The 1,061,480-nt window shown below is 39.1% G+C and overlaps 4 protein-coding genes across 16 annotated transcripts; 2 read left to right on the top strand and 2 right to left on the bottom strand.

Annotated features, from left to right (window-relative positions):
* Positions 1-107,755: 107,755 nt before the first annotated feature.
* Positions 107,756-816,936, bottom strand: ERC2 (ELKS/RAB6-interacting/CAST family member 2). The gene is made up of 16 exons (XM_042979179.1): positions 816,280-816,936; positions 682,389-682,805; positions 562,281-562,355; positions 539,378-539,533; positions 524,506-524,673; positions 468,639-468,806; positions 419,185-419,322; positions 410,593-410,733; positions 407,324-407,464; positions 392,961-393,154; positions 387,096-387,107; positions 352,675-352,810; positions 291,459-291,619; positions 143,216-143,363; positions 109,293-109,427; positions 107,756-108,319 (listed from the first exon to the last, which is right to left on the bottom strand). Exons 1-16 carry the CDS (start codon positions 816,934-816,936, stop codon positions 108,290-108,292), a joined length of 2,877 nt encoding a protein of 958 aa, XP_042835113.1. The 3' UTR covers positions 107,756-108,289.
* Positions 642,497-642,797, top strand: LOC102959864 (small ubiquitin-related modifier 1-like). Its single transcript, XM_042979178.1, has one exon. It carries the CDS (start codon positions 642,516-642,518, stop codon positions 642,795-642,797), a length of 282 nt encoding a protein of 93 aa, XP_042835112.1. The 5' UTR covers positions 642,497-642,515.
* Positions 816,937-933,029: 116,093 nt separating the features above from the next.
* CCDC66 (coiled-coil domain containing 66) lies at positions 933,030-983,944 on the top strand. Of its 6 annotated transcripts, XM_007084431.3 has the most exons (19): positions 933,030-933,115; positions 934,761-934,825; positions 935,472-935,497; positions 944,649-945,093; positions 946,683-946,848; positions 947,028-947,131; positions 948,888-949,009; positions 949,640-949,741; positions 960,938-961,069; positions 961,686-961,936; positions 962,151-962,235; positions 963,308-963,469; positions 966,397-966,541; positions 967,296-967,382; positions 978,056-978,543; positions 979,115-979,155; positions 979,923-980,164; positions 980,353-980,477; positions 982,076-983,944. In XM_007084431.3, the coding sequence occupies exons 1-19, from the start codon at positions 933,105-933,107 to the stop codon at positions 982,160-982,162; spliced, it is 2,886 nt and encodes a 961-aa protein (XP_007084493.2). In that variant the 5' UTR covers positions 933,030-933,104; the 3' UTR covers positions 982,163-983,944. The 6 variants fall into 6 exon arrangements, with proteins under 6 accessions (XP_007084493.2, XP_042835124.1, XP_042835125.1 ...); XM_042979190.1 differs by lacking the exons at positions 946,683-946,848; positions 947,028-947,131 and having other exon boundaries at positions 944,649-944,793; XM_042979188.1 differs by lacking the exons at positions 933,030-933,115; positions 935,472-935,497.
* On the bottom strand, positions 983,567-1,033,174 carry TASOR (transcription activation suppressor). 8 transcript variants are annotated; one of them, XM_042979181.1, is made up of 24 exons: positions 1,032,601-1,033,174; positions 1,024,425-1,024,570; positions 1,023,164-1,023,256; positions 1,022,423-1,022,495; positions 1,021,884-1,021,975; positions 1,021,084-1,021,218; positions 1,018,521-1,018,645; positions 1,016,359-1,016,390; positions 1,015,518-1,015,623; positions 1,014,646-1,014,749; positions 1,014,463-1,014,566; positions 1,004,085-1,004,157; positions 1,003,909-1,003,980; positions 1,001,783-1,002,484; positions 998,101-998,507; positions 996,606-996,747; positions 995,281-995,340; positions 991,024-991,835; positions 988,805-988,927; positions 987,862-988,021; positions 986,989-987,097; positions 985,311-985,489; positions 984,980-985,144; positions 983,567-984,100 (listed from the first exon to the last, which is right to left on the bottom strand). In XM_042979181.1, exons 1-24 carry the CDS (start codon positions 1,032,926-1,032,928, stop codon positions 983,568-983,570), a joined length of 4,875 nt encoding a protein of 1,624 aa, XP_042835115.1. In that variant the 5' UTR covers positions 1,032,929-1,033,174; the 3' UTR covers position 983,567. The 8 variants fall into 8 exon arrangements, with proteins under 8 accessions (XP_042835115.1, XP_042835121.1, XP_007084495.2 ...); XM_042979187.1 differs by lacking the exon at positions 991,024-991,835 and adding an exon at positions 991,891-991,958; XM_007084433.3 differs by having other exon boundaries at positions 991,024-991,958.
* Positions 1,033,175-1,061,480: the final 28,306 nt, after the last annotated feature.

Below are 1,061,480 nucleotides of genomic sequence, written 5' to 3' on the forward strand. Positions count from 1 at the left end.
AGTAGGTGACATCTGAATAAGGACTGGAATGAGGTGGTTGAGTGAGCCATGTGGTCATCTGGGGGAAGAGAATTACAGGCAGAGAGAATAAGCAGTGCAAAGGCCCTGGGGCAGTAGATGCCTGGCTTGTTTGAGAAGTCTCTCTGAGGTCAATGGTGAAAGGGAGGATGGGGATGGGAAAGAGGACACATTGTAGAGAGACCTTGTGAGACACCAATTTAAGGATGTGCTCCTCTAACGAGGAGGCAGGGCTGAGTGATTCCTATCAACCCTCAAAGAAGTCAACTTCAGGATGAACAGTATACAGGGGAAACAAAGGTACTATCAATCTTTCTCTTTTCAAATACTTGAGCCATCGTTTTCCCACTGCTCCTTCCTTTAAAAAGAAAGGTAAGTGTGTGAGAGAAAACAGAGTCTATAAAAATAGACATGAAATAATATCATTTAGTCCTGCCATGGGGCAAAAAGGTGAGATGTTTAGGGGTCATTCATCAGGGTGAGTTTATAGACTGTGTAACTTTGGTAAGACAGTAATTACAATGAAGGGTTGTTAACCCAGGGAAGTCACCCAGAGGTGGGGCTTTTAGACGTGTAAGCATAAGTCCTGCATGGCAGGAAAGGTGGCAAGGCGTGAACAGAAGGCATTCAATGCTTGTGTCCAGCACTGTTTCCAAGTGAAAGTCAAGGTGACAGCAGACACAGCAGGGTTCCTGGCCAGTGCTCCCTGCATCCTCACTCCACGGGCTGCAGATAGTGCCTGTGGCCCTTCTGAGATGGTATACAACATTTCTTATGTGCTGCGTGCTTTTCCCTTGGAAAAGGGTCCAGAGCTTACCAGAAAATTTCATGACCTCCTCCAAAATGAAGAACCACTGACTTTGCATACAGCAATCTCTATTCTTACTTCTAGGTCAGCAGATGACTCCCTGTGATCAGGGAGAGCATAGCCAACATCTTCATATTACAGGGGTCTTTATTCAGGGTCATGAGATGCACCATTTTAGCCCAATACCCAAGAACTTGGATTGTCACATGCATGCTGTCCCCTCCTTTCTCCCAAATCCAACTGGCCCCAAGCATTGTCCAGTTATCCAACTGAACACAAACTCTTATTCACCTCCTGGCTGCACAATGCTGTTCCTGTTGCTTGGAACACTCTTCCATGCTTTTCATATAGCTGTCACACTTCACTCAAGTCTTAGCTAAAACAACATCTCCTGTAGGAGGCAATTAGACTAGGTTATGAACCCTGATAGCATCGTACATGTCCTTTGTCATATCCCATCAGAGTTTATCCTGAGCTCTGATTTCACAGAACCCTTCCCTGCTAGAATGTAAGCTCTGTGAGGGCAGGAAGTTGGACTCTCTCCCTCGGTACAGAACCTTGGATCTAGTAGGCACCCAATAGGTATTTCTAGATGAATGGATGGATAGGTATGCTGATCAATTACTCTTCTCAGAGAGGCCAGTTCTTCTGGACAGCAACCTGCTCCCCTCCCCAACCAGTGGCCAGGCTCCACAGAATGGTCTACTACAATCTTCAAAAGGTTGTTCTTACAGACCTGGGTAGTTACACCCAGAAGATGGCTATCAATCTTTTGTGGTAGAATATTGTTTTTAATTTTTTTAGTGTTTTTTTTTTCATTTTTGAAGAGATAGACAGAATGTGAGCAGGGGAGGTGCAGAGAGAGAGGGAGACATGGAAACAGAAGCAGGCTCCAGGCTCTGAGTTGTCAGCACAGAGCCCGACATGGGGCTCGAACTCACAGACTGCGAGATCATGACCTGAGCCAAAGTCGGACGCTTAACTGACTGAGCTACCCAGGTGCCCCGGTAGAATCTTTTTTAAAAAAATTATTGATATACCTCAAAAACTGAATTTTGCACAGTTGATTGATTCCCATTTCAGGTGAGTTTTTAAGCAAGCCCAAACTACGGGCTGCCTTTGGACCGTATCAGTCTTCACAACTCTATACGGCGGTCCTTCTGTAGGACTGCTAGCCCAGCCTTCCCATGCTGGAAGGAATAAATGCCGAGCATAATCTTGAGAGCATTTGTTAAAACAGACAGGATGACACAGGTGGCCTGAGTCCAAATGTAGACTCTATTACAAACCAGCTAAGGGCCTTGGAAGAACATCTAGCATCTCTGAGCCTGTTTCCCTAGACTTAATTGACTCAATGTACCTCATGGTGGATAAGATTAGGGGCCTTCAGAAGCAAAGTCCTGAGTTTGAATTCTAACTCAACACCTGCCAGCTGACTGGTCTTTCACAGGTTATGTGATCTTGTGAGCTTCAGTTTTATCATCTGGCAAGGTGGGACTAATAAAGGTTTATTGCAAAAATATCAACTGAGACTGAATAGAGTAAGTACTAACTAGTTATTGTACCAGCATCATTATTGGGGTATCCTCAGAGTTGTTGTTATGCTATGTAGACCAGTACATAATGGTACAGCTATTCTGCAAGCTAAGCCAGAGAGAGAGAACTTGAGTCCTTTCCTTTAGGTTACCCAGTCTTTAGAGTCAAAGCAAAATAACATTCTTACCCACCAAAAACCGTCCTTTAGTCTCTTTGCATTAGTGAGTATGAATCTAGAGAAATCACATGGGAAGCGTTAACTCCTGGCTAGTTTCCAATGTGGAAGGACTCATTCATTCATTCATTCACTCACTCAGGGAAGAAGATGAGAAGGCACTGGGTGATACCAGCTTCCCTAATAGTTTACCGAGTGCAATTCTAAGTCAGCTACTATCAGACACATGGGCTGGTGGAAACTGGGGGCCATGAGAAATCTGGGCTCTTCTGAGTATCCAAGGGCTCACTGAGCTGCTTCTCCCACTGTGGTCCTCAAATGGCAGCAGAGGGCCACGCAGGAGTCCTAGCCAGCAAGTCTGACCATACTCCAGTCTCTACCCCACTTCCCCAACACGGGCACAGGGCTCAGGAGTCCAACTTCCCAAGACTTCCTGGGATAGAATTTCAACTCCTCCACATATTAGTTATGCAACTCTAAGTAAGTCACCCAACTTCCCCAAGACTTAGTTTTCTTATGTGGAAACGTGTAATAAATGCTGCATCATCCTCAGAGCGACTGCAAGGATTCCAGGAGAGAATGTAGAGAAAGCATCTCTTTAACTGTGCCTCGCACAGGGAAAGCACTTAGTAGACAGCCATTATTGGTAGCAGTAATGGGAGCTTCAGAGGCCCCACCATGTAGCCTACCGATAAGAGCTCAAGCTCTGGAACCAGGTGACCTGGGTTTTAAGTTTAGGCCTGCTACCTTGTTGTGTGCCTAGTTGTGGGCCACCTGGGGCAAGGTACACTTAACCTCCCACAGACTCAGCTTCCACATCTGCAAAATGGAACCAATGACAGCACCCACCCCCTGGAGTTCTGATAAGGACTCAGTGAGTTAATAGTCAGGAAGCCCTCAGAGCCAAGCCTGCTTTATATCGATGCTCTCTAAAGACAGGATTACTACTAGCCATTCATGCCAGGTGAGGCCTTGGTTCTTGGCTCTACCCCTGCCTCACTGAGACTCAGAGGAAAGGCAATTCCCCTCAATTAGATGAGGGCTTTGAAACCACACATTTCTTTCCTTCCCACTCACTCCACTTAATATGGAGACTCGGAGGCACTGGACGGACTTTGCATAGGCCAAAGACTCCCCTCTCGCTTCCACATGTCATTTAAATGGGCTATATATGACCTTGCTCTTTACAGCTGTGCATCCTGCTCTGGTGAGGAGAAGCAGCCATGGCCTACATCCCTCTGCTAAGGCTGCCTTTTTCAGGAGACCCCCAAAGCAGAGTGTGGAGAGAAGGATGTACGCGGGAAGGATAACATAAAACAGAGAGGGGCAGTTCCTTACTGAACTAGGAAGATTGGCAGGGGATCTCCACCTGCAAACTGGAATCACCCAGGTAACATTCAGGCATCCCCACCCAGAGAGGTTGGTGTCCAAATGAATGGCTTGTCTCAAACTGAGCAGAGGCCCTGGTTTTATTGCCAAGTCAGTGGACAACGAGAACCAGACTTGCCTGCAAAATGCCCGGGGTGTTACAAATCCAAATACGGTCTTGTCTTTGCTGTTTAGGGAGCCTGATGTATGTCAGTCCACTTGGCGGGGAGGAGCTCGGGCAGAAACTGGGGCCTTCCGTGCTGACTCCTACTCCTGCTGGGGTGCCTGAGATTTGGTTATTTGAGTTCCCCCGTTTATTGTGAATTTTAAGTGCCGCTGTCTATTCAGCTCAGGTTCTCTGGTTTGTTCTGAAATAAACAGCCACCACTATGGTCTATTTGTGCTGTCAACCAGGCAGCACTTGGCAAGATGAGGTAACAGTTTTAGGACTACATTTCTAAAAGGGGGCTTCATGGGGTCTCCTGTTTCTCCTGTGTTAAGGCTCAGGGTTTTTGCAAAAGAAAACTGTCCTTGGGTATCAAGTGACCCCTTAAATGGCTAGGCTTTACTGCCGCTGACCTGGGGCTTCATTCAGTCAAATGCTCTTCCAGCAAAGCAGCTCGACAGTTGTAACCTCAGGGAGGTGATAGGCCCATAATCATCCAACCAAAGGTCCTAAATTTTGAAGACAATTCCCAGTATACCCCCCTTACTCCTATAACCGCTAGAACTCATTTAAAAAATGAGATCTTTGTCATAGGGTATTGCTTAAGATAATAAGTAAGATTTCCACTTGAATTCTCTTGTTAGAGCTCATTGGGGACTTCACCCTGGAAGATAACAAAACACCAAACCGTATCAGTATGTTTAATTGTTATTCCCAGTCATCCGGGCCAAGGGTAGGGCTACTGAGGGGTCTCTGTGGGTTTGCGGTTTTTCTGACCCCAGTCTTTCCTTTGTGGCCATGTGAACCACCTTCTTGATTATTAAGAACACAGAATGACCTAGAAAAATCCGCAGGTTTCATGGAAATGAAAGATCCACAAACAAACACAGCTGGTTTCAGCTTTGATGCTGATAAACAAAGCAAGGCAGAGCAGAACCGCAGAACGAAAATCAAAAAACCAGACTGAAAACAAGAAAAGAAAATCCTTCTTCTCAGCCTGTAGACGTGGGAGGGAGGCTCAAGGAAGCTTTGGAAAGGGCAGTGTTTGAGAGCAGGGCTTCCCGAAGGGGAGTCTGGGAGCCCCCAGGCTGTGCCCTGGTTCACACAGAGGAGCTGGCAGCAGGCCTGACATCCAGGGCACTGGTGCACCCAAGACGACCCTGGGCCAGAGAAAGAACAGTGATTATGGGGGTGGGGGGAGGAGTAGGTAGGGCAAGAACCAAGACAAAACCAAGTGGCGAAGGGGGCTGACACTTCCCAAAAGAGAGCAGATTCGGTGGATGGGACCCTATTCTAAAACAGGAGAATAACATATTTATAAGAGGAGAAAAGCAGACACCCACAAACTTTCCTCAGATGCAGGAGGATGATGTTGGCATTTAAATGCCCCAAAGAAGCTCTGGAAGGCCAGGGAAAGCAATATGTGGAGTGGCTTTTGGACTGGGGGTCTTCCCCTGCATTTTCAACGTTAATTCCAAACCATCGTAGACCAGCATGAAGGTGAATTCCAGCCATGATGCCTGGAGAAACACTATTCATAGGTCCCATGGTACTCTGGGAAAAGATTTATAACTAAAGTGTAAGCTTATGTTACTGCATTTGACCATCACAGCCAAAAAATGCAACTATTATGAAAAGCATCTTACCTGGTGGACATTTCCTCACTCTGCGTTCACAAACAAACTGAGTTGGTGACTGAGTCGGTGACCTCTTTAGCCATTATTAATTTTTTAAAAAGTGCATTTAAAACTAATATTAGTTCTAACTGTTCTCAAAAAAAGATTGTATATTTTTAATCAAAATTGAAAATTATATTTAAAACATTTATATGCCCACCATCTAGTAGAATAAATAAATCTTAACATTTTGCCATATTCCATTCAAATCATTTCCTTTAATTTAAGCCCCCATCCTTGATTTCCTAGTGTGACTGAAGTAAACACTGAACTGAAGTTGGAGAGTGTTATTTTGGTGCGTGTTTGTTAAATGTTTAATACTGTTGTGCTCTACATATTCATTCAAGAATAAATGTAGAATAAATCTCAAGTCTAAAAATTTTAAATGTTATCATACCACATTTATCACTATTAAACATGCTTCTTTCAGTCAACATTATGTTTTTGCAATTTATCCATGTCAATGTAATTGGTTCAAGTGCATTGTAATGCTATGATGTATGCTATTGCATAATATACCAGAACTCCTATTGATGAATATTTGGGTTGTATCCAGCTTTTTGCCATTACAAAGCTTCAAGGATGCTAACTGCACATGTCCTCTCATACACAGATTCAAGCAGTTCCCTGGGGTGTATACCTAGAGGTCGAATTGCTATGTCATGGTGAATATCTAACTTAAACTTGACTAGATATTGCCGAGTTGCACTCCAAAGTGGTTGTAAAATCCACACCAGCAGTCAGGGCAACGCACTTTCCCTGTGGTGTAGAGTGTTACTTATCTTGTCTGCTGAGCTGCTGATAATACTGTTCAGTGGTTTCTATTGCCAGGCGTTGGGCTAAGCTATTCACAGATACTATTCCATTAATTGTCCCATGTAATACTAGCACTGACCTTATAAAACAGGTTTTATCAATCCCATTTCACAGACAGGAATCCGGGCCTGGAGAGGGAAACCACTGAGGGTCAACCTGACAGCAAGTGATAGGTTGGTAATAGCAACCAGCTGTGCCTGGCTCCAGAGTTCTTAAAAAGTCAATACCATTGCCTTCAAAACTACAAAAACATCTTTTTTCACTGACCAGACACATGATTTGAAGTCACAGAGAAGGTACCCAAGTGACTAAAAAACTGGTACACATCCCTAGGCTGAACCCAGAGCTCCTGACTCCTTACTCACAACCTGAGGCTGGTGCAAATGTCAAGGCTGTTTCCTTGGCCATTTTCCCCAAGGAATCAGCAGAAGGTTCCAAGCTGGGTGGCGTGAAGGGCAGACATCCTTGCTTCCCGGCCCAGCTGTAATGGTATTCACAGACCCTAGCCCCTCCTTCCAGGAACAGTCCTCCAGCCAGGGCCTCCTCCCCATCAATCAGGGTGCTATGGAGTGCATCAGTCATGCAAGCCATTTGGAGCATTTTTCCAAGAGAGGGAACAACCTCATAAAGTCTCAGCAATTGAATCAGAACAAATGGATCCTAAAGATGGCTTTCGACTCAGGCCCCAGTAAGCCGACGGAATGTTAAAAAGACACATGAACCTCAGAAGTGAAAGCAGAGAGCACGAGCGAAATCCCCTTGGCCTGATGAATCAATTCCAGAAAAACCCTTTCACCTGGTCCCCATCCATCAGCACCAGACTCAGAAGATGGGAAATGGTGGCTCTCACTCTTAGCACCTCTGTGTTACAGTTACCCATACTGTACTTTGAGTGTGGTCAAAGAAAACCGACCCTGGGACAGAGACCAGGGAACCCTGACTTGGGAAAAGCGTACAGCAAAAAAGTGGGATTCTCCCTTCCCACATGAGATCCAGGGATGCTGACTTTCTGATCAGATTCCTATGGAGCAGGAGCTGTTCTCTGATGCTTTGGTTTTAGTTCACAGAAAGACACTACTGGATAATGAGGGTCCCTTGGGTAGTTTCAAGTTCCTCCTGGATGCAGGAGTACTGCCTACTGGCCACACAGCCCTCCCAGAATGTTTTAGGAAGACCATGGTGGACAGGCTAACTGAACCCAGAGGTTGTACCATAACCTGGGGTACTGTGGAGGACCCTTTGGGGGTAACTGGATCCCAACACAGAGGAAGAGCAGTGCAAAAGTTAAGTGCGGGCTTTGGGGTCAGCTGGACCTGAGTTTGAATTCACGTACTAGCTATGTGACTTGAGCAAGCAACTTAACCTCTCTGAGACTCAGTTTCCACAGCTTTAAAGGTGGGGGACAGTATCACCAATCTCATCAGGCTATTGGAATGATTAAAAAAAATAATGTGAGGTGACCGGGTGGTTCAGTGGGTTAAGCGTCTGACTTCAGCTCAGGTCATAATCTCATGGTTCGTGAGTTCGAGCCCCATGTCAGGCTCTGTGCTGACAGCTCAGAGCCTGGAGCCTACTTTGGATTCTCTGTCTCCCTCTCTCTCTGCCCCTCCTCAGCTGTCTCTCTCTCTCTCTCTCTCTCTCTCTCTCTCTCTCTCTCAAAAATTAATAATAAAACATTAAAGAAAAATAATGAGTTCAGAGCACATAGCACAATGCCTGGCACATGGTTAAGCCTCTGCTTGCAATTATGGTGATTCTATTTTATACCTAAGATTCTATTTTACAAATTACTTAAAAAAGTACCCTTCTTCACGATACTTGACTTCCTTCTGATAAAAATACTTCTGCAAATCTACAATGACTATGCAATGAATGGTGCCCCCAGAGTTGTGTAATGGGCAACTTGCACAACACCATAAGCACTGGCATTGCAAATGATAACTCCTCAATAAACAGTAACTAATACTTTATCAGTAAGAATAAAAATACCATTACCAAAGAACTCCATGAGGAATCTTTCAGATAGCACTGCAGCAGGTTATACATGAGTTCCCAGGCCCCCAGGAAGTGTGCAGAGCTCATGGGTGGAGGATTTGGGAGGGGTAGTGTGTGGAGGGCATTGGAAGGTTGTCAGGCAACAGTCTCAGCAGGAGACAGGCAAGCAGAATTCTCAGGTCAAGCCCAAGAGGCAAGCCTCATCAGTCAGGGGCAAGTTGAAGGTCTGACAGCCAGAAGGTCATCCAGAGCACAGACTACCTCCCGGAACTGCACTGGGAGCATATGGGGGCAATAATACATGTGAGAGAAAATGCCCGTGAACTGCACAGAACACCGAAGGAGTTATACTAGCTGCCACTCACCCATCTCCTCTCCTCTCTGGGAGAACGAAGCCCTTGTTCTCCCAACAGCCTTGGGAAGTCTTACATTTTCAGAGGACCTTATAAAAAATCACTTTATTGGCTTGTTCGATTGTTTACTAATTACAATTTTAAGACAATATTTTTTAAAGATGACAATTTCACTCAAAAAACGGGCCAAGGATACAAATGGGCAATTCTCAAGACAAAAATGACCAATGAACAAATGGAAATAAACTAAATCTAAGAGAAAAAATTTAAAACTGAGACAATTTCCCACTCATCAGACTGGGGAAAAGAGGCTGATAATATCCAAAGCTGGTAAGATTATGAGGAAATGGATGCTTTCCTCATGGGTTTATAGGGTCCTGTCAAACATTGTGGAAGCCAATCTGGAAGCCTTTATTAAAATTTAAAGAGGGTATACCCTCTGACTCAGAAGTCACACTTCGAGAAGTTGATTCTGCAGAAATAAAAGCACAGGAACAGAGAGCAGTTTATGCAGTATGTTTGCTGCAGTCTTCTTGGTAGTACCAACCCACCCCCCACTCAAAACAAAACATAACTAGAAACAACCTATTGCCCATCAGAATACAGTTTTTCTTTTTCCTTTCTTGTTTTTAAAGTTTATTTATTTTGAGAGAGAAAGCAGAAGGGGCAGAGAGAGAGAGAGACAGAGAGAGAGAGAGAGAGAGAGAGAATCCCAGGTAGGCTCCGCACTGTTAGCGCAGAGCCCAACACAACCCAGAAACCATGAGATCATGACCCGAGCCAAAACTGAGAGTCAGATGCTTAACCGTCCGAGCCACTCAGGTGCCCCTAACTTTGGCTTTTCTATGTTGTGAACAATAGAACAATGTAGTGAACAATGCAAATGGTGCATTAAACACAGAAGATAGATTTATTTATACTGACCTGCGAGGATGCGCTTGATATAGTATTAAACAAACTGCAATGACCCCAAAATGCAAATTGCAGGCCACAATTCTACAAAATTTACATACATATGCATGTATCCATGTAAATAGGAATATGTGTTATAAGCTCAGGGGAAAAAATAGGAAGGACATACACCAAACTGTCAACATCTGGGGGGTGTGATGAAACTGCCAAAAGTAAGTGGATGCAGAACACTGACTTCCTACTTTGCGTCGTTAAGCGGTAGCGTTGTGGTTGATTTTCACGTGCACATAATTAATTCTAGAGTAGTTGGGAAACATGAACAAGAATGTTTTTTTCATTATCTCACGTATGACCTCACAGTTCCATCTTTGTGGGACCCAGCACTGTGAGTGGGAGGGGGAGTCTCTGGTACAGAAAGCTTAGTAGAGAGTTCGCAGACACCAAGGCTGGAATGGCACCCCAAAGCTGGTTCAAATTAATCAGAATCGAGTTTGCACCCTTTGTTTTCCAGGTGCGGACATGAAGACCCAGAGCGCAAGCAGGGCCTGGAAGATGTTGTTACTCACACAGGCCAGGAGCTATTTACAAAGAGAATGAGCACTCAAAACATAAGCATGTGTGTGGTTCTGTTTGAAAAAGCAACCGACCAAGGCCCAAACCAAACATCCATGACAGGAAATAAGCACAAGTCTTGGGGCCTAGGGGTCTCTCCAGCCAAGTTCACTGCCCACCACTGACTTCTTTCTCTTTCCCAGACCCTCTTATCAAGCATCTTATCTCCATTACCTTCATCCTTACCACACCCTGTGAGGCAAGTCTGATTTATCCCACTTTACTAACCAGGAAACTGAGGCTCAGAAAACTCAGTTGCATGAGGTCACACAATGTGCAAGTGGCTGAGGCAGATTTTAAACCCAATCATGTCTGTCTAATGCTCTGACACATAGCTCTTAAAGAAAAACAACTTCCCTGTCTCAAAAGGCTTTTTGTAAGAAACATTTGTGGAAAAGAGCAGTGCCCCCAAAGATGCCAGCCAAAAGTGGGATTTGTGATGGACATCTTTTCAATCATGCCAGGCTGTATGCCAAAGGATAGCTGGTGAGAGTTTCCTGGGCTGTTCCAATGTGCGGGCAGGGCAGGAAGTTGGGATTCTATGTGACCTAGAGAAATGGGAAGGGCTACCAGACCAGATGCAGCCTTCCTGGAGCAAAGGAACAAAAGCCGCTCTTGCTGACTCAGTAGCTCAGGCCACTGCGGGCATGTCCCCAAGCCCAGGCACAAGCTTTGCTCATTCCATTTTTCTCATCTGTTGAAAAGTACATGATCAGTAAGCTTTTGTTTTGAAAATAAACACCCTCTTGGATTCCACACTCTCTAGGCCAATCCCTTCAGCCTTTATTGATGATTCCATCTCCTCCATCTGCCCTCTCCTTCTGAAGAGATATTTTTCTTTTATTCTTTTGGGATTTGGCTGACAATTGATTTCTTCATGGTGGTGGAGTCCTGGGGAAAGGTAGAGAAAGATCTTATTTGTGTGTGTGTGGTGGGGGGAGGGTAGAAAGAGTGGGTTGAGAAGGAGGCTCTGCTTCTTTATTTAGAACCATTTTCACCTCTCTTTGCCTTTGTGGAACCTTAGCTTCTTTTCTGTAATGACAAAGTGTGTGTGTGTGTGTGTGTGTGTGTGTGTATACATATATATATGTGTATATATATATGTATGTGTGTATATATATGTATACACACACACACACACACACACACATATATATATATATATATACACACATACATATATATATATATATATATATTTAACAGCAAGAATGAAAAATGACCTTGGACCAGATTACTGAAGAGATAAGAGCTAATTTTCTATAAGCCAAACCAATAGATATCAACATGAAAGTAGTTAAATCTGAGCAATTCTTGAAAGCCTCCACCCAGCTCTGCTGAAAGTATTTTGTTTCACCTGCCTACCAGTAGTAGCTGACATTCTATTATTAGAGAGTCATTCTTGCGGCATTTTGCTTGTTAAAATGCACATCAAAATAACAGCCCCTCATATTTGAACAGGGTGATGGGATGTTTGAAGATCTTTCATATCTTCAACCATTAACCTAGTCAAATAAATTCTACAAGCCCCTACTGTAGGCCAGGTGCTAGATAACATGCTGCTGTTGCAATGGCAGGCAAGAATGACATGACATCCTGTGCTATAGAAGGGCATAATAGCAGGTAAATCAACTAGACCTGGAACGACATGCCATGCCTTTGACTCCTGATTCTGCATTCCTTCCATTTGACTACCTGTCACACTAATTCCTGGGTGGAATGAGGCATTACACCTTTGCAATCTTCCTTACCTTGGTGCAAATCAGTCCCTTGGTTCATTTCTATGTGATAATCATCTGGGGGCAGGGCTGGGCATGGGAAGAGGCAAAGGGAGGACCCCACTGTGAGGAGTGGGAGCATCAAGGGCCACCCTGGGATTCCAGGATGCTTACAGTCCACAGAAGATCCCAGGGACAGAAACCAGGGTGAGAACAGGATGGTAAGATCCAGAATCACACAACTCCTCCCCTCCATGGGGCTCCTTGGCAAGTTTTTAATTACCACCGGTTGACTTCTTGTTCTACTTCAGACAGTGTTACTTTTTAAACTCTCTCCCCAGAAATTCATGCCTGTAAACATCTCTCACTCTCTTCGAGACCTTACCTTCTTTAAGAGAAAGTCAAGGTCATTCAACAGATATGTCACAGGTTATACTTTTTCTCACCTAGTGATATCCCCTGTCTGCTCATGGAGGATGTGGCAGATGGTTTTATGGACCAGTGAACTCCTGCTCCTACCTCTCCCATTTCCTGCAGGACAAAATACCTGAATCCTCCTGCTTTTACGTCTTCATGCTCAGCTTCCCCTGGCTCCCTCCTCTTGGGTCTACAAATAGGCCTGATTCTCTCCTACCTAAAAAAAAAGTCTTTCCACTGTGCAACCTCCTCTGTGTTTCTTCCATTTCTATGGTCTCCACCTCCTTATCTCTAAGATATTCCTTTACTTTTCTTCTTTCACCATCCCAGTAATTTTGTGTCCAATGCCAACTTCCAGTGTCAAAAGAAATGGTTTTGCCCAGCCTTCCTCATCCTCACCATTTCTCTGATATTAAAACATATGTTCCTTTTCCCTCAACCTGGAACTGTCCCTACTCTCTGCTCCTGTGACACTACACTCATATTCTGTCCCAATCTCACTATAGGCCCTTCATACTCCTGCGCCACCTTCTCTGAGTTCCACACTCATGTATCCAAATGACCACAGAAGGAGAAGTTGGCAAAGAGATGACAGAGAAATGTTCAAGGAGACTGAAAAAGAACTCCAAATAATCCAATGTCACAGAAGCCAAGGAACGAGCTTAGGAAGGAGATGGATACCAACAGGATCAAATCACTCAGAGTAACATTTCTTGTTTTTTTCTAAGACAAATCCAGGTCTGAAAACAGAACTGCATGAACGAACTAGGCTTTTGTGGTTTGCTGTCTATAATAGAATTTTATTAAGAAAGGACCTCCTGGGGGCGCCTGGGTGGCTTAGTCGGTTAAGCGTCCGACTTCAGCTCAGGTCACGATCTTGCGGTCCGTGAGTTCGAGCCCCGCGTCGGGCTCTGGGCTGATGGCTCGGAGCCTGGAGCCTGCTTCTGATTCTGTCTCCCTCTCTCTCTGCCCCTCCCCTGTTCATGCTCTGTCTCTCTCTATCTCAAAAATAAATAAAACGTTAAAAAAAATTTAAAAAAAAAAAGAAAGGACCTCCTGGTGACAGAAAGTTCCCATGTAGAAGCTGGGGGAATAAGGGTCAAGTAGTAATAGATAATTCTGCCTTTTCACAGATTCTTTCATTATGTGATATCTTCTTTCAGCCTTTCTCAGGGGACTCAGAACATCCAGTTATCACCACCACCACCACCATCATCATCATCATTATCACCACCATCGTTAACGTCCTTACCACTACCACCATCGTTATTACTATTCTCCCCACCACAATTCGTATCATCATTATCAAATGTCACTTAATGGTCCCTTACTATATACACCAAGTTCTGCGCTGAGGACTTCACATATATTCTCTTATTTAAGGATCATATGAATTGTGAAAAGTCAGTTATTGATATTTCAGTTTTACAGATGAGAAATCCAAAGCTCAGAAAGGTTCAGTAATTCATCCATGATTACACAGTTAGCATGTCCTAGGAGGAGAATTTAAATGTTAATCTGCCTGACTCATGCCAGGCTCCCTCTCTTGAAATGTGAGAGAAGATAAACCTGCCAATGTCACATTCAACAAGCTAATGCAGAAGAGGGAGTTCTTTTAAAAAATAAGCAAGAAACTTTGCCATAAGTTGCAAACATGTTGATTCCAGGAAAGTTAACATTCTCAAGCCCTGGTCATATTAAGACAAGACTGTCTTTCAGCACGCACATTTTCCAGCTTGTTAAATGGAGATGACTCTACATTTGTTCCTAGAGTTTGGCATCTTCTGCAAAAAAAAAATGTTGAAAATCTAATGCAATGATCAGAAGATAAAACCTCTCTCCTTTCTTATTTGCTTAGAAGGACCCGGCAGTTTAAAATGTTTTCTCTACTAATATACACAAGAGAGTTTATTAATCTAAAATCAAGATATCTGTTTAAATGTAGAGCAAAGGATTGAGGTCAAAAAGACATAGATATAATTTGCTTATCTTTAACAGGATACATTGAAACTAAATAGTGGTTTAATAGCATCTTTCCAACATTGTGTCTCCTAATGGACTTTGCAGGATTATTTTACATTGAAATTTTTCCTGTCCAATCCCAAAGTTCTTCAAAGACTCTATTCCCATCCCTTACCCTTTTCTGAAATGGCAGGAGAAGGAGAGGGGGAGGTGAAAAAGCCCTCTTGCAAATCCTTTTCCAAAAATCTTTGGCTGAACAAAGACTTTCCCATTTAAGAGCAGGTGACAGTAAGATCTCTCCCATAGGCAGCACATTAAGACTCTCTGCAGAAGTAAACAAATCCGTTATGATGAAAGCCGGACATTCCTCAGGACTGGGATCTAATGAAAATGTCAGTGTTTTATGCAGTTTAAAAACTGACAATTCAACAGTTTTACAGGAGCTATTTAACGTTTATCATCACTTACAAGAGCTCAAATGCAGACAAGGAGAAGGGCAACAGAAGAAACCAAGTGACTCCTTGCTTAGAAGCTGCTATGTTACCCATAACCCATGAGGGTTTTACAGTTTGTCAAGTACCAGAACCCTCAGGCAATACGGCACAGGTCTCGGCAAAGGCAAGCTGGAAATCCACACTCGAAGATATAATCATCACAGTGACCATTCTCTGCACTTTCATTTACACCCTTCCCCATTAAAGACCTGGCCACTGGGGAGTCAGGATACCAGAGAAAGCTGTTAAACCAATACAATGTAATGCATTAAGAATCTCTGAATGTTTGCCAAATTCTTCTTTAGATACTATCCAAACCACTAAGAGAAGAGAAATAGAATATGTAACTTCAAAACCAGTAGAGGATAAAGTAAAAAGAAATAAAGAAAGCACAGTCAATTCAAATTGGGCAGTAAAGGAGAAAAAAAGGAAGCAAAGAGGAAAAAAACCCCACCTATGATAACAGAACAAGAAACAAAATAAGAAGACAAATCTTTAGTCGCAATAAATATAAATAGCTTAAATTCACCCATTGAAAGACAGAGATGCTAGATTTAAAAATAAAAACCAGCTTTATGTTGCTTATAAAATGGACCAGTGACACACAAAAGCTGAAAATAAAAGGATAGGAAAGGCATACACTCACACAAATTAACCAAAATAATGCTGCTATAGCAATATTATCAGACAAAATAAAATTTAAAGATAAAAGCATTAATAGTGATAAATGGAGATACTAATGGTAACAAGAACAACCCATCAGGAAGCTATAATATTAGATAAAGAAATTGAATACAGTTAAGAGCATAGCCTAGAAATAGAGAAAACAAAAACTGACAGAATTACTAACAGAAATGACCAAATCCATAATCATCGTATTTGAATGCTTCTCTCCCAGAAACTGAACAGTTAAACAGCTAAAACATTAATAGGAATATACAAGATTTCAGTTTCATAATTTATAAGCTTCATCTAAAAAACATACAAAGAATATGTACTCAAAGAGAGAATATACATTCTCTGCAAGTACACATGGAATGTTTACACAAAACTGAGTATGTGCTTGCCATTGAAAAGTCTCCAAAAATCTTAAGAAGTGATATCACATGCTTGACATCTGAACTTCTCCATTGAAACAATATTGACATCTTAGAACATTACACATCAAGGCTATTTCACCCAATTCTTTGCCTAGAAAAATTTTCTCATTTTCCAAGGCTTTTCTTGCTGTCACCTCCTCAGAGAAGCCCTCTCTGATTACCTTAGGTGGAGTAGCACCTTCCACCCCCTGTCACTCTATTATATCGCTGCTCTGTTGTATTTTCTTTGTGTGATTAACTGGTGTTGGAGATCACTCTGTTGTTTGTTTACTGGTTTACTATCTCTTCTCACCCCACCCTAGCCCCCAACTAAAATGGAATACATTTGCAATCTCTTGCTTCTGGAATGGAGCCTGATACATAGTAGGCACTCAGTAAACACAGACTGCCCTGGTGGCCTGCAACACTCACAGCCTCTCCTAGAGTACAGATCTCTCCTCTAGAACAGATCACATTACATTAGGATTATTTGTATGTTTGTCTCAGTAAGAGACAGCGAGCTTGTCATCATATCTGTGTACATAATAGGCGCCAAATAAATGGTCGCTGAATAACCTATCACCTCCCTTGTGTGCCAGAAGAAGTCTGAACCCTTGAGAAGCCAAGTGACCTGCTTAGAGCCACATGTTGTTAATGGAAGTGCCTGATTCTTGACTGTGAGCATCACTCTGATCCCCTTCAAGTCACTTCCGTATCACACCCTATCGCGTGTGGAGGCTGCAAATGAGGACAGAGGAGATAACCTGGAAATACCTTTTTCAACAAACTTGGTGTTTCTGTTATTATTATACAGATACTATCCTTTGCCAATTCTATTAAAATGGACTCAAATCACTTCTTATAATAACTGCATGTCTCTACAAGGACTGAATTTTCCAGTTTAACAAGGGATAGCTTATTGACTGAAAATCAGCAGTGTGGCTGTATTATTAGCCCAACAGTTTGTGTGACCTTGGACAAGTCACTTAGTGGGCCTAAGCCTCAGTTTCCATATCTATGAAATGGTCATAATATCAGTACTTAAAATCAGAGGTTATTATGAAGACTAATTAAATTACTCCAACAGAGCACTGAATATATAGTATGTGTCCCAGCATACTTAATAAATGTTGCTAAGCTTTCAGACCCTTGCATAGTCAACTTGATTACTTTGCATTAATTGTTCAAGAGTTTTGCTCAAGAAACTGGCTTTTGATAATCTGCCTTCAGGAGCTCTTTCAGAAATGCGACATTGTTACAGAATGAGTCTTAAGGTTCCTTTGAATCTGACTAAATTCATTCCTTGTTGTCTTTGCTAGTTGTTAGAGCAGAGCTAGAAAACTCCTGGCTGATGCCACATGTATTGGTTGAACGGCCTTTTGACTGAAGATTTCAGGAATATGAGGCTGCTAGAGGGGTAGCCAAGGTGACAGCATTGATTAACAAAGGGGCATATTGTCTGGCACATTCTTCTCTGACCTAACGCTCCTCCTGGCTCAGAAGGAACTATTCTAGAATGGAAAATTTCCACCATAAACATCTGTTTGCCAGATCTGCTCCAACATTGTAGCCACTGGGAAAAGCCATCAGACATTAAGGATTTTCCTTCAGATTGGGAGCTACTTGACAAAGGGCACAACCGAACTTCAAATTTATCATGGAAGACAGGGGCTGCATAATTTAGATGAGCACTCCTTTTAAAGATAAAAAATGTTGCACAGCCTTCCTCTTCAATGATTTTATTTCTCTTATTTTTTGATTCAGAAAAACACCTGGCAACAAAAAGCTACTAGGAATTCAGTAAATTTGCAAGTGAATTATTATTTTAGAAGTCACAATAGTATCTATATATGTCAGAAACTGTCACATATATATTTATGAGGCATTCTATTCTGGTCCAGGGTTGACTCGTGTGTGTGTGTGTGTGTGTGTGTGTGTGTGTATGGTTGAGGACTCTCAAGGGGTTTTAGTCCATAGGTACACTGTATTTCACTGATACAAAATGTAGACTTTGTTCCCTTTAAACCAGGGTTTTTAAACATTAGCACTATTGATATTTTGGGCAGGACAAGTCTTTGTTGTCGAGGCTATTCGGTGCATAGTGGGCCTCTACCCATTAGATGCCAATAGCACTCTCCTCACATACAACCTGAGTTTGTGATCACTAAAAATGTCTCTGGACATTGCCAAATGTCCGCTGGGGGTTGGGATGGGAGCAAAAGTGCTACCGACTGAAAACCACTGGTTTCAACTTTCCCCACGTTCTAGCTTTCTCTACTGAAATTTGTTCATTGAGGCAAGCTATTCTGTAGAGGAAGAGAACTGAATATGGGGTAGGTAATTTTTGTGGGAATACTCACACTTAATAGTTATGACATTTGGTTAGGTTGATTACCTACCTAATTATTTATTTTGCACCTCCAAGTCAATCTTGCAAGTGGAATGTTGGAGACAAAAAGGACACTGAGCTGGTAGGAAACATGAGTTCGACTCTCACCTCCACCAGGAAACGGCCATATAACCTTTGGTAAATACATCCTTCTCTGGGCCTCAGTTTCCCTATGAGTCGAAAAGCTCATATGGGGCACTGAGGCAGAGGGCCATAGCTAAGATGGAAAATGGAAAGAGAATTCTACCACCTATCACCCCATAAAAATGCAGTAAGGGACTCACAGCTGACATTAGAAGCAATTAAGACATGAATCACCATTGCAGAAAATACCGTCAGTGAAACAAAGCCTCAACTTGCAAGGTTACCCCAGAATGGGGAGATGCAACAAGATGAGGGACATGGGCATTAGATGGTGAAGAACCTGAGGCTAACAGATGCTCCAGAAGAGAAGGCTAAAACTAAGAAAAGAAGCAATACATTTCTGCAGATGGAAAAGGTATACAGCAAGATAAAAGAGCTTAGTAAACACCAGGAATATAAAGAAAGCAAATACCAGATATAGGTTAGCAAAATTATTGGCTTGTCTACATAAGGAAAAAAACAATCCACAAGCATCTAGTAAGAAAATAGCAGGCTGCCTTTAAGAAGCACACATCGGGCCTGCCTCAGGAACCACCAGACATAGAGAGACCTCCCACAGTTATGCACAAGACAAGGCAGGCATCTGTGTCTACCATCTTCCCCACCCAAGTCCCAGCTTTGGTTGATATACCTGGGATTTCAAACTAAAACATTTCTGTTTTTGGCGTTATAGCCCTTTTGAGAGCCACTTTGGACATGTGTGCTCTGGCTTTGAATCCATGTTTATGACAGTGGTTTGTGATCCTTAAGTTTTTATTTATTTATTTATTTTTGAGAAAGAGAGAGAGAGAGAGAGAATGAGGGAGCGCGTGCACAAGTGGGGGAAGGGCAGAGAGAGGGGGAGACAGAGGATCTGAAGCGGGCTCTGTGCACACAGCACAGAGCCTGAGGTGGGGCTCAAACTTACGAACCGTGAGTTTCGTAATCATGACCTGAGCCAAAGGCAGACGCTTAACCGACTGAGCCACCCAGGTATCCCTGTAATGCTCCAAATTAATTCAGGAAGGGGACAGGGGCTTATAAAGGTGCTGATGAGAGTAAGCACCTGCCGAGAGAGCAGGTGGTCTGTGCACGGGTCATGAGCAGGCCTTCCAAAGCTGCCTGGGTAGACCTGATCCCAGAGCCCCACTTAGCCTGGAGCAAATGAGTCAGAATCCATGAGGTGGGGCCTGGGTGAGTGCCCACTGTGTTCTTATGAGAAGCTCAGCTTGGGTGGTGATCCACTGACATTGACCTGACAAGGTGGTGCCATGTGGCCTCTGGACAGCTTACTGGAGGGGCAGATCTGGGCGTCATCCATGCTGCTGCTCACAACTATGAGCCCACCACAAGGCCCTCCACTGCATGTCCTCATCGGGGCTGCACACTGTGCTGACAGGGACCAGGAAGGTAATGTGAATGATGGATATGAGCCCACTGGAAGCAAGACATCAGTGACCAGTAAACTTGAAAGGGGTCTGGGATGAGAGGGGACCGCTGTAGCAATCTGTGGGAATATGGCCCTGTGTCGCTGGATCATCTGATTCCCCCCCAGATCCAGAAATCTGGATTATATGTGGTATTTGCAGGTTTGGAGGGGGCGGGGGGGGGACCCTGTGTGGGTCATCCCAACAGCCACCTGAGCAGAATTGGCTTATAGGCTCTGTTTGGGACCCTGGCCCCTAATTTTTCAGGTCTGCAGAAATGGTCCCTTTGTTTCAATCAAAGGAAACCTCTGTCTCCTCAGAAAACAGGCGAGGCTTTTTTCAGCAAGCAGAAACTCAGATGCTCCAAAGAGCTGTCTTTATTAATTTGTTAATTTTTTTAAAAGCCACTCAGACCACCCTGAAGTTTAACTGCCCTCTGTCATTTTGTGCTCCCAGGCTTTGTGCAGACAGTCAGTGAGCTGTGCTTAGGCACTCTACAAGTCAGAGCTCATGCCACGAATTCCCTCCTATGGGAGAGTTCTGCCTCTCTGAAGAGGAGCAGACGTGCTCAGAGCCTGGTAGTCTGCACTGTCACTCCTAAATGACAGGCGAGGGATGAACAGCTACAGAACTCAGTGGGACCAGAACACAAAGAGGTTCAGGAGGCAGAGTTAGTTTTGTCTTTCCTCTGTAATCATCAGTATGGACTGTGGACTGACTGACCATGTGTTGGGCATTGTGTTTCGGCTGCACAGTGAAACAGTAAGACCTCAGTAACTGCTTTTGGGTGGATGAATGAATAAATGAATGAAATAGATATCACTTTGATTTCACACTCCTCAAATCGAGCTTCAGTATTGCAAGGACATTTCGATTTACAGAACATCTTCTCTCATTTGTCTGCTATTTCTGAGTGCCAGATCTGGGCAAAGTCAGCATGTTAGGCACACACACACACACACACACATCCCCAAAGAAAACAAAGAACCTGCCCTCAACCTTTGTCCCTGCTTGGACAAATGAGATACGTGTAGTGATGACTCCAGGTCAAGAAGGCAGCGGGTGAAGACAGCTCCTCATTCCTCAGAGCTGCTGGCCACACCTAAGAAGGTTCTCTGAACATGACTGAAATGTCTCCCTAAAAGTCACACAAGAATCTTCCAGGTTATGATGAATGTTCCCTACAGGCAGCTTTGCTCTCAAGGGGGAGACCAACAAAGGCTGCCCCGTAAAGAAGGGATCTCAGAGAAACACTGGAAGCACTGGAGGCCAGGTACTGGTGTCACACTTAGGCACAGGGGTGGGAGCCCTGTCAGTGCACACTTGGAAATCTGTCTCTGTGGGGGAAGAGCTCCTCGCCCGGGGCTCACTCTGCACCACGCTTTGGGTGTTTTTGCCCATGTGCTTGCTCAGAGATTCTCTGCTGTGGTGGCCTCTGGGGCAGAATCCCAGCTAGTATGGGAGGTGGTATGGTTCCAGCTCCCCAGGGACGCTTGCTCTTAACCCCCCACCATGCCACCAAGCTAGACACCTGCATGAATACCCACCTGGTTATCCTTTGGCTCTCAGCTTCAAGCTCATGTCCAAAGAGCAGGCCTCCCCAGCTAACCCAAGAGGAAATCTGCTTTGTTCTCTGCTCTCCTGGCTCTCTTAGCCTTCAGAGCACCTTTCGCAGTATGAAAATGCACTTTTATTTGACTAGTTATTCGCTAGTATCTCCTGGCCCCCAGGCTGTGGACTCCCAGAGGGCAGGGATAGGTTGTGTCTGTCTTGTTCACAGGTGCATTCTCAGTCACCCCTGGTAGCCTAGTTTTGTCTTCCAGTAGGATGGGCTTCCTGGTGAGTTGGGGCACTTACGTGGTAGGGAGACTTTCCTCCACTCCCCAGGGAGAACTCCACAAGGCCAGGGAAGGCTGTCAGGCTGCCAGGAGCACTTCCCACCTCCCACTCTTCTTGATGGCTCCTTCAAACCTACCTTTCCCTTCTCTACTGAAGAGCTCAAACGAGAGACCTCATAAAAAGCAACTAATTCTCCAAACCAGAGATGCTATGCCTATAATATAGTCTGTTACTGCAAAAGAGCTGTGGGTAGTCAAGACAAAAAAACAACACCCAAAAACCATCGGTTCCTCACTCTAGGAGTCCCAAATCTTTAACAACTCCTTTGCCTCGAAATCAAGTAAGTTTTTTTAAACAAGTCATATTTAAAATATGTGTTTCCTCTTCTCATTATAAAGAGAATCCTAAGAGACCACTTTTTTTTTTTAGATTCAATAAAAATCCAAACAGCTGCTTTGTTCCCAAATCACATGGTACATTTAATACAACACCCCGAAGACCACAATTGGCATTCACAGATAACTTTTTACGAAGATGAAACCTAATGAACATGGTCACCATCCTTCCTAAAACTAAAGTGAAGCCAGCAAGAACTATGCATGGGCTCCAGTCATGTTCTGGTGCCATACAGATAATTTCACACTCGTACCCCCAGCACCTTGTACCCCCAGCCACATTTTTTCAGTTCTCAGTAGCTGATGGAGCACTGTGCCTATGGGACCACGTCTTAGAGACAGACATCAATACAAATAGATGACCTTAAGACTAAACGGTATTTAATGTTTCCTTAACAATTCAACTCCTTTCAGACTTTGCTATGCTACAAGATAAGGCTGCTACTTTAGGTTATCACATGAACGTATTGTCACATAGATACATATAAATATCAATATATGAATATATTAGCCAACAGGGACACTGGTTTATAAATATTGAATTGTATATAAAAATACTTCAGTGACCAAGCCTATTACTTAACCTTTGCAATTTTCTCTCTTCCTTCCCCTTCCTCTATTGCTGCAGACATCACTCAGCAGGTGTGTTTCAGGATCAGAAAGAAGGCCAGTGTGCTGTGGCAGAACCCCAGGGACGCGAGGGAATGGCACCCAGATGAGGCTGGGTAGGTAGGCAGGGGATGTGCATGCCAGGCCTTGTAGGCCCTAGCCAAGCATTTATATTTATTCCAAGCACAAAGGGAACTGCGTGGGGGCATTTAGGAAGTGAGTGTATGATGTAATTTACATTTATTATAAAGATCATTCTGCCAAACTGTCTAATGAATTTATGCCTTGTGCCCCAAATTGATTACAAGTTCCTGGCTGACAGGGCTATAGGTATTCTCCTATAAATGCCCTCACCTCACATACTCACAGAAGTTTTAAACCAATACTTCTCAAACTTCTGTGTGCAGCAGAATCACCAGGAAGCCCATTCAAACCCAGCTTGCTGGACCCAACCTGCAGAGTTTCTGATTCAGCAGTTCTGGGCGGGGCCTGAGAATCTGCATTTCTAACAAGTTCCCAGGTGATAGATGCCAGAAAGCAGGTTGCTGGTCCAGGCAGGGTGCTTAGACAGACGGTGCTTAAACCTATTTGTTGAATAAATCAGTCGATGAACGGCCATGAAAACATTTTTCAAACAAAACAACAGAAATAATCAGTGGTTTGAGTCTGACCTCAAATGGCAACCATTTATTCTAATTTGTCTTTTTCTGTTCTTAAGTTATTCCCTGCACCATGTTATGCAATGATAACCAGAGAACTAAGCCCTGTGTGCAGAAGTATTTTGAAAGGACATAAATCATTGTGATTAGACAAGATGAGACACTTCAGAGACCACGTCACCAAGCTTAATTGCAAATCAAATGTCATTCCAAAAAAAAATTTTTTTTTTTTACAAAAGTATGTGATTTATTTGTGTAGGCAGTAATTATCTGCCTCAATCCAGAAAAGGATGTGAGGTAGTGAGGCATCTGAGGCAAAACTGAAAATGAAGCTGAACTTTTCCTTGGAATTCAGGCATAAAGCTCACCATGGCCCATCCCCATCTAATTCAAAGAACACAACATTGCTGAACACACCTACTATAAGAAGAGGTTCTTCCTACTCTCTCTCTTTTTTTAAAATTTTTATACGTTTATTTATTTTTTGATAGAGAGAGACAGAGCACAAGTGGGGGAGGGGCAGAGAGACGGAGACACAGAATCCAAAGCAGATTCCAGGCTCTGAGCTGTCAGCACAGAGCCCGATGCGGGGCTCAACCTCACAAACCATGAGATCATGACCTGAGCCGAAGTCGGATGCTTAACTGACTAAGCTGCCCACGTGCCCCTTCCCACTCTCTTTCTTGAAGGAACCCCCAAAGATTCCAATTGAGGTGCTTATTATGATAAAGCAGAAATGCAACTGAAGAACAAAAACGAGATAGAGACTCAGAACCAAAGGATAGAGAGTATGCTGTAGATCGAGGGAAGTCGGCACAGACCACTGTGCAAGAAGCACCCCTGCGGCTCTGAGGGTTTACTCTTTCCTGCCACATGTGAGCCATGGTTTTCCACATGCAAATGTACATCCACCCAGAAATTGTTATCATGGCCCAACCCACAACAGGCAGTCCAACCCTGGGGGCTTAGGGGTTTAGTAGGAAGCCCTTTTGCCCGAGGCCTATAAAGTCAGAGGTTCACGTTCTGCTTAGGGAAAAAGCTGGTTAGACACACCCCCGGGGCTGTGTAAGGCCATACTTAAACACTGGGGGTGGTCTCAAGGCCAGCTCATTTCTTTGGTAGTTATTCAGGATCTCATGGTCTAAGGTGGAGTTGGGGGAGGATTCAAAACATCAAAAGCCAGAGCATCAAAACAAGAAAGGCTGTTGAAAATCACAGGCCTTGAAAAGCAACTGATAAATATAATAGTCATGAAAATAAGGAACCAATGAATGAACCGTACTCTCTGTCCACATAGCAAGACACAAACAACATGAGACCGATAACAAGAATTTACATCATGTGGATGATGAACCTTGATCTTTGTTCTATGCTGGGGTAATCATGGAATGGTCTGGCTGTGAATTAAATACAAAATCAGCAACCTCTACACTCTAGCAAAAAATAAAGTATGCGTGAGCCCCCAATTCCAAGGTCACTGCACAGGTTTCTCTTTGAAACTCAGCTTCCCATGGTATTTGCAGTTACCCACCTCCAAAAGGGTAAAAGTAAACATTGGACCTGCTCTGGTGTTATACTGCCACCGGATCCTCCCCGCTGTCTCCCTCCTCCTCTTCTTCTTTACAGACAGGTAAAGTTGGATCTCTTGAAGGAACTGGGGGCTCCCACTCTAGGCAAAGGTTGGACAGGTGATCAATGTACAGCATGAGATTTGACTGTGCCTCCGTGCCTCCGACAGAGCTGGATCATCTGGGGCAATGAAAATTATAAGCAACAAGAAAGCGGTATTAACAGCAAGGGTAGGGAAGCCCAGGCAGCACATACCACAATTCCCTAGGACACTCAGCAACCATTCCTTTCTCATTCGGTCATTCTGAACACACTCGTGGAGCATTGTGCCAGGCTCTGGGGATGTAGCAGTGACAAATATAAACAAGCCCTGCCCTCATGGAGCTTTTGGGTTGTCAGGACAATGAGACAAGCAATTAAAGGACAGTGGATAAAGGAACCTAGAGGGTGTCATGGAGCATAAAGCAAAGGCAGCCAACCCAGACTTGGGGTGAGTGGTCATGGAAGGCTTCCTCGAAGACGTGACATTTAACACTGAGCCTAGAGGAGGCATGGAGTTAGCCAGATAAGACTAGGGTGTGGCAGCATGTGCAAGATTCTGCGATGAGAGAGCATGGCTGATCTGAGGGGCTGCTCTCATCACAAGGTGCTCCCCCAAACCCCACAATCCAGTCATGCTTTGGCCTCTTCTGGTGGGATCTCAGGAAAGAACTTAGAAAATAGTTTGTTCTATAAGAAGATAGAAAAAACAAACCAATAATACAGAGTTGAACTGCTCTAGAATAGACCCAGTTGCAGCAATCTGTTTTCTGCACACCAGCATCACAGGTAAGTGAGATACCATACTTACTCAGGATTGTCAAAACTCAACACTGGGCAGAAATCTGGCATCATCAAAGTGAGAGCCCCAAGGCTTCTTCCCTCAGGCTCTCTCACTTTGCCCTTTCCTTTCCTCCAAGTTCCTGGGAAATCACAAAGGGAACATTTTGCTCCTCTTACCCTTGATGTTTTGATGTCAAAAAGGCTGCCATAGAAATGATACCTCCTACTTGCCTAATGCAACTAAGGAAAACCAGATAGCTCCTGAAGTCAATCTTGCCACCAGGCTCCATGCAGGAAAACAAAACAAAACAAACAAACAAACAAACAAACAAAAACCCTGTGAAAATCCTAGTAGCTTGAGTGTTGCCCAGGGTTCTAGCCGCATTTGCATTATGAAAGAGACCATTGTAGGGGATGGTTTAAGAAATGGCAATAAGCACATGGCCATTTTACCAAAACGTACCAAGCCCAGTCCAAAGTAGCTTTCCTTTACATTTTCATATTAGCATACAATTCAAGTCCTGCAAACAACATCCCTGACTGAATACGAAAAGAACAAAACCCTCACTTCTAAAAAGGAGAGCAAGCAGCTATTTTAGAGACAAAGAAAGGATGTCTTTTTAATCTATGACAACACAAATTTGTTTAGATTTTCCCTCCACTAAGTAAGTAAGCAATTAGGTTTTTTCCAATAAAAATATCCCTGTGCATGTGCAAACACCAGAGGCAATCATATAATTACCCTGCCCAATCACATTCAATTGCTGACAGTTGAGTTCCCACTGCTCATTAACTTCAGATCGCAATGAGGTCTTTACGGAAGCCCTTTTCCCGTCTCTTTACAAAGGTTCCTATGATGCCGTGAGCAGCCCTAGCACTACCTCATGCGGGATAATCATCCCAAAATGGCCAGGGCCAAGGCCAGCCTACTCTGACTTCCCTCTGAAAAAATAAAAAGAGAAATTTGAAGAAACACTAGCTTGAACACCCTTGCTTCATTTGGGGATCTCACTTCTAAATATAATAGTAACCTTTCACCCCCACACTTTAAGTGCCATAATTATATAATTAAAACCAATTATGTCATTTAACAGAGAGACTTTTTCAAGATCCACAGCAAGCCAATTACCTCAATCATTGACCTCAGAAGATTTCCCACACTGACCTGCAACAATGAGGATTGGGATAAATTTAGACACTGGCTTCCGAAGGCTGGCATGGACTTGCTGGGTGGGTTGTAGCTGGTCTTCTTCTAGACTCTAGAAGGTGAACTGAATCCATTTGACTCTAACACCACCACCACTACTTGTTTGCACAACCTTTCCAATATTACAAGGTTGATTTTTCACCACCACCCTGATATTAGTATTATTTCCATGTTGTGGATGAGATAAAGGAAGCAAGGAGAGTTATGGAATTATCTCAAGTGATGCAGCTAGTTAATGGCAAAGACAGGTCATTAAAGGCAAGGACCTGAGGCTTCCACCTCTGAATCCAAAGCCTCTTCATAGCAAATAGTGTGTGTGTGTGTGTGTGTGTGTGTGTGTGTGTGTGTGTGTGTGTTTATTCTCCTGGACATCCATTCCTCCTATTTTGATTATCTTACCCAATTTCCCTTTGACACAACACATCTACCCACATCTGGCTCACATGCATCACACTAGACTCACTCCCAGCTCAGGAGTGTGCTATGACCTTGGCCTCAGACAACTGGCTCCTAGAATTTCCCTAGCCACTTCATTGCTCACGGATGAGAATGTGACCCAATAAAAGCCAATGAGACATACTGAGGCTTTGCTGAGGATCTTGGGAAAGAGATTCTTCCTATCTGGGCTTGCATATGGGAGGAGGAAGCATCCGGCAGTTGAGCAGCCATCTAGCTACTACCGAAGGAGTGAGGAAGAATGGAGCTAAGAGATGTAGAGAGAGAAACTGGGTCCAAGGAAATATCTCTGGAATCCCTTCAGGTTGAGAATAGTGGCATTTAGAACATGGGGTCGTTCAATGGCATATTAGAGAAAATATGGGGAGCGCCACCACCTACAGCTTGGGTAGGCTTGATTACAAGGATGGAATTAATTGACCGTGGCCCTGAGCAGCAGTTCTGCCTCCTGCTCACAACACAGTTAAATGCCTCCTAGTTTTGAGTTATTTAAAGAACATACCATTTTATGGGCAGGAGGAAGCACTTTAATCTGCAAAATGATTTTTATCACAATCTAAACATCCTTGTAACTTTTTGGTCCTCTGCTTTGGTCTGAGTTGTCTCTCCTTGGAGCTGAGACAGCTGTTGGAGCCGAGAAGACCTGCCTTGACCTTGCACTTTGCCCTGCTCAGTGGTACCCTTGTACTTTCCAACTTCTGGATCTGTGTGGGATGTAAGAACTTAGGACACTTGCACTCATGATAATGGAGAATTTTCTTTCTTTCTTTTTTTTCCTTCTCTTTTCCCAGGCCTTGAGGAAAAAGAAAAAAAGAGTGAGAATTCCTTTAATGCAGGATTTTCTACTTTGGCACTGTTGAAATTTGGGGGCAGATAACTCTTTGTTGTTAGGACTGCATTATATGTTATAGGATGTGAAGAATTGTCCTCTGGCCTCTACCCACTAGATGCCAGTAGCACCTCCCTCCCCAAGTTGGGACAACCAGAAATGTCTCTTGACATTGTCAGACATCTAAGGGTATGGGCCAAGATTACCTTCAGCTGAGAACCACTGCTTTAATATATCATTTGAGGTATTTATTGGATTTTCCTCACAGCCTCTTTGAAAACATAATTCCTTGTAGCATTATGATGTCTTCTACTTAAAGTGTGAGGACTCTTTAGAGTCCTAGAACACTCCTAGAACTTTCCAAGAGCCATGTAAACAATCTGCTAGGCAGCACTGACTAAACAAAAAGACCAAAGACAGCAATACCCACTGCTATCAGGGCCATGAAGCCACAGGAGACTCACTGACCCATTAAGGACCAGGGTGGGGAAAACTGTATCAGATAGAAATTATTTTACCTGAAGACAACAAAGAGGAAAAAAACATGGAGGAGAAAATTAGAAATGAAGAACAAGCATCTATACAATGAGTTCCAACATGAGAATTTGGCTTCTCATTTCCACAGGAAGGAAAATGAAATCTTAAGATTGTTACTGGGTTTCCTGGATTCAGGTTCAACCAAAAAGGTTGAGGAGGCTGGGCTGAAACAGAAATTATCTCTCCAACAAAGACCTAACACTCACTCTTCAGAGAAAAAGCCCAAGATGGTGAAGTCTTACTTATTTGGACAAATGTGGTCAAAGCCATTTAAAATAAGAAAAATTGATGGATTCATAGAATTATTTATTTATTTGCTTGTTTATGTATCTATATTTATAATTATTAATTTTTAAGTTTACTTATTTATTTTGAGAGAGAGAGAGAGAGCACAATCAGGGGAGGGTCAGAGAGGGGGACAGAGAGAATCCCAAGCAGGCTCTGCAAACTGTGAGATCATGACCTGAGCCAAAACCAAGAGTCAGGCACTCAACCAACCGAGCCATCCAGGCCTCCCCATAGAATATTTTTTAAAGGAAATGCACTTATTTATGTTCCTTGAAATGCCAGCAGTAACTAAGAATAGACTGGCAGAGGTCCTTCCTTCAGGATTAATTTGAATGAGAAGATAGAACTCATTTAATTAGCATATCAATTGTTAAGCCTCAAAGAAGGGCTTTGAATTGGTTTGTGAGCTAAAGGGTTGTGTCTTCACACAGGCAGCTCTAGCTGAGGCCAGCCCAGGATTCCACCATAATGGGGTTCCAATGAGGTTTTGCTTCAAGGCATAGACTTATGTGTACCTTAAAGTACTGACTTCTGTCAGAACCAGGTTGGTTTATGTGTGATGGCTGGCCTTTGTTGGGGCTTTGTTGGGTGAAAATGTTTGTATTCTAGCAATTTCTCCCACTGGAAGTTTTAATGTCTTGGGAGATACAGAAGTGTATCAAGGGAGTTCAAGTTTATTAGAGCTGCGACACCCCTGCTTCCTCAGTTCCCAGGCAACCTCCCGATCCAGCAATCACCATGTTCCAGCTGCCCCATTCTTCTGGCCCCCCTCATTCTCCAACTGCCCTCACTTCTTTCCTGTACTCAGTGAAATCTGATGGCAAAGGTATGACCACTTCTCAAATGGAGAAAGAGCAAGAATAAAGGAGTCTCCAGGAGCCTTGGCCCTCTTCTCATTGTGCTTTTAGGCTTATTGTTTTTTTGCTTTGATAAAAGAAGTAGAATAAACAATAATAGAAAAATACAAGTATTTGTCTGGAGGTTCTAGCAGAGGTGCACAGAGACTCTTACAAGCTGTATAAAAAACTGTCCTGGGGTGCCTAGGTGTTTTAGTCGGTTAAATGTCCAACTCTTGATTTTGGCTCAGGTCATGATCTCACAGTTTGTGAGTTCAAGCCCTGCAGTTGGTTCCACACTGCTGACAGTGCGGAGCCTGCTTGGGATTCTCTCTCTGCCCCTTCCCCACTTGCTGTCTCTAAATACATAAACAAACAAACAAACAAACAAACAAACTGAAAGAAAGAAAGAAAGAAAGAAAGAAAGAGAAAGAAAAAGAGAAAGAAAGAAAGAAAGAAAGAAAGAAAGAAAGAAAGAAAGAAAGAACTGTCCTTTATAAAATTTAATCATTAAATCTGCAGGAACTAGTCCTCAACTCTTGATATATAAAGAATGAATTTCTCAGGGCATACTCTTCCTGTGTATAAGTATACCCAAGTATACTCAAGTATACCCAACACTCTACATATAACCTAAGACAAGTTCTGCCCTCCCCATGTCCTTCTCAGCATGAAGTATGAAGGAGACAGTCTCACTGGGGTGGCAGGTGTCACCCTCAGAGCCAATGACTGAGCAAGACTTCCAAGAGCAGCAAATCCTTGCTTTAGCCAGGGCTGAAACTTACTCCAAAGGTCAAGAAAAGGATCTTAACATTGTTCAGAAAACAGGTTAAGGTAGGAATTGACCCTCAGTAGATCTAGATATTTTATGCAAAATTTGGTTTGGGCACTTCCATACTTTATTGAGAGGAGTAGATTTATGGTTTTTATCACATTCTTAAATTAGTCTGAAACTCAGAATGAAAAATTAAACAACAGTTGTTATAAAGCCATCCCTTATTTGTTTAAAAAGTTATCTATGGTATAATTTACATAGCATCCAAGTTCATCCATTTTCAGTGTCAAGTTCAATGATTTTGAGTAAATGTATAGAGTTGGGCAACCATCACCACAAACCAGTTTTAGAACATTTCCATCACCTCAGAGAGATCCTGTGCTTGTTTATGGTGAATTTCCCTTAACGTCTATAACAAAAGTTCTGGAGTTGAAAGAAGGCTCTTCGCTTATCTGCAGAGCTAATCCATTTCTCCCACCTCAGGAGCTCTTCTAAAGAGCTAACTAGTGTAACTAGGTAGGCTGTATTTTTAAGTGTGAATTCTGACAACTCTAATCCAGGACCCAAGCGGAATTAAGCAAGTGAATCAATGTTCATATCTGGAAATAAATGTACTTTTCTGGCACACTATAAATAAACATGCACTATTTTATCAACTTGGAACCATCTTGGTTCAAAGATGGCTAAAACCTAGTCCCAGTTAGAATCCAGGCTGAAAATTAAGGCTACAGAAATACCCTAAAGAATTCAGGACCCAAATGCTATTTCACAAGCAAGCCTGGGACCTTTGGCATTCATATGGTTTATTTGCTACATTTGCCAAGGAAGTTTAAGAAAGTGAATGTAATTGTTAATCTTGTAACTCACAATCACAAATGTGACTAATTATAAGGAAATTATAAGAAAAGCATTCTTAATCCTTTTGAGGGTCACAAACCCCTTTGAGAGAATCTGATAGAAGTTATGGGTCTTCTGCCTAGAAACATATATATATACACAGTCACAACATTTTACAATTGGAGGAGTGGGCAGATTCTGTGATGATGCTCATGGACGTTTCAAAAGTCCATGAATGCCAGAAGAGCATGGGCACGTTAAAGCCATCCTAAAGTGTTAGTTGTGCTTTGATTTTCTTTTCCTCCCACTTGTGCGAGAAGGGGGGAAGTGGGGTGATAACAAATGATCTGGTTAGGGCAACAAGACATGGCTAGGCTGCTCTCAGACAACAGTGGTGAGAACTGTATCAACTCTCTGAACTCCATCAACTCAAGGTTCATTGTCAGTAAGATGGACAGATTGGCCTGACAGTTTTCACGTTATGTTCCACAGATCTGACAGGTATCTGAGAAGGCGCTCTTAGATCCTGGAGTACTGTATAAGATCTCGTTATCTTAAGACATATTTTAAAACCACTGGGCTAGGGGCATCTGGGTGGCTCAGTCAGTTAAACGTCCGACTTCGATGCAGGTCATGATCTTGAGGTTTGTGAGTTAGAGCCACGCATTGGGCTCTGTGCTAACAGCTCAGAGCCTGGAGCCTGCTTCAGATTCTGTGTCTCCCTCTCTCTCTCTGTCCCTCCCCTGCTCTCTCTCTCTCAAAAATATATAAACATTAAAAAAAACAAAAACAAACAAACAAAAAAACACTGGGCTGCGTGGTCACCAAAGTGACCAAGGTTCTAAGTCATCTGATTATCTGATTCTAGAATCTATAGAGTAGAGGTCAGGAGACAGTTAAGGAAGATCTGGGAATTGTTTCTCTTTGAGTCCCAGGGGAAAAGGCAGTTGGCAGGTTTAAGAGAGAAAGCCATCCTGGCCCTACACTCCTCAGTTCTGCAACCTGTTTCTCCTCCTTTGTGCTTCTCTCCCTTCCTTCACATGGAAAATTCAGAAACTGCCCAGTTCTCCTTTGGTAAAATAAAAAAAAAAAAACAAAACTTTTTTTTCTCAATTACATGAACTTAATTTAATCCATTTTCCTTTGGGTAACGGAGATACCCAACAATCTACTGTATCATTTATAAGGCCACTAACTATAATGGTAGCTCAAATGGAAAAAGGACATGTGTGCCTAGTTCTATGATTTAGAGATAGTATCTTTTCTTGTGCCTTAGAGTACCTACAAAATATTATCACCCCCATTTTTCAGAAGAGAAGACGGAGGGAAAAAAGTTAATTGTGACTTACACAATTCACCAAGCTAGCCAACAATAAAAAAGGATTTCAAGTTCCAACGCCTACACTCGTGGCCACTTTACTATGTTAAAGAAAATTAGATAACCTATGACTTAAAAAAAAATACAGACTTTACTCATTTATTTTCTCTCAAAAGCACTCTGCCACTTTAAGGAAGCTTACTATCACGCCCAATGATATGAAGCATAAAACTGTTTTGAATGTTTATTTCATCTCTACTGACATCTACCAAGCAGATCTACCATGTGCATATTTATCATCTCAAAGGGAAATACATTATTTAGTTTTGGGGTTTTATCTTCTCCATCCTCTGTCCCTGAAACAGCACAAGAAATGTGTACACTCTGTTCTTATTTGTTGCCATAAGATACTAGCAGCATGCTGGGAAATAATGTTCCACACTTTGTGTTAAGACTTTTCTTTTTTAAACAGAGCTTGTGTAAATCACAGACAAAGTTGACAAATTTCACGGCTTAGTCATGGCTAGCATATCAGATTTCATGGTTTGACAGAGATTAACAAGAAAATCATATTAGAGTTACAACTATTAGTAGATTCTTAGATATTTGGTAAAGACACTCCAAGCTCTCCAAACTGCATTGCCCCCTGCCCGCCACTGCCATTGCCGTCCTGGGGACCCCGGGACGCAGAGCACCCACGACTCCGGGGATCCTTGAGCACTCCGCAGAGTCACCTCCTGGCTACAGCAGGGGTGAGCTGGTGCCTCATGGGCTCCAGGGAAAGGTCTAGCATCATATAATAAAGCAAGGTTTAGCAGTTATGACCCAATAGGGAGAAAAAAACACATGCACTCTACCCTAACATCGCACGCGCTAAGGAGAGGATTCAATGATCATAGTTGTTGAAACTAAGATATTTTAGGTAAAAAATTCAGTTTTCACATCTTTATGAGGCGGCAATTCAGCAGAGGCCTTGTTAAAAGTGGTGGCCTGCAAGCAGAGACTTCAAAAAGCCTGCTGCCTGCAGAGCCATTTGGCCCGAGGGCTCTGCATATCCTCTTTCGGGTAAGAGCTTACTAGCTTGTCAACTCTGCATAAAAGACAGCCAATTTGTCAGCCATTTGCTTTAATTCTCTTTCCTAGTCTTCCTAACGATAAACTCCATACACCTTCTGGTCTTCAATATCATGTATCCGACTGGAGGATGGAAATTCACTGGAGCCTCAGTCCGGTTTCCTTCCCAGGCGATCCTCCTGGGTCTTATAGGATGTCCTTAATCAGAACCACATCACTCGGCTAGAGGAAGTCCTTGCACAGACGCTGGCAAGACACTAGGGCAAATTAGTTTCAGAACACGGAAGGTCAGATTGGGAATAAAAGCTGCAGTCATCTATTGTGTTTTCTTTAGTTGAGAAAATTAAGGCAGGGTGCCTGACTCTTAAGAAACAAAGATCTGGATAAGCAGTAGCCACTTAGGAAAGGAGTTCCTTTGACTGCTGACAACAATAGTCAGTTGTGGGAATGGAAAGTCCTCAAATATTCCAGGTATTCTGAACATGAGCAAGAATTTTCTCACTTTCTCCACATAAGTTTTTATATGTCAACAGCACCCTAGACTGGTAAAATAACAATAGCTAAGTAAGGTATTACAAGTTTGGCCAAAAAATAATTGCCAACTAGGGGTGTGTATGTGTTTGTGTGTGTACACATCTGTACATCTATTACACATATTCTGTGCGTGTTAGAGAAATAAAGCTTACTTTAATAATAATGACAATAATAATAGCCACCATTTATTGTGCTCTTACGTGACAAGCATATGGTAATAGGCACTTTCCATGAATTATTTCATTTACTCTCTCAACAAATTAGCATGGTAGAGATTATCTTTGTCCCTAATTTACAGATTAAGAAAAACAAAAATAGAAACAAAACACTGAGATCAGAAGGGATTCCTGCCACAAGTTTAGTCATAGAGCCCTAAGTTGATCCCATGGGTGCTTGACTCCTGTGTTTTTAACCACCAAGGTGTGCTCAGCCCTGCAAATTCCCCTCACTTCCATGGAGATGAGTGCCCAAGCTGACTCTGAAAACAAAGTACAAATTTCCTGGGAAGCAGGGATGGGGGCAGTATTACTTCACCAGCACACAAGTGTGAGAGTTCTTCCAGAAAGGCTGGGCAGATGGAGGGAGGGGTGCGAGAAGAGGGAGAAGCTGTTGCAGAAATCTAAGACCTACTTCTCCACAATCTTGCCCAGGACCAGCCTGCCTGGGGAGGGGAGGCCCAGAGAACCAGAAGGACCAGGAGGCTTAATGGAAATCTGTCCCTCATCCAATTTCAAACTGGTAGCCTTCCCTCATCATGAATGGGTTTGCCCTGGAGATTTGGGGCAAGAAGCATTTCCAGTGTGCTTCTACCTTAACTAACACCACAGGGGCAGCTAACAATTACAAAAGGAATGAATTTTTTCATCAAACGTCCTTCCATAAAACCATTTCCCAGGAAATGTAACACAGCATGGAGCTAGCCGACTGCAATTTTCCACCAACAATGAGCATCGTGGGGCACAGGTACTATATTTAAACGATTTTCCTCCAGCTTTTTGGCAAGGCTCTCTCTCAAGGAGACTTAGTTGGGCCGAGGTCTCATTCCCCTCCGGCCAGCAGGATTGGAATGTTTAATACGACCCTGTCTCTTCAACACCCATGTGTAAAATGCCAATAAACAAGCCGGCAAAGACCTGCAGGTCTAATTGCCTTTTAACTCCGCCAAGATGATAAACTCCCAGAGCAAGGAAGGAAAGACTCCCAGGGATTTAACAAGTTTATCTGCCTGCCACTTGAACATTTTCTGTCTGCCTACACTTCAGTGAATTCACCAATAAAAGGATAAAAGGCCCCGAACCTCAGACTCCTCAATGGCCAAGAAGCTCCAGATTCAAAACGTATGCCCAGCAAAAATCAGCCAGTTAACTGAATTTTGTTTTATGTGTTTGTAAGATCTGGAGTAAGGAAAGTGGGACCTCTCGCCCATTTCTAGCACTGGTCATTTCCCTAATTTTATTGATCAAGGCCTCCAAATCTTCACCTGCAGCAAAGAAAACTGTCCTCACAGGGAAACTGGGAAAGAGGACTCTTTCAGAAACTTTGTACATTCAAGTTAAGGGACTGTACCCGCAGGGTAAAAGCCAGATGAGCATCATCGTGTCACTTCTACAAGCATGCTTTTCTTCTCTCCCTCCGTGCCCTGACTTTCAAGTTTAGCATTTTAGCTGTTTTTCTTGGTTTGCGCCCTACCACCCAGAGGAAAAGTTCTGAGAACTCTGTACCAATTAGAGTTAAATTGGAAAAGCAAAGTAAAACAAAACCAAAAGACTTGGGTGGGGGGTTGTACAGCAAGGTGGTCCCATTCAAGACGTAAAAGTAGGGTGAGGGGCACCTCAGTCAGTGGAGCATGTGACTTGATCTTGGGGTTGTGAGTTTGAGCCCCATGTTGGGTGTAGAGATTACTTAAAAAAAATCTTAAAAAATTAAAAGTAGGGTGAATGGACATTGCCTCTCTAAGAGGTTACTTCACAATATGTATCCATGCAGATGTGGACCTTCCCTTTTAGGAATTTATTAAAAAAAATTATTGGACACATGCATAAAGGTAAAACCCAAAGTGCTACATCATTCTAATAGGAAACATTTAAAAAGCGCTAAGTGTTCATCGTTAAGGACTAGTTAAATAACACAAAATTCTATCATTAAAATGATGCTGTAGGTATATATCCATTAATGTGGAAACGTGTCCGACACACAATGTTAAGTTCAAAAAGCAAGTTATAAAAAAAAATTTACAATATGATTTCTTTCTTCTTTTTTTAAGAGGCTAGATACAGAAAAAAAGACTGGGAAGACACATTATGTCACCAAAATGTTAGTATTTCTGGACGATGGAATTCTTTTGCAAAGACTTCTGAATTATTTGAAATCTTTAATAATAAAAAGGCATTGCCTTTAAAATCAGTTTTAAAGCACTGAAGCCAAACAATAAAACATCCCACTACCAGCACCACTGGATCAATAGGAAGACAATCACATCTGAAATAACTTACGGGAAGATCCAGCTTTCCCTCCTCAAGGAGATATGAGTAAAGAACATTAAAGGATTTGGTCTTGATTTATCGGCACATATAATTGTTGTTCAAGTGTATTCTCCAACGAGATGAAAATGAATGGCAAACCACAAGTGGGCTCCAACCCCCAGAGGGCCTATTTCCCAGGGGGCCCACGCTTGTCTCGTCAGCGTACAAACACTGAGAGCGCCTCTATTATGCTGACCCGTTCCACTCAATAAAACAAGAGGAGCTCTAGTGTAGGTGCTTGCCAAATGAAAAGTCTGAAGCACTATTTTTCTATTAAAATCTCATCCATGTTTTTCCTATTGGAACCTGGAAACTGGACAAATTCTGAAGGAATCCAAAGGAATTTCTTTAGAAAAGAATTCTGTTAACACCAAAAGCTCCCCAAGCACTACACCAAGCAAATGCTAGGTTGCATTATGCTGAAACGTAAAAGCAGGGATTCAAACCCAAAATGATGTGTCCTTCGCACCAGGCTTTGTGTATATCAGAGCTTATGCGTTTGTACACTTATCCTCGTACGTTTCTGCACCTCCCCTCCTTCATAATTTCATAATCAGTTCCAGATTTCCTATTTCTTCCACATTGTAAAGCATGGAATTTTGGATCTGGAAGATGCAAGGTTTAAAGGTATAGAAGTACAGTGGAAAGTATGATAAAAATAAAACTAAAATTGAAGTTTTGTTTCATACCCACTGAGAAGTAAGGAATTGAGTGTATGTCTCAGGGTCCATTTGACCCCTCAGAAACAGAACATGCACATGTGCAAGAATTTCATGTGCAAAATGGGCCCTTTGGTTGGGACCCTTTGGATGGAGGAAGCTCTGGGAAGCAAAAAGCGTTTGTCCATGCTATAATACATCAGTGACAGGTAAGACTGCCAAAGCACTGTAATGCCACTCTCGAAATTCAGAACTCTGTCCCTGGCAGCCAAAAGACCAGGTTAATCTAGGATAAACTTCATCTCTGGAGTTCAAAGACAACTGGCCTCTCTATGGGTTTCAATTGGAGGCTTCTTGAAGGATTGTTCTCAAATTCATTAAAGAATTTTCACTGACTTCACAGACTTTGGCATTAAATAGATAACTTGAGCTCTTCATTGCCCAGCAAAATGACTGTTCACCTTTGAAGCTCTGCAAATTGGGATTAAGTTGGCTGTTTACCTTTTACCTCAAAGATGACTCCTCCACTCCATTGATCACTGAGTCCAGGGCAATCACCTGGTTGATCAATGATATCAAATTTATCTCTATAATGTGTCTTTTTAAAAACACACATCCTCTCATGGGATGGTTTTGTTATGATTTTTGCTTCACATGTAATAGGACTGCTTGATATCAATGCTTTCTCTTCATAGAAAACTTCAGGAAATACATTATGTTTTAAAACGCAAGTTTAATTTTCAACTAACTTGAACGATCCGTGGAATTTTTAGATGCATGCATTCATTTTAGAATTCTGCCTTGAATTTCACCTACTCAAATGCCGTAGAGGCCGAGGCATCTCATCAGATCCTGGTGTGCTCTTTGGTGCGGCATTTACTTGCTTTTCACAATGACTCTGCACATTCCAAAGAGGGCTCAGCATAAACACATACACCAACCAGCCTTCAGCTTACACCCTCTAACTCCACCGTCTGCTTCCTGCACACCCCATAATCTAAAACATCTCTTCTTCGCAGGTATATGGTCTTGGATTTGTCACGGTGAACGCGAGACTTTACAAGGCCAATAAAATGACAGCTGCACAGAGGGGACGGGGTGGCTTTTTACCGACTCTGAAACACCACTGCCTTTAACTCCCAGGGATCAGGAACTTGAAAGCAGTCTGATTCACTTAGCTCTGTGTTTGTCATAAAGTTAAGGCTAATCAGATTTCCCCCAACTTGCAGCCCTATCTTAAATCCCCAAGCTTCTCCTATGCAAACTTAACTGATGGAAGATGTGATTATGCCTTCTCAGGTCATAAATTCTAGATATTTATAACATAACTGTTGTCATTTAGGTCAATTAAGATGCTTTTACTGGCTCAGAGCAACTACCTATGGGGCTTGTCCAATACCCTGACAGTGGTTTATGACCCTTAGGGTGATTTTATCTCATAGGGATATGAAAGATGGCTGCATGTGAAAATGGTCAGGAGGCTCTTGAAGAATTTTCCCCATACTGTGATCATGCCGATTTCCACCCTGTTCCTGGAAGCTCAGACCCCTTCCTTATCCATAAAGACCACTCTCTGACTCTAAAACTTCCCCTACAGTTGGCTTCTTTGATCACCTTTTCTCTCCCAAAGACCAGAGAGGGAGATAACACCTCCTGAGACACTCTATGATAAAACTCCCAAGTGGTGGGCTGGCCAAACACCCCTCTGGGAAATGCCAGACTTCCACATACATAAAATGTCCCTGAAGACTAGTGTGTTTGACTTTTCACATGGGGCCAACTGCTCCTTCATGAAAGGCAGGATAGAGTGGCAACAAAGAAAGAATGGAATATATTTGGGGATTTCATGTAGATAGGTTTCAGCTTCTCCCTCTCCACAGTGAAATATCACTCATCTTCCCTTGGGGCTTCTATTTTCAACAAGGCCTCTGGGTACCCACTATATTTCAGGCACTGTGCTAGGTGATGCGGAGATCAAGAAACTCTGAGGCTGGAGACACCAGTACATTAATAATTATAATACAAAGTGTTAACAGGTCATGCACAGCAAATTCTAGGAAGCAGTGAGAAGTGGCATTTCCACTTTTGTAGGGGAGGGAGATGGTCAGGGAAGGTTCCTTGGGGAAAAGAATTCCTTGTCTGAAGCTTAGAAATGTAGGGAGACAGCTAGACCAAATGGGGGAGAAGGAACAGCCTTACCAGCAAGGAGAGCAGCAGCCAAGACATGGATTTGAGGAGGGCAGAGGATGTGCGAGAACGCCAAGTGGGTCAGCGTTCCAGAGCATCACGTGCCCAATGGGCAGTAGTGAGAGCCGAGACTAGGAGGCATAACCAGGACAAGACACTGTGGGGTTTGTACTAGCATCACATAGGATCACCGTTCTTGTTCAAAGGAGACCTGATAAAATGGCTCCCTTTTCCCAAAACCAGCTAGAAGTAGTTGAGTGAGAATGACTTCTTTTTCTTACCCAAATCTATGTTCTCCTTCAGCATCAACAGCTGCCATTGGAAAATCCCCCAATCTAACTTGACAAAGTTAACTCTTTGAAACTCTAGTCACACCGCTCTTGGTGGAAACCACTTTGCTTTTGATTACCATTCCAACTTCTGTTTGTAGAATCCAGGGAAAACATCCAACATTCTACCTTGTAAACATATACTAAGTGCTGATTCCATTCAAGGCACTGTCTTGGGGATGAGTCAGAGATGTAGTGGGGGAGGTGTTACCCAGTATACAGTATGATTTTGAGGTACACAGTGACACGCCCTGAATCTTAGAATTTAAAGGTCTTTTATTAACGTGATTTTTTCTTGCATTTCTGATGATGATAATTTGGTTGGATTTAGAAAAAAAAAAAAAAATCCCCGAAAGCACAACACTTACTAGGCAAAAGGAGAGCACTAAAGTGGAAAACATGTTAGAGCAACAACATTTGCAAGTTTGCTGTATGGGAAAATGCAAGCTACCAGCAATTTCCCAAAATTAGCTACTTAAACGTACTACAGAGATCCAGGGTCAGAAATGACAGTGTCACAAATTTCTCACAACAAAACTGTACTTCATTTTCAAGAGTTTTATGGAAGTTTTTGTTGCTGTTAAAAAGTTAAAATACTCAACTTTGTTTGTTTGTTTACATTCTACCTTGTTCCCAAAAGGATTAAAGCATTTAATGCCAAATAGAAAAGGCTCTTATTACTGGAGAAGGGGAGTGAGGGCTTGAGTTACACCCACCATGCAAAGGTCAGGTTGGCTCCAAGTGGGATTGGAGAGTGCTGATAAAACTCAGAAAACTCTTCTAAAACCTAGCACACAATCTCCAGCTGGTGAGTGACAGGGGAGGGGAGAGGCTGAGAACCCAGTTCTAGAAGGAGTCTGAGAACCATGAGCTGCATAAAATCCCAAACAAAAAGTTCACACTCTGTCATTTGTTCTCTAGGTCTGGAAGTGTATTGACATGTATTTGGCCCATCAGACAGTGTAAGGGGCACAGTGCAGCATGGAGGCCCTGGATTCACTGCCTAGCTTGCATAATGGTTTTAACACCTGAGCGAGTCGCCTAATATCTCAGTCCCTCGGTTTCTTCACCTGAAAATGATGCTACCAGCAGTCTTTACCTCAGAGGACTGTTGTGAAGATTACAAGAATTAATACATGTAAACAGTGCCTGGTGCATATTAAGTGGTCAAAACTGTTAGCTACAATTACTATTGTGTAGTCCTCTGTTAAGCACAGCGAGAACAACAGAAATAAAGACCATTGCTTTGCCATAAGGAACTTCTAGTCTAGCTGGAGACAAGAAGGCCGTAGGGGAAATTACAGTGATAAAAAAAAGGGAATCCTGGGGAAAACTGAGTTAGGACATTCTAAGAGCCTCAGGAGGTCAGGAAAAAGAGAGATAATGACATTTTCAAAAATTTTCAGGAGGCTTAAAGGATTATATCTAGGCTGAATCCAATAGGTAGGATTCAGACAGAAAATAGGGCATTTCAGACAATGGCAAATAATACTCAAGAAGACATGGAAAGAAAAATGAACACTATATATTTTTAGAAGAGGAAAAAATATCTCATTATCTGGGAGTGGTGGAAAATTCATAAAAACTTCCCCAGGGGACCCATTTGGGAGGAATATGAGGACTGAGTAGAGGTAGTTGAACCTAATGTGGTTGGAAACAAGAGGAACTGGCAATCTTTCATCATGGGAGGGGCACAGAGAAAGTGTTTCAGGAAGGTGAACCTGGCTGAGGCACTCAGGTTGGACGGGCTAGGAAAGTTCTGAGTCAGGGAGGCCACCAAGAGGCCACGGGAAGGGTGAGGTCCTGTGGCAGAGGACAGATAAGAAGTGGAGCATGATAGAGGCACTCTGGTCAGTGACTAGGCATCTGGACATGAGGTCTAAATGCCCTGGATACAGAGTCCCATAGGATGGGTTTGAGGCCCAGCTCTGCCACTCAGCAGCCCTGAGCCCAGGGGACAGACTCTTTGTTAAGTTCAGCTTCCTCCCTTGCAAAATAGAAGTACAAATGCTTACTTCCTAAGGATGAAATGTACTTAGCATGACACCTTGCTTATCCTAAAGTGGTTAAAAAAAAAGTAACCATTTATTTGGTGTTGGTATGATAAAGAAGGAATTAAAAACAAGAGGCAAGAAAACAGAGGTTCTACACCCAGTCCCTAAGCCACTGAAGGAGACACAGCCTTGGTTACTTTCTGGCTTGTTCTTCAGGAGACCTCATTAACATTTAACATCATCCATTTAATGCCTCATAGACAAAGAGAAGTGTCAGTATGAATGGAGAGTCGTGTACTCTTTAATAATAAAGATACTACTAAAGTATCCCCTTTATTACATACCTAACTCATTTCCATTTCACCATGGAAACCAAGTCTTCCCAAAAACATGAGGCCAAAGGCAAATGGTGATAACTTTATTTCATTTAAAAGAAATGGTTTAAGATGAAAAAAAAAGGGGTAAGTACCTTGCACTTTATTTCATAAGAAAAGGGAGGAAAAAAGATGACACATTGTACCAGTGATTACCTGCCCATTTTAAGCCCTGTCAGCAGCACAAAGACTTAAAGCAAAGCTAAATCCAGGCACATTATTCCTTTAAGCCCTTGTGATAACTCAAGGGGACTGAAAGGCAGGTCTGTGTTTCTACAGGAGGCTTGTGGTGGGTTCAGAAACTTTTAAAGAAGTGCCCTATTATCTCAGGTAGGTGTGTTCTGAAGAATTTAAACTGAATGTACTTTTGTTTTAGTTCCCAAGAAATGTTCCTCATCCACCTAACTTTCCCAAAGTCCATCTTGCACAATGCAAATTGCAGAGGTAAGCTGTGCTTGACTTAGTAAGTCTGGAATGAATAGCTAAGGAAGTGGATAACACAAGGAAATTCTTCATCAGCATGCCTTTTTGACCCTTGCAGAACTGTCCTTGATGGCTCTGAGCATGCAAGCATTTACTTCCATATTGGGCTGTGCGATATTTGTAGACAAAGTTTTGAGAAAAGCCACAAAAATCAAAGGACATCAGGCAAAATGACTTGCTGCTGATCACTGCTGATGGTCAGCTCTGGTGGTCACCAGTGTAAGGACTTTAGACCCTTCAAGAAATCAGCAGGAGGCAGATGATGGAGTAATTTCCCCAAGTCTTCTAAAGATATTCACTGAGGAATGGCCCCTCCAATCCATACACCCTCCTAGAGTATAAAATGCCTGAGCAATTATCCTTTCTTCCATCTTTTACACATGTAACTGACTAATATTATGACACAAATGCACTTTTACTACTCAGCTGGCTTTCTTACTGAATACAGCCAAAGCCAGTGATGACTTTGATTACAGAAGAAAATAAATGGCTTCTCACGGTCCTTTGGATAAAGTGGCATTGGAAAAGTAACTTCTACCAGATGCATGGTACAGAAGAATTGCTCCTGCTGACCAAAGACATAAAACCAAAAGAAAAATACTTTTAGCTAGCACAGACGGTCCACAAGCACGCGTAACTTATCTGTGCATAAGAGCACAGTTTATACAGTCTCTTGGACCTGGAGTTCTGTTCAACACATGAGAACCATGTGACCTCTGGGCAAGTAACAACATCTCTGAGTTGCAGTTCCTAGCCTTTAAAAGGAAGTCAATATTGGGGTGTCTGGGTGGCTCAGTCAGTTAAGTGTCCAACTCTTGGTTGGGTCATGATCTCGCGGTTCGTGGGTTTGAGCCCCACTGCTGTGCTGACAGTATAGAGATTGCTTGGGATTTTCTTGCTCTCCCTCTCTCTCTGGCCCTCCCCTGCTCACTCACACACACACACACACACACACACACACACACACACACACACACTCTCTCTCTCTCTCTCTCTCTCTCTATCAAAACTAAATAAAATAAACATTAAAACAGGAAGTCCATATCTACCTACCTCATAGGACATTATGCATGTCAAATAGACTAATGCATATAAAGCAGTTAGATTATGCCTGACATGTGAGAATTATTCTATAAATATCAGCTATTGCTACTAATATAAAATCAAGAAAAGCACAACCTCTACCCCCACTGGACAGTGTTATTATTCAGGGCTACGAGTAGATTCTTTTCAGTGGAGAAACTGTCCCTAAATGAGATAGGAACAAATCATAATTTGGCTTCCTCTCCATAATACGGTTGAGTCAACTGCTTCTCCAGCAATTTCCCTTTTCTCTGGGTCTATTTAACAACCATCATTAGTAGAGCAAATCAGACTGGTCATATAAGTGATTTGATATTGTCACTTTATTTATTTATTTATTTATTTATTTATTTAAAATTCTTAAATGTTTATTTATTGTTGAGAGAGAGAGAGAGAGAGAGAGAATATGAGTGGGAGAGGGGCAGAGGGAGAGGGGAGGGAGACACAGAACCTGAAGCAGGGTCCAGCCTCCGAGCTGTCGGCACAGAGCGCAATGCAGGACTCAAACTCATGATCTGTGAGATCATGACCTGAGCTGAAGTCGGAGGCTTCACGGACTGAGCCACCCAGGAGCCCTGATATTATCACTTTAATACTTGGAAGCTATAAATGTGCAGACAAGATTAGCGGGAGGATGGGTGATTTAGAGTCTGGAGTAATGGGACCATGGAACTGCTTAGACCCTTAGAAACCTTTTAGTTTAACTGTTTCAGGGTATAGATAGCAAGAAAGTGTCTTGCCTTGAGCCATAGGACATGGAAGGGACAGAGGAAGGACTAACATTCTCATCCAGGACTTTCTGGCCATTTCCACTTTTAATTCAAGACATTAGCTGTTCCGTGGAGTTTTAGTAGAACATGACTATAAAATTATCTTGACTTGATTTGGTGAGGAGGAAGGAGGTAGGGTCATAGTTTAGCTATGGATTCAGTCCCTTCAATGGTTACTAATATATCCAGGCTTGCTTCTATTTTATTTTGAATCAGTTTGGAAATGTTTATTTTCTTCCAGGAAATTTATCTTATTGTACCTGGCTTTTCAAATACATCAGCACTAAATTACTCATAATACCTTTTATGATAATAAAAAAAGTCCCTACTCTGTAGTCATGTCCCTATTTTTCTTCCTAATGGAGCATTTTGTATCTTCTTTTCTTTCTCTCTCTTATTTACCCTGGATTAAGGTTAGACTATAGAAGAGATGTTCAACTCAATTTTCTGCCACAATGGAAATCTTCCATTATGTGCTTTGTACAATATGGAAAGATCTGCACTACCCAATACTGTGGCACTAGCCACTAGCTCAGTGTGGTTATTGAGCCCTTGAAACATGACTAGTGTGACTGAGGAAATGATGTAAAACTTTATTTAATTTTAATTAATTTAAATTTAAATAGTCACATGTGGCTAGTGATTACCATATTAGACTCTCTCTTTCTCTCTGTCTCTCTCTCTGTCTCTCTCTCTTTCTCTCTCTATATATGTATAATCTTTTCAAAGATTTAGCTTTTATTTTTGTGGATCATTTCTTCTTCTTATTGTTGTTGATATTTTCTATTTTATTTACGTATGCTTTTGACTTTTTAAAAAATTTCCTTCCTTTTTACTTATGTTTACTCTGACTTTTTTTTTTTTTAGTCTGACTGTCATCAGCCAAGAAACAGACCTATGCAGGGTTCTACTGAGGCCTGAATTCCTTCTTCTTTGGATTCAAGTCCCAGAGGCTTAGTAGGAAAGGTCTGCACAAAGGTGACTGAAGAGAGAAGATGAAAAGCTGAAGGCCTCCCAGATGAAAGCCAAGCCAGAAACCTGGCTGTTAAGAATATTTTCTCTCCTCCAAAAAATGAATTAGTTGAATCCAATGTGACACTCAAAGGAAAATCAAAATGCTTGAAGAGCAGGTTGTGGACTTGAACTCCCATGTAACTGGATTCCTCCTTGGGACTTATGGCTCTGACACATGATACTCTATAGAGAGGGTCCTGTTAGCCTTACTGAAATCTGGACACCATGGGCCTTTTTTATATGGGGAATTTTAAGATAAACGGAGTTGAGAACTAGGAGCTTAGTTATCCAGGGATTTCTGCCATTTGGGACTATGAACTAGGGGCTGAAGCAGCAGGGGAAAAAAAAAAAGCACATGAACTACTGTGAAGGGACAAAAGGGACTCCCTCCTTTTACCTGGAGGGAGTCAGTCTCCAAGCTTGAAGATGAGAACCATCCTCCAAAAACCAAGAAATAATTACACTTCTAGTACCCCAGGCCTTGCTGCCAAAATGCAATATATATCGTGAAGCTTGATGCCAGAAGGGATGCCAGGGCCATGAGGTGATGGGGAGGCCGAGTCTTCCAGAGATGGTCAGAAGCCACTGAGTGATGAACTCTGGAAAGCTAGGCTGCTTTTGCTTTGATGCCTGGGGATAGTAGGAAGGGGAGAAGCTTACCCCAAAGGGGCCATAAAATGCCAGAAATAGAGGGAATGAACCTGAAATGCTGAAACTTATGGTGAACTGGAGAGTACTTCGGGTAAAGTTAGCCCATGATTTTGAGTTTTCCTGTTGATTTTACTAGAGTTATTCAAGGTTTCTTATAATATTCATTGCTTCTTGCAACTTTGGGATTGTATTCTAAATTTCGAAAGAATCCCAAATGCTTACATTATGTAATTATATGTAGAGAGCTACAGATTAAGGTATTAGCTGTTCCCTGATAATTTATCTATTATACAATAGTGCCAGGAACTATGCCAGGGGCTGGGCTCACAAATGGTCAACCATACAGATAAAGGTTACTTCTCATGGATGAATGGATATTCTACTGAAGACAGGCAGACACTGTCACAAATAATATAATTCACATAGTGGCAGGTGCTCTTGAGAGCACAAAACAGGGGGATGTGACAAGGAGGGCCTGGAGGGGAAAAATACTTTTCCCTGGAGGGAAGAGACTTCCAATGATGTGGCCAGGGAGGGCCTCTTCTGGCTGTAACAGTTAAGTGGAGACCTGCATGATAAAGAGCTAGTCTTACAAAGATGGAGGGGAATGGGTTCCAGACACAGAAGACAACAGGTTCAGAGGTCCTGATGTGGAACTAATCTTGGCGTGTTGGGGAGCAGAAGGAAAATCAGAGTTCCAGGACTGTTGTAAACCAGGGCATGTTGATAAGAAAGGGAGTGAAAGAGGCATACAGGGGCCAGACCAGAGGGGCTCTTGAGAGTCAGAGTAAGGGCTCTGGACTAATTAAGTGTTCATGAAATATGTGAAGGCACTCTCCTAAAGTATATTGTCAGCTAGGGCAGTTTCTATACTTCCATATTGACCCTCAAAGCACAGTAGACCCTAACCTGGGTGATTTTTCCCCAAAGAAAGGGCAGATTAGATGGGTGCTTTTTGCTCAATGAGTTGGGCAAGAAACCAAGGTCTTCCAAGAGCTCTCCATGTGTCTCTGACCATTAAAGACACTACTGTAGGGGCTTCACAGAGTTTGGGGGCCTCCTGGTGGGCACACAATCAGCTTGGGTAGGCCCAAACCTGTTGGCAATCATTCCTGCTTCTGTCTCTGAGTTTTACACAAAGATTTTTTTCCCCTTCTGCCACTGGGAAAAGTACATAAAAATAGGTGTGCCACTTGAAAATTAAACAGAGGGTAAATACGCAGAGCAGCTGGGCTGTGATCTAGATAACACCGGAGAATCTAAGAGTGGGAAGTCACGTAACATAAGAATAAGAAAGAAAGAAAGAATCATGGCAGTAATGATCGGTTTGGAAAAAAAAAAATAGATGGAAAGAATTTGGAAGGTAACAACTTCCAGATGGTCCTGGTGGTGAAGATAGCTATATATAGAGAAAGAGGGGCTAATTAGTTCCTGGGCCGAGGCCCCAGTTTCTGTTAAGTGAGTGATTGTTTCGTGGTGGTTTAGCTCAATGCTAGGGGACACACACCACATTGCGAGTAAATTAAGTATTTGGGTTTTTTTCCAAGCAGTGGGAATTGCCTAACCTTAATACAATTAATTAAGACTCAATGAATGTTTAATTTAGTTCTGGTGCTTGTACCAGGGACACAATGGGCTCTTTGTTTTGGCCAAGACTCCTAAATATTGGAAAAAGGGAGGCAGGCTGAAAGAGAGCAAGGGTTAGTCAATAGCTTTTCCCCAAATGCTCAGATGCACAAGTTGGTTTCCAAATGTAACAGCCAATTCAACGAAACCCAAGAGATTGCCTTAGAAGGAGGCTGTGGACCTTCCAGGAGAAAAGAAAAAATATTGCCTCACGCCTCTGGGTTGGCATCAAAAGTTACAAGTTAGTCTTTCAAACACCCTCTCTAAAACTCTCACTCTGCCAACTAAATGGACCATCTTTATAGTGCATGCTCAACTAAATTCTCACTTGGTTTCTTCCTACTTTCAAGTCAGGAACCCTTGCGGTGAAAAGAAGGCTTGAGAAAATTTAGGAGTTAGGAAGAATAGTTGGAATGCTGAATACTTCCAGAAGACTGTAACCAAATGGACCACTTTTGGCTGGCTACCAACCATCACCTGACAGGCGGCTAGACAAACATGTGGGGATTTTTATCACTATCAAATCCACACTATTGGCTCCTAAGAGAATTCCACAAAGAACAACAATAATAAAGAGTGCTTCTGTTTACTGTGTATCTACTGTGCATCAGCCCCATGTGTGGTGTTCCATGTAGATTATCTCATTAAACTTTCACAATAACAAGTGGTCAGCATTCTTATCATCCCCTGTGGAACATGTGTAGGAGCTGAAGCTTTGAGATATTAAGTCCTTTGCTCAGGGTCTCATAGCTAGCAAACGAAGGAACTGGGATTGCAACCAAGGATGCTTGACCTTCAAGCCTGTACTAACTCTTGCTCACGCCTGATACTGTGCTGAGTTACTCTCTAGGTGAACTCCCATTGGGTGGATGAGCTAGAGGGATTGCCAAACAGCTGGCTCTCTCTATACACACCAGCAAAGGAAGCCTCAACATTTTAGCCAGAGAGCAAATGCCTGCTGTGTGCCCATTTACACACCAACTTGCAAAGTTGGCAAGTGGTGGGAACTACTGGTAGAACAATGACTTCACATCCCAATCAAATTGGATAGGAGAACTAACTGGTTAGAGCATATAAGAAAGGAGGCCCATGGCATGGATCCCTGTGAGGCTCCAGTCATTTTTTTTCTTGAATCTGGTCCTGTTCATTCTTAATCCATTGCTGGAAGGCTGTCAGTCTCTGGGAGACAGGGTGAGATGGAGGTAAGGAGGCAAAGATTATCTTCCCAAATTCCCATCTCTCCATTCTCTTAAGTTTGGTTTCAGTGGAAGCCCAAGGGGTGGCCCAAAGACACCTAGTTTGGCCAAGGATCAATTATCCCTCACCTTCACCTTATCCTATGGGACCTTTAGCAGCCTGAGATGATTACAAAGTCCTAACCTAGAACTTTAAGACTACTCAGAAAATGTAACTCATCTAAACTATCATTATAAAATTTAAAGTAGAACATTAAAGATAATTTAGATCAATATCATCTCACTCCCAATTATCATTGACCTACAACCACGATCCTTAATACAATTCTGTGGAAGAAAGGGAGAGAAGAAAAGAAGTTGGTTAGCTAGCTAAGTTTCTAAGAGGTTAAATGACTTATGAAGGGTTACCAGGTAAGTGGCAAAGCCAGGACAAGAACACAAGTATGCAAATAGTATGTGGCCTTCCCATTATATCATCCTGCCACTATTTTTCTTTCCTGAGTATCCATAAGTTGTCCATTTGTGCATCCATCCAGTTAAGAGAATCCTTATTACTTACTATCTGCTAGGTCTTGGTAAGTGCAAACATGAGTAACTCCCCTCTTTTTCGGTCTTTTGTGAGCTCTAAGACAGATAACTGATGTTTAGAACTGTGCCTGGCCTACCAGATTCAAATATTTGCTAAAGAGATGCATGAAAGCACCCAGATTCACACAATTCAGGACAGACTGTAAGGAGCCACAAATACCCCAACAGTGGGAAGAGTACCTGAGGCAGAAAAGGCATTCCATAATATTTATTGAATGAACAAATGAGTGAATAAGTAAATGAACCAAAATGAGTCCAGCATAATCGGCACTGCTAGGCTTTCAGAACACTAGGTAGTAGTGTCTGTGGAGAGAAATTACTCCCTCACATGACCTTTTCTAAGGGGTCTTGTGTCAGTTCAGGAGCTAAGGTCTCTGGAATCTTACAAGACTCTGAAAGGCTTACATTAGAACCCAGCTCTGCCACCTGATCTCCACATGTCCTTGGACAAGTGTTAGCACTTTATCCTCTCTGATTCTTGCTCTACAGGAGGGCAAAGTAGTAGAACCTGCCTTGTCAGGCTACTGGGAAAATTAGAAGGTAGTAAAGTAAAATTCTCAAGAAATACAAGTGATTCCTACCAGGAATTCTTGTCCATTTTCACTAAAAGCTTTTCTACTTTATCCACCCATCCATTTATCTATCTGCATTTCCTATTTACTAGGCATTATCTTAGCACTGGTAAATAGTTAATAGAAACATTAACACACTCAATTCTCCTAATAACCCTACGAGTCAGGCACTATTATCTCTCATTTTACATACAAGGAAAACAAGGAGCCAAGAGGTTACATGACTTGCTAGAGTCACACAGTGAGAAAGTGGCTGAGCTGAGATTCTCATGGAGACAGCCTGGCCCCAGAGTCTGTGCACTTGGCCACCATGCTATGTTGCTTGCCAACAATGGAAAGAGGCTCACCTGCTGTCTCCTGAAAACAGGATGGTCTTTTCACCACGATCCCTGCATGGTTCAAAACTCAGGGACAGTCACTTCCAGGAGACTAGCACCTCACACTTAAAAAAAAAAGTGATCATGAAATGGGTGTATCAGCTTGGCAAGGCATAGCTCTGAACTCAACTTGGCAGAGGAGTGGTGTAGCTCACTGAACAGCACCAAGACACCAGTCACTGGTACTCACCACCTGGATCTCCTGCGATGCCACCAGGTTTGACAATATGGTTTCCCCTACACAACACAACTGGGTTGGTGCCGAAAGCACCAGATGTCCAGACAACTCTGGTGGCATTTCGCACTTTGAAAGATTCAGTCACTGCCTCCTGCATTATCTTCCTCCTGCGTTATCTTGTTCTATACACTCGAGGTCTTCATCTTCCTAACTGTATTTATAGCAATAATAATAGTCTTTATTCTGTAGCAGTACAAGCCAGAATTTTCACATTATCTCATTTAACCTTGTAACAACCCCACTATTACGTGTTGCTGTCCACATCTTAAAAATGCTGTTCAGAGTTTCCTTTATTTGCCCATCTGTCCATCTGCCTAGCCCTGTTACATGCCAGGCCTGTGCCAGGCATGGGGGCTATGAAGACCAGCAAAACCAACCTGCTCCTGCTTTCATGGAGGTTATCAGCTAAATCCCACAAATAGCAGTAACATGACAAATAATATGAGGAGTAAGAAAAGGATGCCATGGGGGAGGGGGACACCTCGTGGCTCAGCTGGTTAAGCGTCTGACTCTTGGTTTCAGCTCGGGTCTTGATCTCATGATTTTGTGAGTTTGAGCCCTGCATCGGGCTCTGTGCTGACAGTGTGGAGCCTGTTTGGGATTCTCTGTCTCTCTCTCTCTGCCTCTCCCCTTCTCACTTGCTCTAAATGAATAAATAAATAAACTTAAAAAAAAAAAAAAGAAAAGAAAAGGATGCCATGGGCTACGAGACCCTAGAGTGAAGGACCTGCCCAGGCTGGGTCCAGGGAAAATTTTCCTGGGGAAGCAGGAGAAGGGCCAGAGTTAGAATTAATAGGGCCAAGGGGGTGGGAGTAGGGGTGGTATGGCATGGGATGATCCAGGCAATGGGAAGAGCATGTGCACAGGCTTGGAAATAAAAAGAAGCATGAGACCTTCAGGGGCTGGGTCCTTCCCTGCCTTGGCCATGGTTAACCAGCTGGTCTTCCTGGGAGTACGGTCAGTCTTTCCACAATGCCATTTTGCCTGCCCTTTGCATTGGACACAGCTCCATGACCCTCTCTCGTGACAATAATTTTACCATTTATGGGTAAGAAATCACATGATGACAAAAAAGGATCAGGAATCCATTAACCCTTTTAAATTATTTTATATTTTATCGACCACACCAAATCTACATATATTTGAAAAAATAGTCAACTATACTATATTATTTACTTATCAGCCCGGTGGACAGCCTGGCACATTTGGAGGTTTTATAAAATAACTCCATGTTACTTGCCTATAGGTTCTGAAAATGTGGAAACTATTGGCTGGCATATGTGTCTTCCTTTACTTGTCTGTGAGCTCCTTACTTCAATGCCTTGCATATAATAGGTGTTTAACTTAACATGTGTTGATGGAGCACATACGTGCATGAATACTCAGTGGTCTCTCATTCATTAATAAATATGTATTGAGTGCCTATTATGGGCCAGGCACAGGTCTCAAACCTGGGGCTCTAGCAGTGAAAAAACTGGGGGAAGTGTCTGCCCTTATGGAGCTTACATTCTACTGAGTCCAGGAAGAATGAACACATTTCTCCTTTGATGTTCCTGCAAAGGCAAAACTAAACCTTAAAGGATTTTGTCCTTGATTCTTTTTGAGCAATACAAAGATGATTCAGATGTATATCTCTTCAATCCCCTTTCCTGTCTGGCTACAGGCCTCATTACAAACCATGCCATGCCTGGGAGTCAAGGGTCAGAGATGGGAAAGGCCATGTGTTCTGCTCACCTCCCATGTAGCCTGATAGAGGCTCTATTTGTGCTCCAGGAGCCAGGGACCTGCCACTCCAAAGACGCCCCTTCAGATGTGGTGAGTTTGTCAGCACTTACCCAATGCAGCTGAGATCTCTGCATTACACCAGCTTGGCACAAAAGGTTTTCGTTCCCTTCTCTTCCCAAGTATGTGGTTTTTATAGGGGATCTGAAGGGGTGGTTAGAAATTCCAGTCATGGGATGCCCCGGACATGAAGATGGTTTATAAGAATCTGCTCGCTGTAAGGTAACTGTCAAAAGCTGAAGAAATTGATTTTTTTGGAATATTACATTTTACGTATCCATGCATTCTCTCAAGATGTCCAATCCACAAACTGCCTGCAAGCTACTTGGGATGTATGTACACCATACACCATGCTCCGACTATTTATTGGGACCAGCTTGCTCCATTTCTATGATCCTGCCTGTATTCTACCTATTAAATATTGTCAGTCCCGGCTGTAATATAATCCTGGCTGAGATTCACATGCAAGATGTAATCTTGACAAGCCATTTGGAATCTCTTCTAAAAAAAACGTAAAAGCCAGCATTCTTCCAGAGGAATGAATCAGTCTGATAAAAGTGTCTACAGGGGAAGCCTAATCAGTTCATATGAGAACTTGTCAGTAGACCCTCTACTTGGACTGTGAGATTAAACCGTCTTCATAAATTGTCATTAGAAGGAAGCAGGGTCCCTTCAGCTAAGATGCTCTTCTCTTATTTCCACCTTGAAACTCTGGTTTGCATTTCTGCAGGGGAGAGACACCAGCAAAAGCCACATCTGGAATGAAAACCAAAAAGATAACAAAAATCCCCCTTTTGCTCATGAATATGGTTGCTTTCTAACCTTCTAATGCAGGATGCCAGCTCTCTGCTCTCCCACAGCCGTATGGAGTTCTGAGAGGAAAAACCTGCCTCACTTTATTATTTCTTTATTTCTAAACATCCTTATTTTTGACCTCTTATCCAGTTAATCACCCGCTGATTATTTTAAAGGTATGCTAATATTTAGACAAATCCTCCAAGATGTCTCGGGTTGGAACAGGAAATGCTTTATGTCATTGTAATGTTTATTAACATTAGTGGTGAAATCATATCATTACAAGGGAAAACATTTTCAGATGATTTTTTGATATCATCTAAAGTGATCAGTGTGTGAGATCAGAACAAGGCACAATGAAGAGCCATCTCAAGAGAGGCTCTGCCAAGGAAGTAGCAACTTCATTCACCTATCTCATTAATTTGCAAGAGTTTCTGTCAGAGATTTTTTTTTAAATAAATTATTCTCAATGTTTATATCTTTCTTTGCTTCTCACAGTAATCCATACTAACATGGGAGAACAAGGACAAATGTGATTCCAGTCCTGGTTCTGCCCCTTGCTGGCTAAATGACCTTGGAAAAGTCAGCCAGCTTTCCCCAGACTCCATTTCACCATTTGCAAAATGGGATAGTAACATCGCCGACTCACAACAGCTGTTACAAGTATTGAGCACATTCTCCGGGACATTGTGAACCCAGAACAATGTTTAGAGCACTTTATGGTGGATAATTATTTGTTTGATGAATGAATGAATGGATCAGCCAATGAATCTATTCCTACCTAAACTGTAATATTCTAAGTCAGGGGTTGGCAGATTTTTTCCTGCAAAGGGCCAGAGAAGAAATATTTTAGGTTTTGGAGGCCCTGTAGTCTCTGTCATGACTACCCAGCTCTGTGTTGTGCAGAAACCAGTTATACACAGTAAAGAAATGAGTATGGCTGTTTGCCCATGAAACTTTATTTGCAAAGACAGGCAGGGGACTGGATTGGGCCCACAAGCCATAGATTACATTCTAAAAGCCTAGCCCGCTAATGACAAACCAGACTGAGTCTCAAAATAAGTGTTCAGTCATGACTTATAAGCTTAGTGTTAGATCAAATCCTTCAAAGGAAAACTAAGAGGCAGTAAGACAGTCCCTCTCAGCTTCACTGCAACCATTTCCTGCACCCTGTCACACTCTCCCTACCACTGTCAGGACTCATCGTGGTCTCACAGGTATGTTGGGGCCCTTCTACCCATCTGGGGACTCATTCATCTTGTAAACCAGCCTTGTTGCACCCAACTCCCCCTTGGAACCAGGCCTCTGGAGACACCTTGGTAAGCCAAAGGTCCTCCTGGAACCCACTTTTGTGGGTCAGACATGGAGGAGGAACCTCCTCATCCGTGTCCAAGAAAAGAAATGGAAGTGCTATTCCTTCTATTAGCGCTACTCCTTCTTCCTATTAATCTCAGGTGTATAGAATCATGTTGCAGAAGATGGAAAACCATGGGCTTGAGCTGCTAAAAGGCTAGCACTTCTCTCCTGAGTGCCTACTGTGTTCGAGGCACCACCTAGAATGTTCTCCCACCCCCAGTGTACAGAAGGAGAAGCGGAGCTCACAAAGCACAGAGACACGGCCTGGAGCAGAAACTGGCACCTAAGTTGCTCTGACCCAGGTCTGACTGACTCAAAAGACCAAGTTATGAAAAACTACTGTCTGCTCCTGGGCACAAATGGCAGCTGAGTACTCATGGGAGCCAGGCTTTCAAAGTTAGCACAGTTTGCAAGCATTTTACTTAACTGATGTGCTCACTTATTTTATTTTTCTTTTCCATCTCCCCCACTAGACTATAAAATCAAAAGAAACTGATCTGTATATACAGCACAGTCCCTGGCACAACGTAGGTGCTAATTACATATTTGTAGAATTAATTTAAAAAGAAGAATAATGAAGATACTAGATAGTAGTAGTTGTCTGTGGGCTGGGCGTCAGGCTAAGAATTTGACATACATTATCTCAAAGGCTCCTCCAATCCCACACGTTAGTGACTATTATTTTCCCCATTTTATTGATTATAAAACTAAGGTTCTGAAAGGTTAACCCTTCTAGGCTAAGGTCAGGAAGCTAACAAATGGCAGAAGCAATAATTGAACCCAATTCTGTTAGGCTTTTAACCCAGATTCTTCTTACTCCATTCAGTTCCTCCCACACAATGATCGCCCTTGTCCTAACCCAGACAGTGAGTCCGTTGGCTGAGGGCCCTGTTCCTTCCACAACAAAAGTCATCTTTTCTCTTTCTCCCTAACCATGTTTGTTCCTAGTGTCTGGAAATTGCTCTCACCTATAAAATCAGGATAATTTTCCATTGTCAACACACATCCCCACCTCCTCCATGGGGTTTTTGTGAGAAATAACTCCATTTGCAACCATTAATTAAGTTGTTAAAAGTACAAGTGGTTTTTTCTCCAGTTTTACATGGCTTCTCAAATGGTTAATGCTGATTTCTTTCTCGGTGCAAACACAAGGAGCTCATAATTTTTCAATGGATTATGAAAGTTATTCCCCCAGGGGCTCGGCAAGGCAGTCATCACTGGGCATAGCTTTGACATGACGTCAGTGAATTCAGTCCTTCCCGTGCTAATGGTGGTTCTTAATAATATTATTGGAATTATTATTACCTTCAATTAAAAGGTTGGCCATGAATGACTTACTACTTCAGAGAGATTCCCCAAAGAATCACATTAGAGTTCGCCGTCTTTTTGCCAAAGGGCACCATAAGAACAGGAACTGTAGTCCTTGCCCATCCCCCAAGTAAATACATTAATTAATAAATACGCAGCATTCAAATATTTTATGTTTTTGGCTGGTTACCAGGTTTTAAATTGACTTCCTTAAAGGTGGATAGGGCTGGCTAATCACTACCACTTTGTTTTAGAAACTAAAACAAAAAAAAAATCAAGAAAACTTGACATTTTTTCCTTCATTTTTACTCACCAAATTACATTAGAACAGTACAGCTACAACCTTCACAAAATGGCCCATCTCTTATCTTGCTGGAGACTGGGCAGCACAGGGGTTTCAAATACAATCTAAGGAATGGTCTCTAGTAAAAAGCACTTCTATTACATGTCCCTTGACAATACCTGTGGCTTGAGAACACCCTGGAGAAAGGCCTTCAAAGCCAGGCGAACTGCTCATTGGATTCAGGGTCAGTGAGCTGCCTGACTTGGCAAATAAGCTTAAAGCTGGAGGTAGTTCTCAAGGAAAAAGCTGGAACATGTAAGTTCACTCAAAAGGGGGCTTTGACTATGCCCAGAATCTGATGCTCAGACACCATGGAAATAGGTTAGCCACCTCTGGGGAGACTAGGTCCAGGTGCTAGGACAGAAACCCTACCTTCCTCCTCAGAAGTGGTGTGAGCATGTACCCAGACCAATTGGACAGAGATGAGATCTCAAGGGTATGAGGACAATTCTGGGTGGGTCCTAGGTGCAGAATTACATGGAGGGATCCTTGAAATCAGGAAATACAGTGAATTCATACCTAGGAGAAGAGGGAAGCTTAGGTGCCCACAGAAGGGAAAGAAAGCATAAACTGGGGCCAGAAAGGAAGAAGATGCTGGGACACAATGTCTGGTCCACAATGGACACACACATATATGCTAAATGAATGAACAAATGAATGAGTGATAGGGAGAGGCCTAACATTCTCTTTGGCCTAAAAGCTCTGTCAACTTAAACCCATGTCAGCGGAGAAAGAATATCTGTGTGTAGCACCTAGGTTAATTTCAATACTTATATTCAAGAATATGCTCCCTTGCTTTTAACCCAACCAAACCAAAGCCAACCAACTTGTGTGAATTTATGGTACTTTTGTTCCTGTGGGTGTATGTGTGTGTGTGTTTAATCTTTGTTTCTAATAAAATTACTTACTTAACCCCCTGGGATGCTTATGAGTTTATCAAGGGCAGGAAGCAGATGTTTTCACACTTGGACCCAGGGTGAGAGAGAAGAGGCAGTATATCATTCAGATGAGGAGGCAGACCACAGAGGGCTGGAGCCTTGAGGACAGTCACGTCAAACTGAGAGGAAGCAACTTTAGGAGGGCTGCCTGGGAAGTCCTACACTGCCTGATATTAAAAGATGCTACAATTCACAGGTCCTGTGTCTGCATTTTACCTCCCTTGGAGAAGAAATCCATGGCTGTGTTGGAGCAGCTAAGACTTGGCTTTGATTCTTTGTCTGCCTCCTTGGTGACAAACTTGGCCTCCCTGCTTCCTGGAGAGCCTGTTCCTTGTCCATCTGTCTTTGTCAATGAATGAGATTCCAGGTTTTTCAACAATGCTCCCATTCCAGGAATGGCTTTGCAGCCTGATTCTGCCCAAGTTTCTGACTGTTCTTGACACATGTTATTACTTTCTCTGCCATATCTTTCTAGAGATCCTACTTTATCCATACTCCTGGAAGGAGAAACCCCACAGACAGCTTGATCGGCCCTAACTTGCCAGAGTTGACTATACCAAGTGAGGACTCTTGCTTTAGGCAAATATATCTATAAGGATAGCCAGTTACCTGGAGCTTGCAGCCTAGTTCTGAGATTGACTAATGAGCTGCTTCCCCTAGGGATTGAGAAAGAGGGATTCCAAGGGACTGAGTAATTCCATGAAAAGGCTGTGGGGACACGTAGGCTATGGCAAGAGTATAATGAAGGTAGAGGGGACAGAACAGATGAGAAAATAGACAGGTATCCTGATTTTCCATTCTCCAGATCCAGTCTTGTGCTGCTCGGCTATACTTCCTGCCCTTCAACTCTGTGAGAGTCTCCTGCAGGTTTTCAACATGTCCCCTGCAGCAGATGCTCTCTTTACCTGCTCATCATTCAGGACAGATTCTTTCTGTAGCAGTATCTTGGTTTTTTTCTTTTTTCCTTCAAGGAATCACACCTCACCCATTGTAAGACCTTGGGCATGGAACATGACATAGGCCTAACTAAGCCAAAATATCCTATTTCTTACCCACACAGTGATATGTTCATGGATGGGAACGGGGCAAAAATTGGTGGGATGAGTTTCATCTGGGGACTTTTGCTGGAACTATTAAGGCAGTGAGGCTTCCATAGATACTTCTGGGATATCTATATTATTATATAAATATCTAAGGCTGTTAGCAGATGTTTTTTATCTTATGGTGAATATGTTAGTGGAAGTCTGCTAAAGAATGAAATATCTCTAGAGGAAAGCAAAACCAAGAGATGGTGACAGACAGAGTCCTAATGATTTTTTTTTAATCCCCTGAATCCAGCCATACCTGAAAACATTATATCTTGACTTTTCAGATACAAGGGTCAATATATTCCTATTCTCCTCTTTTAAAAAGTAGTTTGAATGGATACAAGATTACTGACTACTACATATTCCTTTTAGATTCACATAGCCTGGATAGGTCACTATTCTTTGCAGCACAGGAACCTTCCTTCTTAATCCTGTCCCCTTTTTTCTCCTACTACTTACCTTGTCAAGAAAAGCTGTTAAAAATGTATTTTTTCCCAAAGTAACTTTACTTTAAAAGATTTTATCCTTGTGAAGTTAAAATTTTAATTTCTCCTTAAATTTTTGTTAGGTCAACACAGAATTCAAAATTATATGTATATTTATACAATATTTTTCAATATGATCAAGGTGTTTTGATTAAAGGAGTGTTATTGGAGAGACATCAGAGAGAGTATTACCAAAGTAAAACTTGAGATTAGCAATTATCATAGACCTAGAATACAACTTTTCTTTTTATAAATAGAAAGCCAACCTAATATTACCTCAAATACTTCCTTGATATTGCTATTTCCTTCAGGACTGAGATTTTTCAAAATTGTATTCTGCCTCGAGGTAATCATTATGAGCATCAATTATCATCATGTGAATACAGAAGTCTGGTAAATACAATATTAGTGTTACAGTCTTGGGCAAGTGACTCAAACTCTCTGTGCTTCAGGTTTTTTTTTTTTTTTTTTACCTGTAAAATGAGGATAACAATAATTCCTACCTCACAGGGTTGTTGCAAAGATTAAACAAGTTGATACACATAAAACACTCAATAGGGTATCTGGCACAGGGTCAACTTTATTGCTATGATTATTTTCTCATTACCTTTCAACGTATTACTGGATGAATGTATCTTTGTAGAAATTGGTGGCTCCCATTTGTAGTAAAATTAGACTTTAGTCAGCATCTAATGTTGAAGAGAAAATATTTAGAGAAAAGTAAGTATTGAATTTTAAATAAAATTGAGACTCCCATCCAAGTCTGGGTGGCTCAGGTCACGATCTGATGGTTTGAAAGTTCGAGCCCTGCATCAGGCTCTGTGCTGACTATGTGGAGCCTGCTTGGGATTCTCTCTCTTTCTCTCTCCCTCTCTCTCTTCCCCTCCCCCACTCATACTTTCTCTCTCTCAAAATAAATAAACTTTAAATAAAATTGAGACTCTGAATTATAAATGCAAACCAGTTTTCACTATAAACATTAGGTCTCTGGGTTTCATGATACACAGAGAAAATAATGAGAGGTGAACTCACAAATGTCCTCTAGACTTTTGGATGCTGGAGTGGGCTAATAAGTGACCACAGAGATATAATGATAAGGAGCCTTTGGGGCCAGGATGAAGGGGGGTCAAAGAGATGCCCAAAGTAGGTCAGAGGGAGAGAGAGCAGCAGGAGCCCATATGCAGGCTCAGGTCTGGGCCAGGCAATTTCAGTTGCAGCATCAGTGAGCTGCCAATAGGCTGGTTGATCTTGGCAGGCCACTGAAGTCCCAAGTACCTCTATTTTACCATCTGTAAAAATGAGAGGAATAATAACACCTCCTGTTTCTTCAATTTAAAATGAACATAAAGAGAATGAGTAGCACTTCTAAAGTTAGGAGTTAGAACATTTAACTGTTCTACAACAAACATGCATTTCTTGTGTGGTAAAGAAAAACAGCTTTGTAAAAGTTACTTATTAAGGAAATAATTAGTGTAGTATGTGAACACACAGGGCTGACCTAATATTATAGGAAATGTGAGGGCTTGGACCTTAGAAAACGCTGATGTGTGAAATGCAAGACTAGTCACTTACTATGACCTGGAGCAAGTTACTGAACTTTTCTCAAGGCTCAGTTTGTGTGTGTGTTAAAGTTAGGACAATATTGTACTCAGTGGGAGGACTGTCAGCAACAAAAAAAGATAAAATATATAAAGTGTTCTGGCACTTAGTAGGGGTGTGTGTGTGTGTGTGTGTGTGTGTGAGAGAGAGAGAGAGAGAGAGAGAGAGAGAGAGAGAGAGAGAAATAATACATGACCGGGACATGGGGTGTAGACCAAGGCTATTAAATCTATGACCTAGTATCTATGATCCATGGTAGGCATCAAGAAGGTCGGTGAACCCCTTGAAATTTATTTTGTGCCTGTGGATTTTCTAGAAAGACAATCCTCAGTTATTATGTTTTCCATCCAAGGGTTCCATGAACTTGTAAAGGTTAAGCATGCCTACATAGATAAAGAGATAGACCGATGTATACTTTGCTCCCATGTTGCCCACTGCCCCTAATCTAATTCTGAGTGCATAAACAGTGGTTATCTAGAGCGAATCTCCCCCATGCAAATATACCAGGTTCTCCTTTATGGAGGAAAACTGGAACCTGGAAGAAACTATCCCTTTGACAGAGACCAAAATTTCATAGTAAATAGTAATAGTGGGGAAGAGATTTTGTACTTTATCTTTTTTTTTTCTTTTTTGAGAGAGAGAGAGAGAGAGAGAGAGAGAGAGAGAGAGAGAGAATGAGAACGAATCTCAGACAGGCTCCATGTTCAGTGCAGAGCCTGATGTGGGGCTCGGTCTCAGGATCTTGGGATCACGATCTTGGGATCACGATCTGAGCCAAAGCCAAGAGTTGGACACTCAACTGACTGAGCCACCCAGGTGCCCTGGCATTTTATATTTAAAATTGAGGCTAAAATTTTTAGAAATTACTACATATATCTTATTTTTTATAAAATTTAGCTTACAATGCCAACAACTCACTAGTTTGCATAAAGAACAAAAAGTAAAATATGTGGATTTTTATTTGGCCTATTTCTTTTCCTAACCAGGTTGTACGAGTACATGATGTGACATCCTTTATACTTCCATGAGCACAGTTATAAAGAGGGTGGCATTCACAAACATATTCCAGACTTTTACCATTTTCCCAAGGATCTATTATAAGCCTCTAACATCCAGTCACTCACTGGGAAGCCCCTGGGCTGTGATCATGCTTACTGACTTTTCCTTTTTTAAACTGATAAGAAATTATCTTCATTTGTTAATAAATTTGCTTGTGACACAAACTTGGTTTCCAACATCACTTTCATCAACGTGATAAAATCTTGTGTCTTTTGAGAAATTTGCTTTTCATTTTTCATATGATATATAATCTATTTTCACTGTACTCTTGGATACTGGATAATCCAGAAAAGACAGATGTACAAAGAGCTGACTCTCAACACAGTGGGAGGCCCAGCATTAAATGGGAGAAGATGTCTAAATGAGCCTAATTTGATAAGTGGTCAATTATTTCATGAATGTTTTAATGTCATAGCAACTTTGGCTTTCCTATAATCTTTGAACCACCAGCTTCAGAGAGTAAATTTTTAGATAAAGGGAATTTAAGGAAAACCCCTGGATAGTTAGTAGAAACTGGTACCAAGTTGGTGAAGGGACAAAAAGGCCCTTTCAATGCTTCCGCCCATAAAAGCCATGTTGTGCATAGTGACTGATGAGGGAGAAAGAATACATTTCAGGCAAGTGTATGTTATATAAACCCCTTTAGGATCGGTCCATGAACTCCTGTCTAGTGGAAAATGAGGCCCACATTCCAAACCAATTTCACAAACCCCCCGCCTCCCCGACTTTGTTAATAACAACTCATTTTTACATAGGGGGTTGCCTATTCTGCAATTGTGTTATAGTGAATTTTTGCTTATTGTGTTTCTGGATAATAAGGTGTGCCTGTGTTCTCTTCTCACATATCAGTTTGCAGAAAGTAATTGCCCTGCAATTCTTAACCCAACCCCTTCATGCATTCCTTTCTGCATTGTTCTAGTTCGTTGTGTCTGTGTTGTCACCTGAGAGCTGATCTTCCTTGACTGAAGTCCATTCGAGGAGCACCTTTATCCTTCAAGATGTCTGGTGCAAAGATGGGCTGTTTTGACTGAACTAACAAAACATGTAGAGAACATCTTTTCCCAAAGTACTCTTGTGTTGCTTCCCCAAGAAAAGTCAGTATGTAAAATAAAACTGGTGGTATTCAGACTCATGACTTGGGTTTTTTTTTTTTTTTTTTGGTGGAGGGGGTAGGAGTGTTACTTTATAAATATAACCCAAAGAATAATGATATTAATATTTGCTCATTTTTTAACCAACATCTTATGATGTGCGAGACACTGTTAGGCATTTTATAATACATATTCTATTTTAATCCTTATAATAACCCTCCCTGTATGGGTTTTATTTTTCTTCTGTAGAATGAAAGTTCCATATAGGCAAGTATTTTTCTCTTTTTGTTTATTGTTGCATCCCTGATGCCTAGAACAGTGCCTGGAATACAGCAGGCACCCAATCAATATTTGTTGAATAATGAATGAATCCCCGTTTTCAGATAAAGAAACTGAGCCACAAGGAGGCCAATTATAAGCAATTTGCTGAAGGGCATGGAGGTGATAAGGGATAAATGATATTTCAAACAAAATCTAATACCAAAACCCAGGGTCTTAAAAGATATGCTCTCTCCTCCATTCAATACATACACATCCACTCCCACAGTGACACCCACAAACACACACTGATACCCACCCGCACTTAGACACACACATGCAGAGGCTGCCCCAGCTTGTCCACTCCCTCAGCAAATCACTGGCCAATTGCTGAAGGGACAAAAACCCAACCTCCCTCATCCCAAGTCTGTCCTCCTCCAACAAAAGTCCTCCGTGGGCTCTTCTGTCCACAGTTCTCACTAGTTTGTGGTGACCTCCTTGCCCAGTTCTCATTCCCTGTGTCACCACCCCCGCCCCCTGAAGACTTTTAATTATAACCACCACACAGTCTATACTGTCAGGGAGAGAGCCTGTTTGGCAACAGCTGCGAAAGCTGAACTAAGTTATTTAGGGATTAATCCACTGCTGAATGTAGTCTTACAAGTATGGCTTTGGGGGAAAAAAAGATAAAAGGAGCTAATGCCGTTCGTATAAATGTGAACTTATATACAACACAGACGCAGGCACACCCACAAGTACGTGGACTAAAAGTTAAAATATGATTATCAAAGGATAAGAAGGACTTACAACTGTAATGTAAAACATTAAGAAATATGTCCCAGCTTTCTGTGTTCTGGAGGGATACAAGTGTGCTCTCAGCCAAGGAGAGGAGGGAAAAAAGAGAGATAGCAAATTGAAATATCTTTAGGTAGACTTAAACATAGCTTCAGAGATTATAATTCAGATCAAGGCTAGAGCTCCATTTCAACATTCCTTGACTGCTAGTAATATAACAAAGGCCTGCAAATTGGGAGGTACGTCCGCTTGGGTAGGGATGCTTATCTGATCTCAGCCCATCTTTCTTCATGTTTCAATCCCAGAACAGCTGCCCTCCTCTTGGTGAGAAATTCAGCAATGGCAGCCGAAAACCCAGCAGGCCAAAAAAAGCACAGCTGACTGAGACCCAGTTGAGGCAGCTCCCCCACCCCGGATGTGTGTGCCCTCTGCTGGGTGGAGTAGATGTGGGCTGCTGCTGGAACATCTCAGGAGACTGCTGGCAGGAAGCTGCCACGCCCCACAGTAAGGTAGTGCTCACTGGTCCCCCGGTGGGAGGGGGTGGCAGGACAGTGACAGACAACGTGACCTTAAGAAGATGGTGGCTCAAAAGGGGCTTGGCTGCTTTGCCACATGTCCAGGCAGATTTCCTGAAGCTGGGGGGGTGAGATGGTGGGGGGGGTATCTTTTCCTAACGTGCTCATTCATTTACTTACTCGTTTGTTTGCTCATTCACCTTCCATTCATTCAAATGTTAACAAAGCAATGCAGTGCATCAGTCATATGCACAGACTTGGAGGACAGATTTGGGTGGGACTTCCAGCCCTCACATGTACTGGCTGTGAGACTTTGGGGGGAGTTACCTGACCAAACTTCAGTATCCTCACCTGTACAGTAGAAATGATAACAGTGCCCACACCTCATAGGGCTGCTGCTAGGAGACTATGAGTTAGTTCCAGATAAAGATCTTTACATACTTCCTGGAGCATAGTAAGTGCTCAACAAATAGCAAACATTAGGATGAGGACGGCAGTCATGTCAGAGTCATCAAAGATCTCTTACACAGGCTGTTGCCTCCTACGGCACCTTGCATGGTGCTGACAAGCAGAAAAAGCTTACATAGTAGTAACAAGATAAAATGTAAAAAGTAAGTAAGTCCTTAGGGAAAGTTCCAGAGAGAGCCCCAGAGAGAAAGAGAGACCACTGGACCTAGAGTTTCTCTACCAAAAAAGGATATCACTATCCCACTGTCTAGGTGTAGAGACGTGGCTGCTGCAGTCTGGGCACCTTCTAAGGGGCTGGAGCATACAAAGGGCTCCCAGTAGGTCAAAAGGAGAGAAGCTGTTTCTGCTGTCATGCTCCTTCAAAAGATAGCCTTTGTGGGTCACTGGAGGGAGGCAGAAGAGAGGGGGTGAAAGTGGGGTGGGGAGGGGACACATACTACCAAGACACTGAACAACTTGTTGCTCTGTGTTGTTGAACAAGGCTGAGCAAGGCCATGAATGGAGGCTCCCTTTCATCTCTAATATCTCAGAACTTCAGGCTCATCTGAAAGGCCAGCTCCCTGAGAATGTCCTGAGGAACACAAGTTCTACAAGGTGTCCTCCTCAAAAGCATTCCAGGGCCACATACATAAGTACATTTGTGACACGCGTCAGACTATACCTCCCTCTTAGAGTCTGAGTGCTCATTAGCATAGTAAAGGCTCTAAGAAGTCCTACAACAATCTGCTTAGCTTAGTTTAGTTCAAAATTATTCAAAATAGTTATTTAATAATACCTATGTCCCAATCCTCTCATTTCATATATAAAGGAGGAGTGTAGGTCTACAATGAAGAAGAGGCTTTCTCAACATCAAACCACACAGTCAGAGAAGAGCTAAATCTGATTTCTAGTTCTGGTGAAGAAGTCTTTGCCTTCCTCCTCCTTTCTCCATGGAGCCAGGACACCCCTGGTATGTGCCACTGCTCCTCGAAGTAGGTGGTGACGATGCTGACATTGCTGTCAAGCAGAAGTCATTCAAAGTGACTGCCTTATAACACAGTGCTAACAACAAGTCTTAAAAGCCCACTCTGAAATGTCCAGCAGGGAACAGATTGTAAATCCCAGTTTTTGGAAGACATGCAGGTGGGTAAGGAAGCAGGGGAAAAGCACAGGATTCAGTATCCCAGGATGTCCACTGCCAGAGCTGGCCACATGCACTGAGTCACAGAGCCTCAGTTTCCTCATTGAGAAACAAAAGGATTATCTTTGAGTTCTATTTGTGATTCCAGAGAAGAAATTCTTGGTAGAATCCAGGTTGACTACATGGTGTTCTGGGGAGCCCCAAATCTACCATTGCAACGCTTACCCCCCTCCCCACCCTTGGTGATTGTTATGCTTCTCTGCCTCCTCACATAGCACAGCATCCCCTGCTCAAAATCCTCCCAAGACTCTCTAGTTGTCCAGGAAGAACACTCAGCCTACTTTCGCTGGTCTGCATACCTATGTACTTACCTGTGTACTTAGCTGCTGCCTGCCTCTCCAGTATCATCTCTTACCACCTTCCCTTTCCCACCTGATCACTTCTACCCTGGCTTCCTGCTGCTGGCTCCCTCAGCTCTGGTGTCACATTCCTCCATCAGCCTTTTGGACAATTTTATCTGAGGCAGCATCCTCACCCTTATGCTTTTAAATTACCTGCTTAATTTCTGACTCCTCCCAAGAGAATGTAAAACCCTTGAGGGCAGAGTATTGTTTGTTTACTGCTCTATACTACTGCTTGTTTAGGCACAAAGACTGGCAAAAAGAAGGTGGCTGGTAAATTTCAGCGAAGTGAAGTGAAGTGAAGTGGAGTGAAGTGAATGAATGGATGGATTCTTTGCCAAGAAAAAGATGGCTCACCCTTTTAAGATGCAGGTGAAATAAAACTGTCTGAATTCTCAGGCAGAACTGAAAAGCTACCTGCTTTGTTTTCCCAAAGCCCTTTTTGCTTGCCTCTCAGAGGACAATGAATGCAACTCTGTCCTCTCTGCTTTCAGGGCACACATCTGCTTTGAGGGCAGGGACCAGTGTGTTGTCCTGTAAGTCCTAGGCCTCCTGCAGGTCCTCCACAGTGCTTAGAGAATTAATGAATTGCTCTTCTAGAACCCAAACATCTCTGTATTCACACAATCAAGGGTTTGCTTCCTCTCCAGAAAAGATAAGCCAGAGGAGTTTTAAAGCCTACGTTTAAACTGTTTACAACTCCGTGTCCGTGTGTGTGTCCCCCAAGAGAAAGATCATCTGGAAGCCACGTGGTCTAGTGGAAGGAGCATTTAGTGGGAGCCTTGCATCTTGGGTTCTACTCTCAGGCCTTGCTTGAGCTGGCCCATTCACCTGCCTGAACCTTTGCTATCTTGTTATTAGAGGGGAAGGGGTTGAAAAGCCTGAAATCTGAACACCCTCCTAGTCCTTACTTGCTTTGCCTTTGTGGCTCAGTCCTCCATATTCTCCCTCTAAACAGCCCATACATGTGATGTGATAATGGCCATGTCTGATAAGGGTAGCCAAACAAGCATTTTGCTAAGAAAAATGTTATGTTAAAAAAAAAAAAACACCCCAAGTCATCCATTCTGCTCTAATTGGTGTTTTAATTCAGACTGCATCTGCCATGCACAAGCTTGTCCCAAATGAGGGGACTTACAAATTTGCTAAGGGTTCAGGACTTCCCACAGATTGCAAAAAAGTCAGAATCACAGCAGCTCCAAAGCTCCAAACCCTATTGCATTTCATTCTACCCAGCCCTGCAGATGAGCTTCAAAGCCTGCTTGGTCAGCAAACATTTCTCCTGGCCTGGAAAAGCTATGCAGTTCTTCCCAGCCATTCCCTACTAGGACTGGGACACCAGAGCAATGAAGAGTGGGGATAAGCCATTTTCCATTCCTGTGAACATTTCAGGGCCTGGAGCCTGCCTTCTTTCAGATTCCATGGACCTTTGCTAATTTGTATGACAGCTTCAATGTAAATAGGACACATCTGCATGGGTTAAAAAAATAGCCACTCATTGTAAAGGGCAGTGCACTGTGTTTATTTATTATCTACAACTGGAAATCAGGTTCTGTTTCTGGTCTAGGACAGCTGATGGTTTGCGACAACCTCCAAGGCATTTTGGAATAGTTTTAGTTGACTATTGACTTTAAAAAGCATTTTATGCTCATTTTATTTTCCATGATTCTTTCTCAACTACCCAGCTGGGAGAAGAAAATGAGCATCTATAAAGGCGGATATTTACAGTATGCATATCTCGTGTACCTCATGAGGCATACACACCTGACAGATGTCAGCTGTCTGGTGATGACCACACTCCTCTTCATAGTATTAATAACGCCTATTTGCTGGGCAGGTACTTAGTGCCAAGTAAGGGCTTCATGGACCTTCTCTCCTTTCGTCCTCTCAATCACCTTAGGAAGCACATGTCAGCATTTTGCTCAGAAATGAGGAAAGTGAGGCACAGAGAGAATTAAGCACACTAAGACTATAATACTGGAAAGCACTGGGATTGGATTTGAGTCCACAGCCTATGTTCTTAAGCATCTTAGCATCCTGTAGTAGCCTCACACTTAGCTACCAAGCTGGGCTACCAGTTAAGGAATACAAAGGAGTCTAAAGTTAAATCTGGGTGGGTGGGTAAAGGAAATTTATTTTATTTTATTTTAATATTTATTTACTTTTGAGACAGAGAGAGACAGAGCATGAAGCGGGGAGGGTCAGACAGAGAGGAAGACACAGAATCTGAGACAGGCTCCAGGCTCCGAGCTGTCAGCACAGAGCCTGACGCGGGGCTCGAACTCATGGACTGCGAGATCATGACCTGAGCCGAAGTCGGATGCTCAACCGACTGAGCCACCCAGGCACCCCAAGGAAATTTATTTTAAAAAGAGGTATAAACTCAGGTTTGAAAAACACTTCTTTAGTTTCAGTTCAGAAGGATGTCTTTAGTTTTACTCAATTATCTCTCCTGAAATTGATAACACTTTATACACACACATCCCATGTATATGTATACATCCAAAATCACTATTTCTATAGTTATTTTTTTATGAATTCCTCTATCATTCACCTAAATTCTATTGAATTCAACAGGTAAGATAATAAAAGATTATGCCTACCAGTAATAATGATGACAGACCAGCAAGTAACATTTTTGGTTATTTATCACAGCCTGAAAATGTAGGAAGAAATATGAGAAGTCATCTTGAAAATTGTAACAAGTTATTGTAATCTGTCAAAAGAGCACCATAAAACAATGACAAAGATAATACTGATGTGGAAAGATGTCCAAACTACATGAAGTGCAAATCAGGGAGTTATACAATAATTTACATAATACAAACTCATTTCTTATGAAAATGTGTGTGTGTGTGCATGTATGTGTGTGTGTGTGTGTGTGTGTGTGTGTGTGTGTGCATGCATATGTCTATAAGAATCTCTGGAAGGGCACAGAGTCAGTGGATTTAGGGATGTTGATGAGGGAACTTCCACTTTTCACTTCAAGCATTTCTGGTATGTCTAACTTTTTATGAGCATGTATTTTTAATTTAAATAGCAATAAAGATGACATTTAAAAGCACTCCCAGCCAGCTGACACAGGCAGCCCAGGTCACCACTGGTGTGCTCTCCATGGTGGTTCCTGCCATCGAGGCCACATCTGCTCTCCCAGGTCATCTACCTGCTAGCCCCTCTCTGTCTTGGAAAGCCCACACCATCTCAGAATACCAGGGCTGGCGAAATCAGCTAAAATGCCCCGAGCATCTTTCTGTGTGATTCTTCAGCTACTCAGGTCTCCCTCTTTTTCATCCTCTTCCTGGCTACATGTCCTCATGGCCTTACCCTCTGCATGCAGCAAGGGCAAAGTTGCCAGGAACTGCTAGCACCCCAGACAAGGGTGCTGAACTAGTCATCTTGATGAGGAAGGCTTACTCCAAGTCAGCTGGTCAAGAGGACATTAAAGGAATGCACAGATCTCAGCTCCTCCAGTCAAGCAACCCTCTAGGCTCGAGTACCCCCTTTGCTCTTGGCCTGTCCAACTGGCCCACCTATGCTAAGCTCTGGTGTGAAAAGCTCGCATGCTTGGTTTTTCAGAAGGTGCGCTGCCCAGCCGATCTGCAGGACACACATCAGGTGCCGGGTGGCAGCAGCTGCCAATCAGACGGCTTTTCTGCGTGAGCCTACTTCCCCCGAGCTTTGAGAACGCGGTTTCCAATCTGACTTTCATGTTTCAGGGCTGAAGTTTCAAGGACGCATCTGGACAAAATATGCTTTCCATGTAGGCCAATTTATTTATTTATTGCTTATGACATTGTACTTGGCAGCTAAGGAGATATAAAACAATTTGAACCACTCTGCAGAAAACGGTTGCAGAGTTGCCACTGGAGACCCCAGTGGAAGATAATGGAGGAGAATGGAATCTCGCAGATCTTTCTGTAATTGACAGGCAGAGCCTCAGAGGCAAGCGCGGCCAGCGGGCATTCCTGTTAGGAGCTCACTTACATCTCTTTCCAGCCTCAACTCCTGCTTTGGCACAAGCAGGAGACCAGAGGCATGTGTTGGAAGCCTCATCTGACAGGACAAATGAAGCCAGTCTGAGGGCTTTTGCCATTCACCCCTCATCACTGGGGCAGATGGAATGTTTTAAAGGGTCTCTTGAACACTTGCTAATGCAGTGGCTAATGCTGACTGCTTCCTTCGGCCCTTCTCCTGCTGACACTGTCTGTGTCCAACTGCTGATGCTAGTCTGCCTTTGCCTGAGGACATCTACAGCCCCCCAAGGCCCACCCTACACAGGCTTGTGGCAGGTGAGGAGTGTGAAGATATTGATGCCCTGGGGGAGCAGCCCTCAGCCAGTGACTGATGGGAGAGAGTATATACATACCCCAGCTCTCTCACCCTCCTTCTCTAGGTAGGTCTCTGAGTTCTGTGTCCTACACTGGCTCCCAGAGGTTCCCTGCAGGATTAAGCTCCTAAGAGTCACCAGTTCCTCATAGTGGTGGTTCCCTTTATTGGCTGCCTTCCCATCCCTGTCCCACTCCCCCACTGCCCTATTAATGTTTCCAGGGATCTGTCACTTCCTCTCTCTCTCCACCACTCACTCTGCTTTCTGGGTACCCCAAACATCAACATACCAGCTTGGCACTTCTTTTTTCAGTACTGAGACTCATTGGTCTGCTTGGGTCACGTGCCCATCCCTGAACCAATCACTATGGCCCAAGGGATGGCTCCCTTGGGGAGTGTTGGGAGTCTGGGGGCAGAGGATTCTGATTGGCTGACTTGAGTCATGTGCCCATACCCAACACAGTGTGGGCTGCTGGTATCAGAAGAGGGGGATGTGGGGGAGACAGATTATGGGCAAACCAAAGCAGTGCTTAGTAGCCATACACTGCAGGCAGTAGCAGGCACTGAATGAATTTCACACAGTTGCTCATGCAAAATCTCTCTCCCCTGTTGCAGTTACAGTGAAAAGAAGAGGATGGAAAGACCATCACCATGTAAGTGGATCTGAGTAACCTGACTTATCAGCCTGAGACAAGGCTTAGCCATGGGGCGGGGTGGGGGGGGGGAAGGGGCAGAGTCGGTCATAGTAGCCACACAGGTGTTTAACCAAGCAAGTGCTGCTAAGTCCCAAACCCACAGGCTTTTCTCAGGGTCCAGTCCCAGCTGACTGGCAGCCCTGACATGACACGTCAAAGCCAAGTGTCAGGATACCTGTCAAGACATCACAGCACCTCAGGGCATATGGGGTGGGAAGTTTATAGCTGCACTGACCCTTCTCCAAACACACAGAGCAACCTGCACCTTCCACCTTCAACAGAAAAGCCACTCTTCCCTGCAGAAAACAAGGGCACAGGGAAAAAAGTGAACATTTCAAACTGTGTATCATTTCCTGTTTAGTAAGGGATTGGGACAAAAGCAAACTTTTGTTCTTTGGTCAGCATACTCAAAACAGCCAACCGGAGTCACCTGTTCTGAAAGCCCCAAGTTGCCCATCCATAGGGGTGCGCTTGGCTGCCTCAACACAGCAGAAAGATGTGCTTCCAGGCTGATCCCCTACTCCCCAGGCCTTCCACAAATTACAAATTATAACCCCATCTCACCTCCACAGACACTCTGGCGTGTCAGCCCAGAACGATACTTGGATGACGATTTAGCCAAGTCAGGCCTGGCTGTCATCCTAGACTCCCTCCCGTCCACAACCAAATACTGTTGGCTCTCCCTCCCAGATATCTCTGGAATCCAGCTGCCTCTCTCCGTCTCTAATCCTACCCTTCCTTTATACATACCACACTTCTCTAGCTGCCGAACAGTATCCCTGTATCCACTCGCTCTCCTCCATCCATTCTTGACCATTCCATCAGAGGGATCCTTCTAAAGCATCCACATCTGATTATGTCTCTGCTCAGCTTTTTCTTTCAATGGTTTCCCTTATAATAAAGTTCACACTTGTTAAACAGTAGAAAGTCTTTCTGACTTCAGTCCTTGCTGATATCTTCAGCCTCATCATCCTTTGCCATTCTGACTCTTTGCTGTCTATACTCCAGATATATTTATGAATATATGTGTATGTTTCTAGACCAGATCTATATTATGATATTCCTTTTATTTGGAACATTCCCCTCTACCCCATATTTTCCTGGCTGCCTTCTACCTTTCCTTTAGGCTCCAATTTAGAGGCCACTCTTTCTGGTTTCTAAATCTGGATTTGGCACCTCTTCCATATGTTCTCATGGCATCCGGTACCTCCTCCATCTCAGCATCTTTTGTACCAGCCTGCAATTACTTGCTTATCCATTCTTTCTCTAGCCTGGAAGATTCATGAATATGGAGGTTGCCTTATTCATCACTGTACCCTCAGCTTCCAGTGCAAACTGGCACATGAGAGAAGCTCAGTTCATATATGTTAAGTGTTTAAATATGTGATGGAACGAACGCGAGGGGTCTTGCATGCTCAGACTTTCCATTAGCTGAATTTGAGGTCACACTTTCTGCACAGACAACTGAGATCAAATCAGCGTACTGCCCCCCCACCCTGAGATAAAATGTCAGTTATGCCCCATATTTGTTTCACTTGATACTCCTTTTGGCTCCTGATGTTTATGTTCAAGGTATAAAAATGTCTCCATCACAACTTTCACCTCTAGAATTGAGTGCCTGGTGCAGGGAAGAGAGCACAATCTTTAACACAATCTAGAGCAAGTGGACCTCCAAGGATTTGAAGAGAAATATAAGAGTGTGCACTGTGCTTTGGCTTCAAGAGTCTGGGTGTGGGGGATGGGCAGGAGTTTGTTTCCCTGACCATCCAACTTTGATTTTTTTTTCCTCCTTGCTCAGCATATGATGGTGTAGTATTCCAAGGGCATTAAAACAAAGTCAAGAGGTTTTATGTGACAAGAGGAATTCTTGGATGTGAATGTTTAGCAAGAGTTTAAATATTAGTGATTTTGCCTATGGAAGCATATTAATTGCAGGGGTGGTGGTGGTATACACCACTGTGAAATACAGTGTTCCTGTGTGTACATTTGGGTGTGATGTTCCATAGATAAGGGGTTGAGTCCAGCCCTGTCATTTAGAAGCCGTGTGATTCCTTCCCAGGCACATAACCTCTCTGAGGCCCAGTTATCTCATCTATAAAACTGTATAATAATAAACGCACCAACTCTTGCAGGGCCATTTGTAAAGAACAAGGTAGGGAATGCACCAGAACACCTCGCACCTATCACACGTAAGCATTTAGAAACTGCGAGCTAATCTTCATATTATAACACTGGACCCTGCCCTGCTTCAGATGTTAGGAAATAAGAAACACCAGCCTGCCCTATGAGTCTATTTCTGCTATGCCCAACACATAGACATTGGTTCAATCCCTGTATTCATTTTTTATTGTTGTCATGACACATTACTGTATATTTAGCAGATTAAAAAATCCACTTATTACCTGTCTGTTCTGGGTCTCCCAAGACCAAAATCAAGATGTTGGTAAAGCTGCTGTCTTCTCTAGAGGTCTGGCATTAATCTACTTCCAAGCTCATTCAAATCCTTGGCAGCATTCAGTTTCATGTAGTTGCAGGACTTTCCTTGGTGGCTGTCTGCTAGGAGTCATACTTAGCTTCTAGAGGCCTCCTGTATTCTATGGCTCGTGGCCCATTCCCTCCATCTTCAAAATCTCTCATACCTCTGACCTCTCCTTCTGCCTCACCTCTCCTTTCTCTTTCCTCTTCCACTATATTTCTCTGATTCTTCTGCTTTTCTCTTCTACTTACTTTAAGGTCCTGTGTCATTGCATTGGGTCCACTTGGATGACCTAGGATACATCCCTTATTCAAGATCAGCTGACTAGTTACCTTAGTTCCATCTGCAAAGTGCCTTCACCCAGTGTCTGCATTAGTGTTTGACTGAATACCCAAGAGTGGGAGTCTTGGGGAGATGTCTATGGATTTTGCTTACCATACCCTGTTAGTTTTACTTTAAAAATCTGCTTCAAAATCCATGTCAACACATCACACACACTAGGTGTTTAGTTCTGGCTGTTTTGTGAAGTTGGCTCAACTAGGAAGAAAAACATGAGGAAGTTCTTTTCAAAAAGAATAGCCGACCTCCTTGCCCAAGAGACTAACTATTCTGTTCAGTATGGAGTTTTAAATCCATTTATCAGGGAAACTCCCTTTATTATTCTCTTTTCCACTTTCTGCCCAATAAAATACATACTATTTTAAGGTATTTAAATATTGTAGCTCTAAGGTTTTTAATCTACGATGCTCAACTCCAGCTTTCAAATGTCAGCCAGCAGTGTCCAAACATAGGAGACTCTTGGGCAATCCGGAATTAATTCAAACAAGACAGCGTGGGCTGAGAAACTTGAGATTCAGGTTGGAATGTATTTGCCAATTGGCAACTGATCCCATTCTCATCAGCTTACTAAACCCATTTGATGTAGAAAATTAAAATTCTGGGTCTCTATTCTACAGAAATACTTGCAAATATGCAAAGACATATACACAAAATTGTTTACCACAGTCTTGTTTGTCATAACAAAAATGGCAAACAATCTAAATACCCACCAAATGTGACTAGTTAAATAAACTTTGGCAGGAGAATTCCATGGAATATTGCTATAGCTATTCGAAAAGAATGAGGTAAATTCATATGTACCTAAATGGAAAGCTTAGCAAGGCATACTTATGTGAAAAATGCAAATCACAGAAGAATCTGTATAATATGATCTAGTTTGTATTAGAAATGAACTTTGTAAATGTACATATATTTTGCAAATGCATACAAAGGGCACATCTGCCAATGGATTAGTGTATGCTGCTTCTGGGGATAAGTGCGGAGTTGGGGGGTAGAGGGAAAGGGGCATTCAGGTTTTAAGCTGCTTACTTCAGTATAGCTTAAATCTTTTACAATGAGAAATGAATCATGAATTAACTGTAGACTAGAAAAATTGGGTGAAATATACCAGGTTAGACTTACCACTGAGAAGTAGGGGCATGTAGGACTTCTACAAATGGGACTTGAGAAATGGTCTTATTTGAAAGTGTTTCAGAAATCAAAGCCTGCCAAAGTGCTAAAACAAATAGTCTCTGAGCATTTCAGCTGGAAATTCCATGCTTATTTTTTGTGTTTTTGTTTGAAAATTTTTTAATGTTTATTCATTTATTTTGAGAGAGAGAGAGTGTATGAGCAGGGCAAGGACAGAGAGAGAGACACAGAATCCGAAACAGGCTCCAGGCTCCGAGTTGTCAGCATAGAGCCCAATGTGGGACTTGAACCCATGAACTGTGAGATCATGAGATCATGACCTGAGCCAAAGTCAGACTCTTGACCCACTGAGCCACCCAGGTGCTCCTGGAAATCCCATGCTTATTAATTGCTACAGTAGAGTAAAGCATAAAACAGGCTGGACAAGAGAAGATAGTTTCTAGATAACGTGGCCTTCCACAGACCTGGCACATAGTAGGAGCTCAATAAATACTTGAAGAATACAACACATGGCACTATTCAATTTGGGGAAGTATGTTACCTGCCTTTTTTTTTTTTTTTTTCAACGTTTTTTTTTTTTTTTTATTTATTTTTGGGACAGAGAGAGACAGAGCATGAACGGGGGAGGGGCAGAGAGAGAGGGAGACACAGAATCGGAAACAGGCTCCAGGCTCCGAGCCATCAGCCCAGAGCCCGACGCGGGGCTCGAACTCACAGACCGCGAGATCGTGACCTGGCTGAAGTCGGACGCTTAACCGACTGCGCCACCCAGGCGCCCCTGTTACCTGCCTTTGATTAAGTCAATCTTACTAAAACTGTAGTGGACATATATATCAGATTTAACCTAATCTCAAGAATGGATGGACAGAAGGGAAATGATTCTATTATAGAATATAGGCAAGGAAGATCTGGACTACAGGCAATCCTGATGTACTTTAAAATAAAACAAACCAAAGAACCCCTTGCAAAACCAGATTCTCACTCTATGCAGCCCCCAAGGATAAAGCTCTTACAACATGCATGCCAGAGTAGTCCGAGAAGAAAGGGCTCAGAAGAGGAGGAAGTTCGCCATAATTCCTATCCCTCCATCTGTGGAGTTCAGGGGCTGGAATAAATGATTGTTAAACTCCCTCCCAGTACCCACCTTCCTGAAACCTGTAAGTGGCTGCTCTGGTGGCCAAGTAGCTTCAAAGGAGCTGGAATCTGTTCCCTTAGCTTCAAAGGAAGAGAGCCTTGGAGTTGCATGTCAAACATCAGAGTAAACCCAAGCCTAGCCCTCACTTTCTCTGCAGATCACCAGTCAGGAGCTGAGCTGCAGGAGTCAATGTGGCCCCTTCGTTCTGAAGGGCCAGTTGGGAAGGGAGGCAGAATGTGGTGAAATGTCATGCATGCCAAGGTCTCAAGCACAAAACTCTGCATTATTTGTAGCTCTTAAAAAGTCTTTTTTTTTTTTTTACTTTTACTCTTTTATTCTGTTATAGCCATAACTTCACTTGGACTTTACCAATATTTAAGAAGTGACTAAGTAAATAAATACATAAAGTGAACATGAGAAACACACTGGCCCCTGGACTCCAAGCCGGGGAATTCAGGGAACCCCATTTCTGGAGATGTAAGCATACTTTTTGCTGCTCTTGGCTTGTTTCTGCCAACAACTGAACAACATTTTGTAGTGTGACTATCCTGCGAGCCATCAACTTGTTTCTAAATTGTACCAGATGCTCATGCTCTAACTCAACTTCATGTTTCCATCAAATTTTTATGTTTTGATGATGTACACCCCTGCCATTCAAAGTGTGGTCCGCACACCAGCAGCATTTACATTGCCTGGGAGTAGAGTTGCCAGATAAAATATAGGAAATTCAAATTTAACTGGGCATCCATCTTTTTTTCCCTCTCTAAATCTGGCAACCCTACCTGAAAGTCTGTTAGAAATGCAGAATCTCAGGCTCCACCCAGAACTGAGGAATCAGAATCTGCCTTTAATAAGATTCTGGGTGGTTGTAAAATCCAAGAGGAGCTAGTCTACTTGGCTCCTGCAATTTTAACCTTTTACTTTTAGGTCCTGCTGCAAGTTCTGATCTCACATCTGCATCAAATGCAGATGAAAAGAGTAATCCTTCAACAAGGTTGGTTTGTGTGTCTCCCTCATTGGACAGTTTTAGAATGTATTCTATTTGCAAATATATGCATTTTTCAACCTGGGCACACAGGGCACCCCACTTTCAACCACTGATCAGCCAGAGCTGGTCCTTCGGGCTGAATCCCATCACTCCAGAGGAGACGCCAGGCTGTGTTAATTGCTTGCTGGGTGGTGGGGAGGAGGGGCGGGGTTACCATCTCCCCTTTGATCAGGAGGGAGAAGTAATGGTTTTACTTACATCCTGCTTTGTCTCTGCACAGGCTGAAAGCCTGAGGATCCATTTCAGGCTCTCTCTTTCTTCCTAGTATTCTGTTACTGCCTACATACCGTGGCCCAGGGCTTCAGGGGGGAAAACCAAACGCTCTTTGTGGTACACCCACATGACAGGCTTCAAAATGGAAACAATATTTAAGTTAAACCTGGAAGATCAAGTTTGCTCAAATCTTGCAACACAGGGAGCTTTTGAAAACTTCAGCAGCAGGTCCGTGTTTGATGGGGAGAGGCGAGCAGGGATGGAGAAGTAAGGCCCTGTTAACAGACGATGAATACACACAGAAATCAACATTTCCCTTTCTTCCTGATAAATAGTGAGGATGATAACAATGCACCTAGACAGAACCCCTAGAATTTCAAGGTGTCTTGACAGCTACTCTCTTCTTCAGTCTGTGGAATAAATTTTTTAGGGAAGGGGTGAAGGTAGTCATCATTAGCCCCACAGGACAGAGAAGATGCAACCAAGTAAACAAGTTTTAAAAGTAAAACAAAACAAAACAAAACAAAACAGACACTTTCTGACTCCTAAAATAGTTCTTTATCCTGTTCTTAGAGGTTCATTTTTGGTCTCCCCAAACTACTCAGACTTCAATAATCCCTCCTGGGAGTTCAGAGCTACAAGAAACCTTAAAAAGATTCACAGAATCCTTGTATGGGTTGAATCACATGCCTTCAAAATTTGTATGTTTAAGCCTTCCCCTCCCCCCGTAACTCAGAATGTGACTGTATTGGAAAATAGGGTCATTACAGATAGAAGTGGTTAAGATGAGGACTTATTGGAACCCAAATCCAACATGGTTGGCATCCTTATAAAAAGGAGAATATTGGACACAGACATGCCCACTCAGGGAGACAGCTCTGTAAAGATCAAGGTGGAGGCCAGGTGATGCATCTCTAAGCCAAGGAATGCTACAGATTTCCAGCAAACCAACATAAGCTGAGGGAGAGTCATGGAAGAGATTCTGTGTCATAGCCCTCAGAAGAGACCAACCCTGCTGACCCCTTGACTTCTAGCTTCCAGAACTGTGGAACAATCAATTTCTGTTGTTTAAGCCACCCAGTTTGGGGTACTTTTTTACAGTAGCCCTGACAAACTAATATAAATCCTAAGCTGGAAAGTGCCATCTTGGCACTCATGCTGATGCCATGCACTGGGCAGAGGCTTCACGTGGATCATCTCAAAGCCTCCTCACATCAAATCTGGGAGGTAGGGACAAGCACTGAGGAAGCTGAGTCTCACAGAGGCTGAGCTCCTCAATCGAGATGACACAGCTAGCACATGGCCATGTTGGATCAACACTTGGGCAGTCTGAGTCCAGATCCTTAACCACTAAACATCACAACCTCAAGTGCAGTGGCCAGGAAAACTGATTCGCATCTAATCAGCCCTTTCAGTATGCATGACAGGCACTTTTAGGAACTCCTAACACACCATGAGGTAGAAATGAACATTGCCTATGTTTTGTAGAAGAAGAAGTGGAAACCAGGAGGTTAAATGACTGGCCCAAGGTCACATAGCTCATCGGTGGTGGAGCTGAGGTTTGAACCACGTCTCTGAACTTATTAGCAAGAGCCAAAAGAGCTCAGATTTGTGTGTTCCTTTCGACACCAACATCTTCGCCCTCTCATGTCACCACGCAGATGTCATCATCCTGTCTTTCCATGCACCACGCACACCCTGTCATGCCCTTTTTCTATATCTTAATACACGCACACATGGGCATTTTCAGAGAGGTAATTTCCCTTCCCTCCCTCCACGTAAGCTCTGCTTCCTCCAAGTAGTGCAGAAGGTGGCTTCATGGCTGTCAAGTCTATGAAATTGCTTTAGCCTATGTTTAAACTCTGATAATGTTCTAAGTCAATTCCAAGAATTCTCCTGGGTCACCCATTTAGAGTGCATCTGGATGTAGAGCAGTGGTTCTCAGCCAAGGGCAATTTTGCCCCCACTGTGGCAAAAAGGACACTCTGGAGTCCTTTTTGGTTGTCACAGCAGGAGCACAGGGATGCTACTGGTACCTGGCAAGTAGAGACCAGGGATTCTGCTAAACATCCTACCTTGCACAGTTACACAACAAAGCAGTATCCAGCACCAAATGTTAATACTGCTGAGGGTGAGAATTCCTGCATAGAGTGTGTCCTCCAGAGACAAACTGCCCATGTACAAATTCCAGCTCCACTGCTTATTCGTTCTGCAACCTGGGGAAATTTTCTTAACTTTCTAGGGTCTGGTGTTCTTATCTTCAAAATGAGACTAATAATAATAATAATAATAATAATAATACCCACATTCTGGGTTTGTTTGGGGAGAGGTAGGGTGCAATGAGTTAGTACATGACAATGTGTTAAGTCAAGTACCTGGCACGCTGTAAGTACTCTGGATAGTCACCCTTATTATTTCCAAAGCTGGAATTTGGGTGTCTGACCACGGGGCTTCAGTAGCTGCTGCTCAAATGTACTATTCTATAATTTTAGCTGAGGTAGGCAGTGCTGGATTTATGAATGTGTGACTCGGGCACTTACCATATGCACAAATGAAATGGCAAGCTGCGGTATAGAAGGAAGCTCCCTTGTTGCAAAAGTAAAATCAGGCAGAATAAATTATTTAGGGCATCCTCTCTGAAACCTTCAAAAGTATTCAGAAATTCCCTTTGGAATCTTCTCAAAGGTCTCCATTTATCTATGCAACTAGCATTTACATTACTTTGACAAGACGCCAGACACTACATGGTTTAATGGATTTAATCCTCAAAACAACTTCATGAGATGGGCACTGCCTTCTCTTGTTCTTTTTAAACAAAACCACCTCTAAAGTATCAGAACCCAAGATCAATCACTGCCTCATTAAGTTTTCATTCAATATTATTGCTTTTCCTCTTACATCACGGCTATTATCTCCTGGTTGTCTCCCAACCTTCTCTGTAAGGATAGGAATTTTAGCAACATGACATAGGCTTTTGTGAGTTAGTTTGGGCACCTACCACCCTGTTTAACATACACAGTAAAGGTTCGCCCTACGTGAAAGTTTCCTACGAAACCTTTTCTAAACCAAAATGGTGTAAGGCAAAGAAGCAATTAACATTAATTTATACAGCAACAATTTTAGCCTTCCCAGACCCCCAAAATAACCTCTCTTAAGTTTTTCTGATACCTTAGGACACATGTTGCTAACAGATGCACAAAATAAATCAAGACAAAGCACAGGTGCTCACAGATCCAAGTCAAAGCGATGGCAGCCTGATGCTGGGGAGCTGAGTGTGGTTCCCAGAGAAGGGGCTGGGTGGGCAGCTCTCACTGCAAGGGATGTGTGCTGCCTCTATACAGGCTTGCTGCAGAACAAATGCTGAATGCTATTTTTGCTTTTCCTGCAAAAGCGAAAATACTTTTTACATTTCTTTTGCTTAGTGAAAACAGGTGGCAATGTAGGTCTTTTGCAAAAGCAAAGAGGTGAAATGCAAACTTTTGAAAAGTGGGGGATATTTGTATATATTATATATATAATTATTTGATTTCCCAACCATGAGTCAGATGTCCTGCAAACTTTTGGAACTTATCTCACCTGGGAAGAGACTTCAGTATGTGGTTTAAAGAGCTGGGTCTGAAGAGCCCCTTGCTATACAGTGGCTGGTGTGGTGGTGAATGACAGGGTAATGGGGTTCCAGCCTGGGCTCTCTACCTTCTAGCTGTGTGACCTCGGGGGTTTTTGTAAAGTGGGGCAACCTAAGATCTACATGTTGGGGTGGAAGCCTAAGTAGAGTTGCATGTGGACAAAAGAGACATTCAATAATGGCTGCTCTCCACCTCTGACCAAATTCTGCCATCATCATGACTTGGATTCCATGGCTTATTTACCCCTTGCTCTACAGGATCAGTTAAACGACTATGACCCCACATTTCAATGTTATTGTATCACTGTCCTATTTCCTTTAATTCCTTTATGTGTTACCCCTTTCCGCCTCCAGCCCTGGTGTTCAGGCCATATCACACAGCCTTCTATGTCCAGCAACTGAATTGTATACGGCTATCTATTTCTACATGGAATTGGTGGCAATAGAGACCATACAATGGGGAGCTGCCCGGTGCTAAACTGCAGAGTCCTTGAATTCTTCTCATAAGCTACCACTGACAGATAATTGAGAACATAGCTTACTTGGGTAAAATCAGGAAGAGCAGGAACCTCATTTGTGTAGTTTCTGTTATATGACACACAACAGGTACTTGATAAATATTTGTTGAACTCATTGCTGAACAGGTGAGCATTAGTTAAGTGCTACATAATGTGGTATGTGGCGTTTTTCCTCCCAGTATCTTCTCTCATTTCTTTTCAAATAATCTGAATAATTTGTAGGCAGGAGCACGAGAGCTTAGTTCTTAATCTCATCAACAAAGAACCTTCCAAAGAGGAGACATTCCTCTGGCCTGGGTTGTTGGCATTTCAGATGTAATTACATTTTTCACCCTAAAATTTCCCAACAAGATTAAGAGTCACACACAAAGTCTCCTTAACCCTCTGCTCAGAAGTGTGCACAAGGAGCTCTGCCCACTTTTCACGGGATTTCTGAAAGATGCCAGCTGCTGGCAACCATGAAACACGAAACACAAAGGACTCCTAATCTTCTGGAACATACCCTACTTGCACAATTCTTGCAAGCCTCTCTAAGAACACTCCAAAGTCTGCAAGTATGTACTTGCTTTTCTGCAGGCAAAGAAGATGCAACATTGCCTTTCTCAACAAGCTGTTTCCAGTATTTCCTTTATCTATTCTGGATCAGCCAAGATAAGACAGTGCAAATATCTAGGGAAAAAGGCAATTTTAGCATTTTCTTTTTAATTTCCCTTGCTTTATGGCCTCTTTTGGAAAGTCTCCTGACTTCCCATCGTGGTGATATTTCTTGCAAAGGCTGAAAAGTTTTAATGTATCCTCTTCATGTATCTAATTCCAATTGGCTGTTCATTCTGCTAGTTTACTGGGACTGTGTATCGAAGGCTTTTGAATTTGCGGGTGCATATTTTTGTTGTTGCTGCTGAGACCATTTGCTTGACCCTAGGAAAGTTATGTCCAACCGTTCCAGCAAAGAGCTTTTGGTCTGAAGCATGAAGATCCCCAGAGACACTGGTTCTGTTTGCTCCTCCGGTATTGCGTACAGATGCACAGCAGTCAGACTGGTGCCCAGCACCCAGTGTGATTCAGGATACAACCAATGAGTAAACATTTAAATCTTTATAACACAGCACATACTTGATAAATAATTACAGAAATACTGACGCTGCAACACTGTAAGGGGTGATCAGTGAAGAAGATATCAGAGGAGGTGGCAGTGGGGAAACATTACGGTTCTGGAAGAGGGGCTGGTATTTACTGAATGCTTATTATGTACCAGCACTGGGCTAGCGTTTTACATCATTGTCTCATTTGATCTTCATGAGAACTGCACAAGGGAGGAAAGTAAAACTGTAATTTCACCATTTTCCAGATGAGGACTCTGAGGCTCAGAGAGATTAAATAATGCGCCCCAGGCCACACAGCTGTTTAGGGATAGAGCTCTGCCCCTGTTCCATGAACTGCTGTATGTGCTGGATGAACCCGGAACTCACGAAAAGGGGAAGAAAAAGAGGAGAAAGATGAGGTGAAAGAAGGTGAGACCAGAAGAAAGGGAAGAAGTGGTCAGTGAAGAAAAATCCTGAGGTGGAGAGGGGGAAAATGATGGAGCCCTTGCTGGCTGTATCACGATTCTCAGAAAAGCAGGCCCACTTTCCCTTTCTCATGAGAGGGGCTGGGTGGGAGCTTGAGGACTGGAGCGGAGATTTGAAAGGGTCTGGAAAGGCCTGAAATGAAGAAACCTGTTTAATTCTCTTTACTCTACAGTTTTGCTCACACTTATTTGAACATAAAGTGTTATTATTATAATTTTTAAAAATAGTGTCTGTTAACATCCACTACCATCAATGCTCTAAGGAAATCCTTATGGAATTACTACTACCAGGGAAGGAGCAGGTGACCAGGAGTCAATTTTCTTCCTTTGTAAAAGGGGCATAGTGCTACCTACCTGCCACCCTCATAGAGCTGATGGGGAATCTGATGAAAATCAGGACAGATGTTGGGGATTTCCTCTAAACTAGTAAGGGAGCTGTGTGAGTGAGAGGTGGGAAAAGAACTTGGAAGATGTTTCCAAGGATGGGCAGACCAGGCACAAAGCTGCCCGGCTACAGGTCTCTCCTTAGCCACTCTTGCCCTCGGTGTTTACTGGGAAAGTGACTGGCCCTGGGGGGGGAGATGGAGAGAGCCCATTTTTCCCTGGCCCTGGCCCACAGGGAGAGCCTCCTGGTTACACAAAGCTCCTGGAAAGCCTCTGTGGGTGGGAGTCCTGAGCCTCAGACCAGGTGTTCACACTCTTCCAGGAAGCATGGAAACGACTTAACAGTCTGGCCTCTGCAAAATGTTAATGAATTCATAATTTTTTAAGAAGAATAACATGGAGAAAATTCATCAGGCGCTTCTCAGCCCTGCACCCTCACACACTGTCAACCTCCTTATCTGATATACTGGATTTCACTGAGTCCTGAGCCTGTTGTATAAGAACGGACAAAGATTGCTTTTTGGCTCTAGAACACTTGCTCATTCTCCCTCTCTCCTTTCCACATTCCATGAGTGGGAAGGACAACTCTTTTCTGTCGCCAATCATAGTGAAGGACCTGTGAGGCTGAATTCAGATCACCTGGTGGAGATGCGGTTACTAAAGCAAGCTGTAACCTCTCAGACCAAAACAGGCACGCTCCATTTCCTAGTGTGTCTTTATCTTTGGACAAAGGAGAGCAAAGGATTTCCTCTAACGTGACTTCATCGTGCTCCCAAGCTATTGCCCAGGCACCAGCAGATACAAGTCCAGAAAGTTAATTAAAGCATAAAGTAACCCACAACAGCAGCAAAAAGACCAACATGCAGAGCCTGGGCACAACCCAGTACCATGAGGCAGTGGGGAGACTCTCTTTTTCATCAGGGAGGGGTTTTGATTTTCTTTGTTGTTGAGGGATTTGTATAGAAACTACTCTCAAATAATGCAGTTACATCAGAGATCAAGGTGTGCTGAAAGAAGAATGGATGCTGGAGGATCAGCAAGGCCACATGCTGACTCAGGGTGGCCACAGGCATCCGGGCTCCTGGGCTGACACCTTAGTGCTGAACAATGAAGCCTCACACACTGCCAAGAACAAATGCACCGGACAGCATTCATTACTCTCACACCCTCCCCAGAGCTGCTGTGTGCCTTCCCCTCCCCGCAGGGGCTGTCCCAACTGCCTGGTGCAGAGAAGAAATCAAACTTGTAGACAGATGTCAATTTGTCAATATGGAAAGATGGTCATGTGACACTGAGTAAATAACAACAGTAGTCTTAGCTACCTTTAAAGGCCCAAGGCAGGGGCGCTTGGGTGGCTCAGTCGGTTGAGCGGCCGACTTCGGCTCAGGTCATGATCTCACGGTCCGTGAGTTCAAGCCCCGCGTCAGGCTCTGTGCTGACAGAGCCTGGAGCCTGTTTCAGAATCTGTGTCTCCCTCTCTCTGACCCTCCCCCATTCATGCTCTGTCTCTCTCTGTCTCAAAAATAAATAAACGTTAAGAAAATTAAAAAAATAAATAAATAAAGGCCCAAGGCAGCACCTAAAAGTGGTCTATGTGACTCTAAAACCAAGGTACTTACCAACCACTTAGGACCAAAGGCTATGCAAAATTGGGAGTTATCCCCATCAAGTATAGGCTTACATGATCATATCTGTAAAGGAAAAGGTACCTACAAATGGTACTTTCTCTGAATGAGGACTTTTAAGAACTTCTTTTTTCCTGATTCTTCATTAAACTTTCTAAGTTTTCTATTATAAACATAGAAACTAAAAATGAGGAAAATGGCTTTAAGAAGCTCAGGTTTTCTGGTAAAAGTGATCTTTGTGATTTTTTATTTCAGAGCCTCATTCTATGTTTCCATTTTGTTGGGGCTATGGATATGGTTGAAAAGGGATGGGGCTTGGGTCCCTCACCCTGAACTACCAAGAAAATTCTGGTCCAGCTTGTTAACATTGCCTACCAACTCGATGGCTCCCCAAAGTAGGCCTCTGAGAAGTGTCTACTCTGGGTCCCCAAGTCTAGGAATGAGATGTATCAGTCTTCTCAAGTCCACATTTAATATTCCAAGAGAAATCCCTTATGCTTTGTCTGAAAATGCCATTCTGGCCATGTGTTTGAATGCTGACTCTTACTGGGAATTCTGGATCTACATCCAACATTAAATGGGGCCTTGACCTCATTTAGTTATTGTATTCTTGAAAAACTTCTTCCATATTCTTGGTAACATAGATGCTTCTCTGGAAAAGAGTGTATACAACATTATGATGTCCCAAGTGTAAGACACAACTTATGGGCAGGGTTGTCACAAACAGTGATGTATGTTTCTCTGGCACCTGCTGATTTCTGGACAGTGCTAACTGCCATTGGCACTTCTCTCCCTGCTCTCACCCATGGCTAGATTTCCTAATGTCCACTCAGTTTATTATTTTTCTTTTATCCTTCAGTTTTCCATAGTCCTCCCACCCATCGATATCTGTGTTTCAGATTAATTTTCACCAGATGTGAGCGTCTGGACTCTCCAAGATTTGTTACTTTCCCTCCATGTTCCTAACCTTCTTTGGGCCATTTGTGTGATTTCTCTGACCTCGCTAGTGTTTCCAACACCTCCCAAATTAGTGTCATCTGCAACTTTCCCTCACATGCTCTTCTCTCCCTTTTACAGATCATTAATAAAGAGGTTAAACAAGAGCAGACCAGCACTGTACTCTAGAGCAAATGACAAAGGGGTGGGAGAGGCTGGAGCACTCCCTGTGCGCCAGCCCTGGCACAGGAAGGATGTAGTGTAATGCAACAACACTGCACCAGACACCTCTTGCTTCTGGCCCACAGTCATTTATCACCACTGTTTGTTTATGATTTCTCAGCCAGATTTCAGGTCCTGAGAGTGTGGTCATATCCAAGCCAACATGCATTGCTTTGCCAGGTAACCTCACAAGTTCCAGAAAAACCCACAAGAACTTATTTACTGCTCTCGATTCTACTTAAAAGCTTCTACCCCAGCCCCCAAGTCCATCATGCTTGAGAGCAGAAAGAGGTGGACTGAGACATAATTACCCTCTTTTTTCTCTTCCAAGTCATCAGCTCATAGTCGTTTGTCAAATATTTGTTGACTTTTCATGTTATACACTCGACTTTTCTTTGAGCTGAGGAAGAAACCTTCCTCTAGAAATATGAACTAATCTAGAGTCTCCAGCAATCAAAACTTCCTTTGCTTATACCTGGGTGTCATTAAAATCAAAAGTAATGTTGGGGCGCCTGGGTGGCGCAGTTGGTTAAGCGTCCGACTTCAGCCAGGTCACGATCTCGCGGTCCGTGAGTTCGAGCCCCACGTCAGGCTCTGGGCTGATGGCTCGGAGCCTGGAGCCTGTTTCCGATTCTGTCTCCCTCTCTCTCTGCCCCTCCCCTGTTCATGCTCTGTCTCTCTCTGTCCCAAAAATAAATTAAAAAAAAAAAAAGTTGAAAAAAAAAAATCAAAGGTAATGTAAGAGTATTTTTTAGGGTAAACATGCTTCAAGACCTGCTAGAAAATGTGCAGCTGGCTTGTATAGCTATGATCACAGGAATAGATTTCCCCTTTTGGTTTTCCTTTATTCTGTGTTTTCTCTTATCCCCCAAATCCACCCATCCCACAGTACCAACTACTTTCTTCAGTCAGCTTACAGAGTCTGCTCTTCCAAGCCTATTAGTAATAATAATAGTGATATTCTGATGAGGATTGTGCTCTCACCGTGCACCAGACATGGTCAGGTGTCTTACTTGCCTCATGTCAGGTAATACTAACCACAGCCTATGAGGTGTGCACAAACTTCCCCAAATGAGGAAATGGAGGGACAGAGAGAGAAGGACACTTATCCAAGACTGCTCAGCCAAAGAGTGCTGGAAGAAGGACCCAAACCCAGTACCATCTAAATTCAGAGACCCCATTATGAGCCACCCCAACACATTGTGACCCAATCTCTCATAGATGAGTGGTTCTCCTTTCCTGGGTTACTGACCCCATGAGTATCTGTGGAGGATCACAGATGCTCTCCTTGGAAGATGTGCACATACCCAAAACCAAGTCTGTTAGCCATGTCAAGGGACTTGCAGATCCTTGGGGATTCATAAATATCAGCTTAAGAATCTGTATACTGATCTAAATTCCTCCAGGGTAGGCACTGTATTTTGTTCACTGCCTCAACACCAGTACTGAGATGAAGAAGTATTTTTTTTATTGAATTATTGATTGCAAGAACTTTGGGCAAAACGTAGAAGCTGTAGCTCTGAACAGCAGCTTTACTAGATATCTTCCAGACTAGCAGAGGAGGAGGGGGAGGATGAAGAGGAGGAAGATGAGGAGAAGGGGAGGAGAGGGAGAAGGAGAAGGAGAAGCAGAAAAAGAAAGGGGGGGAAGAGATAAGGCAAAAACATCACACTTTGCCCAGGAATGAATTCTGCACTGAAAGTAAGCAGAGACTTTATCATGGTCGTTCTGAAACATCTCAAAACTACTTCTGGTTACATCTTATCTGAACTCCTGAAAACAAGTTATAGAAAGTTTCTTCTACTAGAAATAATACACTCAGAATGTTAAGATGGGAAACCTGTCCTCACGAGCAGGCAAAATCTCACAAATGTGCCTCAGCTAACAGAATTCTTGATGCCTGAGGATCTCAGGGGGGACTACAATCACCAGTGGCATTTCCTCCTATCTGTAGGTTCTTTTCATCCTTCTGCAACTTCAGGAACTTGATTTAATGTAGACCACTATGCCTCAAATGTCTCCCTATTATATGACTGCTGAGCTTTCTTTGCAATCTTTGATATTCAAGTTCTTCCTTTTCTTGGAGAGTCAGAGGAACTACAAACTCTTGAGGGTGGACTTCAGCTATTCTTTAAACTTGACAGTCTGCGTGTCACTGCAATGGGAGGCCAAAGATCCCCATGCTGATATGTAGGCAAATAGAAAAGAGGGAGGTCAAAAGTCTGCTTTTCCTCTGGCCTGACTGGATGCCTAGGGAAAACAGAACAGAACAGGACTCCTACTCAGCCCCCCAACCTTCAACAATGGCCTGCCCCAGCTTTGACGCCCAAGGTAGAAATTTGGAGGTGTTCTCAATTTAGTTTTTTGTCTTATCTGTCCATCAAAGTCCTGCTGGCTTCCCTTCCTAGTCTCATCTCCAATTTATCCACTTGTCCCTGCTGGGTATCATCTCTTCCACTGCTCCCCTGGGTCAGAACCATCAAGTTCTCTCACAAATGATGGAAGAACCCCTACTTCTGCTCTTCCTGCCATGATAGTTCATCCTCTACACCACAGTCAGGCTTGTTCTACAGCATAAATTGAATCATGCCATGTTCCTGCTTAAGATCCTCTAATTTTCTTCTCATGTTTTCATTTTTCTTAGGCTAAAACCCAAACTCTCTACATTGGCCTAAAAAGGGTTTACCTTATCTGGCCCCTTCCCACTTCTTCATATTCATCTCATTGTCTTAATTTTCTATCCTGGGTTATGGTCTTCAAGCTCCTTCAGCCCATAAAACCCTTTCTCACCCTCTGCCATTTGCATGCCTGCCTAGGACCACCTCCCAAACACACATCTTGGCACGGATGCCGCTGACTCTCCTCCTTTCAAGGCTTTGCATAAAACTCACTTCCTTGGAGAGATGCTTGCTGAAATCCTTTCTGAAGTAGATTAACCAAGTAGCTTCCTCTTGTTAATTTCAATATCTTCCTGGTTTCCATCAAAGCAACAATCAAATGTATAAAGTTTCCAGTCACATGTAATTCTTTGTGGTCTGTTTCCCTCAACTATATTGAAAGATCCACAGGGTAGCAGACATATTTACCTTACTTATCATTGTTTTCTTAGCATATAACTAAGAATTTAACCATTTGATGAAAGAATGGATGACTATATGAAAATGACTGAATGGATAAATAAATGAAATAAAATGGCACAAGGAGGAGATGCATCTGATATCCAGCTGTAGGAGACAGAGGTTGGTATCCGTGTACAAGAGGTATAAGGAAACCTCTACTTTGCAGAGAAAATGGAACATCAGTTATGAAAACTGAAAACCCAAGGCTCTTTCCACGACTTCTTTTCCAGCTACTGGATTTCTCTTGCCCCAGTACAAGCACAAACCTAGTGTTTAGACCTTTTGTACCAAGAGAAAACAAGAAGGATATAAACTTTCCAGCCATAATAAAATATCTCCTTCCTCATTCTTCCTGATAGGAGCCATGACAGGGAGTTCCACTGGCCTCTGAGCACTGTCTCTATGTGTAAAAAAACCCCGTCCTTGTGTCTAAGTGCTCTATGATTCACACTTTCACTCTGTATTCATACTTGCACCGTAACAGTGTCCATCTGCTGGTGGCACAGAACTACACTTCTTCATTTTGAACAGGATGCACCTACCAGCATCATGGCCCTTTGCCAAAACTTGTTAATGCCCACATCTGTATTTTTATGAATCAGGTCCTAAAAATTTACATATGTTTCCAATCTAAAAAGACTTCTTCCTTTCTCAGTGGTCTAAGAAATAAATGTGATCTTGTGTTCTATGTCTGCTCAATTATGAGAGTTCATAGTAAAAGCTCAAACATTCAAATGTCAAGGCAGGTGTGGCACTAGATCTCATAAGGTGCCTAGATTTGGTCCCTTGTTGCCCCACCTCATTGAATGTTCATGAAACAAAGGGCCTCTTGGAGGTCCAAGGAAAGTACTTCCATTCAGTAGAAATGAAGGGTTATTTGCTGACATAAATGATTGCCACATCAAGTGGATTTTCCTGAAGGAAAGTAATGAAGAATTAAGCAACTGCTTTTAAGACAGAAAATGCAGTAAGGGCTCCAGGAGCACATTTTCACAATCAAAAGTACGGGGCGAGAGGACAATGATTGAACACACATTACAGGGATGCCCATGAGGGCAACAACTTGCTGGAAATGTGACCTGTGGAGTCTCTGCAAGAAAACCACAAAATAAGGCAAGCCAAAGGTAAATTTTAGGCATAAGAAAAGTAGGAGTGGGGAGGAGCCAGCAGGGAGGGTAGAGAGAAGTTGGAGGCAGAATATAGGAATATATTTTGGATCCAAGCTGCACCAATTACATAATTTGTACAACCCAGTGCAAAATAAAAAATGATTAAGAACGACAGTGACAGCAGAGCGTTAAAGCAAGAGTGGAGTCCTAAGGTTGGGGTTCTGTGGACTATATAGGTCACATGCTGATAAGGCTGGGCTGGAGGATGAGGTTTATAGAGGGAAAGCCTGACTCTAGGGGCTGTCGAAACCCTTTAGAAAAGAAACTTTCTCCAGTTCACTTTGCTCTCAGAAAACACCACCCTTGAATGATCACAGTGAGACAAATAAATCATGCCTGGGCTAGTGTCTGGAAGTGGCAAAAAAAGGAGGAGCTGTCAGGGCTGTTATGTTAATTCCAATTTGTTGTAATATTTGGAGCGACTTTTCCCAAATTATGATTCATTTCAGCACCAAACACCAGATTCAAGTCAGAGACTTCTGATGCTATTCTGAGCATATTACTGATGGCTAGTAAAATAACTTCTTGTAATATTTCTTTTATAAGGGCCATAAATCAAAATATTCAAAACAGTTAATTTTTAATGTGCCACTATTATCCATCTTTAGTTATAAATTTAATGTCTCCTTAGGCCCCACAGATTGTAATATGACTCAAAACATGCAACGGCTGTTCGAAAATGGAAGGCTCCCCCAGTATCTCATTATTTAAATCCTTAAGATATGGTTTTAAAAGCCTGAGGATATCTGAGCAAACTTGTTTAAAGGAGTCATAAAGAAAGATAAGTAGTTTTCCTCAGAAGTCTATAAAATTTATTATAACATATTAAAGTAGGATTATATATTGACTAATTTTCAGAAGACATTTGTTTTCTGGGGTACATGGTGCTTGGGAAATTCATGAAAGAATAAAGGGGGTAGGGGCTTAACACTGTTGTCTCCATTTGCCTTGAGCAAAGCAAGGTTTTCTATGAGCCTTGGCCCCAGTTCCACCCTGAGGATGACAACTTGGGTCCTATCTTAGGGGATGGCAGGGTGGATGTCATGAATCTTGTGAAAGAGCAATAAAATCTTTACTATTCAGGAGGAGACATAAATAGAGCCCAGCACCCCAGCACTTATGATGGTAGAAGAAAGAGCTTCATGGAAGAGCCCCAAGTAGGACTTACTCTTTCTTCTCAAGGCCACCCCAAACTCATAGAACCTTCCTTTGCCTACCTGTTCCATGCACGCTGTGGGCAGGTTTCACACGTTTGCTTTTTAACCTTGTAAAACCTTTATTCCTTATTTAATGTTATTGTAGGTCAGTTGACACATGCATTAACTTTTCTGCACAAGTAAATGTGATGTTTCCCTTAAAGTTTTTCCTACATAGGGAGAGAGTCTTTCAGATAGGACCTTAGGAATTTTTCTGGTTTCCCCACCTCTTCACACTGACAAGCTTCCCTCTGGAAACACTCTGTATCTAGAAGAGTTAATTCCAGTGCTGTTTTCCCCTTTACCCAGGAAAGCAGGAAGAGGAGAGATAGATAGTCTGATGTGACCAAGAAACAGATTCTACTGGCAGCAAATGGATCCAGGAGGTGTTACATCTTTACTACGCAGAAAGATGTTGTATTTGAAAATCTGCCACCGTGTATTCCCACACAGCACCAGAGAAAGCCATATGAATCACCGGTGGGACCTGCAACAGGTTTAACTAAGCAGTGAAACACACCAACAAAACTGTCACTTATGGGCAAAACATACCAGTTATTGTTTTAAAATTCGCCCGAAGCACCGCTACCATGTAATATGAAGGTAAGACTTGGGAAAGGGCATATCTGCTAAGTTATCCCCCAGAATTGCCTCTCTAATCACAGACATTTGTGACGTTTCACATTTGTCCCAGAAAAAGAACCACGTATTGAGTTCTTTTTGACCATACAAAATCACCATGGCACACAATTGACCACATTCCTTGTTCTGAACAAAATGTCATATACAGTATCATCAGTTCAACAGCATATTCTATGGAACCATAGGTATTCAACTCTGGGGAGTTAATGACTTGTTAAACAACCTGCAGTATCCTGCAGAGGTGTGATTCATGGCAGCAAGGCTCTAGGATTCAATGTTCCATTTATAACCATGTGGCAATTACATGTGCCACTGTTCAATTATAATGCAGATAATACAGAAATAAAAGGTAGGTTGTTAATGGCTAAAAATCATCCTTTAAAAGAGCAGACCCTCTAAAAAAATGCAATATGCAAAATTTATAATTTACAAGTTCCATAGAAGCACAATTGTAAAAAAAAAAAAAAAAAAAGCAACAGGTATAAGGCCACTAACCTGCCAATACTGAGATTTCTATTCTAATTCATTTAAAGAGATACAGTTACCCATTCACCATCACTATGCCTTGATCCTTGTGTTTTCTTCAAAACTGCCATAGAAGAGATAGTACAATCCATCAAATGGGCTTCTTAGAGATGACAGTTTCAGCTCCATGAAGGTATACAGTTTTATTTTCCTTGCCAAACATGTGACAGAACCAGGACATGAGAGTCACAACACCACACTGGTATATCTGGTAAAAGCAAGCAGTTGGCTGAAAACCGCTACTGGAGAATAGTGACAATTTCTGAGTCCACAATCATGCCTTGAAAAGTGTGTATAAATCCTAGCAAGGGCATAGTTTATGTCTTAAATAACACAAACATTTGAATCGTGCTCAACCCGGCCCCAACACGGCAGAGCAATAATGTGGTTGTGGGGAGGGGTAGTAGGAAGGAGGGGTCTCTTGGGGGTGGTCACAGAACACAGAAGCAGGGCACAGTCACAAACATCAGCGAACACAATTGAACACACATACAATACAACACCAGAATGCAATTTTTAAAAGAAAAATGATATAAAAGATGGTTTCTCACCCCTCAAAACAAAACTGGAACTTTGGTTTACAGGCCCGGCTATGCCCATATGCCCTCCTCGTCATCCTGTGGCCGGCCCGGGTAGGGAGGTGCACGGAGAGGAGGGGAGCACCGGAATGAAAGAAGAGAAGGTTAGTTACACCGTGATGCACTGGAAAGGCACACTGATCTTCACTTTGTTTTTTAATCTTAAAGAGTGAGGAAAAAAAAATCTATAGTAACTTAAGTTCCACATCACTGACTTGTCAAATACATAACTCAGTTTTGTATCTATGGCAACCCCCACACAAAACATTCCACCCACCCAGCTCTGACTCTGTGTCAAGATTGGATTAGAAGATTAAAATTAGTCTACATTAGCAGATGATTATATTTTTGGAAAGCATGCAATCTGAATTGCATATGCCTAAGGAGTAGATTAAACCTTTTAAGTAAGCAGAGAAGTAATTATAGTAATCAAATACCCTTAATTTCTCTTAAGCTTAGAGTATCAATAAAGGCTGAAGAAGAATTAAAAAAAAAAAAACAAAAAAACTCCATCTCCTTGGGTGGAACAAACTTTTGTAGCATGCAATAATTCACGTTGGTTATTTCACAAAGGCTCAAACATGCTGTGATCTTCTTGATTTGTCAGGTTCTGTTTGCTCTCAGCATAAAAGAGGATGTACACGCCATGGAATGATTATACATTTGCATGGAATGATTATACATTTGCAATCAAATAAGTTTCAAAGAGAAGAGAGTAAACTTTCAATTCAGTAGAATGCTTGTAGAAAGAGAGTTTTGTTTAACTTAAGAATTGTGCTCAACTATGGATAAACTGAAACTTATTTGGTCTGAATTCTTGTTGTTGAAAATGTTTCCAGAATGGCTCTGGCCACTTTCCTCACTTAGTGAAGTGGCCAATAGGCAGAAAAATTGAATCTTTGGAGACAGAAGTAAATCTACCATTCCAAGGTCATGTTTTGAACAAGAATTCTCACTTTTTACTGCAGGACTGAAACAAAGTGTGGAAGACTGAGTGGTTCATATCTTGGTCTCACACATAATTTGGGAGCTGTGTCCTTTAATAAATCCCCAATGAAATCAGGTTTTGCCATGATTTGCTTCTTTGTTTTGAAAACTAGGAACAGGAAAAAAAATAACTTGGATCATTTTCTCACCATTTGGACTCTTATTGCATAAGTTGTTGTAATATTTGTTTGAATCATATAAAAATGCCAATATTTCACCATTTTTGACCTAGAAAAACAGCAATATAGTTCAGTCTAATCTTGCCAACAGGCTAAGGTGATTTTCATCAACTCAAACATTCAGATCTGTGGCCTTTGAAGTGAGTTTTCATATAATTTGTTTTCTTTGTATTTCCATGTATTTTATTTTATGCATTTAAAAATATTCTGAGAAGAGGGCCAGGGTTTACCAGATTCCCAAGGGGATCTATGTCCCATAAAGGGTTAACAATCCCTGACTGATTTGAGTCTATCAAGTGATTTGCACAGAGTCTGAATTGGACAACTCAGTGTGAACTTGCACTGACAGTTTAGATAGGGATATTCTGGCAAAAAAAATAAGGTACAACTGATCATTTTAGCTGGGTCTTCTCTTGTAAAATTTATCTGTGCTTATTAATCATTACACAATCTAGCAATTGCTCCTGGCAATAAACTTCTCTTTTCCCTACATAACTTGAGAAATACTATTTTTATATTCATTAAACTTCCTCCCGGGTTCCTGTAGAAAAGCAAAGTTGATGTCCCTTTTCATGCTAATGAAGAAGGAAAGTCAAGTCAAGGGACCCCCAGGCATCCACAAATGGGTTTCAAGGGGTCTAGCCACTCCTTGAAATTCAAAGAAGAATGTTGTGGGTATGTGTGTAAGTATATTTCTCTGGATGGAAGCCCTAGCATTCATTATAACATTTTTGAGCCTCAAAGTCACTGCCATAGGGAAACTCTAGGCACAGAGCGATGCTATGATTTTTCAGTCACAAAACAAAATAGGAGGTTTCCCTAAAATGCAGCCCACAGCCCCTGTTGACCGCTTAGTCTAAATGACTGTAAAATCACTTTCCTTGCAGGGAAGTTTATTTCATTTTGCATTTAAAACCCCAAACATGTATACATTTAGTTTGTTTCAAATCCATTCATGGAGGGTTTTACATTTTAAAGAAGAAAGAAAAAAGGAAAGCCACTGCCACCAAAATCTACCACTATTTTCTTAACAGTGAAATGTGGTCTAATGCAAATCACTTTTAGCAAATTAAATATATTAAAAAGTGGTAATTAATTATGATTGAAACAGACAGGAGTTGTAGGTTGAAAATATACACTGCCAATATCACTACTGTGCCTCGTCCACCATAGGAATAAAAAGGAGCTCCCAGATGTCCAGGGTTATTAAAAACCAGATGTTGAGATCGACGTCTTGTATGCTGGTGAATAAAGTAAAGAAATATGACAGTCCAATATAAACTTTGCTAACATTTAACATGGCAGAAATGTGGATAAATTCCTTTAGTGAACTCAGAATATTATGCATTTTTTTCAGGTTTTTTTGTTTTTAAAGTTGAAAGTTTTTAACTGAAAATAGAAGGGGAGGTGGTGGCCATTTCTGGTCTCTCTAATCTTCAAAGCTTAAACATGAATTGACCCTAATCACCAAGTGATCTGGGTCAGAGTGAGTGTCCGCTTGGGGAATAAAAAACAAAAATGCAGGAGCTAATCAGAGGGGGAGCTCCAAGTACTTCCAAACGTTCACAGCTGTCTGACTCCTGCACTGCCTACATCTTTGTATGCAAATATTAATTTGTTCAGCAACCTTTCTGCACAGAAATGTAAATTTGGGAGCCAAAAAATAAGAAACAGATAAATGTCACTTGAACCCTAACTTCATGCCAAGTTATTTAGAAATTCTTGGGACTTTCAAAATGCATCTATCAGGTCTGGGAGAGTCTGTTTCCTTGTTTCTCTGTTTCCAAATCTACTTTGCATTGGCTTTTCTGGATGTCGCCTGGTGTTTGCTCCCTCGCGTGTCCTTCTTGAGTGACTGCTATGCCAGGAGCTGCCAAAATATCTGGATGGGAAGAAAGCCTCTATTCCATCAGTCCTCTGTGTACTTTTTTCCACAGCATCTGGGGATGGGAATATCCAAGGTGGGCTACAGACCAGAGCACAGTGACCATAAAACACAGCAAATTTGGAAGAGCTGGGAGGCTTAGCTATCAAATAACCTCAGGATGAATCTATAGCTCCAGAGATTATATGGGGTCTCGATGGAAATCCTGCAGTACCAGATGCTGGGCCCTAATGGGATTCTCTAAATACTAAGATAAAACAAAATTCCTCACTGGATGGGCCGCTCACAGGGCTATGTTGATGACAAGATCTAAGGACAAAGGAACGAGCCATCATTGACAAGACAGGTGACTTCCTTTTGCTGGGGGGGAGGCATTTGTTAGCCCCAGCAAAGAAGCTCTGGGAAGGAACTCTATAATATGACATGATAAATGGCCCAGTGTAAACTTTTAGTTGGTCTCTATTTTCAAGTATTGGCTACAACCAGCAAGCAAGCCCTAGCTTATCACTGAATAGTTTTTCAAAAACACCTGCAATTAGAATTAACAGTTAGCTTTTTTTCTTGAAATTGGAGGACTAGGTCCCTAAAGGGGACCTTACTGTCACACCTGTCCTAACTGAAAATGAGAGCAAAATTATGGAAGCATCACTTTCAAATCAGCCCACTGCCTCTGTGAGAATTCAGCTAGCTGTCTCTGCCAGAAAGTTCACCTTGGCTCTCTTGAGGGAAGGGATGCAAAGAGATTGTCCTGATTCTAACAGGGTCTGGTGTATACAGTCACCAGACCTATCCCTACCCTACTTCAGTACATGCCTTCTCTGAACTTTCTGGAAACATCAAGCCCAAAGATTCTGCAAACTTTGGCTGCACAAGTCCTGGAAGCAGGACTAGAGTATGGGATTTATGATGTGCCCTGTGTCTGGGTTCAACCAAAGCAACTCTTCTTGGCATTTCCAACTACGGGCTTGGCCAGAGCCAGGGAAGACAAACACATGTGTAAAGGAAACCTATGGGTATGAATCTGGAAAACAGGGACACCTAGCCTTGTCAGAGCACTAGTAAGTTTATTCTCAGGGTCAAGTCCATATCTTCTCTCTGGAGACCTTCCATCCATGCCTCTCACCTTCCCTGCCTATGGATGGATGTCTCTATTCAGGTGATGGGGTCAGGAATGCCTGTAAACTCTTACATGATCTGTATTTGTTATAGCCTGTATCTGTTACATTTGCAGACCCCAAAGAAGAAGAGAGTCCTATCTAGGTTCAGATACCTTCTTTGTGCCCTGTTACAATATAAATGTTAGCTTATTTCCGACCTGGACTAGAAATGAGCCCGCAGGTATTAGCACCTGTTCAAGGTTTGAGCAAGGCCGCTTTCTGTGTTTCTTCACTGAGTCTCCCCACAGCCCCATGACACAGGCTTGGGGAGGCTTCGTGCAGATATGGAAAGGAAGTCTCAGGAAAAAAGATCAGGTAGCTCACCACAGGACACCTGGCTAGGAGCTGTGGAGCCAGGGTCAAATTCCAGTCTGCCTGACCACAAAGGTATACCCTTCTGACATGTGAACTCTGAAGCCACAGAAAGAAGAGCTCATGTTGACCCCAAAGCCATTTGTTGGTTCTGCTTTTCTCAGCTCTGAAGTACTTTGGACTTTGTACTGCCCTCTTTGCGAGCTATTGAAGGCCCTGGTTGGAGTGGGATGGCACAACTTAGATATGGTCTCTCTGGTTCTTCAAAGAAAGAGAACCTCACATGCACACAGTACCTGTCCCTTAAATGGGCTTATATCAGCAGCACCCCAACAAATTTCAAGGTCCCTAAGGGGAAAAGGAGAGCCTTCACTCACTTCATATGGCCTCACAATGTCTCAAATGTGGGAATTTGACAAATTATTTCCAAATGAGTAAGTATATAGGATCAGTTTCTTTCTTTTCTGAATGACTCAACTCCTCTGAGACAGAAGGCTGCCTAGATTCCAGAGTTTCTTAGAGTTGCCAAGATTGTGTTTACTTGTTTCTCCCAAGAATGGCTCTTTCCTCCTTTGCACTACACCAGCCACTTTCCTGGTTTATTCTTCCAAACCCAGTTGGTGAAAGCTGACTGTCACTGGCTGAGCAGGAACTTAAAAGGAGAGGTTAGTACTTTAAAAGACACACCAGGGTATTCCTCAAGGGAGAGGCAGAGACTAGAAGCCTGTGCTGTCTGGGGTGGTTCTTCTCAGCAACTTCAACTCACAGGGATACCCTGAGGAGGGCAACTATCTGAGTCCTTTGCTAAGCCATCAAAAAACATTACAGAATTTGGCGAGGGGCAGTGGTTGGCTTTCTCCTTCACTTCTAATGAAGTATCTTCAGGCATTTTCTTGATTTGGTGGGGGGGAGGGGGGGAGGCTTCATCATGGGGCAACCTGAAGAAACTAGTTTTCTATTTCCTTCAAGCAAAAGTAATTCTGACAAACCAGTCTTTTGTACATGGCACCAGATCTCTCAGCTGAAAGATGCAAGATACCCAGCTGTAGATGGAAATACTGGAAGGCTCTACGTTGGCCAACAATATTGTTTCAGAGCCCAAAGTCAACATCTGTTAAAAACTGAGCCACTGCCAGATAGTCATAAAAAAGGGGTGAGGGTGGAGACAGGCTTTATATTTGCTCCCTCATCCATCAGTCATTAACACTTGGCTTTGTTAAATACAGTGAAAACTGTGTTTTTAACACGATTCTGGTTCTGCTATTTTCTGGCTAGTGGGCAACCAAATCCCCTAGTTTCTTGACTCGTCATTTCTTCAGCTGCCTCAAAAAGAAAATGGGATCATATCCTGACCCTGACACTTCACAGGGTGCCGACTGAATTAAATTGGAGAATGTAAATTAAACCACTTTGTAGATGTTACAAATATATACGAGTATAACTAGGCACACCATCCCTGTTGTTAGCATCTGATAAGTTTACTGCTGTTGCAACAAATTATTTGACATTGCACTAAGGCCAAAGGCCAAAGGGTAGGTGTCAAAAGGACCTGATAGTGTATAAAACCATCCGCACATTTTAGCATCTCAGGGGGTATTCACAGCTGGAGGCTAATCAGATCATTCATTCATATAGGGATGCTGAAACAATTTTTAAAGTGCTATTGTTGTATAAGTAAGGTAGTTTTCAGAATGTGTGCGTGTGCCCTATAAGTTTAAAAGATGTTTCCAATTCTCCTTCCTCTGCTGTTCCCTTATCTTCAGGGTGCTGCAAGTGCCTGGTGTGTGTAAGTCAAACGTGATCCTTATGACATCAGTTCAAGAAAAAAAGAGAAGCGATGGTGTTTAGCAACAGAAAATGGATTTCCCGGCTTCCAGACATTTCAAGGTTGGCCACCTCCTTTCAATGGGGGAGCCTAAGGGCTGCCTCTTAGACAAATGTGACTGGATTAAAGCAGCAAGTTGAAAAGGAATCAACCCTCCAATGTTGCCAAGATGAGTTACATCTACAAGCTGGGGAGTGCAGGCTGTGTCTGAAAACCCCTGTTGACTCAAAGGATACTGCAACAAATCTTTTAATGAAACCCTAATACTGCAAACAAGATTTAAAACTAAGAGGAATCAGTAAAAGGGGGGATGAAAACTTTACCCCAAATAGAGTAAGACTGAAATCTTCCACAGGCTCAAATCTTCTGTAAGGAAAAATCCTTTTCTAACAGGAGGATCCTGCCGCATTAAGCAGCTCTGCCTTTTTCCCAGGCGTGAAGACACTGCCTGGCAAGGTTTACCAAATCGTGCCCTCATGTGCTTACATGTCAGGAATTAACATCACACCCAGATTAAAGAGCATTGGTGACAACCTGCTCATCTGCAAAGCTAGCTTCCCAGGGGCTGTCACCCTGCCTCCCTTGCTCTCCTGTGGCTTGTGATGGTTGGGTGAGCTCACAACTGCTGGAGGAGGAAGGAGCCGTTAAATGCTCTCCCAGCAATGGTGCAGAGGTTTGTCCTCATGTCCCTTTTTACCTGTGGCCTCACAGAGACCCTGGCAGGGTCATTCTAGAGCTTCTGCTCTTAAAAACAAGCAAACACATAAGCCGCCACCTTTATGTCCCAATGGTGAGAAACCACACAGTCCTCCTGACTTGTGTTTCAGTAGCTTTGGGGATTTTTCATCGTCTTTGAGGGATAAAGAAAAAAGTGACATCGGAGCCATCTTTCTATTTCGTCTACTTGAAAAAACCTGCTGGGTTTTAAACAGCATCTTCCAATCCACTGGTGATAAAAGGAGTACCAGCAAAGAGGCAAATAATCACAAGAAAAAAAAAAGAATTTGTGAAAAAAAATATGTGTGGTGGTGGATGTTGACTAAACTTACTGTGCTAATCACTTCACAATACATACCTATATCAAATTATTATGTTATACGCCCCAAACAAATATAATGTTAAATGTGTTATACCTCAGTTTTTAATTTCTAAAAAGAAAAGAGACAAGTGGCTCACAAAATTTATTTCAAAATGCATCCCAGGGTATCTTTGGCTCTGTGACAGGACCAGCCCAAGAGTGGGAATGGTCGAAATCTCTGAACCCTTCTCCCAACCAATAAACATCAGCCCAACAAGAGTCTTCTTCATGGGGTTTTGAATTTGAAGGTTTCATCCCTAGATGAAACCAAAACCCAACGCTTTGTCCAAGAAGTGGGCCATGAAATTAGGTCTGCAAAGTAAAAAACCTGATTGTTTCTTATTCAGACTGGATTCAGGTATACTAACTTGAATGGGAAACCAATAATAAAAACCTAACATATGTAACTTTTCTTATTAGGTTACTGTCACGAGGAACTCAAAATTTCTACTTTTCTCCATTGTTCTGTAACTATACTTTAGTAAGCTCTGATACATGGTAGTTAATTTTTCTTCTATGTAGGAAACATGAAAACCTATTTACACACACGTATATATGTATATATAATGTATATTCAAACATGTACTCAGGGGAAGTTAGGGAGAGAAATTTCTAGTTAAACATGATCTTGAGAAATTCTTCCATATGTGGAAAAGTCCTCAGTTCGTCTGACATATAGCGATACATACATATATACACACAGGACACTATGTATACATTTATCCCACATTCATTTAACCTCAAAACATAAAATAAATTCTTTTTTTCCTCCCTAAGCAAAAGCTAGGAATAACAACTCTATATACAGAATCCATCTTCGGAGGGCAACAGAGTAAGTTAAACCCCTTGTCTGTTTGTTAGAATTCAAAGGGCTGCACTTTGGCTAATCTGTTGGTGAAAGTACAAGGCAAAAGCAGGGGCATCAATCACAAACCCCATCCACCATTTCCCAGAGAGGGGCTGTGGGCAAGGGGGGGAATCCAAGGGCCTTGCGTTGGCTTTCTGAGAAGTAATAGGGCCTGGGGAGGGGCTGCCGTGACAGCTTCATTCTCCTGGTGGACAATGAGATTCCACCAACTCCTTATTGACCAAACATGAAATGCAGGCCTCTGGGATGAGGAGGCACTGGAGGAGGGGGAGAGCAGAGGGCTTTTACCACACATGTCTGGGGCTAAGAAATACCTGGGATTTAGAAATGTTGTCACTGGCCTCTGGCCACTACCCTCAATGAGGACCTAATTGTAGGGATGGTTAGCAATTCCTACATGAAGGCTCTGCAGGACACTGACTAATTCTATCTGAGAGCGGGTACCCAAGGCTCAGGTGTGTGCAGCATGGACAGAGGTGGGAGGACAGGAGGGCAAGAATGCTGTTTTTATTTTGAGCTAACTCTACCTTATGGCTTTTTTGTCTGTAAGAAGAGGGAAGAGGGGAGATGTTTGGAGACAAGAAATCTCAAAACCAAGGTAGCAAGGGTTATAGCCTCTGTGAAGCAGAGTACAGGTACAGTCAACATGGGTGGGACCACTAAGATCATTTCATTACATCCTAAAATATAATCTGTATATCTGTCCCATATATACAGCTTGAAAAGAAGGCCACATCTAGTTCTGGGTTCTTTAGTGACCAAGTTATTTGATAGCTTATGAGAAAATGACAAGTGTCTAAAGTAAAATTCTATGAGAATTTTCAGCAGAAAATTGAAGTGGACATTCAGTGTTCTGAATTGTGTTCAGTCGTATGAACTCAAGTCTTGGCTGAGAGCTAACATGTACCAGGACCACACAGTATCCAGGGGCAACAGAGAAAGAACCACAGTTCACTATTTACATTTGCAGATAAATTTTGGAAATTGCTAAGTGGAGTGAGCAATATTTAGGACTAAGGCAACCAATTTTCAGGTAACAGATTAACAGAGTGGACACCCTAAAGTTAAAGATGCAAAATGGAAAAACCAGCTTCTGCCACAGTAAGATCACTATCTTAAAATGTGCCCAGAGTCCTGGCAGATCTGGTAGCAGCCCCTGGCCCACTGAAGCATCCTATGCTTTGCTCTGGAAACCAGAGCCTTGCCCCTGCCTTGCCCCAGGTCCTTGCATGTGCAGAGATCCATAAGTGAGTAAGCAAGGGAATGTGGGTCCTGGCAGTGCCCTGCTAAGGGCCCTCTTTAACCCAGAACAATTCCCCTCCCTCTCTGTACCATGCTCTCCACTGCTTGAGGGTCTCACTGTGGTAATTCCGTGGCAGCGGGAGAGTTGTAGAAAGCTAGGGTAATTCCCTGGCACAGGGACAGCAAGAATAAAGAGTAAACGGGAACAGGTGAAAGGGGAGGAAATGAAAAGATAAAGGCACATAACAGAAGAATGGAAATAAAGACAATGGGGGCTGGGGGGAATGGAAACAGAGCTGATGAAATGACATTTTATTTCAAGTTTGGAAATTAAATTTAAAAAGGATAAAATTTACCGTAATTCAGTGGGAAAAAGGAACAAGAGCACATTTGTACTCTAGAAAAAGCTGATGTTATAGGCATGCAACTGTATTTAATATACGTGGTTGCATAAATACATCCATACTGACAGCCAAAGAGGTTTGCCACCAATGTACAGCAGTCAGAGACTCAGGACCTCATTGTAGGCCTGCTGATTGTCAGGTGTGTGACTCTAAATAATTAACAACATCCCTGAGCTCCAGCTTCTTTACATGTACAATGGGGATACTTTCATCTGCACTTCCCATTTTCCAAAGGTACCAAGGGAATAATTCCTTCAACAGACATTTATTGAGTGCCTACTATGGGTCAGGCAGGTGTGAATATGCTTTGCAATACATAACAAAGAGTATGAATGGAACGTGCAATTCAACCACATTTTTCCATCATAATTTAAGAAGTATTATGTTTCCATGCTCTTGAACTCTGTAGCTTTCCTTTTAGAAGTAGGATTTCCATAAGTAAAATGTGAAATTTAAATTTTAAATTGGTCTTCAAAGTAGTCAAAAGTCCTTGAGCTTCCCAACTCCTGTGTGTGAGGGAGAGAGAAGAAAGGCAAGTTCTGGGCTTGGAAAGTGGCCATATATTCTGAGGTTTCCAGACCAGAAATGTTTAAGATTTTACTATTTAGGCTCCTACAAATGAGAATCAGAGTGAGACTCTTTAACAAATGGAAGCATATTTTGCACACACAAAAAAATAGTGTGATCTAGGTCCTTAAAGATCCAATGCCCAACCTAAGAGCCAGGCACAGGAATGTGAGTTCTGGATGCCAAAGGGCAGCCTGAACAAGGCCTGGCATTTTGAGGTGGCTGGAGTGTGGAGTTCACTCTGATGATTTTCTGCATACCTGGAAGCCACTAGAAGGAGATTAATAAAATACGATTTTTTTGTAGGACAATAAAAATCATACGGTGTTTAGAAAAGTAGTAAAAAGACTTGACATAATTGACATGGCAAAGAAAGACAGTACTTATAGAAAATAACAGATACTGATGACAGGTACATAGGGCATTTAGGAGAAGTTGAGCTTCCACTTAGCTTTTCTAAAATCAGTCTTGGTAACCCCACTAAAAATAAAATCACAAATGTGGTTCCAGTCTGCCCCATTTATTCTTCGGTCCTTGTTGTTTCTCAAAGCTTATCAGTAGCTTATTGTACCCCCTTGTGCCCACTTCTTGGTTTGAAAACTTCCTAAGGCATTATTACTGAAAAGTGTCTGAATGATCTACTTGGACATTTTCAGTGGCTATGGCCATCATGGGGACAGGCCACCAGTTACCACCTACTCCTTTCTTGGGTAGGGGTCTAGGCTATTTATTGCACTGGTACACCCTACTGACTTATGTGATCTCTAAATTGTCCCTTCCCCTCATAACACTCATTTTCAATTCCTGAAGGGCTGTGTATTTATGATTATCCTTGTTTTCCTGGATCCTCACCCTTATAATGATTCCTTTAGTTCAGATCTACTGGGTTATTGGTGGGATAACTCATTCTCAGACATTATAGTCTTTATAAAGGTATCCCAAGAAATGAATGAAAGAGGCACTCTCATTTTCTGGTATGCAGAGCACAGCAGAAATTGCCTCAAAACTCCACCTTCTGATGAAAAACCCTGCTGGAAACTGGATCACTTATGTTTTAAACCGGGTAGTCTGTTTCTTCACCTGATACTCTGAGAACAGTATTTTTCAGAGCACAGATGTTACTAGAAAAGAAAAGAAAAAAAATTCTATGATCAAATAAGTCTGGGAAATGCTGGATTAAATAAAATTGGAGAGCTTTCTTTCTTATATGACTTTGTAGATCCTTTGATCTGCTAATTGCACCAAGACTCTCTAAAATTGAGTTATAATATGCAGCATTTTCCCAAAATTCTCTGCTCACTGAATCTTTGTTTCAAGACTTTCCTCCTGGGACTAATGTTCCAAAGGTTACTTTGGGAAATGCTCGTCTAGACTTAAAACCCTTGGATTCAGTTTCTCCTGAGGAGAAAGCAAAATCATTGTGAGGGAGAAAGGAATGGGGAAGAAATGGAAAAAGAATCTAATTCTGCAAGTACCGAGCAATACTTAAATTGAATTTCCTAAGGAAAAATGAATTTCTCTGGAAAAGTAGCAAAGTGACTGGTTTTCTTATATTTCTCTATTTTCATGTGTTTTGATCTTTTTATAAAGCTCAAGAGACAATGGCAACATTTTGTAGCCTCTCTTACAGAAGACACTGTTGGTCAATTCTCAGGCCACAGGAAACTCATGGCTGGAATATTCTCAGGAACAGAATCAGGAATTGCTTGGAAGAGACCTCTCCCTTTTAAGTCGCTTCAGTTAACATGGGTACATCATGGACATTTAGTTTAAATTTTATCTAAATCAATCATTGTTCAGACTCTTACACTGCCACTTTCTCCCGAGATATACCTCCACTCCACACATATTAGTACATATGTTTGCACAATTTTGAATAGAGTTTGTAATCATCTAGGAAAGACTTCCAAGCCTTCAGATGACTGTTACATTGTGGAACTTAGTTTACAACAACCCATATTTTGGTATATAAGCTGTTGGTGATTATAGCTGAGAGCATGGTTGTCCTAGACCTGGGATCCTAGTCAAAAAGATCACCAGCCCAGAGGATGTTGCCATCTCCATCATTGGAGTCAACCTACTCATGCCAGGTCTTCTTAGTCAACTCTCTTTTCTAATTGAAAGAGTATATCAAGGAAGCCTTATATTTTTGCTGACTCCAATTTAAAGCCACAAAGTTATCCTTCTGGTCAAGGGTATCACTTTCAAGGTGAACTTCACTGAAGAGTTAATTCCTAAGTCATGGGCCCTTCGTTAAATCATAACTACCTTTTAAATGGTAGGTTCTGATTGATATGATCCAGAAAAAAACCGAAAGAGACATCTGATAACCTAGATTTTTGTCTTCAGACTAGACAGCAAACTCCCTGAAGGCAGGGGTTCTGTCTTGTCCCTCATGTTCTTTCCCAAGGCCAGTGTAGAGGCTGGCATGGAATATGTGTTCCAAGTATTAGCTGAGCAAGCAAATAATCAGAAGCAGGGCCCAACCTAGTCAGTCCACTACCTCCACCCCCCAGTGAGGGCTTGGGTTTCTCATTTGTAGAAGAGGTTATCTGCCTCTATGTCCATGGGTCACTTAGAGTGGTCACTGAGATGAAGGATGTGAGAGTGGAAGACCATCGCCATCTTCCTAACAGTAGCGATGACAAAGCTCCTGATGACACATCTTAGCCAGACACACCTTGAGGGATGCTAACTCTTCTGGAAAGGGCATTGCCCCAGAGCAATGACTTCTGCCCTATGACAACCTCTACTGTTTGTTGGTGGACAAACATAACAGGGTCAACCAAGCTGGCGAGACCTCTATTTTGTGATTAAAGATCTCTGGAAAAACAGCAGGAGACTGGCTTTTGTGAGAAATATCGTTCACAAAGGAGATAAATTTGATCTGGTATCCGGTTTCTAGCAGGACATATTAGCATATGTGTCTCTGTGATGAAACAAGCCTGTTTGTTACCTCAGCAGGTCTTTGTGTGACTCACTCCCCTAATTTGGCTCCAAATCCTTCTTTCTGCCTTATGGTGCTCTCTTTTCCTCTCTCTGGGGGAAAGCCCAGGGTGGCCTTCTAGCACCAATGAAACCTCACACTTACCCCTTCTGGGAGCAGGTCAAGGAGCAAAGGGCAGTATGGAAAAAGGCAGGGACCAAGAATAAGAATGAAGATGTTTAATTAGTAGGATGTCAGGTATACTAGGTTGGGTGACTGGTGGTAGGGATGGCAAGGGATGAGAATTGAAAAAATAAAGCTAAATCAAAGCAAAACCACAGGCATACAAGATAATGACATGAAATTTATCTCTCTCTGTATACTTTGCTGATTGCCCAATTAAGAACCATTTTTGAGAGCTAATAACATGAACTGGTGCCTTTCTGCACTTGGCTTCAGAAATCTAGATGTCCTATAAGAACATCTGCAGTGTTGAGGACTCTGAGGGCAAATGCTTCCAGGTAAAAGGGTAGGGCCAAGCTGGGGTGGGGGCAGAGGGCCTCCTGGTTGGAGCTACTTCACTGCATAGCTCCAGGGAGCTCTTCTTATGTAGCATGCCATATAAATGGCTCCCCCGGAGTTGTACTCCTGGTAAAACATCTCGGAGACTTAGCAATCTTAACTTCTCCTTTGGGATGTTAGTGACATGAGATGAAAAGGAAACAGAGCTGTCCGGAAAAAAAAAAAAAAAGTTGTAGAGGCATAATAAGCACCTCCTCCTCCAACAAACAGTTAAACCGCTCTTCACACAGGTAATTCCAATAAGCCCTCCCCCTTCACATATCCAGAAACATATAACAAAGGCATTCATACTTATCCAGATGATTCTATTCCATTACCTATGGCCCCATCGCTCTTGAAATTTATTGTGTAAGTTACACTAGGATTACACACACAAGAAGCTCAGAGTACCATAAAGGAGAAAATACTATTAATATTTTTTTATTAATATATAACCTGCTAGTTTGCATTTAATTTCATAATGTCCATGAAATTCACCTTCAGGAGTTTTAATCCTAAACACTGTAAATAGTTTTTATATTTGCTGGGTGAATGCAAATATCATGGAAGACCACAGGAGATTTTTGTTTTTGTCAATCCTTCTTTTAACTTGCTTTGCTTAGTCAAGGGAGAAGATAGGGTCCAAATCAAATAAACCAGACCCTTTGACTTCACCAGCTAAAATGCAAGCAAAACTGATTTCTCTTCATGTTGTTTTACCCCACAGTTAATTTGTATCACTAAGGAATTTTCTAGGAAAGTACTCAGCAAACTCAAGGCTTCTCTGGTTGCCAAGCTCATGGAAACGAAGTGCTTTCTCTTAAAACTCTGAAAGAGACATTCCAAAGTAACCCACCATTAGATACTGAGCCAGCAATAGACTTCATATCTATGAAAATAGAAAGGAGGGGAGGAAAGAAAATGCATAACATAAACAAGAACAGACAAAACCTTAAAGAGGAAGGAGAAAGGAAAACATTTAGACTCCTTGAGTGATGGAAATAAATACCAAAGCTATTAGTTTCAGTTCAAAGGACATATCACTTTATGCTGTTTATTATTTCTTGAGGATTATTTATTTTATCTTAAAATATCCAAAGGGTAAAAGGGGTCCTGGAGGTAAGCGGCAGTGAAACTGACCTGGTCGGGAGAGGGCCTGTGATTGGAATGTTGTGGCCTCCCAGGAGATCGGTGGTGGTGGTGGTGGTGATGGTGGTGGTAATGGTGGTGGTCCTCATCATAGTTGTCTGCCATCAGCTTCATTCTGTTCTGGGTCTGCACAGAACAAAAACCAGAGAAGATTCCATCAGGAGCTGGAAGACCAGCCAAAAAGACACAGGGCAAAATTACAGCACCTATAGGGCTCCTTTTGTTCCTGATCTAGAAGTTTTCATTTTTAGTCAAATTGAAACTTAATAAAGAATGCACCATGCCATTTGGTAAAAGAGCTTGGACCTACATTAGATGTAAGTGCACTTCCCCCTATGTGATTTAAAACGGGGAAAAAAGCGGATATATACCTGAAGGTGCTTTGTTTTACATTATCAAGCGATCAGACAGGTCCAGAGTAAGCTTACAATCACAAACTGCCAACAATCACATCCTACATCCTAGAGCAAGCGAGAGAAGGAAGCCCTGGATGAAAAGATGGGAAAGGGCTGGGCAGAGACACAGAACTACAGACATGTGATGGTCTTACAAGACAAGCCAGAGGAATCCACTCAAAAGCTGCCAAATGCAAAAATAGTGATGGAGATGCTATGATGGCTTCTAGGGAAAGCTCTCTATGGACAATTTAATTGATAGTGCTTTTTGGGGAAATTGAGCAAAAGGAGCAAAGTTGATGTAGAAGAGCTGACCACTGCAATTTATGCCCCACTATGTTTGTCACACGAGGCACCTAGGTGTCATGGTTTCAATTCCCAGGACATACAATTGTACCATTTTATTATGTAGGGCAAGAAACAGACCAGCAATGAATTGACCTAACAGGGTCATAGAACCTAGAAAAATGCCTAAAGACCATGGAAAAAGGCAGATAAAAATATCCAGCCCAGAAAGCCAGGAAATGTAGAGACTACACGTGTGTATTTGGAGATAAGACTGTCTGTATTCAAGCCCCACTCTATGTCTTTGCTGGTTATGTGGTCTTTTGAGAGTTAACTATTTGCAAGCTTCAATTTCCTCAACTATAAATTGGAGTAATGGTGTCTCCCTCCATGAGGTCACTGTGAGGAGCAAGGGATACAATGGGCTTCAAGTGTCAGTTATGTGATCCATAATAGGCTTACAGTAAAAAATCAAATGCCATTATTACTAATATTTTTGCCATTGTTGACAGTAAGAAACCTCTCCTTCTTATACATGGTATGTCCTCAGCCTGTGGTACCTCCCCCAGCCACCTTCCCTCACCTCTTCCTTCTGTGTCTGGCTAATTCACAATTTTTTCTCTAGGAGCCTTTTCCTGACCCCATCCCTGATGCCAGGACATGTGCGTCTCCTGCTTATCATCACTCTGTAACCTCAGATCTACCTGTCCAGCTGTCGGTAGACTTGAGGCTGTTTCTTTCCCCTGTCTCTCCCCAGAATCTAGCACCGGGCCTAGTAGATGTAAATACACTGTGCATGTTGCTGCAACGAGGGACTGAAAGAAAGAAGAGCCAGGATTTTGAGGGATGCTGCCATCCTAGAGGTGACTGCACACTTGTTTTTAGCCAGGGAAGGTCACTGAGAGTTGAGGACATCTCAGGAGTTGTCATAACAATCCCACTGGTGGCTTGAGATGATAGCGAACCATCAGCACTTCAGGAGAGCTAGAAATCAAAGGCAGAGCCTCCAACTGGCTGGAATTTTATTAGGTAATATAAATAATACTTTGATAACAATTCTGGACCTAATATAGTGTATTCTTGTAGCATGTTTCATGTACAATCTAACTGATCCTCAAAACTTTCCTGGGAGGAATTATTACTATCCTCACTTGCAGCTAGAAAATCAAGACAGAGATTTCAGCCCCCAGAGTCTCATTTTTACATAGAACATAGAGATTTCCTGGGTCTTCCAATTCTCAATATCTAGCCTTTGCTCTTTGCCATGCTACTAGCAGAAAAGACAAATAGCTAATCAAGCAGAAACAGCTTTCCCATAGATGCTTTGGTTCTGTTAAGTTTTGGAAACACTTCATATCCCAGTTCTATCTGCCAGTGGATATCTCATGATTTACTCACCCCATTTTGAAAAATGTGTATGATATCTGAAAGTCCTCACAGTGGGTGTAACAAAATGCATGTGTATGGTTAAAAACAATAAAAATAGAGGGAAAAGTCCACCTAACAATTAAATAAAAAATCCCAGGCAATCTTTGGCAGCTGATAGCAATTTCACCCTTCTCCTGTCCACTTAAAGTGTCAGAAGACCCAATGGGCAAGTTACAGCTTGTGAGAAAGAGCAGGTCAGTGGAGCTGTTGCTGACCAAGTACTGAGAGTCCCCTCATTCGGCGTGCCCTCCTACAAGTGATTTTCGAATACAGTGTTCACGCCTGAAATTCACTCCAGTATTGTTAGGAACCTGTACTTTTGAACTCATGAACTAATAAATCTGAAATTGTTTCTTCTAACAGAATTCTGAGAGCCTGAAGGGAGCTGTAAGACCTGCCACGGTCAAGAAGGAAGGGGCTCACCCAAGAATGAGCGATGAAGCCTAAATGAACAAATAATAACTCTGCTATTGTAAACGTCATAATGTCCTTATCCTTTGGGGAAGCTCCTGTGATTTTATGAGATTATTTTCTTACTAGCAACAAGCCTAAAGTTTCCTACCTTTGAACTGTATCCCATAAAAGAATGTACAAGCTAAACAAGATGCTATATGCAGTCCTAAATGTGTCTGCTGAAATGAGGTGTTGGAGAATAGGCATGTCATGGGATAAAGACTGTAAATGAATGATGTCATCTTTCCAATTTGGTGCTGAAATATAAATAAACCATGTTGTTCATGTGAATACCAGATCTGGGGGAAATGTACACAGAGCAATTGTGAGCGGAAGAGGCTTCTTTTGATTAGTCTGGAATGGAAGAGAAGAGTGTGAACCAGAGATGAATAATGAGAATTTGGCTTGATACTCTAGACCATTTTTATTTATCTTGCTTGTAACATATCCCCTAAACTGTGACCGATTTCTTACAGGCTGGATGCTAGTTTTCCCGTCTATAAAAAAAGTTTGACCAATTCTACTCACTTAATTGTCAAAGTGAAAATGGATCTCTTTTATTATTTTTTTTATGTTCATTTATTTATTTTTGAGAGAGACAGAGACAGTGTGAGTGGGGGAGGGGCAGAGAGAGAGAGAGAGAGAGAATTCCAAGTAGGCTCCATGCTGCCAGCACAGAGCCCAATGTGGGGCTCAAACTCATGAAACTGTGAGATTGTGACCTGAGCCCAAACCAAGAGTCGGATGCTTAACTCCCTGAGCCACCCAGGCGCCCCTCTTTTGATTTTTAAAAAAAATCTATATTACCTATCCTCATCTCCGCCCAATTATATTGGCTTCCTAACATACCAAGAATGGTCTAGAAGGGTGAAAAGACATGAATAAATCTCCCTTGAAGATCGATGGAAGAAAAACTATAGAAAATTGTAACAAAGATAGCATGTGTTCAAAGAACTCTAGACACGCTTACCAGGTGACTCCATGTGCAATGGTTCATATCCCTGCAGTCGACAGATACACAAGGTGCCCACCACAAAGCCTTAAATAGCAGTTCTTCTGGGCAGTCATAACTGGAATCTCAGGAAAATCAATACAGAGTTAGAGAGAGGGAGAGCTTTCCACAGCACTGCACTTGGGAACTCGTGGACTCATTTAGCAATGCACCGAGGCCCATTTTTATTTCCTTTTCAGTGTCTACCAAACTGCTGACCTGACACGTTTGCCTTTGGCTAACTGTGTTATATTCATTTTACTATATTATGTCATGACTGCTGAGACAGATCTAATCAGATTTTATTTTCCACTTCCTCTTTCTTCCAGGCACCACCTTATTTCTCTAGGGCGAAAGACTCCTCTAACAGCTCTCCCGCTGCACTCTTGCCTCCCACTGAACACAATCCATAGCTGGAGTGACATCAGATCCCTGTTAGTCCCTGGATTCAAGCTCCTCAGAGACTCCCCACTGCCCTCAGGAAAAGAGCCCCAGCTCCTCCACAGCTTACAAAGCTCTTGGGCGGTAACTGCTTGCTGTTCATTTCCAACCTCACCTCTTGGGCTCCATATCCCCAGCCCTGGGATGTGCCATTCACAGTTCCAGTCATGCTCTTCATTCTCCCTCCCTTCACCTGAGTTATACCCGTTAATTCTTCTGGCCTTAGCTTTAACACCATCACCTCCAGGAACGCCTCCCCTGAGCCTGCCACAGAAGGGATTCGGTTCTCTTCCACTGCCTTCCCCGGGATCATGTAGCCACCTCCAAGCTCCTTTCCATTATAGCACTTATCCCAATGAATGGTAAATAATCATGTGCCATCTTGGCTTTCTCCATCACTAGGTTAAAATTCTCTTGAGGAAAGCACTACATCTGAATCCTTGTACTTACCACCTGGCACAGAGTTTGGTGCATATGTAGTAAATAAATGTGTGTCAGATAAATGTATGGATGTATGAAGGAATGAATAAAATGGGTGTAGACGATTCTGGAACAGATGAAAGGGAAAAGTGTACACTTAGCTTCTACGATGAGCCAGCTGAGTATATAAATCTTCATGTGATAGTTTAATTCTTCCTATTGTGTATTTGTTTTTGATTGCTGTTCTTGGGAATGGGAGCACAAGTTAGTATAGTTTTGGAGATGTTGGAAAAGCTGAATTGGTTTTCTTCAAGATATATTCCATTCTTTAGTAAAATGGACCCAGTGAAATACTCCGTGTCCCTGGTTAACTTACCTCATTAAGAATAAAAGGATTGGGGGTGTTATGGGATTCATTTCCTTACTATCCCCTAGCCTTTAGAAGAGCAGGAGTCTTTAGAATACTTTTGTTAGTACCAAAAGTCAACCATGGAAAACTGAAACTTTATCCATTAACTAAAATCCCTGATGAACACCATCTGTGAAAAGGTGCCATATACTCCATCTCTTTGACATTTCTGAAGAGTTTATCCAAGGAGCTCTTGAAACAAAATGAAAATCCTTGATTGACTAGTAATAGACTCAATAGCTTAATGGCAATATGTAGCTATAAAAGTGTAATATTAAAACTGCCTTTAAAAATATTTTAGCAAGGTGGCAATAATGAACTATGCTTTGATCAGTCATCTGGATCAAGTTAACAATAAAACCTTCATGAATATGGTTTAAATAAGAAAAAAATATAATAAGATTTGTTGCTATGGGATATGGAGATAATACCATACAATAGCAATTACACTTTCTTCTATCAGGTTTTGTTTTCTCCCTTTTTCCTGCCAGGGAAATATGAAATAGTCCAGAACTCTTCTACTGGTCTTGTTTCTGCCAAATCAGAGCAAGGTCAACAGTTCTTGTCTCAGAGCAAAAGATGGAGAAACCAGACAACAACTGGACAGTGAGGAGGCAAGGGATTTCCTGTACATCCACCAGGCCCACATGGCAATGAATCATAATTGAGTGGCGTCTGGGTTCCAATGGTTGGGTCACTCTTGGAGGACAAAATGAAGCAGCAGGATGAAGAAGCTATTAGGGGAGTGTGCCGCATCAGGGAACTTTATGGGATTAAGTAAGAATCAATGATGGAAAGGCTTCCACTGTGGACACTGCACAGAAATTCATTCAACACTTACCAAACTTCTGTAACCATAAAGAACAATGATGTGCCAGGCTAAGTGTTTGGTTAGTATACTTGCGTTGACTCCTTGCTTTTGAGATAGCTATTCTTATGAGACTTCTTTTACAGTTGAGAAACCCAAACCCATCATTGCTCAGCTCCACTCACTGGAGGAACAGGACTGAAACCCAGGTTTCTGACTCCCGAGTCCTATTGTAGTGAGGTGAAGGGTAACGTCCCAGGCCAGAGACTGGGGACAGACAAAGCAAAGATAAATAAGACATGAGGAATTAGAGGACTATGTCACAATATGGGAAGGAAAAAAAGAGGGAAGGGATTGGTTTACACAAATGCCCAAAGACTGGAAAAATCCCCTCCAGCTGAGGGCAGGGGCATCAAATAAGGCCCCATGGGTCAGATGCCCTTGAACTAAGACTTGAAAGTTGGCAGGGGCATGAGTATAAAGAAGAGCAGGCTGGGGAGATTCCATGGTAAACTCACCTTGAGAGGAAAAACAGATCAATAGGGGGACTGGGATCCAATATATGAGGGGTGTGTGTGTGTGTGTGTGTGTGTGTGTGTGTGTGTGTGTTGCTTTCTTCATTCCCATATTGGATGTGGGGAGAGTAGGCAACATTTGAGATGATAATTAACTATCTTATTTCTCAAAAGACCTTATGAACGTGGGGCATTTGGGAAGGTATTTAAGACAGAGCAATAGTCATATGCTCACACATGTCAAACCATGGCATCTCTGAGAAAATGAGCCAGGCTCTGGACATCTATGTATTTACAACTGTCTATACAATCTACTGCTACAACATCAGTCCTGCCTTGAAAACTGGTCTCATATCCTCCAATTCATTCAGCTGATCAGTCCTTTCTGACTTCCCACTGTGTTAGAAGCCCTCCCTCAGTCTTTATTTATAAATGGAAAATTAGTAGGTCACCATGGAGAGTTTAGAAGCTATTTTTGCTACCTATTCATTAAATGCCGTTATTTTATTTTATTTTTAATTATTATAGAGAATGTCATATCCTCTTGTCTACCCTGGAAGTCACTTGCAGCTTGAATGGACAGTCCTGGATGTGCTGCTATCTTCCCATCTGAAATCCATGTACCTCTCTGCCTGAAGTCTTCCTCTAGCCACAGGTGCAGGTTTGGCCAGGGAACAGGGCAGGCCAAAGTGTGGGGAGTTCACGTCCTTAGAACAATGCTCGATCTATGAGGAAGGGAGGGAGGGAGGTGATGGATAAATAACCAATGTCCCAGTCCTTTTGTGGGACCATCCTATGGTGTGTTTCAGAATCTCTCAAAAGATCCTAGCAGACTGTAGCCCTGGCTGATTTTAGCAGGTAAGCACACATTAATTCACCTTTATTGGCATTTTCACATTCTGTTTCACTTCTCAATTTTCTCATCATGCTTCTTGGGATCACCTCCCAAATAAACTACCTGCACCAAATCTTTGTCTCTGGGTATGTTTTTGTGAGAACCCCAGCAAATGATTAACAAGCCTATGTCTAACTTTTGCACAGGACTAACATTCTTGTGACTATCAGGCTTTTCCATGGACAGCTCTTGAGATTTCTCATCACCTGGGAACATAGATCTCTCATCTTTTCTAGGGGAGTAACATAGGCCTGGCACTAGTTCTGTTTCTGCCAAATATTTAATATGAGGCTTAGGCTGAATTACTTTTCTATGAGCCTCAGTTCCTGTATCTATAAAATGGGCAAGAGAAGAAAGAATGTCTCTAGTATGAACCAAACTCCACATAGATAAGATGCTGGTCTATTGCTCTTATTCCTTGTTGTACATTTTGCACGGTTTTTCCTTCTTTTTTCCTTCTAAAATCAAGGGAGAGAAATTATTCTGGTAGACTACTTCCTGCTGCCACCTTAGGAACCTGAAGAGTTCCCAGAAAGTTTGTAGACAACGACTGAAGGGAAAGCATGCTTGCCTCTGTTCTACTACCAGCCAGTGCATCCCATGGGGGGGGGGGGGCGGAGAATTATCTACAGAGAAAGAGTTCTATGTGCTCTGCCAGTAATGGGGAGGTTAGGATTCTTCACAGTGGCAGAAAAAAGGCCAGCATTATGAGATGGAGTCACCTATAAATATCAGTGATGACAACCAATGCTTCCCCAGGCCTGCTGTGTGCCAAGCACAGCAACTTTGCTGTTGTCATCTAATTTAGTCCATTACACCAACAGCGATGTAGGTTGAAGGTGAGGGGCATATTGAAGATCTTTTTTTGAGAGAGAGAGAGAGAGAGCGCGAGCATGAGCAGGGAAGAGGGGCAGAGGGAGAATCAAGCAGGCTCCACACGGGGCATGGAGCCCAATGCCAGGCTTGATCCCATGACCATGAGATCGTGACCAGAGTCAAAGTCAAGAGTCAGACACTTAACGGAATGTGAGCCACTCAGGCACCCCTCAAAAACTTTAATAGCTGCTATAACAGGGGCAGAAACCAAAAGAACCAAGAGTGACTCAAATGCAAATGACCTTGTTGTCAGTCCTGGTAGAGGCTGTTAGTATCCCCACTTTACAGATGAAGAAACTGAGGTTTAGGAAGACTAGGAAGTTTACCCAAGATCACACAACTGGTAGATTTGGAACTCTAATTCCAGAGCCTTCTATGTAACTACTGTACCCTACTGCTCAGATCCATAAGGACTGACACTTGCATTAAAAAAAAAAAAAAAGATTGATCTGGGAATGGGCTCCAACTCTCTGCACAATGACTCTAGAGCTGAGAAGAGAAGCAGTTCACTTTATTGATTTTAATGTTCTCTGAAAACAATGAGACTCAGACATACTCTAAAATCTTGATTGAGTCTCAAAGGAGTCCATGTTGCTGACCGACCATAATACAAATTCAAAAGTCATTACCCACAATCCATACTAACTTTTAATGCTTCAACCAAGATGGTTTTGCAGCTAGGCTAGGATATTAGCAACTGCAGACAACCAAGGAATTTCTAACATCCTGAGCACTATTGGAGGGGGTGGGGTCCGAGGGGTGGGCGGGAGGGAAAAACTCTGGAAGTTTCTACCACAAAGTTACTTAGTTAAGCACAGGTCTGTTTAATTAAGTAGTGGGCAGCACATGCTATACTTAGCTTTTAAACACTTGTAAAGTCCTCTTCATTCATTTATCTTACTTGTCACTGACAAGCTCTTCAAGGACTGTAACAGTATGCAGAGCATGAAGAGCCTGGGTAAACAACACATATTTTATGTGGAGTCTAAACTATTTCAACTCAGAGAGTCAATAGAGGGTCTCTGGGAAAAAAAAAAACCAAAAAAAACAAACAAAAAAAAAACAAAACAAAAAATAGGCTGTCCTTCTAACTAAGGATGCATTCTCTGCATGGTCTATTATGAGTTTCTTCAGAAAGTGAGTTTCAAAAATCAAATCCCAATTTTTTAGTTAAAAAGAAAAAAGGGGGGTGGAAAGAAAGGAAGGAAGGGAGGAAGGAAGGATGAAGGAAAAGAAAGAGAAGACAGATGAAAAAGGAAAAGAAAGAAGGAAGAAAGAAACAGAGGAGGCTATTTGCAGGCACTGGGATTCAGACTCTGTAATTGTGTTGACAGGGAGGTTAAGGTCTTCATTCAATTCACACAGTCAACAAATATTTATTATCACTGGCCTAGGCAGAACTGGCATTACCACATCATCTCATCAACTAATGAATTAAAAACACACACAAAAAAAACCACCCCAGTGTCTAGCCTAACATAATTAGCCAATAAATTGTAAAATGCCAGTGAGTGACAATTCCAAGGAGAACTTGAAGGACTTGAGTAGCCCAGCACACCTCAGGAAGGGACAGAGAGTCTTACAAGACGAGGGCTAAGAAGACCAGTGTCCACATACCTGGAGATATACAAGAATATTCACAGGGAGTAAATGGACTTTGTAATAGTTATGGATTTACTTAAAAATGCATTTGAATGCAACAAGCACATCAAACACAGAATTCATACAGATTATATCAGAAGACATGGAAAACGTAGTGAAGGTGGTTCTCAAAATGACTGAAGCTTGAGACACCCTCATCAAGAGGAAAGAGCAGAGCAGCTGGGAATGGATTCGGTTGCGGACAGCAGAGTCTGGAATCTGGAGTAGCCTGGGGAGAACGAATGCATCCCCAGGAACTGTGAGAGGACGGAAGGACATTCTCCAGGGGCTTTTGACCTCAACACAGAACTGGGAGCAAATGAAATCTGGGCCTGCTCCCAGTTCTGAAGCTGAGTGGAAGGGCATCAACCCAAGACCTCCTCTGCACCTCAGTCCCTTCAAAACAAGACATATGACAACAAAAGGGGGAAAGAGGGAGGGTGTGAGCAACGCAAAACATGTGGTGGGGCTGTTGGCCATTCTGCACACAGAGAGAAGCCCAGGGAGGGGTGGGGAGGCAAGAGCAGAGGTTTGGCAGGGCACAGGGGCCTGGCAGTGGAGAGCAGGAGGAAGACAGTGAAAGACAGCTTAGGCCCTGGACAGAGAACAAAACCCCTCTCCCCAGCTGCTCTCACACTTGGGTAAAACAATTGGAGAAAATGTAAACACACTCATTAGTAGTTTTCCAATCAGTTGGAAAACAAATGAGAAGAAAGAAATGGCAGCGGAGTGTCCCAAATACCAAAATTATGAAACATTCCCTCTGGCATTTATCTCCTCATTGGGCTGTTCGCTGTTTGGATTTCAGTGCCCTTACTAGCTTTATATGGGATACTCCTAACTTAGGCTAGCTAGCACCAATTTACTTCCACACGGTAAAAAGAGTGTGAGTCACATGTTCCACTCTGGGTAGGTCTCAGTGGACAACTACCCCCCCAGGGATGCACAGACACGACAGGCACATCATTCGTCGGTGCACTCACATGCTTCTTGAGCTGATATTCCCCCAGCACACAAAAATGAAAACTCATCCATAACCACCACCTCTTCTCCTGTGAAAATTTAACGCCAAAGAACAGACAAAGTGGAACTCCTGGGTTTCTGAGTCTGACAGAAATACAGTTTCCAGAAAGGATGAAATGACGTTCTGATTTCATCTGGAGATGCCCAGGGTGTTGAATCATGTTCCCCACTCCCCCCGTCACCACCCCCACTGCCCCCAACATTATATTAAATTCATCAAATGGATGTATTTTGAAAACATTTTTTTTCTTAGTCACTTGTTTAGGGTAGAATCCAAAATGCTGATTTTTCTATCAGCCTGAAGTGTTAATAGTGTAAGTAGCAAATAACCAGATGTACTTAAACTTGAATCTAAACAGAAGCAGGCATTAAAGTACAGAATGAACATTTCTTCACAGCACTAGGAAAAGGTGGGTAACTGGACAGTTGAGGTAATCTATCTCTTTTTTTTAAATGTTTATTTCTTTATTTTGATAGTGAGAGAGATAGAGATTGAGTAGGGGAGGGGCAGAGAGAGAGGGAGATAGAGAATCCCAAGCAGGTTCCACGCTGTCAGCACAGAGCCCAACACTGGGCTTGAACTCATGAACCCCGAGATCATGACCTGAGCTGAAATCAAGAGTCAGTCACTTAACTGACTGAACCACCCAGGCACTCTGAAGTGATCTCTTCTAAGACTCTTGAGAATTTCAGGAACCATCTCAAAATCTCTCTTCTACGAATGAGGGCTTACCAGAATAATCCAGATTCACAGCAATGTTAGTGCTTGGCCACACCTTAAATCAATGAATCCAAGTTTACTATTTTACTGAAAGAGAGACTAAGTCTCCAAAAGGTTGAAGTTAATCACAAACCCAGGAGAAAGCCCTAGAATACTTGACTGTTGGCCCCAGGCCCTTCCTATGCCCCTGGCTGCTTTCCCATTTGATTTGCATGTGTAGACAAGTCCACCATGCCCATGACCAGTAACACCACAGACCACCTTATGTCTTTGTTTTGCATTCCAAAGTACTATGGTATTAATTTCCATTCTTGCAGTCTGAACAGCATCAAACACCTAATCATTTTGGTCTCAATGCCTACAGATAGGTTAAGGAATTTTCCATTTTCTTTGAGATATGAGTCTTAGTTCTCTAGCAGAACTACTGATTTAGCTTTATAATTTCTTCTTTTTTATAGCATCTATTAGTTTTTTATTACATAAAACATACATGCTAGCTGTGAAAAATTAAATAATACAAAAGACTTTATGAAAAGAAAAGTAATATTCCCTCTCTGACTACCCGAATATCTATTCCCACTGTTAAGGTTTTTTTGTGTTTTACCAGACAATTTTTATGCATAATGCAAACACAGACACTTGTACATACTCCTCTAGAAATAAAATGCCCAATATGTCTTGACCAGCCTTACATATCAAGATCATATAGAGTGACATCATTTCTAATGGTTACACATTATTCCATTCCGTGCATGTACTTTTATTTACCGATCTTCTGTTGATGTACTAAAATAGTGGGCAGAACTCTTAATTTTGTTCAAAGCTCTATCCCAAGCACCTAAAACATTACCTGGCACACAGTGAATGTTTGTTGAATGAATAAATGAATGAATGAGTGAATGAATGAGGGACATTTGGGTCATTTCCAGTTTTTCATTATTCCAAAAATATTTAAAGAATACTTTTCCACAGGGATAGTTTTATCTGTCCTCATGTGCTTGTTCTCATCAAGGATGGGTGCTGAAACAGCTTATAAAAGCTGTTTCTATAATGTGCTAGGAAAAGAGATTTAGGAGAGATCCCTAGAATAGAGTATACACATTTTAAACCGTGAAAGATATCACTAAATTTCCCTTTAGAAATGTTGGCCAGGGGCGCCTGGGTGGCTCAGTCGGTTGAGCGGCCGACTTCGGCTCAGGTCATGATCTCGCGGTCCGTGAGTTCGAGCCCCGCGTCGGGCTCTGTGCTGACGGCTCAGAGCCTGGAGCCTGTTTCAGATTCTGTGTCTCCCTCTCTCTCTGACCCTCCCCCGTTCATGCTCTGTCTCTCTCTGTCTCAAAAATAAATAAATGTTAAAAAAAATTAAAAAAAAAAAAGAAATGTTGGCCAACTTCCAGTCTGTGCCCCTTTCCCCAGACTGTGCCAACACAGAGTCTCTTCAAATTCTAATCTTCAAAAATCCAATACGTGAAAAACTGTATCACATTCATATTTCCTTCAATATAATTTGAGGCTGAGCATCTTTTCATACATTTATTGGCTGTTTCTATTTCACTATCTGTGAGCCTCCTTTTGCCCACTTTGGGGGAGGGATTGGGGGACTTTTCTCTTACTGGTTGTAACAATAATTGCATATTTTAAAAAAATTAGCAAGAGCTCCTTTCAGAAAGACAAGAACCTAAGTAAAAGTGGGAAGAAAGCAAGTATGAGCAGACTATGTGTGGAAAGGGAAATGTCCACAGACAGGCTGGATTTGAGGATGCTGGGGAATCTGTGATTATTGGAGCACATCAGCATCTGGAATGTTCACTTGAGCAGGAGAGAAAGGGGGAAGTATTAGCCAGTGGTGTGCTGGGATGCAAACAGAGCTGGCCCCTTTCCCTCTATGCCACAGCCCGGCAAGGAGGCGGCGGTTATAGGTGGAACATTAGCAGGAGACTAGTGTGAGCAGTTCATATGGTACTTCACTTCTCTGCAAAAGGCTTGTGGGTTTCTTCAAAATCTGGGCCATCCATCCATGGGAGAGTACTAGGCATGTAAATGCCACTCATCATGCATGCATGTGTTAGTGGGAAGAATCTAATGCAACTTTCTTCCCCAAACAGGAATTCCCTGTATAGCAGTCCTGGTGGATACATTACCTAGCGATGGGAAACTTGATACCTTATGAGACAATATATTAAATGGCTTAAAGTGTCTTCCCTCCCCCATTCCTGAAATATTTTGAGCTTTTTGGCTGGAGTTTCAGTCCACTTGTCCTAATTCTGGTTTTTGGGAGGGGGCCCAGGTTTTTAGACATTTCTATGCAGTTATGCCCGCTATCTCTAGCTTACCTAGCCTAACCATTCTTTGTATTCTCTACTGATCATTTTCTCCTTGTCTCCTCTATGTATCCCGTCACACATGGGGTCATTGCAGTGTGTCAGGGCTCCTCTAAGAGAATAATTCCCTGAACAGAGTCTGAATAATCCAAGTCTTCACATGTGTCCTTAACCTGCATTAAATACTATTTAAAAATAATTAATACACTCCTATGTTGCCTTGATCTCTTAACATATGCTGGGCAATGATGACTCATATTAAAATTTGCAATTGATTAAACTCATATCCTTGATGGCCAGTTTCCCCTCCATTTATATACTCACACATACGGCTGCGCGCGTGTGCGCACACACACACACACACACACACACACACACGAGACACGCAGCATGTGCATGCCAGAATTTTAATTCTAAGCATAAACTTCATTATTTTCCTTACTGAATATTTGCTTTGACTTATCCTAACTAAATTTGGGTCTGTCATTCCATCCTGCTGAGATATTTCTCAATTCTAATTATGTCTTCCATTGTTTTAGGTAACCTTCCCAGCTTTGAGCCATCACATTTTCGAAAGTGTGTTTTCAAAGATCATATAATTGGGTCCATGTACATGCTGGAAGGACAGAGTCCAGCACTTCTGGCAATCTCTCTGTAGAGGTGACAGGATCCCCTAACCAACCTATCTAGGGTGGAGTTGTTCAAACAGTTAAGTTCATCCAAATGGACCACTATTTAGTCCTTATTTCTGTATCTGGTCAAAAAAAAAAAAAAAAAAAAGGAGAGAAAGGAAAAAGGAAAAAAAGAATACAAACTAATACAAATGCCTAACTGAAATCCTGGTACCTTGTGTCTATGGCATTCCCTCAACCTATCTTTATATTGATCTTATCAAAAAACAAAGTGAGCTTAGCATTTCTTAATCTTAGCAAACAAATAAAGAATCTTAGCAATTGCTGATTTTATTCCAGGTTTAACAAACCATAGATTGAATACTTGTTCTGGAATCTGGGTGTGGATCAATTTCAAACTTACAGTACTTCATAAACACATATGCCTCTTAGGCATTTAGAAGTTAAATTCTGGAGGTGGGTAAAATTTAGAAAATCCTAAGAAAAAGGGAAGTTAGTTTCCCTGTTCTTTAGGTGCTTTTATCCACTGCTGGCAGGATTGTAAACTAGAAAAAACTTTCTCAAGGGCTATTTGATACTATGTATTAAAATTCAAAATATGCATGCCCTGGGGTAAAAGAGTCTCCTCTTGAAAAGAAAGTTAGACAGGTACACAGGGATGAAAAGGATAAAAGGATATTCACTGGGATGTTGATCACAGTAGCAATTAATGAGAAGTAAATAAAATGTTCATCTATCAGGATTTTGCTTAACAGATTGTTGAATAACCATTGTCATATAATGGAATCCTCAGAAACCATTCAAGAGTAATAGATATATTCATCAGAAGGAAAAATATCACAACATATAGTTGAATGGAAGGAGAAGCAGATGGTAGAACAACATGTTCATATAAAATAAAATATAAATATCTATATTTAAACACTTTTGCAGGTTTATATATGTATTTGTGTATATGGATACATACATACATACATACATACATATGTGAAAAAGGCCCAGAAAGATGAACACTAAATATTGATGGTTATTGCCAAGTGCTTGGATTTCAGGGAGTTTACTTACTCCTTTATTCCTTTCTAAATTATTTGAATATTCAATAAATTATAGGAAATAAGAAATGAAACAATAAAAATGATTTCTCTCCTCCATATATAAAAATGCTGAGATATAAATTGTTTCTTCAATTAGAAGGAAATAGGGTCAAAATCATTTTAGCTCAGGGGAATGGACTCCTGAGACTGAGGCTGTCTCAGTCCCTTGCAGTCTTCTGTTTCTGTGCACTTCGATAGTCCAGGGTTGAATGGAGCCCTGCCTTCTTGGCCACAGATCTCTTCCTTTCAGCCTGATCCTTTCAGATTCTAGCAAACTAACATGGCAACTTGCTTCACAAGAGGCATTTAACAAACCTGTCCCCTTTTAAATACTGACGAATGCATGTACTTCACAACTGCATTGAGAGGCATGGCTGGGACTGTGTAGCACAGCTGGTTGGAAGAGGAAAATCTCCCAAGTCCCTGTCAGGCTCTGAACCAGTGCACCACTGCCAAACTCAAGTCCTCCCCCAAGAGCCCCGGAGCCCTCAGCTGGATCAAGTCACTGTCCATTTGAGTTCTGCCTCATGGGCCAAAGATTGGGTGTATCTCTTTGCTGGGTCTTTTCAAACTGGGAGAGTTAATAGTACAGCTCCAAGTTCAGGAAATTTCTTGTAATAATATGGCATTGCAGTAATGTATAGGCTAAAGTCATGCAAGAAATATTTGTCTCATTCCCACACTCTAAAACTTGGTAATTATATAGAAGCTTGGACATTAAGGACCCAGACATAAAGGAGTGGGTTAAAAAGCATAATTATGGCTCAGAAACAGCATGAGCCTGGGGACATTTCAGGCCAGGTCCTACTCAACAAAACAAAACAAAAAACCCAGCACCCAAAATCAAATGGTGGGCCCTCTCTCTCTTTCCCATTTTGGGAAATAACCCATTAACAAAATAATGTACCATAATGATTATTTAGAAACAGACATGAGATGGAAACTGGCAGCAAAATGAAGTCTTTAGTTCTGGGATTTGAAGGTTAATGGCCCAAGGATCTCTCAGGTCCTGAAGCTTTATAGGACATTATTTGAAATTTGTGCTACAGAGGGAAAGACTTCAAGTTTCCATGTCTCATAGGCTGTATAATTGAAAGAAGCTGTTATTTTATACTTGGTATGGTATTGGGGGGGACATTAATAAAAGACCCAAGTCATTACTGGCAAACTATTCTTAAGTATGCAGAAAACAAGAATATGCCGTGGGAGGTACCCAAGCTTCATCAAACCCAAGGTTAGCACTCATAGGCAGAAATGACCCAGCAACCTAATCTCAGAAGCCATTCTATCATTAATCAAAATGCTGGTTCCAAACTTGTTTCGTGTCGACAGTTTTCATATCATAATCTCCCTTAAGAATACACAATAGCTCCCTATTGTCTTATGTATCACATAGAAACAGTTCAGTCGCTGGACAAGGCCAACCATTCCCTTTATTCCTCAACAATCCACCTCTTCCCTGCTGTGTCCACAGAAACTCTCCCCAAAGATGGTCTCCAAAACCATGTACACACAGATTCATCTCTATCCTGGCCACTACTCTGAGATTCGGTTGCTGGGTCATTTCTGCCTGTGAGTGCTTACCTTGGGCCAGGAATGACCTCTTCTTACAAAGCCAGGTCCTACAGCCTCCATCATAGCTAGACCTCAAATGTAACCCATTAAAACAATTTCCATAACTGGAAGTGTCCTGGAGAGTAAAGAAAACTAGAAGTGAGGTCAGAAGGCATTGTCAAGAGGTCAAAGTTAAGTCACTTAAGAGCTGTTTAACTATCAGAAAATTATTCAACCTCTCTGATTTTGTGCAAAAGGCATCAGGAGGCTACTGGATACCAAAGGAGATTCTCTGAGCTCAGCCTGTGGCTTCTGATTCCTTTTTATAGCCCAGGAATATCTGAAACAAGGATCAGATCTTCTATGGGCTCAATAAACTCTGTTGAGCAACTATCTCTCTTACCCATTATCATTGTGTGCCTGTGCTGACCAGCTTATCTCCACTCCCACACTCATTCCTGCTACATGGTCCCATTCCAGCCCCCAGGTACACCTCTTCTGGTGACAACTACAGCCAAAAACCATCCCGAATCTTGCCATTTATTTTATATTTACAGTGCTTGAATCTGCAAGGCTGTCTATATAGAGACAGTAAGCATTTGGATACCAAAAGATTCCCTCCTTGGGGGGTTGCTGACCTCCTTCATTAGATCAAATGTTGATCTGTCAATCACATCCATAAGCTTTTAGCGGTCTTTCCCTGAGTTTCTAAGGTGGTGTAGTTTGTAAGGCTGGTGGTAGAGTTGGTATTTGGTGAAGGTGGGCAAGAAGCTCACCACATACAAACAGTTTAGGATCTGCTGCTACAGTTAATATAACTATCTGAAACATTAAGACACACATAAATTGTTTTTGAGCATTTTGCCATGAGATAGCCAAAAACATTGCAGAGAAGCAGAAGTTAAAATAATAATCTGTATTTTCTTTATAATTTTTTCATTTTCTTTCCCCTTCTAATTTGTGATCTTCCTTCTTTATCTCTGAGTCTAAGAGGCACAGCATTAAGCATTTTGGGAGTTCCAAGCTGGGAATCACTGCATACTTGGAAAGTCCAATATTTACTATTTCTTCTCAATATGCCACTGTTGAAGAATAATCAGGAAAGGATTCTTTCTCCCTCCTTTTTAAATTTTCTTGCTTCCTACGAGATGCCTCCCCGAAGTTCTGGGAAGGCTACATGCCCATAAAGATCTTGGTATCAGTGAGTATGAAAACCAGCATACACATATATCAACTCTGTCCCTGAATAAGTGTGTGGTTTTTATTTGGTTTGTTCCAGAAGCTCTTTCTTTGATTTGCATTTCAGCAGTGTGCAAGATCTGAGAAACATGCTAACCTCCTGGCAAACTATCAGGAGAAAATTGCTTTAACTGGAGAATGAGGCCTCTTCTTTCCCAGAACTTTCTTTGCATTCTCTGAGTTTGAGAACAAAACGTAATACTTAAAAAACAAACAAATAAAGGAATCAACAAACAAACAACAGAGGTTAGACCCAAGACTTTATCCCAGATGGTTGAAAGTAAGGAGAATAATTGCCTACAAATCAATCAACAGATTGAGCAGAGGGGGGAAAAGATGCTGTGCTGTTTCCTTGATCCCTATCTGGATTCCCAGAGTTCCACGGAACATTCCAAAAGTAATTTGGCTTTTGTGCACAGTACACAGGGAGTAATGTTTTTCGACAGAATTTCATAAGGAGATGGGGGGATAATTTTGGGTCTTGCTCTCAGCAGAAGCTGAAAACTGGGTGTGGCTAAAGGACAACATCAGGCTTCTTTATGTGACCCCTCTTTTGAAAAACCACCCCAGAGATGAAAAATCACCTGCCCTCACCCCACTGAGAATTCATGTGGATTTGCCCAAGAGAATTCCTGCTCATAAAAATCTGCAAAACAGATCTGTTAAAACAAACCTGTAATTATGAACAGAACAAGAATTTCACTTAAATAATTTTGCAGCTTTAATACCAACTGATTCAATAACCCCCAAACCTGATCGGACTAGTCAAACTCAACAAGATTCAAGTCTCCTAAAGGTGGTTACTGAGCATGCATGACTGACCACCAAACTATGTGAGATACTGAAAAAAAAGAATAAAGAACAAGACAATGACTTCCAACCCAAGCAATGTAAAATACTCAACAATGGTTTTCCACATAAAACTGTTTGGCAGCAAACAGGGAGAGTCTATTGGCAAGTCTGTTTTTTGGACCAGATTCCAGAAATGGAAATTAAGTGACAGGATGTGCCCAAGGTCATGCATACGTGGGTGACCTGATAAAGGAATGTGGAATGCCTGAACTCCAGCCAATGTTAGCCCCTTCCACTTTGGAGGAAGAAGGACCAACAGTGAGAGGATGGTCTGTAAATTCTGTGGCTGTACCTGCGTCCTCACAGACTCTTTCCATGCTCAGCGGAGTTATCATTAAACTAAAGCATCACACATCACTCTAAAATTTTCCTCAGAGAGAAATTATAGCTTTCTACTTCCTCAATTCTCTTGGTCTTGGTCAGAACATTAATATTTGTTGGACAGCATGTTTTTAAGTGGGAAGATATTTTAAAAATCAAATATTCTGGTTTGTTTCAAAGAATATGTTCTCAGCTAAAGTCTGATGCTTTCTTCCTGTGGGGGTGAGCCACAGTTGGCCACGATTCACCAAAGTTTCCACCAGCTAACAATAAAAAATTATGTCCCATTCTAAAGAAACAAAAGAAAAATTATAGTAAAGTTGTGCATTTCCTCTCCAGTCCCCGAAGACAATCTGAAGAACTGGCTCAACATGCCAAATTAAGCCATGAGAATTTATCCATATCTAATAAGGATTAGCAAATGCTACAACACTGAACATGGCCTTGACATAATTTATATTCCAACTTCTACGGCACTGGGTTCAGCGTGCTCTCATTCCAGCCCTGACATAGGAGGATATGTTGAGCAGTCCTGTGATGTCCTCTGAGAATCCCAATCATGTGCACGACAAGCAGGAGGGCTCTTCACGTGACAAAAGAAAGTTTCTTTATACAGAAACAGTACCCTCAGAACCAGCACATGGTAACTAAGCTTAAATAACTAACTACCTAGGAGAGATGCAGGCATTTCTCCCCTTAAATCCAAGATAATCATTCTGGAAGCAGAAAACCTGGTGATGGACCCCGTTTTGCCTCTTTCCAATGCTGGGTGTCCACCTGCAACTTGGAAAATTTTGGAAACAGTTCTAAGGTACATATTTGGAGTGTGGAAGATTAAGACTCCTGAACTTTGAGCTAGCCAGCTCCGATTGGGTCTGCTCCATTCCATTTCTCATCCATACTTGCCAAAAGCACAAAGAGGCAACTGGGACATTTGCTCATAGTATCTGCTATTAAGATAAATCAGCAACACTTAAGTGTCTTTTGTTCATAAAAAATAATCCCCTGGAGATCGTTCTTCCCATTCCAAAATATCAGCTTTTTGTTTCTCTGCCTCACCAAGGATTGCATCACTAGAAAGCTCAAGGACACAGAGGCTCTCCTTGAAGCCCAGTCTCATGTCAAGAAGCCTCAGAAGGCCTTGGACAAGCAAGTCTGGGGCTGAGAGGTCTGGGCACTCCCTTCCTTGGAAGGAACATGTCTGAACCCATACCAAACTGGGTTCTTTCAAGGCAATGTTTGCACCTTCTGCATTACTTAGTTTTCTTCAAGGGTGAATCAGGGTCTGCCTCCTAAAAATGCAGAAGGCAGGGACTATTTACAAACATTGTTACTCAAGTTCTTTTATCTTTGGTCAGGGGAACAAGTCATATGGGGTGTGGTTTGTGTCAATGGATTGTCACCAGAGACAATGCGGGACCATCATTCCTCAGCATTACCCTGTGGAGAAGAATAAGATAGCCCTGTCTTTGCTTCTCAGAATTGAGATCAACATTCTTCACATTTGTGCAGCCCCTCAGGGATTTTTAAGACCTTTCCCCAAAGAAGATCTTCATGGTAATGCTTCTTTGTGAGTTAGGTAGGAAATAAAATACCCATTTCTACAGGAAAATAAGTTGATCTGCTCACCATCATACAAGTAATAAATAGAGATGAGTCAGGATTACACAAGCCAAATGAGCAAACTGCAGAGCCTTCCTTCTTCCTTGTCTTTGAAATCTAGAATCCTCATATACCCTGGTGGGAAAGATGGCAACAAAGATGGAAAACAAAGGGGCTGAGAGTGCTACCCCTACCGACAGATTCACTGAGGACATTCTTGACTTGAGCACCCACCAGCCCTGTGGTGACTTGGCTTCTCCATATGCAAAATAGGGATAATGATGTTTTTGTGAGGGCTGTAATAAAACAAAAAGTGCAACACTGTGCCTAGAATATCATTTGTTCAAGAGATGATAGCTGTGTTCACATACTACTGAACAATGCATCTCTCCTACTCAACTGTAGGCTCCGAGAAAGCAAATAATTGCCATTGTCATTTGCCTCAAAGTCCTTGGTGTAGATCAAGTACTCAATATACTGTATGTGAGAATGTACTGAAATTGTCTCTGACTACCAAAAATGCAAGGAATGTAGAGTTCTGTTAGTTTATTCCCTTCATCTTGCAGATGGAGAAACTATGCCTGTAAGAGAGAAGCGAAATAAGTTGCCCCAAGTTTGTGAGTGTGTTAGGGTCAGAGCTAGGTGAGAACTCTGACACCCACATCCATTCTCAGATCTTGCACCTTCTATTACCTGCTGAGGTGTCTTTTGTGTCTTGTGTTTAAATACTTTCTAGATGGCTGCTTGTTGTCAGATATCTCAGAGAGCACTGGCGCCCCAAATCCAAGAAAACTGATAACAGAAACTTCCTGGCCTTGTGACCTACACACCTGCTTCCTACCTGAGCATCCAAAGAGGCATTGGCACATCCAAGGGAGCCCATAGTAGGAAGGTTTCTGGTTGGCTTCTGAGCTGTGTTCGTAATTCTAGGTGTGCTGGGCCATAAGAGAGAGGAAATAAACCAGCCTCAAGATGACCAGTTAATCAGAGGTTTCTGGGGCATAAGAACTACCCTGGATTACAACCTTCTGAGCTGTCATTCTTGTTCAGCCGATTTTCATTGTTCCCTAAAATGACAGCCTTTCGGTCCAATCTGAATTTATTAACCTCTTTGCACAATTCCATTTCCAGACTGTATCAAAGATCACCTGAACACAGATTTGCTGGCTATGTCTAACAGGCATTTCCCGATGACCATATCAGGGCAAAGATAAGAGAGTGGGGTTTTGGTTGTTGTGTATGTATTTTTAAAAAATAATCTCATCTAAACATTGGTGTTGTGGGGTTCTGGCTCCCCCACCTTGTCAACTCAGCAACTGCACTTCAGGCTCCAACCTGAGAAGAATAGATTCCAACTCTCCTGGCTGTAGTCTGTCCCCTCTGGGGACTCCCTCCCTCCACGTGACTCCACATGACTCACCCCCACGCCCCACCTCCTTGCACATACTTGTTCAACAGGACCCTTTCACATGTCCTGAGAACACCCTATTCAAAGTCACCCTCCACACACCTCAGAGAACACCATCTTTATTTTCCCCCCACACCATTGATTGTTATTTAACATGGCATATATGTGATGTCTTTATTTTGTTTCTTGTTTGTGTCCTCTGCTAGAATACAAGCTCTCTAGGGGCAGGGAGCTTTGTGCTTTGCTCATTATGGTGTCCCCAGTGTCCAGAACAGTGTCTGGCACATAGTATGTGCTCAATAAGATTTGCTGAATGAATTGCCTACTTCTTCCCATACCTACTCCCCTAAGAAGTTTTAAAAATCTCCCTCTGCCTCTCCCTCTCTGTATACTGGCCACTTGCACTACTCAGAGTAATATTCTGCTCCGAATCTATGATTGGCATGTCATCAGAGTGTGGATTTGACAAACTTAACACAAATAACTGACAGTTTTGTAAAAACTTAGAAATGTTTGGACTTTGTAGGAGACAGCTATTTCTTAATTCTTTAAAATCCTTAAAACAACTATAACTCTACTATTTCAACTTTTGGGCACTAATCTTAAGACAAATAACAGAAGAAAAAGATTTATATACTGAGATGTTCATCAAGTATGATTATAAAAGTGAAAAACTAGAAACAAATTGAAAACCCAATAAGAGAATAATAAAATTAAGTATGGCAATGATGGAAATCATACAACCAAGATATATGTTTTTGAAGGCTTTTAAGGACATGGGAAAATGTACAACATTAAATGTTTATAAGGCTAAAAAAACTTTATTATGTAGTATGTCATGTCTTCGTTCAAATATGTATGTAGACAATGGAATGTAGGAAACTATAAATCTTAATGACAGTTATTTCTGAATGGCTGGATTATGGGTGATTTTAGATTCTTATTTACATTTTTCTAAGTTTCTATAAAGAGCATATATTATTTTTATGATAAAACATTTATTTATATGCTTCCAACTATGGAAAAGTATCATTTAGATAATAAGGATGGTTACAAAATTAAATCCTTATTACTTTTTAATACTGTGCATTATTATGGGTTAAGATTTTTAAAAATAGTACACATGAGAGATCCTGGAAGTTTTAACTCTGTCTTTAGTAGCATGTTGCAGAGAATGAAAAAAAAAAAGTGGCATCTTCCCAAAAAGAATATGCAGTTAAGTAAGAGAAAAGATAAACTACTGGAAATGTTAAATGTTGCGTTTGATAATGGTCTTTCTGCAATCATGAGAGTGGAGGGTGAAAATTCCCTTTCCTGTTAAAGTGTTATTTGAAAAAGCCTAAAAGAGGAAATTCTGAAGCCAGAAAAGGGCAAACACAGTATGCACACCAATACTGTTTATGACAAAACCAGTGTGATTTAAACATAGTTATGTAAGGGGCAATGTGAACAAAAAGGGAGCAGGAAAAAGGACTTTTCTTTCATTTTGAAATTCAGCATCAGGAAGACACAAGGGCAGGAAGTCAGATCTTTTTTCAATTCATGTGAAATGATAAGGTGAAGACAGCCTGGAAGGACTTTTAATTATACGATGAGAGGAAGGAAAGGAGGGAGAGAAAAGAGACCAGGAGAAACCTGTTTTATACATGAAATGATGAAGAAGAAAATGGAAAACAGAAGGGAAAAAGGCTTCCAAGCAGATATCTTGAGAATGAAACACAAAGGCTGCAAGAAGCAAGTGCCAACATCTCACATAGGAAAGCAGAAAATGTGGCACACCTGATCAAGGCTGTAGCAACCCCTCCCCCTGGCAGTGGGTGAAGGGGGCCGCCTGGTGATGCAGGAAGAGATAAGTCACCCTCCCCAGCCTGCACATGTGACCTCAGGTCAGCACAGGAGCCGGCTGGGACCAGAGGGAGGAGCTAGGAGTGCTCAGGGTCACAGGATAAAGCCTTCTTTTTATGCAACTTGTTAGCCCCTTCGCTGGGGGGTGGGGGGGGGGGCCTATGGCCTAATGAGTTATGGCAGCAACTTGGGGACATGTGCTGAGAAGAGAATGGAAGAGCTGTGGAATGAGGCTCCTTCCTCAGTTGTGGCATCTTCGCCCAGTTGCTGGACCTTGATTTCCTTATCTCTAAAATGGGATTACTAACACCCAGTTTTCAGAGTTGTGAAGACTAATGGAGATAATATATTTAAAATCCCCAGCCCAGTGCCAGGTATGTAGCAAGAGTTCAAAAACCGTTAGTTTCTCCCACTCTAAAAGGTGAATAGAAAAACTGTCATGAAGAGCAAGAATGATGCACACATTATAGCCACACTTAAAGTTCTCTTGAAGCAATGCCAGTCTAAGATCCTCCCCACCAATCTACCCAGTGCAACAGCTGGATCCAGGCTTTCCCAAAATACAATGGTTTCCTGGTGGCCGACATCTTGGGAACTTCCCCTATATATACTCTGTGCTTTGGTGGTGGATCTGAAATGTTCTTGGAGGCAGTAATGAACAGGTTAAAATTGAGGGGATTTCAAACATGTCTAATCCAATAAGAGGCTTGGTAAAACATGCGTTATCACTTAAAGAATAAATGTTTAAAAATAGAGCACAGATGTGAAATTTGAATAAAAAAAAGGAGACAGCGCGTGAGAGATGATCTTGGCATTTGTACGCTATTCTCTGTTTCGGTCACCTTCAGCTAAGCCTGTTATTCTAATATGCTCTGCCAACTGCTAGATACTGCAGGGGGTGCTTGAAACTACTGAAGCAAAGTTGGAAAATCACTCAGAAACTTAAAAGTCAGACCCATCCCTCCCTTTATGTATTTCTAAAAGCAGGGAACACACTGATGAAGTTGGTCTTTTCAAGTTTTTCTACTTAAAAAGGTATGTTAAAAAAGTAAAGATCAAGCTTTTCTAACACTAGCAATTTTTACACTAAAATCCTTAAATACTTCAGAGAAAGTATCATGGATAGGTATCAGTCACAAAAAAAGAGAGGCTATGGACTGCCAATCATAAAATAGGAATTTCTACTTCTGTAGGAAGCATTCCCTACCTCTCCAGCAAGCAGATTTTTGAATGTCTGTAACACATCTGCACCAAAAAATAGGAATTTTCCCTGTTATCTGTTTCATGAGCTAACATCTGCCTAGTGGTAGAGAAGATAAAAAAACCAAGGCTCAAGGGCAAACAGAGTCTCTCCTGTAGGGGAACTAAAGTGGTTTTTATACTATGGCTTTATTCAAATGAAAGACTCAGAAAGTAGACCATCAGAGTCCACTTGAAGCTCTGGTAAAAAGCCCTCCTAAAGGAGATTTGAGAAACTCGTGGAATCGCTGAGAAAATCTTCTCTTCCACAATCTGAGTGGTAGTGTGTGTTGCAAGTGGCCAACTGAATGGATTCCCTGAGGACTGGAGTTGAAGCATCAGCTATTTAGATTAGGGAATGTCCAGGCTAAGAGAGCAGACTAGTGTCCTGACCAACTACTTGGTACTAAGAGGAAGCTTTTCAGTAACACTGAAAGGTTTTACCTCCTTGAGAATGCCCTGTCCTTAGCCTGTCAAAGAGGGATCTGGGTATTTCTTTTTTAAAAGGGGTTCTCTAGAACATACTGTAAAGATACTTTGCATTGAAATCAATTATAAATAGAGATGTGCCTAGACTCTACCAGTGGGACATGAACAGCTTAACCCAAAGTGAGTCTGCAGTGAAAACCAATGCATTTGCATTTCAGCAATTTGATCTGGGGCAAGTCTGTCATGCATTACAATGCTGGGATCAAATCAAGCTTTTCTGGAGCTCATCCAACCAAAACACAGGGCTATGGGAACCCTACTGCATACAGTTCCTCCACTGCTGTTTAATTGTGCTCACCTTCTGAACCATAAAGTATAATTAAAAGTCATCTACATACAATGCAATGGAAGTGTAAATATGAAGTACAACCATGTATGGCCTCAAGCAGAGAAGGAAAGAAATGCCTGACCAACCATCCCATCAGGTGCTTCCCACTTTTCCTGACAGGATGGTTCTGTCTCTGCCAACATCCAATTTTGACTAGGATTCCATCCTTACAACCAGCTTTCCTGAACACTTTCCAGGGCAACCTCTGCCTTCTCCCATTCTTGGCCACACCTATTTGGCTAATTCTTAGAGATGAGTCTTACCAACTTTTGAACAACACACAGGAGGGGGAAAAACTGCCTAAACAGATACACTGTGCAGACTTAGCACTGCCTTCAGAATGTTGACCTGGACTAGTCTCTCCTGGTCCTAAAGTCTCCCTGCTCCCAAATGCCCAGTATGTTTTGGTAGCCAAAAGCAGTGCCCAGAACTGGTAGGAAAGCGAACCGAAAACAAAGCACAATTTATCTCTGATCACAGAAGTATTCTAACCAGTTCTGAGAAATAAGCTGGTTCTAATTTTAGCTAAACAATAGTGTCTGGCCCTCATTTTAAGAAGGCATTTTCATCAAGGATGTGCATATCACTACTTTAGCACACAGGGGAGCATTTGGGAATAAGGCTTAGGGGGTAAGATTTAGTTTTAAGCTTTCTTCAAAAACCCCTTAGCAGCAAAAAAAAAATCCAATGATTTCAGAATTAATTATTTTGATGTCAGTCCTTTTTTCAAGGGTGGAGAAAAAGAATTAGGGAGAGAATTAATCCAAAACACAAAAGAAAGAAAAATGATTATTTTTAATAATATTTTTAGAACTAGTCTCCCCACGGGAAGAACAAAAAGACCAAAACCAAAAAAACCAAAAAACTTAACTCATTCCCAATCGAGACTTTCTCCCAAAACTGCAAAAATCTGGAAGCCAGATTTTTAAAAAAAGAGGTATAGTAAAAGCGTCAGAGGTGTGTGCTTATGAAGAAATGCAATTGGAAAGAATACAAAAGTTAGATAGACCTATATCTACTACCAAGCTATGATTAATCCTTTATCTTTTTTAATGCCAACAGAAAGTTAATTTGTACTGCTCTCTTAGCTTTATACCTTACTCAGCCTAGAACCAACCCAAATGTCAACACCTGAAGAGCGTCATAAAGATTCTTTTGTTGTTAAGCATAGGTGGAATTTCTGGACTCATTTCATATCACCTTTTCTGGCTCTCTTGACAGATGTTTAACAGGAGTTTAGATATTTCTAGGCAAACTGATTTATGACACTCAGAAATTCTCGGGGATGAAGTAGAGGGGCTCCCTTCATAACAACAAGTCACCTTTACTACATTTGGAAGCTCAGTGACAAGAAGAACCCCCAAATTTAGAAGAGATTTGAACTAAAATACAGTGAAAAGGAAGATTCAGAGGAAAGGTTCAAAATGGCCACCATTGCAAATAATTCAAGTATGGGAAAAGGCATCTCTACAAAGCACACTGCAACATGGCAGGAAAAAAAAAACATGACACCATTCTGTGGTCATTATGGCAAACAAGTCTCATCTCTTCTTCTTTTTTTTTTTTTAACGTTTATTTATTTTTGAGACAGAGAGAGACAGAGCATGAACGGGGGAGGGTCAGAGACAGAGGGAGACATAGAATCTGAAACAGGTTCCAGGCTCTGAGCTGTCAGCACAGAGCCCGACGCGGGGCTCGAACTCACGGACTGGGAGATCATGACCTGAGCTGAAGTCGGACGCTTAACCGACTGAGCCACCCAGGCGCCCCAAGTCTCATCTCCTCTACCAGCTCCTATACGTAGTGGCAGCCTGGAATACTGGGGTGAGAAGAATCATAGGCTAAGTTTTGTCTAAAGTCATGATTGACCAATAATGTCTCTTTTTTTAAATAAGCTGCCCTGGCAATTCACTCACTCATTTACTTATACCTTCAACAAATATTTGCTGAATGCCCACTATGTCCTAGCAATTGGGCTAGGCCTGGAGATAAATGGTCAGCAAAAAAGGTCACAGAATCACATTCTCAGTGCTCATAACTAGCAGGGTAGATAGTTACTATTCAAATAATCACAAAAATAAATACAAAGTTGCATCTGCTACAGTGCAATTAAGTGATGTCTACATTCTACAGGATTGTCAAACTGGAGATTTGATACAATTGAGAAAATCCCAGAAGGTTTCCCTGATCTTGGATTAAGAGTGAATGGGTGAATGTGCATTAACTAGGTGAGGAAAAGACGGAAATGTATTCCAGGCAGAGGGGATTGCATTGCACGTACAAGGCCCATTGGTTTGAATTTGTCTTTATACCACCAGTAAAGGAAGCCAGGGAAGACGTTTCAGCAGTAAGGGCTGGAGAGTGATGAGTGTATCATGAGATTTATCTTTAGAAAAGATCATATTTTTGCCCACTGAGGTTTGAGAATCTCTGCCCTGTCCTGGAGGCTGGCTGCACTTTTCCTAGGCACAGCCATCTAAGCCATTACTGAACACCTGCCTGCCTCCTTACAGAAAAGAGAGTGTGAGATTTGGACTCCAGCGATATTATCGTGGAGACTGCCCGAAAGTCAGGGAGAGAATTTTGTCAAAGGGTCCTGTTCCTACTCAAAAATCTCACCAGCCATGACAAACAAATTCTGGCATTAGTTCTTCACGGCTTTAATGGAAGTGGCAATGATTTTTTAAAATGCAGGCTAAGCCCTGGGACTCCTTAGAAGCTGAAGGCAGAGACCTGGAGAGTGGGCTCAGTAGGGCAGATTGAGACAGGTCATGCTGAGTGGTCTAAGAGCCCTCCCTGCTCTGGAGTTGCATGACTAATGTATTTTGTTTGGTAACTGCAGAGAACTTCTGCTTCAGAATGTACCACTCTTAGCAGATCCTGCAGAGTTCTACACATCCTATCCTCACTCAGTCACTGTGCTGACAGCTCACCTCTTCATCTCCTTGTCTGCTCCACTCCAGCCACACTGGCTTCCCTCTTCTTTCCCAAACACACCAGCATGTTCCTGTCTTAGAGCTGTGTGCAGGCTGTTCCCTCCACCAAAACACTCTTCCCCTAGATATGTAAAAGTGCACTCTCTCACCTCCTTCAAGTCTTTGCTCAAATGTCTTCTTCTCATTGAGGCCCATCTGTCTACCCTATTTTACATTGTCACCTTGTCCTCAATCCTTCCCTGACACTCCTGTTCTCCCTTATACTGGTCTACATTTTTCTTTTTTTACCATATGATTTACTTATTTATTACATTCATAGTTTATTGCTTTTCTCCCACCTGCTCCCCACTCCAACATTAAAACATATGCCCCACGAGGAAGGGGTCTTTATTTTGGTCACTGACATATTCCAAAAGTGCCTAGCATTCTAACACAGGGAAGGCACTCAATGAATACTGTTGAGTTGAATTCCAACATAGCATGTGGCCTCTCCATAAGCTGAGGCATTGGAACTCGATTCCTCGGACAGTATCTGTGAGGTGTGGGAGCTAATTCATGGCTTTAGAGATGCAGTATTGAGCCTAGCTAAGAGCAAAGTGTCAGCACTGCTATGTCTTAGGAGCCCAACCCTCACTACCAGGTATGTGTGATATGCATAGGTATGGTAGTTGAGTCATGTGGTCTCTCGGAGCCTTGATTTGATCAACTAAAAAATAAGAATGATGCTCTTCTCACTGGGGCAGATAAAATTTCTGTTGTGGATGAATACCCAGCACCCATCTGAGAGCCTGGCACATAGCAGATATGCAATATGTTGGTTGGTGGATTATGAGGAAAAAGTGAGATAATGTTTGTAAACTTATATTTACATAAAGCACTTGACATAGAGCCTGGCATGTGTCATCCATTCATTCACAAAACAAATATTTATTGAGTGGGTACTATGTGCTTGGCAAAGTGCAATAACTGTGGGGATTGTTAAATGAACTACTGATGTTCAGTCACTGGGAATGTCATGGGCAGTAGAGAAACCTTCTGCATGAGATGAGCTGAGCAGAAGGCAGCCTGAAGGGGTGGCATCTCTCATGAGCCAGTCTGCCTCAGTATCCTCACAGAACATCAGGCAGATGAACCAAAGGCCTTCCCCACCCGTTGGCCCAGGCATCTGAAAGAGCTCTGCCCTCCCAAGTCACTCATGCAGGTGATGACAGCTGAGGTCTGAGACTCGCTCTCCCAGGGGTACCCTGTCTGATTGACTCTATGTGGACTGCATACACAAACCAAGCAAATTTAATAAGCAGTATGAGCCTCTTTGGTGCACACTGGGAGTTGAGGTCTACTGTTCCTGACATGTCTCCCCGCTGCTCCCAAGTGCTTGGGCTTCGAGGGAGGGAGACCAAGAAGGCCTAAGTGCTAATGTCTGCAGCTCTTTCTCCCACAGTTCAAGAGTGTCTCAACCAGTTATGACTCCCAGGCTTGTGAAAAATATCAACAATGAAATCAAAATCAAGCTACCTTTGAGGATGGTAGTGATAAAATCAATTAATAGTAGCAGTAGTAATAGAAGCTCACACGTATACAGTACCTATTATGTGCCAAGCATATGCAGAGCTCTTTGTATACCTTATACTCACAGTACTTTGAATTAGGTTATTAGCCCAGTTTACAGACAAGGAAACTGAGGCTCATGAAGGTTTAGTATTTTTCCCATGATCACACAGCCAACAAGTGCTCAGACAAGAGTCATCCCAAGCAGTCCAACTCTAGATGGTACTAACAATTCAGTTACTGGTTGTATGGTAAAGGGTCTTTTCAAGCATCATGGAATGTACAGCTGTAAAGCCTGGGCAAGGCACCAAACCTCTCTGGACTTTTGGTTCCTTCTCCTATAAGAGTATCAGTGCTTCAGTTTCATTGGGAGTTGATGAGTCAGTGTATGCAAAGCCTTTACAGCCATGCCTGGCATGTGGGGAGAACTCAGAAGTATTAGGAAGTATTGATATGATCAAATAGCCTAAGCCTAAGAGCTCTAGGCAGAACCCACTCCTTATGAATAGCCAGAGAACATTCTTAAATGGATACTTTGGCATCTACTTCAAGCTTACAAAGATAAGGGGACCTCACAGGTTCTAGAATACCCTCCCGCTTGTCACTCTGAATTCCTTCCTGAGCCTCAATCTGGTGGGGCATGTGTAGACTCAGGTGGACTATCTCAGACCCAAGCCCTATTGCTTACAAGCTTTGTGCTTTAGGCTGGTTATTCCACACTCTGAGTCTCAGCTACACTCCCTGGAAAAGGGAGGCAATCCTGCCACCCACACCACAGGGCTGCTGTGAGGACAGTGGGACAAAGCCCCTGAGGGACACTGGATACACACCCTGGCACAGAGCAAACACTCAATACAAAGGGGGTGCTTTTCCAAGCCAATGAATCATTATCCTTAGAATCATATCATTTACAACAAGGGTACATCAATTCACGTGCTTTTTTTTCTCTGTTGTCTATAGGGTGTGGGGAAGGATTTCAAATCTAAATCATCAAGGATCCCATCCTTCTCCTTCTGCCTCTTTTTCCACAATAGCCCTTCAGACCCTGCCTTAGTTCAGGCGGGAGCCTAACTCTGCATGGCTGGGGTTTCCCAAATGTGCCCCATGATACCCAAAACCAAGCCCGTCGTGAATAATGAAGGCTTTGTGCAGTTTCCCAGGAGCAAATTGAAGGGCTACACTCAATCCTTCCTGGAATCCAGGAGTGCATTTTCATGATGCTGAGAAAAAAATAGCCTTAAAAAAATTCCTTATTGGAAAAATAGAGGGGGGTTTGAGGAGCAAGGTATCTAGGAGACAGAAAGGAAAATATAATCCACTGTGCCTGACAGCGAGGCCTCTGGCTGGCTCCACTGGGTAGCCAGAAGAGCTGGCCCCATCGGGTAGCCACCAAATCTGGAACCTTTGACAAATACATAATAAATGAAATCACTTTCATTTATTACAAATCAAGATATAATGCTATCATCTATGGTCTCAGACTTTTTGGCCACCAAGTACTAGCAATCATAAAAAGAGATAAAGGGCAAGGTAGGATGTAGCTGTTATGTACCCCCACCCCCCACCCATGGTGGGGTCGAGTGTCTCCTTAGCTGCTGACTGACCTGAGACCTTTGGATCATGTATGCATCGTAGCTGGACCCGTGGTACTTGGCCGTAATATCTGGGCTGTAGCCAGCATCACAAGTGCATGGTATATTCGAGCTCAGGGGCTGTTTCCTAGGTCTATATACCTGTGGGAGAAAGCTACAATGGTTAGGTGCAGGAGGGGAGGGAGCAGGGCTCACAGGGAAGGAGTTAGGAGAAAGCAAAGAAGGGGGCTTGTCTTGACTTTCTGTGGCCAGGTGGGTGGAAAACCCAGTGTAGAAGATGCACAGCTCCAAACAAAGAGGTCAGATGTAAGCGGTTCCCGACCCCCGGGGCCAGCACTAGCAAGGCATGCTGCTCTATGGAATGACCCCAATGTCTGGCAGTGACTGGGACCCTCCCTCTGCAGGAGAGGGCACCCAGGCATGGCGGTGGTCTCTCTCCCTCAGCAAGGCAGCCCTATGAGAAATGGACTCTGTTTCACGGCCAAAGGATGCCTTTTCCTTCCAAGAGTTGGCCCCGTTGCGAGAAGAAGGGTCTTATTTCTTTGGGCTTCCCTTCCAGTCACCTTGCACACTGGCCCAGATCACCCTAGCAGGCAGAGAGCCAGCCCTCGGGGCTGAAATTGATGTGGACACACTCCATGTGGTACCATGTGGCATTTACAGAGCTTCAGAGCCACATGTGGCCCAAGCTAAGATGTGACAGCCACCTTGTGAGACCACAGACCATTGAGCCATAATATCTGCTGAATTGGTTTTATAATGAAGTTAGAGTCCAAGGGAATATCTTTAACCACTGCTTCCAAAAGTTCCTAAATTATATATGGAGAAGAACTAATGTCTGAAGATTTCAGGAATTATTTCGCAATACACTTCAAGTGCAATTAAGTCTATTTAAGCCACTCACAGAAAACCCTCCAAAAAGAAAAGAACTTTGTGCACAAGACTTTGCCCCTCCTTCCTTTTTCCCTCCTTGCTTTTCCCTCAGAAGAAATACAGTGGCCTAGAGAGGAGGAATAAATGGATAATTGAGTAAATAGGTAATAAAAAAGGATGTTAACTAAATAATGGCTGAGGAGGTCTCCAAGCATAGTCTGGCAGTGCTAGGGGCTGGGGAATATTCCTTAGCTAAAAGGTCCTGAAAGAACTAGCTGAAGAACCAAAGTTGGAAGTATGGAGAGAAAGAAATCTAAAGAACTGGATGAGGAGAGTTATTGATGGGGCCCAGAAAGTAAGCAAGACAGAAGGCAACATTTCCAATGGGAAAGAAGGTGCCCAGAATTTAATTAGTAGTTTCTACGATTTAGTGAGAAGTCATACAAAGTCCACTGGAAGGAAGAGACCTGAGAGTTATATCTGGGAAGATGATGCTAATACAAAAGAAAGGAAAACAGCACTGGCTGCAAACCACACAAGCCCAGGCACATGCACATAAACACAGAAAAGCAGTAAAATGATGTTCTAGCAACAACTCGGGCCAATTCATTCCTACCTGGTTTTAGCTGCTTGAGCCCGCAGGATGGATGGACATGGGAGAATGAAGAGTAGCTAAACCTAGAGAAAGCACGCAAGGCCCCAAACCCAGCAAGACACACCTTTTGTGCAGGAGGCCCCACCTGCTGCTTTAACTGATGCACGAGTCGATCTTTTTCCCGCTTGAGAGCCATGACTTCTTCCTGTGTCTTTTTCTTTTTGGAAGCAGACAATTCCAGCAAGGCAATATTTGCATCTTTTTCACTGATTGCTGCAAGCAGTGCTTCTTGTCTGGTAAAATAAAGATTATTGTGATCATTTTTATGAAATGTAAAAAAAAAAAACTTGTCATTTATAGTTGAAATGAACCATAGAGCACTGTCTTAATAGGAAGGAATTAAAGACAAAGTAACTCTTTGATTCTTAGAATGGACAAAGTAATTTGGGTCAGAATCCCTGAGACCCATGCACTGCTTCCTCTGCAGGAGCCATCTTTCACTGGCTTCATAGACAAAGCTGCAAATTAGAAATGGAGGGAATCAATCTGAACACCCACTTCTAGGGTACTTTAATGGATGCAGCCATTCATCCATCCACCCACCCATCCATCCATCTACCCATCTGCCAAGTAAAGTTCTAGGTACTCCAAGACAATCCAACAAAACTGGGCAGCAATTTAAATATCAATATATTTTTTTTCATGCAAGATTTTCTTTTGAAGGCAGGCAGACATATTTAGTAGGGTATCCTTTCCATTTTCAATGTAATTAATGATGCTTTCATGCCATTCCACCAAAAACCATTCCCTCCTCAGTCTTCCTTACCTAGTAATTACACCACCATCTACTGAGTAACCCAAGCTCCAAACCTAGAAGTCATCCTTGATTTCTTCCCTCTCTTCTCCACTCAGAGATGATCCATCAACAACTTCAGTAGGTTTTACTCCACAAGACATTCCTTATCTAAACTGATCTACTGCTACCAAACCACTCCCAACCACCAGCATCTACTCCTGCAGCCCACTAGTCTCCGAGGAACAAAGACCACTGGTCTATGTGGAACAAAGATGGGTCATCTTTAAAAACATTATAAATAAGGATTCCACCATTATGTTGCTTGCAAAATCCATTGCATCACTCATTAGACTTGAAATCAGACCCTTTACCGATGCCTGTGACTCATTACACCAACTGGCCCTAACCACCTCTCTGAGGTCATCTTGTGCCCCTTCTCCTTCTGCATTCATTAGGCTCCAGCTCATTTTGTGCCTGAACTCTTTCTCGTCCTTGAAAATGTTATACTTGTCCTCACCTCATAAGCTTTGCCTTTGTCATACCCTCTGACTGGAATGCCCTCACCTCACACAGGTCCTTACCCTTCAGGTCTCAAATGAAATGTATTTTCCTCAGAAAAGCTCTCGCCAGCCACTTTCCCTAACAATGTCTCCCTACCTTTCACTTTGTGCCCAAGCCACTGGACTGTCACATTACACTTTTTCTTCCTATAACTCTCTGTTATTTAAAAGGATCTTAGAGGGATGCCTGGGTGGCTCAGTCAGTTAAGTGTCTGACTCTTGATTTCAGCTCAGGTCATGATCTCAGGGTTGAGGGACTGTGCCATCTTAGGCTCCATGCAATATCCATGATGGGATTCTCTCTCTCCCTCTCTCTCTGCCCCTCCCCATTCCCCTCTTAAATAAATAGACAGATAGATAGATAGATAGATAGATAGATAGATAGATAGATAGGTCTTAGATATCTATTATTTGTTATCCAGACTTGACACTCCATGATATTGGAACCTCATCTATCTTGTGCACTCTGGCTTCTAGAAGAGTACTGAGTACATAGTAAGTGCCTAAAATATTTGTTCAAGAAATAAGTAATTTTACTTTGTACTTTAAAAAAATGTTTGAAGATACCATTGTACAAATCATCCTTTCATTTTTTAAAAAAATTATAATGCTTTGACTCCTTAATCTTTGATCATTGTTTACTCAGAGGAGTATTACAGTTGCCTCCTTCCATCTTACAGTTCAATTTTCTGGCAACATCTGTCACAAATTTCAACATGGAGTTTTGGGGGACTATTTCTGACTAGAAAATGGCTCTTCTGGTGTCTTTCATTTAGTCATTCTTTCCACTGAGGAAGTCTTGTCCCAATCTCCATCACTCCTGCCACATTCTAGATACCCTATAAGACCCCACAACCCTGGGAAAGCCTCTGTATTGGGTATTTTCTTTGTACACAAGTCCCAGGACTAAAACCTGGTCATGATCCTATTTTGTCTTTTTTTAATTCCCGTCACCAGACCAGGCCCCCTCCAGATGTTTGAATAAGATGGTCATTATTTGGATCTCAGAGTTTCCTCCTTTTCACTGCAGGGATTTGTATGGACTTTTCTGGGCCCCACTAATGGCAGGGAGTAGGAGCTTCTGTTGGAGGCTCAGTCAGACATATGAGCAGCAGAAATGTCAGGGAATATGTCCACTTTCCAGAAGAAAGCCAGGGCAGCCTGGACTATCAACAGCAGCATTCAAATCCAGCTTCACACAGCCTGTCTCCTTCTGGATAACATCTTGAGACAGTAGACATGCTTGCCGTTCACAGCTAGTGCATATTTGTACATAAAGTCAAGCCAAAGAGGCTGCACAGCCTTCAAATCAGGGAAAGCCCATTTGCTACCAACTCCAACTTAACTACCACACACCCAAGGTAACTGCAATATTTTACCCCACTCTGCTCCAAATTGAAATGTCCATGTGAGGCTTTTTTAATCTAAACAACCTAAGAAATCATTAGTAAGAAAATTGAAGATTGATAGTAAATTATGCTGCATCTCTACATTTTTTATAGCTATATGCTGCATTTAAAATGCTGATTTAAAAAAATGTGAAAATGTCTGTTTGGAGGCAATTCTCCATGTGTCTCATAGTTCTGCACATTTTACAAGCAAAGACACTACCTTTTCTCACAATTTTTCCAGAATGTTTGTATAGTGAATACCCTCAGAAGACAGAGGTAGTTTCTCCCTTAGGATCAAAGGGAAGACATGCTTACTGCCCTTGTCTAACAGTGTGTCCTTCCAGAGCAAAGGGCAGGCATGTTAACTGCCATTATAAAAGATTCAGATTCCCTAAGCACAGGGTTGTTGTCTTGTAATGCAACCCACTGCATGTACAGCTTTTCATCTGGCCCATCTGCCTTGCCTCCCTGGGACTTGAGGATAGGAGAATTGACATAAATACCCTGATACTGCTCTCTGCACCTTGAGCAATGAAATCTTTTGTTTCTGACCTCAAAGTCTCTGGTCATCTACCACAATCCATGAAACTGAGAGCCAGGCTAACATGCCAGTAGGGAAAACTCTCAAAATCCCTACAGTTCTTGATGCTCATATGTATATGCAAGAAGATCCCCCAAACATAAAAATAGGAAGGACAGACACCAAAATGCTAATAGTCATTATCTCTCATGGTTGTGAAATGGATAAGCTGGTTTTTGCTTTTTTTTCTGCTTAAATCTTCCTGCATTCTGTCTCTCTCACAAAATATCATAAGAGTAAACATTAAGAAATTGCAAATAAAACTTTTCAGTCACTAACTAAACTGCAGGTACATGCTTCAAATACTTGGCATATGTGAAATTTGTTCATTCTCCCATCAAGGTATTTATGTTCCCTCTGTCCCTCTTACTCTTCATGCATAGGTAAGTGCACATACACATACTTTAACGTACACACGTCTGGTACAGTCTACATCATCTCCCACTTGGACAGTTGTAATCATTGTCAAAGTAGGCTCCCTGTGTTCACTTTTATGCTCCTCTGTCCTATAGTCCCTTTTAATCCATTTTCCTCTTTCAGGTCAATATTCAGAATTACACAGCTTTAAAAACTGTTAAAAAGTCATCATCAATCTAAAGAATGACCCTCCTAAACTCCTTTTGCCCCATAATTCTATAATTTAGGCTTTTCCAAACCTAACACTTATTTCTTTGCTTGTAATATCATTGAAAGTCCCAATGAATTATTTTCTAATTATCTGTCAATTCGAAAACCGTCGATCACAAAACATGTATCAATTCCTAATTCTCTACAGATGATACTACTAAATATAGCCCCAAATCCTATTATTATTATTATACTCAAAATACATTTAAAATCATCTTTATAAAAGTACATTTAAAACCACTACTCATCAGCATAATTAATATTCATAGAAAATAACCCATTTTGTTCTTTGTAACATTTTCCTTAATTTTTTTATTTTGTTTTGTTTGCTTTTGGCTAACAAATCTGTTTTATGAATACTGGTATTATACAATCATAGAACACTGTAATTAGTGTAACAAGGACACACACACTCATTTATTTTGTTTTTAAAGTTTATTTATTTATTTTGAGAGAGAGGGGGTGTGTGTGTATGTGTGTGTGTGTGCATGTGCATGTGTGTGAGTGGAGGATGGGCAGAGGGAGAATCCCAAGCAGGTTCTGCACTGCTCTGGGCTCAAACTCAGGAGCCGTGAGATCATGAACTGAGTTGAAATCAAGTCAGATGCTTAACCAACTGAGGCACCCTGGCACCCAGGCACCCTTAGAAACACTCATTTAGGGGCGCCTGGGTGGCTCAGTCGGTTAAGCGGCCGACTTCAGCTCAGGTCACGATCTCGCGGTCCGTGAGTTCGAGCCCCGCGTCGGGCTCTGGGCTGATGGCTCAGAGCCTGGAGCCTGCTTCCGATTCTATGTCTCCCTCTCTCTCTGCCCCTCCCCCGTTCATGCTCTGTCTCTCTCTGTCTCAAAAATAAATAAAACGTTAAAAAAAAATTTTTTTTTAAATAAAAAAAAAGAAACACTCATTTAAATATTATCCATAACTATGATAATTTCTCTTAAAATAACCTGATTGAAACCTACATTAAATAATTCCAGTCTATTTAAACCAAATAGTAATTGGTAGAAAAGAAAAGTATATAAAGCTATAAAAATATGAATACTTCACACTTCAGGATATTTGGAGAGATGTTCTAACTCTGTTAAGGTTGTATCTGGCCATTACCTATTTGTACAGGGATGCCAGGCAAACCAAAGTCTTGTAGACTGACACAACCATTCCATTTGTGTGTGTGTATTTTTTTAAATTTTTTTAATGTTTATTTATTATTGAGAGAAAGAGCACGAGCAGGGAAGGGGCAGAGAGAGGGGGAGACACAGAATCTGAAGCAGGTTCCAGGCTCTGAGCTGTCAGCATAGAGCCTGATGTGGGGCTCGAACTCACAGACCGTGAGATCATGACCTGAACCGAAGTTGGACACTCAACCGACTGAGCCACCCAGGCGCCCCCATTTGTATTTTTTTTAAGCAATAAGATTTATAAAATGAGTTTTAAATAATTCTTTATAAAGCTGATACATTTCAACTAATAATTTAAATTGCTGTTAGCTAATTCTGCACAGTTATGGATCTTTATTATTCCTGCATTAGAAGTCAGGGGCTTTTTGAGGGTAAGGGATACTGAACATACACCTTTTTGAAGATGAAGTTCATTTGCCAGCCCTGTATCAGAGTCTACATTTTTTGCAATTCCCATAAGGAAATTTGCTAATACATCTACTTAAAGCACCTTATGACAAATACTTTACTGAAAATAATGGCAAACATTGTAATAAGTCAGGAAGCTTAAATGTTGCCCCCCCTTTTTTTCCAATAGGGAATTTTGATTCAGCCTTTCAAAGTCTTGGAAAACTGAAATATTTGCAGTTTTAATGCCTCTTTTACATCTACATCTTTTAAAAAGTGTTTAAGCATAAAGGGTATATCCATGACAAGACATTTGGATATAAACTGGAAACACAAAGAAAACTTATTATTTCCTCCATCAAGTGAATCACATTCTAGATTCAAGGCCAGATTTACATTGCTTCAGAAATTGTTACAGTCCCATCAACCTGAGGAAAGTTTCTATAAGTCTAAAATCACCTTCAGCACTTAAACTGTCCTTTCTGTTCACAGAAACATGAAAAGAACATATTTCCTCATCTTTAGATAGTTAGTGGGGTTAAGTATATGCCAAAGGCTTGCAATGTTATCTTTAGAACACTGAAATGCTTCAGTATACAATTACTAAGGTGATCTGTCTATGCCCTAAGATGTAGCTTAAAATATGAAAAGGAAGCCCAAATAAGCTAGAAAGGAAGATAAGATAATGCAAAGAGAAATAAATCTATAAGAGTCTGCTGAATGCCAAACTAAGAAAGGGGACTATAGACAGCATTTTATCAAAGTGCAGCCTAAACAAACGTCAAAGGGAATAATTTCTTTAACAAATATGGGCAACAATGAAGTAAAAAAGGGGGGGGGAATTCTGTGCCCTCACACACATTTAGTCAGGGTTAACAATGGATAAAAATATGTGCAAGAACACATTTAATAACCCTATGCTGTCATTCAGTTTGTAGGAGGTAGTCAAGATACAGCTAATAAAACACCAAAAAAAATGGTTTTAGCCACCCTGAAAAAAAAGAAAAAAACCTCAATGGAATAAAACAAAAGAGGACCGAAGGGTGTCTCCCACCAAGATAAATGCCTTCTTTTGAGTGTTGCCTGTGGCTAACCTTCTCAAAGAGAGCTGCAGAATCCTCTGATGGTAATACATCACTACATCACTTATCACAGTCAATTTAAAAGGGAGCTTTATAAACATTTCTATTTCACTCCCTGTTGCTGTCGCTCTATTAATGATGACTTGAGCTCTGAGAGAGGGTCCAGAATTAATTTTAGGAATTGTAAATGAGGCAGTCCAATTAGGAACTGTTATAAATTGGATGGGGGAAAAGCATTAACACATTTTTTTTCTTGGGGGCTCTTGTTTTAGTTAGCCAGCCCATCTTTAGGAACACATTCAATTACAAAAGCAGATGCTTAAAAAACGCATTCCATTAAGAAATGTTTGGATAATGACATGTAGGGGAGAACCTACATTATGTATGGTGCTCAGCCCGCAGTCATGTTCTAATCATACTGTGGGAAAAAAAATTCCGCTCAATCAACTTTTCCCAGTTAATTACTGTTTTCTTTCCCTCATGACCCTGAATCTTCAACCCTAAGTTCAGTAGGAGGTGACTTAAGACAGACGGTGACGAAAGATCCTGTTCAAAACAGCCTCTCTCTAACCCCTAGGGTGAGGATGGGTGGAGGTTTGCTGTGATCAACCCTGGGGATAGATGCTCCTTTGCCTAAATTTTAAAAGCAGGATTTTTAAAAAAGCATCTTGAGAAAGAAAAGTCTTGTGATATCAATTAATATCAACACTACCCACCAGCAGAATGATGGATTGTGTACACAGAAGGGCCCACGCAGAAAGCAAAGCTGCTCACACAAGGTGGGGCCCACAGGGTGAGATATATTTGAACAACCACAAGTTCCGGCAAGGACAAAGAACAGACCAGATTTGTAAAGGCCAGGCTTTGGCAGCCCAGACTTCTTAATGCGGTTTACTTTCTGTTGCCCACCTAAAACTGACCTCAAGAAATAGTTTACTCCAATTATGGAGAATTTTGTCTTTGAAACCTAATAGCACATGACTGGAATTTCCTAACACAGGGGCCATGAAGTCTTATGGAAGCTCTTTGCTCCATGCAGCAGCTTCTATCCCCCTACTCACTCAGGACGTGACCTAGGTAGGGACCTGGCCCATCCTTGGATTCCTCCAAGATCAGCTAGGCCAGGAAGCTCTGAAGTGGCAACACAGAGTGCTTCAGGACACTAAGACGGCAAATGCTGGTACCACTTGGCATCCTGCTACAAATAGGTATCTGGGAGTCTGAGGCCAACTTTTCTGATATAGACAAGGTCCAAGGCCAGAGTAGGATCAGTGCCAGGAAGAGCTACTACCCTCATCTTAAACTGCTCTCTCCATTCCCATCCCTTGAGAGAAGTGATAAAAAGGCAATGAGGGATGGGAGAAGCCCCTCTTGGAGTCCTGGTAGAAGACATGTGTGTGATATATTACGGAGTACTGTGTCACACACACACACACACCCACACACACACCAGAGATATGAAAATACTTATTTTGATTACTGTAGCCTATTATGATTTCTTGGAACCTATCTACACAAATAAAATATCACTCACATCATTAAGATTTGATTATGGTACTTGATTAAGGTACTTGATTTAGTACCTGAGCTTTGGAATCAAATATATCTGGGTTTGAATCTCAGCAATATCTGTTGTTTCTGCGACCCTGGGAAAGTTACTTACTGACTCTGAAAGTTAGATGTCTTCACAATTGAACTAAGAAGGATGATAGTAACTCTCTCTTCAATCTTTGTGAGAGTTAAATGTGATAATGAATGTAAAGATTCTGTTCAGTGCTTGACGTGACCATACAAATGTTAGCCAATTATTTATTATTACACAACATAGATCCCATCAAATGTAAAGATTCACGTTTTGCATTATTTTCTATCAGGCTCCCCTTTATACTAAACATTCTACACATGCCAGTGGGTTTCTAATTTTCAAGACTGACTCTCTGAAATTGGTTTCTGTTAGGTTGCACATTTGACTTTTATGAAATGGGGTATGTTTTGCAAACAAATTAGTGATTTATTGATTGATTTAAATTTTGGTTATTTAACATACAGTGCAATATTCGTTTCAGGAGAATTCAATGATTCATCACTTACATTCAACACCCAGTGCTCATCACTCATCTAGAGTCCATCTCCCACCCACCTCCCTCCATCAACCCTCAGTTTGTTCTCTATCATTGAGTCTCTTGTGGTTTGTTTCCCTCTCTCCTCTTCCCTCTGCTTCCCATATGTTCCTTTGTTTCATTTCTTAAATTCCACATATGAGTGAAATCATATGGTATTTGTCTTTCTCTGATTGACTGATTTCACCTAATAGCCTAATACTTTCTAGCTCCATCCATACCATTTCAAATGGCAAGACTTCATTCTTTTTGATGGTTGAGTAATATTCCATATATATATAAAACGTGTGTACACATGCACACCAAACACATCTTTATCCATTCATCAGTCAATGGACATTTGGTTCCCTCTATAGTTTGGCTATTGTTGGTAATGCTGCTATAAACAGTGGGGTTCATGTACCCCTTTGAATCTATATTTTTGTGTCCTTTGGGCAAATACCCAATAGTGTAATTGCTTGATCGTATGGTAGTTCTATTTTTACATTCTTGAGGAATATCCAGAATGTTCTCCAGAATGGCTGCACCAGTTTGCATTCCCACCAACAGTGCAAGAGGATTCCCTTCTCTCTGCATCCTTGCCAACACCTGTTGTTTCTTATGTTGTTGATTTCAACCATTCTGAGAGGTGTGAGGTGGTATCTCATTGTGGTTTTGATTTGTATTTCCCTGATGATGAGTGATGTGGAGCATCTTTTCATGTGTCTGTTAGCCATCTGGATATCTTCTTTGGAAAAGTGTCTATTCATGTCTTCTGTTCATTTCTTGACTGGGTTGTTTGTTTTTTGTGTGTTGAGTTTGGCAAGTTCCTTATAGATTTTAGATACTAACCCTTTATCTGATATATCATTTGCAAATATCTTCTCCCATTCCATAGACTGTCTTTTAGTTTCAATGATTGTTTCCTTTACCGTGCAGAAGCTTTTTATCTTGATGAAGTCCCAATAGTTCATGTTTGCTTTTGTTTTCCTTGCCTTTGGTGATGTGTCTAATAAGAAGTTCACAAATAAATTTAAAGGAGAAAATAAAGCTTGAGTATTAACACAGTTCGTTCATCATAGAAGAGTTGCATCCTAGGCCAGCCAGGTCTGACTTGCAATAACTGTTCAATATCATTCCATCCAAACTGATAGGAAAGGCTGCACAAAAGTGGGCAAGATGTGATTTCATGCTGCATGAGAAATGGAAATGTGTTTTGAAAGGTGACCTTTTAAAAGTCAAGGTCAAGTGCAAAATCTAACCAAAGTCAAACAACTTCAAACAAAAATTCTTCCATTAAAAAAAAAAAAAACTTAAAGAAATGGTAAATTTTGAAGGCAGAGAGTGCAAGTGAAATGAAGAGCCTCTGACCCTTCAGCAGGCACACCAGGCACACACACACTAGCACACCCGGCGTTAATGTATAGTTCTCATTCATTCTCATTATTCTCATTCAGTGATGAGAAGGCTTCTCTCTTGACCACTTAACTCTGCCAACGTAGCTTTCAATGTGAAATACACCCAATCAGACTCCCTGGAGGTATTATTGATGACTGATAATAAGAAAACTAAATACATCTAGACTTCACTGTGGGCCAGAGCTTTGCCCAGCACCCACCTAAACTAAACCTATTGTCCATGGATGATTAGTTACTGTCAAGACACTTGCCTTATCACGTTAACTTTTTGGTTGGAAATGAATAATTTCCAGAAAATAAGTCACTGATCTTATATCTATATATCTATATAGATATCTATAGATCTATATAGATATATATAGATAATAGATATCTATAGATCTATATATAGATCTATAGATATCTATATAGATATATAGATCTATATATCTATATAGATAGATCTATATATCTATAGATAATATATAGATAATATATATAATATATAGATAATATATAATATACATATAACATATATAATATAGAATATATATAACATATATATAATATACATTATATATACCCCCAAAGATAATATATTTTAATTTTCCCTCTACTGTATATTTAAGGCTGCTAAGGTTTGTTAGTAAGTCTTTGCACAGAGCAGCAAATTGCCCTCCTACATCTTGAACTAAATATTTCCCTTCTTAATTTGAAATTTTTGTGTTAAATCAAACCTCCCTTTATTTATGCTTACATGGAATAGAATATTCCCATAGGCTAAATTATAATGAAAAACAAAACAGATCGTCATGTCATTGCTGTAAGAGGAATACGAACAGAAGGGGGCACATTCCAGAATTTTGTTAATGCAACATTTGAAGAAAATTGAATTAGGTTCTATAAAGCAGAACTTTGTAGAAAGAAATAAAAAAAAATTAAGTTGGGTGGAAGCAGCTCCATTGTGAAAGTTACTATTCACAGGAAGGAAAAAAGCAGTGCTGCTTCTATACTGGGGGAAGGGAACAGAGTGGTGTGTCTGTATGTGCCGTGGGTAACTGTAGCGGCCAGCAAAAAGCAGGTTTCCAGAAGGGGCAGGAAGCCATGATATCTGATATGGAGGAGAAGCAAACAGATTCCCATCAACTTGAGCTGTTCTCCCTTGCTGTGCCTGCCACAGAAACTGCACAGCAATTTGGGACAACCGATAGGAGTCCTCCTTTGGTAAGCTGATGGCTTTTAAAGAGATTTCAAAGATGTAATTCCTCAAGTAAATCTCTTTGAGAAGTCTGGATTTTAGGTCTGCCATCTCGTGGCCACTGCGATAAATACTGCCTTTTTCCATTTTTTCCCAAAGTAATTACATCTCTACCATCTACATTCTAAAAGGGCACCACAGAGGGTGGTTATTAACAAAATAAACATTAGCCACAGAAGCACTCCATGATGCATAAGGAGCCACAGGGCATTTCACATTCTGATCCTCCTTCTGCACACATTTTTCTTGAGGGAAGCCTAGATTGAAATTATCATTTATCAAATTATCAAATAAACATTCAGTATAGGATTGGCCCTGCTGAGAACTTTGTTAATAGGTGACAGGCATATTTTATGTGCTTTTTTCTTTTAAGAGAAAATTTCAGGGCACCTGGGTGGCTCAGTCATTTAAGCAACCAACTCTTGATTTCAGCTTGGGTTATGATCTCACATTTCGCCCACATTGGGCTCTGTGCTAACACTGCAGAGCCTGCTGGGGGTTCTCACTCTCTCCTCTCTCTCTGCCCGTCCCCTGCTCATGCTCTTTCTCTGTCTCAAAATAAATAAATACACTTTAAAAAAGAGAGAGAAAACTTCATGGACACATAGTTGCTTTCAAATGAATGAAAGTCTCAGCATTTCTGTACCTGCCATACATGAATTTGCTTTGAGAAGATACAGAATAAAATAGATTGTAAATCTAAAGGGGATTCATACCTGAAACCTAGGATGATATGTTTTTTCTGGAAAAAACTTAAAGTCTAAATGACAGAGATTAGAAATACACACTTCAACACTGTGAAGAAGAAAAGTGAGACCAGATTGATAGCAGTTATATGTTGGTAAGAAATTGCTAAAATGCTGCCATGAAAACACACTGAGTCTGTCTAAGGCACACTCACTAACCACTTGTTGCAGGTGTCAATGGGAGACAGAGCAAACAATGTGGCTACTCTCCGCAAGGTTTCACTGATGAATGATAAGCTCTAAACTAAAAAGAGATGCAAAAGCATATTCCACAGCCACAAATTAATTTCAGAGCCCAAACTACAGGAGTATAAAACTATGCATACACATACATACACCTAAAGTATTGCATTGCTAAGCAACTAATTTAAAAGACATACACAATGAGGTGCTACAAAGATCAGCCAGTGAACCCAGAAATAATGAGAAGTTACATCTGTTAGTTGCCCGAAATTTCTGAATTCATGAATATAATATATGAGACACTACCAGCATGCTGCTTCTCAAAGGTGGAGGGAACGTGAAACCAGACAGCGGATGCAGAATGAAAGAGTCTGGTAAACTACCTGAAAGCACTCCACATCTGGAAAGAATCGTGGGGGAACCAGCCCAAGACACAATGGTATAGAAAGCAGTCTCAGATTTACAGTATGGGTGGCCTTGTGGCTCATGGAAGTGAAATTTCCAGTTTGGGAGGAGCGATCGCTTAGAAGCAGGAGTATTTCTGATGTGAAATTAGGATGTCCACTCCCAAGAAACTTGAGTGGACATGTTCCTCTGGGGTAGCTGTTTACTGACCACACAAGTAAGAATAAACCAACCAGATGATCAGAGTCCAGTTCTTCAATTCCTTGAACACGTATCAACTGAGTGCCCACTGCCTACCAGGTATCAGGGAGGAAAGGACAAAGAAGACAGCCACAACTCTTGCTTCTATGGAATTAACCATACGGTAGACCCCAGAGACTCTCCATCTACATTGTCATGATGGGCTGACCCTGAATGGTGCCACAAACCACAGACAAATACTGTTCTATTTCTGTCAGTAACAAATACCAGATCATCAACAAATACCAGGCAAAGAAGAGATCCATGAATCCTGCTTACCAACTCAAAGTCTGGGCATAAGAATTCACATGGCAAGGGGTGCGTGGGTGGCTCAGTCGGTTAAGCGTCTGACTTTAGCTGAGGTCATGATCTCTCTCGTTCCTAAGTTCAAGCCCTCTGTTGGGCTCTGTGCTGACAGCTCAGGGTCTGGGGCCTGTTTCATCTGTGTCTCCCTCTCTCTCTGCCCCTCCCCCACTCACGCTCATTTTTCTTTCTCTCAAAAATAAATAAAAACATTAAAAAAAGAGAATTCACATGGCATGCTCACCCACATGCATCAAATACTGGGATAATTGACTTAGAAGCTCTCTCCCAACCTGTTCTCTTCCTTCTGAATGTCCAGTGTGATGCAGCTGCAATCCAGAAGCTCAAAATAAACAAATAAACAGAAACCCGACACCTCATATTCACAGCCATCAGGCTGAATGATATGAAGTGAATTTTTTTTGTGAGTCAGAAACAGTCAAATATCAATGATGTTGTGTAGTTCAACCTAACAATCTTCTTCTATAATAAGCAGCTTTATTGGTTCTTCATCTGCTTGTTTATAATACACCCCCATAGATAATTTTAATTCTTTATCACTTTCTAACTTCAAAGACTTAAAAGATTGAGGTTATTTCCTCTCCACAATATCAAACTATTAATCTTACATGCACCCAAAACTAACTACCAGAAACAACCCAGCCCAAAGGAGAGAGCCTGCTACACAAATCAGAGCAAGAGGAGGGGAACTAGAAGCCCAGAAAGGTGACAAATCCCAGTCCCTTACTGGGTGCCCCCAGACCTGGGAAACCACTTAGTGAGAATCTTCCCGTGACCAGATCCTAACCTGACACTGATTACCATTCACTGAGATACTGGCCTGGTGACTGATTGCTTTGAGATCAGATCATCTATCTCCCAGGACAGCCTTGAGGCTGCCCTGTGCCACTGAGCCGCAGTGGAATACCTTCCTTTAGATTTGAACTTCAAGTCATAGGACATAAGGCAGGAGTCAAAGAAGAATGTGGCTCAGAACGCTAAATTCCCATTAATAAGAGGACCAATAAAGGAGCATCTTTGAGGATGGTGACACAGTCATGTGTGGTGGCATGAAAGGACTGTCTAATGTCAATCCAATGTCAATCCATGTCTTAATCTTTACACATATGTGAAGAGAACTTACTGTGGACAAGTATTGTGCTAGACGCTATGCAGAAGCAATAAGGGGTATGGCTTGCAAACTGTTCTGGTAAGGAAAACAAATGTATATGAAAAATTAAATCACAAAAGACAAATAATAGTCAATTAATGCCTCCATTGTTAAGACGGAGGATTAACAATTATTAACAGTTATTACTTTGTTTGCTATGTGCATATGTGAGGTGTGAGTAAAGCATGTAGTTTCATTTAGTCCTCTCCAATTATCCTCTGAAAAGAAAGTTATTATTATTCTTATTATTAAGTTGAATAAACTGAGTCTGAAATTTAAGCACATTGCCCAAAGTCACATAGCTTTTAAATGGGGAAACTAGAATTTGAATCCAAGTCTGTGTGATGTGGTCATTTCATTAAAATGCTTGATTGTGGGATGGAACGAACATCCCTTTGGTCTGGGATGATAGTGGTAGGTTTCACAGAATGCAGAGGTGGTTGTGTGGTGTGAAGGAAGGCTGTATTGGAGGGCTATGGAAGGAAAAAAGAGGCTTTCAGATGGGAACAAGCATCTGAGGAAAAACTAAGAGGATTCTTTTAAAATTATATCTATCTTGTGTATTTAGGAGTACCTATTTCCAACTGTATAACTTCCAGGGATGTTAGAGTACCACCAAGGAAAAAAACATAACCCGATTAAGTGATTCCTAAGTAACAAACCAAAGCCTGGCACTTGTTTGTGCTGAAGTTCTCATACATTCACACACACTCATTTGCACATGCATGTATAAGCGCATATACGCTCACTCATGCACCCATGCACATAGGTGAGGACATGGGCAAATATTGTGGGGATAAGATTACCAACACCAATGCCAGGCAATGGCAGCCTTTTATTCTGAAATTAGGTAATGTCCTTCCTCATTTGTGGTGTTAAAATGCCCTTTTATCAAATGATGGTGATAGAGTTAATATTTAAATAGCCTTATTTAATTTAATAGCTTAAATAGGTAATCAAGCTTTATGTTGTTTTCAAAAATATTTTTTCACATTATTGGTCCATGACACTCAAAATCTAGAAAGCATTCATTTGATTGCTGAATATTATTATAATTAGGGTATGTTTGAGGAACATCTGGCCATTCCCTTTTACCCTGCATAGATGAGGGCTTGTCATTCCTTTTGAAAAGTACTTGACCTTTCACTAAATATTACTGAGGTTTCCAAGCAGGGTGCCTTAGAAAGTCATGTTGAACCCCAATTGTTCTCACTAAGTGACGCTTTCTTTGATATCTGTTACAGACATTGTATCCTTAGGATATACATAGAGAGTAATCTTTTATTTCACAAGTAGACCCTGCCATGCATGAGGTCCAGGTCCTTCTCAGGCCCTCAGTTAGCAGAAGAGGAAAGAAAAGCTAGGTTGATCAACATCAACCCTTAGGAATCTAAAGGGGGCCAGAGGGACTAGTATGACATATGAGATACCCCCTCTCCTTTCATTAGATTTTTAATGCAATATATGCATATGTATGGAGCCTGGGAAGGTTTAGGAACATGGTAGTTATTCCTCCAACTACTGGCTAAAGTGAATACAGATGAGGCTTACTCCCCAGGGACCCAAAGATTTGAATTAGGACCTAAGGATGGAAGTCACAGGTAGGTAAAGCTGATGTCAATTCAATGACAGAAAGACCTCTGGCTAAGTCACAGCTATCAAACAATAGCACAAGATGCCTCATTCCCATCTGTGAAAGTATCTGTGCAGACAACAGAGGACCATGTCAAGCAATTCCCAGAGAAAGAATTCTAACAAAAGATGAGTGGTATGACTAAATGTGTGTTTTGGTTAGGTTTCTTTGGATTCCAAGCTACAGAAACTGATTCCAGCTAACTTAGCAAAGAGAGGGAGTATTTAGAAGGACACTTGGATAGGTCAAGGAAAAAAAAAGAGCTAACAAGTGAGTCTTAGGAAGGTCAATGAGAAAGAGCTGCAGTATCCTCATAGCAGGAAATTCCAAATTCATCTTAGAAGACATACCATTTATAGAATAACTCTGCTACAACCTCAGACTTCATGGAAAAAGAATATTTGACCTTCCTAGAAAGAAAATAGATTAGCCCAATGCAGTCAATCAGCTACAGCTGGGGCGGGGTGGGGGGGGGGGTCCCTATCACTGGGAACCAACCCTAAACAAACGTATTCACATCAGAAGAAAAGGGGATAGCTAGGGTTTGAGGGCCATTCTCATTGGCAATTACTTCAATAATCTTACAGCCTGAAGGGTCTATTTCAGTGGTGTGTTGGAACTGGCTGCCACTGGCTAGTGAGAGTCAGTTATGTGCATCTCTGTCCAATTCTATGGTCAGTCAGTACCCTGGCCATGGCAGGAGCATTTACATTATGGAAATTGGCAAATACTAGCAATCAGGGCTCTTCCCCCTCCCCTGTTGACCTGGTTTACCAGCACACTATTGGCCTATTTCAAGATTATTGAACAGTCTTGCCAAGACTGGTATCCACCCCAGAGAACATGCTACAGATCCCACAATAGAGAATATCTAGCTAACACTGCCCAGCATTTTTTCTGCGCCAAACACTAGACTACAGCATTACTAGCTAGTATAATGCTATAATTCTACAGCACTATAACACCATACTATACGCTATACTATTCTAACTCCTCTCTATATATTAAGTCATTCAATCTGCACAGCCATCTAATGAAGCAGGTGCTATTATGTCCCCATTTACAGATAAGGAAATAGAGACAGAGGAGTGAAATCACTTGCTGGAGTTCACATGGCTAATTAATGGCAAAGTGGAGTTCTGAACCCAGTAAGGCTATAATTTAATAAGTCTCAAAATAAAAACAGACAACGTGGTCGAACTGTTGTTCTAAGTAATGATACCACTGACACAGAAAAAAACAGACAACCCAATCACTTTGAACCCAGTGAGAGCTTGGTTGAATTCCAATAAAAGGATCTCACTTTAGTCACAAAGCTGCTGTCAGTGAGAGCAACCCAGGACAGCTCACAACTAGTGCTTGGATGTTCATCCCTTTCAATTGTTGGAATGCCTGTGGACTAAAGCCAAATCTAGGGCTGCTACAACTCGAGAGATCCAGAGTGTATAGTGCCAGAATTCCCCAAGTGAGTGGTGGCAGCGTTTCAGGACTCAGCGGTCAGTGAACCACCATGATGCTGCAAGCACCATGAGAAAGGGGAGATAGGTCTGAACCTTCAACCCACCTCCCCCGCTGGTACTATTGGGTAAATAGAAAGGAGGGGACTCATAGAAAGACAGTCACCTGATTTTAGATGTGTGCCTTGGACAAGTCACTTGACATTATACATCTTAGCTGTGGGGCCTGTAAAATGAAAATAATGTTACCTACTTCCACAGTCACTGAGCGCTTCAAATGAGATGACCCACAGGAAAGCACTTCATAAACTGCAAAATCTCATGAAAATAGTGAGCATTACTATGGGCAGTATCCCTACTCACACAGCTGTGGTCCCTGAAGCCCAAACAGCGATGGGTACAGCTTGATTCATCCCAAACAATATCTGTGATGGACTCATTCTGAACTGGCACTGCTTCTATCAGTTGAACCAAACTTCTTTAGCTAGCATAACATCCTCAGTTCAAATGGCTGGTGGGAGTTTCACCTGGGACAAATAATGTAAGTCCAAGAAGGGAAAGTTACTATCTGGAGGAAATACAGTTTTTCTTTCCCAATGATTCCTTGAGAGAAGTGACCATAATCAATTGGCAGGAAAGACAAGGACTCTTTCTAAACAGAATTGAAAAATTATCACTTTTTTAAATCCACTGAAGATTCGATGAATATTTGTTGAATGGATGAATGGGATTCCAAGGATCTGGATTCAAATCCTAGTTCTACACCACTAGCATCTGTGTGATTTGGGGGACATTACCTCTGTAAATTTTGGTTTCTTTATTCGTAAGATGAGGATAATAATACTTTCGTGGGGTACTATAGGAGATAAAACATGTAAACCATTGAGCACATTAAATAAGAATAAGCAGCTATTACTATTATAAATGCAAACTGTAGTTATTATTGCCATTTTTATTCATTTAATTAATTTACTATTATTATTTAGCTACAAGATAAACATGTTCAAATCTCCAATTATCAAGGGAGGAATATGAGTATTCCCAGCTGCTAGGGACCAGAAAAGAAAACTGTATTTTTTTAAAAAGGAATGTTGAGTAACGATATTCTGTTTTCTGTGTTTGTATCCAGAGATTTAGTACATTCCTAGTGTTTACCATGGTATCATAATTCCACTTGCACACATGTAAGCAAATGTAAACTGGAGAGTAGAAATGAATTTTTCTAGTAAGTGCAAAAAGAAAAACTGAATTAATAAACTTGACAGTGTATCCAAGACAACATTTCCACTCTGGATTCTGGCTTCCTTTTTTAAATCAGTTAGCAGAACTCTTTTGAATATCCAAACCCAGTATTTCAATGGATCTTCAGAGCCAAAAAGCTTTCTACAAAGGATTAAAGAAGTAGCAAAGTGTCATTAAGAATATAAATTTAATTCACTTGGAGGAAAAAAAAAAAACACAACAACTGGGTGCCTGTGACAGTTGCTCGTTCTTACACAGAGAATTGTAAAACTCCACAAAATTATAAGGGGAAAAATATCAGTGAACTGCTATAATCAAATAAATGAAAGACTCATCAATTTATTTGTAGTTTCTCTTTGAACTGCAAATAGACACAGGTGCCAAATGTCTTTCTTTGTTCTGTTAAATGAGTCTGAAATTCTGAGGCTTTTCTACCCTGAACAACTCAACATGAGCCATGACAATTCTTTGCTCAAATTGAATTTAGTTTCTAGCTTAAAAAATATATAAGGTATCTTATACAAGTTGCATAATATAGCAAATTAACTGTATTGTATTCCTAACTGATACCTGTTCTTTAAGTCATGCCTTAGTTTAAAAAGGGGAGAGTAGGGGAGACACAGCAATTGTCCTGTTTGGAAGACAAAAAAAAATCTATCTCCATTTTAAGACTTTTAAAAATTAATTACAAATAAAACGCTTGCAGTTCTAATGACTGGCTATTAATCTTTATTTTTTTTTCTTCAACTTAACCGTTTCCTCAAAGATCCATCTGCACTTCATTTATTTATTTCCACATAAAGACAGCTTATAATTCGCTTATACCAAATTTGAAATACTGGTTTGTCTGTAAATATGGAAGCCTAGAAGCCCCGGTAATTGGTGCTTTTAGCTGCCCACTTAATCTTGCTTAAATTACCAGCATTCACAATGAGGAATGACCAAGAGGCACAGGTTGAATAACCCATCAGGATGGCAAATGCAGGGTATGAGGTTAATAAAGATTATTGTCAGGAATCTGAACATTATTCCAAATCACAGTAACCAATGACTCACAAATTAAGAGCACTTGCTAACTAGAAGCAAGGTGACGGCCAAGTGGGGTAGTTAAGGCATTATTGCTTCTGTAAACGCTAAACTCAAGTATAAAGCAGACATGTAATCTTCAACTCCCCGAACACCCCAATTTGGCCACTAAAGATGCTGTTTTACATTTCCAAACATTTTCCCCTGTCACTACTTTTTATACTTCAGTTCTCAGGTTGTAAGTATTTGTTACTTGCAAAGCAGCCCCCTTTGAACACTGAATCATGGGAGGCATTTGTAACTAACTGCCAATGCTGCCTGCCAAACAAAAACTCCCTGCTGGTGACATGACCACCTAGTGACCTCTAAAAATGTTGTAACAATGTGAAAAATAGCTCCCTCTTGTAGGAAACAGCAATTTTTTAAATTAAACGTACATTGAACGTTCGCTTATATACAGATAAATGGTGTTCAGAGTCACCTTCTCTGTTTCCAATTTCAATCTTTTGAAACCTAGCCCAAACCTAAATAAATAAACGTTGATACTAAGAAGAAACTAAGAGCTCAAGAGCCTTGTGATTTTGCAAACAGCTTTTTTCCATTTTCGAAAATCTAAACTCTGGGCCAGACACAGAACAGGTAATGAAAAGGAACAGGCTTGGCAGTCCCTCTGTGGTTCTAAGCTGAAAAATACGTCAGGCAGAAATAAGTGGCTATAATTTGGCAGGCTTAATGTCTTTAAAAGTTTGCAGCTTGCTAGAGAAAAAAAAATTTTTTAAAACAGTTATAACATTTACAAATTGAAACACAATCACTACACTAAAAAGCCACCTTGACATAATTTCATTATCCCTAGACTTTTAAGCGTACTTTTATCATCTTCAAGTACTTTTGCACCTACATAATAGGAGGTGCATACATAATAGTAGCTGTACATAATAGTAGGCTACATCATCGTAGGCACTGATAACTATTAAAACTGGGGGTACCAGGAGGCTTTTTGATGCTAACATGATCTTAGATGACTAATATTAGTGAACTTGGTTTATGCTGCTTGACATCTAAATATTCAAGGCTAGTCTCCCTTTAAAAGGTGCAATGAAGCTTCCCCTACATGCCCAATGGGACACAAGAAATGGGAAATTGGACTTGACAGTAAGTATTTTTGATGCTGTGGATCACTGTTTTTCCGGTTAGATTATCTTCCTAAAATTTCAAAATTAAAAGTCTCAAAGCACCAGAGGTATGACATGTCAAAGGCTGTTTCACTTTCACGTGTCTGTTGTTCATCCTGACATCTCCTTCTGACGAATTATTTCCAAACACTGGCCCAAGCCATGAAAAATCAAATCACTTGAAAACAGAGTGGCAATAGCAACTGTTTGTTTTCAACCCATTAAAATGCCTAGAAGATCACTCCTTTTAGAAAGGGTAGTCAGTCCTTGCCTCTTTGAATCTCTCACCTACCACAGCACTTCCCCCACCAAGGCAAAGAAAAGCACTTCAGTTTTCCTCCCACAAAGAGGGAGGAAAGCAAAAGTAGCTACTTTTAACTCTGATTTAAAAAATAATAAGATACAAAGAAGAAAGAAAAAAATGCATGCACAAATCAATGTTAAAATATGCATCCACCTTTTCAACCTTTTTAAAATAAAACCCACTTTCTTAATACACAAACACACCAAATTCAGTATGCTTTTGGTAAAAGTGCTCCACGTTGAACTAAAAACTACGCTGCTTGAAATTAAAGAGAATCCTGGCTATCAGAAAGGAACATCAAACGGTACCAGTGGATAGCCTGGTGAATTACTGCCATTTCCAGCTGAGCAGAGCTTCCCCTTACTCTGGGACACCTTTCCCAGCTTTAATGAGCAATCCTGTAACAGGTAAGTTCTGGAAGACTGACCTTCTACAAAAGAACACTATGATGTAACTGAGCATAAAGCAAATTTGGATTTTTAAAGAAATTCAAGGGGTATCAGAGGCCCTGCCTTCTAGACTGACCTCTATCTCATGCTTTGTGGTGAGGAAGTTCATAGTGGCACCATAATTTGACCAGTGTTATATACAAATTCATACGATAATTATAACTATGTATATAAAATCATTATAATAAAGTTATATTTGGTAGATCTACATGAAATTTGTAGTGTGTAGGTAGGTTCAATCCACAAAAATGACAATATAAGATTCAATCTAATAATACAGTGCCTTACTTTCTGCATATATGAAATGAGTCTAATAATAATATTCTCACAGGATTGATGTGAGAAATCAGGAAATGCCACCTACAAAGGGCTTAAGAGAATGCCTGACACATGGTAAGCATTCAATAAATGCGTGTAGTAGGAGGAAGAGGAATTACAAACCTGTAAATATTGTTCATTTTGAATACTCCAATAGTTTAGGCAATTGACACTTACATAAACATTGGCTATTTATCAAATAACTTACAATTTAAGAAATGTAATCACAATTTTTAGTTAATATTAACTAAGTGTTCTCAGTCTCATATTTTTAAAAAGTCAGTTTTATTTTAGGCTTAGTTAATATACCTCTTGTAAAAGGCCATTCTATCAAATCAAGATAAATGTTATATCAACATACACACATTTATGTCTTTGAGTTCTTATATTTTGTATTCAAATAACAACAGGGACATTCTTATCACCTGGAGAGAATTACATTTGATCACTAGTAGTAGAGTGGCTAAAACATTAACTCTTTTCCAATCCTGTGGCGATCCAATATTTCCTAGCAATTCCCTGAGCTGTGCCAGGTGACTCTAGTAGTTCACTGTTCTCCCCCCACCACCCCAAAAAAACACGGGTTGTTCTAAGTTCATGAAGAAGTGATAGCCCCATGTATATTAAGTTTTATCTAAAAATCCTCCATTTGAAAAAGCCATATCATACTCAAGTATCCACTTCTGAAAGATTAAGGAACTTTTCCCAATCTATGGCCAAGGTAGTCTAGGATTTCTAAAATGTGTTAAACCAAATCAAGTGAAATGGGTTCCGCAATTCCAGATTACCCACACCACAGCCACACTGCTCACCCCCAAGAAGGTCACAGAAACCTCTGCCTGCTCCCTTTGTGTGCTTTTCCTAGAACTCCATCACCCTTGGACCCACTTCTTTGACTTTGGTATTGTGAATGGTGAGGGGTGGACTAATGAGGGGTGGACTCCTGCCATCCTTCAAAGCCTCCTCACCCCACACCAGTGGCCCTAGATTCCCTTTAGGAATGTTTGGATTTTTAAGATCTCTATCCCTATTTTACAACTTTCTGAGGTAGGTTTCCTTGTCTGTTAGGACACTGCTAGCCTGCACACTGAGACCTGGCATTCAGACAAGGTGGGTCATGTCTGTAGCCAAAAGAAATCCAGCCATTTAATCTAAGAAATTGTGGATGTTGGATCTTTCCACTTGTCTTATTATACATTCAAAGCCAAACCAACTCAAACTATATAACATTTTCCAAGAACGTTCAGTGGGTTTATGTCAATGAAGGTGAATGGATCAAATATATTCTTCAGTGAGGTTCCTACCAACAAATAAGGCTTAAGCATATTAAAAGTGTCCATTTTGGAAATTCAAAGCACTTGGATTGCCAAGGTGAGGGCTAACCACCAAATCCCACCAGATAAAGTGGTGTTTCCTTTTTCTTTTTAGATTACAGACTCTAATTCTTAATATTTTTAGTTCTTTGCAGTAAAATTTCAATTTGGGATAAAATTTTACTCCCTAACAATTAAGGCAAACCTCAAAAGCAACTTCTCTTTTACAATGTTTCAGGCTCCCCCAGTTTACCTATCTATGGAATTCCCCCTTTTTTGCCAATCCAAAAGAGCATAAATTAAAAGAAATTAGGAGCAGAATTCTAAAGGAAACAGTCCCCGAATTGGTGCATTGTTGTGCCATTTCTTCTTGAAATTTTGAAAATTACAATCATATTACAATTTTTAGAGACAGCTCCCTAAATTTTTCATGAATAAAGACAATGACTACTTCACAGTTCACTTAAATCACTCAGGTCTTACTCTATCTTCTCAACATTTGCACAGGAAGAAGCGTTCTCTATTGTCTCCTCCCCCTCACTGGGAGACAGACCAGCTGGGACATTTTAAGTCTCTTTCATTAAAAAAAGAAGGTTAAGGTCAAAATAAGTATGATAAACATGGTAGTTTCTATTCTCAATACTCAAGGACGGAAGACTAAACAACAAAAAAATGTAACATTAAAATTCACTACATGTATGATGAAGATGGTTTTTTCTTTCCTTGCAACATAATCATGGAGGAGAAAAAAGGGTTTTGGAAAACAGCAGATTTTACCTTTAGTAAATCTAGTCTTTTAAGACTCTACTAGTTAATTTTACAGCTGCACATTCCTTTAATTTATATGTTTCCAATTATCTGCATGACTGACACTTTCAAGTTTTACAGTTGATTTTGAAGAGCAGTGCACTTAAACTTACATGAATAATATTTTTACACAAAAGAAAAAGAGTAACAAAATTATGCTTTACTTTAATGGCTTCATCTTTCTGCATTAGAAGTTTGAGCACTTTGGTTAAAAAAGAAGTTAATTCCGGCACTGTGACTTTTCATAATGCATACCTTGTTATTGGGTTTAACCTTTTTACCTACTGAGCGTCAGGCCCCCTCCCTGACATGAGCCCCCTACCAAACAGTAGTCCAGTGTCAAGGTTATCACATGAAAACAGACTGTAGGTTCCAGTCTCATTCTTCTCTAATGGCTGAAAAAAGCAAATTCACAGCCCCAATGGAATAGCATGTTGACATCTGAGAGCCTGCAGTATCATAGGTAAATTATGTGCCTCCCACTGTCCAAAGTCAAGGAGCAGATTGGATTCTTCAGAAACACATTCTGAAGCTGTTTTATCTTCCAATCACCTTCTTCCTTAAAGGTAATAGTCTACTGTCTGTAATGTAAGCAACTATCTCAATGTGGTTGTAAAAAATTGATTGGGGGCACTTTGAAGACCCCAACCTAGTGTTTTTAATAATAGTTACATGGATCAGCTCTTTGATATTTGCTGCACATAAGGACTGAAATATTCTTTTACTATGGCTCAGAAACACTTGAAATAGACTGAGTAGCAAAACTTAGTTATTAAATCTAGTTGCTGCTCAATACATTATTAAAGTATTTTCATATATGCAGTGGGGAGAAAAATAAATGAACTAGGATATACAATTAAGACATCCTTATTAAATACTCATTCATATAGAACCTGGCTTCCCACAGGGTGTCTCTACTGGTCTGCCCAGAGGTGGTTCAGTGCATGAGAATGTGCCATGTAAAAACAACTCTTAGATAAAATAGTCCAGAAATAACACTACAATTATTTGACACATACAGTAAGCATATGGAGTCATTTAACTGAGGAATGAAATACAGCAAACAGTAGTGGTTCAGGGGTGTCTTGACTTATTTCTGGAATAGGAAAGCCTGAAAGGTGTGATATAAACCTAGGAAATAAATAATGATGAGCCACAAACCTCCCTCAAAAAAGAGTAGATAGGCCCAGGGTAGATCAGGACATGCCAAAGAGGGACATGCCATGTGCTCATTGTATGATCCAGAACCTCTGCCCATGTTCATGTAGACGCTTTTAAGAATTAGATGAGATAATGCACCAAAATTGATAATGTAAATCAAAGAGGCTGTTGCCACATTTATTACTGTTGTTATTCTTATTCCAGATATTCCTATCATCATTATTATTACAACAGCTCAGATGTCAGCAAACTTTTTCTGTAAGGTGCCAGATAGTAAAGATTTTAGGCTTTATAGGCAGGCTTGCCTGATTTAGCAAATAAAAACACAAGAGTTCAGTTAAATTTGAATTTGAGATAAACAGTGGATACTTGTATTTTTTTAGTATAAGTATATCACAAGAGATATTTGGGACATGCATCTCAGGGAAGGGGGTCAGTGTAAGAATTAACTATCTCCCAGGGATGCTGATGAGATTTTAAAAAGTTTACATTAGTAGTAGGTGTCCATTTTACCTAGGTGGAGTATGGCTCAACTTAAGGAAGAGGCATCTAGCATTTATGGAATGCTGCCCATCTATCAAATTCTCCAACAGGGGCGAGAATGGCCATTTTGACAGAGACTGTGAAGAGAATTCCTGCTCTGGATAGGAGTTTGTACTCATGATGAAGATATGTGGGGTGTATCTGGCATTAAACACACCCAGATTCAGAGACAGAGTCTGCCTCCCATTAATTGGGTGACCCTGGGTTCCAGATCTGCCCTCTTTAAAGGAGGATGGCTTAGGGTGACCTGGGTGGTTCAGTCATTTAAGTGTCCAACTTTGGCTCAGGTCATGATTTCATGGTTCATGGGTTTGAGCCCTGCATCAGGCTCTGTGCTGACAGCTTTGGATTTTACTGCTTTGGATTCTGTCTCCCTCTCTCTCTGCCCCTCAGGCACATTCTCTCTCTCTCTCTCTCTCTCTCTCTCTCTCTCTCTCAAAAATAAATAAATAAACATTAAAAAAATATTTTTTAAATAAAGGAGGATGGTTTTACTGCCCTTGCATGGTTGTTGTGAAATTTAGAGAGGACAAATATCTAGTAGCAAGCATAACTGTCCTGGACATAGAAGATATTCAGCAAATACTATAAATAAAGATCTTCTGACTATAAATGTATTTATGAGAGAAAGAGAGAGAGAGCATGAATGGGGGAGAGGCAGAGAGAGAGAGAGAGAGAAAGAGCGAGTGAGCGAGCAGATCTTGGGATTCTCTATCAGTGCAGAGCCCCAGCATGGGGCTTAAACTCACACAACATGAGATCATGATCTGAGCGGAAATCAAGAGTCAGACACTTAACTGACTGAACCACCCAGGTGCCCCAGAGTTGGCTGAATATTTACATAAGTGAATGAGATACCTTAGGGCTCTGGTCATGCTGTTATTTTGCTCATCAAACTTTGCTTTCCTAGACAATCACTGAATGAATCCCCACTTTTACTACCCACATATCTCCCTAGGATTCATCTATAGACTAACACCCAATAAAATCTAGAAACCTAAGAATAGAGGCATAGGGCCTCCCTTTCCCTGTCTCTTAAATGAGAGGAGTACTTCTCTGTTTGTAGCTGTATATGACTATGAACAACAGAATACACGCCAGCCAGGCCCATTTTTGGTGGGGCTTTTCTTCTTTTTGGCAACACATTGGGTTAGAATTGGCTGCCAAATTCTAGAGCCCTTCAACTCTGTGCCAAACTGTCAATTTCAAGAATTACCCATTAGAACAATTTCGAGGAGATGGGTTTTAATCCAACTCAAGATAGCTTCTTAGAAGTTGTCAGCATACTACTGGTTCTTCCAATGGTCATAAAAGTAAGTCATAATCAAGTCTCACATGATCTATTTCTTTTTCTCCTTTTTTTTTTTTTTTTTTGACTGAATTAAGCTGAAATTCCTAAGATAGGGAATTCAGACCAGGGCACATATGTGACTATAGTATTCTCATAAATCAAATTATGCAAAAAACATGCAATTACTCACATTACCTGTTTAAAAAAAAAAGACTTTTTTTTTCTCTCTCAAGACACAAGAACAATGTAAAATCTAGTTTTCTTGGCAGATTAAGTTGCCCATCCATCTCCAGCCATTGGTACTTGTTCAAACTAGTGTAATGGTTCTGCAAAGTCTGATCCTAAAGGTCCCCAAATTCATATTTAATCTAGAGATAAATGCAGCAATCAATCTTTCCCAGGGTCTAAGAGAGCTATTGTATTCTACTCGATGACGTAGCATGTGCAACTATTGTTATGGCTTTCTGCCCTAATGACTCAAAATGAACATTTTTAGACAATCTAAACTGGCAGAGGCATCCTCAACAGAGGGAACGTGCATTAGAGAGTGGGTTGTTACTTAAGGTTTTTTCCCAGAGGTTTAGGGAGTAGCTGTCACTGGAGCTATTACCTCATGCAGATAGTGTATTAATACAAAACAGCGCAAAGACAGCTTTAAAGAGGAGGCAGCAGACTTGAGGAAAAGCCTGAGGAAATCTTGTCCATGTCTGCAGAGCGGCTATTCTTCACCTGTTCAGGTGAGTTTGGTTTTAGTGTATTTTGCTTAATAAAATGATTAATGCTTAAGGGCTTAATAAAATGATTAAATGACCCCACCATCTCTTAGTTTTCATTAATCTCAGAAAAAAACATTTTTTTGTGACAGAATGAGTTTGAAGGTGGTATAGTGTGGTCCTTGGATGAGCTGGCTCCAGGCTGGACTCCAGACCTGGGGAGGAATCTGCTAAGGGGCTCAGACCTGCCCCCTTGGAGGTGCCCAGGCTCTGTCTGCATCCCAGAGCAGAGGGAACTGAAGGAATCTACTTCTACTGCCCAGGTAGAAGAAAGTCCAGTCCACCCACAGCCATGCTAAATCCCAACAATTCACCAAGATCACTGCTGTCACCAGGGAATGGCAACAGGAAATCTGGGGATGAGGAGCCTTATCCATGGGCATCTCCTCCATTTAAGATTAGAACATGGGGCGCCTGGGTGGCTCAGTTGGTTAAGCGGCCGACTTCGGCTCAGGTCACGATCTCGCGGTATGTGAGTTCGAGTCCCGCGTCGGGCTCTGTGCTGACTGCTCGGAGCCTGGAGCCTGTTTCCGATTCTGTGTCTCCCTCTCTCTCTGACCCTCCCCTGTTCATGCTCTGTCTCTCTCTGTCTCAAAAATAAATAAATGTTAAAAAAAAAATTAAAAAAAAAAAGATTAGAACATGCCTCCTGGTTCTCTCCACAGGGAAGGAGAACAAAGACCAAACAGAATAAAAGAGGAATGGACTTGTGAGTGTTTAGGTGGATGATTTTAACTGAATCAAACAACAGTATGAGAGCTCTCCCTGTCTAGCCTTGGAAATGACCCAAGGAGGTCAGGCAAGGTTGGTATTTCAAGTGGATGTGGAGAAAACCAGACTACAGCTTGTCCCAGGAACAATAAGGGGGATAGGAGATGAGTGGAGCCTGGGAGAGATGCTGAGATTCCACAAAAGAAGGTACTTAGAAGGCAGTGTTCACCATCCAGCCCCACCCCTTATGTCTGGCACAGCTCGGGAGGAGTTGATGACCCTCTTGGAGATCCCAGGCATGCTAGGATTTGGTTATGTAAAGAACTCTAGGACTATAACCCAGAACTCACCTTCTCTGAAAGTCCAACATCTAGGGAGAGGAAGGGCTGTCCAAAAGCACTCTACATTTCTCCTTTGCCATCACACCTCCACTTCCTGGAACAGACCTGAGGGTGGGTCACCTGCCTAATCCTCCACATCATAGCCCAGGTCACCTCCCCCTCTTATCATGTTTGTCCTGTCACCTATCTTTCCCAGGACATTCAGGCAGCAAATATTTATTTGTTGTGTGCCAGGCCCTGGACTGGGCATCAAGGATAAAATGGTGAGCAAAACTAGGCAAGAGTCCTGCTGTATTCATGGAGTTATGACTTAATGCGTGGAGGGGGTCAATAATAAGTGGGGAAGTACTAATTAAACAGTCATACAGATAAAATGTAAACTTTGGAGCTCTACTGGCATAATCAATTAGCATGCAGTACTATAAAATGTAAATTGTTCAAGGGCTTCAGATTTTTTGCCAGGGGTGCCAACTTCCAAGTCACTAGCACCTTCTTCTATTGCTAACATATCTGCCAACTCCAAAGTGGCTGGTTCCAGGGGCTGTCAAAGACTCCAGAGACTTTAGTCAGGCAGCCTATTCAATTTTCACTGGCTGTCCTGACTGTGGGCTCTTTGCCTTCAGACACATGTGTGAGGGAAGTAAAACAGAAAACTCCCTGTGTGACAGATGCCCAGCACTACTCAAAGTCACTTCTTGCCTCTCAGGCCCAGATTCACTCATGATGCTTTAAATTGCAAGAGACAAGGTGGTCCTTCATGTGTTAGACCTCTAAGGGGACTGCCTAATCAGGTATGCCCAGATACATGAAGACTCAGCTTAAACCAGGAATGGCAAATAGGAATGGTAAATAGACCTGCTCTGATCTATGGGTGATTCCCCCCAGGAACACTAAATTGAAGAGGGTTTTGAGGCTGAGCAAGAAATGATTGTCTTGAGTGATTACTGATGTCTGTGACAGACATAAAAATGAAATGTCCTCCCTATGACAACCAGGCTATGAACACCTCTAATATTCATTTGACAAATATTTGAATGCCTGCTAAATACCCACTGTAGAACGATGGGAAGAAGGCTAATTCACAAATCAGAACACCAATTCTGGAACAAAGCATCATCTAGTACCCCTAAGACAGACTGTTGATGCTATTCATATATTCATTCATTCATTCATTCATTCATTCATTCATTCAATAATTCATTAATAATCACCAACTCTGTAATAGGACACAAGGGTGAACTTGAAGGACTAGGTTCTGCTGTCCTGAAATTCAAAGTCTACAGTAGAGAAGAACAATAAATAAGTAAACACATAAATATAATTTCAGATAAAGACAACCTAAAAAAGTAAAGTGATAGTTACAGGGAAGGGGGTGGTCTTTAGTCAGGCTCTCCTTTGTGAAGAAGACATGTGTATTGAAAAATTGAGGAACTGAAGAATGAGGAGATGGGATCACCCATGGGCAGATTGGAGGAAAGAGCTTATGCAGCAGAGGGTAGGTACAATAAGTGTAAAAGCTACAAGGCAGGAATGAGCTTAGAAAAATCAAATCAGTGAGGCTGGAACTTAGAAGTGAGAGGGAGATGGATACCAGATGGATTTGGGGAAGTAGGCAGTGGGCAGAGACAGGCTGCACATTCTAGTGAGGGGTTTGGACTTCATTTTTTTTTAACATTTATTTATGTTTGAGAGAGAGAGAAAGCACAAGTAGGGGAGGGGCAGAGACGGGAGGGTGGGTGGGGAGTGGTGGCAGTCAGAGGATCTGAAGCAGGCTCCAGAGCAGACAACAGAGAGTCATATTTGGGCCTAAATTCGAGAACCCTGACATAATGACCTGAGCCAAAGCTGGGTTCTCAACTGACTGAGCCACTCAGGTGGCCCAACTCACTGTATTTTTATGTGTTAACACTAATTACGTAAATGCAGTGATATGCATATGAAGATGCAGTGCAAGAAACAGACATGACCTAACTTGTGCCCTAAGACCACCCTTGTGGCTGCTGTGTAGATGGATTGTAGGGTTGGAGTCAAAGCTGGACCATGGTTTCCTCATCTTTAAAATGGAGGTGTGGGATGTCATGGTGTCCAAGGTCCCTTTGGCTGTGAAACACTAACATCTGTGATGCACTGGGCTGAGCTCCAGGGCCACAGTGAGCCTGTCTGCCTTGTTCACTGTTATCCTCCTTGGAACTCTGACCAGGGCCACACACACACACACACACACACACACACACACACACAGGAGATCAGTAAATATATCCTGAATGAATATCTGCTTTTCACACACATAAAACCTGTCCTTTTGCCATTTAAGACCTTGGAGGTCATCATCATTACTGACAAGATCAAGTCATTCAGCATTTATTCAGGGATACGTTGGGGGCTGAGTCAGCCCAGCCTGGGTAGGAGCTCTGGGACACATGAGGCTATTCTCTAGTAGTTTACAGGCAGGGCCCCTTTTCCTTCTCTGCTGATCCTATTCCCAAGCACATCTTAGGGGCAAAACCACTGGAACAAAGCCCTGGAAAGGCAAGTGAATGGAAGGACGAGGATCAGGCAGAAGGTTCTTGTGGTAGATTATTTTGCCATTCCCCATTCTTTGCTCCCTACTTCCCTGTAAGAGTAGCCAACATCCCTTCCCACTGCCTGGTGATCTACAGGGTCTTCCTGTAGAAAGAATGTACTCTCTTCCTCACCATTGTCAGGGGTCCATTTGGCCAAAAGATGCAAAAGGAAGTGAGACATGCCAGTTCTAAGCAAAAACACCAAGACCATTGTGTACTTCCCCTTTGCCATGAGAATGTTATGTCCTGAAAAGCAGCTGCTACTTCATCCTGGATCTTCAAGTGACAATGACATGAAGAGATCAGCCCCCACTGGCTCACGACTAGTTTATAACCACTGAGCTGTGGAGCTCATTTGTTATATAGCAAAACTGATATAGTTTGCAACTGATATACAGCTCAGAAACTGGAACCCTTCAAGCCACTTTTTTAAACGTTTATTTATTTATTTTTGAGAGAGACAGAGAGAGAGAGAGAGAGAGAGAGAGAGAGAGAGAGAGAGATAGCGCACACACGCTAAGTGGGGGAGGGGCAGAGAGAGAGAGGGAGACACAGAATGTGAAGCAGGCTCCAGGCTCTGAACTGTCAGCACAGAACCTGATGAGGGACTCAAATCCAAGAGCCAGGAGATCATGGCCTGAGCCAAAGTCGGGAGCTTAACTGACTGAGCCAACCATGCACCCTAAGCCACTTCTGACCCACAAAAACATTTTGTTTGACTTTCATGGAATTAAAAAAAAAAAAAGGTTTTTTATATTAGTTGCCTTTATATAAATATCCCAAAGTGGGGCCTTCTTTAAGAACAGGTGGAGTTAGTAATCCTGAGATTGTATTCCTACATGACAGAAATCATGTGGAAATGAGCAGGAACTGCCCCTTCCAAGGGGCAGGTGCTCTCTAGTCCTATTTCCTAGTGTCTCTCTGGTTCTGAATCTCCTAGTTCATTGCCAGTTATCACAACTGATAAACTGTTGTTTTTCTTATAACCAGCCCAATATGGATTACTAAGATTACAAACTGTCTTGATTACTTGCCTTAAAGATAAAATGAAGAATGACATCTGCAACACTCAACCTGCTACATACCTTCCATGCATTATCCTCATCAAGTTTTTGTGTCAACCCTACTATGACTGCACAGATGAGGAAACTGAGGTTTGGAAGGCTAACAGCTGCTCAGAGCTAGACAACTAGTAAAAAGTGAGGCTACGACTTAAACTCAGGTTTATCTGAAGAAGAAAAAAATTAGAAAACACACACACACACACACACACACACACACACACACACACACACCAAAACAGAATATTACATGGTTCTTTCTAGAGTCTGGTATTTTTTCTCCTCTTACCAACCTTTCTTACAATTTATATATGGCTTTGTGTCCTCAATAATTTCACTTGCCGTGATACCATTATCTTGAGCTTTCCCATTGCATGGAGTGGCTGAATAAATGGCTTCCCTCTGGGGTGGTTAGGAGCAAATTCTAAGCAATAGATTAACTGAGATGATTTACTTATCAGCTCCTGCCACAGAGTCACACTTTAGACGCCAGTCTGCTAGTGTTGCTGAACACCAGACCTTTCTCTCCAGGCCTCTGTCCTCACCCCCATCTGGATGTTGAGGCACAGACCCTCCTAGGTTAGCTGTTTATATAGGTGCAGAGAATATGCCACCTAATTAAATTCGGCTTCCAGTTAAACACTGTTCTCTCTCAGGACCTTATAGAGGCAGCGATGCCTCTCATTCCCATTGAGCTGAGCTGAGATTGTTAACCTGCACATGTGATGAGACTGTGCCCTCTGCAATTCCCGCTCTGTCCCACCACATGCCTTCAGAGGCAGGTTCTCCACTTGCTCTTGGAATCGCCCTTTGAGCAGACCACCCCATATATCAGTAGTTACTGGTTTTATCAGAAGTCCTAACCAAGCCTAGTCTTTTGCTCTTACCTACTGGTGAGCCTCACAAATAACCACTCCCTTTGCAGGAGGTGAAATCCATCAGCAACCCAAGAACAACTCAGAAAGGCTCTGGGCTCCAAGGCCTCACATCTGTGGGCTTCTCCACCTGTCACAGAGGTCGTTGTGTGAAGTAGATGGGAAAACGCATGCTCAAAGATTAGAATGGTGCTCACAGTAAGTGCTCAATACCTATTCTTACAATTATCATTTATTTTTATTACTGAAAAGGCTATTTAAAGCTATTTTCTTCCCTCTTCCTCCCCTACACATTTTCACTTATCAGAACTGAGCCCATCATACTGGAATTGTAAAACCTGCTGAGATGGAGAAAGTCCCTCGAGTTTTAATACAGCCATCCTCATTTCAGTTCAGCAACTCCATTCTTCCCACTGCTCAGACCCAAAACCTCAGTGTCAACTTTAACACCCCCGCACTCTCATGCCTTACATCTGATCCTTCAGCATTTCTGCTTGGCTCTCCCTTCAAAACAGATACAGAAGTGGACCACCACACTACCACCTACTGCCACCACCTGATCTGGCTCTCCATCATCTCTTGCCTGGATCACTGTGGTGGCCTCCTAGTTGGTCCTTCTGTTTTTGCTCTTGCCCCTGCAGTCTGCTCAACAGAGAATCCTGTTGAAGTGTCACATTGGAGCAAGTCATTCCTCAGCTCAAAAAACTTCCCAAAAGGCTCCCCATTTTACTGAGTCAAGCCAAAGGCATCCTAATGGCACCAGCCCTACATGACCTGGTTCCTAATTACTTTTTTAACAACATTTCTACTCATCCTTCCCCCACATACTTGATTCCTACCACACAGGCCTTTGAACTTGTATTCCTTCTGCCCAGAATGTTATCCCCAGATATGCATTTGGCTGGCTCCCTTACTCCCTTCAACTTTTGTTCAAATCTCACCTTCTCTGTGAGGGATTTCCTTAATGAAAAATCCCTAACCTCAACATTTCCTATTCCCTTTCTTACTTTAATTGTTTTCTCCTTGGCACTCATCACCATCAAAATACTGTATGCTAAACTGAACCTTATGGAATTGCCAATTTTTAAACTTTTGACCTAAAAAATGGCAATGTCATGTGGACCAATCTAATATTTATCATACTTATCATGTTGATTGTTTTTGTCCTTCTCTAGAACACCAGCTCCACAAGAACAGAGATGTTGGTTTTATTTACTGCATTCCTAGCATCTAGAACAGTGTTTGGCACAAAACAGTGTTAGGTCCCCAGTCAACAGTCATTCATTGAATAATGAATGTGGCTCAGTGCTTCAGTTTCAGTTAAAAGTGAAAAACAAACAAACAACAAACAAACCCAAAAACCAACCAACCAACCAAACAAACAAACAAAAAACAACTGCTGACAGGTGTTCCTGGGAAAGGCAATTTTGGTTAAAGTATTCTGGGCTTTTTGAAAATGCAGTGGGAAAGCTTTAAGTGTATTTTCCGGTTCACTAAACACCCGGGATATATTGAAAGGAACAGAGATTACAGAGGGAAAAGAGGCTGCCTCTGTATATATACTTATCCAATTTGAGATTCTTGTCATTTTATTCTCCTATCCCCAAAATTTGGGCTGCTACCCCTGCCTGATGCCCAAAGGATTCTAACCAGAAGCCCCATAATCATAATCTTTTTAAAAAAACATCCTTCTGGTTGCCCTGCTTAAGTTCAAAGCAGTAATTAACCCCACAGCCTTTTGAGACATGGGACATCCTCATGTAACACACTTTTAATATGATACATTTAATCTCGAACCAGGCTGGATGAAAGATGTCCTTACTTTAGGGAAAGAGGAGACAATGGGGCATAACCGCAACCCCAGTGTTCCAGTAGTCCAAGAACCACCTAAGCAGGGTTGGGAAGAAAGCCCATGGGATCTCATGCAGGGAGGCATTATGTCAACATTGGTTCTTCCAGCAAGTTAAGATGAATTCCACAGCCCAAGCTCAGGGCTGAATATGCATTTAGACACCGGGTAAGTGAATTCCCTGAGCTGCGGCCTGGAGCAGGATGACAAGACACTCAGGGACTCCCTGACTCCGTGGTCTGTTGCTAATTTTATGCGGCTGCGGTATCCCCTTTCCTGGGCTCTCCTGTTTCCAGGTTTTGTTCTCCATGTCTCACTCCCTAGATCCTCTGATGGTTTCCTCCAGATGGGCTTCAAAGGTGGTGACGTAGCTCCTCATTCTGCAGGTCTGGCTTTCCAAGACCAGGCCTTTGGAGGTGGACATCTCCCCCAGACCCTCTGCCTTGAGCCTAGGTGGCTGTCACCAGGTAGACAGCATAGTCTGACCCAGCCAGGGGGAACATAATACATTTTTCCAGTCAATTTGCTTTATTTTCCATTTAAGAAGAAAGACCTTCATCAAAATAGCCATTAATATTAACTAATTACTAATATTTGTTTTAACATGGTTAAGAGAATGGCATGTTTTACAAGTTTTAGAGACATAAAACCCAAGCCCAATTTGGTTCTTGCCTCATTAAATTTTAAATTGTCATAGGTCATTGCTTCCACCAACACTAATTCTAATTCCCTGGTCTAACTAGAGAACAAATTTGAATTCAGTGGACATTTTAGGAGAGTCAGCACCCTGTGGGGGTCTTTACAAAGTTGAGGCAGAAGCCTTACATGCCTTGAAAATCCCCAGATAGTTCCTCCTGGCTTGAGCCTCATTATTCAGCTTTCAATCTACAAAACTGCAAGGGAAAGACCTTTTCTGTCCTTAGTTTACTATTTTTTCCTTCCTCCCTCCTTCTCCTCCTCCCTCCTTTCCTTTCAATGATGATAAGATGGTAAGAGAGAATGAGAGAGAAGATAATATAAATAAGTGGGAAAGCATGAGACAGATAGAGAGAAGATGAGAATGCCCTCCCCAAGCTCGACCAGAAAAATCTGATCAGAAAAATACTTTCCCCTCCTGACCTTCCAATATTCAGAGTAGCACACAATTAGTTATGAGCCCAAACCAACTTTTCTCTGCCAATCTCTGCTAGTTTCCAGATAATTTGCTTTGTTCTGTGTAAGGTAGGAGCAACCCCAGTTGGATCCTAATTTGCATAAATCCACCTGCCTTTCAATTTTAAAAGAAAGAAAGACACTAGAAAGGAAACAAGGATTAGGATGGCAGGCTGGTCCCCAGAGTGGCCTTGCTGAGGTAGGACCAAGTCTTGTTCTACCCTGAGACTGTGCAAGAGGGTTCCCTGGCCTAGGCCCCTGCTCCGAGGGCCTGTATATCAAAACACCCATATATAATTTTTTTTTCTTTCCTGGCTCTTAAGAAAGTTGTTGCTGATAGTTTACTAACTGACCAAGTGAAGTGGAATTACCAAAAAAGGACACACAAGCCAAGCTGGGTTGCCATTTGTCCTCTTGTCCTAGGCCCTGGAAATGTCAGAAGCAGGCCTGTTTCACTCCATGGAGAGAGGATAAGAGTGGAAATTGAGGAGAGGTTATCATCCAGAAGGCTAAGGTATAATTCTTCAGGCACAAAATGTGACTGAAGGTGGAGACAGAAGGCAGATGGCTCCTCAGGGATGGAGCAAGGAATGGGCCGAGTGGATCTGCTAGGACTAAAGAGGCAATCTGATGGAACAAGGCTTCACTAGGAACATCAACTGAGGATTCTTGAAACCAGAGGCACCTAAGAGCAGAGGGAGAAGTCCTACACAAAGATATGGCATGAGTCTCTGATGTGCATTCTTGACGGACAAAAGGAGCCAGTTGCTGTGGGCCAGCTAGACATGGGTTTGAGTACTGGCTCCAGAGCATTCTAGAGATTATAACCTGGAGCTGGTGACCTCAGACATTTGACCCTGACCTCTCTATGCCTTGAATTCCTGGTTGTAAACCTATCCCACAGAGTTGGTGGGAGAAGAAAATGAGAACGCACATGCAGGGAAATAGCACGGCACTTGACATGTAGCAAATATACACAAATATTAGGCTTAGCACTACGGTTAGAATTAGCATTAGTACTAGGTTTAGTATTGGTATTGATAGTAGTTTTTCTGTTTAATGGGATTCCATTTGGCTAGTGGGTCCTAAAGAAACACTGTGGACATCTCTAACTCCTCAGTCCCATCTTTTCCAGAACTCTCTTGCAAAGACTTACTTCTTGCTTAAAGGATCCAGTGTCTCCCTCCTCTTTTACCCAAGGATGTTTAGAAACATATTAAAAATTAATTTTAATTTTCAAATTAATTAATTTGCCTGGCCCTTCCAGGCAGAAGCACTTGGCACCTTATGGTTCACACTCGGTAACATGTTCCAGTGCCAGGGACATGGGGCTTCAGTGTGGCATCTGAAGGCCCATACATCACTAGGTTCTGGGGCAAGGCCCTGTTGGCAAGCAAAACTGGACCCACCTACAGCAGGAAATAGCTGCAGCTGTGGTACAGTGAAAATAACATTTCCCATGGTGTTCTACAGACATGGCTGAAGATGGGTGTCCTTAACCCACACCCAAGGACACACTCTCCAGGCTATCTCTGGATGCAAGTCCAGCAACAAAAGCAAGCATACTGACACCCCCCAGAATGGCAGAAGGGGAAGTGAGGCTTGGTGTCTAATTTGAACTTATTTATGGTAGACCTCCAGCTCCACTGGAAATGTTGCTTATTACCCAGAAAGCCATATTTGTGCAAGTTAATTTACAACTTGAAGACATAATGTTATGGAGTAATCTAGACTTTGATTTATGGTAAATTTCCTACTGGCATGAATTTTTATACACCGGGCTTTAGCTGATCCCCCTAACCGACAAATAATGCTCAGCAATTATACACTATCAGGCAAACATGTTGTAACATACACTTTTACCCTTAATCCTGTATATAAATTTTACTTTTTACACTTGTGTGGTTCTCTTCCACATGTGAATTTCAGAATACTGTGCCTATTTAGTGTACTGTTTATCATGGTGAAATTTGACATAATTGACTATTTCCTATATGAGGCAATTTTAAAAAAATCAGCTTTGTGAGGTTTCTTTATTTATGTTTTTTTTAAAGAAACAAAAACTTTCAGTGCATAGGAAATTTCCTTGATGATGTTTCACATCTGATTAGGTAAGATTATTAATGTTTACTGATGGTCAATATGATCACTTTTCAATGTAATAAATCCAAATACCCATGGGAAAAAATACATATTTAAAACTTTTCAAGGAGGGATTTTGTTACACTAGAATGAATCTATGTGTGTATATGCATATGCTTATGCATAATGAAATAAATATGTGTGAACATGTATGTATGTACATATATGTAAGATTAGGCAAGTGCAGGTGTTCCTTAAATCCCAAGAGGGCTACTGATGGTAATAACTGTGAAGAAAATCAAGTCCTTGGGAAACAGTGTTTGGGTAAGTCCTTAGACTCCACTTGGGCATGTTTACTCCCCATTCAGAGTGGTGTAGTGAGGAAAAGGAAAAAAAGAGGATGAAGAGAAGGTTGAGGGGGGAATATTTGTGGAGTGCCTACTGTGTTTCATGTACCTTGTTGAGTATTATGCCCACTTATTTTCTCAACTTTATTTTCAAAATATTGGCATTCAAAACACTTTTCAAATGATATGAAATCTGGACACTATAAAGTAAAAGACTGAGATTCATATAATTATAAAAGTTTTGTGTAGCAGAAAACAGACAACTGTAACAACCCAAAACAAACAACAGCAAAAGATGTCACATTAGCAAAGGTGTATGATAAGTGACAATTATATATGTACATTTCAGATAAAGAATATGCAACCACAATATGACACATTAATTTTAAAAAGGTCCAATAGCCCAGGAGAAATATGGACAAAGGCTATGAATAGGCATATCACTGAAGAGGGACATGCAAATTACTAATTGATCAAAGGGTGTTCACATACACCAAACTTAGGAAAATAAAAATTAAGAAAACAGAAGACCTCCTTCTTAGAAAGTGTAGTCAAGGAAAAAATGCAGAGAAAGAATTCAAGCAACTAATTACAAAATGAATAAAGGCAAGAGAATATAACAGATACAGAAGAGATTGGAATAAGAACAATGGATATATAGGTGAATGAAGTGGATAATACTCTAGAACAATAAAAATAGTAAAATTCACTGGGAAAAGGGAAGATAATCTAAATGAACTAATGCCTCCCAAGTCATGAAATAAATGGAAAATATTGCCAAATAAGTATCTCCAAATATGGCACTAGGTTTGGGTCACTTAATACTATTATCATACTTTCAAGAATAGACCAGTATTTTATTTTTTTGGCTGCTTAAATAGTTCTGGAAGTACAGACTGCCTCACAATTTAATTTTCGAAGCTGCCATAGTTTGGATACATTAAAAAAAAAACAAAGTACAGGCCACTTCCACTTATGACTTTGACATAAAAACTGTACATTGTAATACTGACAAAGAAAACCCAGAGGCACATTAAAAGAATAATATAAACATGACCAACTAGTGTTTATTCAAGAAAAGTAGAGATGGTTTAATATTAGGAGTTTTAAAATATAGTTCATAACATTAGTTAAGTCAAGAGAGATATGTAATCATCCAAATTAATGCTTCTTAATCAGTGGTATAAGTCAGAATCATTGGTCTGATTTCTATCATGGCAAATGATCCTGCAATATATCTGGAACAAGTCCTGTTTTTTTTTTTTTTTTTTTTTTTTTTTTTTTTTTTTTTAAGTGTTCTTTGGGAATTCTTATATATCCTTTGAGAACCACTGATTTAGAAAAATATGTAAGAGGCATTTGATAACAATTGAACAATTTTTGATATAAAACCATAGGAAATTAAAATAAGTCCCTTTAATAAGGATAATCTCATCTGAATAGTAAACATGATAATGGTAAACTACTAGCCGCATTCCCGTAAAAATCAGGTATAAGACAAGGATATTTACCAAGGTCACTAGTATTTAATATTGCTCCAGATATTCTAAATAAGCAATAAGACAAGAAAAATATATTAAAACATAGCTATTGTAAAAAAGAAGCCCAATTGTGATTATTTACAGATTATGCAGTTATCTATTCAGAAAGTACAAGAGTCAACCAAAACCTACCTGAACTAATAAAATAAATCAGAAAAGTGGCAAGCTAAAAAAAATTCATGAAGCTCTCCTATAACTTGCACGGCCAGTTCAAAAAGACAACGGGAAAATGTTCCACTCATAATAGCCAATATGTATATCCAACACCAATAAATAAAAAAATCAATTATGAGTTCCAGTATGAAAAATATCAAAATAGAGAAAACTTACAGCTTAGCATTAAATTTACACAATAAGTGAACAGGAAAAACATAACAAAATATAAAAGAATATCTCAAACATAATAACTACTATATACTGAATGTATAAAATGGGCCAGTTACTGCATGGAGATAAGTGTTTTACATGCATTATTTCATTTCCTACTATAACAATTGGGAAGTGCCTAGTTGGGATATGCCTATTATTGTACCCAGTTTGTTCAACGGTGCAAATCTAGTAGGTGTCAAATCCTGGACTCAAATCCAGCTAAATCTGCCTTGCTCCTGACCACAAGTCTATGAGAATGTCTCCCCGCCCACCCCCTCCCCCTAGAATGGGAGCATCTTGTTCTACAGTCCTGTGTTGTGTGTCAGTAAATGATATGCCAAAAAGAGCTCATGAGAGTCAAAATGTTTCCATGTCACTATTTACTAAGACTTCCTAAGTGGAGAAAAGCAACAAGAGGTTTTGAAAGAAACCACTGGTAAAGTCCAGGGCCTCAGCTTGTGGTATGTCACCCAAATACATTTGGACACTCTGTCGTGGCTGTTGTTTTGGGCTCTCACCCAAGACTTTGTGTGAGACCTTGGACAAGCAAGTTTGCCTTTGCTGAGCTGAGTATTCTGTCAATATTCAAAACAATGCTGAGGCAGCCACAGTACAGGCCAGGAAGGGATGTCCAGGGCCATGACATTTTGCAGAGGACATCCCATATTCATCACTGTGTTTCAAGTCCAGACCTGCCCTTGAAACCTCTTCCAGAGTCTCCAATTTGAGACTGAAAGCAACACTTGAACAGTTGGCAGGAGGAGCACCAGGAAGGGAATGAGACCCCACATTCCTAAAACCACAGGCCTTCCCTGCCAGCCCTGCTCTCCAGGGTAGATACTTAGAAAACATTCCCAGACTTCTCTATATGATCCTAATGAAGGCCTGGAGGAGGAACTATTTGTTGTCTGTAAATTTTTAAGTTTATATAATGCATTCATTTAATTTTTAAATTTAATTAATTTTTTAAAAACTTTTTTCATGCCTTAGTTCCTTGCTCCTTTCTTTCTCTCAGAATGTCTGAGGAATGAAATGGCATAAAAGAGGTATACGAAGGATTAATGACCATATTGGAAAAGCAGCCTGTAGGTACCATTTTAAAATTCCCTGTAAAATGGGAATAGTGGAGTATAAGGAGAAGGTACCTGAGAGGACATCTCCCTCTCCTCTTCCCTCAGGTCCCATGCCAATGTCTCTGGACTATCAGAGAAAGCATCCCATATTAGTTCCCACTGTGTACTCTGAGACACCCTTTAGTAATTTTAAGCCTATCTCACATCTCAACTGGAATTTTCTTCCTTCTCACCTCTTCCGGAGAAACAGCCCACTGAGGAAGGTCTGCATGTGTCAAGCAGACATTCTTGCGGATATCAGAGATCAACAGGGGTCTTACTGAAGAGGTAATGACAGCATTTTCCTGGGTTCCTTGGGTTGTTTGGTCCCACTGGTTTTTCCACCTATCCTCATCTCCCCACACCCTTACCTCTCTCTCCTGTGTCCGTTTGTATTTCAGCAACAGACACCATCATTGGCCATGTAATCATAACAGATATTCTTGACTTCTTTTTTTTTTAATTTTATTTTTTATTTTTTAAAATTTACATCTGTTTCTTTCTTACCCAGTAGGTTCACTCCATTTACTCATCTTGCATCAGTACTCTTCTCTCCATTTCCATAGGAAGACTACTACCATGTCACATGTCACAACCCCAACAAACTCCTTACTTACTGTCCCATTTTTATCCATTTACTCAAAAAATATTAAGTTCCTACTATTCTAGGTGCTGGAACACAGTGGCAAAAAACAAACAAACAAACAAAAACAAGCAAATAAAAAAACATGTGGGAAAACGGGATGAGAAGCAAAGAGTACTGCATTCTTGTCACAAGTATCAAGAAGCCTCCTGATTAAATGGCAAAAAGGCTCTTCTGCTCCCACCCCCTCCAAGCACCTCCCGCACTCCATAGGGCAGCCAGACCATCTTTTCAAGATGCAAATCAGATCAAATTACCGTTCTACTCAGAAACATCTATTGACACTCTAAATAACTTTCATCACCCTCCAGCGTTTTTTTGTCACTGTAATCAACAGGCATCAAAAGAGTATTTGACAGATAAACAGTTTTACCATCGCAGTGAATACTCTATGCTCATTGCATGCTTCATACTTCATCTGGTATTAGGATTGGAAATACTGAAGTAAGCTACAAGGCACACTTTTTAACTCCAGGACTTATGATCCAACCATTGAAGCAACTATTTATTAAGCACCTACTATTTAGCAGGAGTTCAATGGCAAAATACAAGTGAGGCTCCATTTCACTGTTAAATTTTGTCCTCCCAGCTAGTCCAAAAACTCCCTTATAGGCTTGTAATCTTTGCACAGTTATTCTTATACTGTCTTGTACACAGTGGGTACTCAGTAAATGTAATGAATAGACTAATGTTGTGTATGTTGATTTGACAGGATATTTGCTGCTAAGACAGGCAAAAATGTCACATATTTATATCATTATGACAACAATATCAACCACAATAAGCACTACCATTTACTGAGCACTAGAATAACCGCTTTCTTCATTTAATGAAGCACTACACCCTACGAGGTGGAGGCTGCTATAATACCCATTTTATAAAGCAGTAAAGAGAGGTTCAGCAGATAGTAAATGGTAGAGTCAGAATTCATACCAAGACTTCAAAGCCAGAAACAGCTGGTGTGGCCAGCCACAGCAGAGGCTGCAAAATGGAGTACTTTCCTCTAGTTGTACCCCGACATGTCCCACACAGGGAAGGCCACACTCTTCACCTACATCATCAAATAATTCTTTCCCAATAGTACCTGGAGGGATGCAGTGACTATTCCCAAAGCACAAAATGAAGGAATTCTGTTTTACAAATACTTGCACTTAATACGGAGGAAATATATATATACATAGCCAGGAGTACAGGTTCTTCAGGATGACTGCACGAGCTGAGATGCCAGCTTGGCCACTGCCTGGCCATGTTATCAGTCTGAGCCTCAGTTTCCCCATTCACCAAAGGAGCAAATATTTTATAGTACTAATAAGTGCCTTAGCATGGCGCTGGGTTACTTGTTATTTTTAAAGCTATTTTGTAAACCAATTTCATTTTTCTTAATCCCACAGCCCACCTATAACTGTTAGATTTTCTGGTGCTGAAACTGATTTGATCTCAAGTAATGAGAAATGTGGAATTTACCTTTTGAAATATTTTGCTCTTGGCCCCAGAATGACTGCCTTACAGAAAAGCTTTTCTGCTGATGCCATTTAAAAATATCATTATTACCTGCAAGCTAAATTAGGAGGTAGATTGATGGTGTGCCCTTGATGCACATATCCCTTAGCATTACCAGGTTTAGAGATTGCCTGTCCTTGAGAATATGGGAAAAACAGCCATCCATCTTGGCTGACAAAGCATTATATCTTACCTTTATAGATGATAACATGTATATCACCAAACACACATTCCCAAGGCAGGGTCCCAACACTGAAAGCCACAGGTAGCCATTAAAAAGATAGGACAGTAACTAAGAAACCAGGGTTGGCTGTCAAAGATCCAAAATGACATGGACTTTCATGACATGTCTCTATCTTTTACCATCAACCACTATAAGTTACCACATTTCATGTTCTTAAATAAAAAGATTTTTAAAAATTAATTTCATGTGGTTAAGATATTATCTTAAACTGGGATGATTTTACTCTAGAGGACAAAAGTACTTGTTATAGTAGACACAGTTCATTTTGAACAGGCAAATATAGACTAGGGCTTTTTAGGAGTTCTCATAGGTTATGTAAAAGATGGAAAATCCCATGTCCTCTGAGATCATGTGGCTTTTCTGGTTTAGAGAAGTCTGGTTTGTCTTCCCTGTCTTTGTAATTTTCTCTCTATCTCCACAGAGGAATGGAATGAAAGTTGAGAGGGAACTGTGACTCATTTTACAGAAGATTTAAAATTTACAGATAGGCCATAGACATTCATCGTTTTCCATCTATTCTGAAAAAACAGTTTGGAAGAAAGTTTTTATAGGGCTTGTCAAGTTTCTTCATATTGGTTACCAATTTATGGAACTGTGTAAAAAAGGCTTCCTGGCAAGGTCCTAAGGCCCAAACCGGTCATATCAACAACAGGATTCTGTGAGACTTTGAAATACTTCATAGGAACTTATAAAATAAATTATGCCTGTAGGTGAAAAAGCCTCCCATGGTCTGTTCATTGTTTCAAGTCCCTCTCCTAACAAAGATGACTTGGAGGGCTTTCTTCACCCTTTTCATGTTTTAACATCTACAGTTCCTTTTTCCTCCCACGTTTTTCTAGGTTCTGTGGATTCAATTCAAATAATGTAGGTCTATACAAATCACAGTAACATAGGTGAACTCTTCCTTGACTTTCAAATTGTGCTTCAATCACCAACCACAGGAAGCCAACTGCGAAATATCCTGTTGTCTCTTGGTATTTGTAAGGAGTTAGTCCTTTACATGTGGCTGAAAATTTCTGCCAAAACTAGAGTTTGCACAAGTACCAACAAAAGAAAGTGTTGTTCATTTAGGCCTTCATTAAATATTACCTGCACTTTATATATGTGGATAATTCTGGATAAGAAGGATATTTAAAGGAATAACCAAAGATTCTATGAAAGAAAGCATCACAAGAGAGACAACCATAGTACAGAGCTGTCGAGGGGTTGAGAAAGAGTAAAGGTTACTCCCAGCTTCAGGAAAGACTTCTCGGAAAGGGTGTCATTTGAGCTACGCCCTGAAGGAATGGTAGGGTTGTTATACAGGGAATGAAAAAAGAGCATTTGACCCAAACAGAATGATTAAAACTACCTGGAGGTGAGATCACTTAGGGTACACATGGAGAACCGGAAATAAGTCTTGATCAAAAGACTTTCTTAACATTCCTGCTTAGCCTTTCAGTGTTTAGATGACAGAAAGGGGCTTCACAAATTAACCAGCACCATCCCCTGCCTTCTCACCAAAGCTCACTTCAAATTACTCTAAAAAAAGACGCTATTAAACTTATGAAGTTTCAAGGTTTCTGCCACAACTTTTTCAGTTTCTTCTTTTAGCTAGCCTCTGTCCCACTGCTGTAATTTTGAGCCTGTTTCTTCTTCCTGTCTCCCTGGGCTATAGCTGCTTCCTGTGGTCTTCACATCAACTGTCTTCTCTTCCCAACCCCTAATGCCCTGCATTCCTCAACCTCAACTCTTCCCTTCCCCGTGGATCTCACGTGGCATTGAAGTGTGCTCTGCCTTGTGACAATGAACAAGAGTGAGAAATGCCTCCCGAGCCCTGTGGAGTCCAAATCTTCTCCTTAATGCTGCCTAGAAGTGCCCCTGACTTTCAGCCATGCCTCCACTTGGGGTTGGTTCTCTTCACTGGGGATACACAAAGCCAGCTCTGCACCACCTTCTGCTCACAGACTGTTTTTCTCCGCCTCACTGACTTCAGTCTGATTGTTTCTGATCGCTTCTTTAACATATCAAGGACACAAGGAATTCTAATCCTTTCCTCCAAGGTGCCAGCTACTTCTGAGTGGGTTGCTTTCCAACTCAGTGGTTACAGGGACTTTGAAATCAGCCATGTGTTTATTGCACAAAGACTTAGATCTTGAAATGTGCATTTATCCTTTCACTTAGTTTCTTAATTCATGAACTGACTACCACTTATGGATCCTGCCTATACATCTGTTTTAGATATGGGAATTTTTTAAAATTCCTTCATCACTGAGTTAACTCTCCATCGTAGTATGTCACACTTAGCCTGCAATATGCCAACATTCAGTGGAACAATTATCTTTTCTTTTGCAAATCTGATCGAAAATGAGCCAAGTCCTGCCCTTCTGTGCAATGTGAGTGAATGGTGGTAAGGTGGAGGGTAGGGAGTTCTTTTGAGAAAGCTAAAGCCTGGTTTAACCATATTTTTTTGAGGAGATTACAGCCCTCTACACATTGAATCTAATCCCCTGAAAATTATTCAAATGCTTTCTTGGTGCCAAGGTCCATGCCCATTAGTTCATTCTAGAAGGATAAGAGTCTGATCTCTGACTCTCCGTGCTAGAGTCATGCCTCACAATTAATTCCACGTGTGTGACTGTGACTGTGGATGTATGCATGAGACTTTCTTGTTGCCACTGCTGATTATATATAATCATCTATAACTGTGTGACATTTACTATGAGCCAGGCACTGTGCCAACTATTTTACATGTCTCATTAGCCTTCCCAATAAGCCTGTTATATGGTAAGTACTATTATTATCCCCATTTTATGAATGAACAAACTGAGTTTTGGAAAGGTTTCATAAGTCGCATGAACCAAAATGTGTCTACTCCAAAGTTTGGTTTCTTGATCAATACCTGCATTGCTGTTCCGGAGTCCTAGGGAATGTTGGCTTCAGGTTTTGGCTATGGCTGGAACAGAGGGTGAGTTGAATAAGTCCTACCAAGGACAATGGTAGCATTTCCCTCAAGACGGTAAATAATGAAAAATGCCCTTGGGCTGTATCCAAAAGGAAAGACCTATTCAGTTAATGCTCCAGTCCTTGGAAAGATCACTCCCAGGAGAGAATATGATGCTTTGAGTCCCTGTCCTAGAATACATATATATGCAACATAAACTGTAGTATGGGACAGAACCTGGTTTTAACACTAGTTCCCCTAATTACTATCACATCTTGAGCAAGACACTTAGTGTCCTTGAGCATCAGTTTTCTCACCTGTAAAATGGGGATAAGAATATTATATGTCTATTGATACCTAGTTGGGTTGCCATGAGAAATACGTTAGATAATTTAGCCCACTGCCTGATTGCTAAAAAAATGACTTCTATTTTTATTGTTGTTAGGCATGCTCAGTCATCTCCATTCAGATATAGGGCTTGACTTGGCATCTTGATTAATTTTATATGGCAGTGTATTTCACTATTTTTATGTATTATACCTTATATAGATCTTTTAGTTACTAATATTTCATTTTATGTTAAGTGAGAAATAGGAACAAGGAAGGTAAGCAACATTTATTTCTCCAGCAAATCTACCAAGACCTAAAACAGACAGATCTCCATTAATCAATCATAAGAGCTCACTATAGAAAATTTACCATACCACATCTGACAATACTACCCCTACAGGCTCAAAAAAGTATTGAGCTCAAATATTCAAGAAGTAACCACAGCTCAAGCCCAAAGAAGTCTCCTGAAACACAGAGGCTTTCTAATTCTTAGGACCTTTTAGTATCTAAAAGCAGAAAGCCGTGCTTAGGAGACATGAGAGATTTTTCATGTAGACCCAGCCCCTAGTCACCAGTATTATTAACTAAGAAGCCAAGAATACATCTATTCTTTCAATCATTTAATTACAAAGTACATTACAAAATTTCAATTGTTTCATTACAAAATCATTACAAAATAATGCAGTGCTTCCAGAAACTTATATATTAGACTTACCAGAAAAAAGGAGAGGAGAGGGCTCTTAACTAATCCCTCATACACTGAATTAAACCCATTCACCTCAAATATTGTTTAGGCCATGTCTTCCTATCTCTCTTTTCTCATCTGAAAGCCAAGAAGAATGTGGTGGGGGTTGGGCCAGTTTCACTTGGGGTGAAGGGCTATGGGTCTGCCTGTTAAGAGATGGTCTAGAATCTACCCTGACAATCTCTGAGTTCCTTAAACACTGGGCAGCAGGAGCCACTCTCAAAGAGTATCTTAAGTCCTGGCTATGTGCTTGGAAAGAGTCCATGAAATCTCCTTTGTTTCTGCCAAGCATGATCATAGCTACAAAGGAAGGAAAAAGGAGGAAATGTAAAACACACAAACAAAAGTGACACAAAAAGTATCTTGATCCTTTAATCCTGTGGATTCTAGTATCAGAGGTTACTTTCCTTAATAACCTAATCAATTTTCAATTCCTTCCTTATGAATTCTCATCTGGATAGACTGAGTCCATCATGTAATTAGGATGATATAGAGACAGGAGCAATGGCCTAGGAGAAGGGTCCGTCTGGGCCTTCTGCAGCTGGGTAGTTGGTCAGAGGCCTTGAACATATTCTACCTCTTCCTAGATGTAAAGACATATAGGCTGGAGCATATGGCCATTAGGATTAGTTTTGTTCGGTTCTGAGGCTTAAAGTTTCCATTTTCATTTTTGTTTCATTTTTAAATCAGTGTATTTATTGGAGAATTACATGCATACAGCAAATTTCTCATACATTGCAAGTATATCGCTCCATGCATTTCACAAAGTTATCATAGACTAGGCAACCAGCAGCCATCTCCAGAAATAGAACATAACCAGCCTTGTGTACTCTTTCAGTCACCTCTCCCCACCAAGAGTCGTAATTGTAAGTTCTAACACCATAAATGAGTTTTAGTCATTTGGACTTTATGGGATCATACATTCTTTTCTCCTTTGTGCCTGGGTTCTTTCACTCAACATATTGGTGAGATTCATTTTTGGTGTGAAGGTTACAATAGCTCATTGTTACTGCTCTAGAGTATTCCACTGCACTAATATACTATTAATCTAAGGTTTAATATTTGTGGTTACTACTAGATGTCCCAAATTTTGACCTATAGGTCCTGACCCACTGTGATTGCCCTGCAAAAGAAGCAAAAAAGTGGAAGAACATGCCTGAACTGTCTGAGACAGTCTTGGTTGACTACATCTTGGGGCCATGGATGCCGTGTTCTTTCTAAGTCCTCAGAGGCCTTATGCCCAGAGAAGTTGAAAGCAAAGTGCTAACAGTATCAAACTTCTTTAAGCAACACCTTTTTGTTCTTGTTACTGTTCTATGAGATTGATATAGATAAGACCGGAGACTCCTTAGGAGTTTCCAGGCAAAAAAGACAACATTGATACATTGAGAGAATACACACACAGACAGGAAACCAAATACACAACCTAATTTAAAGAAAACACATTCAGCATAAATGAAAGAAAATAATTCAAGTTCATGAAGAAGGATAAAGGCATTTTGTGGGGTTATGCCAGGTAAGATTGCTATTGTTTGTCTAAACAATTAGTCTGGGAAAAGCTCACAAGGAATACTCAAAGAGAAAGGCACAGGGTTGCTGTAATCTGGGGCTAATAAACTGAATAGAGTTTAAAAACAATTTAGCCATGTTTCTGTAAAATGAAATAAAAACCTTCCTACTGCAGCAAATGATCGAACACAGAGGTAATGAGCCTACTGGTGCTGCAGAAAGGCAAGAGAAGTTCCAGAGCCATCATCTACATTGCTTGACAAGGCCAGGAGACCTTTTGACATCAACATGATTTGATTTGGCAGCTAACGTTGACACTCTTGGGACATGTCAGTCTGAAGACTGGCTGTTCTGTTGGCCAGATTTAAGGTAGTGACTTAGCCTCACAAACCTGGATTACTGCAACACACTCTTAATTGGGCTTCTAGTCTCCAGCTGTGACTTCTTCCCCACATTTTCTGAACTGAAGCCTGCAGGATCTTACCCAAATGCAAACCTGATCATGATAGGCCTCCATTTTAGATCATTCCATGATTCCCTATTGCCCACAGGATAAAGTCCAAATTCTCCATTGTGGTCTTCAGTGCTCTTGGAGTGGACCTCTGCTTTACCTTGCTTGCTCTCTGTCATTATACTCCAGCCATATGAAATGTCTCGTTGTTCCCTCAGCCTAGAAGGCTTCCCCCTAGCCTTCACCCGGCTAATCCTGCCTGTCTCATAGGGCTCAGGGAACTGCTTGTTTCTCTGCAAAGGCTTCTTGGTGGCCTCTTAATGGCCCTGTAGCATCTCACAACACACTGATTACACACTGCTGCCCTGTTCCCTGTTACTGCAGTAGCCCTGGCCAGTTCCTCACCCTCATCCCTTTGGCACTCATGAGTACAGAATTTGCTGGCAGATTCCTACTGTGTACACCCCTAACTCCACCTGAGGGCTTCTTGGTTTGCAACGCACATACAGGCCAGGAGCACTGGCAGTTACTGCTCTAGGGAGCATCCCGCAACTTAGGGTGGAATGAAGATGGAGACTGAAGAGTCCAGCTTTCTCCCCCTTCAAATAAGCTACTTGCATTCAAATCCTTGTCTGTAGGTCTGCTTCTGGGGAAACTCAGAGACACTAGCCCATCTCCCAGTCAGACTGTGAGCTCAGGGAAGCTAGCAACTGAGGTCTCTCATTCATCAGCGGGCATCATCAGTGCCTATCACATGCCTGGCACAGAGTAGATATTTACTGAATAAAGGGGGTGTGACATGCAGTGAACACTTATTTCATTGTTGATTTTCTATTTAAAGCAATATGGAGCCTAGCAAAAGCAAAGGCTCTCGAGTCAAAAGTCCTGGGTTCATTAAAAAAAAAAAACCAGAATCCTCCACTTCTGACTGGTGTAAACTTGGGCAGGTTGGGAGCTGGGGATAAGACTCCTGAGCCTCAGTATCCCAGTCTGCCCAGTAGGGGTCTTTATGAGTCTTAAGGAGGAGAGCTGTTTAAAACCGGGGAGTTACACAAATGTAAATTGTCCTCATTTTAAGTGATCATGTAATTCTCTGTGCCTAAATAGAGGGAAGGAGATTTCATCCCAGATACCACAAGCACTTGTGGCAGGAAGAGGAAGTTGATGAAAACAGGGGCTGGGTAAACAGTTAAATCCATTTTGAGAGTCTTGAGATTGAGAGGCTGACATCTCTGTTCTGATGGAAATAAGGGAGTAAAATAGGCTTTTAAAAGTCTAGAAATAATTGCTGAAGGTAAGTAGACATAAAAGATATGTCTGCATCTATGTTTCTGATATATATATATATGATATATATGTATATGTATATGTACATATACATGCATATATGATACATATATATATATATATGACAGTAGACTCCTAGTAAACCATATTAAATATGAAAAATCTCAGTATGTTTTTTACTTTGTTTTTCTCCTTTAACAGCTTCAAAACTCCCAAATACACACACAAACATGCTGAGCAATATATTTTTTCAGATCAAGCTAAAATCAAATTTAATCTCAGGGCGCCTGGGTGGCTCAGTGGGTTAAGTGTCTAAATCTTGATTTCAGCTCAGGTCATGATCTCACAGTTTATGGGACTGAGCCCCAGCATGGAGCCTGCTTGGGAGTCTCTCTCCCTCTCTCTTTGCCCCTCCCCTGCTCATTCTCTCTCTCTCTCTCTCTCTCTCTCTCTCTCTCAAAATAAATAAATAAACTTTAAAATAAAATAAAACCAAGTTCCATCCTACTATCTTTATAACACTGCTTTTATTTTTTGAGACATGGCAAATCCTGTATTAAACCACCAGAACACAATTTTGAATATAAAACTTAATAAAAGAATAAGAATGAAAAAATTAGAATATGGTCTAAAACAGTGAAATTTTTAGTTGTAGTTAATACTGAACATCAATATGGAACTAACTGAACATCTCTTTTGACATCTTTTTCAATTTAAGGACCAGCTTTAAAAAGAGCCACAATTGATAAATAAGAGAAACCTAAATTCATTTTCTTTCCACCATTTAACTTTTTTGGGTTCTAAGCAGATGGAAAAACTCTGATCCATTGTCATATTGATTAGCACTATATAAAAGTGAAAAGCAGTCACAAATTTTTACCCCAGAGTTCTCAAGGTTTGTGCTTCCAGAGCTGGGCTTTCTCTCCAGACCCTCACCCACGACTGTGTATCTTATGTATCCGTGCACATGGAGGACATAAAATACATGTCAAACAAAATAAAGCAAGTTATTAAGTACAACAAAACCCTAAATCTTGGTGGAAGTCAACAGATAAACAGACTATAACAGTAGAATAGTCTAAATACACAATGTATAATTCATGGCTAACCCAAGACTGCACTTGTGCAATATTTCACCGGGCTCCTCTTGCAGCCTTTGAGGTTAAGACTGGGTAAATTGTACTGCCTTTGCTAACTCAGCAAAACTCAGGACAATCAAAAAGGAAAACCCCATCTTTTCCAATAAGGGGAGCAGGCAAGAAGGCTGAGAATAAAGAGAGTATTGCATAGCTCTTAAAGGCAGACATTAAAAAGTCACTGCGTACTAAGTTACCCACTATCTTGCTAATAGATAATTTTGTTGTTGACAAATGTTTGTGTCTTTTTTAGACCAACATGATGCTAAAACGAAGACAGTTGACCAACCTCCTTTCCCGCACTCCATCACCCACCCTTGTGCTCAATTCACAGTAGGCAGCTGATAAACATTTGTTAAAGGAACTGCTTTTTGATTTCCATTTATTGTCCAATGGTGAAGCAATGAAATGCACACATGAATATAAAATACCCAGTAACAGCGGTAATAGAAACCTGAATACAATTAAACATCTTTATGCAAATTGGAATCCTAGACAATTTCTCACATTTATCTTTTACAAAAATATAGGATGGGCTAACAAATGAGGCTCTGTGCTGCTAAGGACCACCACATCTTCCAGAGACTAGAAAGCTGAATGGGTTGTGGGATACATCATAGAGTGAAGTGCCATTTTTGGCAATTAAGAAGTGAGATAAGACAAATGTCATGTTATCACCAGTACAAGTTCATGTGCTTACTAATACATGGGAGGACCATGCCTAGTGGTGCTAAAAGTCTGAGCTTTGGGCAGTAAATGAATCTGTCCATATAATAATAGAATTTGAAAGAATGTCATGAAAACAGAAAGGTGAGAACTACTGGTTTAGCCTTTCTAAGCTAATGAATTCAACTAATCAGTTACATCTTCTTTTGAGTGTGTTATAGTTGATTGTTTGCCAATCAAAAACCCAGGTGAACTTTTCAATGACAGAATGTCTGTGACTTATGATGTTTACATGACATTTTTATCTATAAGTTAGCAGAGAAGATACTGGGTTTATTAATTTTTTACCTAGTCCCATGGAGAAGGTTTTTTCTACAGTTTTAAATGTTTAAAGGAGTGGTAGGAGACCCAAAAAATGTGTTTTTTGCTTGTTTTTTTCTTTTAAAAATGTATTTATTTTTCGGAGAGCTCAAGCGAGGGAATGACTGAGAGAGGGGGACAGAGGATACAAAGCAGGCTCTGTGCTAACAGGCTGACAGCAGTGAGCCTGATGTGGGGCTTGAATTCACAAACTGAGAGATCATGACCTGAGCTGAAGTCTGACACTCAACCAACTGAGCCAGCCAGGTGCCGCCCCCCCCAAAATGTGTTTTGATTATCACACAAGCCATGTTAGTGTGACATACTGAGTGTATAAATATAATAATAAAATAATATATATTTTTAAGTTTATTTATTTTGAGAGAGAGAATGCACGCACATGAGCGGGGGAGGGGTAGAGAGAGAAAGGGAGAGGGAGAGTCCCAAGCAGGCTCCACACTGTCAGCGAGGAATCTGACATGGGGTTGAACTTATGAACCGTGAGATCATGACCAGAGCCAAAATCTAGAGTCAGACACTTAACCGACTAAGCCACCCAGATGCCCCCAAAATAATATTGTTAATAAAAAAATAAAATTAAAAACAAATATAAAAGCCTTGATGAAGCAGAAATAATTTACACTGAATATGCTAAAAGGGCTATCACTATCTTTCCTATGAATTACTATAGAATTTAGGGCCTCTGTCTACACTTGACCAAATTATTGAAAATCTTATTACATCATTAATGAATAAAGAGAGAGGTAGACCAACAGAAAAACTTGGGTGCTGACTTGGAACTTTCAATATATTTGGAGGATGGTGGTAAATGGAAATTTTTTTAATGTGTGATATACCCAAGTAAAAATACCCAGGCACATGCTTAGATATAGAAATGGGGCCAGATCTCTGCAACAGAGGCAAACAAATTAGAATTTCTTTCTGGACCTTTAAAATATGCATTGAAAGCAAAACCATGCACCTTTCAAAATATGGAAATAAAAACCAGTACTGTCACAAAATGGGCCTTCTCTAAGCTGCACTTAATGTTATGGCACCACCTTTTTTTTTTTTTTTTTTTTAATTGGGGGTCGTTGCAGGAGACAGCTCTATGAAAACCACATCTGCATTTATTTGCTGGAAAGGGCTGTTGAGGACATTATCCATTATGTGGTTCAATATTCCTATAGAAAATCACACACAAGAAACTCTTTTTAATATCTGGTGCCAGGAAAATCTCTATCTCCAGGAACTCGTCTGTTTCCTCCTTTCTAATAACAAAAATGGTACAATTTATCCTGTTTCCCTTTTTGCCCTGGCTGCCAGGGAGTTCAGGGCCAAACTTGATGATCAATCATAGTAATTATAATGGACTTTGTGGTTAGCAGAGTTACTTCCTCCAGGTTTTCAAGGCTTTTATTTTCATTTTTTATTTTTATTAATCATGTGTGTGTGTGTGTGTGTGTGTGTGTGTGTATGCACATGTTCATGCACACACACTTGCGACCTGGACTTTATTATAACTTCAATTCTTTTTTGGAAAATGATGGATTATGTTTATTGCATAAAAGCAAGATCCAGAAAGATGTCAAAATATGCTTTTTTTCTAGGTACAAATACTTTTCATACACATGTGTGTGAGCATAAATATCTTGTCTTTCTCTTTGGGAACAACTACTTCTATACAAGTTAAGTGCTTGTCAGTATTATACCCAGACAAGTTTTACTCTGTTTATGGATTATTTCTTTGACAAAATAATATATCTTTATTTATAGTTGATGCCTTTCAGAAAAATTAACACCATAATTCTACAAAACTTTGTTAAGCTCACAGTTATCATGAAGTCCTTAAAGTTGGCTCTGATGGCTTGGCTGAACTCACACAATCACTGCAGAGAATTCATTTACATTACATTTACCAAATGTTTGAAATGGACCATCATGTCATTTTCACTTCTCTTCAATGTTTTCTTTTTTCTTAAGTAATACATATGAAATTAATGGTTGATTTGTTTCAAATGGTCTATTTTCCTGCCCTGAGCCTAGTCTATTAGCTAGCTTACATTTAAACATATTTTAGTGTTACGGATTTTCCACTGACTAATAAGCAAAACACAGCTTTTCAAAATCCTAAGAGAAGTACATTAACTTTCTTTAAAATTGTTGTTTAAAAACAATGTCCCGCATTGAATTCTCAAGCTTGGGACAAACCGGAAAGATCCCATGAGTTTTTAAACCATATTCATTTCCCTGAGCATGGGGGCTCTGCCTCCTGGATGGTACAATGCATTCAGTCCTCCTGTCAGTTAGAATTTAGGAAGTCATTTCTCTTTAATAGTTGCCAGACCTCCTGGATAAGCTGGGGCACTTCGCTTTGCCCTGAATCTCCATTGAGACTGGAACCTTCCTACTTACTTTCTCCTTTACCACCATAAGAACACTGGGATCCCGCTGGCATAAAACTGTTTTGACCCCTGAATCATAAAGCTATACCTTAACAGTGGGATTGTTTGCAATTAAGTAACTGATCCTTTTCCTATTTAACTTGAAAACGTTCATTTGATACTAACACCATGCTTCTGTAACCCCACTTCTCCACCCCTACCTCTCAATCCCTTGACAGGTCTCCAAGAATAGCTGGGTGGCTTTGTTCTTTAACTCTGCACATAACCAAAAAACCAAGAGGCCACAGAGAGACTGGATATCAGCACAGGGCCTGGAATCAGACAGACCGACCTCATATTAAATCTGGGGTCTGCCACTTACTAGTTACATGACTTTAAGTTATTTAATTCTGTGGGACCTAAGCCCCTTCATCTGTAAAAGGTGACTACTAATAACAGTACCACACTTATAAAGCTACTTCATTCATTCAGGAAATCATTACCTAGAGTACCTACTGTTTGCCAGGAACTGTGCCAACCACTAGGTACACAGAATACGCATGGATCCTACCTTCAGGGAAATTTCTTTCAATCTACTTGGGCAGTTAGATACTAAACCAACAAATGAAAATACAGTATATAGTTATAAATTTTGATAAATGCTCTAAAGGAAACGACAGAACTCTTTGGAGAGTACCAGTGAGAAGTGGGGGAAAATGTCTTTGTACAGGGAAATCTTAAGCAGGAAGCATTTAGGTTATGATCTGAAGGCTACAGTGAAGGAAGCAGAAAGGGCCTTCCAGGAAGAGGAACAGCATATGCAAAACTTGGCTTTTTTGAGAAAGAAAGTGGACCACTGTGTCTTCAGGAGACTGTGTGAGGAGGGAAAACCCACACAACAAGATTGGTGCATATCAATGGAGATTTAATATGCAAAAATAAGAAACAAAAACGTAATCCAGAGTTTAGAACAGATCAGATATCAGCAAACTACAGCTCATTGGCCTACTGCCTGTTTCTGTAATAAAAGTTTTATTGGCACATGGCCACATTCATTTGTTTATGTATTGTCTATGGCTGCTTTCACACTACAACAACAGAGCTAAGTGGCTGCAACAGACCTGAAAGTCTAAAATATTTACTATCTGGCCCTTTAAGAAAATGGGTGCCAATTCTGAAATAGAGTAACTTCCAATAAATGTTTAAGTAAACAACAACAAAGTAAGCCAATACTGTATGATTCCAACTATGACATTCTGGAAAAGGCAGACTATGGAGAGAGTTAAAATATCAGTGGTTGCCTGGGGTTGTGGAGAGGTAGGAATAAATAGGCAAAGCACAGAGAATATTCAGGGCAGTGTAACTACTCTCTGGAATACTACAATGATGGATACATGTCATTATAAATTCGTCCAAACCCAAACTGTGTACAACACCAAGAATGAATCCTAATGTAAAATATGGACTCTGGGTGACAATGATGTGTTAATGCAAGTTTATCAATTGTAACAAATGTACCACTCTGGTGGGGGATGTTGATAGGAGGGGAGGCTATGCATGTGTGAGGGCAGGGGATATATGGAAATTCTCTGTACTGTTCACTCAATTTTGTTGTGAAGCTAGGACTGCTTTAAAAAAATAAAGTCTTTTTTTTAAAGTAATATGATCTTTAGCAGCAGATCATATTTCAGGCCCCAAATCTGTTTTTTCTTGGATTCCACATAAAATATAGCAACTTAAACTGGAGTTTTCCTTGAATTTCAAGATTTCTGTGCTCTTAAGATGTGAATAAATGTAATTTTTTAACTTAAAACAACATTAAATCAGGAAGTAATGGGATTTAACTTGAAAAATCTTTGAGAGATAGGTTAAATTAGAAATTCTGGGAAATTTAGAATGTAGAATATTATAAGATGGAAAAACAAAATATTTAAAGATTATTTCTATTAATAGTGTGTGCACATTGAGCATATTAAATAAGAAACTTCTGCTTCCAGCATCATGGCTGACTAGATGCTATGAAGCCCTCTTTCAAAACATAATTTTTATTGGATTGTTGGTCTCATGGGAACTAAGGAAAACCTCTAAAGGACTAAAATAAACAAACAAAACTCCAGAACTGAGCTGAAACCAGAATACTGTGCTGAAAGCCCACATAAATAGCAGGGGTTGCTCTGAGAGCAAATACCAAGGTCATTTACAGAACTGAGAGACTAAGAAGTCAGTGGCAAGTTAGAAGAGCTTAACCTGGAAGCTCTGACTAAACCAGGATTTTTGAAAGAACTAAGTGGTCGTAGATCGGCAGCAGCCCTTCTTGCTCCAGAAGAAACAAAAATAAATCCCTTCTGGTGAAAAGAATCCCTCTTTTATTTTATTTTTTTTTTAATGTTTGTTTATTTGTTTATTTGAAGAGACAGAGAGTGTGAACAGGGGAGGAGCAGAGACAGAGGGAGAGAGAGAAACCCAAGCAGGGCCCGTGCTGTTGGTGCAGAACTGGGATGCAGGGTTCAAACTCACAAACAGTGAGATCATGACCTGAGTTAAATCAAGAGTCAGAAGCTTAACCGACAGCCACCCAGGTGCCCTAAGAATCCCTATTTTAGTCACTCAGGGCTCCCACTAAGATTTGCCAAATATAAATCCTCAAAGATTATCAACCACATAAGGAAACCAATTACCAATGAGAGAAAGACACTATACTAAACAAGAATATGTATACATTAGTGTGTGTGTGTGTGTGTGTGTGTGTGTGTGTATATATATATATATATATATATACACACACACATATATATGTGTATGTATATGTACACACACACACACACACACACATATATATATATATATATACCCAATGGCTTCAGATATTTGAAATATTAACTATAGAATGTAAAATAGCTAGTTATGATATCTTAAAGAAATAAGTAAGAGAATTAAATAAAATAAACATCCAACAAGAAACTATCAAAAGTAACTAGAAAGATCTAAAAAAATCCAAATTAAATTTGGGAGAACAATATATATATATATATATGTATATGTATATGTATATAAATATATAAATATATATATACATACAATATATATATATACATACATACATAAATATATAAATATATATATACATACATATATATACATACATATATATATATATAATGGTTAATCTAAAACACTCAATGAATGTGTTAGGCACAGGTTAGAGACAGTTGAGGAGAGAGCATGTGAATTGGAAGATATCAATAGAGAGGTTACCCAGTATGCAGCTGAGAGATTAGGAGAAGGAAAATGAGAATGGGATGTTAAATGATATGGAGGACAAAAAGGGGATATCTAACACACATGAACTGGAATCCCATGAAGAGAAACTAGAGATGCGGAGGGAAGGAGATATTTAAAGAAATAATGGCTGAGAATTACAGAGTTGGTGAAAGATAGGAATTTATATATATAGGAAGCAGAATACATAAAATAAAATTCATAGCTATACGTCATAACAAGACTAATAACAATCAGAGGAAAAGCTAGTCACTTACAATTAGCTGGGAAAGCAGACTTTTCCACAGTAATAATGGAAGCCTTTAGTTACAATAACAGGTTGCTAAGAGAAAACAACTATCAATTAAAATTGGTTAATTCAGTGATGAGGGTGAAATAAAGATATTTTCAGAGAAACAAAAATTGAAAAGAGCTTATCACCAATAGATCTATACTAAAAGAACTTGTAAAAGCATAAAAGATTATAAGCTGAGATGGAAAGTTTATAATGTAAAAAGAAATGGTGAACCAAGAATACTATTTTTTAAAAATAATTTTACATACAGATTTGTTTAGATTTGCTAATATGTTTATTTTTTAAACAGAATCTAATTCATTGATCCCAAAAAAAGGCATAATTAAAGTACTGGACAAAAACATGTAAATAACAGGGGGATGAACAGAGCACATTTTATTATCTTTATATTGTCTGGGAGAGGGAAGTCATTGGCCAGGCTGGCAGAAATACGGGCCATGCACAGGTTAGTCGCATAGTCTTCTTCTCATTAAGAGAAGATCTAAGTAACTACCTGATCTAATTACCACCACAACTAAGTACAAAATCTGCCCACAGCAAAGGCCAATACTGAGCCTTGGGTGAACTGTGAACTAACTGGCTACCTACAGACGGAATGATGACATTAGACTTCTCTGACTCTGAAGAAGTCACTGCCTTGACTTCAAAAGGATAGGAACTTTCTGCTTATGGATTTCCCTTCTTTTCAGCACTTTTGTCAGGACCGTGATTTTTAGACACACAAAGTGCCTTATCCATCTCATGATAGGCTGTGCAACATCACCCCCAACCATGGGACACATTTTATAGCAAAGGAAGTACATTGGTGGGCCCATCACCTAAAAATGCTGGTTTAGCATCCAAAGAGAGACAATACCCAAAGAGGTTGGGATATTGTCCTTTGGGAATGCAGTATATGTCTTAAATCATAGGCCAATATATGATATCATCGCCCACATAGTAAGAATATGTGGATCAGAAAACAGAGGAGGTGGCGGACTGGCCCTTCCCATTAAAACACCTAATACCTTACTGAGAGAACATTTGTTTTCACCAAAAAACATTATTATGGTGCGATGAATTAGAAACTGAGATTGTTTCCTGGGGTGTCTGGGTGGTTCAGCTGGTTAAATGTCCCGACTTCAGCTCAGGTCATGATTTCACAGTTTTTGAGTTTGAGCCCTACATCAGGCTCTGTGCTGGAGGCACAGAGCCTGCCTGGGATTCATTCATTCATTCATTCATTCTCTCTCTGTCTCTCTCTCTCTCTGCCACTCCCCCACTCGTGCACTCTCTCTCTCCCTCTCAAAATAAATAAATAAACAAACAAACAAACAAACTTAAAAAATAATTATGAAGTTCCATCCTATGTTGAAATATCTAGTCTATAAACACACAAACAAAACCTTCAGAAATTTTCAAATGTACCACTTGGAATAATCAAGGTAGTAGTTGAGAAAATCAGTGAGTGTAGGGTGAGTTTTTTTTTTTTGAAGGACCACAAAAAGAAACTATGAAGAAGATTAAACTACCCCATTGTCACTTTCAAAGTCTCACAAAGCCACTGCCAATTTATTTTCACAAATGTTCTCTGCATCACGGCCTACAAGAGTCTATACCAGCTTCAGTGTTCTGGTTTCTACTCCTGGTTATACAATGTGGCTGGCTGTTGACTAATCATCATGATAATTTCAAAGGATGAAAAGTTTGTTCATATGGAATGTAGGTATTCTTGACCTCTGAACTCCATTGTTCTGACGCCAGGAAAAAATATGAGAGCTCCGGCAGTATTAAACAAATCTGATAAGGTCATGTCTGCCTTCAAAGAAAGATCAGCAGCCAACTGCACAATTGTCTACAATTTCCAGAATATTCTTCCCTCTAGGCCTCAACTGTTGATAATTAACTGCCTATATTCTAGGCTAAATTTATTGCATTTTCTACTGTAATTTTAGTAAAATTAAATGATTGTAATTGTAAAATTTTTAAATGACATTGAGAAAATAAAATTATTTTTCCCCTTAAAGCCTTTCTATTCCACCACTAAAACATAAATAAGATGAAAATGTATGTACCACATTACAAGAGCTTATGGGAAGAATGTTAATGAAGGATGCTAAGAAAACCTTATGCCAGACTTCTAAAACATAATAATAAATATGGGAAACTCAAGTTTCCAATGCAAATGTTCAAATCAAAAGTATTTTCAACAGATGAATGTTCAGTATGAGATTCTGACAATGTTTTCTGTAAGATCCTCATTTCTATTTCAAGTAGAGATAAAAGAGTATTTTGTACCTGGTCTACTGTTAACTTATGTTAATTTAACCGCCAATATTTTAAAATTCACAATGAAATTGCATAAGAATCAATTTATAAATATTTATCTATAAAGTTAACAACTGTGAACTGCAGCGCTGTGTCAAAGTGTAAACATAGTCTTGGAACACTGGTTCATTCTGAGAACAGATGCTGGGCCATCTCTATAATGGGGTTGATTACAGATGGTACAGTAATAATTTAGTTTCTTTCTTTCTAGTGACTTTTTAAACACACAGGTAAACCCAAGGAAAGCAAAACATGCACCTGAGCCCCTACTTTTTATTTCTGCCACAGTGGCAGACATTATTAAATGATCCTGGAACTTCTTCAGCATTCAGATCAGCATTGGTATACTTCTCATCACAGCACTCTGGTAGTCACTGTTAAGTGACTGGAACTAGTACAAGATCAAACTATTTTTTCTGTGTTTAACTCTTATGTGCTGCAGTGGTTCTAAACACTTTATGTAGCATATTTTCAAATATTAGAAAGTCTGGTAGCACTCTCAAGGATTAAGAGATTGAAAATAATTATAAATAAGTTTCAACAACAATAATACTCTAGTCTGTCACTGCCTCACGGTGTCTAGTAAAGTAGCCCCAATTATCAGTTATTCATTTTATATCCAGGTGACCCTTTGAGGGTAACCATTTACAGTTGTGGTTCTACTCCTATAGTAAAGCTCTCTTATGTCCATTCGACATGCCATGTTCCTTTAGGCCCTCCTGGTACTCTGCTTAAGAGAACAGATTCTGCTATCAAGACAATGGGGTGTGACACTGTTGGTTTGCCTTTATTTATTTATTTTTTAATGTTTATTTATTTTTGAGACAGAGAGACACAGAGCATGAACAGGGGAGGGGCAGAGAGAGAGGGAGACACAGAATCTGAAACGGGCTCCAGGCTCTGAGCTGTCAGCACAGAGCCCGACGCGGGGCTTGAACTCGCGGACCGTGAGATCATGACCTGAGCTGAAGTCGGACGCTTAGCCAACTGAGCCACCCAGGCGCCCCTGGTTTGCCTTTAGAAAGAACACTTTGGCCAATGAGTCCTTGCTCACCCAATCCCAGAGACAGAGATAACAGTTAAGAATCTACTGGATTTGCTAGGTGAAGACAATTAGGTCTACCTATTTTATTTGCCTTATCTCCTTCAATTCTCTCAGCATCCTGTGAGAGATAGGAGGCTCGGAGATGTTAGCTCCTTACCCCATGACCTGTTGTGAAGAAGTAACAGAGACACAACTCCAGGGAGGAGATATGGCTGACTTCAAAGCCACTGCTCTTAGCCTCTCTGCCCTTCTGCCCTGTGGTGACTAACCAAATCCAGTCACCTTCAGCAGCAGGATTGGATCTAAAAAATCAACAGCAACAACCAGCAAAATGAAATAGCCACCATCGTTCTTTCTACTGCTTTAGTCAGAGTCTATTTTAATGAGGACAGGCAATCTACTTCCTGTTTGGACCAGAGGTCTAAAAGCACCAGTTCCTTCTGCTTCCTTCAGGAGGTCTTTCCATTTGAAATGTGATCGTTTCTTAGACATAAAGTGGATGATAGAGCTTTACAAATGTCAAGAGCCATAGACAACACAATGTGAATTAGTATCAGGAATGAGTACATTTTAGCCCCCCACTTTCACATAGAAACAATATTTTCACTGTCACTTTACAGGTGAAACAATTAAGGAAAGAAGAGAGGGACATTACTAACGTTAATTTAGCACCTAGATATCAATGCTCATGTGACATACATGAGCTCTTTAATCTTCACAATAGGCACCAAGCATATATTGTTAGTTCCCTCTGGTTAATTTTTATTACCATGTCACCTACTATATGTTTTATGTATTTAATTTATTTTCTGTGTCCTGCCTACCCCATTAGACCCTCCATTCCAAAAGGGATTCACATCTTGGTCTGTTTCATTTATTGCCATATCCCTACTAGTGCGTGGCACATGGTAGATGTGCAATAACCATTGACTGAATAACGGAATAGAGGCTCAACAAGGTTCAAAAACTTGCCTGAGGCATGCATTTTGGAACTAAGCCTTCTATCATCTGTACCCAATTGCTACTTAATATCCCAACTCTGGGCCCAGGGTTACTTGAATAATTGAAGACTCCTACCAGGTGGGGCAACACCTTAAGGGTATCACTTGGCAGTGCTTTGTGAGTAATGGCACCCTTTGACCAGGAGTGTCTTGCTATTATTGCTTCTTCACAATTAACAAAAAAATGAAAGAAGTTGAGTCCTGAAACAATAGCCATATCCCCAGATTTAGGAAACAAACACTAAAACAAATGGTGTTGATGGAATTATACCAGCAATAGAAGTTGCCCACAATTCCTCTGTGGTACTTCACCTCCTAGTCTTCAGCTCCTGTCTGGTTCAGATGGCTGCAATTCAACTCAATGAACACTGACTGAGGGCTACCCAGTGTCATCTGTAGTTGGTAACTGGGGAAGATGACTCCCTGTCTTTAAGTAACTCACAGTCTACTATGAGGAGAAAGACAGTGAAACACCTAGGTTTTATATGAAGCATCATGATGTGATAAAAATAGCATACAGTAGGAGTGCAGAGAAAGGAAAGGCTGGTTATCTGAAGGCTGCATCAAGGAAGACTTAAAGGAGGATGAGGCATGTGACCTGGGCTAAAATGAGGGTCACTACTCAAGGAAGGAAGAATCCCAAAGTCACTACCAAGCTGAAGCAGGGGAATTACAGATTCCTGGAGTTCTGGGTGGAGGGGGGGTGTTAATGACATCTAGTGGGTAGAGACCAGGAATGCTACTAAGCATCCTACAATGCCCTCCATGTCCCAAAGGGATTATCCACTCCAAAATGCCAATAGTGGTAAGTTTGAGAAAGCCTGACTTAGAGTATGAGCTTTGAAGGCAAACAAACCTGCATTGGTGTCCCACCTCTAACCCTAAGTAGCCAAGTGACAAATGACAGACGGTTACTTAGTAGTCAAGAGGCAAATAACATATCCCCACTGTGCTTAACTGTATTCATCTGTTAAATGGAAAATGCTGGCAGCACCTACCTCACAATGGTCACTCCTTCACTCAGCAGATATGTCTAAAGGGTCTCCTATGTGCCAGGCACTATATTAGGTCCCAGGATACTGCAGTGGGTAAAATGAATGTAATCTCCATCTTCATGGAGTTAATCATGGGAATCAGGCATATAAGGGAGCAATAATAATAAAGATGTAGGGATGCTACTGCAGTGATGTGTTAGAGGGTAAAGAAGCTCCAACAAGGAAGATCTACCCTAGACGAGAGGGAACAAAGAAGCCTTCTGGGAAGAAATAGCATGGATGCTTAACTGACTGAGCCACCCCAGTGCCCCAGCCTAAATTTTTAAATCAATTTTTATGACCAAATCACACACTCTTACAAAACTTGAAGTTAATAAAACTGCCAAATTTTGACTGATTTCTTAACTTCACTCAGTTTTCTAGAGAAAAATGGTATGAATAAAGAAGATATTTACATGTATTCCTGTCAAATAATGACAGCTATGTCCCTCAATGCAGCTTTTTTTTTTCCTATTGAATTCTGTGGCTTTTGGAAATAAGATGAGGGAAGAGGGGGGCTTCTAGTTGTCTGAATTAAGATTCTAAAGGGTCATCATGAGCAAAATTCAGTTTTCTGTTCTCAATTTCCCTATATCTTTACATAGATGCTCCTCTGTTTTCCAAAGTATCTTAATAGCACATGCTAAATGTACAGAAAGATAAACATTCCAACACAGCTCTACATGGCAGGGCCCCCCACCCAGGCTGCTATTCATCATGCAGTTGTAAGTCTTGGGAGCACTTATTCTCGTCTTCCTCAGAGTGGCACAGATACTCAAGAAGTCAGGGAGACACTGGCCCCCAAATTCAATAAACCATCACTTCTTTGACAAGTTAGGACATGAAAATGTTTAGAACATGGCTGCTGGGCTGCTGACTTTCACTTAAGCCATGTATTTTACAGTACCTAGTGCAAATATGTATAAAAATTAAATTCACCACCCTGGTATTCAAAAGGATATCGTTGGCTATGAAGTTCTAGGATCACAATCCAGTATTAGGAGCTCATACCAGGACCATTTGCCTATCCACACAACCAAAGTATAAAGTCCCCAGTGAGCTCTCTTACAAGTCAGTTGGCATCCATGCTTCAAATCACAGAGGTTTTGTGGTAAGGAATTAGCTGGAACCACTGCTGGCCCCATTTTTGATCCCTCAAACTGCAGGGGAAATGCATGTACAAACCTTTTCAACACATTTTCAGATACACCAAATATGTTACAATCAAGGTTATCTCAGGTAGAAGAAAACAGTTCTGCTAATTCTTAAGCCTAGTGTCAAAGGGACTGGGAAGGTTTCCACAGAAAGAGCAAAGATTTCACACTGAATAATCCATGATGACAAGATTTTAAGGAGATAAATCCTTCTACTCACAAAGTATATGTAACTCACTTGCATGTCTGCAAATCATCAGGCAACTACTGTACATTTTTAAAATCTGTCTTGATAGTCTTCTGTTCACGCATGCATTTTCATATTCTGACATGTGCAAACATTTTCACTCCTTTTTTTTTTTTTTTGGCTATACACACAACTCATACCCTACAGAAAAACTGAGAAGATATAGGTAAGAAAAATAAAAGTAGAAAATTGATCTCATCAATTAAAAATAATTAACTTTTAGACACTGGTAAATATTCCTCCAAATATCTATTTTTCTCTTACGCACTCATTTTTCCCTCCCCTCTCCTCTATACCACAACACACAGACATAAACATCTTAAAATCATGCACACTATACATATTAACCTGACTTTTTTCAGTTAGTGATATATGTAGAATCTTTTAATGAAAGTAAATGCATATCTGTATTATCCCTATTAACAGCTATTACTGATTTCCACTATGAGTAAGTGTAAACATACGTTTGTGTGCAAATACACCATTGTAGGCATACCTTAGAGATACTGTGGGTTCAGTTCCAGACCACCTCCATAAAGCAAATATCACAATAAAGCGAGTCAAATGTGCATATAAAATTTATGTTTACATTATAAATAGTTTATTAAGTGTGTGCAATAGTAGCATGTCTAAAAAATGTACGTACCTTAATTTAAAAATATTTTATTGCTAAAAAATGCTAACCATCATCTGAGCTTTCAGCAAGTTGTTCACTGATCAGGCCTGTGGCTGCTGAAGGCTAAGGGAGGCTGTGACAATTTCTTTAAATAGTGAAGACAACAGTGAAGTTTGCTGCATTGAGTGACTCTTGCTTTCATAAACGATTTCTCTGTAGCATGTGATGCTGTTTGATAGTATTTTACCCACAGTAGAACTTCTTTCAAAATTGGAGTCAATCTTTTAAAATCCTGCTGCTGCTTTATCAACTAAGTTTATGTAATATTACAAATCCATTGTTGTTATTTCAACAATCATCACAGCATCTTCACCTGGAATAGATTCCAGCTCAAGAAATCACTTTCTTCGTTTATCCCTAAGTAGCAACTCCTCATCCATTCAAGTTTTATAAGACTGCAGCAATTCAGTCCTATCTTCAGCCTCCACTTCTGATTCTAGTTTTCTTGTTGTTGCTACCACATCTGCAGTGACTCCTCCACTGAAGTTGAACCCCTTAAAGTCCTCCATGAGAGTTGGAATCAACTCCTTCCAAAGTTCTCATGATATTTTGACCTTTCCCCATGAATCATGAATGCTCTTAATGGCCTCTATAATGGTGAATCCTTTCCAGAGGTTTTCAACTTACTTTATCTGAATCCATCAGAAGAATCACTGTCTATGGCAGCTCTAACCTTATAAAATGTATTTCTTAAATAATAAGACTTGAAAGTCAAATTTTCTCCCTGATTCATGGGTTGAAGAATGGATTTTGTGTTAGCCAGTATGAAAGAAACATTAGTCTCATTGTACATCTCCATCAGAGCTCTTGGATGCCCAGGTGCATTGTCAGTGAACAGTTATATTTTGAAAGGAACATTTTTTTCTAAACAGTATGTCTCAACAGTAGGCTTAAACTACTCAATAAACCATGCTGAAATAGCTTTGCTGTCATCCAGGCTTTGTCGTTCCATTTATACAGCATTGGCAGAGTACATTTATTGTAATTCTTAAGGTAAATGAGCACTGGCTTCATCTTAAAATCATCAGCTGCACTAGCATCTAACAAGTGAGTCAACCTCTTTGATGCTTTGAAGCTAGGTATTGACTTCTCTCTAGCTATGAAAGTTCTAGATGGCGTCTTCTTCCCATATAAGGCTATTTTGTCTACATTGAAGATCTATTGTTTAGTGTAGGCACCTTCATGAATTATCTTAGCTAGGCCTTCTGGAGAACTTGCTGTAGCTTCTACATCAGCAGTTGCTGCTTCACCTTGCACTTATGTTATATATATGGCTCCTTTCCTTAAATTTCACGAACCAACCTCTGCTAGCTTTAAACTTCCGCAGCTTCCCTGCCTCTCTCAGGCTTTATAGAACTGAAAAGAGTTACAGCCTTCCTCTGGGTTAGGCTTTGGCTAGAGGGGATGTTGTGGCTGATTTGATCTTCTACCCAGACCACTCAAACTTTCTCCCTATCAGCAACAGAGCTATTCCACTCTCTTATCATTAGTGTGTTCACTGGAGTAGCACTTTTAATTTCCTTTAAGAACTTTTCCTCTGCATCCACGGCATGGCTAACTGGCCCAAAAGGCCTAGCATTTGGCCTATCTCAGTTTTTAACATGCCCTTCTTGCTAAGCCTACTCATTTCTAGCTTTTTATTTAAAGTGAGCAGCGTGCAAGTCTTCCTTTCATTTAAACACTTAGAGGCTGTTGTAGGCTTATTAACTGGCCTAACTTCAATATTGTTGTGTCTCAGGGAATAGGGAAGTCCCAGGAAAGGGATACAGGGGAATGAATGGCCAGTCAGTAGAGCTGTCAGAACACACAATATTATCAATTAAGTTCACCATCTTATATGGGTGTCCTTCCTGGCACCCCAAAACAATTCCAATAGTAATATCTGATTACAGATCACCATAACAAGTACAATGATGATAACAAGTTTGGGGCGCCTGGGTGGCTCAGTCGGTTGAGCGTCTGACTTCGGCTCAGGTCATGATCTCATGGTCCATGAGTTCGAGCCCCGCGTCGGGCTCTGTGCTGACAGCTCGGAGCCTGGAGCCTGCTTCCGATTCTGTGTCTCCCTCTCTCTCTGACCCTCCCCCGTTCATGCTCTGTCTCTCTCTGTCTCAAAAAATAAATAAACATTAAAAAAAAATAATGATAACAAGTTTGAAATATTGCAAGAATGACCATGAAAACGTGACACAGAGACATAAATGAGCAAATGCTGTTGGAAAAATGGCACCATAGACTTGCTGGACACGGGGCTGCCACAAACCTTCAATGTGTAAAAACTGCAGTATCTGTGAAGTGCAATACAATAAAATGCAATAAAACAAAATGTGCCTGTATTGAATGTGCCCCACTGTTGGACAAATCGGATGACTCTCTTCCTTTTCTCACTTTCATAAACAATTCTTTAATAAATATGGGCATCCATGTACCTAGATCTCGACATATTGTTTCCACAGGCTAAATTCCATAGGCTGAATTCCTAAAAGAATGGTCACAGTTGTTTCCATAGGCTAAATTCCTAAAAGAATAGTCACACCAAAGAAAAGAAATATTTTAAGGCTTAAGAAGCTTATAATTCCTGCACTAGGATGAGTATTGTTGAGATTTAACAGAACTCTGTGACCTGGAAATGTCCCACAGCATTACTATCTGCACTGTAGCCACTAACCACTTGCAGGATGTTAAGTAGCATTTCTCTGCCCACTACATATAAGTGGCATCACTCCATCCCTCTCATGTAACAATCTAAAATGTCTCCAGACATTGCTAAAGGGCCCTTGTTGGGCAAAATCATTCCCAGTTAAGAACCGCTCATATAGGTACAAAGTCATTTGACTCAACGTTGTCATAGATTGTTCTCCAAAAGGGCTACACCCATTAAAACTCACACCAGCAGCACAAGAGATGTCATACTAGAGATGTATATATCTTCATACGCCAACTCTCACCTTTCCAATTTTGACCAGTCTAATGAATATAAAGTAATATCTCACTGTTGTTTTAGTTTGTTTTTCCCTAAATAGTTGCAAGTTTGAGCATCTCTAACTAGACCTGATCACTTGTATTTCTTCTTCTGAGAAGTGCCTATTCACAACTTTTATTTTTTTCTATTGAGTTATCTGTCTATTGTTTGGTGACCTACTAATATTCTCTATACATTCTAGATATTAATTCCTAATCAGTTTTTGACATTATAAATATCTTCTTTCAACCCATCATCTAGTTTTAAACTGTGTTTATCATATACTTCCTGGGATAAAAATCCTAGATTGTGATGGAATAAAGTGATTTTATTTTTTCACGCCATGTTTTGTGCTTTTGGGATTTTTATTAAGAAGACTTTCCTTAGGGGTGCCTGGGTGGCTCAGTTGAGCATCTGAATCTTGATTTGGGCTCAGGTCATGATCTCATAGTTCGTGAGATTGAGCTCCACATCGAACTCTGTGCTGACAGTGCAGAGCCTGCTTGGAATTCTCTCTCTCTCTCTCTCTCTCTCTCTCTCTCTCTCTCGTCTTTGCCTCCACATGGGCTTTTTCAAAATAATAAATAAACATTAAAAAAAAAGAAGACTCTCCTTATTCTTAGGTCTCAAAAAGATTGTTACAAATTATCGTCTGTTAAGCTTTAATGTTTTGCCTTTCTCGTTTGGCATTTTAATCCAGGTGATACACTTTTGCATGTGGGGCCAAGTAAGGACCCAGTTTTGCTTTTTCCATATAGTGATCCTATTTAGTTTACAACTATTACAAAGTGGCTGACTATCCTCTCTTCACCACTTTGGGTATCACCTTCATTATATATCAAGTTCCCAAATATCCACAAATTCCTTTACCTTTCTGAACTGTTTTCTTTATCCATAAAATGGGAATGAAATTCATCCCTCCTGGAATTGTTGTATTAAAAGGGATGCAAAAAATGTAAAACATGGGGTCCAGAGCACAGCACAAAGGATGCGCTCTAGACAAGGCAGTGCTTGTGATCATTTCTGGTTGGAACCCTTGCCTTAGGAGCTCACCATTTATTTTACCTCATGAAATCAACATAAGAAACAAAGACAAGGGTGGGATGGTGTTCTGTGCCCTCTATGTGCAGAGAGACTCCAGGAGAGACTCATGAGGCTGGAGTGATCAGAGGGGGCAACTGTGGGCCACTGGATAAGACCGAGAGACGGCTCACTTATTGTCATGACATCTGGCTAAACAGAGGAAGAGATGTTCAACCTCAAAACAGGAAAATGGAATTCGAGACCCCAAGAAGATACCATTTCACATTATTCCACCTGAAAAATTAAGAAGTTGTACATATCAAACGTTGGCAACTATTTGGATCTCCATGGGATCTCTAACATGCCTGGGGGGAGTATAAACTGGTGTAGTGACTTCTGAAAGCACCTGAGAATTTGTCACATACCCTATGATCCAGTGATCACATTCCTAAGCATATAACCAAGAGAAATTATTGTATGTGAGTAGGTTTACTTAAGCCCTGCTTGTAGGGAGAAGAAAAACTGGAAGTAGTACTAAGTGCCATTGACAGGAAAATGGAAAAATAAATTGTAGACTGCTCACACAGTGGAATATAACGCAGCAGCAAAATTAATAACTATGGATACTATGGATATACAATACTATGGATAGTTTTGAGTAATATCGTATTGGCTGGGAAAAATCAAGTCCCAGAAGATCACACACAGTATGCTATCTTTTTTATAATGTTAAGAAAATAAAACCAAATTACAGTTTAAATATTCATACATATGTGATTGACTAAAGTATGGTGATAGTGAACACAAAATCTAGGGTTATGGGCATATATTAGAGAAAGGCTATGGGCTAGGAATGGGGAAACCCATACAGACATACAGTTATAATTCATGATCTGATGATTCCTGGTGTAAGTATTAAGTCCATATACGTATACATGTGTGTGCATGTATGTGTATGCATATGTCTTGCATGTTGCATGTACCAATGATGGTAGTATGTCATGAATCAAGAATCCTGGTTAAACCAATTTTATAATCTGAAATCCATTAAAATACATATGAATGAATGTCAGGCACTATATTAAACACCTTACACTTTCTCATTTAAATTCTCACAACAGTCAAACAAGGTAAGTACATTTGTATCCCCATTTTACAGATTAGGCAATTGAGGCTCAGACAAAACATGTACCTTGCCAACATTCTATGGGAAGTGAGTGTCAGGATTTACACCAAGGCAATTGGACTCCAGAGCCATGATTTTCTAAACTGCTATGCCACAGCCTTCTCAGACTCTTTATTGGTTACCTGCACTATCCAATATTGTTCTTACTAGCCACATATGGCTATCTGAATTGAAATTAAAGGAAATTTTCAATTCCATTTCATGTTGCACTTGTCATATTTCAAGTGCTCAACAGCCACATAGAGCTAGTGGCCAGCCTCCTGGAGAGTGAGATGGGGAACCCATCATCACAGAAAGTTCCATTGGACAGCCCTGGCTTAGATGGTTGCAGACCCAGGAACATAGCTCAAGTTGACTTATCTCTGGTTCAGTCCTTTTCCCACTACTCCACACTTCTTCCCAAACGCAGCTTTCTGATGTTGACACCCCTTACAGAATCTCAACAGCTCAGGAAGGTTCTTAGATATCCACCCTGCGCTGAGCTAAAAGGGCACCAGGGATCTGGGGCTGCCTGATGAGGTGGCCAGCTTTTAAAACTAGCCTTGTGCTCTACACTGACAATTTTTCTTAAAAAATGAGAAACTAAAACTTATGAAACACAGAAATGTTCAGCATGTGTAAATAGTTACATAAGAGAAAATAAAAACTTGCTACAACACCTTCAAAGAGCTGGCCTTATTATAAACACCAAATTTTTATCATTCCTTCAAAATTATTTCTCCTATTAAATGCAAGTTCTTCCATCAAAGCCACATTTGCTCGTTTAGTCAACCGCTCTCCTAGCCCTGGGCAACATACGCTTTTCCATTTCTTCTCATGTAACCCTCTTGGCTACTGTGAATGCTACAAAACCCACTTCAAAGCATGAGAGGCGGGAACAGGATCTACAAGGCCAAGAAGAAAAGCTTCCAGAGATGGGATAAGATATGAATTTTGTAGAGCTAGATGAAAGCATTTATGAATATCTTTGCAAATGCATCAGTACAGGCAAACTGCAGAAGAAACAGAATGAAAAACAAAAATAAAAGTATATCTTTGGCATTCCAAATGCCCTTCCCAGATACCTGATTATTTGAGTGCCTTAAAATTCATGAAGATACAAGTTACAAAAATGCCCTTTGGTTATCAGACATGAATCATCAAATCTTCAAGATCACTTCTCCTTCTGATTCTCCTGACAATCCAGCAAGGTGCACAAGGTTGCATGTTCATCTCGCAGGTAAGAAAAACACAATTAGGTTTGCAAATTGGCAGAGATATAGGATCAAACAAAGATTTCTTGCTGCCAATTCTGATGAGTTTTTGCTGTACTCAAGCTGCATTTTACTTTATTTATTTTTATTTTTTATTTTTATTTTTTCTTTTTGCATTTTGAAATGTCAATCAGATTCTCTTCTCTTTCAGTTTAAGCCCACCGTGGCCAGGCTTAAGTAAACAAAGCCTTTGAAATCCATAGCTAGGGCATGAAATAACTACAAAAATATAAGAACTGGCTGATGTGGTCAACCTTTCTATGAAAGGAGTTACATAGCAGATGACAAATTGTAAGATATATGTGGGCTGGTACATGTGGGCTACTTATTTATAGGCTTACATCAAAGTTGGGTGGATACATGGCCCTACTCCCCTTTCCCTGTGTCCCACGTGAGAACATTTTTCCTGGCCCTCTCCTCTCTATCAAACACACAAGCGTTGATGTTAACGTTGATGTCTTGATGCTAAGACTGTATGGGATCAGTGGACCCCATGCAATGACAGCAAGTCATCTAATACAGGCGTGGTGTCTGTCAAGAGGTCTGCTCTGCCCTGTGCACCTCTATCTGCTTCAATCCTTCTAATCCTCGAGGTCTACGTTCTGCAGGTGTCACTTTATCCAGAAGCCTCCCTTAGCTCCTCAGCACTACTGACCCTTTCCATAGCAGCTGCCCACTCTCACCGGGAAGGTTCATTCTGTTCTAAACCCCTGTTTAGTCTGTCTTTGCCACTAAGACTATGAGCTCCCGGTTGGCAGGTTCTTCAAGTGCTGGATCTGGGTTTAACACAGAGTAGCCACCAGTAATGTTTGCTGAACAACTACTCACTGAAGTAATGTTTGTTTGTCCGTGTCATGGATACACAAACAAATGATCTAACAAGTAGTTCCAGCTTTAATCAGGGTTCCAATATGGCAGGGATGTCCTCGTAGGTATTTGCTTAAGACACTTGCTCTCTTAGTGGGTGTGACAGGCAGACTTTTGGTTCCCTGGTATCAGATCATGAACATGTTCATGATCCGGCATAAAAACTTTACAGGTGTAATTAAGTTAACTTGACTCTAAAAGAGGCAGATTATCCTGGATTATCACAATGGGCCCAATGTAGTAATTTGAGCCCTTAAAAGCAGAAAAAGAATTCAGAAGAGGAAATCAGAAAGATTCAAAACATAAGAGTTTGACCTGCCATTGTTGGCTTGAAGATGGGGGGAGCTATATGAAAAGCATGAGAAGGAAGTTAATTCTGCCAAAACCCCAGGAGCTTGGCAGAGGAGTCTGAACCCCAGATAAGAACTGCAGCCGCAACTGATATCTTTTTTTTTTTAATGTTTATTTTTGAAAGAGATAGAGAGAGAGGGACAGAGTGTGAGCAGGGCAGGAGCAAAGAGAGAGGGAGACACAGAATCAGAAGCAGGCTCCAGGCTCCGAACTCTCAGCACAGACCCCAATGTGGGGCTCGAAGTCACAAACTGCAAGATAATGACCTGAGCCAAAGGTGGATGCTTAATTTACTAAGCCACCCAGGCACCCCAACAGATATTCTGATGTTAGCCTGGTGAGACCCTGGGCAGAGAATCCTACTGTGCTGTGCCAGAATTCTAACATGTAAAAACTGTGAGATAATAAAGGTGTGATGTTTTAAGCTGCTACATTTGTGGTCATTTGTTATGGCAACAATAGAAAACTAATACAGGGGCTTTCTCTAGAAGCAGAAGACCCTCAGACAGAATTTGACTTCAAGGTTGTTTTTTTTTTTCTTTTTAAGTTTCCTTATTTTGCAAGAGAGAGCATGAGAAGGGGAAGGGCAGAGAGAGAGGTAGAGAGAGTGAGAATCCCATGCAGGCTCTGCACCATCAGCACAGAGCCCCAGATAGGGCTCAAACTCATGAACTGTGAGATCATGACCTGAGTCAAAACTAACATTCAGACACTCAACCAACTGAGCCACCCAGGTGCCCCTGACTCCAAGTTTTTAGCTAGGGAGATAATCACTAAAGAGTGGTGTATTGGAAAGCCAATACAATCCAGTTACCACTGGGGGAACAGGGGCTCAGTCCTTCTGGGGACCTCTAGGAAACCTACAGAATCAGCTTTAGTTATCCTCTCTGAGGGTAGGTAACCAGAGCCCTGATCCACCTGCTGTCACCTGCCATTGGTGAGACCTGTTCCCAGGGGCATTAATTCTCTAGCACCTCTGGACTTTCTATAGTTCCTTCTGCCTTGCAGTCTCTACTCTAAAAGAGGAAAGCGGGGCACCTGGGTGGCTCAGTCAGTTGGGCATCTGACTTCGGCTCAGGTCATGATCTCGCAGTCCGTGAGTTTGAGCCCGTTTCAGGCTCTGTGCTGACAGCTCAGAGCCTGGAGCCTGCTTTGGATTCTGTGTCTCCCTCTCTCTCTGCCCCTCCCCTGGTCATGCTCTGTCTCTCTCTGCCTCAAAAATAAATAAGAACATTAAAAAAAATAATTTTAAAGGAGGAAAGCAATTCTGATAAATGAACTTCTCGAAAAGCAGTACAAGCTGGGGTTGCTATGCACTTAAAGGAGGACTTACAGAAAATGGGAGATATTTAACCTTCTCAACAGTAAATCTCAAAAGAAGAAATTTTAGTATTATACCTATAGGAGAGGCTTTCTCAGCCTCCTTACTACAACTCCCTACTATGTCCACTGGCAAGGCTTATCTGTCCTGAATCCTTCTGCCAAGTGAGCATTTACCAATGACACAGCTTTATGAACACAGATGTGAGCCCTATCAGTACTGTGCTCTGTGTGGCCTCTCTCCATACCATTGTGCACATCTTTAACCACTTTGGACTTCCCAAATGAAAGCCACATTATAAATACAGGCATTGTTCTCATTCCCTAGTAATAATGGTAAGAAGTCCAAAAACAAAGACTGAAATCTAGTGCTTGGGGACAGTCTGAGGACGCAAGAGACCCAGGGAGGAACAGGTTTTTCAGCAGAGGCATAATTACCTCTCTGTCAGATACAATCTCACTCCCCACATGATTTCCATTATTTCAAGACAATTTAAATCCCACCTTTCCTCAGACAAAAGGCTGGGATTGCAAAACAAGGAGCTTCTTACAGCAAGAATGAGTGGTATTGTTCTACAGAACACATTGTATCAGAAAATAGTACCTTAAGCAAGCAGAGCTGGCCAGGTGGGAATTCCTTATACAAACTTTGAAAGGGACTTGAAAACATTTGCTGGTGTGCAGTGTATGTGGTACGGCGGAGACACTTGCTTCTTGCATGTGGCAGGACTCTGGAATATCACGGTGGAGCTAAAGTTCAGGCATCACTTAACACTGGATGCTTCAAGTCCCACTTCTCAAAGACAAGGTTTGTATGACACGAGGGGTCCAGTACACTGGTGCCCAGTACACTGCTACTGTTTTTGTTTTCTAGGCCCTGAGCTAGTCATCATTTATGTAATATTCACAACCATATTCTGCTATTATTACTACCCCCATTTTATAGATGAGGAAAGTGAGGCTCTGAAAGGTTAGCTCATTTACCTGAACAGGTCTGACCTGCTACTTTGGTCCCTGCTTCAAACATCTCCCAACTTTCTGTGTTTCACACAGTGCCAGGCACCAAATATCTGAGTGTTTCAGCAGCCTCCTGGATAAGCTGCCTCTTGCCAACCCTGGCTGGTGCCACAGCGTCCACAACTGTACCCTTTTGGAAGCTCACCCAATGAATGGGCAGCCTGCAGCTTATCAAATTCAGTCTCACTTCTTTTACTCAAGAAAGCACTTCAGTTTGCAAATAAGTAACATTTATGTTGTTATGAGAATAACTTTGAATCCATTCTCATATATTAAGAAAAAGTCAACTACTCCCAAACCTTGGTTGAGGCAATGTTGGGTAGTGGTTAAGTCCTTGGGCACTGAAGCTGAGAGAACTTTGAGTTCACCTACTTGATTCCACCAATTACAGCTAAGCGATATGTGGAGCAAAGCAATTAAGTTCTCTGAATCTCAGTTTTCCCATCTGTCTAGTAGGCTATTGTATACTATCTGCTCATGGGAATACTGTGAGGATCAAATAAAATCCTACACATAAAGAGCTTTGCATTATGCCTGGGACATAACAAGCTGTCAATAAATGTTCATCTCACTGTCATTGTTATCACACTATTTTCCAGTTCTTTGTTATTACTGGCAAACCTCTGATTTGGACACAGCAACTCCAGCTAAGTCACAAGAACTGCCTTCCAGTTCTCTCACTGGATAAAGGCCCAGACTTGGCCTCTCCTTGTTGACCTTATTGATCTTTAAGTCAGCCATCTGACTGCTTGTCACTGCCTCTTTCACAGGGCACCACACTTCTGAGGGATCATAAGTAGGATTGAAGGTCTGCATGATGGACTGTCAAGTGGAATTCCTCTTCTCTGTTGGCAAACCTGCCAAGGCCCTTCCCGAGGTGCCTGGGAAGAGACCATACCCCGAATGTTCCAATTCATTACAGTGACATTCATGAAACATATTCTGTACCCCAAGTTCCACACTCAGAGTTCGAACCTCACAGTCCAATCAACTTGGTCCCTGCCCTAGAGGAAAGCATGGTGACATGCCTTTCATTTTGGCAGCGTAGAGCAGGGCCCTTAAAGAGCAAACAGACTCTAAAAAATCATATTTAAAAAGCAGAACTATCAACTGTTATGCCTAGATGAATGCTTTCAACATAAGTTTGTTCCTGGATCAAATAGTGACAATCATCCAATGTCATTACACTGGTGAGATTTCTATGAAACACACAGTACAACAGCACAATAATCTTTCTTCTTCCAAAGAAAAAGAGGAGCACAGAAGCTGATCTTTGGCTCCGATGGACCCAGGCTTAAACTCTGGCTGGCTTATTGCTAGCCAGGCCACTCAGCAGGTGAGCTAACCACATAGGCCACATTCTCATCATCTGTAAGATAAGATGATGATAATCAAGACTACCAAACTCAGAGGGTTGCTGTGTGTATAAAGCGCAACAAGGCCGCTAAAGCACTTAGCAATGCACCTGGTGTTCAAAAAGTATTAGAAATGTTTCTTCTTATTAAAGTTCTTCAAAACTCACCGTGTAGATTCACTGGCAAAAAGTCAGCAAAGAAATTACCAATGGCTTTAGAAAAGGAACAATAGGCTTATACTTCCTAATGAAAAGAATTTCACAGTAAATGCACATATGCAAGTCCCTAAGTGTCCCTGTGTCCACTTGGGCTCATGGGAAGAGATGGGTTTTTGCAGAGACCAGGGTATATACTTCAAGGTCGGTGCTGGTGCCAGCCCATGTGGGTCACCCCATGGAAATTCAGTTTTCTGCATTAGCCTTTAATGGTCCTCCTCTGCTGGGCATTTTGGGCTATGGTTTGAAGTAAATGCACTCAAATAAACATCTTTTGGTGCCAGAACTGCCATGGGCACATACCTTTCTTTCGATGGTCCTGGGAAGTGGTTTGTTAAACTATTGTTCTCGATTAAAAACTCATGTGTTTGTTCAGTCCAATATGGGTCGCCGCTTTGAGGGAAAGATCCCCTTGACATGGCAAAACCTCTACTTGTGACAAGCTGGTGCCAAGTATGTCTTAACCAGACGCAGGCCCGGGTTTGATTAGCAGCCACCGAATTCCATGTAAAATCAGATAATGATGGTTTTTCCCCTCTCTGCTGAGCAAATATCCTCAGCTTTTAATCAAGTCTATATATGAAAAACCTCTATATTAATAGCTCCATGAAGTACAATGGTTTTAAACCTATGGTTCATCTCAACTTTCCTGACCTCTGACTGTTTAATCTGAAAAGGACCTGAGCAATACAACTAAAAATAAAGGGACTACAATATTTATTTTGGCAGATACCATAGAGATACAAAGGAAGGACATGTGGTGAGTGGAAATTCTCTACCACACACGGCGGGAAGAGAAAGAAAAGGCTCTGGAGCCTATTTTGTTTTCCCACTTGTGGGATAGCATCTATTGGATAATGATGATATTAAGACTGCAAAGACACGTGCCGCTTTGGAACGCTGCACCAGACTCCATGGCTGTGCATGGAAACCTCCTTCTCTGCCCCTTTGGATGTTCAAAGGGTCCAACTGCAAACCTGGGAAACATGAGCCTTTTCAGAGAGACTGGAGTCTCAGCTTGGGCTTCTTTTCCCTTCTTATGGGCACAATTTGGGTGTCTGCAGTTAATTATTTGCAGGTACATTTCTGCTGCATGCAATGGAGTCCCCAGTTAGGCTCTTGCAGGTATAATTAGCAATTTCCACCTCACTTTGAGGGGGCAAGTGGATAATTGTGCCCACGAGGTGGTCACAGTTCCTGTCCAGGTTGAGTAGAATGCTCCACTGCAGACCACTGTCTGGGTAACCAGCTCTATGAGACACAATGCTGGGCATTTAGGAATAAGTGTCAGGTGTGCATCTGGAGTTTAGAAGTGAGGCCCCACATAGAGAGCTGGCTTCGGGGTTCTCTGAGACAAAAAGGATAAAAGCTCCAGGCTGAGGACATTGAGCAATTCTATAAAATTCCACAGAAGTGGACCAGAGTTACAGAATTAACCTTTCATAGATCAAGAAGATCAACTCTGTGAGAAAAACAAGTCTCTATTAACTTTGCAACAAGCTTTATACTTAAAGAATTTTCATATAAATCATCTTGTGTGAGCTCACCTACTTAAAACTTAGTTATAATATTCAAAATTTTAATAATAATAGTACTTACTGAGTGCTTACTGGGCCAGCTGTTATCCTAAGTGTGTGTGTGTGTGTGTGTGTGTGTGTGTGTGTGTGTGAATGTTTGTATATGTGTTCAATCAATGCTCTTGAAACAGCACTTTAAAGAATTATTATATCCATTTTAAAGAACATAAACTGAGGCACAGGGAGATAAAGTAACATGCCCAGGGTGACAAGACTAGTAAGGAGTGGAACCAGATCTCAAAGCCAGGCAGGCTGGTTACAGGGCACTACCTAGCTTGCTACTCAAGATGAGAACACTTTCAAATGAGAAGATGGAAACAGGTAGTTAAGAATTTGCTCTGCAAGACACTACTAGATCATTCATTTGTGCATCCATTTATTCATCCATTTAACAATTCAAGGAATATTCATTGAGTGCTGTGGTCCAGCACAAATGTCAGGTAACTGTTTTATAACCTACAATTTTCCCTGGCTGCTTGATTAATGTGGGGGAAATTAAAAGAGAGAATGAACAAGAGAGAAGGAAGGAAAGAGAGAGTGAGCAAAGGAGAGAGGTAGGGAGTGAGACATGGAAGGAGAGCAAGAGTTAGTATGAAGAAAAAGGAGAAAGACAAGCCTTGAAAATTAGTTTGCCTTCTGAAAACAAATCCCTTTATGAGAAATGGGGAGAAGCCATATCAACCAACCACTGGGATTATACTAAAGAATGTTGTGTCCCCATTTGCGTATTTCTTACTTTAACAATAAGAGTAGGCATTCTATGGGACTGTCAAAAACTAGTCCCCACGTTGAAATCTGAAAACCAAACAGACCCTGGCTCCCTGACCTCTGTGGCCTATGAAAGGGGTAATTCTGAGTGGTTGCATTCTGGGAAACTCATCCAATACATGTCAAGGAGCTTGAAGAATCTCTGGATTCAGTGATGAAGCCAAGACTGCTGAGCCACATTCCACTGACCCATTCTGTATTGTTGGGTCTGACCCAACTGTATTCTGACCAACTGTAGTCTGTCATCTTATTGAAGCACATTAAAAAAATTTTTTTAATGTTTATTTATTTTTGAGAGAGAAAGAGAGAGACAGAGACAGAGCATGAGCAGGGGAGGGGCAGAGACAGACAGAGACACAGAATCCAAAGCAGGCTCCAGGCTCCGAGCAGTCAGCACAAAGCCTGACACAGGGCTCGAACTTAAGAGCCATGAGATCATAACCTGAGCCGAAGTCAGATGCTTAACTGACTGAGCCACCCAGGCACCCCTTGAAGCACATTTTAATAAAAGCATAATTACATATTAACCTATTGTTGGGATGAGTGTCTCAGACTGAAACAGAAGATTAGCAGTAATGTTTCCAAAAGGATGAACAAAACTTGGGAGAGCACCAGAACTAAAAGAAACCAAACCATTGTTTCTTGATGAGGCTGATGGTCATTATAGTAAGAGGTGACTCAGTGTGCATGCTAACTTTTTCTCAGGGACCATCATTCAATCCTCATGACAAGCCCATGAATTGCTATAAATTTATGAACATAGTAATAAGCTAATACATATTGAGAGCTTCCATGTGTCCCACACCATGCAAAGTTCCATTAAGAGATTATCTGATGATGGAGAATATCTCACAATAATTCTTTGAAGTAAATTCCACAGGCTGAGGCTTAGGAAAGTCCAGCACTTGCCCAAGACCACACAGCTAGCAAATGGCAGAACAGAGGGAATATGTACACTTGGATGCTTTCACACTCTGCTGCCAGCATGCACATGGAGGTGGTTTGAAATGGATCTTTCCTTTGATGTTTCTTAGGACTTCACTTAAAACTTCAAATATATTTTCTTTTCTGAGACAGTGTTAAGGACACTTCCACTATAGAAAAGTCTTCCTTGCTTTACTGATTTCATTAAATAGCTGGGCATTTATTCTATTGGCTTAATGTAAAGCCATGCAAGAATACGTGTTGGCTGTCCTTTCTAAAATGCCCCGAGATTTGAACTTGGCATAGGGCAGTCACTCAGGAAAATTTGAATATGGTATGATGATAGTCATCCAAAATAATGTCTTTTTAAGGTCCTTATTTATTCCACAAAGAATTTAAAATAAAGTAACATGTGGGCCCCATTCCTGAAATTCAGACTGTTACAAGATAATCTCCAAGTCACTCCATTAGAGTTAAAACTTGTTACATCTCTTTAGTTAAATTGCTCTGCTTTACCATGGATTGCATGGCAATGAAAGTAAGATCTGAGTGCCCCTATCTGTGAGTTTAATTGTTTTCTCATCCTCATCACTGGCTCTTACCACCAGTCAGACAGTTCTTGACTCGCAGGAATTATTAACAGCCATTACAGTACCCCAGATTTTCCATGGCAAGCCCCTTCCTCCCTCCCGTCTTGCACCAATCAAATGTGGCTTTGCCAGTATCATCTTTACTAAACTGATGAGGTCAAGCACTGTGCACTTCCTCTCATTTCCATTTTAAAAGATGTAAAGAAGTCACTTGGCCTCTTTGTGCTGAGTTAGTAGACCAAAACTGGGTCCATTTTAATGAGACATCTCATTATAATTGAGATGGCCTTCATGAGAAAGCTGGCCATCAGCAGTCACCCATCTGAGTGATTTGAAGTGAGAGAGTTCGCAAACTGCTCCAGGACCTTAAATTTCCATCATTAAAGCTGGACTACATGTGATACTTTTTGGAAATGCCAATATCCTCACAGAGGAAGCACTGGCTGACTTTGTAATGGACAGCTCTTGTCTTTGCTGGCCCAGTACCCTTCACACTGGCAAATGGCCTTATCATGCCCTGTTGTCTTCATAACATCTCAAACATGGATCCTACTTCTCCCTGCCTCATGCTGGGCATTTTACCCAGCCTGTGTCATTCATAGTGCATGCCCCACCCCCTCACTGGCACAACAAATGGTTGGTTCAGAGGTATGTCTAAAACCCAAGAAGTGCTCAGTAAGAGGTAATGCAAATTTGGGACTACTGCTACCCACTGCATGGAGAAAACCCATCCCTAACAGGAGACAAGAAAGCTACTATACAGGGGGAAGATAGCTAACAGACTATAGGAGGAAAAGGGCCTTGATGACTGTGCTGGAGTACTGTGTCTCTCCAGCTTCTCTCAGGTATGAGGACCAATTAATTCCCTTTCTGACTTAAACCACTTTGCATTGAGCTTCTGTCAGCTGTACTAACTAGTAGAATGTTTCATAAGTAATTTGGAACTGATTTTATTTAAAGTTAAAAAGGACCTAAGAGAATGAGAATAACAGGCAAACATTGACAGAGAAGGCACATGGTCTAAATGATGCCTTCTACAGGAAGTTGGATAGACTCAGGCCTTAGGGATCAGCAACAGGTTCATAGGCATGCAGCAGGAAGAATTTTTGGAGAGTAGTACAGAAAAGAAGAGCAGTATATGGAACAAAAAGTAAAATATTTTGGTACAATCACTTTGGAAAATTGTTTTGCACTATGTACTAAAGCTGTAAGTATATATATCTATGACTTTTACTTCCAAGAGAAATATACATATATACTCACAAAGGAAACATACTACAAATACCAGCATTGTTTGTAATTGTCTCAAATTGGAAACTGTCTAAATGCCTATCAAGAATAGAATGGACACATGAAATATGATCTAGTCATGCAATGAAATACTACACAACAAGAATGCATTAATTAATAGACTGGATACGCACAAATGGATGAATCCCATAACATAATGTTGAGTTAAAGAGATGGACACAAAGAAGTACATATTGTATGATCTCATTTATATAAAGTTTAGCAGGCAAAACTAATCTATGAGGCTCAAAGTCTGGATAGAACTTGGAGTGTAATGATTGGAAAGGTATAAGAGGCTGCTGCTGATGCAGTGCTGGTCTTGTATTTCATTATCTGGTTGCTGGTTTCACAGGTAAGTTGAGTTTGCTTAAAATTCCTCAAGCTATACCCCTAGAATTCATGTTCTTTTTCTTAAATTAAAAATTGGAAAAACTCTCCTCACTTAATAATGTTGAAGCTAACAGACTTGCTATTGAAACAAACAATCCTTCCATTTTGGGCTCTGGACCATGTAAATGGTTGCTACTCTTAGTGTTCCTGGTTCCGTCTGTCTTGCTTTCTTCTTTCCAGTCTTTCCTCCTTCCAACAATCATGTATGGTAGGTTCAGGCCCATGAGACAGAAGCTGTCCCTGATTCTGCAGATATTTCCTACCTTTGCCTTTGCTGGTACCCATCTACTCACCTCCCACCAAAGGAAGAGCTTTGATAGGGTTGGACAAGGATGCTGATGATTTGGTCTAGCAGAATTGAGAAGCTTTCTCTAGATTCATAGATGAGTGGTCCAAATGCAAAAGAAGAGGCAAAATGTGTCACAGACAGTACTTACTAAACTCACTTGATCTTCCTGGCATGTAGCTGGGTTGTATTCTCCAGACTCCACTGCACTTAGGGAGCCATATGACTGACTTCTAGTTAATGAAATGTGAGTGAAAATAATGTCATGCCAACCTTTAAACTCCTACTTGTATTAGTTTGCTAGGTCTGCCATAACAAAATGCCACAGACTGGGTGGCTTAAACAACAGAAATTTATTTTCTCAGTTAAGGAAACTGTAAATCTAAGATCAAGATGTTGGCAGCTTTGGTTTCTCCTAAGGCCTCTCTTCTTGGCACATTCTTGCTGTGCCTTCACATGGTCTTTTCTCTTTGCACACACATCCTTAATTTCTTTCTGTATATCCAAATTTTCTCTTTTTATAAAGGCACCAGTCAAATTGGGTTATGGCCAACCCAAGGTCCTTGTTTAACTTAATAACCTTTTTAAAGGTTCTATTTCCAAATATGGCCATATCCTGAGGTCCTGGGGGTTAGAACTTCAACATATGAATTGGGAGCAGGGAACCCAATTCAGCCCATAACACTTGTCATGATTCTCCAGGCTCCCTCCCCTTCCACCATTTGGCTTAGCATCCAAGTGATGTTAGAAGTCATAAGTTGAAGATGGCCAACCTCCATCATCCTGGGTCCCAGAATGATTATATGGGAGCAGAGACCCTTGTTAACTCGGACACTCCTTGGGCTGTTTACAGGAGCAAAAATAAAATTCTGTATGAGCAAGAAACAAACTCCTATATGTTTGAGCATTTATCTATTTTGGGATCTATATGTTATTAAAGCATTAGCTGGCTCCAAACAACATAAAGGGCAATGCATTTTTTGACATTTTGCCAAAAATCAGTCTGGGTGGAATGATTATTTATGTTGAGGATTCTGAGAGCTCCCACAATACTTTTATCATTTCTATTATTATTACATGGTTTGCGTCAGTGCTTCCTAAAGTGTTGTAAAGGTATGGAATCCTGAGCCACAACCCACACCTGCTAATCAAAATTTCAGTGCATTTGGGAGACTCACATTTTTTAATAAGCCTATATGTCACTCAAATGCATGCTAAAATGTAAGAAGTATTGGTTTACCTGGTGGGCCCCTTTCTAATTTTAAATGAACATTGAATGGGTATACCAAAGCTGTTCTTGACTAAATGTGGTTAGCTATTGAGGTAAGTTTTGAGATTTTTCTCCAAGGAATTATCAAACATGCTAATTCAATTTTATTTTCTGTTTTAGGTAAAACAAATAATTCTCTCTTTCCTTTAATCATCACTATTTTATGGTGATTTATCACTGGCTTGAGGTCTCTGCCAAAACCACCATTTGTTTATTATTATGACTTATCTTAGTAACTTTCAATTGAAATTACATTTATAGTTGACAACTTCACCCAGAGAGTTCTTCCTTGTGTCCTCATTTCAAGCTGTGAGGAGGGCTGCTTAGCTCTTAATGTCACAAATTCAAGTCCATGCCAAGTCATAGGAATAATCCTGAAAACTACTCCTACTTATCTATGTGGGTCTTGGGTTGGCATTTCTTAAAGTCTGACAATGATTCCTCACAGAATTTTAATAGTTATTAACAAATAAAATGGTTCCAAGGTCAAAATTATTGGGAAATACAATGTAAAATTTGTCACATTTCTTTATGTAATGATTATATTCTGAAAGTCTAAACCTCCAAGAGTAGGATATAATCTACAAATTTTCCCATACTTAATTTGCCACAAAGTGTTTATGTATATGTGTGTATGTATTTGTATAACAACTTAAAAATATCATTATTCTTCAGAAAACAACATTTAACTAAAAAATACTTAATAATTATTATTTGAGATCATATAATACTGGGGTTTTTCTGACTAACATAGTTACTTCTGAATTTTTTTTTATATTAGGACTGGTATATATGTATAATGTTTCTGTTAGTCCTGTGGTAATTTAGTCCTGTGATAACTTATCAAAAGATATTTTAAAGAGAAGAGCTCTTCTCTGGAAAACTAGTATTTTATCTATGGTGATATTACAAAGTCCCAAAGTTAATTTAAAATTACAGAAACTGAAAAACTGCCATATTTGTTGGTATCATTAACTATTTGGTTCAGTGTTTTTGTTGGAAGGGCCCTCAGTAACTACCTGGTGTGGATGGCAAACACTGGGCATATGTGTCTTCCTTTTGCCCTCCTGTGCCATGGCAGACATCAATAATCCATCAGGGACTATTCTAGTGTACTTAGCTAGTATGGACCTCAAAATGACAGTAAACACAGTGCTCCATGAAGCCACCACAAAATAATCAGAATTAGGGCTCCAGCTGACCTCCACATGAGTTGTTACAGTTGTCAAGAGTCTATCAGAGTCTAGGCAGAATAATTTGAAGCCAAACTATCTGACTTTGGCAAATCAGATAACTTCTCTAAGCCTCAATTCCCTCACCTGAAGAAAGGGAATATTAACAGTATGTATATTATAGTTATTATAAGGTTAAATAAAAGAATCCATATAATGCATATAGCACAAAGCGTGACACTGATCATTGTTCAATAATCATTTTCAATTCGTTATTTGCTCTATTAGATATACCCTTCCTCCCTATTATACAAAGGGCTGAAACTGAGGCCCAGAAAGTTTCATAAACTATGTTGCATTAACAAGTCCATGATTCCTGATTTATGTTTCAGTTTTCTCTGTCCTTTGTTCATTCTGTAGAAAGTCTTTATTAAACTTATATATCTATAAACAATGTATGTATTTTCTTACTTTATCACTGACCACTTGGATAGTTCCAAAAAGATTTAAAATAGCTTTCAAATAGAAGGGCTGGTAAGGCATATTCTGGACTGGGAAGGGTTCCAACTCTTCTGCCCGATTTTCCTTGGCGCCAATGGCTATCATGGAAGAGCTGGTTGTAGTGAGAGGTCACAGAGCAAAGCACAGCCTGTTTCATTTTAACAACAGCCTCACTTTACTTGTTACTGACAATGCCCTCCTTTACATTAGCTATGACCCCAGATGACTACCTTAACAAAAAGAAGTAACACGGTCTAATTGTTCTGGACTCCTCTGCAACAATTCCCTCTTGAGTAAGGAGCATTCCTGGCCCTATTCCAGTATTTTATTCATTCCCTCCATGTGGAAAAAAAAAAAAGATAAATAGTCACATGGTCATAATTAACCCCCACCTTGCTTCTTGAAATGCTATATTTAATTATTCATAAATGCCATTGCAAATGTGGGTAAAGATAGTGACTGAATAATCACTATACAAATTTAATCAGTCAATCTGTCATGGAAAAATCTTGGGGATAATGTAAATCAAGTTGTTGTTTTAATATAGCCATTCCCATACAATGAGAAGAGATCTCTGAAGTAAAATACTACCTCTCCCATGGTACATGGGTCCCTATGAATTGTACATCTTTTCCATCCCTCACACCGACAAAGCTTGGGCTTAAGCTTGTGAGAAATGCTAGGAATCAATGGGAGCTGTATGGCTCATGGATCAAGAATAAGAACTTGTGCCAGTAGAAAGTTCGAGAATTCATGATAAATGCAGAGCTCCTCATGAGAGACTGTCATTCGTGATGTTTACAAACCTGTTCCACTCAGAAGCAATGGTGGAAGCCATACGACATTGCCTGTGTTCAGTACATCCATTGCTGTGGCCAAACCGATTAAAACCAGCTGGAAAGTTGTCCCCCATTTTAAACATTCAGCTTAGATCACAGTTGTGCTACCAACTGTGACTGTTTAGAAAAATCACTTAAGCAATAAGAGGCAGGAAAGAATAAATTCTCAACTTAACTTTTAAAGAGCAAGGGGAAAACTTCATAATGGTGGGCAACACTTAACCCATTAAATAATTCCCAGCGACTTCATTGCTGGCCAAGATGAAATAGCCCACTACAGCCTATCTCTCTCACTAATTACAACTGAACACTCTAACAAAATATAAAAGCAACTACCTGAGGACCCTGAAAGTGATATGTCAGTAGCAACCCATACTACTAGAACTCTGAAAGAAATCTTGTCTTTCTGGCCATAGAAATGGGGAAAGAGGACTCTAAGATCCAAGGAGTATAGGGAAATCTCCATTTACCTTCCCTTCTTTCTCTTCCAGTTTTGTCTCAAGGTGGATCATATTGCAGAGATGTGCTGTAACAGCTGGAGCAGTGGGTGTCCAAAGAGAAATCCCATCTTTCTAATCTCCTAATCAGAAGAATGAGAAGAAGGGCCCTGCAAGCTGGAGGGAAAATGTGGAGGGAAACTTGGAGAGGAAAAAGTTGGAAGAAGAAAATTCCATAATTCTGTGTATTTACCTGTAAAACGACCAGGCTTATCCTTAAGCTGTGCACATGAAGGACAGACCTAAAGGCTTTGAAAACTGAACTGACATTGGAAGCATCACTCACAGAAGGTGAAACAGAACTTGCAGTGTGAACCTAACTAGAATGACTGCCTGCTAAGCAAAAAACAAGACAAACAAACAAAAAAACCAAAAACCAAAAAACATCAAAAAACCCCAAAAAAACAACCAACCAACCAAGCAAATAAAACCCCCCAATATTCTCCAGAGGATTTTAGCAGGACCCAGAGTCTAAACTTCATAATATTCAAAATGTTCAGGATACTTGACACACAGAAAACAGGAAAATGTGACCAATTTGCAAAGAAAAAGCTAACCAATAGATGTCAACTTCAATATGACCCAGATTATCAAGACAAAAACCTTAAAGCAACTATTACAACTATGCTCCATAAAATAAATGTTAATACACTTATAATAGGTGGAAAAATAAAAATTATCAGCAGAGATAGAAATATAAAAATAAGATATCTGAAATTAAAAATCATGGATGTTTCAATGGCATAATGGAAATAACAAAGGAAAGAGTCAGGAAACTTAAAGATAAATCAATAGACATCATCTAATCCAAAGAAAAGGAAAGAAAAAGTTTAACAAAATATAAACAAAGCCTCATGGACCTGTGGAACAATACAGAAATGTTTAATATTTGTGCCACTGGAGTCCCCAAAAAAGAAAAAAAGTTTAATGGTGAAAAAAAGATTTGCTCCCCCCCAAAATTGCTGAAACTTCTTAAACATTGTAAAATATACAAATTTACAATTTATCAACACGATAAACTTCAGGAAAACCAATGGCAGCTACATCAAAATCAAACTGCTAAAAACCAAAGACTGAAAAAAAGAAAAACAGTCTCAAAAAGCACTAGAGAAAGCTGGCATGTTACTTAGAGGTGGACAATTAATGGAATGATTGTGCATGTCTCCTCAGGAATCAGGGAGACCAGAAGAGAGTCAAACATGTCCTTTAAAGTCCTGACAGGAAAAACTTGTCAGTCTAGAATACTACAGCTATATCTATAGCTATAGAATATATTCTATACATTCTATATATTCTTCAGGAATGAAGAGGAAGGCATTTTATGATAAAGACAAATGCAGAGAATTAACATCAGACCTTCTCTAAAATATTCATTAAATAATAATAAAAAAAATAGGTGCTCAGGAAGAGGTTTAATAAAACCAGAAAGAAACCCAGAAATGCAGACTAAAAGGAAGTTCAACAGCAATGAGAAGTAACTGAAAAATACAATAAACGTTTTCTCTTCTTTGGGCCTTTAAAATATGTATCACCGTCAAATGCAAAAATAATGCTGTCTGGAGTTTTCAATGTATGTATGTAACACATCTCACAAATATAACCTGTAAATGGAAAGTTGTAAAAGGAAATAGTTGTAAGGTTTCTCCACTATACTTGATATGGTAAAATAATAACTCAAAGTAGATTGTGAAAGGTTAGGTATATATATTGTACTCTCTAGAGCAATAATTCAAAAATTAAAGAGATATAGTAAAAAAGCCAATAGGTAAATTAAACTTAAATATTAAAATATATCAGGGGTGCCTGGGTGGCTCAGTTGGTCAAGTATCCAACTTCAGCTCAGGTCATGATCTCACACTCTGTGAGTTCAAGCCCTGCATCGGGCTCTGTGCTGACAGCTCAGAGCCTGGAGCCCGCTTCAGATTCTGTGTCTCCCCCTCTCTCTGCCCCTCCCCCACTCATGCTCTGTCTCTCTCTGTCTCAAAAATAAATAAAAACATTTAAAAATATCAAATAATCTAAAAGAAGGCCTAATGGAGAAGCAGAAAAACAAAAATAAGGCAAATAGGAAATACATAATGGTAAACTTAAATCAAATCGCATCAATAATTATAAATAAGTAAATAATTCAAACATTAATTAAAATACAGAAACTTTTATTATGGATTAAAAAGCAAGATCCTACTATATACTATCTATAAGAAACTCACCTTAAATACATAGATATACATATATTAAAAGTAATAAGAATGAGAAAGACATATCATGCAACAACTGAAACAAACTGCAATGGCTGCATTAATATCAAATAAATTCAATTTCTAGACAAAGAATATTACCAAGAATAACAAAAATTCCTGGCAATAAAAGGTCATTATATAATAATAAGAGGTTAAAACAAAATTAAACATTTGAGTACTTAATAACAGAACTTCAAGATATATCAAGCAAAAACTGACGGAGCTGAAGGTGAACGAATTATTCTACCTGGACTTCAACATTCTTCCCAGAGTAATCAATGGAATAGACAGAAAATCAATAATGGTATATGAGATCTGTATAATATTATTAACCAAAAAAATTTGGCTTATGTGACATTTAAAGAACACCTCACTCAATAACAGTAGACTACACATTCTTATCAAGTCCAAATCAAACATTCACCCAAATAGATCATATTCTATAGTACAATAAATCTTAAGAAATTTAAAAGAATAAAGATAATGAAAAGCACTTTTTAAAGCATAATAGAGTGACACTGGATATCTATAACAGAAAGCTATCTGGGAAAGTCACCAATATTTGAAAATTAAATAACATACTTCTATATAACCTATGGGTTAAAGAGAGAGTCACAAAGGATATTAGAAAATATTTTGAATTGAAAGAAAATGAAAATAAAACAAAAATATATAGAATGCAGATGATGCAATGATTAGAGAGAACTTTATGATAATATATGCTTTATTAGACAAAAAGGTGAAAAAATTTCAAACCAATGAAATTAAAGCCAGAAAAAATGCAAAAAGAAATCAATGAAACAAAAAAATTATTCTTTAAAAGATCACTAAAGTAGATAAGCCTCCAGGCATACTGACTAAGAAAAAAAAAAAAAGAAACTAGACAGAAGTTACCTATATCAGGGAAAAAAACAGACCATCACTATGAATCCTAAAACATTAATAGGGAGTATTAAACTACAATTTTATGTCCAAAAATCTGAAAATATTGAAAAAATGAACCAATATATTGAAAGGAACAGACTACCAAAGCTCACTCAAAAAAGACCTTAATAATCTAAGTGATCTCTTAAATATATCCTGCCAGTCATGAAGGTAGCTTAAAATAGCAACAAAACTATAAACCCACAGATCAAAAAAGTGTGCCAAACACACACACAAAGTACAAAGAACGTGAAGAAAAAAAACTAAAGCAAGGCATATCATGATCAAACTACCTGAACCTAATGATAATGAGGTATCTTAAAAATAGCCAGAAGAAAACAAAGACACATTACACACAGAAAACAAAAATAAAGATGACAGCAGATTTTTGTCTCAGAAACAATACAAGTTAGAACATAGTGGAGCAACATCATTACAGGACTAATGAAAAAAAATCAGTCAACCTACAATTCTACATCTAGAAAAGGTACCTTTAAAAACAAAGGTGAAATAGACTTCTTCATATAAACAAAAGATTAAAGAATTCATCAGACTTGATCTACCCAAAAAGTTACAGTCTATAAGAACAAGGAATATTATATCAGATGAATATTTCAACTTACAAAAAGGAATTAAGAGCATCAAAAATGTTACATGAGCAAATAGAAAGATCTTTTTTCTTATTATTATATCTCTCTAAAAGATAATCTACCATTTGATGGGGTGCCTGGGTGGCTCAGTTGGTTAAGTGTCTGACTTCTGTTCAGGTCATGATCTCACGGTCCGTGAGTTCAAACCCCACATAGGGCTCTGCTTTGGATTCTGTGTCTCCCTCTCTCTGCCTCTCCCCAACTCGATTCTATCTCTCTCTCAAAAATAAACAAACATTAAAAAAAATTTTAAAAAGATAATCTACTATTTGAAACAAACATAATAAAAAATGTATTATAGGGTTTTTTTTATTTATTCTTTAATGTTTGAGAGAGAGAGAATGTGCACACAACTGGGGGAGGGGCAGAGAGGGAGGAGACAGAGGATCCAAAATGGGCTCTGCACTGGCAGCAGAGAGCCTGATAGGGGCTGAAATTCACAAACCACAAGTTCGTGACCTGAGCCAAAGCTGGACGCTTAAATGACTGAGCCACCCAGGTGTCCTGTATTGTGTTTATTGCAAAAATAGAAATAAAATGTATATAGCAAAAACACAAAAACTAGGAGGAAAAAAATGGAAATATAATATTTTAATGCTGTAAAATTCTTATACTGTACATGAAATGGTATAATATCATTTGAAGGTAGATTGTGATAAGTTAAAGATATGTATTATAAATTCTAAAAGACCACCACCAAAAATAACAAAATAAAGAGTTATAGTGAATAAGCTAACAAAGAAGATAAAAGTGAATCAATTAAAAATCCTAAATCCAAAAGAAGGCAGAAAAGAGGGATTAAAGAAATGATGGGGCAAACAGAAAACAAATAGCAAGATACATTTAAACTAAACATAACAAATAATCACATTAAATGTATTTGGTCTAAATACCACCAACTAAAAGGCAGTGATTTTCATATTGGATGAAAATCCTAGTCCCAAATATATGTTGCCTACAAGTAACCCACTGTAAGTATAAAGACACAAATAGAAAGGAAGTAAAAAGTTGGAAAAACATATATGGTGTTAATACTAATCAAAAGAAAATCAGAGTGGTTATGTTAATTCCAAAGTTGATTCCAGAACAAAAAATATTAGCAGGAATGGTGAGAGTCATTCCATAATAATAAAGTGGTCATTTAACAAAGAGGATATAAAAATCCTAAATGCTTATGCTCCTATTAGCAGAATTTAAAAGTAAATGAAGGAAAAAATGAACAGATCTGCAAGAAGAAACTGGCAAATTCACAATTAGAATTGGGGATTTCAATACCTTTCTCAATAATTGATAGAACCAAGTAGACAGAAAATCTCTAAGGACACAGAGACTTGAACAACACTAACCACCAACTTAACCTAAATGACATTTTTAGAGTACTCCCACCAATAATAACAGAAAATATGCTCTTTTCAAAAGCATGTGAAACATTTACCAAGATAGCACATAATCTGGGACATAAAATAAGTCTTGATAAATCTAAAGGATTGAATTACTATAAATTATGTTCTCTGATTATAACTGGAAATCAATAGAAATCAATAACATAAAGATATCTTTAAAAATCCCCAAGTGTATGGAAACTAAATAAGGCACTTAAATAATCCAGGGGTGAAAGATGAAATTAAAAGGAAAATTAGAAAGCATTTGAATGAAAACTAAAATACAACAAATCAAATTCAGATTCAGCTAAAGTTGTAGTTAGAGGGAAATTTATATAAATTCTACACCTAAAACTAATATTACACTGTATGTTAACTAACTGAAATTTAAGTAAAAACTTGGAATGAAAAAAAGACAGTTTATAGCACTAAATGCCTACATTAAAAATTAAAAAGGTCTCAAACGAATGATTTAAGTTTGTACCTTACAAAACTACAAAAAGAAAAAATTAAACCCAAAGTAATTTAAGAAAGGGAAATAACAAATATCAGAGTGAGTATCAATGGAATACTAAACACAAACACACTACAGAAAAATTAATTCTTTAAGAGGGTCTATAAAATTGATAAATCTCTCACCAGATTAATTAGAAAAAAATATATAGACAGAAAAACAAATTATCATCTATCATTATCATGGTAGAAATGATATCACTATACGTTGCACTGATGTCAAAGGGAAGGAAAATATTATAAACAACATAATGACAAAAATTTTGACAACACAGATGAAAATGAACAAATTCACTTATTCATGAAGCAACAGACAACCCTATGCAACCTATAAGAACTGAATATGTAGTTAAACATCTTCCTACAATAAATGCTCTAGGCCCAAATGATTTCACTGGAGAATTCTACCAAATACCTAAGAAAAAATATGACCACTGCACACAAACTCTTCAAGAAAATTGAATTTAAGTCACTAATTCCCAACTCATTCAATGAGGTTAGAAATATTCTACAATCAAAACCAAACAAAACAATTCCAAAAAAATCTATAGACCAATATCCTTCAAGGACATAAATACAAAACTTATTTTAAAAATTTCAGGGGCGCCTGGGTGGCGCAGTCGGTTAAGCGTCCGACTTCAGCCAGGTCACGATCTCGCGGTCCGTGAGTTCGAGCCCCGCGTCAGGCTCTGGGCCAGGCTCTGGGCTGATGGCTCGGAGCCTGGAGCCTGTTTCCGATTCTGTGTCTCCCTCTCTCTCTGACCCTCCCCCGTTCATGCTCTGTCTCTCTCTGTCCCAAAAATAAATAAAAAACGTTGAAAAAAAAAATTTCAGAAATTAAATTCAACAATACATAAAAAGGTAAATACATCATAGTCAAGTGAGGTTTATCCAAGGAATAAAGAGGTTTTATTTTCTTAGAATTTTAAATTAACCCAAACAGAATTTTATCAATATTTTTAACCATATTAACAGACTTAAAAAAGAAAAATGATATGATCAGTGTCCAGGATCAAAAAGAAGACAAAAATGTCTGTTTTTACTTTAGGCTTTAGTTAGTGCAATAAGGGAAGAAAAAGAAAATTTAAAACATCTAGATTTAAGGAAAGAAATAGAATTACCTTTTTTCATAGATGACATGATCATTTCCATAGAAAATCCTAGAGAATGTTAAAAGAAAAAAACAACTAGGGGCACGTGGGTGACTCAGTTAGTTAAGTGGCTGACTTCAGTTCAGGTCATGATCTCATGGTTTGTGAGTTTGAGCCCCACATCACGCTCTGTGATGACAGCTCAAAGCCTGGAGCCTGTTTCTGATTCTGTGTCTCCCTCTCTCTCTGTCCCTTCCTGCTTGCACTTTGTCTCTCTCTCTCTCAAAAATAAACATTAAAAAATTTAAAAAAACCTAATATAACTAATAGTAATAGTGAGTTTAGCAAGTTTACAGACAAGAACAATGTATAAAATATATAATAAATTATATTTCTATACCCTAGCAATGTACAATCATAAATTAAAATTAAACTTTTACAACAAAATAACAAATTTGAAATACTTAGGAATAATTCTAACAAAGAAATGTGCAAGATTTTCCACTGAAAACTACAAAATATTGCTAAGAAACACTGAAAACCTTAATAGATGGAGAGATATACTCTGTTTATGGATCAGAAGGCTCCATATTGTGACGATGTCAATTTTCCCCATATTAATCTAGAGATTCAGCCCAATCTCAACCAAATTCAAGCAGATACATTTGTAAAAAATGACAAGTTGGTTCTTTTTAAATTTTTTAAAAAATGTTTATTTATTTATTTTGAAAGAGAGAGAAAGAGAGAGAGCAAGCAGTAGAGGGGAAGAGAGAAAGGGAGAGACAGAATCCCAAGCAGGTTCCACACTCAGCATGGAACCCAACAGGATGCTTGATCTTGCAACCATGAGATCATGACCCAAGCTGATACCAAGAGTCGGAAGCTTAACTGACTGAGCCACCAAGACACCCGAAAATTGACAAGTTGGTTCTAAACTTCACATGGACCTAGAATAGCCAAACAATTTTGAAAAAGAAAAACAAAGATGGAAGACTTACCCTATTGGATTTCAATACTTTATTATAAAGTTATAGTAAGTGAGACAGTGTAATACTGGCATTGACATAGATAAATAGATCAATAGGACAGAATAGAGTATAGAATCCAAAAACAGGTCTACACATTTATAGTTAGTTGATATTGAACAAGTGAAAAGACAACTCAGTGGAAAAAGATAGTACTTTCAACAAATGATTCTGGAACAATTTGGTATACCTATACAAAAAGCATAAACAAAACCAAAAACAAAACCCAACTTTGATCCAAACCTCACACCATATTCAAAATTAATTCCAAATGGCTAATAGACCTAAATGTGAAACCTTAAACTATAAAATGTCTAGGAGAAAAATATGTGTGCCCTTAAGTTAGGTTAAGATTTCTTAGCCATACCACAATTAATAAAAGAAAAAACATTTGCTATATTAAATTTCTTAAAAAGTAAGAACATGTGCTCTTCAAAAGATATTAAGAGAATAAGAAGACAATCGTCACACTGGAAGAAAATATTTACAAATCACATATATAATAAACCATCCAAATGTAGAATATATAAAGAACTCTCAAAACTCAAAAATAAGAAAACAAACAACCCAGGGGTGCCTGGGTGGTTCAGTCAGTTAAGCGTCCAACTTTGGCTCAGGTCATGATCTCGTGGTTCATGAGTTTGAGCCCTGCATGGGGCTCTGTGCTGACAGCCCAGAACCTGGAGCCTGCTTCAGATTCTGTGTCTCCCTCTCTCTCTGCCCCTCCCCTGCCCATGCTCTGTCTCTCTCTGTCTCAAAAAACAAAACAAAACAAAACAACATTAAAAGAAAAGAAAAGAAAAGAAAACAACCCAACACAAGATGGAAAAAAAAAATCTAAACAAAGACTTTACCAAAGAATCTACACAGGTGGCAAATACGCACATGGAAAAATGCTCAACTTCACTAGTCATTAAGTAAAGGCAAATTAAAGTCATAATGAGATACCACTACATGCTAATTAGAATGGCTAAATTAAAAAGACTGACCATATCAAGTGTTGGTGAAGATTTGAAGGAACTGAAATTCTCATATGCTGATGGTGGGAAAGCAAAATGGTACAAACACTTTGGAAAACAGCTGGCAATTTCTCAAAACATCAGATATACACTGCCGTATGTATGACCTAGCCATTTATCTTACGTATTAACACAAGAGAAAAAGAAATATTTCTGAATGCAAAGACTTAAACAGGAATGAACACTGTCTCTTTATAATAGCCCCAAACTGGAAACAACCCAAATATCCAACAATAGGTGAATGGATAAATAATATACCAAGACAACTGGCATACTAGTCAGCAGTAACAAGCAATGACCTATTGTTTCATATAACATGGATGAGTGAGAAGAAGCAAGTCAAGAAAGATTCCATTCATATGAAATTCTAGAAATTGCAGACAAATCTATAGCAAGACAAAGTAGATCAGTGCTTGACTAGAGTGTGGGGTAGAGGGATTATAGAGAAAGGAGGAATGGATTACAAAGAGGCATAAAGAAATTTGGGGAAGTAATGGATATGCATAATACCTTGACTTAGTGGAATATGCATCCATATTCCAAAAGTTATCAAGTTTTACACATTAAGTGCAGCTTATTGTATGTCAGTCATACCTAAATAAAGCTGTTTAAACTTTAATAAATTCCTAAATTAAAAAAAATTTGTGGGGCACTTGGGTGGCTCAGTCAGTTGAGTGTCTGACTCTTTATCTCAGCTCAGGTCATGATCATACAGTTTGTGGGATTGAGCCCTGCATTTGGCTCTGCACTGACAGCATGGAGCCTGCTTGGGATTTTGTCTCTCTCTCTTTCTTCCCCTCCTCCACTTCTGCACATGCGCTCTCTCTCAAAATAAATAAACTTAAAAAAAAATCTGGCAATGACCAAAACAACATAGCAGCTACCTCTTACTAATCATTTACTATGTTCCAAGTGCCACATTAAAATGCTTTTCATGTATTATATTACTTCTTTTGAAAACTCTAAGGCAGTTACTATTTCTTTAATTTAAATTCAAATGAGTTAGCATATAGTGTAGTATTAGTTTCAGGAATAGAATTTGTGATTCATCACTTACATCTAACATCCAGTGCTCATCCCAACAAGTACTCCAAGGCTGGTACTATTAAAGGGAGTCTGAGACACAGAGAGGTTACATCATTTTCCTAAAGTCACAAAATTAGAAAGAGGTAGAGCTGGGATTTGTTCTACAGTCAATGATCTTAGTGACAGTACCATCAGGAAACAGACTCAGAGAAGGTCACATAGACCTGGGCTCCATTCTAGATCTGTTTGCCTTCAGAGCTTGAGCTCTTCACAGCTTCATCATAGTGCATCCCTTGTTGGAAATATCCTGCCAGAGACATAATAATCACTCTAGACTGACCAAACCTATGCTAGCTAAATGTGTACTTTCTGGCCTCCCTAGTCAGCACAGATGGAATCTGTGTTCAACCTCCCTCTGTTCACATAACGAAAAACTGTTGCATAAATTAATGAAGTGAGTTAACTCAAGACTACTAGCAAAATTTCCTCATGTTAAAAAATGGAGGCAATAGAAGCTCAGAAGGAGATGAATAAATTTGCATAAAGCCACCCAACAGATGAGTAGTGGTGAAATTGGAAGTCAAACTCAGGTTAGCTAACTCTAGAGCTGGAAGACTTCTGACTCTCCGAATGAGATGCTCAAAATCTGTCTGCTAGAAAATTACACCCTCTAAGGTGACCACAAGTGGCTCAGAGGCGTTGAAGGGCTGCAGATGAGCTGAGACAAGCTTACAAAAGAATGTGGGTGTCCTGTTCCAGGGATACAAAATAAATGCTCAGCAATCCTGATCTCTGAAGACAATGCATTCCAAGCTGCCAGCCCTCTTGAAGAGTGGAGGGGCTCTGCTATTCAGCTGTCCAGCACCCCTGCTATCTCAAGGTTAACTAATTATTTTTCCTTTATAATTCAGTGGAGACTGATAACTATTATTTCCTTGTCTAACACATACTTACATGTGTTCTGGTTATATATAGGTTGCTAGGAATTGGGATGGGCTTTTTTTTTTTTAAGCTCAACTTTACCAGGGTATTTACATTCAGGATTCTAGAACCATCCCAATTGCTTCAGAAAAATTAACATGTATAGTGGGTAAAACAAAACAGCAACAACAAAAAAGTCTGTTTTCCCAAATTAAGATTTGAGAAATAACATGTAGGATCACAGGTTTTCTGACCTTATTAATAAGGAACTACCATGGGTCAAAAGTGAGTTGAAAAGATTTAAGAGATGAGTTCTATGCAAGAAGGAAAACAAGCAAGAAAGACAAGAGGTAAGAGAGATGAAGAAGTCAGAGTCCATGAATAAAAATATCTGATATATTTATAAAATCTCCAAACCCACAAAGGGCTGCAGTTGTTCTTCAGTATCTATTCTCCCCTCCTATAGTTATGGAATTTTAGCTGGCCTGTAGCCTTCAGCTCAGAGAGTACATTTTCCAGCCTCCCTACAAACTGGATGCGGCCACATGACTAAGTTTTGGCCAAGGAGATGAGTGCCATACTGATAAATGCAGCATCCACACTGTACCCTTAAAGGAAAGGGATATGTTCTTCCCCTGTCTCCTGTACCCTCTTCTGGTGGGTAGGGCACACACTGGATAGAGGGAGCTGGAGCAGCCAGCCATGTGAACCACAAAATGAAAAGTGTTATGTGCTGAGGATGGCAGTAAGATAAAAGCAATAAGAGCGAAGAAGCCTGGCTCTCTTTCACTGTCAAACCACCAAGGCAGTCCTAGGTGACCTACACAGACTTTGATTCAAGGAAGAAGTAAACTTCTATCTTATTTGAGCCACTGGATTTTAGGATCTCTTTGTTATAGCAGCCTAATCTGAAACCTAACTAACACATTAGGTCATACAAGGTTGACAATTAGGACAAAGATATCAGATTATATTGATGGAAAGGAGGATTTTATTTCATTGCAATGAACTTTTCTAGAAACACCTCCTCCAACTGCCACATGGTATAAATTCATGAAGAGATCAAAAGTGTAATTTATTGCCACAGACTTGAAATCTAGAAAATGTAGTCAAGTTTGGCTGGCTCAAATATGGCTTGCCACTTCTTTCTGATGCCTTAGAATATTATGCTTTAAATGTGGAATGTTTGGGAGAAGGACTTCTAATTTTGAAAAGCACAAATTTCTTTATTCCCTTAATCCCACTTCTAAATATGCGGACCCAATACTTCACGTCAGACCTGTAGGTTCCTTCCTTAGCTAAGGACTCTAGTTGTTACCTTAAAATCACACTGGATCATATTAGTTCTTTACTCCCAATTTCCTTTTCTTAAAGCCTGAAGCCTCATCATATCACAATGAAGTATTGTAAAAATATAGGATAACAAATGTTTTCCCCTGGGCTTGGTAAATTGGAATGGGGCAAGGACTGTACATTTACACTCAATTTACTTCAGACCATATTACCTATAGAATAACTTGTGACTTCTCAGATAAAAGCTAATAAAGGAAACCATGCCAAAGTAAATGAACATTTTTCAATTCCTTTCATAAACCAAACACTGATATATTCCCCCAGAAATATAAAAATGCACAGCATCATAGTCCACCTTCATGCAAAACATGGTACATACTCTCTTCCATCACTTTGGAATATACCTCCTACCAGAATTTCTACTCCTGGGAATATAAGCAAAATAAATGTGTGCAGACGTTCACCAAAACACAAGTCACACTGTTCCCAATAGTCCCCAAGTGGAAACAGCATAGGACATTTGGGACATTTCCATTTGGGGACTATTGTGAAAAGTGTGAATGAAAAGCAGAATGGATAAAAACATTTTATACTCAAGCAAGGGAATATTCAAAGGGAATGAGAATTGGTTACAAGTATACAAAACTATATGGGTGAATCTCATAAATAAAATGTTGCACACAAAAAAGGAAAAGAATGCATACTTCATGACTTCATTAACATATAGTTCAAAACCAGGCAAAATTAATCTAGTGTTAGAAATCAGAATAGTCACCTTTGAGAGAAATAATGACTGGGAGGGAATGGAAGATTTCTGGAGTACCCAAGATATTCTAGTTTTTTATCTGGGTGCTAATTACATGGGTGTGTTTACTTTGTGAAAACTTACCAAGCAGAAATCATACGATTTGTGCACTTTCAGGCATGTATATTATATATCAATTTTAGGAAGATTTAAAAAAAAAATACATGAATCCAAAATATCAGTTATAACACCAAAAGCAAAGTGAAAAGATTATTGCAACCTTCCATCTAAAACATTTTTGAGGCTGGGGCGCCTGGGTGGCTCAGTTGGTTAAACATCTGACTTTGGCTCAGGTCATGATCTTGCGGTTCATGAATTCAAGTTCCACATCAGGCTCTGTGCTGACGCTCAGAGCCTGGGGCCTGCTTCAGATTCTGTGTCTCCCTCTCTCTACACTCCTTCCCCCACTCACACTCTGTCTCTCTAAAAAATAAATAAACATTAAAAGAAACTTTTTAAAAACAGTTTTAAGACTAAAGAATACAATGGAGATATATATATAGAGAGAGAGACAATTCACATCAGAGGACAGTGAGAAACATTACAGAGAATAGGCAAAAATGGAAAAGTAGGAAGGATGGCCTTTTAGCAAAATCTGATAACAACATTTGGGTCTAATGTTGACAATATAAAACTTAATACCAATTGTTTTACCTACAAGCAACAATTTTCACTCTTATACCATTTGAATTATTTAAATTCCATTTTTTTGCAATGGATATTAAAAGAAGGTGATATCATTATGTTTTTATTCCGATTATCCATGGATATCCAAAGTCTATTGAGCCTATCAATGCCCAGCACACTCGATTCAAGAGGTTCCTTGTGTGTCTAGGGATGAAGGTAACTCAGTTCACAGGAGCCCATTTAATTTCTCAATACAGTAGCCACCTGTACTAAAGGTTGTGCAAATAGAGCAAGCAGCTGGTGAAGTTCAGGCTGCCTCTTTGGTGTTAAATAGAAATGAGCCTGGCATAGAAATGACCCATCTTTTCTGTGTGTCTCTCCCCTCCCCTCTTCTTCACCTCGTCGAGGCCCCATCTCCATCACGAGGCTCTCACCTGGATCATCCCTCCAGCCTCCTAACTTGCACCTGTGTTTCTGTAACTGTGACTCTGATTCATCTTTATACCACAGAGGCACCCTCCTATTGTGCTGTTAAAAGTATCCCACATTTCCCTCTGGCCCCAAATTTGCACTTCCAGCCTCACTTCTCCTATGCTCAACCCTTTTCATCCTGAGCCTTCAATAATTCTCTACACTCACCACCATTCTCTACACTCACCACCTAGGTTTATATTTCTATGACATGGGTCATACTGTCCACTAAGAAGCAAATGCTCCTACCCTTTCTCTGATTATGGAAATTCTATTTCAAAATTCAGATCAAATTCAATCTCCTTTATGATACTCTTGCTCATCCCCCAGTTTGGGAAGCCAAACCAACCAAAAGAGATTGCCTTTTTTCATTAATATTCACTCTTCTAAGTGTGCCCAGGTCTTTTTTACTACAATGTGGAGCTTTTGTGAGTGGATTCATTTTTTTTTTTTTTTGCTTATCTTTTTATTCCCTGAAGCACCTAGCACAGAGTTTTCCACATCTTAGGCACTTAGAAAAGAAGTTAAAAAAAAAAAAAAAGCTATGAGCACCTGCTGTGTGCCAGGATCATTGCTGGGTGAGTATGAGTGGTAGGAGCAATCACTCCCATTTTCTGTGTGGCCAAAACTGAGGCCAAGAGGTTAAGTAACTTTCCAGAGACCATGCAGTAATGACAGATCTGAGGTGGGAGCTCTGGACTGCCATCTGACTCAAGGTTCAGTTCCTATATAAATGTATATGGACCTGGACCAGTCTGAACATGCAGGAAGCACTGGCTCCTAAAATCCAGTTTTCCAAATAAGAATGTAGTCAATGTATTCTCAGGTTATAAAACTTTCAATTTGCTTTAGGCTAGCTTAAGCATCCACCCCATGGGTCTGTGGTCTCTCAGTTGCTGTCCCCCTGGGAATACATTGTCTTTACACATTTTTTATTTTTGTCCCAGAGCTCACTTTGCCTAGATTCAACTTCCTGCCTTCTCTCAAATTCCGATGAAATAAGAGTTGGTATATATACCAGAAAGGTGCTTTGTCCTTTCTACTGTCAATCATTCTATTGCTATCTCAGTGATGATCTGGGTCTCTCCTCTTTATGTTGTGCATTCTGATTATTTCAAATTTAAGCATTCTGAGAGCCAATAGCTGAGAAAGAAAAGGAGCCCAGTGACCAGTCACTCACCACCATCAGAGATAATAGTGCCTCTCGGCAGCCTGAGATTCTGGCTGCCTTTATCGAAGTGTCAACGAACACCAGGACTGTCCAGATAACCAACGACTTACTCTTCATCTTGAAGACAATGGCAGTAATAATACCAACAACCAACTGTATTTGTTTCCTAGGGCTGCCATAACAAATTACTTTTGTGATGGCTTACAACAATAGAAATTTATTTCTAGAACTCCCAGTTCAGGAGGCCAGAAGTCTGAAATCAAGACATCAGCAGGATGGGTTCTTGTGGAGACCCTGAGAGAGAATCCATTTCGTTCCTTATCTCCCATTTTTTGGTGATGGCTAGAAGTCTTTTGACATTTCTTGTAGATGCATCACTCCAATTTCTGCCTCCATCTTCACATGATCTTCTACCCAGTGCCTCTTCTCCTTTTCTAAGAGCACCAGTCATTGGATTAAGGGTCCACCCTGACTCAGAATGGTCTCATCTTAGGATATTTACCTTAACTACACCTGCAAAAACTCTTATCCCAAATAAAGTCATATTCTGAGGTTTCAAGGAGATATACCATTCAGGGCCCACTATTCAACCCATATGCCAACACTGGTTGAAAGTTTACTGCCTGCCAGGCACTGTTGTTCTAAATAATGTGTATTAAGTCATTTTGTCTTCACAATAACTAGAGGAGGTAACCACTCCCCTATTTTATACATGAGAAAGGTAAAGACATAGAGAAGTCTAGTAATTGTCCCAAGATCCCACAGGTGGTAAAAGGTAGAATTAGTATTTCAATTCAGGCAATTTGGCTCAGAAATTCATTCTTCACACCAGAGTCAACTGCCTCAGATGCATTTACCACATTCAAAGTGCCCTAATAAACAGATGGGACCACTTCTAGAGTTGCATTGTTAATTTAAGCGCTCCACACATAACAGTGTTGGGAAATTCATAATGTATATGCTATTGCAGCTTACTTCCAACCATGACATCACTAAGTGATCACAGAATACTTTCCTATGGAGCCTGAAGATAGTCTCAAGTGTTCCAAACATTTCTTGGCAGTCAGTTTAAGGGGGCATACAAGATGAAACCTCTTTGTCATCCTGGTTCCAGGATCTTTCATTTTACAAAGAAAAAAAAAATGGAGAGCACAGAATGATGAGGGATTTGGTCTCCTCTGTCTCTTCCTGGAAGGCAAGCCCCTATCCTGTCTTCTAACCTGCCTTCCCTTAGGAATTGTATCTGCCTTCCAACACTGACAGTGCAAAACTGGATCAGATCAAACAGCATAGAGAGCCAGACGGAAGCCCAGGCTCAAAATCCAGATCCCACCAGACTTTGTTTGAAATTCAAAGACTGCAGGGGCTGCCAGCACATTCTTGGAAAAGCTCTGGCCTTAGGAAGAAACCTTGCTTCAACCTCTAAGAAAAAATACTAGATAATGATTTTTTTAAGCCAACAATGAGGGCTGGGGTGGGGATGAAAATGTATGTGGTAACAGGACAGCAGGTGTACTATACTGGAAAAGCCTCCATACGGCTTCCCCAGAGCCCAGCCTTCATCCTCAGAATTCTCAGTCTTTACATGGACTTTGCTACAGATAATGGCATTTGCTACAACTCTTCACAATCAATTCCCTTTCGGTTGTCTTTATTTAAACACACACACACACACACACACACACACACACACACACACACACACACCAGAGGAAGTGCACTGGGAAAAGACACATGTTCCAAGGAAATAAAATTTTCCTAAATTGTGTGCACAACTTACAAACTTGAGGATCACCAGGGTTCTATAGTTTGCTTCACACCATCATTATGCATGGCATACTAATAATTGGACTCCAGAGCTTTGATTTTAGATACTTATTCCCCACCTCTCTTGTCTAGAAATTTATAAATAGCTTGATTATATTATCTTTTTGCTTTTACTGCCCACCTAATATTAAAATTTTCTAGATAAATCATCTGCTCTCATTGAAGTGGACCACAATAAAACTTCATTAAAAATTAATCCATTGGATTACACAGGTATCATACTGATATTGGTGGTAAGAATATGACCTTATAATAAGAGGACATGATGGCAGAAAAAGGCTATGGCCTCAGACTCTTTGCAGAGAATGTAGTACCTCCATTGGCAGTTAGCTTCAGGCTCAACCTACTCATGTATTACTCATTTATTAAAAACTACTACTTTATTAAGCAATGTTTAGTCTTCCCTTAAATATAGCTGTGTAGCAAAATGTGCTTTGTAAGTACGAATTATAATGTACTTTATCAGTAATTTACAAATAAAGAAAAGTCACTTGCTAAAAATTATCCATTTTACTCATGTCAAAGATATGAGTGTTTCATTATAATACCATGGTGTCATTTTACAGGTAAGAAAAATAAGGCACAAACTGATCATCAGAACTGTTAAATGTCACACAGCCATTTAGCAACAGAACAGGGACAAGAATAGGTCTCCTAGCTCCAGTTCTGTGCCTTACTACCTCTGTATAGCCATCCAACCTCACTGTAAGATAATCTGCACAGAAATGCAAAAGTTCCTAAAAGAACTCATAGTGGCATTAATGAAGTTACAAGTATATAGAAGCTTTTGAATTCTCTTTTTATGACTGAAATCTTTCATGAAGTCAGAAATTCAGTCTGCATTTGTTTATATTGAACCCTCAATATTTAATGTTTTACTGAATTAGTAAGAGATGACAGCATAGATATTAATTTCAAAACTACCCAATAAAAATCTGTCCTGCATTTTCCTCCAGGTTTTTCTTTCCTGTAAGTTACTGACAAATTTATGAACCCCTGACAGGATCTCTTAAACTGGGCACTGTTGATATTTGGGCCTCATAATTCTTTGTTGTGGGAGCTGTCTTGGCCATTCCAGGATGTTTATTAGCACCCTGGCCTCTTCCCTGTAGATGCCAGTACCATGCCCCTTGTCCCCAAAGTTGTGACGACCAAAAATAGTATCTCTAGTTACTGTCAAATGTTCCTGGAGGGCCCAATAGTCCCTGGATGAGAACAACTGATCTTTGGTGACAGCATACTCCCATGTCATTCATGAAACACAAAGTGTAATGAATCAACTGAAGGTATATTAAAAGATACACATTGAAAGTACTCAGAAAATATAAACTGATTTGATATCATGTAATCTGCTTATATCAAACATTATCACCATCAAATATATTATACTAAGTGAAATAAGCCCATTACAAAAGGACAAAATATTGCCTGATTCTACTCATAGGAGGAATCTAGAGTAGTCACATTCATAGAGACAGAAAATAGAATGGTGGTTTCCAGGGGCTGGGGTGGAGCAAAGGAAATTGGAGTTATTATTTAATGGTTACAGAGATTCAGCTTGGAAAGACAAAGGGCTTCTGAAAGTGGATGGTGGAGATGGCTGTACAACAATGTAACTTTACTTAATGCCATAGAACTGTACACTTAAAAATGGTTAAAATGGCAAATTTTATGTTATGTATATCCTACTGCAATATTTTAAAAAATGGTTAAAATTCTTTTTAAAAAGTCATCACAAGGCCTAAATTCCACAAAACAAAAGCAGCTAGATATGCTTTGAAATCCCATATAAAAAAACCTGTTTTTTGTTATTGTTGTTTTGTTTCTTCTTATTCTGGGGGTGGGAGGGACAGGTGGAGGGTTGTTTGTTTGGGAAACAAACTCCACACCTAAGGACTCTGAAGACTAAGAAGATCTCCCTTTTAATTCCTGGCCAGAAGCAACAGCAGCAAGCAGGGCTTCAGTGCCTGCTGCAGAGCAGTGCACATGCATGCACCAGGGCACAGGCCCTCGGGGAGGCCCCCTGATTTAAGAGCCTCCTCTGTGTGAAACACAGCAAGTCCAGATCCCCTAAGGACTCACCCTGTGGGCCACGTCAGCCCAGAGCCCTTCCAATTGCCAGGATGCTCTTGACAAAAGACGGTCTGGTACCGAGCGGCAAGGCCATTATTTTCATTTAAACCATACATGTCATGTCCTGTTTGTGAGAAACACGTTAAACAACTCAGAAACACATTCACAATAGGCTCTGAAGTAGGATTCACATTCCTATGGGCTGGCGTACTGTAAACTGCAGGGGGAAGCTAGTGGGGTGGTGGGATGGTTCATCCACCCTTGTTTTAACAGAGGGCCCCTCCCCAAAGCTCAGCTGACAGTGGGGACCTTCTCTTGTTTGATGTGGGTCTCACAGTTTTCTTCAAGTGCCCAAAGTATAAACAGCCAGGTTATCCATGGGAGTCCAGAACCTTGAATTCCTTTAAGAGTCTCTCTTGCCAATTTTTATTTTCTTAAAAAAAAAAAAAAAAAAAAAGAATAAGAACTCAGTCTAAAAAATGTTCCAGAGGAAGATGATTGCCCTATTTCCACCTAGATTGTGACAGCAGATGATCCATATATCATGACTGAAGACATTTTGGAGATGTGAACCATCCCCAATAAACTCAAAATCTGTTCTCCTGACCTACTCCATCACAAGAGCATCTCGGACAGAAAAATGCTCACCTGTAACACATAAGATGAGAAATTCCTCATTCACTGATAAAAGAAAGAACTAATAAACATGGAGAAAATAATCCAGTCAAGCGCAATTTCAGCTTACCTTGTTATTCACCCAGTCGCCAAACATACAATCTTCATATGCAAACCTCCAAGAAAAGTACATTCTAATATATTAAAATTAGAACCCAAATCTAGGCCTTTAGCCAAGTCAAATAATAAACAGTGTGATAACTATGTCTGCTTTCATGTCATGACATTTCTTTAGGGGGAAAGATTTATCATTTAAAATACACATCCCATCCTGTGGAAGTTTTTTAAAAATTGAACTATTTCCTCTAAATGCTTAAAGGTAGATGAACTATAAAGAAAAACTGAATCAGACAGAATCAAAGTCCTATAGAATCCATGAAGAATATTTTAAAAGGAATCATATAGTTAATTAGAACAAAGGTACAGCTAGCAGAACTCCTAAAAGCCAAAATAATAACTTCCAAGATTCATCAGAGATGTGAAGGCAAATGCTAGAATGCCTTATTTCCCTTGTCCAGGACTGACAGTTTTCTTGTTAAAGTATACAAAAGTTTTGCAGCAATTTCAATTTTACTTTGGTTTTGTGTAAAAAGATGTCCCTGGCCTCTTAAATGCAACTAGTAAATAATAATGGACTTGGCCATCACCCACCCCGCACTCCCCCACCACCACAAGGGCTGCAACATCCTGTTCTTTCCTCTTTGGCATGTCTGTCAAAAGAGAGATGGACATCACGCCTCTGAGAAAGATGAAGATCATGCTCTTCTTGGCACTACTAAAAAAGAACTTTATCTTTGCCTTTATTACAAATGCAAAAGGATGTCTCTCATAGGCAGAACTGATTCTTCTGATATTAGCAATCAGCATCAAAACTGAACTTGGGTTTGTGGTTGGTTAAGACATCCCAGGATTGTGTGTGTGTGTGTGTCTTTGGATGTCAGCCTGGAAGAAGGCTTGGTTGAGTCTACCAACACAGCCGTGGTATTCAGTAACAGCTCCTTTGTTTGAGTGGTCCTCTCGGCCATATCCCACCCAAAGAATGGCTTGAAAGAGAGAAAGACCAAAGAACTAACTCTGTGGCTCAGGAAGAATTTTGTGGCTCATCTAACACAGAACACCATTCATTCTTTATCAGCTAATTCATTTAATTGGCACTATGCTATGTACTGAAGATACAGCAAAGAATAAGTAAGATAAAGTCCAGGTTCTCCCAGAGCTTACATTCTAAAGTAGGGACATTCCAAAGTGGACAATGAATAAATAAACAAAATACATGTAGACAGACATATATATGTATATTTATACATTATACACCCCTACCACTATACACATGTGTATGTGGGTGGGTGTGTATAGAAGTGGTGAGTGTTACAAAGAAAAATATCTATACCTTAGAGAAATGAAAACATATATCCACATAAAAACTGTACACAAATATTCATAGCAGCATTATTCACAACGGCCAGGAGTGGAAATAACCCAAATGTCCATCAACTGATGAATGGGTAAACAAAATGTGGTGCATTATGCAACAGAATATTATTTGGCAATAAAAAGAAATGAAGTACTGATATATGTTACAATATAGATGAACCTTGAAAACACCACGCTACATGAAAGAAGTCAAACACAAAAGGCCACAGAGTGTATGATTTCATTTATATGGCATACCAAGAATAGGCAAATCTATACAGACAGAAAGTAGATTAGTGGTTGCCAGAGGCTGGGGAAAAAAGGTAATAGAGAGTGACTGTTTAATGGGCATGGGGTTTTGGGGGTGGTAAAAATGTTCTGGAATTAGATAGTGGTGATATTTAAACAACATTGTGAATATACTGAAAATCACTGCATTGGATGCTTTACTTGGTTAAAATGTTAAATTTTGTGTTATGTGAATTTTATTTAAAGTTTTAAAATATTATTAAAAAGTAGGAATAATAGAGCAAGCTAAGAGTACAGAGAGTGACAGAAAGGTGCTATTTGTGCTATCAGAAAAGTCTTCTCAGTTAACACTGAAGCAGAACTTTAAACGTAATGAGGTTACGTGCCAAAAAGATATCCAGGGCTTTGTTCTCTGCTGTTCCTCTTTCTCTCTCTCCCTTCTTTTACAACAAAATTTTTCATTTTAACCACTTTTCATTATAATATTGTGTAACCGTCACCACCATCTATTTCTAAAACTTTTTCATTATCTCAAGCTATTCTTCTTTTAAGGCTACAGTTAGGTCATTAATACAGAAAAACAAAACAAAACAAAACAAAACAAAACAAAACAAGAAAAACTGCTTTACAAGGGAAAAGGTAAGCCAGGAGTATACTTACATCACTGTTTTGTTTCTCTCCTGTTCAATAAAGGATTAATGATGACAACAGCAATAATTGTGTTGAGAGAAAATGATGGGGAGGTCAGGGAAAAAGGGATGTCTGGCGAGATCAGCCTTTTGGTGGGAAAGTCCTTCCCTCATCATGAAACATTTGATTTTCAAATATTTGTTGACTCATGCAGAGAGCGTGGACTCTCATGTCTGAAATAAACAGACACCGCCCCATATCCATGTGCTTTACAGAATGAATGGCCATCCAACAAAATCCAGGTCTAAGAAATCCCAACTTCTCTCTGAAGAGTATGTAACTTCAAAAAATATAACAGAACTATTTTTCCATATCTTGGCATCAAAATGTAGTAACTCACAGAAAGAGCAGTGCTTTTTTCACTCAAGCTAATTTGTAATATATGTATGTACACACACATGCATGCACACACACATAACAACTAAACCTCTACTTTAAAAAGGAAATATGTCACTTTAAAAGACAAAGAAATATAAAGATGACTAAAATTTTATTAGTTGAACTAATAAGAGTTGGTTCCTATTAAACACAGCATTCTCAGCTTTATTTTCTCATAATGTCATTCTTATTCTGGTCTATAATCCAGTTTATATATTATGTGTCTTTGGTACATGTAAGAAGGAATTTAAATTTACAATGCTGGCAAGAGAAATGGATTTATACACTCTAAAATATAAGCTCTTATTCAACATACTTAAACATACTTACAACACTACTGGTAGTAAGCTGCCACGAGGCAAATGTGTGACCTGAACAACTCTCTGAGAAAAAATATTGAAAGGAGGCTCCAGTGCTTATCATAAAAGCACACTGATGCTCACAATGAACTTGAAGGTCAGCATCTCAGCCCTGCTGAAAAGCACCCCAGCTCCAGTAAGTAGGTGTGTCCTATTTGAAAGTACTCAGATTCACAAAGTGAGAAGGAACTTTTTCATTCAAAACACAAATCTCCGCATTGTGCAACAAGACAAAAGTAGTCTGCAATACAGCCAGGTAGAAAATGCCAAAAATATACTTCCTGGGTGTTCTCCTTTAAACCAGTAACATCATAGAGCTGCCAGGACAGGCAGAGTTTAGGCCAGCCTCTCTACCACTCTGTGCTTCAGAGCTTAGGGGCTGGATCCTGATTTCCTGGCATGGTCCTATCGTAGCAATCCATCCACTCGCCGAGGTCCCAAACCATCAGCTTTCCCACTGCCCTTCTATTCCCTCTGCCCAGCCCCAGCTCCCCTCTTGGCTTCAGCACCGCATTTCTGGCTTTGCAAAGAACTAGCCTGCCCTTCTTGCAGTGCCAAGGCCCCCTCAATGCCTTACCATGTCGCACCAGCAGCAACTCTATTAGTTTGACATGGCCACGCACTTCTTCCAGCAAGCCCTTAAACACTGACCACTCTCCAACAGCCTTGGGCTCCTCACACACCCTCTCTTCCCACTGTCCCTATTTCAGATGGAGAGGGGTACACTTCCTGGGCTGCTGGAGGGAGGCTGCAGGACTTCTCAGCTGTGGGCTCACTGTGCTTAGCTCCATGGAGTCACTTTACCCACGAAATAATTTTTTCTTTTTTCCCTCTTCTTCTTCTTCCCTTCCACCCTCACCCCCCCCTCCCACCCTTGGAGTAACTCGAAACTGTTTTAGAACACCTTCATTCCTGCAGAGCTTCAAACAGCAGTGCGGCAAGGTCTAGAAGTGTAGGGGCTGCTAAAGCCGTCTTCACTGTTGTCCGTGCCACTGGGGCAAGGGTGTAGAATGACCTTAAGTCTCAGGCTCCCTACCACGCCAGGCTGCTCCTAATGAATAACAAATGGGCCTTCCCCAATGCGTTTGCCCAGGACAAGCTGCCATTACAAGCCCTTTTGTTTTTTTAGTGTTGTGGTAATGTATCATCTTGCGTGGCTGGATGTCATCTTTGAGAAGGTCACTGCAGGTATGTGCGCCCTTCCCCTGGACTCCCCTCCCACCCACTCACACCCCCATCACCACCCCTGCTATAAAGGAAAGTCTGACAAAAGTGGACAAAGCACTCAACACCTTTGTTTGGACCTGGGGAACCAGAAAATCCAGGACTCCACTCACGGTCGGGCTTATCAGCTATAAACGCTCCCCATTTTGTAAGAGAAGGTCTGTAAAAGAGGGTGGACCTTCAGCACAGTTAGAAGACAAGTCACAGGGACTATGGAGGTAGCACTGTGCTTTGGAAATTGACTTGGAGACAGAGGAGGGGGGATGCCCTTTACCCTGAAACTGAAAAATCAGATCTCGATCCACAGAGCAGGAAAGGTTCTTTTCCAAGCCTCCTACTATTCATCTTCATTTCACAGATATTTAGAGCATGTATTATGTTGCTATGGACAATTAGCCTTTTATCCAATTTTACTTGAGAGTTTAACTCTCCCACCCGAAGGTTTTAATTATACCCTCAGCCCCATACTTAGGCCTCGGTTCCTGCAGCTGGAAATCTGCCCCAGTGATGTTATAACCTTGTTAATGTAACAAAAGAGGAGTTTACTTAAAACTGGACTGACTATGGACTTAAGCCAAATTTACTTGAAAGAGGAAAGAGTCTGTCAAAAATCCTATAGTAAACACGGCAAAGCAGCTCTTTCATAGCCTTCCCTTAATTCATAGCGACAAGCAATTTACATGTAAGTGGATTCATATGCTCTACCAAGAGGCCTCCTCTCCAAGCAGGGGTGGTGTGCGCTCTCCCCCCCCCACCTCCCCTTTTTCTTTTCTTTCCTCCCTTTTAGTTTTTTTTTTTCTTTCTTTCTTGGTATGTGGAGTAGGCCGTTCTCCTTAGTGGAACAGCATAAATCCACAATGTTTTAATCGCCCCAAAGCACAATTAGAGCCCTCTAAACATTTACCAGACCAGTCGCTCTGAATAAAGGCAGTCGAAATTTCCAAAAGCCACTCTTAGACCTGACTGTTGTCCTGTCAAATACACACTTTATATTCTGTTGAAGCCTGCTTATAAAGAACGAAAAACTCTCTTGCTAACGAGGTAAGAGTTGTAAGCTTTAAAGTGGGAGTTGTTGGTCACATACCAGAGCCCACGTTTTTCTCTTGTTGCCAAAATCCTTCAGGGCTTCTTACCTTCTACTGTTAATTAGATTACCTTTTTTAGTCCACACACTAACAGAAAACATACATTAGACTAAACAAGATATGACAACAAGGAAGGGCTGAAGGGAGAGCCCTCTGAGAAAACATTAAAGAAAAACATCACTCTTAATATCACTGTATAAAGAAAAAAAGAGACTGCAGGTAATTTCAGCCTGCAAGGGGTGGGGGAGGGATCCTTAACATTTTAGAAGCAAAGACCAAAAAATTAATTCCCCCCAAGTAGAACCCCAGGAAGGGGTTTACTTCAGTTACATTATTTTCAACTATGCTCTTTGACAAAATCCATCCATGGCAAACAACTGGCTAGCACTCAAGTTTCTTTCATGCACATTGAAAGTTTAATTAGTTCTAACTAGATCAAAAGTTGTTTTTCCCCCCTTTGGCATGTATCTGTATCATTTCTGTGCTATTTGGAAGCTGCTAGACATCAAAGGCAGATCCATCATTCTTGGGGAACCTCCATCCCTTGGAGGTGATTCTGATGCACCCCTCCTTCCATGCTACCGGATCTCATGGCAGCCAGGGACCATGCTCTGGCAGGGGCTGGTTGCACCCCAAGACATGCACACAGCTCCTTCTCACTCCTCCTGAACAGCACCCAGCACCAAATGGTCTAACTGTTCCTAAGAATGCCTCTAGACAACCCCAAACAAACCATTACTATGTGGAATCACAGCAAATCCCCCCAAAGAGAGAACTCATGAAAAATTCTATGATTTAGAGTCCAGAACTTAGCATCACTTAGGCTATTAACAGCCCATGTTATAGGGACCTATTTCAAGTACTCCAAAGTTATCCTAATTTTTTTTTCCTTTCTTTTATTTTTGCTATTCATTCTAAGGTCTTTAAACTGGGTTAGCAAATTAACAGGCAAACCAATTACCCACTGAGAGCTTTCTACAAGAGCTTAGAGGTTATAAAGACATAGAAAGAAGCAAGGGTTAGCATCCCAGCCCTCCTCCACATTAGCTTCATACTTTAGGCAAGTTTCCTTATCCTCTTTGAGCCTCCTTGGTTTCCTTCTCTGTAACCTGGGAAGAATATCTTCTTTCTCAGGTTGTTACAAGGAACAAGTAAGATATAAAGCCCTGAGCCCTGAACCTGTGGTCTATAAGCTTAAAGGTCTATGCTTAAAGGACACGCTTGGTAAGTGTTAGACACTGCTTTCATCAAAGTAATCATTATTTGTCAAAGATACAGTTGTAGTGTTGCTTGGTACGGTCTTTTAACTACAAAGGTGAGGTTATCTCAAGATCTATTTTTTTTGAATGTTTACTTATTTATTTTGAGAGAGAGAGAGAGCGAGAGCATAAGCAGGGAAAGGGTGGAGAGAGGAAGAGAGAGAAAATCCCAAGCAGGCTTTGTTCTGTCAGCGCAGAGCCTGACTAGGGGCTCGATCTTACAAACCATGAGATCATGACCTGAGCCGAAACCGAGAGTCAGATGCTTAACTGACTGAGCCACCCAGATGCCCCAAGATCCATTTTTTAAATTTATACTATGTGCCAAGACCTGCACTAGGAGCTATTTACACAGACTATATATCTTCTTTTGTCAGAATGGCAAGGTCTATGGGTTCCATAGACCCCATAGACTCTTGCCTACTCAGAGACCCTGGCATATGGGAGAAACCATGTGGCTACTTCAAGCCAATGACACAGGCAAAGCTCCTTGGAAGGTGATGTCCCTTCTTACAAGGGTGAAGTTGTTTAGCATGTACCCTTCCTTCTGATTGAATACAGATATGATGGCTGGAGCTGCAGCAGCAATTTTGTAACATGAAGGCAAAAGCTGGCCATGCCAGAGGATAAGATAGGATGGCAATAGTAAAATACCCTATACTTTCTGGGCTACATACCTCCACACTTACCTTATGTGAAAAAACAAATTAGTCAATTTGGGTGTTTTCTGTTGGGGAAGGCAAGTACATCCCTAGCTGATATCTACCCTGATTTCTCTATGGCTTAGATGATGCAGCTACAGAGAAAAGAGGATTTCTGGACACCAACACATTTGCCTGGGCCTAGTTAATTAGATGGGAACCTGAATTAGATGAATTAGATGGGAACCTGAGATGCAGAATGTCTGCTGCCCAAACTTGTCACACTTCCCTCTCTAGCAGCCCCACCACATGCTGTAAGATCACACAGCACAATTACTAAATCATAGTTTTATCACTGTCTGTGATATTTTGGCTTCCCTTGGGTTCCAAAATATTATGTTTAAAAATCTCCATGCTTGCCCTTGGTTGTGTTCCAAAAAGAAAAGACATTACTGGCGAGCATGTGCCTTCCTAAGAAGCACTGACGAGAGTACATCTTGAAGTGAGCACATTAATGGGTGTCCTTTAAACCCTCCACTTCCCATTTTCCCATTAGAGCCTCCTTAATTTAGCACCCCAGGATTCTACTTAAATTACCTTCTTAGTCAGGATTAGGGGAGCAAAAGGAGACCACAGGGCCCTGACCCTGACAGTTCAAATTGTCAGCGCCAGGAGACTGACACACTTTTCTCCCCACTAATCCCACACTGCATGGCATGGTCTCAATTTTGGAGAAATCTGAATGCTTATACACTTAGCCAATCCCCAAGTGATTCAGATAAACTTAGTACCAAATAAGTGAGGCATTTATGTATCTCGAATATCTCTACTTGCTCAATGCCAGGGCCTCAATATTTTGATAAAGTGATGACAGGAAGAACACAGAGAACAAAAAGTGAAAGAAAAGAAAATACTCTAAGTACATGGAAAAACGATGAGCCTCTAGAATTTATTCTGTATATTTGAGAGGAAATGTATGTCCATAAGGCAATTTTCAAAATGTAGATTTTAGAGGCCAGATTGGTTTTCCTTTCTTTTTTTGAGGAAACTGAAGCAGATTTGGGTTCAGAATATTCAAGGGCAATTTCTAAAAGCCACTTGGAATTACCTTCCTCATGAATCTGCCAAAAAAAAGTGCACTGACAAGAACTTTCTGTCTGTAGCACCACTGTCAAACAGAAATATAATACAAGCCAAATTTTCTAATAGCCACATTACAAATGTAAGAAAAAATTAGTGGAATTGATATTAATATTTTTATTTAACCCAATATATCCAAAATATTATTACTGGAACATATAATCAATATAAAATTCATTACTGAGATAATTTATATTCTTTTTTTCATACTAAGTTTTTGAAATCAGGCATGTATTTTATACTCGTAGCACACTTCAATTTGGACCAGCCACATTTTAAATGCTCAATAGTCACGTAAGGTTCATGGCTCATGTACTGGACAACCCTGATCTATAGTACCTATCATGTACGTACACACACACACACACACACACACACGCACACACACACACACACACATACACACACACACTATAAATGGCACAAAGGCTTTCATAAGAGCAGAATAACATGTATATTTTTTACCCCTTATGCCCATCTCATATATTAAGTGAAGGAAGGGAGGGGATATAAATCAGCATAGGTATAGTATAGCTTAATCCAGATGAAATTTATTATTTTATACATATAATATTATGTTAACATAATATTATAACATAATAATATAATAATATATAATAATATAAGCACCATACAGCACCCTGTGCTTATCCCAACAGGTGCCCTCCTCAATGCCCATCACCCACTTTCCCCTCTCCCTCACCCCCCATCAACCCGCAGTTTGTTCTCAGTAGTTAAGAGTCTCTTATGGTTTGCCTCCTTCCCTATCTGTAACTTTTTCCCCCTCCCCCCTCCTGGTCTTCTGTTAAGTTTCTCAGGATCTACATATGAGTGAAAACATACGGTATCTGTCTTTCTCTGCCTGACTTATTTCACTTAGCATAACACTCTCCAGTTCCATCCACATTGCTGCAAATGGCCAGATTTCATTCTTTCTCATTGCCAAGTAGTATTCCATTGTATACATAAACCACATCTTCTTTATCCATTCGTCAGTTGATGGACATTTAGGCTCTTTCCATAATTTGGCTATTGTTGAAAGTGCTGCTATAAACATTGGGGTACAAGTACCCCTATGCATCAGCACTCCTGTATCCCTTGGGTAAATTCCTAGCAGTGCTATTGCTGGGTCATAGGGTAGATCTATTTTTAATTTTTTGAGGAACCTCCACACTGTTTTCCAGAGCGGCTGCACCAGTTTGCATTCCCACCAACAGTGCAAGAGGGTTCCCGTTTCTCCACATCCTCTCCAGTATCTATAGTCTCCTGATTTGTTCATTTTAGCCACTCTGACAGGCATGAGGTGTTATCTGAGTGTGGTTTTGATTTGTATTTCCCTGATGAGGAGTGACGTTAAGCAAAGGAAACAATCAACAAAACTAAAAGGCAACTGACGGAATGGGAAAAGATATTTGCAAATGACATATCGGACAAAGGGCTAGTATCCAAAATCTATAAAGAAGTCACCAAATTCCACACCCAAAAAACAAATAATCCAGTGAAGAAATGGGCAGAAGACATGAATAGACACTTTTCTAAAGAGGATATCCAGATGGCCAACAGGCATATGAAAAGATGCTCAACGTCAATCCAGATGAAATTTCTGATATTTTTGAACTACAAAAATGGTAATTTCATATGGTTCAGCTTAATATTTTAACCCAAAGTTCTCATGAAATGGTTTATGGTGAGATTCGAAACTTAGGCTGACAGTAGGCCTCCAATAAAATCACTGTCTTAAGTGGTTGCTGACTGCGAAAGTATGGACCAATTATATTTCAGGTCCAAGTGCAGCAATTCATTAATTGCTAAAGTGTTTGCTTCCTCTTTTCTAAGCCATAACACAGTTTCTACAAACCTGACTGAAAGATAATACTTGATCAAAAAGTAAGGCACTGGATGTTCCTGGTCACCATGTGCAGCTCAAGGCCTATGACTGCAGACTCCTGGAAGCACATCACTTAGATGCCTCAAAGCTCCTCACATTCAATCTTTGCAAAACCATAATCTCTGAAACTTCCATCACCACCAACATCAACATCATTATTACCATGATCATCACCATCATTGTCTTTACCATGCTGTCTCCACCACCATGACCATCAGCATCATTGTTGTAATCAACACCACTGTCATCATCACCCATCATCATTACCAACAGCATTATGACCCTCATCACATAACTTCTGTATAGTAAGTCCTTCCTTAGTTCATTTACCCATTTCCCTAAGACATTTTCACTTCTTCATCCATTGAACTCCTATTGAATCTTTAAGACCTAGTTTAAAATCATCCCTCAAAGTTCTCCCCACCTCACAGGCCAAATGAATTGCTCTCTCACCTCAGCAAAACCACTGAAAACGTCCTTTGTACATGTCTAGGTTATAACATAATGACCCAATTATGCAATCTTCCCTCCCTACTTTTAGCTCCTAGCACTGGGTCAGGTACCAATTCTAGGATTCAGAATAACTATAAATTGGTTGAATGCAAATGAATAGATTTCAAGTGTGTACACTGGGTAGTACATTTAAAAAATGATTTTGAGGCTGTGATCTAATATTTCCAATCATTTTATATATATTTTGCCTTCAAACAGATTGTAAATAAATATGGACGTGGGCCATAACTTGTGTATCTTTGTTTCACAGCACTATGTAGAGTACCCCCCCACTTTTAATAGCTTTACTGAAATATAATTCACATATACAATTCACCCATTTAAAGTATAAAATTACATGGGTTTCTGTATATTCATCTGTGAAACTATCATCCACATAAAATTTTAGAAAATTTTCATTACCTCCAACAGAACCCTATACCATTACTAGTCACCCTTCATCCCCTCCCCTGAACCCTGGGCAACCATAAATCTAATTTCTGCCTCTGTATATTCACCTATTTGTACATACACTGTATCTTACAATATGTGGTCTTTTGTGATTGGCTTCTTTTACTAGCATGATGTTTCCAAGGTTCTTCCATGTTATAGCATCTATCAGTAGTTTATTTTCTGTTTATTGTCAAATATCATCCCATGTATGGATATACCTCATTTTGTGTATCCATTAATCATCAATTCACCCATTTGTTTCCACTTTTTGGATATTATTCATTAAGGCAGCTGTGTATATTCATATATAATTTTTTGCATAAGAGGTATGTTTTTATTTCTTTTGGGTATGTACCTAGGAGTGGAATTGCTATGTCATTTGGAAACTGTGTGTTTTAACATTTTGAGGAATTACCAAATTGTTTTCCAAAGTGGCTACACCACTTTACAATGCCACTGGCAATGTGTGAGGGTTCCAGTTTCTCCACATCAATACTTGTTATTGTCTTTTTCATTATAGCTATCCTAGTGAGTGTGAAGGGAAACCTCATTGTGGTTCTGATTTACATTTCCCTAGGATTACTGATGTTGAGTATCTTTTCATGTACTTACTGGCCACTTGTATATCTTCTTTGGAGATATATCTATTCAAATTCCTTGCCCTTTTTTAAGCTGGTTATTTGAATTTTAATTAAGTTGTAACAGTTCTTTACGTATTCTGGATACAAGTCCCTAATCAGATATGACAGAAAATATTTTCTCCCTTTTTATGGATTGTATTTTCTTGATGATGTCCTTTGAAGCACAGAAGTTTTTCATGTTGATGAAGTCCAATTTATTCTTGTTTTAGTTGCTTGTGCTTTTGATATCATATCTAAAAAGGCTTTGTCTAACACAAGGTCACAAAGATTTATACCTATGTTTTATGATAGGAGTGTTACCATTTTAACTCTTACATTTGGATCTGTAATCCATTTTGAGTTAATTTTTGTATATGGTATGAAAGAGCCTTTGACATAGCTTATAAGTTTTGGAAATAAATTGTCCACACATTCTTTATGGACCTCATACACATATTACTGATAGCTCTTCTTCAGTGGCAATGATACTCAAGTATTTTTCCTCATAAGCATTTTACAGAGACCTGGCATTCAAGATGTTCTGTGAATTTTATACAGGGAGAATCTAAGAAAGCTAAAAATATTGTTCATCATTGAGACACTAATGATGTTGGTAAAATTCCTCAAATTTTGATTTGCTATTGTCCTGTGATATTTTCCTTTCATGATCTTGAATAATTTCCATATTCTGAATACTGAATATTCAATGGAGGTCTATTGTTTCTTGGTTTTTAGTGTTGTTTCTTCTCCTTCCTTATCTCCTCCCTCAAACCCTCAGTTCCTCCCTTCTTCCCCTCTTTCTTTTCTCCTTCCTCCTTTCCTTTCCTTTCTCCTTCCCTTCCCTTCCCTTTCCTTCCTCCCTTCTTCTCTCCCCCTTCTTCCTTTTCTTCTTTCCTCCCTGCCCCCTATTCAAGTTTCTTCCTCCTTTCTTTCCTAAGTTCCTTCCTTCCTAACTACCTTCTCCCTTATTACCTCTTAATTTCCTCTCTTAATTCTCCTCCTAACTGAAGTGTAAGCTCACTGAAAACATCCTTTGTAGGTCTTGGTTGTCTAAACAACCCTTTAGCAGTCACACTGCCCCCCACCAACCTCAGAACAGGGACTGGCAATAAGTGTTTTAGGGCTTAATTTGAATAGTCAAATCCTATCCATGAGTTCCAAACCAAACTATAAGGATTCCCTTCTTTACAGTGTACAAGCACCGTTCCATCCATATTCAATTTTGAAAAAAAAAAAAAAGCAACCACATTTATTTTATCATAACTGAACGAAAAGCATTACTCCATGTAAATGAAAAAAACATCAAGAGAAAAAATAATAACTGTGTAATCAAGACTATGTAAAATGCATGCATGGGAAAACAGACTAGGAAAAAAAAGAATTCAAAATGACAAGTCCTTTTCTTGGGTAAATGCTTTCTTCTTTCTGCTAGTCAGCATTTGCTATAATATACACATTTAATTTCCATTTTTTTAAAAAAGAGGTAAGTCTCTTTTGAAATAAATATTTATTCTTGATTTTTCAGACACGAAAGGGATGTAACATAACTGCTATGAGTCATTTGAAAATGTTATACAAGAGAAAGCATTTTTATAATTACAAAGTCCTATACAAATATGACTTACTACTCTTTTTTATAAATCTACTTTATTGTCAAATTGGCTACTATTATGTTGAATAATAACAATTAATCAACACCATCCAACTCATTAAACTATTAAAATATCTAGCACTCATAGAATTTCTGATCATTTAGCACAGATACTTTTCTATATTCATTTGGCCCTGCCTCCTTCCTGCCTTACTGATCATGTGTGCAATTCCACATATCAAAGATTAATTTAATGGCTCCTTAACCTTTAAGTAAAGTAACCTTTACACCTGTAGGACTTATCAGGGAGCGTGTGAGTTGTGTGTGGGGGTTATGCACACATACATGTGCACTGTCAAGCCCTGCATCTCCAACTGGAAGGCTTTGCTCCTGCAGGTGGGGCAAGTTGGCTATAATATAACCTGTGCCTAAGATGCAGGAACATCTGCTGGCTTCCTGTAATCAGTTTGTTGGCTGGATTTAAGAACCCTGGAGCCTGTAGTTGATCTGTTCTGCCCTGGGTGCCACCGAGGCCCAAGGGAATGATGCTAAGAGAGTTTCAGGAGACAAGGGCATAATTCAGTCAGCTTACAAAAAAAAAGAAAAAAAACAGTCCTTGGCAACAGAAGCCTTCCCTCCTTCCCTCCCAGATGATTTTCGAAAGCCCTTGTTCTGTGTACTTTGACGTCAGAGGCCGAGGCTTTCCTGGTCTTCCACTGGCTTCTGCTCAATAAAAACACCATCCCATTCCATCATTTTGATCATCATTATTTCCTCAGTTAATAAAACTTAAAGAAAGCATGTTTTCAGAGATAGCTGCTAAGGGGTAGAGGCCCATTTTGGCTGAGGTCAGCCTTGGCAGAAGTCAACTCTTTTTTTTCCCTAAGATTTTATGTTCTCTTGGTAAAATCATATTGTTTGAAAAATTAAAATAATAAAACATTAGCTGTGCAATGGAAAGTGGTTCAAATTTGCTGCCACAGATTTTTACGTATACACTTTTAGTTGCATTAAAAGCTAAACTCCAAGCTGGAGTTTTAAATATTGTCCAAGCTCACTATCTCCTTGAAAAATTCCAGACCAGTTCTGGGAGCTTCTTTCACTGTGTATCTTATTTTTAAAAATCCTTTCTTATTTTAAATATGTAAGTTGCTGCTAATACCATCATGAAGGAAAGGTAATGCTGAAGATTTCATATCTAGTCACAGCTGACCCATGTGAATGTAAACCACATAACAACACATTGTGGACACAGCATCTCTAATGGTAGCTTGGAAAAAATGACTTGGGTTAGTAACCAACGTGTAATAGCCACATGTCAAGAAGAAGGAGAAAATGGAGGGAAAGGGGCACTATAGACCTGCATGGAAGGAAACTGCTTGTTTTGAGGCAAGGATAAGGTTAGGAGTCCAAGGATGTTGTGGTAGAAGATCAGCTATTATCGCATCCCTGTGGGGGTGGTATTTTTGAACCCCTTCCCCCATAAACATGCGCACTTTCAGCAGAATCTCCCAGAGATGTTTTGGGCTTTTAGCAGGACCCAATCTGTTCAACTATTGTTATTTTTATTGGCCGTTTGAATATGGTATTTGATTTTGAGTCCCATATGAGACACTCTTCCTCTCCCCCTTATGTATCTCTTAGGTCTCACTTGAACTGTTCCTCCCTCCTAGAAGCCAAATTCCCATGCTTCCTTCCATCTGGATTAGATGTCCCAATATCCCAGGGCCTTCCTTATCAGAGCACTTACTCCTTCTTTTCATCTTCCTCATTAGTATATGAGCTCTCCTAGACAGGGACCTTGTCACCAGGGCTAGACTCAGTGCTCAACCCATAGATAATGTCCAGTGACTAACTGTGGAGGGCACAGGTAAGGAACACACAGAATATCCAAAGGAGATGGGTTAGAATAGCGAGGGTCCTCTAAACCTGTCACAAAAAGTAGAAAAGAAAGAACTGGGTACTCTCAGATGGAGATGAAAAGATTCTGCAGGGTGAAGGGGACTAGAGAGAAGACAGGGCAGTAGAATAGCTTTAAATACTCAAAGATTATACAGATGGATTAAATGCCTACATGGCCTCAAAAAGCAAAATGTAAAAGAACCAAAGAGCAAGAGGATAAAATGATACAGAAAGTTATTATAGTAGAACAAAAGGCAAACATTTTACTACAGAGTTCTCTGAAAAGAGAATGAGTTTCCCAGAACACTCATGTAGATTAAGACTTACTAAGTAGCATAACTGTTTTATACGTATTAACTCATTTAATCATCAGAGAAACATCACAAGGAAGGCAATGTCAACTATACATTTGGTCAAGGTCATAGTGCAAGCAGTGTACATATAGGGCCAAGATTCAAACCCAGTCATCTGACCCTTCAAAGTCCAGATGCTCAGCCCTTGTGCTAATGCATTCATCATCACCATTGATCCCAGGAAGAGCCTAAAGGACCCCTTCCCAGAGAGGCTACAGAGGAGTTAGGGAGCACCACCATATGAGATAACGGGCTAGATGATATGAAACAGTTTGTTTCCATAACAACACTTAATTGTCACCACTTGGTCTTGCTTGGCTCCAAGCCAACCAAAATGTAATGGCCATAAAGTCTTCTCCTGTGGGACCCTAGCTTTCACATTTCCCCACCCTTTTGGGACACCTTTTCTCCCTACCTTCTACTGTGGCCAGTACTAGAATGCTGCCAAGACCTTGGCTCAGATGTTATGACTTCTTGAGTCATTCCCCTCTGGAGCCACCAGATTTGAATGCCAAGCCCAAGACAAAACTCTGGCTCAACCCAGTGTCATCACATGGTTACCTAGTTGAGGGAGAGAAGGACACAGAGGACACTTGGATATGGAAGCCATCCCACTGCTCCCTCAAATCACCAATATTGGATATGTAATAGATATTCAAGTAATCAAAACATCAAGACTAAGCTGGGGGGACTAGGTCTGAGTCATGACTAGATGAGCATCTAGCACAGTGGGAAGTCCCTAGTTATTGGTCAAGAAATGATGGTTGTATAATCGCTGGTGCTTGAACAACACAGAGGCTAAGGCACTAACTACCTGCACAGTTGAAAATCCATGTATAACTTCTGACTCCCCAAAAAGTTAGCTACTATTAGCCCACTGTTGACTGGAAGCCTTTCTGACAACATAAACAGTCAATTAACACATATTTCCTGTTTTATGTATTATATGCTATATTCTCACAATAAAATAAGCTAGAGAAAAGGTTATTTAAAAATCATAAGAAAATACATTTATAGTGCTTTACTGTATTTATATAAAAAAAGGTGCATGCAATTCAAACCCACATTATTCAAGGGTCAACTATAATTAACAAATACTCTAGAATGACCCTGCAGAGATTAAATTTTTGTCCCAATGATATAGGGGTTTCTGGGAGCAAGCAGATATGATCATTAGCAAAAACAGTGCAAGAAGCTGAGTGGTTATCTTCAGGTCTTGCCAGAGATTCAGGAGTTTAATCTCATTACAAAGAAAATTTTAATTTTCTTAATTTTAATTTTATTCTCTGTAGAAGCTTAATTTTAATTTTATTCTCTGTAGAAAAGCTGCTATTAATCAAGACCCAAGAACCCTTAGGTGTAATAGATGTGACTAATCACCAGTTCATGTTCACACTTTAAAATTTATTGTTTATTTCTTCAAAATCCTGGAGAGTTACCTTTCAGTAAAGAAGCTGAAAAGAGACACAACCAAGAAAAGGCTTTCCCTTCCAGTTATGGTAGAAATGTCAATATGTGCTAAGAGATAACAAACACTCTATCCACTATGTCATTATGTCAGTCCTGGGAACACTAAGACTTAAGCAAAAGTCAGGGAGAACAGAGCTGAAAATCGATTAAGGAATGTGTCAAGTGACGTAAATCCTTCTATTTCCCTGTATAATACCACTAAGTGGTCCATTTTGCTGTTTTATAGCAACATTAAAACAAATTAAAATCTAAGCTTCTCACATTTGGATCCAGGGAGTTTCAACTTTATGGGGAAAGGCCTCCATTAGAATTCTCCTCCACCTTAAAGTGTTTGTAATTTGGTGTCAAAATGTTTATCTGAAAAAAAAAAAGAATGTTTCTACTGAAATATTTATATCATATAAATGATATAATGTCTGGGATTTGCTTCAAAATAACCCATGGATAGGTGTGTGGAACTGCTAGATAGAAAGGAAAAAGGACTGTCAACGAGGTGAATAATTGCTGAAGTTGGGTAAAGGGTATATGGGGGTTCATTTTACTTTTGTATATAATTGATCTTAAAAAAATTTTAATAGTATTTTATCCAAGTGAATTGGGCCACCAATTTGGAAAAAGATGATTCTCATAGGAGTATTCCTCTCTGTTCCATGGAGGTGACACCTGCTTTTGAAAGAAGGGAGACTATCACTTATCATACCAAACTTACAGTCATATCTCATTTGAGTCCTTGTTCAAATATCTGCATGGATCCCACATTAAAGGCAGGGTTCTCAAGATAACTTATCTAAAAAATATGACTTAGTCGGGTATTTTCAACTGACCAAAATTGTTTTTAAAACTTTTTTAAGGTTATTTATTTATTTTTGAGAGAGAGAGAGAGAGAGAGAGAGAGCGTGAGCGAGCACAAGTGGGAGAGGGGCAGAGAGAGAGAGGGAGACACAGAATCCAAAGTAGGCTCCAGGCTCTGTGCTGACACCAGAGAGCCAGATGCGGGGCTTGAACTCACAAACTGTGAGATCATGACCTGAGCCAAAGTTGAACACTTAAACGACTGAGCCACCCAGGTGCCCCTGACCAAAATTCTTTAAAATTCTCTTCTCTAAATATAGGCACTTGATAAATTCACCTTTCCAAATGAGAAGCTTATCTGACTTCACTATATTCTTCCCTGAAAGACTTTTAAGTAAATGAAAGTCTGCATAGGAAATCTTTGGAGGAGGTTAGAAAGTAGTTGCTCTAGAACATAAGATGCAGGCAGTAATACCCACACATGAGAGGAGATTATAGAGAGATCATGTTAAAATCAGTTCCACAGAACTTAAGAGCCTATGTCCCTGAAGAAAAGAAAATGGCTCTGAATGGTGACCCAAGTTTCTAGTCTACCCACTAAAGACTGTTAGATGAATAACATTATTGAATGTGGAAAGGACTCCTTTCTAAGCTTTCTGAATCTACCTGGTCTGTGGCCACCTGCTTCCAGGTGAGAGAAGGCCTACATGCTGGACATGGACCAGTGTTACAATGCTACTGGTGCTACTACCACATTAGCTCAAGGTCCGTGGTATTCCAGGAAGGAGCAGAGCTCCTGGTCCAAGGTGAGAAATTATCAATGTAATGCAGGCTAGGTCTAGACCAGCTCTTCTCAATCAGGGCTGGTTTTACCTCCTAAGGAACTTTTGGCAATATCTGGAGACATTTTTATTTTTTTTATTTTTTTTTTTTATTTATTTTTGGGACAGAGAGAGACAGAGCATGAACGGGGGAGGGGCAGAGAGAGAGGGAGACACAGAATCGGAAACAGGCTCCAGGCTCCGAGCCATCAGCCCAGAGCCTGACGCGGGGCTCGAACTCACGGACCGTGAGATCGTGACCTGGCTGAAGTCGGACGCTTAACCGACTGCGCCACCCAGGCGCCCCGAGACATTTTTAATTGACAACTGGAGGCGGGGATTGCCTCTAGTAGTTAAAGTAGTTAAAGGCCAGGGATTTTACTAAACAGAACAGTCCTCACAAGAAAGAATCATCCATTCCAATGTCAGTTGAGGACCCTCGGGCTAAAGCAGTAGTTACTACGATAACCCCCTCACAGGCCCCGTGCATGGAGGGATGAAAGTGCCAGGGGAGCAGAACACAGAGCTGGCAGGAAGAAGGGAAAGGCAGGGGCACCCATCTCCGCTACTCCCAGAGCCAATCTAACCCTAAATATGTAAATTCAGCATTCTGTGGGTCTGTTGAAATCTTTTACTTCTCTTCTGTGGCTCCACTGCCAAAATCCTAAGACAAGCTCTCTTCCCCTGAAAGACTGCACCAGCTTCCTAACTAGTATGCCCACACCCAAATCTATCTGTGCAAAAGCCAGAGGCAGTAGGGTGGAACACAGAGACCAGTATGGTGTGGTGGTCAAGCACGTGGCCAGACTACCTGATAATCCTGAGAGGTTCAAATCTCACCTTTGTTATGTGACCTTGGTCTAGTTACTTAACCCCTCCCTACCTCTGTTTCTTCATATGTAAAATGGGGAAGGTAAATGTAAAATCTTAGAGGGTCATTGTGAAGATGAAATAAGTTGACGTTTACAAAGCTTTTTTTAAAGTTTCTGGCACATGGTAAGTACACTGTAATTGCTTTTTCATTATTTTCAAATCCTAATCCCATCATGCTGCTCCCCTTCAATGGATTCCTGTTCTTCCACAGGATAAATATTGACAATCAGACCAAGGCCCTCAAGGTCCTGGGTGGTCTGGCCTCTGACACCCTTCCAGCCTTAACCAATCCTGCTACCCCACTTTGTCTCTGTGTTCCAGCTACACAGGCCTCCTATGAGCTAATGGAAGGCATGTTGTCCCTTCTGTCACAGGGCCTTTGCAGGGGCAGTCCCTTCCTCTTGGAATGTGTTCCCTCACCTGACCCTCCTTAGCAGCCCCACCTCTTCACCTAATGAACTCCCACTCACCCAGCACATCATGGCTCACAAACACATCATCAGGGGACTCTTCTACTTTTAGGATACTCTCATTACTCCACAAACCTTGCCTTTGGTGCACATTTATCCTGGCAATCATTCTGCACTCGGATTTCGAATCCTGGGATTGGATATCAAATTATTCATTCATTCTCTCAATAAATAACTCTGACTTCCCTGAATGATCTGTTTTACAAATGAGTAAATAAGTCAATGACTGAACAAATTCCAGAGTCAATAAGGAGTGTTTAGCTTATACTTGAGGCTAGAGTGTTACCTGTGCAGCAGTTGCTGCTCAAAGCTGGATGCCTTTAGCTTTATGGAAACCCCAAAGGCTATGAGCTTGGTAGGCTGAAAGGTGGCTACCTGTGGCCTGGAGTACAGACTTGTACTCTGGCCAGGAAGCCCTAGAATGCTCTCTTTCCTCCTATCTCCAGAAGCTCTTTTTCCTCAGTCAAGCCAACATCCCCAAGCCTGAAGAACAGGAGAAGAATTGTTTTCCCTTGTGTGTGACAGGAGCAGGAGACTGTTTTCACTACTCCTAAGGCTGAGGCTGACTCTGGGAACATCAGCCCCACATCTTTCTGGGGTCAGGGCAGCAGCAGTCATTCATGTTGAAGGGTCATTTGGAAGCCAAGTGTTTTTAGAAAAACCACAGAATGGCAGTTTTGTTTCAGTGTTTTGACTTAAGCATCAAGCAATCTGCTTCTTTTTCCAAAATTACTTAATATGGGAAATGTAAACATTTTCTAACAGCGCTTTCTCAAATCATCCTAACAAACCTTGCACATGTGAACATGGCACCGTGGGCTTCCCTACTGTACCAGTCTGGGTCTGGCTGGAGATAGAATTCACCACAGATGGGTCCAATGAGAAGACTTCAATGAAAGGATGACAGAGGAGACGTGGACAGGGTGAATAAAACAAACGAGATATGGAGAGGCACCCAGAAAAGCAATAGTGAGCAGCCATTTCAGTACCTTGGGCTGAGGAGCAAAAGGAAACAAGAGTTAATCCCAGTGCCAGCAGGAGGTATGGATAGGGCACTGCTGAGAGGGAGCCGTAGTCATGGAGAGAAGTTGCTACCTCCAGAGGCATGGCTACAAAGCAGCATGGGAACAGGAGGCAACTCTCTAGCTTTTTTCTCCTCCCACCCTTCCATTTCCTACAGTGCTTCCTGTTGGCCTTGAACCCAACCAGGAGTCAGCCAGCAAAGGAGCCCTAGATATACACCCCACAGAGGGCAGCTTCCCAGGGCACAGCCTCCCCTCCCAAAGAATGGCACTGGTGAGGGCAGGGGAAGGGAGAGGGTAGCACCGGGGTGGCTCAGTCAGTTAAGCACCTGACTTCGGCTCAGGTCATGATCTCACAGTTTGTGGGTTCGAGTCGCACGTGGGGCTCTGTGTGCTGACAGCTCAGAACCTGGAGCCTGCTTTGGATTCTGTCTCCTTCTCTCTCTGCCTCTCCCCCACTTTGCACTCTCTCTCTCTCTGTGTCTCAAGAAGAAATAAATGTTTAAAAAAAAACTTAAAAAAGAAAAACAAAGAATGGCAGGGGGTAGGAAAGAGCAGAGAGTAACCACTGGGCCTACCCAATCCCATGTTGCCTTAGAATAAAGCCTTAGCTGGTGAAGTCTTAGAAATGTATCGAAGGAAAGTTTTCCAAGAAAACTTCCAGAGAAAGAGCCAGGAGGAGAAAGAAGCTCCAAGCTCAGGACTGATGAAGTGAACACACAAACACCAATTTCAAAACAGAACAGAAAGACAGCAATTTAACTTTTATCATAACTGCATGCTGGCACTAGCTGCATGCACTCTGCAAATCTCTTCAAGTAAGCAAAGTGTAGGGTATGAGTAATAACAGATTCTCAAACTTGGCCACAGACTCCTGCAGGTTCGAATTAAGATCCCAGGGATATTGGCTTAACCCAAAGATCAAGTCAAACACTGCATTTCAATTTTCACAATCCGTTGGTTCCCAAATTCCGTGACTGGAAAACAAAAGACCTTGGCCATACCTGATTGGCGGCTTGGCTTCAGGCTATAGTTCTCAATTGTTTTGCTGCTGGTGAACTGAGTGGTCTCCTCTCAACATCTCATTATCCAGGCAAGATTGCCAGAGCCAGGCCCTTCTCTCCCTCAAACATGTGTACATGCATGTATACACACACACACACACACACACACACACACACACACACACACTCCTTCCCAGGTGCTTGGTCTGCCTCCTGCCCAACAGTCAAAATTAGAGTCTAGCAAGACAAACATTATGCTGAGAAAGTCCAGAAAATATTTTGAACCCCAGTTTTTTGTAGGGCACCAGAACAGGGGTAGGAAAGAGAGGGGAAAGGAAGAAGAAGAGAGAGGATGGTGGTAAGAAGTAAAGGAAAAAAGGAAGAGAGAAAGGAAAAGAGAGAGGAGGCTGAGTGGAAGAAAAGGCAGGAGTAGCCAAGGAAAAGGGAAAGGAGGAAGAGGCAGTGAGCAGGAGGCAAAGTATAACTTTCATCAGCATGCATTAATTCCTTCAACAAACTTTTATTAAATGTTTTCCAGGGCTCTAGAACATTCAAAACCTTGCCCTATAGCCCTATACATATTCACTGAGAATATGCCTTGCCCTATAGCCCTATACATATTCACTGAGTTGGAGCATCTGTGATATCCTCTTCCAGTGAGGATAAGTATCTTGATATTTACCTGTTCACCCTCTATATCTTCAGGGTTGAGGCTTCTCCCGATCACATCTGGAGTATATTTTACCTATGCAAAGAAGATAGTCCAGGAAGGCAGAAAACCTTCTAAGTTGGGATTTGTCCCAAGTCCTGCCCTTTGAAATTCTGGCAGGAGGCTGGCATCTGGGCAACAGTCTGTTTTCCATTGATGCCTCCAGCCTCTGCTCTGGTATATGTTCTTATACCTTAGCAGTGTCCTCATTTTTCTTCTATCCTTTTTGCTTTAAACAAACATTGAAAGAAGTGGTTCCTAGGAAAGACCTAGGTACCCAGAGGGATGTAGTGAAGGAAGGAAAAAATGGAAGGGAGAAACAAAGGTGGAGAGAGAGGCATCAATTTATAGAGCTGGCTAGAGGACTATTCCATTGAGAACTATCCAAATTCATACCCTTAATTTATTTTTTATTTTTTTATTATTAATATTTTAATAAATTGGGCTGTATCAAAATTAAAATTTGAATGTATCAAAATCTTTTTTTAATATGAAATGTATTGTCAAATTGGTTTCCATACACAATGGAATACTACATGGCAATGAGAAAGAATGAAATATGGCCTTTTGTAGCAACGTGGATGGAACTGGAGGGTCTTATGCTAAGTGAAATAAGTCATACCCTTAATTACAGTTGGGCAAACTGAGGACCAGAAAGACCCACAGATTAAAGGATGATGAAATAACAGAGCTAGAGAGGATCACATGGTCTGTTGACCAGTAGACATGGACAGATCAGGTCTTTTGTATCTTAGTGAGGATTTATATATATATTTTTTAAATTTTTTTTATTTTTTATTTATTTATTTTTAATATATGAAATTTATTGTCAAATTGGTTTCCATACAACACCCAGTCCTCATCCCAAAAGGTGCCCTCCTCAATACCCATCACCCACCCTCCCCTCCCTCCCACCCCCCATCAACCCTCAGTTTGTTCTCAGTTTTTAACAGTGTCTTATGCTTTGGCTCTCTCCCACTCTAACCTCTTTTTTTTTTTTTTTTCTTCCCCTCCCCAATGGGTTTCTGTTAAGTTTCTCAGGATCCACATAAGAGTGAAACCATATGGTATCTGTCTTTCTCTGTATGGCTTATTTCACTTAGCATCACACTCTCCAGTTCCATCCACGTTGCTACAAAAGGCCATATTTCATTCTTTCTCATTGCCACGTAGTATTCCATTGTGTATATAAACCACAATTTCTTTATCCATTCATCAGTTGATGGACATTTAGGCTCTTTCCATAATTTGGCTATTGTTGAGAGTGCTGCTATAAACATTGGGGTACAAGTGCCCCTATGCATCAGTACTCCTGTATCCCTTGGATAAATTCCTAGCAGTGCTATTGCTGGGTCATAGGGTAGGTCTATTTTTAATTTTCTGAGGAAACTCCACACTGCTTTCCAGAGCGGCTGCACCAATTTGCATTCCCACCAACAGTGCAAGAGGGTTCCCGTTTCTCCACATCCTCTCCAGCATCTATAGTCTCCTGATTTCTTCATTTTGGCCACTCTGACTGGCGTGAGGTGATATCTGAGTGTGGTTTTGATTTGTATTTCCCTGATAAGGAGCGACGTTGAACATCTTTTCATGTGCCTGTTGGCCATCTGGATGTCTTCTTTAGAGAAGTGTCTATTCATGTTTTCTGCCCATTTCTTCACTGGGTTATTTGTTTTTCGGGTGTGGAGTTTGGTGAGCTCTTTATAGATTTTGGATACTAGCCCTTTGTCCGATATGTCATTTGCAAATATCTTTTCCCATTCCGTTGGTTGCCTTTTAGTTTTGTTGGTTGTTTCCTTTGCTGTGCAGAAGCTTTTTATCTTCATAAGGTCCCAGTAATTCACTTTTGCTTTTAATTCCCTTGCCTTTGGGGATGTGTCGAGTAAGAGATTGCTACGGCTGAGGTCAGAGAGGTCTTTTCCTGCTTTCTCCTTTAGGGTTTTGATGGTTTCCTGTCTCACATTCAGGTCCTTTATCCATTTTGAGTTTATTTTTGTGAATGGTGTGAGAAAGTGGTCTAGTTTCAACCTTCTGCATGTTGCTGTCCAGTTCTCCCAGCACCATTTGTTAAAGAGACTGTCTTTTTTCCATTGGATGTTCTTTCCTGCTTTGTCAAAGATGAGTTGGCCATACGTTTGTGGGTCTAGTTCTGGGGTTTCTATTCTATTCCATTGGTCTATGTGTCTGTTTTTATGCCAATACCATGCTGTCTTGATGATGACAGCTTTGTAGTAGAGGCTAAAGTCTGGGATTGTGATGCCTCCTGCTTTGGTCTTCTTCTTCAAAATTACTTTGGCTATTCGGGGCCTTTTGTGGTTCCATATGAATTTTAGGATTGCTTGTTCTAGTTTCGAGAAGAATGCTGGTGCAATTTTGATTGGGATTGCATTGAATGTGTAGATAGCTTTGGGTAGTATTGACATTTTGACAATATTTATTCTTCCAATCCATGAGCACGGAATGTCTTTCCATTTCTTTATATCTTCTTCAATTTCCTTCATAAGCTTTCTGTAGTTTTCAGCATACAGATCTTTTACATCTTTGGTTAGATTTATTCCTAGGTATTTTATGCTTCTTGGTGCAATTGTGAATGGGATCAGTTTCTTTATTTGTCTTTCTGTTGCTTCATTGTTAGTGTATAAGAATGCAACTGATTTCTGTACATTGATTTTGTATCCTGCAACTTTGCTGAATTCATGTATCAGTTCTAGCAGACTTTTGGTGGAGTCTATCGGATTTTCCATGTATAATATCATGTCATCTGCAAAAAGCGAAAGCTTGACTTCATCTTTGCCAATTTTGATGCCTTTGATTTCCTTTTGTTGTCTGATTGCTGATGCTAGAACTTCCAGCACTATGTTAAACAACAGCGGTGAGAGTGGACATCCCTGTCGTGTTCCTGATCTCAGGGAAAAAGCTCTCAGTTTTTCCCCATTGAGGATGATGTTAGCTGTGAGCTTTTCATAAATGGCTTTTATGATCTTTAAGTATGTTCCTTCTATCCCGACTTTCTCAAGGGTTTTTATTAAGAAAGGGTGCTGGATTTTGTCAAAGGCCTTTTCTGCATCGATTGACAGGATCATATGGTTCTTCTCTTTTTTTTTATTAATGTGATGTATCACGTTGATTGATTTGCAAATGTTGAACCAGCCCTGCATCCCAGGAATGAATCCCACTTGATCATGGTGAATAATTCTTTTTATATGCCATTGAATTCGATTTGCTAGTATCTTATTGAGAATTTTTGCATCCATATTCATCAGGGATATTGGCCTGTAGTTCTCTTTTTTTACTGGGTCTCTGTCTGGTTTAGGAATCAAAGTAATACTGGCTTCATAGAATGAGTCTGGAAGTTTTCCTTCCCTTTCTATTTCTTGGAATAGCTTGAGAAGGATAGGTATTATCTCTGCTTTAAACGTCTGGTAGAACTCCCCTGGGAAGCCATCTGGTCCTGGACTCTTATTTGTTGGGAGATTTTTGATAACCGATTCAATTTCTTGGCTGGTTATGGGTCTGTTCAAGCTTTCTATTTCCTCCTGATTGAGTTTTGGAAGAGTGTGGGTGTTTAGGAATTTGTCCATTTCTTCCAGGTTGTCCAATTTGTTGGCATATAATTTTTCATAGTATTCCCTGATAATTGTTTGTATCTCTGAGGGATTGGTTGTAATAATTCCATTTTCATTCATGATCTTATCTATTTGGGTCATCTCCCTTTTCTTTTTGAGAAGCCTGGCTAGAAGTTTGTCAATTTTGTTTATTTTTTCAAAAAACCAACTCTTGGTTTCGTTGATCTGCTCTACAGTTTTTTTAGATTCTATATTGTTTATTTCTGCTCTGATCTTTATTATTTCTCTTCTTCTGCTGGGTTTAGGCTGCCTTTGCTGTTCTGCTTCTATTTCCTTTAGGTGTGCTGTTAGATTTTGTATTTGGGATTTTTCTTGTTTCTTGAGATAGGCCTGGATTGCAATGTATTTTCCTCTCAGGACTGCCTTCGCTGCGTCCCAAAGCATTTGGATTGTTGTATTTTCATTTTCGTTTGTTTCCATATATTTTTAAATTTCTTCTCTAATTGCCTGGTTGACCCACTCATTCGTTAGTAGGCTGTTCTTTAACCTCCATGCTTTTGGAGGTTTTCCAGACTTTTTCCTGTGGTTGATTTCAAGCTTCATAGCATTGTGGTCTGAAAGTATGCATGGTATAATTTCAATTCTTGTAAACTTATGAAGGGCTGTTTTGTGACCCAGTATATGATCTATCTTGGAGAATGTTCCATGTGCACTCGAGAAGAAAGTATATTCTGTTGCTTTGGGATGCAGAGTTCTAAATATATCTGTCAAGTCCATCTGATCCAATGTATCATTCAGGGCCCTTGTTTCTTTATTGACCGTGTGTCTAGATGATCTATCCATTTCTGTAAGTGGGGTGTTAAAGTCCCCTGCAATGACCACATTCTTATCAATAAGTTGCTTATGTTTGTGAGTAATTGTTTTATATATTTGGGGGCTCCGGTATTCGGCGCATAGACATTTATAATTGTTAGCTCTTCCTGATGGAGAGACCCTGTGATTATTATATAATGCCCTTCTTCATCTCTTGTTACAGCCTTTAATTTAAAGTCTAGTTTGTCTGATATAAGTATGGCTACTCCAGCTTTCTTTTGGCTTCCAGTAGCATGATAAATAGTTCTCCATCCCCTCACTCTCAATCTAAAGGTGTCCTCAGATCTAAAATGAGTCTCTTGTAGACAGCAAATAGATGGGTCTTGTTTTTTTATCCATTCTGATACCCTATGTCTTTTGGTTGGCGCATTTAATCCATTTACATTCAGTGTTATTATAGAAAGATATGGGTTTAGAGTCATTGTGATGTCTGTATGTTTTATGCTTGTAGTGATGTCTCTGGTACTTTGTCTCACAGGATCCCCCTTAGGATCTCTTGTAGGGCTGGTTTCGTGGTGACAGTTTTTGTTTGTTTGGGAAGACCTTTATCTCTCCTTCTATTCTAAATGACAGACTTGCTGGATAAAGGATTCTCGGCTGCATATTTTTTCTGTTTAGCACACTGAAGATATCGTGCCAAGCCTTTCTGGCCTGCCAAGTTTCAAAAGAGAGATCAGTCACGAGTCTTATAGGTCTCCTTTTATATGTGAGGGCACGTTTATCCCTTGCTGCTTTCAGAATTTTCTCTTCATCCTTGTATTTTGCCAGTTTCACTATGATATGTCGTGCAGAAGATCGATTCAAGTTACGTCTGAAGGGAGTTCTCTGTGCCTCTTGGATTTCAATGCCTTTTTCCTTCCCCAGTTCAGGGAAGTTCTCAGCTATAATTTCTTCAAGTACCCCTTCAGCACCTTTCCCTCTCTCTTCCTCCTCTGGGATACCAATTATGCGTATATTATTTCTTTTTAGTGTATCACTTAGTTCTCTAATTTTCCCCTCATACTCCTGGATTTTTTTATCTCTCTTTCTCTCAGCTTCCTCTTTTTTCCATAACTTTATCTTCTAGTTCAGCTATTCTCTCCTCTGCCTCTTCAATCCGAGCTGTCGTCGTTTCCATTTTGTTTTGCATTTTGTTTAAAACGCTTTTCAGCTCCTCGTGACTGTTCCTTAGTCCCTTGATCTCTGTGGCAAGAGATTCTCTGCTGTCCTCTATACTGTTTTCAAGCCCAGCGATTAATTTTATGACTATTATTCTAAATTCACTTTCTGTTATATTATTTAAATCCTTTTTGATCAGTTCATTAGCTGTTGTTATTTCCTGGAGATTCTTCTGAGGGGAATTCTTCCGTTTGGTCATTTTGGATAGTCCCTGGAGTGGTGAGGACCTGCAGGGCACTTCCCCTGTGCTGTGTTGTATAACTGGAGTTGGTGGGCAGGGCCCCAGTCCGACCTGATGTCTGCCCCCAGCCCACCGCTGGGGCCACAGTCAGACTGGTGTGTGCCTTCTCTTCCCTTCTCCTAGGGGCGGGATTCACTGTGGGGTGGCGTGGCCCGTCTGGGCTACTTGCACACTGCCAGGCTTGTGGTGCTGGGGATCTGGCGTATTAGCTGGGGTGGGTAGGCAAGGTGCACGGGGGCAGGGGGGGCAGGAGGGGCAGGCTTAGCTTGCTTCTCCTTAGGTGATCCACTTCAGGAGGGGCCCTGTGGCAGCAGGAGGGAGTCAGATCTGCTGCCAGAGGTTTGGCTCTGCAGAAGCACAGAGTTGGGTGTTTGCGCGGAGCGAGCAAGTTCCCTGGCAGGAACTGGTTCCCTTTGGGATTTTGGCTGGGGGATGGGCGGGGGAGATGGAGCTGGTGAGCGCCTTTGTTCCCCACCAAACTGAGCTCTGTCCTCCGGGGGCTCAGCAACTCTCCCTCCCTTTGTCCTCCAGCCTTCCCGCTTTCTGACCAGAGCTGTTAACTTATGACCTCCCAGACGCTAAGTCGTGCTTGCTGTCGGAACACACTCCGTCCGGCCCCTCGGCTTTTGCCAGCCAGACTTGGGGGCTCTGCTTGGCCGGCGGGCCGCCCCTCCGCCCTGGCTCCCTCCCGCCAGTCCGTGGAGCGCGCACCGCCTCACCGCCCTTCCTAACCTCTTCCGTGGGCCTCTCGTCTGCACTTGGCTCCGGAGACTCCGTTCTGCTAATCCTCTGGCGGTTTTCTGGGTTATTTAGGCAGGTGTAGGTGGAATCTAAGTGATCAGCAGGACGCGGTGAGCCCAGCGTCCTCCTACGCCGCCATCTTCCCTCTTCTCCGAGGATTTATATTTTATAGAGACCAGTCTCCTGGGAATTCAGATCTGAGACCTATGCCAATTCCACTCCATTCCTCCATGGTGAGCTTGTCTCTAGTCCCAAGAAAGCAAGTCAAAATCATTTACACAAAATGGGAAATCCCCAGTCCACCAAACCTTTTGGGCCAAGATCAAGATCCTGAATGGGGAAAACATATCCTACATGAGTCCCCTTTGAAAATAAGTCAAATTAAATCAGAGAGAGACCCTACAAAGCTTTTCTCTCTTCCCAAACTTAAACACCAGTTTTTAAAGAGGGAGGCTAGTTATGGGTTTCTTAATGTCCACTACTGGAGTTTGGAGTTGGATCATTCTTTAACGTTGGAGAGGCTGTCCTGTGCACTCTAGGATGTTTAGAGCATCCCTGGTCTCTACTCACTAGATGCCAGGAACAACTCCCTCTAGTTGTGACAACCAAAAATGTCTCCAGACTTTGCCAAACAAAGAGAGCAACATCAACCCCATAGTGAAACCCACTGTTTAAAGAATCACAAACTATTAATGTGTTCATCTGAGTCCAAAACCCTGTTCACAGTTGGAGAGATTGGGTCAGGCTGCCTCAGCTCACTCAGCTGTAAGTGGCAGATTCAGGCTGTGAACTCAAGTCCCAAGAGCCCTGCTCACTGGACCAGAGAATTCTTGTTTCAGGACTTGAGTATGACCTTGGGTGTACTGTCTGGCCCCTGGTTTCTCTTTGTGTGATGCAGCTGCCCCACCCACTGCCTCCTGAGGCTAACCTTGGCAGCATCCCCCATCCCCCCAACTGACAGCATTAGATGAAGCATTAGATCACTTAAAAAAATTCCTCCAACAGGATGTTGCTCTTGGATTGGGAGAAGGACCACAACTGTCCCCTTTGACTTGCCGTGCTTTATGAGGTTGGAAGGCCTGTACATTTCTCTTTCCCCATCTTAATGGTTGACCTTCTCAAGCCCCCATGGAGCTCCTGTGAGGTTGGAGACAACATGAAGTATAGTGGCTGGAATTATTTAAGCTCCACAATTCACAAGCATTTAGATTATTTAACTGCTCATTATGATTATTTAAGCTGAAAGATTATACTGCTTTAGCTCAGAAAATGTTTGTATTTCCATTAAAAACCACCAGGCCAAGGGCCCTTTTGACTGACATTTTGCACTATTAAAACTATACGTACAGTGTATATTTTTGGAGAGAAGACAGTATGTCCCTTATTTTGTTTTAAGATAAGGAAGCTGACTTCAAAGTCTTCTTCTAAGTAGCTCTCTCCTTGCCCCCTCCCTCCCAGCATCACCCTAACCTGCTGTCCTACTCCCTAGAGAGGCAAGTTGGAAGAAGCACCTATCTGCCCATTGCCTTCTACTATTTAATCAAAACTAGTCCTGCCATTCCCACACTTAAAATTCTCACAATGACATCTGAGTTCTTCATTCAGAGACAGTGTGCTCAATGGTTACGATCACGGACTATACTATTAAACAGACTTACCTTTGAGTTGCAGGCATCTGGGCCTCAGTTTCTGCATCTACATACGGATAATAATGCTCCCCAGCTCACAGGAGGTCGCAGAAATGTGGCCCTGCCTGACATGTAATAAACACTTAAGAAAAGTTCACTGGTAATACTAATTTCATCACCCAAAGTCTTGACTGCACTGAATAATATATATGCCTGGGACAGTTTAATTCTCTGAAGGCATGTGAATCAGAGATAGTACATTCCTGAAGGCAGGGAGAGTGAAGGGCTCTTGATTCTACCTGACATGCAATGTAACCAGGGATTCTTTCCCTATAATGCTTTGTGAAACATGCTTCTGTGTGGCTAGTACATTTTACATCTAAAGAGTATTATGAAAGGGACACCTGGGTGGCTCAGTCGGTTGAGCACCCAACTTCGGCTCAGGTCATGATCTCACAGCTCATGAGTTCTAGCCCCGCGTTGGGCTCTGTGCTGACAGCTCAGAGCCTGGAGCCTGCTTCAGATTCTGTGTCTTCCTCTCTCTCTGCCTCTCCCCTGCTCACACTCTATCTCTCTCTCTCTCAAAACAAATAAACATTAAATAAAAAATTATTAAAGCGTATTACGAAAAATAACACAGTATACAAAAATCTAGAAAAATTCTATTGTGGCCCTATTAGAGAAGGCTGTGTCCTAAACCAAGCAGTCATTTTTTTGGCTTTTGGCAAGTTTCTACATTTAAACAAAGCTCCTCAAGGGAAGAACAAAGAAGATTTTGGCATCTCCTAAATATTACCCATGTTTCAGGTCATTTATTTAATGAAGTTATGGATAGAATTCCCATTGGAAGGGCTGTGATCACCCTGCTTCCCCCTCCCTGGAGATGGAAATTCCTTTCATAACACCCAGAACAGGTATTTTTTGCTCCCACAGGAATTTCAGACATACCTTGGGAGCTACCTCAAAAGGCTGCAGAGTTCCTACCACTGCAAAGTTCTACAAAGCACTGAAGGAAGAGGCTTCCGCCTCTTAAATTCTACACCCAGCTCCAGCACAATCTTCTGAGGCAACATAAATCAAGCCTACTTCTTTTATTATATGTCACCTCTTTAATAGCTGAAGGAAGCATCTGCTTCTTGGCCTTCTCTAGACCTAACACCCTTCACTCATCAACTGTCCCAGCTATGACAAGATTTGTCAGGTATTCCTGAACTGGTTAACTCATATGTCTCCCCCATAGTTTACCACCATTGGTACCCAGAAATAAACTCATATAATACTAGACATGCATCCATATGACTAAATGTCTGCTAGACAATTTCTTTTAATGTTTTTTGGGGTTGTTTTTGTTTTTTTATTTTTAAGACAGAGAGAGACAGAGCATGAGCAGGGGAGGGGGCAGAGAGAGAGGGAGACACAGAATCTGAAGCAGGCTCCAGGCTCCAAGCTGTCAGCACAGACCCGATGCAGGGCTCGAAACCACAGACTGTGAGATCATGACCTGAGCCGAAGTCAGACACTTGACCGACTGAGGCACCCAGGCGCCCCTCTGCTAGACAATTTCTAAAGGTGTAATTGCAACACTGTTTGTATATGCTTAGTGAGATAACATACAAATTGACATATTTTTTTCATACTTTATTTTGGCAAAGACTGCTAATTGCTGCCAATTTATTTCCTTCCTCCATTGGTACTAGCTTCCCTGAATGTTAACTGGACATAGAACCACCCAGCTGAAGGCTTCATTTTCTGGCTTGCCTTGTAGCTAAGTGTGACCATGTGATTTCAGTGCTGGCCACCTGACTGCTGCCTCTGCACTAGTTCTTGCACCTACTTAGAATGTACACAATGGAGGGATTTGTGTCCTCTGTTCACTTAGAACAGTGCTTAGATCGCTGCCTAAGGCACAGGAGAGTCCTTGTACATAGTGGATGCTTACCGAATAAACTGGTAATGACTGAGGTGTCAATGGATAGTATGTGCGCCTTAAAGGGTAGGGGGATTCGTTTCTCCTTTCTGCTAACTAGAATGTGGATGGGGTGGTTGGAGCTGGGATAAAAATCTTGCATCCGGGGTGGAAGCCATACGCTGAGAATGGCAAAGCATCAAGATGGAAGGAGTGGAGGTCCCCAGAGACTACACAGCTACTTGTATGAGCTTCTGGAATGTGAGATTTTCTGTTCCTTGCATTTAAAGTTAATTAGACCATTCTACTATTCTAAACTTATTGTCTTTGTAGTTAAGTTTTACTACCCTCTATAAGCTTTGTGTACAGCAGGTCTTTTCTCTTCCACTAAAGACTCTAAGCCACCAACTTCAGGGTTACAAGAGAAACAGAAATCATGAGTGATAAGCCATTATTCATTTATGTGACTGCCTGCAGCTCAAACCACAATCAATGTTGGATGACATTTCCATGGATGACAATCATGACATTTATTTCCCCTCTGTCTACCACCTGTCCTCAATCATTGCAGGTAACCTAGAAAGCTATGACAAGCTTCATTGGTGTTCTGCCTGGCTCAATTTACTTTTCAAACTGAGCAGGTGGTAAATACAAACAACCAGACAAACTGGGACATTCTACAACATGTTACCATAGTATTTAATATTTTTTAAAGGGGACATGTCAAAGTTTTTCTAAACAAACTACTGGATAGAGAAAAGATGGCATTGTAGCCAAAACAAAACAAAAAAAAAAACATTGTTGACAGCATAAGGCTAACTGGAATCTGAAGATAGGATCAATGTATGCAAACTATGTGTTTACCTAACATATTAATATGCAACAAAACATTATACACACACATACATATATACATACACACATACACATATGACCTTTACTGCTTAAAAATCACTTTCTCATAAATGTATAATTTCATTCAATCCCCCTAACATCTCCGTAAGATATTGTAACTGAGTTTATCAATTTTAAGTAACGGATGCCTTCAAAACTCCTCTCCCAGGCTTCATTTATCCTGTCCAAATTGCCAGGCACTTAGGATTCCTCCCTAAAGAAATGTGATTTGTCTTTTCTCATGCTGACATGAAGTAAAGAATAAATTGATTTTTATCATTTTCTGCACCCTGCCTCTCCTTTGAAGGGTACTTACCTAATGAGTGGCTCTCTCAAAAGGGATCCCAGATCAAAGAGGCCAACAGGATAATGCCTTGGAATAAGCTGCTGCCTTACCTCACAGTAAATTTCCTAAAATGGCTCAATGTATACAAAGGCTTTCGGGGCTATCTAGAGAAGATATCTAAAATGCAACAATACCCAGTAAATTAAGATGGATCTTACAATATCATCAGATGAGTTTAAAATGTAGAAGTTTCCCTAAAATCTTTTCATGACATAAGCACCAGAAATCACCACAGGAAGTCTAAAATACACACTTCAAATCATGCAACTATTAACCAGCTCTCAAAACCCTTATTCATTCAGTATTTAACACTAAATGCAACATATCAGTCAGCCTGCCTGTCTACCTATTAAATTACAATGCTAGTTGGAACAGTCTGAGCAAGCACACACAGATTTTATGTACGTATCTCATGGCCTTCAATTCCTTTTAGCTACAGATATCAAACTCACCTGTCACAAATTAAATAATTGAGCTTTGGTTACTGAAATGTAAGCTTATTAACCAGCATTAATAAAACCAAACATATAGAATGATGTTCTTAATATTATTTTAATAAAATTCCTTTTAAATAGGAGTAAATTGAACAAAGATGAAACATTAGGAAATGTTTTAGCAAGAGGTTTTAGATATTTTTTAAGTAAAAGAATAATCTTACACACAAGGGAAAGGGAATATTGTGTTCTTCTATTAAGATACAGTGTTGGGAACTGTTAGTTCCTTCCAGTATGGGAATAATGACTGGCAGTTAGAACAGTAACCAATAAAAAGCAAACTAAATGGGGAAGTGTTGGAGGTGGGGGGAAAGAATCGTACATGAAATACAGTCAAAGGCTCTCCTCTGACCTTGGTTCCTAAAAGGGTTCTCAGGCTACAGGAAGGTACACTGCATTTTCTATGTCCATCTTTACCCCAAAGAGCTATGAGGGTCCTTACCTTTGGAAATAGCTTTCTAAGGATATCCCAAATTTCTTACAGAAGAAACTACTTTATTCATTTATTTGCTTATTTATGAGTTTGTTCATCTCCTTCATTCATTTCACTAAAATGTAAGCTTCATCAGGTAAAACATTTTCTGTCCTTACCTTTGGAAATAGCTTTCTAAGGATATCCCAAATTTCTTACAGAAGAAACTACTTCATTCATTTATTTGCTTATTTATGAGTTTGTTCATCTCCTTCATTCATTTCACTAAAATGTAAGCTTCATCAGGTAAAACATTTTTCTGTTTGTTCACCTAGAATAGTACCTGCCACATAGTAGGTGCTCAATGAATATTTATGAATTTTTGAGCTAATTCATCCTTTCATCCTCAAAAGTTGATGAAATGCCTACCACATGACAGGTTCTAGATATCCAATATGAAAAAGAAATTCCACTATAAATAAAATAAAACCAACTGATGAGAATCTTCAAATTAGAGGAATCAAGCAATGTTTTCTCATTCTAAATTTTGGTCTGAATTTAAACTAGGAAGATAATCCCCTGCCCTGCCCAAGAAGAATGGGAGGGAAAAAATGTAGACCAGTATGGCACATGTCCCAAAATGATATAACACAAAACAAAACCCTGTTTAAAAATGAAACAGCTGGGTGTAGCTATCAAAAGGTAGGGATCTTTGCAATGATAGAACAGTTCTATATCTTGACTGTGACAGTGACTACACAAATTTATATCCATGTTGAAATTGCATATAACTAGATACACACACACACGAGTGCATGTAAAACCAGAGAAATCTTAATAAAGTTGGTAAATTGTACCAATATCAATTTCCTGGTGTGATATTGTGCTATAATTATGCAAGATGTTACCACTGAGGAAAATGATTTCTTATAACAGCATACCAATCTACAATTACTTAAAAATAGGTTAACAAAACAAAAGAGCAGAATACTTATCAAAACATTCTTTATGGGGTTCCTGGGTGGCTCAGTTGGTTGAGCGTCAGACTTTGGTTCAGGTCATGATCTCGCAGCTCATGAGTTCAAGCCCCACATCGGGCTCTGTGCTGACAGCTCAGAGCCTGGAGCCTGCTTTGGACTCTGTGTCCCCCTGTCTTTCTGACCCTCTCCCACTTGCACTCTGTCTCTCAAAAATGAATAAACATTAAAAAAATTAAAACAAAACAAAACAAAACGTTCTTTATATTGACAAAACATTGGAACCAAGGTAAATGTCCAATAAAGAAGTGAACCTATGTGACAATATATTAAGTAATTAAAAACAATACAATTCTATGTGACACAGAGGCTGTTCACCACTCAGTAAGCAAAAGAAGAAGGATTTACAAAATATGAAATTATAATTGAATTCTGTTAAAAAGTAAAGATACACCAAATGCCACAGCATCTGTCTCCGCATGGTAGGATCATGGGTGATTTTGTTTTTTATTTTGTCTTCATATTTCTTTATTTTTCTTTTCTAAAATGAATCCTACTACCAGAAGAAATATCTAAAATGCTTTCTGTGCTATGTATGGGGCTTAGGTGAATTCTGTGTAGCTCTGAACAAAAACCAAACCAAGTGGGAAGATTCCATGGAAAGCCATTTCAATTCCATATAAGAACCAGTGAGGTACCTACATGTGCTCATGGCTTCCAATGAAAATGGTGTTCACCAGGGGCTGGTGAATGCCCTATTAGTGATTATGTGGACAGGAGTCTGGTTTATGCACACTGGGAGGTTGGACCCAGCTGCTTTCCAATTTTAAAACTCTGTGCCATTTGATTTTACAACAAATTTAACAGACACCACCTTTCATTTCAAAAGCCCCTTTTATGTTTCAAAGCACTTTCACATATGCTGGTTTATATTCCTTTCAGTACTTTTTTTAAAAAAATCCTGCCTGCACAACAATTCTATAGAGTAGGCAAAGCAGTTATTATCACCTCTATGTTACTGAAGACAAAACTGAGGTAACCAGAGAGTGATCTCGCAATGTTATGGATGAGCTAATAGAGCTCATCTCCTTTCTCTTGACTCACAGCCCTACCTCTCTGTCCTCTAACACCACATAGCCTCTCTCTTCCCAACCAGGGTTTGGAAATGGTTATACTTCACCTAAAGTTGTTTACATGATGCCTGCCAGTTGAAAGAAAACCAGCAATGCTTGACACAGAGTGACAGTAAGTACTGATAGGGATATACCCAACTTTTTGTTTCCACTAACTTACATTGACTCAGTTAATGTCAAGTAACCAACATGTCACCTCAGCTTAAAAAGTCAAGATTGGTCAAACCAGTTGGTTGCCTTGAATAGCCCAGGAGGCTCATGAATCTAGTTGGGGTTGTTGGTCAATATAACTACCCTGTACCTGTGTCCCCACAGTCCCGGGACAGAGCCCATAAGTGGGGCTTCTGGGCCAGTTAAATAGTGAATAGGGTCCACATTGGACTTAATGAAGCAGGGCTTTGTTACTTTTACCAAAGGAATTAACAGAGGAATTCTGTATTTATTTTGCAGTGGCAGAAGATTAAGCACTTGAGCAATAATGTGGCAATTCACCAAAAGAGGTCTTAGTTAGGTGCTATCTGAAATCATGAAATTAAGTGGGAAAACATACACATGGAAAAGGTTTATATGTTTAAGAAAAATAAATCCAAATTTTAGATAAATGATACTCTTCACAAAGTATACTAAACAAATGACATATTTTCATTGGCTGATAGCGTCATTTATACACATATATCATTTTCCATGTGCCAAGCCCTCCTGAGTGCCTCTCCTCTCAACCACTCCATGAAAGTCATTATGGGAGGAAACAGAAGGGTCAGCAATGTTAAGGTCATTTCCCCTAAACCATACAGCCGCCAAGTGGAAGCTACAGGATTCCAACCTAGGTCTGATGACTGCCAAACCAAGATGCTTCACCATTATTTGTTCTCTAGAAATGTTGAAAGTATAAGTCCTTTTTATAAACAGGAAGTAATGGAAGTCTCCTTCAAAAGGCATAATAAATCACTCCAGGAGATACAGAGTTAATCTGAGAATAGCTGGAGAACAATGAGAGAATCTAGGCTGAACTTTATACATCACAACATACAAGGAGGCAGAAAGTGGGACTGGTGAATGGAAAAGAATAAAGGCTGATGGTATCAATGTACTGTTATTGTTAATAAATTATTGATCAAGCCAGTAATGTCACAGATGTTTAAAATACTTTTCTTCTTAGCTATGTAAAATCTACTTTTCACCTTCAATCTATTCACTCATTCAATAAACAATTACTGAGCATTTACCATATGCTAAGAACTGTTCTAGGCAGTATGATAACCATAGTGACTCAAACTGATGAAAGTTCCAGGCTTGGTGGAATTCACATAAGCTCCATGAGAAAATAAGATAGTAGAAAGGGAACCTGAGGTAGAAGATTTTGGTTTTAATCCTGGCCAGATGGCCTTAAGCAAATTACTTGAAATCTCTCTAAACATCAGTTCCCTTACTTCTAAACTGAGGATAATAACATCTATTTTTATTACATATTACTTTATTAGGAAAAAGGCGAGTTTATACAGGAAAAAAACTACTCTTTGGTCTTGGAGAAACTGAGGTAGTTGACAAGGAATAAAAGTTTTGTCCTCATTATTAAATCCTTCAAAATATTTCATTCCATATTTTCCATGATCTAAGCTTTCTGTGTTTAATGTTAACCATGTGTAAGACTTGTGGGGTCAGGATAAGGTCATGCTTCTATACCTAGCCACCAATTTCAAAGTCTATGTTACAGGCTTAAGATGCCATAATTATGTATGTTTCCCTTACTGTGGAAGGAAGTTAAATTTAAATTATATCTTAGTGATCATTTCATCTTAACCTATAGAGAGATCCTGCTTCTTGCCTACTTCTTTAGGAACAGATCCAGAGCAAGTCATTATTTCTAAAACCTTTGAGTAATTTTCTTTCCTCTGTTCTTCCATGGTGATATTATTTCATTGTAAGAATGAAATAAGAGCTAGGTAGAGATGGGTGTGTCATAGGCCCACAGGAAGGATCACTGCCCAGCAGGAGGCCACACTTTATTGATTAAATCAAAGAAAGATTGGTTCCAGTCTCCCCCTACCCCTTACCTACCCTACCCTCGGGTGAGGAGGAGGAAGTAGCAGGGGGATTTCCAAGTGTGTTTTTATCAGCCCAGCAAATCAGAGTCCTTGCTTTCTAAACAAAGAGGTGCCAACCTTGAGACTCTGAAAGCCAACACAAGCTATGCATTGTACACATGTGAAAAGAATATAATTAGCAAAGTTATAGTCACAATTAGGAAATACCTCCTCAGAAAGGTTTCCAATTAACTTTGAGCAGCACTCAAATTACTATTGTGCTTAACGAGGCCTCTGTCTCTCAGCCAGCTCAAACCTTTGAGACAAATCTAAGAATAACAGCGCAGTCCACAAAACACAGACACACAAAATTTAATGCTGGACTTTTTTTGAATAACAAATATGAAGAATGTGCAAATTGGGACATGGAAGCTATATTGAAAGAATAAGAAGCATGGTTACAGAAATGAATAGTCAAGTGTTGGCTAAATTATTCTTTCTTCAAGCTCTGTCTTCGTCTTCTCTAGCCTTCCCTTCCCCATCCCGAAAGAAAAGTTAGGAAAGAGAATGTAGGAAAACAAAAATGAATACTCACTTCATCTCCAGGATCTCCTCCAGTTGTTTTCTCCTTTCTATTCGGAGGTTAGCCAAATGGGCTTCTTTTTCAGCCAGGGACTGCTGTGTGGAGGCCAGGCGTGCCTTGGTGGCATCTAGTTCCTGTCTGGTCTTCTCCAATGCATTCATCAGTTCCTCTATCTGAAAGGTACAGGGAACATGGCGCATTATTTCTCCTTCATTCAAGCACAAGGCCTTCTTTGCAAGTCTGTATTCTGACAACAGACACAAAGGAATCATAGCCATTCTTGAACAGGTACTGTATCTTAGAGCCCATTCTTTCTTTGTCACTGGTTGAAAATAAATGTTTCAAACACAAGAAATATGCAAATTTCTCCAAGGTCCTCTTTCAATTGGATTGTCCAATAACCTTTATAGAAACTATTTAATATATTTATTAGAAGTGGAAGGTAACTGGCTTGACCCATTTTCAACCTGTGTTTGGCAAAAGTCTCAGATACTGCCTCACAGTTGGCGGAAGGCAACACTCAAAATGCATTTGCCCAGCACAATATACTTTTGTGTGTAGGCCCCAGAGTATTCTGACAGGAAGTTAATCTACGTGTTTCAGATTCATTCATGTTTTAACCTATCAAAACCTTGTTTGGCAAAAGCGATTTGATGTCCAAGGGGCCTCAGGAGCCCCCTCTCACCTCACATCCCTGCCTCACTTTCAGGAAGCAAGGTTTGGCCAAAGGTAAACAGAATTCCAGCCACAAAAGGTTCAAGTTTGATTTGCCCCTGAAGTTTGAGAGGGTTCTAAACTTGAAATAAATGACATGTAACTTTTATAGGGTGCTAATACACCATAGAAATAAGCCAGACTATCAAATATCCAGGATTTTTAGCCAGGTCCCAAAAAATTGGACCAGGGAGCCCCAAGGCAAGGCTTTATCCTCCCCAAACCATTGGGGGCTTTTAAAAGCCAACACACAACAAAAAGGGCTGGTGTTTATGGTTCTGCACCAGAGACTTCCGTGGAGCAAGCCAGTGAAATGCCATCCCTTGCACAGATGCATGCCGCATCCACCCTGCTGATTTAAAACCATGGTTCCAGGAAGTTTCTAGATTCCAAAGTTGATGTTTGGGTTTCTAAGCCACCCTCCTTCCAGCTGAACTTGGCAGAATGGGATCATCCATCACTAAAGTCAACAGAAAGCCCTTCAAAATGTGTCAATGACATGTTAAGTTCCAATTCATAAAGACTTTCTACACAATTTCTTCAGTTTTACATGGAATTTACTCAGAATAAGCATTATAGTTCACATCCAAGGTAAATCACATGCTTTTAAGATTCAGAAAACCCTCCATTTTCCCTGACAAAAAGAGGAATTTGATAACCATAGAATGTAAATCAAAGCCAAAACCAAAAAGAGTTTAAAAAGCAAGGAATATGAGGATTAACCATGAAAGTCCCAGAACTACACCTGCTTAATTGTAGAATAAATAGTATTATTATTTAACTTTAGAAACATACAAAATTTAAAAAGCAATCATAATTTGTTTCTCATATAAATTTATAGAATATTATAAATATGACTAGCAGCCCTTCTATCAAGAAGTGCTTGGTGAGACTGAAGAAGGTTTTTTCCTCCTTTCCCTCTGCCCCCATTTTTGATAGCAGTGTAAAAAAATATCAGAATTATGGTCATTCCAAGTACCAACAAAGATTCAGTCTGTCTAACCCTCTATGGGATGGCCTGTGTCTTCATGTCCCTGTTTCCTTTCATAAATCGCTCTCTATTCAAATGCACTATTGATCCCAGAGAACAGGTAGAGTATCCAGGATTCTCACTTGCTAAATCTCTCTCTCATGAAGTTGAAGCTGACCTGTCTGCAATCCATAGACACAGAGCTACTCAACTGGGTTTCCCAGTTCTTAGTTCACCTGCCACCGTACTATTTGGGGCCAGCCCCAGCTAGTTTTATATTAACCCAATTGTAACAATTACACCTTAAAGTAATGACTTGCAGACTTCCCTGGCCATTTCAGCAATAACCACATAGAGAAACATGGGCACCTAAGAGATGCAGTCCAGCGTTTTTACTGATGGAGATGCCATTGGCTTCCAGCATCAATAACTCCTAGTGTGAGGTGAGACTCCTATTCTCAACAGCTTGCACCAGAGTCTCCAACAGTTTGCCAGGCCAAGGTTTCCCACTCCTCCAAATTCACATACCCCAGGCCAGTGAGCATGGCACACTGAGGACCATTGGGGCTACTGGCGTCAGGTACATAGTTCTAGTCGTCACACAGACACTGTTTCTCCTTGTGATTCTGTACAAATGACCACTTGATTCTTTGAGCTGCAGCTTCCTAGGTGATGCCCATGATACCTCCTCTGCTAAATGCCTGGAGTTCCACAAACTATTTCCCTTGCTACCACAGCGGGAGCTTTAAAAAGAAAGAAATATTTTCCCTGTTGTGGCTCACATATTCCAGTTCTCCTTCTTTGGGGCACATGGTAGGGCCACACTCCCCTCTCCCTTTTTTTTAATTTAATTTCATTTAATTTTTTTTAATATATGAAATTTATTGTCAAATTGGTTTCCATACAACACCCAGTGCTCATCCCAAAAGATGCCCTCCTCAATACCCATCACCTACCCTCCCCTCCCTCCCACCCCCCATCAACTCTCAGTTTGTTCTCAGTTTTTTAAGAGTCTCTTATGCTTTGGCTCTCTCCCACTCTAACCTTTTTTTTTTTCCTTCTCCTCCCCCATGGGTTTCTGTTAAGTTTCTCAGGATCCACATAAGAGTGAAAACATATGGTATCTGTCTTTCTCTGTATGGCTTATTTCACTTAGCATCACACTCTCCAGTTCCATCCACGTTGCTACAAAGGGCCATATTTCATTCTTTCTCATTGCCATGTAGTACTCCATTGTGTATATAAACCACAATTTTTTTTATCCATTCATCAGTTGATGGACATTTAGGCTTTTTCCACAATTTGGCTATTGTTGAAAGCACTGCTATAAACATTGGGGTACAAGTGCCCCTATGCATCAGCACTCCTGTATCCCTTGGGTAAATTCCTAGCAGTGCTACTGCTGGGTCATAGGGTAGGTCTATTTTTAATTTTTTGAGGAACCTCCACACTGTTTTCCAGAGTGGCTGCACCAGTTTGCGTTCCCACCAACAGTGCAAGAGGGTTCCCGTTTCTCCACATCCTCTCCAGCATCTATAGTCTCCTGATTTGTTCATTTTGGCCACTCTGACTGGCGTGAGGTGATATCTGAGTGTGGTTTTGATTTGTATTTCCCTGATGAGGAGCGATGTTCAGCATCTTTTCATGTGCCTGTTGGCCATCCGGATGTCTTCTTCAGAGAAGTGTCTACTCATGTTTTCTGCCCATTTCTTCACTGGATTATTTGTTTTTCGGGTGTGGAGTTTGGTGAGCTCTTTATAGATTTTGGATACTAGCCCTTTGCCCGACATGTCATTTGCAAATATCTTTTCCCATTCCGTTGGTTGCCTTTTAGTTTTGTTGATTGTTTCCTTTGCTGTGCAGAAGCTTTTTATCTTCATGAGGTCCCAACAGTTCATTTTTGCTTTTAATTCCCTTGCCTTTGGGGATGTTCCCCTCTCCCTTTTAACTGGGGTGGGTCTTTGGCCAATAAAATAATGTCATTTCCAGGTGGAAAAATTTAAGTGCTAGTACTCAACCCCAACTTTCCCTTTTCTCTGTGACTAAAGAAGCATGTTTCAGATGATGCCTCCTTCAGCCTGAGTCCCTGAGTAACCACAATGAAGCCCAAAGCCAACCCACATCATACAAGCAAGATAGAAACTTTTGGTGCTATTTCGGAGGTACACATGCACCCCGATGTTTATAGCAGCACTATCAACAATAGCCAAAGTATGGAAAGAGCCCAAACATCCATCGATGGATAAATGGATAAAGAAAATGTGGTATATATATATATACACAATGGAGTATTACTCAGCAATCAAAAAAGAATGAAATCTTGCCATTTGCAACTATGTGGATGGAACTGGAGGGTATTGTGCTAAGTGAAATTAATCAGTCAGAGAAAGACAAAAATCATATTACCTCACTCATATGAGGACTTTAAGAGACAAAACAGATGAACATAAGGGAAGGGTAACAAAAATAACATAAAAACAGGGAGGGGGACAAAACAGAAGAGACTCATAAATATGGAGAACAAACTGAGGGTTACTGGAGGGGTTGTGGGAGGGGGGATGGGCTAAATGGGTAAGGGGCACTAAGGAATCTACTCCTGAAATCATTGTTTCACTATATGCTAACTAATTTGGATATAAATTTTAAAAAAATAAAAAATAAAATTAAAAAAAAATTTTTAAATAGTCTCTTGTAAACACAGGGGTCATATCCACCCTCATTTTCTTAAAACCAACTCTTCCCTTGGGTTCTCTGAAGCTCTCTTTTAGATTGGGAACCTACTTCCCATGTTTCTTTTGTAAATTCTTCATCTTCCTGTAGTCTATAATTGGATCCTTCCTCTTATTATTCATTAGTAGAGACATTTTCTTCATCCATGTGGATTCTTAGGAGGAGAATTGAGGTCTGTCTCCACGGCTCTCACCTATATGCAGATACCTTCCCAAACTTTATCTTTTACTCATTTGACCTCTTTTACATATACCTAACCACCTGTTGATCACTTTGATTTGAATGTCCTAACATCACTTTAGATTCATTATGATCAAAAGCCAACTCATGACCCATGCACACCTGCCTAAACCAAATCCTTATTACCCACTCCTGCCCTCCCAACCTGCCACTCCCTAACACACCCACAGGTCCAACACCCTAACCTTTTCTCAGTCTCTCATGTTTAAGACCTCAGAACTACATTTGTTTCTTTCTTCTCTTTCTTCATTTATTTTCCATTTATTATCAAGCCTTAATAGCTCTATTTTGGAAACACTTCTGGGATCTATCATTTCCTTTTATCATTACTTTTGATGCCACAAGCTCAGGCCTCTTCCCCTCCCACATTTCTGGAGGGGTTGAAAATAATTGCGTGTGTGTGTGTGTGTGTGTGCGCATGTGTGTCTGTTCCTAGCCTTTGTCTCTACCCCTATCCTAAATAAAGACATAGCTTTGCTTGATCAGCTTCTCCCCCATCATAGTATATCTCTCAGTGAGGTCCATTGCTGGATTTTAGGATGTGGAATTAGCTAAGGGGTAGCAAAGTAAACTTGAGAAACTGAGCACAAAGGTACAGGACTTTGAAGCACAAGTTACGGTGCTCTATGTAATAAAAAGTGGGAGAAAGAAGTCAGAGGGGAAAGAAGAAGAATGATCCTTGAGACTTGGGACAGAGAGAAGTTTATTTTAAGGGCAAAATAAGGAAATTGCAAAGAAGAGAAAAAGGGAAGGAGGAAAAAGTCACTATGGGTTATTCCTGGGGCCCCTTCAATGTTTTCCAAAGACACACATTGAAGAATTAGACTACCCTTTTGATTTTTTTCAGCTGTTTTGACTGTGTGTGTTTGAATGTGTCTTTGAACTGGATCCCTTAGGTCTGGGATTCAAAGATGTCCCACAGGACTCACTGTCACAACTTATGCCTACTGCCAAAACAATATGCCTAAACCACCAATATTTTGTCAAAAATATCACTGGTCTGGCTCCAACAACTCAAGGAGCTCCCAATTACCCACAGTAGTGGCCTTCAAATTGTGTTCCCTAGAGCCCCAGGGTTTCCCAAGGGCACCTGTGGCCTGATAACAGATCAATGGCATGGGAAGAGGAGTGTGAATTAGCAGGGATCTTTGTCCACCATCCCACATTCACAGGGAGTCGTTCTACTTGTATTTGTTTTATATATAGAATTCCACTCAGGATTTAATTTCAAATTTTTTTAAAAAGTTTAACATATTTTAAAATACTGAGAATGATTAAAAGCATGATTATGAAGCCAGACTGTACTAAACATAATGTTTTACCATATATGAGTCATAAAACTTTGGGAAAGGGTCTGAGTTTTCTCATCTGTAACCAAATTATTTCTCATAAGAGTTACTACAAGTATTAAGTGAAGCAATGAATGTAAAGTTCTTAGTGCAGACACTGGCAATGGCAAATATGAAACCAGTACATTCTTAAAAGAAGAGGTAGTAATGTTAATGAAACAGAATTCAGGAAATAGCTTACCACTCACTATCTGTGTCACTCTGAATTATAAAAGTTCAGTGGGCCTCAGGCCCCTCAATTGTGATATAAGGGTAATAACAGACCTTAGCTCACAGGACTTTTATAAAGATTCAATGGGTTAACATCTGTGATACCCTAAGAACAATGCTTAGTACTTGATGTCATAGAAATGTCAGCTCTTACTAATACAGTGCCTGGTAAGGATTCAACCCATTTTATGTTTAATTATTACTGAGTTCAAATTTTTTGCTTCCTGTCACCTACCCTCAACCGCGTACACACACACACACACACACATGCACACGCACACACGCACACCCCTGGACTGCCCTATGTTGACCCGCTCCAGTTACTGAAATCTTCCATCTTTTAAGTTCTGTCATTTCACAGGATACAGCAATTAAAAACCGGAGCTCTGAAAAGCACATACCTGGTTAAAGCTTTGGTTTCACAATAGGATCTCTACAACCTGAGGCCAATCTTAACTCAGTGCTTCCTAAACTTTGTTGCACATTAGAATCCTTTGGAAAGATGTGAAAAATCCTGATGTCATGGTTGCATCTCCACCAATTAAATCCCAGTGTTTGAGGATGGGAGTCAGGCTTTATATTTTATTAAAGTTGCAGATGATTTCAAAGTAATTCCAAAGTGCAGCCTAGTCTAGATACCCTGGATATTACTGACGTCTCTCTAAATCTGCAGGTCCTCCCCTATAAAATGGGAAGGAGATGGAAACTACTGCACGGGATTGGCAAGAGCATAAAGCATCCAGCCCTCTGTGTTGGACACCCTGGAAAAGTCCAGTACATGACAGTTACCATTGTCTCTAGTCCAACCCAAGTACCAAATACCAGTTCTTACTGTCGACACTGGACTTTATGCCACTTAATCAAATACCACTTCACATTTCTGCACAACTTTTCATGTGTATGCTTAATTGCTACCACTGGATCATAATCCCCTGGAGGGCAAAGACCACATCTCTGTCTTCTTTGGAAGTGCCTTCAGCCCCTGACACAACACTAGCATCCATACTCAATAAATACCTACAGAATGGAAGGAAGGGGAATGCAAAGGCATGATTCTGAAACGCCCTCCTTTGACTCACTTAGTGCAATGATGGATGAAGTGTAAGTCCGAACCTGATACTTTCCTACCCCATAAATCAGTGGTCCCCTTGCCATCATCCTCACCAAACACCCTTCAAGGTCTTGCTCTCTGCTGCCTCAAGCACCTTCTCTTTGCTATGGAGATGAGAGGGCTCAGTTACCCAGATCTTGAATGCAAGGGAGTCCCACATTCACTGTAACCCTGGCAGCCACTAAGAGCACCAAGAAACCTGAGTTTCAGGATGGCACAATAAAAGTGTCCCAAGCTTTGACCTGGGGTACAAGCAAGCCAGGGTTTTGTCCTGCTCTGTAGTCCACATGCTCTGCCCTGGGACCTGGAAGATGTATACTCCCTCCTTCCTTCCACCACCTCACTGGATGTCTCCTATGTGCCAGGCACTCTGCTGGACACTTGTGACAGGCTCCCCCTCAGAAGCGGTCTGGTTTGGCAGGCAGGCTTAAATGAAAAAACTATTTAATCACAATTGTGATTTAAAAAAAAAAAGCTATTAAAGAAAAGTACTGAGTGATAAGCAAGAGTAAAACAAGAGCCAATCCTGCCCTAGGCCTCATGGTCTGCCTCCCTAAATCAGTCGAGTGGGAGTGGCTTGTTGAAGAGGAAGGAAAAAATGAATGCTGGTTGCCCAGGCTGTGGGGCCTTGTGGTCCTCTTCATTAGGGAATTACTACTTGGAGAATTACAGTGATTATGAATCAATAACCGCTTTTGAGAAGTCCAGCAGGAAAACAACACATTTGTCTCGACTTAACACAGCGTTTGCTTCTTTTAGAAGTACATTTATTGGTAATTCACCAGACCATAATATTTGCTGGGGGAAACATTTTTTTTAGAAAGCTGTTTAATTCCTAAAATGCCACCTCCGATGAAAACAGAATTCACAGCAACCTCAGAAGTCTTTTGCAAGTCTCAAGATGTTCCAATTTAAAACAATTTCCTAAAAAGTCCCAAAATACGTCAAGACCAAAATTCTGATCCTATACCTAGAAAGCTAGGATTACATTTTAAAATATATCAGCTTGGTGTTACAAATCTAGAAAATAATAATTAAAGGTTTCTTCAAGCTAGATGTCTACTAGGCCACAGGGGCACACCAATTTAAAAAAACTTATATAGTTGTGTGTCATTTCTGATTTTATTAGTCATTCCATGTGGCAGATTATAAAATTGTTGAATTACCAGGACTATTCAATTGTATTCAAATAATTCATAACTCTGTACACTTTAAGAATAGTGAAGCCATGGGGCACCTGGCTGGCTCAGTCGGTTAAGCGTCCAACTTCAGCTCAAGTCATGATTTCATGGTTCACAAGTTCGAGCTCCGCGTCAGACTCTGTGCAGACAGCTTGGAGCCTGGAACCCTCATTGGATTCTGTGTCTCCCTCTCTCTCTGCTCCTCCTCTGCTCGCACCCTATCTCTCTCTCCCTCTCTCTTTCTCTTTCTCTCTCTTTCTCAAAAATAAATAAACAGTTTAAAAAAATAATGAAGCCGTTAAATGAATTTCTAGAGTCCAGTGCTTATACCCAGCTCTGGAGAAACTGTCGGAACTTTTAAAGTGAACAGTGGAGTCTTAAAACAATAAAATAAAAAACCTGTTTAAGACCTTAAATCATTAACATGTGTCGACTTAGACTTACACATACATTTGTGTTGTTTAACTAAATATTTGAAAACCAGCTTTTCTCTCAGTTATCTGCCAAGAGCCCCACTCTGGGTTCTGTGTGTCTCTTTCTGACACGTGGCAACATCTCGTGCTTTTCATGAGGCCTGCTTGGCAAGAACTGATCTTTAAATATTTTGATAAAACAATTTTTTTTCTTAAATCGTAAGTCAGTATTGAGTTAGTGTCTATTTTGTGTTAATGATTTGTAATTTTTAAGTTTTTTAAACCATGTTTTAAAAATACACAGGCTCTTTGGCCTTAGACTTCACCATCCATCCTGGCTTTCTGTCTTCACTCATCCTGAGTGCAAGAAGATCATAGTTCTCAGTTTGCACCAGAACACAGAGCCAATGAAATCCCCATATCCCAGGTTATAGCCAAATTGGAATGTGAATTGGTCCTGTGGGAACAGCCAGGACCTAGCCCAGCTCTCCTCTGGGCACAGAGGTCACCCTGATAAACCTGAAACCTCTCTCCTCAACAGCAAGAACATCTCAGACAGTGATGTTGTGAGCAAAGGAGCTGTTAAAACGAGGCTCCTAATCTTATTTTTCCAATTACTCTTATCTGACATTTCTATCTCCACCTCCTTCCCACCTCCCCACTGCTGCCTTAGAGTGACACCTTTTGGAAATGGTTGAAACTGAAAATGCTCAGACTGCTGTCTGCCTGGACCTGGCCACCCTCAAGATTGTGTTTGGGATTGGTTTCCTCCTTGCTGAAGTTAAAGCATCTAGGAGCTTTGCTTAAATGTGTCACCTCTGATCCTTCAGCAGCAAACAAACACCCACATCAAATGAGTGTGTTTGGGTTCAAGCTCTTTGGTTTTGACTGCATTTTAAATTCTCCCTTTTCCCTTTTCTCTTCCCGGGCTTATTAACAAAACTTCACACCATAACAAGAAGATGGATAGAGAAGAAATGTGTACAATGCATACATCTGACTTAGATTCTGTTAAATCAAACAGTGTTAGAATACAAATGAAGAAAAGTTTCTCTACAATGTCCTGAGAATTCTTCATTCCAGATCGGACTAGGCTCATTGGAACCTCCTTGATAAAAAGACTGTGTAGATGAGTTTCTGTTTATTTTTTGGTGTAGTACTTCTTGAACAATTGGAAAGCATTCTTTACTTTACGTGTGCACAGTTCTGCAGCATGGCAAAGAGCTGGTCTTTTCCTTAACAGTCCCAGACATTCTTGGAAGCAGTATAGCTAGTGGTTAAGACTATGAACCCTGAAGCAAGAAGGCTTAGGTCCCAATCAGGATCCAGCCATGTGCTAGCTGTATGACTTTGTAAGAGATACTTGACCTCTGTTTACATCAGTTTCCTTCTCTGTAAAATGTGGATAATAATTGTACCTCCTGGGCTCCTTGCGAAGAATACCTGAGTTGTAATAGTTACATAGTGGGCACATAGCAAGCATGCAGTAACCTGTAATCAGTATCAATAGTGATGTTAGTTTATTCAGCCTAGTAGAGGAGAAGTAAGCAAGGAAAAAAGTGAATTTCCATCTTCTTACATTTTCAGAAAGACACAGTATTTTTCATCTTCAATGGAATGGTGAAAATTTTTACTACAAAATCTATAACAAACAAATTAATCACCCTCAAAATATGTGTTGTTCATATTTTAGTCTAACTTAGCTGAATTCCAAACACAACCATGAAGGAACTCATGAAGATATTAGAGAAGTGTTATCCAACTGAACTTCCTATAATGATGGTGAGGTTCTAATCTGCACTGTCCAATACACATGTCACTACATGTGGCAATAGAGCACGGGAAATATTACTGGTGCAACTTAAGAAATGAATTTTTAATGCAGTTTAATCTTAATTAAAACTTAGTAGCCAATTCTAATGGCTACTGTAATGAAAAGAGCCAGTATTTAGAAATTATTTCAATCTTTGTGGAAAGTTTACTTTTTTTAAATATCTGATAAAAACTTTTAAATTCCTTTAAATTCACTATAATTCATGAATTACCATTTGATCCAGTGTTTCCACCTTAGGAATTTATTCTAAGGATATCCTAAGGGATGTTCCCAGAGGAAATCATTGTGAGGATACAATAAACATGTTCATCATAGTGTTGTTTATAAAAATCAGAAAAATTGTGTATGTATATGTATAGACACATATATAAATACAAATGCATACATATAAATATGCCTTGCAAATAAATGAGTTAAATAAATTCGAGTGTGTGTGTGTGTGTGTGTGTGTGTGTGTGTGTGTGTGTGTGTGTGTTACAAAGAAACTGGAGAGTAAATTAGAGGCATCCAATTGTTGAGATGTTGGACAGATATTAAACACCGTAAATGTAAAGGAAAGAGGTTCACGAATTCCTAAGTGAGAAAAGCAAGTTAGTAAATAGAAAATACAATACAATCCAAACCATATGTGGGGTTTTAAATGCATATTCACAGAAAACAAAAAGACTAGAAGGGAGCACATCAAAATATTAATGATGGGTTTGTTTCTAGGCACAGACATTTCAGGTAATCTGTTATATTCTTCTTTGTATTTTTGTTGCAAATATGAATTATTAATGTAAAAAGAATACTGTTTTGAAAATTGCAACCAAGGAAGTTTTGCAGAAAGTACTACTGTTCCCACTGAACAACTGGTTGCTGGTAAACCAGTCTCCAAAGGAGATTTATAAAGCAGAAGTCTAGAGCAGGGCGGGGCCCTCTGGTGGCAGTTACAGTGGCAGCTACCTCAGCCAAAATACTCTTAACTCAGGCCACACTTCCGGGCATGGCTGCTTTGCCCCTTGACAGTCACTTAGATTTATGCTGATTATAATCCCGGTTCACCAGGGAGTGTTTGAGTGTTGGTGACTCCAGAGCTGTCAACAGTCATTCCCGCCACCTCACCCTACCCCACAATGTGCTTGAATGTTGTTCATTTCATTACTGGTCCTTAAGAAAGTTCCTATGGGTTTTGGAAGTCCAGTATGGTTGTTTTTTCATTTGTTTTGTTTTGTGTTGTGTTTGTGCAGCATTTTCTAATTCTGTTATTATTATTTTGTTTCTGCATCACTCAAAATTAGTTGTCAGGCTAAAAAGCCAGAACCATTTGTTCATGCCACTAAGCCACCTCTATTAGCAAGGTCTATTCATTGCTATTCAACAAATCAGGGCAATGTTCTCAAACAGACCTACTTTCTTGTGATGCAAGGAACAATTCTGAGGCATTTCCAAGGAGGAAGAATGAAAGAAGGGGGCCTCTTTCACTCTGAATTCTCCTACTGGCTTGGCTTTGCAGGAGATCCTTGTCGATGATGACATATTTCAATCACCCAAATCAAGCCTGACTCCAAGCCCTTTCCTGGTACCCACAGGCCCCTTGCATCACAGTTCCATCAACCTTGAGCAATAGGTAGTGGCCTCTCTGTATGTCACCTTGGTCCTCGATCATATGGAGTCCAATGCATCCTTGATCCTCCCACTGGACCCAGCATCTGCTCAAACACACAGTATAGGGTCAATAAATAATTGTGGGAGGAATGCCAAGAGAGAGAAAAGAAGAGAAGAAACTATACTGTGGAAAAGTAATCATTACGTCTGATTTAAATAATATGGTTTCCTAAAACCCATTTGATCCTGACATACTTCCAAAGGAGCAGATCATTCAACTGATGAGTAACTCAAGTTCAGAAAAGATACGGGATTTACCTAAGAATTGTAGATGTCTTACTCCTTCCCAGAATGTGAGTCTGACTGTTGAGTACAAATATAATAAGACAATTGTTAGATGGGGCTATATTGAGATGATGTGGGCCATGAGACCCTCAACAGTTAAACACAAACAAACAAACAAACAAATAAATAAACAAAGACCTTGGCTCATTCTCCTCTGTGTCCTCAGGCCTGAACACAGCATCTAGCATACAACCAGAAGCCAAAGATATATGGATGAACATAATTTAGTGAATAGACCTGGGTCTCATTTGAGTCACTGGAGTAGAATATTCACTATACTGCTTTGATTCCAGTGCTGTTCCAAAATATCTTACTTGACTTTTGTTATTAATTTTCCATTACTATGTAACAAATTGCCACCAACTTGACAGCTGACAGTTCCATAGGTCAGAAGTCCAGACAGGAAGCATGGTGTGGCTGGTTTCTCCACTCAGGGCCTCACAAGGTTGAAATTGAGATACAGCAGGCTACCTTCTCATCCAGAGCTCAGGGGGACCCTCTTCCAAGTTTATGCAGTTGAAGCAGAATTCAGTTTCCTGCAGTTGTAGGTGTGAAGTTCCCTTCTCCTTAGCACTCCTAGTTCCTAGAGACCATTTTCATTCCTTATCACATAGCCCACTCAAATTTTTAAATCCAGCAATAGAAAAATCACGCTTGCATCAAATTTTTCTCATGCCTTGACTCTTTTTCTTCAGAAATTGCCCACTCCCTTTTAAGGGCTCACTAATTAGATCAGGCCCACCAAAAATAATCTCCCTTTCTTAAAGGCAACTATGTCATATAACATACCTAATCACTGTAAAAATATAAAATTGCATTTCAAAATATATGTGCCAAATACAGGGGAACTTCTTTAACATGATAAAGAACATTTACCAAAAATAATCTACAGCTACCATCATACTTAATGGTAAAAGACTGAATGCTTTCCTCTAAGATCAAAAGCAAGGAAAGGATATCTGCTCTTACCCTTCTTTTTTTTTTCATTTCTTTAATGCTTATTTTATTTTTGAGAGAGAGAGAGAGAGAGAGACAGAGCATGAGCAGGGAAGGGGTAGAGGGAGAGGGAGACACAGAATCTGAAGCAAGCTCCAGGCTCTGAGCTGTCAGCACAGAGCCCAACGTGGGGCTCAAACTCATGAACCACGAGATCATGACCTGAGCCAAAGTCTGACGCTGAACTGACTAAGCTACACAGGTGGCCCTGCTCTTACCTATCTTATTCAACAGAATACCTGGAGCTCTAGCCACTGCACTAAAGCAAGAAAAATAAATGAAAAGCATAATAATTAGAAAGAAAATAACAAAACTATCACTACTTGCTAATGAAATGTCTATGCAGAAAATCCTGAGAAAATTCCTAGAACTAACAAATGTGTTCAGCAAGGTTGCAGAATACAAGATCAACACACAAATATCATTATATATATATATATATGTATATATATGTATATGTGTGTGTATATATATATATATATATATATAGTAAATATGTGGAAACCAAAATTAAAAAGCAAATACCATTTATAATCATTTCAAAAAATGAAATATTTAAGTATTAACTTAAAACATGTATAGGATGTATATGCTGGAAATTACAAAATTCTGATTAAAGAAATCAAAGAGAATTTAAATAAAGAGAGCAATATGGAGCGTTCACAGATTAGAAGACTAAACATAGTAAGTATGTCAACCTTTCCAAGATTGATGTGCATGTTTAATGTAGTTCCTATCAAAATCTCAGCAAGTTTAGGGGTTCCAGGTTGGCCCAGTTGGCTAGGCATCTGACTTCAGCTCAGGTCATGATCTCATGGTTCGTGAGTTCAAGCCCCGCATCAGGCTCTCTTCTGTCAGCACAGAGCCTGCTTCAGATAATCTGTCTCCCTCTCTCCCTGCCCCTCCCCCCCTCAAAAATAAATAAACATTAAAAACATTTGTTTTTTAATATCAGCAAGTTTTTTTTTTTTTTTTAGACATAGATAAGCTTACTCTAAAATTGATATGGAAAGGCACAGGATCCAGAAAGCTAAAACAATACTGGCAAAGAAGAATAAAGTGGAAAAAATCACTCTACCTGATATTAAGGCTACTGTACAGTTACAGTTACCGAGACCAGTAATATTGGCAGAAGGACAGACACATAGGTCAGTATACGGAATAGAACACAGAAAGAGACATACATGAAAATGTTCCAGTGATGTTTGACAGAGGAGCAAAAGCAATTCAGTGGAGTAAAAGATAGATAGCCTTTTCAATAAGTCGTGCTAGAATATTTGGACATCCACAAATGAACAACAAAAAGATACTGCACTAAACTATAGTCAAGAAGTCTCAAAACTTAACAGTAAAATCTCTAATACAATTCCAAAATAGACAAAGACACGAACAGACTATGTTGCTAAAAAGAACATGCAGATGGCAAGTAGGCACACACGAAACGTTCTATATCACTAGCCATTCGAGAATTGTAAATTAAGACCACAATGAAATATTGCCACACACCTATCTGAATGGCTAAAATTAAAAGTAGTGACAATATCAAATGCTGGTGAGGATACCGAGAAACTGGATCCCTCATACAATGCTGGCAGGAATGTAAAGTGGCCCAACGACTTTGGAAAACAATTTGGCAGTTTCTTATAAAATTTAGCATGCAACTACCATATGGTCCAGCAATGGTAATCTAATTATTTACGTCAGAGAAATAAAAACTTGCGTTCACACAAAAACCTGTGTTGAACGTTGATAGGAGCTGTATTACTGATAGCCAAAAACTGAAAACAACCAGCGTTTCCTTTAACTGGTGAATAGTAAAACAGATTGTGGCATATCTATACTGTGGAATACTACTCAGTAATGGCAAGAAGCAAAGTATTGATACAACCAACAATTTGGAGGATTCACCAGTAAATTATGAAGTTGAAAAAAAACAATCCCTGAAGGCCACATCCTATGTAATTCCACTTACACGATGTTCTTTAAATGACAAAACTATACAAATGGAGAACAGATTAATGCTTGCCAGGGATAAGGGCTGAGAAAGGAGAAGAAGTTGAATGCAGTTATAAAAAGGCAGTGTGAGGGATCCTTATGGCAGTGGAAGTGTTCTGTAATCGGACTGCATCAGTGCCAATACCCTGGTTGTGATACTGTACTGTAGTTGTACAACATGTTACCACTGGGGGAAACTGGGTAAAGGTTACACAGGATTCCTCTCTACTATTTCTGAAAACTGTATATGAATCTACCATTATGTAAAAATTAAAGGTTAAAACAATTTTAAGTGTATGTCATATATATTAGGCGCCCACTTCAGCTGGGAAAAGGACAGTGAGAGCAAATACTGGGGGAGACGGGAAAGGCTCACATAAGGTGAGGCCATTCCCATTATCCTGAGGAAGAATCCTCTCCAAAATGTCATGACTATGAGGATGTCAGCAGAGAATGCTCATGTTGTAAATGCTTTCCAGTCCCAATGTCAACCACATACGCAGGCAAAACCATCAGCGTTCAAATCAATGGGTTGATACCTACTGAATTAGGATGTGAAAGTGATTTCCTTAAGAGTCAAGTGATTACAATATCATAATTGTGGTCCCCTTTTTATAAAACAAACCAACACACACACACACACAATTTTAAAATGCTATGTTCAATAATAGCTATCAGTGCATCATAGGCTAACCCATAAAGGCCACTGGAAGGTATGGTTTCCTTATAATTATAATCCAGGTAAGTAAAAAAAAAATCACAGTAAAGCTTCATTATCCTCAAACTAAATACATCCTCCAGACTTCTGGCTTGGTTAGCTCCTCAGTGGGAGGAAAGCAAAAACCAGACATAAAGTGCCAGAATGAAATCTTCCGCTTCAATTTCTTCTTTATTTAAAACATTTTATAGGGGTTTATGTTGACCCTGTGGCTTCAGGAGAAGGAAATCCTCCAAAATGTGTCCCTGGGGCACAGCATCCCCCACAGCGACTTGGCTCCCTCCTTTCAGAGCGATTACTGCTGCATGGAAAAAAACAATTCTTAATTGGTTAACTTTGGGAAAACCGCTTCATAAAGAGAAGACTTGGAACAAAGACGCCCACCCAAACAGTCAGCTCTCTCCACATACAGAGTGACTGGGGATGAGTTTGAGAGATGCCACATAAGTGAGGCTGACAGACAGAACAGAACTGCACTTTCAAGCTTGATGGAGGGTTTATCCGCTTTCCTTCCATCTCTAAGTGGAATTAGGTATCCACGGGATCACAACAGCAGATCCGCTAAACTCTGCCTCTCTTCCAATCCCAGCAGTCATCAGTGTGCTGCTCAACATCCTCCCTGCTCTCCAGGGACTGAGACTTTCCTTTCTGGCCGTCCATCTGAACTAATGAGAGTGGGGTTATGACACTGGGCTCCCAGGACCAGTTACTCTGCTTCTCACCTGGCTCTGCACCGGAGATTGTCCCCCAGTCCCTGTTAGGGGCTGTGTATTGGTCCCAAGGGAGCCCAGTGGACAGTGGGTGGATGGCAAGGGTCAAATCCAGCCTATTCCTATAAAAACAACTGAAGTACACATCCTGCCGAGCATAATTTTCATGCTTAAAAGCAGCAACTTTTGTTTTTCTCAATTACCCTAACACACTGGGAGCATTCACTGTTAATCCGAGCAGAGAGAAAAACTACTCACATCTTAACGTGTGACACTTTGTTCTTCAAAACTTCACAGTTGTGATGGAAAGTGCTCTGTTGACAGGACAATTTATACTCACATATTAAATCCCAGGCTTTACCAAGTACTTGTAGATATCTATGTTTTCCCCACAAAATGTTTTCTACAATTTATGCCTTGGAACTCTAGTTTCAAAATAAGTGATCCTTTCTCCAAGTAGCTCTTTTCAGATAAAAAAAAAAATCACGATTTTCATTACTAATATGAGATCACAGTCTAGTCCCATATAAAGTGATTAAACATAACCCTGGTATTAAATAGTCTCAAGAAAATGTAAGTGAAAACATTGGATTCCTTGCTTGACCACCAAATGTTCACTCAAGGGTCTGAATGCTTCTGCTGGGATGTTTTCTTTCTTTTATGATTTCTCAAATATGTAAATTACCTTGTTTAAAAATAATTCTCCTCTCCTTTCTTTAAGAATTAATACTGTTATAACTATCTATAAGGAGATCATGACATCTGGACTTCAGGAGAGAAACATTCTTGGTATTTAAAATATCTAACAACTATACATATATGGAAATGAATACCCCATTTTGATGGGTCACACTCAGTAACCTTAGAGGCGCCTCTATCTGGGCAATAGTTCCTTTTGGACGAAACACAATTAGGCTGTGTAATGTGCTGAATCCCTTCAGATAAACCGTGTGCACACAGCCGAGCCACTCTCATGCTGGCTTTAAGGCTGGGGCTGTCAGGCCCACTTCTCTGGTTAATGTCAGTAGCACTATGTATAAAAGGTGACTCCAGTGTGTACAAATGTTGATCTTTAGAGAAGTCATGCCTAGACTCACACACACATCCACTCTTTCGTCCACTAGGTCAACGGCAGGAACAGAGGGCGACCCCAAAAGGAGCTTGCCAAGAGCAGAGTCTTACTTGTCAGGTTACATTGCCCCCAGGGACTTCCCTGCCTGAGATTAATCCATAATCCTGTTTCGTGTTTAAAAAAATTTCAGGTTCTAAAAGCCTTGCCTATGAGACAGTTTCAGAGGCGACAGGGAAATGTTCTAATACACAGTAACAAATTAAGTGCCAATGCAAGTAAGCACAGAAAAGAAAGGGACTGTGTGGAGTAGGTGCCGCAAAATGTTTGCCCTTGTCCAAAATCATTTCTTTACAGTTCCAGAATAGACACTAAAAACATATTTGAATGGCTGGAGTACCTGTAGGTCTAAAGAAAAAAAAAAAAGACACAAAGCTAAAACCATCTATGGTTTTTCAGCTTGCTGCACAAGTTAAGTGAAATAAAGATGCCCCCTGATGGAAAACACAGCCGAGGTTCTGAAGAAACATAATATTCGCTGATGTGACTTCCAAACTAAATTTCATCTGAATACCAAACAGTAAGAAAGCTCTCATCTCAGCTCTGAACAATCCTATTTTTATTACATCAAAACTGTTTCTTCCCTTGCCAACCTCATTCTACCCCTTTTTGCTACAAAGTTAATGTCCAGAAAGCGTCCTTTTACAACTCTAGCAGACCTGACCAAAAAAAGCAGGAATTCCCAATGCTGTAGAAACCATCATGAACATGTTCTCATCTGGATGATTCAAAAAAGTGTAACTCACTCCACTCTATGGCAAAGAAAGAGAACATCTTGGAGAAAACAGTTCTGAACGAGATGACCATGGGAACTCCTTGACACTCGGGAGCACTGAGGTATGGACAGAGACACCTGGCCTGGTGGCATCTTCTGCTTTGATTCAGAGAGAAGGAAAAGCAGGACAGCTAATAATACAAGTTCCCATTCTGATTCGTGGCTCAGTCTTTGCTTATAGCCATTCCTGCTAAGATTTAACTTACAACGTTTGGCAACCAGGCTGACCTCTTCAAAGGCAAAGGTGAGCATGGAAAGAGCATTTTCCACGCAGATGCATCCTCTCTAGTGTAAGAAAAGCAGCTCCAGTTTCCAAAGGTGAGAACAAAGGACACAAATCACCAACCATGTTGCTCATGGTTTGGAGCTGCATGTGTTGTAAGGTGTGCATGTGCATGTGTGTGTGCACATGTGCACAGAGAGCATCCCTCCTGTTCTCTCCCATCAATGCTCCCAATGCATATTCCCACCCTCAGTGATAGCTGAGGATGAATTACCATTTCTATTTTTTGTACTACAGGTGGAGAGAGCCCAAACCCTACAATTGAGCAGACTAAGGAATTTTTACACCTACAAGCACTGACTTCCAAAATCAAAATATAGTTTTCAAAGAGGCAATATGGTTTCTATTACCTTGCAGATAAAACCCCCAACTCCTTCTCCTGACTGACAAGGGTCCTGTTTTATCCAGCCATTCCCTGAACCCTCAACAATATCCCGTGCCACTGTGACCTTCCCTGGCCCTTGTAGAATCTGGTCTTTCTCCTCTACCATGCCTTGTTTCTCTCCTACCCTTTCCAAACCCTTCAAACAACAAGCATCTTCTCACCTATCAGGTCTCAACATAAATGTCACCACCTCCAAAAGGCCCCTCTGAATCCCCTTAAAGTAGCTGTCTGCCTCCCACCTGTCCCTGGTATTCCTCTCGGCTCCAAGTTTGTTTCCTTCATAGCATGTATTACAATAAATTACTCCACTTAACAATTCCTTTGCATGTACCTTCCCATTTCCCTCACTAGGCTCTTTGCTTCACGTCTCACTTAGCCAATTATCTGTAATTCCCAACTGGGGTTTGGCATGTGGCTGGCACTTAATAAATACTTAACTCATAACCAGAATTAGTAAAAACAGTAACACCTGATATTCACACCAGTGGTTCTCAAGGGGGTCCCCTAACCAGCAGCAGCAGCTTCATCTGGGAATTTGTGAGAATGCACATTCACAGAATCCTTTCCCGTGCCCCTGTCTCCACCTATTTAATCAGAAATTCTAACGGTATGGCCCAGCAATCTGTGTACTCTTCAGACAGATTCTGAGACATGTTCAAGTTTAAGAACTACTGGTTCTTAAACAATATTGCCCACTTTCCAAAGAGTCTTTAAGCATAGATGTCATTGATCTGCCTCTATTTGAGAAAAGAAAGAATTAGCACATTGTCACAGGGGATATATCTTTGTAAGCACACAATGACTGTGATCATTCAGCTCAGAAAAGACCCTAAATTGATAAATGTTTGGGGGAAAGTCAGTGAAAGAAAACCAATGCACATGCAGGATATCCTCACTCATTTCTGTTCATGCAGGCAGAGTGATCAGGCTTTCTGTCAAGATGCTGCAGGCAAACTACTGGTTGGCATTCCTGCCTTATCCATGGGGATGGTCCAGAAAGGAGCCCAGATGGCTTGCCTACCCAACCCCACTTTGATGGTAAGGTTCTTAACACAGACCTTGGTTTGTCAGTCATCTTTGCACCCAGGCCTTGACCTAATACTTAACACAGAGTAATCACTCAGAAAGAGTCTACAGAAGAATCAGTGGCTGAAATAGGTGCCATGGCATCTGTACAGCTGGAGAGAAGCAAACAAGGGGGCTTTGCTTATGGAATTTATTAATGGGCTAATTGCCTTTATAGGAAACAAGTGATTCAAAAACATGAGAGAGCTTGTAATAGGTGAAGAAAAAGTACAGAACTGAGAGTCAACAAGGATCCATGTTCAAATCCTGTCCACTTGAGGCTATATGTCTTTGGTCAAGACACCTGACCTCACTGAGCCTCCCATTCCTCAAGTGGACATGGGGATCATACATCCTGCCATACAGGGCAGTTGTGGGGATTAAATGAGGTTGCAGGGTAAATGTTCAGCACAGCATCAGGCATGTAGTGAGTACTCAAAACACTGTCATGATCTGTAATATCATTATCACATACTTGTTTAACTGGGGAAAATGAATCAGAGTTAGTCCCCCTGATATAGTATGCAGTCTGAAAGCCTTTAATGTAGGGTGGTTAGGGAATTATATTCCTGTCTATCCCATAGCTTTCAGCGTGTTGAGAGAGATCCATCAGTATAAAATAGGAGGAAACACAGGCACTGAGATTGGGTAGTTGATGGCTTTAATCCTTTCTCTGCCACTTACCAGCTGTGTGACCTTGCGTAAGCCACTTACACTCTCTGGGCTTCTGCCTTTGTAGATTGGAGATAATAATACACTTCACACAGGTCGTACTGAGGCCTGGAGATTAAAATGTCCATGAAACACTCAGCCCTGTGCCCTGCCCCTTAGTAAGCACTTGATAGATGATAAGTATTATTCACTAAAACTAACAATAAGCAGGACAGAATTCCATCTATGCTATAGAAGAGGCATGAGCAGAGTGTTAGAGGCATAAACAAGGAGAAGATACATTTGGAAAAGTGAGACAAGGGCAGGGGAAGCTTCTCGGAAGCGATAGTATTTAAACAATGTCTTAAAACAGGAGTCACAAACCCAAACACTGGCAGGGCAAAGCACTTATTAATAAGAAGTGATGCTGGCCAGGCAGGGAAAATGCTCCTTAACTGCCACTAATTTCCACAGGCAAAAACACAGGTTCTCTCACTGAAAGAGAAAAAAGTATCTGAGCTTTTCTTGGGAAATCTGATATTTTTAAAATACTATCTCAATTAAAAAGAAAAAAAACCCCACAAACTTACCTAAATTCACAAAACACATCTACTGGTGACATCTGGCCACTGGCTACCAGTTTTGACCTTCTATTTTAAAGGATGGGTAGAGTTTTGTCAAGCAGGGATAGTGGTGAGATCATCCTAGCAAGAAAACAGTCTGGGATGAAGCAGGGGAAAGGTAGAGGTGGAAAGGCCAGGAAGCTTTCAGAAATCATAATACTGCACCAGGAGACTGAAAGGGAGAGGATGGGGAACAGAAATGCCAGGAAGCAAGAAGCATGTGGAGAAGGCTTTCAGGGAGAGGTATGGGCTGGATTGACAGGGTAGGTCTGAGAATATGGACGTGGAAAAGGAAGGACTTTGAAATGAAGAACAGCAACTCTACCAGGCCACTCTCTTCCCTTCTTTGGGCCTTAGTTTTCCCTTTTGTAAGGTGAGCTCCTGAATTAGGGGAGTTCTAAGTAGCCTTCCAGCCCTTTCTGCACCACTCAGGTGCCACTGCAAATTCCCCACCTGGGGAACACTATATGCAGCTTCTGTGATGTAGGTTATGGGGGATGTGACTCTAGCTCCCCATTAGGAGAAAAAGGATTAAAGGTCTGCCCAAGCACCACCTTTAATAGCCATAGAAGACAAGCTGTCCTGAGCAATGCAAGGGAACCAAAGTCCTTAAGAATAGACACAATCTCTGCATAAAGCAGTAGCTCAAATAATGAGACAGGCACCTTCACTGAATGCCTGCTTTGGGCCAGATGCCAGTCTATTTACTGAACAAAATTATCTCATTGAATGAGACAGGTCCACTACTATTCCCATGGTATAGGCCTAGAATTGTTAAATAGGCCTAAGGTCACATAGCTGGAAATCACAGGACCAGCAGTCAGGCCAGGGAGTCAGTCTGATCCAGTACCTTAATCCCAGCCCCTCTGACAAACTGCCTCCCTTTTAGCATCTTTAAAATTTTCACTTTGTTCCTGTGTTCCTTCGCAGTGGTGCCAAAATTATGTGGCAGGATAACCCAAACGGGAATGTTCCTTAGCTATGGGTACATCGAGAAAGGCTTAGGACTAGGATTCCCTCTCCTGCTCCAGGGAGGGTGGTCCAGGGTTGGAGTCCTGGCCAGTTCTATACTCCTGGGTAGAGTATAGGAGTATACTCTATATGCTCCTATACTACATACTTCTATACTCTGTGAGGTGTATGTAATCACACAGAGGTGATTTAAGAGGCTGTTTCCAAAAAAGTGGATTTTTGGTCTGAGGAGTCAAATTGTCAGAATGAGTTTGAATGCATGGGTACTTAAGAGATGTGGATTCTTCCTTGGGTGACCACAGAGGTGCTGGATTTCACAGATGGCAAGGGCCTGCATCACACCCCAAGCAGCTCCCCAGAGTGGGGGGACAAGAAGCACAGGACCAAATGCTAAGGGCAAGGGTTCAGGCGGCCATGGGAAGGAGTGTATTAGTGACTACATTTGGCATGGACCCCGACCATCCCAGAGGTAGCCACCTGAACTAAAGACCAGAGCCTTGCCTCAAGCACTCTGGGTGAATAAGCTTCAGGGCTATTGTTAGAATCCTGAGGAAGAGAGAGAGTCCCCTATAATGGCTGAGATTTTGTTTTCTGCTAAGCATGGGTAATGGGAAGAGGGCTGTGATCTAACAATTAATTTGAGTTAGAAAAATAAAATATTATGTTTTGCACCCAAAGATTGTAAGGTTAATTTGGCCAATTATAATTATTTACAGGGAAAAATATTTACATTGAGAAGTCTTCATGTTTGATGATTTTGCCCATCTGATTATGGAAAGCCTTTTCTCTCTCTTATGTACATATACACTACGTATTTTTATAGTTTTCTCTTCAAATACTCTATTTTTAGGTTGACTCAACAGCTACTCCAAAAGATAAATATAAAACTCTATTTCAAAAAAAATTAATGTATGTGTCTATGTGTAGACACATAAATTATTTGTGTCTATCTCCACTTAAAATGAGAGATAAACCAAATATTCTAAGATTTTTCCTAAGCTCTAATATCAATACTCAATAACAAATTAACTAAAAAGTATTAATACCAATCAATAATTACATGACATTTACCCTGTGTCATGCATTGATCTAAGGTGTATGTGAATAGCTGTTTACAATCCCATTTATTTCTCATGACATTATTTTGAGCTATCATTCCCATTTTACAGATGGAGAAACTGAGGCACAAAGGGGTTAAGTAATTTTCCTTCAGTCATACAGCTAGCAAGTGGCAGGGCTGAGATTTGAACTCAGGCTGTCAGGCTCCAGAGTCTATGATGACCATTACAGCACTTTGCTTCCTAGTATCTGTTATAAGAATTGAAGGCAGAACATTTAGCATGTTTCAAGCTCTCTATAAATCCATTCATTAATTCAACAAAATGTATTATGGTACTATGCCAGGTATGAGGGATTCAGTCCCTGCACTCATGGTATTCACGGTCTAGCAAGGAACTTGCTCTTAATTTTCTCCTTCCCTCCATCTCGCCCTCCCTCCTTCTCTCAATTCCCAAGGAAATTACCCACATCAACAGACTTCATTTCACAACTTCATCCAAAAACTCATATGCACATACCCCAGTGATGTAGCTGAGTCTAACACACAACTTAAGGGGTCTAAAAGAAAGCTAAATTTGTAAAATTTACAAAGCAAATCACAAATAATGATCTCATAACCCAAAGATAGCAGGACATGGTCCAATTAGAAATAAACCCAAATTGCTGAGACATGGAAGCATGGAAATATAGAAGGCTTGAAAGATAACATTTGCTACTATTAAGAGATTTCTTTTGCATTCATAGTTCCTGAGCTGAGTTTGGTTTACAAACATCCTGGGGTTGGAGGCCTGTCTAAATGTAATATTCTCATAAGAGCATTGACTTCATCACAAGGCAGGCCCTGCTGATGGCAGCCTAAGACTGGAATGTGCAGATAATTATCTTTAAGGCTACTCAACGGCTGTATGTCTCCTATAATATCACCTTTAAGATCAAGCCAAGACATTCCAGTCTGAATCAAGGTTTATTTATAAAAGGATTTAACACTTTTAGATCCCATATTGCTTGGAGGACCACCAATTTCCATCCCCAAATATCCAATTTCTTTAATTTCACAGAGCATGAATGAGATTTCAGGTTACCATATGTGGAGGGAAAAATTTAAGACACTAAAATTCCTTTGCTTCAATGAGGTGAGTTTCTTTGCTAACGCCTCCACAAAATAAAATCACCACTAGGGACTGAAAGTAGAAAATACCATAAGTCATAATGCCACATTCATGTAGATACAACCAAATTTTCAGGTAATTCTAGCTGAATGGTCTCCCTTGTTCCCCTCAAACTTGAAAGGTCAAAGGAGCAATCTGAATGTGGGTACTCTATATCAGCCACAGAGGAGAGAAAGAATGGTCCTTCTACCAACAAGTACACAAGATTTAAAGAGATGGAAAGATACCTAAAGAAAGCAAATGGACCCCCATTAGTTGGAGGGATCTGCTGGAGGGAACCAGTTAATCTAGAAGATTGTATAACGTCCTTTATTGGTGGTGTTAGGGACTGACCAGGTATCCTTTTTGGAGAACTAGCATAAACTGGCTTAAACTGGACCAGGGTTGGCATAGTGTGTGGTGTATAGTCAAAAGTGATAGACACTTTTGTGGGGACAAGAGAGACAGGCAACCTCAGAGGAGGTTATATGCCAGAGCCCAATATTTCAGCCCTGAAAAGTTATTTGATAATTGCACATGCTACAAAGAAAGACGATGACCATGAAGGCTACCAACACACATAAAAATCAATGTATTTTTTATAGGAAACATAGTATTAGTCATTTGTTGATATTAAATAATTTAAGCCATTTCATGACAAAAAATAACTCAGGGATTAACCAAGAAAGAAGTGAAAACCACTTAAGTTCAAGAACGATCAAATATCTTATCTTTATTATCACTTATAGGTATTAATAATTCTCTATTAATTAATAATATTAAAATCACCTGTTAATAAATACCTACTAATGGGTATTAATATGTATGCATGTGTGAGTATACATTTATTTTCATATGAGAATGGAACCCTCCTGATGGTCATATCTATCTTTCTCAATTAATTAAAGAAACATTCTGGTTTTCTAAAACAAAATTATATACACATGTATACATATTCATACACACAATAAGAGAAGACCATTTAGAAAAATACATTAGGGAATTAAAAGTAGTTTCCCTTGGTTATGAATCATGGCATTTTTTTTTCTATTTATTATCCAAACCCAAAATAGCTTTATCAATACTTTGATCTCAATTATCAAATAATACATGATTATTATGTATTTTTAATTATGAAATATGGGAAAGTATGAGAGAGAAAGAAAAGCAAAATAAACACACACACACACACACACACACACACACACACACACACACACAACTCTAGGACCCAGAGAACCACTGACCATTTTTATGGCCTTCTAAACTTCTTTCCATCTATGCCCATGGCTTTCACTAAAATCACTCATACTACACATACTGTTTTGTGGCCTTCCTTTTAAGTTAACAAAATACCATTGACGTTTTCCTACCAGTAAATATTGATCTAGTTCATTCTCTAGTGGCCACAGTGTAATCTGTCATAATCCCCTCCCAATGGGCCTTGAGGTTGTTTCCAAGTTTTCAAATTATATAAATAACTGTACAGAAATGATCTCTGAACATTTTCTCTGCTCATGATCCAACTATTACTTAAGATAAGTTCCTGGAAGGCCACTTGCTAGGTCAAAGAGCTTGCATATCTTTAAGGTTTAGAATACACACCAACAAATTGGCCTCCTGAAAGACTATACAAATCAGCATGAGGATCATATTTTATTTTCCTTTTTGTTTCTCTGTATTTTCTGCTGATATTTTCTGTAACTTATACTTTGCTTTAAAATAGTTACAAACAGAGAGGAAAGGAGGCAAACCATAAGAGGATCTTAAACAGAACAAACTGAGGGTTTATGGGGTGGGGGAAGAGGGGAAAATGGGTGATGGGCATTGAGGAGGGCACCTGGGTGTTGTATGTAAGCGATGAATCATGGGAACCTACCTCCAAAACCATGAGCACACTGTATACACTGTATGTTAGTCAACTTGACAATAAATTATATTTAAAAAATAAAGTTAAGTATCAAAAAAGAAAAAAAATGCTTGTACAAAAGGAAAATAAGTAATTTATAAAAAATAAATAAAAGGAAAAGAAAGGGATCAACTGGAAGATGACTTTTTCCGATACAGAACTCTGATCCATGGGATAGGTGTTGCCTAGAAAGAAGGTGGGGGCACAGGACTCTAACTTGATACTACTGTCCACTAAACTCACCCAACTCACTCCCCTTGCTCACGTCCATAATGCTATCTTCCCACACAATTTCCCCCACAACACATCTATTGGGGGGGTGGGGGAAGGAAGCGATAATCAAGCCCAAGTATCCAGTCCTTTTAAATGGTCCTAGTCATCACTTCACGAATAAAAGGTCATCCTAAGTTTTCAAAACCAAGACAAAGATTCAAAAGAATCCTCCTTAGGTGAGTCAAGACTTTCCAATTCCTTTCCTTCATCCTGAGACCAATAAAACACTCTTGCCTTTTCCTGTTACCACAATTGTTTGTTTGTTTGTTTTTAAGAAGACACAGGCCATTGAACCTGGTGGCTGGGGAGCAAGGAAACTGGACACTCATCCTAGCAAAGTCTCCAAAAGTCATACATTTAAAAAACACATTCTGTTAATATTTTGTCATGAAGTTTGTTAACTGTATGATAGGGAGAAGATGCAGCATGAGAAAAAATCTTGAGATACCTGCAGAAATTAGTCCACAACTGAGAGTCCCTTTTATGGACTAGCTTCTTACTAACCAGAGCTTGGGCTTCCAAACTCTCTCTGTTCCAAGTCTCATCTAGGGAGAAAGGGAGGCAGAGATTGGATCTCTTCTCTTTGAATACTAAATTATTCTTAACACTCTTTATTGGCTAAGAATAGAATGGAAGATCAGAGAACTCAGAGGCCAGGAATATCTGTTTGCTTCAGAGGTCATCTTTAACACCTGAGACCACCACCAGCTTTTCTCTTTAGAGTAGAAACTACTTTTACCAATACCTTTTTTCTAATGGTACATGCACCAATCTCTTGCCACTTCTAGAAAGCCATCATCCTATAGCTCTTCCCCTCAAACACAATGTCTGAGAAGATCATTAATTCCCCTCATGCAAGTGAGTTGTTGACTAAGCTTTACCTCAGGCCAGAGGAAATTATTTGTTCATTGATTGAAGCATTTGCCAACCAGGAGATGTACAAACATGCCAATGTAGACTCACAAAAGAAGCAGCTACAAGCTAAGTTGGTTTTGAGGACTCTATTTAAGTTTACCTCACAAAACTAGATATCCACCATGGGAACGAGAAAGGAAAGGAACCAGATTCCATGCTTCCTTCCTGGATGTGCTTCTTTCTAAGTCCTAGTGGAACCTGCAGTCTTCTATTTGGGTACATGATTCATTTTTAGAAATACAGGTAAGATAGAACCAAAGACTGAAAATAGCTAATGACACCTTGTTTTTCAGATCGAGTCTTTTATGAAGCATACACAGTTATGCCATATTTCACACATGCTTTCACCTTCAGAGTGTCCCTGATTAAGTCTCAGGATGGACATTTTTAAGATATTAGTAATTTCCATATTTGTCTTAACTATATTAAGTATATAAACCCCACGTTCTTTACCATTTTTAGTATTTAGTACTTTTAGTACTACTTGTATAAATTTATAACATCTTGGTTTTATGAAATAAATTGCTAAATTCAAACATTTTACGCCTTTTATTAAATTATGCCACTTGACATCTGTAATTTTGATTGCAAGTTGAATTAGTTTGGATTAATGAGAGACACACAATATTTGAGCTAAGAGGAATGTGAATAAGATTCCACTTATTCTTACTTATGTCAATATACCTAGTTACAGATAATGTCTTACCTATTTTCTAACTGGTTAAGGGGGTAGAAACAAGATAACCACCCTCATTAGAAATATGTGTATGCAGAAAGACAATAGGCTCTAATGAAGTTATTGGGAAAACTGATTTTTAATTTGTTGGGCCTGTCCAGAGGTTGGTGTTTGCTTCCTTATTCATTGCCGCATTGGAGAAAGTTAAGAATGCTAGATAAATAAGTTCCTAAAAAATTAGGAGTTACAGATTATTTCAAAAGTTATCTATTTAAAAAACTCATGACATTTTTAGATTATAAGACAAAAACAAAATATCACTAAAATTCTTCATGTCTTCTAAATAGGACACACATATCCATAGTATTTGCATAAGAATATCCCAACCCACTCACAGCCACTGACCCAGAGCATGAATTCCACCTTAAGGTCAAGCCAGGCAATTCTGAAAGAAGTGCTAAATCCTCTAACCACTGCAAACCCATTCAACTCGCTGTGGCAACAGCGCGGTGAGTATTTCGGTCCCAGTGGCCTAGAAGAATGAGTGTACTTCATAAGGCACCCAATTTATTCCCATAAAATGCTTGGCATGCCAGTTGACTTTGGGCTCATTTTACACAAAAATCTAGGTTTTTGGAAAGATTTACTCTAGGGTTTCCAAATGTTTATTGCCTCGCTGACAGATTTTTAGACTGGTACTTGTAACAGGTGATTTTTCACACCACTAGGAATCCAGAATGTGATTCCAGAACACTGGGCAAAAACCATCTCTAAGATGCTAGTTGATACCAAATCACATGAATTCTAGAATATATGAAAGCAGAAAAATACTTATTAAGTTAATAATCATGTGAGATAGCACGGCATCATCAAAAGTTACACCCTTTATAAAGTCCATGCCTCTAGTATTTTCTCTGTTCCTCAGATATATACCAATCATGTTCCCACCTCGATGACCTTGCACTTGCTGCTCCTGATGCCTGGAATCAACTCATTCCAGTGCTTTACAAGATTTCCTTCTGCTCATACTTCAGCTTCAGAAGTAGCCCTCTCCCTCTCCACACCACACTGTATATAATATTGCCTGGTAATTTCCTTCACAGCAAATATTATAATCTCCAATTGTCTTGTTCATTTTTTTAATGTATTTCTGATTAGTGAGGGCAGGGCCTTTTCTTCCTTATTCACAGTCACTTCCCTAGTACCTGGAACAATATCTAGGACAGTAGGGACTCAATAAATGTATGCTAAATAAATAAGTAAAAAGTTTAACACAAAGTACTAAGATTTTTCACTGAACTATAGTGCAAAGCCATAGGTTTGACTTGTATTACATTCTAAGTTCTCCATCATTGTAAAAACAAGATATAGTCCAGAGGAGAGGTATCTTAATCAGGTTCATGGTCTGCAGAATGGAGGTAATCATATTAATTTATTTATTCCCCAAGTTCTATCATGAAGATAGATTTCAATGCTTTAAAAATAGTTTACTTTTCGAATACATTTTCTTCTATTATTAAATTGGTAGTATGCCCTTATGCACACTCTGTGAAGATTTTTGAAAGGTAAAAAATGACGTGTGGAAAAAAGCGTGCCATGAATGTTCACAGCAACATTACTCATAACAGCCAAAACATTACTAAAAATGTGAAAACAACCCAACTGTCATCAACTAATGAATGTCATCAACTAATGAATAATTAAAAGATGGTATATCCAAATATCCATACAATGAAATATTATTCATTTATTTTTATGAAGGTACATACTGACATATGCTATAACATGGATGAACCTTGAAAACACTGTCCTAAGTAGAAGAGGCCAGACACAAAAGGCCACATAGTATATAAATCCATTTATATCAAATGTCCAAAATAGGCAAACCCATTGATACAGAAAGCAGATTAGTGGCTACCAAAGATTGGGGATTGAGGGGTAAAATGTGGAGTAACTATTTAAAGGGTCCAGGATTTCCTTCTGGGGTGATAAAAATGTTCAAAAGTGATTGCAATAATGGTTGCACAACTCTGGGAAATATTAAAAATCACTGAATGGTACACTTAGAATGGGTGAGTTGGACAGAATGTGAATCATATCTCAATAAAGCTGTCATTCACATTCATATCAATATCCATATCCGTATCCATACCCATATCCATAGATCTGGCATGTAGATACCAATCATATCTTTGGAGATGAAGCTGGATGATTAATTCTCATCTAGACCTAAAGTCTACAAATAAAGATACTACCTGCTTATCTTGGGATGTACTGTTTAAGGAAATGTCAACTTCTCTAACAGATAAACTCTTATATCTCAATGGCTTATTATAAGTGTATTTTTAGCTCAAATAGATTCCAGTGAACAGTGGGAAGGGCAGGGGATAATGTTTACTGTATAATAACTTCACCATCCTTTAGTCTGGGCCTCACAGTTCCAGTGGATCTTCTGTATCTAGCCAGTAGACAGGGACAAGAAGGTAAATTACACTTTGGTAAAGTAACGTATATGCCAAGTCTGAAAATAAAAACAATCACTTCCATTGCCCCAAACTCAGCAATATGGCCATCCCTGACTACAGTGGAATGTGGGAAATGGAACTTATCTTGGTGTCCAGGAGGAAAAGGATTCAGGTTTTCTTGAAAATTACATACTACTTAAAGAGAGGACAGAATTAGGAAAAGCCTATGAGCATCTATTTTGTTGCACACACTATTTCTCTAAAGATATTCCCTATTAACAAGTAGTTAGTACCAATTAGAGAATAAATTGGTAAAACTACTTTAGAAAGAGACCTGGCAATATATAGTAAAGCCAAAGATGTGTGGAACCTATAATCCAATGTTGTAGATTAGAGAGACCTGGCTACAATATTTTGCAACTTCTCTTATCCTGTGAATCTGGGATGGCTTTGCGACTTGCTTTGACCAACAGAATAAGGTGGAAATGATACTGAGTGCATTCAAAAGCCTATGACTTAAAAAGCCTTGCAGCTCCTGCTTGGAACGATGTTTCAAGAATGCCATGCTGTGAGGAAGCTCACCTACTCTACTGGATGATAAGAAGCCAAATGAAGGAGATCTGAGGTACCCTAGCCCATAGACAGTCCCAATGGCCAGACATATAAGTGAGGCCATGCTGGACTATTCAGCCATTTCAGCCATCATCTGATTGCAATGAGTTAAGGAAAACTAACAGAACCACCATGTCTACCCTTAGAATTGTGTAAATCATTATTTTAAGCCAGTAAATTTGGGTGTTTTGTGATACAATATATAACTGATATAGCCAGGAATTTCACTGCTGAATATATACCATAGATAAACTCTCAGACTTCTACCCAAAGAGAAATGCTGAAAAATGTCCACATGGCACTGTTTTTAAAAGGAAAAAATATGGGAAAAAATAATATGTCGACCATAAAAAATATGGGTATTTAATATATGATTTAGATAGCCAATGGAATGCTATACAGCAGTGAAAATAAAATAGAGCTACCACTATTAACTTGAAATAAACTTCAAAAACATACTACTAAGAAAAGAAAGTAAATTACCCAATGATACACATTTATTCAATCATCCAATGTTTATAGAACACTATGTAGGCTACTAGGATAAAGCAGTTATGAAAACAGACCAAAAAAAGAGAACAACAAAAGGAAACAAATGAATAAAAGTCCCTGTCGTCAGTGAACCTGCATTCCACTGGAGGGATACAGACAATAAAAAAGAAAATAAGTCAAATGTTTAGTAACCTAGATGGCAAAAAGTACTAAAGAGAATAATGAAGAAGGGAAAAGAGATGAAAGATTGAGGGAGCATGCAGTTTTAGATGGGGTGGCCCACGAAGACAATAAGGCAGTCTTTTAAATAAAAACGTAAGGGAAATAGGAAACTAGCCATGTGTGGATGTTAGGGGAAGGGCAATCTAGGCAAAAGGGAACTGCAAGTGCAAAGGCTGTGACATGGAAGTACAACTGGTGTGTGCAAGGAATAGGGAGGCCAATGCATAATCGGCTTAATAGTAAAGAGGAAAGTATGAAGCCATTTATGTTGCATTTTAAGAATGCACAAAATTATAGTACTTATTATTCATGAATTTATAAATATCTAGTAAAATTATAAAAAAAAACAGTCTATTTTGGTTATGAATACATACATATGTCAAATAAGTATAAAAATAAGCCTGGACGGATACACATTGATTTCAGGATAGAATTCCCGTTGAGGAAAATGAGGTAAATGTGATCAAGATGGGGTATAATATTTTATCTCTTTAAAAACTGTCCAGCAGAGGTGCCTGGGTGGCTCAGTAGGTTAATGATCCAACTCTTGATTTTGGCTCAGGTCATAGTCTCATGGTTCACGAGTTTGAGCCCCTCACTGGGGTCTACGCTAACAGTGTAGAGCCTGCTTGGAAATCTCTCTCTGCTTCTCCCCTGCTCTCTCCCTCTAACTAACTAACTAACTAAACAAACAAACAAACCTAAAAAAATGTCAAGCAAATACGGCAAATTTTATTTATTAAGTAAAATTTATTTAGTGTGAGTGTTGGGTAAATGGGTTTTAATTACAATACTCTTTGAATTTTCTAGTATGTTTTAAATATTTCATAACTTGTTTTAAAAAGGAAATAAATAAGCATTTAATCAATAATTAGCAATTGCTTAAAGGGGAAACATAGTTGGATACACGCACACGCGCGCGCACACACACACACACACACACACACACACACGTGAGAAGTATATTTGCAAATAGTCCAAAACGTCAACAGGCATCTGGGTATGGGCTGCACTAAAAAGGACACCATCTCTACCTGGAGGTAATAGCCACTACATTTCTCACATAATATTATGTAGGATTTAATCCATACATAGTGATTGTGGTTCTATTTTCATAATGGCAAATACCAACATGGGTTCTGCTTTAATCCTTTAGTACCTCTCTCTCTCTGTTTCTAATATAATTTCAAAGAGCAGGTGCTTGTAGAAAACTGGACAGGAAGGTGAGGGTTAATAATGATGATGATAATGACAATAATAGCATTGACATTTATTGAGTGCTCAGTACCTGCCAGTCCCTCTCACAGTCCCATCCTGTGTATCAGGATATGTAATCTTCCTAACAGTTATCTGAGGTAGGCATTGTTAGTACTTTCATTTGGCCACTGAACAACAGTGGTGCAGAGAGGTGACTGACTTGCCCAAGGTCACAGAGCTGGGAAGTGATGAAGCCAGTCTTCAAACATTGCAGTCTGTCTGATGGCAGAGGCTGAACTTTAACCACGAAGTTCTGCTGGTAATGCAGAAACCTCTGAGCACACCCTAAAACTGCTCCCACAATTAGCCACTTGTATACTACAGTTAAAACCAACTGTGAATAGGTTTGTGTGCCATGGGTAATAAATTATTAACTGTATGGTTCATATTTGCTTCCATTGATGGGATTATAGGCTTCAGTTGAATCAATGTGAACCTTGATTACCCAACAACATGAATTTGAAATCTTGCTGACTCTTGTAAATAAAATTGAATCCAAAGTAGTTGTGACCCTTTAAACTCTTATAAACACTGTCATCCTTAAGATGGTGTTTAGAGAAGTTGGAGGCAGAGTCCAACTCAGCTCTGATAAATGCCACCTGATTTTCACTGAAAACCATATTCATTTCCCTAGAGGCTATGTTAATACATGTATCAGTCCTATCAAGTCATATAAGCAAAGTTTAGAGATTGCCTCTCAACTGGCAATTCTCAACATGGCAGGCCAAAATTCTCTTATTGCAAACTGAATGATCAAAAAACACTATTCACTGGGGTACCTGGCTGGCTCAGTCAGGTTAAGTGTCCCACTCTTGATTTTGGCTCAGGTGAGATCAAGCCCCACATCAGGCTCTGCACTGGGCATGGAAACTGCTTAAGAGTCTCTCTCTACCTCTCCCTCTCTTTAAAATAAATAAATAAATAAATAAATAAATAAATAAATAAATAAATAAGAAAGAAAGAAAGAAAGAAAGAAAGAAAGAAAGAAAGAAAGAAAGAAAGAGAGGGAGACATGCTAAGTCCAAATGAATATAATACAAAGGCATCTAAGATCACAAAAATCAAGACTGAAAAATGTAAATAATTACATTTTACCTTGAGTCACAAAAATGGAAAAGAATTAGCATACCACTTTTCTAGTGGCTTTGTTTAATAATAGGGGATTAAGTATTTATGCAGCTCATATATTGAGGAGACTATTCCCGATAAATGGAAACAACTGGAAAATCATGTGTACTAGGAATTATGTGTCATGGGGAATATCAATAGTATTTGGTGGGACATCAAAGACAAAAATTCACTGTTGGCTAATCACTTTTTCAGAAAATCTTTATTATTAAAATACTATTTTTCCTCATTTAAGCAGAGCTTTGTTAAATAAAATCAGAAACACATCTCTCTTCACCTCCTTGCTAAATTCTAGTAATTGTATAGTACCAATCCAAAGGCATTGTCTCATCCTATACATTAGCTCACATAAGCCTTTCCAAACATACCTCCTGAAGTAATGTAGTTTTCAAATTAAATAAATGGGTTAAGATTTTCTGTGAACTGTCCCAGAATGTTTCTGATCCATATAGTTCCAATCAGTAACTTCAAGTACATTAAAGCTTTATTTAAATCATTTCTATTACTGGAGGCAAAGTATATTCAATGCTCCCAGAGTGATGTTTCTAACAAAACCACCTCAAACTCTGCTTCCCTAAAATATAGTCAACAGGGAGAAAAACACCATAAACATAGTAATTATGGTAAGATAAATGAAAGGCTCCACACTGAAAAAAAATTGTCCTAAAAATGTCACTTGTGGGTTTTGAGGCTTTGGAGCCTTGAAAGAGACTTATTTTAAATAGAAGTTGAGAGGAAGCAACACACTTTGGATCTCTCTCTGTCCCCTCTCCCCTTTCTCTCACTCTTAGCAAGGAGAGAAGATACAAGATTTAAAAAAAAAAATCAACCAGCTCTTCTCCACCACTACCACCCACACTGCCCCATTCTTTCTCTGTTTTCTTTTCTACAGTGGCATCAAAGCATCACCATTTTACTTAGAGTTTCTTTCCCCTCAGGTTTCCCTGGCTTGTAATTACAATCACAAGGAGCTCCTCCAGGGCTGTCTTTGAGACCTGTCAGTCCTCATACAGGGAATTCCTGGATGAAATTGACTCTGTCCCCTGCTTTTTAAAGAAACCAGCAGTGTGAACTAAGTAAAAAGATTCAATTTGAATAAACATTTCTCCAAATAAGATATGCAATAGAAACATGAAAAGATGATCAACATCACTAGCCTTAGGGAAATGCAAATCAATACCACAGTGTGATGGCACTGCCCACAGACTGAAACTGTTCATGAAAATGTGGGGAAACCAGAGCCCTTGTGCATTATTGGTGGCAATGTCCAGTGGTATGGCCACTGTGGAAAAGCGTGCCAGTTCCTTAAAAAATGGATTCTTGAATTAGCATACAACCCAGAAATTCCACTTCTCGGTATATGCCCAAAAGAATCAAAAGCGGAGACTTAAACAGTGTTCATGACAGCATTATTCACAACCAAAAAGGTAGAAACAAACCTATGTCCATCAACCACCAGATATACAAAATGTGCTTAGATATGCAATGGAATATTATTAATCCTTAAAAAGGAAGGAAATTCTGACACATAATACAACATGGATGAACCCCAAAGACATTATGCTAAATGAAATAAGCCAGACACAAAAAAGACAAACATTTTATGATTCTGCTCATATACATTCTGCTACATACTTAAAGTAGTCAAAAGCATAGAGTGAGACAGTAGAATGGTGGTTGCCAGTGGCTGGGGGAAGAGGAAAATGAGGAGTTACTGTTTAATGGGTGCAGAATTTCAGTTCAGGAGATAAAAAAGTTCTGGAGCTGGATGGTTGCACATCAAAGTGAATGTACTTAAAGTCATAAAACTGTACATTTAAAAATGGTTAAAATGGGAAATTTTATGTTATATTTTACCACAATAAAAGAAAGTTGACTCAGAGGATATAATTATAAACACAGAATGGTTTTCAGTCAACTATTACTTTTACAAATCAACGAGAGCTGCCATTTTTGCAATTCCATACTAGGCTATAAATTTGACGGTTCTGGATTACAGAGGCTCTCCTTTTAGTGCCCATCAGATCAGAGGCTATGCTGTGGTGTATTAAACCACAGTCAGTCATGCCTTCACATTCTCTACTGCTTTAGGAAGAAAGTACTAGCTTAAGACAAATGAATCACCTTCTCCCTATGCATACATCCTGACAGACATCACTAAGCAATCACAGCACTGCTTTGTGCTAAGGACCCTGAAATTTCACAACCCTTACTAACAAAGGGTTTGGACAGCTACCAATTAATCAGAACTTCCTGTCAAAATGAAATCTAATTGCCATAGTGGTCTACGTGGCGATTCAGTTATTTTTACCCAAACTAAAATTCAACACATTCAAAACCAGTTACTACTATTAAGCTAAGGACATCGAATAACAATGTAGGAGGACAGGTTTGCCCCAGTCTCTGTCCATGTCTTTTCACTGTCCTGGATTCTGAAACCTGTAGGGCTAGGGTATAAGAAAAGCAACCCAATACAAGCAAACTTCTTTTATAAAGGGACAGATAGCAAATAGTTCAGAGTTTGTTGGCCATGCAGTCTCTATTGGAACTACTCAACTCTGCCCTATAAAAGCAATTATGGGCAGTACGTAAGTAAATGGGCATGACTGTGTTCCAATAAAACTATTTACAAAAACAGGTAGCAGGTGGGATTTTGTCTGTGGGCCATAGTTTGCCAACCAGTGTTCTAGATATTTCATCTTCGGCCCAGATCTCATTAAGGGCCTCTTTCCCTTTCCTTTTATCTACCTTCAGGAATACCATTTCTATCCAGATTTGAGCACTCCCTACAAATAGCTGAATGGACAACTGGCACAGAAAGTACAGCAGGAAGTAGAAAGGGGCAGAGAGAGAATACAAGAGGGGTGCTCTTGGGTGGGTAGGTGGGGTGTATGTAGAATTCAGAACTAAAAGTCAAGAACTAAGGCTCTTCTCCCAGAGGGAGGCTGAGGGGTAGATCAGTAGAAGACAGAAGCCATTCCCCAATTTCCACCCATTTACAAAAGCTGGGTGTATTGGAATATGGAATTCAAGCCCATTCAAAGTGAACCCTGTCTGGATGTGCTCTTGGATTCCGTGTGTGAGCTTGACATGATTAGGGCCCAGTATGGTTATGGGCTCTACTATCTTGCTAAGGGTCATACAAAAAGTGATATCCTTAGATTGCTCTGGAAACTGGTGCAAAGCAGGCTCAAAGCTCCCACAAGGTTATTTCATCCATTGCCACTTCCAACAAAATCTGCTCAAAAATAATCATATACAGCAGGATGAGTATGGACCAGGTTAGAGCCAGGGTAGCTCAGTCCTGGGCCAGTCACTGTAGTTCACTGATCTTGGACAAGTCAGTGTCCAAGTCAGTGATCTTGGGGAAGGTCTGTTTCTTATATTTAGAGCTGGAATCTAAATTCTGGTTTCATATATGGATAAGCAAAGATATACATTCTAGATGATCTGCTTTCAGATTAAAAGATAACATCTAATAAAGGGAAGAAAATCCTTATCCCAGCAAGTATTTGATGGTCTGTCTTTAATACAAGGTGGGACTGAAAGAGATAAAGATACTTGGTGGGGACACACAGGAATGCAGAGGAAGAGACAGACAGAGAGAAAAACTATGACTTGAGAATGGAATTATGGAAGCACAAAGATCAAACACCTGAGCCAGTCTGTAGGAACAACATGTGGCTTCTTGGAGATGTGAGAATAAGCAGGAGGTAGTTGTGGAAGATAAGTGGGAGTAGGGGCATTCTAAACATGATGAGCCACAGGGATCAAGGGGAAGAGAAAAAGCAGATTAAGTGTGTATGGGGAGCGGATCTCTTCATTGCTACCAGACTCTAAAACTCTATTCAGGTTCTGATGCAAAATGAGGCTGAGAGTTAGGCTGGGGCAAGACAAAGGATGTCCCAACAAAAATCATAGAGGGTATCCTGCAATATGACAAAGATGCTGAAGGTATTAGGTAGGGCAGTGATGAGGAAAAGTAGAGAATTAATCAGAACAGAGTAAGGCTGGAGGCAAAGGGGCCAGTCAAGAAGCCATTGCATAAGCCTTGCAGATCAGAACAAAGGTGGGGAATAGGAGGGATGGAGGGGAGAGTAGATTCAAGAAATATTTACAGGATAACACAACAGGACCTGGTGAGCAATTAGATGTAAGGGTAGGGGGACACAAGGAACAGGGAAGAAACCTGAGAGACAGGATGACTCTCAGATTTCTGGCCAGGACAGTTAGGCAGATGGCCACAATGTAACCCATGAGGACAGACCACACCACACCCCTATATGATCTTTCCAACTACAGACAGATTTACTCTCCCAGAAAACAGTCTGTAAAAAGTTCCAAAGGGGGAAAAAAAAAGATGTAAGGATAAAACCAAGTTTGGAAATATCCTGGTAATAAGTACTGGAAATTATAATTATACATGTATAAATAAAAGGCCACTAGAGGTGAAGGGCTAAAAGATGCTACCATTAAATCAGGTTTCACTGTACACAGTAGTATTTGTACAATGTTTCTTCAATGTTATGCCTGAAAAATACACAAAGCTATAAAATGTATATCACATGTGTGTGTTTTACAGTCATACCATGCCTCAGATGAACACTTTCTGTCCTGCAGTATTTCATTACACAGAGTATGTGTAAACAGTGGAGAAAACTTTAGTAAGTATATATTTCAAATTACTCATCCAGAAAAAAAGATTTGAGTAGGTGGGAATCCATTTACTATTTAGGTTTATAAATTATTATTATTCTTGTGACTTTAAAAATATTTTCAGGTTATCTTAAATAGTGTACACATCATTAAACAGGTGTCCAATTATTACAGAAAAATGACATGGAATTGCTGGACACTTAAGGCACCACAAGTCTCAGGTAACTAAATCCAAAAAGGCATGTAGCGTGAGAAAAAACAAAAATGAGCAGTGAAAGGTCCAGAGGCTTAGCAAAATCTGCTCCCTGAGGGAATTTCAAGAACTACAAGCTGTATCTAAATTCAAACAGAGAACCAGGATTCTGGCTTCTACACTCCCACTGTTCCCCTAATGAAACATTAAAAAAAATTTTTTTTAATGTTTATTTATTTTTTGAGAGACAGAGTGATAGCGGGGGAGGGGCAGAGAGAGAGGGAGACACAGAATCTCAAGCAGGCTCCAGGCTCTGAGCTGTCAGCAAAGAGCCTGACGTGGGGCTCAAACTCATGAACCACAAGATTGTACTGAGCTGAAGGAGGTCACTTAACTGGGATTGAGCCACCCTGGTGCCCTGGAACATTTTATAAAAAATGAGAACAAAGGTCCTGCAAACTGGAGGACACACAAGGAGTTTACATCATTTATCAGGGACTGAGATAAATTACTCTCACCACAGACTTCTGATCTTCCAGTTCCATACTGTGGACACAAGCAAGAATAGGGTTTGAATTCTGACTCTATCACCAGCTAACCACACTGCCTTGAATAAGAGATCCCCCTTTACTCGCTTACCTTCCATCTCTATATGTGAAACATGAAGAGGGTAGACAAGATCACCACGGACTTTTCTAGCCAAATCCTCCAGCTGGGCAGCCCATGGTAAGTCCTCCCTCATGCCTCTCCTCCACAGCACTCAACAAGTTTATCATTAATTTCCTGTTCAGTGTCAGTCTTCATGCCTAGAAGACAACTCTATGAGGATGGGAGTCTTATAATCTTGCTGATTCCAATGTTCAATGCAGTGGCTGGGACTCAGGAGAAGCTCAATAAATAGTTTCAAGTAACTGACTCCAGGGAGCTCCTCCACCCTCTTTTTAAAAAAATGTGTATGTAGTTAGTCAACAGAAATGGCAGAGTTAAAATCAAGATCCTACAACACACCCCCAGGGAATGGAGGGCAACTCAGTTCCCAGTTGGATCCCTGTCCATCCTCTCTTTGCTGTGAGATGATCTGGGGACTTGCCTTATCATAAGCTTTCCCAGCTGGTTCCTCTCTCACCAGGCCCTCAAGGGCCATGCGCTTAAACTATTCCCCAGATCTTCCTGGTTCTTCTAAAAGGAAACAAAAACCCCATTTATGTTTGGGGTCTCAGAGTCTACATTAATAACTATAAAGAGGTTGAGCATGACTTTTAAAAATGGCATATAATAGTGAAGTTAGAAAGGTAAGTACTCACTGGAAGTAACTTCTCAGAACTAGGCCTTGTCTCCCCCAACTCCTCTCCCTTCTTAAAGATCCTTAGGTAACGACTGAACTCAGGGAGTTCTGCCATCCCTTTGTTCCTGTAGTAGAGAGTCAACCTCTGATTCTCTTTCCATCTCCTTGTCCAGGGTCACTCTTCCTTGGCCAGCAGAGGGAGGCTCCCACTCTCATCTTCCTTTCATTATTCCTATCCACTGATTGTTGATCTCCCTCCGGTGAGCCTCAGGCTCTGGGCAAATGACTGTGGTTCTTTCAAAGGAGGAACTCCAGACTAGTATAAACAAACAACTCATCCTAAAACTCCCAGCTCAGAGCTACCATTCTGCTGTGCACAATCTCCAAGGCAAGACCTCTTCACCTGACAGAAGGCTTTCTTCTGGGAAGGGGCTCTTCCACTCTCTCGCATGCACCTCCACTCTCTCCCCAATTTCTCCTAGAATTTTCCTCTGTCACCAACCCTGGCTGAGTTCCAAGTTATGCCTACTATATTTTGTTGACTTTGGGTCTTCCTAACATGGCCACTTTTATTTCATTCCAGTTCCTCCAAAGCGGAACTTTCAAATCTTGTTTTCAAACAGACAAAACAGTGGAAAAATCTAATATACAGTATGTAGGCATATACAACTGGGTAAGAAAAAAATATAAAGGAAAGTAAGACAATGATTACCACAGAAATCAAGACAGTGGTTATTTTGGGGGAAAGAAATGAGTTCATTTGAGCAGTATCACTTGGAGGGCTTCTGGGATAACTAGAAAGTTCTAGGTCCTTTCATGAGTGGTAGATTCAAAGGTGTTATAAATTCATTAGCTGTACATACATGTGTTTTTAGCTGTATTCTGTATTTGTATTACACTTAATGAAAATTTTTCTTTCTTTTTTAAGTTCTCATCCTCTCTGACCCTACAAACTAAGAATCAATTGGATTTCTATAAATAGAGAAACATGTAAGTCTCTTCCCATGTTTCTGCAAGTTCTCATCACTGCAATAAATGTTTCCAGTCCAACTTCCATTTGCTTGTCTCCATTCACTAATCAAAGCATATCTGTTTGAAGACAGAGAGTACGTCTAAAGAAAGCTAGGGCCTGAGAAAACCTTGAATGATGAACAACCTGGGGGATAAGAGGCCTGAGTAGTTCCTAGAAATATAATGCTCCTTTCCTTTTATGTCTGTTAAAGTATTTTTAAGAGTTACTATGTGCAGAGAAGAGCTTTAAAGCAGATGGAGGCAATAATGATGTTGTTATTGTGACATCTATTGTTACTAGATTGTTGCTATTGTGCCTAGCATTAAGTATTTAATGAACTTCATCAGATTTAATCTTTACAACAACCCTAGGAGATATATACTTTTTTTTTTTTTTGATAATTCTAAATGTTGTGTCATGCTTTTCCTCTGAAGAGGTAACCCATGCTCACCTTTGGACCTGTACACATGTTATTCCACATATTATTTCCTCTACCTACAATGTTCTTTCCCTCAACATTTTGCCTGACTGGCTACTATTCCTGCTTCAGGTCTTAGCTTAAATGCCATACACTCCTCATTCCACAATTAGCTTTCTTTCACTTTCTGGTACCTCTTAAAATATATTCCCAACACATTGAGCACTCAGAAAAGCAACTGTCCAGTTTCTGCTCATAACTGTGGCAAAATCTTCCAAAAGTGATAGATCACCCTGATGACTGAGCCGTCCTGGAATTATTTTCAATAAATACCCAGCTGGAATAAAGCAATCTATCTTGAGATGCACATACATTTTGACAAGGAACCATGAAAAAGCAAGTAATTAATACATGGGCTTGGCCAGGAAAAAATGCTCTTATTAATTACTAGGACGAATAAAGAAATAACGATGCCAAATCACAAGTGCCAACCTTCAGGCCAGGAAGGGAAACAACTTGCCCTCTATGCAAAGACAAAGCCAAAGAAAAGAATCTTAATTTCTAAGCAAAACAGCTATACATGGATATTGGTCAGGTCAGGTTTTAATTGCAAACTTTAAGCAACAATAAAGATGGCAAACGAAATGCTTAGGTATGAGAAGAAAGAGTAATAATAGCTACATGCACTTAGTCTGGTGAGGAAGGATATAGAACATTTCTAAAATTTATTTCATAGTTAAAATTTATGTTTAGCTTGGTTTTGTGGCTGCCTCTGCAGCCTGTATGTGCAAGGCATTATAAATACTATTCAGGGGTCCTGCCTCCCTCCCACACCCCATAACATCAATCAAATTAACCAAGTAGCCATCAAAGTACTTTTGGAGTATGCTCTGTGGTCCAAACCAACTGCAGGTAAACCACTTGGCCACAGGAGCCATGCCATTTCCTCCTTAGTCTCCTCGCTCCCATGGCCTCCAGTCTGGAGACAGCGTCCAGCCTCTCGATTTACGGGAACCCCTTGTCCACCGCATGGGTATGCAAGGCCATATTTAGCTCAACCTACCCATAGTTCACTTCACCCAACCAGGTGAAGCCAGACACCAAGTGAGCACAAAGAAGAAAAGGCTTTCTGTCTCAAGTATCTGTCTGTGTGAAGTTAGTGGCTTTTTAAAGGCTACCACTTTGGTGCCTGCGTGTCAGATTCTTTGGGTGTTTAATTTAGAGGTGGAAAATATAGTCATCTAACTCCAGCAAGCAGAATTAAGGAGGCTATGATATTTCAAGTAAAAAATAAAACAATTTGGGAATGGATATACATACGTGTGTATATACATCTATAGACATGCATATATACCACATGTGCATGTGTGCTCAAACAATGAGGATATGACTTACTGCCAAACATTAAGAAAAGTTTTAAAAATTTACAATGCTTGGAAAAAGTATATTAAGACATAAATCTTAGATTTTTCTCCCAATCAGTGCCAAACTACCAGAACAGGCATGCAAATCTTTAATACAGTATAACCCAAGGAATTGAGAGTTTAACAGAAAACCTAAAATTAACAATGGCCTCAACAATCGTATCAGAAAATGACTTTGTCAATGCTAACCACAGTATTGGTGATGATGGCAAATGTAATTGTGTCTGTCATTTGCTGAGCACATGCCATGCACAAAGAACTGTGGTAATGACCTTACATTGAGATGTCACTGGTTCATGCAAATATGTGAGATAGTCAGTCTTCTTATCCCCTTTTTAAGAGAAGAAAACTGAGGCACAGCAAGATTAAGAAATCCCAATACCACACAGCCACAAAGTGGAAGGAGGGGCAATAGATTACAGACCTGTGTAACTATAGATAAAAGAATGAAAAGTGATGGCCATTGATATGTAGCCTCCACTGTGAAAGGGGAAGTGGGAAAGGAACAAAAACCAAATCTAGAATAAGAAAGAAAATCAGGAAGAAAGAACTCAGGGAATTTTCTAGATAATTTAGGCCTCCAAGGAGTCAGTGGCATCCACAATGTCAACATAATGATGGCAACATAAATTTTTTGTGTAGTGGTAAATGATTTGAATCTTTCATTGAATAGAAGCAGAATTGTATAGAAGCAGCCATATGAAAAGTTGGAAACTCACTCAGTATATTATTCATATGATGCCTAGAAAGTAGATTGCTTCATTTCAAAACTTAAATATGGGGTGTGAGGAAAAAAAGATAAGTTGACAAAATATGCTATCTCCATGTACATCATCCTTATTCTAAGGAGTCACCTTGGAGGTTATTATTTATTCCAAAGAGCCAGGCTTTTCTCCAAGACAATTTGGGAAACTAGCCTTTGGAACCATTTCCAAAGTCTGGCACATTTTTTCGTGACAAAGTATCTTGCCAGCAGCATAACTTAATAGTCACATGTCTTTGAGAACCAAGTGTGGGGAATAAGGCTGCTGATCACAATAGGAAACTCTGGTTTTAGGAAAGAAACTTGTGTTGTGATTACAAAAGAGTAAGGTCTCTTGTGCAGCTTGTAAAATGGCCAGGAGTGTTGCAGAACGCTTTTGAGTAACAGCCGTTGGGCAGGGAAGCGTATGCGAGCTCCACTGGGTGGTGGCTGAGAAGGGAAACATGCATTTGGAAATGACAGTGTCAAAACGAGACTACTGAAGATGGCGGCAATGATGTAGCCATCACACTCACAGGACTCAGTGCCCCCTACATGGTGCCTGGCACACTGCAGGTACCCACGGCACAGTTATAAATGACTCTAGGACTCCACCCATATGCCAGTTAAACAATAAACAAACTCATTCTTAATGAAAAATTCTCCACTCTTACAACAGTTAATCAGATCAAAGACCTGAACATTCATAACAGAATGGCTTTGCTGCAGAACTAAGATAGGAGGAAAAACCTGCTCAAAGGGGCCTGTTGCTTATTTTGCCACCTTTCTCCAGATGTTTGCAGTCTGCAGACTGTGTTTCCTAAACGTGTGCATAGAGAGTGCCTGCCACACAAGGCCGTTGCTCAGAGGCCAGGGTGGAATGAGGTTCCCTCACTATGCTGCTGGCCCTGCTCGCAAGGAAGGTCACTCCAAGCAGCTTCCAATGGGGACGGTGCCCCCTGTAGCTGAAGTGAGGAAGGAAAAATAACCAGGGCAGCTCTCTAAAGATGCACATCTTTAAGTGTGAACGAGAATGCCTCTTAAAGGAAAACCCTGTTCAAACAAACCTCATGACAAGGTCTAGCGGGTACATCTTCTATTGTCTGATTATTCAGCGATTTACTTATCCCACAGTTATCAATAATAAGTTATCATTATCTTATTACTTACTAGCAATGAAACAGCAGCAGTAAGACATAAGTCCTCACTTCCAAGGAGGCCTCCATAGAATCTCAGTTGAAACACACTTCCCCTGTTCTCTCCAAGCTCCCCACCATGCACTGCTGGCCAGGGGGAGGCAATCCTCTTTCCTCCAGGACAGAGCTCCCCGGTCCTTCTCTCTCTGTGAAGTCAGCAGCTCCCAATCCACAGAAATGCTATGGGAGCTCATTTTCCTTTCTGCTCACTTATCATAATTCACTCATTCAGTTAGTCAGAAATATTTATTAGATGCCTACCAAGGGCCAATCCTGTTCTAGATACATTAGAGAATCTGACATTCTGGGAAGGGAGATGGACAAAGTCCCATGTGCTCATGGAAAGACAGCTAGGAGACAAGTACACAAATAACTATATTATATTTAGGCTAAGCTATGCATGAAGAAGAAAGATAAAGTCAGGTTGGGACATAAAGAATTACAAGAACAATTAATTAGAAAGAACATTCAGAGAAGGCTCTCTGAGGAGATTACATGCGAGCAGAGACCTGCATGAAGTAAAGGAATAAGTTACACATGCATCTGAAGAAAGAGCATTCTAGTCAAGGGCAAAGCAAGTTCCAAGATCCAAGGGCAGGCAGGCTTGGAGACTGGTGTGCTGGTGCACTCAGTGAAGGGGACAATGGGAGGAAAGGAGTCTCAAAGAAAACCTGGGCCAATTGCACAGGGTGCTGCAGGCTATGGTGAGGTCTCTGGGGCTCTCTAACAAGTGTAAACATGGAACAACAACATGACATCAACAGCCTCATCAGCATCCTCGTGGCACTGGCCAACGTGTAGTCTTTGCTGAGTGCTGTTTCCTAAGTGACCACAGCACTAGGAGGTGGGTACTACCATCACCTAAGATCCAGAAACTTTTCTCACATCACACAGGTAGCAAGTGGCAACATCAGGAATCAACCAATCAACCCAGGAATCCATTCTCTCAACCAGTGTGGTAAAAGCACACGATAGAAAAAGCAATTATAGCTCTACATGATAAAGAGAAAAAAATATTTACATGTATCCAAAAATTATCAAACAAACCCTGCTAATGTTATGTGAATGGGTGTCTGTGGCTTTCTGTAAGACTCCACTGAGTTGTTCATATATGTGTTTCCAAAGTACTAGGGTCAAAGTGCTCAGAGGCGAAGGCAATTAGACTGGGAAGTCTGCACCAGGTGATGGAAAAGCCCCTCCAGAGGGTCACTGGCTCTCGGGTAAAGAATGTTTGTGGATAGTTCGGGTGAGATTCTGCCATTAAATGTAACAGTGACAAAAAGTAATCAGTGATTTAAGACGTAACCAAATAAACAAAATAAGCATCATAAGTAGACATCTTGACTATTTTATCTATACCCCCTATAAATTTATATAGTCAAACGTGAACATTTTTTATGAAATTTAGAAATAGTAGATGGCTATATAATCAGGGTGGCTTATATTTGGGTGTATACAATGATATTTCCTGACTCATAAATAACAGAAGGTAGTGCTCATCAGAACCAGGGAAAGGGTCCATTCCTCAGCCTGAAAACATTTGCAGGGAAGCCCAACAAAGCTACAGGAGGTGGCTTGGGTGCAAAAACTCAGGTTGCTTTTGCATACAGTGTTCATCTTCTGAACTTGTACTGCTATCTACTCCAACCTATTTTTAAAAATCTCTTTGGGCTATTATTTCCCCATCTCGTGGTATGTCTTATGTTATGTTTATGTCTTTATGGTTTTGTCTGTCCATTAGACAGAATGAGAGAGAAGAACCTGGTCTCAGAAACCAAGGAGGTTAGTACAGAGCCTGACACAAGTGATTGTGGAGTGAAAGAATATATAAATGCAACTTCGATTTCATAAACTTTAAAATATAGAGATATGTATGACCTTATTTTTATGTGGGGAAAAAACAAGTCTGAAGAATTTAAAATGTTACAAAACCTATTACAGCTGAAAAGAGGGTCCTCCTTTGGCTGTAATGTACCTCCCAGACTACCTAATCCCCAAAGATGCACTGCTAACTACCACCCTGTCTCAAACATTGGACTCCAGTGCACACGTGGCAATTCCTGTGAAGTGAAACTTTATCCAGTTGACCAAGACATAGTCTAGGATGGCCTTAAACCCCCATTTAGAGTAAAGGACAAAGTAACCTGAAAGATGACTAAAAGGGTAAGGCCTTTATTAAGCCAGGTTAAGAGAGGTGTAGTTCATTCAGAAATTATAAGCTCATTTATGATCAGACTCAGGCATCCAGGAGACATACATACATTCAAGGTTATATTGTTTAACTGTTAACGTGTTCAAATTTGCAGTTTTCTAATTTCTCATAAAGTTCCTTTCACAGCCAAATAAGTACAACCAAAATAAAAACAAGCCTGCTAGTAACAACACAGGGACGTTCTGTGCTTCATTTTCAACCCATACAATTGATTTTGGCAGCATAGCAGGAACCTAAAGCGCTACAGTCCACATACCAAAGAACGGCTTTAGTGGGAAGAGGGCAAAACTATGTCCAAAGGAGAATTGACAACAAATACCTAAAATAATTCAATTGTATATTTTAAGGTTGGAATAATTTCCACTTATTCCTCCAAAACATTCTTCATCTAATTTGGATTTGGGGCATAGCATTATGTGAGTTTATGATCAGAAGTCAGTGGAGATCCCAAAGTCAAGAAATGATAGGGAATATCACTGTGCTTGTCGTAAACATCAGCTTTTTAAATGAGGTGCAATTTTTAAAAAGTATATCAGAGGTAGAATTCTCTTGGCCAATCATTCTAACAAAACTGCTTTTTAATCAAGTGGCAGGCACAAAGACACTGCAAGATGCCCAGGTGAATTCTTACTCATCAAAGATAATTTTATGCTTAATATAGTGTCACTGCAGAGTTTTTTCAATCTCAAACTATAATCAAAGAGCTAATTGTATATCTCAGTTATCAGCACTGTGAATTGTCTAGAACAGCATTTACCCAAGTTCCATAAAATACTAACTCTTTGCAATGTAAACAGATGTTCCAGGAAAAGAAAAATTCTTTTCATTAAATGATTTGGAGAAATTTTGGATTAAAGAACATTAAACAGGTCTCTTGATTACAGAACATCCAGAGTCTTGACTATGGTAATATGCATAGTGGTTCTCCAAGCACAGGATAGAGTATGTATTGTTTTCCAAAAACATTTGACAAATGGAATCCTTTCTTCTAATGATATCTCATAGAATTTCACTTTGATAAACATGCTTTGGGAAATGTGAACCTAGATCAGATCAACCCGGTTTTTGTCAAATTAGTCTCTTTCCATTTTCCCACAGTTCATTATGACCCACATACTTGAGGGAGAAAATAGCTGCTGTGACATAGTGGCTTATTAAAATAATAGTCTACTTCACCAACAATTACATTTAAAAGCCACATAGATCCTGCTCTTGAGAAAGAAGTCTGAAACCCAGGTGGCTCAATTCTGAGGAGTTCCTGCATTGTGTATCTTGTGTCCAGACTGTCACAGTTCTAATCTTTATCTTATACTAAAAAAGTAGCAATCGGTGGATGTGTTATTGTAACCAACTACTCTGAAGAAAGAAAACATTATGTTTTAGTGCACACAACAAAGTTTTCTCAAAATGGCAGATGTGGCACTTCAGATAAAGAAGAGAAAGAGTTTAGAATAAATGATATTTAAAGCCAAATAATATATTTGCACCACAGCTGGTACTGAAGGAGACCAATGGATTCCCAACTGGAAGACATCCTTGCTACTGACATGGATGCCCTACGTGGGCAGCAGCATCCCCAGTTGTCCATGAGCTGCCCTCTTGGATGGCACCTTTAATTATCACATGAATGCACCCTTAAGTTAGTCTCAGGATGCCAGGATTTCGGAGTTGAAAGGGGACTTACCCCGATACAAGCCTCTCATTTTGTAGATGAGAAAACAGGCTCAGAGAGGAAAAAAAAATCACTTGCCCAAGATTACATGGTTAATTAGTGACTGAGCCTAGACTAGAACCCACATCCCCAACTGCCTTGGTACTCTCTTTCCTTACCCACTCAACTCCTTGTAGCCCAGAGCAGACCTGTGGTTCAGATAGCCTTCTAGAAGCTTCTGTTCTGACTTGTCCAGCTGCAGACATACCCTCATGGCTACCTCCTTCCAACAGTTTTTCATTCCAGAGCAAGAAGCAGCCAAGGAACACATGATCTGGTTCACTTACAGAAGCTGCTGCAAATCAGATGCCCAGGGAAGGACATCTTTAGTCAGGAAAAAGATCTTGAGATATTCAAAGGTAAAGAATCTTGTCCTACCAACTATTAAACTGCAACAAGTAGCACAGTACCTGGCACACAAAAGTCCTCAAAAAGCATCAGTGGGGCTGCTTGCAGAACTCAGGGCAGAGCGTTGCATGCCCTGAAGAAGCATCCCAGTCTCTCTCATTATTTAAAATAAAGAAAAGAAAAGAAAAAACTTATCCACTATTCCACAAAATTCACATGATGCCTCCTTACCCAAGTTTATGCTCTCTAATTCTTCCATTTTTGGAGTAGCTTGACCATCATCTTCACTGGTGCCACAGTTACTGGGACCAGTAAGCATATAAAGAAACAGTCTGCACAGGAGAGAGGGGTGCACCCACTCATGACTGAGACCTGGGAAAGAATGCCAGTTCCTTCTCTTTTTAACGTCACCAAGTCCCAATCTTCTCAACTGTACAATGGTTCCAAAGATGGTAGCTACCTGGGAAGCTTCTTGAGAAGGTCAAACAAGTCAACAGGTATACAGAGCAACTTGGCCAACTAGGATTAGTTTTTAACTAGGTTTGGTCTTTTGTATTGAAAAGAAGGGTGAAGCTGGGTAGGCAAGAGTCCTGAGACCAACTGTGTGTGTCTTCCATGGGCGTCAAAGAGGAGAATACCACATACACATCACATACTCACTGTCGATGAAGTGGTGTCCTGCCCGGATTCCTCTTCAGGACTAAGGCATTCCTTCCTTAGTTGCGAGGGATGTGCCTTCCAAGGTTATGCTCTTCCCAGAGGTTGCTGGGACCCACTTACTTATTGATGAGGGGTAACAAAGGCCCAGCCCTCTCATCTGAATTGGGGTCAACTCCCTCAAAATGGCCACCCCACCTCCATGGGGTGCTGATGGGAAATACTGAGCATCCCTTGCAACTACATTCCAGTTCAACTTCTCCAGTGCCCAGTCCTGCTTCTCTCTCTTCCTGAGATCCCCCTGTCCCAATAAACCTCCTGAATGTTAATCTCACTCTCAGTTTTGCAGGGAACTAAACCAAAGACATTATCATTAGGATAATTCATTGCTCAATAAAAAGTAGTGGCTAATATTCTTATTGTTGAAATGTTTAAGCAATCCACGCTTCTTTTCTATGACAAGAGACTTCCTGAGTCCCTTTACAGGTGACATCCCTTTATGGTTGAGGAAAGTGGCAAAGGTATAAATAACTTAAACAGATCTTTATTTACCATCTAAAAAGTCCTAAGTTATATAGTCTGTTCTCACAATTTTCTTCACCAAGGACTTGGCACTTCTTTAGGTATTCCAATTTTAAAGACATAAAAAAGAGTCACAGAAGATGATAGAATACTCTGTTTATAAACTTTGCATAAAGCAGGGGTGCCTGGGTGGCTTAGTCGGTTAAGCATTTGACTTCAGCTCAGGTCATGATCTCATGGTTCGTGGGTTTGAGCCTCATGTTGGGCTCTGTATGCTGATAGCTCAGAGCCTGGAGCCTGCTTCAGATTCTGTGTCTCCCTCTCTCTCTTCCCCTCCCTCAGTCACACTCTGTCTGTCCCTCTGTCTCTAAAAAATTAACAAACATTAAAAAAAACAAACTTTGCACAAAGCTTAGTGCACTGTGAGGAATCATTTTATGTCATCTTAAATGGCCAATCTAATATCCAGTGCTGAGAGAGCACAAGCCCAAGTTTGGGGCTTACAGTAATGATTCAAATCCTACTGAAGGCAGACATATAGCTTCAGTGGGCTACACAAATGCCACCAGACATGGATGCACAAGACCTGAGATTTGGTCTCCCCTCTGCCAATAACTCCTTCTGGAATCTTGGGCAGGTCATGTGCCTTTGCTGGGCCTGACATGCCTCAGCAGCAAAGCAAGGGGCTTGTATTAAATAAAGTGTAAGGTCCTTGCTAGTAAGAAAAACTTATAATTTCTAAACATTGCAGGGGCTTTCCAGGCAACATAAATAAGTAAGATGTAGAGGGAAAGTGTAATACCAGAGAATAAATTAAAAGTGTCATAAATTCAAATTACCAACTTCCCAAATGTGTATTACAGGAGAGACTATTAAGTGACTAGGAACAGATTTTATAGTTGTATTTTCCTTTTGCAAGATTTCCATCTAAATCATTGCCCATGTCATTGATTATCATTTCCTTAATCTGGAGTGTTGGAATATACAGTTTAGCAATGTTCTGGACAAAGCCATAAGTCAAAGTTAACATTTTAAAAAATTAACCATGCCCAGGTCTCTGCCTTGCATAGCAACATGCTGAAATACCAGCATCTATTAAAAAGAGGTTATTGATGTTGGGGTGACATGCACTGTGATTTGCAGGTGCTCCCCTGACTAACCTCTGGTAGTCATATCTCAGGGTAAAGCTGCCATAATTACCCTGACCAGGAAGAGTTGGTTTAATTGTACTGGTTTTTTTTTTTTTTTTTTTGATGCATGTTGAACATGACTGTCCTTTAGGGATTTCTGGGTCCCTAGTGTGTGTGAGTTATCATGTGAATTCTACCTCTGAGAAAATAAGGTGTGCTGTCAGCATTATTTTCTTCTTTCAATCCCCTTGCCTTCAAAGTGTGGGTTCTTCAGTAATTCCTTCATTTTCTCTACTTTGAAAATTATACTGCACCTGCTACAGATGCTCCCAAGTACACACCCTAAAGGTTTCTTTTCTCAGTGACTTTTAATGCACTTTTGGTTCAGAAACTTTTGCCTGGGGAATCAATTTCTTCAGTTTCCAAGAGCTGAGGTTTAGTCTGACCTTCACAGGAAAAACTTTTTTTTAAATTTTGTTCATGTTTATTTTTGAGAGAGAGAGAGCATGAGCAGGGGAGGGGCTGAGAGAGAGGGAGACACAGAATCTGAAGCAGGCTCCAGGCTCTGAGCTGTTTGCACAGAACCCAATGTGGGGGCTAAAACTCACAAACCGTGAGATCATGACCTGAACCAAAGTCAGACACTCAACCAACTGAGCCATTCAGGCGCCCCTCACAGGAAAAAGTCTTAAGCATCAGTATTTCCTCAAAGCTTTGACTTTAAGGATACCTACAATTGCAGATGAGTCAGTGAACAACTGCCTGAGGCTCAGTTTCCCCATCTATAAAACGAAAACATACAAACTTGCCCCCAGCCAATCCCAAGGTCAATGGGAAGATCCAGCATGAAGATTACCCCCATAGAAGCACTTTGAGAAGCACCCAGAGCTCTGGATGGGATTTGTTGTTATTGCTGTTGACTAAACTGATTATCTGCAGTGATTTTAATAAACATATAAAAATGGTGTCTCCAGTTTATGGTCCAAGCCTCACCTCAAAGTAAGCCCAGAGGTCAGAGTTAAAGGTAAATAGAAGAAAGGCAGATTCTACAAAGCAAGCCCCCCTCTCTCCTTAGACCTGAAGTACATCTATGAAAGCTTCTAATTCTCACTGGGGAGCACAGGGGAGGATGCATGCTCTTTCCCTTAACAATTTATATTTCAGGGACCAAAAAGAGAAAATGGAATAATATCTAAAAAATAGTCTGATCCTTCTTAGGAGCCTCCTTCAAAATGAGTAAGAGATTACTATATTATTCCATTAAGTTTCCTTTCTCCATCTCCCATTTCCTCAAGCTTTGTCATCCCAGGGCATTCAGGACTCTATTTCCATAATAATAATGATTTAATTTGACAAATATGTTGCATTTCATTCTGTAGGATCTTCAGCCTTTGACAAACATTCACTTTGCTGAAGACTGTCTAAGAGCCACTAATGGAGTGAAACCTGAAAACCCTTCAGAAAAGAATAATGAACCCCACTCTGTCTCCAGGGGGTAACTCAGTAGGTAGATTAGGCTACCTCTAGGTTGATTAAGGGTACACCTCTCTTTTCCATAGAAATATATTGTGTTTGTACAGAGGGGCTGTATGAAGTGGAAGATTAGGTCACAAATCCTCAGAAAAAAGCAAAATATGTTTCTCAGAAGAAACATGCAAGTTACTGCACATTTGGAAAAACAAACAATACTTTATTGGGAGGAAAGAAGAAAAACTCCATATACAAGTTTTATTTACATGATTTCACCGGGCTTCTTGGAACATTTCTAACAAATGGTTAGTTCTCAAATACATTGCACAGGATGCCTCATCACCTCTGACAGTCTATGAGTTACTACAAAGAGTAACGACTCAACTCAAGGCTACCAGAAACTAATTTTCAAATAAGATTTTCTGAGACTGCTTATAGGGATCTGTTGTAACAAAAGTCATTTTTAGCTCATGGGGGATTATAGTGTGAAAGAAAAACAAATGTCAAAATAAATCCCCAAGGAAAGAAAGCACTTCTGTAATAAACCTCAGTCCTACCCTCCAACATTCTGTGCCCTCCGCAGACTAAAAAATATACTTGAGTATTTCTTGTTGTCTGAAACCATGAAGAGTCTGGAAATGTTGGACGTGGCTCGGTCCACATTTCAACAATGTGATGGAATTTATTCACAACTTAATGGAACATCCCAATCTCTACACATCAAGATTGAAAATCCCAAGGCAAACAAAACACCTTGCATTGAGTGTTAAAATAAATCATATTAAATTCTAATGCAATTTTGAACAAATGTGGATTTTTCTTTTAAACCTGTGTTTGGAGAACTTTTCGCATCTTTCCATATGTTGAACAAGATGGCTGAAATGGAGCCTCCCTAAATCACTCTACACTGTGCCTACTGAACAGCCATGAAAAACCAGGAACTGAATAAACGTGTTTTGACAATGATGGATCTCTTAACTCCACTGGTCAGGTTTCTTCTAATGGTAGTACTTAGAAGTGTACCATAACACAGGAACATAGATCACAGTTAGAGTAACAATTTCAAGCTTAGGGAATTGAAAGAGAAATGAACTTAACTCAGTGACTTGGAGAGATGAACATACAGATATGAGGCTTAAAAAATTGCTGCTTAAAACATATGTGTCCCTCTGCAAAGAAACAACTTACTAATGCTTGGGAACTTCATAATGAACTATATGTTTTGCTGAAAGCTATGCATTTTTTGAGGTTTATGTTGTTTGTTACACTTCCTCTGTTAGCTGTTACACTTCCTCTAACTCTAATTGGAGAAGCAAAGTAAAGGAAGTCCCCTTGGAAAAAAGACATGGATGTAGAGGCTCACACAAATTGAAAAATAAAATTGTCTTTCTAGCTTTTTTTTATTTCTTAGAACTCTACTAAAAGGACAAGAATAAATGGGAACATTCATTTGCTTTTTAAACTCATCACACTTGGGTTTAACCACTGGCAGAGAAGAAACTTTACAGTTCCCTGGGAACCTATAATTTGGAAACGGAAGCACACAAGAACAGACTTTAGTTTTCAGGCAATAAATTGAAGAGAATTCTGCAGACATACAACAGAAAAAGAACATAAAATATTGGCTTGTGCATTTCTTAGAATGTTAGTTCATTAACTCGATAACTGCACAGGGAAAATTGCAGCCAAAATCTACAAAGATGTCCAATGGGATTTCAAATTGGCATATTTACTCAGCAAGAAATAGCTAGAGGCTGGGGGTATGGGGTGGGAATGCATCCCATTCTGGTAATGACGATTTAGTGTGAATCTCCGGAAAGACACCTTGTTGAAAAATCTCCATGCAATCTCTAAGGGGACACACAGAAGCCCAAAGCCCCAAGGCCAGACATAAATATCATCCTCTACAATCTGTGTCCTGGAGAACAGTTCTACAGAATTGTACAAAAAAATCATGATCTTATATTCACCTTTAACATACAATTCAACATAAACTTGAAAAATGTTTTAATTTTCCTCCTTATTGCCCAATATGTTGTTTAATGTTTTATTGGAAACTCGTTTATTGTTGTATGCTCTATATCTGTATTACTCATCAGTATAAAATAGTTGCAAAGGATCTGTTGGACGATACTCCCAATGGTCACTGATTTCTATGGTTAAAAGCTCATTATCAGTCTCTCTGGGAGAAAGCTCTAGTAACTGAACCCTACATAGATCAGGTACTGTGCAAGGCCCTTTCATACAGTGTATCTTATTTAACCCACCCAGGGAGGTAGAGACTGTAATTCCCACTTATGGATGAAAAAATGTGAGAGTCAGAGAGGTTCCCAGCCTTACTCCTAAGCTAATAGTAATAAGGGTCGGTATTTGAAAACTGGACAGTTCAGCTTCATGGCTCTTTATCTCTCCCTTCCTGCTCTCCTTGCCAAATTCTCCAAAACATGATTTAAGAAGTTAAATCAAGAACACTCTCTATTCCTATAGATTGTGGGTATTTTCTCCAAGGGGCAATAATTCAAGGTATTCAAGGTATTTTCAGACAAAAAAGGAAAAGGACTCAGGACAAATGCACTAAACTGTCTTCTGTCCTTAATGGATCAAGCTGGGCTAGCTAGGGTGCTGGTCTCTTCACTTGTATCATGAGAAGCCAGTGGGATCAGAATGCAGGGCTGTGCAACAGAGACAACCAGTGGTCAATTCCATTGCACATGTGCTTCAGAGAACCCACAGTGCTTTTTATAAGTGAACTAAACCCATAGATTCCACATAAAAATTTCTATTTTATGGCAATCATAGGGTCTCTCAACCCTAGACCTACATTTGTGGCAGCATTCAGCCAAAGTTTGGTGGTCTCAATTCCTTTTGATGAGCCATGGGCTCTTGAGTTCTTCACAGTCCCTACCACTCTCTATCACATCCATATACTAGGATGTAATTTTCATTATGTCTATGTCATTGTTTTTTCTTATGTAGGGAAATATTTCTACAAATCCTATCTCTTTTGACAGATTGAACAATTGGCCTCAAGCCCTTACCCTTCCTTGTATCTGCCCCTGTAAAATGTTCTCTTCATGGGGAGAGTACTTCCCCAATCCTTGCTTATTTGCTCAGCCATGTGCCTTGTTTTGGCCAGTGGGGTGGGGTGAAAAAATGTCAGTTTAAGTCTAGGCTTTATGAAACCTTGTATGTTTTTGCTTACTCTCTGTGCCTCTGCTACTATCATCAGAAGAGTTTCTCCTAAGTCACTGACACCCCTTCAGCCTGAGTCTCAGAATAAAAACATGCGGAATGGAACTGCTCCAGCAGCAGAGAAAAATGCGTGCCCACCCAAGTCTACTCTGGAGAAGCTGAGCCACTTAGCCTGAAAAATCTGTGAGAATAACTATTGATGCTTTAAAGTCATGGAGTTTTGGGATAATTTGCTACACAGCATTATTATGGCAGTTGCTAACTGATACATCTCCACCAAAAAGGAAAATTAAAAGGCTGAAAGAATGAGACATAATAATTTTTTCTTACATGTGAACCTGTTTCTTATTTATGCTAATAACCTAGACCCTAAAGGCATCTGAGTTTGCAACTCCTGCCATAAAACTATAAACCTAAGAACTAAAGAAGGTTGGGTTTGTGAAATGTTTCTTAGCATGACTGCATATCTAGATTGGACTAAAACGGCCCAGTTTTTGCCTGTTGCTATTATGTCCTAGTTTGAATATATTCAACTTTGTCTCCAATTTTAATAACAGGCTGAATCTCTTCAATCTCTCCTTTGGAATCTGATCCAACAGCTATTATTGTTGCAGAAAACACTCTACCTGATATTTCTCTGGATATGATACCTATTTGGTTGGCTGATTCAAGAAGTCAGCATGTCCAACCATTAAAAAAAAACTAGTGTAGAAAAAATCAAATTTAGTAGGTGTCAATCCCATAACTACCAACCAATCCACCACCCATGTAACCAACCAAACAAGATCCTAGTTGACAGACACTTATTAAAAGGATTAAGAAGCTAACTCATAAACAGGAAATACTTAAAACAACAGTAACATTAAAAAATCAAATGTCCCAAGAAAGGAAAGTTCTGTCCTCAAAAGGCAGTAATTATTGCATCTGAGTATATCTGCTTAAAAATCCAAGAAAGTGGGAGTTTCACTCTCTATTAACCTTAACCAGAGACATTTTCATCAAAATTAATTGTGATTACTTTTTATTGCATTTCAAATGCTATCCTTTATTTGGGGTGGTCAGGAATGCAACTAAGTAATTCCAGACCATGCTATCTTTTATGAATAGGTCTATGAGGTAGTCATCAAGGCCCCTTATAAAAATATTGCTATGCAAAAGTTCATGAGTCAAAACAAGACATTAATTTCCATAACTAGATGTGTCCTTAGAAAAGAAATGACTATAAATAGAAATGACAGCAACTTTGATGCTCAACACGTAACAGAGTAGAACTGTATAAATACCCACATACATCATAGACAATTTCACAAAATGTTCCTTTTACCTTTTCTTCGTTCTCATAATAACAGTTAATCATTAACACTTACTATGAGCATAGATTGTGCCAAGTACAATTCTAAATTCTCTATATGCATTGACTCTAATCTTCAGAGCAACTCTGGAGTAGATGTAATTGTGATTAGTCCCATTTTACAGATGAGGAGACTGAAGCCAAGGGAGAGTAAGTCATCTGCCCAAGCACATTCAGCTAGTAAATTCTGAAGCTTGGAATAAATCCTGGGTATTCAAGCTCCAAAATTAGTTAAAGAAAGATAGTAATATTTACATCACTGAAAACGACACTGAATTCGTCTGCTATGTTCTGTGCCCTGACTGTACCTTGCTCTACTCAGACTCTATACCTTTGCTGATGGTTCTCTTGCCTGGAGTGCTGTCCCTACTGCTGCATCCCTCCCATGTCAGACTCATCCAGCTCTAATCCCAACCGCTCCATGAAGACTCTCCACCACTCAACAGTTTTCTTGTTGTCCTCTTACAACTCTTCTCCAGAACTCTCACCATCTAAAGATGGTCAGATTAAGTTTGAGTCCTGGTTCTGCCACTTACTAGCCAAGTAATCTTGGGCAAGTTACGTAACCTCTCAGCATCCTTCTTCCCAAACATCAAATGGGATAACAGTTAAACCACCATGTAGATGGTTGTAGTGCACTCTATAGTTTTACTGTCCAGCATAACTTCTACCAACACACTCCTTTCTTTTTTGTGGGAAGTCACCTATTCCCACTCTCAGCCCATATGACTTGGGTGTGGCTAACCCCTATCCTCTAAGCTCCAGGTGGTCACATCCTGGCCTTGTCAATATATGCATTCTTTCATTCTTTGAACTTTTGCTAGAACCACTAAGAAATAACTTTTCTCCTCCCCCAAGGTGACTGCGCTCACAATGGAGGCTGGCTGCTGATGGCCATGGTTGGCATCACTGTGGACAGCTTTCCTAAGAATCAAAGCAACAAAGAGCAACTATGAGTAGGGTAGAGATGGATTCCTAATGCCACTGTTGGAATATCTGAATGAAGTCAGGCCTGAAGTCTACCCTTCAGTTAACTGTCCTATTCAGTTAACTGATGCCCTTTTTTGCTTAGTTAAGACTGAGTTGTGTTCCTGTCACTTGCAACTAAGAATCCCAACTAACCCAGCTCATATAAGAATTAAATAGGTGCTATAAAGTACACAGCACAGTACCTAGTATACTGAAAAATTCTATAAATGATAGCTACTACTGTTATGGTTCCTCTACATTAGTTTCTTGAAAGCAGGGAGACCCGGAGTCAGGTATACCTCCACTCTTTTACTAGCATGTCGCTTGATAACTTTTCTGAGATTCCAATTTTACCATATGTAAAATCACTAACACTGTGGTGAAGAAAAACTGAGACTGTATGCCTGGCAATAAAATGTTCTACAAATTTTAGTTCTCATTATCTCAGTCTATAGGCTCCAATTTAATATCTCATATGACTGGGGGGGAAACCAAGGTCCAAAATCCTGGGACAAGAACATGGAGGAAGTTGTGGATTCAAATAAGCTAATGGTCCATGTGAAGGTGGTCCCACGCCTGAACAAAGGACCCGATGTTACTACTGTGCAAACCAAATCAGGTATCCAAACAAAGGGGCTTGACTGAAACCATAAATGCAGCTCTAGGATACAGAGGAAAAAGAAACTAATATTGACTAAGTAATCTCCACATGCCATGCTCTGTGCAAGACATTTCCTTGTATTTCCTACCCTAGAATAATTACTTATTTCTCTTTTGGTCAATTAAAAAGATGAACTGTGAGTACATATTGAAACTATCTAACTTCTTCTATCTCCAAGGAGGAAACCTGATATATAACTACAGAAAGACACTAATTAATAAGCAAAATGTAACATGAACTCTGGCCAAGTTGAACTTAAACTACTCTGTTTAAAGCACATTGGAATAAATAAAGGAACTTCAAAGCAAATGCCCTGTTTTAGCCTGAATGTTTTATTGAGCACATGGGGAGAGCTCCTTTGCCAAAAATAGGGATGGTTAATGAGGAAAAATTGGTGTTTTCAGTCAGCCAGTTGGTTTCTCAGATAGGGCTGTCCATTCAGAGATAACTATATTCCACAGAGAAGACAGAATAATGATCTGCCTCAGAGCCTCAGAGTTTTGAACAAAACAAAACCAGTTTTGTAAACTATCTGAAAGCATCCTTTTTCAAATACCTTCTGTGATAACACGCATACATTACCCTTCTACAAACGCCAAAGCCACTTAAATATAATTCTAAAAGGAGGATGCTTCTATGTTTTAAGCTTAAAAATATAAATGCGGCCCTTACTTTTTAAGGTGAGGTATAGGAACCAAGAGACTCTGTGCAGTATTAGATTTTATAGCATAATCAGCTCTTCTTGGGCACCATTCTGAAAATGATACTCCATAATTGTAAAGACATATTGGGTTCTCTGGGAGTACACGGTTAGTGCTGGACTCAGAGCTAAGGCAAGGCCCCCATTTCTGTGCATATTTTTCCACAGCAAAGGATGCATGTCAGAGGAAGTCAATCTCCAATTACTTAGGTATAAAGAGGAGGAGCCTGAGCTCACCTGCAAGTGCTGTGAGTTATCAGCCATGCTATCTTCTCGCCTGCGGACTTCTTCCAGTAACTGGGCATTCTTCTTCTTTTCCAACTGTTGGTTGTGCTTGAGGTTGGCCACCTTTTTATTCTGATCCTTCATGTGCCTGAGAAAAGTCAGCAGAGTGTGGTTAAATTCAACCACTGGAAGATCATATGTTATCACAACATGAGTACTAAGGATAGAATATATTGACATGGATTCGGGAAAAGGTGGAACTTCAGATTATTCCGAAATTCATTTAACCACAAGTACTTATTGATCACCCACTTAATGCCAAGTGCCAGGATGGCACTGGGGCTGCTGTAGTGAATGAGGTATGTATAGTCTTCACCCAACTCATGGAGCTTTAAGTCTAGTGGGAGAGGCAGAACAGTACCAAGGAGACACAACTTAGGTTTCCTAAGCAGGGGGGTGGAGAGGGGTGATAAATCACATGCTGTGACAGATGATGACGTGCATTGCATGTGTGGACAGGCATTGAGTGGGGGGATGACTTTAGGTACTGTGGCCAGGAAACCTCCCTAAGGTGGTAAAATATTGGGTAAGACTCCAAGGAGCCAGCCAAGAAGTCACCAGTAGAGATGCTCCCCAAATGCAGGGAACAGCAAGTGCAATTCCCAAGGCAAGAAAGGACCAACTACTTCTAAGGACTGGAAGGCTGCAGTGAGGCTAGCCCAGGGCAAGGGTCTGGAAGAGGGGTAGAACCTAGGACTGCAGAGGTAGGCAGGACTCAGGGAATAAAGGGCCCCTGGTCTATGACGGAGAATTTATTTTCTTCTAAGTGGTTGCTCTTCTAATTATTATTATTCTTCTGGATCATGTTCCTATTCTGAGATCATAATCCATTACTTTGATTTTAAAATAACAATTACAAGGTTCCAATCAAATACATTGTCATCACTTAGCTCAAACAGAATAACAATTTGGGTAATCATCATGTTAAGTAAAGCCCTGGTGTTCGGATTAAGAGTTCTTAATGAATCTACAGGATGTCAAAGTGCAAAACCATAAAGTAAGCAAGTGAGTAAAAGACTACAGATAAAGGATGGGTTAAAAAAAAGTGGGGGGAGGAGTTATAGGCTTAATGTGGACTATTTCACCAGCAGCGTTTAGCAAAACATTCCACAGATTTAGGCAACCATGTCCATGGCAGCTGGTATAAATCTAATCTCACACGTGAGGAGGCAGGAGGGCAGTACAGAGGGCTCAGGAGCACTGATTCCAAAAGAGGAGGGTTGCAGAGCAGAATCTTTTGGGATCCTTCCTGACCCCAATTTCTCCTCCCCAGTATTGCTAAGTCAGCTGCTGTCAATGAGCCTGGTTCCCAGAGCAAGCAAGAGAGAATCACTGCTCTGATGGAAATGTGCACAAGATGAGAATAGATGATACACAGCAAACATGTCAAATTGAAACAATTACTAATCAAATGGAAGACACTCTCAATAAGAAACTTTTATTTCTAGTCCTCATAAAATTATATACTCGGCTACTCCCTTCCACTCCAAGAAAATGAAATTCAAGAGAAGTGTTTATTAAGCTGAATGATCTTCTATCAGGAATTCCTACTAATGAAAATATTCTGAACACTGGTCTTTAAGAATATTTACAGTACCAGCTGAAGCAGTGATTTTAGTATTCCTAGTGACACTTATTAAAAGGATTATGGTGAGAGAGAACAGCCATCTACTTGGTCAACATTGGGATTAGATAATTTTTCTCTGATATTTCCTTATTTGTATCCTATACAAATAGGTAAGGTACACATCTGAAACTACCAACTCCCAACTCAAGTCTATATGCTAATCTTCTTTTAGGAAATTATCTTTTGGTTACTATAAAGATGTTGAGAACAACCTCTTGCTTCCTAATTGAACAAGGATATAGTATTTCAAAACTCATCCCAATCTGGGGCAAGCACACTTTCCAGTTCAGGAAATAAGGTCAGTGCCCAGTAATAGGATGTGATAGGTCAGTGTTATTAGAGAGATTGTTTAAGTAGAGGACATTTTTATAAAGAAATACTTTTTATATCTTTAAAGCACACATTTAACTAGAACCAACTGCTAAATGTTTTTTACCCCAAGTACCACTGATAAAGAAAATAGACTATTATCATGAACATCATTTGCATAATGAACTCCCACAAAGTTCTCAGGGCAGTGTGAACATATACAGACCTTACTTTCAGGAATATTTCAGTTTTTTTTTTTCAATCCAAAAATAAAAAACAAACAAACCCCCAAATCCATGCATCCCTTAAAGCTTTCCTTTTTTTTCTAAATTTTTAAGTTTTTATTTATTTTTGAGAGAGAGAGCAGGAGTAAGGGAGGGCAGAGAGAAAGAGACACACAGAATTCAAAGTAGGCTTCAGGCTCTGAGCTATCCGCATAGACCCTGATGTGGGGTTTGAACTCATGAACCATGAGATCATGACCTGAGTCAAAGTTGGACACCTAACCAACTGAGCCACTCAGGCACCCCTAAAGCTTTCCTGAAATACAAATAAGTGGCTAAGAAAAATGGAAGACTGAAGTCTGGAAATTCAAATGCTGTCTGACTTGGGACATGAATGACTGGAAAAGAAAAACTTGGTTGTGAATGGCACTACTCTGAATTTGGCTATTTGGATGCATGCACAGCAAGGTGATGAAAATTATCATCTTATCTTCGTAGACATGAGCATCAATAGATATGTATAAAGTACACACACTCCCTTGAAGAAGTGCTATGGTTTTCAAATATATTTCTAGCAGCAGAACTCTTTCTTCTAATAAAAGCTTACTTAAAAGCCAAAAAGGAAAAGAAGGATTGCTCTGGTCGAGGTGGGAAAGAGATTAAGAGTGAGCAGAACCTCACCTACTAGACAGTCACTCTCTCAAGTATCCCTCAGAGAAGCCAAGGTTACCTGAAAGAACAGGTTGAAACAGCAATTTATGGAGTAGGAGGAGAGGGAGAGAATTCATGAAATTTAAATATATGAGATCCCCCAATAAAGACAAAATACCCCCACAGAAGCTCACTAGACACTTGCTGAAGGAACAACCAGTGTGATTTTTGCTAGTAATAACTTCAGCATCTCCAAGAATAAAATCTGTAGGTGACTTATCAGTCCTGCATCTCCTACCATCTGCAGAAGTAAACCCACATGCATAGATAAACAGGGCTAACCTCCATACAGCTCTCAATTGTACTAAACTAAGGAAGTTAGAATTCCTGGGGTGCAGAATGCAAAGTCCTCTAGCAATACTGTTTGAGAAGAAAGTGTCATTGATACCCACTTCCCAAATTCTCACCCACGAGGCAAATCAGATTCTAAGCCTCTGCCAGAGACTGACCTGCTCCATGTTCGGAAATAAAGTTTCCTAGGGATAAGCTTTTTTTCTTCAGGGAAACACCATTAAAAATATATCCAAGATGCAAATTTTTAAAAAAGCAGTTATGGGGGCACCTGGGTGGCTCAGTCAGTTAAGCGTCCAACTTCAGGTCAGGTCGTGATCTCACGGTTTGTGGGTTTGAGCTCCACGTCGGGCTCTGTGCTGACAGATTTTGTGCCTGCTTCGGATTCGGTGTCTCCTTCTCTCTCTGCCCCTCCCCTGCTCATGGTGTGTCTGTCTCTCTCTCTCAAAAAAAATAATAAACATTAAATAAAAATTTTTTAAAGCAGTTATGGGGGAGGGGTTAGGTTGGTTGGAGAGTACAGTGGTAGGGTCCGTTTAAATTGACTAGTGTCATTAAGCAAGTCATGTCACATCATTAAGGAATTTGGATTAAATAAAAAAAATTCCAATAGGTATCAAGATCAACAATGGCTACTATATTAAGAATGAATATCATAGAGGACAGAATCCTGCTATTTTTCACTAGAACAGTGGATCAAATTAAAATTAAAATTAAAATTAGAAAGTATTCCCTAACTTATTGGTGAGAAAGTGTCAGGCTTTATGGCCTCTAGAATCACATAGCTGGGAGGCAGTGTGGAGCAAGAGGTGCATATGCTACTCTAAGTTCATATGTATATTGTGTATAAAGGAGAAAAATCAAAACTTCTTTTTTTTTAATCTCAGCAGAAACAAGATGCTGGTTTTTTGTTGTTGTTTTGTTTTTACCTACCTTCTCTCAAACATCTTAAAAGATTGATAATATCCATTGTTGGAGAGGATACCAGAATCTAGCTCTCTCATATGATGTCAGGAGGAGTGTAACTTACAAAAATTGGTTATAAAATTATAAACTAATTTGGCAGTATCCACCAAAGTGTCCATACCTTTTTCCCAAGAAAACCCAATTTAGGAAAGTAGCCTACAAAAATGTCTGCACATACGCATGAATATTTATGCACAAAATTTTCATTACAAAATTTGACATTACACTGTCAAAGTAAAAATTTGAAAACTGCCAAATCACCCATCAGAAGGAAATTGGCTGAAGAAATCAAGCACATTCATATTCTGGAACTCCAAGCTAGCTAAGAACTGAAGTATGGACACAGAAAAACCTTTAAGACATATTGTTAATCAAAAAAGAAAGCAGGCAGCAGAATAACACATATAGTCTGATCTTATTTATGTTAAAATATAAAAGCCTATTTTAATGTTTATTTACACATATCCATGGAAATGGAAACTGCTGCAAACCCCACACCAGTCTGTAAACATTGTACCACTGAGGAACAGAATGGATCAGGGAAGAAGGGGGAGTTCCCATGTGTTACTGTATGCGTGTGTGTGTGTGTGTAAGTGAGGTATAAATACATATAAGAAAATGCACAGATATTAAGTATAAAAATCGATGATTTTTGACCAATCAAAATATAGAGCATTGCCATCACCCAGCCTCATGTCCCTGACCCCTGAGAGGAAGTGGTCACTATCCCAGATTTCATCTGCATGGATTTGTTTTGTGTGTTCTTGAACTCATATACATGGAATCATACAGTACATGCCCTTTTGTGTCTGACTTCTCTGACTCAGCATAAGGTTTTTGAGGCTTATTCATATTGTGCCTAAGTTCCATCTTATAGCTGAAATCAAGTGGTATTCCATTATATGAACATACTACAGTTTGATTAGCTATTCCCTTGTTAAATGGATATTTGGGCTATTTCCAATTTTTTGCTGTTGAGAATAAGGTTGCAATGAACATTCTTGTACCAATTTTTTGTGGACATATGGTTTCATTTCTCTTGGTTAAATAATAACTAGATGTAGGTATAACTGGGAGTGTAAAATGGTGTAACCTCTATGGAAGACAATTCTGGGATATAAGAATTTTCCAGGAGCCACTGAAGGGCAGGAGCTAGTAGCATAAACTCTGGAGCTGGTTGCCTGGGTTCTCATCAGAAGTCCACCACTCTCTAGCTGTGTGACTATGAATAAGTTTCTTAACCTCTCTGTACTTCAGCTTCTTCATATATAAAATGGAAATAATTGTAGCTAACTCATAGTGTTACTGTGAAGAGCTAATAGGTTAGTACAGGTAAAATGCTTACAACAGATTCCAGCATGTTTCCTCTGCTTCATTCTTAGCTCATAATATAAATGTGATCATGTCTTGTGTAATGTCATGAATACATATCTAGTGTCTTACTTCCCACATCGGAATAGCAGCTATTTGAAATGCCTCAAACAATGGACTTTGGAATGCATTATCAAACCCTCTGTGTCATTCATTTAGCTTTCAGTGTGCTTTACTTAATAATAAGATGAGATGCATTCCTGTAAGGCTAACCTAATGGAAGCATTGCAGGAAGGTCACGACAAGCATGGGTAAGTGAGCTGGGATCCTGAAGTGACTGCACAAGTAGATGGCCACACACACAATGGAAGCTAACAATGAGTATTGCATGCAGAATTTCTGATAATAACGGCTTTTACTGTAACCACTGAGATGATTCCACTTTTTTAAAGCTTGCAAATACCATTCAGTATTTCGGCATAGCTATACATTTTAGAAAGCTACATAACTATTCCAAAGATATTTTTATAGCACATACAAATGTGCTAAGTGTCATGAGCATGATAGTCCTTCCTGAAAGACAAAGTATCTGGACAGCTGTGGCTACTTGAATCCAGCTCTCCTCCCAGCAAAGAGCAGCAAGTAGGGCCAAGGTCTTAGGACTTAGTTCCAATATGACTTAACTCCCCCTCTTCTAGAGCCCATATGCACTCTCCCCTCCCTCCACTGTTGACTTCCCCACCCACACTGGGAAAACCTACAAAGCAGGTCACACAGCAGGAGCTGGTCACCATCAGCAAGAGAAGGATTTGTTTTTCTTGTAGATATTTCACTCTGGAGAAGTTCCGAAGGGCTGACTTCCTTCAACTGTTCTCCCTTATTCTGGCCCCGAAGAACCTCCTCCCTTCAGATATCAGTAGAGCACCACCCTAAGAATGGATGCACCTCAATGGCTGAGTACCTACACTAAAGAGAGCAGATAGTAGGGGACTCCTATGGAAGACCCCAATGAGAAAGCCAGGTGCTCTCTGATACCCCTTGTCCTCCTCCAGATGCATTTGGTAGGACTGGCATGTACCCACAGGACACTCAAAGGGAAAAGGCTGGCCTGTTTTTCATACTACTCAGGACTCAATGTTTAATCCTGGGGCATCTAAGAACAAGACACTGTTGCTGGTGAGCAAATCATACACAGTTACGAGGGTCACATGACCAAAAAGCCTGGCTCCCATTTACTATTCATCAAACAAATGTCTTGCTGCTTAGCTTCCCATGTAGGTGTCATGACCCAAAGAGCACAGACTGGTCATGTAGGTCTGAGAATGGTAGCCCTGGAGTGATTGTTTTTCTCACTGTCAAGTGATAAATGTGTTGTGATGTTCTACATTACTCTCACTGGAGACTGGACTATATGCTCAGGCTTCTCAGCCCATATGGTCCAAATTGGCATCACCAGGAGAACCCAAAGCAAGGTTGACAGACCCACAAGCATCCCCTACTGCAGGACACCATGGCTCCACCTATCCCATGGTGCTTTGGTGCCCTGCAGGAATGCAGACAGGGAAACCCAGAGTATGCAGACCCTTTGCCTCCATCACTCCTGTTACCACAACACCTCAAGTCACCATTATTTCCTGCCTAGACCATGATGCTCTTCTCTCCTCACTGGTCTCCCTGTTTCTGCTCTTGTGCCCCCTTTAAGTCATTCTCCAGCCAGCAGCAAGAGGGAGTGTTTCAGAACAAGTCAGATGATGTCCTTGCTGATGTACAATCCTCCAACAGTTTCCCATTTCCCAGAGAATAGAAACACACATCTGTGGAACCGACCAGCCTCATCCCACATGATTTTCACCTTTACCCACGGAATCCAAAAGCCAGTCTTCTTTCAGTCCCTCTCACCACGGAGCACAGACATGTGCTGGTCTCTCTGTCTGGGGCTCCCCCACCTTTTCCTCTTATAGCCATCACTCCTCCTCTGTGGCTGACTTTGATCCTTCAGATCTCAACTTCAATGTCTTCAGAGTCTTCACAGGGGCCTTTTCTGGGCATCAAATCCAACAATATCCCCTCCCTTCACCAAAACTGCTATAATCACACTCCATGCCCTTCCTCTAGCGCACCCCCCACAACTTGTAATGATACGTTTATTTGCATTTTTCACTGATTACTGACTGTTGCACCACCAGGCAGGCATTACTGTCAGAACAGGGCCAAATCTTGGGGTATTCACAACACTGAAGGAATAACTTCTAACCTCATCCTCTCTGGCCCAGGCTACCCTCACCTCCAAGTTGGGCAATGATGCCAGCTCCAATTGGTCCATTTAATTCATTCTCTATAGGAGAGGGGAAAGAGTATCTGATACACAAACAGAATCACATTTCTCTGCTGCTTAAAACTTCTCATTGGATTTCCACTACCTGTGGAAAAAGTCATGCTTCTTCTCATGACTCCTACTAGGTCTATCTTCTGCCTCTCCAAGTATTATCTCAACCTACTCCCTCTACTCAGCCACACTGGCCTTACATTTGCACCCTCAATACACAGAGTTGTAAGATCCTCAGGACCCCTGCACAGCACTTTCCTCTTCTATAAAGTTCTTCACCTCATTCCCATCTCAGCCCTTATATCACAGGTAATTCATATGTATCCCTATTAGGAGGTCTTCTGGGAAGCCTTGGTCAGTCTAGAAAGTTGGATCCTCATATTACAAATTCCCAAAATATGCTGTGCTTGCCTTGCTAAGAACTCAACACATTTCTGATCCTTTAATGTCTTCCCTGTTCTGCTATAAGCACCCTCTTTACAGTGATCTCAACCATCTTATTCTCTTCTTAAAGAATCCAGCACAATGCCCACTCTGCTGTCACTAACAGAGTTATTCTGGATTGAATTTAATTCTAAAACCTGCTCCTGTTCATTCAAAGGATGAAACAGGTCCTTTGTGTTGGCTAGGTGTTTTATGTGAACCCATAAAATTATTTAGGAATGGTGTATCTAGGGATTTATATGAATTAAGGTTGCCCTCATATTTGTTTCCAGAAAGGCATTTTCTATAAAGAAGAATTCAATTTCATGTAATGAATATCAGCTTATTGTCAATGAGATGGTATCTAGTCAAAGTGAAAAGAAATCAGACTGGACAGCTGATGAATACAACTGGGCATGACTACCTGCCACCAGCACAACAACAACACAGGTTCTCATTCCTATAAATGTATTTTTTTGAAATTAAATCCAAGATCTAAAAATACGTGCCCAAAAGAAATGACCCAGTACAGTATCTCTTTCCTAATTTAATTCATAAGCAACAGATGGCTTTTAAAAGTCTACATGGTTCACAGCAATCTGATGGCCTTTTTTTCATTTATGCTGCTGAGAAAAGCTTTCTGAAGTCTAAAAATAGGGATTAGCAAACTTTTTTCTATCAAGGGCTAGGCTAGTAAATATCTTAGGCTTGGGGAACCATACAGCATCTGTAGAAAGTAACCAACTTTGCTTCAACTTTGTCCTTGTACTATGAAAGCAGCCACAGATAACATACACAAAAATGGGCATGGCTGTGTTCCAATAAAACTTTATTTACATGAATAGGTGGCAGGGCTAGACTTGGCCCATGGGCTACAGTTTGCTGAACCCTGGTCTAGACATGTTCTAATACTCCTATGTAGTAATGATAAGCACAGGCAGCACATGCGCACATCATTGGAGGTGCTCTAAGCACCTTACACTTATTAGCTCACTTAATACTCACAACAACCCTATTAGGCAGGTCCTTTGATTATTTCTACTACTGATGAGGAAACTCCCCAAAGTTGTAGTGCGAATGAGTGCAGAGGCAGGATTCTCGGTCAGTCTAGCTCCAGAGGCCACCTCCATCCCCTCAATCTCTGTACTATGCCACACAACTGTGGAGAATGTTGCCGAGTTCCTTCACACCACTCTCACTTTCTCTTCTCCCAGGCCGCCCCCAAAAGGTCTAAAGAATAACAACGGAAATTCTCAGAATACAATCTCTGTTCTGTAGTCCAGCCACTTTAAGGCACACCACTCCCAACTTTATAGGATGCCCTGATCTGCAACTCGGTTGGCTATTAGAGAACTAGATACACATGAGGTAATTACCCAAGAATATTGGCTCTCTACCAGGGGAGCCTTGGAATGGAAGGTGGGAGCTTAACAGCTTCAAACTTCATGGTGGCAGCAACAGTTACTGAAATGAAGACCCAGCTCCGAAGCAGAGCACAAAACCAACAAGGACGCCATGCAATTTCCCTATTAATTTCCGTTCTCTGAACCCGTTAACCTCAATGTGACCACTTTTTGAACAAATTATTTGGTTTTATGGATGAATCTACAATAAGAAATGTTTAGTGTATTTCATATCCTGGTACTTCACTGCATCATAATGAGTTTGGCTCTTCCTGTACAGACAGATTTAATCAGAGACAAAGAGTTTAGAGATGATAAAATAAGTGAAGATAAAAGTAGATGCTCAACAAAAAGGGGAACTAAGAAGAAACCAAAAGGGCAAGAACAATAACAGATAACAGGTAACAGATCTTAGGACAGAACTTCTGGAAACATGGGGGCAAACTCAAGTTAGGGCTAAGACATAAGGTTAAAACTCCTCTCCAGTTCCCAACTCATATCTTCTTGCACATCATTTACTTCTCAAATAAAAAAAAAAAATCTAAACACTTTAAAAATAAAACATTCCTATAATTGCCACAATTCCAGGGAGTATTGTATTCTTCTAAAAGCCTACAACTCCACTGTTAGACACAGGCACATTAGGGCCAATTTGGTAGGGTGTCAGTTGTATTTACAGTTTGGGGTAATATAAAAACATATGGAAACTGTGAAAATTGACCCCCGGGGGGCTAATGTTGGAGGAAACCAACATTCCACAGTCTGGCCAGAGGTTGGGGGCGATTTGCCCAGACAATATACAGCCAAAGCAACCTATGAGCACAGGGGCACTTCATGTATGCAAGACCTATTTTTATTGCATCCAATCTGGAATTGGTCTGCAGCAGCCCAGACATAAAACAAAGCAGAGGTATAAGAAGATAAAAATCTTATATGCTGATTTTCCAAATTAAAGTACAGAAATAACGTGTCAGAGTTTATATTATTTCCTACCAGAAATCAATGTTAAAATATTGCCATATAATAAAAAAAACCCTCTGTTTTTGGATGTCATATTAAGTGCTTAAGAACTATAAAAATATAACCTCAGTTAAACAAAACAACATCCTTACATGGAGAGTATTTTTATCCCCATTTCACAGATGAAGAACCTGAGGTTTAGGCTAACATCATATATCATACAGTTAATAAGTAGAAACCCAGAATTGGAAGGATCATTTCTATGATGCCAAAGCTCATGGTCTTATCTATTATGCTACATGAGAATAATAAAATATTATTGTACATTATTATGAGATCTTTGCCACTAAAGTAAATGGAGCATTCTAGCCAGACCCAGACATTCCTTTTTGAGAGTTACAATCTTTTTTTCTCTAAGAGGGAGGCAAAGCACTAATCTCAATAAGTAAGTTATACTCTCTTTAGGATCTGGTCCAAGGTATGGCTTATCAGACCATCCCAAAGATAATCCAGACTAACACTAAGTCAGTTTTCCATTGCTGTGCAGCAACTTAACACAAACTTAGCAGCCTAAAACAACACTTATTTATTATCTCACAGCTTCAGTGAGTCAGAAGTCCAGGCACAGCTTGGTTGCTCCCTCTGATTCCAGCCTTACCAGGCTGAAATCAAGATGTTAGCCAGACTGCATTTCTTATCTGTTGGCTTAACTGGAGAAAAATGTGCTTCTAGGCTCATTTGGGTTGTTGGAAGAATCCCTTTTTCTTGCAGCTGAATGAATGAAGTTCCTAGTTATTACTGGCTGTTGGCTGGAATTGGAGACAGCCCTCAGGTTCTAGAAGCTGCTCGTAGTTCCTTGACATGTGGCCCTCTCCATGGGCAGTTCACAGTATGGCTGTTTGATTCTTCAAGGCCAGCAGACAAATCTCTCTCCAGTCTCCTAAGATGGAGTCCTATACAAGGTGAAGTAATCACGGGAGTGCCATCCACCACCTTTGCCTTATAACATACCTTGTCCAAGGGACTGGCACTCACCACCTTTGCCACATTCTATTGGTTAGATTCAAGTAACAAGTCCTGCCCATGAGGGGGATTATACAAGTGGGTGAAAACCACGGAACAGAATAAAAACAAACAACTTTAATTACTTAAAACTTTCTAAACCTTTATTTTATTTTGTTTGTGCTAATCTTTCAAAGTACTTCACAATCTTTTTATTGTCCATTTCAAACTATTTAGCTCAGTATCTATCTAACAGACTTCATTTTTCCATTTCTCAAACTTCTTCCAAACCATATTCACCAGTGCAACCTAAGGCATTTGGAAGGCATAACTTATGGCCAATGAGGGGTTATGGAAATTTATGCATCCTTTTACTTTCCCAAGTATTTATCCCCATGACAACACACTGCAAAAATAAATGCCTGTTCTTTCCACTCTTTTTCTCATAACTCAAATCTCTTCTAACTTAGTCTAATGACAATGAGTAAAACAGAATCACTGGTGGGTGGCGGATGAAATGAAAATCAGTGAAGGATAACAAAGTGGCAGAATTATCGGCAAAGGGGGCATAAGCCAATTCCCCCCAATTACATGAGAAGGCAGAACAAACCACTTCCCCACACAATTGCCTCAGCACAATTAACCACTTCCAAAATCCATCACTATGATGCCACCTGTTTCAATTCCACTCAATGATGTTGTTCTAACTCAGTGGTTTACAACAGTGTTCTGGCAGCACTAGCTCTGGGGGATGTCACTAATTTTTAGAAAAACAAAAACAAACAAAAAAGGGTTAGGACCAAACAAGTCTTGAGGACTTAAATGTAAAAAAAAAAAAAAATGTGAACAGGTTTCTTATATCGCAGAACTTTCCAGAGCCTTTACTATTGTGAAGTGCACTGTGAATCTCTAAAAAGGAACATGGCAGGATATGTTTATTAATTTGACCCAAACCCTTTTCCTGTCCAAGGATCATCCCACTGAATTATTGCTCTGATGTATAAAGTCCAAGGAATAATAGTGTTAATGAGAGTTTCTCAAGTTTTAGTTATTAGTGTATCATCTCAGTGATTTTTGCTATAACATGCACTACTTGTGCTACTTAATATTTTTCTTTAAATATTTTTACTTTACATACCTTTTAGCCTTAGATTCTTTCTAAGCAAGAATTAATGAAGTCATATGTTTATATTTGATCTGCAAGTTATGGATGTTCTATACAAAGAGGCATAATTAATAACATACGTAAGTGCTCATCTGTACCACATAAAAGCATCCTAATTTTTAAACACATAACTGACAATAACAAAGATTCTCAGGTACCACCAAAGTCATGACTAGAAATGATAGAGACAGCATTTAAGAATGAGGAGAAACAAGAGCTAAATCCCCCTCTTCCTTATATGGCCGATGAGATTACTGCTCAGAGCAGTTCAGTGACTTACGTGTGCACATGCGCACGCGCGCACACACACACACACACACACACACACACACACTCAGGTAGTATGTCTAAAGCCCTCAGCATACTGAGGGAAGTGAGAGGTGAGTCAGTCCCCAAGTTTCATCATTAGAGCTTCCATTAAGATGTCTCCTTTTGTGCAGTACTAGTGAAAGTCACCCTTTCTGCTGCGGTTCAGCAATTTCATTATTCCTAGGGAGGTACAGAGCACTGATCTTCAGTCTCTCCTTAAGAAATTTCAGCCCTGACAGAACTGATGATTTTGCTTGGAAGCAGAATAGTGCCCTTCCTTTGCTTTTCACCAGTGGGTCATCCAAGCTGAATCAGGATGGCCTGGATCAGTCCTTGATTTCAAGCTAGAAACAGGTCTAGAGTAACAGTGGGACAAAGTGAGCTTAAGAGCCATGACTTGAAGCCTGATTGCATGAGTTTAAATCTCTGATCAACCATTTCTTCACTGAAGGACCTAGGATGGGTGAATTAATTTTTTATATCAGTTTCCTTATCTGTAAAACAGGATATGAACAATAAAATAATACTTACTCAAAGGAGAAATATATGAGATAATATGAGTACCAGTATATACTAGGGGATCTATAAATGCCACCATAGAGCAGTTTTAATGATAAGGACAAGAGTAATGATACTAGTGGCTTCTGTTCTCCATGCTTCCAGGCTGGCTCACCTTTACTCAGTGACACCTGGAAAAAGCTGTTGGAAAGAAGGTTACCAATGCCCTCAACCCCAGGACCCAAGACTCACAAAGTGCCATAAAGGTGGCACCTATCTGAGGTGCTGGGTTATCTCAGTTCCACAATTAAAAGCTCAAACTTTAGGAGGCAGCATGACAGGCAGATTGAAGGGTTCTGGAGGTCATATGTGGGTCACGTGTCTGCCTCTGCCTCTACTGGTTGTGTGGCCTCCAATCTGGGTTCTGATCTAAGTGGCGCTGAAAACAATAAAGACATAAAGATGTAGCATCCCTTGTCTCCCTGGGTTTGTAGAGCAGGACTTAGCTCTGCTATGTAAGTTATGACAACTCCCAGCCACCTCTCAATCATAAAATATATTTGGCAGCTCTTACTCCACCTATCCTTCTTGTGAATCAGTGCATTCCTGTTCTCTCAATTGCCTATGGAAAGGTCTTCTACTTGATGACATTTACTCAAACCAAAACAGTCAGAGAGTACCAAGAGCCAGCCTAGACCTCTGCGCATTTCAGGAAGATTCTGAAAAATACAGTGAAGCTCTCAGGCTTCCTCCAGAGACTATCTGTAGACGCCTGAACCCTCTCATGCTTTCCTCTTCCTGACACAGCCTACTTCCTCAAAGGACCCAGTCTTCCACACTGGACTCATGGTAGGATCTTTACCTGGAGGGATTCAGGAAAACCCTAAGCATCCACAGGAGTTTTCTCATGCCCTTTCTACTTTCCACCTGGATGGCAAGACTTCTGGAATTCCCAAGGGCAGGGTGCCCCAACTTTGAGGAATTGTGGTCACATCTAAAATCCACACAGCAGCCACCAGGACTCAGGTTCATCAGCATGCATGCTAAAGAAAGGTAGCATTTTATCGGCATTTCTCTGGACAGGACAATGTATATGTTTATTACTCAGGACCACTCTATGATGTAGGTATTACCATCCCCATTATAAACTAGAAACATGAGGATGAGCGAGCAAGCAAGCAACTTGCTTGGAGGGCTCCTGCAATTAGAAGAAGGCAGAGCTGGGTTCCATCCCAACCTGTTAGACTCTACAACTCAGGTCAGTTTCCTAACCTGTCATTGTTCTTGGATTTAACTCACTTGCTAACACTTGCTAACCAGGATAATCCTCCCACGAAGATAAGAACAAAAACAAAAACAAAAAACTGCACCATTATCTGGCTATAAGATTTTTTTTTTCCCAAAGCTATGCTACCACCATTCTTCATCAGCAGTTCCAAGCATCTTTTCTTCTTCTTACCACAGAAAACTCAGCAAAAGCTCTGTTTCTTACACCAGGAGATACACACACACAAACATACACACATATACACATACATACACACACACATATTTAGTTCACACACACATACTACTTAAACTTACTACACATAAAAACTTACATATACCTATGTATACTTATATTTCTTTCACACACCACACCTAAGTGATGACTGTGAGAGCATCTCTCCTTTAGGCAAAGGCTCTATCCATTGTATAAAATAAGACACCACAGGAGACTAAAAACCATCTGAGACTCTGTGAAGACAGACAGACAGACAGAAGGAAGCCTGCTCTCACACTCCTCATGCAGCATTCAAGGAAATCATTTACCCAGTGAATAGCTGAGGCTTGGGGAATTATTGAAGTTGTATAAAATTCCTACAGGATAATGACGAACGACTGTATTAAATGTAGCTGTCATGTAATTTAGAAATAAGAAATAATATAAACTCACATTGTATAGACTAATTTTCCTACACCACTAAGTGATAACTCATATTAAAATTTTTCGTTTCTATGAGAAAAACATCATCAATATTAATTATATAAATAAGAAAAATATTTAAAATTTAAGATGAAGCAGAAGAAAAGGAATTCATTTAAAACTGTAAGTGTTCTGTTCTATTAATGTCTCAACCTCATATTTTCACTTTATGCAATGTTTCCTATTACTAGTGAGTTCATTTGCTAGTTTAAATACTAAATTATTTCTGGTTTTATTTTATAAAATGAGAATTATTTTTCATCCAAAGAAGAAATTGGAAACAAGAGAGATTTTCCCCTTTCCCAACTGAAGAAACTGAAAACCCCTATAAATTTAACATATCCAAGTTCAGCCCATGAGGAAAGCAACATTCTATTAGAAAATAACGTGTCAAATTCTTACTGCATGTTTGTACCACTTAACTCAAGTCCTATGTTGCTTGTATTTTTAATTAATTGATTTTCTTTCCATTTGTTCTTTCTTTTCTCTTTTTAAAAATACCACATTTTAATTTGGATCTTCTAAAAAACCAGGCTCTCCATTTATGTCTTGGAATATAGAAGGGAAATAAAGAACTCTAGCTTTTCTAGATGTTGGGATTTAATTTTTACATTGTTGTTTTGTGGAAATCGATTAAAGGCAAAGTCCTGGCAACACGTGAACACATGATGGTTAAAAAAAAAAATCACAAGTTTCTCACTGACTGAACTGTTGGGAATGGAATATTTTATGATACAGATTTACAAATCTCTATGAACTGGAAGCATTTCCTGGGCAATTAATCAAGGGGAACTTTTATGTAAAAACACATCTCGATTGAGTTATTCACAAACGATCCCACAAGCTGCAATGACTAATTGTAAGTCTCAGACCTGGGCAGTTTGCTGAAATGCTTTTCTTCAGGCCATTAAAAATACCATGACAACATACAAATTCGACAAGAAGAATAAACTAACTATGGAAAGTTACAATTACAGAAAGGAATTATTCAAAGTATGTGACCCCATGCACAAAAATGATGCACGTTTATTTGATACTGCAGACTCTACTCTATTTTTTCCCTTTGATAGGTCTGTTGTAATTCTCCCTAACATTAATGAGAGATATGTGCTAAAAATGAATAGCTGCTAACTCTAGCCATCTGTGCATTCCTGGTACAAATAAAATTGAATGTCATCACTACCCTATTGGATTTCTCGGTAATGCTCTTTGCTGATAAGAACTTTGAAAAAATACCAATGGCTTTTTTTTTTCTTTTTCTTACTCATACAAAGCATGCCCATTCCCCTTGCTACATAAAGGAGTCTATTCTACTCTGAATCCAGGCAGCCACTAAGAGGTGGGGTGAGATAAATCCCTGCTTATCAAGATAACTGTTTCCCCACTCGGTATAAATGGAGACAAAGTATAGCCAGACTCGAATGATTAAAATGGCCAAATTCTTAGCAGGTTAACTCATTACTTTTCATCCTTCTCTTGCCAGCCCTGAAAGCTAAGTAGCTGTCTTAACAGCCTGCAGCAATCACTTCCAAACAACTCTCTTGCCCTACAGCTACGCTAAAACGGAGTTAATTCATTTTCCCTTTATGAATTACTGGCTGTCAAGAATTTGAGAAAGGTCCCAGGCTTTAATGGAGACCTCTGAAAAGAGAGACCATGTGCTAGAGAACCCAAGAAGGTATGCTGGGGAGCCAGAAAAGCTGGAATATTGGAAAGGCACTGGTTAGGAATTGGGATACATATATATGCATGTATATATAATACACACACACACACACACACACACACACACAATTTATCAGAAGAGAGGTTCATGGGACTATCTCCAAACATAGCCAAGCATCTCTTCACTGAGAACTGGGAAAATACAGCAAGTACCACAGGCCAAGTAGTTACAGCTTCACTTCCCTGAGCAGCCAGCCAGTCAATCCTCAGCAAGCCAAACTTTGTTAAGGGCCCCTTCATCCACCCTTCTGAGAGGTGTGTGTTAAGTCCTGCTTCAGAAAACCCAAGGGTCTAATGATCAGGTGGATCACTTCTTCCTCTCAAGCTTCACAGAAGGCCTTGGTGATTGGGATCCTCTCATAGATTTGATCATTAGATCTAGTTTTATATGACATATGATGACAGAACTGCTAAGAATATTTATTAGCTTGGCTAACAACTAAAGAAAAAAACGGTAATCACAGCTCTCTGGAGAGGCTTTTTAAATTTCATTTTATGGCACTATAAAATGAGGCCATACCCTGAACATTTAAAGGGGCAAATTATTTGGTTGGAAGTGGCTCAAATTTTGAAGTTCAGTCGTATCGATAGACAAAAGCTAAGAGAATATTCAAGGTAAAGTCCATTTCTAAGGTAGATAAGATATCACGAAAAGAGGGTAAGTATCCATTTGATACAAGTGACCACCTGTGTGTTTACAGTGTGTATGTTTGGCATCAAGATTATACTTTGAAAAAGTTCTTCATATTTAGCAAACTGTTCCTAATTCTAAAAACAAGTTATGCCAATGTAAAATTGTTAACCAGTAATTTATTCCTTAACAACATATTATAATAGTACAAATTCATGTGCTTTTCCTGAAAGCATAATTTTGTTAAATCTATCATCCTTCCAACTTACTAAAAAATGTTGACCATTATGTACTGGCAGAATTTTTTGAATAGAACATAGAAAATGCAAGTGTAAGATTACTAGTACATAAGAGAATATAAGAAATCATGCATCTAATAAGGTCTAGCATCCAAAAAATATAAATAACTCTTACAACTCAACAATAAAAGGACTAATAACATAATTAAAATGGGCAAAGACTCTGAAAAGACCTTTCTCCATGAAAGATACACAAATGGCCAATAAGCACATGAAAATATGTTCACATCACTAGTCATTAGGTTAATGCAAAGCAAAACCACAGTGAGATACCACTTCATACTTCTAGGATGACTATGATCCAAAGATAGGCAGTAACACATGTTGGTGAGAAGGTGGAGAAACTGGGACTATCACACGGTACTGATGGAAATGTAAAATAGCACAGCCACTGTGAAAAACAATTGGGCAGTTCCTCAAGAACTTGAACAGAATCATCACATGACACAGAAATTCCACTCCAAGGTACATACCCAAGAGAATGAAGACAGATTTTTAAACAACAACTTGCTAATGAATGTTCATATCAGCATTGTTCAAACTAGCTAAAAAGTACAAATAACCCAAAAGTTAATCAACGAATAAATATATAAACAAAATGTTACATTCATATAACGGAATATTATTAAGCAATAAAAAGGAAGGAAATACCCATGTTACAACATGAATGAATCCAAACATATTAAGCTAAGTGAAAGAATACAATCACAAAAGACCACATATTACATGATCTCATTTATATGAAATGTCCCAAATATGCAAATCCATAGAGACAGAGAGTAGACTAGGGGCTGGAGAGGGGGGATGATTGGAGAAATGAGTGTGACTGCTAATGGTTTCTCTCTGGTGATTAAAATTTAATTCTGGAATTAGTGGTGATGATTGCACAACCTTGTGAATACACCAACAACCATTAAATTATACGCTATAAAAAGGAATTTTACTATATATGAATTATACCTTAATTAAAAAATTATACATGCTAGTGATTAAAAAAAATAGTACAAGAGTTTATAAAAAGAAAGCCTATATTCCCCCCCTACCTCTGCAATAACCACTCCCACTGTTAAGCATATTTTGTCAATCTTTCCGGAGATTTTTTTTGGCAGATTGGACAAATAGATACACATACCCCTTTAAAAATAAAATAGATAATGCTTTACATTTTACAGTATTTCTTGGACATCTTCCTATATGAGGAACATATAGACTGGTGTGTGGGTAAAGGAGATGGAGAGAGCTGGCACAGCTGAAAGAAGGGATTTCAGGCAGTAGCTTGAAATCCCACCCTCTGGAGGAGCAATGACCTTTTTCTTAAATTTTCAAATGTTTACTGAACAACTCTTTCTGGATATCCTACATATATCTCATATATATGTAGTCTCAAAACTAAGTCTCAAAACTAAACTTAGTCTCAAAACTAAGACTCTTTTTCATGTTTATTTACTCATTTTGAGAGAGAGAGAAAGAGGGTGGGGAAGGGCAGAGAGAGAGAATCCCAAGCAGGTTCCTCATTGTCAGCGCAGAGCCCCACGTGGGTCTCAGACTCAACAACCGCAAGATCAACCTGAGCGTCTGACTTTGGCTCAGGTCACGATCTCATGGTTCCTGGTTTCAAGCCCTGCGTCAAGCTCTGTGCTGACAATGCAGAGCCTGGAGCCTGCTTTGGATTCTGTCTCCCTCTCTCTCTGCCCCTCCCCCACTCACTCTCTGTCTCTCCCTCTCTGTGTCAAAAATAAACATAAAAAAAATAAACAACAAAACAAAAGTAATACTCTTAACTATGGAGAACTGATGATTACCAGAGTGGGGGTGGATGGGAGAATGGGTTACATAGGTGATGGGGATTAAGAAGTGTACTTGTGAGGAGCACTACATGATGCATGGAATCACTATATTGCACACTTGAAACTAATATAAAACTGTATGTTAACTAACCAGAATTAAAATAAAAGCTTTAAAAAACCTAATTATCCCCTGTCCCTCTCCAAAGTGAAAAATCACCCTACTTCTTTTGCAGTTTCTTCTCCATCAAGGTCATCCAAGATAGGGAGTCAAGAAGGAGTACATGCTCCTTCCTCACACAATCTGCCGTTTTAATTTAATTTAAAATGTCTACCATAATAGTTACCTTCTCACTATTACTGCTGCCATCTTACCTCATGACTTGTTGTCTTTGTCCAGATACTGAAATAGTTCCTATCTGGCTTCTCTGCTGCCAAATTATCTATCTGTCCTTTCATCCATCTTTCCATCCATTCATCCATCTAATCATCCAACAAATATTTATGGAGCAATAACCATGTGTTAGCAACTGAAGACACAAAGATGAAGAGGAAATTGTCTCCACCATTAGTTCAAAGTTTAGTGGAAGGGAGAAACATGCGGTTAGAAAATAACATGCTTTTTACAACATGAAGTACTGTCAGACAGAAGATGGAACTACTGACTTTGAGAGGATCAGAGGAAAACATGTGAATTGAGACTTCAAGGACAAGTAAGAGTTTTGTGGGAAAAGAGGAGGAAAGGCATGTTTAAGCAATGGGAAGAGCATGCTAGAATGTAGAGACATAGGATAGGAAAGACCTAGCAAGTGTAGGATATGAGAAAAAATTCAGTGACACAAAGAGTAGAAAATAAGGAGGTGGAGGCGCTTTTTATTTATTTAGGGGTTTGAGATAAGACTTGAAGGCAACCTGGGGTCCAGAGTGTGAAGGATTCCATAAGCCAGGCACAGAGTTTCCTATGCTGCCCAGTGTGTGAGGAGGAGGCAACAAGGGCTTCTGGGCACAGGCACTGCCTCACCTGCCTCACGTCCAGATTTCATCTGGAGTAGACGATGGTGGCAGGCTAGGACTCTCTGGAGGCTACTGCAATAGACCAAATGACGAATGGGGATAACAGCCATTAGAATGGGAAAAGGCACTGAGAGAGATGAAATTTGGGGGGATTAGACCCAGTGAGGGATGAACCAAGGTTTCTATCTTAGAAACACAGGTGGATGTTGTACCAGTTCCAAGACTCAATGCCAAGTATATGAAGTAGTGGGAACATGAGTGAAGGAAAGGGTGAAGACTCCAATTTTGGTTGTACTGGAATATGAGACAGAAACCCTTCTAAAACACCATTTCGTTCCTCACTGCCTTCAGGACAAAAACAAATTTTTTAAATTGTTTTTATTATAGCATGCAAGAGCACCCAGGTGCATTTGTATCCACGTCTCTTGCTTTTGAGAAAACCTGGGTTCAGATACATAGTGATGTTGAGAAGGGTACCAATAACCTCACTAAGCTTCAGTTTACTCATCTGCCCATTGCAAATTAATACTCCCCGTATTACAGGGTTGTTGGGGACTAGAAAGAATATTTCACACTAGTGTCTTCTTCACAGAGCCTGGCCCATGGGAAGTGCTTAATGAACATCAGCAAAGTTTTCTAAGGAAGGCATTTAGAATTATCTTTCCTCCAAATTATGTTAAAAATGTAGGGTCTTTTGGAGTGCCTGGGTGGCTCAATCAGTTAAGCATCTGGCTTCAGCTCAGGTCATGATCTCGCAGTTCATGGCTTCGAACCCTGCGTCAGGCTCCATGCTGACAGCTCAGAGCCTGGAGCTTGCTTCAGATTCTGTGTCTCCCTCTCTCTCTGTCCCTCCCCCACTCACACTCTGTCTCTCTCTCAAAAATAAACACACACACACACACACACACACACACACACACACACACACATATATATATATATAGAGAGAGAGAGAGTCTTCAGAAAGGTCTTGTGTGCTTTTAAACTTTACAAAATTGCTTATTGATAAAAACAATTTACAAATAACACTTAAAATGTTGAGCAGTTGAGGAAAGTTATGTTAGTCATTCTACCCAAAGCATCTTCATTTTAAAGGACTGAACAAAAGTAAAGTGTCTATGAGAGGTGAGAAGGCAAACTCAACAAAGTGACAAACAATGAACAGAAAAGAAATCCCACTCTCCCCAACAGCTATGAGAACTGAGAAGCTAACACAGATCCTCTATATCAGGCACACAGATGAAGTTATTAAAGCTTGAAAGTTTAAAAATAAAACAAAAAACCCACCCATATCTGCAGGAGGAAAACACTACATTTTGGTGGCCTGATACCTACCTCTGGACCTAACCATAATGATTAGGGAGAAATGGTTCCAGTATGATGACTGCCTGGACAAGGGCACGAGTGCATAGGTCTGAACTCTCAGCCTTTTTTTATGTGCTGCCAACCCTCCTCCATGCCTCAGATAAGATCAAGGCAGATACAGACATTGTGCTACAGAAAAGACCATCTCTCTATCAGGGAGTTGTATTGTTTGTGCTGTTTTTTTTTTTTTTCTTTTTTTCCAAAAGTAAAGTCATCATTTATCATAAAAAAAAAAAAAAAGGCTTTCATTTCTTTTCAGCTTTTATGCTGCTGGGATTCTTTGACCACACTGTGTGGGGCCATGAAGAACTGTCCCAAGAATGATTCCTGGAAGAAGCAGAAAACCCCTCCTGGAAATACATCTTTTCTCTTGGCCGCCTCCCCAGTATTCCCGTACCGGGAACTGTCTTAAGCAGGCAGGAGGATGGATGGCCTGAGGTCTTCCCCCAGCTCTGCTGTCCATGTTTCTTGAAGCCCATTTGAAGCTGATGACTGTCTCTAGCCTACAAAGGGGCTGGGGCCTCCACAGAGGCCCGCTCACCAAGCCTACTCAAACTCACTTCAGAAAGAGAACTTCACATCCCTGTTCAAGAGAGGGTGAAGACGCAGACCAGCAGCTCAAAAAAAGGCTACTACATCTGCCAACACAAACAGCTTCTCAACTTCCATTACAAGAGGTTTTCATCAATGGTTGGAATCCTTTATGTTATAGAAATAGTTTTCCGCCCCAAAAGAAGCACATTAAAGAGTAGTCCCTACAGTATCGGGAGTTCTTGAGCCAAACCAATTTATCCTAGCTCAAAACTTCTCACTGTGGAATAGAATGCAGTGGTTGATTCTGGGTTCTGTAGTCAGAACAGCTGAGTTTGAATCCTGACTCCACTAATTAATAGCTGTGTGACAATGGGCAAGTTACTTAACTTCTCTGAGCCTGGCTGTCCTCATCTCAAATGGGACCAATAATAGTACTGTCTTGGAGTTACTATAAAGAAAATGTGTGATCAACTCTAAAGAATATAACATCATGCACAGGACCAAGTAAGTACTCAATTGAGTCTTTTGTTTTCTCTGCTACAATAACAACTACAGACTGCTTGAGCAAAGTATTTGCCACCACACCTTTATGTTCTTCCTGCTATTAGAGTATGTAGGTTTTATTTGTTTTCTTGTCTTGTTGGCTCTTGTTAATTTGTTAGTTTCTTCTAAAAACTAAAGGATCGATATACAGGCTGCTAATTTTTGTGTTTTGTCTGTTTGCTTATTTTATTAATTATCCTTGCATCTCTTAAGCCTGTTCCTCCCTTTTCACCTCTAGGGCTACCACCTTATTTCAGTACCTCTGTTCCTTCTAGCTTGGGCTACTGCCTAGCCCTCCAGCACTAAGATTCTATATTCCTTCTGGAGGATACTCCTGCCTGCTATTCCCAGACTCAAAAAGTTCAAAATCTTGAGCTAAGCACTCAATGCTTTCCCTGTCCTGGCAAATCTTTACTGCTTACTCTTCCCCCCATTCCAGAGCTTAAGCTACAGAGTCCCCTGCCCTCTCTCCTGAACATTGTACTGTCTCAGCCCTGTTGCCTTTACTCATGCTCCTCACCTAATTCTACATCTGATAAAATTCTTTCCATTTTTCTGGTCGAGTGCAAATACCATCACATTCATAGAAGCTTCCCTGACCCCTCTATCCTCTGAATGCCCATGACATTCTTGTTGAATTTGGCATACTCTGCCACGGGGAATGCCTCTTTGTCCAATTCTAGATTTTCATTCCTATCTGCCTACTAGACAGAGCTGCCTAGCTATCCAAAAGTATCTAAAACACAGGCTGGACAAAACCTCTCTGTTCTTAGCTCCTGCCATATTTCCACACCTGTTCCTACATCCTGCAATGTTAGGCAGGAATCTCAATCATGTAGGCAGGTCTCACTAAACCCAGGGAAAGCTGAGAAATTAGGCTTCCCAAGAAGAAAAAAGATTCCTGCTGGGTCTTACAGAGAAGGGTATGGGAAAGCCATCTTGGGTCCAAGGAGACTCTAAACACAGGGCTGTTTTATTGCCCCAAATAGCGATAGCTATCTAATCTTCCACCACCCCATTGCCTTGGTTCCCCTCTATGTAAGCTTCAAAGGCTCACATTCCACCTGTATGTCTTTCTGTAACATCTAATTATGCATAATTTCTATCCCCTCATAACTTCAGCTCTTTATAATTCACACTATTAATTCATTATACAAATATTTATTAAGTGTCTATTTTACAGGCACTGGGGTGGATAAGACAGGTTCTTTCCAGATGAAAGTTCCACTCTGGACTAGAGGATAGACGTTGAACAAGAATTAAGTCTGTGCTTCATGTTCTAGTGGGAAGTTACATGAATTTATAAGAGACCTGGGCTTGGCTAGCTCCAGTGAAAGGCAAACAGAGGAAGTGACATTTAAACTTCACCTGACCTAGAAAAAAGTAGTTATATCCATACTTCATACCTTACAGTAAGATGAATTCCAGATGGTTCAAAGACTAAATGCAGAAAATCAAACCATAAAAATAACCCCCCTAAAAAACAGGACAATTGTTCTTATGACACAAAATTCAGAAGATATAACAGAAAACACTGAATATTTGACTACATAAAAATAATTTGTAATAATTTCTGTATAACAGAAACCACCATTAACACAAAAGAAAAAGCAAATTGGCAAGAGGAGCATTTTAAAGTCAAATCAGGGGCGCCTGGGTAGCTCAGTCGGTTGAGTGTCCCACCTTGGCTCAGGTCATGATCTTGCAGTTTGTGAGTTCGAGCCCCGTGTCAGGCTCTGTCCTGACAGCTCAGAGCCTGGAGCCTGCTTCAGATTCTGAGGCTCCCTCTCTCTGCCCCTTCCCCGCTCATGCTCTGTCTCTCTCTGTCTCTCAAAAATGAATAAACGTTAAACAAAAATTTGAAGTCAAATCAGACAAATGGGTAATTTTTCTAATATATAAAGAGCTTCTAAAAATAAATTTAAAAAAGAATATGACAAATTATAAACCTATTTAAAGATACCCCATCTTCACATGTAATAAGATAAAAGCAAATGAAAACTACATTTAAATGCCATTGTTCTCCTTCCATAGTGACAAAAATAAAAAGCATGAAAACCACATTGCATTGACAGAGTTAATGAGAAATAGGCTCTCTTTTATATTGCTGATTGGACTATAAATGGTTTAGTCTCTATAGAAGGCAACTAGAAAAATTAGAAATATATTGTCCTAGCAATTCCAAACCTAGGAATTTATCCTACAGACATATTCATATACATATGAAATTAAGCCTATTCAAAGTTATTAATTATAGGAGTCTATATGAGGGGAGGGGGAAATTGAAACAATCTAAAAATCCTTAGGAGGAGATTGGTACAAAAAAACAGTACGCAAAGGTTAAAAGGAATGGAAGCTTTCATGTATGGATATGGAAGAATCTCAGACATTTCATTTTTAAAAAAAGAAAGTCAAGGAACAAAACAGTCTGTATTCCATTATACCACTCGCATAAGTATCATTCTATAACTCCTATCAATTTGCTTCCATCTTTCTAGATGCTGCTTCTAGGAATAGTTCAAGTTACACCAAAGTGCCTGGTACAAAGCATACTTACAATTACTATTTGATGAAAGTAAGTCAATGAATATAGGAAACTAATGGATGAAGGAACATGCTTGGATACTTGGCCTCTAAATTCAATGTTAGGTCCTTTTATGCACAGATACAGAAAACCAATGGCTGAATCTTAGCTATTTTGTTCCAGAAAAGTCTAAAATACATCCTTATGTAAGACAAAGATTACTTTTAAATGGACATAAGATGAATTTTCTAGGTTTACTTACTCACATCCCTCAGGAAAAAAAAAAAAAACATTCAGTAGGGCAAGGTTGTTTTCCACCTTAAGCCTTTTATTCTAGCAACTGAATTTTCTATAACTAGGAAAGCCAAGGAGGCTGCCTGGTCAGATTGCCTCCCACCTCTCTCTTGCGTGAACTCCCTCCTCCCACCTGCTATTCTTGTCATGAAAATCTTCATCACAACCATCACCACTTAATGAACATCTGCTGTGTGCCAGGCTGTGCTCCATGCCCAGCGTGCATTCTGACCACAAGCTCCTGAGGGATACGTGTAATACACTGTCTCCATTTTACACACACAAGGATAGGCTTAAAGACCTGTGGATGTGTGTCCGACATGCCACAGCAATGAGGATGCTATTTCTTAAGATGGAGTTTGATTTTTTACATGTAACATTCTGACAATAGGTAGCAGTTTGAATAACCTGGATTACAAGTGAAATACTAATATAAAGTAGTAGGTCTGGGATAGATGATACACATGAAATCCAAGATCAGTGCTTCTTTATCTGTTCAGGAATCCCTAAAAAGCCCCTGCTTTGCATGTTTAGGTGGCAGAGAGCACCCACACTCACCAGAGTGATAGGACACCTATGTGCCAATTGCCCAGTGAGTGTTTCTCACCAAGGCCCACTCATCACAGGTTATCAGAAGATTCTCCAGCTATTCATTATTATAACCAACTCATTTTCTCCACGGTAATTATCTGTGAGCAACATATCATGCTGTCCTTGGAACCATCAAACTGACATATGATTAAATAGCAGAGGGCTCTGAAGTTAAATTTAAAACCACTCTCTTACACTTCAACTCACACATCACATCGAGATCTGTCCAGCCATGGGAATATTCCAGTTGACCAACACCAAAGGCCATCAAGAGACTATTCCATTACTTCACGTTCCCATCCAGGAAAGGTAATGGTTATGTTCTCAAAACCTTCTAGAGAGATTTTCCAAGACCTGAAGTAAAATTTTGCAAAGCAATTCTCTGTTTGAAGCTCTGCTCCTGCCACACATTAAAATGTCTCAAGAGTTGCTTATGTTCACACCACGTGTCTTCACAATTACATGTGGGGTCTCACAAGAAATAGTATAATTTGTCCACACACGGTGAGGATCACACACTTTTCAACTTTCACTGAAAAAATTATTGCAAAGCATAAATCATTGTACACTCAGTTCTGTTTATACCAATAAGAATAATGCTTATATTAACAATGTTACCAACTAGGAAAAAAAACTGGAAGAGAAGGTCACTGGGCAAGCTAAGAGTTAAAACATAAGTCTCACTGCTCTTGGACTGAAAAAAAAGCAACAGGAGAGTCTTCAAGAGGAAATTTCTTTCCATTCCCTGACTCTCTCTGTAATTTCTAGAATTAAAGTTTTTCTATAAAAATAATTCTACACAGTTCACTTTATTTTTGCAGGAGCTGTGAATTAGAAAAAAACAACAACTTTTTCCCATCCTCAATAAAATAGTTGCACCCAAAGCAAAATCAGCCAATTTCTGTCTTCCTATTCTGTTTTTCATATTTATTTACCTTGATATTATAATTAATCTTCAACTGTATAGTATTCATTAAATTTAGGGTAAAATTAAAAAGAGCAGCAAATATTAAAATTATAAGAATTCCTTACAAAGAAACTTCCAAAACCCTTGTTAGGTATATTAACAACAAGGTATTTTGTTCAGAGAAACATACACAGTACCCACTCATTTTTAAATAGGTTCCTCCAAAACATAGGCTTCACAAAAATGTGAAATTATGCAGTGTGAAAATTCCAAGTACCTTTACCCAATACAGAAGAGAGTCCCAGTCACTAGTTGGATAGGTTTCCCTACAACGTGAGCTGGTATTGTGGGTAATGAAGTGATAGAATTCACATTTCATAAGAAAAGCCATATAAAGGAAATAGATATTATTTTTCTAGAAAGTGATTTATATTAATACTGAGAAACTATTTTTTTAAAAAATTCCTTCCCCTTCTCAACATTTACAGAAAAGGCTAACATATCTTGAGAGATTTACTATTTGCTGATATTCATCCATATGGTAGTACCAACCAAAAGCCAGGAGTATGGACAGAATGGGTGGGGAAGGGGAGGAAGATTTTGAAAAACCACAAAGGAATGGTTAACCCGACCAACTTAGCATCTCTTCTCCTGGGGCCAAGATTTACCAGGCCTACCCAGGACTATCCCTTGATTTTGCTGTTGTTGTCATTGTTTTAACAGATCTGCAAGTGCAAAATGGTTTTACTCATCTCCAAGGAACCTCAGAAACACACCGTACCACAAAGCATTTCAACTACAATGCAAATTGTGTTCCTTCAATCTTCTTCACATTCTAGAGAATACAGATAGAGGGCCAGAGCAGCCACTCAAGCAAAAGTTGAAAAGTAAAAATAATATAGAGCATAAAAGCCCTAGCTCTACAAATTGGAGCTGGCTCAGCAAAACATTAGCCATGGCAAGTCCTATCAAGGCCAGGTTGGAAAGGTGCAAGAACCAACCCCTGGCTACACCTCAAAAGTTCAAAAACATTTCCAAATATAGAACCCACTTTATGTTTGCAGGAGCTGTAAATCAGGGAAAACAACTTTTTCCATCCCCAATAAAATATTTGCACCCAAAGCAAAATCAACTGATTTCTGGCTTTCTACCAGTTCTGCTTGGGCATAAAATTTTCTGACACTTCACCAGAAATGTCAGCATTAGTATAAGGCAGCTAAAAGAGGGAAATAATTTTCTGACCTGTGGATAACCCCTTAAACCCCAACAGGAAAAGGAATTTAAAAAAAAACACCTGAAACCCAGTTTTTCCAGTTATTAGTATAAATGGGACAAACTATTTTCCTTAGTAGCCAAATCCTTCCTTATAGGAAGTGCTGGTCTTTGAATTCAGTGAGGGAAGGGGTCATGTCTGTTTTACTGCTATATTCCCATACCTCACTGACTCAATGCAGAAGGATTTCAATGAACAGTCAAGAAAAGAGGGGAAGGAGAGGGAGGGAAAGAGAAAGAAGAGGAAAGGAAAAGAAAGGAAGACAGAAGGAGGGAACAAAAGACAGAAAGAAAGGGGTAAGAAGGGGAGCAGGGAGACAAGAAAGGAAGAAGGGAGAGATGAAGGAGTAGAGGAGGGAAAGAGAGAGGGAGAGAGGGAGGGAGAAAAAGATAAATTTAGAAGGAGATGTTTCCTCTTCTTTTATTTGTGTCTTTACTTTTCTTGAACTTTCAAGCAACCAGCTTGATAGAAAACTAATCATATCTTTTCTGAGGGCTTCCTGTCTGAAGCAGTCAACACAGTCGACTCCACCTCCAGGAAGAGCCCACCAGCAACTCTCCATAGGGACCCAGTAGAGGGCATGAGGGGTGAGAGGGAGCGAAGGAAGTTACTGTCTTCAAAAGTCATTTATTCAACACACAGGAGTGTGATTGCCACTTCCAGTGTGTGCTACAACACCACGTGGAGCTGGAGATCCAGCCAGTGCTCAAGGAGGCTGCCATCTACTAGGAGACACAGTGCCTAATCCAAGGTAGGATATAACACAGGCCAGGAGAAAGGGTCAGATAAAGCTCAGGAGGTCAAGGCAGGGAGAAACTGCTTCTGCTTCAGGGGCTCAGGGAAGGTTGGACAGGTGATACCTGATAGGGCCATGAAGAGGCAGGATTTTTACAGAAGAAACCAGCCCAAGGAGGGGGAAGAGGTGGAGGGGGAGGGAGGCAAGAATCACAGAGTGAAGAGAGGCTGTCTGCACAGCCAACAGGATAGTATTTCCCCAAGGTGTTTCATGTGGTCTATTCTATGAACCCCATATTTGGGAAACTGTGGATCCTACACAATTGCACGGGAGTCCCTACTGCAGGCCTTCTCAATGATTTTAATGCAATTGAAGAAGTGGCAAAAGATTCCATTTGTAAATCAGAAAGGACCGGCTTTTGGGTGAAAAACCCCAATTTCTTCACTTACTAGCTTGTATTAACTTGAGCAAAATATTTAACTTTTATGAACTCCAGTTTCCTCTTCTCTAACATGAAAGAACAGACAGTCCCAACCTCATACAGTTGCTATAAGTAAATACTACATAAAAAGTTATTAATTCAGTGCTGGCACTTAATGTCCAATATTGTTACTGCTGCTGTTACTTCTACTTCTGTTATTTCTATTATTATTAATATCAATGTGCATCACGAATATAAAAATGAATGTAATATACATCATCATTTCTAACTTTTTTTTTTAATGTTTATAGAGACACTGAGCATGAGAGGTGGAGGGGCAGAGAGACAAGGAGTCACAGAATCCGCAGGAGGCTCCAGGCTCTGAGCTGTCAGCACAGAGCCCGACGTGGGGCTCGAACTCACGGACTGTGAGATCATGACCTGGTCTGAAGTCGGATGCTTAACTGACTGAGCCACCCAGGCGCCCCAACACATCATCATTTCTTAAGCGATTTGGTCAGTTTTTCATCAGCTCTCTTTTTTTACATTTATTTTGAAAGAGAGAGAGAGAAAGAGAGAGCATGAGCAGGGGAGGGGCAGAAAGGGAGAGAGACAATCCCAAGCAGGCTCCACATCCAGCATGGAGCCTGACGCAGGGCCCAATTTCATGACCACAAGATGATGACCCGAGCCCATATCAAGAGTCAGACATTCAGCCAATCGAGTTACCCAGGTGTCCCTTCATCAGCTGCTTTTTAGAAATGCCAGGCCAGCATATAGTGCCAGGCCTAGCACACAGTAGGTGCTCACTAGGTATCTGTGGAGAGAATGAGGTAAGAACTAGTGAAGAACAAACTACAGGACAGCAGGGGATGCTCTAGGCAAGTTGTTTTTCATTATTTCTTTGGGCAACAGACCTCTGAGGTCCGGGAGCAATGACTTCATCCTTTGCTAGAAGAATGAGAGATTGAGAGTGCAGTACTGAGCTCTGGGGAAACATCACAAAGAGTTTATTTTGGTAGAAGTGTTTGAAGTGACTCTGTAACAATGAGCTCACGCCTGCTGCCAGGCGCCAGCCATCAGCTGGAGCCTGCTTGCCAGGGAGATGCACACAGCCTGTCACCAACAGTACCCCCACAGGATATGTGCAGGGAGGATCCCAGGAGACCCACTCAAAACACAGCTCCTTCCTCTCCAAGAAGGGATACTGAGGCACAAGCAAGGAAGCAGCTGACCCAAGATTCAAAGCAAACTGGAGGCTGGGAGAGCCCAGGAAAGCTCTGAGTCTTCTGGTTTTACTTGGTTGACTCTCTGGCAGGATTTAGAAGTGAATCCCAAAGGATATTGTTTCTTTTTTTTTGGTCAGTTGCTGTACACATTTATCTAGATAATGTCATCTGTCATAAGTCACACACTAATCTCACAAATAGTTCCTAGAAATGAGCAAACTTCAACATAAACTCTCCCCCAGAGTGCAATGCAGAGATCCTGTTAAATCTCTCCAGCTTCCCACTGGTTTGTGTGTAAAGAGATTCTTGACAGAAGTGGGAGTTTTCTGGAGTGAGAATCTGACCAGTTTGGAATATGACATTTGCATTTTACCAAACCAGATACTTATTATCTGTCCACCTGAATTCAAGCAGGACAGTCTGTATAGAGTTTGAAAAGGAAGTGAGGCCATTTTAAATAGTAGTTGGAGGGGAAGATTTCCCATGGTGTCCAGAGCACAGAAAAAGAGACCCAACAGTGAGTCAAGTTTTCAAACTTCAGATTGGGAGGTAGGGAGGTGCAGGGCAGACTACAAACTTCTATGGTAAGAAAGACCACACATTAAAAAAAATGTGATATGTATATACACACATATGTGTATGCATACATACACAAATATATGTATCTCAATTATAAGTCATATAAAGAAAGTACGCTAGCCAGAGGTCCTGTATTCAATTCAATTGTTACATTTCATTTCAATTGTTACATTTCCCTTAACTATTTTTTTCCTTTTTCAAGCTTTTATTAAATTCCACTTAGTTAAAATAGTGTAATATTAGTTTCAGGTGTAAAATTTAGTGATTCACACTTATATACACTACCCAGTGCTCATTACAGCAAGTGCCTTCCTTAATACCCATCACCCATTTAACCCATCCCTCACCCATTTCCCCTCCAGAATTGTTACATTTCATTTTATTTTAACTGGTAAACTTGGAGTGGTTGGGGAAGGGGGGAGCACAGTTAACTCTGGAAACTTGTCAAAGCTCAAGAAAGCTTCCAAGACCTATAGACATTTTTGTTTCCAGGAAAGCAGGGCTGCCCAATTTCTCTTACACTAAAAATATAACAAGAGACTGTTTACAATGATTGCACATTTTCTCCATTGTGTGCTTATGGGGCAAGAGGTTAAATGATATTGAAATGATCTGAATCTTGATTTGCCCATATAGTTCACACAACGGACCTGGCCTGAACATTTTACCAAAATCAATCAACACACCGAGCCCCCTGTAGATAGACCCCTTGTCACCCACAACCTCTCCCAGCCCTAATCCTGCATCTTGTCTTCTGAGAGTCAGAGTTCATGTTCATTCACCATGAATGAGGAAAAACCTAAGTACTACACCATACATTTCCCGATATATAAGACATAGTAGAATGCCTGTGGACAACATCTGAAGACCCTGGCAGGGAACATGAGGTGTGAGAGAAAAAGGGGTTCCTGGTCTCAAGGGCTTCAACATCAACAGGTGCAGATTAGGAGCAGCAGAGCGAAGGCAAAAGGAAAAAGAAAACAAAAAACATACACAAGGACAAAGGCTAAAAGCTTCATTAAAAGAGCGGATCCAAAACTTGGAGGAAAGGTTTGGATGCCATGTGGCCAAGCTCCTCCTCTCTTTCATTATTAGGTCTCTCTCTGCATATAGGGGCACCAGAAAGTTAATGAACTGTCATTAGCTTTTGGATGAGAGCAGTTCTGTAGGACCATGCTTTTAACCTCTGTTTAGATCTCTCGTGAACTCTTGAGAATGGGCTTTGTTCAGTGTCTTGAAGTTCAAGGCAGTTCCTGTGGGACACCCAGTGTGGTATGTGGGAATAGCAGAGATGTGGTTTCATTTTCAAGGTCTATGAGCCACATTGGATTGGGAGCAGACAGTGGGACAAAACTGGTGTGTAGGCCTCATTTTGAAATCACTTGCTGTTAGCATAAATGTATTGGTCTGGTGGCTTAGGTGATAAGCAGTGGACAGAATAAATAGGTGCAGACACTAAATAAAGAGAAGAAAATAGTATCGCTTGCCTCTCAAAAGAACAACCACATTGGCTATCAATTTGAGTCTTTTTCTTCCAAGTTTTGGTAGTTCAAAACATACAGCAAGTACCTTTTGGTAAATTCATTGACTGAAGAAATCAATAGATATTACTGCATATTATTGTAAAGAGAAGCCTTGCTTGACTTAAAGGAGAACAAATTACTGACTTGGACCCCTATCTTAGAGGAATCAAATCTGGGATGTGTTTCTAAAGCAAAACGTTCATTTTGCTTCTTAATATTGGGGTTTACATAGTCAACATGGAATTGAGTTTTATATTTGGTTCCATATGCTATGCCCTAGGTAATTAAAGTATGTCTTATGGCTAATAAAAATGAAGTAAAAAAGTCAAAAACCAAAACAATGACAGGAAATAACATGTGTGTACAATATGTTACCAACACACTGATAATTTTCAAAAGTGACTTTTAAAAAAGTATCATAAATCTTTCAAAACATAGTGATTTATTAAGCAAAAAGTCTGAGTGGTTTGCACTATTAAATTCAGCTTTTGAGTTGCTGTGTCACAGGCAAATCTTTTGTTCTCCTAGGTTAAATTTAGCATCCTGCATTTTGTTTTTTCCACTGCAACATGTTTTATCATCATGCAATCAATTTTCTGAGCTGCTCAGGAGAAACGCACTAGGGAGTTTTCACTCTGATTTCTCTTACTGATTGTATAATCCAGAAATCAAATGTATCAAATAATCCTACAGTGATTTATTTCCATCTTCTTCTTTGCCCTTTCCCACCTATACAGCTTTCTCATAAAAATAAACCATCCCTAGGCATGGGATGAAATGGGGAAAAAAAATGTGGTGGCCAGAGGAAAACCATTTCAGAAATGTGTTTGTTAAACAAGTGCAAGCAATAAATTGAGCTGGGGGGGGGGGGCGGGGGAAGGCAGTTAGAAGAAAAACTCAAAGTACTGACCTGAGAGTCAAGCTGATTGGAGCAAGGGTGAAAGCAGCAATTTGGAGGATTAGCAGAAAGGAAAAGGGATAGCAAAAGAGAATAAAAGGAAGGAAATGCATTAGTTTTAAACATACAGCCAACAGATGTTATATTAGCAGGTTTTATAACCAAATGAAGGACAGTAAAGCAACTTTTATCTGATATTACCTCAAAAAGCCCTGGGCACACACTGTAAGCTGTTCTATTAAATATTATACGTAAGAAACCAGTACCTGCTCTCATATGCATAATCACTGTAAGCACTGGTGTGAACCAGAGGTGTACTCCAGCAACCCAAGAGCTGGAATTTGCCCTTTTCTGGTGGTTTATTCATTGGGAAAGTTCCTATCTATGTGCATATAAAATTTTATTATTTTATAAACTTAAATGGAGGTTACTAAGGCATTAGAGCTGGTGGTAAGGACTGATGTCAGAAAAGATTTTATTTGAACCAGTAACCATCTTATAAGATATTCTTCCTTCCTCCTTGAAAGACAAAAGGGGCTGGGCAATTTGGCTTTCTGTTCAAAGATTTCCATTTTCGATGCTCACAAAGCACGGCACCTAGCAATGATCAAAGACACTGTGAGAAGGGCTTCAGGTGAGGTGTTGCCTCCTATCAGCCTCCCAAAAAAGGACAGAGCAACTTCCAAAGCTGAGAGTAATTTTTTTCAGTTGTGAAAATGACGATCATACTTCATCACTGAAAATATCCAGATGCGTGATAACTTATTTGTACAAAAATATTTAACATGCCCTTCTAATAAGTCAAAACAATAAAGTCCCAGATCAAGCAAAAATTAAAAGAAAAAAAAAGTCATGATCTTCTTCAGGCTACTACAGGAGCATATAGTGGACATTCATTTTGTTAACCTATATAATGCTCTTTGTAAAAAACAAAGTGGATATACAAACAGGTTACCAGCTATCTATCAACGGGACTCCCACCATTCCATACTATTAAGAAGTAATTTTAAGCATTTCACAGAGAAAGGAAAAATAAATCATCCGGAGAAAGCTTAAATAAGAACATTTCAAATGAAAACAATGTTGACCATGATGATAAAACTCAAAAAGAAAATTCAAGATTCAACACATGGTGAAAGCATTGATTCAATAATCCCTCATATTTGAAATCCCTTTGCAGAGTGTTTCATGATCATGAACACACAACTGATCAAAAATAAGTTAGATCAGGCCATGATCAGAGTGGGGACACTGGCCCCAGCTGTTCCTTCAAATCCTTCTTGATCAGAGAGGTATATCAAACTATGATCCATGGCCAAGCTTTAGAGAATCCTAAATTGAAACAGTAAGCAAACATTTAAGATTAGTTGCCTTTTCCAAGGGTTCCTAGTTTTCATCAAATTCCCAAAGGCATCCATAATATCCATTACCTTTCCCCAAGGGTTGCTAGGGATGGTGCAAAACCATCAGCCACTTGTTTCATTGAAAGGTCTTTAAACACTTTAACAAACATACATAGAAATCTCTCAGAAAGAAGAGTTTATATCAAAACAAACAGAACTAGTATCAGGTTTCTCTGACATATCATGAGACTTCTAGAACACAGTATCATCATTTTTTTTTAAGTAAAGCTTCAGTCTACATTTTGTAAAACCTGTTAGGAAAGGCATCAGAGAAATTATGTCAACACATTATTGAACAAATTCAGAAGGAAAAATCATAGTCCGTTTCTCAACCTTAGATAAGGTGCTTTTAGGCATTTGAAATGATTTCTCAAATGTCTGAATGTCTGATGACATTATGTCTTGATCCAGTTAATTAAGTGCTACCTGTTTTCTATTCCAATGTTATTATGTCTTAGGAGTAGAACACTGAAGGACCCACTCTCCTCTCCACAGTGGGGAGGGATGCGATTGAGGGCTTGATTTGGGAATTCCCTGTCTTCTAGACATATACCAACAACCCTCCTTAACATATTTAAGATAATTACATGAAAGGTTACCTGACCAATTCCTTCCCATGGGTGAGATGTCAGAAATCCAGTAGCAGCTGGACTTGTTTGACAAGAGCTCTATTAACCTCTCTCTTTTCCCTAAGGCAGAATTAATTCTGAAACTCTAAATTAAACTCAGAGCCCTTGATGGGCACTGACACTGAAAGACCACATATTTCACTCCCTCTAATGTTTAATTGCCTATCTGATTATATAGCATACATGGTATCTAGCACTGGTGATCAGATAAAGACTTCGACCTGATTTGGACCAACCCTCAGAGATATGCTCAAAGTCCTTCACCCACGGGTGTCAAACTTCCCCAGAGTCCCCTGCTGTCCAAGGCAGAAGCTCCCTGCTGAGCCATCAGCATCAAGTGCAAGACTTTATAAGAAAGACTGCACATGGGGATCACACTGTACAATATGCATTTTGAAAAGCAAAATTTTCAATGGCTGATGAAAACCATCATTCATGTGGAATTTAAGAGGTAAATGCATCCATGTAAGGGCCAGGCAGATGCTATTTTGAATATATACATTGTGGAGAAAATAAAAAATGGGAAGATTATCAGAGTAGAAAACAAACAAGAATTGCCCTCTAAGAGAGAAGTAGGCCAGTGTCCGTGTCATTTGAGTTATATTATTACTAACCCTGAACCTTTTGTTGCACATGACTGAAGTTCTGGAATATTTTAACACTTGCTGCCTTTAAAAAGAAGTCTTTTCACTCTGGTAGGTCACATTACAGACCAGAGACCACAAATTTATTTCAAGTTCAATTTTTTGGTTTTCAAAATCACAAACTTAATTGCAAACACTCCTCCATGACTCCAAAATGGAGATATATGTCACATTGCTAAGAAATCTTTAGTTCCCAACATTATGAGGTAGGAATTTTGTAGTTTAAGCCAGAAAATGGAGACACTGCCCAATTTCAAAAGGGCTGCCTGACAAACGAGGAAGATGTTTTGGTCAGAATACACATGTAGCTCAGCAGATAACACTTCAGAAAGGCAGGCCGAGGCTGAGCTCTCCTTTTCCCAAGAAACTTTCCCTCTTGCTCTCTACCCCCACCTCCTTTGGGGCCTGGGTTGGGGCTGGAGCTCAGACATTTCCCAGACTATGTTCTGCTGCTGGACCCAAGATACAGGCAGGCAGAGAACTGGGACAGACTCAAGTCCCACCACACGTTTAATGAATTACAGTGCTTGGGAGGCATCAGCTTTAAGGAAAGGCAAAGACAGAGATAAAGAAAATGTGCAGAAAGTACATAAAGATAAATGCCTATAAAATCACTGTTGTTTTAATGCATTCCATATTGAGGATATTAAAATGTGAATATTTTTGATGATTTAATGGCACTAGTGTCCAGCTAAGACCTGTTTGTCCAACTAAGACTATGCTATTTTTATGCAAATATTTATAGTAGCTGATCCTGATTTTTCAGTTCCAGTTCTAGGGACCTGGGTTAGTACAGAAAAATGCCTTCAAAATGTGGAGCCCATCACTTGCTTCCATGAAAGCTAATAAAGATGAGACAGACCTCCTGTGGCCCAGCAGCGATGCCTCTCTGCCAGTTATGTGACTATTTAGTGCTACTGGACTAACTTCTTCCTTCTAGCTCCCTGGTAGATTGGATTGTTCTCAGTCACTCACCTGTCAGACCTGGGTTCAAATTTCAACTTTCATTCTTATAAACTCTGAAATTTTAGAAAGTTACTTAATCTGTATAAGTCATAGTTTTCTCATCTATAAAATGAAGATAATGATACTTTCTGTGTTGTAAGATTAAATGGTATAAAGTATTGCAGGTCAAGTGCCTAGGAATGTGCCTGATATACATTGTGAGCATAAAATATACATATTATTATTATTATTATCATTATTATTATTATTACCTAGGGGATAGATAATATTATTAATATTATCTAGGGAATAGATAATATTACACCTTTCAAAGACTCACAGATTCTCAGAATAATAAGACTAGGAGTCAGGAAACATACATTACAGTTTTGCCTTTTTCTGACCACAGGACTAATCTCCAGAAGGTAATTCAACCTTACAGGGTCTCAGTTTCCTCACCAATAAAAGAGATGTGATCATAACTTCCCTGTGACTTTACATTAGCTTTTTAAGGAAAGTTTTGGTCCTAATGTACAATTCCAAGGTAGCCATGTAGATACATCTAAAATTAACAGTGATGGGGTGCCTGGGTGGCTCAGTCAGTTAAGCATCTGACTTTGGCTCAGGCCATGATCTTGCAGCTCATGAGTTCAACCCACATAGGGCTCTGTGCTGACAGCTCAGAGCCTGGAACCTGCTTTGGATTCTGTGTCTCCCTCTCTCTCTGCCCCTCCCCTGCTTGCTCGCTCTCTCTCTCTCTCTGTCAAAAATAAATAAACATTAAAAAAAATTAATAAATAACAAATTAAATTAAATTAAATTAAATTAAATTAAATTAAATTAAATTAAAAAGTGTTTTTAGGAACCAATAGACTGAGAGAACATTCCCATATCTTAAAATTAAAATTAAGCCCTTAAGGATTTTAATTTGTATGCTTACGTCAGGAAAAGAAATTCTTGATTTAATCGCTAAATTGGTCACACTATATAAAATTCTGATTATCATCAAACTAATACTAAGATTTTAAGTGAAATACTAATTGACTTGGAATCTGAATACATTAATTTCTATGTTTGAAAATGTTGAAAATTTGAGAATTAACCTATCCATTTAATACATGGCCACTTAACCTTGAGTATTTACTTGTTTTAGCATTCAACTATTCTAATAATAGAACTGTTGCACCAGGACTTGGCACCTGAAAAGTATGATATATTTTAAGAGATTGTTAGACATTCATTTCTAACAAGATTTAAGGTGCACAGCTGGCACGAAGCAGAGGCAAAATTTGAACCCAGGTCTTTTTGTCAGTACAGCCCGTGAGCTTTCCACAAGGCCATAGGGAGCCATTCTGCACATGTCTTGACGTCCTTTCAGGCCTCACAAGTGTCTTGATCAGAGCTGGCAAACATTCACTGATTTATTTAAAATTTGTTGATCTCTTCCATATGGACTGAATCTAGGAAAGACAAATTCTGCCTTATTGCTGAACCAGTAAGAAATCCTCAGAGGTAATGGAGTTACAGAAGATTATTCAGAAATTCTTTCCTTATATAAAATATAGGAAAAAGCATTGATAGAAAGCTTATTTTTAGAGTCTATCCTATACCTAAATACAATATGGATATGATTTATCTGAAAATCTAAATGTTCTGGAATCCTGATACAACCGTCTTTGTTTTTAGACAGAATCTGCTGTCAGGTAGACCTGCCTTAGATCCTATTCAAACATATTTATTTAACAAATGCTATAAGGTCCTCTTACAAGATACATCCCAAGATGAATGTGTTGTGGTGTGCCAAAAGACATCCAAAGGATGCAAGCTCCTTTCCCTTTCTCCTATCTTGAATGAATTTCCAAATATATTCTTCCATATTCTTTGCCTGAAACAAACCTAAACCACAAATGCTTGTCTTTTATGGGAAAACAGCAACAACAACCACTACTAAGGTTTCAAGTAGTCATAGCCTCAATTTTTCACACACTTTGCTGTCCCAAATGTGAAATCAGGGACATCACTCAAGAAACTTGGCCATTTCTTTCTTAAACACTTAAGAAGTACATAAGCGCTCAAAAGATAAGCCAGTTGGTTTCTTGAATGTCCTAGAGAAACACATCATCCCTAATAGGCCCCATTGTTCGTTTCCAACTTGAAATAGGAATGCGCATTCCAAATCCCCCACCACCTGCGATGGGCGACTTAAGCCCATGTTCACTCATTGCTGACAATTCATAACATGACTGCAGAACTTACCTCTCAAGTTCTGCAATCTTCTTGTCCTTGTCATTCTTTTCATTCTCCACCTCCTTGAGGATCTCCAGCAACCGGTCGACTTCCGCTTGGGCCTTGCCACACTCATCACGGTAGTAAGATGCCTCTTTATCAAGTTGTTTTATCCGGTCTGCAAACTCAGGGTTCATCCTGGAGTCATCTTCAATATTATGAGCCTTCAACATTATATTTTTAAAGAATGTAGTTAAGACAACAATTTAGAACAATAGGTAGTGCAGTCACCAATGGCCCAGAAATTATCTTTGGAGAAAAAATAATAACCATCAAGAATTATGGGTATACTGTCAGTTAAAAGGCAAAATGGAAAATCCTACATTTCAGCTCCCTTGGAACAATGCTGATTTTAAATTATATTACAGTTTCACAGGGAAGTTTCTTTTATTGTTAATATTTTGTTGCATTAAATGTTACTACTTTTGGGGTATTTTTCCCCCACCAAAAAATGGGGGATGGTTGGGAGTAGAGACTGTGACAACTTTATTCCTGATGCTTTGGCAAGCAGAACGAAGACAATTTGACTCCTCACAGTTAAGGAGGTGATTCATACCAACAGCTTCCTTTTCCAGTAGAGAAACTGAGATAAAACAATATTAAATTATTTTTCCAAGAACCAGCAAGGGTATATGTAAAGCCCGGTAACATATAAGAGACTGGTTGACTGTTCATTGAACACTTCATCCCACTGAGAGATTTCAGCAGAAGATGTAGGTTGAAAGACAGACTTGCAAGTGAAGAAGGGCTTTCCAGCTAACAGTCATACCCATAAATTCTTGTTCTCTTGATGAAATATAACCTTAACCAGGAGGAGGATGAGCTAATTCATGAACAAGCACACAGACAAGAATCTGCAAACACATGCATGGGTGGGTGGCAGCTTCACACACAAGAACATACACAGGCAACAACACAGCAACAACACTGCAGAATAATTTGCAGCCAAAGTATTTGTGGTTTTGTGTGTCTGAAAGTGTGTTATGGCTTTTTTTTTTCCCAAAATAAACTTTTGGCTGAAATATTCTCAGACAGATGGAAAGAACACTGCACTGCAATGTTTTGCCTACCCCTTGTTTCCCATTATTCCTAATTGACTTCTTCAAAGAGTAGGCAGGGAAAAAACAAGTAGTTTAACAACAGTGCACATTCAACAGAGAAAGTTCTGAGAAGTCATATATGTATGTATCTCCAAAATCCATGTGTGAAATAATACAATGTTAACAATTTATTAGGACTTAAGTTGTTCTGCTGTCTTGCTATGTAGAACAGATGTTCATTGTGTTTTTATAACTTTTTTTTTTAATTTCAGGGAAAAAACAAGGCAAGCAAGCTATAGCTACTGTGGGGTTAAATGAATCATGCATGGTTAGAAAAATTAACACTAATACTGCTATTACAAGGCTGACAGTTTTTTGCAATGATTTAGTTGAAATAAATTAAAAAAATTAGTATAAAAAGAAATTTCTTATTTATGACAAAATCATTTTTAGAATAATATTCTTGCATGTAACATATTATTTAAGCATGAGGATAGGAAAAAATAATTTGCTTTCATGTTCTTTAATCTAAGATTTCCTTACTCAACACATAAACTCAACTATGCAAAAGAACTTGGAAAAATTTATCAGTTCAACATACTACGATCAGGTACTGGTTTATTCCCTTTTACCAACACTTCTCAGAAAACATTTATTTTTGTTTACTTAGTATATGCATTAGGTTTTATTCTAATAGATTACTGAGCTTTTTCAGTATAATTTAAATAATCTGAAAGAGAATCCTGAGCTAATATGCCTTTAGAAGTTTATTCACCTAACAATTTTATTTTAAATTGAAGTAATGAATATTTAAATTTGTTAATCTCCACTTTTAAAATACAGAGTAGACACTCTATTTTAAAAGAAAATAACTATTCCATATACCTACTTCTATTTGTGATAACAATCAACTCATTTCTCTTGTATCAGAAAAGCACTTAAAATATAAAATTTTAAAAACTGCTAAGAAAAAGAAAACAAAATATTCATGTTAATTCTCTTCCACTTTTATGCTATGTTACCATTATTTTATGGCAGCTAGAAAGCTTCTCATGACATTTTTCTCAAACTACCCAACCAATAATATTAAGATCTTTAAAAAAAGGACTCATGAACTGAGTAATAAGAAGCTAGAACATAAGAAATTTAAATAGGTTTTGATTGTGTTTCTGATTTAAGATTCCCTCTTGACTCTAATTTAAAGATTCGCAAAGAGCTAGCAGTTCAGTTAGCCACTGTGCTTTATTTTGGTTGTTTTTATTCTTATGATTATTATTATCATTACTTTTAATAAATGGGTACAGGATTACTAGTTGCAAGACCTAGATTCTAAATTTAGCCCTGTGTCTTATGACTACTATGGACAAAGGGGTTAGCCTCTCCAAGGACAGCAAAAACTACCAAATAACAAACATAGGGAAGGTATTATTCATTTGTATTCTTATTATGAGTATTACTTTATGATATGCATCCCATTGGTACGGCTTGTTATACAGCTAAGTTCATGGGTTTATTTAGTTTTTCTTCCAGATACTACATACACCTTAGAGAAGCCTCCTGCTAGGCTTACAGAAAAAGCAGTCTGCTGGTGGATGGGTATCTGAACACATTCCTTCTTTTAGCTCTGTGAAGAGAAGATAATCTAAGGCCAGCTTTCGACACCAGGTGAAATTAGGTGAGTTGGTATTCTTTTCAACCCAACAAATGAATACTGTTAAAGGATTCATGGGACGTTTCAAAGTACAGAAAGCATAGCAAAAGACATACCTCAATCTAGGCCACTGTTGGCCTCAAGTGATACTAAAATTAGATCATGTTATTAAAAGAGATCATAGTCAAGTTTACAGTTAGCCTGGTATCTGTTAGATAATACTTGTGGGTGCCAGTAACTCTTCTTTTTAAAAGGAATGGGCAACTGCAAGAATACCTTTGAGTTAAATACATCTCCGTATCAATGATACGTGCCAGGATTTTTGGAAGGGTAATTAAATAAAGGTGTAAATAGATACCCTATAAAAAATTTTTGTAAGTCAATAGAAAGCATTAAGAAAGAGTTGTATAGAGATGGGCAAGTAACAATTGCTTCTGGGTCATCATTAGCGTCCATGAAAAGATTCAAGGGATGAGTTTCACATGACTGACAGCTGGTAAGCCCCCTATCCAACCTGAGTAGTGGAGGCAAAAGTCTCCACAGAATTCATAAAAGATATTGTAGGTAGCCACCTCCATTCGGCTTGAATCATAACTTTTCAGAGGATGGGCTAAAATTGTTAACCTGAAATTGTTACATGAGTGTGTTATATTGTGATCTATGGACTTGAGGGTTATACTACATATACTAAAGAAATACAGGAGGAGATTGAGCTTATAAAGCTATGCTTCCATCCAAGTTATAAGGCCAGAGCCTCCTCTAAAAATGAAGTGAAGGAAGCACTTTATTTGCATTTAGCAATACTCTTGCCTTTTCAAATTATAACATGGGTTCTTTAACCTAGAATGGCTGATTACTTCAGACACTGAAGACAAAAATAATAAATTTATTTGAGTAATGATTGTCTGAACAAATTCCTAGCATGGTATTCTGGCCCATTCAAGGTTTAAAGTAAAAATACACAGTAATTCTTTCTCCTTATGGATGCGTTGATTTCAAATTAGCCCCCCCTAAAGGTCAAGAAGTGATTGCCCATTGCATTCTACTAAGGCACATCAACTTTGTCCCCTATCTGTATTAGTGGGGAATCTAGCTCTTGAAAATACAGATTGGTGGGGATTTAATGGTTTTAGAAGTTACTTATTATCATAGATATAGGGAAGAACATCATCACTTTCAAAGATATTCACCAGTCATTAAAACCAAAAAAATATCAATAAGCATTCTTTTTTTAATGTAGAGATTTAATTTTGCTGATTAAAACCAGTTGGTTTAAAGGCAAATCTAGATATCTGGTTCTGCCTCAAAATATTTCTGGTAACTTTGACAGCAACTCTCAAGCATCTCAGAAACACAGAAATTGGGGAAAGAATATTTCAGAAATGTCTGTATTACATATTAGATCAGTAAGTTTTGAGGATCCCCCAATTATGTTTCCTATATTTCCACATGTAAGGAAATTTCCCCACAAGTGGGAAAAATCAAAACAAACTTGGGAGCTTCAATGATGTGGGCAAGCCTTGGAATTTTGATGTAAACTGACTTTGAAAGCCTGATTCAAGCACAAAAGAGAAATCTGGTCATGACTTAGGACAAGTAGTACATAACAATACCTAGTGGCTATTTTAATTATAGAATTTAGAACTATTTTAGGAAATAAGGCAAAGTTTCAAGTTAATGTTATATTTAAATTAAAGAGCAAAAAGTGGCTTAAGGCAAACCGGAGAGTGGTATCATCAATATGAAAAATCGCAAGTTTATTACTACTTCTCTTATAAAGGTTAGACATTGATTATATTCAGTAAAACTCCAGTTCATCATTCTAAGTGCTTAAAAGGAAAACATTAACTTTGGCCCAGAAACCTGCTGTCAAAATTGGGCAGGGAATATTCAATTATAATATTATATAGCATTCTGTCTTTGAAATAGGGCCTAACAATTTTAAAAAAATTATTTCTTTCAAAATAAACAAATGATTAGTCGTGATCATAAAGTATAAGCAGAACACTAACTAATGAGTCTGATAGTTTTTCTTCCCTGATGCTTATGAGTTTTAGCAATAATTTGCTAAATTTATGCACAGTGAAAATATGATTCCTGATTGCAGCACTTTGGGGGTTTGGTGTCTGTTAACAGCACTTTAAAATTCCTTTCCTATCTGAACAGCAGAACAGTGTATATAAACTACTTTAAACATTACATTTGATTTCAATATTCTAAAAAAAGTTCCATTCTTCACATCTTTATGAACAAAATATTACGTTTTTAAAAACAATTTTTTAAGTTTATTTTTGAAAGAGAGAGACAGAGTGTGAGGGGGAGAGGGGCAGAGAAGAAGGGAGACAGAATCTGAAGCAGGCTCTAGACTCTGAGCTGTCAGTGCAGAGCCCGACATGGAGCTTGAACTCACGGACCCTGAGATCATGACCTAAGCCGAAGTTGGTCGCTTAACCAACTGAGCCTCCCAGGTGCCCATTTTTTAAAAATATCACTTTTTAAAATAAAGTTTGTATCATTAAAGAACTAGAACATATTATAAAATTTACATTTTATTTAAATCCAATTAATACAAAATATAAAAGCTGAGCCTCAATACTTTATTAAAAATCTAACAATGATATGTCTTTGAATCTTATACTACTTATTTCTAAAGGAAATTCTTCTTTTATAATTCTAGCTAAATACATCTGAAATACTCACAATTTTCATTTTATAACAACCATTCTAAAATCTAACATTTTTCACAGACGGAACACATAGGCTATTTATAAATAAATAAATAAATGTTCAAAATAATTTTTCTTATGTCACACATATACAAATAAAAAGAATCGTCTGTATGCTTAACACTTTTTAAGACCATTCAAACAAAAATACAATTATAATGTAATCCCTTCTAACTATGAAATGTCCTAAAATTAGCAAAATAGAGAACTGAAGTTCTCTGGATGTTCTTAAATAAAACATGTGACCTCAAATCTTCAGTGTTATTGCACATATTACTTGAGTTCTTTAGACACTGAAAGCCTAGAGCAAGTATGAGGTGTGTGCGTTTGTGTGGGTGCATGTGTTAGTACATGCTGTGTGCATGCCATGAATTGTCTCTTAAATAGGTGTAGTTTTCCATTGTGTTGGGGGACTAGTCTATGAGTGAATCAAATAATTTTCATAAATAGGCAAAAAAATTGCAAAAATAAACCACTGTACCTAAAAATGACTGTGAAAGCATTTATAATTCAGTCCACCATGTTCTTGGGATTGCACAGTCCTATAAATCAAGAAGACCTAACTGAACATTAACAAGATTTTTTTCTCTCTCTAGACTGGAAAAATGCTTGGTCTTTTTCTTGTAAACCAGTGCATAAAATGTGAGCCCTGCAAACGATGCGTTTGCAGAAGAGATAGGATTTCAGTGGATAGTGACCAGGCAAGGGGAAAAATTCACAGGTGTGGAGGTACATCAGAGGGGTCTCAAGTGGGCCCTGGCCAGTCACAAAGTTGCCCCCAGGGCCTCCAAATCAGTCATTTGCCTTGCAGCAACAAGGATATTATACAATGCACTAAGTTGAGGACCCAGAAGCTCTAAAGTTTTATTAAAAATTTATGAGACCTCTGGATACCATCTCTGGGCATAATAACTACTAGAGTTACAGCAAAGAAGGTATTTGAGACTGATGAAAAAAAAATATATTATTTGCTGGAGTTAAGAACTAAGGGAAGAAAAAGAATTCAACTGAAGATAGCCTGCACAGTGTTTATAATGACAAGACAAAACTCCTCCGGGAGTAAAGACTGATAGTTAAGTTGCAGAAAGGTTATTATTATAATAATAAGGATACAAAGATAAAATTTTAGATTCCTACGAAATGGCATTAAAGCATCACTTAGTATTACATGGGTGACTAAAGTAAAAGTTAAAAAGAGTTTCAAAAGTAGGTTTACTTCTACTCTAGGAGAAAATGTTCCCAGGAAGACTTTAAAGCTAAATCTTTATTTATTCTGATTTAGTTTAGATTAATGGGCATAGAACTGACTATAAGATGATCTTATTTAACAAAAATAATTAAGTTATAATTCACCAAAATGTATAGGGAGGCCTGATTCAAAATAAACATACAATAATAAAAGAAATTTCCTAGGTATCAATAACTGGTTAGAAAATAAAAGGAATAATACAGCATTCTCCCAAAATTCACCTAACATAAATTTTTAGTAACTTAACAATTATATATATAGTACTGCTTAGGATCTTTAAAAGGAACTATCACAAGCCTATAATAGAAAAATGTCAAACCTTTACTGTAAAAGATCTCTGAAATAAACAAAAGTTGTATCAACCTCATGAACTGGAAGAAATAATATTGGAAAGATATCATTCTAAAATTATTTTATAGGTTGAGTATAATTCAAATTAAAATTAACAAATTAGTTGACAAGGGTAATCCTGAAATTTACTTGGAATAATAGAAAATTAAAGGTTAATAATACTAAAACAAACCAAAATGAAAAGTAGAAACAAACTAGGGTGGAATTTATTTCACTAGATACTTTGAAAATATTATAAAGCAACAATAATTAAAATTCTGACTCAACAAGCAACAGACATTGATAAAACCAAATGGAAGCTCAGAAACTAAGACATTCATCCAAATGAGACATACAATGAACAGTATCAAGATCAGTGGATAAAGAATTATTTGATAAATGGTACTGGGATAATTAGATAATCATTCAAATCATTTAAAAAATATATACATGAAAACTTCACCTTTCAAAATGAATCAAAATAAACTAAAGGGGTTAAATTGATGTGAAAGGTAACATTAAAAAAATTTTAAATGTAGGTGTCTATTCTTGAAATCCAATAATGACTTCTAAGCATAAAGGAAATGAGAAAATCATACAGGGAAACACAAGCCAAGAAACCTAAAAATAGTTTTACTTATTTAAAAAATACTTCAATGAAATTTTATCACAAATCTGGCAAAGATTCTATATAAAGCAAAGAATGACTCATACAAACCAATGAATGAAATGATAAGCTCAAAAACAAGTGCTTATGTGACTTAAACAATTAAGAGAAGAAAAATACCAACAGCTAATAAAGTTATTAAAAACCTCAACCACTCTAGTAATAAAAGAAAATAAAGTTAAAATAAGAAAAAAATTCCATCTACACATTTGTCCAAGTTATGTAAAATAGCAGTTTTCCATGTTGGTTGGGTGTGGCAGAAAGGCTGCCTTCATTGTGTTGGAAGTGTCAATGCTAGAATTTCTCTAAAATGCATCCTAGCAAGAACTATCGGGACCTTTCAAAAGTCATTTACCAGGAACTTATTCCACGAAAAACAGAAATGTCTGGAAATTAATATGGAAAGATGTTTTTCAGAGCATTATATAATGGCAAAAAAAAAAAAAAAAGGAGGAAAGGGATGAGCAACATTTGGGGAATGAGTAAATACAGTGAAATATCACATAATCCCTAAGACAGTGTTTTGGAATAACAGTTACTAGAGAAAATGCTGATGAAATGTTATAAAAACAGGATCTACAACTCAATAAACACTGACACAATTTGGTGAAAAGAAATAAGAGTATTAAATAAGAATAAAAGAGAAGAAAGGAGACAGAGGAAAGTAAAAAAGGAAGTAGGGGGAAGAAGGGAGAAAGGAAAGAAAGAAGAAAAGACAAAGGGAGAAAGGAAAGGACAAGAATAACAAAAAGATGTCTGGGTAGGGAACCACACAGATGTTCCTAGTGATTATCTTTGTGTTGTAAGACATCCTGTTATTTTTATTTTCTCCAATAATTCTATACTTTTGTAAATTCTCCACTGTGACCATATGTTATTTTTATAACCAGGAAAACATGATTATTTTTTAAAAGACTCTTAAGGATAGAAAATCTATCATGCTGTATCCCTATCAGTTCCAAAAAGAACTGGACCCTGAGAATATCTGCAGACAGGGAGAGTTAAAATAATGAGAGGTTGGCTATACGTCCAGGATGCCAAACCAATGGGTTAGCTTCATTAATTTGAGGAGTAAAGTTTGTTTTTGCTTCCTGGAGACCCGCCACTGTGGTTGAAATGAAGGCAAAGTCCAATAAATGCCATATTGTCAAAATTTCTGGAAATGATCTAAAGGTTAACAGAGGTATTTCTTTGGTCCTACCTATCCTGACAGGGATGCTGAAATCCTATTGTGGTCCTGATAAATCTTTGCTGCTACAGGAAAAAATGTCCTGCACACGCCCAAAATGTGACATACTTTGGTTTTCTTCCTGTCTTTAGTAAATGTGAAACAATTTCAGTGGGATTACTTTACATCTTTTAAAAATGATCTAATGAAAATACTTATTTTTCCCAGGGTCAATTTTCAAGCTTAAAGATATTCCAAACTTTGTCCTTCTTCACCTACCCATTGTTTTGAGCCTGCTTACTAACATTCCCATTCAAATGTTAAGGGAAAGGAAATCTGGAGTATTTTTCCTGGTCTACTAAAAATAGTATTTGGGGAAAGAGGTTAATAAAGATACACCAACTGAAATTGAGAAATTGTTTGCGAAAACAAAATTTGTTTTAAAGTTTGGAGAGTGGAGGTTGAATCTAATTAAATACACCCAAGCATCTTGTATATCATGCTGGATGTAACCTGGAATAGCAGCTTAACAAAAAGTTGTTGGCTGAATTGTTTCTTTTATCTATGCTATTCTTCCCATGATGTGAATTCATAAATAGGAGGTAATTAGAATGCATTATAGCACAGATCACATCTACCAACTGACAAATTCTGGTCACCTTTAGGTAATATTTCACCCAGTAAGCCAGTTGGGTTGACAACACAAAAAGGTCTTTCTTCTTTAATAAGTTAAAGAAAACAAATAAACTGCTTCATATAAATGCACACCTGTCATTAGGATAAAAAAAATCAGTGGTGGCATCTGGGCTAGCCATTTTACATATATTTTTACTAGTTACCTGTTTTGTGTACCATTAAGCTATAATCAGAATTGTTACTATCTGTTATTAGGAGGCTATATTTTAGTTTGTCCTCGGCCAAATGACATGTTTTTAACTGTTACAAAACCCACAATAATGTTCAGCATTTACCAATTTCAAAGAGCATAGCCCTATTTTTAAATCTAAACCTATTTTAACTTCTATCATTTGAATATAATTTACATCGAGCTGCTTGCTACTTTATGAAATGCTATCCCATTTCACATAGGTAACTCTGAGTTAGAAGAATCTAAGAAAGAATTCCCTGAGCCCAGATCTGCAGCTGACCTCAGCTTTTCTATAAAGTTTAGAAGGATGTGATAGCAGAGCTGGCAATATTTTCTTGAGTTCTTAATTTTTAAATTTCACATTCAAAAGAAATGGCAGTGGCCTTTGCACAGATCATTTCTTTTGACAAAACGGAAATGGGAAGAGACTCATAACTATTTTTAAAACCTCCCCAGTATGGTACACCGTGACATGTGATCAATGGATCCTCATGCTTTGATATGTTACAGCGGGAACTTTCAGAAATGACTTACTGGGTTGTACATCTGATTGAACAACTGCTCAGCTTGCTACATTGCAAAGTTGGGGAGGCATTGAAGCACAGACAGGGAAAGAAGGAAAGATCCAGAAAAACAGCATTAGCTCAACAAATCCAGTGCATTTGCACAGACAAACTGGTCGTTAAAAAAGAAGAAATTTCAGTTTCTAAACATTCCACGGTGAAAGTGAGAGGCTCTAGGGAAATAAAAATGTTGACTTTGGCTCCTAAAAAAGAATAGCTGGAATAAGAAATTTAAGGTTTGTGTTACTTTCCCTTTCTCAAGTTAAATAACCCATGAAATAAAGAAAGCTGTCCACTTTTGATGATACATGAAGTGCTGGCCTCTAGCAATGAATCAGAAGAAGTACTTTTGGCCAAGCCTGCAATTTATTACCTGAACTTCAAAGATGGTAATAATAAAAGATTAATTAAATCTTATCATTGAATTTATAGCTCTTTTTTTTTATATTAACACAAGCCTGAAGTTTCTATTCAGTCTAACTTTAGGAAAATATAGATCAGCAAACAGCAGGTTAGCAATAGCAAATATCAGTAAGCAAGACATTACAGGATTAACAGTAAATGGGAGAAGAAAAAATTAAGTCATCAGGAAGAATAAAGGGAACCAAAATACAGTATTATCCATTTCCCATTACCAACTTGTACTGTTAGTTCATAATTAACAAAAAATATAATTTTTAGTGACTATCCTATTATGTTCCAAGTGCTTCAGAATTTGTAATGCTCTCCAGTCTTTTTTGTGTAGAAGATTTAAATTTTGGTGGATTTAAATGTACTGAATATTATTTTAAATATCACTCCCTGGTTCTATTTCTTAAATACCTGCATCATTAACCTGGGGCTCAATGTCAAGGTGCAGAAGATGAAATATTGTAAGAAATTTCACTTTGCTTTACGCTGAGACATGTATGTACCTTTAAAGAGCCTGAATTTTTTATTTGTTCAACTTTGATGAAGCAAATGATAATCTTGCCCTGGTTAAAAAAACACCCACTCTCCTCAAAGATGATATTAATTGGAAAATTACCAAATACCACAAATTATAATGTTTTGAATCATTCTTAATTGATTTCTAGACATACAAGGTAAACTTACTTCTACATGTTGAACACCATATATTCTTGAAAGACAAAACTACCCACTTGTCACTAATCAGGTTCTTCTCAACCCCTGGGTGTCTATTTAAGATTAATGAACACACTAATTTGTAAAGCATGCTCATAACTAGTTTGTATGTTATGTGGTTAATACCATCTTATCAGCCTCACAAATATCAGTAAAACTTTCCTCACACATGAATATCTGATGTGTGAATATCTGTTTTTAAGAGGTGAGATGCAATGTGTAAGGACTAATTTCTTTTCTGCCTATAACCATTTTTCATCATGAAGGATTTGGAGACTTAAATTAACAGTACAGTAAAGGATTAAAAGTAACTATGCATGTGAATGTTCTCCATAAACTTTTATGTAAAAACTCACCTTACCAATGTCAAGAATTGTTCATAAGACCAAAATAAATTTAAATCACAATTTGGATGCCACTGTAATTGGCAGACAAGGTTTCTGTTCAGCTAAACACATCTACAACGTTGTGTACATTTTATGGCAAAAATACCTGGACGCTCACAAATCTTGAGCAAAATTCCATTGGGAATTCATGGTTTATTTATGACATAATAAAACTATTATGTTTTCAGCTTTCATTTAGTAACCCTTTATATTTTATTCACAAGTCACATACCCTTTTATTTAAAAGGAGGCCCAGACACTCCTTAAGCTTTTATAGCTGCTTATTTTTCCATGAGTAAATGATGTGTTTATATGTATATTCACATACTGTTGGCTTATATTTTCAAATATTTCATGTAGATCTCAATTCTTTTTAAGGTGATGGGCACTTGAGGTTTTTATGGAACTATTTATTAGCAGAAATTAAAGACTACTAGGAAAAGTATTTTAAACTTTTGAATTTAGTTAATGCTAGAGAGCCAAGAATAACAAAATAGCATCTGCAGGTTAGGTATGAAAATATTTAAATTATAATTACTTTATTTAATCTCACTGTACTATGCATTTAGGAGATAGTATAAGCAAACATTATTTATACCCTTAGAAATAAGTTATCTTTTCATAAATTAAATAGGTCCTTTACAGCAAGACAACCATATTTGTTACTTTAATCCTGGTGATGTGACAGAAGGTTAAAATATTGTCAGGAATAATGCTAAAATGTTTATAGGATTTGCTATATGAACTTCAGCACACCATGTCTACCTGAGAGTTTAAGAAAACCACATGCTGTGAGTGATACTTTGGGAAAATCAGAGCTACCTTGAAGGAAACTAAATTGAAATGCTTAAATAGATGTTCTATTAACTATTAACTATTAACTATTGACTATTAAACTAGTCAAGTCACATACAAGGAAACTGTATCATTATGTGAACCTCTTCCTTCTTAATTACTAGAGGGTTTTAAATTCCACAGGTGATTTACACTAAAAGGGAGCATGTCGAGTATGTATCTGCAGAATTAATATGTGCAGTGGCCTCATCTCCATAAAGGCTACAAAGAGTTCATGAGGTGTCTTTCATGGCCAGGTCTAATTGAGGTCCTCCTTCTTCAAGACTCAGCACAATGCAACTGAGGTAAGCTAATGCAAAGCAACTTAATGAAGTTCTCTCTCAGTATCTTAAAGCCTGCCTTGTGATCACAAAACTGTTCATTAAATTAAAAGTACCTTTCATGGGCTCATTTCTTGATACGTACATGCATGTATAACATATTACAGCACACATTCATTATATGTGTCAAGAATGTATTATCATACACCCAATGCATAAATAGACAACTCAATTGCTACTTAAGCACCCTCAAATGGGCAAATTAAATTCTTATATTTATTGTTCAAGATGGCTGCTTAACTAGATACTACTTGAAAAAAAGTGAGATGCTGAGTGGATTGGAAAGCAGATTATGCAATACAGAGATTTTCTTGCTGTTTTGCTATAGAGGGATTTGATCTCCGTATTTATCTTTAGAAAGGAGACCTTACTAGTGTGAAATTTCTCAGGACAATTTCCTAAAATTCCATGGTACACTGAACATTTCAGTTATGTATTGTAGCGCACAAAATAGTATATTAAATTTTTATATATTCAGAATAATTTCTCCACAGATATATGATGCTTTAGCATCCTTATCATCCACATCATATATTTTCATAACTTTATCAAATGAATCCCCATTCCAGTGTGCTATACATTATATATAATCAAACGTTATTATATGCTTTGATTATTTAGATTCTTATCACCTCTTCTGAATAAGTGTATAAGCTGTCAAAGGGAAACAAAATGCTTAAACTCATAAAGTTATGAGTTTTATGTGGACAATGAGTGCAGACGTACCAAACAACACAGGGAAAAAGTCAAAGGAACAATGCATGACTGGAAATGTACTCCACAAAAATGTCCAGTTCAGAGAAAACATGTTAATGCTGCAATGTAAAGATGCTGTTTTCTTTTCCAAAGTCTTCTACATTCAACAAGCTTTCTAAGACATTAAGGTCATTTTTGGTTAAGTATAAAGAGTCATCCCACAGACAGTCTAGAGATTTTGACTATTTGGGCAGACTTTTAGAAATTTATATTGTCAGGTAAACTTTTACAAAGTTCTAATACAATAATTGGCCTACTTCTGAAAGTAGTAAAAGTTTATCAATATAAATGGAGCCCCTGGATTCTTTGATTTGTTACAAACATTTCCATTTATCTTTTTTAAAGTTGAGATTTCCCCAGTGAGTAACAGCTTGTTTTTATAATATTTTTTTTACTTCCATTACTATTTTCATCTATTTTTCAAGTTTTTTTCAGACAGGAAACCTAAGATATTTTTTTTTAAGGTTCACTAACCAATTTGATGCAGACTTCTTAAGCTAAGAGTGCCTAATTCTCTTATCAGCAGACAGCAAAAGATAAGGGGTTTGTTTCTTTGCAAAATATCTCTTCCTTTTCCATTTTATATATTCATTGTAAAATGAGCATTTATTTTCTTGGACTTCACTTACCTTTTTTAACTGTGCTTCCAATTTGCTACATTCTTCTTTCTTTTGTTCAATGGCTATTTCCAGAGATTTTAATTTGGAGTCTCTTTTCAGTCCTGCTGAGGCTAATGAAGATGCATGTTCCTTGAGGTCAATTAAACTAGACTGAAAGGAAAGAACACTAGTGAGTAAAACACTACAATTTCTACTAGTCTTCAATTTGAATACATTGATTCTATGCATAGCAATAAAGTGTGCATTAGACAGAAAGGGTAAATATAGTCTTACTAAGGTAACAATAGCTGGCTCTGGCCAGGAAATTAAAATTGGCCAGCTTACAGAACTGAGCAGGATCTAACTGCAATAGAATCAAATGTGACCAAATGGTGTGGCCAGTAAATGCATGTTTCACATCTCAAAGTCATGCTAATGATGTAAGTCCCAAGGTGGTCTTTACATGTCATGGCAAAACAGACACCCTGAACCTTCCATTTACATTTATTGCTGTCAAATCGTGCAGACGCTAAGACAAATATGAACGAAAATACTGATTTTAATGCCTTTCCCTCCCAAAGGACAAATCAAATATAAAAGAAGCATCCTGTTTTTATCAAATTCCATTTCTTTAACAGAAAAATAACCAATGGTTTTTAAAAGATCTTCTGTAGAATCACAGATAGAATTATTTTAAAATTTAGAGCAGACTTTATGTCCCAAGCCTTTAAAAATCCAAATTCAACAGATATAATGAAACCCCAACTCAGACATGGCTTTACCTAAGTTGTTCCACTCATCAGTCATGCCCAAAAACCAAGAGCTCTCCTAGACAGTCTGAATTCTAAAAAGTAAGGAAGTAAATACTTGCATATATCATGGAACATAATTCTGCTGAGCTACAAAGGCATATCTATCACCAAACATGAAACACAGTTAGCAAAATCTAACTATGTGACTAAAATATTTAGGTTTTACCCAAAATCAGGCCTTGTGTGTTTCCATTTTGGCCATTTGCAGCACCTAGAAAGACACTAAGCACACAGGGGCCATTTAGTAAATGATGTTACCTAAAATTTGTGTCAGAGCTGCTTCCAGGACCTTGGAATAACCTTGTTAATAAAGACACCACCTCCATCACTCAGCAAACAACCTAACTCCTAACAACCCTCTGAAGGACAGGTTAGTCACTCTCATTTTTCAGTCAAGAAACTCAGGCTCACATGAACTGAGCACCTTCTCTGAGGTTTGTGCTCTATTAAAGGAAGATACGGGTCCCAAACCCAGAATTCTGACTCCAATTTCAATGCTCTTTATCATACCACTCCCACAGAAATAATAAAGGACTTTGCAAGCCAGGCATTTTGCCATGGTGAAGGTGATTATCACCTTAACTAAATTATAAGCTGACAACAATTATATGTTGTTTTTCTTTATACACTTTAAATTTCCAGGTCTGATACCTTTATGTATCAACTTGGCTAGGCTATAGTCCCCAGTTATTCAATCAAACACTAATCTAGGTGTTGCTATGGAGGTACTTTATAGATGGGAGTACCACCTACCATCAGTTGACTTTAAGTAAAGGATATTATTTTCCAAATCTGGGTGAGCCTGATCCTACCAGTTGAAAGGCCTTAAGAGCAGGACTGAGATTTCCCTGAGAAGGAAGAAATCCACCTGTGGACTGTTGTACCAATTCCTGTCTGGAGTGTTTCCAGCCTGCCCTTTCTGATGGCCTGCCCTATGAATTTCAGACTTGCCCCCATAACTATATAAGCCAATTTCTTGCAATAAATTTCTTAATGTGGTTAAATTTCTTAATGCAGTTCTGTTTTTCTGGTGGAACCTTGACTGACACACCCATCCCAGTGGCAGGCACATTACTATACAGGAACAATAAATGTTTGCTGAAATGCCTGTCTGAAATCATATAATGTAGGCATTGTTTACAAAATTATTTTCATTTAAAGCTATGCTCCACCATGTCATCAAGAGCTCTTTATACAAACACACACACACACACACACACACACACACACACACACACACACACTGACTTCAAGGTGCAAACCCATTAATAACACTTATAATCAGTTATTCAAATTGCAAATGAGGTCAAAGCTTCTGTGCCTTCTGACACATACCAACTACATTCATTACAGATCCCCCAAGTTAGATTTAGCACTGAAATAGTAGGAATAGTAGGATTTATACTCTTTATTTTTGTATCAAAGAAATAATCTCCTCTGTAAAATAAAACAAAAACAAAACAACCTAGTGTGCTTATTTTAGGGAAAATGAATTTTGTTTCTATTACTTATCAATTCTTCCCCTCTTGGATTACTCATTGAGACAGTACTTTAATTTGTATAGAATTATCAAAACCCAAGGGATGAGGTAACAATGTGGGGCTGAAAAATGGACAAGTAGGCAGTGATACAGTACAATAAGGTGAAAGGATCTGTAACAGCCAAAAGGAGATGGACATTTCCTGTGGACAAAAATAAGTATGGAGGGGCCAATTGTGGACAATGGCACATATCTCAGAGTTTTGGAGATTGGACAAAATACCATGCATTACTGCTCCTCAAACTTTTCCATCAAAGTATCCCTAAGTAAACTAAAGGAGTTACAAGTATCCCTCCAAGCGTGGGGAAGATAGCTCAAAGCATCCTCTCCATAACCCCCAAGCAAGAAATTTCTTTAAAGTATATTGTTTTACTTTAAAAATGTGGCTACAATTTTTATTCTGTATCCATGTTTTCTCTAGCATGAAAATATTGTTTTAAGTCATTTACCGTAATGTAAAATTGATATTCCAGAAGAGTAGCCACATTTAACCTACACTTTGTGTCCAGCATGGTACCGTATCTCCTAACCTGGACGTATTGAGTGATCCTTTTGGGAAGCACAGATGAATGTAGAGTACCCAACACAAAGATTAGTATATAACAGGCCCTCAATAAAGTGGATATGTTGTTATTATTATTGATATTGTTGTTACCCCAAGCAAAAGATCCTGGGACATTGAAAAAATATAGAATAAGCCACACAAATGTGGTTAAGACAACAAGAAAACTTTCAAGGAGCTACATTGTACACAGAGCAGAGAAGAGAAGCATAGGGCATCCTGCTGAAGGGAGTTACAGTAAATATTTTCCTTTGAATTCAGGCAGTTTTGCAAAGGAAACTATGTCCCCAAAGTCTTCACACAGCCCCTCAAATGAACTCTTTAGTCTCTTAAGGCTACCATGAATAGGACTATCAGCATAGTTCATTTGTTTTTCCAGACTCACCTCTTTTTCAGTCAGTTCAGCTTGTAAAGCATTGACCTTCTCTTTCAGGTCTTTGTTCTCTTTTCGGAAAGATTCTATTTCTTCCAATCTTTCTCGATCATCTCTCTCCCGCTGTTCTTTCAAACGCTCAATTATTCTCTCCTTTGAGACAAGTGTTAAAAAAGAGGAAGTGAGAAACCATCAGTGTGTGTGTGCTAAGGCATGCTACAAAAGGAAATGGGAGGCAATAAATGTAAGAAATGCTCTATATGAATCAACACATGCAAGATAATCTAAATTGGGTTTGTTATGCACACATAACAGCATTTGGGAAAGACAATCAATATGGCTTTTGGCTTACTAGTAAAATTTAGCATCACAGAGTTGCAAGGGACTTTAATGTTCAAGCTCTGAGGCTGTTTTGGTTCATGGCAGTACTTGGAAAATTCTGAAAGCAGTTCCAGAAGATGGAAGTTTAGGCACCATGACTCTAGACTTACTAAAGCCTTCAATGGACAAGTGGAAGAAGCAAAACTAACTTCTTCGTTCAACCCTCTTTGCTTGGCTTTTCCATTTGATATCAAAAAAACTTCCTTGGTTTCTGAAGACTCTTCTCTGGCTAGAAAGGGGATCCGAGTGGAGCAAGATCTAGGCCCTCTAGGGGTCTGAACTCATGCTGAGAACCAGAGACAAAATAAAGAATGAGCTCACTGTTGTATAAGTGATTTTATAATGTGCCTGGAAATGTTCATTTTCCTCCACATTTTTTCAATGTCTTCTTGGCAATCAGTAGAGACTCCCAAAATATTGCTTGAATTTGACAAAGTTCAAACAGCAGCTTTCCCTTACTGAAAGCTTACTACATGCTAGGCACTGTGAAGTGCCCTTCTCCATCTAGGCATCAACACAACTGTGGGGTCTGAACCCCCCGTGCTACTAGTAACAGTGTAGTAGTGAGAAACCCAGACCAAGGACCAGCTAATTCATCTAAGGTGACCCAGCACATAAACAGAAGGCACACCCTGGCATTCAGGGCTCTCTGAGTCTTAGCCATGTCCATAAGACCACAATGCCACAAACATATGCATAGTGCCATTTAAGAAGATCTGAGCACCTTGCTGCTCTTGACTTATATACTGAAAACACTACTCTGGTAGACATGGTTTCCAAAAATTTGGAAACTTACCAATATCAGAACAAGAACCTTATTCTTTTTAAGTAAAATTCCATTTGGGCAAGAATGAGTTAGATTTCTGAAATTTGTTTCAAATTATCTAACACATATCTGAACTCTCTTTTGGATGGCAATTCTTTTTTTTTTTTTTTAATTTAAATTCAAGTTAGATAATATACAGTATGGTCTTGGCTTCAGGGGTAGAACCCAGTGATTCATCTCTTAATATGACACCCAATGTTCATCCCTAAAAGTGCCCTCCTTAATGCCTCCATCACCCATTTAACCCATCCCCCACCCCACCCCCTCCAGCAACCCTCAGTTTGTTCTCTGTATTTAGGAGTCTCTTATGGTTTGCCTCCCTCTCTGTTTTTATCTTATTTTTCCTTCCCTTCCCTATGTTCATCTGTTGAGTTTCTCAAATTCCACATACAAGTGAAATCATATGATATTTGTCGTTCTCTGACTGACTTATTTCTCTTAGCATGATACACTCTAGTTCCAACCACGTTGTTGCAAATGACAAAACTGCATTCTTTTCATTGCCAAGTAGTATTCCATTGTGTGTGTGTGTGTGCACACCACACACACACACACACATACACACACCACAACTTCTTTATCCATTCATCAGTCAATGGACATTAGAGGTCTTTCCACACTTTGGCTATTGTTGATAGAGCTGTTACCATTGGGGTGCATGTGCCCCTTCGAATCAGCATTTTTGTATCGTTTAGATAAACTCTTAATAGTGCAATTGCTGGGTCATAGGGTAGTTCTATTTTTTTATTTTTTGAGGAACCTCCATACTGTTTTCCAGAGTGGTTGCACCAGTTTGCATTCCCACCAACAGTGCAAAAGTGTTCCCCTATTTCCACATCCTTGCCAACATCTGTTGTTTCTTGAGTTGTTGATTTTAGCCATTTTGACAGGTGTAAGGTGGTATCTCATTGTGGTTTTGATTTCTATTTCCCATTTGAAAATGAATGGTGTTGAGCATCTTTTCATGTGTCTGTCAGCCATCTGCATGTCTTCTTTGGAAAAGCACCTATTGATGTCTTCTGCCCACTTATTCACTGGATTATTTGTTTTTGGGGTGTTGAGTTGGTAATTATTTATAGATTTTTGGATACTAACCCTTTATCTGATATGTCATTTGCAAATATCTTCTCCCATTCCATCGGGTGCCTTTTAGTTTTGTTGATTGTTTCCATTGCTGTGCAGAAGCTTTTTTTCTTGAGGAGGTCCCAATAGTTCATTTTTGCTTTTATTTACCTTGCTTCCAGAGACATGTTAAGTAAGAAGTTGCTACAGCCAAGGTCAAAGAGGTTACTGCCTATTTTCTCCTGCAGGATTTTGATGACTTCCTGTCTCACATTTAGGTATTTCATCCATTTTGAGTTTATTGTTGTGTATGGAATAAGAAAATGTCTAGGCTCATTCCTCTGCATGTCGCTGTTCAGTTTTCCCAGTGCCATTTGCTTAAGAGACTATCTTGTTTCCATTGGATACCCTTTCCTGCCCTGTCAAAGATTAGTTGGCCATATGTTTGTGGGTCCATTTCTGGGTTCTCTATTCTATTCCATTGATCTGTGTGTCTGCTTTTGTGCCGGCACCATACCATCTTGATAATTACAGTTTTGTAATACAGCTTAAAGTCTGGAATTGTGATGCCTTCAGCTGTGGTTTTCTTTTTCAACATTACTTTGGCTATTTGGGGTCTTTTGAGGTTCAATACAAATTTTAGGCTTGTTTGTTCTAGCTATGTGAAGAATGCTGGTGTTACTTTGATAGAGATTGCATTGAATGTATAGATTGCTTTGGGTAGTATGGACATTTTAACATTATTTGTTCTTTCAATACATGAGCATGGAATGCTTTTCCATTTGTTTGTATCTTCTTCAATTTCTTTCATAAGCTTTCTATAGTTTTCAGTGTACAGATCATTTACCTCTTTGGTTAGGTTTATTCCTAGGTATTTTATGGTTTTTGGTGCAATTTTAAATGGAATCAATTCCTTGGTATCACTTTCTGCTGATTCATTATTGTGTATAGAAATGCAACGGATTTCTGTACATTGACTTTATTTCCTGCGACTTTGCTGAATTCATGGATCAACTCTAGCAGTTTTTTGGTGAAGTCTTTCGGGTTTTCCATGTAGAGTATCATGTCATCTGTGAAGAGTTAAAGTTTGACTTCTTTCTTGCCAATTTGAATGCCTTTTATTTCATTTTGTTGTCTGACTGCTAAGGCTAGGACGTCCAGTACTATGTTGAACAATGGTAGTGAGACTGGACATCCCTGTCATGTTCCTGATCTTAGGGAGAAAGCTCTAAATTTTTCCCCATCAAGGATGTTATTAGCTGTGGGCCTTTCGTATATGGCCTTTATGAAGTTGAGGAATATTTCTTCTATGCCTACTTTCTTGAAGATTTTTATCAAGAAAGGAAATTGAATCAGTTATCAAAAATCTCCCAACAAATAAGAGTCCTGGGCCAGATGGCTTCCCAGGGGAATTCTACCAGCCATTTAAAGCAGAGTTAATATCTATTCTTCTCAAACTGTTCCAAAAAAATAGAAATGGAACAGAAACTTCCAAACTCATTCCATGAAGCCAGCATTACCTTGATTCGAAAACCAGACAAAGACCCCACTAAAAAGGAAAATTACGGGCCATTATCCCCAATGAACCTGGATGCAAAAATTCTCAACAAGATACTACTAAATCGAATTCAACAGTACATTAGAAGAATTATTCACCATGATCACCAGGACTCATTCCTGGGCAGCAGGGCTGGTTCAATATTCACAAATCAATCAATGTGATATGCCACATTAATAAAAGAAAGAATAAGAACCATATGATCCTTTCAATAGATGCAGAAAAAGCATTTGACAAAATACAGCATCCTTTCTGGATAGTGATCCTTAAAAAATACTGGTGCAACAGCTACTTTTAAGGATCCTGATATTATCTTTTATATGCTTATAAGTACATAGTACAAGACAAGGCCTGATACATAAGACAATGTAAAACAGTATGTGGTGCAGAGGGAAGTTAGTTTGAACACTTAGCCTGTGATTTAAGGTCCCCCAGGGAAGTAACTGTTCTACCCCAATGGCAATAATTTATGTACTTAATGCTTTCAAGGAAAAAAAGAAGTATCATTATTGTTTTGCAATTAGTTAAAAACACTTTAAAATGAAGTATATTATTACAACAGTGGGGGTGGAAACAGAACAAATCAGTCTACTAATTGCCTACATTTGTTTCTTCTTGATTCCAGTTATAGTCCTATTTCACTCTGTCTGTGACACTGGTGAGTGGATAATTATGGAATCTACAAAAGAAGACAATGGCCTCAGTGCACAGGAAGTCTCTTAAGAGCTTTTAAAAATTTCGGCAACTGAGCCCTTACTGCCTTTTGCCTACACTTACTGCAAAAGCATCACAAATGGTCACCCAGCTACCAGGCCCTCTCCATCCCATCATTTCCACCATATGGGATGTTGGAGTGACATTTTTTTAAAGTCCCAAACTGACTATGTCACTTCACTATTTGGAAGCCTTCCCAGGAATCACTCCTGCCGGATCATATGGCGTTTATTCCCACTCGGCACCCTTCATGTGGTTTTACTGCATGTCCATTCCTCCCAGCCCAGCTTTCCAAAGAAGGCACTCAACTCCTGTGAGTCTTTTAACCCATGGCTGGGCAAACTGTCTGGCATGCTGGAGGCACGAATAAGAAGTCAAATTAGGGATCATCTTAGCTTCAAAGGAAGGGAAATAAAATTAAGTATACGTGTTAACATCCAGAAGGTGTCAGAGTCATTTGGTAAGTAGGTTGATTCACTCTAGCCACTTTTACTATTGACTGGGCATTGATGACAAAAAAAATCAGCAAGCACTATAATGTTTTTAAGTGTTATTGATGATTCAATACTACGAAATATTTCTCCGTCAATCACAAAACTAATTTAACTGTCAGCCACGCAGGGCCAGATGTCAAAAACATGTGTTAAAAGGCCCTAATATGCCATGATCTACTTGATTAACAACTAACTTGCAGAAATTCCAACAATGTGTTCTTGTTTTAGTCTTATTTGCATTGGCAAGTGTTCCTTGTGCACTCATCTGGCTCTGCACGAATCTAATCTATTTGTGCTTTATCACTGAGCGGGAACTGAATTGCAGTGGCCTCCGGCTCTGTTATCTGCCTTTCTCAACTGCTTATCTGCTATATGGCTACAGCAAACTTGGCGAGACCAGCTTTATAAATACTGTGGGTTCCGTCTCTTGAGCTTCTGTGTGTCAATCCTAGAACTATGTCATACTCAATCTTAACTTGCTAAATGGCATTATTTTTTTGCACTGTGAATATGTATATAAGTTCCTGGAAACTAAAAGGAATAACATACTTCCCAGAATGTCACAACCCAAGTGGAATGGTGAATAGTGCCTAATAGGTTCTATTTATCAGCCAAATGACAGCAAATAATTAGATGCTCTATGAATCCAAAAGTTTTAATTAATCATTTTATTTTTTGTACCATCTTGTTCCAGGGGGTCTGTTCAATTAAATGCGGATAAAACTGAATGAACCTTGTGAGGGAAGGGCCAATAAAGGTGATTGTGATGTTGTCAAAAGCACAATTATCAGGTTTGAATTTCAGTCCCATTCCATCACCCATGAGCTGAGTGGCCCTGGGATAGTCCAGGGGAGACATCAAAGTCCCAACCAAGGGCCAACTTAGATTAGAAGTGGTTTCCTGGAGTATTGGGTTCAGAAGTTAGCATAGGCCATGCCACGGTCTGTCCATGACATAGCCCCAGGACCCAGAAATGGGGAATGGTGCTGTACCTGTCCAAAATTTTCATCTCTGGGCAAGTCATTTCATCTCATTGAGCCAATTTCCCATCTTTAAAATGGAAGAGGATGGGTTTGGTATTTCTTAAGGTGTGGTCACCTGACCACTTTCATCAGAATCACTGGGCATGCTTGTAAAAATCATAGGTTCCTTGGCCCCAGAGCAAAGCAACTGAATCAGAATCACTAGGAAATGGGACCCAGGAAACTGTTATTTGAAGAAGCTCCCAATTGGATGTCATAGGTAAGTGATGAATCACTGGGTTCTACTCCTGAAGCCAAGACTGCATGGTATGTTAACTAACTTGAGAATTAAAAAAGAAGAAGAAGAAGAAGAAGAAGAACCCTAGATGATAAGAATATTTGGATACAAAACAAAAGTTTGATACCCACTGGGATAAATACTTAAAAGGAATCTACTATTCTTCGACCCATGATAGAGAACCTTGACAGTTCCTATCCAATGTTTTTATCTGTGCTTATCAAATACACTAATATCCTGATTTTAACAACTTTTAAAAATTCCCTCCATATAAATTGATCTGTGTTTGCTTGTATTCTTCAATACTGTGAAAATCTACAAGTCAGATGCAAATAAGGTTTGAAAACTAAGAGCTCACAGGCCAAAGCTGGCCCACATCATATTTGACTTGAGCATCATAATACTTTAATGTGTTATGTGAACTTGAATGATCTGAGGCAGGTCAAAGACTCCGCAGCTTGCCACAGTTGCCAGCAATTCTTACTGTCTCACACCAAACCCTCTTCCCTCATTTTTGTTCCCTATCTCGCCCTTCAAGGTATCTAACTACTCAACTCCTCATGTATTGCCCAAATCAGATTTCATGTACTTGAGATTCTGGATCAGCAGGCTGATTAATTATTATCAAGGTAGTTCCACAGACAATGGAACTTAGAGGTCAGCAAATTTTGAAAATAAGGCACTAAGAGGCTTGCCCCATGGGAGGCAATAACTCTCAAGTGGTGGCATGAGTTTGAGGGGGGTCAGACTCCCACAGACCTCAGCCTTCCTTGCAGTCATCCCCTTCTTCTCAAAGGAGGTGCTTAGATAAAAAGAGTAGTTTCAGATTTGGAAATTGTTTGGGGATTTAAACTAGAATAAATCTAATCTTAATAGGGCCGGTGGAAAAAATGATAAAATCCTGCCAAGAATCCACGATATAAAAAAATTATATAGTATATGTTTATGTAAAGTTACAGAAAGAAATTGAGAGGTAGTAATGGACTGACATCATATTACTCAAAACTGCAAACAGAATACATAATCATTAATAGTTTTTACCAATTCACTCATTCAAATGTTTTACAAACAAAATTACTACAGAGTTTTGGTAATAAATTCTTGAAAATATTAAAAAGAATATTTTCCCTGAAAAATCATCTTATTTATTCTTATAAGTTTTCAAATTAAATCTTTATAATTTAATATTATAAATGTGACAATGTTATAATTTCTTTCTAGCCATAAAAAGAATTAGATCATCTTTTTAGCTTCTCTATTTTTTTATATACTACAGAGGCTCTCAGACTAGAGTGTACATCACAATGATTCAAGGAACTTCCTAAAACACAGAATCCCAAGCCCTTTCAAGGTTCTGATTTAGTAGGTATAGATGGAACCTAATAATTTAGATTTTCAACAGGCAACTCCTGGTGATTCTGAAGCAGAAGTCAAAGAAGGCTTCTTTAAAATACATGGCTTAAAAAACCTGTGGCCATTTAAACTAATGCCTTCCATTACACAAATTTGAGGTACTGAGAAAGGCAGTTACCTGCCAAGGTCAACCAGTAAGTTAGTGGCAGGGCTGAGACTGGCTCATAGGTCTCCTTCCACTTGACCTTATTATATCAGTTTATAGACTATGAAAATGCGGAATATAGAAGACAGGCAGTCTAGCTCTCAAAGTCCATATCCCTGACTACTGTGCAATACAGCTTCTCAGGAAGCTGAACTCCCATAAGGAGATGAATTAAAATCTCCAGGAAGTAAAGAACATTCTAGGCTAGGTAATTGGGTATGAAAAGGGTCTGAGGCAGGAGGGAACATAGTGGACTTGAACATTTAGAAGGCCAGCATAGCTAGAATACAAAGAATGAGGAAAGACAGATGGGGATGAGGCTGGAAAAGAAGGAAGGAAAGAAGGGAAGAAGGAAGGGAGGGAGGATACAAGGGAGAAAAGGAAAGAGGAAAGAAGGATGGGAAGGAGAGAAGAGTAAGGCAGGCAGAGAGGTAGATGACCAGGTATGAGCCAGATCAGATGAAGGGATGGACTATATAGGCCAGGTTAAGGATTTCAGTTTTTACCATCCTAAGAAAAGTAACAAGCTAGTGAAGGTTTTCAAGCAGGGCCAAATGTGATGTAATCAGGTTTGCATTTCAAGGATCTCCTGGCTTATTTAATGTGCCAAGTCTACTGAGGAGGGCTAACACGGCAGTGGGAGGTCCAGCTGGGACTGGGGGTAGTGAGAGCACATAGAGAAAGGCAGGCACATTTAAATACATTTAGATCACTTCCTCCCAACCGCCCCCATTATTCAGCCCAAGCTCACCTTTTCTGACAAAGCCTCTTCTAGTGTTGCTAGCGCAGTATCCGTGTTACTAGAATCTGTCTGCAAGGACTTTACTCTGTCTTTCAGATTGGTTAGTTGCTTGTCTTTATCCCTAAGCTGTTCTTGCAAGTTTTCAATCTGAAAATAAAAATTAACCATATTTAATGCATATTTTATTACATATCCAAGGACAACATTCCTGAAGTGGACCTGTTTTAAAAAATAGACCAAGGTTATGGACACTGTCATCATTACAAGGTTATACTGACTTAGAATCAAGGCCATCTTGATGAGTCCTTCATCCTTCCATAATTCAACTTTGTATTCAAATGGCAATACAGATAAGCAGACTACCTCTTTGTATACAGATGCAAGCCCTTCAGATATGTAAGCACTATTATTCCTATCCCTCCCACCAGACCTTTAAGTCTGAAGTCCATAACCTAATCTTCGTACAGTGTATCAGGGAATACATGTGCAGGATTTTTTTCATTCAATGAAAAGACTAGTATTGGGTGTCCATTCTGCATTAAGCACCAGAATAATATAAGGCAGGACCTATGTTGTCGTCATTCACTCACTCCTGTATTCAGTATTAAACTTTGTGATATGCTAAATGTTGTCAAGTGGCTGTTTCAAAGTAACCACATGAAAAGCCAACTAGGTTATCATCAGTAGACCGTTAATGGGAAGAACTTATGATATAAATCAAATGTAACAAGTACTACACACTCTATTTGGCAACTAAATCATGTGCTGGCAACCAACCAGCCACTTTTATCCACTATCTGCAGCCTGAAATAAACACGCTAAATGGCTGATTATAACGCCTGCCCATGAGCAGCAGCAAGGACCTTTCCTGGGCATTGCGTACATTATCATTCATGTTTTTATTCTCTGCTTTCAAACCATGTATTTCTTATCTAAGGATTAAAAAAACACTGTACAAACAATTTATTCATATTAAGGGTTTTAAAGTGACAAGTAAAAAAAGCAGTACAACTCTAAGATAAGTCCATTCAAAATATTTGTACTCTGCACCCAGGCTTTCGCACGAAATCATTCCAAATGCATGTTTAACAGTGTGTGACTTAAACAAATTTTTGGATTATTTGATTCATTCAGCATAAATCTGGAATAAGATACAAATAATGACAGAAGTTGCAGCAACGAGGAGGAGGAGAAGAGGGTGACAGTGGGAGTGGCCGTGGTAGCAGCATCAAAATATCTCTGAATGCAAAAACATTGACCTTGCTGACGCTCAACTGGCAGGACACAGGACTTGGCTAATTTTTCCAATGGCTACAATCTATTTGAATGAACAGAAATGGACTTTTACCCCTCCCTCCCTCTCTCCCTTCCTTCCTTCCTTCATCTTCCCTCTCTCTCTACTTCTTTCCTTTTTTTTCCCCACCAATATATCTTTTCAATAAGACATGTTTTCTGCCTTGAGACAGACATCCTGGAAACTCAAGTTATAGGTCAAATAATTAGTCTCTCTTTCATCAAAATGCAATGTATTCCTGCCCACTGTGAGAATTCACTGTCCTTCCATGGAAAACACAGGAACTCAAAGGCATAATCATCTGCAGTCAAAACAAAGGTTTCCTCCATTCCAGACAAGTGTTCATGTGGTTACACAATTCCATAAATAAATATATGGGTGAACAAGAATATGGATAGTTACATGTCAGGATGATACTCGTTATGTAAAAGAAGCTAACAGCTGAGAAGACTGGCTCTATGAGGAGACCGTGTCTTATTATTTTGAGTATGCCCATACCCACAGATACATCTGTGTACATGAAAATGTGTAAATCCATGGTGGTCCCAAACAAACTAATTAGGCACCCCCTGTCACTCTGGGAGACAGTGCCCTGGACAGGACAGAGGACACCTTTCCTCAGGGCATCAGCCCTGGGGCAGTGGTAGGCACTGATTTCAAGGGACTTTGGGCACTGGAAATTGAGGCTGTAAGCCTGTGAGAGACTCCCTGGGGTCTCCCCAAATCACTGAGAGGACTGAAGAGGATTAGGGCTGGGGTCCTACCAGTATGCAGGTAATATAATAGCACTTGGTATTTTATGGTTTTTTGATAATAGCCATCCTAATGGGTAAAAGATGGTGTCTCGTTGTAGTTTTGATTTTCATTTCCCTAATGACTAATAATGTTGAGTGATCTTTCCATGTGCTTACTGGTCATCTGTATATCTTCTTGGGAGAAATGCCTATTCAAACGCTTTTGTCCATTTTTGAATCACGTTTGATTTTTGTTGTCGAGTTTTAGGTATTCTCTGTATATTGTGCATATAAATCCCTTAACACATATAATTTATAAATGTTCTCTCCAATTCTGTGGGTTGCCTTTTCACTCTGGTGATAATTCTTTTGATGCATAAATCTCCCCCTTAGTACTGCTTTCTCTACATTCCATATGTTTTGGTACACTGCACTTTTGATTTCATTCGTCTTTAAGAATTTTTTCACTTCTTTTTGATTTGTTTTGATTCATTCATTGTTTTTTTTTAATATGAAATTTATTGTCAAATTGGTTTCCATACAACACCCAGTGCTCATCCCAACAGGTGCCCTCCTCAATGCCCATCACCCACCCCCTCTCCCTCCCACCCCCCATCAACCCTCAGTTTATTCTCAGTTTTTAAGAGTCTCTTATGGTTTGGCTGTCTCCCTCTCTAACTTTTTTTTTCCCCTTCAATTCATTCATTGTTAACGAGTGTATTATTTGGGGCACCTGGGTGGCTTAGTTGGTTGAGCATCCAACTCTTGATTTTGGCTCAAGTCATGATCCCAGGGTTGTGGAATCAAGCCCTGTGTTGGCCTCCACACTGAGCGTGAAGGCTGCTTAAGCTTTTCTCTCTCTCTCTCTCTCCCCCTCTGCCCCTCTCCCTTGCTCACATTGTCTAAATAAATAAATAAATAAATAAATAAATAAATAAATGTTGTTTAATTTCTATAACTTTGCAAATTTTCCAGTTTTTCTGTTACTGATTTCTAACTTCATCCTCTTGTGGTTGGAGAAAATAGTCTGTATGACATGTATCTTTTGAAAATATATTGAGACTTAATCTGGGGATGAATATGGGGAATGCCCCAAGTGCACTTGAGAAAATTACACATGCTGTCATTGTTGGGTAGAGTATTCTGAATATGTCTGTTAGACCTTGTTGATTTATTGTGTTAAGTCCTCTATTTCCCTACGTATCTTCTCTCTGGTTGTTTTATTATTAAGAGTGGGGTAATGGTGTCCCCAACGATTATTGCAAAACTGTCTTTTTCCTCCTTCAGGTCTGTCACTTTTTGCTTCACATATTTTGATGGCCTGTCATTAGGTTCATACATGCCTATATATGTCATATCTTCTGATAGTATTGAAACTTTAATTAATTTATAATGCCTTTGTCTCTTGTAAACTTTTCTCTTTCCATTACTACTTGCAAAGGACATATTTCTCCTTGCTTTCACTTTCAATCTATTTGTGTCTTTGGATCTAAAGTGAGTCTTTCATAGATAGCATATAGTTGTATCATGTTGAGGGTGGGCTGTTTTTATGATTGATCTTAATCCATTCTGCCAATCTCTGTCTCTCAATTAGAGACTTTAATCCATTTAAAGTAATTATTGAAAAGGAGGAATTTATATCTGTCATTTTGTTATTTGTTTCTTGCATACCTGATAATGTTTTTTGTTCATTTCCTGCATTGCTGTCTTCTTTTGTACTTAGTTGATTTTTTTGTACTGAAATTATTGAATTGTATTATCGTTTTGTGTGTGTGCGTGTGTGTGTGTGTGTGTGTTCTACACCTATTTTCTTTGTGACTACCATGGGTATTACATGTAACATCCAAAATTTATAACACTTAACACTTTGAATTTATACTAGTTTAGTTTCAATAACATACAAAAACTCGACTCTTTTACAGCTCCATCTCCACCCCTTTTGGTTGCTGATGTCACAAAATTATATCTTTATACATGGTGTACTCACAAATATAAACTAATGATTCTTTTTAATGCATTAGTCTCTTACATTACATAGAAAATTAAACATAAAGTTACAAACCAAAGTTACAATGATACTAGCTTTTAGACTAATAGTTTCTTAAAATATATTAGTCTCAAGGGCGCCTGGGTGGCTCAGTAGGTTGAGCATCGGACTTTGGCTCAGGTCATGATCTCACAGTTCATGAGTGCAAGCCCCACATCAGGCTCGCAGCTATCAGCCCAGAGTTGGCTTCAGATCCTCGGTCCTCCTCTCTCTTCCCCTCTCCTATTTGCCCTCTCTCAGAAACAAATAAAACATTTAAAATAATAATAATAAAATAAATCATTCTCTTAGATCATGTAGAAAACAGAAAGTGGAGTTACAAACCGTTGTTACAATAATAGTAGCTTTTATATTTGCCCATGTATTTGCCTTTATTGAAATATTTATTTCTTACATGGCTTTGAGTTACCATCTAGTGTCCTTTCATTTCACCCTGCATGACTCCCTTGAGCACTTCTTGTAAGTCAGTTCCAGTGGTAACAAACTTCTAAGCTTTTGTTTATTTGGGAGTATCTTAATTTTTCCCTCACTCTTGAAGAACAGTTTTGCTGAATATATGATTCTTGGTTAACAGTTTTTTTTTCTTTTATCATTTAATTATATCAACCCACTGTCTTCTGGCCTCCAAAGTTTCTGATCAGAAAACTGCTTATAAACTTATTTAGGATCCCTTGCAAGTGACAAGTCACTTCTCTCTTGATGCTTTCAAGAAAGTATATCTTTGTCTCGGGATTTCAAAAGTTTGGTTATAATGTATCCTGGTGTGGGTCCCTCTGCATTCATTTTTCTGAGAGTTTATTGAGCTTCCTGGATGTTCATATTCATGTCTTAAATCAAATTTGCAAAGTATCAGCCATTATTTCTTCAAAAATTTCCTTTGCCCCTTTATCTCTCTCCTTTCTGGGACTCCCCTAATGTGTGTGTTGGTTGGTCCACTTGATGATGTCTCAGAAGCCCCTCAGATTCTGCTTAATTTTCTTCAATATTTTTTTTGTTTCAAGTTCATTGGTTCTTCTGCCTACTCAAAGCTGCCTTTGAATCCTTCTAGTGAATTTTTCATTTCAGTTATTATACTTTTTCATCTCCAGAATTTCCTTATGGTTTCCTCTGAGGTTTTCTATCTTTTCATCGATATTTCCATTTTGTTCATACATTGTTTTCTCTATTTCCCCCACATCTCCCATTAGTTCTTTTAGAGTGTTGTTTTAAAATCTTTGTCTAGAGGTGCCTGGGTGGCTCAGTTGGTTAAGTGTCCGACTTTGGCTCAGGTCATGATCTCACGGCTTGTGAGTTCAAGCCCCATGTTGGGCTCTGTGCTGATAGCTCAGAGCCTGGAGCCTGCTTCATGTTCTGTGTCTCCCTCTCTCTCTCTGCCCCTCCCCTGCTCATGCTGTCTCTCTCTGTCTCTCAAAAATAAATAAACATTAAAAAAATTTTTTTAATCTTTGTCTAGTAGATCTGCCATCAAGTCTTCTCAGGATCAGTTTCTGTTCATTTTTTCCCCTTTGAATAGATCGTACTTTCCTGCTTTCTGCATGCCTTGTGATTTTTGCTGTTGTTGAAAACTAGATGTTTGAAACTCACAGTGTGGTACTCTGGAAATCAGCTTCTCTCCATATCCCAGGGTTTGCTGTTTTTGTTATTGTTGTCGTTTACTGTTTCTTATTTTGTGTTTGTTGCTGTCATCGTTGCTGTTGTTGTTGGCTATTTCTGTGCCAAAGATCAGTCTGAGGTATAAATATAAGGTCTTCTTAGGTCTTTTCTGAGCCTGTGTCTTTTCCTGGGTATGTGTCCTCACTTTCTAATTTTCCTTATATATGAACTTGTTCATGAATGTCCTAGTCCTCAATGTATGGCTCTCAAAAGAGAAAATGGGGAGGGAAAAAGACTGCCAGCCTTTTAAGTCTCCTGAAAGTCACTTCAGCAGAAGGGGAGGGGCTTGCACCAATGTGGGGAGGTGTAACAACAATGGCTGCTGACTCTGACTGCACCTCTGATCAGAAGCAACAATCAATGATCAGAACACAGTTCCTTGATATTTGGAAGGCAGGTTTCTTTTTATTCACCCTGGCTCCTGCAAGCTGTGTGCAGGTTGCTCCAGGCACACATGTTTAGCTGCCTGCCACTTGGCTGAAGGGTGGGAAATGGTTAGCTTCTACTGTGTTAAGAGCTAACATTGACCCAAATTAACTGCATTTTACCATCTAAGCCTTCCCTGGAAGTTGTAAGCCTTTAATGGACTACAGACTTCCAAAATAGTTACATTAGACAGGTTCTGCCGGTTCAATTGTTGTCTAGATGGAGAGACAAATTCCTGGTGCCTTCTACTCCTCCATCTTCCCAAAATCCTTCTCCAGAAATACCCTTTACATAACACCAAAGAAAAGGCAACACTGGTTGCTAAAACAGGATCCACTACACAATGGATTTAAATACAAAGATTTAAATCAACCCACTGTATGGGTTTCCATTGCTACATAAAATATTACCACAAACTTTGCAGGTTAAAACAATATGAATGTATTGTCCCACAATCTATACACCAGAAGTCCAAATGTGGTGTAATTGGTTTCTCTGCCTAAGGTCTCAGAAAGTAGATATCAAAAGGTCAATCAGCATGAGTTCTCATCTGGAACTTGGGGTCCTCTTTCAAGATCATTCAGATTGTTGGCATTATTCACTTCACTGCTAGGTATTAGTTAGAAGTTGTTCTTAGCAACGAGAACCTGCCTCAGGTCTTCGCTATATGCCCCTCTCCATCTTCAAAACTAGCAACAGAGCACTTTTGCACGTCAAATCCCCTCCTCCATGCTTTGAATTTTTCTGACTTTTCTGTCTCTGACCTCTAGACTCAAATTTATAATGCTCAAGTGATTAGTTCAAGCCCACCCAGATAATCTCCCTTTTGGTTAACTCAAGGTCAATTGAATAGCAATCTTAATTACATCTGCAAATTCCCTTTTGCATAAAATGTAATCTAAACATTGACATAACACCTGGGGAGCCCATGTCATGAGGGCCATCCTAGAATTCTGCCTACTATCCCTATATATTTCATTTGGAATAAAAACAGAGAAGCGTTTTAAAAGATTCCTTAAACAAAGAACTCTAAAAGAGAAATTTATCCAAATCTGAAGAATTAATTATAATGGGATGTGTGACATTTTAACATGGCATTTCTGATGCAGTCATTTTTATATGGCCTAAAATTAAAATAAAAATAAACTTTCAGCTTATAAAAAGGTTAGGTAGTGTATGCCCCAGACCTCTTCACTACAAACCAGGAACTGTCCTAAATACTTGCTTTTATTTTTTTTAACATTTTATAATGAGATAATTGAGATTTCCATGCAGTTGTAAGAAATTATATTAAGAGATACCTTTTACACTTTTTACCCAGTTTCCTCTAATAGTAAAATCTAGCATAACTATAGTACAATATCACAAGCTGGAAATTGATGTTCATACAATCCACTGATCTTATTCAGGTATCACCATTTTTACATGCACTCATTGGTGTGTATGTGTGTCTGTATTTAGTCCTATGCAACTGTATCACATACGTAGATTCATGTGACCACCTCTAAGGTCAGGATACAGAACAATTCTATCCCCCAAAAGATCCCTTGTATTGTCCTTTTATAATTGCTCCCACTCCTCTTCTGTCTCTGCCCCCCATCTCTAACCCCTGGCAACCATGAATTTGTCCTCCATTTCTATAACTTTGTCATTTCACAAATGTTACACAAACACAGGAATACAGTACATAACCTTTGGCAGTGTTTTTTTTTTTTCATTCAGTATGATTCTCTGGAAAGTCATCCACGTTGTTATGTCTATCAATAATTTGTTCTCTTTTATTATTAAGTAGTAGCCCATGGTATGGATATACCAGCCTGTTTAACCATTTACCTGTTAAAGGACACTTGGCTTGTTTCTGGTTTGGGGCTATTATAAATAGGAGACTATGAATATTCACATATAAGTTTTTTCTATGAACATAAGTTTTCATTTCTCTGATATAAATGCCACCAGAGTGAAATTTCTGGGTCATGGGACTTGTGATTTTACCTGTATAAGAAACCGCCAAACTGTTTTCCAAAGTGGCTGTACCATTTTACATTCCCACCAGCAATGTAGGAAACATCTAATTTTTCTACATTCCCACCAACACTTTTGCTGTTGTCATGACTTATTATTTTAGTAATTCCAACAGATGTATAGTGACATCTCATTGTAGTTTTTTTTAACATTTATTTATTTTTGAGACAGAGAGAAACAGATCATGAACAAGGGAAGGTCAGAGAGAGAGGGAGACACAGAATCTGAAACAGGTTCCAGGCTCTGAGCTGTCAGCACAGAGACCGAGGCGGGGCTCAAACTCACGGACCGCGAGATCATGACCTGAGCCGAAGTCGGACGCCTAACAGACTGAGCCACCCAGGCGCCTCTCTCATTGTAGTTTTATTTTGCAGTTCCCCTTGTGGTTAATGACATTGAACACCTTTTCATGTGCATATTTGCCATCTGTACATCCTCTTCAGTAAATATCTGGTCATGTCTTTTGGCTGTTTTCTAATTGGCTTGATTTTGGTTTTGATTTACTGGTGACTTTTCAAAGTTCTTTGGAGAGTATTCCAGATACCAATCCCTTGTAAGATATATGGCTTACAATTATTTTCTCCCAGTCTGTCGCTTACCTTTTCATCCTCTTAACAGGTGTTTCACAGAGCAGAAGGTCCAATTTATAGATCATACTTTTAATGTCAATTCTATGAACTCATTACTTAGCCCTACATTCTGATGATTTTATCCTATAGTTTTTCTAACAAATTTATAGTTTCATGTTTCACATTTTATTTTGAGTTAATTTTTGTATAAGGTGTGAGTTTTAAGTCAATGTTCATTTTTGTTGCCTACAGATGTCCAGTTAATCCAACACCATTTGTTCAAAAGCTATTTTTCCTCCATTGAAATGTCTTTGCACCATTGTAAAATATTAATTAGGCATATTTGTGTGGATATATAGCTGGATGCTCTATTCTGTTCCATTGATCTGTCACTCCAATAATAGGAAATTGTCTTGATTACAGTAGCTGTAGAGGGTTAATATCACCTTTTTTAAAAGAATGTTTTAGCTAATCTAGGGCTTGTGCCTTTCCATAAAAAAAAATTATAATAAGCCTGTATATGTCAATAAAAACCCTTAGGATTTTGAAAGGAATTTCATTAAACCTATAGCTCAATTTGGGGAAAATTGACATTTTTAATATGCTGAGTTTTTCAAACTATGAATATAATACATATCTCAATTTGCGTAGGTCCTCTTTGATTTTTTCATCAACATTTTGTATATTTCAGCATACAGATCCTGTACATGTTTTGGTAAATTTATTTATAAGTATTTCATTTTCTTTGGAGTTATTACAACTTAAATTCTATTTTTAATTTTACTTTCCACATATTCATTTTAGTATATAGAAATGTAATTAATTTTTGTCTGTTGATCTTGTATCCTGAGATTTTACTGAACTCACTTATTAGCTCTAGGAGCTTTTTTTTTTTTTTTCTTTTTAAAGATACTTTGGGATTTTCTATGTAGACAATCATGTCATTTGGAAAAAAGGGATGGTTTTATTTTTTAATTTTTTCTCTTATCACAGTGGTGAGCACTTCAGAGTACTGTGTTATATAGCAGTAGTAAGAGTAAACATCCTTGCTTTTTACCTGAATTTAGGGGAAATATATTTAATCTTAGTAGTGAAAGATAGATGTTAGCTGTAGGTTTTTTTGTATATGTTCTTTACCTAGCTGAAATGGTTGCCCTCTATTCCTAACTTGCTTAAGAGTTTTTAATCATAAATGAGTGCTGTATTTTAAAAAATGCTTTTTCTATGTTAAATAATATGATCACGTTTTTTTTTTTTCTTCTTTACTCTGTTCATATGGTAGGTAACAATGATTGATTTTTTTTCAATGATTGATTTTTAAATGTTGAACCAGCCTTGCATACCTGAAATAAATCTCACTTAGTCATGATACATTATTCTTTTTATACATTTTTGCATTTGATTTTCTAATATTTTGTTGAGGGTCTTTTATTTAAGTTCATGAGAGACAGTAGTCTGTGACTTTGGTTTAGGGAGTTGGGTTTTTTTTTTTTTATTGTATTTTTCTGTTTTGGGTACCAAGATAAGTCTCATAAAATTTGTTGAAAACTATTCTCTCTTCCCTTTTCAGAAATAAATTGAGTATAATTGGTGTTAATTCTTTATTTGGTAAAAATCTCCAAGTGAAGCTCTCTGGGCCTGGAAATTTCTCTTATAGGAACTTTTAAATTAAAAATTCAATTTATCTCATGGTTATAAGATTATTCAGGTTATGTATTTCATTTTTTTTTTAAGTTTTGATAGTTTGTGGTTTTTGAGGAATGGGACCTTTTCCACGAAGATGTCAAATTTAGGAGTAGAAAGTTGTCTATAATATTCCTCTATCCACTTTTTAATGGCGACAGAATCTGTAATGATATCTCTTGCTTCATTTCTGATATTGGTAATTTTCATCTTCTTTTATCTTTGTCAGTGTTGCTGGAGGTTTACCAATTTTACTGATTTTTTTTCAAATAAGCAGCTTTTATTGATTTTCTCTGTTATTTCCAGGTTTTACATTTTATTGATTTTTGCTCTACTATTATTCCTTCCTTATACTTGGCTTTGGTTTATTTTGTTCTTATTTTTCTGGTTTGTTGAGGTAGAAATTTTGATTATTCACTTGTAACATTTCCTCTTTTCTAATGTAACCATTTAATACTATAAATTTCCCTTTTAGCACTGCGTTAGCTACATCCCGCAAATTTTGGTATGTTGTATTTTCATTTTCATTCAGCTATATGTATATTTGTACCTTATGACTTCATCTTTGAGGCGTGAATTATTATTTACTTAGCATCTTTGTTTTTTTAAGATTTTTATTTTTTTAAGATTTTGTTTTTTTAAGATTTTTATTTTTTAGAGTAATCTCTAAACCCAATGTAGGGCTCGAACTCACAACCCTTAGATCAGGAGTCTCCTGCTCTATGGGCTGAGTAAGCCAGGCACCCCTACTTAGCATCTTTGAACCACCGGTTACTTGTAGATTCTCATATCCCTCTATTATTGATTTCTAGTTTGACTCTATTATGGTCATACAACACACTATATGAATCCAATTCTTTTAAATATGTTCAGGTTTGTTTTACAATTCTGAATATGATCTATCTTAATGAATGCTACATGCACACTTGAAAAGAATGTATAGTTTGCAGTTGTTGGGTAGAGTGTTTTATAAATGTCATCTAGCTCTTGTTAGTTGATAGAGCTATTCAGTTCATTTAATTTGCTAATTTTCTGTACTTAATTCTATCTACTGCTGATAGTGAAGTGTGGGAGTCCCCAACTATAAGTGTGAATTTGTCTATTTCCCTTTTTAGTTCTATCAGTTTTTATTTCATATATTTGTTTGGTGCATACACATTGAGGATCACTATGTCTTCTTGGTGGGTTACTTCTTTTATTATATAATGTCTCCCATTGTTCCCAGTAATTTTCTTTGCTCTTACATCTACTTAATCTGATATTAACATAGTCATTTCTCTTTTTTAAAAATTAATGTTAATATGATATACCTTTATCTCTTCTTTTCAACCTACAATGTCATTGTGTTTGAAGTGAATTTCTTATAGACAGCATATAATTGTGTCATGGGGTTTTTTTTAGTTTGTTTGGAGGGGTGTTTTTTTGTTTGTTTGTTTGTTTGTTTGTTTTTGGCTCTACTTGGATAATCTCTTTTAACTGGTATATTCTGACCATTGACATAAAGTAACTATTGCTATGTTAGGGCTTAAGTCTGCTATTTTATTATTTGTTTTCTGTTCATTTCCCCCATTTTCATTCCTCCATTTCTTTCTTGCCTTCCTGAGGGTTACTGGAAATATTTTTAGGATTCCATCTTCACTTATTTATACTATTTTTGAGTATACAGTTTTATATATTTTCTTAACAACTGCTGTATGTGGTACAATTTACATATGAAACATGTCATAAACTACTGATATAAATGTTTTGTCACTTCAAGTGAAGTACTAAAATTGCACTTATTTAAGGTTCTTTTATTTTCCTCACTTTTTAAATATAATTGTCTCATTATATCCTCTACATACAATGAGCACAAGATATCGCTATAATTTTTGCTTCGTCAAATTTTTTTAAATTATAAGGATGAAGATAGTTTACTATGTTTATCCACATTTTTTCCATTTCACTCTTCTTTCTTCTTTTCTGAAGTTCAAATCCTGCTGTTATCATTTCCTTTCTGTTTAGAGAGAGCTTCTTTTAGCTACTGTTCAAGGGTAGATAAGCTAGGGACAAATACTCTTGGTTTTCCTTTTTTCAAAATGCCTTTATTTCCCTCTTTATTCCTGAAGGATAGTTTCACCAGTTAGAGAATTTATGGCTGGCAGGGTTATTTTTGTTTTGTTTTGTTTTTTCTGTATTTGAAAAACATGCTGATTTTGTCTGGACTCCATGGTTTCAGATAAGAAATCCACTATTATTCGAGTTGGTATCCATCCCTCTATAAATGCTGAGTACTTTCTCTCTGGGTGCTCTAAGATCTTTTTTCCTTTTCTTACTTTTTAGAGGCTTAATTGTGATGTGTCAGCATGGATTTCTTTGGGCTTATCCCATTTGGGATTCACTCATCTTTTTAAATATGTAGATTTATATCTTTTGCCAAATTTGGGAAGTTTACAGCTATTACTTCTTCAAATATTTATTCAGTCCCATATTCCTTCTCATCTCTTTCTGGGTCTCTGATGAAATCTTAGATCTTTTATTATTAAATCACAGGTCTCTAGGGTCTGTTCATTTATTTTCCAGTCTAGTTTTCCTCTGTTGTTCAGATTAAGTTGTACTGATCTGTCCTCAAGTTCACAGACTCTATCTTTGGTCATTTCCACTCTACTAAGGAATCCTTCCAGTAAGGCTTTCTATTTTTGTAATTGCTTGTTCAATCTATTTTATAATTGCTTTATATTTTTTGTCATAAAATTCTAATACTTGATTCACCTTAGTGTTGTTATTAGTTGTCTTCTCTCATTCAAATTGTGACTTTTTTGGTTCTTGGTATGAGATGAGTAATAATCTATTTTATCCTGAACATTTGGATATGTGTTAGAAGATTTGTTTTGTTTTGTTTTGCTTTCCTATTTATATTATATCTTAGCAAGCAGTCACCTTGTTTCAGTCTTCATCCTTCCTTATTTTAATCTACTTTCTGTTGGCAGTTCAGGGTTGCAGGGCTCTCCACATCCCAGGCAAGGAGATATGAAGAGCAAGAAGAAACCCCAGGAAACTCATCCTGGTGTTCTTCCATTCGTGAGGTCCCTGGCCAGTCCTTCTTCTTTCCTACATTTCAGAGTCCTTTCATGATTGTCTGTTGCATTATTTCCAGACAATATAAATAAGATGTATTTAGAGAGAAGGAGAAGGGAAATGTGAGTTTATATTATCTTGTCCCAGAGCTGGAAGCCACCAAACACTGTTTAGAAATGGATTGCTGAATTTGCTCTTCAAAACCCCATCATGGATCAAAAATGAAAAAAAGCAAATAAACTTGTTAAGATGACCCAGACAACTAATGATGAAGGGGCAGTTAACACTCAAACTGTCCAACTCAGGCCCCAGCTCTGTGTCAGCCTCCCCATGGCTACCCCAGGAGTCTTTAGATTAGTAACTCTCAGCCCCTTCCTGCACTAGGACCCCTTGGGATCTATTCCCACCACAGGATGGAGGGAAGGGAGCCAGAATCTAGCTGGGCAGTTGAGTAGTTTCCAAACCTGACTCCTCTATTTGAGATTCACTCCCAAGTGGCCTGAAACTACATAGCAAGTAAATTTAAAAAAAACTCGAGCCAAAATGCCAAACACAAAGTGAAGAAAGGGATTTGCATGATACCACTAACAGCTACATTTCTTATCATGGAGCTCACACACAGTAGGCCCTCAGTAAATAATTCCGAACTATAACCAAAATATACCAATCCTTGAAATACTGGATGAAGCTTGGCTCAAATTACCTCCCACTGGAGTGTTCCTGAGAACAACCATATCATGACACCCTGTGGAATATTTGAGATACTGCACTCTGCAAGTTCTACCAAAGTCCAAATTCAAAGGGACAGAGGGAAAGCAGGAAAGAAAACAGCTCCCCAAAGTGCATAATCAATATTTAAAGGTCTAGAATGCTTTTTTTTTTTTTTACCATCATCAGTCTGACCCCAAAGGATAAGCACTCTAAAAGACAAGTGCCTGCTTCCCATGCTTGGTGCTTATCTGAATTCCAGAGCATTTATATGATTTCCTTTCCTTTAAAACTAATTTTAAAATGTGATCCAAACCCTAACCAAGACAGCATGTTCCCAAATAGTATGGAATTTTGTGTAATTTTTCCTTTAGACATAAAATGAATAGGCAGCAAATTTAAAACATCCCAAATTGTTCTAAAATGGAACATCCTGAAAATGTCCAAAGATAAAATGAAAGGCAAGATCCAAGGATTGTCTAGAAATTCTCATGATGTAAAAATATTAATAAGTGATTATTACAGACAAGATCTTCATGGTTTGCTAATCATGGCTAAATCTATTGAGAGGATGGCAGGGTGGCTAAGAGGTCTAGAGCCACCTAAACAGAAAAAACTCCTAATACTCTGCAAATTCATTTCTGCTGAATGTCATAATAGAAAGAAGATTTTACTTTTGTTTAAAAAAAAAACCTGAAAACCTGTCAAATTTAGAATGCAAAACATTCCAATTTTTAAAATTGTGTACTCCCCAAAATAAAATAAAAAGCAAACTATAAACAATGGAATCATTATATGCAGAAATACATTTGCACACACATTGAACAGGAAATAATTAAGACCTTTTTTTATGATACTAATTTATCTGAAAGTCATAGTCATATATATTTTTTTGATTCAAGTTCAAACTATGTGTATAATTTTCATATTCATGGACTTTTTAATTTCTTCAAATAGTAACTGACATCAGAAAAATTGGTCCGCCCCTTGGAATACACAAAACACTCACAGAAACTGGAATTAAAAATGAAATAATGGGACAGAGACAAAAAAAATTTTATAAAATCTTTAAGGTCTCATGAAAACCATACATAGGTGATTCTGATTTTTTGAACGATATAACAAATCTTCTGTAGATTTTCATTTATGAATTTTCTTTTAATACTTACAGATTCATTTTCCACTCTCTGTTCTGAAACTAAATTTTAGTTAGCAAGATACTACCTGCCTTTCATGCTTGTGTTGTTGCTACTTAATTCCTAGGCTGCTATTCAACTGCAACTGACTTTATATTTTAAGTGTATCATCTAATCTTTGGCTATTTAAATAATGAATATTTTAGTAATTAAAAATTGTCATTAAGATCACTAAAAAAAAAAAAAATCATTAAACTCTTTGGGATGAAAGTCTTTTCCTGTCCACACAATGTCAATAAACAAAGTACTAATCTTGTCACTTTTTTGGCCACTGTCTCAGGAATGCTTCTTAAGTACTCAAAGGATTAAATTAAATCTCACCTGCAGACAGGCTTTTGAAATCAGCGGAAAACCTAGTTCTCAAAGGAAAATTACTTTCATCATCTTGAGTTAAAACTAATGATTGTGTCCTTTGGAATTTGCAAGAAAATATCAGCATCAAAGAAAACAATTTACTTCATGAGAGTATGTTCTTCAAGACTCTGTCTAAAATAATTATTGAAGAGAGAATTCATTTTAGGAAATATTTTTTCAAGGTCATTCTAAGAGAGTCATAAAATTGTGTCACTTAAATTATCTCAAGTTGATGTCTTTTCACAATTATGACTGTCTTGCTGGGGTTTTAGGAAGTTTTTTTTTTTTTTTTTAAGAATTATTTTATTTATAGTCCTTGTTTTGAGTTCCAAATTTGGCTTATGGTCTTTTGTTTTTTTAAGGGATTATATAATTTTTGAGCTAAGTATTTGAAACCTGCATGCAGGGAATAAAAAGAAAAGATTTATTTAAGTTTAAAAATTAAATAATAGAAGAAACTGAATCTGAGATTAAAAATATGCATGCACTTGGGAAAAAATGACAGCACTCTACCTAGTAACTTGAGAAACTATTTTCCAACTTAAAGTATTCTAAGCTCTTTCATTTAATTTAAGAAATACTTAATAGGATAAAATACTCACATTGCAGAAAATTTCTTCCTAAGAAGAGGTAGCGTTTCAAAATGTTCCCCACCATGTTGTTATAAGAGTCACTGGGGGGGGGGGGGCAGGATTAGGACACAGTTCATTTTTGGACTGTTGCATCTACTTCCTAAATAAACAAATGCTGGCTCTTTCTCTCCAAATCAAATGCAAACCCAGAGGAAGGACAAGGAGATGAACCACTAGACTGAAAAATAGAAATATTATGTCAAAGCACCCTACATCATTATTTGCAGACAATTTATTTTGTTATTGGTTAGTATCCTTCATGCTAAATGTTCTGTCCCCTATAGCAAATGTTCCATTTCAAAAACATAGTAACATGTGCTGGAAAGAGAAACCACCAAAGCAATAGTTCTGGTGGCTAGAGAATATATTTATGGTAGATTAGAAAAATGAACATTAATCTGAAGCTCAGTATGTATGAATCATATTATCGATATAATTTGTAAAATACCCTAACAGTATATCACAATTATTTTTTAGTGGAATAAAAGCTTTGTGAAACAGAGATTAAAGTGCTGTCTCTAAAATGGGTCTATGTTACATACAAGCACTAAAGGCAAGATTTGTAAATTCGCTTTTTATTCTCTTCTTAGAAACAGCACGAAGTATAAACAAATAACATTTCTTCAATTAGGTACATGAGCATGACCTGTTGGACGATCATTCTGTAACTGAGTGTTTTTTCCTTTGATTTTTACAATTGATTCTTTAAAAAATGTCCTTTATCTGTACAAGGCAAGAGCTGCCCCACCCTAAACCTTCCAGAGATCAGTCTTAAATGGCCCCAGCAGAACCTCTGAGATAGGTCTTGCCTTCCCCCCTCCTATCCCCTCCACTTCAGGTGTATCTCTTTAGGGACATAATCTCACATGTCATTCTAACTATAGTCACAGTATCCTGTCTGAGCTTCACAAACATTATACAGTAATTCTGAGCATCTTTAACATTTATCTCAAATATGTGGGGAGCTAATCCTGAAAGGATCTCTGGAAATGAAGAGTTTTCATGAAGTTAAGACAAAATCCCTTCTCAAGAATTTTTTTGTGACATAATGGGTTATGTTCTTCCCTGGACCAAAGGGATGGGTGGACAAAAAGCCCACCAGAATGTAATTCAGCAACCTGTGAGAGATACCAGCATCCTAATGATTTACACAATAAATACAGTCAAGGGTCCAAAAGGGATCAACCATTCCTATCACTCATTATGTTGTAATGAATCTTTCTCATATCTGCAAAAATGCACTCAATTGTTAAAATATAAAAATTATCCAAAATAGTGTGGCTTCCGACTTGGCCACATAAAAGAATCAGCTGAGTAGCTGAGAATGCAGATTCCTGGGCTCCAGGACCAGAGGTGCTGACTCATTAGGTGCAGAGGGAGGTTGGGTCCACATATTTAACAAGGACTGCAGGTCACTTTGATCAAATAGTCCATGGACCAGAGTTTTAAGAAATACTGGCAATGAAACATTTTTACATCAAGCTGAGTAGAGAAATTAATTTCTCCCTCAATCATCATCTTCTTCGTCATTAAAAAAAATCTGGAAATATTTTCCCTTAGTTTCTCATAACTGAAGTTATTTTTCGTAAGTCTGAGAATTTAAAAAGCACCCCCAGAACGTGGATCAAGGTAGAGGCTGGGACGGGAGGGAGGGACCACTTTCCTTGTACCTTCCTTCTCACAAATAGCTTATATATATGTCAGTGGTGTTTGCATTTGGCAGCATCATCTTCTATGAGAAAGCAAGGGCCTAGAAAGATCCAATCTCCCTATAAGTCTCTCTAAATGGGAAGTCACCAGTTACTTATGACAAAACTTATCCATTGCCTATCTTCACTTGGAACACATTAGAAGTTGAAGATAAGACAAAGAGGCTGAAGATATAAGAAGCACCCATAAAAATAACAGGACGTGGTAAATGCTAATGGACGGAGTACAGCATAAAAGAAACAGATTCTGTATATTCTCTTCCTCTCAAGTTGCTGGTAAAATAACTTCATAAGATCTTAAATGTGTCAGGAGAAAAGAAGCACAAAAAGATTATGCCTGTCATTTAAACCCTGGGGCTGGAGAGATGAGCTGAAATGGTTAAGCAAGGCTTTCATTTTTTTCTTTTCTAAGTTTAACTTTGTTCATTCCTTCCAGCAGTAACCATCTGCATTTGAGAGGTCTGATTCCAGCACATGGAGAATTTACAAAATAAAATAATGACGCAGGCCCCAGATTCACTCAGCTAATGGAAAGAAGTCCATCTTCTGCAAAGTGTCAAAAATTCAATGTCATCTGCTAGCCTGACACTAAAGAAAATGCAAACCCACTTCTTTTCCCAATTAGATTCAGGGTTCCTTAAACCTTCCTGGGAGGCTAGTCTTGTTCTGAAATCATATATTTTGAAGAAGCAGTCTGTTTTTGTTTATGCACTTTTGTTTCCTATTAAGATCTAGAATGTGTTTTGTGCTTTTATTGTCCAAGGCAGCTTCCCCTTGTGTAATTTCTGAATCTCACAGATCGATATTTCAAGATGGCCATCGACAACTTCTATCCTTTGTTAATGAACTCTTCTGGTCCCTTAATACCATTGGAAGCTTTCCTTAATCATAGAACACGTCTGGGGTAAGTGATTCACATTCAGATGTATCCAAAGCTATCACACAGCAGATCACTGCAAAATCCCCAGGAAAAGTATATTAAGATGCAAGGAGCTGCTGCAAGGAAGCAAGGGATCTTTCCAGAGGAAAATGGATCAGAGTTCACGAGTCAGATACTTTACCAGTAATTAGTTAATGTGTAGCATGAACCAACTGTGAAACCAAATGCAGCACGTAAAACACATAGCATCTTTAAATAAGCCCTTAGAATAAAATCAAGAGGAAAACTGGGAAATATTTGAAGTGTTACACCCCGGGAAAGGTACATGGAATTGCTGGTAGGTCCATTCCAAGGTGGCTTACATACTTACAAGTGCTTTTTTAAGAAGAAGATAGCTGTAACTTCTAAAAACTAAAAGCAATTTGCCCTCATGCTTAAATTTCCACAGGCTCTCCCCTAAGGCTTACTCTTTTCCATGATTCAGTAATTGCTGGCAAGAGGGGCCACTTGCACCTCAAAATAAGGGGCAAGTGGCTAATTATTTCTGTACAGGCCCATCTGCAGACTCAATCAGTTGCAGATGTAGAATTGTACCCAAAAAAAGCAGCAGCTTCTATACCATAGGGCCCTAGATGGAGCAGAACTCCGAGACAGGCAACACAGTAACCCAGTGATTCATAGGGTGCTTCTCTACTTAGTCCCCCAAATGGGCTGCCTTGGTGATCTTCTTTAGGACAAATGAACAAGAACAGTCAAAACAATAGGATTAAGTATATGTCGGTGACATTCTGATGAGCAAGTCAAATCAACTCTGGATACTTATCTTGATGTAAGTATGAAGGCTTAGATTGCTTCAGTGTTTTGCTAGCTCTGCCTCAGTCTTCTTTTCACTCCAGAAGGAAAGAACAAGGAGGAAACACTATCCAGAGGGAGGCCTCCCATGCCAGGTGCTGTGTTTGTTGATTGAACCTTCATGATGACCCTATGATTTGGTAACAATGATCCCTATTTCACAGACAAGAAAAACTATCACATTTCTACTAGATGGAAAAGTAGGACTTGAACCTAGATGTGTCAGATTCTAAACACTGCCTTTTTTTTTTTAACCATAGTCATATAGCCACTACTTTAATATTTATTGTTTTAATATTTAATGTAGATTGGACACAGCAGCTCAAGAATAGCTCTTCTGTAATCATTTATTCCTGACTGGTCTGACTACATACTATTAACACTTCCCTTTGCCCACCTCCCACAGGTACAGTCCCAGGAAAGATCTAACAGTTACAAGACAATGCACAGTAAATTGTTCACTAATAAGAAGATCAAGGCATCTTTTTTCCTGATATGTCTATGTATATACATATATATACATACACACATATATCATATACATATATATACTTTTTAAATTTATATTTTTATATGTTTTAGCTTATTCAGTATTAAGCTAATATTTGTATGCCAGATACCCTTGCAGACCTGGCAAAGAAGCCAAACAAGCTCCTAGCCCCCACAAGGGTTTATGTACATAAAGGGAGGAAGTCAATACACCAGTCAACAAATGCTCATAAAACACAGTAACTTCAGACAGAAGTACAAAGTATATGAAAAAACTAAATCAGATCAGGAAACAGAAAATGGTGGAAGTTAGAACAGCGTTATGTCAGATGCGGTGCTTAAGAAGACTTCTTGGAGGCAGTGACATCTGAGCAGAGACATGAATGCTATGAAGAACCAAATGGGGAGAACTACGGTACAAAGGCCCTGAGGTCAGAAAAAGACAGGGGAGTTCAGGAACAGCAAGAAGGCTTCACAAATCAACAGACAGCATCATACTGCCTGGTAATAAAGCTTTTTACCTCCAAAGAGATTGAAATATGATTAAAATCTCTATAAAAGCTGAGGCAGTCACCCATTCTTTTGTTATTTACTTATTCACCCACTGATTTGACAGAGAATTAACAGAGAATTATTGGGTGTCTACTACAGGAGGGATGCCTAGTTAGATGGTTTACAGAGGTATGTTCCCTAGCATGAGACTCCCAACCTAGGGGTCAATTCACCAATAGCACATCAGAACAGACTCCACAGAGAGAGAAGAGAAGAAAAACCTCATGCCTGAAGACCCAAACAGAACCTTCCCCCAAATTCAGAGAGTACCAAGATGAACTCAGTATCAGATTGGGCAATCCTCCAGGGTCAAGCTGATTAAGTGATATTCAGTCTTATATACTCTGGTTGGGATACAGGAACATACCCTTGAACCTCCGAGAAGCTGGGGTTCTATTTCTAGGGGCACTACAAGGTTTCTACCAATGTTGAATGAGTGGAGGGAGTATATGCAGTCATAAGACCTTGTGTAATACAGAAAACTGGAGAGTTTCCCTATACTCTGGAATCATATCACATATGGCAGGATAGAAAGGCCCAGAGAAGCTGGAATTCCCCCAGTTAGCTGAGCATTCCAAGCCTCAGTGTTCTACTTTCTATAGCTAGAATGATAATCATGTTTCCCCAAACATCTTCATTTACTCAACAGATACTAGCTGAGTGCTAGGTACCCACTAGATATTGGGACAAAGCAATGAACAACACAGCTCCTGTCTTCAAGGATCTTATAAGGGAGAAGACCCAGAAATAAACAGGGAATTACAAAGCAGTGTGATGTTATGAGTAAGTACAGAGCCAGCATGGCACTTAGGAAGAGTCCCGCTCATTCTATGGGTCAAGGAAAATGTCCCATAGAAAGTGATTACTAAGCTGAAACCCAAGGGACAAATAAGAGTTAAGAGTTAACAAGGTGAGAAGTTAGGTAGAAAGAGAGGAGAATATTCCAGTCTGAGGAGGAGAAAGTGTGCAGAAAGAGGCAAGAGAAAGCAACGTTTTGTTCTAGGATCTGGAAGTAGCTCCAAATGGCTACAGGAGAGAGTAAAGGGGGCAAAAGTGGGACAGAGGAGGCCCAAATTACAAGGGATTGTGAGAATACTAAGGACCATTATCCTGAGGGTAACGGGAGCCTTTAAAGTTTGGAGCATGGGAACAGCATGACCCAACTTCTGTTTGATGAAGATGATGCTGGCTGCTATGGGTGAATGTAGAGGAGAGCAGGGTGAAAATAGCAAGGGCAGGCAGCTCCCACAGCCATGCAAGCAAGATGACTGTGATGGGGCACCCATATGACAGCAACTGGACAACTTCAACAGGTGAATGACAGACAACTGCAGTTCATCCACACAATGGAATACTACTTGGCTATAAAAAGTGATGAACTACTGGTGCCCACAACTGCACAAATGAACCTCAAACGTCAAGTGAAAGAAGCCATGCCCAAAGGATAGAGAAGTATAATTCTACTTACATGAGACTGTGAAAAACGCAAAATTACAAGGACAAAACAACAGATCAATGGGTTGCAGGGGCTAAGGCTCACTTGCAAACGGGCACCAGGGACTTTCACAGGATGATGAAACTGTTGTGTATCTTAATTACAGTGGTGGTCACATGACTATATGCATTTTTTAAAATTATTTTTAAGACTTTATTTTTTTAAGAGTAGATTTAGGTTCAGAGAAAAATTGAAGGGAAGGTACAGAGATTTCCCATATATACCCTGCACTCAAGCATGCACAGCTTCCCCATCATCAATATCACTCACCATACATGTGTTACAACTGATGAATCTGCACTAACACATCATTATCACCCAAAAATCCATAGTCAACTCTTAGTGCTGTACATTCTATGGGTTTGGACAAATATATAATGATGTATATCTACCAGTATAGTATCACAGTGTATTTTCACTGCCCTAAAAATCCTCTGTGTTCTGCCTATTCATCCCTCTCTCCACCCCAACCCTGGCAACCACTGGTCCTTTTTCTGTCTCCATATTTTTGCTCTAGGCATTTTTTAAAAGCATGGTTGTACACCACCTATGTACGCCCAAGAGGGCAATTTTACCATATATAAATCACATAATATATTTTTAAGTGACTGGACTGGTAAAAAGTGATTACATATCTAAAGGTTTGAACCACTAAAACTCAAATAAGAGGCAGAGCCCATGGCCTCCATGAGATGTTTCTGCATAACGCCCTCAGTCTGAAACACTCTCCAGTTGGGTTTGGGATCTCCAGGGGATGAGGATAGAAGAAGCCTGCTGGTTGATTGTTGAGGCTCCTTTGTCGCAGATTCACATGCAAAAAGAGGTGGGAAAGTGTTAGGGTCAAGTGTGAAAACATGTATGCCTATAAGACCCTACCATGACTACCACCAACTGGCCCTGCCTAACTCCCCAGCCTCCTTTCAACCCTGCCTCCACTGAAGCTCTTGAACTGATAATCTCCCTCACCTCCACACTCTCTATCTTGGCAAACAGTTTGTCTTTTTTCCCATTCCCCTGAAATGGCACAGGTTTCCCTGAGACCTTCCCATCCCTGCAAGGGAGTGAGCCCCTTCCCCCACCCAGCTTCTACTCTTCTGCTCTCTGCACCTGTACTTTTTCATGACACTCCCTGCAACTACAGTCAGGTCATTAAGTCCCTAATTACAGCCTGACTCTTATTTACTGTCATTTTCCACCGAGGATCCCTGGGGTCAGGCACCCCATCTTTCTCATCTCCTCCTATGTCCCTAGTCTCTAGTACAGAATAGACCTCAATACATGTGTTAAATAAGTTTCAATAAATTGCTCATTAAAAATATAAGATATTTTGGAACATCTTCTTGATTCTTCTAAATGAGTAGTTAATAGGGAAAGCAGGTGAGAAACTTATATAAGGCCTCTTTCCCCTCATTTCCCCTCATTTACAGAGAGAAGAAAGCCTCTTTCCTCTCATTTCCCCAATGCATGCAGCTGAAGTACTCAAGATAAGATACATGCAGGCAGGACCTATTTACTGTTCAGAATGAGGCACTTCCCTAGGCTGTAGGCTTCATGGGAACTTTGCTCTGCTTGCTCTGAAATGAATGCAATTCATGATTCGTAGATTCAATAAGAGGCCCAGGAATAATTTTCCAATGCCCTGTTGGAACTCAGATAAGTGCTAGAATGAAAACATTTACCAGCAGATTAAGATGGTTTCAACAATTCCATTATAAACCCCTATTTTCAGGGACTTGCATGATAAGCCAGAAACTTAATTCTAAGCTGAAACTTACCATATAATGATGGACTGTCTTCATAGATATTTTTTTAAATAAACGGAGAAAGAGAGAGAGTCCAACCTTTAGCCACTTGTAAGTTACTGGATTGCCATAAAAGAAAAACTGAAAAGCAGTTTCCGTGTTTCTTTAAAACATTCTTACAGAGAGGAAAAGTCTTTGTTTTCAACATTAATCTTGAGGACCAGTCATCAGAGATGAGACCACTGCACAAACATGGGAAATGTTTTTTATGGGAAAGTTGACTCAGGCAAAAAAGGGTGTCGACTTCCATCACTACAGTGCACTGGGCAGCCATTTGAAAAAAACAGGACAAATTTAACCTGGTCACATTTATTTGTCAGACTTAGTGTCCCAAGATGTAGGAAATAGCAACTACTGCTGTTCTCTAGACACAATAAATTGAGCATAAACTATGCTCTCTAAGGTCTCTAAAGGCCCCAGAGAGAAAATCAGACTTTGAGAAATGTGGGCAGTACATGCACTGTCCATTTTGCTTAAAAGAAAGTATAAATAAAAGCCACACAATTCTAGCAATGTACCCTTAGCCCAGACTGTAAAATCCCAGCATGTCTCCAATGAAGTTCAGAGGCACCACTATTATGGGTGCCCTATGGATAGTTTAACAATCACTACAAACTTGTTCACTCTGTACAAAGCTACAGATTGCTTTCAGCCAGAAAAAGAAAAGGAGCTTGAAACGATGTGGCCATGTGGATTCTGTTCTCAATCCACTACAGACATTAAATTAGAGACATTAAATAAAGAGCCAGTATTATGGAAAAAGGCAGTACAGTAAAGTGCAGGGTCAGCAAACTCTGGCCCGCAGGCCAGTTTCCAGCCCACCACCTGTTTTTGTAAACAAAATTTACTGAAACCCAGCCATGTCCATTTGTGTACATAATGTCTATACCTGCTTTACTGCTTTGTTACAAATAGCAGAATTGAGGAGTTGCAATAGAGACCATCTGGCCCTTTAAAAATACTTGATGACTCCTGATGAAGTGGATAAGAGATTAGAACTCTGCATGACCTTAGGCAGTTAACTAATCTCTTTGAGCCTTGGGTTCATCAACTCTACAATGGGATAAAAATTATAATACCTATCCCATAGGGTAATTATGGTAGCTATAGAAGTTAATGCATTTATAGAAAGCTAGGAGGGAAATGGGATTTTAAGAGCTGGCACCTGAATTTCACTTGGGGATAAAACTGACCTTGCTTAGGGAATTAGGAAATATTACACAGTCCTTTTCATACAGGAAAGACAAGGGGTTGGAGGTGTGGTCTGTAGGGAGGCAGAGGAGCACACAATGACCTGAACTCAGCTATACTCAAGTGAGTTGGGGTGAAAGTGTAAAGAAGATAATAAGGTGGGCCAGGGAGAGAAATAGGCAGGAGACAGGGCAAGCTGCTGAAATAAGGAGACAAAGGTAACCAGTCAAAAACTCCACAGGATGAGGCAACACAAACTTCGAATCAGGAAGCCTGGTGCTCCATTTTCTCAAGTATGGCCTATTGTGACCTGCTCTCCCACCTTAAAGTTTCAGGAAGGGCTGCTCACCCACCACACACCTTGTGTGAGTGGTAAAAGTAGAAATTAAGCCAGGGGCAGAGTGTGGAATGGAAGAGGTGCTGTGTTCAATGATGGGGTACACAGAACAACAAGACCTACTAGCGGAAGGAGGTATAGGCCAGTTCAGCAGTGTAACAAGGGTGGAAACTCACAACTGAAGGGTATCCTGAGAACAGGAGGCTGTGAGGGACAGTGAGGGACAGCCCCCTTTAGGGGGATGGGCTTCTTACTGGATGTGGAATTGGACAAATAAGCTATATTTACTCATCTCAAAGGACAGGGTGACCTTGGACGGTTCCTGAGTTACACACATTAGGAACTTAGCACGGAAGCTGCCACATAAAACACTTCCTGATCTTTCGTATGTCCTTGCCAATATGATTACTGCTGTTGGTACTATTTACTGGGAGTCAGAAAACGTGATTCCCATTGCTTTTCTATCTCATGATCTCAAACTATTTAACTACTTCTAGGCCTCAGCTTCCTTGTCTAGAAAATTAGGCATAATAGCCACCCTGATGACCCCACAGGGTTACTGAAGAGCTCAAACGGCACATGTGCCCCATGAACACTATAAAGCCCCATCCCAGTGTAATGTGGCATCATTAAGAAATAGTTGACTTTTTGGCAAAACATTAACCAATATAACCCCTTAAAACCAAAACTTCAAAGATCTTGAAGCAGTTTACATTTTCTCCCCTCTTAATTCTAGGCAATAAAACTGGTGACTACCTCAGAGCTGCATTAGGAGATAGGAAGAGGTAGACAGGCCAACTGCAGCTCATGGTCCTTCTTTTCCAATAGGCTGAGACCATTTATTTGAAAGTGTGCCTTTAAGCCATCTTGAACTTTCTTTCAGGTTCCTACTTGAACTTGTATCAATTGTATGGCAATCATTATATCCACTTGGTTTTTAGCATTAAGGTCACACTCCTTTGGGGAAACAGATGAGAATAAGATAAAGTCATCTTTACATAAAGATGTGTACAATATCTGCATCCTGACCCAGGGCTATAGGGCTATTTCTTTAGGGAATGTCAAGTAGTGCTTCAAGAAAAATAGCAGGACTATGCCCACACATGGCCCAAAGTGATGACCCTGCTTTGAATTGAAATACATTGCTGAACAGGGGAAAGTGACTTCAAGGGTTTCAAAAGAAAAATTCAAGAAAAACGCATTTCAAACCACTGCAGCCAACTCTATTTTGAGATAACAAATGAGTGAAGCCCTGACATGGATCACAGTGGGTGAACAATAATATTGAATAAATGACTGAATAAATGCCATTCATATATCCATTATCTCATTTCACACTCATCACAATCCAATGGGGGAAGAAAGTGTTTTATCAAGGACAAAACTGAGGCTTAAAGCAGTAAAATAACTGGACCAAGTCCACACAGCTAGTAAGTAGGTCACTGGTTCAAGATACCACTTATCGATAAAAACACAGCCCAGTTGGGGTGCCTGGGTGGCTCAGTTGGTTAAGTGGCCAACTTTAGCTCAGGTCATGATCTTGCAGTTCACGAGTTCAAACCCTGCATCAGGCTCTGTGCTGAGAGTCCAGAGTCTGGAGCCTGCTTGAGATTCTGTGTCTCCCTCTCTCTCTGCCCCTCCCCTGTTCTCTCTAGCTCTCTCAAAAATAAACATTAAAACATTAAAACAAACAAAACACAGTCTGGCTCCTTTGGAACAATGGTTAAAATCAAGTGATTCTGCCAATATAATACCCAGCAAGCAAGCAGGAAAACATGGGTGCAATAACATAATAAAAGGCCTGTTTTCAAGATGCTCCCATTTTTATTAAGTCATTCAAAATTGCCCTCATGCTTAGCATATATACTTCTACAGTGAAAAGCAATTAAGATCTGACATGAGCCAAATGCTGGTCTTCAGAGGTTCACAGCCCTCGTGGCAGTGTGATGCAATCCGATACTCCAACGCAGTGGCTCCGAAAGACAATGCTGGTGTTGAGTTACAAAATTCGTTACCTCGAGCGGTGAGACACAAGCCCTCTGTGTATAAGCTATCAAAGCCCCACTGAACAAACTGAAATGCCGAACACAGCAACCTGGGCCCCTTGAACTCAACATCTGCTCAACAGTTTGCCTCTCTACCAGCCAGCAAAGGTAATGTGATATGGCCTGCCTGCTATAAAGCCTGGGTAGGCTGACAGAACAACCTGAGCTGGTGCACTGTAGATGGGATGGCAGTGTTCTTTGATGAGAAGGGCAGACATGGGGAGAAAAGACAGGCATGGGTTGCCTTCAAGTTTCAGAGATTTTTCTCTCCCAGCAGAATAGCATATGAAGACAGTCATTGCCCTTCCTTCCAAGGAGCGATATCACTTTTTTTCAGACAATAAAATTCATGTAAAGTGAAATGGTTTGATTATCTTTAGCACCAGTAAATTTTACCGTAATCCATGGCCAAATATATTTATGTCTGGCTCTGATATACAACCTTAGCTTCTATTGTTCACAAGAAATTTGACTTAAAAGACATTAGTCATCAAGTCTGCCCAAAAGAGCTCAAGCAGTACTCTTCCTACTAGAATGTCCTGCACAAGAAGCAAGATGGACAGACTGCAGAGGTAATGGAGGCTGACTTCCAAATCTCCCACTCTCCAGGGCCCATCAGCCCCATCATTAGAACACGACTCAGCTGTAGAGTCTTCTTACTTTTACAGTGAATTCATTCCATCTCCACCTCCTGGCCCAACCTGCTCTGAGTCTCTTCTCTCTACTTGCACTTATCCCTGTGTTGAGAGTTGCCATGTTGTGGTTGGTACTATCTGTCCATATTTCGACAACAATGACAACAGGGATGGATCCAGATTTTGTGGGGGCTGAATTGACTGGGAGTAGGGGAGGCTCTTTTTAAAAACATACAGAAATATCTTAATTTTCTAAAATTAACAAAACATATAAAAATGAGAACATACTTCCAGGGCTTTGGAAGAGACTTGCAGAAGGAAGAGGGCATGAACTTGAATCATTAGTAATAATGCATGCCTACTGAGCAATGTCCAGAAAACCCTCAGATCATCCTGCCTTGTCAGGCCAAGACAATGTCATGTCTGTGACAATCTATTTGTCATGTGACAATCTTTCCTTCACCTGGAGTCAAACTCTTTTGAAAAACCTGTCTGTAAAGGACACAAGGTTTGGTCTGATCCATTCCTAAGAGATAATTTATATCTGTTCCCATAAGGCGAGGAAAGGATGACATGAAACACCATTAGGTCTCTACAGCTTTCTCAGTGTCATAAAGGAATGCTTGCTATGACTTTGTGATGTTTCTCTTGGGAAATAGGAGAAACCTACTTCTCCATGCCTCAAACAAGAAAAGAAGAATTACAACTCAGTGGCCCCAGTGTCAACTATCTCAGATAGAAGAGAAAGATGCAAATCAACAGCACTGACCAGGTCATGTCCTTGAAGCTGACCTGGAATAAATCTGTGCACTTGGGCTACATCAGCACATAAAACATAAAACATAAAAATCCCTGCCACTGTGGAGCTTAGATTCCAGCGAAGGGATAAAGGACAATAAACACAATAATAATTAAATGATAAGAGTATATCAATAGGTAAATTATTATGGGTAAAAAAGAATAAGTGGAACAAAGTAAGAGGGATAAAGACTTCTGGGATAGGGGCAAGCCGGCTGCACTGCTGTATAAGGGAGTTGGGCAGCCTCATCAAGAAGGTGACAATACAGGAAACACTTGGAGCTGGTGAGGAAGCCTCCCTTCTAATCCATAAAGTACCTAACACTCAGTAAAGGAGCTGCTTAATAAGTATTAGCTGCTATTATAAAATAATATTTACAAGATGATAACAATGACAAAACCTTCTTGGTCTTACTCCCAGGGGGTCTGATAAAGCCACAGAAGTAAACAAAATTAAAAATGTATTGCTTTTCTTTGCATTACGCTCACACTAAACTCCTCTCTAAATAATTGATTTCTAGTTATCAGATACCCTCAAAGTGAGGATAAAATCAACATCATTTTCAGAGAAATTCTTATAAAACAGATCATCAATTCAGGTTACAATTTCTGTATTAAGATACCCTGGACTTGATAATTAGCTGTCCTTCAGTTATAATTCCCAATACCAAGACATACTCTATAAAGTGGTGACTATCCAGAGACCCATCCTGAACCCACACCTCTCCTTCATACCCTAGGAGACACATACCCTTGAAAGGCAGATGTACAGACATATGACAGGTGTCCATAATTATTGTTACCTATGGACTTTCAAGGACTGGCTCTTGGGAAAGTTGTGAAGTTGGAAAAACTTTACCTCCTGATTCACAACTTTGCTATTGCTCACCATACCACCCCCCAGGTATCTGGTATCCAGCATGTCCCTAACAACTCTGCCAACCCAATCACCTCTCTGTAGAAGCAAAGCCACTCAGTCCTCTGACTTAATGTGATGGTCAACTTTATATGTCAATTTGGCAAGGTCACAATGTCCAGATATTGGGTCAAACAGTATTCTAGATGTTTCTGTGAGAGTGTTTTGGATGAAATTTATATGTCAGTCTGGTCTTTGGCAAAAGCAGATTGCTCTCATAATGTGAGTGTACCTCACCCAATCAGCTGAAGGAAGGCCTGAATTGAACAAAATGCTAATCTCCCCCAAGCAAGAGAAGATTCTCCAGCGGACTGCTTTCAGATTTTATCTGCGACATCAGCTCTTCCTGGTTCAACAGCAGATTGCCCCGCACTCAAACTGAAATTCCTCCCTGAGGTTCTAGACTGCCACCTCTTCCATGAGATTTTGGACTTGCCAAGCCTCCAGTCACATGAGGTGATTCCTTAAAATCTCTCTCTCTCTCTTTCTCTCTGTCTCTGTCTCTCTCTCTCGTGTGTGTGTGTGTGTGTGTGTGTGTGTGTGCATGTGTGTGTATAAACACACACATCCTATTGGTTCTGTTTCTCTGAAGAATCCCAACTAATATTCTTGGTCTTTCCTTCCCCACACAGACATTTGGGTCCGGGGTTTCTTACCCTGATCTGGAGAAAATAGTTTCCTAAATACTAGAAAACTATTGTTTAGATCATACCCTTTAACATTATCTGATACTAGTCTTTCACTGTCTTTGAGCGATTTTGCAACATGGTAAATTATAGATAACTCACAGCAATAAAAATAATTCTTGTTTATCATCATACAATTCTGACCTGAGCAGTTGAAGTTTTTTGACTCAGCAGTTGAAGTTTTTTGACTCACCTCCATATTTGGGGAAAACCAGTTTTATCACCATTTGCAAATCCATTTCAGTATTTCTGATCTACAAATATTTCTGCTATCCAGGTTCTCTCTCCAGTTCTAATATCTGACTGGTTCCTTCATCAATTAATGAGTTAAATAAAATCTTTAACACATGTTCATGTTATACCTGTATTAGAGTCATAATATTACCATTTTTTTAAATTACCTTTAAATAGGTTTTGTCTCTTCTGCTACACCAGGAATGCCTTAATTACATTTAGAATGTTTGCTGAATGAATAAACAACTGGATAAATGAACTAATAATTGAACATATGTTTTCTCCATGAGCACATAGTGATACTATATACATACATAGTAATTAAGAGAAAATCAGATGACCTCGGTTCATAACCTATTGCTGCCACTTACTAGCTGCATCACCCATTGTAATTCTCTATACCTTACTTTTCCCATTTACATAATGGAGACCAAAAAAATGATTTCAATAGGATTAAAATAAATAATCCATAAACAAGGCTTAGCACTATGCATGGCAGCTCTATAAGTATTCAATAAATTGTACCTATTATCAACATTTTTAAACAGGTTGACCATTTGGACAATTATACACAGTCTGTCTTTCTCCTAGCACTCCCCAGAGTGCCCAGATCCAACAGGTGCTTCATAAAGGCTAATGACATTGGTGGTGACCACAACAGCACCAAAGCCTTCTGGCCTGCCAACCTTAATAAAGTGTGTTATCCATTCTTCCAGACCACTGCTGGAGATGTTACAGCCTGACCTTCTATTGATCCCAACATCGTCCCAATGGACCTTGTTCCATTGTAATTTATTACAACAGCCAAATTGAATCCACATGACAGTACTCAGAGCCAATTCTCATTGAGGTTCTCCCCATCCCCTGCCCCCACCCCCACAGCCCCCAAAGATTTGTGGAGACACTGAATTAGATGATTTACTCAATTCCAGATATTATAGCTATTGAATTCCTTTCTTTAATCTTGCACGTCCACCTAGAAAACGATAAAGATGGCCTGGCATGATTTTTTCCATACTCTCGTAAATTTATTATTAATGTGGAGTCAGTAACCTTTACTTGCCTGCTCAATTCTTCCCAGCCATGGTCTTTATCTTGAGGAATTCAAGTTGCTTGTTGCTACTGACATCTCCTATATTCCTCAAGCCTTTAGTCTCAGTTAGAAAGAGGCAAGTCCAGGAAGATAGCTCTCTGGCTGCAGGTACTACTATACATAAATAACAACAGGACTAAGGAGATTCTACATGCAAGTTTGCCAAAAGATGTCTGAGCAAATTAGCACCTCCCATGCACTGTAAGGCAATTTTAATGCCTAAAATTGGCGTTCTTGATTTTTCCTTCAATGCAACAGAGGGATGGTGTCTAAGGCCCTTTCCCTGTCACAGCTCTTCACTTTCGTAAGCATTTTGGACATTATTTTCTACCTTCTTCTTCTCTCCCTGAGTTAGACTAATCCATTTTGACACTCCAATTGGGAGACTTATCTAACCAAAATAGTTTGTCAACTACCATAACACTTAGCACATTCTCTGCTTAGTTTCCATTTCCTCAAATGTAGACACTCTATAGGAGGGAAGGTACTTTAAAAGATGAATTATTCAAAGAAAAAAAAAACATTCAGCTTGATGTTCTAAGTGAAGGTCTGGTAGTACCGATATGAAAACATAACTAAACCACACAGAAATGCACAACAAATGTTTGGACTATAAACGGAAATGAAATATCAAACCAAAGGAACCAATTATAGTTCCTCAAGAGTTTAGAGTATAAAATGGCAAATAACATATATTTCGTTATGACAATTGCCATGTTTACCATAGATTTAAGTTAAAGTTATTGTAAATGGAGCAAATATATACATTACTTCGGATGCTTAACTACGTTCTGTTCTGTCAACTGTTATGAAAACTTTTTTAAAGAAAGGTTTAAAATAATACAAAGGAAAATGTGCTGATATGTACATGGGTATAAACATGCAATACTGTGACCAAGTTAAATTAGTGAATAAATGTTTCATGTTATTTATAGAAGGTTTTTCTTTCATATTATAAACCATAAATCTAAATTTTCCTTATGGTTAAATATTTATTTTTTTCATTGCATTATGTAATAAAAATGGATAAATATTTTATTATAGACTTAAGAGATTCCATTTTTTTCATTTAAGTTTTTTACTTAAATTCCTGTTAGTTACTGTACAGTGTCACATTAGCTTCAGGTGTACAATATAGTGATTCAACCCTTCCATACATAACCTGGTGCTCATTACAAGTGCCCTCCTTAATCCCTATCACCTATTTAAAAGAGATTCCATTTTTAAAAATCTAATTGCACTTTTTTAAGAAATAAAAAGCTATTTTGCTATTTCTATTTGTTTATTTATTTATCTTACTTGAGAGAGAGAGCATGAACTGGTGAGAGGAGCAGAAAGAGAGGGGAGAGGGAGATAGGGGGAGAGAGGAAGAGGCAGGGGGAGAGAGGAAGAGGCAGGGGGAGAGAGGGAGAGAGGGAGAGAGGGAGAGAGGGAGAGAGGGAGAGAGGGAGAGAGAGAGAGAGAGAGAGAGAATATGAATGAATCCCAAGCAGGCTCCACGCTCAGCATGGAGCCTGATGTGGGGCTGGATTCCATGACCCAGGGATCATGCATGACCTGAGCTGAAATTAAGAGTCAAACACTCAACTTACTGAGCCACCCAGGCGCCCCTATTTCATTATTTCTTTTAAAGAAAGATATATAGGGGCGCCTGGGTGGCGCAGTCGGTTAAGCGTCCGACTTCAGCCAGGTCACGATCTCGCGGTCCGTGAGTTCGAGCCCCGCGTCAGGCTCTGGGCTGATGGCTCGGAGCCTGGAGCCTGTTTCCGATTCTGTGTCTCCCTCTCTCTCTGCCCCTCCCCGTTCATGCTCTGTCTCTCTCTGTCCCAAAAATAAATAAAAAACGTTGAAAAAAAAATTTTTTTTTAAAATTAAAAAAAATAAAGATATATAATATGGTACTTACATGTAAACTATTTAAAATAAAGTAGTACTGTGCTTTTATTTTTTTTAATGTTTATTTTTGGGAGAGAGAGAGAGCACGTGTAAGCGAGCAGGGGAGGGGCAGAGAGGGAGAATTCAAAGCAGGCTCCAGGCTCTGAGCTGTCAGCACAGAGCCTGACATGGGGCTTGAACCCATGAACCATGAGCTGAAGTCAGACGCTTAACCGACTGAGCCACCCAGGTGCCCCAGTACTGTGCCTTTATAAATAAAAGATAAACAGGATAAATAACAAACGATAAATGCATTATTTTAATGTTTTTTTAATTGAGAAAGAGAGCTTGAGTGGGGGGAGGAGGAGAGGGAGAGGGAGAGCGAGAACCCCAAGCAGGCTCTGTGCTGACAGCACAGAGCCTGGTGCAGGACTCAATCTCACATACTGTGAGATCATGACCTCACCGAAATCAAGAGTCGAACACTCAACGAACTGAGTCACCCAGGCGCCCCAAAAAGCACTCTTTCTAACTCAGGCTTGAGAGCAAACCATACACCTCTGCACATTTCAGAACCCAGTGTGAGCTTTCTGTGGGGATCTGGTGCTCACTAACCTCATAAGGAATTGGCCAATTACCATGTTATCTGCTCCGGGGATGAAAGTGACATCTATGACACCTGCTGGCCACTCTCTAAACCAGTGCTTATGATAAATGCTAGAAAATGGTGGTAGATTTACACAAACTCACCCCTATTACAAAATAAAAATAATGATAGAAGATCCTTTCTTCTAATTCTAAACACAAAACAGTATTGGTTTTCCTTCTAAAAATAATTTAATGTCATCCTTTCAACACAACATATCACACCACACAAACATGGACACACAAACTCCACACACCTCTCCCTGCCCTTCAGGGGCTTTTCCTCAAGTCCTTCACCAGAAGATTTACCCTATCTGATTTCCAATATAACTTTGCTAGTTTAACATCAAGGCTCTGGGTTCTGTGCTTAACTCTGACTTAAGCTCACCTGGGATAATGCATGTGATTTCTGGCTCTCAGAACCCTCACCTTCTCAACTAAAGCCAAGTTGGACTAGGCTGTCTCTCAAGTCTTCCTTGGCACTAACATCTTACACTGTTGCAACTCTGGCTTCAGGACAACCTCAGGGATAAGTGACCCAGGTGGCTATAATACAGAATGTTTCATAAATAATAGGAGTTATCTTTAAAAGTATTATCTTTAGAATGAACAATTGATAAAAGCTATAACATGGATGAATTTCAAATGCATTATGCTAAGTGAAAGAAGCCAGATGTGACATACTATATACGTATATAATTATATACTGTATAATTCCATTTCTATGACATTCTGGAAAAGGTCAAAACTATGGGAAGAAGGGTTGACTGCAGAGGGGGCAGCACAACGGAGGTCTCTGAGATGAATGACCTGTCCTTTATCATGATTGTGAAGGTAGTTATACAACTCTGCACTTTTGTCAAAACCCATAGAAATGTACAACACAAAGAATGAGTTTTACTGCATGCAAATTTAAAAATCAATTTTAAATGATCTTTATGAAGTAATTCCACTTTCTTTCCAAGTTCTTTGAAAGAGTTGATGGATCTAGCATTTATATTCAAATTTTTAGATGAAATAATTTTGTTGTGCACCAACAGTGTTGGGCACTTTGTTCACTGAACAAAGACCACTCAAACACCTAGTATGTTGAAAAGAATTGAGACAGAAAGTGAGATGTGAGCTTATCCTCATTCTAAAGATAGGGAAAATGAGGCAGAGAAAATGTAAGTAACTTTGCTTAAGTTTAAAAAGCCCATAAGCTAAGATTCAAAGCCAGGCCGTCACAGTCCATGTTCTTAACAAATTAATTCTATTGATGCATGCATGTATATGTACATGTATATGTGTATGTATAAACTTTTAAAAATGAAAATAGAGTCATACTGTGGTGGCAAGGGTATGAGAAAACAGGCATCTTCTGATCATTTTCTGTATATACATATCAGAAGCTGTTTGTCTCAATCAACAAAATAATTTGAATATCTTTCTATTATCATTGAATATTCTTCTATAAAAATTTTCTATTGGCAAAATTTCCACATAGAAATATATCATCATTTATTTAGCCACTCCTCTACTTTATAATATTTTCACTGATCAGAAAAAAAACAAAACAAAACTAAAGAACCATGTGATGAATGAGGCTGTGGTTACATCTATGCCTACATCCTTAATTTTTCCTTAGGATGAATTCCCAGGTGAAGAATCAGTAAATGGCAGCTTTGGTCAACTGCCCCACATTTGTCTGTCCCCAGCTACCTCACATTTTATACCTGCTTGTATCTCTTTCAAAGAATATTCCACTGTAAGCTCCAATTAAAAGTTGGTAACATGGAATGGCAAAGGATCCTTGCCTCTATTTTCGCCTTTCCACCTGGCCACCCTTGTCTATGCCTCCAGCTATTCACAAATTCACAAACATTCATAATGTGGAGAAAGCCTTGGTTTATATGTATGCTACCCTTCATATATTTTTGTAAGTCAGAGCATCATATGGAACCTAAAAAAATGTAACTTCATATTTTAATACTACAGAAAGAAATATCTCCACCCCAAGTCAATAAGTACTATTCATTTGAGTATAGCCTGTTTGCTTAACTTTGCCCCATTCAAACTTTACTCACAAGAATGGTTAGCAGAATGCAGTAGAACTTGGGAAGACCTCACCCTTGGGAACAAATGACTTACTTCCCATTGCACCAAGAGGAATGTCTGAGGCAAATAAATAAAGCCCTGAAAAGAAGTATACCTTGTTCAACCTTATCAAATAATTTGGAATATATTTTTTTTTTAAATTTCAGTTGCCATGAAGGTGGTTGTATGATAGAATTGCTTCCAAGCTATATTCATTTGTGATCTACACCAGAGCTCATCAAACTATATAGCTCATGGGACAAATCTGGTGTACAGCCTGTTTTTGTAAATAAAGTTTTATTGGAACACAACCTTCCTATTTGTTTATTTGCTCTGAATCTCACCAGAACTTTGGACAGATTTGTTATTTAATCTATTTTCAATTTTATTCTACATTTCAATTTTCCAGCTAACCCTTATTAATAAGCACCTACCACAGGCCAAGCACTGTGCTTGCTACTAGGACTAAAAACATAAGTAATACCCAGTTACTTCCTTTTGCTGAACCCAGGGTTTAATAAGGAAAAAGACACAAACATATTAATTATACAATCTGAAATAGTATAATATGAAAACTAATAATGGCTCACTCATATATTTTGAAATAATGCAAATCCCATTACAATTATAACATTTCATCAAAACTCCCATAGTTTCTAAGCTAAGTAGCCAAAGTCATTGGAAACTGCTTTTATTACAGTTACCACCATACCACTTTAGTGGGCCAATACTCCTTGTCAGTATCCTGTGAACTCTACTACTATTTACTTACTTCTGGATTTCTGTAGCAGGTTTGTTACTACTGACAGTTATTTTAATATGTACTTGTATTGGGTTTTCTCTTGCTGTGTAACAAAAGACTGCCAATTTAGTGGCTTGAAACAACTTCCACTTATCAGCTCACAGTTCTATGGGCCAAAAGTCCAGAAGTCCAGCACTGTCTGGCTGGGGTTTCTGTTCAGGAAATCACAAGAAAGAAATCAGGGTATAAGCCAGAATGAGTATTTCCCCGGAGGCTCTACAGAAATATCCACTTCCAAGCTTACTCTTGTTATTGGCAAAATTTAGCTCTTGTGGTCTCAGGATTGAGGTCCTTGCTTCCTTGGTGGATGTTAGCAGGAACCACTCACAGCCCAGGGGCTGCCCCAATTCCTGGCCTCATAGCCCCCTCCATCTTCAAGTCAACAGTACAGAACTACTCACATAGTAAGTGCTCCTCATATTTTGAATCTCAGACATTCCTGTTTCTGACTTTAGGACTCAGATTTTATTTATTTTTATTTTTATTTTATTTTATTTTATTTTTTATGATCATGGAGTACTTTATTGTTTTCCATAGTATAAGGCACTTGTTTTGTAATGTGTTTTTTTCTTTTAAAGAAAAAGCAATCATAAGTGAATGCATTGGTAATTATCTATTATCAGAGTGAGACACACTCATCTACAAAATTATTTTCTAATTTCTTCTGAACAAACCGCCATTTTAAAGGGCTCATGTGACTAGGACAAACCCACTCAAAAATCTTTCTTAAAGTCAACTATGCCATATGACATCATATAATAATGGGTTAAATCTATCATATTCACAGTTCTCGGCATTATTCAGAAAATGGACACTAGGAAGGTAGGAAATCTTAGGGGCCATCTTAGAATTCTACCTACCATAGCACTTTTGTTAGAATTGTAAATTACTTTTATAAACTATAATTACATCATCCAAGAGCTGATTACGTGTTGGTGTTATTGCTAGTCTCAAAATCAGCAATCTAAAAAGGAGGTATGACACTTTCTTACACCATACACAAAAATAAACTCAAAATGGATGAAAGACCTCAATGTAAGACAGGAAGCCATCAAAATCCTTGAGGAGAAAGCAGGCAAAAACCTCTTTGATCTTGCCCACAGCAACTTCTTACTCAACATGTCTCCAGAGGCAAGGGAAACAAAGGCAAAAATGAACTACTGGGACCTCATCAAAATAAAAAACTTCTGCACAGCGAAGGAAACAATCAGCAAAACTTAAAAGGCAACCAACAAAATGGGAGAAGATATTTTCAAATGACATATCAGATAAAGGGTTAGTATCTAAAATCTACAAAGAACTTATCAAACTCAACACCCAAATAACAAATAATCCAGTGAAGAAACGGGCAAAAGACATGAATAGACACGTCTCCAAAGAAGACATCCAGATAGCCAACCGACACATGAAAAAATGCTCAACGTCACTCATCATCAGGGAAATACAAATCAAAACCACAATGAGATACCACCTTACACCTGTCAGAATTGCTAACATTAACAACTCAGGCAACAACAGATGTTGGCGAGGATGCGGAGAAAGAGGATCTCTTTTGCATTGTTGGTGGGAATGCAAGCTGGTACAGCCACTCTGGAAAACAGTAATGAGGTTCCTCAAAAAACTAAAAATAGAACTACCCTATAACCCAGCAATTGCACTACTAGGCATTTATCCAAGGGATATAGGTGTGCTGTTTTGAAGGGACACATGCACCCCCATGTTTATAGCAGCACTATCAACAATAGCCAAAGTATGGAAAGAGCCCAAATGTCCATCGATGGATGAATGGATAAAGAAGGTGTGGTATATATATATACAATGGAGTATTACTCGGCAATCAAAAAGAATGAAATCTTGCCATTTGCAACTACGTGGATGGAACTGGAGGGTATTATGCTAAGTGAAACTAGTCAGTCAGAGAAAGGCAAAAATCATATGACTTCACTCATATGAGTACTTTAAGAGACAAAACAGATGAACATAAGGGAAGGGAAACAAAAATAATATAAAAACAGGGAAGGGGACAAAACAGAAGAGACTCCTAAATATGGAGAACAAACTGAGGATTGCTGGAGGGGTTGTGGGAGGGGGGATATGCTAAATGGGTAAGGGGCATTAAGGAATCTACTCCTGAAATCATTGCTTCACTATATGCTAACTAATTTGGATGTAAATTTTAAAAAATAAAAAATAAAGTTACAAAAAAAAAGAAAAAAAAAGAAAAAGGAGGTATGACAAAAGGACAAAATGTTCTGATGAAGGCCCCAAAGTGCTATACACTATGCCAATAATTTAGAATTCAGCTCTTCTTCTGTGAAAATAGTCTTTTTAAAGCAGTTACTTCTTTTAGTTTGCAAAAGGTGTAGTATAACCAGGTAAGGATAAAGGAACAACATGGCAATGAGACTATAGTATCAGAAAAGTATTAAGGTGCCCATTACCCGCAATGACTGTGGCATTATATGCCCCAAGAACACATCATCCCTAATTTGCAGTTATTCTTACGGGAAACTTAGATACATACTACAAAAGTTGTGAATTATGAACTTCTCTGCACAATACACCACGATAAATGCTAATACAGATATGTGCAAACTCTTCATAACAAAGCAGAATTCATTGCCAAACACAGGATAAGTAAAAAAGACAGACAGAAGACTTTCCTTCCCACATAAATAAGGTTGATTTAAATCAAATGGCCTGGGGAGTATGTGGGAAGAAGGACGGAATCATCTCCAGACTGAAATATGTAAAAGCTCAACCACCTCTAATCCCATATCACAAAACAACAACAGCTGGCAGCTGAGATTGACAGATGTGTCAAGATGCCTGTATCCATTAGGGTAGCAGCCACTGTCAGGATACTCTAAGCATTTTTATCTTAAATCTTCAAGGGATTTTACAGGTAATTATAAACAAACCTTTAAAAATCCATCATGCTGAAATTGAGTACAGAAAATAAGATCTTAACCCAGAAGCAAATATTTATTTAAAAGAGAATTTGCCTCCTCTGGCTCAGGCTCAGCTTTCTTGTTGAATAAGAATCAGTTCTCAGCATGATCTGGCCCTGAACTGCATTTTGAAATAACACAGATAATCACTCCTGCCACTTGCAAGTCACAAGGGATTGGAAGAGAACATTTATAATATAGAAGTCAAAATGACTCTCAAACCTTAATTATAAAATATATTTAATTGCTAGAAGACACACAGAATAGAAAAACTTCTAACTGTGAAATCTGTTTCCTAATGGGGCTGGGGAGTGTGGTCCATCTATATTAAATTACTTTTACTTCTTATTCCACCAAATGCACTGTGCTGCCTCTTCCAGCCAAATCTTTGCAAATGGTATTCTCACTGCTTTGACTGGACAACACCTCCTAATCCCTCAGCTCTTGATTTAGTCATCAACTTTTCCAGTGGCCATCTCTACTCTCAATAGGTGAGGAGCCCCTTCTCTGTGCACCATGCACCTGGCTGGCATTGCACACAGCACTTACTGCCCCGTAATTGAATCTTTAGTGTTGTTTTGTTTTTTCTATGAGTGTGAGCTCATAGAAGGCAGAAATTTTCTTCAATAGCCTATGTATCCCCCAGTGCCTGCAGAGCATCCAGATCATTACAATGCTGAACATGTTTTGTTGGATGACTGGATGGTACAACGAAAAGGAAGGCAAACTGGGCAGAATAGAGTGATGGCGCCCAAGGCCTCAGATGTCACAGAGGAATGGAAAGAAGAAAAAGGAAAAGTGTCACCAGAGCGCAGGCCCTGTCACTAATTAGCTCTGTGACTCTAAACAAGTCACTTTTTTTCTCAGGACTTCTCAGTCCTGAGTGGAAAGAATGAAAAGACCCGACCAGAAGGGCCCATCAAGTATCTTCCAGGTTTTCTGTTCTCTCATATCTGTCTTTAGGATTGTCCACACTTCATCAGCATACCTACTTTTACATATCTTTTAAAGTCCTATCACATAGGGTTGTGTCCAATAGAGCCAGGGAATAGAAAGATGCAGCTAAGACAGTAACTATAGCTCCTGAATGAATGCATGAATGAATGAGCAGGCTTCTTGAAATCTCTTTAGAAGGTGAACTTTTTAGTTCTTTTGACAACAAAATATCATTTTATGAATATCATCTCTAAGAGAATGGCAACTTCAAATTTCTTAGTAATACACATGAAAATGGAGGCTGGTGAATTTACTGCTTCATAAAGAAGCTTAGGTTTACCAAAGAAGCCACATCTCTACTCAAGGGATGCAAAGTGACCTTCAAAATATCACTTCATTCTTGCAATGGGATCAATTGGTTAAAATCACCAAGATGATTTTTGCCTAGGTCATCACTAACATTGGGCAAATAATTCCAGCCAAGAATAGGAGCTACACATGCTTGGTGATTATTTGTCCTGTATGATTTCATTAGTACCAGAAACTTTGGCATCAATTTCAAGCCACAATAAAGATACAAAATATTAACTGATGCCAGAACAAAGATGTTCTGCTTAGGCCGAACAACGTGCAAACACCAATAACCATACAAACAGAATACACAGAGAGAATTTGCTATATGATGTAGTGGGTTGGGATTTTCTTATATTTTTTAGACTGAAGAAGGCACTCTTTGAAAAAAACCTGGCAAGTCACAAACACTACTCTAGACAATACATTTTAGTTACAAATATTTAAGCAACATATTATTTAAAACTATATTCAGTCCACAATCAATATTTTCACGTCCCAAATAACTAGATAAAATATATGAAAAATATATTAAATGTGAATACAGAAATTAGATTTTCAGCCCCAAAGGGTACTAAAATCAAGTACATTTTTTTTTCAGAAAAAAAAAAAAAGCCTTAAAGGTCACTTTTCTAAATGACTAGAATGCTGGCATTTAGCCAAAGAAATTTAAACTGGGTGATACCTGCTGGAATATCCATCCCTGTTGGTGTGAATGGTGGATTTGGATGATCCATCCATCAGTCTAACTAAGATGCTTTATTTCTATTATATATTCCCTATATTACAGCTAACTAGCGCCTCCCTCTAAATTAGTTGATATGATCAATGTAGTCAAAAGTTTCAATAATTCTAAATAATTTTAATATTTCAAGAGTGATACACACACACACACACACACACATATATATATATATATATATATATATATATACTCTTTAAAAAAAGTTTTTTAACGTTTACTTATTATTGAGAGACAGAGAGACACAGAGCATGAGCAGGGGAGGGGTAGAGAGAGGGGGAGACACAGAATCCGAAGCAGGCTCCAGGCTCTGAGTTGTCAGCACAGAGAGCGACACGGGGCTTGAACTCACGAACTGCAAGATCATGACCTGAGCTGAAGTGGGTGGCCCAACCAACTGAGCCACCCAGGCGCCCCAAGAGTGATGTATACACACACACACACACACACACACACACACACACACTCTTTATAAAGTATGGATTCTTACACATCAAAAATATAAAAGAGAAAATAATAGTAATAGTTCAAATATCATATGCACATACACAAGATGTTCATCTCTGTAAACTTCTTATAATGATGCTAGAGAAAAAGTGTAGCTAAAAATGTTAATCACATCAGCTGAGACAATATTCAGAGATAATGGAGAGAACAACGTTATACAAAGTAAAAATCATTTTAAGGAATACTATCTCAAGAGAAAGCCAAGACAAGTCGGATAGGCCATGCATGGGAAGAAGAGGAATCCTATAGACCAGGGCTTGGTCTGGATCATCATTTGCTTTGGAGGGTGGGAAGCATCTCCTGTGCATTGCAGGATGTTTAGCAGCACCCCTGGACACTACCCACCAGATGCTTGTAGCAATCCCCCTGCTGTGACAACCAAAACTATCCCCAGACATTGCCAAATGTTCCTGGGGTGGGAGGGTTGTAAAGTGTCTCCTGGTCGAGAACCCTGCCTCAGATTCACAGCCACCCTGGTTGCCGCTCCAACCCTTGGACGCCAGCCCAGTTCCTGGCTTCAGATGCAGAGTGAGCCTGCCTACACCGAGGTCAGACCTTAAAGTGAGCATCTCACAGCAAAGTGGAGCAGCTTCCCAGACCATGTCCTCTCGGACCAGGTGAGAAGTCTCCCAAATCACAAATACATTGGAACTCATCCAGGCAAGTTGCTTAGATGCCTCAGGTCTTATTTTGAGATCTTGGTTCTGTAAGCCAACTACCAAAACAAAGTGAAATTACTATGATAGCAAGCGTGGTGCAATCCTTTGAAAATGAAGCAGCAAAACAATCCAGTGGCTTAGAATGGTACATGAAGAATCTCATGGGGGAAAAGTAAAACAAAAGTAAACTGAAGATTATCACAATCTTTTTTCTAAATATAGCTTAACATACATATTAACATACATATTTAACCAGAACTGATGTTGTATTTTATTAACTTAATTGGTTTCCTATTTTTTATCACATTAGTTACCTCATCTCTGTTGGTTGATAATGTATAAATACAGGCATCCTTTTGTGTCAACCTCAGGTAATTTGCTCATAGTAGAGTTTAGCTCTTAAAGTTAATGATCCCACTTGCCCCATGAGTGAGGCAGGATCACAAAACAGAAAAATATAAGAATAGTGGGGTGTTTAAGAATAGCTCCATCAGTTTCCTACTGGGTAGAGTCTGGACAAGTTACTCAAGTCACACAAGTTTAAACCAGTCTCCTCTTTTAAAAATAGGGATTGTGGTAGCACATATCTACCATTAGGTTTGTCATAAGGACCCATAACCTAAGGATGCAAAGCCCTTAGCACAGTGTCTGGTGTATAGTAAGGGCTCAATGAATAGTAAATAATCCTTTTGTTATAAAAAAATTATCATTTGCATGGTCATAATTAAAAATAACCATGAATGATAAATAATTCCATCTTATCACTCTATAGAATACCATGCCTCTAACAATCCAGTAAGTTAGAAGTGAGAACTAGAGGAGGAAGCATTAGTCTCTTTGCAGAGCAAGACAGTATACTTGATAAATGTCACATATTCTTTTTATTAAAAAGGAAAATGAAGCAAGAGTAGTTAAGTGCCCTTACTCAAGCCTTAATCCATTTTTACCTTGTCAGGGTAATGGAACCAAGGCTTGAGGTGTTAGATGTGGGTAGAGCAGAAGTAATTTCCTCATCCGTTTTATTATCCATGGGGTGGTTCCATCTTGCAGCCTACAGAGAACATTCTGTCCTGGGAACAATAAGTGAGTCTAACATTTCACTGGGGCAAAAGACTCCTAATAGCTAACAATATTCTTGGGCCAGGAGTGGATCTCAAAATGATTTCTCTTCTCCCAAGTTCTCATTCATTCAGAATTTGCTGATATAATTTATTCACCCAATGCATATTGATTGAGGACCATCACCTGCCAAGAATTCTGCAAAAAGCTGGAAGTATCTTGATGATCACGGTTGGGGCACTCAAGGAGATTAGCCATGGGAGGGAAGCCAACACTCACTAAAGGGATGCAGAATTTCAAACTGAGCCAAGAAATGGTTCTTTAAAAGTATAAAACCTCTCCCAGCCTGCAATGTCAGCAAAGACTTCCCAGTGTAAGTGACACAAGAACTGAGTGGAAATCTCAGGTGTAAAGCTTGGAACCACATTTCCCAGATTCCTTTTAGGGCAGGTTTGGTTAGATCCTACCAATGAGAGGCACCTGTATGAAATTTGGAGCTCTGCCCCAGGACTTTAAATCTCAACCAACAGTGTGATGTAAGGGAAGAGGGAGGAAGGTGAGAGGGCAGGCATCAACAGAGAAGACACCTGAACAGACACTCCTGGTTATGAGATCGTGGCACTCGCTCTTTTCTCTTAGTCTTCTACAGCTGTCCTGACTCTTGATCATTTCTAATCTTGTTCTACCAGCCAGACATTGGGGCTCTGGATATCCTTGCCATAAACTAACTCCTTTTTGCTCAAGGTAGCAGAATTAGCTTCTGCTGTTTGCATTCATCAAGCAGTTTGTTTCTGGTAATATGCCATGTTGCTCTCCACTGTACTTACATTTAGGATTATGCATGTCTATCTCCCCAACCAGACTATCAGCTTCCTGAGGACTAGAGACTATGTTATATCCCTTTGAGCCTCCAGGACCTAGAGTAGTGACTTACTGACGCATAGGAAACACTCAGTAAATGCAAAAATAATATGATTTTGCACGTGTTCAAAAAACAGGAGGCTTGCCAATAATAATATAAAAGTGCAACTGGATGTTTAAACACCAGGAAAAAGATCAATTGAGTCAAAAAGTGCTCCCTACTTTACACCAACATGGAAATCTCCATGTTCTATAATCATCTTCTCAGGTAATTGTTTTTTATTTTTTATTTTTAATAAACTTCATGAAGAAACCCAGTATGCTAATAACCATAGTCCTGTAGGGTCTTTACCTCTGAACTTATCATCATTCATAATTTTCACCACCACACTTCCAAATTGGTAGAATAAAGCTGCTGAAGTGGGCAGGTCCATAGATGCCACCCCTAGAAGCCAATTCCACTCACACCTCCCTGCCCTTTCCAACCCACAGGGCAATCCATGAAGCCCAGTAGGTAGCTACTGAACTTGGCTTCCAGAGAAATCACCATCTGTTTTTCTACCCCTAATAAATAAAGTACGTCTGCTCTATAAAGTGGGACTGAGCCCTAGAATTAAAATGGAGATAGAACTTTTGTCCAATTTAATGACTTTTTAAAAATTTCTTGGGTAGTAGGTTTATGTTGCATGAGCTACATAACAGTCTGAATTTGATCTGGGTCAAATAATGCTACCATGTCCTAAAATCCTGGACATTATACACTTTCCAAATGTACAATGTCATCAAGGTTTTATGACATTTCCTACAAAAACTCAATAGTCAGGTAGCACTTCATCAGTTGAAGTCTGAATTCAGGTATGAGAACAGAATGTTAAGTCTGCAGCTTGAAAACTATACTGCTCCTCTGACTTCAGCATCACAGCCATAAGGGGATGCTCCACTGAACAATTTTCATACATGCACATTTTTCCCCCTACTAAAAGAACTCTGTATCTGGGAATTATGGAGTGGAGGCAAATTGCAGTAGAACCAAAATCTATACTTGATGACTGCTGTGTTCCTACAAAAGCTTGCTCAGAGATATTCTGTCACCTGGGGTTCTCTGTTTCATCAACTTCACTTCCTTCCTCAAGTAAAAAAATGATTAGGGCATCGTGTCCATGCCTGCTGTCCAGACATGTGACCTGTTCACATGGCTTATGGAGGACACGAGATTTCTGAGACTCAGAGCTCTGAAGGCAAGGCTGACAGATACGAGGTGCAAGCCTAGCTTCGCCAGGTTAAACATGGCTATGAAAGGAGCATACCCATTTCTATTGGCATCAAAACACAGTGCTGGTTGCCAAAGAGTCTATAAGAAAGAAATATTAAGTAATACTATGTGTCTGACATTGACATAAGTTTATTATTTCTTCCATGCCAACACACCCTAATCCAAAGCTTACACTGTTCCAATCCAGACCTGCCCTAAAACAGCCAATTAGGCTGAATGTGGTCAAAACTCTGAGTCTTCAGTCCCAAAGACAATGTTTCATTGGCCCATTAGCTTCTGTATTATTTCCACATTTTGACTAGATTTCTGAATTGTGTGTATTACTTCTTTGGGGATTATCTGTCCTTTACATTGCAGGTATATAGAATTCCTGCCCCTTCACTATGTTGCCAGTGGTGTTATTTCCTCCCCAGATGTGTTGGTAAACACTCAGTGAAAAAAAATGTAAAACTGAAGAACCTCTCCCAATACACATGAAATACTTCCTAATCCATTATCTACATGGTTTAAATAAGTGGGATTATGATCACGTTGCCCAAAGAAGTCATAATATACAATTGGCTTTGCTCAAGAACTTCCAAACCAGTTCCAAACCTTTGAGTCTGGCTTATGGAGCAAAGTATAAAATTTCGCAAACTGTGCCCATCAGCACATGTCTTTTGTCACTTATGCATTGAAAGTACCTTCCCAAAATCTTCATTCATAACATTAATGCCATTTATTCCTCAAGAATAAGAGTACTTAGTCTCAACTCCTGGTAAAACAAGGAACTGTGATGCTCTTCCTTGATTGACAGCTGGTATCATCATCATAAAACTTGAGGTCCATACACTTATTCTTTTAATTTGCACTAACCATTGTATTCTACTTTTCCAAAGACAAAAAAACAAAAAACAAAACACACAAACAAACAAAAACAACCTTGCACCTATCTGGGTTGCCTACCTACCATAAGCTTCAGTGTCCTTCAGTTTCCTGGGTTAATAACTAACTATACCTGCCTCAAAGGATTATGATTAAGAGTAAGTAAAGAGTGCACATAACGAGCATAGCAAAATATCCAGCATACAGTGTTCAACATAAATTCTATAAATGTTAGCTTTCATCATCATTCACTCCTGGGAATTTTAAGTGAAAAGTTTTCTTTTGAATCCTTAGTACCTACTCTAAGAACTGCCACTCTGTCTCTCTGTTAGTCCCATCTGCCCTCAACGGCCCCATTGATTCAAGGGTCCTTGGTCATGTCTTCCAAGATCTCTTCTAAACATCTGTGTCAATTAGTTGGCACTGCAAAGAGGAGATCAAAACACCTGGGCCTTGTCTGTAAAGATTCTGACAGAAATAATTAATAATATAATCCATCAGATCACCAATACCTTGAGAGTGAGGATGGAAGCCACAGGGGATAGGGGTGGCTTCATGGGCATGTGACTTGTGTAACTGCACAGGTCCCCACACTCTGAAGGGCCCCAGACTTGGTTTTATGCTCATTCAGAAATTCTCTTTGAACAATTTTCATTCTGCACAAATTATGTAGGTGGCTGCAACTGGAGATTTTTTATCAGAATGGTATAAATTGTTTTATGTTTTAAAAGAACTACTCCAGCTTTTGTGTTAAGAAGAGCCTATAGGAAAGGTAAGGGTGAAAGCAGGAAAAACAGCTAGGATGCTGTTGATATAAACAAGGTGAGAGATGATAGTGGCAAATGACACCAGGAGGAGGGGCCAGTTAGAGTCCATTTATCTGCAGCTGCAGCTGCAGTAGGGGTGTCCAGCAATATGCCTGTCTGCAGCAGTGTCCCGGCCAGCTGGCTTGTGGTGCCCACTGTCATTTCCTGCCCAGTTTCCACGCTGGCTGCCTATTAATCTGACAGCCCTATGCCTTTCCAATATATCTTATTTTCTTAAAAGATCAGGTAGTCGTTTTCTCTTCTTGCCTGTTCTTTTCCGGGGGACGGTAGGGGACCCTATGTTCCCCAAACTGTACATAGTAGCAAATGGGAATTTTTTTAAAAAAATCAGGGTACATTCCCCAAATCTGGATCCCTACATGGAGAAAATGAGCTGCTGATGGTAAAACAGGAAAGAAGGGCCCTAGCTAGATCAAGCATCTTCTGTGTTAGCCCACTGTAGTCAGAACTTATTATATGTTCTCTGACAGACTGCAATTAAGTAATAGGTGTAAACATTACTCCCCCCAACAAATCCGTATGGGTTCAGTACGGTAAGGGCTACTAAAATTTACATAAATAAAAAATGCATCTAAAATACCTTCAAGACCCACAGAATACATTGTTCAACTCTTGGTAAGGAAAAAGAAAAAATTAACTTTTCAGACATTTTATTATTTTAGACATATATCTAAATTTGTACAATTATCCATATTTAAGCTGGAAACTATAAAAAGAATCATCTCTATTTATTTTTCAGACAAACAGAAAATTCATCAGTCCATGCTAAGAATGGCATGACACAACCACCAGTAAGTTAAGTGCCAGCATGTTAAGTTTATACTTCCTAACCTAAAACTCTAAAAAAAATAATTTCTTCTTTTCCATGTACTCAAAAATTTCTCTGAAATGACAAAACATGGATGATACCAATTCCCAGCCTGAATGGCTTATGTCAGCTCCTTACCTTCTTCTGAAGAACATTGATTTTTCTTTCCTTCACTTCTAACATATCTTTCATGTCTCGAATCTCTCCAGCCAGTGTCCCTTTCTCTTCTGTGAGGTCCTGCAGCTGTTTTGTTTTTTTATTGAGAAAAGACTCTTTCTCTTCCAGGCGTAATCTCAGTGCATCTACCTGAAGTCAGGAAAAAGAAAGAAGATTGTGGTTTTACACAGTGGTCATCAGTAACCAGGAGGCCCGGGGAGGGAACAGGGCAGCAGTGCATCTTCTCAGCACAGCATGGTCAAACCATTGCTCATGGGCACCTCAATGCCATGCATTTTAACAGCCTGTATCCACCTCAAAGTCCTGTCGTATGTGTATCTGAACTGTGACACTTTTTTTTAATATAAGGTGTATATAAAATAAGGCATTATGAAATAGTAGTATGTCTCCCTGCTGTGAAACCATTAGCTAGAAAACAAAGCACATCACCATTCCATTGCACAGGGAAGGCACAACACTGCTTGTGCTCTGCAACATCCTCCAGGAATATGGAGAACATGATGAGCCATGCCACAGATGTCTGGAAGAAGACAAACATGTAGAGAACCACTCCTGAAGGAGAAAAATACAAGCTGCCAAGAGGAAGGAAATGCTACTGGAGGAAGGAAATGCTGTGGAGATGACCACTCTCCAGTGTTATGAAAGACTGCTTTCCAAACATGTAAGAAAAAAAAAAGGCACACAAAAAATACCTATTTCTACCTTAGCTCAAAAATTAGATTATTACAATTCCTGCTTTTCAAATGTCAGTAATAGACATAAGGAAACATAAACATTATTTTTAAACTTAACATTCCAATGACCATATGCAAAAAAGGTTCACATGGATAATGTGAGGTTTTGGGGTGATAGAAAAATTTAATCCTCACCCTCCATACCAGGCATTTGATAGACAGTAGTTACATCAAAAATCAAGTAGTGATGGAAGCATGTTATTTAGAGATATCAAAATAACCAGGCAAAAGGAGTTGAAAACAGGTTGTCTTGGGGAAGGAAAAATGGGGTAGGGGTCTGCTGTATCTGTTCACAAATCTTGTTGAGTAGTTTTTTATACTATACTACCAGCAAGTAAAATTTGGATGAAAAAAAAACACAAAAATTAAGGGAAAATGAGGTGAGAATACCATAATAAGCCAAAATAAATAGTTTTGTAAATACTGTCAAGACAGAGAATCAAAAGGCAACTTGGAACACTGGAAAGAGGACACTTTGGTTTTAGGTTGGATTCTGCTTCTATCCAGCTATGAGAATCAGGACAAATAACTCTCACTCCCCCCTCCCCACCCAGCCCTCCAGCCTCAGTTTCCCCATCCATAAAACAAAGAGGTTGGAACACCCTAAGTATCTGACGTTTTATGATTTTAAAGGCAAGATCAGTCTTAGGTAGATCAGGGAAGAAATGATGATATTAGAGATTTTAAAAAGTTATCAGAGTAGAATCTCCTTTTCTTACCCCCTTCCAAAAAAGAAGCACCAAAGCTGTGTTTCTAAAGGTCAAAGGTGATGAGAGGTTGGTGAGTAGAGAGTTTCTCCAGTTTCTATCCCAGGGAGGTGGATGAAGCAGGGAGGTCTCCACAAGGGAAGGGGTGAAACAGTGCTTATAAAGCCCTGTTGGCAGAATGACCCTGACCACATTATGAGACAAGATGGACATTCTGTGACTGCACAGGGCAAAAACAGCAGATTCCTTAAATATCTGATAGTTGTGCTTCTTCTTACCTAGGGGCCATGGAAATCTAGCAGCTGGGATGTGAGAGGGATACTCATGTCCTAGGGATCTTCCCTTGACTAAAAGAAAATTCATGCCAGTTGCACTAAAGCTTCAGCATCCCAGATTCTCAAGATTGTTTAAACATCCCAGATTGTTTAAAGTCATCTCTTAATTCCCTTGCCTTTGGAGATGTGTCAAGTAAGAAATTGCTGAGGCTGAGGTCAGAGAGGTTTTTTCCTGCTTTCTCCTCTAGGGTTTTGAAGGTTTCCTGTTTCACATTCAGGTCCTTTATCCATTTTGAGTTTATTTTTGTGTATGGTGTAAGAAAGGGGAGGGTTGGTGATGGGTACTTAGGAGGGCACCTGTTGGGATGAGCACTGGGTGTTGTATGGAAACCAATTTGACAATACATTTCAAATTAAGACAATAAAATATAAAGTCATCTCCATCTACCAACCCAAAATAACATCAATAGTTCTCTTTGGGTTTTCACCCTATATGGAAAAAAAATGAGATTTTTAGTTTATACATAAAGGATGGCATTTGGTAGGTTCTTTGGAAATTGGCAGGACATGTTGAGCACTCCAGATTATAGTAGTGGCTATAAGGGGTCACATTCCATTGAAAAGATTTCCCACAGGCTGACTAGGATTCAGTGTGAATTTGAGAAGAAACTGTGGTCCTATGAGCCCTACATTCTAGCTATCAAACATGGATGGTCTGTATCTGGACTAGAGGAAATGTCTAACATTCAAAACTTTGACGTAAATAAATTACAATTTGGGAGGTAGTAACGGATGCTGGAAAGAGTTTAGAAAAAGAGACTCTGCACTGATGAATAATATGCTTAAAATTTACTGTGCCTTCTCACATGTGTGATCTATCAGTGCCCTGCCTCATCTTCCTGAACCTAGAAGAGACAAAACTCTGGCTGTAAGAATATCTCTCCTCCAAGAATAAAATAGAGACCAAGGATGGCCATGGTCAGCACACTGCTCGCAAACATCCAAATTCTACATGGCAGGAGGGAGCCTGTGCCAGCTAAGGTCTTCTGTTGGGAAGTTTATTTTCCATACACCCAAATGCATTTATTTAGCTTCAAAGGAATTTGAATCACGACCTTCAATCACTCCAGTCTATCCTCATAGCTTTGCAGTCTCCTGGAATCAAGAAACAAGGTTAAAGAGTCTTTTTTTAAAACAAAACTTTGACCTGAACTGTATCCAATTCTCAACCAACATTAGACCAGTTTGCAGTAAGCAAGTATGACATCATTTCTAAAATCAAATTTTAACTTCCAGATGGTACAAAACCACAAGCAGGCACAAAGGCCTCCTGATGCACAGAAGTTTAAATACAGGGACGATCGGGCAAGAAAGAATACAGTCTATCAAAAATTAGAATATGTACTTCCAAACTGGGTCCCCTTCACAAATATTCTAATTTCACTCAACAGTGTACATCATTTATAAAGGAATCAGAAAAGCCTTGAAGGTTAGATTATATTCCAACATCAGGTAGAGACATAAAAGTTAAAATGTTTGGGAATATGAAATACCTTTCTCTGCCTCTTCACTCAACACCAAATAATTTTAAGGGCCTTAACTCTCTCTCTTAAACTTTGGCAGTTGACTCAATAATAAAACTTGGCAAAGCAAAGAGCACCATCATTTCCCAGAAAAACAAAAGAAAATTAGAACTGTATGATATAGTCAATGCACAAAGACCCATAGGTTGAATTTCCAATTTTTACATATGACTTAACCGCATGGGAACTAGTCACCTAATGTTAAAACTAGGACAATCTTTTCATTTTAGGAGAATTACTCATTTCCTTCTGATCCAGTTGTATGAATTATTTGTGTGTGTGTGTGTGTGTGTGTGTGTGTTAAGAGCATGTAACATATGAAAATTTAACCTTTTATCTGGCAATATAAAGCATGAAACATTTGTTATCACTTCAGTTCCAGTTAATAACTTGAAAGAAAAGGACCATGGCAATAAAATTGGCAAAAATTGCCAAAATCGGAGTTAAATATTATTAATCTTGATGTCAGCACCCAGGAATTATAACCAGTTCCAATGGTGAGGTATGTTTCTATACATAAGCCTCCCGACCTTTATGCTGTATTTTACATAGGTTTCAGAAACAGTTTCAATGTTGTGACAAAACACTAAGTGCTACTCGATGTGCCATAAATAATTTTTTAAAATCAAACGGTTCATTTCAATCTTAAAATGACTACAGCAACACTTGAGAAAATAAAAAAAAAAAAGAAAGAAAACCCTTGAGAGAGAAAAAGGGTCCACTTGAAAATTTTCACAGATTAAATACTACTTACTTGACAACACTTCAGGAATTGAATAAACATGCTATCACAAAGAAAAACTTTAAAAGAAAATGAAACTGGAACACTCACAAAACTCCCAATACGGTTTTATTTCACATTCAAAACTTCGTTTGTTTGTTTTTCCTGATAGTAGACTTGGATGAAGGGTATATTTGAATTTGATTCAACTTGCAATCATTCAAATGGGGGACAGTTTCAAAGTTGAAAGTATGCATAATGTATACAGCCTCCGAAGACACAAACACTAAAAATAACCTAAAGCTTGCTGTGGTAGTAAGTACTAGTTCTCACTCACAATCCAATTCTCCTGTCCTTCCTGAATACAGGGAAGGTCTCCCTTCCCAGCCCCTTGCAGGAATATGGGTCTGTGTGTTTTATTCATGAAATGTAAACAGGAGTGACATATGTCAGTTCTCATCCATGCCAGCCCCACACTCTTTCCCTTCCTCAGAGATCTTGAAGGCTACATTTTCCAGATAGTGGAGTTACAAGATGGCAACCCCCCCATAAATCAGTATTCTCAGTGGACCACGAGAAGCAGGGTCACTCCCCATGTTCTGCTGCTCCAATTCTCAACCCTCAACATGGGTTGGACTTACAATATGATGTGTTGAACCACTCTGAAACGATTATAACTTCAACTGGTTTTGCTAGGGAATGGGCACCTTAAAACTAGAAAGGTTTGCTGGTCTTAGAGATTGCTATAAACCTAAAAGAAAAAGGACCAATATTCCTCCCTCTACTCCTTCTATGTGTCGGACCTCAAAATCTACTTTCCCCTATTCTTTCACCCCAAATCCAGAGAAGGGGAAAAAATGATGGAGAGCCAAGGACAGAGCTAAATGGAGCAAGTAGCAGAACCCTGGGGAGTGGACACTGAGGTCAAAGTTCAAGATCTTGGGAGCAGAAAGAAAGATTGAAGAGGAAGAGCCCCCTTAAGCCCAGTGGCTTGAACTTCCATCTGTACAGACAAGTGGCCCAAGTGGACAACTGTTTTGCAAAAGTCTCTGCACTGCAAATATATATGTTCAAGTAACTTACGGTAATGGCCATGGACTTACCCACAGGCCTTCCAAACGTCAGGAATACAACAAAGGTGTTAGAAGCAAAATGAGGATAATAACAATACCTCCTTCATCAAGTTATTTGAGGATTAAATTAAATAACATGTAATGCACTTAGCACAATGCCTGGCACCTAGAAACACTCAATAAATCTTTGCTATTGTTATTATATTTTACTATTCTGCTTTCTACAATTTTTAACCCAGTGATTTATATACTGTAGGAATGCAATAAAGGTTGCTAATCAGCAGCCCTAGGAAAAGTAGAGACTCAGCAAATAAGATTCTGTGCTCCAGCATGTACCAGGGTGTTACACTGTCTGTCATTTACTTTAAAATATTCCAGCATACACTGTACGATATGTGTATGTGTGGAGGGGTCTATGGCTGGGTGGCTGGAGGGGTGTATTTCTCAAATGGGAATGAATTCTCCAGGGGTAGTTAATTAGCCTATGACAAACTTTAATTAAAAGCTGACATGCCAGAGTCAGCTACCAAAAGTGCCAAGATATTCTTTATATTTGATGAACACCTGAAATTTGGTCAATTAACATAATTGATGTGAGGAGTGATTTTCCCTTGGAGATGTGAGTAGTGTTTGAGATGTGTGGATTGGTTAGAAATGCTGCCCAAGTACTCCTACTCTTCCAGGAACAAAATTTAAGATGGTGTGTCCAATGGAGAAATGATGTAAGTCACATCTGTAACTTTAAACTTTCTAGTAGCCATGTAAAAACAAGGAAAAATAAACAGATAAAATTACTTTTAATAATTGTTTAATTTGACCCACTATATCCAAAACATTATTTAAACTGTAATCAATACGAAAGATATTAATGAGGTATTATTATACATTCTTTTTTTTTTCTTTAAAATCCAACATCTATTTTACCCTTTCAGCAAATCTCAATTAGGACTAGCCACATTTCAGGTGCTCAATAGCCACATACAGTTCATAGCCACCATATTGGACAGTGCAGGACTATGAATCTAGTAAGCCCAAAAGTTTCAACCCTTAGATTTCAATCTCTGTTGCATATAAATGCTTCAGGGAGGATTCTGGCCCAACAGCAAGCAAGGCTGGCTGAGCTCTGCCCAGAAAATATCATCACATTGACCTAGCTAGTATAAACCCCTTTTGGCCTCAAAAGGACAGAGAGCTAGAACTTGAAGGAGCACTCTGAGAAGCTGTGATGTACTACCAGAAGGCAAAGTCATGGGGTAGGAATCCTATAGCCTTCCTTTCTCTCACCATCAGAGGTTATTGATCTTTACCAAAGAGAACCACATAATGGTCAATGACCTAACTGGCTTGGTGATTCTATTGACATAGTTTTTCTGCAGTTTTGTTAAAAAGAATTCAGAATAATCATTTCTTTTAAAAAATCTTTCACACTAATCCCTAATTATAGCAAAAGCCGCCTTTAAGAAAAAAAAAAAATGTCCTTCAGCAGCCGCACTATCAAACACCAGCAATATAGATGAGGGTGTGTCCATCTCTTCTCCTATGCTTGGTCAGGTTATGCCCTTCTACTCTTGGATTTCCACAGCTATTTTTATTTCAGATTTCTTCTTTCTATAGGAGCTTTTAAAAAATCTACACTAACTATAATTACTTATTCATTCATTTAACAAATATAGAGAAGTGATTTTGTGTCAGGCACTGTTCTATGTTAGAGATACAACCTTTTAACAAGACCATCAGGTCTATGGCTTATTGAACCACATATTTGTGAAGTTGGGGGTAAGGTAGAGCAAACAAGTTATTACATCAATATAATTAGTAAACACAATTTTTAGGGTAAGTGGAAAGTAGTACAAATATAAAATCTAAAAGCTATGTAAAATCTTTATAAAAAACTGGAATAACAAAAGGCTATTTTGTGGGTATTTGTGTTTATTGGTGAAAATGTATATGTGTGTATTTGTATGTATACAAAATAATAAAATTAATGATTTAATAAATATAAGCTATTGTAAATCAAACCTGGGCAGGCAGTTTGGTATTCAGTAAAATGGTTTATTTAACCAATAGCTACGCTTTACTGTGCAATCTTGGAACACCAAATGGTCTTCACTGATCTTTAAATAAGTTGTGCTTTATACCTGTTCCACTACTTTCAAGATAATTTTGGATTTTAATAAATCTGGGTCTTTAAAAAAAGCCTTGTGATACTAATAAGTTATGAACAGATGAGGTATTTTCTCTTTTAAAAACTTATTTTCCAGCTTTGTCCATTAAAAAGGCTTAGAAAAAGTGACTGCCTCCATAGCAATAAGCACTCACCCAAAATGCCTAGACTGTGGTCTCTAAAAACCATACCTCACTAAAAGAAATCAGTTTCATTGTAGAAATGATTAATTTTATATCTGTGGCAAGGAACATACAAAGTGAATATAGAATAGTTTGTTGAATCAGAAAGCAAGGAAATTACTACAGATTAAATAGTCTTTTTATTGGCCAAGGATGGGACAATTGGATGATTGGTCGTATAAACAAACATCAGGGGGCAGGAGCAGAGTCTGGGGCTAGGTAGGGAACTACACTAGTCAACCAATCAACCAGAGAGATAATAGCTGCCACAACAAGGATGGAGATGTGATGGAGAGGAAGACTGTGGCTGTGCTTGAGACATATTTTGAGATACAATCAAGAGGCAGCTGGCAGAACTGAGGGTTTGCATGTAGAGGGATGAAAGGAAGGGAAGAATCCAAAATAACTCCTGGGCTACTGGCTGGAGCAACTCTTTAAATAATGCAATTACTGCATCTGCAGGAAAAGACTGGGAAGTCTCAGATTTGGGGGGCAGGAAATCAAGAGGCTGGGATTAGGTTCTACATAGTTTGAGATGCAAGGAAACATCTAAAGGTAAATGACTATATAACTTGGAAGACCCTAAGACAATAGAACATGACGTGTAGTCTAACATACATGTAGATGAGCAGTCCTGTACTTATGTCAACATTCCTCCAGAAAACATGTACTGTACATTTACAGATTAACTCCTACTTAGATGCAGCTGAGACCAAGTTAATAAACACTTATAAAGAGATGACATCTATATAGTTGAAAACCAAGAGAAAACCCTTTCCTAAAAAGATCTCTGGGTGGCTTTTTTTTCTGAGTTTTATTTATAAGGTCTCTCTTCTCCACACAGTCATGAGTAACAAGAGACTTGATCATTTCTGTCATGCCCTTAAGTTCTTCAAGGCGACTAGCTAATGTCAATGATGTATTATTCTCCTATTGGTCACTGCAGTCAGTAGGTTAATACTCCCTGGGAGGAAAAAATGGGGTGGGGGGACGCCTATATGATCCACTTCTGTGGGCTGGCTTTCCTTTAGCAACCAAAAGCTTATACATTTGACCAAGGAAAAAACCTAGATTGTATTTTAAGATATTTAGATAGCACAAAATGAAACAATAATGGTTGTATTATAAAGTGCTTCATATTTTAAACTATACCTTTCTCTTAAATTATAAGTATGTTCCCTTATACAATTTCAACTCAAAAAATAAAATTCAGGGATATTTAGTATTGCATAACCACATGCTGTGCTTATAAAAGTTAAGTTACAATCACCAGCTTGTTAATAACACAGTTGAGATTTTCAGGTTGTAAAGATGCATTTTGTCTTACCTACCTGTCACAAAATTATACCCAAGACCTACATACCACCTACTTGAAGAAAACAATGCTCAGTTAAGAGTGCTTCATATCACCTACATGGAAGAATTCATATCTTATGCGGGTTAATAATCCAGCCAACTTTATAAAGCCTGTTTTCATACTTAAGTTTTTGGCTACTTCTTACACTAAAATTAGGTGGTTTTAAGTGACTAGTCCAAAGTTCAAAATTTAATGTTCAGTTCAGTTCCAGCAAATTTCTGAAAACACATGGGAATTGTAACTCATGTGTTAATACTTAAAGTTTTTGTTAATAAAACTTCCAACACTAACCTTACCTCACTGAACTTACCTCACTGGTTTTTATGCTCACTATAAAACTATAGCTGTCATAATATTTTTGAATTACTACAAAAGGAAGTAAGCCATTCCAAAGTCAATGTTATTTTGCAACATGATGATAGTTATAAATTCAAAATACTTAAAACCAATTTGCAAACCTATCAATCTTAGTAACTCCTAACATTTAAAAACCCCATCTTCAAAACATTTATTATTATCAAAAAAACAAGTTTAAGAAAATACCATGTATCATTCATATTGCATTTTCCCTTCAAGTGAGCACATTATGTTTAAACATGAAGATACATTTTAACATAAAATTTTAAAATATTGGTTCTATTTAGATATGCCATGAACTTTCTAAATTATCACTGAAGCCCAAAGAACTTAAATCACTAATAATTTAGTACCAAGATTTAAGCAATAATTTTGTGATCTCAATTCAGTGCTTTTCAGTAAATCCAACTAAGTAATTTCCATCTGGATATGCTTAACATGTTTGTCAATAATTGACAAATTAAGAACTGTAGTCATTTTATTTAAAAGAGAATTAAATCCACATTTCAAAGTTTAAAGACTCAGACTCCAGGAGGATGGGCACTTGTGTTCAAGGATCCATGAATTTGCTACAAGAATTGTTTTATGTTGTCTTTTCTTTTCAATGATTATCTCAAAAGCTAAAATGAACTTATTCTGAATCATGTAAATAACTCCTTATACCCAAGAATTGTTAAGAGATTTCACTATCTGCCTTTGTGTTTACATTTAAGATTCCTCTGGGGTGAAGTGGAGAAAGCACAGAAGGGCTTCTTACTGCTCTTATATATTCCCTTCAAATCTTCACCATCAGACATCAAAGTGACCATGCAAACAAGAAGTTCATCAGAATTACAGAAACAACAATTGGCGAGGAAAGCAGGATATCACACAGTACACCACTATGCAGACCTCCTGAACTAGCATCTGAGTTATAGCAGTTGGCACCATATTTATATCAAGTATCAATTAATGTCCAGCAAAAAATCCTTCTCTAGATAAAGTTAATAAATATCATTAGTTTAAATTTTATAGGCTTTGGCATCATATTTCCATTTAGTGTATAATTTTGATTTGGCATCATAGTTCTGTAAGAGTTATAAGCATGCCTAGTCTTACCTTTGTGCCTAATTAAGTAGCATAAGTAACAATTATTACATTAAGAAATACTCAAAGTCTACAACATTCTTTTCATTTTTTCCTTTTAAAAGGAATTTCTTCCCAAATGTGAGACACACTGCTCTAAGTAAACAGTACTTGTTCTTTGAGATCCTCCTGGGTGTTGTGAAAATATTAAATGGAGGGAGTAGTGGAAGTGTGTTCCAAGATCAAACCTAATGGGGAAATGTAGCTAGTTCTCCTGATTTTAGGCAGACATTAGCATACTAAAGTTCTGACATCCCATAACAAAGATCTTATACCTAACTCACCTTTTCCTACATCAATTTAGCCACAGAACCCATGTTTTTCTAAAACACATAATAATATCCTTCAGAAATGTTTTGGAAAAGGCACCTGGATGACTCAGTTGGTTGATTGTCTGACTTCAGCTCAGGTCATGATCTCATGGTTTGTGGGTTTGAGCCCCACATCCAGCTCTGTGCTGACAGCTTGGAGCCTGGAGCCTGCTTTGAATTCTGTGTCTCCCTCTCTCTCTCTCTGCCCTGCCCCCCTCACACACACACACACACACACACACACACACACACTCTCTCTCTCTCTCTCTCTCTCAAAAATAATAAACAAGCATTAAAAAAAAAAACAAATGTTTGTTCTTGAGTATGTTTCAGGCATCAAATTTTAAGGCATGGCATGGATATGAGGTGAAATGCAGACACACCACCGGATTAGATTCAGAAGGCACTGGTTCAGGGTCAACTAAATATTTTCAAGATGTGCTCTGTGACTCATACTGTTAGGTGATGCACCATAGTGTCTTATGCACTCCTCAGGGCTACCTGTGAGAGAGGTATTGTTTATAAGTAAAAACACTGAAGCTTTGAGGGCTTATAAGACTAACTCAGTAGACTGCATTAAAGTCCCATCTTCTGGTTCAAGATCCACTCCACTAGTCTGCCTCCAGGTTCATTTGTGGATCTGTGGGCACCTGGAGATGGGGCCTTTGGGGAGGTCACTTGCTTCTCAGGGACTCAGCTACCTCCTCTAGCACAATTTTGCTCAATGGCCTCTAACGTCATCACCTACCTCAACTTTCATGATGTCTGAAAGCGAGTGATCCAGATATTAAAACATATTTATTAAAAATTTTTTTAATGTTTATTTTTTTTAACGTTTTTATTTATTTTTGAGACAGAGAGAGACAGAGCATGAACAGGGGAGGGGCAGAGAGAGAGGGAGACACAGAATCGGAAGCAGGCTCCAGGCTCTGAGCCATCAGCAAAGAGCCCGACACGGGGCTCGAACTCACGGACTGCGAGATCGTGACCTAAGCCGAAGTCAGACGCTTAACCGACTGAGCCACCCAGGCGCCCCTAATGTTTATTTATTTTTGATAGAAGGAGAGCACAAGTGGGGGAGGGAAGACAGAGAGGGAGACATAGAATCCAACGTAGGCTCCAGGCTCTGAGCTGTCTGCACAGAGCCCAATGCAGGGCTTGAACTCATAAACCATGAGGATCATGACCTAAGCTGAAGTCAGATGCTTAACCAACTGAGCCACCCAGGCGCCCCTAAAACATATTTTAAAACTTTGGTAACTAAAAGAGTTTGGTATTGATGCAGAAAGAAAAGGAGGAAATCACGTACTTAAGGACTTACAAAATAGAGTCACATACTTATGGAAATTTAGTATATGATAAATGCAAGATTTAGATTCAATAGAGAAAATATGGATTATTTAATTAATGACTGAAAACTATCCATTTACAAAAATAATAAAGGTAAAGCCTTACCTATCTCCTTATGACAAAAATAAACTCCTAATAAAGAATTAGATGTAAAAAAAATTAAACTATGAAAATTCTACCAAAAAATATGGGGCTCTTCTTATTTCTGAAATACAGTAGTCCCCTCTGGTCTGCAGGGATATGTTCCAAGAAACCCAATGGATGCCTGAAACCATGGATAGTACCAAATTTTATATATACTGTTTTTTCCCATCTCTCTCTCTCTCTCTCTCTCTCTATATATATATATATATATATGGGAAAAAACATAGTATATATAAATATATATATATATGGGAAAAGCATAGTATATATAAATATATGGGTATATATATACATACATCATACCTACATGCACATACATACCTATGATAAAGTTTAATTTATAAATTAGGCACAGTAAGAGATCAACAACTAATATTAAAATATAACAATTATAATATATAATAACACTTATGTCAGTGTGGTCTTTCTCCTCTCTCAAAATATCTTTTTCTATTATAATCACCCCCTCAGCTTATGATGACATGAGTTGATAAAATGCCTACATGGTAAGATGAAGTGAGGTGAATGATGCAGGCATTGTGACACAGCACTAAGCTATTATTGACTTTCTGATGTTATGTCAGAGGAGGATCATCTGCTTCCAAACAGCGGTTGACCCTAAGTAACTGAAACCACGAAAGCAAAACTGCAAATAAGCAGAGGGGTGGAGATGAGTATCTATAGAAGTACTTTCTAAGCAAGAGAAAAAGTTTGAATACCATAAAAGATACACAAATAAGATTAAATACAAATTAAAATGTCTTCATGAAAAAAGGCAAAAGGCAAACTGTAGAAGATATCTGCAAAAGCCAAATGTAAAATGCAACATGGGTTCCAGTAGGTATAATACGTTTCCTTGGGAATAACAGAAGCAATATGTGCTTGTGTGTGCACAGAATATTTTTGGAAGAACACATGAGCAAATAAGTAAGAGTTTATTAAATGTCTACTACATGCTAAGTTATAGAAGTGATAAAAACAAGGATTAAATTAAGATTAGTCAATTCTACTTGTAAACCAACTATAGTATCCCACTGACTGCTATGGGGACCTCAGAATAAGGTAAATCCAATCAGGTCCAGAGCTCCCAAAAAATCAACTGATCATTTGCCTTTCAAACTGACCTCTTATCATGGCAGAAATGCTGCAGTTAGAGGAACAGGCAAGGACAGTCTTTCCTGGAAGAATTATATATGGTGGTACATATTATAATTGCTATGACTATCTGTGTGTGTGTGTATACATATACATATACATATACATATACATATACATATACATATATGTATATGTATACATACATACATATATGTATATATATACACACATATGTGTGTATATATATACATATATGTATGTATGTATACATATACATATGTATATATGTGTGTGTATATATATACACACACACACACACACACACATATATACATATACACACACATATATATATACACATTGTTGGAAGGCAAGTTAAATAGTTACACACCGAGGCTCTTAAACTAGACTCCTCAAATTCAAATCTTAACCTTCCACTTATTCACCATAACTTAGAGAAAGACACAATCCCCCAAAACTTAAGTTTCCCAGTCCATAAAGTGAGGATAATAATTGTACTATTCTTTTTAAATTTTTTCTTAATGTTGATTTATTTTTGAGAGAGAGAGTGCAAGGGGAGAAGGGCAGAGAGAGAGGAGACACAGAATCTGAAGCAGGATCCAGGCTCCGAGCTGTTGGCACAGAGCCTGATGCGGGGCTCAAACCCATCAGCTATGAGATCATGACCTGAGCCAATGTCACATGCTTAACTGACTGAGCCCCCCAGATGCCTGGATAATAGTGCTGTTCTATAAGGTTTCACTGAATCATGACCTACAGGGTCATGCACTAAGAAATAAATAGAAACAATCAATGAAGAGTAGCTGCTGTTTAACAGTGAATGGTAATAATTTTAATTATTTAAATAATTATTTATTTTAATTAATAATAATTATTTAATTATTAATAATGTTTAACAGTGAATGGGTGATTACTAATCACCCATATATGATTAATAAATTTAGTCACTGGAGTGCTGTATGCTAATATTCTAGCAGCTATCATTAAAAGTTAATCATACTGACAAGAATTATGGGAACGTTAGTTAACACCCTTATGTAGTTTCATGTGACCATCTAGCACTTTGGGACAGATAGAGATGCTACCCTCCATTTTATAAGGCTTAAAGCCACACAGCTTGCAATGGCAAACCTGAGACTTGAGCCCACCCATGTCTATCAGACTCCAAAGGGCCTGCTCTGAAACTCATGCTCAGAAGGAGGAAAGCTGTAAATATGTGAACAGTATGAATGACAACCACAGGAATGAAGAGGAATATAGCATGAAGCCAAAAAAAAAAAAAAACAAAAGAAAAAAAGGTCATTGGTAAAATTATAGTATGTATTTTATCCTTTCTGATATATTGGTATTGGTAGGTATTGTTTATAGGTGAAAACACTGAGGCCTGAGGGGTCTCCAGGCTAACATGGTAGAACTACAATTTATAGATATATTTATTATATACTTATACTTTATATAATATATGCTTATATAAAGTATGTTTATGTATCATATATTATATTATATATAGTATATAATTATACATTAATTATATATAATATACCTTTACATGTAAATAATGATATAATATAAAATTAAAAGATATTATTTTGGGTGCCTGGGTGGCTTCAACAGCGAAGCAACTGACTCTTGATTTTGGCTCAGGTCATGATCTCACAGATGGTGGGATCAAGCCCCACATTGGGCTCTGCGCCACTGATAGCATGGAGCCTGCTTCGTATTCTCTCTTTCCTCTCTCTCTGCACCTCTCCCCATGTACTTGGCTCTCTCTGTGTCAAAAATTAGTAAATAATTATTTAAAATAAAATAAAATAAATAACAAAATAAAATAACATAACATAAAATAAAATAAAATAAAATAAAATAAAATAAAATAAAATAAAATATAATATATTATTTGCTGCCATATATTATATGCCATATAAGATATAATATATGGCAGCAAATAATAGTTCTATTCTCCATCCAGGTCTAAAATGCCCTGAACATTGCAGCATGTCCCAGAGAGATGGCATTCACTGACAGACAACTGTGGTAACAAAGGAACTGGCTGATGACATTTCCCCCCTACACCCCTCAGCATAAGCACAGGTCCATCTGCAGAAACCAGCGTAGTATAGATGCACATCACCTAATTTGCTTACACTAAGCCCCACACCCCATGCTCCAGTGGAACTGCACCTCCTAGTCATGCTTGCTTCAGTCCCAACACAGCAGGTTCCCTCCCCTAGAAGACCAGCCCAAATGCCTGCTCACACAGCATCTCCTTATAGGGAAGTTTTGTGGAGCCTCAGTTCTGGTGGTGTCAACAGGTCTCAATTCACAAGAAGACCAGAGTACACCTACTTAAAACATGCCATATCCAGGCCAGGGACCTAACTAACACTGCTCACAAAAAGCAAAGAGAGACTCTGCAGATGACTGACCTGAAGGATAAAGCGGCCAGGGCAAAACAGCAGAGCACATGCAGCACACACTGGAGACACTTCCAGAAGTGCCAGACCCTGGAGAACCACACAACAGGGCCATTACCCTCAGGAACAGGAGATGTAGCTGACTTTCCTAACACATAGAAATAGACATAAAGACTTAAAGAGAGAAGACAGAGGAATTTATCCTGAATGAAAGAACAGGACAAGACCATGCCCAGAGATCTAAGCAAAACATATATAAATAACCTGATGATAGAAAATTTAAAGTAATGATCATAAGGATACTCACTGGACTTGAGAAAAGAGTATTAGATATGAGAGACCCTTAACAACGAGATAATGAATAACATAGCAGAGATAATGGGCTAAATAAAAGAAATGAGAAACATACCTAAAGGAATGAATAGCAAGACAGAAGAAGCAGAGGAACGAATTAGTGACCTAGAATACAGAGTAATGTGAAGTACTCAAGCTGAACAAAAGAGAAAAATATAATGGTGCAAAATGTGAATAGACGTAGGGAACTCAGTGATTCCATGAAAGATAATATATTCATATTATAGGAGTCCCAGAAGAAGAAAAGAGAGAGAAGGGAACACAAAATTTATTTGAAGAAATAACAGCTGAAAATTCCCCCAATCCGGGGAAGGAAACAGATATCCAGATCCAAGAGACACAGAGAACTCCCATCAAAATTAACAAAAGCAGACCCACACCAAGACATATTGTAATTAAATTGGCAAAATATAGTGATAAAGAAAAACTTTTAAAGCAGCAAGACAAAAGAAGACAGTAACTTACTAAGGAAAACCCAAAAAGCTAGAGGATTTTCAGCAGAAACTTTCTAAGCCAGAAAGGAGTAGCATGATACATCCAAAGTGCTGAATGGGAAAAATCTGCTTCTTGAAGTAGGTCTGTATTGCCAAGAATACTCTATCCAGCAAGGCTACCATTCAAAGCAGAAGGAGAGATAAAGGTTTCTCTGACAAAGAAAAACTAAAGGAGTTCATGACCACTAAACCAGCCCTGCAAGAAATATTAAAGGGGACTTTTTGAGTGGAAAGAAGAGACCAAAAGTAACAGTATAAAGGTAGGAAACACAAAAGCAGTAAAAATGAATATTTGTTTAAAAAATAAGTCAAGGAACCCATAAAATGAAAGGATGTAAAATATAAAAACATTTCCCTAAAACATGGGAAGAAGAGGAGCAAACAATGGATTCAAACCTAAACAACATCAACTAAATGTAGACTATTATATGCAGAAGAGGTTATATACAAACCTAATTGTAACCATATATCAAAACCCACTAAGAAATATGCAAAAAATAAAGAGAAAGAAATTCAAATACATCACTAAAGAAAATCAGCAAACCATGAAAGAGAGAGATGAGAGAAAGAATCAGAGAAAATCTCCAGAAACAGCCACAAAACAAGTAACAAAATGGCAATAAATACATATCCATCAATAATTACTTTGAAAGTAAATAGACTAAATGCTCCAGTCAAAAGACATAAGGTGAAAGAATGGATACAAAACAAGACCCATCTATATGCTGCCTAAAAGAGATTCATATTAGACCTAAATATGCCTTAGATTGAAAGTAAGGGATGCAGGAACATCTACCATGCAAATGAATGTCAAAAGAAAGCTGGAGTAGCAACACTTCTATCAGACAAAATAAACTTTAAAACAAAGACTGTAACAAAAGAAAAAGAAAGCTACATATAATAAAAAAGGGAACAATCTAACAAGAAGGTATAACAATTGTAAATATTTATACACCTAATAAATAAGCACCCAGATACATAAGCAGATAATAACAAATACAAAGTAACAAATAGATAATAATACATTAATAGTAGGGGGTTTTAATACCCCATTTACATCAATGGACAGATCATCTAAAAAATATTAACAAGGAAACAATGGCTTTGAATGATACACTGGAACAGATGGATTTACCATATATATTCAGAATATTCCATCCTAAAACAGCAGAATACACATTCTTTTCAAGTGCACATAGAACATTCTCCAAAACAGATCACATATTAGCCCACAAAACAAGCCTCAACAAATTACAGAAGATCAAAGTCATACCATGTAGGTTTTCAGACCACAGTGCTATCAAACTAGAAGTCAACCACAAGAAAAAACCTGGAAAGACCACAAATACATGGAGGTTAAAAACATGCTACTAAACAATGAATGGGCCAACCGGGAATTCAAAGAAGAAATTAAAAAGTGTATGAAAACAAATGAAAATGAAAACACAATGGTCCAAAACCTTTGGGATAGAGCAAAAGTGGTTCTAAGAGGGAAGTTTATAGCAATACAGACCTACTTCAAGAAGCATGAAAATTTTCAAAAACAAAAACAAAAACTTAACCTCACATCTAAAGGAGTTAGAAAAAGAACAACAGACAAACCTAAAACCAGAGAAGGAAGGAAATAATAAATACTATAACAGAAACAAAAGATATAGAAACTAAAAAAGCAATAGAGCTGGTTGTTTGAAAAAAAAATCAATAAAACTGATAAACCTCTATCCAGACTTATCAAGAAAAAAAAATAGAAAGGACTCAAATAAATAAAGTCACAAATGAAAGAGGAGAAATAATAAATAAAATAAAATAATAATAAATATTATAAATAAATAAAATAAAATCACAAATGAAAGAGGAGAAATAATAACCAACAGCACAGAAATATAATTATAAGAGAATATTATGAAAAACTATATGGTAACAAATTGGACAACCTAGAAGACATGAATAAATTCCTAGAAACATACAAACTACCAAAACTGAGACAGGATGATATAGAAAATTTGAAACAAAACAAAATGAAACGAAACAAAACAAAACTGATAACCAGCAAAGAAATTTAATCAGTAATCAAATAATTCCCAAAAAACAGAAGTCCAGGATCAGATGGCTTCACTGGCAAATTCTAATAAACATTTCAAGAAGAGTTAATACCGACGTTTCTCAAATTATTCCTATATATATATAGAAGGATATTATTCCTTTATAATACTAATAATAGTATATAATATATAGTATATAATTATAGTATATATTATATACTATATATTATATATATTATATTATATAATATATATAATAATTATAATATAATTCCTCTATAATACTGTCCTGTACTACAGGACAGTATCTCTGATGAACATAGATTAAAAAAATCCTCAACATATACTTGCAAACAGAATTCAATAATATATTTAAGAAATAATTCACAATCAAGTGGAATTTAATCGTGGGTTGCAAGGGTGGTTCAAACATGATACATCACATCAATAAAAGAAAGAATAAGAACCACATAATCATTTCAATAGCCACAGAACGAGCATTTGACAAAATACAATATTCACTCATGATAAAAACCCTCATCAAAGTAGGTTTAGAGGGAACAGACCTCAATAATAAAGGCCATACATGAAAAACCCACAGCTAACATTATTCTTTTTTTTTAATGATTATTTATTTTGAGAGAGAGAGACAGAGAGAGAGAAGGAGTGGGGAGAGGGGCAGAGAGAGATGGAGAGAGAGAGAATCCCAAGCAGGCTCCATGCTGTCAGCACAGAGCCCAATGAGGGGCTTTATCTCACAACTGTGAGATCATGACCTGAGCTGAAGTCAAGAGTTGGACGCTTAACCAACTGAGCTACCCATAGCATCATCCTTAATGGAGAAAAACTGAGAGCTTTTCCCTTAAGATGAGTAATAAAATAAGGATGTCTACTCATACCACTTTTATTCAACATAGTACTAGAAGTCCTAGCCACAGCAGTTAGACAACAAAAAGAAACAAAAAGAATCCACATCAGTAAGGAAGAAGTAAAACTTATCACTATTTGCAGGTAACATTACTATGTATAGACAACCTGGAAGATTCCACCAAAAAACTGCTAGAGCTGATAAACGAATTCAGTACAATCGCAGGAAACAATATCAATATATATAAATATGTTGCATTTCTATACACCACTAATGAAGCAGCAGAAAGAGAAATTAAGAAAACAATCCCATTTACAATTACACCAAAAATAATAAGATACCTAGGAATAAACCTAACCAAAGAGGTGAAGGACCTGGACTCTGAACACTATAAAACACCGATGGAAGAAATTGAAGATGAGACAAAAAAAATGGAAAGACATTCCACGCTCATGGATCAGAAGAACAACTATTGTTAAACTGTCAATACTATCCAAAGCAGTCTATACATTTAATGCAAACCCTATACCAACAGCATGTTTCACAGAATTAGAATAAATAATCCTAAAATTTGTATGAAACCACAAAAGATCCTGAATAGCCAAAGCAATCTTGAAAAAGAAAAGCAAAGCTGGAGGATTCATAATTCTCAACTTCAAGTTATGTTACAAAGCTGTAGCAATCAAAATTGTAGTACTGGCACAAAAATAGACACATAGATCAATAGAACAGAATGGAAAATCCAGAAATAAACCCACAACTATATGGTCAATTAATCTTCAACAAAGCAGGAATGACTATTCAATGGGAAAAGAAAAGTCTCTTCAACAAATGGTACTGGAAAACTGGACAGCAATATGCAAAGAACCTGGACCACTTCATACACCATACACAAAAATAAATTCAAACTAAAGACCTAAATGTGAGAATTGAAACCATAAAAATCCTAAAGACAGCACAGGCAGTAACCTCTTTGACACTGGCCATAGCAAACTTCTTTCTAGATATGTCTCCTGAGGCAGGGGAAACAAAAGCAGAACTAAACTATTGGGACTATATATCAAAATAAAAAGTTTCTGCATAGCAAAGGAAACAATCAACAAAACTAAAGAAGTCTACAGAATGGGAGAAGATATTTGCAAATGACATATCCAATATGGTGTTAGCATCCAAAATACATGAAAAACTTACACCACTCAATACCAAAAAAACAAACAATCCAATTAAAAATGGGCAAAAGGCATGAACAGACATTTCTCCAAAGACATCCAGATGGCCAACAGATGCATAAAAAGATGCTCAACACTGCTCATCATCAGGGAAATGCAAACCAAAACTACAATGAGATATCACCTCTCACCTGTCAGAATGCCTAACCAACAAGAAATTAATCAAGAAGAAAAGAACAGGGGCATCTGGGTGGCTCAGTCGGTTAAGCAACTGACTTCGGCCCAGGTCATGATCTCACGGTTCATGGTTTCGAGCCCCATGTCAGGCTCTGTGCTGACAGCTCTGAGCCTGGAGCCTGTCTCGGATTCTGTGTGTGTGTCTCTCTTTCTGTTCCTCCCCTGCTTGCTCTCTGTCTCTCTGTCTCTCAAAAATAAATAAACGTTTAAAAAAATTTTTGAAAGAAGAAGAAGCAGAAGCAGAAGCAGAAGCAGAAGCAGAAGCAGAAGAAGAAGAAGAAGAAGAAAGAACAGATGCTTACAAAGATGTGGAGAAAAAAGAACACTTGTGCACTGTTGGTGGGAATGCGAACTGGTGCAGCCACTGTGGAAAACTGTATGGAGGTTCCTCAAAAAGTTAAAAATAGATCTACCATATGATCTAGAAATTGTACTACTGGGTATTTACCCAAAGGACACAAAACCACAGAGCTGAAGAAGTACATGCACCCCAATTTTTATAGCAGCATTATCAACAATAGCCAACTATGGAGAGAGTTCAAATGCCCATCGACTGATAAACGGATAAAGATGTGGTGTGTGTGTGTGTGTATATATATATATCTATACACAGTGGAATATTATTCAGCCATAAAAAGAATGAAATCTTGCCATTTGCAATGACATGGATGGAGCTAGAGAGTATTATGCTAAGTGAAATACATCAGTCAGAGAAAGACAAATACCACATGATTTCACTCATGTGGATTTTAAGGGAAAAAAAGAACAAATGGAAAAAGAGAGAGAGAGAGAGACAAATTAAGAAACATACTCTTAATTATAGAGAACAAACTGATGGTTAGCAGAGAGGAAGCAGGTGGGGGAATGAGTTAAATAGGTGATGGGGATTAAGGTGATAAGCACCGGGTGATGTATGATATTGTTGAATCACTATATTGTACACCTGAAACTAATATAACACTGTATTACTATTAATTAACCGGAATTAAAAATAAATATAAAATAAAATAAAAAATAAATAAATAAAATAAAATGCCCTGAACAAAATGTCATCAATAAGAAAATCCTGCAAAATGCCTACAGATATACACTAGTCTCATGTTGTACTGTTTCAACTTCAGCCAAATATTTACTCCTGATATAGTTTTCACAGGTTTGCTTTTCAAAATAATGAAAACAGTTCTATACTAAGATATTTAGAAACATCTTTACACAAATAACTGAAGGAAAGGAAGATTCATTACTATAGTTCCATTGTAACACACCCCACTAAGGTGTGTACTGAATTTAGGAACACATTTACACTTTTAAGCCAAGTTGAAGCCTCACATCATTGACTTTCAAAAAGAGCATAAATGATTCTGAAATGGGTGGTAACACCAAATCCTGTGCAAATTTACTTTGGCCAGAGCAAGCAATTGTTTCTCTGTTGGGACTTGTTATAGACTCTTCCAATTTGTAAGCATTTTGTTACTAAGGAACATGGAGTTGGAAATAAACACAGCTCCAGGAGTAAAGAAGATAATCCATCATTATATAAACCATTTAAGCCAGAAACAAGGAAATACCATGACGTTTAAAATAGTCAAGTCATGCTAAATATGTTCTTTGCTCATTTTTTTCCTTAAAGACAAAGAACCATCTCTTCTGGGTCCACCACCATTGCTCCTAAAAATATTTACCATGATCACAGCATTACTATGGCGGGGAACAAATTTTGGTGTGGAAAATCCGTTGCATCCTACAAATTTTCTGTGTGTGAGTGTGCATGCACACGTGAGTATGTGTTGTACGCATGTAAATCAATTTACCATGTGAGTCCACAATATTCTAGTGTACTATTGTTACAGCAGTGGTTTCTTTGCTTAGAGTCCTACAGTTTTAACACACAATCACAAATGACCTGCTCGAAGAGTAAAAATTGGTGATTGGAAGTTCCCACCATTTTCATATCTGTAAAATAAGGAGGCTGAACTCACTGATCCAGTTCTAACAATGACATTCTGTAATTTTATGATTCTATTTTGTTAGTTCATATTCTACAATACCGGAATTCCTTAAACCACCCACAAACTAAGAGACTGTTGTTTCTGAGCAGACTGATATCCTACAAGCAAACAGGGTCACTAGGCATTTACCTATTCAAACAGTAAGCATTTTAAGTGCAGCCTAAGGGGGGAATACAGACAGCACTTTGCATCACATTTAATCTTGCAAACAAAGTGCCTTGGATAGAAAATAGCTAAAAATCATAGCCCTACCTTTCACAATTACCAATTTTACAGCGAGGGGGGGAAATATGCTGACAGCATCCTATCTAGCTGAAACATAAGTAATTCCCAGAAATGAGAACAGTAATCTAAAAGGAAGTACTGTCTGAGCCAGAGGGGAAAAAATATGTCTAGAAACTACAACCTTCTGATGATGAAGAAACCAAATGCACCAAGCAAGCTTGCCATTCTACTGCATCTCAAACACAAGCAAGTTCACACAAAAGACAAGATAAGTAAGGATGTTGCCCAGACAAATATATTGCCAGACTCCTTTACATCCATATCCAGGAAGAATTTGAGTCTTTTAGAAGCTGTCATCATTAACCAGAGCGGTCCCAATTTCTTCTGTAGATTAGGAAGTAGAATACAGAGGAGGGCACTTCTTCCCTCTAAGTTTCTTGACACCAGGCATTTTGGATCCTGTGGGGATCCTGAGGGGAAGCACCAGAAGCGTGCACAAATACCCCCACCCTATCCCCGAAGCATTCCCTAGAAGAAATAACATGTTTCATTGGATAAAATAATATGCTTGTATCCTATTTCCATTAAGCTTGAACTCCTTGGTCTCTTATGGAACTCTTTCAACAAGACAGTCCGTGGCTCCTAGAAAGTCTGCTGTGTTCGGGGTGCCCGGATGGCTCAGTTGGTTAAGCATCCAACTCTTGATTTTGGCTTAGGTCATGATCTCACAATTCATGAGATTGAGCCCCATGTCAGGCTCCATGCTGTCAGTTTGGGATTCTCTCTCTCCCTCTCTTTATGCCCTGACCCCCACTCTCCCGCACAAACATGCTCTCTCTTTCTCTTACTCTCTCAAAATAAATAAACATTTTAAAAAAAGAAAGTCTGTTCTGTTCATCATCTCAGGGTTCTGTTTGTTTGCCTCATGTGCCCATTCCAGTAGACTGGAAGTAGCTTTATAGAGGCTGGTTTTAAGGAGGATCCTAAGGCCACACCCAGACTTGGTAAGAAGATTGCCAGAATGAAGACGTGAAGTGTTGTTAAGCACACAAGTTTGGGGAACAATGGTATGCCTATATGAGCTCTTTGAATCCAGAACACTCAACCCTGATAATCTTCACCCTTATATGCATGGCTGGTCCCCTGTTCTTGGAGTAGGCTTTTCTCACACAACCTCTGATCTTGAAAAATCTACTTCATATTTGTAGTGAGTTGAATGGTGGCCCCCCTCAAAATATGTTCATGTTACAGAAATTGTAAATGTGACTTTATCTGGATCAAAGAAAAGTCTTTCTAGATGTAATTAAAGATCTAGAGATGAGATCATCCTGGATTATCTGGATGGTCCTTAAGTCCAATGATAAAGATCCTTATAAGAGACACATGGAGCAGAGACATAGAAGACACGAAGGCCACACAAAGATGGAGGCGGGGGTTGCAGTTAGGCAGCCCAAGTCAAGGAACGCCTGGAGCCACCAGAAGCTAGAATAGACAAAGGAAGATTTTCCCCTAGAGCCTCTGGAGTGACTGCACCCTTGCCAACCCCTTGATTTTGGATAACTGGTTTCTAGACCTGTCAGACAATTTTGTTGTTGTTTTAAGCCACCAAGGTTGTGGTAATTTATTATGGCATCCCCAGAAAACTAATACAGCATCCTCTTTCATTCACCCACTCACTACCAACAATCAATGTTCATTATTTGTTATGGGAATCCAAAGATAAATAGCACCCTTGCTCTCCAGAGCCCTATGTTCTAGAGGGAGTGGCATGTAAACCAACCACTATGAGAGACAAGTACAGAACTCTCCCAAACAAGTACCAAACATGTTCTCAGAGGATGTAACATCTGAGCTGAGCCTGGGAGAATAAGTTCACAGGGAGAAGGGAGTGCACAGGATGTCCATGGGGTGGGCCAGCAGGACACAGAGGAAGCCACCAGAGCCATGAAGTGAGATGCCAGATCCTAAAGCTGTGTACACCATGTTAACGAGCTTGACATTGTTTTCCTGTAGGAAAGACAGGAAATCTATAGAAAATGCCTTTCCTGATCATGTAAAAGATATATGAAGGCTTCTCTTCCTACCTTGGTCATACTCAAGAATGAAAAGTTCACACTCATTCCCAATACAAACATAGCCTTTGTGTCCCTGATCCTGGAGTGCCATTCCACCTTGCTAGTGATGTTTGCAGGAAGTCTTCTTCCCCTCAAAACTCTTTGCTCTGTGTAATCTTACCATTCCCAAAAGAATTTCCAGAGCAAACCAATTCTACACGTACTCTTGTTGGAGAAAAAAGGACTGGCAGGCGGGTAGGAGAGAATGTTCCACCATAAAATAAATTTGGGAAATGCTTTTCCAAGAATTTACAAAATACTCCAAGAAGTCTACTTAAACTTTGACTAATCAGCATCATCCAAGCTTATTTAACTCTAACACTCTCTTTCTTATTACATTCTGTTAATATCCAAGGGAACATACTATGGAAAAAGCTGCACTAGAATAATGTTATTTTTCAAATAGAAGTTTAATATTACATTCTATATTCAGCAGGTTCTCAGTATACAGTGTTAGTTCAGTTGATAGTCTAAATGTTTTCCCCTTTCCTACCCAGAACTCAACACCTTTATCAGAAAACATGGGCCTGAACATAATGCCCTCTGGGCCACTCAGCAAGCATGCACTAAGCACCCACATCCAGAACATAGTGGTCAGCCCTGGAAACATAGCATGGAGAAGATGGTGTCTGTGCCCTCAGAAGTTTTACATGGCCACACATCATGCAATATGATTTAATTCTACACCTGACAAAATGATCACACAATAAAAGTGGGTTAGAAGTAACCCCATTGGAAAGAGATTTTTCATCCTGATTGCTAATAATTCTAAGTATTGTTTGCACAAAGGGGGAAAATAGCCTATAAAATTTATCATTTTCGAATGTCGAATCTTGTCATACTCCTAAGAATCCCCACAAGCTTGGGGAAAAAGAGGGCATTTTCTGAAATATCTCCTTTCAGAAGACCAGGGCTGGGGTTTACTTCTATGCCATTTCTCTATAACCCCTGTCATCATTGGTTACTTTCATTAACGTTATTAAGTTGCAATATATTTATGCTTGCACCATGGTACAACAAAAGCTGTTAAAATAATCTCTTGGTTATTTCATGACTACACGTGCCATAAAAATTATAAGGAAGATGGAATTACAAGGAAAGGAGCCTAAAAACTCATTCTCTTACCTCTGACAATAGTCTTCAACACAGAAATTTTGGAGTACATCAAATTAAAGGGGAAAAAAAATTCTTCTGTTTTTCTCTTCTCGGTACAGTTCTGAACGCAAAGTTATTTTCCAGACAAAGATGAATGGAATTCTGCTCTTTCTAATCTCTATAAAAGTTGTGAAAATAAACATCTATTTCATTGGATAGGATGATGCCTGCTCTGAAAAGTAGCCATTTTCTGACACGTTCAGAGATGAATAGGCAGGCCCTGCACTCTTCAAGCTGTGGGCATTTGGGCCGCATGCCCTCACCTCCATAATCCTTTTCACACCTTGCACACCTTAAACAGATCCTGCAAGAGTACTTTCTGTCACCAATGAAGATAAGAGCTGTTACAAGTTGGACAATAACAACAATATTGCAAACAGAAAAAGAGAGAAACTGTTATCCTTCAAAGAAATCATGTTACTCATATACACACCTTCACTATTCCTATAAGTTTCTGAGGGGCTACATTCTAATCCCTTTTTTAAAAAACAACGTTGTGATAATAACAAAACCTACTAATATTTATTCAATGCCTTAAGTACAACATGCCAGCCTAAAGGTGTGATGATGAGGTAGAGTATCATTCTTCCTGTTTTCAAAGAAAGGAAGTGAGCTTCAGTAAAGGGAAGGACTCGGCCCATGACCCCACATCCACTCAAAGTCAGAACTGAGGCTCATCTGTCCCTCAGAATAGCCTTAAACACTAGGAGACCTGGAGTACATAATGACAAACAAACAGGCTCCAAGAACTCAGCTTTTCTGCCTCCCAAATCAGGGCCCGGAGAAGTCATTATAGTTTTAGTGTCCCAGTAATGTAGGACAGGAAGTCATTCATTAGAGAAGAAAATACACTAGGTTGGAAATACTCTACCCAGCAGGAGGAAATTGGGTTGCTCTAAGCCACAGAGGAGAGAAGCAAGATGTTTGTGTTCAGACCTGCTGAGCTAAGGGAAGTAGGCTGTACATGCCTCGGCCAAATAGCATCACATCTTCCCCTCATCCTCTGCAAACTGTATTGGTATTGGAAGCATAAAAATGGTTTTTGATTGGGCTTCTTTTCAGAGTAAAGTTTAAATCTAGTAAAATAAGGCACGTTCAATAACAACTGTTAACCAGATCCTTGTCACCTGGATGTTCTTACACTCATATTTTATTCAAACATTCACTGGCTAACCTTTCCCTCCCTTAACTTCACTTATACAGCACACTAAACACTGGAACTGCAAATTAAATGCCAAAGAGGACAGGCCAGTGACACTCAAGATTAACTGGTTGGGTGGGGACTGGGGAGCACAGTCACTGCTGTGGGGCAGCCAGCCACTGCCAGCCCCCAAGGTTGTCAAGAGGACATGATGGCACTGCTGAGAGTTTCACCCTACTCAAGAGAAACTAGAAATCTACATTATTATGTGACATGTTATGATTTTTTCATTTCTAGCCACTTTTTTTTAATTTCCCAAAGGAAAAACAAAACAAAAAAAAGACACTGGGTGAGCCCAGTAAACTAAATCTGGGTTGGATTCACCTTGTGGGTTTCCAGCTTGTAAAACTTCTGCTAAACACAACAGTTAAAGAATAAGGAGTAAGTTAAGATCATTTCATTAAAAAGAACAGAAGAGACAGCTTAACAGAGTTATATTTTCCAAAGAAAAGGTTTACTTTGAATTTACAATAAGACAAAGAAGAAATATATAATTTTAAATTCTTTATATTGATATTTTAATATTCCAAATTTCTAAAAGTTTCAGGGAAGGAGTTGTTGAATTTCTTCCAATGAATCTGTTGATACTGTTAAGTAGTTGGGTTTGTTTTGTTGTTTTTCTTATTGTCACTTTTACTTTAACTGAACGCTTGTCAAAAAAATCTATGCATTATTCACCAAATCAGTACACTAACATTATTTTCAAACATTAATTTTACAACTTTTTTTGTCAATATTGACCAGGTCCATGCTTTATGTTGAGCTTTAAAGAAACAAACAATGGTGAATGAGATACTCCTACCTTTTTCACTGGGCTGATAACCTAGCAAGAAATACAATTAAATAGCAATCCAAATAGTTTGGCCACCTCCTATGATAAGGAGAACTAGACAGTACTATGGGACCACCTACGTTACTCTAGGATGAATTAGGGAGAGCTGCATGGAGGAGGATATTAAAGCTCAGAGTGAAGGCACAAAGGTCAGTGAAAGGAAGGGAATCACCTGAGATGGAAAAGACTTCAAATCTAAAGGCAGGAAACAGTGTTACTGGTTGGGAAACCCCCAAAAGAGCTGATGTGCCTGCAGAGTTAAAATAACAGGGATGAGTGGAGAGCAGTAGAGAGAGGAGAAAGGTGAACTGAGCCATGCTGTGGATTTGGGGTCTTACCTTGATGGCAATGAAAACTGGCATAAGGAGATAATGCCCTTGAGAAGGAGCACTCAGCAAAGATATAGTGGTGCCAAAGTATCAACATGTGCACAGATGCACCCTTCCTTCTTCTAAGTGGATGACTTTTCACTTGCTGGGTCAGTTCTCAGGCTCCCTCTTATACAAAATTCAAACAATGGACTAAGCTAATGGCTCTCAACCAGGACAATTTTGCCTCCCAGGGAACATTTGATAATGTCTGGAGACATTTTGGGGTGCAAGGGCATGTGACTGATATCTAGTAGGTGGAATTGTCCAGCCCCAAATGTCAATAGTCCAAGGCTGAGAAACTCTGAAATCAGCTACAAAAAATTTTTTAAGTCAATCCATATATTTTTTAAAAGGGGCACAAGGGGACAGGATGAGAGAGTCCAAAAAGCTGCAGGACTCTGATATCAAAAGAAGTGTGCAGGGATTTGAGAAGCTACAGAATAGGTGAGTGTGAAATAAGGAACCTGAGATAAATAAAGAATGGCTGATAGGAAACTCTGCTGCACTACTAGCCTGATGTTGACTCACTGTAGGAAACCAGTAAGTATTTTTCAGATGTATGAATTAATGACTGAACACTAGATGAATGAATGAACTGGATATCTGAAAGAGTCACAAGAATAGAGGATTGAGACCATATTTGTAACTATGACTCCGATATGACAGTAGAACCCATGTCAACATCTTAGTTGTTTGTTCCAGGAAATCTCTGCCCTGAAAGGCTATTCACCAATAAATAAATTGACTATTAGCTTCAGGAAATTCCCACTGGTCAATTTATTGGGACAATAATCTATTCATCTGGTCAAACCATTTACTTATCAACCACAGTTATTTATCATGATTCTCTTCAAGACACATTGCTGCATTGACTAACCCTAAATTATTATATGACTCTTCTGAGAAATAAACAAAAAAAAATAGTTCTAAAATAAACTGGGGGAGAAAATCAGGTAATCATATCAAGTATCATTCTGAAAAAGCCTGGATTAAGGAGAACAGTCTCCCTTCCTAGAACACAAAAATAGTGTAGCCTGAGGCAAGATATAGCAGTAATCATCAGGCTGACAGGAGAGAGAGCTTCAGAACAGAGCCAATTATATATAGGAAATGTGGTGAGACTGAATCAAAAACAATGAAGAAAGACCATTAAGTAAATTGCATTAGGATAAATTAGTCAAATAAAAATATTTAATTTAGACTTATACTTTGCAAGATATGCTAAAATAGACTCTAGATAGATTCTACCAAGCAAGTTTCTTCAACTAAAGGCAAACTGGCTAAATAATTACTCTCTATGCACCTAATGGAGTACAATGCAGTAGTGAAAAGCATGAGGTCAACTATCTCTTTGGGGTAGAATGAGTCCTTGGGCATACTGCTCACTGAAGTTCCTGTAGGTATACAACTACTGACATAGGACACTTCAAACTTTGATGTTTTCAAAAAAAATTTTTTAATGTTTACTTATTTTTGAAAGAGAGAAGGGGGGGAGGGGCAGAGAGAGAGTGCGACACAGCATCTGAAGCAGACTCCAAGCTCTGAGCTATCAGCACAGAGCCTGATGCAGGACTGGAACCCACGAACCGTGAGATCATGACCTGAGCCGAAGTCAGACACTTAACCGACTGAGCCACCCAGGCACCCCTAAACTTCAATGTTTAAATTATTTTGACCTTATACATGTATCCTGCTTTCAATCAATTTAGACGTGCACATAAAATGCCATAAAAGTGGTTACATTCTTTGATCCAGCGATCCAAATATTCAAAGACATTCACACTGAAATATTGTCTTTATCAGTGAAAATTTTTAACAACAACAGCAATGACTAAAAGTGGGAGTATGGCTGGGGATATCACAGCAATGTGATTAAGAATAAAAACTAGAAGACATCATCACACACACTTTTAATGACATTATATTAAAAAAAAACAAAGGCCTAAATTTTAGGTATATTATAAAAGCAGCTACGTCAAATATAATGTGAACACTGCATAACAAAGATGAGAAGGGAATATGGGAACAATTTTTAAAATTCTGTCATAATATTAAAACTGTGATTGATTTAAACATTAATAATAGCATTACAGCATATTAATAAGACATTAAAAGTGGGAGGAAGAAGGATTTCTGGAAAGTAGCCTGTAGGCAGTATTGAAACACATAAGTATTTTTCAAACGTTTACCCAGAATGATGTGACACATCAAATACAGGCTTATTTGATTCTACAAAGCTAAATGAATAATCAGAGATTTATCCAGAATGAAAAGCAGTGGGAAAAGCCTTTGAACTCACATCTGCCAAAGTTACCTGTGGAGTCCAGGCCATACACCTGCTCTTGTTAGGATCCCCACCTGTTCCTATGGAATAGCCCTGCCTCTTTGGATTGTTGAAGGGATCACTACCCACCCGATGCTTTCACAGTGGGGTTGGCAGGGGTGGGAAGCCCACAGCCTGACAATCACTCAAGGACTCCAGTGCTCTCTCCAATTGAAGGCCCATGGTCTCTACATCCCTATTACAGACCCAGGAGCATAACACATCACATCCTCAAATTACAAGAAAAATCAGCCAAGTAAAGGTAGGCATGTGACATTCTCCCCCACAGAACTTATAAAATGTCCAACAAAGAAATGTAGGTGCTGCATTTGAAAAATATTTTTACAATAAAATTTGTTTCTCCATCATGGAGTACAACCCAGAGCCCACCCTAAAGGAAGATGCCCCTGAGAGTCCTCTCTCTGACCTTTGAACATGTCCTTGAGGCTCTGCCCTTAAGAACTGGAGTCCTGTGTTTCAGTCCTAGTGTCTGAAAGAGATTCTCTATCAACCAAGACCAGTTTTGACAAAAGTGAGAAAACAAGCAACCAGCCCATTCTCTCCCTCCTCTCTCTCTCTCTCTCTTTCTCTCTCTCTCTCTCTCTCTCTCTCTCTCTCTTTCTCTCTCAATAACTGCAAGAGTGTACTTTCTTCTGGTTTTGGTATTGATAATGTCCAAAAGCACCAAAGGGGAAAATCTGCCAAATAAGGGGGAATCAGAAAAACAGCAGCGGGTCAGGAAGAGAACCAGAGCGTCTCTCAGAGCAGACCCCTCCCAGCAGCACCCACACAAGAAGACTTAGTAAGTCAGCCATACCCATCATTAAGCCATCTAAGCCAAGAAGAAAACAAAGATGATGGTCTAAAATCCATTCATAGGATTTCAAGACAAAGATGGTTTTACCTAACTTTACAACAGCCAGTTTCCACTGAACCATATCACAGCTCCACAAGAAAGGCCAAATGGCTCATTACAAGAAAAGTTCCAATGACTGTTACTTAATGTTTAGCAGCGGTTGCTTGGCTTGGCCACTGCAACAAATATTGCTGAACTGTTTAACTTACGAGAGACATTTAAAAGCTAAAAAGCCCAAATTCTAAATATGTAATTCATAAAACAGCATATTTTCTTTAATTCATTTTCTCAAAGTTTACAATATCTGTACTAATTCTCTGTAACTAGATACGTTCTGGATACATTCTCAGAGAATCTGTGCAGAATAAAAATTTGAAACATCTTAAAACTAACTAAAAACATCTTTCCAGTATGCTGCAAGGCAAATGCTTTTTAGATGTTTTGCATTTTTATGCTAAACAGTGCAGCTGCAATTGATAAAAAGCAATCAAGCTAATTTAAGTCAATCAACTCCAGGAGGTTCTCATCACTTGGATAAAAATGCTCTCTCACTCCTTAGAAAATAAATAAAGATTTAACAGAATGAATGCATTTTCTCGACCCTGTTTTCTTGCCATTCCAAACGCAGCATATAACCAAGAAATCATGTTAAGCAATATCTGTCACTAGTTTAAAGCATAATGCAAACTTTAAAGTCATGTTTAATTAAGCAATCCTAAGCAATAGCATATTAGCAGAGAGTAACAAGCCTTGAGGGATAGAATCTGTCTCTCTCTCTCTCTCTCTCTCTCTCTCTCTCTCTCTCTCTCTCACACACACACACACACACACACACACACACACACACACACACACACACACACTGAAAGGCACAAAATTGCTGTTAGAGAAGCTATCAATTCCTCTGTAGTCTCTAAGGAGAATATCACATTAAACCATTTAGTTCTGGCTGCTTGTCATTATTAAAAGATGATCCTGGAGTTTTAAAATCACAATTTAAAATATGTAAGTTCAGGGATAAACTGGAAAGCAGAGTTCATGCATTTAACTAACTTCATATATTATGAGAAAACCAGTAGGGGTGGTTGCAAAGTATTTTACCATGATAAAGATAATACATGTTTAGGATTCAGGATGCGAAGGGGAGGAGAGAGTCTAAATTTCTCATTTCCACTAGCGGTTCAACACCACACTCCTCTGACTACAAAATTCTAAGATGCATGCAAGCATGGCCCAACACATAAACCCTATAAAGACCTATCATCAGAGATATTAGCTACCTGGGCAGGAAAAATAGACCAATGCCATATAATCTTTCAGGCAAGTGGTACCCAAAAGACAACATGAAAAATCTGGATAAGCTTCTCTGCCTCTCATGGTATGAAACCCTGGAAAGTTACTGAGCAACTCCAAATATGTGTTTCTCCATCTTACAGATGGGGGTGTTAATATCTGTTTTGAGAATTAAATGGCTTGACAGGGCCCAACATACAAGCTCTAGTTCACAAGACAGACATCAGCTGCTGTACCAAAGCCTCATGTGAACACGAGTTTTCTTTCTTAGTTTTTTGAATATAAGAATAGAGATGCATTAAGGAAAAGGCAATGATAAAGAACTGAAATTGAAAACATTATTCTGAAAAGCTTCTATGAAATTAATCATGTAAGTAATACTGAAAAGATGAATCAGGTGATTTTTATGGTGCTTTAGAGCATATCTTCTGACCATGAACATGCCTGTGCCTGGTGTTGAGGACAGAAGATGCTTTCCTGGAGCAGCTCTCTGCAATGGAATGCCCACATCCTGAAACCACACACTTTTTAGTGGTGTGTGTGTGTGTGTGTGTGTGTGTGTGTGTGTGCGCGCCCTCTGTAGGAATATCAGAATTTCTTTAAACTCCTGAAGGACACAATTTTCTTGCATTGTCAAGGACATAAGTATATTAATTATACCTTTTCACTTTCTGTATTCTGATGTTTTGACACTTGTGGCCTTGCTGACCCCAAAACTGCCTCTCCCAGGGCCAGCCAATTCCTAAAGATAGTAAAACACTCAAACTTTCATGTGCCTTTCATGTGCAAACTAACGAATCCATAGCCCACACCCCCACCCACCTCCTCCATCAGGCTTTTACACTCTGTGCCACTGTTCCCCGGCTCCAATCACCCCAAGCAAGATACCCCTAGGCCCCAGACACCTCTGAAATTATTCAAACTAGCAATCCTAAATGAGCTTACTCTACCACATTCATTCTCTCCATGAAAACCACAATTAAGCCTCTTTCTCATGTTTTCCCCTCATTCCTTCTATCTCCTGACAGACTCTGGTGCTTCCCTGTGAGGCACCCATGGCCTGGCATGGCCCCTTCTCTTTCTTAGGAACTGTAACAAACTATCCAGTTGCAATTGTCTCCTGATTTGTTGGCCTCACCAAACCTAAATAAAAATTAAATCTACATTGTGAAACAATAAAAAAGCCATGCTTCACTCTTTAACCCTCACCTAAGCATGTATGGCTCAGAAGCCTGGCTTCAGGAACATTTATGGTTGCAGTGGGTGGGGTGCGGGGGAGTGATACTGTTTTCTGCCATGGAAATGCAAGTAGTAAGGGCAATTGTATCTCTGGTATTGAATTTGGAAAAAGCAAATTTATCCTGCTGCATATGATGTCAAGGCATTAATGTCTTGAGAGCAGAATAGCAAACTTTTGTATCTTCTTTCAGGAAAAAGGAGATCACTTTGCAGTCTCTAGGAATGGCAGGCATCCACAGAAGGAACAGTTGCATATTCACTGGGACGACACCACATACTCGGAGTCATCTGTTCCAGAAATATTTCATTTAATATTCATAAAGTCAGACTCTCCACATCTTTCCATTTGCCCTCCCCTTTCCAGCCCACAACACCATGAAGATTTCCCTGAACACACCTTTTTTCTTGTCCCTTTATCTTTGCTCACACTGTTCCCTTGGCCTGGAATGCCGTTCCCTCTCCTAGCCATTTTTGCCCACCAGGATTCTTTTATCCTTCAAGTTTTAGTTTGCCTCCATGATGGAGACTTCCCAAATGCCCCTTAGTCTGGAGGAATTGATTCTTCCCCTCCTCTCTGACTTCTCTTTCCTGTTGCCTTCACACCCACTTCAGCCCTCCCTAGAGAGTGACCTTGGGCCAGTCTCAGTTTCTGCATCCGTAAATCAGGATAAGAAGAGAACCCCTTTGCAGAGGGGTATAAGGGTATGAAAATGGCATGAAGCCTGACACAATATAAAAGTGCTAGTAAGCTGTTCAAAAAGAAGGAAGATGAAGAGAAATGATAGCTGCAGTTCACTAAGTACATGGGAAAAACCACACTAAATGAGTGCTTGCTCTGTGCAAGGGGTTCATCCAAGTGTATGCTGCATTATCATTTCAACGTCCAGTGAGCAATCCAAATGCTCAGTACAGGCTGGAGGAAGGAGAGGTCACCATGGCAATGAGAACAAGCTTCTTGGACACAAGGGCTTCGAGGTGAGCAGATTTCAGACAGTAGGAAGCAAAAAGCAAGACTACCTTGAGCAGAGGAAATACAACAACAAAAAAAGCTGTCCCAGGGACAGGGAATGGGTCAGCCCACAGGAGTGACTGAAGCAGTCCTTTTACCCACTCTATTTTGATTACTCATGGGATGACAGGTGACACAGTGATGGAGAGTATGTTCAAGGCCTTTGGTGTTACATGGCTGGAATTAGAATCCCAGTTCTGCCACTTCAGAATGTGGGGCCCAGAGTAAGTAACTCACCTTTCTAGAGCTCAGCTTCCTGTTCTGTAAAACGTGATGGTTTTGTAGGGCGACTTATGTGAGCACCATGTTTGAGCATGGAGTAAATGCTCAGTCAACTGTAGTGTTTGTTACTAATATAAGCAGGGTTTATACAATTAGGATACTTCTATTTAAGAGAACTATTGTAAGAGTTAAAGGAGATGATAAACAAAGCTCCCAGACAGTGCCTAAAACATCATAGGTGAGCAATAAATGCAAAGTATTATTGTCAGTGGTGTCAGTAATAATACTGATATAACATGCACCAGGCTCAGCATTAACAGCAGGGGTTTCTGAGAACAAAAAGAAAGAAGACAGTATTAAGAACAACAATAAATAGCAGCATATTACATGCCAGGCACCAGGCTAGGTCTTTTCCATGCGCTAATTTGTTCCTTTACACAGCCGCATGTATAGGTAGTATAATTTCCAGTTTTCCATTGAGGAAGCTCCTACCAATACTCTTAAGCAGGATTTGGCAAATTCTTGGGTAAACGGCCAGGTAGTAAATATTTTTGGCTCTGGAGGCTATGTAGTCTCTTTTCCAGCTAATCAATTCTACCACTGTAATGTAAAAGCAGCCCAAGACAATATATGAATGAGCCAGTATGGGTGTGTTCCAATAAAAATTTATTTACAAAATCTGAAACTAATGTAACATATGTGTGTGTGTAACTGTACTTCAGTAAAAATTAGGAAAAAAACAACAACGCTGGCAGTAGTAAGATCTGGCCAGTGGGTTATGGTCTGTTGACCTCTGCTTTAAGCCATTGAGATTTTTGAGGTTGTTATGACAGCATAACCTAGACCATACTATCTGATAAAACCACTACTACACTTGACAAAGGGAATCCTGCTGGAAAGTGGTAAAGAAGTAATGGCACTTCTGTGTTCCTCTAAAAGAACATTTGTTAAAACAGAAACATGTAAAACTGACTGTTCAGATTGTTATTTAATCTGGTTGAATCATATCAGTGTGATTTCAGTGCCTTATAGAGAGGGCACATTCCGGACCTTTGGCCAGAAATGCTATTCCATCCCCTTCTCACCTGATTTATTCCAACTCATCTTTCAGATCTAAGATCAAGCCTCTCTTTCTCCAGGAAGGCCAAACTAGAACCAGATTAGATTTTGGCAGAGCACTTAAGTTCTTTTTCTCATTACAAGCATATTACTGAAATTATTTGATTAATACCTTTCTCTTCTACCGGATAGTGAGCTACAGGAAGGCCAGAGCTATATCTGGTTTTGTCCACTGTGGCATCCCTAACCCAGTGTCTGGGATGTAGTTGATACTCAATAAATATTTGTTGTGTCATAAAGCAATTAAGACAGATCATTAGTAGACACTTTTTACTGGTGACTCACAGAGCTTCAATGACCAATCCAAGGTAACAAAATTATTATGTGATTGAGCTATAATTCAACCCAGATTCAGCTGATACTCAAGCCTTGATCTTAAGCAGAACACCCTACTGCCTCCCAGGAATCTTGAGATAACATATGTGGGAAATAAAAGTACCAAAGAAAAGATCACCTTGGCCAAAAGGTAGGAAAGTATGGGGAGTTCAGTGACTACTACCAAAATAAGAAAGTTCAAAATGTTTCTTTGTTTTACTAAGAGATTCCAAGTGATAGCTAACAGATGTCTTATGTTTGCCCACACACTAATGCAAAATAATTTTTTAATTAGTTGCCAGCATTAAAAAAGGAGAGATTACACCCAAAAGTATGGATTTCCTGCGTCTCTTAAAGTCAGAGATCTGGCATCTCTGGACCCCTAATTCCTGAGGCCAAGAATCAACTTTAGACTGAGCCTCTGCTCTCCAGTTATAGCAGGCTCCACTCAGATGGCTTCTCCGAAATACAAAACCTACCTGGGCCCTGCTACATTGATATGGGAACACCTGGGTTATATGGAGACTTGGTAGTGAGGATTTAGAGGAGGAGGGCTACAAGCTGAGTAGAAAGATAGGAGAAAGTGATTATTTAGTTTCCTTTGGAAAGGATATCAAAAGGCAAGAAGGAAGGAATGGAGAGAAGGAGAAGGGCAAGCAGAAAGGGAAAGAGATATTGTAGTGGTGAAATTAGAAGCCAAAATAGAAATACTAAGGAGATGGGACGTTTTCACCTTAGTGATAGTATTATAAATGTCTAAACACAGGACAGGGGCAGGAAGAGAAATCAGCTCCTGGAGCATACGGCAGTGAAGGAGGGTGCATCCACAGTGCTTCCGATTAGAATGATCAGATTTAGTACCATATGATACAAGGGGTTCTGAATACCTAAGAGAGTTATCCAGATACAAAATACTAGAAACTATCTCACTCAAACCTTCCACATCTTGGAGCTATGTTTAAGAGCAGTGGTCAATAAACTGCTCTATAAGGAGATGTGCACCATTTTGCTTACCAGTCCCTGTGACAACCTTGGGAGTTAACTTAAGACTTCAGGACATGAAGGCCTATTTCACAGCCAAGGTTGGCCAGTGAATTTAACAATCATGATACTTTATGTACCATAAGGAAGGAGAATTGTTTCAGTTCTGGATAGTAAAACGGCTGATAAATCCAAAAAAGGGAAAAAAAATATGACCCTAGAATCACAGTTTGAAAGAGCAGTGAAAACCGGTCAGCAGTGAAAACAGCAGGTCAGCCCTAGGTTAAAATCCTACACTACCACTTTATAGTGGTATGTCTTTGGGATATTTACTTTATTTCTCTCAGACTCAGTATTCTCATCTGTAAAATGGGGACAGCACCATCTGTTGTGTAAAACTGCTATAACAATATACTAACACTAGGTTTATAAAGTCTGTAGCACATACAGGTTGCTCCTTCCCAGCCCTCCCAACTCCCAGAAACAGGCATAGTAAGGTCAACCACTTGCATTGTCTTACTGTCTTTACTTTTGAGAGTACTAGCAAAATATATAAGAACAACTAGACCACTACTGTCTTTCAGCAAGTACAATGTCTTTCTCTAAAATAAAAGTGTATTACTTCAAAGAAATCATGGCTTCCATGAACCTATCTACAGAAAGCATACAAATTATGACTACCCTAAAGACTTAAGTTGCTTTATGTTTTTAGATTAATTTTCAAAAACATGAATGCTCCAGCTTTTAAAGATCAAACATCCAGGCAGGCAGTGTAGTTAAATATTTTTCCTTCTTAAGAAATAGTTATTACTTCTGAAGGCTGAACTTTGAAGATCCTGTTTATCCTTTGCATGTTTAATTAAAGCTCTTAAATTTAATTCAGGTATTCTCATTAAACCTGTTTCTTTAGAAGATTATTTTAGCAAAGTTAATATTTTCTTTTACTAGGTGTTAATATAAACAGGGTAGTTTACTTCAAGTTTTCCTTGAGGAGACTGCAACATTCAAGGCTCACCCTGCCACCACCTGCCCCACCCCCCGTTCTAATTCCTCCCTGCAGCAACAGAAAACGAGGAAAATTGCTGCCACATGTGCCTGACTTGCAATCCACACAAGCCCCACGGACTCTGCCTGCAAATGAGCCTAACCCCAGGGCTGAGATGCATTGCACAGCTACTAAATGGCAAAGGACTTCACTGAGATTACTTTGGTTTTGCCCAAATGTGAAAGGTCACATAGTATCACAGCCCAGCTCTCAAAAATAAGTCTGTAATAGCAGAAACGTTGGAAACAATTTTACTGATCATTTACAAAAGAATGATTGACTAAAACATGGTAAATGGAATACTGGGCAGCCGTGGACAGTGAGACAGGTCTGTGCACTGATATAGAAGAAACTTAAGAAACAGTAAATAAAAAAAGACAGTGATTGCTTTTCATGTCTAATATGATCTCATTTATGTTTGGAAAATCCCCACAATTATATATATATGGTAACTATGTATTTGGAAGTATACACACTTAAAATGATAAGGGTGGTTACTCTTGGGGAGGGGACACCTTTCGAGTGTTCAGAAAGATAGAAGAGGAATTTATTTTATGTTTTTATTGTTTATTTTACATTTTTAATTGACAATAAAAATTTATTTTTGTATTACTTTAAAACTTAGAAATAAATGAAAATCCACTTGTAATAGAAAAATGTGTCCTCCCACGTAAAGAGGTCTAAGTTGTCCTGTTTTGACTCATGAGGTTGGATGAGTAGACAACTCAGTTTTTCCAGATAGAAAGGGCTCATGGGTGGCAAAAGGAGGGCCAGAAAACTTTGGGCAACAGTACCGCTAGCTCTTGGGGGGAAGTGAAATTCCTTTCCTGATATCCAAGGAGATGGGGTGGCTCAGGTGCCATGCCAAAACACCCACTGCTCTTGTAATTCAATCTCTTTGCCACTGCTTCTTCTACTGTTACCAACACCCTCCTTTTCTCTCCACCTGATGTCTTCTGTTTGCTGCCTCATAGCTTCTGCTAAGTACTTTCTCTTTAGCCCTCTCTCAATTTTTCTAACACTGTACATAGGGGTTTGTGTCTTTATACCTTGAGTTCAAACACCCCAAGATAGCACAAAGCATATTTAATGAACTCATCTATCATTCCATATACCTCTCCAATCCCATTTAATCTTTGGAACAGATCTCTGGAATTCAAGGAGACAAGTGACTTACTCATCTAGTTAGTCCAATCTAAAATCTTAGAATCTGTCCTTAATTCCTCTCTTGCTTTACTTCTGCCTCTATATCCAATTCCTCCACATCCTGACAACTATCTTTCCAAAATGATCAGCAAAATCATCCTCTTTTCTCCACCTCCACACCATCACTGGATCCAGGCCACCATCATTCCTTACCAGGATGCCTGCCTATGGCCTCTTAGGCCATTCTCACACAGCAGCCAGAATGGTCTTTTATGAATGAAAATCAGACCACCTACCACCTTGCTTAAATCCTGCCAGTGGCTTCCCGTTGCACTGTGAACCCAATCTTATTTCCTTGCTGTGGCCAACAAGACTCTCCTTGGCCTGGCCTCTGCCATCTCTCCAAGTTTACTTTCTCCTACTCTACCCTCAAGCACCCTACTTGGGCCTCACTGGTTTCTCTTTGTTCTGTGTACACAAAGCTCACTCCTTCCTGAGGGCCTGGGCACTTGTGCCTCCCTCTACCTGGGGCCACTTTCTCATCTAGCATACTTACTGTTAAATGGTCCTTTTCATATATGTTTCTTTTCTCCGCCACCATCCCCCAAATTTACACTTGACTATAAGCTCCATGCAAGCAGGGATTTTTGCCTGTTAGGCTCACTGCTCTATCCCTAGTACTTAGGGTAATGTCAACTTTATAGAAGACATCAACGAATACGTGTTGAATGAATAAAGGAATGAATAATTGAGCAAATTGTCAGGTGGTACAGAGCTAGGAAGACACAGACATAGGACCCTAAAGCAGTCTTCTTTCTGACCCCAGAACTGATTAAATCAACCCTTATGCTATACCTATAGCTCATTTACCCATCCCATCCCTATTTTTCACCTCTACACACACACACACACACACACGGGAAGCAGGGCACACCAGGCACAAAGAATTACTCACTGTTCCTTGTATAGGCCACACTTTTACCCTCTATACTATTTCTTCTGCTTCAAATAGCACCCCTCCCCCCTTTCCATCACAGTTAACACTGTTCCTCCATCAGGGTCCACCTGAAAGTCCACTCCCAACCTGTCTTAACTCCCTCCCCCCACAGGCACGTTAATCCCTGGTGTTTCATAGTTCTCTGTTTCTGCCTTTATTATTGAACATATTCTCATAATGTTATCTTTGGTTCTGAGTCTCCAAATAGGGAGACAGTAAGGACAAGGGAATGTCATCTAACCTACCCTGAGGTTTCTCAGTCAATATGTATTACAGATAATTCTTAAAATCCATTCTAAGTATGACCACTTTGTATACATAAAAGTTTTATAAAATAAAAAAGGCTATCAAAAGTACCAGGTAGTAACAACCTCATAAGACTGATATGAGGATGATCTGACATCACAAATGGGCTTGCCACCTGGTAAATGTTTAATAAATATGATATACTTCTAGTGTTTCAGTTAGTAATATATAAGACTTCTTGTTAGCAAAATGTGTCAAATTGCATTAATGCCATTAGTAACCTCATTCTACTGATTTTTTCCATTGCAAGCACCTAAGGGAAAAGCACTTTAATTATGTTTATCATCAGTATAAAGCATTAGGTGGCCAATAAAAATAAGAACTATATGCTTTAGAAATGTTGCTAACTCGAATTAAAATTTTCAGCTTATAGATAATGCAATGCCCAGCATAAGACTTTGTGTAAAAATTTCTAAAAGACTGGCATTATAACCAAGTACTACAAAAATGAAAATACATGCAAAGCTACATTCACCTTCCCACAAGAGTCACTCAATACAATATCTTCCTGTGCTCAGAAACACTCCCAAACCTTGCCAAGATTCTTTGATAAAACCCATACTGCCAGTAGCTAAGAGAGGGAATTGAACAAAACTGGATTTTGCAGAAGCAGGAAAAAATATGTCAGGATGACTCCATCCTCAAGAAACTCACTGTCAAGTGAGAGAGCAATTCTGGAGACTCAATGGCAAGCACTGTGCTGAGAGGGAGCAGAGAAAACAATCAAGGAAACGTCATCTGGGGATTACGAGCATAAATAGATATCTGCCAGGACCTAAAGATATGTGGAGAAATGAAGATGTGAAATTTGTCCAAATACAAAGAAAAAAAAAAAAAAAGGAAATGAGCCTGCCAGAACTTAATCTATACAAGTTCTATAACTGAACAAAAGAAATACTTTCAAAGTGCCTATGTCTTAATTCTCTCTCAAATATTACATAAATTAATGAGCATTCTTTTCCTTTTTATGTTCTCAAATCTACTCTACAATATATTAAGATATCTTGATAACGATCTTAGCTCTATTGTATTGCACCCAACATATGGTATCACTTTGAAACTCACTTTCTAGAGAAAGACTAGAGAAAGCTGGTTTAGTTCTTCTAGAGTGGGATTTAGATAAAGTCAATTTACAAAACACACACCCCTGCCCTCTAACAATTCACTCCATAGTAAATGTGCTTCTCCTTTTGTAGTACTTGAAGCTTCAAAATTGGCACAAAGACAGGATACAATTAATAAGGTTTTACGACCTGTATTTCATTTTTTATATACTTTCCTTCTCTAAAATATATAAGATAAATATTGAGAATTCCTTGAGCTAGACTTATGTTTTACTAATAAGAAAACACCCAGATTATCAAATGAATAGAAGAATCCAAGCAGGCAGAATAAAGTCTTCTAAACTTCTAGGCTGAGTGTGAAATAGAAATTAGATCCTCTGATCACTGATAGCCACCAATGTGGGTGAAAGAAATGATGTCAAGCAAAAACCATGTGGCCCTGGACTGTGCCTGGCAAGCCAAACCATTTCTAGGGAAGTTCTCGAGGACAGACCCCGCCTAAATGGAGTGAGTCATTAGCAGGTCCCTGACATCAGCCAGCTGCAAAGTCTTACAGCAACTGGCTAGATTGAAAAAAGATTTCCAAAGCTTCAACATAAAAAGCTCAACTGATTCAGTTTCCCTATCAGATTTCCCAATGCTTTCTTCTAGGTCTCTCTCTTACATCTAAATTTCCTCCTCATAAAAACAAAGACTTAGAAAAGGTAGAAAAAGTTAAAATAAGACTTTTTCCTTCTAAAAAGTGTACTTTAGTTGATTCAGTAAAAGGTCTGAAATCATCTTCAGGGTCACCATCAAGTTTAGAATACTTGTAGCAGAAAAAGGATCTGTATAAATAAGGACATAATTTCCCAGGATAAGTAGGTGGGAGACATCTTGTGGCATATCCATGTCACTGAGAATGAAATTCAAAGAGCCTACGCAGGTCACTGCTCATTTATTTTTACTTTGTTTTCAATGTTTTCTTACATAAATTTCAAACATATACAAAAATACAGAAAACAACACAATGAACCTCAATGTACCCAATCCTCACTTTAACAAGTACCCACTCATGGCTACTCCTGTTTCTCCTATGAACCCAAATACAGCCCCTTCTCATCCCCTAATTATTTAAAATTGAATTCCAGATATTATATCATTTCATCTGTAAATGTTTTAGTATGGATTTTTTTTAAAGACAAGAACCCTATATTAAATTTTAATAATTCCATCATCACACCTTAGAAGAATTTACCAGTGATTCTTTACTATCATCAGTTCAAACTTCAAATTTCCCCAGTGGCTCACAGTTTTACCATTTTGCTTATTTGAATCAAGATTCGAACAAGGTTCATACATTATGACTGGCTGATATGTCTCTTAAGTTTTTTTGATCTACAGTTTCCCTCTCTACCTCTTTCTCTTTTTCGTTGAAAACTTTTGTTGTTGTTTTAAAATAAGAACAAAAACAGAGTCATCTATCCTACAAGGGTTTTGCATGATGGGGAACTTGCTCCTGCATCCCTTGGAGCTGTTTGCCAAGTTTCTTTCTGTCCTATTGCCAGTAAAATTCAGGCTTGATTTTTCTGACAAGACCGCTAATTGCAGTAGAGTGTACTTGGATCAGGAGGCATGTACTATTTGATGTGACATGCATTAAAACTCAATCCTCAGATCCATTAATTAAATCATCAGAGGTTGCAAAATAAATATATATTTGCATCCCCTTAATCTCTTAGGTCAACAATAACATACCTTATACACTTTTGTACCACCTTCTTTTTTTCCATTTAACAATATATTCTAGAGGTCACTCGATTATCAGTATATAGGGATATTCCTCATCATTTACACAGCTACAAGTAATCCATTTTGTGGATCACAATGATTTATTCAATCAATCCCTTCCTGGTAGAGATCTTGGTGGCTTCCAGACTTTTGCTATTACAGATAGTGTTGCAATGAACAGTTTCTGATATTTTATATTTCTGCTAGTGTATTTTTGGGATCTAGGGATTGTAGGAAGAATTGGGATTGCAGTCAAAGGTAAGCATGTGTAATTTGTTAGATGTTGCCAAATTCCCCTCTGAAAGGGGATATGCCATTTTGCATTCCATCAGCAATGTTACTAGAGAGCTAGTTACTCCCACAGCCTTACCAACAAATAGAGTACATTTCAAGTCTTTGGAATTTTTGCCAATTATTTTTCAATGTAGAGTTAATATGCATCTCTCTTATCCTGTGTCAGGTTGAGGATCATACATTAGGCACTTTACATTCATTTTCCCATGTACTATGTATATATCAGGCCCATTATTCTCTAGGGCAAAAATTCTTTCCTTCATGTCATCAAATGTATCAATCTTATACATTATGGTTACCAGATCTTGATTCATAGTTAGGAAGGTTTTACCCATACCTAAGTTATAGAGAGCAATCAATCTGTATTTTCTCCTACTACTAATATCAAAGCATTGCCGGTGACTGGATACTTTCATCGCTACCATGATGCTACATCTCATCTAATTCTCTCACTACAACTCCAGTGATACAGGAGAATAACAATAGATCCAAAAAACACTTTTGGAGTAAGGCACTGCTCTCAGAGCTCATACACCCCAGTGGGGAAAAAAAAAGCAAAAGGTCCTTTCCTTCAAGAAGTTTATACTGCGATGAACTTGTCCTTCTATATAAATATTAGGTTAATAAAGGGATAAATACTTAAGTGCAGCACAGTAATGAAAACCCCAGCTAAGCCACAATGCTCCTGAGGAATAACTTTTGTGTCCTACACAACCCATATGAAGAGATTTTATCTGAGAATATGACCCTTGAAAACTTAAGGATTTGTAAATGAAAATGAAAAAAGCTCTAAGCATTAAAACAATTTCTCCTTTTGGTTAGGTACTTTCATAGACTTACTCAGAGGCCCTGTTGTATGCCCAAGGTTTTTATGGGATTGCTCTGTCAAGCAACCAACAATTCTCTAGATTGAATTTTTCATGAACCAACCCTAGTGAATGCTCAAAGACAAAAAGAACTACAAATAATCTTAATTTGTTTTCAATAATCATATTATAGGTAATAATGTTGGCAACACTATTTACTTCTGTATTCCTGGCACATCGCATCATGCCTAACACACAAGAGTAACTTTATAAATAACCTACTAAAGATCCAACAAAGAAGGTTACCAAAATGATGCTGTACACCTAATTCTCATATCTTAGTGCTCTGTCCCTTTCTCTTTCACACACACACACACACACACACACACACACACACACACACACACAAAACACATGCATTCATAGCAAGGTGCAAATGATTACATTTCCCCAAATTAACTCTTTAAAATTCATGTATATTTTTCCACAAACGTACACTTTGATTTTGGATGGAAGGGAGGTTGAAGAGTTGACAAACCCTAAGCTCTAGATTTCTGGCAGTTCCAAGCAGTTTTCCAAGCCATGCCTTTCCCTTCTCCCTGTACTGCCCTCAGAAGAGCTGTCAAAGATGGTCATCACTAGGGAGAGAGCTGACACCCAGCTTTACTGGCACTAGGCAAAGGAGTCACATTCAGTAAATGAGGAGTTACATCTTCTCTTTTCCTTCATCTTTGGCTAGATCTTAATGGCAGAACTTATGATCCGTCCAGTTTCAAATTAACAATTGCCAAGTAGTATTTTAGATACCAAACATCATTCTGTTATAATCATAAGGATTTAAGAAATCACTACTACATTTGAAAATAAAATAAAAAATAATTGCAAGAAAATAAATTTCATACATTTAAGGACAGAAATGCTTGCAATAAAAACAAACTTCTAGGGTTAAAGTGATTCTCATCTATACAACTTTTTACCACATGTATTTTCTCCCTCTCTCCTTTTTAATAAAACAGAAGGGGGAAAGTATATGTCTGTGTGGAATAAATATCTGTATTTAATTTTAAAAAGGAATAAAGTTCATATGAAAATGAGTAAAATATTCTTGCAGAAGCCCTGCAATTTAACTTCACTCTTTACATTTTGGTTTGATATGTAAATATACACATAAAGAAACCCAACCACCACAAATGTTAGCCTTTTTCCAGAGGAATGGATAAGTGCTACAAACGCGGGTCCGGTGTCAGGAGAACATAATCATAATGTAAACTGGTTATTTCTAAATGGTGCCCCCAAAAGGAAAAAAATGAATGGAAGTACTTAATAAATTCTGTTTTCCATAAAATTCATACCAAAAAAGAGTGAGAGAGAGAGACAGAGAGGGAGAGAAAGAATGTGAGCTTGGAGGTCAGTGAGAGTTTTGTTGAATTTCCCTCCTCCTAAATTCTGTCATCTCCTTTTTAAAGCAGCAAGTCAGCTTCCCACAGACATGACAGAAATACATTCTTTTTTGCTGCAAAACCATTTACCATTAACACTTACCAGAGGACATGTATTTTCCCACAGAAGATTGGTTAATTGGATATTGTCACTTCCAGTTGCAGCTTAATATAGTATAGACAATGACTTTTCAAACAAAAGTGTAACCAAACAAAAGTATTAACAATCTATTCCTTTTGTTTCAAAGAATATAAAGGGCTCTGACTCCATCTCTCAACATTCTGAAACAACGGACACAGATTAGGAAGGAATCTAATGTAGAAATTAAAATGATTCTGTTATCTTAATTACATGTTTAGCCACACAGAAATAACATCCCGATGAACTCAAAAACAAGAGCCAAATTCTTTTGTTTCACCAGAAAAATAAGTTGCTCACAATAAGTTGACAAAGTAAGGAATGGAAAGTTTTTGATTAAAAAGGAATTTTTGTTGGAACACTTATAATGAGATTTGAGCTGCAGTAACAATATAAAATTGAAAGCAGAATTACACACAAAATGAGTACTGTAAAATATCATTATTTTAGTACAATGGAAAATAAGGTGTTTGTGGTTTTACTCTATAAATTCTGTGTTGTCTGCTCATATGTATTCCTTCTTGGCCGTCCTCTGAACAGCCATTCTGATTTCAGAGCCTCCTGCACCGACATTCATTCGTGGTAGGGGGAACCCACACAATCAACATCTTCTAGGCTCTACATTTTCCCTCCATTTTATTGGCTTTTCAGGACTGATTCAAGCCCACGCATCTCATTGGTGTTCAGTTACAGGGCAGACAGTGAATTTTCCTAATCCATTTAGTGTGCTGACAGAGCCATGTTCACAATTTATAGAATTTCCTTTTAGACATCTACCTATTTCACAGTTCATTAAGACTCAAACTGAACACCTGTATTTATGAAGTCAAAAGCAATTTTATACTAACAAGGTGTTAAATAAGGCATTCTCTGAAAGCCTGAACAACAGTAACAACAACAGAAGCAATAGACTCTTGACCTATGGAATGAAATCATGTCTATAGCTACCTGCATCACCCTTTAATAGGGCAGAAATTGGCGTGGAACTGCAGCCAACAATCTTAACATATTTTAATTCCTCCACCACAAGTCTCTCATGTCTCACCCTAAGAAAGCAAGAGTATGGGACTACCTTGCACATTTCACCTGGATATCTAAAATCTGCCAAATAGCAAAAAATCTTAGGAAGCACAATGTGGCCCCATTAAACAATGTCTTCACTAGATACAGGGACATTTTCAGCATTCTGGGGCCCACAAAGACTGACCCTGGCTCATTTTTATATAACCCCAAAGTTTTCACATCATTAATAAAGAGAGAATCAAAACAAAGCCTACAGACATTAGGGGAGAAAGTGTGTAGTTTGGCACTACCATCATAAATACCCTCAAAACGAAAAGGAAGAAAATAAAATGCACGTAGCAGAGGTGGTGACCCCTATAATGACTGTGGTTCCCAACAGCTTTTTTTCTACCGGTAATAAACCATTTTGCAGACCTCCCAATTGTGGCCACCATGATAGTTACCGCTTTGCAAGTTTATGTCTTTTTCTTGCAGTTAGGAGTGTTATCAATAAAAATTTCAAATGATGCCTTTCCCAGTCAAATTAAAACATTTTAAAATGTGGAGCCAACAACAGGATTAGAATGGAAAAATACAAGTGATACCAGGATTTTATTTTGTATATTTTTTTCACCAAATCCCTTAATTTATTAATTTTAAAGACATTCCTTGCAAGTCTTGAAAGTGAGACAATGCACCCTCACACAGCACTGGGGTAATTTGACTGTCTTAAAAGTTGGTTTTGTCATATGCTACTAACTTCTTAAAAAAACACTTCACTTTTAAATGCCATGATGATGATGTTCATTAAACAAAAGTCTACCTCAAAAAAGTCATTTCAAATATCCTTTGAAGCTTGGACTGAAGTGATTGAAAAGGACTTCACTGCTTGCCAGTCAACCATGGCAGGAGGGCAGAAGGAAAGTTGAAATTACTGGTTAAAAGTAAAGGAGCACTGCTTATAAATTCCACCTTATATATTGTGGCAAATATTATTTCCACCCACTTAAAAAAAACTCTTTTGCTTAAAATGTGTGAATTCAGAAGGATCAGTTCCTCAAGTAACTGGAATCATTTGCAAAGCCCTGTTTGAATGCATTTATCTCACAGTCCCTGGAGACCACAAAGCATTCCCAACTCCTAATCACAGTTAACCTGTATACACAAGAGTCTGAGACTCATCATGAAGTGGGGCAGAGGGCCCACCTCAATGCAGAAAACCAAGAAACAAGGAGTCATGCTTGTTATGTTCTTTTCTCCATGTATGAGCAACATATTCATTGTTAAAAGCTTGATTTTTATGATCCACCTTGAAAACTGACAGCCCAAGTCTGCTTTCTGGCTGTGTTATCAAACTGAAACATCTTTGGCTGAAAAAATGCCACCACAGGTTCAGAAAACACTTCCTGCTCCGCCAGTAGCACCTTGCTGAGGAAATGATCTCCCTGAAGAAATGATCAGCTCCACTTCTGTTAAAATGCATTTAATTTTTTACCTTGCAAATGTACAACATGTGTATCATAGACAATTTAAAGATCACCTGAGTCTCCAACACAAGGAGAAAACACAGGAAGATACCATTGTCCATTCTTTTATTTTTTTTAACAAAGTATGCATGCATAAGTATATGTATATACACATAATCATAAACATCTTTAAAGATATAAAACGTAAATACTATACAATAAATTCTTAGTATACTAGGATTCAAGACTTCATGAAAATGGTCCCCTCTCCACATACTGGGAAATATCCTTCATTATTATGGCCATAATGTAACTGTTATTATAGCCATAGTGATACTATGAGGATTTAAGTCACAGAGTTATTCATTCTTAACGCTTCATAGCCAATACAGGGTTCTACCTAGTAAGCACTGAACAGGAGTGAACTCACCTGTTAAGACATGATTCGAAAACTTACATGAACTTTGCCATGAAGATTAAATGAGACACTGTAGGTCAGCTCTTTGACATAAAAAAAAGCACTCAATCCACAGGGGCCCTTCTAGAAAGCACTAAATTTCTGTATAAGAGCTCAGGGTTTGCAGTCCAAGACCCTGTCTCTCACTATTGTGTGACGTTAAGCAAGTTACACATCCTCTCTGAAGCTCTATTTCCTCATCTTAAAAATGAGGTCAATAATACCAACCTCACAAGTTGTAAGTCAAGTTTAAAATAAGTACCACATGGGAGGAACATCTGGGTGGCTCAGTTGGTTGAGCATCTGACTCTTAATTTCAGCTCGGGTCATGATCTAGGGATTCTTAAATTCAAGACCTGCATCGGGCTCCACACTGACTGTGCTGAGCCTACTTAGGATTCTTTTTCCCTCTCTCTGCCCCTTTCCCATGTTCCCTCTCTCCCTCTCCCTCTCTCAAAGTAAATAAACAAACTTTAAAAAAATAAAAATAAATAAAGTATCACATGGGGAACATTTAGCTATAGTTCCTAAAACTCAATCTAGTAGCCACAAGACACTCAACAGCCATTTGGGCAATGAAATTAAAGAAGTCCAACACCAAAGGTCATGAGATTATGGGTCCCACTTTGTCCAACACCTTGCACATGATGGATGCTCTATAAAATATTATCAAATGATGCTTCACTTAGTCAAGTCGAGGGAAGCATCTGTCTGAAGTACAGCAGACTGAAGCACTTCTAAGTAGATGCAGTAACTCATGAAATAATCAACCCAGCAGTGTTTGTAACCCCATAAATACCATTCCCTTTCTCAAGGAAAGTCAATTTGCTTGAGTGTGGACTCATAGAGGACCAGCTTTAATCAAAGCATAAAACCTTAACATTATCCAATAATCACCTTAGCAACATTAGCCTTCAATTATATGAGATATAAATGGACCTTTCATACAGCTTACATACTTTAATCTTCAAAGATACTGAACATTTATTTGTTTGTCTTCTTTCCTTCCTTTATTTATCTGCTTTTAAACAGTAGAAGGAAGATGAAGTCCAATTAAGATTTTGTGTGGAATTATCATCAACCAGTGACAATGAAATCACTGAGTGTTTATGGTAGTATAAATCAGTTCTCTATCATATATCCATATACCAAACAAAGTGTTGGCTGGATAAAAGCAAGAACCATATCCAGTCATTCAAAACTTATGTGTTGAATGAAAAAATGCACAGAATCTATAGGACAGGGAGAGATCTTTAATGTGAAATTCTTGGAAATGCTTCAGGGCATCTGTAAACTGCCTAAAATTATATACATGATTGCATGTGAATATAAACGTATATGTGCCAAGGTAAATTTTTCTGATGAGAGAGCCTATAGATTGCATGAAGTACTGATTACATTTAAAAAAACAAACACAAAAATGTTATGGACTCTTCTATGGAGCTGCCACTAACCTAATCTGGATATATTGCCCCTTCCCTTGCCTTTGTGAACACAAAATCCCTACATACCTGTTAATAGGTTCTGAAGTGTCTACTTTTAAACAAGTAGAACTCTTCCCTGACCTATTTGGAACAGAAATGAGTACAAAAGCAAGCATTATATGCCACTGTCATATAACACATCTTCCAGAAAACATGCAAAAGAGTTGCCAGGCCTGGCAGTTTGGAAATCATGCCGGGCTGGGGAAAAGTGTTACCTGCCAGAAAACAGAAGGAAGTCTCTTAATTTGGGGATAGAACAAAATAGATGGCACTTTCATAGTACCTTCATTTCTCTGTATCACTCTAAGACATAAAAAAGTGACCCAATTAAAATATAAAAGTTGTGGCTTGGTAAATGCAACCACAAATTCAAAAGAGACCCACTGAGGCAGAACACAGAGAACGCATGATTAACGAAGTGAGATGGGAGGCACCTGGGTGGCTCAGTTGGTTAAGCGTCCAACTTCAGTTCAGGTCATGATCTCCTGGTTCATGGGTTCGAGCCCCGCGTTGGGCTCTGTGCTGATGGCTCAGAGCCTAGAGCCTGCTTCGGATTCTGTGTCCCCTTCTCTCTAGGCCCCTTCCCCACTCATACTCTGTCTCTGTCCTTCTCTCAAAAATAAATAAACATTAAAAAAAAAAAAAAAAGAAGTGAGGTAGGGTATTCCCCAAACATCCCTGACTTACAATAGTAATAACAGCAATGATGGTAATCAACACAATTTATAGCTAGAACCCTTTACTAGAGTCAAAGCACTTTTCACATAAATGCATCATGCTGGCACAGTGACTGCCATTTCATAAATCAAGGCATAGAGGCTCAGACAAGTTATTAAATGGGGGGGGCGGGGTGCGAAGGCATGTCCACACATCTCCTGCTTCTAAATGCTCTGTTCTTCACACACTTTACTTCAGATCATAGAATAATAGCTAGGACTTTCTTCTCCTTAACTTATGAATATGTTGGTAAGTATCATTGAAATACAGAAAAATAAGGTGTTAAAAAAGCCAATTCACTATTATCTCTACTGCCATGGAATTAATATGTTGGCAGATGGAGGTAAGTTGGTACATAGAAAACATCAAGGGAAGTAGCAAAACAAGAAACTTGGCTTTGGGGTCCTTTGAAGCTGGTTTAAAAAGGTAAAATGTTATATTACAAGCTATGTGGTATATATCTGTGTGCGTGTAATTATTATTCCATTGATTTATTGCACACATGTCAAAGAGTGTCTGGGCATTTATACAAGTTAAAACAAACCATCCCAGGAGCCAAGCCACATAGCCACAAACCCAGACAACTTGCCTCCCACCCTTCATTCTACTACCTCCTAAACGCAAATCCCCTGGTAGCAAAAGCCCCTCCTTGCAGAGATGAACCTTTAAGCCAGTGGCATCTGTCCTTTATATCATATTCTAAGAGTAGCCAACTGGCTAGTTGATGGCACAGATTTTCCAGATAAACCAGCAAGGCTCTTCCCATTCTAGAGACAGCCCTCTTCTGTTTTGGCAAGAGCTTTTAGGAATGGCCCAGGAATCTAATTGGAAGGAACAATCACATATAACCTCCTCCAAGAATAAGCACCGTATCTTTCATATGAGTATAAACTCAGGTCTTTCATTGTAGGGTGTAATGAAACAGAACATATCTCATTCACTGAGTACTTGCCCACTAACTCACCACCAGTTAGGTAGGGAGACTTATTTCTGTCTGTTTCTCCAAGAAGCAGGAAAATCACTTTAATGTACTTTACCCTGTTGGCAAAAATCCTTTGCTTATGATCCAACAATTAGAGGTAATTTCAACCTAAATTGCTTCCCCTTAGAGATGGACATCATTAGGTAACTTTCTCCATTTCCATTTACAAAGATTTTAAAGGAAGAAAAAAGGCAAAAGAAATTTCCTTGGATGTTTCAGCTGATAAAATCATTAATCTCACACACCCAACTTCAAAGCAGGAAACCAGAAAATCTTCTTTGCACATTGAGAATAATTTTTTCTACTTCAAAGCACCATCTCTTTATTGGGTCATTTTAATTATTGAGCATGGGACAGAAGCTATCCTAATGTCACCACTGTCTTTTTCATGAAAAATGTATAAGTCTAATTTGGACTACATTAATTTGAGAGCAGTAAAATACTGAGGAGAGTATAAGAAAAGGGAAAGAGGCCAGAGGATATGGCACTCATCTGTGCAAGGTAGTGAGAGGGAGGTAGTGAGCCTTTCTGAGCTGACTTTTCTTTCTTTCCTGCTGAAAAGGAACCATCAAGAAGCCTGACTCCCTGTTTGAGTAATACCACAGCAGACTGCCTTGCTTCTCAAATTTCCTTCTACCTAATACACAGCAACAGAATTTTACACTAACTTTATTAGTAATGCTGGTATTTCCCCAACCCAACACAACTGTGTGTTGTGAATAACCACTGTGAAAACAAAACTGGACCCCCGTTCTACAACAGGGGTCAGCAAACAATCTGGCCCTGTTCAGAGTACAACTGCTAGAGAGAGGACCAGCCAGGCATTCCAACTCCCACTCAACCCTCTTCCTACAAAATCACAATGCCAGGGCTTGGGAAACTTTTCCTGTACAGGGCCAGAGAGTAAATATTTTCAGTTTTAAGGGCCAGATGGTCTCTGTCGCTATTAAATCATTCTGTTAATGCACAAAAGCAGCTAAAGACAACACGTAGATGACAGGGTGCAGCTATGTTCTAATAAAACTTTATTTACAAAGACAGGTATAAGGCAAGATTTGTTGCACAAGCCATAGTTTTTAACCCCTATTTAGACAAGTGCTAGATAGCAGAAATGTTCTATAGCTGTGCTTTCTCATTCACTAGTCAGTAGTCACATGTGACTATTAAATACTTGAAGTATGGCTAGTGTGCTATGGCTAGCTAATGTGCTAAGAAACTACATTTTAAATCTTACTGAATCTCAAATTTGAATGGCCACATGTGACTAGTGGCTACAGTATTAGCACAGTTCTAGATACTATTCACTGCAGCCTCCTCAAATGAGATACAAGCTGTCTTCCAATTTATGGCATAGTTCAAATGTTTGCCTTGCAAAATTAAGTATCCGTGCTTTCAAATTCACAATAAAACTATATAAAACTGAAAATGATTTTCTTAAATGTGAGATATCTACATCACTGAGGCCAAAATGATCATTTTGGTTTGCAGCAATCAAATAACTGCCTATTAGCCAATGTCAAGTGCATAGGGGCTGAGTCAGGTCCATGCCAAGGCCTATCCAATCTGGAAGTTGTTTCCTTTCACCTCTGGACATTCTGCTGCACCCTGACTGAGGGCACAGGCCTACTCCATGGCCATATTATTTCTAAGGAAAATCTAAACCTCCCCACAGACCCAAAAGCATATACGTACAAAAACACAGCTTAAAGAGTTCAAGAGAGAACATGTAACTCAATTAGATTGCCTTCTCCTACAGTAATCCACTTACCATACTGCCTCAACAGAAAACATCAGGGAGATTCATCGCATTCTTTGCTATTGCCCACATGCAATAATTTATTTTCTGGCAACTGTTTTATTTACATAGTAACTAGCTTGTGTTTTGCCTATCTTAGCAGGCCCAAAGATATAATCCAATGAGGAGAAGCAAGGAAATAGGACAGTAACTTATATTAGGCTTTCTTCTAAGTTTGAATAAGAAATAACAAACCAGCACTTCTTTCCAATTAGCAATAAGTGCACCTCGGAAAAACCTCATTGGCTTAGATACTGTCACTGCACAAAGCTTAAACCAACATTTCTTTCAAGAAACTCATACAAAAATCGACTTTCTTCAATGAGTAAAAGAATCTTGAAAAGTAAAGATACCCTTTAGGAAGTAAGAAACCCCTGGAATCATGGGTGCCAGGATGGGGAACCTATACAGACACACAGTAAGTAAAGCAGATGACATTCTGACTTTTTTATGATTTTCGATAAAACCATTCTAGATCCAATGATTTATTTGTGGTTCCCAAATCCAAAAAACTCTGAAAAAAATGAAAAAAAAAAAATTCCAGAGTGAAGCAAACTCTTTTGGTGGCACAATCAGACATGAACTGATAGTATGCTACTTACACAGTCTTAATTTACCTTACTTTAGTATGCGGAATTTTTTCTCTGCAGATATAGTCATGTGTTTGTTTACAAGGTGTTACTATATCCCCACTGGGAGTTTTATGCAATCTAGGATACATGCAATGGGTCTTACCTTTCTAAAATCCCCGGAATATCTGACATCCAAAACAAATCTGGCCTCAAAGGTTTGGATCTTCTAAAGAAAGCTGTCCAGGTAGGACGTTTTCTATCAACTCAACGTCTGGTGCCTGGCATCGTGAAACAGTGCCTTACCTCAGTCTGAAGGATGGCAGCCCTCTGTTCTTTGGCAGTAAGCGACTCTTTAAGCACTTCAATGTGTTGCTTGCAATCTGAATTTTGATTGCTAAGAGTTTCAAGCTTTGTTTGTAAGGCAAGAAGTTCTGACTCCTTCTTTGAAAGCTCCTGCTTCAGCTGATCAATCTGTGAAACAGCAACAAAATTGCAAGAAATTAGAAGCCACAGTTCCTATTCTTTACATTTGAGAACTACCGATGTCTCTTAATTTTCAATAGTCAGCGATCATTACTCCAACAAGGCAAGCCATGAGTTTGCTTAAAAATGGCCTTGGGGGGCATCTTGGTGGTTCAGTCGGTTTAGCATCCACCTTTAGCTCAGGTCATGATCTCACGGTTCATGAGTTTGAGCCCCACATCAGGCTCACTGCTGTCAGAGCAGAGCCCACTTGGGATCCTCTGTCCCCTTCTGTCTGCCCCTCCCCGGCATGAGCTTTCTCAAAAATAAATAAACATTAAAAAAAAAACCAAAAAGATGGCTTTGGAAGTTCTTACAAGTCTGGAGAGGCTCTGTAAAGATGGCGGAGAGTACAGAAAATAGAAAGGTAAGGTCAGCAGACTGTCTTCTACCATCAACCCCACTCAGAACAAAGCTTCACAGTGGAATGGCGGCTTCCTGAACAGACTTACCCATGAAATCACATATACTATTCACCATTATCCTCAGAAGGGTCAACAGATTGCTAATGAAGGTAATTAACCCAAGACATACCCTGGTCCTTCTCTGCCATTCCACAGTGGAAATGATCATTCAAGGGCATCATTTGACAAAAAAGAATTCTTACCCCCCTCCAAAAAAGTAAGCATTAAAGATTTTTTTGTTTATATTAAATACTGACAAGATACAAAATAACACAAAATGATGTAAAGTATAAGGAAAAATAATACAAGAAACATCCATCATTCAATTCAGCAAAAAGATCATTAGAATTACCTGTGTCCCAACCCATTTCTATCTCCTTCAGAAATAATTATCACCCTCAATTTTGTGTTTGTCATTTTCTTGCTTATCTTTTTACCATATATTTTTTTGCATTTCAACTTTATTTGTTCTGTGTATTTCTTTTTAGTACTTTGCTTTTTTCTACTCAATCTTACATCCTGAAGATTAAATCATGTTATTGTACATGAAATTTGTTCATTTTCACTGAATTCCACTGTAAGACTTCACCACAATTCATTTGCCCATTCTGCTATTAATAGACATTTTGGTTTGTTTCCAGGTTTTTTTGTTAAAACAAAAAGTGCTATTCTGAACATTCTTATATATATTACCTGGTATATGTAGCAAAAATAATCTAGGAGTTAAATTGCTGGACTACATAGTGTGCACATCCTTAACTTCACTGGGGAACACCAAAATGTTTACCAAAGCTGTTATATTCACTTTCAGGGTCCCAAGCAGTGTGTAAGTGTGCCAGTCATGCCACATCTTCGCCGATGTCTTATGTCACCAGACATTTACATTTGTGCCAGCCTGACAGAGTTGTGGTAAATGATCTCCAAAGATGACTTGTCACTTGTCCACACACGCTGCTCCTCACAACTAGAGGTAGAGTCTGTTTACCCTACTCTTGAACCTGGGCTAAACTGTGGCTTACTTCAACAGCTAGATGCAGCCAAAGTGTCAGCATGCCTGTTCTGGCCCTTGTCTATAGGAGGACGGGCAGCTGGAAGCTGGCCACCATGTTAGAAGTCTAACTGCCCCCTGACCACCAAGCTGTGAAGAAGCCCATACCAGACACATGGACAGGCCAGGCAGAAAGACAGAGAGGCCTGGTAGAAATTGTGGCTCCTTCATCTTGTTCTTGGTCTTAAAGGGAAGAATTTCAATGTTTCATCATTAAGTTTGATGTTTGTTTTAGCTTTTTATAGGCGCTCTTAAGTTTCAGAAAGTTCCCTTTTATTACAACTTTGCCAAGAGTTGTTTTTTTTTAATCATTAAGGAATGTTTAATATTAATAAACATTTTATTCTGTATCTCATGATTTATCACACTTTTCACCTTTAATACGTTATTGTAATGAATTACACTAATGGATTTTTAAAATACTCAGCTCTCTTTGCACAACTATGAATAACTCCACTTAGTCATAATGTACTGTATTTTTTATATGTTACTGGATTCAGCTTGCTATTTTGTTAGGATCTTTCATCTATGTTTATGGATAAGACTGGTTTGTAATTTTCCCATTTTGTGCTGTCCTTGTCAGGTTTTAGTACCAATTTAGAGTGCTCCTTTTTTTAATGTGTTCTGAAATGGTTTGTGTAAAATTAAAATCTTCCCATTAGTGTTATTAGAAATCAACAGTAAAATCAGCTAAAGCTGGCATTTTCTTTCTCCAAAGACCATTACTTACTTCATCCATCATTAGTGGTTAAAGGAATATTCATGTTTCTAATTATTTGAATCAATTCTGATAACTTTTTTCTCCTAAGAATTTTTCATTTTATCTAAATACTCACCTTTACCTAGCAGGAAATTTTCATAAAATATCTTTTGATATCATAAGATATCTTTTGATATCTATGGCATCTATGACTGTCTTCGTCATCCTAATACTCTTTAGTTTTACTCTCTTTTTCTTGATGAGTCTCAGCAGAGGCATGTCATGTTAAATAATCTCTTCAAAGAGTCAATTTTGGCTGTGTTGGTCGTCTAACATTCTTATTTTCTTTTTTATAAATTTTTTTTAACATTTTATTTTATTTTTGAGACAGAGAGAGACAGAGCATGAACAGCGGAGGGTGAGGGAGGGAGACACAGAATCTGAAACAGGCTCCAGGCTCTGAGCTGTCAGCACAGAGTCCAATGCGGGGCGTGAACTCACGGACTGCAAGATCATGACCTGAGCTGAAGTCGGACGCTTAACCGACTGAGCCACCCAGGCGCCCCTAACATTCTTATTTTCTATTTCATTAATTTCTTCTTTTATTTTTTAATTATTTCTTTCCTACTACTTTTTTGGATTTATTCTATTTTCTTTTCATAATTTTCTAAGTTAGATACTTATCTAACTTTCACCTTTTTTTCTTTCCAAATACGTCTTAAGACTGTAAATTTCCCTGTCAGTATCATTTTAGCTTGATCCCACTAGTTTGATACATAATATTTTTTAAATTTTTTTTTAATGTTTATTTATTTTTGAGACAGAGAGAGACACAGCATGAATGGGGGAGGGTCAGAGAGAGAGGGAGACACAGAATCTGAAACAGGCCCCGGGCTCTGAGCTGTCAGCACAGAGCCCGATGCAGGGCTCGAACTCACAGACTGTGAGATCATGACCCAAGCCGAAGTCGGACGCTCAACCGACTGAGCCACTCAGGCACCCCAAGTTTGATACATAATATTGATATTGTTGCTCAGTCCTAAATATTTTCTGATCTCCATATATATTATTCTTCAACTCACAAATAATTATGCTTCTTACTCAACAAATACATGGATGTTTCCTAGTTATCTTTGTGTTTTTTCTTGCTTGCTTTGCTTTGTGAATAGAGAACAAGGTCTCTAATACACTAATCATTTGAAATTAGTGTATCTTGCTTTATGACAGAGTATGCGGTCATTTATCATAAATGTATTTTGTGCACTGTGTGCTAGAAAACAATATGTATCCAAAAATTGTTGAGTGCAAGTCTATAATCATTGGCTCAAAAATAGTTTCTTTGCCTTAAAGTCTGTAACACCTTTGTCACAGTTAATATTTGGCTAATGTGTCTTTTTTCATTTTCAATGTATCATTAACTTTATGTTGTAGATGTCTCTTGCAAATAGCATATATCCATATTCTTTTATCCTCTCTGATAAAATTAAATGGAGCATTTATTACCATTACAGACACATGTGATTTATTTCAACCATCTACCTTGTGCTTTCTAAACATATTGTCATTTCTATTTCTCTTCTTTTCGTTCTTGCCTTTTGAAAGATTTTTTTATCCTATTTTTGTTGCCTCTACTCATTTAAGACTTATACCTTTATTTATATTTATTTTATTTCATTTATTTCTAACCTTTAGGTTATTACCCTAGAAATTATAGCTTGCTTACATTTTTAACTTACCTAAGTCTAAAGTCAATCTATGCTTACTTTCTTTCAGAAAAATATAAGGATCTTGAGACACTTTCAGTTCAGCCACCATCCCCTTGACATACACGTTATTGCTGTCATGTATTTTAGTTCTTTCCTGTTTTGTTTTTAACTCATCATTACTTTTTTTTAAAAAATTTTTTATGTTTATTTATTTTTGAGAGAGAGAAGCAGCATGCAAGCAGGGGAGGGGCAGAGAGAGAGGGAGACACCGAATCTAAAGCAGGCTTCAGGCTCTGAGCTATCAGCACAGAGCCTGACACGGGCTAGAGCCCACAAACCACAAGATCATGACCTGAGCCAAAGTCGGATGCATAACCGACTGAGCCACCCAGACGCCCGTCATCATTACTTTCTTTATAGTCCATGTTTATTTAGATTTACCACATTTGTCACTATGTTTGTTCAATATTATTCCTTCATATCAGATGTTCTGTTAGAAATCTTATACCTGAAACAAATCATTTAAATTTATTTTAGTGGGATTTTTTTGGTGGCAAACTCCATTTTTTTGTCTAAAAATACCACATCATTCTTTTTTTAATATTGTTGCTGAGCATTAAAAGTAATTTTCTAGGTTAAGTGATATTTTTTTCTCTCAGCCATCTTCTGGCTAACAGAAGCTTTTAAGAAGTCAAGCTATCACTCCAAATTCAATCCTTTACAGGTAATGGGACTTTTCTCCATTAGCTGCTTTTTAAAATAGCTTTATTGAAATATAATTTATATGCCATACAATTCAACCACTTAAGTCACAGAGTTGATGGTATTTAGTATATTCACAGAATTGTGCAATCATCATCATAATCAAACTTTAGTGCATTTTCTTCATTCCAAAAAAGAAACCTCGTAACAATTAGAAGTCACTCTCCATATTCCCCACTCTCTACCCCCAGCCCTAAGCAACTAGTAATATACTTTCTGTTTCTATGAATTAGCCTATCCTGGGAATTTTACATAAATGGAATCTTGTAATATATGTACTTTGTGACTGTCTTCTCTCACATAGCATGACATTTCAAGGTTCATTCATATTGTAGTATGTACCTGTACTTCATTCTTTTTTATTGTTGAATAATACTACACTGAATGAATATGCCACATTTTGTCTATCCATTCACCAGTTGAGGGACACTCACATTGTTTCCATGTTCTGGCTACTATGGATAATGCTTCTAAGAACATTCATATGCAAGTCTGTGTGGACATATGTTTTTATTTCTCTTGTGTACATATATATAGGTGTGGAACTGCTAGGCCATATGATAACTGTATGTTTAGCATTCTGAGGAACTTCTAAACTGTTTTCCAAAATGACTGCACCATTTCACATCCCCACTACCAATATATGAAGGTTCTAATTTCTTCAAACTCTCACCAAAACTTGTTAGTCTATCTTTTTACTTATAGCCATTCCAGTGGGTATGAAGTAATATGTCATCGTGGTTTTGATTTCTCTAATGACTAATGATATTAAGCATCTTTTCATATACTTATTAGCCATTCATATATCTACTTTGGACAAATGTTCTAACTGCTTTTTAATTTTTTTAATGTTTATTTAATTTTGAGAGAGAGAGACAGACAATGTGAGTGGGGAAGGGGAGAGAGAGAAACAAGGAGACACAGAATCCAAAGCAGGCTCCAGGCTCCAAGCTGTCAGCACAGAGCTCAACGTGGGGCTCAAGCTCATGAACTGCAAGATTATGACCTGAGCTGATGTCGGACGCTCAACCGACTGAGCCACCCAGGCATCCCTCTAACGGCTTTTTAAAACATTTTCTTTGCCTCTGAGATTTTATGTAAATGGGCAGATTTCTTTTCCTCTTTGGGGTACTCAAAGAGTCCTGAATTTATGGACTTGTATCTATCACTAGTTTTGGAAAATTCTCAGCTTTCCACTCTTCAAATATGGCTTCTGTGTAGTGATTTTGTCCCTACTCCATCTCTCTTTTCCTCTAGAACTCTGATTAGACAGATGCCAAACCTGTTTATTCTGTCTTCTATGTATCTTAATTTATCTTTAATGTATTTCATCTTTTTATCTTTTATTTACTTTATACTACTCTGTTTTCTAGCTCATTAAATGTCTTTTCTGCTATGATCATTCCACAGTTGAACCTATTTATTAAACTTTCAAATTTCCATTTTTATATTTTCCTATTTCTAGACATTCTTTGGTTCTCTTTATTTTTTTATTTTTTTTAATTTACATCCAAGTTAATTAGCATACAGTGCAACAATGATTTCAGTAGATTCCAGTGATTCATCCCCTATGTATAACACCCAACGTTCCTCCCAGCAAGTGTCTTCCTTAATGCCCCTTACCCATTTAGCCCACCCCCCCACCCACAACCCCTCCAACAATCCTCAGTTTGTTCTCCGTATTTAAGAGTCTCTTAGGTTTTGTCCCCCTCCTTGTTTTTATATTATTTTTACTTCCCTTCCCTTATGTTCATCTTTTTGTATCTTAAAGTCCTCATATGAGTGAAGTCATATGGTATTTGTCTTTCTCCAATTTCACTTAGCATAATACCCTCTAGTTCCACCTACGTAGTTGCAAATGGCAAGATTTAACTGTTTCTGATTGCCGAGTAATACTCCATTGTGTGTGTGTACACACACACACACACACACACACACACACCATATCTCCTTTATCCACTCATCTGTCGATGGACATTTGGGCTCTTTCCACAGTTTGGCTATTGTCAATAGTGCTCCTATAAACACTGGGGTGCATGTGCCCCTTCAAAAGAGCACACCTGTATCCCTTGTATAAATACCTAGTAGTGCAATTGCTGGGTCATAGGGTAGTTCTATTTTTAATTTTTTGAGGAACCTCCATACTGTTTTCCAGAGTGGCTGCACCAGTTTGCATTCCCACCAGCAGTGCAAAAGAGACCTCCTTTCTTCACATCCTTGCCAACATCTGTTGTTGCCTGAGTTGTTAATTTTAGCCATTCTGACTGGAGTGAGGTGGTATCTCATTGTGGTTTTAATTTGTATTTCCCTGATGATGACTGATGTTGAGCATTTTTTCATGTGTCTGTTAGCCATCTGGATGTCTTCTTTGGAAAAGTGTCTAGTCATGTCTTTTGCCCATTTCTTCACTGAATTATTTGTTTTTGGGGGTGTTGAGTTTGTTAAGTCCTTTATAAATTTGTGCTTGATATCTTTATAGGTTCTTTCCCCTTATTCATATTTTTAATCACCTCTGTTATTTGTTTAAACATATTAAACATGCTTATTTCATAGTGTTTGTCTTAAAACTCCCACTTCTGAAATCCTTGCCTTCTGATTCTACTGTTTGTTCTCTCTACCAGCTATCAATTATGGTAGCTTTTTTTGTTTGTTTTCAAACTTGGTGATTTTTAAAAGATTTTTACTGTGTGCTCGTTTCTTGGACTCTTATCTGGAGAAAAACTTTGAGGTCTAAGTTGAACATGTGGGCCTTCAGAGCATTTGTCTCTGCCGATACCTGGGGCACTATCAACCAAGGACCCCTTTAAACTCTGTTCTCTACTTGAAGTTTTTGGATCACCTCACATTGTACGTTGGTGCAAGGGCTATCTGTGGTTATGGATTCTTAAAACTAGTTTTTTTTTACCTTTCACTTTGCTCAAAGTTTTAAAATAGATTATTTTCCCTGGATTCTCCTAGTCTAGGTGGAAGAAACATACGGTGGGGAGGTTTTTAGTTTACCCTTGTACTAAGAGTGTGGCTGTCTGGGATCCCAGTTTAATGTGGTAGCAGAATTCCTACCGCTCTTCCTCTTGAACAGACCCAGGCTTCTGTCTTTTTACTTCAGTGCCCCATGACTGTGGAAATTAATGCTCAAGTTCACATATCTAGCAAATGCCAACAAGAAGATAGAACCAGTGCTCTATTATCACTCCAGCCCTCTGCTCTGGCTTAGTTTTGACCCTTGAGATTCTTCCTAACTTCACAGTTCATAAGTACATTTTTAAATTTATCTTTTGAAAATATATTTCATCCAGCACTTTTTTTTCTTTTCAGCAATTAAAACTTGCATAAACAAGAACCAAGCTACTGACAATAACTGTTAAGAATGAATGGAGTGGGGTATACAAAGAAATAAGACCCCTACCTTTGTAATTGTTCAGGCTGTGCAATTCACTAGAAAGGTTGAGATGGAGTTTCATTTGCAGGATGAAATCAGACTAGATTAGCAGACAAATAGGTTTCATCTTGCTTGCCAAATTTAAAGATTTAGTAGTGACTGGCAGTCATGAGAAGGATTCTGACCATGCTTAAAGATTCACTGAGAGGGACTTGTGATCATCAATTTGCTCTGAGTATGTGTGAACAGATGGTGGCACTGACCAGATATATACATTACATGAAACACAGTTTTTTCTTTATAATTTAATGAATACTGAGTCTGTTATCATTTTTACCTGCAATAAAAGTAAGTTCCATTTCTCTCTCATGCGCTGTCTCCCATATAATAAGAGCTGAGTATAAATAAAAAGAGGGAAAATCTAAACTAGGATTAACTAAAATTACAAAAGAAATTAAATATGTTGTGATCAGCAAGATCAGCATTCTTTTCTCTTTTTTTAATGTTTATTTATTTATTTTTAAGAGAAAGCACAAGCAGGGGAGGGGGAAGGGGGGAGAGAGAGAGACAGAATTTGAAGTAGGCTCCAGACTCTGAGCTGTCAGCAGAGAGCCTGACACAGGGCTTGAACCCACAAACTGTGAGATCATGACCCGAGCCAAAATTGGACGCTTAACTGACTGGGCCACCCAGGTGCCCCCATATCAGCATACTTCCCATGAGGTATGTTCTAAATCACAGGCAGTTGCAGCTGATAGCACAGTATCTAGTTGATTCCACATATTAAACTGATTCATCTTGAAATAAAGCTAAAAAACACTTTGAACTTTAAATACCTAAGCAAAGATGATGTTTATAGTATTAAAAAATGATTTGGGCTAACTTCTACAAGTATCAGAGTAGAAATCTAGTGTAAGAATGGGGTACTGAGAGAGAAATTTAAATGAAATTAACTTGATCAACAGAATGGCATTTAATAGGAAGGAAGAACATGACAGGTTCTACATACACCTACTTTATTCAATAAAAATAGATTGATAATGACAAAACTATTTCAGTCTATAAATATTAAATAGACATTTGCTTTAAATAGCTTTCAGACTATCACTGCCATGAGGTAAATTTTAAATAAATATTTAATGCAGACAATAACAGAAGAGGGCTTTTCTAAGGGGAATATAGTTACAGGGTAGAAAATCATATTCTTCCATAAAAAATATGCCTTGTGCTTCTTTTATAGCCATAAACTCAATAAAAATGGAAAGTGATGCAATCAAACATACATGGGAACTGAGGCTGGGGAAGATCTGTCTCTGTGATGGCAAGAAGAAAAGCCAATCGGAATTACATCACATGCTTTATATGAAGTCCATGTGGACATCAGGAACACTTCATCTCGTCTGAAAGTTCTTCCACCACTTACGTCTGTGACACAACCAACACCCTGAAAACATTCCCTTGCCAAGGAAAACAGCTTCTTTTTCACTGCAGATACAGCTCTCATGTCTAGAAAGTGATATGCTTATTATCATGCCGTTTGGGTTATGAGGTTTGTAATCCTTCGGAGGTTAATAAGAAAATGTGTTACAAATTCAGAATAAAAGAAGAGATCTAAGACAGCAGAGTGGTGTCTGGCAAACTCTGAAAACAGAGGGAGTGACTAATACAGAAGTACTGAGATCAGTAGATGAAAAATGTAAAAATGTGTTACACTGGAAACAAAGCCTCAAATAGAACAGGGGATACCATCATCCTTGCCTTGCCAGAAAAACAATTATTTACATGGTAAATTCCATTCTTAAAGGTTTAACAGTGCTCCTGAAGGTAACTCATGCTTTCCATTGCCTCTAGATTCTGTTCTCACAGTCTGAGTCCTCTAAGTTTTGGAGCTAAGAGTAGAAATTGGAGTTCCTAGAAACTGGAGGCCCAGGAGGCCTCCCAGAGTCTCAGTTCTCAGGGAAAACAGGCATATGCCAAAGGCCTTGCAAGATGCAGGGATTTCCATCCTGGCCAACTATGTCTGATATTCATGCCTTTGCACAAGTTGAGATTCTAAACTCTATTTTACATTTTTGCAATTCACCTTCTACCTTTGCAAACATGTTGTGTCATGTTTTTTTTTATGATATCATATTTATAAAAGCAATTAGGGTCTTCAATGCTACTTAACTTAATCACAAAGTTTTCAAGAGGCTCTACCAGTCCCAGTCATCTGTTCAGGATCAAATGGAGGTAAAATGCAGTAAAGCTTTACTTATTTTAATAATTAATGCAAGCAGCACTCCTTTATATACCACAACATTGTCTCCATATCAGATTTTCACTGAAACATTTAAAACTATCTATTCTAACATACTTTTATATTTAAAAATAAGTTTATATACAAGAATTATTATTAGCTGCCTTTATTACCTACTTAGAACAAATAATTACATATTGAGATGGAGACTGATTTGAGGTCATGCCCTGTTAATGAAAAGCAATCAAATGCTGAGTCAATTTTATCACCAATGGGTCATAAAAACAATTTTCAGCTAAAATGTCCCCCCTAAAAACCAAATGAGAACATAAATATGTGTTTATCCAATTTTAGGATTTTTTTTCATAATCAGGTTGAATTTTTGTATCTTATTTTTTTTAATTTTTTAAAAGGTTTATTTATATTTGAGAGAGAGAGAGAGAGAGAAAGAGACAGTACGCAAGCAGGGGAGGGGCAGAGAGAGACAGAGACAGAGTCTGAAACAGGCTCCAGGCTCTCAGCTGTCAGCACAGAGCCTGATGCCAGGCTGGAACCCATGAACCATGAGATCATAACCTAAGCTGAGGTCGGACGCTTAACTGACAGAGCCACTCAGGTGCCCATTATTTTTTTTATTTAAAAGTATCAAACTTCCAAATAATCATAATAGAACTCATTTTAGATTTCTATTAAAGAAATACTCAGATTGAAGAGCACTTCCAAGCCCGCTGCCTTTGCAAACAGTAATCACTCCTAAGGAGCCTCTCCAAAACACCAGGTAAGAAGTTCCCTGGGGTACTTTTAAAAAGCTTTCTAGGTGTGCCTGAGTGGCTCAGTCATTTGAGCATCCAACTTCAGCTCAGGTCATGATCTCACTGGCTCATGAGTTCGAGCCCTGCATTGGGCACTGTGTTGACATCTCAGAGCTTGGAGCCTGCTTTGGATTCTGTGTCTCCCTCTCTCTCTGCCCCTTCCCGCTTGTGCTCTCTCTGTCTCTCAAAAATAAATAAACATTACAAAAAAATTTTTTTTTAAATCCAAAGTAAAAAGCTTTCTATATATTCACTGCAAACAGCAAGAAGACATAACAATATTTAGCTGCAATTTCAGATTTGGTTCCCAGAGTTCCACTCCCCTCCTTATGCAGCATTTCATAAGAATTTCTGAAATGTTCTACCAAGACTCTGAGTCTTTGTAAACCATTAAAACAACGGTTTCTAAAGTTAACTATCCCTGCCTCAAATCCAGCATTTTTTGCTAGTTGGGATCCAAAGTCACTTTCTGATTTCCATTTCTATCACTGCCTCACTAAACCCAATGAGTTTCAAAACTACATTTCCGTTTCCGAAGTTTCAGAGCCTCTAGGTGTTTGCAATTTAAATCTAACATTTTTTCCCCTTTTGGAAAATCTGCCATTTCACATAGACATGAGCTCTTCCCACTTCCTCCCCTGTGTGGAGTTGGGGTAAGATGGTATTTTTACTTATCCTTCTAAGTTTGCTCAGTCACTGATTTCAGTTTGCATTCTTCACCAGACCTGTCATTGCTGTTTTGACAATCTGGTTATTTAGACAAACAAACAAAACAAACAAACAAACAAACAACACTAACTAAGCCTAAATAACTTTCATTACTCCAGCCAGAAGTGAACGCTCCTCCCACCCAATCTTTGGGGTAGTTTTTCCAGTACATTTCTTACTTTCCCAACTAAGTGGTCAGTATTGGCTTTGAAGTGAGTAATATTTTGAATATGCACTACTTTTAGAGCCCCTCAGTAGCTAGCTCAGTGCCATGTGCTAAAACCAAGGCTTAGTAAGTCTTTGAGGAACACAGAGATCCAAAATCCATCACTGAAAGTTTTATCCATGCAACTCTGCATAAATGAAAGAGTTCAAGAGACTAATGTTGACATTAAACAATTGTTCTATCAATGTGCATACATAATCATTGCAAGAATTAGCTCTTCAGATATCTGTAATGATGTTGACAAGCAACATATTCATATAAATTCTGTAGAAAAGTTATCCCAATAGGCCACAATGGACCATAAACTATGCTAGTCATCCAATTTTAAAGGGTATCAATCCATGCCTCTAAGATTTAACAAGTTCCATGACAAATGATTTACCCAACTGGAATCAGTTCACACAGACTCTGGGATCCCACAAAACACAAAGCACTCAGGACTAAATTCTTAGCAATTTAGTAATTATAAATACTTCCTCAATAATAATGGGCATAATTATTAATTACGTTTTTGAGCCAGGCATTTTAATTACATTATTTCATTTAAACCTCTACGTCTCCCTCTTAAGGATTATGGTATTGCCCCATTTTATACAAGAAGAAAGTGGTTGCATGACATAACTCACTCCTCAAGGCCATTCAACTAGAAAAGGCAGGCTAGAGATCTGCCAGAGTCCACTGTAGGTGTCAGCCTGCACTCTTTCCCCCTTACTCCATTTCTCTACTCAAACATCCTTCTGACCTAACCACTTTTGGAAGAACTCTAAAAAGTAATCAGACATTAAAAGTTAAAACCAACTCAAGGACTGATAGTCTCTCAGACACCTGTGGGCTAATAAGGTAAAGAGTTGCTTGCTGAAGACCATATGCATATATGGTTATTCACCTGGACAAATTTCATGGCATTTTTAGTTGTAGAAGTGGCTTGAACTATCTTCCACTGTTGAATGACAGGATGAGACGAAAGGTTTAAGTCAAAACAGTAATTTTCCCAGACATTATGAGTTCACTCGTATCTTCATAGTTTCATTGCAAGAGTGAATGGTCATCATTTGGTCAACAGGCTACCCTACCACTATGCTTGCTGCACCCCAGCTCAACTCTCTGAGAGGGAAGGACTACAAAAAGAAACTAGAAGGGAGAGTTGAACAGGGAAGCCCATTCTCCATTTTGTGGAACTCCTTGAAAGGAAAAGGTTACATTCAAACCCACTAGACACTCTCCTCAGATCTCCCTCAATTCCTTGATCCAAAGTTTTAATCATAATCTCAACGTCAACTTATAAGTGGAAAGTTGGCAGAAGTAAAGAAAATTTTTGTTTTTTCCCTGGAGAAACGCACATACATACACACAGAGACATATGTGGTGAAGTAGATGCTGGATATTACTATTTCCTCTCTATAATTTGCAAATTCTCTGCAATAAATATGCATGTATTTCACAATGATAAAAATCATACTATCATTTAAACATTTTTTTTTCTCTCCACTTCCACTGCTTCCTCACAGAAGTCTGCATGACTCTTAACTCTGCTGCATTTTATAAGGCAACAAACAAAAATAAAACTTAGAACAATCAATAACAGGGGTGCTTAAGAACACATGGTAAAAAAAAAGAATTTTTAAAAATTGGTGTGGTTATTATTTCCAGAAGCAAAATGGTTTAAATTCAGGGATAAATAAAAGCATCTGAAACTCTCAAAAGATCTATTTGGGGCAATTCATAAATTAATAATTATGCATAGGTAAAAGTAATAGCTGTTCAGTTCATGTGCAGCCCAAAGTTTAATTTTGAAAAATAACAAGCCAAATTCCTTAAAACTGGGAATACCAATATAAATCAATGGAATGGGTTACTATAATTATACTTTATAAATATTCTGTAGCAACAGATATCAACAATATAAAACTGGGAATACCAATATAAATTAATGGAATGGGTTACTATAATTATACTTTATAAATATTCTATAGCAACAGATATCAACAATATAGTAACACTATCAACAACAATGACCATCATTTACTGAATGCTTTCTAGAGATCAATCAAGGGACTAAGTGCTTTAAATGCATAATCTCTTGGAATTGTGAAAGCAATCAATGATGCAGGTCTCTGCTTTTTTCCATTCCTATTTCATGGATGAAGAAACTGAGGCTTAAAGAAGCTGAATAATTTAAGCGAATTTAAACATTAGGATGCAAAATCAGTTCTGCCTTAAACACTATGCTAAAACCAAAATGTCTTTATACCATTGAAGTGAGTTAAATTGGCTTCCAAGATCAACACCTTCTGAGACAGTCACCTTCTTAGGGATGGGTCAAAATTTGGCAATGACAGAAACTTTGCAAAAATAGCAAACTTATGAAAACTCAGGAAATTTGGAAGACAGGGGACTATTCAAAATAAATGTTAATTCCCAAGACATCAAAGTTACTCATTAGAAAATCTTGAACACCTTAATTAGTAGAAATCTGAACGAAAATGTTCCCCGATTTCCTTTTGGAATCTACACTTCTGAACTAACAATCTTCTGCCTTCTTCATTATTGTCCACGTATTTCATGATATCACATAAAACCAGTTATGTGGGTATTTGGGGAAGTATGTATGTAAATCATAACTTTCCAGTCACATTAAGAGTATAAAAGTTTGTAACATTGGGCCATACCTTGGTTTTCATGAACTTGGAGTGACTTTTGTAAACCTCTATTTGTTTGATCTCTTCTTCACGGTCCTCAGTGTTCAGCACACCATTGGCTTTTAGCATCTGGATCTCATCCTCCAGATCCCTTATGTTTCGCTCTAATGAAGCAATTTTTGTGTCCTATTGTTAAAAGAGAGAGACAGAGTGAGAAAGAGAGAGAAAATTGTTTTTTCAGTATTATCAAAACAGAATTTCAGAAAGTAATTTTGGGAGTAATACATTAACTATGGTATAGACATAGCCCTGAATTCAGAACAATTTATGTTTTTCACTTCTGAGGATTGTTTGTGAGATTATTCTTTTAGCACCCAATAAAGATCATATGTCAATACAATATGGAGAGTTGCCTAGATAGGTTTGTCTAATATCTGGGAATCAGATTACCAAAGCAACAAGGATAAAAGCAATCTAACGTGTTAATACACACACACACACACACACACACACACACACACACAACACGCACACACACACACACAGACACACACACACACTATTTAAGTGGACTAATTTGTAATTTCAGATGTAGTTTACCAGCATATAATTTCTAGTCTACTTGTAAACATAAAAATGGTTTGTTCATGCATTCATTCTATAGCTGGATTTATAAGGCATGATTGGAATTGACTCTGACAGAGAAGAAAATTAAAATCTACTAATGAGAAGGATTCTCATCTAGAATACAGACATCAGTGCAATTAAATAACTAAATCCTGATATACTAAATATTGAAAATTTATAGCAACCAAAATATCACAATGTCATGATTTATTTGGCAAGCAGCTCCCTGAGTGACAAAAACATTGCTACCTTGAAGGTCATCTCTAACCTACTGACTTTTGGAGTTAAAAAACTAGAAACATTACACTCAAATGTGGGATTGAGAAAAAAAACCCAACCATATGGAATTTTTTTAAGGAAATGACAGACCCTATACACAAGATAGAGCATAGTAAGAAATGAGGCATCAGAAAGAGAAGAGAGGGCTCTTAAGGGGGAAAAACCCTTCCCCAACCTCAGGTATTAATCTCCAATCAGTTTTGGGAAGGAATCATGTTGAAAGTTTGACTGTAGGTTTCCTATCTACTTTTATTGTACAGACCCAAGGAGCTGCTATTACATTTGTATTTGAATGTTAATGAAAAACAAACTACGATCTAATTTTTTTTTATCAATTCATTTTCAAGAATCTAAAAGACTAAAGAGTTCCAAAAATAAAGACAATGAGTGGCCTATTCTATTTATAACTAACTCATATGAAAAACTTTGCAACAAATACATCTGTCCTGATTTTGTGGCTATTTTCTACCTTAATTTCCTCTATTGTATGGCCTATGGCATGTCTCAGGGAGCAATATAATAATCATTACATTGTCATCATCATTAAATAGAGGAAAATGAGGAGAAACAAATACTTATTGAGTCCCACTGTGTGCAAACATCCAAGTGCTCTAAATGCCGAAGACATTTTTATCAATTCTCAGAAAAACCTCAAGAAGATGAAATAAAAAGACTCTGAAATTTGCAAGATTATTATGGAATGTTATATCCTATAGCATTTCGTTCTCCTTTTGAAAATAATATTGTTATTTTTTCCAGTTATAAAAGTAATACACCTTAAATTCCTAGAAAATGAAGAAAATCCCCTCTAATCTTACCATCAAGAGATAACCATCACTAATGTTTTATGTACTGCTGCCAGGATTTTTCTATTTTTAGATGCAATTTCCAGAAATCTTGTATGCTGCCAGTTTGAGTGAAGTGAGTGTCAAGGACTAAATGTCTACGTGCCTCCAAAATTCCTATGTTGAAGCTCTAACCCCTAATGTGCTGGAGATGTGATGGTATTTGGAGATGAGGCCTTTGGGAGGTGATCAGTGTTACACGAGGTCATGAGGATGAGGCCCTTGTCAGAAGAGACACTAAAGAGCTTGTTCTCTCTCTCTCTCTGCCCTGTGAGGGCACAGCAAGAAGGTGGCCATCTGTGAGCCAGGAAGAGACCCCTCACCAGAACCGAACCTTGTTGGCATCCTGATCTGGGACATCCAGCCTCCAGAACTGGGAGAAAATACATTTCTGTTTTTTAAGTCCCCCAGAAGTGGTATTTTCTCATAGCAGCCCAAGGTGATGAATGTAGGGAGGCATCTTTAGTGACTCTTTTGAGTTCTGAGCTATGAGAACTCTGCAGATAAAAAGAGAAGCAATAATAAAAAGGCTACCAGGGGCACCTGGATGGCTCAGTCAGTTGAGCATTCAACTTCAGCTCAGGTCATGATCTCACAGTTTGTGAATTCAAGCCCCACATCAGGCGCACTGCTGTTAGCACAGAGTCCACTTCGGATCCTCTGTCCCTGCCTCCTCTCTGCCCCTTCCCCGCTCACACTCCTTCTCTCTCACTCTCAATCTCTCTCTCTGTCTCTCAAAAATAAATAAACGTAAAAAAAAAGGCTGCGGATACTTTCAATAATAGCCAAATTATGGAAAGAGCCTAAATGTCTATCAACTGATGAATGGATAAAGAAGATGTGGTTTATATATACAATGGAATATTACTTGGCAATGAGAAAGAATGAAATCCTGCCATTTGTAGCAACGTGGATGGAAATGGAGGGTATTATGCTAAGTGAAATAAATCAGTCAGAGTAACACAGATATCATATGTTGTCACTCATATGTGGAACTTGAGAGACTTAACAAAAGACCATGGTCGGAGGGGAAATAGTTACAAACAGAGAGGGAAGGTGGCAAACTATAAGAGACTCTTAAATACAGAGAACAAACTGAGGGTTGATGGGGGTTGCAGGGGAGAGGGGAAAATGGGTGATGGGCATTAAGGAGGGCACTTATTGGGATGAGCCCAGTAAGTGTATGTAAGTGATGTATGTAAGTGATGTAAGTGATGAATCACAGGAATCTACCCAAAAAGCAAGAGCACACTGTAAACACTGTATGCTAGCCACTTAATAATAAATTATATTTTTAAATGATAATAAATAAATAATAAATAAAGGGTCTACTGGAAAAAAATAATTAAAAAATTAAAAAAGGAAACACTTATTGAACACATTGTATAGGCAAAGTACTATTCTGGGATATATTTATATATAAAAATATATAAAAGTACATAAAATATTATATATGCATACATATCAGATATATGAAAATAATTTGGATTTTATGCATATGTAAATACATATTTATATAAAAATAAATAATTTGGATAATAAAAAATAAAAATTAAAAATTAAAAAAGGCTGCAGAGAAAGAACTTCTAAGTGTTCATAAGAGCCTTCTAAACAAATGGGAGCCATTTTAAATCAAAATTTTTTCTGACTATAAAATTAAAATATGCTCATTATAGAAAACTTGAAAAGCTATATAGATAATTATGACTGTACACAATCCCATCACCCAGATATACCCACTATTAACACTTTTATTTATACCCATGAAAGCCTTAGGATTATATTATTACTTTAAGATATATAAAAAGATAGATATCAATTAAAACCCTAATCAATATGACAGAGATTTTCTCTTTTTTAAATACAATCTTTTAGCATCTATAAATATCTAAGTACAATCTTTACAAGAGTTTAACTGTAAGTTAAGTGTGAAAGAAAAATCAATGCTTTTCTAACCCAAAATCTTCCGGGATTTCAGACCCAAGTCTGAAGTGAGCATATTTATATGTATGTATGTACATATGTATACACAAATATACATGTATAAAGACATATGTGCAATACACTTTGTGGTCCTCATGTCTTACACCTTAATGTTTTCATACACTTAGATTTTCAGGTGTCAATCACATAGGTATGGGGAGAAGAAATCTTCACCTTTCCCACTGGTCAAATCCTGAGGCTTTAGTTAGCAATGACCACAACTACCAACTTCTAACTGGGTTGGAAGGAGCTTTTCACTGCACTCTAAAAAATTGCATACTGCTAAAGAAAGATCAGAACAGGGTTAAGATAGAAAGTTTTGTGACATGAAAAAAATTATCTTGACCTATACACATCTGAAGTAAATTTTCACTAAACAGTAAAACACATAAGAGGAGGTGGGTAGGGCAATGGGGTAAATTGGGGATAGGCATTAAGGAAGGCACTTGTTGGCATGAGCACTGGGTATTATATGTAAGTGATGAACCACTGGATTCAAGTCCTGAAACCAATACTACACTGTATATTAACTAACTTGGATCTAAGTAAATAAATTTTATAAATCTATTATAAATAGAATATTTTTAACTTTTACAAATTTTCTTTTTTTAATGTTTATTTATTTTTGAGACAGAAAGAGACAGAGCATGAATGAGGGAGGGTCAGAGAAAGAGGGAGACACAGAATCTGAAACAGGCTCCAGGCTCTGAGCTGTCAGCACAGAGCCCAACGCAGGGCTTGAACTCACGGATTGTGAGATCATGACCTGAACCGAAGTCAGACGCCTAACTGACTGAGCCACCCAGGCACCCCTACAAATTTTATTAAATTAACCAACTTTCTTTTTCCTCACAAATTTTTTTCCTTAAGCCGCAGGTGTCCCAAAATACTAAAAAAACAAAAAAAAAAAACAAAAATGTGGGGGGTGTTGTGGAAGTCATTTAGTCATTTTAATAGCAATCTATTTTTTTCTTGTTCTTATTTAGGTTTCTATTCTTTAAGAAGCCAAGTTTAAGGTCAACAGAATTCATACCTGAAATCTTGAGCACAGGGTAAAGGAGATAGGAGAATATCATTAAGATCTAGAGAAGGGAAAAGATACAAAATACATAGATATATAAGATGGTGTATATTGACTGTGCCCAAGAAAATATTGAAAATACTAGGCAGATAAAGACATGAGGAAATAGAAGTATGAAAAACAAACAATGTCTGTCATGGTCACAGCTTCTCAGCTGCCTCTGAGGAATTCGGGAAGAAGAAATTTTATCTTTTTCTTTTTTTTCAAATCTCTAAAACTAAGACAACTTACTATAAACATATATATTTAGGAACTACAGAAGGCAATTACCTCACAGGTCCTACTATGGCTCAATGTGATACATGGGTGTTGTCCTGCAAAACTGATACTAACTGTACATCCCAAGAACTCTAAGCACTAATCTACAGTAGAGAGGGGGAAAACCTAACATGAAGACAGTGCTGAAAAGTGCAGTTTCAGAAGGAAGAGCAAAATTTACTCCCTACCACCAGTTTCCTTCATCTGAACATCTTTACAGGTTATTTATCACCAAATTTTAAACAATTTATGTAGTGACTTTCAAGTATTCATTTTGATTATGTTTCACAAATAAGCAAACTATCAAACTCGATTAATTGTGGACCTTCCTTGGAGATGGGGAAAGTGAAATACTACATAGAAAATCTTTTTTCTATCAGGCCTATCAGAAAAGATTTTCCTGAAACCACAGAACACAAAAAAGCTCTGTGATAAGGGGATTTCAGGGCCAAATAAGTTTGAGAAATGCTTATTGGGTATCCCCTATGCTGATCAGCATTAATGGCTCTGGAAGTCCTACAGCAAAGTATTCTATTTAATTTGATTTTTCTCAGTACTAATCCTCTAGAAGTCAATTATTGAAAAAAATATATGATTTTAATGACCACATTAAGCTCAGAGTTATATACTAAAGTGAAGAGTCAAAACAATGATTTGGATTCTTCATGGGAAAATTTGCTATGATTACTCCCCATTTAAAATAATTATGTGCTTAAATATCCAGATCACCTTTTGGCTTCTGTCACTCAAAAGTGGTTTACTGAGTGCCTGCTCTGAGCCCAGAGCACTGAAAGAACACAGACTCCCATAGTCTTAGAACCTACCACTTCATGCCATAGGTGACATTTTTCAATAGTCTTGAGATAAGACAACCATGAAACTGTTTTGCTTTTACATCATATTTTCATTAAGAACTGTAGGAATATGGGGGGGGGGGAAGTTTCAGGAGGGAAAAAAACAGCTTAAGTGTGTTTGTTTCATTCCCTATTAGTTAGAAAAAATTATCTGAATTGAATATCTCTTTCAAATTATTTCTTTCCACACATTCATAAAATAATACTTGTAAAAATTTTATACGTATATTTGCAGATCATAACTCCTACTTAAAGATTCATACTCAAGACTATTTTACATCTATCATTCAAAAGATATAAAATAGGTATCTGATGGGCAACTAACACATAAACCACTGGAATTGAACCCCTAGCATCCATCAACCCAACAGGCCTATCTGCTGATTCTTATACCAGCCATAAATATTAGCACGAGCCCATGGGTGATGGAGTACAGCAATGAGAATGGATGGGAAGATTGAAATAAGTTTATCTCTGCTTTATCTGTTTTCTTTTTTTACTAATCTCTGAATATTTCTAGGACATGTCTGCTACAGTTGATAGTAAACTGAGACACGCACAGTTTTCTCATTCATTCTAGAAATACGTACTGAGCATCTACTGGGTACCAGTCACATTGCCAGGTATATGAGATACTAATTAAATCTTAACAAGATTCATGGGGACCCTTCTCTAACATGGAGTATAATCTAGATCACTATTACTCAAAGTGTGGCCCACAGACCATCAGCACTGACATCACCTGAGAGAGTTTTAGAAATACAGAACCTCAAGTCCCAACCCAGACCTACTGAATCTGAATCTGCATTTTCACAAGGTTCTCAGGTGACTTGGGTGTTTTAAATGACTACAAATGTCCAGCATACACAAGGGACAAGACTTGTGCCCAATGTGGAAGAGACCAAGACAACTTTATAAGCTAACATTTAGAAAAATATTAACCTACTCTCAAGAGCTATCCAACTTGGCCTAAGTATACACCAACCTTGGGAGTAAACTTTCTGGAGCATCTTTGCCAGTCCAGAAGCCTTTATTATCCTTTTGTATTTGTCAAACAGTATGTTCCCCTTAAACAGCAAGAAAAAGATTTCAAGTCCTCTCCAGGAACAGTGAACACTGAAATGATGAGTGGGCAGAACATAAAAAAAGCAATATCATTTAGTCACAAAAAGTAATAATTATGTTATTGCTAAGTGTCACAATGTGCCTTCCTCACAAATACAGTAAGAATTACTGGTTTTATTTTAATATGAGGCCAAGAAAGAAAATACAGACAGTTTTTATAGAGCACAGAACTCACCGTGATCACATATCGGTCTGCAGACATTGATCAACAAACTTAGGGCCAATTTGGTTTAAGGAAGAAGATGTGATCTAATGTTCAGGAAGTGTCCCAACCTAATTATATTATACTTTATTTAGAATAAAATTCTAGACTATTATTACTGGATGCCACAGAGGCTCCTGAAGGCTTAACTTATAAAACTCATCTAGTTGTAGTTGCAAACATAACTGAACGGCCCTTGGTCTTAGGCTATCTGAGGAACGCCCTGACTTTGGAAGCATTTACTGTGTGGGATTAGCCATAGTTTTGTGAGCCCAAGTCAAGCACTCCAGAAAGAAGTCAACTTCGGCGTACAGCATGTTAAAGGAAAAACTAAAAACAAAAAAAAAAAACAGTAACTCACCTTCTTGAGCCTTATCAAACTGTAAAAAGATGGTGACCTAGATGAGAAGATGACAGGGGACATGCTGTTTTTTGTGATAGTATTGTTTTTTGTGTTTGTCTGCTTGTTCAGATGGTACCTAATTCTTTATAGCAAAATGTACAAGCACAGAATCAAGTCAAGTTCCAAGTAATTAGGGTGCTACAATGTTTCTTTCCATGGCCTCATTTGCCTACTTCTGACTCATTCTTCATGAAGCCCATGTCCCTGGAATGCATCCTTTCTGTTGTTCTGTCTCTGTGCACATTGCTAATGACCCATGGGCAGAAGATGTATATCCGGTGTTTCTTTCTGGACACAATGCAACCACTGAGGTTTTGGTCTGCATGTATGAATTTGTTGATGTTGTTGTTGTTATGAGACTCAAGTCTGAAAAAAAAAAAGAGCTGAAAATAAAACAATCCTCCTGGGGGCACCTGGGTGGCACAGTTGGTTAAGCGTTGAGATCCAGCCCCAGCACTGGGCTCTGCATTGACAGCATGGAGCCTGCTTGGGATGCCCTCTCTCTCCCTCTCTTTCTGCCCCTCTCCCCCTCATGTGTGTGCTCTCTCTCTCTCTCTCTCTCTCTCTCTCAAAATAAATAAACATTAAAAAAATCCTCCTGACCCTTAGAAAGTCACAAACCTGGATGTAAATCCTGATTTTTATGCCTTCGGTCAAGATACTGAGCCTCTTTGAAATAAGACCATGCTCAAGAGCATGTCATGAAAATTCCAAGTGATCTATAATGCATGCAAAGTACCTATCATGGAACCTTCCCCATGAGAGTAAAAGTTGGTCATCATTATCATAAGCCAATAACAGTATAGTAAGTCCCCACCCATTCCCCAGTTTTGTGAGGTACACATGTAGAAGACAGTAGCTTCTGCTTTTAGTCCACCCCATTTAACTTTGTGAGCATATTTCTAACCTTACTAATCCCGTAACACAAGGCTGTTATAAGAATTACATGAGTGACAACATGTATATCTCCCAGAATTATAGCTAACACACAGTAGGTGCTCTACAAAGATTACCTTCTTCCTATTTCTAGCTGTAGCATTTATCAATTACTTTTTAATTGTCTACTCAGCTTCTTTTCCTTTTAGGAACTACATCTCCCCAACTCCCTGTGGTTTTAGTGGGGTTTTCATGTGTGACCCTGCTCAGTGGCAAGTACCATGGATTCTCTGGATGCTGATTGACCTGGGGTAAACTCATTATGCCATCAAGGCCAATCAGAGTTCTTTTAGGGAACTGACATAACTTCAGGGGCCTCTCCTTTTCTGAGTTTATGTTTCTCCTTTTCTGAGATTATGAATGATAAGGAAAATATCGGCCTGTGGCTGGTTATGGCCTTCTTTGATACCATGATTAAGAATCTGCCTAAATGACTGGGCCCTTATAACATCATTTGAACAGCTAGATAGAGCTATATCTTAACCATCCAATCCCCAGAATTCCAAAATACAACAGCAGGGTTTCAGCCACTTGCAACTAGAAGAGTATAACACAAAAGTTATAGCATGAAAGAGAATACCAAAATACAGTTAGATATAATATTCTACAAATCTACAGACAGAGGTCAGAAATGGGTAAGACCACCATAGCAGAGTCAACAAATCTCCAGAAAATCCCCTAATATAGGGTCTGGAGATGGATAAGAGTAAGATTATCATAGAGAAGATGAAATTCTTTCTGGCCAAAAATAATAACACATGCAAAGTAAAGAGTACTCAGCATGGTGTCCAGCACATAATATTTAATTAATATAAATTGAAAGAACAAAATAACAAGTATGAATTATGTATGAAGGAGGAATAAGAAGACAGGACTAATTAAGAAGTACAGATCACAAAAAAAAAGAAGAAGTACAGATAATTTGTTTCTGCAGAGGAGTTAGAAAAGAAAAGAAGGAGGGGCTTAATGATAAGCACTCGAGAATCAAGCAAGGAGTTTGTACTTGGGTCTGATTGGGAGTCATTTATAAGCTGGTAAAAAGACAGCAACAAGACAGCCTTTGGGAAGTTAATAATAAAAATAGAAGCCAAATGGGAGTTGAGACAGTAGACATGACAGATCATCGGCCTAGTGGTGAAAGAATTCTTAGACAGGGTTAAGAATTGAGGAAAGAGAAAACAGTATAGGAATCACCAAAAAGAAGTGCAAAATTGATGGAAGTCATAGAAAACTCACAGAAAATAAGAGAATTAGGTGTCAAGAAGGAAAGAGTCAAAAAAGTTTTGAGGAGACTTTAAATCCCATAGAATCGTGGTGATTACTATGTCACTGAACAACCAGTATAGCATAGGAGGAGAACCAACCAGAACAGACACCACCTAGAACAATGGAAGCAGGTCTGGGGAAGTTTCTGAAAGGCCAGGGGTTAACTTTTTAGTTGCTGGAGTGGGGGAGGGTACTCTGGGGATTTGAGATAACCACAGAAGTATTTCAATTTTAACCACTATAGTTGCACCTGTGGCTCTTGGCTATCGGCCCTTCAAAGAAAGTTGCTTCAATTAATACTGATAGCTTTCTACATTCCCAATGCATGGAAGGGAGCATTGGTTAATCCAAAATCATTTCCATGTGCCTATGACATATACTAATGTAGAGGCTCCCCAGTGCCAATCTGTGGACTAGGTGCATCAGATTCATCTAGGGAGTGAATAAAAACTATCAATGACTTGGTGTCACCCAAGGACATTCCCTTTCAGGACGGAGGTGACACAAAACTCTGTATTTATTTGTAAGCTCCTCAGGTGGGGAACAAAGCCATATCAAAAGATTTCTTTTTTAGACCTATGTTTTCTACCCCATTTATGTTGAAGATATATGTATATTTGCATTATCTGAATTTATAGAAAAGAATAATATAGAACAGAAGCGAAGTTTCTCTATTCCAGCATTAAAAATGCAGTTAATAACAACAACAGCTAATGTGTATGGATTACTAAGGCAAACACTGTGCTAGAAAATCTCATTTAATCTTCCCTATAACCTCATGAATTAAGTACTTATTTTATCCACTTTATAGGTCGGAAGACCTACAGAAGGTAAATAACTTGCCTAAAATTTTCCCTTTGTTGAAATAACTTTCTAGGCCCAAGATGGCTCTACTTCTGCTTGGGATTGCTTGTCGGCAAACCAATACTTAGATAACTTGCATGTCCCTATAAATGCTCCCCTTGACCAGAAATGTAGTATGTCTAGTCAGCCAATCCCCAAATGACAAGCCAATTCTGAGTTCTAATTTCCTTGTTCCTTCTCAACTCAAACAAGTTTGACTACGTGACCCCAGGCAATCATCTCTTTTTTTAATTTTTTTTCTTTCTTGTTCTTAATTCTTTATCCTATAAAACTTTCCTGACTTCCACACCATTTTCCAGTACTCCAAATGGAGACTGCTTCAAAAAGTCCTAGATAAAATTTGTTTGTATCACCTAAATTGTCTTCTTCAATCATTTTTAAAACACCTTTAATAAACTGGAATGGTTCCCTCCACATATAGAAGAGAAGAAGCCACAGAGTGAGACCTCACTGTCCCCAGGAAAATCTCAGGAAAACTAACCTCAGAGAAGGTTTGCCACCTAGAAGCTGGGCTATTTTGATCCTTTCCTCCACACAGTAAGATTAGCCTTCAAAGATCACAGGGCAAGGTCAAAAGAAAACAGTGAAAAGATTTGGGAGAGAAGACAGGGAGGAAGAAATTTCAGAAAGTGCTTCCAGATGACAGGGTAGCCCCTCGGTGTGTGCAGCCCAACCCTCCCTAAGCCTGGATCAAAGTCATCTTCCACATACATATAAATACAAAGAGTTTGAATTCCCAGAGATCCAGTGAAATACTACTTTGTAAAACAGTGATTGCATTTCAAGGAGTATTGAAAAGATGGACATCTGAAACCTCGATTCTCTTCCAATGCTCTTTAGGAAAAGATTGGGTGAGAAAGCTCTCTTCACTTGCCTCTAGCAACATGGATTTGCTCTTCCCATTCCTTTTAAACCATCCCTGCAATGCCTTCAATAGCCCTGGTTGAAGTCTTAGGATCTCAAAACATACCACAAATCCTTCTATGTTCAACCAGTTTATCTCATGGAAAAAGCAACAGGCGGCAGAGGAATTCAGGCCACCCCAAGTTACCAGCACGGCCTGATGGATGTGGAAACTAGACCATGCCTTAGGGATGAGGCATGTGACGGCCGGTACACTGTCATTACTGAAACTTGAAAGGGGAAGTTCACATGAGGCCTGTGGTTGACTTCTCAACCCTGCTGGCTGAGGCGCACGCCAATAAGGAAATCACAATCCCTAAATAAACAATAGGCTGGGAACCTGAGCACCAACAAGGGAGAGAGTACAGGGGTTACTGGCCTGGGCAGGGCTGGCCAAGATGGAACAAACAAAGCAAAGATTTAAATTTTGCAAGAATGTCATGTCAATTCAGACTCTCCAGGCAGGCCCTTTGAGACTCCAAATTGCCAGTCACCAAGCCTCAAAACTTGGTAGAATTTTTAAAGTCAGGACTCTTGGTCCAATCTCTACATTGCCAAATGAGAATAATAAGAGCCAGAAAAGACAAGTGACTTGCCAAAGGCCCAATAGCCAGAAAGCCAGGTCCCTAGGTCATTTATTACACCACAGGCCTACTGGGAGTTGCTATTTTTTTCCTCCACTGGTTTCTCCTCTCAAAGATGCTTTTAAAGTCTTTCCACACACCAGTTGTGTGTGTATTCTGAGCTAAGATTCTGCCTGAAGTAATCTTGTTAAATTTCTTGTCTGTCCTTATTTAAATGTACCACCTCTTTTTTATAGGTAAAACACAATTTTCAGTCTAAAAGGGAAGGGATAGAGAAGCAAAGAATTCTTTGAGCATTTATTATATACCAGGATTTTCCCACACCTTCATTCATTTTTAACATTCTCCACAACCCTATGCAGGCTGGTATCAAGGTTCCATTTCACAGATGGGAAAGCTGGAGCCCAGAGAAACAGTAAGCAGGAGAGCCAGATTATCAATTTCCATAAATAATCTAAGCTTTTCCTCTTTGGAATCTTCTCAGTTCAACAAAAGAAAACCAGGATAGAATAAATTGTGCAGCTTTAAGCTTTTTAAAAATGAACTTACCATTGTTTTTCCTAAATAATAATTCCTAATCATTCCTATGTAATGAATACAAATTATTGCAAACATAAAAATTTAGAGGGGGGGGGAAGAGGAAAACATCCTTTACAATCACCTCATCCAGAATTAGTGTCAACATTTTGACATTTTTTTCCTCAAGCTTTTACTCTACATTACATTGAGAATATATCTTCTTTATATAGTAAGAATATTAAGTCTCCAACTACTATAAACCTTAGAAATACATCTGATAGGTTACTGTATAGTTCTGTTTATATTTTTAATTTTTAAGTAATCAAAGTTATTGATCCTTTCCTTTGAAATATCTTTATTTTTGAATAATAGTTTTATTGATATACACATGTGCCATAAAATTTACCCCTTTAAAGTATGCAATCCAGTGCACACTTTATTCCACAGTATTTTTACCACCAAAAGCCCTGTACTCACTGGCAGTCACTCCTTTTTCTCCTCTCCCCATCTCCTAACAGCAACTAGTCTACTTACTATATCTATAGATATACCTATATTAGACATTTCATATAAATGGAATCACATAAGTGGCTTTTTGCACCAGCTTCTTTCATTTAGCATTATGTTTTCAAGGTTCACCCAGGTTACAGCATGTATCAGTATTTCATTTCTTTTCATGGACAAATAATATTCCACTCTATGTGTTTACCAAAATTTGTTTACTCGCATAGGATAATGGATACTTGGATTTCTTTTTAGCATTTTGGTTATTATTAATAATGGCATATGAGCACTGGTGTACAGTCCAGGTTTTTACATATGTTTTCAGTTTGGTTGGGTGTACCCCAAGGAGGACTACTGAGTCACACAGCAACTACATTTAACACTTTAAGGAACTGCCAAATTGTTTTCCAAAATGGACTGAACCATTTTACACTCCCACCATCAATATATGAGAGTATGATTTTTCCACATCCTCCCCAACACTTGTTACTATCTGTCTTTTTTTTTTATTTTAGCCATACTAATGGGGAATCAGTTGTATCTAATGGAGGGTTTGATTTGCATTTCCTGTTGGAACATCTTTTTGTGTCCTTATTGCCCACTTGTATGTGTTCACTGGAAAAACGTCTATTCAAATCCTTTGCTCAATTTTTAAAAGATTATTTGCCTTTTTATCGGTGACTTTTTCTTCCTTTTATTTTTTTTAAGTTTATTTATTTGTTTTGAGAGAGAGAGAGAGAGAGAGAGACAGTGCACACGTGCATGTGAACAGGAGAGGAGCAGAGAGAGGGGGAAAGAGAGAATCCTAAGCAGGCTCTGAGCTTATAGAGCAGAACTTGACTCCGGAGCCAGATCCCACTACAATGAGAAAATGACCTGAGCTGAAACCAAGAGTCAGAGGCTTAACCAACTGAGCCACCCAGGTGCCCCTTCTTCCTTTATTTTTAAATGAACTTTGAATTAAAGTGTATTACACATAAGAAAGTAGCCAAATCATAATTTTTGCATGATGAATTATGCCAAAGTAAACACACCTGGGCACATGCAAACCAGATCATGGAATAGAATACTCCTTGTACTCCAGAAACTTCTTTCATGCCCCCTCCCAGTCTCCAAACCCCATCACTCCACTATCCACTATCCAGGTATCTAACACTATTCATTATTTCTATTTTTGGAATGCATGCATATAAACAGAATTACATTGTATGTGTTCTTTTGTGTCTGGCTTCTTTCAACACTGTTTTGGGGGTATTGAATTATGCTGTTATATGAAGCAATAGCTTGGTACTTCTCATCGCCATATAACATTTCATTGCATGAATATTTCACTATTTATCCACTCCATTGTTGATAGCTATTTCACTTGTTCAAGTTTTTTGTTATTCCACATCTAATTATGTTTTGAATCTTCTGTTTACGTTGAGTCTTATACTACCATTGTTAGATCTGCTCCTAGATAATAGGGTTTTTTAATACCATCATAAATAATATTGTTTTCAAATTTTCATTGCGTAAATGTTTGTCATTGGCATGTAGAAATATGATTCATTTTTAAATACTGACTAGCTACCTGGCTAAGTTCATTTACTAATCTAATTGTTTATATATGAATTCATTGAGATTTCTTACACACACAATTATGGTGCCTGTGAATAAAAGTAGTTTTATTTCTTCCTTTATAATTCTTATACGTAGGATTTCCATAACATTATGGAATAGAAGTGACAGTAATAGGCATTTTGTCTTATTTTTTATATCATAAGGAAAGCTTTCAACATTTTATCATTAGACATGATGTTGATCATAGTTTTCTAACAGCTATTTCTTATTAAATTAAGAAAATCCTCTCCTAACCTGAGTTTGATAAAAAACAACTTCTTTTTATATGGATGGATGTTGCATTTATCAAATGATTTCTCTGCATTTATTGAAATTACATTTATTTTTCTCCTTTATCCTATTAATGTAGTAAATAACATTAAATGGGGCACCTGTGTGGCTCAGTTGGTTACGTGTCTAACTCTTGATTCCAGCTCAGGTCATGATTTCACAGAGAGATCTCCCTTGCGAGATCAAGCCCCATGACAGGCTCTGCACTGACAGTGTGGAGACTGCTTGGGATTCTCTTTCTCTTTTTTTTTTCTCTCTCCCTCTAAAAATAAATAAACATTCAAGAAAATTAAATAACATTGACTGATATCCAAATATTTGTCCAACCTTGCATTCTTGGAATAAGCACAACTTGGTCAGGTCCTTTAACTGTCACTGTGTTCAGTTCAGTAGGATATTTTAAATCCACGTTTATGAAAGAAACTGCTTGCAATTTTATGTAGTGACTTTGTTGGGTACTGATATCAAGGTTACAGTGGCCTCATAAAATAAGATAGGAAATGTTCCCTCTTCTTCTAGTCTCTGGAATAGTTTCTGTATGACTAATATAATTTTTTCTTCAAATCTCAAATGTTTAGTAACATTCACTGAAGAAGCCATCTGGGCTTGAAGGTTTTTATGTTTGGTTTGGTTTTCGGATTTGGGCATTGCTTTGCGTGTGTGTGTGTGTGTGTGTGTGTGTGTGTGTGTGTGTGTGTTTGTGTGTGTGTACACATGTGTGTGGTAAGATTTTAGATACAGAATCATTTTTCCTTAATGTACAGGACTACTCAGATATTCTATTTCTTCTCAGGCAGTTTTGACAAGTTGTGTTTTTACAAAAACTTACCTAAAATTTCTATTTGATTATCATAATGTTGTTAATAAAATCCTCTCATATTTTTAACGTCAATAAGATTGATGGTGATGCCCCCTTTCAATCATGATATTGGCTATTTTCCTCAATGAGTCTAACAAGGATTTGTTATTTTTGTTCCTCTCTTCAAAGAATCAGTGTTTGGCTTTGGTGTTCCCTTCCAGTATATGTTTGGTTTCTATTTCATTCATTTCAGCTTTTTTTATTATTTCTTTTCTCCCACTTTCTTATGGTTTTATTTGACCTTCTATTGTTTTTTTAAACTGAAAGTCTTTCAACCAAACTGAATGACTTGCTCTCCCCCACATACTTCTTATATTTTCCAGTCTCATTGCCTTTACTCATACAGTCCCCATTGTTTATAAACTATACCCTTCCCCTTTTTAAAATCATGCCAACTTTTCAAGGCTCTCCTCAAATTCTACCTCCTCCAGGAATCATTCCCTGCCCCTCTCTCATTTGATATCCTTTGAGCCCCTGCAGCACATTTTGCCATTCTTAGGTCACTATTTAGATCCTATCTCATATACTTCCTTCCATTAGCCTCTTAAAAACTGAGTATTCCCGGCACCTGCCTGCCTTAGTCAGTGGAATGGGCAAGTCTTGATCTTAGAGTTGTGAATTCAAGCCCCACGTTGCAAGCAGAGATTACTTTAAAAAAATAAATTTAAGGAGCACCTGGGTGGCTCAGTCGGTTGTGTCTGACTTCAGTTCAGGTCATGATCTCTAGGTTTGTGAGTTCAAGCCCTGCATCCAGCTCTGCACTGATAGCCTAGAGCCTGCTTCGGATTCTCTATCTCTCTCTCTCTGCCCCTCCCCTGTTCACTTGCTCTCTCTCTCTCTCTCTCTCTCTCTCTCTCACAAATAAATAAATAAATAAATAGGCATTTAAAAATAAATAAATAAATTGGGGGTGCCTGGGTGGCTCAGTCAGTTGAGCACCCAACTTCAGCTGGGGTCATGATCTCACAGTTTGTGGGTTCGAGCCACACATTGGGCACTGTGCTTACAGCTCAGAGCCTGGAGTCTGTTTCAGATTCTGTGTGCCCCTCCCCTGCTTATGCACTCGCTCTTTCTCTGTCTCTCTCTCTCTCAAAAATAAACATTTAAAAATAAAAATAAATTTAAAAAAATTTTTAATGAATGTTCAATTTTTCTGAAAGGTCCACCATGGTGCTGTGCACAAAACAGCTACTCAGTAAACACAGGTGTCTGTGATTCAACTTCAGGAGTTAAATTCACACAAATGAAACCTGTTCATAGCAGGAATTATTGACTGGCAACTCAAATATTCAAACACATCATAAGAAGAGTTTGGGCAAAAAAAAGAAAGAAGTCTCATCATTTTTTTAAGTCTTCCTTGCTTCCAAATAACAACTATATATCATCCAGAGCTAACATTTAACTTGACATTTTGCTTTTTCTGGCTATCACTTAAAACCCACATTTTTTTTCCCTTATTTAAGTAAAATAGTTAAATGGGACAAAGTTTTTTTTTAAGTTGAAAGATGAGAAGATGAAGAAATTTCTCAAGAAAAAGAAATAAGCTAAAGGATAATTTCTGGTATCGTAAATGGATAGCACAAATCAAAAACACAGGGCTTTGCAAGTTTGAATGAGTTATGCTCCAACTGTTATAAAGACTTCAGGGCAAGACTTAAAACTCAAGGGGGAAAACAGGACATATGTTGGCTGTAGGGTACATATTTGGAGCCCTATTTGGAGGGCTGAAAAAAGTGATGACTCTTGCTTGATAGCACAAAGCACAACATCACACCTCCCCAAAAATATCAGAGACCTCTTCAGCTCCCATGAGCTGCCTCAACCTGTTCTATGATACAAACTCCAGTGCATAATTTCCAAAGTAAGTTTTGAAAGAAAAACCAGTTGAACCTATGGGCTCTCTTCAGCAAAAGCAGAATGAAGGAGTAGAAAGTATCGAAACTCTGGAGGAAAAATCTATATTCAGATTTCAGTTACCAGCTGCCTAGATGTAGGACCTTAGCAGGTTGCTTATCCTTCCTAAAGCACAACTTTCTCATCTGTGAAATGGGGCTAATTATGCCTACTCACAGGTTATTATATGTCAGGTGCCCTACACCATGTGTGTTCAGTGGTATTCAGGCTGTGGGTTGCCACAAGTGGTGCAAAGTGGTATTTTTGTTGTTATTGCTCTTATTCTTTTAAACAGCCACAGAGTGGGGCAAAGTTTTAAAGTTTAAAAGCCACCATAATGGCTGGCTAGAAAAACTGGGCTTGAAACAAATTTCCTATGAACAACTCATCTTGGGAGAAGAACTCATTCCAAGTAGAGTGCAGTGTTTAGACTCAAACAGGTAAGAGTTCAAAAGACAGAAGAAATAAACCTAAGGAGCTTAGAGCCAAAGAAAACGTTTCAGCTCCGCAGTGATGTTCCTGACTAGATCCCAGGACTCAAATGAAGTTCATACTAGGAACTGGGATGCATTCAATGGCCTAGGTTTGAATTTGAAATCTCTCTTTTCCTAGCTGTGTGACCTTTGGAAAAGTTGCCACTGTAGCTCTTACATTCTCCATGTTCCAGTGCATCCCTTCCATGCCTCGCAGAACTGAATTGGCAGAATTTGACCAAATACCAGTGTATCTTTTAAAAGAAATTTAATGCAACTGCAGATCAGCTTCACCCCATGCGGAAGAACAGCAGTCATCTGCCTAAGCACAAAGACAAGTCTTGGTCTTTAGTTTAAATACCAAAAGATCAACCTCACCACTGGAGTTTAGCACCTGAATGCAAAGTCATAATCTTTGATCAATAACACAACTACAAATCAGCAATTTGGTCAAGTTCAAGGTTGAATTGCTCACTATTCATTTCCCATTGAGAAGCCTGATGGGGACAAATATTACTGAAGAAGAACCATTTATGACATACAAGTACCTGGCTGGTCATGTGACTGGAAAGCTATATACCCACAATCCTCACTTCAGTTACCACAGAAATACTGTCATCCAGTGATATTATGCCCCTAGCTTCTTAATCCACTTTAGATAACAAGTTCACGAGATCAAATACATTTTCTGCAACTTTTACTAAATCCCTTAATGTCACTCATTTAGATCCCATCTGATAAATTCTGCCAAAGTTAGTGCTAGTATAACGTTTGTTTTTCTTGATGAATGAATGCCATTTAATTTATTAAGCAAATGAGAACTAAAAGGTTTTATGTATTATCCTTTTAGCCTCGGTGGTTAAGTTTAGAGTGAAGTTTATGTTCCATCTCAGTAATTATCATTATTCTGGGATTGGTTTCTTTTTTTTTTTTTTTTTTTTTTTTTTTCATTTTCTTAAAATACAACTCTCTCCCTACCCTTTCCTTTTGTGATTGTTAGAGCTGCTATAGCCATCTTGCTCAGACAGGCAGACTGGGACTGTCTGAAAATGAATTTACATGAAGGAAGCCAAACTACAAAATGGAATGAGAAAAACTAGAATCCATTAACATCTTTTGAGTCCCTGGATCAAGCTATGCCTGAAGAAATACCCTGTTTTTCTCCAGTTGAGTGAGCCACTAAACTTCCTTTTGGTTTTAGCCATTTTGAATTAGATTTTCATTCACTTGGAAGTTCTAGCTAACAAAGAAAACAATTTTAAGATTATCTGACAAGTACTCTCATTACTGTAATTCATTTTCTTAAAAATAAACTGGGTACAGTTTTATGAATGAATGTAAGAAAGTGAAATTTTTGGACACCATCTTTATGTCATGTCAAATTTATAATAAAAGTAGGTTAAAACATTCTTTCAAAGGAATCAACAGCACAGGGAAAAAAGGAGGGAAAAAGTTTTTCGCTACCATTTTTATTGACAGTTCTCCTTAAGAGCAGAGAAGAGGGGCTTAGTAAAGAATCTTTAGATACAAAAGTAAGAAAAGGAGGAGAATAGCACCATCTATAAGAAAACTAATTTCTCTGAGAAACACACACAGTGTTCTAGTGCAAACCTGAAACATACCTGCCAGAGCAAATCGGGATCAAAGTTAAAACTTGGAGCTCCCTGCAAGAAGATAAATCACAAATAACTTCATTCATTTTGTTTCCTTTCATTTCCATTCAGGTGACTTTTTCCCCCTGGCTCAATTGGCTACAGGAGATGTGATGGCTGCAAGAGAATTACTCCCTCTTAGATGCTGGCAGATTGCCCTCCTCAATGCTTCTCCACAGAGACACATTTTCACAATTGTACAAGTCCAGAGGGGCACGTACAGATCTCCTAGAACTACCAGACCCTACTTCTAAAACTGCTTGAATTAGGGCAAGGTTTCACAAATTTTCACTACAAACAACTTTAAGTTGATGTGAAGTGTATGTGTGGAAAAAATGAGGGGTCAGAAGTTCACCCTCAGTTTCTCTAAGAAGCAGGGGACTAGTAGAGGTAATTTATTAGCCCTTAATTCATGTCATCTCCCTGAAACTACAGATCAAATTTTCTCTAGGAAAGTTCCTTTTAACCTTAGATTTTGAGAAGGCACTAGATGACACCAGTATTTACCCAAAGGTGTTTAAGTTCAAACACAATGACGTCTCAAGTTCCACCCACCAGGTTTAAGGGTCAGTTATATTTGACAGTCAACCCTAAGGCTTGTAAAATATGGGTTTCTAATATTCCCTCCAATTTCACAGGGATGTAATATAGAAAATCAGATGAGATCACAGCCTCTGTCACAAGATACACACATGGCTAAAAAGATGACCCTCTACCATCTGCCACCATAACTCAATTTATGTATGGTAAGTATAGATGCTAATGGGACCCAGACTTCTCCACTGACAAAACAGAAGGCAGTGCTTGGTAAATTAATACACATCCAAAACAACAACAACAACAACAACAACAACAACAACAACAACAACAGAAAAACGCCTTGCTCGATTCCCTGACAAGTGTATTGATCATCATTTGTCCTAAAAATGTGTTTTATAAGCCAGCATCATGGGCATCCATAAAAGAAAAACTCCACACTCAATTTACTGATAATATATAAATGTGGATTTGCCCTAAAAATCATGTTTCTATGGCTTCCCATATAGATAGCATAAACGAGTGTATTTATTTACTATTTTATTGTTTTCAAATAAAACATATGATACGAGAAACAGTAGAAATTAAATAGATTTTCTACTTCTAAAAGTCACCAAAAAGTATTAATTGTCTGAATAGAGACCTTTACAAAGATAATGCCCAATGCACTGGGAGAGATGTCATTCCTGATTTTTCTAAAGATTCCTGGAATTCACTCTTTTTAAAAAGAAAAGATACTTTGGAAATACATTCTATATACATCCTCTTTTCCATTAGTAACTGTGCCAGAGACCAGAATGGCAGGCATGCAGGTGGGTGGAAGAAACATTGAGTGACTCTTTACAAAAAAATAAAATAAAATATTTTCTCTTTTTTCTTTTCTTTAAAGAGAGAGATTGAGAGAGAGAGAAACAAAGAAAAAGCCCTAACCAAATTTCAGGTTTGGTTCCAATGTAAAGTGAGGAAGAAATCTCAGTTATGAAACACTCCCCCACAAGTGTAGAATGATAAGTTTCTTTTCAAAACAAGTTCAAATTACATAAATTCAAAATGAATTGATAAGCCAAGATTAGCAAGTATTGTTCATTCTTATTGGCATTTGGTTCCTTTGATGATATTTTTCAAACCAATTTGCTGCAAATGCATTATGAGTGCCTTGACTCATGTAACCCCACTCGGGGGACGTACAGTTTTAAAGCAAATGTTCTACATTATTTCCACAAAAATTCACTTGAAGACATTGTCATTGACCAGAAAGAAAGAAGAAAGAAAGAAAGAAAGAAAGAAAGAAAGAAAGAAAGAAAGAAAGAAAAGAAAGAAAAGATAAGAAAAAGAAAACACCTTAAAAAATCCTAAGTCAGAACTGTACATGCCAAAAATTCAATAGCTGGTGTTAATTTCTTTTTCTCCAGGACTTAGGGATTTTTTGGCAGACAATTCAAAATCATACACTATAAAAGACAGAAAAATCATTATCCTATCAGCAAGTTTCGGAATTCTCTTGTAGGCTAATGGTGACCAGCAAACTCTCAAGTGTTAAATTCAAGTATGGAATTATCAGATTGTAAACATCACTGTTATGTTTTTCTTCATGAAACAATTTAAATCAAGAATTATTTACTCTTAAGATAAACACTATTTGCTTCCCTCTGACAAACAATGAAAGTAAAAAACCTTTATTTACATTTCTAGATACTGACAAAGCAATGGGTTTCACTTAGATCTGTTTCTTAATCATACATCATGGCTTAGCCATCATCATTTATTTCATTATTCTTTAAATGCCCTAAATCCATCCAAAAGGATCTATAATTCTTTTAAATAGCATATCTCTATGCTTCCACAGCTATGTTATGAGTACTTAATAAGTTATTATTACTTCCAGACTTGGTTAGGAGAAAATACTGGAGTCCTGGGAAAGTACTATTCTTTGAAAAGTACATTTTCCTGATAGCACAGTTTTAATTATTTAAGGACTTCATTGAATGTAAGTCAACTTCTTTGCCAAACCTTAGTTTCTTAAGATATCTTTTCATTGTAATGTGAATGAAAAGGGGGAAAAAATTATTCTAGCTTTAGAAATTTCCTTTTAAAGCACACACAAAACCTCCCCTAGGGTTGAAAGCATTGGCCATGCTCTGGAAATGAACCCACCCCTCCTTTCAGCCAAGGGATACTTGAGTCCTTTATTCTTTTGCCCAGAAAAGGCATCCTAATTAAAGGGACAATAAATTAAATGTACCCAAGAAAGCAAAAAGATCCAGAAGAAAAGCACCCACCAGGGTGCCTAGAGAAAAACACAAGGTTCATTTCAAGTGTTTACGTTAGGCACCATCAAGTTAGAACAAACTCCGGAGGCACAGCTGTTTTTGACAAATGTGAACAGCTCCTACCTTCATTTCAATGACAGTCTGGAGAGCCTTCGTCTTGGCTGGCTCCGGCTGAAGTTGGCTTCTTCGGTGCAATTCCTGTGGAGGAACACGATAGAAATAAGCCTGACGGTTCATCCTTCCGTTACACCATGACCTTTACACAGGTACCACACAGCCCACCGGGTGCAGGTTTGCTGTGCACAGACATAAACAAGCCACAGGTGCCTCTTCCCCCACCCTCTTTAGCATCACTCCTGCCTGGAGCCTGCGTTCCAGTGAAAACCTCCTGGCACATGCGCTATTTCTGAAACTTCCATCAATAATTAATGTCAACTGTGACAAAGCCAGCAAGTAATCATAGTCCAAATACTGTTCAACACTGGGGCTGTTGCCCAGCCATCAAATCATAATTTACTAAATTACATTTCTCTGTGCTCCCAATACAAACACAGCATGGAAACGGAGGAAAGAAAATGACTAACGTGGTTGCAAATCCACTGCACGCATGGCATTTTGCTACTGAGGTAGGTTTGAAATGAGCAATTTAAAACCTTTTCAGTACAACTGTGTTACTTTTTGGAGTGAACTGATGTGATGAAACCCTGTGAATATCTTGCTTCCTAATTTACAGTTTCGGTCCTTGTTCAAAATCACATCTGTGTGTGATATGTTTATACACTCATGATGCCAAGAAATTAAAATTGGCATTAATATCAACAGTGTTAGAGAGGATACAAAAATGGTTAAAGCCAGATGCAGACCCAAGAACTTCTGGAATATGACAAATATAACTTCAGGTAAAAAGCAAGCAACATAATTTTAACCTTGAAGGCTCACTTTTTTTATGCCTCTTCTCCAAAGAACAGTTCTGTAAAGACTTTGAAAGTTGCCTTGGCAGAAGAAGACATAAAGATAAGATTTGTTCAGTTTATACTTTGATTTTCTTAGTAATAATTATAAACAGTTTTATGAAAGCAGCCAATGAGAGGAAAAAACAACAGTGCTCACACATGTCCATGCCACTGATACTAGTCACCTATGGAGTAATTTCATAAGATTTATTTGCTTCCAGAAAAATCATTTAAATTCAACATGAAGTAGTTCTAGGCCTTCACATTCCACTGGGCCACAGACATTAAAAATGAAAAGCAAACAAACAAAAAACTACCTTGGCTTTAGGGAAGAGAACTAACATGATTTCTAGCTTTTCCAAGGAAAGGTATTAAAATTAAATCTCATTCCACCACTACCGTCTACTATCATCACCATCTCATAAAGACAGAACATATTAATGTAAGTATTGCCAGAAAAACAGAATTCCACAATAAAAGATAATCCTTCCCAGGATAATAAAACAAGCAATCTTTGCCCATATCCCATTACATTGTTCTTATTTGCCAGTGGCCCAAGAAGACTTGGTCATGGAACACGGTGCACATGTCTAGGAACCAGCCCTGGAAAATCACCACTACAGCTCTGGAATACAGCATATTTTCTTCCCAAAGTCATCACTGGCACACACCAGCAAACTTGCAAACTACTTTTCAACCTCCAATTTGAGAAGAATTTGAATTAGTGCTTCCTAATTATTCAAAATGGTCTCACAAAGACATTTTTTCCCTAACATATCCTTGGAAGATACAGAATCAAGTATTACCAAACCCATCTTATGAATAGAGACAGAAAGAAATCTTGTGTCCTTTTGGAGGCCCTGGTCTAAAATAACCCAGAAATACTGGTCATTTTTAGGCTGCATGGTAATGGCAGAAATTTTCTGAAGGAATGACCTTAAAAGCAACTTCCCTTCTGGGTCTCCCTCTCTCTCTGCCCCTTCCTACTCTCTCTCTTTTCTTTCTTTCTTTCTTTCTTTCTTTCTTTCTTTCTTTCTTTCTTTCCTTCCTTCCTTCCTTCTTTCTCTTTCTTTCTCTCTCTCTCAAAAACAATTTAAAAAACATTTTTAAAAAATTAAATAAATAAAAATAAAAGGGGCGCCTAGGTGACTCAGTCAGTTGAGCATCCAACTTCAGCTCACGTCATAATCTCACAGTTCGTGAGTTCCAGCCCTGCATCAGGCTCTGTGCTGACAGGTCAGAGCCTGGAGCCTGCTTCAGATTCTGTGTCTCCCTCTCTCTCTGCTTCTCCCTCCCTCTCTCCCTCTCTCTCTCTCTCTCAAAAACAAACCTAAAAAAAACAAAAAATTATACTATACTTATATTATATTATATTATATTATATTATATTATATTATATCATATTTTAAAAAGCAGCTTTCCTTTATTATCTACAATGTCCCTGGCACTACTTCTCTTTTTTTTTTTCTTAATTTTTTATTGTTTAAAATTTATATCCAAATTAGTTAGCATATACTGCAACAATGATTTCAGGAGTAGATTCCTTAGTGTCCCTTACCCATTTAGCCCATCCCCCTCCCACACCCCTCCAGTAACTCTCATTTTGTTCTCCATATTTATGAGTCTCTTCTGTTTTGTTCCCCTGTTTTTTTATATTATTTTTGTTTCCCTTCCCTTATGTTCATCTGTTTTGTCTCTTAAAGTCCTCATATGAGTGAAGTCATATGACTTTTGTCTTTCTCTGACTAATTTCACTTAGCATAATACCCTCCAGTTCCATCCACATAGTTGCAAATGGCAAGAGTTCATTCTTTTTGATTGCCGAGTAATACTCCATTGTATATACATACCACACCTTCTTTATCCATTCATCCATCGATGGACATTTGGGCTCTTTCTATACGTTGGCTATTGTTGATAGTGCTGCTATAAACATTGGGGTGCATGTGTCCCTTCGAAACAGCACACCTGTATCCCTTGGATAAATGCCTAACTACCTCTCTTTTTCAAGCCTCATTATCATGCTATGGAGAATCAAACCTCTGTGTGGTGAGTCCAGTTGGCTACTGGTAAATATTTATTTAACAACCAGCACCCACCATAGCCAACTTCAAATTACCTAAGTGGTGTCACTGAATGCAAAGTTGGGAAGAGAGGCACAATAGTACCCTATTGTACAGTATTTATACCATATGGACCAACTACATGTAATAACATCAAGAACACAGATAACAGTAAAATGTAACAAAAAAATAGGAAATTATGAGTTTTAATACAATGTTTCTTTTTTAACTTTTTTTAATGTTTGAGGTTTGGTTTTTTTGTTTGTTTGTTTTTTTAGAGAGAGAGAGAGCATGAGCAGGGAAGGGGCAGAGACAGAGGGAGACATAGAATCTGAAGCAGGTTCCAGGCTCTGAGCTATCAGCACAGAGGCCAATGCAGGGCTCAAACCTGTGAACCATGAGATCATGGCCTGAGTTGAAGTCAGACACAAGTGACTGAGCCACCCAGGCGTCAGTTTATATATTTAATTTGTAACGTCAGCTGTTAGAACAAGTTTCCAATTTTGACTTTCATGGACCAGTCCAATCCAGTTCCAGCATACCACTGGGTGAATCACATAAGGAATTCAACCTCCAAAGAAAGCTTCTTAGCCCTCAATGTTACTTCCAAGATTTTTGGGAGTACACGCTGGACTAATAAAATTTCACAGATGAAAAAATGGACAGTAAGTCACTTGTCAGAGTTCCTCCATAGTAAGGGGTAGAAGAAAGACACTTCACATGTCACTAATCCTGATCCATATGTATCAAAAGCATCTTAATGAGGGGCGCCTGGGTGGCTCAGTCAGTTGAGCGTCCGACTTCAGCTCAGGTCATGATCTCACGGCTCATGAGTTCGGGCCCCACATCGGGCTCTGTGCTGACAGCTCAGAGCCTGGAATCTGCTTCTGGTTCTGTGTCCCTCTCTTGCTCTGCCCTTCCCTCATTCATGCTCTGTCTCTCTTTCTCTCAAGAATAAATAAAACATTTAAAAAAAATTTTTTTAAAGCATCTTAATGAAAAAGTCTGAGAAACGAATTCATGGTAATTTCATACCATAGCCAAACCAAATTCCAGAATAAAAATCATAAGATAATTTGAGGAGAGAAGTTTGCATAAAATAAGCAAAAATAATTAAGACGCAACTAAGTAACACAAATAGAAAATAAAAACCATAGAGTAAAGGTATGTGTTGTTGTAATTTCTGCCAAGCACAAAAACATTTTTAAGAGCAAACATGCAATAACAAAGCTAAACTTGTAGCAATAGTTTTGCAAAAATGGAAAGAGTTTTCTTTGCTATAATTATACAATTTCCATTATAATGTAAACCAGCTCAAAGTCAAGACTGGGTCCTTACGCTCTGTGTCATCACTCCTTAAAATGTAAAACGAAACAAAATCTCCAGTTACCTGAAAATTGCAATTTTCCTATCTTAACTACACTGTACTTCAATCAATCCTGACTTCAAGTTTCTGAGGATCACCTTAATTCCTAAGGTGTCAGGGAAGTGAAGATTGTAATCCACATGCAGACATCATGGATGGTTTGAAAGTTCCATCTCAGACACTTCATCCATCTCTGAGACTGAGCATCCTTAAAACACTCACTCTGTGGCAGAGAGTAGCAACTGCCCAACCAAGAAGATTTGTGCTCCTCTTCATTAAAGTAGAGTGTTTCTAGGAAGCACCACCACCACTGCCCATGTATCAATGATGATGGTGCCAAATTACTTATTTCTGGCCAGTGGGACATGGGCAGAAATTAGGAACTCAACTTCCATAAATACCTTTTACCCTGTCCTCAATTTTCCCTCTTTTCCTGTCTTCTGGCTAGAAGTAAAGTACACCAAGACCCAAGACGCTGGTAGAACCCCAAGATAAAAGGAGAATGGGTTCCTGAAATGCCATATAAAAAGGTCACTGAACACCAACATGGGATGGTGGTGTGTGTGAAAAATAAACCTCTGTTAAGTTAGCCTCTGTGCTTTCAGGCTCTCTCTGTAAAGATCCCAGCCCTCTCTGCCTTAACTACGGCAATGGCTACAAGGAAAAATAATACCTAATTAGCCCTGTGTTGTTTGTTGCTTTTGAATCACAAAAGTGATTTTAATGTGTGAGAGCTTACCAAGTTTTTCTAAACTGACAGTAAGATGTGTCGGTTGGTGGGTGCTTCAACTATGCCTAACTATCTGAAAGATGCACCCATTATGGATTAATCTTAACTAAAGAATTTCCCTAGAAGCATCTGATGTAGATATGAGGTAGTACAAGATTTAACTTACTCTGGTAGTTTTTAAACGACAGTATTAATCAAGTACAGTGGACTTACACTTTTCTGGGTCACTGATCTCTGTAAGAATTAGATGGAAGGTATAGATTCTCTTTACAAATGAGTACAAAAGCACATACAAACAAAACGGTGTGCACCATTTCAGCTGCTTCACAGGACCTGGTCCAGTACCTGGGGGTTCATCTTTGAACCAGACTACAGGCTAAAAAACACTTACTGAGAGGAAAGGGCACTGCACAGGGAGTGGAGAGTCAGGAGCCCACAGTCCCAGCCTGAGACCTTGGGCACACCTCTTCCCTACTCTGAGCTACAGAATAAGAAGCTCTATCACTAGGTTTCTGAGAACATCCAGATTTTTAATAGGTAGCTGACTCTGAAATGCTGATCTCTGGCTGGAATTTCTAGTCACACCAATTCTCAGTTCTAAAAACATAATAAAAATAAAAGAAAACTGGCAGCATCAAAAACTTTAATATCTTACTGTGACACAGAAACCCAGGTTATATATTTCCCCATAATTTCATTACTCACTTGGCCATAGCTAGTCTAAAACTGCCAGCTCCTCCAGGTGACTAATATGGAAACATACCAAGAACTCAAAATTTTAAACATGAAATCTCAAGTAGTTCATTGGGATGACATTTCTTGGCAGTTAATGAGAATGTAGAGTCTAGTGAGTTAATGTGGATGGACACTAGCTTCCAAGATGAAACTGGAAGAATAATGTTTGTACACACCATCTACTTTCTTCAGTAGGAAAAAAAAAACACCTCAAATCTTGACTTTCTATCCACTATTTTTATCTGACCTCTCTCCCTTACTGTCCTAGTAATCTACTGCTATGGAACAAACCACTCCAAATTTAGTGGTGCCAGACTAACACCATTTGATTATGTTCATGAATTCTAGATCGTGAACTTCTAAAGGATAGACTAGGGAAAGCTTATTTCTAAAGCATGATGTCAGGGGCTAGAACAGCTGGGACTGGCGGATCCAATTCCAAGATGTATATGGTATATTGGCTGGAAGAAGACTTGAAAGCTGGGTTTAGCTAGAATTGCCACCTATATATGGTGACACCTGTATATGGCATCTCCACGTGGCTTAAACTTCCTCATAGCATGGCAGCATCAGGGTATCAACCTCTTACTTTCAGGTGTAAAGATGCCAAGAGCAAGCGTTCCAGCAAATAAGCCAAGGACTGCATGGCCCTTTATTACCTAACCTTGGAAGTCCCATAGCATCACCTCTGCCATGCTCTGTTGGTTGAAGCAGTTGCAAGCCTGCTCAATTCTAGGAAAAAGTGCCAAAGAATCTCAGGCCATATTTCTAAGTTATCACTCTTGAGGGACAAAACCAACTGAAGAAGCTGACAGGAAAGTAACACTATAATCTCAAACACCTACTCACATCAGTCTTAAGATATGCCAGATTTATATATTCAAATAGTAACTTGATGCAGGGCATATAGGAAATACAGCAGTGAGCCAAGCAGATAGATACCCCAGCCCTTATGGGTTTTTAATTTCAAATTCCAACAAGAGAGAGGCATAATAATTTTAAAAGGAGACCAAACCAGTTTGTAAGTGCTTTAAAGGAAAATAAGTCAGAAAGATGGAACAGGACACACTATGTGAGGGGATCAATTGCAATTTTAAATAGGGTGATCAGAAAAGCTTCATGCAAAGGTGACATTTGAGCAAAAATCTATAAGATGTGGGAGAACCAGTCGTACAGATGCTCCAAGCAGAGAGAATAGCAAATATTTAAGTACCTGGCTAGCGCTGGATAAGGGATGGGAAAGTAGTAGGTCAGAGATATGCAGGGGTGCAGGATGATGAGAAGGTGAGTTCTATATCTGGAGTCATTGTCTGGACACTGGTTTTACTCTGAGAAAAATGGGAAGCCACTGGAAGGTTCTGAGCAAAGACAAACCACAATATAAAGTACATCCTTAAATTACTCTGCCTGCTGGACTGCAGTATAATTTGGGGTTGAGGAGGGAGGTAAGGGAAGAACCATAAGGACTAGTAATAAGCAATGGGAAAACCCTAGCAAAGGATGATAGAGCCTGGGACCAGGGTGACAGAATGCAGGCAAAGAGAAAGAACTGAGTTTAGACATGTTTTGAAGGTGAAGTTGACTTGACTTCCTGATAGATTGCCTGGAGACTCCAGAAAGAGAAAAGTAAAGGATGGCTTCATGACTTGTATTCTGGACAACAGGAAGAATGCAGCTGGAATACCAAGATAGGGAAGATTGGAGAGGAGAAGTGGGAGTTATGGGAACCAAGAGTTTAGTTTTGCATGTGTTACATTTGTGACGCTATAAGACATTCAAGTGGAGAACTCAGTGGGCAGATGGACATATGAGCTGGATTTGAGGGGAGAAGAGCTACAAATAAAAAATTAGGATCATCCAGTAGATAGTACCTAAAGCTGGGAGCCTAGATGAGATCAACTGGGGACTGTGCATAGAAAGAAGAGGAGAGGAAAGAAGACTGAGCCCAGGGGTGACCCAAATTAAGGGGTCTGAGAAGTGAGGAGGAAGCAGCATATGAAATTGAGAAGGAATCCCAGTGAGGTATGAAGAGAACCAGTAGTATACCATCCCAGAAATCAAGTGAAGAAAGGAGTCCAGGATGCAAAATTGATATTCTTGTAACTGTTGCTGAGAAGTTAATGGGAGGAGGCCAGAATATGGACCACAGGACTTAGCAGCACTCAGGTCATTAGTAACAGTGACTGGAGCAGTTTTGGTGGACAGTGTGAGTCAAGTTCGACTGGAATGTGCTGTGGGAGAATAGAAGGAGGAAAGAGTCTCAGGCTACTATATTTGCAAAGGGTACTATTTAACTCATCATTTCTTTCATCAAAACTTTGATTTAGGTGTATATGCCCATGTTCATAGAAGCATTATTACAACAGCCAAAATGTGGAAGCATCCATCAACAGATGGATGGATAAACACAATGTGGTACATAATTACAATGGGATATTACTCAGCCTTAAAAAGGGACAAGATTCTAACACATACTACAATACGGATGAACCTTAAGGGTATTATTACATTTAGTGAAACACAGCAGTCACAAAAAGACAAATACTGAATGATCTCACTTACATGAGGTATCTAGAGTAGCCAAACTTACAGAAACAGAAAGTAGAATGCTGACTGCCAGGGACTGAAGGTAGGGAAATAATGGAGCTGTTGTTTAATGGGTACAGAGCAAGAGATTGCTTGCACAATGATGTGAACATACTTAATACTACTGAACTATATGCTTAAAAGTGGTTAAGATGGTAACGTTTATGTTCTGTGTATTTAACCACAATTTAAAATTTTTTCAAACCATAAACATAACAGAACTTGTTGGAGTCCCACAGCCCTCCCTATCTCCATTCTTCTGGAGAGAAACCATTATCTAAAAGTTGGTATATTTCTCATGCATGTTTTTGTGCTTTTAGAAAATATGTATGTCCTTGTAAATAGTATAAATTTAACAACAGAGTGCATTCTTTTTTAATTTACATAAATGCCAGCTGTCCACCTTGCACAAAGCTTTTGCATTTTGGTTTTTACCTCAACAATACTTATGTTTTCAAAATTTATCTGTGTAAATAAGTGTTTCCCACTCTTTTTATTCACTACAAACAATGTTGCAATAAACACAGTACATGAAAAAAAACAAATCTGTTTTAGGTATCTTTACATTTTTAACTGCATAACAGTTCTTTTCTTTCTGAAACATTCAGTTTCTTCTGCTTGGAATAATCCTCTACCCTTTTTGTTCTCTTTTTATGTACAGGGATCAGCAAACCACAGCCCACAGGCCAAATCCAGCCCACCATCTGTTTTGGTAAATAAAGTTTTATTGAAACACTGTTATTTCCATTAATTTACATATTGTCTATGATTTTCATGCTACAGTGACAGAGTTCAGTAGTTATAGCAGAGACCATATGACCTTGCAAAGCTGGAAATATTTACTAGCTGGCCTTTTATAGAAAAAAAAAAAAATACCTGTCAATCCTGGTCCAGGACATTTTCAACACTCATCCTAGCCATCTCAGAAAAAAAAGACAATTCCTCATGTGGTAGTTTCAAATGTCTACAAATTCTTTGACATTCCCTTTATAGGGTGGAGCCTAAGTATCTTCCCCTTGACTCTGGACTGAGCTAAGTAACTCAGTCTAACAAACAGAATATAGTAGAAGTGACATTTGTGACTTTTGAGGCTTGGTCATAAAAGACACGGCTTCCTTCTTGCTCACAATCTTGGATCACCTGCTCTGGGAGAATCCAGCTGCCACATCATGAAAATACCTCAAGCTACCCTATGGAGAGGCCCATGCACTATGAAACTGAGGCCTCCTGCCGACAGCCATGTGAATCAGCCTTAGCAGAAGTGGATCATCCAGCCCCAGTGAAGCCTTCAGATGCCTGAGCCCTGCCCAACAGCTTGACTGCAACCTCATGAGAAGCTCTGGGCCAGAACCATCCAGCTAAGCAACTCCCACATTCCTGACCCACAGTATCTGTGAGATAATAAGTGTTCATTGTTTCACACACTGAGTATTTGTCACAAAGCCATCGATTACAAATACATCACAGAAAGGCCATTAGTTGACCCTTCAGACTAGTCTACATCCTGCATCCTCAGATACATGCTCATAGCATTGTGTACCTTTCCTTTATATCACTGAAAATGGCTGCGATTTGACACTAACTTATAAAATTAGTGGATTCATGTCTGTGTTCACCATTGGGTGGTAAACTCCATAAGCACAGGGACTTTGTATGTCCCTTATATTCCGAGTAACTAACATAGTGCCTGCAAAGAGTAAGTGCTCAATAAATACTGACTGACTGACTGACTGACTGACTGAAAGAGTACAAATGACATTGCACTTATATGCCTAGAAGTTCTATAATACCTTTGGACCAAAAGGAATCTGATGTGAAGGATGGTAATAGCTAATAGTTACTTATATATTACTATGTGCTAAGCACCCTTCTGAACACTTTACAAATATTAACTTGTTTAATCATCATAATAACCTCCATAGGCAGATACAGTTATTATCATCATGTTTCACTCAAAGACATGGAATCATAAAGGAGTCAGTAACCTGCACAATCTACTGAATTGCACTCCTGGAACTTGTCCTGAGAAGTCTGGGTCCAAGGCCTCTGCTCCTAACCACTGTGCTATACTGCCCATGTTTCACCACATGGTTTGATTTGATATTTGAAGCTGACACCTATATCTCCATTGGCTTCTTTCATTATAGTCATCTCCCTATTTCTCCTTCAATTCCATCTTCCATTTTTCACTCCTTTCTTGAGGACTTGAAAATTTAAAGAGATTCATCTCAATAGCAGTTGTATGGTACTGATATCCCATATTAGATATTAAAACTTAAATGATAAGCATGGTTAGGCATGCAGAAATAGAGGAAAAAAATAATTACTTTCAAATATTAACATCCTTCTCAATTTTTGATAAATCAAGCATTTAAAAAATAACCTAAAATATTTAAATGATATAATGATATAATTAGTAAGATTAAACGGAGAGACAATTACAGTGAACTTTGGATCCTACAGACCTCTACTTCAAGATTCCATGGAATATTTAAACAGATTGAGCATGTATCAGACCACCAAAAAAAACTTTAATCAGATTCCAAAGGCAGAAGTGATACAGGCCACATTCTTTGTCCATACACAATAAAACAAATTAATAACAAAAGTTAAAAATGAAACCTCACTGTTCAAATGCTTATTTTATTTATTATTTTGAGAGAGAGAGGATGCACATGCAGGGGAGGAGCAGAGAGACAGGGAGAGAAAGAATCCCAAGCAGGCTCCACACTGTCAGTGAGAAGTCCAACACAGGGCTCAATCCCACCAACAGTGAGATCATGACCTGAACCGAAACAGAGCTGGACGCTTAACTAGCTGAGCCACCCGGGTGCCTCAAAACCTTACTATCTGGAAGGTAAAGCTCAGAAAAAGTCTTAAAATTCACCCTATACAGTAAAACAGACCCAGTCGTCTCTACCTAGCAGGTGTGTGATGATGGGTAAGTTCCTGAATTTTCTATATCCCTCAGGATGGTGAAGTTGAAATGAGAGAAGCATGTGAAGTATTCACCTGGGCTGGCACACAGGACGTTAGCAGTAACTGAAACTTATCCTTATTGTTGTTGCTCCTGAATGATTATTAGTATTCCTGAAAGTACATCAGACAATGCAGCCTGGCAGAATGCATTCCCTACCCACTTGTTCTGCAGTCTGACACTGGCTACTATTAAAGCATTGCCACTAGGTCTGCCTGAATAATTCAATTCAAGAAATACTTGCTGAAGGCCCACTACATGCCCAGGAAACACACAGAGAATCCCTGCCTTCGTGAAGCTTGCATTCTAGTGCAGGCAATCTCAATGGAAGTGAAACCATGCTGACAGGGCTCAAGGTACAGTAAGTGGCCCAGTGTTAGAGTGGAGGAAGTGATGAATACAGTGGTAGGAGATGAGACCCAAGGGGTAAGGGCTGGGGAGGAGACAGACTGTGTAAGGCCATGTAGGCCCTCATTAAAATCCTGGTCTTAAACAGAAGCCTTCAGATCCTAGAGAGAGGGGAAAACAGTTTCCATGGAAATACACAAATGTAATATAAACTTATTGTTAAATTATTTTTTCAGTCTTCACAAAAAATAAACATTTGGGAATCTAAGATCATACACCATGAATCCGTACACACATACATTTCCCTTAGTCTGTTTTAATACATAACCTATTCCTTTTCCTAAACTTGCATTAAAGACTCTTTGGCAGATTTATCATGGTCCTTTGGAGGTTATGATCCTGGGAACCATAGAAATTAATAGAATAAGATGCCAGGATCCAAATATTTGGCCAATGGCATTAGCAATGTCCTAGGAATAACAATAAAGTTTAGTTATTTAATTCAATAACTACTGAGAATCTAATACATGCTAGACAATGCATAGATAACAAAGATAAATGAAATATCATGCCAGGTCTCAAGGAACTTGATTTTCTGGTGGTAGAGGGAGTGCATAGCTAGAATACAAGACTGCAATAACAGCAGCCACCAATTACAGAATGTTTACCATATGCCAAGCCCCATACTTCCCATCTAGCCCCTGACTGGATCTGCATAGCATCCTTATAGGTAGGAGTTACCACCCCCTTGGGAACGCTGCAAACACTCAGACTCAGAGAGGTAAGTAGTATTCCTAAGATTACAGTGCTAGTAAGACTTGAGAGTGTAACCACCCTGTCTGACACCTAAACTCACACCCTTAATTACCAATATAACACTTGGTTTATACTGCTATTTGTGGTTGCTTCATGCTCTACAGACATCTAAGATTTTAACAGGTATGCAAATCTGACTTCTGGTCTGTTTCTCAGTTCCCTGGGAGGACTCCACCAGTTCTGAACAATATGTTATGGGGGAGAATGAGAGGCAAGCATCCAGGCCTGTTGAGGGAAGGACTGCAGAAAGCTTCGCTGAGGAGTACATGTGGGTGGTCCAAAGTCTTTCTTTCTAAGCACTCATTATTTTGTCCACTATGTCTTATACAGTACAACGTTACGTGCTGTCAGCAGCATCCTGCTCATTCACCCCAGCCTACACATCTGATCTCATCTGCTCTGGGAAGCTAAGCAAGCTTGGGCCTGGTCAGTACTTGGATAGAAGAGCACCTGAGAAAATTGGATGCTATAGGCTTTTAGTGTGGAGCCAAGAACCACAAGGATTATTCACAGGTCTTGAAACCTAATGGAGTTTTCCCCACTGGATTTTGAAACTGCATTGGTCTAGTGACTCCATTTTACTTTCCATTTCTCCCATCTGAACTGGAATGTCTTTAACTGTTACCTCTGCCTGTCCCATCGTTGTCTGTTGGGAGCAGATAAACTGTTTTTTTTAGTGTCACAGGTCCACTGATGGCAAGGAATTGTGCCTCAGGAGTTGGATTTAACAGATTACACCCAGAGCCTCATCCATACACAATGTAGATAATTCAGATGATTGACTTTTGAACTGATGAGATTCAGATGAGATATGGGGCTTTGGGATAAGAGCTTTGTAGACCTTGAGTTGGGAGAATGCATTTTTTATTTGGGAGGGATGTGCATCTCTGGGGGACAGGTAGTAGACTGGAGCCAGCAGAATAATGCCCCCTACCAAAGATATCTACTCCTATTTTCTGTGAATATGTTACACTGCATGGAAAAAGGGACTTTGCAGATACAATTAGGGTTATAGATGTTAAAATAGGAAAGTTATCCTGGATAATTTGGGTGGGTACAATTTAATCACTTGAGCCCTTTCAAAGCTCAGAAGTTCCTATGACTGGAGGCAGAAGAGAGATGCAGCAGATGGGGAAGTCAGAGGGATCCTAAGTACGAGAAGAATTCAATATGCCACTGTTGGTTCTGAGACATAGGGGACATGCGCAAGGACCAGAGGAGGTCTCTAGGGAATAAAGATGGTCCTCCATTGATAGTCAACAAGGAAATAGGGACTTCAATCTTACAAATACAAGGCACTAAATTTGGCCAACAACCTGAATGAGCTTGGAAACAGATTGATCTCAAAAGCCTCTAGAAAGGAGCTAAGTCCTAACAACAGCTTGGTTTTGGCCTCATAAGACTCAAAGCAAAGGATCCAACTGAGCCATGCTGTACCAGGACTGCTGATCTGTGAGTTAATAAATTTGCATTGTTTTAAGCTGTTAAATGTGGAGTCGTTTGCTATGGCAGCAATAGAAATCTAACATAAGGTAGTTAATCTTTCACTAACCTTTTGACTCCCCTGTTAGACAGCTCTCCCTACACTGAGGTATCATATATGCCCCTGAAGCTTATATATACAGACATCCATTCTATTCATCCAAGACCTAAAGAACAAATCACAGTCCTCTCTACATGATGACAGCTTCCTGGTCCAAAATCCTTCTTACTAAAGAGTCCTATTCTATCTGCTCTTTCTTACAAAGCATGGCATCAGGTGCTCTGAGCAGTACCCAGGCCACTTACCTTAGTCTACTTGTATGTCTTAGGTCATATTCCTGAGAGGCAGAATCTGAGAAAGGGACTTTTATGCAAGTAATTTATTAAGGGAGAGCTCACAGGGGAACCCATATGAGAAGAAAATAAATCATACAGAGAAGAAAAGGAAGTTAAGCAAGGGTGTTGTTGTATAGAAAATTTAGCCTGAGCCTGAGCCTGCTGGGAGCTCTAGGGACTAAATTGTGCTGTGGGATCTGTCCCACTGGAGGCAAGGAGGCTGGCCCTCATAACCCTGCTCTAGGAAGTCACTGCCTGTGGGCTGCCTGGGCACTTCTGAGCAGGAGGAAGTTTGGCGACTCTAGTCACCCAAAGGCACACCTCCCAACAAAGATCACAAATGTGAGTTGTTGGCCACAGCACCCGTAACTATCCATAGGAAGATGGATACACCTGCCCAGTTGCCCACAGGGGCCACCCAACCATCGTTCCATGTTCCTGGATCTTTACACATTTTTCCTCATGTCCCTTTCTCTGTCGAGTACTTGGAAAAGGCATGGGAGAGAGAGAGGCTGGCTGCTTCACACCTCCAGCTAGAGGGCCCATTTTAGAGATGCCAGCAGGGGGTGGCATATGAATCAACAGTGTGTTCCCTGCACACCCCCACGGTCCAGATGGCTACACATCACAGGAGCAGAGGGCGGCTCCTACGCAGACAACTTCCCTGGCTGAAGACACATGCCACACTTTAGCCCATGAAGGAACACGCTGTGGTAGTCATGGTGACATTTTCACCAAAAAAAAAAAAAAAAAAAAAAAAAAGGGCTCGGTCTTCCTTTTGCTGCAAATTTTCATTTCAAAGACCCATCTGTAGTAAAACCTTATAGTGTAAAATACCGAGGGTTCATAGAATTGGAAAGCCCCAAAGGAACTAGCTGGCATAGCTTCTCACTCACAACGTGAATTCCTTCCTTTCCCTGATGTGGGTCACTGAGCTGAAGCTTGGACAATTTCAGATCTAGGCAGTCAGATCCAAAAAGCAATTCTGACAGTTGAGAAGTTCTCTCCTTCCGTATGCTAAGTCAAAATCTGCTCATTCTAACTCTCCTCCATTTGGTCCGGTTCTTCACTACACAGAATTTAATAATAACACTCACGCTGGCCATCCACAGAGGCTCTGCCATGTCCCAAACATTGTGCTAAGTATTTAACATGAAATATCTCATCTAACCCCCCACACTTGGGAGGCAAGCACTAATCTTATCCCCACTTATCAGGAGAAGGCCTAAGCCTCAGAGTAGATAATGAAGCAGCCCAAGACCACACCACTAAGAAGCAAAGCTGAGATTTGGATCCTTAGCTGTCATTCTCCAAAAGCTCAGCCAAACTTTTGACTTGCAGCCTCCAGAGAACAAATCCACCTCTTTTTCATAAGACGGCACTCCAAGTATTAGAAGCCTCTTTCTCCTACAGACTTTTCTTTCTACCTGAAATATGTCCAGGTCCTTGAATCATTCTCAGTAGAACATAAGAGCCAAAATAAGAACCATCTTGGTGACCTTTCTCTGAAAAAGTTCCAGGTTCCAATCTCTTTTCTAAAATGTGGTGCCAAGAATTGGCCATTCTACATGCAGTCTGACAATTACGTCCATCCTTACACATCTTAGTAAACAGCTAAAAAGTGGGGCAGCCATTTTGGCAGCTATAAGCTAACACTCTCCTGCATCAAATGAAGATGCTCCTGAACCAGAAATGGTGTGACCATAAATGTGTGGGACAAAGAAGAGGTCTCACATGAATGATCTGGGACCAGTCCCCCAGAGAACTGCCTTATACATAGGTGGTCCTTGCAAACATCTGGCTTTTAGGCAACATAGATGGAGCCTTTTACACCATCACCCATTCACTGAATTGGAGGTTTAAGGTTTCAAATGGTAAACAAAACCTGTTGGTGCTGTTTGCAAGCCAACCCTAAACCTGCTTAAAATCCTTACCATCTAATCTTTGCAGCAGATTGTGTGCAACTCTGGAATGTTCTTATGAATTTTACCTTATTATTTTACTAAAATTAATGGAAAACTGAAGCAAAAGGACTGACATAAGTGACAACAAGCACAAGTCAAAGGACTAAGACAGGTAGCACCACACATTTCACAGCTCAAAATGGCTCATCTTTACCATGAATTGACACTTTAGCCAGGCAACTCCCTTTTGAGTATGAGGCTGAATAATAAAACTATTAATGCTGTCAGAAAGAGATCCCTAAAGATTGTGCCTAAAAAAATGAAAAATCAGATTTTAAAATTCTTTTTAAATCTCTGGGATCAGTGGTCCCTTCCTCCTGTAAAACATGTAGTGCAATCTCATTTGCAAGTAGCTTCTGGCTTTACTACATACCAGCTGTAAAACCTTGGACAAAGTGCTAGATCTCTCTGTGACTCATGGTCCCATCTGTAAATGGGGACAATAGCTGCACCCACCCCATTTGTTATCAGGATATGAAATGAGTTAAAAGGTATAAAGCCAGTATGCAATGGTGCCTAGAGAGTACCTGGAACATAGTTCAATTACTGTTGGCTATTTAATATTTATTTAATAGTGTGAGTCAAGTTAAAAGCTACTATCTTCCTGACTATCTGGAGTTCAGAGGGCATTAAGACAAGCCAATGCAGGAAGGGCAGTGAGATGGGAAAGGGTCATGCACCCTAGGAGGAGGCAGGAATGGTCACAAAAAGAAGATGCCCCTAGGATAGCAAATGGTCCCATTGTAAAAGTGTAATACAAGAGAGGTAGTCTAGGCAGAAGGGCAATGATGAGTCACATGTGGAGTTCAGACATAGACAGAGCTGGTCAATGGGAGGCCTTGGCAGAGACCTGATAGGGCAAGCTGGCAGCAGGGGGAAGCCCTGACAAGCTCTAGTCCTCAGGAGGTCCAGGGGAAAAAAAAAACAGGTCTCAGTCTAGAAGCAGGAGGAATGGGATCCCAAGCCAGGTACTAAATATGCAGGAGCTACATTACAAACTATCTACGAGAAGGCTCTGAATCCCCGTCTAGCCCCCCAGTGCCCAGGGCACCCTCCAGCACATGACTAAAACAAGAGCATCTACCATCCATTGCCAAGTGTTTTCTCTGTGCCTGAGCCAGTTTAGGTCCTCTTCACGGCCTCTCTCATACAACCCTCCCAATAGCTCCCCGAGAGAGCCCAGCATGGTGAAATGAATAGCCTAAGTGGTCAGATGAAGAAGGGATGATGGACAGACAGCTGGCAACATGGTCTCAAAACGAACGCAAAAGGCATTTCTTAGAAAAAAAGCATCATATCGCCCACCAATCTTATCCTCCACCATATCTCACATTCCTCCATCCACAGCCCCCAACACAGTCCCCAGATTGCCCCTACTATTCTATTCCCTTCATTCACTGAAATATCTCAAAAGCCCAGTTCAAATCCCATCTACTGGAAAAGGCTACACACACACCCCCTTATTAATTCTTCCCTCTCACCCTCCACTTTGCTTTTATTTCCTGTAGAATGCTGACAATAGTAGCCAACATTTTGGAGTAGTCTCAGATACTGTGCTAAATCTGTCCATGTTCTATGTCCTCCAATCTTCACAAGTATTTCCATTTTGCAGGTCAGAAAACTGAGGAGCCAAGTAGCGTAAGAGAACACAGTTGTGATTCAATCCCTAGCCTGTGCTCTTAGTCATTAGTACCCAGTTCTTTTCAATATTCTTCATGCATGTACATGTGTATGTCTTCCATGGAGCGGCATGGAGGGTAGAATAGAATGTGGCATCCCAATCCCTAACATAACTTCACAGTGTGCACCCACTGCTGCCACTCACTACCGTCTGCTAAATTTAGTTGACTTACGTAAATTCTATCTACATTTAAAATGAGGCTAATATTTGTAACAGGGCCTGGCACATGGTAAGATGAAATAATATGCATAAACAAAAAAACAAAATGACTCCATGAGAGATACTATACATAATCACACTTATATTCTCAATGTTGTTCCAGGATAGATTTAAGGCAACATTTAATCCTTATACTAATGCTCTGAGGGGTGCATTTTTATCCCCATTTAACAACTAAAAAACTCAGGATCAGAGAATTTGTGAAACTTTACTCAAGTCACACGGCTGGTAAGCAGCTGAGACCATTTGAATCCAGGCCTCCCTGAATACAGACATCATGCTTTTCTGTTAGATGGGGATCAGGCTTGGGACAGGAGTGGGAATCACTTCAAGGTGAACTTGATACTGCATTACCTCAATCAGATGAATTTCCTTCAATGAAAGGTACAATGGGGTCTTAACTTGGGATGGAGCTGAGCCCGAAGAAGGTGACCTACAGGCCTCAGAAATGGTTCACTGGGGAGTTGGGAGAGCTTTGGAAACTGAGATACAGGCAGACCCTAAACCTAGACTCCAAGAAATACACTCATTTGATACTGGGTGTCAGATAGTTTCCCATAGTTCTCCTCACTAATCTGTACAGCCAACGCCAGCAGCTAACTCCCAACAGAAGGGGCCCAAGCAGCAGGGACATCCATTGAACAGCCTCTGCCCATAAAACTATCTCATTTTGATTCATATTTGTGTATATTATTTAATTACTTTAAAAACTGGTATATAATTTACAAAACTAATACATGATAGTTGGCAGCCTATATTAATAATGTTAGGGAAGAAAATTTACTAATATAGGAAAATGTTCACAATAAATTAAATGAATGAGTTGTTTACAAAACAGTACATACATTCTATTCTATTGGTCTGAGTGTCTGTTCTTGTGCCAGTACCATACTGTCTTGATGATTACAGCTTTGTAGTATAGCTTGAAGTCCAGGATTATGATGCCTCCTGCTTTGGTTTGCATTTTCAAGATTGCTTTGGCTATTTGGGGTCTTTATTTGTTCCATACAAATGTTCGGATTATTTGTTCTAGCTCTGTGAAGAATGCTCATGTTACTTTGATAGGGATTGCACTGAATATGTAGATTGCTTTGGGTGGTATTGACATTTTAACAATATTTGTTCTTCCTATCCAGGAGCATGGAATCTTTTTCCTTATCTTTGTGTCTTCTTCAATTTCTTTCATAAGCTTTCTATAGTTTTCAGTGTATAGATTTTTCACCTCTTTGGTAAGATTTATTCCTAGGTATTTTATGGGTTTTGGTGCAACTGTAAATGGGATCGATTCCTTGATTTCTCTGTCACTTCATTGTTGGTGTATAGGAATGCAACCGATTTCTGTGCATTGATTTTATATCCTGCAACTTTGCTGAATTCATGAATCAGTTCTAGCAGTTTTTTGGAGGAATCTTTTGGGTTTTCCATATAGAGTATCATGTCATCTGCGAAGAGCGAAAGTTTGACCTCCTCCTGGCCGATTTGGATGCCTTTTATTTCTTTGTGTTGTCTGATTGCAGAGGCTAAGACTTCCAATACTATGTTGAATAACAGTGCCGAGAGTGGACATCCCTGTCTTGTTCCTGACCTTAGGGGGAAAGCTCTCAGTTTTTCCCCATTGAGGATGATATTAGCATTGGGTCATTCATATATGGCTTTTATGATCTCGAGGTATGATCCTTCTATCCCTACTTTCTTAGGGTTTTTATCAAGAAAGCCTTGCTGTATTTTGTCGAATGCTTTCTCTGCATCTATTCAGAGGATCATATGGTTCTTGTCCTTTCTTTTATTGATGTGATGAATCACGTTAATTGTTTTGTGGATATTGAACCAGCCCTGCATCCCAGGTATAAATCCCACTTGGTCGTGGTGAATAATTTTTTTGATGTATGGTTGGATCTGGTTGGCTAATATCTTGTTGAGGATTTTTGCATCCATGTTCATCAAGGAAATTAGTCTATAGTTCTCCTTTTTAGTGGGGTCTCTGGTTTTGGAATCAAGGTAATGCTGGCTTCATAGAAAGAGTTTGGAAGTTTTCCTTCCATTTCTATTTTTTGGAACAGTTTCAAGAGAATAGGTGTTAACTCTTCCTTAAATGTTTGGTAGAATTCCCCTGGAAAGCCATCTGGTCCTGGACTCTTGTTTTTTGGCAGATTTTTGATTACTAATTTGATTTCCTTACTGGTTATGGGTCTGTTCAAATTTTCTATTTCTTCCTGTTTCAGTTTTGATAGTGTATATGTTTCTAGGAATTTGTCCATTTCTTCCAGACTGCCCATTTTATTAGCATATAATTGCTCATAATATTCTCTTATTATTGTTTTTATTTCTGTTGTGTTGGTTGTGATCTCTCCTCTTTCATTCTTGATTTTACTTATTTGGGTCCTTTCCTTTTTCTTCTTGATCAAACTGGCTAGTGGTTTAGTTAATTCTTTCAAAGAACCGGCTTCTGGTTTAATCTGTTCTACTGTTTTTCTGGTTTCGATAGCATTAATTTCTGCTCTAATCTTTATGATTTCCTGTCTTCTGCTGGTTTGGGGTTTTATTTGCTGTTCTTTTTCCAGCTCCTTAAGGCTTAAGGTTAGGTTGCGTATCTGAGATCTTTCTTCCTTCTTTAGGAAGGCCTGGATTGCTATATACTTTCCTCTTATGACCACCTTTGCTGCGTCCCAGTGGTTTGGGGTTGTGGTGCTATCATTTTCATTGACTTCCATATACTTTTTAATTTCCTCTTTAACTGCTTGGTTAGCCCATTCATTCTTTAGTAGGATGTTCTTCAGTCTCCAAGTATTTGTTACCTTTCCAAATTTTTTCTTGTGGTTGATTTTGAGTTTCATAGCGTTGTGGCCTGAAAATATGCATGGTATGATCTCGATCTTTTTGTACTTACTTAGGGCTGATTTGTGTCCCAGTATATGGTCTATTCTGGAGAACATTCCATGTGCACTGGAGAAGAATGTATATTCTGCTGCTTTAGGATGAAATGTTCTGAATATGTCTGTTAAATCCATCTGGTCCAATGTGTCATTCAAAGCAATCTACATATTCAATGAAATCCCTATCAAAGTAACACCAGCATTCTTCACAGAGCTAGAACAAATAATCCTAAAATTTGTATGGAACCTGAAAAGACCGTGAATAGCCAAAGCAATCTTGAAAAAGAAAAACAAAGCAGGAGGCATCACAATCCCAGACTTCAAGCTATACTACAAAGCTATAATCATCAAGACAGTATGGTACTGGCACAAGAACAGACACTCAGATCAATGGAACAGAATAGAGAACCCATAAATGGACCCACAAACGTATGGCCAACTAATCTTTGAGAAAGCAGGAAAGAATATCCAATGGAATAAAGACAGTCTCTTCAGCAAGTGGTGCTGGCAAAACTGGACAGCGACATGCAGAAGAATGAACCTGGACCACTTTCTTACACCATACACAAAAATAAACTCAAAATGGATGAAAGACCTCAATGTAAGACTGGAAGCCATCAAAATCCTCGAGGAGAAAGCAGGCAAAAACCTCTTTGATCTTGCCTGCAGCAACTTCTTACTCAACACGTCTCCAGAGGCAAGGGAAATAAAAGCAAAAATGAACTACTGGGACCTCATCAAAATAAAAAGCTTCTGCACAGGAAAGGAAACAATCAGCAAAACTAAAAGGCAACCGACAGAATGGGAAAAGATATTTGCAAATGACATATCAGATAAAGGGTTAGTATCCAAACTCTACAAAGAACTTATCAAACTCAACACCCAAAAAACAAATAATCCAGTGAAGAAATGGGCAAAAGACATGAATAGACACGTCTCCAAAGAAGACATCCAGATGGCCAACCGACACATGAAAAAATGCTCAACGTCACTCATCATCAGGGAAATACAAATCAAAACCACAATGAGATACCACCTTACACCTGTCAGAATGGCTAACATTAACAACTCAGGCAACAACAGATGTTGGCGACGATGCGGAGAAAGGATCTCTTTTGCATTGTTGGTGGAAATGCAAGCGGGTGTAGCTACTCTGGAAAACAGTATGGAGGTTCCCCAAAAAACTAAAAATAGAACTACCATATGACCCAGCAATTGCACTACTAGGCATTTATCCAAGGGATACAGGTGTGCTGTTTCAAAGGGACACATGCACCCCCATGTTTATAGCAGTACTATCAACAACAGCCAAAGTATGGAAAGAGCCCAAATGTCCATCAATAGATGAATGGATAAAGAAGATGTGGTATATATATACACACACATATACACTGGTACACACACACACACACACACACACACACACACACACACACACAATTGAGTATTACCCGGCAATCAAAAAGAATGAAATCTTGCCATTTGCAACTACGTGGATGGAACTGGAGGGTATTGTGCTAAGTGAAATTAGTCAGATAAAGAAAAAATCATATGACTTCACTCATATGAGGACTTTAAGAAACAAAACAGATGAACATAAGGGAAGGGAAACAAAAATAATATAAAAACAGGGAGGGGGACAAAACAGAAGAGACTCATAAATATGAACAACAAACAGAGGGTTACTGGAGGGGTTGTGGGAGAGGGGATGGGCTAAATGGGTAAGGGCATTAAGGAATCTACTCCTGAAATCATTGTTTCACTATATGCTAACTAATTTGGATGTAAATTTTAAAAAATAAAAAATAAAGTTAAAAAAAAACAGTACATACATTTGTGAATCTACACTTTCAAAGTTGCCTAAGATTTTATACATACTTATCTTCATTTTTTAATTTTTATTTAAATTTTAGTTAGTTAACATACAGTACAATATTGGTTTCAGGAAGAGAATTCAGTGATTCATCACTTACATACAACACCCAGTGCTCATCACAACAACTGCCTTCTTTAATACCCATCACCCATCTAGCCCCTCCCCTGCCCATCTCCCTCCATCAAACTTCAGTTTGTTCTCTATCATTAAAAGTCTCTTGTGGTTTGTTTCCCTCTCTTCTTCTCTCCCCCACTTCCCATATGTTCATCTTTTTTGTTTCTTAAATTCCACATATGAGTGAAATCACATGTATGTGTCTTTCTCTGATTGACTTATTTTGTTTAGCATAATTCACTCTAGCTCCATCCCCATCATTATATATGGCAAGATTTCATTCTTTTTGATGACTTAGTAATATTCCATAGTATACAGATAACATCTTCTTTATCCATTCCTCAGTTGATGGACATCTGGGCTCTCTCCATAGTCTGGCTATTGTTGATAGTGCTGCTATAAACTGTGGGGTGCATGTACCCCTTCAAATCTGTATTCTTGTATCCTTTGAGTAAATACCTAGTAGAGCCAATTCGGGGATCCTAGGGTAGTTCTATTTTTAGTTTTTTGAGGAACCTCCATACTGTTCTCCAGAGTGGCTGCATCAGTTGCATTCCCACCAACAGTGCAAGAGGGCTCCCCTTTCTTCACATCCTCGCCAACACCTATTGTTTGCTGTGTTGTTAATTTTTGCCATTCTGAAAGGTATGAGATGGTATCTCATCGTGGTTTTCATTTGTATTTCCCTGATGATGAGTGATGTTGAGCACTTTTTCATGTGTCTGTAAGCCATCTGGATGTTTTCTTTGGAAAAGTATCTATTCATGTCTTCCACCCATTTCTTAATTGGGTTGTTTGTTTTTTGGGTGTAGAGTTTGATAAGTTCTTTATATATTTTGGATGCTAACCATTTATCAGTTATGTCATTTGCAAATATATTCTCCCATTCCATAGGTTGCCTTTTAGTTTTGTTGGTTGTTTCCTTCACCATGCAAAAGCTTTTTATCCTGATGAGGTCCCAATAATTCATGTTTGCTTTTGTTTCCCTTGCCTCCAGCAACGTGTCTAGTAAGAAGCTGCTATAACCAAGATCAAAGAGGTTGTTGCTTGTGTTCTCCTCTAGCATTTTGACGGTTTTCTATTTCACATTTAGGTCTTTCAACCACTTGGAATTTATTTTTGTGTATGGTATTAAAAAAAATGGTCCAGTTTCATTCTTCTTCATGTTGCTGTCCGGTTTTCCAACATCATTTGTTAAAGATTCTTTTCTGATTAATTGACCATATAGTTGTGGGTTCATTTCTGGGTTTTCTATTCTGTTCCATTGATCTATGTGTCTGTTTTTGTGCCAGTACCATACTGTCTTGGTGAGTGAAGCTTTGTAATATAGCTTGAAATCTGGAATTATGATACCTCCAGTTTTGTTTTGTTTTGTTTTGTTTCAGAAATGCTTTGGCTATTCAAGGTCTTTCGTGGTTCCATACAAGTTTCAGGATACTTTGCTCTAGCTCTGTAAAAAATGCTGGTGGTATTTTGATAGGGATTTCTTAAATGTGTAGATTATTGTGGGTAGTATAGATATTTTAACAATGTTTGTTCTTCTAATCCATGAGCATGGAATGCTTTTCCATTTCTTTGTGTCCTTTTAATCTCTTTCATAAGTATTCTTATGTTATGAACAAAGCAAATTTTTTACTGCTTTAGTTAGGTTTACTCTTTAGTATCTTGTTTTTGGTATAGTTGCAAATGGAATCAACCCTTCGATTGCTTTTTCTGCTGCTTTGTCACTGGTGTAAAGAGATGCAACAGATTTCTGCACATTGATTTTATATCCTGCAAGTTTGCTAAATTCACATATTAGTTCTAGCAATTTTGGGGTGGAGTCTTTCAGGTTTTCTACATAGAGTATCATGTCATCTGCAAATAGTGAAAGTTTCACTTCCTCCTTGCCAATTTGGATGCCTTTTATTTCTTTTTGTTGTCAGATTGTTGAGGCTAGACCTCCAGTACTATGTAAACTGGTATTGGTGAGAATGGACATCCTTATCTTCTTCCTGACCATAGGGGAACAGCTCTCAGTTTTTCCCCATTGAGGATGACATTAGCTGTGGGTCTTTCATATATGGCCTTTATGATGTCAAGGTATGTTCCATCTATCCCTACTTTGCTGAGGGTTTTTATCAAGAATGGACGCTGTATTGTGTCAAATCCTTTTTCTGCACCTATTGACAAGGTCATATGGTTCTTATCCTTTTATTATTTTTATGTTTATGTATTGTGAGGGGGGAAATTAGGGAAGGGGAAGAGAGAGACAGAGAGAGACAGAGAGACTGAGAGACAGAGAATGCCAAGCAGACTCCGTGCTATCAGCACTGAGCCCAACACGGGGCTCCATCTCACGAAGCATGAGATCATTACCTGAGCCAAAATCAAGAGTCAGATGCTTAACTAACTGACTGAGCAACCCAGGTGCCCCTTATTTTTTCTTTTACTAATGTGGTGTATCACTTAATTGATTTGCAAATATGGAACCAATTCTATAGCCCAGGAATAAATACAACTTGATCATGGCGAATAATTCTTTTAATGTACTGTTGAATTCACTTTTCTAGTATTTTGAGAATTGTTACATTCATATTCATCAAGCATATTGGCCTGTAATTCTTTTTAGTAGGGCCTTTTCTGGTTTTAGAATCAAGGTAATGCTGGCCTTCATAGGAGTTTGGAAGTTTTCCTTCCATTCCTATTTTTTGGAACTCCTAATTTCTGAAGAATAGGTATTAACTCTTCTTTAAGTAACTGGTAGAATTCCCCTGGGAAGCCATGTGGCCCAGAACTTTTGTTTGTTGTGAGAATTTTGATTACTGATTCAATTTCTTTGCTGATTATGGGTTTGTCCAAATTTCCTATTTCTTCCTGTTTCAATTTTGGTAGTCTGTAAGTTCTAGGAATTTGTCCATTTTTTCCAGATTGCCCAGTTTGTTGGCATATAATTTTTCATCAGTATTCTGTTATAATTGTTTGTATTTCTGTGGTGTTGGCTGTGATCTCTCCTCCTTCATTCATGATTTTCTATATGGGTCCTTTCTCTTTTATTTTTGATAAGTCTGGCTAAGGGTTATCAATTTGATAAATTCTTTCAAAGAATCAGCTCTTAGTTTCATTGATCTGTCCTACTGGGTTTTTTTGTTTCTATATTATTTATTTCTGCTCTAATCTTTATTATTTCCCTTCTTCTGGTGGCTTTAGGCTGATTTGCTGTTCCTTTTCTAGCTCCTTTAGGTGTAAGGTTAGGTTGTGTATTTGAGACTTTTCTTGCTTCTTGAGGTAGACCCTTATTGCAATATACTTCCCTCTTAGGACTGCTTTTGCTGCATCCCAAAGGTTTTGGACAATGGTGTTTTCATTTTCATTTGCCTCCATGTATTTTTTCCTTCTTCTTTAATTTCCTGGTTAACCTATTCATTCTTTAGTAGGATATCCTTTAGCCTACATGTATTTGAGGGTTTTCCAAATTTTTTCTTGTGGTTGAATTCAAGTTTCATAGCATTGTGGTCTGAAAATATGCCATATATACTTACCTTTAAACTGCCAATGTATGAGCTCATTTTAATTGCAACAAAAACTCAGTGAAGCACTATTATTATCCCCATTTTGTAGCTTAGGAAACTGAGGCTCAGAGAGGTTAAGTCACTTGCCCAGAGTCCCAAAACCTTGTGAAACACAGTCAGAATTTGAATCTAGGAGCCAAAATCCAGAGGCCAAACTTAGGGCTCAGAGGGACAGCATTAGCAAAGTCATGGCAGTAAAATAGCTAGGTTAAGATAATTCCACACCTATGGTCTTATTTGATCTTCATATTTGCTTGTGAATCAGGCAGGGCTACCACTTTTGTCCCCATTATATAGATGAATAAACTGAGTCCAGGAGCTTAATTACCTTGGGAAGATCACCAAAAAAGGTAGTCATCAGGTCTGCTCAAATTACTAATTGCCTAGTATCTACATCTTCTACCTGGCTGATAAGATTCCTAATGTAAGTGAAGTATCTGTCATGGTCACTACAATATTCTAGCACACAGCAAGTACCCAGCAAACAATAGGCATCCAATAAAGATTTGTTGGAAGAGTGAAAGAATGAAGTTCATAAAATAGCGTATAGTAGGTTAGATGGTGCCTATCCTTCCCCAACTCCAAGAAAAGTTATATCTGCTTAAAACCTACAAATATTACCTCATATGGGGAAATCTTCCTTGCAGATGTAATTAAGTTAAAGATCTTGAGGTAAGATCATCCTGGATTACCTGGATGGGTCCTAAATCCAATGAAAAGTGTCCTCGTAAGAGAAAGACAGAGGGAAATTTGAGACAGAAGGGGCAAGACACAGACACACAGCAGAGAACGTAATATAAAGATGCAGGCCGAGACTGGGGGGTGGGGGGAGTGTGATCACAAGCCAAGGAACACCTGAAGCCACCAGAACCTGGAAGAAGCAAGAAACAAATTCTCCCCTAAGGCCTCTGGAGGGAGCATGGTCCTGCTGACACCCTGATTTCAGACTTCTGCTCTCCAGAACTGTCAGCGGATCCATCTCTGTCATTTTAAGCCACCCAGTTTGTGGTAATTTGTTATAGCAGCCCTAGAAAACTAATATACAGCACTACCAACAGCAATGCAAGTGTAATACACTTAACAATTTATAGCACCTTCATAGACATTACTTCACCTGGTCTTCACAATAGCTGCAGGGAAATGCAAGGTTGTTTGACCCAGGTCTCAGATCAGCACAATGAACAGCAAGTAGTTGGAATTACCCTGGCATAGGGAAAAATGTAGGAGGTCAGTGAAGGTAAAAGGGTGACCAATTATCACAAGCCTTAAATGCCAGACTGAGTAGCTCAAGCTTAGTTTACGGGTTTCAGGAATTGCAAGATCAGAAATATGCTCAGTGACAATCAGTCAGCAATCTGGAGCCTGAGGAGTTCAAGTAAGGCAGACCATCAGGAACTATTTCAATAACGGAGGAAATGGGGGCCTGTGGGGATGGAGACTGAGTGTGGAGAGGAGAGGGATGAGCAGGCCACACTGACATATCCAGAAAAGTAACAACAGATGCTGTTTACTGAACCCCTACTCTAAGCCAGGCCCCATGCCAACTGCTGACAGACATTACTATATTTCTAATGCTTGCAAGGTAATGGGCATCACTCTCATTTTAAAATGAGAATCTGGAGATTCAGGAGCTTGCCTGAGGTTACCTAGCTTGAAGCAGAGAATGGAGGCCTTGAATTACATCTGACTTGGGCACCCACATGTCCCACTACAAGTTGTGGCTATACAGACAATGGTTGGTAAGCAGCTCCCAGTGGAGGGGGAATAGGTTACAAAAATGCTGATCATAAGAGCCACCAACAAAACTAGTGGGTGGTTTCTCTTTTTTTTTTTTCAAATAATGCTTAGAAAAAAATGACTTTACCTATAATCCCACTATGAAAGATAACTGCTATCAACAGTCTGGCATAAACATGTTTTCTAGAGTTTTTCTACTTGAATGTGTGTACATGTGTATACATAGGGGTGTGTGTGTGTGTGTGTGTGTGTGTGTGTGTATAGGCATGTATGTGTTCTCTTTATTAAAACAGGACAATACTATATATGCTGTGGAAAAGTCTACTGTATGCACTTGACATAAAATCTGAATAACCCAGTCTTTTATATAAACTTGACCAGCAGGGCAATGATGAGTAAAGGCAGCCAGGAGAGGCAGTAAGAGTGGTCCATCATGGGTAGGAGAATTTATTTGGTATTGTTTAGAAACATAAGAGCACCATGAATAAAAGCACACTGATTTTTAGTCTGCTTATTATTGTTTCTAAATCCTCCACAGACAATCCACTCTGCTATCACCTGTGCCTGGAGGGGGCAGCATCTACTGCCCCGCGCTCTTTGGCAAGATGCTGCACTAGGGAAGATGGTGTCTTGGCGGGGGGTGGAGGTTCTCAGAAACAGGGATGGCTCATTGGTTTTGCCACAAATTGAAAGGCACACACACTGTGCTCTTGTTAGACAAGTAAGAAAACTGTCCCCACTCCCTCCTCATAGAGATCTTCAGAAAACATGTAAGGCAATACCCACCATGTCCTTTATGATCTTGGGAGGAAAAGTGTCAGGAAAAGTCAATTAAAGATATTAAAAATACAGCCCATCTTCAATGGAGTCCTGGCAACTCATCCAGTCAGGCAGTTCTCCTCTACATTCACTGCTGAATAACAGGACAGATGACTTTCTTTCTTTTCCTTCTTTTGTCTTTCCTTTTCTTTTTTTTAATGTATCAAAGACCAAAACTTCTTGAGATGAGTTATTGAGAAGATATAAGGGAAACAGAATAAACTGCTCTAAAAACAATCAAGCTGTCTGCACAGACACAATTGGAGTTTAGTTTCTAAAAACTATAATGGTATAATTTTCCTGTTGGCCATTCCCTTAAAATAATAACTGAACTGGCAAATCCATTCCTCATAAACACTTTCATCATCTTTGGCTTGACGAGGCCTAGCTACTGAGCCACAGATAAAAGTTTCTTCAAGATAGTAAATCATGAGCCATATGTTAGAAATTACCCCATGCCCCTATAAATGAGACGGTACCCCCCTTTGTCTTTCCCAAAACAGTGGAAGGGATTTTTGGCAGCCAGACGCACATTAGAATCCCTAGGAATAACACTGCTAATCCCCAACACAACATTTTTAAGCCTTCAGAGTCGTATGTCACAATAGTATTTTTACAGTGTCTGGAGAGATCATGTTTATAAAAACAGATTCAAAACAACAACAAAAAAAAGATAACTGGAAACTGAGCTCCAGCCATCTCAGGTGTGAGGAAAACTCTTGATGTGGGCAGTGTCTTTGCCTGGAAACACAGACATCATCATGAGAAATAGCAAAATGTTATTATGATGGACAACCCAGGCTCTGCAGCCCAGTGGCCTGGATTCAAATCCTGACTCCATTAGTTGCTAGCTGTTATGACCCAGAGCAAGTAACTTAACCTCTCTGTATCTCAGCTTTGGTATCTGTGCAATGGGAATGGTAACAGTACTTGCTTCACACAGTTATGAGAATTAAATGTAATAATACAAAGGCTTCCAAAATTTTTCTGAAATATAGTTTGGAATAGGCCTCCTACTATAGCAAAAAATTTTGAGTGATAACAGAGTCAAGGTTTTTACAGTCCATGCCTAAAAGTGGACTATTCACTTTTGCTCATATTGGCCAGAACTTAGTCATATGGCCATACATGTAAGGCATCTGCAAGATGTAGTCCAGTTGTGTGCCCATGAAGAATAAGGGAATGGGGTACTGGTGACAATGGTAGTCCATAAAACATGGATTTCACAGAAATGAAAGTTTCAGGAAACAATTCCTCTGCTTACTAAACATGAGAAACTAATATTTCTATTCCACTCCACTCAATTCTAATATTTTTCATTTAAAACATGTTGGTCATGACCAAATCAGGTGTTTGTCACAATCCACTAATATTTTGCTCAGTAAGTGTTAGTTGTTGTTATTAGCAATGGTGGTGGCAGCGGGCAAAAGGACAAACTAGATGCTTTTGAATTTTTCAGAAAATTCTTGGTATTTGGTTCCACAAGACTTTACAATGATGACATGCATTCTGACTTAAGGTATTAAGAGTCTGAAACATGCATCTAGAAACACTGATCAATTCCTAGAGCCCAGGCTGCTTTTGGAACACATAACTAATTATAATCATACACTATAGAAACTAATATTAATAAGCACGCACACACACCCACACACACATGTGCACAGAGAAATGAAAAATGACCACTAAAAAAGAGACGAGAGAATACATAAAGAAGGAACCCTGACAAGAAAGAAAAAGAGAGATTAATCCTCTCTGAATGCACAAAAGCAAGCACAGAGCCCAGGTACTGCTCTAGCAATGAGTGCACAAGTGATAGGCCAGGTCTTGTTATTCATATCATGGCCCTATAAAGTCTTCACAAATTGTACAATATTTGCACAAGAACATGTGTACAATATTCTTCCCTGGCCTTTGTGATGTGCTAAGGGATCTGAACTTCCCCTCTATACTCATGAAAGGCTATTTAAGAATTCAAGGTATGACATAATACATAATCAGATATGTATTTCAGATGAATACCTAGGGATATACTAGGGCTGGCCTGATGTGAAGCAGGGAGATGGTGAGGAGGTTGCCACAGTCAGAGAAGACAGTGGTCTGAAATAAGGCAGAGATGGTAGGTAGAGAAAGAAGAGCCCTGAGTCAGAGGATACACAGAGGCTTAAACTGGTAGACTCTGTGACTGATTTATAGATAAGAAAAATCTCCAGGGAGGAAGTGCAGTCTTCTGACTTGGACAACTGAGTAGATAAACTGCTATTTGGTGAGATGAGGAACACAGAAAGAGAAACAGGGACTTTGATGAATTCAATTTTATACAAGTTATGTTTGAAGTACCTGAGGCTCAGTCAAAGATGCCCAGTCAGCATCAGAAATGTGGGCTAGAAGTGAAATAAGAGTGCTATGGAGACCCAGATTTGGGAATTAGAAGCAAATGAATGATGGTTAAACTCAGGGGGTCACTGTGGAATTGGATCTAACTACAAAGACACCACAGGCCAACCCCCCACCCCCAGCCCTCAGTGCCACCAACCCAATGCACAACAGAAGGTGGCAGCTGGGATGAGGAATGGGAAGGAGCTTGAATGCTTACTAAACAGAACAGGCAATAGCATAACACCCAACTGACCTTGGACTATGGCTTGGTTTCTTTATTCATTCACCAGGTGTTTACTGAGCCTCTAATATATAAGAGGCACTGTGTCAGAGACTGAAGAAACCATGGTAAACAAGAGAGACTTGGCACCTACCCATGGTCTAGTGGCAAGGAAGCCAAAAACAAGGAAGCAAATAAAAAAATCAATACAGAATACCATGAAGAAAACATGGTACTGAAACAGAGAATATCAGGGAAGGGGAAGGACCTACTCAGATTATAAGATCAGAGAAGCCTTCTTTTAATAGGTAGCATTTAAATAGAGACCTCAAGAGATGCCTGGGTGGCTCAGTCAGTTAAGCATCTAACTTTGGCTCAGGTCATGATCTCGCGGTTTGTGAGTTCAAGCCCCACATCAGGCTCTGTGCTGATAGCTCAAAGCCTGGATTCTGCTTCAGATTCTGTGTCTCCTTCTCTCTCTGCCCCTTCCCCTCCCACACTCTGTTTCTCTCTCTCTCTCCCTCTCTCTCTCTCTCTCTCTCTCTCTCAAATAAATAAACATTTAAAAATTTTAAAAAAATAGAGACCTCAAGAATGAGAAAGAACCCAATGGGGAGAAGGGAAGAGGGAATTGGGCTTTAGACAAGGACAAAGGAAAGATGCTGGATGTTTGAAAAACTGACCAGTGTGGTGAAGCTTAGAAAACAAAGGGGCATGCTGAGTAAGGGTTAGATCATAGGAAGGAGTTTGGATTTCACTTTAAAGGTAATAGAGAGCTATCAAAGGTGTCTTAGCAGGAGAATAACATGATAAGACACATACTTTTTGGCTTCCATGTAGAAAATGGATAAAGGAGGAATTGTGGACTCAGGGGCACCAGACAAGAAGTGAACACCAATGGTGGTCTAGACCAGGGGGTTAGTCAGGGATATGAGGAGGAGTCAAATGCCTTTGAAATATAATTGGAGGGATAATCATCAGGACTTAGTTATAAATAGGATAGAGTGGGTGGGTGGAACAATCAAAGATGATTCCAAAGTTTCCAGCTTGAGCAGCAGAGTGGATTTTAGTATTTATCTCTCAAGGTTATTGTGAGGGATGAAGAAATAACATGTGTGCATCACTCAGCACCAAGGCCAGCACATTAGGTGAGCGGCTGTAAACAGGTGTCTTCCTCATCAATATTACTCTTCCCGCATGATAGATCTACACCTAAAATCAGGTTTCAGGATTGGTTTGTCTTCATTTTCTACTCTCCTCCACCACACAGAACTCTGGACTGTTCCGTTAACTTCTTTCCCATGCATTCTGCTTACTCAAACCCTCATCAGGAGGGAAAAAAAATTGAAAAATACTTAGCATATTTTTGCTAACAAAAATATCTTTCCTCCCAGCTTAACTTTCCTCCCAGCTCTAACAAGTGAGTCACATTAGTCAGTTCCTCCCACCAGGGCCACCCTCATCTAGCCGAGAATAAAAAACCATTCCTATTCTCATGTCTAAAACTCCAAGTGGCTCTTGGCCAAAGATGTGAATCTAGAAATCCCCCAAGCAAAATTCATATCCCAGAGCCTAGCAATTATTTCCAATAATACAGCTCACATTAATACCATTTGTCTTTTAGTAACTGAGTTAACTTTCTGCTGCTTAGGCCAGGATTCATAAGATAATATCCTTCAGATAGAAAAGAGGGGCTGCATTGGGGCACCTGGGTGGCTCAGTTGGTTAAGCATCCGATTTCTGCTCAGGTCATGATCTCACGGTTCGTGAGTTCGGGCCCCGCGTCGGGCTCTGTGCAGACAGCTCAGGGCCTGGAGTCTGCTTCTGACTCTGTGTCTCCCTCCCCTCAGCTCCTCCCCTGCTCACACTCTGTCTCTCTCTCTCAAAGATAAATAAAGATTAAAAAAAGAAAAGAGGGCTGCAAAGATCTCAAGCATTACACACAAGAAGGAAGCAGTCAGTGGTGTGCTGGAACCAGCTTCTTACCAGCTTAGGAGAGCTGATTGTGCATTTCTTCCCAACTCTGAGTTCAAAGACATCATATTGGTAGCTTGAAATCAGCCACAGTGAGAGTAATTACCCCCACAGACCTCTGCAAATGATACAAATCAGGAGTTTCCTTCCCTTTTAAGAGCCAGCTGTTAAATATTTACCAGCACACCACTGGAAGCAGCTTTTATTTTTAAGGTGCCATTTAATAGGCACTTGCTGTGTACCTGGCACTGTGGTAGGCACCTTACTCTTGTTACCTCACTTAGCTCAGCAACCCCCAGACAGGACACTGAACTTGTCAGAGCTCCCGTCACTCATCTTGCTGCCTCCTTCCTCCTGGCCTAAACTGTCCTCAGTCCTTCTGCCTACTTTTCCCTTCTCACCTCACCCCACCTTCACTACCATCTCCCTAACATCTGTCTCAGCAATCCTTATGAAACATTGGATCCCTCGGGAATTAAATTCAGCAAGCCATCTACCATGTACAAAGCAAATGGAACTGTTACTCCTTCTGTGTCCCTTCTGTGTCATGCACAAACCTGTCATGGAAGTTTATATTTTGGAAGTTCATCATTACTTATTATTTGAACTATATGAAAATGCTCATATTCATTTTTTTTTACTTATAAAACATGAAATGGAGTCATTTTGGAGTCAGTCTGCTGCTCTTGGAAGAACTACATACAAATCAAAACTTTATTCTAGAAGTATGAGAAATCAGCATGCTCCAAGCCCTTTTTCCTTAATTTTCTTTTCCTTTTTAAGGAACTGGGAGTAGAATCAATAAAACAGGACAATTCATTAAAAAAAAGCCTAGCAAAGTATCCATTCCCAACTCCATAATCCTCTGTCTATACATACACAGCCCAGCCACCAGGGGAGGATTGATGAAAGCCATTTGCTTCAGTGGGTACAACAGGCTATACCCTCAGCAGAAGCCCAGAGTGTTAAGTGACTTCTCTAAAACAAAACAAAACAAAAAAACAAAACAAAAATACTAAGACAATATCTAACCATCAGATACATACATTTTGCTATCAGCAAAGAATAAAAGGTTAAGAATACGCTCTGATTCACAATAAATTAGTTCTTGTGGAATGATTTCTTCTTCACAACACTAAGAACATAATGCCTTAATATGTTTCTAGAGAATTCCTCCTTGCTTCTGGAAGTCTGTTCTCTGAACCGCTTTCAGAAAGGATGCTTTATTAACATGCTTGGCTACACAAGATGCAAATGTTGCCATTAACTGAGAGTCAAATTACAAAAACATAACTTCTTCCAATGTCTGGATCAAAATAGTCATCAGAACATTGGTTTGGCCATCTTTGTATTCCACCATTAGGCAGGATACCACAGGCCATATGAGAGGAGCATAAGATTTTAGCCTGCTGGCAATATCCAAAGTCTGCAGTCACTTTCCCTGACAACTACTTGTAGCCAAAAATTTTCTCAGGTGAAAATTCCACTTAGGTTTTGAAACCTCAAGTTACCTTACCCATGAATTGCAGTGCCTTTTAGGGAGATATAAAATGACTGATCCTGGGGGTGAAAACGGGTTTCCCTTAATTATCCAAAAAACACTATACACTCTTATAAATAACTGTAAAGGTAAATTATAACTACAAAATCTGAGTATAATGATTTTGTATCTGTATAAAGCCTCTGGAAATATCCTAATTGAGGAACCCATATGTAACTGCAATGCAATCTAGAATGAAAAACAGTTGGCAACTGTAATAGAGAATTTTGAGTGTCTCCAAACTCAAGCTCCTAAAAGGCTACCAAGCCTATGCTACTAATTGGTTAAGAAATATAAAATGCATTATTCAACCACTGACATTGAAATCACACATGTTTTAGGTCTAAAATATCTTAGGCCTTCAAGCTAAGAAAGCATTTGGGCAAAAGACAAGCTGGCATTGCATCTGGGCTCCTATTTCCCAAACGACATTGTAGAAGTTTCTCTGTACAACTGAAACCTAACCCTCTTTGGGAAAACATTTCTGCCCATTACCAGCTTATCAGAGACCATCAAGAATGGGATCACCCAGTATCTCCTTCTTGACTTGATTAAACTATTATTAAATGCCTGAGAGAAGGAGAGTGGCCTAACAGCCTCTGACCTTAAGTAACTCTAAGAGCTATTTGTGGTAGCTGAAGAAGCCCAGATTTTTCTGGCCACTTTTGTGTTTCTTGACCTTTAGCTTAAAAGTGACGAAGTTTTGGGGTGATGGGGGATTCATGGGGTCTGGAGCTGACAGCCAAGAAAGAATTCTTGAAGACATCTTTGGTGCAAACAGGTGATTTCATTAAAGCATGGGACAGGACCCATGGGCAGGAAGAGCTGCACTGGGGTTGTAGGGGGTAACCATTTTATGGAGTTGGAAGAGATAAAGTTTCCAAAGAGACTTTCACATACTAAAGACTCACTGGAGGCCTAGCTATGGTCAACCTAAGGTTGCTTTTCCCTCTAGCAAAGCAGTAACATTAAGACAATATGGAGCTTCTGGACTTCGCCTATTGTTGGGATTGCCTTTTTCTGGTAAACTGGTGGAGACTCTTATCAGTTTGACCATTTGTTTTTTGTCCTTTCCTATTTTGGAGTAGCTGGGAGTGTCCAAGGAATATCATACATGTCCCTCCTGGTTGGAAGCGGGGTGCTGGTTAGTGCTTTGCCCCTCAGCCTGCCCCACACTCTCATCAAAAGGGGTACAATTAAGTCCTACTCATCCTAATGAGGACAAAAGAGAGAATTATTTCTTATTTGAAGAAAACCCAATTATTAAGTCATGGTATACTCTTTAATTATGTATAATTTTACAGCAATTTCTTTAAAATCTGAATCAAACCTTTTTTTCAATGACTTAATAAGTACCAACTGAAAATGTTTCAGATATGATGAAAAGGCACATTCCCCTATCTGTATTGTTTCTACAACAGATCAGGAATGAGCACCCCCTGAATCATCTCAATTACTTTGTGACTATTCTCCAAGAAAAGAAGCATATTAAAAACAGAAGATACAAAAGACAAACTGAAACCTTGGGAATAGAAATTATAGTATTTATTTAGAGTGAGCTTGGTAAGAACTAAGTAAATGCCTTCTCATGATAAGCTCATAGACTAACCTAAAGAACAACCCTGTTAGGTTACATTTTTATTGTCTTGGAGAAACATTCACAATACAACAATTAATCAGATTGTTCTAAGTTCCATGAAAGCAGTGGTGGTCTATCACAATGGCTTACACCAGTGTGCCCCATCTCCCAAAAAGGGGCCTGGCACACAGTCAGCATTCAGAAGATATTTGTATACTGGATGCATGATTTCATTTTACTTTTGCTTTGCTAAGTATACTTAAAGTCCCATTTTTATTAACAGACATGCAAATATTTGTAATTAGATCCTCTGAAGTTTTTAAAGTGGCATATACACTTAATCAAATGTATATTTAGAAAGTATTGAAAAATCTCCCAATCACATGAAAAAAAGGCAAAATATGACCCCCAACAGAGCCACTTATACTCAGCAAGACAGGTTTTTTTTTGAAGAATGGGGTATGTGTGCATGTGCTTATGCATGCATGTGTGCACATGTGTGTGTATATGTGTGTCTGTGTGTCTCGTTATAAAGCCAGTAAACTGGACTGAGACTGTCTTTGATTTCTGTTTCTTCAAAAGTATTTTCACATAAAGTCTTTTAACACTCCATAAAACTCTGCCCTCTCTTAACAAAACTGCTTGTCTCATATAGAATCCCCATTTCTTTGAATAGCAACCAAAAAAGACCCAATCCTTACTATCTGCCACCCAGGCATCAACATCTCCTCCATCGAAGAAATTATCAGGGAATATGGTAACCAGGTTCCGTCTGCCCTCAGCTTTTATTTTTCAGCCTGCAGACAACTAAATACTTGATTAAAGTAAGCAGGAGCTTTTGTTCCATAGCTGTGTATGACAATACTTATGATTGCTATGGAAATATTCCTCATTAAACTCATCTCCAAATTGTTGTCCCCATGTTCAGGGTGCTGTCTTAGAAAAGGGGAGTATCTTTTCACATTTTGAGTCACTGGAGTACATTGTATTCTGAGCAGGACCCCAATTACCCAGCATCTGATTAATGTCTGTCCAAACTCTTGCCCAGTAACAAGACCCTCTGTAACTCTGCTAACCACCTAACAACCCACATCATTAGGGCCCATTATCTTTTATAATGTTGATTCTTGGTATCCAAGGGCTGTGGTTCAGACGGACTATTTTAAGGCATTAAAATAACAACAGCCTTGCCAGCTGTGGGCATGGCCACCGAAACTACCATCAGGTCACAAGGCCAGATGTAACAGATGCCAGGAACAAGACTAAGGCAGACGGAGCACACACTTAAGAAAACAGATCCACTTGTATTCCCAAAGGAGACCAAATCCCATGGGTATGGAGAATCAATAGCTAGCAATATAGATGATGGTACCCCCAACTTCTCTAACTAGCTCTAGTTGACCTCTTAAATTTTATCTCCTTTCTTGTCAAATTTCATCTTGAACAAGGCTTAACATTTGCAAATCTTGGAAAATTTTATCTCTTTTTTTCCAGCCATAAGAGTCAACTTTACAAAAATCACATATGGAGTTCCTTATGCAACTGCCACTGGCTACTGTTCTTTCTATAAGCTCATTATGGAATAGGTATCATTGTTGAGCCCTCTCTACTTAATAGGCATTTTGAAGGATTTTGCCTGTATTATTTAATCTTATAACAATAATTTCTGTTTCACAAATGGGGAATGAGGTCAAAGAATGCTAATAACTTTCTCAAAGTCACCTGGCCAAAAAAAGAGCCAGGGTTTGAACACAGGTCTCTCTCACACTAAGATTCAGGTTCTTAACCATGACACTACACTTAGAATTCATACTAGGCAATCTCAACCGATAGTTCCCAATTTTCCAAGGATGAAGACACATTTCCAATGACATAATGTTTCATAAGTTAACATGTAATGAAAAGGTTAGCATAGAGTCCAACATATACTAAATAGCCAAGAAATGCTAGGTGTTTTATTACCATTAACATTGTTATGAAGGACCTCAGGATAATAACTACTTGTTGGATTCACTGATGATGATGCTAATGAACAAATTAATTTCATATCCATTATAACAGCATCTACACTAATTTGAAAAAATAATGTACTGATATATATAAAAGATATGATTTGCTAAGTATAAAAGATCCTTGTAGCATACGTATATGCAGACCTTGTAACACACACACACACACACACACACACACGCACACACGTATGCAAACATGCCAGATTCAGAACACTTCTTGAGATCCCAACTTTTCTGAGCAGTATTCCGGAATCCTCTAGCAATCCTCTTCCTTCCATTAATTAACAGTCTATTAATAGTATCCTATACCTCCAAAGACACACCAAATGAATGTTTACATCATGCATTAATTATCTTTACTTAATTTCACCACTTTTAACAGATGTGAGTTCTTGCCTAGGCTAGGTTTAAATAGATGCAACTCAGCTAGATAAGTCAGCCTATGCCTGAAATATACTAATTTCTACCTTATACCAATAATAATGCAGTTAAATAATCAGAAGAACTGGATGGAGATAAGCAAAATGAAGGGCAGCTTCAAGGAGGGAAGGAAAGCATTTAGAATACGAGAAATAGGACACAAGAGAACTCTCATCAGTTGCTGTTCACACTGTTACAAAAACCCCAAGATGTTTGCTGCAGGCATCTGTATGACAATAAAATGCCTATTTCATAGGGATTCAAGACTAGAGATTATTTTTAATAACTTTTCCCCTGATTATAAAAGTAAGACATGGTATTTTTGAAAACAGGAAAAATACAGAATAGTTTAGGAAAAAAAGTAATCACTATGACCATACCCACACATAACTATTGACATTTTTCTGTACTTCTAACCATCCTCTTATCTATTTATTTTTCAAACTACAGATCTATTTACATTTGTGGTTTTTCACAAAATAAAACTGAAATCATAGGATCTAATAAGCTTATATCCTGCCTTTTTCATTTAGCAGTATGTCCTAAGATATTTTCCATTAACTATTCTTCAAAAATATTATATGCAATAGCATTAGAATACTCCATCTCATAGGCCTAAAGGATCTTAAAGATAATTACCTTTTATTTATGTTTAGAGATTTGATTATAGGGTTAGAAGAAGGTAAATCTTCTCAAGGGAAAAAATGTTTTAAAAATGATTTTTATGTTGTTCAGTTACTTGGTAAACACCAAACAAAAGGACACATCCCAACTGGGGTACCACGAGATTAGGGACATTGCTGTCTTAGCCACATCATGATTTCTTCAGGGCCTACAGAAGTACCTGGCACAATAAATATTTATTTAAAGAGAGGAAAAAGGAGCACCTGGGTGGCTCAGTCACTTGAGTGTCCAACTCCTGGTTTTGGCTCAGGTAATGATCTCAGGGTTCATGAGATTGAGCCCTGTGTCCGGCTCAATGCGGATGGTGCAGAGCCTGTTTGGGATTCATTCTCTCTCTCTCTCTCTCTCTCTCTCTCTCTCTCTCTCTCTCCCTCTCTCTTTCTGTCCCTCCTCCACTCTTGCTTTCTTTCTTTCTCAAAATAAATAAACAGAAATAAAGAAAGAAAGAAAGAAAGAAAGAAAGAAAGAAAGAAAGAAAAAGAAAGAAAGAAAGAAAAAGAAAGAAACAAAGAAAGAAACAAAGAAACAAAGAAAGAGAAAGGGAGGGAAAAAAGCTGGTGGCTAGGCATTAGCCTCTAGAGATTACACTCAGACAGTCACACACTTGGGGTTTCTAGAAAACTCAGTTCTTCCTGTGAGCCTCTGCTAGATTAAGTAAAGCTCAAGAAGAGCTTGCACACATAATTATGTTTTACTGTTTCATAGATGGCATTTTTACTAAGTGTAAACTGCTTCCATTTTGCAGGATGCAAACTAGCTGGCAACATAGCAAAGTCAACTGTGGTAATTTGACCCCCAGAATGCATCAGGGTTTATCAGATCCAGACAATGTGGGAATAAACTGACGCATCTTCAGGCAGATTTTCCAATCAATCTCTTCTAGGATGTTAACTTGGGCAGGATAAAATTTCCATGATTCAGCCTATCAAATCATAAAGCTGTCAGAGGGACTGCCACAAATGGATCATTAATTGTTGCCAGGAATACTAAGTTCATTCTTTCTGCCTGAAAAGATGGCGATTCCAAAAATCATAGATTCTGAACAAATATTTAAAAGTAAGATTTCTGCCCACAACTTAAAGTTAATTCTAGCAAGTTCTTCTTCACTCAACAGGTCAGGAATTCAGGACACCTGTTCATTTTACCTATACTTGCTTCAAACTGTAGTTTTAAAGTACTGATTTCCTATATTTTATCATTTCACAGATGTAATGGCAAACACAGTGCTAAAATGTTATAAATCTCAATGTTGAGAACAGCTAACAAGAAGAAGCAAAACGTGAGGAATGGGGAAATTTGTGCTATTATTCACCCTTAAAATCTTTCTTGTCCTTAGACTTAGAACTGACAACCATTCAGAAGTTGACTCAGTGGCAAAGGGCATTTCAGTGCCTCATTAGAAATAGGCAAATGGTAGATTCTAAGCTCTCTAGCAGGAAAGAAAGTATGGGGTTGAAGAACATATAACCCTGCAAGTGGTATGGAGTGGGGACTGCCCTACAGTTAAGGGGCACATCCATTAGTCCATTAGATAAAGCAAAGAAATGGAATGTTGAAAAGAATATTGGGGCCTCTCCACAAAAAACTGAAGTTACAACAACTTCCCCCTGAAGTTGCCAGGGGAAGCAGGGGCTAGAAAGCAGCAGGCTTGGAAATTATAGGATGACCACGGCCACAGTTGCCTTAGGAGCTCAGGCTCAGGAAACAAGGTGCCTGGTGATGGAGTTGGGCCCAAGGGCACTCTCATCCTCCAGCCAGTTTCCACAGAACAGCCATGGGGGCAATTTAATCACTCGCCCCCCTCCACTTAAACATTTCAAAGTCTTCCCACTGCCCAATGGATCAAGTGCAAGCAACTTAAGGCAACATTTGAGGCCTTTTGCTGTCCTGCTCAGACCCTTCTCAAACCACCCGCCTTCCTTCTATCTCTCTCTATAGGAGAGAACTTGACTGATTTCAGCTTCTGGAAAACATCACTCATGCTCCTCCCTATCTCAAATCTTCACCCCTGTGCTGCCTCCTTCCCATGCACTTCACCCCTTCTCTACCTTGTCTACTTCCAGTCTCTGTTCAGTCACCAAGATGCCTGGTTTAGCCTCCCAGACTAGGCTGTGGTGTGCTATACGGTGCACGTCTCCTTGGTTTCACTCTTCATTCTCAAGTTTCCTTTGAGGTGCTTTTTAGACTGTCCCATGAAGACATAGACAACTTCTGTCCATTCATTACTCTATTTCCAATTCCTAGCAGCATGTACAGTACATAATCAGTGTTCAGAAAATATTCATTTAAAAAGTAGACAAATAAGCTATGTTGTTCCTCTTTCAAAGGAACTCAAAAGGCAGACCGCTGAGTCTTGCTTGGTAAGGGCAGCCCCCAAACCCTTCACAGGTAGAAATAAAATGAGGGTCTACCTGGGGACCCAGGTCCACCTTGGCTATTGACTCTTACCATAATTAATGGTATCATCCTCTTCATTTTCAACCTATATATAAGCAGCCATTCCAGGCATCAGAGAATTCTCAAGTGAGCTGACCATGAAAAATACAATTGAAATTTCTATGAAGTCATGCACTAAGTCTCTTCAGACAGAGGAGCACTGTTACGTGGAGTTGAGGGGGAGCATATTTCCCTTCCTGCTTCATTCCTGACAACATACTACAGCATAAAAACATATGCTTTAGACACAAATCCCAAGCAGAAACTTTAAGAGTAGTTTTAGGATCACAGACATTTCCCCAATATCATCAGTAGGACATATGTAAACATGTATTGTAGCAAATTAAGTTGAAAGTAAAGTTCCTGATCTTATTTCTTTCTAATTAACTGACAAGAGTTTTCTTTTGTGCAAGAATGAACTACCTGGGGGCTGATAAATCAGACATATTAGAAGAGAACTTGGCAAGGGATTCTAGTCAGTTGCCATGGAGATATGCATTTGTGGTGTTTCCCTTACTAAAAGTTATTATCTATGGGAAAAATAATTTGTTGAACCTATCTAATTGAAAAGAAGGGAACATGCCCAAAATGGCACATTTTAATATTTATGACTCAAAATCTGTTTTGAAGCCCAGAGAATGCATATATAATAGTGTTAAACTGTTTTTACATAATTTAATTATTGTCTGATGACATATTCTTAAAGGAATTCATATAGGTGTACTTTGTACTAAACATTACATTTCATCCTCTAAAATGAATCATGCATCCACTTTGTAGGTGTGGGCTTTTACTCTGTGCTTAAGTTACACTATCAGGCATTCCTTAGGAAATTCCACAACTGAAGACTCAAAATTGAATTAAGCTAAGGCCAGAAATCTCCATTAAATGAAGAAATCTTGGATAAACCTCTGTGCCTTTTTAGTAAATGCTATTTTTTTATTTAAATTTTAGGTAACATAGAGTGTAATATTGGTTTCAGGAGTAGAATTCAGTGATTCATCACCTACATACAACATCCAGTACTCATCACAACAAGTGCCCTCCTTAGTACCCATCACCCATCTAGCCTATCCTCCACTCACCTCCCTCCATCAAGATACAGTTTTTTCTCTATCATTAAGAGTCTCTAGTGGGGGTACCTGGGTGGCTCAGTCCATTAAGCGTCCAACTCTTGATTTCAGCTCAGGTTATGATCTCATGGTTCATGAGATCGAGCCCCACACTGGGCTCTGCACTGACAGTGCAGAGCCTGCTTGGGATTCTGTCTGTCCTTCTCTCTATGCCCTTCCCTTGGTTGTGCTTGCTCTCTCAAAAATAAAAAATAAACATTAAAAAAAGAGCCTCTTGTGGTTTGTTTCCCTCTCTTTTTCTCCCTTCCCATGTGTTCATCTGTTTTGTTTCTTAAATACCACATGAGTGAAATCATATGGTATTTGTCTTTCTATGATTGACTTATTTTGCTTAGCATAATAATTCTATCTCCATCCATGTCGTTGCAAATGGCAAGATTTCATTCTTTTTGATGGCTAAGTAATATTCCAGCGTGCATGTGTGTGTGTGTGTGTGTGTGTGTGTACACACATACATACCACACCTTCTTTATCCATTCATCAGTTGATGGGTGATGGGCATTTGGGCTCTCTCCATAGTTTGGCTATTGTTGATAATGCTGCTATAAACATTGTGGTACATGTACTTCTTCAAACCTATATTTTTGTATCCTTTCAGTAAATACCTAAGAGTGCCATTGCTAGATCATAGGGTAGTTCTATTTTTAGTTTCTTGAGGAATCTCCACACTGCTTTCCAGAGTGGCTGCACAGTAAATGCTATTTTTTTATGTCTCATCTTTCATATTTGCATATTTGTATAAACTATAACATTAACATTAACACTATTTGACCAACTGAAGTCACTCCTGATATTCAATTAACATTTAGTAGAAGATACCCTGAATCCATATTTAAGCATCTCTAATACAATAAGAACTTTATATACTGATGCTTTAATCTTCACAGAAACCCTACAAATTAGAGGGTCCTAGCTCCATTTTATAGAAGTTGAAACCAAGAACCAAAAGCTTAACCCATCCATTCCCAACAGGGGTGATATCTCCACCAAGGAGCAAAATTCTGTTCTTAGGTAGTTATAAAAGCTTAGATATAACAATGGGTTGGTGGCCTTCGAAAGCCCAACCCTACCCCATAAAATCTTATTCTTTAGTATTTACGTTCTCTCACTAGGGAGAATTTAAATTTAATTTTTCTCCTTAGGTGGGGCTATAAGGAAAAGAAAAAGATGGGAAAACACTGGCATAGCCTCTAGTAAAGAATGGAGCCATTCATTAAGTGATATTTAGGAAATGTCTATGGGCTAGGCACTGTGCAAGGGCTAGGATAACAGTGGTAAATAAAGCAGACACAGACCCAAGTTTACCGAAGCTTATAGCCCCAAGGCGGATATGAATGTAAACCAACTAACCATACAAGTAAAGATACCATTCAAAACCATGAAGAGTATTCTGATAGAAAAAGGGTTCTGGGAACATGACTGAAAGACCAGAAACTGCCTCTTTTCAGAAGTGACTTTAGGCTGAGACCTAAAAGGCAAGAAAACCCAAGTGAGGCAAAAAACAGTAAGAAAGAGTGCTAGGCTTGCAGAACCAGCCAGAACAACCACAATGCCTTGAAAATAAGGGGGGTAAGAGAGTCTGTGCTCCCTGATTTGAGCTTAGGGGTCAAAGAGTCTGGGCTCCAGGTTCAAACCACAGCTTTACTGCTGGTAATATTAGGTAATTTATTTCATCTTTTTTGTGCCTCCCTTTTGGTGACTGAAAAATAAGGATAACATTGCCTACACATTATGAGATTTAAAAAGGAAATTGTGGAAAGTGCCTAGCACATGGTAAGAGCATAAAAAATTGGTTGTCTCTTACAATTATTTATTATTACTATTATAAATAGAATAATATAACAAACAAAAGCATACTCCTCTGGATGGCACAAAGAACAAAACTTGGTCTTGCTTCAAGTTGCAGGTATTAGTAAATGGCTATGTATGTACCCCCTACAATACCTTAAATTGTGATTACAAAACTTTCTGCAGGTAAGATTAGCTGCAGACACACACAGGGACTTTCTAATCTCAGTCCTTTTCATAATCTGGCACTACCCTCAGGTTTTACTACATCATGCTACTCTGCATTTCTCAATATGTTTTCCAACACAGTAATCCAATGAAATGCTCAATGAAAAACAGGTTGTATGGACAAATGGTATTGGAAACACTGTCTACAATGGAGGTCACCTGTGGTTTCGGTTGTAAGCCAGAAATCAGCTGATTGAAGTGGAAATGTAGTGAAAGATTATGGGGCAGCTCATAGGAGTCCTGTGAGGGATGGAAAGCCAGGTCGAGATGCCTCACAGCTACCCAGCACCCAAAGCACCACCATACATCTAGCATGGCTGTCCCAACCACCATCACATACTACTACACATTGCCACTGGTTCCCTGGCAATTGTCCCTAGAGTCTGTACGCTTCAGGCTTTACCACTGCCATAGAAAGTATCTGTCCCCAGTTTCTGTTCAAATTCCAGCATTAATTCATCTGATTGGCCAACTCACTTGCTGGTACATGTATTTATAAATTAAGTATTCATAATATTTTAATATTATGTTGGCTGAGCGACCTGTTGGAAGTCACACACATAAATATCTCTTAGAGATAAACCATGAGGTAAGGAACTTCAAAGTCCATAATTTAATTTGGCAATTTGGCAGCTGTTACTAAGATTCTCTTTTTTTGTCTGCTTCTTGTCAGGCTAACATTAGGTACTGACTAAGCATTAGCAAGTGTCAATAACAAAGAAGCCACCCACTCCTGCAAAACTGAAAAGTGAATTCAAACAATGTTATTCTCCTGGCTTTGGTTATAGAAGTCAAAGGATATTATTTCAGAGCCTACAAAAGTTACCAACTCATCACAAAAACAATGGTGACTCTTGTTTATTGAGACATACTATATAGCATGCTCTGTACAATATTAAGTGCCTTACATGGAGTTCTACTCAGCTGCTTTGCAACCTGCTACAGAAGAAAAAACAAGGGCCATTCATCAGGTTATGAACTTTCCCAAAGCCACACTACATTCCAAGGCACACTATCTACCCCCATGGAAATATCCTGTCATTTTTGCACAAAATTTAAGAAGCATTTCAAAATTCCTGAAACAATCTACACAACAGTTCAATGAACAGCTCTGGAATGTTCTAATTAAAAAAAAATGAGGACACAAAGTTAGGATGAATCAGAGAGTAAGCTTAGATAATCCACTCACTGGTACAAGGAGAGGCACCATTTTACTTTTACTTTGTCATTTACTGTCAACAGCATATTAAAATGTTTTAGTAACCAAAGACAATGTTACTAACAACCAATGGTGGGACTGGAGAGGCTAAAAATTATTGAGGGTGCCAAACCCAAATAAAAATTCTCTACGCTGAGAATTGCAGATAATACAAAAGGCATCCTGGTTTATTGGAAGGGTATATCAGGTAATGGTCACAGATTATATCCTGTTTTGTATTTGTGAGAAGTGTGCACAATGCATAGTTTAAACCCAAAGACCTGAGTTCTCTTAACCATAGCCATACTACATTCTTCTTAGTTTTCTATACAAATAATTTCTCTCCTTTTCCCCGACTTTTTGCAGATTATGCCACTCTGCAGGAAACACCATGGACATAAACTACACCACCATCTTTCTCCATCATCCTTTGGCCAACTGCATTTCCTCTCTTAGCTTTTACTTGCAACATCACTTGCTTTGGAAGGCATTGCCTGACCATTTAAAATAAATTTAGGTGTCCTTACATAACTCTCCTCATATACTCTGTCCTTCGCATTTCTGAATCAATACCACATTTTTAACTATTTATTCAGTTTTGGGCTCCCCCTAGAATCAAAGGTCAGAGGACAGGCACCATGTTGATCTTCTTCAGCAATGAACTCTCTATGCCTCACCTATAATTAATGATCAACATATACTGAGTAGATGGATGGATGGATGGGTGGATGGATAGCTGCTATAGCTAGATGCAAAATACATCAGAGTCATATTGTTTCTGTGGTTCAAATAACCAAGCAAAAACCAAAAAAAAAAAAAAGCCCTCTGATGTGTCAAATGGAAAAAAGGAGACCTAAAACCAGACTGCTCCCTAACTGAGTTCCAGGCAATGCCTAAATCTTTCTTCCATCTTGGGAATGACTAGTTCCCAGAACAAGTTGGCATCTGATTGAGGCCATCATACCTCTCCTCTCCCTCGTATTTTCCCAATGAGCAGCCATCTCCCAGTTGGGTGCCTTTTGCCATGCCAGGAATGAAGACACACAGTGCACCACCACAGACCGAACTGAGAGAGAAAGGAATTTAACTGGTTCCCTCCCAAACACAAGGCAGCCGTCCATATCTGTTGACAAATGGGGCTCTGTGGAATCTGGACTGTCCTCACCTCTTCACATTTCATCTTTCAAAGGAATCTCTGTCCCTAAAATGAACATTTTGGAAACCAGAAATAGAGCATCCAAGTAGGTCAGGATGAATGATCCCATTTGAGGAGATTCCTTTGCTGGGAGGGCAAAGCTTGTCAGCGTTGTGGTGGGACCCCTGTTAACCACTGTCCCCATTTCACACCACACTGACATAATTATGCCTCTTAGATGGAAAAACATTTTCCCCAAAACCAAGATGGCACACAAATATGCTAGGAAATGGCATCCATATTTGTCAAATACAGAAGGGACAAATTAATAGAGGGACAACAAACCCAAAGGCTATCAAAGAAAAATAGCTGAAAAAATGACAACCAGTAGTTGATTTGGCAGCATAACCACACTATTTCTGCTGACACTTTAGCCCTGCAAATTATGTAAAACTCCCTTTTTTTGTTCAATCCACTGCTTCTTGGCACCTGCACCTTAGCTACTAAAGCTCTCTTTGGCATCTCCCTGTAGTAATAATCATGTCCCAGCCCCAGGGGTCAACTTGATCCAAGTCCTTATTCCTTGAGTGACTGTTCCTATGTTAAAGTTTATTTACAGGGTTTCTTCTCCACCAAATAACTTTTTTAAAAAATTCTATAAAATGTCATCTCTGAAGACTAAAAGCTGCCGAATATACATGTTAATTCACCCACATATTTCTGTATTCTATTTTTAGATAACTTTCTGTCAGTAATATTTTAAAAAGATATCCACAGCAACTTAGAATAAGAAGAATGGAAAGTGATACACAGATTTAAAGTTTTTGTGTGTCCACTACATGTCACTTAGATTTACCAAGTCATACATACATATATATCCAAAGGGTTAAATATAATCATATTTTTAGATTCAGATCAGCAAACATGCTCAGGTTTAGCATAGCCAACACTGGCCAGAGTGTGGTAAAACAGGCCCTCTCAAATCCTGCTGGTGAATGTCTAAATAGGCGTAACTCTTTTATAAGGTAATGTGGCAAAATTTTAATTGACTTGCCCACCAATCCCACTGCTGGGAATTTACCCAATGGATTTATTTACACGAGGACCTTAGTGTTTATGCAAAAGGACATCTAAGGTAGCACTATTTATGACCAAAAAAAAATTCTTAAACACCTAAATATCCAATCCAGAATAAAAAGGAAACAAGAAAGATTTTAAAAAATCATAAATTCTTAGAGCTACAGCTTGAGTAGGAGTGAGGGGTTTTTCATGGCAATGGGGATAGGGATGGTGGGGCAAGAGAAACACAGATCAGGTGAGGAGTACATTTGTTTATTATTATTATAAGGCAGTATTCCTGCAGTCTATTTATGCTTCTTCATGGTATTTGAGAATTTTAACTACAGAACTTTGAACTACTTTGAAATTCTTATTGTGTTTCCTAGACAGAGATACTATGCAAAGACTGGCCCACATGGGTCCAGGCTCTTTAAAAAAAATAGATACACACATACACACACAAACAAGGTTTTAATATGCACATATACCCAAGATTATAAACTCTTAATCCACAGACACACATGTATTCTACATACAATGTGGGAAACCCTCAAACATTCTCTATGGGAGGCCCAGAGATCCTAATAAAAATAAGAAGAATTTGTGCATTTGGTATGAACCAGGCACATGCTAAGGGCTTTACATGGCCACCAACACAATGGCCAGCAGGCCACCCAGAGAATTAACTCAACACATATTTCTTATCATCAACTCTTTTCATGGCCTCTGGTGGGAAGGCATATGCTCCCTCTCCTTTCACTCTTCCCTAGTCTATCTCTTGTTCATCCCATTAATCTCTCCTCTGGCAACCTCTCTCTCATGAACACCAGATCTTTTCACATTCTTCCATCCTCACTTCTGCCTTCCACCCTCCATCCAGATTCTTTAGTATAATGTCTCTCATAAGGGGCGCCCAGGTGGTGCAATCAGTTAAGCATCCAACTCTTGATTTCGGCTCAGGTCATGACCTTATGGTTCAGGGGTTCAAGCCGTGTGTTGGGCTCCATGCTGACAGCATAGGGCCTCCTTGGGATTTTCTCTCTTCCTCTATCTTCTTACCTCTCTCTCTCTCTCTCAAAAATAAAAAATACACATTTTTTTAAAAAAGACTCTCATAAGATTCAACCCCTCTTTTTGCACACCCCCTCTTTTTTCCCATTTGTTAGCCGCTCCAGGAGGAAGCCTAAAAATGTGAGCATTATACTAAGGGGGAAAAAGTATTGTCTGACATCCAGATCTGGTCTGGCACTCACAGCTGGGCCATGTTAACCTCCTGTTAGACATAAATGACCTCACAGAACACCAACATCACACAAGCTTACTCTGAGACCATGATAAAGTGAGACAAAACAAGACCACATCATAATTTCACCTAAGCACAGATAATAATAAGGTTACTATGCCACCAACAAAACACCAATACCTTCTCTTGGCTAAAATGAGTGACTGCTGCTTATTTACCAATGACAATATTATCTTTGCTCTAGCCTGCCTCCCTATAAATAATATTTATTGAGCTACTCAATCACAGAATTGTACTCACTTTCTCATGGCATCTAATGTAGACCAAAACTCCCTTTCCTAAATCACCTAACCCAAACCCAAATCCTATAATAAGTTTTTCTCTAACATTCTCTTATTGACACACAAAGTTTACCCGTGGTGCCTGTTCACCCTTGCTGCAATGAGTAATAAATCCAGTTATGTTCAACAAGTGTGTTCCTGGTGGTCACTGGTTGGATGGCACTGACATCAAAGGAAACCAAGTTCTATGTTCTGAAAGGAAATAAGATACCACCCTATTGATGCTTCCAGCCCATCAACCACTGGGCAGACAGGCCCTGGCCCTGTCTCACAGAACCATAACTCACAGGGCCAGAACTTCACCTCCTCAGATCCAGCCATCTGCCTCCCCAAGCACCAGCATTTATGGAAAGTTGAAAGCTATGCCTTGTGACGGGTATTGAAGAGGGCATCTTTTGGGATGAACACTGGGTGTTGTATGGAAACCAATTTGACAATAAATTTCATATATTAAAAAAAAAAAGAAAAAGTTATGCCTCATACAATTACATCAAATTTCTGTTTATTGAACTACTATTGCAACTGAGATGCTCTCTACTATATTTCAGTGAAAATATATCAATATTTCAGCTACATTAATAATTAGCAGTTAAAGGGCTTAAGATCCTAATCAAGAGACAGAATTTATAATTTGCTCCTACAAAAGATTTCATAATCTGTATTTCACTTATGATTGTCCCCATGAGCAATTAAGTCCCACAAGGTAAGTTAGAGAAAATACTTCCATTCAAGAAGACTGTTTCTGTTTTGTTTTGTTTTGTTTTCAATTAATCCTCTGTAAGATCCCTGTGAGCTTGTTTTGTTTACCTCATTTCCCCAGCACCTAGCACCATGCTTAAACCATAATAGAAGTTCAAAATATTTACTAACATTTTGTAGTTATATAAAATTAAAAATACATGGGAAATGTTATTAAAGAAAAAAAAAGAAAAGACAGGCAAGAGATGTGGAAAGGTGGAAGTCTGCAGTGATGAGAAGATAGCCTGAGGCACCATAAGAATGTGAAAAGGGTCTCCATCCCACTTCCAGGCTACTCTCCCAGATGGTGGTCAGGGAGGAAGAGCCTACAAGCACTCCCACCTCGAGGTCCTGGGCTCACAGCTCTCTTCTCCATCCCAATTCCTCACATCATTTCTGACAACTTCCACCTTCTTGTGGACTCATCCAAATACCCTGGTCTCTTGTTCTTGACCTCTTCATCTCCAAAAATCTTTCCATTTGTTCGATGGCAACATACCCATGATTACAAGATCTTGTCAGCACCAAAAACTGCCCTCTTTAAAAATATTTATGCTAGGGGTGCCTGGGTGGCTCAGTCAGTTGAGCATCCAACTTCGGCTCAAGTCATGATCTCACAGCTCATGGGTTCAAGCCCCGCGTCAGGCTATGTGCTGACAGCTCAGGGCCTGGAGCCTGCTTCTACTTCTGTGTCTCCCTCTCTCTCTGCCCCTAACCCACTTGTATTCTGTCTCTGTCTCTCTCAAAAATAAATAAACATTAAAAAAATTTTTTAAAATCTTTATGCTAATATCCTGCCCTTTAACCTCACCTTCCGCCCTCCATCTTCCTTGCTCAACTGCTTCCACCCCGTCCTGATCTCTAATCCTTGGGTCTCACCACTCTGTCATCAGCCCTCCCTGGTCATTTCTCCCACTTCCCCGACTTAGATTCCAAATCAATCAAACCGCTCCTTTGCAAACCCCTCACATCCTTTGTTCTTCCCATCCCACTAAATCCAGCCCCATTCTTAATTTTACACACACACACACATACGCGTGTGTTCTGCTACCAGATAAGTTTCATAAGCCAATGAGCTCAGATTATTGGGGAAGAAGGGAATGAATCCAGTATCATATGTAAGTTGTACTGGTTCATAAGCAAATTTTCTGAGACAATGGGAAGAATACAGGAGTCAATTTACAACTTCCAGCAGGAAAGAAACAGCTCTCTACTTGACTGAAGCCTTCTCAGATCTATTTTTTAAAAATTAAAAAAAAAAAAACCCTCCTGCATCTGGGCTGCCTCCCCAGAGTCACACCCAAGCCCTACCTGGCTCTCTGGGTATAGCAAGTGGTACTTTTTCCTATGCATTCTAAGGCCCACCAACTCAGCTCTATTTCCACTGCGTAACTCAGCACCACAAAACCAGCCTTTCCACCCTAGTGTGTTATATATTTTTATTATTTCCTGAGACACTAACAATACCAAAAGTTGGTGAGGAGGTGGCTCAGTTGGAACACTCATACAATACTGGTGCGAGTATAAACTGATACGACCACTTTGGAAAACTGTTTGGCAGTACTACCAAACTACCTGATGGCCGAACAATTCTACCCAAGAGAAATGAGAAAGATGTCCACCCAAAGATATATACAAGGATTCATAGCAGTTTACTTATAATTAACAAAAGTTGAAAACAACCAAAATGTCATCAACAACAGACTGGGTAAACAAGTATATTCATCCAATGGAACATTACACAACAATAAAACATAACAAACTACTGGTAAGTACAACAATATGGAAGAACTTTACAGACATGATGAGAAAAGAAGCCAAATGCAAGAGTACATACAATTTAAGTCCACTTATGTGAGCTTTAAGGACTGACAGAATAGGGGTTACCTCAAGGGCACATAACTGACAGGGAGCAGCACAAAGGGTCTTCTGGAAGCAGAAAATATACCTTGATTTGAGTGGTGATTATATGAGCGTAAACAATTTTCTTTATTGTGGTAAAATACACATAATATCAATTTATCCTCTTAACCATTTTAAGTGTACAGTTCAGTGGCATTAAGTACATACACATTATTGTGCCACCATCACCACACCACCACCACCCATCTCCAGAACTTTTTTATCATCCCAAATTGAAATTCCAACTCATTAAACAAAAGTTCCCATACCTCCACACCATCAGCCCATGGCACTCACCCTTCTACTTTCTGTCTCTGTGAATTAGACTATTCTAATTAGATTCTAAGTCGAATCACATGGTATTTGTCTTTTTGTAACTGGGTTATATCATTAAGCATAGTGTCTTCAAGGTCCATCCATGTTGTAGTGTGTATTAGTTGTTCCCTATATTTTAAGGCTGAATAATATCCACTGTATACATATTCAACATTTGTTTACCCATTCATCTGTCAGCAGACACTTGTGATATTTCCACCTTTGTCTGTGAATGATGTGAATAATGTTGCTATGAACATGATATACAAATATCTGTTTGAGTTCCTGCTTTCAATTCTTTTAGGGTACAAACATTTTTAAAAATCCATCAAACTACACGTTTAAGATGTGTATACTTTACTGATTTGTGCACCATACATTAATAAAAGTGTAAAAGGACCTAAACAGCAACAAAAAGACACCCCCTAAAACAGCCTCCAGTGAGACTTTGATGTCTGCTTAAGCTGTCTATGTTTTCTTGGGGCAGGGAAAAGAGGATACCAATTACTGGTTTTGTTAGTGCTTGGGTTACAAATGTGCATAGGTATTGAACAGTCCGTATCAATCCAATTTTTCCCACAAGCCGCAATACGTTTAACACTTATTTTTACAAGGTGCAATTTTCAAAACTATACGTATTTGTTATATCACTTAATAATATGTGTCACATATTTATTTAGCATGTATTTACCAAGTGCCTACCATGTGCCAGGCATTGTTTCTGTTTATTGAGGATATAGCAGTGAACAAAACAAATCCAAAAAAAGTCCCTGCATTTCAAGAGTTCACGTAATAATATACAGATAGGTTTTTTTTAATGGGACAGCTGGTGGAGATACTTTTTATTGATATAACACCAGTTCCCCCACTGTACTATAAATTCCATGAGGTCAAGGTCCATCCTCTGTCCAGCCCCAATCACAGTGTAAAATACAAAGAAGGCACTTTCACCATTCTTAAAAACTTAGAAGTCACAAGCTTCAGATTTTATGAATAAAGAAAGGTAGTTTCAGAGAAATGACAATAGCCCCCCAAGTGATATTGTTAGTATCAAACTAAATAGAATTTGGGTCTCCTGGTTCCCCTCTAGAAACATGTCCAATACAAACAATAAAAACTAAAGCTACTTGAGTATGAAACTTAGGTACTAAGTCTGAAGTGGTTTATCTTTGTCAGAGAATCATCTAAGAAGAAAAACCAAAAACTATAGTAACAAGCTAGAACATTCAAGGAAGATGAAGCAGTCCTTGCCAATTTCCCCAGAATGTTCCTAGTCTTATTATAATGCTTATTAATAACTTAAGCAGAACACATGATATTGAGACATCTCTAATGATAAATAGAAAATGAGAATAAGCATCATTTTAAATACTTATCATCATACTGTTGAGTCTTACATTTGTTAAATAAAATAATTTATCATATCCACCATTTGAAAGGGTGATACAGACAATTTCAAAGCCAGTAGTGTTGAATACGGCAAGACAGCATCCATAAGTCACCACAGTAAAGTGGTTTAAAATCATCCAAATTATTACAGAGTAATAGGGTATGTTCCCTTAGGATCCTTGAATTCAAAGGCATTAAGGCAGGAAAAAGAAAAGACTTCATAAATTATGTATGCCAAAATGAAAAAAGTCAGAAAATATTAACTTCTTTATACAACTAAAATAATGAATATTAGTGATTTTTAAGCATTTTATTGTTAAAGTAGGAAAAGAAAAGTTAACTAAAGATTATGTCATAAAATTTAAATAGTACCAAAGGCATTCAAATGTCTTTTGCCTCTTCTCCTAGAACCTACAGGGCATGTACTATCTCTTACATAAATTATTACAATAGTTTTTAGGCATATTTTACCCAAGTGATGAGAACAAGATTCAAATTAAGATAACAATAGGGGCATCTGGGTGGCTCAGTCAGTTAAGTATCCAACTCTTTTTTTTTTTAACATGAAATTTATTGTCAAATTGGTTTCCATACAACACCCAGTGCTCACCCCAACAGGTGCCCTCCTCAATGTCCATCACCCACTTTCCCCTTCCTCCCACCCCCCATCAACCCTCAGTTTATTCTCAGTTTTTAAGAGTCTCTTATGGTTTGGCTCCCTCCCTCTCTGTAACTTAATTTTTTTTCCCTTTCCCCTCCCCCATGGTCTTCTGTTAAGTTTCTCAGGATCCACATAAGAGTGAAAACATATGGTATCTGTCTTTCTCTGTATGACTTATTTCACTTAGCATAACACTCTCCAGTTCCATCCACATTGCTACAAAAGGCCATATTTCATTCTTTCTCATTGCCATGTAGTATTCCATTGTGTATATAAACCACAATTTCTTTATCCATTCATCAGTTGATGGACATTTAGGCTCTTTCCATAATTTGGCTATTGTTGAAAGCGCTGCTATAAACATTGGGGTACAAGTGCCCCTATGCATCAGCACTCCTGTATCCCGTGGGTAAATTCCTAGCAGTGCTACTGCTGGGTCATAGGGTAGGTCTATTTTTAATTTTTTGAGGAACCTCCACACTGTTTTCCAGAGTGGCTGCACCAGTTTGCATTCCCACCAACAGTGCAAGAGGGTTCCCGTTTCTCCACATCCTCTCCAGCATCTATAGTCTTCTTGATTTATTCATTTTAGCCACTCTGACCGGCATGAGGTGGTATCTGAGTGTGGTTTTGATTTGTATTTCCCTGATGAGGAGTGACATTGAGCATCTTTTCATGTGCCTGTTGGCCATCTGGATGTCTTCTTTAGAGAAGTGTCTATTCATGTCTTCTGCCCATTTCTTCACTGGGTTATTTGTTCTTTGGGTGTGGAGTTTGGTGAGCTCTTTATAGATTTTGGATACTAGCCCTCTGTCCGGTATGTCATTTGCAAATATCTTTTCCCATTCCATCCGTTGCCTTTTAGTTTTGTTGATTGTTTTCTTTGCAGTGCAGAAGTTTTTAATCTTCATGAGGTCCCAATAGTTCATTTTTGCTTTCAATTCCCTTGCCTTTGGAGATGTGTCAAGTAAGAGACTGCTACGGCTGAGGTCACAGAGGTTTTTTCCTCCTTTCTGCTCTAGGGTTTTGATGGTTCCCTGTCTCACATTCAGGTCCTTTATCCATTTTGAGTTTATTTTTGTGAATGGTGTGAGAAAGTGGTCTAGTTTCAATGTTCTGCATGTTGCTGTCCAGTTCTCCCAGCACCATTTGTTAAAGAGACTGTCTTTTTCTACTGGATATTCTTTCCTGCTTTGTCAAAGATCAGTTGGCCATACTTTTGTGGGTCCAATTCTGGAGTCTCTATTCTATTCCATTGGTCTATGTGTCTGTTTTTGTGCCAATACCATGTTGTCTTGATGATTACAGCTTTGCAGTAGAGGCTAAAGTCTGAGATTGTAAAAGCATCCAACTCTTGATTTCAGCTTAGGTCACAATCTCACAGTTCATGAGATCCAGCCCAGCATCAGGCTCTGCACTAACAGTGAGGAGCCTGCTTGGGATTCTCTTTCTCCCTCTCTTTATGCCCCCCTCCTCTCTCTTATTCTCAAAAATAAATAAATAAACTTTAAAAAAAACTAAGATAACAACATATGTCGGGTTTGCCCTTTCAAACCACTGAGACATGTGTTTTGTTTATCTTCTTTAATCCTCACAACAACCTTAAGAGGTAGGAATTATTACTACGCCCATTTTACAGATGTAGAAATTGAGACTTAGGCATCCTTAAGTTACCTGGAATTCAAATCAGGACAGTCTGATTTCAGGGCACACACCATTAAGCATCTTCTATATACATATATTCTGAATTCAAATTAAGCTCTCTAAAGCATGGTACACCACTAACTTGAATGACTCTCTCTATATTAAGAAAAAATTATCTTGGGGCGCCTGGGTGGCTCAGTCGGTTAAGCGTCCGACTTCGGCTCAGGTCATGATCTCGCGGTCCGTGGGTTCGAGCCCCGCGTCGGGCTCTGTGCTGACAGCTCAGAGCCTAGAGCCTGTTTCAGATTCTGTGTCTCCCTCTCTCTCTGACCCTCCTCCTGTTCATGCTCTGTCTCTCTCTGTCTCAAAAATAAATAAACGTTAAAAAAAATTTTTTTGAAGAAAAAATTATCTGAGTCTTCAAAGCCCTTCCTGCCCTGTCCCCATACCTGTCTTTTAAGACCCTTCTCTCACACTTCAATCATTGAACTGAACAATCTTTCTTCAACATATAACAGACTTTTCAAGACCTTCACCTGTGTGCACACTGTTGTCTTAGGAATGCCCCACCAATTCATCTGACCTAGTCAAAAACCACCATGATAGTCTATGACAAAAGTGTACACAATGCATTATCAATTAAAGAAGGTTGAGCTTGAGGCAATTATGCAGGGGTTACAGTTATGACACATTTATCTGCATTAGACATATTTCTCTTTTTTGAGCCACAGAGAACAAGGTCAGGCCTGACAGGCTGAATTTTAGCAGTCAATCACTACCATTAGCTGTTCTCTTCAAGAACAGTATTATTCAAATTGTCAACAGTGACCTCAGCAACAGATATATGGCCTCATTACTGTACATCAGACCATTTCCCTCAGAGAACGCTTAAATAAGAAAGGAAAATCATCCTAAATTATCTCTTCACTCTAAAAATACCCTTTGGCTGTACGAAATAAGCATTATACAATTTACCCTAGAAAAAAACTTCTTTATAGAATATAAGAGTTAGATACATTCCATAATTATAAACCAAGACAACCAAAATAAGAAACAAAAATTCTCTCTGACCTAGATACATGAGATTAAAAAGACTAGTCTTGGGATCATTTTCCAAACCAAGCAGGATCTTCTCAGAGGGCTTTCTCCTAACAATCAAGAATTTCTCTCCTTTTATCTTTCAGGAAACATCCTCCCATGCTCCATTGACCTCCATTCCAGAGAAGCCATGTGCAATTGCCAGCTCTATTGATCCCTGGGATTTCACCCTTGTGTAAAAAGTCACAATCCCTTGTGCTTGGGGCACAAGCAGAGATAAACTGTTCAATCATTGTATATTCTTTTCTCCTTTGTCACAGATTAATTGACCATATACATGTAGGTTAATTTCTGGACTCTCTTTTCTATTTCATTGATATATATATGTCTATTTTTGTGCCAGTACCATACTGTTTTGATTACTACAGCTTTGTAGTATGTCTTGAAACCTGAGATTGTGATACTTCCAGCTCTGTTTTTCTTTCTCAGGACTGCTTGGTCTCTTTGAAGTCTTTTGTGGCTCCATACAAATTTTACTATTAGTTGGTCTAATTCTGTGAAAAAAACGCTGTTAGTATTTTGATAGGGATTGCACTGAATGTGTAGATTGTTTTGGTAGTATAGACATTTTAACAATATTAATTCTTCCAATCCATAAGCATGGAATATCTTTCCATTTGTTTGTGTCATCTTTGACTTTTTTCATCAGTGTTTTATAGTTTTTACAGTACAGGTCTTTCACCTCCTTGGCTAAATTTATTCCTCAGTGTTTTATTCTTTTTGGTGGAATAGTAAACAGAATTGTTTTCTTAATTTCTCTTTCTTCTACTTTGTTATTGGTGTATAGAAACACTACAGATTTCTAGGTACCAATTTTGTATTCTATAACTTTACTGAATTCATTTATTACTTCTAGTATTTTTTTGATGGAGTCTTTAAGTATAGCCAATGATAGTGTCATAGCATTTTATAATAACAGATGGTAACTACATTTGTGGGGAGCACTGCATAATGTTTAGAGATGTTGAATCACTATGTTGTACACCTGAAACTAACGTAATATTGTATGTCATCTACACTCAAATAAAACATTTTTTAAAGTACTCAGTCAGCAACCCAAAGAGAAACTGAAAGTAAAATGGCCAGGACCCTGACTCAGCCTTTCTATCCTTTATGACACATTGCAAGGAGGGCTCCTACCCATCAGTAGTGAGCAGTGCCTGCAACCAACATTTACAATGGACATGGGGGGCAGATACTTGTGAAATCAGAATGGTGAGGAGACATTCAGGAGTAAAATTTACCTGGCAGAATAAAACTGAGATTCGTTGATGAGATTGCAAAGAAAAGAAAGGAAGAAACATGCTGCCTGACAATGAGAGAAGGTACTCCAAAGACACACCAAAATGGGGTAATTCCTCATGGTTGTGAACATTGCTTCTCTGAATTGCAGTGTTTACAGGCCTTACTTTGGTAATAGTCTTCAGTCTGAAACCCTGTTTACCAGCTCTGTGGCCTTGGGAAACTTACTTACTGTCCTTGACCTTCAATTCTCTCATCTAGAACATAAAAATAGCACCTCTTCCAAGGATCTGGGGATTGAAAGAACACTTAGAAATGCAGACAGCACGGTGCCTGCCACAGAGCAAATGCCAACAAATTATAGCTGCTGCTGCTGCTGCTGCTGCTATTATCGTTTGATTTTGATTATCTGAAGGCATTAAAACAAAGATTTGTCTGTTAAAGAACAGTTAACATTTAAAAAACTGTGCTGCCAACACAACATTTTGTGATGAAAGAAATGTTCTATAGTTGGGCTGTCCAATGTGGTAGTTACTAGCCACATGTGGCTATTGACCACTTGAAATACGGCCAGTCCAATGGAGGAACTGGATTTTTAATTTTACCTAACTCTAATTAATTTAAATGTAAACAGCTACATGTGGCCAGTGGCTACTATATTGGATAGCATGAGTTTAGAATAACTAAAATACCACTCTGAAGAGACAATGACCTAGCCCTCTGGCTCTAAAATCCCAGCTATTAGACCAGTACCAATCTGCTATCAAATTTTCACTCGTCTACAGCAAAACAAACCAGAAAAGTTCAAGTCTATGAATTTTTCATAAAGCTAAATCCATTCCATCTAAAGAACCATTGCTCCTTTTGAAACTGATTATTCAATCTAAAATTTTTATGAAATTTAGTCATTCATTCAAAAAATGTCTACTATAAGTCCTCTCTATATGTCAGACATTATTCTGGAGATAGTTAAAAAAAAATTATCCTGCTTCATGAAGCTTATATTCTAGAGAAGGGAGAAAGATCATAAGCACACACATATGTACATACATACATACACATAAGCACACACACACACACACACACACACACACACACATCTACAAAGAAAAAGATAATAGAAAGTAGTGCAGGGGGAGAAAAAGGGTCAGGGAAGCCCTTTCACATACTGTGCCATTTGAGCAAATATCTGAATGAGGTGATGAAGCTAGCCATGGACTGAAGAAAGAGCACTCTATGTATAAGACAAAGCAAGGACAAAGACCAGGAAGCAAAAACAAATCTGACATATCCAAGAGAGAATTCAGTGTGGCTGAAGTAGGTAGGTAAGTTATAGAAGATATGGTTAGAGGGGTGCCTGAGTGTCCAACTCTTGATTTTAGCTCAGGCCATGATCTCACAGTTTGTGATATCTAGCCTCTCACTGGACTCTGCACTGACAGCATGGCGCTTACTTGGGATTCTCTTTCTCCCTCTCTCTCTCTCTCTCTGTCCTTCTCAAAATAAATAAACTTAAAAAAAAAGATATAGTTAGAGCATTTATCAGAACCAGTTCACAGGGCACCTGGGTGGCTTAGTTGGTTGAGCATCTGACTTTGGCTCAGTTCATGATCTCGTGGTTCGTGGGTTCGAGCCCTGCGTCGGGTTCTGTGCTGATAGCTCAGAGCATGGAGCCTGCTACAGATTCTGTGTCCCCCTCTTTCTCTGCCCCTCCCCTGCCTCAATAAATAAACATTAAAAAAAATTTTTTTAAACAGTTCACATAGGGTCTAGTAGGCCACTGTGAGGACTTCAGCTTTTTATCTTTTAGATAAAATTTTAATTTTGGAATAATTTTAGATTTGCAGAATAGTTATAAAAATAGTTCAGAAACTAATCTCTCAGCAGTTTCCCCAAATGTTAAACAGCTTACACAACTGTGGTATACTTGTCAAAACTTGTAGCATCCATACAGTAGTATTCATTAAATTCTAGACTTTCCTCATAATCACCAGTTTTCCTACTGATATCTTTTTTCCATTCCAAGATCCCACATTGCATGTAGACATGAGTTTTTAGTCTCTTCCACTCTGTGACAGTTTCTCAGTCCTTCCTTGCTCCTCATGCCCTTGCACTTTTAAAGAATACTGATCAGGTATTTCGTAGATTGTCCCTCATTATGGATTTCTCTGATATTTTCCTCATGTTTAGCTTAGGGTTATGAGTTTGGGGAAGAATACCACAGAGGTGGGGTGTCCTTGTCATCGCATCCTATCAGATGACAATATGATATCCACATGATTTATTACCAGTGAAGGACTCTGGCTTTTATTCTGAATGATATGGGAGCCATGGGAGAGTTCTGAGCAGAAGAGGGGCATGTCCTCACTTTTAAAAGGATCATTCTGCAGCTGTGTGGAGAACAGGCTGTAGGAGGCAAGAAGCACGGACACCCATCAGGAGGCTATTAAATTAGATTCAGCCGAAAGACAATCACAGTGGTTTAGGTGAGGAGGGTGGCAAATGAGGTGGTAAGAAGGGGATGCATCCCAGATATATGCTGAAAGTAGAACCAACAAGATTTGCTCATGAATTGGATGTGAGAGAAAGTGAGGCCAAAAGATAAAGGCAAAATTTCTGTCCTGCACCTTAGATGGTAAATACTGAAAGAAGATCGAGGGAATGGAGGGAATTAAGAATCTAGGTTGGATTCACTGCATTTATAATGCCTATTAGGCATATAAGCAGAAAGGTAGAGAAGTGATTGAACAGATGATTCTAGAATTCAAAGGTGAGGTTGAGGTCAAAGATATAAATTTTAAAATCATCAATAAACAGATGGTATCTAAAGCCACAAACTGGATGAGATCACCCAGGGATGGAGTTCTGAGAAAAGAGAAAAAATCTGAGGTTGAAAATGATAAAGGTAGCTGATGATAGCTGTGATTTTTTTTTTTTTTTTTTTTTTTTTTTTTTTTTTTTTTTTTTTTTTTTTTTGCTCAATTTCCTAAACTGGAAAAGTTAAAAGCTGGCAACCCTACAGCCATCATCAAAGGTTTGGTGGTATACATATAAGTAAATATATATGTGTTCACTTGTTTTAACGTATCTAGTTTTTTACTCTAAAGTTCTGAGAATCTAAGTCTAAATAATATCTCCAGCTCCCTTTGCTATCCTTAGAAGTTTTTCAAAGGTTTTTCTGGAAAGCAGCCTTTTCTTGGACTGGAAGTTTATACTCTGGAGAGGAGGGAGAGGGATGATTTTAAGGAGTTCAAAAGCATGGATTCTCTGACAGCAAAGAGGTCCACAGAGCAGTATTTATGTTTTGCTGTCTCATGGCCCAGTGACACTGGTGAGGCAGTACATGTGGTGGTTCAGAGCAGAGACTTCAGAAGGAGTGTGGGTGTGCCTCAGCTCAGCCACTTGTTAGCTACAAAACCCTGAATGAGTGGCTCCCCTCCCTAAGCCTCTGCTTGCTTCTCAACACAACATATTCTTCTTCTAATTCACTGAAGCCCTATGCATGGTGCCATGTCCAAGATTCTTGGCCAGCTGCAATTTTAGTACAATGCTGTCCAACATAGAACAAAACTAAATCATCCTACAAGCAAATCTCTTTCAATTAGGGGAGGAGGTGTGAGAGAACTAATTAATGTCACAAGCAACCGCTTATAATAATTTGTTCAAATGCCTACATCTCTACCAGCTGCCTTCCTAATAAAGAATAAAATCTTCCTTTCAGATATAGCGTTGAGATTTGCAATTGCCAGATTCAATAAAAATAAATAAAAGAACAAATTCCTATGATGATGACCCTCTTAGAGGAAGCTCAGAAAAGGAGCTAAAGAGAAAACCAAGTTTATTCCAGGTCTTATGTATCAAGTACATACAGGAGGCAGGGCAATTTCAAAGATTTCCCCCCCCCATATCTTCTTAAGCAGTGGCTATCAAGCTTTAGTGTAAATCAGAATCACCTGGAGAACTTGTTAAACCATACACTGCTGAGCCCTACCTCAGAGTTTCTGATTCAGTAGGTCTGGAGTGGGTCCTGAAACTTTGGGTTTCTAACAAATTCCCAAGTGATGCTGACGCTGCTTGTCTGAGGACCACACTTTGACAACCACTGCCCTAAAGACTGCCTGTTATGTCAAAGCCATAGCTGAGAAGATTTGTGTGTGCATTAATCTCTTTTATTTACTTCCAGCAGGGTAATGATTGATAGCCAATGGTGCCTGTAAGATTTTAGCATATGATTTGCAAATCCAGCCCTAGATATTTACTGTGTGAATCATTTTCCAACCATCCAGAACTTCCAGGAATTTATGGACACCAAACCACACACTTCTGAAAGCCTTCCCTAAAAGGAAAGCTTAAGAGAAGCCCAGAGGATGTGAAGTAAAGACATTCAAAAATAAATTCAACAATTACTTCACAGAAGCACTATCAAATTTTGACATAACCAAAGGCCATATGACATATACTAGAAATTGACCACACAGCAAAATCTAAGCAACTCAGAAAAAAGTAAGATGGCCCAGCCAAACTGTGGACATTTTTAAAAAAATAAATCTTGGTACTTCTTTTAAAAACTATACCACAATTAAGGACTAACAGGAAAAAGGAGGAAACTTCAGTTTAATTTGCTCCACATTATAAAATACAAATACAAATTCATAATTATGTCACCTACTCAAAAAAACTTACATTCATAATTCAATGAATTAAATATTTATTGAAAGTATACTCTGGGAAAGGCACAACTGGAATGAAATATATCCCTCCTTGACTCAGGGGTGTCCATGGCATGAGCTGATACAAGTTATAGCAGAAAAACAAACACTGTACTGAACACAGAGGGAAAACAGACCATTACAATGGGGAAATTCGTTCTGAGATGGACCTGTAAAAATGGAAGGGCATCCCAGGTTAGAGAATAGTAAACACCAAGTTCTAGAAGCAGAAATAGCTCAAGGAATGCTGGGAAAAGTCTGTAAAATGTGTCAAAATTGGAAAATGCCCGTGGGATTATAGTGAACGGTGAGCCTATTAAAGTAGGTGAGGGGCATGACCGTGTGAGACCCCCAAAGGTAGCCTGTAAGAATTTGGCCTTTGCATCATATTTAACCAAGCAGTAAATGAATAAAACTTTATCCTATAAAGGAACCAGAACATCATTGTCAGAATGCAAAATGTAAATATAAATATAGTAATATCAGATATCAAGTATGAAAACTTTCTTCCTGAGGTTCACACAAAATGGTAGAACAGGTAGCAACAGAAATTACATGTTTGTTGGCAAATATTCTTACTCCTTCCCCATAATCAGGTACTAGGCAGGAGTCGGGGGAGGATCTCTAGGTGAGGCTGTATGCACTGCCTATGGGAAATCACTGCCAGAAACCAGCAAACTGCTTAACATTCTCCAATATCAGTAGGAAAGGCAATGAAAGCTTAAAACATAGGCTTAAGAAATCACAGCTTCAACCCAGACAAACCAGGATGTCGAGTTCCATGGCATATACCTTTGTTGCCACTTGTGTGGCCTGATTGCATGTGGCATGTCTTCAGAGGTGAGACCCATGGATTCTGTGGCAATAGGATGAAGGAAATAGGTGAGGTGGAAACAAGCTTGTTTACAGAGGCCAATGGATGAAACAACTGAACCTGTTTGAAATTATTTATATATAAGGTTTAGTCTAGTATCAAATAAACATAAAGGGCCAAGGAAAAAATAAAGTATATTCTAATGAGGTTCTCAAGGAGTCATCTTCATGGCTGCCACACGGTCCAGGCTACCATGCTCTTGCTCACCTTAAGCCTACAATAACCTCCTAGTGCCCAGTTTGCTTGGGTCAGCCCTAGTTAATGTTGTCCCAGCAAGTATTGACAGCACTTCCTCTCAAGTAATAGTAATACTTGCCATGGAGCAATCACAGAAGTCACAAAATGGCCACACACAAATAAAATCTGACCAAGAATTTTAGATAGTTGCCAACATTTTTTTAAATAAGGAAATTTCACAATAAAATTTTCTCTTATGAATAGGATTTTCTCTTATGCTTCTTAAAAATTAGTTAGAACTGAGCAACAATGGTCCTTTTTTGATAAGGTACATGGTTTCTGGTTTTCCACAGTCCTCAGTATTCCTTTCTGTATCTTTGACACTGAGTCCAAATTCAACTCACTGATCATATTTATGCTGCTCATTTTTCTATAGACCTGCCTGTGCTAGTCTATTATAGTAGCCACTAGCCACATGTAATTATTTAAATTTTCATTTTAATTAACTAAAAACTAAATAAAAACTAAAAGTCCAGGTCTTCAGTTGCACTAGCCACTGTACTCAAAAGCCACATGTGGCTAGTAGCTACCATAATAAACCAGGCAGATACAGATGCTCCCATCATCACAGAAGATTCTACTATCAACAGTCCATTTCATCCTTGGCTCCTATAGGCATACCAATTTGCAGGCCCTGCTACAGGATGAGATGAAATTATTTAAAGACGAGAACCACAGAGGATCTAAGAATTCAAAGTAGGCTCCCCAGTGGAAGTGACCACAAAGCTGGGATCTGACAAATGTGCCAACATTAGTTGACTGAAGGTAGTTGAAGGAAAAGTGATCTAGGCATAGAGAACAATATATAAGGAAACGTAAGGTGGGAATTTATCCTTACAGAAATCTTTCCTGAGACATTTCATGTCTCCTTACTAAAAAATACCCTTGATTAGCACACATCTAAGCAATAGAGGGCCACATATAAATTTGGAGCTTCAGATAATATTGCCGTATTTTTTTCTCCCAAGTAACACTTGAGAAACCATCTCCACTTGAAGAGAACATGCCCAGGAAATCAAATTTTCTTCCTTTCCATTTCAGGATGATAGTTTCCAATCCTGAAACTATCAAGGCCATAAATGTGAAGGCCATCTGCTGAGCAGCCGTTTCCAGGGGAACAGCAAATGCTCTTTGCACTCTAATGCTTTTCTGCTCTAAAGGACAGTGACTTCTCTGTAGAGGAAGGCATCCTCAATTTTTCTTAGAATTTGCATCTTGCATTTTGTAAGAATATGCATTATGAAAATGATATGCTTTGGGAGTTTTTTCAGACCTCACACTGCTGAAAGCCAAGCTTTTGCCAACAGCTTCTCAAGTGCTGGAGTCTATTTATTATTTGAGGCATTACCCTTGGTGGTAAGAAGCATATTGCTCTTTCCACTGAGGGAGACTTTGCCTTTCTGATTCCATGCAACCAACCTCTTCTAAATAATAACTACTTTCAAAGTTTCATTAGTTCTTTTGGGAATAGGGAAAAAAACAGATGACTAAGCACTGTCCTAAAAAGCTCACAGCCCAACAGTAAAGCCAGATATGTAAACAAGCATAATTCCTCCAATGAATGCAAAAATAGACATATGTTACAGGTGTTAAATGAACAACCAACACACATGTTGGTAAAAACATGAACGCAAGTCACCATATGAAACCTACAGAGGAACCATCTCACTGCCCTCTCACTCCAGGTGCAGTTATCTGAGGCAAAAACAAACCCAACCTATCACTCCCCAGCCTAACCCCTTCTGCCCACTCACCTCTCCCAGATCCTTGAGACCAACAGGACTTAAGATTTTACTCCCCTCAACAGACTCCCAAACTCACAAAATACCTGCCTGTGCCTAATGCTACATTTCATACTTCATTAACCTGGTATTTTTCCAGCGTCAGTGGGGATCTCCATCACCCCACCAGATGACGGCATCACCCTTCCTGGACTCCACATGTGTTTATTGCAAGAAGAAATATAAAATCCTCCACACTCAAGCCCTTCCAGTTGGCCTGTCTAATACTTGCTTGTACTTTCATCTTTACTGTGAAGCAACCTTGTTAAAAAATTTATTTTTCAGGTGCCACCATGGATAAATCAGCCTTTTGATCAAGGAGAAAGCATACGCGAAATTGAGAAAGGACACGTTTTCCTTTTTCTGGGAAGGTTTTGGGGATGTCAGTCACTGTAAAAATCTTTTCTTGGGAATGCCGTCCACATCTGCAAACTGTTCCTGTAAAGTCTATGCAGAAATCCATTTCAGTATATAGCTCTGCTCCATGATAAGCAATCTTCCCTGGAAAATGCCAACCCCGGCCTCCTCAGCTGAAATATAAAGTCATATTGCTTTTTTTTTCTTCTATGACAGGACAGAAGGAAGTGATTCACACACCTGAATTCTCTGAAACGGAAAATTTCTCACAGGAGAGTGTTTTGATAGCCTTTCTTTCTTTCAAAGTCACGATGTATATGTGAGTTTTTAAGGGTTCCTTATCCAACAGAGAAAGAAAAATTGAGATAGGATAATGATAATGTGAATAATACATTATTGAAATTATTTCTGTCTTTCCATTTTTTTCCCTTTTTGTACTTTATCAGAACCAAGCATGTTTGTAAGTCATAAAGTAGATAGAACAAATCTGTAGTTTCTGAAGAAGATCATAATGCCTGCACCACTAGTTAGCTGTGTAATGTCCAGGCCCTTTGACCTTTCTTAGACTTTTCCTAGACCTAGGCCAGAGGGGCCCCTTTCTTGGGCCACAAACTGTAGAGGGCTCCACACAGAACAAACTCCAAAATGCAGTTTCTTTTCTTTTCAATCTTATAAGGAAGTTTTGTTTGTTTTTTATTTGGTAACTGCCCAAGCCTATAGGAGAGACTCCTTAGCTGAACTTGGCCCCCAGGCCAGAGGATACTGAGTTGATGGACCATGAGAGGATGAACCACAGCCTCTGCCCTTGGAAACCAAAGACAAGATGTCTCCCAGATAACTCTGTTCCCTTCCTTCCCCTTGCTCAAGAGAGGCATCCCTAGAAGGCCTGATTCAGACAAGTAAGGCCTGGAGGCAGAAACACACCTCCCTGGACAGTTTGAATAGGTTATCCTCACTTGGGGCTCAGTGGGTTCAGGGGTCTTGGACCTAAGTCCACTCTCACCCTGTCCTGCTCTTGCAGATCCATGGGAAGGCCCTGGAGAGACTGAGGCCCCTGTTACCTGTAGGCACTAGGCCACAGTCCTCAGGACAGGAGGCAGGCATAGCTTGAGTAGACCTTTTGCATATTTAGATATTTGGTCTGTGGCTCTCCATTAGTACTTGCCCTGGCCCCTCAAATGGTAGGGGCAGCCTAACTCTGGTTTCTGTCTAAAAATAAGAGGACTCAACTAAATTGCTCTACAGTTTGGGCCTGCTCTAAAAAGTCATTATACTTTTCACTTAAGTACCTTAAAGGTAAAGCGGGATAAAAAATGCAATTCAAGATGTCAGAAAAAAAATAATAAAATTTATTTTTCCAGAGTTATTTCAAGAAGAAATCTTTGAATGAATTGTAGCTTCTGGCTTACCCTTTCCTACCTCTCAGGTTGCACACCCTATAATAAGAATGTCATTAAGTAAAACTACAGTTTGAAATGCCTTGGAATACACACACACACATACAATACCACAAATACCACACTGTAAAATTCTCCATGTGGTATAAGAATCACAGTTTATCTCTCTCTAATGACCAATTGGCAATTAATATTTAACCACCTTTTTGCACTGAAGACCTTTTCTAAAATACACAAGAAGAAAAAACTATGTAGAGATTACTTCAAGACTTAGCAATCAAACAAAAACTTTAAAGACGACAAATAAACAAAAGCCATGCCTAAAGGAGCCAAAGACTACAAACACTGAAGAGTATTTACTATTATTACTGAGGAGGATTAACTTAGAAATACTTAGAGATGTCAGTAGTGAAATACTAATCTGAATTTTAATTTTTACTGATTTTTTTTACACTAATTACAAAGACAGATGTGCTTACTATGAACACTGCCTAAACTATAAGCACAGTATAAGAAACAGTTTTCCTGTTCTGATAGGGGGCATAAATAATGTTTCTATGTTATGTCATGTTCCTGTATATCACGAAACTGGTTGAAATGTATCTCTGGCTACCGTAAATCATAAATACAGTTAAGTGGAACCTCCTCTTCGAATGTAGAAAACAAGCACATAGCAGTAAAATCCAGAGTTACACATGATTTGAGTGTGAGTTTCTTCATAGTCCATTTTAATTGATTTACACAGACAGGAAAGAGAGGGAACATTAAACCTTTTACAAACCTTCCCAAGCTCTCCTAATTAGGCCAGTCCTGCATAAAGAACTTCATAGTTTTAAAGAATCCAAAAGCAATGAAGTAAAAATGAGATAAATTGGGGAAAACACATATATATTGCAACACCTGTTCTCAAATTCTGTGCTTCTAATAAAGGGAATGTTACAGGTAATAGACACAGTGGGCTATGACCAGGTTACTCACTAGACCACAGAATGGTATTTCTGAAATTGTTGTTCATATTTTACCTTTATGAAGGAAAAATTATCAAAGTCAAAATTATCAAAGAGCACAGGAAAAGCTGTGCTTTGACATAAGAAGTTTATTTAACAGAACATTAAATGAGACATGTAAAGTAACCAGTCTCTTTTAGGAATTAAACTATTAGTTAAAAAAAAAAGCATTTCCAATCTTTACTTAAAATGTTCTTAGAATCTTTGTGTCTAACAGGTTGCTAAGTAGATGTAAAAGTAAAAACCAAAGTATCTAAAACAAGTGGCCCTGTTTTAGAAAACACTGAAGGCAGTGCTACAACAGCTACCATATTTCTTCTGAATCTAACCCCCAACAGTTGTAAGGTATATCTTAATTTATATCCTCAGAGAAAGGAAAATCATATAATAACACCATCAACTGGGAGATACATCCCAATTTCAGAGATGCTAAAATGTGTAAAACAAGTCATTGAAATATGGAAAACACATCCAACTCTTAAACTTAAAAAAGTCAGAATGAACATTTCTATATAATGACCACTTAGCAGATATTTATAAAACACATGAAAAAAATGAGTAACTTCACAAACAACTTTCTTGATAGGAAAGTGAAATGAAGAACAGTTCTAAACATGTGATCACAGAGACAGACAATCCTTCATCAAGCCTCCCCTGTCCACTACTCTGGCCCAGCCTTCTCGCTCACCTCAGTTTCTACAATGTTAACAGTAAAAAGCACACACTTTAACAATTAGTTTTATATGCATACACATACCCACATACATACACATTTACCCAAACTCTAGAGCAGGAGTCAGCAAACTGTGACACACAGGCTAAACCAGGCTAAACCAGTTTTGCTAATAAAGTTTTATTTGAACACAGTCATGTTCACTTATTTATGTACTGTCTACGGGTGCTACAACAACACTACAATGGCAGAATTGAATAACTGCAAAAGACTGAATGGCCTGCAAAGCCTATAATCTTTATCAAATGGCCCTTTAAGAAAAAGTTTGCTTAGCCATGCACTACTACGGCATAAGGCACCAGAGGACAGGGGCTATATTATAAACTGGTCTTACTCTCCCAGTGCCTCTGGCACCAAGTGAAAAGCAATTAATGTATGCTTAGTGGCAGAGATTTTAGAAATCTAAGAGCAGCATATCTCTAAATTGAGCTGAAAGGTCTTCTAAAGGCTAATTTCCATTTCTAGAGGAAGCTCTTTGCCCTCCACTTTACCCTTTTTTTTTACAAGTTAAGATCTAGTCTATAAATCAGTCCCATAGTAGCTATATGACTGATAGAGTAAATCCATTTATCTCCCTGATTAAGTTCATTAAACAGACACTTTGAGGACCATCAATTGCCTTTCACATAAAAATACTTGACAAAGTGGCACTAACCACCTAACAGTAATTCAAGGCATCAATCATTTCCCAGAAATCTATTGAGCATGCTCTCCATGCTACTCTAGATAAAGAGTCACCAAATAGAATTACACACAGGCCCTGCCCTCAGGGAGCTAAAAGTCTATGGCGACTTCATCTCCTTAGACTTATTTCAAAGTAAACATGTTGTAAATAGCATGATAGCAAAGAGAACCTCAGGGTGATGACCATGGGAAGACCCACTGAGCTATTCAATCAGGACTTGGGTACTTTGTACAAAAACCCTGTAGCAGATAGAAGAATGTACAGTCATGGCTTCTTACCTGGAGCTGTATACAATACAGGGGACAAGGGCTTTGCTTTGACCAGATCCAACACAAGGCAAATGGAGAAGAACACAGTCCTTTGGGTCTCTCAAGAGGGAGAGGTTAATTCTGATAGAACTGGGGTTGAAAAAGAAATAAGAGAAGATCTTGTGAAGAAGATTTTTTAGTAAATTTTAACGGAGAAGATAATATTTCCATAAGAAAATCTTTTGGGATAAGGGAGGAATAAAGGCACAAAGATCAGGAGGCACAATACCTAATATGTCTGTGTTTGGTCTACAAAGAGAGCCATTATTATGTATTAATCAAATTTATTGAGTGCCTATTCTGTGCTAAGTGATATATCTGAGAGCAAAACAAGTTCTCTTTAGAAGCAAAAACAATTCTAAAGGTGATTTCATATTATCATCACTGGGTTTAAGGAGAGCAGAGTGTAGGGTGAAAAATATGGTGGGAGACAAAGCCCAACAGATAGTTTGGAGACCACTGTGAAGAACCTGGGGATGCCAGGTCAAAGAGGTAGGATTCTATTTTTATAAATATAATATTTTTAAATCTTTATATAATAAGTTAAATAAATGTATATTTATTTAAGTTCATTATAATTTCTATATATGTTCTAGGGCACTAGAGATCATTCTAACACTAAAACTAGTCTTCAAAACCAATTGTATTCATAGCAAAGTACATAGTAGAATGTGAGTTCAACTCACAAGAAGAATGCCACTACTCATTCTTGTTTGAATTTGATCATTTTGAGATATACAGAAGAGACCCAGTATATGTGAGCACACAACCAATGTACTGCTGGCTATGAATTAGAGGTTATTTCCAAATTATCTTAATTTAATACTCTACATAATCTGCCAGCCATATATTCATGTGTGTGTGCTCATGTGTGTTAATGAACACGTTACCTTTAGTTTTATTTTAAAAGTAAAACAGTTCCTCCATTACCTGCATGCTTCTTTACAAGACGGCTCCAGAAGTGGCAGAAAGAACAAGCCTTTTAGCAGCTTAATCCCTAAATAGCATCCTCATGGCATTCTCAAGCTTATTTCATCACTGTCTTATGTCCTATTTCCTGAAAGCAAACTTCCCTTACCTTTCCTGAGTGACCTTTCTTCCCTGGTCATCACAGTAAATCTATTCCCTAGATTCTTAAATGAGATTATTTATCTTCATGAATTGCCTTCCTTTAATATACCAGGGTAATTTAATATTTCAACTTTTTTTGGCTAATATAAATCACGTACTTGTGCTTATTAGGCTCTATATTAGGGTTTCCCAACCTTGACACTATTGACGCTGGAGGTCAAATAATTCTGTGTTGTGGGGGGACTGCCCTGTGTATTGCAGAATGTTTAGCAGCATCCCTGGCCTCTACCCGCTAGATGCCAGTAAAGCACACACATGCACACGCGCACACACACACACACACTGTGATAACCAAAACTGTCTCCAGTCATTGCCAAATGTCTCCTGGGAGGCAGAATCATCCCCTGTTAATAACCACTGCTCTAAATAATTTATTATTTTCATTTTATATTAACACTAAGAGGTAATATGTATGCAGGTTTACAATTTACCATCCACTACACCAATCATGTTTATAAGTTAACTCACTCAATCTTCACAATACCCCATTTTAAAGATAAGGAAATACTTAGAGAAGATAAGTGGCTTGTCTGGGGCCACACTATTATTGAGTGGTAGAACTTTTTATTGAACCTGAGTCCACTGACATCAGACCCTTAGCTCTAAACTACTGCACTGTTTTGCCTTTCTAGAAATGCATAAAATTGACAGGAGTAGACTGGGTACAGTCTCTCTCCATCTTCTGTATTTTGTGACCCAGAGCCATCCAGGAACCATCACACATTTAAGGATATATCATTCGCACAGCAGGAGCTCTTGCATCTTCCCAGGAATAAAATTCAGTGACACCTGGTATGGCTCGGACATAGACCAATCTCATGCACGTGGATCATAAACAACCCATATGAGTATGACCAGCTATCTGATCTACAGGATGAATGTGAGCTCTACATTTTCCTCAACTGAAGTTTTATTTTCCCCAAGCAGGCACTACTTTGCTCAAAAGTATGCACTCATAGAGCACGTACAAAGTGCAGAGCACGAAAACATAGGCATAAGTACTTTTAAAAAAATTAGAGATGAGATACTTGCTTTAAAAATTTGAAACCTCATGGTTGAGGCAAAACACCCAGCTACAAAGTGACATTATAGCACATCACACAGCAAAAACTAATTTCAACTAAAGGTGAGAAAATCTCAAGTTGACTATGTCAAAAGTTAGAATGACAGAATATTTTCTTAAAAACATTTTTTAAAGCAAGTAATCAATCAGGTTAATAAAATGTAGTAGATGAAGAGTACTTAGGAAATTTACTTAACAGATATTAAAATGACTTGAAATTCACCTATCAATTTGTTTATAATGAATACAGTTTTTGATTACACATGAAAGCGGTTTGTGCTCTTTAATAGGATAAACATTTCCTTTATGCTCCACTATCATCTATTAATTCACTTAGCAAATCCTTTGCAAAGACAAACTTTTGCTCAGCCCATACAAACGGGTACAAATTTTAAATAAATGGGTTATGGGTCAATTAAACTTTTACATGAGGAATAATTGACCTCACAACTATTAAAGCTGATCACAAATAAAGGGGGGGGTGGTTCTCTGCAAAATCATCTGGGCCTCATTTCCAGTGATTTTGATTTAATTGATCTGAGTGGACTTGCATGTCTGCATTTTTAAGTTCGTTGGCTTGTTCTAATAAGCCCCAGGGCTGAGAACAACTAACTGGATTAAAGGAATGTCAGTGCAAAGAGGGAATCAGAAAACACTAGGCACAATGCGTGCAGACTGTAGGCTCTTGCACCCCATGTCTATCAGCCCTTATACCAGCTCCTACTGGTATACTTTGTCTCTGATCTTTGGCTTCTTCATCTGTAAAATAAAGATGTTCAGTTGAATAAATGAGAAAACTCGTGTAAAGAGCTTAGCATGCTGCCTGAAAGTGCTCGGTACATTTTAGAAACTATTGCAGGCTTTCCAGAAGAGTTGACTTTTGAGTTGAGTCTTAGTCTTAATGATAAAAATAAACTTACATGCCTCTAAGAATGCACTCGTTCCTGCCAATTAATTTCTTTAAAAAGAGATTCACAGAATTCAATGCTATACTGGGTAGCCTCTCATTTATAATTAGCATGCAAGTTAAAGATCAAACTTCGTATTTGCCCTTCAGGCATCCAGAATCCAACTGACGTGTTGCTCTTTGCCACTTGAATCTTTGAGGTCCCTGATCTACTTACGAAATCCCTCCCATCCATTACAACAATTACAAAAATATTTGTACCACCTCCAACTGCTAAGACAAAGATATATTCTCATCTACATGCTCCCTTGCAATAACTAACCTGCAAACACAATAAAATAAGTTCCAGGCATGGCTGAATTTTTTACAGTATTAGTTATAAACCCTAAAATAATTTATAATGGAAATTATGAGATGTCCTTCACTATGGAGGATATTGGTCCTAGGCTCAACGACAGAACATGTGTTCACGGGAGCACACAACTGTATGTACGCAATACACATACACAGAAAAGGGTTCTGTTCACTTAACTCAAATTTATTCAGAACAGTTTTATGTTATTTATTTTCATGAGTTTTAGACAAGATCTTTTTTAGCACATTACAGAGGCCTGGAGGGGCTTTCTGCATAAAAGACAAAGCCAAGCACTGTTAATGCAAAGTATAGTAACTCAGTGTTTTGAGAAACATGGCCAAACATATTTGAATATGAAGCCATCAGGCCAAGAAATCTTGGTGTCTAGAGCTGAGAACAAACTTGGGAGTTGAATTCTCATTATCAGGAGATTTCTTCCTACCTTGTAGCCACTTGGCCCAGCCTGTCTCAACCTTACAAAGATCCCTATGCACATTCCACAAAATATTTGGACAAGAATATTTCATATCTTTCATGTGGTGGTAAAACATAAGATGTGAAAAAATGCCATAGAAAGAGCATCTATCCCCCATTTTCATCTGAAAATGCCATAGAAAGAACATCTATCCCCTTCAGGTTGCTATGAAGATTAAATGAGCTAATACATGTAACATGCTTGGCACAGTGCCTGGAGCAATAAGCACTCAATACATACTGACTAGGTTATCATTATGTGTTTTAACTGACATTTCCATTATAAACCACACTCACAAAATCTGCATCAAATTTCTCAAACAAATGCTCTAACAAAATAAGAGTGCAACACACAAACTATGCTAAAAATCCAAGGCCCAAAGATAACTTCAAAACTAGGGCCTGTGCCATGCTGAATGTTGTAGAGGAAAAAGCTAAGAGAAAACACAAAACATGAAGCGAGAGATGGTAGCAAATCTGATAGTAATGCTAAGAAAATCACAATTCAGACAACTTACCTTTAGGAAGTATAAGAATTTTAATGTCCTCAGGGTGCTATTTGGGGTTCAGAAAGAATCTTTCACTGGAATAAGACCTAAGAGGACTTACAAAGAGTCCACCTTCAAAAGGTTGCGTTGAAAGAGAGAGATGAGACTCCAGTCACAGAATTTGGCTTGTCACCTCCACCCCAAATATACACACATATTTCAGGTAATTCAGGAAGCTGTTCAGGAAGCCTCCTCATTATACTTTTAAAAGCTCCCTTTCCATCATTAAAAAGGCACACATTTCTAATAGGTAAACATCCTTCAGTTGAACAAACTTGAAGCATGACTATTCCTAAGTAAAGTTGCCTTCATTTTCCAAAACTCCTGGGCACACTTAAACCAACGTGTGAAATTCCATGAACTCCAGGGAAGGGGTGGGGGGGGGGGGATGCTAATGTGCTTAAGCTTACAACAGTGAGACCCAGTGAAAGACAGACTGACTAACCCACAGACCAGCAAAATCTTAATGCCTAATAGCAAATTATTCTTAATAAAGAACCAATCAAAAATTTATTAGAACATGAAGGAGACTTTAAGAGACCACTTACCACAGCCTGCCTAGAGAGTCAGACCTTCTGACGATGAACTGCCACCTAAACACAATAATATTTCAGTGATCTCTAACAAAATATACACATGTGTTACAGCTGAAGACACTTTTTTTTTTTACCCATCATAGAAACTAAAGAAAGTTCCCAACTGCCACTAGATTCCCTGGCAGCCTCACAGATCAACATTTCAAGTTGATCAGTAAAACAATGCAAATGTTCAACTAAACTTTGTCTGGCTAAAGTCTGATTTAAAATGTGAAAAATAAGACATATCAGTATTGTTCAAATCATATTTTTTTACAAAGTTATTTGCTCCAGTGAGAAAAAAATCGTATTTCAGTCTCAGTTGTTATTTATCCCTACAGTTGACACACTGTTTTATTTTAAATAACTTGTAAAATGTTACCATAATGGCTTTAACATCAATTTCATATCTGATCTGCACTCTCCTGGTACATAGGGAAAACGATGTCCAAAAAGGTCTAAAGAGAAACAAGTCAAAAATAAAAAGTAAATCTCATTCAAGGGTGCCATCTAGTGGGAAAATCAGGTGGCTGTCATGTTGCTAAGCAACCTTTGGATGGCATGTTTAAAATCCCAGAATCTTGGAGCTTGGAAAAAAACTTAGTTCAGTGTTTCCCAAAATATGTTCCTTGTTAACAGGATTCTGTCATCAAATACATTTAAGTAATGCTGGGTGAAACACTGGACAGTATGTCTTTACTACAGAATATCTCACAGCCTAGAATATGCTCACTCACATACACTGGGAATCTCCAAAGAGGGATATGGCATTTCTCACATATATTTGATCAGGGAAACTCTTTACTTGTGGATGCCTCTGAACTCCTCACAGAACACTGGAATTTCTCAAAACAATGTTTAGGAAATGCTGATCTAATCCAACTCCTGCCTCCACAGTTTACGCATGAGGTTTCCAGCTATTTAAGTGACTTGTCCTGGTTCCCAGTATTGCCTATAGTCTGGCAAGCCTACAGGTCTGTCTTTGTAACCTGAGGGGTGAGCAGAAGTAACCTAAAGGAGGTGGGCTACAGGATACTTTCCTCTGCCCTTCTACTCTAGCATTAAAACTCTATTGTGGAAGGTCTGAAAGTTTCATTTTAAGCACCTACCAGTCTGGAATGATACCCTATTGCACTTAGACAATATTATACATTGACTTAAAAACCTAAAAGAATGTTCTCCTTTCATGTTCTGATGGTTATTATTTTTTAAATCAGGCTTTGGATTGATCTTAATGTTATATATCAACATGGGTGGTAGTTCATTTCTATAAATTTTATAATTTTTAAAGATATATTTTTTCAGAAACAATTTAAGAGTGTGTAAAAGTTATGTCTGATGTCTCCCATATATGTCTCATTTGAATGTAAGCCTGAAGGACAGTCATAATACCTAGTAGTGATAGTGGGGATCGAAAGAATTATAGGCTAAAAAAAATAAGCTCAAAGAAAGGCAGGCCTTACAAACCTCCCATCCCCCAAATATAGCAAATATTATATAGGATAATAGCAACAGAATTACAAAAGCATCTTCCAAGGCTTTTTGCTACAAATTATCCTGAAATAACTAAAATATATTTTCATTTGTAAATAAATTTAAAATTTCAACAACAGGGGCGCCTGGGTGGCTCAGTCGGTTAAGCATCCAACTTCTGCTCAGGTCATGATCTTGCAGTTCATGGGTTCAAGCCCTGTGTCAGGCTCTGTGCTGACAGCTCAGAGCCTGGAGCCTGCTTTGGATTCTGTGTCTCCCTCTCTCTCTGCCCCTCCCCTGCTCATTCTCTCTCTCTCTCTCTCTCTCTCTCTCTCTCTCTCTCTCTCTCTCTCTCTCAAAAATAAATAAAGATTTCTAAAAAAAATTTTTTTATTTCAACAACAAAAAATAATTATGGGTGCTGTGTTTATGGGCATCCCAAGGAACCTATGAAGTGTCAGCCTCATGGCTTCTTTCTGAGTACTCTGTTCACCAGTTTCAGTGTTTGTCACAGCTGTACCTTACAAGCTGGTTACTCTAAGAAGGAATTATGTGTTCACAAGCTCTAACTCCACAGCCTATTCCCTTCCCTCAAGACTGAAATAATGGGATAATAATAACTTGAATGAAGATTAATCGTAAGTAATAAAGTACCTTGTTTGGTACTTTTTAAATCATTTTGGTGGTTATATAACATCATTGCTAGTTTTATATTTGGAAACTATTAAGTTTTATCTTATTTAAAAGTTTTCTCTTATTTAAAAAAAAACTTTTATTTTAAAAAAGGGGAAATTGCTCTCAGTTTATGCCAACCTTTGGGCATAAAACTTCTTTTTCTGCACTAAAAATTATCTCTAAAGGATAGATTCCAGAGGTATCCAGGTATTTGATTACAGAATCAAAGGGTAAGACTCATTTACGTTGACAAACTTTTCCCCCAATGTGGTTGTCCTAATAATTTACACCAAATATGAGACTCAGATCCCTCAGTTATAAGTGGGAGGCGTGAGAGATTAAGCATAGGTGTGCAGACCACTCTCAGTATAGTCCAGGTCAAACATGCACAGCATTTGGAAGGTTCAGGAAATGCTCACTTGTTTGCACACACACTCAGACTTTAATGTAAAGAACCTCCTCCCGTACATGAAAACCAAATTCTAAAGAGTCCCAAAACTCCAAAACCATAAGTTTTCAAAAGGACTTGTACTTCCAGAAGGTGAAAAAAAAGCTCTCAATTAGGACCCCAACCTCAAAGTGCTAACCAGAAACATAACACCTATACACAGAACTGGTATTTTAATCAGATTAACAGAAAGCCACATACAAAGTGGAAATAAACAAAAGTACTGTCAGGCTGGACAGGTTGGGAGAGGCCTGGTACCCAAACTTGAAATTGGCACTACTTTGCACTAGAGAACTAGCTATAATTTCTTTACATCTGCCCTGGAAGGCTGTCCACTTTTATTCTGCTCATGGATTACAGCAACATGATGAGATGTTGTAAAGCAACTCTAAGAGGCATGAACTGATATGAAATACTTTCTTGGCCCTTGACATACTCCCCCCATACTATACTCAGCCCAAGAGTTAACTTTCCTCAGGAGTCTCTAAACCACAAAACATTTTTTTTTCACTTCTAAAACTCTTTTGCTTTCCATGTATTTTCTGACAGGACCCACGAGTATTTCCAAAGGCTTAGCTGTAAATTAGAATGCATAGCACATCAGGGACAGCTAATTCACCTAGAGGAGGATCCAGCTCTGATTAATTTTTCTTTCCTTACCTTGCTCACAACAGGATTCCCAACCTACCAACTAGCCTACTGACACTGCCACACAATTGAGCCATCATTCATTCATTCAAATATTTATTGTGCTCTTATTACGTGTCAGGTCCCATGCCAGGTTCTGATAATTCAAAATGGATGTTGAATCAATAATTTCAGCATCATTCATTGACCAGTTGTGTGACCTTGGCCAAGTAAGCTAATTACTCTGAGCCTCGGTTTCCTTAACTGTAAAATGTGGGATAATAATGGTACCTTGCAGAGCCGCGGTATGGTGCGGTGGGGAAGAGGGATGGATTTGTAAACCCTGGAGCGAGGTTCTGCCTACCTGAGGGCGCTACTGTATGGAGACCCTGGATGAAGCCACCATCACCATGTCTGACCAGGAGGCAAAACCTTCAACTGAGGACTTGTGGGATAAGAAGGTAGGAGAACACATTAAACTGAAAGTCATTGGACAGGATAGCAGTGAGATTCAGTTCAAAGTGAAAATGACAACACACCTCAATAAACTCAAAACATCATACTGCCAAAGACAGAGTGTTCCAATGAATTCACTCAGGTTTCTCTTTGAAGATCAGAGAAGTGCTGATAATTACACTCCAAAAGAAATTGGAATGGAGGAAGATGTGATTGAAGTTTATCAGGAACAATGATCAATGATTCGATGATTTATATATTCTTCTTTTTTTTTCTTTACCCTCAATCCTTTTCTATTTTTAAAATTAGTTCTTTTGTAACGTGGTGATCAAAATGAAATTGAAAACTGGCACCCCATCTCTTTAAAACATCTGCTAATTTGAATTCTAGTGCCCATTATTCATTACCACCTGTTTTCATTGTGCTGATTTTTGGTGATCAAACCTCAGCCCCCTTCATATAGCCCTCTCCTTTTTAAAAATTACGTGCATGCATAGAGGGCCCACTTTTCCCAGGCTGTGCTTTTTCAGTCTTATGATAAATAAGATTGACCAATGCGAGTGTTCACAACGACTTTCCAGTTGGCCCTGAAGTTCTAACTTGTGATTGCTTCACTCCTGGACTATGATTTTCAGTGGGAGATGAAAGTTTTTCAGAGAACTGAACTGTGGAAAAATGACCTTTCCTTAACTTGAAGCTACTTTTAAAATTTGAGGGTCTGGACCAAAAGAAGAGAAATACCATGCTGGCATCAAGATGACAGAGATGGTGAGGGTAATGACTAACTCAAAGATGGTTTCACTGAAAAGAAAGTGTTTTAAGATACAAGAAAAGTCTTATTAGAAGATCTCAGAGGGGTGCCTGGGTGGCTCAGTTGGTTAAGTGTCTGACTTCGACTCGGGTCATGATCTCACAGTTCATGAGTTTGAGCTCCGCACTGGGCTCTGTGCTGACAGCTCGGAGCCTGGAGCCTGCTTCGGATTCTGTGTCTCCCTCTTTCTCTGCCCCTCCTCTACTCCGCTCAAAAATAAATAAAACATTTTTAAAAAAAATTTTTTTAAGAAGATCTCAGAAATGTTCTAATTTTCATTAACAATTAATAAAGTTATTCATGCAGAAGTGTATTCAACAGAACACTACTCTTTTTTATTTTATTTGTACTTTTTGACCTGGGATATGTGTTTTAAATGGACATTGTCTGTACCAGCCTCATTAAAATAAATAAAACATTTGTAAAAAATAATAATGGTACCCTGCCTCATAATATTAAACAATTGTACATGCCTCCCAAATTAAGTGAAATAATATACATGAACATGGTTTCAAACCATTCATATTCAAACTATTAGTCACTAATGTGAAAAAATTAGCATAATTAATTTAGCTGATTCTGGTTAAAAATTATCAGCAATTAAGAGAAATGTGCAAAATATAACTTTATATTTGATGTACCAAAAAATGTTATATCTCTATATCTTAATTTCATTGTAGCCTCCAAATTCCTAATTCTAACCCCCTGGTAAAGAACAAAGGTACAACAACATAACCTTGGCAATTAGAAATAACTCAGTCACCACTACTTAAACATCAGTCTTTTGAGATTCTCTTCTTTCCCCACCTTCTCATCTACCCCTAAATTCCTAAATGGTAAAGCATCCCCTGGGGCATATTTGCCATCTACAGGTAGTGTCTGAGTAACTGGTGCCACCTGGATTTGGGTGTTGACCTCTGAGGTCAACTACTGCTGACTGCAGCACCCACCATGGACTTCAACAAGATCCACGCACTCTGAGTCCTTCTTGGCCCTGCCCCATGACTCCCCAGTCTTCCAACCCTCTCAGCATCTACCACAGCTTCCTGTGACAGCTAAGGGCCTCACTGCTTCTTTTTCCATACCACATTGGAGCTTGGGTCTTATATGGCTGTCTTCAGCCATTGCCACTTTTCCACTCACAAGGCCAGTTGAATATACATCACCTAGTCTCCCCAGCCTGCTCTGGGAAACAAGCTAAGTTCCCCCACTGCTTTAGATTCCTCCTGAATTATATTCAGAGATTTCTGGATCTAAGGAGACCATATCTGCTTCTCCTTTCCCTCACATGAAATGGGGCTGGGTGCAGGGGAGCTCTTCTCAGACACTCACTCACTTTCCAACTCCAATCACATCCCCCTGGAAAAACATTGGGCAAATATGCTTAAGTACTTACTAGCTGTATGACCTTGAGAAGTACTTAATTAATGGTTACCCTATCTGTAAAATATGGATAATAATAGCTATCTCAAAGGGACACTGTGAGGATTAAATGAGATAATATATGTAAAGCCTCTGGGATGAAGCAAGTGCTACCCAATCCCCATCACCCTTTCTAGATTTTCCCTTCTAGATGACCTCTGGTCACTGCATCCATATGTATAAATTGTGTTTGTTCCAACAATAAATTCCACCCTTCTGATCTAACACCCTGCAAATTCATCTGCAAACATATGCCCCAAGTCTCTGCCCATATAAATTGGCAAGACTTTGCAATTCTTTTGGCATATCATATACCGTAATACATCATAGTTTAAAATCTTCATCAGGCATGGCAAGCTTGATAACCATCTGCAGTTTATATGGCTTAACCTAAACTAAACCAAATGGCCTTATCCTTATTGCCCAATCCCAAGGCTCCATTTCTCACCCTGAGTAACTCTTGCAATTCACATTTAGATTTTCCCCTAAGTTACAAAAATAGAAACACTTGAGGAAATTAGCTATGTTAAAGGCCATTTTCCATGGCATCAGATTAATGTGTTGATGCTTTAAGAATTAGAACCAAAGTCCAGGATTTGGCACATTTTACTTTCAGCCATTGCCTTGTGAGTATGAACTTCACCCCTTCATCAACTCTAGTCACAGAGCAGTCTTTTAAAATCTGACTGCAGCCCAGAAAGAAGTTCAGCATCTCTGCCTGTAAAAAGGGAAATCAGCCTGCCAGAGACTGAAAAGCAATTTCCAACAAGTCAGTAATTACAGAGGTCCACTTCAGCATCCAAATTCCTGTCAAGGATTTTTTTTTCTACATTGGAGACATTATGTCAAGCCAAGGCAATCACTTTGTTCACAATAAGATAATTAGACAATCTGAGAGAGACCCTCTCTCTGTTCTGAACGCCTTCCTGTGCTTTGAGATCAGTAGCTTTGATAGCATTTTTGAAGCAAGACAATCCTTTCTTTATTCATATCACTTCTTACACAGAAGCCCAACAGAGTCAAACTACTCTGGATGAAATAGGACTAGGGGCCCAGATGGCTTGCCCTGCTAGGTATCACCCTTGGCTGATTCGGCCTGTCTCACAGGGTTTTAGGACCCCTCAGTGCCACTTTAAAAGTCACTGCCTCAGATGACCTAAACCAGGGGTCAGCAAACTTTTTCTGTAAAGAGCCAGATAACACACATTTTCTGCTTTGCAGGCCATAAATGGTCTCTTGTTGCAATTATTCAACTCTGCTATTGTAGCGTAAAAGTGGCCAGAGACAATATGTAAACAAATCAGCATGCCAGTCCTCTGATAAAACTTTATCTAAAAACCCAAGTGACAAGCTAGATTTGGCCCATGGGCTGTAGTTTACCAACCATAAACTAAACTAGAGACCTATATTTTTATTGCCTCCTGATTCAACGTGATATTCAAGATATAAAAGTGGAATATATCACAGAAATCACCAGAAACTCTACCTTGTACAACTTGAACTTTGATTTATTTTCATTTTACGTACAATATTTACCAAAGTTGTTACAACACAAAAATTCTGTCTCTTTCATTCACCAAGTAGCTGTTTAGGACCTTAAACCTATATTTTACTCTATAAATCATGATCATCTCAAATGTGATCTTTCATACACAGTGAATTTTAATTCTTGGAAGACATTCGCTCTAATTCCTCCTCCCCAAAAAGATGTATATCATTGAAGTATCATATAAAATTAGGTTTTACCCTTCCATTCATATGTATAAATAGCTGATATTATAAAAAAACAAGGCAAAATCAAGTTTTCTTTTCTTTTAAGTTTATTTATTTATTCTGAGAAGAAACAGAGTGAGGAGGCACAGAGAGAAAGGGAGAGAGAGAATCCCAAGCAGGCTACGCACTGTCAGTGCAAAGCCCAACACAAGGCTCCATCTCCCAAAGCCATGAGATCATGACCTGAATCAAAATCAAGAGTCAGATGCTCAACCAACTGACTGAGCCACTCAGGCACCCCAAGAGTTTTCTTGTAAATAAGCATTATACCAGAGTGGCTGAGGATGTAAAAGTATAAGGAGAAAAAGTGGGTTTTAGACTAATTTTTGATATAATATCTCAGATAGGGCTTAGGAAATTAATATTTATGTATGTATTTATATTGTATATTTATTATATATGATACCATAGTGAACACCATTCTGACAACAACTAAGCAGAACTCCTGCCCTACGCATCATGGCAAGGGAGGCCCTGGAGCTATATTTGTTTCACAAGGTCATTCCTAGCAAATCAGGCCTGCCTAGAGCAAGGGTGAAAACTGACCCAAGCTGGGCTCTCTCCCAGGTTCCAGCTGGATCTATGAAAGGTAAATTCAAGAGCTTAGGGCTGGCTGAGGTGACCACATGAAGCAAGATGCAGCACAGGTAATGCCCGTAGTCAGAAGAACTGAAACATCCTGGCAATCCTAGGGTTCCGCTCTCCAGCTCTTCCTCAGGACTACTGTATCCAGCACTTGGATTCCACAAGCTGTCCTTTCAGTAATGCCTCCTTTTCTAATCGTGCTAGCTAGGGTTTTTTGCAACTACAGTGTTAATTTCCACATATGCTGCCTGCTCCAATTCTCATTCCACCTTCCTAGCCACACCTCTCAGAATGCTCCAAAGAGAAAGCAAATTTGCTCCATCAGTGTGCTTGGTCTGCAACTGGGGAAAGCAAGTTCTAGGAGAATGTTGTGGGGGACCTTCAGGAAACCACTCCTCTCCAGTAAGTCTTGGGACTCGCTGCCACTGCCAAACACTTTCTTATGGGAAGCAGATGAGAATAACAGACTTTCCATAAAAGTTTAGTGAAAAGCTTACCAAATAAGGTCAAAGAAGATTGAATGAGATGTCATCAAGGGACCTTAATTTCTGTACCAAGTGAAACAAAAAACATGAGAACATAGTCCCTGTGCCCCACTCCCAGAATGGCAACTCACAATGGCCCCCAGAGACTGTGATTGCAAGCTCAAATAACCCCCCTTCCACTTGTCCTGTAGCTGCGTAAGTCAGGCCAGTTCCAGGACCAAGCACTGCTCACAAAGTTGAAACATCCTTCCTCCAAGCAAATTGAAGATGGCCAACCCAGAATTTGGCTCTGGCAATCAGACTCCAGAGCCTGCATTATAAACCACTATGCTCTACCTCTACCCCCTCTGACCTCTCCACCTCCCTCCATCCCCTGTCCAGTCTATTCCATACCCTACTCCAGATCAATCCTCCTTAGGTACAACTTTATGACTACCCCCTCCTTGCTCAAATCCAGCAGTAGCATCCTATTCACAGGCCAACTGCAGAATGCCAATCTGATTATGGCTCACCCCTTCATAAGATCTTTTAGTGGTTCTCTACCATTCTAGAATAAAGTCTTGACTGCTCACCATAGTTTACCATATTTCACAAACTCACTCTCCAATGGTCCTCTTCAGTCCCATGAAAACTTGTCTCCCTCTGTTATAGGTATTCTAGACCAGCATGGGGAGGTTAACTCAGTCCCTTGATTGCAATAGCCACATTTCAAATGCTCAAAGTAACATCTAACTATGGCTACCACATTGGACAGCACAGCTCTAGACTTTCCTTGGTTCCTATGCTATGGACTCAGCTCCCTGTTGCCTCCAGACTTGACTAAACTATGCTATTTGCCTCCAATTCATTCCCACCCTTCCTTCCCCACCCCCTCCTTGAATTTCTTTTGATCCTTCAAGTCTCAGCTTATACGCCACTGATCCAGAGAGGCCTTCTTTGCCTCCTCTAAGTTAAGAAACTCTGTTAAATACTCCCTGCCTTTTTTAGTAAATGAAATGATTTAACTATGTGCAATCTGTTGTTTTCCATAAGAATCAACAATGTCGGGGCACCTGGGTGGCTCGGTCGGTTAAGCGTCCGACTTCGGCTCAGGTCATGATCTCACGGTCCGTGAGTTCGAGCCCTGCGTCGGGCTCTGTGCTGACAGCTCGGAGCCTGGAGCCTGTTTCAGATTCTGTGTCTCCCTCTCTCTCTGCCCCTCCCCTGTTCGTGCTCTGCCTCTCTGTCTCAAAAAAATAAATAAACGTTAAAAAAAAAAAAGAGAGAATCAACAATGTCTATATTATGAACGGTTGTATCTACAGTGCCTGGTGGGCAGTCAGTAAAGACTAGGGAAGCCTCACCTACCTCTCATCCCAAACTGTCTCTGATCCTCCGTGCCTTTGCTATGTCCTGGCCAAATTACACAACTCACTGCCCTCTGAACTTTCCCTGTGTGTTCCTACCCTTGAGCTTTTGCTTGACTTGCTACCCCATCCCATTTCATCTCCTGACATCTGTCCCCTTTCAAATGCCACTTCCTATAGGGGTTCCTAACACTTAATGGAAATTGATCATTCTTTGCAGGTTTTGTAGACCATGTTTGGTATTACTACTCTTCAAGTCCCTACTGTAAGACTAAAAAGGCTGTGGCCACATCATCCCACCACCCAGCACAGTATCTGGCACACATCTTGCACTCAGTGAAAGCAAGGTGCTGGGCAACCAATGAATCTCAGACAGAACTACCAACAGTGACAATCTGTTGATGTGGGATGATTAAGGAGGATGATGGCAGGATAGGAAATTCAAAAGAACAAAAGAAAATTGTTCAGATTTTCAGATTACAACAGATTAAAGAGGCTGAATAACAACAGATTAAAGAGGCTGCTGGGAAATGTGAAGCAGCTCTCTAATTTACTTTTGGGAAAATGACTTTTTTTTTTTTAATGGTAGCATGAAGGTCAAACACTGACTGACGGACATTGCATCATGCTAGCTGTCAATCTGATCAGAAAAATTTCATACTAAATCAAAATTGATATTTGGATTTCATTCTTTGATCTAAATATTTCTTAATACATGGCGCATACATTTTGTCAAATGTGAGATACAAAATTTCATTTAACTAATTCCATTTGTAAGATCAAAGTCCAAACTAAACTTACTAACTTTACTCATTATTTATACAAATTTTGGTCCTAATTGGATCCCAATATGAACATCTTCGTGTAAGAGGGACCTCCTGCATAAAAGTACAGTTTTAACTAATTCCCTGTAAGAAGTTAACATTCCACAGACTGTCACGTCTTCTTTGGTCTTACATTTGTGCTACAGAAGTTTTAACCCTGCATGTCTTCACAGCCATGAGCTAATCCCCCTAAAACAGAATTAATCTTATTACTACCCACACAGAGACTAACTAGAAAAGGCATTTGCAGAACAAAACAAACAAACAAAAATCACAGTAGCAAAAAGAAAAATACAACACTAGCCCATTTCCATTCATCTTATGGTCTTTCAGGTAGAAGAGCCTTTAACTTTTCACTCTTAGGCTTTGTGTAAATTACAAGACAGTACCAAATTCAAAGTGATTTTTATTTTTAGACTGTCAATCCAATCAGCTTTTGATTTTCTCACTGACTCAGAAATACAAGAGATTTCTAACATATATATTTATTCTAGCCCCCTACATAATCACAGAAAGTAAAAACTTGAGAAATTTTCAGTAGGCCAGAATAATATAGAATTGTTAGTTTGTAATGTGAAAACTAAAACAGCTTTAAATTTATTATATTAACCCTAACTGGTACAAATGACTTAACTTTCCTACTTATCCAAAGCAATTCTAATTTCAAGCAAATAAGACCAAAACAGACAGGCTGGCAATTTGATAAAATGTACACTCACAGTCTAATAAAACAGACTAAGAAAAACATATTGGTTTAAAAGTTCTAATTTTCACCATCTTCTCCCAGACCCTCACACACTATCCACAGCTGACTTTTTCAAGGTATTAAGAAATATGAATTTTAATCTGCTATGAGGCTTCTCACAGGAGATGAGAATGGAATGATACCATTCCTATTTTTTATTTTTTTAATGTTTATTTATTTTTGAGAGAGAGACACAGAGACAGAGAGAGCTGGGGAGGAAGGAGCAGAGAGAGAAGGAGACAACAGAATCCAAAGCAGGATCCAGGCTCTGAGCTGTCAGCACAGAGCCTGACACGGGGCTTGAACTCATGCTGTGAGATCACGACCTGAGCCAAAGTCAGACGCCCAATGAACTGAGCCACCCAGGTGACCCCTATTCCTATTTTTTAGTTACACCCAGCTTGGCTGAGGATAAAGATGTAAATAGGAGGTGAAGTTACTAAAGATAAAAAAAATTCAGGATCTGTCATTAGCAAGAAAACAAGGGGGATTTCATAAGTACTAGTACTTTGGCTCACATTATAAACATGCAAGATCCAAACAGCATGAATAAAACTCTGTTCCATGTCCAGATGAAAGAAAGGATATCAGAAAAGAATTCAGAGTTCCCAGCACTATCTTGACTAAAAAAGAAGTGAAGTCAAGTTAACATTCTGAGGCAGAAGATCCTTCCTGGTTCTCAACTCAAATTCTCCACAAGCTTTATTTCACCAGTGTCAAACACACTTACAACACACTTACATCACAATTATCTAGAAGTCCTATCTTAGATCATTCAAGTTCAACACATTAAGACACACTCAATCATAGATCAGTCTGTTTAAACCCTACCTACTCTGCACACTTCTAACAAGCTTGGCATTCTAATTCCCAGTCTCCAGCAAACTAACAATAAAAAGATGAAATGTGAAACACATGCTAGAGACACCAACATTGTTAACAGAGATAGATGTCCTCTAGCAGCATAGGAAGAACCAGAAAAAAAACACCAAAAATATACATGCAAAGGAGATAATCTGAGACCACATAGGAGAGAGGCAAATAACCCTATATTCCCAAGACCACCCCAAGGCACCTACCCCCTCACAAGAAAGAATAATAATAGACACTGCTAATCTTGACCCTGAGCTATGAATAAAAGGTTCCAATCTGCTGGGGACACTCTGTGTAAGAAAGTCAGGAAGTATTCCAATAGCTGTAATCTATAAAGACTTCCCTCAGAGTGGTTAATCATTTTTGAAAGTGTTGACACATAAAGGGCGAGGCTATGGTCACTTGGGGAGCTGTCTTATAAGGAAAGCTCCCTTCTCCCACACCATCAGTTAATGAAGCACTGCATACATATACTCCACATCGGAAAGCAGTTCCAAGGACAGCATTCCAAAGTCAGCTATAACAACAAACAACAGATGTCCTAAAGAGGCACAGATATTTCCTCCCCACACCCAAACTGTTTAAAAAGGGGGAAAAAAATAAACCAAAAAAAAAAAAAGTGTGACCAGATAGGTAAACTATCAATGAGCTGAAAAAATTTCAAGTTTCCAATGAAGGCAAAAGAGCACCAAAAAAAAAAAAAAAAAGACAAATCATTCTCATTTTTTACAAAAAAAGGCACCAGATAAATTTCCCTCTGTACAACTGCCAGGCCCACAGGCAGCTCTTCAACACAAAGATGATGAAACCAGAAAGATTTCCTCAAGGGAGCAGATACTTCCAAGTAGCAAATTTCTAATTTTTTCTTTTTTTTTTTAAGTTTATATATGTATTTTGAGAGACACAGAGACAGAGTGAGTTGGGGGTGGGGCAGAGAGAGAGAGGGAGAGAGAGAATTCCAAGCAGGTTCTGTGCTGCCAGTGCAGGGACGAATGTGGGGCCCAAACTCACAAAACCACAAGATCATGACCTGAGCCAAAACCAAGAGTCAGACACTTAACCCACTGAGCCACCCAAGTGCTCACCAAATTTCCATTTTTAAATAAGCATATTTATTGTTATTTTCTCCAGTTACAATAATGTGAATAGTTGTTAAATACTAAATTCTAGTTTCTAAACTCCTATAATTGAGGTGACACAGCCTCCAATCAGGGTAAGATAGGGTAAGGGTATGTACCCTCCACCCCCAGCCCCCAGCACCAAATTACTAAAATCCATCAACTTAGGGCAAAACAGGACTGAGACATCTGGCTGAAATGAGACCACTGTGGCCAGATCTGAAGGGGAATAAGTGTGTTTCCCACCATCATGGCAGGCTATATACTTATGTATTTATTTATAACTTCTACTTCACCTGTTTTTAGAAAGACTCTGAGGATCCTGGCCAATGAGCTGCCTAAAAAACCAGTCCTGCAATTTCTTTACACATTTTCTTTACATCCTGAAAAAGTGTAATGGAAAAACCACACTCTCATCCAAACCATCCGGAATACACATAACGATAGCAAAGATGATGAAGTAATCCAATGGTTCCCACCTGATCCTTACCTTGTCCCTACCATGGCATACAGGAGTAGGGTGACAAACTCCGCCTGATTTGTCCAGCACTTTTCTGATTTATAAACTGGAATCCCACATCCTGGAACCTTCTCACTCCTAGGCGCCTGGAATAGTCAGTCATCCTACACAGAAACAGTGACATTCACACATCCCCATGGTGGTGTCCAGAGATGTGGTTACATACAACCCCTTGTCTTTTTAGCTCAGGGAAATATAAACATGAGTGGGAATCTTGTCAGTCAGACTTGGATTCAAATTCCATTCCCTCCACTTCCCAGCACTGTGAACTTAACCTCTCTAAGCCCTAGTTGCTACACTTATAAAGATAACAACACAACCTCCTTCAGAGAACTAGGGGTCCAAACTTTCTATTATATAAGCTATCTAATATTGCATCTCATATTTATATCATTTTATTTTATAATATAACCACATAATTTAGTTTTAACACATTATTTGCAAATTTCATTACCCTAACTACTAAGAACAAATCATTTCCCCCACAGCTCACAACTTAGGCTCACAGTTGAGAGCTCTAGCATTAATAACCATAAGAATGACATCAACACCAAAATATCCAGTGCAATCCTTCTTTGCAATCCAGTCAAAATGACCAATTTTGGCACATCTGGACCCAAAAAGAAAAATAACCCAGGAGTTTACCACTTGTACAAAAAAGTAGGTTTTCTTCTACCTGGTTCCCTGTCAGTAACTGCATTCTCTCTTTTCTGCCCTGCCCATCTAGAAGAGCTCTCTGTTATCTGCATCAACAATACTACTGCATCTAAAAAGATCAAGTTGAAAATAGCCAAGTTATGGAAGCACTTAAGTGTTCATCCATAGATGAATGGATAAAGAAGAGGTGAAATACAGTTACACCTATAGATAGATAGATAGATAGATAATGTTAATGATATACAATTACACACACACATACATATATATACACATTTATATATAATGGAATAGATATTTTATGGCTGGGTAATATTCCACCATATATGTTATATATGTTATATATATGAATACGTATATGTGTGTATACATATATATATATAATGTAACATATATATAGAACATATAATGGAATATTACTCAGCCATAAAAAAGAATAAGATCTTGCCATTTGGGACAACCTAGAGGGTACAATGCTAAAACAAGTCAGAAAAAGACAAATACCATATTATTTGTGGAATTTACTTACTTGTGGAATTTACGAAACAAAACAAACAAATTTAAAGAAGGAGAGATTAAAAAAAACAGACTCTTAAATACAGAGAACAAACAGGCAGTCTCCAGAGGGAAGGCAGGTAGGGGGAATGGGTGAAATAGGTGAAAGGGATTAAGAGCACACTTACCTTTTTTTTTTTAATTTTTTTTTAACGTTTATTTATTTTTGAGACAGAGAGAGACAGAGCATGAACGGGGGAGGGGCAGAGAGAGAGGGAGACACAGAATCGGAAGCAGGCTCCAGGCTCTAAGCTGTCAGCACAGAGCCCAACGTGGGGCTCGAACTCACGGACCGTGAGATCATGACCTGAGCCGAAGTCGGACGCTTAACCGACTGAGCCACCCAGACGCCCCAAGAGCACACTTATCTTGATGAGCACTGAGTAATGTATAGAATTGTTGAATCATTATATTGTACACCTAAAACTAATATAATACTTGAATAACTAAATAATAAAGAGGCTAAGTTAAACAGACACGTTTCCTCTCAGTGACTATTCAAATGTAATTCCATGTAAAACAGCAGACTATCTCTAGAAAGAAATGGAGATGAAAGTGGAATAACAACAAGAACATGTGTAAAATGTGTCAACCCAAGGCATGACAGCAGATAAGCCAATAATGCCCACATGGCCAATGCTAAGTTATGTGTATAGTCCTCAAGTCCAAAACACAAAGTCCTGAAGGAAAACATATATTATAGTGTAGTATAGCCTCATGTACAAAAGGGGTATCCCTGTCCCCATTTCTCTAGCACAACTACCATGTCACTCACCTGCCTTCATTTCTTAAATTATTTATCCTTCACATGGAAAGGATAGCAACATACACATGCAGGCATTAGTGATAGCTTCAAGATGAAAGGTATATTCAAGGACCTCTTTTATGGAGGATTCTATTTTCATATGCATGAAATGTGCAAATTAAACAAACTATACTTTTCTTATGGCTCTCGACCACATTATGACTTCTGAGATAATGATTTGTATTACTTTGCCCACCAGAGTAGAAGCTTCCAAAGAAATGTGTGATGGCAGGGCTGCCACTAGCTTATATGGCACCTTTGTGCAAATTATAAAAGGAACTCTCTTCCTCAAAACACTTTACTTCTGACTTTTCTGACTGCCAGAAAATTGTTACAATATGATTTTGTTGGAACAAGGGGCTGTGTTGCCATATTCTGACACACTGCAGTAATATATAAGTATATGATGTCCATGATATACATGGCACCCCCAGAGTTGTGCAGTGCTCTATCTACACAACTATACGTTGGTTCCGGGCAATGTCCCTTCATCTTCATTGAATCACAGCACTTCAGATAAACTACTTGTGATTTGCCTAAAAACTGTCCTGACAAGTCGGATTTACATACTGCTTGTGTGGGTGTGATTGCATGCATGCATGTATGTATCCATAGTATATATTATTTTTTAATAAACTTTGCAAAAAAAAAGAAAGAGAAAGAAAGAAAGAAAGAAAGAAAGAAAGAAAGAAAGAAAGAAAGAAAGAAAGAAAGAAAGAGAAAAGAGAGAGAACGGTCTGCCAGGTTAGATTACTGGCCCAAAGCCATGAGAACAGCTATTCTTGATATATCAGGATAAGAAATTTTTAAATACATGCTTTTATACCAAGGCAATGTCATAGTGAGAGAAAGAGGAAAAGAGGAAAAGAGGAAAATTTGGAGTTCCAGAGCAATCAATTTATTCCCAAGGCAAAAGTATTTATTCTTACCCTACATGATCAAAAATTTTACTAATGGTCATAAAAATAATTGCCCCATTTCAAAAAACACTTGCTATAGTACAGGAATAAAGTTTACTATGTGAGCTTCTTCTTCCTTAAATAGTTTTATGTTTAACTGCCATCAACTTCACCTTTCCCACCTTCAGATTCTGGCCTCTAAATGAGACCATTAAGAGTTCGCAAGGCTCAGGATAATGGGTTTTCCAGAAACGAGATCCCAGTTTCCCAAGCAATGGGAAGGCCAGACCACAAGAGCCACAGCTTAAAGAAAGTAAATAATTCAAAAATAAAAGTCTGTAAACAGGCAGGTTTTTTATGACCTGCTCTATTTGCAGAGCACTGACTCAGACATATCGCTTTTCCTCATCCTCTTATATCATCACTACAAGTAACAGTGAGTGCAGCAAGGCCAAGAAAAACAGCTTTATAAAGAGAGGGAAGGAAGCCAGCCCAGTGAGATTCTAATAATGGCCAGGTGCCCTTTTCCTGGGTTCTCTCACTTTACTCTCACAACATAGATTTTCTTAGTCCCATTTTACAAAGGAGCAAGCTGAGTCTGAGAGAGGCTGAACAACTTGCCTAATGTCACACAGTTAGTAACAGTAAGCCATGTCTGGCTCCACAGCTCTTGCCTTTCTGCTATACCACACTGCTCTGAGCAGAGCTTCAGGTCAGCACTTACCAAACCTTCATATGCTCACAGGTCTCCTGCAGATCTTGTTATTAAGCAGATTCTTATTCCAGATGCCTGGGATGGAGGCTGAGATGCTGCATTTCTAATTGTGGTTAGACAATTATAACTAAAAGTATTGGACCACACTTTGAGTATCAATTATTCTGAACAGTGGTTCTCAACTGGAGACAACTTTGTACCCTCCCCCCCCCTCCCCACCAGGGGACATTTGGCAATGTCTGAGGACATTTTTGATAGTTACAACAGAGGAAATATGATTCTACTGAATTTTGTAGGTGGAGGTCAGTGATGTTGCTAAACATTCTACGATATACAGGATGCACCCTACACCACCACCAAAGAATTATCCATCCCAGAATGTCAACAGTGTGACACACAGTTAAGGAACTCTGCTTCAGAGGTCCCAAGTTCATTTAATCTTCTTCCAAAGCTGTTGTAGTTTTGCAAACCTGCACTGGGGTCAAAGGTAGCTCTAGTATTTCTAAACTTCTCCTTAAAGTCTGATAGAAAAGTTGATGCCACGCAAGTGATGACTACAATACTATGAAGTTTAATTTCCTCACAAATATTCCACCATCGTACTGAAGAAAATCAAATCAGCTGATTACAAAGAAGCATTTCACAAACTGCCTAGATTTTCTGTAAGGTCCTTGTTTCTTAGCACTGGAGTTCACAATTGAAAAAGCAAAAGATAAGATTATTTTTAGATGCAAATTTTATAATTTCCTGTTCTGGCAGTTCAAACATTTACCCTGATGGATCACACAAAACCATCTCTTACTATCCAGCATTAGTTATTGCTCCCCACCACCAATAGTGCTGGGATATTGTAGTGCTTTGCTCCCAGCATCCACTCAATTCCCAAAATTCAGTAAAGAAACCAGTCATTCATCTACATCTTTAATATTTATGGCATAGAAACACTAGTTCAATTTAGTATTTTTCCTGAAGTAACGATACTTTATTGTCTTCAAATGTCATTTTGTTTGAATATAGCATATACGTTAGAAAGACGAGCACTGGGTGTTGTATGGAAACCAATTTGACGATAAATTTCATATTTTTAATTAATTAATTAATTAATTAATTAATTTATGGTCAACACTACCAAAAAAAAGAAAAGAAAAGAAAAGAAAAGAAAAGAAAAGAAAGAAAGAAAGAAAGAAAGAAAGAAAGAAAGAAAGAAAGAAAGAAAGAAAGAAAGAAAGACTGTACATTTGCATACAACTAGGGGTGGTGTAATTTGGTTAAAATCATATAGCTTTTTCAGGGAGGTGGGATCTATGTGTGTCACATCTTATGGGTTGTCATCATACCAAGGACAGTGCTAGATCCTATGAATGGTCTTTGCCTGGATATTCGCAGTCAAGTAAATGGATATTTAATAATTCCTATAAGAAATAAGCATAGGCAGTCTAGGGTGAGAGAGAGTGAAAGTGACGGCTTCTGAGAAGGTAATGCCTGGGCTAAATAATGCAGGACAAATAGAGGCTGGTCAGGTAAAGATGGAGAAGGAAGGGTACCCCCAGACAATAGGGGAGCTGCATAAACATAAGCACAGAGCCCGGAAGCCAGTTACTGAGCAAAGCCAGAATTTGAGGTGACTGGAGCAGACCAGAGAGAAAGAGCAAGAAACAAGACTGGACAAGCAGGAAAGAGCCTTGCGAGCCAGGCTCCGGAGTGTGTACTTGGTCTGCCTGGCAATGGAAGGTATGGAAAGGATAGACATGAATTTTTCAAAGATGATTATGATAGCAGCATAAAGAAGGAACCACAAGAGGCATAAAGCTGGGAGAGCAGTTAAGACGACCGAGCCAAAGGTAAGAGCAATGGAAATGAAAAGCCACAAGATCTGAAAATTTGCAGAGATAACAAGATTTAGTGATACAGTGGATGTAGGGGATGTGGTAGGCTGAAAAACGGCCCCCCAAAGATGGCCACATCCTAATCCCCAAAACCTGTGTATATGTTACCTTACATGGCAAGGACTCTGCAAATACATTACGTTAAAGATCTTGAGATGAGAAGATTATCCCAGATTATCTGGATGGGCTCAATGGAAGCACAGGGGTCCACCTAAGAGGGAAGTGAAAGGGTCAGCCAGAGGGAAGGAAATGTAACAACAGAAGCAGAGGTCATAGGAAGAGAGATTTAAGGATATAGGAAGGGGCCACAAGCCAAGGATTGCAGCTGGCCTCTAAAGGTTTTGAAAGGCAAAGAAATGAATTCTCCCCTAGAGCCTCCAGAAGGGACACAGGCCTGCCAACACACTGATTTTAGCACAGTGAAACTGATTTCAGACTTCTGACCCCCAGAATTATATGAGGATATGCTGTAAACCAATAGTTCATGGTAATATGTTACAGCAGCAATAGGAAACTAATACAGGAGTGATGGGGAAAGAGAAACTGATGATGACTCCCAGTATCTGGCTTGGGTTGGGAGCTAAACAGTGGTCACAGTCAGCGAGACAGAGACACAGGAGGAAGAACAAGAAGTTCCATTCTGGACAGGCTAAGATATCTCCGCAACCCACAAGTTGCTCACTAGAAACTTACATATATGGCCCTAATGCTCAGGAGACATGTCCACACTGGGGACAGAATTTTCTACAAACTGGGTACTCAGTATGTGTTTAATTAGGTCCACTGAATTTTCATCTTCTTTTAATAAAAAGGTTAGCTGCAGGAATATTACCACTACTATTATAATGAGATAAAATATGCGATGAGGAGTAATTATTTCTATAGGCAAGAATGGGATAGTGGAAGCACTCTATTCACATTCTAACTCTAACATGGTAGCTATGTTACCCTGCAAAAGTCACACCTGCTCTGTGTCTCAGTGGCCTCATCTATAAACAGAGGATAAATCTTAACTGAGATTAAATGTATAATGAGTGACTGGCACTTAGGTGAGTGCCAAGCACAAAGCAAGTACTCAGTAAAGGGTAGCCATTATAAGCTCTATTTGTTCACAATTCATTAAAAATATTTTGATGAATGATAAGAATTTTTATGTCATCTTGACATGATATTATACATGGAAAATCCAATAGACTCCACCAAGTCTGCTAGAACTAATACACGAATTCAGCAAAGTTGCAGGATACAAAATCAATGTACAGAAATTAGTTGCATTCTTATACACTAATAATGAAGCAACAGAAAGACAAATAAAGAAACTGATCCCATTCACAATTGCACCAAGAAGCATAAAATACCTAGGAATAAATCTAACCAAAGATGTACAAGATCTGTATGCTGAAAACTATAGAAAGCTTATGAAGGAAATTGAAGAAGATATAAAGAAATGGAAAAACATTCCATGCTTATGGGCTGGAAGAATAAATATTGTTAAAATGTCAATACTACCCAAAGCTATCTACACATTCAATGCAATCCCAATCGAAACTGCAACAGCATTCTTCTCGAAACTAGAACAAGCAATCCTAAAATTCATATGGAACCACAAAAGGCCCCGAATAGCCAAAGTAATTTTGAAGAAGAAGACCAAAGCAGGAGGCATCACAATCCCAGACTTTAGCCTCTACTACAAAGCTGTCATCATCAAGACAGCATGGTATTGGCATAAAAACAGACACATAGACCAATGGAATAGAATAGAAACCCCAGAACTAGACCCACAAACGTATGGCCAACTCATCTTTGACAAAGCAGGAAAGAATATCCAATGGAAAAAAGACAGTCTCTTTAGCAAATGGTGCTGGGAGAACTGGACAGCAACATGCAGAAGAATGAAATTAGAACACTCTTACACCATTCACAAAAATTAACTCAAAATGGATAAAGGACTTGAATGTGAGACAGGAAACCATCAAAACACTAGAGGAGAAAGCAGGAAAAGACCTCTCTGACCTCAGCCGCAGCCATTTCTTACTTGACACATCCCCAAAGGCAAGGGAATTAAAAGCAAAAATGAACGATTGGGACCTCATGAAGATAAAAAGCTTCTGCACTGCAAAGGAAACGATCAACAAAACTAAAAGGCAAGCAACAGAATGGGAAAAGATATTTGCAAATGACATATCGGACAGAGGGCTAGTATCCAAAATCTATAAAAAGCTCACCAAACTCCACACCCGAAAAACAAATAACCCAGTGAAGAAATGGGCAGAAAACATGAATAGACACTTCTCTAAAGAAGACATCCAGATGGCCAACAGGCACATGAAAAGATGTTCAACGTCGCTCCTTATCAGGGAAATACAAATCAAAACCACACTCAGATACCACCTCACGCCAGTCAGAGTGGCCAAAATGAACAAATCAGGAGACTATAGATGCTGGAGAGGATGTGGAGAAACGGGAACCCTCTTGCACTGTTGGTGGGAATGCAAATTGGTGCAGCCGCTCTGGAAAGCAGTGTGGAGGTTCCTCAAAAAATTAAAAATAGACCTACCCTATGACCCAGCAATAGCCACTGCTAGGAATTTACCCAAAGGATACAGGAGTACTGATGCATAGGGGCACTTGTAACCCAATGTTTATAGCAGCACTTTCAACAATAGCCAAATTGTGTAAAAAGCCTAAATGTCCATCAACTGATGAATGGATAAAGAAATTGTGGTTTATATACACAATGGAGTACTACGTGGCAATGAGAAAGAATGAAATATGGCCCTTTGTAGCAACGTGGATGGAACTGGAGAGTGTGATGCTAAGTGAAATAACCCATAAAGAGAAAGACAGATACCATATGTTTTCACTCTTATGTGGATCCTGAGAAACTTAACAGAAACCCATGGGGGAGGGGAAGGAAAAAAAGAAAAAAAAGAGGTTAGAGTGGGAGAGAGAGCCAAAGCATAAGAGACTCTTAAAAACTGAGAACAGAGGTCTGGAGGGAAGATGGCGGCGTAGGAGAATGCTGGGCTCACCGCGCGTCCTGATGATCACTTAGATTCCACCTACACCTGCCTAAATAACACAGAAAACCGCCAGAGGATTAGCAGAACGGAGTCTCCGGAGCCAAGTGCAGACGAGAGGCCCACAGAAGAGGGTAGGAAGGGCGGCGAGGTGGTGCGCGCTCCACGGACTGGCGGGAGGGAGCTGGGGCGGAGGGGCAGCTCACCGGCAAAGCAGAGCCCCTGAGTCTGGCTGGCAAAAGCGGAGGGGCCTGACGGACTGTGTTCCGACAGCAAGCGCGACTTAGCGTCTGGGAGGTCATAAGTTAACAGCTCTGCTCAGAAAGTGGGAAGGCTGGAGGACAAAGGGAGGGAGAGCTGCTGAGCCCCCGGAAGACAGAGCTCAGCTTGGCGGGGAACAAAGGCGCTCGCCAGCGCCATCTCCCCCGCCCATCCCCCAGCCAAAATCCCAAAGGGAACCAGTTCCTGCCAGGGAACTTGCTCGCTCAGCGCAAACACCCAACTCTACTTCTGCGGAGCCAAACCTCCGGCAGCGGATCTGACTCCCTCCCGCTGCCACAGGGCCCCTCCTGAAGTGGATCACCTAAGGAGAAGCGAGCTAAACCTGCCCCTCCTGCTCCCGTGCACCTTGCCTACCCACCCCAGCTAATACGCCAGATCCCCAGCAACACAAGCCTGGCAGTGTGCAAGTAGCCCAGACGGGACACGCCACCCCACAGTGAATCCCGCCCCTAGGAGAGGGGAAGAGAAGGCACACACCAGTCTGACTGTGGCCCCAGCGGTGAGCTGGGGGCAGACATCAGGTCGGGCTGCGGCCCTGCCCACCAACTCCAGTTATACACCACAGCACAGGAGAAGTGCCCTGCAGGTCCTCACCACTCCAGGGACTATCCAAAATGACCTAACGGAAGAATTCCCCTCAGAAGAATCTCCAGGAAATAACAACAGCTAATGAACTGATCAAAAAGGATTTAAATAACATAACAGAAAGTGAATTTAGAATAATAGTCATAAAATTAATCGCTGGGCTTGAAAACAGTATAGAGGACAGCAGAGAATCTCTTGCTACAGAGATCAAGGGACTAAGGAACAGTCACGAGGAGCTGAAAAGCGCTTTAAACGAAATGCAAAACAAAATGGAAACGACGACGGCTCGGATTGAAGAGGCAGAGGAGAGAATAGCTGAACTAGAAGATAAAGTTATGGGAAAAGAGGAAGCTGAGAGAAAGAGAGATAAAAAAATCCAGGAGTATGAGGGGAAAATTAGAGAACTAAGTGATACACTAAAAAGAAATAATATATGCATAATTGGTATCCCAGAGGAGGAAGAGAGAGGGAAAGGTGCTGAAGGGGTACTTGAAGAAATTATAGCTGAGAACTTCCCTGAACTGGGGAAGGAAAAAGGCATTGAAATCCAAGAGGCACAGAGAACTCCCTTCAGACGTAACTTGAATCAATCTTCTGCACGACATATCATAGTGAAACTGGCAAAATACAAGGATAAAGAGAAAATTCTGAAAGCAGCAAGGGATAAACGTGCCCTCACATATAAAGGGAGACCTATAAGACTCGTGACTGATCTCTCTTTTGAAACTTGGCAGGCCAGAAAGGCTTGGCACGATATCTTCAGTGTGCTAAACAGAAAAAATATGCAGCCGAGAATCCTTTATCCAGCAAGTCTGTCATTTAGAATAGAAGGAGAGATAAAGGTCTTCCCAAACAAACAAAAACTGAAGGAATTTGTCACCACTAAACCAGCCCTACAAGAGCTCCTAAGGGGGATCCTGTGAGACAAAGTACCAGAGACATCACTACAAGCATAAAACATACAGACATCACAATGACTCTAAACCCGTATCTTTCTATAATAACACTGAATGTAAATGGATTAAATGCGCCAACCAAAAGACATAGGGTATCAGAATGGATAAAAAAACAAGACCCATCTATTTGCTGTCTACAAGAGACTCATTTTAGATCTGAGGACACCTTTAGATTGAGAGTGAGGGGATGGAGAACTATTTATCATGCTACTGGAAGCCAAAAGAAAGCTGGAGTAGCCATACTTATATCAGACAAACTAGACTTTAAATTAAAGGCTGTAACAAGAGATGAAGAAGGGCATTATATAATAATCACAGGGTCTCTCCATCAGGAAGAGCTAACAATTATAAATGTCTATGCGCCGAATACCATTGCCCCCAAATATATAAAACAATTACTCATAAACATAAGCAACCTTATTGATAAGAATGTGGTCATTGCAGGGGACTTTAACACCCCACTTACAGAAATGGATAGATCATCTAGACACACGGTCAATAAAGAAACAAGGGCCCTGAATGATACATTGGATCAGATGGACTTGACAGATATATTTAGAACTCTGCATCCCAAAGCAACAGAACATACTTTCTTCTCGAGTGCACATGGAACATTCTCCAAGATAGATCATATACTGGGTCACAAAACAGCCCTTCATAAGTTTACAAGAATTGAAATTATACCATGCATACTTTCAGACCACAATGCTATGAAGCTTGAAATCAACCACAGGAAAAAGTCTGGAAAACCTCCAAAAGCATGGAGGTTAAAGAACACCCTACTAACGAATGAGTGGGTCAACCAGGCAATTAGAGAAGAAATTAAAAAATATATGGAAACAAACGAAAATGAAAATACAACAATCCAAACGCTTTGGGACGCAGCGAAGGCAGTCCTGAGAGGAAAATACATTGCAATCCAGGCCTATCTCAAGAAACAAGAAAAATCCCAAATACAAAATCTAACAGCACACCTAAAGGAAATAGAAGCAGAACAGCAAAGGCAGCCTAAACCCAGCAGAAGAAGAGAAATAATAAAGATCAGAGCAGAAATAAACAATATAGAATCTAAAAAAACTGTAGAGCAGATCAATGAAACCAAGAGTTGGTTTTTTGAAAAAATAAACAAAATTGACAAACCTCTAGCCAGGCTTCTCAAAAAGAAAAGGGAGATGACCCAAATAGATAAGATCATGAATGAAAATGGAATTATTACAACCAATCCCTCAGAGATACAAACAATTATCAGGGAATACTATGAAAAATTATATGCCAACAAATTGGACAACCTGGAAGAAATGGACAAATTCCTAAACACCCACACTCTTCCAAAACTCAATCAGGAGGAAATAGAAAGCTTGAACAGACTCATAACCAGCGAAGAAATTGAATCGGTTATCAAAAATCTCCCAACAAATAAGAGTCCAGGACCAGATGGCTTCCCAGGGGAGTTCTACCAGACGTTTAAAGCAGAGATAATACCTATCCTTCTCAACCTATTCCAAGAAATAGAAAGGGAAGGAAAACTTCCAGACTCATTCTATGAAGCCAGTATTACTTTGATTCCTAAACCAGACAGAGACCCAGTAAAAAAAGAGAACTACAGGCCAATATCCCTGATGAATATGGATGCAAAAATTCTCAATAAGATACTAGCAAAATCGAATTCAATGGCATATAAAAAGAATTATTCACCATGATCAAGTGGGATTCATTCCTGGGATGCAGGGCTGGTTCAACATTCGCAAATCAATCAATGTGATACATCACATTAATAAAAAAAAAGAGAAGAACCATATGATCCTGTCAATCGATGCAGAAAAGACCTTTGACAAAATCCAGCACCCTTTCTTAATAAAAACCCTTGAGAAAGTCGGGATAGAAGGAACATACTTAAAGATCATAAAAGCCATTTATGAAAAGCTCACAGCTAACATCATCCTCAATGGGGAAAAACTGAGAGCCTTTTCCCTGAGATCAGGAACACGACAGGGATGTCCACTCTCACCGCTGTTGTTTAACATAGTGCTGGAAGTTCTAGCATCAGCAATCAGACAACAAAAGGAAATCAAAGGCATCAAAATTGGCAAAGATGAAGTCAAGCTTTCGCTTTTTGCAGATGACATGATATTATACATGGAAAATCCGATAGACTCCACCAAAAGTCTGCTAGAACTGATACATGAATTCAGCAAAGTTGCAGGATACAAAATCAATGTACAGAAATCAGTTGCATTCTTATACACTAACAATGAAGCAACAGAAAGACAAATAAAGAAACTGATCCCATTCACAATTGCACCAAGAAGCATAAAATACCTAGGAATAAATCTAACCAAAGATGTAAAAGATCTGTACGCTGAAAACTACAGAAAGCTTATGAAGGAAATTGAAGAAGATATAAAGAAATGGAAAGACATTCCCTGCTCATGGATTGGAAGAATAAATATTGTCAAAATGTCAATACTACCCAAAGCTATCTACACATTCAATGCAATCCCAATCAAAATTGCACCAGCATTCTTCTCGAAACTAGAACAAGCAATCCTAAAATTCATATGGAACCACAAAAGGCCCCGAATAGCCAAAGTAATTTTGAAGAAGAAGACCAAAGCAGGAGGCATCACAATCCCAGACTTTAGCCTTTACTACAAAGCTGTCATCATCAAGACAGCATGGTATTGGCACAAAAACAGACACATAGACCAATGGAATAGAATAGAAACCCCAGAACTAGACCCACAAACGTATGGCCAACTCATCTTTGACAAAGCAGGAAAGAACATCCAATGGAAAAAAGACAGTCTCTTTAACAAATGGTGCTGGGAGAACTGGACAGCAACATGCAGAAGGTTGAAACTAGACCACTTTCTCACACCATTCACAAAAATAAACTCAAAATGGATAAAGGACCTGAATGTGAGACAGGAAACCATCAAAACCCTAAAGGAGAAAGCAGGAAAAGACCTCTCTGACCTCAGCCGTAGCAATCTCTTACTCGACACATCCCCAAAGGCAAGGGAATTAAAAGCAAAAGTGAATTACTGGGACCTTATGAAGATAAAAAGCTTCTGCACAGCAAAGGAAACAACCAACAAAACTAAAAGGCAACCAACGGAATGGGAAAAGATATTTGCAAATGACATATCGGACAAAGGGCTAGTATCCAAAATCTGTAAAGAGCTCACCAAACTCCACACCCGAAAAACAAATAACCCAGTGAAGAAATGGGCAGAAAACATGAATAGACACTTCTCTAAAGAAGACATCCAGATGGCCAACAGGCACATGAAAAGATGTTCAACGTCGCTCCTTATCAGGGAAATACAAATCAAAACCACACTCAGATATCACCTCACGCCAGTCAGAGTGGCCAAAATGAACAAATCAGGAGACTATAGATGCTGGAGAGGATGTGGAGAAACGGGAACCCTCTTGCACTGTTGGTGGGAATGCAAATTGGTGCAGCCGCTCTGGAAAGCAGTGTGGAGGTTCCTCAGAAAATTAAAAATAGACCTACCTTATGACCCAGCAATAGCACTGCTAGGAATTTATCCAAGGGATACAGGAGTACTGATGCATAGGGGCACTTGTACCCCAATATTTATAGCAGCACTCTCAACAATAGCCAAATTATGGAAAGAGCCTAAATGTCCATCAACTGATGAATGGATAAAGAAATTGTGGTTTATATACACAATGGAATACTACGTGGCAATGAGAAAGAATGAAATATGGCCTTTTGTAGCAACGTGGATGGAACTGGAGAGTGTGATGCTAAGTGAAATAAGCCATACAAAGAAAGACAGATACCATGTGGTTTCACTCTTATGTGGATCCTGAGAAACTTAACAGAAACCCATGGGGGAGGGGAAGGAAAAAAAAAAGAGGTTAGAGTGGGAGAGAGCCAAAGCATAAGAGACTGTTAAAAACTGAGAACAAACTGAGGGTTGATGGGGGGTTGGAGGGAGGGGAGGATGGGTGATGGGTATTGAGGAGGGCACCTTTTGGGATGAGCACTGGGTGTTGTATGGAAACCAATTTGACAATAAATTTCATATATTAAAAAAAATGATTTCAGATATATGATACAAAAAAAAACTGAGAACAAACTGAGGGTTGATGGGGGGTGGGAGGGAGGGGAGGGTAGGTGATGGGCATTGAAGAGGGCATCTTTTGGGATGAGCACTGGGTGTTGTATGGAAACTAATTTAACAATAAATTTCATATAATAAAAAAAAAAAAGAACTTTTATGTCATCTCAAAGGTTGTAACAACTTCTAATTATCTCATGTTTTCTTTCCCCAGTCATCTTCTATATACATCAAACACTTTGGTCATCTATTAAAGATGTGTAAGATGATCTCTCCTCACAAGAGGCAGGTATGTATCAATAATGATAAACCAGCAGTCAGCACCTACTGTGTGACAGGTGCTGGTGATATTAAAGATTAATAAGATATGATTTCTGCACTCAAGAAATGCACAGTCCTGAGATATAGATAGGTGGATAAACATATAAAGATAGTAAAGTAACATTTAACGAGCACCTACAATGTGCCAGCCCTTACATGTATTCATGTATTACATATAATTCATCTATTACATGCATTACATTTAAGTTTATTCAAACCCTGTGAACTAGGTATTTACAACACAATATAATCCAGTCTATAACATTCTGAAGCAATTAAAAAGTGAGCCCAGGATGGTGCAGAGAAGGTCACTTTCAAGTTTGCACAGCTCAGTACAAACACCTGTGCCCCAACAAGTGACCTATAAAATGCCACCAAGTGAGGTTTGATTCTGAAAAGAGATGTCAATGGTTTGTAAAGGGAGCATGGACTTGCTTTACAAGGAGACCAACTGATGTGACCATAACTCTTGTTCATCCCCTCCTCACCTTTCTTCAAAGAAACATAAATGACATTTGTTGAGCCAAGTCTCATGCAAAGTGCTTTGTATAGGTCATTTCATTTAAGACCAAAGAAGAATAAACTTGCACAGGTGGATGGAAGGGTTTTACAGGAAGCACGGAAAATTGCTGGCTAAAATTATATTGGGCCAGCAGTCTCCTATAAATTTCACTAGCATTCTTAGGTCTCTTGCAAAAGCCCAGAACTTCTACTTGGAACACAGCAAGAGAGACAATTAACCCCATAAAACAATGCATATGAAAATACAAAGGGAAGGAAATGATTGAGGTTAAAATAAAAGAGAAGGAAACCAACTTAATAAGAGAAAGAATAAGATTTTAAATGAAATCATAATGTGAGCCACATCAGAAACCTAAATAGAAAAGGAAAGTGTCAAAGAAAACAAATCACAGAGACAGAGAGGAGCCGGGTAGGAAGAAATGACTAGAAATTATTTTGACTTTTCTACAGAACAGTAGGTACAATGGTTCTCATTTCTGAGGTCACATCCCTCCTGAGGCCTTAGGCAAGCTACTTAGCTTCCCTGATGAAGTAATGGGACAATGTTAGCACCTACACCTCACAGGGTTGCTCTGAGGAGTAACTGAGTACAGGACTGAGCTTCGTGCCTGCACCAGACAGCCTTCTATTTTTTACCAGTGGCAGCAACAACACTGATGATTTATGCTATTAGCAGCACCCTGCCAGGGCCTCCCAAGATGACACTCCATCAACCTTTCTCTCTGTGTGTGACAGCCCTCAGACAGACCGTGCCACACAGATTTCTCAAGAGGGTACTGTGATTTCAGGAAGTGTGGTCATTTTAGACCATTCTCCTGAAGTCCCCTCACATTTGTGTCTGTGAGGCAACCAAGCAAGAAGCCAGCATGCAAAGATAACCACAGCCTACAAAGAGGGGAAAACATAATGAGTTCTTCCAAGAGATTTCAAGCCTTCTGGAGAATCATGTGTCATCACGTGTCAGAAGTCCCTGCTCAGCATAAGCATCCTCAAATCTCCACTAAACTCCGGTTATCCCTCTCCCTGTAACAATTGCTCAAGAGGCAGCCTAAGAATATCCATTGAGGTTAGCACCTGGCAGGTTTTTAAGGAGTCTCAAGCTTCCAGTGTGGAATTGGCAAAGATCCAGTCATGTGCAACATTTTGTCTTTTAAAGCAACTAAAGCTTGAGTCCTTAAAACCATCTAAATCTTGACATGCATCATAAAAGTACTGCAACAGAGACTCTTGGCAGGAACACCACTGGGTATCATGAAGCTATGGTGGAGTACCTACATTGTTATTTCTGCTGTCTAAGGCACAGTCAGGTTTTGCCTCTTCTTTGCTGTATGAACTCTGACAGAAGGACGAAGATCTCCATTGCCCTTTCAAAGAAAATCACCTTGCAATGCATTCCTATTTGGATGTGGATGGAAAAAAAGCAATGCTTTAAAGATCATTTGTCTAAACCAGAATTAATTTCCAGCATGCTAAAAAGTGCTCACAGGTGGTGAGGGAGCTCTTCATTCCAGGTTCAAGTGATTAAATCTAAAGAGGTTTTCTTTTTAGCAACTATTTAGAAAAATATGTTTAAGTCTGGCCAAGAAATATAAAAAGAAAGTGGCACTAATAAACCCAAAAGAAGCTAAGGTTAGAGAAGCAGCTGATCTCCACAAATAGGTTTCTGAGTGGGGGAGATATTGAGTGTTGATAAAGCATTTTCTTTGTGTATGATCACTGGCCCCAATATGCAGCACTTGAAGAACAGAGAAACTCTGCCACTCATCCGTGGAATTCTCTGCAAGAAGAGACCTTTCCTCCATTAATAACTTTTAAAAACATGCACTAATTCATGCTGGCAGTCCAAATCCTCCCATGAAACCTCATTAAGTGAAGTTTAAACATATATGAGTTCAAACATATATGCAGGATATGTTGAGTTCAAACATACATGTGGGATAAAGAGAAAAAACTCAAGTCTAGAGAAAATTGGGGAAGGGAGAAGGAGAGCAAACAAAATCCTATAGTCTAGACTTAAAGTTTTAGAATCAGGAAAAAAGGGCTAAACTAGAGGACTTGGTCAAGTGGGTCAAAAAATAAAGGTTTCAACTGCATAAAAAGCTAAATATGAGTTCAGACTTTTTAGTGCAATATACATAAATACTTGCTGCTATTTTAATATTTGCCTTTACTTGAGCTTTAGTAGGACTCTGCCTGAGGCAAGATTTTTTTAATAGTAATAATAAAAATACTTAATAGTACTTAGAGCAAAGCATGTGTGGTCATGATGTTTTAAAGGGGAGAAAGAAAGGTAATTCTGAACATCTGTGCTACATTTCCACACGATAAAACTACCACACTCCAAAATTATTCTGAAGTTTGATGGAGCTGGGGAAGGGGTGGATAACAGCTCATGTAGAGAAATGTTTATTGAAAAAACAGAAAGGGAGACTCAGAGGCCATCTGGGGGAAAGCAGGGACAACAACCTTTACCGTAAAATAGAACTGCTGATTAACAGTGAGAGTCCAGTAGTCAAAAAGCGAAGTTATGTGTCTTCTCAGATCCATAATTATTACCTCCATAAATACTCCAGAGAATCAAACATCTTTTATTTTCTCAAAGTCCCAACCTTCCCACATGGTATCTTAGATCAAAACACCACCCCAAACCCTCCCTTAAATTTATTTTCTAGGACTTGCCTAATTCCCAACCCCACCTTTCCTGAGAGGGAAGGAGTAAGGGAGGGGGAGTCAGAAGTAGTTTCTTTCTCAATCTCTCTCTCTTCCTCTCTCTTTCTCTCTCTCTTCCTCTGTCTCGCGCGCGCGCGCGCGCGCGCACGCACACACACACACACACACACACACACACACACACTTCTATTTCTTTTCAGACTCCAGCCCACGTCTCCCCTCAGCACATCTGTTTCCTAGTTCAATCCCCTGCAGGCAGTCTTTGGGTCAAGAATTATCATGACCGAGCTGCCCTTCCTCAGTAAAACAGAGTTTCAAGCAGGTGGGGCTGACAATTACTGTATTTGCCACAGCCACAGGCCAACCACCAGAAGGATGTGTCAATCATGCTACACCAACAGTTCACAGTCTGTGTGATTTTGCCCCCTGGGAGATATTTTTTCAATGTCTGGAGACATTTTTGGTTGTCACAACTGGGGAAAGGGGAAAGGTACTTTTTGCACCTAGTGAATAGAGGCCCAGGATACTGCTACTAAACATCCTACAATGCACAGGACAGCCCCACAACAAAGATTTATCCTGCCCCAAATGTCAATAGTGCTAAGATTGAGAAACCCTGGGCCACACCAAGGAAGCAAAATTTCAAAAATAGGTGGGGTCTTTTCCCAACATTAACTATGTTCATACAGCTGACAACTCAGCCCACACGTTACCAAAACAGATCTGACTGCCTTAGAGGCTGAAGGAAGGACAGGTGGTAAGGGGATTTCTTGGTTGTTATCCTGACCAGGCCCTGGCTTTACCTGATTAAGAATACTTTCCACAGGAAAACCTAGCAAATCTATGGCATACCAACAATTACTACATGTAAGTATCTTTTAACATGACTTATTTATACACAGTTTCTTTTTCAGGCCAGTTCCTTCAAAGAAGCCACAGATTTACTAAAGTATTGTGTAGGCCTAAAAACTGTCAGTAAGCACAGGCATGGCTGGGGGGAGAGGAGGAGTTGGAAGCTCTGTTTTAATTAGGTAGGAATTCCTGGTTCTTTTGGAGTTTGAATGGAAATCTCCATTTCTCTGGCACTTTATAGGTTAGTGAATTCTTCCCACACAGTCCCTTTTTAACCCACAGGTTACCTCCCCAACACCCACTACTCCGGGAAGAGCTGCAGACTTTTGTGATAACTGGCAATACCCAAGGTGAGATGAAAAACACCAGCCTAATAATTGGAAAGGTATAAATACAGGCAGAACTGACAGGAAAAAATATGGTCTCTCATTAAAAAAAAAAACTCAAAAAAGCTATACAAAAATAGTGAGATTTGATATTCGAAATATAACAAATTGTACATATGCTTTTTACCAAACACCTTGATTCAAAAACTATTTACTTATCATCTAATTCAGGAGGCACCACACTTTTCTTAAAAATTTTTTTAATGTTTATTTATTTTTGAGAGGGAGAGAGAGAGAGACAGCAGAGTGTGAGCAGGGGCAGGGGAGGGGCAGAGAGAGAGGGAGAAACACAGAACTCAAAGTGGGCTCAGGCTCCGTGCTGTCAGCATAGAGCCCAACATGGGGCTTGAACTCACGAATTGTGAGATCATGACCTAAGCTGAAGTAGGATGCTTAACTGACTGAGCCACCCAGGTGCCCCACGCACCACACTTTTTCTTAAAGGGACAAGTATTAAACATTTTAGGCTTTGAGGGCCAGGAGGTAAAATCAAAAGTTTTCTTTTTAGCAACTATTTAGATATTATACACACACACACACACACACACACACACACACACGTATTTAGGATATTATATATTTATATAAATATTTGAAATATAACCATTTAAAAATGTAAAAACTATTCTTAGTTCCCAGACAATAAAAAAAGAGATGGTGAGCCATGTTTCCCCACAAGCTATAGTATGCCCACTCTTGATCTGATTGAGTAGTAAGTCTTTATATTTATTCTAAAGGCTCACTCATCTTTATTTCCTTTTTCTAAAAACCACTCTTATATTATTATATATTTCCTTTATTAAGGAGGATTTGATTCATTCTTTATATAAGTTACAATTGCTGTAACTATAAGCCAATCGTAGGGATTACCCAGCAAGTACTCACATTGCCTTATTTAACACTTTACCCAAAACATTTAAGAACATTAAGACATTCAACCTATGTGCCAAATTGGAAATACAAATAGTTTCCTCTTTCACATCTAAGCCAGAGTGGGTGGGAAAGTAGATTTTGCTCTATCAAATTTTAGCCACTTAGAAGAGCACTTATTAGGAAGTTATAAATACAGTTTTAATGTCTCACAACTGACATAGAGAGAAACCCAAAATACCCTACAAAAACTAGATATAAAGTAAGTCAATTTGGGGAGGCCAAGCATTTCTTTTAGGCAATGAAATAATGACAGAGTTAAAACACTGAAAAGGAAGGCTAACTTTGAACAGATAAAATGAAGAAGGACAGCTCTAAGTACCTACTGTTCTCCTTATTCTCTATTCACAAAAATTCATCTATTCCCTAGGAATTCATGGAGGGCCTAGATGTGCAGTACTGTTCTTCATATTTTAAGATAGTACTTTAACTTTTATGAGCCACAGTGGACTAAGGAGATCCAGTTCGGACGCTGCACTCTGCATGGCACTATTTAACCTTTCCACTGCCCAGTGACCTCACAGATTTACAGTCCTGGATTCAACAAGTCCTGATAAGATGTAGCAGGAAAAAAAATCAGAGCCTTTTGCATTATTTTTCTCCTTTTTGGCATTTATGGAGAATATATCCCTGAGCAAGAAGTCAGAAGACTAGAATTCTAGTCTCTGGTCTACCCAGGAATTATCCCTGGCATCATCAAAGAGTGGGTAGGAACAGGTGCCTGGAAATAGCAGGCCTAAATTCGAATCCCAAATCCATCACTACTTGCTCTAAGAAGCTAAACCAGACACCACCCATTTGGGCCTCAGCCTCCTCATCTGAGAGGCAGGAAACCACTACCCACCCCAGAGTATTGCTGGGAGCATTAAGTGGCACTCCTTGGAAATTGATGAGCACAGGCTGATGCTCATGAGTGTCCAGAAAATATTACTTGTCATCACTTCTTAATTTCTCTGAGCCTCAGTTTCCTCACAGGATTACCAGGAGTTTCATAGGAAAGCATTAAAATGGAGTGTGTTCTTTGAGCCCTGATTGGGGTGAGCTCAAGCCCTGCTTCACATGAGCCCTGCTTCTCTCATTCTCTCTCTCTCTCTGCCCCTCGTGGTATTCTCTCTCTCTCCTGCTCTCTCTGCCCCTCACTCACTTGTGCCCCCTCTCTCTCAAAAAAATGAAATGAGATGAAATGAAATAAGACAAAACAAAACAAAACTAAACTAAAACAAAACAAAACAAAAAACAAAACAAAACAGGAGTGTGCTCTATAAACTACGAAGCCTCCTTCCTATGCAAGGTACTAGCTGATGTTCCATCCAAGACAGGTAAGACCTTGGTAGAGTTGAGTTGTCTCATTTTCCCATTGCCACAGCTTGTGACATACTGAAGTATGAGTACTTTCTCACCACTGAGTTTTCATTTGTGGTGCCTGGTTTCACCAAATGATGACAATAATAAATTAGGTCAGCTGCCAAAATAATATTTTTCAAAAAGCCATCACACCCAAGGTAGAGCAAGAGGACAGGGCAATGAGAACAGTAATGAGAGTCTCTCCTAGCATAACTACCTGACATTCTCCCCCATCCCTGTCACCTCCCCTCACCTCCCTCTACCCTACCACTTTCTTTTCTCAGCAGTTCCAAAATGCCTTGTGCCTAATGGCTCCCTAGGGCTCCACCAGTCTCTGTTACTGTAAAAAGCAATCAATGGTACTCATTAAAATCAATATGGGGTAAAATCTGAACCATTTCAAATTAGCATGCAGTGTTCAAACTAAAGGATGTATTAGAATTTAAAGATAAGACAAATGATGCTAAACAGAAACAGGAACAGGTACATTCTCTTTGTCATTAGAAATGTGTGGGTAAAATTATGAAATACTGCTTTTGGAAATGTTGTTAATAAGAGTCCAGACCGAGTGCTTTCCTGTAAACTTGTTTCATTGGCATTCATCATGTACAGAGAGCTTGGAGAAAATGAAATTCAGTGAGAACAAAGAGAATCTGTATCAAGTTGGTATCAATGAAATTTCCATGTAATCTCAAAAGATATATTCAAAATTAAATGCTTAGAAAAGAAGCATGAAAGAAAAGTATGCAGTTCCTAAGGTCACCTCTTAAACAACAGTAGGACTAAATGACATGGCAGGCTTTGAAACGATCACAGAGACTGGGGGCTTGGTAGCCACAAATGATCAAGTTTGTGTGAAAATAACAGCAACAACAAACATGTGACCAATAGTCAGAAATGCCTTGTGCACTTAGGCAGAACTTCACAATCATTTCCTCATTCTCAATGTTGGTTGGATAGCTCCAGCAGGATCTCATCAAACTCAACACATTCAAGTCTTTCTTCAACCCTAGTGCCTCTTGCTGACCACTCCCATTTACTCACTATCCCCCCATCTGCCTGCACCCAGGCCCACAGAGGCTGCCTGCTCCTCACAGCTCTCAGCACTGGGTTCCCAAGTTGTCAAGGTCCTGCCTGCAAGGAGAGATGACCTTTCCCTTCAACTTCTGGGGCTACCGCCCAGATTCAGACTCTTGGTGACCTGAAGAACCATGGTATTCTTCTAACTAGTCTCCATGCCTCCTCCTCCCCAATCCAGTATCAATTAGCACTAACAATCTTTTCTGATCATGCCATTCTCCTGGAAAAACTCCTTCAAAGGCTGCCCAGAGCCTACCGAGTAAAAGCCAATCCCCTGTGTCACACATTCAAGGCCCTCAGCAACCTGACCTCAAACCACCTATTCAGCCTTATTTCTTTTCCTTCCTGATAGGTGGAGTTTCAACTGCTCCAGACTCATGGCACCCCCAAACCCACCACAGTTCCTGCCTCTGAGGCCTGGCTCAGCCATCTCTTTTCCAATCATATTTCTCCACCACCCCTGTGTGTTGAAATTCTTCCTGCCTTTGAAGACCAGCTCTGTATTGGATGAAGCCAGTCGTCAGCCTCCTGCTTCTAAGCTGCACTGCGTGTAAGTGCCATCCAATGTCCTCTTAGTACACCACCCTGAGAAATAGTAGCATGTGATGGTGACAGGTATAGACTCTGGAGCCAGACATCCAAGGTTCTGATCTTGGCTCTAGCATTTGCTTTGTGTGACTGGAAATAATTACTTACTTCTTTGTGCCCAGTCTCTTTATCTGTGTGATGGGAATGATGAAAACAGTATTTATGTAGTACAGAACCTATCAGTAAGTGTGAGCTGGTTCTCTTACTGCCCACCTGAATCCTTGAACAAGACCACAAACTTGGCTAAGGTGCTCCCACAGCATATGGATGCTCGGCATGCATTCTATGACATCCAACACAGTTTCAAAAAAAACTAAAAGAAAACTTCCAGTTAGGGTTACACTCAAGTTCCTGCTCCATGCTAAACACAGAGCAATGATAGAGAAAACATAAAAGAGCATGGCACTACAATCATTATGAACCACCCCTCTAATACTGGCAAAATAAATCACAGAGAAATTCTCTAGTTGTTTTTTAATTATTTTTTCATTCTTTCAAACATTTACTGAGCACCTGCAGGCAATATTTGAGGCCTGGGAATATGGATGAGATGTAGTAATCAGGTAAGAAATTCACTTTATTAAAAAAGAGAGCAATCGTTAGATTCTATTACATATATATATATGTATATATGAAATAACTCTTGCAAGAGAAAGTATGTAAAATGTTTACATGGCCAATGGTGTTTAGGAATATTTTCTGTGATAAGCTTTGTTGGTAGAAATAGAAAATGTTAAATCTGTAGAATCAGAATTAGAAATGCCTACATCGGCAAAATCATGGTTCAGCCAGCAGAACTGGAGACAAGTTTATGTTACAAAAAGACCATGTGGTTTTTAGATAAGGGTGACTACGATGGAGTTTAAGTTTGAGCAAAGATCATATAGTGGAGGTTTGAGCCATCAGTAAAAGGACTTCTTAGGTCCTGAGCTCAAGAACCTCTAGGTCACAGACTTTGCCTTGGTGGATCTCCCACTGGCTCGGAGACAACCTGGATAAATAAATAAGGAAAGCAAGAATTCATGTTGCCCTGCCCTCCTCCTCCCTGCCCCAATGACAGCATGGTGGGAAGCCCAGGCCCAGTCTCCTGAGGGCTTTATTGGTCCTGGGTTGGTAGTAATTGTGGCACCCGATGACTTGAGTGCTCTTCAGCTCTTGCTACCAAAGATGGGCAAGTAGCCCAAAGTGATTAAGCATAGGAAATCAACAGACATGTCAGCACAACATATGTCCTTTCCCTTCAAAAACCTACAGTGCAATGAATGCAGAGACTCCTGACCCTTTGAAGGAACAATGAGAAAATATTAAGGGGAGTGAATATAGGGGGATTTCGTATATAAAACCACTTTTTCTTTAAATCAATAGGATTTTGGGTACTTGATTACCAAAATCTTTACAAGGAACAATATGGTCTCTGCAGAAAAAGCTAAAGAACAAGGTAAACTATTACCACATCAAATAATGTCTTATCAAATCAACCTGTATCCAAAGTATCACACGACACTAGTGAGTAATGCTGTGTTTCAGCCAACACTTCAGCTCACATTAGCACATCAATTGTAGTTCTTGGGCAATAGTTTTGGTATTCCAAATAAGTTGAGATCATAATCTTTTTGTTGTTGTTTCCTGCCAGGCAAAGAAGTGGTTTCGCCCTCAGCCTTTTCCAGACCACCGAAAGATAACAAGACACTAAAGCAACCTGACCCTCCCCATGTGCAACTCCTGCCAACTCAAAATCTCCTCAAACAATAGCCTAAACAAAACCAATATTCCAGGAGATGAGGTTTATATGAGATCCAACACCTCTGCCTGAGAATGAGTCATAAAACCACTAGCACTCTATTCCCCAGCATTACGCCATGTAGCCCCAACTGGGTTAAACCACGCAAAATGAAAAAGAAATCAGGAACACACTGAACTTAAAACCTCAAGTACACTTTAAATCCTGTTTTAAATTCATTTAAATTAACAGAGATCAGGCTACTTCTTTATTCAAGCTGGGCTATTCTCACCACTTTAATTCCAAAAGTAGTCAGCCACATTTTTCCACTAAAAAGTAAAAAAATACCCTGACAGAAGAACATTCTAAAACTCAGTAGAGAATATGGAAACAGCTTACAATAAACTTTGCCTTCTAGAATAACTAATGGAGGAAATTACCCAGTTATTTGGCCATGGGAAACAACTAATTGTATATTTTTACGTATTTTGCAGGTCACAAATTAAAAGCACACTTTTTATTTTCTAGCATAGCATTTTTCCAAAGTGTTTAAAAAGAACACCAGTGCAGCAAGACAAAAGCAAATTAAATGGGCTTGAGGAACTTCCCCTTCCTGGGAATGACTGACACACACTTGCATATTAAGGAGTCAGAGGAGTCCTACAGTAAACTCTGTGGAATCCAGCATTTTCCCAAATTCATTTGGCCCTGCAGCCCTTTTTCTCTCATAGGACTTTATCAACATCCTACAAAATGGCTGTTCTGCAGAGCACATTTTGGGAAAGATTCCTCTAGAGAAGGGACCAATGAAATGGTTTTAGAGCTGAAAGTCTGGAGTTGGCCAGGTTCAAATAACAGCTTCACCACTTATCAGCTGTGGAACACTGGGCAAGCTTCTAAGTGCCACCCGTCCCTCAGCTCCTCCAGGTAAAATGGGCAAAATAATAGAACCTACCTCCCAGGCATGGGTCTTTTCACATGACTGGAAGAATCTTCTGAGAGTTTCACATGGCCTGTTCCTTTTTGTCATGCAAGTCTCAGTTCACAACATCACCCCCTGAAAGAGGCCTTCCCTGATCACCCAATAATCAAGTTGGCCCCACCCAGGTCACTAGTTCTTCATCCTCTTGTTTTCTTCATGATGCTTCTCTGTTTAACTGTTAAATTACATTTCACCCCGACAGAATACAAGCACAATGAAGTCAAACTTTATTAGTTACTACTGCTTTATCCCCAAACAGATCCTCATTAAATGCTCATTGAATGGATGGATGGATAAATGAATGAATGAGGTGGTTGTGAGAGTTAAATAGGAATCAATGTAAAGCATTCTTCAAAGCGACTGACACATAAGCATCTATCTATATGCTGATATGAAAGCTTTCAACGTATGATGACTGGTTGAGGAACTCATAATTCTTGCACTATTTAACTTGCCTCTTCATGATGTATTGTGGGAAAACATTTCCTGGCATTTATTCAGAGATGTGGTGAATGGGCTTTACGGATGGGGTGACCGAGGTGTAGGCCCTGGGGGTAGTAGCATTTGCTGATTTCTGTGGTGTAAATACTCCCACCAAGACTAATTTCAAGTTATCAATGGTTTAAAAGCAGGCTCACAAAATTCCTGAAAATGTAACAAATGGCTTTCAGAAGCCAGAATAATCCTTCTCTTGGGGAAGGTCCTTTCAGAGCTCCAAGTCTTGTTTGTTAAGTTTAAAATGAGATTTTTTTTTATATAGAGACACCTTTTCTACATGCTCCCTTCTTGGTAAGCAAAGAAAAAGGCAATCCACTGACTTTCATCTGATACTCAAGGAAACTAGCTGGATGTGTTGGGCTACATTTTCTGTACCACTCTCTGTGGGCTCTTTGACTGATGTTTAAGACTTTGAACATGACCTATTTCCATGCCAGACCACTGGGAGGACAAGCTAATCTCATAAAACACAAATTGAACTGTGTTTAGATTCATTTAAATGGAGGCATCCACACAGTAGCAAGGCACCATCTACTTAGTGCTACCAATGAGCAGAATTCAATAACACAAAGGGAATGACTCTACCCTGACCACAAGACCCCAACATGGAGGCAAGGTCAATGCTGCAGATAGAGGTTTCTCTGGCAGCACTGCCCTGCTGTACATGCAACATGACCCCTTGGTACTCAAAATAAAGCAGCAGCTTTTTTTTTCAACTATGGTGATCTCCTAGCTATAGTTCTAAGATAACAAAACCAAAATTTCAAAATCCAGTCATTCTATGTGCAAGGGATTACATGCCAGCAGCTATTGCTCCTCTTCTGTGGAGTAAGGCAGGAAGAGATTAGTTTCTGCTCCACTGTATTAGCTATTTATTGCTGTGTAACAAATTATCCCCAAATTCAGCAGCTTAAAACAACACACATTTATTATATCACAGTTTCTGGGGATCAGGGATCCAGGCATAGCTTAGCTGGGTCCTTTGCTTCATAGTCTTTCACAAAGCTGCAGTCAAGGTGTCAGCCCAGGGCCTGTCATCTTATCTGAAAGTTGCACTGGGAAAAGATCCACTTCCAACCTCACAAAATAGTTGTTGTCAATTTTCAGTTCTTTGTGGCTGTTTGAGTGAGGGTCTCAGTTCCTCACTGCATGTTGACTAGAGGCTACTCTCAGTCCCTCACCAGATGGGCGTCTCTCCATAGCAGCTTGCTTCATCAAAGCAGCAAGGTGAGAGCACAAAAAAGTTGGCTAACAAGATGGAAATAAGTCTTATGTAATCTAATCATAGAAGTCACACTGGCATCCTATTTCTTTCACCATATTCTATTGTTTAGTCACTAGGTTCAGCCTATACTCAAGGATGTGGATTTTCACAAATGCATGAATTCCAAGAGGTACAAATCATTGGGGCCATCTTAGAAGCCTGCCCATGACATTCATTCTTCCCATTCCATTATGGATGGGAAGACCCAGGCCCAACAAAACATCTCTTTAAGCATCTCAATACAAAACCAAGTCATGTGGTTTCCCAAGCATGTTGCTAATGTCTCATGAAAATAAAACAAGGGAGAATAGGTAAGGGGGACATTAAGTCTGAAGACACAAAAGTCTGCTCAAATGTTTTAAACAAATATACTCTACATCAGAGAAAACTCCCAGGAGTATCTGCATTAGCAAGCCCCATCATGGATGCCATGTATTCTGAACAACCAAACAAGTAACTCACAAAAACTGCCCATCCAGGGTGCCTGGGTGGCTCAGTTGGTTGAGCATCCAACTTCAGCTCAGGTCATGATTTCACAGCTCATGAGCTCAAGCCCTGCATTGGGCTCTGTGCTAACAGCTCAGAGCCTGGAGCCTGCTTCAGATTCTCTCTCTCTCTCTCTCTCTCTCTCTCTCTCTCTCTCTCTCTCTGCCCCTTCCCTGCTCACTTGCATGCATGCACTCTCTCTCTCTCTCTCTCTCTCTCTCCCAAAAATAAACATTAAAAAATAAAATAAAATAAAATAAAATAAAATAAAATAAAATAAAATAAAATAAAATAAAATAAAATAAAAAACAAGAACTGCCCATCCAAAAAGGTATATGACGCCAAAAATCTAGTTTGGCCTGAATGTAAATATCTTTTGGAATTTTTATTTATTGTTATAGCATATTTTTAAATATACTTAATGCCATTTTATTGCTTCCTATTTTCTGTAAGATCTGTGTCTCCCATAGCATTTTGCCTACACGGTACTTTTGAGATCCATATCCACCATAGTGGCAAGAAACCGTTATAAAAATTTCAAGCCTTGGCTATCACCCACATTTTGTATAAGCTCTATCCAACTACATATCCTCAGGTATCTGTGCATCCCAACATTCAAGAGTGGTGGCAGGCCAGAGAGGCTGCCTCTGAAGGACTTCAAATGATTTTAATCCACTAAGTATAAAATGCATACTCAGAAAACCTGGAACAGTTTGTCTTAGACAAAAGAAAATGCAGACAAAGATGGTCTTAAACTAAATGTTCAAAACTGGTCTGCACATTTTACCATTCTTCCTGGAAAGATCCATATGCTTTACTTTCTACAAATGTTACCCCAATTCAGCTATGAAAATATGTAAGTTCATTGTTTTGCTAATCACCTATTTCTTTTCCTCCTTTAGAGAGATGATATTTGATAACCATCTAAACCCTGAAACTATGGCCATCTGTGGGAAAGTAGTTGTAAGCCACCTTAGAATTGGCATGTGCTGCACATAGTTGGATCCCGAATACGTGTCGAGTAACAATGGAACATATGTATGGTGAGCAGAGAGAAGAACTAATGCAAAATTCTAGTTTAAAGGTGATAAGCAGATAGGAAGACTATAAAACAGATGCCAGGAAATTTTCTTAAGGCTGCAGATATCTTCCAACCTGTGAAAATAACTTGGTAACATGTTTTCACTTGTAAAATATGGCTTTGAGGAAATAGAGTGAATATCCTTACCTCTCTAAGATGTATGTTTTCCTTTTCTTTCTGATCTAAAATCACTTCCAAGTGGCTGACTTGAGACTCAGCCTCTGCCATCCGCCGTGTCCGCTCATTGTCATCCTCAAGACTTTTAGAAGGCAAACCTTTACTTTGCAACATCTCAAGAAGCTTTTTAATAGACTCGTCTCGGGCGTTGAGGGTCTGTTTCTGTGTTTCAATTCTCAACTCCATTTCCTCCAAGGTCTTCCTTAAAAGGAACAGCTCCTTAGCTTGTCTGTCATGCTCAGCTTGGAGCCGCCGGAAGTTCTCTTCAGTCAGCTCAATGGTGAAGTGCTCGGCTCCACGGTTGCCACTCTCTTGCTGCAGGAGGTGATTGAGGTCTCTCTGGGTTCGAAGCTCATCCTGAAGGGCTTGGATTGTCAACTGCAGGTGCTGTGATAGAAAGATGGAGCAGGAGAGGAGAAAGAAGGGGACAAAGTCAATGGAAATGCCAAGTGCTTTTTGCTGCTACCACACTATGAAGATGGAATGTTAATCACGAGGTCCAAAGGGCCAGCCGTGAAGTCCTCCAGGGTGACTTCAGAAGCATGGGACAGCACATGGAGAGGGGGGAAATTAATTCAATGATGCTTTCTGAATGTCTTAGGAGAAGAGAAATGTACACATACACAGAAACAGTATATTAGTGTCAGTCACAGGGAAATTATACATCTAAAGAGATTGAACTGAGTAAGTGGAAAAGGTTAGAAGGGAAAGTCTCACAAACACACCTTGTTTATGCCCGCAATGCTCCAGACTCAGTATTCCCTGTTTCCTAAGGTGTTCTTTATTCTACTATCCATTATTTTCCATCAGAAATGCATTTCCATTTAAAAAATAAAAATAATAGCATCCACTACAAGTAGACACAAACGAGGACTTTATTTTTTACAAATAAAGCTGTGAACAGGTTTAGTAAACAGGATTACTGCATCTGCAAGCAAAAGGGAACAAATGCAGACAGGGACAGACACAAACACACAAGGAGGTGAGGCTGTGCAGAGCAAAACAAACAAGCTGCAAACAGTGGACCAACCTTGGTTCTTCGGGCATCCAGTAACTGAACAGCATGGGAAATGGAAAACAAAAATGAAGCAAAAAATCAACACAAAGAAAAGTTCAGTGCAAGCAAAGGATATTTAACAGAAAGAATCAACATAAAGTACCTTCACGGAGAAAAAAAAAGAAAAAAAGAAAAACAACTGCTAATCACAGCAAAGACCCATAATCTACACAAAATCTATAGCACTGTTGTTTGATAAATGTGATCAATAGAAACAAAAAAAAGAAGAAAAAGTTAGGTCAATTCCACCTTTTGTTTTCCTAAGTCTCTCTGACCTAGGAACCCAAAGTCTTTGGTATATTACCAGGGAAGAAAGCAAAACATTCCACAAGTACCCACATATTATTCCAGGTCACTATTTTAACCAAAATCAGAGTGAAAACACCAGACAGAGAAACAAAATAGTTACTGGTTATGAGAAAATAAACAGTTGCTTGACAACAGTTGGTAAATTCTGCAACACCTTCCCAATAGAGCCAACCCCCAGGCTGGTCAGAATAGGCAGCCATAAGCCTGAAGGCATTTTCATCCTAGGAACAAACCAGGATGCTTCCAAAACAGCAGTTCCTCATTCAATCACCAAATACACACTCCTACCTGTAGACCAGATACAAAGTTAGGGGAGGAAAACAAAATGAGCACAAAATGAAAAAGTGGGCAGAGGACCTGAATAAACATTTTTCTAAAGAAGACATACAGATGGTCAACAGGCACATGAAAAGATGCTCAACATCACTAATCATCAGGAAAATGCAAATTAAGACCACAATGAGATATCACTTCACATCAGTCAGAGTGGTTATTATCAAAAAGTAAAGAAATAACAAGTGTTGGCAAGGTCGTGAAAAAAAAGGGAACCCTAAGCCTATTGGTGGGAATGTAAATTGGTGCAACCACTGTGGAAAACAGTACGGAGATTTATCAAAAAGTTAAAAACAAAAATAGAACTGCCATCTGATCCAGTGATTCCACTACTGAATATTTACCCAAAGAAAACGAAAATACTAATTCAAAAGATATATGCAACCTTATGTTTACTGCAGCATTACTTATAATAGCCAAATATTGAAGTAACCTAAGTGTCCATCGATAGATAAACAGATAAAGAAAATATGTGTGTGTGTATACATACACACTCAACCATACAGAAGAATGAGACCTTGTCATTTGTGACAACATGGATGGACATAAAGGGTATTATGCTAAGTAAAATGAGTCAGAGAAAAACAAAACCATATGATTTCACTTATACACGGAATCTAAAAAATAAAACAATGAACAAACAGAAACAGTCTCATAAATACAAAGAACAAACTGGTGGTTGACAAGGGAAGGAGTATAGGGGTGATAGGTGAAATAGGTGAGGGCAGTAAGAAGTACAAACTTCTAATTATAAAATAAGTCACAGAGATGAAAGTACAGCGCAGAGAAAATAGTCAGTATTGTAATAACATTGCATGGTGACAGATGAGAAAATAAAAAAAAAAGAAAACCCTATACTTTTAAGCCAGTCATTTCCCTTCCTCCTTCCTATCCCCAGGCCCTGGAAACCTCTAGTTTACTTTCTGTCTCTATGTATTTACCTAGTCTGGATATTCATATCCATGGAAGTATGCAATACGTCGCTTTTTCACGTAGCATGCTTTCAAGGCTCATCCATGTTGTAGCACGTATCAATACTTAATTCATTTTACAGGTGAATGTTATTCCATTATAGAACCATACCACATTGCATTATCCATTCATCAGTTGATTCATATACAAATATCCATAGTAGCCAAAAAGTAGAAACAATTTATATGTCAATCACCTGATGAATGAATAAATAAAATGCAGTATATCCACACAATGTTATTTAGCCATACAAATCAATGAAGTACTGATACACATTGTATCACTATAGCATAGATAAACCTTAAAAACATTATGCCATGTGAAAGAAGCCAGTCACAAGAAACCACATGTAGTAGGATTCCATTGATATGAAATATCCAGAATAAGCAAATCTGCAGACAGAAAATAAATTGGTGACTGACAAGGTGGCTGGAGTAGGGGGAATGGAGGGTGACTACTACAGGGTATGGGATTTCTTTTGGGGGTGATGAAAATTTTCTGGAAGTAGATAGTAGTGTTGATTGCACAACTTTGTGAATATACTAAAAACCAATGAATTTTACATGTCAGAGGTGGGAATTGTATGCTACGTAAATTGTATCTCAATAAATCTGCCACAAAGAAACATGAGGTGAGATTATAAGGTAATATAACCTCCCTCCACCAGCTCCCCATCCCAAAATCACATCAAAACAAAGTCCACGGGAGTATTGACAGCCTTCAGCCCAGTAATGTGACTGCTGCCAAACCTCTTGGGAACAGACAGTGCAACTGTCAAGTCATTTAAATATTCTTGATGATGGCAAATATTTTCTTTGATGAAGTATAATTAACATATAGTATCCCATCAGTTGCAGGTGTATGTAATAGTTATTTCATATTTTTGTACATTACAAAAATGATCCCATAAGTCTAGTTACCATCTGTCACCATACAAAGTTATTACAATATTATTGACTATATTTCCTATGCTGTACATTGTACCCCTGTGACTCATTTATTTTATAACTAGAAGTTTGTACTTCTTAATCCTCTGCACCTACTTCACCTGCTTCCACCAACACTGATCTACTCTGGTAACCAAGAATCTGTTTCCTGTATCTAAGAGTCTGTTTCTGTTTTATTTGTTCATTTCTCTCATTTTTCAGATTCCACATATAAGTGAAATCATAAAATATTTGGCTTTCTCTGACTTATTTCATTCAGCATAATACCCTCTAGATCCACCCATGTTGTCACAAATGGCAAGATCTCATTCTTTTTTATGGCTGAGTAATATTTCATTGTGAGATATAAACACACACACACACACACACACACACACACACACACACACACATACACACACACCTTATCCATTCATCTATTATGGACACTTAGGTTGCTTCCAATATCTTGGCTATTGTAAATAATTCTGCCATAAACATAGGAGTGCATATATCTCTTCTAATCGTCATTTTTGTTTTCTTCAGATAAATACCCATAAGCAGAATTACTGGATCATATGGTAGTTCATAGTTCTCTTCAATTTTTTGAGGAGCCTCCATACTATTTTCCATAGTGGTTGCACCAATTTACATCCCACCAACAGAGTAGAAGGGTTCCCTTTTCTCGATATCCTCAACACTTGTTATTTTGTGTCTTTTTGATAATAGCCAGTCTGATTGGTGTGAGGTGATATTTCAATGTGGTTTTGATTTGCATTTCTCTGATGATTAGTGATGTTAAGCATCTTTTCCTGTGCCTGTTTACTATCTGTATGTCTTCTTTAGAAAAATGTTTATTCTTGTCCTCTGCCTATTTTTTAATCAGATTGTTTTTCTACTAAGTTATAGAAGTTATTTATATATACTGATATTAACCCCCTATCGGATATATGATTTGCAAGTATCTTCTCCCATTCCGTAGGTCACCTTTTCATTTTGTTGATGGTCTCCTTTGCTGTGCAAAAGCTTTTTACTGTGATGTAGTCCCATTTATCTTAGCTTTTACTGCCCTTGCCTGAGGAGACACATCCAGAAAAATACTGCTAAGACTGATGTCAAAGAACTTATCGCCTATGTTTTCTTCTAAGAGTTTTATGATTTCAGGCCTTACATTCAAGTCTTTAATCCATTTTGAATTTATTTTTTACATGGTCTAAGATAGTGGTCCAGTTTCATTCTTTTGCATGTAGCTGTCCAGTTTTCCCAATACCATTTATTGAACAGTCTGTTTTTTTCCCATTTTATATTCTTGCCTCCTTTGTCATAGATTAGTTGACTATATATGTATGGGTTTATTTCTTGATTCTATTCTATTTCATTAATCTGTGTGTCTGTTTCCATGTCAGTACCATATTGTTTTGATTACTATAGCTTTGCAGTATAGCTTGAAATAAGTGAGTGTCATACCTCCAGCTTTGTTCTTTATCAGGATTGTTTTGACTATTTGGGATCTTTTGTGGTTTCACACAAATTTTAGGATTCTTTGTTCTATCTCTGTGAAAAATGACATTAATATTGTGATGGGGATTGCACAGAATCTGTAGATTGCTTTGAGTATGGACATTTTAACAATATTAACTTAACAATATTAATTCTTCCAACCCATGAGCATGGTATATCTTTCCATTTGCTGGTGCCACCTGAAATATCTTTCATCGATGTCTTAAATTTTCAGAGTACAGAACTTTCACCCCCTTGCTTAAACTTATTTGTAAGTATTTTATTCTTTTTGATACAATTATAAATGGAATTGTTCTCTGAATTTCTCTTTCTGATAGTTTATTATTAGTGTATAGAAAAGCAACTGATTTCTGTATGCTAGTTTTGTATCCTGCAACTTTACTGAATTCATTTATTAGTTCTAGTAGTTTTGTTTTGTTTTGTTTTTTGGTGGAGTCTTTAGAGTTTTCTATATATAATGCCATGTCATCTGCAAATAGTGAAACAGTTTTATTTCCTCCTTACCAATTTGGATGTCTTTTAATTTTTTTTCTTACCTAATTACTGGGGCTAGGAGTTCTAATAACATGTTGAATAAAAGCGGCAAGAATGGACATACTTATATAAGTCCCAACAATTGTTTTATTTCTCTTTTGCAATGAAAGTACCTGACTTAAGCTTTGATTACCAAGGCATCCACTTCAAAGAGGCATCCAATTCAATGTTGGCTATCTCAAATAAAGGCATTGCCAACCACACAACTAGATAAAAAGCCATGCTGCCTCCTCCAACTGAGGCTCCTTTGTTTTAGAGACCTTGGTTGATTTCAGTAACTGACCATTTGAGCTACTTGTTTTTTCTCTTCCAACACTTTAAATCTCCCCTCTTAGGTTTTAAATTCACCAATAAAGAATGAGCCCACAAAACCCTAGGTACCCTTCTCCCTTGACCCCAATAAAAGGAGAACCTCAGGCCCATGTACTCTCTACCCATGAGCTCACTGTATGCCCCCAGTGGTGCTGTTCAATTTCCAGGTCTTTTAAGTAATATGCCTTCAAAGTTTCTTGATTATTGCTCAAGGGCATCTTGCAATCACAGTAAGAACCACAAGGCCAATACAACCACAGTACTAGTTATTGATAGACTGAGACCAGCACAAAACAGATTTATGAGATGATCTAAGTTTTTGGAAACAAACATGATGAATTGGGATGATGAGACTGGAAATCATCTTTTCTGAGAGTGACCAAAGCTAAGACTGGTTTTCTTATGTGGTTCATAGACTAGCCAGAAAGGAATTCCAAGGAAAAATTGCCAAAATGCTTTGAGTGGAGACAGCCACATTGGAAGACAACTCTGTAAGGGGTCTACCCCTTTGGATGGGCAAGTTGCCCATCATCCTGATCCTTTGTTTCCACACCTGCAAAATGGGGATAAACATAATGCTTAATTTACAGAGTTCCTGTGAGGAATAACTAAGGTAATGCATCAAGTGCCAAGTTTGAGAGCGAAGGAAGGGATGAAGTTTGATAGAAAGGAAGAAAAGAAGGTAAGAAAGTACAAGAGAAGAATGGGAGGGAGGGAGGGAGGAAAAAAGGAGACAGAAATGGAGAGAAAATTGATTTATTTATCCATTCAACAAACATTTACCTGGTATCTCCCTTATACTCAAGAAAGGAAGAAGGAAGGAAGGAAGGAAGGAAAAATGGAAGGGAGGGGAGGGGGGAAAACAAATGGTCCATGCTCATAGTCCATGCAGACAAGTAAACCCACAGTAGCTCTACTATGTTATGAGGTTATGACAGAAGTCATAGCCAGGTGGCTGGAAATTCAGAGAGGATGTAACCCAGGCTAGAGACATGTGAGAAAATACTCCAAACAAAGAGCCACCACTGAGCTGGATCTTGAAGAACAATTGAGAGTCAGCCCCGTGAAGCAATATGGAAAGAGAAGAGAAAGTATAAAAGCCCAGAGGCAAAGACACACCAGACTTATTAAGGAATAGTAATAGCAAAAATCTGGATAGCAATTACCACATGCCACACATAGTTCTAAGCTTTTTTTAACCCTCACAACCACCCTGTGAAGTAGCCATTGTTTTAGATCTCCATTAAAGGGATGAGAAAATGGAGATGCAAAGTGGTTAAGTAACTTGCTCCAGGTCATCCTCCTAGGTGATGTTCATCAAGGCTATCTGACACCAACTCCCTTACTCAAACCACTATACCATGTAGCCTCTGAATTGGCACTAATGCTTCAGGATGCTGGATGGATGGATAGATAAATAAATAAATAAATAAATAAATAAATAAATAAATAAATAAAAAAAATGATGTAGGGTGGAGGCAAGAGTTGTGAGAGCAGACAGGCAGGCAATTAATGACAGTTTACAGCAAATCTTCAAATTTAAAGTTAGCCATCGTAACCAGGCTGTTCCTCATTCAGAGGTTATCATGAGAGATGCTTTCAGGTGCATATTTATTAATAGGAAAATTTTTTTTCCAGGTAGCCTCTTTCTTAATTAAATGACTTCAGCATGATCACACAATCTGATAATCAACCAAAATTTAGTGTTCAAAACTTTCTCAAATCCATGTAATTTAATTTTCTTTCTCTTTAAAAAAATTTTTTTAATGTTTATTTTATTTTTCAGAGAGAGAGAGAGAGAAGGTGTGAGCAGGGGAGGGGCAGAGAGAGAAGGAGACAGAGAATCTGAAGCAGGCTCCAGGCTCCCAACTGTCAGCACAGAGCCTGACATGGGGCTCAAACCCACCAACGGTGATATCATGACCTCAGCCAAAGTGGGACACTTAACTGACTGAGCCACCCAGGCACCCCGTCATTCTCTTTTAAAATATTTAAAATTAAGCAGAATTCTCCTTGTTCCTGAAAAGGAATTCTTGAACAAAAGGCATGTACCTTACAGAGTCTTGATCATCTTTCTGCATCATATACTGGAGAATGGGAAGGGGAGATGAAGCAACTTCTCTCTCTGTCTCTCTCTATCCTCCCTCACTGTTCTACTTTTAAGAAATTCAAATCAATCAAGTTTCAAAATTCATTTGCCAGATAGTCATTTCTAGCTAGATATTTAACATAGGCAATTTGTATTTTAAAATACAAAGACAGCACTTTTAATAATCCACTGAAAAAAATATCCTGTGTCTCAGTTTCCTCATTTGTAAAAGGGGGAGAGTAATGGGTGCCTGGGTGGTTCAGTCGGTTAAGCATCCAACTTTTGATCTCAGCTCAGGTCATGATCTCATGGTTTGTGGGATCAAACCCCATGTCAGGCTCTGTGCTGATAGCACAGAGCCTGCTTGAAATTCTCTCTCTCCCTCTCTCTCTCTCTACCTCTCTCTTTCTCTCTCTCTCTCTCTCTCTCTCTCTCTAATATAAATAAATAAACATTTTTAAAGGGGGGAAGAGTAATAATTCCTAATACATAGGGTTATTGTGAAAATTAAGAGTTAATACATATAAAGCTGTAGAAAGTACCAAGTACAGAGTAATCACATCAGTCAGGATAGGCTAGGATATGCTGCCCTCACACCAGCAACAAAAACCCATATTCTGAAAGACACAATCTACTTGACACACTGATAACAAGGAATCAGAACTCTTATAGCTCAAAGAGACCTTAAAGATTAGCCTGTTAACCTCATTTTATAAACGGAAAAATCATATCACGTAGGTTAAACGGCAGGCCCAAAAGAACAATCACATTGCCAAAGCCAGAATCTGTTTCTGGGAGCATGGAAGCTTGGTTTCTGGAATCCTGGACTCCATCATGGTATGTATTCTAGTAATGCTAAGAGCAGAACAAAAGGGGGTGGCTCTCTACTTTAACAGCTTAGGAAACAGTAGTCATGTCTTGAACAGGGCGGATGAGAGATAACCTAAATCATTTCACTTACTCCCTGGGCCCCATCCAATAGTTAAATAGCATGGGACATCCAAGGACAATTTACTGAGACCTCCTTTCTAAGTCTTCAGAATTGGACTGTGAGCTAATTAAAATTAGCTATTAGAGGACAAGCTCTAGAAAAATTAGCTCTAGAAGATCAGACACAGTACAAGCGAAATCTCTGGCAAAGCCAAAGGCACCTTCTCTAAGGGCCAAAAGTTAAGAAAAACAAAGCACAGTTTTTAATTCTGCCCTTCCAGATTATTCAATTCCTTCAGATTGAATCACCTCCCCCTTCTCAACCATGAAAGCACATTTCTTTTAAGGCAATTGCCCAAACCCTACTGGATCAATAATCAAGAGCATTCATTTCAGCTTGATACCTTTATCAGGTACCTACCTACAAACCAGCAACCTGTAAGGTTGTATTCTAGGGCCTTCTCTTTGAAATCTGCCAGTTATCTTTGTGCTTTCAACTTCCCACAGCCTCAACCACTCTTCTGGGGCTTCCATTCCACTGCATATCTGGAGAGGGAAGCCCTTCCAATGTCCACCTTCATTAGGACGAAACATCACCAGGTGATCTGACCTCATGCCTGGGTCCTAGTCAAACTGCTGTCAACTGAGAACTTATGGCACAAGTGGAACAGGTGACAAAACCACTAATTCCCTTTAAGAACAAAAATGAGTCTGTGATTAGATGGGCATTCAGAAAGCTGTTTACTCCCTACCCTAATTCTGGGATCATTCTCCAGTTGTTTTCAAAGTATCAAAGCTCAAAAGGCAAACTCCCTTCTCCATAGCCTGCCAGTGAGGACACCACTAAGAGAAGCAAAGCAGGTATCACAATGGCATCCAGGCTACTCTTTACAGTCACTCGGCTAAGAGTGCAAATAGAATGCATTATGTTTATCCTGATATCCTGATACCTTCAACCCAGTTTTTTTTAAACTTTCCCCCCCAAACTTAATTGCATACTTTGAAATCTGCCCTGGAGGTGCCTGGGTGGCTCAGTCGGTTGAGCGTCCCATTTCAGCTCAGGTCATGGTCTCACAGTTCATGAGTTACAGCCCCCACATCAGGTTCTCTGCTGTCAGCACAGAGCCCACTTCGGATCCTCTGTCTCCCTCGCTCTCTCTGCCCCTCCCTGGCTCATGTTCTCCCTTCCTCTCTCTCTCTTTCTCTCTCTCTCTCTCCCCCCACCTCTCAAAAATAAAAAATAGACATTAAAAAAAAAAAAAAGAAAAAAGAAATCTTCCCTGGATAGTAAAGACTAGCCCCATTTCCAGTCCACAAAAGGGAAAAAAAAAGTTTAAAATCATTAGTCTGTCCTTTAAACATAGGTAAACAGACTGCGAGTATAATAAGATTAGCCTGTTCAATTGATTCCAAGTCTCAGACAATAAAAGAGGTCATAACAACTTCTGTTTCTGGCATTACACCAGGCTATGTTTTCTGATAAGCCCTCCCACTACACAACAGCTAAATAAAACCAAATATATCTTTTAAAGCATTGCTGTGCTTACAAGAAAGTAAGGAAAATCTCTAAGAAAGAGAAAGATTAAGAGAAAGAAAGTGAGCTTTTCAGGGGCAGGTTCTGGGCCAAATTTGTATTATACTCCCAAATCTAGCACATAATAGGTATTCAATAAATAATGAAATATGGGCAGAAAGATGAGAGGAGCAGAAGGGAAATTGTCTCACCAGATGGTCGGCACAGTGGAACACTGTGAGAGAGAATAGGTTTCCATTCCTCTTTGCTTTACTGTACTTAGACTAGGGGTGGGAGAGTGTGGGGCCAGTAGGGAGGGAGAGGGTATCCTCGACCTCAGATTACTCTGTCCTGTTCTCTCCTCCAAAACTCAAAATGCCTCACGTCCACCAACTCACTCATCTGACAAGACTGCTCTGATGCTGCCAGCACTATGTCCACTTCACAAGAGGATAAATTGGACTGGCTTAAGGGATTTGACTGCAATCACATTGTTAGCAGATATGGGCCAGTGTCTAAAACTGAGGTTTCCTCCAGCCAATTCTAAAGTTGCCCTGCTATAAAAAATATAGAGAACTTCACTTTGCACAACTCTTATAAGCTCTTATAAGTCACCTAATCTTCGGGGGAAAAAGTGAACAATAAAAATATAAGAAACTAAGCCGTACTTGAGTTTATATGGAAAAGGGGGGAAAAGATACTTTGCCTTAGCCAACATTCAGGAGAATAACTTCCAATAGCTACTGGAGTCAGAATTTAATCCATATTTCAGCATGTCTAAAATACAAAAAGGTAAATAGAATGAAAATATAATTATATATGTATGATGTGCATGGAACACACAATTATTTAAATAAGGACTAGCCAGATGTTTAGAATCTACTCTGTCTTATCCCCAAACATGGAAAATATGAGTTCCTGGCAAATTTGAAAAAATTCGTGACCTTAAGCTCTTTTCCACACTATGGGGAAAAAACAAAACAAAACAAAATGATAAAGTTTTGTGCTATAAAGCAGTTTAGGGTTTCATTGCTATGAAAACCATCTCTGAGCTATATAAAAATATGAATTGGCCTATACCCAAAAGTCTTGAACTTTTTTTTAATAAATCCATACTCCTTCTCAAGCAAGGGCTTAACATAACTTTCAAAGAAAACAGAATCTCTTTGCAGACAACTTGGCCTGCTCTGCTTCTCCTGTGACTTTATTTTCCTATTTATCATTTTTGAGTTTGTCTCTAATCAAATTTTAAGGGCAGGTTGTCTGATCCCTTTTTCCATAATCCCATGTGCAGGATGTACAGCCCTCCTCGTGGCTCTGACCCTTCCACAGACCACGTCATGTATGTGAAAAGACAAACAGCAGACGCTGGCTAAAAACATGTGGCCCCAGTGTGCTATGGAAGAGCTGCTCTGCTGAGAAAGGATTAAAAAAATTAATATTTAGACATATGGTCCTAGGCTTTCTCTTTTAGGGAAGAACAAGCACACATAACTAATAAAGAATATTGATAGGTGATTTTTAAAAGCACCAAAGCACCATGATCCTGGGATCCTCACACAGATACACTGTCACTGATAACTGCAGAACCCACTTTGGTTGATAACATGTGACATTTTGCCAAGATTCATAACACTAAGAACAATATACATGGAAAAGCCCTCTTGGCAGCTGCTTTTGTAAGCAAGGAGTTCTGGTTCTCATTACAGACCAATACTGTAAGATGGCATAGTACTGGAATATTGTGCTGAGCTGAGAGTTAAGGACTTAAGTTCTAATTCTGGCTTTGCTGCTAACAAATTATATCATGTGGGGAAAATCACTAAACTTGTCTAGGATTCCAAGAACAGTGATGATGAACTGGGTTTTGAATCCTGGATCTACCTATTATAACCTATGCTGCCTTGGACAAATCACTTAAGTACTTTGAGCATTGAATTATTCATCCATAAAAAAGAAACAATAATTGTAACTAAGGTACAAGGTTCACACAAAGACCACATGAGATGTTCATCGCATAAGTGAACAGGTTCCCATAAAGCATAAAGCACCAGGCCTGGCACATAATGGACCCAGTAAATGTTCACTGTTACTGGTTGACACAGTGGTGGTGGCTAGAGGCCTGGAATTAAAATTTCTCTCCTTCCTCCTCCCATTTGAGCAGGGAAAAGACATAAGCATAATGAACATACATTTTTGATAATCGAATAAATGCAACAGTGGGAAACAAAATGCTAAGTAAGCACTTTGGCATTTTTTAAATAAGGGAAACAGGAAACAGTTGTTTTAAGACCAACTTAAAGATGGCTAAAATTGATTTCCCATTAACTGGTCTATAAATAACTCTATAAGGGGCCCTCAGGAATAGCAACATGCCTGTTTTGAAAGTCAGGGTTTTTTCCCCTACTAGTCCCCCGTAATACATAAGCAACTAAAAGACAGTAGCATCTCCTGATGTTGACACCGCTAAACCTGTTACAGGTGTGTGTGTGTGTATGTATGAATGAATAAATAAAAACAAAAAAAAACCTAAGTTTAAGAACTACTGATACTTTTTAAATGTGTTTAGAGAAGCAACCCAAATCATGTACTCGTGGAAACAATGGTTAAAACTGGAGCTTTTCTAGGAGCCTGGGTGGCTCAGTCGGCTGAGCACGGGACTTTGGCTCAGGTCATGATCTCTTGGTTCGTGGGTTCAAGCTCTGTGTCAGGCTCTGTGCTGACAGTTCAGATTCTGTGTCTCCTTCACTCTCTGCCCCTCTCCCACTCATGTTCTGTCTCTATCTCTTTCAAAAATAAACATTTAAAAAAATTTTTTCAATTAAAAAAATTGGAGGCTTTCTATTATTAATAGCCACATGCAGTTAGAGGACAGCTCTTTGATTTTAATTGCTTAGCAAATCTTTAGTGTAAATGACATTTTAAAATATTTATTGCAATTCCCTCCCCTGTCACCTCCTCTTCACCCCACGACATGTTTATTTAACAAAATTGCTAACCATCTAAATATTTTAAAACAAGTAAGAGGTTTTATCTAAATTATTGTCATTCAAATAGCTGTGTGGCATGCACTGAACTTCCCTACTCTGAGCCACATGGGTCCCTCAGCCAAACTGTAGTCCTTGCTATCAAAGTTTTCATGGGGAGAGAATTTTCCTAAGTACTTTACCCTCCTGCTTCTCTCACTCCTTGTGCCACTGCTGGTAAGGGGGATATCTGACCTCCACACAACTCAGAATGTGGTCCTAGGAACAGCAGAGCAGCATCCTGTAAGAAAGGTGGAACTTCATGTCCCACCTCAGACCTGCAATATCAGAATCTGCATTCTTACATGCCTTTAAGACTGCCAGGTAATCTGAAGGCACATAAAGGTTTGAGAAGCACGTCTCCAGACTTCAAAACAGAAAAGTTTCACCCTTACTACTGCTTTAAGTAACGATCGTTTGGTAATAAAAAGGTGGGGAAGGAAAACATCATGAAAAGAGTACTGTGGTATAGTCCAGTCCTAAGAAGTATACTGAAAACTTAGTTTGTGTGATTCATTAAACCTAAATAAACTATGAGTAGTGCCCCTTAGTATAAGACACTACTAGATAGAGCAGACAAATTGGGCATTCATTCACTCATTCAACCATTACTGAGCTATGTGCTATTTGACAGACATAAGTGTCCTCTCCAAGTCTAAAAAGAAATCTTGCCAGGTTAAATATAAATAAATAAATATTACATGTGTAACATATTTTATTATATATATAAAATATACCATTATATTATAAATAATATATATTGCTATATATACTGCTTATTTTTAAGAGACATAATATCTGAATTTTAATTCTGTACTGCATTTGTTGTTACCATTACTTAAAAGAATCTAAGGGAAGCTTTAAAGAGTCATCTGAAATGACAGTACCAAGCTTTACAATCAACTGTTGTATTCATTTTTAGTTTTAAATAGCATTTCCACATGCATGTCTGTGCTCTTGGTGGAATTTTAAGTGACTGGGAATACCATGAGGAGTCTTAGACGAATCTTCTTTTTCACATTATAACTTGACCAATATAGGGAACTTGCACAGTATAGAAAAAATGTGAATATACTGGTTCCTAAGTAGCTTAATCACTCAAATTCTCTTGTTTCCCCATTTTATCAATGCACTAGAATCACAGCTGTGCTGACAGCTCAGGGCCTGGAGCCTGGTTCAGATTCTGTGTCTCCCTCTCTCTCTGCCCCTCCCCTGCTCATACGCTCTGTCTCACTCTCTCTCTCTCTCAAAAAATAAGCATTAAAAAAAAATTGAGTTGACAGTGAAAGTCCTAAATATTTGATTGAGAATAATACCTCCAATTGAAAACTCTCTCTTTGATGTCTGAGGCCTTGGGTTGATCTCCAACATGATCACTCAGTAGCTATGGGATGGATCTGACCACACACTAGCTACAGGGTTCCACAGCCTCGAGTGGGCTGTATGACATTAACAGGTTACTTCTGTTTTCTAGGTCTCAGTTTCCAGCTCTTTTAAAAGCTGCTAAAAATACAAACATCTCACAAAACCATGATAAGGTTAAACAGATAATGCATATCAGATACTTAGCAAGTCCCACTTCAGCCCACAGGAAGCCATCATCTTTAAAAGCCTCTGTTATGAATATATAAACCCAGATTGCAAACCCTCCCAAAACGCAGTGGAAAGAAATGAAAGTAGAGTAGGGGAAAAAATGTGAAATTATGTTTGCCTATATCATATACAAATAAATCCTTTAATCCAGAAGAACTTTCTGGCTTGGCCACCTTGGATGCTAACCTTTTAATAGCAAATAAAATACTTTGAAAGAACCACCCTAGATTTTCTACAAGCTGGTATATGCATTTTAAAGACACAGCAAATACTGAACAACAGAATCACTGAACATTGGTGATGAAAGGGATCAGAAAGATAATCATCTTTGCTTCTTTTTAAAGGAGGATAACCTGAGGCCCAAAGAGGGGGACCTCTTGTCACCAAAAGCCACAGCAGAGATGGCAGCACTGCTAGTTATAAAGCCCAGACCCCAAACTCTCAGCACACTGCTGTGTCCCAGTCTTTGTCTTCTAGCCCCACGCACCAGTTTTATTTGGTCACTGAACTGCAAAAGGATCCAGTTACCACATAATTAGTGTCAGGGTATGTGCAACAGCTGCCACAAGCCAGATTTCCACAATGGAGTCAAACATCTTTGGCCCAGAGGCATCTCTTCCACCACACACCACCGATGGTACAGCTGCTGTAACCACAGTCCATACCCAGCAGCTCCAAGACTTCAAGAGTTGGAACAAATGATTAATTCCAAGAAGGATGAAGTAACTTTTCTCTCTGAAAGGACTTCTTAAAGAATACCTTTAGGGAATTTTGAAAGATACAGCATTCTTCCACCTGAGAGCTTAAAGACTTTGAAAAGGTTTGAGAGGAATTTTTCCCCAAAAAGTATATGAGATGAATGTCAAGAATGAAGGGGGCCACTCAGGAACCTGGAAAAGATAATGATAAGTCACAGGAGATCCATGCTATCATTGAGGAAGCCAAAGCAAAAACCAGACAGAAGGAACAGTTCTTTTGCAGATACCATCACAGGAAGAATATGTTATATGGCTGAGAAATAAGATCCGTTGATACCAATCCTGAATAATATCAATTTGAGGTTATTTTTATTTTATCTGGATAATTTTTTTACATATTATTAAGAGTTTTCCTTAGCAAAGACTCAGAAACCCACATATGCATTCATAAGCGTATAAATACATTTCATATGCTTTAAGATTCCTTCTCAAATCTCTAAACCAGTGAAAGAAAGTACAGTTTTCTCCAAAAGAACAGTAAAAAGTATTCTTAAACAAGGACTGCAAAGTGCCCTTTTCATCCCTGGATATTTATTTTGTTTTATAATTCATTTGAGACTTTTAAAGTCAGGAAGGGATAAAAAAAAATGGCTTTCAAATTTGAGTCTGGAACAGAGCTAACCTATCAAGTCCAACAGGGATATAAAGAAAGTATCTAACAGCGCAGACACTGCCGGTGCCCAGAACAAAAGCATTATTGAATGGAAGAAGAATTTAAATTGAAGCAAGTCCTAATGTAATACCTTAGTAACTCTAGGTCCTACTGCCATTTTTCCCAATAAGATGAACTATTAGTCCTGGTTTACATAAATTTCAACATACCAGGGCCATCAGCAAGCTACAGGGAGGCCAATGGCCCTCTTGAGTCCATGCATCTGTAACACCATTTAAAACATGATTGTTTCTCTCACCATCATTTGCCTCCTTAACTGTGGACCCTACAAAACCAATGGAGGGAGGGGCCGTGAAATGGGTGGAGTCTTTTGCTGTATCTTTGAAGGTTTTCTTTCTTTAGTTTAAAAACCCAAAGGGAAATAGAGTGGAAAGAATTACAGCCTTCATGGTTTTATAAAGGAGGAAAAAATAAACCTAGGATGAGCTTACAGTTTACAGTCTGTAAAGAGCCTCCTCCCTCATTTATTAATCCTTTAAATAACCTTTCCAATCACCTTTTAAAGGGGAAAAGAAAACTCTGTCATTATAGGAGTTGCTGAAATCCAGTATGGGAGACTAGTTAAGAGCTGAGTCCTGTATCAAGCAAGAACTGGTTCTACCACTGCTTGTCTATACTGTTTAATCCCTGGAAAATTATTTTCCCTCAATTTCTTCCACTGTAAAATGAGGATGATACAAATGTAGTTATGAGTAAGTTTACATATAGGAATATATAAAAATATATTTATAAACAGACACATAGCTTATTATAGTCTATGGATTCAATAAACAACTTCTCTTAATGTTATAATTAGTGTTAATAGTGAAAAACACCATTAGGCTGGCAAATATCTTTAAAGGTTATTTAGCAACATATTCAATAAACTCTAGGCCAGATAACATTTATTCACTTCCTCAGAAAGAAGGCTTTTTCCTTTTTTTGAAAGATTTTTTAAGGATATGACACAATCTCCCACCAACCCGCCTATCAGACAACCATTATGTTACAAAGAATTCTTCTTTCATTTGAGGCCAGAGAGTTTGAAAGTATAAGTTGGTCATTCATTTTTGCTACAACCACTCCCAGGCAATATTCGCTCACCTCATTGTATGTGCTAAGCACTATGTATGATAAGCCATTGAGGATAAAAGGACAGAGAAAGCATGAGACATAGTCCTTGGTCCTGAGACACTCTTAGTCAAGAAAAAGTGACAGGGGTGCCTGGGTGGCTCAGTTGGTTAGGCATCGGACTTTGCTCAGGTCATGATCTCACAGTTCGTGAATTCGAGCCCTGCGTCAGGCTCTGTGCTGACAGCTCAAAGCCTGGAGCCTGCTTCGGATTCTGTGTCTCCCTCTCTCTGTACCTCCCCTGTTCATACTCTGTCTCTCTCTCTCAAAAATAAATAAACATTTAAAAAATAATAATAAAAAGAGAAAAAGTGACAAATGTGAAGATCAATAATCACAACAGAAAGGAATGTGAGCATAAGGAAGGGTGTACAATGTGCTAAGGGCAGTGCAGAAGAGGAAGGCATCAATCTGGTCTGTGCACAGGCAACAACTCCACAGAGGATGTGAACTTTGAGTGGGACTTAGAATACAGAAGAATTTCCTAAAGGCAAAAAAGGGAAGGTATTCCAGGCAGGATAAAGGGCTTGGTTAAAGGTGTCAAAGCATGAAAAAAATCAAGGAAAAGAATATGGAGCTTGAGAGCCAAATATAAGATCAAGAGTGGCAGGAGGCATTACAAAGGTGGTAATGCTCATCAGTAAAGGACCCAAATGTCATATGAAGAATGCAGACATCATAAAGCAGAGAGTGATGTAAATGGAGTGCTTTGTACTGCAAATTGTAAACTGGGCTTATGAATATATTCTGAGAGGTCTTTGTGTTTTATAAAATTTGAAATTTGTTTAATTTTAATGATAATTGAAAAATAAAATTACCTGGAAATTAAGATACAACTTTTCTTTGCACTAATAATTTATATTTCATTCATTCATTTATTCATTCACTCAAAAATATCTGTTGAATATCTACTATATGCCAGGCACAATCCTAAGCATTGGGGATATAACAATGAGCAAAGAGAGAGAGTACATGACCTCGTGGAACTTAGAATCTCGTAAGGAGAGACAATCCATAAACAAAAGTATAGCATATCAAGAAACAGTGCTACACAGATTAATAAAATATAAACATGGTAAGAAGGTGTTAATTTTATACAGGGTAGATCAATAGTCATCCTTCCTCATTAAAATGACATTTCAGCAAAGACCTGAAGGAGTAAGATATTTGGAAGATTTTTTCAGAGAATAAGATTTTGTTTCCCCACACTTGTCACAAATATTCTTAAAGGTCTATAAGAATTACTTTTAATTTTTTTTAGTTTTTTACATTTATTTATTTTTGTGAGACAGAGAGAGACAGAGCACAAGCAGGGGAGGGGCAGAGAGAGAAGGAGACACAGAATCAGAAGCAGACTCCAGGCTCTGAGCTGTCAGCACAGGGCCTGACGTGGGGCTCAAACTCACAAACCGTGATATCATGACCTGAGCTGAAGTCAGACACTCAACCGACTGAGCCACCCAGGCATCCCTACAAGAATTATTTTTAATTTTTACTTTAAAAAGAGTACACATACTCAAGTTTAGGAGAAAAATAGGGAGAAAGTATTTCAGAACTGGAAGGTAGGTAGCATGAAATGATGGGCAATTAAAAAAATGAGAAAGGTATTGGAATAATCCAAGGGAAATTGGATGGTGAGGGCCCAGAGTGTAACCTTTACTCGGCTTCTAGCAATATGACAGAACAGATAACTACAAACACCTGGAAAAGCTAGAGAAAATATACAATCAAGAGAAAATATAACAATATCACTTTGTATGCATAGACAAGCATGCATGAAAGTAAGAGAGATACTCAAGGGCCAAAAACAAAGAGGAAAACTAAAAATCAGATAAGTGAGAAGAGCTGAGGGTTTGGCTATCAAGAGACTAGAAAGGGGTAAAGGGAGGTAGCTTGGGTTAACAGCCTTGGAAGTGGGTCAGAATAGGCTCTAAGCAAGTTACAACTGAGACCTTTCCATAAAACCAGATCAGTGAAATGGTGGACACAAAACCTGAACTCTGGGCTCAGGATAAGATACAACTAGTTTCTCCAAGGGTCTACTTTCATGTAAATTTGGGATTCATTTTACATTGCCTAAAGATCTGAGAACAACCAAGTAGAGAAATAAAATTACATATGAAAATGATCCCAAGGTGATACTTGGCAAAAACAAACACAAAAGTGCTCTCAAGGAACAGTCTCTCAACCCAGACCACACAGAATGCCAGAAGTCAAATGATATTCAAAAAGAGAACACCTAAAATATTTCTAAAACCCATTAAAGATTAAGGGGGGCAAAATGGATAAGTATAATTAAACTCATGCCTTAAGCACAGCAAAGTAAAACTACAAAATGCTAAACACAAAGAGAAGATTTTAAAAGCATCCAGAGAGAAGGAACAGATTAACTACAAAAGAACAATGTACAATGACAATGGACTTCCCAAGGGAGCAACAATATTATTTCAACAATAGCTTGAAAATGCTAAAAGAAAATAACTCTCAACCTTAGAATTTTACTCCCAGTTAATCTGCCATTCAAAAATGAGGATGAAATAAAGATTCTCTCCAGACAAAAAGAGAGTTTACCACTAACATAAGCCACCTGAAATAACAGTGTGTTTATATTGGCTCATAAGAGCCAAATTTTCAGGAATTTTGAGTCACTTAACAACATATTGGTAACCAGCACGCTATAAATAACCTTTAAGATATTTCTAGAATATGTACCTCAAGAAAAAAAGGAAAATGAATATAGAAGGAAGATGGTAAGAATGAAGGAAAGGTAAGTAAATATGGTAAGTGTTTTAATTCTAAGTAAGCATTTACTATATAAGACAATAATAATAAGACAACTTGGAGACTCAGGAGTTTATCAGTCAGGTGATCGCCTTATGCTACAGTAACAATACCAAAATCTCTATGGCTGAAAACAATAAATATTTACTTCCACTCATGCTAAATATCTTGCAGGGGCTAGCTGGGGACTCTACCCAGTGTAGCCCTTAAAGGATCTAACCTCAAAACCTTCTTCAACAATTGCCGCACACAAGTCACATAATGAACTACACACTGGCTCTTTAAGTTTCCTGTTTCTCACATTTCACAGGCCAATGCCAGTCACATGGTCATGCCTAATTTCAAAGGAAACAGGAAAGTATAAAACTACCATACCCCCAGAGGGATATAAAAATAAAAACACATAAGATGAGAAGCAAATGGTTAGTGTTTTGTTTTTTTTTTTAGAAAACAGAAGATAAAATCAGTTATCTTTAGACAAATTCAAGTGGATATGTTAAAATTTTAAGAGGAACAGCTAAAAGAATAAAGAATACAGTTAAACTTTCAAATCTACAGGAAAGGAGAATAAAGAAAATACAAACAATCAAAAAAGAGGAAAAAAGCCTAGAAAAGGCAGGGTAAGTAGGAACCACCCCCCCAAAAAAAACAGTAGAAATTAATCCAAACATATCAGTAATTATAATAAATATAAATGAAATAAACTTACCACCTAAAAGGACAGAAATCATCTGTTTGTATTCTTTTTAAAGCTGCTGTATCTACACTTAAGAAATATACCTAAAATAAGGGTATAGAAAAGTTTAAAGTAAAAAGATGGACTTAGAGCACAGGCATGAAATCATACAAGTATCAAAGTCACCTGATCCCAGGTATAACCTCAAGCAAGTCAGTTAACCCCCTCAAGGAGTGGCAGTTTCCTCATCTACAAAATGAGATTCACAACGTTAAATCTGTTCCACATGTGAACAATGTTATACAACATTCGTAACACTTCACAATGTTATTTGGTTTAGATGCACTGTGTATAAAGTGCTTCATACAGGGCTTGGTTCACAGCAGCCGCTTGACAAACAATAGCTATCATCTTATAATTACCTACCTACCCACACAACAGGATAGAATGTTTATAAACAGGGCTTTAATCACTCCTCCAATCCCTTTCCACATGCCCCTTTGCAATGTGACTTTGCCACTACTCCTATCAAGAAGTCCAGTTTGTATGTCTGGGCTAGTGTTGGGTTTGTTTTGACTACTAGAATTCAGAGGTGATATCTGTGAGTTCCAAGCCCAGGTAGGCCTCAAGACACCTTGCCACTTCTACTTTTATCATCTTGAGACTTCTACTTCCAGCCAAGATGGAGTTACAGAGACATAATAACCTCCTTTCCTGAAACAGCTAACAAATTGGACAATATGTATGAAACAATGGTTTCAAGGACAGTGATCCTGAGAGATGAAAATCAAATATGGTGAGCACTAAACTTCACAGCCTACTACCTGGCAATAGTGTCCAGGCTGCAACACAGAGAGAATCCCAGGCAAAGATGTATGGTCTGCCTGATTTGAGATGAAGCTGGTCGTCTGAAAGGAGAAAGTCAACTAGAGTTCATGGGCAGAGAGCTTCAGAGGGTCCCCATTAAGTACTCAGCTATTAATCTTCACGTGTGTGAAGAAACTGCCTAAGGCCAGGGAAAGAACCACCCAAAAGGATAGAGGAAACCATACTTGGAGCTACACTTTAGCCCTCTTGATATGAAGAAGCTCAAGCTACCCTATTTGAGGATAACACACCATGAGAACAAAGACCCAGCCAAAACCCAACACCAACCACTCTGTGGTTGCCTACCATGTCACCAAACAGCCTCTATCAAATCAACAGATGACTGCAGCCTCATGAATAACCCTAGAAGAGATCAGCAGAAGAACAACCCAGCTGAACCCAGCCAAGGCCAGGCAAAACTAATGACCTTCAGAATCACAAGCAAATAAAAAGAGTTGCATTAAGTCACCAAGTTTTGAGCTGATTTATTATGCTGCAATTGAAAGCTGACACAAAAGATGTCTCAAACAATGTTGTATATATAGAAAATGAGCAATAAATATTCAGTAAATGGCCCATCCCTGCCACCCATCAGCAAAAACCAATACCTAAGGGCAGTCAGCCCCAACGCAGCAGTCATAGCCTTCTTTACTTGCAGGAAGTTAGAACAATTGTGGAAACATGTTTTGAATCAGAGAATCCTGAAATATCAGAACTCAAATGTCACATCCATTGTGAAACATTCTCAAGATTCTGCTGAGGGAAATACCACTTCTTCTTGTTTCCATGGACACTGAGGATAGCCCCGCTGTGGCACCTACATCAGTGTATTGTGTAGGTCTCCTATCTCAGCAGCAGCTGGTCCCAGGCACAGCTAAGCAGTTCACCTCTTTCTCACTTGCAGTGAGTCACTCAGACCAATTCCCGTCCCTAAAAAATAACTATATTGGATGCAGCATGCTGGGCTATTTTAATTCTGGAGAAAGAGGTCAGAACACAGAGACAGGATTAAAGGATGACTAAGGAAGTAGCTCTATGGTAGTGATGACAAAGGGAGCAGGCTAAGTTTATCATAAGCCCCTCCCATGCATGACTCACCCTACCCTGGTGGGGAGAAAAGCCAAGCACAGTCTCAAGAGTCAACAGCCTGAACACAGTTCAAAACTCTGATGAGCCTTCATGCATCTCCAAAGTCAAACTGCTTCAAAATGGGCATCTGTCTGCTGCCCTCGATCATAGAGGAAACTGACAAGCCAGGAGGTCAAGTTGATCTGAAAAGCCCAGATGAGTCACAGACACCAGATGTAACTGAATCTGTTAGAAATCACCCCCTGGACTCTGATTTACTCTGAGACCTCAATTCCCATTGCTCTCATTTTCACCCCCTAGGCTCCAGTCACCCCAGCCTCCTTAGTGCTCAAGTATACCAAGGTGCATCCCTGCCTAGGAGCTGTTGCCTTCACTCTTCCCTCTGCCAGCAATGATCTTCTGCCAGATTTTTGAATGGTTTCCTCCTTCACTTTATGTTGTCCTCTGGTCAAATGTCACTTCCTTAGAGAGGTCATCCTGGGCCACTCCACCTCAATGAGGTCCCTACAAACACACTGCCATTCTCTATTACCTTACCCTGCTTTTTTTTTACCCTCATAGCACATAGCATCACCAGACATTATCTACCTATCTGCCTATCTATCTACATTATCTACCTATCTACCTATATATATATATATATATATATATATACATATATATATATATATATCTACATATATGTGTGTGTGTATGTGTGTGTGTGTATATATATATACAATATATATATGTATGTATATATGTATATGTATATATATGTGTGTGTGTGTGTGTATATAATTCAAGTGTGCTTATCTTCTAACTACAATGTAAGCTCCAATAGGGCAGGAATTTTGCTATTTTTTAAAAACCAGGGGTGCCTGGGTGGCTCAGTTGGTTAAGCATCTGACTTTGGCTCAAGTCATGATCTCGCAGTTTGTGGGTTTGAGCCCCACATCTGGCTCTGTGATGACAGCTAAGAGCCTAGAGCCAGCTTCAGATTCTATGTCTCCCTCTCTCTCTGCCCCTCCCCCACTTATGCTCTGTTGCTGTCTCAAAAATAAACATAAAAAAAATTTTTTTTAAACTGTACACTCAGTGCTGACAATGCCACACACCTAGTAGGTGGTCAATAAACATTTGTTCAGTGAATTAATTTTCTAACTCTAAGATGTCTTCTATGCATTGTAAATGTGTTAGCAAGAGTGCTCTATGTGACTGGTTCATGAAAATTATTTCCTTGTTAGACTGAAATCTCTATAAAGGCAGATGCTATATTGTCTTAGTTACTTACAGACTGTATGTAAAAATAATAATTAACATTTACAAAGTGCTTACTCTGTACTGACCCTATCCTAAGCTGTTCATATGTAGTTTCTCATGTCTTCTTCAAAACAACTTTATAAAGTGAGTACAAGTATCATTACTTTTTTACAGATGAGGAAAGTAAGCCTCAGAGAGAAGTCACTCAAGGTCAAGCCAAGATTTGAGTCTGACTCTGGAACCTGGGCTCTTAACCTCAATGCTACATTGTCAAGTAGGAAATGCAATGAATGAATGAGTGGATTATGAACTAGAGATGTCTATCACAACTTGCACTGATCGCAGCCTACTCCAAGCCACTCTGTTCACAACCAAGCTCCATGTCATAAGGTCCTGCTCCTGGCTCCTACCATTCCACAAGCTAAGTAGACCAAGAGATGGGTGTCTCACTCATGGCCTGGCTGGGCTGTCAGATGTCTCTGCCTGAAAATTAGAACTGGAAACTGAGAACCTGAGCCAGTCAATAGCGGAATTCCTCAGGAGGACAGGGGACCTTGGCAAACCAAAGCCCAGGAAAGTCCAAGTTCTGAGGAAGCAAAATTGACATGGAGAAGGCTGAGGTGAAGAGAGAGTGAAGAGAGAACAGAGTAGGAAAGCCACAGAAATGCCCTAAGAGAGAAGCTGACTTAGATCCCAATAGTGCTTCAGTTTCATTTCCAGTGAACCCCCAGCTTTTTTTCTTGAAGTAGCTTGAACAATCTTAACCTACATAAGCAACCATATTGCAACAGACTGATCAGACCAAAACAAAGTTTAGGATGAGAAATTCTTGTCCAACAGGACCCTCTCTGGAACCGTTATCCAGAACCACTTTGAATTACTAACTAATCCTAGATATACAGGAGTGAGTGCTGAGATCTAGATTTCAGGGTTTTCTCTCTCTGCCACCGATGATCTTCCCCAGTTCCCAACTTCTGCTGCCCCTGACCATTTCCTCAACAGAGCTGGTGGGCTCCAAATGATTCTTTTCTCTTTCTTTATTCCCAGACCTCTCATTCCCAGGAAGCAGCAGGCTAAAGGCTGCATTGCTCACAGTTAGGTGAGCCCCACCACTCCTCTACTCATCTCTGTGAATTCTTCTCACTCTTGATTTCTTTTCTCAAGGATCCCACAATCTCTCTCAGAAAGATCTCTGTCAGATCTCTCTCAGAAAGCAATGTGGCTTTCTCAGGATCCTCAGTCCGTCAAACTAGGTAGGGCTACATATGCCTGGATTCCACTTACATTAATTCAGAGCTCACGTTCTTTCCCACAAATCTTCCATTACACTTGGGAGGCCAAGGAGCATACAAAGGGGATGCTGCTGCCCAACTGGCTCCTGGCACCTGCTGAGCACTTTCAACTCAGTCCCAGTCAAAGTATCTCCTTAGAAGGCCACTGAAAGATAATGTACCCATATTTACACACCACTTCTCTAAGCACCCATTCTTGGTGATATCCATGCACTACATATCTCCCTCCTGATTTCCTCAAGGGAATCACAGAAACCCTAACTATAAGGATCCTAATTCAATCCTTCCAGCTTGCATATGATAAAACAAGTCACAAGGCAAAGAGGAATCTCAGACCCAAATGAGTAAAGCATGAGTAAGGAGAATTCCTTTGCAGGATCTACCCTCCTCGAAGCACAATTGGTTAAGTTCAGAAAACACTAACTGAAAAGAACTCTGAACAGTGTTATACAGGAAGCACTGACCAAACAAAGATAATAAGGTCTAATCTTATTCTTCAAGGTATTTGTAACTCAGTGGGAGAGAGACTGACCCACATATGTACATGATAAGGTAGACATTTGCACATGCTCTACCTGAGGCAGAAATAAAGTGCTACAGTAACCTAAATCAGGAGTGTCAAAGAAAAAAAACATGATCATGAAGGCCTCCATGGAGAAGATGGAATTTTATTTAATCCTTGAAGGCCTTCCTAATGTTCCAGTCTTAGCTAGAATGCTCTGTCCTCATAGAGCCTTCCACAATATCACAGGCTTGGTTTGTGCTTTGGCTATACAACCCCACAGCTTCCTGAACTGTCTTCCACTTTCATAACTGACTCATTATCTTCCATATTTTTCTCAGAAGATGCACATTCCATGAAATCAGGTATCTCATCCTCAGTATCTACCAGAGTGTTTTTCACACTACAGGTACTCATTAAAGAAATATGTGTGAGTATCTGTGTGTGTGTGTGTGTGTGTGTGTGTGTGTGTGTGTGTGTGTATTAAATGAAACTGAGCTGGAAATTAGTAATATATCCTACACCCACACTAAAGAAGGAGAAGGTACAAATGGGAATTTTCAGAATAGTCTATGTAAAGGCACAGAAGTGAGAAAGGAGTGGAAAAAAGAAGAGGAAAAGGGAAGGGTAACACCATAATAGCATCAACTAACATTCATCAAATCCTCTAGCAAGGCCTTCACCTGAATTACTCTATTTAATTCTTCCAACCACTGAAAGAGGGAGGTAATGTCAGTGTTCCCATTTCACTGGCAAGGAAACTGGAGTAGAAAGAGGTCAAGTAATCACCTAGGGTCACATGCTGAAGACTAAGACCCAGACTGAAACCCAGCAAGTCTGATCTCAGAAGCTGAACTCTTCATCACCACCTGACATTGAATTTGGAAAAGAATAAATAGATTTTGTGAGAAGAGAGAGAAAGAAGCCTAGATTTGGTGTTTGGAAAAGTACAGGAACATCTTCTCTGAGAGCTGCTTCTTCAAGGATGCAGCCCCAGCTACCAGTATTCTAAAAGTAATTCAAGAAAGTGGAAGAGCAGACAGCAATGGACAAGTCCATGGACACTGAAGTTTAGATATGTTCCAATTTCCTCCCTCTGTGCCCCACACTCCCCACCCTTGGTTACCTTCTTTTATTTTCCAGTAAGAGGACACTTATAGATCCTGAAAATAATTAAAAGCAAATAGTTTTGCAAATTACAACAGGGGAAGTAGACTTCTGATATTTAAAAGATTTTGTTATAATCAGATTAAGTATAAATTGTTTCAGAGGAAAGTTAAGAATTTATCTTTTACTCGTTTAACCTAACTTTAGAGCATAAATCAGAAGCAAATTGGCTATACCAAATGTCCAACAATTAAAATCATTCAGCACAGTGATACTTTAAGAAATAGTTTAAAAGACCTGCCAAAGCAATGACTGTTTAAATAACTGATATTTTAAAGTAAGCCAATGAGGGCATCTTGATGACTGAGTCAGTTAAGCATCAAACTCTTGGTTTTGGCTCACGTCATGATCTCATGATTCATGGGTGTGAGCCCCATGTGGGGTTCTGTGCTGACAGCATGGAGCCTTCTTGGGATTCTCTCTCCCTCTCTCTTTGCCCTTCCCTCTCTCTCTCTCAAAATTAATTAAAAAATAAAAAATAAAGCAAGCCAATAACTTCTATGACTTTCTAGCTTTTGGTAAACTTTGAAGATCCACCATATTTTGTAGTGGAAACTATTAGGTTTTCTGTTTACTAAAATATCCACCATTTTACTACCTGGCTTCCTCCAAAAGGGCCTAAGACAAGTGACTTAGTCTTTTTATCCACTTCCTTTGTCTTTCTGAACTACACACTTGTGATAGAAGGATCTGGCTATAACCACAAATTGGGTATACTTTTGCTGCCAGCTATTATCAGCTATTATTCATCCTAAATAAGTTCTTTAAACAGTTGCTAATCCTCATCCCATGTCCAATCTATAGACTGATGGGAACAAAACAAGAAAAATACTACTATTTTATATCTTAATTATTTTAAGTTATTAAAAAAAAAAAAAAAAAAACCTCCAGAGAGGCAGTCTTGGTGAGCACATACACATTCAAGTGTTTTACCTTCAGGAGCTCTACCAGGGACTCACTGTAAAGACAGGAGAAATATCCCCTGGTTCTTCCCACAGAGGGATAGGGAAGGCAGTTACTTTGAAATATTCCCAGAGCATTCTGTTCTTTTTTAACAAGGTCTACCTTCAGAGGAAACTATTTTGGGACACCTAGGGTGGTGCAATCAGTTAAGCATCTGACTCTTAATCTTGGCTCAGGTCATGATCTCACAGTTTGTGGGTTCGAGCCCCGCATCAAGCTCCATGCTAATGGTGCGGTGCATGCTTGGGATTCTGTCTCTCCTTCTCTCTGCCCCTTCCCTGCTTGTGCGCTCTCTTGCTCTCTCTCTCTCTCTCTCTCTCTCTCTCTCAAAATAAATAAATAAACTTAAAAAAAAATCCAAAGGAAGAGCACTTGGATGGCTCAGTCTGTTGGCGTCCAACTTCAGCTCAGGTCATGATCTTGCATTTTGTGAGTTCGAGCCCCGTGTCGGGCTCTGTGCTGACAGGCTGAGAGCCTGTTTCAGATTCAGTGTCCTCCTCTCTCTCTGCCCCTCCCCCGCTCACACTCTGCCTCTCTCAAAAATAAACAAACATTAAAAAAAAAAATCCAAAGGAAACTATTTTACCAGAACCTAAGTGACTGAGGGAAGGGAAACACCCAACTCCAGCTCTCCTCAGGCTTCTTGTCTCTCCTAAGGGGGAAAAGCAAAACAAAACTGAGAAGCACTAGTGAAGGTGACAGCCCAGGGGCACAGGCTCACTCACAGACTGAGATCTAATCACAGGACTATTAAACATTAGACAAATTCTGGTTAAGTGCTAAATATAGTCCTAAGTTTCCCAAGTACTTTCACATATATTTTCTCACTTCATCCAAACTATGGGACAGGCAAGGAATAGGACATTGTCCCATTTTATGGATAAGAAACTAAAGGCTCAAAGGATGCAAAACATTGGTGGAGTCAGATTATAAATCCAGCTATTCATTCATTCAGCCCAAATCAGTTTTCACTAAACAACATCTTCCATGTTGCTTATAGATGAGAAAGGTTCACTAAGTTTATTGGATCAAAACTTGATTACAGTCCCCAACTTACAATACTAATTAATACCGTTTACTGAGCCCTTACTTTAGGAGAGGCACTGGGATAAGCCCCTCCTGTGCATTATCTCATTAGGTGCTCACTGCTTTCTTTATCAGACAGGTACCATTTGGTCCATTTTCTGGAAAGAGATTCAGGATCTACAGGCCAAGTCACTTGCCTAAGGTTGCACATCAAACAAGAAATGAATAATTTGGAGGAATTCATGTGTTCATTTCTCACTTGTCACTTGTGCTTCATTCTAATCATGGCAGGAGACAAAGATTCTCACTGGACCAAATTTTAGTTAGACTTCTCTGAGCCCTCTTTTTGACCAGACCTCAACTTGGCCTCTCTTCTGCCCTTGCCAAACCTGCAGAGCCCAGTCTTATCAAGAATCTTGTCCATTCAAGAGTAAATCCCCAACCCTAGATATCTGATGATGTTCCTCATCCTGTACCTTTCATGCCTTATCCTTGACCTGCCTTTTTCCAAGAATCCTGTTAGGTCAGTTTAGCAAGAATCCCCCTATCCCTGATGTGTTTCCTTAGTAATTTTCCATTCACTGAGCCTCTTATTCTACTCATTGGCTATAATTCACAGCTGCCTTTGCTGTAATAGGAGTTGAACCGATCTCTTTCTTCTATTCTAGTGCCTCTATTGCATTAATACTGAATAAAGTCTTCCTTACTATTTCAACAAATATCAATATTTTTTTTCTTAAACACAGGAATGATATTCCAACAAATTAATAGCTCTTGGGCTCAGGAGCTTCTAGAACTAAGTTTCTACCACCCAGAAGGCTCTGAGGTTTGTACATACTAGGATGTTCAAACATATTTTAAACCAGTATTTGATCTGTTGGGGGGTGAGGAGAAGAAGTGCAAGAGAACATAAAAGCACCAAGAACCTAAACATGGGAGGCAGTAGCTGCTGAATGCATATGGAATCAATTATACTTCAGTAGCCATCCCACTGCCTTCCCCAATCCAGCCAGTGTTTTGTGGACATGTGGCTTTGAGGCACATCACCTCCTCACTCTCCCCAGTAACCAAAGCTTGCCTTCTGGACCCAAAAAGCCATGAGAATGGAGAGGAAGAGTCTTCACATCTCGATTTTCAGAGCCAGGCACCCCACTCCCAGTCACTATTGGTCAAAGCTCAGATTATGAAAGGCCTGATTTCATGCTGAAGATTCACAGAGGAGCTCACTCTCATATGCCTCCACCCTGAAGAGCTTTCAGGGCTCAGGAAGCAGAGCAGGGAGGATGCGAATCCAACAGCCACCTATAAGAATCCTTCTGATACAGAGGACTGACTCCAAGGGAGGAAGGGTGGGGGGAGAGAGAGAGAGAGAGAGAGAGAGAGAGAGAGATAGGTAGATAGATAGATTGCACACACATGCACCCATGTATGCATACATACATATTAATGCATGGAGTTGCTTTTGCTCTTTGAGCAAAGGTGTTTAAGGTGGTATTAGGAAGTACTGTCAAAGCATCCAAGTTTCTATAACCCTGTCATCATCATAACAATAATAATCGTAACCAAAATAACAACAGCTACCAGTTATTGAACACCTACTGATGCCATCAATGTACTAGTAACTGGAATCACTGTGTTTACCCCTAACGTTCCTGTGAGTTGGGTAGATTTCCCTACGAAGAAACGGAGATTTATAGAGGTGAAGTAATGTGTGCAAGCACCCAGCAGATGCAGGATTTCTACCCCGATCTGTCTGATTCCAAGCCATTGTTCCTTCCACTTCATCCATAATTTCACACCAGGAAACCATTTTCACCAAATAAATGGGTGGGGACACAATACCCAGTATCTCAGAATCAAATCCTTTCCTGGACCAATTAGTTTCACATGGCAACATACTACCACAGAGTAGATGCTCAATAAATACCTGTTGAGTAAAAGAATATGTTGTTTCTTAAACCATACTTCCAGTTTATTGAGGGCTATAACTTTCACTTTGGGGTCCTTCTCATCAGACTTCACTGCTTTTGTTGGTCAACGATGGAATCTATTGTATCCTTTTGTTACAGACTGAATGTTTGTGACTCCTCAAAATTCACATGTTGAAATTTAACCCTCAATGTGATGGCATTAGGAGGGAGCGGCTTTACTAAGTGATTAGGTCATGATGGGAGAGCACTCATGAATGGGATTAGTATCCTTATAAAAAAGACCCCAGAGAGCTTTTTTGCCCTTTCTCTCTGCCATGTGAGGATGAAACAAGAAAACAGCCGTCTGCAACCTGGAAGAGGGTCCTCAATACACCCTGACCATGCTCACACCCTGATCTCCAGCTTCCAGAACTGAGAAATAAATTTTTGTTGTTTATAAGCCACCTAGTCTGTGGTATTGTTATGGCAGCCTCAACTGATTGTGACACCCTTTGATCCCCTAAGCTGCACTTCTAGGAATCAGACCCAAGAGGATAAACAAGAGGCTCTTTTATTTTGAGAGACAGACAAAGAAGAAGAAGCAAAAGGAAAAGGAGGAAAAGTAAAGAAAAAAAGATGTGGACACTGCACTTTCCATTTACTTGGCTTTAACAGTAAAAATAGAGCATTTTTGAACCAATAAATAAATCGTTTGGAGGAATTCCTGCATTTATTTCTCACTTAAAAATTAAGACCTTCAGTTCATGCTGCCAGAGCCTTTTCCAATATCCAACACGTGGTCACAGTTGGTTCACACATAATATCCCCTCATAGATAGGATAAAATCAGTTAACTGGACACATGAGCTAATAATTGTTAGAGACGGGCCATTACACTCATAGGCTCTCTCTCCTCTACAGCTGGTAAGAACGTAACCTGAAACAACCTCTTGAAGGGCAGAGTGGCCATCTGGTTTCAGAGACTGAAATGCGTGTCTTTCCTTTGATCTCCTGAGTCTACTCCTAGGAATGAAATGCAAGGAAATCATCTGAAAGGCAGACAAGAATTTAGGTGCCAGCACATTCTTTGCATTTCTCATGCTAACAAAATTTAGCAAACAACTTCAATGTGAAGAATAGTTAAATAAACTGTGGTTCAGCCATTTGGTGGACTATGAAGCACAGAATAATAAAAATCCTATCTCTAACATATATTTCATGGTAAGGGAAAATGTTCATAATAAAACACTAAATAAAAAGCCAGATTCAAAACTGTATATAAACAGTATTGCCAATTTGTCTAAAAAAAAAATAGACAAACTATTTTATCTTTACATATGTGCATATAAAAGACTGTAAGGACATATATGCTCCAAAATACTAAGTAGCTAACCAAGATGTTATCCCTGACTACTAGAATTATTTTTCACTTTCTTCTTTATACTTTATCTTTTCCAAATGAACATACATTCTTTTCATCTGAAGAAGAAAAGGAACTTTCTGAATGAATAAATTTTTAAATCTATGTTCACTTCAGGAAATTGATTTGTAATATCTATAATAGTCAAATCACCCCCAGAGAAGTGACAATTCATTAAAACACAACAAAACAGAAAATTCTAAAGAATAACATGACACACATTCCAAAACAGAACTCCAGTCACTATCAGGAGGCTTTTCCTTATATTTAACCCATTCCCTCCCACTATAATCTATGCCATTTAAGTCATTATTAGTCTTTGAATCCCTGGGTGGGTAGCATAGTGTCTGACACAGAGGAATCACCCAAATGTTTATTTAATTTCAACAGCAACCACTAGTCAAGTAAGGAAACCATGGTTTCATTATTCCCTTAGATGTTCTTGTCCTCCTTCTTTAAGCAATGGTGCTCCTTTGTTCTGGCTAATTTATGCTGCCTCCTCCTAGCTCTGATGGGGCTATCAGTCATTCACAGTCCCCTGACCAGACACAGGGACTGTTCAGGGAGAGGGGATATGGGCCAAGCAAGGTAAAAGTCCAGGAAGAGATATGAGGATATACAAGGAGAGAAGTACTACCTCCCAAAGTGCCACAAATGCCAAAGTGTGAGCAATTGCCTTCTAAAGCATCTGGGGGCCATCTTTTCCAGCCATACAAAGGAAGCCATGTCTGCAGGAGAACAAAAGGAGGCCAACCGGCAAAGGGAAGGAGGGCTATGAATGAAGAGAGACAAGGCTAGGGCTGCAGAATGATGCCAAAGGCCAAAAGGAGCTGAGACCAATCATAGCACAGACAGGGAGAATTCTAGAAGCCTAGAGACCCCAGTTCCAGCACTGAGGGCCCCATTTCTGCAATTTAGCCTCAATTCTGGCCTTCCCAGCTATGGTAAGACAATAAATTCCCATTTTTCATAGGCTGATTTGGTTTGGGTGACAACCATGTCCTGACTTCTTTGTATCTGTAACAACCATAAACATGTAATATTAAGTTTGAATCCTTAAGAAATATTGCATAAGGAAAAAAACACTGCTTTGTTTCTAAATGATTAGGGAAAGGCCGTGCCTGAAAAACTTATTTATTAAAAGAGCTGAAAACATCTGAAAAGTTGCCAAGCTAATTCACACTGATTATAAAGTGGATGATAAAAATCTCTCATAAAAAATTTTAAGTTTTTAACTTTAAAATTTTTTTAAGGCAAAGCTTATAGGATTGGAACATAAAAATCTATATATTTACAGATGGAAGGCATTTATACTAGCACATTAGTTTAAAATGTGACTTCTAGGGGCGCCTGGGTGGCTCAATTGACTAAGCATACCACTTCGGCTCAGGTCATGATCTCACAGTCCGTGAGTTCGAGCTCTGCGTCGAGCAGAACTATCAGCACACAGCCTGTAGCCTGCTTCAGATTCTGTGTCTCCCTCTCTCTGACCCTCCCCCGTTCATGCTCTGTCTCTCTCTGTCTCAAAAATAAATAAACATTAAAAAAAATTTTAATGTGACTTCTAAAAGGCTGGTAGATTCTCTATTCAATTAGGTAATCTAAAAAGACTAGTTAACATGCTCACAATTAAAGAATGAACTGAAAGCTCATTTCATCTCAGGGTCCCATCTCTCAAGTTAGCATACAAAGGCCCACATGGGACACACAGATGTTAGCTGCAATTCTTCCATGATTTCTCCTCAAAGAGGTCATGATTTTCAAAGTACATAACTAAAAGGATTGTTTTAAATCAACTGAGAAAGTTGTCATTTAAAAAAAAAAAGCAGGGGGATATTCTGATAGGTAGAAGCTCCAGTGTGCACTGTATGTAGATTCGAACATTCTGCCTAAGCATTATTAATGACCCATAAACCATAAGATGAAACACAATACCATGAGCAGGACACCTTAAGCTAATGGAGTCTTGTAAATTAGAAGGCAATGCCTGAAAGAAAGTAGATTGAGAACTAAAAATACATATTAAAAATTCAGATCAGTTGGGCACCAGACCAAAAAAGCCATCTAAATAATAATTAGAAGGTGAGTTCATTTAAGTTAGGGCTTACTTGAAAACTATACCTTGGGACAGAAAAACAACTTTGTCTTTGCTACTCTGCTGTGAGCCATCCTTCCATTCATTCATTCTTTCATTCACTGAATGAACAAACACTTTTGTATGCAGTTGTGCACCAAGCATGGGAGACATGGGGTAAACAGCATGGGTGGGCCTTGGCTCTCATGCAGCTTATAGTATACAAAAGAAAGCAAAACAGTTCACAAGTAATTATACTGGCATCAGGTTCTTTTTTTTTTATGTTTATTTACTTTTGAGAGAAAAGAGAGAGAGAGAGACAGAGGCATGAGCAAGGGAGGGACAGAGAGGGAGACACAGAATCCAAAGCAGGCTCCAGGCTCTGAGCTGTCAGCAAAGAGCCCGACGCAGGGCTCGAACCCACAGACCACGAGATCATGACCTGAGCGGAAGTCAGACGCTCACCCGACTGAGCAACCCAGGCGCCCCAAGCATCAAGTAGTTTTTAAAAACGATAATAGAAGCATCTATCTTAGCTCATAGGCAGTTCAAGCAAGTAAGTATACTGAAGCTGGGTTCTTAAGGGAGAGAAATGTTAATCAGGTGAGGCAGGGTGAGGGAAGAGCATCTCAGATAAAAGGAACACCAAGTGCAAAATATCAGAGGAGAGGAATAGGGAGTATTAAAGGTACTTAGAGAAGTCTAGGAAAGAAAGACAACATAGTACAGTGAGTAAGAGTATGGACTCTGGAGCCAGTGGACATGAGTTTGAATCCCAGCTCTGCCTGACATTTACTAGCTGTGTGAGCCTGAGCAAGTAACTTAACCTCTCTGTCCTTCCTATTTAAAACAGGAGTAATAATTCCTATACAATAGGATTATTATAACAGTGCCTGGCACATGGAAAAGTGCTGAGTATTGTGGTTGGAACAATGACAAAAGGGGAGAGTAGCATGAGATTGAGGAAGGGTAGATGGGGCCAAATCACACAAGGACTTGGTGAGAAGAAACATAAGCAGACTAGGTCTTTTTAAAGATCCCACTGGCTGTAATAAGGATGACTGATGGGGGTGTGGTGATGAATGCAGACATACCAGCAGGCCAGTAAAAAAGCTTCTGTGGTGTGTGGCTTAAAAGGAAAAAAAGGTCAATGTAAACAGTGCTGAGGCTTTGAATAATGTTTAAACAACATCATTACTCTACATGTCTAAGATTTCAATTTTATCACTAATAACAAAACTTAATAGAAAAGGCAAATACTGACCCATCGATCATTTATTACTCTAATTCCTGTTAAAAAAAACTCAACTGATATTTTATAACCTCAAAATATTAATATGGGCCTAGGAGGTAGTGTCAAGGCATAGTCTTATGACACTTAAAAAAAAAAAAAACTAATTTGAATGGACCAGTACTTGAGGCAAAGTCTCAGGACCAGGCAGGCCCAGCTCAACCTGGCCCTAATGGTACATAAACCAAAGGAGACTTAATAAATGCCTCAAACTCCCAGCTACCTCATTTTCTTCCACATTTTTTTTCCTTCTGGAAAATAGGATCTTCCTTTAAAGGAATGACTGCCAACAGGCTTGATCCACATCTGCAGACCAGGAAAGCACATGTCCAGAGTGCCAAACCACAGTTCCCACATTCTCACTACCAGGTAAATGCCAGCCTTTCAGCACAAAGATAAGAGCTCAGGTTTAGGAATCAAGAAGCTCAGACACACATTTAAGTCCTGGCTCTACCATACACTTTTATGTGACCCTAAATAAGTTGCTTAACCTCTCTCTAATCCTCAGGGTCCTCATCTGCAAAATGGAGAAAGCAATTCCACCTATCCAAGGGCTGTTGTGAGGACATCTTAATATACTATTTATAAAAGCACTTAGCATAGATTCTCATACAGAGTAAGCACTTACTAAATGGAACTTATGATTATTATCTGTCTGTGGTTCCTGCAATGCCACCAAAATTGGGGTTTAGAAGAGGTAAAGAAAGAAAACACTGCTGGTAAATTAGTCACCTGTTTTGGAAAAGTAGCATATAAACTAATGGTGAAGACACACCTAACCCCATGCCCCAGTCTTCCACCCCTAGGGGAGCACCCAACTGAAGTGCATCCCAGGTACACCAAGAGACAAAAACAAGAAAGCTCACAGGAGTATCATTCATAACAGCCCAAAGCCAGAAACAACTCAAATGTCCATCAATAGTAAAATGGAAAAATAAATGATGAAATGATGGTATATTTATATAATAGAATACCACGTGGTGCCAAAAATGAAGAAATTATCGTTATACTCCAAAACAAGATGACTCTCTCAAATCCAATGCTGAATGAAAGAAGCCAGACACAAAAGAATAAGTAAGACTAGACAGTATAGTTTTGTATAAAGTTCAAAAACAGGCAAATTAACTCTATTGTTTAAGGATGTATAAGTAGGTGGTAAAAGAGTAAAGAAAAGAAGGAAATTACCATGAAGTAAGAGTAATGGTTTGTTTTGGGGAGTCGTGAGGTGGAGGGGGCTGTGATTGGGAAGGAGAACAAGGGGCTTCTAAGGTTCTGTTTCTTGATCTGGATGATCATTATGTGAATGTTACATTGATTCATTAAGCTCTATGTTTAGGTTTTATACAATTCTTACATGTTTTCGATATTGTAAAATAGCTGAAAAACTAATCTGCCTGCCCCACCTAATCCATGCCCTCTTTCCAGGAGTGTCAGAGGACTGGAGAATGTGGTTTATGCAGCTAGCTCTGACTTTCTGAACCCTGTCTGCTTGAGACAAAATCCTAGTGGGGGCTGACAGGCAGGGAGGATGCAAGAAAGGTGAGCAGGTGAACCCACCACCTAGGACTGTCTTGACAGAACTGTCTACCTTTCCAGCCCAGTCTCAAGGGATATTCCCAGGGTCAGCTCCTGTCCTGTATCATGTCACTTCTGAGACATTAAATGAAGAAAACTGAATGAAAGGCTTATAATCAGCACAAGCAAGGAATGAGGGACACAAGGAGAAATGCCACATGAACTATTCATTCAACATATACAAAGTACCAGGCCACAGTCATTGTCCCAGGAATAGGCATATGACTCAAGCAGAGCCAAACTGCTTCTCTAAAATTCATATAGACATATTGGGGGAAAGAAGCACCTTTTTCCCTGAGGCTGCCAAGCCTCAAGGAAATGAGTTTGGAATAAGTTTGGAGCTTCTGGCAGCCACTTTCTCCAACTCTGTGGGGAAGCCATGTCTGCAAGTAAAAAAATAAGGCTGAAAAAGAGAAGGAGGGCTGAGATCTGGAGAGAGAGAAGGCAAAGTCCTGAGAATGAGGCTTCATGCCAAAAGGAGCAGAGGCCAGCAAAAGCCTAGAGGGTTTGGAAGCCTTGAGTCCCCAGTTCCACCACTGGTGCTCTGATTTCTGCAAAATAACCTCAATTCTGCCTTTCCCAGCTATGGTGAGAAAACATGGGTCAGCTTTTGTGCTCAATTCTAATAATACAGAAGTAAGTAATATATACTTCCTCTAGGGATGTCACAGTTTAACTAGGAAATAGGTGTCAGACAGCACTATGATAGTCATATGGAGGTGGAGCATCTTAACCAGATTGGACGAGAGGGAAGGGTCAGGGGAGGATTTTGGAGGAATGACCTGTTGGCTGAACCCTACATAATGCTTTGGATTCATCAGGGAAAAGAGAGGAGAAAAGGTGGTCAAGGCAATGGGAAAGGGGCGGGGGGATGCAACTTGAGCAAAGGTGGGGAGTAAGAAAAGGAATTTGGGGGGATGCTAAGAGTACTCCAGTATTCCTGGAGTGAGGTGAGGTTGGCAGGAGAAGCCAGAAAGGTGGGTCATAAAAGAGCTTAGAGCCACATAAAGGAGTCTGGACTTGGTCATAAAGGGTCACAAAGGGAGCCTCTGAAAAGCTTCAATCAAGGTAAAACAGAGTCCAAATTTCCTTTAGAAAGAGCAAGATGTCTCCTAAGGACACTGACAGCAGGAAGATATCCCACCTTTCTCCCCACCTTCCTTCTTCCCTCTCTCCCTCTCTCCTCCCCAATGGCCTGAATGTCTAAAATTCCCATCAGCCTAAACACATTCATTTCTTGCAACTGTCACCCAATTATGTAAGCAATAGGGACAGCATCAGTTAATGACAAGAGCAGCAGACCAGCTGTTCAGAGAGCTTGGTTCTAATCCTGCCCCACAACTCCTAGGCCCTGTGAGCTAGAGCAAGCCACCCATGCCTTTGGCCCCATCTTCTCCAGGGCAAAATGAGGAGTAATGAGATCATATATACACACTTCACACAGCTCTTGTGAGAAGTGTGTTAAAGTGGGTCAAAAATCACATGCCCAGCATCTTTGAATCTGCCAAAGACCTTTAGTAAAAGTAGCATCCTGACACAGACTAGCATTACATGGCACATTTTGTTTTCTTATTAGTGAAAATTATACTAATCCTATCATTTGGTAAATATGTACAAACATGGAATCTAAATTTTATTTAAGTAAATTAACAAAGACTTCTCAGACCTATAAATGTCCAATATTATATCTGCAGTAATCTGTTTTGACTTTATTATTTTCTCTCTAAAAGACAGCATTAAATACTACCACTGAGAAAATTTACATTGATAGATACCTAATACTTAGCTGAAATGAAAAAAAAAAAGAAAAGAAAAGATGTTAAAATATGCTTAAAGAACAAGCCTTAATAAAAGAATACAGATAACCAGACAAAGTTCTCCACAGGTAATAAAGCACTGGTACCTCAGCAGGGTATCAAAATCCCTCAGGAAAAACTAAATGTTTCCTGAAATTAGGTAGCAATTTTGCCTCTAAGATGAAACTGCACAAACCTAGTGGTATAATCATTGAGACTTTGGGTTTTTTTAATCTAACTAATTTCCAGAGCATATTTTTCAAGCATTATTAATTGCCTAAGGGCAAGTTTTCTTTTAATGGCATGCACAATAGTCTGACAATTGCCCACAAGGTGGCACCAAATTCATGTCCAGAAGACAACCAAGGGAATTTTTTTTTTTAATTGTAAAGCAGATGTTCAAATACTCAACATTTCCTTTATAGCTTATGCTCAAACAATGAGCCAGATTTATAGGTATTAGCTTCCCCTTATTCCTACATGATACAAAAGTTAAAAGTATTGTTGCCTGTAAGAAAAATTTTAAAGTAGACAGACCTTTTCTCAAGATAGACCTGTTCTACTTCTGTGCAGTTTTCACCAGAATAAAAAGTATGTAAGTCCAAAAATAAATGTCCGACTTCTTAGTGAGGAAAAATCCTGAAGCTAATTTAATACATGGAATGATACCCAGAAGTTGATCATTCTTTCCTTTGTTTTACATTTTATTTGACTGAGCTTAGATGAGCCAGCGTAAATCTTTAAAGAGCTGAATGTTACTTAAGAATTGAAACAGATTTGCAATTAATACTTAATGTAACAGGTCATGGTTATTTTAAAAAGATGAGATCTATTATTGGAGACCTTCTCCTTTCTACCCACTCCATCCTCTTCCATTTTACAAAGGCTATTCTAAGGTGAACTGGTCCAGGCTGGCATGAGCTCTGGGAACCCATAATGAAAGTCTTTCTGGGAAGAGACACAATGCATCACTATTGTGTTAAGGGATATTTCTGCCAATTAAAAACAGAGCGCTCTGGGCCTAAGCCCCTGGGAGCCAAGCCTTCCATTTTGAAAAAGCAGAGGTTGTGCACAATGATAGATAAACCTCAAAGGGCCCAGCTTCCTGTTAGCATGAGAAGAGAAAGCTAACCTGTTAGGATAAGTTTATTTGTTCCCATTTGCAACATCCACCACAGGTAAGAGTGCTTATTTATGAAGGGCTTGTGTCATGAAGTCATCTACCTTTTAGAAGAAAAAGCTGAAAGAAAATAACAAGGTAGATGAATTCCATTGTAAGACCACCTAGCTACCTATCACCAAATACCATCCCACTTGGGCATGCCTAAGAAGGTTCTCTAATCCTATTAGCAATCCTGAATCATTTGTTTAGCCCCAGAACATTGCTGCACCAAGGAAACATCCTTAATTGCAACCCTTTGGCTTCTAATTATTTGTGATCCCTGAAATCACAAGGTAAACTTCCTGGTCACTTATTTCTGTTTCCTAAGCAAGACATCACACACCCCTAGACCACATACACACAAGTGGTTTGAGATCTCAGGCACAAGGCCTTCTGGGAGGCTTGTGAAGGTGCTTTCTATAGCTCATGTTGCCCACTTAGGCAGACATTCCCAAAGGCTGGCTGAAGAGGCAGAGAGGCAAAGGGGAGCAAGGGTATGGTGGCATTAACAATGATCATAGTGCTGCTCATTTGTCACTGCATTCTAAAAACCTACAGTCTCCACCCTGCTGCCCTGCCTCTCCCTTCACATGAGGAACACAGAACTCCAGCTTCTCAGAGATGCAACCCTCTTCCAAACAGTCTGAGCTCAACCTGGCAGACAGTTTAGCTCAAATGTTCCAGACCGCTTTAAAAATGCTGCACAAAGACTTTCCTGCCCTGATTTTTAAGCCAACAATACTACTATTGACATCACAAAATTTAGAAGAAATTCACACAATACTATAACCATAAAAGCATGTATTGCTTCTCTTAATTCACTAAGCAATGCAAGAACTGTTAAGACTTTAACAGGGAAGTGGCATAATGTTGGAAGCTTCAATGTTGGAATCCATAATAATAATAATAAATATTCCTAGTGATGCAGCTTTTGATTGAAATAGGTAGGAAATTACCATTAATTACACATTTTCCATGTACCAGCTACTGTGCTAATAAGGATGTGTCAATTTCCATTTAAAAATGATTTCATAACTGCAAACTTCCAAAGGACTCATGGCAAATCCTTGAGTGTTCCCCTCTGTTGCATTCAACACACATTAACCATGAGGCTGCATCACGCACCATGAGGGACATGGAGATGAAGCATTCTGGTCTCTGCTCTCAGAGGACTCACACTCCAGTAGGGGAGGATAATTATCACAAGGCACCTGTGAGGTATGTGTCAGGTACTGCTAAGGAGAGAGTGATTATTCATCCATGTATCTAGACTTCATCTTTATTAGAACAATCCTTAATTGAAGAAAGAGGGATAAAATGGGAGTGCAAAATTGAATAGACTGGAGTAGAGAGAGAAGTCATTAAGAATCTAAAGAAATGATCATCTATGGGATGAGGAAATGACCTCTGAGGATCCTTTTAGCTCACAGAGGTAAAATAAATTCTCCAAGGAAGGGGGAGTTCACTCTGATGAAGTTTAAGCCCCTTGGCCTATCTCTGCCTGATCTTCCCTTTGCCCCCACTCAGGCCCTGGGGTTGCCCACTTCCCTTCCTTTTGAACTTTACCAAAGCTAAGCACTTGCCAGGCCATACAGGCTTTCTTGCCTTCATGCCACATGCTCCTTCCCCACCAGGTTTATCCCGATCTGTCCTTAAGGTACCATCTCCTTTGGGCAGCCTTCCAAGATCACACACACACATACACACACACCACAGCCAACATTTCCCCACTAGACTACACAAGTCATGAGAGCAGGGACTTTGTCCTACTAATCACTTTGTCTCTAATGCCTGCCACATAATCAGTACTTAATAATTGTTCAAATTACAGAATTTTAATTTTTAGATAATTTTCTCTCCCAAAAGACTGTAAGCTCATAGAGGACCAAAAGTGTCTGACTTCCTAAAAGTGACTTACTAAAAGAAATGTTCATTGAATAAATAAACAGCAAACATTAGGCCACAAAAAAGAGTTGTCTAAATTGTTGTTCCTTATTGTAAAGTTGGGTTTTTTAATCATAAATTTCCTTCCCTCACAAAGTCTTATCGTCATTAGCTTTACAAATTCTGTTTGTATTCAAAAGCCACAATATCATGCCAGACTGAAGAATGCAATAACAACAAAGAAAGGATTACTTATTTCAATAATCCTATCTGTTGAAATTTAACATTTTTTTTCCCCCTGAGAATACACTGCATGATCCCTGGCTCCTAACCCAGCTATGCCTGTGTTACTAGGACTTATCAGAGCAAACAGGCAGAGAGAGGCAGATGGGTATTTCAAATACCACATAAAATAAAATATCCTTTCACATTTGTAAAATAAATACAATTTCATTGCTCATATATCCTGGATAAAGTGGCAAGACAAACAGCAAAGAAAACAAATGTAAGAAAAGGACGCAAGGCCTCTCAGAATGCCTAATAACCTAGGTTGAACTCGCCATTTGAGCCTTCAAGCCCTGGAACACAACCAGGCCTCCACTGCCCAGGGAAGAGCCCTTCCGTCCTGCTCCTCCTCTTCTTTTCCACCCTCCCTGATTAGTACACTGAGGGAGCCTGACAGCAACACCCCTTCATATGGTCTGTTGAGCACAAAGCTCACAATTACTATAACCAATAACCAAGTGCCCTAATGTCTGCCTCCAAGAAATGCCTGCACCATCACTCAGAATGAAGAGCCCAAAGCTGCTCCCTACCCCGCCCCCTTCGCACCAAAATCTCAAGAAGTAACAAAGAAAAGAGAACCATTCTTTAATAATAAAAGGTGGGCCCTGACACCAAAATACGGTGGATTTACTTTGAAAATGAGGTTGAGTTGTTCTTTCAGTAGCTTTTTTCTGTTATAAAGCCACCCCACCACACCATTAACCCGAAGCAACTAAGAAATCAGAATTGGAGCATTTTCACTAATGGCACATCCGTTGATTCCATCATGTCCTGGTGACAGCAGATCTTTCACTCAACAATGATTGACTGCCTACTATGTGCCAAAGGTCATTACCCTGTAACTTCTATTCATCTGTTAGATAATATTTCAGGGACAGAGCCCTGTATTCCCAGTTCTAATCACAGTAACTGTCACTCAAGAAGTGAAGAGATGTACAACAAACCTTTGTTGGATGTACTGATGAAACCCTTGTGGGATGTGTTAATGAAAAGCAAACATACCAGTTCCCAATGCGCATGTTCATTCTCATCAAGGCCACTTATAGCACCAAGCCACGTTTTGAGGATCCAGTTTACATTCTCTGAAAACAATTAAATCTGAATACAGGTTTGCCTTTAATGCACTTTGTTCAATCATTCATTCAGCAGCATTTATTGAACATCTACTTTATGTCAATCCCTGAAGACATGAACACTAAGAAAGAAAGACACAGCCCAGCTCTCATGGAGTTTACAATCTAGTTTTCACTAAGCCAAATGGTACCCAAAGAAGTTGCAGGGGCTGTGAAGGTATAACACAGGTGCGCTGGTTCCACTGAGGCAGGGAAATGAAAACAACTAGTCTATGGAAACTATCATTTGTAGGGTAAAAGAGAAAATGACACTGGGGTAGTGCAGAGGTGAGGCAAGGTTGTCTAAAAGTAATGAGACATTTACACAAAGAGGACGACTGCACAATCACACTTGGGAACACTATGAGATAGTTGAGCACACACAGGACAGTCATCTGTAAGCATATATCATGGAACATAGAGGGTTTATTAGGTGTATGAGGCCCTGAATGGCCTCTGAGAATCTGAGAATTCTGCAACACTCACTTCCCACCCTGCCTATTGCCTATGCCAGGCCAAGAGGAGGAAGAAAGTCATCTCACACAGCTCTCAAAGCCTCATTCTCTCTATTATTTGGAGACCTGCCCCTCACCCCACAGAGGCCAAAATCACCCAAAGGGACATCATCCCGGAGAAGGAATCACTGAGTCATATGATATGCTTTTTTTTTAGGGTTTTGATACATTCTGTCCATTTCATCTTGGCTTCTTATATTACTAAAAATCTCTATAAAACAGAATTCAGTAAAACACTTGGAATAAAAAAATTACTATGTATATTAAAAGAGCTGCCCTTTCTGAATTTGCTAACATATTTTTAGAGACTAAACTGTGGTCTCCATGGTTGTGTCACTCATTTTTAAACTCCTACCTGCTAACTGGAACATTTTAAAAACCGATCTTGGCCAATTACATGTGATTATCAAAATAATATCCCTCACCCTTTTATAAGACAACGATAATAAAAAATAACTTTTCACTGACACTGACTGAAAAGTACTTTAATCACCTAAACCTTGGCTAAAATACAAGGTCTTTGATGTGATGCATACTATCCTCCCCTCAAAAAGAATAACAATCATAATATTAGTGAATTTGTTATTGAACTTAAATTGTTCGCTTTTTGTATTTTTTATTTGAGTACAGGTGATGCACAACGCTACATTAGTTTCAGGTGTACAACACAGTGATTCAACAAGTTTGTACATTATGTTAGGTTCATCACAAGGGTAGCTACTATCTATCCCCATACATCACTATTACAATATCATTGACTATATTCCTTATGTTGTGCCTTTTATTCCCATGATTTACTCATTCCATAACTGCATCATCTCCCACTACCCTTCACCCATTTTTCCCAACCCGCATCCCTTATGGCAACCATCAACTTGTTCTCTGTATTTATAGGTTTGAGTCTGCTTTTTGTGTATTCATGTTATTTTTAGATTCCACATATAAGTGAAATCATATGTCATTTGTCTTTCTTGGTCTGACTTATTTCACTTAGCATAATACTCAGTAGTTGTCTCTCTGTTGTTTCAAATGGCACGATCTCATCATTTTGATGGCTGTATAATATTCCATTGTGTGTACATGCATATGTGTGTGTATACAACACATCTTCTTTATCCTCTGTCTATTGATGGACTCTTAGGTTGCTTCCATATCTTGGCTATTGTAGATAATGCTGCAATAAACATAGGGGTGCATATATATTTTCAAATTAGTGTTTTCATTTTCTTTAGGTGAATACCCATTAGAATTATTGAATCATCTGGTATTTCTATTTGTAGGTTTTTTTTATTTTTTTAAATTTTTTTTAATGTTTGTTTCCTCTTTGAGAGAGAGAAGGAGAGACAGACAGACAGAGAGAGAGAGAATGAGCAGGGGAGGGGCATAGAGAGGGAGACACAGAATCTGAAGCAGGCTCCAGGCTCTGAGCTGTCAGCACAGAGCCCGACGCGGGACTTGAACTCACAAACCGCGAGACCATGACCTGAGCCGAAGTCCAACGCTTAACCAACTGAGCCACCCAGGCGCCCTCTATTTTTAACTTTTTGAAGAACATCCATACTGTTTCCACAGTGGCTGTACCAATTTATAGTCCCACCAACAGTGTATAAGGGTTCTTTTTCTCCAAATTCTCACCAACACTTGTTATTTTTTGTCTTTTTTATTTTTTATTTCAGCCATTCTAACAGGTATAAGGTGATATCTCATTGTGGTTTTGATTTGTATTTCCCTGATTATTAGTGATGTTGAACATCTTTTCATGTATCTGTTGACCTACTGTATGTCTTTTTTGGAAAATGTCTATTCAGGCCCTCTGCCCATTTTTTAATCTTTTCATGTATCTGTTGACCTACTGTATGTCTTTTTTGGAAAATGTCTATTCAGGCCCTCTGCCCATTTTTTAATCAAATTGTTTGGGGTTTTTTGGTGTTGAATTGTATAAGTTATGTGTGTCTTATCTTTATAAAAATATTTATTCCTTATTTTGAAGTAACAGTCAATGATTCATTCAATGATTACAATCACCTACATGCTAGACATTCTGCTAATTACTTGGGCCAAAAAGCAAAAAAAGAATTCAGAAACTGCCCTCCAGAAGATGACAATCTAGTAAGAGATTCAGGCATGCAAGCAATTGTATCTAATATGTATAAAGAAGTTTGTACAAGGAACAAAAAGAACATTAAAAAAGGAACATCTAGGTACATTTGGGAAATTTAGAAATGACTTCATAGAGGAGGTAACTTCTGAGGTAAAACTTGAGAGACTGACAGGCAGGAAGAAACAGAGGGAACTAGGCAGAGGACACTAAAGGTAGTTTAGTAAGGACAGCACACACAGAGACATATTGGGAGCTAGGCAAATCATGGAGAGGCTTGCCCACCATACTGAGGAGTTTGACTTGCTCTCAGGTATAGAATAAAACCAATTCATGAGAAATGAAGGGACAACATCCAATATAGGATTCCTATAGGAGATGGGGGGTACACTGGGAGAAGATAATAAAAACAGCAAGTAGCTAAAAAAAATAGTAGTCCAGGAGAGAGGACATACATGCCGAAATAAGGCAATAGTGGTGGGAATCAAATAAGATGTATAATACACATGGAATTAAGGAAATAGAAGCTAAGGGATCTGATAATAGACTGGATATTAAGAGCAAGAGAAGATAGAAAAGAAAAGGATAAATCTCAGGTTTCTGGCAAGCAAACTTACAGTTGTACCATCCTATAACAAAAAAATAAATAAATAAAGAGTGGCAGACATGGAGAGGAAGACAGTAAGTTGTGATTGGACATGTATTGGTTGACCTAGATTAGGATAAACTATGGTAACAGCTAATCCCCAAATCTCAGTGATTTAAACAACAAAGACTGAATTCTCACTCATGCTACATATCTACAAGCCTTCTCCTTTGGGGCCCAGACTGATAGGAGGCCCTACCATCTAAAACACTGCTGCAAAAGCAGGAGAAGGGAGTGCTAAAGATTCACACCCTAACAATTACATTTTGACCCAGAAGTATCACACATCACTTCTGCTCACAATATTGGCCAAAAATAGACATAAGATTGTGTCTAACTTCACGGAGGCAAAGAGGTTGCAATCTTTTTAGAAACAGCTCTAAGTGCTGAGTGGTCGGCAGATGGACTTAATATATATATTCAGAACATTCCATCATAAAACAGCAGAATACACATTCTTTCCAAGTGCACATGGAACATTCTCCAGAACAGATCACATATTAGGTTACAAAACAGAACTCAACAAATACAAAAAAGATTGAAATCATACCTAATACACCTTTTCTGACCACAATGTTATGAAACTAGACATCAGCCGCAAACAAAAATTAGGAAAGACCACAAATAAATGGAGGGTAAACAACATGCTACTAAACAGTGAATGGGTGAACCAGGAAATCAAGGAAAAAAATTAAAAATACATGGAAATAAATGAATATGAAAACACAACAGTCCAAAACCTTTGGACTACAGCAAAAACAGTCCTAGAGGGAAGTCCCAACCTAGAAGGAAGTTTCTAGGAATACAGGTCTACCTCAAGAAGCAAGAAAAATCTCAAATAAACAACCTATCCTTATACCTAAAGGAGCCAGAAAAAGAACAACAAACATAGCCTAAAGGCAGCAGAAGTAAGGAAATAATAAAGACCAGAACAGAAATAAATGATATAGAAAACTAAAAAACAATAGAACAGATCAATGAAACCAAGAGCTGGTTCTTTGAAAAAATTAATAAAATTGATAAACCTCTAGCCAGACTTATCAAAATAAAAGTGACCCAAGTAAATAAAATCACAAATACAAGAGAAGAAATAACAACAAACACCACATAAATACAAACACTTATAATAGAATTATTGTGAAAAACCCTAAGCCAACAAATTGGACAACCTGGCACAAATGGATAAATTCATAGAAACATAGGACCTACCAAAATTGAAACAGGAAGAAATAGAAAACTCGAACAGACTAATAACCAGCAAAGAAATTGAATCAGGAATCAAAAACCTCCCAATAAACAAAAGTCCAGGACCAGATGACTTCACAGGTAAATTCTACCAAACATTTAAATTCTACCAAACATATCTATTCTTCTCAAACTACTCCAAAAAAATATAAAAGGAAGGAAAAAATTCCAAGTTAATTCTATGAAACCAGCATTACCCTGATACTAAAACCAGATAAAGACTCCACCAAGGGGCTCCTGGGTGGCTCAGTCAGTTGGGCGTCCAACTTCAGCTCAGGTCATGATCTCGCGGTCCGTGAGTTTGAGCCCCGCATCGGGCTCTGTGCTGACAGCTCAGAGCCTGGAGCCTGTTTCGGATTCTGTGTCTCCCTCTCTCTCTGACCTTCCCCTGTTCATGCTCTGTCTCTCTCTGTCTCAAAAATGAAAAAACGTTAAAAAAAAATTTAACAACAACTAAAAAAAGACTCCACCAAAAAACAGAACTACAGGCGAATATCCCTGGTGAACATGGATGCAAAAATTCTCAATAAAATACTAGCAAAACATTTAAAAAATAATTCACAATGCTCAAGTGGGATTTATTACTGAGTTTCAAGGGTGGTTTAATATTTGGAAATCAATCAATGTGATATACTACACTGATAAAAGAAAGGATAAGAACCATATGATCATTTCAATAGATGCAGAAAAAGCACTTGACAAAGTACAGCATCCGTTCATGATAAAACCCTCAACAAGGTAGGTTTAGAGGGAACATACCTCAAAATCATAAAGGTCATTTTTGCAAAACCTACAATTGATGTCATCTTCAATGGGGAAAAACTGAAAGCCTTTCCTCTACAGTCAGAATCAAGACAGAGATGTCTACTCTCACCACTGTTATTTAACATAGTACTGGAAGTCTTAGCCACGGCAATCAGACAACAAAAAGAAATAAAAGGCATCCAAACTGGCAGAGAAGTAAAAAACTTTCACTCTTTGCAGATGACGTGCTATATAGAAAACCCTAAAGACTCCACCAAAAAAATGCTAGAACTGCTAAACAAATTCAGTAAAGTCACAGAATACAAAATCAACATACAGAAATCAGCTTCATTTCTATACACTAATGATGAAGCAGCAGAAAGAGAAATTAAGCAATCAATCCCATTTATAATTGCATCAAAAATAATAAGATACCTAGGAATAAATTTAACCAAAGAGGTGAAAGACCTGTACCTGAAAACTATAAAACACTGATGGAAGAAATTGAAGATGACACAAAGAAATGGAAAGACATTCCATGCTCATAGACTGGAAGAACAAATATTTTTAAAATATCAATACTACCCAACACAACCTACATATTTAAGGCAATTCCTATCAAAATTCCAACAGTATTTTTCACAGAGCTAGAACAAACAATCCTAAAACTTGTATGCAACCACAAAGACCCTGAATAGCCAAGGCAACCTTGAAAAAGAAAAGCAAAGCTGCAAGTATCACAATTCCAGAGTTAAAGTTATATCACAAGCTGTAGTGATCAAAACAGTATGTTACTGGCACAAAAATAAACACATAGATCAATGGAACAGAATGGAAAACCCAGAAATGAACCCACAACTATATGGTCACTTAATCTTCAACAAAGCAGGAAAGAATATCCAATGGGAAAAAGACAGTCTCTTCAACAAATGGTATTGGGAAAACTGGACAGCAACATGCAGAAGAATGAAACTAGACCACTTTCTTACACTATACACAAAAATAAATTCAAAATGGATTAAAGACCAAAATGTGAGACCTTGAACTATAAAAATCCTGGAAGAGAACACAGATAGTAACCTCTTTGACAGTGGCTGTAGCAACTTCTTTCTAGATATGTCTCCTGAGGCAAGGGAAACAAAAGCAAAAATAAACTATTGGGACTTCGTGAAAATAAAAAGCTTCTGCACAGCAGAAGAAACAACCAACAAAACTAAAAGGCAATCTATGGAATGGGAGAAGATATCTGCCAATGTCGTATCTGATAAAAGGTTAGTACCCAAAATATATAAAGAACTTACAAAACTCAATGCCCAAAAAATGAATAATCCAATTAAAAAATGGGCAGAAGACATGAACAGACATTTTTCCAAAGAAGACATCCAGATGGCAGACACGTGAAAAGATTCAACATCACTCATCATCAGAGAAATACAAATCAAAACTACTACCTCACACCCATCAGAATGGCTAATACCAACAACACAAGAAACAACAGGTGTTGGCAAGGATATGGACAAAAGGGAACCCTCTTCCACTATCAGTGGGAATGCAAACTGGTACAGTCAATGTGGGAAACATTATGGAGTTTCCTCAAAAATACTACCTACAATCCAGCAATTGCATTACTAGGTATTTATCCAAAGAATACAAAAATATTAATAAAGGGATAAATGCACCCTGTGTTTATAGCAGCATTATCTACACACGCACACACACTCACATACACACACACACACACACACACACACACACACACACACACACACGGAATATTACTCAGCCATCAAAAAGAATGAAATCTTGCCATTTACAATGACATGGATGGAGCTAGCTAGAGTATATTATCCTAAGCAAAATAAGTCAGCCAGAGAAAGACAAATACCAAATGATTTCACTCATATGTGGAATTTAAGAAACAAAAAAAATGAGCAAAGGGGGAAAAAAGAGAGATCAAACCAAGAAATCAACTCCTAACTATAGAGAACAAACAGAGGGAAGTTGGTTGGGGGAGATGGGTGAAATAGGTGATGGGGATTAAGGAGGGCTCTTGTTGCAATGTGCACCAGGTGCTGTATGAAAGTGGTGAAGCACACTATATTACACACCTGGAACTAATATTACACTGTATGTTAACTAATTAGAATTTAAATTAATACTTTTATAAATAAATAAAAATGGTCAGAAGTAATGTCCATGACTGACATGTTAAGTCTGACGTACCTGCAGAACAATCAAAGCATGCCATCTGGACAGCCAAAGAAGACCATCTTGTGTGCAGGCTCAAGTTTAGAAACATACCAGGGTCAGAGATAAAGAATGAGGAGCTATACGGATAAATGTGAAAATTCTAGTCCTAATCTATGTGAAAATGTATCTCAGAGGTTATAACTAATTTGTCCAGTCACAGAGAAATGCAAATATGGTGACACCTGGCCTCCAAGAGTCTGATTCCAAACTCAACATTCTTTCTGCTCCACCCCAAATGCTTCTAGTGAAATGCTGCATTTGGATACATTCTGTCCAAACAGCTATTATCTTCTCAAGAAAGATGGCATTATCTTGACTTTGTCAGCAAGTCAGAAAATTGTCCACTCTCTGAGAAAGTCAAGGTGAATTTTGGTGTTACTCATTCCACATTTGGACAATGCCTTTATTTTTTCAAATAAAGATCTATCCTATGCGTATGGTTTTCACAGTGTGAGAATTACTTGTCTAAACTTATGTGTCATAGTCCTCTGTTTTTAAGTCAGAACTAATGAAAAACTGAAATTTACACTAGAGGAGTGTGCGAACTTTTCTGGTAAGCAAATGGACATGGCTGTCCATTCCCATAAAATTGAATTTATTAAAACAGACAGTCACATCATCTAGCCCATGGGCTATAGTTTACCAACCCCTTCACCAAAGGACAAAATCAATTAATAATAATACTATTTTGGGGTACATTATAAAAAGATCAGTAATTAAATGCCAAGTTGGAAACCAGTGTTGTGCAAGATGAAAATCTGGAGATCACAAGAACAACCAAACTCTCCTAAATTACACTTCTGAAACTGGAACTGTGGGGTTTTGTGTGGTGCTTGTGAAGGCCTCCAAGTCCAGTCTCAAAGTTCTATACTGGCTGAAGGGACACTGAGCCTGTAATTAAGTCACTGTTTCTCAGCTCCGTACCCATTCTACCATACCATCTCTGTGATGCTAGGGTTGGGGTTCTGTGAAACACCTTCCTACTTTGCCAGCTGCTGCCTCTTTGGCTGTGCCCATAGGGATGCTATATCAAAGCCATGAGACAGGAGGAGAGGTGGAGGCTGGTCCTTCCTGTCTGCTTCCTATTGGCTTCCAGCTCCTATGGGTGTGGCTCAGCTATGTTCCCTCACTCTAACATAGGTACTTCCTTCCTGTGGCAGCTGCTGAATCCAGTTTATGGATGTTTCTGTAACCAACCTCATTGTGCCCTCTCAAAGACCACAGTCTCAGTCTACTACCTCCACAGGTCCAGGCCCCAGCCCCAGCCTGCTGCCCCTCACCAGAGCTCAAAGACTCCAACACCAACCAAGTAGCACCACCTCTCAGAGTTCTGGGTACCAGGCCCTCAGGTTCCCTCCTCCTTTGCTCAGAGGCCTCAGCACCAGCCCATCATTTTGGAGATGTGAGTTCAGCCCCACAGAGTCCCTCTTCCAAGCTTCTAAATCTTTATAATCCCAACCCTAGTAGTGGCAAGTGCCTCCTATGGTCGCTACTTCCATGATACCGTAATATTCTCTTGTTGCCTTTTCTTTTTAATTTTTTTTAACGTTTATTTATTTTTGAGACAGAGAGAGACAGAGCATGAACGGGGGAGGGTCAGAGAGAGGGAGACACAGAATCTGAAACAGGCTCCAGGCTCTGGGCTGTCAGCACAGAGCCCAACGCGGGGCTCGAACTCACAGACCGTGAGATCATGACCTGAGCCAAAGTCAGCCGCCTAACCGACTGAGCCACCCAGGCGCCCCTCTTGTTGCCTTTTCAGTTCTTCAGTATCAAGTTGATAACCTTCAATATTAAATTCTCTTGGTGAAAATAACTGGTGTGGTTTCCATCTCCTGACTCAAACTAGACTGAAAGTAACAAAATCCAGCAATTTCAAAATAACTCAAATCCACATTTGTGTGTCTTGAGCACTATGAAGTAGACACATGATTCTGAACTTTACTTAAAATCCCATCTGCTACTCTCAAAGACTACAGCTGTTCCCAGGCCTGATTCCTCAAGAGTCTCCCCTTCCCCTGAAATTCCTTCTACCCTTTGTTTCTCCTCTGGTCTCTTATCTTCCTCCTCAACTCCTTTCTTCCTAATTCTCCATCACAAAACCCCAAGGACCAGTCCGCCAAAAAGGATGAGCCACAGTGGCGAAACAGAGTCTAGGGTCCAGGGCCCTCGGGTTTTTTTCCTCATGATGGAGGTTAGAAACTGAAATGTCCACCCCAGACTGAAATGGGAAGGCAGGATACGCAGGAGAGGTGCCTGCCAAGGCATAAGAACTCCTAGACTACAGTGCCATCATTATGAAAGTATAGTATTGCAACCACAGTCAGCCTCAGAGTCAGAAAAATAGGGAGTTGTGGGACTGCAAGGTGTGTGCCCTGACTACATGTCAGAGCTTCAATTTTTCAAAGGAGGTAGAAAAAAATCAAGATTCTTATGTGAAATCTCTAAGTTTCTATACATTGGCTCAGTTTTCTTTCATACTCTGTGCAGGCTAACTAAAACTTTCCCAATCCCACCTATTTGCCCTGTTTGCTACCACTATCCTATGTTGGCACTAAATCCATTCAACATAATACTCTGGTTTCTCTTCAGATCGCATAAATCTTTCGCCTTTTACTAAATCCATTCAATATATTCCATTTTCTGTACAAAGATGTGATAATTAAAACCGTTTATTTTTTAATAGTTACCTACAGAGCTCTGAGCCATAACAGCAAACCAAAAATAGGATTCTTTTCCCTGCCACTTTTCCAAGTTACCATGAAAATGAAAGAAGGCAAGAAACAATTGACTAACAGAAGACACTACTTGATGTAAACCCTCAGAAAATCTGGGATTCAATTCTAAAAAATTAAAGGAGAAAATAGCTCTCTAAAGTTAAGCTTTTAAAGTTTATTTTAGAAGAAGATAACAGTGCTACATTATTTTTTAAGTAATATTTACAGAACAGTTTGTTCTAGAGTTCTAAATGACACAAATAGAGTAGGCCTGGTGTACACATACCAAGATGGTGACAATGAAATTAGGGCTTGATCTGGTGGTAAATTACCCTCTGCTCATCTCACCAACACCTAAGGCTCCGAAATGGAGAAGACGTCATTTGAGTAAGTCGACCACTTGGATACACATAAGGGCACACACCCACTTACCTCCCAACACCACCTCCCCCATGTACAATTACCCAATCTACAAAAGAAAGACACACTGGCTCTATAATTACCAGATGTGAACTAAAAACTCATGCCCTTTTAAAAGCTTAGCTACATTTCCCAGTCACACTCGATCAGCCTCAAAGCAAACTCCAAAGCAGTATGGTGCCTGCTGCCTGAAATGTCTAACAGCAAATCACTACATGAAATCCATCACCTGGGGACAAAGCAATGTCAGTAATGCCAGAGCTTGGGGGAGGGGGGAGGAGAATGGGTTAATTTCTTGTTTCTTATTCCAACATGTCCCTGTGTGTTACTGCTACAGAAGGGACAAAATACAATTTCTCACAGCCAACTTATTTTGCTTCACCTCCACAGGTGCTTATTGTCAACTACAGTGAAAACTAACCTATCTAAACCCCACAACCTCATATCCAAAAGCCATAAAGGAATCATAAAAGGCCTCGGCAGAGTTTGTATGGTTGGCACAAAGGCCATGCCCTAAAGGCTCCTTGGAGACCTATTGTATCTTCAGCCCATTAACTTTTACTAGATGCAAAATTCTAACTAGTCTGTTTGATTTCAAAGTTCACAAATCAGACTCAGGATATTTCAGTATGAAGACAAATCAAAGGCACTTGGGAAAAAAAAGGACATATATATTGTGAGATGCCAGAATACAAGGCAGAGACACCAAATGCAAAAAAGAAAGGGAGATGTATTAAAGAAATGAAGAGGACTGCATCAGCCCGTTGCTCAAAGCAGGTCTTAAAAAACAGTGCCACTTGTTGAAAAAGCTGGAAGAGACTGTGAAAAAGGGGAGGACACAAACAGGCAGTACTCTGGGATCAAGAGGAAGGAACCAATTTGAAGTAGCCCAGAAGCACATAAATATCATTAGTCTCACGGCTGTCAGAGTAGCATCTGATGTTTGTTGTGGACTCAGGCATGCAGGCTCAATGCCAAGTACTTCACCTGCTTTTTCTTACTCAATCCTCTCAGCGACGCTGTGAGGTAGGTATTATGTCCATTTTACAGATGAAGCACAGCAGCCTAGAGAGTTCAAGCCCAAGGTCACCTCACTAGGAAAGGGCATAACTGAACTAAATTCCAGGTCTGCCTACTTCCAAAGCCTGCCCTGGGGAGGAGAAGAGGCAAGAAAAGGAGAGAAAAGAAAAAGAATGATGCTATTCAATGATGCCCCTGCCTCTCTGCACTCTGTAGCCACCACAGCTCTATGAGGGCCGAGACCACATCTCTCCAGCACAGCATCTGGTACATGGTCTGTGCTCTCTGTAGCTGAGTGAGTGCATGATTGTTTCCATTGGACAATCCTATAACATAGATTTGATATCCCCCATTTAACTGTTAAAGAAACAGAGCAATTCTTTAAAGCATTCATTCTAAAAGAGAAGAAAAACCTTTTCTGGTGAATGATAAAACCAGGGGTTGACAGGCCAAATGACTGCCCTTGTAAAAATAACTGACAGAATACTGGGATGGAAAATAAAACAGAACTACTAGTGGATGGAAAATAACAGACATCTTTTACTATTCCTTTTTCTTTAATATTTGAGATAACATAACTTGCAGTAATATCAGCAAAGGAAATAGCTCTCTTTGTGACAGAATTTCATTTATAGACCATACCCCTAAAAAGTTTACTCACGACAATGCTCCAAGACATGATCACTTGAAAGAAAGGAAAGAAAGAAAAAGAGACAGAGAAAGACAAAGAAAAGAAAACTAACAACTCAGAAAACTAAGCAGCTCATCACGTGTTTTCTTCCAAATTCTGCAGAATCACACTTGAAGTGACAGATGTGAAGAGGAAGAAGGTTCACACCCAGAAAAGCAGGATAACTATTTTGGGAAGGTTAGAGGAGGTGGCAGGGTGCCTAGAGAACTAGTGCACAGATGTAGCTCTGGCATGTGTATTCATTCATGCATGCATGCATGCATGCATGCATGCAACATTTACCAAGCCCATACTATGAGCCTGGCTCATCAACAGAAGCTGGAGATACTCTGAGGAACCAGACATAGTCCCTATCCTTAAGAAGCTAACTATCTTCTAGAAATTTTCAGGCTAGTAATAAATCAATTAATATGACCAATGATGAAGTATGTCCCAGGGATTCTAGGAACTCAGACTAGAGGACTCAGAAGGATTCAGGAGGAAGGGTTGAGGAAGTTTTCTCAAAGGTGACATATGAGTCTTTTTTTTTTTAATCTTTATTTTTTGAGAGAGACAGAGTGCGAGTGGGGGAGGAACAGAGAGAGGGAGACACAGAATCCAAAGCAGGCTTCAGGCTCCTAGCTGTCAGCACAGAGCCTGATGCAGGGCTCAAACTCACAAACTGTGAGATCATGACCCGAGCTGAAGTCAGACGCTTCACCGACTGAGCCACCCAGGCGCCCCGACATATGAGTCTTAAAGTGGGGAATGGCCAAGGAAAGAGGTGGAAGGAAGGTTGGAGAGGTTATCAGGGATAGAGCTTTGTCTGCCATGGCAAGAGCTTTATATTCTATCCTGAGGGAAATGGAAAGCTGGAATTCAGTGTTCCATTATCAGGAGGATTACATGTCCAGATTGGCATTAAAAAATAAAAATCTGGAGGCAATGTGGGTAGCAGATTGGAAAGACATGTATACCAGAGGCAAGGAGGTAAGACAAGAGACTACTGCAATTGTTCAAGCTACAGGTACTAAAACCTAAACTTGTGTAGAGATGGGAGAATGAGAAAGAGGGAACGGAGTCAAGAGACACTTGGGGGAGATGATCAGTTGGAATTTGGGACCAATTTGGATAGGGGTTATGAAGAGGAAAAAAAGAATCAAGGTTGGCTTCAGAGTGTGTAGTTTGGTTGTGCTGGTTTGGGGATGCTAGAAACATTCCCTAAGAAAAGGACAGAGGATAAGATTGGGGGAAGGTAGCAAGTTCAGACTTGGACATGTTGAGTTTAAAGGGTCTTTGGTGAGAATTCCTAGTCATCTGTGTCTACATCACACTCATTGTGTTAGTTATCTATTGTTACATATCAATATTAGCACAAATTTAGCAGCTTCAAGCAATACATATTTATCTCATAGTTTCTGCAAGTCAGGAGTCCAGATATGACTAAACTGGGTCTTTTTTATTTTTTTATTGTGTTTGAGAGAGACAGAGACAGAGAGGCAGAGCGAGAGAGAGACAGAAAGAGAGAGAGAATCCCAACCAGGCTCCACACTCAGCACAGAGCCTGATACAGGGCTCAATCCCACGACTCTGGGATCATGACCTGAGCCAAAATCAAAAGTCAGACACTCAACCAACTGAGCCACCCAGGTGCCCTAAACTGGGTGGCCAAGACTGCAATCAATGTGTCAGCTATGGCTGGGTGCTCCTCTGAAGCTCAGCTGGGGAAGACTCCATTTCTTAATTCATATGTCTATTGTCAGCATTCAGTTCATTGTAGGCTATGAGACTGAGGGCCTCAGTTTCTTACTGGCACTCCCTGCTACATAGCCTTTCCATAGGCAACTGATAACATGACAGTGTTCTTGAAAGCTAGCAAGGATAAACATCTCCTTGCAATACAGGCATTACAATCTTATGCAACATAATCACATATACCCAATCACATATACATCATCACCTTTGCAGTATTTTATTGGTTAGAAGCAAGTCATAGATCCCCCACCTTATTCAGAGGATCACACAAAGGCATGGATCAAGGAAGTGGGGATCATGAGGGACGCCTTACAGTCTATCCACCACACTCATTTTCATTTGGTCTCCAAAAGTTGGAAACTCTTGGACCCATGTTCTTACCTCCTATTGCCCCATGGCCTAAGTGACTAGATACTAAATGGTATGCAAATATAGTTCCATAACCCTTCTATCCCTCTAAATTCAATCCCTTTCATGAAAGTTTCCCAAAGAGGCTACCCCCTCCCCCCTCCCATGCTGGTCTCCTAGCACCTAAAATCTAAACTAATGGTTTCCAGATTTTGAGGGTCAGAAAACTGCATTATCTCCCAAAATAAATAATAGCTACCACTTCCTAAATGCTTACCATTCTACTGGAAATCATATATGTAATATCTCATTTAATCCTCACAATGATACTGAGTTAAGTGCAAATATCATTCCTTTTTCACATGGGAAAGTTGAGACACAGAGAGGCTAAGACACTGAGTCCAAGTCAGATAGCTAATTAAGTGGTGGGTACTGGGCAGTCTGACTACAGAGCCCACACTCAAAGCCAGACCAGGCACTTAAACATCACCAGTTGCATTTTTAGGATCTTCTGAATGAGAAAATACAAAACAGCCAAAAGCTACTTTGAGTTCAGGAACAGTTTTACATACATTTGTAATTTTTTCCCACAACAGAATCTACAAATATTTGCAGAAGACAGTACATACATGTGCAAACATTTTCTCTCCACAGATGATGTGGATTGGCAACCATTTGCAGAGCCTCACAGCCCTCCCCATATGGCTCCTCAGCTGGACATCAGTGGTCCATCTCACGTTGCCTTGGTACTTGGATTATAATCTACATCAGCTGTTCTCAACCAGGGGTGATTTTGCCTTGCAAGGAGCATTTGGAAATGTCTGGAGACATTTTTGATTGTCATGACTAGAAAGAGGGTACTGCTGGCATATTGTTGGTAAAGGCCAAGGATGCTGCTAAATCTCTTACAATGCACAGGGCATCCCCCCCCCCCGCCCCAAAAACAAGGAATTATCCAACCCAAAGTCTCTATAGTGTCGAGTTTGAGATATCCTAATGTGTGTTGATATAAAATTCTCTAATTTTTTTTATATGTATTTGTCCTAACTCTCCAAGATAAACCAACATGCCATCAGAGCAGGGACTTCATGAGTTCCTCTCACTCTACCTTTCCCAACCTATGCCTAAGATCCAAACATGGTTAATGTCCAATAAATGCTTTTTGAATCTAAATCTATTTCAAAGGCATAGTAGGCTTTATTTCTATAAAAGTTATTTATTCAACAATTAACATATTCCCTCCAAATTAAGAGCTTCTACTCTGAATTTGCTGAAGGCTAATTTACTTCTGGAACTAACACAGCCCTACCCAGAGCAGCCTCCAGCACCTATACAGTTGAATTAGCAAACAAATCTTTGGTTTAGAAAAATCAGATAAACCAAACAATACGTGACACTGAGACAGACAGACCCAGAAGCATCATCAAATGCCAAGGACTAGAAAGTGTTTATTTCCATACACAAACACTCACCCCTTAAACATATGAAAGGCAAGGACATACAAATGGACTAGGTTCCAAAAATGATCCTTTTTTTTTAAATCACAAATCACTGCGAGGGAAGAGAACATTTTTGTTCTATAGTACGTCTGATGTATTTGCTGAATGATGAAAGAGTCCTCATGGCTTGTTAGCACAAGTAGGAGTTGTGTATATGTAATCCTAGGAAGAAGGAGTTATTACTCTATTTTTCAATATATAGAAATCTAAATCTGTAGTCCAGACAGTCAAGTGACCATCCCAGTGAATTTTCTACCAAGTAGGGAAATGCCATACCTTATATCTCCATGCCTCTGTGACCCAATCTCAGGGTACAATCAGGTTCCTCTTTCACATTCAGATAAACAAAAAAACAAGTCCACTGAATCCCAAATAGCCTAAAACCTTTGGGACCACGCCCACACTGCTAAGAAAGCTCCAAAATGCTCTGTCTGCTCTAGCACTATACTTTCCATGGGGAGCTGATGAATCAAACTGGACAGGACAATGCAGTCTCTGATTACAAGAGTGTCTTGATTATACCCAATTAGTGAGGCTGTATACAGAAGCCCAGTGAATCAGACAGCCTTGCAACCCAGCAGTCAGCAAGGCCTTTAAACCAAAGCCATTAGCTCCCGCTGTTTCCCACCTCTCAAAGAATCAAATCCACGCTGGCTGTGAAAGACAATGGCTGCTTTGTACAATCAGCCACAGATTATTTTTAATGGGGGCATGAGAGATTCAAAGCAGTAGGGAACCCCAAAATCACTAATAATCACATTTGAAATTCTCTGAAGGTTGTTCTTTGAAAGAACAGATCTAACTTCTCAAATATAATTTTCCTAAACTAATTTGAACATTACCCTTAAGCTCCCTGAGCATATGATAAACAGCATCAGCAAACAGCAATATGGGGTGCCTGGGTGGCTCAGTCAGTTAAGCATCCGACTTGGGTTCAGGTCATGATCTAGTGGTTCATGGGTTCAAGCCATGTCAGGCTCTGTGCTGACAACTCAGAGCCTGGGGCATGCTTCAGATTCTATGCCTCCCTCTCTCTCTGCCCCTCCCCACCCATGTGTATGTGCGCATGTGCGCACGTGCTCTTTCTCTCAAAAATAAACATTAAAAAGAAAAAAAATTTTTTAAAAGAAAACAGCAAATACAGGTATGTACCAAGGCCTGAAGTAAAGTTGCCCGGGGGTAAAGTTCATCTGAGCATTAGCGTGATTCTATGGGGGTGGGTGAGCTCATATGGGTGGGCCAAGCCCTTGGCTAAGATCTGGTCTGGACTGTCAGTAGGCATCTATTGGCATCTATCTATAACCCTCCATTCATTCTTTCATCCAATCACATCTGACTCCTCAGCCCAGACCTCAGGTAGATCTTGGTAGATCTACCTCTCTCTTTATTCATTCCACCTACACTGTCTAAGCATGTACTCTTACATGAGGGACCTTTGTTATGACTTTCCCTTTCTTTCCTGGTGTCTGCTTACCCAGATTCTTTCTATACATTCTCCACAACCCAGCAGCCTAAATCAAGCTTCACCTCCCCTAAGAAGCCAACTCTGACCAATTCTAGCTAACATAGTCTCACATTATTCTCTGAATACTGGGTATCAGGGCAGTTATTTGTTGAGCTCTTATAATGTTCCACATACCATGCCCAAATCTTTATATAACTGATCTGATTTAATTTTCCTATGCCAGGTATATACTTCTTGCCCCACTTTACCTATGAGAGAACTGAAGTTAGGAGAGGAAAAGTAAATTGCCCCAGATCACACAGCTAGTAAATGGTGAAACTGGAACTCATACCCATGTCTTTTTTAGGCACTAAATCAGGTCTCAGAAAACTTCTGTAAATGGCCAGACAGTAAATATTTTAGGCTTTACAGGCCACACATTCTCTGTCTCAACCTCTCAACTCGGCCTGCAATTATAGTGTGAAAGCAACCATTTAAAAATGGAAAAAAAAAAAAAAAAAAAACAACATGGGGCGCTTGGGTGGATCAGTTGGTTAAGCATCTGACTCTTGATTTCAGCTCAGGTCATGATCTCACAGTTTGTGAGATCAAGCCCCACATAGGACTCTGTGCTGACAGTGTAGAGCCTGCTTGGGATTCTCTCTCTGCCTCTCTCTCTGCCCCTCCCCACCTTCTCTCTCTCAAAATAAATAAGTAAACATTTTTATTAAAAACAAAATGAGGGGCACCTGGGTGGCTCAGTCAGTTAAGTGTCCAACTTCAGCTCAGGTCATGATCTCATGGTTTGTGAGTTGTAGCCCTGCATCGAGCTATGCACTGTCAGTGCAGAGCCAGCTTCGGATCCTCTGTCTCCCCTGCTCTCTGTCCCTCCCCCACTCACACACACTCTCTCTCAAAAAAAAAAAAAAAAAAAAAAAAAAAAACATTTTGATAAAATAAAATTTAAAAAAATTCTTAGCTTTCTGCCCCTCCCTTCCTCACACACACACTCTCTCAAAAATAAACATTGTTTAGGGGCGCCTGGGTGGCGCAGTTGGTTAAGCGTCCGACTTCAGCCAGGTCACGATCTCGCGGTCCGTGAGTTCAAGCCCCGTGTCAGGCTCTGGGCTGATGGCTCGGAGCCTGGAGCCTGTTTCCGATTCTGTGTCTCCCTCTCTCTCTGCCCCTCCCCCGTTCATGCTCTGTCTCTCTCTGTCCCAAAAATAAATAAAAAACGTTGAAAAAAAAATTTTTTAAATAAAATAAAATAAACATTGTTTAAATAAATAAAATAAAATAAAATAAAATAATTCTTAGCTTTCTGCCCCCCCCCCGCTCACACACACACTCTCTCTCTCAAAAATAAACAAACATTTTAAAAAAATAAATTAAAAAAAAAACATTCTTAGCTCATCAGCAGTTTTGAAAACAGGTAGCCCACAGGCCTGTATGAAACATGCCCCTAAAACACAGTCAATGGGCTACTGGACCTTGGCAATATCCCTCCCCCCACTGTGCACAGTCTAGACTTACCCACAGTAATAGCAACCTACACCAGGGGCTTGGTAGAAGCCAGACTCTATGTTTCCCGAAGACCTCACAACAATCTTCCCACAAAGCAGAGGCCAGTACTATTCCCATTTGAGTGGATGTGCTTTGAGAACTGAAGGAACTTCTTCAGGTTACCTTGCTGGTTACCTCGGCTGGTAGGCTGAGACTTAAATCCAGGCAGTCTGACTCCAGAACTGCATTTTCTACCTGCACAAGCTGTATATGATCAGTAACTAAAGCTGAAACCAACACCTCTTCAGTGTGAGCACCCAGGATGGAGTCCTGGTATCTTGGCTGCTCTGCCACCATGTGTGTCCACAGGAGATATTTATGTAGCCACTGCAGCTTCAAGCCTGATGATGCAGGTCTCATAGAGAGTGCTGCCTCTCACTGCTTTGAACAAGCAGAAAACATTTCAGCTAACTAAAAGATCAAGGGTCATTTTAAAAGGCCTGATTTCATATTTTACTGTTAAACTTTAATGAACCATTATATTTAGCAAAATGAATGATCCAAGGGATCCAATACATCATGTCCCATAATGTAATTTTTTATTATAAATAAATATTGCAAGGACCAAGGAAATCATTTCCCAGAGTCCTTTCATATACAGTCCCCACTCCAGGTGTGCCTCATTGTATTTTGAGGCACCAATCTGCCCTATTAAACCACATCTTCATACGACATTCCCTCCTCCATAAGACTTCTTCTGCCCTAATTCTGCAAATATTGGATAAAGACAAGTCCCATGCTGCCTGAGCAGAGAAAAGGGGAAAATGGGCCCTGATTACAAAGGAATAAATTCTTTTTCTCCCATGGGCTGATATGTCACCCACTGAAGAGAACATGAATTTTGGAGTCAAAAAGCTACTTTACTGTTGTTGGAGTGATCTTGAACTTCACTAATCCTCAAGTTTCCCATCTGGAACATGAGAACAAAAATGACTATGGTGACAGTTCTTGATTAAATGAAACAATATTTCTAAAGCAACCAGCCCAAATACTAGTCCTCCCCCTCCACTTTCCTCTTATATGAGGAATTTTTTTACACCGCATGAAACAGAATAGCCGCCACAGTGTCTGTTGTTTTGCTTCACATACATGTTCTTTTAAACTTCCAACTAGTTATTAGCATAAGGTAAAAAAGGCACTGTGACACATTTAAATTGGAATTATCTAAAGTGGTAGTCTTCCCAGGTTTGTTTTTGGTCCACAACCAAGTATATGAAATAGTTAATAGATCAAAAGCATACTTTGGGGCGCCTGGGTGGCTCGGTCGGTTAGGCATCCGACTTCGGCTCAGGTCATGATCTCACGGTCCGTGAGTTCGAGCCCCACGTCGGGCTCTGTGCTGACAGCTCAGAGCCTGGAGCCTGTTTCAGATTCTGTGTCTCCCTCTCTCTCTGCTCCTCCCCTGTTCATGCTCTGTCTCTCTCTGTCTCAAAAATAAATAAACGTTAAAAAAAAAATTAAAAAAAAAAAAAAAAAGCATACTTCAATCTAGTTTACATACTCAGTGCAGGTAATATAATACAGCTATTACCTAATTGGACAGACATAGCTCAGTTTCCAAAAGGCAATCACATCCAAAACTGGGCAGTAGATGCTCACTCAGGCTGATGGCCTGGGCCATGGGAACTAAAGTCAGGCTTCTTGGGTCTTATCTGAACTCTGACACTTAGTAAGTGTGGATGTGGGCAAGCCACTAGCCTCTCAGAGACTTGTTATCCTCCTGATCTACAATATGGGATGATGGTGCCCACTCCATGAGCTTGTTATAACTGCGAAAGGAGATAATCTATGTAAGTACATATTAAATCCATGTAAATCCATATTAAATGTAATTGGATATGCTGCCTCACTCCTTGTAAATGTTCAATACCTATAGGCTATGATATTCCTGTTATTATTAATGTTAGCTTGTTATCATTGAGGAAATTCTAAAGAATGTGCGGCTCTGAAAGGAGAACTCAAAGGGAAGGCTGAGAGGTAAAATTACTGAGAAAGGTGGACAGCCTAATGTGACACCTTGATATGGGGTTAACTCAGTTGGAAGAAATTCATTTCAACATGTGTACACGTGTCCATGAATTGGCAGAGATGTGTATATGTGCAAATTCTGGCATATTTCCTAAAACTCCACCACATGATCATCGTGCCTCGTGTATCTAACCAGACTGGGGAGTCTATCACAGAACAACTGTCAAGTTAAATTTAGATCATCACTGTCCAAATGAAGGCAGTTTCTCAATTTCCTTTTTTCTTTCTCCACTTCTCATCACCCTCCCACAAACGAACCTGCTTCCCCATGCCAAGAATATACAGCTCAGAAATGAGATCAGAAAAAAAAAGTAAAATGAAAAAGAAAGACCTAGGAGAATAAGGATGTAAGAGAAAGTATCAAAGAGCTTTCTCTTTTGATTATTCACACAATAAACACCAGGAGCTGCCCTGCACCAGATACTTTTAGCATCTGCTTAGTATTGTTGTCATTAATCTGATAATCAACATGCAAAGCACCTATTCTTATTCCCCTTTCACAAATCAGGAAGCCAAGGCTTTTACAAATGAAGTGACCTGCCCAAGGCCACAGAGCTGTAAGTGGCTGAGTCAAGATCTGGACCCTATCCTCACTGGTAACAAAACTCTTCCTAAGAGCCCTTGCCACTTCTCCAAGCTCTGTAACAGAGGGGCAAACTAAGAAACTAAGATTGTCTCTTATCCTCAAGGAGTATATAGTCTAATGGGAAGGAAAGACCAAAGCAAGTAATGATGATACAATGTAAAAACATGTTTTCTAGGACTAAAAACAATGTGTTATAGAAGCTCCAAGGAGGAGAGGACTTAGTCCAGGAGTGAAGAGTTGAGAGTATCAAAGGATGAGTAAGAATTTGCCAGCCAGAAAAGTAGGAAAAAGGCATCCAAGCTTGGGGTAATCATGCAAACAGAACCACAGACATAGGAAAGATCCTTGCATGTTAGAGATAGTAAGATGGGAGGTGTATGACTGACCTTTGAGGGAAGTGGGAGCAACCTACAAAGGAAAACTAGGGGCTGACAGTAAGGCCTTACCAGCCATGCTAGAGAGTGTGGAGTGGATTCTGTAGACTAGTTGCAGGCATAAAGAGACCAGCAAGGCAACTGGTGCACCAGAACAGAGTAAAGAGGATGAAGAAGGACAGTGGGGTGAATTTAAGGCACACTCACAGGGTGGAGATAAGGGATGTAAGGACATCAAAGGCTGACATGAAATATGGAAGAAAGATGCCTTCTCAAAGGAGGTCTAACCAGACAACATCCCACAAGAGAAATAAGAGCAGTATAGGATCCTTGATATTTGGAACACAGAATTGAAAACAAAACAAGCCAATAGTATATTTGATTTAGACCATTAAGGAAAAGAGAAAGTTTCAAAAGTGAAAGTGATAGAGATTAGCACAAGGTTTCCAACAGAGATTAACAGAAACCAAAATGTAAAAGGTAAGACTCAATATTCTATGTGTTAATAGAAACTTAACTAAATGGCATAAGAAACTGAAAGGGACCAAAAAATAAAAACAAACACAATTATTTTGATTTGGAAGTGGTATCACTGGACCACAGGATACTCAGAGGATATCAAGAAGTGATCTAGTACCATCAGTTAGAGCAACCATGGTCAACCAACACAACCCAAATAGTAAAGATGGTATATATTGCTATAGGGACAAGGGTCATGCACACAGGGTCAGTTTTCTGTATTTTCCTCATAAACCATAAATCATATACAGATGGGGAGCATGGGTCCCAGGGTACAACCCAGAAAACAGTAAGACCTAAAATAACAGCACAACTTCCTTATTATCCTCAATATTGCTCTCATGATGCTGGCTGCAAGTCAGGACTCATACTCAGAAATTAAAGGTTAAAAAAAAAAAACAACTCCACTTCAATTATACAGACCACTTCTGTAAAAAGGAAAGTGATAAATTTCTATTGATGCAGAGAGAACTTTAAAGTCCAGCCAATCCTCTGTCAGGGGGATTCAGGAGAGTTCCCAATAAAAACAAGATAAAGATTGAACACTGTATCTCTTGCCAAATGGAAGGAAGGACACTGGTCAATCAAAACCAGAGTAAACACAGGAAGAAAGATACACAAGCTACCAGGGAAAAGGAGTGATTTTAAGTATTAGAGCTGCCAGGTTCCTCAGAGACCATATTTCCCAAACTTCTGCTTTATTGATCAGAAAAACAAAGACCAAAATATGGAAGATACTCACAGCCTCATATAGCACATTGGAGTGGCGGGGTGGGAAGAAGAAGTGGCGAGGCGGGGGGCCGAGGGGGAGGGGATGGAAACCAGGGCTTCTTACATTTTCCATTCTAAGATACTGCTTTTGCTAGGGACCAGAACCCAAGTCCTCAGGTAAATAATAAGCCCCTCCCACACTGGTAGACTCAAACCCCTCTTCAGGAAAGAAAGACCATAAACCAGTCACACTCTAGTTTGGGACCACTCTAAATAACTGATTTTGGTGATGGATAGATGGCTCTTACAGTTCCATTCTCGCCTGCTCCTGTTGTGTGTCTCCAGAGTGCCTTGAATTATTTTTTCTAGTATGAAAATTCAGGAACAGTGACATACAAGCCTATTCAGAAGGGACAATTAGTTATTTACGGCTGCAAGGAGGTTGACAGTGGGCATCCACTGTCATCCATCTGATGACAGATGCCATCCTCTTCCCATGAGAATGCTTGTCCCATTGGAACAGAGGGATCCTCCTCTGGAAGCTCCATCTGACTGCTGGGAGGCTTCTTCTTTCTTACAGTATAAGCTCTCTTGGGTTTTCGAGCCTGGGTTTTCTAGATGTCTTAAAAATCTGCCTAGCTACTGGCAGACACACCTAATAAAGGATGTTGTCTCCTCACAGCCTGGTCTCCTTTGGAAGAAGTAAACAAGATAGTTGTAATTGGCTTTTAGGACAGCTACGTATAGAAACAAACAGTAGTCAGTCTATATGGCAGTATAATGCATATCATTTCTTCATGATACTTTTATGATACAGAAAAAATAAGAATTGAATCTGTGGGTTATCTGTGAGGATAACATTAAGGAGTAGAGAACAGAGCAGAATAGAAAAGACTATGAGAAATAGATTTTTTAAAAAAGAAATAGATTAAATGTATAATCAGACTTTAGGAATATACTCCTAATGAACAAAAATGGCCATAATTTTTTTAAAAAGATATTCACTGAATTTGTTTGTATAAGCCATCCACAGAATGAAAAATAAACACATAATATTTCAACCTCAGAATTTAATCCCTTGTTTTCAAATGAGACAGCAGTAAAGCAGGCTCCTTATCCAAAGTAGCTTAAAACCCAAGTTGGTACAAGCAAGGTGCACATGACTGAATTAATGAAAAGGAGAATTTATATAGTGAGAGGCAAAAGTCATCAGGCAGTGACACTGCAATATCATGTGTTTCTTCCAGTCAAAAAAATCCCCTTAAAATCCGCCTTAAAAAAAGGTGCAACTACAAAGTGGCTTTTGCTTCATTTTAAATAGAAAGGCGTTTCATCTATCACTAAAATTTTAAAAATCAAACTGGGAAAAACTACAAATTAGTCTTCCAACCTTTAGTCCAATATTTCTCAAAATAAAGTCCAGGAACATCTGCATAACAATCAACCAGGACAAGGTTTAAAATGCAGACTCCCACCCTCATTCCACTGAGGAAGAACTCTAAGGTGAAGCCAGGGAATCTGCATTATTATAAACACCATGGGCAAGTCTGTTTACTCAAGTTTGAGACTAAGGCTTCCAAAATCACCAAGTCTCAGGCCTCTTCCATACACCTGTGCCAGAGTGCTCCTTCTGAAACAGAAATCTCATCATGTCATTCCCCTGCTTTAAAAAAAAAAAAAAAAAAAATGCCATTCCCTCACTGCCCACAGGAGAAAATCCAAACTCTATAGTGTGGCCTATAAAACTCAGTCCACCGCTCTTGCCAAATGGAAGGAAGGACACTGGTCAATCAAAACCAGAGTAAACACAGGAAGAAAATGTACCAGGTCTGACCAGGTACATTTTCACAATGTGGTGTTAAGTTAAAAAGTAGGCTACAAAGCAATATGTAAATATGACACATGCACAATATGGATGAAATTTGAAAATAGTATCCTAGTGAATAAGCTAGACACAAAAGGACAAATTATATGATTCCACTTACATGAAATATCTAGCACATGCAGATTCATAGAGAGAGAAAGTAGATTGGAGATTAGGGGAGGCTGGAGAGACAAGAAGTAAGCAATTATTGCTTAATGATTACAGAGTTTCTGTTTGGGGTAATGAGAAAGTTTGAGAAATAGTGGCAATGGATGCACAAAAATGTGAATATAATTAATGCCATTGAATTGTATACTTAAAAAAGGTTAAAGTAAGAAATTTTATGCTAAATGTATTTTACCACATTTTTTAAAATTAATAATTTAACATGCCAAAACCCACTGAATTATACACTTTAAATGGATAAATTGTATTGCATGTAAATTATATCTCAATACAATTGTTAAAAAGATGTACAACATGTACATAAAATACTACTGTGAGAGAAGGGATCATATATTCCTAACTAGTAACAGGAATTCTGGATGGCAAGATACAGGACATCCTATGTTTTTATCTGAGATTTTCTACATTCTCTCAACGTTTCATAATGAGCTTGTGTCGTACTGCTTTTACAGCCAGAAAAGGAAGAATAATTGTTGTTTTAAAAACACTAAAACTTCAAACAAGATAAAAATAAGACATAAGCAGTGATATTCTCCTGTTGGGTGACCTGGCAGAGGGAGTCCCTAAGCACCTAATGCTGCCTGCATTCTCCTTTGCTGAGTGAGCCCCTGACCACTTCAATGTGTCTGTTTATGATGTGTTTTGGTGGTCAACACAGCTTAATAATGCAGCCACAGACTGCAGGAAGATTGCAGGAAGACTTTCAGGTTCCACCACTCAATGGGCCCCTCTTGTTTCCTCATCTGAGCAATGGGAGTAATAATGTTATCAAGAGAATAAATGAGATAATTTACATGAAATGCTTAAAACCACATCTGACACCAAGTACTTTGACCTAAGTGTTTAGTCAACTATTGGCTGCTATTATTTGTATTGCTGCTGTTGCTCTACTACACTCATGTGAGTATTTATCAATCCCCTACTAAGCAGGGAATAGCACACTATGATCCAAGGGCCCAATCCAACCCACCACATGTTTCTGTATGGCCCATAAGCCAAGAACAGTTTTTACATATTTAAATAATTTTTAAAAATCAAAAGAAGAGTGAAATTTCATGACATGTGAAAATTACATAAAATTTAAATTCCAATGTGCGTAAGTAAAATTTTACTAGAACACAGGCTCTCCTCTACATTTACATATTCTCTATATCTGCTTTCATAGTGTTGCAACAAAGACTGCTGGCCTGAAAAGCCTAAAATATTCACTATCTCAGCCTTTACAGAAAATGTTTGCTGACCCCCAGATGTGGTACCCAAGGAGGTCCCTTGTGCCTTGCTGCACCCAGCTTGCCAACTCTGTCAGTATGATGAATCATCACTGGGTCTGAACACCACTCTGTTTGCATTGAGTTCTTGACCATTTATTCTCCATTTGGTAGTACCCAGATTTTGTTATTGGTTCCCATTTGTTTGGAGGAATCAGGCCATTCCATTTTTTTTAATCTATTTTATATTGTGCCATCTAAAAGTATTGTTTGTCACAAAAGGAATCACAGTGTAGAACACCAGGTAATAGGCCCTATAAGCCTGTTGTTTGAGCCAGTCTCACAGACTGATTTTGTGGTTCTCACCAGGCCAGTGTCCATTTAGACCTTTTCTGTGAGTCATCAATAAAACCAGAGAAGATTCTCCTTCCGTCTCCATTTTTTGTCCTGAGAGTTTGGTTTTAATACAGAAAGACCACTCTCTCTAGTCTTCCTGCTAGGGAGATACACATTACCAGGTCTGCAATGGAAGGCAGCCACTGTCAGGTTGAGGGTCCAAGACATTAAGTACACAAGCCAAACTTCTGCCAGTCCTCATAGGGTCATCAAAATCTAATTCCTCTCCTCCTGCAGGAAAAAAACCCTGCTTCTTATATGAACTTTCATTACATTCCTAATTCTTGCACCTCTCTCGCCTCACTTCATCCATGCCACCTTCAAGGGACATACTAGAAAACATTTATTAAACAAAATTGTTTATTTGAGAAATGCCAGAGGGAAAAAGGAGGAAGAGGAATAGGACTTTTCAGGCCTAATGAGCAGCATTTTTGTTAATGAGTTCGCACAGAAGAAAATAAAATACAGAGTGATCACTAACTTGAACAACACTTCACAGTTACAAAGAGCAAAGGGAAATTATGGTTGTTGGGCAGTTAATACACATCAGGTGCTACACTGCACGCATGTTACCTTATATAATCTTTTTAAAAGAGCTGAGAGTTAGGAATTAGAATTCTCCATTTATAGAATGTAAAAATTAAAACCTCCTCCCAGATTACAAGCGCCATATTGATTGGGTTTATTAAGAACCTCCTACATTTGAAGCCCTTGTTAGTGTGTGCATGTGTACTGTACATGAATGCATGTGCATGTGTGTGGGTGCACTTTTGCTTACATGTGAATGTGAAAGAGACTAGAGAGAAAAATATACATAACTTCTTTGAGCTCTAACATTACAGACTTATTCCTCCTTCTTAGGCCTCATCTCAGTAAGGGCAAGAGGTTCCAGCTGACCTTTTCCCCTCTTACCCCAAGGTCTAACTAATTACCAAGTACTCCTACTCGCTTGGCCTCTGACACCCTCCGTGAACCTCTGACCCCACTGGCCCATCTAATTTTATCTCCTGGGGCCCTATGCATCACCACCAGGGAAGGCTTCCTGTCCCACCCAGCCCACCCTATAGGATTGAACATCCATGGGCTCCCACGTCACTAGAAGCCATCCTATCATGGCAGCATTTTTTATTGGCAAATAGAGGACTCCAAACAAAATTCTGACTCAAAAACTGTCTCATTAAAAGATTATTTAGCTGAAGCTAATGAACAATTTAACAATCTTAAGCTCATTTCCCTAATAGACTCATTTCCCTAGTAAATTCTACCTCCATCTTCCAGTTGCCAACTCTTCCTCTTCCCCCTCATCCTTCTGCTTTCTCCATCTGCACCTTTGCATACTCCTCCTCTTCCCCTTATCCAAACCTTCCACCTTTTCCCAATGACTCACCTCAGACCCCAAGATGCCAGTTGTGTCTAAAGATCCATTCCATCCATGAGTTTGGTATTTAGGCAACTACAGAATTTAAACCTTGGACCCAAGCTGAATGAGAGCCATAATTAAGGGTTTTCCTAAATCCAGACAAGAGCAGAAGCTATTCATAGAAGAATCTGGAATTCTTCTGAGTGCATATGACCCAGGGTTATCAGGTTTTTTTCAACTTGTACACATGTTGGTTGGAATCTAAATTCTGAGTAGAAAAAGCTAATTGGACTGTCCCAGAAAAAGACCTATAGGATCTCTCTTTCCACCATAAACCTGAGGATAAAAAAACAAAATAAAATGAAAGGCCTGAAAAGTAGGGCAAAATCTTCTAAAAGCCATACCCACAATGTTTCCAATAAAAATAGATTGGACTGCAGTTCAATCATGCTGAAGATGAAAAAAGATGAAACTACAGATTTTCAAAATAGCCTAAAAACTAACTGTCGACAACATTCAAGAGTTAAAGAAGGTGCTAATCTAATAGTGGCTCTTTTCATCTTGGCCAAAGGTACTCCCACTAACCCTTTATGGCAATGTGGTCCACTTCCTCAGGGACACATTATTCTCCTGTGAATGAATAACTGAAAGGGCCATATGTTTAGGGATTTTACTTTGAATACTAGATTCTGACCTGCTGCTTGCAGACATGGCAAAATGTTGCCAGGGACTCATGTACTACACCCAACCCCACCTCCAACAGTTGAAGGCCTCCTTCCTACAACATCTTTCTAAACAGCCTCTCCACGATCCTCAATCTGAAGAGTTATCAATTGGAAGAAACATCAGAGAAAAGCCTCTCTTTAACCTTGTTGGACGAGACATTATCTGGAACTGCTAACAACAAATACAGCAATGAAACTCCAAGGAGTCAGTCCCTGGGCTTATATTTCACAACTAGATACACAGAATTCCACAGAACTAGAATGCCACTCAAACATGGTGACCTCAAATTGAGGATTCTCTGTGACCCTCTAGAAGCAGCCAATTTTCAGAAGTAGATAGCTGACCCAAGACCTCTAGAACAAACTAATGACCTCAGATAGAGGCCAGCTTCCACTCAAGACCACCTCCAGAACTCTATCTAATTGCTGTTTTTTAATCTGCCTCCTTGCAGTCATTTTTCTTTCTCTATAGACCCCTGGTTGCTGTCCATCCTTGATAGCACTTTTTTTTCTCTCCTCTTTCCTATTGTAATTGTTAGGTAAGAAAATATTCATTCTTAGATCACCCCAAACACTAGACACTGCCTCATGTTCCTGATTGCTGATATGCCATTCATCACTGGATACCCATGACACAGTCCTCTGGACAATTCCAGTGTCATCAAATGAGAACATTGGGAGTTATAGTCAATGGCATTTCCACTTACATCTATGTGGCCAAATGACCTTAAACAAACCAATATGTGATTTTGCTAGTGACTCTCTCTCCCCGGAAAAAAAAAAAAAAGAATTACCACCATCTGTTGTTCCGAATCCTAGACAATTTCACATTTGAATTCAACAAATTTCCTAGAGTAATGGTTCAAATACTTGCCACCTGAAGGAGACTCTTGGAGATTCAATATCTAAGCCAGCTAATGTGATGCTTTGGTTCTGATCTCATATTACAAACAACTCCTTTTGTCCAGGATCTCCACAACCACCTACTACTCCTTTTGCAGCCAAAATGCCTGATCCTGTTTGCCTCAGACTAATACCTCATGCACTTTAGGAATAATATTCCAAGACCTGTCCATGCACAGAGACTCTAATTCTATATATCACCAAGGCTGGACATGAGCTCCAAAATGAGGCCACCCTTGATTATTCAGGCATTCTACCTGGGGAAATGAATGACTCACTGTTTATGCAAACAATCAGAGCAGTTCTCCCAATAATGGGAATCTTACAAATAGAAACATCTGTAAGAAATTAATGACTAACTCTGGCAGACATTATTAATAATACTACTTCTACCCCAGATGAATACAGATCTGTCTCAACTCATTGGCACAAGCAGTGATGAAACTGCATTGCTCTATATTTCTTTTTGGCTAAGTGATGGTGGTGTCTGTGCCATTGCCAATGCTGCCTGCTATACCTGGATCAGCAAAATAGGAAAGGTAAAATAGGCTAAACATTGCTTTAAGGAAATAGTTACTTGCCTTTCTAACATAGATCCTCACGGTCTATGGAATTTGTTCTTTTAGACTGGGTGTAGAAATTGTGGTGTTCCTGGTTCTGAAGCAACTTATAGGGACTATTAAGTGTTCTTACTGCTGTCATAGTGGTCAAATGACTGCTCTGATAATACAACAAAAAGTCCAAGAAGATCTTGCAATACAATCGTCTATGGAGACAACTGGACCATCTCTGACAGAGGAAGGTCTGAATCTCTGGCCTTTCCTGAATTGGTCAACCAGTCACACGCAAAACAAAGAGAGGACTGAAAGCCTGAATATACGAATGGATGTGAATGGCCATGAGAACAGAATTCTGACTCAAAACTCTGCTGCAATCAGCCTGCAACAATTAGGCTTTGGTCAATGACTGCCAGCTTCCTTATTTTTTGTCCTGGCTTCTAACTCAGGACCAAGCAAAGGAAACCAAATATTCTCCCGAAAACAAATCACATAAGATACCTTGCTTCTAGTTAGCCTGTCTGCAGTTTCCCCATGCCAACAATCTCCAACCAAACCATATATAACTTAAGTCGCCCTTTTTTTCACTGTTGAGATTTCCCATTCCACCAACTGCCTAAAAGTCTTTGTCAAATGCAAGGGATGGTGACTCCATTCCTTGTTATAGCCAGCTCTAAATGCATAACCTCTGTTTGCTCTCTTTTAGGTGATCTTCATTTATTTCCACACAAACATGACCCCTACCACCACCACACACAACACACACAGCAGGACCATGTGCAAGACATTAGAAATCCCAGCAGCCATAAAGGAGAGTCACTCTTCAGTGAGGTACCATACTGTTCCTCTACCCTACCCACCAGTAGGTAGCTCAAGTCCAGTGGCAACCAACTACAAATATGCCCTTCCCCTTGCTTCCTTCGATAATCTGACATCCTATCACTGTACCCAGACTCTGCTCAGAGATGGAGCTTCCTGACCATCCATATACCATGGCAAAGCCATGTGGTTATAGGTTACCACTGTACTGAGAAGTCATTGATTCTCACACAACCACCCCAACCAGGCATTTCCAGACATGGGTAACATTAGACTCTCACTCTAAAGTGACACAGAAATGTTACAATTTTCTGTGTATGTCACAGCCTGAGAAAGCTGGAAAAACACTAAGAAGTTTCCATGCCACACAGTCCTTGGATCTTTTGTACTGTGTGCTAGTTTTTGCCCTGGGAAGGAATCTGTATGGGCATATGGGGCTTTGACAAGATGCCCAAAATGAGAGAAACATTAACAGGATGCTTTTGATGGCCAAGAGAGTCACTCCCCAAGGAAATGAGCTGAAGAGTTGTGTGACTAGGAGGTATTCTGTGCTTTCAAATTCTGAGAAATATAAAAGCTACAAACTGCAATGTGGCTCCAAACAGGTGGGACCCCTAATATTCTCACATTCCCACTGATGGCAAAGCATCTAAATTATACTGATTAATATTAGCAATATTAAATAATATTAAGATTAATTATATCATAACAATATATTGAACACTTAATAAACTTTCATGATATTCCATTCACTATTACCAAGTATTCACATGTTTCTTCTGAATCTCTCAACAGCTTGATGATGCAGGGTCTGTGAGTGAACTCACTGCACAGATGGGGAAACTGAAGCTAATAAAATCAGAGCAAGGTCACAAAGCAGAAGAGAAACTAGAACCCAGCTATAATCAGTTAGACTTCATATCCTGAGCTATCAACTCTAATTTAAAAGGCTTTATATAACCCATACTTGACTGACCACACATTAGCAACTTAGGAATGATAGTTTAATATGAAGAAAACCAAAGGTATACAAGGGAGAGAAGATTCAACATTACTCAGCATCTAAAAATTAATATATAAAATCAAATTTATTTCAAATCAGCTATTACTAATTATGTCAATTCTGGTTAGATACTTGTGTTGCACTCTGACAAATACAGAATATAAATTCCTTTCAGTGTTTCAATTTCCTGTGGTTTTAAAATTGACTTTATGTCAGCAATTGTCTCCCAAATTATTTGAGATGGTAGCAACTAAGTAATTTCATATATTGTAATAGTCTGTTTTATGCACCAGGTCAGCACTTCATCCTCATTTTTCAGCCTAATATTAATGGAAATTTAACTAATATATTTTAATCATAAAGATCCCATAAACTTACATGGAAGCCAATATATATCAACAACAAAAAAAATCTATATATCATACTAAACATGTGTGCTATTTCAGAAGAAGTAGATTCAATAACATGATATTTTTATAGAGAGTCCATTTCTATAAACTAAAAAGAGGAGGGAATTTGAAACTCATTTAGTCTATTCAACCTCAGGATGTGTTACTTCCTAAATCTGAATATGGTATATGACTAATCTGGGACATCACCATACCATGAAAGCATACTTAAGACTCAACCAGGGATTAGTTGCAGAGCTTTTTGGCTTCCCCATCTCACCACCTCCACCCATCCCAACTTTATGCTAGAAATAGACAGCAGCATATTGGTCTAAACCCCAGGTCAGTAAACTTTCCTGTAAAGGGCCAGATAGTAAATATTTTAGTCAATGCCAACCAAATATTCTCTGTCACAGCTATTCAACTCTGCCAATGTAGCACAAAAGCAGCCCGAGAGAATGATGTGTGGGACCCAAGGAATTTAACAAAAATCCCCTACCCCTGGACAAGCAGAGCAAGACTAACTCCATTTTGTGCTACACCCACCATCTCATGTATAACCCCCACATGACCTACTTATTGCTTAAGACACTCCCCCACCCTAGTCAAGCTGCTGAGCACACCCTTACTGGAAACCCGCTCATATAGGAATGCAGAACCCCTAACTGCCAAAGAATGTAAACCCCGCCTTTTGCCCTCCAAACTTGCGTGCCGATTCTTAAACCCCGCCTTTTGCCCGCCAAACTTGTGCGCCAATTCTGACCAGAGTGATAGGCTAGTTCACACAGTTACTATAGGGTAAATTGTAATTCAATTGGCCACCTGCGTGTAGACTGACATGACTATGCAACTTTCTGTGTGTGTTACAATCTCATTGGCCACTGGCCATATAAAACTGCTCCGCCTCTTAACCTAGGGGTCCAAGTCCCTGCTCTGCTGTGTTGGGTACACTTGGGCCCAAGCTCGAGCTTGCAAATAAACCCTCATGCGTTTGCATCCGTATCGGCTCCTTGGTGGTCTCTCAGATTCGAAATCAGGGGCATTAGAGATGAAATAAATGAATGTAGCTATTATATAAACTTTATTTTTATTTTTAATGAATTTATTTTTAAATTTTATTTGTTTTTAATTTATTTTATAAACTTTATTTCTGGATATGGGCATTAGTATTTCATGTAATTTTTGTGTGCTCTGAAATACTGTCCTTCGGATTTTTTTCAACTATTTAAAAATAAAAATCCATTCTTGCTCATGAGCTTTATGAAAACAGGAAGTGGAACTGACTTGGCCCTCGGGTCCTAGTTTGCTGACTCCTGATCTAAAGCAGAATTGTCCAGTTATGTTTTGTTTTGTTTTATAATCACATCCTCAATCAAGTTCACACCTTGCGTCTCCACCTCCGTGCAGAGATCATCTAGTATCTGTTTTCAAACAATAAATACTGCTAGTACTTATTAAGTGCTTACTGTATGCCCAGACATATATGAAGTGCTTTGAGCGTATCATTTCATTCATTCCTCTCCCTAATGTTAAACGTGGGTTCTATCATTATTTTCATTTTACAGATGAGAAAACTGAGAGAGAAGTAACTCACCCAAGATCATGAGACTAGAGCTAAGCAGGCTAACTCCACAGTCCTTGCTATTAGTACCCCACTTTTAGATGTCTTCCTAAAAGGGCTTCTATGGGGCAGAAGGCAGGAGAGAAAAGTAAGAGTCAACCAGGAAGCTTTTAACATGAAGAGTAACAAAGGAAACATCAACAGATCACAGGTCACAGCCACCAACACACTAAGAAAAGCTCCTATTTCTAAATTTCTTTCAAAAATGACTAGTTCTGCCATCTCTTTCATTTAACAGTGAACTCTGTCAGTTTCAATGTAGCAGTATTTATCAATGAGTGTGAGTATGAAGAACTAGGGTCTGCAAAAATCTGTCCAGAAAGGCCACCCTCATATTTTAGCTTTTTTCAAATGGATGACACCAGCCTTCCCTACATGTTCTTCCTTGGTACTTGCATCAAAGGAGGGACCCAGGATGCTTCCAAGGTTACCAGGTCATATCTGCCCATATACAAAGGGAGATTTACATTGTAATTGTTCACCAAAATCCTTCCCTCTGGGAAAGAAATCCCACACTTCTCTTCTTGGAATGACAAAGCCAGGACCCTGGAGGCTGAGCTAGGTGTGGGAGAGGGGCAGGAAAGGGAGAATGGAAACAAGAGGAAGTGAACTCTAGGGCCAAAGGAGCTCCTAAAACATCAGGTCTGAGAGAGCAGAAAGAGACACAAGAATTAGGTCTAAAGTCAAGGGTGTTCATGTGGGGTCAGGCAAACAGGGTGGGTCCAGGAAACTGAGCACAAGAAAGAAGCTGATACTGGTGAAAAGAGAACGAAAAGTTTTTATTGAACCTGTGGCCTCTTCCACTCCTTTGTACTGAGCACCACTTTGTGCCACAAACCTAAGCCTTGGGGATGTAGCCGTGGACAACACAGACATGGTCTCCGCCCTCACTGGTTTACAGGCAATTGACAGAAGGCAATCCACTAATGAAAATAAAGGTAGAGGAGCTGACCATGAGGAAATACTGAGTCCTATGTGAATACCAATTGGAAGAGAACCATTAAGGATGCTGCATCTTTAAATGCCTTAAAAAGGCAGTTTTTTTTTAACATTTTATTTAATTTTTTGAGAGCCAGAATGCAAGCAGGGGAGGAGCAGAGAGAGAGGCACAGGATCCAAAGCAGGCTCCAGGCTCTGAGCTGTCAGCACAGAGCCCAATGCAGGACTCGAACTCGTGAATGCAAGATCATGACCTGAGCCGAATACTCAACCGACTATCTTATAATCGAATGTGCATCTTACACTTGCCCAACCGACTGAGCCACCCAGGCACACCCAGGCAGTTTCTTAAAATGGTTTCCAGTGATCCCCATCTCCTGACACACATGCCCTTCAGGGTGGGCCTGACCTACCGACTTGCTTCAATTGAACAGAATATTGCAAAAAAGATGGGATGTCACTTCTGAGATTAGGTTATTAAACACTGTGACTACTGCCTTGCTTACACCCTTTCTCCTTCTTGCTCTCTCTTGCACATTTACTCTGAGAAAAGCCAGCTTCCCATATATGAGCTGCCCTATGGAAAGGTCCAAATGGCAAGGAACTGAGGACAGCCTCCAACAACAGCCCATGAGGAACTGGGGCTCTCAGTCCAACAGGCTACAAGGAACTAAATTCTGCAACAACCTCATAGATGAGATTGGAAGCAGATCTTCCCCCCATCTGTCCTTCAGATGAGACTGTAGCTCCAGCTGCACACTGATTACAACATAACAGAGACCCTGAGTCAGGGGATCCAAGTAAGCTGCTCCCAAATTCCTGACCTACAGAAACTATGAGATAATAAGCATCACTGCTGGAAGCACTAAGTTTTGGAGATATTTGTTACACAGCAACAAATAAACTAATACAGATACCACACCTGGTTGCCCAGAAAATACCACTAAACTTTTCAAATTTCTCTTGTTTCCCACAAAAAAAATTATTTTTTTTAAATATTTATTTATTTTTGAGAGAGAGAGAGCAAGTACAAACATGGGAGGGGCACAGACAGTGGAGGAGAGAGGATCTGAAACAGGCCCTGCACTTACAGCACAGAGCCCAACATGGGGCTTGACCCCACAAACCACGAGATCATGACCTGAGCCAAAGTCAGATGCTTAATCGACTGAGCCACCAAAATGCCCCAAAAGAAACTTTTCATAGGGTATTATTCACTGCCCAAGTCCAGAAGCTCTAATATGGTAACACTGACATTACAATTGAAAATCATCCCTCCCAATAGGTTGGACTGAACTGGTTCCAACTATTCCACAGAGAATCTCACTTGTTCCCAGAGAAGAAATGTGAATGAAGAAAGTCCCTCTTTAGCCAATTGGCTGAGTGTAAGAATTGGGGTAGAGTAGGGAGATTCTAGTAAAACCAGAACGGCATAAAATTATAGTAAACAAAGAAGTCAAAATAAATAGGAGGAGACTGTTTCTAAAATATAACTTGGGAGGCAACAGGTAACTAGCTTTCCCTACATTTATTTTTCTCAAGTGTAAGATGCACATTCGATTATAAGATAGTATTTCAGCGCTCCCACGGCACTCTATATCTCCCTGCATCAAATCCCTTAAGAATCTGAACTGCAACTGAACTGTTTACTGTCTATTTTCTCCCATTAGAGTGGAGGGCCAATGTCAGTCTCAATCGCCACTGTATCCTCAGTGTCTAGTACAATGCCTGCCACATAGTAAGAATTTAATATATTTTTACCAAATAAGTAAAACATGATCTCATTTCTTTAATAAGAAATATGCACAGAAGATGAGAAAGAAATACATCAAAACATAAGAAGTCATGACCACAAATGGAAGTCAGCTCCATTTCTTATTTTCTTTGATAAACTTGTCTGCATTTTTCCAGAATGGTTTTAATGCAAAAAGAACTACCAGAAACCACTGTAAAACAGACTTTTGGACCCCATGACATTCACTTTTACAATTTTATCATCTTGACATTGCTGCCATAACTTTCCAAGTTTAAAGACTTATTTATAATAGATTGTCATCTTGCTTGTCAATTTTTCAACCTGACAACTGAATTCTTAAATGCCATGTGGAAAAAATGTAAGAGATCAACACCTGCAGAGCGATAAATATAATTAATCATTTCATACTTTAGGCCCCAAAACAGGTATCAAATGGGAGAAAATATTGTATTACAAATAACCACATGAGAATCTGTGGATTGTGCAGTACATTAGTTCCACCAGTCTCTGAGATGTTTTGCAGCATCTAACCTACAAGATGATTACCCCCAAATGTAGTCAATTAAGTAGAAAGAGATTTAGCACATATGTATGTAAACTTCATATGTTTATCATGAATCACTGGACTAAGTCACAAAAGTAGCAGAAAACAGGAACCTTCCCAGAGTTCAATACCTTCCATTTTGGAAACAAAAGGCAGCCATGTGAAACTACTTTCCAGATGCACTTTAGGTTTACACAGATAGAAAACACTTCTTCCATATAATTCCAAGTTCCAAAGAGAGCTCAAAATCATCCACATTTCTCCAGTTTACAACTTAACCAGGTAAACAAGATGAATTGGGCTCAGAGGCAGGCACCCATTCCTGCCTCATCATGACTATACTGATGGTGTGCCAGTAAAAGTTATGTGACATCTCCACTGCAATAGGGGCATTCTGATTCTGGCAGATGTACCTCCATTCAAAAAGTCTTGCCCCTTAGGTTAGCTCTGCATGGTCTAATGGAAATATAAAGCAAGCTACATATGTAATTTTATATTTTCTAGTAGCCACATTTTATTATTTTTCTTCTTCAAATTTTTATTTAAATTCTAGTTAACATACAGTGTAATATTGGTTTCAGGTATAGAATTTAGGGATTCATCACTTACATTCAACACCAGTGCTCATCATAACAAGTGCCCTCCTTAATATCCATCACCCTTCTAGCCCACTCCCAACTCACCTCCCTCCATCAATCCTCAGTTTCTTCTCTATCGTTAAGAGTCTCTTATTGTTTGCTTCCCTCTTTTTTCCCCCTTACCATATGTTCATCTGTTTTGTTTCTTAAATTCCACATATGAAATCATATGGTATTTGTGTGTCTCTCCCTGACTTATTTGGCTTAGCATAACAAACTCTAGCTCTATCCATATTGTTGAAAAAGGCAAGATTTCATTCTTTTTGATGGCTGAGTAATATTCCATGGTGTGTGTGTGTGTGTGTGTGTGTGTGTGTATCTTCTTTATCCATTCATTAGTAGGTGGACATTTGGGCTCTTTCCATAGTTTGACTATTATTGATAAAGCTACTATAAACCTTAGGGTGTATGAACTCCTTAGAATCTGTTTTTGCATCCTTTGAGTAAATACTTAGTAGTACAATTGCTGGGTTGTAGGGTAGTTCTATTTTTAATGTTTTGAGGAACCTCCATCTGGTAGCCACATTTTAAAAATGTAAACACAGGGGCGCCTGGGTGGCTCAGTCAGTTAAGCGGCCAGCTTCGGCTCAGGTCATGATCTCGCGGTCTGTGAGTTCGAGCCCCGCGTCAGGCTCTGTGCTGACAGCTCAGAGCCTGGAGCCTGTTTTGGATTCTGTGTCTCCCTCTCTCTGACCCTCCCCTGTTCATGCTCTGTCTCTCCCTGTCTCAAAAATAAATAAAACGTTAAAAAAAATTTAAAATAAATAAAATAAAATAAAAATGTAAACACAAAGAGGCAAAATTAATGTTAATATTTTTTATTTAACCCAATATATAAAAGTATCATTTCAACATGCAATCAACATTAAAAGTTGCTGACACGCTTTACAATCCTTGTTTGTACTCAGTCTTTTAACCCCATGTGTATGTCACACTTAAAGCACATCTCAGTTTGGACGGCCCACATTCGAAATGCTCAATCACCACATGTGGCTCACGGCTACCATATTGGATAGTACAGGGTTAGTGCATTTCTCCTACCTTACTAATCAGTAGAGACTTTTTTGTGTTATCACTTACCATATGTCATCTATCACAAATTTAAACTAAAGCCCAACCACACAGAGATGCAAAAGCAAAATAACCTGGTGCAGCCTCTATTCACTCATGAAATAACATAAATAGTGAGCACTATCTTCATGCCAGGCGTGAAGCGAAGCACTTTACATAGCTCATTTCATTTAATGCTCACAACAACCAAATAACGTGCAATGTAATACCCATTTTACAGATAAGAAAACTGGAACACAGAAAATTAATAATCTGCCTAAGGCATTCTTCTAGCAGGTGGTAGTGCTTGGATTTCAACCCAAACAGGCTGACTCTAGAACAGGCTGACTCTAATTCATCATACTTACTCAACAATAAAGAGTAAAGAAAAAAACAGGAGATAAATGGCTAAGAAATCTTACTCTAATGTGAGTGTGCAGATCAGAAAAGATTCAGGGAAATATCTGAAAAGGCTGGGACAGAAATGGAGGCTTAAGGTACAAGGATAAATTCATCTACAAGGTATGGAAAGGAGAGAGCAAGAAACATGTTCAAGGGGAAAAACAAATTGGCAATGAACTGAAAATTTTTATGTCAGCAACTGATGATGAGGAGGAGGAGGAGGATGAGAATGATCATTATGTTATAATTTTAATAAGAACTAACATTCTTGGAGCCTTTGCTCTGGACCATGCACTGTGCTAAAGACTGAGTTTCTCAATCCCAGTACTACTGACATCTTCAATGTCTCATTGCTGAGAAGCTCTCCTTCTGCTACAACCACCTTAGCTTCCCCTTCCATCTCGTGCTCCTTGAGCTGTATTTCTACCCATGTTTTCATGGTTAATTACCCTTCTGGCTGGCATGGTATGAATGAACAAATAAACATTTAAAACCCAAATACCTCCCTATGGAGAATGTATCCTCATGTTCTTAATACAAAAGCCTAACCAACAGCAATTAAAAGCCACAAATATCACCTTTAATATAAAATGAGATGTGCCTATAAATGTAAACTTCACAAATGGATCTAAAGAGAAGTTGTAAATTTGTTCTTGAAATATTAAACACATGGGAAATAGAAGCTAATTGTTTTGTCCTATTTTAGTATGTGAAAATTACTTATAATCTGCCTGTTAAACAATTCAAAATTATTTTAAATGATAACTGAATATCAAACTAGGCCAATTTACACCTACAATCCCTCTGAAACCACCTAAAAACTGGGACAACAGCAGAAGAAAAGAAAAACATTTCTATGTGTGCCAATTTCTTTCTGTTTCTTAACCATCAGTCCCCAAGGCTAAGAGAGGGAAAATCAGAAAAGTTTAACTACACACAACCAATTAATAAGATAGCACTTTCCAAGCTTTGCAAGTTTTGCATTATTTGATTTGACTAGGCCAGGGAAAATCCTAAGACTCACACGTAAAACAAGGCATTATTCCAATGTCGCTCACAGGGAATTTCAGGTTTTTTAAGGAAAAATATGAGAATTTTTTTCTAACCACTTCATCGTTAGTAATTCTAAAGAACTATATGTTTTTTAATGCATTTGCCCCATCTCAAAGAAGGAAAGAGCATTAGAATTCATATTTATTTAGTTTTTCATCAAAAATTATTTAAAAAGTTGTCTATGCTATGGTGTCCAAATAGAATCAAGCTTTTTCCACCAGTTTCCCAAAAGAGCTCTTAGCAATTTGAAGTCTTCGTGATCTTAATAAGTCAATAGTCAATTTTCAGTTATCACATTACCTGATCTTTCTGAAGCATTTGAAACAATTGATTATGCCTGGCCTTGTGAAATACTTTTTTTCACTTGACTTCAAGGATACCATACTCCTTATTTCATTCCACCTCAACTACTTGACCTGTTAATGTTGCAGTATCTGAGGGCTTAGTTCTTGGCCATTCTTTCTTCTCTGTTTATACTATATAGTTTATATAACACTCATGCTCTTGGTGATCTGATCCAAACTTCTGCTATCAGTTCCAAATTTATATCTTTAGCCTGACTGTCTCTCCCTTGAATTCCTAATGTATAGAGACTAATTATCTCCACTTAGATGCCTAACAGACATCCCAAGTTTCACATGGCCAAAACCAAATACCTTAGAACCATTCTCAATATAATATATACAAATGGAGGGGAGGATATACACACCCATAGAATATCATTCAGCCCCCCAAAAAGAATGAAATCTTGCCATTTGTGACAATACGAATGAGCCTAGAGAGTACTGGGCAATGAATAAGTCAGAGAAAGACAAATACCATATGATTTCACTTATATGTGGAATCTAAAAAGCAAACAAAAAAATGAACACACAATAGAAAACAGACTCATAAATATAGAGAACAAATTTGTGGTTGCCAGGGCAAAGAGGTTAGGGGAATAGGCAAAATAGGTGAAGGAGATTAAGAGGTACAAGCTTCCAACTATAAAATAAATAAGTCATGAGGATAAAAATTATATCATAAGGAATATAGTTAATAGTATTATAATAACTTTGTATGGTGACAGATGGTAACTACACTTATGATTAACATTTTGTAATGTATATAATTGTTAAATCATTATGTTGAAATTAATATATCATATGACAACTACACTTCTATTAAAAATAAATTTTAAAAAGAGAGGGCAAAAAGAGAAAATGGAAAGGGTTGTTTATTATGAATAAATGAAAGACCCAACTACATCTTAAGAGTGAACATAACTCCAGAAAAATTAAGAAATCTTCTAGAAACTATTAGGAAAACAGTCAAACAAAGCTTGTATCTACACTGTGAGGCCCCAGACTGCTTGGTAGAAGAATGACCATCGGTGGAAAATCAAGAGAGACCCCAAATTCAATAACAGAAAAAAATAATTTTGTCAACTACAAAATATTCTAGATGAAATTAAATATCAAGGATTAAGTCAGAATGAAACACCTCAAGCATCCCAGATTCCTCTGACTGTTGTTCCTGGTACAATGCTTACAGAGAGCAGCTCTGATTATACTTTTTCTTAGTTTATTTTGATAGAACCAGATCATGGAATTACCCTCAGAATTTCCCAACCCTGGAGACCCTCCAAACCTTCTGGAGAGATTTTGGAAATACAGGCTCCATTCTAGACACTAAATCAGAATCTCTACAGTTGGGTGTTGCTACCTGTTTTTTATTATTTTTTAAATTTCCCCCAGGTGATTCTTATGACAAGTGAGTCTTGGAAACTGTTGGTCCAGACCCCACTCCTCTACTGGTTTTCCATGCTAGAGAGATACCATTAGTAATTGGCTCTGGCAGTGAATAAGGCACCACTGTCACAGGGAGACAGCTACTGCTATTAAATATGAATTCTAGACCACACAGAAACATGTAGAAGTGCATACAATATAATGCCAATTCTAAAGCCAACACCAAATACAAACACTTTGTGTAATTTAAGATTGTGGCCAGGTAAAATAATGGGTACAACATAAGCTCTTTCATCCAACATGAATAGTATATGAAGGTGATTACAACAGACCCTGAAACCTTCTGTTGACAGCAATGAGTTGCCTAGAACCACCTGTGAGAAAGATTCAGGTGGTTTTCAAGTGTCCTCCTGTCACAGATATCCCTTAGATGAAAAGAAGATCTGCCACTGACATTCTCCCTCACTATACCATCTCTATTTCAACTCAACAGCAACAGAAATCCAATTGCAGTGATCACAACCAACAGGTCTTTGTTTTACTTTACAAAATAAGAAGTCTGGAGGCAGGTGGTTGCTGGCATCAGTTGTGCCATTGAATGATGCCATCCAAAACCCCTATTCTTTCAGTCTTTCTTCATTCTTATCTCCATACTTGCATCACCAAAGCAAAATGGCCACTTCAGCTCCAGCATCATGTCCATGTCAAACCAAAAGGAAGTGGAAAAGGGGAAGATATCAGCTTTCCCAAAACCTCCCTCCAGTAATTTTCCTCTTATGTGTCAGTAGTCCATGGGTAACATGATCACTCCTAACTACAAGGGATGCTAGGAAATAAAAATTTTATCAGAGGAAGTAAGATTATCTTGACCAGTTTATATCAGCTTCTGGGCTTGGATATTGGCGATCCAAACAAAATCAGTTTCTATTACCAAGAAAGATGAGTAACAGTTGTTGAGTAGAAATAGTCTCTACCACAACTTTCTTGCCTTAGTTTAGAAATAAATATGACAACAACAAAAGAACTGACATGCTTTGCTTTAATTTAATCCCATAATTTCTAAAGAACTATGACAGGCCAACCATTACGCAGTCACATCAGGGGCTAAACTGGGATCGGACAATGGCTCTGTCTGGAACTTAACCCAACTGGGATTTACAGTCAAGCCAAGGAGATAAGACTTGACTACAGTCAACCAGAATTGAGGCATGTTAAGATGCATAAATACATACTATTAAAAAATATACCAGAAATGTGCTATAGTGAAATAGCATCAAAAGAAAAGTCAGTAAAATATACGAATTTAATATTTACATTAAAATTTTAAAGTGTGTCCAAATTTCAGCTAAATTATAAATACAATATAGACATTAGGAAATGTCAAATCAACTTTAAAAATGCAAAATCCTAGGGCTCCCAGGTGGCTCAGTCAGCTAAGCATCTGACTCTTAATTTCGGCTCAGGTCATGATCTCATAGTTTGTAAGATGGAGCCCTACATCGGGCACCATGCTGACAGCATGGATCCTGCTTGGGATTCCCTCCGACTCTCCCTCTGCCTCTTCCTGCATGCTCTCTCTCTTCTCTTTTAAAATAAGTAAATAAGTGAACTTTTAAAAAATGTAAAAGTGCTATGAATTGAAATAATTCATAATCACTGTGAAAGATTTAACAGTTGTTATTATGACTATACAGCCCCATACACACACACACACACACACACACACACACACACACACACGAAATCTCTGCTATGAAGTTCAACAATTCTGACCTTCATCTAACTTTGCCTAACCCTCAAGAATTCTCATCACATTGTACATGTTCCTGGTTTCTCTTTAACCCGCATAATGCAAAGTGATTTTTTAAATCTTCTAAAATGAGCATGCCAATAAAGTGGGCAGTGTACCATACTAAAGATTATTTCCCTGGTGTCCCTCCCATGTTTGACTATTCATAGTCTCTGCCATGTTGTGTCTATAAAACCTGAGATTAGGTCAGGGAGGTGCAGGATAATATACTTTCACCATGACAACACCATCGCCTCTGCTAATGCATCCAAGCCTTCAAAAATAATGAGATTTTAAAACCTCTCTAGTTGGGCCTTCTCACTGCCTGAACATAGGAGAGGCTAATCAAATTCCATTTCAAAGAAAAATATCATTGCCCTTCTGTCACCTCTTTCTTTTCCAAGAGTGTCCTCTCAAGAAGTGTATGACCCAGCCATCAATGCTAAAGAGACATGATTGATTGGGTAAGGGGCAGAGAGGTATCATGTTCCTGTCTCTAACTTTCTTTTTCAAGAAAAGCTGTCTGCTTGTAACTAGAATAATTTGGTATATACAGAAAACTGGAATTTGCAGATGAATACTGTATCTTCTCATACATTTGTAGACAGACATGATCCTCACAGATGATTCCTGTTTTCATCTCCCATTCTTATTCTTCCCCATGATCACTCCTTTCCTTTGGGTAAAACTTTTCCAATGTCATATATACATATCCAATTCCCAACTCATCATTTTCATAATGAATAGTTACGGAGCACTTATTGTGTGCTAAGACTATGCTCAGCCCTAAGCATACAATGGTACCCAAAAGTATCCACAGACCCATCCCTCGTGGAGCTTAAAGTTTAGACTTTCCATGGCTATTTCAAATGTCACCTCCTCCAGGAGGCCTTCCATGGTTCCTTTCCTTATTCTACACACCTACATCTGTACTACTTTGTATGGCAACTGCATACACATCACATATCTCCTTTCATCCAGAAGCTTAGGCCCTTATTCATTTTTGAACCCCAATAGCATCTCACCTGATACCTTGCTTATAGGCAGACCCTCATCCCCAAATTATAAACTGAATAAAAAACACAAGGGGAAAAAAAAACGTGGCAAGTTTCAAAATCAGGACTAACTACATTTCCAGAGTCTAGAGAGAAATTACAGGTAGGAAGATACATTTATGAAAATTATGGGGCAACAGAACATTCATAGTATTAGGAGACAAAGAGTACAAAAATTATGGTGCACCTATTATAGTACTCTTCTTGTAAGGATGAAGAAGGAATAGCTCACTTTCTGGTCTGACCACACTCTACCTGGGGAAAACCAAAAATATAAGCCAGTTAGGCAATAGCTGTTTGGTATTAAATACTGATCACAGGGGGAAACTACTACAAGTGGGGGATGGAAATATATCAAGGAGTTGAGTTAACAAATGCAGAAGAAACTGTGTCAGTCATCCAGACTCTGAGGTGAGAGTCATAGTTCACTGAGAAAGAGAGCAAACAAAATGCAGAAAAAAAAGCAGGTCTCACTGTGTAATGATCTGTATTAATTCTACCATAAGAGTAAGGCACACAGAAGGAACGTGACTAAGCAATGTTCTTGATCTCTAGACCTACATACATAATATTCAGTTACTCGGAAAGGGGTACCCTAGCTCATGCCAATGGCATGACAATGATAAAAGCCACCTTCAAATGAAATGAAACCATCTCACCTACAATGGCAGATGAGGTCAACACATGGTCTTATTAGTGCCACCTTAGGAGTTGTGCTACAGAAAGAATGATGTCCCAAAAAGAAAAACTAGACATTAGGTTGAACCTCTCTTGAACCTCTCAAGAGAGCTGGCCTATTGCTTCTCCAGCTGACTTTGGTTGGAGTCAGCAGAGATAATAAATCATACCATTGTCTATTCCCATTATCTCACTCTGTCTACCCTTTAATTCAGTGCTTGGGAGAAAACCCCAGAAATCAGGAAGCCTAAACTGAGAACCCATAAATGTCAGATGTCATTCTCTGGGTAAAGAAAGGTTCAACATATTCAAGAAACCTGCAGGAATCTGTTGTCTCTTGATGTAGGAGGGCTAGACCCATCCAGATGGGAGGCCAAGAACAAGAAGTTAACAACAACTAACCGCAGCTCTAAAACTCCCAACTTCACAAAGGCTGCTAAATTTTGTGGTTGAATCTACAGGTGACTCTGAAAGGGAGCCTAAAATAGGGCTGAAATTTTAACAATGAAAATGATCTTAGTTAAAAATTCCTTCTTCCATTCAAAACAGAGTCAATAAATAAATGTCCATGTTTAACTCAGGAATGGAATAAAGTGTTCTTACAATAAAAGAAATAATCCTTTTCTCAAAACCTCTCTCAACAGGATAAAATGCCCTGATTAGTAACTCTGTTAATTAGCTTTTCCATCAGCTTTTCCATCAAGTGTATTTTACCCTCTACAAAAGATCTATCACTCAACCTCTTAGAAATCCTCCTGCTGAGTTTCAGGGAAAAAGATTACAACCAACTCAACACTGGGTTTCCAATATCGTTCTTATTCATACAACAAAAATAGAATTTCGTGACTTTCTTCTCATAGCTTGCTTTTCAAACTAAACTGACCCTATGTGATTAAGTAATGAGAATGTTATAAGCTACATTAACAATGAAAAGCAACAAAAAACAGTGAATGGTAGTGACTGGCTGCCTACAGCACTGGGTTTAGAAAGATTCTAAAGCAAAAACTAGGTTTAGTGTAGCAGGAAAGTCTCATGATTGATTAGTAATTTCTGCCATTGAAATGGAGAGAAGTATATTTGTCATCGGGGCAATCTATATACACACTAGTTGGAAACAAGAGGAAAGAATTGAGAAACATTTTCAATAGCAAGAAGATTACTAAATTGTTCTATTTTTAAGATTCTGCTAGTTCACATGCAGCATAAGAGTTCAATGACCTGGCCTGATGAAAGGGTGAGATTATGATGCCACCAAATGTAATCTAATGCTTTGGGTCTAGATCCCATCCAGGATTAACAGGAAGCACTATTCACAAAGACCCCTCCCCAGTTGGAGGAGACCACTCATTTTGCTGTACTCGAACAGCCTAATAGAGCTGTGGGCAAAGGGCTATGAAGAAAAAAGAACTGTACTTGGAGCACCTGCTCCAATATCTAAATTTGACTCAGAATATGTCAGACTGACCCTTGAGCCTTAGTTTTGTCATCATTAAATGGTGATAATGGTTCTAGCACTCATCTCATTTCTTGTGGAAGTTAAAATGAGAACCTAAATGAAGCATTCTGACCATAGCATACCTTGAACACCTTTTGATCTCACATCTAAAAGACATTCCAAAAATAAATGCTAAATTAGGTTCCCAAATACCAACACTGCAAATTATTCTCCACTGAAAGATAACCATGAGGCACAAGAGGTTGAGTCTCCCCACCCCCCTCCCTGCCATCCCCTGGATTGAAGTCACAGTGTCACTCCACCTAAGTTGCCTAGTCACAGCTTGCAATGTGCACCATTAACCACACCCCCCTCATCAGTGAGGGGATAAGAACAAAATAATGTCAATAATTAACTTCTGTCTAGAACTTTAGAGTTTATCAATAATTGACCACAAAAAGACCCTCATATCCACTAGTGGTATTACCATCATTCCCATTTTTAGAATAGGAAGCCTGAGAAAGAGAAAGGTTAAAGGAATAGGAAGTGGGGGACAGGGAGAGGGTTGTAACCTTGATTCCAAATGTCATGCCCTGTCTATTGTTTAAAGTAACAATCATCAACTCTAGTAAGTAGGTAAATTCTGACAGCTGAATGATGACCCCATATTCTCTGTTATTACTTAAGAAGAGATCAAAGAAAATGAGCTTCAATTATAGAGGTAGAAACTGAGGTTTCATATATGGTAGAGTGTACTGGTAAAGCAATCATGCACAGGAATGGGTTACTAATGAGAACATCTCTCCAGGGGGTAGAAAAACATGCCTGTAATTAGATACTTTGTTTATTTGCCAAATGAAAATAGGCCTATAGATTTTAGAAAAGAATACTAATAATAAACTTTGGCCCCTGGACATCATATTATCCCAAATCATATCTGATGGAAGATTATTTTTTCCATTCCATGAACGCTATTCAGTTTGAAGCCAAATCAAGCATTTACCATGCATCTACTGTATACAAAGTATAGTAAGCAGCTGACATGCTGTGCAATGTATTCAAGTAAATATATTATAACCCTTAGTGAAAATATTAGCAAAGATGCTATCCTCTGCTAGATAAAAGTGAAGAAGCTCTTCAAAGAAATTCACAATTTTAAAGAAATGGTTTTAAAGAAATGTTTCAAATATCAAAAATATCAAGATGCAAGCAGATTCCTCCAAGCAAAAGTGTGTATGTGTGTATATATGAATGCCCATGTAACATTTAATGCCACCACCCAGTTTTATTTCCTTTGTATTTTATGACCATAAGCTGTGGAAATATCTCACTTACATCTATGGCTCTACATCTTGAACCAAGTTAACTTCATGGAATGTTAATTTCATTGTGATATTTGCTACCAACAAAAGCATCCTCTATCTACCTATTGGGTCCTATAATAGGACAATTTAAGAAAGAAGTTGTAGGCATGTACACAGTGACTCAAAACTCACTGATTCTACAGGGAGATGAAAAGTATTTACATGGACTCCCTTATTGAGATGCATTTTGCCCAAAGGTACTCATACTAACTTCTGTCTATCCTCCTTCTTTGACCATTATATTAGAATTCACAAAAGTATAATATAGTCCTCTCTCAGAGCAAACTAACAGGATGGGGCAGTTAACTAGCTTTCCATGGAGGTAAAAAGGAGGAAAAAATCCTGAGTATGTATTTTAAAATGTCACTTGGACATGAGACTTTTATACAAATTTCAATAGTAAATGGCTTCCAATAAAGAGAATGTTAGTTATAATCACAGAATGTCAGTGAACAAAGACCTCATATTTGTAACCCTCTCCTTACTAGCCACTCACTGTGGCTGGCGAAGTCCAAACAAGCTGCCTTGGCCAAGGAAGTCCTACTACTTGGCAACTACCAAGCTCCCAAATCTCACCTGAAACTGCCCTCCTTTTAGCTCTTTCTTCTCCAAAATTTCCTTCCAGTTCCTCCCACTCACCACTTCCTCAAGGTCTCCACACCTGCTATTCCCTTACCTGGAATATCCTGTACTTCTACCTTTCCCCAGTCACCCTTTATATTATAGCTAAAAAATCACTCCCTCAGAGAATCTTTCTCTGTGTCTTACACAGAGGCTTCCGTTATGGCCCACAGTTATGCCCTCTTTCCATACCACTTAACCATGTTGCAATTCATTATCTGTATAGCTATTTAGGAACTATCATGCTACACTATAAGTTCTTGAAACCAAGAATTAAGTCTGTCTTTTTCCTTAGTTCAGACAGTTTCTGGCACATGGCTTTATAAATTCATAGAATAAATGAAAGAATGAACTGAATTGAATAATTAGAAAGTTCTCCAACCAAGAACCTTTTTCTTCTGTATAGACAGGTAATAGGCATTGCATAATAAAATGAATGCAGCAAAATGCTAACAATCTATGATTCTAGAAAAAAAATACATATGGATATCCTTTGTACTTCTCTTGCAAATTTTCTTTTGTTTGATATTGCATCAAAATAAAAAGCTATCCCCCTTCCCCCCCTCCAAAAAGAACCTTTTTTCTCCTTTATTATTTTCCCAAATCAAACACGGGCTAGTTGACTGAAAGCCAGGATCAGCAAACCACAAGCTACACTACTAGAAACCTCAGGAAAGACCATGAAAGAGTCATAGCACAATGTTTAGTGAGCTATCAGTCAAAAGTTTCTTTTTCAGGAGATGAAACATTCTAAAATTGATAGTAGTGATGTTTTCTCATCTCTTTGAATATACTAAAAATTATTGAATTGTACACTTTAAGTGGGTGAATTGTATAGTATGTAAATTATACCTCATTAAAGCTGTTATTTAAAAAAATTTCAGACTTTAAGCTATAAAAACCAAAGTGCCAGGGTCTTTATTTCAAACCTACATTCTTTTTTTTTTCTTTTCAAATTTGTATTTAAATTCTAGTTAGTTAACAGACAGTGCAATATTGGTTTCAGGAGAATTCAGTGATTCATCACTTACATACAGCACCCAATGCTCATCATAACAAATGCTCTCCTTAATGCAGATCACCCATCTAGCCCATCGCCCACCCTCATCCCTCCATCAACCCTCAGTTGTTCTCTATTGTTAAGAGCCTCCTAGGGTTTGCTTCCTTCTTTTTTCTTTTTGTCCCCCTTCCCATATATCCATCTCTTTTGTTTCTTAAATTTCTTAAATTTGTTTCATAAAATCCACATTTGTCGATTTATGATTCCACAAATCATATGGTATTTGTCTTTCTCTGCCTGACTTATTTGGTTTAGTATAATGCACTCTAGCTCCATCCACGTCATTGCAAATGGCAAGACTTCATTCTTTTTGATGACTGAGCAATATTCCATGATAGTTAGGTAGGCAGATAGATAGATAGATAGATAGATAGACAGATGGATCTCCACATCTTCTTTATCCATTCATCAACTGATGGACATTTGTGCTCTTTCCATAGTTTGGCTATTGTTGATAGTGTTGCTATAAACATCGGAGTGCATGTACCCTTTCAACTCTATTTTTGTAAACTTTGGGTAAATACTAATAGTACAATTGCTGGATCATAGGGTAGTTCTATTTTTAACTTTTTGAGGAATCTCCATACTGTTTACCAGAGTGACTATACCAGTTTGCATTCTCACCAACAGTGTAAGAGGGTTCCCCTTTCTTCACATCCCACCAACCCCTGTTGTTTTCGGATTCAGTCTTCAATTGTTAAAAGGGAAACTGGTTTTTGTGGCTTAAAAACGATCCAGTTAGAGACTGCTGTATTTTGAATGGGAATTTCAGGAAAGAATACTTTTACCAGTAGGTTCAGATCTCTTTCCATCCCTTTCACAGAATGGACAGTTCACTAAAGAGAAATTCCAAATAAGTGCTAAACTAATCTACTTAAGAATTTTTTAAATGTAAATTAAAAACAAAATTTAACTTTTTTGCTTATAATACAGATAAAAGGCTCAGGTTTAGAAAATGTGTAGTTAAAAAGGAATTCATGAGGGGTGCCTGGGTGACTCAGTCGGTTGAGCATCTGACTTCGGCTCAGGTCACGATCTCACGGTTTGTGAGTTCGAGCCCCGCGTCAGGCTCTGTGTTGACAGCTCAGAGCCTGGAGCCTGCTTCAGATTCTGTGTCCCCCTCTCTCTCCACCCCACCCTGCTTGTGCTCTCTCTCTGTCTTTCAAAAATAAATTTAAAAAATATACATTTTTTTTTTAAAAAGGAATTCATGGGATGCCTGGGTGGCTCAGTCAGTTAAACATCTGACTTATTAATTTTTTTTTAATGTTTATTTATTTTTGAAGGAGAAAGAGAGACAGAGCATGAGCAGGGGAGGGGCAGAGAGAGAGGGAGACACAGAATCTGAACCAGGCTCCAGGCTCTGGGCTGTTAGCACAGAGCCCAATGCAGGGCAAGAACTCACAAGCTGTGAGATCATGACCTCAGCCGAAGTTGAACGCCCAACCAACTGAGCCACCCAGGTGCCCCAAGCATCTGACACTTGATTTCAGCTTAAGTCATGATCTCATGGTGGTGAGATTAAGCCCCACACTGGGCTCTGCACTGGGTGTGGAGTCTGCTCAAGATTCTCTCTCTCCCTCTCCCTTCATCCCTCCCCTGCTCACATGCTCACACTCTAAAAAAAATTAATAAATAAAAAGGAATTCATACTCACTGTTGGTGGAAGTAGAAATATGCACAACCATCTTGAGTACAATTTGGCACTAGCTTTTAAGATTATACATGTTCAGGAGAGCCTACAGGGTTCAGTCAATTAAGCATCCAACTTTTGATTTCAGCTCAGGTCATGATCTCATGGTTCATGAGTTCGCGCCCCACCTTGGGCTCTATGCTGACAGTGCAGACCCTGCTTGGATTCTCACTCTTCCCCTCCATTTGTCCCTCTCCCCGCTCTTTCTCTCTCCCTCAAAATAAATAAACATTAAAAAATAATAATAATCTGGGTGGTACAGTCAGTTAAGCGTCCAACTCTTGATTTCGGCTCAGGTCATGATCTCACAGTTCCTGGGATGGAGCCCCGCATATTGGGCTCCCAGGCTCCTCACTATCAGCTTGGGATTCTCTCTCTCTCTCCCACTCTGCCCCTCCCCTGCTCACACTCATGAGTGCCTGCTCTCTCTCTCTCAAAATAAATAAGCAAACTTTCAAAAAATAAAAAAATAATGGTACTTATCTAAGACTGATGGGATTTCATTTTCTATGTTAAATATTTCTCTCCACTTAGAATTGTTTTACAATTCAAGACTGAATTGTATTACTCTTGCAAGCAGAAAAAAGAAAATTGTTTTGTTTTGTTTTAATTTTCCCTCTCCTTTGTTAGGCTCTCTGGAGAAAGGGGGTGGGGTGGCGGGGGAACTGCAAGAGACAGAAATTGCAACTGTCTCCACTTTCTACCTTCCACTGCAAAAGTCACTCCCCTCCCCTTTTCTTATCTCCCACAGCCCTTCCTTTCCAGACTCTGAAATTTAACCACTTTCTACCTCAAACCTACTGAATGGATCAATCAATTCTAATGCCTTTACCTTCTTGTTGGAGCACAAGCTCCTATAAAACAAAGGACTCAATTCAGTTTATCTCTAGGTCCTCCACAGCATAAAGGACAATGCCTATACACAGTGTTCTGGAGAACTTCAGCAAGCATATAAGAACTTTTAAAGAACAGTTTTTATTGTTAAAGTTTTCTTAATGGCTTGGGTTTTAAAAATTCAAACAGTACAAAAGAATAAAAATGTCTTCCTCTCATTCTGGAGTCTCAGTTCCCCAGTACCTGTCAATGCCTATTAAATGTCTTGTCTATTCTTTCAGAGACAGTCTGCATATATATTGTATATGCATTCCTATAGCCCCTTTTCTTTACACAAATGGTAACACACGCTCTGTTCTATAGCTTGTTCTTTTTTCTTAAATAATTATGCAAATTTTCATATTGGTACATACATATCTGATCAATAATACCTTATTAATCTTGTTAAATGCATCCCAATATCATATTTTATAGTTGTACCACAACTAATTTAGCCAGTCTCTCCCTCACATATTTAGTGTGTATATTATTTAGGATAAAGTCTAGCTTTACTCAAGATAACAGTGTCTTAAACAGAATAAAATTATCTTTCTTTATTACCAAAAGGTGTGTAAGTCAGTATGACAGGGCTGTTCTGGTACTCTACAATATCAGGCACCCATGTCTCTCCCTTCTTATTATTCCACAAGGAATGGCCTCATTCCAGGTTCACCACATAGCTCCAACTCCAGCTACTATGTCCATACTCCAGTCAACAAGAAGGAAAAGAAAGGAGAAAGGCATGCCCTCCCTTTAAGTGCACTTTCCAGAAACTGTATACACTATTACACTTACAACTTAGTGACATGGTCACACACTGTTCCAAAGGCTAAGAAATGCAGTCTTTACTCAAGGCAGCCATGTGCCCATCCTAAACTAAGAATTCTTTTATGGGAATTCACAGAAGAGTCTCTGCCACAGGTTTCTTCCAATCTTTTGCATATCAAACAAAACAGCAAAGAACATCCTACATATCTGCCTTTGAACACTTATATGAGAGTATCTTTGCAGAAATTATGATAAGAATAATATGGGAGGTTTTAGAGACCCTGTTCCAATTCTCTCATTTTACAGATGAGGATTAAGACTCAAAGAAGTGAAGTAACTTGCCAAAAATCACATAACTATCTCCCAGCAGAGTAGGGTTGCCAGATAAAATATAGGACACACAATAAAACTTTAATTTCAGATAAATAAGCAATTTTTACTATAAGTATGTCACATGTAATATTTGAGACATACTTACACTGAAAAATTATCCTTCTGAAATTCAAATTTAACTGCACATCCTAATTTTTATTTGCTAATTCTAGCAACTCTACAGCAGAGCTTTAGAATTTAAATCTCTTGACTTTCATCCCATTTTTCTTATGTACAACATGCACATGTCAAATGGGCACTTAGTTAATAATGAAGTAAAGAACACCAATAATCTACAAAGAATATAACTTTCCACCAAAGATTAGCTTTTATAAAGGTTCAGACATGCTATCCATGCCATATGCTTAAGTGAGTTTTTCTATGTCATAAATACATGGGTAACAAACCAACTGTTCCATGGAGGTTACAGTAAATCCATCCATCAGCGCCAACCTGCTCTTGTTCAAAATAAAATTAGCCTTAAATTAATGCAGATTTCCAGAGGCTGAAAGTAGGCAATTCTTGCCAGAGTTCTGGTTTATTATACATGCAGAGAAGAACACAAGGATGGAATACAGACATGCTACAGCATTTAGAACTCCTTTGAAATTCAGTAGTCACTTCACAATAGTAACAATGTCTGGGAATGGGGAACCAAGCTGAAAATTTCAACTATGCCAGTAGTTCTCTATATATGGTTTCATTCTCTATATATGGTTTAAAAATTTTAAACCTAACAAATTAAGACCTCTTCATATCCCCTCTTCCTGATTACAAAAAAACAGCTCTGCAAAGTTTTCATGTCACAAGATTTTACAGGCACACACATTTTATAACAAAGAAATCAAGAACTGTAGCTCTAAGCATGTTTTTCATGCTAAGTTATGTACATTAGTTCCCTAAAAGAGAAACACCTGAAAACTCAACTTTCCAAACTTTAGCAAACTGGGTTTAAAAAAAAAAAAAAAGAACCTGATTGTTATCCAGTCTCTAAATTCAGCTACCAATTTCCAAAAAACACAAAGGACAGAGCAACATTTTAAACTCTGCAGGGATGCAATCAACAAAATCCAGGCCACAGTTAACTCTACAGAACAAACAACTTGGTCTCCTCAATGTCTAAATAACAAATGGGAAAAAAGTAAATGAGACTTAAAAAGCATTATCCAACTACAATGTGTGATCCTTATTTAAACCCTGATTCAAACTGTTCTAAAAAACAAAAACTATGGCACCAATGAGAAGATTAAAAATTTGAATGCTGCCTGAATACTTGGTAGTATTAAAAAAGTACTGTTACTTTTTCAGTGCATGTGACAATAGTTATTATATTTAGAACTTGTCTGAAGATCCTTCTCTTTTAGAGATAAAGACTAAAATATTTATGGATGAACTGATAGAATGTCTATGCTCTGCTTTAAACCAATAGAAGGTTAGGAAGTAGGTAGATGAGGATAAGGCAGGAGTGGCCAGTTGATGGATTGGGAAAAGGTTATAAGTATACACAGGGAGTCATTACACTACTTTCTGTTTATATCTCTGCATGTTTGAGATTCTCCACAATTTTTTAAAAATTTCTAGTACATGCCAAAAAAATTAAACTAAAACCTGAGGATAGCTGCAAATATCTGAAATATGATAATATTCCATTAGAAAAAATGATTTAAACAATCCCATTATTTCATATCCTATGGTGAATAATGCATTGATTCAGATAAAACCCTTTGTCTTGAATATCTTCATGAAGGGTCTGGCTCACTCGTTATGAAATAAATGAAGAAAAATACAAGTTAAGGTAATTTCAAACACATTTAAATTTCCTACAAGCCAACAAAATCAAGACCTGCCTCCTAAAAAAGCAATTATTTTCCATCATAAAACTATAAACAAAGCCCTAACAAATTATTTTTCTAACAGTTGTTTTTACTATGTTCAATACTCTGTGTTCCAGCTTTTAGTCTGATATATAATTGGAACATCAACCAAATATCAAAAGAGAAAGATAATTTAGTCTGATTTTAATAGAAGCTAAGAAACTGAAGCTCCGTTTTTAAAAAAAAAAAAAAGTTTGCTAGTAATAAACCTCAACACCTGTACCATGAAATAATTTTTATCAGCCTAATCAGCAATAATCTTGCAAAAAAAAAAAAAAAAAGCTGCCCTATTCTTGCATTCTCCTTTAGTTTGTTTTCTCTCCAGCCATTAACTGAAAAGAGGAAAGAAAGCAAGTCCCAAGGTTGTACAACCTAAACAATGCCTGGGGGAAACAGCCTGTGAATTCTTCTAGCTCCCTTAAACTTTTATATCCCAAAAGCTTAAATAATTTTAAATTAGGCCAGTGCCAACCTGGAGGCATTAAACACAGAGTGTTTTTTTTTGCAAACAAAGCATCAATTTCAGCCTAGGCATCTTGTAAAATGAGTAGGCAGCTCAGGAATTATTCTCACTTTACACGTGAAGAAACTATGACTCTGAATTAACAAATTTATCAAATGAGAAGAGTCAAGGAACACTTGACTTGAACTTACATCCTCTGACAACTAATCCTAATATTTGCCCATTCCCCCTGAATGTAAATACATGGTCATACGTACAATTTTTTTTCAACATAAATTACTATTCTATAAACTGATCAACATTTTTTCTATCACTAAAATCCTTCCATTTTTCAAGGTGCACCTTAATATGCGAATAGCTACAGAATATTCCATGGCAGAAATGTACCATAATTTATTTACCCAATCCTTTAAATTGGACGTTTAGGTTCTTTGCCAAAATAAACAACGCTATAATGCATGTCCAAATATGTAGATCTATGTGAATCTGGCCCATTATTTCTCCAGGATAAATTCTTAGAAGTAGAATAGCTGATGGGCAAAGGGTATGCCCATTTAAAATATGGAATAACAACAAATTGCTCCCAGAAGGGATGGAGCAATTTAGAGCCCCACTAACAGCGACTAGGGTCCATTTTACCACTCTGCCCACTACTGTGCATTAGCTTTCCCTTTAAACTTTGGCAATATGATAGTTGAAAATAATCTCATTATTTTAACCCCCATATATTTTTTATCAAAGATAGTAAGGTTACTATCTTTCCCTAAATCTTTTCCCCCCTGGGAATTGCCTGTCCATGTTTTTCACTAATTTCTCTACTCCATTGTTAATCTTGTTATTACTAACTAATAAAAACTCTGTATATATTAAAGCACGATTCCTCCCCTTCAGCATTACTGACATTTTGGGCTGGATAATTCTTTGTTGTGGGGGACTGCCCTGTTCTGCAGGATGCTTAGCGCATCCCTGGCCTCTACCCACTAAATGCCAGAAACATTCTCTCCAGTTGTGACAACCAAAAATGTCTCCAAGCATTGCCACATGTCCTGTGGAGAGCAAAATAGTCCCTGGCTGAGAACTACAGTGTTAAGTTGATTAACCCTCTGTTCCAATTACATGCTACAGCCTCTTGGATACTAATACCCCCCGTTCTCCATTCAATAGGAGTGTCCTTTCTTCAATATTGTTTAAAGATTTTTTTACAGACTTGATTATTATACTAATTTTCTCTCAATACTGAATCGCTACAGTTGTTCCAAAACTCATACAACTAAAATGAAGTCTAAATCCCTTTAAGTTCCAAGTACTGATTTCAGTTATACTGTCTAGAACTGCACTGTTCAATACAGTAGCTGCTAACCATAAGGGACTACATTTAAATTTAAATTAGGTGAAATTAAATAAAATTTAAAATTCGGTTCCTCAATCACACTAGCCACATTTCAAGTGTTCAGCAGCCACATGTGGCAGGTGGTTGCCATATTGGACAGCACAGATATTGAACATTCCCATCATCACAGAGTGTTCCACTGTACAGAACTGCTCTAGAATCTTGCCACTCAAAGTGTGGTTCAAACACCAGCAGCACTGGCACCATCCAAATGCTTGTGAGAAATACAGAATCTTGGGCCCCACCCCAGACCTACTATACATCGGGATCTTCATCTTAACAAGATCCCCAGGTGATTTACGTGCACTCAGAAGTTTGAGAAGCATTGCACTGGGTGACTGAAACTTCTGAGGTCTGTTATCAAATGTGCCATCATTCCACAAGTCCTTACTTCTCTAGACTAAAACATCCTCAGCTTTTCATCATATGACCTAGTTTCCAAGTCTCCACTGATCCAGCTCTTCACTTCCCTCTATCATCTTCCAGTCTATAAAGGACAGAAGGTGAGGCTGTGCTTCAGGAGAGGTCTGAAATTGAGACCATCACTTTCTTTGAGCTGAATATCACATTTCTTTCAATGTAGCCTCAGTTTGCATTAGATTTGTCCTTATTTAGTAATTTCTCATCAGCCAGATCACACTAGAGGCACGTAATAAATTTGTGGTTCCTTGGGCCTTCTTCATGGAACTGCAGTGAAGTCACACATTCCATAAACTTTTGCAGATACTTGCTTAAACTGATGTTCAGAAATGTACAATTATCTATATTAAATTTAATCTTGTTGGCTTCTGTCTTTTGGCTTCATCTACCAAATCCCTAATGCGTCCCAATTCTTTCACCCAATTTTGAAAACTTGACAAGCATGCCTATTTATTCTTCCAAACATTCAAAAATGTTAATTAAACAGGAGGAAATCCAGAATAGTGACCTAGAGTTCCACAGAATCTTCTTCCCCCCCTGCCTATGTGAATCTACTGAGACTCTTAGATCTATTTCTAACCCAGTTATTAATCTGCCTAACTGTACTGATACTTGAAATCACTAATTCCAAAATGTGTTGTTTCAGAAACCAATAGAATTTTTCCAGCAAAAAATCCAAAATTATGAGATTAGATTTCTATTGTTTTAAAGATTGAAGACCAGCTAATTTTTTCCAAATCCTCTCTCACTACCAATACTTTATGACAAAAGCAAGACACTCTCTTTTATATCCAGTCCCCAAATTAGGTCAACCAAAATGACTGCCTTTTCATTAAGATATATTCATCTACATCAAAACAAATAAACAAAAGTAGTCTTTACCAACACTTAACCTGTATCTGTGACAGGATCAACTCTCATTGTACAAAAGTGGTCTACCCACAGAATATTTTATTACTGACATCAATGACTCAGTTGTCTTTAAGTCTTATAATGTTCTCCTCCTTATTTTTACAAGTATATTCCACATAAATAAATGATGTACCCAGTGAAGAAAAACACTAGACATATGACAACACCTGTGAGATGGCCTCTTATTCTCAAATAAGTTAAAATTATTTTGATTTTTCCACTAAACTAATTCGAGTTTAAAATTTTTTACAGCGCCTTTTATCCTTTTCTCATTTTGCTATATCTTTTCTGTGTCATCCCTAGAAATTTCCTATTCATGCTGCCCTCATCATACATATTAATTGAACATATGCACTAGGAAACTAATACATCAAGTGACTCTTACGAGGGAGGTGACTTCTGATTCAAAGATATGCAATATCTCCTCCTTGAAGGGCTAATAATCAGATGGGAAAAAAAGACTTGGACACAAATAATTGTGATAGAAAGCGATATACAGAGCATACTATATAAGTAATACAATCAACAAACTATATAAAAAAATCAGAGGAGGAACCACTCAATTTCTAGCCAGGATAATTAGAAAGAGAAAAAAACTTCTCAGAGGGAACAGAATTTGTAATTGTTTGAAAGACTGATAGGATTTCAACATGTAGGTGCACATATCTGGAGACTAGTCCTGGCCATCCAAGCAAAGACGCAGAACAAGGGAGGTGCAAATACAGATGCATCTACTTTGGCCAAAGTAATAGATGCATGGTGGGAAATGAAGCAGAAAAGGCCAGAGCACAAGTGGTAGACACATTTGATATTAGGAAAGAATGAATTGATCTTGACTGGGGAAGTGGCCCTGAGCAAAGTCACTGTCCCTACAATATCTAAGTGTGTCTATTACCAGGGCTGACTGAAGGGGAAGTATCAATGATTATTTATTCATAATATACAGCATAAGGTACAGCAACTTCCATGTCACTGAATATTCTTCAGTTTTTAAATGTCTGGATGGTATTTAGTAATATAATATTTTACTTTGGATATTTAGGCTAGCTCCCATGTTTTGTTAATACTTAAAATAGAACAATCGTAATGAACATATTTTTACTTTGTGTGCATATAATTCCTAGAAGAGGAATTACTGGTGAAAGAAAAAGAATATTCTCAAGACTCTGTGGGGTGCCTGGGTGGCTCAGTCTGTTAGTGTCTAACTCTTGATTTCGGTCCAGGTAATGATCTCACAATTCCCTGAGATCAAGCCCAAGTCTGTGCTAACAGTGCAGAGCCTGCTTCGGATCTTCTCTCTCCCAATCTCTCTGCCCCTCCCCCATCCATGTGCACATGAGTGCACTCTCTCTCTACCTCAAAAAAAATAAACTTTTTTTAAAAAGAATATTTTTAGAGAAGTGTCTATTCATGTTTTCTGCCCACTTCTTCACTGGATTATTTGTTTTTCGGGTGTGGAGTTTGGTGAGTTTTTTTATAGATTTTGGATACTAGCCCTTTGTCTGACATGTCATTTGCAAATCTCTTTTCCCATCCTGTTGGTTGCCTTTTAGTTTTGTTGATCGTTTCCTTTGCAGTGCAGAAGGTTTTTATCTTCATGAGGTCCCAATAGTTCATTTTTGCTTTTTAAGTCCCTTGCCTTTGGAGATGTGTCAAGAAACTGCTGCGGCTGAGGTCAGAGAGGTTTTCTCCTGCTTTCTCCTCTAGGGTTTTGATGGTTTCCTGTCTCACATTCAGGTCCTTTATCCATTTTGAGTTTATTTTTGTGAATGGTGTAAGAAAGTGGTCTAGTTTCATTCTTCTACACATTGCTGTCCAGTTCTCCCAGCACCATTTGTTAAAGAGACTTTTTTCCATTGGATATTCTTTTCTGCTTTGTCAAAGATTAGTTGGCCATACTTTTGCGTGTCCAATTCTGGAGTCTCTATTCTATTCCATTGGTCTATGTGTCTGGTTTTGTGCCAATACCATACTGTCTTGATGATTACAGCTTTGCAGTAGAGGCTAAAGTCTGGGATTGTGATGTCTCCCACTTTGGTCTTCTTCTTCAATATTACTTTGACTATTCGGGGTCTTTTATGGTTCCATACAAATTTTAGGATTGCTTGTTCTAGCTTCGAGAAGAATGCTGGTGCAATTTTGATTGGGATTGCATTGAATGTGTAGATTGTTTTGACATTTTAACAATATTTATTCTTCCAATCCATGAGCATGGAATGTTTTTCCATTTCTTTATATCTTCTTCAATTTCCTTCATAAGCTTTCTATAGCTTTCAGCATACAGATCTTTTACATCTTTGGTTAGGTTTATTCCTAGGTATTTTATGATTCTTGGTGCAATCGTGAATGGGATCAGTTTCTTTATTTGTCTTTCTGTCGCTTCATTATTAGTGTATAAGAATGCAACTGATGGCCAATAGGCACATGAAAAGATGCTCAACATCACTCCTCATCAGGGAAATACAAATCAAAACCACACTAGATACCACCTCACGCCAGTCAGAGTGGCTAAAATGAACAAATCAGGAGACTATAGATGCTGGAAAGGATGTGGAGAAACAGGAACCCTCTTGCACTGCCGGTAGGAATGCAAACTGGTACAGCCGCTCTGGAAAAGTGTGGAGGTTCCTCAAAAAATTAAAAATAGATCTACCCTATGACCCAGCAACAGCACTGCCAGGAATTTACCCAAGGGATACAGGAGTGCTGATGCATAGGGGCACATGTACCCCAATGTTTACAGCAGCACTTTCAACAACAGCCAAATTATGGAAAGAGCTTAAATGTCCATCAACTGATGAATGGATAAAGAAATTGTGGTTTATATACACAGAGGAATACTATGTGGCAATGAGAAAGAATGAAATATGGCCTTTTGTAGCAATGTGGATGGAACTGGAGAGTGTTGTGCTAAGTGAAATAAGTCATACAGAGACAGATACCATGTGTTTTCACTCTTATGTGGATCCTGAGACACTTAACGGAAGACCATGGGGGAGGGGAAGGAGGAAAAAAAAAAGTTGGAGAGGGAGGGAACCAAACCATGGAAGACTCTTGAAAACGAAGAACAGACTGAGGGTTGATGGGGGTGAGAGGGAGGAGAGGGTGGGTGATGGGTATTGAGGAGGGCACCTGTTGGGATGAGCACTGGGTGTTGTATGGAAACCAATTTGACAATAAATTTCATATTTAAAAAAAGGAGTATTTTTAAGACTTTCAATATACATTTACCAATTTCATATCACAAAACAGGTTCCCATTTAAACGTCCAACATTGGTATGTGTGTTTGTTCATTATATGTGACTATATCTATCTCACCAAAATAATGTAGGCTTCTGGATACCCTACCCCCTTCCTCAGCGGTGTCAGGAAGCAGACCAGAGAGGAGAGGGTCTACTGCCCGAGGGAGGTGCAAGGTACAGTTGATTTTTATCTCTCTGTATGACTGGGACTCCTCACACCCCAGGACTTCACACCCAGGCTAACTTCACAGGTGTGACCTGTGGAGCCTCCTAGGGCCCCAGGCTTAGAAAAGCGCCAAGTTGGTTTAATGTCTATTGTCCAAAAACTTTTTAACAAGGGCCCTACATTTTCTTTTTGCAGTGAGTCCCCAAAATTAGCCAGTCTTGCTCATACCCCATAGTGCCTAGGAGGATGTGTTGCACATAAGAGACATTAAAAATTTCCCCTAAATAGCACAATATTATTGTGTTTATAGGAAAGGGGGAGGAGAAAAATCAAACTAAATCCACATCAATTGTATCTTTTTTTTTTTTTTTTCCCAAAAAAGCCATTATCAAATTACCTTTTAATTTCATTAGTTACACAGTTCAGGGCAACAATGAACTCAAATCAAAGTCACTGAGATTCAGAGGGGTCGTGACAAGAAAAAAGTAAACAAAGTTTTAAAAAACCTAGACAGATAATAATTCAGAAAAACATTAAATTTAAAGTCAATGAGAATTTGGCTTTTGCTATGACTATATCATCTTCCTAGTAGGTTCTTGAACTAAATAAATGTGATTTCTGCTTGGAAATTTTCCTGGAGGCCATCTGGAAAATTAAGACAGACAGGATAAGTGTCTTTTTATTATTCTGAGCCACATAAAACATTTGGTCTCAGGAGCCGATAAAAACTATTCCAGAGGAACCCAGACCACTAATCTTGCTACCCTCAACAACTTTCATCAACCCTCGAAATTTAATAGACCATTAGTATCCCTAGTGTGAACACTGCCCTTTTCCCAAGTTTTATTTAAAGCTTAGACGATCAAAAAGTATTTGAATTCTGAAGATGGATTCATAGGAGGGAGGCCCCAGACATCATCAGGCCAGAACCATTTGCACGTTTAAGTTCAAGTCCATATCCTTCTCACGTCCTAACTCCCATCCCAACTCCCATCCCGACATTCTCCAGAGCATGTTCTTAAATCTGGTCTTGGATCAACTGCTTCTGAACTACATTCTTAAGAATGCTGATTTCCGGGCCCTATACTGGACCTTCTAAATCAACATATCTGAGGACAGGGCACAGAAATTGATTCTTTTCACCAATGTTGGGTGAGTCTATGTGCAAACCAGAACTTCTCCCGCTACTCCCTTCATTGTACACACATATCACCTGGAAATCTTGTTAAAATGCAGGTTCTGATTCACTCGGTCTGGGTAGGGGGTTGAGAGTCTGCATTTCTAACAAGCCGAGAGCATTAGTTCCCACTCCAGCTGCACATTGGAGTGTGCAGCCCAATTCTGATTCCCAACCGAGCCTCAGTTTCCCTGTCTACAAAATGAGAATAGTACCCACATGAGATATCATTCATCACTAATCATCTTCCAAACACCCTGCTCTCCCATCAGGCTGTCCCTTCACTTTGGAGTCTTTGCATACACAATTCCTTCACTACCAGCTACCTCCTCATTCTTGGCCTCATTAAACCCTTCTCTCTGTCTTCACATTGCAGCTCCAATGTCATCTCCACAGGGAAGACCTCCTGACCCGCCCCAGTGTGAATCCAAATGAGGTCCCTGCATTTATACTGTTCATAGCACCTTGAACACCCTTCAGAGCATCACATATTTTATAATGATGTATTTTTGTGCAAACAAAGGAATAATGCCCACCTCACCCCACTAGCCTTGGCAGGCCACAGATCCCAGTCCTCCACTCACCACTATAACCTCAACAGTTACACTCACTTCCCACTAACAAATGCTAACGTGGGTTGATCTACCTGATTCTGTGCCAGCCTCCGTTCTCAATATTTTACCGAGGTTCAATTAATTTCATCTTCACACAATCCTATGAGATAGGTATAATTATTATCCCTGTTTTATGGATGAAAAAGTGAAGCACAGAGACTAAGATGTATGCCAAAGGAGTCACAGCTGGAGGCCCCTAGTGGAGGAAGCAGGACTTGAACCCAAGTAATTTAGGTTAAGAAAGGGAAACAAGAACGAGGGACTACAGAAGCGTTCCCATTCTTTCTTTCTTCCTTCCTTCGGCTTTCTTTTATGCTTTCTTTCTTTTCTTTTTCCTTTCTTTCCTTTCTCTTTCTTTTTTTCTTTCTTTCTTTTCCTTTCTTTCCTTCCTTTTTTCCTTTCTTTCTGCCTCTCTCTGTGTGTCTCTCTCTCACCTCTCTCTCTCTCTCTCTCTCTCTCTCTCTCTCTCTCACACACACACACACACACACACACACACACACACACGCTTCGTAATGGTCACAAAGCCAGGGCAGCCACAGCTCAGTTATTATATTTGCATGGTAGACACATTAGTTCATGCTCGTCCGTTGAAAACAAATGTGTCACCCAGTGCCTGCTCCAATGGAGGCATTTTAGAAATATGTGAGTAATAGACTCGACTGATCTATTACCAGACAGATAACGGGAATAAGGAAACAAGGAAACTGGTTCAATGCACAACGGAACCGAACGGGGTGGCGAGGCAGGGCCTGCACGCTCCTTCAGACACCGTCAGGAAGGCGGGCCTCCCTGCGGGGGTGTGCCGGTGAGGCTGGAACCTGGAGGGGAAGGAAGCCAGCTTTTCCGCAAGACGACCGGGCAAGGCCGGAAAAGCAATGCAGGCTGAGGTCGCGCGGGCAAAGGCCCCAAAGCACGGTTCTGCGGCCACACCCGAGAAGCCACAGCGTTGTTGGGGCGGCCGTCGCTGAGGGAGTGAAGGAACAAGAACACGATAAAGTGGGCGAGCTAGCTGAGGCCACATCTTACCTCCAGATTCACGAGCTTTTCCACCCATGTGACCACCAATCCAGTCACCAAAATCTCTACCAGCGGGTTCACCTACCCTTCTCAGTGTTCTGGTTCCAGTCAGCTGAGAGCAGGCGCCCTAGCCGGCAGGCTTTGCCTCCAGGACCCACCCGCTTTCGCTCATTGGTCCAGAGGTTAGCACGTGACCCCGGCACGCTCAATCCAGGCCCGCCAGCCTCGTGCTAGCCTTCTACTCAACCAGCGGGGCGTGGTATCGAGAGGCGCCCATCAGATTCTGGCGGGAGCTTAACCCCGGAGAATGAAAACACCGAACCAGTTAGAGGTGAGAAAAGTAGGCAGGGGGCGAGAAGTAATTGTGGAGAAGATATGTTAATAACAGAACTCAACTAAAGATTTAAAACTCCTCTACTCCTCTGCTCCTAGTGTGGCCATATATTCAGAACCCCAAGCCCTTGGTTCTTATCATCAGATTTCTGGAAGATTCTAACCCTCTTAATACCATTTGGGTAATAATATTACATATCGAACACTTGCTCTGAGCTTTGCGTTAAGGGCTTTTCATGTTGTCTCACGTCGTCTTCACTAGTATGTATTGAAGCAAGAATCACTATCCCTGTGTTTATACCCCAAGAGGCATCTCCAAGAGGTACTCACCCAGAGTGATAAAGCTGTAAGGGGTAGACTTGGGACTCCAAATGCCTATACTATTAACCACTATGATTAACTGATTCTTATTTTCTTAAAACAGAGACTCATTACTCGAGTTGGTCTGAGTGAGGCTCTGTTCCTTATAGATGGAATAGAATATCCTTTTCAAGTGTCTAAGTATCTATCAGTGCCTCTAATTATAGAGTGATGGCTTTTTAAAAAATTATATGGAAAGCTGTATCCAAAATGTGAAATTTCAGGATATATAGAGGGCAAACTGATTTTAATTTATGTCCATGTGATACAGAATATAAATTTGGTAAATGAACTTTGGTGAAGATATAAAGATGGGTAATAAAACATGCAGTCATTAAATGTACCATGTAATGTGATACATAAATAGCAAGCCATATGAATCAATTAACAAAATTACTTCATAGACAGCTCTTCCCATAACACTTTGATAGTAATAATGACTAACATTTACTGGGCACTTACTATGTGCCAAGCTTCATGCTAAGCACTCTATGTATATTATCTCATTTAAACCTCGCTATTGGGAAAATGGTAAAATAACCCTAGTTACAGCTATGAAAATGGAAACCCAAAGTGAGACCAACTAGCTGATTTTTATTTTAGAGGCAAATTTTAAATGCAGGTATATCTGCCTCCCAAAGCCTTGTCTTAACCACTTCAAGCATCTCAAGTAGAGCACCTATCATATACTGTGTTGTGATGGTTTATTTGAAGGTCTGTCCTCCACTATGAATCTACCTTTGAAGAGTTTATGGCTCTCCTATTCACCTCTGTCTCCTCCTTGCCTAAGATAGAATAGGAATACAATATTAATACAAAGCAATTAGCTCATCTATTTCTAAAATAAAACAGGCCAATAATCACTCCTGCTGACTCTAGGCTATTGGGTGAATTTTGCAAGGCAATGAATTATCACAGAAAAAAATCAGGATTCAGAAAACTAAACTTCATTTTAGATGCAAAATTCGCACTGCAGTCAGTCCCCACACAGGAGACTGCTAAATTCTTTAGCTTCATATTAATAGATTGATCTGTGACAACTCTATGCCACTCAGAGAAAAGGGAAAAAACTGAGCATCTCAAAATCTCTCATAAAAATTATCTGTAAATAACAAGAAAGATGTTGAAATATTAACGCCTCCTCCACGAGCACATCAAAATGCTCCCTCAGCCACCTTCCATCTGCTTGCCCGCCTCTTCCAACGTGAGCCCCAGCCTCGCTCCATTTTCAGCTTATTTGATGTCTAAAAAGATTAAGCCAAAAATTGTTTCAGCACGCTGGAAAGTATAATCCTCACATTTCAGACACATTTGGACATCCTAATTTAAAATATGGTGGAAAAATAGCATACTTGTGGGTTGTTCCTTGCCATATTTTAAATGCATTCCTATAAAATTTACTTCTCTAACAAAATCATAGGCATAAACTTAACTTCTAAATGGAAGTAACAACAGTAACAGCAACAATAATAGCAGCTCATGTTAACATAACATTGTTCTAAGCACTTTATGGTCATCTACTTAACAATCCTGTAATGTTGCTATTACTAGCTCCATTTTACAGAGTAGAAAACTGAGGCCCAGGGGGCATTCAGTGATTTGTTCAAGGTCACAGGGCTGATGGTAGCAGAGCCATTTCTTGAAACCAGGCATCTGGACTCCACATACTAGGGTCTTTTTTTTTTTTAATGTTTATTTCTGAGACAGAGAGAGAGAGACAGAGCATGAGTGGGGGAGGGGCAGAGGGAGAGGGAGACACAGAATCAGAAGCAGGCTCCAAGCTCTGGGCTGTCAGCACAGAGCCAGACACGGGGCTCAAACTCACAAACCATGAGATCATGACCTGAGCCGAATTCGGTGGCTCAACCAACTGAGCCACCCAGGCGCGCCCCTCCACATACTAGGTTCTTACACACTGCACCAATCTGCCCAGGAGGTTTTACCCACTACCTAGCTTTAATTCTTTCTCTTCCAATATCTGTTGTCATTGTCATATTACAGCAGAAAAAAGCTGGATTGTGAGTGTAGTGGGTTGAATAGTGGCCTCAAAAAATATATTTCTAATTCCTTACTCCCTGAATCTGTGAATGTGAACTTATTTGGAACAAGAGTCTCTGCAAATGTAATTAAAGTTATAGATCTTGAGATGAGATCTTCCTGGATTTAGGGAAAACCCTAAATCCAAAGACAAGTGTCCTAATAAGAGGTAAAGAGAGGGAGATTTGAGACACAGAGACACAGGGAAGAAGGTGATGTGAAGACAGAGAGATTGAAGTGATGTGTCTACAAGCCATGCAATGCCAGCAGTTACTGACAGCCAACAGAAGCTAAGAGAAAGGTATGTGATGTATTCTCCCTCAGAGCCTCCAGAAGGAACCAACTCTGCATACACCTTGATTTCAGACTTCTGGCCTCTACAGCTGTGAGGAGAATAAATTTCTGCTGTGAAATTGAGCCACCAAGTTAATGGTAATTTAGTATGAAAGCCCCAGGAAGCTAATACAGTGAGTCATGGGCCCAAAAAGCCTGAACAGAAATCACATCCTCACTTTACAGATCAGGAAACTGAGGTTCAGAATGAGAAATTCTTTAGCATGCTCTCAATCACACAACAGGTTTATGGAAGGGCCAAGCCAGGCTCTAGGCTACATGCTGGTCTCCCGATTCCTGGGCTGGCCCCCTCTTCTTAACCCACTTCTATGAGAGACAGAATTAAATATGCACTTTAGAACCTGGCCACCTTTATTGGTGTCCTTGTTCTGCCATTTGCTAGTTGTGTACTCCTGTTTTCTCATCTGCAAAATGGGAACCGAAATGACAACTACCTCACAGTGTTATTTGGGGAAGCAAGTGAATCAATATATATAAGTAGTATGCATTAGCTCTCAATAAATGTTAGTTATCATGATTATTTTATTCCAATATCTACTTAGCTGTTGATAAAGGGCAAATTATAAAATCAGGAATATGGCAATGCCTAGAAAAAAACCTGATAGACACATTAGCATGGCTTATCTTTATGTGTGGAAATTTGTGACAAACCTTATTTCCCAATTTCTTATGAGGATGTTGAACCTGAAAAGGTAATGTCCATCATCCTTGACTTATATCTCTTTGACAGTCTTCACTGGCCCCACTCCCAAAAAGGAATGCCAATATGATTGGACAGGACATTGACTGAAATGTGTGTGCTAGCAAAAAGAACACTGTCATGCCCAACATTTTCTTTTCCAACTGTGCAGGCCCAACAGAGCAAGTAGCCCCACGCCTCCCATCTACTTCCTGCTCTCCTATGGTGACCACTCCTGAAAACACTGCTTTCTTAGGCAGTTCTGCCATCCACCCAAGTTTCTAACTATGGGGACCAGTAGAGCAGGCAGGGACAGGGCCCTGCCCACCTTTACTCTTTCTTTTCTGGGTATCCATGTGGTAAGCACAGCAGAACCTCCTCCTCTTGCTAACCTTGATTTCCCCCTGAGCATGGTGGCTACATGGAGTCAACATGCAGAAGGCAAGACCATCTGCGGGTCTGATGGCAAAGGAATACCAAGCTATCTCACCTAGTCAAAAAATCCCTGCATGAAGGGATACTGTGCCTATCCTCAGGGATTAATATAGCCATAGTGTTTCCCTTTTGACTGCTGGTCTTTAGGCATATATCCCTTTTGGTCAGACCCTGGAGAGGGGCAGAAAGAGCAGTAGCATTCAGACACTACAACCCTATCCAAACTCCTAACCTCATATTACCTTCTGATGGAAAATGTGTCCAATAAGCTAAATTTTTACAAAGAATAATGCTCATTATAAAGTGTCCTCCAATGTACTGAACTTCCTATTAGTCGTCTGAATGATAATGCACACTTGAAGAATAGCAAGAAAATGAAATACTTGGGGAAATTAAAGCCATTTCTCCCCCAAACCAAATAACCATCGATTTTTTATAATGGTTATCCTGTCCTAATTATAGCACTAGATCTACACACACACACACACACACACACACAGGCACACACACAAGTACACACAAGCACACATGAATACACACTACACCCCTTATGATATCTATCCCAATATAAAATCCAAGACAGCTGCTAGAATTAAGCTAAGTACTATTGGAATCAACAGTGTCCTTAGGAAACATAGGGCTGGGATGCTGATTTCATCACAATTCTATCTGCCTGTACTTTCTCCAGGAAGTCAAGAACCATGAGCAGCTGTAGAAATCCAAGTCATCAGAAAAACAAAGGCAGCTCCTCTCCTACAAAGCAAATTCCCTAAAAGGGCCTCAGCATCTGCCTTCTTAGCATAAAGGGTCAGACCTTAATCTATGGTGAATTTGTAGTACTTCTCTCTTCCTTTTTGTTCCATTCATTTGGGAAACCTGATCCCTTTTACTCCAGGCCAGGCACCAGACCTCCACCATTGCCCATAATCATGTCGGTTGTCTTTGACTTACAAGAATTAACCAGTGCCTGATATACCTTACCCATTTCTCCTTCCTTATATATCAAAATGAGGCCCTTTCCTATTTCCAAGTCTGAGTGGGTGGCTCTTAAACTCCTAGAGGTCAAGAGAATTAAGATGACACAACCACCTCTCTCACGGGAAGGGTCAGGATTTTCATCCAAGATTCTGAGGCCAAAGATGCTCATATCTTATTAAAACCTTGAATTTGAAGATATTCTCCATTTCACCTTCAAACTAAGAATGAATATCTGTCAACCAAGGAGTGTTCTAAAGGAACCTGAAGAGACAACATCCCAGGTAAGGCAAGCAATACCTGTTTAGCTCCAGCTCACTGGGTTCAAGGCTACCAGACCTTCAGGGCAGCTATTATTCAGGGATATTATTTTAATAAGTGGATGGATGGATGGACAGCCAGATATTTATTAAGGAACTAAAGAAAGCAAAACATAATTCTCAAGTTTACAACATACCTTTTTTGAAAAACGGACATACACACCCACACAAAACTGAGACACAAATTTAATCCATAACTATCATTTTCCTTCCTACAATAACTTTATTTGCAATTGAATTTGGATCTGAAATCTAAAAATAAGGCACACACAGAAATTCTGTTTACGCCAAAGCATCTTCCACTATGAAAACCATAACTAAGGAAGCATTGTAGCTTTAATCCACAGGTAAAACCTCTTATTGGATTATTTAAGAACAACCTCTTTACTCCTCTGCACTCTTGGGAGCACAGGGTATATTTCTGCAGCGTTTCTATCAGGATGGTAATTAGTGTAGCTAAGAAATGCCATCAACAGCAAAAGTAAAATTAGCCTTTACTTGTAAAATGTCTCCTGGGAAAAGCTGGTGGCTCCTGTCTCCACCAAGCAGAGTATTGGGCTTGCTGTGTCATCCCACAACAAGCAAATTGCCCCATCAGCAACACCTGAATAAACCCCCCAACACATCAACGTGACCACCAACACATCTATCTTTGTGTGTTTCAACCACACCTGCCTCATCCTAGCCACATGCCCCCCATCAAATTGCACATATGACTCTTTTGCCACTGGGCACTCAATTTTCCTGAAAATTTAGCTTATACCTGTGGCATGTTTTAGTCAACATGAGCCTTTGAGACCATTTTATTCAGCACAGTAATACAATAGGGAAAATTGGGGCTCAAGGAGAGGAGGTGATTTGGCCAACATCACATCCTATTTGGCATCAAAGTGAAATCTAAGTTAGTTCCTAGTCCAGAGCTTTCTCTTTTCATTACACCAAGCAATCTCCTTAGGTTTAATCTTCTTTTATTCCACACCTACTGTCTCTTTATCTGGACCTTTCCTGAACACCTCCTCTCTGGGTTCGAGGAAAACCTCACCACCTGCCCACAGCTGGTCTCATCTTCACCCTCCCCTTTCAGACTTTGTTTCACCAATAACCCTCCCTCTACAGGCCCATTCCCTGCATAGTAAGAATATGGTCAAGTATGTCACATATTGGTGAGAGGATCTTCCCCAAACTCTGTATCTCCTCCAGTTACCACTTTTCAAAGCCAAGCTCCTTGCAGGAAGAATATAATCATCAACATTACCACTTCTACCCCACTGCAGCCCAATATCCACTGTCACCACCTCCATGATGTTCCAGCAGAGGCTACAAGATGGCCAATTCCACCAGATCCACATCCCCACTTAGCATCACCACTTGGATAAATGAGTCTTTGCAACAAAACTTGATCAAAGAACCAAACTCCTAATCTCCCCACATCCTAAACCTGTTTTGCCCTCAGTCTTCCCCAATGGCTCAAGCCCAAAATTTCTGATGCCTTTTCCCCCACAGGGATAGAAGTTCCATACAGGAAGGAATTTTTGTCTATTACTATACCCTCAGCACCTAGCCCAACACATGGTAGAAGTTCCATATTTGTTGACCCATTTCAGCCATTCAGTCATCATCTTGCTTCACCCTCTTGGGGGACACCAGTGACATCTCCAGTGGAAACTGAGTAAACACATCTAAGGCCAATGGAGAGATTTGGGTTAGAGAACTTTATTTGAGAGACCACTCCTTTGGCACAAACTGTTGAAGTGTCATCATAAGAGTTTTAGTTGGCCAAAGATTATGCAGCAGATGGATTCAGTAGACAAAGATTAGCAAAACAGGCCAGAGTTTACAAAAATCAATCAATCAAACACCTCCTGTGAGTCCTCAGGTTTTTAGCTGGTTGGATTAATGTGTGAAGCTACGTAGACTTGGAAACCATGTGACCTTTTGTGGGCAACTTGAGAGTTTGCCTTTCCTGAGGGCTCAGACAACAGCATTTACTGGGAAGTCATCCTCATCTTTTTTCTCTATTACTCCCTATAGTGATACAAAAATTTACAGTTTCCATCTCATACCACAGAAAATATTCAATTCAGCCTACCAGAAAAAATGTAATGTGATTCTTACTTTTTTTTTAAAGCATGATAAAGGTCTGGCTATGGCCCAAAATTTTCCAGAGCAGCCATCTGCAAAACAACATGAACTGGCTTGGATTCAGCTAAAGGGGTCAATACCTTGGTCATGAAAACTCTCCTAGCCACCCCTAAGAACAACAGGACAACAACAGCAACAAAACTGTTCCCAAAATTGTAATATGGTATCTCCTTGGCATATAACAATACTTACACATCCAACAATGACATTTTGAAGATGGCATCTCTCTCTCTCCCTCTTTCTTTCTCCCTCTCTCTGTTTCTCTTTCTCTCTCTTCTTTCCCCCCACCCCGTCTGTCACACACACACACACACACACACACACACACACACACACACACACATTAATAATAGAAAAGGGATGTCAAAGAATTAAGCCAAGGAAAATTAAGCTGTTCTCAACAAACCCAGAGCTTTTGCTGGATTCATAAGCACCTTTCCCTCTTAACCTTCAGCATATTGACAGAGGGGCTCATAAAGTCATCCTTCTGCTGCACCATGGCAGTCCCAGAGGAGTTCACAGGGCCAGGAACACATAGGAAAAATCATAGAAGCAAAATACAGTTTGTCCCAACATATGCCTCCATATATATTAACCACCATACTAACATCTCTTAATTCATAAAAATAAAAAAAGGTGATCTCCAAGTGTCAATTTCTCTTCCTACTCTTTAGATGTAAGTGCAATACTTGTACCACTACTTTTGCCCTACCTTCATACCTATGCTTTATGAAATAAATCTCCAGCCATATAATTTATTTTGGCCATTCCCTCCATTGAGAACTTCAAAACACCACCACCAACCCCTGCTCCCACCTACCATCTTGAATAGTTGTCCATCCTCAGGAATTATCTCTAATGCCACCTTCTGTATATAAAGTCTTCCTTCATCTCTTCCTTCTCTGGACTCCTAAATCAAATTATATATTTTAATGGCATGGACAAATTTCTTCCCTTTTCTTATAATTCTCTTTTATGGGTTTTTAGGAGTACAGCATTTTCTCTGCTAGACTAGGTTCTCAAGGCAGGAGCTGGGACCTACTCATTTTTGTAACCATAAAGCTTCTAAACAGAGAGCCCTGAATATTCATGGCCCTATCAAGATGCATTGGGCTATTAGTAATAAAGCCTCAACTCAAACTGGCTTATACAAACTGCAGAATAATCAGAGATGGGGCAATCTTCAGTATGGCTCTACCATACCATTTCTCTGCTACTCTTTTAGCACTTTACTCCCCCGTGTGATGCCTTTGTCCTCAGTTTTCCCTCATGATTATCTTCATCATCTATTACTTTGATATTTACTCAGGTTAGCATGGTGCTAAATATTTTTACATGAACTTCCTCATTTAATCCAATTAAACTTAAATCCTATTAAATTTATTCCACTAGCAGTAAATGTACCCCTAAAGCAGGTATTGTCATTACACCTACTTTACAGGTGAGGAAACAATTTCAAAGAGATAAGTTGCCTGAAGTTCCACAGCTGGAAACAGAACCTAAGCAATCCGCCTCCAAAGCTGATGCTCTCAACCACTGTCAAGGATAGTCAAGCAAGACCTGAAAAGGCAGGCCACACTAAGGCCACATTACCAGTCTGCTCACAGAAACTCTGAATGGACAGCATATCAGATACAAAGGGTAAAACCAGGGCTGCCAGATTACAATATAAGCATCGTTTAGGAATGTCATTCCACAGCCTACAGTAAGGAAACACCTAATAGGTGTTAAGAGGGTGCTCAAAACTGGTACCAAGTTGAGATTTTCTCACTGAAGTTCATTAGAAGTACTGGATAAGATCTGGAAAGGCAATGACTTTCTCATTGGAAAGCCCAGTGGCTTGGGCTTCCAAGTTGTATAATGCAGACTCCATGCCTGTCCTAAGATCACCTTGTGTACACAGGGATGGCCACTCTATACCATAGTCAGGGCTGACTGACTGAAGACCAACTTTGGAGTTAGTCTGCCTGGGCTCAACTCCAGCTCTGCCACTTGCTAACTGTAACCTTGGACAAGTGATCTCTCCTCTAGCCATACCTTACTCGCATATGAAATAGCGATATTATTAATAGTACCTACTTCACAGGGTCATCATGAGGATTAAATGAGATACCATATGTGAGCCCATCAGCACAGTGTTTGAAATATCACTATCTCATTTAGGGTATACGTAGGAAGTGCTTTACGAGCTATACTGATCATTTTTATTCTTATCAAGGGAACATATTGTAGTCAGGTGGGTGTTCTAGATGGGAAAGTGATTCACAGACTCACATGCTTGCCTGAGAAAGGCAAAGCCCAAACTTTCTCTAACTCCCCCTCCCGAACCCCTTCAAGAAACCTTACACTATCTGGCTGTTGGGAGGATGCTGAGCCCACTCTCCTGGACCCTGGGTAGGCTTCCACAGAAGAGAGAGAAGTCCTATCAAGGGTTCATCTCAGAAAGGTAAGTAAATTGAGAGAGAAACTTTCTTCCCTAGCCCAAATTTCATGTTCAAGTTCCAAGGTAGAGTAAACTGCCCATCAAAAACAAGGTACATGACTGCTATCTATGTTCCTTAGTTACAATCTACATGGAAAAAAAATAGGTCTCTAATGATTTTTACAAAATAGTAAATGTGTCTTACACTTTAGAGTCTTCTTCAGCTGGTAGCCTGTTACTGGGAACACAGTACGTGCCCAATTACCCTTACTTAGTAACTTCCTAAAATCTTTTGTTCCTTGCACTATCACAAATGCCTACAGCATAATTTGGTTTGCAGTGTTCTATTTTATTTGCAATCACAAAAAAGTGAAATAGAATTATCTGTGGTGAAGTGGGAATTTCGGCATCCCAAGACAAACGTAATGAACCAAACAAAAATCCTTAATGAAAATATTTAAACATATACTTAAGTATGACACCCAACATCATGCAAATTCTTCCGGGATAACTTATTCCTGAGGGTGGACTAAAATCTATCACCTTTAGGATATTGTATTTGAATATGTTTAGTAATGGGTGCTGTCCATCTATCAGTTTCCACTGTACCAATGTACACACCTTTAACTATCACCAAAATCCTAGCACATGTCCCCTACTTCTCAGCAAAAATTGAAGAGCAGTGAGCTGAAGACATGTCTTACATTACCTAAAGCTCATTCATTTCATTAACTGCCAGGAACTACCTACTCCTAATACATGTGCAATATGTAATATTAAATGGAAATATCCAGACAGAGGTTTTACCTAAATATCCTCAGATACCCTTGGAGTTTAGAGCAGAGATAAGGAAGTGAAATGTTGTGCACAATTCAGGTTATGCACATTTTTCTAGGGAAAATGTAAAAGTTTTCATTGGCTTCTAAAAGAGGATATGGCTCCCCAAAGTTAAAAACCACAAACAGAAGTTTAAAAAATTTGAGAAAGCAAACTTTATTATTTGCTACACTTCTAAATTTGAACAATTTCTAAATGTGGTCATCATGTGCACTGTCCAACTTTCCATCTCATATATTTACTTATTCCTCTGGTTCCAGGATTCTTTGGGAACTTTTATATTACTTTACACAGATATTTCAGAAAGCTCATCCAAGGGACGAATTTTAATTTTTTTCAATTCCTTTTTAGATAATATATGCTCAGGAGACAAAACTTTTTAGAACTCAAGCTAACTGCTGTAACTTAAAATAGAAGATGCCAGATTATAAAATGCCTAGTTCTAAAAGTTTGTAACTGGCAACATAATCTCATCCACTTTGGAGACCTAATTTTCCAAAGAGACTAAGGAAGCTTACAAAAAGTGGAGAATTTTTTAAAGTTCCATAGAGGATGCAATCTGACATTATATAAAGAAACCACACGGATCCACTAAGATAAGACAGCATGAATTGATCCTCATGTCAGTTAATACCACTTCTGGAATTTCTTCAGTGGGCATAATCAGAGGTAGGGATTGACAACATGGGTGAGAAGGCCCAGAGACCCCAAAAGGCTACTGAATCTGCTGTTGAAATAGCTGTCTATAGACAGATGATAGTAGTTAACTTTCTTTCGTCATGGTCTCTTAAAAACTGAAATATGGCAATCTCTCATTTATGTGTTGCACAAATGTATTTCCCAGCAAGGGCGGTCCTTTCCTCCTTATCACCTTACCCATATGTTTCCTTGTTAGAGAATCTACCCCTCATGCCCTGGTTTCAGCAGTCTTTTCATAGCTCTGTTGAGAGCCTGGATCTCACGACTCCCTTAGCCACGGCTAATTGGACCTATCACAAACTCTGGATTCAAGCTGGGCCAATCAGATTTTTGGTTCTCTGAATTTGAAATTGAAACCAACCAACTCTAGGCAGTCTCTATGAAGCACTTGAATGGAGAAGATGCTTTCCTTGAGTGGCCACTTTTTCAGAAGCAGCATATAAAAACATATCAAGAGAGAAAATAAGAGAAACGTGAGACAGAAATAGTGAAAACTGACTTTGTCCTTATTCCTGATTATTTTCCAACTAACTTGATTCTAGCCCCCCAGGACACCTGGCTGCCCCTACATACACGTAGGGTTGGAAAAGAACTCTTGTATGTTCCTAGTAAATCCCTTTCTTTTTCCCTTCAACATGTTTGAATGGGTTTCTGCTACTTGCAAATACATTTTCCCTTAAATAAGTGGTGACTAAATCAGTTAGTAAATAAATGAACTAGATTCTCAAAAAGGACAAAGAGGTTTCATAGGGGAAAGTTGCTGGGAGAGGTGGAAATGAGGAATGCTGGGACCCAAGAGGGTAAGATCTGACTTTGAGACACAAGATTTGGAACAAGTCAAAAGACAAATCCTAAATAGGTGTGGCTATCCCAATGAGGCCAGAAACCAACTGAAAAGGACACAGAGCTCCAGCTGAGGGACTCCTGCACCAGAAAACTGTCCATGTACCTTGACGTTCCTGTAGATAGAGGCAAGTTTGGGAAGAATTCTAGCTAAATTTATGAGACCATCCTCATTGGAGTACGGATAATCCATAATAAAGAACTTCCCCATTCCTGAAGCCCTGCTCTTATAGAGCCAGTCAATTTGTCAAAGCCATAACCACCTAAATGGATCTGCCAGAACTTTAATGAACATCCTAAGAAATAATCTCTCTCATTCTTCTGCCACCTGCAGTTTTAATTTTCCAGCCAGTTCTTGGGAATTGCCTCCTCCCATCCTTCTCAGTGGGTTTCCAAGATAGTTTTCCTTTGGCATCCTCCTCTGCTAATGTACTTGACAAGAATGCATTTGCTCCTTCCTGCTTGCCCTCTCTCCTCTGTTGCTCTTGACAACATGCTCCCTTGCTCATTCTGGCTTTCTGTCCTTTCTATATAACTCCTTGACAGCATCCTTAAGATACTGTCAAGCAGCACATTTCTACTTCCACTGTACATTAGGACTTCCATTTCCACACCAAATTCCCTGGTTTTCAACAAATCTGTTGTTTTCCCCTTTAAGACAATAGAAAGAACACACCTTTGAAACTAAGCATACCTGAGATTCAAATTCCAGCTCTACCTAATGGTGAGACCTCAGGCCACTTAATCTCCGTGTCTTGTTTTACATCTATAAAAATGAGGGTGCCATGTGTTTTGCAGGGCTGTTGAGCTCACACACATGGAAAGCAACTAGTAAATTCCTAGTACAAAGTAGGAGCTCAAAAATACTCCCTTTCCTTTTCAAAATCAATGTCAGACATAGTCAAAAAACACCATAAAAATCCACTAAAGGTGTAAAGAAATGATGGTTTAAAAAATAGATTTCATTTTTTTAAAGGGTTGTCTCTTTCCTTAAAAGATTAATCTCTATCCAGGCGCCTGGGTGGTTCTGTCAGTTGAGTGTCTGACTCTTGATTTCAGCTCAGGTTATGCTCTCACAGCTTGATGGGTTTGAGCCACATGTTGGGCTCTGTGCTGGCCATGCAGAACCTGCTTGGGATTCTCTCTCTCTCCCTCTTTCTCTCTGCCCCTCCCCCACTTGCACTGTCTCTGTCTCTCTCAAAATAAATAAATAAACTTAAAAAAAAAAAAGATGAATCTCTGTTTACCAAATGTCTACCTATAAAAGAATCAAGGTATTTGAAGATTCATGGTTACTAGTCCAGGTCAAGATTAAAAAAAAAAAAAAAAAGAAGACATAATTCACAATTAATTCTTTCCCGCAAAATGATGGAAGTCATGAATCAACTTTTACCTTTTATATGAATATTTTTACATAAATACATACATTTTGGTCATCACAAAGTGAAAGAATTGCATGTAGGCAAAGTATTTAGAAAATGAAGATATAGGGGTACCTGGGTGGCTCAGTTGGTTAAGCGTCCAACTTCAGCTCTGGTCATGATCTCACAGTTCATGGGTTCCAGCCCCATGTTGGGCTCTGTGCTGACAGCTCAGAGCCTGGAGACTGCTTTGGATTCTGTGTCTCCTTCTCTCTCTGCCCCTCCCCTGCTCGTGCTCTGTTGCATGCTGTCTTGCTCTCTCTGTCTCTCAAAAATAAATGTTAAAAAATAAATAAATAAAATAAATAAAATGAAGATATAGTAATCATCCAATTAACTCAGGGTTTCTCATCATTGTAGCTATTGACATTGTTGGCCAGATAATGTAGGGGGCAGTTCTATGCACTTTGAGCTGTTTAGCAGCATCCCTGGCTTCTACCCACTGAATGTCACCCCATCCAGTAGTGACAACCAAAAATGTCTTCAGACATTGCCAAATGTCCCTTAGGAGGCAAATTGCCCTCACTTGAGAATAAGTTAACTTGATCAATGTATATAGCCAAACCAGACAGTACAAACCAAGCTATGGGATTATAAAACAGGAAGTATCTGTACTTTTTCTCTCCAGAATGTTCCCACTAAAAAACAAAATGGCTGCACATCACTTCCAAGATACAATCAAATGCTGGCTTCACGGAGAAACAGAGGAGAAATTGCACGTGCCAGAATTCTGTTTGTCAAGCTGCCCTAGCTCTTGGCTGCATGCCCACACCCTGCCTAAAACCTACTTCCCAAACTTTTGAAAATGCTTTCCACAGCTTTCAGAACCTGACCTTTAGAGCAGCTTTATCTATGTGTGTGTGTGAAATAGATTTACAATTTTCTATATTCCTGCAAAGCCAAAACCACTTATTGAGTCCAAATGCCAACTGGGGGTGGTGGGAATTTGCACACAGATGTCAGTGGATGCCAAAACAACAACACAAGAGCTCCACCTGCAACTAATTATAGAAACTGAAATTGCACTCTGGCCAGAAGAGGCTAGGTTCAGAACCCACCCCATCTGCTTTGGCCGATAAAATCACTCTGTTACTTTTCTCCTGTCAACATATACTTGCTTCTTAAAATCCTCTGAGGATGTCTTCTATAGGGAATTTTATTAGGCAGTGTTTTGGGAGTAACCACTCCCTCTGCCTTTCCCCACTTGGAGCTTGGTTTCAAAAAGTGCATTTGGCACAAGTGAGATTATAATAATCTATTTGTTGAAATATTCCAAAACGTTTTCTTTAGTTCCTTGTGTGTTGTTGCTATCCCATTGCCAAAATAAAGTGATCCAGAGAGAAAATGGAAGATGGAAGTCATTTAGCTCTCCCAAGGTCCAGCATACAGGAATGTTTATATTCCTTCCCCCATTAGCCAAGTCTTTCATAAAATAAAACCTGGGAATAAAAATCTGTAGGACTACTAATGCAGTGCACATGGCTGATCTTAGGGCTGACTGCAAGAGATTACTGAGGAAAAAACCAGCTGACATCTGTGACAAAGATGTGTGTGTAGTTCACTTCAAATCATTCTCCTACATTCTAGCAAACAAAGAAATCAACTGTTGGCTCTGTGCCATCTCATCTATCTTCAGAACCAAAGGAAGTTTTCCCCTACCCATGAAAGCCATTTAAAATTGTGGTTTCAGTCTAAGTAGGTCATTGCCTAAATCTGGACCAAAGGGTTTTCTACCTTGCTGGAAAGGTAGACAAAAGCTACAGTTCTCTGAGGAGCTGAGGAAGACTATTTCAAGATGAGGAAGGTTGACTTTTTGTTGTTGTTGTCCTTCTAAAATTCAGCATTCCAAGTTATACTGTGGTGCTAAACTGGTTTATATTACCCAGTTCTAAATCTGTTCGCCTTTGTCACATTGGGGAAGGCATACATAAACACTCATAATTTAAATCAGAGTTAAAATGAAAAAAAAAGTTATATACCTAATTGGTATTTGATTGACTTAATCTCCCAGGTCTCTTGATATGACTATAAACCCTTAAAATATTTGAAGAAAGAGGGTAACTAAGGACAGCTCAAGTCAGTGCAGTGAACATCTGTTTTGGTCCTAGAGCATCCCTTTACCCTTCATCTCAGTCTTTTTAAAGAACTGCCCCTCAGGGCGCCTGGGTGGCTCAGTTGGTTAAGAATCCTACTTTTGATCTCTTGATCTAAGGGCGCCTGGGTGGCTCAGTCAGTTAAGAATCCTACTCTTGATCTCTTGATCTCAGCTCAAGCCCCTCATCAGGCTCCACACTGGGCATAAAGCCTACTTTAAAAAAAAAACAAAAAACCCTGCCCCCTCCCTAAAGTCTAATAGACTCACCTGTCATAGTAAACCTTTCTCACATACCTGCCCCTTGCCCTAGCAATTCACACTTACCAAGTACTAGAGACAGGATATGACCAAAGCAGGACCAAAAATCCTTCTATAAATTTTCCAAATGGGAAGTGAAGACAGGGATCTCTTAACCATTCAGTTATGACCTGGGGGTACTGGCAGCCAAGACCACCCGCCACATGAAAGACAAAAATGAGGCTTACACACAGACAGAGGCAGAGATCAAGAACCAGAGATGAAACAATGAGGAGAGACAAAATCCTACTACAGTGTGAGGCACTGGATCCAGTCAACCCCAAGCTCAACATCTGAGCCTTTCTGCAATTTCATTATAAGAACTAATAGATCCCCCTTTTTTGCATACACAGGCTTTGAGGAGATTTGTGTCACTACTTTGGAGTATTGCCCAATACAATTAGTAAGTAGGTTTCTTCAATCTAATGTGTAAGGTCCTTTAAGGTCTCATTTCAGCCCACTGAAATACACATATTTTTATGGTTATCGTGACTGATAATTATTATGAATAATAGTTCTCAACTAATAACTTTCTATTTTATTAGTTAGGAAGGTATTGAGCTGCAAGTAATAGAATATCCAACCAACAGTGATTTAAACTACGAGGGGCTAACTCTGGAAAACAGTGTGGAAGTTCCTCAAAAAATTAAAAATACATCTACCCTATGACCCAGAAATAGCACTGCTAGGAGTTTACCCAAGGGATACAGGAGTGCTGATGCATAGCAGCACTTTCAACAATAGCCAAATTATGGAAAGAGCCTAAATGTCCATCAACTGATGAATGGATAAAGAAATTGTGGTTTATATACACAATGGAATACTACTTGGCAATGAGAAAGAATGAAATATGGCCGTTTGTAGCAATGTGGATGGAACTGGAGAGTGTTATGCTAAGTGAAATAAGTCATACAGAGAAAGACAGATACCATATGTTTTCATTTATGTGGATCCTGAGAAACTTAACAGAAGACCATGGGGGAGGGGAAGGGGGAAAAAAAAGGTTAGGGAGGGAGGGAGACAAATCATAAGAGACTCTTAAAAACTGAGAATAAACTGAGGGTTGATGGGGGTGGGAGGGAAGGGAAAGTGGGTGATGGGCAGTGAAGAGTGCACCTGTTGGGATGAGCACTGAGTGTTGTATGGAAACCAATTTGACAATAAATTTCATATTAAAAAAAAAAAACTAAAAGGGGCTATTTTCTCACATGACTAGAGGTCTGGAGGCCAACCATTGTAGGTACTGTTGCAAGTGCTCAGAGATGGGAGGACGTATGTTTCTGTGCTTGGCTTGGCCTTTCTCTCATGGTTATTATACGGCTGATACAGCTCCAGGCAACATATCAACACTCAAGACAGGAAGAAGTGGGAAAAAGCATCACTGGTGACATATATTTACTCTTTTTATCAGGAAAACAAAAGCTTTCCCAGAACCTCTCAGATACCCACTTGGGTTCCATTGCCCAGTTACATGAGACATAAAGGGAGGGGCCTGACACTCGGCCATTAAAAAGGCATCATTATGGGGCACCTGGATGGCTCAGTCGGTTGAGCGTCCGACTTCGGCTCAGGTCGTGATCTCACGGTCCATGAGTTCGAGCCCCGCGTCGGGCTCCGTGCTGACAGCTCGGAACCCGGAGCCTGTTTCAGATTCTGTGTCTCCCTCTCTCTCTGACCCTCCCCTGCTCATGCTCTGTCTCAAAAATAAATAAACCTTAAAAAAAATAATAACTAAATAAATAAATAAATAAATAGGCATCATTAGGACACTCTGGAAGGCCCAGCCACTGAAGGAGACTTTGACCACACTGAAAGTGCTCATCTACCTTCGTAAGTCTCAAACTTTAATATATTGCTTCCAGAGCTACTCCTGATGCAGACATTCTTAAAGTGTGGCCTTTAGTTCTAGGAATATTTATAGTTTATGACAAATAGGATTATTTAAAATATATAAGCAATATATATAATAATAACATATATGTTAACATATGTAACAGAATAACAGATATACACATATATATACACACACATATACATATAAATGTGATTTGGAAGGAAGTACAATCCCCTGACCCCAATGAATTTGGGCCTGACCATGTAACATGCTTTAGGCAACAGAATGTTAGTAGACTTGATATGCACATAGGTTTGAAATGTGTTTATGTGATTTGGTTAGAGACTTGGCATCTGTGATCCACTGTAAGATGAATTCCTGAATAGCTTCTGTTCCAAGGAGAATGTGGACGCATGTAGAACATATTTGAACTGAACTTTCATCCTAGAGCCTGATGCCCTGAGTCTAGCCCTGTTCAACTAAGTTGCAACCAACCTGCAGATATGTGAGGGAGAGGTAAATGTTTTTTTTAAGACAGTAGGTTTTGGAATGGCTTGTTACACAGCATTACTGAAGCTATAGCTGCTTAATACATAGATGCTTGGTTTAAGATAAAGTTTCATGGACTTTGTGGGATTAAGCAAACTTAATAATTTTTTTTTAACTGTAGGAGTTAGAGCATTTCATTTCACATGGGGATATATTGTATTAGTTTGCTAGGGCTGCCATAATAAAGTAGAACAAACTGGGTGGCTTACACAACAGAAATTTATTGTCTCACAGTTCTGGAGGCTAGAAGTTCAAGATCAAGGTGTCACCAGGGTTACTTCCTTCTGAGGACTGTGGGTGAAGAATCCAGGCCTCTTTCCTTGGCTTGTAGATGGCCATCTTCTCCCTGTGTCTTCATATGATCTTCCCTCGGTGCGTGTTTATGTCTGTGTCCAAATTTCCCCCCCCAGTTTTTTTTAATGTTTCTTTATTTTGAGACAGAGAGGGTGGGAGAGAGCACGAGTGGAGGAGGGGCAGAGAGAGAGGGAGAGAGAGAATCTACTGTCAGGGCAGAGCCCAACATAGGGCTTGATCTCACGAATTGTGGGATCATGACCTGAGCTGAAATCAAGAGTCAGATGCTTAACCAGCTGAGCCACCCAGGTGCCCCACATATTTCCCCTTTTGGTAAGGACATTAGACAAATTCGGTTAGGGCCCACTCAAATGACCTCATTTTAACTTGATTACCTCTGTAAAGACCCTATCCCCAAATAAAAACACATTATGAGTTACAGGGGATTAAGATTCCAATGTATCTCTTTGAGGAGAACATAATTCAATCCATAACATAAGTATTATTAATTTCCAGGATAGAAGTATCTAGTATATCATGTCTCAAGTTTATTTGACCAGAAAATCCCATCTGCCAAGTGTCATTTCCCTGGATACACTTTGGAAAACTGGCTTTGAGGGATTGATGGATCTCAGACTTAGAGTAGCAGAAGGAATGGAGCCTGAAAGAAGGCACAGGGAAAAGACAGGTCTGAATAGTGAATATATTTAAGTCCCATCCACAAATTGGACGGTTCTGGACACTCCAAGGCTGAGCCCTTAATCCCACAAACACCCAGTACTCAAGGTGACTGCAGCTGCATTTAACTGTTAGTGGATACCCCCTCACAATGCAGCTGCCTTGCCACCTTCCCAATAGGAGATAGAATTAATTCTATCACCCACTTCCTAGTGGTACAACCCTTCATATCTGGACACTCCCAATGAAATGAGCATTTTAGAACAGGGTTTAATGACCCTGTTGAAATGGCCCTACAGTTATACAAACAAAACAAAATGATAAAAGAAACACGGAAATGTGATCCATCTCGACCTTTTCAAGTTACAGGCTCAAAATGAGAACCAATAAATCATATGCTGAAACTAGCTCAAAAACTCATCAAAAACCCATATTAATATTGATTTAGAGTAGATTATTTCCTATTGTGTTAAGCTAGAAATAGAAATCATCACATAACCATTGCTTAAAAGCCGTAAAACTCCCCAGGCAGGTTTACTTACACTTCTTAGGTTACATTTCCCAATGACCTTGTCCCACTTCTGCATTCACAAGATGGGTAAATATTAGATCTAGTACAATCTCCCAGCGTGTGATGCTATTTATATTCATGCAGATCCTTGGCCAGCCATGTGCAAGTTAGGAAAATGTCTCAAAATTGCTTAATATACATCTAATTTGGAAAAAGTAATCTATTAAAAATATAAAGTTAATTATTGCAAAAAAAATCCAGGAATATGAAAAGTCAATAATGTAATATGCATCAAACTGCAAAACATAAGTCCTTATGAAATTTCTGAAAATTTCTCCTCTACCATGTGTTCCCTCTGTGATCTCTATCACACAGGTAAATAGAAAGGAGCTGTAAAGACAATCATATAACCTTTTAGAGAAAAGTAGGCTACTTTACTTTCTAAGAGTTGCATTCTCCTGCCCCCAACATCCACACCCAACCCCCTAGGAATTACAAATAACAAGGGGGCTGCCTCAAGTGGCAGCCAAACATCCACTCCAAATCTTTTCTTCTCACCTCTCCCCCAAATCATTCTACAGGTTTGACATTGAGTTCACACCATTCCAAAGATTAGCTGTCTGTAATACTCTACCACCCTCTTCTTCCATTCAAGACAGCACATCATGAAGTAAAAAGTACAAGTGATAACGTAAGAGTAACTGTGCATCCATGCACTCCAGTTTATACAAACATGCCAATGATGCCAACTGCCAATACTGTAACTCTTCATGGTCCCAAATATATTTCTATTCATGCAGCTCTGTGTGGCTGAGAAGCAGGGCCTGGGAGAGAACCTGGGGGATAGGAGTGGGGAGGGAGTCTGAGATGAAATATCCATCCAGGAACCTGAGTAGCTACTCTTTGCACATAAGAGATTTGGTCACAGCCACCTACCCATTGTCTCCAAGTTTCCAACAGCCGTGTGCTTCCTACAACACAGGGAGAATGCTCAACATCCTCCCTTTGATCTGCAGTTGGGTTCAGCTCCCTTGGACAGAACCACTAGAACTTCCAAATATACTGCAAAAGAATTCATGAGTGGGAGCCCTCTTCAACAATGCACATAAGGGTGAAAGGTTTGCATTGGTGAGCATTAAATTCACAGAACCATGAATTTCATATACAAGAGCACTTTGAGCTTCCTGACCTCCACCGTATGATGGATCTGCTTCCCATTTGTATTTACCTAGTATAGTTCAAATGGTTTTAGATCACCCAAATTTAGGTTAGTGAAATTCTAATTATCCAGATACCCTCTGGTAGAACCACATTTGTAGATGTAGTCCGTGGTTGTTGTGCATAAGAAATCACAATCAAATGTTCCGTATCTCCTTTACATTCTTTTCTTCCATACAGAAAAAGTTTCCATGATTTTTTCCTCTAAAGGGAAATTATAGTCAGTTATGGTAAATGGCAGAAACTCTAAACAGCACAAAAAAACACTTCTGGGAAAAAGAAATAAATTCCTAATTAAGAATAAAAATCCCAATTAAACTAAATCACATTCTTAATCATTTTATCAGAGTTAGTCTTTTTTTTTTTCATCTAACACATATGATGATAAGATTATACTCACAGCTCAGTGATCCTCTAAGGAGTTAGTGAACATAAAGTCTTAGCCGTTGGCATAAACTATACCAAAGCCTTAAAGCCCAGCTCTCTCATTTACTAGCTGTGTGCACTTGGGCAAGCTGCTTATTCTTCTTACATTTATTTTTCATCTGTAAAATGAGAAAAAGTCTAGCACCTACCTCAGGTGACTGACACAAACACTAAATAAGATAATGTACACAAAGTTCTAAGAACAATGCCTGGCACATAGTAAACCCCAACAGATGTCTATCGGTAGCAGTAGCAGTAATAATAGAAACAGCAGCAACAGCAGGAATCTGGATTGTTCCCCTAACTTTATTTCATCTAACTCCACTTTTTGACAAACATAAAAACCCCACTGGTAGAAGTTTCTAGTGTTCCTTCATATCTGACTCTCCTTCCTGGAAAGAGGAGAGGACTATACCTCCTGACCCCTTGCAATCATGTCACTTCCAGTCCAAGGAATTGTGAAGCCAATGTGCCATCTCCAGGCACTCCCTTCCTCTGGTGTAGTAACTCTTGAAGCCATGTGCCAAGGTGCAGAAAGCCGGGATCCTGAGTCACTGCCTGGAGGAGGGCTGCCCTGGAGACTCACTTGACCTACTTCACACTTCAGGTGAATAAGGAAGGAATCTTGATGTGTTAAGCCACTCAGATTTGAGGTTTGTTGATTACCACCCTATCCTGACCAATAGGTACTCCAATACCTCTAAAAGGGATCCTGACATAATTCCCAGAGGAGAAAGAGAGGTGCTTCAATTGTTAAAAAATAACTTGCTTTTTGTCAATATTTAGATTCTTTACTTTGTAATACTACCTCATATTGCAAGCAAATTGACTTTTCAAACTCTCCATGCTTCTTCCTCCTTTTATATTTTTAACCTAAAAAAGAAAATAATTACATTTTACTTCTATTTAATACACAGGTTAATACTGGGGCTCTTACTGGATCATATGTCACATGGTCATATGGCACCCATAGTACCAAACATAGCCTGTGATCATAGTAGTTTCCAGAACTAGGAAGGGGTACTGGGAGCACCCTCAAGTGTTCAATTGTTTCTGGCTTAAGGCAACATGGGACAGTTAAGTAGAACTATGGATATTTTCTACTTTAAACTAAAACTAACCCTTATGAAATAGAAAAGGGGTTTAAAATGTTTTTACAAACCAAAAAGGTTTTGTGCATCATTAAAATGTACCTCAATATATTATTTATTTTATGTTGTCACTTCCATATTTACATCTGTATGAATGTCAGAATAGACACATAATATATTGGCATAATTGTACATCATAAATATACATGTATAAGTTGGGGTCTCTGCTCAAAAAAATTTAATGATAGGAGCATAAGATAAAAGTAACTTTGAAACTGACAGTTTAAAGAATGGCCTTCACACTTTTTGTCGCTATTTGCATCATTCCTAAACTGCTGTAACCATTTTCCAAAGCAACTAAAAAAGAAGAAAACCAATACAGAACTAGGGAAATTCACATAGCAGTAACAGGTTCATAAGGACATCATGAACCAGCAAAGTCAGAAGAAAAAAAAATAAAAGCAGAAATGATAGTGAGGAGCATAGATTTGATTTAGGGTTGAAGAACAAAACTTTCTGTTCCAACTAAAAATCACGTTTCCACATCTGAAAACCAGCAAAGGCTCTGTCAGATAGTTAAAAGGATAAGGTGATTGCTTTCTACACATAGAAGCAGGATGAAGAGCAGATTCTCATACAGATCAGAAATGCTTCTAAAGATACTTGGACTCCAAAGTGTGGTATCCAGGGAAACAGGAGGGCCAGCAGATAACCCCAAGAAAGGCAGAGAGCTTTGTTAGGCCAACATCCAAACCAATTATTGAAGAATCACTAGTTCAGCCAAGTTAGAATTATCTCAAATTTCTACAGAAAGTTAAATGATATCTGGGAATTTTTCAGCCAAATGGCACAGAGCTCTCTATTCCCCATCTCATAGCACTTACCTCACTATCAGTAAGAGGTGAAGCTGGGATTTAAACCCAGGCATATCAGACTCCAAAACCCTTATGAAAACGGCAGCAGATAAATGAGCCTCACAGAATAGGTAGGATTTGGAAATGGAGACTGGCTGGCACTGAAAGGGGAGAGGCAGGGAGAGGAGGCCCTGAGGAGGCCATTAGTGAAAGGGAACAGAAAAAGCTAAGGAATAGAGGTGGAAAACCCTGAGTGTGTGCAGGAATTACCAAGTATAGTGCAGGTAGCATAGGAAATGTGCAGGGAGGAGGTATGAGATAAGGCTGGGAAGGCTGGCTCTGGCCTTTCAGCTGATGATGCTGTTGGCTCAGCCAAAGAGGCAGACTTCACTCTGAAGGCAATAAGCAATAATTGAGAGCTTTAAAGCAGAGAAATGGCATATAATGCAAGTAGGCCCTGGGAAAACTAATCTTGCTATGACATGGAAGATAGATTAAAGAAGAATAAGAAGGTGCCTTGCACATAATACATGTGCATTTAATATGAATGGATAAAGGAAAGACCAGGTTAAAACTTATTGTGTTTCTCCAACATGATACCAAACCCATTCTACCCAGTGCTATTTAATGTTTGGTTTGCTATTTAGAGAATAAATTCCCCTCATTCTAGAAAGAAATAAAGCTGCTGTGGCTTCAAAAATAAGTCAATTGATCAGTCAAGTGTGGCTCTCTAAATGTTGCCGTTACAGTATCTACTCTGGCAAAAATTAACATTTTCTTCTTCTATGCAGAGGGAAGTACATCTGAGCTGCTGCTGTTACTGCTGAAAAAGAAAAAAAAAATTAACCAAGTACAAAAGTTAGGCAATGAAGAATGGTTCCTCCCCTTCAGCAACAGGGTGAAAAAGTTATTGGAAAATAAGATAATAAGCCATAATTTCATATTTCTTATGCCCTCTTGTGGTCTCCAGGTCAAACACGTACTAAGCCATAGCTTTCTTGATGATGCCAAACTTCCTTCTGCACAGGTCATGGTGCCATCTGCAAAGCATCAATTACTCAGTGAGAAGCCAAGGCTGAAAAACCCTGAGATGAGTCATAACCTACCTGATTTTCTTCATGGGAAACCCTCATCTGCTCCTTGAGGACAGACATTCGGGCTGCCTCTTCTTTCCTCAAGACTCTCTCCTTCTTGAGCTCAGGGCTCCAGAAGGTCTTGATACTGTTCATGGAAGATCCCAACTTGCTGTCCTTGATGTCTAGCTCTTTCCGGAGGAGGTCATTCTCTCTCTGAAGTTCCTTGAGCTGGGCTTGAAGGTCTAACATTGTGCTATCCCTTACCTGCCTCAACATGGAGGGGACCTGGTGGTGGTGATGATGAGACGAGCTAGTCAGACCACCATGTTGATCCGTGTATGAAAGAACATCTGTGTGGGAAAGTCCAGCAGAAGCAATATTGGGACTACTCCCCATGGCTGTGACTCGGCCTCCATATACAGCTCTATTTGTGGCCCTTCCCAGAGTCATGGTGCCCTTTGGGTAAGTTGTCGAAGCCACCCCCTCATGATCACTCAGATACATGGGTCCAGACGTAGCATAAGCCGCATTAAGGGACTGGATATTCTCCATGGACAGTGTCTTGCCTGTTCCTCCACCTCCCCCACTGCTTGTTCTTCTGTGGCCCAAACGAGGAGACCTTGGCAAACGAGGAGATCTGGAAGGGCTACCTTCCAGATTGGTGATTGTTCTTGCACTTCCATACATTTTTCTTCTATTATGAGGTGCTACTGAAGAGAAGGAATGCTATACTAAGTTGGGAGGTAAGCCAGTATTTCCACTATTGGCCTGAATTTTCACTGCATATTTTTCACCGTCTGTACCAGAAAATGACTCCAAATAGAGACCTGAAAAATGAGAAAAAAGATAATCAAAAACAAACTGTATTATATTTTTAAAAATGCATTGATAGATCAATGATGATAATGATAGATACATGAACATCAGAGAGTCACACCCATATTCATTTTTTTAATGACCCCAAACTTTACTTACAACATGCAAACATTTTGTATATTTCCCCCACCCTGCCCCCAAGCAAGGTCAAAAGTTCTCACAGCAAAAAGGAAACTTGTTTTTCCTTAGGAAAATGAAGCTTTGCATTTTGGTTTGTGCTAAGTGACAGTTGGGACGTCCAGAAAATTCACCATAGAATTCCTCCTCATAGAGAACTTGGCTATAAAATACTCCATCCTAGGGGCATGACCCCCCCATACACAAGTGGCTTGACAGTAACTTTTTTTTTTTTTTTTTTTTTTTGGGGACAGAGAGAGACAGAGCATGAACGGGGGAGGGGCAGAGAGAGAGGGAGACACAGAATCGGAAACAGGCTCCAGGCTCCGAGCCATCAGCCCAGAGCCTGATGCGGGGCTCGAACTCACGGACCGCGAGATCGTGACCTGGCTGAAGTCGGACGCTTAACCGACTGCGCCACCCAGGCGCCCCGACAGTAACTTTGAGAAGCTTTTGCTTCCTAGGATATCAAATAACAGTCAAGCAGGTTGTTACCTCCCCATTCTGTACCCATTCCAGACATCACTAATCCATCACTGTCCTCATTTCCACTAAGATTGGAATTCTTCTCAACATAATATTCTAGATGGTTTACCACCAATCAACTAGCATCGACTCAGGAGTTTGAACCTATTGACCATTTTGAAGCTAGAAGAAAAAGAGGTGGCTCAAAAAAACAAATAATCCAGTGAAGACATGGGCAAAAGACATGAATAGACACTTCTCCAAGGAAGACATCCAGATGGCCAACCGACACATGAAAAAATGCTCAACGTCACTCATCATCAGGGAAATACAAATCAAAACCACAATGAGATACCACCTTACACCTGTTAGAATGGCTAACATTAACAACTCAGGCAACAACAGATGTTGGCGAGGATGCGGAGAAAGAGGATCTCTTTTGCATTGTTGGTGGGAATGCAAGCTGGTGCAGCCACTCTGGAAAACAGTATGGAGGTTCCTCAAAAAACTAAAAATAGAACTACCCTACGACCCAGCAATTGCACTACTAGGCATTTATCCACAGGATACAGGTGTGCTGTTTCAAAGGGACACATGCACCCCCATGTTTATAGCAGCACTATCAACAACAGCCAAAGTATGGAAAGAGCCCAAATGTCCATCGATGGATGAATGGATAAAGAAGATGTGGTATACACACACACACACACACACACACACACACACAATGGAGTGTATATATATATATATATATATATATATATATACACACACACACACACACACACACACACACACACAATGGAGTATTACTTGGCAATCAAAAAGAATGAAATCTTGCCATTTGCAACTATGTGGATGGAACTGGATGGCATTATGCTAAGTGAAATTAGTCAAAGACAAAAAATCATATGACTTCACTCATATGAGGACTTGAAGAGACAAAACAGATGAACACAAGGGAAGGGAAACAAAAATGATATAAAAACAGGGAGGAAGACAAAACAGAAGAGACTCATAAATATGGAGAACAAATTGAGGGTTGCTGGAGGGGTTGTGGGAGCAGGGATGGGCTAAATGGGTAAGGGGCATTAAGGAATCTACTCCTGAAATCATTGTTTCACTATATGCTGACAAATTTGGGTGTAAATTTTTAAAAATAAAAAATAAAATTAAAAAAAAATTAAAATTTAAAATTTTTTTTTAAAAAGAGGTGGCTCAACCATCAAGACTCATATATATCTAGCCAGATCCTAAATGCTATTACCAGAAAATGGCAATCCTGGCTTTTTCTCCTTTCACAAACATCTTTCAGGCTGGTGTTTTGGGACTGCTTTTCCATTTTGGTGGACCTAAATATTCACTCCACACTACCCCACACCTGTACAGAAATGGTACAAGAACAGTACACTGTGTTAGATTTCCTGGTCCCATACCCCCTAGAGAAAAATAGTAGAAGTTCCCTGTCATGGTTACTCAAGCACTTTGGTACACAATTTTATGTAAATGGGCTACAGGGTTGTGATTATTCCCTCAGTGTTAGGACCCAAATGGCCTTAATGGGGTGTATCATGGCTTCCTGCTCTTCTTCTTAGGATATGTGTAAAGTACTTTATTTTTCTTCAGCTTTTTAGACACTAAGACCACAGATTTTGGAAAGGGGCAAACCAAGGTTCAGATCTCCACTCTAACATTGGCTAGCTGAATGACCTTAGGTTAGGGATGGGCATGTGACCCACATTGGTCCAAAAAGATTTATGCCATACTTTAGCTGGAACAATTGGAAAAGATAAGCTCTTTTTCAGCTAGAATTTACTTGCTTTGATGTGGCGCTTCTTAGTACTACCATGTGGAAATGGCTTCCCCGGGAGAGAAACTAATGCAAAGGAAAGCAAACCAAACTTTAGATAGTTTGAAATCAAATCAAGTGACATCACTTGATACCCTGGATCCAGTAGTCACTGAAGGTACATCTGCCCCAGGCCAGTTTAGTTACACATGCCAGGTAGAGTGACTGCATTAAAGGCCCCAACTCTTTACCCCTTCCTGAATCTATGTCCTTGGCATGCCATCCCATCTGACTCTGAGTTCATTCATATGATTTGGTTTGGCCAATAATGTGATAGCAAATGCAAAGGAAGCAGAGGCCTGAAGTAGCACTTGTGTATTTACTCTTTTGCTCATTTTCCTCTGTAGTACTAATTAGAATATGCCCAGTGTAGGGGCGCCTGGGTGGCTCAGTCGGTGTTTGACTTTGGCTCAGGTCATTATGTCACGGGTTTGTGAGTTCAAGCTCCATGCCCTGTGCTGACAGCTCAGAGCCGGGGGCCTGCTTCAGATTCTGTCTCCCTCTCTCTGCCCCTCTCATGCTTGAACTCTGTGTCTCTCTCTCTCTCCCTCTCAAAAATAAATAAACATTTAAGAAAAAAAAAAAAAAGAATATGCCCAGTGTAGCCTGCTGGAAGATGAGAAATATAAAATAGAGCCACGGTGTCCTAGCCAATAGCCAACCAACCCCAAGACATTTGAGCAAGCCCAGCCAAGATCAGCAAAGCTGCCTAGCCAACCACCAGCTGACCACAGATGCATGAGCAAGTCCAATGAGCTCCATACACTCATGGACTAAAAAAATACTTCTTAGTATGTCATGATGTTTCGCAGTTGGATGTTCTGCAGGACTTCTGGAGCAACAGACAATGGATACATTCACTCCTAAGTTTCTTTTTTCATTCCATTCTAGTTGGGGTATCTTATACCCTAAAGAGTCCTCATATATAGTATGAAAAATATTTTCCATAAAAGTACCTCCTTTCCCTAAAAAGTCCCTAAAAATAATTAAACTCCTGTTTAAAAAGAACTAAAAATAAATATGTTTATGTTGCTCAGGTCTTTATTTTGTTTTACTTGAAAAAATACACAAATCATTTTGGGGGTGCCTAGGTGGCTCAGTCAGTTAAGCGGTTGACTTTCCCTCAGGTCATGATCTCACGGTTCACGGGTTCAAGGCCTGAACCCGGCTGTCTCCATGCTGACAGCTCAGAGCCTGGATCCTGCTTCAGCTTCTGTGTGTGTGTGTGTCTCTCTCTCTGTCTGCCTCTCCCCTCACTTGCGCTCTCTCTCCCTCTCTCAAAAATAAATAAACATTAAAAAAATCATTTTGTATCTAAGATTTTTTTCATGATAATGTGTTCTGTAGGAAAGGTAAATCAACAGTTCCAACAATAGTAGTTACATATATGATGAGAGAGACAGACAGTAGAATAATGTGACCGTAATATGAATAGTTAATGAGATGGAAAGATGTTCATGACAGAGTAGTCAGGGCAAGGGTGTTGGAGCAGACTACAAAACATGTTTATGGTTTAATCACATTGTAAAACACACATACATACACACTAACCTACAGAGAAGACTGGAACAACACACATCAAAATGTTAACAGGGGTGTCTGGATGGCTCAATCGGTTAAGTGTCTGACTCTTGATTTCAGCTTAGGTCTTAATCTTACAGTTTGTGAGATCAAGCCTCAAGTGCTGTCAGCACAGAGCATGCATGGGATTCTCTCTCTCCCTCCCCCTCTGCCCACCCCCTCTCAAAATAAATAAGCATTTAAAAAAACGTTAACAGTGGTAGAATTCTAAGTGGTTTTCATTTTCTTCCTTTTATTTGCATGTGTTAAATTTTCTATAATAAACATCTTTTCTACTGTCTTTTTAGTCTCTATTTCATTTATTTCTGCTCTGATCTTTGTTATTTTCTTCCTTCTACTAACTTAGGGCTTAGTTTATTCTTTCTCTAGTTCCTTAAGGTATAAAGTTAGGTTGTTTATGTGAGATCTTCCTTTTTTTCTTAATGTAGGTGTTCATCACTGTGAACTTAAGAAAATATTTTTTTTCCTTCTAAAAATTCCAACAGTTAAATGAACATGTTACTTTTGCTATGCTTAGAATCTAGGAATCTAGGTCCTAGCTGAGCCACCACTTACAGAGTTGTCTTCCTAGAAGTGATAAAATCTAACTTGCTCTTTCCCTGTCTTCTCCTCTTGTATCCAGAGGCAGACATTTCTGAGGTCTCTAGCTAGGGTGGAGGTCCCAATCCAAATTCAATAAAATTTATACCCACACAGATTTCATCTGTGGTGATTTTATCAGCCCAGCTGGCCCAGGCTTTGGAGAACTGAATAAAGAACAAAAAGTAGATCTGATCATTTAGAAACGTACATACACATAGCACACATATAACATATGATATACAGAGATATAGTAACTTGTTTGAAACAATGTTTCTTTATTTAAAGAGCAATACATGTTGACAATGGCTCCAAGTTTCCTTGGGTTCTCTCTCTTTTTTTTTTTTTTTTTTTGGCTTAGTATCAGGTTTATGCAGTGTCATGGTATGGATTGAGAAGCTTTCCATTTTTCACATTTTCTGGAACAGTTAGCATAACAGACTGCTCTATCCCTGAAATGTTTGGCAGAACACACCCATAAAACTGAATTGGCTTGGTTGTTGATTACCTTTTTATTGTTTACTAGGTTTAGTGATCTATTCAGGTATGTTACCTATTTTGTACCAATGATCATTAAAATGTTTCTTAAGCAACAGTCCATTCCATACAGATTTTCCAGCCTTAGTGGTATTGCTTTGTGTAACTTTTCCTTAAATATTTTTAAATCTCCTCCAGTTATGTCCTCATCTCATTCCTAATGTTGTTTATTTTTTTCTGTTTCTCTTGATGACCATATGACAAATGTAGGTCTACTTTTTTAGTGTTTTAAAGATACAGTTTTGTTTTGTCGATATATTCTACTACATACTCTCTTCCATTTTATCAGTATCTCTTTATCCTTAATAAGAATTTCTACTTTCTTTGTGTTTACTTTTTTTTGCATCAAATGTTCGTTAATATTCTTTAATATTAATATTTTAATATTTTTATTAATTTAATATTAATATTTAATATTAATGTTCATTAATTATCTTTAATAACATTTTCTGATGAATGCATGTAAGATTACGCATTGGCTGCATATTCCAGGATTTTATGTATAGAACCCTTGTCATTTGTAAATAGCTTGTTATTTTTCTTTTTATTTTTTTCTATCCCAGGGATTATTCAGAAAGATATACTTACATGTCAAAGTGATTAGAAGTTCTTGGCTAATTGGTTCTAATTTTGGTTAGTCATTCTAATTTTTGGCATTGGGATCATAGAATAGAACATATATGTTTCTAATATTTGAAATTTGTCAAAGACTTTCTAACTGGCCAATAAATGATCAGTTTTCTTAATTGAAATAAAGCAACTAATAGATGATTATAGAAAAACTTTAAAATAAAGATATGCATACAGAAGAAAATGAAAACACTCCCAATCCTGGCACTGATAGGCCCTGTTAATAAGTTGATGTTGTTGGTTCCAATTCTTTTCAGTGTGTGTGTGTGTGTGTATGTGTGTGTAATTTTAGACAAAAGTAATTATTATAGTATGTATAAAGTCTTGTACTCTCCTTTTTGTCAATGTTTATCTCAATGTCATTTCCTTCTTTCCACTTAACATTAATACCCAAATATCTTAATAAAACATGATTTTTAATGTGCACCATATGTCTCCAAGAGGGCCACCAATTCCTCCGCTTCCTGTATACCTTTGTCTCACCTTCCACAAAGAAGTGGATTCTATTTTCCTTCTATCTTGATCTAGGCTGGCCTTGTGACCTTGTGACTGCTTGGCTAGTAGATGCTTCAGAAGTGACACTATTCCAGCTCTGAGCCTAGCTCTAAAGAGGCCTACTAGCCTCTGCTCTTGCTCCCTTAAAAAACAGAGATCTAAGGTCAGAGCTACCTTACTGGAAAGAGAAGTAACACAGAAAGACCCAGAAGATTAGACACCACGTGAAGAGAGGTTACGAGAAGGAGAACCAAAGTATCCTTGCTAATAGCCAGCATTAAGACACCTTAGAGACAAGGCATCTTAGACCTTCCAACCCAGCTGCCATCAGAAATTAAGTACATGAGTGACAACTAACACTATGTGTAACAGAAGGACCACTCAATCAACCCAAAGAGTGATAGGAAATAATGAATTATTGTTTAAAGCCTCCAAAGCTTGGGGCAGGGGGGTGGTTGTTATGCAGCAAAAGAACTGAAACAGTGACTTAATGTTCATTGAATGGTTATCTAATCAACTATTCAACCAATCACCTATATGGGGACACTTAGGTAATTTCTTTTTAAAATGGAAATATCATAGGGGCACCTGGGTGGCTCAGTTGGTTAAGCATCCAACTCTTGATTTTGGCTCAGGTCATGATCTCATGGTTGTGAGGTAAGCCATACTGGGCATGGAGCCTACTTAAGATTCTCTCTCTCCCTCTCCCTCTCCCTCTGCCCCTCTGCAACTCATGCTCTCACTTTCTCTCTCAAAAAACAAAAACAAAAAAAAATTAAAACTGGAAATATCATAATTAATATTCTGATTGATAAAACATTGTATACATCTCTTACCATTTCCCTAGGATAAAGTTCTGGAAGTAGAATTATAAGATTTGATACCCAGTATCAAAATTCCCCCCAGAAATGTTGAAGTAATTTACACTCCCACCCTTACCTTTGGCTACTTCACCTCCACAGCCTCTACTCTTTACCCTCAATATATCCTGGAAGCCACCATCTTCTCTCAAGGCTACCAAAAATCTTTGAATTATCCAACTCAGGATCATAGTTCTACATATTCAGTAAATACATGTTAAGAAGTATTTAAGTACCAATAGTGTGCTACACCAGTCCTGCTTTATGCCACTGCTTTCTTGACAGTTTGGCAAATGTTCAGGTAAACAAGGCTAACGGGGGTTTTGATTTTATACCAAGATGTCTCAGAGACTTTAGAACACTAATGTTTATTGTGACTCTTCCAATAGTGAGTATATAATGTAGCTTTTCCCAAGTTTATTTGACAAGAAAACCGCTTTTCCCTTCAGAAGTCCTGGAAATGTTTCACCGAACATTTTGATTTATTCATATAACAAATAATTTTTAAGCATCAGCTTAATTCCCAGTGTTTAATACTGAGACACAGCTTCTGTCTATGGAAATTTTATCCTCTAGAATAGACTTTCTTAGAATTTTCTTCATCTCAGATCTAACCTGGTTTGAGAAGCAGACAGCTATAGGCAGTAGGCACTGCTTTAAGGGCAAGGACATGAAAGTGACCCAAAAGAATCAGAACTGACCTCTCAAAGGGAAATACAGAAGATCAAAATAATAACTGGTTGGAGTTATGACCCTACTAGAGCAAGAAATAAATACAATTCTGTATTTATTTTTCAAACACTCAACAGAAAAGCCAAAACGTCAAAAGGAATACAGGTCCATCATCATCAGTCTGTGTGTCTATTAAGTGAGGAAACAGGTGGATGTTGCCTACTCCAAGCTCACACCAGAAAAGAGGCATTATATACAATTCCACAGAACTTACTAAATCAAATAGGAATTTCAGAGTCCATCAAAATGGTAACAGAATAATTTCTTCATCAGTATACATCTGCTTCTTAACAATAAATTATAATTAGCCACCTAGGCCCAACACTGTATTTAGGAATTAGTCTCTTTCTCCAGATGTACAAAGAGCAGCATGGTTTCCTGGAACAATTTTGCCCTTATAGCTAGCTAGCACATAGCATGATGTTCATTTCACAGATGAGGTAGGCCCAATTGACAAGGTAAGCCAAGGCAAGTCTCATGGCTGTCATGTCCTCCTAAGCCTCGTGATTCCTACTTATTCTACTGAGTCACTCACAACCCCCTCCCCCACCCCCAGCTGTGTTTAAATCACCTGAAATATGTTTAGGTACTTGTTTTGACACTTGGGCTTTTTTGGGTTGTATTTTCCTAATTACGTCTATCCTAATTTTTTTTTTTTTTTTTTTTGGTTTTTTAAAATGAATCCCTGAGAAAGAGCAAAGAGATCAACTTTATTCAGCAATCAATAATGCTCTATTTTCCATGACTGACTGCACGGAAACCATCTCTAAGCTTTTCCACTCACCTATAAATGCATTATAAGAAATAAGGCCAAAGTTAAGCTCTTACTGTTTTAAATACTATTATGAAGCCAAGATAGGCTAAATCATTGAGCTTTCTTGTAAACTCCTAAAAACACCTGCTTTCTTATTTAGTTGTGATGTACCATCCTAAGAAGGATAAATTATTAATTAGATTAAACTGAGCATAGAAACAGACAAATGTTGCTGATTATAATACCAAAGAAATTAATTGCATGACACTTTTCACTTCAAAAGCACTTCATGAATAAAATTCCAAGTTCAAGGGTAAGCTCCATTTAAGGTTCACACACAAAATCAAATCAAAGATGCTGTTACAAACCTATAAGAATACTTTCTCTAATTGCATATGGATTCATAAATAAAGTATACACTCATCCACTCATTCTTTAAAAGGTTTATGGACTCTTGAACTGTAAGCTCAGGGCAGGGAAAGGTAGAGAGTCTTGATTTCTGTCTACCTCAAGTGTCTCAGACTGGAATGGTCTATTTTAAGATGAAAGCACTTCCTGCTATCTGCTCTAAATTAGGTTAAGTTTATTTCCACAAATCTCAGCCTCAGCCCATCACCTGAGCCCTGCTGACAGACCGTGTGAGCTGAGATCATCAGTATCTCCCAAGATTTAGCCCAAATTAAAATATCCTTTTTTTTTTCTTCTCAGCATCCCAAACTTTTAAAAAATTTTGTGTCACAGGACTACAGTTAATTCTGAAATCCTTCTAGAAGAAGACAGAATGTAGAACAAATCTCAAGCAAGAAGCAGCTGCCCAGGAGCCAGATGCTGCCCGCAAGTGTGTTATATATGGCTAGCACAGTGTTCTCTAGAATTGTGGTCTAGTTACAAACATAGAGATATAGACATTTCACATTCAAATACAGATTTCAGCTTCTCGTAAAACTCTGAAAATCTGACAATGTCAAAATCATTTCCCTATGTGACAACAACTGGCTAGAGCCAACCAGCAGCCACCCCTTCAAGAGAGAGCATGCCCCCTTTAGTATGCCACAGTCCCCTCCATTCCCTATTACTTTACATTCAGTCTGATTCCCTCTTTTCATGCTTGTCCCTACAGGCATTTAAATTTTACCACTCTTACTCATATATCTTTAAAAAGAATTCATTCTCCTTCACCATCCAGTTAAAGTCCATTATCAAATCCTACCAATTCTGCCTCCAAAATCAGTCACGATCTGCTCCTTTATTTCCACTTCTACCATCACCACCCTATTGCACTGACATGACTTGCTTCAGCTCTCCCATACCATCCCAAAGCATCTCTCCTTTTCAAATCCTCCCCCTTCCGCCTTCCAAATTGTACTCCAAAGTATACTTCTGATCACAAAAGATCTTCCCCGACCCACTTAAAACCCTTCACAGCATCCCAGTGCTCTTTACACAAAGACCGAAATCCTTTCCGTGGCCTGAGGCCCTATACAATTTGGCAGCTGCCAACAGTTCCAGCCTCCTCTCTTGCCATTCTCTTCACTGACCCTGCCTGAGTCTTCCTTTCTGATGCTCAGTAGTATCAAGTCCATTCCTGACTCAGAGCTTCAACTGTGCTATTCTATCTGCAGGGCTCATTCCCAGTCATTACTTAGATCACAACATCTAATAGTATACCCTCTTCATGGTCCATCCCATCCAAGTCAGATCTTGGCTGTGTTCTCTTAAAGCATAATGTTCTTTTCTCTTGGTATGAAACACCCAAATCAAGACTGCACCGCCTCAGACCCTTGGTTTGCAAAATAGGAAAGCATAAAGGAGAGTAATCACTATGCACAAAGGATTCTAGAGCCTTCAGGGCAGAAAGTCATGGGCACTCCAGTCACAAAGCCCAGGATTCAGAGTAAGTGAGCTCTGTGGGAGGAGACAAACATGGTTACAAACAACAGTACAGCTGCCAAAAACAAAATAATTACTTCAAGATAAGAGGGTATCCAGGCTAGTGATTGGGACTCAAAACAAGTACCCAAAAGCCATGGAGAAACCTGTATGGACAAAGCATGTGAGTGAGGTGGGAGACCATTCCATGCTGTTTGGAGCCTGTGCAGTGGGGCACAAATGCTATGCACAAGGATATGACTCATAAGGAAGCCCATGGGTTCCAGGAAGGGTCACGCACAATCAGACACTGAGACAAGGGTTTGGGTACAGGTGGTTCATTTAGAAGGCAATCCCAGGAAGCACTCAGGAGGGAATTTAGCACAAAGACATGGAAGTGAAGGAAGTCAACATAGAGTACATTTTCAAGGAGAGTTCTGCTAGGAAACTGGGTTCAGTCCTGCTGAAGGAGCTCTGAAACACAGTGAAGAACCTGCCTCGGAATTATACCTCCATAAGGGTAAGGTACCCATTCATGATTTGCAGACATTTGCTCCCCTGGTACATCCAGCCTGCACTACTTGGAGGCCACGAGAAAACCCTCATGTTCCAAATATAGGCCATGAGTGCTGAGATGTGGCTGAAACACCAGTGGCATATGCTGCACCATGCATGACACACCAGTGGCTGAGCCAGCCACTGGGAAACTGGGTTGGCCTTCCCTTACAGGACCATATAGTGGGGACCATAGCATCTTTCTGAGGAAGACCGGTCTCAATAGCAACACCTTGTGGCACAAAGATGCAATCATATGGCAGAGCAGTTGGATAGAAGCCATCTCTGGGCTTGGGGGTGGGATTTATATCCATAACCCCCTTATTTTGGGGCAGTGTAATTCTGGGGTCAGGGGTCAGGGAAGGAGACAGTGAGAGTGGAGAGAGGTGGGGGAGCCCTGGAGAAAAGACCTGGAACTTCCAGCTAAGCTGGCAGGTGGGTTCCAGCATTTTTGGTTTAATTTGGACAAATGAAACTTAGAGCAAGGTTTTTGAACAATCCACATATGATCCAAAAGCCTTCCTCACTTTATAATTCCATATTAGGGGCACCTGGGTGGCTCAGTTGGTTAAGCATCTGACTTAGGTCAGGTCATGGTCTTGCATTTCATGAGTTCGAGACCCGCATAGGGCTCTGTGCTGACAGCTCAGAGCCTGGAGCCTGATTCAGATTCTGTGTCTCCCTCTCTCTCTACCCCTCCCCTGCTCACACTCTGTCTCTCTTTCTCTCTCAAAAATAAACACTAAAAAAACTTTATTAAGAAATAATAATTCCATATTAATTTGTGTGATTACTTATTGGATCATCTCTTGTCTCCTACTTTAAACCCTTATACTGTACCCCAAGGTTTAACATTTGTCTTATCTGGGGCCCAGAGCAGGACTACAAATAGAGGCCAAACACCATATATCCATACATTTTACAGTTATAAATCAAGCTAACAAACTGGTAAATAAAATGTATTCTATCTTCCTATCTTGACAAATATAAAAATGTGAAAGGTAGGCAGCCTGGATGGCTCAGTTGGTTAAGCATCCAACTTCGACTCAGGTCATGATCTCACTGTTTGTGAGTTTGAGCCCTGCATTGCGCTCTGCACTGACAGCTCCAAGCCTGCTTCAGATTCCCTGCTGTCTCCCTCTCCCTCTCTGCCCCTTCCCTGCACGTATGCATGCACTTTCTCTCATTCTCTCTCTCTCTCTCAAAAATAAACATAAAAAAAATGTGGAAAGTAAAGTTTGAATGTTAAACTAAAAATTCTTGGATTCTTCAAAGTTCTGGCCAAAACACAGTACCAAGAGGCAGTCCTGTCCCCAGTCAACATCCCTCTCTCCCCATCCCTAGCTCAGTCACAGCCCAGGGGGTCTCACACACTTGAACTCTGCAGCCTGAACACTAGGCTAGCTCTGTCTAGATCAGGGGCTGGCAAACTTTTTCTATAAAAAACCAGACAGTAAATATTTTAGATTTTGTGGGCCATTCAGTCTTTGTCACAACTACTCAACTCTGCATTTCAGTACAAAGCAGCCGTAGACACTCTGTAACCAGATGAGCATGGCTGTGTTCCAATAAAACTTTATTTATAGAAACAAGCATCAGCTGGATGCAGGCCACATTAGCTGGATGCAGTGGTCTGCTGACACCTGGTCTATACTTTTACAAATAGGTGCCCCTCAGCAACTTCAGACCTAACGGTATACACACTAGGAGCATGATTTTTCCTTAGAAAGGCAGACCTGGCAAAAAAGCCCAAACAGACCCTGAAAGTTCACTCAGGGTCATTTAGGAAGGGAGGTCCCAGGCCCGTGGCTACCCAGAGTGGACCCTGGAATGCCAGCACAGGCTCCAGTTGGGCACCTCCACTCGGCCCTGCAGACTCCTCCCCTACGGGGAAGATGCAGTCAGACGAGGGCCAGAGCCTGCCTTCTAGCACCTGAGGTGCAGGGGATCTTCCTGATCAGACCCAAGGGCACACAGAAGATATGCAAAACAGTTTTGAACATTTGAAAGAATATATTTAAGATTATGATATTTTCATCATATCATTGAAATCACTTCCATGACAGTTAATGCAACAATTTTGTAATTGTAACCAGGAAGGTGAGACAATGTTTTTTACAAAGGAAAGAAAGGATCTGGTTGCAGACACATCTTTAATTTCTTGGTGTGTAGCCTGAAGCAAATTACTTGACTTCAATCCTCACTCTTCTCAGCTGTAAAAGACTTTTCATAGTGTTTTGGGAAAGCTTAAATAAGATAATAAGAGAAAAGTAATTAGCACAACGCCCAGCACACGGCTAATGGTCAAAGAAAGCTAACTGGGGTAAGCTCCAGGCTACCAGAACAAGACACACCGGTTTAGAAATTCCAAGTTGTCTTAGAGTCCTCCCAGTCCACGGAGCTTACCTTGTCAGACACTCCTGAGTCAAACTCAGCCTGCTATTGAAAACTGTTCAAGACAGCAACCATTTTTTAAAACTGGAAAGAAAAAATGGCCATTTTCCCATCCTCCTCAGGCTACAATATTACACATCTATAGGTATTGAAAGTCCCAATAATAAACCATTTCATTTTTAAATTCCACAATAACATGAATTGGGGGAAAAAAGTCGAGCTTGATATAGCAGAGATTTTAAAAGATGCTTTCCCATCATTCTCCAAGAAGCACTCTGCAACTCAAACACATTCATCCACACATCACTACTCTCTCTTTTAGTTTCCTCAAACTCGCTTTATAATGACTGTTTTCCATGTACAGATTTAGCATGATTACATGTTCAGCTGCCTTGGCTCTATTTTATGGTAAGGTGCTTAAGTGAAGAGGCTGACTATATTCCATACAACAAGGTAAGGACTCTGTATATCCACGTATTAGCTAACTGCACTCTCCAGTAACCATTTCCGCAGTTTTAATGTCAAACTCTTATCAATTTATTCTAAAGATTAAGTTTAAAACCTGAAACACCCAAAAACTTTTGTTAAAGGAAGAGACCACTGGGGCGCCTGGGTGGCTCAGTCAGTTAAGCATCCGACTTTGGCTCAGGTCATGATCTCACAGTTTGTGAGTTCGAGCCCCGCCCTGGGCTCTGTGCTGACAGCTTAGAGCCTGGAACCTGCTTTGAATTCTGTGTCTCCCTCTCTCTCTCTCTGCTCCTCCCCTGCTCATGCTCTCTCTCTCTTCTTCAAAAATAAATTAAAAAAATTTTTTTTAATTATTTTTTTAATTAAAAGAAAAAAGGAATAGACCACTAACTAGTACACAAGTTAGACACACAAGTTAAAAATACAGCAAAATCTCAAACAATAAACAGTAAATACAGAAGTCTGAGATGCTAAGTCAAAAATAAAAAGATAATTATGATTACTATAATAAACTGACTATAACAACATTATTCACTGCCTCAGAAAGTTTCATAAATGTAACAAATTAAGCTGGTTGCACTGAAAAGATAAAAGGTTTTTAGATTCATTTTTAAAACATCTGTGCATTTTCTTTAATCTTCAAATGTAAAATGTCAATTGCCAAAGCTTTGGCTATAGTGTACTTACAAAAAAGAATATTTGGGAATTATTGGGTCTTACACTAAAAATTCCTCAGTCTGTCAACTAACAGATGTTTCAGAGAAAGTGGTAAAAAGGTAAAAGAATAAGAACTCTGCCCCTATGCCCTTAAAAATTCAATCACACAAAATTTTTCTACATTTAAAATCAACATGAAGGATTATGTTTAATAGGCTTTTGCTAGAAAAGAATATACACATAATCATGTACACAAGGAAAAATTTTAGCAAATTTTCAAGCTATTCCAAAAAAGAAGGGGAAAAAAGGACCACCATCAATAGCAAGAGATGGGAAACGGCTTAAATATGCACATTTTAGAGATAAGCATTTATCTATATATTCTGCAAAGAAAAGAAAGAATAAATGCTACATCTTAACTCCGGGGTCTCTCAAAAATATGACTGATGACCATGGAGGAGTCACATGAGCCTTTAGCAAGAGCCAAGTTTAAGGTGCTGAATGGTACTCAGAAACCCCTCTAAGGGTGCCTGGCTGGCTCAGCAGGTGGAGCACGTGACTCTTAATCTTGGGGTTTTGAGTTCAAGTTCCACCTTAGGTATAGAGATTAAAAAGAAAATCTTTAAAAAAAGAAAAAGAAAAAGAAAAAGAAACCCCTCTAAAAACTGAAATTATAGTTAATGAAAGTTAATAACTGTACTAAGTCATCAAGAAACTTAGTTAAATCTCTTAGTGCATGGATAAGGGTAAGCTGACCCAAAATATAAATATATTAAAAGGAAAATTACAGCATTTCAACAATATTTCTAGAAAACAAATCTGTAATATGGTTTCTGGCCTTCCAGAGACCCAAAGCCCTCCATATCAAAAGGGAGCCACAGCCCCTTTATTCGAGTTTACATGAGCAATATCTCTAATTATTGTGCAAGGCTGCCAGCTGTTATGAATATTGCAAATAGATGAGAACCTGTCTAGGAGTATAGGGTGTGGTCTCAGATGGAGAGAGTCCTATGAAAGAAAGGCAGAGTAGTACTAGAGAGAGAAAATCCAGTTTTGTAACCTGCACAAGAACCAAGGAGGGGGCAGATCCATAGCTGTGTCTAGGGAACTTACAAATCTCGTGAGAACTTAAGGTTGTTTTTATTTCAATACTCTGAAAACAAATAATGTAAGGATATCCTTGATGATCACAGCAGCCATGACCATTGTGTCTGAGCAATATGTCCTGCCCTCAGGAATCTACTTAGGTCAATGAAAAAGGAAAAAAGATGGACTTGGGAATTTAAATGATGTGTTCTCACTCAGTGAAAGGTAAGGGAGGTCAAGTTCCTCAGCATGAATCAAAGTTTCACAGAAGTTGAATATTGTAAATATGGTGGGAGAATTGAGTCACCATCCACCATACAGCAGGTTAGACCAGTAGACTGCCAAAGAACCCACCCAGAATAGTCAGTATCATATTTGTTACAAGTAGCAATTTTGCTAATGTGCTTAAATAAATATAGTTCAATTGAATTAGTAATAAGGAAGTGTACTTAATTTCTTTTTTTTTAAGTTTATTTTTACTAATTTCTACACCCAGCGTGGGGCTCAAACCCACAACCCAAGATGGAGAGTTGCATGTTCCTCCAACTGAGCACAGCCAGGCACCCTGAAGTGTACTTAATTTCTAAATTGATTTAGGTTTTATAAAGGTGCAAGGGCTAAAAACAAAACAAAACAAAACAAAACCAAAACAAACAAAAAATACACAAAAACTCCCCTACAATTAAAAGTATCATTACAATAATAATGATTTAAGTCAACTCTGGGGTTCTACAAATTATTTACTTTAAATTTTTTTTATGTTTATTTATTTTGAGAGAGACAGAGACAGTGTGAACAGGAGAGGAGTAGAAAGAGAGGGAGAGAGAGAGAGAGTCCCAGGCAGACTCTGTACTGTTAGTGCAGAGCCCAACATGGGGCTTGAACTCACAAAACAGTGAGATCATGACCTGAGCTGAAACTGAGAGCCAGACGTTTAACTCACTGAGCCACCCAGGAGACCCAAATTATTTGTTTTAAAAGGTATCTCATCCAACTTTGAGAAACTCTGGTTAAGTCCTGAATCCCACATTTATTATCTGTTTAACCTTAAGCAAGTTCACAAAACTTTCTGAGCCTCAGTAAATAACAATGGCCTCAGAAGTAACAATGGCTACTTCACAAAACTAAGGTCAGTCCTAATGAAATCAGAGAACGTGCAAGTACTCAGTACAGTGCCTGGGGCTTAGTAAATACCCAGTACAACAACACTCACCATCATCAATATTAACTACAAACACATTGTATTGTTTTCTTAAAGGATGATCATCTTGTTGTTAATAATTAGTTTTTGCCCTCTATTAATTTCACATATGACTAGGAAAAGCATTCAAATTCTGAGCCTTATATTCCCTTCAATCTCTATGATCAGTTCTTGAAAGAAAGTAAATTGAATTATTAGAAATAATAATACTACCTATGTAGGTGGTTTTACATGTATCCCAGGAAGAGAACTAGACCCTTAAGCACAATATGTTTCTTTCTTATGTATAAAAGAGGAATAACAATATTAAACATTGGCAATGGCTCTACAAAGATTGGCTGATTAAAAAAGTTGCTAAGCAATTTACACATGAGGGTAAAATTTTCACTAGTGCAGCAAATTGCATCATTTGTTCAAAATATTCACTGTCCCTCTCTAGTCAGCTCATTCCTATATTCTCCTTCCCATAAAAAAAGAATCCTTTCTGCCTCTCTGACATCAGGTTTGGCCATGTGACTTGTTTTGACGAATGCAATGCAAGTTGAACTAACACATGCCATATCCAAACAAAAGGTGTAGGAGCCATCTTATGAGTAATCCATTCATTTTTTCTTCTTTATAGTGAGACCGGCTCATCCAAGAAAAGGACCATTCCCTTCAGCCTGACAACCAGAATAAAGACAAGGTAGGGCATCATTACAGACAACCCCTGGGAGAGAAATAAATCGCTGAGATTTGGAGGTTGTTACCTCAACATAACCTAGCAATATCTGACAAATACATGCAGATCCCACAAATGGAGGACTAAAACAAAATTTTAACATTTAGGTTAAAATATAGAGGAGCATTTTCTCACTGATTCATCTCCCTCACTTCTTTCCTCCTTTTGCCATAATACCAGTCTGGTAATATTATTCTTTCAGGGATAAAATGTCTCATCTTAGGTCTCTAAATGCAAATCACTTGTAAGTGATGTCTTTTGAGGCACAGATACACATAACTAACCATTTTAACTGCGTCCAAATGTATTCTCTTTATCATTCCTGGGCACTGATTTCTTTCCTAACAAATAGCTGCTCCAAATGCTTGGACATCAAGAGGAAGGCAATCATTGGAGAGGCCTGAAGGGGGATAAACCCTACTGAGATAATATAGTTATGCAAACAGCTCAAGTGAAGGGCAGGAAACATCAATGGGTGTAGGCTAGAACTCACCACATCAATGATTATCACGTGTGTGAGTGCCTGCTCTGGAGCACAATCCCATGAAGAGTCCAGTCATGTCTGGCCCAAGCATGCCTCACCACAGGATGTCAAAGAAAGGGGCCCCATGCACCTGCTATCTGTGATTCCATCTTACAATGAATGGCTCTGTGCATTCCAGATTGCACCAAGTGATGCCACTGTCTTTCCGTGAGCCTTGCGCAAGACAGATGATTCAACCCTGATAGATCCTTAAAGGCAATAGCCATGTCTCATTCATCTTTGTATCCCAGTACTATTACGCTTGTAATTAAAGGCTGCTTAGTGCAGAGCAGTTAAAAGCATGGGCTTTAAGTCAAGAGTTCAAGATTCAAATACCAGCTTCTCCACTTACTTGTGTTAACAACCTTATGAATAGATGCTGTTAAGTACCCTTCCACTGTCCCTCTGACTTGAACATTTTAAGAGAGAGAGAGAGAGAGAGAGAGAGAGAGAGAGAGAGCACGAGTGGGGGAGGGGCAGACAGAGAGAGAGAGAGGGAGACACAGAATCCGAAGCAGGCTCCAGGCTCTGAGCTGTCAGCACAGAGCCCGAGATGGGGCCTGAACCTACAAACTGTGAGATCATGACCTGAGCCGAAGTCAGGCGCTCAACTGACTGAGCCACCCAGGCTCCCTCTGACTTGAACATTTTAGAGCAAAGGACTTTACACCAGCAATATCAGCATCCCTGCTGAAGACTTCTTTTGAACCCTGGAAAACTACTCTGCTCTTGTAGGGTGCAAGATACAAGTTCGAGGAAAGTAACCACCTTCAAAAACAACTGGTTGAGATGTTTATATGTCTGTGCTCACCAAAGCATTATTCACAATATCCAAAAGGTAGAAACAAACCAAATGTCCATTGACAGATGAATGGATAAACAAAATGTGGTATGTAAATACAATGGAATATTATTCATCCTTAAAAAGGAATGAAATTCTCATTCATGCTACATCAAGGATAAGCCTTGAAAATATTACACTAAGTGAATTAAGCCAGATACAAAGGGACAAGTATTATATGATTCCACTCACATGAGGTACCTAGGATAGTCAAATTCAAAGAGACAGAAAGTAAAATAATGGTTGCCAAGAGACTGGGGGCAGGAGGGAAGGGGAAGTCAATGTTTAATGGGTATAGAGTTTCCTTTTGGGTTGATGCAAAAATTCCGAAGATGGATGGTGGTAATGGTTTCACAACATTGTGCATGTACTTAAAACCACAAAGTTGTACATTTAAAAATGGTTGAAATGGTAAATGTGTGCTACATATGTTTTACCACAATAAAAAAATAAGAATAATAAAAATATATTTTAAAAAAGAAAAGAAAAAAACTGACAGAAGCTGGTGGTTGGTTACACATCCCTGCTCGCTTAACCCTCATGTGAGATCATCCTAAGGGAGGGGTTTTACCCCATTTTCAGAGTCTCCTTGTGAGATTAAACTCCAGTCACCACTGGAGTAGCTTCCTGAATAATGTCCCATCTGTTGTCTGCCTTCTCTTCCCTACCTCATACCCTGGTTCACCTACTGGTGATAGCAAATAATTACCTTCACAAGAATACTTGTCTCAGGGTTTGCCACTGAAGGCAAGTGTCTTGACTTCTCTAAACACTTACTTCCTCATCATGAGAAATAATACTTGGATCATGGACTTACTGTAAAAATTAAATGAGATTATTCTTAAACATGCTTAGCAAAATGCCTGCCACATAGTAGTTACTTATTAGCTTCGTGAACTTCTAGCCCAATACTCACCTGCCTTTTAAACTAAGACTCTCAGTTTCAGGAAGAGATTAAAAATCAAAGAGCTATCGTTTTCCATCTTCCACCCGATTAACACCTCCCATGATTTATCATTCACCATTTAACCACAAGAGGCATGAAAAGGAACTAGAATTTTGCATCCAATTCAAGCCTTTGCTTAGAAGTGGGGTAAGCCCACAAAGGAAGTTAGATAAACTCCCAGATATAACAGATTTTCCAAGACAGACAGATCACCACCATACCCTCCTGACCTGGAGAATTAGGGAGCTATGGGGATAACAATACACAAACCTTAACTCTACCCTTTCTCTTTGCCTCCAAATGTACCATCTTAGCATCATTAAGGCTTATGATGAAGACTAAGATGCATTGAGTCTTTTTCTGCTCTCTAGTGCACCAAATGAAACCATAGCATCAAGAAAATCCATTGAAGTGTATCCTTTGCTAAGTACCATTTTATTTGCTCTGGTTTCTCTTTACTTGCTTGCCAAAATACACAGAGAATTTTGTTAGCACAGTGATCAACTGTGCCAATTAGCAAACCAGAGGAATAGGTTACTGACTCTGGTGGACTCTCATAAATAAAGCTGATGAGAAATTCAGGGCACCTGGGTGGCTCAGTCGGTTAAACATCTGACTCTTGATTTCAGCTCAGGTCATGATCTCAGGGTCGTGAAATCAAGCCCCATGTCGTTGGGCTCCACACTGGGCATGGAGCCTGCTTAAGATTCTCTCTCTCCTTCTCCCTCTGCCCCTTCCCTGCTCTCTCTCTCTCAAATAAATAAATAAATAAATAAATAAATAAATAAATAAATGTTAAAAAAAAAGACTGATGAGAAATTCAATTTCTATACCCTACTTTTGTAGAAAATGGCTTTCTGAATATGTTTTTTTTTAAAGCTGAACAAAAGTTGACTACACTTACATGTTAAAAAGGGAAGCTCTGTTACCAAAACAAATAAATAATAAAATCCCAAATTATATCTTGTCCTTTATCATAATCCCCCAAAGCTTTTTTCTAACACCTCATATGTCCATAGCCTTCAATTTTGTTCTTATCTCTCACAATTATATACAGGTGGCCAACCTAAGTACAAAGCATCTGACCGAAGGTAAACACCATCCATACTGGGCATGTCTAATGGTTTCCATCTTTGCCTCAATTACATTAAGTTTATGAGGCTCATACTTCTCCCTACATTACTGCCTATATTTTTCCATTTCCACTTACTTTTTATAAAATAATGACAAGATTCCAGAAATATTCAAATAATCACACAAACTCTGCTATACAAATATGGTAAGTGCTGCTGAAATAAAACTACTTCTTGAGAGTTAAGATCATGATTATAATAGCTCAAAACATTGGTTCATAAGTTGAAGCACAGAAGTCAAGATTAATGTATGAAAGGGACTTTAGCAATGTTACCATCTAAAGTACAAAGTGGTGTAAGTCATACAAAAGTAAAGTCATAGGTAACTGATATGCATAGGGCATTGAATGTGGTTCCAGCACATAACTCTCAGTTTTGTACATTTCAGGGAGTACACCATTTCCATTCGTGAACTTTCTCACACCACTTTCAGAAGCTGTATACTATGAATTTCCTTTTAGTCTAACCAAGTCAGTTTAATGCCAACTGTAAACATGTTCAAAGATTTTAAAACAAGAGCCATACTCTCTGTGCTCTACTCAAAACTCACTGAAAAGAATTTGGTCCCTGATGACATTTGGAGAGATTCTCAAAGCCAACAAATAGTGTGGAGTCCCATTATAGAACAGGAGCATCTTCACCTGGAAAGTGGTCTTTTAAAGGTATTAAAACTGCATAAATTGTGTTTGGTCAATGGAATCATAATGGGCAGTGCTAGGATTCCCAAGACCATATTCACAATCTTTCTATTGCTTTCCAGGTCATTCTACTACTTGCTCATGCCAATTTCAAACCCTATACTCCCACAAACACCGAAAGCAGGTAGTTATTGCCATGAAAGTAGAATGAAAGAATAAAGAGAATCCAGCATCTTTGGTTGTATCAGAGATGAAACCCCTTGATGGTTAAGTTCGAACCTCATCTCCTTAATGGATCACAGGGTCTTCATGCCTTCACTCTGTCTGGCCTCTTTCATCATCTGGCATCCCCAGCTAAGCTAATCTCCAGCTCCACAGGTCTACTTTCACCTCCCCAAATCCCAAATCTCCTATTCTCTTGCTCATCTTTGGACCTAGACTGTTCCTTCTACCATCAAAACGAAGGGCACCCCAGCTAACTCCACTTAGTGCTCCACCTCACCCTAGGTGTCACCTTCTTCAAGAAGCCCTCTTCAGCCTTCATCCATGAATCTCCTAAGCCCTCCGTGACACCCTGGGTGCTCCCCCATAATAGTTCCCATTACAATAGCCTGCTTATTTGTCTAGTGCCTCACTAAAGGCTACAATCCCAAAGCCCCTAAATATCACTTGCTCTGTTTACAGTTGCATTCCCTGTGCCCAGGAGAGGGCTGGCAAGAAGCAAGCACACGCACATTTGTTAAATATATAATATAAGCACTTAACTCTTTGTTAATAAAGTCCATCATGAAAGCACACTAGCCATTCTTGTTTTCCAGGATAAAATAGCTAATAAAATGACAATTACTGGGGCACCAGGGTGGCTCAGTTGGTTGAGCGTCCAACTCTGGCTCAGGTCATGATCTCACGGGTTGTGGGTTCAAGCCCTACATCGGGCACTTTGCCCTTAGCGTGGAGCCCACTTCGGATCCTCCGTCCCCCTCTCTCTATGCCCCTCCCTTCCCCCCCCCCCCCCGTCTCAAAAATAAACATTTAGGGGCGCCTGGGTGGCTCAGTCGGTTAAGCGGCTGACTTAGGCTCAGGTCATGATCTCGCGGTCCGTGAGTTCGAGCCCCGCGTTGGGCTCTGTGCTGACTGCTCAGAGCCTGGAGCCTGTTTCAGATTCTGTGTCTCCCTCTCTCTGACCCTCCCCCGTTCATGCTCTGTCTCTCTCTGTCTCAAAAATAAATAAACTTAAAAAAAAAATAAACATTTAAAAAATGCCAATTACTTAATTCTTTGCATGATAAAAACTATTGTAAAAAAAATATCATTTTAGATCTGGAAAGAGACCAGATGATTTTGACACATACCAAGAGATCCCCAAATAAGGAGAAAAGTAGTGGCAAAGCCAAAAATGGAACTCAGGTCGTTTGACCCACAGGTCAGTACTCACATCTATATATCCAAAAGGATCTGCTCTGAAGTTATTCTAAGCAAGTATTCATGTTACTGAATTCAAGGTGGCCTGTCAGAGTATTTGAAGCCTGTGTACAAAAAGACAGTTTTGTCTTGGACTTAACAGAAAAGGTAAAGAATTTCCCTTGTGTACCCCTGCTAACCGTTCCATGCTTACAAGCCTAATGAACAGCAGCCACTGAAACTCAGTTGCCTTTGTATCCACCCAGCTCAAACAAGATCTATTTTCAACACGCTCCTAAGAATGCCAAACACATTCACAACCAAACCTCCTGCTTCCTGAACCCCACCCCCACCCTGCCATGGGGAACTTCCAGGAACAAGATGGTTAAAGGGCCAAAATGCAAAACAAAGAAGGGGTAGGAGGGAACTTTACCCAGAAAGAACACACACACACACACACACACACACACACAGGAAAGAAAGAAGATACATCAAAAGCCCTCCTCTGAGAGCCAAATATGAAAGAGTCAACAACATTGCTCCCAGGATCCTGCCCTTTGAACCACAATCTTGCTCCTCCAGGTGATGACAGTTAACTTGGAGCTGGCTGAAAGGAAGGCAGCATGGTTAAACTGCCTTCAACTAGGCATAAGAAAGCCATCCTGGTAGGAGTTTGGCAGCTACCGGTTCACCAAGAAAATAACCAGGGAACATCGCACCAATCCAACCACACATCTTGCAGAGCAGCTCAAACCTCCACCTTCAGAACAGAGTTCACCAACAGGGCAACTCCAAAACCCTATACCCACTTCAGTCACCTTGGACCCACAGAGGATGAACTTCCCACCTCGACCACACCCACCTTGTTTTAGAGAAACTTGCTACAGAAGACCTAGTAACTACAATGCATAACTAGGTTTAGTTTTTCATATAAAACCCTGCCCTTTCTTATTATAATTAGCCACGCTGCTTTAGTGGAAAGCCTCTGACAGTCTGTATAAGGATCTGAGAGTATTCCTACAGAACAGTCACATTGCTCAATTCCCATTCAAGCTCTCGTCTTCTAAGCCACTAAGAAGTTGCCTTGAATTAATAGTTTGCTCTTAATACATTTACAGGGAATGCACTTTGCTGCCTGCAATTCATTCATATTCTGAAATCATGTAATGACAACTACCTTTAGGGGTGGAAAGCTGCAAGGCAGGGAAGGAAAAAAAATGGAACAGGAACACTAACAGACCTGGCATGCACACACATGCACACGTGCAAACACTGCACACATATAAGAGAATCAAGTGAGCAAAATGTAGAATCTAAAGAACAAACCATGGCAAAGTACAGCTGCTTGTATAAGGCATCTATGATCACTGTCACTGGCCTTTCATCCACAGGTGTACCCCAGAGATGCCCTCCGACCCAACCCACACTTTTCATCCACTGGGGCCACAATCTCACTATTAACTTCCAAGAAAAAGTAATCACTTAGTTCCTTCCTGAAAGTGCTGGCTGCCTTTCTTTCACTTCTCTTCATTCTCTTTTTAATTTTGTTGAGTGCCCACTAGGTGCCAGCAACTAGAGATTTCCTGGAACTTCAAAGCAATAAATCTGAAACATGGAAGTGGAAAAGGAATGCCCAAAAGTTAAAAGCACAACCTGAGGCACAACGCTGGGAAACAGACCAGCCAAGGACTAAGGCAATCTGACAATGGCAGAAGCTGAACTGGCCCAAGAGAGGGGTGACCATTTATATGAGCAATTAAGTCAGTGTGGTTGTAGCCTTGACCTTCCCCAGCTGAGGCACAGTGAATAGCAAATCACAAAGAGGACTCAGCCCGAGCAGTGAAAGAAAGCCAGCCTGGCTCTTCCTGGTGCCTTTGCACTGACACTGGGTTCAGGGTTGTTTCTGCTGTAATCAAGGCGCCATAGACTACTACCACGATGGCAAGCGATAATTTAGGAACCTTGAGGGTCAGGCAGATGCAGGTTCAGTTTCTAGATCTGCCACAGCATTAACTTTGAGCAAATCCTTCTGTTCATTTATTCAATCAACAGATATTTATTTGAGCATCTACTATGTGTTAAAGACTCTTTTAGGCACTGGGGATACAGCAAAAGGCAAAAGCTCTTCCCTTCATAGAGCTTAGCAAATTCTTTGAGCCTCAGTTTCCTCATCTACAAAATGGGAATAATATACCTACCATTATAGGTAGTTTGAAATGAGGAATATAAAGCACCTAGCACATAATAAATGTTCAGTGAATGGTATCCTTCACAGAACAGAGCTAACTTAGCTACAACTCCCAACTAGAGTGTGAGCTCCAAATGAAGAACTATCTCTGGTTTACCTCTATACCCCCCAGTACCTATCACATAGTAGGTGCTCAATGAGTATTTCACAAATCAATGAATGATTATTCAATCAATAGTAGCCATTATTATGGTAACTTATAATCATTATTCTTTCCCAACCCACTGAGGTTCTATTACCTAAAAAAGCAACAGGGAAGGGGGCACCTGGGCAGCTCAGTCAGCTGAGCCTCCAACTCTTGATTTCAGCTCAGGTAATGATCCCAGGGTCCTGGGATTGAGCCCCATGTCAGGCTCTGCACTGAGCATGAAGCCTGCTTAAGATTCTTTTTCTTTCTCCCTCTGCCCCTCTCCCTTGTTCACTCTCTAGCTTTCTCTCTCTCACTCTAAAAAAAGTTAAAAAATAAAAAAATAACAAGGCATTAAGTTAAAGCCTTTTTTAAATAAAAGTAAGGTGCACTACACAATATATCTTCAGACTTCTTTTTACATAAAAGAGAATGTTACTAAACGTAAGTATTCCAATTCAAGAAATCTATTAGTATGGAGACTTGCATAGGCAGCTGACGCAGATGTCTGCCCACTGCTTTCCTAACCATAAAGTAAGGACAAGTTGGCCAGGTTTCAGGTTGATCCATAAGACACTTAAAAAGTACAGTTAAATGATGGGGTGCCTGGCTGGCTCAGTCGGTGGAGCATGTGACTCCTGATCTTAGGGTCCAGGTTTGAGCCCTACATTATGTGTAGAGATTACATTAAAATAAAATCTCGTATAAAAGAAAATACTTGATAGCAGCACTCTCAACAATAGCCAAATTAGGGAAAGAGCCTAAATGTCCATCAATTGATGAATGGATAAAGAAATTGTGGTTTATATACACAATGGAGTACTACACGGCAATGAGAAAGAATGAAATATGGCCCTTTGTAGCAACGTGGATGGAACTGGAGAGTGTGATGCTAAGTGAAATAAACCATACAGAGAAAGACAGATACCATACGTTTTCACTCTTATGTGGATCCTGAGAAACTTAACAGGAACCCATGAGGGAGGGGAAGGAAAAAAAAAAAAAGAGAGAGAGGTTAGAGTGGGAGAGAGCCAAAGCATAAGAGACTCTTAAAAACTGAGAACAAACTGAGGGCTGATGGGGGGTGGGAGGGAGGGGAGGGTGGATGATGGGTATTGAAGAGGGCATCTTTTGGGATGAGCACTGGGTGTTGCATGGAAGCGAATTTGACAATAAATTTCATATATTTAAAAAAAAATACTTGAAGTTTGGCACACGTACTAAAAGATAATCTATCAGAAAGGTTATGCTTTAAAAAGAGTGCCACATCAACAATCACAAAACCTCAATGGCTTAAAACAACAAAGGTTTATTTCTTGGTCTCATTATATGTCCAATGCCAGTTGCTCATTTAGTGACTAAGGGACTCAGGCAGATGAAGACTCCATCTCAACACATGCTTCCATAACTATCACAGCAGAAAGCAAGCACTGTTCGGTCTCACACTGGAAAGTAAATATTCTAGCATAGAAGTGACACTAGTCACTTCCAACAAACATGAAGATATCTTAAACAACACAAACCTGGACTCTGAATTTTGAGAGTAACTCTGATTTTTTTCTATAACTATACTGAGGGTCCAGATAAGCTTTTATTTAGGAAACACAAAAAAAGTTTCTACAGCTGAAAAACATTAGAAAAACCACTAATGTAAACCAAATCCTTTGTTTTACAGATTAAAAAAGTAGAGGGGGGGGAGGGGGGAAGGAGGCCCAGGAAGTTAAAGTGACCCCACCCCACCCCCAGGAAAGCTCCAGAATGTTTACCAGATGTAGAAATAAGTCCATTGATAGATTTGTTGTACAGCTGCACCACCCTCTGGCCTTACCCTTCATCTTTGCTCTCTTTAACTGGCACAATAGAGCCAGACCCAGACCAAAATCATGTCACACAATAAATGGTATGGACGGTAAGTAGTCCCCACCCTACTGCACTAAATAATGATTCACATCCCATTAGCAATGCTCTACATTACTCATTCCTTATTTCCTGGCAAATGTGAAGCCATTAGTAGAAGTTAATACTAACCTTCAGGACACTTTCATTTTGTTCTCAGAAGACTACAGGTTAACAGCCAGCTAGGATGTGTATTCAATCAATTTCCTTCTTTTCTCATGTGCCCAGCTTTGCTTCATGCCCAGCTTTCCTCCACCTTTCATTCACACTAAAGCACTGGGTGCCACATACTTAGGCCTCAATGGTCTTCTAACCCCCAATCTTTCTTTTTCAAATCATCTTATACTATCTAGCCCATGAAATAAACTCAAACTTTTCAACCTGGAATGCAGTTACCTCAATTTTATTCCAACCTACATTATCTCTGTTGTAGTACTGATCCTGCCGGGCCAAAGGCAAGATGATGGGCCTGGAAGTCAAAATAACATAGTAATAAATCCTAGATCTGCAAGTTCCTTAATCTGAGTGTCAATGTTCTCACCCTTAAAACAGTATGATGGCATCTACTTTGAGAGCCTCTTGAGAGTGTGTAACAGTGAGGATTGTGTTTGACTACAAGCAACAAATAGCAGCTTGCAAGTAAGGAGGTAATTTGTTTTATGCAATAAGAAGTATGGGAGAAGTCAGTCTAGGCTGGTACTATGGCTCAATGACATCATTGAGATCAAGATCCTTCCAGGTTCCATTTTTACGGAACTGTCATTAAAATGGAACCATGGAACCATTAAAAATGGTTCTGCCATTTTTAATATCTTTGTTGCGGTAGTTGGCTGCTGCCCTTTCAGGCACTGCACCTATGTTCCCAGGAGCAAGAAGCAGAAAGGGGCCAAAGCTGTTGCGGTATACTAGCCACATGTGTCCTCCTCACTAAGCTTTTAGGAAAGCCCTCATCCAACAACATCCACTTACATCATTATAAGACCTGAGTCTCATGGCCACTCTAGGCTGTAAAAGAGTCTTGGAGAGTGAGATGGGCATATTTCCATCTCAAACAAAATTGAGGTTCTTTTAGTTAGAAAGGAGAGAATGAATATTGGATAGGCAATCAGTAATGTCCATCATAGTATTAAATTATACATTTTAGGTAAAGTGCTAAGCACAGTAGTTAACAGCTCAATAAAGGTTGAGCTGTAATTACTACCATTATAATTACTGTTGTTATTATTACTCACCTATCTTACCCTCTGATCAAATGGAATAACTCATTATATCTAGATGTTCTCCTTACATTTCTACTATATACTTATCTATATGCTCTATATGTATTTCCAACACTATCTCTGCTTCAAGGTCCAGGAAGATGCCATTTCATCCAAGAAGTCTTTCCTGACACCTACCCCTAATAATAAGTTCTATGGTGGCAGAACCCACATCAGACAAAAACTCCTATGTTCATTATTCCATTGAGCCTCGTCTCTTGGAACACAGTAGGCTCTAATAAACAGTGCCTTGATAATTTAAGTAATTCATGTACATTTCATACTCACATTTATAGTCAATCCTCTAGAATCAAACATGGTATATTCCTATAATGTAAAAGTTAAATGTTAGGTTTATATGTCATAAAGCTAGTTGTGGGACAGAGAGGATGCAGATTGTATTCCCTAAGAATAAGAAGAAAAACATTATAAAATTCTCTAACACACATTACTTTTTATAAGCTGTGGGAGTTTAGATTACAGTTCATCAAATATTCCCTCCTCTACTATGGGCAGAATCTACTTTTACCCATGGATGTTGATCTTCACCATGTGACATGCTATGTCTAAAAAGGTCATTAGTGAAAATGACATTTGCTTGTGCAGTTCGACTTGGCTATCAAATCCAGGTACCTGCCACAAGAGGGGCATGCCTTAAGTAGCTGCGATCCCTTCTGCTTGGGCCCAAGAACACATGGGGAGCAGACCAGAACCCAACATGTAGCCCACAGGACAGCCATCCCAAGAGCCCAGCCTAGATCAACCAAATCACAGTCAACTTAAAAATTCAGGAGTGTGAGAATTAATACCTGTTGCTGTAAGTCAAAAAGTTTTGACACAGAGCAAAAGTTGCCTAATATAACTTCTATCAATTGATGTATTTTAGCATTACATGTTGATTCACTTTGTTCCTTTTCTTCACATAAGAAAGAACAGTGTGAAGCATATCTGTCTTTGGTACATCCAATGATGTCTGTCTTTGGATCAACTGTTTTAGATTTATGAGACCTACATTCCCATTAATATCAGTGCTTTTTCATTTTCCATTTGTTTATTTTTCTAAAAGAAAGTCACAACAAAGTATCAAGCAATAATATAAACATTGCTGAAACTAAACTGTTGACTGGCAAGTAGGTCTCCCATATAACAGCCAAAATGTTAACTTCTTATCTGATAAAAGGTGTTTAAGGGTGTCTGTAATAAAACAAACAAAAATGTAGATTATACAAAGTCAATATCACCAAAGTCAAAGACTGTCTGTTGAGGTGAATTTATGGATTCCATTCATTTAAACTCATATTTGAGGGTATCTGTTTTGGCAAACCATGACCATTGAGTTTCACCAATGGGAAGACGCTGATAAGGCTTAAGTCTTGTGGCCTTTCCAACAAAATAAAATAAGGAGGCCATACTATTTTAATAGAATAATTTTAAATACAATTATATTTACTCACTAATGAAAAAGAGTCTCTTTGTAAGTGAAAGAGAAAATAAAATTCCAATCCCTTAGCAAATGGGGGGAAAAAAGCCAACTGAATAAGAGCATGTATTCAACCAATACCTATTCAAAACTCCAACTGGAAGTTTAAGGTATCAATAAAAATAGAAGAGTGTGGGTTTTGTTTTATCTTCTTTTAAATAATCATCATTACATTTGGAACCAATTTCCACTCAGCTAAAGTTGACCTACCAGAAATATATAATACACGAAGTTACTAAATTTGCCTATTGGTAAGAAGTGACAGCCTTCAGAGTGGCAAGACACATAGGACAGTGCAAAGGTCATTAACATCGCAATGGACTCTTAACAGAACAGGCCCTATGTATGCTGGGAGAGTCCATACTTCAGAACGGACACATAGACAGCACAACCCAAATTCGAATTCAAGGCCATAGCCAAGGTCACAGGCTCTGGGTCAGAGAAACCTATACTCAAGAGATCACTCTTCCACTAAACTGTGACACGATACAAAACTCCTTTTAGCTTCCTTATCTATAATTTGGGGGTAATAATAACACCTACCTCATAGGATCTCTGAAAGTTTTTAAAAAGATAATGTATGTAAAATACTCCACAAAGTGCTAGCATATGCAATAGCAATAATAGTAATAATACTACCCTCACAAACCTGGCTCCTACATGATAACCACCCTAATCAGTATACTCTGACTCACCATCTGTTCACAAAACACTGAATGCACAGCTTTATAGTCACATCCAGATACAGCTTCTATAAGGTAACAGCTCTCTGATCAGTAACTTTTCTAGTGAATTCAGGAAAAGGGCACTGAAAAAAATAAGGCTTTCACTAATAGAGAATTGAGACCACACTCCCTCCACCCATGAACATCTTGCTGGTGAAACCATGCTTCCATCACCATCCACACATCACCCTCCCAAACTGTGCAAGGCTTTTATTAAAGCACAGAGGCAGACAGACAAGATGGCTCACCTTAGGAGCAAACTCACCTTAAAAGCAAACTCTTCTACCCTCCAGAAATGATCTGGCTTGACCCCACTGCCACCTCCAAACTGACAGCCAAACTGTAAGTGAAGAAGGCAAGCCCTCACTTCCAGAAGTTGAGTTACACTGTCAAAAACTAACAGAATCCCTTCAATCCGTGGTCATCCTAACAAGGCATGCTTGTCTGCTTCAAAAATATCTTATAAATCCATTAATAGAGCCAAGAACCAAGTACTATATACCGAAAAACTATGTGACTTTACAAGGACAAGAGTGACCATAGGAGACAAAGTGCCACACCCTTTTTCCAGATAGCTCAACAGTAAATGGTGTCACTTATAAAGAAGTCTGCAATTCTAGAGAAATAGGTGGGCAATTCTAACCCCCCAATACTCCCCCCCCCAACACCACTGCATTATTTTTTACACAGATCCATTTCATCTTTTTGAAGCCAATGGCCTGAGCATCCCCAACTACCACAACTAGTGAGGGGAGGAAGGGGCAGAGAAGAAACAAACACAAGTCAAGTATACTTGCTTCTGAGCCCATTTTCGAAGAGTTTTCCTCCCGCTTGTCTGCCTCTCACAGCTGGAGCCTCATACCTGGTGGAAACCAATGGTTAAGTAAAACCACTGATTTAAAAAGCCAACCAGGAAACTAACCATGACAAGTGGGAGCTGCCCTCCTCTCCCGAGCGTTGATTGGCTCTTGAGGTTTTACCGGTCCCCGTTCTGCCCACATAAGTGGCAGGTGTGACTGTCAATCACAGAGGGACCTGACAATTCACCACTCTGGGAGTAAATTGCCTTTCATCCAGCAAAGGCAGGTAGCCGCCTAAAATCGATCTGCTCATAACAGAGCAGACCCTCCCTCTCTGGAAAGGAGAACAGAGACCCTTAAGTACAAAATAAATAAGCCCGGGTCGATCCGAGAGTTTATGAGCGCTGTTTTATTAACCCGCACCAAAGCAGTCCTTAATCTTCACTGTCCTAAGACGATCTTTCAAACGCTCGGACGAAATTAAAAAAAAAAAAAAGAAGAAGAAGAAGAAGAAGAAGAAGAAAGAAAAAAATAAGGCACAACCTTCTAAGTACCCCTTGTCTTGTATAATTCGGAGATGCGGAGGGGAGGAAAGGAATGCCGTTCAGTTTAATTTCACAGCGTATTCGTTTTCATACACCACCACCCTCTACCCCTCCCCAGTAAAGCCGGCTTCATTTTCCCTGACACGGGTTTTTTTTTTTTTAACACGCTCCCCTCGGAGCCCACCAAGGCAGTCGGGCACCCCACCCCCCTGGGCTGGGGCTCCACCTTTCTCCACTTTGTTCTGCTTGGGGTTCCCCCAGACCCTTGCCCCTGCGTACACCCCACCCCTCGAGGCAAGGGGGGGGGGAAGCCAGGCGAAAGAGGGGAGCTGGAGAAAAGAAAGGCGATGGCAGTGAGGGTGGCTGCCGGAGAGGGACTGCAGGAGGTGGCCCGGGCCGCCGGGGCGAGCGAGCGGCGCCCGCGCGCCAGTGCAAGCCGTGCACTTGTTCCAATCCGGGGGTTTCTACATCAAGGCAAATCCGCCCTTAGGCCGCCCCATCCTTTCCCCCGCCCCAGAAAGCCCCGGGGGAGGCGGATGGTTCACCCCTCGGCTCCCCGTGATAACGCATTGCAGCTCCCCACTAGTGAGGGGGACCCGGCACGAGGGATGCCCGGCATGGGCGCCCCGAGGGAGCCGGGTGCCCAGCGGCCCCGGCCCCGGCGTCGACGTCTCACCTTTCCGATGCTCGCCCCGGGGCCGTCCCACATGGATTTTTACAACCTCACGTCGCCCTGGCCCCGGGCGGCCGGGAGGAGCTGGAGCCGGCGCCGGAGCCGGAGCCCGAGCGAGCAGGAGCGGGAGGAGGAGGTGGAGGAGGAGCGGGGCGGGGAGGGAGGGCACCGCTCCGAGAGCCGGGGCCGGGCGCGGGGCCGGGCGGGGCTGACGGCCGAGGGGGCGGCACCCGCCGCAGTCCCGAGACGCGCGCTCGCGCGGTGCTGCCAGGGCTGCGCTCCGCCGGGCCCCCCGCCCGGCCGCTCCGCGCGCTCGCCGGCTCGCCGCGGCCCTGACTCACATTCCCAGCATTCCCGAGGAGCCGCTGGGGGGGCCGGGGCTGGGACGCGGGCGCCTCCGCGGGGGGCAGCAGAGAGCGCCTGGCCCTGGGTGGCGGGGGTCTTCGAAGCGCCTCCTCCCGGGAGGCCGTCTTGACGCACGTGGCCCTCATTCTCCTCTCCCCGACGCCCCTTACCGGGTATCCCCCTCCAAAAGCAGCCAGGCACTCCTGGGACTAGTCAAGTGGCTTTGGCGACAGGGGCAGGGATGGCACTTGGTAGAGGAGATGCATACTGTCTTTTAAGTTAAGCTTTAGGGGGGAGGGGAGGTTGAGGTTCCCATGCCCTGGCACCCTATTAACTTAATCTTCTTTAGGAGGGTGAAGGACTTCATAAGATTTTTTACTTTCTTGTTCTCCTAAGGAGAACAGCGAATGGAAGATGAAAAAGGGAGCAAGGAAAAAAAAAAATCATCACCACCACCATCATCATCATCATCATCATCATTGCCATTCATTGAGTGCCTTCTCTGTGCCCTGCAATGTGCGTGCATCATCCCGTTTAAGGTAGAAAGATGGCGTCTGAGTTCATTCACACACACATGTATACACCTCAAGATAATTTGCAGCAGGAGTTTGGACACGTTTTTCATTGGAAAAAGCTTCCAGCCAAGTCTGGAGCCCCAGCCACTACCATTTTGTATTAGGGAGGGGACTCCAAACCTCACTGGAAGCTCCAGATTTGGTCTCTCACTGAGTAGTCAATTTGCAAGACTGGAGCAGTGATTTCCTTTCTGTCCTGATGAGTCTGCTGCCAGCAATTTCAGTGGCCAGATCTAAATGTTTCCTGCTGGGAAGCTTGGGCAAATGAAGCTAAATCCAGCCATGAGATGTCTGGATAAGCAGAGGTGTGGAATCAGCATAATGACTATGGATGACTCCTTCCTTCCTCCCATGATGGGAATTCAAATATTAAATGGAGGAAGTCGACTCTACCCAAATGCCCTGTTCCTTAAGCCTTCCTTTTACACTTGTGGTGTTTATAGTTTTTCACAGACTCATATTCCCTGAGACCTCTTTGCCCTTACCTTATTCTTTCTCTCAGTCACAAGAAATCTGCACTTATTCGATTGACCCAGGTGCTCCAATGTAAAACCAAGCTACATCTGTTGTGTTTAGTTTCCCATGTACATCCTTGACAGCCTCTGCCAAAAAGTCATGATAGATAGATAGATGATAGATAGATAGATAGATAGATAGACCTTGTTGAGAGTCCTTTGAGAAATCCTAAAATCCCTTATCTTTTGAAATGTGACCAATATTTCTTGACTACCTCCTATGTGCACCACTCACATTTTTCCACTACTCTCACAAAAACTCTGTAAGATGTTTCTGTCTTTCAGAAAAGTCAGGTAACATACCCAGCTGAGACTATATTTAAATCTATACCTAAAATTCACTATTCTCGTCCACCCAGTCTCTTTTCCTTTGATCCATGGTTCTAAACAGGAATCATTGGACTTCATAGGGACAACTTCTTGTTTATATGCCTATGTACATTTTTCCCCCAGAGAGAAGATCTATGGTTCTCAACAGATTTCTTTCCCATTGGGTCCTTGAGAAAGTTAAGAATAATCACTTTAAATAGAAAACAACTTTATGTAGTAAAACAAGGACTGGAAGTTTTAGGGATCGTAAGTTGTCTTTATCCTCTCTGGGGCTTAGTTTTCTCATCTGAAAAATTAAAACCTGACCTAAAGGATGTTTTTGGAAAAAAAAAAATGTTTACTTATTTTGAATGAGAGAGAGCATGAGTTGGGAGGGGCAGAGAGGGAGGAGAGAGAGAATCCCAAGCAGGCTCTGCACTGTCAGGGCAGAGCCCAGCATGGGCCTGGAACTCACAAACCATGAGATCATGACTCGAGCCAAAATCAGGACTAGATGCTTAACTGGCTGAGCCACCAAGTTGCCCCTGGACTAAAGGATCTTAAGGTACAGTACAGCAAGAGAGACAGGCAAGAAAACAGGCCATTACAATACCACTTATGAAGGGACAAAGCTCTGGGTGCTGTAGGAGCATATAAGAAGGACAGCCAATCTTTTCCCTGGAGTTCAGGGAACGGCTCCCCAAGGAAATGTCATCAAATTTCCACCCTTCCTGTCCCACCCTGTGCTCAGCCCAGAGCAGCAGCCTGCATACTCTGTGAATCCAACTGTAGGAGATCAAATCTTTGGAGAACACCTGCCCCTGGGTGGGCTGTCATAAGCTCTCTCCAGAATATTTGAAACTGGGCCATTGGAATGAGTCAGCCAGTGGGTACTGAACGGTGAGCTTGTAGCCCAAATCAGAACTAGGGCACGAAAACCATGATGCCGAAGTCACTGAGAAATGAGCTCTAAGACCTTTGCTGGTCTGCAGAAAGGAGAATAGCTATGTAGACAGAAACTCAGATTCCTAAAGATCTAAAATATTTGAGTATCCGACTTCTTACTTGATAACCCCAATGTGGGTATCTAACTGGCATCTCAACTTGGTTTGTTCTAAACAGGACTCTGGGTTTTTATGTTCCAAATCTCTTCTCTCCCAAGGTCGTGGATCAGATTAATGACACTACCCTTTATCCAGTTGCTCAGGTCCAAACCTAGAAGCATCTGATTCCCCCTTTTGCTTATACCGCACATCTTCTCCATCAACCAGTTTTGTCAGCTCTGCCCAGTGCTACGTTAGAGCCTGAAGCAAAAAGAAAACTGTATACTCCTATGTATATTTTTTGAACCAAGTAGAAAAAAGTAATAAAATCTCTCCAATGGAAAAACACCACTATATCTATAGCCCCATGTTCCCCAATATGTTCATTCACCACTGCCAATCCTCATAATCCTGCCCAATAGATAGACATCGTGGCCAAGTGGCCCAGGAACTGAGCACTGGTTAGAAACAACTGTTCTTGTTGCACAATGATATAGGGTCATAATACACAACAACAATAACATCTCTCTCTTTTATACATAGAGAAGTTGCAGGACTGAGATTCAAACCCATGTGTTGGTTCCCAAACTGGCCCCCCTATGTGGAGAGCAAGGAGAGGCCAAAGAAAGAGGCAGACCAGTCCAGTTTGGTAGGTGGCAGGTTTAATAAGCAAGGGACCTTACATACAAGGCTTGTCTCCAGTGATTGCAAGATGAGTAAATCTCTGCACCTGCCCATTAGAATCTTAAAAGTTTATGTAAAGGCCTTAACTGCATTCAGTCATGTATACTGTCCAAATGCTTTCAACACCTTATTCTCTCAAGGCTAAAGCCTTGAAATGGCTCCCACTGTGAGAACAGTGGGAAGAGTGTACATTCTAAGGACTGGGAAGCAGATAAGGAGCCTCAAATAACCCAGGTCCAACTTATGGGTCAAATGGTGATCATATCCTCTCAATTACTTCTTCCAACATGAGGCAGTTTGGCTCCAGAATCAACAAGACAAAATCAAATGGACTTAGTGAGTGATTGGATATGGGACAAGAAGGAGGATATAAGAATGCTCCCAGGAGTCTGGTTTGGGCAACTGGATAATGTGCCATTCACTAAGACTGGAAATAAAGGTGGGGGTGGGTGATATAGGTTTATGAAAATTTATGAATAATTTATGGGTTCAGTTGGAGCTTTCTAAATTTGTGGTGCCAAGGACCTCATGGTGGAAATATCCGGAAGGTGACTATCTCAGTGTGCTTTGAAGTCAGATGAGAGAAATATGAAGACTGTGCTTGGAAGTCATCACATTTGGTAATTAGAGTCATAGGCATGGCTGAGTAACCCAGTACAGTCATTAGCCATGGGAAGAATTTAGTTAGATGAGAAACAAAATCCCTAAACAACTCACAATTATTTGTCTTTAGGCATGCGGTTATTTGTACATGTCCCTCAACAGGATAAGTTTTATTCAAGAGAAACACCATTGGGCTGCCATAAAAGAAAAAAGGTCCAATGAACTGAGTCACTAGCACCAACACCACCACAGTTAATTGGATCAGAAATAATCATCTGACGCTTAGGAAGCCAACCTATTGGTTTAGCTAAACCAATCTAAGCCAATTCTCTTTGCCATGAATGTTTTAAGACTTTGTAGGCCTAAGCATCATAGCAAGCATATCAAAATCCAGCACCATCAAAATGTTTTTTTCCAGGTGGAAATTTTTGAAGGTTTTTTAGCTTTCCTTTTAAAATTATTTGGCTAATTCATTATATTCACTTGTGGCCATGATTTGTCCATAATCATAGAGCATGCTCAAGAATTATTGTGAGATGAGAATGAAATCTAACCTACAATTATTTTCAAATGGAATGAAATGTTTGTAAATATGAAAAACCATAAAGTTATATTTTGTAGACATTCATAATTAAACATTTATTAATTCCCCATTTAGAGTTTCCTATGAATCTGTAATCTCAAGGTATGCAAGTCTTTCAGGGGCTTGCAAAAATGTTGGTTAGTGTTCATATAATGTACAATTACATCAATTGCTTTAGTTCCTTGGTTTCTAATAACTTTCCATTTCCACAATTCTGGCCACTCATAAAATCTGGCCACCCTTGATGTCCTTGGGTTCCATGAGAGGCCCCTGTGTCCCTCCAATAGATGCGTACCTTTCTTTTTTCTGCCTCAGGTAGCTTGAGCAAGTTTCTTTTCCTTGCAGCCACAATTACTCCCTGATTGGAAAAGCCATCTTCTTCATGCTTAAACAAACAATGCCCTTCATTCCAGTTCACTAGAATCCAAAGGCTGAACTTGCCTAGCTACCAGATTTCCCAAAGAAAACAAACCTGGGGGAAACCTCATAAGTAGATACTCTTATAGTTATTGGGTATTACTTACTCTGCTTCTGGAAAATGTGGCAGATGGCCACGCCAAGCCCTGAGCCTGGCCTGTGTCTATTTCTTTATGGCATTTTCCATGATATACTGCCCATCCCTTAGACCTCCCCTTCTTTCTGCATTCCCTGGCATGGCTATTTAAAGGTAGTTCATTAGCACATTTTAAATTATGCTAAAAGCTGTAAAATTAAAAGGACTTTTTACCATGCCCATTTTTCAAGAATAACTTCAAGGTGGAAAGTCCTCTTGGAAACCCCTAAGAAGAGAATTAACTACAGATACAAGATTTAAAAACTTCAAAATACTGCAGGCTCACATATTCTTTTGGCTTCACTCAAACCCTTACTCCTTTAGACTAGTGCTTTTTGCTACCAAAGCAGTTACATTCAAACACCACCATGTTCTCTTTCTAAAAAGCTAACAACATTATGGAGAGTTAAGCTATTCTAGAAACCCCTGAAAAGTTCTTACCGTGAATCCTATCCACATTTCCCTCCATGCAGATGCTGAAAAGACCCAGCAAAACTTTAAGGGAGCTAATAATGAGATTCATTACATGAGAGAAAAATCATTTTTAAAATGGGGATGAGGGTGTTGAAACATGAAAGATATATGAAATATCAATAACATAGCAAAGCCAACATTTTTTCTCTTTTCCTCCATAGTGGCAAAAGTTCAGCATTTAATAGTTATGTGTCTTCAGACACGTTACTTACTTTGAGATTCAGTCTCCTTATTTATACAATGGGAGTAGTTCGCAGTTTCTTCTGAATATGGCTATGATAAGGATAAAATAAAACCATCCAGGAAAAATCCTTAGAAGACTCAAGGAATGGTGGCTTCTCTGCCCATAATGCTGATCGCATTAGGGAAAAGAGTAAAACTTACATTGTTAGGAGTTTTAAACAAATCTGTGAAACTCTACGCTAAATGGTCAAGACTTAAACAAGGCAAGTGAGATACTAGCTTTGGGTGCAAAATTTAAGGAGGCACCAAAATCTCAGCCCTCAAGGTAAATCAAAAATAATATAATATTTTTGAAAAACAAATCAGCAAACTACAGCCCATGGGCTGACTGCCTGTTTTTGTAAATAAAGTTTTATTGGAACTTTTAGGAACAACAACAACAACAAATTTTTAAGGAAACAAAGAGAAAAAGAGGCTGGAGCTTCAATTATAGAGATTTTACACCCTGGTGTTCCAAAAAGAATTTCTTACACGAGGACTTTTAACTAACAACCAACTTCCTGATGTGCTTCCAGCACATCATTCCTGTGCTGTGAGAATGTCTGTGTTCATCTATTATCTTTACAGCCTGGATGGATCTCTTTGGGAAGGAGAAAAAAAAACACCTCCCCTAAAGGTGGGTTCTTGTGGAGAGAAAGGGTAACCAGACACCTAGAAATGTTTCTTGGGACCAAAGTGGACTTGTTTACCCAACTTTACCAAGGACCCAAGGTCTACAAAATAAGAGCTTTAGGCTACATATTTGAAAAGTCACTGAGAAAAATGTCTGAATAAACACTCTGAGAATTCCATAAACATGAGTTGTTTTTTAGTAATAGGAAAATCGTTAATGTAATATGAAGAGTGGAATCTGCAGTTAAACTGCAAAGATATAAGTGATGGGCCCATTAATCAACCTGCCTCAGGGCAGGGGCTGATGCTAGATAAAGGTAGAACAGGGCCTGGACCCAGAAAACAGGAGAAGGTGCTAGTTTTTCTTCCAACCATTAGGTATATATCCTACCACCTACAAAAATGGCTCAGGTTACTGAATGTTCTATCGCCAAGCAATTCTTATAGACAGTAAAAAGCTTCATAACTTATGTTGCCAAAATTCATCCATTTCTTGAAACAGGCTTTGGATCAGCTCTGAGAAACAGAGTTCTTTTCCAAACAAAAGCTTTAACTACACAATTAAATGAAAGGGAACTAATTTGCTTGGAGGAGAATAATAAAAGAAAACAAGCTATTTTGAATGATAAAAATATGTACCAAATTGGCAACAGCTTCAGATGATACTCCTGGGTTTGATTAATGAGATATATTATCAAGTGAACAAACAAAAAGCATACTGGTTTAGAACGTTTTCTGCTTAACTTTGTAATGAAAATCCTAAAAAATAAAAAAATAAAAAAATTAGCTTACAAAAGAAAGAGAAGTACATTGTAAAATAAAATTCAAACATTCCAGGAAAAGTGAAAATCTACCCTCAGAGACAACCAACCACTTTTAACAGTGTATATTCCCTTGGATTTTTTAAATGTATATTTTAACAAAAATTGGGCCCAATTATGTTTTATTTTTCTTTCAGTATCTTTTATCTTCTCCTTTTAGCTTTAGACCTTGTCTTTCTGTCTTCAGGGGTTTTTACATCACCTTTCCCCACTAGCCATAATGATTGCTCCAAGGGCTAGAAACATGATCACAGCCAGGCCAGGCAGACTCCTTCCCTGGGGTTTTTCAACTGGCAAAAAGGAGCTTGATGAAGGCAATTACAGAGTTAGTGGCATCCATGCCTCCACTCTTATAGAAAATCTGCAAACTTATAGAAAAACAGAGATAAGAGGCAGAGAGTCTTGGCTCTGAGAACATTCAGGTCCCTGATTCCACTGCCGAGGACCCCAAAGTTCCCATCATGCCCAAAGCTCTTCTATGCAACATTGTCTTCAACTCTCTGAGCTACTCCAGAGAGTTCTTACTACTCCTTCTAGTTCTTACGACTATGCTAGACCCATAGTAAGTTCTGTTTCTCACTGAAGCTATTTCTGCCACTTGCAACCCAAGGAGTCTGAGTATACATACACTTCTGCAATTTGATTTTGTTCAGCTGAAACTGTGTACATCACGGAAAAGTTCATGTCAGTGCACATTGTCCTTTTCCCTTCTAATGTCTGAATCATTGTCCATTGTATGGATGAATGTTTTTGACCTTCTTCTAGAGCCAGAAACACAAGACATTTTTAAAAGTGATAAACACAAGATTCTCAACATTACTAATATCAGGAAAGTGCAAATCAAAACCACAATGAGATATTTCCTCACACTAGTCAGAATGTCTAATACCAAAAAGATAAGAAATAACAAATTTTGGCAAGGATGTGGAGAAAAGGGAGCCCTCATGCACTGTTGGTGAAAATGTAAATTGGTACAGCCACTATGGAAAATAATATGGAAGTTCCTCAAAAAACTAAAAATGGAAGGAAATATCATACAACCTAATAATTCCTCTTCTGGGTATTTACCCAAAGAAAAAAATAATCAATTCAAAAAGATATATGCACCCCTTTGTCTATTGCAGCATTATTTATTTACAATAGACAAAATATGGGAGCACCCTAAGTGTCCATCAACAGATGAATGGATAAAGAAGATGCAATACACACACACACACACACACACACACACACACACACACACAGGAATATTAGTCAGCTGTAAAGAAGAATGAAATCTTGCCCATCGTGACAACTTGGATGGATCTAGAGACTCTTAGGTATGCTAAGTGAAATAAGTGAGACAGAAAAAGACAAATACTATATGATTCCACTTATATGTGGAATCTAAAAGACAACAGAAATAGATTCACAAGTACCAAAAATAAACTGGTGGTTGCAAGGGGGAAGGAGATAGGCAAATAGGTAAAGGGGGTAAAAAGATACAAACTTCCAGTTATAAAATAAATAAGTCACAGAAATTAAAACTATAGCATAGGGAATGTAGTCAATAATGTAATAACTTTGCATGGTGGCAGGCAGTGATTACACATGGTGAGCATTGCATCATGGACATAATTGTCAAATTGCTGTGTTATACACCTGAAACCAATATAATATTGTATGTCAACTATTTCAATAAAAATAAGAATGAAAAAATAAATCAAAAATAAATAAATAAAAGTAAAATTAAAAAATAAGGTACTCAAGAAATAAAATTAGGGGGAGTAGAAGGATGGATGAAACAAAAGTGACACAATGTCAATCAATGTTGGAGCTAAGTTCATTTTCGCTATTTTCTCTACTTAAGTGTATGCTGGAAATTTGCAAAATGAAAAATTAAAAAGAGAGAGAAAGAAGATAACAAGAAAGAAAGAGAGGTAAATCTTGCTGGGAAGTTGATGGTTGTTATGTAAATGAGAGGCCAGCACTGAAGAAGTGTGAGTAACACCCATTCCCCAACCAGCCATACAGTACTCATCATACCTGCCCAAAGGAGAGTCCCCTGCGGGATTTATGATCATCTCTGCCACGCGACTAAGGATTATGCCTTTTGCATGTCAGGTGTCTCCACCACACCTCGTAGTAAACTCAAACTCATCCATCCATTCAGAGGGTCTTTAAAACTCTTTGTCAGAAGAACTTAGCCAGTGACTTGAGAGGAGGCTATGTTTGCCTTATTTGTTGAGGCCCACAACCATAAGTACCGTTACTATTGAGTTTGAATTTGCCTAAAGATCTAACACCCAGTGTTTCCACCATGCAGTTTCCCAGACATAGAGCAAGTGTAATAGAGCTGAACTTGGGTTTTATGGTCACAGAATAATGAGGTCAAGTCCCAGTCCCTCCATTTATGAGCTGTGTGGTCCTAGGTAATTCACGTAATCCATCTAAGCCTATTTCTTCCTTAGAAAAAAAAAAGGGGGAGGGGGGAGGAAGTGATTAATAGTACTTGCCCTGTAGATAATTTGAAAGAATTAAATAAGAAACTGCATGGGGGCACCTGGGTGGCTCAGTCAGTAGGCATCTGACTTCAGCTCAGGTCATGATCTCATGGTCCGTGAGTTTGAGCCCCGCGTTGGGCTCTGTGCTGACAGCTCAGAGCCTGGAGTCTGCTTCAGATTCTGTGTGTCTCTCTCTCTCTGCCCCTCCCCTGCTCTCTCTCTCTCAAAAATAAAGAAAGATTTTTAAAAATTTTAAAAAAATAGAAATTGCATGGAAAGTTTCTATGACTGTGCTAAGCTCATAGTAAATGCTCGGTAAATGGGGAGTAACATCATCTTCTTCATGATGTACAGTGAATTCCGTTGTTGGGGCTGTATGCGGTTTCCACTTTCTGAGTTTCTCAATTGCCAGTGTGACTTTCAAAAACTGTTCTTTCTAAACTTTCAGAACACACATAAAAAGCTGGGCGCCAGCCAGAACACATTTGGAAGCAAAACAGTCCTAAAAATAAGAAAGGGATGCATGACTTTTTGTAATGTTGGGTTTCTCTTTAAAAGAAAAATTACACTGTGAGTAAAGATCAAAATTCATTCTTTCTGTGACCTTGTTCAAAAACAGAGTTTATTGGAACATGATGCATGTCAGATGTTGTTTAGAGTGGCATATGCCCTTCTCAGGGCATTTCAAACATACACTGCATGCCTTCATTTCTCTCTAGCGGGTATTTCAGGGCTGAAGAAGGAAGAATGGTCCTGCATTGGAATACAACATCCACAGTGCTCACATCCACTGTGGAATACAACATCCACAGTGCCTTCCCTGGAGTATGTTCTGCAAAATAAGAACAGGTACAAGAAGAATAATTTCCTAGAGCCATAAGACAAACAGTTTGTGAAATAAAATTCAAGGGCCTTTCACATATTGGTTTTAAGTCACCTCAGGAATTCAGACTAATAGTCACAGAAAGTCTACCATGGGAAAAAGTGCAACCTGATTTTGGATCCAATTTAGTGCCTCTCCAAAAATGGGCTCATTTTTGCCTGTTCCTCTGCTTAACACCTTCCTCTCTCACCAGTTCACCCAATTAATGTCTATTCAACTTTCAGTCTCAACTCACATGGCATCTTCTTCAGAAGCTCTCCCTGAGCCATCTGTTAGGTGCCCATGCTACCAAATCTCATTGACCCCTGCAATTCTATTTCATGGTCCTTATCATGACTGTAATGGAATAACTGCTTGATTCACAGATCCAGTGCTGTCTACCCATCCAGCACCTATATGCCCAAGTTCCATCAGGAATAGGACCATATCTATGACATTGACATCAATGTCAGGCCTAGTATAAGTGATATAATAAAACTGTTGAAATTTGAGAATAAAATCTTTTATTCCATGAATTTATACTATTTGGAAACTCAAAGAGTAGCTAATTTGCCAAGAAGCCTTCCTTAAGAGGGCCAGAAGACTGCCTTTATTCCATGTAACCAAAAAAAAAAAAAAAAAAAACACACACACACACACACACACACACACACACACCTATAGCTATTTGATGTCATGTGATCTACATTCTATGAAATTAATTGGTTATCAGTTTCAGGTAAGAAAGTGATAATTATAACAATTAACACTAATTGGATGTGTAACTGGTTAGATCCAAAAAGGAACTGACAGAAACTCAGATAAGATGAAGCCATACCTTCCCTCCTTACTCAGGCATTCTTGAAAGAGGGTTCCAGAAAAAGGCCAAAGTGTTAAAGGGTTGCTAATGATACTGCTTACCTTCTCAAAGCACCTGCAACATTAGGTTTTAGCACAGTATTGAAAGGAAGACGATTCTAAAACAGCTTCCCCCTTCTCAGAGCCTACCCTCTGCTTGAATCCTCCCTGTGAGACCAGACTCACTTAGACCACAAAGTGGTCCATTCCATTATTGAATGGTTCAAAGGGTTAGGTAATTTCTTCCTACATTAAGACCAAAGTGTGTCTGACTCTAATTCCACTAATCAGAACCAGAACAAATGGATGTGTCAATAAACTAATATTTACTAATTTGGAAAATGAGGCTTACTGCTGTATTTTAAAATATAATAAACCACTAAGTTTCTTCATGATGTGTGTGAATTATGAGCAAGTATGTATATATGTGAGTGTGCGTTATATGTTGCAGGTATATATGTATAAATATAATTGTATTTTGTCACATCAACATAAGTAGTAGTGAGTTTATAAGATTCTGGAGGGTGACTCCACTATAGTTATTTTTATAGCTCTTTTGTTAATTCTCAAAACTATTAAAAATCAAAATGCATAAATAAATTAAACTTAATTATGGACTAAACCCATAGATCTGCCTCATTTTTAATATAAGACAAGAGGTGGAAAAGTCAAATGTTTCCTCTGTTTTGCCAAAGCCCAAAACCTTTCTTTTTTGGGCAAGGAAATACTTACACCATAAGGAGTAATTCTTTAATTGCTTCTAATTAGAATAAATGGCCAATACGTGCTGGGTCTCAGGGAACATGACTAACACTTGCCTCACCTTGCAATGACTGCAGATATAATGTGGGTGAGGGTGTGAAAATGGGGGGCATCGCCTCAACACCACCTCCTCCTCTATCCTTGTAGCTGAAATCAGGCACCCACTAATATCAGAGTCTCAAGACTCTTTCCAACAAGTGTAAAATATTAGGGAAGCTCAGATACTGAGTCATTCTTCAAATAGATTTTGGGAAGAAATAGCTTGGTTGTTAGCAGTCTATGGCTTTGGAGAGCAAGAGACTCCCTAAGTTTCACCCAGGCTCTTCCTCAAACTCAGCCTTGACCAGCTTACTTAACCTCTCAGTAGGATGGGGATAACACCTCATATGGTTGTTATGAGGATTCCCTGAGCTAATTCATAGAAAGCTCTTAGTACAGTGCCTGGCATAAACACTCAAAAGTCTTAGCTACACAGACATACAAGACCAGTCCTACACAGTGATTTAATTACCAACAGTGGGGCACCTATATGTTCTAGAAGCCCCCCACCAGACAAATCTGATGTGTATCCAGGATTGAAAGCCTCTAGACCAGTTTTGACCCAAATATTGACCAAGACTGGGTGAGGGGTACCTGCTATACATGACTGAGCTCCAATGGCAAGTCAATTACATGCTTCAAAAGAAGGAATGATACATTTTTCCTAAAGAACTTCTGGGTTTGCGTGAGGGTTTGGAGGCATTTGGTGGGGGACGGGGATGTTGAGAAGAAGAGGAAGGTCACACTAGTCTTGGACAAAGACTGAGATGGATGAGGACAACTTAGAATCTGTTTTAGATACTGGTGATGGCCTCCACCCACTGCCCAAGGAAGTCGTATCTGAGTTCTGTGGCAAGGAAGCCTCTAAGACAGAAATGATGGAACCACTTCCATTGTGTAAGGTTCTGTAAGACCAGGGGGCTGAAGCAAAGCTGATTCAAGGTCTAGGTGGCAAGGGACAAAACTCACACTAATAATGTTACAACAGCCACCCTTAATACACATATTCATGCCAAGCATTTTGCATGTGTCAGTAGCACTAGCTGATATCCATTGAGTGCTTACTACTTATTATGCATTAGTCTAAGGGCTTTACAAGCTTAATTTCATTTAACCTTCGGAGCAACACTCTGAAACATCTACCATTCTAGCTGCACTATAAAAGAAAAGGGAAGCTCAAAGAGGTGAGGTGACTTTCCCAAGCTCACACAGCTAGTGTGGTCAGGCTCCAACTGGGTCGTGTGCCTCCCAAGTCTAAGCTCCTGACCAACCACTAGACAACTAAGACTCTCACCATCTAACACATTCGGGACAACTCCAGCATGTCCATCCCAGCCTTCAAATAAGCAATTGCTTCTTCAGAAGATGCTCCCCACAGTCAGAGGATATAAATTTGTACTAGCCTCCTTGGAGTAAGCTGTAGCTAGGTGTTCCAATCTAAATTGTCCAAGTAGCTCTGGCCATTCAGTCCACTTTGAAGAAAAGCAGCTGGCAAACTGTCAAAGCAAACACTGCAAAACATTTAAAAGACAGGGGGTGGGGAACAGATGTAGTCTCGAGTGGGAAGGAAGGTTAAAGAACACATTTCTTCCATGAGACTGGCTTCTAAAACATAAAATGACAAATGAACCTCAGCTTCTGGGCAATGGAAACTTCTCCCAGGTTACCAGCAATAATTGTGATGCTTTTTAGCATCTCTATGGTCTGTCCTTGTCTCAATCCATTGATTTGAGAAAGTACATAATTAAGAGTAGACCTTCACAGCACCTTCACCTCAAGGGGACGAAACAGTTCCATGTCAGAAGTAAACCAGAGAGGACAATGAGATTTCTGCCTTGAAGACTTGCCTTTTGACCTTAGGTAAGTAATTGTACCACAGGGAGTTCATTAGAAGAAGCAGAAAACAGGATGGCTGACCCTCTCACATTGGCAGTTCACAGAAGAAGACCCAAAGATAAACAAATAAGGCTTTATTCTGTCACTGTGTTTCATTATGGGGTCGGGCTGTTTCCTGTTGCAGAACATACCCTCTGTGGCATTTATAAGTTCACTAGAAGCTGACACTAATGACTGCTGGTAGCACATTTTAGCTTTCCACTTGTTTGATTTATCGTCCTACTAACAACACTTTGAGGAACAGAGTGCTGATTTTATCCCCACTGATAAATAAGGAAACTGAGGCACGGGGCTTGCCAAGTTTTACATGGCTGAGACTAGCATTATGACTTCTGACCTCTCCAATAACTTCAAAGCCAATTGTGTTTATACAGAGATTGACTTAGAGCCTCTGTCTTGAACACTGTTTGACAGTAGGTATAATATGAGCCTTAAATAAATGAAGATGCATAGGAAAGCTATGGAGTTTGGGATGTGGAAGATTAAACACAGGGAGATACTAGAGCTGAACTCAAAGGACTCCCCTAATAATAATAGAATAGCTCCCACTCAGTAAACACTTGCTTTACATAAATATGTTTCCTCTCTTAGCACTCACTACAATCCTAGGAGGTGGAATGTAGTATTCCCCATTTGCAAAATGAAGGACCATGTCCCACAAAGTAATTCTCCCCATATCTTGGCATTTCTCACACCAAAGCCACCCAAACTTTCCTCACCCAAACACCATGCTGCCTCCTATAACTAAGGGACTGGGTGAAGGAAAGACATTTTTTTTTAAATTTTTTTTAATGTTTATTTTTTTGAGAGAGAGAGAGAGAGAGAGAGAATGAGAGAGAGCGCAAGCAGGGGAGGGTCAGAGAGAGGGAGACACAGAATCTGAAGCAGGCTCCAGGCTCTGAGCTGTCAGCACAGAGCCCGATGTGGGGCTCGAACCCACGAACCGTGAGATCATGACCTGAGCCAAAGTCTGGCACTTAGCTGACTGAGCCACCCAGGCGCCCCAGGAAAGACATTTCTTAAAAGTAATTCAGTGGTTTAGATCTTAAAAGTACATTATCCTACGATTTTGCATGCCAAAAAGAAAATAAGGCAAGTGTTTCTAAGGAACATTTAAGTTATTTCTACGCTTCCCATTGCTATATATAGCATGGCGGAGTGGTTAAGCAGTCTGGCTGGCTTTGAAGCAGGAGAACTTTTTTAAGCCTCAGTTTCTTCATTAGTAAAATGGGGATAGTGTACCACCTCATAGCATTGCTGTGAGAATTCAGTGACATACAGCATTTAGCATAGCTGTCATTACATAGTGGGCACTCAACGAGAGACTGCTGTTGACACATCATAGTAACATAACAACATTGTCAATAATAAATTGGATATAATTAACTGCAATAAGCAAAATATCCTTATTTTGGACAACTTTCTATCTTCTTTCTTGGTAATAATTATTTCTCATTGATGGGTATTTTGTTGGTGTTTATTCCTAGAAACTTAGATTTGTGACTTTGTTTGGTAAGGAGAATTCTGGAATCATTATAGAGTGATGGTTGCTTCTGCTTGGAAAACAGAAAGCCAGAACAGCACCAACAGCAGGGTGGAAAGATATAATTTATTAGTTCTTCTCCTATTGCAAAACTAGCAAAGCAGATTTACCAGATGAGGGCCATGCAGGAGATGCCAGGTTTTAAGAAAATGATATTGGAGCATCCACCAACTAGCATCCAAGTATGCATGGGGGATGGCCTTTCTTGTTAAAGGTGAGGAACAACAGTAACGGCAGTGCCAGGAGCATCCCAAGTGTCTAAGTACCCTCACTATGTGGGAAGAAACAGCAGCAGCTCCAGCTGGCTGGTTCCCCGTCGAGGCTCAATGCCATTGGAAATGTCCTGAATCCCCAGGAAGAAGCCAGACAGAAAAACTCTGCAATGTTTTGTCAATGTTAACTTCTCTGTAGCCATATACCTTGCTGGGCTTGAGATCCCATCTTCATGACCTCAAGCAAGTTCTTGACCTCTCTGAGCCTTGATTTCTTCATCTGCAAATTGATTATAATAACAGAAAACCCAGATTTAGTTTAGAAACAATGCAACTTTGAAAATAACATTGCCATAGGTTCTACCAACAAACTAATTGACACAATGTCACACATTGTGACTTAGACCCAAAATGTCTTTTATAGCGGGATCAGCTGTAGAATTCTTTTTCAATAGATAATTTTCATTGTAATACTTTTTTGCCAGTTTATGCACTCTGCTTCTAATTTATAGCAGTGTTTTTTCCCAAGAGTCAAAGTCCATTCCATGGAATGCTAGTCCCATTAGATGCTCCTGGAAGAGGAGCTAGACACCATAAACCTTTCTCAGAGATTCCCATTACAAATTAGCAAATAAAAGGTTCTGAGCAAGTGAAGTCCTGCAGTATAGAAACCTATCTGTATTTAATTCAGTGCTTCCTAGTTATCGGTCCATTGAATCTTTTTATCCTTTAACATTCATAAATCCCAGAATCTACTGTTCCAGGGAACATACTTTGGGACAATTGTTATACTCCTCAGAATCACCTGTAGAGCTTGATAAGACACAGATCTCTCAGTCATGCCCCCAGAATTTCTGGTCCAGTAGGTCTAGGGTGGGGTCCAAGAATTTGCATTTCTAACAAGTTTCTAAGTGATACCAACGCTGCTGATTCAGGAACCATATTTTGAGAACCACTACTTTGAGATTTGTAGAATTCATTTCAGTCATAACTCTGGGCTGTCAAAATCCATGGCAGTCATAGAATGTTAGATCTCAGATGGAACTTGCATTCACTTATCCAACCAATATTAATTAGGCACCAACTATTTGTAAGGCACTAGAGTTGGCAGTTGGAATGAGTGGAAAAACAATGGCATGTTATCCACTCTCTCAGAACTCACAGTATAGTAGAGAAAAATAGATAGAAATAAACATGATTGTAAATTGTTATAAGAAGAACAATGAAGGAGGACATAATGGGGAGAGATTAGCATGGGTATTTAGGTTAGGTTGCTCAGATAAATCAAATATGGCCACAAAGTCATTGTAGCTCTTCCCAACAAAAGGCATAATCTATCTTCCTTTCCTTTGAATCTGGCTGTCCTTGTGACCTACTTTGGCCCATAGAATGTGGCAGAAGAGGTGATATGCATGTTCCAGGGCCTAGGCATCCAGAAGCCCTCAGCTTCCATTCTTACCCTTTTGCAACCCTGAAACCACCATACCATGAAAAAGCCAGAATGAAAGACCATGTGGATAAGGTAAGGCCCGCTGCCCCAGCTGAGCCCAGCCCCAAGTCAACCTGTGAGCCCCAAGAGTGAGCCCAGGAAATACCAGCAGAAGAACCATTCAGCCAATCCACAGAATCATGAGAAATGATAAATATACGTTGTCTTAAGCCACTAAGTTTTAAGGTGCTTTGGTATGTAGCAGTAGAAGCAATTGAGGATCTTGCAAGAACTCTGTGAGTTGGTCATTTAGGCTGAAGAATAAGTAGGAGTTGGGAAGACAAAGCTCAGAGTAGAGACAGCATTCCAGACTGAGGATGATAGTCCTAGGGCAGGATGGGCAGCTCTCAGCTTCTCCAATAGCTTAAGGGAGGCATCTATAGGAGGGGATAAATTGAAAGAGGTAATAGATGCTGTGATAAGTCATCCAGATAGTCTTTCTGCTTCAAGACTGAAGCACTCAATCCCCTGGCTTCTCCTGGCAATGATGACTGATGGTACTCATCTGATCCCTCTCTGGGAACCCACTTTGGCTGAAAAGAGGAGCCTAGCCTAAGATCATGGCCCTCCTTGGGGCAGCTTGCATCCAGTGGCAAGTCTACACGTGTTTGGGAGAGTGGGGGGCAGGTGTCAGTATAAAGGCCCTGTTCCTTACTGTAGCAAGTGGGATACCTCCAGGACTTCCTGTGAAATCAGCTGAGGCCTATGTTGTGACTGCATCACAGTTCAACTTCTCCCCCAGCTTGATCCTGCTTTCCTCACTTCCCCTCTGTGTCGATTCCATGTGTGCCCCCAATATAATTCCTGCAGGCAAATCTCCATCTCAGAATCTGCTTCCTTTGAAACCCAGGCCACAGCTGGGAAGGGCATTTGGGGGGACAATTTCAGTAGCACAAGTGAAAGAAGAGAGCTTCAACTAGCATAGCGGCTTTGGGAATAGAGATAAGCAGACCAATGTGAAATATGTGGTCATTTGAAAGATGGGGTCATAGAAAGCAAGACAGGATCACTAGCAGTGCCGTGGCTACCCATATTAGAGCCTAGGCAGAAGGAAAAACCAGTAATACTGATCCTGTCTTTATTTAAATATGGGTATTTTGGGGCGCCTGGGTGGCGCAGTCGGTTAAGCCTCCGACTTCAGCCAGGTCACGATCTCGCGGTCCGTGAGTTCGAGCCCCGCGTCAGGCTCTGGGCCGATGGCTCGGAGCCTGTAGCCTGTTTCCGATTCTGTGTCTCCCTCTCTCTCTGCCCCTCCCCCGTTCATGCTCTGTCTCTCTCTGCCCCAAAAATAAATTTAAAAAGTTGAAAAAAAAATTAAAAAAAAAAATAAATAAATATGGGTATTTTGTTAATCATGGGTATTTTACATGAATTTTGATTTTTAATAGTATTATTTATTTTTGTTGCCGAGTTTTTTTGGCATCCCCTTAACTTTTACACCTCCCTCACACACACTTGTCTTGGCCCTGAAAGTGTGTGCTGTCCTAAGACACTAAGTTTTGGAATAATTTGTTACACAGCAATAGTTAACTAGTATAGCAACTATCAGTCCTTTGGAAATTTACCTGACCTCTTAAAGCCTCAGTTTCTTAATCTGTGAAACAAGGATAATATCATATTTCACCAAGTTATTCTGAAAGTTAAATGAAGGGCACCTGGGTGCTCAGTGGGTTGAGAGTCTGACTCTTGGTTTTGCCTCAGGTCATGACCTCACAGTTCGTGGGTCCAAGCCCCACATCGGTTTCTCTGCTGACAGCATGGAGCCTGCTTGGGATTCTCTCTCCTCTCCCTGCCCCTCCCCAGCTCATTCTTTCTCTGTCTCAAAATAAATAAATAAACTGAATAAAAAAGAAAGTTACATGAAATATTTCAGGCAAAGCCTTTAGCATGACTGTCACATAACATTTCAATGTGTACACAATAATCATCAACAGAATCTTAAGAGTTAGATCCTGATTTTAAGACCCTAGAGTAATATTGATCTTTTTTTTAGAACACTGATGAGAATTTCCTGTTCTGTTTCTTAAATAAGTTTTCTAGTTTTCTCTATTTACTTTTTTAAAAGCAATCTTTATGAGCATAAGTCTAGAAGTTTAAAAATGAGGGGTGAAGTCTAAGTTGCCTCAGAGCAACTGGTAGTGCTTGCTGTTCCAAATGGAAACAAGGCATCATGAGGTACTGTCTTAATTACTTGTTAGCATTTATTGAATACTCATGAAGTGTTAGGGCACTGGAGCAAGCACATCACATACATTATATCATTTAATCCTCCAGGGCCACCTACAAAGCAAGCATTCCCCAGTCCCCAAAGTTATTCCCCATTTTACAGATAAGTAAACTAAGGGAGACATAGAGAAGGTAAGCCATTTGCCCAAGGGCACAGCTAGAAGGCATTCACCCCCAGCACTAGGGCTCCTAAGGGCTCCACAGTTTGTGTGCAATTTGCAAGTGGAAGTACTTCTCTCCCTTCCATCTGTGCCCTTGCTTGGGCAAATCGCCTTTCCACTGCCCACTGCAAAAATCACATCAGGTTATGCTCACCCAAAATAATATGGGTGTTTCATCCCTTAGGAGTTAGCCCTTTCAAGGATTTCTCTATTCATAATAAGAATTGTAGGCTGATGCTGAGTCAGCATGTTGAGTCTTACTGGTATCCCTGCTTCTGTATGAATAACAGCATGTGCTGAGTAAGAGGTTTGGAGTTCCTTTAATTCCCTTCCTGTGGCTTTCGCCTCAAGAATTGGCTCACTCTGCTGCTGGGTCCTGATATGCCAGCACAACACAGCAGACTTCTTGGGTTGCAGGACTCTAATTTTTTCAGTACCTTATGGTCTCTTTTGCCCTTGAACTACAGATATCGACTTTTCCCTTTAATGCACATTACCTCGAGAAATTCAAGTCCAAAGAAAAACATGCCACAAGGCCTGCCTCTGTAGGAATTAGAATCAAGTAGGAAATGGGAGAGATTGTAAGATTGTATATAGGCCACATTTGTTCCCACAAGTCCAGATTGCCTGAGCATCGCCGGAACAACTCCCTGCACAGCTGGAGGGCTTATCTTGAAGAGACACAATACACTCAGAAACATCTGGATTTTTTACTTTTTTGAAAAAAATCTGAAGTTTGATGTCCAGAAGGCACAGTATTACATTTTTATCCTTTATATTTATTAAAATAAAACATCTTTTGGGAGGAAGGATCATTGTATCAATGCAGGTGATTATGTATTTGCTAAGTGTATATTAGTTTGCTAAACACCTATCATTTATCTTTTGTTCCAAAGTTTCCAGGAGTTTAAAATCGGATCCAACTGAAAATGGATGCCCCTCTAAAGAAGGCATAAATATATTAATCCAAGAAAACAAAACCCTTGAACTTCTGAGTTACAGAAATCCTAGAAACTGGTAGAAGCTTATGTGCTACACTATCTGCATAAAAAGGGGAAAATGAATTATTTATTTATGCACTTTGAGGGTCAATTTGGCTTGATCAGTTCATCCCACATTGTCAAGAATGTTTATCAAGCACTCTTCCTGAAAGGTCTCTGCCAGCTGGAGATTTCTCTAACCTAATATTCATAGAATCTTATACTTGGACAGGCTTTTTGAGGTCGTCTCATCAAACACTTTCCTAGTGCAGAGCTTCCCCCCTGACATTCCTGACAAATGGTCTACAGATGCAGGTATACTTCCAGCACCATCTCTCCTAGCAAGCATCCCTGACCTCCATAAGAACTCATTGCTATTCCCACTGAGTCTCTGGAACACGTTCTACATCACAAATGCTATCATTATAATGATCACCATAAGACCTGCAACTTATTGAGCACATACTATGCACCAGGCAGTATAGCATCTAATGTGATACAATAACCCTGCATAATAGACATAATCACCCCCATATTTCACATAGGAAGTGGGGTAAACTTGCCCTCTAGTAATGTGTTCAAGGTCACAAAGCCAGAAAGTGATAGAGATATGTCAAGTATGAGGGGTTTTGAGCATGTACCCCCACTTTTCCCTCCATGTCAACCCTCTTACATAATAGTTAACAGGTGATACTGGAATTATTCTGTACTCATCTGTTCCCTCTTCGTTGACTATAAACTTTTTGAAGACCAATATGGTGTCACTTTTCTTCCAATCTCCAGTCCCTACCACTGGGCCCAGCACATAGTAGGGACTCAATAAGCATTACGTATTGAGTAAGCCACTTCCCTGTAACTCTGTTCCTCCAAAGCCTCAAACTCTGATTCTAGATCACTTCCTTTATTCCACTCAAGTCACACTGATAGGGACTAATAATCAGGAAGCAAAATACATTATTTTAAAAATTATTTTAAAATTATTCAATCCAGTTATATTGATGAGAGCTCAAACTTGAAAGAGGTTCTATATGCAGAAAAGTGTGATTATGTGGACATGTGTATTTAAAGCTGTTTTGCTTTTTATATTTGTTGGTAGAAATAGAATGCATTAAGTCAGTTAAAGTGGGTGAATGTGAGAATTCAGCACAGCCAAGGAAGAGACATGATAAAGAAGAGGCGTGGGGTGCCTGGGTGGCTCAGTTGGTTAAGCGTCTGACTTCGGCTCAGGTCATGATCTCATGGTTTGTGGGTTTAAGCCCTGCATCAGGCTCTATGCTGATAGCTCAGAGCTTGGAGACTGCTTTGGATTCTGTGCTTCCCTCTCTCTCTGCCCCTCCCCCACTTGCGCATGCACGCGCGTGCGCGCGCTCTCTCTCTCTCTCTCAAAAATAGATAAACATTAAAGAAGAGCCTATATTTTTTTTAATAACCTTGGGATTGCAGAAGAGGGAGAAGCATAGATAAGGAGTTTCAGAGCAATCCAAGCAGAAGGTGGAATCTGAGGTCATATGGAAAAGATTTGGGACTGGGAATAAAAGGTGGGGAAATGAGACCAACAGCTCGAGAACTTGTAGGCACATCTCATGTATTCTTGATATTATCATCCCTGCATGCAAATCCATTCATGTGACTGTGAAGCAACAAATCTTCCTTTTATGGGTTGCTAACTACTGAGACAATGCATTGCCTTAATTGCTGTCCTCTTTCTTGCCTGCTCCAAAGATGCTAAATAGGAAGAGGATTAACATTCACCCCAAAAGGAGGCTACTCCTGTTTCATCATGGAAAGGCTCTTTGTCTCTTCTACCTTGTGGCACCTAGAGAAGGTAGGATACTCCCTTCCACTATACCTCCAACACTATCTCTATCTCTCTCCCTATCTCTGTCTCTGTCTCTATTTCTACTTGCATCTATCTCTCTAGCCCTTTACTTGTTCTAGTACCTGTTCCTTAAATTCTTTCCTCCTTAATTTCTGTTTGTCAATACCTTATTGATCTTTCATAGCACTCCTTTACTGGGAAGACTTTACTAACTGCACTAGCTCACACTGACTGTTACAGACTGAGTTTTGTTCCCCAAAATTCCAATGTTGAAGCCCTAACCTCCAATGTGACTGTGTTTAGAGATAGAGCATTTAAAGAGGTAATTAAGGTTAAATGAAGTCATAAGGATGGAGTCCTAATCCGATAGGACTAGTGTCCTTGTAAGAAGAGGAAAAGACACTAGGAGTGCAACACACAGAAAAAAAGCTATGTGAGGACACAGAGAGAAGGTGGTCATTGGCAAGCCGAGAAGAGAGACCTCAGGAGAACCCTGCCAACACCTTGATCTTGGACTTCCAGCCTGCAGAAAGGTGAGAAAATAAATTTATGTTGTTTAATCCACCCAGTCTTCAGTATTTTGTCATGGCAGCCTGAGCAGCCTAAGACATTTCCCTCTGGAGATTTTTGGTCTTCTAGGTAGCCTGCCTCTTTGGTAGTTTACACTGGCTTGTCTTCAATCTTTATATCAGATTTAAGTCTATTCTATTTACTGCTCCCTTGTTCTCACATTACTTCATCAAAATGTGTCTTATCTCCCAAAGCACATTATCAACTCATAGGGGAAAAAATCAGGTTATGTAAGCATCTTTTATTCTAAAAGGCCTAGAGAGAAGATATAGACTCTGGGCATTCAACAAATCTAACTTGCTTAAATAAGTGGTAATTAAAACACTTCCCTTAGTTACCAGCTATGTAACCTGGGATAAATTTACCCTCAGTTTTCACAGCTGTAAATGGGCAATAAATTTTATTTTTTAAATATTATTTTTCTGAGATTGCAATGGGGATTAAATGAGATAAAATTGTTTGGCACATGGTAAGTGTTTCATTAAAAGAGAACTATTATCATTATTATTTTCTTCTGAAACCACATCTGGGAAAAGGAAAATGGTCTAATCCAGAAGACACAAAGTCACTGCAGATTCAGTTCTCTCCAGTGGATGAAGAACTATATTCCTCTTGCCTTTCACTTTTTCTTGTTTTGAAATGAGCCAGAGAGAATTTTACTGGTTGAAAGAGAAAAATAATGGAACTCAGGTTCCCTTTTCTTTCCGCTGGCACTCCAAAATGGAATGCTTTTTGCCTCAGTAATGTTTTCTAGTCCCATTAGTTGTTATGTTTCAGTTTAAATAGCAATTTGACATGGCCAGAGCATCAACTACAATATGCTCTATTTACAGAACACATAAAATGTCAGGATGAAGAAATGTTAAAAGGTAAACTTACCAGTCCCTAGATGTAAAGGTTCTGGTTTTTGCTTTAACTTTCTAGTAATTCCAATGTCCTAAACATGATTCTGAACAGATTGTACAGAAAACAGCTTAAATGTATTAAGATCTTATTAGAAAATTTCTAATTTCCCACATGCAGATGGGGGTGTAATCTGTTATAGAATATCAGCCTTTGTGATGATTCATTCCCCCAACCCCACTGACACAAGTCAGAAGAATTATCTTACAATTGTACAATTTGCAAAATTGATAAATCTGGGGACTTAGATTGTCTTTTATGAAGGATCTGTTGGAATACTCACCTTTAATTTACAATCTTTACAGAAGATTCCTTCTATGGCTGGCTCAGGAATCTTTCCAAAACTAAACAGACATCCCACTCTCCACTTCCTCACTGCCACTTCCAAAGTCAAGAGTTTAATCAATACTAATTGAACTTGGCATAAGGCAATTTACAAATTATTCTTATAAGTTGGCATGGACCCAAGCCTTGTTTTTCCAGAACTTGGATTCAATAGAGTAGCACCTGAAACCTCACAGCCAAGAAGCCTTGGTGAGTGGCTTGTACAGCCTTAGCTGTTTTTTACCATAACCCTTGCAGAACGGACATGTGAGTTGATCTATTGAGCTGCCAAGGGACTTTTGTGATTTGATTTTTGGTGAGGAATTTTTAGTGTAATATCCATCTCCCTTTAAAACAGATTTCTGATAAAGTTTCTTGCTGGGGACCAAAAGGGGGAAAGAAAGACTAAAGAGAATCAAGTTTCCTAGGGCATTAAATACCAAACTTAAAATAATAAAATTTTTAAAAGATACAGACACAAGGAATAGAAATATATTCTACTTCAATATTTTAGTTTAAATAATTCCTTTTTATCTTTTTAAAAGTATACAATTACACATGCTCATTGTATGTATAAATAATAATATAAATATGTATCAAACAAGAGAAGAGTCCCTCACCTTTCCCCTGGTATCCCAGTCTCTGAACAAAACCTACCATTAATATTTTAGTGTATGGCCTTCTAGATTCTTCTACCCATACATATTCAGATTTCTTTACCTAAATAAATAATATTATGTAGACCATTCTCTACTCTTGGTTTTTTAATCCAACAAAATGTTATCGTTCTCTTTCCTTGACTATTCATATAAATCAACCTTAGTATCTGTGTACTAATTGCTGAACCATATTTCACCTGTCTCCTGCCAATAACATTTAGGTTGGTTCCAACTTTTTACCATAAGAAACAATGTTATAATGTCTGCATGATTGCAGTATGAAGATACTGCATACTTATTAATATTTCTCTAGGTTAAATACTTAATGTGGAATTACTGGTTCCCCCAAAATACTCATTGATATTTTGATAGGTTCTGCCAAACTGCTCTCTAAAGGGCTGCAACAATTTAAATATTTTACTTTTAAGTAATCTCTACACCCAATGTGGGGCTCAACTCACAACCCCAAGATCAAGAGTCACATGCTCTACCAACTGAACCAGTCAGACTCCCCAAGGGCTGCGAAAATTTAAACTCTCAGGAGCAGTATACATCCTTCACCAACTTTGAACACTGTAGACAGTTTTCATTTTTACTAAATTCTTATTTCCACATTTGTGTCCTTACAATGCAGGGCCTGGCTATCATTTACAAACTATGTGACAAAAGAGTTTAAAGTTTGGGCTCTTTAAGTTATTTAAAGACAACAAAATCTTAAAAGCAAACCAAAACACTTATCTTCTTTTCCTAGTCCATATCTTCTCCCAACTATTTGAGAACTAGGCAGAAATTCTTAGTCTCTTTTTCTAGGTGAAGCTTCCACTCCAAGTTTCTGGACTGCCAAACTCAACAGGATTTCTGATGGCAAAGGGTCCTCTCTTCTTGAGTGAGGAGCATATTGAAATACAATCACTTGCCTACCCTTCCCTGACATGCTAGAGCTAATTCATGCTGGAATAACAGAGAGGACTAAAGAATTTAGTGCAATCCCATACTCTAGCCTAACTCCCAACACCTACTGACTCTCCTTCACAGAACTTGGTTAGTGGAGGCTTCAAGAGGCTTTCTAAATGTGGCAGTGTCACTCCAGTGAGCTACCCGTCCTATCCACTTCAGCACCTGGACAGCTCTCTCGGCACCACCTCTAGAGGGAGATCACGGTAAGCAGTTTGTTGAGCCCTCTAGTGGCAGCTTTAGTTGTTGCACAACTGTTTTTTAATTACACAGGTGACACACGAAGGCATTACTGTTATGCAGTTAAGACCGAAGCATCTTAAGAATATAGAGAGCAAATATGAAAATGTCTATTACTCTCCCCACTCTCTCCCTTCTCAGAGATAAGCACTGATAATACATAACACACACATATACTTACCCACATCTTTTGTGTGTGTGTGAACTGATTCAGTCTAGACCCATTTGCTTTTATTTTCAGCAAATAGAATTCCTAGGAGATTTTTTTTTTATCTGAGAACACATGTCTCCTCACATTCGTGGAAGACAGTATGAAGGAGTGGTTGAAAGTGTGTGTGGTGGCGACAGACTGGTCATGAACCCTAACTCTGCCACTTCCTAATTGTCTGATGTTGGCCAACTCATTTAACTTCTTTGTACCTCAGTTCACTCATCTGTAGAGCAGGGATAATAAAAATTCATACCCTAGCAGCGCCTGGGTGATTCAGTTGGTTAAGCGTCTGACTTCAGCTCAGGTTATGATCTCATGGTTCGTGAGTTCAATCCCGCGTTGGGCTCTGTGCTGACAGCTCAGAGCCTGGAGCCTGCTTCAGATTGTGTCTCCCTTTCTCTCTGCCTCTCTCCCTGTTTGCACTCTGTCTCTCTCCCTCAAAAATAAATAAACATTTTTAAAAATTTTTAAAAATTCATATCTTAGAGGGATTTTAGGGGAGAGAAATGATAACATATAGGTAAGAATTTAATAACTCTTAGCTACCATTATTATTACTACTACTATTAATTTCATATTAACTGTAACATAGAATTCCATAGTATGGTTGTATCATAAATTATGTAATGGCCCTTTAACCAAAGGATATTTCTGTTGTTTTCTAGTTTTCCTCTATTGTAAGTGATACTGTAATAAACACTGTAGTATGTATGTGTCTTTATGCTTACATGTACATGATTCTTCAAGATCTATTCCCAGCATGAGAGTGAAAACTTTTCAGTTAACTTCCAAAGTCTCTGAGAGTCTACATCATTGATTGATTTGCACAGTGTTTCTGACAAAGAGAGAAACTGAGAAACAATTTCCCCTAGAGAGATGGTGTCAGTGTAGGCATAACAGCTATGAAGAAAAACACTGCAGGGGCAGTGCATAGAAGAGACTGAGGATCATAGGTGGGGTTACTCTACTTTAGATGGGGTGCTTAACAAAGACTTCTCTGTATGAATGAAATTAGCAAAGGGACCTGAATGAGGTAAAACAACAACAACAAAAACCGCTAAACATAGCAAATGGTTTATAAATATGTGGGACCAGGAAACAGTCCTGACTTTCTGGTCCTTTCTTTGCCTCCTCCAATGAAAGCAAACCTTGTATCCACCCCTCTACTCCTCCTACCTATCTATACATTGTCTTTATTTATCTTGGAGTTCTTCCCCATCCATCTTCCCCTAACTTGAACGTAATCATTTAGCTGACAGGACTTAATTTCTTATGTTTCAGAGTCCCCCAGCTTCTACCCAGATCAGGATCCTGCATTGTGCATTCTGTGGGCACTCCAATGTTAACTGGCTGGGATGAGGCTGCTGTTAAAATTAATCCCTAAGGTTGCTATGCAACACAGCCCTTGGCCACTGGAACACACTCTACTCAGTGACATGAGAACATGAAAGGGGAAGCATTCAAATGTGTATTCTATGGGTGTCAATATTCTGAACAAAATGAGTCCTTCACTAAGACCTTGGGCTTTAGTCAAAGGAAAGTTATTTTTTGCTGGAGCAGTTTATTAGATGTGGGAGTTCATGTTTTTTGGTATGGGCCTAAAGGCATCCAAGGATTTATAGAACTTATTTTGCTCTAATGTATTTTGTTCTGGGTTTCAATTGTACCAATTAGGATGCTTTTGGCTGCAAGAAAGGGAAACCAAATTTCAGCTTGCTTAAAATAAAGAAACTATATAACTTCATTAAATAAGTCCAGAGGTGGCTGACCCCAGGATGATTTATTCAGAAGTTAAACAGCGTTGTCAACGATCAAGATTCTTTCTGTTTTTCTGCTTTCCTATCCTTAGCAAAACTCCTCAGACTCCTCAGGCTGGCTTCTCTCAGTCCTGACATGGCCATGCTGTTCCAGGCACCATTGCAGCTATGACAAAAAAGGGGACTGTGCCTTACAGTGTGTCTCGAGACCTAGGAAAATTCAGAAACCCTCTGGACTTTTCACTTATTATTGGCTAGAACTGAGTCACAAATGCATGTCTAAATCAACAACTGACAATAGAATGGGCTTACCAGTTCCATTCAGCACCCTTCAGGTGTTGCTGGCATCAAGTGGCATGGACATAGATTGGGCCCATTTCTCACAGGAAAGTAGACATTTAAACCAAGTCAAGGTTCTATTGGAAAAGAAGGGGATGAAGATTGCTGGAGTTTGGGTACTATGTTAGTTTGTGAAAGCTGCTATAACAAAATACCACTGTCTGGGCAACTTAAAAACAACACAAATTTATTTTCTCACAATTCTGGAAGCTGGAAGTCCAAGATCAAGTGTCGACATAATCAGTTTCTTCTGAAGCCTCTCTCCTTGGCTTGTAGATGGCCATCTGTTGTCTTTCTATGTCATCATATGCTGTTCCCTCTGAACATGTCTGTGTCCAGATTTTCACTTCTTTTTCTTAATTTTTTTAATGTTTATTTATTTTTGAGAGAGAGAGAGAGAGAACAAGTGGGAGAAGGGCAGAGAGAGAGAGGGAGACACAGAATCTGAAGCAGGCTCCAGGCTCTGAGCTGTCAGCACAGTGCTCGAACCCACAAACCATGAGATCATGACCTGAGTTGAAGTCAGATGCTTACTAACTGAGCCACCCAGGTGTTCCCACCTCCAGATTTCTACTTCTTATGAGGATACCAGTCATATTAGATTAGCCCCCCCCCCCATAATGGCCTAATTTTAACTTAATCATCTGTGTACAGACTCAGTCTCCAAATGCAATCACATTCTGAGGTCGTGGGGGTTAGGACTTCAACATATGAATTTTGGATGGGACACAATTCAGCCCATAACAGCTACCAACAATGACTGCCACTAGTTATTTGCAGAGTATACAGAGAACCAAAAATAAGGAAATCCAAATCACTCATGATCTCACTATCCCCAGGGACCCACTCTATATATCCTTCCAATATTTTCTTACAATGATGCACATACCATAGAGATATGTTCTTTTTACTGAAATGGCATCTGTGCCTACTGTTTGCAGTCTGCTTTTTGGCCTTACCATATCTTGAACATCTCTCCATGCCTACTCTATTTTTAACAGCTGCAGCGCATTCCACCATATGGATCTTATATTGTTGGGTACTTGAGAAGTTTCCACTTTTTATTAGAATAAACACTGCAGTGAACATCTTTATAGGTAGATCATGTTGCATTCCTATCATTTCTTTAAGATCAGTTTCTAAGATGTGGAATTCCTCACTAAATCTCTCCTGGAATGTTAACTCAAGAAGCCCTGGGCCTTTCAGTTGTCATGTCACCACAGTCACTGTCATTTTAGAGTTGAGAGACAGCCCAGGAAAGCGGAGAAGGGGGTTGCTCCTCTGATGCACAGGATTCTTTTAGCACCCAGAGAATGAGTGATCTACCATTAAGTCTTCCACTCCATTATTTGCTTTATAATCAGTTGGAGGAAACATGACAAAAATGTATGTTTTAGGGGCCAGGAAGCAAAGGATTTCACATTCATGGGACTTCACACCCAGATCAGTCATAAAACCCTCCCCCAACAGTTTTGAGTGATAATTACAAATGTCTCAGAACTATCTTCTATCTACCACTGAGAAGTGAAACTGAAAAGTGCAGAGTGAGTGGGTTACTTTCTCATCATGCTTTTGTAAATTGGTTTCTAAGTCTAAAAAGAAAATGAGATATATACAATATGCCCATGGAAGGTATTGCATGCTGAGGATGTGATGTGAGCAACAGAGTGGCGTTGAAGGCATACCAGGCAGGGATCATCTAAGTCCCTGGCTTTGGCACTGTGGTTCCATGAACAGGTTTGCTCATGTGTCACTGCAAACCACACCAACTATACTTATTTCCCACAACAATGAAAGTAATACTTGATGTAAGAGGTTTTCTGGAAGGTTAAGACTCTACATCCCAATCAAGCTTATTTTCAAGCATTGAAAATCACCATAGAATAACGTTGTAAAATTACCAAGTCTCTTCCTAATAATTCCTATTTGAACTTTTTGATCGGTTCTTAAAGTAATTTTTGTAATAGGACTTTTGCCTTCACATAATCAAATGAGCCTTCCATTTAAAACTATCTACCACAGCCAAAATAATGAAAACTGGACTGTAAACCCCATGCGGTCAGAGCCATTTCTTTTTTCTTTCTTTCTTTCTTTCTTTCTTTCTTTCTTGTTCACTACCTGTAGCATAATTGGTGCTTGATAAATACTTTGGAGACAAAAAAATAATGGTTGGATGGCTAACATTAGTTGCACACTTGCCATGTGCCAGAAACAGTGCTAAGAGTGGTATATATATATATATATATATATATATATATATATATATATTATGTCATAGCAATTCCATAAAGAAGTGCTATTATTCCTCCATTTTAAGATCAAGAAACTGAAGCTTAAAGAAGTTTTACATTTTTTCCACTCAAAATGCTACTACGCAGAAGAGTTGGGATTACAATAACGTCTGAATTTTAATAAACCTGTGCTCTTAACTATGACACTAAGGAGAAGAAATTCAAACTACTAGCAACATCCAGCACCTTAACAGAAGATGATCCCAAAGACAAACCATGGAACTGAATCTTTTGAGTGCCATGATTTTCATCTGTATTTCAAAGAGCACTATGAAATGAGTAACCCTCATTGATCATTTGGGCAATCCATCATCTCAGCTGTTGTAACACAACAGCAACCAACTGGTGGTATATATTTATTTTTGAAAGTAATCAAGATGATAAGCCTAGTGTTTCTGAAATTCATTTGGAAGGAATGAAAGGTCAAGGAAGCAAGTTATGTAGACAAGGCTGTAAGTATATTAGCGATGTAGTTACTGGTATGTGTGCATAGCAGCAGTTTTCTCCACACAGTCAGTCATATCTATTGGGCATCTACAAAGGATCTGTCATTGGCAAGACAGAGGAGAAGTTTAACCCATAATCCCCTTCTTTGAAGAAGTTCATTCTGTTTGGATAGTTAAGACAAACACAGAAAACAATTCAAAAGTCAAAAAACAGCATACATACTCAAGACGCCATGTGGGGTCCAAAAAATGTAATTTAATCCTTTCAATCACCTGTAAGGGAGGGATTGTTGTCCCCAATATGCTAATGAGGAGACAGGACATAGAGAGGCTAAACTAGTCACCCAAGTCACACAGCTTGTATGTAGGAATGTGAGAGCTGTCCCCACATTCACCTGATTCTGAAGGTCACCCACTGAACCACCAGATTTCACTGCCTCCATAGAAAGACATCGCTAGTGGTCAAAATCATCAGGAAACATTAAGAAAGAAACGGGACTTGAGCCTGACCTTTAAGAACAAACAGGAGTTGGACAGTCAGACAGAAACAGACAAGATACCATAAGATGCCAAAAAGTATGCACAAAAGCCCAGAAGTGAGAATTAGCCTAACATGGAGGGCAGGGGAACAGGGAGGTAGGTCTACCTGACTGATGGGAAGAAGTGAGAAATGGGAAGTAAGGGCAGATTATGAGAAGTCTTGAATTCAGGTGGGGGCAGGAGAGGGTGAGGGAAGAGTTTATGTTGTGATAGGCAGATGAGAAGCCATTTGAGCATGGAAACAATATCAAAAGTCCTTGGTGCTTAACAAGGATGACTTTGCCCTCCAAGGGAGATGTGGCAATGTCCAGAGATATTTTTGGTTGTCACAAGTGGGGAAGGTGCTACTGGCATCTAGTAGGTAGAGGACAGGGATGCTGCTAAACATAATACAATGCAAAAAAACCTAACCCCTAACCTAATCCTAACCATCCCCCTCCCAGACAAAGGATTATCCACCCAAAATGTCTGTTGTGCCAAAGTTGAGAAACCCCGGTTTAGGCAGATAGTGTGGCAATAGCTGTCAAGATGCAACAGAGGGAAGAAGATGGAAGCAAAGAGCCCAGGGAAGCCACTCATTCAGGGAGACAGAAGTGAGACCATTTTTAGGAGGGTGGAGGCAGGATGAACAGGAAATGGCAAACCCTCTAAGTAGTAGGCAAATCCTCCAAGAAAAGAAGGATGCAATTTGTAATTCCTCTTACAGGTAGTTTTCCACAAAATGTGGGAAAACTAAGTTTAAGACTTTTTTTCTTTTGAATCATCTAAGGGCATCTTATTTTATGATAAAAAAAACTTGTAAATGACATACAACTGCAAGAAAATTGCCACCATGAGGGTATAGGGCACAGAGCTTTAACAGTAGCAGTAACATTTTCATTCTTTTTTTAAAGCAAACGCTGAAGCAAATTTGACAAAATGTTAACATCTGTTAAATTTGGATGGTGGATACATGAGTATCTGTTATATTATTTTCTGTACCTTATGTATACTTGAAAAATTTCAAGATTAACAAAAAACAGGATAGAGGAAGCAAGAAAAAAGAAAAAAGCAAGAAAAAAGAGGAAGCAAAAAAAAAAAAAGTCTTGGCCTGATAGCTGATAATTGTCATTAGAATTTGCTTTGGTATTTATCAATATCATTTTAAGTTTATTTATTTATTTTGAGAGAGAGAGAGCACGAGCACAAATAGGGGAGGGGCAGAGAGAGAGAAGGAAAGAGAGAGAATTCCAAGCAGACGCCACACTATCAGCACAGAGCCCAATGCAGGGCTCAAACTCACAAACCGTGAGATCATGACCTGAGCTAAAATCAAGAGTAGGTTGCTTAACCGACTGAGTCACCCAAGCACCCCAATGTCATTTTGTTTAATGTTTATTATTTATTTTTTTTTTTAGAGACAGAGTGTGAGAGAGGGAGGAATGGAGAGAGAGGGAGACAGAAGATCAGAAGCAGGCTCAGGGCTCACCTCAGAGTCCCACCCAGGACTCAAACCTACTAACCACGAGATCATGACCTGAGCCAAAGTTGGAAACTCAGTCGATTGAGCAACCCAGACGCCCTCCCAATGTCATTTTTTAATTACAGAAGTTATATTTGAATATGTGCACGTCGTCAAAAAACTGTCCAACAATAAATAAAATAAAATAAAATAAAATAAAATAAAATAAAATAAAATAAAAACCAGACATTTCTTTTTCCTTCTTCAATGCTTTTCTTTTCTCCTTAGCTAACCACTGCTAAATGTTACTGTGTATGTATACATCTAGACCTTTTTCTATGCATTTATAGAAAGAAAGGGAGAGAGGTTGAGAGGCAGGGATGAAGAGGGATATGTGGCTTCTAGATATATAGATTTGTCGATCTTTCCTATCCATCTGTCTTATGTGAGACCACATCGCTCTTATAACATGCTTTTCTTATTAACACATCCAATAGGGCTGCCTTTCCATGTCAATTCATAAAGATCTGTCTCTTTCTTTTTATCTCATCATAATATTTCATAGTATGGATATATCATAATTTGTTTACTAAGATTGTTATGTATTTAGGTTGACTTCAGTATTTTGCTATGTCAAACAACGCTGGAACATATAACTTCATGCTCATTTGTAAGGATTTCTACAGAGAAGATTCCTAAAAATGGAACTTCTGGATCAAACAGTAAGCATATTTCTTCTTTTTTTTTTAATGTTTATTTATTTTTGACAGAGACAGAGTGAGAGAGAGAGAGAGGGAGGGAGAGAGAGAGAGAGAGAGAGAATGAGCCGGGGAGGGGCAGAGAGAGAGGGAGACACAGAATGGGAAGCAGTCTCCAGGCTGTCAGCACAGAGACTGACCCGGGGCTCGAACTCACAGACCGGGAGATCATGACCTGAGCTGAAGTCCGACACTCAAACGACTGAGCCACCCAGGCGCCCCGTAAGCACATTTCTAATTGTGATATAGAGCGAGACCACTCCCCCCCAAACAGTGTATGAGCAATCCACTTCCCCAAACCCTCACTGATGCTATATGCAATCAACCTTTAAAAGTTTTGCCATATTTATCAAAACTGCATGTAGGAATCTACTCCACAGACATGTTCATACATAGGTGAGGTGATGAATGTCCATTGCAGTGTTGATGGGAAAATGCTGAAAAATATTTTCACCAGTAGGAAACCTTTAAATAGACTGTGGTTTATCTGCACAATGAAATTCTATACACCTTTTTAAAAAAATAATGACTCTCTCTAGGGACTCATAGAAGAAGCTCTTGAAAGGTAGAGGAACAGAGCAATGTGCAGAGCAGCTCAGACAGTGGCTGAACATCTGTACATAAAGTGGTGGCAGTAGACACACATATTTTCCCATATGCACACTAAGTATCTCTGGAGAATTACACAGGATGCTGATGACATTGGTTGCACTGGGGGAAAAAAACACTAGATGTCTGTGAGAAAGAGCAGGAAAGGGAACTTTCACTGTACATTTTTACACCCTTTTTCATTTTTTATCTTTGAACTCTGTACTACCCACCAAAATAATTTATTCAGTTTAAATTAAAATATTAAAAATTTGCCAAATGATCAATGAAAAGTACGCTTGTTGCCGCCTTACAGTGCAGTTTCCTAACTGCTAGTGAAATCGAGCTTATCTATGTCTTTATTCACCATCCATACCAACTTTCCTGTGAACTTCCTGCTTGTAACTCTGTCACATTTTGCTGTTGACTTGCTTTCCCGCCAATTGGTTTGTAGTTCTTCGTATATCGAGGACTTTTTTTTTTTTACAGTTTTATTGAGGTATATTTTACATACTATAAAATTCAGCAGTTGTGAGTATCTAATTCAATGATTTTAAGCAAATTTTTAAAGTTGTACAACCATTATCATATATCAAGGATATTAATCCATTGTTACAGAGCTCTTGATGCTTCTTGATTACATAATCCTTTGCAAATGTAAGTAGAAGAAATGTTTTCTCCCAATCTGATGTTTATCTTTTAGTTTAGACTCTGATATGGATATTTTAAAACGTATCTAGTTAAATTTGAAGATAGAAAGAGAAAAAGAGACAAAACAAGGAGAAAATACCAGTCATGCTGGGTCTCAAGAAGAAAAAAAAAGGCTTCATTATCCAAGCAGACCATACATGCAAAGGTGTATGTGACTTATCCAGTTCATGAATATTTAAAGTATACATATACATATATATATATAATATTTAAAGTATACATATATATATATATATACATATATTTTTTTTTCCTAAAATAATACCTGAAGCTATCTGTGAAAAAGGAGCTTTTCAATCAGAAGGACAGCACCCCCTCTCCACCACCACCTCCAATGCAAGATCCACCTGGGAAGGATGGATGTTGTCTGCTCAATGACAGCTCTGAGTCTCCTGCCAATTGCATCAACCTCAGAATTTTAAAATGACTGAGGCTAACATTACTGACCTTTTTAGTATAAAGTCCATAGTGAGCACTTTACAATTAGTGTCTCACTTAATTCTCGCAGCATCAGTGACATGATACTGGTGTTATTGTGGATTTACAGATAGTGAACCCAAGACCCAAAAAGTGGAGTAGCTTCCCCAAGGTCACACAGCTGGGAGGTTGTGAGGATTTGCACCCAGGTCTGTTAGCCTTTAGAGTTGAACTTTGAAGGTTACTGTATCCCAAGACAGAAATGCTATTAAATAGCTCTGTGAAAAGGTAAATCTCTCACTCATATGTGGATCTTGAGAAACTTAACAGAAGACTATGGGGGAAGGGAAGGGAGAAAAATAGTTACAGAGAGGGAGGGAGGCAAACCATGAGACTTTTAAATACAGAGAATAAACTGAGGGTGGTTGGAGGGGTTTGAGGGAGAGGGGAAAATGGGTGATGGGCATCGAGGAGGGCACTTGTTGGGATGAGTACTGGGTGTTTTATATAAGTGATGAATCACAGGAATCTACCCCCCAAAACCAAGAGCACACTTTACACACTGTATGTTAGCCAATTTGACAATAAATTATATTTAAAAAAAAAAGAAAAGAAAACTTAAGTCTCTTATGTCTAGATAATTTCTTTTCTTAGATGTACATGCACATCATTTGTCTGCAATCAGTGGTGTGTGTGTGTGTGTGTGTGTGTCTTCTTTTTTACTTTCTCCATAATAAATATTTTTAGATTATCTAAATAACTCAAAATGTGACTGTCCTATTCTGCCTTTTAGATCTTCCTCTATCCAAATGGATTTTTTTAAAGCAGCTTTTGCTTTTTGGCCCAGCTGGAATTTTTTTTATATTTTAAAATCATGGGCAAATGACAAGTTTCGCCTGCTGCCCGCCTTTCTCTCCCTGTGGAGTCAGAGCAGGTATTTAGACTGCTTTCCTACGGGTGAGCAAATACAGATAAAATTTCTTTGTTGACATACCATTTTGGTAATGATAATTTCCTACCTGAATTTTTATCTTTGAAATTCTAAAGGGAACTAGAAAACAGTTCCATTTAATAAACAATGTTTGCATAGTCCTCCTTGCTAAGACTCCACTGGAGGTAAGTCTAAGCCTAAATTGGATTTTAAAAGTAACTTCCACTTAAAAAGATCTCTTTCTAAGAGCACCCAAAATTATAAGAGTCACATGAAAGGGTGACCATCTCTTCCTGCAAGACACCATCTCTCCCTGAAACCAGAGTTTGCCTATTTTCTAAGTTATGCATCCATTCTGGATAATTTCTTGTGATCTGTGTACTCTATTACCATGGCAGTTAAAGAGGTGGTAAAGTTGATTTGAGCTGGGCAGTGCAAGCAGCAATAGGCAACTTATATCTAGTCTAGAGGATAAAAACGAGTAGATTCAGATTCACTGGTAATTTATCTTAAATCCAGATTGCCTTCTTACATAGGGGTTGCCAGATAAAATGCATGCCAGCTACTGCATGGCAGTTATGTTGCTTTATTTAAGTATTCATACAGCAATCAATAGCTGACACACTCATTGATCTTTTAGAACAGAAGCTTTCCCAAAAGCATGCTTGAAACATAAACACTACCAAACTAGTTGAAAGGATAATTTTCCAAAACCTCAGCAATTTACATTTCTGTGGCAAAAATGACTATTGTTTGAGTTGCCAAGCCCTTTTTATATGTATCTGTTATCAACTATAGAGCAGGTATTGTTATCCATATCTTAGAGATGAGAACACATCTCCTCACGTAGAGAGGCTGCATCGCCCAAAGGCACACAGCTGATCACTAGCTGCTGAACTGTAGCTATTTGGCACCATTCCTGGGCTATTTTTATCCCCACCAGGCTTATTAACCCTTTTCCCAGGTTCAGCAGATTTATCAGTGACCTCTTAGACTTCACAAACTTTGTGTTCATTTAGGTCTTCATCTTTCTAGCAAGGAACCAGACTCCTTCAGTAATTTCATTTCAGGCCATTTGCCATCAAGCTAAAAAATAACTCTCCTTCAAGATGGAACTGTGCTGATGTGTCTACTAATCGCTGCCGCCCTGGTTTGCAGATCTTGGCTGCATTCGATGTATAGTTGCAGAAGAGGTACTTCAGAACTTGCATTATAGTTTTTTAGAACAGAAATGGAAATTATGAGGGACATGTGCTGTCCCCCACCTCTACCAGCCAAGGAAGAAATTAATAATCTATCATGTGTGGTAGCCTTCCCTAGAGGGTTCAGGGTTGGCCTCAGAATCCTTCTCATTCTGGCACTTCAGGCAAATCAATCAATTAAAATCAGCAAGTAAGATGAAATCCATTTGCCATCTATTTGCCATCACCAATATAAGAAAACCTCCTGTAAGCTTACAAGATGCAGAAATCTTTCTTAATTAGTAAAATGTCTGAGATACCAAAAATTATCCCAAAATGATAACTTCCAAGTATATGTATCTGGAATTCAAATTGTCTTATGTAAATCAAAATGTAACCTATAATCAACAAGAATTTGTAATTAAACCAGAGCACTGGCCAAAAAGGCATTGATGGCAACTTTAAATGTAATCATAGAAGCACCTGGTACTACTTCCCAAAAAAACTGAGGTCTCTGGGCACCCAAATTCCTTGTCTGCTTTTATTGGGACAATAAGGGTTGGGTCCTTAGTATATCAAATGTAATTTCCAATCAACTAATCAAAGGAGCTGTAAAAATCATCTGACTAGGAATCCAAGGAAATTTAATTTTCTCTTCTCTTGCTCAAAGAACCTTTTTTTTTATATTAACTCATTTATGTAACAATTACTTATTGAGTGTCACCTTTGCAGCCAGTGCTTGGTGCTGGGAATGCCAATAAGACCATGGCAGCAGGGATCTCTATCCTCCCATAGTTGTGCTCCCTGAGGCAGCAGCCCCACCTGTGGGCAGTTCAGTTGGGTGGGTGAAGGGAGGAGGCCCACAAGCCTCTAATCTTGCTTGTTACAGATGCTGCTCTGAATAGTCCCCAAAGCCTTCTGATACCTCTTTTGGAACCACATGGAGCATTTAACAACCAACCTGATATACCTCAAAAGAAACACACACACACACACACACACACACACACACACACACATACACACACGTATGCACACACAATCCTTAAGCACAAGCATGGTCTTTCAAGTTTTGGGAAAAGCTGCTTTGTTTCATGGAGAGCTCCAATATAATTCCTTGAAAGAATTATTCACTATAAATTGAGGGTTACAGATCCATATCCAAATTTTGGGAGAACCTGTCCTCTCCCCTCTGTCTCCATTTTATTTTAAAGAAAAAGAAATGAAATTGGGAGAAGTGGGCATATATATTAAAGGTAGGAAGAAGTTAGAGAAATAAATACTCTGTATTCATTCCCAAATATAAAATGTGAATTCTCCTTTTGAACTCTCCAATGTGCTTTGGCATAGTTTTATAATTTGGGTATTTGAAATAGTTGAATATTCAAGCTATAAATTTTCTTCTAAATTAACATAACACTAGAATGTGATCCTTACTAGAGTGCAAACTCCACACAGGTAGGGATTGTTCCCTTCCCCAGCACCCAGTACAGCACCTGGCACAGAGCAGGTACTTGATAAATAATTAAGGAATGAATAAATGAGTAAGCAGACAGCTGATTAAGAGACTAGTGAATTATAATTACTGGATTCTATTTTCTATATTTATTGTTTCCATTTTGCCTTTATAACTTTTTTTTAAGTTTTAATTTAAATTCCAGTTAGTTAACATGCGGTGTGATATTAGTTTTAGGTGTACAATATATCTGATTTTAAATTGCATTGCACCAGTGCTAGCTACAACACACTGTGTGGGCATTACTGAGCTTAGAAAATTTTCTTCTTGACATATTCTAGTGCTTTGATCTGGAAAACAAAACAAAACAAAACAAAGCACCTTATGTGCAGCTTTGGAGGATGCCATAACCTTGAAAATAAATTTTAACATATTGGTTTCACATTTCAGGTCTACAATAAATAAAAGACTGAGTTCAGAAGATGTAGTCTAATCTAGGAGAATATGATGGAACAGTATATTTTTGACCAAACCCTGGACACTAGCCCTAAAGGCAAATGGATTCTGGTCACTTCTCTCCCAACACACTGACCCTCAGAGCAAAGAGCTGCTGAGGAGGGAATTATACCAAACTCTCCTGGGAAGAAAGGGCCCATAAGGATATGCGGTGTTGTTGCTTGATGACCAATCATGCTCTGTCAGGTAAAAGCACCTTGATTTTCCTTTGAATATGCAGAACCCATTGAGAGCAATCTTGGTAGACTGTCAATCACAGCCCCACCAAGGCCAGATACGGTCACATGACTCAAGCAAGACCAATCAGATGATCTCTTTACATGAACTGAAAAACACAAAGACAGAAAAAAATTGAAGTGTAATAGCTCCAGCAGCACCCCCTCACCTTCACTAGTTCCTGATCCTTAGATTCCAGTACCTGTCTAGATTCCTATTTTTCAAGCTATCTGATATCTTTCCATGAAATCTTGGTTTGTTTCTGTTTTGTGTTTCGCTTAGATTGGGCAGAATCAGTTATTTTGTTGCTTATAACCAGAAAAATTCTGCTCAGGCTGGAATTAAGCTCCTTACCCCTTTGAGTTCAAAATTATTGAAATTTATCTGGTAGCTTGGGGTTAAAATAAGGGATAGTTAGACCTGGGGGCCCAATGGCCCAAAAAGAATTAGAATGGGGAAGTATGTAACTTATAGAGAAGAAACTTTCTTGTATGATAAGGGTGGACAATTTAGAGCTGACATGGCCATACTCTGAACCAAATGGTAAAAGATGGTGAACCCAGATATTAAGGTTCTTCTCATTGCAGACTTCTTACACCATGCAAATGCTAAGACTTCCACTTTTCTTTTATTAAAAAAAATTTTTTTATGTTTGTTTTTGAGAGAGAGAGAGAGAGAGAGCATGAGTGGGGGAGGAGCAGAGAGTGAGGGAGACACAGAATCGAAAGCAGGCTCCAGGCTCTGAGCTGTTAGCACAGAGCCCGATGCGGGGCTCAAACCCACGAACTGTGAGTTCATGACCTGAGCTGAAGTCAGACACTTAACTGACTGAGCCACCCAGGTGCCCCTAAGACCTCCACTTTTAAGGGCTACCTCTATGAGATGAAAGAGACACCAGAAACTATGTCCACTCACTGGGTCCTGTATATGTGTCCTTTGCACTGAGTACATGCTGGCTCAGTGGCACAACAAAGGGGACAATCTTAAACCAAGTCTAAGTCATCCTTTTCTACAAGATCCAAGTTAGGTCTACTTTTTACAGCCTGGTCCAGATTAAGGATGGCCCTGATCAAGGCAACAGAAATGGGAAGATGGGACAATGAGGCCCCAAGGATGAAATATGAAAATGTGTCCTGACCTCTGGACCAGGCATCAGGTGGAAGGAAACCTTCAATGTAGGTACAAGAGGCAGCCCAAACCAGAAGGTGGCCCATGCATCCATCTTTCCTAGTGGTTGACTGGTAATAGAAGAGAATTCAGAGAGCTATAACCTTAGGACCCATCAGTCCAGCAAAGAGCAGTACTCCCTAAATGTAACTCAGAGAAAAGTCATGTCCTCCCTCAAGGAGCTTTTGAGGCCTGTGTTAGGGTGTGCAGAGCACAACAGGGTCAGCAGGTCAGCAGGTCAGCTCAAGCCATCCCTCTTCCAACTGCAGATAGACATACCAAGTCTTGGCTTTGGCTGCACAAGTAAGACATGTTCATAAAGAACAGATATATGTGACCACTCAGACATATCTTTTCCAACTGCAAATGTTTCATTGGGAGATGATGGCAGGTTTCTGGTTCTGAAAGGAGCGGCACATTCTGGATCAAGCAGCATCCTGTGAAGTGGCTTGGGAGTCCTCAAGCCTCTGACAGACACACCCAAATTCCACACATGAGGTGAGAGTCCTTAGAACCAACCCTAGAGATCTTGGAGCTAGTGGAAGAAATCCTGCACAGGAAAGAGAATAACAGAAGATGTGAGGGGAAGACAACCAATTTGTTTGGTGAACTGCTGAATTTGCAGGGTTTACAGGATATAGAAGCAGGGATACCCACTTGGAATTGCTTAACAGGTTGGAATTCCTGAGAAATGTCAGAGCTGAAAGCATGGATCTAGTGAGGAATAGACGCCATGGAAATGGATGGGGTGCCGGGCAGAGAGTGCATCAGAACAAAGCAAAAATTAAGGAAAGCTGGGAATTCCAAAATTCCAAAAAGCTGGGTGATCAGAAGAAAAGAGTCCCATGAAGGAGACAGAAAAAGAATGGTCCAGGATCAGGATTTCTCAACCTCAGCATGATTGACATTTGAGCCCCAGTAATTCCTTGTCACAGGAAGCTGTCTTGTGCATTTGTTTAACATCCATGGCATCTACCCATGAGATGCCAGTAGCACCCTCTGCCCCTTGTGACAAACAAATATATCTCCAAACATTCCTAAATGTCCCCTGTAGGGAAAGACGATCCCTGAATGAAAACCACTGGTCAAAGATATAGGAGGAAAATTAGAAGCAAATTATGTCCCAGAAGCCAAAGTAATTCACAAAGATAAATGCCTCAAAGATATTGAGTAAAATGAGGACTAAAAGGGCCAGTGTTTGGCCACTAGAAAGTCATCGGTGAACTAAAAGAGAGAAGTTTCAATGGAACAATTGAGGACAGACACCAGTCTAGCTGAATGTCCATATATGAAATACATAGTAAAAAGAAATGCAAGAGTTGAAGGGTGTTTGTTGAACTAGGTGACCCTTTTAAGGTTCCTTCCAACCCTGAAATTGTGTGGTTCCAGATGACCTCCAAGGAAGATCTTTTGAGATCCCTCAAGCCCTGATCTGCTGGTGGCTGTCTTGTTTACATATAAAACCAGCCATGCCTCTGCTTGCCCTACTCATGTCACATGAAATAAAAATCCAAAGAAGCATCAGTGGCTATGTGGTTTGGCCCCAGTGCATGTTGAAAACGAAAATATGTTTGTTTGTTTTTTATATCATTGCATAACCAAAAGTTAAGCAATAAAAATTTGCCAGGCAGTTACAGTTTAGAGAGAGGCTGAATTGATAAGTGAATCTGAAGGTGTCAGGTTTAAGGTTGGTCTGAGAAGAAAGGAGTGGGGTTGAGGTCACCCAGAGCCTGCTAGAAGAATTTGTGTATCACCAAACCACTACAGATTTCATCCCAGGTTTGGCTCAGATGAGGAGAGTCCTGTCCACAGATAAGACCAGTGGGGGCTAACATGTCCTGAGAGTGCCATGGGACGCCTGCATGGTGATAGCCTACACAAATGCCAGCACTCTTCTCCAGTGTTTGAACAATCAGACTAACTTCTAAGTGAGGAAAAAAGAAATTGAAAGCAAAGATCATGTTTTCCAAGTAAATCAGGTATTCCAACTAGATAATTACCCAGCTAAAGGAGAGAGGTTGTTTTTTGCTTGTTTATTTGTTTTAAAGCTGAACTGAGAAATGAGAAACAAAAGTTTTAGTCCTAGTTTAATTACTACCAAAAGGCCACTTCCCTTCTCTGCACTCAGTTTCCACACGTATAAAATAGGGAGTTTAAACTGGATGCTAAATAAGATGCCTTCTGCTTCTCCAATGGAGAAGAGGGTTCATGGCATGTGTTTCCACTGTGGAGGTTCCTTTAACACTTAGAGTCATAGTATGGCTTGTTTAATTAGATGTCCTCCCACCAGACTGTTAGTGCTTGCAGAGAAGGTGCCAAGCCTCTCTTGTATACCACTGAGTCCCTACCTACCGTGCAGTGCTTGGTAAATATCTATTGGAGGAATTAATATGAAATGCCAGCTCCAAATGCCTCTGAGAGGCAGCTCTAGGAAAAGGTGATTTGGTATAAATCTTTAAAAAGTGTTCCAAGGAGAGCCTGGGTGGCTCAGTACGTTAAAACGTCCAACTCATGATTTCAGCTCAGGTCATGATCTCATAGTTTATGAGATCTAGCCCCACATTGGGCTCTGCACTGAGAGCAGAGTATCTCTCTCCCTGTCTCTCTGCCCCTCCCCCACTTTCTCTCCCTCTCTCAAAATAAATGAATCAACATTTAAAAAATAAGAAACAAATAAATAAAAAATAAGCCAAGATCAGAACCTCTCCCTTCACTTTGCTTCTTCAAATGTGTTTTTTTTTTAATGTTTATTTATTTTTAAGAGAGCATGCAAGTGGGAGAGGTGCAGAGAGAGAGGGGGACAGAAGATCTGAAGCAGGCTCCATGATGACAGCAGAGAACTCACAAACCACGAGATCATAACCTGAGCCAAAGTCGGATGCTCAACTGATGGAGTCACCCAGGTGTCCCATTTTTTCAAGTGTTTATAAAAGTCCAGTAATGGTATGTAATAAGTGGCAACATCCTAAAATATTTCCCATCCCTCTGACATGGATACCACTACCAGCTTGTCATATAACTTAACTTCTAGATAAACTAAACTTTTGGAAACTGTATTCCAAGTCAGCTATTTTGAAAGGGAAAAAAAAAATCCAATGCTACTAATCCTGTGTTTGTGTCTCTGCCCTGCCCTTAGGAGGTTAATTTGCCTTGGGACGCTGAGAGGATAAACAAGCAGACTGTGTAGCCAGAAGAACAAAAAACAAAATATCTTGAGATAAAATATTTTGTTTATGAATTTCCCTGCAGGACAGATCACTAAGACTGAGATTTCTAGACACTGAGAACTTCTGTAAGCTCCCAGAGCCAGCCTGGGACGCTGCTCAGCCTGCCTTAAAATTTCCCTGGTTCAAGTTAGCTGGAGAATAATTATCCAGAAGGTGTAGAAAAGAAAAAAGAGGAAGAAAGCAGAGAAAAAAAATCAAAGCCAACCAAACATTAGGGTTTATTGCAAAGCCAAAGGAACAAGTGGACCCTGCATCCTGGAAGGTACCCCATTCTCTCTCAAGTCTGGCCCTTCCCTTGGCCTGGAAACCAGAATGATAAATGAAAGGGGTAAACATTCAAACAGGAAAAATATTGCCTAGGGAGAATTAACAAGAAGTGAGGACTAATGAGTCACAGCTGCCTAAGAAGAAAGTCTAACCTTAAATAAACTCAGGCTCTGTCATCCTACAGAACTGGGTTTAAATTCCATATTTGCCACTAGCTAGCTCTAGACAAGTTCCTCAAACTCCCTGAGCCTCTGCTTACTCACCTATGGAATAGAGATTGTAAGTGTCCATGTCCATGGAATTATTAAGTGGATTGAATGAGATAAGTCATATAAAGCACTTAGGCCAGGACGCAGTGCATAGCAAATGCCCAATAAATGTTACCTATTATTTTACTATAATTTTGATTCCTACGTCAAATTAGGTGACTGAGAGATACTACTGACAGACTCAGAGAAGAAGGAAGGGAGAACTGTGGTAGGGGATAAGAAAACGATCCAAATATTGTGGAGATTTGGTCTTAGATGTTACATGGTTTTGCTAGGAAGTTCATTAAAAGTAGTTTTCATGGAATGATGTCAGCAAAATGGCAGAGTAGGCAGCGCCAATTGCCAGTCCCTCCGTGGAAACATCAAAAACTAAGCAGAAACTCTCAGAACCAACTTTGTCAGAACCCTGAAAAAACATAGGTTTCCAGCAATCAAGCAAACATTGAATCAAGAAAAAGGCAATTTAAAAATAGTTGGAAAGCCTTGCGTTGTTTTTATTTGCTCTTGTTCCATTCCTTTTCTGGCTCATTGTAGATTCTGAAAATGGAAGCTCATGTTCTCGGTGTGGGACCCAAGTACTTGGTTCTGGAGGAAGCAAAGCAAATCTTACTAGCAAATTATTCTGTTTGTTTCATCTTTCTTTTCTTTTTCTTTTTCTTTCTTTCTTTCTTTCTTTCTTTCTTTCTTTTCCTCTTCCTTTCCTTCCTGTTCAAGGAAATCTCTGTCAAAACACTACATAAACAGAGACTTTGGTCAGCAGATACAACAAGTAATACTATCTTTGTAAAATACTTTGGAAAAGTCAGTAAACAGATGATGGCAGCTTCAACAATCGAGAGCCTGGGGAAGAGGGATAATCTGATTTCTAGAGTTACCATATTATAATATTCAAATGTTCGGCTTTCAACAAAAAAATCACAAGGCATACAAAAAACAAAACAAAACAGGGAAGTATTGTCCATTCAAAGGAAAAAATAAATACATTCACAGAAACCATCCCTGGAGAAGCAGAGGTATTGGACTTAGTACAAAAAAACTCCAAATCAACTAAACTTAATAGACACTCCAACAATGTCAGAATATACATTCTTCTCAAGTACTTTTGGAACATTCTCTAGAATAAATCATGTGTTACCCCACAAAACAAGACTCAATAAATTTAAGATAAAAATCATACAAAGTATCTTTTCTGACATCAATGGAATGAAGATAGAAATCAAAAACAGAAAGAAAACTAAAAACTCACAAATATGTAGAAATAAAACAGCATACTCTTAAATAACCAATGGATCAAAGGTGAAATAAAATGGAAATTATAAAATATTTGAGACAAACAAAAATGAAAACACAAAATACTTATGGAATGTAGTCAAGGCAGTCATCAGAAGGATATTCATGGCAACAGATGACTCTATTAAAAGAGAAGAGTGGCACCTGGGTGGCTCAGTTGGTTAAGTGTCTGTCTTCGGCTCAGATCACGGTCTCATGGTTCGTGGGTTCGAGCCCCACATCACACTCTCTGCTGTTGGTGCGGAGCCCGCTTCATATCCTGTCTCTCCCTCTCTGCCCCTCCCCCACTCACTCTCACAAAAAGTAAATAAATTTATAAATAAATAAATAAATAAGAGGAAAGATGTCAACTCAATAATCTGAATTTACACATTAGGAAATCAGAAAAAGAAAAAATTAAGCCTAAAGCAAGCAGAAAAGAGGAAATAATAAAGGTTAGAGAAGAAAGAAATGAAATAGAGAATTAAAAAAATAGAATCAACAAAACCAGAAGTTGGTTCTTTGAAAAGATCAACAAAACTGACAAACCTTAGCTAGATGGACAAAGACAAAAAGATGCAAGATGCAAATAACTAAATCAGAAAGAAAAATGGAGACATTGCTACTGAGCTACAGGAAACAAAGGATTATGAGACTATTCTGAACAATTATACATCAACAGACTAAATAACCTAGATGAAATGGACAAATTCCTAGAAACACACAAGGAGAAATAGAAAACCTCAACAGACCTATAACATGTAAAGAGATTGAATGAATAATCAAAAACCTCCCTACCAAAAAAGAAAAATTTCAGGACCACATGCCTTCTTGGGTGAATTCTACAATAAAACATTTAAAGAAGAATTAATATCAATCCTTCTCAAACTCTTTAAAAAGTTAGAAGAGTAAGAGACACACCAAATCATTCCCTGAGGCCAGCATTACTCTGACACCAAAGCCAAATAAAGGAATCACAAGAACAGAAAGTTACAGGACAATATTCTTTTTGAATAAAGATTGCAAACCAAATCCAACAGCAAATTAAAAGGGTTATAACCCTATAACCAAGTGGAATTTATCCTAGGAATGCAAAAGTGGTTAAACATAAGAAAATAAGTCAATATAGTGCATCACATTAAAAGAATGAAGGAGGGGTGCCTGGGTGGCTCAGTCGGTTGGGCATTGGACTTCGGCTCAGGTCATGATCTCGCAGTTTGTGAGTTCGAGCCCCGTGTCGGGCTCTGTGCTGACAGCTCAGAGCCTGGAGCCTGTTTCGGATTCTGTGTCTCCCTCTCTCTATGACCCTCCCCCGTTCATGCTCTGTCTCAGTCTCAAAAATAAATAAACGTTAAAAAAAAAGAGAGAGAGAATGAAAGAAAAAAAATACATGATCATCTCAACACAGAAATGAGAAAAATCATCTGACAAAATCTAACACTCTTGCATGATAAAAACACTCAGAGGGCCAACTCTTGATTTCGGCTCAGGTCATGATCTCAGGGTTGTGGGATTGAGCCCTCCATTGGGCTCTGTGCTGAGCATGGAGACTGCTTAAGATTCTCTTTCTTGCTCTCTCTGCCCCTCTCCCTCACTTGGACTCTTTCTCTCTCTAAAATAAATAAATAAATAAATAAATAAATAAATAAATAAATAATATATTTTAATTTAATTTATTTTTTTAATATCCAAGTTAGTTAGCATATAGTGCAACAGTGATTTCAGGAGTAAATTCCTTAATGTCCTTTAGCCATTTAGTGCATCCCCCCTCCCATAACCCCTCCATAACCCTCTGTTCTCCATATTTGGTCTTATGATATTTGTCTTTCTCTGACTAATTTTGCTTAGCATAATACCCTTTAGTTCCATCAATGTATTTGCAAATGGCAAGATTTCATTCTTTCTGATTGCTGAGTAATACTCCATTGTGTGTATATATATATATATATATATATATATATATATACCACAACTTCTTTAGCCATTTATCCATCTATGGACATTTAGGCTCTCTTTCCATATTTTGGCTATTGTCGATAGTGCTGTCATAAACATTGCGGTGCATGTGCCCCTTCGAAACAGCATACCTGTATCTCTTGGATAAATACCTAGGAGTGCAATTGCTGGGTTATAGGGTAGTTCCATTTTTAATTTTTTGAGGAACCTCCATACTGTTTTCCAGAGTGGTTGCACCAATTTGCATTCCCACCAACAGTGCAAAAGAGATCCTCTTTCCCCACATCCTCGCCAACATCTGTTGTTGCCTGAGTTGTTAATGTTAGACATTCTGATAGGTGTGAGGTGGTATCTCATTGTGGTTTTGATTTGTATTTCCCTGATGAGTGATGTTGAACACTTTTTCATGTGTTGGTTGGCCATCTGGATGTCTTCTTTGGAGAAGTTCCTATTCATGTCTTTTGCCCATTACTTCACTGGATTATTTGTTTTTTGGGTGTTGAGTTTTATAAGTTCTTTATAGATTTTGGGTACTAACCCTTTATCTGAAATGTCATTTGCAAAGATCTTCTCCCATTCCGTCAGTTGCCTTTTAGTTTTGCTGATCGTTTCCTTCGCTGTGCAGAGGCTTTTTATTTAAAAAAAAATTTTTTTTAATGTTTTATTTATCTTTGAGACAGAGAGAAACAGAGCATGAACAGGGGAGGGTCAGAGAGAGAAGGAGACACAGAATCTGAAACAGGCTCCAGGCTCTGAGCTGTCAGCACAGAGCCCGACGCGGGGCTCAAACTCACAGACCATGAGATCATGACCTGAGCCGAAGTCGGATGCTCAACCAACTGAGCCACCCAGGCTCCCCGAGGCTTTTTATTTTGATGAGGTCCCAATAGTTCATTTTTGTAAAATACATATATTTTTAAAACACCCCAGAAAACTAGGAATACAAGGGAAATTCCTTAACATGATAAAGGAATTATATGAAAAAACAGCAGCTAACACCATACTCAATGATGAGAGACCAAAAGCTTTCCCCCTAAAATCAGTAACAAGACAATGATGCCAGTTTCAACCACTGCCTTTCAACATTGTACTAGAAGTTCTAGCCAGAGCAATTATACAAGAAAAAGAAATAAAAGACATTGAAATTGAAAAGAACAAGTAAAATTATCTATTCACAAATGACATGATTCTGTATATAGAAAATCCCTAGAATCCACCAAAAACTGCTTAAGCTAATAATGACTCTATTAATAATTCAGCAAAATTGTATAGGACAAGATCAACAGGCAAGAGTCAGTTGTGTTTCTATATACCAGCAAAGAAACTGAAAAGGAAATTTAAAAAACATTACATTACAATAGCATCTAAAAGAATAAAATAGTTAGGAATAATTTTAGTCAGGAAGTGAAAGACTTGCATATCAAAACTACAAAACATGGCTGAAAGAAATTAAAGAAAACCCAAAGAAATGGAAACACATCCCATGTACATAGACTGGAAGACAATATCGTTAAGAAGTTAATAACCCAAAGCAATCTACAATTGCAACACATTCCCCATCAAAATTCCGACAGCCATTTTTGTAGAAATGGAAAGACCTATCCTCTAACTCACACAGATTTGCAAGGGGCTCTGAACAGCCAAAACAATCTTGAGAAATTAAAAAAAAAATTGGAGGATTCACATTTCCCAATTTCAAAATTTACTACAAAGCTGCAGTAATCAAAAACAGTATGATCCTATCATAAAGATAGACATATAGACCAATGGAATATAAATGAGAGTCCAGAAATCCAATTGATTTTTGACAAGGGTGCTAAGTCCATTTAATGGGGAAGGAAGGGTTTCTGATAAATGGTGCCAGGACAACTGCCTTTCTACCTGCATAAGAATGAAGTTGGACCTCTACCTCACCCTATAATAAACTCAAAATGAGTCAACAACCTAAGTATAAGGAATACATCCATAAAATTCTTGGAAAAAAATAGAGCAGTAAATAAATATGACCTTGAATTTAGCAATGGATTCTTAGCTAGGACACTAAAAGCGCAAAGAAGAAAAGAAAAAATAGATAACTTGAACATCATCAAAATTAAAAACTTTTGTGCTCCAAAAGTTATTTAAAAAGTGAGAAGACAGGGCACCTGGGTGGCTCAGTAGGTTGATCATCCACCTCTTGATTTTGGCTTAGGTCATGATCTCACAGTGGGATCCAGCTTCACATCAGGCTCTCTGCTGAGCATGGAGCCTGCTTGAGATTCTCTTCCTCTCCCTCTGTCCCTCTGTCCCTCTCTCCTGTTCACGCTCTTTCTCTCTCTAAAATTTAAAAAAAAAAAGTGAGAACACAACCTACAGAATGGGATAAAATACTTGCAAAACATATATTTGATAAGGGTTTAATATCCAGAATATATTTTTTAAAAAACTCTTGCAAGCTCAAAAACAAATACACGAACAATCCAATTTAAAAATGGGCAGGGGCACCCGGATGGCTTAGTCTGTTAAGCATCTGACTCTTGATTTTGGCTCAGGTCATGATTTTGTAGTTCATGGTATTTAGCCCTGCATCAGGCTCTGCACTGATGGCGAGGAGCCTTCTTGGGATTCTCTCTCACCCTCTCTTTCTGCACCTCCCCTGTGTGCATGCTCACTCTTTCTCCAAATAAATAAATAAACATTAAAAAAATAATAATAAATAAAAATAAAAATAGGCAAAAGATTGGATAGACATTTCTCCAAAGAAGACCTACAAATAACCAACAAGCATATGAAAAGATGATTAACATCAGAACTCATTAAGTAAATGCAAATCAAAACCACAAAGAGATAGCTCTTTACACCCACTGGAATGGCTGTAATTTGTTTTTAAAAGGAAAAATAACAAAAGCTATATTTTTTTAATGGTTGTGGAGGATATGGAGAAATTGGAATATTCATACACTGCTAATGTAAATGTAAAATAGTGCAGCCATTGTAAAACAGTTTGACAGTTCCTTAAATAGTTAAACATAGAATTATCATATGACCCAGCAATCCCACTCCTAGGTATACACGTGAAAGAACTGAAAACAGTTATTCAAACAGGTACATACACCTACAGGTTCACAGCAGCACTATTCATGGTAGCCATAAGGTAAAACTAGTCCAAATGTTTATCAATAAATAAATGAATAAACCAAATGTGGTATATATGTATGATGGAATATTATTCAGCCATAAAAAGGAATCCAGTACTGGCATATCCTATAACATGAAAGGACCTTGAAAACGTTATGCTAAGTGAAAGAAGTCAGACACAGAAAGACAAAATGATTCTATTATGTGAAATATTCAGAATGGATAAATTCTTAGAGATAGAACACAGACTGGATGGTGCTAGAAGCTGGGGGGAAGACAGCAATGAGGAGAAATTCTTTAGTGGTTAAAGGGTTTTTCTACGGAGTGACAGAAATGTTTTTCAACTATGTAGAAGCGGAGGTTGCACGACATTGTGACTATAATTAACGCATTGAATTGTTTACTTTAAACTAGTTAATTTTGTATTATGTGAATTTCACCTCAATAAACTTTTTTTAAAGATAGCACCTAAACTATATTTTTCCTGCAAATGTGCTCTTTCAAAAAAAAAAAAAAAAACAAAAAACCACTGTATTAAACACTTATTTGAATACAAAAATTAATTCCAAATTAAATAATTCCTTCTGGAGAAAGTCCCAGAAAAAGAATATAGAGCTGTTTATAGCTTATTGTTAACTTGCAAATGCTGCTGAATCCTTGCCATGCTTTTGCATAATGTGGTTCAGTCAAATGTTGGGTAATGAGCAGTTCATTTGGAGCCATTTTTGCAAAATATAGGATGCTATTCGTGAAATGATTCTTTGAGTATTTATAGTGAAATGCCAATCTTTGTTTTTTAGTTCATGGGAAGACTCCTTTTTGAAAGCCCTAATTTGTGACTTGCGTAACTGAAGGAGCCTGAGAATGCTTCTCATTGATAACTGATCCTTTCTCCTCCTCAGATCCAGTGTTTGTAGGCCAATGTCATAGTTTGCTAGGGCTGTTGTAACAGAACACCACACACTGGGTGGCTTATTTTAACAACAGAAGTTAATTTCCTCACAGGTCTGGAGGCTAGAAATCCAAGATCAAGGTGTTGGCAAGTTCGGTTTCTCCTCAGGCCTCTCCCCTTGGCTTGCAGATGGTGTCTTCCCGCTATGCCCTCACGTGGTCTTTTTTCTCTGTGCATGCACGTCCCTGGTGTGCCTCTGTGTGTCCAAATTTCCTCTTCTTATAAGGACACCAGTCACATTGGATTAGGGCCCAGCCTCACAGCCTCATTTTAACTTATTCACCTCTTTAAAAGCCCTATTTCCAAATATAGTCACATTCTAAAGTACCAGGGTTTAGGGCCTCAGCATATAAATTTAGGGGAGGGACACAGTTCAGCCCATAACAGGCAGAATCTAAATTGACCCAACAAATTACAAATGTTTCCGATAATAGCGCCATATTAAAGTAGATTCAATCTCACCACCAGCAAAGACGGGCAGTTTCATGTTTTTCTCATTTGCTTCTGTAGCCAAGAGAGAAAAAAAAAATTCTAAATAGCATAAAGATATTTTTGCTTTCCAAGGGTCTAACTTCTTCCTTTTCCTAGGCAAGAAAAGTTCTCAAATGAAGTAATCTCTCTCTTTTTTTAATGTTTATTTATTTTTGAGAGAGAGAGAGAGAGAGAGACAGAGACAGAGACAGAGCATGAGTGGGGGAGGGGCAGACAGAGAGGGAAACACAGAATCCAAAGCAGGCTCCAGGCTCTGAGCTGTCTGCACAGAGCCTGACATGGGACTGGAACTCACGAACCATGAGATCTTGACCTGAGCCACCGTCAGATGCTCAACTGACTGAGCCACCCAGGCCCCTCAATGAAGTAATCTTAATCAACTTCTAGATAATTGAAATACCCTAAATACTTGGTGCTTTAATATTCCCATTGGGAAATACATGACTATTCTTAGCCTGATTCCTCATTTGTTGAAATAGGAATGATGCCTGTCTTGCCTATATCACTAGATAGTATTGCAAAGACATAGAAATAATATTTAACAAACAGTAGTTTTAATCTACGAAATGTAACATTAATACAAAGGAAAAGTAGGGGCACCTGGATGGCTCAGTCAGTTGTGTCCGACTTTGGCTCAAGTCATGATCTCACGGTTTGTGGGTTCAAGCCCTGCGTCGGGCTCTGTGCTGACAGCTCAGAGACTGGAGCCTGCTTCAGATTGTGTCTCCATCTCTCTCTCTGCTCCTCCCCTGCTCATGCTCTGTCTTTCTGTCTCTCAAAAATAAACGTTAAAAAAAAAACACAAAGTGAAAATATTAATAATGACATTCAGTGCAAGAAAAGGAGAGTGATGAAATTAAGAAATCTGTGATAGGGACACCTGGGTGGCTCAGTCAGTAAGGCGTCCAACTCTGACCTCAGATCTCACAGTTTATGAGATCGAGCCCCATGTCAGACTCTGTGCTGGCAGTGTGGAGCCTACTTGGGACTCTCTCTCTCCCTCTCTCTCTGCCCTCCTCCCATGCACACACGCACTCTCTCCCTCTCTCAAAATAAAACCACATTTAATAAAAAGAAATTTGTGACAAAACTTCTCAATTCATTCTTATGCAGCTTTACTTTTTGGCTAAGATTTATTTCACGAATTATTGAATGAGCTTAGAAGGAGTAATGAAATGTATGTATATGCCACTAAGCAAGCTGCTCTTTCCATTAACTAAGAAAAGAATCTGAAGGTGGGGATTTAGGAAGGAAAGAAACTCAGCCAGATTCTAATTTCATTTCCTTTCTATGTATGCTTTTTCTTTCTTCCTTTTTTTTTTTTTTTTGACATAAATTTTTTGAACTCAATCAGCACTCCTTTTGTGAAGGAAATGTATGAAATGAAGGGGGTTTGAGAACTGGGCCAGTGTCTATGGCAACACAACATTTTAAGAAATGGCAGTGTACATCAATCTTCCCTATCTGATGGCAAAAGAGAAGAGCTAGATGTATGTCTGGAGAAAGGTGGCAATCAGCTTCAATTTGTCTTGTGTAAATAGGGATTCTCTTAATTTCAATGGAAGTTCAAAGCTTTTCATTTTTGTCTTTCCTGCCTACATAAATGCTCACCAAGGAAGCATTACACCTAGAGAAAATTCTCACAATTTGTAATTGCTTTATCTTTTCTCTCTTGTTAGTTACATGTTGTGAATACTGTAGGAAGGTCTGGTTGTTAACACTAATTATTTAAACCCTGATTTATTATTTAGCTTTGCAATGTCAGTTTCCATATGTTTCTCTTTCCACACCTAACTTTGAAGATTATAGATAAGATAAAGATACATATATCAAAATTTTTAGTTACTAAATAATTCCAGGGGTGCCTGGGTGGCTCAGTTGGTTAAGCATCCAACTCTTGATTTCAGCTCAGGTTGTGATCTCACAGTTGTGAGATTGAACCCCACGTTAGGCTCAGCAATGGGTGTGGAGCCTGCCTTAGATTCTCTCTCCCTCTCTCTCTGTCCTTCCCCTGCTCTCAATGCACACACTCTCTCTCAAAAATAAAATAAAATAAAATAAAATAAAATAAAATAAAATAAAATAAAATATTCCAATCTTACACAAACTCTCCAGAGCATAAAAGAAAATGACCCAGGTCATTTTATAAACTTAATATAACCTTGATATCAAAACAAAATAAGGAACATTCAGGAAAAGGAAGTTCCAGGCCAATTATATTCCCTTATACATCGAAACAAGAATCCTAAAAAAAAGATCGGTAAACTAAACTATATACTACCATAATGAGCAAGTTCGATTTACCCAAGAAATCTAAGATTGGTCTAACCTTAGAATAATTTGTTAGTGTACTTAATGACATTTATAGATTAAAGGAGAAAAAAATCATATAATTAACTCAGTAGTTTCAGAAAAAATGTTTGATAAAATTTAATGCATCCTTTCAAAATAAAAGTGAGCTTCTTTAACCTATAAAAGGATGACTACAGAATATCTACAACAAATATCCTTCACAATGGCAAGACCTTGACCATTCTTTTTTTTTTGAAAGGGAGAGAGAGAGAGAGAGAGAGAGCTCACGCGTGCATGAGTGGGGCAGGGGCAGAAAGAGAGGGAGACACAGAATCCAAAGCAGGCTCCAGGCTCTGACCTGTCAGCTCCATGTGGGGTTGGAACTCACTAATTGTGAGATCATGACCTAAGCCAAAGTTGGACAGTCAACTGACTGAGCCACCCAGGCATCCCCTTTTATTTTTAATGTTTATTTATTTTGAGACACACACACACACACACACACACACACACACACACACACGGGGAAAGGAAGAGAGAGAGAATCTCAAACAGGCTCTGTGTGCTATCAGCAGAGCCCCATGCAGGGCTCGACCCCACAAACTGTGAGATCATGATCTGAGCTGAAATCAAGAGTCAGACATTTAACTGACTGAGCCACGCAGAAGTCCCAAGATCTTGAGCATTCTTATTAAAACAAAAATAAGTCAAGCCCACCCTCTATTATCACCTCTATTTAGCATTACACCAGAGATCCTAACCAGATGAGTAAGAGATGGAAAAGAAATAAAAGTATTGAAATTAGATAGTAAAAAACAAAACAAAACAAATTGGGGGCAGTTGGGTACCTCAATCAGTTAAGTGTCTGACTTCAGCTCAGGTCATGATCTCCTGGTTCATGCATTCGAGACTCACGTCAGTCTCTGTGCTGACAGCTCGGAGCCTGGAACCTGCTTCAGATTCTGTGTCTCCCTCTCTTTCTGCCCCTCCCCTGCTCACACTCTGTCTCTCTCTCAAAAATAAATAAACATTTTTTAAAAATAAAAAAATGAAAATAAGTTGTATTTATTTGAAAATGATATAATTGTTTAAAAGAATCTACAAATTCCTGAAATTTGTAAAGTTATGAGATGTAACTTGTAAGATTAATAAACAGATATGAGTAACAAAGATTCAATATTGTTTTCAAAAAGATGCTCTTTACAGACACAAACACAACTACAAAGATACCATTGCAAAGCCAAAACTGAGATAATTTTAATTTAATCTAGCAAATATGCTTAAAACTTCTATGAAGAAAATCATAACATTTTTTGAAAGACATTTAAAAGTAACTCAGATGAAGAGGTATGCCTGTTTGTGGACAGGAAGCCTCTATATCAAAAAGATTTCAGTTCTTCCTTACCTGACCTATAGATTCAGTGCAATTCCTGTCAAGGAACTTGACAAGCTAATATTAAAATATATATGGAAGGGAAAAGACCTCCCAAGATGAAAATCAAAGTGGGAAGATCTGCCATGCTGGAAATCAAGATTTATTTTAAAGCTTTAGTAATTTAGACAATGAGGTATTAAGGTAAGGAAATATACTGGTGAGGAGAAGGGAAAAAACAAATCGGCCCAACACACTATGTAACGTTGACGTATGAGAGAAGTGGCATTGTAGAACAATGGAGGAAGCACACCAAATTCATCCCACACACAAAAATCAGTTACTGGTGAATGAGATTTTAAGGTAAGAAACACAACTTTTAGGGCAGGGAGAGATGAATAGGTAGAACACAGAGGACTTTTAAAGCAGTGGAAGACCTCTGTATGTCATAATGATGGCTATATATCATTTTACATTTGTCTGAATGCACAGAATATACAACACCAAGAGTGAACCCTAATGTAAACTATGGACTTTGGGTGATTGTAATGTGTTGGTGTGGCTTCTTTAATCGTACCAAATGTACCAGTCTGGTGGGGGAGACTGATAGAGGGGAGGCTATGTATGTGTGAGGACAAGGCGTATGTGGGAAATCTCTGTACCTTCCTCTCGATTTTGCTGTAAACTTAAAATTGCTCTTAAAAATTGTCTTTAAATCAAAACACACACGTACAATATAGGAACTTTCTTAACAGAGAAAATTTCCTTAAGAGACAACATATGCAAATAATAAAGGAAAATATTTACATATTTTACTACATGAAGATTAAGAATTTGTGTTAATAAAATTGGTACAGCCACTCTGGAGAACAGTATGGAGTTTCCTGAAAAAACTAAAAATAGAACTACCCTAGGATCCAGCAATTGCATTACTAGGTATTTACCCAAAAGATTAAAAAAACACAAATTTGAAGGGGTACCTGTACCCCAATGTTTATAGCAGCATTATCAACAGCCAAACTATGGAGAGAACCCAAATATTCATTGACTGCTGAATGGCTAAAGAAGATGTGGTACACACATGCACGCGCGCGCACACACACACACACACACACACACACACACACTGAAATATCACTCAGCCATCAGAAAGAACAAAATCCTCTTGCCATTTGCAAGGACATGGAGGGAGCGAGAATGAATCATGCTAAGTGAAGTAAGTCAATCAGAGAAAGACAAATACCATATGATTTCACTCAAATGTGGAATTTAAGAAATGAAACAAATGAACATATGGGAAGTGGGGGGAAGAGCAGAGAGGGAAACAAACCACAAGAGACTCAATGATACAGAACAAACTGAGGGTTGATGGAGGGAAGTGGGTGGGAGATGGACTCTAGACGGGTGATAGGCACTAAGGAGGGCACTTGTGATGAGCACTGGGTGTTGAATATAAGTGATGAATCATTGAATTCTCCTGAAACAAATATTGCACTATATGTTAAATAACTAAAATTTAAATTAAAAAATAAGAAAGAAAGAAAGAATTTCTGTTAACAATACACCATAAAGGGAAAAGATAGTTCACAAACTGAGAGCAAAAATGTGCAGTGCATATAAGCCACCAAGGATTGGTATTCAGAGTACCTGTAAGAATATGTGAATAAGAAACAGACAACCCAATATAAAGAGGAAAATGCATAATCTAACATAGAAAGGAGCAAAATATAAATGAATTTTCACGGAAGAGGATATACAAATACTAAAAATATAAAGAGATAAAAAAACCTCATCAATAATCAGGAAAATGCTAACTAAAACAAACAAGATACCATTATATATCTTTCAGATTGGCAAAAACGAACACATCTGAAATACCAAAAGTTGATGAGGATTGGGAACAAGAGAAATGCCTGTGCAATGCTGGTAGGAGTAAAATCGGAAACAATTTAAAAAAGTTTGGTCCTCTCTGATAAAGCTGAGTCTGTATGACCAGAAATAGGTACAGAATTATTATAGCACCATTGCTTATGAGCAAAAAATAAAAACTAACAGACAAAAAGATCATGTAAGCAATCTAACTGTTCATTAATAGGTAAATGGGTTTTTTTGTGTGTGTGATGTGTTCAAATAAGTAAGTTTTATACAGCAGTGGAAGGAGTTCAAGAACAAATCAAAAAGTACACAATACACTGCTAGGAATATTTTATTAGTTCGCTAGGGCTGCCATAACAAAGTAACATAAAACAACAGAAATTTATTTTCTCACAATTCTGTAGCCTAGAAGCCCAAGACGAATGTCTGAGCAAAATTGGTTTCTTCTGAAGTCAGTCTCATTGGCTTGCAGATGGCTGTCTTCTCCCTGTGTCTCACATGGCCTTTCCTCTGTACATACATATTTGTGTCCAAATTTCCTCTTCTTATAGGGACTCCAGTCATACTGGTTTAAAGTCCACTCTAATCATCTCATTTTAACTTTATTATCTCTTTGAAGACTCTATCTCCAAATAGTAATATTCTTTTTTTAAAATCCTTTTGTTTTTTAGTAGGGTGTGTGCCCAGTGTGAGGCTTGAACTCACAACCCCTAGATCAAGAATCACATGCTACCCAATGAGGCAGCCAGTTGCCCCCAAATAGTCATATTTTAAAGTACTGGAGGTTAGGACTTCAAAATATGGATTTGGGGGGAACAGAATTCAGCCCATAACAGATGTCTACATTTAAGTAAAGCTACAATGAAAAGCAAAAAAATAAAATAGATAGCTAAAATTTATCTTCTTGGTCTTCTTGGTGGCTGGGAGAGGGATGAGCCCAGGAAGGAGCACACCAGAGACTCCAATGGTCTTTGTGAAGATATGCTTCTTATGTGAATACCCTGATGTTCACTGATTGTATCCATTATGTATGTCCTCTGTGTGCTTGAAATTTTCAAAAAATAAGCTTCTTTTAAAAAAGAAAAATAGAACACACATATGTCAGAAAAAGAAAAATAGAAGATACATATGTCAGAATGGTTTTGGTTGCATGCAACAGAAATCCAACCAGATTAGCTCAAGTGCAAGGGGAAATTATTGGCTTAATATCTGAGAATAATAGAAGTCAAGATTGCTTAAACATGGATGGACATGTCCTACCTAGGACATGAATGTTGTCATCAGATTCCTTGCTTGTTCACTCTCTCCTCTCATGCATGTTTCCTTCCATCCATAGACAAAGAAGTCCAAGAAGTTCCTTTGGTTTTGAACACAAAATGTGTTCTGTTCCTCTGAAGATTCTTCATTGTCAAATTATCATTCCTTTTAAAATTATTCAGACTACTTTAAAATGTAATAGTAAATTAGCATCCTAGATAAATGTTTATACCTCACCAATGCTTTTAAAAATCTATAAACAGAGAACATTTTGACAAGGGAGCATAAGGGAAGCTGAGGGCAAAGCACAAGACCATCCCCCACCCCCCATCTCCAGGTGAGATATGTGTGATATTCTTCAGGTCCTGGCTACCCAAGAATAAAAGAAAGGACAGAAAACAAATGGTTAAACTGATTAGAGTCCAGTTTACAAATATCTTGGTAAATTACAAAAAAAAAAAAGGCAATCTTATCAATAGCCTAATCTCTAGGTATTCCCTACTATCTTAACTCTCTCTAAATAAAGAAATAAACTTAAAAAAAAAAAAGATGTGAATAAAGCATCAAGATACATAGAATTGCATTATATCTCCTTCTTTGCAACTCTTGAGGATATAGTATTTTGTACACTGGTACAAGAAGGAAGGAAATATTAAAAATCAATTACAATACATCCAGAATTTATACATGGTATGTACCAAGGACTACATTTATTGAGTACCTACTATGTGCTATTAATTACATGTTGAACCACATTATATGCAATTTCTCCCACGTTTTTCTCTGGCTGAACTAAATTTAACCAGGTCAAAAGCTTCTCTATGGAGGCAAAAAATAGATCAGTGGTTGCCTGGGGGTGGTGGAGGGAGTGTGGATGAAATCTCATTTGTTTTTGAAATTGGATTTTTAAGATTGATCGGCTTGCCTAATCAACAACAAACATTTTTCAGTCCATTTACATATAATTACAGTTGACATGTGAACAACTAGGTTTAAACTGCGTGGGTCCACTTCTATGTGCATTTTTTTTCCAATAAACATGGCTTAGTACTGTAAGTATATTTTCTCTTCCTTATGATTTTCTTTCTTTCTTTTTTAATGTTTATTTATTTCTGAGAGAGAGATAGAGACAGAGTGCAAGCAGGCAGACACGGAGGTAGAAACAGAATCCAAAGCAGGCTCCAGGCTCTGAGCTGTCAGCACAAAGCCCAAACACAGGGCTCTAACTCGCGAACCGTGAGATCATGACCTGAGCAGATGCCCAACCGATTGTGCCACCCAGGGCCCCCTCTTCCTTATGATTTTCTTAATAACATTTTCTTTTCTCTAGCTTACTTTCTTTTAAAAATACAGTATACAATACACATGACATGCAAAATATGTGTTAATTGACTGCTTATGTTATCTGTAAGGCTTCTAGTCAACAGTAGGCTATTCTATTAGTAGTTAAGTTTGAGGGAGTCAGAATTTATATGTGGATTTCCAACTGTGCGGAGGAATGGTGTCCCTAATCCCTGTGTTCTTCAAGAGTCAACTGTACTCTTTCAGGTTACGGTTGTTTCAAGAAATGCATATAAATCTTAGAGGGAACATTTTGGAATGATGGTGGTTGGTGCAGTTTTGGAGTAGTGGTGGGGGTCCAGAGCCAATGGCCAAAAAAGAATTCTTGAGACATCATTGGTGCAAAAAAGGGGATTTTGTTAAGATATGGGCACAGGACCTATGGGCAGAAAGCTGCACTGGGGTTGTGAGGATTGACTGACGATATACCTGGGAGTTAGGGTGGGTAAAAGAAAAAGGGAGTTTTCCAAAAGGACTTCCACATGATATTGTGGAATAGCTAGATACTAGAGACCCAGCTATTGTCAAGCTAAGGTTGTTTTTCCCTCTAGCAAAGCATTAAGACAGCAGGGATTTCCTGGAGAAATGTTATACTCTGCATGCCTCAAGTATTTGTCAGTGGGCTGCAGGTTATAAGGAAATTTAATTTTATCTACATTTTCTTCTTGCCTTTGTTCCCCACCTCACTATGGAGGGGAGGGTGATGTTAACACTCCAGGAAATTTATTCTATAGGTTTCTGGAGGTTAGGCTATTGATAAAATTGCCTTTTTCTTGTAATTTACTGAGACATTTGTAAACCAATGGAGACTCAAGTCCTGCTCGACTGTGGTCTCTATCAATTAACCATTTGTTTTTCCCTTTTCTTTGTTCTTGGGCAGCCAGGAGTGCCCTGGGGGTGGGGGGTGGTGCAGGATGTTAGTTCCTGTTTTGCCCTCAGCTTGCCTTTGGCTCCCTCATCAGTGGTGATGAATGACTTCTCAAAAGGTTTTCCCCAAATCCAGTGAATTGAAAAATAAGGCCCAATGTGATCATGAAACTTTGTACTAATGGTAAAAATGCTTATGTATATCAACTATTATGTAAAATAAGTATTTGTGTCACCAGCCAGACCCCAAGACCTGGCCTTTACTGCCGAACCGCATGTGCTCACTAACCTTTGTCTTACATTTTTCCCTAAACTCTTCTGTCCTGCTTACGTCTAGACTCAGGCCAATGAAACCCAGAAGACCCTCTGACAAGACCTCCTGCAGGCCCAGGCCACCCACATCGTTTGAGCCAAACCTGACTTGCACCTGCGCAGATGGACCATGGCATGACCTCTGGAATGACCTACAATTACCTTTACCTCATTATAATACTAAAATCTCTTCCCAAGAAGGAGACTTAGCCTCATTTACATAACACACAATTATGTATAGGCATGTTTCCTTAAGGAGCATGCGTGACCTTAAGCCTGTCTCTACGGAGGATGATAAGGCTTGCCTGTCTAAATATTCATCCTAACCCTAAACAAAAGGAATCCATTCACCATCTCTCTGGGGGAATCATGGCTTTGGAAGCCATTCTCTTGATCTCCTTACTTGCTGCAAATAAGTTTTCTTTGTGAGATAACTCAACCCGGTGTGATTTCTGACTCACCAAGGAGTGAACTCATATTGGTTCGGTTACATTTGTGTGTGAGAAATGTTTCTCAAAAACAATTACAAAATTTGATTTGGGTTTTCATGACTATTTTATCTTATAGTTAATAAAGTATTGACAGAATTTTTAAAGCTCAAGCAATAATTATGTCTATGATCAACACTTAATTATATTTAGTAGACAAGTTTTAAGGTGTCATATTTAATTAATGATTACACACACAACTATGAAAACATCTTATCTTGGCTCTTGCGGTTTCTGCACATTTTACGTAATTGTTCTCCACAGAGAATAGTCCACTTAAAGTAAAATTCTTGAACTTGATTTAAATTGTTTTTTCTTTATTGTGAGTTATATAAAATGACTTATACTATAGAAAGTTACATCTTGATAAAATTGGACTTAATTTTTACTGCAAAGTTTGTATTCAACCTTCAGATATGTATCAGTCAAAATATACAAAAAATGTAATCTTTTGTGTCCTCAAAAAAGTAGGTGACCTCACTAAACCCACATTTAAATACTTCCTTTATTAATTGAAGTATACTGACATCACAAATAGGAGCAGGTAGAGTCATCTACAAAACTGTACTTATGTCAAACTTGCTAGATGATAAAAGCAAAGAAGCCCCATATTCAAGAGCTGCTGCTACTAGGGTATATCACAGGCTCTCTCCAGCCACAGACCTTTTGCACACACCGTTTGCATGTTTGCCAGACTCTTTGTTCATCCCTCATATCTCAGTTCTGGCATCTCTTCCTGTAGGAAATCTATTCGCAGGCCCAAAGTCAGATCAGACTCCCTTGTTATATGCTCTCCAGTCTCCAAGAGGCATTCATTTCCTTCAGAGCATTTCCTTGGTTTGCAATTGCATAATCATTAAGTTAAATGTTGAATTAATGCCGATCTCCCACAGTTCTACCCACCAGGGGAGCAGCGTCCTTCTCTCATTTTGCTCCTTATCGATTGTATCTCTTTTTACTAACAAATGCCTGGCACAGAGCAACCACATAAAGTATTCTTTGAAGGAGGAAAGAAAGAAAAGAAAAACAGCACACTAGATTATTTTCCTGGAGCCATCCTTCTTCGGGTCCAGCCAATCTCACTGAAGGAGGGAATAGGGGTGATGGAAGTCACACATTCAGAAAGCAATTTGATTGTGACCATGTGCCTTGAGGCAAGCCAATCAGACCTGTTCTCTCCCAGGAATTTAAATATTGAGGGGATTATACTGGTCAAATGCCTGAGGTCCTACAAAGACAAGCTGTCAGCTTTTGTTCCATTGGGCCCTCTCTGAGCCTTTGGGTCTTTGGGCCTTTGGGCCTTTCTGTCTGAGACAGAGTTCTTCAACTTGCCTTTAAATCCTGTGAGCTACTCCCAAATTGTTTATTTTTACTTAAATTAGCCAGAGTTCCTTTCTTTTACTCATAGCCAAAGAACCCAAACGGTTATATTTTTCTACCTCCTTTACCCTAACCAGATGTAAAGACTTCTATTACAGCACTTCTCAAGGCTAGGGATTGATGCTTTCAGTTTTAAAATTATAGCTAAAGGAATACGTTTCATTTATTTATTTATTTTTTTTTAAATTTTTTTTTTTTTAACGTTTATTTATTTTTGAGACAGAGAGAGACAGAGCATGAATGGGGGAGGGTCAGAGAGAGAGGGAGACACAGAATCTGAAACAGGCTCCAGGCTCTGAGCTGTCAGCACAGAGCCCGACGCGGGGCTCGAACTCACGGACCGTGAGATCATGACCTGAGCCGAAGTCGGACGCTTAACCGACCAAGCCACCCAGGCGCCCCGGAATACGTTTCATTTAACCTGCACACATGCTCAAACACGATGCTTGCTTGGACCTATTGTTTTGAACTGACCCAGGCCACACCCTTTTCCAGTCATCCCTCTAGTGCATTTCTAGCACAACTTCTGTGAAACCCCCTTCATTTCCAAGCTGTGATGCGTAGCTTATTTTACATCCAGATAACACTTCTCAAAATTCAAACAGCTTTTTAAACCCCACATCCCTAAAACATAAAACTTCAGTTCCATAAACACCCTCATTTCTCTGGAGCTTACCTACCTCCACCCCATCCTTCCTCTTTCCCTCCTGTCTCTTCGAGTGAGAGACTCCTTCCTCATCAAGGCAATCTGCCACCTCTGCCTTCCTGTCTGTCTCTTATGGTCCCATCCTCTCAACAGTCACAGCTCATTTAATGAGCCAGGCACAGTTCCAAACACTTTGCCTGTGTTACCTCCTTAAGTCTTGACAAAGCCTTATAAGGTAGGAAGTACTATTGCAGATCCGGGAAATAAGGCTCAGAGAAGTTAATAACTCTAATTAAGTTCAGTGTACAACGTTTGGCCCACACAATTCAACTCCTGGACATGTATGTGTTCTGAAACATATGCTTTTCTATGCTATTCTGTCTCAGTGTTTTTCAAATTTCTCAATACCTGCACCCCCTCCCCAAAATAAAAGTTTTTCTGGGTGCTGCATCTTCCTATGGCCTTCTTCTCTTCACTTTCCAGTCTGCACCAAATCCACTGTAGTCTAGCTTCTGCCCTTTTGATCCCACTAAATCTACTACAATTCTCATCACAAAGGTGCTCTGCCACACACAGAGTACCTTATAACTATTGAATTCATCCAGCCATTCACCAATTGGTTTTGAGCACCCATTCTGTTTCAGAAACTGCAGAATATGCACTGGCTGAACAAAACAGATAAGATCCCTTCCATCATGTACATGAGACCATCAGGGACCCCGTACCTGCCAGGTCCAGGGACCACTTTGGCCACTTCTCAATTTTTCTCCTATTTGATGTCCGCAGCACTGGTCATGACAACCATTTCCTCCTTGAAATTTCAGGTTTGGGCTTCCATGAAGCCTCATATACCTGCTTTCCCTCTTCTTCCAGGACCACACTTTCTCAATCACTTTGATAAGTTCCTCTTCTTTACTATCAATCCCTTTAACGATGGAGTTGCTCAGAGTTCTACCACGGAGCACTTCAATAAGCCCAAAACTCAATCTTCCTTTCTCCCTCTTATATCTTTCCTTCCTTATTCCTTGTTCTCATTAATAGCAAGATTTCACATCCAATCTCCCTCTCCTTTTATGCCCCCACACTCTTATCTACCGGTCAGGAAATTCTGATAGTATTTGTCATTTTTAGAAGTTCAATCTGAGGGGGAGGCCTGGGTGGTTCAGTCGGTTAAGTGTATGACTTCGGCTCAGGTCATGACCTCACAGTTTGTGGGTTCGAGCCCCGCATCGGGCTCTGTGCTGAATGCTTGCTAGGAGTCTGCTTCAGGCTCTGTCTCCTTTTCTCTCTGCCCCTCCTCCACTCACACTCTGTCTCACTCTGTCTCCCAAAAATAAATAAATGTAAAAAAAATAAATTAAAAAAAAAGAAGAAGGTCAATCTGAGGGGCACCTGGCTGGCTTAGGGGTGGTGTGGGCGACTCTTGATCTCAGTGTTGTGAGTTCAAGCCTCATGTTGGGTGTAGAGATTACTTAAAAATAAAACCTTAAGAAAGTAAATAAACAAATAAAATAAATATTTTATTTTTAGGTAATCTCCTCATTCAAAGTGGGGCTTGAACTCACAACCCTGAGATCAAGAGTCCCATGTTCCACCATGAGCCAGCTTGGTGCCCCTCAAATAAGATCATTTTTTTTAAATTTTTTAAAAATGTTTGTTTATTTTTGAGGGGGGGGGCAAACTGCAAGCAAGGGGAGGGGCAGAGAGGGAGGAAGACAAAGAATAGGAAGCAGGCTCCAGGCTCTGAGCTGTCAGGACAGAGCCCGACGCGGGGCTCGAACCCACAAACTGTGAGATCATGACCTGAGCCGAAGTTGATTGCTCAACTGACTGAGCCACCCAAGCACCCCTCAAGTAAAATCTTAAAAAAAAAAAAAGTTCAATTTGAATCTTTTTTATATCTTCTGTATTTATACTTAGTTTTTTAGATATATACAATACAGTTATAACAATCGTTTTCATGTTTTCTCTCTACTAATTCTAACACCTATGTGGGTTCCTAGTCAGTTTCAATTAACTGATTACTATTCTTATTTTGGACCATGTTTTCCTACTTCTTGTATGTGTGGTAATCTTTTTTTTTTTTTTAGTATGTATGTATGTATGTATGTACGTATGTATGTATGTATTTTGAGAGAGAGAAAGAGAGAGAATTCTAAGCAGGCTCTGCATGGTCAGCATGGAGCCCAATGCAGGGCTCAATCTCACGAACTGTGAGATCATGATCTGAGCCATGATGAAGAGTCAGAAGCTTAACTGACTGACCCATCCAAGTGCCCCATGTGGTAATTTTTGATTGGACGCCAGACATTGTAAATGTTACCTTACCGAGTACTGAATATTTTTATAATCTGATAAATCTTCTTGACCTTTGTTCCAGGAGGCAGTCGATTAACTTGGGAATAGTTTGATCCTTTCTAGTTTTTATGATTTGTTAGGCAGGTCCAGAGTGGTGCTAGGAATAATTATTCCTCAATACTGAAAAACAAAACAAAACAAACCTTCCTGATTGATCTACCCAATGCCATGAGTTATTGGTTTTTCCAGTCTGGCTGGTGGGAATGGTTACTACTCCTGGCTCTACATGAGTGGCAGGCACTATACTTTCTAATCCTTTTGAATGTTTTTTTCCCTGGCCTCATACACATGCTGGTTAGTACTCTGCTGAATACAGGGAGGGGATCTCTACAAATCTACAGTCTCTCCCTCTCTGTTTGCTTTCTCCTCTCTGGTGTTCTATTCTATGAACTCAGCTGTCCTGATCTCCCCAGACTCTTAAGTCTGTCTCTTTGATCAGGGAGACTGCTGGAGCCCACCTGTTTTCCCCTCTCTGTACTGCAGTCTAGAAACTCTCTCAAGGCAGTAAGTTGGGGCAATCAATCACAGGGCTCATCTCATTTTTTTTCTGTTTCACAGGGATCTCTGTCCTTTGAGGCCTGTTATCCAGTGTGTTTGAAAATCACATGCGTGTGTGTGTGTGTGTGTGTGTGTGTGTGTGTGTGTGTTATTTCAGGAAGGAGGGTAAATCTAGGCCTGTTACTCCGTACTGATCAGAAGAGGAAATCTTGCAATGAAATCTTAACAGATCACCTTGTCTCGAACTTTTGTAATCTGTTCTCAATTCACCAGAGTCTTATTTTTTCCTAAAATATCAATCTCTTATTATTGCCTGCTTAAAGGTCTTTTATGGCACTCTCATTTTTAGAATAAAATTTGAGCTGCTTAGTGTGGCATATTTCATGACTTCATGATGAGGCCCCTTCCCATCCCTCCACCTTCATTCCTCACCATTCCCCCACATGTGCTGTTGGCTCCAGCCATTTCAAGACATTTATAGTTGTCCTCCCCATCCCACCCACCAACACTTACCAGCACCTACTTCTCTGTCTTTGAACACACTGTTTCTTCTGCCTGGAATATTCTTTCTCCTCTTCCATCTGGCCAACTCTTCTTTAACCTAGACTATCCTGTAAACTTTCCCTAGACCTTCCCATCTCCACCAGGTAGAATCACTCCCCTGCCTTTTCATATCACTATGAACTAAATCTTGTATGTGCCCCCTTTACTGCATTTATCACATGGCATTGTATATATTTGCTTGTCTGTTCCCAGTAATATCTAGTACCTCCCATGAGGATAAAGAATGTATTTCCTTCATTAGGTGGCTAGTGTTAAATTCATCCAACCATGGGGTGCCTAGGTGACTCATTCAGTTAAGGGTCCAGCTTTGGCTCAGGTCATAATCTCATGGTTTGTGGGATCGAGTCTCATGTCAGTCTCTGTGCTGACAATATGGAGCCTGCTTGGGATTCTCTCTCTCTTCCTCTTTCTTTGCCCCTCTCCCCTCCTCAAAATAAATAAATAAAACTTAAAAAAAATTCATCCAACCAATAAACATTTCCTGAGCTTTTCACCATATGCCAGGCAATGTTCTATGTCCTACAGATACAACATTGAGCAAGACAGAGTCTTCGCTCTTATGGAGTTTACATAGGGGTGAAAGAGGTAGCCAATAAACATATAAAGCATAGCACATTTAGAAAACAGAAAAAGAGAACCCAGTTAGAAGGCTGCTTCAGCCATCCAGAGAACAGAGATGATTTTAACTTGGAATAGAGTGAGGGAAGGGAGGAGAAAGGAGAGAGAACTTGATCCACTTGAGACACATTTCTGAGATAGTCAGTAGAGTTTGTAGATGGATTTCTTGTGGGTGAGAAGGGAAAGGGAGAAATTAAGAATGACTTTTATGTGGTAAGTGCCTAATAAATTTGTGTATAAATAAGTTCCTTGATAATTGAAAACTAGTTTTAAAAAGATGAACCTGGGGGCGCTTGGGTGGCTCAGTTGGTTGCACGACTGACTTCGGCTCAGGTCATGATCTCACAGTTTGTGAGTTCGAGCCCCATGTCGGGCTCTGTGCTGACAGCTCAGAGCCTGGAGCCTATTTCAGATTCTGTGTCTCCCCCTCTCTCTAGTCACCCCCACTGCTCACGCTCTGTGTCTCTCTGTCTCTCAATAATAAATAAACGTTAAAAAAAAAAAGATGAACCTGTAGAATTGATTCAGAATCCAAATGGCCAATTTCACTGGGAAAACTTGCCTTGTACTGGCTAGTTACCATGGAATAGTGAGTAACATTGAACAAAATGGATGAAGGTGGTCAAAAAGTATAGACTTCTAGGTGTAACATAGATAAGTCTTGGGATGTAACATACAGCATGGTGAGTATAGTTAATAGTACTATATTGTAATTTGAAAGTTGCTAAGAGAGTACATCTTAAAAGTTCTCATCACAAGAAAAAATTATAACTATGTGTGGTTATAAGTTAACTACACTTTTTGTGATTAATTTGCAATATATACACATAAAAAATCATTACGTTGTACACTTGCAACTAGTATTGTGCTGTACATCAATTATACCTTAATGATAATTTTAAAAAATTAACATTGAGGTTAGACTTCAGAGTTACTTTGCACTTACTTACTGTCTGAACTTACTCAAGTTAAATAACCTTTCTAGGCCTCAGTTTTATTATCTGTATTATGGAAATAATATTAATATCTGTAGTTGAGGATTTTGTTTAAAGAATAAATTGAGAAAACCAATAAATTGAGACAAATGCTTTTAAAGTTCTTAGTACTATGCCTAATATATAGTAGGTATTCAATAAAAAGGAGTTTATTTCAATGTATCATTAGTGAAACAACTAATAAATTAGTTATTTTGTTGTTCTGTGTTCAAGAAGAATATCATGATTAAAATTTTTGTAAACATTCAGTGATTCTCGGTAGAAATAAAATTAGGTAATTCTTTTTTTCCTTTTTTTTTTTAATGTTTATTTTTGAAAGAGAGAGAGAGCAGGGGACGGGCAGAGAGAGAGACACACACAGAATCTGAAGGAGGCTCCAGGCTCCAAGCCATCAGCACAAAGTTCCATGTGGGGCTGGAACCCATGAACCGTGTGACCATGACCTGAGCCAAAGTGAGGTGCTTAACCAATTGAGCTGCCCAGGTACCCCAGAGTTAATTAATTCTTGCTGTGATGTATTTTGTGTTCTGGAAAAATTAATGAAGCCTTCAAAAATATATACAAAATAGGGGCACCTGGGTGATTCAGTCAGTTAATTGTCTGACTTTGGGTCAGGTCATGATCTGGTGGTTCATGAGTTGGAGTCCTGTGTCGGGCTCTGTGCTGACAGCTCAGAGCCTGGAGGGAGCCTGCTTCGCATTCTGTGTCTCCCTCTCTTTCTGCCCCTCCCCCACTTGTGTTCTGTCTCTCTCTCAAAAATAAATAAAACACACACAAAAAATTTTAATGTCCCCCTTTAAAATATATACACAAAATAAAATACAAAATTAAACTACTACAAAAATCTCTCCAACAGAATGAAAAATCTACAATGACTTAATACTTTCAAGTACCTTTTTAAAGTGTCCCATTTCCAAATATTTCTAATACTGAGAGGAAAGCCGGTTGGTACATCTCCTAGCTGAGGCAGGCAGTTCTCAGTAGTCCTGAGCCTTTCTTGGGAAAGGGTGGGTGGACCCTGAAGAGAAGAAGGCTGTGTCCCCAGCAGGGAAAGAGTAAACAAGGTCTGTTGCTAATTTCTTTAGAAATTAGGAGTAAATGAGATGAACACTGGTGAGCAAAATGAGAGACAAGTGGGGTTTCAGAATGGGAGAGAGAATGAGGAGGGAAGAAAACTATCAGAGCCTAATGAAGGGCAGCATATTGGAGACATCTCTTGAAAGGCTGGGGAGGAAAGACGTCAGGAGTTGGTGTTTTTACACATTCTGTAGAAGGGAAGAGAGAGAGAATATATGTAAGGGGATAACAGTGAGAGTGAAGACTGGCAATCCTCAAGAGCTGTCATCTGTGCTAATACTGTGAGCATATTATCACATAACTCTAAAGGCTAAAATCAATTATTGTCTCCATTTTACAGAGAAAGAAACTGAGACCAATTAACTGGGGCCAATTAACTTCCTCCTTATGGTGCAGGTGGTTAGCAGCAACGCAGAGATTTGAATCCGGTTCTGTTTAACCAGAGCCTATTCTTTTCCTGCATCTTCCGGTACTGCCCCTGTAGTTCCTACTAATGGGTGGAAAGCTGTAGATTCAATAGAATCTGGGAAACCAAGGGGGGGGGGGCGACTGTGGGGTAGGGGGACTGTGAGGGAGGGTGGAGCAGAGGGAGGCAAAGAAAACGTACTGGCAAAATCTCCTATCTGCAGTTCTTAAATAAAAATCGATTTAATTTAACTCTCTTTGTGTTTGATTTTTTTTTTTTTTGAGTCTTGCAAAAAATGTAATCTTATACAATGGTAACGGTACATGAAGATTCTTAACTAATTTTATGTAAGGGGGTTTATTTGCCAAAGTCAAACTTGAAGTGCTGACCAGTTCAGATAATCACTCGAATCTTGTGAGAATGAGAGTTGCTCAATGTCTCTTTGGAGGCGATGATTCCTATTTCTGAGTAAGAATTAGCTTTCACTTTATTTTTTTTATTTTTTTTTTTATAATTTTTTTTTTCAACGTTTTTTATTTATTTTTGGGACAGAGAGAGACAGAGCATGAACGGGGGAGGGGCAGAGAGAGGGAGACACAGAATCGGAAACAGGCTCCAGGCTCCGAGCCATCAGCCCAGAGCCTGACGCGGGGCTCGAACTCACGGACCGCGAGATCGTGACCTGGCTGAAGTCGGATGCTTAACCGACTGCGCCACCCAGGCGCCCCAACTTTCACTTTATTAATGAAGTATTTTTTAATGAGTTTAATATAATTAGAAAATGCGTCTCTAAATCTCCAGGGAGTCATGACTTTCTACAATTTTATATTTTCTATGTTAACCATTTGAAACCACAAGTTTTCAGCTAAAGTTAAGTTTCATCTATGAATGAAAACGTGTCATCACTACATAGGAAACTGGACCCACACTGCCATCTGCTGTGTCAAGATTAGGTGAAAAATCACCCACATAAACTGGACTTGAAGAATGCAAAATATACATTTGGAGAGCCTATATTGTGGAAAATGAGTACAAGGGAAAATAAATGCTTGCAATTATATGTTTCAAATTGTATTGGAAGTATGGAGAGGAATTGTGTGTGTGTGTTGAATTGGACATGAAAAAAACAATAGAGAATAGTATGACAAAACTTAAGTCCCCACCACCTATATTTAAATAAATAAATAAATAAATAAATAAATAAATAAATAAATGCCTGTTTGTCTCTCTGGTCCCATTCTCCACCACTCCTACACCCATGCCGAAGAAATCACTCTCTAATGTCATGCTTATCACTGGAACGTTTTTAATAAGCAAATGCATACATCTTATAGGTAAATATGTTCACCTTTTTACTTTTGTGTGCTTTATCTAGGTTTTCCAGTGAAGAAGTCTCTATGGTAGTAACATTTCATCCTGGGAAGCTAGCTAGCAGAAAGAGCTCTGTTCCGATACACCTGTCCCGAAGAGTATTTCTCCCCAATTTAAGACTCACAGCTGCCCAAGTAACTTCTCCCTGGTTGTCACTAACACTCCAATCACGGTGCCTCCCCTTCTGCGGTGTGTCTAAAATGCTATTTGTCCCATTACAGTTTCATGTGGGAAGATGTGCATTCTAGGTAGGGGAGAGCTAAAGAAAAGACATAGAAATGAGAGAGAATACAAAGGGTATGTGGAGAAGAATAAATAGATTGTCACAGCTGGAGCACTAGGAGGAAGGGGAAATACAGAGGACATGTCCTACCACTGGCACACTGAGTACCGAGGGCAGAGAAACCCATTGTGTCATTCACAGAATGAAGGAAAACATGAACAACAAGAGTCAAATGGGGGAAAGAATGGCACAATTAGCATGACCTCTGCTGCATTTGAATTGATTCTGAATAGCCTGAAAACTGTGGCAACCAGCAATTGGGGACTTTGTAGCTAAGGAGGGAAGTAGAGTCTGGCAATTTCAGAGCCACCTGTACAGAGGTAAGATCGTAAATGTGAGTGGGGGATGAGCAGTCAAAAGAAGGGCTTAGGAGGAGAGTTGTAGAAAATACAACGGGAGGAGTCAGTACTGAGTTGCCACAGTACCCCACTCTGCAAATGATAAAAATACCCCCATCCCAATTGTCCCAGCACTGACTCCTCTGTTGCTGGCTATAACCAAATCCTTTCTTTTGGTTTTATCTCACATGTGTCCTTTTCTTCTAATGCACCTGAATAGAGGCAATCCCAGGAGGAAAGACATGGAGCCTGAGATGTTGCACTATCTACAAGCCTTTCCCCACCTCCTTCAATAATTTAATGTAAGAATAAACTGGCTTAGATGAATATCAGGCCAACCGGAAGGAAAAGAGAAGCCACCACTAGAGAGGAGCCTACAGAGTCTAGGTTACAGGGAGAAGAAAGCCATCTCTCGCCCTCTTTTTCTTTTAAGAGTTTATTTTGAGGTAATCTCCATACCCAACATGGGGATCAAACTCACAACCCTGAGATAAAGAGTCACATGATCTGCTGACTGTATCCCCAGGCACCCTGAAAGCCACCTCTTTAGATGCTATTGCTAAAGAGGGATCTTAGGCATATTTCTGGCCGGCCACGTCTTACTGAATCAGGTGGTGGTTTATGTTTTTATGTTTGCATGTGTGTAGTGAAACATGTGTAGGAGGGAGCAAATAAGGAAAGCTAGGAACCCTAAGCATTCATAGATCCAAAGCAAATTCTACAATTTGTTTATCACAACAGTGATCGGCTCTCAGTCAGATTTGGGGGCCTCAACTCTTTTTGGTTGTTATACTAGAAAGAAGGTGTGCTTTACAGAATAAGCATATGTACTAGTTTTATTACCACTTTAACAAATTACCACACACCAAGTGGCTTAAAACAGCACAGACTTACTAACTGTAAGGTCAGAAGTCTGATATAGGCCTTACTGGGCTAAAATCAAGATGTTGCTAAGCCTGCATTCCTTCTGGAGGCTCTAGGGAGGAATCCATTTCCTTGCCTTTTCCAGCTTCTAGAGCGTACCTGCATTCCTTGGCTCATGGTTTCCTTCCTCCATCCTCAAAGCCAACAACATAGCATCTCCTTGACCCTGTTTCCATTGTCACATCTCTTTCTCTGACCCTCTTCTGCCTCCCTTTTCCATGTTTGAGGACCTTTGTGATAACTTTAGATCCACTCAGATTATCTAGGATAATCTCCCTATTTTAAGGTGAGCTGAGTAGCAAACTGAATTCTATCTGCAACCTTAATTCCCCTGTGTCATGTTAGGTTGCTTATTCAGTTTCTGGGGACATTCTAGGAATGTCAGGGACCTTTTTGGGGTGAGGAGTGAGGGACGCATCATTCTGGTTACCACAATGTACTTTCATGTATGTGACCTGTCATAAATACGATTACTTGATGGCACAGTTCATTTCCACAAAGGTTTCACCTTTTACTTCTGTGTGCTTTATTAAGATTGACCAGTGAAGAAGTCTCTGTGCTAGCAACTCATCTTGGGGAGTTAGTAGAGAAATTGCGATTCCTTTTTTTTTTTTGAGGGAAAGAGAGAATGAGCAGGGGAGAGGAGCAGAGAGAGAGAGAGAGAGAGAGAGAGAGAATCTCAAGCAGGCTCCACACTCAGCATGTACCCCAATGTGGGGCTCAATCCTATGACCCTAGGATCATGACCTGAGCCAAAATCAAGAGTCAAACACTCAACAGACTGAGCCACTCAGGTGTCCTGAGATCTCTATTCTTATACACTTGTTACAAAAGAGATTTTTCCCCAAATTTACAACTCAGAGCTGCCCAGCTAACCTCTCTTTGGTTGCTGCTACATCTTATACCTACTCTAGTGTACCCTTTTCTTTGGTATGTCTAAGAAAATACATAAATTATGAGCCTCTGTTACCCTATTATGGATTCATGGGTAGCACTTTCCCATTTTACAGGATGTCTTTTCTAGCAGGAAGTCATTGGTTTGTGGCCATTTTAATTTATCTTCTTTCCAACCAATATTTATTTAGAAGGTACCATGTGTCAGGCTTTGGGAGGAAATGATGAAGAAGGGAGCATGTCCATGGTCTCACACAGAACACTCTAGTGGAATGCAGGGATGGTCACACAGGGTAACAAGTGCTATTTGGGGAGGAGTGGAGAATGCACCCTGGAGAAGTGGGAAGAGGAGAGAAGGCAGTAAGGGGAGCCTCCCAGGAGGATGTGACATCTCAGCGAACAGGACAAGTTACTCAGTGAAGTTACTCAGTGAAGTGCCATGAGGAAAAGCACTCCAGCAAGAAGAAATAGTTCTAGGAGGGCAGGGATTTTGTCGATTTGGGTTACTCCTTTATCCTTTATGCTAAAACAATTCTTGGGACACAATAGGCCCCCAATAAAATCTGTGGTGCAAAGGATTATGTAAAATGGGAGGCAGGAAAAGTGGCTACATTCGAGGAAGTGGAACATTAGTGTAGGGAGGCTCGGGGCTCAAGGGACAGTGGTGAGAGGGAAACTTAGAAAGATCAAGATGGGGCTGATAAACACGCTATGTCCTTCGGACTTTGTAGCAAGGGCAACTGAGTTTTCAAATTATTGCCAGATTTTAAGCAGCACAGTGACTTAAACAGACTCCTATTAAAAAAAATTTTTTTTAATGTTTATTCTTGAGAGAGAGAAACAGAGACAGAGTGTGAGTGGGGGAGGGTCAGAGACAGAGGGAGACAGAATCTGAAGCAGACTCCAGGCTCTGAGCTCTCAGCACAGAGCCTGACGTGGGGCTCAAACTCACAAACTATGAGATCATGACCTGAGCCAAAGTCGGACGCCTAACCGACTGAGCCACCCAGGCACCCCAAACAGACTCCCATTTTAGAAATCATTCTGGCCACAAAATAGAGACTGGTTAGGAGGTTGTTGGAATAGTCCGGGGGAGAGATTCCCCGGGGGGGGGGGGGGGGCTCTAAATAGGGTGAACCGATGGGCATGGAGAGAGATGATGACAATTTAGAATCCACTTAGGAACTGAAAGGAACTTTAGACAGCTCATCTAATCTTTTATATGAAGAACCTGAGGTCAGAGAGGGTTGACTTATTCCTACAGTGGTTTTCTTTTCTTCCTCTGCTCTTTCAGTATTTCTTAAGATGCTTCTCAGAATTGTGCAATTAAGACCTTCATGCCTTCACACCTGAACAATTTACTTAATTTAATTTTGCTTTTGTCTAACGTATTGGTCCTTTGGTTTGTATCATCTGCTCCTGGAGACAGAAAAGACAGCTAATTAACCGGCTCTGTAGAGCAGCACTCACAAATGAATCACAAAAACTGCCTAACAGTGGTGATGTGTAGGGAGGAAAGTGAATTCCACAAATGGAGGATGCTGGAAAGTCTTCCCAAATGTGTATTTCTGAAAAGCTTTGGAACAGTTTCAAAGAAAACTACAGAAATCAGTCCAGAATGCAACTTTCCAAGGTAGGATTTTAATTATTTTGTATCATATAAAAATGGTTCTGCTGAAGTCCTTCTGGAAACAAACCATGAATCCTTAGGCATTGATGGTGAAAAGGGGTTCTAGGTAGTCCTGATAGGGACAGACCTCACAACTTCACAGTTCTAAGGCCACTGGTTTTTATCAATCCCAATGCCCCTGTACCTACTGCAGATGCTTGATACACATGATATATTGTATTTATATCACATTGTGATATAAATTAAGACCGAATGGTGCACTGCCACACCCTGTCTGTCAGAAATGTTTAAGTATATCTGATGGGTTGGTAAGGTAGAAGTGCCAGGAGTGAATTTAACAGAGCCTCCTAGGGGCGCCTGGGTGGCTCAGTCGGTTGAGCATCCAACTTTGGCCCAGGTCATGATCTCACAGTTCGTGAGTTCGAGCCCCGTGTCAGGCTCTGTGCTGACAGCTTGGAGCCTGGAGCGTGCTTCGAATTCTGTGTCTCCCCCTCTCTCTGCCCCTCCCCCGCTCGTGCTCACACTCTGTCTCTGTCAAAAATAAAGAAATTAAAAAAAAAAAAAAAAAGAAATAGCCACAGTTTAAAAAAAAAAACAAAACAAAAAAACAAAAAAACAAAAAAACAGAGCCTCCTATAAGGACCCAATGGAAGAAAGATCTCACTAGTGGGGCCTCCCCTTGCAAACTCCATAAAAACTGAGTAAATGTATTAAAAATCATTAGTACAGAAATGCAGCTTGACACCAAAATGAGATACCATTTTACATCCACTAGAGTGGCTAAAATTAAAAGCTGACAATACCAGGGGAGCCTGGATGGCTTAGTCATTTAAGTGTCTGACCTTGGTTCAGGTCATGATCTTGTGGTTTGTGGGTTCAATCCCCATGTCGGGATCTGTGCTGACAACTCAGAGCCCAGGGCCTGCTTTGGATTCTGTGTCTCCCTCTCTTTCTGCTCCTCTCCCCTCCCCTCTGTCTCTCAAAAGTAAACATTAAAAAAATTAAAGAATAAATAAATAAATAAAGCTGATAATACCAAATGTTGGTGAAGGTATGAAAGCTACTAGAACCCTCATCCTCATACATTGGGGGTGTGTAATGGCACAACCTCTTCAGAAAACAGTCTGGTAGTTTCTAACAAAAATTTTAAAACATCTGTCCTCAGACCCAGCAATGAATCTTCTTCCAAGTATTTGCCCATGAGGAATGAAAATACATGTGTACAGACTTGCACATGAGTATATAGAGCGGCTTTTTTTTCAATATACCCCCAAACTAGAAGTGATCCAAATATTCTCAGATTGTCATACATTCCTACAAAGTATGAACTCAGCAACAAAACAAGAACAAATTCCTATACTCACATAACATGATAAATTCACAAATGTTATGCTAAGTAAAAGAGATCAGACTCAAAACCCACACCTTGTGTGCTTCCATTTATGTGACATTCTAGAAAAGACTAAACTAAATCTATGGTGATAGAAATCAGAACAGTGATTGCCTACAAAAAGGGGTAGGGATTGATGGAAAGGGTACAAGAGAACTTTTGGAGGTCACAGAAATATTCTGTATCTTGATTGAAGTGGTGGTTAAATGAGTACATATATTTACCAAAAAAGCCTCTGAATTATACCCTAAGATCTGTGCATTTTACCATATATAAAATTTTTAAAAAATTTAAATCCAAGTTAGTTAACATATAGTATAATAATTTCAGGAATAGAATTTAGTGATTCATCACTTACATATAACATCCAGTGCTCATCCCATCAAGTGTCCTCCTTAATGCCCTTTGCCCATTTAGCCCTTCCCCCACCCAACACCCGGCCAGCAACCCTCCATTTGTTCTCTGTATTTAAGAGTCTCTTATGGTTTGTCTCCCTCTCTGTTTTTATATTATTTTTGCTTCCCTTCGCTTATGTTCATCTGTTTTGAATCCTAAATTCCACATAGTGAAATCATATGATATTTGTCTTTCTCTGACTTATTTTGCTTAGCATTTTACCCTCTAGTTCCATCCATGTTGTTGCAAATGGCAAAATTTCATTCTTTTTGATCACCGAGTAATATTCCATTGTAGATATATACCACATCTTCTTTATCCATTCATCAGTCGATGGACTTTTGGGCTCTTTCCACACTTTAGCCATTGTTGATAGTGCTGCTATAAACATTGGGGTGCATGTGCCCCTTCGAATCAGCGCTCCTATATCCTTTGGATAAAAACCTAGTAGTGCAATTGCTGGGTCATGGGGTATTCTATTTTTAAGTCTTAGAGGAACCTCTATACTGTTTTCCAGAGTGGCTGCACCAGTTTGTGTTCCCACCAGCAGTGCAAAAGTGTTCTTCTTTCTCTGCATCCTCGCCAACATCTGTCGTTGCCTGAGTTAATGTTAGCCATTCTGATTGGTATGAGGTAATATCTCCTTGTGGTTTTGATTTGTATTTCCTTGACGATGAGTTATGTTCAGCATCTTTTCACGTGTCTGTTAGCCATATAGACGTCTTCTTTGGAATAGTGTCTATTCATGTCTTTTGCCCATTTCTTCACTGGATTATTTGTTTTTTGGGTGTCAAGTTTGATAAGCTCTCTATAGATTTTGGGTACTAACCCTTTATCTGATATCTCACTTGCAAATATTGCCCATTCCATTGGTTGCCTTTTTCTCCTCTAGGATTTTGATGGCTTCCTGTCTTATGTTTAGGTCTTTCACTCATTTTGAGTTTATTTTTGTGTATGGTGTTAAGTGGTCCAGGTTCATTCTTCTGCATGTTGCTATCCAGTTTTACCAACACCATTTGCTGAAGACACTGTCATTTTTCCATTGGAAATTCTTTTCCGCTTTGTGAAAGATTAGTTGGCCATACATTTGTCAGTCCATTTCTGGGTCCTCTAGTCTGTTCCATTGCTCTGAGTGTCTGTTTTTGTGCCAGTCCCATACTGTCTTGATGATTACAGCTTTGTAACACAGCTTGAAGTGTGGAATTGTGATGCCTCCAGCTTTGGTTTTCTTTTCAGAATTGTTTTGGCTATTTGGGGTCTTTTCTGGTCCCAATCAAATTTTAGGATTGTTTGTTCTACCTCTGTGAAGAATGCTGGTGTTATTTTGATACTGATTGCAGTATATGTAATTTTCTTTTTAAATCAGTTTTTAAGGGCACCTGGGTGGCTCAGTTGGTTAAGTATATGACTCTTTTTTTTTAATGTTTATTTATTTTTGGGAGAAAGAGAGACAGCACAAGCCTGGGAGGGACAGAGAGAGAGAGAGAGGGAGACATAGAACCCAGAGCAGGATCCAGGCTCTGAGCTGTCAGCACAGAGCCCAATACGGGGCTCGAACCCATGAACTGTGAGACCATGACCTGAGCTGAAGTCAGATGTTTAAACTGACTCAGCCACCCAGGCACCCCAAGTGTCTGACTCTTGATATCATGACCTCATAGGTCATGGGATCAAATCCCACATCAGGCTCTGAGTTGAGAGTGTGGAGCCTGCTTGTGATTCTCCTTCCCTCTCTCTGCCCCTTCTCTGCTCATGCTCACTGGCTCTCTCAAAATAAATAAATAAATGTTTTTTAAAAATCAGTTTTTATTAAGAATATAAACTGGTCACATAAATAAAATATTTCAAGGAGAGTGCTATTAAATAAATTCTAAAATGGACAGAAACATGTAAAAACACCTGAAATATGTAGTCTTCTCAAGCAGAATATGTTATCCATGTATCCATTAATACATCCAATATCCATGGCTGTATTAATTGGTATTCAACGTCCATTAGATCATGGAATGAACCTCAGTATTATGATGTAGTTCTTTGTTGAAAGACCTTTCTATTGGTATTAAATTCATGGTATTAGTGAAAGCCTTGGTAAGTATCAAAAAGATAATTCAGTTATCAATTTACTAACTCAGCTTTAAATTAATCTTCTATGTAAAATGGATCTGGGCCCTTTAAATATTTTTCCTTTGTAGCTGACAGGATGTTAAGCTTTTTTTTGTTCTCACGAGTGGGGAAGGGGCAGAGAGAGGGGGGCACACAGAATTCAAAGCAGCCTCCAGGCTCTGAGCTGTCAGCACAGAGCCTGGCATGGGGCTCAAATCAAGAACCACGAGATCATGAACTTAGTCAAAGTTGGATGCTCAACCAACTGAGTCACCCAGGTGCCCCTAAGATTTCTTTTTTTAAAAACATTTTTTTGACGTTTATTCATTTTTTGAGAGACAGAGCATGAGTGGGGGAGGGGCAGAGAGAGAGAGGGAGACACAGAATCCAAAGCAGGCTCCAGCCTCTGAACTGAGCACAGAGCCCAAAGCGGGGTTCAAACTCACAGACCATAAGATCACGGCCTGAGCCAAAGTCGGACGCTCAACCGACTGTGCCACTCAGGCACCCCTAAGATTTCTGGAGAGACACTGTAGGAAAAAAGAATCCTGTCCTTGCTTCCAGTGTATTCACTTGGTAGGCTCCTTGGAATCCAATATCTCAGTGGAAGAGGCTTCCCCCAGTTTCCAGCTTCTGCAGCACTGGCAGCTTCTCCAACATCAAGCTCATGCAGCATGGGCAGCATCTCCAGGGTCAAGCCCCCAGCACACAAGCTTGCTTCAGCACTCAACTCCTATAGAGCCTAGTGGCCAGAAGCACCCAGCCATCAACAGCGTCCCCCAGCAACCCCCTCAGGCAGTTTTGTAGTGACATGCCCCTGGTGAGATACCTTGAATGGATTCCCCCGGTAACCTAGAGGATGGATTTCTGGCAAGATCTCCTGGCATAAGCCAGGGTCATGAGTTCCAGTAAGGTGTGGATCTTGGTCCTGTGGGGCAAGGGGGCTCTTCCTTGGGGACTTTATCTAAACTGCTCTTTATATCTGCTGTTTGTATATTTTTTAGAATTCTCTTTATTTCTTACTAGTCAATCTCTCATTATGCCAGATCTATTAACTATTATTATAGTTAATCATTATTTTTTAATGTTTATTTACTTTGAGAGAGAGAGAAAGAAAGAGGACACACGAGTAGGGGGAAGGGCAAAGAGAGAAGAGAGAGAATCCCAAGCAGGCTTCACGCTGTCAGCAGAGAGCCTGACAAAGGACTCCATCTCACATACTGTGAGATCATGACCTAAGCCAAAATCAAGAGGCAGACACTCAATCGACTGAGCTACCCAGGTGCCCCCAAAGTAACATTTTATAAGTCACACCACTCTATCTCCCAGAAATACTCCTGTTAGCATGTCAGTTTAAATCTTTTTAGCCTTTTTTTTTTTTTCTATGCCTAGGTAAGTGTTCCTTAAAACAGAACGAAACAAAACACAGGATCAAATGTACTCTGGTACCTGTTCATTTACTCAGTCAAGTAGATTAACAAATGTTGATTTAAGTATATCTTCCACAGACCAGGTACATAAACGAATATTAAAAGATCTCTGAGTTTTCACTGAATGTACTATGAGAGTTCAATGTGCCTCATTTATTAAAACTATAGTTTCCAAAAATTGCTTGAGTAGATGAAAACCCTGTGAAGTTTTAGTAGCTGCATTATAATCCTTATCATGAAATAGCATTCAGCCAAATTTAATAAAGTTGTTGGCATTTTTTATTTTTTGCTGTGTTTTCATGTGACGATTATTTACTGTCTATGCTTTTCAGTGCCAGGTGCTGTGGCTATGGAGGTATATGAGACACCAACTGTCTGGCCCTCTGAAGCTCACTCTGGCACAGGATCTTAAACGTATGAGCGCGCGGATCAAAAGGGCAGGACTGGAAGCTCCAGAGAATAGGTTCCTGATTTACCCACTAGCGGATTCCAGAGGAGGTTCTTGGAGGAAGTACGTTTAAATTTAGATTTTTAAGAACTAACAGCAGTTAGACTCATAAAACACTAGTTCGGAACATGGGCTCCGGGGTTAAATTGTTTGATTAACCTCTCTGTGCCTCAGAGATAACGTAAAGCTTCAATAGACCTAAAGCCCTTAGCTCCCAGTCTGCACAAAAGAGCTGAAATTCAGTACTTGTGATTGTTGCAATTTAAAAAAGAGTTACAATGCATTCAGAGCCAGAAACAGGACAAACCCTGTACCGGACCTAGGAGTCTCTCCCCAGGTCCCCCCCCCACTCCCAATTTATTTCATACCCGAATAACCCTCTCTTACAAATATGAAATACGGGAAATGTTCATTTCCTAAAAAGCTTATACTTTTAGGTTTTCCATATTTTTGCCACCTCCACCTGAGCTGAGGCACTTCTCTGGGGGCTTCGAGTGAACTAGGGGCGGAGGGAGGGGGGTGGTGTGCCTACAACTCCAACGAACGAAGATCCCCACTACCCAAGAACAAGGGCGAAGCGCCTGAGGCCAGGCTAACCCAGCGGGTCTCCCCAGTGGCTTCTCCCCGGTAGAGAGAGCACCCTCCAGCACGACTAATTCTGATTGGTCTGTTCTCCCAGCTCGCCGGCATCACCGTATCCAATGGGCGTAGCGCTTGTTGAGCGGCGGAGGCAACCGGCGTACACAGGGGACCTGAGTGTTCGTGGAGAGAGCGAGAGGTCAGGCCATGAACCTAGGGTAAGCTGGGGCGAGAAGGGTGGTCTCTAGCGGAGACGGGGTGAAGCTAGGTTGGCCCTTGGAATCCTTCGTGGAACACCTTCCCGGCTTGCGCCGCCTCATACGGCATTGTTCGGCTGCCTGTGGCGGAGAGGGGACCAGAGGCCCGGGACGGCGTTTGTCGCCGCCGCCGCTTTTGCACAACGTTACTCGCTGTAAACCTGTCCGGGACCTCCTTTCCGCCCTCTCATTAACCTCACGGTGGTGAGGGAAGAGAGGCGGAAAGCAGTAAGGGCAGATGGAGAGATAAAGTTTAGTGGCTTTCCGGGGAGAAATCCTGGCCCCGGCCCTGGTTTTTTGCGCCTTGGGCGTCTCTGCAGGTTGTCGGAGCGCCCAGAGGCGTTTAACGCCCGTAATGCGGAGAACCGAGTCTTGAGCAACCGATGCATTGCCAGTGCTTGGCCCCTAATAGGCCCTCATTAAGTTTGTTGAGTAAAAAGGACTGTTGCAGGGAAGTGATGGTGAAGTTCATGTTTTAAGAAGATGAAAAGTTACCAAACTCAGACAACACATCATTTAGCAAATGAATTTTGTATCCTAGAATCTGTAGAGAGAAAAATAAATAAGACAGGCTGCCCCTAAAGGAGTTTACAGTGCAGTAATACTGAACGGACGTACTTTTCGGTTTCATTCTTTTATTTGTTGAGTTTCACGAACGTGTAAACATGGAGTATTCTAACCCTGCAACAGGGAAACTTTTAAAGTCCGTTTTCCCCCACTGTTTTAATAAAACAGGGTATTTTGATTTCCTCTACTTACCAACACTACAGTTTCGTGTTCCCAATGAGACTTTTTTCAACCTTTTTTTCCTTGGCTGATCCCGCTGGATTTAATTTTGTCTCTTAGACATCACATTTGTCCCCGTTGATGTTTATTGACCTACACTTATTCCTCCCTCACTTTTAGGAAACAGTGAATTAAATGTGGACTATTTTTATTTTCAGTGGAATTTTTATTAGGACCTTGATTTGTACAAGTTACCTTGGTAGTGTCTATTGTTAACTTTGTGCTCTTGCATAGGACATGCACAAATAAATTATAACAGCCAAAACTTATTACAGATTTATTGTTGTTATAGTAACAAAGTGTCAGTGTGCTCAAAAAGTAACAGTGGTGGCAATGTTACAGGCCACTTTCAGATTAATGATGTAGCAGGCCATAGAATGTATTAGTCATGAACAAATAGTAGTTAGATATGTTTTGCTACTTTAACTTAGGTGGAGAGTTTTGGTAACAGCATTTTTTCCAGTCTGGATTTATAAGAGTTAAATAATGGCATGATAATTGAATTCATTGCTTACCAGTAAAATACGAAGTTTCATGTTAAAGGTAATAAAAGAATTTATTTTTAATTAATATATTAATTAATAATTATTAATTATTTCCAATTATTTCCAAGTAAGTTTCAGGAAATTTTCAGGAATTTTCTGAGTGTTTAGTTTTATCTTGGATTGAAAAATGATTTTAATTAAAAGAATGGTTTAATATTTACAATTCTTGTATAAATTGGGAAGAACGTATATATTTTCAAGATTCAAATGAGCACTTCATTTCTCTTTAAAACTTTGCTGTTTCTTAAAAATGACAACTTTCTTTTATTTTTCAGAGATGGTTTAAAGCTTGAAACTGAATTATTGGATGGAAAAACCAAGTTAATATTGTCTCCATATGGTATGCTGTGTTACTGGAAACCTAAAATGTTAACTTTTATATTCCTACCTAAAATTTATATGAGTTTAATGTACTTTTTGCTTATAATAGAGTAATATTTAAATGATTCTTTGCAAAAAGCTGTTTTCACTTTTTCAGATTTATTTTTAGCCAAGTAAAGTCAGATTACATCACTGCTTACCACTCTCAGTATTTATTCATAAAACTTAATGTCCCAGTATATTTTAAGGTTTAATATGTTGCCTAATGGATAATCTGGGTAAAGTTTGTGTAATTATGTTCTGTGTATATAAAGAATGTTGCTTGAGAAAATTAAATTTGTAGTAAGACCACAGTTGCTAAAATCCTTTTTAGTATTAGTTTTAAAACTCAGTAAACTTTGGTAGTCCGCTCATTCGTATTCCTATTTTTTTTTTTTTTTCTGATCTGTTTATAGCTTTATCTTGGAAAATAAATAGAAGTGAAATAGAAATTCTTGAACTATTCTGTAAAAGTTAGAACACTCAGACAGGACCTAAAGTTAATGCTTTTGGAGTTAATATTTCTATTAAATACCTTCTTAAAACAATGCTAATTAAAATTTATTTTGTGACTGCCTTAGTGTGTTTTTGTTTGATGGCCCAGTAATTATTTTTTTCTTTTGTAGAATGTAAATCAAAATATTCTGTGAAGGTAAGCCAAATGACCTGACCTGTATTTGAATGTAAAATGTGGTTTTCTTTACAGTGGTTTGAAAAGAATTCCTGTGAAATTATCATAATGGGTTTGGGATAATATTGAGGAGTTATTGTTCTCTTGCTTTCAGGCTGGTCCTTTCACAGAAATGGGATCATAATTTTTCAGTTTAAAAAGGTGTATAGAACATTTTTCTCTACATCAGTGCTGCCTAGTAAATCTTTTTGTGATGATGGAAATATTCTAAGATCATTGTTTTCTAACATAGTAGTCAGCAACTAGTCATGCGTGGTTATTTAGCACTTAAAATGTGGCTAGTATGACTAAGGAAGTGAATTTTTAATTTTATTTAATTTTGAATGCAAATTTAATAGTACACTAGACAGTGCAGTTCCTAAGATCTTTAAAAATACATATTCTTTAAAATGATAATATTTTTCTTTTCATATTCAAATTCCATTTTCCCACATCAAAACGGTGTATCTGATTCACAGACTCTTACATGCATTTTGCCTTCTCCTTTAAGAGATCGTACTTGAGCTTAATGATAATTTTCCTTTTAAATTTTTATCAGGAACCCATAGTGACTTTTTCTACAAAATACAGTACCACTTTCAGTTTTTTGATATCATACTTTTCTTGTTCCCTATTTTTTTCCATGTTTAGATTAATATGAGCAGAAATTTTATCTCTTCCATAATTCACTGTAGCCCTCCTTTTTCCTTTATCATTGCAGCATCTTAAAGTCTTTGTGTTTCTGTGAATAGAGCTCAATTTGGATGATGTGGCACTTTTCAACTCTGAGCTCTTGATGGCTTTGCTCTTTTTTCCAGGTTTGATCAAGGTGAAGTTCCTTGAGTACCGAGCATAATAATCACTTCATAAATGGGTGATGATAATCAGTAATTCCACATGTTACCAGTAAAAATTATCTCTCTAAATATGGTATATAGTTGTATACCTTGTGTGCTTTTTTAAAATCACAGAATACAAATTATATATTTTTTCCTGGTCCTGCTCTGTTAAAATATTGCAACTAATTATTTTTTTTTTAATTTTTTTTTTTAACGTTTATTTTTTATTTTTGAGACAGAGAGAGACAGAGCGTGAACAGGGCAGGGGCAGAGAGAGAGGGAGACACAGAATCTGAAACAGGCTCCAGGCTCTGAGCTGTCAGCACAGAGCCCGACGCGGGGCTCGAACTCACGGACCGTGAGATCATGACCTGAGCCGAAGTCGGACGCTTAACCGACCAAGCCACCCAGGCGCCCCTGCAACTAATTATTTTATTTGAGTCACATTAACAACTACAGCACCCCTTTTTTAGCTCTTAGATAAAAAGCTGCTTGTAATAGTTGGTTTCCATCTTCCCTTGACCTCTGTTTTCTTTCACCTGTTTCTTCTTCCATCAATGTCCTTAATGGATTTGCTTCAGTCACCACATTTTGTGAAGACATTTCATTGTCTTTTTAACCAGCCTAGAACATATGGAGATCTCCTTTCATGCCTATAATAAAATTACTAGTCTTGGACTTTTGATAGAATCATCACAAGATTCTATTATCAATCTAAAAATATTTTATTCTAGGATTCTTTTTTTTCCAGAGTAACTGTCTCAGTCGATGTTGATCTTAAATTATTATTTACTGTCTTGGAGCAAATTGTTTGATTTTATTCCTCTTGCTTTTGAGACTTAATACTGATGATGGTAACTATATAAGGTGATGGATATGTTAATTCACTTGATTGTGGTGACTGTTTCACAGTGTATGCATTTATCAAATCATCTAGTTGTATGCCTTAAATATATACAGTTTTTAATTGTCAATTATACCTTAATAAAGCTGGGGAAAAAATTCTAATGAAACCTGTCTCCCTTCTAGATTGATTTTACTTGAAGGAGTTTCTCTTCCCTTATTTATAGGGGTTGCTGAGATCTTCCTCATTTCTTTCTTTGCTCCTCACAGAAGGTAAAATACAAAGATAGTAGTACTTATCTTTTTTTTTTTTTTTTTTTTTTTTTTTTTTTTTGCTTAAATCTGTTTTTAATTTCCCAAATCTCATTCAGCTTTATGTTGGATTCTCTTTCCCATAAGTTATTCATGAATTCTCTCTTCATAGTGTTTTTCTTCTACTGGGAGAAGCTCCTGAGTGACTACAACACCTACCTACAGTTCTGGTTTTCCCTTTCCTCATAGGTTGAATTACTGTCATTGTCATAGTGTGCTCTTTAAACACAGCTGAACTCTCATCTCGTCATGATTAAGTTTAACACCTCTGTGGTCCGAGTACTTTTTAAATTTTTCAAAATCCCTTCTGCATTTTTTTAAATCCGTGGTAAGGAATATGAAGTTAAAGATGGTTACCAGTTTAATTTCTTAAGCTTTTAGGAAGAGAAATGAAAGAAATGTTAATGATTCAGTGTCATGAGTAATTTATAAATTCTAAACTCTTCTACTCGGGCACCTGGGTGGCTCAGTTGATTAAATGTCTGACTCTTTGGCTCAAGTCATGATCTGATGATTCGTGGGATTGAGCCCTGCGTTGGGCTCTGCACTGACAGTGTGGAACCTGGTTAGGATTCTCTTTCTCTCACTCTCTCTGCCCCTCCCCTGCTCTCTCTTAAAATAAATGAATAAACTTCTAAACTCTTACACTTAAAATTGTCACTTGGGGGGGTGCCTGGGTGGCTCAGTCGGTTGAGCATCCGACTTCGGCCCAGGTCATGATCTCGCAGTCCGTGGGTTCAAGCCCCGCATCAGGCTCTGTGCTGACAGCTTGGAGCCCGGAGCCTGTTTCGGATTCTGTGTCTCCTTCTCTCTCAGACCCTCCCCTGTTCATGCTCTGTCTCTCTCTGTCTCAAAAATAAAAAATGAACATTAAAATCAGCTGAAGAGCTTAAAAAAAAAAAAAAATTGTTACTTGGGCGCCTGGGTGGCTCTGTTGGTTAAGTGTCTGACTTTGGCTCAGGCCATTATCTTGAGGTTTATGAGTTCGAACCCCAGGTCAGGCTCTGTACTGACAGCTCATAGCCTAGAGCCTGCTTCAGGTTCTGTGTCTTGCTCTCTGTCTGCCCCTACCCTGCTTGCACTTTGTCTCTCTTTCTCTCAAAACCAAACATTTAAAAAAAATGGTCACACATATTAGTTGAAATGTAAAACATTTAAAAATTTTTTTCATAGGTATTTCTACATGTGAGAAGCAGAATAGTGTCATGCTAAAGGATATACACAATATTAGTGTTAAGTAGCACATTTTATATTTTAAAATGTTACTTTTCTCTGATTCTTTCTAGCTTTGGCATCCTGGCCCCATATAAATGATAAAGTCAGCCAGTACTAAACAAATTCATTGGACATTGTATTATGAAAAATATTGATAGAATTAAAACTAGTTAAAAAACAATTTGGCTATGTAAAAATTTTGACATGAAGACTTGATCTATTTTGATCTATTAAAATTCACATAATCCAGTAAACACTTGGAATTATTTGGTCTAGATTGCTTTTTCTTAATAAGTAACCTGAACATAATTGAATATTTATTTGGTAGTTCATGATCTTTTGCTGCTTCCATTTATTGGTTTTTTTTTTTTTTTTTTCTCCCCTGCCATTTAGCTACAAAAGATAATCAGAATTGAGCTGAGTATATATTGACCTCATGCCACATCATTGCCCCTCCTGCCCACCCCCCTACCCCCATTTTGTTAAATATTTTTAGAAGATTTTTTGGTCTGTTTTTTTTTTTTTTTTTGTAAGTGAAATTTTGCAGGATAATTCTATTTAAATTAGATCGTCAATTAGTAAGTTTTTATTTAACAAGGATTTACTGAAGATGTAAAATTCTAGTAGAGTGCCATTCTTGACTTTATTTCTTCTGTGATTGAAAGAAAGGAAATGAGCAAAACCTGGTCCTTGTGTTTTGGAAGTGAGGGTGTCAGGTAAATAACTCTATATTACAAGCAGAATATGATGTGTACTATAGTAGGATAACGTATACCACAGTAGGGTTATAAAAGGCAGACAACACTGCAAAGAGCAGCCCTTTGTGGTTTGAGGAGACCAGGGAATGCTTCATAAACGAGGTGACATTTTAATTAGAACTTAAAAGATGAGGCAGATATTTATAGGTAAAGAGGTAGGGGAGTGTATTCTAAGTTCAGAGAAAATACTGGGCACAATACCAAGATAGAAAGCCTAATTTGCATTTGGGGAATAGTGTGTATCTCGGGGAATTTTAGAACATAAAGCTTAGGGGAGGGGTTAGTCTTAAAGAGTTTAATTTTTTTTTTAATTTATTTATTTTGAGAGCATGAGTAGGGGAGGGGCAGAGAGAGAGGGAGAGAATCCCAAGCAGGCTCTGCGCCATCAGTGCAAGAGTCCGATGCAGAGCCCGATCTCATGAACTGAGATCGTGACCTGAGCTGAAATCAGGAGTCAGACGCTTAACAGACTGAGACAGCCAGGCACCCTTTAAAGAGTTTAAATATATACTTAGAGAATTTGAACTTCCTTGATTTGTATGTAGGGAGCATTAAAGTATTTTTGAAAAGTGGAGTAGATACGGTATAATTTGTGTTGTAGGATAGGGCTTCGGACATCCCTACAAAGGACAGATTGTAACTGAGAGACCATAGTTATGGGCCAAATATAGTCCAGGGAGAGTCATAAGTTCTTGAACATGGGTGGTGGCTAGTGAAATGGAAAGAAGGGGACAGAAATGACTTCAAGATATGTTAATGGCATGCACTGCACTTAGTTTGAATGAGCAACTGATTAGAGAAACAAAATGCTCAACTATTAGTGACCAAAAAAAGGCCCATATGAGTCAAAGAAGGGTGAGAAAGTAGGAGCTGTAGTTGGAGTCTGAAGTGGTAGGGCTCAGCTCTGTAAGCTACATGCAGTCAGCTAATAATTTGCTTATTCCACACAATGGTTTTCAAAAACTAGAGTGAATTGCCAGTATCTAAACATTGGAGAGTTTAATGTAAAGTCTGTCATTTTTGGTTCTCTTGAAATACTGGATTCCTGTTTGGCAGTGTAGGTTGGTTCTGATGGTGACTGCCTCCTTTAGGTGGAAAAATGCTTTCAACTCATCTTGTTTCCTACCTAGCCTAATTTACAGTACGTATTCGAGTTTGCCATTTCTCACTTAGAGAATTAGTTATATTAAAGTAGCCACGGGGATGAGAGGATAAAAGGCATTTTACATTGTGGTACCAATTACATTGGTATTATCAAAAGCCTGAAGCTAAGAACAAATAGGATTTGGATGAGGTGAAGAGAATAACAAACAGATCTGTGGCTGATACTACAGGTACATTTTGAAAAGTCAGGTGAAATGTGAATGGCTACTTGGTCTAAGTGTGGTTGTATATTATATAAGTTACTGAAAGACCAGGAGAGTTGGGATATGATAAGCCGGGTGAAAGTCGTGGGGCATCTACCCTACTGTTTGACAGCAAATATCTTCTTCATTTTTACACCTCTAGTGCTTTTCTGTATTGGTGAGCACATAAAAAGCAACAATTAATAGTGATTAAATGGGTGTTGAATTACTTTCGGTTAATTGGGTTTACTGAAATGTATAATGGATTAATAGAGGAAAGGTATGAATTAGGCAGACTGTAATCTAGTAGTGTGGTAATGAAAACCTGAATTTAGGCTTATCATCATGTAAATGGTGAGAAAAAGATATTTGAAAGGAAGAAATGACCAATACTTGTTCATAAGCCAAAGAAGACCATGAAAGAGGATAAAGTTAAAGATGACTCCATGCTTACTGGTCTGAGAGATTAGGACAACAGTGCCACAGAAATAGGATATTTTGGAAAGGGGGATAAATATGGGGGAGAGAGATAATTCAGTCTTTAAAATAGTGTAGTTGAGGGTAGTCAACAAAAAATTCACTTAACACCTATTTTGTTCCACTCATTGTTCTGTACTGGAGCTATACACTGGACAAAGTATAAAAAATCTCTGCCCTAGGGAGTTTACACTGGAAACGAATAGAGGCACTTGGGGTGGCTCAGTCAGTTAAGCGTGCAACTTCAGCTCAGGTCATAATCTCACAGTTCGTGGGTTCAAGTGCTGCTTCGGGCTCTGTGCTGACAGCACGGAGCCTGGAACCTGCTTCTGGTTCTGTCTCCCTGTCTCTCTGCCCCTCCCCTGCTCATGCTCTGTCTCAAAAATAAACAAACATTAAAAAAAAGAAGATTGAGTTGAATGGGCATACAGTAAGCAAAATATACAATGTCACAAGATGAAAAGTGCTATAGGGAAAAAGAGAAAGGGAAGAGGCACAGTCACTTTAGGGGCACAGCAGTCTTTGGAAAAGGGAGTGCTAGGTAGGTGAGAGTGTGAGGGAGAACAGGAAACCTGCAAATTTAAATCAGTTGTTCAGAGAAGACCTCACTGAGCCAGTGATGTTGGAGCAAAGATTTGAAGGAGGTGAGTACATAAACCATGAGGGAAGAATGGCCCAGGTAGAGGGATTGACTAATGCTAAGGCCTGAAATTAAGAGAGTCTTATTCAAGGAATAAGAAGCCCACGTGTCTGGAGGCTAAGACAAAATGAGATCAGAGAGATCAGGTAAGGGGATAAAATGTGAAGCATGCACAGATCATTAGGTCAGAGTAAGAAGTTCAGTTTTCTTCCTAAGTAAGATAGGAAGGCCTTAGAAGCTTTTGAAAAAAGTGACATGATGTGACTTTACCTACTAAGGTACCCTGTGGCTGCTGTGCCGAGCACAGACTGGGAAGTGAAGGCAGAAGTAGGAAAAGCAGGCTTTTAGAAATTCAGGCAAGAGCATTATAATGACTTGGAGTAGAGGGCACAAAAAATGTTCAGGAGTGGTCAGATTCAGGACATATTTTGAAGATGGAGCAAAACAAGGTTTAATGACAAGTGTGGCATAGGAGAGATAATTCCAAAATTTTTGGCATGGTAGCTTCCTCTGAAAGGAGGAAGTTATTTAGGGGCATGTGGGAGATCAAGAGTTTGATTTGGGGCTTGCTGAGGCTTTTTTTTTGTGTGTGTGTGTGTGATTAAAGACAATTTTATTCGATCCTATCCAATCTGTGTGTGCACATACATACACACAGTCCATAGCAGACTTTGCAGGAATGTATATATTTCATTAAATGATAAATATGAGAACGTTTGGAAGTCCTGTGTATAATGTACTTTTGTCACTGTGAATTCTTTTCATAGGTTATTTGGGGCATGCTGAGTTTTAAATGGCTATTAGAAACCCAGTGGAAGTGTTTGGATAGGCAGATGGAACCTTAAGTTAGGGGAGAGTTCCATCCTGGAGACAAATTTGGGAGTCCTTAGTATATGGATAATATTTAGAGCCACAAGGGTAAATGAAATTAGCAAGTGAATGAGGTAACTTAGAGAAGAGATCCTGGGACTGAGCAACTTTAAGAGGTCTGGCGAAAGGAGCAGCAAGAACCAGGATTGTGGAGTCCTGGAAGTGAAGTAGAGAAAGTGATTCAAAGTGGAAGGAGTTGGGGCCCCTGGGTAGCTCAGTTGGCTGAGCATCAGACTTCAGCTCATGATCTCACAGTTTGTGAATTTGAGCCCCATGTCGGACTCTGTGCTGACAGATCAGAGCCTGGAGCCTGCTTCGGTCTCTCCTCTCTCTGCTTCTCCCCTACTCATGCTCTGTGTCTCTCAAAAATAAATATTAAAATTTTTTTTTAAGTATTCAAAATAGAAGGAATAATCAACTGTGTCACATGCTGATAACATGTTAGGATGAGGATCTGAGAATCAGTCACTGGATTTGCAACATAAAAGTTATTAGTGACCTTGATGAGTTTTAGTGGAGTCGTGTGGGTGAAAGTTTGTTGGGAATGGGATTATGGGAGATGAGAGGAGAAAGTGGAATCATGTATTTTTTAAGGTGATAAAAAATGATGTGATCCAGCAGAAAAGAAACAGTTGATTCAGGAGAAAGCAAAGAATTGCTGCAGAAAGATCCCTGAGAACGGGTTATATGAATATGTATGAATAACAGGAGTACAAGCAGGTTTGTATGACTCTTGATGCTGGTACAGATTTGGTGGTAGAAATTTCTTGAAGTTTTTTCAGAATGCTTCTCTATAAGATTTTTAGTGAAATATTGATCAAGATTTTCAGCTGAGAATAAGTTATGAAAGAGAAAGTGTTAGGAATTTGGGAAAGAGGAGAAAGTTGAAATTGTTAAGAGTAAATGAATTTGGGAAATGTTTGACTGTAGGGTAGCATGTTGTTTGGGCTATGTATTTAAGGTGAAACTAAATATTGTGGCTTGGTATTTTTCTTCCTGAGTAGTGCAGGCACAGAGTAGGTGATGAAGAGTTAGATTTTACCAGTTTGGGGATTTGCAAAGTGTATGTCAGAGCAGGAGTTGGGAATGGAAGGCAGTGGTGGTTTTGGTTGATTGTGGAATTTAAGGAAGGAAATGAGGACAAGAGGAAGGTAGTAGAATCAATAGATTATAGATCCCAGGTGAGTTAAAGAATTATCAGAATTGGGATATGCAAGGAGAGTGTTGGTCATTGTGCCGTGATTGAAATTGAGACTATGGAGGGATTGCAAGTTAGGAGTAACAAGGTCACTATAAGATATCACTATGGGAATGAGTAACCGAGGTGGCTTGGAGGACAAGAGTAGAAGAGCAGAGTTCAAGGAAATGAGAGGCCAGGGAATTGGAAAAATGATCTATGTGGATATGAAAGCACTAATAATTAAGACAGGAGTTACGCTAGAGGGATGTCGACCCACAAGTTAAGTTATTCAAGGCATAACTGACCTAAGTAACTAATGCACAGGCCTATAGATACCTATACAGAAAATTGGTAGTATGAGTGGTATAATCATGACATGAGATTCCAAGCTGGAGTAGAATGGAGATGTTCTACAACAGCTAGAATGAAAATTCTTCTGTATTCATTATCTTGAAATAAAGTAATTTCCGGTTGTTGATGAAGCTTTCAAGTAGATTTGCAAAGGTTAAATGTTATTTTCTCATGGATATAATCTTTTAACAGCAAAATGGAAAAAAAATTTAGAGGCCTGACATCACAGACAATATAAATAAAGATAATTGTTTGATTTTTCATGGGCTGTTATAAAGTATAAATTTCTGGTATTTTAACAGATGGGAAATAAGACCAAGATTGCAAAATGTCCATTAAGAACAAAACAAACTGGATACATTCTAAAATCAACACAAAATACTTGTATCAAGAGTGGAAAACTTTTGCAAAAGAAGAGAATGGGTTCAGAAACTTCACAGGCAAAAGGTGAAAAAAATAGTATGACTTTTTCACCCACTAAGGATTTATGCAAGCAGTATGTAGATAAAGACTGTCTTTATGTCCAGAAAGAGATTTCACCTGCCACCCCCAATATACAGAAGACTAGAAACACCATAAATACATCTATAGTATCTGAAGAGAAGCTTTGCCAAAAACACATCACAGCTGCAAATATGAAGAGCAGTTTGGTGTGTCTAACACAAGACCAACTACAACAGATTTTGATGACTGTGAACCAAGGGAATGGATCTATTTCCCTGATTGAAAATGGAAAGGAGGAAACATGTAAGGTTTTTTTTGAAGTTTTAATTAATATTAACTTTACCAATATGTACTTGTTTTTGAATTTCTCATTCATTGGATTTGATATAACTGTGCCTCTTAAATTCTAAGTTACTGTGTAACAATCTTTTAAAATAATTATTCTTTTAGAGAACAGTTTTCTCATGCAGAATTACCAATTCTGTGGACTCTAGAGTAAAAAAGCTATTGTACTTACTTTAGAATATAGAAGGCTCTACTTACATTAAAAATAATTATATTAAATTTTTTTTTTTAATTTTTTTTAACGTTTATTTATTTTTGAGACAGAGAGAGACACAGCATGAACGGGGGAGGGGCAGAGAGAGAGGGAGACACAGAATCGGAAGCAAGCTCCAGGCTCCGAGCCATCAGCCCAGACCCCGACGCGGGGCTCGAACTCGCGGACCGCGAGATTGTGACCTGAGCTGAAGTCGGACGCTTAACCGACTGAGCCACCCAGGCGCCCCTATATTAAATGTTTTAAAAGACCACTATAGAATTTCTAGTGAAAATTGAGGGAACCTTTACTTTGAATATTTGACTTGAGTTGCTGAAAAGATTTTTTTCCTGGCTCCTGCATTTTGCCTTCTTTGACCCTTAATCTACGTTGAGGATTGGCAGCACTATCTTTTTAATCAATGTAAAACATAGATTTGGAAGGAGTAGTAGAGTGTTACATGTCTTCTGTTTCATTAGGGCATTGTGTTATGTTTTTAAAAGCCTTCCAGTTTCAGCTTTGAGCTAAGGAATTAATATGAGTAGAACTATCATTAAAATTTTGTTAGGTGATAATGAAATAAATTAAAATTAACAGTCACTAGAAAGAGGCCCCACAACTGATTTGGGGACAAGTTGGAGTAATTTACCTTCTCTTGGCCTAGATTGTTCTTTGTAAAATGAGGGAGCTGGGTCTTTAGAGGCTAGAATTGTAGCCTAGAGAACAAAAAATAAAAACTTACTATGCATAGTGAGAGATAACGTCAACAAAGTTGAAGGCAGAATTTGTCTAATCATGTATTGACCTGCATATTAAATATGCTTTCTCTTCACTGGGAAAACTAGCACACTGAGGTAGAATTAGAACAGTGTTTGAGCCAAGCATAGGAACCTGTATAATACATTTGTAACAGGTATAACAGAGGCATAGAGACAGTGGTCCATAATAAAGTTTTCCATTGATTTCCCAGCTAAATGAGAAGAATAAGGACAAGGTAATGAGTTTTTCATAAAGCTATTTGCATTTATTCTCCTTTAAGTTGTGATTTGTTTTATATTATTTGTAAAAATATTATCAACAAGAGTAAATGGAGGGTTTTTGTTGTTGTTGCTTGTTTGTTTTCATATTTGACACAAGAGATTATATAGATGTTCTGGACCATTTAACCGCTGGGCTCAGTTTCCTTTTTTGACAAAAGGGAACAATAATACCTACTGAAGGATTGCTGTGAGAGGTAATTACTTTGGTAATGTTAAGGCAGTGTTTTTAAAGTGCGTAGCAGTATGCCAAGATAAGGTATTGTAATATGTGTAATTTTAGTGTTAATTTTAAAACATGCATTTTTACTCCCTAGGTCGGGGCAGTCTACATTTAAACAATATTTCTAATCAGCCAAATGACGAAAACGTTATGGGAGTACTCCAAAAAACTGAGGCTCTTTCATCTGTCCTAGTTGAAAGTAAATCTGTTTTAAATAAAAATCAAGAGACATCTAAGCAGTATGAACAGAAAATTGTCATGTATGTAACTCCTATATGTTATTGTGGGGTCATCTGGTGAAAATGGTTCTGCTTTTCCTTGACTTGCATGTGAAATATTTACTGTGGAGACTGTGAGCTGTTTAAAAGTTTATTACTTAATATTTATGGGTAACTTGTATAGAAACATATAATAAGGTTTCTGTTATTTTTTGTGTTAGAGAGAATGCATGGAAACCAGCTGACATATTCAGTACCCTGGGGGAAAGAGAACGTGATAGAAGTTTGTTGGAAGCAAAAAAAGCCCAGTGGAGGAAGGAGCTTGGTAGGTAATTATTATACCTGTTATTATTATAGATTAGGTTGTGTCTTTTTGTCTACTCGGTGTGCACCAAAAGACCAGAGGTGAGCGATGAGCATTAATATCATTAGTATCATTCTGGAGCTCAAAGATTCCTAAACTTTTCTCAGTTCCTGAGAATCCATTTTCATATTTTTCTATTGTAGAAATCCTATGCATTTAATGGTTTTATTTAAAAATAATTGGGTTCGGGGCACCTGGGTGACTCAGTCGGTTAGGCGTCTGACTTTGGCTCAGGGCATGATCTCATAGTCCATGAGTTCGAGCCCCGCGTCGGGCTCTGTGCTGACAGCTCAGAGCCTGGAGCCTGCTTTGGATTCTGTGTCTGTCTGTGTGTCTCTCTCTCTCACTCACTCTCTCTCTCTCTCTCTCTCTCTCTCTGCCCCTCCCCTGCTTGCACTGTCTGTCACTCTCAAAATAAATAAAACATTAAAAAAAAAAATTAAAAGAAAAGTAAAAGCATAGAGATGGGCTTCATCTTCCACTCAACTAGAGAGTCCTGTGAGGCAGTCATATCGCTGATGAGACAGGTGATATAGAAAAAGAGATAAGCAGAAGAAATTGGGAATGAATTATTTATGTTGGAAGTCAAAGTAGCAGAAGTTTGAAGAAATTAAATGTATGCTAACAGTATCTGAAGGTTTGGAGATTCGTTGTGTCTTTATATCATAATTTCAGCTTTAAATATTTTCTTTCAATACACATTTTGCTTATCAGACTGTAACACCAAACTTCTGAAGTAAGATGGAACTGCTTGGAAATGACTAAAGTGTTTTATGTTTTATTACCTAAAAAGAGTTTACTTTCTTCTGTTAAGAAAGCACCTTTCTCTTTGCTAAAGTCCTGCTTTCATTAATTTTCTTGAAATTTAGATTTATACATCTCTGAATCTTTTTAAAGTTTATTTTTAAGAGAGAGACAACATGAATGGGGAGGGGCAGAGAGAGAGGGAGACAGAGAATCCCAAGTAGGCTCTGCACTGTCAGTGTGGAACCTGACGTGGGGCTTGAACTCGTGAGACCATGAGACCATGACCTGAGCCAAAACCAAGAGTCGGGTGTTTAACCGACTGAGCCACCCAGGTGCCCCTATACATCTCTAAATTTTTAAGAACTATTGATTTGGGACCTTGTTGTTATATTAGTTTGTTAGATACAAGATTTTGCTTTTTCACTTTTCAGCGGTTATGAATAATAATGGCATTTATTACATACTTAATTTGTGCTAGGTCCTATACTGAAATAGGCACTATTCTCATTTTACAAAAGAAGAAACTGAGTTTTAGAAAGGTGAACAGCGATTTGCCCCGTTACACAGATAGGAAGTGGTTGAACTAGGATTCGATTACAGGGTTCTCTGAATCCAGAGGTCTCACTTTTCAATCTCTTTGTAATACCTGAGTGAACATTATAGGAAAGTAGAACTTTAGAATAATTAGCATGTTATAAAATATGTTCTGAAAAAATTGCTTTTTATTGCCAATTGTGATAAACATTTTTACATCCATCTGTGCCATACATAAGTTTGGTTCTGGTTAAATGTTTTCTTTTATTCCATATTTCTTAAAATTCTTCTCTGTTTTGTGAGGTAATCTCCCTAAAAAACAGTTTTGATTAGATCTGTGTTGGAATCTGCACTCTTTAAGAAGGTCATGATTTGTTTACATGATTTTTTTTTTACAGTTTTTATACATTTTTTTAAAAAAGGACATTATTTACAGATGAACAGGTTGCTTTAAAGAAGAAAGAAAAAGAAGCTTCTGAAAAATGGAACAATCCTTGGAAAAAATTTGAAAGTGATAAAAGAATATGGGAAAAATTTCAAATTCTTGACCAGTCTAAGGTAAGAGTATAAAAATGAAGCATTTATAGAATATAAGACATCTTAATTTTACTTTTTTAAATTCTAAGCCATGTTCATATCATAAAGGTTTTTAAAAAAATTTATTTTTCATGTTATTTTATCTCATTCATTCATTCATTCATTCCGTTAGTAGGCTTCATGCACAGCATGGAGCCCAATGTGGGGCTTGAACTCACAAGAGTTCAAGATCTGAGCTAAGACCTGAGCTAAGATTAAGAGTTGGATGCTTAACTGACTGAGCCATCCAGGCACCTCTCATATCTTATTTTAGAACAATTTTATTTTGAATTTAATTATGACCTCAGTTGGGTTCTATTTGCATTCTGTAAATTGTCTTACTATATAGATGAGTGTAGAGGCCTGAGGCACCTCCTTCAGGCTCCTGTAAAAGAGCTCTGCCTTTTTTTAGGTGACCACAAAACACTGCCAGTGACCATGTGGTATCCACCACAAGGTGGATATATCAACTTATAACAACAAGGTGGATACTTATATCAAACATAAGTATATACCAGGTGTCCCTTAAGTAGTGTTTTAGTGACCTTTAAATTTTGCCTAGGTTTAATATTATATAAAGAAAGTGTCCTTGTGTTTTCTCTTTGTTTTTAGACTTGTGCTAGCTCTTCTAGCATTCTGTCACAGTCTCCTTGTCAGGTAACAGTGGTCCAGGCTGATGGGCACCCACTAATTAGAGTTGGTCAAATTTTAGAGGTAAGTGCCATTACTTTGAATATATAAGCCTTTTAGTACTTGATCTCTATTTTCCTTGAAGGAGTGAATCTAAGTATTTTTATTTTATTTTAATTAACAGTTAATTTTTACTGAGTGCATTATGCTCCTTACATTTAAAAAAATATGAACTTTTCTTTTTTATATATATATAATTTTTCTTTCCTAGTGAACGTTTACAGTTTAACAAATGTGTTCTGAAAATAATGCAGTAACCTAAAGGGATGATTCTGGTGGTAGATGTTTTCAGCACTGGTAGATTTCTTATAGAACCCCTCCAGGTTAGATTGTGTGGCTTCCATGGCTGTTTGTTCTGCTCCATATAGGACTGACTTGCCTACATCAAAGAGTTCTATAGTTGTTGATAATTTTACATTAACAAAAGGAATGAAATCTGAATTGTATTTTTCCACATTCCCAAAAGTACTTTGACTACTGAAAGGCAATAAATTAGTCTTGATAGAAGGCATTTTACAAAAATCTTAGTTTTGAAGGATAATTTTAAGTGTAAAGTTAAAGTGTAAAGTTTAAAAATTGATACATGCAGGGGCGCCTGGGTGGCTCAGTTGGTTGAGTGTCCGACTCTAGGCTTTGGCTCAGGTCACAATTTCCTGGTTTGTGAGCTGACAGCACATAGCCTGCTTGGGATTTTCTCTCTCTCGCTCTCTCTCAGCCCCTCCCCAACTTGTGTGTGCACTCTCTCTCAAAAACAAAATACTTTGATGCATGCAGATACTACTAAAAACTATAACTAAAACTGTTCATGAAGTTGGTAAGAATTAGTTGTTAGCTATTTACAGTTCAACATTAGGATTGAAGTATCTTTAATACTAAAAATGATAAGGTATTTTCAGTTACCAAAAAAATTTAGATTGAAATGTTAGTATATCATTTCTTACTGCTTAATTTTTACTATTTTTAGGTCATTTATTATCTGAGAGTAATTTATACTATGATTATTTTCTTAAATTTTTTTTAATGTTTATTTATTTTTGAGAGAGAAAGACAAAGCATGAATGGCAGAGGGGCAGAGAGAGAGAGACACAGAATCCGAAGCAGGCTCCAGGCTCTGAGCTGTCAGCACAAGCCCGATGCGGTGGTTGAACTCACAAACCGTGAGATTATGACCTGAGCTGAAGTCAGATGCTTAACCGACTGAGCCACCCAGGCATCCCTATACTATGATTATTAATGCAAATAAATAATTAGCCATTCGAGGTGACTTTTAGGTGTTTTTACATTTCGTATGTATTTTTAAATGACAGCGTGTGTCTTTTTTTTTATAATCCAAAAAACCAATAAAATTATTTATACTGTGGAGTCAGAGATGGGAATTGGGGTGGGAGAAGAACTAGAAAGTAAAACACACACTAAATGTAAGGCTGGACAACCAAGGCTTAAAGGGTATCATTATTCTCTTTTTTTTTTTTTTTTACTGTTTAAATGCAGTTTTTATGCACTTATGTGTATGCATGTGGTAGGATATTGGAGAGATGCTGTTGAGGGGAAATGAATTAACTGTGTAATTTTAAAAAACCCTTCTTAAATATCTGAAAGCAGTTGGCTTCAGAAATCCATCCCATAGCCAGACTGTTTTACTATTAAGTTAACCTTTTTGTGTAATTAAGAGGAGCAAAAATTTGGTTGCAAGTAGAGTCACCAAGGCCAATTTTGTTAAAACATAAGGTAATGCATATAAAGTGCTTATTAGAACATTGGCTGACAAATAGCAAACACTCAATGAAAGTTTACTCTGTTTGTAACTTACAAAGCATATCTTTTTGGAGTCCAAGGCTGTTTGGCGTCAGTTCTCTCACCAGCTTCCCTTCTTCTTTCTTTTTTTTAAGTTTATTTATTTTGTGAGAAAGAGCAGAGGGGCAGAGAGAGAGAATCCCAAGTAGGCTTTGCACTGCCAGTGCTGAGCCTGACTAGGGGCTCGAACTCATGAACCGTGAGATTATGAGATCATGAATCATCCAATCATGAGATCAGACACTTGGAACTGAGCCACCCAGTTGCCCCTACACTGTGTAATTTTAAACTGTTGTGTTTCTAAGAAATTTACTTCTAGCCTCAACTTTTTTGAGAACATCTCACCTCCATGCAGACTTGGCTTTCCCTAATCACTACTCCTTGCTGGGAAACCTATTAAGTGAAGCAAGTATATTCAAATGCATTCTTTAACATGGGGAAGAAAGGGAGGTTATCACTCTGCTAAGTTTCTTAATGCTACCACCATACTATAGTTCTGCATTTGGCCAATAAAAAATTATATGTTTTTTCCTTTTTAACCTTTTTTGTGGTAAAATACACAAAACATAGAATTTACCATTTTAATCATTTTTAAGTGTACATGTAGAGGGATTCAGTACGTTCATTTTGTCAGTCAACCATCGCCGCTGTCCACCTCCAGAATTTTTTCATCATTCCAAACTGAAACTATCCATTAAACAGTCACTCCCCATTTTTCCCTCCCCCTAGCCCCTGGCAGCCATTCTAATTTGTCTGTGAATTTGACTATTCTAGATACTTTAAGTGGAGTCACGTAATATTTGCTCTTTTGTGTCTGACATACTTCATTTATGCTGTTTTCAGGGTTCATCCGTGTTATAGCATGTGTCAGAGTCTCATTCCTTTTTAAGGCTAAATAATATTTCATTGTATTTATAATACTGCATTTTGTTCATCTGTCCAAATGTTGATGGATATTTGAATTGTTACCCCTTTTTGGCTATTGTGGAATAATGCTGCAATGAACATTGGTGTACAGACAATCTCTTTGAGGCTCTACTCTCAGTTCTTTTGGGTAGATACCCATATGTGGAATTGCTGCATTGTATGATAATTTTATATTTAATTTTTTGTTAGGTTTTACCAATTTTAATTTGGTAACTTTATGTTTAACTATATTGTTTGCCATAGTTGTTCTACCATTGCACATTTCCATCAGCAGTGCACAAGGATTCTAATTTCTCCACATCCTCACCGACATTTTTGTAATAACTGACCTAATAGGTGTGAAGTGGTAGCTCATTGTAATTTTGGTTTACATTTCCTTAATGATTAGTGATGTTGAACATTTTTTTCATATGCTTATTGGCCATCTGTGTATCTTCTTTGGAGGGATGTCAAGTTTTGTGCCCATTTTTGAATTGGGTTTTTGTTGTCGTTGAGTTGTAGGCATTCTTTATTCTGGGTATTAATACCTGATCCGATGTATAATTTGCAGATATTTTGTACCATTCTTTATGTTGCCTTTTCACTTTCTTGATAGAGCCTTTTGATGCACAAAAGTTTTTAATTTTGATTAACTCCATTTTATCTGTTTTTTTTCCTTTGTTGCCTGTGCTTTTTGTCCCCTATCCAAGAAACCATTGCCAAATCTGATACAGAAGTTTTCCCCTATGTTTTCTTCTAAGATTTTTGTAGTTTCAGTTCTTATGTTTAGGTCTTTGATTTACTTGGAGTTAATTTTTGTATATAGTGTAAGATAAGGGTCCAATTTTATTCTTTCACATATTGTGCATTGGTATCCAGTTTTCTCAGCACCATTTATTTGAAAAGATTGTCCCTGATGGTCAATCATGATGACTCAATGATGGTCAAAAATCATGTGACTGTATATGTGAGAGTTTAATTCTGGGCACTCCATTCCATTGTTCTGTATGTCTCTTTACGTCACTGTCTCACTCTTTTAATTGTCCAATCTTTGTAGTAGGTTTTGAAAGCATGAAGTATGAATTCTCCAGTTTTGTTCGTTTTTAAGATTGTTGTAGCTCTTCAGGCTTTCTTGAGATACCATAGGAATCTTAGGGTAGATTTTTCTATTTCTGCAAAATGCATCAAGTTTTTCATAGAGGTTGTGTTGAATCTGTAGATCACTTTAGGTAATTTTGACAATATTAAGTTTTCTGATTCATGAACACAGAGTATCTTTCCATTTATTTGTGCCTTCTTTAATTTCCTTCAGCAGTGTTTTACAGTTTTCAGTGTACACATCTTTTGCCTTCTTATTCCTAGGTATTTTATTTTTGGTGCTATTATACATGGAATTGTTTTCTGTCTTTTCTTTCTTTCTTTCTTTCTTTCTTTCTTTCTTTCTTTCTTTCTTTCTTTCTTTCAAGTTTCTTTGCTTATTTTGAGAGAGAGAGACAACATGTGGGAGGGGCAGAGAGAGAGAGAATCCCAGGCAGCCTCTGCATCATCAGCACAGAGCCGAGCCCGTGCTTGTAAGAACAGCAAGTTGGTCCTAAGTAACATATATCAGGTGCCTTGTCCAACAGTTGGGAAATATTTTTCTCAGGCACACATGGATATTTACAAAAAGTGATTTGTGTTAGGCCATGAAGAAAGGCTCAGATAAAATTTAAATAGCTATTTTGCAGTGATCTCTGACTACAAGTAACTTAGAAGTTTTAGAGATTTAAAAAAAGGTTTTTTTTTTTTTTTTTAAACATTTATTCATTTTTGAGAGACAGAGAGCAAGCATGAGTAGGGAAAGGGCAGGGAGAGGGAGACACAAAATTCGAAGCAGGCTCCAGGCTCCGAGCTGTCAGCAGCAGAGCCCGACCCGGGGCTCAAACTCACTAACTGCAAGATCATGACCTGAGCCAAAGTCAGACACTCAACCGACTGAGCCACCCAGGCTCCCGTGCAAAAAGAGATTTTTAAGTACTACATACGTATTTGGAAATTAAAAATCACACTACTGAATAACTTGAGTAAAAAAATCATAGTGGAAATCACAAATACTTGGAACAGAATTACAGTGTATACGCACACATCAGAAACACATCATAAATTCAAGAGAAAGTGTATTAGAAAAGAAAATCTTTAAATGCTAGGTGTCTAAAGAAGTTAGAAAAAGAACAACAGAATAAATTTTTTTTTTATGTGTATTTTTGAGAGAGAGGGTGTGCATGTGCACATATGCACAAGTGGGGGAGGGGCAAAGGGAGAGGGAGACGCAGAATCTGAAGCAGGCTCCAGTCTCCAGGCTGTCAGCACAGAGCCCAACGCGGGGCTCAAACTCACGAACTGTGAGATCATGACCTGAACTGAGGTTGGACACTTACCCAACTGAGCCACCTAGGCGCCCTAAGAACAACAGAATAAATTAGAAGAAATCATGAAAATGAGGATACCAGTCCTAACCTAAAGCTGAAAGTTGCCTGTTTGGAAAGAAGTAATAAATCTCTAGGAAAGATGGTCAAGAAGATAAAAATTATGAGTGGCATAATTACAGAGAGTAATCAGTAGTGAATATCTTATGCCAACAATTCTGAAAACCTTGGTGAAATGGAGAAATTACTATAAAAATTATAGCTTAAAGGAACTGACTTAAAAGGAAACAGAAAGCTTGAATAATCCTGTTACTGTCAATGGTAGATCTAGTTAGAAAGATTTTCCCACAAGAGATGCAAAATACCCAAGTGGTTTTACTAACAGTTTCTACCAAACTCTATTCACATGATCAGGCAGTAAAAATATGGAATAGCTCCCAATTCATTCTATAAGACAGTGTAAACTTGGTATTAAAGCAGAAAAATACAAAACAAAAAAGGAAAATAAGGTTTATTTTGTTCAGGAATATATACCCAAAAATTCTAAAGAAAATATTCCCAATTAAAATTTAGTAATATACAGAAAGGCGATAATATATCATGACTAAGGCAGATTTTTGCTAGGTAGTTAAGGAAATATTTTAAAATCCACAATAGGGAAGAGAGAGAGGGAGGGAAGCAAACCATAAGAGACTCTGTAAAGATAGAGAACAAACTGAGGGTTGATGGAGGGGCAGGGGGGAATGGGCTAAACGGGTGATGGGCATTAAGGAGGGCACTTGTTATGGTGAGTACTGGGTGTTACATGTAAGTGATAAATCACTAGTTTTTACCCCTGAAACCAATATTATGCTATATTTTAACTAAAGTCTAAATAAAAATTTGGAGAAAAAAAAATCCATTTTCTTATAGACTCCAAAATAAAATAAAATCCAGAAGTATATTATACCATTTTAATAACAAAAGAAAACATTTCAATAGGTGCAGAAAAAGCACTTGATAACATTTAACCCCAGTTAAGGAATTTCCAATTGAGTATTTAAAAAAACAAATCAAAACACTACCACATGTTGGAAAAACTGGATAGCTACATGCAAAAGAATGAAAGTGGACCACTTTCTTACACCATACACAAAAATAAACTCAAAATGGATTAAGGACCCAAACTTGAGACCTGAAACTGTAAAAATCCTAGAAAGGAGCGCAGGCAGTAATTTCTGTGACATCGGCCATAGCAACATTTTTTTTTTTTTTTTTAGATTTCATCTCAGGCAAGAGAAATAAAAGCAAAAACAAACTATTGGGACTTCCTCAAAGTAAAAAGCTTCTGTATAGTAAAGGAGATAATCAACCAAACTAAAAGACAACCTACTGAGTGGGAGAGGATATTTGCAAATGACAAAACTGATAAAGGTTTAGTGTCCAAAATAGATAAAGCACTTATGCAAGTTCAACACCAAAAAAACCCAAATAATGCAATTCAAAAATGAGCAGAAGACATGAATAGACATTTCTCCAAAGAAGACATACAGATTGCCAAAAGACATATGAAAAGATACTCAGCATCGCTTATCATCAGGGAAATGCAAATCAAAAACAGAAACGAGCATTGGTGAAGATGGGGAGAAAAAGGAACTCTCACGCACTGTTGGTGGGAATGCAAACTGGTGCCGCCACTGTGGAAAACAGTATGCTCCAAAAATTAAAGGTAGAACTACTATATGATCCAGAAATCGCATTACAGGGTATTTACCCAAAGAATATGAAAATACTAATTTGAAAGGATATATGCATTCCAGTGTTCCATTGCAGCATTATTACAATAGCTGAATTATGGAAGCAGGCCCAAGTATCCACTGATAGATGAATGGATAAAGAAGATGTGTTATATATGTACAGTGGAATGTTACTCAGCCATAAAAAAGAATGTAATCTTGCCATTTGCAACAACATGGATGGAGCTAGAGAGTATAACGCTAAGTGAAATAAATCAGAGAATGACAAATACCATATGATTTTACCCAAATGTGAATATAAGAAACCAACAAAGAAAAAAAAGACAAACTGAAAAATAGACTCTTAATTATAGAGAACACACTAGTGGTTACCAGAGGGGGGATGGGTGAAATAGGTGGAGGGGATTAAGAGTATACTTGATGAGCACTGAGTAATGTGTAGAATTGTTGAATCACTATATTGTACATCTGAAACTAGTAGAACATTGTATGTTAACTATACTGGAGTTAAAAAACAAAACCCTAAAGCTAACATCCTAAGTGAGAAATTTTAGAAGTATTCCATAAAGAGATAAGATGTTCAAATTATTATTTGTTATTGATTGGTCCTAGCCAGTATAGCAAGACAAGGGGACAAAATTAAGTCATAAGAACTGGAAAAGAAAAAATAAAATTGTAATGATTTTTCATTTATATAGAAATAAAACCTAAAACATCTATGGACAAAAAGCGAGGATTAATAATTTGAAAGGCCATAAAATTTTAACAAATTTCATAGGTTCAGATTACACAGAATATGTTACCTGATCACAGTGGAATTAAGCTAGCTATCAGTAACAAATAGTAAAAAGAAAATTTCCAAATGTTTAATATTTAAGCAGTATAGTTCTGTATGAATGAAAAACAAAGTATATGAACTCTGAAAATGAAAATATTGCTTATAAAAACATGGGTTTTCTGTGCTTAGAGGTAAGTTTATAGACTTAAATGCATTTCTCGAAAAAGGAAGACTGGAAGACAAAACATTAATGATCTAAGTAATTCATTCAAGAAGTTAGAGAAAGAACAGCAAAAATTATACCCAAAACAAGTAGGAGGGAAATAAGATCAGAGTGGATATTAGTAAAATTAGAAATAAATATACAGAATTAAGAGATCAACAGTAGTCCTTTATAAAGGTGTTTAAATTGATAAACCCCTTGTGAAGACTGGCATGAGTGAAAAAGGGGATACCACTAAAGGGTCTATGGACATTAAAAAGGTAAGAATGGGAGCACCTGGTAGCTCAGTTGGTTGAGCATCTGATTTCAGCTTAGGTCATGGTCTCACGGATCGTGAGTTTGACCCCCACATTGGGCTCCCTGCTGCCAGTATGGAGCTTGCTTCAGATCCTCTGTCCCCCTCTCCCTCTACCCCTCCTAAGCTTGTGCTCACTCTTTCTCAAAAATAAGCTTAAAAAAAAGGTAAGAGAATACATGAACTTTTGTCAGTACGTTAGAGAATTTATGAAAATGGACAAAATATTAGAAAAAACAAATTACTAAAATTGACACATGAAATGGAAAATCTTGGTGAACCTATTTATTAAAGAGCTGGAATCCATCATTAAAAATCTCACAAAATAAACCCAAGGCCCAGACATTTTTATTGGTGAATTCTTCCACATAATTAAAGTAGAAGAGAAAGCTTTTCAAGGTTTATGAGAGTGGAATAAACAAAACCTGATACTCAAAGCTGATAAGACAAATATTTTGATATGAAAACTTGACAGTACAAGAAAGAGAAGAAGAATTTTAAATGGCACATCATGATGAGTTGGGTTTATTCAAGGAACACAGGCTGGGTTTAACATTCAGAAGTCAATGATACTCCCTTGTATTTTGAGGAATGACAGGTAGATTTAATCAAAGGGTTAAGATATAAAAATATGCTGACATCAAGGACACAACACTGGTGGCCCAAATGTCCACCAACTGATGAATGGATAAAGAAGGTGTGGTATATATTTATACATACACACACAATGGAATGCTACTTGGTGATGAAAAGTAATGGAACCTTGCTGTTTGCAACAATGTGGGTAGAACTGGAGGGTATTATGATAAGCGAAATAAGTCAATCAGAGAAAGATATCCTATGATTTCACTCATGTGCAATTTGAGAAACTCAACAGATGAGCATAGGGGAAGGGAAGGAAAAATAAGATAAAAACAAAGAGGGAGGCAAACCATAAGAGACTCTTAAATACAGAGAACGAAACTGAGGGTTGCTGGGGCGGGGCGGGAGGGTGGCAGTGGGTTAAATGGGTGATGGGCATTAAGGACGGTACTTTTGGGATGAGCACTGGGTGTCATATGTAAGAGATGAATCACTGGGCTCTACTGAAGCCAAGACTATATGTTAACTAACTTGAAAATAAATTTAAAAAGTTCTCTTTGGGGGCACCTGGGTGGCTTAGTTGGTTAAGTGTCTGACTTTGGCTCAGGTCACGATCTCAGGGTTTGTGGGTTTGCGCTTTCTCTCTCTCTCTCTAACTTTAAAAAGTACTCTGCGAATATTACTGTTAGATTATAAAATACATGGAGAAAATATTTGCAAATTACCTGATAAAGGGCTGTATCTAGACTATATCTTTTAAAACCCCGAAAATTTAGTAATTTTTAAAATTTCTTTAAGTTTATTTTGAGAGAGAGTGTGAGCAGGGGAGGGGCAGAGAGAGAATCCCAAGCAGGTTCTGTGCCATTAGCATAGAGCCTGACATGGGACTCAAACCCGTGAACCATGAGATCATGACCTGAGCTGAAATTAAGAGTTGGTTGCTCAACCGACTGAGCCACCCAGGTGCCCCAAGAGAAAATAATAATTTTAAGTGTTTCCTAGTAAGTTAGAGAAGTAAAACGAATTATTCAAGTGGTAAGGAAGTTATAAGACATCCTTGAGTAGGAAGTGGAAGACTGAATTAAAAACTGATTTTTTAAAAATTATTTTTTAATTTACATCCAAATTAGCATATAGTACAACAGTGATTTCAGGAGTAGATTCCTTAATGCCCCTTACCCTCCTCCCCCAGCCCATCCAGCAACCCTCTCTTTGTTCTCTATATTTAAGAGAAATGAACTCATTAAGTTTTCCATAGGGTTGTAAAGACACGTATACAAAACATTTTGTGAGTGGTTTTAGGAATTTTCAAGGGTAATTTTGACTTGTACCTAAAGTGAATAATTTGTAACTCGACTGAAATTTGAAACCACGTCTAGTTAAATCAGACTTAAACAGATGACAGAGTCTAAAATGATTGAGTGCCATGTTGAGAAAGTCTTGTAAGGAGGTAAAAAGGGACATTTGCTTCTTTTCCATTTTGATCTTCAAAATCATATTTCTAGAAATAGAATTGTTGAATTACTTGAAGATAATGCTTCTTTTGAAGTGACTCTTTTAGGCTTAAGGAAATGTGATGGTTTTTATCTCTTTAAAACATGTAAGAATACATGAGATACTAAAATTTTTTCTTGTATAAATATTTCCTTCCTTTAACTAAAGCAGTTTGTCAATTGCCATTGTTTCTGTTAAAAACAAAGGTAGAAAGTAGCATTATGAGATATATTGTGACTGTACTGGTCTATCAAGCTGTTTTTTTAAATTATGTCCTGCAGTTATTTCGTGTAACAGTACGTTTGTTACTTAGCTGGTGCATTTCAGGACAGTTTGAGTAGTATATATTATTTTCTTTTTGTTAGAGTATCCTAAATTTTCATAGATTAAGAAGCAACAACAAATTTTTATGCTACTATTTTAATTTTTGTTTTTTTCTTAGAATTCAAGGACTTAACCTAGACACAATATGTTTATCTTATTGAAACGTCATCTACTGTGATAAGGCTGTAGCAGTATAAATGGAAAAGAGGGATCTCTAGAGAGACATTGTGATTCAATAGAGAAAGCCTCTGGTACTCATATCTTCCTGGCTCTTGGTCCAGAGGCAGTATTTCCTGTGTTCTGAAGCCAGATGTAAAACAGTATTTTACATCTAACTTAAATGATCAGTAACTCCTTTCAAAGTCTAAATGAGACTATTAGGAAAAACTTTTAAAAATCTTATAATTATTTTAGAAAAAGAATTTTTTATTATAAAATTACTTTTTTTACATTTAGTTACCTTACTGTGTTCTCTACTTCTGTATGTTACAAGTATGATTCTAGAAATTGGAATAGATCTATTTAATTGTATAACTCAAATTTTTTTCTTTAAAATTATTGCTCCTCTTAGAGATCAGTGCCTTTCTGCTTAAATCTATATAAATTCTTGGCAAGATTTATAAATATAAAGTGGTTACAAAAAGAGAAGCGAACTTCAGCTAGTATCGATGACTCTTGTTTAGGAAGCAGTACCACTGGAGCACTCTTTCAATGCTGTGAAACAAGAACAGCAGAGAAAATGGATCGAAGATTTGAACAAACAAACAGAGGATGATCGGCAAAGAAAAACAGAGGAAAAAATTACATCTTCAAAGGTAAGGTGGCAAATATATGTGGATATAAAGGTGAAAAAAATAATTTCAAAGTCTTTAATCATAAACCTAAATATATCCTGAAACTATTTGACAAGACTACACTATACAAATTCTTACACAGTTGTTCTTCTGAAACTTTTATTGAACACATTTAGTAAGTGTGATTTTGCATAGCTTCTTAAAACTAACTTCTTAGGAATTTCCTAATTCTTTGAATTTCTCATGTTCTTGAAGCTAGTTACCGAAATGTATATGGAATCAATAAAGAATGTAGTTTCATTAATTTTATTCTTATTCTGTTCTGTGGTAACTTTTAAAAATCGTGTTTGAGGGGCGCCTAGGTGGCTCAGTCGGTTAACGATCCGACTCTTGATTTCGGCTCAGGTCAAACCATGATCTCATGGTTTGTGGGTTTGAGCCCTGCATCGTGCTGTGCACTGACAGTGTGGAACCAGCTTGGGATTCTGTCTCTCCCTCTCTCTGCACCCCCCCTCCCCTACAGAATAAACAAATAAACATTAAAAAAAATTTTTTTTTTAATTGTGTTTGTTGTATAGGACTTTATACATGTGAACAATTGGAAAAATTCTTAGTAATTCTTACTTATCATGATTAGGGTGAGGAACATGACAGATGGACAATGCATTTTTGTTCATTAAAGAACTATCCTGCTTCTCAGTCTCAACTCTCCTCTCGGTCAACATACAACCAACCAGAGTACTTCTGTGTCTCTCCGGAGACTCAGGAACTGGCTGATATCAACAGTGTTTATACACCTATGAGTGGAAGCCACGTTGAACCTTCAGAGGAGGAACATATAGCAAAACCCCTTAGAGATACAACTATGGCAAACACTCAGAAAACGAAGTAAGTTTATTCTTCAGTATTGATGTTTAAGAAAGTCTGTGCTTTATTAAAAGAGCTGTTGTTATATTTATAATATGTCTTAATTGATTTTAGGTTTGGTATTTTTGTTTAAAGTATAAATGAATAGTGGATATATCTGAAACAAAAGTGATTTAGCACCTTGTTAAACCCACCTTTTGGGGGTTTTGAATAGCTAAAGTGTCTGTCTTGCCAGTTTTCTCCGTTCTATGACTGCTCTCTTGGACCCAGCTCAGATTGAAGAACGTGACAGGCGACGACAAAAACAGTTAGAACATCAGGTATTGCACTGTAAAATATTGTTCTTTGCCTTAATAAATAATAGTCATAGCCAGTGGATGCCTAAATAAATGGCAGTTAAAATTTCAGTGTAAATGTGTAGCACAGGCCCTGTCCAATCCTGTGATAAATCTAATTCTTACTTCAACTGGCATTATATTAAAATTACATTCATGCTAAGAACTAGACAGTATCATGTAGTACAGCCAGCCACCTGCCTGCCAGAAGAGGTCTTTAATATGTAAGTTGCACATATGAAATGGCACTAAGTCTTAAGTTAGTATTGGTTATTTTTTTTCATTGGTTTAGTTCTCCTGAATTCTGTTCAGGATAAGAATTAGTTCTTTGTAAGGGAATTATATAGGGCATTGAAGTAGAATTCTGATTGAGAAATCTAGCAGACAACGTAAGAAAGGAGACTAAGATTTAATTTCTCTTCTAATTTTAGTCTAACACTAAAGGGACTTAAAATTCTGAATAATTCTTTAAAATCACTGATACATGAAGAATTCAGTTTAATTAAAAATGTTACTCTTGGGGTGTGTGGATGGCTCAGTCGATTGAACGTCTGACTTTGGCTCAGGTTATGATGTCAGGGTTTGTGAGTTTGAGTCCTGCGTCGGGCTCTGTGCTGACAGCTCAGAGCCTGGAGCCTGCTTCAGATTCTGTGTCTCCCTCGCTGTCTGCCCCTCCCCCACTTGTGCTCTTTCTCTCTCTCTCAAAAATAAGTATTACAAACTTTTTTTAATAATGTTACTCTTAGTTTAGTGAACAGACATTTATAGAGTATCTGTTGCTTACCAGGCATTATGCTAAGCACTAAGCACTCAGCTGTTTCTGGATTAGTTCTTCTAACAGCCCTCCTGGGGTTAAAGAAAAAGCATATGTAGAACTTGACAGATGAGATGGGAGAAATAGATTGGGAATTTGACAATTTAACTTTACTTATATATGTAATGCTGTATTGTGTATCATCTGATACTGATAAGCTTATTTTAGGAATATAAACAAATGCTAAAAATGGATTTTTTTAATTTGTAACAGTAATTTGTGTCATTTATGATTTATGACCAGAAAGCTATCACTGCTCAGGTAGAGGAGAAACGCAGGAAGAAACAGCTGGAAGAACAGCAAAGAAAGAAGGAAGAACAAGAAGAGGAGTGTCGCTTAGCACGGGAGCGAGAAGAAATGCAGAAGCAGTATGAAGAAGACATACTTAAGCAAAAACAAAAGGAAGTAAGTATTTATATATTAAAAAAATTTTTTTATTGAAATACAGTTGACACACAATGGTAGTTTCAACTATACAAAATAGTGATTCAGCAGTCCTGTATGTTATGTGTGTTCACAAGTGTAGCTACCATCTGTCATCATACACACTATTAGGGTACCATTGACTATATTCCCTATGTTGTAGCTTTCATCCCCATGACTTATTCGTTACATAACTGGAAGCCTGTTCCTTCCACTCCTCTTCACCCGTTTACTGACTCCATCCTACTACCAGTTTGTGGGGCTGTTTTTGTGTTTGTGTGGGGTTTTTTGTTTTGCTTTTCATTTAATATTTTTTAGATTCCACATGTAAGTGACTTCATATGGTATTTGTCTTTCCCATCTGACTTATTTTGCTTAGCATGATACCCTCTAGGTCCATGCATGTTAGTGCAAATGTCAAGATCTCATTCTTTCTTATGGTCGAATAAAATATAGAATATGTATACACCACATCTTCTTTATCCATTCATCTACCTATGGATACTTCGGTTGCTTCCATATTTTAGCTGTTGTAAATAATGCTGCAATAAACATAGGAGTGCATATCTCTCTTGTTTCCTCAGGCAGATACTCAGTAGTGGAATTATTGGATTGTATGGTAGTGCTATTTTTAGTTTTTTGAGGAAAGTTCATACTGTTCCGCAGTGGCTGTACCGATTTCCATTCTCACCAACAGTGTATGAAAGTTCCCTTTTCTCTACATCCTCACCAACACTTGTTATTTCTTATCTTTTTGATATTAACCAGTCTGACCAATGTGAGATGGTATAATTATGGTTTTGATTTGCATTTCCCTGTCGTTGAGCATCTTTTCCTGTGTTTGTTGGTCATCTGTGTCTTTGGAAAAACCTCTATTTGAATCTTCTGCCCTTTTTTAAAAAAATCAAGTTATTTGAGGTTTAGGTTGTTGTTGTATAACTTCTTTATGTATTTTGGATATTAACTCTTTTTCACATACATTGTTTATAGATAACCCTCGCATTCAGTAAGTTGCCTTTTGTGGATGGTCAGAACTATTTTATTTTGATGTAATCCCAACAGTTTATTTTTACTTTTGTTTCTGTAGCTTGAGGAGACATATCTAGAAAATTGTTGCTAAGGTCAGTGTCCAAAAGGTTACTACCTATGTTTCTTTAAGGAGTTTTATGGTTTTAGGTCTCACAATTTAGATCTGTAATCCATTTTGAGTTTATTTTTGTGTATGGTGAAGGAAGTGGTCCAGTTTCATTCTTGTGCTTGTAACTGTCCAGTTTTCCCAGCACTATTTGTTGAAGTGACTTCTTTTTCCCATTGCATATTCTTGCCTCTGTTGTAGATTAGTTGACCATATTAAGCATGGTTTTATTCCTGGGTGCTCTATCCTCTTTGATCTCTGTCTGTTTTGTGCCATTACTATCCTATTTTGATTACTAAAGCTTTGTAGTATATATACTTCAAATCTGAGATTGTGATACCTTTAGTTTTGTTCTTCTTTCTCAAATTACATTGGCTATTTGGGATCCTTTGTGGTTCCATACAAGTTTTAGGATTATTTGTTCTAGTTCTGGGAAAAATACTATTGGTGTTTTGATAGGGACTGCATTGAATCTGTAGATTGCTTTGGATAGAATGGACTTTTAGCAGTGTTAATTCTTCCAGTCCATGAACATGGTAATATTTACATTATAAATAATATTTTAGAGTAAAGAATGGATTTTTTTAAGCTTATTTATTTTGAGAAAGAAAGCATGTTTGAGTGGGGGAGGGGCAGAAAGAAGGGGAGAGAGCAGCCCAAGCAGGCTCCATAAGTAGCACAGAGCCTGATGTAGGGCTTGATCTCACAATGGTAAGATCATGACCTGAACCAAAATCAGGAGTCCGATGCTTAACTAACTGAGCCACCCAGGTGCCCCAGTAAGAGTCTTTTCAAAAAGAGTAGCTCTCTGGTTAGCTAGGAAAACATCTCTGTTAAGTGGCACAGACAGCATAGGTATGGTTGTGTCAAGTACCATGTCATACAGTGACATTTGATTGCCAAGGATTTGGGAGGTTTAGAGAAGAGCCTTAGAGCCTTTTCTCTGGAGCTGGGAGATGGGTCTAAGAGCCTGCATTTTCTTGATTTTTCCCATTTGCAGCCTTCACTCCATACTTAGCTGATGAAACAGCATATGGTCGGGGTTCTAATTTGATTATGTTGAATAGGCTGAGCTAACTACTCCTATGAAATAACTGTATACATGAAAAAAATCTAAGTATCACGTGCTTGAATTGCAAGAAATGGCCATAAACCTTATAGGTTTTTTTTGTTTTTATTTTAAAAAAGTTTTTTAATGTTTATTTAGTATTGAGAGAGAGAGAGAGAGAGAGAGAGGGACAGCACAAGCAGAGGAGGGCAGAGAGAGAGAGAGGGAGACAGAATCCAAAGCAGGCTCTAGGGTCCGAGCTGACAGCACAGAGCCTGCCTGATGTGGGGCTCAAACTCACAAACTGTGAGATCATGACCTGAGCCAGAGTCGCTTAACCGACTAAGCCCCCCAGGCGCCCCATATAAACCTTGTGTTCTACATCTTACTCTTATGTAAGCTTTGTAGTTTTTTTTTTTTTTTTTTTTTTTTTTTTTTTTTTTTTACTCTTAATGGAATTGACCATTGGTTTTAGAAGCTTTCAAAACTTTATTATAAATTTGAGTGGGTAAAAGTGTTCTTAAATTTGTGATCTAATACAGATAAAAAGATATTAAATACAGAGAAAAGATACTAAAATGTGAGCTTCAAAAGGGAAGGAACTTTGCCCAGACTGTTCTCCCAATATCTTGAATAGTGTCTGACACATAGTAGCTTATCTACTCAGAATTGTCAAGTCTGTACGTGTTTGATAATTGTATTTAATACCTTTGTGCACCTCAATAGGAAATCATGGCTCTCAAGACAAATGAGCTATTCCAGACAATGCAAAGAGCACAAGAGCTAGCACAGAGACTGAAACAGGAACAGAGAATCCGAGAATTGGCTCAAAAGGGACATGACACTTCTGGATTGATTAAAAATCTTGGCGGTAAGCGCTTCACTAGTATTTTACTTATGGGGTGCCTGGGTGTCTCAGTCGGTTGAGAGTCCATCCAACTCTTGATCTCGCTTTACCCCATGACTCACATTTCATGGAATTGAACCCTGCGCTGGGCTCGGTATTCTCTCTCTCTCTCTCTCTCTCTCTCTCTCTCTCTGCCTCTCCCCTGCTCATGCACCATGCTCTCTCTAAATAAATAAACTTAAAAATAATAAAATAATTAAAAAGAATTTTACTTACAGTATCTTTTGAAGATGCTTTTAAGTAATTTCTTATTTTTAGTGCCTAACACACCTATTAACTAAATGTTTTTTAAGGAATTTCAGACTTTGAGCTATTGGAACTCTATAATGCTTTTTTTATTTGAGAAATCGCCTTAAGAGTATACTAAATGTTACATTTTCTAGTAATCTTAAATTCTCTTTATGTTTTGCTCGCAGTAGGGAAAATGTTTGCTTTTTTACCCAGTTTTTGGAGAAAAATATTAAGTGATCTCCCTAAAATTCAATAACAGATAAAAATGCAGGTAAGTTTTTGTAAGAAACTTTAGGATAGCCCTTTTAAATTTGTATTGCAGTGTTCACACTTCCTGATTACACCAAACGTCTTCTTTGTATTTAGTTGCTGCTATACATAATTTCTGTTAATATTTCTGAAGTGTCATTATGTTGGATAACATATTTCTCTTGTCAGTTAATACAAGTGGAATATAATGAATCTACTAACAACATTTCAAATTTAGGACATGGCTTGGATGATGTCAGTGATAAAATGAATATATGTATCAACTCTACAACCTCTCCCAAAAAGGACACTGCTGTGCAAACAGGTATTTGTTTAAAAGTTGTGATTTGGTTTAAGATATACTTAAAATTAACATCACAGTTAGAATTAAGCTCAATTTAAAATTGAGCTCAATTTAAAATTCATTTAAAAAAATGAAAGGAATTCAAGGTTTTCAGTAAAAATAAGAAAATAAAGGGATCTCTTGGCTTTTCATTTCTTTGTAACAGCTTTATTGAGATATAACTCAGATAACATAAAATTACCTCTTTTAAAGAATACAATGCAATGTGTTTTTTCTAGAGTACAATTAGAGTATATTTAGAGTTGTGCAACCATCTCCACAATTTTAGAACACTTTTATAACTCCAGAAAGAACCTCTGTATTCATCAGCAGCTTTTGTCCACTTCCTCCCTCCTCTCTAGTCATAGGCAACCACTAATCTACTTTCTGTTACTCTAGATTTGTCTGTCCTAGACATTTCACATAATTGGAATCATACCATATGTGGTGTTTTGTGTCTGGATTATTTCTTTGCATAATGTTTTAAGGTTCAGCATGTTATAGCGTGTACTTCATTCTTTTTTATCATTGAATAATATCCCATTTTGTGCATATACCACATTTTGTTTATTCCTTCATCAGTTGATGGACTTTTTGGTTAATTACACTTTTTAATTACAGATATGCTATGAACACTCATGCAGAACTTACGTAGACCTGTATTTTCAGGTTTCCTGGGAGAAAAGAGTAACATTGCTGAGTCATATATAACCAACTTTATGTTTAGCATTTGAGGAACTACAAAACCATTTTCCAAACAACTGTATCATTTTATATTTCCATCAGCAGTGTATGAGGGTTTCAGTTTTTCTGCATGTTCCCCTGCACTTATTCTCATGGTAGTGAAGTGGTATGTCATTGTGGTTTTGATCTGCATTTCCCCAGTGACTAATGATGTTGAACATCTTTGTTATGTGTTCATTTTAAATTTTAAAAAGTTGATAAGGTAATATCCATGTTGGATATTATTATCAGAGATCTCCATGCTTACTGTGAATCCTTTCCTCTTTATCTTTCTAGGAAAAATTTTTTTAATATAATTTTTTTAATGTTTAATTTTGGGAGAGAGAGTGTGCACGGGAGCGTGTGCGGGGGAGGGGCAGAGAGAGAGGGAGACACAGAATCCAAAGCAGGTTCTGGGGTCTGAGCTGCCAGCACAGAACCCGACATGGGGCTCGAACTCACTAACTGTGCGATCATGACCTGAGCCGAAGTCAGACACTTAAGCGAGTGAGCCACCCAGGCGTCCCTCTTCCTGGGAATTTTTTATGAACTTGCAGGAAACCCCTTTATCTTTTCACCTTTTTAAATTGAGATATAGTTGACATATAACATTTTTTCAGTTGTACAATAGTGATTCTATATTTGTATATGTTGAAAAATGATCACAGTAAGTCTAATTAGCAGTTTCACCATCGATTACAGAATTTTTTCTTGTGATGAGAACTTTTAAGATTTACTCGCAACTTTCAAATATAGAATTATTTTTAACTATAGTCACTGTGTTGTACATTACATCCCAAGACATATAACTGGAGTTTGTACCTTTTGACCGTTCACCCATTTTGCCCTTCCTTTTACCCCAACTGCTGCTCTTGGCAACAGTATCTGTACCTATGAGCTTCTGGATATATATATATATATTTTTTTTTTGACTATGCGTGGTTTTTTAAGATTCCACATAGAAGTAAGATCATTATGCTATTTGTCTTTCTCTTTTTTCACTTAGCATAATACTCTCAGGGTCCATCCATGTTGTCACAAATGGCAAGATTTCATTTGTTTTTATGGCCTGATAATATTCTTGTGTGTGTGTGTGTGTGTGTGTGTGTGTGTGTGTGTGTGTGTGTACGTACACACACTACATTTTCTTTATATTTGTCCGACACTTAATGTTGCTTCCTTGTCTTCACTATTGTAAATAATGCTGCAGTGAACATGGGAGTATATATATCTTTTTGAGTTAGTGTTTTTGTTTCTTTCAGTTAAATACCCTGAAGTGGAATTGCTGGATCATGTGGTAGTTCTACTTTTAATTTTTTGAGAAACCTTTGTACTGTTTTCCATAGTAGAAATGTACCAATTTATAATTCTCACAGTGCATGAAAATTCCCTTTTCTCCGCATCTTTGCCAACTCTGGTCATTTCTTGTCTTTTTGGTACTCCCATTCTGATTGGTTAAAGGCCATGTCTCATTGTGGTTTTTATTTCCTGATGGTCAGTGGTGTTGAGTATCTTTTCATGTAGCTGTTGGCCATCAGTAGGTTGTCTTTGGAAAATCATTCAGATCTTCTGCCCATTATTTATTTATTTATTTGTTATTGTTTCATTAAAAAAAATGTTAATGTTTATTCTTGAGAGAGAGACAGACAGAGACAGAGTGTGGGTGGGGGAGGGTCGGAGAGAGAGGGAGACACAGAATCTGAAGCAGGCTCCAGGCTCTGAGCTGTCAGCACAGAGCCTGACGCGGAGCTCGAACTCACAAACTGTGAGATCATGACCTGAGCTGAAGTCAGACGCCTAACCGACTGAGCCTCCCAGGTGCCCCTGTCCATTTTAAATCAGATTATGGTTTTGCTTTTGCTATTGCATTGTATGAGTTCTTTGTATTTTGGATATTAACCTCTTATCAGATTCATTGTTTGCAAATATTTTCTTCCTTCAGTAGGTTGCCTTTTCAGTGTTTTGATCGTTTCTTTTGCCCTTTGCTATGAAGAATGTTTTTAGTTTGATGTAGTCTTGTTTACTTTTACTTTTGTTGCCTTTGCTTTTGGACTCAGATTCAAAAAATCATCGCCAAGACCAGTGTCAAGGAGTTTATTGCCTGTGTTTTTATTTTTAGGAGTTTTATAGTTTTAGGTCATACATTCAAGTTTTTAATCCATTTTGAGTTAATTTTTGTGTATAGTGTAAGATAGTGGTCTGGTTTCATTATTTTGCAATTGACTGTCCAGTTTTCCCAGCACTATTCATTGAAGAGACTGTCCTTTCCCTATTATGTATTTTTTGGCTCCTTTGTTGTCAATTAAATGACTGTATAAGCATGGGTTTATTTCTGGGCGCCCAGTTCTTTTGATCTGTATCTGTTTTTATGTCAGTACCTTACTCTTTTGATGACTATAGCTTTGTAATATAATTTGAAATCAGGTGGTGTGATGCCTCCACCGTATTCTTTTTCAAGCTTACTTTGGCTATTTGGGGTGCTTTTGTAGTTCCATAGAAATTTTGGCATTGTTTATTTCTGTGAAACATGCCATTGGAATTTTGATAGGGATTGCACTGAATTTGCAGATTGCTTTGGACAGTACAGACATTTTAAGAATGTTATTAATTCTTCCAGTGAGTATGGAATATCTTTTCCATTTGTGTGTTCTTCTTCAGTTTCTTTTAGTAACATCTTATAGTTTTCAGTGTGCAGGTCTTTCACCTCCTTGGTTGAATTTATTCCTAGGTATTTATTTTTGATGCAATTGCAAATGGGATTGGTTTCTTAATTTCTCTAATAGTATTAGTGTATAGAAATGCAACACATTTTTGTATATTAATTTTATGTCCTGCACCTTACAGAATTTGTATTTTTCTGACAGATTTTGGTAGAGTCTTTAGGATTTTCTGTGTATAATATGTCATCTGCAAATAGTGACAGTTTTACTTCTTCTTTTCCAGTTTGGATGCCTTTTATTTTGTTTTTCTTGCCTAATTGCAATGACTTGGATTTCCAGTACTATGTTGAATAACAGTGGGGAGAGTAGACATCCTTATCTTGTTCTTTATCTTAGAAAAAACTTTCATCTTTTCACTGCTGAGTGTGATGTTAGCTGTTTACTTGACATATATGGCCTTATTATGTTGAAGTGTATTCCCTTTATACTCTCTGTATAAGAGTTTTTATCATAAATGGATGTTGAGTTTTGCTTTTTCTGCATCCATTGAGATGATCATATGATCTTTATCTTTCATTTTGTTAATATGTTGTATCTCATTGATTTATTTGCAGATGTTGGAACATCCTTGCATCCCTGGAATAAATCCTACTTGATCATGGTGTATGATCCTTTTAATGTATTGTTGAATTCTGTTTGCTGATATTTTGTTGAGTTTTTTGCATCTATATTTGTCACGGGTATTGGCCTATAATTTTCTTGTGGCATTCTTCTCTGATTTTGGTATTGGGGTGATGCTGGTCCCATAAAATGAGTTTGGAAGTGTTCCCTCTTCTGTTTTTTGGAATAGTTTGAGGATTGGTTACTAATTCTTCTTTGAATGCAGGGTAGAATTCACTAGTGATTCCATCTGGTCCTGGACTTTTGTTTATAGGGAGGTTTTTTTTTTGTTTTGTTTTGTTTTTTTATTACGGATTCTCCTTACTAGTAATAGGTCTGTTCACATTTTCTATTTCTGCATCATTTAGTCTCGATAGGTTGTATGTTTCTAGGAATTTATCCATTTGTTCTAGGTTGTCAAATTTGTTGGTGTGTAGTTGTTCATAGTATTATGATCCTTTGTATTTCTGTGGTGTCAGTTGTAATGTCTCCTCTTTCATTCTGATTTTTGAATCCTTATTTTTCTTGATGATTCTAGCAAAAGTTTGTCAGTTTTGTTTATCTTTTCCAAAAATCAGCTCTTAGTTTCACTGATACTGTCTATTGTTTTTATAGTCTCCACTTCCTTTTTTCCCCCCTCTGATCTTTGTTATTTCCTTCCTTGTACTGAATTTGGTTGGTCTTCTTTTTCCTTGAGATTTAAAGTTATGTTGCTTATTTTTCTTGTTTCTTGATGTAGGCATTTATCACGATGAACTTCACTTCCCTCTTAGAACTGCTTTTACTGCATCCCATAAGTTTTGATGTTGTATTTCCATTTTAATTTGTCTCGACATTTTTTTATTTCTCTTTTGGTGATTGGACTCCTTAATTTAATCTCCACAGAATTATGAATTTTCCAGTTTTCTTCATGTAATTATTAATTTCTCGTTTCATATCATTGTGGTTGGGAAAACTGTGTAGATATTAATTGAAATTTCATGAATTTATTTTATTAAGACTTGTCTTGTGGCCTAACATGATCTAGCCTGGAGAATGTTCTATGTGTACTTGTGAAGAATGTGTTTTCTGTTGCTTTTTATATCGAATGTTCTGAATATATGTGTGAAGTTCATCTAGTCTAACATTTAAGGCCTTTGTTTTTTTACTTTCTGTTTGGATGATCTATTCAGATATATGTGGGGTTTTAAAGTTTCCTGTTGTACTGCTGTTTATGCCTGTTAATACTTGCTTTATATATATACATGTATTTAGGTGCTCACGTGTTGAGTGTATAAATATTTACAAATGTTACATTCTCTTGTGGATTGACCTCTATCAGTATGTAATGCCCTTCTTTGTCTCTTTATTGGAGTCTTTGTTTTAAAGTCCATTTTGTTTGATATAAGTGTGGCTACCTTCAATTTCTTTTATTGTCCATTTGCATGGAACATCTTTTCTCATCCCTTATTTTCAATCTATGTGTCCTTCCGAAGGGAGTCTCTTTATAGGCAGCATTTAGTTAGGTCTTATTTTTTTTTTTTTTTTTTATCCATTCACCCATTCCATGTCTTTTGATCTGGAAAATTTAGTACATTTACATTGAAAGGAATTATTGGCAGGTGTATATATATTGCCATTTTTTTCATTGTTTTCTAGTTCCTTTTTGCTTCTCTTCCTTTGTTTTGATGACTTTAATGGTATTGTTAGATTCTTTTCTTGATCTTTTGTGACTCTGTCCTTTGTGTATCTACTGTAGGTTTTTACTTTGTGGTTAACATTAGGTTTACATACAGTGTAACTTAGAACAGTGTGTTTTAAGTTGGTAACAATTTAAGTTTTAACATATTCTAAAGCTCTACATTTTTACCCCCCTCCCTCATATTTTGTTTCTGGTGGCACATTTTGCATCTTTTTATCTTTTGTATCCCTAACTAGTTATTCCAGTTATGGTGATTTTTACTACTTCAGTGTTTTCAAATTTTTTTTTTTAATGTTTATTCATTGTTGAGAGAGAGAGAGAGAGAGAGAGAGAGAGAGGGAGGGAGGGAGGGAGGGAGGGAGGGAGGGGGAGAGGGCGGGCAGAGAGAGGAGACACAGAATCTGAAGCAGGCTCCAGGCTCCGAGCTGTCAGCACAGAGCCCAACGTGGGGCCTGAACTCATGAACTGTGAGATCATGACCTCAGCCGAGGTTGGATGCTTAACCTACTGAGCCACCCAGGCGCTCCTATTGTTTCAGGGTTTCAGCCTTTAGACTGGTCTTATAAATGATTAAGCTACTACTTTTATTTTGTATTAATGTTTACTAGTGAGATTTTTAGTTTTCCATTTGTTGTTGATTAGTGTTTCTTTTACATTCCTTTTAAGTCTGGTTTAGTGGTGATGAACTTTTATGTTTTGCTTGTCTAGAAAGTAAATTCTTTAATTCTGAATGATAACTTTGCCACGTACATTATTCCTGGTTGGAAGTTTTTTCTTTTGGCACTTTGAATATATTGAGTCCCTGCCTTCTGGCCTAAAGAATTTCTGCTGAAAAATTTCATGTAGTCTTTAGGAGGGTTCCTTGTATGTAACAAGTTGTTTTCTCACCATTTTTAAGATTTGCTCCTTGTTAACATTTCAATTATAATGTATCTTTGTGATGGTTTCTTTGTTTTTATCTAATTTTGAATTCTCTGGGCTTCCTGTATCTGTATATCTATTTCTTCTCCAGGTTAGGAGATGTTTTTTTCTCCTAGAAGTTTTCTGCCCCTTTCTCTTCTTCCAGGATTCCATCATATAATGTGAATATTAGTCTGTTTGATGTTGTCCCATAAGTTCCTTGAGCTATCTTCACTTTTATTTGTTTTTGGGTTCACTGATCTTTTTTTCTGCTTCATCTTGTCTGCTGTACCCTTCTCGTGTATGTTTCAGTACAGTTATTCCTCAGCTCTGTGACTTCTGTTTGGTACTTTGATACTTACATTTATTTTCTTTTTGAAGTTTTCCTTGCTTATCCATTCTTTTGAGTTCTGTGAGCATCTTTATCATTACTTTGAACTCTATCAGGTAAATTACTTTTTTTTTTTTTTTTTAAGTTTGTTTATTTTGAGGGGCACCTGGGTGGCTCATTAAGTTGGGCATCTGACTTTGGCTCAGGTCATGAACACAGGTCTGTGCTGGCAGCTCAGAGCCTGGAGCCTGCTTCAGATTCAGTCTCCAGCTCTCTCTGCCCCTCTCCCGCTCATGCTCTCTCTCTTGCTCTCAAAATATAAACAAACATTAAAAAAAATTTTTTTAAGTTTATATTTTGAGAGAGAGAACCTGTGGGGGAGGGGCGGAGAGAGGGGACAGAGGATATGAAGCAGGCTCTTTGCTGAAAGCAGTGAGTTTGACCCCTGTGTCAGGCTCTGTGCTGACAGCTTGGAGCCTGGAGCCTGCTTCAAATTCTCTGTCTCCCTCTCTCACTGCCCCTAGCCTGTTCATGCTCTCTCTCTCAAAAATAAATAAACATTAAAAAAAAAGGGGGGGGGGATTGAGTGTGCCAAGACCGGGTCAGTGCCCTAGAGGGGAATATCTCAGTCAGCACCTAGATTCAGGCTGAGTGGAAGCCAGACCTTCACGCATCAGCTTTTAACATATAAAAGCATATACAGTCCCAATAGGACCACAAGCAGAAGCGCACCTGGCCTCCAGAGCCAGGTGATCAAGGGGCACCCTGCACATAGCAGCTGCAGAAACCAGGGCACAAAACATAGAATCCCAGGCAACAGACATGTATAAGGAGATATTGGGACCGTGGAACAGGACAGAGGAAGAACGTGAAAATGACACCTGCTGGTTGGAGTGAGGTAGACAGGAGTGGATGGACAGGAGTGGATGGAGGAAGGTCTCTAAAGATAGCATCTGCCAGGGGTGCAGGGGATACCTAGAGTTTTAAATGAAGGTAATACTTGCCAGCCTCAGTTCCCTGGAACAGTATCCCAGCAGGTCCCTAGATGTGTGTTAAGTTAGATGCCTGCCCCTCACTTTATGTGAAAGAGGCTCATCTACTTATATTACACTCTGGGCACTATTGGCTATCTCTGCACTGGGCCTTGGGGCAAGTGAGTCTACACAACAACCCTTTAAAAGCCATTTCTTCCCTCCACTATAGCTTGGTGGGTCTCATGGGCATGAGCCTGTTGGCTTTCAAAGCAAGATGTTTTGGGGGCTCATTTCTCAAGTGCAGGTCTTAAAAGTTGGAGTGCCTGATGTAGGGTTCAAACCCATCGCACCTTAGGGAGCTGCTCTGGGTTACTAACTTACCTACTTAAGCCACTTGCTTACTTAAAATTATTCTGCTTATGAGCTCTTGGTATTTTTTGATACTTCACTCTTAAGCTTGAAGAATCTGGTTCAGTCCCATCCCTAGGTCCAGATAAATTACTAAGTTATATAAATCCTACACATTAAGGGAAAGTGAAAATAAGTTTTTAAAATAATGGAATTATGTGTCTTTTCACTGAGCAGCTCTAAATAAGGGAATTCAATCAGTCAGAGTCCCAAAACAGAATAATTCAAAATGGTTTATGTAGGAAGGGAGTATTTCCAAAGGAGAGTCAGAGATTCAAAGGAGAATCAGAGGTAGTGCATATATCAGATTTATGGGAACCAGAGAGGGTGCATGACTCTTGTGCTAGGTAGCAACTAAACTGATACCGGAACCTAGAAGACAGAAGTTGTGTCAGAGGGAACTTTGAGGGCAGTGATGAACTATGGTAAAGGGACAGAGTCAGCCTCAGGTCAACTAAGAGAATGAGCCAGTGGAGTAAATATCCTGATTTCATTCTGTTCCCTCCCTTTACTCTGCTTGTGAACCCTGTTGACTGAAGCCAGAGGATCAGGAACCCATTAATACAGTTCATACCAGTCAGCTTGCCAGGGTAGAAAAAGGTGTTAAGTGGGTACAGAGTGGCAAAAGAAGATACCCACTATGAGAGTGATGCAGGCTGGGCAGCCTTACTATGATTGGTCCTAAAGCATGTCCAGCCTGGAATAACACACCCTAGTAAGTGTGCAAAATAAGAGAGCAATAGCTAGAGTTAATTTTTTTAAATGTGAACACAAACCTTTTTTCATGACCTAATTATGTATTTAAAGTTTTAATCTTGAGTGAAAGAAAACCTTTTAAAAGATTGTTCAACTGGTCCCATAGCTGTTACAGCTGAACACATCACTAAACATGTAAGTTGTAAAATTTCAGATTTTTTTTGAGTGAACTGTTCCTGACATTGTGTGTGATTCAGGGATGATCTGCAGGCCGAGTATAATGGTATATGAGATCTATAGATCTAAATACACAAAATGCAATGTGACTTTTATCAGTAGCAACATTTCCCTAAAAATTTGGTTCCAAGGAGGGGGGTACAAAAGAAATTTTCCCAGCACTTTTGGGGTGAAGACAGAAGGACATTTTCCAGATCCTGTATATTTTTGTATGTTGTTAATTTCAAAACAAGTTACCAGAAAAGCTTAACATCTCAGAAGAAATTTTTTACATTGCTTTTGATGACACTTTTGTCAGTTACTCTTATAGGGAAAATTAAGAGTTTTGCTCAGAAATACACTTAGATGTAGAAGATGATATTACATACGGCTTCTGTATATTCTGAATGAAAACCAGGACAGTCCTGTGAAAAGTTTTGTTTAAAAAATGGTCTATTTTATGTGATGCTAAGAATGAATCAGCTTAAGTTTCGATCCATGCTGTGGCATGGGTGACCAAGGAATTATGCTGAGTAAATAAGCTGAGCATAGGGTCGGGGAGGAGTGCACAGACACACAAATATTACATAGTTCCACTTACGTGAGGAATCTAGGGTGGGGTGGACACATTCATAGAGGTGGAAAATAGAGTAGAGGTTGCTGGGGGTTGAGTGGAATGTGGAGTTACTGCTTAGTGTATACAGGGTATGTTTGGGGTAATGAAAGGGTCTGAAATTGTGCAGCCCTGTGGGTATGCTTGCTGCAGTGAATGGTACACTTAAAAATGTTGAATGGAAGATTTGGAGAAATTGGAACACTTGTGCACAGTTGGTGGTAATGTAAAATACTGTAGTCACTATAGAAAACATAAAGAATTTCCTCAAATAATTCAAAATACAACTGCCATATGATTCAGCAGTTCCCCTTCGGGGTATATACCCTGAAGTCTTGAAGAGCTATTTGGACACCAGTGTTACTGCAACACTAGTCATGATAACTAAAAGGTGGAAGAAATCCAGATGTCCCTTAACAGATAGATAAAATGTGGCATTTAGACACCTCTGATGGTATATATTATTCAGCCTTAAAAAAGGAGGAATTATAACACATGCTACAGCTTGGATGAACTTCGAGGACATTATCCTAATACGAAACAAGCCTGTCGCAAAAAGACAAATACTGTAGGATCCTACTGACATGAAGTACTTAGAGTAGTCAAATTTATAGAAACAAAGTAGAATGGTGGTAGCCAGGAGCTTCAGGCAGGGAGGAATGGGAAGTAGTTTAATGGGTATAGAATTTGTTTTGAAAAAAAAACAAAAAACCCTGTGTAATACCTTTGAGAAAAAAACCTAAATTTTGTGTTACAACAATTAAAATTAAGCCTTTGAAGTTTTTCTTTTTAGATGACTTAAATACAGGAATGTTCACCAATGCAGAATCATGCTGTGGATCAGTAATAGAGAGGGAAATTATAAATTGTTCATCCCCTGAGATTCCTGCAGAATTTAGTGAACAACTTCACACTAAGAAAGACAAACAGGAACTAACAAATCAGGATAAAGGAGCCAACTTAGAAAAAGAAAACAGTTGGTATAATGATCAGTGGAATGAATTCACAAGGACAGAGAAAACAAAACCAGTGAAGAAATGTCCTAAAAGGCCCGACTGGAATATAAATAAGCCACTCAAAAGGTATATTCCAGCATCAGAAAAGTACCCTAAACAGCTTCAAAAGCAGAGAGAAGAAAAAAAAGTAAGAAGGCAGATGGAACTGCTTAATTTGGTAGAAAGAAACAGTCCTGGACACCTCTCTCAAAATAGAGGGCCTTCACCAGTTCTTCCTTCATCTCAAGAAACTGAGCCAAAGTTCAGGTGGCATCTAATCAAAAAGGTAAAACTCCTTTGTCTTAAAATATATTTTGAAGTATGTATTGATGTTTCTAGATTGAAAACCAGGTTCCCCACATGCATGTTTTGACAAGGCTGTTCTGTATCTGAACAAGAGTTTAAGAAATGTGCTTTAGTTTATAAAGGATTGTTAAACTATGGCAAATCCATCAAGTTTTATAGGAACATAGCCATGTTCATTCCTTTATGAATTGTCTGTGGGTGGCTTAGAGTGGTTGCAAGAGACCACATGGCCCACAAAGCTAAAAGTGTTTACTGTCTGGCCCTTTGCATAAAAACTTGACACTTAAACCCTGTCTAGATTAATGCTGTTCATTAAAATAGCTACTCAAAATTCTTGTTTATAGTCCATATTGACAGAGGGTAATTTTACAAGGTCACGTATTACTGTATTGGTTCCCTGTGACTGGAAAAATACAAAATCTCTATCCCATCATCCAGTATCTGTTATTCAAATATTATCCTCAGATTATTTCCACAAGTAATCATCAGAAGTATTTGTGGGTATATAAGGCAAATACTGTTACTCCTTTCTGCATTTATCTATCTTTTAGGAAGAAGATCCTCTGAAAATTAATTCTTTCAGCAAGGAAAGGTATGTTATGGACTGGATGGATTCCACAGCTACTTAGTGCTGTGTATATGTGGTAAAGAAATACAAAATATTTGCTGAGAATACAGTTGAGATGAAAACATGAGCATGTATGAAGTCAGTAACTGGAGGTCAGACTTCCACGTGAGGCATAGAGGTTTAAGGGATATGTGGCTGGCATTTTGCCTAAAATTTGAAGGCCCAATTTGGACTGGGCCTAATAAACATCCTGGGTGGGAACGTAGGTAAGGTATTGTTGTCTGCAAACTTAGCTAAAATAGTTGGAATTTCCAGTTATGTCAACAGTGGAATAGACATTGTACTTGGATGAAAAAATGACTAGTAGGGATAATGAAAAATTCAGTTAACCAGTAGGAGATTTAGATTGTTCGGAATTTGATTCTATGCCTTTGAACCAGATGGTTTAGCGTTCTGTCAGAATGTGGCTGTAATGAGTTTAGTTCAAATGGTAAGTATATTATTTTATGCTAAATTATCTCAGGAGAAACATTAGGCTTACGTTAACCCAGCTAATGTTGATCCCCCTTTTTTCCTCTATGCTGTATATATCCTTGCCAAGTAAGAACTCATCCTATTCTGTTGCTATTTAGGGAAAGTATCCTAGAACTCACTTCTGTACATAGTGTTCCTAAAGGTTTTACATTTAGGATAAATTGAAATGTGATTGAAGAGCAGATATGCTTACTCTAAAATACATAATTTTGCATTAAATCTTCTTAGTCCTTATTGTGCTTTTTTGAAAAACACAGGTCTCCATCACCACCACCAGTTCCAGTGGTGAAAAACAGAACACAACAGACTCAGACACTAAACAGTAATTATGAAAGAGAGAATCTGATCTTAGAAGGCAGTCAAACAGAAACATCACCTGGGGTTTCTGAACCATCCCATTTTATCCCCTATGTCCGAACCAATGAGATCTATTACCTTGATCCAGATGCACCACTGTCTAGGCCTTTAACCCAGGATCTTCAGTACCAAAATCCACATGGTAAGTAAATTCAAAATCCAAATTAATATTCTTGCCCTTAGCCAGGAGAGGTAGAATTTCCATTTTGGGGTGCATAACTAAATTTTTAATTGAATATGTAAGTTTATTAATGAATCCTTAGACTACTCTAAGATAGGGCTATATCATATTAGAGTTATATTTAACATACTACTTTCATCTGGCTTCAGACTGTGACCAAGAACAAGGACAGCTACTTGACTTTGGTGTCAGGGACCCACTTCTTAATCCTAACTTGTTGAAAAACAGGGATCGACAACAAGCAATCCTTAAGGGACTATCAGAACTGAGACAGGTATGATGAGCCTTTTCACCAAGTGTGGATGTAACTGTTTGATGGAGGGCTGTGTGTTGGATCTTAAGCAGGCTCCATGCTCAGCGTGCAGCCTGATGCAGGGCTCAATCCCACAATCCTGGGATCATGACCGGACCCGAGTTGAGAGTTCAACCGACTAAGTCACCCAGGAGCCCCTGGAAGGCTGTATTTTACTTACTTACAGTGCCTAATTGGTTACATGATTTATGTCCCTTCTCCCACATAAAAAATTCACCTGTGTTATTAACCTTGAATGGAAATAAGATTTGCCATTTTTTTGGGGCGCCTGGGTGGCTCAGTCGGTTAAGCGTCCGACTTCGGCTCAGGTCACGATCTCGCGGTCCGTGAGTTCGAGCCCCGCGTCGGGCTCTGGGCTGATGGCTCAGAGCCTGGAGCCTGCTTCTGTGTCTCCCTCTCTCTCTGCCCCTCCCCTGTTCATGCTCTGTCTCTGTCTCAAAAATAAATAAACGTTAAAAAAAAAAAAAATTTGCCATTTTAAAAATCTCTCCAGTATGAAATCATGAGACAGTTCTAATATTAAGACAATTTTATTGAATGGGAAAAAAAAAAAGCATACATTTGAAAGGTAAAACATGATCAATAAGGCCCTAAAACCAAAAGCAGAAAATACACAATTATGCTTTAATAAACTCTTAGTAATGCAGTTCACGTTTTTTTAATTGAATGTGTTGGCAGTGTTCAGAACAGAACAGTGATCCAAGTCCCAAAGAATAATATAATCCAGTGTGAAATTATACATATAACCTTACTCATCAGACTACATCTTTTCCTCCCAGACCAATTATTGTCAGATAAAAATAAAATCTGGTAACATACACACTATTTTAAGGCTATAACCTTTTTCTATCAAGAAAAATAAACTGCCACTTTAGAAGTGCCCTTTTCCATGTCCAGTCATTTGCTAATGCCTCTTGCATTTCAAATTGTTGATTGAACAGTTGCTTACTAGTTCTTTCTCACAGAGCTAGAAAATCACCCATACTAACAGAATTATGTAGAAAGTATCCTTCAGTTCTCCAAATGCTAGCTTTGGCTACATATAGATTGAGTTATGTCACAAGCAGTAAATATTTTCAATTTTCCTTTAAAGTGACAAGGCACTTAATAGAGGTAAAAGTTGTGAGGTCAAGAGGCAGGAATATATATGATTGTACACAGTGACCCACCTGTATAGTAGCCACATCTTATTTCAGCAGAGCCTTGTCTAAGCCACTAAGGTTAGTGCAGTCAAGATAAACACTGGATGTTTGGGGAGACTCCTTCAGTGTGTCTCATTACCATTTTAAGAGCCATGTCATTGGGGAGACTTTGTTTTACAAGTTAGTCATCCCTCTTGGTTTTTATGCTAAGAAGATAATCCTGGGTATACAGCATCCAAGTGAGTAAGTTTTTTGAGTGGTTCAAAATTCAACATGACAAGCTATGGCTGAGTAATGGAATTTATTATTATAGGTTTTCAAAGTAAATAGAATTCTGGGTTAGCAGGGCTGAAATGTAAAATAGGAATAATTTGCAAGTCTGCTGCACACCTCACTAACATATTAATGTGATTTCAGGGCCTTCTCCAGAAGCAAAGGGAGTTGGAAACTAATCTCATGCCTTTAGCTGCAAATCAAGAAGAGAATTTTAATTCTTCGTTTTAAATGTAGAAAATCAAATCCTTCACGTTTGTTGTCTTCTAAATTATAAAATGTGTTCATTGCATAACTGTATTTTCCAAATAACCTAGATTTATTTTAAAAATGCTTATTTAAAACTTGTACATTATGTAGTACAACACTGTGTGTATATATATATATATATATATTTTACAATAAAACGGACATTTTTTGTAAAGCTTAGTAAAGAAAAAAAAACATTTCTGCTCTATCACAATCTAGGCATTTAAGTCCTGTAAAAACACTTTCCACTTACCTTACGACAGGTTTCTGACCTGTTCACAGACAACGTTCTTCTACACTTATGAAGCTTATTACTAAGATACCACTTAGGTATTTTGCTCTATAAAAAGATTTGAAAGGTTAGAACTCAGATTCTAAGTTCTTCTGAAGGGCAGGCCCAAAGGAAGGTCTGACTTAACACATCCCAACTTTTACTAGAGTAGCTGATTTGGTATTTCTTTTCTCTAAATCCTTTTTTTTCTTCTTTTCTTTTCACTTGTGGAAACTGCATTTTCAAAAACAGTTTGCATTTGTAATGCAGGCAGTTATTACCAATATAGTTTTAAAACTGATCGCCATATACTTTGTGAATTTGAAGTTATTTTTTAGAACAGCACTTAAGTGTTTAACACCTCAAAAAATATACTTACATTTTGCTAAGACTACCAATTTAAAAATCCATAGCAAATTTGTTCAATGCCTTTAATAAACAAACCTATCTTTTGAAATAGGAGACTGAATTTGATAAGTTAAATTTCACACTAAGCACTGAAAATTGTTAATTATCAAATACCCTCGAATAAAAGGTTGAGCAAAATTTTAGCAACAGGCAATTTTTACATGGCTAAGCTTAAAGATAAAAATAATGCTGCCTGGTATTAAGTCCTAGGTCTTAAATCTTGAGGTATTGAGCCAAATCCTGTAAATATTTATTGACATCACTGGCTTATACCTGTATAAAAACACTATACAAAAGCTTAAAATAAATACAATAGTTGACTGATATGTCATTTCAGCAAAAGTAGCTGGTATCCTGACAGAGGGGGGGAAAAAGTTATTGTTTACTATGGTTTTGCAAATATCTAATTTTATGTATAAAACAGGCTTCAATTTGAAGTCTAAGTACAGGTGACATATAAATGTAAAACTTAAAAGTGCCAACATGAGATAATTCAAGTACAATATATGTTAAAAATATATATATTTATTTCAATTTTCAGATGCTTCAACTGTTACAGGCCATCATGATTTAAATAAAAGGAAAAAAAAACATTTGAGAAAGGACAAGAAACCTTTTGTTTAGAGAATGAAATATAAATTGTTATTTCACTTATAAGAAACAAAGTCCATAACAACCTGTTTCAAAAAAAAAAAAAAATTACTATAATTATTTCTCTTTTGAAAACGGCCTGGAAGAATCACTTTTCCCCCAACTTAATGGAGATGGAGATTTATCTCTATCCAAGCTTTGAGTATAAGCAGATAAAAAGTAATTTTCACTTTCTTGAGACTGACTTGATGAAAGGGCATATGGTGTCCCCAAAAATGTCTGATGAGTGAGAACGTTAAAATGACTAAACTGATGGGACATATGTAATTGACTGTGATAAACCTGAAAGCTGCTATATGCATCTTGTTCAGTTGAACTGCTGTTCTCTCCTTCAGAGCACACTAGAGCAACAGAAGCTCTCTCTTCAGAATCAATCTGACAAGTCTTATCTTCTAATAAACTTTTTTGCACGTCAAGAGACGATTGCAATTCAATTTGAATATTCTTATTTTGATCTGTTCCACGTGATCCTTTGGTCTCTTTCGCCAATATTTCTGAATGAAAATTGCTGCATACTTCTATTTGTGAGATTTCATCCCCTGAATCCAGAGACATATCCTCTTCATCCTTTTCATCGTTTTCTAAAAGAGCTACATTTAAAAAACAAAAAGTCCTCCTCTATTGAAATACACAATTTGTTTAAGTTTTAAAATTATACACTACTCACACAATATAACGCGTCAGGGTCTGCAAGTCCACAATCCCTTAAAGCTTGGTCTTCTGCCACAAGTTCACTTAGTCACAACACTCACACTAGGTGTGAATGTCCAGATAATCCGATGCTAAAAGCTTCTGCGAAATGTGTTCACGTTTAATGTTGGGAAATCCCAACTCCCAGCTCCAAAGGGGTTAATGTCAAAACAGCATCTAAAGTTATACGGTAATTCAGTATTTGACAAGACAAATAAAAAATAAAAATTTTGACATCTAGCTTCACTGGATTATGACTAAACCAGTTAGTTCTATCAAATGATCATCTCTGCTTTTCCTCAAAAACAAATTACATCTTTCATTTAACATAAAACCTGGAACCAAAGCAGAGTCCATCTCACGAAAGACTAAAGCTATGGATATCCCTTACTACCTTGTAATTAAATTGCTTTATACATCTGGGGAGATTTAGTAGCCCAATGCTAAATCCCCATTATCTGGTGTCCTCCTTTTAAAAATAGAACCCCTTTGCTGACAACAGCAGCCAATAAAAGCTTACAAACCCTCAAAGAGAAAATGCCTACTCTATAGTATGCAACACAGTAACTCTTAACAGCTTGTAGTGATTACAGTATAAATGAGCAGATTTTGTGGATGCTAAGTATAAAAATCATAGGTGCCTTGAAACACTTTCCCTGAAGCTATTAACACTAAGGGTGAGTAGTTTCAGGACAGGCATTTCGTTATATGAAAATGAAACAAAACCGTTCCTCTTTTTCTGTCTGCCTTAAAGAAAAGGAAAACTACTGAAAAGTTACCTGACTGCGACTCAAGATTCTCATTAGCACCAAGCAGTGGAAGGTTTTCTTCTGTGATTGAGTTGTGATAGCCCACAAGATTTTTAAAGTTTTGCATAAAGTCTTCAGTAGTTGCAACCACTATTCCATTATCTGTATAACTGGAAATCATCTTGATATTCTTTTCTAAATTAAAAACAAGTTTCTAGTATAAAACACTTGAAACTATACATGGACAAATGATGGTGCCTACCCCCAATCCCCATAAAAGTGCTCAACACCTACCACAGGCCCAGAAAATCCTTGCATCCACACCTACATTCACAATAGGAAGCTTAAGGGCGCTCTTTACCTGTTAAAAAGACTATGTGTCTTTGCTGTACGTTCTGAGCCTGAAGTCTGATGAGGCAATCCAATTCTGGTGCATTTCGAGTTTGTGAATCACAATTGTGGTACGACAGAATTTCAACCAGGTGCTTCTTCTGATAGACATTCAGAAGCGTCAACAGACTTAAAGCTTTAGCATTCAATCTGTGAAATTAAATAGTTCAATATCTGGATCTGCATTTCTACAGTATGGAAATTTTTGCTTCAAATTAAAACCATAATTTCTCAATTGAGGCAACTAATGACAACTGCACTGCTTAGTTCAGTGCCTAGTGAATGGGTTTCTCCTAGGGGAGAGAGGGGAGCAGGAAATGTGCAACCTACATGTAAGTCCAGGGGCTTTCTATGGGTGTAAAAGCCTGAGAGCCGGCTATTCAGCTTAGGCTAAAAAATCTCAGTTGTTTTACTTAATAAAAAACAACAGTTCCCTTTAACTTTACTAATTTAGAACTTGAATGAAGGACACAGAAGGACAAAAAATATATATAAATATCTCCTTCAAAAAAATACATGGGTCTAAGCTGTTTCTACACCTCCAAGCACAAGGCAACAAGTGGTAGAAATTACTGACTACTGTCAGGAAGATAAAGGTACTAACTTTGTACCAAAGTTACACCTGTGCGCCTCACTGTTATCTGGTATACAAAAGTAAGGCTTCACTGATGCCTATTTCACATGATTTGAAGATAAAACAAGTTTCAAAAGAGTGAATTACTACAAAAAGTTACTTTTCAGTTATTTAAGCCTGAATTTCCTTCTTAAGTGTACCATGGGATTAGAAGGTATTAGGGTATAAAAAAAAGTGTTTTGTAGTCTGTTTCAGAAATGCTGGCTGACAAAATGTGGTGTTTTTTTTTTTTTTTAATTTTGAGAGAAAAAGTGTGAGTGGGGGAGGGGCAGACAGAATCCCAAGCAGGTTCCACACTCAGCGAGGAACCAGACATGGGGTTCCATCTCACGACCGTTTAGATCACAACCTGAGCCAATATCAAGAGTCGGACAATTCACCAAATGAGCCACGCAAGCACCCCTGTAGAACAGAAGTCTTAGTCTCTCAGATCCCTAATTATGTAAATATACTATATGGACTCTCTAGTAGGAAGATACAGTATCCAAAACTCCTCTATCATTTGTGAAGCCTCTCAAGCTGACTAGTGTTCTAAGGACCACTGGGTATGCTAGAAATCACCTATTTCCATAAATGAATGTCCTAATCACAAATCTCCTTATGTCGGGATTAATCCTTGTCTCAGTATGTATGCACGTCACTAGATTAGCTGCCTAAATTAGTCCTCAGTTGGGAAAGAGTCTGACCTAGTTGGCATATACAGTTTGGTTAAAAAAAAAAAAAAAAAAAAAAAAAAAAAAAAAAAATTGCAGACTATTCCCTCTTGATTATTCTAAATCCCCAACTGGCAAAGATGAAAACCATTTTACCTATATATATAACTAGAACTTCAACTTAAGAAAAACTCTACCTAAATAAGAATACTACTTCCAAATAGGCTAGAATTATATCTACATTCCCTTATGGCTGGCTAAAGATACCTGTGAAAACTGAACAGCATCGATGATAATCTATAAACACAGAAAAATAAAATTTTAAATCAGCAACCATTATACAGTTATTTTTCAAATCTTACCTGCCCAATTCCTTTAGTTTTTTCTGAAATTTACAGTGGACTTTCCATTGCCATTTTCCTTCTGGAGTACTAAGTTCTTCGAGGAATGTCAAAAAATTTTTAAGGTTTTCTGTTAGAGATAACAAAGTTCATCTTAAATTCAATAAATAATAGTCAATCCACAACTGAATTATGGAAGAAATTTTTGTTGACATTATACAGAAATGTCTACTTTCCTTTTTTGTTTTTTATTTTAATTTACTTTGTTTTTTAAAAATATATGAAATTTATTGTCAAATTGGTTTCCATAAATGTCTACTTTCCTATGTAGTGTTGCCCCCCACTTTTTTCCCTCTGAGGGAGACAGATCTATACATACTCTTAGATTTAAGAACATCTACATAAAAAAAAAAAGAACAGGATGATAACAATAACCAAGCAGAAGTGATACAAATGCAGTAGGAGCAGGTAGCCTTGCTTTATACCAGATTTAGAGGAAATTATTTGCAAAGACTAAGAGAAAAGAAATTTGAGGCAATATGAAAATGTATTAGTTATCTGTGATTGGCAGAATGGACAATACATTTAAAAAGCATGAGTCACTGAGGTGCCTGGGTCGCTCAGTCAGTTAAATGTCCGACTCTTGGTTTCAGCTTAGGTCATGATCTCAGTTTGTGGGATAGAGCCCTGCGTCGGGCTCTGCACTGACAGTGTGGAGCCTGCTTGGGATATTCATTCTCATTCTCTCTCTCCCTCTGCCCCTCCACTGCTCGTATGCGCTCTAGCTCTCTCAAAATAAATAAACTTAAAAACAAAACACAAAAGCATGAGTCATTAATCAGAAAAACCTAGAAAAGACAGAAGTTCATGCTCGAAAGAATGCACAAATCTTACCAATTGTGATAACTTCTGGATTTAGAATGGATTCATCAGACACGATAAAACCTCCAGATACAAATAATTCATTATATGTATGATTTTTAACATCATCCAGACTATCAACACCAGCAAAACTAACACAAGGGAGCTTCTTTAAAGTCACCAAGCCAGGTACCTATTTAAATCCCAAAACAAAAACAAATAAAAAATGAAATGGTTAAGACTCAAGTGTGAAGTGACCTACAGGAAAAGTCTAACAAAATGCACTACAGCTCATATATATTAGTGTGTTGCTTCTGGAAAGCCAAGCACAAAAATAATATTCCCAACATGTTCAAATACATAAATCAACATTTATGTACTCGGTGAATACCGTAAACAGAATGCTCTAAAGAAAAGGTACCTACAAACGGACTTGGAAACAGAATGATATAGGCCAACCTGTCTGGCCCTGTGAGTGCAGGCAGAATTCAGAGGGCAAGAGCCTACGGTACTGGAACAGTCAGGAAAGCCTTCAAAGGGTAGTAGGACTTGAGACAAGCTCAGAAGACTGGGTGGGGTTCCTCCAAATGCAACGGAAAGGGGAAATGATGTGGCAGAGAGAGGGTACAAACAGGTTTTACCTGGGACATACGAATGAAAATGACAATGTAAAGAGAGTGAACAGACCCACTGACATTCAAGGAGTCAGTATTCCTAGTCTTGATGAGTGACAGGGAGGGTATGGGACATGCCGCAATTTAAAATTTTGCAAAGGTACAAACTTGATCACAAACTGATTCACAGAAGGATCATTTAGGTCTCAAGCCCTAAATCTACCAACCTTGAAGTTTTCTCTCTTTTCAGACCTTACAAGGATATTTTAAAAACAAACAGCTTTAGTCTCAAAGGCAGTAAGATTTTAAAATAAGGGAGTTTTTATAGCCAAAATAATAGTGAATTTGACTTAATATTCTACCTTGTGAATGAAACCTGCAATGTCTTCATTCTGAATAATAATCAATAGTTTATCTAATTTTGATCTTCTTTCCAAAAACTGTTCTGGATGACATTCTGTATTGCCTAATTTGATAAGATATTCCTGTTAAAGAAAAAAACTAAATCAACATTAAGAAGTTTTTTTTTTTTTTGCAAATATCCATTTAACACTACAAATGCAAGATAAACTGGCAAGTGTAACTACTGTTCGAACACTAGCAATGATGACCTTATACTCTAGGGACCCTAGAGATCATCAAGTCCACTCTTCTTATAAACAACCTATAGCTCAGAGTTTAAGTGGCCAGTCACAATGTTACAATGCTATGCAGTGAAAACTAAGTAAATGTCAATGGTGGGTAATAGAAAAAGCCATAAGAACAATGGATTAGCCAGGTTCTTAATCCAGTTCCATTACTTATTCTGGGCAACCCAGAGTCCAATCATCAACCACTCCCTCACTCCCGTTTTCCACTCCATTTAAGGCAAGCCCTTGGCTATTTGCAGCAAGGTTGCCAGTATACTCCTTTAGTTATAAAGCACTTTTCTCACTGTAGCTCATTTAATTCACAACAATCCCAAAGTCATTCATACAGAGCTTCAGTGTATACGATGGCATTCACATACTAGTTAGCCATATCTGTCAAGTTTATACCTCCAGCCGAAATAGACCCTCCCATCTAATTAATACCTCCCTCCATGTTGGTGACATGGTACTACCTTTCAAAGGACACATGGTGGTAGTACAGGCAATTTCCTTTGCTCTTTGCTTGCTGGTGGAATCCTGAAGTCTGAGGTAAACTGCAGGGCCCTAGAGGTCACATTCCTCTTTTCACAGATACAGGAGATTAATTTTCTCAAGATTGGCAAGGCTGGTTAGATAGCCATTAAATCTAAACCCAGCTTGCCTCACAACCAGTCTACTGCTCTGTTAAGAACGGTCTACAGGTGTCACCCCCAAAGAGGATGTTTTTGTGTAGCCCTAAACTAAATAAAGCAGCATCTTCTGTATTATTAGATTATTAATTAAAGCTTCTGGGCAGATCTCGGAACAGCTTACAGTCAGGTAATGAAAAAGTAAATTACTGTCTGACAGACCAGCTTATAATTTTTGGTCTTTTTACAGTAAGAAGTTTTAAAAGCAAGTTCATTTTAGGTAAGACGGTTGAACAGTCGGATCTCATCTTTCCAAGAAATCACACTGAGCACTCTTCCTCCCTCTTCATTTCCATGCCATTCATGTTCTTATGGCTGCACTACATGAAACATGCTGACATCAAAGAGATCCCCAAACTGACAACGGCTCAGGACATGTCAGCAGCACAGAGTTTCTGGGCCACTGTAGGCTACAAGGCCCTTATTTATAGTCCTTTCTGCTTCCTCTAACAAAACAAACAGAAACTCATCATGGTAAGTAAATTCCATAAATGGGAGGAGGCATTTATTTTAAAACCTATGGTATTCCCTTAAGGAATTGAAATCCTGTAATTTAGTGAATGCTAATTGTTAATATGAAAACACTGATATAATTGTTACTGTGTTATAATTTACCTATCGTTACAAATGTTACATACTTATGCATCTGCACAGACACACGCAAGTGTTTTTAAAAATCACATACTTGAAACACTAGTCTTACTCTGTAGCTTCAGTAGAAAAAAAATACACCTTGCAGTGAGGAATCTTTCATGATTGGGGAATCTTTCAGGATCATAATGTTTTTTGATCAAAAAGGCTATAAGGAATCCTGACATGACCAGGGTATCAAGAAAATGCCAAAAGATTACATATATAATGATTAGGTCATCCCTGGACAGTTTTTTCTATCTGATTGATAAAAAAAACCCATAAGAGGTAAACACTGATAGCTTCCTCTACTTCTCTGTATCTTTCCCTCCCCTTCATTAAAAACCCAAGTACAAAGCATTTAAAATCTCTGAATCAAGAGTTTAAAGGTATTTGCAGTGTGCATACAAATGGTCTTCAATACCACCCAATAAAACAAGATGTTAATCCTAAGATACTTAGATCACAGGTTCTAAATTTAATTGAACTTACTAGTTTTTTATTTCAGTCTGTATTAAATTATGTAAGAAAGTATATCATCAACATTTAAAAACAAAAACAATCCATTTTATAGGCATTAGACCCAACAAGACAAGTTTATATAGCATTACTATTACCTTCTCATTTAGTTACCTTTATTTCTTTACAGAGCACACTCTCTTCTTCTTCATGAATATAAAATTTCACAGTATTTTTCTGGACATCTTTCATGATTTTAACCAAACTGTTAAATACTTCAGGTTCTAACTGGCTTATAAAATTTGAAAGAGCTGGTTGGGCAGAAATGTTTACATCACTGGGCGATTTTGTTGTTTCTTTTTCTACTGGTTCCCGGACAATATCACCAGGTACAGTATGGTCAGAAGTCACCATTAGCTCTGTGGCATGGTGTGGCTGGTTCACTTCTACTTCGGTTAAACCCAAAGATGAAGAGGAATGCTGCTCACTGGAGTTGGTGTCTTTCAAAGGATCACTACAAAGTGGCTCAAGGAGCTGTTTATTGTTGAAGTCACTTGAGGAAATTGGGATGACAGGCTTTCCCAGAGGATTCAATGCTATCTTAGTACCAGAATCATTAGGACTGACTGGTGGCAAATTCCCACCCTTGGCTGATGCTTTGATAATAATAGTATTTAGTTTCTCATGCAAGCCATCTACAAACTCCTGTACACCAGCTTTGGAAGTCTTAGAATATATGAACTCAGAAAGCCGTTTCATCTTCTCTTGTGTTGAAAAAATAGGTGTGGAAATTCTACTGACATATGAAACATTCTTTTGCTTCAAAATCTCTTCTATCTTCCTAGAAAAGAGACTGTACTCTCCTAACACTGTCCTCTCTGTGGTTTCACTCATTGTTGGTGGCTCTGCTGCTGGCACACACTGCTCCTCCACTGTCACCACCTGACCTGTCAACACGTCATCCTCAGTGGTGCCCTTTAGTGTGTCTGTAAATGGAGAGGATGGAAACTGGTAATCAGAACTTCTCTGTCTACTTATTACCCGGGGGTCGTTAGGAAAGGCCTCCTGTGGTGGCAGACACACCAGTTGTTCTTCTGGTGATTTCATACCTATATAGGAAGAGTTCATTATTATAACAGCAATCCAAAAAAATAACACCTGAAAACACAAACTCATAAATAGGAATGTCAGATCAAAGCATATACTTAGAATTAATTACGTACTGGAAGGTAGAATAAGAATCTCAAATAATGATGTGAACCCTATTTTCTAAGTGCCCTATCTATGGCTGGTCTTTGGATTTAGGTAGCTAGAGTGACAAGTTTGGATGTTATTTTCCTTGATTCCTTTTGAAGTGTTTGAACAAATGCCAATTTGGAACTGGAAACAATACAAATTAAGTCATTTGCTTATTTCTGCTTCTCGGATCAGGAAAAGAAAGGCTCAAGAATATGGAAGAGGACATATTTCATATCTGCATTAACAGTTACACTCTTGAGATGAAGAGGTCATTCAGCTAACTACTGATTTTAATGGAACCATAACTCTGACTTTTGACAACCAGCACAATCCACAGATTATACTTTTTTCCCCAGAAATTCTAAATTCAAAACACAATATGGTTTTAAAACTACAGTTCAAAACAGACACCCTAAGTCCTTTTTTAAAAGGGGAAAATATGTTTAACAGCAATTTATAGTAATAATATTTTTAGGAAAAGAAAAAACAATCTTTGCCTAGATGATATTATACAATTTTATTTTTAATTTTCTTAGATCTTAGCAAATATTCCCCAACAAATTGCTGTTGTAGTCTACAAAATGGTACCTCCATACGAAGAAGTGCAGGCACAAGTGTAGTCTTCAAAACCACGGTACTTTAAAGATATAGTGAATTCCCTATTCAAGTTTGCACCTAGGTGTGGCTGCATGCCCTCTCCACACACATTCAGTTTGGGTTTCCTCATATTCACACTTTTCTAAGGGCTTTAACAGCATCAGCAGCTGTCAGCTTGTGACATTTTTCCACCAATCTTGGTATTTACCATGAGCCACTCCACCCATTAACTACTGCACAGACACCTGTCAGCAAGACCACAACAGGTCTATAGGTAGAAGGGGAACAAAATAACCAATGCACCAAGATAAGAAAACTATATGAAACTGGAAACCAGAAAATTCAAGTTCCATAAAATAACTCAGGAATACAAAACATCCTTCTTAAATTTGCAACATGGGGTTTAGTACACACACAAAATACATTTTAAATTCTATCTTACATAACAAACGGGTTGCAGAAGACTATCTATAATTTTTAAATTTCTGATTATGTATTATTTCAAGTGAAATAACCTGCTTCCCAAAATGTACAGCTGTAGTTCAAACCAATAAGCTTACACTTGAAGGGCTATGGATAAAAGGAATTTTTTTCTAAAGTGGAACAGAGCTTTAGGGGCGCCTGGGTAGCTCAGTTGGTTAAGCGTCTGACTTTGGAGCAGGTCACGATCTCGCAGTTCGTGGGTTCAAGCTTCACGTGCTTGTGCTGTGAAGCACAAGCTTCAAGCTGTTCAGCTTCTGTGCTGACAGCTCAGAGCCTGGAGCCTGCTTCAGATTCTGTGTCTCCCTCCCTCTCTCTCTGCCCCTCCCCTGTTTATGCATGCTCTCTCTCAAAAATAAATAAACTTTAAAACAACAACAATAACAACAACAACAACTCTAAGGTCCCCTTAGTGGCTCAGTCAGTTTAAGCGTCCAACCTTGGCTCAGGTCATGATCTTGTGGTTCATGAGTTCAAGCCCCACATCAAGTTCTCTGCGATCAGCACGGAGCTTGCTTCAGATACTCTGTCTCCCTCCCTCTCTGCCCCTCCTCTGTGCACATGTGCTCACACCCCCCTCAAAAATAAATATTAAGAAAAAAACCCCTCTAAACAAACCCTGCTTAAAAATGCAAATTATCATCACCTAATTCTATTTTGCACAAATTTCCCCTATATGATTCTAATTACTAACACTGACTTTATTATTTTAAAAAATGTCTTCATCAGTAAATGATTTAAAAGAAAAACACACAGATATCAAGAATAATGCATGTTTTCTACTGACATTCAAGCAATGCAGGATTTTAAGTGTGAGTAGTGAGTTCTCTAAAGGCAGCATCATTCAGGTATTTACACTATTAAACACAAAATATAAAGATGGGTATGCCAAATAAGAGGACTGCAGATGCTGAGGGAGCATGGTGAAGCATAAACAAGATGCCCTGCTGCTTCTAATAAGAAAGAATTACTGACAGATAGAAAATAGATGAATTCCAGACATAATGTTGAGTGAAAGAGCCAAAAACAAAACAGGACATGTGTAGGTTCCATTTACCTTAATTAAGAACAGGTAAAAATAATCTATTGTGAAAGAAATCGGATTAGTGGTTACTGTTGGGTCAGGGAGAGTACTGACTGGAAGCATACAAAAGAAAACCTGGGGTGCTGGAAATGGTCTACATCTCAGTTTGGATAGAGGTAACATAAGTGTATGCACATGTAACAATCCATTGAGCTGTGCACTAAAGATTTATGCACTTTATGTCATAGATCTGTTATTCCTGTTTTGCTTTTTGGGGTCATCTTTTCCTAGGACAAAGACGTCCTTGAAGAAAACTATTCAATCTTTTTCTAATCCCAAAGAGAGGAAAACCATAAAGATCTACTAAAATTAAAAGTCACTTGGCTTTTCTTCAAAATTAAGAAAAAACAAAAACAAAAAAAACAAACCACCACTGAAGATTTCTGAAAGAGTAAGACACAACGAAATGGAAACAAAAAAGTCCGACCACCAAACTGAAAGCAAGAAAACAATGCCTATGCCCATCTGCAGAGATGTTCAATTGACTGATCTCAGACAAAAGAATAGGTCTTCTAGGAACCAATGGCAACTAGCTAATCAGCAACATCTGTAACTGTTTCTGGAATCCCAAAGTTTCCTAATCTCTTAATTACACTGTCTTATTTAAATAATTAGAAGAAGAACTGGGTCAAAAAATTCAAGATTAGGAATAATGTACCTAAAAGATAAATGTCTTAATCCTAGTAGTTTTTAAACTTAAAAGAAACTTGAAGACTGCTTCTCACAGGATATTCTGCAGGAACAGATTAAGAAAAATATTCCAGTCTTCTGAAGTCGTCCTATCAGATAGAATCACACTATAGGTGAAGAAAACTTAACTTCTAAGAATGATTCAGTGACTTCTTTGAACACATTCTTTGTATAAGAATATTTGATACAAATCAAATGATTTAAATGCAAATATGAGATTGTCCAAATTTTCTGTCATTAACAGAACTTAATATGATGCCCTATTGATGGAGAACCAGAAATGCAAGTAGCAATTCTGAAGAAGGGCACATTGGGAAGAAAAGCAAAGGGAGCCTTCTCACCTGGTGTTTGTTTCTCACCATGTTTCCCCAGCTGGTCTTCTGGGCTTCTTGCATTCCCTCCTGAGGGAAAGCATCCATTAGATTTGTAGACTCTCTTCAGATATTGGTGATACCTATTAAGCACCTTTCAGACAACCCCAAATGCTAACAAATCCAAGTATTCCACCTTTTGCCTAAAATAATCCAGAAGGGTCATTCAGAAATAGCAAGGTGTTTCCCTTTCCGTTCAGGTGATGATAGAATATCAACACCTAGATGCTGTGCCTTCAAATGGCTCTGAACATCAACTATGAAGGTGCCTAAATGAGGGATGGTTAGGATAATCATCTTGAACTGCCTACTTTCTTATTGTTCCTCCTACTCAAGCCGACATCTCCAGCTCCTAAGTATCAGCTACCTCTCTACCATCACTCCTGAGGCTCTTGCCCCCTCTGGTAAGGTACTAAGTAGAGAATGTGCTAAAGCCCATGGAAACTCATCAAGTTTTAGAAATTCTTCTCAGAGTCCTTGGAGGCCTTAGTAGCTTCTGGGTCACAAGCCAGTCTACTTACTTTTTAGCAAAAAGTTATTTGTTTTTTCTTTTTAAAGTTTATATAAAGGTCTAGGAATGGAAAAGATGTGCCCTGGGAATATTTCCAAAAATGCTTAGCTTACAAAGATGAGTAAGAACTTGGAATATTAAGAGTATGTATATATGTGTGTATATATGCATGTGTTTGCACAGAGAAATTAGAATACTGCAAAATGATCTTTCAACATTTGCTAACCTACATGGTTCAATAAGCTTTCTAGGGATTTTTGCATTTGATAATTTTAGGCCATTCTCTACAATGACCTAATTTCTCTAGGATAATCTAATATTAAGAAATTTCTTTCAAATAGATGAACCTCAACATGCCCACTTCTCAGATGATAGCTTGTTAGTGAAGTCTGCTCTAATAATTTGAGAAGATAGTATTTAATCCGCTACCCCAAAGACCATCATTTCATCTCTGTCACTAGCTCACCTTATCAGAAACTCCATTTCTGTCAACAATTTTCATTTGGAAGTCTGCATACTAACAACTCCATAGGAAGAGTAAGTATGTTTTAAATCCTTCTGATTTTACAGGCTGTTTTGCACATACTTGCTGATACTGACCAAAAACAGCAACACTCAATAATGAACAATTACATTGTTCAAAATAAGATACCAAGATGTCAGAGCCAAGTAAGATGAACCACCTAGTGACCCAAGAATGGAATCTAGAAAAGATGAAACCCATCAGGAAACTGGTCCCTAAGTAAAACCAAGCAAACCTAAGTCTCAGTATACTTGTTCTTACCTGTAATTGGAATCAGTTTCCAATGTATTTCAGTCTCTTCAACATCATTTGACTTAGATTGTCTGCGGAATCCATGTTCAATGGGAACAGTGGGACACAAACTGCAATCTTCAAAATTATTCATGCTAATTAAATTTGGATCCTAAAAATTAGAGTACATATTCAATAGCTTTCTTTTCAATTAATTTTTATGTCAAGAATAAACAACTATTTTCTTTCTTTCTTTCTCTCTCTCTTTTTTAAAATAGGCTCCACGCCCAACGTGGGGCTTGAACTCGCAACTCAAGATCAAGAGTTGCATGCTCCACCAACTGAGCCAGGCAGTGCGCCCCTAAACAACTATTTTTTAATAGCAAATCCACAAGCTTCAATCTAAACATTTTTTAATAGCAAATCCACAAGCTTCAATCTAAACATTTTTTAATAGCAAATCCACAAGCTTCAATCTAAACATTACAAATGAGTAAGATCAACATGACAAAGTTGTAACTCTCTAGTCTTAAATTTAAACATAATTTTTTCCCTCAAAACATAATTTGATGTTGATTTAGAGCAGAGGTTGGTAAGCTTCTTTGGTAAAGCACCAAATATTTTAGGCCTTGTGGGCCAGATACTCAGCTCTGCCACTGTAGTGCAAAAGCAGCCAGAGGCAATACCTAAGCACATGAGCATGGCTGTATTCCACAAAAAAATTTAGTTACAAAAACAGGCAATGGGCTGATGCTGCCATTGACCTGATTTAGAGTATTAAATATGTCAAGCAATGTTAAGAATTTAAGTTACATAAGTTACATACTTCCCCAAGTGGTCTCCTGCCATCAACCTCCTCTTAAAAAAAAAAAAAAAAATATCCTAAAACTGCATGGAGAAAGCCTGGGGACATGCATACAACTTTTATTCAAAGACAGGGAAGAAATACAGGAGGAAAGAGGAAATTAGAAATAAGCCAGTAGGAACATGGTGCTATCCTATTATTATTATTCCCCAGAGATACAACCCCTTCTTGGAGGAGATAAGGTTACTTCTCAGCTAGAGATCAGTACTCTCTAAGCCTGTATCATAAACAAACTGGATGTCCTGTCAAGCAATGCTGAGTCACTTCAGAGGTAATCCTAAAGGACACTCACTTTCCATTCCTATTTGCATGAAAAATACAAAGTACCTAGTCTTGTTTGTGACACTGATGTACAGGCTGTGGTCACCTCATCTGCCTCACTTTCGGATTCTGGTACTGCCAGTAGAAAACTAATCTTTTGAGGATTCAACTTTATATATAAGCCTATATACATGATTCTCTAAGCAGGAAGGAAAACAACTACATCTACATTTATCCCTCTGTAACAAGGATAACTTAGAAATACTATCCTGGATACTTTCATTGTAAATGTGTAATTTCTTTTTGAAACGGGGAAAAAAAACATTGAAACACAACTACATCCTCTTTCAGACACACATTCACAAAAGCAACAAAGGTAATCAAAAGACATATGCTTACTTCTTTCAAATGTAGTTTATGGTCAGTGCCTACTTCACTGGTAGAAACAGCAACAGGATACTTTAACAATGATGTATCAATTTCTAACAATGGGCTCTGAGTACCCTTAAAATGCACATTTTCAATTTTTGCACAAGTAGGCTGCTCATATTCTTTCTTATCTGCGGGAGAGTTCAACTCATACTCATGCTTTTGTCTCAACTCTTCATAGGCATCATCAGTGTTCAATCCTAAGGCTTTGTTGACTGTGTCTGTCAAGGATGCATCAGAATGACGTGCATTTGCTAGTGTTTCTGATAGCCAGTTAAACAGCCGATGGATGTCAGCAACACCGGAGTTAGAGGTATCTTGCTGCTGAGGTCTCAAATCAGCATCATGCCCAAGAGAGCCAATAGGCTGCAGAGACTCTGAAGGGAAAGAGAAAGAAAAACCATCTTTCAAAGTTAAGTTTGGAATGGTAGCATAAAAATTTAAAAAGTCAAGTATATTTAAAAATTATCATAAGACATTTGTGGGCAGGAATTCAATCAAACCACTGGCTTAGACTGTATAAGAATATCCATCCCTTTCTTTACAGATATGACAGGTTCTAAAATTTTGCACAAAACTAAAATTTCCCATAAATGAAAGCTTATTTTCATAATTTGAAAACTGTATTAATGGAGAAATGAGCTCAGACATGCTGGTAGTATGAATAATATATATTAATACCTGTACTGTATTCACCTTAAACTCTATTACCAAAACCCCAAAGTCTATCAAGTGACTTGAAAACTATATAAAATATTTGTATACTTGTAATTTTGCAAAATGTTAGGAAGATATGCAGGTTACATTTAAATCTACTAAAAAACAAACCAGGACTATACCTACTAGATTTTGTCTTTAAGATAATGACTGATATTCTTATAATCTAAAACCTTATTTTGAACGACTAGATTACTTAATTTCATAACAAAGCTACAAAATCATCCTGAAGAAATCTACACCAAACCTGCACTAAGAACAAAAAGCAATATGAGAGAAAACATGTTAAGACATGGTTCCAAGCAGATATAAATCTGGGTAATCTGCACAACCATTATATTTAAAGCCTGCAAAAGGAATAGATGTTCAAAAGTCCCATGCTTTTAATGCTGAAGGAGGGTAAAGCCTGAGTAGATGTCATGATTTCCAATTTAGGCAGACAGAGTATATATAGTGTACCATAGTATATATAATGTACCAAAAAAAAAGTTAGAAATAATATAGTATATACTGTATGATTCTAAATATATGAAATTATAAAATTATAGAAGTAGGAAAACTATTATATAGAGACAGAAAGCATTTCAGTGGTAGGGAGGGGTGAGATTACAAAGGAATACAAGGCAACATGTGGGAGTGATGGAAATGTTCTATATATTGGAGTGGTGGTAACATAGCTATCAAAACTCATCTTTAAACTGTACACTTAAATGGGTACATTATACATAAATCATACCTCAAAAAGTTAATGTGAAAGAGGGTAGGGAGGTTAGGAGATTACCTCTTATTAAATGAGTGGATTCACCATCAAATCAAGGTGAGGGTATTTTAAAAGTTAGAATCCAACCTTTAAATCTCTACTTTCGGAAATCAAAAATTAAAAAATCAAAATGACTAAAAAGAAACACAAATGAGGAACACCTAGAAATACAAGTCTGACTGTCGCTTGTTCCAGTTTAACCTATCTCTTCTCCCTTCTCCCCTGCCCTGCTTCTCCTTCAAGTTATTATAATTAGCATGGCGTTCCCACCATTTTATTATTGATAAAGCCTATCACCCACAACTATTTTTTTTACATTTTTAACAAAATTAGTCAATTAACAGCTAAAACAGTACTGAAATTTAAGTATCTTGACCATTATGTGCTCAGTGCTAGGAAACACAGTCAAGTTTAGGAACAATGTTTTAAAGTCAGTCACAAGTAAGTTATGGATTAAACATGGATTAGTGAACTATGTAACTTTAGGGAAAATTATTTAACTTCTCTGAGATGGTTTCCTCATCTGAAAAATAAGAATAATAATGTCTACCACTCAAGAACTGAATGAGTCCATGAATGTAAAGCACCTGGCACATAGTAAGCACTTAATTTTCAAGATACAGGTCAACAGTATGAGTGCAGATCACTAAATGTCAACAGGTTCAGCACAGCGTAAGCTAAAGGAAATGAAAACCTTCAAGGAAAAGAGCCAGAAAGCTAAGGAGGGATCAAGCAAAGATATGAGGCTTGAGATAAATCAAAGATGCTTCATACATGAAGAAAGAAAGAGAAGTAAACTGCTGACCATGACATATTCTGAGGAGAGAGATGAGCCCTAATCAAAGAACATGTGAAAAAAGAGTGGGAATCATGGTTATTCAGGCTGGACATGCCAGCCTATAAAAAAAGCTTTGAAAGACAAATACAGAAGCTAAGACTGGAAGATGATACTGAAATGAGTGACAGATGCTAGGAAAGCCAGCCAAAGGTAAGAATAAGATGAAAATGTTGGAAAGAAAAAGAACACAAGTCAAGTGAAGAAAGAACACTTGAAAGACTGAAAACAACAGCACTGGCTAAAAAAAACTTTATGCAATGATGGAAATGTCCTCTATCTGTGCTATTTCAATATGGTGGTATGGCTGATAAAATATATCAAGTATAAAGCATGAAATGAATTCTTACTTCATTTCAACTTAAACTTAAATAACAACACGTGGCTAGTGGCTACCATATGTGCAGGAAGAGAAGAATTTAAGGAAAGCAGGTAAGTAAAAAGTAACTGAGGATACAAACACAGATTGCTAGAAGAATAGTACAATAAAGACATTGATTCAAATTAGTTCTGAGACCCACTGAATGCGAACACATACAAGTAAAACAGCTTAGTAAGCAACAGGAATGGAATACTGAGATCTGCCATAATCAATAAGAACAGCAGCAACATTGCAAAATTCAAAGGTGTCTGAACGCAAGGAACACATTTCATGCTTACTTTAGCAAAGATCTTAAAATTCTAGATGAAAAATGTTTTATATTACTTGCAATACTGAAACACACAGTTTAGGGTCTCCCATTTCTGTCTTTTACTGTCAACTAAAACAAAATAAAGAAAAATATAAAAAGAAAAAAAGAGAAGCCAAACATATTACTAGGCTCCTGGAGTGGAAAAAAAATGTGTATGCATCAAAGAAACTTAATTTTAAAGCTCAGAAGGTTCCTTTCATTAAGCAACATGCTAAAAGAACCCAATATTCAATGTACTTTTCCAATTATACAATTAAAGGGATATAAAAGGACAAGAACTCCAATTATACTCCAATTATACGCATACTTTATTTTCCTCCTATCAGACTAAGCTACACAATTCAGAAACCTGATGTCCTAAGGCAGTAGTTGGCAAATATTTTTTGTAAAGAACCAGACAATAAATATTTTAGGGTTCATGGGCCAAGCAGTCTCTGTCTCAACTCTGCCATTATAGCGTGAAAGCAGCCATATACACATAAATAAGCGTGGTTGTAGTCCATTGAAACTTTCTTTCCAAAAACAGGGGACAGGCTGGATTGGCTCTCAGGCTGTAATTTGCAGACCCCTGTACTAGGGGAAAGGACAGAACTACTTTAGTTTTGGTTGTTATTTTTATACTATATAAAAGCAACCTGATATTTTTACCTTCATATAGATGGCAATTTTCAGATAAATTACTGGTTTTGGCGAGCTTTCTCATATTTTCAGGTAGATCCTCAAGCTTCCTCTTCAAGACAGTTTTGCTTCTCATATCTTCTGTGTCTGAGTCCCCACCCACATTTTTTTTCCTACACTGAATTAAATTAATCAATTCTTTGACTCTATCCTTATCATAATCCAAAGAATGAGAGGACTTGTGCTTTCTAGGTATAATAGTTTCACCCCTTGAGTTATTTCGTTTTCCAAATTTCATTTTTGTACCATTCATTTCTTCTTCTTGGCCTTCATAATCTGAAAGTGGACTGAACTGTTGAAGTTTTCTATTTTCTTCAAAAAGCTCTTTTAATTTACAAATTGGTAACTGATACATTTCAGGCCGAAAAATATAGGCATGCAAACAATTATCAATATGGGATTTATTTTTTGGAGCTGAGTATAAGAATTTTTTATCATCTAATCGTGAATCGTATGGAAACATGATAAACTCTCGTTTACCTGAACCAAAACCTCGCTTAAAAAATTCATTTACATACTTTTCAACAACAGAATGAAAATTTATAGTATTCATATTTTTGAATTCCTTTCGACACTGAATCAAAGCAAACTGTAAAAACTGAGTTATTTTTAATACATCTGTCATGCTCTCATGTCTCTTCTGTGGTGCTGCATTAGTTGAACCTTTTTGTGCTGTAAACAAACAAAAAAGCAAACTATGTTAGCAAGCAATAAATTAATCAAATACAGATCTATATGTTGTCAGAGAAATGCATTCATTCATACATTAATGATGAACCAAACTAGAAGCATGTACCCTAGTACATATATGTAATACAGAAATAGATGAATAGCGTGCTTCTAAAAACAGGCCAATAAGAAATTAAAACTAAAACAAAATTGCAGAACATATCTGTAAAGGGAAAAACCCACTCATTGAAGATCTTCATTTCCCATTGTCCCTAGGCAATTCAACTGATGGCAAGCAAAATGTAAGGAGAAATAAAGAAGCAGGGCAAGATATGAGGCTCCTAGCAAGAGTCCTGCAACCGATAGCAATGTCACTCCTTCCTGCTATACTGTAACAACTTTAACTACACATAAATGTTCTACCCCCATAAGCAGATATGCAGGCACCAAGTGGCTACAATTGAAAATGTCATTCTTGGGGCGCCTGGATGGCTCAGTCAGTTGAACGTCTGACTTTGGCTCAGGTCATGATCTCACAGTTCATGGTTTTGAGCCCCGCATCAGGCTCTGTGCTGACAGCTTAGAACCTGGAGCCTGCTTCAGATTCTGTGTCTTCCTCCTCTCTCTGCCCCTCCCCTGTTCACGCTGTCTCTCTCTCTCTCAAAAATAAATAAATGTTTTAAAAAAAGAAAAGAAAAGAAAAGAAGAAAGAAAAGAAAAGAAAAGAAAAGAAAAGAAAAGAAAAGAAAAGAAAAGAAAATGACATTCTTAATCTAACAGTGAAGCCCATTAGTGGGACTTTTACCTTAATATAGCATTGAAGTATGTTCTTAGAAACAGTGAATAGCAAATTTTCTCTAACCTCAGTGTGAAAAATAGAACAAACTGAGGGCTGCTGGAGGGGAGGTTGGTGGAGAAATGGGCTAAAGGGGTGATGGGCATTAAGGAGGGCACTTTTTGGGATGAGCACTGTGTGTCATATTTAAGAGATGAATCCCTGGGTTCTACTAATCCTGAAGCCAAGACTATACTGTATGTTAACTAAGTTCAATTAAAAAAAAAAAAAAAAAATCAGTGTGAAAAGCTTTTATAATTTTAAATGGCATAAATTTAACCTAGCACATGATTCTTTTATTGTTACTAAAATCTGGATGCAAAATTGAACTAAGATAAAAATATAAAACCCAAAAATCTAAGCTGTGGTATTTTAATAATTACAGCCCATGTTTATTTAGTGAAAATACTGATATCAAATAATTTTTAATAGTTAAAAAAAAAAACCCATGTCATATATAACGTGTTTTATTTTGCTAAGACCTCTTAATATTCCCAGTATTTCCCAAAATGTAAGAAACAAAATATTTGGAAAATTTCAATAAAATGTAAGTATCTATAAGTAACTAGATTTAGATACTCAAAGAACTTACAAGTAACTATGCCTCTAGGTTCTTGAAATAGAAATAAAGCATGCAGGACTCGAGACTTGGCAGTCTGATGTTCTAAAAAAAAAACAAAAAAAAAAAAACCAGAAGCCAAATTGATTAGCAATATGTTTTAACTAAAAATTTTAGAAAGAACTGTAAAAATTAAAGAGATCACCTACCATATGGAGAAACCATTTGACAAGGAGAGAGAAGAAATAGGTATCCTCGGTCTCCCAAAGGTTTAACAAGAACCTGCATTTTTGGAAGAGGGAACAAGTTGCATCTGTTTTATTATTACTCATAAGGCAAAGACATAGCAATTTCTACCAATTATAAAGAAAACAATAAGTTATTGATCATCTTTCTTTAGGAAAAATAATTCTACTAAATTAAAAGCTCTACTCTCTGATTAACAGAATTCCAATCGAATAAAAATTACTTAGTTCTCAGAATGAAAACAAGAAATTACTACTGAAAGAATTCCTCTAATTAACTGTGAAACCAACTTGCTGATTTTTCCTTGAAGTTAAAATGCAAGGACCAAACTAAAGACTTCAAATATCTTCCTCAGCAATTCAAAAGACCTATTATTAGTTGCCAAGGCAGTGTGTTGGATGTTGGGGGTATAAAACAACTACAGCACAAACATTGCCTTTCTGTGACTACAGGCTAACCTCAAATGAAATGTGTTGCTATAATCTAATGTTTTCACATAAAGAACACATTTCACATCTAAGTCAATTTCCCTTGCCAGAAGTAACTTCAAAGATAAGCAACACAAGAGCCTTGAGAGTAATTTATAATTGGATGGAGAGAGTAACACAAGAAATGTCAATAATTAGTCAAGATAGAAAAGTTCTCGAAAAGATTTATAAAACAACAGAGAAAAACTATAATTTATTTATGGTTAGAAGAGATGCCAAGAGCATACTTAAGTTGGATGTTGAAGGATGGGAATATTGCCAAGAGCCTGAGATTATGGGAAGAACATTTCAATAGAGGCAACATCATGAACAAAGGCAGAATTATAATTGATGAACAGTTTGCAGGCATCAGAGTACTTATGACTGGGAAAAGGGTAATGACAGATTATGACAAACACACAAATCTAGAAGAAAAGATCACTGGCTCATTTGTAAAAAGACAAGGATGCCAAGTTAGCCAGGAATGCCCTCAAGAATATATCCTTTTGAACGGGAGTTCAAAAAACAACAAAAACTCAACAGCACTGTGCAGGAGGGGGAAGAAAACAATGTAATGCAAAGAAACTTCAGGAGCTATTGTAATTGTTCACAATACATTTTAAAGAAAGGGGAAGTAAAGGAAGAATTAAGCATGACAGTTGCACACAAACGAACTCGGGGCTCTGAAAGGAAATGTGTGCTACCTAAATTTGTATTGTAAATTTGTAACTATTCCAGTAAACAAAGTCTGTGTAAGAACGCAAATTTAAAGGACAAAAAGTAACTGCTATCAATTTACATTTAATAAAACAGTGGTTTAGGGGAGCTTGGGTGGCTCAGTCGATTTAAGTGACCGACTCTTGGTTTCAACTCAGGTCATGATCTCACAGTTTCCTAAGTTGGAGCCCTGCCTGACAGCACAGAGCCTGCTTGGGATTTTCTCTCTCCTTCTCTTTCTCTGTCACTCCCCCACTTGCACTGTCTGAGTCTCTCTCAAAATAAATAAATAAACTTCAAAAAAAAATGTTTTTTAAATAAAATAAAAAATAAAAATACCGTTCGAATAGCCAAAAGTAAGGTGGAAAATGTACCTGCAAAATTTTTGTTTCAGATTCAACCACTTTTGTCCAAAAATGTTTTATACATCCTATATATTTCTGTTAACATTTTACCCATCTCCGGGTTTGTCAGAACAGGAAGTTGGGAAGCATGAGTAAGATTTTCATGCTTTGTGGTAACTAAGGAGAACCATTCTTTTTAATGTCTCACCCCACTCCAAGTACCAGGTTTTTAAAAATTCCATTGGCTCTGTGGCATAAAGACCCTCCTTATCTTTTAAGGGGCTTCAATGTCCCCAGAGTCTCATGGAGCACAGGGACTCTATACCCAGCAACACCACTCAAGCAGACAGAGGCCCTAACAGTAGTATTTTTGCCCTTTAGCTCCAAGAAATACTTTAAATGCTATAGGAAAGCAAACACCTGTTAACTAGGTTCTCCTACTACCTCGATTACACCTTATTGTTTTCTTCCCCTCAGAAAACAATATCAACCCAGTCATTAATTTTTATTACTCAATTCTACTATTTTGACTTTCCATATAAATATTAAAGGTAACATGGTACAAAAACAAAAATGTGTTGGGGCGCCTGGATGTCTCAGTCGGTGGAGCATGTGACTCTTGATCTCAGGGTTGTGAGTTCGAGCCCTATGTTGGATGTGGAGATTACCTAAAAAGAAAATCTTTAAAAACACACAAACACACAAACAAACAAACAAAAGTGTGTTAATAATATAAAACATCAAGCTCACAACCTAGGAGGAAATAAGCTACCCTAAGTGAGATTTAGCAGAAACAAGAGATTCAAACGGCCAAGGGCTTCAAAGTGGAATAACAAATGTAATATATAACACAGGTATGAGATGCTTAAAGAAATAACTGATAGAACTGAAAACATTCACATAAAAATTGGTACACAGATGTTCATAGCAGCTTATTCATAACAAAGAATAGAAACAATTGACAAAATGTGGTATTATCCATACAATGAAATACTGTTCAGCCATAAAAAGGAATGAAGTACTGACATGCTACAACATGGATGAACCTTAAAAACATTACGTTGAGTGAGGGGTGCTTGGGTGTCTCAGTTGGTTAAGCATCCCCGACTTCAGCTCGGGTCATGATCTCGTTGCGCATGGGTTCAAGCCCTACGTCGGGCTCTGTGCTGACAGCTCAGAGCCTGGAGCCTGCTTCGGATTCTGTGTCTTCCTCTCTCTCTCCCCCTCCCCTGCTCAACTCTCTCAAAAATAAATAAACATTAAAAAAATTTTTTTTTAATTATGCTGAGTGAAAGAAGCAATGCACTAAAGGCCACATACTGCATGATTCCATTTATATAAAATGTCTGGAATAGACAAATCCATAAGGACAGAAGTAGATTCATAGTGGGATTGGAGGAGGAAAAAATACAGAATGTATGGTTACCAGGTATGAGGTTTCTTTTCTTTCTAGGGGATAAAAATGTTCTGAAATTGGATAGTGATGATGGCTACACAACACTGTGAATCTACTAAACATCACTGAAAAGGTGTACACTTAAAAATGGCTAGGCATGGGGCACCTGGGTGACTCAGTTGGTTGAGCATCTGGTTCTTGATATAGGCTCAAATTGTGATCTTGTGGTTGTGGGATTGAGCCCCGTGTTGGGCTCTGTGTTGAGCATGGAGCCTGTTTAAGATTCTCTCTCTCCCTCTCTGCCTCTCTCCTGCTCACACCCTCTCTCTCAAAATAAATAAACAAACATCAGTCAGTTGAGCATCCAACTCTTGATTTTGGCTCAGGTCATGATCCCAGGGCCGCGGGATCGAGCCCCATGTTGGGCTCCACGCTGAGTATGAAGCCTGCTTAAGATTCTCTCTGTCCCTCTCCCTCACTCACATTCTCTCTAAAAAATAATAATAAAAATAGAAATGGCTAAAATGAAGCTTATTTCAATATAAGCTGAATATCAGAATAGAACCTCCATGTCCTCAATAAGTATTTCTAAAAAATATTATCAAGAATCTATTTAAAAAGAAAAAAAAAACGACCAGGCAGGTCTTAAAAATAAGCAAATACAACTTTTAAGAAATCAAAAATATTATGTGAAATTGGAAACTCAACGAATGGATTAAATAACAAACCAGACACAGCTAAAGACAGAATTTGTAAACTAGAGGGTAACTATGATGAAATCACTCAGAATGAAGCAGAGAAACAAGTAGATGTAAAACACAAGAGAAGTTCACAGACATCAAGAACATAATGAAAAGACCTGACATAGGATGCTCTAGGTTCCTAGAAAAACAGTCTACAAAGAATGAAGGAGAAGTATAATCAGAAAGATAATGACTGTATTATAGAAATGCATCTATAAATCCAGATATCAAATTATACCAAGGTGGATAAATAAGAAATCTATACCTAGATACAGAGTTGAAAAACACCAAAGACAAAGATTAAAAAAGCAACCAGAAAAAAGATGACGACCTACATAGGAACAATAATTAGACTAAGAACTGACCTCTCAACAAAAATAGAAGCCAGAAGATATTGTAATATAGTCAAAGCACTAAGAGGAAATAGCTGTCAACCCAGAATTGTGTACCCAGAATCTAACAAAGAATACACTTTTTTTGGCAAATCTACAGAGCATCTACAGGGCATGTTCAAAAATTGACCACAAAGTTGGCTTTAGATCAAGTATCAATACATTTCAAATAATCACCACCTGTTTTGATTATAACAATTAAATGGGAAAAAAAAAGACAAAAGTATTCTTATATATTTGGAAATTTAAAAACAATCCTCTACATCACGTATCAAAATAGAAAATCATAATGAAAACTAAGAAGTACTTAGAACTGAATGATAATGAAAATCCTACATATTAAAAGTTGTGGAATGCAACTAAAAGAGTACTTGCATTGACCATTTTTCCAACTTAAGAAAGCAGAAATAAAATGAACCTCCCAAAAGTTGAAATTAATAGAACAGCTAAAATTAGGAAAAGAGTAAAACAAAGATATAACAGAAGGTTAAAACCATAATTTGGTTAAGATTAAAAAACACACAAACCCCTGGTGAAAGTGACTAATAAGGGAAGGCATAATGAAAATATTATCACATTATAATGCTCACAGCAGCTATTAATAGACTATTTAAATGACTATATTGCAATAAACTCAAAAACATAGAAAAAATGGACAAATTCCTAAAAACCAAACAAAACCATAATATATCTAAACTGACATAAGAATAGAAAACCTGAGAAGTTTAACTATTAAATTGAATCAGTACTTTAAAATCATCCAGAAAAACGAAGGCAGTTTTGTAATTAAGTGCTAGCCAACATCCAAAGAACAGATTATTCTAATCATATGTACAAACATCTCTTACAAAATGAGGAATACTATTCAACTCAATTCTGAGAAGCTAGTGTAACTTTTAAGTTTTTATTTATTTATTTATTTATTTAGAGAGAAAGTGTGTGTGTGCACTAGCAGGGAAGGGGCAAAGAGAGAGGGAGAGAGAATTCCAAGCAGGCTCTGTGCTGTCAGTGTAGACCTTGATGCAGGGCTCAATCTCACCAGGAGATCATGACCTGAGCCAAGATCAAAAGTTGGACATTTAACTGACTGAACCATCCAGGTGCCCACTAGTATAACTTTGATACAAAAACTAGACAAGAACAAGATTGCTGGTCAATCTAACTTATCACAGATACAAAATTTTTCAACAAAACATTCACAGATCAAACCATACATTACAAAAAAAAAAAAAAGTGAAGTTGGTGTTCTTAACTAGCAATACAAACATAGTTAAATACTGGCAAAAGATAAATGTAATTCATCTTCTAAGTCTACAGAATAAATATTACATGTGATAGTTAATTTTGTGTGTCAACATGACTGGGCCACAGGGTGTCCAGATATTTGGTCAAACTCTATTCTGGCTGTTTCTGAGAATATTTTTGGATGACTTTAACACATAAGCTTTCCTGATTCTCCAGCTTGGTGACTGCAAATTTTGGAATTTTATGGGCTCCATAACTGTGTGAGCCAATTCTTTATAATAAATCTCTTTCTATATATGTACATCCTATTAGTTCTGTTCCTCTGGAGAACCCTAATACACCTTGTTACCAACTTGATAAAAGCCAAAAACAAAAACAACAACAAAAAATGAAAAAAGCATTAAAAAAAATTCAAAACCCATAGTGGTTAAAATAATGAAGGAAATTTTTAAACTGATAAAGGTATCTATGAAAAATCTACTACAAACTTCCTACCTAATGGTTCATGTTAGACATGTTCTTTTTAAAATCAAAGACCAGAGAATGCCTCCAACTACCACTTTTATTCAACATTGTACTGGAGATCCTAGATTACACAGTAATACTAATACAAGAAAGAGAAATACAAAGCTTGAAGACTAGAAAGGAAAAAAAACCAATGTTGCTTCCAGATAATAAAATCTATATAGCAATCTCAAACAATGTACAAAAAATAAATTATTCAAATTTCATACTCTGATCTAACATATAATTAATACATAAATATCAATTACATTTTTATATACACAACAAACAGAAAATGTACTGAAATGGAAAATACTGTTTACAATCACACCAAAAACAATTAAATGGCTGGGGATAAACCAAACAAAAAATAAGCAAGACATGTACCCAGAAAATTATAAAGCTCTACTAAAAGAATACCCTAAAAGAGTAAAGAGATAATCCTGTTCATGGATAAGACAGTAACATAAAACACATCAATTCTCTCAAATTTCATCTATATATTAAAAAAATCTCAATAGGGCTTTTTTTTGGGGGGGGGGGTGGGGAGGCACCTTAAAAGCTGATTCTAACATTTTTTGCATAAAGCAAAGCTGAGGGGAGCCTAAGTAGCTCACTCAGTTGAGCAACAGACTCCTGATTTCAGCTCATGTCATGATCCCAGAGTCATGGGATCCCACATCAGCCCAGAGCCTGCTTAGGATTCTCTCTAAAATGAAAAAAAAAAATTAAAGAAAGAAAAAAGCAAAGCTGATATTTAAATATTTGAAAAAAAGTTCCATCTCAAATAGCAAAACAGTTCCCAAAAGAGGCAGTTGACTCTACCTCATATCAAGGCTTCTCGGTGGAGAAATGTTTCAGGAACAATTTGGTATTCATATTGGGGAAAAAAAATGAATACTGGATTCCTATATTATATCACACAAAAACAAAACAAGCAAAAACCTATTTATTTATTTAAAGACCTAGGTGCCAAAGGCAAAATCATAACATATTCAGAAGAAAACACAGGGGCAATACCTGTAAGATCTAGGGGGTAAGGAAAGATTTCTTAAAGTCACGAACAGTGCTTAACATTCAGGCAGATAAATTTAAACACACTGAAGTTAGGAACATCTGTTCTTCAAAAAACACCAGGAATAAAGTGAAAAGGCAAGCATAGATTATGAAAAAAAAAATTCTAGCACACATAGCTCAGTATTAGGACCCAAAAATGTATTAAAAATTCCTCTAATAAGTAAGAAAACACAAGGCAGGGGCACCTGGGTGGCTCAGTCAGTTAAGCATCTGACTTTGGCTCAGGTCATGATCTCAAGGGTTGTGGGATGGAGCCCCACATCAGGTTCTGTGCTGACAGCTCAGAGCCTGGAGCCAGCTTTGGATTCTGTGTCTCCCTCTCTCTCTGCCCCTCCCCTGCTTGCTCTCTCTCTCTCTCTCTCTCTCAAAAATAAACATTTAAAAAATTTTAAGAAATAAAATAGTAAAAAAAAAATAATAAAATAAAAACACAAAGCAAACAATAGGCAACTGAATATGGAAAGAAATACATTCATAAATGGATGATCAACTCATCATATTTCAGGAAAATACAGGCTAAAATCACAGTACAATATATTTTATACCAACCATACTGGCAAGATTATGCCACAGTCTGACTATACTAATAACCGTGAATTTACGAGAACTTGCTGGTAGTAAGGGATATAAATTGGTACAAATATTTTTTTTAATTGGTACAGATATTTAAAACAATATGACATTATCTTGTAAAGCTAGTCATGTAGAATTACGATTCAATGATTCTACTTATCGATAATAAATCTAATATACTAGATATATACCCAAGAGAAAAAATTTTTGTACATGTCACACTGGGAGATATACAGAAGAGTGTTCACATCAGAAATAACGTTCAAATTTAGTGACATATATCATTTTCCTTTATATTAAGTTAGTTTTAAGAATTACTAACTTATCACCAACCAAAAGAAAGCTCAATATAATTTTACTTATATTACAAATCTCCTTGTGAGGAAATAAAATTTCCCTAATTTCTCTGTGGTCCTCCAAAACTAGCCTTCTGATACACAAAAAAGTAAATATACAGATAGGGAAATGTTTGCATTCACTTCCCCCAGAAATATTTTACTCCTCACATACTTTAGAGCCAATTATCTAAGTAACTGCTCTGATCCAAAAAGATAATTAAATTTCTTATCTCCCTGAGAGTGCCACGTGGGTACACAAGAGGAACAAGAGGTTACAGCACAGATTAGTTCCTATGTTTTAAGTTCCAGAGGGCTGAATGTATCCTGAAGAGATTTTATTCATTTACCACAGTACTGGAGTTAATATTCATCACATTTTCAAGGAGAACTTCCCAGAAGGGGAGGGAGACAGTGGCCTTCTTCCCTTATAAGCAAAGAAAAGTAATTTTTCCTCATCCCTTGCCTGTGGAATATCCAGCCACCTGCACAGGATTAACAGACCTGTCTTTCCTTGGGATGCCCTAAGGCTAAGGACTAGGGGGCAAAGGAAGGCCAATATATTTACTACTGTGAGGTATTCACTAAATCTATCTCTGATTCAGAACATTTAGTGTGCATATTCAAGATAAAACTATTGAGAACTCAACAGTCCCCAATGCATCTCCCATCTTCATTAGAACTATGAAGAAAGTAGCCATAGTTAGAATAATTCCCAATGAGCTTGCAGGAAAAGGGATAGCTATACAAAAATATCTCAACTCCATTAGACTCAAGTAGTATACCCCTGCAGAATGCTCATGCCCTCTAAGACATAGGATCTTACTCTATTTCTTAACCCTGAGAAAACCCAGTCCTCTAAGAATCTAATATAGTACTTGCTCAGGTGAAGAATAAGATACCAGTATCTTCCTATCCCGAGTCTCACTATTAGAATGGAAGATACTGTAATTTTCTGATAAACTCCTCATTGTCAAGATTCTCAATACTCATTCTCTGAAATGGAAGAACTGAACAGATTTGGATAACCCAGTATCTCACCATACCCAAACCTACAATCTGAACTTTCACTTTCTGAACTCAGGAATTAAACAGATTTTGATGTGAGGAATAGTTGTATTAGGCAAGCTTTCAGAAGAAAACAAGAAATGTAAATATAAGAGTATATTCATATGTGGCGAATGTGCATCTGTCCATATGTATGTGTTATAAGATGCCCAGTCCAAAGATTTCCAGCTGGTTAGTCAAAAAATTATTGTTAGATGTCCACCAATTCATAAGTATATAAACTCTGCCTATAAATTTTGTACACAATTTGACTCTGCCACTCTAAACAATGGATGGGTTAAGAAAATAAATATGCATACAACAAAATTCTACATAACCATTAAAAATGCAGTTGCCAGTTCTGAAAATCATTGATAGTAACCTCCATTTGACTACCTGGAAATTGAGGCTCAATAAAATGAGTAAAAAGAAGTTAACTGCTGAAAAGCTTTTATCACATGGCATACCTGTGCAAAATACTTCTTCCCCTATTGAAATGTCTCATCAACATTTAAAAGTGAACTCATCTATCTCAGGTTAACTGAAACCTTGGAATAACCCCTCTCTGTAACCAACTCCTCTCCTTCAGCAGAACTACACATAATAGCATGTATTCATCTTGTTCTTTCCTAACCCCATCACAACTAATGCCTGACCTAAACCCTCAATCTAAACTCAATAAAATCAGTATCTATTATTGGATACTACCTAGTAAACAGCTCTTAAATCAGTCTCTTCTTATATCATTGTTCTTACCTCTCTCCTCTAACCCACTACCACCCTCTAATGTAATGCTACTTTCCTGCCCCATCTCGCCTCTTTATTCTCTACAGAGTAACCAAATAAATTTCCCAAACACAGATCTGATCATGTTGTATACACAATCAAAAACACATCCTGCGCTCCCTTTAAAACCAACTGCTCTTAGGATGACACCCAAAATTCCCAACATTTGAACACTGCCTACACAACACTGCAGGACACAGGCCCCACCCCCACAACTTTTCTAGTCTCAAGTCCTACCACTTTCCCCCAACTACTCTAGTGTTCCTTTCTCTTTCAACCTCACCAAGCAATTGTTCTGATGATTCTTCAAATATGGCACAGTCCTACTGGAACAAACCATATCTACATGAGTAACTTCATTTATCACTCTGTATATGATCCAGAAAAGTCCTTATCTCATTCTTTTTGGAATTATACACCCTGCATAAGAAAATATTCAATAAATATTTGTTGTCACAATCACAAAATACAATAAAGATACTTCATGGAGAAGACTTGCAGAAGGTCTAGTGTCATGGCTTTAAAAAAAAACAAAAACAACAATGACGACTACTAAAGGCCATAGTAAAATGGTTCACTAAATAATATCAACAAAGACAGAGACCCTATGGTACTCTGAGGCAAAAATGAAATAAATTGAAATATTAATATGATCACTTATTCAAACACTTATTTCTAAGGGAGAATGAGGAACATTTTAAAACCTTTCACTCACAAGTTTTTCTTTCTCTAGTTTTTGTAGTAAACTCTCCATGTTACTTCCAATTCTTGTCTTTTCTACAACTTCATAAAGGCTGCAATACATTCCATTCTTCAAAACTGACATAAGAAAAAATACAAGGTAAATATTCAAATCAAATCTGCTTCTTATATATTTTAATAAAATTAAATTACTTACCTTCACTTGGACCTAAGTATGTTTCCTTATAAAACAGCGCCGGAGGGATTTTCTGTTTCAGATGATCAATACTCATAACTGTTTCAACATCTAACTTTTCGGGACTGAAAGAAAATTGAAAAAGTATGTGTGCCTCACCTGTATTTTTAACTCTAGCAATGTTATCTCCTTTCCACCCACAACATACTATTAATATTAGACTTGATTCTAAAGAGGATTGGAAATGGGAAGCCCAGATATATAGAGAAGTAGATAGGAAGACTGGTAATATCACCAACCTTCCATTTTTAAGCCAGAAGCTAATCTTATACACCAATTTTCCTAACCACAAAGGATTAAAGGCTGTCCTTTTATTAAGACAATTTGAGTATGAATCCTGAAAGTAATCATCAAACATTTAATGAAGGCCCATAATGTTTGGGTGGTAGCAAAAGATCATTTTAGACCATTCTATTCTAATATATGCTGCACAGGACTGAAAACAGTCTATAAATTTTAACTTACCTCACCACATCAAAGAGGTTTCCAACAAAGAACTGATAACTTTTAAGTCTACCATGTTCAAATTGCTAAATGACAAATATATCTAATTAGGATAAAACTTTGAAAAATTACTTTTAAAATTTAAAATCATTCAGAAACTTTTATGCTATAAATGTATATGACTACTTAGCCCATTCTCAAACCAAGATAGAAAAGCAGAGGGCCCATTTTGCCAAATGTGTTTCCCAAGTTATCAATCTTTTAAAACAAATCGACATTTACATTGAAGTTCTTGTGGACCAAAGCAAAATTTAAATATAAGAATAAAAAGCAAAAGAAGAAACTATATTGAGCAACCGCTAATTGCTATTTTCTTATAACATACTTACAGCTTGATAGGCAAAAAAGCACGAGTGGTTGACCTCAGAGAAATATAACACAAAAGCTTTCCTTTATTTAAAAGCTGTCCTTTCCACAAGGTGTAGTTAAATTTGTCTAAATAAAAAGAATGATATAGTTCAGCCTCTAGCAGCCCAGAAGCAAATACATGTTTACTACAAATAAGGGAAAAACATCTATGACAACAAGAAATAAAAATCACACAAAAAACACCCATGACATTGCTATTTAGGAGAGAGTTCAAATAGGATTTTTGTTTCAGGGATCTTTTCCCCTACAGGATTATTCCAGCTGCAAAAAATTAACAAATTTGTCTAAATGTCCTCATATCAGACAGTTGAAGAGCAAAGACCAAGCATTTACTGCCTTCTTATTTCACCCAAAGGAGACTATCTTACTATATTAAATCCAGTTAACTACACAAATCACAAATCCCCACAGCATCTCCTACCCTCTCTACTCACTTTCTTTTCATTGTGGAGAAACTTGATGACAGAAAATGTCAGTTTTGCTTTTAATCTTTTCTGTGTCTTCTAAATCCTAAACTTCTGATAAATGTATTTTAATTATCTAAGTTGTAAAGCTTCTTTGTTTACTTTTATCAAAGTGCTAAAATCCTTTGGTTTACTCATAGTTTCAGCAGCTTCTAAAGAAGACCTTATGCTTGGACAACCAAATGTTGATGCTATATCATAACATGGCCTCACCCCTTTTATCATACTTTGCAGATTTTTGTCCATTATAAAAATAAAGTAAAACACTAATTTTTTTATTTTATGTACTTATTCTTCCAATTTATAAAACTAAAGGAGAATAATAAAAGAATCTTACCAGTGTTTCTATCTGCATTGAAACTGTTAGATCTATAAGTTTTAAAAAGAAAAGAAAACATTACTGATTGGTAACAAGAAAGTTAACATTCAGGATCTTGACATAAGCACTATTTCTAATGGCATAAGGTACAAGAAAAATTAAATCCTTTTTATCCAAGTGGGAAATACATATGAACTACTTATTACAACACTTAATACATCCAAGTCTATATGAAGAAAACAATTACTTACTTGGCTCAAATTATCATATCTGTCCAAATTTATGGGAGCTATTTTCCCCAAAAATAGTCATCAGAAGAAAACAGAGTCCATTAAAGTCTCTGTGAATTACTTTATTTTGGTGATGAGATTTGAAAAAATAGCCTCAAAATACACTTAAATGTTATTTATTCATCATTCAATAAATATTTACCAAGTTCCTATTATTTACCCGGCACAGTTCTAGATAACAGGATTACCAGGATGAACAAAGCCCCTGCCTTCATAGAGTTTACAACCTCATGAAGATTCCAGGCAACAACCAAAAGTAGTATATAGTTTACCAGATGATGGTTTTAAGTGAAACCAGAAAAAGAGAAAGCAATAAGGTTATGGGGTTAAAAACAAAAATCATGAAAGGCCTCACTGATAAAGTCACCTTTAAGGAGAGATCTGATAAAGGTTTTTAGTGTAAACAATGTAGCTAATTGGGAAAAGAGAACAGTAAATGCAGAGGCCCTGAGGCAGAATGATTCATAGCAGCATTTGAGGTATAGCAAAGGTGTTCAAACAATGCTCATTTTTAAATGATATGGAGACCAAAAGATAGAATCAAAGAAGAGGCAAAAAAAAAAAAAAAAAAAAAAAATTAACACAGTTACAATTCCTGGAGGTATGACCTCATAATTACTAAGTGGTGGATGTCTTTTAAAGATTACTATCGAAAGGCCCTATTGTAAATTTATCATGGAAATCATAAATACAGAGCCACAAGAAAAATGAAAATCACAAGTGTCTGGATAACATATGAACTGCTACTTATGGCTATGGATGGATGGTTACCAGGGCTATTTGGTGACATGAAATAAGTGTGCTGGATCTCAAACAACTTAAAGAAAGACAAGATGATTTGATCTGGAAAACCAACGAAAAGGTTGCCCTCAAAAATGTGTTTCATGATATGTGGCTTTTTAAAAACAGTATTTCTAAATTAATAAGGCTCATACATAACTTTAAACAGACATTTGACCATTTCACCTACATCCCTATACATTTACTTATTCAATTTTACCAACATTTTTTCTGGAATCACCACATGGGCGAAACAATAAGGGAGACTACTTTGCATTTGGTCACTTTGTATTAAAGCTTATAAGAAATCATCAGTGGTACTCAACTCACTGAAAATCAGAATCACCTGGAAGCTTTTAAAATTACCAATGCCTAGGGAGGGCTAAGTTCGTTGATTTCGGCTTATGTCATGATCTCACAGTTTGTGAGATTGAGCCCCACAATGAGCTCTGCACTGACAGCACAGCCTGCGTGGGATTCTCTCTCTGCTCCTCCTGTCTCTCAAAATAAACAAACATTGAAAAAAAATTACCAATGCCTAGGCTCCTTAATACACATTTGATTTAATTTGTTTGAGGTAGGATCGGGGATCTTTTGTAGAAGCTCCTCATTTGTAGGAGAGCTAACACACAAAATTTCACTTTTTTTTAAAAGCTGCATTTTAGGGGCACCTGGGTGGCTCAGTTGGTTAAGTGTCTGACTTCAGCTCAGTTATGATCTCACGGCTCCTGGGTTTAAGCCCTGCATAGGGCTCTGGGCGGATAGCTCAGAGCCTGGAGCCGTTTCGGATTCTGTGTCTCCGTCTCTCTCTCAAAAATGAATAAACATCAAAAAAAAAAATTTTTTTTTAATAAATAAATAAAAGCTGCATTTTACTCAACTATGCAAACCGTCAATATCAAGAAAAAAAGGGTTAACTGGTGAGGTTTAAGTAAATTTTAGTTGCATATAAAGAACATTTTTCACACTCTACTTTCACAAGTCATTATAAACACTGTGCATCTAATTAGTTGCAAGACAAGAAAAAAAATGGGAAGAAAACAGTGTTCTAGGCCATGCAGGATATGTAAATTAGTATTCTGAATGATGTCTAAAACTCACGAGTCTTACCTTGATGAAGGTACAAACTTCGGAGTTTGTATATCATCTTTGTAAGTAAAAGATACAACGGCATATGGACACACATGTCTTGGTCTTCGCCTGAGTTCATCAAAGATATACTCATAAAAATAATACTAAAAATAAGAAAATGCAAAATTAACTTCTATAAAAAGACAAAAAGGTACAGAGTAGAATCTTTAGTTGCCTGACTTTAGAGAAACATAACACCATTTAAATGTCTCTAACAGGAAGTATCTTTAAGCACTGCTTGTTAATTTATTTAAAATAATTTGCACTTTATATTCATTTTATGGTATAAAATATTCTGCTTCTATCTATCTACCTACCTACCTATCAATCAATCAATCAATCATGCCAGATCAATCAATCAATCATGCCAGAGCACTAATAGGTACTTGAAAAAGTTATTACTAAAGAGCTGAGGGCTCGGTATGTGCAACAAATTTCCTCATAAAAATGTTACAAATGGACATTTATAAGCTCCAAGTCAGCCCAGAAAAGTCAATTCAATCCAAAAAGTAAAATGCTAAGGACACAATCTCAACCAAATCTAGTATTCTGTTCATTATTTCAAAAGAAAAATATATTCTTGGCTCTAACCACAGACTAAGCAGAAAAAAGGAGTTAGATTATGAACACAGGTGACAAACGTAGCTAATTGTCTTACTACCATCTGCTTCTCCCCTTCACCTATTCACAACATTCATTAGGGTTTTGTGACTCACAGACTAGTGATTTTTTTTCTTTTTTTCTTTTTTTTTTTTTGAGAGAGAGAGAGAGTGAGCAGGGGAGGGTCAGAGAGAGAGAGGGAGACACTGAATCCGAAGCAGGCTCCAGGTTCTGAGCTGTCAGCACAGAGCCTGACATGGGGCTCAAACCCACAAACTGGAAGATCACGACCCAAGCCGAAGTGGGACACCTAACCAACTGAGCCACCCAGGCACCAACCCAGACTAGTGATTTTCATTAAAAAGAATGCCCTGGTTTATAAACAAAGCACTGTCCTTCAAAGTTTATTCCCTTGGGAAACTACTGATTTTCAATATTGTTGCTGCTCTAAAAATGCCTAGAAATTTTTTGGAAACATCAAGCCAGTTTACAAGTTCTGCTAGAAAAACCTACTGCTTTAAAAAAAGGGTGGGGGGGGGGGGCACTGGGTGGCTCAGTGGTTAAGCATCTCTTGACTTCAGCTTACAAGGTTCCTGAGTTTGAGCCCCACATCCAGTTCTGCACTAATGGCACAGAGCCTGCTTAGAATTCTCTCTCCTTCTCTTTGTCCCTCCCCCACATTTGCTCATGTGCACGCTCTCTCTCTCAAAAACAACTATACAAAAAAAAGAAAGAAAAAGAAAAGCCTATTGCTACCTTCTCCAACTACTATTCAGAAGGCAAACAAACAAGTCAGCCCAGACATCTTTGGTGAATATAATTTTTGCTGAAAGCCCCCAACAATATGTCTTGCCCATTCAGAGTCTTCAAAAAGTCAACTATACACTTCAATTAAAAAAAAGTTTCAAGGATATGGTTGGCTCAGTCAGTACACTGTGTAACTCTAGATCTGGGGTTTATGAGTTCAAGCCCCACGTTGGGTGTAGAGATTAAGATTAGTTAAAAAAACAACAACAACAACAAACCACAAAAAAAAAAACACAAAAGCTTCACTCACACAATTTTTTTTTTTTTTTTTTAAGGAGCTGGGTGTGAAGCCTGCTTGAGATTCTCTCTCTGGAGAATCCTGAGCCTCAGAGAATATGGCAGCAATGGCCAACACCATGATTCACCTGGTGAAACATGAGGAAAGGACCTTGCTAACTTGTCCCCAGACTCCTGACCCATCAAAACTGTACAATAAGAAATTTGTGTTGTTTTAAGCCACTAAATTTGTAGTAATTTGTTATGCAGCAATAAAAAACTAGTACAATGAAACAAACAAAAAAAGTTCTCTCCCTTGACCCTGCCTGCGCGTGTGTACTTCCAAAAAAAAATGACTAAAATTTGGTAAATATTATACTTTTAAGTACCTGTAGTTTACTGTATTATCAATTATATCTGAATAAAACTTGCATCTTAGAAAACTCTAAGTTTGTAGTCTTAGAAAAATGTTAAAATAAAAAATATCAAATCAACAGTGCAAAATTACATCAATTAAGGTAATTCAAGGGGCTTCAACTTTACCTTGAAGAATGAGTAGTATTTTATTAGACAGGATATCTTTCTAGGCCAGGATCTAGGCCAAGAGAAGCCTAGGCTTCAAATAAAATGAGGTTTACTGAGGGCAGCAATCATACAAAACATCAGCTTGGAAGGAAGAACTAGACTAAGGAATGTATTACTTTGTTAAGTCTGGGGAGCCACAAGACTTAGGTTTCTGAATGGTCTTGAAAACACTGAACAAACAGTAGTGAGAAACACTGGAGTCTGGTAGTGTTATATGGATACCAGAGGTTAGACTGGTGTGGTGGCAGAAGGTACAGAAAAGGAGACATTTTAAAGGATTTGATGACAAAACAGATATGAAGTCATTAACACTGAAATGAATCCAGGCACTTACCTGGGTAAGCTCATAGGCTCTGTAAGCCAAAAGTGATGTAACTCTATTGGCATTCTTTGACACGTGACATTCATGTTTCGGCGTTGGGTCCAAAGCACTTTTATTTAATATAGATTCCAAACTTTTTATTTTACCCTAAAATAAAGAAAACCTTTTAAGTCCACCTAACCTAATTTATACCTCTCTGAATACAGATCACCTATGACAACAGTTCTTTCCTTTAATACCTGGTAACACTCAACACTTTTTACCAATATTGAAGCAGTAAAAAGGAGTTAACCATGAAAAAAAAGTGCTGTTTGAATTTAATAACAAGGAAATAGAAAAAATTTTTTTTAAATGTTTATTTTTGAGAGAGAGAGAGAGAGACAGACAGACAGACAGACCACGAGCAGGGAAGGGGCAGAGAGAGAGGGAGACACAGAATCCGAAGCAGGCTCCAGGCTCTGAGCTGTCAGCACAGAGCCTGATGCGGGGCTCGAAACCACAAACCGTGGATCATGACCTGAAGTCGGACGCTCAACCGACTGAACCACCCAGGCGCCCCAAGGAAATAAAAATTTTATTCACAACACTGTTCATTAGCCTAAATGACATTACCAGTTGTATTACCCTCTTCATTCTTTTCTTTGGAAAGGAAGTCAAATAGATTAAAGATGGCAAACCACTCTTCAAAGTATGTTTATCTACTAAATAAAGCAAGCATCAATTTTAATTTAATCAAACTCCTAAAGACAGAGCCAACTAAAATCCAAACCAAATGCTGTCTTTGATATATGAAATGTAAAAGTTAAAATTACCTTCATTATTTTAAAAATAACAACATCGCCCACTGCCCCAGCTTCCAAAGGGTTAGCTTGTAATAAATCAGCATACTTAGAAAGATAGATACCTAGTAAAGAGGGAAAAATTAAAGAATTTGAATAAGGGCACAAATACTAAAAAGAAAATTCAAACATTTAATCTAATGATGAGAGAAAAAGTATGACAACTTAAAAAAAAATGTAATGACAGTAAAGACAGTGGATATTAATCCAAAGCAAAACAAACAAAAACCAAAACCTAACCACAAAACTACAAAAAAAACCTGTGAAACTATCCAAATTTCTCAAAATCACCAGGACTGAGTTAAAAAAATAATAATCTTTGATCAATTTGAAGTATGCAAATCAGAAACAAAGGGTAAAACTGGTTTTACGCTGCATAACCTCAAACTATCCTACTTTTTCTGAGAACGTGACAAAGCAAACATGAATTTAATTATAAGGACTGCAACAAAAACATGTTTAAGTGGCAACTTAATAGTAGATAAATGAAAAAAAAAAAAAAAAAAGATTACCCATGGAAGGACTGCCAAGAATGGTTATTTTGGACTGGCCCACCTGTAATCCTTTTTCACATATGCTTTGCACCTAAACAAACAAAACACTTCATCTTGCAATCATAATACATTTAAAACATGAAAAGATAATTTATAAACTTGTTTTAAATAAAATACAAGCTCCTAAACCCTGTAAGTTCTACATTATAGAAATTTTATACACATGACAATTTATGACTAAATATCAATGTGAAACTGGCTTATGCTTGCAATGTAACCATAGCAGATATCCATTTTTGTTTATACTAGGTGTGACAGATACTCAGAATTCATGCCACTTGTATATACAAACATTCCCTTTTAAAGAGAATTAGAACTGGCAAAACATTTAAAGAAAAAGTAACTCCACCTACACAACTTTAATTAAAGGAGACAAAATAGCTCCTAGTACATATAATCAACAATACAGAAGATAATCTACTTTAATAAAGAGAAAATTATTATCAAGCACATCCTAGGCAAAGAAAATAGGTTTGGTCAGAGAAAAAATAAGCACATTTGAAAAATAAATTACATAACAATGAAATATCTTGCCCTACTAAATCATTTCTTCCACATATATATCCACTTACACATATCATTTATAGTAAAATGTAAAACATTAGTTTATAATTACCAAGTGTATTGTTCACACTGCAAAATTAGTAACTTACAGTGGAAACATCCTCAAATTGTTTTTTATAAAAGGAGTTCACACACCTGATATCGATCAACCATAAGAAATGCATAGGATTCCGAAAGTTCTTTATCCAAACGACCATCAAACTTCAGTTCTCTTCGCTTTTCGGTGAACTAAATAAAATAAAATCTGTAATAACTCCTTAGCATGTGATTATGTCTTTCAAGCTAATAGCTTCAGGAATTTTATTTCTAAGAAATCCCAAATGTAACCAAAGCAGAAATGATCTTTTCTCTCCCTATAATTTCCATGCTTCAATTAATTTTTACCCCATTATAACTAGCTCTTTATACCTTGTAATAATCAAATAAACATCTAATATCTATGAATTTTAACTAAATGTCTACTAAAATTTTGCCATATTCCAACTCTCCCACAGATTTTTAAGTTAATAGTTACCTTTGCATCTCTCATTTTACATAACATGGTACACTGCATAAAGTAGGTGGTTTAATAAATCTCTGCAGAATGGCCAACTTCTGGACTATAAACTCAATTAGGACAAGGAAAAATGTTTTCTTTACAACTACATTCTCAATGCCAAGTACATAAGATGTACTCCATATATATTTCCTGGATAAAAGTGACATCCTCTAAGTATAACTCAACTGCAAGTCACCCAAACTGCTTCCACTTTTAGATACAAGCAAATGGATATACATTCAAAATATGGAACATACATCTAAGAGATTTACATGCAGTATTCAGGCCATTACTGATGTTCAGTAATTAAAGAATTATTAGACAAAATTTTCATATAAAGTTAATAAATAACCCCTATCACACCATAAAATCACATCAAACTATCAAGGTTTTAATTTTCTCAAGTAGCCAGTAACTTTAGGGATTCCTTCGAAGTTCAATTCTGGTAGCACTGGGTTGACCACTTTACAAAAGTACAAAATTAATAGTAGTTCATGTGCATTAGAAAGCAACAAACACAAAATATTTCTAAACATCTCATTTGTATTACTGCAGAATTCCTCATTCTGGCTTTTCCTAAAAATGTTTATAATCTACATGAAACTTAAACTTACTATCTTATATACTTAACTATTCCCCTTTGATTACATTTTTTTTTTTTTAAGTTTTATTTATTGGGTGCCTGCATGGCTCAAACTCACGAACCGTGAGATCATGAACTGAAGTCAGACACTTAAACTGAATGAGCCACCCAGGTTCTCCCAAAACTACCATTTTTAAAGAAAAGGAACATAAAACAACTTCTAGGCTATTAACTGGTTATGAAGAATCTTACAATAAGTACTATTTAAAACTTACCTCCTTTTCCAAAAGTTCATTATGTATCAAGCAAGCACGTTTGTAGTTAAAATTTGTTACTGAGGTTGGTTCAAGGTAAGATGAATGGAGAATATTTAGAACGTCTTCAAATTCTCGAGAGCCTGGAGTTAATGGCTGAAAAAGTGCTAAAACAAAACAAAACAAACATTAATTTTAAGATTATTCCTTCTTAAGTCTAATTTCTTAAACTTTTGTGGGCTTACTATAACTTTTAAATAAGGTTGAAATAAGGCATCAAGGCTAATTTTGTGATATTCAAAAGAAACACATATTAACGGAGAGAAAATAAAAATCAATTGCCTACATTGTTCAGTTCCTTCAGCAATAAGTATCTGGCGGTTACACATGCACGAGCAGGTTACAATTTTGCAAACCTTAAGAATGTTACATCAGGCAACTTTAATTGCATAAAGACTCTCATAAGAAAGAATTTGTGCATAAACTCAACTTGTCTCCACTCCTTTTTTATGTTACACTGAAATAGGTCTAGGACCATTTACTTGAGCAAACTAAATGCTTACAGCATAAATGAATGCATAAAAACATTTAAGATACTTATGTATCTATATAATAAAACTATCCTACCTGGTTTTTAGTACTAACGTTAGAATAAAATACACTGCATCCATTGGCTTCTTGTATTACCAATACAAAGTAGTGGGACATTATGAAAGCTTAGTGAAATGGAAAGATGTAGAGCTTTGGAGTGAAGCATGGACACAAATATCAGATCCAGCATTTACTAGCTTTGTGGAAGTCCCCGGGTAAATCAATTCACTTAACCAAAAATAAGCTCAGTTCTCCTACCTGTAAGAATTCATTCCAGCTATCCTAATAACCACTAAATTCTACATGCCACACATGATACAATACACGGAAAAAGCTCTAAGCACAACATCTGTTGTTCAAGTAAGACAATAAAAGTTTTTACTCTCCACACCTACAACTATTCCACAACCCATTTAATTTTTAAAATACTTAAATATCCACTTGTTCTTAGACCAGTGGATTACTGGTCTAATAATTTCAAATTTCCACTTCATGCATGAAATAGTTTAACTTAGTAATAAATTTCAAGAATCTATGTACATAAAATTTCCCCAAGGCAAAAAAGGAACTACTTATATTTCACTGTATATAGAAGTATTCATTCATAGAACTTTGCTATACTGTGTTACTTTAATTTCTTTTGAGGTACTATTTCTAAAGAGTCAATAAATTTCACGGTCAAAATACTTTTAGGCTACGACTAAAAATTGTACGTACTCTTAACAGTACTAGACAGCAAATAAGATATTTTCACCATATTTTCTAAACATACTATTAGGCTTTAAAGGACATGTCAAATGACATATCCATCCATCCATTCACCAAACCATGTATATTATTACAAAAGTGTCTGTAAAACTGTAACGTGTGTATAAATGTGTATATCGATGACAAAATGTGTATATACGGTGCCCACTACTTTGGGATCACACACTAAAATAAAGAAATAAAGCCAACATAGTTATAATGCAATGAAGACACTGACTAGGGTTAATCAGAAAAAAAAAACCTCAAATAGAACAATTAAACACAAAGTGTCCTATAATCAAATTTGTAGCAGATGAATACATTCAATAATCTACTGTTGTAACCTCTACTGTTGTAACCTCCACCAGAGCCAGAACCATATGTGCTTTATTACCCTACCTTTATCATATGCCAGTAGCTAGAACTGTGAGCACTGGACCCAAGTAAGTTGAATAAGTAAGTTCGTAAAGAAAGTGAGAATAAACTTTCTCAATGATTTTTATACTGAGGGGTGCCTGGGTGGCTTAGTTGGTTAAACAGCTGACTTTGGCTCAGGTCATGATCTCATTATTCATGAGTTCAAGCCCCACATCAGGCTCTCTGCTGGCAGCACCAAACCTGCTTCAGATTCTCTATCCTCCTCTTTGCCCCTCCCCCACTTGCATTCTCTTTCAAAATAAACTTAAAAGTTTATACTGAATACAAACATATTCTACACCTACCAAAGTATCATTGCTGTGTCATCTTAAGTCCCACAGATTCAATAATTCAGTAATATGTAAAACAAAATATAAGCTCTGAAATAAATCCTAAGTCAAATCAGTTTTATAGAATAGGAAAAAAACATCTTTGTGACTGTCCCCAACTAAATTGGGAAAAACTTGGCAAGGAGAACAGCATGTATTTGGAATAGTCTTTCACATCCAAAATGGGTTAAGCATGATTTCAAAAATTGGGTTTTATGCACGATTCCTTTTTTTGTTGTTTCTAAGTGACTTCAGACATCTAAAATGCTCCTTCTGCAAAAGTTTCATGTGGCTTTAAACTTCTATGAAATCTTACAAGTCTACATAAAGCATTTTCCTTAGTTAAGCTGTCCCAACACTATTTTGACTATCAATCTAATCATATGGGGAAAATTTCATCATATAAGTTTATAGAGAAATTAACATTCCAATTATCAGAAAAGTACTTAACATTTGTTTCATTCCAAAGCAATGTCCTATAGTCATGTCAAGTGTCCTCAAGTAGACTGCCAGTGGGGGGAAAACATTCTTGTGAATGAAAATATAGAAAAAGATGCCTGTGTCCTAGTTATTTTATATATCAAATGATTCCTTTGGCTTTACTAGTTAGGCCAAAGTTGTAATTTCTCTTTTTCCTCCCAGTTTTCATTTCTACAAAAATAAAATTATGCTGTTAACTCTTTTTAAGGATTTCAAGTCAAAGTGCTGGTAATCATAATTAGAAATTTAACAAGTTTTTGTTCTGAATGTACATTCCCTAGTGGCCTATTTTGTCCTTAATAATCCTCTTAACACTCCACATCCCATGGTCAACATATCCTATCACTTCTCTTAAAGAAAACATGTATACATCATAATCTTAATTATAGGCCATTATTTGAGGCAATTAATAAACAACCCTGTGATTATCCAAATGGGGAACAGAACATTTTATGATAATTATTTCACTTATGAAAAGTCAGTATCCAATATATTGTTTTCTGGATTCTGACAATTACTGAGTCTAACCATTAGTGGGTCATTATTACTATTTAGATAACTATACTAAGAGCTTTACATGAATGATCTCATTTAATCATTAAAACCATCCTACTTAGTTCAATTATACTCATTTCACAAATGAACCTGAGAGCTAACAGCCAATATGACCCAAGGTTGCATAGTTGTGAATAACAGGGCAGGTAGGATTCAAATTCAGGCTGCCTAGCTCCAAATCTTATATCCTGAACTCTAAGTAGAAGATATATATATATGTGTGTGTGTGTGTGTGTGTGTGTAAGAGCTGCAAATTCAGGCTGCCTAGCTCCAAATCTTATATCCTGAACTCTAAGTAGAAGATATGTGTGTGTGTGTGTGTGTGTGTGTGTGTGTGTGTGTGTGTGTGTGTGTGTGTGTAAGAGCTGAAACTGATCATTACAGAACTGGGAGAATAAAATTGTTTCTTCATTTTAGACCAAGAAATCATATAGAACACTTAGACACAGAAAATTAGGTATTAAAGAAAAAGAACTTGATGTCCAGGATTATGCTCTTTCTACCCTCTTATGTGTCTCTTCTATCAAATCTCATTTTTCTCATTTTAATAGAGCCAAAAGCCAACGTGCCCTTTTTAGGGTTCTAAAGGTTAACAGAAGTAACCATAGTTCCTCCACACACCGAGAAACACGATTTTGCTTATTTATAGGATTTCCATAACATACATGTCAGAAATGAGTTGATGTACATAATTTACAAGGTTCCTTACGGACAAAATTGATAATAGATGTTTTATGGGACTGAAGAACAGATTTAAAGACATTAGATTTATAATTCAGACAAGGAAAATGGATCACAAAATTAGAACTAGAATTCAGGTCTCCTGACTCCATACTATCCATACTATCATTAAATATTTTTGACTACTGGTAGCATACAAATATATATTGAATTTAGTGTTCTATTTAAGCAGTTGGAATAGACATAAAATTTAAGTCATGCAACAGCTTTGTTCCTTTGTCAAAGAAACAATTTTCAATTACTTTTACCAATTTACTTAGTGTAAATGCCAATCTTTATGTTTGTATTACGATTTATGTATATATGTAAAACAAAAACCCATCTATACATATATGTAAAAATAAGCTAAACTTTTAAAAGATAGACCACTATTATCAAAACATATAAATAGCCAATTTGAAATAAACATTCCAATTTAAAGTAACTAATTCATGGAAGAAAAGGAAATAGCCAAGAGTAGGCTGCAGATCATGTGTGTTCAATTCTCTGAATCCATCTCTCTGATGTCTAGCCATTTGTTCCTTCCAATAATTTATTTGAAAGATATTTTAAAAATCACTTTTCTCCAGTCTAATAAAATTGCTAAAGACATAATGCTTTAGGAATGGACGTTTCATCTCTAAATCAAGATTGAACACAATATAGAATTAAGAACGAATCTGCTGGCAGAGAACTAGAGAAACAAGTACAAATATGACTAAAACTAAAAACTATTGACTTTTTCTGGCCCAGGGAATAGGTCAAAGAAAATTTTACTTACATTACTTAAAATTGATACACACCTATCAAATGTTTTATGTGGATAACTGGATTCTGCCTATACTTCCCTGCTTACCTGTAAATAGGGAAATCTGTGGTACTTAGAACCCAGTCATTCATATACAACTACTGAAACACGATGCAAATTTCCTTAAAGGAAACTTTGCTCCAAGTCTTAAAAAAGACAACTGCAAATTCTGTGGGAAAAGATGGGTGCTGGGAAGGAGAATTAGCCATTAACTGTGCTAGCCTAGACCAGTATGGATGCAGGTGCATGAGAAGTTAGTCTTGTGTCCTACAGAAAAAAAAACATTGACCAATAAACACTTTCCAGAAAATGAATCATCACTACTTCATGTCCCAAGAACTTTGGAGGGAAAAATTATATCAAATTGCCAATTTTAATTTACTTTTAATGACTTATAGTATTAGATTTTAGGGTAAAAGAAGGCAATAGAGAAACATCTACCAACAAAATCCAATTGTACAATTTGGTTAAATATAAGAACAGTGCCTCTTTACACTATAGAAGAGCCCAGCCAATAAACAACACAACATACATCAAAGAGTAAAATTTTACCCTCCCAGTCAAGTTAGGTCATTTAATCTGTCACCACAGATTAAATGTGTTAATTTCATAATGAACATAATTTCTGAATCTCAAAATACCCCAGAGATGAAGACATACTAAATATATCTAAGTTTAACATAGGTTAAAAAATTTAATAGGTCAAATCAAAAGCTAACAAGAGCACTTATATTACAAAAAAAGAAGTCTTGCTACAGTTTGTGTAATGATAAGTACTGTACACCTAAATTCAAATTCCAAGTTCAAGTTGGAATTTGTGTGACCTTGGGCAAGTTATTTAACTTTTCAATACTTCGGTTTCCTCATCTGTAAAATGGGAATAGTACCTACTACATAGAATTTGGTCCACACACGTAAACTGCCTTAAACAATGCCCACAACTTACTAAGCACTATAAAGTGTTTGCCACTACCATTAATTAGAATGGCAGTATTCTGCATGTTATGCTACTGTCAAGACAAGGAAACGAACTTTGAGTCAGCAAGCTATACTCACATATATCTGAGGTACCATAATCAAGTCATGTTAAGTTTCACTGGAAACGCACAGTCACAAGCAAAGGTCTGCCATATTAAAATATGAATGCAACAAAATCTTTGATACTGGAAGGTTCAGAGGGATCTCCTGAAAATGATTTAATAGTCATGATAAAAGACTCCCGTGACCACAACTAGTATCTAGCCACATCCTATACATAAAGTGATACCTTTCAAGCCTTTCGAGAGGCAAAGATTTGGGGATGAAGTGCGAAATTAACAGCACCTGCTATACCATTTCTAATAAAACTTTCTTTTTAAAATAATGAAAAGTTGAATTTTTCTATTAAATTCTATCACCAAGCACTAACTTCTTTCAGTTTGGATAGGATAAAGTCCATGGTGGTAAAATACCTGCTTATTTAAGTTTTAAAAGCTCTAGTTAAGTCGTTATTGAATTATTTGAACAGCTGCTGCTTAGTGCATCAATTATTTTCACTAAATATGAAGAAAGTCCAGTGTGTTTTATTTTCCTTAGCTATAACTTCCCCAAGGTTGACAACCTTTTGCCTCTACATGAAAATGGAAAACAAATTTTCCCCATGGAGCATCAGACTCGGGGGAGAAAACAGCTAGATTTTATATTTCCTAATTCCTCAATTATTTCCACTTTTAGTGTGTTCAAATAAAGTTCTATTTTACAGCAACCTCTGGATTTACCTAATTAAAAAAAAATACATGTAAACAGTGCCTTTTAACATTTCCTGGTGACTTCCCTCATTTCAAACCAAACTATGAGGCTTTCTACACCAATATTCTGGTCCTATCAAAAGTTTTAAAAGATGGTACATCCATTGTTTATGGTGTAACATAAACCATATTCTTGGGCACTTAAAAATGAAAGAAAAAAGGAAAGAAAAGAAAGAAATAGAAGAAAAAGGAAAAAATGGACTTCAAAATTTTATCAAGCTAGGAACAAGAGAAAAGTTCAATCTCCTACCTCATAAACCAGAGGCCACGTGAATGTACTTCCAACCTATTCTCTAGCAATTGATTAATTTGGGAAGAACACCTAACTTTCCTCATATAGGCTGTACCATAAATCTTGACTAAATAAACCAAAATAATGGACAGCCTTGACCTTTACAAATATCCCCTTGAACTCTAAAATACATTACATTAATTCACCTAAAAGATATTTCTAGAAACATTCCTCATGCTAGTGGGCAAAGGTAACTTCATCTTTGTCAACATGGTTTCTGACACCAAGGATTTCCTTGGTTTTCTCATCCAAAAAGAAATGAAGTTTGATTTTATTTGTATCTTCCTGATACAAGGCTCTAACAATTTCAGTTGTGCAAATGGAGGTGGTTAAGCACATGGAAAAAAGAAGCACATGCTTCAATCAAGATTCCAAGTCTACTAAGACTTTAATTACAAATAAAAAAGCATTCTGCAAATAAAAAATTCCTATTATTTCCCAAAGTAAATCATGAAAACCTGAACCATGAGGTAAAACAAAAAGAGACTTTAAGTTGACTAAGTCCAAATCACTGGAGAGTCAAAAACAGTGTAATAGAAAACCATAATACTACTTTTGATCTCCATTAGAAATGTGTCCCAATATAGCATTGTTTTAAAAACGTAAAAGTAGTTCATGTAACTATTCCCATATTGGTTCCAAAAAGTAGACTGGCCTTAAAAAAACCAAAAAACAAGTGACTGGCCTTAAAAAAAACCAAAAAACCAACTTAAGTTCTCTCATCTGCAAGATCAAGTTGGTGACTCTTGGGCATAAGCTAACTTCTATTTTTTCCATAGGGAAATTACTGCACCAAGAACCTACCTTCCCATTCTTCTCAAATACAAGAGAAAACATACCAAAGTTTGGATTTAAAGAGAGACCTATTTTAATCTAACGCTTGAACAAGGGGGGAAAAATCTACATGGAAATGAAGTGTGATGGAAGACAGCAGTGTGCATGGATCACATCTAATGGAGATTTCTAAACAAGGGGAGACGCTGACATCGAGCAAATTTCAAGTAGACACTTCTAGCTGAAGAATTTCCATAGGGAGAAGCACTTGTGGTCCTCTGAATGCAATGGCCTTGGAGAAAGCCCCAGAATCCACGGCCACGGGCTATTTCCAGAGTGAGACTTGTCAGAAGCATCCTGAGGAGGACACACCAGCTTCTGTGCCTTCAGGGGTTGGGAGGGAGGGGCGCCGAGCACCATCTTTCCTCTCTGGGAGCTGCAGCCTTACGGACAAGCTTCAAACCTGAGCTACTTCCAACTTCCACGGGGAGAGGGGGAGCAGGGGAGCGTGGTTCCACCGCTTTCCTCTCGCACCAGGCGCAGCAGCTGGGTGGCCGTGGCAGTGAGGGGAGAGGCGGCTGGCGCTGCATGCGTGTTTACGTGTCTCGGATGGGTGTGGGAAGAGGAGACAGAGAGGTTCTAATGAAAAGATGGAGGGGAGAGAGAAAGAGGGGTTGGGGGAGAGGGGAAGCACCACCTTTCTTTTCTCTGCTCTTCCTGGGGATCTGAAAACTCCTCCTAACGGGTCTTTCGGGCTCTTCGGGGCCTTTGGGCACAGCGGCCGCGCCCGCCTCAGACGAGTCCTGAGTCTGCTCGTGGCTGACGCTCGGGGCGGCCGAGGCCGCTGCTGTCTCCTCAGGCCCGGCGCCGCCGCCGGGCTCCGCGATGCTGAGGCCGCCGCCGCCATTTTGTGGGGAGGACTCAAGCTCCGGAAGCGCCTGCTTCATCTCGTCGTCCCCGCCGCCGCCACTTTCCCAGCTCGCGTCCGTCGGCGGAGAGGCCTCCGTCTCCCCAGCAGTCGCCATCGCGCCGGCGTGAAGAGCTCCGGGAAGCTTCTGCCGGCAAGGTCGGCGGGGGTGGGGGGAAGGGGCGACGGGCCGGCCTCGCTGCCGAGCTGCTCTCAGCCCACCCACCCCCTTCCCCCCGTGGCCGCGGACCCCGGTCCCGACCCAACAGCCTCTCCGGGGCCCCAACGCCGGCGCCCCAACCGTGCCGCCCGCCCTAGGAGCCGCTCCTCGCTCGGGCAGTTCTTCTGCCGGCCCCCGCCACTCAACGTGCTGGCGTCGGGGCCGGGAGGGGGCGGGGCCGTCGCGGGCCTCTCCGCCAATGGGGGCGCGGTGCCCGCCTCCGCGGGTGCGGATAGACAGCGCTGGGGGGCGGAGCCTCGGGGCGCCCGAGCCCGCCAAAAGGGGCGACCGCAACGCCCTGCGAATACCTCGACGCCGCGGACCGCTGCGGGGTGGACAGGGCTTAAGGCGAGCTGCGAGTTCTCGGACCGCGCCTGGCCAGCGCCGCAGGCGAGGAAGGCGCGCCTGATAGGTCCCGTGAGCTCAGGCGTCGCCTGTCTTAGCGAGATAACGGCCCTTCCCCCCGGCACGAGTTCCCTCAGCCAAAACAGGATTCAAGCAGTGGATGCAGGATGAACCCGGCTTTGTGAAGTATTTGCGTGCATAGATAGACCTGGAGAGAGGAGATAAGACAGTGGTCTTACGACGACGACAGCCTGAAAGCCTCTGGGCCCAGTGATCTGCCTTGACCACCGGATCTACATCTTTACAATATATTACTCTCCGCATCCCTTTTTATCTTAAAGCGTTAGAACCAGTGACACGCCTCCAGCCAGCAGACAATACCTGAGACCCTTTAATGTGACTTCACAGCCTATGACACGCCTCCAGCCAGCAGACAATACCTGAGACCCTTTAATGTGACTTCACAGCCTAGTGTTAACCGGATTTGGTTCTGGGGAGCTTGAAGGGAGGGGGACTGCTGGCTTTTAGACTTTTCTTCTTTGGTGTTTTCGGTTTTCCTGTATTGAGTATATATTAAAGAAAAATACAAAAGTTTGCAGCCACATTAAAAAATATACAGCAGGTGGTCGCTCTCCTTTAAAACAATTTGACCGTCATATGGAAGGCAGTTTAAATACTTTATGCTAACTAGATTGAAATTACCATCATGAGTTATCTTGAGTACAGTCAGTATTTACAGGGTGCTTTCTGTATACCAGGCACTTTATCTCCATTGAATCTTCACAACAACAGGTATCAAGAACACACTATTTTACACAATTTAAAAAGTGTTGCAAGACATTGAGCAATTTAAGTTAATAAAATCAGAATTTGAAGGCAGGTCTATTTAACTCCGACATAGAGTGCTTGCACTTCACTGCTTCTCTAAGACTTAATCTTCACAGCAATCCCGCACCTTTATGAATTTTATGAATGAAGAAATGAGGATACTTTGCTCAGAGTCTCCAAGCAGCAGGGTCAGAATTGGGACCATATCTCCATTTTCAAACTCCAACCGTCTCCCAAGCAGTTGGCTGACCAAACCTATAATTATAATAAAACCCTAGGCCTTGCCACATGGCTAGTACTTAAAGAACATTCCCAAGGGCAACAGGAAAGTTGGATTCCTGTGTCCGGTTAAATACCATCCCAGCCGATCTTGAAAAGTTAATCATGCTTGCCCAATATATTTGCATCAGCTCAGTAAACCATAGGAAAGCGAGTTGAAAACAGTCACTCCTTTTAGTAAATAGTTAATGTAAAAACATTTTTAAATACTGATGAATACACGTGGGGCTATGTTGAGACAAAACGCTACATTATTTTAAGTTAAAAGTAACCTTTAAACTTAGGGAAAGAGGCTTCACTTGATATAAATGAGGTTACAGAAGATCAGACTCAGATGTTGAGGTCTCCAGATGCTGTCTTTTTTGTTGGTTCATTAAAGGCATCCCTGCAAGCTCATTCTTATCAGATCAAAAGATAAGTAGGAGCTAACTGCACACTGGTGCCATTACTCAACTAAGGCTTTCTGCATTTGCTCAGCAAAAGCCATTCTATTTGGAAAGTAGAAACCCTTAGGCTATATATAAGGCAGCCGTGCTGGTGCTGGTTGTTGGTAATGAGTTACCTAAAACTAAGGCCAGAGAAACCATTAGTCTTCCACAGAGATTGAATCTTAAATTTTGTGAGATCAAAATTTTTTCCATTCCAAATTATTTATTTATTTTATTTTTTTATTTTTTTGAGAGTGCAAGCTGGGGAGGACAGAGGGAGGGGGGAGAGAGAGAAAGAGAGAGAGAGAGAGAATCTTGAGCAGGTTCCATGCTCAGCATGGAATCTGACATGGGGCTTGATTCCACGACCCTGAGACCACAACCTGAGCCGAAATTAAGAGTTGGACACTCAACCCATTGAGCCACCTAGGTGCCCCTAAAATTTTTTTTAATGAATTTACTATTATATCTCATAAGGTAAAAAAAAAAAAAAAAAAAAAAAAAAAAAAAGCTCTAACATAATCTTAACTATATATTCAGTTATTGTACATAGCAAAAATATTTAGGTTTAGCTGGGTCACATTACTAATATTCAATATTAAAAATACTTTTTAATTGCTTATTGGGAGCTAAGCACTGCTATGTGATGAGGCTATAACTCTGAAGCAAATGGACGTGGTTACCTCCTTCAAGTTTACAAATCAGTGAGAATATATGTAAAATTAGGATCTATGGTGATGACTAAGCAGAGACCTAAAGATGAAGTAAAGTTTCAGCTACAAGAAAGGGATAGAGGGGGCATAAATTGGCTAAATCCTACCTATCTCAGGAAAACTAACACAGTAAGATAGAGAAGCTATCCATATGTATATTTATGCATATAGATATCCAGTATATATATATATATATATATATATATATATATATATATATATATTTGGTAGGGCAAAGGCAGGGGAGGGAGAGAGGAAATGCAAGGGGATGAGCTACTACAGATGTACTGGTTCTAGAGTAAAGACTACCAAAGGTTAAAAGTATAAAACCTATGTTGCCCCCTATCCACAGTAATGAACAAAACAATAACACAAGGAACATTAGAGAACAATAGGAGACAGTATATAATTAAATATCCAGGGTGATAAAGGGCAAACGGACCTAGCCTTCCGTAGGCCGAGAATAAGCTATGACCCATATAAACTTAAAGGGACTTCAGAACATGAGATGGTGAGGTGAACCTGTGTTTGCTTCGGGCTTTCATAGAAATACTGTTGCTGTTCCCTACATTAGTTCTGCCTAAAACCACATTTGCTGAGTTACTGGAAAACAAACCTTCCCTTTTAATTGCTTGTTTGAGCTTCTGTAAACCTGCTTGGCATAATCGCGTTTCCCCATTTTCAGTCATCACATCCTGTTCGAACTAGATAGAAGGCTAATATTATAAACAACATGATTCATCATTCAACTAGCTAGAGTCAGGCGCCATATTTCAAAAGCCTTTAGGACTGTTTGATTGGAGCCCGCCCTCTCCAACTGCCACCCTTTGCAATTCGATTGGTCGATGTAGCCTTTATAAGAAATTTCCTAAGCTTGTTCGGGGCCAGACGTTCGGGACCTGTTGTATTTCCCTGTCTGGCCTGGCCATAATAAACTTGTTTTGATCCTGTTTTTGCTGTCCGGAGTTCATAAGCGATCGCGACCTACAACACAGGGGTGCTAGGTGGCCCAGTAGGGTGAACTCCTACCTGCCTCTTGATTTTGGCTCAGGGCATGATTTCAGGATTGGTGGGATGGAGCCTGGTGTCAGGCTCTGCACTGACAACTCAGAGCCTGGAGCCTGCTTCGGATTCTGTGTCTCCCTCTTGTTCTCTCACTGTCCCTCCCTTGTTTGTGCTCTCTCTCTTGAAAATAAATAAATAAATAAATAACCGCATTCACATTTTAAAACTTGGAAACATAATAACCTATTTCAACTTCTCATTTTAAAAATAAAGAAAGACAGTGGCCCAAGATCACATTGCCAGCTAATAAGACTTAATATTTACTGTGCACTTTCTATGCATCAGGCACTGGTATAAAAGTTTTACATGTATTGTCTCATTAATCCCCATGAAAAGCATTAATGTTATCCCTATTTTGCAGATAAAGAAAGTGAGGCAGAGTTGTTAATAACCAGTATATGCTAACTTCTTTTATCAGTAGTAAAATAAAGTCCAGATACAATTTCACCTCCCTTCCTCAAACAGTACTTTAGTTTTTAAAAATGTTTATTTATTTTTGAGAGACAGAGAGAGTGAACAGGGAAGGGGCAGAGAGAGAGAGAGAGAGAGAGACAGAGAATCCTAAGCAGGTTCCATGCTGTCAGCTCAGAGCCTGACAGATGCATAAACCTTTGTTCTAGCAATTTTACTTCTAGAAATTTATAGTACAGCTATACACATTCTCATTCAAAATGTTTATTCGGGCATATCTGTTGTTGTTTATAATGGGATATCAAGTGTTTGTAGTAGGAAAGGATTGGACACAACCTAAATATCTACCAATAGGATATATCCGCACAATGGAATACTATGCAGCCACAACAAGGAATGAAGCACTGGCACATGTTACAACATGGATGCAACTTGAAGAAAACATTATGCTAAGTGAAAGAAGCCAGCGATGAAAGGCCACATATTGTATTCCATATCCATTCATGTGAATGTTCAGAATAGGCAAATCCATAGTAACAGAAAGCAGATTGGTGGTTACCAGAGGCTTGAAGGGGTGGGGGGGGGCAGGGTGGGTGCTGGGGAATGAAGACAAACTGCTAATGAGTATGGGATTTCTTTTGGGGGTAATGAAAATATTCTGAAATTAGATATGATGATAGTTGCACAACTCTGTGAATATACTAACAACCACTGAATTATACACTTTCTAAATTTTTATTTTTATTTTATTTTAAAAATTTTAAATGTTTATTTTTGAGAGAGTGAAGGGGGGGTGGGGCAGAGAAGAGGGAGAGGATGGAAAGCGGACTCTGTGCTGACAGCAGACAGCAGGATGTAGGGCTCTAACTCACAAACTGTGATATCATGACTTAGCTGAGTTACCCAGGTGCCCCACTTTTTTAAAGTTTTTATTTATTTAAGTAATCTCTATACCCAACATGGGGCTCTAACTCATGACCCTGAGATCAAGAGTTACACACTCTTCTGACTGAGCCAGTCAGTTGCCTTGAAGTATACACTCTATTATTTTTTCGAATTATACACTTTACAAGGATGGATTTTGGGGTGCCTGGCTGGCTCAGTCCATGGAACATGCAACTCTTGATCCCAGGGTCATGGGTTCAAGCCCCATGTTGGGCATAGAGCATACTTAAAAAATTGTTTTTTAAAAAGGATGGATTTTGTGACTTACAAATTATATCTCAATGGAAAAAAAAAAAAAATAGAGGACGTACTCATTCCCTGAGGACAGAGACTCCAGGCAGTGGAGACTTTCCTGTGTTGCTGGCTTTGATAAAGCAAACTGCCACGGGTTCTCCAGCTGCCAACACTTGAGAGCACTTAGAAGCAAATTCTTTCCTAGTGAGTCTCCAGGTGAGAATGAAGCCCAGCTGACATCATGATTTCAGCCTTGTGAGACCCAGGCACAGAAACTGGCTAAGCCATGCCCAGACTCTGTCTTACAGAAACTGTGAGATTAATACATGGGTATTGTTTTATGCCACTAAGTTTGTGGTAATTTTGTTATGCAGAAACGGAAAACTAACATAGAGGCTACAATATACTTGGTGTTTTCTAAGTGCTTTGCATATGTTAAGCTTATTCAATTTTCTCAACTTTATGAGGTAGGTACTTAAAACAATTCCTTTTTTGGAATGAAGTAGCTCATTATGTGCTTAAAAAAAGCAAGGTACAGAACAGGATGGATAGAATGGTAGTAGCATTTGCACCAAAAAGGGGGAAATACAGTTAAGTATATGTACCTATTTGCATAAAACTTTTGTGGAAAGCTACATGAGTAATTAGCAACATTGGTTTCCTATGGAAAGGGACTAGGTTCTGAAAGAAGTAGGAGAGACTTCACACCCTCTCATACTTTAAAGCATATGAATGCATCCCTTACCCAAAAAAATTATTTTTTTAAAAAGAAAGGGAAAGAAGGTATAGAAAATCATGCTCAGAAGCTGTCATTGTCATTAGCAAGAGTAAAACTAGTATCTCAGTAATCATCCAGAAAGCCAATACAGAGATTTTAGAAGGGTCCCTATGTTTCAATCTAGAGGAATTATAGACTTCCACATGCTGATCAAAGAAAGCTATTAGGTAAGTAAATAGTTACAAGATTCACACATAGTCAAACAGAAGCACCACTAATAGTACTTCTGAAGTAAACAAAATCACTAATAAGATGGATAGTAACAACATTCCCCTAACATTTGCAAGGCAATTTTCATGTGTCTTTTTCAGGTAATAGATGCTACTTATGATCACACATACCTTGAAACTTCAAGGTCACACAGCTAAGATTTTTTTTTTTTTTGACATGCCCATTGAAAAGCAGCAGTATGGAAAGATAATGAACACCAACCAACAAAACCACCACTACCAGATTCAATTCATAGAACTCCAAGGATCTTAAGAGATTAATTAGTCCAACCCATGTCTTTATGAATAAAGACAGTATTACAAGGCAACTCCATTGCCTATTCAGATGCATCAGAAAATATGAAAGTGTCATTCCTTCCATTACACTTCAGATAAAACAACAATTCTTCCATGGAATCTTCTTTTTCCAAAGTGCTTATCCTGTTACTCACTGACGAGATATTTCTTGAGTGTATCCCAAGTAGGTATAAGAAAGACCCTGTTTAACACACACACACACACACACAACACAAAGCAAACAACAACAAAACAAGGGAGGCTCCCGCGGGGGGTGGGGGGGGGGCTCAACTGGTTAAGCATCTGACTCCTGATTGTGGCTCAGGTCACCATCTAACGGTTGTGAGATGGAGCCCCACATCCGGCTCTGTGCTGGGCGTGGAGGCTGCTTAAGATTTTCTCTCTCCCTCTGCTCCCCCGCCCCCGTATCTCTCCCAAGGGGGAAAAAAAAAAAAAAAAAAAAAAGACCCTGTAGTTTGACGACAAATTTGTTTGAAATTCATTCATGGTTGATGTCTGGAAGGAAAAAACATCCATGCAATGAAGAGAAGTCTCAGTTGAAGATAAGAATATAATTAGGGATGAGCAAGTATGCAAGTATCTCTTCAACTACACAGCTGACTCTGGTAACCACAAGTATCGACTAAACCCAGGAATCAAGAGCTGTTACTAAGTTTACTAAATTACTGTTAAGTTTTTGTTTCATTTGAGTCGAACCCTTCTAAGGCTTCTGTTAAATTTAATACTATGGATGAATCTCACAGGCACAATGTTAAATGAAATAAGTCAGATACAAAAAGAGTGTGTATAGTATGATTCCACTTATATGAAGTTCAAGAACAGGCAAGAATAATCTATGATGATAAAAGAATAGTGGTTTCCTTGTGTGTGGTGGGGAGAGGGTATTGATTCAAAGGAGACATGAGGAACTTTCTGGAATGATGGAGATGTTCTGTATCTTGATTTGGGTGATTGTTACACAGGGTATACGTATATAAATATTTATTGGACTGTACACTTTACAGTTGTGCCTTTTACCCTATGATGTTATTCTTCAAACAAAAAAACAAAAATGAGGGTTCTCGTTATTCAAGGGATAAAGAATTCTTCACGTGGCCCATATTGCCTTGCTGATTCTTCTTCTTCTTCTTCTTCTTTTTAATGTTTTGCTTATTTTTGAGAGAGAGAGAGCATGAGCATGGAAGGGGCAGAGAGTGGGGGGGAGAGAGGATCTGAACCGGGCTCTGCGTTTACAGTAGTGAGCCTGATGTGGGGCTCGAACTCACAAACCATGAAATTGTGACCTTAGCCGAAGTCTGACGTTCAACCTACTGAGCCACCCAGGCACCCCGAACCTTGCTGATTCTAACCCTTATCTACCATTCCATCTGCACTCCTCTTCCCTAAGCAGTCTGGCACACTTGCCAAGCTTTCCTTGCCACATGATCAACCTTAATGTGCTATTTCCTCAGTGTGGTGTGCTCTTCTTTCTCGTGCCTCCCTCTTCCCAATTAGCTTCTGCACTTTCTTTGGCTCAAGCTTCACTTCCTCGTGTAAGCTTCCTCAATCGTCTAGATTGGGTTCCCTGTTTGGTGCTCTCATAGAATCTTGTTTCTTGCACTCAGACTATTACCACTTCCCTCAATCTGCAATTACTCCTTCATTTGTGGGATAATTTAATTCAATCTGTCTCTCCCATTAGACCCTATGGTCTGCTCCATAGGCTGAGGGCAATATCTGGGTTTTCTTACCATGGTATTCCCAGGGCCTGGCACAGTGCTTGGTACAGAGTAGGTGTTTACGAAGTATGTTTTGATTGCTGAGGACAAAGAGTTGCATCTGATATTTTCTTGCTAGAAAATTGCTAATATCTCACACAACCTGATTTGGGTTTACCCCATTAAGTGTTTACTGATATATCTGGCTTTATGCAAATTGGATCCATTACATAAGAATCTAAATTTACCCAAAATAGGGGCACCTGGGTGGCTCAGTTGGTTAAGCATCCAGCTTTGGCTCAAGTCACGATCTCACGGTTTGTGAGTTTGAGCCCTGCAACAGGCTCTGTGCTGACAGCACTGCGCCTGCTTTGAATTCTGTCTCCCTTTCTCTGCTTCTTCCCTGCTCTGTCTCTCTCAAAAATAAATAAGTAAACATAAACAAAATAAATTTACCCAAAGTATAAATTGAGGTGTGTCTAGTCAATGCCCTTTGAACATTGTATACAAATTCAAAGTGCCTTGTAGTGCATTTGAGAAGACAGGTGAACTTCACCTGCCAAATCCAAGATTTGTTTAAATCCAAAGGATTTGACAGTTGGAAGTGATGGTCATGTCCTATCTGCTGGCTGACCAGTACAGACCTAGTCATGAGATCATTTATACCACTGCAATTTCCACCTGAAGAAAGACTCAGATTTATACTAAATTTACATTGTAGAGTCTCTAAGATGGAGAATGGTACCAAGGAAACAAGTCACACAAAGAGGAAAGAAACGTTCCAGAGGAAGTGGTACATTGCAAGAGTGCAAGCAGTGGTGAAATGTGTGAAAAAAAATTTAAGTTAAAAGTGTCTTTGCTTTTATGTTTCTTATAACACAGGAGGGCAAAAGAACGTCGTGTAGGAATTGATGTTTTCAGAATAAAATGCATCTCACCGCTTAGTCTGGAAGAGTGAATAAATTAGAAGAAAAGGAGTAGTAAGACAGAAAGAACATTTGAATAACTCCTTACGGTTTGCCACAGGCTTCATTCTCTCAACAAATACTTCTTGGAATCCTCTCTGCTACCAGGCCCCAGGCTGGGCTCCTGGGCGGACAGCTGAAAACATCCATCCTAACCATAGGCTCACAATCTGGGGCTTCCCCTTGCCATATTGAATCTTCACAGAAGTTGCCAGAGAAACATTTCCACTTTGGGCAGAGGGGGAAACGATGGCTTAGTTGTCTTGCTGAAAGAAACACCACTGAGAAGAGATAGAGCAGCAAATTTGCGTCTCCTAACTCAGATTTCAGGCTTTTGGAACCTCACGAAAAATTCCACTTGCTTTATGCCTCTAGTTTGCTGATCAAGGCTGTCAAGAGATAAGAAACAGGATGAAGTACAGCCCCATTTTACTTCGGTCACTCTCCAATGTGTCAGTTCTCTCCCCTTTTTTGTCTATTCTTCCAATAGGAAACGTTCCACCAAATCCCTTACAAACACAAGCTTCTTTCATTTTTACTTGTTTCTAATGGCACTTACGGATTTGTAGACGGTTTTTAGACAGACAGAAGCAAATTACTCATCCAGTTTCCTCAACTGACCAAAAACTGAACCAAGAATTTTCCCTTTTACATCACATGATTCAGATTATTCCTTTATTATTTGGAACTTCACAGTACCAGCAGGGGATTCAGACTGACTTTAACTTTGGACACTTTCTCCCAATTCATAAAAGCCTAGTAACAAAAGATGCTTTTGACATGACCTTTTGCTACACAGTAAATACTGATTTTAAAAGAACATTAGCAAATGCCTATCAACTGATAAACAGGTGAACAAAATGTTGTATACTCCATGCAATGGAATGAATACTAAAGGATGAAGAATTGGTATGTGCAACATAGATGAACCTTAAAACCTATGCTAAGTGAAAGAAGCCGGTCACAAAAGGCCATGTATGGAATGATTCCATTTACACGAAATGGCTGGAATATAGGGAAGCCTATAGAGACAGAGGTACATTTGTGGTTGCCTTAGAGCTGGAGGAATGGGTGAATTTAGGGGTGAAAGCTAAAGGGTATGGTTTCTTTTTAGGATGATGAAAATGTTCTTAAATGTGGTGATTATGCTAAAGACCACTAATTGCATGCTTTAATAATTTGTTGGTATGTGAATTATATCAATAAAGCTTTTTTGAAAAGGGAATTGACAAAGTGGTCTAGTAATAACTTGGGGGAAACACTTTTTCAGGCACATGATGTAGGAAGTTATTGTGACCTCCAAGCAGTGCTTACTGGTTGACTTACTTGCTTACTGGTTACTTACTTCTGTGTTGACTATGTAGAGATAGCTGAGTAAGCAATTTTCTATGTTTTCTCTTCAAAGAAAAAGGAAAAACACCAGATTCTACCCATACAGCAGTGGCATAATGCAAATATTACCTCTGAAACATAGTCTGGGTCAATTAAGGCAGCAACAATTGACATCTATATATGTCTATATCCACCCATAATAATATGTGCATATATAAGTAGAAAAGTGCTAGCTGTGTCTTTTTTGATTTTTATATTTTAAATTTTCATTAAAGTTAATTAATATTAACTCCTATAAAAATAACATTGAACAGAAGTCCTCATGAATTATCAATATAAAATATTCCAGATTATTTTCCCAAAAAATCCATTTCAGCTATTTAAAATAAAAGTTAGATTACTGTTTGGCTTTAAATATTTTATTTCAAATGTCCTTTCTCATTATATTCCCAAACATGCAAAAAAGCCATGTTTTTCCCAATTATTTTTCCATTTAATGTAAAAAAAAAAAAAATCCTGACTAGCTAGAAGAGATTTGTAAAAATAAAGCTTTACAAAAAATATGTCCTAGAGTTTTGGTACCCCCCGGTGGCTCTATATAGATAGGCAACTAGTTATTATAAGTTTTCTTCTAAGAAGTCTTTGGGGAACCAGCCAAGTTTAAATAGGATAATTGGTAGGTCTATAGTTGCAATTTACATAAATTATAGAAACATAACACCAGACGTTTATCTAATTGAAGAAAATGTGGTGTTTAGTTACTTGTCTAGAGGAATCTTGCTTGTGGTTTGTGCCATTTGGTGATCAGTCCATTCTCTTGAGAATCTAAATGTGTTTCTCTGGGGACAGCATATGGTAATAATGTTTCAAATTCATTTTGCTTTACTTTGCAAAGGCTCAAAATGTATATTAAATATAAAATACTATTTATATACATTTCTTTAATAAAAATTGCATTAAAACAATATAACCCTATAAGTCCTTTCAAGATGTTTATCCACATTCCTACTAGAGATGTTAGTTACACTCACCATTATGTGTTGCTTTTTCTTTAAATGCTAACGAATTCATCACTCTCCTAATCAATTTGCTATCATAGGTCGTATGTCCTTTAGTTGAATTTCTGTTTCCTATTAATATAATAAGGCGTGTAAGACATTTAATACTGTCAAATTTTTCCAAGTATTTCTTGTGCTCTGTAAAGAGCATTTCTACAAAAAGCATATTCGACAGATCTTACATTTTTGCAGAATTGCACACAAGACAATGTATCCCAGATATTTAAGCTTCATAAATTATGCAAGCAAAGTCCTAAGTCCCTATTTCCTACCTAAGATGTCTGAAGTGGAGTCAAATTGCAAGTTTTTTGTTTGTTTTTAAATTTTTTTTTAAAGTTTATTTATTCTCAGAGAGAGCATGTGTGGAGGAGGGGCAGAGAGAGAATCCCAAGCAGACTCTGTGCTATCAGAGCAGATTCCTGATGTGGGCTCCATCTCACAAACTGTGAGATCATGACCTGAGATGAAATCAAGAGTTGGATGCTTAACCCACCAAGTCACCCAGGCATACCATACTGCAAGTTTTAACATACAAGCATATCTCAATGTCTCAAGCAACCTTCAATCACAACCTGTGTAAGATAACCCAGGAAATTTGTAAGGTAGGACAATGCCTCATACCCTCACACTGGGACACTGATAATTTGGAGCTTACCACTCTCATGTCACTGGTGCTTATTTGCTAAACCCATTTAATTATTTAGCGATTCTTTATTGAACAGTTTGTGTTTGCCAGGAACTGTATCTGATGCAGAAGATTAAACATAAGATGTAGTTCCTGCTCGTAAAGACAATAAAGCAATCAAGCAAAGGAGACAATCTAGTCGAGACTCACTCTAGCAAAGGCCAGAGAGGAAGAGGAAGTGAAGTGGCAGGGAATTCAGGGAATCCAGGTAGAGAGGACAGTGAGAAAAAGGGACAAAGATACTAATGTGAGAAGCAAAAATGTTTATGCAGCAGGGAAGCACAGGCGGCTCTTGTTTTGGAATACAGGGTGAGGCGGGAATGCAAGAGGCAGGCTGAGCTGAATCACAGAAAAAGCTCATGTGCTATGTTAAGGAACTTGGACCTAATCCTGACGGCAAGAGATAAAAACCTAGTGACTTTAGGTAGAGGCTGACCCAATCAGATGTGTATTTGAGGCAGATCATTCTGGTTCTTGTTATAGAAGGTGGATTTTAGGGATATAACATAAAGGCAGAAGACCAGTTAGGACACTTTGCTAAAATCTAGGTAAGAGATGGCTTAGGACCTCCCAGCCTTGGTAGTTGTCGGCCTAGATACAAACCAAGGCTTGTGTTACAGCGTGAGAGAATTTCAGAGGGAAGAAGTAAAGAGATGGAAGAAATCAATAATAGTTACTAAGGAAGCTGTTGCTGTACTCCCTGCCACCATATTCCTTTTTTAAAAATATGGAATCTAGAATTCCCTGAAAGGACCAAGTAGTAAACCACGAAGTGATATTGCCAGGTGTTTTTAAGTAAGCTGTATAAAGGATGAGAACACTTCCAATTCATTATTCAGATGCAGAAGACCCTACAATGCTTCACAAATTTCAAGCAAAAAACATCCCCTATGAAATAGTATAAGGTATTTTCCCTATTGGAATTGCATAGCAGAGGACCATAGGGTTTGAAATGGAGTGGTAGAGCACAAAAGTTTAAGAAGAGCAGATAGTAAGAAGACTGAATGGGTTAAGATTTTCTCGTTTCATTCTAAGGCTAGATTCAGGTGGTGTCTGGTGTGTCAAAATTAGATTATGTAACATTTAAAGACACCCTATTGTTTTTATTTATTTATTTATTTATTTATTTATTTTTGAGAGAGAGAATCAGAACGCAAGCAAGGGAGGGGCAGAGAGAGAGAGGAAGACACAGAATCAGAAGCTGGCTCCAGGCTCCAAGCTGTCAGCACAGAGCCCAACGCGGGACTTGAACTCACCAGCTGTGACATCATGACCTGAGCCAAAGTCAAATGCTCAACTGACTGAGCCACCCAAGCGCCCCTAAATACACCGTATTGTTTTATTGTAAAAATAATTTCAGTGTTTAGAAAATAAAATTTGAAGCAGACACTTGCAGAATGTCTAAGGCTCTTTTTTTTTTTAAGACACTTTTGTTTTTGTTTTTGTTTTTTGTTTTTTTTTTTTTTTTGAGTCTGGAGCTCGCTTCGGATTCTGTTGCGTCTCCTGCTTTCTGAGAGAGAGCGTGAGCAGGGGAGGGTCAGAGACAGCTGGAGACACAACAGAATCCATAGCCAGCTCCAGGTTCCTCGGAGCTGTCAGCACAGAGCCCAGCTCCAGCCACGGTGCTCCAACTCACCAAACGTGAGATGATGACCCCAGCGGAAGTCAGACGCTTAACCGTGGGAGCCACCCAGGTGCCCCAAGACACTTTCTTGAAGATCCAGGCTCTGAGAACAGAATCTATCATTGGGCTAGTAAATACAACACTTGATGCTTTTTAACCAATCCTTTTGTTGCCCCGAACCAGACCTTTGGGAGCATATACATAAACCTTCCAGCAGAGGGCAGCAAAAGTTCACTAAGCTGTTTTTAAAAACCTTAGCCACTTTTTTATGTTGCTTAACAATATTTTTTAAATATTCAGCAGAAGAGTATGTGAATATATATATGTTTATATATGTTCATATATATGTTAGTTTGTCTTATATCTAAACTTATATCTTACCTGATATACAATATATATATTAGTTTCTCTCATAGTAATCATGGAATTACAGTTAGGCAGAATGGAATTCTTTCCAGAGTTCTGAGACTGCTGAAGGCTCTTGGATGGATAGGACCTAAGACAATAGAAGGAGGGAACCAATATGAGCCACAATATCTTGATGGGATCATTTGCTGGTGGTTTGCCAACTCTTTTACGAAGGTCATGGTTTAAGGTACAGTGGAATTCTTATGTAGGTATGTATGTATATGAATATAAGTATTCATTTCCCCCCTCCTTGCCTCAATGGAATTCTTTTAAAAAATATATTCTAACTATGTGTCTGAATTTCCTTATTGTTAAAAGGTAGATAATAATAGTAGCCGTACTTCAAGGGGCTCAAGATTAAATGTTAGTGACAGGAACAGTGTTCATTGTTTTTTCAAAAGTTTTTAAATTTATTTAATTATTAATATTATTGCTAAATTATTACTTAACAATATTATTTATTCATGTATTTGCTTTTATATTGCATATAATTACACATTAAATATATTAATAACATAACAATAGTATAATATAATATATAAAGATCATAAATACTTAATACTTTAATATAACATTGTAAATATATAAATATATTACAATATTTGTTACCATATGTAATAATTGATTTTTTTCTTTAAATGATTAAGCCTAGCAAAAAATTAACCATCTTAACTATTTTTAAGAATATAGATCAGTAAATCCACATTATGTGCAACTACTCTTCAGAACTATATTATCTTGCAAAACTGAAACTCTGTACCCATTAAAGAACAATTTCCCTTTCTCCCTCTCCTAGCTGATAGGAACCACCATTCTACTTTTTGTCGCTATGATTTCAACTATTTTGGTTACCTCGTATAAGTGAAATCATACAGTATTTGTTTTCTCATGATTGGTTTGCTCACTTAGTATAATGTCCTCAAGGTTCATCCATGGTGCTGCATGTGTGAGAATTTCCTTCCTTTTCAAGGCTGAATAATATTCCATTGTATATGTACCTGGTATATTTTAAAACAAAAATGTTTTAAATGATTTTAGGACTCCTGATTCCAGTCATACTGGAACAACTAAGATCAGACTTGTCCTCCTTGTATAAACAACTAGGAAATTGGACAAAATATGTAAAACAATGGTTTTAAGACATTACACAATAGGTAGTATGGATTGTGATCTCTGAAAGAAGGGAAACAGAAAGTTAAGCCCTACAGCCACCTCAGACTTTTGTCTAGAGGCAATTCCCCAGCATGTATGTGGGGAGGGAAATGCAATCAGAGCCCAGCAGTCTTCTCTGAGTTGAAAATTTGAGAAGGCCAAGCTGACTGAAATTTGCAAGTCAGAATTCTAGAGAATAGGGAGCTGTGCAGAAAGAGACCCAGAATTCTTACTCAGATGTCCCCTGACCATGCACGTGTAGGTGAAACTTCATAAGGCTGAGTGAGTTGTAGTTGTAAATTGAGTAATACCCAGAGCTGAGTGGAGAGATGTGGGAAAGTCAATTAACCCAAATCCTCAAGTCAGTAGTAAGACTGAACAATTCCCAGAGTAAAAGCCAATTTACACCTCCTGTAGCAAAAATTAAAATAAGCCTTAAAAGGATCAGATTGTTCTATAATTAACTTACTTGCCAGCCGGAACAGAGCCTAACATTCTATAAAGGAAAACAATAAAATTCAGACACTCGTAATGTTCACTATTTGATAAAATATTACTAGACATGCCAAGAATTAGGAAAATGTTGATTCATAACTGAGAGAAAAAAAGCAATAAAAACAGACATAGAAATTATACAGTTGGTGGGACTAACAGATAAGAATATTAAGGTATCTATTATAACAATGTAAGCATATGTAAATAAAAATATGAACACAATGAGGAAAGAAATGGAAGATACATAAAAGGACCAAATGGAACATCCTGAGATGAAAAATATAGTATCAGAAATTAAAATTTCTCTAAATGGCACTAATAAGATTAGACATTGCTAAACCCCAAAATAAACTAGTGAACTTGATTACCTAGCAATAGAATCTACATGAAAGAAAGCCCAAATTTTTAAAAGACAAAAAATAAAATGAATAGAGCCTCAGTAACCCGTGGGAATACATGGAGTGATCTAATATGTGTGTAATTGGGGGAATCCCTAAAGGAAGGGAGTACAAAAAACTATTTGAAGAAATAGTGGACTATAGTTTTCCAAATTTTGTGGAAATTATAAACTCAGAAATTCAAGAAACTTAGTGAACCCCAAGAAAGTTAAACACATTCACAGATACAAACCATAACAAGTCATGTCATAATCAAATTGTCAAACACCAATAATTAAGAAACAATCCTAAATGCAACAACAACAACAACAACAACAACAAAACAAAGAAACACCCCTGACCCTCACCACCACATTCTACATAAAAGAATAAGAATTACCACAGGCTTCTTGTCAGAAACTATGCAAACCAGAAAATAATGCAACTTCATCTTTAAAGTGCTGAAAGAAAAAAAAAATATCAGACTAGAATTCTATGTCCAATGAAAATATCCTTTAAAAACTAAGGCAAAATTAGGGGCCCCTGGGTGGCTCAGTCGGTTGAGCGTCTGACTTTGGCTCAGGTCATGATCTTGTGGTTTGTGAGTGCAAGCCCCACATCGGGCTCTGTGCTGACAGCTTGGAGTCTGGAGCCTGCTTCGGATTCTGTGTCTCCCTCTCTCTCTGCCCCTCCCCAACTTGAGCTCTGCCTCTCTGTTTCTCAAAATAAATAAAGATTAAAAAAAAAAAAAAAACTAAAGCAAAATTAAAGACATTTTCCAACAAAAACTGAAAGAATTTGTTACTAGTAGACTGCCAATAAAAGAAGTTCTTCAGATTGAAATAAGATGATAACAAAGGAAATCTTGATATACACAAAGGAAGTAAAAGTACTACAAATAGTAAGTAAGTGCATAAATGTAACATGATTTTATGTAATTTATTTCTTTAGAAGATAAATACCTTTATTAAGAAAAAATGACAACACATTGTAGGGTTGTAACATAAGGAAACAAATGTATAACAACAGTAGCACAGAGAATGGAGAAGGGGAAACGGAAGTGTACTGGTAATAGTTTCCTAAATTATAAATGAAACAGTATAATATTATTTCATGGTAGACTATGATAAAACTTAGGATAAGGTTGTGATAATAATCACTACCAAAAGAGAGAGAGAGCGAGAGAGAGAGAGAGACAGAAAGAGAGAGAATAATTAATAAGCCAATAAGGGAGATAAAATGAAATATTAAAAAGTACCAAAATAAAGGTAGAAAAAAGGAAAGAACAAATGCTATGTAAACAAAAAAAGTAACAAGATGGTAGACCTATAATGAAGTATATTGATAATTACATTAAGTATACAGGGTATAAAACCTCCAATTAAAAGACAGAGATTGTCAGGCTATGTTAAAAAAAAAAAAGTGAGACCCATAATGCCTTTTGCAAGAAACCTATCTAAATAAAAAGACATATGGATTAAAAGATGTGATGACAAAAGGTATATATGCACTAATCAGAAGAAAGCTAGAGTCGTTATATTAATATTAAAAAGAGACTTTAGAATGAGGAACATTACCAGAGAGAATGAGGACATTTCATGATAAAAGGGTTAATTCATCCAGCAGATACAATAATCCTAAATGTGTTTGCACCCAATAACAAAGCTTCAAAATACATACACAAAAACTTACAGAACTAAAAGGAAAAACAGATAAATCCAAAATTGTACTTAGAAATTTGAATGCTTTTTGTGAAAGTTTATTTGTTCATTTATTTATTTATTTAAAGTGCAAGTCAGGGAAGGGTTGGGGGGGGGGTGGTGCGGAGAATTCCAAGCAAGCTCCACACTATCAGTGCAGAGTCCAATGTGGGGCTTGAACTCATGAAGTGAGAGGTCATGACCTGAGCCAAAGTTAGATGCTTAACCAACCAAGCACCCCAGGAGCCCCTGAATACTTTTTAAAAAAAATTAATTGATATAAAAGTTGGACAGGAAACCAACATTGATATAGAATACTTAAACAGCACTCTAAACCAACTTCAACTGATTGACATCCTACCCAATGCTATCCAAGTTCACATTCACTTCAAACACACATGAAACATTCACCAAGATAGACCATATGTTGGGATATAAAACAATTCTCAATAGATTTATAAGGATTAAAAATGATACTCTAAGGGGTGCCTGCCTGGCTCAGTTGGTACAACATGTGACTCTTGATCTTGGGGTTGAAGGTCAAGCCTCATGTTGGATGTGGAGATTACTTAAAAATAAAATCTTTAGTATATGTGCTGCTGAAGTGAGCACAAAAATAAAATCTTAAAAACAAAGAAACAAACAAACAAAACACATGGATTCCCAGGAGAATTCTACCATATATTTAAAGAAGAGTTAATACCTATTCTTTTGAAGCTGTTCCAAAAAATAGGAATGGAAGGAAAACTTCCAAACTCCTTTTATGAGGCCAGCATTACCTCGATTCTAAAACTAGACAAAGACGCTATTAAAAAGGAGAATTACAGGCCAATATCCCTGATGAACATGGATGCAAAAGTTCTCAACAAGATACTAGCTAACTGAATCCAATAGTATATTAAAAGAATTATTCACCAAAATCAAGTAGGATTTTTTCCTGGGCTGCAGGTTTGGTTCAATATTCACAAATCAATCAATGTGATACACCACATTACTAAAAGAAAGGATAAGAACCAGATGATCCTCTCAATAGATGCAGAAAAAGCCTTTGACCAAATACAGCATCCATTGATAAAAAGCCTCAACAAAGTAAGGATAGATGGAACATACCTCAACATCATAAAGTCCATATGCAAAAGACCCACAGCTAATAGCATCCTCAATGAGGAAAAACTGAGAGCTTTTCCTCTATGGTCAGGAATAAAACAGGCATGTCCACCTTCACCACTACTATTTAACATAGTATGGGAAGTCTTAGCCTCAGCAATCAGACAACAAAAAGAAATAAATGGCATCCAAATCAGCAAGGAAGAAGTCAAATTTTCACTATTTGCAGATGACATGATACTCTATGTAGAAAATCTGAAAGACTCCACCAAAAAAATTGCTGGAACTAATACATGAATTCAGCAAAGTTACAGGATATAAAATCAACACACAGAAATCAGTTGCATTTCGGTACACTAATAATGAAGCAACAGAAAAAGAAATCAAGGAATCAATCCCATTTACAATTGCACCAAAAACCATAAGAAACCTAGGAATAAACGTAACCAAAGAGGTAAAAGACATGTACTCTGAAAACTGTAAAACACTTAAGAAGGAAATTGAAGAGTACACAAAGAAATGGAAAAGCATTCTATGTTCATGGATTAGAAGAACAAACATTGTTAAAATGTCATTACTACCCAAAGCAATCTATATATTTAGTGCAATCCCTATCAAAATACCACCAGCATTTTTCACAGAGCTAAAACAAACAATCCTTAAATTTGTATGAAACCAGGGGCGCCTGGGTGGCTCAGTCAGTTGGGTGTCCGACTTCAGCTCAGGTCATGATCTCGTGGTCCATGGGTTCAAGCCCCAAGTCGGGCTCTGTGCTGACAGCTCAGAGCCTGGAGCCTGCTTCCGATTCTGTGTCTCCCTCTCTCTGGCCCTCCCCCGCTCACACTCTATCTCACTCTCTCTCTCAAAAATAAATAAACATTAAAAAAAATTTTTTAAAAATTGTATGGAACCAAAAAAGATCCCAAATAGCCAAAGCAACCCTGAAAAAGCAAAGCACAGCTGAAGGCATCATGATTCTGGACTTCAAGCTATATTACAAAGCTGTAGTCATCAAGACAGTATCGTTCTGGCACAAAACAGACACACAGATCAATGAAACAGAAGAGAAAACCCAGAAATGGACCCACAGCTATATGGTCAATGAATCTTCGACAAAGCAGGAAAGAATATCCAATGGAAAAAAGACAGTCTCTTCAACAAATGGTGCTGGAAAAATTGGACAGCAACATGCAGAAGAGTGAAACTGGACCACTTTCTTATACCATACACAAATAAATTAAAAATGGATGAAAGACCTGAATGTGAGACAGGAAACCAGCAAAATCCTAGAGGAGAACACAGGCAACTGCCTTTTTGACCTTGGCCATCACAACTTCTTACAAGACACGTTGCTAGAGGCAAGAAAACAAAAGCAAACATGAACTATTGGGACTTCATCAAGATAAAAAGCTTCTGGATCACAAAGGAAATAACAAAATCAAAAGGAAGCCTATGGGATGGGAGAAGATATTTGCAAATGACATTTCTGATAAAGAGTTAGTATCCAAAATACATAAAGAACTTAGCAAACTCAACACCCCAAAAAACAAATAATCCAGTTAAGGAATGGGCAGAACACATGAATAGACATTTTCAAAAGAAGACATCCAGATGGCTAACAGACACATGAAAAGATACTCAACAACACTCATCATCAGGGATATACAAATCAAAACTACAATGAGGGGTGCCTGGGTGGCTCAGTCAGTTGAGTGTCCAACTCGATTTCGGCTCAGGTCATGATCCCAGGATTGAGCCCTGTGTTGGGCTCCCTGATAAACAATCTCTCTGCTTGAGACCTCTGCTCCTGTCCCCCTCGTGCTCTCTCTAAAATAAAATTAAAACCCCACAATGAGATATCACCTCACACCTGTCAGAATGGCTAAAATTAACAACACAAGAAACAACAGGTATTGACGAGGATGTGGACAGAGGGGAACCTTCCTGCACTGTTGGTGGGAATGCAAACTGTACAGCCACTCTAAAAAAACAGTGTGGATGTTCCTCAAAAAGTTAGAAATAGAACTACCCTGTGATTCAGCAATTGCACTACTAGGTATTTACCCAAAGGATACAAAAATACAGATTCAAAGTGGTACATGCACCCCGATGTTTATAGCACATTATCAACAATAGCCAAACTACAGAAAGAGCCCAAATGTCCATTGACTCATGAATGGATAAAGAAGATGTGGTTATTGGATAAAAGAAGATGTGGTGTGTGTGTGTGTGTGTGTGTGTGTGTGTGTGTATACACATATATATGTATATTTCATCATATTCCATATAACCATTCCATATAATGGAATATTACTCAGCCATCAAAAGAATGAAATCTTGCAACGATGTGGATGGAGCTACAGTGTACAGTATTGTGCTAAGCAAAATAAGTCAGGCAGAGAAACACAAAGACCATATGATTTCATTCATATGTGGAATGTAAGAAACAAAACATGAACATATGGGAGGGAAAGAAAGAGAGAGGGAAACAAACCATAAGAGACTCTAAAGATAGAGAACAAACTGAGGGTTGATGGAGGGAGGTGGGTGGGGAAGGGGCTAGATGGGTGATGTGTATTAAGGAGGGCACTAGTTATGATGAACACTGGATGTTGTAAGTGATGAATCACTTAATTCTACTCCTGAAACCAATGTTGCAATATATTAACTAACCAATATGTTAACTAACTGTAATTGTAAATAAAAAATTGAAAAAATAGGGGCGCCTGGGTGGCGCAGTCGGTTGGGCGTCCGACTTCAGCCGGGTCACGATCTCGCAGTCCGTGAGTTCGAGCCCCGCGTCAGGCTCTGGGCTGATGGCTCGGAGACTGGAGCCTGTTTCCGATTCTGTGTCTCCCTCTCTCTCTGCCCCTCCCCCGTTCATGCTCTGTCTCTCTCTGTCCCAAAAATAAATAAACGTTGAAAAAAAAAAAAATTTAAAAAAAAAAAAAATTGAAAAAATAAAATAAAATAGAAAAAAAAAGGATACTCTAAGACCAAGTAGTGTAGATCCTAGGAATGTGAAGCTGGTTTAATTTAATGTTAGAAAATTAATATAATTCATCACATTAAAATAAAAAGGGGGAACCATATGATCACCTCAATAAATTAAATAACTTTTGATAAAATTCAACATGATTCAAGATATAGAAACAAGCAAAATAATTTCTTAGCAAATTAGGAGAGAGAAAACTTAATCTGATATATTCAAAGGACCTATTCAAAGACAAAAATATATATAGACAAAAAACATGTCCATTGATTGAAAGACACAATATTATTGGGGCACCTGGATGGCTCAGTCGGTTAAGCACCTGACTCTTGACTTCGGCTCGGGTCATGATCTCACGGTTCGTGAGTCTGAGCCCTGCATCAGGCTCTGTGCTGACAGGTCAGAGCCTGGAGCCTGCTTTAGATTCTGTGTCTCCCTTTCTCTCTGCTCCTCCCCCACTAATGCTCTTTCTCTCTCTCAAAAATAAATAAACATTAAAAATTAAAAAAAAAGAAAAACACAATATTACTAAAATGTAATTCTCCTTGAATTGATCTTAATTAATACAATACCAATCAAAATCTCAGCACGTTTTTTGTAAAAATTGATAAACTTACTCTAAAATTTATTTGGAAAAAAACAGAGGATTTAAAGTAGCCAAAGTAATCATGAAAAAACAAGAAAAAAATGTTTAGACTATCCAATTTTAAGAAGTGCCATAAAGCTACAAGAATCAAGGCTATGTAATATCAATGGAAGGATAGTCATTTGCAAAGCAAAAACTCGATAAAGGACTTGCTTCTATAATATATAAAGAGCTCTCAGAACTCAATATTGAGAACACAAATAACCCTATGAAAATGGGCAAAATATTTGAACAAACACTTCACAAAAGTAGATATGAGGATGGCCGATAAAGAACATGAAAAGAATCTCAACATTATTAGTAATTAGGGAAATACAGTGAAAATCGCTATCAGATATGGTGACAAGCCTACCAGTATCATGAGAGAGGGAGAAACAGCTAAACAATACCATGTGTTTTTGAGGACATAGAGTAACTGAGATTTACTCCTGGGAATATAAAATGATACAATCATATGGAAAATAATTGAGAAGTTTTATTTTTTTTAACGTTTATTTATTTTTGAGACAGAGAGAGACAGAGCATGAACAGGGGAGGGTCAGAGAGAGGGAGACACAGAATCCGAAACAGGCTCCAGGCTCTGAGCTGTCAGCACAGAGCCCGACGCGGGGCTCGAACTCACAGACCGCGAGATCATGACCTGAGCCTAAGTCGGCCGCTCAACCAACCTGAGCCACCCAGGCGCCCCGAGAAGTTTTTTGTAAAGCTAAATGTACCCCATCAATTGTACTAATTTACCCAAAAGAAATGAAAATACAGATCTATACTAAGACTTGCATGTGAATGTTTACAGCAACTTCGGTTATTAGCCCATCAACATGTGAATGCATAAACAAATTTTGGTATATTCATATCATAGAATACTATTCATCAACAAAATATTGATGGATATATACATTCATACATGTATCTACATCCATATACTCCAATAAGAATGTACAATTGGTATATATGACAACCTGAATATTAAAAATGTTGTGATGAGGGAAAGCAGCCAAACACAAAAGAATACATATTACTTTGTTCCAGCTATATGAAACTCTAGAAAAGTACAACCTAAGCTATAGCAACAGAAAAAAGAATAAACTGGAGCCAATGGCAGGATGGGGAGTAGGTGAAGGTATTGACTGGGAAGGAGCACAAGGGAATCTTTTGGAATAATGGAAAAGTTTTACATCTTTACTGTGGTTGTGGTTACATGAGTGTAAATGTTTTTCCAAAGTCAGTGAGCAGTACACTTAAGATGGGTTCTTTTGCATGTATGTAAATTATACCTCATTAATATGATTCAAAGCGAAAAATAAATCTTTGCCTAGTCCGGTAGATGGCAAACCAAATGCTGACAGACTAGACATCCCTGATTCAGTCACTTGTACTGCCACTTGATATCTCATAGGAGACTCCAGTTTAACACGTGCAAACTGGAACTCCTGGTGTTCTCTCTGTCATGCTTCTCCTTCCGCACAGGCTATTCAAGCTCCACATTGCAGCTAGGCCATCTTGTAACTAAAGTTTTTACTGACATAATTGTGAATTTACCTGCAGTTGTAACAAATAATACAAAGAGTTGGCCATTCACCTAGTTTACCCCAATGGTAACATTTTGTAAAACTATAGAATAGTAGATAACCAGGATATTCACATTGATATCATATGCCAATCTTACTCAGATTTTCCCAGTTTAACTTACACTTAATTGGATGTGTGTGATGCCAATGTTTTTTTGTTTTTGTTTTTGTTTTTGTTTTTAAGTCTTACAGGTTCCTGGGGCTCTGTTAACTTCTTTCTATTTTCTCTCTATGGTTCGGGTAAATTCTTTTGATCTTCCGTAGAGTTTCTGATCCTATTGTCTACCATCTCCACTTTACTATCAAGCCAAAAGCATTTTTTTTTTGTTTGTTTAACTTCTTTGTATTTTCGCGTTCTATAATTTCTACTTGATAACTTTTCGTGTTAAGTTCTATTTCTTTGCTGAGATTTTTCTGTTTTTAAAATTTGTTTCAAGAGAATTTGCAATAGATTTTTGAAGCATTTTTATGATGGCTGATTTAAAATCCTGGTCAGATGTTGCCAGTATTTGACATATTGATTGATGTTGGCATCAACTGATTGCTTTTCTTAAGTTGTAATTTTCCTGGCTTTTGGTATGATAGGTGATTGTTTTATTGCATCCTAAGCATTCTTTTTTTAAAATTATGTTGGGAGGATAGGTGCTATTTCAATATTTTATTTTAGCAGGCAGTGACTCTAGGTTTAGCATGCAGGTCTTCACCCAATTTGGGGGGCTGTGGTTCCAAAGGCAGGTTAATTTTCTGAGTGATAAAATTTCTGGAGCTGATGGGGCTCCCACTGGTTCTTGCTGGTGCTGAAGAGGCGGAGGGTGTTTCCCAGGCTGGACCACCAGGTGTCTCTGAGTGGAGGAGGTGAGTCTAAGGCCCATGGGAACAAAGACGCTTCCTGGGCTGGCCACCTGTTGCAGCAGAGTCCCTCTTGCTGGTGCTACCTGGTTACTCTAGTATCTCTTGGTGGGGGAGGGTTGCCTCAGACCTGGTGGGAAAGGAATGCCTTCCTGGCACTTACTGTTAGGGCTCCTGATTGGTCCCTAGTGCAGGCAGTGCTGAGTTCACCCGGTGTTGACAGAGGGACATCAACACCCTCTGTCTGTTTGATCTGGAGGTGGACTGAACCCACCTGGGCTGCTTTCCATTCCTGGGTCAGGAAATGCTGGCGTGGGTCACCTTCGGTTGAGTGGAAGACACCCTGCCACTGTGTTATCCCTCCAGTTCTGAGGTCCAAAACCAGTTCACCTTTCTATTACTACCCTTCAGAGTTCTCCTGTGGTTGCCTCTTGTGTTATTTTCAGGGTTTATTGTTGTACTTAGTAGGGAATAACAGGGAGGAATGATTCTATATCATCTTATCTCACCAGAAATCTGGTTAATCTTTTATTTTGTTACTTTTAAAATGTTTATTAATTTATTTATTTTGGAGGGGGCAGAGAGAGGGAGAAAGAGAACCCCAATTAGGCTCAGCGCTGTCAGCACAGAGCCCAATGCGGTGTTCGATCTCACAAATCACGAGATCATGACCTGAGCTGAAATCAAGAGTCAGACACTTAACGTACTGAACCACCCAGGTGCCTCTTATTTTTAGTTGTGGTAAAAAACAGAACATAAGCTTTACTGTCTTAACCATTTTCAAGTGTGCAGGTCATAGTGTTAAGTATATTTATGTCATTGTACAACAGAGCTCTAAAACTTTTTCATTTTGCAAAACTAAAACTCTATGCCCATTAAACAACAACTTCCATTTCCCTCTCCCCCTAGCTCCTGGGTACCAACATTCTACTTTCTGTTTCTATGAATTTGTATGAATTTCTCAATACCTCGTATAAGTGGAATCATGCAGTATCTGTCTTTTTGTGGCTGGCATAGCTCATTTAGTATAATGTCCTCAAGTTTATCTATGTTGTAGCATGTGACAGGATTTCTTTCCTTTGTAAGGCTGAATAATATTCCATTGTGTATATATACCACATTTTGTTTACCCACTCGTCTATAGACTTGGGTTCCTTCCACTTCTTGGCTATTGTTAATAATGGTACAGTGAACGTGGTTGTGGTATCACTACCTCTTCTAGACTCTGCTTTCAATTCTTTTGTATATATACCCAAAGTGTGGGATTGCTGGAACATATGGAAATTCTATTTTAATTTTTTTGAGGAACCACCCTACTGTTTTCCATAGCAGCTGCACCATTTTACATCCCCACCAACAGTGCAGAAGTGTTTCAATTTCTCCACATCCTTACTAATACTTTTTTGTTTTTTTTTTAAATAATAGACATCCTAACGTTATCATTGAGGTTTTGAACTGCATTTCTCTACTAATTAGAGATATTGAGCATGTTTTTATATGCTGTTGGTTATAGTCTTTTTAATTCCAGATTTATAATAGGTGAATAGTGGCATCTCATTGTGGTACTAACTTTCATTCACCTCATGACTAGTGATGGTGAGCATTTTTAATGTGCTTATTTGCCATGTATATATCTCTTTTTTTGTCAAGCGTCTGTGAAAATCTTTATTTTTATTTATTGTTTTTTAGTCCATTTAAAAATTTTAATTCCAGTACAGCATTCAATGTTTCAGGTATAGAATACAGTGATTCAACAATTCTATATATTACTCGTGCTCATTGATAAGTATACTCTTAGTCTCCTTCATTTATTTCACCCATCCCCTGCCAACCTCCTCTTTGGTAGTCATTTGTGTGTTCTCTATAGTTAAGAATCTATTTTTTGATTTGTCTCCTTTTTTCCACTTTGTTTGGTTTGTTTCTTAAATTCTACATATGAGTGAAATCATATGGTTTCTCTGATTGACTTATTTCAGTTAACATTATACTCTCTAGCTCTATCCATGTTTTTTTTTTTTTTAATTTTTTTTTCAACGTTTTTTATTTATTTTTGGGACAGAGAGAGACAGAGCATGAACGGGGGAGGGTCAGAGAGAGAGGGAGACACAGAATCGGAAACAGGCTCCAGGCTCCGAGCCATCAGCCCAGAGCCTGACGCGGGGCTCGAACTCACGGACCGCGAGATCGTGACCTGGCTGAAGTCGGACGCTTAACCGACTGTGCCACCCAGGCGCCCCAGTCCATGTTTTTGAGACAGAGAGACAGACAAGGTAGAGAGAGAGGGAGACACAGAATCTGAAGCAGGCTCCAGGCTCTGAGCTGTCAGCACAGAGCCTGATGTGGGGCTTGAACCCATGAACTGTGAGATCGTGACCTGAGCCAGAGTCACACGCTTAACTGACCGAGCTACCCAGGCACCCCCCAAATACTTCTTTTAATATTGGGATGATCATGTGTTCCCCACCTTTTTTCTTTTTTTAAGGTGATGAATTATATTGACTAATTTTGGATGTGAAATTAACCATTAGTATCATTTTCCTTCTGCCTCAAGGACTTCTTTTAACATTTCTTGTAGTTTTGGTCTCCTGGTAAGGTACTCTTACAGTTTTTTTATGTTAGAAAATAATTTTGCTTTTAAAAGATATATTCACTGGGTATGGAATTCCAGGTTCAGTTATATTTCTTTCAGTAATTTAAAGATATCACTCAGTGTGTTCTTGCTTGCCTTGTTTCCAATAAGAAATCTTTTGTCATCCTTAGCTTTGTTCCTTTGTATGTACCATGTCTTTCCACTGGCTACTTTTTAACATTTTCTCTTTATCACTGTTTTTTTTTTTTTTTAAAGGTTTTATTTTTACGCCCAATGTGGGACTCGAACTTAAAACTCTGAGATCAAGAGTCACATGCTCTACCAACTGAGCCAGCCAGGCACCCTTTATCACTGGTTTTGAACAAGTTGATTATGTTATGCCTTGGGGTAGTTCTATTGTTTCTTATGTATGGGGTTTTGAGCTTCTTGGATCTGTAGGGTAATAGTTTTCATCAAGTTTAGAAAAGTGTTTACAATTATTTCTTCAAATATTTCTTCTGTCTCCTGTCTCCATTCCTATAGAGACTCCAATTACATGCACATTAGGGTACTTAAAGTTGTCTTGTGACATACGGGTAGTATTTTTATTTAAAAAATTATCTTTTTTTTTTTTCCCTGTGAGGCATAATCTGCTATTATTCCCATCCAGTGT

The sequence above is a fragment of the Panthera tigris genome, chromosome A2, assembly GCF_018350195.1.
Source record: "Panthera tigris isolate Pti1 chromosome A2, P.tigris_Pti1_mat1.1, whole genome shotgun sequence".
NCBI classification, from domain to species: domain Eukaryota; kingdom Metazoa; phylum Chordata; class Mammalia; order Carnivora; family Felidae; genus Panthera; species Panthera tigris.

Bases quoted from the DNA above. Each gene is read 5' to 3' on its own strand.
- LOC102959864 (XM_042979178.1), top strand. From the start codon at position 642,516: ATGTCTGACCAGGAGGCAAAACCTTCAACTGAGGACTTGTGGGATAAG.
- ERC2 (XM_042979179.1), bottom strand. From the start codon at position 816,936: ATGTATGGAAGTGCAAGAACAATCACCAATCTGGAAGGTAGCCCTTCC. The intron at 562,356-682,388 runs GTAAGGATATTC...GTTCCTCCACAG, and splicing joins AAAACATACATCTTAGAGAG to GAATTGCACCGAAGAAGCCA. The intron at 108,320-109,292 runs GTCAGTTTCACT...TTTTCCGGACAG, and splicing joins ACAGGCCCTCTCCCGACCAG to CTCTGTTTCCTTTTCATCTC.
- CCDC66 (XM_007084431.3), top strand. The intron at 935,498-944,648 runs GTAAGCCAAATG...GTATTTTAACAG, and splicing joins AATCAAAATATTCTGTGAAG to ATGGGAAATAAGACCAAGAT. The intron at 961,070-961,685 runs GTAAGGTGGCAA...TATCATGATTAG, and splicing joins AAAAAATTACATCTTCAAAG to GGTGAGGAACATGACAGATG.
- TASOR (XM_007084433.3), bottom strand. From the start codon at position 1,032,928: ATGGCGACTGCTGGGGAGACGGAGGCCTCTCCGCCGACGGACGCGAGC. The intron at 1,022,496-1,023,163 runs GTGTGTGAACTC...TTGTTTGTTTAG, and splicing joins TTATGGTTGATCGATATCAG to GTGCAAAGCATATGTGAAAA. The intron at 984,101-984,979 runs GTAACTTTTCAG...TTTTAAATGTAG, and splicing joins GAATCTTGAGTCGCAGTCAG to CTCTTTTAGAAAACGATGAA.